General features: G+C 46.6%; 2 protein-coding genes and 2 long non-coding RNA genes across 4 annotated transcripts; all 4 read right to left on the bottom strand.

Annotated features, from left to right (window-relative positions):
• Positions 1–201994: 201994 nt before the first annotated feature.
• Positions 201995–210461, bottom strand: LOC138672056 (uncharacterized). The gene is made up of 2 exons (XR_011319553.1): positions 210365–210461; positions 201995–202155 (listed from the first exon to the last, which is right to left on the bottom strand). It is a non-coding gene; the product is annotated as an uncharacterized lncRNA (long non-coding RNA).
• A 42103-nt stretch (positions 210462–252564) lies between these two features.
• LOC138672055 (uncharacterized) lies at positions 252565–253357 on the bottom strand. Its single transcript, XR_011319552.1, has 3 exons — positions 253226–253357; positions 252843–253035; positions 252565–252682 (listed from the first exon to the last, which is right to left on the bottom strand). It is a non-coding gene; the product is annotated as an uncharacterized lncRNA (long non-coding RNA).
• Positions 253358–426534: 173177 nt separating this feature from the next.
• Positions 426535–429342, bottom strand: LOC138671616 (uncharacterized). The gene is made up of 4 exons (XM_069759792.1): positions 429339–429342; positions 427987–428228; positions 427494–427656; positions 426535–426821 (listed from the first exon to the last, which is right to left on the bottom strand). Exons 1-4 carry the CDS (start codon positions 429340–429342, stop codon positions 426535–426537), a joined length of 696 nt encoding a protein of 231 aa, XP_069615893.1.
• Positions 429343–471971: 42629 nt separating this feature from the next.
• On the bottom strand, positions 471972–1062542 carry PRELP (proline and arginine rich end leucine rich repeat protein). Its single transcript, XM_069756515.1, has 3 exons — positions 1062372–1062542; positions 750031–750985; positions 471972–475313 (listed from the first exon to the last, which is right to left on the bottom strand). The coding sequence occupies exons 2-3, from the start codon at positions 750977–750979 to the stop codon at positions 475138–475140; spliced, it is 1125 nt and encodes a 374-aa protein (XP_069612616.1). The 5' UTR covers positions 750980–750985; positions 1062372–1062542; the 3' UTR covers positions 471972–475137.
• Positions 1062543–1153433: the final 90891 nt, after the last annotated feature.

Genomic DNA, 1153433 nt, shown 5'->3' with positions numbered 1-1153433 from the left:
AGGTTTGCACTCAAAATCTCACGATACATGGCCCCATTCATTCTTTCATGTACCCGGATCAGTCGTCCTGGCCCCTTTGCAGAGAAACAGCCCCAAAGCATGATGTTTCCACCACCATGCTTTACAGTAGGTTTGGTGTTTGATGGAAGCAACTCAGTATTCTTTTTCCTCCAAACACGACAAGTTGTGTTTCTACCAAACAGTTCCAGATTGGTTTCATCAGACCATAGGACATTCTCCCAAACTCCTCTGGATCTTCCAAATGCTCTCTAGCAAACTTCAGACGGGCCCGGACATGTACTGGCTTAAGCAGTGGGACACGTCTGGCACTGCAGGATCTGAGTCCATGGTGGCATAGTGTGTTACTTATGGTAGGCCTTGTTACATTGGTCCCAGCTCTCTGCAGTTCATTCACTAGGTCCCCCCGCGTGGTTCTGGGATTTTTGCTCACCGTTCTTGTGATCATTCTGACCCCACGGGGTGGGATTTTGCGTGGAGCCCCAGATCGAGGGAGATTATCAGTGGTCTTGTATGTCTTCCATTTTCTAATTATTGCTCCCACTGTTGATTTCTTTACTCCAAGCTGGTTGGCTATTGCAGATTCAGTCTTCCCAGCCTGGTGCAGGGCTACAATTTTGTTTCTGGTGTCCTTTGACAGCTCTTTGGTCTTCACCATAGTGGAGTTTGGAGTCAGACTGTTTGAGGGTGTGCACAGGTGTCTTTTTATACTGATAACAAGTTTAAACAGGTGCCATTACTACAGGTAATGAGTGGAGGAAAGAGGAGACTCTTAAAGAAGAAGTTACAGGTCTGTGAGAGCCAGAAATCTTGATTGTTTGTTTCTGACCAAATACTTATTTTCCACCATAATATGCAAATAAATTGTTAAAAAAAAAAGACAATGTGATTTTCTGGATTTTTTTTTCTCAGTTTGTCTCCCATAGTTGAGGTCTACCTATGATGTAAATTACAGACGCCTCTCATCTTTTTAAGTGGTGGAACTTGCACTATTGCTGACTGACTAAATACTTTTTTGCCCCACTGTATATCTGTGATTTAATTGCATAAAAATTCAAAGTTGGAAAATTGCGAAATTTTCATAATTTTCACCAAATTTCCGTTTTTTTCACAAATAAACGCAAGTACTATCAAAGAATTTTTACCATTGTCATGAAGTACAATATGTCACGAGAAAACAATGTCAGAATCACTGGAATCCGTTGAAGCGTTCCAGAGTTATAACCTCATAAAGGGACAGTGGTCAGAATTGTAAAAATTGGCCCGGTCATTAACGTGCAAACCACGTAAAGGGGGTAAAGGGGTTAATAATATTTTTAAGTTTAAAAAAAAAAAAAAAATTACCTCCCCTAAAAAACCTTTTAAAGGATAACCTTTAGTAAAAAATGAGCCCTCAACCAACTCTGTATTGCATGTGTAACCATTGGTACATACACCGGTTTTAAATTTACCTTTATGAAATTATACTACGGACAATTTTTTTATAAACATTTTATTAATATTTTTTTTTTTTTTAAATCACAATGGAACAGAAATGCTCTTTATTTTAAATACAAGTACATCAACTGCGAATGGTTTCAACAGTAAATTAAAAAAATAAACACTTTTTTAAAAAAAAAGCACTAACACATTCTAACCAAAAGCTGCAGACCACTAGGCTTTGCAATAATACATCCGATTAAAAAAAAAAAAATATTCACACATGCTGCACAAACCACTATACTAAAGGTACCGTCACACTGAACGATATCGCTAGCGATCCGTGACATTCCAGCGTCCTGGCTAGCGATATCGTTCAGTTTGACACACAGCAGCGATCAGAATCCTGCTGTGATGTCGTTGGTCACTGCAGAAAGTCCAGCACTTTATTTTGTCACTGGACTTCCTGCAGACATTGCTGAATCGCCGTGTGTGACGCCAATTCAGCGATGTGTTCGCTGGTAACTAGTGTGAACATCGGGTTACTAAGCGCAGGGCCACGCTTAGTAACCCGATGTTTACCCGCATCGTTGGTCGCTGGAGAGCTGTCTGTGTGACAGCTCTCCAGCGACCAAACAGCGACGCTGCAGCGATCCGGATCGTTGTCGGTATCGATGCAGCGTCACTCAGTGTGACGGTACCTTTAGTAAATACATCAAAAATCAACATTAACCAATATGGCATTGACAAATGCACATGCAACCAACAAGACGCATACAAACATACCTGCAAGCAGAATCGTAACGCAAGCATAACACATGAACAGGCGTAATATTGACGAAGGCATAATAAGGTGCAGGCACATGAACACATACATACAAAAGCACACAGCAGTACAAAAATACACACACACACACACAGCCATCAGTCCTCCGGCTGGAGCTTGATGTCTTCACAGTGGCAGGCCTCACTGGCTGTTGCAGGACGACGGCAGGCCTCAGGTTGGATTCAGGTTTTAAAAGCTCTTGCTGTAGTCAGTACGGCATACACAAATGCACACACACGCACGCACGCACGCACACACACACACACACAAACACACACACACACAAAAATGGCAATATACTCACACTGTTGGAGTGTGTCTGGTCCTTGCTGCCAGGCTGGGGTCTTGGTGTCCAGCTGGGGTCTTGCTGCCAGGCTGGGCTCTTGGTGTCCGGCTGGGCTCTTGGTGTCAAGGCTGGGCTCTTGGTGTCCAGGCTGGGCTCTTGGTGTCCAGGCTGGGCTCTTGGTGTCCAGGCTGGGCTCTTGGTGTCCAGGCTGGGCTCTTGGTGTCCGGCTGGCTGGAGGCTTCTTCTTGTCTCTGGGTCTTGCTGGCATATGTGGGGGTTGAAGGCCCAGACCAGGTTTATATAGATTTGGGGATGTCTGGCCATTTAGATAAAAAATCCTGTTTCTGAGCATGCTCAATAGAAAAAAACGTATTGCAGCGCTGCATTGCGTCGTACGACGTGTCTCGACGCATCCGTCGCTCATAGACTTTCATTGTAGCAAAAGACGTATGCCGACGGATGCGCCGAGACACGTTTTATTGTCGGAGCCAAAAAACGTTACAATCTACGTTTTTCCAGATGACGTGTCGCCTCTTTTCGACGCATCCGCCGAAAGACGTATACCGACGAATGCCAATTCGTCGCAATGCGTCGCCAATACAAGTCTATGGGGAAAAAACGCATGCAGCAAAATATTTTGCTGCATGCGTTTTTTCGGCAAAACGACGCATTTTAACGTATTGCAGTTAACGCTAGTGTGAAAGTAGCCTTATTGTCCGAATTTACAGTATGTGAGGGCTGGCAGTGGCGGAGCAGGGTCACAGGAGGTATGGTGTCAGCAGAGGTACAGTGATGGTGACATGTGACTGACAGGTGTGGGCCTAGGGTTGTGAAATAGCTGGTTAAAAGAGGGGAAGAGTACATCTAACATGAGTGGGAAAAAGCAAGGTTGTGGTGGAAAGGGTAATAGGTGTGGTGTTCGAGGTGTACGTGGGGTATTAATGTTACTGAAAGCTTTACTGAACAAGCACGATCTTGTCCTTTTCAAAGACTACAACTTGTATCAAATGATGGGCTACTAAACTCAGCAGCCACACAGCAGTATGTCACAGATAATTTTTTAAATGTGAAGATTATATCATAATTAGTGTTGAGCATTCCGATACCGCAAGTATCGGGTATCGGCCGATATTTGCGGTATCGGAATTCCGATACTGAATTCCGATACTTCCCGCGTATCGGATACCGGAATCGGAAGTTCCCAGAATTCAAATTGAACGCAGCAGCCAATGAGGAATGAATGAAAGTGTGGGCACATCCTGTTTAGCATGGTGGGCATGTAAGTACTGGCAAGGCTTGGATTGGCTGCTGAAATGATGTCACTCTGCACTATAAAAAAGCGCTGCCGCCATTTTGCGCTCACTCTGCTGTGATTTCAGTTAGGGACAGGACGCTGTGTTCTAACTGAGGGCCAGTTGAGCTTGCTAATTGCTTTATTTTCCTTTCCAAAGGCTAATTTAGCAAAACGCTGTGTGTTCTTCACTGTTCACCTTGCTCTTGCCTTGCAGCGCTGTTTTAACAGCGTTCTGCAAGGTCTCTGTGTGTGTGTGTGTGTGCAGCTCACTCTGTAGTCTGTGTGCAGCCATATACCCGGTTGTATTCAGCTCAGGGGGGGTTCACACTGCCTCACACAGTTGTTCTTTTTTGCTCTTAGTGCAGCCTGCTGCACATTTTTTCTCAAATTTCCTATTAGTGTTTTTCCACCAGTCTCCAGCTCTATTGTGGAAAAACACTACATAGGATAACCTAGAGGGGGGTTTTTGGGCCTTGCAGCGCCGTTTACGGCTGTCTGCACGGTCTCCGTGTGAGCCCAGCTCGCCCTGTAGTCTGTGTGCAGCCATAGCCGGTTGGATTCAGCTCAGGGTTCGTTACTGGCTCATACCTTGAGAAAAATTTTCCTTTTTTTCAAATAGTGCAGCCTGTTTAAAATTTGAAAAAAAAAATTCCTATTAGTGTCTTTCCACTCGTATCCAGCTAAATAGTGGAAAAACACTATATAGGATAACCTAGAGGAGGGTTTTTTGGCCTTGCAGCGCCGTTTACGGCTGTCTGCACGGTCTCCGTGTGAGCCCAGCTCGCCCTGTAGTCTGTGTGCAGCCATAGCCGGTTGGATTCAGCTCAGGGTTCGTTACTGGCTCATACCTTGAGAAAAATTTTCCTTTTTTTGAAATAGTGCAGCCTGTTTAAAATTTGAAAAAAAAAAAATTCCTATTAGTGTCTTTCCACCAGTCTCCAGCTCAATTGTGGAAAAACACTACATAGGATAACCTAGAGGGTTTTTTTGGGGCCTTGCAGCGCCGTTTACGGCTGTCTGCACGGTCTCTGTGTGAGCGCAGCTCGCCCTGTAGTCTGTGTGCAGCCATAGCCGGTTGGATTCAGCTCAGGGTGCGTTACTGCCTCATACCTTGAAAAACAATTTCCTTTTTTTCAAATAGTGCAGCCAGTTTAAAATTTGAAAAAAAAAATTCCTATTAGTGTCTTTCCACTTGTATCCAGCTAAATAGTGGAAAAACACTATATAGGATAACCTAGAGGAGGGTTTTTTGGCCTTGCAGCGCCGTTTACGGCTGTCTGCACGGTCTCCGTGTGATTTAAACTAGCTCTGTAGCCCGATCTGCACCAAAAAAAAGGTTAAGTTCACCAAACACAACTTAACACTTGTGTAGGCCACATTTGAAAAATAATAAAGTTTAGTCCACAATTTACAACATTAGTGTTTCTTACACCTGTTAGGAGGAGCATTACAGGAATAAGCACACTAAGGCCTTAGTACTTTTCTGCTTATCTTTATCTGTCAACCAAGATGAAGAGGGCAGGGAGTAAGGCACGTGGGCGTGGGCGCGGAGCAGGGAGAGGAGCAGGGAGAGGACGTGGTGATTCTGTGCCTGCTGCGGGCGCCGGTGACTCGTCGTCACTCAGTTTCAGCAGGGAACAGTCCTTCATGCGCAGCTTTGTCGGAGAGCGCCGTGCACCGCTGCTGCGTGAAGACCAAATTGAAGCCGTTGTCGGGTGGATGGCAGCTAACGCCTCGGCATCGACTTCAGTTAGTGCCACATCCTCTCAGGCACAGAGCACTGGAGAGCAGCCATCTGTCTCTTCACCACCTGCCAAATTGGCCAGGCAGTCAGAGAGCCCAGGACAGGAGCCGTCTCTACTTCTGTTCTCTGAATCTCTTGGCTTGGAAACAGGGGGCCAGCCAAGCAGCATTGGAGAAATGGAAGAAGAGGCAGTGTGCAGTGATGCCCAACAGCTTTTTCTCTCTGACTCTGAAGAGGCAGGTGGGCCAGTGCCTCCGGTGACCACAGCGCAGTACGCATCTGATGATGAAACTCAGGTGCCGCTTTCTCGTGCGTACTGTGCTGCTGAGACTACCCAGGAGGTGCAGTTGGTGGCAGAGGGTAGTGGAGATGATGAGGTCCTTGACCCATCGTGGCGTGAGGAACAGGAAGGTGGTGGGAGCAGCTCAGAGGAAGAGCTTCCTCTTACGGGCCAAAGAGGGAGAGGGAGGGGGAAGACTGCGGAGCCTGTAGCCTCCACTTTGGCACCCGTTAGGAGCCTGTCTCTTTCCAAAGCCAAAAAGGGCGCTCCCAAGACTTGCAGTGCCTGGTCCTTTTTTGACACAGTTGCAGATGACATTTGTTTTGTCAAATGCAAGCTGTGTCATCATAAAGTAAAAAGAGGGAAAAATGTCAGCAACCTCAATACCACAAATATGTGGAAACATGTGCGGACCAGGCACGCGGTGGAGTTACAGAAACACACTGAAGATGTAGGCCAACCAACAGCGGCAGCTACCACCTCTTCAGCTCGTGTTGCCTCTTCCTCCAGCTCACGCACAGCTGGTTTGGCTTCCTCCCAGAGACCTTGTGTAATTCCACCCACAGCACCACCTTCCCAGTCATCCTCACACTCCCAGTCTACTCTACAGCCATCGGTAGTACAGGCATGGGAGAAAAGGCGGGCATTCTCGGCCAACCACCCCCGAGCACAGGCTCTGAATGCAGGCATTGCCAAACTGTTGTCCCTGGAAATGCTCTCGTTCAGGCTGGTGGAGACTGACAGCTTCCGTGACTTGATGGCATTGGCAGTCCCACAGTACAAGGTGCCCAGCCGCTTTTACTTCAGCAGGCAGGCTGTCCCTGCCCTGCACAGGCATGTTGAGGCAAACATAAAACATGCGCTACTGAACGCCGTCAGTAGCAAGGTCCACCTCACCACCGATGCGTGGACCAGTCAGCATGGACAGGGGCGATATGTTTCCCTCACTGCCCATTGGGTTAATGTTGTTGAGCCAGGTACAGATCGTGCGAGTGGCGCAGGACGTGTCCTGCCCACTCCAAGGATTGCAGGAATCCAGTCTGTACGCATCGACTCCTCCTCTTACACCAGTTCCTCTGATTCCTCTCTGCAGGATCCGTCACAGTCCACCCCCACATGGACCCGTGAACGTTTACCTATGACCGACATGAGCACAGCCGTGGCCAAACGTCAGCAGGCCGTCTTGAAACTAGTTTCATTGGGGCATCGAAGCCACACAGCGCAGGAGCTCTGGAATGCCATAAAGCAGGAGAGCGATGTGTGGTTACTGCCAGCGAATCTCCAGCCAGGCATGGTAGTGTGTGACAATGGCCGAAATCTGGTGGCAGCTTTGGCCCTTGGCAACCTCACTCACATCCCATGTCTGGCACATGTGCTCAATTTGGTTGTGCAGAGTTTTCTGAGGGACTATCCGGATCTTGATGCCCTGCTGCACAAGGTCCGCCTAGAGTGTGCTCACTTGCGGCGTTCCAGCTTGGCCAGATCCCGCATTGCTGCTCTGCAGCGCCGATTCCGCCTTCCGGAACACCGCATCATATGTGACCTACCTACCCGGTGGAATTCCACGTTACATATGTTGGAGCGGTTGTGTGAGCAGCAGCAAGCAGTTATGGAGTACCAGCTGCATCAGGCGCAAAGAAGTCGCAGTCAGCGCCGATCAGACTTCACAACCACAGAGTGGGCCACTATGAAGGACGTCTGCCAGGTTTTGCGTCCTTTTGATTATTCCACGCGGATGGCAAGTGCAGATGATGCACTAGTCAGCATGACTGTCCCCCTTATCTGCCTGCTTCAGCAAACTTTGCAAGGGTTAAGGGATGATGTGGTGGAAGAGGTGGAGGATGAGGAGTCACCTTTTCCATCAGCTTCTGGAGAGTCAGCGCCACGTGGTTCCTCACAAAGGGGTACGCAGGGGCCAATTTGTGAGGAGGATGAGGAGGAGTCAATGGAGGAGGAAGAGCTCCGTCCAGAGGAGGGAGCGACACAATTGTCCAGTGGTCAGTGTGTACAGCGAGGGTGGGGTGATGACGAGCGGGCAGAGATCATGTCTCAAGCAGGGGACAGCGTTTCTGGGCCGGTTGGCACTCTGCAGCACATGGTGGATTTCATGCTGCAGTGCCTGAGAAACGACCGCCGCATCGACCACATTCTCAACATGCCTGATTATTGGGTGTTCACCCTCCTCGATCCTCGCTACCGGGACAACGTCCAAAACCTCATCCCTGCGTTGACCCGGGAGCGTAAATTGCGGGAGTACCACGACACACTGGTGAATTCCATCATCTTCTCCTGTCCAACTGAGAGGAGTGCTGCTAGTGCTTTACAAAGCAGCTCAGTGCGTCGAGGCAGTGGGGGAGGCTCTGCCCAAAGAGGGAGCAGAAGCAGTGCCTCTGCCCAAGGCAAGCCCAGTATGGCACAACTCTGGCACACTTTTGTGTGCCCGCCCCAAATGTCTACACCATCACCGGCGGCTCCAGTCAGCAGGAGGCAACGGTTCCGTCAGATGGTGACAGACTACATGGCTTGCCCTCTTACTGTACTCCCAGACGGCTCTTCCCCGTTCAAGTTTTGGGTCTCTAAGCTGGATACATGGCCAGAGCTAAGCCAGTATGCATTGGAGGTGCTGGCTTGCCCTGCGGCTAGTGTCTTATCGGAACGTGTCTTTAGTGCCGCAGGTGGTGTACTAACAGACCGTCGCATGCGACTATCCTCCGATAACGTTGACCGACTTACTTTCCTGAAAATGAACCAGGCCTGGATCTCGCAGGAATTTGCCACTCCTCTGCCTGATTAAGTAATTGGGTGTCATCCAGGTCTCCTGCTGTGTTCATCTTTCTACCACCTGAACTGCTATTCCTGGGCTCCAACACCGCCAGTTGCGGCTCAGAAGTGCAGGCTGCACAGTAAAAACATACGACCCAGTGTTATTGGGTTTCAGTAACGTCAGCTGATCCCCAGCTGTGTAGCCGGCAATGTGTCCTGCGACCGCCACGCTGGCACAACAACCTAAATGTAAGGGAACCTGTCCCCCCCCCCCCCGTCGTTTGTTACTGAAAGAGCCATCTTGTGCAGCAGTAATGCTGCACAAGGAAAAGGTAGCTCTTTTTTTTTAGCTCTTTGCACACGCAGAACTTAACACTTATAAAATGTGTTCACTGATACCGTTATACCGTCCCAGAGCTGGGACTTTCCTTCGTAATGTGACGCAGCACAGCCGTCATTCCTACCCCCTTGGTGCCATGCGCTGCCTCCTCAGCGTTGTTTTAAGCTGTCACGGAGCCTGCGCTGTTCTGTTATCCCTTGGGCATGCCCTATTTGCGCTGCCTGTCTTCTGACATAATTTGGTGTCAGGCTGGCTGCGCCTGTGCGGCCGCGGTGCCCGAGATCCCGCCTCGCAGTGTCTTCTGATTGAGTCACACTGCGGGCCTGGGATCCATGGGCATGCGCAGTGCATATCTTCCCCTCGGGCTCTCGCTCATTTCCCTCCGCCTTCTTTAGACTGTGCGCCGTCAGCTGATCCCTAGCATGCCACGGCCGTGACACCGCACAGTCTGAAGAAGAGGGAAGGAGGGGAGTGAGAGTCGAGGTTATGCACTGTGCATGCCCATGGTTCCAAGGCCCGCAGTGGGATTACGTTAGATGAGACTGCGAGGTGGGATCTGGAGCAGCGTGGACGCACAGGCACTGACAGCCTGACACCAAATTATGTCAGAAGACAGGCAGCGCTAATTGGGCATGGCCAAGGGCTAACAGAACAGCGCAGGCTCCGTGACAGCTTAAAACAACGCTGAGGAGGCAGCGCACGGCATCAAGGGGATAGGAATGACAGCTGTGCTGTGTCCCATTACGAAGGAAATTCGCACCTCCGGAACGGTTTAACGGTATAAAGGGACACATTTTTAGTGTTTACTTCGGTGTTTGCAAGGAGCATAATTAAAAGAGCAACCTTTTCCTTTTGCATCCTTAGTGCTGCACAACATGGCTCTTTCAGCTACAAACGTCTTGGGGGGGGGGGGTTAAAGGTTTCCTTTCAACTTGCTCCAATCAGGCTTCGGCCTACACTCTGTTCCTCTGCTCCTCCTGCTGTCCCTGGGCTCTAACACCGCCAGTTGGTGCCTGGAAGTGCTGTGTGCACAGTCAACAGTCGCTCCTCTGTTATTGGGGTTCAGTAACGTCAGCTGATCCCCAGCTGTGTGTGCGGCAATACCTCCAATCTGCTCCTCCTGCTGTCCCTGGGCTCCAACACCGCCAGTTGGTGCCTGGAAGTGCTGTGTGCACAGTCAACAGTCGCTCCTCTGTTATTGGGGTTCAGTAACGTCAGCTGATCCCCAGCTGTGTGTGCGGCAATACCTCCAATCTGCTCCTCCTGCTGTCCCTGGGCTCTAACACCGCCAGTTGGTGCCTGGAAGTGCTGTGTGCACAGTCAACAGTCGCTCCTCTGTTATTGGGGTTCAGTAACGTCAGCTGATCCCCAGCTGTGTATCCGGCAACGTGTCATGCGACCGCCACGCTGGCACAACTAAAATGTAAGGGGACCTGTCCCCCCCCCCTAGGCGTTTGTTACTGAAAGAGCCACCATGTGCAGCACTAATACTGCACAAGGGAAAGGTCGCTCTTGAAATTATGCTCCTTGCAAACGCTGAACTACACACTCATGTAATGTGTCCCCTCACACCGTCCAACCGTCCCGGAGGTGGGACTTTCCTTTGTAATGTGACGCAGCACAGCCGTCATTGCTACCCCCTTGGCACCGTGCGCTGCCTCCTTAGCGTTGTTTGATTCCGTCATGGACCCTGCGCTGTTATGTTATCCCTTGGCCATGCACAGTTTGCGCTGCCCGTCCTCTGACATCATTTGTTGTCGTCCTGGCTGCGCCTGTGCGTCCACGCTGCCCGAAATCACACCTCGCAGTGTCGTCTAATGTGATCCCACAGTGGGCCTGGTATCCATGGCCATGCGCAGTGCATATACTAGCCTCTCACTCCCCTTCTTCACGCTTCTTCAGACTAGGCGGCGTCAGCTGATCCCTAATAGCATGCCACGGCCGTGACGCCGCACAGTCTGAAGAAGCAGGAAGGAGGTGAGTGAGAGGCGATGATATGCACTGCGCATGACCATGGATCCCTGGCCCGCAGTGGGACTACATTAGATGACACTGCAAGGTTGGATCTCGGGCAGCTTGGACGCACAGGCACTGCCAGCCTGACACCTACATGATGTCAGAAGACGGGCACCGCTAACTGTGCATGGCCAAGGGATAACATTACAGTGCGGGCTCCGTGACAGAACCAAACAACGTTGAGGAGGTGGTGCCCGGCACCAAGGGGGTTGGAATGACGGCTGTGCTGTGTCACATTACAAAGGAAAGTCCCACTTCCGGGATGGTTTGACGGTGTGAGGGGACACATTATATGAGTGTGTACTTCAGCGTTTGCAAGGAGCATAATTTTCGGAGCCACCATTTTCCATGTGCAGTATTACTGCTGTACAAGATGGCTCTTTCAGCAACAAATGCCTGGGGGGGGGGGTTAAAGGTTCCCTTTCAACTTGCTCCACTGCAGGCTTCGGCCTACACTCTGCTCCTCTTTGATTCCCTGGGTTTCAACACTGTCAGTTGCCACCTGGAAGTGTTGTCTACACAGAAAAAACACTAGGTGATGTGTCAGTGGGGTTCAGCACCGCCAGCTGTTCCCCTGCTGTGTAGTCGGCAACGTGTCCAGCACAAGCCACGCTGGCACAACAGAACAAAAGCTGCCACCAGTGCAGGCTTCGGCCTACACTCTGCTCCTCTCCTCCTCCTGCTGACCCTGGGCTCAAACACCGCTAGTTTTTGCCCGGAAGTGCTAGCTGCACAGAGAAAAACACCAGCCAATGTGTTAGTGGGGTTCAGCAACGCCAGCTGTTCCCCTGCTGTGTAGCCGGCAACGTGACCTGCAAACGCCATGCAGGCACAGGAACTGAAATTAAAAGGGAACCTGGCCCCACCCCCCCAGGTGTTTCTATGTATAACAGCCACCTAGTACAGCAGTACTGCTGCATTTGTACAAGGTGGCTGACTTTTTCTCCTTGCCCACGTGGAACTCAACACGTACAAAATGTGTCTCATTGAGACCATTCCACTGTCCCTGAGGTGTGACTTTCCTTTGTAATGATACGCAGCACCCCCCTTGGTAGCGTTTCCCGTCTTTTGTCATCATGGTTAGCTGGCTGCGCCTGTGCATCCGCCCTGCTAGAAACAACGCCCCTCGTTGTCATATTTATTTTGTCAGTGAGGGTGTGGTTTATGGGCACGAGCAGTGCATATGTTCGCCTGTCTTAACTCATCTCCTTCCGCCTTCTTCAGACTGTGCGGCCTCCTGGCCGTGGTAGGCGATAAGGGATCAGCTGAGGCCGCCCAGTCTGGAGCAGGTGTAAGGACATGTGTAAGCGGCAAACCTATTTACTGCACAAGGCCACGAATCCCAGCCACGCAGTGTGATTTTTTGAAAACACACTGTGGGTCTGGGATTCATGTCCATCGCTAACCGCAACGGCCGACATGAAATGAGGTCAGAAGACAGGAAGCGCTCACAGCGCATGGCCAAGGGATCACAATAGCGCAGACTCCTGTACAGCAAATAACAACGCTCAGGAATCTGCGCCCAGTACCTAGGTGCAAATTTTGACACCTGTGCTGCGTCTCGTTAAAAAGACAAGTCACGCCTCCACAACTGTTTGACAGTATAATGGGCTAAATAGTGTACGTGTTTTAGTCAGCGTGTGCAAGGAGCAAAACAAATAGAGCAACCTTTTACTTGTGCAGCATTAATGCTGCACAAGGTGTGGCTCTTGTACCTTGCAACACCTGAGGGGGGGGTTAAAGGTAACCTTTGAAATTGGTTCAACTAGGCTTCGGCCTACACTCTGCTCCTCTACTCCTCCTGCTGACCCTGGGCTCAAACACCGCTAGTTTTTGCCCGGAAATGCTAGCTGCACAGAGAAAAACACCAGCCAATGTGTTAGTGGGGTTCAGCACCGCCAGCTGTTCCCCCGCTGTGTAGCCGGCATCGTGTCCAGCACAAGCCACGCTGGCACAACCGACCAAAAGCTGCCACCAGTGCAGGCTTCGGCCTACACTTTGCTCCTCTCCTCCTCCTCCTGCTGACCCTGGGCTCTAACACCGCTAGTTTTTGCCCGGACATGCAATCTGCACAGAGAAAAACACCAGTCAATGTGTCAGTGGGGTTCAGCAACGCCAGCTGTTCCCCTGCTGTGTAGCTTGCAACGTGACCTGCAAACGCCACGCAGGCACATGAACTGAAATTGAAGGGAGCCTGCCCCCCACCCACAGGTGTTTCTATGTATATCAGCCACCTTGTACAGCAGTACTGCTGCATTTGTACAAGGTGGCTGACTTTTTCTCCTTGCCCACGTGGAACTCAACACGTACAAAATGTGTCTCATTACAGACCATTACAATGTCCCTGAGGTGTGACTTTCCTTTGTAATGACACGCAGCACCACCCTTGTTAGCGCTGCCCGTCTTTTGACATCATTGGTTAGCTGGCTGCGCCTGTGCATCTCCCCTGCTCGAAACAACGGCCCTCGGTGTCTTATTTTTTTGGACAGCGAGGGTGTGATTGATGGGCATGTGCAGTGCATATGTTTGCCTGTGTTCACTCATCTCCTTCCGCCTTCTTCAGACTGGGTGTCCTCATGGCCGCGGCAGGCGATAAGGGATCAGATGAGGCCGCCCAGTCTGAAGCAGGTGTAAGGACATGTGTGAGCGGCAAACATATTTAGTGCACCAGGGCACGAATCCCAGCACCGCAGTGTGATTTTTTAAAAACACACTGTGGGTCTGGGATTCATGTCCATCGCTAACCGCAACGGCCAACATGAAATGAGGTCATAAGACAGGAAGCGCTCACAGCGCATGGCCAAAGGATCACAAGAGCGCAGACTCCTGTACAGCAACTAACAACGCTCAGGAAGCTGCGCCCATGCAAAAAGGTGTTGTTTTCGACACCTGTGCTGCTTTTCTTTAAAAAGACAAGTCACGCCTCCACTACTGATTAACAGTATAATGGGCTAAATAGTCTACGTGTTGCATTCAGCTTGTGCAAGTAGAAAAATTAATAGAGCAACCTTTTACTTGTGCAGCATTAATGCTGCAGAAGGAGTGGCTCTTGTACTTTGTAACACCTGAGGGGGGGTTAAAGGTAACCTTTGAAATTGGTTCAACTAGGCTTTGGCCAACACTCTGCTCCTCTACTCCTCCTGCTGACCCTGGGCTCAAACACCGCTAGTTTTTGCCCGGAAATGCTAGCTGCACAGAGAAAAACACCAGCCAATGTGTTAGTGGTGTTCAGCACCGCCAGCTGTTCCCCCGCTGTGTAGCCGGCATCGTGTCCAGCACAAGCCACGCTGGCACAACCGACCAAAAGCTGCCACCAGTGCAGGCTTCGGCCTACACTTTGCTCCTCTCCTCCTCCTGCTGACCCTGGGCTAAAACAACGCCAGTTTCTGCCCGGACATGCTAGCTGCACAGAGAAAAACACCAGCCAATGTGTTAGTGGGGTTCAGCACCGCCAGCTGTTCCTCTGCTGTGTAGTCGGCATCGTGTCCAGCACAAGCCACGCTGGCACAACTGACCAAAAGCTGCCACCAGTGCAGGCTTCGGCCTACACTTTGCTCCTCTCCTCCTCCTGCTGACCCTGGGCTAAAACAACGCCAGTTTCTGCCCGGACATGCTAGCTGCACAGAGAAAAACACCAGCCAATGTGTTAGTGGGGTTCAGCACCGCCAGCTGTTCCCCTGCTGTGTAGCTTGCAACGTTTCCTGCAAACGCCACGCAGGAACATGAACTGAAATTGAAGGGAGCCTGCCCCCCACCCCCCCAGGTGTTTCTATGTATAACAGCCACCTTGTACAGCAGTACTGCTGCATTTGTACAAGGTGGCTGACTTTTTCTCCTTGCACACGTGGAACTCAACAAGTACAAAATGTGTCTCATTACAGACCATTACAATGTCCCTGAGGTGTGACTTTCCTTTTTAATGACACGCAGCACCCCCATTGTTAGCGCTGCCCGTCTCCTGACATCATTGGTTGGCTGGCTGTGCCTGTGCGTCCCCCCTGCCCGACACAACGCCCCCCGTTGTCTCATATATTTTGACTGCGAGGGTGTGATTGATGGGCACGAGCAGTGCATATGTTCCCCTGTCTTCACTCCCCTCCTTCCGCCTTCTTCTGACTGTGCGGCCTCATGGCCGCGGCATGCGATAACGGATCAGCTGAGGCCGCCCAGTCTGAAGCAGGTGTAAGGACATGTGTGAGCGGCGAACATATTTACTGCACAAGGCCACGAATTCCAGCACCGCAGTGTGACTTTAGGAAAAGCCACTGTGGGTCTGGGATTTATGGCCATCGTTAACCGCACCGGCCAACATGAAATGAGGTCATGAGACGGCCTGCACTAACAGGGTATTGCCAAGGGATAACACAAGAGCGCAGTTTCCTGTACTGCAAATAACAACGGTAAGGAATCAGCGCACAGCACCTAGGTGTAAATTTGTACACCTGTGCTGCGTCTCCTTAAAAAGACTAGTAGTCACGCCTCCACTACTGTTTGACAGTATAATGGGCTAAATAGTGTACGTGTTTAATTCAGCGTGTGCAAGGAGCAAAATTAAATAGAGCAACCTTTGACTTGTGCATCAATAATGCTGTTCAAGGTGTGGCTCTTGTACCTTGCAACACCTGAGGGGGGGGTTAAAGGTAACCTTTGAAATTGGTTCAACTAGGCTTTGGCCAACACTCTGCTCCTCTACTCCTCCTGCTGACCCTGGGCTCAAACACCGCTAGTTTTTGCCCGGAAATGCTAGCTGCACAGAGAAAAACACCAGCCAATGTGTTAGTGGTGTTCAGCACCGCCAGCTGTTCCCCCGCTGTGTAGCCGGCATCGTGTCCAGCACAAGCCACGCTGGCACAACCGACCAAAAGCTGCCACCAGTGCAGGCTTCGGCCTACACTTTGCTCCTCTCCTCCTCCTGCTGACCCTGGGCTAAAACAACGCCAGTTTCTGCCCGGACATGCTAGCTGCACAGAGAAAAACACCAGCCAATGTGTTAGTAGGGTTCAGCACCGCCAGCTGTTCCTCTGCTGTGTAGTCGGCATCGTGTCCAGCACAAGCCACGCTGGCACAACTGACCAAAAGCTGCCACCAGTGTAGGCTTCGGCCTACACTTTGCTCCTCTCCTCCTCCTGCTGACCCTGGGCTAAAACAACGCCAGTTTCTGCCCGGACATGCTAGCTGCACAGAGAAAAACACCAGCCAATGTGTTAGTGGGGTTCAGCACCGCCAGCTGTTCCCCTGCTGTGCAGCTTGCAACGTGACCTGCAAACGCCACGCAGGCACATGAACTGAAATTGAAGGGAGCCTGGCCCCCACCCCCAGGTGTTTATATGTATAACAGCCACCTTGTACAGCAGTACTGCTGCATTTGTACAAGGTGGCTGATGTTTTCTCCTTGCCCACGTGGAACTCAACACGTACAAAATGTGTCTCTTTGAGACCATTCCACTGTCCCTGAGGTGTGACTTTCCTTTCTAATGATACGCAGCACCCCCCTTGGTAGCGCTTCCCGTCTTCTGACATCATTGGTTGGCTACTTGCGCCTGTTCGTCCGCCCTGCCTGAATAAAATGCTCCTCGTTGTCTTAATTATTTTGACTGCGAGGGTGTGATTGATGGGCACGAGCAGTGCATATCTTCGCCTGTCTTAACTCATCTCCTTCCGCCTTCTTCAGACTGTGCAGCCTCATGGCCGCGGCATGCGAGAAGGGATCAGCAGAGGCCGCCCAGTCTGAAGCAGGTGTAAGGACGTGTGTGAGCGGCCAAAATATTTACTGCTCAAGGCCACGAATCCCAGCACCGCAGTGTGGCTTTATGAAAAGACACTGTGGGTCTGGGATTTATGGCCATCGTTAACCGCACCGGCCAACATGAAATGATGTCATAAGATAGGCAGCGCTAACAGGGCATTGCCAAGGGATAACACAAGAGCGCAGACTCCTGTACAGCAAATAACAACGCTCAGGAAGCTGCGCCAAGCACCAAGGCGTTATTTTGGACACCTGTGCTGCGTCTCATCAAAAAACCAAGTCACGCATCCACTACAGTTTGACTGTAGAATGGGGTAAATTGTGTATGTCTTTCATTCAGCGTGTGCAAGTAGACAAATTAATAGAGCAACCTTTCACTTGTGCAGCATTAATACTGCACAAGGTGTGTCTCTTGTACTTTGTAACACCTGAGGGGGGGGGGGTTAAAGGTTTCCTTTGAAATTGGTTCAACTAGGCTTCGGCCTACACTCTGCTCCTCTCCTCCTCCTCCTGCTTCAACACGGGCTCTAACACCACTAGTTTTTGCCCGCAAGTGCTAGCTGCACAGAGAAAAACACACGCCATTGTGTTAGTGGGGTTCAGCAACGCCAGCTGTTCCCCCAGTGTGTAGCCGGCAAAGTGTCCTGCAAACGCAACGCAGACACAAAGCTGCCTCCAGTGCAGGCTTCGGCCTACACTCATCTCCCCCTGCTTACCCTTTGCTCCAACACCGCTAGTTGGGGCTCTAGGAAGACAATCTTTAATAGGCAAGGCAACGCATCTGGGTTCCAGCACCGCCAGCTGGTTCTCGGCAGTGTTCTTGTCACAGGTACTCCCTCGTGCCAAGCCTGGTTTCAGCACCGTCAGCTGTTTCCGGGTTGTGTCAACTTCACTGAGACGCCTATGCTTGCCCCGTCGTGGTGCGGTCGAGTTAGCCAACTCCAGGGTGCCTCCAGTTTAGGAGCTTCCTATGTGGGCTGCGTGAACTGGTAGTCAAGGCTGGTTCTGTAGTGCCAGTAGGCCCAGCTCCCCCTGTAGGACTGTTGGGGTTCGGTAACTGCGGCTGCCTCGCGGCCTAGCTGTTCTCTCCTCTCCTGTGGGCCTTCGGGTCCACCACCTGGTTCCAGCACCGTCAGCTGGTTCCGGGCCGAGCCTTTGGCTTAGGTGCCTCCTCCTGGGTATCCGAGTTCCGCCAACGCCAGGCGGTCCTTGGTAGTGCTTTTAAGCGCGGGCACCTACAGCTTAGTAACCGGGTTCCAGCACCGTCAGCTGGTCCTCGGTCGTGCCATTGGCTCTTGCACACTGGGGCAACACATCTGGGTTCCAGCACTGCCAGCTGGTTCTCGGCAGTGTTTTTGTCACAGGTACTCCCTCGTGCCAAGCCTGGTTTCAGCACCGTCAGCTGTTTCCGGGTTGTGTCAACTTCACTGAGACGCCTATGCTTGCCCCGTCGTGGTGCGGTCGAGTTAGCCAACTCCAGGGTGCCTCCAGTTTAGGAGCTTCCTATGTGGGCTGCGTGAACTGGTAGTCAAGGCTGGTTCTGTAGTGCCAGTAGGCCCAGCTCCCCCTGTAGGACTGTTGGGGTTCAGTAACTGCGGCTGCCTCGCGGCCTAGCTGTTCTCTCCTCTCCTGTGGGCCTTCGGGTCCACCACCTGGTTCCAGCACCGTCAGCTGGTTCCGGGCCGAGCCTTTGGCTTAGGTGCCTCCTCCTGGGTATCCGAGTTCCGCCAACGCCAGGCGGTCCTTGGTAGTGCTTTTAAGCGCGGGCACCTACAGCTTAGTAACCGGGTTCCAGCACCGTCAGCTAGTCCTCGGTCGTGCCATTGGCTCTTGCACACTGGGGCAACGCATCCGGGTTCCAGCACCGCCAGCTGGTTCTCGGCAGTGTTCTTGTCACAGGTACTCCCTCGTGCCAAGCCTGGTTTCAGCACCGTCAGCTGTTTCCGGGTTGTGTCAACTTCACTGAGACGCCTATGCTTGCCCCGTCGTGGTGCGGTCGAGTTAGCCAACTCCAGGGTGCCTCCAGTTTAGGAGCTTCCTATGTGGGCTGCGTGAACTGGTAGTCAAGGCTGGTTCTGTAGTGCCAGTAGGCCCAGCTCCCCCTGTAGGACTGTTGGGGTTCGGTAACTGCGGCTGCCTCGCGGCCTAGCTGTTCTCTCCTCTCCTGTGGGCCTTCGGGTCCACCACCTGGTTCCAGCACCGTCAACTGGTTCCGGGCCGAGCCTTTGGCTTAGGTGCCTCCTCCTGGGTATCCGAGTTCCGCCAACGCCAGGCGGTCCTTGGTAGTGCTTTTAAGCGCGGGCACCTACAGCTTAGTAACCGGGTTCCAGCACCGTCAGCTGGTCCTCGGTCGTGCCATTGGCTCTTGCACACTGGGGCAACGCATCTGGGTTCCAGCACTGCCAGCTGGTTCTCGGCAGTGTTTTTGTCACAGGTACTCCCTCGTGCCAAGCCTGGTTTCAGCACCGTCAGCTGTTTCCGGGTTGTGTCAACTTCACTGAGACGCCTATGCTTGCCCCGTCGTGGTGCGGTCGAGTTAGCCAACTCCAGGGTGCCTCCAGTTTAGGAGCTTCCTATGTGGGCTGCGTGAACTGGTAGTCAAGGCTGGTTCTGTAGTGCCAGTAGGCCCAGCTCCCCCTGTAGGACTGTTGGGGTTCGGTAACTGCGGCTGCCTCGCGGCCTAGCTGTTCTCTCCTCTCCTGTGGGCCTTCGGGTCCACCACCTGGTTCCAGCACCGTCAGCTGGTTCCGGGCCGAGCCTTTGGCTTAGGTGCCTCCTCCTGGGTATCCGAGTTCCGCCAACGCCAGGCGGTCCTTGGTAGTGCTTTTAAGCGCGGGCACCTACAGCTTAGTAACCGGGTTCCAGCACCGTCAGCTAGTCCTCGGTCGTGCCATTGGCTCTTGCACACTGGGGCAACGCATCCGGGTTCCAGCACCGCCAGCTGGTTCTCGGCAGTGTTCTTGTCACAGGTACTCCCTCGTGCCAAGCCTGGTTTCAGCACCGTCAGCTGTTTCCGGGTTGTGTCAACTTCACTGAGACGCCTATGCTTGCCCCGTCGTGGTGCGGTCGAGTTAGCCAACTCCAGGGTGCCTCCAGTTTAGGAGCTTCCTATGTGGGCTGCGTGAACTGGTAGTCAAGGCTGGTTCTGTAGTGCCAGTAGGCCCAGCTCCCCCTGTAGGACTGTTGGGGTTCGGTAACTGCGGCTGCCTCGCGGCCTAGCTGTTCTCTCCTCTCCTGTGGGCCTTCGGGTCCACCACCTGGTTCCAGCACCGTCAGCTGGTTCCGGGCCGAGCCTTTGGCTTAGGTGCCTCCTCCTGGGTATCCGAGTTCCGCCAACGCCAGGCGGTCCTTGGTAGTGCTTTTAAGCGCGGGCACCTACAGCTTAGTAACCGGGTTCCAGCACCGTCAGCTGGTCCTCGGTCGTGCCATTGGCTCTTGCACACTGGGGCAACGCATCCGGGTTCCAGCACCGCCAGCTGGTTCTCGGCAGTGTTCTTGTCACAGGTACTCCCTCGTGCCAAGCCTGGTTTCAGCACCGTCAGCTGTTTCCGGGTTGTGTCAACTTCACTGAGACGCCTATGCTTGCCCCGTCGTGGTGCGGTCGAGTTAGCCAACTCCAGGGTGCCTCCAGTTTAGGAGCTTCCTATGTGGGCTGCGTGAACTGGTAGTCAAGGCTGGTTCTGTAGTGCCAGTAGGCCCAGCTCCCCCTGTAGGACTGTTGGGGTTCGGTAACTGCGGCTGCCTCGCGGCCTAGCTGTTCTCTCCTCTCCTGTGGGCCTTCGGGTCCACCACCTGGTTCCAGCACCGTCAGCTGGTTCCGGGCCGAGCCTTTGGCTTAGGTGCCTCCTCCTGGGTATCCGAGTTCCGCCAACGCCAGGCGGTCCTTGGTAGTGCTTTTAAGCGTGGGCACCTACAGCTTAGTAACCGGGTTCCAGCACCGTCAGCTGGTCCTCGGTCGTGCCATTGGCTCTTGCACACTGGGGCAACGCATCCGGGTTCCAGCACCGCCAGCTGGTTCTCGGCAGTGTTCTTGTCACAGGTACTCCCTCGTGCCAAGCCTGGTTTCAGCACCGTCAGCTGTTTCCGGGTTGTGTCAACTTCACTGAGACGCCTATGCTTGCCCCGTCGTGGTGCGGTCGAGTTAGCCAACTCCAGGGTGCCTCCAGTTTAGGAGCTTCCTATGTGGGCTGCGTGAACTGGTAGTCAAGGCTGGTTCTGTAGTGCCAGTAGGCCCAGCTCCCCCTGTAGGACTGTTGGGGTTCGGTAACTGCGGCTGCCTCGCGGCCTAGCTGTTCTCTCCTCTCCTGTGGGCCTTCGGGTCCACCACCTGGTTCCAGCACCGTCAGCTGGTTCCGGGCCGAGCCTTTGGCTTAGGTGCCTCCTCCTGGGTATCCGAGTTCCGCCAACGCCAGGCGGTCCTTGGTAGTGCTTTTAAGCGCGGGCACCTACAGCTTAGTAACCGGGTTCCAGCACCGTCAGCTGGTCCTCGGTCGTGCCATTGGCTCTTGCACACTGGGGCAACGCATCTGGGTTCCAGCACTGCCAGCTGGTTCTCGGCAGTGTTTTTGTCACAGGTACTCCCTCGTGCCAAGCCTGGTTTCAGCACCATCAGCTGTTTCCGGGTTGTGTCAACTTCACTGAGACGCCTATGCTTGCCCCGTCGTGGTGCGGTCGAGTTAGCCAACTCCAGGGTGCCTCCAGTTTAGGAGCTTCCTATGTGGGCTGCGTGAACTGGTAGTCAAGGCTGGTTCTGTAGTGCCAGTAGGCCCAGCTCCCCCTGTAGGACTGTTGGGGTTCGGTAACTGCGGCTGCCTCGCGGCCTAGCTGTTCTCTCCTCTCCTGTGGGCCTTCGGGTCCACCACCTGGTTCCAGCACCGTCAACTGGTTCCGGGCCGAGCCTTTGGCTTAGGTGCCTCCTCCTGGGTATCCGAGTTCCGCCAACGCCAGGCGGTCCTTGGTAGTGCTTTTAAGCGCGGGCACCTACAGCTTAGTAACCGGGTTCCAGCACCGTCAGCTGGTCCTCGGTCGTGCCATTGGCTCTTGCACACTGGGGCAACGCATCTGGGTTCCAGCACTGCCAGCTGGTTCTCGGCAGTGTTTTTGTCACAGGTACTCCCTCGTGCCAAGCCTGGTTTCAGCACCGTCAGCTGTTTCCGGGTTGTGTCAACTTCACTGAGACGCCTATGCTTGCCCCGTCGTGGTGCGGTCGAGTTAGCCAACTCCAGGGTGCCTCCAGTTTAGGAGCTTCCTATGTGGGCTGCGTGAACTGGTAGTCAAGGCTGGTTCTGTAGTGCCAGTAGGCCCAGCTCCCCCTGTAGGACTGTTGGGGTTCGGTAACTGCGGCTGCCTCGCGGCCTAGCTGTTCTCTCCTCTCCTGTGGGCCTTCGGGTCCACCACCTGGTTCCAGCACCGTCAGCTGGTTCCGGGCCGAGCCTTTGGCTTAGGTGCCTCCTCCTGGGTATCCGAGTTCCGCCAACGCCAGGCGGTCCTTGGTAGTGCTTTTAAGCGCGGGCACCTACAGCTTAGTAACCGGGTTCCAGCACCGTCAGCTAGTCCTCGGTCGTGCCATTGGCTCTTGCACACTGGGGCAACGCATCCGGGTTCCAGCACCGCCAGCTGGTTCTCGGCAGTGTTCTTGTCACAGGTACTCCCTCGTGCCAAGCCTGGTTTCAGCACCGTCAGCTGTTTCCGGGTTGTGTCAACTTCACTGAGACGCCTATGCTTGCCCCGTCGTGGTGCGGTCGAGTTAGCCAACTCCAGGGTGCCTCCAGTTTAGGAGCTTCCTATGTGGGCTGCGTGAACTGGTAGTCAAGGCTGGTTCTGTAGTGCCAGTAGGCCCAGCTCCCCCTGTAGGACTGTTGGGGTTCGGTAACTGCGGCTGCCTCGCGGCCTAGCTGTTCTCTCCTCTCCTGTGGGCCTTCGGGTCCACCACCTGGTTCCAGCACCGTCAGCTGGTTCCGGGCCGAGCCTTTGGCTTAGGTGCCTCCTCCTGGGTATCCGAGTTCCGCCAACGCCAGGCGGTCCTTGGTAGTGCTTTTAAGCGCGGGCACCTACAGCTTAGTAACCGGGTTCCAGCACCGTCAGCTGGTCCTCGGTCGTGCCATTGGCTCTTGCACACTGGGGCAACGCATCCGGGTTCCAGCACCGCCAGCTGGTTCTCGGCAGTGTTCTTGTCACAGGTACTCCCTCGTGCCAAGCCTGGTTTCAGCACCGTCAGCTGTTTCCGGGTTGTGTCAACTTCACTGAGACGCCTATGCTTGCCCCGTCGTGGTGCGGTCGAGTTAGCCAACTCCAGGGTGCCTCCAGTTTAGGAGCTTCCTATGTGGGCTGCGTGAACTGGTAGTCAAGGCTGGTTCTGTAGTGCCAGTAGGCCCAGCTCCCCCTGTAGGACTGTTGGGGTTCGGTAACTGCGGCTGCCTCGCGGCCTAGCTGTTCTCTCCTCTCCTGTGGGCCTTCGGGTCCACCACCTGGTTCCAGCACCGTCAGCTGGTTCCGGGCCGAGCCTTTGGCTTAGGTGCCTCCTCCTGGGTATCCGAGTTCCGCCAACGCCAGGCGGTCCTTGGTAGTGCTTTTAAGCGTGGGCACCTACAGCTTAGTAACCGGGTTCCAGCACCGTCAGCTGGTCCTCGGTCGTGCCATTGGCTCTTGCACACTGGGGCAACGCATCCGGGTTCCAGCACCGCCAGCTGGTTCTCGGCAGTGTTCTTGTCACAGGTACTCCCTCGTGCCAAGCCTGGTTTCAGCACCGTCAGCTGTTTCCGGGTTGTGTCAACTTCACTGAGACGCCTATGCTTGCCCCGTCGTGGTGCGGTCGAGTTAGCCAACTCCAGGGTGCCTCCAGTTTAGGAGCTTCCTATGTGGGCTGCGTGAACTGGTAGTCAAGGCTGGTTCTGTAGTGCCAGTAGGCCCAGCTCCCCCTGTAGGACTGTTGGGGTTCGGTAACTGCGGCTGCCTCGCGGCCTAGCTGTTCTCTCCTCTCCTGTGGGCCTTCGGGTCCACCACCTGGTTCCAGCACCGTCAGCTGGTTCCGGGCCGAGCCTTTGGCTTAGGTGCCTCCTCCTGGGTATCCGAGTTCCGCCAACGCCAGGCGGTCCTTGGTAGTGCTTTTAAGCGCGGGCACCTACAGCTTAGTAACCGGGTTCCAGCACCGTCAGCTGGTCCTCGGTCGTGCCATTGGCTCTTGCACACTGGGGCAACGCATCCGTGTTCCAGCACCGCCAGCTGGTTCTCGGCAGTGTTCTTGTCACAGGTACTCCCTCGTGCCAAGCCTGGTTTCAGCACCGTCAGCTGTTTCCGGGTTGTGTCAACTTCACTGAGACGCCTATGCTTGCCCCGTCGTGGTGCGGTCGAGTTAGCCAACTCCAGGGTGCCTCCAGTTTAGGAGCTTCCTATGTGGGCTGCGTGAACTGGTAGTCAAGGCTGGTTCTGTAGTGCCAGTAGGCCCAGCTCCCCCTGTAGGACTGTTGGGGTTCGGTAACTGCGGCTGCCTCGCGGCCTAGCTGTTCTCTCCTCTCCTGTGGGCCTTCGGGTCCACCACCTGGTTCCAGCACCGTCAGCTGGTTCTCGGCAGTGTCTTTTGCTCTTGTACCTTCTGCTCCCCATCCTGGTTCCAGTACCGTCAGCTGGTTCCGGGCAGAGCCTTTGGCTTAGGTGCCTCCTTCTGGGTATCCAAGTTCCACCAATGTCAGGTGGTCCTTGGTAGTGCTTTCAGGCACGGGTACCTCCTGCTTAGTAACCGGGTTCCAGTAACGTCAGCTGGTCCTTGGTAGTTCCATTGGCTCTTGGACATTCGGCTACTCATCCGGGTTCCAGTACCGTCAGCTGGTTCTCGGCAGTGTCTTTTGCTCTTGTACCTTCTGCTCCCCATCCTGGTTCCAGTAACGTCAGCTGGTTCCGGGCAGAGCCTTTGGCTTAGGTGCCTCCTTCTGGGTATCCGAGTTCCGCCAACGTCAGGCGGTCCTTGGTAGTGCTTTTTAGCACGGGTACCTCCTGCTTAGTAACCGGGTTCCAGTAACGTCAGCTGGTCCTCGGTAGTTCCATAGGCTCTTGAACCTTCGGGTAGCCATCCGAGTTCCAGTTCCATCAGCTGGTTCTTGGCATTTTCTCAGCCTTCTTGTACCTTCTGCTACATTTCCAAGTTGAAGACCCTAACGTCGACAACCCGGAAGACCACCCCGATGACGACGACCCGGAAGACCACCCCGATGACGACGACGACGACGGCGGAGACGACGACGGCGGAGACGACGACGGCTGAGACGACGACGGCGGAGATGACGACACTGGAGACGACGACCCTGGAGACGACAACATGGAAGACCGAGAAGCAGAAGAACAAGAGGCTGCAGAACAAAGAGCAGAAGAACATTAAGCATAAGACTTAATATCAGAGCAAAAGATATTATCTAAATTATATGCAGAAGAAGACTAAGCAGTGTATGGGGGTGAGTCCGTTCCTCCTCGTGGTGCCCCTGGATAAAGCCTGATGCTGCAGGCCAAACTGAACGCGGACAAATGTAACTTTTGTGACTGGCAGAACGGAAGGTGTAATCTTCCAACTTTTATAGATAACAACTACGGGAATGCCTGTCACAAATGAGAATATGATGAAGAAGTAGAATAGGAAGAATAATAACAGTGGAATAAAAAGAATATGTAGAATAGGAAGAATAATAATAGTTGAAGAAAATGAATATGAAGAATGTAATAAAAAAAAAAAAATAGGTAGAAGATGAAGAAGAAGATGAATAAGGTGAAGAAGTTGATGTCAAAGATGCTGATGATGATGAAGATGAAAGTGTGGGAAAAGAAAAAAAAAAAAAGAAAAAAAAGAAGGGGAAGGGCGTGGAATAGTGAAACATCAATATCTGACAAAATAAAAAAAATTTACATAGTCAATATCTTTTTCAATCCGAACGTCTTTAAAAAAAAAACAAAACATGCTATTCTATTTGATTGGACTAATCCTCATTGCCTTTAATGTCTCCGCCACCTCCCCCATACATCCTACATTATTCTTAGTTGTTTTCCTTCATGTAGAATGAACCTACAAGGAAAGAAAGGGTTTATTTTAATTCCGATATTTTGGTCCCATTGACTTGCATTGGGATCGGGTATCGGTATCGGCGATATCCGATATTTTTTGAATATCGGCCGATCCAAACCGATACCGATACTTTCCGATATCGGAAGGTATCGCTCAACACTAATCATAATACTATTTCCACTCTGGGGAAATTGATTCCACTTTAGTGGTGTGTGCCAATAATTCTTTGAAATGTTTACACTGCAAGTTGGGTCTCCATCTGATGGATTGCCTGTAGTGAAACGGGTCTCAGAGCTCCAGACCTACACCTGTCACTCATCCACCTCTTACTGATCAATTTGTAAGCTAGAAATGATGGGCCAGACCCTGCCCATCCATGCTGCCCCGTTATAAAATTTCTACTGTGGGTCATTTGATGTCACTTTTCCTGCTGTCTTACCCTAAATTTTGGAAATTATTTGACTCCAAATTGGGTCTCCATGTGTGTTGCCTGAATTTGGCAGGGCTTCCAGGAAAGCAGGCCTACACCAGTTCCTCCCCCCCCCCCTCTTAATTTCACCTTAATTTCAAAGCTGTAAATGCTAGGCCAAACCCTGTCTCATGCATGGCCCATGCCTGACTGCTGCGCCATTATAAAATTTCCACTGTGGGTCAATTGATGCCTCTTTTCCGGTTCTGTCCCTAATTTTTGGAAATGTTTTGAATACTCATCTTTTCATTGATTGGTGTCATAATAAGGCATAATTGTATGCATTTTGGTATCATATTGATATTTTTTCATTGTACAAATTCTATACACAGAAGATCTATTGGAACCCATCATACAATCAGCCTTGAATTGTTGTTTTCCTGAATAATTATTACTCGCATTTATGAATTATTATATTTTCCTATATTTGATATGAAGTCTTGAGGTTATATTATAATAATCCGTGGGGTACTCGGAACCGGGTCGGACAGTTCTTTGGAGAAGTCACGGTGCCGTGACCTGACTCTGTGGCCCTGGGCGTGCAATAAAAATATGCAAGGGGAAAAGTAATATGGGATTGATTCAATCGTGATACCACCCATGGTGTTCGGCAAGGGCTGGCCTACTCTGTGGTTTAGGTCCACTGAGGCCGATGGTGACGCAGCAAAGATGGCACAGCTCCCCACAGGTGGAGCAGGGCACCAGTGTTGTGAATTCTGTGGCAGAGCTCCCTCACCTCCACAAGTGGTACTTCGGCTGATTCTGTCTATGAGCTTCCGTTGGTGGATGTGAGTGGTACTGCGGCTTCTGAGTTTCCTTCCTCAGGTGATGTGGTGAAGTCGTTAGGTGCTGCTCTATTTAACTCCACCTAGTGCTTTGCTCCTGGCCTCCAGTCAATGTTCTAGTATTGGTCTTGCTTCCTCCTGGATCGTTCCTGTGGCCTGTCTTCCTGCATAAGCTAAGTTTTGCTTGTGTTTTTTTTGTTTGCTATTTTTTCTGTCCAGCTTGCTTAATTGGTTTTTCTTGCTTGCTGGAAGCTCTGGGACGCAGAGGGAGCACCTCCGTACCGTTAGTCGGTGCGGAGGGTCTTTTTGCCCCCTCTGCGTGGTTGTTTGTAGGGTTTTGTGTTGACCGCAAAGCAATCTTTTCTATCCTCGGTCTGTTCAGTAAGTTGGGCCTCACTTTGCTAAATCTATTTCATCTCTGCGTTTGTATTTTCATCTCATCTCACAGTCATTATATGTGGGGGGCTGCCTTTTCCTTTGGGGTATTTCTCTGAGGCAAGGTAGGCTTATTTTTTCTTCTTAGGCCTAGCTAGTTTCTCAGGCTGTGCCGAGTTGCATAGGGAGCGTTAGGCGCAATCCACGGCTGCCTCTAGTGTGGTTGGATAGGATTAGGGATTGCGGTCAGCAGAGTTCCCACGTCTCAGAGCTCGTCCAATGTCTTTTGGTTATTGTCAGGTCACTTTGTGTGCTCTGAACTTCAAGGTCCATTGTGGTTCTGAATTACCTATTCATAACACACCAGGGCAGTTATAGGGTAAATTTTGATGATGGTAATTGTTGTGATACAGGGCAGGTGAGGCAGTAAATAATTCTGAGTACACAGTGGGGTGCAGTCTTCACACTTTACTCACAGTCTGTCGGTTACAAACACCAGCCGGGTGCTGTGTCCTCCAGGTTGGTGGTCCAGCCAGCTCTCAGGTAGTCTGGGTGCACTTTTCCAGGACCCCCTTCTTGTGTACCTTTCCAGGTCGTCTGTAATGTATTGTACATAGTCTGTTAAGAGTCTTGTGCTTGGGTGCGAGGAAGACACAGGAGACAGAGGTTTAGTTATAACTTGCTTGTATTACTGCATACAAGTATGTCACAGGGAAAAAGGCTTCACACAATTGCAGGTAGACAGGCAGGAGACACGGCAGGTGACACGGCAGGTCGGAGTAAACATTAAGTTCAACATAAAGCACAAACTGGTTCCAAGTCTCTCTCTGTTACTTCCCTTGCAATGTAGATTAGCATGCTGCAGAGTTCCAGTGTCCACAAGTGTCCCAGAGATCCTCAGTAGTAGATGGAGAGTCCAAAGCTTCCAGGAGCAGGTAACAGGCTGACTGCAGACATGATTCAGAAGCACTGATTGAACAGCTGAGGCTGCTTAAAAAGGCAAGAGGCTGAGAACAGGGCGGAAACACAAAAGCTAGAAACTCCATACTGACTCAGGGCAAAGTAGCTGCAGCAGGACAAAGCAAAATGGCCGACGGAAAAAACAGGTCACAATAAAGGTACCGTCACACTAAGCGACGCTGCAGCGATACCGACAACGATCCGGATCGCTACAGCGTCGCTGGAGAGCTGTCACACAGACAGCTCTCCAGCGACCAACTATGCCGGTAACCAGGGTAAACAGCGGGTTACTAAGCGCAGGGCCACGCTTAGTAACCCGATGTTTACCCTGGTTACCAGCGAAGACATCGCTGAATCGGCGTCACACACGACGATTCAGCGATGTCAGCAGGAAGTCCAGCGGCAAAATAAAGTTCTGGACTTTCTGCAGCGACCAACGACATCACAGCAGGATTCTGATCGCTGCTGTGTGTCAAACTGAACGATATCGCTAGCCAGGACGCTGCAAAGTCACGGATCGCTAGCGATATCGTTTAGTGTGACGGTACCTTAACAGAAAATCACAGCGGATATAACAAAGACCGAGAACCTTACATTACTCCCCCCTTAGGGACAGCCTCTGGATGACCTCAGACCAGGCTTGTCTGGGTACCTCTGATGGAACTGGTGGAGTAAGCGAGGAGCATTAATGTTATCAACAGGTTCCCATGAGTTATCCTCAACTGGGTAGTCCTGCCATTTAGTCAGGTATTGTAGCCGATTTCTATATAACCTGGAATCCAGAATCTTCTCCACCACAAATTCCTCCTGAGAGTCCGGACCATCAATCAGCACTGGATCAGGTTGAGGAGAAGAACGTCCAGGAAACGTATTAGGTACTGCTGCCTTTAGTAGAGAAACGTGAAAGACAGGATGAATTCTCATAGTTCTGGGCAGTTGAAGACAACAAGCAGCGGCATTTACAATCTTATTGATCTTGTAGGGTTTAATGTACTTATGTCCCAATTTGGATGATGGGATTCTCAATTTAAAGGGACACTGTCAGCTGAATTTGGAGGGAACAATCTTCAGCCATGGAGGAGGGGTTTCTTGGGTGTTTGATTCACCCTTTCCTTACCCGCTGGCTGCATGCTGGCTGCAATATTGGATTGAAGTTCATTCTCTGACCTCCATAGTACACACCTGTGGAAGACAAGATTGCCTTGTGCAGGCATGTACTACGGAGGACAGAGAATGAACTTCAATCCAATATTGCAGCCAGCATGCAGCCAGCGGGTAGGGAAAGGGTGAATCAAACACCCAAAAACCCCGCCTCCATGGCTGAAGATTGTTCCCTCCAAATTCAGGTGACAGTGTCCCTTTAAGATTTTTAGTTGATAGCCAGACAGAGTCTCCTACCTTGAAGGTTGGTGCGGGTTTATGAAATTTATCTGCTGCTCTCTTATAGCTTTTCTGAGCCAATTCCAGATTTTCCTTTAGAAGAACAATATTCTGTTGTAAAGACGTGATTCTTTCAGCCACAGCTGGCAAGGGCGTATCTATGGGAAATTGAGGAAGAATGTTAGGATGATAACCAAGATTAGCGTAAAAAGGAGACTGTTAGAACTGGCGGAACGCACCAAGTACAAGATGAAATGGAACTAGGTGCGTTCGCAGTCCGAGGTCCACCGTGCAGGTAAAAACCCTGCTGCTAGTAAGACGGACTATATGGCGGTACTACAAGTATACACGCACGGGTTAACTGCACCCTGCGTGAAGGAAGCGATCCTGTTGCGTCACAGGACCGCGGTACCGCACATAGAGCGCGAGCAATAAGTCAGCAAACTCAACCCCAACTAGGATTGAAGTCCGATTAGACACTTGCTGGCACAACACCGCAACTGGGTGTGTAAGGAAACTAAATAATAATATAAAGGCACAAGAGTGCGTGCGGTGCCGCACAGACGGACGCCACTAACCACCCAGGCTTGGGTCAGGAAAGCGCAGAGCAAGCGCACGACGCCGTACAGGCGGACACAGCAACTAGTAGCTGTAATGTGTGTTACGTGCTGTTGGATAAGTCGGGCGCTAGATAGCTAACATACACCTTCCGCGAACAGACATTCAATAGGGAGGGTATTTAAAGAGCGACTTTCACTCACAACACACACACATATTTACAAGACAATACTAGCGCATGGCCGTGCGGTCATGCACAGTTTATATAGCTGCAGGACAGGAAACAGCTACAGAAGTTTTGCTCTTTCAGGACCTGCCAAAAGGACCAATGGGATGTGCTGCAGTACCTGAGCATGTGACCCTCGATCTCCAACAGGAGATCTTGCCCTGGGCATGCTCAGTGTGTGCAAATAAGGACTTAGATCCAGAAACGTCCACTCGATGCTGCCCAGCACTGGCTTCAATGGCAGAAGCAGGAAAAGCAGCAGTAAAGGTACCGTCACACTAAGCGACACTGCAGCGATACCGACAACGATCCAGATCGCTGCAGCATCGCTGTTTGGTCGCTGGAGAACTGTCACACAGACAGCTCTCCAGCGACCAACGATGCCGGTAACCAGGGTAAACATCGGGTTACTAAGCGCAGGGCCGCGCTTAGTAACCCGATGTTTACCCTGGTTACCATCGTTAAAGTAAAAAAACAAACACTACATACTTACCTACCGCTGTCTGTCCTCGGCGCTCTGCTTCTCTGGTCTGGCTGTGAGCACAGCGGCCGGAAAGCAGAGCGGTGATGTCACCGCTCTGCTTTCCGGCTGCCCGAGGACAGACAGCGGTAGGTAAGTATGTAGTGTTTGTTTTTTTACTTTAACGATGGTAACCAGGGTAAACATCGGGTTACTAAGCGCGGCCCTGCGCTTAGTTACCCGATGTTTACCCTGGTTACCAGCGAAGACATCGCTGAATCGGTGTCACACACACCGATTCAGCGATGTCTGCGGGGAGTCCAGCGACGAAACAAAGTTCTGGACTTTCTTCCCCGACCAGCGACAGCACAGCAGGGGCCTGATCGCTGCTGCGTGTCACACTGGACGATATCGCTAGCCAGGACGCTGCAACGTCACGGATCGCTAGCGATATCGTCTAGTGTGACGGTACCTTAACTCTTCGCACAGAGTCAGACTGAGCGAGACGCTGGGATCGACGTCCCTGCTGAGCAGACTCTACTGCGGCTGGAGGAGAATGGGAGACCGCAGCGGAGATGGATCGAGATTCCCCCTGTGCAGCAGAGGAAACTCGACTCCTAACATAGCCCCCCCTCCTAGGGCCCCCCTCCTTGGGCCTCGCTACGTTCGAAGGCAGCAATGAGCTGCGGGGCCCGAATGTGCTCAACAGGCTCCAAAAAACAAAAAACAAAAAAGAAAGGAATCCGCACCACCGGAGCTGAAACACAATGAACAGTCCAAATCCTGGACCTGACGCTGGTCTGCTGTAGATGTCGGGTGCTAAAGCCGCAAGAGCATAAGCATTTGCATATAAAATATGAAGAAAATACGGCAGCACTCACCAATCTTCTGTGCAGGTAACTTTATTAGTGCAACAATGTCATGGCACGGGGGTGTATTCCAAAGGAATGTGAGGGCTGAACGACGGCCGTTTCGCACCTGGCCGGTGCTTCTACGGGTTCAATCAGTGGACGGACGTGACGCCTTAAGAAGAGCACGGATACCCGCACCTCCCTCTGGCCTCCCTCCGCCCACTGATCATACAAACATAAAAACACAATAAAATTAGCTGTAAAGACAGCGGCATTAAAAAACATATACATATAGCAAAAGGCTTATACGAATACAAGATAATGAACAAAGAAAAAAACACATGTCACCTCCATCTGAATACACTGACTTAACATGAAGATTAACACAAAACCAGCGGACAGTCTATATCTAAAAGTCGTAATGTCCTTACCTATCTGCTGCTTCTGAAAACGTACTAGTACCACCGCGAAAACAGCAAAACATACATAATATTTACTGGCTCTGCGGTTTATTTGCCGATCCTATCAAAGAACTGGTGAGACATAAGCTTATCCAACAATATCGAAAGAGAAATTATCCATAATAGTATACATCACGATCCCTATCTTCTATCCCCCCATGGTCCGAATGGGACCTGACCGGCCCAATCTCTAACCAAATATCGGGGAGGCTACAATGCACAAGGACCCACACCTATGATGTATCAAACCCATACTTAAAAGCGACCGACATACTCACGGGCTCTGTGTGACTCATAAAAAGATCGCCATATCTATTTTTTCATTGAGTCCCGCAGGACCCATAGCACTTGTCCGCAAAATCCACTCGGATTCGCGTCTCAATAGGAGATTATGGTGGTCACCCCCTCTTGCAGGCATTTTAACCTGTTCTATACCGGCAAAAGTCATAACTGCTGCATTACCACCGTGCAGTTCGTGTATATGACTGATAAGCCTAGGTACTCCTTTACCTGTAGTGATGGACCTACAATGTTCTCTGAAACGTATGTGCAGACACCTAATAGTTTTGCCTATATAGAATCTACCGCATGGACACCAAATCACATATACAACGTTTTTAGTCTGGCATGTAATGAGCTGCATAACTTTATGCTCTACTGGTCCAACTTTGATAACTCTATTGGTCACATGTTGTCGACAATGTGAACAATGTCCACATCGATAGTTACCCAGGGGTGTAGCCTGCTCTAACCAATTCCTAGCCCTATTGTCCGTGATACGATTCCGAACTAAAATGTCCCTAATTCGGGTACTCCTTCTGTTGGAAATTAAGGGCCCCCTAGCTACCACTTCAGCCAAAGTACTCTCCCCTTCCAATAGGTGCCAGTTATTCCTAATGGCTGCCCTAATTTGTTGGTCCATCGGGCCATATTTAAAACAAAACGTGAACTTTTTGCCTGTTGGTTTACCTACATTTCTAAGCTGACTAGTCTAATTCCTCATTCTTCTCTGTGCATCTTGCCATATACGGTCAGGGTAACCCCTCTGAGTCAATCTCTTCTCTAATTCTAAGGACTGTGTATGATAAACCCCTTCAACATTATTGGCACGTTTGGTTCTAAGTAATTGTCCATAAGGTAGTGCACGTTTCGTATGGTTAGGGTGATAGCTATCAAAGTGCATAAGGGCATTAGTGGCCACTGACTTACGATATAAGGAAGTCTTGATCCTACCATCCTCTATATCAATTGCCACATCTAAGAAGTCTAAATGGGTTCCTCCAAAGACTGAAGTAAAACCCATACCCATGTCGTTATTATTGAGCCAGATAACGAAATCATCAAACTCCTCAACCGACCCATCCCAAATCAAAAACATGTCATCGACATATCGTAAAAACATCCGAATATGTTTGAGAAAAATGTTCCCAGTGGAGTACAAGTACCGCTCCTCAAAATGTCCCAAATAAAGATTTGCAAATGTACATGCTGCCGGAGTCCCCATAGCAGTGCCAACCACCTGTAGGTACCAGAGGTCCAGAAAAGTGAAGGCATTATGCGTGAGAATAAATTTAAGACTATGACAAATAAACTCAATCACGTTACTCTCTTTTTGTGTGGTCTGCAAGATCTGACGTATAGACTCTACACCTTGATCCTGTGGGATCCGCGTATACAAATTAATAACATCAATAGATGCCAGTTTGTAGGACGGTTGCCATGCAAAATGCTGGATCTCTGTTAAAAAAGCCCCAGTATCCTTAATATATGCAGGAATGTGCTTGAGTAGCGGACGCAACAACCAGTCTATATATTTCGAGAGTGGTTCAGTGAGAGAGCCCACCCCCGACACTATGGGTCGGCCTGGGGGATTGTCGATCGCCTTATGAATTTTAGGGACATGGTACCAGTGGGGCCTGATAGGGAACTCCGGCAGCAATTTGCCTGCTTTTGTGTAGGATAAGACCCCCGTTTCTACTGCCTGTCTCAACAGTGATCTTAACTCCCCTTTATATTTATTAGTGGGGTCACCATTTAGTCTTTGATAAGTGCCAGCATCTTGTAGCTGTCTGAGACCTTCCGCGATGTACATGTCTCTTGGGATAAGTACAGTTTTTCCCCCCTTATCCGCGGGTCGGACTATCGTATCATGCCACCCCCTAATGTCATTCAGGGCCCCCAATTCTTCATGCGTGAGGTTAGGTGGTGCTTTGGGGTAAATAAGAGCCTGTACGTCCCTGAGAACTTGAGCACCAAACAAATCAATAGAATTACCAGGAACTGTGGGAGGCATAAATCGAGACGCCACTCCCCCTGTAAAAGGTATAATAGGTTCTACATTTGAAGTAGAAGTCTGTGATGTTTCTCCCCCTATACTGAGTAATAACCCCGCCTCATCATAGGTGTCAGCTAAGGTATGCAAACCTGCCCCTGCCATAAAGCCTATAGGGCCGATGGTACATGGTTGCTCTCCTTGTAAGCTATTTGTTATTGGCGGACTATTCAAAAAATGTTTAAACAGATGTATTTTGCGTATAGATTTAAATAAATCAACTTGAAATTCAACAACGTCAAAATCATTAGGAATACAAAAGTTAAGCCCCTTAGCGAGTAATGATAAGTGTGCGTCATGTAGATCATGGTGAAAACAACAAAATGGCGGCAGACAGCACTCTGTGGTATATAATGGTTGCTCGTCCTAACTCCAAAGGATCCAAGTGGAGGAGTACATACCAAAGTTCAAAAGTGAAGGACAGCATCCAATCCGGGTGAAAAGAAATAAACACTTTATTGTGCCTTAAATGCGACGTTTCAACCCCATTGCTTGATAAAGACCCCAATGGGGTTGAAACGTCGCATTTAAGGCACAATAAATTGTTTATTTCTTTTCACCCGGATTGGATGCTGTCCTTCACTTTTGAACTTTGGTAGATCATGGTGAGTCAGATTAGAAAAGTTCACGTTTTGTTTTAAATATGGCCCGATGGACCAACAAATTAGGGCAGCCATTAGGAATAACTGGCACCTATTGGAAGGGGAGAGTACTTTGGCTGAAGTGGTAGCTAGGGGGCCCTTAATTTCCAACAGAAGGAGTACCCGAATTAGGGACATTTTAGTTCGGAATCGTATCATGGACAATAGGGCTAGGAATTGGTTAGAGCAGGCTACACCCCTGGGTAACTATCGATGTGGACATTGTTCACATTGTCGACAACATGTGACCAATAGAGTTATCAAAGTTGGACCAGTAGAGCATAAAGTTATGCAGCTCATTACATGCCAGACTAAAAACGTTGTATATGTGATTTGGTGTCCATGCGGTAGATTCTATATAGGCAAAACTATTAGGTGTCTGCACATACGTTTCAGAGAACATTGTAGGTCCATCACTACAGGTAAAGGAGTACCTAGGCTTATCAGTCATATACACGAACTGCACGGTGGTAATGCAGCAGTTATGACTTTTGCCGGTATAGAACAGATTAAAATGCCTGCAAGAGGGGGTGACCACCATAATCTCCTATTGAGACGCGAATCCGAGTGGATTTTGCGGACAAGTGCTACGGGTCCTGCGGGACTCAATGAAAAAATAGATATGGCGATCTTTTTATGAGTCACACAGAGCCCGTGAGTATGTCGGTCGCTTTTAAGTATGGGTTTGATACATCATAGGTGTGGGTCCTTGTGCATTGTAGCCTCCCCGATATTTGGTTAGAGATTGGGCCGGTCAGGTCCCATTCGGACCATGGGGGGATAGAAGATAGGGATCGTGATGTATACTATTATGGATAATTTCTCTTTCGATATTGTTGGATAAGCTTATGTCTCACCAGTTCTTTGATAGGATCGGCAAATAAACCGCAGAGCCAGTAAATATTATGTATGTTTTGCTGTTTTCGCGGTGGTACTAGTACGTTTTCAGAAGCAGCAGATAGGTAAGGACATTACGACTTTTAGATATAGACTGTCCGCTGGTTTTGTGTTAATCTTCATGTTAAGTCAGTGTATTCAGATGGAGGTGACATGTGTTTTTTTCTTTGTTCATTATCTTGTATTCGTATAAGCCTTTTGCTATATGTATATGTTTTTTAATGCCGCTGTCTTTACAGCTAATTTTATTGTGTTTTTATGTTTGTATGATCAGTGGGCGGAGGGAGGCCAGAGGGAGGTGCGGGTATCCGTGCTTTTCTTAAGGCGTCACGTCCGTCCACTGATTGAACCCGTGGAAGCACCGGCCAGTTGCGAAACGGCCGTCGTTCAGCCTTCACATTCCTTTGGAATACACCGCCGTGCCATGACATTGTTGCACTAATAAAGTTACCTGCACAGAAGATTGGTGAGTGCTGCCGTATTTTCTTCATATTTTATATGCTCAACAGGCTCCCATGACCTGTCCTCGGGGCCATAACCCTTCCAGTCTACCAAATAAAATTTTTTGCCACGTACCACCTTGCACCCCAAAATAGCGTTCACCTCATAATCGTCCGTAGACGAACCTGATGTCCCAGCAGATGACTCGGAGAACCGGGACATATACACGGATTTCAAGAGGGACACATGAAAGGTGTCGGTGATACCCAGGCGTGGCGGAAGGGCCAAACGATAGACCACAGGATTAACCTGCTCGAGGACCTTGAATGGGCCCAAGTAGCGAGGAGCAAATTTAGTGGACTCAACTCGCAGCCTGATGTTACTGGAGGAGAGCCACACCAAGTCGCCAGGAGCAAAGGTCGGAGCGGGGCGCTGATGAGCATCGGCGGAGGACCTCATTCTCTCCTTAGAGGCCCGAATGGCATCCTGAGTGTGGTCCCAAATATCCCGTGCCTCCACAGCCCAGTCTGCCACCCTGGAGTCTGCGGAAGACACGGGCATAGGCACAGGTACCCGTGGATGCTGACCATACTTGAGAAGGAATGGGTTTGTCCAGTGGAGTCGGCTACGGCGTTGTTCAGTGCAAACTCTGCCCATGATAGCAAGGATGCCCAGTCATCCTGACTGGCTGAAACAAAATGTCGCAGGTATGTGACCAAGGTCTGGTTGGCCCTCTCTACCAACCCATTCGTCTCGGGATGATATGCGGAAGAGAGATTTAACTCAATGCTGAGAAGACGACAAAGCTCTCTCCAGAACCGAGATGCAAACTGGGGACCCCGGTCACTGACAATTTTGTCTGGCATGCCGTGTAGGCGGAAGATGTGTCTTATGAACAACGCTGCCAAGGCCCGTGCAGAAGGTAACCGTGGGAGCGGCACCAAATGCACCATTTTCGAGAAATGATCGGTAATAACCCAAATGACGGTACAGCCGCGAGACTTGGGCAAACCCACTACAAAGTCCATCCCGACCATCTCCCAGGGCCTGTCTGCCACCGGCAAGGGATAGAGTAACCCAGATGGCCGTTGTCGAGGAGACTTATTTTTGGCGCATGAGACACACGCCAGAACGTAATCTCTGACATCTCGGACCATATGCGGCCACCAGTACGTCCTCGCCAGTAGCTCAGATGTCCTCTTTGTCCCAAAGTGTCCACCCACCCTGGATGAATGAGCCCAAGAGAGAACCTCCGGTCGCAAATTAATGGGCACAAAAGTCTTGCCCGGAGGCACAGACTCTAGCGAAACCGGCGCTACGGTTCTCAGGCTCTCGGAAGGGACAATAAGCCGAGGCTCCTCTTCCTCCTCCTCAGTTGACATAAGGGAGCGAGAGAGAGCGTCAGCACGGATATTCTTCTCCCTGGCGAGAAAATGAAGGGAAAAGTGGAACCGGGAGAAGAACAGGGACCATCTGGCCTGGCGAGAATTTAGCCGCTGGGCTGTCTGCAAATAGACCAAATTTTTGTGGTCCGTGTAAACTTGGAAGGGAAACCGCGTACCTTCCAGAAGGTGTCTCCACTCCGAAAAGGCCAACTTCATTGCTAGCAACTCCCTGTCCCCGATGGAGTAGTTTCTCTCTGCTGGCGTGAAGGTCGTAGAGAAGAAGAAGCATGGATGCTTCCGACCTTGAGCATCCTTTTGATAGAGGACTGCTCCAGCACCAACGGACGAGGCATCCACCTCCATTAGGAATGGCTTATCCACATCAGGACGATGTAAGATGGGAGCGCTAGCAAAGTGGGACTTAATAGAAGTGAAGGCCTTGGAGACCCCTTCCGACCACAATTTGGGATTCTCTCCCTTCTTGGTGAGGGCTACCAAGGGAGCTACCAGAGTTGAGAAGTGGGGAATGAACTGGCGGTAATAGTTTATGAACCCCATAAAGCGCTGCACCGCTTTAAAAGAATGGGGCTCTTGCCAGTCCATCACAGCCTGTAGTTTGGCAGGATCCATAGCCAATCCCTGGGCGGAGATGATATAGCCCAGGAAAGGTAAAGACTCCTGCTCAAACATACACTTCTCCAACTTTGCATAAAGAGAGTTTGCCCGTAGGAGGTCAAAGACTCTGCCAACATCTCTCCGGTGGGAGTCAATATCTGGAGAAAAGATGAGAATATCATCCAGATAGACTACAACTGAGGTGGAAAGCATATCCCGGAAGATGTCGTTGACAAAGTCTTGGAAAATGGCTGGGGCATTACAGAGCCCGAAGGGCATTACCAGATACTCATAGTGCCCATCTCTGGTGTTAAAACGCCGTTTTCCATTCGTCCCCCTCACGGATGCGAATCAGGTTGTAAGCACCCCGCAGATCTAGTTTAGTAAACACCCTTGCTCCCCGAAGCCTATCGAAAAGCTCAGATATCAAGGGCAAAGGATACTTGTTCTTAACGGTGATAGCGTTAAGACCCCTGTAGTCTATGCATGGACGTAGTTCCCCATTCTTCTTCTGCACGAAAAAGAACCCTGCCCCAGCAGGTGACACCGACTTCCTGATGAACCCTCTAGCCAGATTCTCTTGAATGTACTGAGACATTGCCTCCGTCTCCGGGAGAGATAATGGATAGACTCGACCCCGGGGAGGCTCAGCACCAGGCAAGAGATCAATAGGACAGTCATAGGGGCGATGGGGCGGAAGGGTCTCCGCCGCCTTTTTGGAGAACACGTCTGCATAAGACCAATATTGCTTGGGGAGAGAGGATAGATCTGCGGGTACCTCTGTAGTAGCAACCTGAACGCACTCTTGGTGACACCTACCCCCACAAGATTCACCCCATCCCAGAATTCTGCCTGAGGACCACTCGATGTGAGGAGAGTAGTGTTGAGCATTCCGATACCGCAAGTATCGGGTATCGGCCGATATTTGCGGTATCGGAATTCCGATACTGAATTCCGATACTTCCCGCGTATCGGATACCGGAATCGGAAGTTCCCAGAATTCAAATTGAACGCAGCAGCCAATGAGGAATGAATGAAAGTGTGGGCACATCCTGTTTAGCATGGTGGGCATGTAAGTACTGGCAAGGCTTGGATTGGCTGCTGAAATGATGTCACTCTGCACTATAAAAAAGCGCTGCCGCCATTTTGCGCTCACTCTGCTGTGATTTCAGTTAGGGACAGGACGCTGTGTTCTAACTGAGGGCCAGTTGAGCTAGCTAATTGCTTTATTTTCCTTTCCAAAGGCTAATTTAGCAAAACGCTGTGTGTTCTTCACTGTTCACCTTGCTCTTGCCTTGCAGCGCTGTTTTAACAGCGTTCTGCAAGGTCTCTGTGTGTGTGTGTGTGTGTGTGTGCAGCTCACTCTGTAGTCTGTGTGCAGCCATATACCCGGTTGTATTCAGCTCAGGGGGGGTTCACACTGCCTCACACAGTTGTTCTTTTTTGCTCTTAGTGCAGCCTGCTGCACATTTTTTCTCAAATTTCCTATTAGTGTTTTTCCACCAGTCTCCAGCTCTATTGTGGAAAAACACTACATAGGATAACCTAGAGGGGGGTTTTTGGGCCTTGCAGCGCCGTTTACGGCTGTCTGCACGGTCTCCGTGTGAGCCCAGCTCGCCCTGTAGTCTGTGTGCAGCCATAGCCGGTTGGATTCAGCTCAGGGTTCGTTACTGGCTCATACCTTGAGAAAAATTTTCCTTTTTTTCAAATAGTGCAGCCTGTTTAAAATTTGAAAAAAAAAATTCCTATTAGTGTCTTTCCACTCGTATCCAGCTAAATAGTGGAAAAACACTATATAGGATAACCTAGAGGAGGGTTTTTTGGCCTTGCAGCGCCGTTTACGGCTGTCTGCACGGTCTCCGTGTGAGCCCAGCTCGCCCTGTAGTCTGTGTGCAGCCATAGCCGGTTGGATTCAGCTCAGGGTTCGTTACTGGCTCATACCTTGAGAAAAATTTTCCTTTTTTTCAAATAGTGCAGCCTGTTTAAAATTTGAAAAAAAAAAAAATTCCTATTAGTGTCTTTCCACCAGTCTCCAGCTCAATTGTGGAAAAACACTACATAGGATAACCTAGAGGTTTTTTTGGGGGCCTTGCAGCGCCGTTTACGGCTGTCTGCACGGTCTCTGTGTGAGCGCAGCTCGCCCTGTAGTCTGTGTGCAGCCATAGCCGGTTGGATTCAGCTCAGGGTGCGTTACTGCCTCATACCTTGAAAAACAATTTCCTTTTTTTCAAATAGTGCAGCCAGTTTAAAATTTGAAAAAAAAAATTCCTATTAGTGTCTTTCCACTTGTATCCAGCTAAATAGTGGAAAAACACTATATAGGATAACCTAGAGGAGGGTTTCTTGGCCTTGCAGCGCCGTTTACGGCTGTCTGCACGGTCTCCGTGTGATTTAAACTAGCTCTGTAGCCCGATCTGCACCAAAAAAAAGGTTAAGTTCACCAAACACAACTTACACTTGTGTAGGCCACATTTGAAAAATAATAAAGTTTAGTCCACAATTTACAACATTAGTGTTTCTTACACCTGTTAGGAGGAGCATTACAGGAATAAGCACACTAAGGCCTTAGTACTTTTCTGCTTATCTTTATCTGTCAACCAAGATGAAGAGGGCAGGGAGTAAGGCACATGGGCGTGGGCGCGGAGCAGGGAGAGGAGCAGGGAGAGGACGTGGTGATTCTGTGCCTGCTGCGGGCGCCGGTGACTCGTCGTCACTCAGTTTCAGCAGGGAACAGTCCTTCATGCGCAGCTTTGTCGGAGAGCGCCGTGCACCGCTGCTGCGTGAAGACCAAATTGAAGCCGTTGTCGGGTGGATGGCAGCTAACGCCTCGGCATCGACTTCAGTTAGTGCCACATCCTCTCAGGCACAGAGCACTGGAGAGCAGCCATCTGTCTCTTCACCACCTGCCAAATTGGCCAGGCAGTCAGAGAGCCCAGGACAGGAGCCGTCTCTACTTCTGTTCTCTGAATCTCTTGGCTTGGAAACAGGGGGCCAGCCAAGCAGCATTGGAGAAATGGAAGAAGAGGCAGTGTGCAGTGATGCCCAACACCTTTTTCTCTCTGACTCTGAAGAGGCAGGTGGGCCAGTGCCTCCGGTGACCACAGCGCAGTACGCATCTGATGATGAAACTCAGGTGCCGCTTTCTCGTGCGTACTGTGCTGCTGAGACTACCCAGGAGGAGCAGTTGGTGGCAGAGGGTAGTGGAGATGATGAGGTCCTTGACCCATCGTGGCGTGAGGAACAGGAAGGTGGTGGGAGCAGCTCAGAGGAAGAGCTTCCTCTTACGGGCCAAAGAGGGAGAGGGAGGGGGAAGACTGCGGAGCCTGTAGCCTCCACTTTGGCACCCGTTAGGAGCCTGTCTCTTTCCAAAGCCAAAAAGGGCGCTCCCAAGACTTGCAGTGCCTGGTCCTTTTTTGACACAGTTGCAGATGACATTTGTTTTGTCAAATGCAAGCTGTGTCATCATAAAGTAAAAAGAGGGAAAAATGTCAGCAACCTCAATACCACAAATATGTGGAAACATGTGCGGACCAGGCACGCGGTGGAGTTACAGAAACACACTGAAGATGTAGGCCAACCAACAGCGGCAGCTACCACCTCTTCAGCTCGTGTTGCCTCTTCCTCCAGCTCACGCACAGCTGGTTTGGCTTCCTCCCAGAGACCTAGTGTAATTCCACCCACAGCACCACCTTCCCAGTCATCCTCACACTCCCAGTCTACTCTACAGCCATCGGTAGTCCAGGCATGGGAGAAAAGGCGGGCATTCTCGGCCAACCACCCCCGAGCACAGGCTCTGAATGCAGGCATTGCCAAACTGTTGTCCCTGGAAATGCTCTCGTTCAGGCTGGTGGAGACTGACAGCTTCCGTGACTTGATGGCATTGGCAGTCCCACAGTACAAGGTGCCCAGCCGCTTTTACTTCAGCAGGCAGGCTGTCCCTGCCCTGCACAGGCATGTTGAGGCAAACATAAAACATGCGCTACTGAACGCCGTCAGTAGCAAGGTCCACCTCACCACCGATGCGTGGACCAGTCAGCATGGACAGGGGTGATATGTTTCCCTCACTGCCCATTGGGTTAATGTTGTTGAGCCAGGTACAGATCGTGCGAGTGGCGCAGGACGTGTCCTGCCCACTCCAAGGATTGCAGGAATCCAGTCTGTACGCATCGACTCCTCCTCTTACACCAGTTCCTCTGATTCCTCTCTGCAGGATCCGTCACAGTCCACCCCCACATGGACCCGTGAACGTTTACCTATGACCGACATGAGCACAGTCGTGGCCAAACGTCAGCAGGCCGTCTTGAAACTAGTTTCATTGGGGCATCGAAGCCACACAGCGCAGGAGCTCTGGAATGCCATAAAGCAGGAGAGCGATGTGTGGTTACTGCCAGCGAATCTCCAGCCAGGCATGGTAGTGTGTGACAATGGCCGAAATCTGGTGGCAGCTTTGGCCCTTGGCAACCTCACTCACATCCCATGTCTGGCACATGTGCTCAATTTGGTTGTGCAGAGTTTTCTGAGGGACTATCCGGATCTTGATGCCCTGCTGCACAAGGTCCGCCTAGAGTGTGCTCACTTGCGGCGTTCCAGCTTGGCCAGATCCCGCATTGCTGCTCTGCAGCGCCGATTCCGCCTTCCGGAACACCGCATCATATGTGACCTACCTACCCGGTGGAATTCCACGTTACATATGTTGGAGCGGTTGTGTGAGCAGCAGCAAGCAGTTATGGAGTACCAGCTGCATCAGGCGCAAAGAAGTCGCAGTCAGCGCCGATCAGACTTCACAACCACAGAGTGGGCCACTATGAAGGACGTCTGCCAGGTTTTGCGTCCTTTTGATTATTCCACGCGGATGGCAAGTGCAGATGATGCACTAGTCAGCATGACTGTCCCCCTTATCTGCCTGCTTCAGCAAACTTTGCAAGGGTTAAGGGATGATGTGGTGGAAGAGGTGGAGGATGAGGAGTCACCTTTTCCATCAGCTTCTGGAGAGTCAGCGCCACGTGGTTCCTCACAAAGGGGTACGCAGGGGCCAATTTGTGAGGAGGATGAGGAGGAGTCAATGGAGGAGGAAGAGCTCCGTCCAGAGGAGGGAGCGACACAATTGTCCAGTGGTCAGTGTGTACAGCGAGGGTGGGGTGATGACGAGCGGGCAGAGATCATGTCTCAAGCAGGGGACAGCGTTTCTGGGCCGGTTGGCACTCTGCAGCACATGGTGGATTTCATGCTGCAGTGCCTGAGAAACGACCGCCGCATCGACCACATTCTCAACATGCCTGATTATTGGGTGTTCACCCTCCTCGATCCTCGCTACCGGGACAACGTCCAAAACCTCATCCCTGCGTTGACCCGGGAGCGTAAATTGCGGGAGTACCACGACACACTGGTGAATTCCATCATCTTCTCCTGTCCAACTGAGAGGAGTGCTGCTAGTGCTTTACAAAGCAGCTCAGTGCGTCGAGGCAGTGGGGGAGGCTCTGCCCAAAGAGGGAGCAGAAGCAGTGCCTCTGCCCAAGGCAAGCCCAGTATGGCACAACTCTGGCACACTTTTGTGTGCCCGCCCCAAATGTCTACACCATCACCGGCGGCTCCAGTCAGCAGGAGGCAACGGTTCCGTCAGATGGTGACAGACTACATGGCTTGCCCTCTTACTGTACTCCCAGACGGCTCTTCCCCGTTCAAGTTTTGGGTCTCTAAGCTGGATACATGGCCAGAGCTAAGCCAGTATGCATTGGAGGTGCTGGCTTGCCCTGCGGCTAGTGTCTTATCGGAACGTGTCTTTAGTGCCGCAGGTGGTGTACTAACAGACCGTCGCATGCGACTATCCTCCGATAACGTTGACCGGCTTACTTTCCTGAAAATGAACCAGGCCTGGATCTCGCAGGAATTTGCCACTCCTCTGCCTGATTAAGTAATTGGGTGTCATCCAGGTCTCCTGCTGTGTTCATCTTTCTACCACCTGAACTGCTATTCCTGGGCTCCAACACCGCCAGTTGCGGCTCAGAAGTGCAGGCTGCACAGTAAAAACATACGACCCAGTGTTATTGGGTTTCAGTAACGTCAGCTGATCCCCAGCTGTGTAGCCGGCAATGTGTCCTGCGACCGCCACGCTGGCACAACAACCTAAATGTAAGGGAACCTCTCCCCCCCCCCCCGTCGTTTGTTACTGAAAGAGCCATCTTGTGCAGCAGTAATGCTGCGCAAGGAAAAGGTAGCTCTTTTTTTTTAGCTCTTTGCACACGCAGAACTTAACACTTATAAAATGTGTTCACTGATACCGTTATACCGTCCCGGAGCTGGGACTTTCCTTCGTAATGTGACGCAGCACAGCCGTCATTCCTACCCCCTTGGTGCCATGCGCTGCCTCCTCAGCGTTGTTTTAAGCTGTCACGGAGCCTGCGCTGTTCTGTTATCCCTTGGGCATGCCCTATTTGCGCTGCCTGTCTTCTGACATAATTTGGTGTCAGGCTGGCTGCGCCTGTGCGGCCGCGGTGCCCGAGATCCCGCCTCGCAGTGTCTTCTGATTGAGTCACACTGCGGGCCTGGGATCCATGGGCATGCGCAGTGCATATCTTCCCCTCGGGCTCTCGCTCATTTCCCTCCGCCTTCTTTAGACTGTGCGCCGTCAGCTGATCCCTAGCATGCCACGGCCGTGACACCGCACAGTCTGAAGAAGAGGGAAGGAGGGGAGTGAGAGTCGAGGTTATGCACTGTGCATGCCCATGGTTCCAAGGCCCGCAGTGGGATTACGTTAGATGAGACTGCGAGGTGGGATCTGGAGCAGCGTGGACGCACAGGCACTGACAGCCTGACACCAAATTATGTCAGAAGACAGGCAGCGCTAATTGGGCATGGCCAAGGGCTAACAGAACAGCGCAGGCTCCGTGGCAGCTTAAAACAACGCTGAGGAGGCAGCGCACGGCATCAAGGGGATAGGAATGACAGCTGTGCTGTGTCCCATTACGAAGGAAATTCGCACCTCCGGAACGGTTTAACGGTATAAAGGGACACATTTTTAGTGTTTACTTCGGTGTTTGCAAGGAGCATAATTAAAAGAGCAACCTTTTCCTTTTGCATCCTTAGTGCTGCACAACATGGCTCTTTCAGCTACAAACGTCTTGGGGGGGGGGGTTAAAGGTTTCCTTTCAACTTGCTCCAATCAGGCTTCGGCCTACACTCTGTTCCTCTGCTCCTCCTGCTGTCCCTGGGCTCTAACACCGCCAGTTGGTGCCTGGAAGTGCTGTGTGCACAGTCAACAGTCGCTCCTCTGTTATTGGGGTTCAGTAACGTCAGCTGATCCCCAGCTGTGTGTGCGGCAATACCTCCAATCTGCTCCTCCTGCTGTCCCTGGGCTCTAACACCGCCAGTTGGTGCCTGGAAGTGCTGTGTGCACAGTCAACAGTCGCTCCTCTGTTATTGGGGTTCAGTAACGTCAGCTGATCCCCAGCTGTGTATCCGGCAACGTGTCATGCGACCGCCACGCTGGCACAACTAAAATGTAAGGGGACCTGTCCCCGCCCCCCCTAGGCGTTTGTTACTGAAAGAGCCACCATGTGCAGCACTAATACTGCACAAGGGAAAGGTCGCTCTTGAAATTATGCTCCTTGCAAACGCTGAACTACACACTCATGTAATGTGTCCCCTCACACCGTCCAACCGTCCCGGAGGTGGGACTTTCCTTTGTAATGTGACGCAGCACAGCCGTCATTGCTACCCCCTTGGCACCGTGCGCTGCCTCCTTAGCGTTGTTTGATTCCGTCATGGACCCTGCGCTGTTATGTTATCCCTTGGCCATGCAGTTTGCGCTGCCCGTCCTCTGACATCATTTGTTGTCGTCCTGGCTGCGCCTGTGCGTCCACGCTGCCCGAAATCACACCTCGCAGTGTCGTCTAATGTGATCCCACAGTGGGCCTGGTATCCATGGCCATGCGCAGTGCATATACTAGCCTCTCACTCCCCTTCTTCACGCTTCTTCAGACTAGGCGGCGTCAGCTGATCCCTAATAGCATGCCACGGCCGTGACGCCGCACAGTCTGAAGAAGCAGGAAGGAGGTGAGTGAGAGGCGATGATATGCACTGCGCATGCCCATGGATCCCTGGCCCGCAGTGGGACTACATTAGATGACACTGCAAGGTTGGATCTCGGGCAGCTTGGACGCACAGGCACTGCCAGCCTGACACCTACATGATGTCAGAAGACGGGCACCGCTAACTGTGCATGGCCAAGGGATAACATTACAGTGCGGGCTCCGTGACAGAACCAAACAACGTTGAGGAGGTGGTGCCCGGCACCAAGGGGGTTGGAATGACGGCTGTGCTGTGTCACATTACAAAGGAAAGTCCCACTTCCGGGATGGTTTGACGGTGTGAGGGGACACATTATATGAGTGTGTACTTCAGCGTTTGCAAGGAGCATAATTTTCGGAGCCACCATTTTCCATGTGCAGTATTACTGCTGTACAAGATGGCTCTTTCAGCAACAAATGCCTGGGGGGGGGGGGTTAAAGGTTCCCTTTCAACTTGCTCCACTGCAGGCTTCGGCCTACACTCTGCTCCTCTTTGATTCCCTGGGTTTCAACACTGTCAGTTGCCACCTGGAAGTGTTGTCTACACAGAAAAAAACACTAGGTGATGTGTCAGTGGGGTTCAGCACCGCCAGCTGTTCCCCTGCTGTGTAGTCGGCAACGTGTCCAGCACAAGCCACGCTGGCACAACAGAACAAAAGCTGCCACCAGTGCAGGCTTCGGCCTACACTCTGCTCCTCTCCTCCTCCTGCTGACCCTGGGCTCAAACACCGCTAGTTTTTGCCCGGAAGTGCTAGCTGCACAGAGAAAAACACCAGCCAATGTGTTAGTGGGGTTCAGCAACGCCAGCTGTTCCCCTGCTGTGTAGCCGGCAACGTGACCTGCAAACGCCATGCAGGCACAGGAACTGAAATTAAAAGGGAACCTGGCCCCACCCCCCCAGGTGTTTCTATGTATAACAGCCACCTAGTACAGCAGTACTGCTGCATTTGTACAAGGTGGCTGACTTTTTCTCCTTGCCCACGTGGAACTCAACACGTACAAAATGTGTCTCATTGAGACCATTCCACTGTCCCTGAGGTGTGACTTTCCTTTGTAATGATACGCAGCACCCCCCTTGGTAGCGTTTCCCGTCTTTTGTCATCATGGTTAGCTGGCTGCGCCTGTGCATCCGCCCTGCTAGAAACAGGGCAGATGAGGCCGCCCAGTCTGAAGCAGGTGTAAGGACATGTGTGAGCGGCAAACATATTTAGTGCACCAGGGCACGAATCCCAGCACCGCAGTGTGATTTTTTAAAAACACACTGTGGGTCTGGGATTCATGTCCATCGCTAACCGCAACGGCTGACATGAAATGAGGTCAGAAGACAGGAAGCGCTCACAGCGCATGGCCAAGGGATCACAATAGCGCAGACTCCTGTACAGCAAATAACAACGCTCAGGAATCTGCGCCCAGTACCTAGGTGCAAATTTTGACACCTGTGCTGCGTCTCGTTAAAAAGACAAGTCACGCCTCCACAACTGTTTGACAGTATAATGGGCTAAATAGTGTACGTGTTTTAGTCAGCGTGTGCAAGGAGCAAAACAAATAGAGCAACCTTTTACTTGTGCAGCATTAATGATGCACAAGGTGTGGCTCTTGTACCTTGCAACACCTGAGGGGGGGGTTAAAGGTAACCTTTGAAATTGGTTCAACTAGGCTTCGGCCTACACTCTGCTCCTCTACTCCTCCTGCTGACCCTGGGCTCAAACACCGCTAGTTTTTGCCCGGAAATGCTAGCTGCACAGAGAAAAACACCAGCCAATGTGTTAGTGGGGTTCAGCACCGCCAGCTGTTCCCCTGCTGTGTAGTCGGCAACGTGTCCAGCACAAGCCACGCTGGCACAACAGAACAAAAGCTGCCACCAGTGCAGGCTTCGGCCTACACTTTGCTCCTCTCCTCCTCCTGCTGACCCTGGGCTCAAACAACGCCAGTTTCTGCCCGGACATGCTAGCTGCACAGAGAAAAACACCAGCCAATGTGTTAGTGGGGTTCAGCACCGCCAGCTGTTCCCCCGCTGTGTAGCCGGCATCGTGTCCAGCACAAGCCACGCTGGCACAACCGACCAAAAGCTGCCACCAGTGCAGGCTTCGTCCTACACTTTGCTCCTCTCCTCCTCCTCCTGCTGACCCTGGGCTCTAACACCGCTAGTTTTTGCCCGGACATGCAATCTGCACAGAGAAAAACACCAGTCAATGTGTCAGTGGGGTTCAGCAACGCCAGCTGTTCCCCTGCTGTGTAGCTTGCAACGTGACCTGCAAACGCCACGCAGGCACATGAACTGAAATTGAAGGGAGCCTGCCCCCCACCCCCCCAGGTGTTTCTATGTATAACAGCCACCTTGTACAGCAGTACTGCTGCATTTGTACAAGGTGGCTGACTTTTTCTCCTTGCACACGTGGAACTCAACAAGTACAAAATGTGTCTCATTACAGACCATTACAATGTCCCTGAGGTGTGACTTTCCTTTTTAATGACACGCAGCACCCCCATTGTTAGCGCTGCCCGTCTCCTGACATCATTGGTTGGCTGGCTGTGCCTGTGCGTCCCCCCTGCCCGACACAACGCCCCCCGTTGTCTCATATATTTTGACTGCGAGGGTGTGATTGATGGGCACGAGCAGTGCATATGTTCCCCTGTTTTCACTCCCCTCCTTCCGCCTTCTTCTGACTGTGCGGCCTCATGGCCGCGGCATGCGATAAGGGATCAGCTGAGGCCGCCCAGTCTGAAGCAGGTGTAAGGACATGTGTGAGCGGCGAACATATTTACTGCACAAGGCCACGAATCCCAGCACCGCAGTGTGACTTTAGGAAAAGCCACTGTGGGTCTGGGATTTATGGCCATCGTTAACCGCACCGGCCAACATGAAATGAGGTCATGAGACGGCCTGCACTAACAGGGTATTGCCAAGGGATAACACAAGAGCGCAGTTTCCTGTACTGCAAATAACAACGGTAAGGAATCTGCGCACAGCACCTAGGTGTAAATTTGTACACCTGTGCTGCGTCTCCTTAAAAAGACTAGTAGTCACGCCTCCACTACTGTTTGACAGTATAATGGGCTAAATAGTGTACGTGTTTAATTCAGCGTGTGCAAGGAGCAAAATTAAATAGAGCAACCTTTGACTTGTGCATCATTAATGCTGTTCAAGGTGTGGCTCTTGTACCTTGCAACACCTGAGGGGGGGGTTAAAGGTAACCTTTGAAATTGGTTCAACTAGGCTTCGGCCTACACTCTGCTCCTCTACTCCTCCTGCTGACCCTGGGCTCAAACACCGCTAGTTTTTGCCCGGAAATGCTAGCTGCACAGAGAAAAACACCAGCCAATGTGTTAGTGGGGTTCAGCACCGCCAGCTGTTCCCCTGCTGTGTAGTCGGCAACGTGTCCAGCACAAGCCACGCTGGCACAACAGAACAAAAGCTGCCACCAGTGCAGGCTTCGGCCTACACTTTGCTCCTCTCCTCCTCCTGCTGACCCTGGGCTCAAACAACGCCAGTTTCTGCCCGGACATGCTAGCTGCACAGAGAAAAACACCAGCCAATGTGTTAGTGGGGTTCAGCACCGCCAGCTGTTCCCCCGCTGTGTAGCCGGCATCGTGTCCAGCACAAGCCACGCTGGCACAACCGACCAAAAGCTGCCACCAGTGCAGGCTTCGTCCTACACTTTGCTCCTCTCCTCCTCCTCCTGCTGACCCTGGGCTCTAACACCGCTAGTTTTTGCCCGGACATGCAATCTGCACAGAGAAAAACACCAGTCAATGTGTCAGTGGGGTTCAGCAACGCCAGCTGTTCCCCTGCTGTGTAGCTTGCAACGTGACCTGCAAACGCCACGCAGGCACATGAACTGAAATTGAAGGGAGCCTGCCCCCCACCCCCCCAGGTGTTTCTATGTATAACAGCCACCTTGTACAGCAGTACTGCTGCATTTGTACAAGGTGGCTGACTTTTTCTCCTTGCACACGTGGAACTCAACAAGTACAAAATGTGTCTCATTACAGACCATTACAATGTCCCTGAGGTGTGACTTTCCTTTTTAATGACACGCAGCACCCCCATTGTTAGCGCTGCCCGTCTCCTGACATCATTGGTTGGCTGGCTGTGCCTGTGCGTCCCCCCTGCCCGACACAACGCCCCCCGTTGTCTCATATATTTTGACTGCGAGGGTGTGATTGATGGGCACGAGCAGTGCATATGTTCCCCTGTTTTCACTCCCCTCCTTCCGCCTTCTTCTGACTGTGCGGCCTCATGGCCGCGGCATGCGATAAGGGATCAGCTGAGGCCGCCCAGTCTGAAGCAGGTGTAAGGACATGTGTGAGCGGCGAACATATTTACTGCACAAGGCCACGAATCCCAGCACCGCAGTGTGACTTTAGGAAAAGCCACTGTGGGTCTGGGATTTATGGCCATCGTTAACCGCACCGGCCAACATGAAATGAGGTCATGAGACGGCCTGCACTAACAGGGTATTGCCAAGGGATAACACAAGAGCGCAGTTTCCTGTACTGCAAATAACAACGGTAAGGAATCTGCGCACAGCACCTAGGTGTAAATTTGTACACCTGTGCTGCGTCTCCTTAAAAAGACTAGTAGTCACGCCTCCACTACTGTTTGACAGTATAATGGGCTAAATAGTGTACGTGTTTAATTCAGCGTGTGCAAGGAGCAAAATTAAATAGAGCAACCTTTGACTTGTGCATCAATAATGCTGTTCAAGGTGTGGCTCTTGTACCTTGCAACACCTGAGGGGGGGGTTAAAGGTAACCTTTGAAATTGGTTCAACTAGGCTTTGGCCAACACTCTGCTCCTCTACTCCTCCTGCTGACCCTGGGCTCAAACACCGCTAGTTTTTGCCCGGAAATGCTAGCTGCACAGAGAAAAACACCAGCCAATGTGTTAGTGGGGTTCAGCACCGCCAGCTGTTCCCCTGCTGTGTAGTCGGCAACGTGTCCAGCACAAGCCACGCTGGCACAACAGAACAAAAGCTGCCACCAGTGCAGGCTTCGGCCTACACTTTGCTCCTCTCCTCCTCCTGCTGACCCTGGGCTCAAACAACGCCAGTTTCTGCCCGGACATGCTAGCTGCACAGAGAAAAACACCAGCCAATGTGTTAGTGGGGTTCAGCACCGCCAGCTGTTCCCCTGCTGTGCAGCTTGCAACGTGACCTGCAAACGCCACGCAGGCACATGAACTGAAATTGAAGGGAGCCTGGCCCCCACCCCCAGGTGTTTCTATGTATAACAGCCACCTTGTACAGCAGTACTGCTGCATTTGTACAAGGTGGCTGATGTTTTCTCCTTGCCCACGTGGAACTCAACACGTACAAAATGTGTCTCTTTGAGACCATTCCACTGTCCCTGAGGTGTGACTTTCCTTTCTAATGATACGCAGCACCCCCCTTGGTAGCGCTTCCCGTCTTCTGACATCATTGGTTGGCTACTTGCGCCTGTTCGTCCGCCCTGCCTGAATAAAATGCTCCTCGTTGTCTTAATTATTTTGACTGCGAGGGTGTGATTGATGGGCACGAGCAGTGCATATCTTCGCCTGTCTTAACTCATCTCCTTCCGCCTTCTTCAGACTGTGCAGCCTCATGGCCGCGGCATGCGAGAAGGGATCAGCAGAGGCCGCCCAGTCTGAAGCAGGTGTAAGGACGTGTGTGAGCGGCCAAAATATTTACTGCTCAAGGCCACGAATCCCAGCACCGCAGTGTGGCTTTATGAAAAGACACTGTGGGTCTGGGATTTATGGCCATCGTTAACCGCACCGGCCAACATGAAATGAGGTCATAAGATGGGCAGCGCTAACAGGGCATTGCCAAGGGATAACACAAGAGCGCAGACTCCTGTACAGCAAATAACAACGCTCAGGAAGCTGCGCCAAGCACCAAGGCGTTATTTTGGACACCTGTGCTGCGTCTCATCAAAAAACCAAGTCACGCATCCACTACAGTTTGACTGTAGAATGGGGTAAATTGTGTATGTCTTTCATTCAGCGTGTGCAAGTAGACAAATTAATAGAGCAACCTTTCACTTGTGCAGCATTAATACTGCACAAGGTGTGTCTCTTGTACTTTGTAACACCTGAGGGGGGGGTTAAAGGTTTCCTTTGAAATTGGTTCAACTAGGCTTCGGCCTACACTCTGCTCCTCTCCTCCTCCTCCTGCTTCAACACGGGCTCTAACATCGCTAGTTTTTGCCCGCAAGTGCTAGCTGCACAGATAAAAACACACGCCATTGTGTTAGTGGGGTTCAGCAACGCCAGCTGTTCCCCCAGTGTGTAGCCGGCAAAGTGTCCTGCAAACGCAACGCAGACACAAAGCTGCCTCCAGTGCAGGCTTCGGCCTACACTCATCTCCCCCTGCTTACCCTTTGCTCCAACACCGCTAGTTGGGGCTCTAGGAAGACAATCTTTAATAGGCAAGGCAACGCATCCGGGTTCCAGCACCGCCAGCTGGTTCTCGGCAGTGTTCTTGTCACAGGTACTCCCTCGTGCCAAGCCTGGTTTCAGCACCGTCAGCTGTTTCCGGGTTGTGTCAACTTCACTGAGACGCCTATGCTTGCCCCGTCGTGGGGCGGTCGAGTTAGCCAACTCCAGGGTGCCTCCAGTTTAGGAGCTTCCTATGTGGGCTGCGTGAACTGGTAGTCAAGGCTGGTTCTGTAGTGCCAGTAGGCCCAGCTCCCCCTGTAGGACTGTTGGGGTTCGGTAACTGCGGCTGCCTCGCGGCCTAGCTGTTCTCTCCTCTCCTGTGGGCCTTGGGGTCCACCACCTGGTTCCAGCACCGTCAGCTGGTTCCGGGCCGAGCCTTTGGCTTAGGTGCCTCCTCCTGGGTATCCGAGTTCCGCCAACGCCAGGCGGTCCTTGGTAGTGCTTTTAAGCGCGGGCACCTACAGCTTAGCAACCGGGTTCCAGCACCGTCAGCTGGTCCTCGGTCGTGCCATTGGCTCTTGCACACTGGGGCAACGCATCCGGGTTCCAGCACCGCCAGCTGGTTCTCGGCAGTGTTCTTGTCACAGGCACTCCCTCGTACCAAGCCTGGTTTCAGCACCGTCAGCTGTTTCCGGGTTGTGTCAACTTCACTGAGACGCCTATGCTTGCCCCGTCGTGGGGCGGTCGAGTTAGCCAACTCCAGGGTGCCTCCAGTTTAGGAGCTTCCTATGTGGGCTGCGTGAACTGGTAGTCAAGGCTGGTTCTGTAGTGCCAGTAGGCCCAGCTCCCCCTGTAGGACTGTTGGGGTTCGGTAACTGCGGCTGCCTCGCGGCCTAGCTGTTCTCTCCTCTCCTGTGGGCCTTGGGGTCCACCACCTGGTTCCAGCACCGTCAGCTGGTTCCGGGCCGAGCCTTTGGCTTAGGTGCCTCCTCCTGGGTATCCGAGTTCCGCCAACGCCAGGCGGTCCTTGGTAGTGCTTTTAAGCGCGGGCACCTACAGCTTAGTAACCGGGTTCCAGCACCGTCAGCTGGTCCTCGGTCGTGCCATTGGCTCTTGCACACTGGGGCAACGCATCCGGGTTCCAGCACCGCCAGCTGGTTCTCGGCAGTGTTCTTGTCACAGGTACTCCCTCGTGCCAAGCCTGGTTTCAGCACCGTCAGCTGTTTCCGGGTTGTGTCAACTTCACTGAGACGCCTATGCTTGCCCCGTCGTGGGGCGGTCGAGTTAGCCAACTCCAGGGTGCCTCCAGTTTAGGAGCTTCCTATGTGGGCTGCGTGAACTGGTAGTCAAGGCTGGTTCTGTAGTGCCAGTAGGCCCAGCTCCCCCTGTAGGACTGTTGGGGTTCGGTAACTGCGGCTGCCTCGCGGCCTAGCTGTTCTCTCCTCTCCTGTGGGCCTTCGGGTCCACCACCTGGTTCCAGCACCGTCAGCTGGTTCCGGGCCGAGCCTTTGGCTTAGGTGCCTCCTCCTGGGTATCCGAGTTCCGCCAACGCCAGGCGGTCCTTGGTAGTGCTTTTAAGCGCGGGCACCTACAGCTTAGTAACCGGGTTCCAGCACCGTCAGCTGGTCCTCGGTCGTGCCATTGGCTCTTGCACACTGGGGCAACGCATCCGGGTTCCAGCACCGCCAGCTGGTTCTCGGCAGTGTTCTTGTCACAGGTACTCCCTCGTGCCAAGCCTGGTTTCAGCACCGTCAGCTGTTTCCGGGTTGTGTCAACTTCACTGAGACGCCTATGCTTGCCCCGTCGTGGGGCGGTCGAGTTAGCCAACTCCAGGGTGCCTCCAGTTTAGGAGCTTCCTATGTGGGCTGCGTGAACTGGTAGTCAAGGCTGGTTCTGTAGTGCCAGTAGGCCCAGCTCCCCCTGTAGGACTGTTGGGGTTCGGTAACTGCGGCTGCCTCGCGGCCTAGCTGTTCTCTCCTCTCCTGTGGGCCTTCGGGTCCACCACCTGGTTCCAGCACCGTCAGCTGGTTCCGGGCCGAGCCTTTGGCTTAGGTGCCTCCTCCTGGGTATCCGAGTTCCGCCAACGCCAGGCGGTCCTTGGTAGTGCTTTTAAGCGCGGGCACCTACAGCTTAGTAACCGGGTTCCAGCACCGTCAGCTGGTCCTCGGTCGTGCCATTGGCTCTTGCACACTGGGGCAACGCATCCGGGTTCCAGCACCGCCAGCTGGTTCTCGGCAGTGTTCTTGTCACAGGTACTCCCTCGTGCCAAGCCTGGTTTCAGCACCGTCAGCTGTTTCCGGGTTGTGTCAACTTCACTGAGACGCCTATGCTTGCCCCGTCGTGGGGCGGTCGAGTTAGCCAACTCCAGGGTGCCTCCAGTTTAGGAGCTTCCTATGTGGGCTGCGTGAACTGGTAGTCAAGGCTGGTTCTGTAGTGCCAGTAGGCCCAGCTCCCCCTGTAGGACTGTTGGGGTTCGGTAACTGCGGCTGCCTCGCGGCCTAGCTGTTCTCTCCTCTCCTGTGGGCCTTCGGGTCCACCACCTGGTTCCAGCACCGTCAGCTGGTTCCGGGCCGAGCCTTTGGCTTAGGTGCCTCCTCCTGGGTATCCGAGTTCCGCCAACGCCAGGCGGTCCTTGGTAGTGCTTTTAAGCGCGGGCACCTACAGCTTAGTAACCGGGTTCCAGCACCGTCAGCTGGTCCTCGGTCGTGCCATTGGCTCTTGCACACTGGGGCAACGCATCCGGGTTCCAGCACCGCCAGCTGGTTCTCGGCAGTGTTCTTGTCACAGGTACTCCCTCGTGCCAAGCCTGGTTTCAGCACCGTCAGCTGTTTCCGGGTTGTGTCAACTTCACTGAGACGCCTATGCTTGCCCCGTCGTGGGGCGGTCGAGTTAGCCAACTCCAGGGTGCCTCCAGTTTAGGAGCTTCCTATGTGGGCTGCGTGAACTGGTAGTCAAGGCTGGTTCTGTAGTGCCAGTAGGCCCAGCTCCCCCTGTAGGACTGTTGGGGTTCGGTAACTGCGGCTGCCTCGCGGCCTAGCTGTTCTCTCCTCTCCTGTGGGCCTTGGGGTCCACCACCTGGTTCCAGCACCGTCAGCTGGTTCCGGGCCGAGCCTTTGGCTTAGGTGCCTCCTCCTGGGTATCCGAGTTCCGCCAACGCCAGGCGGTCCTTGGTAGTGCTTTTAAGCGCGGGCACCTACAGCTTAGCAACCGTGTTCCAGCACCGTCAGCTGGTCCTCGGTCGTGCCATTGGCTCTTGCACACTGGGGCAACGCATCCGGGTTCCAGCACCGCCAGCTGGTTCTCGGCAGTGTTCTTGTCACAGGTACTCCCTCGTGCCAAGCCTGGTTTCAGCACCGTCAGCTGTTTCCGGGTTGTGTCAACTTCACTGAGACGCCTATGCTTGCCCCGTCGTGGGGCGGTCGAGTTAGCCAACTCCAGGGTGCCTCCAGTTTAGGAGCTTCCTATGTGGGCTGCGTGAACTGGTAGTCAAGGCTGGTTCTGTAGTGCCAGTAGGCCCAGCTCCCCCTGTAGGACTGTTGGGGTTCGGTAACTGCGGCTGCCTCGCGGCCTAGCTGTTCTCTCCTCTCCTGTGGGCCTTCGGGTCCACCACCTGGTTCCAGCACCGTCAGCTGGTTCCGGGCCGAGCCTTTGGCTTAGGTGCCTCCTCCTGGGTATCCGAGTTCCGCCAACGCCAGGCGGTCCTTGGTAGTGCTTTTAAGCGCGGGCACCTACAGCTTAGTAACCGGGTTCCAGCACCGTCTGCTGGTCCTCGGTCGTGCCATTGGCTCTTGCACACTGGGGCAACGCATCCGGGTTCCAGCACCGCCAGCTGGTTCTCAGCAGTGTTCTTGTCACAGGTACTCCCTCGTGCCAAGCCTGGTTTCAGCACCGTCAGCTGTTTCCGGGTTGTGTCAACTTCACTGAGACGCCTATGCTTGCCCCGTCGTGGGGCGGTCGAGTTAGCCAACTCCAGGGTGCCTCCAGTTTAGGAGCTTCCTATGTGGGCTGCGTGAACTGGTAGTCAAGGCTGGTTCTGTAGTGCCAGTAGGCCCAGCTCCCCCTGTAGGACTGTTGGGGTTCGGTAACTGCGGCTGCCTCGCGGCCTAGCTGTTCTCTCCTCTCCTGTGGGCCTTCGGGTCCACCACCTGGTTCCAGCACCGTCAGCTGGTTCTCGGCAGTGTCTTTTGCTCTTGTACCTTCTGCTCCCCATCCTGGTTCCAGTACCGTCAGCTGGTTCCAGGCAGAGCCTTTGGCTTAGGTGCCTCCTTCTGGGTATCCAAGTTCCACCAATGTCAGGTGGTCCTTGGTAGTGCTTTCAGGCACGGGTACCTCCTGCTTAGTAACCGGGTTCCAGTAACGTCAGCTGGTCCTTGGTAGTTCCATTGGCTCTTGGACATTCGGCTACCCATCCGGGTTCCAGTACCGTCAGCTGGTTCTCGGCAGTGTCTTTTGCTCTTGTACCTTCTGCTCCCCATCCTGGTTCCAGTAACGTCATCTGGTTCCGGGCAGAGCCTTTGGCTTAGGTGCCTCCTTCTGGGTATCCGAGTTCCGCCAACGTCAGGCGGTCCTTGGTAGTGCTTTTTAGCACGGGTACCTCCTGCTTAGTAACCGGGTTCCAGTAACGTCAGCTGGTCCTCGGTAGTTCCATAGGCTCTTGAACCTTCGGGTAGCCATCCGAGTTCCAGTTCCATCAGCTGGTTCTTGGCATTTTCTCAGCCTTCTTGTACCTTCTGCTACATTTCCAAGTTGAAGACCCTAACGTCGACAACCCGGAAGACCACCCCGATGACGACGACCCGGAAGACCACCCCGATGACGACGACGACGACGACGGCGGAGACGACGACGGCTGAGACGACGACGGCGGAGATGACGACACTGGAGACGAAGACCCTGGAGACGACAACATGGAAGACCGAGAAGCAGAAGAACAAGAGGCTGCAGAACAAAGAGCAGAAGAACATTAAGCATAAGACTTAATATCAGAGCAAAAGATATTATCTAAATTATATGCAGAAGAAGACTAAGCAGTGTATGGGGGTGAGTCCGTTCCTCCTCGTGGTGCCCCTGGATAAAGCCTGATGCTGCAGGCCAAACTGAACGCGGACAAATGTAACTTTTGTGACTGGCAGAACGGAAGGTGTAATCTTCCAACTTTTATAGATAACAACTACGGGAATGCCTGTCACAAATGAGAATATGATGAAGAAGTAGAATAGGAAGAATAATAACAGTGGAATAAAAAGAATATGTAGAATAGGAAGAATAATAATAGTTGAAGAAAATGAATATGAAGAATGTAATAAAAAAAAAAAATAGGTAGAAGATGAAGAAGAAGATGAATAAGGTGAAGAAGTTGATGTCAAGGATGCTGATGATGATGAAGATGAAAGTGTGGGAAAAGAAAAAAAAAAAAGAAAAAAAAGAAGGGGAAGGGCGTGGAATAGTGAAACATCAATATCTGACAAAATAAAAAAAATTTACATACTCAATATCTTTTTCAATCCGAACGTCTTTAAAAAAAAAAAAAAAAAACATGCTATTCTATTTGATTGGACTAATCCTCATTGCCTTTAATGTCTCCGCCACCTCCCCCATACATCCTACATTATTCTTAGTTGTTTTCCTTCAGGTAGAATGAACCTACAAGGAAAGAAAGGGTTTATTTTAATTCCGATATTTTGGTCCCATTGACTTGCATTGGGATCGGGTATCGGTATCGGCGATATCCGATATTTTTTGAATATCGGCCGATCCAAACCGATACCGATACTTTCCGATATCGGAAGGTATCGCTCAACACTAGAGGAGAGTGGTACCGTAGCCAAGGTATCCCCAACAGGACCTCATCAATTCCCTCAGGAATGATGAGCAGAGATATAATCTCCTGATGGGATGGCGACAAGGACAGAGTAAAAGGGATGGTCTGATGTGTTATCTGTGAGGGCAGTGTCGACCCATTCACCACTCGTACCGTTACTGGTTGAGGTAGCATAACCAGGGGTATTGCATGACGTTGGGCGAAGGCAGAAGACATAAAATTGCCCTCCGCCCCAGAATCCACGCAGAGCTCTACCGAGTGGGAGGATGAGCCTAATGTTATTGTCCCCTTAAAGGACAATTTGGAGGCAAACGTCGCCGTGTCTAGTGTACCTCCACCTACTACCACTAGACGCTGACGTTTCCTCGTCCGCTGGGAACATCTGGTGGCAAGATGTCCTGACTGCTGGCACACATGACAAACCTGGAGTGCACGAGCGGTCCGGGACTTAGATCCCGCTCGTGACACTACCATAGGCTCATGGGACTCAGGGGCCTGGACTGGAGATTCCAAAGGTTTGGCGAAGGTGGGAGCCAGCCGAAACCTCTGCCTACACTGGGCTCGCTCTAACCTTCGCTCGTGAAAATGGAGGTCAATACGAGTGGATACTGCTATTAATTCCTCCAGTGTGGCGGGAATCTCCCTAGTGGCCAGAGCGTCCTTAACGTGGTCAGCCAGCCCCCTCCAAAATATAGGAATAAGGGCTTTATCCGACCACTCCAGCTCAGATGCTAGGGTGCGGAAGTGTACGGCAAAATGGCTGACCAAGGACGAGCCCTGAGTCAATGCCAACAGTTGGAGCGCCGTATCATGGGTGACACGAGGTCCTAAAAAGACCTGTTTCAGAGTGCTCAGGAATAACGGAGCACTCTGCACCACATGATCGCCACGCTCCCACAGCGGCGTAGCCCACTGCAACGCCCTGTCCGACAGGAGAGACATGATAAACCCCACCTTTGCCCGCTCTGTAGGGAAATGAGAGGCCAGAAGCTCGAGATGTATAGAGCACTGACTCACGAAACCCCTATAAGACTTACTGTCACCAGAAAATTTCTCTGGTAGCGCGAGGCGAGATAGAGTCGGAACAGGGGTGGCAGTGGACAAGGTAGCTGCAGCCACGCTAGCAGCCTGAACAGCGACAGCAGTGACATCCACAGCTGAGGTTGAACGCTCTAGAGCCGCCAACCTTCCCTCCAGCTGCTGGATGTACCGCTGTAAACGCTGATCGTCCGCCATTTACTAGCCAGACCTTGGCGCTAGTATTATGTTAGGACTGGCGGAACGCACCAAGTACAAGATGAAATGGAACTAGGTGCGTTCGCAGTCCGAGGTCCACCGTGCAGGTAAAAACCCTTCTGCTAGTAAGACGGACTATATGGCTGTACTACAAGTATACACGCACGGGTTAACTGCACCCTGCGTGAAGGAAGCGATCCTGTTGCGTCACAGGACCGCGGTACCGCACATAGAGCGCGAGCAATAAGTCAGCGAACTCAACCCCAACTAGGATTGAAGTCCGATTAGACACTTGCTGGCACAACACCGCAACTGGGTGTGTAAGGAAACTAAATAATATAAAGGCACAAGAGTGCGTGCGGTGCCGCACAGACGGACGCCACTAACCACCCAGGCTTGGGTCAGGAAAGCGCAGAGCAAGCACACGGCGCCGTACAGGCGGACACAGCAACTGGTAGCTGTAATGTGTGTTACGTGCTGTTGGATAAGTCGGGCGCTAGATAGCAAACATACACCTTCCGCGAACAGACATTCAATAGGGAGGGTATTTAAAGAGTGACTTTCACTCACAACACACACACATATTTACAAGACAATACTAGCGCATGGCCGTGCGGTCATGCGCAGTTTATATAGCTGCAGCACAGGAAACAGCTACAGAAGTTTTGCCCTTTCAGGACCTGCCAAAAGGACCAATGGGATGTGCTGCAGTACCTGAGCATGTGACCCTCGATCTCCAACAGGAGATCTTGCCCTGGTCATGCTCAGTGTGTGCAAATAAGGACTTAGATCCAGAAACGTCCACTCGCCGCTGCCCAGCACTGGCTTCAATGGCAGAAGCAGGAAAAGCAGCAGTAACTCTTCGCACAGAGTCAGACTGAGCGAGACGCTGGGATCGACGTCCCTGCTGAGCAGACCCCACTGCGGCTGGAGGAGAATGGGAGACCGCAGCGGAGACGGATCGAGATTCCCCCTGTGCAGCAGAGGAAACTCGACTCCTAACAGACAGTTTAGTGGAAGCGCTCTGAGAGTTATTATAAGAAAACTCGGCCAGTGGAAGTAAATCCACCCAATCATCCTGTAGGTGGCAGATAAAGCAGCGAAGATACTGCTCCAGGGTCTGATTAGTCCGTTCTATTTGTCTGGGGATGAAAAGCAAAAGAAAGGTTTATTTTAATGTCCAATGCGGCACAGAAATTCTGCCAAAACCTTGAAGTGAATTGCACCCCTCGATCAGAAATGACCTCATCCGGTACTCCATGCAAGCGAAACACATTTTGAATCATTAAATCTGATGTCTGTTTAGCAGTGGGTAAGCCGACGCAGGGAATAAAATGAGCCGCCTTTGTTAACCGATCTACTACCATTAAAATGGTGTTCTTCCCTTGAGAGGTTGGTAACTCCACAATGAAATCCATGGAAATGGATCCCCATGGACGGGAAGGGGTGGGTAGGGGTTGCAATAGACCTGTTGGCGAGGAACATGGTGTCTTGCATCTCGCACAAGCTTCACATGAAGTGACATAGTTTAGAACGTCCTTTCTGCAAGTGGGCCACCAAAAGAAATGTGAAAGAAATTCCTGTGTCTTTAGAATTCCTCTATGCACAGCTATCTTGGAATCGTGGATGAGTTGCATTACTCTTAATCTGACCGTTTCAGGAATATACAGGCGTTGCCCATGAAACCAAACACCACTCTTATAAACAAGGCTTACGCCTCTAGGAGGTTGTGCCAGCAAAGAATCCGAATGGTATGCGTCTTTGATGTCCTTAAGTAGGTCTTGATTATGAATCACTCCCAGGAATTTAGAATCAGGAAGAATAGTCTTAGGAGGAGTAGATGGATGGGTCTCCATTGAATGGATCCTAGAGAGTGCATCAGCCTTTCCATTGCGCGATCCTGGCCTGTAAGAGATTACGAAATCAAATTGGTTTAAGAAAAGATTCCAACAGGCCTGGCTCCTCCTCGTCAGGCACTTAGCCAACCTTATAAATTCAATATTTATTCAGTTAGGACGACTATTTGCTGTGCAGCACCCTGAAGAAGGTGTCTCCATTCCTTGAATGCAGATAACCGCTGGGAAAAGAAAGCACAGGGATGCAAGACACTCTTCTCACCTGTTCTCTGGGAGAGTATAGCTCCGATGGCACAGTCTGAGGCATCCACCTCTATTATAAAAGCAAGTTCAGGGTTGGGATGCACTAGGATAGGTGCTGTGGTAAATTTAACCTTCAGACTGGAAAATGCTTCTTGGGCTTGAGGGGTCCAAGTGAATCTAACCTCTTTCCGGGTAAGTTGTGTGATAGGTTTCACTACCTCAGAAAAATTTCTAATAAAACGCCTGTAGAAATTGGCAAACCCGATGAAGCTCTGCACTTCCTTCACATTCCTGGGAACTGGCCAATTCTTGATGGCTTGGGTCTTGTTTCCATCCATACTAATTCCCTGCGTAGACATTAAATACCCCAGAAATTGAATTTCGGTCCGATGGAATTCACACTTCTCCAGTTTAATGTAAAGATGGTTCTGTCATAGACGTTCTAAGACCATTCTCACGTGTCCATGATGTTCCTCTGTGGAGTTAGAAAAAATTAAAATGTCATCCAGATAAATCACCACGAATGTATCTAAGAGATCCCTGAAAATATCATTCACTAAGTGTTGGAAAGTGGCTGGGGCGTTACACAGACCGAACGGCATAACTAGATATTCAAAGTGTCCGTAGCGTGACCTGAATGCAGTCTTCCATTCATCCCCAGGTCTAATACGGACCAAATTATAGGCCCCTCGGAGATCCAGTTTAGAAAAAATCTTGGCATACCATACTCTCTCCAATAGCTCAGGGATCAATGGCAGTGGGTAACGGTTTCTAATAGTGACCTTATTGAGTTCCCGATAATCTATGCAGGGTCTAAGAGATCCATCTTTTTTCTTCACAAAGAAGATGGGTGCACCTGCAGGAGATGAAGAGTGGCGTATGAAGCCCTTGGCTAGATTTTCGTCAATATAGTCCTTCAACGCCTTTAGTTCGGGCCCTGCCAGAGGGTAGATCTTACCAAAGGGTATTCCTGCTCGGGGCAATAATTCAATCGGACAATCGTATGGACGATAAGGGGGAAGCTGGTCAGCGTTCCTCTTGTCACATACATCCGCATACTCCTGGTATATAGCTGGTAGTTCAGAGACTGACGTTGGTATCTTAGGAACCGAACAAGCTGAAACTTTGGGACCCATCTGTTTCTCTGGAAAATGCAACACGTTGGTCTCCCAGTTAATTGTAGGGTTTTGAGCCTACAGCCATGGTAGCCCTAAAATAATGGGGAAGTGAGAAGAGATGAGCAAAAAAGACAGCCTCTCCTGATGATCCTTACCCATAAAGACCTTCAAAGGCTCTGTTTCCTGATCCACTGGCCCAGAGGTTAGCAGGGAACCATCCACAGTCTCCAGGAGTAGCCTTCTTCACTGAGCGTATCCCAGGTTTCTGGGCAAAGGAGATGTCCATAAAATTACCGCTCGCTCCTGAGTCAATCATAGCAGAGCTAGACACCCAGATGGAGTCAACCCAGAGCTTGATGGAAAGAAAACAATGAGACTTGTTCTTCTTACAGCTCAGCTGGGACACTGCCGAGGAAACTTGAAAAACTGCGGCATTTACACAGTCATCAGAATCTGAAATAACGGAGTTTAAGTCTGAGAAATCAACTTCTATAGCTGCAGACCTTTCTGGAGCCTGAGGTTCGGACATGACTGATCTCCTTTCGCAACACTCACAGTGAATGACTGCTGCAGTAGTCTTACGAGAACGGCTGGGCCAGTTTATAATGAAGTGCCCTGACTTACCGCAATAGAAACATAGATTTTCTTTTAGGCGATGTTCTTTGCGTGCATCACTAACCCGTCTCTGTAAAGAATCCACCTGCATGGGTTCAGGTTCTGGTTCCCGTGTGATCCTGCTCAGAGGTTCCCCTAGCTGGGGAGGAAGGTAGGAAATGGTTAATGCGATTACTTTCAGACCATCTCTCCTGTCTGCGTTCAGTAAGATGGGCATCAATGCGGATGCAGTAGTTAATAAAGTCACCTAACGCATTGGGAGGGTCAGCACGCGCAAGTTCATCCTTAATCATGGGAGACAACCCTTTCCAGAAGATAGATTTTTTGGTGGAACTGTCCCAAGTGGTATCGAGGGCCCATCTCTTGAAATCCAAGGCATATTCGGCTACTGAGCGCTTACCTTGGCGCAAAGTCAACATGGCTGCTTCAGCTGTCGCACCTCAGTTAGGGTCATCAAACACCTGCCCCATGGCTAAAACGAAAGCATCCAGATTATTCAAGCACTCATCTTCAGTCTCAATCAGGGGGTTTGCCCACATCAGAGCTTTGTTAGAGAGCAGCATGATTATAGTAAGCACTTTGGATCATTCTGAGGTAAATTGCGAAGCATGTGCATAAAAAAAAAAGTTTGCATTGGTTTATAAACCCCCTGAATTTTTCACGTTCACCACCAAAACGAAAAGGGGGTAACTTGGGAAACCCAGAACCTGGAGGTGGGGATGGTACCTGGACTCGCTCCTCCAGAGCCTCAATCCTGGCTCCTAAATCCTGGGTATTTTGTCTGAAAACTTGCAGATTATGATTAAGATCCTGTAGACTTGTAAAGCGGGTCTTTAAAGCTTGTATATCCACAAGGATTGTATCGGTAACTTCACACAATTCCTTTACGCTAGCCTCCATCTTTGCAGATCCTTTAAGGTAGAAGTGCTAGAAAAGAAAAAGGCGCACAATAGTGTTTAACCGTGGTAACACACCTGACTGGAAAGAAGGGAATGCGCTCACCTGAAATGGGTGTGAGAAGCAGGGGGTCATGTGACGGGGGTCATGTGACGGGGGTCATGATATACCCGAACCAGATTATTCCAGAATAATGGCCGGGCCCTACTCTACTGTAACCTATTAAATATTTGGTAGAATCTGCAATACAATTTAGGTATATTTTGACCAATAATATCACATACAAGGAACAAATACCACCGCAACATGACCAGACCACAAATTACAACCACAGTGATCGAATAATATCACATACAAGGAACAAATACCACCGCACCATGTCAAGACCACATATTACCACCACTTGGTGACCAAATATCACATTCAAGGGACAAATACCACAACACCATTTCCAGACCACATATTACCACCACATAGTGACTGAATACTACAATACTGATCAGTAAAAAACAACAACACAATACTATCAACATAAGTGCCAGTATTCACAGGAGATCTGTACTTAGTATGCAGTGTCTGTGTAGAGGTAATACAGAGATCACTGGTGACATTATACACAGGACCTCTATATAGTATACAGTGTATAGTGTCAGTGTATAGGTAACACTGACTCACCAGTGACGTCTCTAGGTGAAGTCCTTCATCTTTCATCCAGCACAGACCGCCATCATTCCTTCCAGCCAGGACTCGTTTCTGCAGGAAATAACACAGTTATCTCGAGCTCCGCTTGCAGAACACATTACTTAATTTTTCACAACTTCTACATTACACCACATGAAGATAAAAAGGCGATATAGTGTCACTCTGCACAGTAACAGGACCGCCCCCCCATTTAAAACAGTATACTCAAAAAATAAAATAAATACATCACTGCAGTAATAATATCCCTTAATTATCCCCTATGGTAACACTATTCCCCACCCTGGCCCCGTTTATCTCATTCCTGGCTCCAGCCATATGTTCTCGCATCCTGCCCTCATGAGTATCCATTCTACCCCATATGATCTCCTCATCCTGCCCCACCAGCCTCCATCGTATCCGTCCTGCCCCATGATCCAATCCTGCCCCGTATCTCCAATCATGCCCCCGTATCTACATTCTGCCCATGCCTCAAGTCCTGCCCCCAGTGTGTCCAACATATTACCCCCATGTTGTCCAGCAATCTGCCCCAGTGTGTCCAGCATATTACCCCCATGTTGTCCAGCAATCTGCCCCAGTGTGTCCAGCATATTACCCCCAGTGTGTCCAGCAATCTGCCCCAGTGTGTCCAGCACTGCCCCCAGTGTGTCCAGCAATCTGCCCCAGTGTCCAGCCTTTCCCCAGTGTGTCCAGCAGTCTGCCCCAGTGTGTCCAGCATATTACCCCCAGTGTCCAGCATTGCCCCAGTGTGTCCAGCAATCTGCCCCAGTGTCCAGCATTGCCCCAGTGTGTCCAGAAGTCTGCCCCAGGGTCTCCAGCATTGCCTCAATGTGTCCAGAAATCTGCCAAAGGGTCTCCAGTATTGCCCCGGTGTGTCCAGCAATCTGCCCCATGGTCTCCTGTATTGCCCCAGTGTGTTCAGCATTCTGCCCCATGGTCTCCAGTATTGCCCCGGTGTGTCCAGCAATCTGCCCCATAGTCTCCTGTATTGCCCCAGTGTGTCCAGCAATCTGCCCCATGGTCTCCTGTATTGCCCCAGTGTGTCCAGCATTCTGCCCCATGGTCTCCAGTATTGCCCCAGTGTGTCCAGCATTCTGCCCCATGGTCTCAAGTATTGCCCCAGTGTGTCCAGCAATCTGCCCCATAGTCTCCTGTATTGCCCCAGTGTGTCCAGCAATCTGCCCCATGGTCTCCTGTATTGCCCCAGTGTGTCCAGCATTCTGCCCCATGGTCTCCAGTATTGCCCCAGTGTGTCCAGCAATCTGCCCCATAGTCTCCTGTATTGCCCCAGTGTGTCCAGCAATCTGCCCCATGGTCTCCAGTATTGCCCCAGTGTGTCCAGCAATCTGCCCCATGGTCTCCTGTATTGCCCCAGTGTGTCCAGCATTCTGCCCCATGGTCTCCAGTATTGCCCTAGTGTGTCCAGCAATCTGCCCCATGGTCTCCAGTATTGCCCCAGTGTGTCCAGCATTCTGCCCCATGGTCTCCAGTATTGCCCCAGTGTGTCCAGCATTCTGCCCCATGGTCTCCAGTATTGCCCCAGTGTGTCCAGCATTCTGCCCCATGGTCTCCAGTATTGCCCCAGTGTGTCCAGCATTCTGCCCCATGGTCTCCAGTATTGCCCCAGTGTGTCCAGCAATCTGCCCCATGGTCTCCAGTATTGCCCCAGTGTGTCCAGCATTGCCCCCAGACAGTCAGACATAAAAAAAAAAAAAAAAAAGTAAAATCCTCACCTCTCCCGTTCCTAGCGTAGGTCCGGTGCAGTCAGCGTCTCTCCGGCTCTGCGACGCTCAGGACAGAGAGGCAGAGCGGCGCGCACAGTAGTGACGTCATCGCGCCCTCTGCTCTGAGACGTCGCAGAATCAGAGGACGCTGAAGCCGCAGGAACCAGGAGAGGTGAGTATTAGAGCGGGGGGCGGGGCCCGGGGGTGGGGGGAGCTGGCCCTGGTCGTGGCGGCGGACGGCGCCGCCCGAAGATTTAAAGGGGCGTCTTCTTTTTTTTTTTTTTCCTTCTTCTCCTGCAGCGCCGGCCGCGGCCGCCCCCCGCATTGTGCCGCCCGGGGCGGACCGCACCCCCCTTCCTACGCCACTGCAACTTCTACATTACACCACATGAAGAAAAAAAGGCGATATAGTGTCACTCTGCACAGTAACAGGACCGACCCCCATTTAAAACAGTATACTCAAAAAATAAAATAAATACATCACTGCAGTAATAATATCCCTTAATTAGCCCCTATGGTAATAATATATATCCCCCTGAGGAAGGTTTATTACCGAAACGTGCGTTGGGGAGGGCGCACGGACCCCGGATCTGGTCCACTCACTTGCCCTGCTTTCCTGGTAACGTATAACCATGATACTTATATTATTGGGCTTTGTTTAGTAGCTAGTATGCTGATGGCGGCATTATACTGTGTATTATAGTGGTAATGACTTTCTAATCCACCTGGCACTAGTCATGAGTGGACTTTGACCCCGGCTCCCTGCGCTCCGTTTATGCTCTTTTCAGTGGTGTCCCTGTACACCTTGTGGTACTTAGCCACATCTGCTCTATTGTTTATATTTATACATAGTTTTTGCCTATTCAATAAAGTTGATATTTTATAGATATATTGGGTTTTTGATCATTTTTGGGGTCTTAATTGATCCAATTTCGTTTGTTCTAGAGTTGGTAGCGATTTACCCTTTAATATATATATATATATATATATATATATATATATATATTATTAGTCCTTGTGGCATGGCACTTTTATGTATATTGCTCTGACTACAGTACCCTGCTATGCATATATTTGTTGTGTGTTTGTTTTCTCATAGTATACAGTGTATAGTGTCAGTGTATAGGTAACACTGACTCACCAGTGACGTCTCTAGGTGAAGTCCTTCATCTTTCATCCAGCACAGACCGCAATCATTTCTTCCAGCCAGGACTCGTTTCTGCAGGAAATAACACAGTTATCTCAAGCTCCGCTTGTAGAACACATTACTTAATTTTTCACAACTTCTACATTACACCACATGAAGAAAAAAAGGCGATATAGTGTCACTCTGCACAGTAACAGGACCGACCCCCATTTAAAACAGTATACTCAAAAAATAAAATAAATACATCACTGCAGTAATAATATCCCTTAATTAGCCCCTATGGTAATAATATTCCACATCCTGGCCCCGTGTGTCTCATTCCTGGCTCCAGCCATATGTTCTCGCATCCTGCCCTCATGAGTATCCATTCTACCCCATATGATCTCCACATCCTGCCCCATATGTCTCCATCGTATCCATCGTGCCCCATGATCCAATCCTGCCCCATGTCTTTCATTCTGCCCCGTGTCTCCAATCATGCCCCGTGTCTACATTCTGCCCATGCCTACATTCCTGCCCACAGTGTGTCCAGCAATGTGCCCCAGTATGTCCAGCATATTGCCCCAGTGTCCAGCAATCTGCCCCAGTGTCTCCAGCATATTGCCCCCAGTGTGTCCAGCATTGCCCCCAGACAGTGTGTCCAGCAATCTGCCCCAGTGTGTCCAGCAATCTGCCCCAGTGTGTCCAGCATATTACCCCCAGTGTGTCCAGCAATCTGCCCCAGTATGTCCAGCAATCTGCCCCAGTGCGTCCAGCATTGCCCCCAGACAGTGTGTCCAGAATATTACCAACCGTGTGTCCAGCAATCTGCCCCAGTATGTCCAGCATTTCCCCCAGTGTCTCCAGCAATCTGCCCCAGTGTCCTCCAGCCATCTGCCCCAGTGTCCTCCAGCCATCTGCCCCAGTGTCCTCCAGCCATCTGCCCCAGTGTCCTCCAGCCATCTGCCCCAGTGTCCTCCAGCCATCTGCCCCAGTGTCCTCCAGCCATCTGCCCCAGTGTCCTCCAGCCATCTGCCCCAGTGTCCTCCAGCCATCTGCCCCAGTGTCCTCCAGCCATCTGCCCCAGTGTCCTCCAGCAATCTGCCCCAGTGTCCTCCAGCAATCTGCCCCAGTGTCCTCCAGCAATCTGCCCCAGTGTCCTCCAGCATTGCCCCAGTGTCCTCCAGCATTGCCCCAGTGTCTCCACCATTATAAAAAAACAAAAACAAGCAGTCTCCTCACCTGTCCGCGCTCCAGGCGGCGAGCTCCCTGGAGCAGAGCACACTCGCCGGCGACTGACAATGACGTCAGACGCCGGTGACGTGTGCGCCTGCGGCCGACATCAGCCGCCAGCCTCCAATTGGCTGGCGGCTGTTGTTAACTATTGACGTGCGGGAGCGCGCCCGCATGTCAATAGGAAACCGCTGCAGCGCCGGAAGGGGCCCGGTGAGCAGATGAGAAGGGGCCCGATGCGGGCCCCCTCTCTCTGGCCACCGGGTACGGCGGGGGGGCACATAAATGCCGGCGGCGGCCGCCGGCATTCACAGATGATTATCAGAGGGTCAATCTGTGCGGTAGCCCAAGGCCCCCCCAGACCACGGGGCCCTGGGCTACCGCCCATATTGACCCTCTGATAATCCGCCCCTGGTGAGAAGTCACAACCACAATCATCACAGAAGGTATAAATGAAATATCTTCCAAGATCCTCTAAGGCAGAAATGCTGGAGGAGAAACAAGGGCGCACAATAGTGTTCACCTGTGGTAACACACATGGCTGAAAAGAAGGGAATGCGCTCACCTGAAATGGTTGTGAGAAGTCACAACCACTGTCATCACAGAAGGAATAAACAGATACACGGTCCACAGCAGACTCGGCGTCATCAGACCCAGCAGACTTTAAAGTTGGCTTCTGAATCTTGTAATGTATTGTACATAGTCTGTTAAGAGTCTTGTGCTTGGGTGCGAGGAAGACACAGGAGACAGAGGTTTAGTTATAACTTGCTTGTATTACTGCATACATGTCACAGGAAAAAGGCTTCACACAATTGCAGGTAGACAGGCAGGAGACACGGCAGGTGACACGGCAAGTCGGAGTAAACATTAAGTTCAACATAAAGCACAAACTGGTTCCAAGTCTCTCTCTGTTACTTCCCTTGCAAATGTAGATTAGGCTACGTTCACATTTGCGTTCTGCTGGGCTGCGTCGGGCGCAGCCGCGGCGACGCATGCGCCATGCGCCCCTATATTTAACATGGGAGCGCATGGACATGCGTTTGCATGCGTTTTGCGATGCAAGCGTTTTTTTTGCCGCAAGCGTTAGGGCGCAGAGGACGCAGCAAGATGCATTTTTTTTTGCGTCCAAAATTCAGCAAAAAAGGACGCATGCGTCGCAAAACTATGCGTTTTAGCATGCGGTTTTGTTTGCGTTGTGTGTTGCGTCGCCGACGCAACATCGCACAACGCAAATGTGAACGTAGCCTTAGCATGCTGCAGAGTTCCAGTGTCCACAAGTGTCCCAGATGTAATGTATAAGAATTAGATCTGTCTCTTTAAGAAAGCGAGGGCGGGAGTTGAGGGTAGTTTCAGTTTCAGTTCTGGCCTGAGGAGAAAATCTTATGCTGCTATTATGCTGTGTGCTGGAGGAAAAGAGAAGAATAAAATACAGTTAAAGCTTACTCTCTCTTAAATTCCTTACACCGTGTGGACAGTACAACTGGCGACGAGGATGGGATTGATTCACCTGCTACTGTGAGTACTGACCCCTGCTTTACTGCTTCACACGCCAGCGCCACTGAGAGACTCCAACATGGCTGAATACTTGCACATGTTCCCACAGTTTGATATGACTGATGTCACTAATCTCTCTCATAACTGGAGAAAATGGTTAAATCGATTTGAGAATTTCCTGGAAGCAATAGATATAAAAGAGGAGAACAGAAAAAAAGCCGTGTTCCTGCATTGTGCGGGCACAGGAGTCTATGACATATACAGCACATTACCAGCAGCGGAGACAGACACGTACAGCAAATGCTCCAAAGCTCTCACTGACTACTTGAACCCTAAACAAAACATCAGATATGAAAGATACAAGTTCAGGATTGCTAAGCAGCTTCCAGAAGAATCCATAGACACCTATGTCACCCGGCTAAAAGAACTAGCACATGGGTGTGCATTTACTGACGTAGATGATGAAATCCTACTCAAGTAATTGTCACCTGCTCGTCTAATACCATAAGGCGTAAAGCTCTGCAGCAGGATCTCTCTCTGCATGATTTACTCAAGAAGGCCCGTGCTGTAGAGATAGCAGATCATCAGGCAAGTGCAATGGAGCGTGGGGATAATTTACATGTGCATAATCTCAAACATAACAGTGCACAAGGCAAGCAGGCCCCGCAACAGAAGAAATGTTATAGATGTGGACAAGATTTCCCTCACCACATGAGCAAATGTCCAGCTATAGGACAAACTTGCAGTAAATGTGGAAAAGGGAACCATTTTGCAGTTGTCTGCAAATCAGCGCCCAACAAGTCTCCTCTGCCAATTACAAAGCCTGCAAATATAAAAATGATAAATCAGGATATAGAAGAAATGTCTGTGGCTGAGAACTATGTGTTCACAACTTCTGTCACTGGCTCAGTGCAGTCTCCATATATTACACTCACCATCTGCAACACGGATATCACCTTTACAATAGATACAGGAGCTTCGGTGGATATCATAGACAGCAATACTTATGAACAGTTGAAAACAAAGCCAGTCTTACAGCAAGTGCATACTAAAATCTTCCCATATGGATCTAAAACACCTCTAGTTACAATGGGACAATTTGATGCTGAACTTAGCTATAAAGAAAATAGGCATAAAACCACTTTTCACACATTACAAGGATCAGGAGGCTGTCTTCTCAGCTATCACACTGCCTTGAAGCTAGGACTCATCCAGATTGTTCATACCATAACCGACCCTGCGGACCTGGATGTACAAGCCATGGTGAATAGTTTGCCCTCCCTATTGAAGTGAACCTGGAAATTATAGGCCAGTAAGTCTAACCTCTATTGTTGGTAAAATATTTGAAGGGTTTCTGAGGGATGTTATTCTGGATTATCTCAATGAGAATAACTGTTTAACTCCATATCAGCATGGGTTTATGAGAAATCGCTCCTGTCAAACCAATCTAATCAGTTTTTATGAAGAGGTAAGCTATAGGCTGGACCACGGTGAGTCATTGGACGTGGTATATCTCGATTTTTCCAAAGTGTTTGATACCATGCCGCACAAGAGGTTGGTACACAAAATGAGAATGCTTGGTCTGGGGGAAAATGTGTGTAAATGGGTTAGTAACTGGCTTAGTGATAGAAAGCAGAGGGTGGTTATAAATGGTATAGTCTCTAACTGGGTCGCTGTGACCAGTGGGGTACCGCAGGGGTCAGTATTGGGACCTGTTCTCTTCAACATATTCATTAATGATCTGGTAGGTTTACACAGTAAAATATCGATATTTGCAGATGATACAAAACTATGTAAAGCAGTTAATACAAGAGAATATAGTATTCTGCTACAGATGGATCTGGATAAGTTGGAAACTTGGGCTGAAAGGTGGCAGATGAGGTTTAACAATGATAAATGTAAGGTTATACACATGGGAAGAAGGAATCAATATCACCATTACACACTGAATGGGAAACCACTGTGTAAATCTGACAGGGAGAAGGACTTGGGGATCCTAGTTAATGATAAACTTACCTGGAGCAGCCAGTGCCAGGCAGCAGCTGCCAAGGCAAACAGGATCATGGGGTGCATTAAAAGAGGTCTGGATACACATGATGATAGCATTATACTGCCTCTGTACAAATCCCTAGTTAGACCGCACATGGAGTACTGTGTCCAGTTTTGGGCACCGGTGCTCAGGAAGGATATAATCGAACTAGAGAGAGTACAAAGGAGGGCAACAAAATTAATAAAGGGGATGGGAGAACTACAATACCCAGATAGATTAGCGAAATTAGGATTATTTAATCTAGAAAAAAGACGACTGAGGGGCGATCTAATAACCATGTATAAGTATATAAGGGGACAATACAAATATCTCGCTGAGGATCTGTTTATACCAAGGAAGGTGACGGGCACAAGGGGGCATTCTTTGCGTCTGGAGGAGAGAAGGTTTTTCCACCAACATAGAAGAGGATTCTTTACTGTTAGGGCAGTGAGAATCTGGAATTGCTTGCCTGAGGAGGTGGTGATGGCGAACTCAGTCGAGGGGTTCAAGAGAGGCCTGGATGTCTTCCTGGAGCAGAACAATATTGTATCATACAATTATTAGGTTCTGTAGAAGGACGTAGATCTGGGGATTTATTATGATGGAATATAGGCTGAACTGGATGGACAAATGTCTTTTTTCGGCCTTACTATGTTACTATGTTACTATGTTACTATTTAGTGGATTAGGAAAATTAAAGGACTCTCAAGTGCATCTTCATGTGGATGACAGTGTCCGTCCAGTAGCCCAGGCTCACAAGCGTATTCCATTTCACCTGAGAAAGAAGGTAGAAAAGGAACTCCAATTACTCATGGATGATGATGTTATTGAAACAGTTTCTGGTCCCACTCCGTGGGTCTCTCCACTTGTGGTAGTTCCAAAACCAAAGACTCCAGAGCAGGTAAGACTGTGTGTTGACATGCGCCTGCCCAACACTGCTATTCAAAGGGAAAGACACATCTCACCCACAATTGATGACATTATTCATTTATTAAATGGAGCAACTGTTTTTTTAAAGCTTGACCTCAATAAGGGCTATCATCAATTAGAATTGAGTCCAGAATCCAGATACTTAACAACATGTTCCACCCATGTGGGTCTCAGAAGATACAAAAGATTGACGTTTGGGGTCTGCTCAGCAGCAGAAATTTTTCAAGATACGATAAGGAGCGTCATTCAACATATTCCAAATGCCTTTAATTACAGTGATGACATACTGGTTTTTGGGAAAACTCAAGCTGAACATAATCGTGCTCTATATGCTATCTTTGAATGTCTGCTCTCTGCTGGACCCACTTTAAACAAAGAAAAATGCGAATTTGATAAAAATTTATTGGAGTTCTATGGTCACATTTTCTCGGCGGGAGGAGTACGACCTGATCCCAAGAAAGTGGAATCCATCAGAGCAGCTTCAATTCCACAGGATGCCAGTGAAGTGCGCTCTTTTCTTGGAATGGCAAGTTACTGTGCTAGATATATTCCAAATTTTTCGACAATCAGCACTCCATTAAGGGAACTTACGAAACAAAATTGTGTTTTTCAATGGTCCCAAGACTGTCAGGCCTCTTGAAACAATCAAAAACGAACTCTGCTCAACAACCACCATGGCCTATTTTGATCCAGCTCTTCGAACTGAACTGATTGTGGATGCTAGTCCCGTGGAACTGGGTGCAATTTTAGCACAATACAAAGATGACAATCAAAGTCCCCACATTATTTCTTATGCAAGTAAAAGCTTAACAAGCACTGAAAGAAAGTATTCACAACCTGAAAAAGAAAGCTTGGCAGTCGTCTGGGGATGTGAACACTTTCACTTATTTCTCTATGGCGCTCCCTTCACTATTGTCACAGATCATCAAGCTCTCCTTACAATTTTTGGAAATCCCCGAGCTAAAATGCCAGCACGGATTGAACGATTGGGTCTACGTCTACAGGACTATAATTACAAAATTGTTCACAAACCTGGAAAATACAGCAATCCGGCTAATTATCTCTCAAGACATCCCATGAATGATGATTTACCTGTGCATTCCTCCATTGAAGAATACATCCACTTTGTTGCAGCTCACGCCGTGCCAAAAGCACTTTCTGTTGATCAGTTTGTGAAGACGACAACAAGTGACAAGACACTCTGTGCCTTAATACAAATTATCCAAAATAGAAGGTGGCATGAAATTCAAAAGAAAAAATTTCCTGAAGATGGGATTGATCTGAAAGAGTTAAAACTATTTTCAAATGTACGTGAGGAATTATCAGTCACTGAAGATCAACTCACCCTTCGTGGTACCAAACTGGTTGTACCTAAGGCCTTGCGCAACCTAGTCATACAGATAGCACACGAAGGTCATCTAGGAATTGTTGGCACAAAAAAGTTACTCAGAGAAAAAGTGTGGTTCCCAAATATGGATAAATTGGTGGAACAGAAGATTGAACATTGCTCCACTTGTCAATTAATTACTCCATCATCAACTCTAGAGCCATTACAAATGTCTCCGTTACCCACTGCTGTATGGGAGGAAGTGGCAGTCGACATATATGGACCATTACCAAATGGCCAATACATTCTAGTAACAATTGATGAATATTCTAGATACCCTGTCATTTCATTCATCTCTTCAACGTCTGCTAATAGTGTCATACCAGAACTGGACGACATATTCTCTGCATATGGCATTCCAAGAGTGGTCAAAACAGATAATGGACCTCCATTCAATGGACATGTGTTTGCACAGTTTTCTGAATACTTGGGGTTCAGCCACAGAAAAATCACACCTTGCTTGTCCGCAAGCTAATGGAATCGTAGAACGTTTCATGCGCACCATGGGGAAACAAATCAAGGCAGCTAGCCTGGAGCACACCCCACTGAAACAGTCACTATACAAATTCCTGCGCAATTACCGCAACACGCCACATTCCACCACTAATGCTGCGCCATCTCATCTAATGTTCAGCAGAACTCTTCGTACACGGATCCCTGATGTGACCAGTCATCCCTTAAGGTACTGTCACACTAGACGATATCGCTAGCGATCCGTGACGTTGCAGCGTCCTCGCTAGCGATATCGCCCAGTGTGACAGGCAGCAGCGATCAGGCCCCTGCTGTGCTGTCGCTGGTCGGGGAAGAAAGTCCAGAACTTTATTTCGTCGCTGGACTCCCCGTAGACATCGCTGAATCGGCGTGTGTGACACCGATTCAGCGATGTCTTTGCTGGTAACCAGGGTAAACATCGGGTAACTAAGCGCAGGGCCGCGCTTAGTAACCCGATGTTTACCCTGGTTACCATCCTAAAAGTAAAAAAAACAAACACTACATACTTACCTACAGCCGTCTGTCCTCCAGCGCTGTGCTCTGCACTCCTCCTGCTCTGGCTGTGAGCGTCGGTCAGCCGGAAAGCAGAGCGGTGACGTCACCGCTCTGCTTTCTGGCTGCCCGGCGCTCACAGCCAGACCAGAGAAGCAGAGCGCCGAGGACAGACAGCGGTAGGTAAGTATGTAGTTTTTTTTTTTTACTTTTTAGGATGGTAACCAGGGTAAACATCGGGTTACTAAGCGCGGCCCTGCGCTTAGTTACCCGATGTTTACCCTGGTTACCGGGGACCTCAGGATCGTTGGTCGCTGGAGAGCGGTCTGTGTGACAGCTCTCCAGCGACCAAACAGCGACGCTGCAGCGATCCCGATCGTTGTCGGTATCGCTGCAGCGTCGCTATGTGTGACGGTACCTTTACCAAATGACTCTTCAGTACGATCAACGGATTTCTTTAACAAGCAAGCCATGAAACATTATGCAGACAGAAGGCGACGGGCACAGCCATGTGCCATCAAAAGAGGTGATATGGTTGTTGTGCGTCAAAAATTAACCAACAAAACCTCAGCTGTATATAGTCCTGCAAAATATAATGTTACTGAGAGAAAAGGCAGTATGGTCACGGCTAAGCGAGACGGACACTCCATCACTCGAAATTCCTCACATTTTAAAATCATACCGCAGAACAATGGTAATGAACTCCCACCAGTGGAAGATTTGATACCCGATGGTGGAGAGGACCAACAAGAGGTGACTAATCCATCAGCACTGGACACCCCCAATGAACCCAGACATTACCCTACACGGGAAAGAAGGGCTCCATCGAGACTTATTGAAGAGATATAGTTTAAAAAAAAAGGGGAATAAGACAATACAGACATATGGTTTTTCTTGGACATTTTTGTGTTGTTACATTGTCAATATTTGTTTTAGGTTGTTAAATATATATATATATATATATATATATATATATATATAGGGGATGATGTAATGTATAAGAATTAGATCTGTCTCTTTAAGAAAGCGAGGACGGGAGTTGAGGGTAGTTTCAGTTTCAGTTCTGGCCTGAGGAGAAAATCTTATGCTGCTGTTATGCTGTGTGCTGGAGGAAAAGAGAATAATAAAATACAGTTAAAGCTTACTCTCTCTTAAATTCCTTACACCGTGTGGACAGTACACCAGAGATCCTCAGTAGTAGATGGAGAGTCCAAGGCTTCCAGGAGCAGGTAACAGGCTGACTGCAGACATGATTCAGAAGCACTGATTGAACAGCTGAGGCTGCTTAAAAAGGCAAGAGGCTGAGAACAGGGCGGAAACACAGAAGCTAGAAACTCCATACTGACTCAGGGCAAAGTAGCTGCAGCAGGACAAAGCAAAATGGCCGACGGAAAAACCAGGTTACAATAACAGAAAATCACAGCAGATATAACAAAGAGACAGAGATTCTTACATCGTCTCTCTCTGCACTGGTTCACACCCTCCTGCCCTGCACCGAACACACAGTGTCCCAAGCCAGAAGCCTCAGGTCCTGTCAGGCGACATCCTCCTGGTCCCCTTGACCCTATGTGGCTGCCTTTTTAGCGAATGTGTGTAGTTTTGGCTGTGGCACATATAGACACCACAGCCTCTGGGTCACTAGCTGGGTCCTACAGTCTCTCCACTAGTCTGGGGCTGGTCCCCACTGCAACTTGGTTCCTCCACCCGACTTCGGTTGGCGTGAATTCGGGCACCACAGGTGGATTCTTCACTTCCCTGGCCCCTAGGACCCTTTCTCTCTCTTTCAGGAGCTCCAGTCTTCTCCGCTCTTTTCCAACTCACTCCTCACAGACTTCCTAACTACCTGACTCCTAATCCCGTTTCCATGACAACACTTCACTACCCACAATCACTCTACCTCATCCACCCACACCGTCTAAATGGTTGCCCCTCCAGCCTGAGATGGGGCCCTCCCTAAATAGGGTCCGCCCAGATCCCCTGGCCTGGAGTGTTGTGGTGTTGGATGCTAGTGTGCGGGTACCGGGTAGTGCCCCCTTCTTACCCGAGAGTGGGGTACCACACCTCTGGATGAGGTGCAGTACCTCTGTGGCAACTGGACCCTCAGGGGAGCCACAAATATTTAATATGGGATTGAGGGTGGTATTATGTTATATTTTATTAAATATGTACTTTCCCTTTAAATTTAGGTATTACAGGATGTCTGCCCCAACTATTGGGAGACTATGCACTATTAGCTCCATATTGGGACCTGGAGGAAGACACATGTGGTGTCGAAACATGTCATCCATAAGGGATTGAATGTATGCAATACTGTTATTGAAGAAATCTGGAACTTTTTAATGGATAAATGACAGGTATATTTTACTCTACCATTGGACTGATCGCTGGACAAAAAAAGTTTTTTCTTTGAAAGTGTGAATTTATCCCAATCCGTTTTCCGTGCAAACTGTAACCAAACCACAGGTGGATGTATTCCTGTTTTTTCAAAGTGGTGAGCTGGCTTTGCCAAAAATTCTTTTTTATATATTAACTCAATATTATATACTTAAATAACTATTATTCAGGCATTGAACAACACTCCTACAATTATGGATATATTTATAACTTTAAACATGTAGTTTTGGATAAGGAAGCGTTCTACTACACTAAGATAACGTCTGCTACCATCGATATCTCAATTGCACAGGAACAAACATGCACATTCTGTATATCCACGACAATATGGCACATTAGGCTTCAACATATACGCGCACATGCACAGTCGGGAATTCGCGCTCTCTCTGTCTAGTCCAATATTGACATGAACAATGGTAAATCTTAGACGCTATTTGCAGTGCAAATATTTGTTAATCATAGATGTTGGTGGCATAAGTCATGATTAGAATTAAGGTACCTTCACACTGACCAACTTCACAACGATATCGCTAGCGATCCTTGACATTGCAGTGTCCTGGATAGCAATATCGTTGTGTTTGAAATGCAGCAGCGATCTGGATCCTGCTGTGACATCGTTGGTCGGAGCAGAAAGTCCAGAACTTTATTTCGTCTCTGGATCTCCCATAGACATCGCTGAATCGGCATGTATGACGCCGATTCAGCGATGTCTTCACTGGTAACCAGGGTAAACATCGGGTTACTAAACGTAGGGCCGCGCTTAGTAACCCGATGTTTACCCTGGTTACCAGTGTAAATGTAATTAAAAAAACAAACGCTACATACTTACAATCAGGTGTCTGTGGCGTCCCTCGGAGTTCTGCTTCCCTGCACTCCTCCTGCATCCTGTGTCAGCGACGGCCAGCCGTAAAGCAATTACAGTGGTGACGTCACCGCTCTGCTTTTACGGCCAGCACTTACACAGTGCAGGGAAGCAGAACGCCGAGGGACAGACACCGGGAATGTAAGTATGTAGTGTTTGGTTTTCTTTACGTTTACGCTGGTAACCAGGGTAAACTTCGGGTTACTAAGCACGGCCCTACACTTAGTAACCCGATGTTTACCCTGGTTACCCGGGGACTTCGGCATCGTTGGTCGCTGGATAGCTGTCTGTGTGACAGCTCTCCAGCGACCGCACAGCGACGCTGCAGCGATCGGCATCGTTGTCGGTATCGCTGCAGCGTCGCTAAATGTGACGGTACCTTTAGATATACATGTGTCAGTTTGTAAGCAATTAAACCCATTGTAGTTTGAAACTATGCTATTTTTGTCTGCTATTGCTAGTGCTGCACCTATTTTACTATCTATCTATCTATCTATCTATCTATCTATCTATCTATCTATCTATCTATCTATCTCTGCACATCTAACTCCTAAACATCTGTGATTTCTATTCTGTATTCTATTCCAGTATAAGTCACAATAATGGTGCACACGGACGCCACACGTATGGTACATACGGACACACAGATAGCACACGGATTGTACACACGGACACGTATAGCACACGGACACCACACACAGGGCCGTATTTACCACTAGGCACTTGAGGGCACGTGCCTAGGGCGGCAGGATGCGGGGGGGCGGCACCTGAACAAGGGTTTTGTTTTTTTGTTGCTTTTTTTTTTTTTTTTTTCAATAGTCCGGGGCATGCCCGCCCACCTCCGCCCTCCTCACTCCGCCCTCCGCCCTCCTCCTCCCTGCTCCCTCCACCCACCTACGTTTTCTGGCTGCAGCGGGTCTCAGATCCCACGCAGTCAAATGTACTGCACAGGGAGCCAGAAGCGGAAACACGTCACATCATAGGCCCCGCCCCCTCCTCGCTGAGGCGCCTAATTCAATTGCTCCCTGACAGTCCACCCGCCCACCTCAGTGTCCTGGCTGCTGAGGATCACATCCTAGATCACGTCTCTCTGCTGTACCCCGGCATTACTGCTGATGCCTTGGCCGGGGATCGGAAAGGCTGAAGCCCTCTGCCCATCACCATCAGGACCTCTGCGAGCGGCTGGCGGTGGGGGGCGCTGGTGGTGGGGCGTGCCATCCTGGGAGAAGAGCAGCTGAAACAGAGGGTGAAGCCTCCACCTGGATCCCGGCAATGTACTGTGAAGTGCTGAAGGCCAGGACATCCGTCAGCACAGCCTTGGCACCTGCATGCGTCTCTCCGGGAATCCAGGCTAAGTGATTCTGCCCAACACGCTGCCAGCATTCTCTTTACGGAGCCGTGGATAGTGTAAGTGCACGGCAGGGGCTTGGGGCTGCGATGGGGGCGGTATAGCCGGGGAGCACTGATCAAAGGAGTCTGTGTTGGAGAGAAAGGTAATGATGTGTGAAACGTCTTGGGGGAGGAATGGGGGCTGATACTGCTCTGTGCACCTCCAGAGGATGCCATGGTCCCAGCAATGCCTGCAAGTCCTGGCACCTTCATCATGTCACTGTGCTGTCAGCAGATGGTCTGCAGCCGCCTGTCATGTAAGGCTAGGTTCACATTGCGTTAGGGCAGTCCGTTTAGCACATAGCGCTGCGGACTGCGCTAACGCAATGTCTCAAAAGGGATCGCGTTTGCCGATCCCGCTAGCGCAGATGCCCGATCTGCGCTAGCGAGGAACGGACCTCGGATGCTGCAAGCAGCGTCCGAGGTCCGTCCGAAACTAATGGGACATCGCTAGCGCGTGCCGAAAATGGCATGCGCTAGCGATGCACTAGAGATCTGTTAGCACATTGCTGTCAATGGGTGCGCTTAATGGATCCGTTGCATGGCGTTAATTGCGACAATTTCACCATGTAATGGAGTCCGCTATCGTTAACCCATTAACGCAATGTGAACCTAGCCTAAGGGTATGTGCACACGCTGTGGATTTTGCTGTGTTTCCGCAGCTGCGGATCCGCAGCAGTTTCCCATGCATTTACAGTACCATGTAAAGCAATGGGAAATGAAATCTGCAGTGCACATGCTGCGGAAAAAACGCGCGTAAACGCAGCGGTTTATTTTCCGCAGCATGTCAATTCTTTCTGCGGATTCCGCTGCGGGTTTGCCCTTGCTCCAATAGAAATCTGCAGGGCAAAACCCGCAGAGGAAACCACAAAAGAAACTGCGGTAAATCCACAGTAAAAACCGCAGCGGTTTTTCACTGCGGATTTTGCAAATCCGCTGTGGAAAATTCCGCAATGGAATCTGCAGCGTGTGCACTTAGCCTAAGGGTCACTATGGGGGAAAATACTAGGTGGTCCCTAGAAGGTCATAGACAGGTCCAATATGAGCTCTGCTATCCATAATGACACTACCCTGGCATACGGTCTGCGCCTACATATGGGGTTGTCAGCATTTATGATTGATTGTTATTGTGACATTTGTGATATTTAGCAGCTTGTCCACTATTTTATTTTAGGCAGCGCTGTACATAGTGATGACGACATGTATGGAACTGTTAGTCTATGTTCACATGTTGCATTTTTGTTAATGCAAATTTAAAGCTGCATTTAAGCTGCTTAAGGTACCGTCACACATAACGCTATCGTTAACTATATCGTTGCTTTTTGTGACATAGCAACGATATCGTTAACGAAATCATTATGTGTGACAGCGACCAACGATCAGGCCCCTGCTGGGAGATCGTTGGTCGCTGGGGAAAGTTCAGAACTTTATTTCGGCGCTGATCTACCGCTGACATCGCTGAATCGGCGTGTGTGACGCCGATTCAGCGATGTCTTCACTGGTAACCAGGGTAAATATTGGGTTACTAAGCGCAGGGCCGCGCTTAGTAACCCGATGTTTACCCTGGTTACCGTTGTAAATGTAAAAAAAAAAACACTACATACTTACATTCCCGGTGTCTGGTCAGGTCCCTCGCCTTCAGCTTCCCGCAGTGCACTGACTGGTGAGCGCCGGCCGGCAGTTAATAAATTGTTTTTCTAAAGCTTTATAGTGTAGTTTTAGGTCAGAGTGGGATGTTGGGGATGAGCTAGCAAGGTGCAGGGACAGGTAGTGATGGCTACTTGCGGACATGTGCGGCACTTGCAGTTTTGCACTTGTGGTGAGACAAAAACACTGCTAACCGGATCGTGGCAAGTGCCACACATGTCTGCAAGCCCCATATTGAACGAATGAGGCCGAACACAGTGTTGCCGTAAGTGATCCGTTACGTGGCAGATGCAGAAAAACTGCTGGATCTGCCGCAAATGGCAAAAATTGCTGATGTCAAAGAAGCCTAAGTCACTGTCGGCAGTATCTGCATTAGTCATACCAATGGGGGAGGCAGCACGAAAAGTGCCTAGGGCAGCATAAACTCTAAATACGGCCCTGACCACACAGATTGCACACACTGACATGGATAGCATATTACAGATTTTCCCAGTATCGGAAATATCAGAACATGTGAAGGAGACCTAAATTGTATTCATAATAACTACATAAGTAGCAACATTCAGACATTTATTGCTTTAAAATTATGAGAATAATTTGCAAACAAACTATCTACTAAAGTCTATCTAATCAAGTGACCCGCAATTAGAAGCCAATTCCCAGATCAGTCATACTGTGGATGCCTAGACTCAGTCTGCAGGAGGAATAATTGAGCGAACACATAATGATTGCATTACTTTTATTGTATTGGGAGCATGTTCTATCACCCATGGATTCTGCAGTGCATTATGGCAAATGAACAGCTAAATCATAGTTGTGAAGCTCAGTGGTTACATTGGAAAGGTACTTCCATTTCTGTAGTTATGCAAGGAAATGTGTCCATGTAAACTGGGCCATGTGTATATTATGGTGTTAAACGAAGAACAAATCAGTTTTTATTTTCTCGTGGCAAATTACTTTGTGATGATTTTCTGGGCTGAGGTATATATAGCACAAAGTATTGCTAATAGCTATGAAATCTCTCAGGGTATTTGAGGACACAGGAAAGCCATTAGCCCAACAGCTAGACGCGAACAGCTGGATGTTCTGTACCAACAATATTTGGCCACTGTCTTCCTTCTATGCAAATCGTTTTAGGGATGTGAAATGTTAAAAATTCATCATACTAAGGCTTCTTTCACACTAGCGTCGGAATCTCCCCGTCGCAATGCGTCGGGGAGAGATTCCGACGCTAGCGTTTAACGCTTTGCACAATGGGTGCAGCGGATGCATTTTTCCGGCGCATCCGCTGCCCCATTGTGAGGTGCGGGGAGGTGGGGGCGGAGTTCCGGCCGCGCATGCGCGGTCGGAAAAAGCGGTCCGTCGGGAGAAAAAAACGTTACATGTAGGGGTTTTTTTTCCCAACGGTCCGCCAAAGCACGACGCATCCGTCGCAAGACGGATGCGAAGTGTGCAAATCCGTCGCAAATGCGTCGCCAATAGAAGTCTATGGGGAAAAAACGCATCCTGCAAGCACTTTTGCAGGATGCGTTTTTTCTGCAAAACGACGCATTGTGACGGATTTACAAAAAACGCTAGTGTGAAAGTACCCTAAGAAAAAGAATAAATTGGGAATGCCCTACTTCATGTAAACAGTTTCATAGATGAAGACTCACTATAAGGCCAGAGTCACACTACCATATAATACGGACGAGTGCTATGCAATAAAAAACACACACCGCTGCCACCAATTCGTCACGATTCACACCGTGACCGTCACCCCTACGTCACGGGTCAGGGTGACTTTGGGCCAACAGACGGCTATCACATGTGCAGGGGGGCTTATCTTAGTTATCCCTCCACTGCTAACAATGCGATGAGAAAAAATTGCATAGCACTCAGACCAATGTTAATCTATGGGGCAGCTCCTATCATCCATTGTTTGCTGCAATTTGGACCGTATGTCATCCGAGAATCGCCAATGAAAATCTATGGGTGCGAGAAAAACACACACCACACGGATTATCAGCGTGACTTGAGTGAAATACGCATCGGTGTCCTTAAAAAAAAAAAAAAAAAAAAAAAGCCGGCAATTCAGTGCAGTTTACAGTAAAATCACACTGACAGGTTAGAATAGAATAGATAAAATAAATGTCTACACACAGTATAGGTATATATATTTATATTTGTCATTGATACACATATATACAGTTACGTCCATATATATTTAGATAGAGACAACATTTTTCTAATTTTCGTTATAGACATTACAACAATGAATTTTAAACAAAACAATTCAAATACAGTTGAAGTTCAGACTTTGAGCTTTCATTTAAGGGTATCCGCATTAAAATTGGATGAAGGGTTTAGGAGTTTCAGCTCCTTAACCTGTGCCACCCTGTTTTTAAAGGGACCAAAAGTAATTGGACAGATTAAATAATAATAATAGTCAGGATTCCCCTGACCGCTGCCACCAATTCGTCACGATTCACACCGTGACCGTCACCCCTACGTCACGGGTCGGGGTGACTTTGGGCCAACAGACGGCTATCACATGTGCAGGGGGGCTTATCTTAGTTATCCCTCCACTGCTAACAATGCGATAAGAAAACACACACAAGGCTATTGACCTCTTAGTTTACAGCAGGGACTTATTGTAGGTATCCCACTGCTTTTCAATATACCACGAACTGCAGGGATTTATGTATTATTATTATTATTATTTATTTATATAGCACCATTGATTCCATGGTGCTGTACATGAGAAGGGGTTACATACAAGTTACAAATATCACATACAGTAAACAAACTAACAATGACGGACTGATACAGAGGGGCGAGGACCCTGCCCTTGCGGGCTTACATTCTACAGGATTATGGGAAAGGAGACAGTAGGTTGAGGGTTGCAGGAGCTCCGGTGTTGGTGAGGCGGTAGCTCCGGTGTTGGTGAGGCGGTAGCTCCGGTGTTGTATATCCTGCTTACAGTTCCACTTAAAACTTGCAGCTCTCTGGCGCCCCCCTTACTCTCAGGTCAGATTAGGTACTGCACCCTGGGTAATTAGTCGCCAGAAAGGCTGCCTGCTATGTACTGGCTATTGGGCACGCTGCAGCGACGCGATAAACTACTCCCACTTAGGCAGGATCAATAATTATCAACGCCGCAGTCGCTACAACGCCACTCAACTACCCAGTACAGAATGTATGCTGCCACCAGCTTCGATTAAACGGGTCCGATGCTAACACAACACAGTAGCGTAATTATCTAAAGGAGACTTAGGGTACGGTTTTTAGAGCATGGAGAATGAACTAACATAATATTATATCCCATAAAAAATTAGGCAGTGCTTTATCAAAAATATTTTATAAAGATGTTACAAATGAGACAATTGCAAATATGTACAAGGGTAATTATGAAATAAACAGGGATTAAATGAGAAAAGGTAACACTCACATGTTCAAAGCATGGCAGGCAACCAGGCTAGGGGAGTTTTTTCCATACGTCCCAGCTCATTGGACGTGCTGCTGGCTTCAGGAGAAGACAAGAAGTCAAGAAGAAGTCTGAGCTGGGGAAGCCTGCCACAAACTTAAAACCTTAAGGCTGTGACATCACAGAAAGGCTGGCTTATCCAGACCCTCCTCTCTCTACATTCTGAGTACTTCAATCTTAAATTTATCTACTTGCTATAACTTCGCTACAAAACATGACATAGTCATAACAAACCCATCATTCATCTCGGATTAACGTGAGCATTCTAATGAGATCAAATATGGCCTATCTGGGATACATATTTACAGAGCAATCCCTACTTCTTTACCAGATGGAGTTAGAAGCCCGTCTTTCGAGCGATGTATAGATCCTCCGATGGACTCTAACAATATATATTTTCGTGCTCGTAGCGTAAACGGTCGGCCTAATATCTTAGAAAAACTAAACAAAGAACTTTCATGGATTTCTGGAAGTTTCTAGTTCACTTATAGCTGGACAAGAGCTTACACAGCAGGAAATGCTGTCGTAAATACCTTGGCTCTCCTAAAACCCCCACACTCTCTGAGAAGGAAAGCCAGGAATTTGAAGCTACAAACTGTTGCAGTATCACTCCAAGAAGGGGGGCTTAGCCCACGCAGGATAGCAAGAGAACTACTTATGATATTTCATACCATATCGTGACAATAATAATAATCACTTTGGCTGCATTTGGCTGGATCTGAGCACACAGTATGTCTCTGAATACCTCAGAATTTATTCAGCTGCTTCTGTCCTGTGTCACATCATCAATAAACTCTAGTGACCCAGTGTCACTGGCAGCCATGCATGCCCAAGCCATCACACTGCCTCAGCTATGTTTTTCAGATGATATGGTATGCTTTGGATCATGAGCTGTACCACGCCTTCGCCATACTTTTATCTTTCCATCATTCTGCTAGATTGATCTTGGTTTCATCTGTCCAAAGAATGTTCTTCTAGAACTGTGCTGGCTTTTTTAGATGTTTTTTTTAGCAAAGTCCAGTCTAGCCTTTTTATTCTTGATGCTTATGAGTGGCTTGCACCATGCAGTGAACTCTCTGTATTTACTTTCATGCAGTCTTCTCTTTATGGTAGTTTTGGATATTGATACGCCTACCTTCTGGGGAGTGTTGTTCACTTGGTTGGCTGTTGTGAAGGGGTTTCTCTTCATGGAGATTATTCTTCGATCATCCACCACTGTTGTCTTCCGCGGGCACCCAGGTCTTTTTGCATTGATGAGTTCACCAGTGCTTTCTTTCATTCTCAGGATGTACCAAATTGTAGATTTTGCCACTCCTAATATTGTAGCTATTTCTCGGATGGGTTTTTTCTGTTTTCGCAGCTTAAGGATGGCTTGTTTCACCTGCATGGAGAGCTCCTTTGACCGCATGTTTACTTCACAGGAAAACCTTCCAAATGCAAACACCACACCTCAAATCAACTCCAGGCCTTTTATCTGCTTAATTGAGAATGACATATCGAAGGGATTGCTCACACCTGTCCATGAAATAGCCTTGGAGTCAATTGTCCAATTACTTTTGGTCCCTTTAAAAACAGGGTGGCACATGTTAAGGAGCTGAAACTCCTAAACCCTTCATCCAATTTTAATGTGGATACCCTCAAATGAAAGCTGAAAGTCTGAACTTCAACTGCATCTGAATTGCTTATATTTTTAATTCATTGTGGTAATGTCTATAACCAAAATGAGAAAAATGTTGTCTCTGTCAAAATATATATGGACTTAACTGTATATATATATCTTTAAATTTCATAGAGGGTTAGATGGCAGAATAGCCGATAATTCAGTTGTCGGGTTCTGTAAAATCATTGCAGAACCCGACAGGATATGAGTCATGGTTTACATACAGTAAACCATTGCAAAACAGTAAGATTTTTATATGTCCCTCACTCATAATGTTAGTAGTGTGTGTGTGTGTAAAATTTGGGAGCTGTAGGTATTAAATTAAAGGATTAATTAATATAAAAACTGGTGTGGGCTCCCGCACAATTTTCTCCACCAGAGAGGGAAAGCCAGTGATCGAGGGCAGATATTAGTAGCCCAGAGAGGGACCATGGTTATTGGCCCCTCCCTGGCTGAAAACATCTGCCCCCAGCCACCCCAGAAAAGGCCCATCTGTAAGATGTACCTATTCCAGCATTTTGCCTCTCTCTTCCCATTGCCCTGTAGCATTGGCATCTGGGGCAACAAGGGGTTAATGTCACCTTGCTATTGTAAGGTGACATTAAGTCTGGTTAATAATGGAGAGGTGTCAATAAGACACCTATCCATTATTAATCCAATAGTCTGAAAGGGTTAAAAATACACACACATATTAAGAATAAAGTCTTTTAATGAAAAACACAGCGGTTTTGACATCTTTATTGCACACTCAATCCAAGCGAAGCCCTCGTTCTCCTACAAAAAATGCTAAAATAGAAAAGCAACAATATCCCTTACCTGTCTGCCATACAGTCAAGTCCCACGCAATAATCCATATCTTGGGCATTTACATTTTACAACCGGGAGCGCTGCTAATGCGGCCTCTCCCGGCTGTAAGCGACTGGGAAATTAATGAAATCCAGGGAACAGAGCTTTGGTGACTAGCGGTGCCGCCACCGAAGCTGTGCCCCTTGGTGGCATGAACTCAATGGAACTCTTCAGCCTGTCAAAATGCCAGCTGAATTTCCCACTGAGGCCGGGGTCACACTTACCTTATGGAAAATCGGTCTGAGTCCCCCTGCTGAGAGTTGCATAAGTGTTCTCCGTATGGTCATCCGTGTGTAATGCGTTTGCAATGCGATTATGCGATTTTCCAGTACCTACCTGTATGTATCCGTATGACATCCGTATGACATGTGTATGGCTTTACATTTCTCACTGCTTTTCCCCATTCAATTTTATGGCTCAATGGGCTGAAATGAGGAAAATGGTTGCGTATTTCTCGCAAGCTACACTGATGGTCCATGTGGTATCTGATTTTTTTCTCGCAGCCATAGACATGCGAGACTTGGGCGATATACTCACAGTCGCAGCATGCTGCTATTTCTCTCGCACGCAGAATACGACCGCTTCAGTCTACCACTCGTGGTAAGTTTACCATGGTTAGGTTTCATTTTTATTTTATATTTTTATTTTTTATTATTATTTTTTTATTTATTATTTATTTTTTTATTTTTTATTTACATATTTATTTTTCTCTTTTTTTTCTCTCATTATCTTTCTCTCATTATTTTATTATATATTTTTCTATTTTTCTTTTTTTCATTTTTTCTTGACTTACACAGTATATATCTTTATTTTATGCACGTTATGCGACTGCCCTAACATTTTTCCCTACAGTGCCATAACTATGGTCCTCATATATGAAATAGTTTTTGTACATCCGTGAGTTTATTTTTATTTTACATCAATTTCTCTTCTATGATATCTCCCATAGAATTCCCCCTTCCTCCTGTGTTTTCCCGTTTTATTCCTTCTAAGGCCGGCGTCACACTTGCGAGTTTTACGGACGTAAGAGCGCAGAAAATACGTCCGTGAAACTCGCAAAACAAACGGCACAATTATTCTCTATGCCCCTGCTCCTATCTGCCGTATTTTACTGATCAGTATTATACGGCTTTCTACGGCCGTAGAAAATCGCAGCATGCTGCGTTTGTCACCGTATTGCGCAAAAAAAAAAAAATCGCCAATGAAAGTCTATGGAAGCCCCAAAAATACGGATTACACACGGACCAGCAGTGTGACTTGCGAGAAATACGCAGCGGTGTTAGAGAGAAAAGCCGGTAATTCATTGCGGTGTACAGTAAAATTACACTGACAGCTTACAGAAGAATAGGTAGAATAAATGTGTACACATAGAATAGGTATGTATATATATATATATGTCAGTGAAACACATATGTATATATATTATTACTTCATACAGCGCTAGATAGCTTTAAAGCCGGTAATTCAATTACCGGCTTTTTCTTTCTCCTTCCTAAACCTGACATGATATGAGACATGGTTTACATACAGTAAACGATCTCATATCACTTTTTTTGCATATTCCACACTACTAATGTTAGTAGTGTATATGCAAAATTTGGCCGTTCTATCTACTAAATTAAAGGGTTAAACGGCGGAAAAAATTGGCGTGGGCTCCCGCGCAATTTTCTCCGCCAGAGTAGTAAAGCCAGTGACTGAGGGCAGATATTAATAGCCTGGAGAGGGTCCATGGTTATTCCCCCCCCCCCCCAGCTAAAAACATCTGCCCCCAGCCACCCCAGAAAAGGCACATCTTTTAAGATGCGCCTATTCTGGCACTTGGCCACTCTCCTCCCATTCCCGTGTAGCGGTGGGATATGGGGTAATGAAGGGTTAATGTCACCTTGCTATTGTAAGGTGTCATTAAGCCAAATTAATAATGGAGAGGCGTCAATTATGACACCTATCCATTATTAATCCAATAGTAGTAAAGGGTTAAAAAATACACAAACACATTATTAAAAAGTATTTTAATGAAATAAAAACAAAGGTTGTTTTAATATTTTATTCAACGCCCAATCCAGTCACTGAAGACCCTCGTTCTGTAACAAAAAAACATAATAAACCAACAATATCCTTACCTTCCGCAGATCTGTAAAGTCCAACGATGTAAATCCATTCACCCGATCTGCAGGGACGCGATCTTTCCATGACGCCACATAGGCGTGATAGGTCAGATTGGCACCGACTTTCATGACGCCTATGTGGCGTCAAAGGTCGGGAAGGGGTTGATTTAACTGACCCCACAGTCACTCATTCAATATTGGTCCCCACATAGCCTTCCATTTAATGTAATGGGCCCCATAAAGTGTTCCATTTAATATATTGGGCGCCACTTAGCCCTCCATTTAATATAATGGTTCCCACATAGCCTTCCATTTCAATATCATGGGACCCACATAGCCTTCCAATTAATATAGGGGGGTCTACCAAACAGCACTCCATTAAGTATATGGGGGCGCCACTTAGCCCTCCATTTAATATGGGTGGCCCAAAAATAGCTCTTCATTTATATGGGGACCCCAGAAAGCCCTATTTCAATATAGTGGGCCACACAGCCTTCCCGTACTAGTGCCACCGCAGCACACCCTTTTCCCATTGGCGTGCCACCGAAACACACCCTTTTCCCGTTGGCGTGCCTCCGGAGCACATCCTTTTTGCGTTGGAGTACCACTGGAGCACACCCTTTTCCCAATTGTGTGCCACCGGAGCACACCCTTTCCCGTTGGCGTACCACCGATGCACACCCTTTTCCCGTTGGCGTGCCACCAGAGCACACCCTTTCTGCGTTGGCGCACCACCAAAGCACACCTTTTTCTCGTTGGAGTATCACCGGAGCACACCCTTTTCCCATTGGCGTGTCACCAGAGCACACCATTTTAACGCTGGCGTGCCATCGGAGCACACCCTTTTTCTGGTGGCGTGCCACCGGAGCACACCCATTTCCCATTGGTGTACCACCGGAGCACACCCTTTCCCATTGGCGTTCCACCAGAGCACACCCATTTCCCGTTGGCGTGCCACCGGAGCACACCCTTTCCCATTGGCGTGCCACAGGAGCACACCCTTTTCCCATTGGCGTGCCACTGGAGCACACCTTTTTATCGTTGGCGTGCCATCGGAGCACGCCATTTCCCGATAGTGTGCCAAAGTAGCCCTCCCTTTAATATGGAGACCCCAAAAAGCCCTATTTCAATATAATGGGCCACACAGCCTTCCCTTACTAGTGCCACCGCAGCACACCCTTTTCCCATTGGCGTGCCTCCGGAGCACACCCTTTTTGCGTTGGAGTACCACCGGAGCACACCCTTTTCCCTTTGGCGTGCCACCGGAGCACACCGTTTCCCTTTGGCGTGCCACCGGAGCACACCCATTTCCCGTTGGCGTGCCACCGAAGCACACCCATTTCCCGTTGGCGTGCCACCGGAGCACACCCATTTCCCGTTGGCGTGCCACCGGAGCACACCCATTTCCCATTGGCGTGCCACCGGAGCACACCCTTTTCCTGTTGGCGTGCCACCGGAGCACACCTTTTCCCATTAGCGTGCTACGTGAGCACATCCTTATCCCATTGGCATGCCACCGGAGCACACCTTTTTCCCGTTGTTGTGCCACCGGAGCGCATCCTTTTCCCGTTGGCGTGCCACCGGAGCACACCCTTTTATCGTTGGCGTGCCATCGGAGCACACCATTTCCCGATAGTGTGCCAAAATAGCCCTCCCTTTAATATGGAGACCCCAGAAAGCCCTATTTCAATATAATAGGCCCCACAGAAATCCCTTTTCTAATATAATGGGCCCCACAAAGCCCTCCATTAAATATATGGGGGCCCCACATAGCCCTCCATTTAATATATGGGGGCCTCACATAGCCCTAAATATATAGGGTCCCCACTTTGCCCTCCATTTCATATAATGGATCCCACAATGCCTTCCATTTAATATAGTGGGGCCTCACATAGTCCTCCATTTAATATAAGTGTGCCCAACACAAACCTCCATTTAATATGAAGGGCCAAAATAGCCCTCCATTTAATATGGAGACCCCAGAAAGACCTGTTTCAATATAATGGGCCCTACAGAAAGCCCTCCATTTAATAGATGGGGCCCCACATAGCCCTCCACTTAATATATGTGGGCCACATATAGCCCTCCAATACATGGGGGCCCAACACATAGCCCTCCATTAAGTATATGGGGGCCCTACGTAGCAATTCATTTAATTTAATGGGCCCCACATAGCCCTCTATTTAATAGAACTGACCCCACAAAGCCCTCCATTCAATATAATGGACCCCACATAGCCTTCCATTTCAATATCATGGGACCCACATAGCCTTCCAATTAATATATGGGGGTCCACCAAACAGCACTCCATTAAAGTATATGGGGGCCCCACATAGCCCTCCATTTAATATGGGTGGCCCAAAAATAGCTCTTCATTTATATGGGGACCTCAGAAAGCACTATTTCAATATAATGGGCCACACAGCCTTCCCTTACTAGTGCCACCGCAGTACACCCTTTTTCAGTTGGCGTGCCACTAGAACACACCCTTTTTCAGTTGGTGTGCTACTAGAACACACCCTTTTTCAGTTGGCGTGCCACCGGAGCACACCCTTTTCCCATTGGCGTGCCACCGGAACACACCCTGTTCCCGTTGGCATGCCACCGAAACACACCATTTTCCCTTTGGCGTGCCGCCGGAGCACATCATTTTTCCGTTGGCGTGCCACTGGACCACACCCTTTTTGCGTTGGCGCACCACCGAAGCACATCTTTTTCCCATTAGAGTGCCCCCAGAGCACACCCTTTTCCCAATTGTGTGCCACCGGAGCACACCCTTTCCCGTTGGCGTACCACCGAAGCACACCCTTTTCCCGTTGGCGTGCCACCGGAGCACACCCTTTTTGCGTTGGCGCACCACCAAAGCACACCTTCTTCTCGTTGGAGTATCACCGGAGCACACCCTTTTCCCATTGGCGTGTCACCAGAGCACACCATTTTAACGCTGGCGTGCCATCGGAGCACACCCTTTTTCCGTTGGCGTGCCACTGGAGCACACCCATTTCCCGTTGGTGTACCACCGGAGCACACCCTTTCCCATTGGCGTGCCACCGGAGCACACCCATTTCCCGTTGGTGTGCTACCGGAGCACATCCTTTTCCCATTGGCATGCCACCGGAGCACACATTTTTCCCGTTGGGTGTGCCACCGGAGCACATCCTTTTCCTGTTGGCGTGCCACCGGAGCACACCCTTTTATCGTTGGCGTGCCATCGCAGCACACCATTTTCCGATATTGTGCCAAAATAGCCCTCCCTTTAATATGGAGACCCCAGAAAGACCTATTTCAATATAATGGGCCCCACAGAAATCCCTATTTTAATATAATGGGCCCCACAAAGCCCTCCATTTAATATACGGGGGCCCCACATAGCCCTCCATTAAATATATGGGGGCCCCACATAGCCCTCCATTAAATATATGGGGGTCCCACATAGCCCTCCATTAAATATATGGGGGCACAACAGAGCCCTCCATTTAACCCCTTCATGACCCAGCCTATTTTGACCTTAATGACCTGGCCGTTTTTTGCAATTCTGACCAGTGTCCCTTTATGAGGTAATAACTCGGGAACGCTTCAACAGATCCTAGCGGTTCTGAGATTGTTCTTTTGTGACATACTGGGCTTCATGTTATTAGTAAATTAGGTCAATAATTTTTGCGTTTATTTGTGAAAAAAATGGAATTTGGCTAAAATTTTGAAAATTTCGCAATTTTCAAATTTTGAACTTTTATTCTGTTAAACCAGAGAGTTATGTGACACAAAATAGTTAATACATAACATTTCCCACATGTCTACTTTACATTAGCACAATTTTGGAAACAAAATTTTTTTTTTTGCTAGGAAGTTATAAGGGTTAAAATTTGACCAGTGATTTCTCATTTTTACAACAAAATTCACAAAACCATTTTTTTTAGGGACCAACTCACATTTGAAGTCAGTTTGAGGGGTCTGTATGGCTGAAAATACCCAAAAGTGACACCGTTCTAAAAACTGCACCCCTCAAGGTACTCAAAACCACATTCAAGAAGTTTATTAACCCTTCAGGTACTTCACAGCAGAAGTAGCATCATGGAAGGAAAAAATGAACATTTAACTTTTTAGTCACAAAAATGATGTTTTAGCAACAATTTTTTTATTTTCCCAAGGGTAAAATGAGAAACTTTATTGTACAATTTGTCCTGAGTACGCCGATACCTCATATGTGGGGGGGAACCACTGTCTGGGCGCACGACAGGGCTCTGAAGGGAAGGAGCTCCATTTGACTTTTTCAATGAAAAATTGGCTCCAATCTTTAGCGGACACCATGTCGCGTTTAGAGAGCCCCTGTGTGCCTAAACATTAGAGCTTCCCCAGAAGTGACCCCATTTTGGAAACTAGACCCCCCATAGAGCTTATCTAGATGCATAGTGAGCACTTTTAACCCCCAGGTGCTTCACAAATTGATCTGTAAAAATGAAAATAATTTTTTTCACAAAAAAATTTTAGCCTCAATTTTTTCATTTTCACATGGGCAACAGGATAAAATAGATCCTAAAATGTGTTGGAGAATTTCTCCTGAGTACACCGATACCTCATATGTGGTCACAAACCACTGTTTGTGCACACGGCAAGGCTCGGAAGGGAAGGAGCGCCATTTGACTTTTTCAATGAAAAATTGGCTCCAATCGTTAGCGGACACCATGTCGCATTTGGAGAGCCCCTGTGTGCCTAAACATTGGAGCTCCCCCACATGTGACCCCATTTTGGAAGCTAGACATCCCATGGAACTAATCTAGATGTGCGGTGACCACTTTAAACCCCCAAGTGCTTCATAGAAGTTTATAATGCAGAGCCATGAAAATAAAAAATCATTTTTCTTTCCTCAATAATTATTTTTTAGCCTGCAATTTTTTATTTTCACAAGAGTAACAGGAGAAATTGGACCCCAAAAGTTGTTCAGTTTGTCCTGAGTATGCTGATGCCCCATATATGGGGGGGGGAACCACTGTTTTGGCACACGTCGGGGCTCAGAAGGGAAGTAGTGACTTTTGAAATGCAGACTTTGATGGAATGGTCTGCGGGCATCACGTTGCATTTACAGAGCCCCTGATGTGCCTAAACAGTAGAAACCCCCCACAAGTGACCCCATTTTGGAAACTAGACCCCCCAAGGAACTTATCTAGATATGTGGTGAGCACTTTGAACCCCCAAGTGCTTCACAGAAGTTTACAACGCAGAGCCGTGAAAATAAAAAATAATTTTTCTTTCCTCAAAAATTATGTTTTAGCAAGCAATTTTTTATTTTTGCAAGGGTAACAGGAGAAATTGGACCCCAGTAGTTGTTGCCCAGGTTGTCCTGAGTACACTGGTACCCCATATGTGGGGGTAAACCACTGTTAGGGCGCACGTCGGGGCTCAGAAGGGAGGGAGCACCATTTGACTTTTTGAACGCAAGATTGGCTGGAATCAATGGTGGCGCCATGTTGCGTATGGAGACCCCTGATGTGCCTAAACAGTGGAAACCCCTCAATTATAACTCCAACACTAACCCCAACACACCCCTAACCCTTATCCCAACTGTAGCCATAACCCTAATCACAACCCTAACCCCAACGCACCCCTAACCACAACCCTAACCCCAACACACCCGTAACCCTAATCCCAAACCTAACCCTAATCCCAACCCTAACCACAACTTTAACCCCAACACACCCCTAACCCTATCCATAACCCTAACCACAAGCCTAATCTTAACCCCATTTCCAACCCTAGCCCTAATTCCAACCCTAACCCTAAGGCTATGTGCCCACGTTGCAGATTCGTGCGGATTTACAGCAGATTTCCAGTGTTTTTTGTGCGGATTTCACCTGAGGATTCCTATTGAGGAACAGGTGTAAAACGCTGCGGAATCCGCACAAAATTGACATGCTGCGGAAAATACAACGCAGCTTTTCCGCATGGTATTTTCTGCACCATGGGCACAGCGGATTTGGTTTTCCATAGGTTTACATGGTACTGTAAACCTGATGGAAAACTGCTACGAATTCGCAGCGGCCAATCCACTGCGGATCCCTGGCCAATCCGCTGCGGATCCGCAGCCAAATCTACACTGTGTGCAAATACCTAACTCTAACCCTAACCCTAGTGGAAAAAGAAAAAAATATATATTTTATTTATTTTATTATTGGCCCTACCTATGGGGGTGATAAAGGAGGGGGGTCATTTACTATTTTTTTTTATTTTGATCACTGATAGGTTATATCACAGTGATCAATCACAGTGATCAAAATATACCTGGAACAAATCTGCCGGCCGATTCGGCCATTTTGGAAGATGGTGGCGCCCAGGGAGAAGACGGACAGACACCGGGAGGCCCGGTAAGTATAAGGGGGGAGATCTGTGCATGGGGGGGTGGATCGGAGGATGGGGGGTGGCATAGGAGCACGGGGGGAGTGGGCAGGAGGACGAGGGGAGCGGACAGGATGGCGGAGGGGAGCTGAGTACCGGACGAAGGATCGGGGAGGCGATCGGTGGCGGTGGGAGGGTACACCAGTGTTTCCAGCCATGGCCGATGATTTTGCAGCATCGGTCATGGCTGGATTGTAATATTTCACCATTTCTTTAGGTGAAATATTACAAATCGCTCTGATTGGCAGTTTCACTTTCAACAGCCAATCAGAGCGATCGTAGCCACGGGGGAGGGAGGGGGGTGGTGAGGCTAAAGTACCACTCCCCCTGTCCCTGCAGATCGGGTGAAATTGGAGTTAACCCTTTCACCCGATCTGCAGGGACACGATCTTTCCATGACGCCACATAGGCGTCATAGGTCGGATTGGCACCGACTTCCATGACGCCTACGTGGCGTCAAAGGTCGGGAAGGGGTTAATTTAACTGACCCCACAGATCCTCAAATTAAATATTGGTCCCCACATAGCCTTCCATTTAATATAATGGGCCCCATTTAATATAATGGTTCCCACATAGCCTTACATTTAATAAATGGGGGCTTCACAGCCCTAAATATATGGGGTCCCCACTTAAGTGGCAGAACGTGGCTGGCAGATATACGACAAACAGAACTGACGTATATAAACTTGTTGATGTTAGGTGTCGAGTTCCCGCTTCTGCACAGGGGGAATCTCGAGCCATCTCCGCTGCGGTCTCCCATTCTTCTCCAGCCGCAGTGGAGTCTGCTCAGCGGAGACATCAGTCCCAGCGTCTTGCTCAATCCCACTCTGTACATAGAGTTACTGCTGCTTTTCCTGCTTCTGCCATTGAAGTCAGTGTTGGGCAGCGGCGAGCAGATGCTTTTGGGACTAAGTCTTACTTTTCTCTTTCTGAGCATGCCCAGGGCAAGATCTCCCGTTGGAGATCGAGGGTCACATGCTCAGGTACTGCAGCACATCCCATTGGTCCTCCAGGAAGGTCCTGAAAGTGCTAAACTTCGGTGGCAGCTTCCCATTGGTCCTTTATTGGAAGGTCCTGAACGTGCTGCAACTATATAAGATGCGCATGACCGCATGTCCATGCGCTAGTTTAGACTTGATAATGTGTGTGTGTTGATGGATGTATGTTGATGGATGAAAGCTCCTAAATCATTCCCATTCCTAGTGTTGTTGACTGCTCGCGAATGAAGGATTGCTATCTAGCGCCCCACTTAGCCATCAGCACGTAAACACTCAATACAGCGTCTTATTGCTGTGATCGCCAGTGCTGCGCCGTGCGCTTTCACAGCGCTTTCCTGACCCAAGCCTGGGTGGTTAGTGGCGTTCGCCAGTGCGGCACTGCATGCACTCTCGTGCTTCTATTTCTGTCACTGACACCCCAGTAGCGGTGTCGAGCGCATGAGGTCTATGTACTCAAATCCTGTATCTTGGGATTGAGTTCTGAGACTCTTTGCTTGCGCTCTTGGTGTGGTACCGCGGCCCTGTGACGCAACAGGGTTCGCTTCCTTCACACAGGGTGAGGTTAACCCGTGTGTATTCACATTGTACCGCCATATAGTCCGTCATTACTTGGCAGCAGGTTCCATCTCTGCACGGTGGACCCCGGGCTGCGAAGCAAAAAAAACAGTCCCTGTGTATTACACTACACAATGTAAGTGGCAGAACGTGGCTGGCAGATATACGATAAACAGAACTGACGTATATAAACTTGTTGGCAATTTAAATCAACCTTTTTTTTTGGGGGGGGGGGAGAGACTGCAGCAGAAAACAGGCCCTCTGTATTACACTACACGATGTAAGTGGGAGAACGTGGCACCCCTAACTGACCTATTAAAAGTTAAGAAGTCAGTTATGGTCCGGTGGAATCTTCAAGCAGAGGAAGCATTCCAGTCCTTGAAGATGGCGCTGTGTGGACAGTCAGTCCTCATCTGCCCCAACTTCAAGAAAACCTTCATCATACAAACTGATGCCTGAGAGGTAGATCTAGGAGTGGTGTTGCAAGAGGTGAACGGGGATGAACCTACTTTAATCACCTACTTGAGCAGGAAACTGACCCCGGCAGAGAAAATTTATACGTACTGGAGAAGGAGTTCTTGGCGATTAAGTGGGCCTTGGAGTCCTTACGCTACTATTTGATCAGGCATCAGTTTCGGTTGATAACCGAGTATTCTCCCCTCACCTGGATGATCAATGCAAGAGAGGAATGCTCAAGTCAGCAGATGGTTCTGTCCCTGCAAAACTTTAGGTTCTCAGTGGAACATCGGGCGGGGAAGTAACAGGGAAATGTGGATGCCCTGTCAAGGGCCCCCTGTATGGAGATAAATGTTCAACCCCACAAGTTTGAACAGGGTGGTGGGGTATGTGAGGCAGTGACTGGGGTCATGTGCGAGGGTCGATATATACCTCAGGGTGCGGACAGTGTCCTATTAGACCTACTGAAGTGCCTTGTATTCACAGAAGGATGCCTGTGTGTTACAAGGCAAAGTAAAAGTAATTGTGGACCTGGTCAAGCTATTTGGCCAAGGCATTGTTAACCGCTTAACCCCCAAGGGTGGTTTGCATGTTAATGACCAGGCCAATTTTTACAATTTTGACTACTGTCCCTTTATTAGGTAATAATTTTGGAATGCTTGCATGGATCCTGGTAATTCTGACATTGTTTTCTCATTACATATTGTACTTCATGTTAGTGGTAAAATTTGGCGAAAATCTTGAAAATTTTCCAATTTTGAATTGTCATGGCCTTAGACCACAGAGATGTCACACAAAATATTTCATAAGTAACATTTCCCACATGTCTACTTTACATCAGCACAATTTTGGAACCAATTTTTTTTTTTGTTAGGAAGTTATAAGGGTTAAATTTGACCAGCGATTTCTCATTTTTACTACACCATTTTTTTTTTTTAGTGACCACATCACATTTGAAGTCACTTTGAGGGGTCTATATGATAGAAAACACCCCAAAGTAACACCATTCTAAAAACTGCACCCCTCAAAGTAAAGTGCTCAAAACCATGTTCAAGAAGTTTACTAACCCTTCAGGTGCTTCGCAGGAATCTTTGGAATGTTTAAATAAAAATGAACATTTAACTTAAGGGTAGCAGGAAAAATTGAAGCCCAAAAGTTGTTGCACAATTTGTCCTGAGTATACAGATACCCCATATGTGGGGGGAGGGAGCACTGTTTGGGCACATGGCAGAGCTCGGAAGGGAAGAAGCGCTATTTGACTTTTCAATGTAAAAATTGGCAGGAATTGAGATAGGATACCATGTTGCGTTTGGAGAGCCCCTAATGTGCCTAAACAGTGGCAAACCCCCACAAATGACACCATTTTGGAAAGTAGACTCCCTAAGGAAGTGTGGTGAGCACTTTGGCCCCCAAGTGCTTCACAGAAGTTTATAATGTAGAGCCGTAAAAATAAAAAATCATATTTTTTCACAAAAATGATATTTTCACCCCCAATTTTTTATTTTCCCAAGGGTAACAGGAGAAATTGGACCCTAAAAGTTGTTGTGCAATTTCTATTGAGTACACTGATACCCCATATGTGGGGGTAATCCATTGTTTGGGTGCATGGCAGAGCTTGGAAGGGAAGGAGCGCCATTTGACTTTTCAATACAAAATTGACTGGAAATGATATAGGACACCATGTCGCGTTTGCAGAGCCCTTTGATTTACCTCAACAGTTGAACCCCCCACCCCAGAAGTGACCCCATATTGGAAACTAGACCCCTCAAGGAACTTATCTAGATGGGTTGTAAGAACTTTGAACTCCTAAGTGTTTCACTACAGTTTATAACGCAGAGCCGTGAAAATAAATAAAAATGTTTCTTCCACAAAAATGATTCTTTCGCTCCCAGTTTCATTTTCTCAAGGGTAACAGGAGAATTTGGACCACAAAAGTTGTTGTCCAATTTGACCTGACTATGCTAATGCCCCATACGTGGGGGTGAACCACTGTTTGGGCACATGGCAGAGCTCGGAAGCGAAGGAGTGCCGTTTAGAATGCAGGCTTTGATGGAATGGCCTGCGGCCTTCATGTTGCGTTTGCAGAACCCTTGATGTAGATGAACAGTAGAAACCCCCCATAAGTGACCCTATATTGGAAACTAGACCCCCAAGGAACTTATCTAGATGTGTTGTGAGTAGTGATGAGCTAATAGCATTGTTGCTCAGGTTTCCCCGAGCATGCTCGGGTGATCTGAGTATTTTGTAGTGCTCGGACATTTACCGTATATACGCGAGTAGAAGCCGACCCGAGTATAAGCCGACCCCCCCTAATTTTGCCACAAAAAACTGGGAAAACTTATTGACTCGAGTATAAGCCTAGGGTAGGAAATGCTGCAGCTACCGGTGAATTTCAAAAATAAAAATAGATGCTCCATACCGTTCATTATTGCCCCATAAGATGTGCCATATATAATGCTCCATACTGTTCATTAATGCCCCATAGATGTGCCATATAAAGCTGTGCTATATAGTGCTCTGCACCGTTCATTATTGCCCTATAGATGTGCCATATAAAACTGCCATGTAGTGCTCTGCACCGTTCATTATTGCCCCATAGATGTGCCATATAAAGCTGTGCCATATAGTGCTCTGCACCGTTCATTATTGCCCCATAGATGTGCCATAGAAAGCTCTGCCATATAGTGCTCTGCACCGTTCATTATTGCCCCATAGATGTGCCATAGAAAGCTGTGCCATATAGTGCTCTGCACCGTTCATTATGGTCCCATAGATGTGCCATAGAAAGCTCTGCCATATAGTGCTCTGCACCGTTCATTATTGCCCCATAGATGTGCAATAGAAAGCTGTGCTACCGGTATATATAATGCTGCTGCTGCAATAAAAAAAAAAAAAAAAGCCATTCTCACCTCTCTTGCTTGCAGCTCCTCAGCGTCCCGTCTCGGCGTCTCTCCGCACTGACTGATCAGGCAGAGTGCGGCGTGCACACTATATGCGTCATCGCGCCCTCTGACCTGCACAGTCAGTCTGGAGAGACACCGGGAAGATGGAGCAGCGCCCGGCGTGTGGAACGGGGACAGGTGAATATGTAATACTTACCTGCTCCCGGCGTCCTGCTCCTTCTCCCGGACAGCTGGTCTTCGGGTGCCGCAGCTTCTTCCTCTATCAGCGGTCACCGTTACCGCTCATTAGAGAAATGAATATGTGGCTCCATCCCTATGGGAGTGGAGTCCATATTCATTTCTCTAATGAGCAGTCCCACGTGACCGCTGAACAGGGGAAGAGCTGCGGCACCCGAAGACCGTGGGACTGCAGGGACAGTGCCAGGAGCCCCGGAAGCAGGTAAGTATGCCTCAGCCCTCTCTCCCCCTCACCCGCCGACCGTGACTCTAGTGTAAGCAGAGAGGGGCACTTTCAGCCCAAAAATTTGGGCTGAAAATCTCGGCTTATACTCGGGTATATACGGTAGTTTTCTCACCTCAGCTGCATGATTTTCAGCTGCTAGCCAGGCTGAATACATGTGAGGAATGCCTGTTGGTTAGGGAATTCCCACATGTATTCAGGCTGTCCAGCAGCCGTAAATCATGCAGCTGATGTTAGGGCTAGCAGAACGCACCAAATTAGAGAAGGAATAAGGTGCGTTCGCAGCCCGGGGTCCACTGTGCAGAGATGGTACCTGCTGCTAAGCAATGATGGACTATATGGCGGTACAATGAGGATACACACGGGTTAGCTTCACCCTGTGTGAAAGAAGCGAACCCTGTTGCGTCACAGGGCCGCAGTACCGCACGTAAAAACTAATAATTAAATAGCACGAGAGTGCGAGCTGTGCTGTACTGGCGGATGCCACTAAACACCCAGACTTGGGCTAAAGGGGCGCTTAAATGGCGCGTGGCGCTGTACTGGCGGTCACAGCAGTAGACGCTGTTTCTGTGAGTTCAGCCGGGTGCTAGATAGCCATACACCTTACATGAACAGTCATACACAAGGGATGGGTTTTTTAAAGGAACAACTTGCACTCATCAACACACACACACACAATTACAAATGAATACTAGCGCATGGCCGTGGGGCCATGCAAACCTTTTATAGCTGCAGCATGTACAGGACCTTCCTAGTAGGACCAATGGGAGGCTGCCACAGAAGTTGAGCACCGTCAGGGCCTTCCTGGAGGACTAATGGGATCTGCTGCAGTATCTGAGCATGTGACCCTTGATCTCCAACGGGAGATCTTGCCCTGGGCATGCTCAGAAGGGGAAAAGCAGGACTTAGTCCCAGAAGCGTCTGCTCGCCGCTGCCCAGCACTGGCCTCAATGGCGTAAGCAGGAAAAGCAGCAGCAACCCATTGCACAGAGTGAGACTGAGCAAGACGCTGGGACCGACGTCTCCACTGAGCAGGCTCCACTGTGGCTGATGCATAATGAGAGACCGCAGCAGACATTGTTCGAGATTCCCCCTGTGCATCGGCGGGAACTCGACTCCTAACATCACCCCCCCCCAGGCCCCCCCCTTGGGCCGCTATTCGCTCAAATCCTGCAATGAGCAGCGGAGTCTGAATGTGCTCTACAGGTTCCCAGGTTCTGTTCTCAGGGCAGTGGCCCTTCCAGTCCAGCAGATAGTATTTTTTGCCACGTACTTCCTTGCACCCCACAATAGCATTCACCTCGTACTCATCTGTGGACAAACCCAATGTCCCAGCAGATGACTCAGAAAACCGGGACATATAGACGGGCTTTAAGAGGGAAACGTGGAAGGTGTCGGTGATACCAAGGTGCGGAGGAAAGCAAAACGGTAGACCACAGGGTTAACCTGTTCCAGAACCTTGAAAGGACCAATGTAGCGAGGTGCAAACTTAGTGGACTGAACTCGCAGCCTGATGTTACGGGTGGTGAGCCACACTAAGTCGCCAGGAGCGAAGGTCGGAGCGGGGCGCCGGTGAGCATCGGCAGAAACCCTCATTCTCTCCTTGGAAGCCCGAATGGCATCCTGTGTGCGGTCCCAAATGTCACGTGCCTTCACTGCCCAGTCTGCCACCCTTGAATCAGTGGATGACACAGGCATGGGCACAGGGACACGCGGATGCTGGCCGTAATTAAGGAGAAAAGGAGTCTGCTCAGCGGAATCGGCTACGGCGTTGTTCAGAGCAAATTCTGCCTAATGTTGCAAAGATGCCCAGTCATCCTACCTAGCAGAGACACAATGTCGCAAATATGTCACCAGAGTCTGGTTGGCTCTCTCTACCAACCCATTCGTCTTGAGATGATATGAACAGGAGAGATTTAGTTCTATGCTGAGTAAACGACAGAACTCTCTCCAAAACTGAGAAGCGAACTGGGGACCCCGGTCACTGACAATTTTATCAGGCATGCCATGTAAACGGAAAATATGTTTAATGAACAACGCCGCCATGGTCGGTGCAGAAGGTAACCTTGGAAGTGGCACCAAGTGCACCATCTTAGAGAAATGATCGGTGACAACCCAGATAATGGTGCGGTTACGAGACTTGGGTAAGCCCACCACGAAGTCCATCCCAACCATCTGCAAGGGCCTGTCTGCTACCGGCAGGGGGTAAAGTTGCCCAGCAGGCCGTTGCCGAGGAGACCGATTCTTGGCGCAGGAGACACAAGCCTGAATATAGCCCCCCGATGTTACGGGCCATATGCGGCCACCAGTACGTCCTCGCCAAAAGCTCAGATGTCCTCTTGGTCCCAAAATGTCCACCCACCCTGGACGAGTGAGCCCAAGAGAGAACCTCCGGTCGCAAATTAGATGGAACAAAAGTCTTGCCTGGGGGCACAGACTCTAGCGATACCGGAGCTACAGTTCTCAGGCTCTCAGAAGGGACAATAAGCCGAGGATCCTCCTCCTCAGACACTACAGAGCGAGAGAGCATCGGCATGAATGTTCTTCTCCCCGGAGAGAAAATAGAGAGTAAAATGGAAACGGGAGAAGAACAGGGACCATCTAGCCTAGCGAGAATTCAGCCGCTGGGCCGTCTGTAAGTACACCAAGTTCTTGTGGTCTGTGAACACTTGGAAGGGAAAGCGAGCTCCCTCCAGGAGTTGTCTCCACTCTGAGAAAGCCAACTTCATGGCTAGCAACTCCCTGTCCCCAATGGAATAATTCCTCTCCTCTGGTGAAAAGGTCTTGAAGAAGAAGCAAGGATACTTCCGACCTTGAGCATCCTTTTGGAAGAGGACTGCTCCAGCACCAACGGATGAGGCATCCACCTCCATAATAAATGGCTTATCTACATTGGGGCGTTGTAGGATGGGAGCGCTAGCGAATTGTGACTTAATCAAGAGAAAGGCCTTGGAGACCTCCTCCGACCACAACTTGGGATTTGCTCCCTTCTTGGTGAGGGCATCCAAGGGAGCTACCAAAGTTGAGAAGTGTGGGATGAACTGGCGATAGTAATTAATGAACCCCATAAAGTGCTGCACTGCTTTAAGAGAATGGGGTTCTTGCCAGTCCATCACAGCCTGTAGCTTGGCAGGATCCATAGCCAATCCCTGGGCAGATATGATATAGCCTAGGAAAGGCAAGGACTCCTGCTCGAACATACACTTCTCCAACTTGGCATAGAGGGAGTTTTGCCCGTAAGAGGTCAAAAACTTTGCAAACATCTCTCCGATGGGAGTCAATATCTGGAGAGTAGATGAGAATATCATCCAGATAGACTACGACCGAGGTGGAGAGCATATCCCGGAAGATGTCGTTCACAAAGTCTTGGAAAACGGCTGGGGCATTACAGAGCCCGAAAGGTATCACCAGATATTCATAGTGCCCATCCCTGGTGTTAAAAGCCATCTTCCATTCATCACCCTCAGGGATGCGAATCAGGTTGTAAGCACCCCACAGATCTAACTTAGGCTACGGGGAGCAAGGGTATTTACTATCAAAAAGCTCAGATATCAGGGGTAGTGGGTATTTATTCTTAACGGTGATGGCGTTAAGACCCCTGTAGTCTATGCATGGACGTAGTTCTCCATTCTTCTGCAGGAAGAAGAATCCAGCCCCTGCAAGGTGACACTGACTTCCTAATGAATCCTCTTGCCAGATTATCTTGAATGTACTGGGACATTGCCTCCATCTCCTGGAGAGATAACGTATAGACTCGACCCCGGGGAGGCTGTGCACTAGGCAAGAGGTCAATAGGACAGTCATAGGGGCCCCCGGTGAGGAGAAAGGGTCTCCGCAGTCCTTTTGGAGAACACATCTGCATAGGACCAATAGTGGTTGGGGAGAGAGAAAAGATCTGCGGGGTACCTCTGTAGAAGTAACCTGAATGCACTCCCTCTGACATCTACCCTCACATGATTTACTCCATCCCAAAATTTTCCGTAAGGACCACTGTATATGAAGAGAATGCTAGCGAAGCCATGGTATCCCCAACAGAACCTCATCAATTCCCTCAGGAATGACTAATAGGGAGATAATCTCCTGATGTGATGGAGACAGAGTGAATGGAATGGTCTGATGTGTAATCTGTGAGGGTAGTGTCAACCCATTTACCACTCATACGATCACACGTTTGGCAAGCATCACCAAGGGTATTGCGTGACGCTGGACGAAAGCAGATGACATGAAATTGCCTTCCGCCCCGGAGTCCAGGCAAAGCTCTACCATAAGAGTGGATGGACCTATGGGTATTGTCCCCTTGAAGGACAATTTAGAGGAAAACATCTCCGTGTCTAGTGTACCTCCTCCAACCACCACTAGACGCCGACGTTTCCCAGACCGATGAGAACACTTGGAGGCAAGATGTCCTGACAACCGGCAAACATGACAGACCATAGGTGCACGAGCGGACCGGGACTTAGATCCCGCATGCAACGCCTTTATGGCCTCATGTGACTCGGACGCCTGGAGCGGAGATTCCTGAGGTTTGGCGAAGGGGGGAGTTAGCCGAAACCTCTGCCTACAGTCATGTTCAAAAGTTTTGAGAATGAGACAAATATTAGTTTTTCCAAAGTCTATTGCTTCATTTTTTCTAATGGCAATTTGCATATACTCCTGAATGTCAGAGTGATCAGCTTAACAGCAATTACTGTACTTGCAAAGTCAATATTTGCCCAGAAAATGAACTTTAACCCCCAAAACACATTTCAACATCATTGCAGTCCTGCCTTAAAAGGAGCAGCTAACATCGTTTTAGTGATTGATCCATTAACACAGGTGTGGGTGTTGATGAGGACAGGGCTGGCGATCAATCAGTCATGATTAAGTAAGAATGACATCACTGGACACTTTAAAAGGAGGCTGGTGCTTGGTATCATTGTTTCTCTTCAGTTAACCCTGATTATCTCTAAAGAAACACGTGCAGCCATCATTGCACTGCACAAAAATGGCCTAAGGGTACCGTCACACAGTGCAATTTTGATCGCTACGACGACACGATTCGTGACGTTCGAGCGATATAGTTACGATCTCGCTGTGTCTGACACGCTCCTGCGATCAGGGACCCCGCTGAGAATCGTACGTCGTAGCAGATCGTTTGAAACTTTCTTTCGTCGTCTAGTGTCCCGCTGTGGCGGCATGATTGCATGGTGTAACATATATCGTATACGATGTGCGCATAGTAACCAACGGCTTCTACATCGCACATACGTCATGAAATTATCGCTCCAGCGTCGTAGATTGCAAAGTGTGACAGCAGTCTACGACGCTGGAGCGATATTGTTACGACGCTGGAGCGTCACGGATCGTACCGTCGTAGCGATGAAAATTGCACTGTGTGACGGTACCCTAACAGGGAAGAGTATCACAGCTACAAAGATTGCACCTCAGTCAACAATCTATTGCATCAAGAACTTCAAGGAGAGAGCTTCCATTGTTGTCAAATAGGCTCCAGGGTGCCCAAGAAAGACCAGCAAGCGCCAGGACCATATCTTAAAACTGTTTCAGCTGCGGGATCGGACTACCAGCATTGCCGAGCTTGCTCAGGAATGGCAGCAGGCTGGTGTGAGTGCTTCTGCACGCACTGTGAGGCAGAGACTCTTTGAGCAAGGCCTGGTTTCAAGGAGGGCAGCAAAGAAGCCACTTCTCTACAGAAAAAACATAAGGGACCAACTGATATTCTGCAAAAGGTACAGGGAGTGGACTGCTGAGGACTGGGACAAAGTCATTTTCTCTGATGAATCCCCTTTTCGATTGTTTGGGACATCTGGAAAACAGCTTATTCGGAGAAGAAGAGGTGAGCGCTACCACCAGTCTTGTCTCATGCCAACTGTAAAGCATCCTGAAACCATTCATGTGTGGGGTTGCTTCTCAGCCAAGGGAATCGGCTCACTCACAGTCTTGCCTAAAAACACAGCCATGAATAAAGAATGGTACCAGAATGTCCTCCAAGAGAAACTTCTCCCAACCGTCCAAGAGCAGTTTGGCGCCCAACAATGCCTTTTCCAGCATGATGGAGCACCTTGCCATAAAGCAAAGGTGATAACTAAATGGCTCATGGAACAAAACATAGAGATTTTGGGTCCATGGCCTGGAAACTCCCCAGATCTTAATCCCATTGAGAACTTGTGGTCAATCATCAAGAGACGGGTGGACAAAAAAAAAACAACAAATTCTGGTAAAATGCAAGCATTGATTATGCAAAAATGGACTGCTATCAGTCAGGATTTGGTCCAGAAGTTGATTGAGAGCATGCCAGGGAGAATTGCAGAGGTCTTGAAGAAGGGTCACTGCAAATATTGACTTGCTGCATTAACTCATTTTAACTGTCAATATAACCTATTGGTACTCATAATGATTGCAATTATATTTCTGTATGTGATATAAACATCATACAAACACTAATAAAAACCAGAGGGCAGCAGATCATGTGAACATATAATTTTTGTCATTCTCAAAACTTTTGGCCATGACTGTACACTGGGCTCACTCCAACCTTTGCTCGTGAAAATGAAGGTTGATGCGTGTTGATATAGCTATGAGCTCCTCCAGTGTGGCGGGAATCTCCCTTGTGGCGAAAGCGTCCTTCACATGGTCAGCCAGCCCTCTCCAAAATACCGGGATAAGGGCCTTATGCGACCATTCCAGCTCAGACGCTAATGTCCAGAAGTGGACGGCAAAATGGCTGACCATGGACAAACCATGAGGCAATGCCAGCAGTTGCAGCGCCGTATCATGGGTGACTTGGGGTCCTAAAAAGACCTGTTTCTGAGTGCTTAAAAAACGAGGAGCACCCTGCACCACATGATCGTCGCGCTCCCACAGCGGCGTAGCCCACTCCAATGCCCTGTTCGACAGCAGAGAAATCCCACCTTTGCCCGCTCTGTGGGAAAACGTGCAGCCAGGAGCTTGAGGTGTATACCGCACTGGCTCACGAAACCCCTACAGGATTTACTGTCACCAGAGTATTTCTCTGGCAGCGGTAGGTGAGATAAGGTCGGAATAGAGATGACAGTGGGTAAAGCTGCCGCAGCCACGCTAGCAGCCTGAACAGCTATTGTGGAAAGATCCACCACTGAGGTTGCACGCTCGAGAGACGCCAACCTGCCCTCCAGCAGCTGGATGTACCCCTGCAATCTCTGTTCATCCATCATTACATAGCCAGACCCTGGCGCTAGTATAATGTTAGGGCTAGCAGAACGCACCAAATATTTAGAGAAAATGAATAAGTTGCGTTCGCAGCCTGGGGTCCACCGTACAGAGATGGTACCTGCTGCTAAGCAATGACGGACTATATGGCGGTACAATGAGGATACACACGGGTTAGCTTTACCCTGTGTGAAAGAAGTGAATCCTGTTGCGTCACAGGGCCGCAGTACCGCACGTAACAAAACTAATAATTAAATGACACGAGAGTGCGAGCTGTGCAGTACTGGCGGACGCCACTAACCACCCAGACTTGGGCTAAAGAAGCGCTCTAATGGCGCGTGGTGCCATACTGTCGGTCACACACAGTAGTAGACGCTGTTTCGTATGTTAATGCTGTGAGTTCAGCCGGGTGCTAGATAGCAGCCATACACCTTACGCGAACAGTCATACACAAGGGATGGTTTTTTTAAGGAACGACTTGCACTCATCAACACACACAAATACAAAATGTATACTAGCGCATGGCCGTGCGGCCATGCAAACCTTTTATAGCTGCAGCATGTACAGGACCTTCCCAGAAGGACCAATGAGAGGCTGCCACAGAAGTTGAACACCTTCAGGACCTTCTTGGAGGAACAATGGGATCTGCTGAAGTATCTGAGCATGTGACCCTCGATCTCCAATGAGAGATCTTTCCCTGGGCATGCTCAGAAGGGGAAAAGCAGGACTTAGTCCCAAAAGCGTCTGCTCGCCGCTGCCCAGCACTGGCCTCAATGGTAGAAGCAGGAAAAGCAGCAGTAACCCTTTGCACAGAGTGAGACTGAGCAAGACACTGGGACCGACGTCTCCACTGAGCAGGCTCTCCTGCGGCTGATGCAGAATGAGAGACCGCAGCAGACATGGTTCGAGATTCCCCATGTGCAGCGGCGGGAACTCAACTCCTAATAGCTGAGGTGACGAAAATTAAATGTCTGAGCACTACAGAATACTCTGAGATCACTCGAGCATGCTCGGGAAGCCCAGGCAAAAATGCTATTCGCTCATCACTAGTTGTGACAACTTTGAACCCCCAAGTGTTTCACTAAAGTTTATAACGCAGAGCCGTGAAAATACAAAAAATGATTTTTTTTCCCACAAAAATGATTTTTTAGCCCCCACATTTTTATTTTCCCAAGTTTAACGCGAGAAATTGGACCACAAAAGTTGTCTTGAGTACGCTGAAACCCCATATGTGGGGGTAAACCACTGTTTGGGCACATGGCAGAGCTCGGAAGAAAAGGAGCACCGTTTTACTTTTTCAATGCAGAATTGGCTGGAATTGAGATCGGAAGCCATGTCACGTTTGGAAAGCACCTGATGTGCCTAAACAGTGGAAACCCCCCAATTCTAACTCCAACCCTAACCCAAACACACCCCGAGCCATAATCCCAACCCTAACCATAACCCTAACCACACCCCTATCCAAAACAAGCCCCTAACCCTAATCCCAACCCTAACCACACCTAACCCCAACACATTTCTAACCCTAACCACACCCTTAACCCTGACACACACCTAACTTTAGTCCAATTCGTAAACATAATCCAAGCCTTAACCCCATTTCTAGCTCCAACCCTAACCCTAACTTTAGCCTCAACCCTAACTTTAACCCCAACCCTAACTCTAATGGGAAAATAAAAATTAATATTTTTTTAAATTTTATTATTTTTCCCCTAACAAAGGGGGTGATGAAGGAAGGGTTGATTTACTATTTATAGCATTTTTTATAGTGGGTTTTTGTTTGGCAGCTGTCACACACTGAAATACGCTTTTTATTGAAAAAAATAGTTTTTGCATCACCACATTTTGAGAGCTATAATTTTTCCATATTTTGGCCCACTGTTGTAAATTCTGTTGTCAAGCTCCCTCCTGTGGTCATGAATGGTACTTCGGCTGGTTCTGTCCATGGGCTTCCTCTGGTGGTTGTGAGTGGGGCTGCGGCTTCTGAGTTTCCTTCCACAGGTGACGAGGTTAATTCGTTAGCTGGCTGCTCTATTTAACTCCACTTTGATCATTGCTCCATGCCACCTGTCAATGTTCCAGTATTGGCCTTGTTCACTCCTGGATCGTTCTTGTGACCTGTCTTCCCAGCAGAAGCTAAGTTCCTGCTTGTTTTTGTCTTGTTTGCTATTTTTCTGTCCAGCTTGCTATTTTGATTTTTGTCTTGCTTGCTGGAAGCTCTGGGACGCAGAGGGAGCGCCTCCGCACCGTGAGTCGGTGCGGAGGGTCTTTTTGCGCCCTCTGCGTAGTCTTTTTGTAGTTTTTTGTGCTGACCGCAAAGTTGCCTTTCCTATTCTCAGTCTGTTCAGTAAGTCGGGCCTCACTTTGCTAAATCTATTTCATCTCTGTGTTTGTAATTTTCATCTTTACTCACAGTCATTATACAGGTCCTTCTCAAAAAATTAGCATATAGTGTTAAATTTCATTATTTACCATAATGTAATGATTACAATTAAACTTTCATATATTATAGATTCATTATCCACCAACTGAAATTTGTCAGGTCTTTTATTGTTTTAATACTGATGATTTTGGCATACAACTCCTGATAACCCAAAAAACCTGTCTCAATAAATTAGCATATCAAGAAAAGGTTCTCTAAACGACCTATTACCCTAATCTTCTGAATCAACTAATTAACTCTAAACACATGCAAAAGATACCTGAGGCTTTTATAAACTCCCTGCCTGGTTCATTACTCAAAACCCCCATCATGGGTAAGACTAGCGACCTGACAGATGTCAAGAAGGCCATCACTGACACCCTCAAGCAAGAGGGTAAGACCCAGAAAGAAATTTCTCAACAAATAGGCTGTTCCCAGAGTGCTGTATCAAGGCACCTCAATGGTAAGTCTGTTGGAAGGAAACAATGTGGCAGAAAACGCTGTACAACGAGAAGAGGAGACCGGACCCTGAGGAAGATTGTGGAGAAGGACCGATTCCAGACCTTGGGGAACCTGAGGAAGCAGTGGACTGAGTCTGGTGTGGAAACATCCAGAGCCACCGTGCACAGGCGTGTGCAGGAAATGGGCTACAGGTGCCGCATTTCCCAGGTAAAGCCACTTTTGAACCATAAACAGCGGCAGAGGCGCCTGACCTGGGCTACAGAGAAGCAGCACTGGACTGTTGCTAAGTGGTCCCAAGTACTTTTTTCTGATGAAAGCAAATTTTGCATGTCATTCGGAAATCAAGGTGCCAGAGTCTGGAGGAAGACTGGGGAGAAGGAAATGCCAAAATGCCTGAAGTCCAGTGTCAAGTACCCACAGTCAGTGATGGTGTGGGGTGCCATGTCAGCTGCTGGTGTTGGTCCACTGTGTTTCATCAAGGGCTGGGTCAATGCAGCTAGCTATCAGGAGATTTTGGAGCACTTCATGCTTCCATCGGCTGAAATGCTTTATGGAGATGAAGATTTCATTTTTCAGCACGACCTGGCACCTGCTCACAGTGCCAAAACCACTGGTAAATGGTTTACTGACCATGGTATTACTGTGCTCAATTGGCCTGCCAACTCTCCTGACCTGAACCCCATAGAGAATCTGTGGGATATTGTGAAGAGAAAGTTGAGAGACGCAAGACCCAACACTCTGGATGAGCTTAAGGCCGCTATTGAAGCATCCTGGGCCTCCATAACATCTCAGCAGTGTCACAGGCTGATTGCCTCCATGCCACGCCGCATTGAAGCAGTCATTTCTGCCAAAGGATTCCCGACCAAGTATTGAGTGCATAACTGAACATTATTATTTGATGGTTTTTTTGTTTGTTATTAAAAAACACTTTTATTTGATTGGATGGGTGAAATATGCTAATTTATTGAGACAGGTTTTTTGGGTTATCAGGAGTTGTATGCCAAAATCATCAGTATTAAAACAATAAAAGACCTGACAAATTTCAGTTGGTGGATAATGAATCTATAATATATGAAAGTTTAATTGTAATCATTACATTATGGTAAATAATGAAATTTAACACTATATGCTAATTTTTTGAGAAGGACCTGTATGTGGGGGGCTGCCTTTTCCTTTGGGGAATTTCTCTGAGGCAAGGTAGGCTTTATTTTTCTATCTTCAAGGCTAGCTAGTTCCTTAGGCTGTGACAAGTTGCATAGGGAGCATTAGAAGCAATCCACGGCTATTTCTAGTGTGGTTGATAGGATTAGGGATTGCGGTCAGCAGAGTTTCCACGTCTCAGAGCTCGTCCTATATTATTAATATCTATCAGGTCATTCCGTGTGCTCTTAACCACCAGGTCCATTATTGTCCTAACCACCAGGTCATAACAGCCCACAGAGTCATGTGAGGTCTTGTTTTTTGCGGGACGAGTTGACATTTTTATTGGTACCATTTTCGGGCACATTACATTTTTTGATCGCTTTTTATTACGATTTTTGGGAGGCAGAATGACCAAAAACCAGTAATTCATAAATTTCTTTTGGGTGAGGCGTTTATACCGTTCCGCGTGTGGTAAAATTGATGAAGCAGTTTTATTCTTCAGGTCAGAACGATTACATCGTTACCTCATTTATATATTTTTTTATGTTTTGGCGCTTTTATACAATAAAAATGATTTTATCTAAAAAATAATTATTTTTGCATCGCTTTATTCTGAGGGCTATAACTTTTATTTTTTGCTGATGACGCTGTATGGTGGATCGTTTTTGCGATACAAGATGACATTTTCAGCGGTACCATGTTTATTTATATCCGTCTTGATTGCGTGTTACACTTTTTGTTAGGCAGTATGATAAAGCATTGCTTTTTGCCTTGTTTTTTTAATTTTATTATTTACGATGTTCACTGAAGGGGTTAAGGGTTAACTAGTGGGACAGTTTTATAGGTTGGGTCATTACAGACGCAGCGATGCTAATTATGTGTACTTTTATTTATTTTTTTTTGTTTACATAAAGAAATGTATTTTTGAGGAAAAATATTTGTTTTTTTCTTTATTTAGGAATTTAACCCCTCTCTGACCTTAGACGTACTATCCCGTCGAGGTGCCCTGGGCCTATCTGACCCTCGACGGAATAGTACGTCATAGCGATCGGCCGCGCTCACTGGGGGAGTGCGGCCGGGTGTCAGCCGCCTATCGCAGCTGACATCCGGCACATTAATCCCTGGCACACCGCGATCAAACATGATCGCGGTGTGCCGGCGGCATAGGGAAGCGTCGCGCAGGGAGGGGGCTCCCTGCGGACTTCCCTGAGACCCCCGCAGCAACGCGATGTGATCGCGTTGCTGCGAGAGTCTCCTTACCTCCCTCCCTGTAGCAGGCCCGGATCCAAGATGGCCGCGGCATCCGGGTCCTGCAGGGAGGGAGGTGGCTTACCAAGTGCCTGCACAGAGCAAGCGCTTGGTAAGCCTGCAGCGCTGTAAGTCAGATCACTGATCTGACAGAGTGCTGTGATAACTGTCAGATCAGTGATCTGTGATGTCTCCCCCGGGCACAAAGTAAAAAAAAAAATTTCCACATGTGTAAAAAAAAATAAAAAAAAAATTCGTAAATAATGATAAAAAAATATATATATTTTTCCCATAAATACATTTCTTTATCTAAATAAAAACAAACAATAAAAGTACACATTTTTAGTATTGCCGCGTCTATAATGACCCGACCTATAAAACTGGCCCACTAGTTACCCCTTCAGTAAACACCGTAAGTAAAAAAAAAACCGAGGCAAAAAACGCTTTATTAGCATACCGCCAAACATAAAGTGGAATAACACACGATCAAAAAGACAGATATAAATAAACATAGTACCGCAGAAAATGTCATCTTGTCCCGCAAAAAACAAGCCGCCATACAGCATCATCAGCGAAAAAATTAAAAAGTTATAGTCCTCAGAATAAAGCGATGCAAAAATAATTTATTTTTTCTATAAAATAGTTTTTATCGTATAAAAGTGCCAAAACATGAAAAAAAATATAAATGAGGTATCGCTGTAAATCATACTGACCCGAAGAATAAAACTGCTTTATCAGTTTTACCAAACGCAGAACGGTATAAACGCCTCCCCGAAAAAAAGTTCATGAATAGCTGGTTTTCGGTCATTCTGCCTCACAAAAATAGGAATATAAAATGATCAAAAAATTTCACGTGCCCGAAAATGATTCCAATAAAAACGTCAACTCGTCCCGCAAAAAACAAGACCTCACATGACTTTGTGGACTCAAATATGGAAAAATTATAGCTCTCAAAATGTGGTAATGCAAAAAATATTTTTTGCAATAAAAAGCGTCTTTCAGTGTGTGACGGCTGCCAATCATAAAAATCCGCTAAAAAACCTGCTATAAAAGTAAATCAAACCCCCTTCATCACCCCCTTAGTTAGAGAAAAATAAAAAAAATTAAAAAAAAGTATTTATTTCCATTTTCCCATTAGGGTTAGGGCTAGGGTTAGGGCTAGGGTTTGGGCTAGGGTTAAGGCTACAGTTAGGGTTGGGGCTAAAGTTAGGGTTAGGGTTTGGATTACATTTACAGTTGGGAATAGGGTTGGGATTAGGTTTAGGGGTGTGTCTGGGTTAGAGGTGTGGTTAGGGTTACCGTTGGGATTAGGGTTAGGGATGTGTTTGCATTAGGGTTTCAGTTATAATTGGGGGTTTCCACTGTTTAGGCACATCAGGGGCTCTCCAAACGCGACATGGCGTCCGATCTCAATTCCAGCCAATTCTGCGTTGAAAAAGTAAAACAGTGCTCCTTCCCTTCTGAGCTCTCCCGTGTGCCCAAACAGGGGTTTACCCCAACATATGGGGTATCAGCGTACTAAGGACAAATTGGACAACAACTTTTTGGGGTCCAATTTCTCCTGTTACCCTTGGGAAAATACAAAACTGGGGGCTAAAAAAATTTTTGTGGGAAAAAAAAAAGATTTTTAATTTTCACGGCTCTGTGTTATAAACTGTAGTGAAACACTTGGGGGCTCAAAGTTCTCACAACACATCTAGATAAGTTCCTTAGGGGGTCTACTTTCCAAAATGGTGTCACTTGTGGGGGGTTTCTACTGTTTGGGTACATTAGGGGCTCTGCCATCGCAATGTGACGCCTGCAGACCAATCCATCTAAGTTTGCATTTAAAATGGCGCTCCTTCCCTTCCGAGCCCTCCCATGTGCCCAAACGGTGGTTCCTCCCACATATGGGGTATCAGCGTACTCGGGACAAATTGCACAACAACTTTTGGGGTCCAATTTCTCCTGTTACCCTCGGGAAAATACAAAACTGGGGGCTAAAAAATAATTTTTGTGGGAAAATTTTTTTCTTAAAAGTTCCTTAGGGGGTCTACTTTCCAAAATGGTGTCACTTGTGGGGGGTTTCAATGTTTAGGCACATCAGTGGCTCTCCAAACGCAACATGGCGTCCCATCTCAATTCCTGTCAATTTTGAATTGAAAAGTCAAATGGCGCTCCTTCCCTTCCAAGCTCTCCCATGCGCCCAAACAGTGGTTTACCCCCACATATGGGGTATTGGCATACTCAGGACAAATTGTACAACTTTTGGGGTCCAATTTCTCCTGTTACCCTTGGTAAAATAAAACAAATTGGAGCTGAAGTAAATTTTTTGTGAAAATAAAGTTAAATGTTCATTTTTATTTAAACATTCTAAAAATTCCTGTGAAACACCTGAAGGTGTAATAAACTTCTTGAATGTGGTTTGAGCACCTTGAGGGGTGAAGTTTAGAATGGTGTCAAACTTGCGTTTTTTCTATCATATAGACCCATCAAAATGACTTCAAATGAGATGTGGTCCCTAAAAAAATGGTGTTGTAAAAATGAGAAATTGCTGGTCAACTTTTAACCCTTATAACTCCCTAACAAAAAAAAAAAATTTGGTTCCAAATTTGTGCTGATGTAAAGTAGACATGTGGGAAATGTTACTTATTAAGTATTTTGTGTGACATACAGTACAGACCAAAAGAATGGACACACCTTCTCATTTAAAGATTTTTCTGTTTTTTCATGACTATGAAAATTGTACATTCACACTGAAGGCATCAAAACTATGAATTAACACATGTGGAATTATATACTTAACAAAAAAGTGGGAAACAACTGAAATTATGTCTTACATTCTAGGTTCTTCAAAGTATCCACCTTTTGCTTTGATGACTGCTTTGCACACTCTTGGCATTCTCTTAATGAGCTTCAAGAGGTAGTCCCCGGGAATGGTTTTCACTTCACAGGTGTGCCCTGTCAGGTTTAATAAGTGAGATTTCTTGCCTTATAAATTGGGTTGGGACCATCAGTTGTGCTGTGCAGAAGTCTGGTGGATACACAGCTGATTGTCCTACTGAATAGACTGTTAGAATTTGTATTATGGCAAGAAAAAGCAGCTAAGAAAAACGAGTGGCCATCTTTACTTTAAGAAATGAAGGTCAGTCAGTCCGAAAAATTGGTAAAACTTTGAATGTGTCCCCAAGTGCAGTGGCAAAAATCGTCAAGCGCTACAAAGAAACTGGCTCACATGAGGATCGCCCCAGGAAAGGAAGACCAAGAGTCACCTCTGCTTCTGAGGATAAGTTTATCTGAGTCACCAGCCTCAGAAATTGCAGGTTAACAGCAGCTCAGATTAGAGACCAGGTCAGTGCCACACAGTTCTAGCAGCAGACACATCTCTACAACAACTGTTAAAGGGAACCTGTCACCCCGTTTTTTCAGATTGAGATAAAAATACTGTTAAATAGGGCCTGCGCTGTGCGTTACAATAGTGTATGTAGTGTACCCTGATTCCCCACCTATGGTGCGAAATACATTACCAAAGTAGCCGTTTTCGCCTGTCAATCAGGCTGGTCAGGTCGGGTGGGTGTGGTCAAATCAGGCTAGTCAGGTCGGGTGGGCGTGGTCACAGCGCTGTTTCTTCCCCAGCTTTACGTTGGTGGCGTAGTGGTGTGCGCATGTCCCAGTGCCGAATCCACTTGCGCGCATGTGAAGAAACAGCGCCACGATCTGCGCTATTACTGTCTTCGGTGGGGGCGGCCATCTTCCTGGGGCCACGCGTGCGCAGATGGAGTGCTCTGCTGCACGGGGCTTCAGGAAAATGGCCGCGGGATGCCGCGCGTGCGCAGAAGAGATCGCGGCGGCCATTTTCCTGAAGCCGAGTTTGCATACTCGGCTTCAGGAAAATGGCCGCCGCGATCTCTTCTGCGCACGCGCGGCATACCGCGGCCATTTCGCCATATCGTATGGATATCGCTGGAACGTCACGAATCGTACCGTCGTAGCGATCAAAATGGCACTGTGTGACGGTACCCTTACATCACTACCTCCTTTTCCTCTGCACCATGTATCTCTTCCTGTTACACACTCTCCTCCTGCTTTGTTGCCTGCTGGGCAGATGCCAGATTAAAGCAGTGAGGTGTCTCTGTATCCAGTGCTCACAGCACAAGGAACATTATATGTTCCCAATACAGCCCAGCCTCTGACAGTCATGGTATCGGGGGAGGAGGGTGGAGATCCCCGAGTAGAAGGCACCCCCCAAGATACAGACACATCAGGCAGCAGACAGCTCAGCCCTGGGTGCAGAGGGGGGAGAACTCACCATCTGTTAATAATGTACAACTTCAGCACCAGTCAGAGCTGCCTACATTCACATCAATATAGAGCTATAAGCCTAGTCCACCACAGCTTCAGCAATGGGGGAGACATCCTCACACAAAAAGGCAGCTTCTAAGTCCAAAATCAGCCAGTGTATGACCCCAGCACACGCAGTCACAACTAATCCTCTGATGAAGATGAGGAGGGAACATCATACATGCTGCCCAGTACTAGGAAAAGAAACCCACAGGCACCAAGAATGCAGGGGCAGATAGAGGCACCACCATTACACTATGTGCACTTCAAGTCAGATGACAATCTTTCAGACCCAGGGATGCATCCCATGCCATTTTACTGAAGAATGTAGCAGAACCAGCGAACATATATAGCCACCTGGAATGATCTCTGGGCCATAAATGGAACAGAAAAGCAGGTGATGCACTCTGGCCAATCATGAAGGAACAATTCAAACTTCCAGAAGAATTAGATGTACATGCTTGGGAGTCAGGGCCACAGCTAATTGAACAGCTCAGAGAGTGGGCCAAAGGCAGATGGGCAGGACAAGTCCTCAGCTTACATGACATGAGCCAAGACAAGACAGTCTGTAAAGAAGTTTCATGGCAGAGTAATGCAAGTATTCCAAGACTTGGGCTTCACCATTCATGACCAGATGCACACGCAAATGTTGGCACAGGCCTTTGTGCATGGACTGAGACAGCCAATCAGGAAACCACTGATAGTGGCTAGGCCCGAGGACAGGTCAATAGCAGTGGATTGACCCAGCAAAACAGGTTATGTGCGCCTGGGAGACTGTTTATTGCCAAGTGTCGCCAAAACTGCTGCCATTATAGCGCCACAAAGAGCGCGAAGAAGGAAACGGGTGCCGTGCTGCTGAGAATGCCGGAAGGGGAGCCAGGGGTGAAGACGCTGCAAAGTGTCGAGCGACACGCCGGAAGAACCGCTGCAGATTCCGGAGAGGAGACTGTTATGAACCTGGTGGTTAGGAGCACCCGGAACAACCTGATGGTTAAACTCACACAGGACAAGCTCTGGGAAGTGGGAGCTCTGCTGACCGCAACCCCTAATCCTATCACACAACTAGAAATAGCCGTGGAGCGTACCTAACTCTGCCTAGACGCCTCTTCACAGCCTAAGAGCTAACTAGCCCTAGAGATAGAAAATAAAGCCTACCTTGCCTCAGAGAAATTCCCCAAAGGAAAAGACAGCCCCCCACATATATTGACTGTGAGTTAAGATGAAAGTCACAAACACAGAAATGAAACAGGTTTCAGCAAAGGGAGGCCAGACTTACTAAACAGACTGAGGATAGGAAAGGTATCTTTGTGGTCAGCACAAAAAACTACAAAACGACCACGCAGAGTGTGCAAAAAGACCCCCGCACCGACTCACGGTGCAGAGGTGCCACTCTGCATCCAAGAGCTTCCAGCTAGCAAGGCAAAATCATGATAGCAAGTTGGACAAGAAAACAATGAACAAATAATTAACTAGCAGGGTGTTATGTTTGCTAATGACAGGTGTTATGAAGGATATCCAGAAACACAGTGTGCTTAGCGATCAGAGCGCACACAGTGATCTGACAAATACCCAAAAATACAAGAACGAGCTCTGAGACGTGGAAACTCTGTAGACTGCACACCTGATCCTATCCTAAACACAACTAAAAGCGGCTGTGGATTGCGCCTAACAACTACCTAGGCAACTCGTCACAGCCTAAGAAACTAGCTAGCCTGAAGATAGAAAAATAGGCCTGACTTGCCCCAGAGAAATTCCCCAAAGGAAAAGGCAGCCCCCCACATATAATGACTGTGAGTAAGATGAAAAGACAAAACGTAGGGATGAAATAGATTCAGCAAAGTGGGGCCCGATATTCTAGGACAGAGCGAGGACAGTAAAGCGAACTTTGCAGTCTACAAAAAACCCTAAAGCAAAACCACGCAAAGGGGGCAAAAAAAAACCACCGTGCCGAACTAACGGCACGGCGGTACACCCTTTGCGTCTCAGAGCTTCCAGCAAAAAAAAAAGACAAGCTGGAAAGAAAAAAAGCAACAAAAAAGCAAAAAGCACTTAGCTATTCAGAGCAGCAGGTCACAGGAACAATCAGGAGAAGCTCAGATCCAACACTGAAACATTGACAAGGAGCAAGGATAGCAGCATCAGGCGGAGTTAAGTAATAAAGCAGTTAACGAGCTCACCAGAACACCTAAGGGAGGAAGCTCAGAAGCTGCAGTACCACTTGTGACCACAGGAGTGAATTCAGCCACAGAATTCACAACACAGGGACTCAGCTTCTGCTGGAGTAAACAGGTCACCAGAAAGATCCAAGAGCGAACTGAACCAGTACAAGAACATTGACAGCTGGCATGGAGTAACGATCTGAGTGGAGTTAAATAGAGCAGCCAGCCAAAGAATAAACTACGTCACCTGTGGAAGGAACCTCAGAAGCTGCAGCTCCACTCACAGCCACCAGAGGGAGTCAATGGACAGAACTCGCCGAAGTACCATTCATGACCACAGGAGGGAGTTCGATAACAGAATTCACAACAGGAGACACCGACCTCAATAAGGTTAGCAAAGGGGAGAAGTTATGTCAAACCAGGGGGAAGAAGTGGTGGCAGATTCAGCCGCAGCCCCTGTAATGCCCCAAGACCTCGGGTTGGATGCAGCCGCCGGTTTCATGGCACCCCCGGGCCTCCACATGGATGCACCTGCAGGCCCCATCTTACCACCAGGCCCCGCAGCTTCAATCAGCAGGCCGGACCCCGCTGCCGCTACAGTGCCCATCATGCCGTTGTCCACAGTAGCCAAAGGGATTGAGTCCCAACCAGGAGTGCAGAAGACAGCCCTGCTCATGGTGACCGCTGACCTAGAAGCGCAACCACCCTACAAAGACAGAAGAAGTGTCAAGTGATACATCTATGGCAAGATTGGACATTTCCAGAAACAGTGCAGAGCACCCATGCAACCCAAGACTTGGTCCAGAGAAACAGGTCAAGGAAGAACTACAGAAGGCAGTGAAGTACCCCGTCCATGGGACAGGGGTAAGCAAGCCAGGTCCGCAAGACACTACGCTCCTGACATGTAAAACCCCGTCTGCAGGACCAATACCTCAAATTGTCCTGAAAGTGGATGGCATTGTCAGATCTTTTCTTCTGCACACCTATGCAGCCAGAAGTGTGATAAGACCTGTGGAACTCTCTGATCCCACCTGCCTATCAGAATCCTCTGTTTCTCGCATGAGCATTGATGGTCAAGTCAGACATTCTCAGCTTACAAAGCCTCTGAGCGTGTACACTCAGCCAGGACACTCTATCCTGTCCCAGTTTGTGGTGTCAAGAACCTGCCACTCAGCCTCCTGGGAGCGGACCTACTGCAGAAGCTGAAGGCAACCACAGTGTTCCAGGAAGATGGGACCGTAACACTTTCTTCATCCCTGACCCAAGAAGAATCATGCTGGCGGCCCTACAAGAACCTCAAACAACCGGATGAGGCCTACCCAAGGAGGTACTGGACGTAGTACCAGAGAGTCCATGGTCTAAGGGACCCCAGGACGTGGGAAAACCTCAAGTTGCCCCAGTACGGGTGTCACTCAAGCCAGGTACCCCGTACCCTCGTAAGGCTCAGGCCAGGCCTAGAGTCAAGCAGCCTCTGACCAACTGAAGGTCTACCTGGAAATAGGAATCATTGTTCCTTGCACATCGCCTTGCAATACCCCTCTTTTCCCAGTCAAGAAAAAGACTGTAAAATGAGAGCCAGCCAAGCTCAAAATGGTACATGACCTGAGACGTGAATGACGCCACGGTGTTTGAAACTCCAATTGTGCCGAATCCGCACACTCTGCTCTCAAATGTGCCTTCCACAGCAAAAGTGTTCAGTGACCGACCTGGCTAATGCTTACTCCAGTGTTCACTTCATCCAGAAGACCAGTACCTGTTTGCCTTAACGCACCAGGGGGGACAGCACACATGGACAGTGATGCCACAGCGAGCCGAGAACAGCCCTTCACTGTTCAGCAAAGCAATGTCCACAGTCCTCACCAAATGGGTCACAGAACATGCAGAAGTAACCCTGCTACAATATGTGGACAATCTACTCCTTTGTGCACGTGTAAATCCCATTCCTTGTCTCTCCTACTCTACCTGGCGGAGCAGCACTGCAAGGTCTCAAAGAACAGTGTCAAATGGTGTCTGAAGCGACTTACATTCCAGGGACACTGTATTGCTTACCAGACGAAACACCTGACAGATAACCGGAAGACCACAGTGGAGAAGACGGTTCCTCCAACAACTCCAAGGACACTACAGGCCTTCCTTGGTCTAGTTTCGTATTGCAGAGACTGGATCCCTGATGCTTCAGTCCTAATGCAGCCTCTGTATGACTGTGTCAACATAACCCCGTTCCTCCTGACAGATGCAGCCTTCAGCTCGTTCAAGAAGTTAAAGACTCTGTAGTCTCCGCGCCAGCACTAGGCTTACCTGACTACGAGAAGCCATTCCGTCTCTACCTGATGGAAAAAGAAGGCCTTGCTACTGGAGTCCTGACGCAGCTTCAGGGAGGAAAGCCGAGACCTTTGGGCTAATTTTCAGCTTGCTTGGATCCACTTGCAAGGGAAGCCCCCTCCTGCATGACATCTCAGCAATCCTTAACTAAACCCAGCCAAAACATCTCTCCACCGCCAGACATCTTCGCTTCCAGTGCTCTCTACTCCTGCCCGACAATGTCACAATCTCCAGATGCACAGTCCTCAACCCGTCCAGTCTACTCCCACTCCCAAGGGGGGATACAGATATGGACCATCAGATCAAAATTCTGATCAAAATCCGCATGATACCTACCGCAGGGATCTGGATTTGCTCCGGATGGATGACCATGATTGCTTCAGCATCATGCAACAGGAAACAGCAGGACTACCCAAGGTGGCAGAAGAGCCACTGACCAACCCAGAGCTGATCTTCTATGTGGATGGCTCCAGATTTGCAGATGTGGAAGATTCCACACGGGATGTGCAGTGACCAGCAATCAAGAGATCATGTGGTCCAGAAGTCTGCCGCCTAGTCTGTCAGCTCAGGAAGCAGAACTGATAGCGCTGATGAAGGCCTGCCAGATTGCAGAAGGCAAGACTTCGAACATGTACACCGATTCAAGGTACTCGCATGGCATAGCACACGACTTTATACCCGTCTGGACTGCAGGAGACCATCACAGCAAGCGGAACAACCATGAAGCATCATGGAGCCATCAAGGACCTGCTGGATGCACTCCAACTTCCAAAAAAATGGTGGCAGTACTAAAAGTCAAAGCACATGGAAAATTGAACACAGTAGAGGCACGGGGTAACAACATGGTGGATATAGCAGCCAAAGGAAGTTAATATGGAGAAGTTGGAGACGTCGCAGAGCCGGACGGCTACTACATGACGACTGAAGACAAGAAAGCAGACAAAATGACGTCTTGGGATCTGTTTAAGAAGTTGCAAGAGCAAGCCCCAAAAAAAGACAAGAAGGAATGCTGGATGCGGAAGGGAGCAACACATGAAGGAAGGGTATACGCAATGGACTACAAAACCCTGTTTACCCGCCCTGTTTACCCCAAAGCATGTACCCTATGGTGGTCCAGTGGGCACATGGGCCCACACGCAGATCAAAGACACAGATGAATGATCTGATTGCTGCTTACTGGTTCGCTCCAGGGATCTCCACCCTAACAGCCAAGTTCACTAGCAGCTGTCTGATCTGCGGCAAATGCAACCCTGGAAGAAAGGAGAAAGTTCCCACACATCATCTTGCTAGACCGCTGTACCCCTTCCAGAGGATCCAGATAAACCACATCCAGATGCCACCAAGTGGAGGATTCGAATATGCTCTTGTGGTCATGGACGTGTTCTCAGGATGGCCAGAAGTTTTCCCAGTGAGGAACCAGTCAGCAAAGACTACTGCAAAGAGACTACCCTCAGAGATGAGATATGCAGATATGGGGTCCCAGAAGTGATAGGCAGTGACCAGGGACTCACATTCACAGCAAATCTCACATGGGAGATCTGGTCAGCAGTAGGGTCAGACTTAGGCCTATGCACTCCCTACAATCCCCAGAGTAGCGAGAAAGTGGATAGACGGAATGGGACTCTTAAGAACAGGATGTTGAAAATTGCCCAAGACACACGCAAACCATGGCAGGACACACTCCCAATCACACTACTTAGTGTAAGGCACACTTCCAGAGGCCCAAAAAAGCTGTCACCATATGAAATTTTGTTTGGGTCTAGTCCCAGGTTAGGGGTATTCTTTTCCTCAGCAGCTGACTAAGTAATATGATACTTTGTCTGCTTATGTAATTGAACTCACCAAGAAACTTGCTAATATCTATTCTCAAGTTTTTTTTCTTCATTGCCAGATCCAGATTCAGTGTCCGGTACGCACTCCTTGAAGCCAGGAGACTGGGTGTTGGTGAAAAAAGTTTGTAAGGAGAACACCACTCAATCCCAAATTTGATGGTCCTGTCCAAGTGCCGCTGATGACACCAATCTCTGAAGCTGGAGGGAAGACCCACTTGGATCCATGCATCGCATTGCAAGAACGCTCCCCTACCAGAAGATGACACCCAAGCCAGAATGATGTTGTGGATGCCCTGCCTGACCGAATAGATGACCTACCTGATAAAGAGTACACTACACATGCTATTGACTAAGAGACTCATTGCAACTAACCCCCGTTAGGGACAGATCTCCTGACCGCTCATTTACAAAAAGTCTGTGCGGTGTAGGGCTTAGGCACTAGGCTTGCTTCAGTTCGCCGGCAGCACAAAAGAGTTGCAGCGCTTTGGGACAGGAGGCTAGGTTTAGGGCAAGTGATATCTAAGTGGGGCTTGTGATAGAGATATTTCCTTTTTTTTTGGAAGTGCATTTGGACAGCAAGGTGGATTGCTGTTAAGGGAACTATAGAAAAAAAAATCTATAAATCTTCAGCAGAGCGAGTGTGAGCGAGCTGAGTGTGATCTGAGTGTAAGTGTGAACGGGGGTAAGTGTGACTTGTGATTCAGTGACTTTGGAGTCAGGGAGTTTCCAAGGGAGGAAGTACTGAATTGCTGTCTTTTTTTTTTTGTCTTTTTTTTTTTATTATTTTTTTTTATTTTTTATTAATACTTTGTATTTATTATTTTTTTTTATTATTTAACTTTTCTGTCTGGTGCAATCCCCATTAGGAAACGTGCTCCACTGTTAATGCCATCCAGTGCACATCTTGCCACATGTATGCAGTCCTTGAGCAGCCAATCGAGGGTGCATACTGCTGTGCAAGATGTGAGCACGTTGTGCATTTGGAAAACCAGATTCTGAATCTAAATGTGCAGCTGGCAACACAGATCCATAGACAATATGGAGAGGAGTCTTCTGCTCACTGAGCAGACGCTCAATGGGATAGATGAGGGGGGATGGTAGGATGGAGCCGCAGGACAGTGAAGTAGCAAGCTGGGTGACAGTTAAGAAGCGGGGTAGAGGGAAGAGTGCCAGAGAGGCTAGTCCTGATCTGGCACACCCCAATAAGTTTGCTAAGTTGGCAGATGAGGGGGGTGCCAGTACAGGGGTAGCACTGCTGCAGCCAGGCATGTCCTCTGAAAGCCGGAGGAGTGACTGCTCCAGTAAGGAGGGAAATAGGAGAGCAGGGCAGGCCAGACAGGTGCTGGTAGTGGGCGACTCTATTAGGGGAACAGATAGGGCAATCTGTCACAAAGACAAAGATCGTCGAACGGTGTGCTGCCTACCTGGCGCTCGAGTCCGAGACATCGCTGATCGGGTGGACAGATTACTTGGAGGGGCTGGTGAGGACCCAGCGGTCATGGTGCACATTGGCACTAATGACAAAGTTAGAGGTAGGTGGAAGGTCCTTAAAAACTATTTCAGGGAATTAGGCTGCAAGCTGAAAGCAAGGACCTCCAACGTGGTATTCTCTGAAATACTGCCTGTACCACGTGCCACGCCAGAGAGGCAACGGGAGATTAGGGAGGTTAATAAGTGGCTCAAGAATTGGTGTAGGAAGGAGGGGTTTGGGTTCCTGCAGAACTGGGCCGACTTCTCAGTTGGCTACAGGCTCTACGCTAGGGACGGGCTGCACCTCAATGGGGAGGGTGCAGCTGTGTTGGGGGAGAAAATGGCTAGAAGGTTGGAGGAGTGTTTAAACTAGGAATTGGGGGGGGGAGGGTATTCATTTTATAGGAGGGGAAGATAGTGCAGATAGAGACCTGGGCACAAATAAGGAAGTTGGGGGTGGCGGTGGCATGGGGGGGTGGGGTTAGAACAGTTAATAATTTAAGAAAGAATAGAGGTGCAGAGAGATACATAAAATGTATGTATACTAATGCCAGAAGCCTCGCCAACAAAATGGATGAATTAGAACTAATGTTGTTGGAGCATAATTATGACGTGGTGGGGATATCTGAGACATGGCTGGATGAGAGCCATGACTGGGCTGTTAACTTGCAGGGCTATAGCCTGTTCAGAAATGACCGTACAGATAAGTGAGGGGGTGGGGTGTGTCTATATGTAAAATCGTCCTTAAAACCCATCCTGCGTGATAATATAGGAGAATTTAATGAAAATTTAGAATCCCTGTGGGTGGAGATAAGGGGAGGGGGAACAAATAATAAATTACTGATAGGGGTTTGTTATAAATCTCCAAAAATAATGGAAGCAATGGTGAATATCCTCGTAAAGCAAATAGATGAAGCTGCGACTCAAGGAGAAGTCATTATTATGGGGGACTTCAACTACCCTGAAATAGATTGGGGAACAGAAACCTGCAGTTCCAGCAAAGGTAATCGGTTTTTGACAACTATGAGAGACAATTACCTTTCACAACTCGTTCAGGACCCAACAAGAAGGGGGGCACTGCTAGACCTAATATTAACCAAGAGGCCAGACCGCATATCAAATATAAGGGTTGGGGGTTACTTGGGTAGTAGCGATCACAAAATAATAAGTTTTCATGTATCCTTTAAAAAGATGTGTAATAGAGGGGTTACAAAGACACTAAACTAAAGGAGGGCAAATTTCCAAAGGATGAGAGAGGATCTTGGTGCAATTAACTGGGACGATATCCTGAGACACAAAAATACACAAAGAAAATGGGAGACGTTTATTAGCATCCTGGATAGGACCTGTGCACAGTATATACCGTATGGGAATAAACATACTAGAAATAGGAGGAAACCAATATGGCTAAATAGAGGGCGCAATAAGTGACAAAAAGAAAGCATTTAGAGAATTAAAGGAAGTAGGTAGTGATGAGGCATTAAATAAATACAGAAAATTAAATAAAGTCTGTACAAAGCAAATCAAGGCAGCAAAGATTGAGAGAGAGACTCATTGCCAGAGGGAGTAAAAATAATCCTAAAATAATCTTTAACTACATAAATAGTAAGAAACTAAAAAACAATAGTGTTGGCCCCCTTAAAAATAGTCTGGGTGAAATGGTGGATGAGGAAAAGGCCAATATGCTAAATGACTTTTTTTCATCAGTATTTACACAAGAAAATCTCATGGCAGACAAAATGGCTAGTGATAAAAATTCCCAATTAAATGTAACCTGCTTAACCCAGCAGGAAGTGCGGCGGCTAGGGTTGATCGAAACGGATCGTTCATTTTCAAAAGTCGCCGACTTTTGGCAAAGTCGGGTTTCATGAAACCCGACCCGATCCCTGTGTGGGGTCGGCCATGCGGTACACGACTTTCGCGCCAAAGTCGCGTTTCAATTACGCGAAAAGCGCCATTTCTCAGCCAATGAAGGTGGACGCAGAGTGTGGGCAGCGTGATGACATAGGTCCTGGTCCCCACCATCTTAGAGCAGGGCATTGCAGTGATTGGCTTGCTGTCTGCGGCGTCACAGGGGCTATAAAGGGGCGTTCCCGCCGACCGCCATCTTACTGCTGCTGATCTGAACCTAGGGAGAGGTTGCTGCCGCTTCATCAGAAGCAGGGATAGCGTTAGGCAGGGTCCATTAACCACCCAACCGCTTGTACTGTAGCGATTTCCACTGTCCAACACCACCTTTTGTTTGCAGGGACAGTGGAAGCTACATTTTTTTTCCTCAGCGCTGTAGCTCATTGGGCTGCCCTAGAAGGCTCCCTGATAGCTGCATTGCTGTGTGTATGCCGCTGTGCAAACCAACTGCTTTTTTCAAAGCACAAATCCTGTTGTTCCTTCCTTTCTGCACAGCTATCTTGTTTGTTTGTCCACACTTTTTATTTAATTTGTGCATCAGTCCACTACTTATTGCTGCCTGCCATACCTGGCTGAGATTACTGCAGGGAGATAGTAATTGTAGGACAGTCCCTGTTTTTTTTTTTTTTTTTTTAATTCTTCCTAAAAAAATAAGTTGTGGGAGATTAAGATTGGCATTTCTGCTAGAGTGCCATCCCTGTGTGTGCCATCTCTCTCACACAGTGGGCCATAGAAAGCCTTTTTATTTTTCTGTTTTTTTTTGTGGGGTTTATAAATTCTCCCTGATAAAAAAAAAAAAAACAGTGGGAGATTAATATTGGCCTTTGGGCTTGTGTGCCAGTCCTGAGTGTGCCATCTCTCTCTCATATAGTGGGCCATAAAAAGCCTATTTATTTATTTTTTTTATTTGGTTTCTAAATTCTCCCTGGAAAAAAAATAAATAAAAATCAGTGGGAGATTAAATGCAGTTTTCCATTCATCACCCTGTTTAATACGAACAAGATTATATGCCCCTCGGAGGTCAATCTTAGTAAACCAACTAGCCCCCTTAATCTGAACAAACAAATCAGTAAGCAAAGGCAAGGGGTATTGGAATTTGACCGTGATCTTATTAAGAAGACGATAATCAATACAGGGTCTCAAGGAGCCATCCTTCTTAGCAACAAGAAAGAAACCCGCTCCCAATGGTGACGAAGAGGGCCGAATATGCCCCTTCTCCAAAGACTCCTTAACATAACTCCGCATGGCGGCATGCTCTGGCACAGACAGATTGAAAAGTCGGCCCTTAGGGAACTTGCAACCAGGAATCAAGTTAATAGCACAATCACAGTCCCTGTGCGGTGGAAGGGAACTGGACTTGGGGTCATCAAATACATCCTGGAAATCCGACAAAAACTCAGGGACCTCAGAAGAGGGGGAAGAGGAAATTGACATCAAAGGAACGTCACTATGTACCCCTTGACAACCCCAACTAGTCACTGACATAGTTTTCCAATCCAGCACCGGATTATGTTCCTGTAACCATGGAAAACCCAGTACAACAACATCATGCAGGTTATGCAACACCAGAAAACGGCAATCTTCCTGATGTGCTGGAGCCATGTACATAGTCATCTGCGTCCAGTACTGAGATTTATCCTAGGGTGTAGCATCAATACCCCTCAAAGGAATAGGGCTCTGCAAAGGCTGCAAGGAAAAACCACAGCGCCTGGCGAATTCTAAGTCCATTAAGTTCAGGGCAGCGCCTGAATCCACAAATGCCATGACAGAAAAGGACGACAATGAGCAAATCAGGGTCACAGATAAGAGAAATTTAGGCTGTATAGTACTAATGGTAACAGACCTAGCGACTCTCTTAGTACACTTAGGGCAATCAGAGATAACATGAGCAGAATCACCACAGTAAAAACACAGCCTATTCTGACATCTGAATTCCTGCCGTTCTGTTCTAGTCAAAATCCTATCACATTGCATAGGTTCAGGACTCTGCTCAGAGGACACTGCCATATGGTGCACAGCTTTGCGCTCGCGCAGACGCCGATCAATCTGAATGGCTAGAGACATAGATTCGCTCAAACCGGCAGGCGTAGGAAAGCCCACCATAACATCTTTAAGGGCTTCAGAAAGACCTTTTCTGAAAATAGCAGCCAGAGCCTCCTCATTCCATTTAGTGAGCACAGACCATGTTTTAAATTTCTGGCAGTATAATTCTGCCGCTTCCTGACCTTGACACAAGGCCAACAGGGTTTTTTCTGCATGATCCACAGAATTAGGTTCGTCGTACAATAATCCGAGCGCTTGAAAAAATGCGTCTACATTCAATAATGCCGGATCCCCTGTTTCAAGAGAAAAAGCCCAGTCTTGAGGGTCACCACGCAGCAAGGATATGATGATTTTTACTTGCTGAATGGGATCACCAGAAGAACGGGGTTTCAAAGCAAAAAACAATTTGCAGCTATTTTTAAAGTTCAAAAACTTGGATCTGTCCCCTGTAAGACTCATGTCGGTGTGGTAGTTGGGGGCAGGTATATCTCGCCCAGGTGTTTGTCCTATGTGTATTAGGCCACTCAGTATCTTCAGGATGCTAATGGGTTAACAAGTGCAGGAATAAAGGATGACCAGCTGGGGGTTTCCAGCGTCAGCCTGGGGCACACAGATTGCCTGTCTGTGTGAGACAAACATGAGTGAGAGCTGTGCTCAAGAATTGTGTGATGTTAGCTGGGTGGGAGAAGCCCCCCCAGTTGTTGAGATAGCAACGTGTTGGTTTAGTTAGCGCCGGACAGGCTAGGATTTATTTTTATGTTTTGTTTTTCTATGTTGCTTTCACGTTAATAAATCTGACCCGAGGTCAGCCTGCTCAGAAAACCTGCTGTACGCCTCAGATTCAATGCACAAACCACGTGGCCTTTGTGATTGTGAATGCGGGTCAAAATGATACAGCGAAACACCTGTGTGAATTGTCTGTTGATGGGAAAAATGTTGTGGCATTACTAGACTCTGGAAGTGTGGTGACTCTGGTGAAAGATAGTCTGGTGGCACTTCCATCTGGTCCGTCTGACAAGTTTTCTGTAACGTGTGTGCGTGGTGACATCTGCTCGTACTTAACAGCGGTCATATGGATTTCCACTCCCTATGGGTCAGTGCAGCACAAAGTGGGACTCGTTCCCGCATTGTTACAGGATGTAATCCTGGGCAGGGATTTTCCCTATTTCTGGCAGTTGTGGGAGAATCAGTTGCTCGTTCACGGTAGCTGTACCCGTGAATCTTCTCCCATGCCATCTGGAGGTCCCGAGTCCCTAGAGGAGACCCCACAGGAAGATGTTGCTGGGGAGGTTAGTGAATCTAACCTTCAGTACCCCTTCTCCATCATGGCGGGGGAAACGGAGGAAACTGAGGAACCTCAGCGAGAGGCGGAGGCAGACAGCCATCGGGCACCCTGCCTGCCAGATTTGGGGGTCCAGTTGGATGACTTCCACAGCGAGCAAATGAAAGATCCTACCCTGACTCCGGCTAGGAAAAATGTAAAAATGATAGATGGGGTACCCGTAGAACCTGACATTAAGCTAGCGTACCCGTATATGGTTCTTGAAAATGAGTTGCTCTACCAGGTAGAAAAAAAGGGGAAGACACAGTGCAACGGTTAGTGGTACCCAAACCTTATCGGCGGAAGGTACTGGACTTGGCCCACGGACAAATAATGGGGGGACATCTGGGGGTACAGAAAACCACAGAAAGGATATCGCATTGTTTTGTGTGGCCTGGAATACATAATGATGTGCGTAACTATTGTGAGTCCTGTCCAGAGTGCCAAATCGCGGCACCTAAACCTCGGTTCCGTAGCCCCTTGGTACCCCTTCCTATCATTGGAGTCCCTTTTGAGAGAATTGGAATGGATTTGGTTGGGCCCCTTCCCCGATCCGCACGTGGGCACCAACATATCCTCGTCATCGTGGACTATGCCACTCGTTACCCGGAAGCCATCCCTTTGCGTAACACAGCTACCAAGACGATCGCCAAGGAATTGGTACAAGTGTTTAGTCGGGTGGGAATTCTACAACAGATACTCACCGACCAGGGGACTCCCTTTATGTCGAGAGTAATGAAGGAGCTCTGCAGACTCTTACAAATAGACCCGTTGCGTACGTCTGTCTATCACCCTCAAACAGATGGCCTGGTTGAGCGGTTCAACAAAACCTTAAAACAGATGCTCCGGAAGGCGATAGACAAAGATGGGAAGAACTGGGATTACTTGTTACCCTATTTGCTGTTTGCCATTAGGGAAGTTCCCCAGTCTTCCACAGGGTTTTCGCCTTTCGAACTGTTGTACGCCCGTCGTCCCCGGGGACTGTTGGACGTCGCAAAAGAAACCTGGGAAGGTCAAGTCACTCCCTTTAAAACGGTGATCGACCATGTAACACAAATGCAGGATCGTATTGCCGCTGTCATGCCCATTGTTAGGGATCATATGTTACAGGCCCAGGGAGCCCAGAGGCAAAGTTATGATACTGGCGCTAAGGTCCGTACATTTGCATCCGGGGATAGGGTGTTGGTCCTAATCCCTACGGTGGATAGTAAATTTCTGGCGAAATGGCAGGGCCCATTTGAGGTCCTGGAAAGAGTTGGTGAAGTGAACTATAAAGTGTACCAGCCTGGTAAGAGAAAACCAGAACAGATTTATCATGTGAATCTGATAAAACCCTGGAAAGACCGCTCTGCCCTAACGGCGGATCTGCCCCGTCCGGTTTGTTCACCTACCGTACCGGAGGTGCAGGTTGCCGAGACTGTCTCGGAACGACAAAAATCTGAGGTTAAGCAGTTTTTGTTACAGAACCGACAGTTTTTCTCGGAAAAACCTGGCCGGACTAAGCTAGTGAAACATGAGATTATCACAGAGCCTGGCGTCACCGTTCATGTGAAGCCCTACCGGATTCCGGAAGCACATCGAGAAGCCGTCTCCCGGGAAGTGATGGCAATGTTGGACTTAGGAGTCATTGAGGAGTCGCACAGCGCCTGGTCCAGTCCAATCGTGTTGATACCTAAACCGGATGGCTCCATACGGTTTTGTAATGACTTTAGGAAACTGAATGCGGTTTCTAAATTTGATGCGTACCCTATGCCCCGGGTCGATGAGTTGATCGACCAGCTTGGTAAAGCCCGATACATTACGACCCTGGATTTAACAAAGGGGTACTGGCAGATCCCTCTGGCCGAGATGGCCAGAGAAAAGACGGCATTTGCTACACCGGAAGGTCTGTTCCAGTATGTCTACATGCCGTTTGGACTTCACGGAGCTCCCGCAACGTTCCAGAGATTGATGGATCGAGTCTTGAGGCCCCACAGACAGTACGCTTCTGCCTACCTGGATGACATTGTAATTTACAGCATGGATTGGGAAACTCACCTCCGGAAAGTACAAGCGGTGATTGATGACCTGCGAGATGCAGGCTTAACGGCAAACCCCAAGAAATGCCACATCGGGCTTGAAGAAGCCCGATACTTGGGCTACGTGATTGGTAGAGGAGTGGTTAAACCCAGATCGACAAAATACAGGCAATTCAGGGCTGGCCACAACCAGTGAGCAAAAAAGAAGTACAAGCTTTCCTGGGGATGGCCGGCTATTATCGCCGGTTCATACCCAATTTTGCAGCCATGGCTACCCCCTTGACGGATCTTATCAAGGGGAAGGGTTCCATCATGGTAAAATGGACCTCAGCTGCTGAAGAGGCCTTCCACAGCCTGAAACGGGCTTTGTGCTCTCAGCCCGTACTAGTGACTCCTGATTTCAGCAGCGAGTTTGTGGTACAAACTGATGCCTCTGATACTGGTCTCGGAGCTGTACTTTCCCAGGTGAGGGACGGAGTCGAACACCCGGTCCTCTACCTCAGTCGGGATCTGAATGTACATGAGCAGAGGTATGCGGTGGTTGAAAAAGAGTGCCTAGCCATTAAATGGGCTCTCGACTCCCTCAAGTATTACCTGGCCGGTAGGAAGTTTAGGCTGGTCACGGACCATGCCCCTCTCAAGTGGATGCACCTCCACAAGGACCGTAATAGTTGGGTAACCCGGTGGTTCCTTGCCCTGCAGGCTTACTGTTTTATGGTGGAGCACCGACCTGGGGTGCAGATGGGGAACGCCGATGCCCTGTCCCGAGTGCACTGTTTCAAGAGTGTTCTTGCTCGACCGGAGTGGTCTGAGCAAGGGGGGGATATGTAAGACTCATGTCGGTGTGGTAGTTGGGGGCAGGTATATCTCGCCCAGGTGTTTGTCCTATGTGTATTAGGCCACTCAGTATCTTCAGGATGCTAATGGGTTAACAAGTGCAGGAATAAAGGATGACCAGCTGGGGGTTTCCAGCGTCAGCCTGGGGCACACAGATTGCCTGTCTTTGTGAGACAAATGTGAGTGAGAGCTGTGCTCAAGAACTGTGTGATGTGCTGGGTGGGTAGCTGGGTGGGAGAAGCCCCCCCAGTTGTTGAGATAGCAACGTGTTGGTTTAGTTAGCGCCGGACAGGCTAGGATTTATTTTTATGTTTTGTTTTTCTATGTTGCTTTCACGTTAATAAATCTGACCCGAGGTCAGCCTGCTCAGAAAACCTGCTGTACGCCTCAGATTCAATGCACAAACCACGTGGCCTTTGACCCCAGCAAAGGCGATCCCGGAGTGTTGTGTCACACCCCAAAAAACAAATCAGGAGTAGGAATTCTAAGCTCTAAAGCCGGAGTCTGGACAACATAGTCCTGGATACTCTGTACTCTTGCAGCAAGTTGATCCACACGAGAAAACAAACCCTGAACATCCATGCCAAAGCATATATCCTGAACCACCCAGATATCAAGAGGAAAAAATAGACAAACCAGAGCACAGAAAAAAAAATGGTTCAGAACTTTCTTTTCCTTCTTTTGAGATGCATTTAATTCATTTTTGGCCACTTCTACTGTTATGATATGGTGGTCTAGGAGCAACATGAAACGAGCTCTGAAGGAAGTGGTAACTGTACTGACCGCAGTCCCTAAGCTCAACACAACACTAGAAGTAGCCGTGGGATGCTCCTAACTCTCCCTAGGCACCTCGTCACAGCCTAAGAGCTAACTACCCCTAAAGATAGAAGCAGGAAAACTATCTTGCCTCAGAGAAAATCCCCAAAGGAAAGATTAGCCCCCCACAAATAATGACTGTGAGTGGAGAGGGAAAAGACATACACAGAATGAAACCAGGATGAGCACAGGAGGCCAGTCTAGCTAAATAGATAGGACAGGATGGAGTACTGTGCGGTCAGTATTAAACACTACAAAAACCATGCAGAGTTTGCAAAAAATCTCCACACCTGACTAAAGGTGTGGAGGGTAAATCTGCTTCCCAGAGCTTCCAGCAAGGCAGAATTAATTCATACTGATAAGCTGGACAAACATAGAAAGCACAGAGCGGATAAGTCCACAATCTATGGACAGAAAAGAGCAAGCAAAAACTTAGCTTTGCTGAACTGGTCAGGATAACAGGGAAATCCAAAGAGATGTGAATCCAACCAGGAACCATTTACAAGTGGCACTGGCTGAAGGAAAGAGCCAGGCATAAATAGCCGAGCAGAAAAGACGATCAGTGGAAGCAGCTGAAGACAGCTAAATCCAAGGAGCAGCCATACCACTAGAAACCACAAGAGGGAGCCCAAGAGCAGAACTCACAAAAGTGCCAGTTACAACCACCGGAGGGAGCCCAAGAGCGGAATTCACAACACTCTACCAACTAGCCTGGTTGCCTTTAACGCCTGTATTTTAATTATTACCTTGTACATATTTTCAATTGTCTCATATTGTAACATCTTTATATGACTTTTTATAAACACTGCCTGAAACCTTTGACGGAGTATAATATTTAATAATAGATTCGTTCTTCCTGTCCTAAAACGTACCCTAAGTCTTCTGAAGGGAATTACGCTACTGTTTTGGGTTAGCTTCGGACCCATTTAATCGAAGCTGGTGGCAGCAATACCGTGTGCAGGCCTTTGGGTGTCGTTGTAGTGACTGCGGCATTGATAATTATTGTTCCTGCCTGAGTGGGAGTAGTTATATTGCGTCGCTGCAGCGTGCCCAATAGCCAGTACATAGCAGGCAGCCTTTCTGGCGACTAAATACCCCAGGTGCAGTACGAAATCTGACCTGAGAGTAAGGGTGGTGCCAGAGAGCTGCAAGTTTCAAGTGGAACTGTAAGTGGGACATACATAAATCCCTGCAGTTCGTGGTATATTGCAGAGCAGTGGGATACCTAGAATAAGCCCCTGCTGTTAACTAAGACGTCAATAGCCTTGTGTGTGTTTTTTCATCACATTGTGGAGTGGAGGGATAACTAAGATAAGCCCCCCTGCACATGTGATAGCCGTCTGTTGGCCGAAAATTCACCCCGATCTGTGACGTGGGGGTGACGGTCATGGTGTGAATCGTGACAAATTGGTGGCAAGGCGGTGGGATATCTTAGAGCATTAGTGATTTGGTTTGAGCAATCATTCCTCTCACTAAAAACTTGCAAAGTTCTTGCGAGAACTCTGCGCAAATAAGTTTGGAGAACGAACTCAGTGTTTATTAGTCCGGAGACAATTGTGTGTACTGGTAATTATCCCTTCCCTTTCTCTTCGTTTTTCTATTCTATCCTTTATTTGGCAACCATGGCTGCGAAAGGAGAAGCCTGGTACACCCAGCAGAAGAAGGACACTCTTGCTGAGATATGCACGTACCATGGCCTGAAACCCCAGGGTAAGACCAAGGCTCAAATGGTCACTGACCTGGTGCAATTTGAAGCAGACCAAGCCAGGCCACAGAGCCCCATGGCCGCAGAAGCCAGCACACGCGAACATGGTGCTGCAGTGGACGTCCAACCACTAAATTCCGGCCCTACTAGCAATCAGAGCGAATTGGACCCCCACCTGCTGGCAGTCTTGGAACTACTCGCTGCCGATGACCGTGTTGGACGTCTGCAGCTGATCCAGCAATACCATGAGAGAGGCGAGCGGGAGGCTGAGAGAGCAGAGTGCCAAGCCCAGCGAGTCCATGAACTGGAGATGGTCCGGCAGGGGGGATACCCTCCACCGCCCAGAGCCATGAGCCCAGCAGCACTCAGATACCAAAGCCCTGGACACTTTTCTGCGGGCCTTTGAGAAAGCCTGCAGACAGTACCAGCTGCCTGCACAAGAATGGGCACGATACCTGACCCCAGGGCTGAGAGGCAAAGCTCTGGAGGAGTTTGCTGCCCTCCCTCAAGAACAAGATGGTGACTATGGGGCCATCAAGCAGGCCCTGATAGCCAAGTACCAGCTTACACCCGAGGTGTACCGTAGAAAGTTCCGGAACCTCCAACGTGGCCCACACGACAGCTACGGTGATGTGCATGGACTCAGGACCCACTTTAACCAGTGGATCCAATGACTGTCAGTGACCACCTTTGAGCAGCTTGGAGACCTGATGATCAAAGACCAGTTCTTACATCTTTGCCCAGCCGAGGTGCGACAGTTCGTGATGGACAGAGAACCCAAATACGTGATGAAAGCAGCGCAGATTACCTATGCCTACGAGGCCAACCGTAGATCGGAAGTGCGGAAGCCAGTCACCACCAGCTGGATAGGGGGTAAGCCTGCATCCAACACCAGTACCCCTGCCAGCCAACACACCAGAGGTCCTGTCCCCGTGGCCAACAGCACCAGACATACCACTGAACCTCGCCAGTGTTTCTCCTGCAAGCGGACTGGTCATATCAGTCCTCAATGTCCAGACAAGCAGAAGAACCCCCCGTCCAAGGCCCCAGGGCCTAATGCAGCAGTTCTTTTGGTGGGTGGTGTGGTTGGGAGGGTGTGTGACAATGTACAGCACGTCACTGTGGGAGGCCATGTTGCTACAGGCCTCAAGGACACCGGAGCTGAACGAACTCTCATCCGACCTGAACTGGCGGCCCCTGAAGAAATCATTCTGGGGAAAACCCTAACTGTCACTGGGATTGGGGGCATCAGCTGTCCCTTACCGATGGCCCGGGTTTATATTGATTGGGGTGCCGGGAGCGGGGTTAAGGAAGTGGGGCTGTCTGATAATTTGCCCACTGATGTTTTGTTTGGGACTGATTTGGGGAGGATGGTTGCATACTACTTCCCTGACACCCCTCCCCAACCTACTAATGAGGGTAACGTTAACCCTGATGATGATGATAATGGGAAATCGCATGTGTTACCTGACCATGCTTTATCTTGTAATGATGCATCTGATAACCATTTTTTTCCTAGGATTGATGGTGAAAATGTTGTACCTGTGCCAACTGAACCTGATAACCATTTTTCTGCAAAGGTTAATGTGTCCATAGGTACAGGCGTGCTCAGCCACGTCGCTCTGCGGAGTGAGATGGCTGAGGAACCCCTAGAAGGGGCAAGTGTCGGTGCTACAGGAAATAGGGAGATGCATGAGAACCATGAGAAAGGTGACGCCATAAAATTGACCAGTGCCACCGAGGAAGGTATCTGGCCCATAAGTAGCACTGCCCCTGTAGTGTTGGGGGTGGATGGGGAGGTAGAGCCCATAGCAGCGCCGGCTGATGGGTCTGTAGAAATCTCCGGGGAGTCACCCGCAGTCAGAGTGCCCGAAACGCAGATAACTGTCTGCCTTCCGGACCCTCCTCAGTTATCAGTGTGACTGAACCCGAGGTGGACCCAGAGCAGGTCCAAGTGGGTTCCCGTGGGGAAGGGACCCTGACATCGCTTCTAGCTTCTCCTAGCCAGGAGTTTCAGGCCGCTCTGCGTGCAGATGCAAACCTAGAGAGTTTGAGACAACTCGCCGAGACGCCCACCTCCGAGACTGATAAGGAGAGGGTGTTCTGGGAACGAGGAAGGTTGTAACGGGAGACAGTACCCAGAGAATTGCAAAAGGAGTGGTTGAGGGAAAGACAGCTGGTTGTCCTGCAGCAATTCTGAGGTGAGTTGTTATGGATTGCCCATGAGATACCGCTAGCTGGACACTTGGGGATCAGCAAAACTAAGGCCCGGCTGTCTCAACACTTCTATTGGCCTAAGATGGGGACAGATGTGTCAAACTACTGCCGCTCCTGTATCACCTGTCAACGAGTGGGGAAGGTGGGGCCTGCTCTTAAGGCTCCCCTGATCTCTTTGCCAGTGATAGAGGAGCCTTTCCAGAGAATCGCGGTGGACATTGTGGGCCCGCTGGCCGTCTCCAGCAGCTCTGGAAAGCAATACATCCTTACTGTGGTAGACTACGCTACCCGGTACACAGAGGCAGTAGCTCTGTCGCCAACTAGGGCAGATAAGGTGGCGGATGCCCTGTTGGCCATCTTTTCACATGTATTATTTCCCAGGGAAATGCTTACTGATCAAGGGACCCAATTTATGTCTCGCCTAATGGAGGCTCTCTGTAAGAGAATGCAGGTGAAGCACCTGGTATCGAGTGCGTATCACTCACAGACCAATGGCTTATGTGAACGCTTCAATGGTACCCTCAAACAGATGCTACGCATGCTGGTTGAGACCCAAGGGCGTGACTGGGAGCGGTACCTCCCACACCTGCTATTCGCTTACCGAGAGGTTCCGCAGGCCTCGACGGGGTTCTCCCCCTTCGAGCTCCTGTACGGCAGGCGAGTCTGGGGACCACTTGGGTTGGTAAGAGAATCCTGGGAAGAGGAGCCGAACCCTTCTGAAGTGTCCATAGTGGAGTATGTCAGGCGCTTCTGTGACAAGATGCAGACCTTGGCGCAGTTGGTGCATGACAACATGACGCAGGCTCAGGCTGACTAGAAGCACTGGTACGACCAGAACGCCCGGGAGCGGACCTACCACGTGGGTCAAAAGGTGTGGGTGCTGGTCCCCGTACCAAAGGATAAGCTTCAGGCAGCCTGGGAGGGCCCGTACGTCGTCCACCAACAGCTCAACCTGGTCACCTACATGGTCACGCTTGACCACGCCCGGGGTAGGCGAAAGGCCTTTCACGTCAACATGATGAAGGCTCATCACGAACGTGAACCTTTCGTCCTACCGGTCTGCAGCTTACCCGAAGACAGGGGGGAAGACACCCTCCTGGACATGCTGGCCCAAGCCAAGGCCGGTGGGTCCATCGATGACGTGGAGGTAAGCGCCTCGTTAACTGAACCCCAGTGGTTGCAGTTGCAAACCACACTGGAACCCTTCCGGGTCATGTTCTCCAACCGACCTGGGAGGACTGAGTCAGCAGTCCACGAGGTGGACACCGGGAATCACACCCCACTACGGCGAACACCATATCGAATCTCTGACCAGGTGCAGCAGATTATGCGCCAGGAGATCGATGAGATGTTACAGCTGGGGGTGATTCGACGGTCAAAGAGTGCGTGGGCCTCACCTGTAGTTCCTGTGCCAAAGAAAGACCGGTCCACCCGGTTCTGCGTGGACTACAGGGGGCTCAACGCCATCACAGCCTCTGACGCGCACCCAATGCTGCGCATCGAGGAGCTGCTTGAGAGGTTAGCTGGCGCAGAGTACATGACCATAAGGGTCCTGAGTCGAGGATACTGGCAGATTCCCCTGAGCCCCGAGGCGCAGGAGAAGTCCACCTTTATCACACCCTTCGGACTGTACGAGTCCACAGTCATGCCCTTTGGTATGAAGAATGCCCCTGCCACTTTCCAGTGGATGGTCAACCTCCTGCTTCAGGGACTGGAGGAGTACGCCGCGGTGTCCTTGGATGACATTGCCATCTTCAGTTCCTCCTGGGATGAACACCTGCAGCATCTCAAGGAGGTGCTCAGGCGAATTCACCGAGCTGGACTGACTATCAAGCCGGGAACGTGCCAAATGGGCATGAGTGAGGTCCACTACGTGGGGCACCGGGTAGGCGGGGGCACCCTAAAGCCAGAGCCTGAGAAAATGGGATTGATCGTGAACTGGCCCACCCCCAGGACCAAGAAACAGGTGATGTCCTTCCTGGGCACTGCAGGGTACTATAGGTGCTTCGTACAGCACTATAGTAGCCTGGCAAAACCCTTGGCTGATCTCACCAGGAAGAAGCTAAACCACATCGTCAACTGGACCGACGGCTGTGAGGGGGCCTTCCAGGCGTTGAAAACAGCACTGTGCAACGCCCCTGTGTTGAAAGCAGTCGACAGCAGTAGACCGTTCTTGGTACAGCCTGAAACCAGTGAGTTTGGCCTCGGTGCTGTGCTCAGCCAGGTTGACTCGGAGGACCAAGAGCACCCCGTGTTGTACCTGGGCCGGAAACTTTTGCCGAGGGAAGTGGCCTACTCCACCATCGAGAAGGAGTGCCTGGCCATAGTCTGGGCCCTGCAATGCTTGCAGCCCTGCTTGTACGGTCGCACCTTCACCGTGGTGACCGACCACCACCCTCTGCGCTGGCTAAGTGCCATGTGTGGAACCAACGGCAGGTTGCTACGCTGGAGCCTTGCCCTTCAGCAGTTTGACTTCAACATTGAATACAAAACGGGTAGAGAGCACGGAAATGCAGATGGACTGTCCCACCAGGGGGAACCTACTGACGTGCGCATGGAGGCATACCGAGGGGTTCTGCCTCCATAGCACAGACCAAAAGGGGGAGGTGTCACGAAATTGTATGAAATATAATATGATGTTGTAGCTTTGTCCTTCAGCCCATGCTGGGGGCTAAACCCCCCCTTCTCTCTCTGGCTCTCTTTGTTTCTCTGTGTGCTTCGGAATGTATGGTAGAAGGGGGTTTTATTGCCCTGGCCATAAATTCCAGGCTCTAACCAAGTTACTCATACCCCTCCCAACTACACTAGCAGAAACTGGTTTAGAAGTTCTTGTAAAACATGAAGTCCTTTGTTTTAATATGATAAGATATTGGGCCAACGACTTGGGCTAAGAGAATATTAAATACATATTGCTAAAGTCCATTGGTGCATCTATCCATCACGGTAAACACAGGCTTCTAGTTCCAACAGGGACAGAGTACGGATTACGCTGGAATGGAGTGTCCCTACTAGCCTGAGTTTAGTATCTATAGAGAGCAAATCCTAATACAAGATGAATGCTGGGTTTGTTATGACTATGACATGTTCTGTAGCGGAGTTACAGGCATTAAACAAATTTAGGTTAAATTTAGTTAAGATAAAGATAGAGGATGGTCTGAGAAAACCAACCCCTTTTAGTGATGTCACCAAGCTGAGCTACAAGTGTTATGCCAGGCACCCAGCAGGGAGAGTGAGTCTGAATTTTACCTGGGAAGCCCTGACTGCAAGCCTGATGCACTGGGACAGATGAAACTCCACCAACTAGCCTGGTTGCCTGCCATGCTCTGAACACATGTAAGTGTTGATTTCTCATTTAACCTCTGTTATTTTTAAAATTACCTTGTACATATTTTCAATTGTCTCATATTGTAACATCTTTATATGACTTTTTATACCCTAAGTCTTCTGAAGGGAATTACACTACTGTTTCGGGTTAGCTTCGGACCCGTTTAATCGCAGCTGGTGGCAGCAATACTGTGTGCAGGCCTTTGTGTGTCGTTGTAGTGACTGCGGTGTTGATAATTATTGTTCCTGCCTGAGTGGGAGTAGTTATATCGCGTCGCTGCAGCGTGCCCAATAGCCAGTACATAGCAGGCAGCCTTTCTGGCAACTAATTACCCCAGGTGCAGTACCTAATCTGACCTGAGAGTAAGGGGGCGCCAGAGAGCTGCAAGTTTCAAGTGGAACTGTAAGTGGGATATACATAAATCCCTGCAGTTCGTGGTATATTGCAGAGCAGTGGGATACCTAGAATAAGCCCCTCCTGTAAACTAAGAGGTCAATTGTTGTGAATTCTGCTCTTGGGTTCCCTCCAGTGGTTGTAGGTGGGAATGCAGTTGTCTCTGACTCGCAGTCCTGGCCAGGTGTATCGGATGATTACAATTCTGACTGGGATATTTAGGTGTGCAGGATCCTTTAGCCCTTGCCAGTTGTCAATGTTCCTTGTGAAGTGTTGGATCACTTTCGGGCTTCTCTTGCTTGCTGCCAAATTCAGCAGGAAAGAAGCAGGGCGCGTCCGAGGGTGAGTATATACCTAATAGGAATATACTCACCCTCGGACGCACCCTGCTTCTTTCCGGCAGCCTTCCTTCCTAAGAATCAGCGCTTGAAGGACCTTCGGTGACGTCGCGGCTTGTGATTGGTCGCGCGACCGCCCATGTGACAGCTCGCGCGACCAATCACAAGCCGCGATGTCATCTAAGGCCCTTCACGCGCTGATTCTAAGGAAGGACAGCTGCCGGTTAGCACCAGGGCGCGTCAGAGGGTGAGTATAGCAATATTTTTTATTTTAATTCTTTATTTTACACTTAAATATGGATTCTGATACCGATTTCTGATATTGCAAACATATCGGAACTCGTTATCGGAATCCCGATACCAGATTCAGAAGATCGCCGACCTCATGGCCGACCCCACACAGGGGTCGGGTCGGGTTTCATGAAACCCGACTTTGCCAAAAGTTGGCGACTTCTGAAAATGGCCGACCCGTTTCTCTCAACCCTATTAATGATGTTATGGTGGGGTTTCCCACGCCTTCCGGTCTGAGTGATTCTATGTCTCTGGCCATTCAGATTGACCAACGCCTGCGGGAGCGCAGAACTGAGCGCGCTGTGGCGTTATCCTCAGAGCAAATTTCTGAGCCTATGCAATGTGATAGAATTCTGTCTAGAACGGAACGACAAGGTTTCAGACATCAAAATAGGGTGTTATTATTGTGGCGACGCTTCTCATGTCAATTCTGTCTACCCTAAGCGGACAAAGAGGATCGCCAGTTCAATTACCATCAGTACTGTACAACCTAAATTTCTGTTATCTATGTCCTTGATCTGCTCATTGTCATCATTTTCTGTCATGGCATTTGTAGATTCAGGCGCCGCCTTGAATTTAATGGATTTTGAGTTTGCCAAGCGTTGTGGTTTTCCCTTGCAGCCTTTGCAGAACCCTATTCCTTTAAGGGGCATTGATGCTACACCCTTGGCTAAAAATAATCCCCAGTTTTGGACACAGGTGACCATGCGCATGGCGCCAGCCCATCAGGAAGTTTGTCGATTTCTGGTGTTGCATAACTTGCATGATGTTATCGTGCTGGGTTTTCCATGGTTGCAGGTACATAATCCTGTGTTGGACTGGAAGTCCATGTCTGTGACTAGTTGGGGTTGTCAGGGGGTTCATAATGATGTTCCTTTGATGTCAATCTCCTCTTCTTCACCTCCTGAAATTCCAGAGTTTTTGTCTGATTTTCAAGATGTGTTCGATGAGCCCAAGTCCAGTTTCCTTCCACCGCAAAGGGACTGCGATTGTGCTATTGACTTGATTCCAGGCTGTTGAATAAAATCACGGTCAAGTTTCAATACCCTTTACCTTTGCTTTCTGATTTGTTTGCTAGGATTAAGGGAGCTAGTTGGTTTACCAACATTGACCTTCGAGGGGCATATAATCTTGTTCGTATTAAGCAGGGTGATGAATGGAAAACTGCGTTTAACACGCCCAAAGGCCATTTTGAATACCTTGTGATGCCATTCGGACTCTCTAATGGTCCATCTGTTTTTCAGTCCTTCATGCATGATATCTTCCGGACTTATCTTGATAAATTCTTGATTGTATATTTGGACGATATTTTGATTTTTTCCGATGATTGGGAGTCTCATGTGCAACAGGTCAGGATGGTATTTCAGATCCTTCGTGACAATGCCTTGTTTGTGAAAGGGTCTAAGTGTCTTTTTGGGGTGCAGAAAGTCTCTTTTTTGGGCTTCATTTTTTCTCCTTCGTCTATAGAGATGGATCCGGTTAAGGTTCAGGCCATTCATGATTGGATTCAGCCCACATCCGTGAAGAGCCTTCAGAAATTTTTGGGTTTTGCAAATTTTTATCGCCGTTTCATTGCTAATTTTTCCAGCGTGGTTAAACCCTTGACCAATTTGATGAAGAAAGGCGCTGGTGTGGTGAATTGGTCCTCTGCGGCTGTCTCAGCCTTTCAGGAGCTTAAACGTCGATTTACTTCTGCTCCAGTGTTGCACCAACCGGATGTTTCTCTTCCGTTTCAGGTTGAGGTTGACGCCTCTGAGATAGGGGCAGGGGCCGTTTTGCCTCAGAAGGATCCTGTTGGTTCCTTAATGAAACCGTGTGCCTTCTTTTCCCGTAAGTTTTCGCCTGCTGAACGCAATTATATCAGCAATCGGCTATGAAGTGGGCGTTTGAGGAGTGGCGTCATTGGCTTGAGGGAGCTAAGCACCGTATTGTGGTCTTGACCGATCATAAGAATTTAATTTACCTCGAGTCTGCTAAATGGCTGAATCCTAGACAGGCTCGATGGTCCTTGTTTTTTTCCCGTTTTGATTTCGTGGTCTCGTACCTTCCGGGTTCTAAGAATATTAAGGCTGATGCCCTCTCTAGGAGTTTTTTTGCCTGATTCTCCTGAGGTCTTAGAGCTGGTCGGTATTCTGAAAGAGTATTTCTGCCATTTCCCCTGATTTACGACGGGTTCTTCAGGAATTTCAGGCTGACAAACCTGACCTCTGTCCTGTGGGAAAACTGTTTGTTACTAACAGATGGACTAGTAGAGTGATTTCTGAGGTTCACTGTTCCATGTTGGCCAGTCATCCTGGCATTTTTGGTACCAGAGATTTGGTTGGTAGGTCCTTTTGGTGGCCTTCTTTGTCACGTGATGTGCGTTCTTTTGTGCAGTACTGTGGGACTTGTGCGTGGGCCAAGCCTTGTTGTTCCCGTGCTAGTGGGTTGCTTTTGCCATTGCCAGTCCCTGAGAGGCCCTGGACGCATATTTCGATGGATTTTATTTCTGATCTTCCGGTCTCCCAGAAGATGTCTGTTATCTGGGTTGTTTGTGACCGGTTCTCTAAGATGGTTCATTTGGTGCCCTTACCTAAATTACCTTCCTCTTCTGATTTGGTTCCATTGTTCTTTCAGCATGTGGTTCGTTTGCATGGTATTCCAGAGAATATTGTGTCCGACAGAGGTTCCCAGTTTGTTTCTAGGTTTTGGCAGGCCTTTTGTGCTAGGCTGGGCATTGATTTGTCTTTTTCTTCTGCATTTCATCCTCAGACAAATGGCCAGACCGAGCGAACTAATCAGACCTTGGAGACTTATTTGGGATGCTTTGTGTCTGCTGATCAGGATGATTGGGTGGCCTTCTTGCCATTGGCCGAGTTTGCCCTTAATAATCGGGCTACTTCTGCTACCTTGGTTTCACCTTTCTTTTGTAATTTTGGTTTTCATCCTCGTTTTTCTCCTGGGCAGGTTGAGCCTTCTGACTGTCCTGGTGTGGATTCTGTGCTGGACAGTTTGCAGCAGATTTGGGCTCATGTGGTGGACAAGTTGGTGTTGTCTCAAGAGGAGGCTCAACGTTTTGCTAATCGTCGTCGGTGTGTTGGTTCCCGGCTTCGGGTTGGGGATCTGGTCTGGTTGTCTTCCCGTCATGTTCCTATGAAGGTTTCTTCTCCTAAGTTTAAGCCTCAGTTTATTGGTCCTTATAGGATTTCTGAGATTATTAATCCGGTGTCTTTTCGACTGGCGCTTCCGGCCTCTTTTGCTATACATAATGTCTTCCATAGATCTTTGTTGCGGAAATATGTGGAGCCCGTTGTTCCCTCTGTTGATCCTCTGGCCCCTGTGTTGGTTGATGAGGAGTTGGAATATGTTGTTGAGAAGATTTTGGATTTCCGTTTTTCGAGGCGGAAGCTTCAGTACCTGGTCAAATGGAAGGGTTATGGCCAGGAGGATAATTCTTGGGTTTTTGCCTCTGATGTCCATGCTGCTGATTTGGTCCGTGCCTTTCATCTGGCTCGTCCTGATCGTCCTGGGGGCCCTGGTGAGGGTTCGGTGATCCCTCCTCAAGGGGGGGGTACTGTTGTGGAATTCTGCTCTTGGGTTCCCTCCAGTGGTTGTAGGTGGGAATGCATTTGTCTCTGACTCGCAGTCCTGGCCAGGTGTATCGGATGATTACAATTCTGACTGGGATATTTAGGTGTGCAGGATCCTTTAGCCCTTTCCAGTTGTCAATGTTCCTTGTGAAGTGTTGGATCACTTTCTGGCTTCTCCTGCTTGCTGCCAAATTCAGCAAAGATAAGTGTTTGGTTTTTTTTATCTGTGGCACACTGCTGTGTGCTTGTTTTAGTTTTATTCCTGCTCTGATTGTAGGATTCACTGGAGTTGCAGATTTACGCTCCTACATCTTTTAGTTGGATGTAGGAAGTTTTTTCTATATTCTGCTGTGGATGTTTTGAAGGGTTTTAATACTGACCGCACAGAACTCTGTCCTATCCTGTCCTATCTAGCTAGAGTGGCCTCCTGTGCTAAATCATGTTTTTCTGCCTGTGTATGTTTTTTCCTCTCCGACTCACCGCCAATATTTGTGTGGGCTGTCTATCCTTTGGGGATTTTCTCTGAGGCAAGATAGTATTCCAATTTCCATCTTTAGGGGTATTTAGTAGAGTTGAGCGACCTTGACCTTTTTAGAGTCGAGCCGGGTTTTGCGAAACCCGACTATGTCCAAAGTCGGGTCGAGTGAAATCGGCCGATTATGACGTAAAGTCGGGATCGACCGAAACACGAAACCCAATGCAAGTCAATGGGGCAGCATAGTCGGCAGTGAGTGGGGGCCAGGAAAACACCTAGAGTGGCCATTTTAATGTCAAAACCATCCATTCTTCTTAATGAAGCTTGTCAAGCGTAATTTACCTTATAATAATTGGAAGGCATTTGAAATTGGGGGTCATTTGGCTAAAGTTGTGGGGGGTAGGGCTGGTTCAAGTAATTAGTGGGCCCAGGAAATCTGGACCACGTCACGGCAGTGGAGCAGGGAGAGGTAAGTATTTCAACTTTGCAAGTGCTGTGAACCTGAGCAAGCAGGGGGGGCCCACTCGTTGGCATTGGCACTGGCACAGGGCCCCTCAAAGTACAGCGGTGTGTTTGCACGGCGGGGGCGCCTCCCACCGGCAGCAACACTTTTGCGTACTATGAGAGGCCCTGTGCCAGTGACGTCGCCAACTAGTATTCCTCCCCCCACCTGATGAAGGAACCTGCACTTTCATCTGCACCTTCCTCTTTGTCCCCGTGTAAGGTGGTATGGTATGCGGGAAGAGCAACCTGACTTTCAGCAGGGTCACAATGTTGTTGTGTAGCGTGCACGGGGAATGTTGCGTTATGGGTCAATGTACCAGCAGACTCATCTATCACTGGCTGGGCAATGGGCACGATGAAGTGGAAACACAGATATAGGCCCAAAGAAGAAAGTGGGCTAAATGCAGTTCAAAATTGGTAACACAGGAATAACCAGGGGGCATTGCAGTGGAGGACAACTGGAATGAGAGGCTGACACAGAGAGTAGGGCCAAATCAGTAAGTAGTCGAAATGCAGTTCAAAATTGGCAACCGTAGTAAACAGGCGGCACAGCTTTGTTCAGTGGAGGAGAACAGCAAGGAGTGGCAGACACCGATAGTAGGCCCCAAACCAACTAGTACGCCAAATGCAGTTGTTCCATTTAACCACAATTTAATGAGAGCCTGAAGATAGAAGCTCAGGAAAGGCAACCTGGGGAACACCTTGGAGTGTAACACACCATCTCTCTCCACCCCATACCCATTTTGTATGGCCTAATGCAGTGTACTTTTCTACAACTACTAAACGAGAGTCGGAAGACCGAAGCAATGGCAAGGAAACCTGGGGAACACCTTAGAGTGTAACACACCCTCTCTCTACACCCCATACCCAATTTGAAGGCCTAATGCAGTGTAGTTTCCAAGAACTACTAAACGAGAGCCGGAAGATCGAAGCTCAGGAAAGGCAACCTGGGGAACACCTTGGAGTGTAACACACCCTCTCGCTACACCCCATACCCAATTTGAAGGCCTAATGCAGCGTAGTTTCCAACAACTACTAAACGAGAGCCGGAAGATCGAAGCTCAGGAAAGGCAACCTGGGGAACACCTTGGAGTGTAACACACCCTCTCTCTACACCCCATACCCAATTTGAAGGCCTAATGCAGTGTAGTTTCCAAGAACTACTAAACGAGAGCCGGAAGATCGAAGCTCAGGAAAGGCAACCTGGGGAACACCTTGGAGTGTAACACACCCTCTCGCTACACCCCATACCCAATTTGAAGGCCTAATGCAGCGTAGTTTCCAACAACTACTAAACGAGAGCCGGAAGATCGAAGCTCAGGAAAGGCAACCTGGGGAACACCTTGGAGTGGAACACACCATCTCTCTACACCCCATACCCAATTTGAAGGCCTAATGCAGAGTAGTTTCCAAGAACTACTAAACGAGAGCCGGAAGATCGAAGCTCAGGAAAGGCAACCTGGGGAACACCTTGGAGTGTAACACAACGTCTCTCTACACGACGGAAGGGCTGATTCTTAGGAAGGAAGGCTGTTGGAAATAAGCATTGCGCGTCCGAGGGTGATTATATTCTTATTAGGTATATACTCACCCTCGGACGCGCCCTGCTTCTTTATTTGGAATGAATGTTTATTTGCAATGTGGTGTTGACTTTCTCTATTATTTTGGTAATTAATGATTTTATTATTTTCATTATTTTGCATCTTCTCGGCAATAATATAAAGAAGACGCGACAGGACAACACTCGGTGGATGCCATATGTGTGTTTTCAATTTAAAAAAACTTTCAGTTAACTACTTGCAGGAGAAAGTAATTGTAGCTGGTGGCCATTTTTAGTACTGTACCAGATTAGAGTTGTGTGTTTGTTTTTAATGTTAAAATGTCTGCATTTGATATCTCACCAGTATTTTCTTTTTTATAAGCAAAATACTTATTTTTATATTTTCTGATGTTGGTTCCAGGGGTACACGGCCAGCAGTGCCCTGGTCAGTGTAGTAGTAGTTGAAAGAATGGACCGCAGACAGGCATCGAAGGCCTAAAATAATAACACATGGCTGTAGGCAATTTTAAATTGGTTCCAGGGGTACACGGACAGCAGTGGTGTGGTCAGTGGAGGCCTAGTGGAAGGAGTGACCGCAGACAGGCATCGAAGGCCTAAAATAATAACACATGGCTGTAGGCAATTTTAAATTGGTTCCAGGGGTACACGGACAGCAGTGGTGTGGTCAGTGGAGGCCTAGTGGAAGGAGTGACCGCAGACAGGCATCGAAGGCCTAAAATAATAACACATGGCTGTAGGCAATTTTAAATTGGTTCCAGGGGTACACGGACAGCAGTGGTGTGGTCAGTGGAGGCCTAGTGGAAGGAGTGACCGCAGACAGGCATCGAAGGCCTAAAATAATAACACATGGCTGTAGGCAATTTTAAATTGGTTCCAGGGGTACACGGGCAGCAGTGACCTGGTCAGTGTAGTAGTAGTTGAAAGAATGGACCGCAGACAGGCATCGAAGGCCTAAAATAAAAAAATTGGGCTGGCTGTAGGCAATTTTAAATTGGTTCCAGGGGTACACGGGCAGCAGTGACCTGGTCAGTGTAGTAGTAGTTGAAAGAATGGACCGCAGACAGGCATCGAAGGCCTAAAATAAAAAAATTGGGCTGGCTGTAGGCAATTTTAAATTGGTTCCAGGGGTACACGGGCAGCAGTGGTGTGGTCAGTGGAGGCCTAGTGGAAGGAGTGACCGCAGACAGGCATCGAAGGCCTAAAATAATAACACATGGCTGTAGGCAATTTTAAATTGGTTCCAGGGGTACACGGGCAGCAGTGACCTGGTCAGTGTAGTAGTAGTTGAAAGAATGGACCGCAGACAGGCATCGAAGGCCTAAAATAAAAAAATTGGGCTGGCTGTAGGCAATTTTAAATTGGTTCCAGGGGTACACGGGCAGCAGTGACCTGGTCAGTGTAGTAGTAGTTGAAAGAATGGACCGCAGACAGGCATCGAAGGCCTAACATAACAAACTTGGGCTGGCTGTAGGCACTTTTAAATTGGTTCCAGGGGTACACGGGCAGCAGTGGTCTGGTCAGTGGAAGTCTAGTGGAAGGAGTGACCGCAGACAGGCATCGAAGGCCTAAAATAATAACACATGGCTGTAGGCAATTTTAAATTGGTTCCAGGGGTACACGGACAGCAGTGGTGTGGTCAGTGGAGGCCTAGTGGAAGGAGTGACCGCAGACAGGCATCGAAGGCCTAAAATAATAACACATGGCTGTAGGCAATTTTAAATTGGTTCCAGGGGTACACGGGCAGCAGTGACCTGGTCAGTGTAGTAGTAGTTGAAAGAATGGACCGCAGACAGGCATCGAAGGCCTAAAATAAAAAAATTGGGCTGGCTGTAGGCAATTTTAAATTGGTTCCAGGGGTACACGGGCAGCAGTGACCTGGTCAGTGTAGTAGTAGTTGAAAGAATGGACCGCAGACAGGCATCGAAGGCCTAAAATAAAAAAATTGGGCTGGCTGTAGGCAATTTTAAATTGGTTCCAGGGGTACACGGGCAGCAGTGACCTGGTCAGTGTAGTAGTAGTTGAAAGAATGGACCGCAGACAGGCATCGAAGGCCTAAAATAAAAAAATTGGGCTGGCTGTAGGCACTTTTAAATTGGTTCCAGGGGTACACGGGCAGCAGTGGTCTGGTCAGTGGAAGTCTAGTGGAAGGAGTGACCGCAGACAGGCTTCGAAGGCCTAACATAACAAAATTGGGCTGGCTGTAGGCACTTTAAATTGGTTCCAGGGGTACATGGGCAGCAGTGTATGGTCAGTGGAAGTCTAGTGGAAGGAGTGACGGCAGACAGTCTTCGAAGGCCTAACATAACAAAATTGGGCTGACTGTAGGCACTTTTAAATTGGTTCCAGGGTAACACGGCCAGCAGTGGCCTGGTCAGTGTAGTAGTTGTAGAAAGAAGGGACCGCAGACAGGCTTCGAAGGCCTAACATAACAAAAATGTCAAAACAATGGTATTGTCAGTGCCAGGCATTGAAGGATGTCAGCGGCTAGACTACACATTGGTGAAGCTGTGAGAGATAATTTTGCTAGTGGTACAGCACTGTTTGAGCTGGGGGGGGGAACTGTCTTGTGGCCGGCGGTACAGGCACAGGGCCCCTCATATTACAACGGTGTGTCTGACGTTGGGTGCGCACCACCACCGCCAGAGACACTTTATTGTACTATGAGGGACCCAGTGGCAGTGCCGTCGACCAAAAGCGGCCACACCCACCTCTTCAGACAAACAGCACTCTCAAGGGTCCAAGCGCAAAGTGGCGATAGCACGGCCCCGTGTGGGGAGTTTGGCCATTTCGTGAGGTGGAAACATGTCGTATGCTGGACAATCAGGTGAAGAAAATTACGAGATTGGAAAAGTCATTCAGAATAGTCCACAGGCAAGACCTTTTCATAGGAAAGCTAGGTGTCAGCCGGGCAGGGTGGGGCAAAAGATTTTGAAATCCAGTTGTGGTTCATTTTAATGAAGGTTAGATCATCTACATTTTGGGTAGCCAGACGAGTCCTTTTTTCTGTTAGTATTGAACCTGCAGCACTGAATACTCTTTCTGATAGGACACTAGCTGCCGGGCAAGCAAGCTCCTGCAATGCATATTCTGCCAATTCTGGCCAGGTGTCTAATTTGGATGCCCAGTAATCAAATGGGAATGACGGTTGAGGGAGAACGTCGATAAGGGATGAAAAATAGTTTGTAACCATACTGGACAAATGTTGTCTCCTGTCACTTTGAATTGATGCTGCAGTACCTGTCCTGTCTGCGGTCATAGAAAAATCACTCCACAACCTGGTCAGAAAACCCCTCTGTCCAACGCCACTTCTGATTTCTGCCCCTCTAACACCTCTGGTCTGCTGGCCCCTGGAGCTCGTGTGAGAACGATCACGGGCGCTGTGTGCAGGGAATGCCAGAAGCAAACGGTCAACAAGAGTTGATTGTTTTGTTGCTAATATTAGTTCCAAGTTCTCATGTGGCATAATATTTTGCAATTTGCCTTTATAGCGAGGATCAAGGAGGCAGGCCAACCAGTAATCGTCATCGTTCATCATTTTTGTAATGCGTGTGTCCCTTTTGAGGATACGCAAGGCATAATCCGCCATGTGGGCCAAAGTTCCCGTTGTCAAATCTGCGGTTGTGCTTGGTTGAGGGGCAGTTGCAGGCAAATCTACGTCACTTGTGTCCCTCAAAAAACCAGAACCCGGCCTTGCCACGCCACCAATTTCCCGTGCCCCCGGGAAAGCTTCCTCATTAAAAATATACTCATCCCCATCATCCTCCTCATCCTCCACCTCCTCTTCGCCCGGTACCTCGTCATGTACACTGCCCTGACCAGACAATCGCTGACTGTCATCAAGGCTTTCCTCTTCCTCTGGTGCAGACGCCTGATCCTTTATGTGCGTCAAACTTTGCATCAGCAGACGCATTAGGGGGATGCTCATGCTTATTATGGCGTTGTCTGCACTAACCAGCCGTGTGCATTCCTCAAAACACTGAAGGACTTGACACATGTCTTGAATCTTCGACCACTGCACACCTGACAACTCCATGTCTGCCATCCTACTGCCTGCCCGTGTATGTGTATCCTCCCACAAAAACATAACAGCCCGCCTCTGTTCGCACAGTCTCTGAAGCATGTGCAGTGTTGAGTTCCACCTTGTTGCAACGTCTATGATTAGGCGATGCTGGGGAAGGTTCAAAGAACGCTGATAGGTCTGCATACGGCTGGAGTGTACAGGCGAACGGCGGATATGTGCGCAAAGTCCACGCACTTTGAGGAGCAGGTCGGATAACCCCGGATAACTTTTCAGGAAGCACTGCACCACCAGGTTTAAGGTGTGAGCCAGGCAAGGAATGTGTTTCAGTTGGGAAAGGGAGATGGCAGCCATGAAATTCCTTCCGTTATCACTCACTACCTTGCCTGCCTCAAGATCTACAGTGCCCAGCCACGACTGCGTTTCTTGCTGCAAGAACTCGGACAGAACTTCCGCGGTGTGTCTATTGTCGCCCAAACACTTCATAGCCAATACAGCCTGCTGACGTATGCCAGTAGCTGCCCCATAATGGGAGACCTGGTGTGCAACAGTGGCAGGTGCGGATGGAGTGTTTGTGCGACTGCGGTCTGTGGACGAGCTCTTGCTTCTGCAGGAGGACGAGGAGGAGGAGGAGGAGGGGGTGCGAACGGCTACAGACAACTGTTTACTAGACCGTGGGCTAGGCAGAACTGTCCCAAACTTGCTGTCCCCTGTGGACCCTGAATCCACCACATTTACCCAGTGTGCCGTGATGGACACGTAACGTCCCTGGCCATGCCTACTGGTCCATGCATCTGTTGTCAGGTGCACCTTTGTGCTCACAGATTGCCTGAGTGCATGGACGATGCGCTCTTTAACATGCTGGTGGAGGGCTGGGATGGCTTTTCTGGAAAAAAAGTGTCGACTGGGTAGCTCGTAGCGTGGTACAGCGTAGTCCATCAGGTCTTTGAAAGCTTCGCTTTCAACTAACCGGTAGGGCATCATCTCTAACGAGATTAGTCTAGCTATGTGGGCGTTCAAACCCTGTGTACGCGGATGCGAGGCTAAGTATTTCCTTTTTCTAACCATAGTCTCATGTAGGGTGAGCTGGACTGGAGAGCTGGAGATCGTGGAACTAGCGGGGGTGCCGGTGGACATGGCAGACTGAGAGACGGTGGGAGATGGTATTGTTGCCGCCGGTGCCCTAGATGCAGTGTTTCCTACTACGAAACTGGTGATTCCCTGACCCTGACTGCTTTGGCCTGGCAAAGATACCTGCACAGATACAGCAGGTGGTGCGCTAAATGGTGGTCCTACACTGCCGGAAGGGATGTTGCGTTGATGACTAGCTTCATTGGCCGAGGGTGCAACAACCTTAAGGGACGTTTGGTAGTTAGTCCAAGCTTTCAAATGCATGGTGGTTAAATGTCTATGCATGCAACTAGTATTGAGACTTTTCAGATTCTGACCTCTGCTTAAGGAAGTAGAACATTTTTGACAGATGACTTTGCGCTGATCAATTGGATGTTGTTTAAAAAAATGCCAGACTGCACTCTTTCTAGCATCGGATACCTTTTCAGGCATTGCAGACTGAGCTTTAACCGGATGGCCACGCTGTCCTCCACCAGGTTTTGGCTTTGCCACGCGTTTTGGGCAAGATACGGGCCCGGCAGATGGAACCTGTGGCGATGTTGATGCCTGCTGCGGCCCCTCCTCCTCCTCTGCTTCAGAACTGCTGCCGCCTGCACCCTGTTCCCCCAATGGCTGCCAATCGGGGTCAAGAACTGGGTCATCTAATAACTCTTCTTGTACCTCCTGCGCAACTTCGTCTGTGTCACCGTGTCGTTCGGTGGTATAGCGTTCGTGATGGGGCAACATAGTCTCATCAGGGTCTGATTCTTGATCAGCACCCTGCGAGGGCAATGTTGTGGTCTGAGTCAAAGGACCAGCATAGTAGTCTGGCTGTGGCTGTGCGTCAGTGCACTCCATGTCAGATTCAATTTGTAATGGGCATGGACTGTTAACTGCTTCACTTTCTAAGCCAGGGACGGTATGTGTAAAGAGCTCCATGGAGTAACCCGTTGTGTCGCCTGCTGCATTCTTCTCTGTTGTTGTTTTTGCTGAAGAGGACAAGGAAGTGACTTGTCCCTGACCGTGAACATCCACTAACGACGCGCTGCTTTTACTTTTACCAGTTTCACGAGATGAGGCAAAAGAGCTAGAGGCTGAGTCAGCAAGATAAGCCAAAACTTGCTCTTGCTGCTCCGGCTTTAAAAGCGGTTTTCCTAATCCCAGAAAAGGGAGCGTTCGAGGCCTTGTGTAGCCGGACGACGAACCTGGCTCCACAGCTCCAGACTTAGGTGCAATATTTTTTCCCCCACGACCACCTGATGCTCCACCACTACCACTACCCTCATTACCAGCTGACAATGAACGCCCCCGGCCACGACCTCTTCCACTAGACTTCCTCATTGTTTTAAAAACGTAACCAAACTAACGTTATTTGTTGCAGTCACACAACTTACACGGTGAGCTATAACTTCTGTATGATTTAGCTACCCCTTTACAGGTTGGTGAGACCACAGCGAAAATCAGGCCCAATGTTACACACTCTTTTTTTGGTGGCTGCAAATTAGAGAGATGCCCCACACGCAGGACTGTCACTGAAGCACAAATGTTAATATTAATGTCACACTATTATTTTTTTTTTATTTTTATTTTTTTCAGGAACACTTTAGAAACCCCCCAAAAAAAAAAAAATAGATTTTTGCAGGGAGAATTTAGAAAACAAATGTAACAAACTATATGCTTTCTATGGGCCACTGAGTGAGAGATGACGCACACAGGAATCAGGAGTGGCACACAAGCCCAGAGGCCAATATTTTTCTACCAATGATTGATGGAGTTATTTTCTCTGGTAGATTTTGGAACCCAAATCAAGGAAAAAAAATGTAGGCTTTCTATGGACCACAATTGGAGAGAGAGAGAGAGAGAGATGGCACACCCAGGAGTCAAGACTGGCACACAAGCAGAAAGGCCAATATTAATCTCCCACTGTTTTTTTTGGTTGTTTTTTTTTTTTTTTTTTTCAGGGAGACTTTAGAAAAAAAAATAATAAAAAAAATATGATTTTATCAGGAAGAATTTAGAAACCAAATAAAATAAAATGATTTTTTCAGGGAGAATTTAGAAAACAAATAAAACCAAAAATAGGCGTTCTATGGCCCACTGACTGAGAGATGACGCACCCAGGAGTCAAGACTGGCACACAAGCAGAAAGGCCAATATTAATCTCCCACTGTTTTTTTTGGTTGTTTTTTTTTTTTTTTTTTTCAGGGAGACTTTAGAAAAAAAAATAATAAAAAAAATATGATTTTATCAGGAAGAATTTAGAAACCAAATAAAATAAAATGATTTTTTCAGGGAGAATTTAGAAAACAAATAAAACCAAAAATAGGCGTTCTATGGCCCACTGACTGAGAGATGACGCACCCAGGAGTCAAGACTGGCACACAAGCAGAAAGGCCAATATTAATCTCCCACTGTTTTTTTTGGTTGTTTTTTTTTTTTTTTTTTCAGGGAGACTTTAGAAAAAAAAATAATAAAAAAAATATGATTTTATCAGGAAGAATTTAGAAACCAAATAAAATAAAATGATTTTTTCAGGGAGAATTTATAAAACAAATAAAACCAAAAATAGGCGTTCTATGGCCCACTGACTGAGAGATGACGCACCCAGGAGTCAAGACTGGCACACAAGCAGAAAGGCCAATATTAATCTCCCACTGTTTTTTTTGGTTGTTTTTTTTTTTTTTTTTTTCAGGGAGACTTTAGAAAAAAAAATAATAAAAAAAATATGATTTTATCAGGAAGAATTTAGAAACCAAATAAAATAAAATGATTTTTTCAGGGAGAATTTAGAAAACAAATAAAACCAAAAATAGGCGTTCTATGGCCCACTGACTGAGAGATGACGCACCCAGGAGTCAAGACTGGCACACAAGCAGAAAGGCCAATATTAATCTCCCACTGTTTTTTTTGGTTGTTTTTTTTTTTTTTTTTTCAGGGAGACTTTAGAAAAAAAAATAATAAAAAAAATATGATTTTATCAGGAAGAATTTAGAAACCAAATAAAATAAAATGATTTTTTCAGGGAGAATTTAGAAAACAAATAAAACCAAAAATAGGCGTTCTATGGCCCACTGACTGAGAGATGACGCACCCAGGAGTCAAGACTGGCACACAAGCAGAAAGGCCAATATTAATCTCCCACTGTTTTTTTTTTTTTTTTTCAGGGAGACTTTAGAAAAAAAAATAATAAAAAAAATATGATTTTATCAGGAAGAATTTAGAAACCAAATAAAATAAAATAATTTTTTCAGGGAGAATTTAGAAAACAAATAAAACCAAAAATAGGCGTTCTATGGCCCACTGACTGAGAGATGACGCACACAGGAGTCAGGAGTGGCACACAAACCCAGAGGCCAATATTTTTCTACCAATGATTGATGTAGTTATTTTCTCTGGTAGATTTTAGAACCCAAATCAAGGAAAAAAAATATAGGCTTTCTATGGACCACAATTGGAGAGAGAGAGAGAGAGAGAGAGAGAGAGAGAGAGAGAGATGGCACACCCAGGAGTCAAGACTGGCACACAAGCAGAAAGGCCAATATTAATCTCCCACTGTTTTTTTGGTTGTTTTTTTTTTTTTTTTTTTTCAGGGAGACTTTAGAAATAAAAATAATAAAAAAAATATGATTTTATCAGGAAGAATTTAGAAACCAAATAAAATAAAATGATTTTTTCAGGGAGAATTTAGAAAACAAATAAAACCAAAAATATGCGTTCTATGGCCCACTGACTGAGAGAGAGAGAGAGATGGAACGCTTAGTACTGGCACACAAGCCCAAAGGGCAATATTAATCTCCCTTTTTTTTTCCAGGGAGAATTTCTGAAACCCAAAAAAAAAATAAAATAGGCTTTCTATGGCCCACTATTTGTGAGAGAGATGGGACGCTCAGGACTGGCACAGATGGCACGCTCAGGACTGGCACAGAAGCCCAGAGGCCAATATTAATCTCCCTTTTTTTCTGGGAGAATTTATAAAACCAAAAAAATATTTAAATAGGCTTTCTATGGCCCACTATTTGTGAGAGAGATGGCACGCTCAGGACTGGCACAGATGGCACGCTCACAACTGGCACAGAAGCCCAGAGGCCAATATTAATCTCCCTTTTTTTCTGGGAGAATTTATAAAACCAAAAAAATATTTAAATAGGCTTTCTATGGCCCACTATTTGTGAGAGAGATGGCACGCTCAGGACTGGCACAGATGGCACGCTCACAACTGGCACACAAGCCCAGAGGCCAATATTAATCTCCCTTTTTTCAGGGAAAATTTATAAAACCAAAAAAAAAATTAAATAGGCTTTCTATGGCCCACTATTTGTGAGAGAGATGGCACGCTCAGGACTGGCACAGATGGCACGCTCACAACTGGCACACAAGCCCAGAGGCCAATATTAATCTCCCTTTTTTCAGGGAAAATTTATAAAACCAAAAAAAAAATTAAATAGGCTTTCTATGGCCCACTATTTGTGAGAGAGATGGGACGCTCAGGACTGGCACAGATGGCACGCTCAGGACTGGCACAGAAGCCCAGAGGCCAATATTAATCTCCCTTTTTTTCAGGGAGAATTTATAAAACCCAAAAAAAAATAAAATAGGCTTTCTATGGCCCACTATTTGTGAGAGAGATGGCACACTCAGGACTGGCACACAAGCCCAAAGGCCAATATTAATCTCCCACTGTATTTTTATCAGGGAGAATTTATACACCCCACAAAAAAAAATACAGAAAAATGAAAAGGCTTTCTATGGCCCACTATGTGAGAGAGATGGCACACACAGGGATGGCACTCTAGCAGAAATGCCAAATTGCCAATCTTAATCTCCCACCAAAAAAAAAAAAAAAAAAAAAACAGGGAATGTCCTACAATTACTATCTCCCTGCCTGCAGTAATCTCAGCCAGGTATGGCAGGCAGCTACTATCTCCCTGCCTGCAGTAATCTCAGCCAGGTATGGCAGGCAGCAATAAGGAGTGGACTGATGCACAAATGAAATAAAAAGTGTGGACAAACAAAAAAGATAGCTGTGCAGAAAGGAAGGAACAAGAGGATTTGTGCTTTGAAAAAAGCAGTTGGTTTGCACAGCGGCGTACACACAGCAATGCAGCTATCAGGGAGCCTTCTAGGGCAGCCCAATGAGCTACAGCGCTGAGGGGAAAAAAAAAAAAAAAAAAAATTCCACTGTCCCTGCACACCGAGGGTGGTGTTGGACAGTGCAAATCGCTGCAGCACAAGCGGTTTTGTGGTTAATGGACCCTGCCTAACGCTATCCCTGCTTCTGACAAAGCGGCAGCAACCTCTCCCTAAGCTCAGATCAGCAGCAGTAAGATGGCGGTCGGCGGGAACGCCTCTTTATAGCCCCTGTGACGTCGCAGACAGCAAGCCAATCACTGCAATGCCCTTCTCTAAGATGGTGGGGACCAGGACCTATGTCATCACGCTGCCCACACTCTGCGTTTACCTTCATTGGCTGAGAAATGGCGCTTTTCGCGTCATTGAAACGCGACTTTGGCGCGAAAGTCGCGTACCGCATGGCCGACCCCGCACAGGGGTCGGATCGGGTTTCATGAAACCCCGACTTAGCCAAAAGTCGGCGACTTTTGAAAATGTTCGACCCGTTTCGCTCAACCCTAGTATTTAGTCCTCCGGCTGTGACGAGGTGTCTAGGTGTGTTAGGTACACTCCACGACTACTTCTAGTTGCGGTGTTAAGTTCAGGATTGCGGTCAGTATAGTGGCCACCTTCTCCAGTGAAAGTTCTCATGCAGCTCCAAGGTCACCGGATCATAACAGTCAATAGCCTTGTGTGTGTTTTTTCATCACATTGTGGAGTGGAGGGATAACTAAGATAAGCCCCCCTGAACATGTGATAGCCGTCTGTTGGCCTAAAGTCACCCCGATCTGTGACGTGGGGGTGACGATCACGGTGTGAATCGCGACAGAGCAGTCAGATTTTTGAATAACACCGCTGAACCTCCAGCCAGGCATGGTCTTGTGTGACAATGGCCAGAACCTGGTGACGGCTCTTAGGCAAGGTGAGCTCACACACATACCTTGCCTGGCCCATGAGGACATGGATAAAAGAACTAGACCCCAGAAATGAAAATCAAGTATATCAAATAACGAAAAGCAAGTATGTTATAGAAATATCATATATCTTTATTGAATACAAAAATACTAAAAGGTGGCACTACAAAGATGTGCCTGTGCTTGGAGACATACAATAAATCAATGTGTGCTATCAAAGAAATAGTAGATAAAACGGAAATATTCCAGTACCTATAGCACTAAAAAAAGTGAACGGACATAATCAAAGGGTAAAATTACAATATTAATCACTTAATCACCTTAATCACTCCTGACGAAGGAGTATATCCGAAACGCGCGTCGGGGTGCGCTGTGCTTGGAGAGAACGGACCCTTACAGGTAGTGACCTATTACAATTATTTGGGTATATTCTTTACATCACTTGGAACCGGGCGGACTCTGGTGCAGGGTTCAGACTCATATCCTATAGACGGACTTAAACCTCTACATTGTTCACTATTGTTTAGACACACCAACACGCTGATTGCAGGTTACTTTGCACTGATGCACTTTTGTATTTTTTTCACACATTGTTGTGATGCAATGCACATATATACATTTTATATTGTGTTAGCACTTTGCACTTTTCTTGATTTTATCTTATGAGATTTGGCTCTTTACCTTGAGGCTCCCTCTGGTGTTACAGGCATATGGGTGTGTTTTTTCATTCACCTTGCGCGCCCTAGCTCCAGGTGATTAAGTGATTAATATTGTAATTTTACCCTTTGATTATGTCCGTTCACTTTTTTTAGTGCTATAGGTACTGGAATATTTCCGTTTTATCTACTATTTCTTTGATAGCACACATTGATTTATTGTATGTCTCCAAGCACAGGCACATCTTTGTAGTGCCACCTTTTAGTATTTTTGTATTCAATAAAGATATATGATATTTCTATAACATACTTGCTTTTCGTTATTTGATATACTTGATTTTCATTTCTGGGGTCTAGTTCTTTTATCATTAGTCCGAATGGTCTGCCATTCCCATGCTATAGCAGCCATATGACTACATTTTTCCATTTATGTCTTTGATATATAGTTCTTACATTTATATTTTTATTTGTGGTCTGTGGTTTGCTATTTTGTTCATGAGGACATGGAGCAAGAAACCATGCAGGGTGATTACACTCAGCCCAGCCTCATGTCGTCCCAATGTGGATTGATAGATAATGAGGAAGAGGAGGAGGTACAACAGGAGCTACTTTCATGCGCTATAGGCGGTACTACAAGCACAGCTGTCATACCGTCTGTTCAGATGGCCTCAGAACAGGTAGGAGGAGGACAGCATGTTCAGTCGCCCTGTTGGTGAGGACACGGAAATCTTGCCTGTTAGCAGTCTGGCACGCATGGCTGACTTTATGTTGCGATGTGTTTCCTGTGACGTCACATTATTAAAATTTTCGGTGACACTCATTACTGGTTGGTGACACTTCTAGACCCATGCTACAAGGAGAACTTTCAATCTCTTCTTCCAGAGGCAGACAGGTGTTCTAAAATGTTGTAGCACCAGAGGGCCCCTGTAGCATAATTACTAAAAAAATTCCCATCGGAGATCGCTGGTAGCAGATGTCAGAGTTAGTTGTACAACCAAGGAGTCCAAGCGAGAGATACAGAAGTACAATCGAGATCACGCAGGGGAACAATGGCAAAGTTCTGGGACCGTTTTCTCAGACCGTCTCATCATGGCAGCACAGAGGCAAGGGGTGCTGTCACAAGAAGTGCAATGTTTGGGAAGATGGTGAGGGAGCACCTTGCTGATAGTACAAATGTCCTCCGTGATTCCATTGTGCCTTTTTAATTATTGGATATCTAAGGCTACTTTCACACTTCTGTCTTTTTAGATATGTCACAATGTGTCGTTTTGGGAAAAAAATGCATCCTGCAAATGTGCCCACTGGATGCGTTTTTTCCCATAGACTTGTATTGCCGACGTCGCGTCCGTCGTGCACTGGATGCATTGGTATTTGGTGGACCGTCGCAGCGAAAAAACGTTCAAGGGAACGTTTTTTTATACGTTGTGTCCTGAATTTTAAACTGCGCATGCTCGGCCGTAACTCCACCCCCTCCTCCCTGGGAGTTTACTATGGGCAGCGGACATGTTGAAACACTGCGTCTGCTGCCCACGTTGTGCAGAAAATCACCACTGTCCGTCGGTACGTTGTGCCGACGCTTTGTGATGGCCCAGTACCAGCGGAAGTGTGAAAGAAGCCTAAGCTGGATACGTGACATGAAATGACTCTCTACGCCTTGAAGGTCCTGGCCTGCCCTGCTGCTAGCATTCTGTCAGAGCTGTAGTGGCACTGATGGAATTATAACAGAAAAGCACATAATTGCATAGTTACTTACCCTAATTGTTTTGAAGTTATAAAAATATCAGTATATCAATTCCTGGCTGTCTCCGCCTCGTGATCTCTGTACGTTGCATCCAGGCAACTGCTTTACATATGTGTTAAATGTACATTAGAAAGTTTGCCATTTATATTGTGGTGCTCAGCCATGCAACATTTTCTAGCTCTAGAGTAGGTCATGAATATTGGATTTGCACGTGACTGACTCTTCAGTGACTGACTGACTGAATCGTCATAAGCAGCTGGTCTGCTGTTTGCAGAGCTCCTGTAAGTGCTGTGTCATCTTCATTATTCACCAGGCACAGCTTTGAACCTTTTTGCAGTGACAGTCACATATATAACAGTTTTCTGTAGATTCATCTCATTATTGACCGGCATGCCAACTATTTAAACGTGAGGACAGGCCGGAGCGAGCCGTCCTTTCCCCCCATGGCCTAAGCGAAGGCCATCGTGACAATGGGTTGGAGAGGAGGGAGTGGGTGGAATAGGCTAATTACATAGGGAGGGCTAGTGGTGGGGGGTAGAAAGGGGTCAGGGGGTGGGGGCCAGTCAGTTCCCGCTCACCTCTCTGCGAAGCAGGATGACTAGCGTGGATGCCGTCCTGGAGAGCCTGCGGGCCACTGCAGCTGTGCGCCCTCCGGCTGGCTGGAAGCCCAGGTGGCCCATCTCAGGGATGGCGGCGGTGGGATCTCACCAGCGGTCCCCCCTCTGGAGTGACGAGCTCGGCGGTCGTGGCCCCCGAGCAGTTGTCGCCGGATTCCGGGCCTCGTGCCCCCCGCAGGCGCAGGAGCCCCTCCCGGGACTCTCCAGGCTGGGTGCCGGTAAGAGCAGCGGTGAGCAGGCCGGGGCACAGCAACGGTTGCAAGGCCCTCACCTTGTGGTGCGGTGGGGGCGGAGCCACGACGCGTCGGGCAGCATCTGGGGCCAGGAGCATCGGGAGGCCGCAGCAGTGATGTGCCCGCCGCACGACCTGCCTCGGTGTGGTCAGCGGGGTCCTGAGGATCGCCGGACGTTGGTGGGTTGGGCGGCCTGAGGCTGGACTACGCCGGCCCGGCCTCGTTGGCGGTGTCAGGGGGCTCCACTTCTGCGTTCTGGATGGCCGTCTGCTGCAGCTGGGAGTGCGCTGGCGGCGGTCAGCGTGCAGCCAGCTCACCTGCCCAGGACACGTCATCCCCTGGCACCTGGAGTCCGGATCCAGCAATCCCGATGTCAGCGACATTCCAGAACAGCAGGTCAGATGGGCAGCAGCGGGGACAAGCACAAGACGGCGGAGTGGACAGTTCGTGGACGTCTGGATGCCAGCATTCCAGCTGGGGGGGACCACAGATCCCTTGCAGCCTGGTGAGTATGCACCTGTGTCACGTTTTTGTCCTTCAGATGCTTGGTCACCTGCAGTTAGTGGTGTTCAGGGGGCGCTTAGCGGTGTAGCTGGGGTGGGGAGTGCAGGTGGTGGAGAAACGGCAGGGGTCCGGGAGATTTTAGTGAATGTGCAGAATTTGCTGGCGAGATTGGATCACGGTACGGGTGCGCAGGGACATTTGGGAACGTGATTGGGCTCGCAGCTGGGGCTTTTTAGTGCAGTGGCGGCGCCGGCTGTGGTGGCAGAACCGGTTTCCGTTTCGGTGCAGACAGAAAAGGAAAAAGAGTGCAGGATCCACTTGGATGATAGGGCGCACGGGGAGGTATACCTGTGTTTCGAGGGGCGCATCTTAAGAAAGAGGTTAGGGAAAAGATAGGTAAAGATGAATATGTAGAAATTTTTTCCCTGCTTCCGTTAGAAAAATTTTATGTTGACAAGGGGAAGAAGGAGGATAGCAAAAAAGAGGAGGAGGAAAAACGGCGGTGGCCTTTGATCCCCCAGACTTTTGCTAATTGGCTTCAGGCTTTAGCCATCCTGGCCAGTGTTATCGGCGAAAAGGCGCCCGAGAATTGTTCGGGGTTATTTTGTTACATGAATTCCATCAGTGAGGCTCACAGGGTGTATGGTGGTCAGGCTTGGCTCAGGTACGATGAGTAGTTTAGACAGAGAAAAGCTGTTCGGCCGGCCATTAGGTCGGACCAGAAAGATATTGGTCTCTCGCTACGGGTAATGGTGCAGTACAAGTTCGGCCATCCCTTTCACAGGGGGCCGGTGGTTCCGGCCATGGTGCACAGCCCGGTGCTTCAGGGTCCTCGGGTAACGCAGGACAGGCAGGAGGTCAGAAGTTGGGGGTGTGCTGGCAATTTAATGAAGGACCGTGCAAATTCGGAGTCAATTGTAAGTGTTTAAAAAGGGGAAAGCAAAGCCTGGTTCCGGTAATTCCCATGGTGGAGACACCAGTGAAGTTGGAAAGGATGGTCCCTTATCTAAATAGATATCTGGATAGGGAAAAGGCGTCTTTGTTGTTGTCAGATTTTAATGAAGACTTTGTCATTCCGGCTCCTTCCTTTGCGGTTCCCTGTGTTAGAAAAAATTTGCGTTCAGCTTTGTTGCACGCTGATGTGGTTTCAGAGAATTTGCGTAAGGAAGTGGCGCTGGGGCGCATGGCGGGCCCCTTTGAAAGGGCTCCATTTGAGGACATAGTTGTTTTCCCTTTGGGAGTATTCCTTAAGAAGGAGGCAGGCAAATTTCGCCTGATCCAGCACTTGTCCTATCCCAGGGGTCTGTCGGTAAATGACGGAATTGATCCTGATCTTTGTTCGGTGGTGTACGCATCTTTTGATGAGGCTGTGGTGTGGGTGCAGAAATGCGGGAAAGGCGCTCTTCTTGCCAAGATGGACATTGAATCCGCTTTCCGTTTGTTACCAGTTCATCCGTCTAGTGTTAGACTTCTTGGCTGCTTTAGGGAGGATCGCTTCTTTGTTGATAGATGTTTGCCCATGGGCTGTTCACTATCTTGTGCCCTGTTCGAGGCGTTTTGTTCATTTTTTGGAATGGGTGGTGCGGGACGTTTCTGGTTGCGATTCGGTTCTGCATTATTTAGACGATTTCTTGTGTGTCGGCCCTGCTGGGTCTGACTGTTGTGCTAGGATTTTGAGCGTAATCGAATGAGTGGCTTTTCGCTTCGGCGTTCTGCTGGCTCCTGGTAAGACAGAGAGCCCGAGCACGTGCTTATCTTTTTTAGGTATCATCATCGATACGGTTCGATGGGAGTTTCGATTGACCGAGAACAAATTGGCAGGCCTTCAGGATGATGTGCGGCGGGCGGGTCGCCTGCGAAAATTGCCAATGCAAGAGTTGCAATCGCTGCTAGGGAAACTTAATTTTGCATGTCGAGTCATGCCGAGGGGTAGAGTTGTTTCTAGGAGGTTGGCTAGTGCTATGGGGTTAAGGCTTCCCACCATTTCGTACGGCTAGCGGCGGAGCACAAGGAGGACTTGGCAGTTTGGAGTGAATTTTTGAAGAACTATAACGGCAGGTCCTTGTTTATGGAAGGTGTGATCGACAATGAGTCTTTGGACTTATTTACCAATGCAGCAGGTGGGTCGGGTTTTGGAGCGTACTTTCAGGGACAATGGTGTACGTCAAAATGGCCAGCGAGTTGGATTTCTTCTGGTTTGGTTCGGAACATCGCGCATTTGGAGATTTTTCCCATTTTGGTAGCGGTGCATTTGTGGCAAGGGATCTTTCAGGACAGGCGGGTTCGTTTTCACTGCGATAACGTGGGGGTGGTTTGCACGATTAACAGCTTGTCCGCATCATCGCCTCCGGTGGTGTGTGTGTTACGGTAGTTGATGTTGTTGTGTCTGACTTTGAATGCACACGTCACAGCGTCGCATGTGCCTGGAGTTCATAATTCCATCGCTGACTCTCTTTCTCATTTACAGTTCGATTGTTTTCGGTCGTTGGCAGAGATGGTCGGGTTGGAGTGCCCTGGAACTTTGGCTAGTGGTATCCGGTACGCTGATGTGTTGATTAAGGCGTCGTTGGCTCCCAGACAATTTGGCGTGAGTGGGAGGATATGTTGTCGGCGGCATCTTGTGGGTCGAGCCAACAGGATCAGGTGGGGATCTTGTTGTCATGGTTAAGTCGGGGGGGCATCAGTTGGATGGTCGTCTTCTAAGGTGTCAAGAGTCATGGCGGCTTTGGCATTTGGTTTCAAATTGTGGGGTCAGTATATCACCAAGTTCTTTTTGGTGCAGCAGGCAGTAAAAGGTTTCAGGCGGTGGCCTGAAAAAATGGATTCGAGGCGGCCGGTTTCCTTTAATGTTTTAGAAAAGTTGGGCGAGGTCTTGTCATCGTTGTGTTTCTCGATTTTTGAGCGTTGTTTGTTTCAGCTGGCCTTTTTGTTTGCCTTTTTTGGGGCGTTTCGAGTTAGCGAGTTGGTAGCACCTAGCAAACAGGTGACAGGGGGCCTGTTGGCCAGTGACGTGTTTTTGGCTGACGGTCGGGTGGAGCTGTGGTTGCGGCGATCGAAATTGGATCAGGAAGGCCGGGTAGTAGAATCGTTTTGGGTTCAGTCGCGGGTTCTACTATGTGTCCGGTCGCTTGTCTTCACAGTTTTTGGGGCTTTCAGCCTAGGTGAGATCTGTCATTGTTATGCCATCAAGACAGTTCCTGCTTGTCTCGCTATCAGTTCACGGCGGTTTTTAAAAAGGCTATTGCGTTGTTGGGTTTGGATGGGGTCTGTTTTGCCCCTTATTCTTTTCGGATAGGAGCCATGACCGAGGCGGCACTTGGGGGGATAGGGGCTTCTGCTATTCGCCGGATTGGCAGGTGGCATACTAACAGATTTCGTAGTTATGTGTGGCCACAAAGGGTGGTTGAGGGGGTTCTTTAGGACTTGCATAGGTGGCTTTTCTTCAGTTCGTGACATATGTTGAGTTTGTGTTTTGTTTTCCAGGTCACCAGTCATTATTGGTATGGATTCTCGGACACTCGTATGTGCATTGGGGAGCTCTGCACGCCGATGTTCAGACAGAGGGCAGACAGCTTGGTTTTAACTGAACTGTGGCAGTAATCTGGTGGCTCAGTTTTAGGGGGATGGCCTGGAATCGAGTGTTGCGGGAGATCCATAACAGTGTGAGCTTGGATCGAGCCCCGGACGTTTTGGTTTTACATGTTGGGGGAATGACTTGGGGGTCCGACCTTTTCGGGAATTGATTAAGGATATAAAGCAGGATTGCTTGTGGTTATGGGTTTTGTATCCGGGTTTAGAAAAAATTGATAAGGCCAGTCTAAAGGTTAACAGGGCAGTGTCTGCCTTTGTGTCTAGGAATGGGGGTGTGGCGGTTAGACACTTTGAATTGAAAACAGGAAAAGGGGAGTATTGGTTGGCGGACAGCGTTCATTTGAATGCCATGGGAATGGATTTTTGGGCTCTCGGCTTACAGGAGGGCATTGAAAGGGCCACGGCTTTTCGTTTGGGTGGGGTCTCGGGCCTTTAAGGTGTTCAAAGGCCTCTCGTTGTGGTGGCTGGGAGGAGTCCTTGGAGTTGGTGGAAATTGGTTTGGGGTCCATTGGCATATGGCTCCTCTGTTTTGGAGTTTAACATGTTTCGGATCTGGTGAATGGTGGTGGGTGGTCGGATCTCCAGATTATTACTGTGAACAGTGAACCCTCTTGTGGGGTTTTTGGTACTCCCGAGCCAGGGTTACAACGGCTTTGAGTAAAATATTGGTTAAGTTATGTTCATGTTATGGTTAAATCACCAGATTCTTGTGGGCTCCAAGGACTTCTCCTAGTTTTAAAATGTTTATGCTTTTACAGTCATTGTTAATTGTTGTATGTTTAATAAAAAGTCTGCTGTGGCCTATACAATTCCAAAGAAATAACGGTCTCTGTCTTTAATTGGGAAAATGTTGGGTAAATAGTTGGGTTGGGCTTAAAGGTGGAGTCAACTATTGGTGGGAGCAGGAGGTATTTCCCTCTTTTTCCCATAAAGAGACTTCGACAACAACAGTGTCATGAACAGGCCGGAGCGAGCCGTCCCCTCCCCGCACGTCCTAAGCAAAGGCCATTCTGACAATGGGTTGGAGAGGAGGGGGTGGGCGGAATAGGCTAATTACATGGGGGGCTAGTGGTGGGGGGGTAGAGAGGGGTCAGGGGGCGGGGGTCGGTCAGTTCCCACTCACCTCTCTGAGAAGCATCCCTCCCTCCCGCCCTTATTTTGTTGTCTTTTTTGGGTTTATATTGCTCGCGTTGAGCGGGTAGTTATAGTTCTTATACGTGTTGTGGGTTTTTTGGGTCATTGCAGCCGGGGCGGCTGGGGGAGTCCTTGGAGTTGGTGGAAACTGGTTTGGGGGGTCCATTGGCATATGGCTCCTCTGTTTTGGAGTTTAATATGTTTCGGATCTGGTGAATGGTGGTAGGGAGTTCCGGCAGGGGTGGTTGGATCTCCAGATTATTACTGTGAACAGTGAACCCTCTTTTGGGGTTTTTGGTACTCCCGAGCCAGGGTTACAACGGCTTTGAGTAAAATATTGGTTAAGTTATGTTCATGTTATGGTTAAATCACCAGATTCTTGTGGGCTCCAAGGACTTCTCCTAGTTTTAAAATGTTTATGCTTTTACATTCATTGTTAATTGTTGTATGTTTAATAAAAAGGCTGCTGTGGCCTATACAATTCCACAGAAATAACGGTCTCTGTCTTTAATTGGGAAAATTGTGGGTAAATAGTCGGGTTGGGATTAAAGGTGGAGTCAACGATTGGTGGGAGCAGGAGGTATTTCCCTCTTTTTCCCATAGAGCGCCTTAGACAATACCAGTGTCATGGAATTTCGCCTCATGAAAAAACAATAGAAGAGCTGACTTTTCTGGCTCAAAAGTAGTTGTCACTTTTCAAGATATAAGCCTTAAGCTGGCATGGTGCTTTAAAATTTTAGTGCCCTGCCCCCTGTCCCATGTTCACCTGCCGCTGCCTTCATTGTTTTCCAATATCCCGATGGTGGGATTGCTTTTATGCTATTTTTGATCAAAAACAGTATTGATTAGAACCATGTGTTATTTAAGTGCACTTTTGCTTTTTACTTATTTAGTTACAGCAGGATTTTTGGTCATTTTGTTTCTTGTAGGTTTTGTGTGCTTTATGGCCAATGTGAACATGCTTCCCCCCTCTTTGATCTACTAATTGTGTGCGGTTCCCTAATGTTCATTAATGTGAATGTAATTGATGTGTTTCATGTACTGTAATGCAAATGTACTTTGTGTTGTCTATAGGATGTAAGGTAGTATAGAACAATAGAGGGGGCATATTAGATATAGAGAATTTGGAGTGCTAGTTTAGTTACAGGCAGCATAGTTGTTTTGCAGTGTGGAGGAATTGGTGCAGTGCAGAGCAATAGGATATAGGAGAGAGACTTCCTGTTTAGGGCTCAGTGCAGTCAAGATGCAGCAGTGAACAGAGAGAAAGGACATTCTATCAGCCATGGGGATAAAGCTGCTATGGCAGGAAGGGGCCCCAGGCTGAGGGACATGCTGGTGGTCACCAGCTAGAACAGAGACCAACCCGAAAAGGATCCGGGATCTACGACCGGGGCAGGTGAAGTTGAGATGGCGAACCTGGCACCTTCTCCTATTGAGGATGGACCAGGGAATACTACGAAGCTGGTGGGCATGGAGCACAGACAGAACAGGGTTTGTTCAGAAGCAGGACTGGGATTGTCCAGGAGTGGGACAGAGATTGTCCCAAAACAAGGCAGGGATTGCCGGAAGGAGAAAAAGCCTGAAGGAGAAACAGGGAAAGTTGAGAAAATGTCACTCCGTGTAGATTATGCTGCCTGTATGATGGATACCCTACTGCCCAGTAAAGTTAAACTGTTGAAAAAGGACATTTTCTCTGAAGTGGTTTGTGGAGCTCGTGGAATGACGGAAGCCGATTGGGAGCACTACAGCCTGTTGTCATGACTACCACCCTGGCCCCCTTACACATGTTTACCAACTTATACCAAGCTCAATTTTATTTTATTTTTTTGTATTTTATTTTTTTCACTGTGTTTTTTCATTCTGTGCAAGTCGGGGTGTGGCCTCCCTCTCCTTAGCTGGAAATTACATTTAAAGGCTTCCCCAGACTTGTGTCCATAGATCGGTGCCTGGTCCTTTTGTCTGCCCTTATGCAGGCACTAAGGTCAACTTTGACACATGGTAAGGTTTTTAATATTAGGCAGCGTAGAACCGTCCCGATCACAGTCACCTTGTCGACGGTGGGTTGGATTTTATGCTATTTTTGATCAAAAACAGTATTACTAAGAACCTTGTGTTATTTAAATGCACTTTTGCTTTTTACTTATTTAGTTACAGCAGGGTTTTTGCTTATTTTGTTTCTTGATGGTTTTGTATGCATTATATGAAGAAGTGTTTATGTGCTGCATGTATACCAACTTAAATCAAGCTCAATTTTTTTGACACTGTAATAATGCTGCTTATGAACAAGAGTAAGGATCTGAAGTGAAAAGAAAATGTTTATGTTGTATCAGAACTGTTTTTTTTAATATAAACCAAAATAAAACCCAATAAAATATTTAGTTTTGTTGTGGTAGCCTCTTCCAAAGGCCGGAGTCACACACAACGTATAAAAATACGGTCCACTTTTTATGGCCGAGATACGCAGAAAATTTCCTGAACAGTGATCCGCATTCAAAGCGAGGATGCGATTATTTCTCCAAAAATTATCCGTGTGTCATGCGTGTGTCATCCGTATGGCATCTGTATGGCGAGATTTTCTCGCCGGCTTGCAAAATGGATATAGTCAGTGAGACACATATATATATACATATATTTATATTTCTTATACAGTGGGGCAAAAAAGTATTTAGTCAGTCAGCAATAGTGCAAGTTCCACCACTTAAAAAGATGAGAGGCGTCTGTAATTTACATCATAGGTAGACCTCAACTATGGGAGACAAACTGAGAAAAAAAAATCCAGAAAATCACATTGTCTGTTTTTTTAACATTTTATTTGCATATTATGGTGGAAAATAAGTATTTGGTCAGAAACAAAATTTCATCTCAATACTTTGTAATATATCCTTTGCTGGCAATGACAGAGGTCAAACGTTTTCTGTAAGTCTTCACAAGGTTGCCACACACTGTTGTTGGTATGTTGGCCCATTCCTACATGCAGATCTCCTCTAGAGCAGTGATGTTTTTGGCTTTTCGCTTGGCAACACGGACTTTCAACTCCCTCCAAAGGTTTTCTATAGGGTTGAGATCTGGAGACTGGCTAGGCCACTCCAGGACCTTGAAATGCTTCTTACGAAGCCACTCCTTCGTTGCCCATGCGGTGTGCTTTGGATCATTGTCATGTTGAAAGACCCAGCCACGTTTCATCTTCAATGCCCTTGCTGATGTAAGGAGGTTTGCACTCAAAATCTCACGATACATGGCCCCATTCATTCTTTCATGTACCCGGATCAGTCGTCCTGGCCCCTTTGCAGAGAAACAGCCCCAAAGCATGATGTTTCCACCACCATGCTTTACAGTAGGTATGGTGTTTGATGGATGCAACTCAGTATTCTTTTTCCTCCAAACACGACAAGTTGTGTTTCTACCAAACAGTTCCAGTTTGGTTTCATCAGACCATAGGACATTCTCCCAAAACTCCTCTGGATCATCCAAATGCTCTCTAGCAAACTTCAGACGGGCCCGGACATGTACTGGCTTAAGCAGTGGGACACGTCTGGCACTGTAGGATCTGAGTCCATGGTGACGTAGTGTGTTACTTATGGTAGGCCTTGTTACATTGGTCCCAGCTCTCTGCAGTTCATTCACTAGGTCCCCCCGCGTGGTTCTGGGATTTTTGCTCACCTTTCTTGTGATCATTCTGACCCCACAGGGTGGGATTTTGCGTGGAGCCCCAGATCGAGGGAGATTATCAATGGTCTTGTATGTCTTCCATTTTCTAATTATTGCTCCCACTGTTGATTTCTTCACTCCAAGCTGGTTGGATATTGCAGAATCAGACTTCCCAGCATGGTGCAGGGCTACAATTTTGTTTCTGGTGTCCTTTGACAGCTCTTTGGTCTTCACCATAGTGGAGTTTGGAGTCAGACTGTTTGAGGGTGTGCACAGGTGTCTTTTTATACTGATAACAAGTTTAAACAGGTGCCATTACTACAGGTAATGAGTGGAGGAAAGAGGAGACTCTTAAAGAAGAAGTTACAGGTCTGTGAGAGCCAGAAATCTTGATTGTTTGTTTCTGACCAAATACTTATTTTCCACCATAATATGCAAAAAAAATGATAAAAAAACAGACAATGTGATTTTCCGGATTTTTTTTTCTCAGTTTGTCTCCCATAGTTGAGGTCTACCTATGATGTAAATTACAGACGCCTCTCATCTTTTTAAGTGGTGGAACTTGCACTATTGCTGACTGACTAAATACTTTTTTTCCCCACTGTAGCGCGTGGGATTTTTTCTGAATATTTTCTCACGCTCAAGTTCATATGAGGTTATGTCAGCAGGGGGCGCAGCACTGCAAGTCTAGGTACCTATGTTCCCCTGCATTCCATTCATTCCCCAGTTTCTACAGGCAGGAGCACAGCTGCATTAGCAGGCTCCTGCTTGTAAAATTATTTAACCGCTTCTGATGGATTTACATCGTGGGACTTGACTGTAATGCCGGAGAGGTATGGGATATTGTTGATTTTTTATTTTAACTTTGTTTCAGGTGACAAGGGTCTTTTCAATTGGATTGAGCGTTTAATAAACATACTACAACACCCTGTGTCTTTATTTCATTAAAATACTTTTTTCATAATGTGTGTTTTTTTAATCCTTTATTAATATAGGATTAATAAGGGATAGGTGTCTAACTGACACCACTCCATTAACCTGGCTTAATGTCACCTTACAATAGCAAGTTGACATTAACCCTTTATTACCCCATATCCCACTGCTACTCGGGAGTGGGAAGAGAGAGGCTAGGTGCCAGAATAGGCACATCTTACAGATGTGGCTTTTCTGGGGTGGCTGGGGGCAGATGTTTTTAGTCAGGGGGGGCAATAACCATGGTCCCTCTCTAGGCTATTAATATCTACCCTCAGTCACTGGCTTTCCCACTCTGGCGGAGAAAATTGTGCGGGAGCCCACAACAGTTTTTTCTTGGATTTAACCTTTTTTTAACAGCTAGAGCTCAAACATTTTGCACACAGACACTTCTAACATTAGTAGTGAGGAATATGTAAAAATATAACGGATATGAAATGGTTTACTGCATGTAAACCATGTCTCATATCCTGTCGGGTTTGATAAGGAGATAGCAAAAGGCGGCAATTGAATTACCGGCTTTTCTGCTATCTAGCGCTGTATGAAATATAAATATATATATATGTGTGTGTCTCGCAAGTCACACTGATGGTCCGTGTGTAATCTGTTTTTTTCTCGCACCCATAGACTTGCATTGGCGATTCTCAGCCGAGATACGCTGACAATCGCAGCATGCTGCTATTTCACTCGGATCCTGAATATGGCCGAGAAAACAATGGATAATAGGAGCTTCCCTATAGATTAACATTGGGACGAGTGATATGCGATTTTTTATCGCATTGCACTCGTCCGTATTACGGTCTAGTGTGACTCCGGCCAAAGAGAGCTAATTTGGGTTGAGAGATGCAAACGATCTCCAATCTGCCATTATTGATACAAACTAAACTAAAATAAATTAGGTAAATACGATGCATCGGAGATAAAACACAAAAATACACACAGCCAGTTTCTGTCAGTGTACAATTCTTCTCTGGTCTCAGATCCCAAGCAGCAAGTATTTTATTACAGTGTCTGAAGAAAGGGGAAAGGCTAAGTACATTACCTAACAAAAAAGTATTTTAATTGGTAATAACAAGCTTGTAAATTATGGATTCTTCAGAAGTCCTTGAAACTAGCTCTGTTCAATTAACTATGCCTTCTGTAACAAAGAAAACTTAACACACAGACACCTCTATATCAGAGACAATGCCCTGTGTTATTGCTTTTATAAACAACACTTATAAAGCTAATTTAAAAATATTAAAATTATTAAAGATATATAAATTGTCTGAAAGATCATCAAGGCAAAGTAAAAGTATTTACCATAAACGTTTATTTTTAAAGATTTTATTGTGGAAAATTAAGATATGCTAAAGCAATATATTAAGAAGAATAAAGTCAGTACAGTTAAGTTTTGAGTAATGAATAAACATGCAACAAAATAACAATAAAAAGACATTGAAATTGATCCCTAGAAGTACAGTACATAATGCAAACTAGACAAGTGCAAGCAATACAGTTCCCCAATCTAACTGAGACTCTAGCACATTGTGAAATGTGATGATGTCAATCACCCAGAGACAAAAGTTTTAAGTTAATGGGGTTGTCCAGTCTAAGGATAAAAGTCTGCAGTTCTAATTCTTTTACTGATAATATACATTGGTTTGGCAGATATGAGGATGATCTGAACTTTTTATGGCAGGGTTCTAAAGCAGATCTGGAGAAATTTCATATGTATCTTTATACCAATAATTTAAATTTATCTTTTACTATCAGTGGTGTAGGCTCAAAAATTCCTTTTTGGATGTATTGTTATTTTACATAAGATACATACTTCGGCATATAGAAAAGGTAATTCAGGAAATTCTCTACTTCTTTCTTCCTCGTCTCATTCGAAACATACTATTAAAGGAAACCTGTCACCTGAATTTGGCGGGACCAATTTTGGGTCATATGGGCGGAGTTTTCGGGCGTTTGATTCACCCTTTCCTTACCCGCTGGCGGCAAGCTGGCCGAAATATTGGATTGAAGATCATTTTCTGTCCTCCGTAGTACATGCCTGCGCAAGGCAAGATTGCCCCCTCTCGGGGGTCTGTGTGGGCCTGTATGGGCCTCTTGGGGATCTGTGCGGGCCTGCCGGGGCCTGTATGGGCCTCTCGGGGGTCTGTGCGGGCCTGCCGGGTCTCTTGGGGGTCTGCGTGGGCCTGCCGGGGCCTGTGGCCTCTCGGGGGTCTGTGAGGGCCTGCCGGGGGTCTGTATGGGCCTCTCGGGGGTCTGTGCGGGCCTCTTGGGGGTCTTTGTATCTGTGCGCAGGCATCGTCCGATGGGACTACAAGTCCCATCGGGCTATGCCTGCTACAATGACAGTGATTGACACATTAGCGAATGATGGGACAGTAGTAGGTGAAATCCCAAGAAACACTGAAAACCCTATATTAAGGGTCACCAATCTAACCCAAGAAGAGGTGCGAAACCGGCTAAATAAGATTAAAATAGATAAATCTCCGGGTCCGGATGGCATACACCCACGAGTACTAAGAGAACTAAGTAATGTAATAGATAAACCATTATTTCTTATTTTTAGTGACTCTATAGCGACAGGGTCTGTTCCGCAGGACTGGCGCATAGCAAATGTGGTGCCAATATTCAAAAAGGGCTCTAAAAGTGAACCTGGAAATTATAGGCCAGTAAGTCTAACCTCTATTGTTGGTAAAATATTTGAAGGGTTTCTGAGGGATGTTATTCTGGATTATCTCAATGAGAATAACTGTTTAACTCCATATCAGCATGGGTTTATGAGAAATCGCTCCTGTCAAACCAATCTAATCAGTTTTTATGAAGAGGTAAGCTATAGACTGGACGACGGTGAGTCATTGGACGTGGTATATCTCGATTTTTCCAAAGCGTTTGATACAGTGCCGCACAAGAGGTTGGTACACAAAATGAGAATGCTTGGTCTGGGGGAAAATGTGTGTAAATGGGTTAGTAACTGGCTTAGTGATAGAAAGCAGAGGGTGGTTATAAATGGTATAGTCTCTAACTGGGTCGCTGTGACCAGTGGGGTACCGCAGGGGTCAGTATTGGGACCTGTTCTCTTCAACATATTCATTAATGATCTGGTAGAAGGTTTACACAGTAAAATATCGATATTTGCAGATGATACAAAACTATGTAAAGCAGTTAATACAAGAGAAGATAGTATTCTGCTACAGATGGATCTGGATAAGTTGGAAACTTGGGCTGAAAGGTGGCAGATGAGGTTTAACAATGATAAATGTAAGGTTATACACATGGGAAGAGGGAATCAATATCACCATTACACACTGAACGGGAAACCACTGGGTAAATCTGACAGGGAGAAGGACTTGGGGATCCTAGTTAATGATAAACTTACCTGGAGCAGCCAGTGCCAGGCAGCAGCTGCCAAGGCAAACAGGATCATGGGGTGCATTAAAAGAGGTCTGGATACACATGATGAGAGCATTATACTGCCTCTGTACAAATCCCTAGTTAGACCGCACATGGAGTACTGTGTCCAGTTTTGGGCACCGGTGCTCAGGAAGGATATAATGGAACTAGAGAGAGTACAAAGGAGGGCAACAAAATTAATAAAGGGGATGGGAGAACTACAATACCCAGATAGATTAGCGAAATTAGGATTATTTAGTCTAGAAAAAAGACGACTGAGGGGCGATCTAATAACCATGTATAAGTATATAAGGGGACAATACAAATATCTCGCTGAGGATCTGTTTATACCAAGGAAGGTGACGGGCACAAGGGGGCATTCTTTGCGTCTGGAGGAGAGAAGGTTTTTCCACCAACATAGAAGAGGATTCTTTACTGTTAGGGCAGTGAGAATCTGGAATTGCTTGCCTGAGGAGGTGGTGATGGCGAACTCAGTCGAGGGGTTCAAGAGAGGCCTGGATGTCTTCCTGGAGCAGAACAATATTGTATCATACAATTATTAGGTTCTGTAGAAGGACGTAGATCTGGGTATTTATTATGATGGAATATAGGCTGAACTGGATGGACAAATGTCTTTTTTCGGCCTTACTAACTATGTTACTATGTTACTATGTTACTATGTTAGTAGTCCCTTCATCCAGCTAATGTGTTGAATGTAAAAAAACAACCAAACACAAACATATATACTCCGTCAACAAAATTAATACAAGTCGGGCGGCACAGTCTCCAGTACGGAGGTTATAACCAGACTGCCCTCGTAATAGGTGCTCGGCAGCGGTAAAGACAGCCGTAATATTTCTGACTTAAGGGTGCTCCTCAAAACAGAAGAAAAAAAACAGCTGTGTAATCCAAAATATGAGAAAGAGACTGAGGGCACTCACCGGTCTTCTTGAAATACAAAAACTTTTATTAGCAACACATCCAGATAATATTCATGGCCGGGAACGATGGAGCCGAAGCTCTGGTGAGCAGGGGAGAACAGGGACGACGGCCGTTTCGCGCTGTGCTTGCGCTTCTACGGGTCAGTTAGTGCTAGGGCAAGACAGCGGAAATATAGTGCCGGCCATGACACCTCCCTCCACCACCAAACCCTCCCGCAAACTAAAATACACTCTTAATAAAAAGCACAATTTTTAAAAACAATGTGACACAATTAGCGTTTCTTACAATTTACAAATATAGGCTGATATAAGAGATCAAATAACAAATTCATACAAAAACTGCTGGTATAAATGTCTACAAGAGCAATATATATCTCTTTGAACTCACAAACGGCCATTCACTGCTTATATCAAAAACTGCTTAAATTAACCCCTTGGTTAAAGAAAAATCGAGAGATCAACCCGGTCATTAAAGCCCAAAGGCCCCATCGCATTACTGCGCATGATCCATCTTGCCTCGGCTCTGAGGAGTAAGTTATCTAAATCGCCTCCTCTAGCCGGCAAAGTGATCTTCTCAATTCCCGCAAAGGTAAGACAATCTGAACTCCCCCCATGTTTCTCTCTCACATGGGCGATCAAGCGCGGCACCCCCTTGCCTACCTCCACTGACCTGCAATGCTCCCGGAAACGAACAAACAGCGGCCGTATAGTCTTCCCTATGTAGTAAAACCTGCAGGGACAGAAAACCACGTAAACTACGTGGTCCGTCCAGCAGGTAATAAAATCATTCACTACATGGGTTAGAGCTCCTATCCTCAGCACTCGGTCCGCTATGTGTTGTTTACAAAAAGAGCAGTGTCCGCACCTAAAATTGCCATGCGGTACCGCAGTACTCAGCCAATTCTGATTGGATTTAGATAACCGGTTTCTAACTAATCTGTCCCTAAGTCTAGCGCTTCTTTTATTGGCTATCAAGGGACCTCTGGCTGCAACACTCGCCAGTTCCTTGTCCTGCCCCAAGATATGCCAATTTCTTTTTATGGCCAACCTGATCTGACGATCCATGTTGCTGTATGTGAAGCAAAACGTAAATCTCTTTCCTGTCTCGGTACTCCGTACTGGAGATCTAGACCCCTTCGCCATCTTCCTTTCCCTGGTTACTTTCTCTCTTGATGATACCAACAAGTTCTCCGGGTAACCCCTCTTTCTGAACCTTTGCAACATCTCATCAGATTGGCGTTCAAACCCCTCGTCAGTATTATTCACCCGACTTACCCTTAAAAATTGGCTACGAGGCAGCGACTGTTTTGTGTGCATAGGGTGAAAACTTTCAAACCGCATCATCGTGTTTGCTGCTACGGGTTTGCGGTATAAAGATGTACAAATTTTACCGTTCTCAATCTCCACTAACACGTCCAAGAATTCCAACCGACGTCCTCCGAAAACTGACGTGAAGGACAAATTCATATTATTACTTCTATTCAGGTACGATATAAAGTCTCCAAAGATTTTTTCTGTGCTGTCCCAGACCACTACTACATCATCAATATACCTTTGATAGAATTTGATGTGCTGCAGAAAAGTATTACTACTTGCATAAATGTATTATTTCTCAAAGAGGCCCAAAAATAAATTGGCGAAAGTACATGCTACCGGAGTCCCCATCGCAGTCCCCACCTCTTGCACATACCAATCATCTAAGAACATAAATGCATTGTGCGTCAAAATGAAATCTAATCCTTCACAAATTAAATTGATGAATTCTCGACTCCTATCCGTAGTGCACAAAATCTGCTCAATGGTCTCAACACGAAATTTTTGTGGAATCCTCGTGTACAGGCTCTCTACGTCTATAGAGGCTAACGAGTAGCCTTCATGCCATTCAAAATTTTGAACACTAGTAAGAAAAGAATTCGTGTCTTTCAAATAGGCTGGAATATCATTCAGCATGGGGAGCAATAACCAATCAATGTACTGGGACAGGGGCTCAGTGAGCGACCCTATCCCAGACACGATCGGTCGCCCAGGAGGACACTGAACAGACTTGTGCACCTTCGGAATATGATACCAGTGGGGTCTGGTGGGGATCTCCGGTAGCAATCTCTCTGCTTTTTTCTGTGTAATAACACCCAATTCCACATACTTCCTTAAATAGGTCCTCAAATCAGATTTGTATTTCTGCAACGGATTGTTAGCTAACAATCTATATACTGTTCTATCAGATAATTGCCTTTTTGCTTCAGCGATGTAGTAGGGTGTTGTGAATTCTGTGGTCGAGCTCCCTCCTGTGGTCACAAGTGGTACTTCGGCTGATTCTGTCTATGAGCTTCCGTTGGTGGATGTGAGTGGTACTGCGGCTTCTAAGTTTCCTTCCTCAGGTGCTGTGGTGAAGTCGTTAGGTGCTGCTCTATTTAACTCCACCTAGTGCTTTGATCCTGGCCTCCAGTCAATGTTCTAGTGTGGATCTTGCTCTCTCCTGGATCGTTCCTGTGGCCTGTCTTTCCTGCATGAGCTAAGTTTTGCTGGTGTTACTTTTGTTGCTATATTTTCTGTCCAGCTTGCGCTATTGGTTTTTCTTGCTTGCTGGAAGCTCTGGGACGCAGAGGGGGTACCTCCGTACCGTTAGTCGCTGCGGAGGGTCTTTTTGCCCCTCTGCCTGGTTGTTTGTAGGGTTTTGTGTTGACCGCAAAGTAATCTTTCCTATCTTCGGTCTATTCAGTCAGTCGGGCCTCACTTTGCTAAAATCTATTTCATCTCTGTGTTTGTATTTTCATCTTAACTCACAGTCATTATATGTGGGGGGCTGCCTTTTCCTTTGGGGAATTTCTCTGAGGCAAGGTAGGCTTATTTTTCTATCTTCAGGGCTAGTTAGATTCTCAGGCTGTGCCGAGTTGCATAGGGAGCGTTAGGCGCAATCCACGGCAACCTCTAGTGTGGTATGATAGGATTAGGGATTGCGGTCAGCAGAGTTCCCACGTCTCAGAGCTCGTCCTTGTTATTGGTAACTGTCAGGTCACCTTGTGTGCTCTTAACCACTAGACCCATTGTGGTTCTGAATTACCTGTTCATAACAGTACTGGAGGCCTAAAGTACTAATGCTTCTCAATAGAGGGGAAAAAGAAGTTCTGAGACCATTTTTTTTTCTTTGCACTGTGTTTTGCCTTTTTTTTCCCCTAGACATTTGGGTGGTTCAGGACACAGGTGTAGTGATGGACATTAAAGGTCTGTCTTCATGTGTGGATCATCTCACTGCAAGAGTACAAAATATTCAAGACTTTGTGGCTCAGAATTCTATGTTAGAACCAAGAATTCCTATTCCTGATTTGTTTTCTGGAGATAGAGCTAAATTTCTGAGTTTCAAAAATAATTGTAAACTGTTTCTGGCTTTGAAACCTCGCTCCTCTGGTGACCCAGTTCAACAAGTTAGGATCATCATTTCTTTATTACGTGGCGACCCTCAAGACTGGGCGTTTTCCCTTGCGCCAGGAGATCCTGCATTATGTAATATTGATGCGTTTTTTCTGGCGCTCGGATTGCTGTATGAAGAAACTAATTCAGTGGATCAGGCAGAGAAAAATTTGCTGGCTCTGTGTCAGGGTAAGGATGAGGTAGAGGTATATTGTCAGAGGTTTAGGAAGTGGTCCGTGCTCACTCAGTGGAATGAATGTGCGCTGGCAGCGATTTTCAGAAAGGGTCTCTCTGAAGCCCTTAAGGATGTCATGGTGGGATTTCCTATGCCTGCTGGTTTGAATGAGTCTATGTCTTTGGCCATTCAGATCGGTCGACGCTTGCGTGAGCGTAAATCTGTGCACCATTTGGCGGTATTATCCGAGCATAAACCTGAGCCTATGCAGTGCGATAGGACTTTGACCAGAGCTGAACGGCAAGAACACAGACGTCAGAATGGGCTGTGTTTCTACTGTGGTGATTCCACTCATGCTATCTCCGATTGTCCTAAGCGCACTAAGCGGTTCGCTAGGTCTGCCACCATTGGTATGGTACAGTCAAAATTTCTTTTGTCCGTTACTTTGATCTGCTCTTTGTCATCTTATTCTGTCATGGCATTTGTGGATTCAGGCGCTGCCCTGAATTTGATGGACTTGGAGTATGCTAGGCGTTGTGGGTTTTTCTTGGAGCCCTTGCAGTGTCCTATTCCATTGAGAGGAATTGATGCTACACCTTTGGCCAAGAATAAGCCTCAGTACTGGACCCAGCTGACCATGTGCATGGCTCCTGCACATCAGGAGGATATTCGCTTTCTGGTGTTGCATAATCTGCATGATGTGGTCGTGTTGGGGTTGCCATGGCTACAAGTCCATAACCCAGTATTAGATTGGAAATCAATGTCTGTGTCCAGCTGGGGTTGTCAGGGGGTACATGGCGATGTCCCATTTCTGTCTATTTTGTCATCCACCCCTTCTGAGGTCCCAGAGTTCTTGTCAGATTACCGGGATGTATTTGATGAGCCCAAGTCCAATGCCCTACCTCCGCATAGGGATTGTAACATAGTAACATAGTTAGTAAGGCCGAAAAAAGACATTTGTCCATCCAGTTCAGCCTATATTCCATCATAATAAATCCCCAGATCTACGTCCTTCTACAGAACCTAATAATTGTATGATACAATATTGTTCTGCTCCAGGAAGACATCCAGGCCTCTCTTGAACCCCTCGACTGAGTTCACCATCACCACCTCCTCAGGCAAGCAATTCCAGATTCTCACTGCCCTAACAGTAAAGAATCCTCTACTATGTTGGTGGAAAAACCTTCTCTCCTCCAGACGCAAAGAATGCCCCTTTGTGCCCGTGACCTTCCTTGGTATAAACAGATCCTCAGCGAGATATTTGTATTGTCCCCTTATATACTTATACATGGTTATTAGATCGCCCCTCAGTCGTCTTTTTTCTAGACTAAATAATCCTAATTTCGTAATCTATCTGGGTATTGTAGTTCTCCCATCCCCTTTATTAATTTTGTTGCCCTCCTTTGTACTCTCTCTAGTTCCATTATATCCTTCCTGAGCACCGGTGCCCAAAACTGGACACAGTACTCCATGTGCGGTCTAACTAGGGATTTGTACAGAGGCAGTATAATGCTCTCATCATGTGTATCCAGACCTCTTTTAATGCACCCCATGATCCTGTTTGCCTTGGCAGCTGCTGCCTGGCACTGGCTGCTCCAGGTAAGTTTATCATTAACTAGGATCCCCAAGTCCTTCTCCCTGTCAGATTTACCCAGTGGTTTCCCATTCAGTGTGTAATGGTGATATTGATTCCTTCTTCCCATGTGTATAACCTTACATTTATCATTGTTAAACCTCATCTGCCACCTTTCAGCCCAAGTTTCCAACTTATCCAGATCCATCTGTAGCAGAATACTATCTTCTCTTGTATTAACTGCTTTACATAGTTTTATATCATCTGCAAATATCGATATTTTACTGTGTAAACCTTCTACCAGATCATTAATGAATATGTTGAAGAGAACAGGTCCCAATACTGACCCCTGCGGTACCCCACTGGTCACAGCGACCCAGTTAGAGACTATACCATTTATAACCACCCTCTGCTTTCTATCACTAAGCCAGTTACTAACCCATTTACACACATTTTCCCCCAGACCAAGCATTCTCATTTTGTGTACCAACCTCTTGTGCGGCACGGTATCAAACGCTTTGGAAAAATCGAGATAAACCACGTCCAATGACTCACCATGGTCCAGCCTATAGCTTACCTCTTCATAAAAACTGATTAGATTGGTTTGACAGGAGCGATTTCTCATAAATCCATGCTGATATCGAGTTAAACAGTTATTCTCATTGAGATAATCCAGAATAACATCCCTCAGAAACCCTTCAAATATTTTACCAACAATAGAGGTTAGACTTACTGGCCTATAATTTCCAGGTTCACTTTTAGAGCCCTTTTTGAATATTGGCACCACATTTGCTATGCGCCAGTCCTGCGGAACAGACCCTGTCGCTATAGAGTCCCTAAAAATAAGAAATAATGGTTTATCTATTACATTACTTAGTTCTCTTAGTACTCGTGGGTGTATGCCTTCCGGACCCGGAGATTTATCTATTTTGATCTTATTTAGCCGGTTTCGCACCTCTTCTTGGGTTAGATTGGTGACGCTTAATATAGGGTTTTCATTGTTTCTTGGGATTTCACCTAGCATTTCATTTTCCACCGTGAATACCGTGGAGAAGAAGGTGTTTAATATATTAGCTTTTTCCTCGTCATCTACAACCATTCTTTCCTCACTATTTTTTAAGGGGCCTACATTTTCAGTTTTTATTCTTTTACTATTGATATAGTTGAATAACAGTTTGGGATTAGTTTTACTCTCCTTAGCAATGTGCTTCTCTGTTTCCTTTTTGGCAGCTTTAATTAGTTTTTTAGATAAAGTATTTTTCTCCCTATAGTTTTTTAGAGCTTCAATGGTGCCATCCTGCTTTAGTAGTGCAAATGCTTTCTTTTTACTGTTAATTGCCTGTCTTACTTCTTTGTTTAGCCACATTGGGTTTTTCCTATTTCTAGTCCTTTTATTCCCGCAAGGTATAAACCGCTTACAGTGCCTATTTAGGATGTTCTTAAACATTTTCCATTTATTATCTGTATTCTTATTTCTGAGGATATTGTCCCAGTCTACCAGATTAAGGGCATCTCTAAGCTGGTCAAACTTTGCCTTCCTAAAGTTCAGTGTTTTTGTGACTCCCTGACAAGTCCCCCTAGTGAAAGACAGGTGAAACTGCACAATATTGTGGTCGCTATTTCCTAGATGCCCAACCACCTGCAGATTTGTTATTCTGTCAGGTCTATTAGATAGTATTAGGTCTAAAAGTGCTGCTCCTCTGGTTGGATTCTGCACCAATTGTGAAAGATAATTTTTCTTGGTTATTAGCAGAAACCTGTTGCCTTTATGGGTTTCACAGGTTTCTGTTTCCCAGTTAATATCCGGGTAGTTAAAGTCCCCCATAACCAGGACCTCATTATGGGTTGCAGCTTCATCTATCTGCTTTAGAAGTAGACTTTCCATGATTTCTGTTATATTTGGGGGTTTGTAACAGACCCCAATGAGAATTTTGTTACCATTTTTCCCTCCATGAATTTCGACCCATATGGACTCGACATCCTCATTTCCTTCGCTAATATCCTCCCTTAAAGTGGACTTTAGACAAGACTTTACATAGAGACAAACCCCTCCTCCTCTCCGATTTTTACGATCCTTTCTAAACAGACTGTAACCCTGTAAGTTAACTGCCCAGTCATAGCTTTCATCTAACCATGTCTCGGTTATTCCCACTATGTCAAAGTTACCTGTAGATATTTCTGCTTCTAGTTCTTCCATCTTGTTTGTCAGGCTTCTGGCGTTTGCGAGCATGCAGTTTAGAGGATTTTGTTTTGTTCCAATCTCCTTGCTGTGGATTTTTTTTAGAAATGTTCTTACCTCCCTTCTGAGTATGTTTTCCTGGGTCTTCTTTGGTCGAGTCTAATGTTTTTCTTCCCGCTATCGATTTGATTCCTGGTAGTAAGTTTCCTAAAGGTCGACTGTTTAATTTATCTGTGCCTGAGCACGCTGCTATGCGGAGTTACGTAAAAGAATCCTTGGAGAAGGGTCATATTCGCCCGTCATCGTTGCCATTGGGAGCAGGGTTCTTTTTTGTGGCCAAGAAGGATGGTTCGCTGAGACCTTGTATTGATTACCGCCTTCTAAATAAAATCACAGTCAAATTTCAGTACCCCTTGCCGCTGCTATCTGATTTGTTTGCTCGGATCAAGGGGGCTAGTTGGTTCACCAAGATAGATCTTCGTGGTGCGTATAATCTTGTGCGTATTAAGCGGGGCGATGAATGGAAAACTGCATTTAATACGCCCGAGGGCCATTTTGAGTACCTGGTTATGCCATTCGGACTTGCCAATGCTCCATCAGTGTTTCAGTCCTTTATGCATGACATCTTCCGAGAGTACCTGGATAAATTCCTGATTGTATACTTGGATGATATTTTGGTCTTCTCGGATGATTGGGAGTCTCATGTGAAGCAGGTCAGAATGGTGTTCTAGGTCCTGCATGCTAATTCTTTGTTTGTGAAGGGATCAAAGTGTCTCTTTGGTGTTCAGAAGGTTTCATTTTTGGGGTTCATTTTTTCCCCTTCTACTATCGAGATGGACCCTGTTAAGGTCCAGGCCATCTATGATTGGACTCAGCCGACATCTCTGAAGAGTCTGCAAAAGTTCCTGGGCTTTGCTAATTTTTATCGTTGCTTCATCTGTAATTTTTCTAGTATTGCTAAACCATTGACCGATTTGACCAAGAAGGGTGCTGATGTGGTCAATTGGTCTTCTGCTGCTGTGGAAGCTTTTCAAGAGTTAAAGCGTAGTTTTTCTTCTGCCCCTGTGTTGTGTCAACCAGATGTTTTGCTTCCGTTCCAGGTCGAGGTTGATGCTTCTGAAATTGGAGCGGGGGCTGTTTTGTCGCAAAGAGGTTCTGATTGCTCGGTGATGAAGCCATGCGCCTTCTTTTCCAGGAAGTTTTCGCCCGCTGAGCGAAATTATGATGTTGGCAATCGAGAGTTGCTGGCCATGAAGTGGGCATTCGAGGAGTGGCGTCATTGGCTTGAAGGAGCTAAGCATCGCGTGGTGGTCTTGACTGATCACAAGAACTTGACTTATCTCGAGTCTGCCAAACGGTTGAATCCTAGACAGGCTCATTGGTCACTGTTTTTCTCCCGTTTTGACTTTGTGGTTTCGTACCTTCCGGGCTCGAAAAATATTAAAGCGGATGCCCTGTCTAGGAGTTTTGTGCCCGACTCTCCGGGTTTGTCTGAGCCGGCGGGTATTCTCAAAGAGGGAGTAATTTTGTCTGCCATCTCCCCTGATTTGCGGCGGGTGCTGCAAAAATTTCAGGCTAATAAACCTGATCGTTGCCCAGCGGAGAAACTGTTTGTCCCTGATAGGTGGACGAATAAAGTTATCTCTGAGGTTCATTGTTCGGTGTTGGCTGGTCATCCTGGAATCTTTGGTACCAGAGATTTAGTGGCTAGATCCTTTTGGTGGCCATCTCTGTCGCGGGATGTGCGTTCTTTTGTGCAGTCCTGTGGGATTTGTGCTCGGGCTAAGCCCTGCTGTTCTCGTGCCAGTGGGTTGCTTTTGCCCTTGCCGGTCCCGAAGAGGCCATGGACACCTATCTCTATAGATTTTATTTCGGATCTTCCCGTCTCTCAAAAAATGTCGGTCATTTGGGTGGTTTGTGATCGCTTCTCTAAGATGATCCATTTGGTACCCTTGTCTAAATTTCCTTCCTCCTCTGATTTGGTGCCATTGTTCTTCCAGCATGTGGTTCGTTTACATGGCATTCCAGAGAACATCGTTTCTGACAGAGGTTCCCAGTTTGTTTCGAGGTTTTGGCGAGCCTTTTGTGCTAGGATGGGCATTGATTTGTCTTTTTCCTCGGCTTTCCATCCTCAGACAAATGGCCAGACTGAACGAACCAATCAGACCTTGGAAACATATCTGAGATGCTTTGTTTCTGCTGATCAGGATGATTGGGTGTCCTTTTTGCCGTTGGCTGAGTTCGCCCTTAATAATCGGGCCAGCTCGGCTACCTTGGTTTCGCCGTTTTTCTGCAATTCTGGGTTCCATCCTCGTTTCTCTTCAGGACAGGTTGAGTCTTCTGACTGTCCTGGTGTGGATACTGTGGTGGACAGGTTGCAGCAGATTTGGACTCATGTAGTGGACAATTTGACATTGTCCCAGGAGAAGACTCAACGTTTCGCTAATCGCAGACGCTGTGTGTTTCCCCGACTTCGTGTTGGGGATTTGGTTTGGTTGTCATCTCATCATATTCCTATGAAGGTTTCCTCTCCTAAGTTTAAGCCTCATTTCATTGGTCCGTATAGGATTTCTGAGGTTCTTAATCCTGTGTCTTTTCGTTTGACCCTTCCAGATTCTTTTTCCATCCATAACGTATTCCATAGGTCATTGTTGCGGAGATACGTGGCACCTATGGTTCCATCTGTTGATCCTCCTGCCCCGGTTTTGGTGGAGGGGGAGTTGGAGTATATAGTGGAGAAGATTTTGGATTCTCGTGTTTCGAGACGGAAACTCCAGTATCTGCTTAAGTGGAAGGGTTATGGTCAGGAAGATAATTCCTGGGTCTTTGCCTCTGATGTCCATGCTGCCGATCTTGTTCGTGCCTTTCATATGGCTCATCCTGGTCGGCCTGGGGGCTCTGGTGAGGGTTCGGTGACCCCTCCTCAAGGGGGGGGTACTGTTGTAAATTCTGTGGTCGAGCTCCCTCCTGTGGTCACAAGTGGTACTTCGGCTGATTCTGTCTATGAGCTTCCGTTGGTGGATGTGAGTGGTACTGCGGCTTCTAAGTTTCCTTCCTCAGGTGCTGTGGTGAAGTCGTTAGGTGCTGCTCTATTTAACTCCACCTAGTGCTTTGATCCTGGCCTCCAGTCAATGTTCTAGTGTGGATCTTGCTCTCTCCTGGATCGTTCCTGTGGCCTGTCTTTCCTGCATAAGCTAAGTTTTGCTGGTGTTACTTTTGTTGCTATATTTTCTGTCCAGCTTGCGCTATTGGTTTTTCTTGCTTGCTGGAAGCTCTGGGACGCAGAGGGGGTACCTCCGTACCGTTAGTCGGTGCGGAGGGTCTTTTTGCCCCTCTGCGTGGTTGTTTGTAGGGTTTTGTGTTGACTGCAAAGTAATCTTTCCTATCTTCGGTCTATTCAGTCAGTCGGGCCTCACTTTGCTAAAATCTATTTCATCTCTGTGTTTGTATTTTCATCTTAACTCACAGTCATTATATGTGGGGGGCTGCCTTTTCCTTTGGGGAATTTCTCTGAGGCAAGGTAGGCTTATTTTTCTATCTTCAGGGCTAGTTAGTTTCTCAGGCTGTGCCGAGTTGCATAGGGAGCGTTAGGCGCAATCAACGGCTACCTCTAGTGTGGTATGATAGGATTAGGGATTGCGGTCAGCAGAGTTCCCACGTCTCAGAGCTCGTCCTTGTTATTGGTAACTGTCAGGTCACCTTGTGTGCTCTTAACCACTAGACCGATTGTGTTTCTGAATTACCTGTTCATAACAGTAGGGTCTGGGAAGCAGCATCGTTTTGCCCCCCTTATCGGCGGCCCGTACCACCGTATCCTCCCATGCCCGTATCTCTAGTAAGGCCATGGTCTCTTCCCTAGTCAAATTATTGGGGGGTTTTGGATATATAAGTGCCTCCACATCTTTAATAACTTGCGCTTCAAACAAATCTATGAGATTGCCAGGGGAGACCATGGGCATAAATCTAGAAGGGACTCCACCCGTAAAGGGGGCCACTCTTCTCTAATCTTGTAGATCCCGATAATCATAATTTTCATTCATGCCCAAAAGCAATCTAGCTTCTTCTCCCACATCCGCCAAAGCTCCCGTTCCTGCCATGAACCCTAACGGTCCAATAGATACTGGTATTTCACCTTCAGGGACATTACTGGTAACTAGTGTTGAGCGATACCGTCCCATACTTGAAAGTATCGGTATCGGATAGTATCGGCCGATACCCGAAAAATATCGGATATCGCCGATACCGATATCCGATACCAATACAAGTCAATGGGACATCAAGTATCGGAAGGTATCCTGATGGTTCCCAGGGTCTGAAGGAGAGGAAACTCTCCTTCAGGCCCTGGGATCCATAGTAAGGTGTAAAATAAAGAATTAAAATAAAAAATATTGATATGCTCACCTCTCCGGCGGCCCGTGGACATCACGCTGGTAACCGGCCGGCTTCTTTGTTTAAAATGAGCTCGTTTAGGACCTGCGAATGACGTCGCGGCTTCTGATTGGTCGCGTGCCGCTCATGTGACCGCCACGCGACCAATCAGAAGCCGTGACGTCATTTGCAGGTCCTTAATTCCTAGAATTAGGAGTTTAGTGAATTAGAATGACGTCGCGGCTTCTGATTGGTCGCGTGGCGGTCACATGAGCGGCACGCGACCAATCAGAAGCCGCGACGTCATTCGCAGGTCCTAAACGCGCTCATTTTAAACAAAGAAGCCGGCCGGTTACCAGCGTGATGTCCAGGGGCCGCCGGAGAGGTGAGCATATCAATATTTTTTATTTTAATTCTTTATTTTACACATCCCTATTGATCCGATATCGATACCCGATACCACAAAAGTATCGGATCTCGGTATCGGAATTCTGATACCGCAAGTATCGGCCGATACCCGATACTTGCGGTATCGGAATGCTCAACACTACTGGTAACTGCTTTATTATTAAACGCTTTAAAAAGATGAATCTTCCTAATAGACTTGAAAAGGTCAATTTTGAAATCGGTCAGATTGAATTCCTGCGAGATACAAAACCCCAAACCCTTAGCCAATAAGGACAAGTGAGTGCGAGTTAGCACGTGATCAGTCAGATTACTAACTGTTTCCTCAACCGGAATGTCTAATATCTGCATGTCCACGCGACATGCTTCCATTTGTACTGTTTGCCTATGCCTGCTCTTCCTTCTGCTCCTCCGGGTCTTTCTCCTAAAGGGGTCGACACCTCTGGGGTATCTGTCTCTGCTGATAGTTGAATCAACTAGCGGCAGATACCGCGTTGATGCACATCATCTACTCCTCTTACGACCTATACACCAAACCCTCCCACAAACGCAGTAATGCGCAGTAATGCGATGGGGCCTTTGGGCTTTAATGACCGGGTTGATCTCTCGATTTTTCTTTAACGAAGAGGTTAATTTAAGCAGTTTTTGATATAAGCAGTGAATGGCCGTTTGTGAGTTCAAAGAGATATATATTGCTCTTGTAGACATTTATACCAGCAGTTTTTGTATGAATTTGTTATTTGATCTCTTATATCAGCCTATATTTGTAAATTGTAAGAAACGCTAATTGTGTCACATTGTTTTTAAATTGTGCTTTTTATTAAGAGTGTATTTTAGTTTGTGGGAGGGTTTGGTGGTGGAGGGAGGTGTCATGGCCGGCACTATATTTCCGCTGTCTTGCCCTAGCACTAACTGACCCGTAGAAGCGCAAGCACAGCGCGAAACGGCCGTCGTCCCTGTTCTCCCCTGCTCACCAGAGCTTAGGCTCCGTCGTTCCCGGCCATGAATTTTATCTGGATGTGTTGCTAATTAAAGTTTTTGTATTTCAAGAAGACCGGTGAGTGCCCTCAGTCTCTTTCTCATATTTTGGATTGCACAGCTGTTTTTTTTCTTCTGTTTTGAGGAGCACCTAAGGTCGGAAATATTACGGCTGTCTTTACCGCTGCCGAGCACCTATTAGGAGGGCAGTCTGGTTATAACCTCCGTACTGGAGACTGTGCCGCCCGACTTGTATTAATTTTGTTGAAGGACTTGTTGTTACCAATTTTTCTGGGCTGTGCACATCTGAGTACAAACTGACAGATGTGGAGAGGTTTTGAAGTTTGACTACCAGATGGAGCAGATGGATTTGACAGCCGTTCAACCCAGATTGGGATTACAGGCTGGCCGGGATTACAGGCTGGCCGGGATGACGTTGATAATTATTTTCGAGAGTGTGAGCAGGTGGAGGGGATACGCTCGCTCAGCACTAAAGCGTTGGAGTATAGAATGACGAATTTGGCTGAAAAGGAAATTAAATTGTTTTGGACGAATAAATCCCTTCAGTCATACTCCGATAATGGGAGAGTCCTGCGCGGACTGAGAGTCTGGAATCAGATATCACAGCATAATGACGATGCAGCCTTCCGTAAGGAGTGGGAGACTATCATGATGAGATGTTCACAGGATTTATTATCGTTGGTGTTAAAAACGAACTTACAGAGCTATGATTTTCTAAATGAAGATTTAACTAAAACACAAGCAGAACTCAAAGCGAGATTATCTGAGAACCAGTGGACTGCTTTTAATAAAAAATTGGACAGTAAATTGACATCAATCCAGGCCAACGTTAAGCAAAGAAAAAGGGACAAATTTGTCCGTGATAAGATCGACTTTGATACGGGGCATATTTTTTCATGGAGTAATAACACAGAAGGAGGCACTGGAAATAAAAAATCGAGTAATTGGAAAAAGAAAAATGGAAATAAGAATAAATACCGCAGGAGGGAGTACCTGACTACTGAGTCTGAATCAAGCATGAGTGACGGAGCGGTTACCTCAGCTAGCTCGCTTGAGCTATTACCATCAGCAGAGACAGATACCCCAGAGGTGTCGACCCCTTTAGGAGAAAGACCCGGAGGAGCAGAAGGAAGAGCCGGCATAGGCAAACAGTACAAATGGAAGCATGTCGCGTGGACACGCAGATATGAGACATTCCGGTTGAGGAAACAGTGATTAACCTGACTGATCACGTGCTAACTTGCACTCACTTGTCCTTATTGGCTAAGGGTTTGGGGTTTTGTATCTTGCAGGAATTTAATCTGACCGATTTCAAAATTGACCTTTTCATGTCTATTAGGAAGATTCATCTTTTTAAAGCGTTTAATAATAAAGCAGTTACCAGTAATGTCCCTGAAGGTGAAATACCAGTATCTATTGGACCGTTAGGGTTCATGGAAGGAACGGGAGCTTTGGCGGATGTGGGAGAAGAAGCTAGATTGCTTTTGGGCATGAATGAAAATTGTGATTATCGGGATCTACAAGATGAGAGAAGAGTGGCCCCCTTTACGGGTGGAGTCCCTTCTAGATTTATGCCCATGGTCTCCCCGGGCAATCTCATAGATTTGTTTGAAGCGCAAGTTATTAAAGATGTGGAGGCACTTATATATCCAAAACCCCCCAATAATTTGACTAGGGAAGAGACCATGGCCTTACGAGAGATACGGGCATGGGAGGATACGGTGGTACGGGCCGCCGATAAGGGGGGCAAAACGGTGCTGCTTCCCAGACCCTACTACATCGCTGAAGCAAAAAGGCAATTATCTGATAGAACAGTATATAGATTGTTAGCTAACAATCCGTTGCAGAAGTACAAATCTGATTTGAGGACCTATTTAAGGAAGTATGTGGAATTGGGTGTTATTACACAGAAAAAAGCAGAGAGATTGCTACCGGAGTTCCCCACCAGACCCCACTGGTATCATATTCCGAAGGTGCACAAGTCTGTTCAGTGTCCTCCTGGGCGACCGATCGTGTCTGGGATAGGGTCGCTCACTGAGCCCCTGTCCCAGTACATTGATTGGTTATTGCTCCCCATGCTGAATGATATTCCAGCCTATTTGAAAAACAAGGATTCTTTTCTTACTAGTGTTCAAAATTTTGAATGGCATGAAGGCTACTCGTTAGCCTCTATAGACGTAGAGAGCCTGTACACGAGGATTCCGCAAAAATTTGGTGTTGAGGCCATTGAGCAGATTTTGTGCACTACGGATAGGAGTCGAGAATTCATCAATTTCATTTGTGAAGGATTAGACTTCATTTTGACGCACAATGCGTTTATGTTCTTAGATGATTGGTATATGCAAGTGGTGGGGACTGCGATGGGGACTCCCGTAGCATGTACTTTCGCCAATTTATTTTTGGGCCTCTTTGAGGAAAAATATATTTATGCAAGTAGTAATACTTTTCTGCAGCACATCAAATTCTATCAAAGGTATATTGATGATGTAGTAGTGGTCTGGGACAGCGCAGAAAAAATCTTTGGAGACTTTATATCGTACCTGAATAGAAGTAATAATATGAATATGTCCTTCACGTCAGTTTTCGGAGGACGTCGGTTGGAATTCTTGGACGTGTTAGTGGAGATTGAGAACGGTAAAATTTGTACATCTTTATACCGCAAACCCGTAGCAGCAAACACGATGATGCGGTTTGAAAGTTTTCACCCTATGCACACAAAACAGTCGCTGCCTCGTAGCCAATTTTTAAGGGTAAGTCGGGTGAATAATACTGACGAGGGGTTTGAACGCCAATCTGATGAGATGTTGCAAAGGTTCAGAAAGAGGGGTTACCCGGAGAACTTGTTGGTATCATCAAGAGAGAAAGTAGCCAGGGAAAGGAAGATGGCGAAGGGGTCTAGATCTCCAGTACGGAGTACCGAGACAGGAAAGAGATTTACGTTTTGCTTCACATACAGCAACATGGATCGTCAGATCAGGTTGGCCATAAAAAGAAATTGGCATATCTTGGGGCAGGACAAAGAACTGGCGAGTGTTGCAGCCAGAGGTCCCTTGATAGCCAATAAAAGAAGCGCTAGACTTAGGGACAGATTAGTTAGAAACCGGTTATCTAAATCTAATCAGAATTGGCTGAGTACTGCGGTACCGCATGGCAATTTTAGGTGCGGACACTGCTCTTTTTGTAAACAACACATAGCGGACCGAGTGCTGAGGATAGGAGCTCTAACCCATGTGGTGAATGATTTTATTACCTGCAGGACAGACCACGTAGTTTACGTGGTTTTCTGTCCCTGCAGGTTTTACTACATAGGGAAGACTATACGGCCGCTGTTTGTTTGTTTCCGGGAGCATTGCAGGTCAGTGGAGGTAGGCAAGGGGGTGCCGCGCTTGATCGCCCATGTGAGAGAGAAACATGGGGGGAGTTCAGATTGTCTTACCTTTGTGGGAATTGAGAAGATCACTTTGCCGGCTAGAGGAGGCGATTTAGATAACTTACTCCTCAGAGCCGAGGCAAGATGGATCATGCGCAGTAATGCGATGGGGCCTTTGGGTTTTAATGACCGGGTTGATCTCTCGATTTTTCTTTAACCAAGGGGTTAATTTAAGCAGTTTTTGATATAAGCAGTGAATGGCCGTTTGTGAGTTCAAAGAGATATATATTGCTCTTGTAGACATTTATACCAGCAGTTTTTGTATGAATTTGTTATTTGATCTCTTATATCAGCCTATATTTGTAAATTGTAAGAAACGCTAATTGTGTCACATTGTTTTTAAATTGTGCTTTTTATTAAGAGTGTATTTTAGTTTGTGGGAGGGTTTGGTGGTGGAGGGAGGTGTCATGGCCGGCACTATATTTCCGCTGTCTTGCCCTAGCACTAACTGACCCGTAGAAGCGCAAGCACAGCGCGAAACGGCCGTCATCCCTGTTTTCCCCTGCTCACCAGAGCTTCGGCTCCGTCGTTCCCGGCCATGAATTTTATCTGGATGTGTTGCTAATAAAAGTTTTTGTATTTCAAGAAGACCGGTGAGTGCCCTCAGTCTCTTTCTCATATTTTGGATTACACAAACATACATACTACATACAACATACATACAACATACTACATACATACAACATACTACATACATACATACAACATACTACACACATACAACATACATACATACAACATACATACAACATACTACATACATACTACATGCATACAACATACATGCATACTACATACTACATACATACATACAACATACTAGATGCATACAACATACATACAACATACCACATACATACAGCATACATACTGCATACATTCTACATGCATACAACATATATATTACATACATACTACATATATACATACATACCACATACTATATACATGCTATATTCATGCATACTACATACATACTACATGCTACATACATACAACATACATATGACATACATACTACATACATACTACATACAATACATTCATACATTACATGCAATACATACATATAGACATACAGTACATATACTGTAACATAGAGTACATACACACCATCACTTGTCACTTTGATCCCCGAAGCCAGTGTCATCTGTAAAAAATATTAAAATAACAAACAACCATTATACTCCCTGATCCGCAGAAATCCACGAGCGTCCCACGACGATCTCCCATGGAGAAGAGAAGCATCAGCTAATGCGACCACTCTCTAGGGGCTCCAGGAATACTATGACGGGAGGAAGGTATCGTTCTGCACTGTATTCCTCCGCAGCTGTAAAAAAATAGTCCCTAGTCTCACTTTTAGCATTGCTATGTGAGAAAGTTCCCATGCAGCTTTTGCCATAAAGTGAGACCAGTGAACTATAGTAACCTCTCAGTGATGCACTGCAGGAGCCATTGTCTCCTGTCAGTGTGTCACTGGAGGTCCTATAGAGCAGTGACATCACCCGATGTCACTGTTCTATAGGGGAGATCATCGTGGGACACTCGTTATTAATTGGACTATGGCAGACAGGTAGTATACGGTTTATTATTTTACGTTTTATGCAGGCGCAGAAGTATGGTAAGTATGGTGAAATTAAGAATACTAAAATACTTTTTTCTGGCTGTGTCTTTATTTTTTTAACTTTTTCACTACTGTAGGATTAATAATGGATAGGCATCTTATTCACGCCTCTCCATTATTTACAAGACTTAATGTCACCTTACAATAGCAAGGTGACATTAACCCCTTATTACCCCATATCCCACCACTACACGGGAGTGGGAAGAGAGGGTATGTATGTAGTATGTATGTTGTATGTACAGTTGTGGCTTAAAGTATTGACACCCCTGCAATTCTGTCAGATAATACTCAGTTTCTGAAAATGATTGCAAACACAAATTCTTTGTTATTATTATATTCATTTAATTTGTCTTAAATGAAAAAACACAAAAAGAATTGTCCTAAAGCCAAATTGGATATAATTCCACACCAAACATAAAAAAGGGGTGGACAAAAGTATTGGCACTGTGATGCTTCTCTAATTTGTGTAATTAACAGCACCTGTAACTTACATGTGGCACCTAACAGGTGTTGGCAATAACTAAATCACACTTGCAGCCAGTTGACATGGATTAAAGTTGACTCAACCTCTGTCCTGTATCCTTTTGTGTACCACATTGATCATGGAGAAAAGAAAGAAGACCAAAGAATTGTCTGAGGACTTGAAAAACCAAATTGTGAGGAAGCATGAGCAATCTCAAGGCTACAAGTCCATCTCCAAAGACCTGAATGTTCCTGTGTCTACCGTGCGCAGTGTCATCAAGAAGTTTAAAGCCCATGGCACTGTGGCTAACCTCCCTAGATGTGGACGGAAAAGAAAAATTGACAAGAGATTTCAACGCAAGATTGTGCAGATGTTGGATAAAGAACCTCGACTAACATCTAAACAAACGAGGGTACAACAGTGTCAACCCGTACTATCCGTCGGCGTCTGAATGAAAAGGAACTGTATGGTAGGAGACCCAGTAAGACCCCACTTCTTACCCCGAGACATAAAAAAGCCAGGCTGGAGTTTGCCAAAACTTACCTGAAAAAGCCTAAAACATTTTGGAAGAATGTTCTCTGGTCAGATGAGACAAAAGTTGAGCTTTTTGGGCAAAGGCATCAACATAGAGTTTACAGGAGAAAAAAAGTGGCATTCAAAGAAAAGAACACGGTCCCTACAGTCAAACATGGCGGAGGTTCTCTGATGTTTTGGGGTTGCTTTGCTGCCTCTGGCACTGGACTGCTTGACCATGTGCATGGCATTATGAAGTCTGAAGATTACCAACAAATTTTACAGCATAATGTAGGGCCCAGTGTGAGAAAGCTGGGTCTCCCTCAGAGGTCATGGGTCTTCCAGCAGGACAATGACCCAAAACACACTTCAAAAAGCACTAGAAAATGGTTTGAGAGAAAGCATTGGAGACTTCTAAGGTGGCCAGCAATGAGTCCAGACCTGAATCCCATAGAACACCTGTGGAGAGATCTAAAAATGGCAGTGTGGAGAAGGCACCCTTCAAATATCAGGGACCTGGAGCAGTTTGCCAAAGAAGAATGGTCTAAAATTCCAGCAGAGCATTGTAAGAAACTCATTGATGTTACCGGAAGCGGTTGGTTGCAGTTATTTTGGCTTAAGGTTGTGCAACCAAGTATTAGGCTGAGGGTGCCAATACTTTTGTCTGGCCCATTTTTGGAGTTTTGTGTGAAATGATCAATGTTTTACTGTTTGCTTCATTCTCTTTTGTGTTTTTTTCATTTAAAACAAATTAAATGAAGATAATAATAACAAAGAATTTGTGTTTGCAATCATTTTCAGTAAGAAACTGAGTATTATCTGACAGAATTGCAGGGGTGTCAATACTTTTGGCCACAACTGTATGTAGTATGTATGTGTGTATGTAGTATGTATGTAGCATGTTGTATGTATGTATGTTTTTAGTATGTATGTAGTATGTTTGTAGCATGTATGTTGTATGTATGTTGTATGTATGTAGTATGTATGTAGTATGTATGTATGTTATATGCATGTAGTATGTATGTAGTATGTATGTTAAATGTATGTATGCTGTATGTATGTAGTATGTATGTAGTATGTACCGTATATACTCGAGTATAAGCCGAGATTTTCAGCCCATTTTTGGGGGCTGAAAGTCCCCCTCTCAGCTTATAATCGAGTCATACCCAGGGTCAGCAGTGGAGGGGGAGCGGGGGCTGTCTAATTATACTCACCTGCTTCTGGCACGGTCCCTGCAGGTCCCTGGCTCCATGGCGCCCCAGCTTCTTCCTGTACTGAGTGGTACCCATGGTACCAGGGGTGGATTATAAGAGGGTCAATCTAGGCAGTAGCCCAGGGCCCAGTGGTGTGGGGCGGCCCTGGGCTGCCGCACAGATTGCCTGCCGCCATCAGGGCATTACTGCCCGTGCCCTGACCGGTGTATCATTTATGGGCCAGGTGGGCAGAGAGGGGGCCCGCATCGGGCCCCGTCTCATCTGCTCACCGGGCCCCTATCGGCGCTGCGGTGATTTCACCTATTGACGTGCAGGCGCGCGCCCGCACGTCAATAGTTAACAACAGCCACCAGCCAATTGGAGGCTTGCAGCTGAAGTCGGCCGCAGGCGCAGCGCACACGTTCCTGGCGTCAGACATCATTGTCAGTTGCTGGCAAGTGCGCGCTGCTGGAGGGAACTTGCCGTCTGGAGCGCTGGTCAGGTGAGGAGAACTCGTTTTTTTTTTTTTTTGCTAACGGCAATCCCTGCAGGCCAGAATGCTGGACTGTGACACTGTCTGACTGGGGGCAATATGCTGGAGGACACACAATATGCTGGAGGACAATGCTGGAGACACTGGGGCAGATTGCTGGACACACTGGGGCAGATTGCTGGACACACTGGAGGCAATGCTGGAGGACACACTGGGGCAGATGATTGCTGGACACACTGGGGCAATGCTGGAGACACTGGGGCAGATTGCTGGACACACTGGGACAGATTGCTTGGCACACTGGGGAAGATTGCTGGACGCACTGGGGCAATGCTGGACACACTGGGGGCAATGCTGGACAATTGGACATACTGGGGCAGATTCCTGGACACACTGGGAGCAATGCTGGACATACTGGGGCAGATTGCTGGACACACTGGTGGTAATATGCTGGACACACTGGGGAAGATTGTTGGACACACTGGTGGCAATGCTGGACACACTGGGGCAATATGCTGGACATACTGGGGCAGATTGCTGTACACACTGTCTGGGGGCAATGTTGGACACCCTGGGGCAGATTGCTGGACACAATATCTGGGGACAATGCTAGACACACTGGGGCAGATGATTGCTGGACACACTGGGGAAATGCTGGAGACACTGGGGCAGATTGTTGGACACACTGGGGCAGATTGCTGGACACACTGTCTGGGGGCAATGCTGGACACACTGGGGCGGGCAATATGCTGGACATACTGGGGCAGATTGCTGGACACTCTGTCTGGGGGCAATGCTGGACATACTGGGGCAGATTGCTGAACACAATGTCTGAGGGCAATGCTGGACACACTGGGGCAGATGGCTGGACACACTGGGGCAGATTGCTGGACACACTGTCTGGGGGCAATGCTGGACATACTGGGGCAGATTGCTTGGCACACTGGGGGTAATATGCTGGACACACTGGGGCAGATTGCTGGACACACTGGGGGCAGGACTCGAGTCATGGACAGAATGTTGATACGGGGCATGATTGGAGACACGGGGCAGAACGAAAGACATGGGGCAGGATTGGATCATGGTGCAGGATGGATACGATGGAGACAGATGGGGCAGGATGGGGAGATCATATGGGGTGGAATGGATACTCATGAGTGCAGGATGTGAGAACATATGGCTGGAGCCAGGAATGAGACACACAGGGCCAGGATGGGGGATATTATTATTACCATAGGGGCTAATTAAGGGATATTATTACTGCAGTGATGTATTTTTTTAATTTTTGAGTATACTGTTTTAAATGGGGGGGCGGTCCTTTTACTGTGCAGAGTGACACTATATCGCCTTTTTTTCTTCATGTGGTGTAATGTAGAAGTTGTGAAAAATTAAGTAATGTGTTCTGCAAGCGGAGCTTGAGATAACTGTGTTATTTCCTGCAGAAACGAGTCCTGGCTGGAAGAAATGATGGCGGTCTGTGCTGGATGAAAGATGAAGGACTTCACCTAGAGACGTCACTGGTAAGTCAGTGTTACCTATACACTGACACTATACACTGTATACTATATACAGAGGTCCTGTGTACAATGTCACCAGTGATCACTGTATTACCTATACATTATATAGAGAGCTCCTGTGTATAATACCACCAGTGATCTCTGTATTACCTCTACACAGACACTGCATACTAAGTACAGATCTCTTGTGAATACTGGCACTTATGGTGATAGTATTGTGTTTTGTTTTTTTATTACTGATCAGTATTTTAGTATTCAGTCACTATGTGGTGGTAATACGAGGGGCGATCCAAAAGTAATGATAATCAATACTAAACACAAGGAATATAGTAAAAAAATAAATATATTTTTCTACATAGTCTCCTAACAAGTCTATACATTTAGTCCAACTCTTTTCTAAACTTAGAATTCCCTTCGAAAAAAATTCTTGATCTTGACCCTCTCTTCGATCTGCCAATACAACTTCTTCAACTTTTTTCACGTTTTCTTCATTGAGGGATGTGGATGGGCGTCCTTCACGATGGTTATTTTCTGTCGATGTTCTTCCCAGCTTAAATTCCTTGGCCCAGTGTGCAACTGTGGAATATGGAGGAGAAGAGTCCCCCAATGTTTCCACCAAGTCGCTGTGTATGTCTTTGGTAGTCACTTTTTTCAAGCAGAGGTATTTAATGACAGCTCTGAGCTCGTTTTTTTCCATTTTGATGTTCACTCCTCGGCAGTTCATATTCAAATGAATGTAGCTCTCGGGAATCGTGGTCTATTTAAGTAATTTTTTTTTCCTGGACTAGTGGGTACCTAAGAGAGAAGAAAACATTTTATTTTAATTTCTGTGTGCAATAGAAATAACCGATTATCATTACTTTTGGATCGCCCCTCGTATGTGGTCTGGAAAGGGTGTTGCGGTATTTGTCCCTTGTATGTGCTATTTGGTCACCAAATGGTGGTAATATGTGGTCTTGACATGGTGTGGTGGTATTTGTTCCTTGTATGTGATATTATTCGATCACTGTGGTTGTAATTTGTGGTCTGGTCAAGGTGCGGTGGTATTTGTTCCTTGTATGTGATATTGGTCATTTTAAAAATTGAAAAATAAATCAAAATATACCTAAATTGGATTACATATTTTAACAAATATTTAATAAGTCATAGTAGAGTAGGGCCCGGACATTTTTCTGGAATAATCTGGTTCAGGTATATCATGACCCCCGTCACATGACCCTCGTCACATGACCGGGGGGGGGCCCACAGTGTCTGAACAGCCCAGGGCCCTGTTTACCCTTAATCCACCCCTGCATGGTACCGCTCATTACAGTAATGAATATGCGGCTCCCCCTCCCATAGAGGTGGAGCCACATATTCATTACTGTAATGAGCGGTAACAGTGACCGCTCAGTACAGGAAGAAGCAGCAGCGTCGGAGAAGCAGGGACTGCACCACGCCAGGGGCAGGTGAGTATAATGGGGAGCGCAGCGCTGCGTGATATTCACCTGCTCCCCGTTCCGGGCGCTGCTCCGTCTTCAGCATCTTCTGCAGTGACGCTCAGGTCAGAGGGCGCGGTGACGTGGTTAGTGCGCGCCCTCTGCCTTAATGTCAGTGCAGAAGATGCTGAAGATGGAGCGGTGCCGGAACGAAGTCAGGTGAATTTTGAAAGTGTCGGGGGCCTGAGCGACGGAGAGGTGAGTATGTGATTTTTTTTTTTATCACAGCAAATGGGGCAAGTGTCTGTATGGAGCATCTTATGGGGCCATAACGTTTTTGCAGCACTATATGGGGCAAGTGTCTGTATGGAGAATCTATGGGGCCACAACGTTTGTGCAGCACTATGTGAGGCAAGTGTCTGTATGGAGCCATAATCAACGTTTGTGCAGCACTTTATAAGGCAAGTGTCTGTATGAAGCATCTATGGTGCCCATAACATTTGTGCAGCATTATATGGGGCAAGTGTCTGTATGGGGCCATAATCAACGTTTGTGCAGCACTATATGGAGCAAGTGTCTGTATGGGGCCATAATCAACGTTTGTGCAGCACTATATGGGGCAAGTGTCTGTATGGAGCATCTATGGGGCCATAACGTTTGTGCAGCACTATATGGGGCAAGTGTCTGTATGGAGCATCTATGGGGCCATAACGTTTGTGCAGCAGTATATGGGGCAAATGTCTGTATGGAGCATCTATGGTGCCATAACATTTGTGCAGCATTATATGGGGCAAGTGTCTATATGGGGCCATAATCAACGTTTGTGCAGCACTATATGAAGCAAGTGTCTGTATGGGGCCATAATCAACGTTTGTGCAGCACTATATGGGGCAAGTGTCTGTATGGTGCCATGATCAACGTTTGTGCAGCACTATATGAGGCAAGTGTCTGTATGGAGCATCTATGGTACCCATAACATTTGTGCAGCATTATATGGGGCAAGTGTCTGTATGGGGCCATAATCAACGTTTGTGCAGCACTATATGGGGCAAGTGTCTGTATGGAGCATCTATGGTACCCATAACATTTGTGCAGCATTATATGGGGCAAGTGTCTGTATGGGGCCATAATCAACGTTTGTGCAGCACTATATGGGGCAAGTGTCTGTATGGAGCATCTATGGGGCCATAACGTTTGTGCAGCAGTATATGGAGCAAGTGTCTGTATGGAGCATCTATGGAGCCATAACATTTGTGCAGGATTATATGGGGCAAGTGTCTGTATGGGGCCATAATCAACGTTTGTGCAGCACTATATGAGGCAAGTGTCTGTATGGGGCCATAATCAACGTTTGTGCAGCACTATATGAGGCAAGTGTCTGTATGGAGCATCTATGGGGCCATAACGTTTGTGCAGCACTATATGGGGCAAGTGTCTGTATGGAGCATCTATGGGGCCATAACGTTTGTGCAGCACTATATGGGGCAAGTGTCTGTATGGAGCATCTATTGTGCCCATAACATTTGTGCAGCATTATATGGGGCAAGTGTCTGTATGGGGCCATAATCAATGTTTGTGCAGCACTATATGGGGCAAGTGTCTGTATGGAGCATCTATGGGGCCATAACGTTTGTGCAGCAGTATATGCAGCAATTGTCTGTATGGAGCATCTATGGAGCCATAACATTTGTGCAGCATTATATGGGGCAAGTGTCTGTATGGGGCCATAATCAACGTTTGTGCAGCATTATATGAGGCAAGTGTCTGTATGGGGCCATAATCAACGTTTGTGCAGCACTATATGGGGCATGTGTCTGTATGGGGCCATGATCAAAGTTTGTGCAGCACTATATGGGGCAAGTGTCTGTATGGAGCATCTATGGGGCCATAACGTTTGTGCAGCACTATATGGGGCAAGTGTCTGTATGGAGCATCTATGGGGCCATAACATTTGTGCAGCATTATATGGGGCAAGTGTCTGTATGGGGCCATAATCAACGTTTGTGCAGCACTATATGGGGCAAGTGTCTGTATGGGGCCATAATCGTTTGTACAGCAATATATGGGGTAAGTGTCTGTATGGAGCATCTTATGGGGCCATAATCAATGTTTGTGCAGCACTATATGGGGCAAATATCTTTATGGAGCATCTTTTGGGGCCATAATTAATGTTTTTGGAGCATTACGGTATATGGGGCAAGTGCCTGTATAGAGCATCTTGTGGGGCCATAATCAAGGTTTGCGCAGCACTATATGGGGCAAATATCTTTATGGAGCATCTTATGGGGCCATAATCAACATTTGTGCAGAATTATATTAGGCAAATGTGTCTATGGAGCACCTTATGGGGCCATTATTAACCTTTATGCAGGACTATATATGGCATATTTTAATATGGAGCATCTTATGGGGCCATCATAAACTTTATGGAGCATTATATGGGGCTCCTGATTCAATATGGATATTCAAAAACACTTAACCTACTGATGTCTCAATTAATTTAACTTTTATTGGTATCTATTTTTACTTTTGACATTTACCGGTAGCTGCTGCATTTTCCACCCTAGGCTTATACTCAAGCCATTAAGTTTTTCCAGATTTTGTGGCAAAATTAGTGGGGTCGGCCTATACTCGGGTCGGCTTATACTCGAGTATATACGGTAAGTAGCATGTATGTTGCATGTTTGTAGTATGTATGTAGTATGTATGTAGTATGTTGTATGTCTGTTGTATGTGTGTTGCGTGTATGTATGTATGTAGTATGTATGTTGTATGTATGCAGTAAGTATGTTGTATGTAGTATGTAAGTAGTATGTATGTTGTATGTATGTGGTATATATGTAGTATGTATGTAGTATGTTGTATGTATGTTGTATGTATGTAGCATGTATGTATGTAGTATGTAGTATGTATGTATGTTGTATGCATTGTAGCATGGCTAAAGGGTGTGTAGTCGACGGGAGGTATGTGCCACATAGGTGGCTTGTCGCTGTGATGTAGCCCGGAGTATTTCTTTATTGCACATAGCCATGTATATATGTGTGTTTCAGGACCTGTGGTGATGTCAGACCACATGTCTAATCATGTGATGGGATACTGGGTGTGTTTAGCTCTATATAAGACTGGCTAATGCTTCACACAGCAGATATGTGTGGAGGTGAAGCCCTCCTGAGTGTGTTAAGGCTCCAGGACTGAGCCGGAAGGACTGGACACTTGTTTTTCTTTCCTGAGCCAAAGGCTATTTGTTTTCTGTTATTTTCTGCCATGTGGTTTATGAAGCAATAAACCCTGTGAACTTTTAAAGGAATGTGCCTTCTGAGTATCAGCCGTCGCACCTGTGTGAGTGAAATCCCTACAATTGGTGGAGAATGCGGGCAGTGTTCCCAGCGGAGACGTAAAACTATTATTGAATGTCCTGGGTCAAGTCTGTTGCAAGCCAGCAAGCATTGCCGGGGAAAATGGAGGACCTGCTGAAACAGTTGGTCCAGATGCAGTCACAGCAGAAGCAAAGGCAGCAAGAGACCAACAGGCTGTTGATGCAGCAGATACAACAGAGCCAGCAGCAGATACAACAGAGCCAGCAGGAGCAACAGCAGAGCCAGCAGGAGCAACGGCAGCTGATACAACAGAGCCAGCAGGAGCAACGGCAGAGCCGGCAGGAGCATCAGCAGCAGATGCAGCTTCTGGCAACCGCCATCCAGGGCAAGACGAGCGCCCCAACCTCAGGTCTGGCTGATGACACCCACGTCTGGAAGACGGTAAGACGCGCATTGCAGAAAATGACCCCCGGGGATGATGTTGAGGCCTTCCTGTCGGTGTTTGAGAGGGTCGCTGAGAGGGAAAAACTTCCGCCAGATCAGTGGGCAGAGGTACCTTTCGCCATACCTGATGGGAGAACCCCAGAAGGCGTACTATGACTTGACCTTAATTCACATGTTCCTTTGTGGACAGAAATATCTCCCCAAAGAAAAAACGAAGTGAGGATGAGGAAAGTAATATTAAAATTATAATGTTTATTAACAATGGTTTAAAAAGCATAACAATGAAAAACACAAATGGTGAATAAAAATACAGGGGGTATATCAACACCAGACAAAATCTGGGGAAACGGACCCGCCTAATTTTGTCACAGAAAATAATGGAAGCCTAAAGTGTCACAAGACGATAATATTAATGATGACACTAATATATATAGAAGGCTAACTAGCATAAGACTGCACAGTTCTAATATATGGTTCTTAATATGTGATCGCTATGTAAGGTATACCCCTATGGAGCTGGCAGGACGGAACCTAAAGTATATCAGAAGGTGCACAGAAATATGCTAACCAACTTGAAAAAAGATTCACATACAAGACACTGCACAGTTATAATACATAGTTCTTAATATGTGGTCACTCTTTAAAGTATTCCCCTATGGAGCTGGCAGAACTGAACCTGAAGTATATCAGAAGGTGCACAAAAGTATGCTAACCAACTTGAAACAGATTCACATACAAGGGCCAGAGTAGAAGGGGTACTGGGGGATAACAAAAGTGCACATATAGGTATTCACTAGGTTAATTATCTCGGTATAGCTGGAGGTGCAGAGAGGTGCTAGCAATCTGTGGCAGGAGGCAGGTGCGGATCCCCGGCGCCCGACAAGCGCTGTTTCGCCGTAGCTTCTTCTAATGGGGGGCGAGGACAAGTAGACAAGGTGCTGGGAGGGTTTAAATGGGCAACGCTGGATGACGCCGGTTCCGGGGGTGTCACGAGGAGTCTCCTGGCTGCGCGCGCTAGTGTACCGTCCCACCTTACTAAAGGGACTTCCGGAATAGCGCACCGTGACATGCATTGGAACGCACTGCGGTCACGTGGGTCGGCGCCACCGGAAGTCAGAGGGGGTATGCGGACACCGCGCGTGCGCAGTTAGATTCCCTGACAGGCGGACCACAGCGGCTGGAAAGTAGGTGCACAGGCATGCTGGAAAGCCTAGAGGGGGAAGGACATCTAAGGCCTATTGATTGAACGAATCCAGGCTGCGCAGGCGTACTAAGATGTGCCAGAGACAGCTGATGGAAGTGGGTGCAGCGGTTAAGAAATAAATATACAGGAGTGCAGGGAAGCCCTCCGGACCCAAGGAGATCAGTTGAAGGTAATTAACTTATCCAAATATGAACTATCTATGGCAGAGGTGAGACTCCTGGAGAGAGGTCTGACATTTTCACCAACGTGTCGGTTGGATACCTTCACGGCTGTTAGGGATCTACACCTCTTCTCCAGGAAACTCATCCTCAAAAAGTTCCATTTCAAAAATGATGCCCACGATAACTTCTCCACAGTGGAAGAAGGGGAAACACTAAAGAATCTTGAAGAACTTCTAGAAGAGAATGCATCTGTCCAGGTAAGTCAATTCCCTCACAACCTATTCAATAAATCTAAAAAATTTCCTCCGATTAATACCTGTCCAGCAATCGACATATTCACGAGAGTCATTACAGCTGAGATTGAAGCCCTATCAGACAAACCAGTCTGGTCATCAAATCTGAATAAGGAAGAAAAACAGGTCCTTGTCCACTTACAGTCCTTAAAGGACGTTGTTTTTAAACCAGCTGACAAAGGGGGAAACCTAGTAATATGGCCAGTAAACATGTATGAGAAACAAGCCTACAAATTACTAAATGTACCTCATTGCTACAAAAAGCTAACGCATAACCCCCTCCAAAAGTACCAGGCTGATCTCATACTAATCATTGAAAAAGCCTATGAACAGGGGATTATCACTAAAAAGATGGTTGAAACAATTGAAAAATTACATCCCAAGCTCCCCACTCTATACCTAATTCCCAAATTACACAAGGATCCATGTGATCCTCCTGGAAGACCCATCATCTCTGGGAACGGAGGCTTATGTGAAGTGGTCTCGGACTTCGTGGACTTTTTCCTTAAACCATTGGTACCATCCTTACCATCATACATACAGGATACCACATCGGCTCTCCAGAGACTTAACAATCTGTCTCTGGATCAGGATATGGTGATGGTTACTGCCGATGTGGAAGCCTTGTACACCTCCATTAGACATAGGGATGGACTTGAAGCAGTGGAATGGTACCTTTGGAGCAGTGATCTAGATAGGAACATAATCCCTCTAATCTTAACTCTCCTGGAATTTATACTAACGCATAACATCTTTACGTTTAATAAACACACGTACTTGCAAACCCAAGGTACTGCTATGGGGGCCTCTTGTGCCCCCTCTTACGCCAACCTCTTTTTAGGGGCCTGGGAACGAGACATCTTCCAGGGTGATATAATCCCAGATATACATAAAGTCCAAGGGTGGATGCGATACATCGATGATGGATGGTTCATCTGGGAGGGAACATCTCAAGGGTTACAGAAACTGATGGCTAATTTAAACAACAACAATCGTTACATCTTTCTTACATATAAATCAGGACTTGAGTTGGAATTCCTTGATATAAAAATCAAGGTGACGGATGGCATGATATGTACGGACCTATATAGAAAACCAACGGCAACCAACTCTCTTCTTCACGCCACCTCTTCCCATCTACCCACAATTATTAAAGGAATACCGGTGGGACAATTTCTACGGGCTAGACGTATTTGCTCTGAGGACTCAGCCTTTGAGACACAGGCGGCTGACCTCACTAATAGATTCCTACATCGGGGGTACAGCAAGAGAAATATCCGTAAAGGATACAGAAGAGCCAAAAATACATCTCGAGATAGCCTTCTTTACTCCAACAAATGCAAAGTTAAAGCAAACAATGATCAGGTCAGATTTATCAGTACGTACAACAACCGATGGAATGAGATCAAATTTATTTTTAAAAAACACTGGAACATTTTGATGACCGATCCCATCCTGCAAAAAATTCTTCCCTCTGGCCCATCCATGGTAGCAAGACGAAGTAGGAATCTTCGAGACCTATTAGTGCATAGCCATTATGATCCTACCTTGGAATCAGGTAAAAAATCACTCCGACATGGTTTCTTCCCCTGTGGGATGTGCAAAGCATGCCTCAACACCAAAAAAGCTGAAAATTTTCCTAACTCAGACGGGACCAAATCGTTTGAGATTCGTAAACATTTGACATGTTCCTCACAAGGAGTAATATATCATGCCACATGTCCCTGTGGCCTGATTTATATCGGCATGACTACTCGTGAAATGAAAATTCGAATACGTGAGCATATCAGGGATATTGAAAAGGCTAAAACAATTCACGAACCTGCACTTTTAAAAACACTGCCACGTCACTTTAAAACTAAGCATGATTGTAACCCAAAAGGGCTCCTCTTCAAGGCCATTGATCAGGTTACCTTGGGGTCACGCGGCGGTGATTGGGCTAAGTCCTTAGCACAACTTGAAAGTAAATGGATTTATCGACTTGGTACAATCACCCCTCGAGGCCTCAATGAAAGCTTTGGCTTTAACTCTTTTTTGTAACTACCCCTCTAATATACTCTTGGGACCAGTTTTTAAGGTGTTTTTTTTTGTTTTTTAATTGTCTTTGGTTTTAACCTTGTCCTTGTATATATAATAATTACAATATTTTATCTTTAGATTCACATACCTGTATGATGCACTTTCCGGTTGATTATCTGGTGTCCTCTCCTTCTCTTCCTATGACTGTGCTGTACCACTACAGGCGTCTTCAAGATCTCGGTGGCATCGGAGGTCCTGCCAGGAATAGTTTGGAAAAACAGATCTTAAGCAAGGACTGTATTAAAGCATATTATGTGTCTACTTGCCATGTGTACACTTACATTTGATATAAATTAAATCTCCTCTTAATATTGGTTAGCTGTCCGTACTGTATAATATCAAATTGTACTATGTTTTTTGTACCCTAGGCGTATACTTGCATTTAATTTTGGAGGTTCTTAGATACATAGAGTAATCTTGCTTTTGGAAGCCCCTAGAGACAGTGTCAATTCCCCCTCACATATCCGCTGATATCGGTACGGTGGATATGGTATAGTACCCTCACTGTACCTTTCATCTCCAGTATTATAATGCTGGGTATGGGGCATGTATGGCGGTGAAATGGAATGGGGAGATAGTATTGTAATTCTGTGGGGTCACCATTTTATTGCATTTTAGTTTATATCATTTTTTCACTTTGTATATAGGTGCATGTCACTCTTTACTAGTGGTCTGGTTACACCATGACCTAATTAATTCATTTTTTCCACACATTCAGTGTATTTAGGGTCACGTCACATACCTTGATGTAATATGCCCCCATTAAGCATCATGGATTAATCAATATATCCACACACCTTTTAGTCCTTCCGGTGTAGTATATACCCCGCTACACCGTTTTGTGCCTCTTCTCACCATATAAAGTTGTATTGTATTACAGTTCCACCTTTCACTAAAATTATCGCAGCAGTGTGTATTACTGCATCCAGCAGCGCACCTTACTCCACACATTTTGCTACCGGTGACGACGGAATGTATGCTACCTGTTACCCCTTATATTCCCCGTCTCCCTCCCCCCCCTTTTTTTTGTGCTACACTCATTATTCCTTTTACACATAGTACCTTATTTTATGCGCTCCCCCCCCCCTTTCCCTTTTTGGATTCCCCACTCCTTCCACGCTATTCCCAGTTGTGATACTATATTCTCTCCACATATTTTTAGTACCCAATATCAGCCTTTATATCCATTGTTTTCGACCACGTAGTAATAGCGGTATTTTTCTCATTAATATATTTTCTAGTCATGGCCTTCAGATGTCTCTGACACATCCTAGCATGCCTATTCATCCCATCAGCAGGCTTTAGATATAATTTTCCTCCCCCTTTTTTCGGCTTCCCTGCACTCCTGTATATTTATTTCTTAACCGCTGCACCCACTTCCATCAGCTGTCTCTGGCACATCTTAGTACGCCTGCGCGGCCTGGATTCGTTCAATCAATAGGCCTTAGATGTCCTTCCCCCTCTCGGCTTTCCAGCATGCCTGTGCACCTACTTTCCAGCCGCCGTGGTCCGCCTGTCAGGGAATCTAACTGCGCACGCGCGGTGTCCGCATACCCCCTCTGACTTCCGGTGGCGCCGACCCACGTGACCGCAGTGCGTTCCAATGCATGTCACGGTGCGCTATTCCGGAAGTCCCTTTAGTAAGGTGGGACGGTACACTAGCGCGCGCAGCCAAGAGACTCCTCGTGACACCCCCGGAACCGGCGTCATCCAGCGTTGCCCATTTAAACCCTCCCAGCACCTTGTCTACTTGTCCTCGCCCCCCATTAGAAGAAGCTACGGCGAAACAGCGCTTGTCGGGCGCCGGGGATCTGCACCTGCCTCCTGCCACAGATTGCTAGCACCTCTCTGCACCTCCAGCTATACCGAGATAATTAACCTAGTGAATACCTATATGTGCACTTTTGTTATCCCCCAGTACCCCTTCTACTCTGGCCCTTGTATGTGAATCTGTTTCAAGTTGGTTAGCATACTTTTGTGCACCTTCTGATATACTTCAGGTTCAGTTCTGCCAGCTCCATAGGGGAATACTTTAGAGTGACCACATATTAAGAACTATGTATTATAACTGTGCAGTGTCTTGTATGTGAATCTTTTTTCAAGTTGGTTAGCATATTTCTGTGCACCTTCTGATATACTTTAGGTTCCGTCCTGCCAGCTCCATAGGGGAATACCTTACATAGCGATCACATATTAAGAACCATATATTAGAACTGTGCAGTGTTTTGATAGTTAGCCTTCTATATATATTAGTGTCATCATTAATATTATCGTCTTGTGACACTTTAGGCTTCCATTATTTTCTGTGACAACATTAGGCGGGTCCGTTTCCCCAGATTTTGTCTGGTGTTGATATACCCCCTGTATTTTTATTCACCATTTGTGTTTTTCATTGTTATGCTTTTTAAACCATTGTTAATAAACATTATATTTTTAATATTACTTTCCTCATCCTCACTTCGTTTTTCCTTTGGGGAGATATTTCTGTCCACAAAGGAACATGTGAATTATGAATATTTGAAGTGACCTTCGCCTGCTTTAAAAAGGACTATGGGAATTATATGTGTCTCTGTATTTCATAGACAGATTGTCCGCTTTCTCCTTTACAGAATGGACTTTAAAGCCAGGGAAAAAACCTGGCAAGCTAAGGCATCCGATTATTTAAACAGGGGGCCACCAAGACAAATGAGGATGTAGTTACAATTAATAAGGACCTGATTAAACAATATAGGAGTGCCCTTTACAAAAAGACTAAGACGTGGTGGAACCGGTCAGCCTTGGAGAACTATATGGATAAACAAATCATCCCGAGGGGACTGAGAGTCCAATTATACCCGTCCTTTGAGTTGGAAGATGATGTGCTTGTCAAACGTTGGCTCTCCACGGCTACCACATGCTCTTTTGAGTTTATCCAGATTATTATTGACAAGAACACCATGTCTTTAACATCTCTGGACTCTGAAATTGATGAGCGTGAACAACGCCTAATGAAGGATATCCCGGTGGAGAACTTCGATCAAATCATGACCGAAATTAACAAAGATGTTGATAGGTGGGAGAAAGAAGTTTGCCAAAATAAAATCCGAAAATTCCAGAGGGACATCAATGACTATGATATGGATAAGATTTATCGATGGCAAAATAAGAAAGCAACCCATCTCGGCAGAAGTAAACAAAATGATAAAAGACCAGGGAAATTGAGTCATCAAAGGAGTCCTTCAGCAAGTTCTGCCATATCCACGTCTGACGTAAACACCTCACAAAGTGACGGGGAAAATGCGACGAGTGAAGCCCCCAAAAAGGATAAAAGATTACCGGATATATTCACAAGATCCAAGGCCCTCCGGACCCAAGGAGATCAGTTGAAGGAAATTAACTTATCCAAATATGAACTATCTATGGCAGAGGTGAGACTCCTGGAGAGAGGTCTGACATTTTCACCAACGTGTCGGTTGGATACCTTCACGCAGGGCCGCCATCAGGGCACTACAGCCGTGACTGGTGTAAGGGGCCCGGTACACAGAGGGTGCAGAAGGCCGCTGGACACAGGGGGGGCAGAAGGCCGCTGGACACGGGGCAGTAAAGCTGGACACAGAGGGGGCAGAAGGCTGCTGGACACAGAGGGGGCAGAAGGCCGCTGGACACGGGGGGCAGAAGGCCGCTGGACACAGTGGGGGCAGAAGGCCGCTGGACACAGGGGGGCAGTAAAGCTGGACACAGAGGGGGCAGAAGGCCGCTGGACACAGGGGGGCAGTAAAGCTGGACACAGGGGGGGCAGAAGGCCGCTGGACACGGGGGCAGTAAAGCTGGACACAGAGGGGGCAGAAGGCTGCTGGATACAGGGGGGGCAGAAGGCCGCTGGACACAGGGGGGGCAGAAGGCCGCTGGACACAGAGGGGGCAGAAGGCCGCTGGATACAGGGGGGGCAGAAGGCCGCTGGACACAGGGGGGGCAGAAGGCTGCTGGACACATAGGGGGCAGAAGGCCGCTGGACACGGGGGCAGAAGGCCGCTGGACACGGGGGCAGTAAAGCTGGACACAGAGGGGGCAGAAGGCCGCTGGACACAGGGGGGGCAGAAGGCCGCTGGACACAGAGGGGGCAGAAGGCCGCTGGACACAGGGGGGGCAGAAGGCAGCTGGACACATAGGGGGCAGAAGGCCGCTGGACACAGGGGGGGCAGAAGGCCGCTGGACACAGGGGGGCAGTAAAGCTGGACACAGGGGGGCAGTAAAGCTGGACACGGGGCAGAAGGCCGCTGGACACAGGGGGGGCAGAAGGCCGCTGGACACAGGGGGGGCAGAAGGCCGCTGGACACAGGGGGGCAGTAAAGCTGGACACAGAGGGGGCAGAAGGCCGCCGGACACAGGGGGGGCAGAAGGCCGCTGGACACAGAGGGGGCAGAAGGCCGCTGGACACAGAGGGGGCAGAAGGCCGCTGGACACAGGGGGGCAGTAAAGCTGGACACAGAGGGGGCAGAAGGCCGCCGGACACAGAGGGGGCAGAAGGCCGCTGGACACAGAGGGGGCAGAAGGCCGCTGGACACAGAGGGGGCAGAAGGCCGCTGGACACAGGGGGGGGGGCAGAAGGCCGCTGGACACGGGGCAGTAAAGCTGGACACAGAGGGGGCAGAAGGCCGCCGGACACAGGGGGGGCAGAAGGCCGCTGGACACAGGGGGGGCAGAAGGCCGCTGGACACGGGGCAGTAAAGCTGGACACAGAGGGGGCAGAAGGCCGCTGGACTCAGAGGGGGCAGAAGGCCGCTGGACACAGGGGGGGCAGAAGGCCGCTGGACACAGGGGGGGCAGAAGGCCGCTGGACACAGGGGGGCAGTAAAGCTGGACACAGAGGGGGCAGAAGGCCGCTGGACACAGGGGGGCAGTAAAGCTCGACACAGGGGGGGCAGAAGGCCGCTGGACACGGGGGCAGTAAAGCTCGACACAGAGATGGGGCAGAAGGCCGCTGGACACAGGGGGGGCAGAAGGCCGCTGGACACGGGGGGCAGAAGGCCGCTGGACACAGAGGGGGCAGAAGGCCGCTGGACACAGGGGGGGCAGAAGGCAGCTGGACACATAGGGGGCAGTAAAGCTGGACACAGGGGGGGCAGAAGGCCGCTGGACACAGGGGGGCAGTAAAGCTGGACACAGGGGGGGCAGAAGGCCGCTGGACACGGGGGCAGTAAAGCTGGACACAGAGGGGGCAGAAGGCCGCTAAACACAGGGGGGGCAGAAGGCCGCTGGACACAGAGGGGGCAGAAGGCAGCTGGACACATAGGGGGCAGAAGGCCGCTGGACACAGGGGGGGCAGAAGGCCGCTGGACACAGGGGGGCAGTAAAGCTGGACACAGAGGGGGCAGAAGGCCGCTGGACACAGGGGGGCAGTAAAGCTGGACACAGAGGGGGCAGAAGGCCGCTGGATACAGGGGGGGCAGAAGGCCGCTGGATACAGGGGGGGCAGAAGGCCGCTGGACACAGGGGGGGCAGAAGGCCGCTGGACACAGGGGGGCAGTAAAGCTGGACACAGAGGGGGCAGAAGGCCGCTGGACACAGAGGGGGCAGAAGGCCGCTGGACACAGGGGGGGCAGAAGGCCGCTGGACACGGGGCAGTAAAGCTGGACACAGAGGGGGCAGAAGGCCGCTGGACACAGGGGGGGCAGAAGGCCGCTGGACACGGGGGGCAGAAGGCCGCTGGACACGGGGCAGTAAAGCTGGACACAGAGGGTGCAGAAGGCCGCTGGACACAGAGGGGGCAGAAGGCCGCTGGACACAGGGGGGGCAGAAGGCCGCTGGAAAAAAGGGGGGGCAGAAGGCCGCTGGACACAGGGGGGCAGTAAAGCTGGACACAGAGGGGGCAGAAGGCCGCTGGACACAGGGGGGCAGTAAAGCTGGACACAGGGGGGGCAGAAGGCCGCTGGACACGGGGGCAGTAAAGCTCGACACAGAGGGGGCAGAAGGCCGCTGGACACAGGGGGGGCAGAAGGCCGCTGGACACAGGGGGGGCAGAAGGCCGCTGGACACAGAGGGGGCAGAAGGCCGCTGGACACAGGGGGGGCAGAAGGCCGCTGGACACAGGGGGGGCAGAAGGCAGCTGGACACATAGGGGGCAGAAGGCCGCTGGACACAGGGGGGGCAGAAGGCCGCTGGACACAGGGGGGGCAGAAGGCCGCTGGACACGGGGGCAGTAAAGCTGGACACAGAGGGGGCAGAAGGCCGCTGGACACAGGGGGGGCAGAAGGCCGCTGGACACAGAGGGGGCAGAAGGCCGCTGGACACAGGGGGGGCAGAAGGCCGCTGGACACAGGGGGGGCAGAAGGCAGCTGGACACATAGGGGGCAGAAGGCCGCTGGACACGGGGGCAGTAAAGCTGGACACAGAGGGGGCAGAAGGCCGCTGGACACAGGGGGGGCAGAAGGCCGCTGGACACAGAGGGGGCAGAAGGCCGCTGGACACAGGGGGGGCAGAAGGCAGCTGGACACATAGGGGGCAGAAGGCCACTCGACACAGGGGGGGCAGAAGGCCGCTGGACACAGGGGGGCAGTAAAGCTGGACACAGAGGGGGCAGAAGGCCGCTGGACACAGGGGGGCAGTAAAGCTGGACACAGAGGGGGCAGAAGGCCGCTGGACACAGGGGGGGCAGAAGGCCGCTGGACACAGGGGGGGCAGAAGGCCGCTGGACACGGGGGGCAGAAGGCAGCTGGACACATAGGGGGCAGAAGGCCGCTGGACACAGGGGGGGCAGAAGGCCGCTGGACACGGGGGCAGTAAAGCTGGACACAGAGGGGGCAGAAGGCCGCTGGACACAGGGGGGGCAGAAGGTTGCTGGACACAGAGGGGGCAGAAGGCCGCTGGACACAGGGGGGGCAGAAGGCCGCTGGACACAGAGGGGGCAGAAGGCTGCTGGACACAGGGGGGGCAGAAGGCAGCTGGACACATAGGGGGCAGAAGGCCGCTCGACACAGGGGGGGGCAGAAGGCCGCTGGACACAGGGGGGCAGTAAAGCTGGACACAGAGGGGGCAGAAGGCCGCTGGACACAGGGGGGCAGTAAAGCTGGACACAGAGGGGGCAGAAGGCCGCTGGACACAGGGGGGCAGAAGGCCGCTGGACACAGGGGGGGCAGAAGGCCGCTGGACACAGGGGGGCAGTAAAGCTGGACACAGAGGGGGCAGAAGGCCGCTGGACACAGGGGGGGCAGAAAGCCGCTGGACACAAGGGGGCAGTAAAGCTGGACACAGGGGGGCAAAAGGCCGCTGGACACAGTGGGGCAGTAAAGCTGGACACAGGGGGGGCAGTAAAGCTGGACACAGGGGGGCAGTAAAGCTGGACACGGGGGCAGTAAAGCTGGACACGGGGGGCAGAAGGCTGGACACAGAGAGGGGCAGTAAAGCTGGACACGGGGGGGCAGAAAGCTGGACACAGAGGGGGCAGAAAGCTGGACACAGAGGGGGCAGAAAGCTGGACACGGGGGCAGAAAGCTGGACACGGGGCAGAGTGCTGGACAGAGATGGGGCAGAGTGCTGGACAGAGATGGGGCAGAGTGCTGGACAGAGATGGGGCAGAGTGCTGGACAGAGATGGGGCAGAGTGCTGGACAGAGATGGGGCAGAGTGCTGGGCAGAGTGCTGTACACAGATGGGGCAGAGTGCTGGACATAAATGGGGCAGGATTGGAAACAGATGGGGCAGAATGGAGACAGATGGGGCAGAATGGAGACAGATGGGGCAGGATGGATACGATGGAGACAGATGGGGCAGGATGGGAGAACATATGGCTGGAGCCTGGAATGAGACACATGGGGGCTAGGATGGCGAATATTACCATAGGGGCTAATTAAGGGATATTATTATTGCAGTGATGTATTTATTTTATTTTTTGAGTATACTGTTTTAAATGGGGGGGCGGTCCTGTTACTGTGTAGAGTGATACTATGTTGCCTTCTTCATGTGGTGTAATGTAGAAGTTGGGAAAATTAAGTAATGTGTTCTACAAGCGGAACTCGAGATAACTGTTTTATTTCCTGCAGAGACGAGTCCTGGCTGGATGAAGTGATGGCGGTCTGTGCTGGATGAAAGATGAAGGACTTCACCTAGAGACGTCACTGGTGAGTCAGTGTTACCTATACACTGACACTATACACTGTATACTATATACAGAGGTCCTGTGTACAATGTCACCAGTGATCACTGTATTACCTATATATTATATACAGAGCTGCTGTGTGTAATGTCACCAGTGATCACTGTATTACCTGTACACAGACACTGCTTACTAATTACAGATCTCCTGTGCATAATGGCACTGATGGTGATAGTATTGTGGGGTTTTTTTTTATTACTGATCAGTATTGTAGTATTCAGTCATTGTTGGTTATATGCGGTCTGGTCATGGTGTAGCGGTATTTGTTCCTTGTATGTGATATTATTCGGTCACTGTGGTGGTAATATGTCATCTGGTCATAGTGCTGTGGTATTTGTTCCTTGTATGTAGTATTATAGGTCATTTTAAAAATTGAAAAATAAATAAAAATATACCTAAATTGTATTGCATATTTTAACAAATATTTAGTAGGTTACAGTAGAGTAGGGCCCGGCCAAAAGTGTCTACCTTGTTGTGGTGGCGGCATAAAATATCTTTTGGCCAAAACAAAAGCTGCCGGCTATATGTGTGATCTGGTGATGGGAACTGTTAATGTGTGATAGGTGAGAAGTGGAGATTTTCCAAGAGAGAGCGGTGGGACTGTGGACAGTTCGTGGGGTGGAGCCTGGAGGCGGGGCTGGGGTGGAGCCTGGGCGGAGTTTCAAGGGGGCCCCGAAAATTTTGCCAGTATGGGGCCCCGAAATTTCTAGCGGCAGCCCTGCCTTCACGGCTGTTAGGGATCTACACCTCTTCTCCAGGAAACTCATCCTCAAAAAGTTCCATTTCAAAAATGATGCCCACGATAACTTCTCCACAGTGGAAGAAGGGGAAACACTAAAGAATCTTGAAGAACTTCTAGAAGAGAATGCATCTGTCCAGGTAAGTCAATTCCCTCACAACCTATTCAATAAATCTAAAAAATTTCCTCCGATTAATACCTGTCCAGCAATCGACGTATTCACGAGAGTCATTACAGCTGAGATTGAAGCCCTATCAGACAAACCAGTCTGGTCATCAAATCTGAATAAGGAAGAAAAACAGTCCCTTGTCCACTTACAGTCCTTAAAGGACGTTGTTTTTAAACCAGCTGACAAAGGGGGAAACCTAGTAATATGGCCAGTAAACATGTATGAGAAACAAGCCTACAAATTACTAAATGTACCTCATTGCTACAAAAAGCTAACGCATAACCCCCTCCAAAAGTACCAGGCTGATCTCATACTAATCATTGAAAAAGCCTATGAACAGGGGATTATCACTAAAAAGATGGTTGAAACAATTGAAAAATTACATCCCAAGCTCCCCACTCTATACCTAATTCCCAAATTACACAAGGATCCATGTGATCCTCCTGGAAGACCCATCATCTCTGGGAACGGAGGCTTATGTGAAGTGGTCTCGGACTTCGTGGACTTTTTCCTTAAACCATTGGTACCATCCTTACCATCATACATACAGGATACCACATCGGCTCTCCAGAGACTTAGCAATCTGTCTCTGGATCAGGATATGGTGATGGTTACTGCCGATGTGGAAGCCTTGTACACCTCCATTAGACATAGGGATGGACTTGAAGCAGTGGAATGGTACCTTTGGAGCAGTGATCTAGATAAGATTAGAGGGATTATGTTCCTAACTCTCCTGGAATTTATACTAACGCATAACATCTTTACGTTTAATAAACACACGTACTTGCAAACCCAAGGTACTGCTATGGGGGCCTCTTGTGCCCCCTCTTACGCCAACCTCTTTTTAGGGGCCTGGGAACGAGACATCTTTCAGGGTGATATAATCCCAGATATACATAAAGTCCAAGGGTGGATGTGATACATCGATGATGGATGGTTCATCTGGGAGGGAACATCTCAAGGGTTACAGAAACTGATGGCTAATTTAAACAACAACAATCGTTACATCTTTCTTACATATAAATCAGGACTTGAGTTGGAATTCCTTGATATAAAAATCAAGGTGACGGATGGCATGATATGTACGGACCTATATAGAAAACCAACGGCAACCAACTCTCTTCTTCACGCCACCTCTTCCCATCTACCCACAATTATTAAAGGAATACCGGTGGGACAATTTCTACGGGCTAGACGTATTTGCTCTGAGGACTCAGCCTTTGAGACACAGGCGGCTGACCTCACTAATAGATTCCTACATCGGGGGTACAGCAAGAGAAATATCCGTAAAGGATACAGAAGAGCCAAAAATACATCTCGAGATAGCCTTCTTTACTCCAACAAATGCAAAGTTAAAGCAAACAATGATCAGGTCAGATTTATCAGTACGTACAACAACCGATGGAATGAGATCAAATTTATTTTTAAAAAACACTGGAACATTTTGATGACCGATCCCATCCTGCAAAAAATTCTTCCCTCTGGCCCATCCATGGTAGCAAGACGAAGTAGGAATCTTGGAGACCTATTAGTGCATAGCCATTATGATCCTACCTTGGAATCAGGTAAAAAATCACTCCGACATGGTTTCTTCCCCTGTGGGATGTGCAAAGCATGCCTCAATACCAAAAAAGCTGAAAATTTTCCTAACTCAGACGGGACCAAATCGTTTGAGATTCGTAAACATTTGACATGTTCCTCACAAGGAGTAATATATCATGCCACATGTCCCTGTGGCCTGATTTATATCGGCATGACTACTCGTGAAATGAAAATTCGAATACGTGAGCATATCAGGGATATTGAAAAGGCTAAAACAATTCACGAACCTGCACTTTTAAAAACACTGCCACGTCACTTTAAAACTAAAGGTACCGTCACACTAGACGATATCGCTAGCGATCCGTGACGTTGCAGCGTCCTCGCTAGCGATATCGTCCGGTGTGACAGGCAGCAGCGATCAGGCCCCTGCTGTGCTGTCGCTGGTCGGGGAAGAAAGTCCAGAACTTTATTTGGTCGCTGTACTCCCCGTAGACATCGCTGAATCGGCGTGTGTGACACCGATTCAGCGATGTCTTCACTGGTAACCAGGGTAAACATCGGGTAACTAAGCGCAGGGCCGCGCTTAGTAACCCGATGTTTACCCTGGTTACCATCCTAAAAGTAAAAAAAAACAAACACTACATACTTACCTAACGCCGTCTGTCCTCCAGCGCTGTGCTCTGCTCTCCTCCTGTACTGGCTGTGAGCGTCGGTCAGCCAGAAAGCAGAGCGGTGACGTCACCGCTCTGCTTTCCGGCCGCTGTGCTCACACAGACAGTACAGGAGGAGTGCAGAGCACAGCGCTGGAGGACAGACGGCTGTAGGTAAGTATGTAGTGTTTGTTTTTTTTTACTTTTAGGATGGTAACCAGGGTAAACATCGGGTTACTAAGCGCGGCCCTGCGCTTAGTTACCCGATGTTTACCCTGGTTACCGGCATCGTTGGTCGCTGGAGAGCGGTCTGTGTGACAGCTCTCCAGCGACCAAACAGCGACGCTGCAGCGATCCGGATCGTTGTCGGTATCGCTGCAGCGTCGCTAAGTGTGACGGTACCTTAAGCATGATTGTAACCCAAAAGGTCTCCTCTTCAATGCCATTGATCAGGTTACATTGGGGTCACGCGGCGGTGATTGGGCCAAGTCCTTAGCACAACTTGAAAGTAAATGGATTTATCGACTTGGTACAATCACCCCTCGAGGCCTCAATGAAAGCTTCGGCTTTAACTCTTTTTTGTAACTACCCCTCTAATATACTCTTGGGACCAGTTTTTAAGGCGTCTTTTTTTGTTTTTTAATTGTCTTTGGTTTTAACCTTGTCCTTGTATATATTATAATTACAATATTTTATCTTTAGATTCACATACCTGTATGATGCACTTTCCGGTTGATTATCTGGTGTCCTCTCCTTCTCTTCCTATGGATGTGCTGTACCACTACAGGCGTCTTCAAGATCTCGGTGGCACCGGAGGTCCTGCCAGGAATAGTTTGCAAAAACAGATCTTAAGCAAGGACTGTATTAAAGCATATTATGTGTCTACTTGCCATGTGTACACTTACATTTGATATAAATTAAATCTCCTCTTAATATTGGTTAGCTGTCCGTACTGTATAATATCAAATTGTACTATGTTTTTTGTACCCTAGGCGTATACTTGCATTTAATTTTGGAGGTTCTTAGATACATAGAGTAATCTTGCTTTTGGAAGCCCCTAGAGACAGTGTCAATTCCCCCTCACATATCCGCTGATATCGGTACGGTGGATATGGTATAGTACCCTCACTGTACCTTTCATCTCCAGTATTATAATGCTGGGTATGGGGCATGTATGGCGGTGAAATGGAATGGGGAGATAGTATTGTAATTCTGTGGGGTCACCATTTTATTGCATTTTAGTTTATATCATTTTTTCACTTTGTATATAGGTGCATGTCACTCTTTACTAGTGGTCTGGTTACACCATGACCTAATTAATTCATTTTTTCCACACATTCAGTGTATTTAGGGTCACGTCACATACCTTGATGTAATATGCCCCCATTAAGCATCATGGATTAATCAATATATCTCCTTATGTACTCGTGTGCCTTGTTATCTGCTAATGTTTAATGTATTTGTCTATATTTGCCCCGTATTCACATGTAAAGCGCCATGGAATAAATGGCGCTATAAAAATGTATAATAAATGTATAATAATAAATATATCCACACACCTTTTAGTCCTTCCGGTGTAGTATATACCCCCCTACACCGTTTTGTGCCTCTTCTCACCATATAAAGTTGTATTGTATTACAGTTCCACCTTTCACTAAAATTATCGCAGCAGTGTGTATTACTGCATCCAGCAGCGCACCTTACTCCACACATTTTGCTACCGGTGACGACGGAATGTATGCTACCTGTTACCCCTTATATTCCCCGTCTCCCCCCCCCCCCCCTTTTTTTGTGCTACACTCATTATTCCTTTTACACATAGCACCTTATTTTATGCGCTCCCCTCCCCCCCCCCTTTCCCTTTTTGGATTCCCCACTCCTTCCACACTATTCCCAGTTGTGATACTATATTCTCTCCACATATTTTTAGTACCCAATATCAGCCTTTATATCCATTGTTTTCGACCACGTAGTAATAGAGGTATTTTTCTCATTAATATATTTTCTAGTCATGGCCTTCAGATGTCTCTGACACATCCTAGCATGCCTATTCATCCCATCAGCAGGCTTTAGATATAATTTTCCTCCCCCTTTTTTCGGCTTCCCTGCACTCCTGTATATTTATTTCTTAACCGCTGCACCCACTTCCATCAGCTGTCTCTGGCACATCTTAGTACGCCTGCGCGGCCTGGATTCGTTCAATCAATAGGCCTTAGATGTCCTTCCCCCTCTCGGCTTTCCAGCACACCTGTGCACCTACTTTCCAGCCGCCGTGGTCCGCCTGTCAGGGAATCTAACTGCGCACGCGCGGTGTCCGCATACCCCCTCTGACTTCCGGTGGCGCCGACCCACGTGACCGCAGTGCGTTCCACTGCGTGTCACGGTGCGCTATTCCGGAAGTCCCTTTAGTAAGGTGGGACGGTACACTAGCGCGCGCAGCCAGGAGACTCCTCGTAACACCCCCGGAACCGGCGTCATCCAGCGTTGCCCATTTAAACCCTCCCAGCACCTTGTCTACTTATCCTCGCCCCCCATTAGAAGAAGCTACGGCGAAACAGCGCTTGTCGGGCGCCGGGGATCCGCACCTGCCTCCTGCCACAGATTGCTAGCACCTCTCTGCACCTCCAGCTATACCGAGATAATTAACCTAGTGAATACCTATATGTGCACTTTTGTTATCCCCTTCTACTCTGGCCCTTGTATGTGAATCTGTTTCAAGTTGGTTAGCATACTTTTGTGCACCTTCTGATATACTTCAGGTTCAGTTCTGCCAGCTCCATAGGGGAATACTTTAAAGAGTGACCACATATTAAGAACTATGTATTATAACTGTGCAGTGTCTTGTATGTGAATCTTTTTTCAAGTTGGTTAGCATATTTCTGTGCACCTTCTGATATACTTTAGGTTCCGTCCTGCCAGCTCCATAGGGGAATACCTTACATAGCGATCACATATTAAGAACCATATATTAGAACTGTGCAGTGTTTTGCTAGTTAGCCTTCTATATATATTAGTGTCATCATTAATATTATCGTCTTGTGACACTTTAGGCTTCCATTATTTTCTGTGACAACATTAGGCGGGTCCGTTTCCCCAGATTTTGTCTGGTGTTGATATACCCCCTGTATTTTTATTCACCATTTGTGTTTTTCATTGTTATGCTTTTTAAACCATTGTTAATAAACATTATATTTTTAATATTACTTTCCTCATCCTCACTTCGTTTTTCCTTTGGGGAGATATTTCTGTCCACAAAGGAACATGTGAATTATGAATATTTGAAGTGACCTTCGCCTGCTTTAAAAAGGACTATGGGAATTTTATGACTTGACCTTGCAGGATGCCAAGGAGTATCACAAATTGAAAGCCGAGATTCTTGCACGTTTGGGGGTGACACTGACTGTTAGGGCACAGTGAGTTCACTGCTGGGCCTATCACCGGGACAAACCACCTCGCTCCCAAATGTTTGATCTGTTGCACCTGGTCCAGAAATGGCTGCAGCCAGAGTCATCTACACCTACACAGATGGTAGAACGGGTGATGATGGATCAGTTTGTCCATTCCCTCCCAAGGCCTATACAGTCTTGGGTTGCCCAGGGTGATCCCCAGAATGCCGACAAGCTCATCGGACTGGTTGAGAGATACCAAGGGTTGGAAGGCTCCTTCGGGAGGCAGCCCATGCCGTACTGGGGGGCCCAGAAGGGAGCTGAGTCCCAAAAAGGGTGGCACGTCCAAGGTCACAAAGGGCGGGGGAGGTGGTGCCCAAGGTCCCTACGGGTGATATTATTTGTTGGAGGTGCCACGGGCCAGGACATATAGCTGCCCGTTGTTCCCAGACCACTGAGCAGATGGACTGCAGCATGGGATGCCAACAGTTCATACTATGCGTATCCAGCCTGCAGTTTGAACTCTCCGCCCAACGAGGGACCTTAAGCGTGTCCCGTAAAGGTGAACGGTCGAGCAGTAACGGCAATGTTAGACTCGGGGAGCTTAGTGACCCTGGTGAGCGCCACTTTTCCTCTTCACCTGCTCCCGGGAAAGAAATTCAGAGGGCGATGCATACATGGTGATGCAAAGGACTATCCTATAGCCAGGGTGGACATTGAAATGGCATGTGGCACTGAGTCCCATATAGTCGGCGTCGTTCGGGGCTTGTTGCACCCTATATTTATTGGCCGGGATTTCTGTTTGTTTTGGGATTTGTGGGGAAAAGGTTCTGAGCTCCCTAGCAAGAGTAGGGAACCAGTGAACCCTGGAAGGGTGTCGCCACACCCAGAGGCAGACAGGTTTCCTTACATCTGACATTCTGGAGTTAGAGGTAACCGGTGAAAATTTTGGGACTGCGTAACATAGGGACCCAACTCTGAGGGAAGCCTTTAATAATGTCACAGTTATTAACGGGGTGGTACAGGAGCCGGGGGCAGACACAAGATTTCCCCATTTTCTAATGAGTGGGGAGTTGTTGTACCGGGTTACGAAAATAAGGGAGGAGTTGGTAGAGCAGTTGGTAGTGCCGGGTCCATATAGACGGAAGGTGTTGGACATGGCCCATTCACACATCTTAGGTGGACACCTAGGAGTGGAAAAAACACAGGAAAGGGTTGTGCAGAGATTCTATTGGCCTGGGTGTCACCAGAAAATAGTGAACTATTGCAGGTCCTGCCCTACATGTCAGCTACCTGCTCCCACTCCTCATTTCCGGAACCCCCTTATGCCATTGCCCATTATTGAGGTGCCGTTCGAGAGAATTGCCATGGACTTGGTCGGTCCATTAGTTAAGTCAGCCCGGGGCCATCAGTATATATTAGTCATCCTGGACTATGCCACACGCTATCCTGAGACAATTCCCTTGAGAAATTCTTCCTCGAAGAGTATAGCCCGCGAGTTGGTCCATGTGTTTTCCCGGACAGGTCTGCCGAAGGAGATCCTGATTGACCAGGGGACACCTTTCATGAGCAAGGTGATGAGGGAGTTATGCAAAGTCCTGAAAATTTCCCAGTTGAGGACCTCGGTGTACCATACCCAGTCAGATGGCCTTGTTGAGAGGTTTAACAAGACACTAAAGAGCATGCTGAGAAAAGCTATAGAGAAAGATGGTAGAGACTGGGAATGTCTCTTACCATATCTCATGTTTTCCATTCGGGAAGTTCCACAGGCCTCCACAGGGTTCTCACTGTTTGAGCTTCTATATGGCCGACATCCGCGAGGACTCCTGGATTTAGCCAAGGAAACCTGGGTAGCCGAAGTCACGCCCCACAGAAGCGTCATTGAGCATGTGGCCCTGATGCAGCAGAGGATTGCAAAGGTGATGCCTATCGTAAAAGAACACCTCCTCCAGGCACAAGAAGCTCAGGCAAGGGTCTACAACCGGTCTCCAAGAGTTAGGCAGTTCAATCCGGGAGACCGAGTTCTTGTGTTGGTTCCGACGGTGGAAAGCAAGTTCTTGGCCAAATGGCAAGGGCCATATGAGGTCGTCGAGAAACTTGGTGAGGTAAATTATAAAATTCACCAACCAGGAAGACGGAAACCATTCCAAGTTTACCATGTCAACCTCATCAAGCCATGGCAAGATAGAGAGCCGGCAGTAACTCCAGCTTTGTTAAGCAACGCAGAAAGTGAGGTTGGAGCAGTTACTATAGCGGAGACGCTATCAAAGACCCAGAAACAGCAGTGCCGGGCGTTACTCCAGAAAAACAGGGACCTGTTTTCAGAGTTGCCAGGATACACGAAGGTCATGGAGCACGAGGTTCTAACAGAGCCACATGTGCGGGTGAACGTGAAGCCCTATCGTATTCCTGAGGCTCGTCGAGAAGTAATCTCCAAGGAGGTGGAGCGTATGTTGAAGCTTGGAGTCATTGAGGAATCCAAGAGCGGTTGGTCGAGCCCAATTGTCCTGGTCCCAAAACCTGATGGAGAGTGGAGGTTTTGCAATGACTATCGGAAGCTGAATGAGGTCTCCAAGTTCAACGCTTATCCCGTGCCCCGCGTTGATGAGCTCATCGAAAGGCTTGGGCACGCCAGATATATAACCACCTTGGATTTGACGAAGGGGTATTGGCAGATCCCCATGGCACAGGAAGCCAAAAAGAAGACAGCATTTTCTACGCCAGATGGATGCTTCCAGTATGTCCGGATGCCGTTTGGCCTACAGGGAGCTCCGGTGACCTTCCAGAGGGCTATGGATAGAGTCCTTTCACCGCATAAGCCATACGCTGCTGCGTACCTGGATGATATCGTCATCTTTAGCCCGGACTGGGAGAGTCATCTGGAAAAAGTCCAAGCGGTGTTTGATGCTCTAAGAGAGGCGGGGTTTACCATGAACCTGAAGAAGTGTGCCTTGGGTAAGGAAGAAGCTAAATACCTAGGCTATATAGTGGGTCGTGAAGAAATAAAGCCCCAAATCAGGAAAGTGGAGGCAATCCAAACATGGCCAAAACCACTCTCCAAAAAGCAAGTTAAAGCCTTTCTGGGGATCGTAGGATATTAGAGAAGGATCATCCCGAACTTCGCCACAGTGGCTGCGCCTCTGACTGATCTGCTAAAGGGGACAAAATCAGTGATGGTTAAATGGTCCGAAGAGACAGAGTCAGCCTTCCAGGAATTGAAGGCGGCTCTATGTAAGCAACCCGTTCTGATGGCCCCAGATTTCAAGAAAGAATTTATTCTTCAGACAGATGCCTCAGATATTGGGGTAGGAGCAGTCCTTTTCCAGGAGCTACATGGGGAGGAGCATCCTATTCTCTACCTGAGTAGGAAGCTGTGCTCGTCTGAAAGGAATTACTTAGTCGTAGAGAAGGAGTGTTTGGCCATAAAGTGGGCGGTAGACACGTTACGGTACTATCTGCTGGGTCGTAAATTCTTACTAATATCTGACCATGCCCCAATTAGATGGATGAGGGAAACAAAGGGTAGAAATGCTAGGGTCACCCGTTGGTTCTTAGCCCTGCAGGACTTCAGTTTCCATGTGGAACATGGGGCCGGAAAGCTGCACGGTAATGCGGATGCCCTATCAAGAATCCTTGTTTAGTGGGAGAAAGTGCCAAGCCCCACGGCTTTAGGCAGAGGGGGGAAGTATGTAGCATAGCTAAAGGGTGTGTAGTTGACGGGAAGTATGTGCCACATAGGTGGCTTGTCGCTGTGATGTAGCCCGGAGTATTTATTGCACATAGCCATGTATATATGTGTGTTTCAGGACCTGTGGTGATGTCAGACCACATGTCTAATCATGTGATGGGATACTGGGTGTGGGATACTGAGACTGGCTAATGCTTCACACATCAGATATGTGTGGAGGTGAAGCCCTCCTGAGTGTGTTAAGGCTCCAGGACTGAGCCGGAAGGACTGGACACTTGTTTTTCTTTCCTGAGCCAAAGGCTATTTGTTTTCTGTTATTTTCTGCCATGTGGTTTATGAAGCAATAAACCCTGTGAACTTTTAAAGGAACGTGCCTTCTGAGTATCAGCCGTCGCACCTGAGTGAGTGAAATCCCTACAGCATGTAGTATGTATGTATTATGTAGTATGCATGTAGTATGTATGTTGCATGTATGTAGTATGTATGTATTATGTAGTATGTATATTGTATGTATGTTATTTGTATGTAGTATGTTGTATGTAGTATGTATGTGTTTTTTTTATTTTACATTCAACACATTAGCCGGATGATAGGATTACTCCTGTCCCATCATTGGCTAATGTGTCAATCACTGTCATTGTAGCAGGCATCGCCCGATGGGACTTTTAGTCCCACCGGACAATGCCTGCACACACACACAACCCCCGAGAGGCCCGCACAGACCCCTGGCAGCCCGCACAGACCCCCGGCAGGCCCGCACAGACCTCCGGCAGCCCACACAGACCCTTGGCAGGCCCGTACAGACCCCCGGCAGGCCCACACAGATCCCCATGGTCGAGCACAGACCCCGCCCGCACACACAGACACGCAGTCTCCGCCCACGCACCGCCCACACTCCATTATAGTGCATCATGACATCATTTCAGCAGCCAATCACAGCCATGCCATTAGTTAACATGGCTAACATGCCTAACAGGATATGCCCACACATCTTAGGATCCTCAACTGGCTCATTTTATTATGGGAACTTCCGATTCCGGTTTTCGATATTGTAAAAATATCAGGACTCAGTATCGGAACTCCGATACAGCGAATATCGGCCGATACCCGATGTTTGTAGTATCGGAACGCTCCACACTCTTCATTAGATATTGGTAGCTTTCAAGGGAAAGCCACCTGAAGAATAGTCGTGGCACTTCATAGCTTTTAAAGCCATGATGAAGTTGCAAAAGAAGGAACAAATGTGGGGCGTGGCCAGCAGCCGAAGAGGCAAGACGTGATCTCCCCGTGCTCCTTGGATAGCAGCTACAATCCAGATAATCTACTGCTTAACAGGGCCCATCCATGTCAATACAAGGCAGTATCCACCTGCCCTCAAGCCCCTGTGTCAATATTTGGCCATCCCGGGCACAAACTATAACTTTGGGCTCGGCGGTGATCTGAGGCCTACAGGAGGACCTGAAGCGTTACGGAGGCAGTTCCCGCCTTCTGCTTGTGGCGACCTTCCTCCCCCTTCCTCCTCCAGATTATTATTATTATTTATTGTTATAGCGCCATTTATTCCATGGTGCCTTACATGTAAGGAGGGTGTTATGACCTGGTGGTTAGGAGCACCGGATCTGATAGATAAACTCATACAGGACAAGCTCTGGGATGTGGGAGCTCTGCTGACCGCAAGCCCTAATCCTATCACACACTAAAAATAGCCGTGGAGCGCTCCTGACGCTCCCTAGGCGCCTCGTCACAGCCTAAGGACTAGCTAGCCCTAGAGATAGAAAATAAAGCCTACCTTGCCTCAGAGAAATTCCTCAAAGGAATAGGCAGCCCCCCACATATAATGACTGTGAGTAAAGATGAAAGTCACAAACGCAGAAATGAAACAGGTTTCAGCAAAGGGAGGCCAGACTTACTAAATAGACAGAGGATAGGAAAGGTAACTTTGCGATCAGCACAAAAACCTACAAAAGACCACGCAGAGTGTGCAAAAAAGACCTCCGCACCGACTCACGGTGTGGAGGGGCCACTCTGCATCCCAGAGCTTCCAGCTAGCAAGACAAAATCATGATAACCAGCTGGACAAGAAAACAGAGAACAAATAATGACTATCAGGAACTTAGCTTCTGCAGGAGAAGGCAGGTCACCAGAGAGATCCAGGAGCGAACTGAACCAATGCAAAAACATTGACAGCTGGCATGGAGTAACGATCTGAGAGGAGTTAAATAGAGCAGCCAACCAAAGGATAAACCACGTCACCTGTGTAAGGAACCTCAGAAGCAGCAGCTTCACTCATAGCCACCAGAGGGAGCCCAAAGACAGAACTCGCCGAAGTACCATTCACGACCACAAGAGGGAGTTCGACAACAGAATTCACAACAGTACCCCCCCCTTGAGGAGGGGTCACCGAACCCTCACCAGAGCCCCCAGGCCGATCAGGATGAGCCAAATGAAAGGCACGAACAAGATCGGCAGCATGAACATCAGAGGCAAAAACCCAGGAATTATCTTCCTGACCATAACCTGTTATGTTTGCTAATGACAGGTGTTATGAAGGCAATCCAGAAACACAGTGTGCTTAGCGATCAGAGCGCACACAGTGATCTGACAAATACCCAAAAATACAAGAACGAGCTCTGAGACGTGGAAACTCTGTAGACTGCACACCTGATCCTATCCTAAACACAACTAAAAGCGGCTGTGGATTGCGCCTAACAACTACCTAGGCAACTCGGCACAGCCTAAGAAACTAGCTAGCCTGAAGATAGAAAAATAGGCCTGACTTGCCCCAGAGAAATTCCCCAAAGGAAAAGGCAGCCCCCCACATATAATGACTGTGAGTAAGATGAAAAGACAAAACGTAGGGATGAAATAGATTCAGCAAAGTGGGGCCTGATATTCTAGGACAGAGCGAGGATAGTAAAGCGAACTTTGCAGTCTACAAAAAACCCTAAAGCAAAACCACGCAAAGGGGGCAAAAAAACCCCCACCGTGCCGAACTAACGGCACGGCTGTACACCCTTTGCGTCTCAGAGCTTCCAGCAAAACAAAAGACAAGCTGGACAGAAAAACAGCAACAAAAAAGCAAAAAGCACTTAGCTATACAGAGCAGCAGGTCACAGGAACAATCAGGAGAAGCTCAGATCCAACACTGAAACATTGACAAGGAGCAAGGATAGCAGCATCAGGCGGAGTTAAGTAATGAAGCAGTTAACGAGCTCACCAGAACACCTGAGGGAGGAAGCTCAGAAGCTGCAGTACCACTTGTGACCACAGGAGTGAATTCCGCCACAGAATTCACAACAGTACCCCCCCCTTGAGGAGGGGTCACCGAACCCTCACCAGAGCCCCCAGGCCGACCAGGATGAGCCGCATGAAAGGCACGAACAAGATCGGAAGCATGAACATCAGAGGCAAAAACCCAGGAATTATCTTCCTGAGCATAACCCTTCCATTTAACCAGATACTGGAGTTTCCGTCTAGAAACACGAGAATCCAAAATCTTCTCCACAATATACTCCAATTCCCCCTCCACTAAAACCGGGGCAGGAGGCTCAACAGATGGAACCATAGGTGCCACGTATCTCCGCAACAACGACCTATGGAATACATTATGTATGGAAAAGGAGTCTGGGAGGGTCAAACGAAAAGACACAGGATTGAGAACCTCAGAAATCCTATACGGACCAATAAAACGAGGTTTAAATTTAGGAGAGGAAACCTTCATAGGAATATGACGAGAAGATAACCAAACCAGATCCCCAACACGAAGTCGGGGACCCACACGGCGTCTGCGATTAGCGAAAAGTTGAGCTTTCTCCTGGGACAAGATCAAATTGTCCACTACCTGAGTCCAGATCTGCTGCAACCTATCCACCACAGAATCCACACGAGGACAGTCCGAAGACTCAACCTGTCCTGAAGAGAAACGAGGATGGAACCCAGAATTGCAAAAAAATGGAGAAACCAAGGTAGCCGAGCTGGCCCGATTATTAAGGGCGAACTCAGCCAACGGCAAAAAGGACACCCAATCATCCTGGTCTGCAGAAACAAAACATCTCAGATATGTTTCCAAGGTCTGATTGGTTCGTTCGGTCTGGCCATTAGTCTGAGGATGGAAAGCCGAGGAAAAGGATAGGTCAATGCCCATCCTACCACAAAAGGCTCGCCAGAACCTTGAAACAAACTGGGAACCTCTGTCAGAAACAATATTCTCAGGAATGCCATGCAACCGAACCACATGCTGAAAGAACAAAGGTACCAAATCAGAGGAGGAAGGCAATTTAGCCAAGGGCACCAGATGGACCATTTTAGAAAAGCAATCACAGACCACCCAAATGACTGACATCTTTTGAGAAACGGGAAGGTCAGATATGAAATCCATCGAAATATGTGTCCAAGGCCTCTTTGGGACCGGCAAGGGCAAAAGCAACCCACTGGCACGAGAACAGCAGGGCTTAGCCCTAGCACAAATCCCACAGGACTGCACAAAAGTACGTACATCCCGTGACAGAGATGGCCACCAGAAGGATCTAGCCACTAACTCTCTGGTACCAAAGATTCCAGGATGACCAGCCAACACCGAACAATGAAGTTCAGAGATAAGTTTATTAGTCCACCTATCAGGGACGAACAGTTTCTCTGCTGGACAACGATCAGGTTTATTCGCCTGAAATTTTTGCAGCACCCGCCGCAAATCAGGGGAGATGGCAGACACAATGACTCCTTCCTTGAGGATACCCGCTGGCTCAGATAAACCCGGAGAGTCGGGCACAAAACTCCTAGACAGAGCATCCGCCTTCACATTTTTAGAGCCCGGAAGGTACGAAATCACAAAGTCGAAGCGGGCAAAAAATAACGACCAACGGGCCTGTCTAGGATTCAAGCGCTTGGCAGACTCGAGATAAGTCAAGTTCTTATGATCAGTCAATACCACCACGCGATGCTTAGCTCCTTCAAGCCAATGACGCCACTCCTCGAATGCCCACTTCATGGCCAGCAACTCTTGATTGCCCACATCATAATTACGCTCAGCGGGCGAAAACTTCCTGGAAAAGAAAGCACATGGTTTCATCACTGAGCAATCAGAACCTCTCTGTGACAAAACCGCCCCTGCTCCAATCTCAGAAGCATCAACCTCGACCTGGAACGGAAGAGAAACATCTGGCTGACACAACACAGGGGCAGAACAAAAACGACGCTTCAACTCCTGAAAAGCTTCCACAGCAGCAGAAGACCAATTAACCAAATCAGCACCCTTCTTGGTCAAATCGGTCAATGGTTTGGCAATGCTAGAAAAATTACAGATGAAGCGACGATAAAAAATTAGCAAAGCCCAGGAACTTTTGCAGACTTTTCAGAGATGTTGGCTGAATCCAATCCTGGATGGCTTGGACCTTAACTGGATCCATCTCGATAGTAGAAGGGGTAAAGATGAACCCCAAAAATGAAACTTTCTGCACACCGAAGAGACACTTTGATCCCTTCACAAACAAAGAGTTAGCACGCAGGACCTGAAAAACCATTCTGACCTGCTTCACATGAGACTCCCAATCATCTGAGAAGATCAAAATGTCATCCAAGTAAACAATCAGGAATTTATCCAGATACTCACGGAAGATGTCATGCATAAAAGACTGAAACACAGATGGAGCATTGGCAAGTCCGAACGGCATCACTAGATACTCAAAATGACCCTCGGGCGTATTGAATGCAGTTTTCCATTCATCTCCTTGCCTGATTCTCACCAGATTATACGCACCACGAAGATCTATCTTAGTGAACCAACTAGCCCCCTTAATCCGAGCAAACAAGTCAGATAACAATGGCAAGGGATACTGAAATTTAACAGTGATCTTATTAAGAAGGCGGTAATCAATACACGGTCTCAGCGAACCATCCTTCTTGGCTACAAAGAAGAACCCTGCTCCCAGTGGTGATGACGATGGGCGAATATGTCCCTTCTCCAGGGATTCCTTCACATAACTGCGCATAGCGGCGTGTTCGGGCACGGATAAATTAAATAATCGACCTTTAGGGAATTTACTACCAGGAATCAAATTGATAGCACAATCACAATCCCTATGCGGAGGTAGAGCATCGGACTTGGGCTCTTCAAATACATCCTGATAATCAGACAAGAACTCTGGGACCTCAGAAGGGGTGGATGACGAAATCGACAAAAATGGAACATCACCATGTACCCCCTGACAACCCCAGCTGGATACCGACATGGAATTCCAATCCAATACTGGATTATGGGTTTGTAGCCATGGCAACCCCAACACGACCACATCATGCAGATTATGCAACACCAGAAAGCGAATAACTTCCTGATGTGCAGGAGCCATGCACATGGTCAGCTGGGCCCAGTATTGAGGTTTATTCTTGGCCAAAGGTGTAGCATCAATTCCTCTCAATGGAATAGGACACCGCAAAGGCTCCAAGAAAAACCCACAACGTTTAGCATAATCCAAATCCATCAGATTCAGGGCAGCGCCCGAATCCACAAACGCCATGACAGAAAACGACGACAAAGAGCATATCAAGGTAATGGACAGAAGGAATTTGGACTGTACAGTACCAATGACGGCAGACCTAGCGGACCGCTTAGTGCGCTTAGGACAATCAGAAATAGCATGAGTGGAATCACCACAGCAGAAACACAGACCATTCAGACGTCTGTATTCCTGCCGTTCAACTCTAGTCATAGTCCTATCGCACTGCATAGGCTCAGGTATAACCTCAGGCAGTACCGCCAAATGGTGCACAGATTTACGCTCGCACAAGCGTCGACCGATCTGAATGGCCAAAGACAAAGACTCATTCAAACCAGCAGGCATAGGAAATCCCACCATGACATCCTTAAGAGCCTCAGAGAGACCCTTTCTGAACAAAGCTGCCAGCGCAGATTCATTCCACTGAGTGAGTACTGACCATTTCCTAAATTTCTGACAATATACTTCTATATCATCCTGACCCTGGCACAAAGCCAGCAAATTTTTCTCAGCCTGATCCACTGAATTAGGCTCATCGTACAGCAATCCGAGCGCCAGGAAAAAAGCATCGACACTACTCAATGCAGGGTCTCCTGGCGCAAGAGAAAATGCCCAGTCTTGAGGGTCGCCGCGCAAAAAAGAAATAATAATCAAAACCTGTTGAATAGGATTACCAGAAGAATGAGGTTTCAAGGCCAGAAATAGCTTACAATTATTTTTGAAACTTAGAAACTTAGTTCTATCTCCAAAAAACAAATCAGGAATAGGAATTCTTGGTTCTAACATAGATTTCTGATCAATAGTATCTTGAATCTTTTGTACATTTATAACGAGATTATCCATTGAAGAGCACAGACCCTGAATATCCATGTCCACACCTGTGTCCAGAATCACCCAAATGTCTAGGGGGAAAAAAAAAAGTGAACACAGAGCAGAAAAAAAAAAAAAAATGTCAGAACTTTTTCTATCCCTCTATTGAGAATCATTAGTTTGGGCTCCTTGTACTGTTATGTTTGCTAATGACAGGTGTTATGAAGGCAATCCAGAAACACAGTGTGCTTAGCGATCAGAGCGCACACAGTGATCTGACAAATACCCAAAAATACAAGAACGAGCTCTGAGACGTGGAAACTCTGTAGACTGCACACCTGATCCTATCCTAAACACAACTAAAAGCGGCTGTGGATTCCGCCTAACAACTACCTAGGCAACTCGGCACAGCCTAAGAAACTAGCTAGCCTGAAGATAGAAAAATAGGCCTGACTTGCCCCAGAGAAATTCCCCAAAGGAAAAGGCAGCCCCCCACATATAATGACTGTGAGTAAGATGAAAAGACAAAACGTAGGGATGAAATAGATTCAGCAAAGTGGGGCCCGATATTCTAGGACAGAGCGAGGACAGTAAAGCAAACTTTGCAGTCTACAAAAAACCCTAAAGCAAAACCACGCAAAGGGGGCAAAAAAAAACCCACCGTGCCGAACTAACGGCACGGCTGTACACCCTTTGCGTCTCAGAGCTTCCAGCAAAACAAAAGACAAGCTGGACAGAAAAAAAGCAACAAAAAAGCAAAAAGCACTTAGCTATACAGAGCAGCAGGTCACAGGAACAATCAGGAGAAGCTCAGATCCAACACTGAAACATTGACAAGGAGCAAGGATAGCAGCATCAGGCGGAGTTAAGTAATGAAGCAGTTAACGAGCTCACCAGAACACCTGAGGGAGGAAGCTCAGAAGCTGCAGTACCACTTGTGACCACAGGAGTGAATTCAGCCACAGAATTCACAACAATAACCCTTCCACTTGACCAGGTACTGGAGTTTCCGTCTCGAAACACGAGAATCCAAAATCTTCTCCACCACATACTCCAACTCCCCCTCGACCAACACCGGGGCAGGAGGATCAACGGAGGGAACCATAGGCGCCACGTATCTCCGCAACAACGACCTATGGAACACATTATGGATGGCAAAAGAAGCTGGAAGGTCCAAACGAAATGACACAGGATTAAGAACTTCAGAAATCTTATATGGCCCAATGAAACGAGGCTTAAACTTAGGAGAGGAAACCTTCATAGGAACGTGACGAGATGACAACCAAACCAAATCCCCAACACGAAGCCGGGGACCAACACAACGCCAGCGGTTAGCGAAACGTTGAGCCTTCTCCTGGGACAATGTCAAATTGTCCACCACATGAGTCCAAATCTGCTGCAACCTGTCCACCACCGCATCCACACCAGGACAGTCCGAAGGCTCAACCTGCCCTGAAGAGAAACGAGGATGGAAACCAGAATTACAGAAAAAAGGAGAAACTAAAGTAGCCGAGCTGGCCCGATTATTAAGGGCGAACTCAGCCAAAGGCAAGAAGGACACCCAATCATCCTGATCAGCAGAAACAAAGCATCTCAGATATGTCTCCAAAGTCTGGTTAGTTTGTTCGGTTTGGCCATTAGTCTGAGGATGGAAAGCCGAAGAAAAAGACAAATCAATGCCCATCTTAGCGCAAAAGGACCGCCAAAACCTCGAAACAAACTGGGAACCTCTGTCCGAGACGATGTTCTCTGGAATGCCATGCAAACGAACCACATGCTGGAAAAACAATGGCACCAAATCAGAGGAGGAAGGCAATTTAGATAAGGGTACCAAATGGACCATCTTAGAGAAGCGATCACAAACCACCCAAATGACCGACATCTTTTGAGAAACAGGGAGATCAGAAATAAAATCCATGGAAATATGCGTCCAGGGCCTCTTCGGGATCGGCAAGGGCAAAAGCAACCCACTGGCACGAGAACAGCAGGGCTTAGCCCGAGCACAAGTCCCACAGGACTGCACCAAAGAACGCACATCCCATGACAAAGAAGGCCACCAAAAGGATCTAGCCACCAAATCTCTGGTACCAAAGATTCCAGGATGACCAGCCAACACTGAACAATGAATCTCAGAGATAACTCTACTAGTCCATCTATCAGGGACAAACAGTTTCTCCGTAGGACAACGGTCAGGTCTATCAGCCTGAAACTTTTGTAGCACACGCCGCAAATCAGGGGAAATGGCAGACAAAATTACCCCTTCTTTAAGAATACCCGCCGGCTCCGGAACACCCGGAGAGTCAGGCACAAAACTCCTTGACAGGGCATCAGCCTTCACATTCTTAGAGCCCGGAAGGTATGAAACCACAAAATCAAAACGGGAGAAAAAGAGCGACCATCGAGCCTGTCTAGGATTCAACCGTTTGGCAGACTCGAGATAAGTCAAATTCTTGTGATCTGTCAAGACCACCACGCAATGTTTAGCTCCTTCAAGCCAATGTCGCCACTCCTCAAATGCCCACTTCATGGCCAACAACTCCCGATTTCCCACATCATAATTGCGCTCAGCAGGTGAGAATTTTCTAGAAAAGAAGGCACAGGGTTTCATCACCGAGCCATCAGAACTTCTTTGCGACAAAACAGCCCCTGCTCCAATTTCAGAAGCATCAACCTCAACCTGAAAAGGGAGCGAAACATCTGGCTGGCACAACACAGGGGCAGAAGCAAAACGACGCTTCAACTCCCAAAAAGCCTCCACAGCCGCAGAGGACCAATTGACCACATCAGCACCTTTCTTGGTCAAATCAGTCAACAGTTTAGCAATACTGGAAAAATTAGCGATGAAGCGACGATAAAAATTAGCAAAGCCCAGGAACTTCTGCAAGCTCTTCACAGATGTCGGTTGAGTCCAATCGTAAATGGCCTGAACTTTAACAGGGTCCATCTCGATAGTAGAAGGGGAAAAAATGAAACCCAAAAATGAAACCTTCTGAACTCCAAAGAGACACTTTGACCCCTTCACAAACAAGGAATTCGCACAAAGGACCTGGAACACCATTCTGACCTGCTTCACATGAGACTCCCAATCATCCGAAAAGACCAAAATGTCATCCAAATATACAATCATGAATCTATCCAGGTACTCTCGGAAGATGTCATGCATAAAGGACTGAAAAACAGATGGAGCATTAGAAAGCCCGAATGGCATAACCAGGTACTCAAAATGGCCCTCGGGCGTATTAAATGCCGTTTTCCATTCATCACCCTGTTTAATTCGCACAAGATTATACGCACCACGATGATCTATCTTGGTGAACCAACTAGGCCCCTTAATCTGAGCAAATAAATCAGACAGCAGCGGCAAAGGATACTGAAATTTGACTGTGATCTTATTAAGAAGGTGGTAATCAATACAAGGTCTCAAAGAACCATCCTTCTTGGCCACAAAAAAGAACCCTGCTCCCAATGGTGACGACGACGGACGAATATGACCCTTCTCCAAGGATTCCTTTATATAACTTCGCATAGCGGCGTGCTCTGGCACAGATAAATTAAACAGACGACCCTTAGGAAACTTACTACCAGGAATCAAATTAATAGCACAGTCGCAATCCCTATGAGGAGGTAGGGCACCAGATTTGGGCTTTTCAAATACATCTCGGTAATCTGATAAAAACTCAGGGACTTCAGAAGGAGTGGAAGGCGAAATTGACAGCAATGGAACATCACCATGTACCCCCTGACAACCCCAGCTGGACACAGACATAGATTTCCAATCCAACACTGGATTATGGACCTGTAGCCATGGCAACCCCAAAACGACCACATCATGCAGATTATGCAACACCAAAAAGCGAATATCCTCCTGATGTGCAGGAGCCATGCACATGGTCAATTGAGTCCAGTACTGAGGCTTATTCTTGGCCAAAGGCGTAGCATCAATTCCTCTCAATGGAATAGGATACTGCAAGGGCTCCAAGAAAAAACCACAGCGCCTGGCAAACTCCAAGTCCATCAAATTCAGGGCAGCGCCTGAATCCACAAATGCCATTACAGAATAGAAACCCAAAAGAAAAATGGACACTAAGAGCTAAAATATAACAATTTTATTATGACAATTTATTAGAGAACCATATAACTAGAGTACAAAAAATAGATAAAAACCAAGTAATGGGATGCAATGAAACAGGATAAAAAGAGGCGACACTAGTACCACACACGGGACAAATGACACATATATGGAGCAAAAAGATCATCAAAGGAACTATTCCAAAATCATGGACAGTTACACTGATACAAAAAAGTGCACAAAATCATACATAGATCACTAAGATTGATGTGTATTGCGTAATGCACATAATGAGATCATATTAGTGTTTATAAGAGTAAGATATGGAACAAATAATAAGTGCTCACAAATAAAGTGCCAATGCAGGGAGATACCCAATATGCAAGATGATATACAGTAAAGTGCCTAGTGCAAGAGATTGTATGTTTAAATGCTATCCATAAAGTACATAATATGGGCCAAATATATATAATGTGGCATACACTATACTAAGGCTGGAGGTAAGAGTCAAGCATAAGGGGAAAAGTCCCATACAATAAGGTAGATAAAGCCTATAGTCTGCCTACATACTACTAATGAAAGGGTACACATACAGAGTACCAACCTGCTGCCGTGTGCGGTAAGGGGAGCCCCGACGCGCGTTTCGCATGTGCTGCTTCCTCGGGGGGCGCTAGTGTGATGTGTAGTGGAGGTCTCTTTATATCCCCAACAAAAAGCGCCTCCAGCGGTAATGGCGGCGCTTCCTCCAGCACTGCAATGGCCGGAGGCGGCGGAGCCGGCGTCCGACGTCACGCACCTGCGCCTCGCACTGACGCGTCAGTGGGAGGGGCCAGATGCGCGACGCAAGCAGGACGCGTCACCACGGCAACCAGACAAGCCGGCCGGGAGAAGCGCACATCGCTGGGGGCGTGATCAGGAGCAGGAGGCGGCCAAACACAGGCAGAAAGACTAATAGAGGCTGAGGGAAAGGGGGCGTATACTGATTAATACAGGGGTAAACAGGAGAAGGAATAGAAAAAGTGCACGAAGCTTCTGCCAGGACAAAGCCCTCAATAGGAGAAATACACAGATTCAAGGTGAGAGAAACTAATCAATGGAAACAAAGCACAATACGGTGCTAATACAATTAAAGAAATACCCGAACCAAATGTATGGCAAATAAATGCCAGGAGATAAGTGCACATAGGAATGCAAGTGCAAAGATGTTATACCGTGCAGATTATAATACACCGGCATGAAGAAAGGTGAAGGGAAAAGGGTCACCCTGCAAGATAGCAGAGGAAAATCATAAAGATGAATGTCAGTAAATAGGTGACAGTTATATATGTGAAGAAAAATTGACCCACCCGTGTACATACTGATGCACAAAGATGTATGACAGTAAAATGTGAAAACTGGGTGACAGTTATATATGAAGAATATATAGCCCTGTATGAAACAGTAATATAAAACAACCTAAATATTAAAAAAAAAAAAAGGTGCACAGACATCTGATTAGATACAGAAACGTTGTAACGGCTGGTGGGGTATATCCTCAGCTTCATAGCAGACATACAAGAAATCAAAGGAGCCTCCTGGGATCAAGGGGGATGAGAGAAATACATAGTGAAGACAATCTGTTAAAATAGAGAGAGAGACAGTAAGTATCAGAGCAATAAAAAAAACAGTTAAAACCACAAAACACTAAACTAAAAAAAGTTTACTATAGAAGATAAACCATAAGACTACAGAAAACTTTATAAAAATGGGACAAAACTAAGGACCTCATTGAGGCCCTTAGGTCGAATGCAATCAATGCGGACTATCCACTGTGCCTCTAACTGGGCAAGGCGTTTCTTCATGTCTCCTCCTCGACCATCTGCCAATACGCGATCAATGCCCCGTACCATCAGCAACTGACTATTGCAACCATGTTTGTCTTTAAAGTGCCTAGGTATTGGTTTCAAAAATTCATCAGCCGATGAATTTAATGCTGCTTTTATGTCCCGGGTGTGTTCCCTAATTCTGACCCGTAGCTGACGTGAAGTAAGACCCACGTAGATGAGTCCACATGGACATGTGGCATAATATACTACATGGTCAGTAGAGCAAGTGATGTGCTGAGTTATCCGAAATTCCTTGGATCCATCGCTAGAAAGGCAGGAGAAACACCGTTCCAAATTTTTGCATGCCGTACAGTCTCTACACGGGAAAAAACCCCATCTGGGGCCCTTAGAGCCAAAGGCACATTTAGGTTCTTGACCTCTATAATAACTGTGAGTAAGCAGATCACGGAGGTTTTTGTTCCTCCGATATGTGATGGAAGGTTGGTTAGTGAGACAATTCGATAATGTTGTATCATATTTGATGATGGGCCAATACTTGCTCAAAGTCTCTCTCACCATGTTGGATTTGCTTGAGTAGGTGACTATGAATCTCACCTGATTAGATGTTTGGGATTCCTTCTTAGTGTTCAGGAGACTCGCTCTATCGATCCGGGAGGCCCTCCCTTTGCATCGTTTAACTATCCTCGATGAGTAGCCTCGATCCAAGAACCGGTCCGAGATATCTTCCGCTTGTTTCTGGTAAGATGTCTCCTGAGAGCAGATACGTTTTGCTCTAAGGAATTGTCCATAGGGGATACTATTCTTGAGATGTCTCGGATGGGCTGATGTAGAATGTAATAAGCTGTTGACTGATGTCTCTTTCCGATGTAGGTCACTCTGTAACAGGTCATCTTCTCCCCTATGGATACGCACGTCGAGGAAATCGACACAATCTCGGCTGTAATGGCAGGTAAGTTTGATATTAGAGTCATTGTTGTTTAGTTCCTCAACAAACTTCAATAAATCCTTTTCCGTGCCCTGCCAAATTGCAAAAATATCATCTATATATCTTGCCCACATAAGTACATTAGATGATAATGGGGTGGCATCCGTGATGAAGACTTTTCTCTCCCACAGCCCCAGGAACAGACACGCATAGGACGGCGCAAAGGCCGCCCCCATGGCTGTTCCCTGGAGCTGTAGGTAGAGTGCTTCCTTAAAAATAAAAAAGTTATGAGTCAGTGCGAACTCAAGTAGAGATAGCAAGAGCCTATTCAATTGATCATCAGTATCAGAGTTGCTCAAAAAGAAATTGACCGCTTCCATGCCGTCCGCATGCCTAATGGAGGTGTAGAAGGATTCTACATCTAATGTCACCAGCCACATATCCGGTTCCATATTGATATTCGAGATCTTAGATAGAATATCCCCCGTGTCTCTAAGATAGGATGGTAAGGTTTCAACAATTGGTTTAAGGTGAAAATCCAACATCTTACCGATATTTTCGGTGAGTCCCCCATTCCCGGAGACAATAGGTCGACCACTAGGGCACGTCAAGTTTTTGTGAATTTTAGGCAGCAGATACAGGCAAGGTGTGCGTGGTGCTCCAGGAATCAGACCATCTCTTAGATCCTTCGTAATTAACCCATCAGTGAATGCTTCTTCTAGTATGTCAAACAGTTCGGCCTGAAAAACAGAGGTAGGGTTGAAACTCAATTTCCTATACGTGTCCTCGTCACGTAGTTGCCGATATGCCTCTTTTTCGTACATTTCAGTGGGCCATAACACCACATTACCGCCTTTATCGGCAGGTTTAATTAGTATCTGTTTTAAGGAGCGTAGTTCAGCTAGTGCCTGTCGCTGACCACGGGTCAAGTTGTCATGCTGCAATCCTACTGGAATCCTCTTAAAGTCTTCAGTAACTACTTTTACAAATGTCTCAATCTCAGGAAAGAGATTTAAAGGGGGAAAGCGTTTTGGCTTGGGTAGTGTAAACTTACTTTTAGATGCCACGGGATAGGATTCCTCACATAACTCATTGAGAATTGCGATAGTTTCTTGCTCCTCGGTTGTCCATTGTGTATTATCCAGATTTTTCTTTTGATGTAACTTATGGAGTACCAGTTTCCTTGCGAATAAGTGAAGGTCTTTCACGGCTGTGAAAAAATTGAATGATGAGGTAGGCGAAAATGACAAACCAAGGCTCAGAACTTCCAATTGTGCATCTGTAAGGACAATAGAAGAAAGGTTAACTACCTGCATTTTAGATGATCCTGCCATGTTGGTGTGAGGGCGTTTAGAGGAATTGTATTTCCGATTGTAATTCGTGCCCTTTCGTTTGTTCCTACTAGTGGATGTAAAACGTTGTGCATCTAGGACATCAATACCGCCCTCGGCCGAAGACTGAGATGAGATGGATGAATAGAATAGGACGACAGAGAGCAAATCAGAGTAATGGACAAAAGAAATTTAGACTGTACCGTACCAATGGTGGCAGACCTAGCGAACCGCTTAGTGCGCTTAGGACAATCGGAGATAGCATGAGTGGATTCACCACAGTAAAAACACAGCCCATTCCGATGTCTGTGTTCTTGCCGTTCAGCTCTGGTCAAAGTCCTATCACACTGCATAGGCTCAGGCCTATGCTCAGAGAATACCGCCAGATGGTGCACAGCTTTGCGCTCACGCATGCGCCGATCGATCTGAATGGCCAAGGACATAGACTCATTCAGACCAGCAGGCGTGGGAAATCCCACCATGACATCCTTAAGGGCTTCAGAAAGACCCTTTCTGAAAATTGCCGCCAGGGCACATTCATTCCACTGAGTAAGCACAGACCACTTTCTAAACTTCTGACAGTACACCTCCGCTTCATCCTGACCCTGACACAAAGCCAGCAAGATTTTCTCTGTCTGATCCTCTGAATTTGGTTCATCATAAAGCAATCCAAGCGCCAGAAAAAACGCATAAACATCACGCAATGCAGGATCTCCTGGCGCAAGGGAAAATGCCCAGTCTTGAAGGTCACCATGCAACAAAGAAATTATGATTTTCACTTGTTGAAGGGGGTCACCAGAGGAGCGGGGTTTCACAGCTAGAAACAGTTTACAATTATTTTTGAAATTCAAGAACCTAGATCTATTCCCAGAAAATAAATCAGGAATAGGAATTCTAGGCTCTAACATAGGATTCTGAACCACAAAATCTTGAATGTTTTGTACCCTTGCAGTGAGATGATCCACACAAGAGGACAGACCCTGAATGTCCATATCTACACCTGTGTCCTGAACCACCCAAAGATCTAGGGGAAAAGAAAGACAAAACAGTGCAAAGAAAAAAAAATGGTCTCAGAAGTTGTCTTATCCCTCTATTGAGATGCATTAATACTTTGGGCCAGCTGTACTGTTATGACCTGGTGGTTAGGAGCACCCGACCTGATAGATAAACTCATACAGGACAAGCTCTGGGATGTGGGAGCTCTGCTGACCGCAAGCCCTAATCCTATCACACACACTAAAAATAGCCGTGGAGCGCTCCTGACGCTCCCTAGGCGCCTCGTCACAGCCTAAGGACTAGCTAGCCCTAGAGATAGAAAATAAAGCCTACCTTGCCTCAGAGAAATTCCCCAAAGGAATAGGCAGCCCCCCACATATAATGACTGTGAGTAAAGATGAAAGTCACAAACGCAGAAATGAAACAGGTTTCAGCAAAGGGAGGCCAGACTTACTAAATAGACAGAGGATAGGAAAGGTAACTTTGCGATCAGCACAAAAACCTACAAAAGACCACGCAGAGTGTGCAAAAAAGACCTCCGCACTGACTCACGGTGTGGAGGGGCCACTCTGCATCCCAAAGCTTCCAGCTAGCAAGACAAAATCATGATAACCAGCTGGACAAGAAAACAGAGAACAAATAATGACTATCGGGAACTTAGCTTCTGCAGGAGAAGGCAGGTCACCAGAGAGATCCAGGAGCGAACTGAACCAATGCAAAAACATTGACAGCTGGCATGGAGTAACGATCTGAGAGGAGTTAAATAGAGCAGCCAACCAAAGGATAAACCACGTCACCTATGTAAGGAACCGCAGAAGCAGCAGCTTCACTCATAGCCACCAGAGGGAGCCCATAGACAGAACTCGCCGAAGTACCATTCACGACCACAGGAGGGAGTTCGACAACAGAATTCACAACAGGAGGGGTATACATAAGAAAAACAAGTACAATAATCTTAAACAATACAAGTCATAACTGGTACAGGAGGAGAGAGGACCCTGCCCGCGAAGGCTCGCAATCTACAAGGGATGGGTGAGAATACAGTAGGCGAGGGTAGAGCTGGTCATGCAGCTGTTTGGTCGATTAGTGGTTACTGCAGGTTATAGGCTTGTCGGAAGAGGTGGGTATTCAGGCTCTTTTTGAAGGTTTCGATGGTAGGCGAGAGTCTGATTTGTTGTGGTAGAGGGTTCCAGAGTAGGGGTGATACACGAGAGAAATCTTGTATACGATTGTGGGAAGAGGAGATAAGAGGGGAGTAGAGAAGGAGATCTTGTGAGGATCAGAGGTTGCGTGTAGGTATGTACCAGGAGACGAGGTAACAGATATATTGAGGAGACAGGTTGTGGATGGCTTTGTACGTCATGGTTAGGGGTTTGCACTGGAGTCTCTGGGCAATGGGAAGCCAGTGAAGGGATTGACATAGCATAGATAGATAGATAGATAGATAGATAGATAGATAGATAGATAGATAGATAGATAGATGGGACATAGCATCAGGCGAGCCGACTGAGATCCTTCGCCTGTCTGCCTCGGATCCCGAACGGTCCCTCCAGACGGGGCCCGGAGCCTGGGAGTGAAGATATCTGCGGCGTGTGAGCCGGCCACAGATCCACCAGCAACGCTTCCCACCCGCCGACTTCTGCAGCGGCTGCTGCGGCTCCTGTATCTCCGACGCGAGGTAAGCACTTAGCTTCAGGAAACTTTACAGCACTTACTGGTAGGTGAGCGACCCAGAGCTGTCTATCCCCTGCGTGGTCCACCTTCTTACTGCGCCACGTAGGCCTGGATCCCTGACCGCGTCCGCCACCTGGAAGCCGATTGCTAGGGAGTGACTCGCCCTTATAACGCAGAAGGCGGTTGAAAACAGGCCCCTGACACCGCTTACACAGTCTTAGCACAGAGAAACAGCAGCGGTGAGTCACCCTGAATGGAAGCGCCCTGAGTGCCTCCCCAATATATATTACCCCATAATAGGAGAGCCCACATAAAACTCACTGTAAGGGAACATTAAAACACAAAAGTTGGGGGCAGTGTAACATCCCCACCTCGGACTGCTTAAAGGGAAACCTAGAAAAGGAAGCTTCTGAGCGGTGTCTAAGGGGGGCAGAGACACAGACAGATTACCCATTGTTGCAGATGACACTCTAATGCAGTGCTCTTGTGCTGAAGAGCCACTAACTCCACGGTCAGGTGCTCTGAAACCAATGCCGATAAGACCACAAAAGAAGCATTTCCTCACTAAATATCTAAATATCTGACCTCTCATCATAATTCTACCTATGTGTTGACTAAGGAATCTGGCTAATTTTACAGGAGGATTGTAGGAGTTTTATACTGTTGCAGTGGTGGTGTGTAGCTGTGTGATCCAACACTGACACCTAATGGTCGCATAAAGAAACTATAACTCCTTTTTCTTGTTCAGAACAATACAGGAACCTGTGAGTCTTCATAACTGTGACCGCAATACTTGAACTAATAATTGGGCTGCATTGTTAGTACTCTAGTAATATGAAACAGTAGGAACCTGCTGACTAGAGGAGGAATTAATAGCTTTTTTGTGTTTTAACATATTATACAATGGTCAAACCGGGCACTAAGACGCCCAGATCAACTAAGGCAAATTCTTTAGCCACTCAATCGGACCTGGATAAATATTTAAAAAAGCGTCTTGCTAATCCCAGTGCTAATAAAACAAAACTACCCCGCTAATTCAGCTCTAGAAGGGGAAACAGATACAGACATGGAAAGTGACTCTGATATGGGCTCTGGCTGTAAAGACCTGCCGGTGATGTGCTCCTTCATCAAACAAATTTTATCCAATGGTCAATGTACCAGCAGACTCATCTAGCAGTGGCTGGCCAATGGGCAGGATGAGGAGGAAACACAGATATAGGTCCAAATAAGAAAGTAGGCTAAATCCAGTTCAAAATTGGTAACAGGACTAAACAGGCGGCATTGCCTTGTTCAGTGGAGGACAACTGCAATGAGGGGCAGACACAGTTAGTAGGCCCAAATAAGAAAGTAGGCTAAATGCAGTTCAAAATTGGTAACAGGAGTACACAGGCGGCATTGCTTTGTTCAGCGGAGGACACCTGTAATGAGAGGCTGACACAGTTACTAGGCCCAAATAAGTAAGTAGGCTAAATGCAGTTCAAAATTGGTAACAGGAGTACACAGGCGGCATTGCTTTGTTCAGCGGAGGACAACTGTAATGAGACAGTATGCTTCCAACTAAGGCTGGTTTCACACTTGCGTTTTTGAACGCATGCGTTTTAAAAAAAAAACGCATGGTACAAAAACGCATGTAAACGCGTGTAAACGCTGCGTTTTTTTGACGCACGCGTTTAACGCGTGCGTCAAAAAAACGCAGCGTTTACATGCGTTTTGCATGCGTTTGTGTTTTTTTGGGGATTTAAAAAAAAAAATAAAAAATAAAAAAAAGGTTACCAGACACAACCAATGGGAACAGAGAGGGCGTACATGATTGGCAATCAATATATAGACCCTAGGGGAACAGAAATTTTCAGAGCTTGCTACTGTTTACGGTGTCATGATGGATCTTTCATTGGCGAACTTTTATTTCAAACTGGAGTTCAGCTTCAAGATTTTCCTTGCCTGTGTTTTTGCTTGGGAGCAAGACCGAAACCGCCAAAGATGGAGAAGGAGACAGCGTCGGCGTTTTTGGAGGCACCCCATCATTGAAGTGCGTGAGACCCGTGGAGCATATCACACGCTCTATGCGGAGCTGAATGCCAACCCGGAGAAATTCCAGGATTACACCAGAATGTCTCAGGATTCTTTCCGGGATTTACTGTCTCGTGTAGAAGGTTCCATACGGTGACAGGACACACGGCTCCGTAGAGCAATTCCACCCGAGGAACGTCTGTTAGTGACATTACGGTACGTTCCAAAACTAAACCAATGACAGTCCAAATTTTTGGTTATGACATGTATTTTGGGTTTTTTTTTTTACCTTTTTCTTATTTAAAAACACCATTAAGAGCAGATTTTAATTTTTGTTTTTGTTTCCTTTTCTTCTAGATTTCTGGCCACAGGAGAGAGTTTGTCTTCCCTGCACTTCCAATACCGCCTTGGAATCTCAACCCTGTCCGGAATTGTTGTGGACACCTGTCGTGCGTTATGGAATGTACTCCGTGAGGAGTTTATACCCGTACCCACCGTGGACATGTGGCGGGAAATATCAAAAACATTTTTGAACGTGTGTGATTTTCCAAACTGTTTAGGGGCGGTGGACGGGAAGCACATCCGCATTGTTAAACCTGCCAGAACCGAATCTGAGTTTTTTAATTATAAAAAATATTTTTCGGTAGTGCTCATGGCAATAGCGGATGCGGAGTGTCGCTTCATCGCCGTGGACATTGGAGCTTTTCGCCGTGGCAATGATTCCCAGACATTCAAGAGCTCGGATATGGGCCGTCGGGTTTATGGCAACAATTTTAATTTTCCCCCTCCACAGCCTCTCCCCAACACTCAAGGCCCACCGCTGCCATTTGTTATGGTTGGGGATGAGGCCTTCCAGATGTGTGAAAATCTCCTGAAGCCCTATTCTAGTAGGGACTTGGACCACACACGCAGAATATATAACTACAGACTGACCAGGGCCACAAGAACCGTAGAATGCAGCTTTGGCATTCTGGTTGCTAAATGGCGCATTCTTGCAACAGCCATCAATCTAAAAGTGGAAACTGTGGGCGAGGTGGTCAAAGCCTGTGTGGTTCTACACAATTATATAATGGCTAAGGAGCGACCCCACATTGAACTTGATGAACCAGTTTCACACCCATTGCCAGATTTTCAGCATCACCCGATGCGGTCAACTGCAGCTGTTGGTCTTATGCGGGACCAATTTGCGGCCTATTTTGTGTCCGATATTGGACGGGTTTCATGGCAGGACAATGTTGTTTAAATATCCTGTTGTATGTTAATGTTTACCAATTATTAAATACTGATACAAATTTTTCTAATTAATAAACTTTGTTGTGTTCACCAGGTCTCCTGTCTTTTTCCTCTCTTAAAAAAAGGTTGAACAAAGATGGGCAGTAGATATGTATATCATAATTTGTAATCCAAAACCAGGAGTGGGTGATAGTTGATGAGGTAATAATTAGATTTTTTTTTAATCATAATTGACCTCTGTTGCACTCCCTATTTTGGTTTACAAAGAATGATATAAACACGCATACTTATAATAATGTAACCAGATTTAAATGTATTTATTGGTAATCTTCTTGACGTCATTGCGTCAAGACTGGCACGCTCTCTATACCCGTCAAGTCAAGTGTAAGAAATAATGAATTCATGATGAACATATACATGATCATGAATTCAAAATTTCTTACACCTGCCCAGGTGAGGATAGATAGTTAGCGTGTGCCAACCATTGTCCTATCAGTTTGACAAAAATTGTCACATAATGTGCTATATAGAATAGGGTGAATATACAAGTCAGTAATCAACTAAACAGGTCAGGTGTCTATTTTGACATCTGACCGGTTCAGTTGAGTTCTGAACTTGATTGCCACCATTTTCTCTTTGGACAGTGACACTACACTAGTTAAAAATTAAAAATAAGAGTATGGAAATAACTGCTATTTTTTTGGCCAACTCATATCTGTATACTAAAGAAACACATATAGATGTTGTCTGGTATTTTATACTACTGGAGATATGTGTAGGCCAAAAGAATAAGTGTGTGACAAACTTTATTGGTGTGTATTGAGAGCGGTGAAAGACACAATAAACCAAACATAATTGTTGCAAATAATCTTTTTTTTTTATTGAGGGAAAACAACAATTTATTTCTTGGTACCGCGCCGGGTTGAACCACGCCGGCTTGGGGTTGAGTGACGTAACTGGGGGGTATTCAGAACTGAAGCCTGGCTCACTGTGGAGGAGGCAGAGGTGGCAGGAGAATGGGCAAGAAAACTTGAAGGGTCTGGAAGTTCGGGGATGGGGCTTAAAACATGAGGGGCTTGAGACACACTGGAAGGTTGAGACACATCGGTAGGTGATGGGGGAGGAATAATCAAAGTTTTTTGTTTTTTATGAGTTTTGCCAGTTTTACGTTGGGTTTTCCGGGTTGGGGGAAGTCTTCTGGGGCTAGGTTGTAAAGTGTAGGCGGGAGACACGTCAGGACCCGGCTCCACAATTAAACAGTCAGTCTCCATTGTGGAGCGCTCGGCAATGTCTGAGTCCAATGGGGGAAAAGATAAAGTTCCGCCTGGGTCCTGGTGCCTCGTTGGGGGGGGAAACAAAAACCCTCCAAGGATCCTGGTGCCTCGTTGGGGGGGGAAACAAAAACCCTCCCAGGATCCTGGTGCATCGTTGGGGGGGGGGAACGTAAAGCCATGGATGGGTCCTGCTGCATCGGGGTGGGCTGCATCGGGGTGGGTCCTGTCCGGAAAGGTATGGCTTGGTCGTGCTGCATCATGGGGGGCCCGGTGCGATACGCCATGGATGGGTCCTGCTGCATCGGGGGGTGTCCTGCCCGGAAAGCAACGCCTCGGTCCTGCTGCATCGGGGTGGGTCCGGTCCCATATGCCAGGCCTCGGTCCTGCTGCATCGGGGGTGGGCCGGTCTGATATTGCATGGATGGGTCCTGCTGCATCGGGAGGGTGCCGGGCCGATAAGCCACGCCAGGGTCCTGCGTCATCGTGGTGTGAGCGGAGGAGGTCCAAGCCGGAGCAGCGGTCGTCACGGTGGTGGCGGTGGGATGTCCAACAGCACTCGTCATCGTGTTGGCGCTGTAGTGGAGTACACCTGTAGAGGGAATAGAGGTGGCCGTGCAGTGGTATGCAGCAGAGGTAGGAATAGTGTTTACTTGTGACAGTGACGGCACAGTTGGATATGCCGCCACATTACGACTCTGACTCATGCATAGCCTGCACAAAAGCAACATTGCAGGCCTGCATCACACTCAGCTGGAGATCAGGGCTAAGGTGTTCCGACATGCCCTGTTCGATTTGATTAAAAAAATGATGAGCTGGCTTCTGGAGGTCGGCTTTCACTTGTTCAACGCTTTTGGCGACATCCTGGATGCGGCACTCTAACAGGTTATGGGACACATCCATTCTGTCACCTAAAGCCTTGATAGTTTCGTGTAAAACCGAGCTCAAGTGCAAAAACTCGGGCATGAGGGACCTATCCGAAGCCCTCTGTCGCTGCCGGGATGAGCCCGCAAAAATGGGTGCAGCGAAAGAGGACTGCGAAAGGGGAAGACCTGATGGGCCAGCCCCCTGGTCTCCAGTGAGTGTGGAAGACCCACCTGGTGCTGCGCTGCTGGATGGCTGGGACGGGTCCGTGGCTGCCGGCTGAAGGACCGCTCCAGAACCTGTGGCGACAGTCGTGCAGTGTGTGCTGTGAAAAAAGAAAACAGAAAATTAATACCAAACTATAACAAGACGGTACATCCTGTGGAATTAAAAATGACAGATTATGTCTATGCAATACAACCGGAGGCATGTGAGAAATACTTACGTTCTCATGAGAAGGACCGGTCTCAGGAAGGCCAACGCACGGTGGTATTTGTAGAGCCGGTGCCTTGCTCCGGAACCACTAGCTGCACTCTTCTCTGCACGCAGGTCCTTGTTGAAGCGGTCCTTCATGGAACGCCAACGTGTCCTTACTTTGTCCACTGTGAAATAACAATAAAATATAATGGTCAGAATAAGGACTTTTGACCGTGCTCTCGTGACTGTGTGTGATGACAGAAACTACGAAAAGTTTCTTTCATCACACACAGTCAAGAGAGCATGGCCAAGGTCTGTTGCTTCACACTACCGTGCAATACTTACCAAATGCATTACGGACCCGTGGCGGGGAATTCTCCCAGCCATCCCACAACGCTTGGGCCACCTCACTCCACAAACGACGGAGAACACTATTGACGGAGTGCTGTTGATCCCGGCTGTCCCACAACGGGACTCGCTCCTGGACCAGACTGATCAGCAGGTCATTATCAATCCGGTCGTCGTCCCGTTGTGAAACCTAAAATTAAAAGAAAATCATTTAAGTTTGCTCAACCACATTTGGAAAAAATAAGACACGAAGATGAGAAAGGGCAGGAATATGAAAGACAACTTTCAGAAAAGGATGATACAAGAAAAATGTAAAGAAAAACAAGGGTACAGAAAAGTAAAGAATATTACAATAAGGACAGTCTGCCTGGTATACATACCCGCTGCCGTCTTCCACCTGGACCTTGACTCCGCTGCTCAGTCCCTCTCTGTCCTTCAGTTGAAGTGCTCTATAAAATTAAAAAAAAAAAAAATTGCCTCATGTGTCGATGTGACAGTCAATACTTACCAAGCTGACGGACAAAAAAATTACCTCGCTCACGTGATCCACTTCTGATTGCCGTGGCTGGAACTCCTCATCAGACGAAGAAACCGGAGAAGACATTCTGATGCGTGTTGAAAGAAAAAAATTGAAGAAATTAGGACATGTAGATCCAAAAAATTGAAAATGAATGCATTGGCTAGGATATACTCACATTGCTCTGTGTCTTGTCCAACAATGTGTCCGGGCAGGGTGCTGTCTTCTTTGGAGTCTGATGAGAAGTGACCAGAAACTTCCCCCAACCTTCCTTTTATAACCCTGCTGCTATGGGGGAGGCTTATCAGTGTCTAGACATCCTTATCTACAGTTAATTCAATGGTGCCAAAAAAAACGCATGCGTCAAAAAAACGCATGCAAACGCATGTCCAAAAAAACGCATGCGTCCCCATTGACTCCAATGCATTTTTTGTCCAAAAAAAACCGCATGTAAACGCATGCATTTTTTTGGGGAAAAAAAACGCCCCTCAAAATACTACAAGTTGCATTTCATAAAATGAACGCATGCAGTAAAAAAACGCATGCGTTCACAAACGCGTGCAAACGCGTACACCAAAAAACGCATGCGTTTTCAATGTTAAATATAGGGAAAAAAACGCATGCGTTTTTTGGGTAAAAAACGCTGCAGACAAAAACGCAAGTGTGAAACCACCCTAACATAACAGGATTTCCCAGCCATACACATTGAACAGCGCTACACTGTATGTATGCTCTTTTGTACGGTGATTCTGTCTCTATCCACTTATGGGCACTGCGCAAGCGCCAACAAAGTTTGCTACATAGCACAATAGTGACCCATAGTGCAGGCGCCAATACGTCCACCCTCAGCGCCTACCACGCATGCGCGGGTGCCTCCGATCTGCGCATTCCTATACATGACACTGCACAAGTGCCTGGCGCCTTCTCATTGCAGCCTACAATACGACCGGCCCCAGTTCCACTGCGCAGGCGCGGACACATCCACCTTCAGCCCTCACCGCGCATGCACAGGCGCCCTCTATCTGCACGTCATGCCTATGCTTATACATACTACGCAGGCGCCGGTGTCCTTACACTACATCCGGCAATGTGACCGGCCAGGGCCTTATATAGCGCTTCTATGGCACTTACTGCTAGCGCCTCCTTGTGCATCGACACGACCAGTGTCTGCCTACTCCACTTGTCCACCAACGCTGGTCCTGGCCACTATGATCACCAATAACAGAGGACAGATGTGAGCTACCACCAATCAGCAGATAAGTTACCAATATAGGCATCACTGGCTGCGTCCTATCTTCACGCTGTCTGTCTCTTTTACAGCTGAATTCATTTTCCCTTCACTTCTGGCTAATAAGCATCACAAGAGTATCATATGTTGGCCCTGACTGGCTCTACAAACAAACAGGTAGTGGATTTTTGATCTACTGCCATCATGTTCTCAAGAGACAAAAATACCTAGTATGTCTATATTTACCCCTACAGCTATATGTGCATATACCGGCCAACTCCACATTACGGCGGCTGCAGAAACATTAACCCCTTCATGACCCAGCCTATTTTGACCTTAAAGACCTTGCCGTTTTTTGCAATTCTGACCAGTGTCCCTTTATGAGGTAATAACTCAGGAACGCTTCAACGGATCCTAGCGGTTCTGAGATTGTTTTTTCGTGACATATTGGGCTTCATTTTAGTGGTAAATTCAGGTCAATAAATTTTGCGTTTATTTGTGATAAAAACGGAAATTTGGCGAAAATTTTGAAAATTTAGCAATTTTCACATTTTGAATTTTTATTATGTTAAACCAGAGAGTTATGTGACACAAAATAGTTAATAAATAACATTTCCCACATGTATACTTTACATCAGCACAATTTTGGAAACAAAATTTTTTTTTGCTAGGAAGTTATAAGGGTTAAAATTTGACCAGCGATTTCTCATTTTTACAACGAAATTTACAAAACCATTTTTTTAGGGACCACCTCACATTTGAAGTCAGTTTGAGGGGTCTATATGGCTGAAAATACCAAAAAGTGACACCATTCTAAAAACTGCACCCCTCAAGGTACTCAAAACCACATTCAAGAAGTTTATTAACCCTTCAGGTGCTTCACAGCAGCAGAAGCAACATGGAAGGAAAAATGAACATTTAACTTTTTAGTCACAAAAATTATCTTTTAGCAACAATTTTTTTATTTTCCCAATGGTAAAAGGAGAAACTGAACCACGAAAGTTGTTTTCCAATTTGTCCTGAGTACGCTGATACCTCATATGTGGGGGTAAACCACTGTTTGGGCGCACGGCAGGGCTTGGAAGGGAAGGAGCGCCATTTGACTTTTTGAATGAAAAATTGGCTCCACTCTTTAGCGGACACCATGTCACGTTTGGATAGCCCCCGTGTGCCTAAAAATTGGAGCTCCCCCACAAGTGATCACATTTTGGAAACTAGACACCCCAAGGAACTTATCTAGATGCCTAGTGAGCACTTTGAACCCCCAGGTGCTTCACAAATTGATCCGTAAAAATGAAAAAGTACTTTTTTTTCACAAAAAAATTATTTTAGCCTCATTTTTTTCATTTTCACATGGGCAACAGGATAAAATGGATCCTAAAATTTGTTGGGCAATTTCTCCTGAGTACACCGATACCTCACATGTGGGGGTAAACCACTGTTTGGGCACATGGTAAGGCTCGGAAGGGAAGGAGCGCCATTTGACTTTTTGAATGAAAAATTATCTCCATCGTTAGCGGACACCATGTCGCGTTTGGAGAGCCCCTGTGTGCCTAAACATTGGCGCTCCCCCACAAGTGACCCCATTTTGGAAACTAGACCCCAAAGGAACTTATCTAGATGCCTAGTGAGCACTTTAAACCCTCAGGTGCTTTACAAATTGATCTGTAAAAATGAAAAAGTACTTTTTTTTCACAAAAAAATTATTTTCGCCTCAATTTTTTCATTTTCACATGGGCAATAGGATAAAATGGATCCTAAAATTTGTTGGGCAATTTCTCTCGAGTACGCCGATACTTTATATGTGGGGGTAAACCACTGTTTGGGCACACGGCAGGGCTCGGAAGGGAAGTCGCGCCATTTGACTTTTTGAATGGAAAATTAGCTCCAATTGTTAGCGGACACCATGTCGCTTTTGGAGAGCCCCTGTGTGCCTAAACATTGGAGCTCCCCCACAAGTGACCCCATTTTGGACACTAGACCCCCCAAGGAACTTATCTAGATGCATATTGAGCACTTTAAACCCCCAGCTGCTTCACAGAAGTTTATAACGCAGAGCCAAGAAAATAAAAAATAACTTTTCTTTCCTCAAAATAATTTTTTTAGCCTGGAATTTCCTATTTTGCCAAGGGTATTAGGAGAAATTGGACCCCAAATGTTATTGTCCAGTTTGTCCTGAGTACGCTGATACCCCATATGTGGGGGTAAACCACTGTTTGGGTGCACGGCAGGGCTCGGAAGGGAAGGCACGCCATTTGGCTTTTTAAATGGAAAATTAGCTCCAATCATTAGCGGACACCATGTCACGTTTGGAGAGCCCTTGTGTGCCTAAACATTGGAGATCCCCCACAAATGACCCCATTTTGGAAACTAGACCCCCAAAGGAACTAATCTAGATGTGTGGTGAGGACTTTGAACCCCCAAGTGCTTCACAGAAGTTTATAACGCAGAGCCTTGAAAATAAAATAAAAAATTATTTTCTCAAAAATGATCTTTTAGCCTGCAATTTTTTATTTTCCCAAGGGTAACAGGAGAAATTTGACCCCAAAAGTTGTTGTCCAGTTTCTCCTGAGTACGGTGATACCCCATATGTGGGGGTAAACTACTGTTTGGGCACATGTCGGGGCTCGGAAGTGAAGTAGTGACGTTTTGAAATGCAGACTTTGATGGAATGCTCTGCGGGCGTCACATTGCGTTTGCAGAGCCCCTGATGTGGCTAAACAGTAGAAACCCCCCACAAGTGACCCCATTTTGGAAACTAGACCCCGAAAGGAACTTATCTAGATGTGTGGTGAGCACTTTGAACCCCCAAGTGCTTCACAGAAGTTTATAACGCAGAGCCGTGAAAATAATAAATACGTTTTCTTTCCTCAAAAATAATTATTTAGCCCAGAATTTTTTATTTTCCCAAGGGTTACAGGAGAAATTGGACCCCAATATTTGTTGTCCAGTTTCTCCTGAGTACGCTGATACCCCATGTGTGGGGGTAAACCACTGTTTGGGCACACGTCGTGGCTCAGAAGTGAAGTAGTGACTTTTGAAATGCAGACTTTGATGGAATGGTCTGCGGGTGTCACGTTGCGTTTGCAGAGCCCCTGGTGTGCCTAAACAGTAGAAACCCCCCACAAGTGACCCATTTTAGAAACTAGACCCCCCAAGGAACTTATCTAGATATGTGGTGAGCACTTTAAACCCCTAAGTGCTTCACAGACGTTTACAACGCAGAGCCGTGAAAATAAAAAATCATTTTTCTTTCCTCAAAAATGATGTTTTAGCAAGCATTTTTTAATTTTCTCAAGGGTAACAGGAGAAATTGGACCCCAGTAATTGTTGCGCAGTTTGTCCTAAGTATGCTGGTACCCCATATGTGGGGGTAAACCACTGTTTGGGCACACGTCGGGGCTCGGAAGTGAGGGAGCAGCATTTGACTTTTTGAATACAAGATTGGCTGGAATCAATGGTGGCACCATGTTGCGTTTGGAGACCCCTGATGTGCCTAAACAGTGGAAACCCCTCAATTCTACCTCCAACACTAACCCCAACACACCCCTAACCCTTATCCCAACTGTAGCCATAACCCTAATCACAACCCTAACCGCAACACACCCCTAACCACAACCCTAACCCCAACACACCCCTAACCCTAACCACAACCCTAATTCCAACCCTAACCCTAAGGCTATGTGCCCACATTGCGGATTCGTGTGAGATTTTTCAGCATCATTTTTGAAAAATCCGCGGGTAAAAGGCACTGCGTTTTAACTGCGGATTTACTGTGGATTTCCAGTGTTTTTTGTGCGGATTTCACCTGCGGATTCCTATTGAGGAACAGGTGTAAAACGCAGCGGAATCCGCACAAAGAATTGACATGCTGCGGAAAATACAACGCAGCGTTTCCGCGTGGTATTTTCCGCACCATGGGCACAGCGGATTTGGTTTTCCATAGGTATACTTGGTACTGTAAACCTGATGGAACACTGCTGCGGATCCGCAGCCAAATCCGCACCGTGTGCACATGGCCTAATTCTAAAGGTATGTGCACACGCTGCGGAAATCTCTGCGGATCCGCAGCAGTTTCCCATGAGTTTACAGTTCAATGTAAACCTATGGAAAACAAAAATCGCTGTACACATGCTGGAGTAAAACTGCACGGAAACGCAGCGGTTTACATTCCGCAGCATGTCGCTTCTTTCTGCGGATTCCGCAGCGGTTTTACAACTGCTACAAATAGAAAATCGCAGTTGTAAAACCGCAGTGAAATGCGCAGAAAAACCGCGGTAAATCTGCCATAAATCCGCAGCGGTTTAGCACTGCGGATTTATCAAATCCGCAGAGGAAAAATCCACAGAGGACCAGAATACGTGTGCACATACCGAAACCCTAACCATACACCTACCCCTAACCCTACCCCTAACCCTACCCCTAACCCTACCCCTACCCCTACCCCTAACCCTACCCCTAACCCTAATTCTTACCCCAACCTTAGTGGAAGAAAAAAAAAATCTTTATTTTATTATTGTCCCTACCTATGGGGGTGACAAAGGGGGAGGGTTCATTCAGTATTTTTTTTATTTTGATCACTGCGATAGGTTTTATCGCAGTGATCAAAATGCACTTGAAACGAATCTGCCGGCCGGCAGATTCGGCGGGCGCACTGCGCATGCGCCCGCCATTTTGGAAGATGGTGGCACCCAGGAAAGAAGACCACGGACCATGGGAGGCTCGGTAAGTATGATGGGGTGGGGGGAGCACGGGGGGTGGATCGGAGCATGGGGAGGTAAATCAGAGCACGGGGGGTGGATCGGAGCACGGGGGTGTGCATTGGAGCATCGGGGGGTGGATCGGACTGCAGGGGGGGTGGATCGGACTGCAGGGGGGGTGGATCGGAGTGCAGGGGGGGTGATTGGAGCACGGGGGTGAGAGGACAAGAGCACGGGGGGGAGCGGACAGGAGGACGGAGGGGAGCAGACCAGCGTAAAGGACAGATCGGAGGGCTGGGGGGGGCGATCGGTGGGGTGGGGTGGGGGCACATCAGTGTTTCCAGCCATGGCCGATGATATTGCAGCATCGGCCATGGCTGGATTGTAATATTTCACCAGTTATAATAGGTGAAATATAACAAATCGCTCTGATTGGCAGTTTCACTTTCAACAGCCAATCAGAGCGATCGTAGCCACGGGTGGGTGAAGCCACCCCCCTGGGCTGTACTACCACTCCCCCTGTCCCTGCAGATCGGGTGAAATGGGAGTTAACCCTTTCACCCGATCTGCAGGGATGCGATCATTCTGTGACACAGCATATGCGTCACAGGTCGGATTGGCACCGACTTTCATGACCCATACGCTGTGTCACAGGTCGGGAAGGGGTTAACAATAAGTTGGCAAGTATTCCATAGCCCTCTGAATCAGCCCACCGGTGTAACTCTGTAGCCTCTTGGGAAATATAGTTTTATTTGGACCCTTATCACTATGTTGGGACACTATATAGCAATAAATCCCCTATATATTATACCAAATGGCATTGTATCAAACCCACTGGTGTTATTGGGCCCTTAGACACACGCGTATATCTATGCCTGCCTTGTTCATAGCTCCCTGAAAGGGACGAAACTTGAGGTCAAAACTGCCCATAATTACAGCTGTACGACTTACTATGCCCTGCAGGTCTGTTTATCTTTTATCTTTGGCTGATACCCTAGCAGCACCACCTATACACTCGAAAGAAGGAACTTCACATAAGGGTATGCTGTACTGTTACTTTTACCGTCTCATTATGAATATTATAGTACCAACATATTGTGCATTTCTAAAACCCCGAACCCCTCTCTTTCCATTGGTTTTGCTCCTTGTCACATATATATTGTACCAACACATTTTGACAATCTCTACAACAGATTCTCATCACAGTAATGGTCTTGACATGTTTTCTGTACTGTATATATGTAAATATTTATAAATGTTTATGTTTATTTATATCATGTCTGTACATAGCTCTTTACTGTGTTTTGTCTCATTTGTTTCAGCGATATTGTGATCAAGGCCACGGGTTGGCCGAAACGTTTTTTTGCCTATCGCTTCACCTGAACATTTGTTTAATAAAATTATTCATTTGAATCAAGTATCTTCATAGTACGAGTGCAGTGATTATATGAATCTTTATGACTGAGAGGACCACTGGTTCCGTTCACTTGCACCGTCACACCTGTAACTGTCGAGTGCTAGCCTTCCATACTCTCTGTAATGAGAGGCTGACACAGTTACTAGGCCCAAATAAGAAAGTAGGCTAAATGCAGTTCAAACTTGGTAACAGGAGTAAACAGGCGGCATTGCTTTGTTCAGCGGAGGACAACTGTAATGAGAGGCTGACACAGTTACTAGGCCAAAATAAGTAAGTAGGCTACTCTACTCGACTCTGCCCTGTCCCCCAAACCGCCATTCCAAACTCTTGCCACCTCCTGTCACCTCCAACTCAAAAATATTGCCAGAATCCGTTCCTTCCTCAGCCCACAATCTACCAAAACTCTTGAGCATGCCCTCATCATCTCCTGCCTCGACTACTGCAACACCCTCCTCTGTGGCCTCCCCGCTAACTCTCTTGCACCACTCCAGTCTGTCCTCAACTCTGCTGCCCGGCTAATCCACCTCTATCCTCGCTACTCCCATGCTTCTCCCCTCTGCAAATCCCTTCACTGGCTCCCAATTCCCCAACAAATCCAGCTCAAACTACTAACAATGATCTACAAAGCCATCCACAACCTGTCCCATCCCTATATCTCTGAACTAATCTCCCAATATCTTCCCTCACGTAATCTCTGATCCTCCCAAGACCTCCTACTCTCCTCCACACTTATTCCTTCCTCACACAACCGGCTCCAAGATTTCTCCCGAATATCCCCCATCCTCTGGAATTCCATGCCTCAACACGTCCGACTATCGAACACCCTCGGCTCCTTCAGACGGAACCTGAAAACCCATCTCTTCAAGAAAGCCTACAGCCTGCAATAACCATTCTGCCGCCTCGCCATTGCCAGAGCCGCCGCCTCGCCATCGCCAGAGCCGCTGCCTCACTCCTATCTTCTGCCTCTTCCCCACTATCCCATAGAATGTAAGTCCGCAAGGACAGGGTCCTCTCCCCTCTGTACCAGTCTGCCACTGTAAATTTGTTTACTGTAAACGATATCTATAACTCTGTACGTAACCCCTTTCTCATGTACAGCACCATGGAATTAATGGTGCTATATAAATAAATAATAATAATAATAATAATAATAAATGCAGTTCAAAATTGGTAACAGGAGTAAACAGGCGGCATTGCTTTGTTCAGTGGAGGACAACTGTAGTAAGTGGCTCAGACAGACTTAGTAGGACTAAAATAAAAAAGTAGGCTAAATGCAGTTCAAAATTGGTAAGAGGAGTACACAGGCGGCATTGCTTTGTTCAGCGGAGGACAACTGTAAAGAGAGGCTGACACAGTTACTAGGCCCAAATAAGTAAGTAGGCTAAATGCAGTTCAAAATTGGTAACAGGAGTACACAGGCGGCATTGCTTTGTTCAGCGGAGGACAACTGTAATGCGAGGCTGACACAGTTACTAGGCCCAAATAAGTAAGTAGGCTAAATGCAGTTCAAAATTGGTAACAGGAGTACACAGGTGGCAATTCCTTTGTTCAGTGGAGGACAACTGTAATAAGTGGTTCAGACAGACTTAGTAGGCCTAAAATAAAAAAGTAGGCTAAATGCAGTTCAAAATTGGTAACAGGAGTACACAGGCGGGATAGCTTTGTTCAGTGGAGGACAACTGTAATAAGTGGCTCAGACAGACTTAGTAGGCCTAAAATAAAAAAGTAGGCTAAATGCAGTTCAAAATTGGTAACAGGACTAAACAGGCGGCATTGCTTTATTCAGTGGAGGACAACTGTAATGAGTGGCTGACACAGTTAGTAAGCCAAAATAATAAAGTGGGCTAAATGTCTGCCAAAAAATTGTTCATATATAAACAGGTGGCATAGCTAGGTACAGGGGTGGGTGTTATGACCTGGTGGTCAGGACAATAATGGACCTGGTGGTTAAGAGCACACGGAATGACCTGATAGTTACTGATAATATAGGACGAGCTCTGGGACGTGGGAACTCTGCTGACCGCAATCCCTAATCCTATCAACCACACTAGAAATAGCCGTGGATTGCTCCTAACGCTCCCTATGCAACTCGGCACAGCCTAAGGAACTAGCTGGCCCTAAAGATAGAAAAATAAAGCCTACCTTGCCTCAGAGAAATTCCCCAAAGGAAAAGGCAGCCCCCCACATATAATGACTGTGAGTAAAGATGAAAATACAAACACAGAGATGAAATAGATTTAGCAAAGTGAGGCCCGACTTACTGAACAGACTGAGGATAGGAAAGGTAGCTTTGCGGTCAGCACAAAAACCTACAAAAAGACCACGCAGAGGGTGCAAAAAGACCCTCCGCACCGACTCACGGTGCGGAGGCGCTCCCTCTGCGTCCCAGAGCTTCCAGCAAGCAAGACAACAATCAAAATAGCAAGCTGGACAGAAAAATAGCAAACCAGAGAAAAACAAGCAGTCACTTAGCTTCTGCTGGGAAGACAGGTCACAAGAACGATCCAGGAGTGAACTAGACCAATACTGGAACATTGACAGGTGTCATGGAGCAAAGATCTAAGTGGAGTTAAATAGAGCAGCCAGCTAACGAATTAATCTCGTCACCTGTGGAAGGAAACTCAGAAACACCCACAGCCACCAGAGAAAGTCCATGGACAGAACCAGCCGAAGTACCATTCATGACCACAGGAGGGAGCCCGACAACAGAATTCACAACAGTACCCCCCCCCCTTGAGGAGGGGTCACCGAACCCTCACCAGAGCCCCCAGGCCGACCAGGACGAGCCAAATGAAAGGCACGAACCAGATCGGCAGCATGAACATCAGAGGCAAAAACCCAGGAGTTATCTTCCTGACCATAACCCTTCCACTTGACCAGGTACTGGAGTTTCCGTCTCGAAATACGAGAATCCAAAATCTTCTCCACCACATACTCCAACTTCCCCTCAACCAACACCGGGGCAGGAGGATCAACGGATGGAACCACAGGCGCCACGTATCTCCGCAACAACGACCTATGGAACACATTATGGATGGCAAAAGAAGCAGGAAGGGCCAAACGAAATGACACAGGATTGATAACCTCAGAAATCTTATACGGACCAATGAAACGAGGCTTAAACTTAGGAGAGGAAACCTTCATAGGAACATAACGAGACGACAACCAAACCAAATCCCCAACACGAAGTCGGGGACCCACACAACGCCGGCGGTTAGCGAAACGTTGAGCCTTCTCCTGGGACAATGTCAAATTGTCCACCACATGAGTCCAAATCTGCTGCAACCTATCCACCACAGTATCTACACCAGGACAGTCCGAAGACTCAACCTGCCCTGAAGAGAAACGCGGATGGAAACCAGAATTGCAGAAAAACGGCGAAACCAAAGTAGCCGAGCTGGCCCGATTATTAAGGGCGAACTCAGCCAACGGCAAAAAGGACACCCAATCATGCTGATCAGCAGAAACAAAGCATCTCAGATATGTTTCCAAAGTCTGATTAGTTCGTTCGGTTTGGCTATTTGTCTGAGGATGGAAAGCCGAGGAAAAAGACAAATCAATGCCCATCCTAGCACAAAAAGATCGCCAAAACCTCGAAACAAACTGGGAACCTCTGTCAGAAACGATGTTCTCCGGGATACCATGTAAACGAACCACATGCTGGAAAAATAATGGCACCAAATCAGAGGAGGAAGGCAATTTAGACAAAGGTACCAAATGGACCATCTTAGAAAAGCGATCACATACCACCCAAATGACCGACATCTTTTGAGAGACGGGGAGATCCGAAATAAAATCCATAGAAATATGCGTCCAGGGCCTCTTCGGGACCGGCAAGGGCAAAAGCAACCCACTGGCACGAGAACAGCAGGGCTTAGCCCGAGCACAAGTCCCACAGGACTGCACAAAAGAACGCACATCTCGTGACAAAGACGGCCACCAAAAGGATCTAGCCACCAAATCTCTGGTACCAAAGATTCCAGGATGCCCAGCCAACACTGAACAATGAATCTCAGAGATAACTCTACTAGTCCATCTATCAGGGACAAACAGTTTCTCTGCTGGGCAACGGTCAGGTCTATCAGCCTGAAATTTTTGCAGCACCCGCCGCAAATCAGGGGAGATGGCAGACAAAATTACCCCCTCTTTGAGAATACCCGCTGGCTCAGGAACACCCGGAGAGTCAGGCACAAAACTCCTTGACAGGGCATCAGCCTTCATATTCTTAGAGCCCGGAAGGTACGAAACCACAAAATCAAAACGGGAGAAAAATATCGACCATCGAGCCTGTCTCGGATTCAACCGTTTGGCAGACTCAAGATAAGTCAAATTCTTGTGATCTGTCAAGACCACCACGCGATGCTTGGCTCCTTCAAGCCAATGACGCCACTCCTCGAATGCCCACTTCATGGCCAACAACTCTCGATTACCAACATCATAATTGCGCTCAGCAGGCGAAAACTTTCTAGAAAAGAAAGCACATAGCTTCATCACTGAGCCATCAGAACTTCTTTGCGACAAAACAGCCCCAGCTCCAATCTCAGAAGCATCAACCTCAACCTGAAACGGGAGCGAAACATCTGGCTGGCACAACACAGGGGCAGAAGAAAAACGACGCTTCAACTCCTGAAAAGCCTCTACAGCTGCAGAAGACCAATTGACCACATCAGCACCCTTCTTGGTCAAATCAGTCAACGGTTTAGCAACACTAGAAAAATTAGCGATGAAGCGCCGATAAAAATTAGCAAAGCCCAGGAACTTTTGCAGGCTCTTCACAGATGTCGGCTGAGTCCAATCGTAAATGGCTTGGACTTTAACAGGGTCCATCTCGATAGTAGAAGGGGAAAAAATGAACCCCAAAAATGAAACCTTCTGAACTCCAAAGAGACATTTTGACCCCTTCACAAACAAGGAATTCGCACGAAGGACCTGGAACACCATTCTGACCTGCTTCACAGGAGACTCCCAATCATCCGAAAAGACCAAAATATCATCCAAATACACAATCAGGAATTTATCCAGGTACTCTCGGAAGATGTCATGCATAAAGGACTGAAATACTGATGGAGCATTGGAAAGCCCGAATGGCATAACCAGGTACTCAAAATGGCCCTCGGGCGTATTAAATGCTGTTTTCCATTCATCGCCTTGCTTAATACGCACAAGATTATATGCCCCTCGAAGATCTATCTTGGTGAACCAACTAGCCCCTTTAATACGAGCAAACAAATCAGACAGCAACGGCAAAGGATACTGAAATTTGACTGTAATTTTATTGAGAAGGCGGTAATCAATACAAGGTCTCAAAGAACCATCCTTCTTGGCCACAAAAAAGAACTCTGCTCCTAACGGTGATGACGACGGGCGAATATGGCCTTTCTCCAAGGATTCATTTATATAACTCCGCATAGCGGCGTGTTCTGGCACAGATAAATTGAGCAATCGGCCCTTAGGAAACTTACTACCAGGAATCAAATTAATTGCACAATTGCAATCCCTATGAGGAGGTAGGGCACTGGCTTTGGGCTCATCAAATACATCCCGATAATCCGACAAAAACTCTGGAACTTCAGAAGGAGTGGAAGACGAAATAGACAAAAATGGAACATCACCATGTACCCCCTGGCAACCACAGCTGGACACAGACATAGATTTCCAGTCCAATACTGGATTATGAACCTGTAGCCATGGCAACCCCAAAACGACCACATCATGCAGATTATGCAACACCAGAAAACCGATATCCTCCTGATGTGCAGGAGCCATGCACATGGTCAATTGGGTCCAGTACTGAGGCTTATTCTTGGCAAAAGGCGTAGCATCAATTCCTCTCAATGGAATAGGATACTGCAAGGGTTCCAAGAAAAAACCACAGCGCCTAGCATACTCCAAGTCCATCAAATTCAGGGCAGCGCCTGAATCCACAAATGCCATAACAGAATAGGATAACAAAGAACAAATCAGAGTAACGGACAATAGAAATTTAGACTGTACCATACCAATGGTGTCAGACCTAGCGAACCGCTTAGTGCGCTTAGGACAATCGGAGATAGCATGAGTTAGCACAGTAAAAACATAGCCCATTCCGACGTCTGTGTTCTTGCCGTTCAGCTCTGGTCAAAGTCCTATCACATTGCATAGGCTCAGGCCCATGCTCAGATAGTACCGCCAAATGGTGCACAGCTTTACGCTCACGCAAGCGTCGATCGATCTGAATGGCCAAAGACATAGACTCATTCAGACCAGTAGGCATGGGAAATCCCACCATGACATCCTTAAGGGCTTCAGAGAGACCCTTTCTGAAGATTGCTGCCAGGGCACATTCATTCCACTAAGTGAGCACAGACCACTTTCTAAACTTCTGACAATATATCTCCGCTTCATCCTGACCCTGACACAGAGCCAGCAAGATTTTCTCTGCCTGATCCAGTGAATTAGGTTCGTCATAAAGCAGTCCAAGCGCCAGGAAAAACGCATCAACATCACGCAATGCCGCATCTCCTGGCGCAAGGGAAAATGCCCAGTCTTGAGGGTCACCACGTAACAAAGAAATAATGATTTTCACTTGTTGAACAGGGTCACCTGAGGAGCGAGGTTTCAAAGCAAGAAACAATTTACAATTATTTTTGAAATTCAAGAACTTAGATCTATCACCAAAAAACAAATCAGGAATTGGAATCCTATGCTCTGACATCGGATTCTGAACCACAAAATCTTGAATGTTTTGTACACTTATAGTGAGATTATCCATCAAAGAGGACAGACCTTGAATGTCCATGTCTACACCTGTGTTCTGAATCACCCAGATGTAAAGGGGAAAAGAGAGACAAAACACACTGCAAAGAAAAAAAAATGGTCTCAGAACTTCTCTTATCCCTCTATTGAGATGCATTAGTACTTTGTGCCACCTGTACTGTTATGACCTGGTGGTCAGGACAATAATGGACCTGGTGGTTAAGAGCACACGGAATGACCTGATAGTTACTGATAATATAGGACGAGCTCTGGGACGTGGGAACTCTGCTGACCGCAATCCCTAATCCTATCAACCACACTAGAAATAGCCGTGGATTGCTCCTAACGCTCCCTATGCAACTCGGCACAGCCTAAGGAACTAGCTAGCCCTAAAGATAGAAAAATAAAGCCTACCTTGCCTCAGAGAAATTCCCCAAAGGAAAAGGCAGCCCCCCACATATAATGACTGTGAGTAAAGATGAAAATACAAACACAGAGATGAAATAGATTTAGCAAAGTGAGGCCCGACTTACTGAACAGACTGAGGATAGGAAAGGTAGCTTTGCGGTCAGCACAAAAACCTAAAAAAAGACAACGCAGAGGGCGCAAAAAGACCCTCCGCACCGACTCACGGTGCGGAGGCGCTCCCTCTGCGTCCCAGAGCTTCCAGCAAGCAAGACAACAATCAAAATAGCAAGCTGGACAGAAAAATAGCAAACCAGAGAAAAACAAGCAGTCACTTAGCTTCTGCTGGGAAGACAGGTCACAAGAACGATCCAGGAGTGAACTAGACCAATACTGGAACATTGACAGGTGTCATGGAGCAAAGATCTAAGTGGAGTTAAATAGAGCAGCCAGCTAACGAATTAACCTCGTCACCTGTGGAAGGAAACTCAGAAACACCCACAGCCACCAGAGAAAGTCCATGGACAGAACCAGCCGAAGTACCATTCATGACCACAGGAGGGAGCCCGACAACAGAATTCACAACAGGTGGGCTCCTCTGCTGAGTAGCAGACAGTGGTAGTTTGCACAAAGTATTAACTGGTCTAAATGGAGGCCAGGGCCCCTGCATATTTATACTATCATTTCAACATAGTAACATAGTAACATAGTTAGTAAGGCCGAAAAAAGACATTTGTCCATCCAGTTCAGCCTATATTCCATCATAATAAATACCCAGATCTACGTCCTTCTACAGAACCTAATAATTGTATGATACAATATTGTTCTGCTCCAGGAAGACATCCAGGCCTCTCTTGAACCCCTCGACTGAGTTCGCCATCACCACCTCCTCCGGCAAGCAATTCCAGATTCTCACTGCCCTAACAGTAAAGAATCCTCTTCTATGTTGGTGGAAAAACCTTCTCTCCTCCAGACGCAAAGAATGCCCCCTTGTGCCCGTCACCTTCCTTGGTATAAACAGATCCTCAGCGAGATATTTGTATTGTCCCCTTATATACTTATACATGGTTATTAGATCGCCCCTCAGTCGTCTTTTTTCTAGACTAAATAATCCTAATTTCGCTAATCTATCTGGGTATTGTAGTTCTCCCATCCCCTTTATTAATTTTGTTGCCCTCCTTTGTACTCTCTCTAGTTCCATTATATCCTTCCTGAGCACCGGTGCCCAAAACTGGACACAGTACTCCATGTGCGGTCTAACTAGGGATTTGTACAGAGGCAGTATAATGCTCTCATCATGTGTATCCAGACCTCTTTTAATGCACCCCATGATCCTGTTTGCCTTGGCAGCTGCTGCGTGGCACTGGCTGCTCCAGGTAAGTTTATCATTAACTAGGATCCCCAAGTCCTTCTCCCTGTCAGATTTACCCAGTGGTTTCCCGTTTAGTGTGTAATGGTGATATTGATTCCCTCTTCCCATGTGTATAAACTTACATTTATCATTGTTAAACCTCATCTGCCACCTTTCAGCCCAAGTTTCCAACTTATCCAGATCCATCTGTAGCAGAATACTATCTTCTCTTGTATTAACTGCTTTACATAGTTTTGTATCATCTGCAAATATCGATATTTTACTGTGTAAACCTTCTACCAGATCATTAATGAATATGTTGAAGAGAACAGGTCCCAATACTGACCCCTGCGGTACCCCACTGGTCACAGCGACCCAGTTAGAGACTATACCATTTATAACCACCCTCTGCTTTCTATCACTAAGCCAGTTACTAACCCATTTACACACATTTTCCCCCAGACCAAGCATTCTCATTTTGTGTACCAACCTCTTGTGCGGCACGGTATCAAACGCTTTGGAAAAATCGAGATATACCACGTCCAATGACTCACCGTGGTCCAGCCTATAGCTTACCTCTTCATAAAAACTGATTAGATTGGTTTGACAGGAGCGATTTCTCATAAACCCATGCTGATATGGAGTTAAACAGTTATTCTCATTGAGATAATCCAGAATAACATCCCTCAGAAACCCTTCAAATATTTTACCAACAATAGAGGTTAGACTTACTGGCCTATAATTTCCAGGTTCACTTTTAGAGCCCTTTTTGAATATTGGCACCACATTTGCTATGCGCCAGTCCTGCGGAACAGACCCTGTCGCTATAGAGTCACTAAAAATAAGAAATAATGGTTTATCTATTACATTACTTAGTTCTCTTAGTACTCGTGGGTGTATGCCATCCGGACCCGGAGATTTATCTATTTTAATCTTATTTAGCCGGTTTCGCACCTCTTCTTGGGTTAGATTGGTGACCCTTAATATAGGGTTTTCATTGTTTCTTGGGATTTCACCTAGCATTTCATTTTCCACCAAATTCCAACAAATTTGTATTGGCAGTGCCATTGAAGGATTTAACAGCACAGACTACACAGTGGTGGAGCAGGGAGAGGTAAGTACTGCAAGTGGTAGAGCACTGTTCGAGCTGGGGAAACACTCTCGTGGGCTGCGGTACTGGCACAGGGCCCCTCATATTACGATGGTGTGTCTGACGTTGGTTGTGTACCACCACCATCAAAGACACTTCATTGTACTATGAGGGACCCTTTGCCAGTGCCGTCGCCCAAGAGTGGGCACACCCACCTGTCCAGGCAAACGGCACTCGCACGGGTGCTTGCGCCAAGTGGTGACCACGGCCCTGTGGGGGGAGTCAGCCCATTTAGGGAGGTATAAAAATGGCCTATGGTGGACATTCAGCAGCTGCAAATGGAAGAATTGGAGCAGTCAGGGAAAGGAGGCCAAAAGCAAGACATTTTTCAGGGAAGCTATGTGTCAGCAGGGGAAGGTGGGGCAAAATAATTTGAAATTCATGATTGGTTCATTATAATGAAGGTTAGGTCATCAACATTTCTGGTAGCCAGACGTGTCCTTTTTTCGGTCAGTATTGAACCAGCAGCACTGAAGACTCTTTCTGATAGCACACTAGCAGCTGGGCAAGCGAGCTCCTGTAGTGCATATTCTGCCAATTCAGGCTAGGTGTCTATTTTAGATGCCCAGTAATCAAAGGGGAATGATCTGTGAGGGAGAACATCGATAAGGGAGGAAAAATAGTTTGTAACCATACTGGACAAATGCTGTCTCCTGTCACTTTGAATCGATGCAGCAGTACCTGTCGTGTCTGCAGTCATTGCGAAATCACTCCACAACCTGGTCATAAAACCCCTCTGTCCAACGCCACTTTAGATTTGTGCACCTCTACCATCTCTGCCATGTTGCCCCCTACAGCTCTTGTGAGAACCATCAACGCCGCTGTGTGCTGGGAATGCCTGAACCAAATGGTCTACAAGAGTTGCTTGTTTGGTAGCCAATATTTGCTCAAGGTTCTCATGTGGCATGATATTTTGTAATTTTCCTTTATATCGTGGATCCAGGAGGCAGGCCAATCAGTAATCGTCATCGGTCATCATTTTGATAATGCGGGGGTCCCTTTTTAGGATACGCAAGGCATAATAAGCCATGTGGGCCAATGTTCCAGGTGTCAATTCACTGCTTGTGCTGGGTTGAGGAGCACTTTCTTGCAAATCAACATCACTTGTGGCCCGCAAAAACCCTGTACCTGACCTTGCAACGCCACCAGTTTCTATTGCCCCCTGAGAAGCATCCTCCTCCCATAAATATTCATCCCCATCATCCTCCTCCTCTTCGTCCACCACCTCGTCCAGGAGAGTTCCCTGAGCAGAGAATGGCTTTGCATCAGCAGATGCATTAGTGGGATGCTCATGCTTATGATGGCATCGTCTGCACTTACCAGCCACGTGCATTCCTCAAAACACTGAAGGACTTGACAGAGGTCTTGGAGCTTCGACCACTGCACACTAGACAACTCCATGTCTGCCGTTCAACTGCCTGCCCGTTTATGTGTATCCTCCCACAAATAAACGACAGCACGCCTCTGTTCGCACAACCTCTGAAGCATGTGCTGTGTGGAGTTCCACCTTGTTGCAACGTCGATAATTAGGGGGTGCTGGGGAAGATTCAGCGATCGCTGATGGTTCAGCATACGGCTGGAGTAAACTGGCGACCGGAGGATGTGCAAGTAAAGTCTTCGCACCTTCAGAAGCAGGGCTGGTAACTCCGGATAATTTTTCAAGAAGCACTGCACCACTAGCTTAACCCCTTAGAGACCGCCGATACGCCTTTTAACGGTGGCCGCTAAGGGTACTTAATCCACAGCACCGTTAATTAACGGCGCTGTGGAAAAAGTAAATAGCGCCCCCCAGAGTCGGATTTTCTCCGGGGTCTCGGCTGCCGGGGGTAGCCGAGACCCCAGAGAACATGATTCGGGGGGTTTTGTACCGACCCCAGTGCGCCCGCCGGCCGGCCCCGGGAGAATCTTTGAGGTCTCGGCTACCGGGGGTAGCCGAGACCCCAAAGAGCTTGATCGTGGTCGGTTTTACCGACCCCTGTTTTGCGATCGCCGGTAATTAACTGTTTACCGGCGACCGCAAAAAAAAAAAAAAAGCAAAGTGTAATTCTCTGTCCTCTGATGTGATCGCACATCAGAGGACAGAGAAATAGGGGGATTTGGGGACCCTATCATACTCACCGGTGTCCCTGGGTTCTCCTGCTGCTTCTCCTGGCCACCGAGGAAAAGAAAATGGCGGGTGCATGCGCAGTGCGCCCGCCATCTGTCTCCATCTGCCGGCCGGCAGGAGAAGAGCAGTTGGGGCTAAAATTAGGGTTAGGGTTAGGGTTAGGGCTAGGGTTAGGGTTAGGGTTAGGGCTAAATTTAGGGTTAGGGTTGGGGCTAAATTTAGGGTCGGCAATACAAGTCTATGGGCAAAAAACGCATCCTGCGGGTACATTTGCAGGATCCAAAACGACGGATTGCGACGGATGCCAAGCGACGCAATTGTGAAAGTAGCCTTAGGGCTAGGGTTAGGGTTGGGGCTAAAGTTAGGGCTAGGGTTGGGGCTAAAGTTAGGGTTAGAGTTGGGATTAGGGTTAGGGTTTGGATTAGGGTTAGGGTTGGCATTAGGGTTACGCTTGGGATTAGGGTTAGGTTTGGGATTTGGGTTAAGATTAGGGTTGTGATTAGGGGTGTATTGGGATTAGGGTTAGGTTTGAGGTTAGGGTTGAGATTAGGATTAGGGGTGTGTTGGATTTAGGGTTTTGATTAGGGTTATGGTTAGGGTTGACATTAGGGTTGTTTTGGGGTAAGGGTTGTGATTATCGTTAGGGTTAGTGATTAGGATTATGGATCGGGTTGGGATTAGGATTAGGGGTGTGTTGGGGTTAGGGTTGGAGCTAGAATTGGGGGGTTTCCACTGTTTAGGTACATCAGGGGGTCTCCAAACACGACAGCCAATTTTGCGCTCAAAAAGTCAAATGGTGCTCCCTCCCTTCTGAGCTCTGCCGTGCGCCCAAACAGTGGGTTACCCCCACATATGGGGCATCAGCGTACTCGGGATAAATTGGACAACAACTTCTGGGGTCCAATTTCTCCTGTTACCCTTGTGAAAATAAAAACTTGGGAGCTACAAAATCTTTTTTGTGGAAAAAATTTTTTTTTTTATTTTTATGACTGCATTATAAACTTCTGTGAAGCACTTAAGCATTCAAAGTTCTCACCACACATCTATATAAGTTCCTTGGGGGGTCTAGTTTCCAAAACGGGGTCACTTGTGGGGGGTTACTACTGTTTAGGTACATCAGGGGCTCTGCAAACGCAAAATAACGCCCAAAGGCCATTCTATCTAATCTACTTTCACACTAGCGTTTTTTTAAAATCCGTCACAATGCGTCGTTTTGCAGAAAAAACGCATCCTGCAAAAGTGCTTGCAGGATGCGTTTTTTCCCCATACACTTCTATTGACAACGCATTTGCGACGGATTTGCACACTTCGCATCCGTCTTGCGACGAATGCGTCGTGCTTTGGCGGACCGTCGGGAGAAAAAAACCCTACATGTAACGTTTTTTTCTACCGACGGACCGCTTTTTCCGACCGCGCATGCGCGGCCGGAACTCCGCCCCCACCTCCCCGCACCTTACAATGGGGCAGCGGATGCGCCGGAAAAATTCATCCGCTGCCTCCATTGTGCAATGCAGCAAACGCTAGCGTCGGAATCTCTCCCCGACGCATTGCGACGGGGAGATTCCGACGCTAGTATGAAAGAAGCCTTAGTCTGCATTCCAAAACGGCGCTCCTTCCCTTCCGAGCTCTGCCGTGCGCCCAAACAGTGGTTTACCCCCACATATGGGGCATCAGCGTTCTCAGGATAAATTGAACAACAACTTTAGTGGTCCAATTTCTCCTGTTACCCTTGTGAAAATAAAAACTTGGGGGCTACAATATCTTTTTTGTGGAAAATTTTTTTTTTTTATTTTCACGACTCTGCATTCTAAACTTCTGTGAAGCACTTGGGCATTCAAAGTTCTCACCACACATCTAGATAAGTTCCTTGGGGAGTCTAGTTTCCAAATTGGGGTCACTTGTGGAGGGTTTCTACTGGTTAGGTACATCAGGGGCTCTGCAACCGCAACATAACGCCCGCAGACCATTCTATCAAAGTCTGCATTCCAAAACGGCGCTCCTTCCTTCCGAGCTCTGCCGTGCGCCCAAACAGTGGTTTACCCCCACATATGTGGTACCAGCATACTCGGGACAAATTGGACAATTTGGGGTCCAATTTCTCTTGTTACCCTTGTGAAAATAAAAACTTGGGGGCAAAAAGATCATTTTTGTAGAAAAAATGCGATTTTTTTTTTCACGGCTCTACGTTATAAACGTCTATGAAGCACATGGGGGTTCAAAGTGCTCACCACACATCTAGATAAGTTCCTTAAGGGGTCTAGTTTCCAAAATGGTGTCACTTGTGGGGGGGTTTCCACTGTTTTGGCACATCAGGGGCTCTCCAAACGCGACATGGCGTCCAATCTCAATTCCAGCCAATTTTACATTGAAAAAGTAACACGGCACTCCTTCTCTTCCAAGCTCTGCGGTGCGCCCAAACAGTGGTTTACCCCCACATATTGGGTATCGACGTACACAGGAGAAATTGCACAACAACTTTTGTGGTCTAATTTCTCCTGTTACCCTTGTGAAAATAAAAATTTGGGGGCAAAAAGATAATTTTTGTAGAAAAAATGCGATTTTTTTATTTTCATGGCTCTACGTTATAAACTTCTGAGAAGCACATGGGGGTTCAAAGTGCTCACCACACATCTGGATAAGTTCATTAAGGGGTCTAGTTTCCAAAATGGTGTCACTTGTGGGGGGTTCCCACTGTTTAGGCACACCAGGGGCTCTGCAAACGCAAAATGGCGTCCGATCTCAATTCCAGACAATTCTACATTGAAAATGTAAAACGGCACTCCTTCCCTTCCAAGCTCTGCGGTGCGCCCAAACAGTAGTTTACCCTCACACATCGGGTATCGACGTATTCAGGAGAAATCGCACAACAACTTTAGTGGTCTAATTTCTCCTGTTACCCTTGTGAAAATAAGAATTTGTGGGCGAAAAATCATTTTTGTGTAAACAAAAGCGATTTTTTATTTTCACGGCTCTACGTTATAAACTTCCGTGAAGCACTTGGGGGTTCAAAGTGCTCACCACACATCTAGATAAGTTCCTTAATGGGTCTAGTTTCCAAAATGGTGTCACTTGTGGGGAGTTTCCACTGTTTAGGTACATCAGGGGCTCTCTAAACGTGACATGGCGTCCGATCTCAATTCCAGCCAATTCTGCATTGAAAAAGTCAAACGGCGTTCCTTCACTTCCAAGCTCTGCGGTGTGCCCAAACAGTGGTTTACCCCCACAAATGGGGTATTGGCGTATTCAGGAGAAATTGCATAACAAAATTTATGGTTACATTTCTGTTTTTACACATGTGAAAATAAAAAAAATGGTTCTGAATTAAGATGTTTGCAAAAAAAAGTTAAATGTTCATTTTTTCCTTCCACATTGTTTCAGTTCCTGTGAAGCACATAAAGGGTTAATAAACTTCTTGAATGTGGTTTTGAGAACCTTGAGGGGTGTAGTTTTTAGAATGGTGTCACACTTCATTATTTTCTATCATATAGACCCCTCAAAATGACTTCAAATGTGATGTGGTCCCTAAAAAAAAATGGTGTTGTAAAAATGAGAAATTGCTGGTCAACTTTTAACCCTTACAACTCCCTAACAAAAAAAAATTTTGTTTCCAAAATTGTGCTGATGTAAAGTAGACATGTGGTAAATGTTATTTATTAACTATTTTTTGTGACATATCTCTCTGATTTAAGGGCATAAAAATACAAATTTTGAAAATTGCAAAATTTTAAAAATTTTCGCCATATTTCCGTTTTTTTCATAAATAATCGCAAGTAATATCGAAGAAATGTTACCAATAACATGAAGTACAATATGTCACGAAAAAGCAATCTCAGAATCAGCGGGATCCGTTAAAGCGTTCCAGAGTTATAACCTCATAAAATGACAGTGGTCAGAATTGTAAAAATTGACTCGGTCATTAAGTACCAAATTGGCTCTGTCACTAAGGGGTTAAAGATGTGAGCCAGGCAAGGTATGTGTTTCAGTTCTGAAAGGGCTATGGCAGCCATAAAATTCCTTCTATTATCACTGACTACCTTGCCTACTTCAAGATGTACACTGCCCAGCCATGACTGAGTTTCTTGCTGCAAGTACTCGGCCAGTACTTCCGCGGTGTGTCTGTTGTCGCCCAAACACTTCATTTGTAGCGCAGCCTGCTGACGCTTACCACTAGCTGTTCAATAATGGGACACCTTGTGTGCAACACTGGCAGCTGCGGATGGAGTGGTCATGCGACTGCGCTCTGTGGACGAGCTTTCACTTCTGGAGGAGGAGTAGGAGGAGGGGTGGCGAACGCCTACAGCCAACTGTTTCCTAGACCGTGAGCTAGGCAGAACTGTCCCACTATGGCTGTCCCCTGTGGACCCTGCATCCACCACATTAACCCAGTGCGCCGTGATGGACACGTAACGTCCCTGGCCATGCCTACTGGTCCATGCATATGTTGTGAGGTGCACCTTTCTACTGACTGATTGCCTCAGTGCATGGACAATGTGGTCTTTGATATGCTCGTGGAGGGCTGGGATGGCTTTTCTCGCAAAGAATTGTCGACTGGGTAGGTCATAGCATGGTACTGCATAGGCCATCAGGGCTCTGAATGCTTTAATAATAATCTTTATTTTTATATAGCGCTAACATATTCCGCAGCGCTTTACAGTTTTGCACACATTATCATCGCTGTCCCCGATGGGGCTCACAATCTAAATTCCCTATCAGTATGTCTTTAGAATGTGGGAGGAAACCGGAGTGCCCGGAGGAAACCCACGCAAACACGGAGAGAACATACAAACTCTTTGCAGATGTTGTTCTGGGTGGGATTAGAACCCAGGACTCCAGCGCTGCAAGGCTGCTGTGCTAACCACTGCGCCACCGTGCTGCCCATATGCTTTGCTTTCAACCAACCGGTAGGGCATCATCTCTAACGAGATTAGTCTAGCAATGTGGGCGTAAAAACCCTGTGTACGTGGATGACAGGATGAGTACTTTCTTTTCCTAATGAGAGTCTCTTGTAGGGTGAGCTGGACTGGAGAGCTGTTGTGAATTCTGTGGCCAAGCTCCCTCCTGTGGTCGTGAGTGGTACTTCGGCTGGTTCTGTCTATGAGCTTCCTTTGGTGGATGAGAGTGGTACTTAGGCTTCTGAGTTTCCTTCCTCAGGTGATGAGGTTAAGTCGTTAGGTGCTGCTCTATTTAACTCCACCTAGTGCTTTGATCCTGGCCTCCAGTCAATGTTCTAGTATTGGTCTTGCTTTCTCCTGGATGGTTCCTGTGGCCTGTCTTTCCTGCATAAGCTAAGTTTTGCTTGTGTTATTTTTGTTTGCTATTTTTTCTGTCCAGCTTGCTATATTGGTTTTTCTTGCTTGCTGGAAGCTCTGGGACGCAGAGGGAGCACCTCCGTACCGTTAATCGGTGCGGAGGGTCTTTTTGCCCCCTCTGCGTGGTTGTTTGTAGGGTTTTGTGTTGACCGCAAAGCAATCTTTCCTATCTTCGGTCTGTTCAGTAAGTTGGGCCTCACTTTGCTAAATCTATTTCATCTCTGCGTTTGTATTTTCATCTCTACTCACAGTCATTACATGTGGGGGGCTGCCTTTTCCTTTGGGGTATTTCTCTGAGGCAAGCTAGGCTTATTTTTCTTTCTTAGGGCTAGCTAGTTTCTCAGGCTGTGCTCGAGGCGCATAGGACTGGTCAGGAGCGCTCCACGGCTACCTCTAGTGTGGTTGGATAGGATTAGGGATTGCGGTCAGCAGAGTTCCCACGTCTCAGAGCTCGTCCTATGTTTTTGTTAATTGTCAGGTCACTTTGTGTGCTCTGAACTTCAAGGTCCATTGTGGTTCTGAATTACCTGTTCATAACAGAGAGCTGCATATGGTGGAAATAGCGGGGGTGGTGGTGGACATGGCAGATTGAGAGAGGGTTGGTGATGGTATTCTTGATGTTGGCCTAGCTACAGTGTTTCCTACCAAGAACCTTGTGATTCCCTGACTGCTTCGGGCTTGCGACGATACCTCCACATTTGCTGCTGGTGTTGTCCTAACCGGTGGGTAAGTGACGTAAATCCACTTAGTGCCAATTAAAATCTCCCTGTTTTGCGGGGAGACTGCAACAAAACTCAGGCCCAGTGTATTACACTACACAATGTAAGTGGAAGAACGTGGCTGGAAGATATACAACAAACTAACAGAACTGACGCCGATCCACTTAGTGCCAATTTAAATCTCTCTTTTTTTGAGGGGAGACTGCACCAAATCTCAGGCCCAGTGTATTACACTACACAATGTAAGTGGCAGAACGTGGCTGGAAGATACACGACCAACTAACAGAACTGACATAGATCCACTTAGTGCCAATTAAAATCTCCCTTTTTTTGAGGGGAGACTGCACCAAAACTCAGGCCCAGTGTATTACACTACACAATGTTAGTGGCAGAAGGTGGCTGGAATATATACGACAAACTAACAGAAGTGACGCCGATCCACTTAGTGCCAATTTAAATCTCTCATTTTTGGGGGGGAGACTGCAACATAACCAGGCCCAGTGTATTACACTACAGAATGTAAGTGGCAGAACGTGGCTGGAATATATACGACAAACTAACAGAACTGACGCCGATCCACTTAGTGCCAATTAAAATCTCCCTTTTTTGAGGCGAGACTGCACCAAATCTCAGGCCCAGTGTATTACACTACACAATTTAAGTGGCAGAACGTGGCTGGAAGATATACAACAAACTAACAGAACTGACGTAGATCCACTTAGTGCCAATGTAAATCTCCCTTTTTTTGAGGGGGAGACTGCACCAAAACTCAGGCCCAGTGTATTACACTACACAATGTAAGTGGCAGAACGTGGCTGGAAGATATACGACCAACTAACAGAACTGACATAGATCCACTTAGTGCCAATTAAAATCTCCCTTTTTTTAAAGGGGAGACTACCAAAACTCAGGCCCAGTGTATTACACTACACAATGTTAGTGGCAGAACGTGGCTGGAATATATACGACAAACTAACAGGACTGACGTAGATCCACTTAGTGCCAATTTAAATCTCCGTTTTTTGGAGGGAGACTGCAACATAACCAGGCCCAGTGTATTACACGTCAGTTCTGTTAGTTTGTCGTATATCTTCCAGCCAAGTTCTGCCACTTACATTGTGTAGTGTAATACACTGGGCATGAGTTTTGTTGCAGTCTCCCCCCCAAAAAAGGGAGATTTAAATTGGCACTAAGTGGATCTATGTCTCTTCTGTTAGTTTGTCGTATATCTTGCAGCCACATTCTGCCATTTACATTGTGTAGTGTAATACACTGAGCCTGAGATTTGGTGCAGTCTCCCCCCCAAAAAAAGGGAGATTAAAATTAGCACTAGGTGGATCTACGTCAGTCCTGTTAGTTTGTCGTATATCTTCCAGCCACGTTCTGCCACTTACATTGTGTATTGTAATACACTGGGCCTGAGTTTTGTTGCAGTCTCCCCCCCAAAAAGGGAGATTTAAATTGGCACTAAGCGGATCTACGTCAGTTCTGTTAGTTTGTCGTATATCTTCCAGCCACGTTCTGCCACTTACATTGTGTATTGTAATACACTGGGCCTGAGTTTTGTTGCAGTCTCCCCCCCAAAAAGGGAGATTTAAATTAGCACTAGGTGGATCTACGTCAGTTCTGTTAGTTTGTCGTATATCTTCCAGCCACGTTCTGCCACTTACATTGTGTATTGTAATACACTGGGCCTGAGTTTTGTTGCAGTCTGCCCCCAAAAAACGGAAATTTAAATTGGCACTAAGCGGATCTACGTCAGTTCTGTTAGTGTGTCGTATATCTTCCAGCCATGTTCTGCCACTTACATTGTGTAGTGTAATACACTGGGCCTGAGATTTGGTGCAGTCTCCCCTCAAAAAAAGGGAGATTTTAATTGGCACTAAGTGGATCTACTCCAGTTCTGTTAGTTTGTCATATATCTTCCAGCCACGTTCTGCCACTTACATTGTGTAGTGTAATACACTGGACCTGAGTTTTGTTGCAGTCTCCCCCCCAAAAAAGGGAGATTTAAATTGGCACTAAGAGGATCTACGTCTGTTCTGTTAGTTTGTCGTATATCTTCCAGCCACGTTTTGCCACTTACATTGTGTAGTGTAATACACTGGCCCTGAGTTTTGTTGCAGTCTCCCCCACAAAAACGGGAGATTTTAATTGGAACTAATTGGATCTACTTCAGTTCTGTTAGTTTGTCGTATATCTGACAGCCACGTTCTGCCACTTACATTGTGTAGTGTAATACACTGGGCCTGAGGTTTGGTACAGTCTGCCCCCCAAAAAAAGTGAGATTTAAATTGGCACTAAGTGGATCTACGTCTGTTCTGTTAGTTTGTCGTATATCTTCCAGCCACGTTCTGCCACTTACATTGTGTAGTGTAATACACTGGGCCTGAATTTTGTAGCAGTCTCCCCCCAAAAAACAGAGATTTAAATTGGCACTAAGTGGATCTACATCAGTTCTGTTAGTTTGTTGCATTTCTTCCAGGAACGTTCTGCCACTTACATTGTGTGGTGTAATACACTGGGCCTGAGGTTTGGTGCAGTCTCCCCTCAAAAAAAAGGAGATTTTAATTGGCACTAAGTGGATCTACGTCAGTTCTGTTAGTTTGTCGTATACCTTCCAGCCACGTTCTGCCACTTACTGTACATTGTGTAGTGTAATACACTGGGCATGAGTTTTGTTTCAGTCTCCCCCCCAAAAGAGGGAGATTTTAAATTGGCACTAAGTGGATCTACGTCAGTTATGTTAGTTTGTTGTATATCTTCCAGCCACGTTCTGCCACTTACATTATGTAGTGTAATACACTGGCCCTGAGTTTTGTTGCAGTCTCCCCTCAAAAAAAGGGAGCTTTCAATTGGCACTAAGTAGATCTACGTCAGTTCTGTTAGTTTGTCATATATTTTCCAGCCACAATCTGCCACTTACATTGTGTAGTGTAATACACTGGGCATGAGTTTTGTTGCAGTCTCCCCCCAAAAAAAAGTAAAATTAAATTGGCACTAAGTGGATCTACGTCAGTTCTATTAGTTTGTCATATATCTTCCAGCCACAATCTGCCACTTACATTGTGTAGTGTAATACACTGGGCATGAGTTTTGTTGCAGTCTCCCCCCAAAAAAAGGAGATTTAAATTGGCACTAAGTGGATCTACGTCTGTTCTGTTAGTTTGTTGTATATCTTCCAGCCACGTTCTGCCACTTACATTGTGTAGTGTAATACACTGGGCCTGACTTTTGCTGCAGTCTCCTCCTAAAAAAAAAGGGAGATTTAAATTAACACTAAGTGGACCTACGTCTGTTCTGTTAGTTTGTTGTATATCTTCCAGCCACGTTCTGCCACTTACATTGTGTAGTGTAATACACTGGGCCTGATTTTTGGTGCAGTCTCCCCCCCAAAAAAAGTAAAATTAAATTGGCAGTAAGTGGATCTACGTCAGTTCTGTTAGTTTGTCGTATATCTTCCAGCCACAATCTGCCACTTACATTGTATAGTGTAAATACACTGGGCATGAGTTTTTTTGCAGTCTCCCCCCAAAAAACGGAGATTTAAATTGGCACTAAGTGGATCTACGTCAGTTCTGTTAGTTTGTCGTGTATCTTCCAGCCACTTTCTGCCACTTACATTGTGTAGTGCAATACACTGGGCCTGAATTTTGTAGCAGTCTCCCCCCCCAAAAAAAAGGGAGATTTTCATTGGCACTAAGTGGATCTATGTCAGTTCTGTTAGTTTGTCGTATATCTTCCAGCCACGTTCTGCCAATTATATTGTGTAGTGTAATACACTGGGCCTGAGTTTTGTTGCAGTCTGCCCCCAAAAAACGGAAATTTAAATTGGCACTAAGCGGATCTACGTCAGTTCTTTTAGTTTGTCGTATATCTTCCAGCCACGTTCTGCCACTTACATTGTGTAGTGTAATACCCTGGGCCTGAGTTTTGGTGCAGTCTCCCCACAAAAAAAGAGAGATTTTAATTGGCACTAAGTGGATCTACTTCAGTTCTGTTAGTTTGTCGTATATCTGACAGCCACGTTCTGCCACTTACATTGTGTAGTGTAATACACTGGGCATGAGGTTTGGTACAGTCTGCCCCCCAAAAAAAGTGAGATTTAAATTGGCACTAAGTGGATCTACGTCTGTTCTGTTAGTTTGTCGTATATCTTCCAGCCACGTTTTGCCACTTACATTGTATAGTGTAATACACTGGGCCTGAATTTTGTAGCAGTCTCCCCCCAAAAAACAGAGATTTAAATTGGCACTAAGTGGATCTACATCAGTTCTGTTAGTTTGTTGCATTTCTTCCAGGAACGTTCTGCCACTTACATTGTGTAGTGTAATACACTGGGCCTGAGGTTTGGTGCAGTCTCCCCTCAAAAAAAGGGAGATTTTAATTGGCACTAAGTGGATCTACGTCAGTTCTGTTAGTTTGTCGTATACCTTCCAGCCACGTTCTGCCACTTACTGTACATTGTGCAGTGTAATACACTGGGCATGAGTTTTGTTTCAGTCTCCCCCCCAAAAGAGGGAGATTTTAAATTAGCACTAAGTGGATCTACGTCAGTTCTGTTAGTTTGTCCTATATCTTCCAGCCACGTTCTGCCACTTACATTGTGTAGTGTAATACACTGGGCCTGACTTTTGTTGCAGTCTCCCCCCCCAAAAAAGGGAGATTTTTATTGGAACTAAGTGAATCTACGACTGTTCTGTTAGTTTGTCACATATATTCCAGCCACGTTCTGCCACTTACATTGTGTAGTGTAATACACTGGCCCTGAGTTTTGGTGCAGCCTCCCCTCAAAAAAAGGGAGATTTTAATTGGCACTAAGTGGATCTACTTCAGTTCTGTTAGTTTGTCGTATATCTTCCAGCCACGTTTTGCCACTTACATTGTGTAGTGTAATACACTGGGCCTGAATTTTGTAGCAGTCTCCCCCCCAAAAAAAAGGGAGATTTAAATTAGCAATAAGTGGATCTATGTCAGTTCTGTTAGTTTGTCGTATATCTTACAGCCACGTTCTGCAACTTATATTGTGTAGTGTAATACACTGGTCCTGAATTTTGTTGCAGTCTCCCCGCCAAAAAAGGGAGATTTAAATTGGCACTAAGTGGATCTACTTAAGTTCTGTTAGTTTGTTGTATATCTTCCAGCCACGTTCTGCCACTTACATTGTGTAATGTAACATACTGGGCCTGAGTTTTGTTGCGGTTTCCGCCGAAAAAACGGAGATTTAATTTGGCACTAAGTGGATCTACGTCAGTTCTGTTAGTTTGTCGTATATCTTCCAGCCACATTCTGCCACTTACATTGTGTAGTGTAATACACTGGGCCTGAGTTTTGTTGCAGTCTCCCCCCAAAAAAACTGAGATTTACATTGGCACTAAGTGGATCTACGTCAGTTCTGTTAGTTTGTCGTATATCTTCTAGCCACGTTCTGCCACTTACATTGTGTAGTGTAATACACTGAGCCTGAGTTTTGGTGCAGTCCCACCCCCCAAAAAAAGGGAGATTTAAATTAGCACTAAGTGGATCTACGTCAGTTCTGTTAGTTTGTAGTATATCTCCCAGCCACGTTCTGCCACTTACATTGTGTAGTGTAATACACTGGGCCTGAGTTTTGTTACAGTCTCCCCGCCAAAAAAGGTTGAGATTTAAATTGGCACTAAGAGGATCTGCGTCTTTTCTGTTAGTTTGTCGTATATCTTCCAGCCACGTTCTGCCACTTACATTGTGTAGTGTAATACACTGGGCCTGAGTTTTGTTGCAGTCTCCCCTCCAAAAAAAGGGAGATTTAAATTGCCACTAAGTGGATCTACGTCAGTTCTGTTAGTTTGTCGTATATCTTCCAGCCACGTTCTGCCACTTACATTGTGTAGTGTAATACACAGGGCCTGGTTATGTTGCAGTCTCCCCCAAAAAAGGGAGATTTAAATTGGCACTAAGTGGATCTACTTTAGTTCTGTTAGTTTGTTGTATATCTTCCAGCCACGTTCTGCCACTTAAATTGTGTAGTGTAACATACTGGGCCTGAGTTTTGTTGCGGTTTCCCCCCAAAAAACGGATTTTTAAATTGGTACTAAGTGGATCTACGTCAATTCTGTTAGTTTGTCGTATATCTTCCAGCCACATTCTGCCACTTATATTGTTTAGTGTCATACACTGGGCTTAAGTTTTGTTGCAGTCTCCTCCCCAAAAAAGGGAGATTTACATTGGCACTAAGTGGATCTACGTCAGTTCTGTTAGTTTGTCGTATATCTTCTAGCCTCGTTCTGCCACTTACATTGTGTAGTGTAATACACTGAGCCTGAGTTTTGGTGCAGTCCCCCCCCCCAAAAAAAGGAGATTTAAATTGGCACTAAGTGGATCTACGTCAGTTCTGTTAGTTTGTCGTATATCTTCCAGCCACGTTCTGCCACTTACATTGTGTAGCGTAACATACTGGGCCTGAGTTTTGTTGCGGTTTCCCCCCAAAAAACGAAGATTTAAATTGGCACTAAGTGGATCTACGTCAATTCTGTTAGTTTGTCGTATATCTTCCAGCCACATTCTGCCACTTACATTGTGTAGTGTAATACACTGGGCCTGAGTTTTGTTGCAGTCTCCCCCCCAAAAAAGGGAGATTTAAATTGGCACTAAGTGGATCTACGTCAGTTCTGTTAGTTTGTCATATATATTCCAGTAACGTTCTGCCACATACATTGTGTAGTGTAATACACTTTGCCTGAGTTTTGTTGCAGTCTCCCCCCCAAAAAAGGGAGATTTAAATTGGCACTAAGTGGATCTACGTCAGTTCTGTTAGTTTGTCATATATATTCCAGCCACGTTCTGCCACTTACATTGTGTAGTGTAATACACTGGGCCTGAGTTTTCGTGCAGTCTCTTCCCCCCCAAAAAAACGGAGATTTAAATTGGCACTAAGTGGATCTACGTCAGTTCTGTTAGTTTGTCGTATATCTTCCAGCCAGGGTCTGCCACTTACATTGTGTAGTGTAATACACTGGGCCTAAGTTTTGGTGCAGTCTCCCCCCCAAAAAAGGGAGATTTTAATTGGCACTTATTGGATCTATGTCAGTTCTTTTAGTTTGTCGTATATATTCCAGCCACGTTCTGCCACTTACAATGTGTAGTGTAACATACTGGGCCTGAGTTTTCGTGCAGTCTCCCCAAAAAAAACGGTGATTTAAATTGGCACTAAGTGGATCTATGACAGTTCTGTTAGTTTGTCGTATATCTTCCAGCCACTTTCTGCCACTTACATTGTGTAGTGTACTACACTGGGCATGAGTTTTGTTGCAGTCTCCCCCACAAAAAAGGGAGATTTAAATTGGCACTACGTGGATCTACTTCAGTTCTGTTAGTTTGTCGTATATCTTCCAGCCACGTTCTGCCACTTACATTGTGTAGTGTAATACACTGGCCCTGAGTTTTGTTGCAGTCTCCCCTCCAAAAAAGGGAGATTTAAATTGGCACTAATTTTATCTACGTCAGTTCTGTTACTTTGTCGTATATCTTCCAGCCACGTTCTGTCACTTACATTGTGTAGTGTAACATACTGGGCCTGAGTTTTCGTGCAGTCTCCCCCCAAAAAACGGTGATTTAAATTGGCACTAAGTGGATCTATGTCAGTTCTGTTAGTTTGTCGTATATCTTCCAGCCACTTTCTGCCACTTACATTGTGTAGTGTAATACAATGGGCCTGAGTTTTGTTGCAGTCTCCTCCCAAAATGGGAGATTTAAATTGGCACTAAGTGGATATACGTCAGTTCTGTTAGTTTGTCGTATGTCTTCCAGCCACGTTCTGCCACTTACATTGTGTAGTGTAATACACTGGGCATGAGTTTTGTTGCAGTCTCCCCTCCAAAAAAGGGAGATTTAAATTGGCACTAAGTGGATCTACGTCAGTTCTGTTAGTTTGTCGTATGTCTTCCAGCCACATTCTGCCACTTACATCGTGTAGTGTAATACACTGGGCCTGAATTTTGCAGCAGTCCCCCCCCCCCCCCCCCAAAAAAAAAGGGAGATTTAAATTAGCACTAAGTGGATCTATGTCAGTTCTGTTAGTTTGTCGTATGTCTTCCAGCCACGTTCTGCCACTTACATTGTGTAGTGTAATACACTGGGCATGAGTTTTGTTGCAGTCTCCCCTCCAAAAAAGGGAGATTTTAATTGGCACTAAGTGGATCTATGTCAGTTCTGTTAGTTTGTCGTATATCTTCCAGCCACGTTCTGCCACTTAAATTGTGTAGTGTAATACACTGGGCCTGAATTTTGCAGCAGTCCCCCCCCCCCCCAAAAAAAAAGGGAGATTTAAATTAGCACTAAGTGGATCTATGTCAGTTCTGTTAGTTTGTCGTATATCTTCCAACCACGTTCTGCCACTTACATTGTGTAGTGTAATACACTGGGCATGAGTTTTGTTGCAGTCTCCCCCCAAAAAAGGTGATTTAAATTGGCACTAAGTGGATCTATGTCAGTTCTGTTAGTTTGTCGTATATCTTCCAGCCACGTTCTGCCACTTACATTGTGTAGTGTAATACACTGTGTTAGGAGTAGAGTTTCCTCTGCTGCACAGGGGGAATCTCGATACGTGTCTGCTGCGGTCTCCCATTCTGCTTCGGCCGCAGTGGGCTCTGCTCAGCGGAGGCGTCGCTCCCAGCGTCTCGCTGGGACTGTTTCTGTGCAAAGGGTTACTGCTGCCTTTTCCGGCTCTCCTGTTGTACCCTGCACTGATCTGCGGCGAGCAGGCTTCCTGGGACTAAGTCCTTATTTGCACACACTGAGCATGCCCAGGACAGGATCTCCTGTTGGAGATCGAGGGTCACATGCTCAGGTGCCGCAGCACATCCCATTGGTCCTCTTGGCAGGCCTGAAAGGGCAGAACTTCTGTAGCAGCTTCCTGTGCTGCAACTATATAAACTGCGCATGACCGCACGGCCATGCGCTAGTATTGTCTTGATATAATGTGTGTGTGTAGATGGATGTATGTCGATGGATGAAAGCTCCTAAGTATCCCTCCCTAGTGTTGTTGACTGCTCGCGGATGATGGTAGCTATCTAGCGCCCGACTAGCCATCTGCACGTAACACACATCACAGCGTCTAGTTGCTGTGTCCGCCTGTACGGCGCCGTGCGCTTCCTCTGCGCTTTCCTTACCCAAGCCTGGGTGGTTAGTGGCGTCCGTCAGTGCGGCACTACACGAACTCTCGTGCCTTTATATACTATTTTTATAGTTTCCTTACACACCCAGTTGCGGTGTTGTGCCAGCAAGTGGTCTAATCGGACTTCTATCCTGAGTAGGGGTTGTGTTCGCTGACTTCTTGCTCGCGCTCTATGTGCGGTACCGCGGTCCTGTGACGCAACAGGATCGCTTCCTTCACGCTGGGTGAAGTTAACCCATGTGTGTATACTTATAGTACCGCCATATAGTCCGTCTTACTAGCAGCAGGGTTTTTACCTGCACGGTGGACCTCGGACTGCGAACGCACCTAGTTTCATATCTTCTATGCTTGGTGCGTTCCGCCAGTCCTTAACACACTGGGCCTGAGTTTTGTTGTAGACTCCCCTCCAAAAAAGGGAGATTTAAATTGGCACTAAGTGGATCTACGTCTCTTCTGTTAGTTTGTCGTATATCTTCCAGCCACGTTCTGCCACTTACATCGTGTAGTGTAATACATTGGGACTAAATTTTGTAGCAGTCTCCCCCCCAAAAAAAGGGAGATTTAAATTAGCACTAAGTGGATCTATGTCAGTTCTGTTAGTTTGTCATACAGCCACGTTCTGCCACTGACAGCCACGTTCTGCCACTTACATTGTGTAGTGTAACATACTGGGCCTGAGGTTTGGTGCAGTCTCCCCTCAAAAAAGGGAGATTTTAATTGGCACTAAGTGGATCTACGTCAGTTCTGTTAGTTTGTCGTATATCTTCCAGCCACGTTCTGCCACTTAAATTGTGTAGTGTAATACACTGGGCCTGAATTTTGCAGCAGTCCCCACCCCCCCAAAAAAAGGGAGATTTAAATTGGCACTGAGTGGATCTACGTCAGTTCTGGTAGTTTGTCGTATATCTTCCAGCCACGTTCTGCCACTTACATTGTGTAGTGTAATACACTGGGCATGAGTTTTGGTGCAGACTCCCCCCCCAAAAAAGGGAGATTTAAATTGGCACTAAGTGGATCTACATCTGTTCTGTTAGTTTGTCGTATATCTTTCAGCCACGTTCTGCCACTTACATTGTGTAGTGTAATACACTGGGCCTGAATTTTGGAGCAGTGTCCCCCCAAAAAAAAGGGAGATTTAAAATGGCAATAAGTGGATCTACATCAGTTCTGTTAGTTTGTCGTATATCTTACAGCCACGTTCTGCCACTTATATTGTGTAGTGTAATACACTGGGCCTGAATATTGGAGCAGTGTCCCCCCCAAAAAAAGGGAGATTTAAAATGGCAATAAGTGGATCTACATCAGTTCTGTTAGTTTGTTGTATATCTTACAGCCACGTTCTGCAACTTACATTGTGTAGTGTAATACACTGGGCCTGAGTTTTTTAGCAGTATCCCCCTCCCAAAAAAGGGAGATTTAAATTAGCACTAAGTGGATCTACGTCAGTTCTGTTAGTTTGTCGTATATCATCCAGCCACGTTCTGCCACTTACATTGTGTAATGTAATACACTGAGCCTGAGTTTTGGTGCAGTCTCCCCCCCCCAAAAAAAAAGGGAGAATTAAATTAGCGCTAAGTGGATCTATGTCAGTTCTGTTAGTTTGTCGTATATCTTCCAGCCTCGTTCTGCCACTTACATTGTGTAATGTAATACACTGGGCCTGAATTTTGCAGCAGTCCCCCCCACCCCCCAAAAAAAAGGGAGATTTAAATTAGCACTAAGTGGATCTATGTCAATTCTGTTAGTTTGTCGTATATCTTCCAGCCACGTTCTGCCACTTCCATTGTGTAGTGTAACATACTGGGCCTAAGGTTTGGTGCAGTCTCACCTCAAAAAAAGGGAGATTTAAATTGGCACTAAGTGGATCTACGTCAGTTCTGTTAGTTTGTCGTATATCTTCCAGCCACGTTCTGCCACTTACATTGTGGAGTGTAATACACTGGGCATGAGTTTTGTTGCAGTCTCCCCCACAAAAAAGGGAGATTTTAATTGGCACTAAGTGGATCTATGTCAGTTCTGTTAGTTTGTCGTATATCTTCCAGCCACGTTCTGCCACTTACATTGTGTAGTGTAATACACTGGGCCTGAGTTTTGTTGCAGTCTCCCCAACAAAAAAGGGAGATTTGAATTGGCACCAAATGGATCTACTTCAGTTCTGTTAGTTTGTCGTATATCTTACATCCACGTTCTGCCACTTACATTGTGTAGTGTAATACACTGGGCCTGAGTTTTGTTGCAGTCTCCCCAACAAAAAAGGGAGATTTAAATTGGCACTAAGTGGATCTACGTCTGTTCTGTTAGTTTGTCGTATTTCTTCCAGCCACGTTCTGCCACTTGCATTGTGTAGTGTAATACACTGGGCCTGAGTTTTGTTGCAGTCTCCCCCCAAAAAAGGGAGATTTAAATTGGCACTAAGTAGATCTACGTCAGTTCTGTTAGTTTGTTGTATATCTTCCAGCCACGTTCTGCCACTTACATTGTGTAGTGTAATACACTGGGCCTGAGTTTTGTTGCAGTCTCCCCCAAAAAAACGTAGATTTAAATTGGCACTAAGTGGATCTACGTCAGTTCTGTTAGTTTGTCGTATATCTTCCAGCCACATTCTGCCAATTACATTGTGTAGTGTAATACACTGGGCCTGAGTTTTTTAGCCGTATCCCCCTCCCAAAAAATGGAGATTTAAATTAGCACTAAGTGGATCTGCGTCAGTTCTGTTAGTTTGTCGTATGTCTTCCAGCCACGTTCTGCCACTTACATTGTGTAGTGTAATACACTGGGCCTGAGTTTTGGTGCAGTGCCCCCCCCAAAAAAAAGGGAGATTTAAATTGGCACTAAGTGGATCTACATCTGTTCTGTTAGTTTGTCGTATATCTTACAGCCACGTTCTGCCACTTACATTGTGTAGTGTAATACACTGGGCCTGAATTTTGGAGCAGTGTCCCCCCCCAAAAAAGGGAGATTTAAAATGGCAATAAGTGGATCTACATCAGTTCTGTTAGTTTGTCGTATATCTTACAGCCACATTCTGCAACTTACATTGTGTAGTGTAATACACTGGGCCTGAATTTTGGAGCAGTGTCCCCCCCAAAAAAAGGGAAATTTAAAATGGCAATAAGTGGATCTACATCAGTTCTGTTAGTTTGTTGTATATCTTACAGCCACGTTCTGCAACTTACATTGTGTAGTGTAATACACTGGGCCTGAGTTTTTTAGCAGTATCCCCCTCCCAAAAAAGGGAGATTTAAATTAGCACTAAGTGGATCTACGTCAGTTCTGTTAGTTTGTCGTATATCATCCAGCCACGTTCTGCCACTTACATTGTGTAGTGTAATACACTGAGCCTGAGTTTTGGTGCAGTCTCCCCGTTAGGGTTCGCGGAACGCACCAAATATATTGTTTATTAAAAGGAATTGGTGCGTTCGCAACCCGGGATCCACCGTGCAGGAAAGTACCTGCTGCTAAATAATGGCGGCTCTATATGGCGGTATATACTAACTCTGTTAGCTTCACAGAGTAACCACGAGAGGTGAGCTCTGTGCCCTGTTAGACTTTCACAGAGGCACAGGCCAACTACCCAGATGTGAGCAGTGAGTGGTCATGCATGCATACTCAATCTCCTCGCCGGAGGAGCCAGCATTCTAGGGGCTTATTTCAGCCGGGTCCCTGAACACATTTATACACAATCTCCTCGCCGGACGTGCCAGCATTCTAGGGGCTTATTTCAGCCGGGTCCCTGAACACATACAAACACATGACCACATTGGCGCAAAGCATATAGCAAAAGACGATACTAGCGCATGGCCGTGCGGTCATGCGCAGTTTATATAGTTGCAGCACAGGAAGCTGCTACTGAAGTTTTTGCCCTTTTAGGACCTTCCAGAAGGACCAATGGAATGTACTGCAGCACCTGAGCATGTGACTGAACATGTGGCCCTCGACCTCCAATGGGAGACCCTGCCCTGGGCATGCTCAGTGTGAGTAAACAAGGACTTAGTCCCAGAGAGGCTCGCTCGCCGCAGATCAGTGCAGGGTACCATAGGAAAACCAGAAAAGGCAGTAGTGACCCTATGCACCGAATCAGCCTCAGTGAGACGCTGGGAGCGACGTCTCCGCTGAGCAGAACCCACTGCGGCCGATACCGAATGGGAGACCGCAGCAGACACGGATCGAGATTCCCCCTGTGCAGCAGAGGAAACTCGACTCCTAACATTACCCCCCCTCCTAGGGCCCCCCCCCCCTCCTTGAGCCTCACTACGCTCAAAAGCTGCGATAAGCAGCGGAGCCCGAATGTGCTCCACAGGCTCCCAGGTTCTATCCTCTGGGCCGTGACCCTTCCAGTCCACCAGATAAAATTTCTTGCCACGTACCACCTTGCACCCCACAATAGCATTCACCTCAAACTCATCCGTGGATGAACCCGATGTCCCAGCAGATGACTCGGAAAACCGGGACAAATGAACGGGCTTTAAGAGGGAAACGTGGAAAGTATCGGTGATACCAAGGCGTGGAGGAATAGCCAAACGGTAGATCACAGGGTTGACCTGTTCCAGAACCTTAAACGGGCCAATGTAGCGAGGAGCAAACTTAGTGGACTTAACTTGCAGCCTGATGTTACGGGCGGAGAGCCACACTAAGTCGCCAGGAGCAAAGACCGGAGCGGGGTGCCGGTGTGTATCAGCCGAAACCCTCATTCTCTCCTTGGAGGCCCGGATGGCATCCTGTGTGCGGTCCCAGATGCCACGTGCCTCCACCGCCCAGTCTGCCACCCTAGAATCGGTGGATGACACGGGCATGGGCACAGGGACACGCGGATGCTGGCCGTAATTAAGGAGAAAAGGAGTTTGACCAGTGGAATCGGCTACGGCGTTGTTCAGGGCAAATTCCGCCCAAGGTAGCAAAGATGCCCAGTCATCCTGCCTAGCAGAGACGAAATGTCGCAAATATGTCACCAGAGTCTGGTTGGTTCTCTCCACCAACCCATTCGTCTCGGGATGGTATGCAGAGGAGAGGTTTAACTCTATGCTGAGTAAACGGCAGAGCTCTCTCCAAAACCGAGATGCGAACTGGGGACCCCGATCGCTGACAATCTTATCAGGCATCCCATGCAAACGGAAAACGTGTTTAATGAACAACACCGCCAAGGCCCGTGCTGAGGGTAACCGAGGAAGCGGCACCAAATGCACCATCTTGGAGAAATGGTCGGTGACAACCCAAATAATGGAGCAGCCACGCGACTTGGGTAGACCCACCACAAAGTCCATCCCGACCATCTCCCAGGGCCTGTCTGCCACCGGTAGAGGGTAAAGCAACCCAGCAGGCCGTTGCCGAGGAGACCGATTCTGGGCGCAAGAAACGCACGCCTGAATATAGTCCTTGACATCTCGGGCCATATGCGGCCACCAGTATGTTCTCGCCAGAAGCTCAGATGTTCTCTTGGTCCCAAAATGCCCACCCACTCTGGATGAGTGAGCCCAAGAGAGAACCTCCGGTTGCAAGTTAGCTGGTACGAAAGTCTTGCCCGGGGGCACAGACTCTAGCGAAACCGGAGCTACAGTTCTCAGGCTCTCAGAAGGGACAATAAGCCGAGGCTCCTCCTCCTCCTCCGATGACACCACGGAGCGGGAGAGAGCGTCAGCACGAACGTTCTTCTCCCCGGAGAGGAAATGGAGAGTAAAATGGAACCGGGAGAAGAACAGGGACCATCTAGCCTGGCGAGAATTCAGCCGCTGGGCCGTTTGCAGATACACCAAGTTCTTGTGGTCAGTGAAGACTTGGAAGGGAAAGCGAGCTCCCTCCAAGAGATGTCTCCACTCCGAAAAAGCCAACTTCATGGCCAGCAACTCCCTGTCCCCGATGGAATAATTCCTCTCCGCTCGTGTGAAGGTCTTGGAGAAGAAGAAGCAAGGATGCTTCCGACCTTGAGCATCCTTTTGGAAAAGGACTGCTCCAGCACCAACGGATGAGGCATCCACCTCCAAGATAAATGGCTTATCAACATCGGGGCGATGTAGGATGGGAGCGCTAGCGAAGTGTGACTTGATCGAGAGAAAGGCTTTGGAGACCTCCTCTGACCATAACTTGGGATTTGCTCCCTTCTTGGTGAGGGCAACCAAGGGAGCTACCAAAGTTGAGAAGTGTGGAATGAACTGGCGATAGTAATTAATGAACCCCATAAAGCGCTGCACCGCTTTAAGAGAATGGGGTTCTTGCCAGTCCATTACAGCCTGTAGCTTAGCAGGATCCATAGCCAAATCCTGGGCAGAGATGATATAACCAAGGAAAGGCAAGGACTCCTGCTCAAACACATACTTCTCCAACTTGGCGTAGAGGGAGTTTGCCCGTAAGAGGTCGGAGACTTTGCGAACATCTCTCCGATGGGAGTCAATATCTGGAGAGAAGATGAGAATATCATCCAGATAGACTACGACCGAGGTGGTGAGCATATCCCGGAAGATGTCGTTCACAAAGTCTTGGAAAACGGCTGGGGCATTACAGAGCCCGAAGGGCATCACCAGATATTCATAGTGCCCATCCCTGGTGTTAAAAGCCGTCTTCCATTCATCCCCCTCACGGATGCGAATCAGGTTGTAATCACCCCGCAGATCTAACTTTGTAAATACCCTCGCTCCCCGTAGCCTATCAAACAGCTCAGATATCAGGGGTAGTGGGTACTTGTTCTTAACGGTGATGGCGTTAAGACCCCTGTAGTCTATGCATGGACGTAAGTCTCCAGTCTTCTTCTGTACGAAGAAGAACCCTGCCCCTGCCGGTGACACTGACTTCCTAATGAATCCTCTTGCCAGATTCTCCTGGATGTACTGGGACATTGCCTCCGTCTCCGGGAGAGATAACGGATAGACTCGACCCCGGGGAGGCTCAGCACCAGGCAAGAGGTCAATAGGACAGTCATAGGGGCGGTGAGGCGGAAGGGTCTCTGCAGCTCTTTTGGAGAACACATCTGCATAGGGCCAATAGTGCTTGGGGAGAGAGGAAAGATCTGCGGGTACCTGTGTAGTAGCAACCTGAACGCACTCCCTCAGACTTCTACCCTCGCAAGATTTACTCCAACCCAAAATTCTCCCAGAGGACCACTCAATATGAGGAGAATGGTAGCGAAGCCATGGTATCCCCAACAGGACCTCATCAATTCCCTCAGGAATGACTAATAGGGAGATTATCTCCTGATGTGATGGAGACACAGATAGCGTGAAAGGAATGGTTTGGTGGGTAATCTGTGAAGGTAGTGTTGACCCATTTACCACTCGAACGTTTACCGGCTTGGCGAGCATCACCAAGGGTATTGCGTGACGCTGGGCAAAAGCGGAAGACATAAAGTTACCCTCTGCCCCAGAATCCACGCATAGCTCGACCATTAGAGTGGATGGGCCTATGGTAATTGTCCCCTTGAAGGACAACTTTGAGGCAAACGTCGCCGTGTCTAGTGTACCTCCTCCAACTGCCACTAGACGCTGACGTTTCCCCGACCGCTGAGGACCCTTGGAGGCAAGGTGTCCTGACTGCTGGCAAACATGACGGACCTTATGTGCACGGGCAGACTGAGACTTGGATCCCGCTCGTGTCACCTCTAAGGCCTCATGTGACTCGGATGCCTGGACTGGAGATTCCAAAGGTTTGGCGAAGGTGGGAGCCAGCCGAAACCTCTGCCTACACTGGGCTCGCTCCAACCTCCGCTCGTTAAAATGGAGGTCAATACGAGTAGATACGGCTATGAGCTCCTCCAGTGTGGTGGGAATCTCCCTAGTGGCCAAAGCGTCCTTCACATGGTCAGCCAGCCCCCTCCAAAATATGAGGGTTTTATCTGGCCATTCCAACTCAGACGCTAATGTCCGGAAGTGAACAGCAAAATGGCTGACCATGGTTGAACCCTGAGCCAAAGCCAGCAGTTGGAGCGCTGTATCATGGGTGACTTGAGGTCCTAAAAAGACCTGTTTCAGAATGTCCAGAAACCTAGGAACACTCCGCACCACATGATCGTTGCGCTCCCACAGCGGCGTAGCCCACTCCAACGCTCTGTCCGACAGGAGAGAGATTATGAATCCCACCTTTGCCCGCTCAGTAGGGAAACGTGCAGCCAGAAGCTCGAGGTGTATACCACATTGGCTCACGAAACCCCTACAGGACTTACTGTCCCCAGAGTATCTCTCAGGCAAAGGAAGGAGAGATAGGGTCGGAACAGAGGTGGCAGTGGGTAAAGCTGCTGCAGCCACGCTAGCAGCCTGAACAGCTATTGCGGTAACATCCACCGCCGAGGTTGCACGCTCAAGAGACGCCAACCGGCCCTCCAGCAGCTGGATGTCCCCATGCAATCGCTGTTCATCCGCCATTACTTAGCCAGATCCTGGTGCTAGTATACTGTTAGGGTTGGCGGAACGCACCAAATATATTGTTTATTAAAAGGAATTGGTGCGTTCGCAACCCGGGATCCACCGTGCAGGAAAGTACCTGCTGCTAAATAATGGCGGCTCTATATGGCGATATATACTAACTCTGTTAGCTTCACAGAGTAACCGCGAGAGGTGAGCTCTGTGCCCTGTTAGACTTTCACAGGGGCACAGGCCAACTACCCAGATGTGAGCAGTGAGTGGTCATGCATGCATACTCAATCTCCTCGCCGGAGGAGCCAGCATTCTAGGGGCTTATTTCAGCCGGGTCCCTGAACACATTTATACACAATCTCCTCGCCGGAGGTGCCAGCATTCTAGGGGCTTATTTCAGCCGGGTCCCTGAACACATACAAACACATGACCACATTGGCGCAAAGCATATAGCAAAAGACGATACTAGCGCATGGCCGTGCGGTCATGCGCAGTTTTATATAGTTGCAGCACAGGAAGCTGCTACTGAAGTTTTTGCCCTTTCAGGACCTTCCAGAAGGACCAATGGAAAGTGCTGCAGTACCTGAGCATGTTTTGCCCTTTCAGGACCTTCCAGAAGGACCAATGGAATGTACTGCAGCACCTGAGCATGTGACTGAACATGTGGCCCTCGACCTCCAATGGGAGACCCTGCCCTGGGCATGCTCAGTGTGAGTAAACAAGGACTTAGTCCCAGAGAGGCTCGCTCGCCGCAGATCAGTGCAGGGTACCATAGGAAAGCCAGAAAAGGCAGTAGTGACCCTATGCACTGAATCAGCCCCAGCGAGACGCTGGGAGCGACGTCTCCGCTGAGCAGAACCCACTGCGGCCGATACCGAATGGGAGACCGCAGCAGACACGGATCGAGATTCCCCCTGTGCAGCAGAGGAAACTCGACTCCTAACACCCCCCCCCAAAAAAAAAAAAGGGAGATTTAAATTAGCACTAAGTGGATCTATGTCAGTTCTGTTAGTTTGTCGTATATCTTCCAGCTACGTTCTGCCACTTACATTGTGTAGTGTAATACACTGGGCCTGAGATTTGTTGCAGTCTCCCCCCCAAAAATGGGAGATTTAAATTGGCACTAAGTGGATCTACGTCAGTTCTGTTAGTTTGTCGTATATCTTCCAGCAACGTTCTGCCACTTACATTGTGTAGTGTAACATACTGGGCCTGAGTTTTGTTGCAGTCTCCCCCCAAAAAACGGAGATTTAAATTGGCACTAAGTGGATCTACGTCAGTTCTGTTAGTTTGTCGTATATCTTCCAGCCACGTTCTGCCACTTACATTGTGTAGTGTAATACACTGGGCCTGAATTTTGGAGCAGTGTCCCCCCCAAAAAAAAGGGAGATTTAAAATGGCAATAAGTGGATCTACATCAGTTCTGTTAGTTTGTTGTATATCTTACAGCCACATTCTGCAACTTACACTGTGTAGTGTAATACACTGGGCCTGAATTTTGGAGCAGTGTCCCCCCCAAAAAAGGGAGATTTAAAATGGCAATAAGTGGATCTACATCAGTTCTGTTAGTTTGTTGTATATCTTACAGCCACGTTCTGCAACTTACACTGTGTAGTGTAATACACTGGGCCTGAATTTTGGAGCAGTGTCCCCCCAAAAAAGGGAGATTTAAATTAGCACTAATTGGATCTACGTCAGTTCTGTTAGTTTGTCGTATATCATCCAGCCACGTTCTGCCACTTACATTGTGTAGTGTAATACACTGAGCCTGAGTTTTGGTGCAGTCTCCCGCCCCCCCAAAAAAAAGTGAGATTTAAATTAGCACTAAGTGGATCTATGTCAGTTCTGTTAGTTTTCGTATATCTTCCAGCTACGTTCTGCCACTTACATTGTGTAGTGTAATACACTGGGCCTGAGATTTGTTGCAGTCTCCCCCCCAAAAAATGGGAGATTTAAATTGGCACTAAGTGGATCTACGTCAGTTCTGTTAGTTTGTCGTATATCTTCCAGCAACTTTCTGCCACTTACATTGTGTAGTGTAACATACTGGGCCTGAGTTTTGTTGCAGTCTCCCCCCAAAAAACGGAGATTTAAATTGGCACTAAGTGGATCTACGTCAGTTCTGTTAGTTTGTCGTATATCTTCCAGCCACGTTCTGCCACTTACATTGTGTAGTGTAATACACTGGGCCTAAGTTTTGGTGCAGTCTCCCCCCAAAAAAATGGAGATTTTAATTGGCACTTAGTGGATCTATGTCAGTTCTGTTAGTTTGTCGTATATATTCCAGCCACGTTCTGCCACTTGCAATGTGTAGTGTAATACACTGGGCCTGGCTATGTTGCAGTCTCCACCCCAAAAATGGGAGATTTAAATTGGCACTAATTTTATCTACGTCAGTTCTGTTACTTTGTCGTATATCTTCCAGCCACGTTCTGCCACTTACATTGTGTAGTGTAACATACTGGGCCTGAGTTTTCGTGCAGACTCCCCCACAAAAAAGGGAGATTTGAATTGGCACTAAGTGGATCTACTTCAGTTCTGTTAGTTTGTCGTATATCTTACATCCACGTTCTGCCACTTACATTGTGTAGTGTAATACACTGGGCCTGAGTATTGTTGCAGTCTCCCCTCCAAAAAAGGGAGATTTAAATTGGCACTAAGTGGATCTACGTCTCTTCTGTTAGTTTGTCGTATATCTTCCAGCCACGTTCTGCCACTTACATCGTGTAGTGTAATACATTGGGCGTAAATTTCGTAGCAGTCTCCCCCCCCAAAAAAGGGAGATTTAAATTAGCACTAAGTGGATCTATGTCAGTTCTGTTAGTTTGTTGTATATCTGACAGCCACGTTCTGTCACTTCCATTGTGTAGTGTAATACACTGGGCCTGAATTTTGCAGAAGTCCCCCCCCCAAAAAAAAAGTGAGATTTAAAATAGCAATAAGTGGATCTACGTCTCTTCTGTTAGTTTGTCGTATATCTTCCAGCCACGTTCTGCCACTTACATCGTGTAGTGTAATACATTGGGCCTGAATTTTGTAGCAGTCCCCCCCCCCCAAAAAAAAAGGGAGATTTAAATTAGCACTAAGTGGATCTATGTCAGTTCTGTTAGTTTGTCGTATATCTACCAGCCACGTTCTGCCACTTACATTGTGTAGTGTAACATACTGGGACTGAGGTTTGGTGCAGTCTCCCCTCAAAAAAAGGGAGATTTAAATTGGCACTAAGTGGATCTACGTCAGTTCTGTTAGTTTGTCGTATATCTTCCAGTCACGTTCTGCCACTTAAATTGTGTAGTGTAGTACACTGGGCCTGGGTTTTGTTGCTGTCTCCCCCCAAAAAATGGAGATTTAAATTGGCACAAAGTGGATCTACGTCAGTTCTGTTAGTTTGTCATATATCAGCCAGCCACGTTCTGCAACTTACATTGTGTAGTGTAATACACTGGACCTGAGTTTTGGTGCAGTCTCCCTGCAAAAAAAGGGAGATTTAAATTGGCACTAAGTGGATCTACGTCAGTTCTGTTAGTTTGTCGTATATCTTCCAGCCACGTTCTGCCACTTACATTGTGTAGTGTAACATACTGGGCCTGAGGTTTGGTGCAGTCTCCCCTCAAAAAAAGGGAGATTTAAATTGGCACTAAGTGGATCTACGTCAGTTCTGTTAGTTTGTCGTATATCTTCCAGCCACGTTCTGCCACTTAAATTGTGTAGTGTAGTACACTGGGCCTGGGTTTTGTTGCTGTCTCCCCCCAAAAAATGGAGATTTAAATTGGCACAAAGTGGATCTACGTCAGTTCTGTTAGTTTGTCATATATCAGCCAGCCACGTTCTGCAACTTACATTGTGTATTGTAATACACTGGGCCTGAGTTTTGTTGAAGTCTCGCCCCCCAAAAAAGGGAGATTTAAATTGGCACTAAGTGTATCTACTTCAGTTCTGTTAGTTTGTTGTATATCAGCCAGCCACGTTCTGCAACTTACATTGTGTATTGTAATACACTGGGCCTGAGTTTTGTTGCAGTCTCCCCCGCAAAAAAGGGATATTTAAATTGGCCCTAAGTGGATCTACGTCAGCTCTGCTAGTTTGTCGTATATCTTCCAGCCACGTTCTGCCACTTACATTGTGTAGTGTAATACACTGGGCCTGAGTTTTGTTGCAGTCTCCCCCCCCCCTCCAAAAAAAAGGGAGATTTAAATTGCCACTAAGTGGATCTACGTCAGTTCTGTTAGTTTGTCGTATATCTTCCAGCCACGTTCTGCCACTTACATTGTGTAGTGTAATACACAGGGCCTGGTTATGTTGCAGTCTCCTCAAAAAAATTGAGATTTAAATTGGCACTAAGTGGATCTACTTCAGTTCTGTTAGTTTGTCGTATATCTTCCAGCCACGTTGTGCCACTTATATTGTTCAGTGTATCATACTGGGCCTGAGGTTTGTTGCAGTCTCCCCCCAAAAAACGGAGTTTTAAATTGGCACTAAGTGGATCTACGTCAGTTCTGTTAGTTTGTCGTATATCTTCCAGCCACGTTCTCCAACTTACATTGTGTAGTGTAATACACTGGGCCTGAGTTTTGTTGCAGTCTCCCCCCAAAAAAGGGAGATTTTAATTGGCACTAAGTGGATCTACGTCAAATCTGTTACTGTGTCGTATATCTTCCAGCCACATTCTACCACTTACAATGTGTAGTGTAATACACTGGGCATGAGTTTTGTTACAGTCTTCCCCCCAAAAAAAAGGGAGATTTTAATTGGCACTAAGTGGATCTACTTCAGTTCTGTTAGTTTGTCGTATATCTTCCTGCCACGTACATTGTGTAGTGTAATACACTGGGCCTGAGTTTTGTTGCCGTCTCCCCCCCCAAAAAAGGGAGATTTTAATTGGCACTAAGTGGATCTACGTCTGTTCTGTTAGTTTGTCGTATATCTTCCAGCCACTTTCTGCCACTTACATTATGTAGTGTAATACACTGGGCCTGAATTTTGTAGCAGTCTCCCCCCCCACCCCCAAAAAAAGGGAGATTTAAATAAGCACTAAGTGGATCTATGTCAGTTCTGTTAGTTTGTCGTATATCTTACAGCCACTTTCTGCCAATTACATTGTGTAGTGTAATACACTGGGCCTGAGTTTTGTTGCAGTCTCCCCCCCAAAAAAAGGGAGATTTAAATTGGCACTAAGAGGCTCTGCGTCAGTTCTGTTAGTTTGTCGTATATCTTCCAGCCACGTTCTGCCACTTACATTGTGTATTGTAATACACTGGGCCTGAGTTTTGTTGCAGTCTCCCCCCCCCCCCCAAAAAAAAAGGGAGATTTAAATTGGCACTAAGAGGCTCTGCGTCAGTTCTGTTAGTTTGTCCTATATCTTCCAGCCACGTTCTGCAACTTACATTGTGTAGTGTAATACACTGGGCCTGAGTTTTGTTGCAGTCTCCCCCCCCCCCCCAAAAAAAAAGGGAGATTTAAATTGCCCCTAAGTGGATCTACGTCAGTTCTGTTAGTTCGATGTGTATCTTCCAGCCACGTTCTGCCACTTACATTGTGTAGTGTAATACACTGGGCCTGGTTATGTTGCAGTCTCCCCCAAAAAAGGGAGATTTAAATTGGCACTAAGTGTGTTAGGAGTCGAGTTTCCTCTGCTGCACAGGGGGAATCTCGATCCGTGTCTGCTGCGGTCTCCCATTCTGCTTCGGCCGCAGTGGGCTCTGCTCAGCGAAGGCGTCATGCCCAGCGTCTTGCTGGGACTGATTCTGTGCAAAGGGTTACTGCTGCCTTTTCTGGCTCTCCTGTTGTACCCTGCACTGATCTGCGGCGAGCGGGCTTCTCTGGGACTAAGTCCTTATTTGCACACACTGAGCATGCCCAAGGCAAGATCTCCCATTGGAGATCGAGGGTCACAGGTACTGCAGCACATCCAATTGGTCCTTTTGGCAGGTCCTGAAAGGGCCAAACTTCTGTAGCTGTTTCCTGTGCTGCAGCTATATAAACTGCCCATGACCGCACGGCCATGCGCTAGTATTGTCTTGATATTATGTGTGTGTGTAGATGGATGTATGTCGATGGATGAAAGCTCCTAAGTATCCCTCCCTAGAGTTGTTGACTGCTCGCGGATGATGGTAGCTATCTAGCGCCCGACTAGCCATCTGCATGTAACACACATCACAGCGTCCTGTTGCTGTGGCCGCCAGTTCGGCGCCGTGCGCTTCCTCTGCGCTTTCCTTGCCCAAGCCTGGGTGGTTAGTGGCGTCCGTCAGTGCGGCACCGCACGCACTCTCGTGCCTATAGATTCTATTTAATAAGTTTCCTTACATACCCAGTTGCGGTGTTGTGCCAGCAAGTGTCTAATCGGACTTCAATCCTGTGTAGGGGTTGAGTTCGCTGACTTCTTGCTCGCGCTCTATGTGCGGTACTGCGGTCCTGTGACGTAACAGGATCGCTTCCTTCACGCAGGGTGAAGTTAACCCATGTGTGTATACTTAGTACCGCCATATAGTCCGTCTTACTAGCAGCAGGGTCTTTTACCTGCACGGTGTACCTCGGACTGCGAACGCACCTAGTTTCATATTATCTATACTTGGTTCGTTCCGCCGGTCCTTAACATAATACTAGCGCCAAGGTCTGGCTAGTAATGACGGACGATCAGCGTTTACAGCGGTACATCCAGCAGCTGGAGTGAAGGTTGGCGGCTCTTGAGCGTTCAACCTCAGCTGTGGATGTTACTGCTGTCGCTGTTCAGGCTGCAAGTGTGGCTGCAGCTACCTTGTCCACTGCCGCCCCTGTACCAACGCTATCTCGCCTCTCGCTACCAGATAAATTTTCTGGTGACAGTAAGTCCTGTAGGGGTTTCGTGAGTCAGTGCTCAATACATCTCGAGCTTCTGGCCTCTCGTTTCCCTACAGAGCGGGCTAAGGTGGGCTTTATCGTATCTTTACTGTCGGACAGGGCGTTGCAGTGGGCTACGCCGCTGTGGGAGCGTGGCGATCATGTGGTGCAGAGTGCTCCGTTATTCCTGAGCACTCTGAAACAGGTCTTTTTAGGACCTCGTGTCACCCATGAAACGGCGCTCCAACTGTTGGCATTGACTCAGGGCTCGTCCTTGGTCAGCCATTTTGCCGTCCGCTTCCGCACTCTAGCATCTGAGCTGGAGTGGTCGGATAAACCTCTTATTCCTATATTTTGGAGGGGGCTGGCTGACCACGTTAAGAACGCCCTGGCCACTAGGGAGATTCCCGCCACACTGGAAGAATTAATAACAGTGTCTACTCGTATTGACCTCCGTTTTCACGAGCGGAGGTTAGAGCGAGCCCAGTGTAGGCAGAGGTTTCGGCTGGCTCCCACCTTCGCCAAACCTTTGGAATCTCCAGTCCAGGCTCCTGAGTCCCATGAACCTAAGGTAGTGTCTCGAGCGGGATCTAAGTCCCGGACCGCTCGTGCACTCCAGGTTTGCCATGTTTGCCAACAGTCAGGACATCTTGCCACCAGATGTCACCAGCGGTCGAGGAAACGTCAGCGTCTAGTGGTAGTAGGTGGAGGTGCACTAGACACGGCAACATTTGCCTCCAAATTGTCCTTTAAGGGGACAATAACTTTTGGCTCATCCTCCCACTCGGTAGAGCTCTGCGTGGATTCTAGGGCGGAAGGCAATTTCATGTCTTCTGCCTTTGCCCAGCGTCACGCAATACCCCTGGTTATGCTACCTCAACCAGTAACAGTACGAGTGGTGAATGGGTCGACACTCCCCACACAGATAACACATCAGACCATCCCTTTTACTCTGTCCATGTCACCATCCCATCAGGAGATTATATCTCTGCTCATCATTCCCGAGGGGATTGATGAGGTCCTGTTGGGGATACCTTGGTTACGGTTCCACTCTCCTCACATCGAGTGGTCCTCAGGCAGAATTCTGGGATGGGGTGAATCATGTGGGGGTAGGTGTTACCGAGAGTGTGTTCAGGTTGCTACTACTGAGGTACCCGCAGATCTTTCCTCTCTCCCCAAGCAATACTGGTCTTATGCAGACGTGTTCTCCAAAAAGGCGGCGGAGACCCTTCCGCCCCATCGCCCTTATGACTGTCCTATCGATCTCTTGCCTGGTGCAGAGCCTCCCCGGGGTCGAGTTTATCCATTATCTCTCCCGGAGACGGAGGCCATGTCTCAGTACATTCGAGAGAATCTGGCAAGAGGGTTCATCAGGAAGTCAGTGTCACCTGCTGGGGCAGGGTTCTTCTTCGTGCAGAAGAAGAATGGGGAACTACGTCCATGCATAGACTACAGGGGTCTTAACGCTATCACCGTTAAGAACAAGTATCCTTTGCCCTTGATATCCGAGCTCTTTGATAGGCTTCGGGGAGCTAGAGTGTTTACTAAATTAGATCTGCGGGGTGCTTACAACCTGATTCGCATCCGTGAGGGGGACGAATAGAAAACGGCGTTTAACACAAGAGATGGGCACTATGAGTATCTGGTGATGCCCTTCGGGCTCTGTAATGCCCCAGCCGTTTTCCAAGACTTTGTCAATGACATCTTCCGGGATATGCTTTCCACCTCAGTTGTAGTCTATCTGGATGATATTCTCATCTTTTCTCCAGATATTGACTCTCACAGGAGAGATGTTGGCAGAGTCTTCGACCTCTTACGGGCAAACTCTCTCTATTCAAAGTTGGAGAAGTGTATGTTTGAGCAGGAGTCATTACCGTTCCTGGGCTATATCATCTCCGCCCAGGGATTGGCTATGGATCCTGCCAAACTACAGGCTGTGATGGACTGGCAAGAGCCCCATTCTCTTAAGGCGGTGCAGCGCTTTATGGGGTTCATTAATTATTACCGCCAGTTCATTCCCCACTTCTCAACTCTGGTAGCTCCCTTGGTGGCCCTCACCAAGAAGGGAGCGAATCCCAAATTGTGGTCGGAAGAGGTCTCCAAGGCCTTCACTTCTGTTAAGTCTCATTTTGCTAGCGCTCCCATCTTACATCGTCCCAATGTGGATAAGCCATTCCTAATGGAGGTGGATGCCTCGTCCGTTGGTGCTGGAGCAGTCCTCTATCAAAAGGATGCTCAAGGTCGGAAGCATCCATGCTTCTTCTTCTCTAAGACCTTCACATCAGCGGAGAGAAATTACTCCATCGGGGATAGGGAGTTGCTAGCAATGAAGTTGGCCTTTTCAGAGTGGAGACATCTTCTGGAAGGTGCACGGTTTCCCTTCCAGGTTTTCACGGAACACAAAAATTTGGTGTATTTACACACAGCCCAGCGGCTGAATTCTCGTCAGGCCAGATGGTCCTTATTTTTCTCCTGGTTCCATCTTACTCTGCATTATCTCGCCGGGGAGAAGAATATTCGTGCCGACGCTCTCTCTCGCTCCCTTATGTCAACTGAGGAGGAGGAAGAGGAGCCTCGGCTTATTGTCCCTTCTGAGAGCCTGAGAGCCGTCGCTCCGGTTTCGCTAGAGTCTGTGCCTCCGGTCAAGACTTTTGTGCCCATTAATTTGCGACCGGAGGTTCTCTCTTGGGCTCATTCGTCCAGGGTGGGTGGACACTTTGGGACAAAAAAGACATCTGAGCTACTGGCGAGGACGTACTGGTGGCTGCATATGGTCCGGGATGTCAGGGATTATATTCTGGCGTGTGTCTCCTGCGCCAAAAATAAATCTCCGCGTCAAAGGCCAGCTGGGTTGCTCTATCCTTGCCGATGGCAGATAGACCCTGGGAAATGGTCGGGATGGACTTTGTCGTGGGTTTACCCAAGTCTCGCGGCTGTACCATCATTTGGGTCATCACCGATCATTTCTCAAAAATGGTGCATTTGGTGCCGCTACCACGGTTACCTTCTGCACGGGCCTTGGCAGCGTTGTTCATTAAACACATCTTCCGCCTACATGGTACGCCTGACAAAATTGTCAGTGACCGGGGTCCCCAGTTTGCGTCTCGGTTCTGGAGAGAGCTTTGTCGTCTTCTCAGTATTGAGTTGAATCTCTCTTCCGCTTATCATCCCGAGACGAATGGGTTGGTAGAGAGGGCCAACCAGACCTTGGTCACATACCTGCGACATTTTGCTTCAGCCAGGCAGGATGACTGGGCATCCTTGCTATCATGGGCAGAGTTTGCGCTAAACAACGCTGTAGCCGACTCCACTGGACAAACCCCATTCCTTCTCAACTATGGTCAGCATCCACGGGTACCTGTGCCTATGCCCGTGTCTTCCGCAGACTCCAGGGTGGCAGACTGGGCTGTGGAGGCATGGGATATTTGGGACCGCACTCAGGATGCCATTCGGGCCTCTAAGGAGAGAATGAGGTCCTCCGCCGATGCTCATCGGCGCCCCGCTCCGACCTTTGCTCCTGGCGACTTGGTGTGGCTCTCCGCCCGTAACATCAGGCTGCGAGTTGAGTCCACTAAGTTTGCTCCTCGCTACTTGGGTCCCTTCAAGGTCCTCGAACAGGTTAATCCTGTGGTCTACCGTCTGGCCCTTCCTCCACGCCTTGGTATCACCGACACCTTTCATGTGTTCCTTCTTAAGCCCGTATACATGTCCCGGTTTTCTGAGTCATCTGCCGAGACATCGGGTTCATGTACGGACGATTTCGAGGTGAACGCTATCTTGGGGTGCAAGGTGGTACGTGGCAAAAAATTTTTTTGGGTGGACTGGAAGGGTTACGGTCCTGAGGATAGGTCCTGGGAGCCTGCTGAGCACATTCGGGCTCCGTAGCTTATTGCTGCCTTCGAGCGTAGCGAGGCCCAAGGAGGGGGGCCCTAGGAGGGGGGGTAATGTTAGGAGTCGAGTTTCCTCTGCTGCACAGGGGGAATCTCGATCCGTGTCTGCTGCGGTCTCCCATTCTGCTTCAGCCGCAGTGGGCTCTGCTCAGTGGAGGCGTCGCTCCCAGCGTCTTGCTGAGACTGATTCTGTGCAAAGGGTTACTGCTGCCTTTTCTGGCTCTCCTGTTGTACCCTGCACTGATCTGCGGCGAGCGGGCTTCTCTGGGACTAAGTCCTTATTTGCACACACTGAGCATGCCCAGGGCAAGATCTCCCGTTGGAGATCAAGGGTCACATGCTCAGGTACTGCAGCACATCCAATTGGTCCTTTTGGCAGGTCCTGAAAGGGCCAAACTTCTGTAGCTGTTTCCTGTGCTGCAGCTATATAAACTGCACATGACCGCACGGCCATGCGCTAGTATTGTCTTGATATTATGTGTGTGTGTAGATGGATGTATGTCGATGGATGAAAGCTCCTAAGTATCCCTCCCTAGAGTTGTTGACTGCTCGCGGATGATGGTAGCTATCTAGCGCCCGACTAGCCATCTGCACGTAACACACATCACAGCGTCCTGTTGCTGTGCCCGCCAGTACGGCGCCGTGCGCTTCCTCTGCGCTTTCCTTACCCAAGCCTGGGTGGTTAGTGGCGTCCGTCAGTGCGGCACCGCACGCACTCTCGTGCCTATAGATTCTATTTAATAAGTTTCCTTACACACCCAGTTGCGGTGTTGTGCCAGCAAGTGTCTAATCGGACTTCAATCCTGTGTAGGGGTTGAGTTCGCTGACTTCTTGCTCGCGCTCTATGTGCGGTACTGCGGTCCTGTGACGCAATAGGATCGCTTCCTTCACGCAGGGTGAAGTTAACCCATGTGTGTATACTTAGTACCGCCATATAGTCCGTCTTACTAGCAGCAGGGTCTTTTACCTGCACGGTGGACCTCGGACTGCGAACGCACCTAGTTTCATATTATCTATACTTGGTGCGTTCCGCCGGTCCTTAACAAAGTGGATCTACATCAGTTCTGTTAGTTTGTCATATATCTTTCAGCCACGCTGTGCCACTTACATTGTGTTACATAGTTATTAAGGTCGAAGGAAGACTATAAGTCCATCTAGTTCAACCCATAGCCTAACCTAACATGCCCTAACATGTTGATCCAGAAGAAGGCAAAAAAAAAACCCATTGTGTTGTGTAATACAATGGGCCTGAATTTTGTAGCAGTCTCCCCCCCAAAAAAGGGAGATTTAAATTAGCACTAAGTGAATCTACGTCAGTTCTGTTAGTTTGTCGTATATCTTCCAGCCACGTTCTGCCACTTACATTGTGTAGTGTAATACCCTGGGCCTGAGTTTTTGTGCAGTCTCCCCCCAAAAAAAGGGAGATATAAATTGGCACTAAGTGGATCTACGTCAGTTCTGTTAGTTTGTCGTATATCTTCCAGCCACGTTCTGCCACTTACATTGTGTAGTGTAATACCCTGGACCTGAGTTTTGTTGCATTCTCCCCGCAAAAAAAGGGAGATTGTAATTGGCACTAAGTAGATCTACGTCAGTTTAGTTAGTTTGTCGTATATCTTCCAGCCACGTTCTGCCACTTACATTGTGTAGTGTAATACCCTGGACCTGAGTTTTGTTGCACTCTCCCCCCAAAAAACGGAGATTTTAATTGGCACTAAGTGGATCTATGTCAGTTTAGTTAGTTTGTCGTATATCTTCCTGCCACGTACATTGTGTAGTGTAATACACTGGGCCTGAGTTTTGTTGCACTCTCCCCCCAAAAAACGGAGATATAAATTGGCACTAAGTGGGTCTACGTCAGTTCTGTTAGTTTGTCGTATATCTTCCAGCCACGTTCTGCCACTTAAGTTGTGTAGTGTAACATACTGGGCCTGAGTTTTGTTGCAGTCTCCCCCCAAAAAACGGAGATTTAAATTGGCACTAAGTAGATCTACATCAGTTCTGTTAGTTTGTTGTATATCTTCCAGCCACGTTCTGCATCTTACATTGTGTAGTGTAATACACTGGGCCTGGTTATGTTGCAGTCTCCCCCCAAAAATCGGTGATTTAAATTGTCACTAAATGGATCTACGTCAGTTCTGTTAGTTTGTTGTATATCTTCCAGCCACTTTCTGCCACTTACATTGTGGAGTGTAATACACTGGGCCTGAGTTTTGTTGCAGTCTCCTCCCCAAAAAGTGAGAATTAAATTGGCACTAAGTGGATCTACCTCAGTTCTATTTGTTTGTCGTGTATCTTCCAGCCACGTTCTGCCACTTACACTGTGTAGTGTAATACACTGGGCCTGGGTTTTGTTGCTGTCTCCCCCCAAAAAACGGAGATTTAAATTGGCACTAAGTGGATCTACGTCAGTTCTGTTAGTTTGTCGTATATCTTCCAGCCACGTTCTGCCACTTACATTGTGTAGTGTAATACATTGGGCCTGGGTTTTGTTGCTGTCTCCCCCCAAAAAACGGAGATTTAAATTGGCACTAAGTGGATCTACGTCAGTTCTGTTAGTTTGTCGTACATCAGCCAGCCACGTTCTGCAACTTACATTGTGTAGTGTAATACACTGGGCCTGAGTTTTGTTGCAGTCTCGCCCCCCAAAAAAGGGAGATTTAAATTGGCACTAAGTGTATCTACTTCAGTTCTGTTAGTTTGTCGTATATCTGCCAGCCACGTTCTGCAACTTACATTGTGTAGAGTAATACACTGGGCCTGAGTTTTGTTGCAGTCTCCCCCGCAAAAAAGGGAGATTTAAATTGGCCCTAAGTGGATCTACGTCAGCTCTGCTAGTTTGTCTTATATCTTCCAGCCATGTTCGGCCACTTACATTGTGTAGTGTAATACACTGGGCCTGGTTATGTTGCAGCCTCCCTCCAAAAAATGGGAGATTTAAATTGGCACTAAGTGGATCTACTTCAGTTCTGTTAGTTTATGTATACTATATATATATATATATATATATATATATATATATATATATATATATATATATATATATATATATATATATATTGTTCGTATATTGTCCAGCCACGTTCTGCCACTTACATTGTGCAGTGAAATACACTGGGCCTGAGTCTTGGTGGTCTTCCCTCAAAAAAAGGGAGATTTAAATTGGCACTAAGTGGATCTATGTCTTTTCTGTTAGTTTGTCGCATATCTTCCAGCCACAATCTGCCACTTACATTGTGTAGTGTATCATACTGGGCCTGAGTTTTGTTGCAGTCTCCCCCCCTAAAAAGGGAGATTTCAATTGGCACTAAGTGTATCTACTTCAGTTCTGTTAGTTTGTTGTATATCTTCCAGCCACGTTCTGCCACGTGCATTGTGTAGTGTAATACACTGGGCCTGAGTTCTGGTGCAGTCTCCCCGCAAAAAAAGGGAGATTTAAATTGGCACTAAGTGGATCTACGTCAGTTCTGTTAGTTTGTCGTATATCTTCTAGCCACGTTCTGTCATTTACATTGTGTAGTGTAATACACTGGGCCTGAGTTTTGTTGCAGTCTACCCGCAAAAAAATGAAGATTTAAACTGGCACTAAGTGTATCTACTTCAGTTCTGTTAGTTTGTCGTATATCTTCCAGCCACGTTCTGCCACGTGCATTGTGTAGTGTAATACACTGGGCATGAGTTCTGGTGCAGTCTCCCCACAAAAAAAGAGAGATTTTAATTGGCACTATGTGTATCTATGTCAGTTCTGTTAGTTTGTTGTATATCTTCCAGCCACGTTCTGCCACGTGCATTGTGTAGTGTAATACACTGGGCCTGAGTTCTGGTGCAGTCTCCCCGCAAAAAAAGGGAGATTTAAATTGGCACTAAGTGGATCTATGTCTTTTCTGTTAGTTTGTCGCATATCTTCCAGCCACAATCTGCCACTTACATTGTGTAGTGTATCATACTGGGCCTGAGTTTTGTTGCAGTCTCCCCCCCTAAAAAGGGAGATTTCAATTGGCACTAAGTGTATCTACTTCAGTTCTGTTAGTTTGTTGTATATCTTCCAGCCACGTTCTGCCACGTGCATTGTGTAGTGTAATACACTGGGCCTGAGTTCTGGTGCAGTCTCCCCGCAAAAAAAGGGAGATTTAAATTGGCACTAAGTGGATCTACGTCAGTTCTGTTAGTTTGTCGTATATCTTCTAGCCACGTTCTGTCATTTACATTGTGTAGTGTAATACACTGGGCCTGAGTTTTGTTGCAGTCTACCCGCAAAAAAATGAAGATTTAAACTGGCACTAAGTGTATCTACTTCAGTTCTGTTAGTTTGTCGTATATCTTCCAGCCACGTTCTGCCACGTGCATTGTGTAGTGTAATACACTGGGCATGAGTTCTGGTGCAGTCTCCCCACAAAAAAAGAGAGATTTTAATTGGCACTATGTGTATCTATGTCAGTTCTGTTAGTTTGTTGTATATCTTCCAGCCACGTTCTGCCACGTGCATTGTGTAGTGTAATACACTGGGCCTGAGTTCTGGTGCAGTCTCCCCGCAAAAAAAGGGAGATTTAAATTGGCACTAAGTGTATCTACTTCAGTTCTGTTAGTTTGTCGTACATCTTCCAGCCATGTTTTGTCACTTACATTGTGTAATGTAATACACTGGGCCTGAGTTTTGTTGCAGTCTCCCCCCCCAAAAAAGGGAGATTTAATTTGGCACTAAGTGGATCTACGTCAGTTCTGTTAGTTTGACGTATATCTTACAGCCTCGTTCTGCCACTTACATTGTGTAATGTAATACACTGGGCCTGAGTTTTGTTGTAGTCTCCCCCCAAAAAAAGGGAGATTTAAATTAGCACTAAGTGGATCTACATCAGTTCTGTTAGTTTATATATACTATATATATAGTATGTATATTGTCCAGACACGTTCTGCCACTTACATTGTGTAGTGTAATACACTGGGCCTGAGTTTTGGTGCAGTCTCCCCCCCCAATAGAGGGAGATTTAAATTAGCACTAAGTGGATCTACGTCATTTCTGTTAGTTTGTCGTATATCTTCCAGCCACGTTCTGCCACTTACATTGTGTAGTGTAATACACTGGGCCTGAGTTTTGTTGCAGTCTCCTGTTATGGACCTGGTGGTTAGGAGCACCTGGAACGACCTGATGGTTAAACTCACACAGGACAAGCTCTGGGAAGTGGGAGCTCTGCTGACCGCAACCCCTAATCCTATCACACAACTAAAAATAGCCGTGGAGCGTACCTAACACGACCTAGACGCCTCTTCACAGCCTAAGAGCTAACTAGCCCTAAAGATAGAAAATAAAGCCTACCTTGCCTCAGAGAAATTCCCCAAAGGAAAAGGCAGCCCCCCACATATATTGACTTTGAGTTAAGATGAAAGTCACAAACACAGAAATGAAACAGGTATCAGCAAAGGGAGGCCAGACTTACTAAACAGACTAAGGATAGGAAAGGTATCTTTGCGGTCAGCACAAAAAACTACAAAAGACCACGCAGAGTGTGCAAAAAGACCTCCGCACCGACTCACGGTGCGGAGGTGCTACTCTGCATTCCAGAGCTTCCAGCTAGCAAGACAAAATCATGATAGCCAACTGGACAAGGAAACAATGAACAAATAATTAACTAGCATGGACTTAGCTTCTGCTGGAGTAGACAGGTCACCAGAAAGATCCAAGAGCGAACTGAACCAGTACAAGAACATTGACAGCTGGCATGGAGTAACGATCTGAGTGGAGTTAAATAGAACAGCCAGCCAAAGAATAAACTACGTCACCTGTGGAAGGAACCTCAGAAGCAGCAGCTCCACTCACAGCCTCCAGAGGGAGTCCATGGACAGAACTCGCCGAAGTACCATTCATGACCACAGGAGGGAGTTCGAAAACAGAATTCACAACAGTCTCCCCCCAAAAAACGGAGATTTAAATTGGCAATAAATGGATCTACGTCAGTTCTGTTAGTTTGTCGTATATCTTCCAGCCACGTTCTGCCACTTACATTGTGTAGTGTAATACACTGGGCCTGGTTATGTTGCAGTCTCCCCCCAAAAAATGGGAGATTTAAATTGGCACTAAGTGGATCTACGTCAGTTCTGTTAGTTTGTCGTATATCTTCCAGCCACGTTCTGCCACTTACATTGTGTAGTGTAATACACTGGGCCTGAGTTTTGTTGCAGTCTCTTCCCCCCAAAAAAGGGAGATTTTATTGGCACTAAGTGGATCTATGTCAGTTCTGTTAGTTTGTCGTATATCTTCCAGCCACATTCTGCCACTTACATTGTGTAGTGTAATACACTGGGCCTGAGTTTTGTTGCAGTCTCTTCCCCCCCAAAAAAGGGAGATTTTATTGGCACTAAATGGATCTATGTCAGTACTGTTAGTTTGTCGTATATCTTCCAGCCACGTTCTGCTACTTACAATGTGTAGTGTAATGCACTGGGCCTGAGGTTTGGTGCAGTCTCCCCTCAAAAAAAGGGAGATTTTAATTGGCACTAAGTGGATCTACGTCAGTTTTGTTAGTTTGTAGTATATCTTCCAGCCACGTTCTGCCACTTACATTGTGTAGTGTAATACACTGAGCCTGAGTTTTGGTGCAGTCTCCCCTCCAAAAAGGGAGATTTTAGTTGGCACTAAGTGGAACTACTTCAGTTCTGTTAGTTTGTCGTATATCTTCCAGCCACGTTCTGCCACTTACATTGTGTAGTGTAATACACTGGGCCTGAGTTTTGTTGCAGTCTCTTCCCCCCAAAAAAAGGGAGATTTTATTGGCACTAAGTGGATCTATGTCAGTTATGTTAGTTTGTCGTATATCTTCCAGCCACGTTCTGTCACTTACATTGTGTAGTGTAATACACTGGGCCTGGTTATGTTGCAGTTTCCCCCCCCAAAAATGGGAGATTTAAATTGGCACTAAGTGGATCTACGTCAGTTCTGTTAGTTTGTCGTATATCTTCCAGCCACTTTCTGCCACTTACACTGTGTAGTGTAATACACTGGGCCTGAGTTTTGTTGCAGTCTCCCCCCCAAAAGAGGGAGATTTAAATTAGCACTAAGTGGATCTACGTCAGTTCTGTTAGTTTGTCGTATATCTTCCAGCCACGTTCTGCCACTTACATTTTGTAGTGTAACATACTGGGCCTGGTTATGTTGCAGTCTCCCCCCCAAAAATGGGAGATTTAAATTGGCACTAAGTGGATCTACGTCAGTTCTGCTAATTTGTCGTATATCTTCTAGCCATGTTCTGCCATTTACATTGTGTAATGTAATACACTGGGCCTGAGTTTTGTTGCAGTCTCCCCGCAAAAAAAGGAGGATTTAAACTGGCACTAAGTGGATCTACGTCAGTTCTGTTAGTTTGTCGTATATCTTCCAGCCACGTTCTGCCACTTACATTGTGTAGTGTAACATACTGGGCCTGAGTTTTGTTGCAGTCTCCCCCCAAAAAACGGAGATTTAAATTGGCACTAAATGGATCTACGTCAGTTCTGTTAGTTTGTTGTATATCTTCTAGCCACGTTCTGCCACTTACATTGTGTAGTGTAACATACTGGGCCTGGTTATGTTGCAGTCTCCCCCCCAAAAATGGGAGATTTAAATTGGCACTAAGTGGATCTACGTCAGTTCTGCTAATTTGTCGTATATCTTCTAGCCATGTTCTGCCATTTACATTGTGTAATGTAATACACTGGGCCTAACTTTTGTTGCAGTGTCCCCGCAAAAAAGGGAGATTTAAATTGGCACTAAGTGGATCTACGTCAGTTCTGTTAGTTTGTCGTATATCTTCCAGCCACGTTCTGCCACTTACACTGTGTAGTGTAATACACTGGACCTGAGTTTTGGTGCAGTCTCCCTCCGAAAAACGGAGATTTAAATTGACACTAAGTGGATCTACATCAGTTCTGTTAGTTTATATATATATATATACTATATATATATATATATATATATATATATATATATACAGATCGTATATTGTCCAGCCACGTTCTGCCACTTACATTGTGTAGTGAAATACACTGGACCTGAGTTTTGTTGCAGTCTCCCCCGCAAAAAAAGGGAGATTTAAATTGGCACTAAGTGGATCTACGTCAGTTCTGTCAGTTTGTCGTATATCTTCCAGCCACGTTCTGCCACTTACATTGTGTAGTGTAATATACTGGGCCTGAGTTTTGTTGCAGTCTCCCCCCAAAAAATGGAGATTTAAATTTGCACTAAATGGATCTACGTCAGTTTTGTTAGTTTGTCGTATATCTACCAGCTACGTTCTGACATTTACATTGTGTGGTGTTTTACACTGGGCCTGAGTTTTGTTGCAGTCTCCCCCCCAAAAGAGGGAGATTTTATTAGCACTAAGTGGATCTATGTCAGTTCTGTTAGTTTGTCGTATATCTTCCAGCCATGTTCTGCCACTTACATTGTGTAGTGTAATACACTGGGCCTGAGTTTTGGTGCAGTCTCCCCTCCAAAAAAGGAAGATTTTAATTGGCACTAAGTGGAACTACTTCAGTTCTGTTAGTTTGTCGTATATCTTCCAGCCACGTTCTGCCACTTACATTGTGTAGTGTAACATACTGGGCCTGAGTTTTATTGCAGTCTTCCCCCAAAAAACGGAGATTTAAATTGGCACTAAGTGGATCTACGTCAGTTCTGTTAGTTTGTCGTATATCTTCCAGCCACGTTCTGCCACTTACATTGTGTAGTGTAATACACGGGGCCTGAGTTTTGTTGCAGTCTCCCCCCCCCAAAAAAAGGGAGATTTAAATTGGCACTAAGTAGATCTACGTCAGTTCTGTTAGTTTGTCGTATATTTTCCAGCCACGTTCTGCCATTTACATTGTGTGGTGTAATACACTGGGCCTGAGTTTTGTTGCAGTCTCCCCCCAAAAGAGGGAGATTTTATTGGCACTAAGTGGATCTATGTCAGTTCTGTTAGTTTGTCGTATATCTTCCAGCCACGTTCTGCCACTTACATTGTGTAGTGTAATGCACTGGGCCTGGTTATGTTGCAGTCTCTCCCCAAAAAAGGGGAGATTTTATTGGCACTAAGTGGATCTACATCAGTTCTGTTAGTTTGTCGTATATATTCCAGCCACGTTCTGCCACTTACATTGTGTAGTGTAATACACTGGGCCTGAGATTTGTTGAAGTCTCCCCACCAAAAAAGGGAGATTTAAATTGGCACTAAGTGGATCTACGTCAGTTCTGTTAGTTTGTCGTATATCTTCCAGCCTTGTTCTGCCACTTACATTGTGTAGTGTAATACCGTGGGCCTGAGTTTTGTTGCAGTTTCCCCCCCAAAAAAGGGAGATTTAAATTAGCACTAATTGGATCTACATCAGTTCTGTTAGTTTGTCAGATATCTTCCAGCCACGTTCTGCCACTTACATTGTGTAGTGTAATACATTGGGCCTGAGTTTTGGTGCAGTCTCCCCTGTTGTGAATTCCGTTCTTGGTTGTAAGTAGTATTTTTGGGAGTTCTGCTCTTGGGCTCCTCCTGTGGTCTTTAGTGGTATGACTGCTTCTTGGATTTAGCTTCTCAGCTGTTTCCTTTGATTGTCTTTTGGGCTCGGCTATATTAGGCTGGCCTTAGCCCTCATTCAATGCCAGTTGTCAGTTGTCCCCTGCCTGGAGTCATTGCTCTTTGGATTGTCCTGACTCTCTGACCAAGTTCTGCAAAGCTAAGTCCTTCCATGTCCTTTGCAGTTCACTTATTGTGGACTTGTTGTTTTGTACTGTCTTGTTTTTTGCTCATTTGTCCAGTTTATCAGTATGGATATATTTAGCTAAACTGGAAGCTCTGGGCAGCAGAGTTTGCCCTCCACACCTTTAGTTAGGTGTGGAGATTTTTGCATTTTTCTGCGGTGGACTTTTTCTTGTTTTTTCTACTGACCGCACAGAGCTCTTTTCTGTACTTTCCTTTTTAGCTAGAAGTGGCCTCCTGTGCTCAATCTTGTTTCATACTACGTATGTCATTTCCTTCTCCTCTCACAGTCATTACATGTGGGGGGCTGTCTTTCCTTTGGGGATTTTCTCTGAGGCAAGATAGTTTTCCTGCTTCTATCTTTAGGGCTAGTTAGCTCTTAGGCTGTGACGAGTTGCCTAGGGAGCATTAGGAGCAATCCACGGCTGCTTCTAGTTGTGTGTTGAGCTTAGGGTCTGTGGTCAGTATAGATACCACCTGCTCAGAGCTAGTCTCATGTCGCTCCATAATCACCAGACCATAACAGTACAACTGGCCAAAATTGAACTGAATGCCTCTCAAAAGAAGGAAAAGAAAAGGAGTTTTGAGTCATTTTTTTTTTCTTTGATTTGTTTTGTCCTTTTTTTTTTCTCTTGATTTCTGGGTGATTCTGGATTTGGATGCAGGCATGGATGTTCAAGGGTTATTTTCTCGTGTGGATCAGCTTGCTGCAAGAGTACAGAATATCCAAGATTTTGTTGTTCAGACTCTGGCCTTAGAGCCTAGAATTCCTACTCCGGATTTGTTTTACGGGGATAGATCTAAGTTTCTGAACTTTAAAAATAATTGCAAATTGTTTTTTGCTCTGAAACCCCGTTCCTCTGGTGATCCCATTCAGCAAGTAAAGATTGTTATTTCTCTGCTACGTGGCGATCCTCAGGACTGGGCATTCTCTCTTGAGTCAGGGAATCCGGCATTGCTTAATGTAGATGCATTTTTTCAATCGCTCGGATTATTGTATGACGAACCTAACTCTGTAGAGCATGCTGAGAAAACACTGTTGGCCCTGTGTCAGGGTCAGGAAGCAGCAGAGTTATACTGCCAGAAATTTAGAAAATGGTCTGTGCTCACTGGATGTAATGAGGACGCTCTGGCAGCCATTTTCAGGAAGGGTCTTTCTGAAGCCCTTAAAGATGTTATGGTGGGGTTTCCCACGCCTATTGGTTTGAGCGAATCTATGTCTCTCGCCATTCAGATTGATCGTCGCCTGCGTGAACGCAGGGTGGTGCACCATATGGCAGGGTCCTCTGAGCAGAGTCCTGAGTCCATGCAATGTGATAGGATTTTGACTAGAGCGGAACAGAGGGGATACAGACGTCAGAATGGGTTGTGTTTTTACTGTGGTGATTTAGCTCATGCTATTTCTGAATGCCCTAAGCGTATTAAGAGGGTCGCCAGATCTGTTACCATTAGTGCTGTGCACCCTAAATTTCTCCTGTCTGTGACCCTGATTTGCTCATTGTCATCTTTTTCTGTCATGGCATTTGTGGATTCAGGCGCTGCTCTGAACTTAATGGACTTAGAATTCGCTAGGCGCTGTGGTTTTTCTTTGCAGCCTTTGCAGAGTCCCATACCCTTGAGGGGTATTGATGCTACACCATTGGCCAAGAATAAACCTCAGTTTTGGACTCAGCTGACTATGTGCATGACTCCTGCACATCAGGAAGATTGCCGTTTTCTGGTGTTGCATAATTTACATGATGATGTTGTACTGGGTTTTCCATGGTTACAAGTACACAATCCAGTGCTGGATTGGAAATCAATGTCTGTGACTAGTTGGGGTTGTCAAGGGGTACATAGTGACGTTCCTCTGATGTCTATTTCCTCTTCCCCCTCTTCTGATGTTCCTGAATTTTTGTCGGATTTCCAGGATGTATTCGATGAGCCCAAGTCCAGTTCCCTTCCTCCACATAGGGACTGTGATTGTGCTATTGACTTGATTCCTGGTTGTAAATTCCCTAAGGGCCGACTTTTCAATCTGTCTGTACCAGAGCATGCCGCCATGCGGAGCTATGTTAAGGAGTCTTTAGAGAAGGGGCATATTCGGCCGTCTTCGTCACCATTGGGAGCGGGATTCTTTTTTGTTGCCAAGAAGGATGGCTCCTTAAGACCCTGTATTGATTATCGCCTTCTTAATAAGATCACGGTCAAATTCCAATATCCTTTACCTTTGCTCTCTAATTTATTTGCTAGGATTAAGGGGGCTAGTTGGTTTACCAAGATTGACCTTCGAGGGGCATATAATCTTGTTCGTATTAGAAAGGGTGACGAATGGAAAACTGCATTCAATACGCCCGAAGGCAATTTTGAATACCTGGTGATGCCTTTCGGGCTTTCTAATGCTCCTTCTGTGTTTCAGTCTTTTATGCATGATATTTTCCGCAATTATCTTGACAAATTCTTGATTGTGTATTTGGATGATATTTTGATTTTTTCTAATGATTGGGAGTCTCATGTGAAGCAGGTCAGGATGGTGTTCCAGATCCTTCGTGATAATGCTCTATTTGTGAAGGGGTCTAAGTGCCTATTTGAAGTTCAGAAGGTTTCTTTTTTGGGGTTTATTTTTTCCCCTTCGTCTATAGAAATGGATCCTGTTAAGGTCCAAGCCATTCATGACTGGATTCAACCCACATCTGTGAAGAGTCTTCAAAAATTTTTGGGCTTTGCTAATTTTTATCGCCGTTTCATTGCTAACTTCTCTAGCGTGGTTAAACCCCTTACCGATTTGACTAAGAAAGGCGCTGATGTGACTAACTGGTCCTCTGGGGCTGTTGAGGCTTTTCAGGAACTTAAACGCCGATTTACTTCTGCCCCTGTCTTGCGTCAGCCAGATGTTTCTCTTCCTTTTCAGGTTGAGGTTGACGCTTCTGAGATTGGGGCAGGGGCCGTTTTGTCACAGAGGAATTCTGATGGTTCCTTGATGAAGCCATGTGCCTTCTTTTCTCGGAAGTTTTCGCCTGCGGAACGCAATTATGATGTCAGCAATCAGGAGTTGTTGGCTATGAAGTGAGCATTTGAGGAGTGGCGCCATTGTCTTGAGGGAGCCAAGCACCGCATTGTGGTCTTGACCGATCATAAGAATCTGATTTACCTTGAGTCGGCCAAGCGGCTGAACCCTAGACAGGCTCGATGGTCCCTGTTTTTCTCCCGTTTTGATTTTGTGGTCTCGTATCTTCCGGGATCTAAGAATATTAAGGCGGATGCTCTCTCTAGGAGTTTTTTGCCTGATTCCCCTGGTGTCCTTGAGCCGGTTGGCATTCTTAGGGAAGGGGTGATTTTATCTGCCATCTCCCCTGATTTACGGCGGGCGCTTCAGGAGTTTCAGGCTGATAAGCCTGACCACTGTCCTGTGGGGAAGCTGTTTGTTCCTGATAGATGGACAAGTAAGGTAATTTCTGAGGTCCATTGTTCTGTGTTGGCCGGTCATCCTGGAATTTTTGGTACCAGAGATTTGGTTGCTAGGTCCTTTTGGTGGCCTTCCTTGTCGCGGGATGTGCGTGCTTTTGTGCAATCCTGTGGGACCTGTGCCCGGGCTAAGCCTTGCTGTTCCCGTGCTAGTGGGTTGCTTTAACCTTTGCCCATTCCGGAGAAGCCTTGGACGCATATTTCCATGGATTTTATTTCAGATCTTCCGGTGTCCCAGAGGATGTCTGTTATCTGGGTGGTTTGTGACCGGTTCTCTAAAATGGTTCATTTGGTACCTTTGCCTAAATTGCCTTCCTCCTCTGATTTGGTTCCATTGTTTTTTCAACATGTGGTTCGTTTGCATGGCATTCTGGAGAATATTGTGTCTGATAGAGGTTCCCAGTTTGTTTCCAGGTTTTGGCGGGCCTTTTGTGCTAGGATGGGTATTGATTTGTCTTTTTCTTCGGCGTTCCATCCTCAGACAAATGGCCAAACTGAGCGAGCTAATCAAACCTTGGAAACCTATTTGAGATGTTTTGTGTCTGCTGATCAGGATGATTGGGTGACTTTTTTGCCGTTGGCTGAGTTTGCCCTTAATAATCGGGCCAGTTCGGCTACTTTGGTTTCGCCTTTCTTTTGTAATTTTGGTTTCCATCCTCGTTTTTCTTCAGGGCAGGTTGAGCCTTCTGATTGTCCTGGTGTGGATTCTGTGGTGGACAGGTTGCAGCGGATTTGGACTCATGTGGTGGACAATTTGACGTTGTCCCAGGAGAAGGCTCAGCGTTTTGCTAACCGCCGTCGGTGTGTTGGTCCTCGGCTTCGTTTCTTCCCCTAAGTTCAAGCCTCGGTTTATTGGTCCTTATAAGATTTCTGAGATTATCAATCCTGTGTCTTTTCGTTTGGCCCTTCCAGCTTCTTTTTCCATCCACAATGTTTTCCATAGATCTTTGTTGCGGAGATATGTGAAGCCCGTTGTTCCATCTGTTGATCCTCCTGCCCCGGTGTTGGTTGGGGGGGAGTTATAATATGTGGTTGAGTAAATTTTGGATTCTCGTTTTTCAAGGTGGAAGCTTCAGTATCTTGTCAAGTGGAAGGGTTATGGCCAGGAGGATAATTCTTGGGTTGTTGCCTCCGATGTTCATGCCGCCGAGTTGGTTCGTGCTTTTCATTTGGCTCATCCTGATCGGCCTGGGGGCTCTGGTGAGGGTTCGGTGACCCCTCCTCAAGGATGGGGGGGTACTGTTGTGAATTCCGCTCTTGGGCTCCCTCCGGTGGTTGTAAGTAGTATTTTTGTGAGTTCTGCTCTTGGGCTCCCTCCTGTGGTTTTGAGTGGTATGGCTGCTTCTTGGATTTAGCTTCTGCAGCTGTTTTCACTGATCGTCTTATGGGCTCGGCTATATTAGTCTGGCCTTAGCCCTCATTCAATGCCAGTTGTCAATTGTTCCAGCCTGGAGTCATTGCTCTTTGGATTTTCCTGACACTCTGACCAGTTCTGCAAAGCTAAGTCCTTGCTTGTCCTTTGCAGTTCACTTATTGTGGACTTTGTTGTTCAGTACTGTCTTGGTTTTTGCTCATTTGTCCAGTTTATCAGTATGGATCTATTCAGCTATGCTGGAAGCTCTGGGCAGCAGAGTTTGCCCTCCACACCTTTAGTTAGGTGTGGAGTTTTTTGCATTTCTCTGCGGTGGACTTTTTCAGGTTTTATTACTGACCGCACAGTGCTCTTTCCTGTACTATTCCTATCTAGCTAGAAGTGGCCTCCTGTGCTAAATCTTGTTTCATACTACGTATGTCATTTCCTTCTCCTCTCACAGTCATTACATGTGTGGGGCTATCTATCCTTTGGGGATTTTCTCTGAGGCTAGTTTAGAAGATAGTTTTCCTGCTTCTATCTTTAGGGGTAGTTAGCTCTTAGGCTGTGACGAGATGCCTAGGCAGAGTTAGGAGCATCCCACGGCTACTTCTAGTGTTGTGTTGAGCTTAGGGACTGCGGTCAGTATAGTTCCCACCTGCTCAGAGCTAGTCACATGTCGTTCCTTAATCACCAGACTATAACAGTGTAGTGTAATACCCTGGGCCTGAGTTTTGGTGCAGTCTCCCCTCAAAAAAAGGGAGATTTTAATTGGCACTAAGTGGATCTATGTCAGTTCTGTTAGTTAACATAGTTAGAAACACGTGTGCACAACCATATGAGGTGCACGGGTAGGTTCCCAAACCGTAATCAGCAAATAATACAAAACCCGGCACTCAACTTTGTGGTGTGAAGAAATGAAAGATTTATTATCCCAAATTAGAAAACGTTTCGGTCCCACAGCTGGACCTTCATCAGTAACGTTTCGGTCCCACAGCTGGACCTTCATCAGTAACTGAAATAAGTATGTACATACAATACAGCATAGTTAAAAACCATAATTGGGAAAATATAAATAAAACTGTGAACAAAAATAACCAAAGTATATACAACATATGCAACATCCTATGCATATTACTGTGGCAAAAATGATGGTGGGTGGATACTAGTGGTATAAGAGAGTGACCTATGTCGTGGCACAGTGGTAGTACAGTGGTGGAGTTTTACATACCGTTTACTGGGACAATGTATAGATTCAAGTGGCTATATGGCCTGCCTGGGAGGTGGAACATAAATCATAGTGAGCGACTGGACTGAGGTACTATAAACGAGAAGACAAAATGAGAATGCTTGGTCTGGAGGAAAATGTGTGTAAATGGGTTAGTAACTGGCTTAGTGATAGAAAGCAGAGGGTGATTATAAATGGTATAGTCTCTAACTGGGTCGCTGTGACCAGTGGGGTGCCGCAGGGGTCAGTATTGGGACCAGTTATCTTCAACATATTCATTAATGATCTGGTAGAAGGTTTACACAGTAAAATATTGATATTTGCAGATGATACAAAACTATGTAAAGCAGTTAATACAAGAGAAGATAGTATTCTGCTACAGATGGATCTGGATAAGTTGGAAACTTGGGCTGAAAGGTGGCAGATGAGGTTTAACAATGATAAATGTAAGGTTATACACATGGGAAGAAGGAATCAATATCACCATTACACACTGAATGGGAAACCACTGGGTAAATCTGACAGGGAGAAGGACTTGGGGATCCTAGTTAATGATAAACTTACCTGGAGCAGCCAGTGCCAGGCAGCAGCTGCCAAGGCAAACAGGATCATGGGGTGCATTAAAAGAGGTCTGGATACACATGATGAGAGCATTATACTGCCTCTGTACAAATCCCTAGTTAGACCGCACATGGAGTACTGTGTCCAGTTTTGGGCACCGGTGCTCAGGAAGGATATAATGGAACTAGAGAGAGTACAAAGGAGGGCAACAAAATTAATAAAGGGGATGGGAGAACTACAATACCCAGATAGATTAGCGAAATTAGGATTATTTATTCTAGAAAAAAGACGACTGAGGGGCGATCTAATAACCATGTATAAATATATAAGGGGACAATACAAATATCTCGCTGAGGATCTGTTTATACCAAGGAAGGTGACAGGCACAAGGGGGCATTCTTTGCGTCTGGAGGAGAGAAGGTTTTTCCACCAACATAGAAGAGGATTCTTTACTGTTAGGGCAGTGAGAATCTGGAATTGCTTGCCTGAGGAGGTGGTGATGGCGAACTCAGTCGAGGGGTTCAAGAGAGGCCTGGATGTCTTCCTGGAGCAGAACAATATTGTATCATACAATTATTAGGTTCTGTAGAAGGACGTAGATCTGGGGATTTATTATGATTAGTGTTGAGCATTCCGATACCGCAAGTATCGGGTATCGGCCGATACTTGCGGTATCGGAATTCCGATACCGAGATCCGATATTTTTGTGATATCGGGTATCGGTATCGGAAGTGTAAAATAAAGAATTAAAATAAAAAATATTGTTATATTCACCTCTCCGGCGGCCCCTGGACATCTGCGCGAGGAACCGGCGTCCGGCACGGCTTCTTTCTTCAAAATGCGCGCCTTTAGGACCTGTGGTATGACGTCCCGGCTTCTGATTGGTCGCCTGCCGCCCATGTGACCGCCACGCGACCAATCAGAAGCCGCGACGTCATTCCTCAGCTAAAGTCCTAGAATGAGCGCCTTTTAGGACCTGAGGAATGACGTCGCGGCTTCTGATTGGTCGCGTGGCGGTCACATGGGCGGCACGCGACCAATCAGAAGCCGGGACGTCATTCCACAGGTCCTAAAGGCGCGCATTTTGAAGAAAGAAGCCGTGCCGGACGCCGGATCCTCCCGCTGATATCCAGGGGCCGCCGGAGAGGTGAATATAACAATATTTTTTATTTTAATTCTTTATTTTACACTTTAATATGGATCCCAGGGCCTGAAGGAGAGTTTCCTCTCCTTCAGACCCTGGGATCCATGAGGATACATTCCGATACTTGATGTCCCATTGACTTGTATTGGTATCGGATATCGGTATCGGCGATATCCGATATTTTTCGGGTATCGGCCGATACTATCCGATACCGATACTTTCAAGTATCGGACGGTATCGCTCAACACTAATTATGATGGAATATAGGCTGAACTGGATGGACAAATGTCTTTTTTCGGCCTTACTAACTATGTTACTATGTTACTATGTAAAAGAAGCATGAGTGTATGGACACCTACCCGGAGGTTGCTACCAATATAGTATTGGATATCCAGAGAGAAAAGTTACAGCCTAGAAGAAATATAACATCTATGACGGACCCTGATAGAGTTACATACTGGAGAGACGCTGAAGAGTGTAGCATGTAATTACCTATATAGGTGCTGTCATCGCGGCGTCCACCGCTGAATAGCAGGTGAGGAGAGAGGGCCATGGGGCTGTTTATATGGTGGCAGAGACCGGGAGGACGCCAGCTGTGAGCATGAGAGCAGTGCTAAACCGCCCAGGAAGTGGGCGGAGTTAGGCAGAAGTGACCTGCCAGGAAGGGCAGGTCACATGGACGGTGGTGTGCGGGCGCCATCTTGGAGGTGGCAGTGCTAATGAGTAGATAGACTGTGCCTGACCGCAGCCGCCAGTGTGCGATACATAGGGCTATAAGGGCGGCTGGAGTGCGCATGTCCAGACGCTTACATCGGGTATGAGAGGCTATGTGCGCGGTTATTTATACACTACCCGGAAAAAAGACTGTAATGCGCATGTCTGTAACTGCCTGCATTAAGCTGTGTGAAAAAAAAAAAAAATGTGCGGCAATAAAAATACTGCAAATAAATGAAAATGAGCCTGTTAAAAATGAAAGAAGGCTAATTAGCAAACGCCAGGCAGGAGTAAATTAACCGCATGTACATGTACCCAAATACAGGGACACTATAATGCCCATCAGGGGCGCCAGGGAAGGTTGCAGTGCAGTTGTAAGGTTAAAGATGGCAGAGGAGAGGTATGTGTAACCGTCATAGAAAGAGGGTATATATAAACTGAAGCAGTTTTGTATTATTTGCTGATTATGGTTTGGGAACCTACCCGTGCACCTCATACGGTTGTGCACACGTGTTTCTTTTTTCCCTTCCCCCATGACGGCACAACTGAGAGAGGGGATCCGCCCAGCCAGGACAGGAAACCCTACTGAAAATAAAAGGGCGGTACCTCTCCCTCGCTTCAGTTGGGTTTCCTGTCCTGACAGGGACCCTCTTACTGAACACGGCGGTTCACTTACCCAGGTCCCGTCCCAGCGTGGAAGAATCAGGCAGCGCCTGTGCGTCGGGTTCGGGAGTCTGGAAGCGCCGTCCGCAGGTCCCCCGGGTCTCTGCATTCGAGCGGGCGTTGAGCAGCATGGTCAGAGGGCTGAGTTCCCTTCCATGGCTGCCACGCCGCCCTCCCCTCTCTGCCGGCGTCCAGGTGCGGTGGCCGCTTCCGGGTCGCTCGTCTGACGTCACGCGCAAGGCACGCTGGGAATGGGCGTGCCCGCGTGACGTCGGGGGCGGGTGCCGGATCCAAGATGGCGGCGCCCATGATGAGAACGCCGGCCGGTGAAAGGGAACTCCGGCGGCACGGCAGAGAGTGGGAGGGGGTTAATTTGGGCACCGAAGGAGGCGGGGAGTGCAGTGGTCCCCCCATAAAAGGGGGTTAGACCACAGAAGACGCGCTCATGTCCATAAACTTCACCATGGAAGTAGGACAACAGGAGCAGCAGCAGCCGCCTTCACAGCAGCAGCAGCAGCAAATGGAGCTCTCACCAGATGCCTTGCCGAGCCACCAGCATACCAAGAGCAGCCGCTCAAGTGGTAGGAACAGCAGTCGTTCTGTCCGGCAGGATTCGTCGACGTCCAGGAGGGACGCTTCACGTGCATCTGTCCAGCCTCCAAAATCGGTACCCTTGATTGTCGGTAGTGGTGAGTGATCTACGTGAATGTCACCCTTATGGTAACAGGGTCCATTTTTGTCTGTTTTGATCACTAGCGGTCCAGGAAAGCGGTTGGTAAAACAAAGAACCGAGAGTGTGCCCTTTGTAGAAACCCGCTTGCAGTTCAGTGGCAGAAGGATCTCTGTGCTGACTGCATTAGTAAAACCATACAAGAAGAGACCCCTAATTTTGCCACTAGCCTAAAAGCCATAATACAGGCTGAAATAAAAGACTCCTTAAAATTGGCCCTTAGCGAACCAAGAAGGAGAAGCCGTAAGGCGTCCACAGACTCAGATGCCTCTCAGAGACAGGGGAGTCATAAAACATCCCGGTCTCCCTCTACCTCCTCGGCCTCTGTCCAGTCTTCAGATTCCTCCTCGGACAGTGATTCAGGAGGTCGTCCATGTTTCCCAACTGAGGACGAAGATAAACTGGTCAAAGCAGTTAGATCTGCAATGGGGCTTAAAGAGGAGAAGACACCTAGGTCACTAGAAGATGTCATGTTTGGTGGCCTAGAAGAAAAAAGGAAACGCACGTTTCCAGTTAATGCAAAAATAAAAGCATTAATTGACAAAGAGTGGAAAAAGCCCGAAAAAATGGGTTCCTTGCCCTCTTCATCCAAAAGGAGATATCCTTTTGAGGATAAAGACTCTGAGTCCTGGGAGAAAATCCCTAAGATTGACGGGGCAGTAGCCAAATGTTTAAAAAGATCATCCCTTCCGTTAGAGGACTCTGGTGTTCTCAAAGACCCGCTTGATAAAAAAGCAGATAGTTTCCTGAGACACATCTGGGAAGCCTCAGCGGGGGGCCTTAAGCCGGCGATTGCGGGAACATGTACGGCCCGTGCCCTAATGGTCTGGCTACATCAGGTAGAAGATCAGCTGAAAAACAAAGTACCCAGAACTCACATCCTTGCAAATATTTCTTTGCTACAAGGAGCAGCAGCTTTTTTGGCAGACTCTTCTGCGGATTCCGCAAGACTAAGGCCGGCGTCACACACAGCGTAAAACAATACGGTCCGTATATTACGGCCGTAATACGCTGAAAAGTCCCGAAAAAAGTGGTCCGTAGCTCCTCCGTAGGCAGGGTGTGTCAGCGTTTTTTGCGCATGGCATCCTCCGTATGTAATCCGTATGGCATCCGTACTGCGTGGTTTTCTCGCAGGCTAGCAAAACCAACATACCGCTATAGAAGTGATCCATGTGTCCCAAAAAGAAAAGAAAATATATATATACTGTCTATATATATATATATATATATATATATACAGTGGGGCAAAAAAGTATTTAGTCAGTCAGCAATAGTGCAAGTTCCACCACTTAAAAAGATGAGAGGCATCTGTAATTTACATCATAGGTAGACCTCAACTATGGGAGACAAACTGAGAAAAAAAATCCAGAAAATCTCATTGTCTGTTTTTTTTAGCAATTTATTTGCATATTATGGTGGAAAATAAGTATTTGGTCAGAAACAAACAATCAAGATTTCTGGCTCTCACAGACCTGTAACTTCTTCTTTAAGAGTCTCCTCTTTCCTTCACTCATTACCTGTAGTAATGGCACCTGTTTAAACTTGTTATCAGTATAAAAAGACACCTGTGCACACCCTCAAACAGTCTGACTCCAAACTCCACTATGGTGAAGACCAAAGAGCTGTCAAAGGACACCAGAAACAAAATTGTAGCCCTGCACCAGGCTGGGAAGACTAAATCTGCAATAGCCAACCAGCTTGGAGTGAAGAAATCAACAGTGGGAGCAATAATTAGAAAATGGAAGACATACAAGACCACTGATAATCTCCCTCGATCTGGGGCTCCACGCAAAATCCCACCCCGTGGGGTCAGAATGATCACAAGAACGGTGAGCAAAAATCCCAGAACCACGCGGGGGGACCTAGTGAATGAACTGCAGAGAGCTGGGACCAATGTAACAAGGCCTACCATAAGTAACACACTACGCCACCATGGACTCAGATCCTGCAGTGCCAGACGTGTCCCACTGTTTAAGCCAGTACATGTCCGGGCCCGTCTGAAGTTTGCTAGAGAGCATTTGGATGATCCAGAGGAGTTTTGGGAGAATGTCCTATGGTCTGATGAAACCAAACTGGAACTGTTTGGTAGAAACACAACTTGTCGTGTTTGGAGGAAAAAGAATACTGAGTTGCATCCATCAAACACCATACCTACTGTAAAGCATGGTGGTGGAAACATCATGCTTTGGGGCTGTTTCTCTGCAAAGGGGCCAGGACGACTGATCCGGGTACATGAAAGAATGAATGGGGCCATGTATCGTGAGATATTGAGTGCAAACCTCCTTCCATCAGCAAGGGCATTGAAGATAAAACGTGGCTGGGTCTTTCAACATGACAGTGATCCAAAGCACACCGCCAGGGCAACGAAGGAGTGGCTTCGTAAGAAGCATTTCAAGGTCCTGGAGTGGCCTAGCCAGTCTCCAGATCTCAACCCTATAGAAAACCTTTGGAGGGAGTTGAAAGTCCGTGTTGCCAAGCGAAAAGCCAAAAACATCACTGCTCTAGAGGAAATCTGCATGGAGGAATGGGCCAACATACCAACAACAGTGTGTGGCAACCTTGTGAAGACTTACAGAAAACGTTTGACCTCTGTCATTGCCAACAAAGGATATATTACAAAGTATTGAGATGAAATTTTGTTTCTGACCAAATACTTATTTTCCACCATAATATGCTAATAAATTGCTAAAAAAACAGACAATGTGATTTTCTGGATTTTTTTTTCTCAGTTTGTCTCCCATAGTTGAGGTCTACCTATGATGTAAATTACAGACGCCTCTCATCTTTTTAAGTGGTGGAACTTGCACTATTGCTGACTGACTAAATACTTTTTTGCCCCACTGTATATGTATATATATATATATATATATATATGTGTCAGTAGACACATATATTAGAGAGAAAAGCCGGTAATTCAGTGCGGTGTACAGTAAAATCACACTGACAGCTTACAGTAGAATAGGTAGAATAAATGTGTACACATAGAATAGGTATATATATATATATATGTCAGTGAGACACATATATGTATATATATTAATATTTATTCCAGCGCTAGACAGCTTGAAAGCCGGTAATTCAATTACCGGCTTTTTCCTTCTCCTTCCTAAAACCCGACATGATTTGAGACATGGTTTACATACAGTAAACCATGTCTTCTCTCCATTTTTTTTGCAGATTCCACACTACTAATGTCAGTAGTGTGTATCTGCAAAATTTGGCCGTTCTAGCTCTTAAAATAAAGGGTTAAATGGCGGAAAAAATTGGCGTGGGCTCCCGCGCAATTTTCTCCACCAGAGTAGTAAAGCCAGTGACTGAGGGCAGATATTAATAGCCTGGAGAGGGTCCACGGTTATTGGCCCCCCCCTGGCTAAAAATATCTGCCCCCAGCCACCCCAGAACAGGCACATCTGGAAGATGCGCCTATTCTGGCACTTGGCCACTCTCTTCCCATTCCCGTGTAGCGGTGGGATATGGGGTAATGAAGGGTTAATGCCACCTTGCTATTGTAAGGTGACATTAAGCCTAATTAATAATGGAGAGGCGTCAATTATGACACCTATCCATTATTAATCCAATACTAGTAAAGGGTTAAATAAAACACAAACACATTTTTTAAAATTATTTTAATGAAATAAAAACAATGGTTGTTGCAGTATTTTATTCAACGCCCAATCCAGTCACTGAAGACCCTCGTTCTGTGAGTAAAAAAACATAATAAACCAACAATATACTTACCCTCCGCAGATCTGTAACGTCCAACGATGTAAATCCTTCTGAAGGGGTTAAAACATTTTGCAGCAAGGAGCTGTGCTAATGCAGGCTGCTCCTCGCTGCAAAACCCCAGGGAATGAGGCTAAAAATAGATCAATGATCTATATTTAGCTTCATTTGCGGTGAGGCGCCCTCTGCTGGATGTTCATAGATCGTGGGAAATTACCTAGAAAGCCAGGGAGCTTTCTAGGTAATTTCCCACGATCTATGAACAGCCAGCAGAGGGCGCCTCACCGCAAATGAAGCTAAATATAGATCATTGATCTATTTTTAGCCTCATTCCCTGGGGTTTTGCAGCGAGGAGCAGCCTGCATTAGCACAGCTCCTTGCTGCAAAATGTTTTAACCCCTTCAGAAGGATTTACATCGTTGGACGTTACAGATCTGCGGAGGGTAAGTATATTGTTGGTTTATTATGTTTTTTTACTCACAGAACGAGGGTCTTCAGTGACTGGATTGGGCGTTGAATAAAATACTGCAACAACCATTGTTTTTATTTCATTAAAATAATTTTAAAAAATGTGTTTGTGTTTTATTTAACCCTTTACTAGTATTGGATTAATAATGGATAGGTGTCATAATTGACGCCTCTCCATTATTAATTAGGCTTAATGTCACCTTACAATAGCAAGGTGGCATTAACCCTTCATTACCCCATATCCCACCGCTACACGGGAATGGGAAGAGAGTGGCCAAGTGCCAGAATAGGCGCATCTTCCAGATGTGCCTTTTCTGGGGTGGCTGGGGGCAGATATTTTTAGCCAGGGGGGGGCCAATAACCGTGGACCCTCTCCAGGCTATTAATATCTGCCCTCAGTCACTGGCTTTACTACTCTGGCGGAGAAAATTGCGCGGGAGCCCACGCCAATTTTTTCCGCCATTTAACCCTTTATTTTAAGAGCTAGAACGGCCAAATTTTGCAGATACACACTACTGACATTAGTAGTGTGGAATCTGCAAAAAAAATGGAGAGAAGACATGGTTTACTGTATGTAAACCATGTCTCAATTCATGTCGGGTTTTAGGAAGGAGAAGGAAAAAGCCGGTAATTGAATTACCGGCTTTCAAGCTGTCTAGCGCTGGAATAAATATTAATATATATACATATATGTGTCTCACTGACATATATATATATATATATACCTATTCTATGTGTACACATTTATTCTACCTATTCTACTGTAAGCTGTCAGTGTGATTTTACTGTACACCGCACTGAATTACCGGCTTTTCTCTCTAACAGCGCTGCGTATTTCTCGCAAGTCACACTGCTTGTCCGTGTGTAATCCGTATTTTTCACGCTTCCATAGACTTTCATTGGCGTATTTCTTGCGCAGTACGGTGACAAACGCAGCATGCTGCGATTTTGTACGGCCGTAGAAAGCCGTATAATACTGATCAGTAAAATACGGCAGATAGGAGCAGGGGCATAGAGAATAATTGTGCCGTATTTTTTGCGAGTTTTACGGACGTAGATTCTGCGCTCTTACGTCCGTAAAACTCGCATGTGTGACGGCGGCCTAACAGCTAGAGCCGCGGGTTTGTCCAACGCGGCAAGAAGAGCCCTCTGGCTCAAAGGTTGCCCGGGGGATTTGCCATCTAAACACAAACTGTGTTCTATTCCATGTGACGGCCAACTTCTCTTCGGGAAAAAACTTGAAGACATCCTGGAACATGCAGGAGATAAGAAGAAAGGTTTTCCCAACATCCCTAAAGATCCTAAAAAACCTTTTTTTCGGAGGAGAAGATATAATAGAGGTCGCCCCCCAGGGGAGAGAAAAAATTGGGACTTTAGAGATAAAAGAGGATCGGGCTATATGTTTAAAGGCCCCTCCACATCGGCAAAAAAATCCCCCCAATGACATTACGCCAGAAGTGGGAGGAAGACTCTCCCTCTTCTTTCCGGCCTGGGTAAATATCTCCCCCAGTATCTGGGTCACGAACATCATCAGAGACGGCCTAAAAATAAAATTCGTCTGTCCTCCCAGACGAAACTTCATTATAACTCCCCGACGGAAGTCTCAGCAGGAACAATCTGCCCTAGAAACCGAGATCTTGGGACTTGTCCACAAAAAGGTTCTTCAGGAAGTCCCGGTTCAGGAGGAAGGAGAGGGGTTTTACTCCCCCCTCTTCTTGATCCAAAAACCGGATGGTTCTTGGAGAACTATTATAAATCTAAGGAAGCTCAACCAATCCATAGAGAACTACACTTTCAAGATGGAGTCTATAAACACGACCATAAAACTTCTCTTCCAACACTGCTTCATGGCAGTAATAGACTTAAAGGATGCTTACTACCATATACCAATACATCAGGAATATCGGAAATACTTGAGAGTAGCTCTCTATATTCAAAATCAGGTAAAGCATTTTCAATATACAGCTCTTCCATTCGGCCTGTCTACAGCCCCCAGAGTTTTCACCAAAGTGATGGTGGAAGTGATGTCATACCTCCGGTCCCGGGATGTAGTAATTGTCCCATATCTGGACGATTACCTGGTAATAGGGAGGTCAGAGTCCCACTGCACTCATCAAATATCAGTGGTAACATCAACTCTAATGGAGCTGGGTTGGATAATAAACATTCCCAAATCCAGACTAGTGCCAGTAAAAATACAGTCCTTCCTGGGGTTAATACTGGACTCCGAGCGTCAGCTCTGCCTCCTTCCACAAAGCAAAGTGGACAAGATAATAAACCTGACCAGTACAGCAATACGTCAACCCGCAATGACTCTCAGAAAAGCGATGTCCCTTCTAGGCTCGTTAACATCGTGTATACCGGCAGTAGAATGGGCACAATTCCACCTAAGACATCTACAGTGGGAAGTTCTCTCAGCTCAAAGACTGTTAAGAGGGCATTTAGAAGGAAATCTATGTCTCTCCCTGAGCGTAAGGGATTCCCTAGCTTGGTGGACTGTAGAACACCACCTGACAAAGGGGGTCCGGTGGAAAAATCCGGTCATAGACATCATCACGACCGACGCAAGCGGTACAGGTTGGGGAGCTCATCTGAGATCTCACTCTGTACAAGGTACCTGGTCCATACGAGAAAAAAACTATGGATCAAACGAAAAAGAGCTATGGGCAGTGGAGAAAGCCCTAAGACATTTTCTCCCTTTACTCCAGGGTCGCCATACTCGAATCCTAACAGACAATCGAGCAGTGGTGGCGTATGTCAATCATCAGGGGGGAACGAGGTCCAAAGGCCTCATGAATGCGTCAAAACTCCTCTTCCAACTGGCGGAACAACACCTGTCATCTCTGTCGGCACTACACATCAGGGGCATAGAAAACACTCAAGCAGACTTCCTGAGTCGCAGAGGCTTAAGACAGGGGGAGTGGTCCTTAAACCCCCAGATATTTCAACAAATAGTCCAAGCCTGGGGCTCACCAGAAATAGACTTGTTTGCCAATTCTCACAACAAAAAAGTCAGAAAATTCTGCTCCTTGAATCCAAGAGAACATCCCTTCGCAGTAGATGCCCTACTAATACCTTGGAAGTTTTCTCTGGCCTACGCATTCCCCCCGATAGTGATGATCCCAGCTGTGATCCGGAAGATCAGAGAGGATCAGGCGAGGCTTATCCTCATAGCTCCATTTTGGCCAAGGAGACCATGGTTCTCCCTTCTAAGACAGATGTCGGTAACAGATCCATGGATTTTGCCAGAAATTCCGGACCTACTAACCCAGGGCCCAGTAACCCACTCTCAGGTGAAGGGCTTCCATCTGGCAGCCTGGAATTTGAGAGGGCGTTACTAAGTCGCCATGGATTCTCACCAGGTTTAATCTCCACCCTGTTGAAAAGCAGAAAACCCATAACTTCTAGAATCTATGGTAGGACATGGAAAAAATTTCTTGACTTCCTGGGTGAACCATTGGGGGAGGTGGCTCCAGTGGGTCCTATCCTAGAATTTCTGCAAGCAGGATTACATCTTGGGTTAGCAACCAGCACCCTTAAAGTTCAGGTTTCAGCCTTGGGGGCCCTGTATAACTGTAATCTTGCCTCAAATAGATGGGTTTCACGATTCATAAAATCTTGCAGTAGATCTCGGCCGGTCGTTATCCCAAAAATCCCTCCTTGGGATCTAAATTTGGTCTTAGAAGCTCTAACTAAACACCCTTTCGAGCCCTTACAGGAGTTATCACCTAAGTTACTTACCCTTAAAACAGTTCTTCTAGTAGCCCTAACATCGGCACGTAGAGTAAGTGATTTGCAAGCCCTGTCAATATCCCCTCCTTATACTCAGGTTTTTGATGACAGGATCGTTCTAAGACCAGACCCGGCTTATCTCCCCAAGGTGGTTCAAAAGTTCCATAGGAGTCAAGAGATTACCTTACCATCTTTCTGTAGTAATCCCAAAAATCCAGGGGAACAAAAGTTCCACATGCTAGATGTGAGAAGATCTATGTTACAGTACATATCTATGACTAGTCAGTGGAGGAAAGACCAAACCCTATTCATAGCCTTTCAGGGTAGCAAAAGAGGGTGTGGGGTAGCTAAAAGTACTATTGCTAGATGGATTAGGGAGACCATTAGTTTATCCTACTCTGCGGGTGGCACTCCGGTTCCTGAAGGCATCAAGGCTCACTCTACCATAGCCATGGCTACCTCCTGGGCGGAAAAGGCTGAGGTATCAATTGATCAAATTTGCAAGGCTGCTACCTGGTCCTCACCCTCAACTTTTTTCAAGCACTACCGGCTAGACCTTTTCTCCTCTGCTGACCTAACCTTTGGTAGAAGGGCACTCCAAGCGGTGGTCCCTCCCTAAGGTTTCATTCTACAAAAGTCTCTCAGGTGTGCCGTCATGGGGGAAGGGAAAACACCAGGGTTACTTACTGGTAACAGGTTTTTCCGGAACCCATGACGGCACCTGTATATTCCCCCCCTTTATCACCTTTTCGGTGTGCACTATTGTTTTGGGTGCTTTTTTAGTTAATATGATGTGGTGTTGGATTGCCATGTGTACTAACCAGGGGGGCCTCTCATGCTCTGAAAACCAACTGAAGCGAGGGAGAGGTACCGCCCTTTTATTTTCAGTAGGGTTTCCTGTCCTGGCTGGGCGGATCCCCTCTCTCAGGTGTGCCGTCATGGGTTCCGGAGAAACCTGTTACCAGTAAGTAACCCTGGTGTTTTTTTTTTTGTTTTTTTTTAAATTTTTTATTTTCAAATTTTCAAAATGCATGAACAAAAAAGCATGATACATGAATCTGAGACATACTGTTACAGACTGCTGAATAGGATAAATTATACCATACAGATGTATCAAATTGAGTATATTGTTCACCGGAGGTGTCCATAGCTTTGGTATTTGCATAAATTCCGGTGGCGAAAAGGGAACGCACATAAACATAAGAACCGAGAACGACAAAACCGTAAAGGGGGAGGGAGGGGGGGGGGGGTAGGGGGATTGGGATGTACCGGAAGGGATGTAACATAGTAACATAGTAACATAGTTAGTAAGGCCGAAAAAAGACATTTGTCCATCCAGTTCAGCCTATATTCCATCATAATAAATCCCCAGATCTACGTCCTTCTACAGAACCTAATTGTATGATACAATATTGTTCTGCTCCAGGAAGACATCCAGGCCTCTTTTGAACCCCTCGACTGAGTTCGCCATCACCACCTCCTCAGGCAAGCAATTCCAGATTCTCACTGCCCTAACAGTAAAGAATCCTCTTCTATGTTGGTGGAAAAACCTTCTCTCCTCCAGACGCAAAGAATGCCCCCTTGTGCCCGTCACCTTCCTTGGTATAAACAGATCCTCAGCGAGATATTTGTATTGTCCCCTTATATACTTATACATGGTTATTAGATCGCCCCTCAGTCGTCTTTTTTCTAGACTAAATAATCCTAATTTCGCTAATCTATCTGGGTATTGTAGTTCTCCCATCCCCTTTATTAATTTTGTTGCCCTCCTTTGTACTCTCTCTAGTTCCATTATATCCTTCCTGAGCACCGGTGCCCAAAACTGGACACAGTACTCCATGTGCGGTCTAACTAGGGATTTGTACAGAGGCAGTATAATGCTCTCATCATGTGTATCCAGACCTCTTTTAATGCACCCCATGATCCTGTTTGCCTTGGCAGCTGCTGCCTGGCACTGGCTGCTCCAGGTAAGTTTATCATTAACTAGGATCCCCAAGTCCTTCTCCCTGTCAGATTTACCCAGTGGTTTCCCATTCAGTGTGTAATGGTGACATTGATTCCTTCTTCCCATGTGTATAACCTTACATTTATCATTGTTAAACCTCATCTGCCACCTTTCAGCCCAAGTTTCCAACTTATCCAGATCCATCTGTAGCAGAATACTATCTTCTCTTGTATTAACTGCTTTACATAGTTTTGTATCATCTGCAAATATCGATATTTTACTGTGTAAACCTTCTACCAGATCATTAATGAATATGTTGAAGAGAACAGGTCCCAATACTGACCCCTGCGGTACCCCACTGGTCACAGCGACCCAGTTAGAGACTATACCATTTATAACCACCCTCTGCTTTCTATCACTAAGATATGGAGTTAAACAGTTATTCTCATTGAGATAATCCAGAATAACATCCCTCAGAAACCCTTCAAATATTTTACCAACAATAGAGGTTAGACTTACTGGCCTATAATTTCCAGGTTCACTTTTAGAGCCCTTTTTGAATATTGGCACCACATTTGCTATGCGCCAATCCTGCGGAACAGACCCTGTCGCTATAGAGTCCCTAAAAATAAGAAATAATGGTTTATCTATTACATTACTTAGTTCTCTTAGTACTCGTGGGTGTATGCCATCCGGACCCGGAGATTTATCTATTTTAATCTTATTTAGCCGGTTTCGCACCTCTTCTTGGGTTAGATTGGTGACCCTTAATATAGGGTTTTCATTGTTTCTTGGGATTTCACCTAGCATTTCATTTTCCACCGTGAATACCGTGGAGAAGAAGGTGTTTAATATGTTAGCTTTTTCCTCGTCATCTACAACCATTCTTTCCTCACTATTTTTTATGGGGCCTACATTTTCAGTTTTTATTCTTTTACTATTGATATAGTTGAAGAACAGTTTGGGATTAGTTTTACTCTCCTTAGCAATGTGCTTCTCTGTTTCCTTTTTGGCAGCTTTAATTAGTTTTTTAGATAAAGTATTTTTCTCCCTATAGTTTTTAGAGCTTCAATGGTGCCATCCTGCTTTAGTAGTGCAAATGCTTTCTTTTTACTGTTAATTGCCTGTCTTACTTCTTTGTTTAGCCACATTGGGTTTTTCCTATTTCTAGTCCTTTTATTCCCACAAGGTATAAACCGCTTACACTGCCTATTTAGGATGTTCTTAAACATTTCCCATTTATTATCTGTATTCTTATTTCTGAGGATATTGTCCCAGTCTACCAGATTAAGGGCATCTCTAAGCTGGTCAAACTTTGCCTTCCTAAAGTTCAGTGTTTTTGTGACTCCCTGACAAGTCCCCCTAGTGAAAGACAGGTGAAACTGTACAATATTGTGGTCGCTATTTCCTAGATGCCCGACCACCTGCAGATTTGTTATTCTGTCAGGTCTATTAGATAGTATTAGGTCTAAAAGTGCTGCTCCTCTGGTTGGATTCTGCACCAATTGTGAAAGATAATTTTTCTTGGTTATTAGCAGAAACCTGTTGCCTTTATGGGTTTCACAGGTTTCTGTTTCCCAGTTAATATCCGGGTAGTTAAAGTCCCCCATAACCAGGACCTCATTATGGGTTGCAGCTTCATCTATCTGCTTTAGAATAATAATAATAATAATAATAATAATAATTTTATTTATATAGCGCCAACATATTCCGCAGCGCTTTACAAATTATAGAGGGGACTTGTACAGACAATAGACATTACAGCATAACAGAAATACAGTTCAAAACAGATACCAGGAGGAGTGAGGGCCCTGCTCGCAAGCTTGCAAACTATGGGGAAAAGGGGAGACACGAGAGGTGGATGGTAACAATTGCTTTAGTTATTCGGACCAGCTATAGTGTAAGGCTCAGGTGTTCATGTAAAGCTGCATGAACCAGTTAACTGCCTAAGTATGTAGCAGTACAGACACAGAGGGCTAATACTGCATAAAGTGTATGAGAACATGATGCGAGGAACCTTTTTTTTTTTTTTATTATAAATAGGCCACACAGGGATCGTTAGGTTAATGCATTGAGGCGGTAGGCCAGTCTGAACAAATGAGTTTTTAGGGCACGCTTAAAACTGTGGGGATTGGGGATTAATCGTATTAACCTAGGTAGTGCATTCCAAAGAATCGGCGCAGCACGTGTAAAGTCTTGGAGACGGGAGTGGGAGGTTCTGATTATTGAGGATGCTAACCTGAGGTCATAGAAGTAGACTTTCCATGGTTTCTGTTATATTTGGGGGTTTGTAACAGACCCCAATGAGAATTTTGTTACCATTTTTCCCTCCATGAATTTCGACCCATATGGACTCGACATCCTCATTTCCTTCGCTAATATCCTCCCTTAAAGTGGACTTTAGACAAGACTTTACATAGAGACAAACCCCTCCTCCTCTCCGATTTTTACGATCCTTTCTAAACAGACTGTAACCCTGTAAGTTAACTGCCCAGTCATAGCTTTCATCTAACCATGTCTCGGTTATTCCCACTATGTCAAAGTTACCTGTAGATGTTTCTGCTTCTAGTTCTTCCATCTTGTTTGTCAGGCTTCTGGCGTTTGCAAGCATGCAGTTTAGAGGATTTTGTTTTGTTCCAATCTCCTCGCTGTGGATTGTTTTAGAAATGTTCTTACCTCCCTTCTGAGTATGTTTTCCTGGATCTTCTTTGTTCAAGTCTAATGTTTTTCTTCCCGTCCCCTCTTCTTCTAGTTTAACGCCCTCCTGATGAGTGTAGCGAGTCTTCTGGCGAATGTGTGTTTCCCAGGTTTGTTGAGGTGTAGTCCGTCTCTGGCGAGGAGTCCATTGTACAAGTAATTCACACCGTGGTCCAGGAATCCGAATCCTTGTTGTCTGCACCATCGTCTTAGCCAGTTGTTTGCATCAAGGATCCTGTTCCATCTCCTGGTGCCATGCCCGTCTACTGGAAGGATAGAAGAAAAAACTACCTGTGCATCCAGTTCCTTTACTTTCTTCCCCAACTCTTCAAAGTCTTTGAAGATTGTCGGTAGGTCCTTCCTTGCCGTGTCATTGGTGCCAACATGTATCAGAAGAAATGGGTGGACGTCCTTGGAGTTGAAGAGCTTTGGTATCCTATCGGTCACATCCTTGATCATCGCACCTGGAAGGCAGCATACTTCTCTTGCAGTTATGTCCGGTCTGCAGATGGCTGCTTCTGTGCCTCTCAGTAGTGAGTCTCCCACCACCACCACTCTTCGTTGCTTCTTGGCTGTACTTTTTGCTGTCACTTGTTGCTGTGTGCCCTTTTCTTTTTTGCTTGCTGGTATTGCTTCATCCTTAGGTGTGCCATCTTCATCCTCTACAAAGATTTGATATCGGTTCTTCAGTTGTGTGGTTGGTGATTTATCCATGGTCTTCTTGCTTCTTTTGGTCACATGCTTCCACTCATCTGCTTTTGGAGGTTCTCTGACACTTTTTTCACCTTCTGTGACCAGTAGAGATGCTTCTGTTCTGTCTAGAAAGTCTTCATTCTCTTTGATGAGTTTCAAAGTTGCTATTCTTTCTTCCAGACCCCGCACCTTTTCTTCTAAAAGGGCCACTAGTCTACACTTCTGACAGGTGAAATTTAATTCTTCTTCTGGTTTATCTGTGAACATGTAGCACATGCTGCAGCTCACCATGTAGGTTGTCACATCTGCCATGTTGCTCCTAGATCCTGCTGACTTGCTGTGTGTTTTCCTTCTTGTGTAATCTACTCAGCCAAGCTCTCTTGCAATAATGTCCTAAAGGCAAAAATTACGGCGCGCGGTTTGGTGATTCTTTCCAAGCAGCTGGTCCCGGCTGTACCGAACGATCTTCTAGCTTAGGGAGACTCTTCGCTTTCCCAGAAGGCACCTGGAATATGCAAATTAGCCTCCTCAAGCTTGAATCCCTGGTTTTCAGCGGTCAAGTAGAAATTCCTGAATAACAAAACATTCGTCAGAGGAAGACGGGTATAAGAAGACCCTAAAACATCAAGAAATAGTCAGGTAAATTCTACCAACTGGAAAAGAGTGCTAGTGAGAATATCAAATAGTACTAATATTGCCATGTGAATGAGCGGTGCCCGGGTCCATCACAGTGCAGTGTTATGAAACATGATGAAATCTCGAGAGAACAAAATTGTATAGCTAAGTAGAATATCTAGTGGAAGGCAGTGAAGTAGAGCCAGTCGACATTTGCCATGGCAACCATGTCCGAAAGAATTTGTCGTGTGAATGAGAATCCCAGCTGGACAACTCCTCCATCCTACAGATGTCCTGGACTTTTTTGGTCCATTCATCAATATGAGGGGGGTTCGTTTGCCTCCAATGTAAGGAGATCAAGTGTTTGGCTGCGGCTATTAGAAGAGGGAGAAGGTCATGTTTTTTCGGCTTGTAAGACTTCGTGGGAAGCGAGAGTAGTACTTCTTGGGGTATTAGGTTGTGTGTTATTAAGCCAATTTGGCGGAGTCGGTCGAAGACATCTCTCCAGAATTTAGTGATAGCTGGGCATGACCAGAATATGTGTGATAACGAGCCCTTTGAACTCATACATCTCCAACAATGAGGAGAGTCTGATAGGCCCAGGTGATAGAGCGACTCGGGGGTTCTATACCATCTGGAGAGGACTTTAAAAGCATTCTCCTGTAACAGGACACATCTCGAGAACCCATGTGAGTGTCCTAGTACTTGTTCTGATTCCCTACTGGAGAGAGATATGTTCAACTCAGACTCCCAAGAGGATAAGTATAAGGGTTTAAAATTAGCAGGAGGGGAGATTAAATTATGGTATAGTTTAGATATTAATTTAGGGGGTGTGGGATTGAGTTTGAGTATAAGCTCCAACCAAAGCCAGTCTGGGTTGATTTGGGTATTTGACTTGAGTTTAGACATGATGTGCTGAACATGGTGTACTTGTATGAAATCTCGGGGTCGCTTCCTGGCTTCACAAGGCCAACCATTTGTACAGTTGATTTGATTAGAAAGTAATTGAGAAATTGGGAGGTTCGGTAAGGAATCCCAGAGGTCAAATGCATCTATGTATTTTGGTTCGATGAGCCAAGGCACGACCCCCAGAGGCATGTTATCTAAAAAGAGACAATGTGGCCAGTTGTTTGGGATCAGCTTCCTCCTAATGGATAGTGTGTTGCTAGTTATTCCTTCTAGGGAATTTTGCGGGGGGACGGCTGAGGTCCAGAGGTATTTTCCAGCCCCACTTCCTAGTAGTAAGCGTTCAAGGTTAGGGATTTTTTGAGAAAATCTAGGTTTGACCAGATGTATCCACCTGGCCAAATGGATTGCCCAATAGTAAGTCTCAAAATGAGGGAGTCCAAGCCCTCCTTTCTTTTTCGGGAGTGAGAGGATTTTGAATGGGAGTCTTGGTCTTTTGCCCCTCCAAACATACCCTTTGACTATTTTATTGATTGCTGCAAAGAAAGTCTTGGGAAGAGGTATAGGAATCATGTTCATATGATAAAATATCTTTGGTAGGATGTATGATTTGATTATGCTTATCCTCCCAATCCATGAAATGTATGGTAAGTCATAGGCTTTAATGAGTGTTTGGAGATTGTCTAAAAGGGGTTCAAAATTGTGCTTATAAAGGGTAGAGGGGTTTGCAGTGAGAAAGACACCTAGGTATTTCAATTTGTCTGTGAGCCATTTGAAGGGGGTAGACTTTTTGAGATGCAGGATTACCTCATCTGGCAATGAAACGTTCATGACTTCTGATTTGTGCATATTTACTTTGAAGTTGGAGATAACCCCAAACTCATCAAGAAGTTTCGAAATGGAGGGGAATGCAGACTTAGGATTTGAGATCAAGATCATAAGATCGTCTGCGAAAGCAGCTGTTTTAAATTCTGTGTGTTCCACAGTTAGTCCTCTTATTGACTCCTCCTGTCTTATTCTCTGTATTAACGTCTCCATAACCAACACAAAAAGAGTCGGGGAGAGAGGGCAGCCCTGCCTGGTCCCATTTCCTATCTCAAAAGGATCCGAAAGCAGCCCGTTGACTCTAACTCTAGCGGTTGGAGCTGAATACAGAGTCATGATGGCATCAATAAGAGGTTGTGGGAAGTCAAACTTCCGTAGAGTACATACCATGTAATGCCAACTGACTCTGTCAAAGGCCTTCTCGGCGTCAGTTGATAACAGAGCCAACGGGGTTCCGGAGCGTCTGGCATGTGAGATGGCTAAAAGGATTTTTAATGTGTTGTCCTTCCCTTCACGACCTCTGACAAACCCCACTTGGTCAGGGTGTATCAGGGACTCAAGAACACTGTTGATCCTGGATGCAAGAATATTAGCCCACAGTTTTAGATCAGAGTTCAGTAGAGATATTGGGCGATAGGTGCTGCACTGGCTACCGTCTCTCCCGTCTTTGGGGATAACAGATATGTGTGCTTCTAAAGTCTGTTTGGTTGGGGGAGTTCCTGTAAGAAAGGAGTTAAACAGAGAAGTCAGATGTGGGAGGAGTAGTTCCGAGAATTTTTTGTAGTATGACACTGGAAAGCCATCTGGGCCAGGAGTTTTATTAGTTGCCATGTTTTGTAAAGTATCGCTAATTTCTTAACTGGTGACTTGGGACAGAAGGGCCGCATGGTCTTTGGCATGAACCTTTGGAAGTGAAAGGGGGGCTAGGAATTCCCGAATCCTGTCCGTCGCCGCCACACAGTCTTTCATTGGTTCGGGGGGTTCTAAATTATATAGGGACTGATAGTAGCGTCTGAACGCCTCAGCAATATCTTCGGATCTGTCGACCCTCGCGTCTGGGTCTTTGTATACATGCTTTATAAATTTCCTGTCCTTCTGTTTTTTAAGAAGGTGAGAGGTTAGCTTGCTATTTTTGTTTCCGTGCATATAGAATCGATGTCTACAATGCATGAAAATCTTAGCAGATTTGATATTAAGCAAGTCCTTTAACTTGACGCGAAGGTCAACTAGCTCCCGTTGAAGATCCTGCGTTCCAGTTTTTTTATGGAGGCGTTCTGTGATTGCGATTTGATGTAAAAGAGACATCATCTCTTTATCTCTCTGTTTTTTTACGTGAGCTCCAAATGAAATGAGTTCTCCCCGGAGTACCGCTTTGTGAGCCTCCCATATGTTGGGTGTTAGTGACCCATCTGTAACGTTTTCTATAAAATATCGCGAAAGCACGTACTTTATTTTTTCTAGATTTTGTGGGTTATCTAATAGGGACTCGTTTAGTCTCCAAGATGTTGCTGGCCGGGGCAAGGTGTCAATAGCAATGTCTATGAAGATCGGTGCGTGGTCTGAGATTGTTATAGAGCCTATGCTGGCGGATTTAATTAGATTTAAGGATCGCGATTGTGTCAATAGGAAGTCAATACGATGGTAGGATGAGTGAGGGGGGGAGAAAAATGTGAAGTCCTTAGTGGTAGGATGGATGATACGCCATGGGTCAATGAGATGTAGGGTGGATAGTTTGTTCAGGAGGTTATGCCTTAATTTTTGTGAAACAAAGGACAGGCCACTTGATGAGTCAATCTCGGGATTTAAGGTGATGTTAAAATCTCCACCCACTACTAATAACCCCTCGGTGAAAAGTTGTAATACCTCTAGTGTTTTCGTTATCCACTGAACCTGGTGTATATTGGGTGCATAGAGGTTGGCGAATGTGACCAGGGTATTGGCTAGATGTCCCTTAACAAAAATATATCTTCCCTCATGGTCACTCAACATGTCTTTGGGCGAGAACGGTAAACCTTTTTTTAGTGCTATACTAACACCCTTGGACGCAGAGGAGTTGCAGCTGTTGAACCATGTTGGATATGGGGAGAAGGATGTGTTAGGTACCCTGCCGCTTTTAAAGTGTGTTTCCTGGAGAAAGGCTACTTGAGTTTTTGTTTTTTCAGGAGATTGAGAATTTGGTTTCTTTTTGCGGGCGTGTTAAGGCCCTTTACGTTAAAGGAGGCAACTGTGATGGACCCGGAGCTCACCTTACTATTCGCACTCATCATGTCTTGAAGAGAAGATTATCCCATCTCGGTACCTGGGAGAAGAGGGGAAAAAACGTGAACAACAACATATATACATTTAGATGCTCGCCCATCGCAGGGGGGGGGGGGGGGGGAGAATACCCAGACATAGGCGAGGGGTAGTCCAAGTTGTGATCTGGTCTATAGCAATGAAAAATACATTAAAGTGATTTAAAGATAAAAAACTTTAGAAAGGCAGATGTAGTTATCTGAAAAAACAAAACAGTCCAAACAACTACTCTATTTTACCAAATAAATGGCATAAGGAGGAATAGGGTTTTCATGGTGGGTGTTTCTTAGGATCTTGTTTCTTGACTTTAGGAGAAGTGTGTTTCTTCCTTTGCGACCACTCCAAGGGCTTCTTCATTGGAGGCAGGCTCCAGTCGGAGGACGATTGGCATCCAGGAGGGTATATTTATTGGTGAAATGTCTAGAGTTTCCCAGGCCTTATGAAGGTCCTCTGGGGTGCGGATCGTAATTTGACGATTAGCGATGTTCACTGCAAGGCCAAATGGGAAAAGCCATTTATATGTCAAGTTCTTGGCCTTCAGGGCAGCAAGGAGGGGTTTGAGGATTCGTCTTTTTGTTAAGGTGGAAGGGGCTAAGTCCTGGAAAAGCTGTATTTGTGAGTTTTCATGTAGAATTTTGTCTTGTTCTCTAGCGCTTGCTAGGATCGCGGCTGTATCCACATAGCTAAGAAGTCCACAGATAATATCTCTAGGTGGTTCCTCAGGCTTTGGTTTAGGTCTCAGAGCACGATGGACCCTTTCAATTATAACTTTGGAGGCTCTCTCTGGTCCCAAAAGGTTAGCGAAAATTTCTTTAGCCACCTTGTCTAGTGCCTCTCGGGCAAAGGATTCCGGGACCCCTCTAATCCGAATATTCTTCCTCCTGCTCCTGTTTTCTTGGTCTTCAACAGCTAGTAATGCTGCGTTCAGATGTTGTTGCTGCTTAAGAGCTTGTTCGTTTAGGCAGGTAACAGCTTCTGCCATGTCGACGTTTGCGGATTCAAGGGACTCGACTCTGTGACCTAGATGCTGAAGGTCAGAGCGCATACCTGAGACCTCCTCCATGAGTGGCTTCATGTTTTGGGCCATCAGTTTTCTCATGAAGGCTCTAGAGATCGGGGCAATGTCTCCTGTAGTGGAATCGCTGTCAGAGCCTGCCTCACTGGGGTCTGATTCATCAATGTTTTCGGATGAAATCGCTTTTTTGAGGGATCGTCTAGTAGGGGTTTGAGAAACCTCATTTTTTCTTTTCAGATATCAGTCAAGAGCACCATGAGCACCTTTTTTCTGGTCATCTGCCATGGTTTTATTTGCTGACTTTTCACGTTCTTTCTGTGATTTAACCATTTTGAGGCTGCTTGATAACGTGAAGTGCTACGATCACAACCTGGACATGAAGGAAAAAACCTATTTACATATTGTAATGGACTTAAAGCATATTTTCAGAGTGGGCACTAGATGTCGCTCCGAGATCAAAAAAGGAAGCAAAAAAAAATGCCTTATTGAGACTGTAGAATCTCCCTCTCAGGCGGGATTAGATATTGTTCAGAGAATCCAGTTATTGAAGCAGATGAATATTAGGCAGCAGCATATAACGTTATAGATTTAGGAGAGAAAAAAAACAAATAAAATTGTACAAAGAAAATATAAGAAACTTAATAAAATAAGAGAAAGATTTAGTTGGAGTAGCAGTTCCTATGAGTAAAAGGAAAAAAAAAATACACTCTGGTGGTGGAGAGCTATTTTCTCACAGTTGTCATCTCCTGTTGCAGTTCTGCAGCTTCCCAGTTTTTCTGAAGGGAGCCTCTCTCCTAGGGGTTAATAAAGGTTCATCAGCTTCAGGCCTTAGGTAGATAGCTGTGCTTATTTAGTGCAGGGGACCCCTCTCATAGGGGTTAATGCCCCAGGTGGATAATTAGAGTTTGTACCGGATTATCCGGCGTGGGAGCCGCTGCTGTCGCACTTTTAGCGGCCGTATTGTGGCTCAGGGGCTCTTTTATGATGGGGGCCCCTTCCTTTACAAAGGGGAGGGTGGCACCTTGCGAGAGTTTGTGTGGCAGTGATAATTTTTAATCCAGGATTAGGATGGAGGCCTCGGGGCCAGTGGTCTGTTCGCTCCCGCAGGGAGGGAGGGAGGGAGAGGGGAGGACTGCCGTCGGTGCGACGGCAGAGCTGGGGGCTTACAGGTGCCGGGTCTAGTGGCTGTAGCGCAGCGTGCTGCCGCGCGGCTATGAGGTGGCCGTTACTGCGTGCCGGCCCCGGGACTCCTTACCTCCTGACCTCCTGGATGCAGAGGCTCCGGTCGGGTCTCTCACTTCGGCCGGGTCCTCCGCCCCCTCCAGGCGGCGTCTCCCAGCGTGTGCACAGCGGCGGGGTCCCCGGTGCCGCGCCGCTCAGCTCCGACCGCTGACAGCCGCCGATAACCTCCGGGGTCTTCTTCCTGCAGCCGCTTCACCGCACCTGAGCACGGTGCGAACTGTAAGGTTCTTTTGTAGCCGCTGTCTTCTACGGCTGTTGTGAGGGAGGAGATTACGCTCACTGCAGCTTTCACTCCCCCCGGGATCCGGTGTCCTCAAGGGGGGATCCGATGCAGTGGAGGCGCCGCTGCGTTTCTCTTTGTCCGGCACCTGGTGTAACAGATCAGGCCGCCATTACTTGCAGTTGGAGCCCTAGTGCAGGGGAAATTCTGCAGTTATCAACCGCAGTATGGATGGTTAGTTCATTTGATGCCTGTTTGCCAGAGGCAGGAAGGCCACAAGATGAGGTCACAAGATGAGGCCTAGTGCAGGGCCCTCGCCATGCGGTCCACAGAATCCTGGGCTATGGCTTCGATTTATAGCTTAATTCAGGCAATCTTAGTCTCTATAGGTTGCGGTGATATGTAGAATTGTTATCCTTTGCCCAAAATCGGGGATAAATAACTTATCCTAGCAGATTACTGCGGATTAGAGAGTGATCTTCATGGAGCTCACATAAACCATGTCTGGCTCCCTTGCTGTCCAGGCCACGCCCCCGTGCACACGTGTTTCTAACTACGTTGTCTCCCCTTACGTGTGGCACACCTTTATGGCTACGACCTCCAATACTTTTTCATACAATAATGAAGAGTGTTCTTCTATTCTTGCACAGTCCACTCTCTCCTGTGACTTTCTGAAAATACCCCCTCGTGAGACACGGGACGTGACCTTGAACGAGCACTTAGGCACCAAGTCAACATAGAATTGCACTGCGCCACCCTCTCCGAGTACCTCCGCGTTAAGAGGATCCCCAGAGGGCTTCGAGTCCCCCTCCGTCCCACCCTGTTTAGTGACTGTTCTGATTATTGTCTGAGGTTTGAACAGATACTTAATAAATGTTCATTTGATCTGATAACACTCACCCTAGAACATCTTCACAAAGCAATTGATACCAACGCGTCCAAAATCAAAAGTATCGAAACTCAGCTATCTTCCACCGGTACAGCAGAGGAACTGAGCACCTTGAGGACCCAGATCCAGTAGCGAGTTGATCTACATAAAAGGGATACTGAGAACCGCAAACGCAGCAAATTCTCTCGTGACACGATTGACTACGAGACTAATCAAGTATACCGATGGCACGACAACTCGACATCAAGACGCCAACCTGCACGCAACCAGAGATCCTCTACAGACTATTCCACCTCGGGCTCAGACCAAGAGAGGAATGCCCTCCCCTCTACTTCAAGCCTTTTTTTAGGACAACGACGCCGATTTCCAAAAAGAAAACCCGACGGAGCGCCTCCAAGAAGGGACACCACGGATAAAATGCGGATCACGAGATTCAAGGTACAGAATCATTGGTGGTGAACATTTCTTCTAGATCCCTGGGGGTTGCAGAACTTGGGGTATTACAAAATGGCTTGTCTTTCTGTCCCTCGTATCAGTGTAAAACATTTGATCTAGAGATGGACTTACATTGCTTTTTTCGTTTACTAAGACTTAAGACCCATTTTGCCTCTTCCCCAATCAACCCCCCACCCCCCTGTACCAACCCTATTTCTATTGTGACATTAGGCCTACGGAACAAAAGTTCCTTCCGCCCACCTTAGGGCTCCCACGCTGTGGAGACATTTATTGGCTTCGTCCAAGAGTCGTTCCACAGTATACGCGACGATATTGAAAAAGGTAGACTACACTATCCATCTAATCTCTCTGCTACGGAATATCAGGCATTAGTCACACTACAGAAAGACCCCAACCTCATCATAAAACCAGCAGACAAGGGGAGCGCGCTTGTCATAATGGACAAGGCACAATACATAGCGGAGATCCATCGCCAGCTTAATGATACCTCTATTTATGACCGACTCTCAAGAGATCCCTCTACAGAGATTAGGGGTAAAATTGATAGCATCATCACCAAATACTCACACCTAGGGATCTTTGATCCTAAGACAAGTGATTTTCTGAGAAAGAAGAACCCCATCACACCGGTATTTTATACCTTACCAAAAATACACAAAAATCTGTCTAATCCCCCGGCAGGCCAATTGTGGCCTCCACGGATTCAATCATTTCCCCACTATCACGATACCTGGAAAAAATCCTCATACCGATTACTCAGAGATCAGCATCATTCATCTTGGACACTGGGGATTTTTTACAATGTATCAGGGATCTACATAGGGTACCTCCAAACACCCTCCTGGTAACTTTAGACGTTAAGGACTTGTACACGTCCATTCCGCATCTGAACGGCATTAATGCGGTACACCAGTCCCTCACCGCCGCAGGCCTTGATACGGACCAGATCAATCTTTGTATTGAATTACTGGCAACGGTACTCTATAATAACTTTTTTCTCTTCCAGGATTCCTTTTACTTGCAGACACAGGGGACCGCAATGGGCTCCAATGTAGCGCCCCCGTACGCTAACACGTACATGGCATCATTCGAGACGTCCGTCATCTACAAACATCCTTTGTTTATTCACAACGTTTCCGTGTGGAAACGATACATAGATGATGTCTTTTGCCTATGGGGGGCTCATTGGAGTCTTTGCAGGAGTTCTTCCTTTTCCTCAATGATGCCTGGCCAGGCATCAAATTCACTATCAGTCATGACCAGAATGCCATTAATTTTCTAGACACTATGGTGCTCAAAGATTCAGCAGGCCTACTTACTACTGATCTATACTCTAAGCCAACGGACAGGAATAGCTTGCTACACTACCAGAGCTTCCACCCACCATCCACGAAACGCTCCATTCCCATATCACAATACCAACGGGTCAAACGCATAGTCCCGGATCCAATACTCTGTGAGGAACGTCTCCAGGGTATGACCACGAAATTTCTTAAGAGGGGTTATCCCTCGGCAATACTGGCACGGTCTAGGGACCCTCCACCCCGAATATCCACGAGGAACACAGAAAAACGCATTCCCTTCGTGCATGCATATCACCCCTTCTACTTCATTCTTCACAGAGGCGTAGCTAGAGCTTTTGCCGCCCGGGGCTGTTCCCGAGTTTGGCGCCCCCCCCCCCCCCCCAGCTCAATACACACAAAGGTTACCAAAAATGGTTTTCCTGTTTTGTAGAACTTAAACTGGGCCTAATGGTGTCACCCCCACATGCCACACCTGTGACTTAATACCACCACACCATGACCAGGCCACATAGTGACCGAATAATACTACATACAAGGGACAAATACCACCGCACCATTTCCAGACCACATATTACCACCACATAGTGACTGAATACTACAATACTGATCAGTAATAAAAAAAAAAACCACAATACTATCACCATAAGTGCCAGTATTCACAGGAGATCTGTACTTAGTATGCAGTGTCTGTGTAGAGGTAATACAGAGATCACTGGTGACATTATACACAGGACCTCTATATAGTATACAGTGTATAGTGTCAGTGTATAGGTAACACTGACTCACCAGTGACGTCTCTAGGTGAAGTCCTTCATCTTTTATCCAGCACAGACCGCCATCATTCCTTCCAGCCAGGACTCGTTTCTGCAGGAAATAACACAGTTATCTCGAGCTCCGCTTGCAGAACACATTACTTAATTTTTCACAACTTCTACATTACACCACATGAAGAAAAAAAGGTGATCTAGTGTCACTCTGCACAGTAACAGGCCCGCCCCCCCATTTAAAACAGTATACTCAAAAAATAAAATAAATACATCACTGCAGTAATAATATCCCTTAATTATCCCCTATGGTAATAATATTCCCCACCCTGGCCCCGTTTATCTCATTCCTGGCTCCAGCCATATGTTGTCGTATCCTGCCCTCATGAGTATCCATTCTACCCCATATGATCTCCCCATCCTGCCCCACCAGCCTCCATCGTATCCGTCCTGCCCCATGATCCAATCCTGCCCCGTGTCTCCAATCATGCCCCGTATCTACATTCTGCCCATGCCTCAAGTCCTGCCCCCAGTGTGTCCAGCATATTACCCCCATGTTGTCCAGCAATCTGCCCCAGTGTGTCCAGCAATCTGCCCCAGTGTGTCCAGCATATTACCCCCAGTGTGTCCAGCAATCTGCCCCAGTATGTCCAGCATATTACCCCCAGTGTGTCCAGCAATCTGCCCCAGTATGTCCAGCATATTACCCCCAGTGTGTCCAGCAATCTGCCCTCAGTGTGTCCAGCAATCTGCCCCAGTGTCCAGCCTTTCCCCAGTGTGTCCAGCAGTCTGCCCCAGTGTGTCCAGCATATTACCCCCAGTGTCCAGCATTGCCCCAGTGTGTCCAGTATATTACCCCCAGTGTGTCCAGCAATCTGCCCCAGTGTCCAGCATTGCCCCAGTGTGTCCAGAAGTCTGCCCCAGGGTCTCCAGCATTGCCTCAATGTGTCCAGAAATCTGCCCCAGGGTCTCCAGTATTGCCCCAGTGTGTCCAGCAATCTGCCCCAGGGTCTCCAGTATTGCCCCAGTGTGTCCAGCATTCTGCCCCATAGTCTCCTGTACTGCCCCAGTGTGTCCAGCATTCTGCCCCATGGTCTCCAGTATTGCCCCAGTGTGTCCAGCAATCTGCCCCATGGTCTCCTGTATTGCCCCAGTGTGTCCAGCATTCTGCCCCATGGTCTCCAGTATTGCCCCGGTGTGTCCAGCAATCTGCCCCATGGTCTCCAGTATTGCCCCAGTATGTCCAGAAGTCTGCCCCAGGGTCTCCAGCATTGCCTCAATGTGTCCTGAGATCTGCCCCATGGTCTCCAGTATTCAGAGTGTCCAGCATTCTGCCCCATAGTCTTCTGTACTGCCCCAGTGTGTCCAGCATTCTGCCCCATGGTCTCCTGTATTGCCCCAGTGTGTCCAGCAATCTGCCCCATAGTCTCCTGTATTGCCCCAGTGTGTCCAGCAATCTGCCCCATGGTCTCCTGTATTGCCCCAGTGTGTCCAGCATTCTGCCCCATGGTCTCCAGTATTGCCCCAGTGTGTCCAGCATTCTGCCCCATGGTCTCCAGTATTGCCCCAGTGTGTCCAGCATTCTGCCCCTAGGTCTCCAGTATTGCCCCAGTGTGTCCAGCATTCTGCCCCATGGTCTCCAGTATTGCCCCAGTGTGTCCAGCAATCTGCCCCATAGTCTCCTGTATTGCCCCAGTGTGTCCAGCAATCTGCCCCCTGGTCTCCTGTATTGCCCCAGTGTGTCCAGCAATCTGCCCCATAGTCTCCTGTACTGCCCCAGTGTGTCCAGCATTCTGCCCCATGGTCTCCAGTATTGCCCCAGTGTGTCCAGCATTCTGCCCCTAGGTCTCCAGTATTGCCCCAGTGTGTCCAGCATTCTGCCCCATGGTCTCCAGTATTGCCCCAGTGTGTCCAGCAATCTGCCCCATAGTCTCCTGTATTGCCCCAGTGTGTCCAGCAATCTGCCCCCTGGTCTCCTGTATTGCCCCAGTGTGTCCAGCAATCTGCCCCATAGTCTCCTGTACTGCCCCAGTGTGTCCAGCATTCTGCCCCATGGTCTCCAGTATTGCCCCAGTGTGTCCAGCATTCTGCCCCATGGTCTCCTGTATTGCCCCAGTGTGTCCAGCATTCTGCCCCATGGTCTCCTGTATTGCCCTAGTGTGTCCAGCATTCTGCCCCATGGTCTCCAGCATTGCCCCAGCCCCAGACAGTCAGAAATATAGAAAAAAAAAAAAAAGTAAAATCCTCACCTCTCCCGTTCCCAGCGCAGGTCCGGTGCAGTCAGCGTCTCTCCGGCTCTGCGACGCTCAGGACAGAGAGGCAGAGCGGCGCGCACAGTAGTGACGTCATCGCGCCCTCTGCTCTGAGACGTCGCAGAGTCAGAGGAGGCTGCAGCTGCCGGCGCCGCAGGAACCAGGAGAGGTGAGTATAGAGCGGGGGGCGGGGGCGGGGGCGGGGGCGGGACCCGGGGGTGGGGGGAGCTGGCCCTGGTCGTGGCGGCGGACGGCGCCGCCCGAAGATTTAAAGGGGCGTCTTTTTTTTTTTTTTTTTTTAATCTTCTTCTGCAGCGCCGGCCGCCCCCAGCATTGTGCCGCCCGGGGCGGACCGCCCCCCCCGCACCCCCCTTCCTACGCCACTGATTCTTCACAAAACCATCAGGAGACACTGGCATCTCCTTTCTACAGCCCACCCTGACATACCAGAATTTAAGGAGCCCTTTTTACCATGCTTTAGGAGATCCCCCAACTTAAGGGACAATCTGGTCAAAGCTGACATTGGGCCTAAGGACCCACGTCGACCTTTCCGTGCCTTCATTGCGCACAATGCAATAACATACAAAAGGGGAACATGTTCCAACACCCCAGATCTGGCAAAACATTCCATATCAAGAACTTCTTCACCTGCGACTCCACCTATGTAGTGTACCTTATCAAATGCCCGTGTGGCCTACTTTACATAGGGGAAACTACACAACCGGTCAGGGATAGGATTTCAAAACATAAATCCACCATCCGTTGTAGCAACCTACTCCTTCCCATCCCATACCACTTTCACACTCAAGGACACTCTGTTTCCCAATTAAAATACAAGGTCATTGACCATGTACCACCCCCAAGGCGGGGTGGTGATAGGATCACTTTGCTCAAAAAGAAGGAGGCTTTCTTGATCCATACTCTGGAAACCCTCTCTCCGAAAGGCTTGAATCGGGACTATGAGCTGATGGCGTTTATATGATGTTTACCAATATTACCCTACTTTGTTACTAACTTGCTCTTCTCTGTTTTTTTAGAGTCGTCTATATTGAATTGTCGGCATAATGGATCACGAGCACAGTTCCACCCACTTGTCATCACTATGCTCAGGATACTCACGTCCCCTGTTATGGCTATTATTGTTATATGTGTTATCAACACCATCTCTTTACTGTTCTTGTCATCGGTCAAAACACTTCCACTACTGCTCTCTCCTCTGACGGCTGTCATTTTTCCATCCTTTCTACCATTGGCCTGCCGGTATGTTGGTACATCTTGGTCCTTATACTTTTTTTCCAATCTGCTTCAGTTTATATATACCCTCTTTCTATGACGGTTACACATACCTCTCCTCTGCCATCTTTAACCTTACAACTGCACTGCAACCTTCCCCGGGGCCCCTGATGGGCATTATAGTATCCCTGTATTCGGGTACATGTACATGCGGTTAATTTACTCCTGCCTGGCGTTTGCTAATTAGCCTTCTTTCATTTTTAACAGGCTCATTTTCATTTATTTGGAGTATTTTTATTGCCGCACATTTTTATTTTTTTTTTCACACAGCTTAACCCCTTAAGCCCCGAGGGTGGTTTGCACGTTAATGACCGGGCCAATTTTTACAATTCTGACCACTGTCCCTTTATGAGGTTATAACTCTGGAACGCTTCAACGGATCTTGGCGATTATGACATTGTTTTCTCGTGACATATTGTACTTCATTTTAGTGGTAACATTTATTCGATATAACTTGCGTTTATTTGTGAAAAAAACGTAAATTTGGCGAAAATTTAGAAAATTTTGCAATTTTCCAACTTTGAATTTTTATGCCCTTAAATCACAGAGATATGTCACGCAAAATACTTAATAAGTAACATTTCCCACATGTCTACTTTACATCAGCACAATTTTGGAACCAAAAATTTTTTTTGTTAGGGAGTTATAAGGGTTAAAAGTTGACCAGCAATTTCTCATTTTTACAACACCATTTTTTTTAGGGACCACATCTCATTTGATGTCATTTTGAGGGGTCTATATGATAGAAAATACCCAAGTGTGACACCATTCTAAAAACTGCACCCCTCACGGTGCTCAAAACCACATTCAAGAAGTTTATTAACCCTTCAGGGGTTTCACAGGAATTTTTGGAATGTTTAAATAAAAATGAATATTTAACTTTTTTTCACACAAAATTTATTTCAGCTCCAATTTGTTTTATTTTACCAAGGGTAACAGGATAAAATGGATGCCAAACGTTGTTGTACAATCTGTACTGAGTACGCTGATACCCCATATGTGGGGGTAAGCCACTGTTTGGGCGCATGGCAGAGCTCGGAAGGAAAGGAGCGCCATTTGACTTTTCAATGCAAAATTGACAGGAATTGAGATGGGACGCCATGTTGCGTTTGGAGAGCCCCTCATGTGCCTAAACATTGAAACCCCCCACAAGTGACACCATTTTGGAAAGTAGACACCCTAAGGAACTTATCTAGATGTGTGGTGACCACTTTGACCCACCAATTGCTTCACAGAAGTTTATAATGCAGAGCCGTAAAAATAAAAAATCATATTTTTTCACAAAAATGATCTTTTTGCCCCCAATTTTTTATTTTCCCAAGAGTAAGAGAAGAAATTGGACCTCAAAAATTGTTTTCCAATTTGTCCTGAGTACGCTGATACCCCATATATGGGTGTAAACCATTGTTTGGGCGTATGGCAGAGCTCGGAAGGGAAGGAGCGCCATTTTACTTTTCAATGCAAAATTGACTGGAATTGAGATGGGATGCCATGTTGCGTTTGGAGAGCCCCTAATGTGCCTAAACATTGAAATCCCCACAAGTGACACCATTTTGGAAAGTAGACCCCTTAAGGAACTTATCTAGAGGTGTGGTGAGCACTTTGACCCAACAAGTGCTTCACAGAAGTTTATAATGCAGAGCCGTAAAAATAAAAAATCATATTTTTTCACAAAAATGATCTTTTCGCTACCAATTTTTTATTTTCCCAAGGGTAAGAGAAGAAATTAGACCACAAAAGTTGTTGTGCAATTTGTCCTGAGTGCGACGATACCCCATATGTGGGGGTAAACCACTGTTTGGGCGCATGGCAGAGCTTGGAAGGAAAGGAGCGCCATTTGACTTTTCAATGCAAAATTGACTGGAATTGAGATGGGACGCCATGTTGCGTTTGGAGAGCCCCTGATGTGCCTAAACATTGGAACCCCTCACAAGTGACACCATTTTGAAAAGTAGACCCCTTAAAAAACTTATCTAGATGTGTGGTGAGCACCTTGACCCAACAAGTGCTTCACAGAAGTTTATAATGCAGAGCCGTAAAAATAAAAAATCTTATTTTTTCACAAAAATGATCTTTTCGCCACCAATTTTTTATTTTCCCAAGGGTAAGAGAAGAAATTAGACCACAAAAGTTGTTGTGCAATTTGTCCTGAGTGCGACGATACCCCATATGTGGGGGTAAACCACTTTTTGGGCGCATAGCAGAGCTCGGAAGGGAAGGAGCGCCATTTGACTTTTCAATGCAAAATTGACTGGAATTAAAATGGGACGCCATGTTGGTTTGGAGAGCCCCTGATGTGCCTAAACATTAAAACCCCCCACAAGTGACACCATTTTGGAAACTAGACCCCCTAAGGAACTTATCTAGATGTGTTTTGAGAGCTTTGAACCCCCAAGTGTTTCACTACAGTTTATAACGCAGAGCCGTTAAAATAATTTTTTTTTTTTCGCAAAAATTATTTTTTAGCCCCCAGTTTTGTATTTTCACAAGGGTAACAGAATAAATTGGACCCCAAAAATTGTTGTCCAATTTGTCCTGAGTACGCTGATACCCAATATGTGGGGGGGAACCACTGTTTGGGCGCATGGCAGAGCTCGGAAGGGAAGGAGCGCCATTTGGAATGCAGACTTAGATGGATTGGTCTGCAGAAGTCACGTTGCATTTGCAGAGCCCCTGATGTACCCAAACAGTACAAACCCCCCACAAGTGACCCCATATTAGAAACTAGACCTCCCAAGGAACTTATCTAGATGTGTTGTGAGAACTTTGAACCCCTAAGTGTTTCACTACAGTTTATAACGCAGAGCCGTGTAAATAAAAATTCTTTTTTTTTTCACAAAAATGATTTTTTAGCCCCCAGCTTTGTATTTTTACAAGGGTAACAGAATAAATTGGACCCCAAATGTTGTTGTCCAATTTGTCCTGAGTACTCTGATACCCAATATGTGGGGGGGAACCACTGTTTGGGCGCATGGCAGAGCTCGGAAGGGAAGGAGCGCCATTTGGAATGCAGACTTAGATGGATTGGTCTGCAGGAGTCACGTTGCATTTGCAGAGCCCCTGATGTACCCAAACAGTACAAACCCCCCACAAATGACCCCATATTAGAAACTAGACCTCCCAAGGAACTTATCTAGATGTGTTGTGAGAACTTTGAACCCCTAAGTGTTTCACTACAGTTTATAACGCAGAGCCGTGAAAATAAAAATTATTTTTTTTTTCACAAAAATGATTTTTTAGCCCCCAGCTTTGTATTTTTACAAGGGTAACAGAATAAATTGGACCCCAAAAGTTGTTGTCCAATTTGTCCTGAGTACGCTGATACCCCATATGTGGGGGGGAACCACTGTTTGGGCGCATGGCAGAGCTCGGAAGGGAAGGAGCGCCATTTGGAATGCAGACTTAGATGGATTGGTCTGCAGGAGTTACGTTGCATTTGCAGAGCCCCTGATGTACCCAAACAGTACAAACCCCCCACAAGTGACCCCATATTAGAAACTAGACCTCCCAAGGAACTTATATAGATGTGTTGTGAGAACTTTGAACCCCTAAGTGTTTCACTACAGTTTATAACGCAGAGCCGTGAAAATAAAAATTCTTTTTTTTTTCACAAAAATGATTTTTTAGCCCCCAGCTTTGTATTTTTACAAGGGTAACAGAATAAATTGGACCGCAAAAGTTGTTGTCCAATTTGTCCTGAGTACGCTGATACCCCATATGTGGGGGGGAACCACTGTTTGGGCGCATGGCAGAGCTCGGAAGGGAAGGAGCGCCATTTGGAATGCAGACTTAGATGGATTGGTCTGCAGGCGTCACGTTGCATTTGCAGAGCCCCTGATGTACCCAAACAATACAAACCCCCCACAAGTGACCTCATATTGGAAACTAGACCTCCCACGGAACTTCTCTAGATGTGTTGTGAAAACTTTGAACCCCCAAGTGTTTCACTATAGTTTACAACGCAGAGCCGTGAAAATAAAAAATCATTTTTTTTTCCCACAAAAATGATTTTTAGCCCCCCAAATTTTTATTTTCCCAAGGATAACAAGAGAACTTGGACCCAAAAAGTTGTTGTCCAATTTGTCTCGAGTACGATGATACCCCATATGTTGGGGTAAACCCCTGTTTGGGCGCACGGGAAAGCTCGGAAGTGAAGGAGCACTGTTTTACTTTTTCAATGCAGAATTGGCTTTGGCTGGAATTGAGATCGGACGCCATGTCGCGTTTGGAGAGCCCCTGATGTGCCTAAACAGTGGAAACCCCCCAATTATAAATGAAACCCTAATCCAAACGCACCCCTAACCCCAATCCCAACTGTAACCCTAACCACACACCTAACCCTGACACACCCCTAATTCTAATCCCAACCCTAATCCCAACCGTAAATGTAATCCAAACCCTAACCCTAGCCCTAACCCTAGCCCTAACCCTAATGGGAAAATGGAAATAAATACATTTTTTTTAATTTTATTATTTTTCCCTAAGGCTAGGTTCACATTGCGTTAGGGAAATCCGTTTAGCGCTAGCGGATTGCGCTAACGCAATGTCTTTTTAGGTGTCGTGTTTAGTGGTCGCGTTAACGTCCCCGCACTGGAAGATCGGGGATCGGACCTCGGGCGCGCCGCGGACGCTGCAAGCAGCGTCCGAGGCACGCCACAAATGAACGGCACCTTGCTAGCGCGAGCCAAAAATGGCACGTTCTAGTGATGCGCTACACCCGAAAATCACATTGCTGTCAATGGTTGTGCTAACGCAGGGGTCCCCAACTCCAGTCCTCAAGGCCCACCAACAGGTCATGTTTTCAGGATTTCCTTTGCATTGCACAGGTGATGCAATTATTACCTGGGCAAGACTAAGGAAATCCTGAAAACATGACATGTTGGTGGGCCTTGAGGACTGGAGTTGGGGACCCCTGTGCTAACGGACCCGTTGCACGGCGTTAATTGTGACATTTTCGCCGTGCAACGCTGTCCGTTAGCGTTAACCCATTAACGCAATGTGAACCTAGCCTAACTAAGGGGGTGATGAAGGGGGGTTTGATTTACTTTTATAGCGTTTTTTATATCGGATTTTTATGATTGGCAGCCGTCACACATCAAAAGACGCGTTTTATAGCAAAAAAGTTTTTGCGTCTCCACATTTTGAGACCTATAATTTTTCCATATTTTGGTCCACAGAGTCATGTGAGGTCTTGTTTTTTGCGGGATGAGTTCACGTTTTTATCGGTTACATTTTCGGACACGTGACAGTTTTTGATCGCTTTTTATTCTGATTTCTTGTGAGGCAGAATGACCAAAAACCAGCTATTCATGAATTTCTTTTGGGGGAGGCGTTTATACTGTTTCGTGTTTGGTAAAATTGATGAAGCAGTTTTATTCTTCGGGTCAGTACGATTACAGCGATACCTCATTTATATCATTTTTTTTATGTTTTGGCGCTTTTATACGATAAAACTATTTTATAGAAAAAATAATTATTTTGGCATCGCTTTATTCTGGGGACTATAACTTTTTTATTTTTTTGGTTACGATGCTATATGGCGGCTCGTTTTTTGCGGGACAAGATGACGTTTTCAGAGGTACCATGGTTATTTACATCCGTCTTTTTGATCGCATGTTATTCCACTTTTTGTTAAGCGTTATGATAATAAAGCGTTGTTTTTTGGCTCGTTTTTTTTTTTTTTTTTCTTACGGTGTTCACTGAAGGGGTTAACTAGTGGGCCAGTTTTATAGGTCGGGTCGTTACGGACGCGGCGATCCTAAATATGTGTACTTTTATTGTTTTTTTGGTTTTTTTTAGATAAAGAAATGTATTTATGGGAATAATATTTTTTTTTTCTTCTTTATTTAGGAATTTTTTTTTTTTTTTTTTTACACGTGTGGAAATTTTTTTTTTTACTTTTTCACTTTGTCCCAGGGGGGGACATCACAGATCACCGATCTGACAGTGTGCACAGCACTCTGTTAGATCGGTGCTCTGACATACAGCCGGGCAGGATTAGAGCTGCAGCTGCAGCCTGATCCTGACCCGGAAGTGCTCCCTGCAGGATCCGGATGCAGCCCGGCGGCCATTTTGGATCCGGGGACTGCAGGGAGAAGACGCTCGGTACACGGTGAGTACATCACTGTGTACCGATCGTCTCAGGGAAGCCCGCAGGGAGCCCCCTCCCTGCGCGATGCTTCCCTGCACCGCCGGCACACCGCGATAATCTTTGATCGCGGTGTGCCGGGGGTTAATGTGCCGGGAGCGGTCCGTGACCGCTCCTGGCACATAGTGCCGGATGTCAGCTGCGATAGGCAGCTGACACCCGGCCGCGATCGGCCGCGCTCCCCCCGTGAGCGCGGCCGATCGCATATGACGTACTATCCCGTCACTGGGAATTAAGTCCCAGGTCACCTGGACGGGATAGTACGTCATATGGGATAAAGGGGTTAATGCAGGCAGTTACAGACATGCTATAAAGGCCGAGAAAAAGATGTCATGCTATACATAAAGGGGAACCACCAAACAATAATAAAGATACAGTGGGGCAAAAAAGTATTTAGTCAGTCAGCAATAGTGCAAGTTCCACCACTTAAAAAGATGAGAGGCGTCTGTAATTTACATCATAGGTAGACCTCAACTATGGGAGATAAACTGAGAAAAAAAAATCCAGAAAATCACATTGTCTGTTTTTTTATCATTTTTTTTGCATATTATGGTGGAAAATAAGTATTTGGTCAGAAACAAACAATCAAGATTTCTGGCTCTCACAGACCTGTAACTTCTTCTTTAAGAGTCTCCTCTTTCCTCCACTCATTACCTGTAGTAATGGCACCTGTTTAAACTTGTTATCAGTATAAAAAGACACCTGTGCACACCCTCAAACAGTCTGACTCCAAACTCCACTATGGTGAAGACCAAAGAGCTGTCAAAGGACAACAGAAACAAAATTGTAGCCCTGCACCAGGCTGGGAAGACTGAATCTGCAATAGCCAACCAGCTTGAAGTGAAGAAGTCAACAGTGGGAGCAATAATTAGAAAATGGAAGACATACAAGACCACTGATAATCTCCCTCGATCTGGGGCTTCACGCAAAATCCCACCCCGTGGGGTCAGAATGATCACAAGAACGGTGAGCAAAAATCCCAGAACCACGCGGGGGGACCTAGTGAATGAACTGCAGAGAGCTGGGACCAATGTAACAAGGCCTAACATAAGTAACACACTACGCCACCATGGACTCAGATCCTGCAGTGCCAGACGTGTCCCACTGCTTAAGCCAGTACATGTCCGGGCCCGTCTGAAGTTTGCTAGAGAGCATTTGGATGATCCAGAGGAGTTTTGGGAGAATGTCCTATGGTCTGATGAAACCAAACTGGAACTGTTTGGTAGAAACACAACTTGTCGTGTTTGGAGGAAAAAGAATACTGAGTTGCATCCATCAAACACCATACCTACTGTAAAGCATGGTGGTGGAAACATCGTGCTTTGGGGCTGTTTCTCTGCAAAGGGGCCAGGACGACTGATCCGGGTACATGAAAGAATGAATGGGGCCATGTATCGTGAGATTTTGAGTGCAAACCTCCTTCCATCAGCAAGGGCATTGAAGATGAAACGTGGCTGGGTCTTTCAACATGACAATGATCCAAAGCACACCGTCAGGGCAACGAAGGAGTGGCTTCGTAAGAAGCATTTCAAGGTCCTGGAGTGGCCTAGCCAGTTTCCAGATCTCAACCCTATAGAAAACCTTTGGAGGGAGTTGAAAGTCCGTGTTGCCAAGCGAAAAGCCAAAAACATCACTGCTCTAGAGGAGATCTGCATGGAGGAATGGGCCAACATACCAACAACAGTGTGTGGCAACCTTGTGAAGACTTACAGAAAACGTTTGACCTCTGTCATTGCCAACAAAGGATATATTACAAAGTATTGAGATGAAATTTTGTTTCTGACCAAATACTTATTTTCCACCATAATATGCAAATAAATTGTTAAAAAAACAGACAATGTGATTTTCTGGATTTTTTTTTCTCAGTTTGTCTCCCATAGTTGAGGTCTACCTATGATGTAAATTACAGACGCCTCTCATCTTTTTAAGTGGTGGAACTTGCACTATTGCTGACTGACTAAATACTTTTTTGCCCCACTGTATATAAAGATAAACTTGAATATTTTATTGTATCGACCACCACACAAAACAAACCACTACAATTAAAAACACTTAAAACACAGAATAGGTCATCAAGGATTCCTATAAGGAACCCCCCCCAGGACATGTATAACAATATGCACTTACAGATGACAAGGTCAGTGGCAGACACAGCTGCTCTACATGCACATATATACAGATGGTAAAATGATTCAAAGCGTATGCATGAAAAATGGGAATAATAGCAGAAATTATACGTATATTTACTCCTGGTCCAGCTCGCAGCACACAATAGTGGGTATAAGTCACACAGTGTCAGGTATTATGATGTACATAAATATTCAATATGAAAATAGATGTAATATGTGAACCAAATGTTCTATTCTAAACAGGTACATATTCGGGTACAAATTCAAGACTGGCCGGTATGAAATGGCCTGACAATAAGTTACCAATATATAGATGTAAGAATATACCAATAATAATGGTGACAGCACATGTATCCCTTGCGAGCAGATAAGAACAAATAGGCAAAGGTAAAGAGCAAGTGCACAGTGTCTATAGTGATAGGAACACTATACATACAAATATCCCCACATGTAAATCTAGAGGTCAGAGATTATCTGAACCTCCTGAGGTGTACATAACCCCACCAAGCACAGACACACACTGCCAATACTGTCCCAATACCTAATAAGACCGGAGCTACCTGTATAGAGCCCACAAAAAGGGGGGCGCTATACTACCATCCCAGTGCAGAAAATACCGGTAGAGCATGACCAAATACCAAATGAAAACAGAGGTCCAGGGGGGTGAAGCCCCACGCGTATCGCCACTAGGAGTGGCTTCGTCAGGAGCAGGTGTGATGTGTGCGGCCGGCAGCTCCATATATATACAAACACTTACCCTAATGAAACTATCCCTATCAGCTGCGGGGCAACGGCATGGTGCTCGGCGTGGAGACATAGTGTTCGCAGCACCGGAAGCAGTGCCGCATATCGATATTTCCGGGAGTACAAAGATGGCCGCCAGCGCACAAATGCGCATGTCCGGAGTACAAAGATGGCCGCTAGCGCGCAAATGCACATGCCCGGACCAGTAGTGTCTCAATGCTTCGGGGAGTGTAGAAATAGCCACTAATGCGCGAATGCGCATGTCCGGACACATCTCAGGGATGACCTTTGCCATAGTCATTACCAGCGCCCATGTGTGAGACTTAACCGAGGAACCAGAACCTTTGGCTCCTACCCCTGCGGGGGATGTAACATTTGCCAATTTATGATCTCACAAGATGGTTTTTCTATCCCTACAGTCCCCTTCCGGATACAGCCGAGAGAATTTTTCAACTGCAAATCCAGGAATGTGGTGTATGCTATCTTCTGTGATTGTCCAAAGGTGTATGTGGGACAGACCACACAGGAGCTTAGGAGGAGAATGCAACAGCACCTTTCAAGCATCTCTACAGCAGCAAGAGACCGTGCAAAAAATAAGACTCTCTCTTCAGTGGCGGCGCATTTTCTTGACTATCACCAATGCAAAACGTCTAATTTCAAAGTTATGGGACTGGAAGGAGTGCACCAAAATATAAGGGGTGGGGACATTGTCAAGCGGCTTCTTTGCTGCGAAACGAAATGGATCTATAATCTACAGAGCATGACACCAAGGGGACTCAATGAAGAGTTTCTCTTCACTGGTTTCTATAAACAACTTTAGAGTATATATATTTTTTTCGTGTCTGAGTATGCCATCTGCATGAATCTCTGTCTCTTGTTTTTTTGGCCCCTAGCCCTCTGTCCCCGGAATTAATATGGTATCTTCCTAGATCTGTTACTTGTGAGGTCTAGGGCATCTATAGCTCCCTTTTTCAACATGATCTGGTTCCAGCTCGCATGCCTTTTTTGTTTCTTTGATATATTGTGTATTTATTCTATTCTTGCGTAGTAGGCTCTGGGATGGTGTCAATGTATATACTTCTGTGTTTGCTCATATGGCTTTCGGGGTATTTTGCCAATATGGCTTGATCTTGGTTGGATATAACCAACAGGGGATTTATCCACTTCTGTTGAAAGGGTTGTTCTCCCTCCATCCAACAGGGACTGTATGGTAACACGTCGGACAGACTCTTGTTTTGTCTGACTTTTCATTCAATAAAGGTTCCAACTTTGGACTATACTGTCCGACTGCATGGCCTCCTTCTATGTTCGATATATCATAGGGGTATAATCATATTTCTGTATTCAAGAACTGAGGCTCAAAAACATGTGGGGTCAGGATAATATTTTGTATATTAGGTCTTGGACTCGTTTTGGGCTCCAAGTGTTGGATCATGTTCCATCATCTCATTACATATCTCTAATCCTCTTTTTTAACCCCACCTATTTTTGTATTATGGAGTGGGAAGAGGAGGGGGAGAGTACAGGCGAGTTCCTGATATGTGCACCCAAGAGAGTCATTATGGTACTTGTAATATCTATTAACCATTTATACATATATGTATGTGTATCATCTTTTCTATTCATTTTACTCAACAGTATTTTGATATAACTCCGATATATACGATGGATATAAGTGCAACCGTATATCATATATAAGAACTACGAATAGTCTGAAAGGTTTTTCATCTCCATGCTAGCTATGGGACTCATCTCTGGTATTTAGATCTTTTATCCACCACTTCAGTATGTGTCTCTAGCGCCTCCTGCCATCCATAATAACAACTTTGGTTATAAGTTTTGTGATATTTCTATATTACAATGGGGACTTAAATGCATTATTTTTTGCGCATGCATCCACCATATGTATGTGTGTTTGGCCTGTTCTTTTACAGCTGTATATATATATATATATATATATGTGTACGTCTTTCGGTCATTACGATTTTGGTTATAGTTATTACTAAAGTACTGTGACACTTTGGTGCCTGTGCGTCATGTGGCCAAAACTGCTCCATGGGGTGATCTCCATACTCTTGTTTATGTTATTGTTGTTATTTTTACATTTACTACTTTTCCATAATGATTGGTGGTAAATGTATACTCTGGGTGGGGAGATACTTCCCACTTATTTGTGTGCCTCTCTCCGCCTCTGGTTGCTGCTGTGGTGCTTTTGTCATGCTCTGCACCAATTGGTTTGTTATGTGGTGCCTGGGCATGCGCATTATGTGCGTTCATGGCCATTCTGATGCTCCTAGAGCCTCCTATGGGCATGTACGCATTAGCGTGTTTTAGTGGTCCTTTTCGGACTACTACATCTCCCAGTGTCTATATTATGTATATTATGTGCGCATTTGCGCATTAGTGGCTATTTCTACACTCCCCGAAGCATTGGGACACTACTGGTCCGGGCATGCGCATTTGCGCGCTAGCGGCCATCTTTGTACTCCGGACATGCGCATTTGTGCGCTGGCGGCCATCTTTATACTCCCGGAAATATCGATATTCGGCACTGCTTCCGGTGCTGCGAACACTATGTCTCCACGCCGAGCACCATGCCGTTGCCCCGCAGCTGATAGGGATAGTTTCATTAGGGTAAGTGTTTGTATATATATGGAGCTGCCGGCCGCACACATCACACCTGCTCCTGACGAAGCCACTCCTAGTGGCGATACGCGTGGGGCTTCACCCCCCTGGACCTCTGTTTTCATTTGGTATTTGGTCATGCTCTACCGGTATTTTCTGCACTGGGATGGTAGTATAGCGCCCCCCTTTTTGTGGGCTCTATACAGGTAGCTCCGGTCTTATTAGGTATTGGGACAGTATTGGCAGTGTGTGTCTGTGCTTGGTGGGGTTATGTACACCTCAGGAGGTTCAGATAATCTCTGACCTCTAGATTTACATGTGGGGATATTTGTATGTATAGTGTTCCTATCACTATAGACACTGTGCGCTTGCTCTTTACCTTTGCCTATTTGTTCTTATCTGCTCGCAAGGGATACATGTGTTGTCACCATTATTATTGGTATATTCTTACATCTATATATTGGTAACTTATTGTCAGGCCATTTCATACCGGCCAGTCTTGAATTTGTACCCGAATATGTACCTGTTTAGAATAGAACATTTGGTTCACATATTACATCTATTTTCATATTGAATATTTATGTACATCATTATACCTGACACTGTGTGACTTATACCCACTATTGTGTGCTGCGAGCTGGACCAGGAGTAAATATACGTATAATTTCTGCTATTATTCCCATTTTTCATGCATACGCTTTGAATCATTTTACCATCTGTATATATGTGCATGTAGAGCAGCTGTGTCTGCCACTGACCTTGTCATCTGTAAGTGCATATTGTTATACATGTCCAGGGGGGGGGTTCCTTATAGGAATCCTTGATGACCTATTCTCTGTTTTAAGTGTTTTTAATTGTAGTGGTTTGTTTTGTGTGGTGGTCGATACAATAAAATATTCAAGTTTATCTTTATATATCTTTATTATTGTTTGGTGGTTCCCCTTTATGTATAGCATGACATCTTTTTTTCGGCCTTTATAATGTGTACTACAGGTCATGCTTTGGGTTGAACCTCTGTCCTCCGATATTAGGTTGGATGGTGCCCTCCATTTTTCTTGTTTATACAGTTACAGACATGCGCATTACAGTCTTTTTTCCGGGTAGTGTATAAATAACCGTGCACATAGCCTCTCATACCCGATGTAAGCGTCTGGACATGTGCACTCCAGCCGCCCTTATAGCCCTATGTATCGCACACTGGCGGCTGCGGTCAGGCACAGTCTATCTACTCTTTAGCACTGCCACCTCCAAGATGGCGCCCCCACACCACCGTCCATGTGACCTGCCCTTCTTGGCAGGTCACTTCTGCCTAACTCCGCCCACTTCCTGGGCGGTTTAGCACTGCTCTCATGCTCACAGCTGGCGTCCTCCCGGTCTCTGCCACCATATAAACAGCCCCATGGCCCTCTCTCCTCACCTGCTATTCAGCGGTGGACGCCGCGATGACAGCACCTATATAGTTAATTACATGCTACACTCTTCAGCGTCTCTCCAGTATGTAACTCTATCAGGGTCCGTGATAGATGTTCTATTTCTTCTAGGCTGTAACTTTTCTCTCTAGATATCCAATACTATATTGGTAGCAACCTCCGGGCAGGTGTCCATACACTCATGCTTCTTTTGTCTTCTCGTTTATAGTACCTCAGTCCAGTCGCTCACTATGATTTATGTTCCACCTCCCAGGCAGGCCATATAGCCACTTGAATCTATACATTGTCCCAGTAAACGGTATGTAAAACTCCACCACTGTACTACCACTGTGCCACGACATAGGTCACTCTCTTATACCACTAGTATCCACCCACCATCATTTTTGCCACAGTCATATGCATAGGATGTTGCATATGTTGTATATACTTTGGTTATTTTTGTTCACAGTTTTATTTATGTTTTCCCAATTATGGTTTTTAATTATGCTGTATTGTATGTACATACTTATTTCAGTTACTGATGAAGGTCCACCTGTGGGACCGAAACGTTACTGATGAAGGTCCAGCTGTGGGACCGAAACGTTTTCTGATTTGGGATAATAAATCTTTCATTTCTTCACACCACAAAGTTGAGTGCCGGGTTTTGTATTATTTGCTAAATTCTGTTAGTTTGTCGTATAACTTCCAGCCACAATCTGCCACTTACATTGTGTAGTGTAATACCCTGGGCCTGAGTTTTGGTGCAGTCTCCCCGCAAAAAAGGGAGATTTTAATTGGCACTAAGTGGATCTATGTCAGTTCTGTTAGTTTGTCGTATATCTTCCAGCCACGTTCTGCCACTTACATTGTGTAGTGTAATACACTGGGCCTGAGTTTTGGTGTAGTCTCCCCCCCAAAAAAGGGAGATTTAAATTGGCACTAAGTGGATCTACGTCAGTTCTGTTAGTTTTTCGTATATCTTCCGGCTACGTTCTGCCACTTACATTGTGTACTGAGATGGGACGCCATGTTGCGTTTGAAGAGCCACTGATGTGCCTAAACATTGAAACCCCCCACAAGTGACACCATTTTGGAAAGTAGACCCCCTAAGGAACTTATCTAGATGTGTGGTGAGCACATTGACCCAACAAGTGCTTCAAAGAAGTTTATAATGCAGAACCGTAAAAATAAAAAATAATTTTTGTGAAAAAAAATGATCTTTTTGCCCCCAATTTTTTATTTTCCCAATGGTAAGAGAAGAAATTGGAACCAAAAAGTTGTTGTACAATTTGTCCTGAGTACGCTGATACCCCATATGTGGGGGTAAACCACTGTTTGGGCGCATGGGAGAGCTCGGAAGGGAAGGAGTGCCGTTTGACTTTTCAATGCAAAATTCACAGGAATTGAGATGAGACGCCATGTTGCGTTTGGAGAGCCACTGATGTGCCTAAATATTGAAACCCCCCACAAGTGACACCATTTTGGAAAGTAGACCCCCTAAGGAACTTATCTAGATGTGTGGTGAGCACTTTGACCCACCAAGAGCTTCACAGACGTTTATAATGCAGAGCCGTAAAAATAAAACAAAAATTTTTTCCCACAAATATTATTTTTTAGCCGCCAGTTTTGTATTTTCCCAAGGGTAACAGGAGAAATTGGACCCCAAAATTTGTTGTGCAATTTGTCCTGAGTGCGCTGATACCCCATATGTGGGAAGAAACCACCGTTTGGGCGCATGGGAAGGCTCGGAAGGGAAGGAGCGCCATTTGAAATACAGACTTAGATGGAATGGTCTGCAGGCGTCACATTGCGTTTGCAGAGCCCCTAATGTACCTAAACAGTAGAAACCCCCCCACAAGTGACCCCATATTGGAAACTAGACCCCCAAAGGAACTTATCTAGATGTGTTGTGAGAACTTTGAGCCCCCAAGTGTTTCACTACAGTTTCTAACGCAGAGCCGTGAAAATAAAAAAAAAATTCCCCCAAAATTATTTTTTAGCCCCCAGTTTTGTATTTTCTCGAGGGTAACAGGAGAAATTGGACCCCAAAATTTGTTGTCCAATTTGTCCTGAGTGCGCTGATGCCCCATATGTGGGGGGAACCACCGTTTGGGCGCATGGGAGGGCTCAGAAGGGAAGGAGCGCCATTTGGAATGCAGACTTAGATGGAATGGTCTGCAGGCGTCACATTGCGTTTGCAGAGCCCCTAATGTACCTAAACAGTAGAAACCCCCCACAAGGGACCCCATATTGGAAACTAGACCCCCCACAAACTTATCTAGATGTGTTGTGAGAACTTTGAGCCCCCAAGTGTTTCACTACAGTTTATAATGCAGAGCCGTGAAAATTAAAAAATCTTTTTTTCCCCACAAAACTTATTTTTTAGCCCCCAGTTTTGTATTTTCCCAAGGGTAACAGGAGAAATTGGCTGTTGTCCAATTTGTCCTGAGTACGCTGATACCCTATATGTTGGGGTAAACTCCTGTTTGGGCACACGGGAGAGCTCGGAAGGAGCACTGTTTTACTTTTTCAACGCAGAATTGGCTGGAATTGAGATCGGACGCCATGTCGCGTTTGGAGAGCCCCTGATGTGTCTAAACAGTGGAAAACCCCCCAATTATAACTGAAACCCTAATCCAAACACACCCCTAACCTTAATTCCAACGGTAACCCTAACCACACCTCTAACCCAGACACAACCCTAACCCTAATCCCAACCCTATTCCCAACCGCAAATGTAATCCAAACCCTAACCCTAACTTTAGCCCCAACCCTAACTGTAGCCTTAACCCTAACTGTAGCCTTAACCCTAACTGTAGCCTTAACCCTAACTGTAGCCTTAACCCTAACTGTAGCCTTTACCATAACTATAGCCTTAACCCTAGCCCTAACCCTAGCCCTAACCATAACCCTAGCCCTAACCCTAGTCCTAACCCTAGCCCTAGTCCTAACCCTAGCCCTAACCCTAGCCCTAACCCTAGCCCTAGCCCTAACCCTAATGGGAAAATGGAAATAAATACATTTTTTAAATTTTTTTTATTTTTCCCTAACTAAGGGGGTAATGAAGGGCGGTTTGATTTACTTTTATAGCGGGTTTTTTAGCGGATTTTTATGATTGGCAGCCGTCACACACTGAAAGACGCTTTTTATTGCAAAAAATATTTTTTGCGTTACCACATTTTGAGAGCTATAATTTTTCCATATTTGAGTCCACAGAGTCATGTGCAGTCTTGTTTTTTGCGGGACGAGTTGCCGTTTTTATTGGTGACACTTTTGGGCACGTGACATTTTTTGATCGCTTTTTATTCCGATTTTTGTGAGGCAGAATTAGCAAAAACCAGCTATTCATGAATTTCTTTTGGGGGAGGCGTTTATACCGTTCCGCGTTTGGTAAAATTGATAAAGCAGTTTTATTCTTCGGGTCAGGACGATTACAGTGACACCTCATTTATATCATTTTTTTATGTTTTGGCGCTTTTATACGATAAAAACTATTTTATAGAAAAAATAATTATTTTTGCATCGCTTTATTCTGAGGACTATAACTTTTTTATTTTTTTGCTGATGTTGCTGTATGGCGGCTCGTTTTTGCGGGACAAGATGACGCTTTCACCGGTACCATGGTTATTTATATCTGTCTTTTTGATCGCGTGTTATTCCACTTTTTGTTCGGCAGTATGATAATAAAGCGTTGTTTTTTGCCTCGTTTTTTTTTTTTTTCTTACGGTGTTTACTGAAGGGGTTAACTAGTGGGACAGTTTTATAGGTTGGGTCGTTACGGACGCGGCGATACTAACTATGTGTACTTTTATTGTTTTTTTTTTTATTTAGCTAAAGAAATGTATTTATGGGAATAATATATATTTTTTTTCATTATTTAGGATTTTTTTTTTTTACACACTTGTAAAATTTTTTTTTAACTTTTTTACTTTGTCCCAGGGGGGGACAATACAGATCGGTGATCTGCCAGTTTGCACAGCACTCTGACAGATCACCGATCTGTCAAACAGCGCTGCAGCGTTACCAAGTGCCTGCTCTGAGCAGGCACTTGGTAAGCCACCTCCCTCCCTGCAGGACCCGGATCCGCGGCCATCTTGGATCCGGGATTTGCTGCAGGGAGGAAGGTAGGAGACCCCCGGAGCAACGCGATCACATCGCGTTGCTGCGGGGGTCTCAGGGAAGCCCGCAGGGAGCCCCCTCCCTGCGCGATGCTTCCCTGCACCGCCGACACATCGCAATCATGTTTGATCGCGGTGTGCCGGGGGTTAATGTGCCGGGGGCGGTCCGTGACCGCACCTGGCACATAGTGCCGGATGCCAGCTGCGATAAGCAGCTGACACCCGGCCGCGATCGGCCGCGCTCCCCCCGTGAGCGCGGCCGATCGCCTATGACGTACTATTCCGTCCTGGGGAAGTAAAGCCCACCCCACATGGACGGAATAGTACGTCTAATGGCAGAAAGGGGTTAAATTGGCACTAAGTGGATCTACGTCAGTTCTGTTAGTTTATATATACTATATATATATACTATATATATATAGTTAAAGAAAAAATAATCTCCAGCATGGATCTTCTAAAAAGTCAATTTATTGGAAACACTTTAAAATGCAAACATTTGCAAAAAAGAGATGGGGGTCCCAGGTGGTCAACGCCGACGCGTTTCGATCATCAGGTCTTAGTCATGGCATGACTAAGACCTGATGGTCGAAACGCGTCGGCGTTGACCACCTGGGACCCCCATCTCTTTTTTGCAAATGTTTGCATTTTAAAGTGTTTCCAATAAATTGACTTTTTAGAAGATCCATGCTGGAGATTATTTTTTCTTTTTCATTGCTGGCTCTGGACTACGCCCTTGACCAAGGCGGCTCCGTGCATGGACATCACTGCACTGTTGAGGGATTGGTGAGCTGACTTATTTTCTTCCCATTTTTTCCTTTTTCCCTATTTTTATATATATATAGTTTGTATATTTTCCAGCCACGTTCTGCCACTTACATTGTGTAGTGTAATACACTGGGCCTGACTTTTGTTGCAGTCTCCCCCCAAAAAAAGGGAGATTTAAATTGGCAGTAAGTGGATCTACGTCAGTTCTGTTAGTTTGTCGTATATCTTCCAGCCACGTTCTGCCAATTACATTGTGTAGTGTAATACACTGGGCCTGGTTATGTTGCAGTCTCCCTCCAAAAAATGGGAGATTTAAATTAGCACTAAGTGGATCTAGGTCAGTTCTGTTAGTTTGTCCTATATCTTCCAGGAACGTTCTGCCACTTACATTGTGTAGTGTCATACACTGGGCCTGAGTTTTGTTGCAGTCTTCCCGCCAAAAAAGGGAGATTTAAATTGGCACTAAGAGGATCTTCGTCAGTTCTGTTAGTTTGTCGTATATCTTCCAGCCACGTTCTGCAACTTACATTGTGTAGTGTAATACACTGGGCCTGAGTTTTGTTGCAGTCTCTCCCCCCCCCCCAAAAAAAGGGAGATTTAAATTGCCACTAAGTGGATCTACGTCAGTTCTGTTAGTTTGTCATATATATTCCAGCCACGTTCTGCCACTTACATTGTGTAGTGTAATACACTAGGCCTGAGTTTTGTTGCAATCTCCCCTCAAAAAAAGGGAGATTTAACTTGGCACTAAGTGGATCTACGTCAGTTCTGTTAGTTTGTCGTATATCTTCCAGCCACGTTCTGCCACTTACATTGTGTAGTGTAATACACTGGGCCTGAGTTTTGGTGCAGCCTCCCTCCCAAAAAAGGGAGATTTAAATTGGCACTAAGTGGTTCTATGTCAGTTCTGTTAGTTTGTCGTATATCTTCCAGCCACGTTCTGCCATTTACATTGTGTAGTGTAATTACACTGGGCCTGAGTTTTGGTGCAGTCTCCCCTCAAAAACAGGGAGATTTTAATTGGCACTAAGTGGTCTACGTCAGTTCTGTTAGTTTGTCGTATATCTTCCAGTCACGTTCTGCCACTTACATTGTGTAGTGTAACATACTGGGCCTGAGTTTTGTTGCAGTCTCCCCCCCCAAAAAACGGAGATTTAAATTGGCACTAAGTGGATCTATGTCAGTTCTGTTAGTTTGTCGTATATATCTTCCAGCCACGTTCTGCCACTTACATTGTGTAGTGTAATACACTGGGCCTGAGTTTTGGTGCAGTCTCCCCTCAAAAAAAGGGAGATTTTAATTGGCACTAAGTGGATCTATGTCAGTTCTGTTAGTTTGTCGTATATCTTCCAGCCACAATCTGCCACTTACATTGTGTAGTGTAGTACACTGGGCCTGAGTTTTGTTGCAGTCTCCCCACAAAAAAGGGAGATTTTAATTGGCACTAAGTGGATCTATGTCAGTTCTGTTAGTTTGTCGTATATCTTCCAGCCATGTTCTGCCACTTACATTGTGTAGTGTAATACACTGGGCCTGAGTTTTGGTGCAGTCTCCCCTCAAGAAAATGGCGATTTTAATTGCCACTAAGTGGATCTACGTCAGTTTTGTTAGTTTGTAGTATATCTTCCAGCCACGTTCTGCCACTTACATTGTGTAGTGTGTTATGATCCGGTGACCTTGGAGCAGCTTGAAAACTTTCACTGGAGTAGGTGGTAACTGTACTGACCGCAAATCCTGATCTTAACACCGCAAGTAGAAGTAGCCGTGGGGTGTACCTAGCAAACCCTAGACACCTTGTCACAGCCGGAGGACTAAATACCCCTAAAGATACATAGTAACATAGTAACATAGTAACATAGTTAGTAAGGCCGAAAAAAGACATTTGTCCATCCAGTTCAGCCTATATTCCATCATAATAAATCCCCAGATCTACGTCCTTCTACAGAACCTAATTGTATGATACAATATTGTTCTGCTCCAGGAAGACATCCAGGCCTCTCTTGAACCCCTTGACTGAGTTCGCTATCACCACCTCCTCAGGCAAGCAATTCCAGATTCTCACTGCCCTAACAGTAAAGAATCCTCTTCTATGTTGGTGGAAAAACCTTCTCTCCTCCAGACGCAAAGAATGCCCCCTTGTGCCCGTCACCTTCCTTGGTATAAACAGATCCTCAGCGAGATATTTGTATTGTCCCCTTATATACTTATACATGGTTATTAGATCGCCCCTCAGTCGTCTTTTTTCTAGACTAAATAATCCTAATTTCGCTAATCTATCTGGGTATTGTAGTTCTCCCATCCCCTTTATTAATTTTGTTGCCCTCCTTTGTACTCTCTCTAGTTCCTTTATATCCTTCCTGAGCACCGGTGCCCAAAACTGGACACAGTACTCCATGTGCGGTCTAACTAGGGATTTGTACAGAGGCAGTATAATGCTCTCATCATGTGTATCCAGACCTCTTTTAATGCACCCCATGATCCTGTTTGCCTTGGCAGCTGCTGCCTGGCACTGGCTGCTCCAGGTAAGTTTATCATTAACTAGGATCCCCTAGTCCTTCTCCCTGTCAGATTTACCCAGTGGTTTCCCATTCAGTGTGTAATGGTGACATTGATTCCTTCTTCCCATCTGTATAACCTTACATTTATCATTGTTAAACCTCATCTGCCACCTTTCAGCCCAAGTTTCCAACTTATCCAGATCCATCTGTAGCAGAATACTATCTTCTCTTGTATTAACTGCTTTACATAGTTTTGTATCATCTGCAAATATCGATATTTTACTGTGTAAACCTTCTACCAGATCATTAATGAATATGTTGAAGAGAACAGGTCCCAATACTGACCCCTGCGGTACCCCACTGGTCACAGCGACCCAGTTAGAGACTATACCATTTATAACCACCCTCTGCTTTCTATCACTAAGCCAGTTACTAACCCATTTACACACAATTTCCCCCAGACCAAGCATTCTCATTTTGTGTACCAACCTCTTGTGCGGCATGGTATCAAACGCTTTGGAAAAATCGAGATATACCACGTCCAATGACTCACCGTGGTCCAGCCTATAGCTTACCTCTTCATAAAAACTGATTAGATTGGTTTGACAGGAGCGATTTCTCATAAACCCATGCTGATATGGAGTTAAACAGTTATTCTCATTGAGATAATCCAGAATAACATCCCTCAGAAACCCTTCAAATATTTTACCAACAATAGAGGTTAGACTTACTGGCCTATAATTTCCAGGTTCACTTTTAGAGCCCTTTTTGAATATTGGCACCACATTTGCTATGCGCCAATCCTGCGGAACAGACCCTGTCGCTATAGAGTCCCTAAAAATAAGAAATAATGGTTTATCTATTACATTACTTAGTTCTCTTAGTACTCGTGGGTGTATGCCATCCGGACCCGGAGATTTATCTATTTTAATCTTATTTAGCCGGTTTCGCACCTCTTCTTGGGTTAGATTGGTGACCCTTAATATAGGGTTTTCATTGTTTCTTGGGATTTCACCTAGCATTTCATTTTCCACCGTGAATACCGTGGAGAAGAAGGTGTTTAATATGTTAGCTTTTTCCTCGTCATCTACAACCATTCTTTCCTCACTATTTTTTAAGGGGCCTACATTTTCAGTTTTTATTCTTTTACTATTGATATAGTTGAAGAACAGTTTGGGATTAGTTTTACTCTCCTTAGCAATGTGCTTCTCTGTTTCCTTTTTGGCAGCTTTAATTAGTTTTTTAGATAAAGTATTTTTCTCCCTATAGTTTTTTAGAGCTTCAATGGTGCCATCCTGCTTTAGTAGTGCAAATGCTTTCTTTTTACTGTTAATTGCCTGTCTTACTTCTTTGTTTAGCCACATTGGGTTTTTCCTATTTCTAGTCCTTTTATTCCCACAAGTTATAAACCGCTTACACTGCCTATTTAGGATGTTCTTAAACATTTCCCATTTATTATCTGTATTCTTATTTCTGAGGATATTGTCCTAGTCTACCAGATTAAGGGCATCTCTAAGCTGGTCAAACTTTGCCTTCCTAAAGTTCAGTGTTTTTGTGACTCCCTGACAAGTCCCCCTAGTGAAAGACAGGTGAAACTGTACAATATTGTGGTCGCTATTTCCTAGATGCCCGACCACCTGCAGATTTGTTATTCTGTCAGGTCTATTAGATAGTATTAGGTCTAAAAGTGCTGCTCCTCTGGTTGGATTCTGCACCAATTGTGAAAGATAATTTTTCTTGGTTATTAGCAGAAACCTGTTGCCTTTATGGGTTTCACAGGTTTCTGTTTCCCATTTAATATCCGGGTAGTTAAAGTCCCCCATAACCAGGACCTCATTATGGGTTGCAGCTTCATCTATCTGCTTTAGAAGTAGACTTTCCATGGTTTCTGTTATATTTGGGGGTTTGTAACAGACCCCAATGAGAATTTTGTTACCATTTTTCCCTCCATGAATTTCGACCCATATGGACTCGACATCCTCATTTCCTTCGCTAATATCCTCCCTTAAAGTGGACTTTAGACAAGACTTTACATAGAGACAAACCCCTCCTCCTCTCCGATTTTTACGATCCTTTCTAAACAGACTGTAACCCTGTAAGTTAACTGCCCAGTCATAGCTTTCATCTAACCATGTCTCGGTTATTCCCACTATGTCAAAGTTACCTGTAGATATTTCTGCTTCTAGTTCTTCCATCTTGTTTGTCAGGCTTCTTGCGTTTGCGAGCATGCAGTTTAGAGGATTTTGTTTTGTTCCAATCTCCTCGCTGTGGATTGTTTTAGAAATGTTCTTACCTCCCTTCTGAGTATGTTTTCCTGGGTCTTCTTTGTTCGAGTCTAATGTTTTTCTTCCCGTCCCCTCTTCTTCTAGTTTAACGCCCTCCTGATGAGTGTAGCAAGTCTTCTGGCGAATGTGTGTTTCCCAGGTCTGTTGAGGTGTAGTCCGTCTCTGGCGAGGAGTCCATCGTACAAGTAATTCACACCGTGGTCCAGGAATCCGAATCCTTGTTGTCTGCACCATCGTCTTAGCCAGTTGTTTGCATCAAGGATCCTGTTCCATCTCCTGGTGCCATGCCCGTCTACTGGAAGGATAGAAGAAAAAACTACCTGTGCATCCAGTTCCTTTACTTTCTTCCCCAACTCTTCAAAGTCCTTGCAGATTGTCGGTAGGTCCTTCCTTGCCGTGTCATTGGTGCCAACATGTATCAGAAGAAATGGGTGGACGTCCTTGGAGCTGAAGAGCTTTGGTATCCTATCGGTCACATCCTTGATCACCGCACCTGGAAGGCAGCATACTTCTCTTGCGGTTATGTCCGGTCTGCAGATGGCTGCTTCTGTGCCTCTCAGTAGTGAGTCTCCCACCACCACCACTCTTCGTTGCTTCTTGGCTGTACTTTTTGCTGTCACTTGTTGCTGTGTGCCCTTTACTTTTTTACATGCTGGTATTGCTTCATCCTTAGGTGTGCCATCTTCATCCTCTACAAAGATTTGATATCGGTTCTTCAGTTGTGTGGTTGGTGATTTCTCCATGGTCTTCTTGCTTCTTTTGGTCACATGCTTCCACTCATCTGCTTTTGGAGGTTCTCTGACACTTTTTTCACCTTCTGTGACCAGTAGAGATGCTTCTGTTCTGCCTAGGAAGTCTTCATTCTCTTTGATGAGTTTCAAAGTTGCTATTCTTTCTTCCAGACCCCGCACCTTTTCTTCTAAAAGGGCCACTAGTCTACACTTCTGAAAGGTGAAATTGGATTCTTCTTCTGGTCGATCTGTGAACATGTAGCACATGCTGCAGCTCACCATGTAGGTTGTCACATCTGCCATGTTGCTCCTAGATCCTGCTGACTTGCTGTGTGTTTTCCTTCTTGTGTAATCTACTCAGCCAAGCTTTCTTGCAATAATGTCCTGCAGGCAAAAATTATTTTTGGTTTGGTGATGCTTTCCAAGCAGCTGGTCCCGGCTGTACCCAACGATCTTCTTGCTTAGGGAGACTCTTCGCTTTTCCCAGAAGGCACCTTGAACATGCAAATTATCCTCCTCAAGCTTGATTCCCTGGTTTGGTGATGCTTTCCAAGCAGCTGGTCCCGGCTGTACCCAACGATCTTCTTGCTTAGGGAGACTCTTCGCTTTTCCCAGAAGGCACCTGGAATATGCAAATTATCCTCCTCAAGCTTGAATCCCTGGTTTGGTGATGCTTTCCAAGCAGCTGGTCCTGGCTGTACCCAACGATCTTCTTGCTTGGGGAGACTCTTCGCTTTTCCCAGAAGGCACCTTGAACATGCAAATTATCCTCCTCAAGCTTGATTCCCTGGTTTGGTGATGCTTTCCAAGCAGCTGGTCCCGGCTGTACCCAACGATCTTCTTGCTTAGGGAGACTCTTCGCTTTTCCCAGAAGGCACCTGGAATATGCAAATTATCCTCCTCAAGCTTGAATCCCTGGTTTGGTGATGCTTTCCAAGCAGCTGGTCCTGGCTGTACCCAACGATCTTCTTGCTTAGGGAGACTCTTCGCTTTTCCCAGAAGGCACCTGGAATATGCAAATTATCCTCCTCAAGCTTGAATCCCAGGTTTGGTGATGCTTTCCAAGCAGCTGGTCCCGGCTGTACCCAATGATCTTCTTGCTTAGGGAGACTCTTTGCTTTTCCCAGAAGGCACCTGGAATATGCAAATTATCCTCCTCAAGCTTGAATCCCTGGTTTGGTGATGCTTTCCAAGCAGCTGGTCCTGGCTGTACCCAACAATCTTCTTGCTTAGGGAGACTCTTCGCTTTTCCTAGAAGGCACCTGGAATATGCAAATTATCCTCCTCAAGCTTGAATCCCTGGTTTGGTGATGCTTTCCCAGCAGCTGGTCCCAGCTGTACCCAACGATCTTCTTGCTTAGGGAGACTCTTCGCTTTTCCCAGAAGGCACCTGGAATATGCAAATTATCCTCCTCAAGCTTGAATCCCTGGTTTGGTGATGCTTTCCAAGCAGCTGGTCCCAGCTGTACCCAACGATCTTCTTGCTTGGGGAGACTCTTCGCTTTTCCCAGAAGGCACCTGGAATATGAAAATTATCCTCCTCAAGCTTGAATCCCTGGTTTGGTGATGCTTTCCAAGCAGCTGGTCCCGGCTGTACCCAACGATCTTCTTGCTTAGGGAGACTCTTCGCTTTTCCCAGAAGGCACCTGGAATATGAAAATTATCCTCCTCAAGCTTGAATCCCTGGTTTGCTGATGCTTTCCAAGCAGCTGGTCCCGGCTGTACCCAACAATCTTCTTGCTTAGGGAGACTCTTCACTTTTCCCAGAAGGCACCTGGAATATGCAAATTATCCTCCTCAAGCTTGAATCCCTGGTTTATCCACTACACAATGTAAGTGGCAGAACGTGGCTGGAAGATATGCGGCAAACTAACAGAACTGATGTAGATCCACTTAGTGCTAATGTAAATCTCCCTTTTTTTTGGGGGGAGACTGCTACAAAATTCAGGCCCAGTGTATTACACTACACAATGTAAGTGGCAGAACGTGGCTGAAAGGTATACGACAAACTAACAGAACAGACGTAGATCCACTTAGTGGCAATTTAAATATCCCTTTTTTGGGGGGGAGACTGCAACAAAACTCAGGCCCAGTGTATTACACTACACAATGCACGTGGCAGAACGTGGCTGGAAGATATATGACAAACTAACAGAACTGAAGTAGATCCACTTAGTGCCAATTAAAATCTCTGTTTTTTTTGGGGGGGGGGACTGCAACAAAACTCAGGCCGGTGTATTACACTACACAATGTAAGTGGCAGAACGTGGCTGCAAGATATACGACAAACTAACAGAACTGACGTAGATCCACTTAGTGCCAATTTAAATCTCCCTTTTTTTGTGGGGAGACTGCAACAAAACTCAGGCCCAGTGTATTATTACACTACACAATGTAAGTGGCAGAACGTGGCTGGAAGATATACGACAAACTAACAAAACTGACATAGATCCACTTGGTGCCAAATAAAATCTCCCTTTTTTTGGGGGGGAGACTGCAACAAAACTCAGGCCCAGAGTACTACACTACACAATGTAAGTGGCAGAACGTGGATGGAAGATATACGACAAACTAACAGAACTGACGTAGATCCACTTAATGCCAATTTAAATCTCCCTTTTTTGGGGGGGAGACTGCAAGAAAACTCAGGCCCAGTGTATTACACTACACAATGTAAGTGGCAGAACATGGCTGGAAGATATACGACAAACTAATAGAACAGAAGTAGATGTGCAGCGCCCCAGAGACCTGGTCGTTGCAGTATGGCCCCAAGGCGAGTAGCGGTACGTCTGATGGCACTAAGGAGTTATCCTGACCAGGTATCACCAGAACACATTACACTTCACACTCTGGCCACTAGGCGGAGAAAAAGGCTTTATTTATTGGGCCACTCCTCACACTGGTAAAACTAGGGGCTGGGGAGGAAGTTAGTCGGAAGCTGACTGGGATGGAACCAGGCAACATCCCGTGGCAGGGGGTGTTGCGGGGAGAAGACACAGGGGGTCCCTGTCAGCTGTGGGAACCTGGCAGGCGCCTAGCGAAAGGACAGAAAGGAACGGAACCGCGCCTGCACACCTTGCGGCGGCATCCTAAGAAAGAGACAATAAGGGAAGAATATTGTGGAACAGTGTAAACGAGATCAGCACAAAGGAGAGCCAGTAAGAGTCGTGCCGAGAGAGGAAGGCAACATCTTACTAAGGCGCGTAGTCGGTGGCCGGATCACCATAGGAGTAACTGACTTCAGGCCTTACTTCAAATTCCGCTGGACAGTTGATCATAGGTTGGCTGTCTACCTTTTACACCTACGAAGACGTAGGGGGCAACATTGGGAGAGGGGTGTCTCTAGGGTCCCGGAAGACCTCCAAGCCTTCCCGTCAAACGGGTGGCGTCCTAGCCATACTATATCTGGGGGACGTTAGAAACTAGCAACATCTGGAACCAAAGAACGAGAGAGAGAGAGCGAAAGCTGTAGAGAACGAACGAAGGAGAACAGCAGTTGTGAGGACTATTCCGAATGCTCAGCATGGTAGGACTACAACACACAGGCGCTATTGGTAGGCAACGATTTCCATCTGCGAGGGAAACTCTGGATGTGCCCATCGGACCGGCCGGTCTCTGATAGTCCGGTTGAACGTGCTCTGGACTGAGTGTACTGAAGCCTTCAGTAAAAGGTAAAGAGACTGCAACCCTGTGTCCTTGTTATTGCCTGCACCTCACACCATCTCCATCCACACTACTGGGAAGCCCTGGGGATTTACTTCACCTGTGGGAAGGTATACCATCCGGCTGCTATTCCATCACCCCAGTGGACCCCACAGCAGCGTCGGTCACCCTGACCGAACACCACAGGTGGCGTCACGAACTACTGACAGACTGTACTACTCCCTTTTACTGGACGCCCCTTAGCAGGGTCACGGACCGGGTCTAGCCACCGTGACAGCCTCAGAACCGAACCAGAGAGGCCCGGTACCGAGAACTCGTGGCCCTGTGTCTGGGGGCGCTCCAACTTGGCGTCACGAACTGGATCATACTTAAGCCTGAAGAATTGGGTCATGTGTGCCTTGGAACTGTGATTGAAACGTGTGGACTGTGATTTATTGCAAGGACTGTGTATTGCTATTGACGCATGATCCCGCCAAAACCGCCGCCATTGCTGCGCCACGAGGAGCGCAGCAGAAGAAGGAGGGCGTGTCATGGGAGAAGATCGAGAAAATGGCGCGAACAGCAGGACCCGCCCCCTCCGACTATGGCTGCAGGAGGACGAGCTCAGGAATGGAGGAGCTCAAACCCCCGAAGGCGATGGAACCTCGTGCGTGTGCTGCAGACCCAGGAGCAGAGCTGATGACCAGCGGGTACCCGAACGACGACGAAGTGACCCCGGAGCACCGCAGCCCAGCAGAGCCGACCCAGAGCTTGCCGACGTGTGGGGACCCGGATCCCCTGGAGTTGCCGGAGGAGGCCTTGGGCCACCCGACTCCAGACGGGGGGTCGGCGACTGCGAGGAAATGGAAGTCGGAGCTGTGCTGGAAGGCCACCCAAGGGAAGCCATGGTCAGGGCTGCAGCAGACTCCAGCGTCCTTATCAGCGGAGCCGACCGACATCGGTGGAACCACATCAGACGCAGGTACCAACAGCGCCCCTGCCCCACCGACCGCTCCGGCTCCGGCGACCGCTCCCCAGCCCATTGATGACTGGTGTCCCGCTACTGAGATTGTGGTGGCGGCCCTGTACGCCATGAAGGGGATCCTGCCCCCACTACCGACACCGCTGGGTATACCGATCAACATCAGCCCCAGAGGAGTGGTCTTTGAGTGGAATGGCCCCCAGTTTCAGCCAGACGGGTCCCGACAGGAGGGCTCCTACATCATCAGGCTCACCTGGGATCAGTATAGGCGAAGCCTAATCTCACAATGGGAAGATCGAGAAAGAATGGAACAGACCGTCCGACCCGAGGAACGGGTGCCCCTTGTCAATTGTTGCCCTGAGAGTTTTATAAAACAGGGGATTGTGCTGGCCTTCCACCGGGGGAGGGGTTGCGGCTTCATATTAGAGCCAGGGCTGCTGACCGAGGTCTATATGACTAGCTGCAGCGTGGAACCCCAGTCCCGCAGTGTCCCTCCACTCCGCAACTTGTACAGAGTGGACCATGTGACCTACACCCGCCACTGGAGTGAGCGAGGGTGGTATGCCAAGAGAGTCAAACGCTGTGCACTAGTGGTTGCGCCATCGACGATCACGACTGAAACTGGTGGCGGGACTCCACTGACCACTGACCCCATAGGACCCAGCACTACCACCCCGACGTGTGGTGCTCTGCTTGCGGAGTCTGCCACCGGTATCAACGTTCGCACCCAGATCGCTGCTGATACGATGGTGCTGGAAGGTGACACGGAGCCAGGCTTTCCCCGGATGGGATGTGGTCGCCACCGGCCGACGTCGTGTCACTCATTACAGAACTAAACCTCGAAGACCTGAAAATTTGTAAATAGTTAACTGTTACCTGCTGCTACTTCCAACCCGTCCAGGGTTAACTCCTAGGGATCCCTTTGTTGACCCGGCTACTGGTATTATAAGTCGAGGAAGACTTTGCGAAGACTTGCTGCAGAAGGACTTGCTTGCCGTGAACTTGCTTGCTGGAAAGAGAATCTGCACCAGAGACTTGGGTCCCTCTTAAAGGGAATGTTTGATGATAACTTTGATAAATGTTGAAACGTTAATAATGTTGAGGAATTTAGATAGTTTAATAATGTTAATAAAGATTGAGGACAGGAAAGTTTGAAGTGAACCCGTAGGGGTTAAAGATAGAGTCCTCCTGAGAAGATGTAGAAAGATGGTCGGCGCAATGGCAGTAGGCTCAGCCAAGGAGCTAGGCCGTCCTGCATTGGTGAAGTGAGATGGCGCAATGGCAGTAGGCTCAGCCAAGGAGCTAGGCGGTCCTGCATTGGCGAAGTGAGAACGGAAAAGAAAGTTGAGTTGTTATAGTACTTGATAGTAGGCCTTTAGTGGGTTCAGCTTATACGCCCTTAAAGGAAGAGTTAGTTATTTGTTCTAAAAATTTGCACTTAGTAGGATACCCGGCTGGGTACTAAAGGTTGTTTATATTATAAATGTTATTTAAAACTATTTAATCTTGTTATTGTTTGCAACGTTCAAGTGTCCTTACCTCCCATAAAGGGAAGCACCTTTTCTATTTATTTGTTCTTAGCATACAAAAATTTTGTATGTCTTTCACTGCATTATATTGTTGTCCTTCTTACCAGTCCAGGAGTACTGGATTTAACCGGGGGGGGGAGTGCAGCGCCCCAGAGACCTGGTCGTTGCAGCATGGCCCCAAGGCGAGTAGCGGTACGTCCGATGGCACAAAGGCAAAAGCAAGCCACTAGCGCGGGAACAGCAAGGCTTGGCCCGGGCTAGTGGGTTGCTTTTGCCTTTGCCGGTCCCTGAGAGGCCCTGGACGCATATTTCCATGGATTTTATTTCGGATCTTCCTGTTTCCCAGAAGATGTCTGTTATCTGGGTTGTTTGTGACTGGTTCTCTAAAATGATCCATCTGGTACCTTTGCCTAAGTTGCCTTCCTCCTCAGATCTGGTTCCATTATTTTTTCAGCATGTGGTTCGTTTGCATGGCATTTCGGAGAATATTGTGTCTGACAGAGGTTCTCAGTTTGTTTCTAGGTTTTGGCGGGCCTTTTGTGCTAGGATGGGCATTGATTTGTCTTTTTCTTCGGCGTTTCATCCTCAGACTAATGGCCAAACTGAGCGAACTAATCAGACCTTGGAAACCTATTTGAGATGCTTTGTGTCTGCTGATCAGGATGATTGGGTGGCTTTCTTGCCGTTGGCCGAGTTTGCCCTTAATAATAGGGCTAGTTCGGCTACTTTGGACTCACCTTTCTTTTGTAATTTTGGTTTTCATGCTCGTTTTTCTTCGGGGCAGGTTGAGCCTTCTGATTGTCCTGGTGTGGATTCTGTGGTTGACAAGCTGCAGCAGATTTGGACTCATGTGGTGGACAATTTGACGTTGTCTCAGGAAAAGGCTCAACGTTTTGCTAACCGCCATCGGTGTGTTGGTCCCCGGCTTTGTGTGGGGGATTTGGTTTGGTTGTCTTCTCGTCATGTTCCTATGAAGGTTTCTTCCCCTAAGTTTAAGCCTCGGTTTATTGGTCCTTATAAGATTTCTGAAATTATCAATCCGGTGTCTTTTCGTTTGGCTCTTCCAGCCTCTTTTGCTATTCATAATGTTTTCCATAGATCTTTGTTACGGAGATATGTGGTGCCCGTTGTCCCCTCGGTTGATCCTCCTGCTCCGGTGTTGGTTGCGGGAGAGTTGGAATATGAGGTTGAGAAAATTTTGGATTCTCGTTTTTCGAGGCGGAGGCTTCAGTATCTTGTCAAGTGGAAGGGTTATGGCCAGGAGGATAATTCTTGGGTTGTTGCCTCCGATGTCCATGCCGCCAATTTGGTTCGTGCTTTTCACTTGACTCGTCCTGATCGGCCTGGGGGCTCTGGTGAGGGTTTGGTGACCCCTCCTCAAGGGGGGGGTACTGTTGTGAATTCCGCTCTTGGGCTCCCTCCGGTGGTTGTAAGTGGCACTTTTGTGAGTTCTGCTCTTGGGCTCCCTCCGGTGGTTTTAAGTGGTATGGTGCTCCTTGGATTTAGCAGTCAGCAGCTGCTTCCACTAATTGTCTATTCTGCTCGGCTATTTAGCCTGGCTCTCCCGTTCAGCTTGTGCCACTTGTCAATGGTTCCTGGTTGGATTCACATCTCTCTTGGTTTTCCCTGATATCCTGACCAGTTCAGCAAAGCTAAGTCCTTGCTTGCTCTTTTCTGTCCACATGTTGTGGACTTCATTGTTCGGTACATTCTATTTTTTTTGTCCAGCTTGTCAGTATGGATTAATTCAGTTAAGCTGGAAGCTCTGGAAAGCAGATTTACCCTCCACACCTTTAGTCAGGTGTGGAGATTTTTGTAAACTCTGTGGGGATTTTTTGTAGTTTTTATACTGACCGCACAGTATCCTGTCCTGTCCTATCTATCTAGCTAGTATGGCCTCCTATGTTAAAATCTGATTTCATTTCTGCGTATGTTATTTCCCTCTCCTCTCACCGTCAATATTTGTGGGGGGCTATCTTTTCTTTGGGGATTTTCCCTGAGGCAAGATAGGTTTCCTGTTTCTGTCTTTAGGGGAAGTTAGATCTTAGGCTGTACCGAGGGGTCTAGGGAGTGTCAGGTACCCCCCACGGCTATTTCTAGTTGCACTGCTAGGTTCAGGATTTGCGGTCAGTACAGATACCGCCTCCTTCAGAGATCGTCCCATATTGCTCCTAAACCACCAGATCATAACACACTACACAATGTAAGTGGTAGAACATGGCTGGAAGATATACGACAAACTAACAGAACTGAAGTAGATCCACTTGCTACCAATTTAAATCTCCCTTTTTTGGGGGAAGCTGCAACATAACCAGGCCCTGTGTATTACACTACACAATGTAAGTGGCAGAACGTCTTGGAGCTTCAACCACTGCACACCAGACAACTCCATGTGTGCCATCCAACTGCCTGCCCATGTATATGTATCCTCCCACAAATAAATGACAGCACGCCTCTGTTCACGCAACCTCTGAAGCATGTGCAGTGTGGAGTTCCACCTTGTTGCAACGTCGATAATTAGGCGGTGCTGGGGAAGATTCAGCGATCGCTGATGGTTCAGCATACGGCAGGAGTATACTGGCGACCGGCGGATGTACGAGCAAAGTCTTCGCACCTTCAGGAGCAGGGCTGGTAACTCCGGATAATTTTTCAAGAAGCACTGCACCACCAGGTTAAAGGTGTGAGCCAGACAAGGTATGTGATTCAGTTGTGAAAGGGCTATGGCAGCCATAAAATTCCTTCCGTTATCACTGACTACCTTGCCTGCTTCAAGATGTACACTGCCCTGCCATGACTGAGTTTCTTGATGCAATTGCTCGGCCAGTACTTCCGTGGTGTGTCTGTTATCGCCCAAAAACTTCATTTGTAGCGCAGCCTGCTGACGCTTACCACTAGCTGTTCGATAATGGAACACCTTGTGTGCAACACTGGCAGCTGCAGATGGAGTGGTTGTGCGAATGCGCTCTGTGGACGAGCTTTCACTTCTGGAGGAGGAGTAGGAGGAGGGGTGGCGAACGCCTACAGCCAACTGTTTCCTAGACCGTGAGCTAGGCAGAACTGTCCCACTATGGCTGTCCCCTGTGGACCTTGCATCCACCACATTAACCCAGTGCGCCGTGATGGACACGTAACATACCTGGCCATGCCTACACGTCCATGCATCTGTTGTGACGTGCAACTTTCTACTGACTGATTGTCTCAGTGCATGGACAATGCGGTCTTTGACATGCTGGTGGAGGGCTGGGATGGCTTTTCTCGCAAAGAAGTGTCGGCTGGATAGGTCATAGCGTGGTACTACATAGGCCATCAGGGCTTTGAAAGCTTCGCTTTCAACCAACCGGTAGGGCATCATCTCTAACGAGATTAGTCTAGCAATGTGGGCGTTCAGACCCTGTGTATGCGGATGACAGGATGAGTGCTTTCTTTTCCTAACGAGAGTCTCTTGTAGGGTGAGCTGGACTGGAGAGCTGCATTTGGTGGAACTAGCGGGGGTGGTGGTGGATATGGCAGATTGAGAGAGGGTTGGTGATGGTATTCTTGATGTCGGCCTAGTTACAGTGTTTCCTACCAAGAACCTTGTGATTCCCTGACTGCTTTGGGCTTGCGACGATACCTCCAGATTTGCTGCTGTTCCTAACCAGTGGGCTTACAGTGAGGGAAGCAATGTAGCGTTGCTGACTACCTTCATTCTGAGCATGTTCACCAACGGTACAGGACGTTTGGTAGTTAGTCCAGGCTTGCAAGTGCATGCTGGTTAAATGTCTAAGAATGTACGTTGTTTTTAAATTTTTGAGGTTCTTCCCTCTGCTAAAGGTCTTTGAGCATTTCTTACAGATAACTTTGCACTGATCATTCGGATCTTGGTTAAAAAATTCCCGACAAACTAACAGAACTGACGTAGATCCACTTAGTGCCAATTAAAATCTCTCTTTTTTTGAGGGGAGACTGCACCAAAACTCAGGCCCAGTGTATTACACAACACAATGTAAGTGGCAGAACGTGGATTGAAGATATACGACAAACTAACAGAACTGACGTAGATCCACTTAGTACCAATTTAAATCTCCTTTTTTGGGGGGGGACACTGCACCAAAACTCAGGCCCAGTGTATTAAACTACACACTGTAAGTGGCAGAACGTGGCTGGAAGATATACGACAAACTAACAGAACTGACGTAGATACACTTAGTGCCAATTTAAATCTCCCTTTTTTTTGGGGGGGAGACTGCAACAAAACTCAGGCCCAGTGTATTACACTATACAATGTAAGTGGCAGAATGTGGCTGGATGATATACGACAGACTAACAGAACTGACGTAGATCCACTTAGTGCCAATTTAAATCTCCCTTTTTGCGGGCATAATGCAACATAACTCAGGTCCAGTGTATTACATTTCACAATGTAAGTGGCAGAACGTGGCTGGAAGATATATACGACAAACTAACAGAAGTGACGTAGATCCAGTTAGTGCTAATTTAAATCCCCTTTTTTTGGGGGGAGACTGCAACAAAACTCAGGCCCAGTGTATTACACTACACAATGTAAGTGGCAGAATGTGGCTGGATGATATACGACAGACTAACAGAACTGACGTAGATCCACTTAGTGCCAATTTAAATCTCCCTTTTTGCGGGCATAATGCAACATAACTCAGGTCCAGTGTAATACACTACACAATGTAAGTGGCAGATTGTGGCTGGAAGATATACGACAAACTAACAGAACTGACATAGATCCACTTAGTGCCAATTAAAATCTCCCTTTTTTGTGGGGAGACTGCAACAAAACTCAGGCCCAGTGTATTACACTACACAATGCAAGTGGCAGATTGTGGCTGGAAGATATACGACAAACTAACAGAACTGACGTGCCAATTGAAATCTCCCTTTTTTTGGGAGGGGGGGGAGACTGCAACAAAACTCAGGCCAGTGCATTACACTACACAATGTAAGTGGCAGAAAGTGGCTGGAAGATATACGACAAACTAACAGAACTGACGTAGAGCCACTTAGTGCCAATTTAAATCTCCGTTTTTTGGAGGGAGACTGCAACAAAACTCAGGCCCAGTATGTTACACTACACAAGGTAAGTGGCAGAACGTGGCTGGAAGATATATTACAAACTAACGTAGATCCACTTAGTGCCAATTTAAATCTCCGTTTTTTGGAGGGAGACTGCAACAAAACTCAGGCCCAGTATGTTACACTACACAAGGTAAGTGGCAGAACGTGGCTGGAAAATATATTACAAACTAACGTAGATCCACTTAGTGCCAATTTAAATCTACCATTTTTGGTGGGGAGACTGCAACATAACCAGGCCCAGTGTGTTAGGTGTCGAGTTCCCACCTCTGCACAGGGGGAATCTCGAGCCATCTCTGCTGCGGTCCCCCATTCTTCTCCAGCCGCAGTGGAGTCTGCTCAGCAGAGACGTCGGTCCCAGCGTCTTGCTCAGTCTCACTCTGTGCATAGGGTTGCTGCTTCTGCTTTTCCAGCTTCTGCCATTGAAGCCAGTGCTGGGCAGCGGCGAGTAGGGTTGAGCGAAACGGGTCGAACATTTTCAAAAGTCGCCGACTTTTGGCTAAGTCGGGGTTTCATGAAACCCGATCCGACCCCTGTGCGGGGTCGGCCATGCGGTACGCGACTTTCGCGCCAAAGTCGCGTTTCAATGACGCGAAAAGCGCCATTTCTCAGCCAATGAAGGTAAACGCAGAGTGTGGGCAGCGTGATGACATAGGTCCTGGTCCCCACCATCTTAGAGAAGGGCATTGCAGTGATTGGCTTGCTGTCTGCGACGTCACAGGGGCTATAAAGAGGCGTTCCCGCCGACCGCCATCTTACTGCTGCTGATCTGAGCTTAGGGAGAGGTTGCTGCCGCTTTGTCAGAAGCAGGGATAGCGTTAGGCAGGGTCCATTAACCACAAAACCGCTTGTGCTGCAGCGATTTGCACTGTCCAACACCACCCTCGGTGTGCAGGGACAGTGGAAGTTTTTTTTTTTTTTTTTTTCCCCTCAGCGCTGTAGCTCATTGGGCTGCCCTAGAAGGCTCCCTGATAGCTGCATTGCTGTGTGTACGCCGCTGTGCAAACCAACTGCTTTTTTCAAAGCACAAATCCTCTTGTTCCTTCCTTTCTGCACAGCTATCTTTTTTGTTTGTCCACACTTTTTATTTCATTTGTGCATCAGTCCACTCCTTATTGCTGCCTGCCATACCTGGCTGAGATTACTGCAGGCAGGGAGATAGTAGCTGCCTGCCATACCTGGCTGAGATTACTGCAGGCAGGGAGATAGTAATTGTAGGACATTCCCTGTTTTTTTTTTTGTTTTTTTTTTGGTGGGAGATTAAGATTGGCAATTTGGCATTTCTGCTAGAGTGCCATCCCTGTGTGTGCCATCTCTCTCACATAGTGGGCCATAGAAAGCCTTTTCATTTTTCTGTATTTTTTTTTGTGGGGTGTATAAATTCTCCCTGATAAAAATACAGTGGGAGATTAATATTGGCCTTTGGGCTTGTGTGCCAGTCCTGAGTGTGCCATCTCTCTCACAAATAGTGGGCCATAGAAAGCCTATTTTATTTTTTTTGGGGTTTTATAAATTCTCCCTGAAAAAAAGGGAGATTAATATTGGCCTCTGGGCTTGTGTGCCAGTCCTGAGCGTGCCATCTGTGCCAGCCCTGAGCGTGCCATCTCTCTCACAAATAGTGGGCCATAGAAAGCCTATTTATTTTTTTTTTTGGTTTTATAAATTCTCCCTGAAAAAAAGGGAGATTAATATTGGCCTCTGGGCTTGTGTGCCAGTCCTGAGCGTGCCATCTGTGCCAGCCCTGAGCGTGCCATCTCTCTCACAAATAGTGGGCCATAGAAAGCCTATTTAATTTTTTTTTTTGTTTTATAAATTTTCCCTGAAAAAAGGGAGATTAATATTGGCCTCTGGGCTTGTGTGCCAGTCCTGAGCGTGCCATCTGTGCCAGCCCTGAGCGTGCCATCTCTCTCACAAATAGTGGGCCATAGAAAGCCTATTTAATTTTTTTTTTTGTTTTATAAATTTTCCCTGAAAAAAGGGAGATTAATATTGGCCTCTGGGCTTGTGTGCCAGTTGTGAGCGTGCCATCTGTGCCAGTCCTGAGCGTGCCATCTCTCTCACAAATAGTGGGCCATAGAAAGCCTATTTAAATTTTTTTTTGGTTTTATAAATTCTCCCAGAAAAAAAGGGAGATTAATATTGGCCTCTGGGCTTCTGTGCCAGTCCTGAGCGTGCCATCTGTGCCAGTCCTGAGCGTCCCATCTCTCTCACAAATAGTGGGCCATAGAAAGCCTATTTTATTTTTTTTGGGGGTTTTATAAATTCTCCCTGAAAAAAAGGGAGATTAATATTGGCCTCTGGGCTTGTGTGCCAGTCCTGAGCGTGCCATCTGTGCCAGCCCTGAGCGTGCCATCTCTCTCACAAATAGTGGGCCATAGAAAGCCTATTTATTTTTTTTTTTTGTTTTATAAATTTTCCCTGAAAAAAGGGAGATTAATATTGGCCTCTGGGCTTGTGTGCCAGTTGTGAGCGTGCCATCTGTGCCAGTCCTGAGCGTGCCATCTCTCTCACAAATAGTGGGCCATAGAAAGCCTATTTAAATTTTTTTTTGGTTTTATAAATTCTACCAGAAAAAAAGGGAGATTAATATTGGCCTCTGGGCTTCTGTGCCAGTCCTGAGCGTGCCATCTGTGCCAGTCCTGAGCGTCCCATCTCTCTCACAAATAGTGGGCCATAGAAAGCCTATTTTTTTTTTTTTTTGGGTTTTAGAAATTCTCCCTGGAAAAAAAAAGGGAGATTAATATTGCCCTTTGGGCTTGTGTGCCAGTACTAAGCGTTCCATCTCTCTCTCTCTCTCTCTCAGTCAGTGGGCCATAGAACGCCTATTTTTGGTTTTATTTGTTTTCTAAATTCTCCCTGAAAAAATCATTTTATTTTATTTGGTTTCTAAATTCTTCCTGATAAAATCACATTTTTTTTATTATTTTTTTTTCTAAAGTCTCCCTGAAAAAAAAAAAAAAAAACAGTGGGAGATTAATATTGGCCTTTCTGCTTGTGTGCCAGTCTTGACTCCTGGGTGCGTCATCTCTCAGTCAGTGGGCCATAGAACGCCTATTTTTGGTTTTATTTGTTTTATAAATTCTCCCAGAAAAAATCATTTTATTTTATTTGGTTTCTAAATTCTTCCTGATAAAATCACATTTTTTTTATTATTTTTTTTTCTAAAGTCTCCCTGAAAAAAAAAAAAAAAAACAGTGGGAGATTAATATTGGCCTTTCTGCTTGTGTGCCAGTCTTGACTCCTGGGTGCGTCATCTCTCAGTCAGTGGGCCATAGAACGCCTATTTTTGGTTTTATTTGTTTTATAAATTCTCCCAGAAAAAATCATTTTATTTTATTTGGTTTCTAAATTCTTCCTGATAAAATCACATTTTTTTTATTATTTTTTTTTCTAAAGTCTCCCTGAAAAAAAAAAAAAAAAACAGTGGGAGATTAATATTGGCCTTTCTGCTTGTGTGCCAGTCTTGACTCCTGGGTGCGTCATCTCTCAGTCAGTGGGCCATAGAACGCCTATTTTTGGTTTTATTTGTTTTCTAAATTCTCCCTGAAAAAATCATTTTATTTTATTTGGTTTCTAAATTCTTCCTGATAAAATCACATTTTTTTTATTATTTTTTTTTCTAAAGTCTCCCTGAAAAAAAAAAAAAAAAACAGTGGGAGATTAATATTGGCCTTTCTGCTTGTGTGCCAGTCTTGACTCCTGGGTGCGTCATCTCTCAGTCAGTGGGCCATAGAACGCCTATTTTTGGTTTTATTTGTTTTATAAATTCTCCCAGAAAAAATCATTTTATTTTATTTGGTTTCTAAATTCTTCCTGATAAAATCATATTTTTTTTATTATTTTTTTTTCTAAAGTCTCCCTGAAAAAAAAAAAAAAAAAACAACCAAAAAAAACAGTGGGAGATTAATATTGGCCTTTCTGCTTGTGTGCCAATCTTGACTCCTGGGTGTGCCATCTCTCTCTCTCTCTCTCTCTCTCTCTCTCTCTCTCTCCAATTGTGGTCCATAGAAAGCCTATATTTTTTTTCCTTGATTTGGGTTCTAAAATCTACCAGAGAAAATAACTACATCAATCATTGGTAGAAAAATATTGGCCTCTGGGTTTGTGTGCCACTCCTGACTCCTGTGTGCGTCATCTCTCAGTCAGTGGGCCATAGAACGCCTATTTTTGTTTTTATTTGTTTTATAAATTCTCCCTGAAAAAATCATTTTATTTTATTTGGTTTCTAAATTCTTCCTGATAAAATCATATTTTTTTTATTATTTTTTTTTCTAAAGTCTCCCTGAAAAAAAAAAAAAAAAAAAAAAAAAAAAAAAAACAGTGGGAGATTAATATTGGCCTTTCTGCTTGTGTGCCAGTCTTGACTCCTGGGTGTGCCATCTCTCTCTCTCTCTCTCTCTCTCTCCAATTGTGGTCCATAGAAAGCCTACATTTTTTTTCCTTGATTTGGGTTCCAAAATCTACCAGAGAAAATAACTCCATCAATCATTGGTAGAAAAATATTGGCCTCTGGGCTTGTGTGCCACTCCTGATTCCTGTGTGCGTCATCTCTCACTCAGTGGCCCATAGAAAGCATATAGTTTGTTACATTTGTTTTCTAAATTCTCCCTGCAAAAATCTTTTTTTTTTTTTGGGGGGGGTTTCTAAAGTGTTCCTGAAAAAAATAAAAATAAAAAAAAAATAATAGTGTGACATTAATATTAACATTTGTGCTTCAGTGACAGTCCTGCGTGTGGGGCATCTCTCTAATTTGCAGCCACCAAAAAAAGAGTGTGTAACATTGGGCCTGATTTTCGCTGTGGTCTCACCAACCTGTAAAGGGGTAGCTAAATCATACTGAAGTTATAGCTCACCGTGTAAGTTGTGTGACTGCAACAAATAACGTTAGTTTGGTTACGTTTTTAAAACAATGAGGAAGTCTAGTGGAAGAGGTCGTGGCCGGGGGCGTTCATTGTCAGCTGGTAATGAGGGTAGTGGTAGTGGTGGAGCATCAGGTGGTCGTGGGGGAAAAAATATTGCACCTAAGTCTGGAGCTGTGGAGCCAGGTTCGTCGTCCGGCTACACAAGGCCTCGAACGCTCCCTTTTCTGGGATTAGGAAAACCGCTTTTAAAGCCGGAGCAGCAAGAGCAAGTTTTGGCTTATCTTGCTGACTCAGCCTCTAGCTCTTTTGCCTCATCTCGTGAAACTGGTAAAAGTAAAAGCAGCGCGTCGTTAGTGGATGTTCACGGTCAGGGACAAGTCACTTCCTTGTCCTCTTCAGCAAAAACAACAACAGAGAAGAATGCAGCAGGCGACACAACGGGTTACTCCATGGAGCTCTTTACACATACCGTCCCTGGCTTAGAAAGTGAAGCAGTTAACAGTCCATGCCCATTACAAATTGAATCTGACATGGAGTGCACTGACGCACAGCCACAGCCAGACTACTATGCTGGTCCTTTGACTCAGACCACAACATTGCCCTCGCAGGGTGCTGATCAAGAATCAGACCCTGATGAGACTATGTTGCCCCATCACGAACGCTATACCACCGAACGACACGGTGACACAGACGAAGTTGCGCAGGAGGTACAAGAAGAGTTATTAGATGACCCAGTTCTTGACCCCGATTGGCAGCCATTGGGGGAACAGGGTGCAGGCGGCAGCAGTTCTGAAGCAGAGGAGGAGGAGGGGCCGCAGCAGGCATCAACATCGCCACAGGTTCCATCTGCCGGGCCCGTATCTTGCCCAAAACGCGTGGCAAAGCCAAAACCTGGTGGAGGACAGCGTGGCCATCCGGTTAAAGCTCAGTCTGCAATGCCTGAAAAGGTATCCGATGCTAGAAAGAGTGCAGTCTGGCATTTTTTTAAACAACATCCAATTGATCAGCGCAAAGTCATCTGTCAAAAATGTTCTACTTCCTTAAGCAGAGGTCAGAATCTGAAAAGTCTCAATACTAGTTGCATGCATAGACATTTAACCACCATGCATTTGAAAGCTTGGACTAACTACCAAACGTCCCTTAAGGTTGTTGCACCCTCGGCCAATGAAGCTAGTCATCAACGCAACATCCCTTCCGGCAGTGTAGGACCACCATTTAGCGCACCACCTGCTGTATCTGTGCAGGTATCTTTGCCAGGCCAAAGCAGTCAGGGTCAGGGAATCACCAGTTTCGTAGTAGGAAACACTGCATCTAGGGCACCGGCGGCAACAATACCATCTCCCACCGTCTCTCAGTCTGCCATGTCCACCGGCACCCCCGCTAGTTCCACGATCTCCAGCTCTCCAGTCCAGCTCACCCTACATGAGACTATGGTTAGAAAAAGGAAATACTTAGCCTCGCATCCGCGTACACAGGGTTTGAACGCCCACATAGCTAGACTAATCTCGTTAGAGATGATGCCCTACCGGTTAGTTGAAAGCGAAGCTTTCAAAGACCTGATGGACTACGCTGTACCACGCTACGAGCTACCCAGTCGACACTTTTTTTCCAGAAAAGCCATCCCAGCCCTCCACCAGCATGTTAAAGAGCGCATCGTCCATGCACTCAGGCAATCTGTGAGCACAAAGGTGCACCTGACAACAGATGCATGGACCAGTAGGCATGGCCAGGGACGTTACGTGTCCATCACGGCACACTGGGTAAATGTGGTGGATTCAGGGTCCACAGGGGACAGCAAGTTTGGGACAGTTCTGCCTAGCCCACGGTCTAGTAAACAGTTGTCTGTAGCCGTTCGCACCCCCTCCTCCTCCTCCTCCTCGTCCTCCTGCAGAAGCAAGAGCTCGTCCACAGACCGCAGTCGCACAAACACTCCATCCGCACCTGCCACTGTTGCACACCAGGTCTCCCATTATGGGGCAGCTACTGGCATACGTCAGCAGGCTGTATTGGCTATGAAGTGTTTGGGCGACAATAGACACACCGCGGAAGTTCTGTCCGAGTTCTTGCAGCAAGAAACGCAGTCGTGGCTGGGCACTGTAGATCTTGAGGCAGGCAAGGTAGTGAGTGATAACGGAAGGAATTTCATGGCTGCCATCTCCCTTTCCCAACTGAAACACATTCCTTGCCTGGCTCACACCTTAAACCTGGTGGTGCAGTGCTTCCTGAAAAGTTATCCGGGGTTATCCGACCTGCTCCTCAAAGTGCGTGGACTTTGCGCACATATCCGCCGTTCGCCTGTACACTCCAGCCGTATGCAGACCTATCAGCGTTCTTTGAACCTTCCCCAGCATCGCCTAATCATAGACGTTGCAACAAGGTGGAACTCAACACTGCACATGCTTCAGAGACTGTGCGAACAGAGGCGGGCTGTTATGTTTTTGTGGGAGGATACACATACACGGGCAGGCAGTAGGATGGCAGACATGGAGTTGTCAGGTGTGCAGTGGTCGAAGATTCAAGACATGTGTCAAGTCCTTCAGTGTTTTGAGGAATGCACACGGCTGGTTAGTGCAGACAACGCCATAATAAGCATGAGCATCCCCCTAATGCGTCTGCTGATGCAAAGTTTGACGCACATAAAGGATCAGGCGTCTGCACCAGAGGAAGAGGAAAGCCTTGATGACAGTCAGCGATTGTCTGGTCAGGGCAGTGTACATGACGAGGTACCGGGCGAAGAGGAGGTGGAGGATGAGGAGGATGATGGGGATGAGTATATTTTTAATGAGGAAGCTTTCCCGGGGGCACGGGAAATTGGTGGCGTGGCAAGGCCGGGTTCTGGTTTTTTGAGGGACACAAGTGACGTAGATTTGCCTGCAACTGCCCCTCAACCAAGCACAACCGCAGATTTGACAACGGGAACTTTGGCCCACATGGCGGATTATGCCTTGCGTATCCTCAAAAGGGACACACGCATTACAAAAATGATGAACGATGACGATTACTGGTTGGCCTGCCTCCTTGATCCTCGCTATAAAGGCAAATTGCAAAATATTATGCCACATGAGAACTTGGAACTAATATTAGCAACAAAACAATCAACTCTTGTTGACCGTTTGCTTCTGGCATTCCCTGCACACAGCGCCCGTGATCGTTCTCACACGAGCTCCAGGGGCCAGCAGACCAGAGGTGTTAGAGGGGCAGAAATCAGAAGTGGCGTTGGCCAGAGGGGTTTTCTGACCAGGTTGTGGAGTGATTTTTCTATGACCGCAGACAGGACAGGTACTGCAGCATCAATTCAAAGTGACAGGAGACAACATTTGTCCAGTATGGTTACAAACTATTTTTCATCCCTTATCGACGTTCTCCCTCAACCGTCATTCCCATTTGATTACTGGGCATCCAAATTAGACACCTGGCCAGAATTGGCAGAATATGCATTGCAGGAGCTTGCTTGCCCGGCAGCTAGTGTCCTATCAGAAAGAGTATTCAGTGCTGCAGGTTCAATACTAACAGAAAAAAGGACTCGTCTGGCTACCCAAAATGTAGATGATCTAACCTTCATTAAAATGAACCACAACTGGATTTCAAAATCTTTTGCCCCACCCTGCCCGGCTGACACCTAGCTTTCCTATGAAAAGGTCTTGCCTGTGGACTATTCTGAATGACTTTTCCAATCTCGTAATTTTCTTCACCTGATTGTCCAGCATACGACATGTTTCCACCTCACGAAATGGCCAAACTCCCCACACGGGGCCGTGCTATCGCCACTTTGCGCTTGGACCCTTGAGAGTGCTGTTTGTCTGAAGAGGTGGGTGTGGCCGCTTTTGGTCGACGGCACTGCCACTGGGTCCCTCATAGTACAATAAAGTGTCTCTGGCGGTGGTGGTGCGCACCCAACGTCAGACACACCGTTGTAATATGAGGGGCCCTGTGCCTGTAACGCCGGCCACAAGACAGTTCCCCCCCCCAGCTCAAACAGTGCTCTACCACTAGCAAAATTATCTCTCACAGCTTCACCAATGTGTAGTCTAGGCGCTGACATCCTTCAATGCCTGGCACTGACAATACCATTGTTTTGACATTTTTGTTATGTTAGGCCTTCGAAGCCTGTCTGCGGTCCCTTCTTTCTACAACTACTACACTGACCAGGCCACTGCTGGCCGTGTTACCCTGGAACCAATTTAAAAGTGCCTACAGTCAGCCCAATTTTGTTATGTTAGGCCTTCGAAGACTGTCTGCCGTCACTCCTTCCACTAGACTTCCACTGACCATACACTGCTGCCCATGTACCCCTGGAACCAATTTAAAGTGCCTACAGCCAGCCCAATTTTGTTATGTTAGGCCTTGGAAGCCTGTCTGCGGTCACTCCTTCCACTAGACTTCCACTGACCAGACCACTGCTGCCCGTGTACCCCTGGAACCAATTTAAAAGTGCCTACAGCCAGCCCAAGTTTGTTATGTTAGGCCTTGGAAGCCTGTCTGCGGTCACTCCTTCCACTAGGCCTCCACTGACCACACCACTGCTGCCCGTGTACCCCTGGAACCAATTTAAAAGTGCCTACAGCCAGCCCAAGTTTGTTATGTTAGGCCTTCGAAGCCTGTCTGCGGTCCATTCTTTCAACTACTACTACACTGACCAGGTCACTGCTGCCCGTGTACCCCTGGAACCAATTTAAAAGTGCCTACAGCCAGCCCAAGTTTGTTATGTTAGGCCTTGGAAGCCTGTCTGCGGTCACTCCTTCCACTAGACTTCCACTGACCAGACCACTGCTGCCCGTGTACCCCTGGAACCAATTTAAAAGTGCCTACAGCCAGCCCAAGTTTGTTATGTTAGGCCTTGGAAGCCTGTCTGCGGTCACTCCTTCCACTAGGCCTCCACTGACCACACCACTGCTGTCCGTGTACCCCTGGAACCAATTTAAAATTGCCTACAGCCATGTGTTATTATTTTAGGCCTTCGATGCCTGTCTGCGGTCACTCCTTCCACTAGGCCTCCACTGACCACACCACTGCTGTCCGTGTACCCCTGGAACCAATTTAAAATTGCCTACAGCCAGCCCAATTTTTTTATTTTAGGCCTTCGATGCCTGTCTGCGGTCCATTCTTTCAACTACTACTACACTGACCAGGTCACTGCTGCCCGTGTACCCCTGGAACCAATTTAAAATTGCCTACAGCCATGTGTTATTATTTTAGGCCTTCGATGCCTGTCTGCGGTCACTCCTTCCACTAGGCCTCCACTGACCACACCACTGCTGTCCGTGTACCCCTGGAACCAATTTAAAATTGCCTACAGCCATGTGTTATTATTTTAGGCCTTCGATGCCTGTCTGCGGTCACTCCTTCCACTAGGCCTCCACTGAGCACACCACTGCTGTCCGTGTACCCCTGGAACCAATTTAAAATTGCCTACAGCCAGCCCAATTTTTTTATTTTAGGCCTTCGATGCCTGTCTGCGGTCCATTCTTTCAACTACTACTACACTGACCAGGTCACTGCTGCCCGTGTACCCCTGGAACCAATTTAAAATTGCCTACAGCCATGTGTTATTATTTTAGGCCTTCGATGCCTGTCTGCGGTCACTCCTTCCACTAGGCCTCCACTGACCACACCACTGCTGCCCGTGTACCCCTGGAACCAATTTAAAATTGCCTACAGCCAGCCCAATTTTTTTATTTTAGGCCTTCGATGCCTGTCTGCGGTCCATTCTTTCAACTACTACTACACTGACCAGGTCACTGCTGCCCGTGTACCCCTGGAACCAATTTAAAATTGCCTACAGCCATGTGTTATTATTTTAGGCCTTCGATGCCTGTCTGCGGTCACTCCTTCCACTAGGCCTCCACTGACCACACCACTGCTGTCCGTGTACCCCTGGAACCAATTTAAAATTGCCTACAGCCATGTGTTATTATTTTAGGCCTTCGATGCCTGTCTGCGGTCACTCCTTCCACTAGGCCTCCACTGAGCACACCACTGCTGTCCGTGTACCCCTGGAACCAATTTAAAATTGCCTACAGCCAGCCCAATTTTTTTATTTTAGGCCTTCGATGCCTGTCTGCGGTCCATTCTTTCAACTACTACTACACTGACCAGGTCACTGCTGCCCGTGTACCCCTGGAACCAATTTAAAATTGCCTACAGCCATGTGTTATTATTTTAGGCCTTCGATGCCTGTCTGCGGTCACTCCTTCCACTAGGCCTCCACTGACCACACCACTGCTGTCCGTGTACCCCTGGAACCAATTTAAAATTGCCTACAGCCATGTGTTTTTATTTTAGGCCTTCGATGCCTGTCTGCGGTCCATTCTTTCAACTACTACTACACTGACCAGGGCACTGCTGGCCGTGTACCCCTGGAACCAACATCAGAAAATATAAAAATAAGTATTTTGCTTATAAAAAAGAAAATACTGGTGAGATATCAAATGCAGACATTTTAACATTAAAAACAAACACACAACTAAAATCTGGTACAGTACTAAAAATGGCCACCAGCTACAATTACTTTCTCCTGCAAGTAGTTAACTGAAAGTTTTTTTAAATTGAAAACACACATATGGCATCCACCGAGTGTTGTCCTGTCGCGTCTTCTTTATATTATTGCCGAGAAGATGCAAAATAATGAAAATAATAAAATCATTAATTACCAAAATAATAGAGAAAGTCAACACCACATTGCAAATAAACATTCATTCCAAATAAAGAAGCAGGGCGCGTCCGAGGGTGAGTATATACCTAATAAGAATCTAATCACCCTCGGACGCGCAATGCTTATTTCCAACAGCCTTCCTTCCTAAGAATCAGCCCTTCCGTCGTGTAGAGAGACGTTGTGTTACACTCCAAGGTGTTCCCCAGGTTGCCTTTCCTGAGCTTCGATCTTCCGGCTCTCGTTTAGTAGTTCTTGGAAACTACACTGCATTAGGCCTTCAAATTGGGTATGGGGTGTAGAGAGAGGGTGTGTTACACTCCAAGGTGTTCCCCAGGTTGCCTTTCCTGAGCTTCGATATTCCGGCTCTCGTTTAGTAGTTGTTGGAAACTACACTGCATTAGGCCTTCAAATTGGGTATGGGGTGTAGAGAGAGGGTGTGTTACACTCCAAGGTGTTCCCCAGGTTGCCTTTCCTGAGCTTCGAAATTCCGGCTCTCGTTTAGTAGTTGTTGGAAACTACACTGCATTAGGCCTACAAATTTGGTATGGGGGAAACATTGGCGCATCTGCGGTCCCTCCTTCCTCTAGGCCTCCACTGACCTGTCTACTGCTGCCCGTGTTCCCCTGGAACCAATTTTAAATTGCCTACAGGCAGCCCAATTTATTATGTTAGGGCTTCGAAGCCTGTCTGCGGTCCCTCCTTCCACTAGGCCTCCACTGACCTGTCTACTGCTGCCCGTGTACCCCTTGAACCAACATCATAAAATAAAAAAAAAAGGATTTTGCTTATAAAAAAGAAAATACTGGTGAGATATCAAATGCAGACATTTTGACATTAAAAACAAACAAACAGCTAAAATCTGGTACAGTACTAAAAATGGCCACCAGCTACAATTACTTTCTCCTGCAAGTAGTTAACTGAAAGGTTTTTTAAATTGAAAACACACATATGGCATCCACCGAGTGTTGTCCTGTCGCGTCTTCTTTATATTATTGCCGAGAAGATGCAAAATAATGAAAATAATAAAATCATTAATTACCAAAATAATAGAGAAAGTCAACACCACATTGCAAATAAACATTCATTCCAAATAAAGAAGCAGGGCGCGTCCGAGGGTGAGTATATACCTAATAAGAATCTAATCACCCTCGGACGCGCAATGCTTATTTCCAACAGCCTTCCTTCCTAAGAATCATCCCTTCCGTGGTGTAGAGAGACGTTGTGTTACACTCCAAGGTGTTCCCCAGGTTGCCTTTCCTGAGCTTCGATCTACCGGCTCTCGTTTAGTAGTTGTTGGATACTACGCTGCATTAGGCCTTCAAATTGGGTATGGGGTGTAGAGAGATGGTGTGTTCCACTCCAAGGTGTTCCCCAGGTTGCCTTTCCTGAGCTTCGATCTTCCGGCTCTCGTTTAGTAGTTCTTGGAAACTACACTGCATTAGGCCTTCAAATTGGGTATGGGGTGTAGAGAGAGGGTGTGTTACACTCCAAGGTGTTCCCCAGGTTGCCTTTCCTGAGCTTCGATATTCCGGCTCTCGTTTAGTAGTTGTCGGAAACTACGCTGCATTAGGCCTACAAATTGGGTATGGGGTGTAGAGAGAGGGTGTGTTACACTCCAAGGTGTTCCCCAGGTTGCCTTTCCTGAGCTTCGATATTCCGGCTCTCGTTTAGTAGTTGTCGGAAACTACGCTGCATTAGGCCTACAAATTGGGTATGGGGTGTAGAGAGAGGGTTTGTTACACTCCAAGGTGTTCCCCAGGTTGCCTTTCCTGAGCTTCGATCTTCCGGCTCTCGTTTAGTAGTTGTTGGAAACTACGCTGCATTAGGCCTTCAAATTGGGTATGGGGTGTAGCGAGAGGGTGTGTTACACTCCAAGGTGTTCCCCAGGTTGCCTTTCCTGAGCTTCGATCTTCCGGCTCTCGTTTAGTAGTTCTTGGAAACTACACTGCATTAGACCTTCAAATTGGGTATGGGGTGTAGAGAGAGGGTGTGTTACACTCTAAGGTGTTCCCCAGGTTTCCTTGCCATTGCTTCGGTCTTCCGACTCTCGTTTAGTAGTTGTAGAAAAGTACACTGCATTAGGCCATACAAAATGGGTATGGGGTGGAGAGAGATGGTGTGTTACACTCCAAGGTGTTCCCCAGGTTGCCTTTCCTGAGCTTCTATCTTCAGGCTCTCATTAAATTGTGGTTAAATGGAACAACTGCATTTGGCGTACTAGTTGGTTTGGGGCCTACTATCGGTGTCTGCCACTCCTTGCTGTTCTCCTCCACTGAACAAAGCTGTGCCGCCTGTTTACTACGGTTGCCAATTTTGAACTGCATTTCGACTACTTACTGATTTGGCCCTACTCTCTGTGTCAGCCTCTCATTCCAGTTGTCCTCCACTGCAATGCCCCCTGGTTATTCCTGTGTTACCAATTTTGAACTGCATTTAGCCCACTTTCTTCTTTGGGCCTATATCTGTGTTTCCACTTCATCGTGCCCATTGCCCAGCCAGTGATAGATGAGTCTGCTGGTACATTGACCCATAACGCAACATTCCCCGTGCACGCTACACAACAACATTGTGACCCTGCTGAAAGTCAGGTTGCTCTTCCCGCATACCATACCACCTTACACGGGGACAAAGAGGAAGGTGCAGATGAAAGTGCAGGTTCCTTCATCAGGTGGGGGGAGGAATACTAGTTGGCGACGTCACTGGCACAGGGCCTCTCATAGTACGCAAAAGTGTTGCTGCCGGTGGGAGGCGCCCCCGCCGTGCAAACACACCGCTGTACTTTGAGGGGCCCTGTGCCAGTGCCAATGCCAACGAGTGGGCCCCCCCTGCTTGCTCAGGTTCACAGCACTTGCAAAGTTGAAATACTTACCTCTCCCTGCTCCACTGCCGTGACGTGGTCCAGATTTCCTGGGCCCACTAATTACTTGAACCAGCCCTACCCCCCACAACTTTAGCCAAATGACCCCCAATTTCAAATGCCTTCCAATTATTATAAGGTAAATTACGCTTGACAAGCTTCATTAAGAAGAATGGATGGTTTTGACATTAAAATGGGCACTCTAGGTGTTTTCCTGGCCCCCACTCACTGCCGACTATGCTGCCCCATTGACTTGCATTGGGTTTCGTGTTTCGGTCGATCCCGACTTTACGTCATAATCGGCCGATTTCACTCGACCCGACTTTGGACATAGTCGGGTTTCGCAAAACCCGGCTCGACTCTAAAAAGGTCAAGGTCGCTCAACTCTAGCGGCGAGCAGACGTTTTTGAGACTAAGTCCTACTTTGCACACACTGAGCATGCCCAGGGCAAGATCTCTCAGTGGAGATCTAGGGTCACGTGCTCAGGTACTGCAGCGACTTTCATTGGTCCTTTTCACAGAAGGTCCTGTAGGTACTAGGACTAAGTTCTGCTTTGCACACTGAGCATGCCCAGGGCAAGATCTCTCAGTGGAGATCTAGGGTCACATGCTCAGGTACTGCAGCAATTCCATTGGTCCTTCTTTGGAAGGTCCTATACGTGCTGCAGCTATTTAAGGCTCGCATGGCCGCACGGCGATGCGCTAGTGTACATTTGTAATCGTGTGTGTGTTGTGAGTGAAAGTTGCTCTTTAAATAACCCTCCCTATTGGATGACTGTTCTCGGAAGGTGTATGATTGCTATCTAGCGCCCGACTTATCCAACAGCACGTTACACAGCGCTTTCCTGACCAAAGCCAGGGTGGTTAGTGGCGTCCGCCAGTGCGACACCGCACGCACTCTTGTGCATTCCTTTGTTATTATTTTGGTTACGCCGACACCCCAGTTGCGGTGTCGACCGCAAGTAGTCTACACAGACTCAGATCCCAAGTCTTAGGACTGAGCTCGGAGACTCCTTGCTTGTGCTCTTGTGTGCGGGACCGCGGCCCTGTGACTTAACAGGGTTCGCTTCCTTCACACTGGGTGAAGTTAACCCGTGTATATTCAAATTGTACCGCCATATAGTCCGTCATTACTTGGCAGCAGGTTCCATCTCTGCACGGTGGACCCCGGGCTGCGAACGCACCTTATTCTACCTATCTTATTATTTGGTGCGTTCCGCTAGCCCTAACATTACACTAGCGCCAGGGTCTGGCTAGTAATGACGGGCATACAGCAATCCTTGCGGTATATCCAGCAGCTGGAGGGTAGGTTGGCGGCTCTCGAGAGCTCAACCTCAGCTGTGGATGTTACCGCAGTTGCTGTACAGGCTGCTAGCGTGGCTGCAGCTACCTTGTCCACTGCCACCCCTGTTCTGACATTATCTCGCCTCCCGCTGCCAGAAAATTTTTCTGGAGATAGCAAATCTTGTAGGGGATTCGTGAGTCAGTGCTCTATTCACCTCAAGCTCCTGGCTGCACGTTTTCCCACAGAGTGGGCAAAGGTGGGATTTATTGTGTCTCTCTTGTCGGACAGAGCTTTGGAGTGGGCTATGCCGCTGTGGGAGCGTGGCGATCATGTGGTGCAGAGTGCTCCGCTGTTCCTGAGCACTCTGAAACAGGTCTTTTTAGGACCTCAAGTCACCCATGATACTGCGCTCCAACTGCTGGCATTAACTCAGGGTGAGTCCTTGGTCAGCCATTTTGCCATCCATTTCCGCACTTTAGCTTCTGAGCTGGAGTGGTCGGATAAAGCCCTTATCGCCATATTTTGGAGGGAGCTGGCTGATCACATGAAGGACGCTCTGGCCATTAGGGAGATTCCTGCCACACTGGAGGAGATAATAACTGTTTCTACTCGTATTGACCTCCGTTTTAATGAGCGGAGGTTAGAACGAGCCCAGTGTAGGCAGAGGTTTCGGCTGGCTCCTACCTTCGCCAAACCTCTGGAATCTCTGGTCCCAGTTCCGGAGTCCCATGAGGCCATGGAAGTGTCACGAGCGGGATCTAAGTCCCGGACCGCTTGTGCACTCAAGGTCTGTCATGTTTGCCAGCAGTCAGGACATCTTGCCACCAGATGTCCCCAGCGGTCGAGGAAACGTCAGCCTCTAGTGGTAGTCGGTGGAGGTACACTAGACATGGCGACGTTTGCCTCCAAATTGTCCTTTAAGGGGACAATAACAATAGGCTCATTCACTCACTTGGTAGAGCTCTGCGTGGATTCTGGGGCGGAGGGCAATTTTATGTCTTCTGCCTTCGCCCAACATCACGCAATACCCCTGGTTATGCTAGCTCAACCAGTAACGGTACGAGTGGTGAATGGGTCGACTCTGCCCTCACATATAACACACCAGACCATCCCTTTTACTCTGTCCATGTCGCCACTCGCCATCCCATCAGGAGATTATATCTTTGCTTGTCATTGCTGAGGGAATAGATGAGGTCCTGTTGGGAATACCTTGGCTACGGTACCACTCTCCTCATATCGATTGGTCCTCAGGCAGAATTCTAAGATGGGGTGAATCTTGTTTGGGTAGGTGTCAGAGGGAGTGCGTTCAGGTTGCTACTACAGAGGTACCCGCAGATCTTTCCTCTCTCCCCAAGCAATATTGGTCTCATGCAGACGTGTTCTCCAAAAGGGCGGTGGAGACCCTTCCACCCCATCGCCCCTATGACTGTCCTATCGATCTCTTGCCTGGTGCGGAGCCTCCCCGGGGTCGAGTTTATCCATTATTTCTCCCGGAGACGGAGGCCATGTCTCAGTACATTCAAGAGAATCTGGCAAAAGGGTTTATCAGGAAGTCAGTGTCACCTGCTGGGGCAGGGTTCTTCTTCGTGCAGAAGAAGAATGGGGAACTACGTCCATGCATAGACTACAGGGGTCTTAACGCTATCACCGTTAAGAACAAGTATCCTTTGCCCTTGATATCTGAGCTCTTCGATAGGCTTCGGGGAGCAAGGGTATTTACTAAATTAGATCTGCGGGGTGCTTACAACCTGATTCGCATCCGTGAGGGGGATGAATGGAAGACAGCTTTTAACACCAGGGATGGGCACTATGAATATCTGGTGATGCCCTTCGGGCTCTGTAATGCCCCAGCCGTTTTCCAAGACTTTGTGAACGACATCTTCCGGGATATGCTCTCCACCTCGGTCATAGTCTATCTGGATGATATTCTCAACTACTCTCCAGATATTGACACCCACCAGAGAGATGTTTGCAAAGTCTTCAACCACAATGTAAGTGGCAGAACGTGGCTGGAAGATATACGACAAACTAACAGAACTGACGTAGATCCACTTAGTGCCAATTAAATTTTCCTTTTTTGGGGGGGGAGACTGCACCAAAACTCAGGCCCAGTGTATTACACTACACAAAGAAAGTGGCAGAACGTGGCTGGAAGATATACGACAAACTAACAGAACTGACGTAGATCCACATAGTGCCAATTTAAATCTCCCTTTTTTTGCGGGGAGACTGCAACAAAACTCAGGCCCAGTGTATTACACTACACAAAGAAAGTGGCAGAACGTGGCTGGAAGATAGACGACAAACTAACAGAACTGACGTAGATCCACTTAGTGCCAATTAAATTTTCCTTTTTTGGGGGGGGAGACTGCACCAAAACTCAGGCCTAGTGTATTACACTACACAATGTAAGTGGCAGAATGTGGCTGGAAGAATTACGACAAACTAACAGAACTGACGTAGATCCACTTAGTGCCAATTTAAATCTCCCTTTTTGGGGGGGTGGACTGCAACAAAACTCAGGCCCAGTGTATTACACTAAACAATGTAAGTGGCAGAACGTGGCTGGAAGATATACGACAAACTAACAGAACTGAAGTAGATCCACTTAGTGCCAATTGAAATCTCCCTTTTTTTGAGGGGAGAATGCACCAAATCTCAGGCCCAGTGTATTACACTGTTAGGGTATGTTTCCACGTGCAGGAAACGCTGCGTGTCTGACGCTGCATAGAGCCGCAGCGTCAGTCACGCAGTGTCCAGATGTTACAGCATAGTGGAGGGGATTGAATGAAATCCCGTCTCCACTATGCGTGTTAACACGCACGCGGCGGCCCTGCGACTCCGGACATGCTGCTCGTCTTTTCAGATCGCAGCATGTCCGTATATCTTGCGGCGACGCTGCATTGCCGCAAGATATAGCACATGGCCCTATGCGATGGGTGCAATGATGCCGGATGTGTGCTATGGGGGCGGGGCAAAGCCGCTCCGACGATACCACCTGCCATCCTGAAAGTGGACACATACCCTGAAGGGGAGAATGTATGGCATATGAAGATATACTTAAATCAAACCTATATGGATGCTTTGCTTAACATTAGACTCGTGTAGCTTTAAGGTTCTCTGATTCACTGACATAAGACTAAATTCTGTTGATTACTCTGTACCAGGATGTACCAAGATCCGTGTAAATCCCCTAGTCTTATCGAGAGTAAATGTATCTGCATGAAGGTGAATTGATCCCCAATAAACCAAAGATAAGTAGAATGCGTGCATAGACAGATGTCAGCTTGACCCAAAGACGCCATTAGGGCGATAACGGTACAGACATAGACTAAAAGCAATAATCATTAGAATAATGGTCCAATAATAATAAAGATAATAACATAGAACATGTAAGATCAAAAGAGTTTTCTGATAAGTGTTAAGTTGGAAAAACCCATGATGTAATGTGCTGAGACTGCCCAATTTTTCCATAAAAAGAGCGGTCCGACGAATAAAGATCCAGAAGTCTTTGAGAGACAATTGCTTGCATTTGTGTCCTGATTTCTCCGGCCGTAATACCTCACATCCAATTTGGCAGCAGACAACTAAGATGAGAGCACACGCATCCAGTGTGCCCTAACATTTGGCGTCCGAACGTGGGGCTAGGACGAAAGTTCGAACCTGACCAGCCGCAAAGAAGACCTCCAATCTTGGACCGGACCATTCGAGGGTGGAGAAGTGCACCTCCTATTAGGTAAGAAAATCATTCATCTTACCTATAACCCTCCAGTGTTTCTGTGCTGAGATAATGGTCAGTCGGCTGTCAGACTCGGACATAGTGACCGTTCTGACAAGTCCTAGCACCAAAAACCCACCCTGGTCACGATTTCCTTAATTGTCTGCCTTATCTGTTTTGCCTCTCTGCTTTGCTATTTTGCTTGTTTGCATATGTGGTACTACCTCAGCCATCCTGAAAAAGATAGGGAGACGTACTGAGTAGTGTTGAGCATTCCGATACCGCAAGTATCGGTTATCGGCCGATACCGAGTTCCGATATTTTTGTGATATCGAGAATCGGTATCGGGATCCATATTCATGTGTAAAATAAAAAATAAAAATAAAAAATATTGATATACTCACCCTCAGACGCGCCCTGGCTGTCACCGCTGCAACCGTCAGCCTCCCTTCCTAAGAATGAGCGAGTAAAGGACCTGCGATGATGTCGCGGCTTGTTATTGGTCGCGTGAGCGGTCACGCGACCAATCACAAGCCGCGACGCCTTCAAAGGTCCTTCACCCTGCATTCTTAGGAACAGAGGCTGCCGGTTACACCGCTAAGGTCCAGGGTCCGCCGGAGGGGTGAGTATATCGATATTTTTTATTTTTATTCTTTATTTTTTACATGAATATGGATCCCAGGGCCTGAAGGAGAGTTTCCTCTCCTTCAGACCCTGGAAACCATCCAGGATACCTTCCGATATTTGTGTCCCATTGACTTGTATTGGTATCGGGTATCGGTATCGGAGATATCCGATATTTTTCGGATATCGGCCGATACAATCCGATACCGATACTTTCAAATATCGGAAGGTATCGCTCAACACTAGTACTGAGCAATTTCACTGTCACTCTGGTTCCGGTCCTGCTCTCAGCTTGACCGGATTACTCTGAGTGATTTTACAACCTCTTAGTGGTTGGTGACTTCTTGCGGATGCCCACCGGAGATCACCTGGCTACGGTGATGATGTTTTGGCTGCAGCGTAAGTTCATAGGTTTTATTCTATAAGGGTGGAAGGGTAATTACAATTACCATATTGATGTGACTGAGTGATTGCTCTCTCCCTGTCTACCTAAAGTGTGTTCTGCCCAGGTATAGACTTTTTATCTCTACAGATCAGGCTGGCATATAGATTGATAAATTGTGAAGTGTTTTGTTGTCAGGGATTCGCAGTATCTGACATCAGTGCTAGTTTAAGCTGTCTTTTGTCTGTTTGTATGGTGTATGGTTTGCCGGCAGGAGGCGTACTAACATATGGTTAAAGTTTTGAATTCATTCTATATATATATGTTGTGAGATTAGAGAATTAGTTAACCGATTTTGTCCTGCATACTTAAAAATTGTAAAGTTAGTTGTTAAATGTGTTCATGTAAGAAGAGAATTCCTTGAATGGTAATTGCTTTTACTTGTACAGATATCTCTGGTAGTGTGAGATCCAAAGTCCATTGTTACTCTTTAGTTAATGTTTGACTAACGTCACTGCATTTTTCTGTGAGATGGTTTTTGAAATGATTTTTGTTAAAGTGAAAGTGTTGTGGAAGCAGATATTCTAGCAATTTATCTGGCATTTTTAGACTATGCATTTTCTGGGTATAGAAGAATTGTTAAAGGGAACCTGTCACCCCCGTTTTTTGAGATTGAGATATAAATACTGTTAAATAGGGCCTGCGCTGTGCGTTACTATGGTGTATGTAGTGTACCCTGATTCCCCATGTATGCCGAGAAATACATTACCAAAGTCGGCGTTTTCGCCTGTCAATCAGGCTGGTCTGGTCAGGTGGGCGTGTTCACAGCGTTCTTTTCTTCCCCAGGTTTCCGTTGGTGGCGTAGTGGTGTGCGCATGTCCAAGGTCCGGATTCCCTGTGCCCACGTGACGACACAGCGCGCGATCTGCGCTGTCATTCCTTTCATCGGTGCGGGCGGCCATCTTCCTGGGGCCGCGCGTGCGCAGATGTAGTGCTCTGCTGCACGGGGCTTCAGGAAAATGGCCGCGGGATGCCGCGCGTGCGCAGAAGAGATCGCGGCGGCCATTTTCCCAAAGCCGAGTTTGCATCTCGGCTTTGGGAAAATGGCCGCCGCGATCTCTGATTGACAGGCGAAAACGCCGACTTTGGTAATGTATTTCTCGGCATACATGGGGAATCAGGGTACACTACATACACCATAGTAACGCACAGCGCAGGCCCTATTTAACAGTATTTATATCTCAATCTCAAAAAACGGGGTGACAGGTTCCCTTTAAATACCCTGGTGGTAATTGTTAGCTAACTTCCTATAACACTGTGTTCAAAATACTAGACATCACAATATCACTGAAGACCCCTTTCCTTTAACATAAGGAGTACATACAGCTTTCACAGTCACATAGCCAACTGTTCAAAACCCCGTGGGAACTTGTCTCAAGAGATAGACACACATGTCCCTCAGACGCACTCAGAATTCAGATGATAGAATGGGCGGTAGTAGTCAACACACATAAGACAGACACGACCCATAGGGGAGCAAGGAAAGAAAATGCATGTTAAGAAGAACCCTCTGACCCCAAAGGGGGGAGGATTAGATAAGAAGGTATGGAAGAATGTGGTAATGAGTAGAGAGCAGGGTCCCAGGCTTAGATATTATGAAATCTTACAGGCCCCTGAAACATTTTATAAGATGGTAAAGGAAGTCAGAAGACAGGCATGGAGAGAGAAATATGACAAGGATACTGAATTTTTTGCCAAACAGGCGCCTACAGAAAATGTGTCAGTTGCAACATCTGCATTACAGTCACTGGTACCAGCTGTCAAACACGGAATGCAGAATATCGTGAGACTTGTTCTGACTGTCAGATGACCAACCCAAATAGCCCTACTTTCTATCCAACTATATATGTAGACGGAATACCTTATGCTACATCTTATCCAGCATCCACTATAGCTCTGTTAATTAATGCAGTCCGTAAAAAGAATAATGAAGGAGAAGATGAACATGATATGGAGGTACATGATCAAGCAGAAGAGGGAAGACAGGAATCAACAGCTCAGACTGATAATCCACAGTATCCATCACTATATGGTGGGAGTTCAAATTTATGTTAAGGACCTATAACTTTGCCCTTCACTTCGCTAAACAGACCTACTTTACCACTCTGATCTCCTCACTATCCAACAACCCCAAGAAACTTTTTGACACCTTTCACTCCCTCCTCAGGCCAAAAGCACAAGCCCCTATCACAGATATTTGTGCTGGTGACCTGGCCTCCCACTTTATAGAGAAAACAGACAATATCCGTCAGGAAATCCGCTCCCAACAACTAAGTTCAGTGACTCCCATCCCTCACCTCATTGCCCCTGGCTCACTCTCCACATTCGATCCCATCACAGAAGAAGAAGTCTCCAAGCTCCTCTCCTCTTCTCGTCCGACTACATGCACTACCGACCCCATTCCCTCACATCTCCTCCAGTCTCTCTCTCCAGTTGTCACAAGTCACCTAACTACAATCTTTAATCTCTCCCTCTCCTCTGGCATTTTCCCCTCCTCCTTCAAACACTCTATCATTACTCCATTACTAAAGAAACCCACCCTCGACCCATCCTGCACAAACAACTACAGACCGGTCTCCAATCTCCCCTTCATCTCTAAACTCTTGGAGCGCCTGATATACTCCCGCCTTACCCGTTACCTCTCCACTCACTCCCTCCTAGACCCTTCACAGTCCGGTTTCCGCCCCCTACATTCGACAGAAACTGCACTCATCAAAGTGACCAATGACCTTCTGACAGCAAAACGTAATGGTGACCACTCTCTGCTCATTCTTCTCGACCTTTCTGCAGCTTTTGACACTGTTGACCACCCTCTCCTTCTCTCTAGGCTCCAGTCACTAGGCATTAAGGACACTGCTCTCTCCTGGTTCTCCTCCTACCTTTCTGACCGCTCCTTCAGTGTTCTGTTCTCTGGCTCCACTTCATCTCCTCTTCCTCTCACTGTTGGGGCACCTCAGGGCTCAGTCCTTGGCCCCCTTCTGTTCTCTCTCTACACGGCCCCAATTGGACAGACCATCAGCAGATTTGGCTTTCAGTACCATCTTTATGCAGACGACACACAACTATATACGTCATCCCCTGACCTTACCCCCGCTTTACTACCGAACGCCACTGACTGTCTGTCCGCAGTCTCCAACATCATGTCCGCTCTCTATCTGAAACTCAACCTCTCCAAAACTGAACTTCTTCTGCTCCCACCATCTACTAACCTCCCTAAATCTGACATTTCCCTCTCCGTGGGTGGCACCACAATAACACCCCGGCAGCAGGCGCGCTGTCTGGGTGTTATGTTTGACTCCGATCTCTCCTTCACCTCCCATATACAATCTCTTGCCCGCTCGTGCCGCTTACACCTAAAGAACATCTCTAGAATCCGCCCTTTTCTCACCATGGAGACAGCTAAAACCCTCACTGTCGCCCTGATCCACTCCCGCCTGGACTACTGTAACGCTCTATTAATTGGCCTCCCCCTCACTCGACTTTCCCCTCTCCAGTCCATCCTTAATGCAGCAGCCAGGGTTGTCCATGTGGCTAATCGTTACTCGGACGCGTCCGCTCTTCGCCAGTCGTTACACTGGCTACCCATTCATTACAGGATACAATTCAAAGTACTTGTTCTCACCCACAAAGCTCTCCACAGTGCGGCACCCCCTTACATCTCCTCCCTCATTTCTGTCTATCAGCCTAACAGACCACTGCGCTCCGCAAATGACTTTCGATTAACCTCTGCACTAATCCGTACCTCCCACTCCCGACTCCAAGACTTTTCCCGTGCTGCGCCAATCCTCTGGAATGCTCTACCCCCAAGATATTAGGACCATCCATAATTTGCATAGTTTTAGGCGCTCGCTCAAAACACATTTGTTCAGAGCGGCCTATCACGTTCACTAATCAAAGTTATGTTATGTTTGTGTGTGAGTGTAGCCCATTCACTATCCCCATCTATCCCCCAACCCCTGAAGATGGCTGGACCATGATTGTAAATACATCATTGTAAATACACACCTGTACTTTGCATCTCCCCCACCTCATTGTAGATTGTAAGCTCTCACGAGCAGGGTCGTCTTATTTTGCTTTAATTATTGTATTGTTAACATTGTTACTTATGACTTTTGTGTTTGAAACTGTTAAACTGTAAAGCGCTGCGGAATATGTTGGCGCTATATAAATAAAGATTATTATTATTATTATTACATCATCATTATCATCTTCTAAACCTCAAAGCTTACACTCTCGCACACAATCTTCTCCACACAAGGACCCCTGGAAATACCAGGAGACAGACACCCTAGTGAGCAGCTTGCCAGACCCAGTGCAACATCCCATGCCATTTTATAAAAGGATGCATCAAATACAAAAGGCACACTCTGCCTCATGGACAGATTTAGAAAGGCTCACTCAAATTGCAGCACAATGTTCCCTTTGGCCAAGGATGCGACTAGCCCTTGAGCCTGACAACCTCCATGTAGAATGGCTTGAGTCACGTGTATCCGGAGAATATTTCCTCCGTAAGCTTTATGTCTGGGCTAAGAACCGCCTGCCAGCCCAGACCCCCACTCTCCAGGATGTCATGCAGGGGAAAGGAGAACCTGTGGATAGTTTCTTCCATTGATGTAATCAAAAGTTTCAGGATCTCAGATTTGAAATGCAAGTTAATCAATTAGAAGGAACTGTGATACCCACCACTACCGAGCTCCAGACCCTAATAGGGTATTGGCATACTGAATCCGCAATTTATGATAGTGCGTATACCCTTACAGTCCACAAAAATACCCGAGAGAAGCGTAATCAGGAACATTGACTTACCAGACCCAGACTTTCTCACGGATGCAGTAGTGCCTTTTGTGGGCGTGGATGGTAACACACGGTACACTCCAAGGATCAGACCCCTACACAAAGGCCTACAACCTGCAGAGTATGCTGTCTCAATTGGTTGTCTCATCCACCTACCCTGTCAGTTTACTAGGATCAAATCTACTACCAAAACTCCAAGCCAGCATTTTGTTTCATAAGGACGAAACTGTCACTTTCACAGGAGCAGTCTGCAGAAGTGTACGGTCTCTTCTCTTTACAGGACACACCTGTAGATCATGTGGACATTGAACTGATGGCATTGATCCCAGACTCACTGCGGACACGAGGCCTGGAAGAAATTGGCAGGCTCAAAGTCCAGCCTATGAAGATGGAACTGGAGTCAGGAGCCCTGCTGCCATGGAAACTGCAATGCCCATCTTCCATTTCGTAATCTGCCTCCATTATACAACAACTGGAAATATGCCTGGAGCCCTGGAAGATGACACATCCCACTGAAGACAGAAAAGCAGCTGTTCAATGCATACCTCTGGCAGCCAGACTATAACAAACTGTTGTGCCTGTTTTGTCATGGAGAAGCAAGCCATGCAACTGGAGTCCTGACACAGCTTCACGGAAGAAGACAACTAAGATGAGAACACACGCATCCCATGTGCCCTAACATTTGGCGCCCATCGTCTCTTGAGACAACGCCCTCCTGGGTACTACTCTTAACCCAGTGGCCCGTGGAGTCCCAACCTGCATGAGAACCGCGTTGCAACCCACCTGTACTGGACAAGGCTTCTGACATCATTATGGGTCACCAGTTGAAGATCCTGGCCCATAGCACCTGTCTGCCATAGCACCTGCTACGTCTGCAATGCCCTATTCTGCTCAACGTCACTGTCTCCAGATGTGCTGTTCATAACCCAGCTACTCTCCTACCTCTGCCAAGGGGGGAGAGGGTGAAGATCACATCTCTGACACATCAGTGGAAGAGGTAGTCGACTCTGAAATGGCTCAACGCGATTGTCTTGCTGTCATGAGACGAGAAGACTAGGGTTGAGCGAAACGGGTCGTTCATTTTCAAAAGTCGCCGACTTTTGGCAAAGTCGGGTTTCATGAAACCCGATCCGACCCTTGTGCGGGGTCGGCCATGCGGTACGCAACTTTCGCGCCAAAGTCGCGTTTCAATGACGCGAAAAGCGCCATTTCTCAGCCAACGAACGTGAACGCAGAGTGTGGGCAGCGTGATGACATAGGTCCTGGTCCCCACCATCTTAGAGAAGGGCATTGCAGTGATTGGCTTGCTGTCTGCGGCGTCACAGGGGCTATAAAGGGGCGTTCCCGCCGACCGCCATCTTACTGCTGCTGATCTGAGCTTAGGGAGAGGTTGCTGCCGCTTCGTCAGAAGCAGGGATAGCGCTAGGCAGGGTCCATTAACCCCCAAACTGCTTGTGCTGTAGCGATTTCCACTGTCCAACACCACCTTCGGTGTGCAGGGATAGTGGAAGCTACATTTTTTTTTTTCCTCAGCGCTGTAGCTCATTGGGCTGCCCTAGAAGGCTCCCTGATAGCTGCATTGCTGTGTGTACGCCGCTGTGCAAACCAACTGCTTTTTTCAAAGCACAAATCCTCTTGTTCCTTCCTTTCTGCACAGCTATCTTTTTTGTTTGTCCACACTTGTTATTTAATTTGTGCATCAGTCCACTCCTTATTGCTGCCTGCCATACCTGGCTGAGATTACTGCAGGGAGATAGTAATTGTAGGACAGTCCCTGTTTTTTTTTTGTGGGAGATTAAGATTGGCATTTCTGCTAGAGTGCCATCCCTGTGTGTGCCATCTCTCACTCAGTGGGCCATAGAAAGCCTATTTATTTTTTTGGTTGATTTGGGTTCTAAATTCTACCTGAAAAAATCACTAAATCAATCAGTGGGAGAAAAATATTTGCCTCTGGGCTTGTGTGCCACTCCTGACTCCTGTGTGTGCCATCTCTCACTCAGTGGGCCATAGAAAGCCTATTTATTTTTTTGCTTGATTTGGGTTCTAAATTCTACCTGAAAAAATCAATAAATCAATCAGTGGGAGAAAAATATTGGCCTCTGGGATTGTGTGCCACTCCTGACTCCTGTGTGTGCCATCTCTCACTCAGTGGGCCATAGAAAGCCTATTTATTTTTTTGCTTGATTTGGGTTCTAAATTCTACCTGAAAAAATCAACAAATCAATCAGTGGGAGAAAAATATTGGCCTCTGGGCTTGTGTGCCACTCCTGACTCCTGTGTGTGCCATCTCTCACTCAGTGGGCCATAGAAAGCCTATTTATTTTTTTGCTTGATTTGGGTTCTAAATTCTACCTGAAAAAATCACTAAATCAATCAGTGGGAGATAAATATTGGCCTCTGGGCTTGTGTGCCACTCCTGACTCCTGTGTGTGCCATCTCTCACTCAGTGGGCCATAGAAAGCCTATTTTTTTTTTTGCTTGATTTGGGTTCTAAATTCTACCTGAAAAAATCACTAAATCAATCAGTGGGAGATAAATATTGGCCTCTGGGCTTGTGTGCCACTCATGACTCCTGTGTGTGCCATCTCTCACTCAGTGGGCCATAGAAAGCCTAATTATTTTTTTGCTTGATTTGGGTTCTAAATTCTACCTGAAAAAATCAATAAATCAATCAGTGGGAGAAAAATATTGGCCTCTGGGCTTGTGTGCCACTCCTGACTCCTGTGTGTGCCATCTCTCACTCAGTGGGCCATAGAAAGCCTATTTATTTTTTTGCTTAATTTGGGTTCTAAATTCTACCTGAAAAAATCACTAAATCAATCAGTGGGAGATAAATATTGGCTTCTGGGCTTGTGTGCCACTCCTGACTCCTGTGTGTGCCATCTCTCACTCAGTGGGCCATAGAAAGCCTATTTTTTTTTTATTTGGTTTCTAAATTCTTCCTGAAAAAATCATTTTATGTTATTTTGATTCTAAAGTCTCCCTGAAAAAAAAAAATCAGTGGGAGATTAATATTGCCCTTTCTGCTTGTGTGCCAGTCTTGACTCCTGGGTGTGCCATCTCTCTCTCTCTCTCAAATAGTGGGCCATAGAAAGCCTATTTATTTTTTTGCTTGATTTGGGTTCTAAATTCTACCTGAAAAAATCACTAAATCAATCAGTGGGAGATAAATATTGGCCTCTGGGCTTGTGTGCCACTCCTGACTCCTGTGTGTGCCATCTCTCACTCAGTGGGCCATAGAAAGCCTATTTTTTTTTTTTGCTTGATTTGGGTTCTAAATTCTACCTGAAAAAATCAATAAATCAATCAGTGGGAGAAAAATATTGGCCTCTGGGCTTGTGTGCCACTCCTGACTCCTGTGTGTGCCATCTCTCACTCAGTGGGCCATAGAAAGCCTATTTATTTTTTTGCTTGATTTGGGTTCTAAATTCTACCTGAAAAAATCACTAAATCAATCAGTGGGAGATAAATATTGGCCTCTGGGCTTGTGTGCCACTCCTGACTCCTGTGTGTGCCATCTCTCACTCAGTGGGCCATAGAAAGCCTATGTATTTTTTTTACTTGATTTGGGTTCTAAATTCTACCTGAAAAAAATCACTAAATCAATCAGTGGGAGATAAATATTGGCCTCTGGGCTTGTGTGCCACTCCTGACTCCTGTGTGTGCCATCTCTCACTCAGTGGGCCATAGAAAGCCTATTTTTTTTATTTGGTTTCTAAATTCTCCCTGAAAAAAATCTTTTTATTTTATTTGGTTTCTAAATTCTTCCTGAAAAAATCATTTTATTTTATTTTGTTTCTAAAGTCTCCCTGAAAAAAAAAAAATCAGTGGGAGATTAATATTGCCCTTTCTGCTTGTGTGCCAGTCTTGACTCCTGGGTGTGCCATCTCTCTCTCTCTCTCAAATAGTGGGCCATAGAAAGCCTATTTATTTTTTTGCTTGATTTGGGTTCTAAATTCTACCTGAAAAAATCACTAAATCAATCAGTGGGAGATAAATATTGGCCTCTGGGCTTGTGTGCCACTCCTGACTCCTGTGTGTGCCATCTCTCACTCAGTGGGCCATAGAAAGCCTATTTATTTTTTTGCTTGATTTGGGTTCTAAATTCTACCTGAAAAAATCACTAAATCAATCAGTGGGAGATAAATATTGGCCTCTGGGCTTGTGTGCCACTCCTGACTCCTGTGTGTGCCATCTCTCACTCAGTGGGCCATAGAAAGCCTATGTATTTTTTTTACTTGATTTGGGTTCTAAATTCTACCTGAAAAAAATCACTAAATCAATCAGTGGGAGATAAATATTGGCCTCTGGGCTTGTGTGCCACTCCTGACTCCTGTGTGTGCCATCTCTCACTCAGTGGGCCATAGAAAGCCTATTTTTTTTATTTGGTTTCTAAATTCTCCCTGAAAAAAATCTTTTTATTTTATTTGGTTTCTAAATTCTTCCTGAAAAAATCATTTTATTTTATTTTGTTTCTAAAGTCTCCCTGAAAAAAAAAAAATCAGTGGGAGATTAATATTGCCCTTTCTGCTTGTGTGCCAGTCTTGACTCCTGGGTGTGCCATCTCTCTCTCTCTCTCAAATAGTGGGCCATAGAAAGCCTATTTATTTTTTTGCTTGATTTGGGTTCTAAATTCTACCTGAAAAAATCACTAAATCAATCAGTGGGAGATAAATATTGGCCTCTGGGCTTGTGTGCCACTCCTGACTCCTGTGTGTGCCATCTCTCACTCAGTGGGCCATAGAAAGCCTATTTTTTTTTTATTTGGTTTCTAAATTCTCCCTGAAAAAAATCATTTTATTTTATTTGGTTTCTAAATTCTTCCTGAAAAAATCATTTTATTTTATTTTGTTTCTAAAGTCTCCCTGAAAAAAAAAAAAATCAGTGGGAGATTAATATTGCCCTTTCTGCTTGTGTGCCAGTCTTGACTCCTGGGTGTGCCATCTCTCTCTCTCTCTCTCTTTCTCTCAAATAGTGGGCCATAGAAAGCCTATTTATTTTTTTGCTTGATTTGGGTTCTAAATTCTACCTGAAAAAATCACTAAATCAATCAGTGGGAGATAAATATTGGCCTCTGGGCTTGTGTGCCACTCCTGACTCCTGTGTGTGCCATCTCTCACTCAGTGGGCCATAGAAAGCCTATTTATTTTTTTGCTTGATTTGGATTCTAAATTCTACCTGAAAAAATCAATAAATCAATCAGTGGGAGAAAAATATTGGCCTCTGGGCTTGTGTGCCACTCCTAACTCCTGTGTGTGCCATCTCTCACTCAGTGGGCCATAGAAAGCCTATTTATTTTTTTGCTTGATTTGGATTCTAAATTCTACCTGAAAAAATCAATAAATCAATCAGTGGGAGAAAAATATTGGCCTCTGGGCTTGTGTGCCACTCCTGACTCCTGTGTGTGCCATCTCTCACTCAGTGGGCCATAGAAAGCCTATTTATTTTTTTGCTTGATTTGGTTTCTAAATTCTACCTGAAAAAATCACTAAATCAATCAGTGGGAGATAAATATTGGCCTCTGGGCTTGTGTGCCACTCCTGACTCCTGTGTGTGCCATCTCTCACTCAGTGGGCCATAGAAAGCCTATTTTTTTTTAATTTGGTTTCTAAATTCTCCCTGAAAAAAATCTTTTTATTTTATTTGGTTTCTAAATTCTTCCTGAAAAAATCATTTTATTTTATTTTGTTTCTAAAGTCTCCCTGAAAAAAAAAATAAATAAATCAGTGGGAGATTAATATTGCCCTTTCTGCTTGTGTGCCAGTCTTGACTCCTGGGTGTGCCATCTCTCTCTCTCTCAAATAGTGGGCGATAGAAAGCCTATTTATTTTTTTGCTTGATTTGGGTTCTAAATTCTACCTGAAAAAATCACTAAATCAATCAGTGGGAGATAAATATTGGCCTCTGGGCTTGTGTGCCACTCCTGACTCCTGTGTGTGCCATCTCTCACTCAGTGGGCCATAGAAAGCCTATTTTTTTTTTTATTTGGTTTCTAAATTCTCCCTGAAAAAAATCATTTTATTTTATTTTGTTTCCAAAGTCTCCCTGAAAAAAAAAAAAAAAAAAAATGGGAGATTAATATTGACATTTGTGCTTGAGTGACAGTCCTGCGTGTGTGGCATCTCTGTGATTTGGTGCCACAGAAAACAGAGTGTGTAACATTGTGCCTGATTTTCCTTGTGGTCTCACCAACCTGTAAAGGGATATCGAAATCATACTGAAGTTATAGCTCACCGTGTAAGTTGTTTGACAGCAACAAATAAAGTTACTTTGGTTAAGTTTTTAAAACAATGACGAAGTCTGGTGCAAGAGGTCGTGGCCGTGGGCGTTCATTGTTAGCTGGTAATGATGGTAGTGGTAGTGGAGCATCAGGTGGTCGTGGGAAAAAAAATATTCCACCTAAGTCTGGAGCTGTGGAGCCAGGTTCGTCGTCTGGCTACACAATGCCTCGAACGCTCTCTTTTCTGGGAGTAGGAAAACCGCTTTTAAAGCCGGAGCAGCAACAGCAAGTTTTGGCTTACCTTGCAGACTCAGCCTCTAGCTCTTTTGCCTCTTCTTCTGAAACTGGTAAATGTAAAAGCAGCGCGTCGTTTGTGGATGTTCACGGTCAGGGACAAGTCACTTCCTTGTCCTCTTCAGCAAAAACAACAACAAGAGAGAAGGATGCAGCAGGCGACACAACGGGTTACTCCATGGAGCTCTTTACACATACCGTCCCTGGCTTAGAAAGTGAAACAGTTAACAGGCCATGCCCATTACAAGAAGATTCTGACATGGAGTGCACTGATGCACAGCCACAGCCAGACTACTATGCTGGTCCTTTAACTCAGACCACAACATTGCCCTCTCAGGGTACTGATCCACAATCAGACCCTGATGAGACTATGTTGCCCCGTCACGAACGCTTTACCACCGACCGACACGGTGACACAGACAAAGTTGCACACGAGTTAGAAGAGGAGGTAATAGATGACCCAGTTGTTGACCCCGATTGGCAGCCATTGGGGGAACAGGGTGCAGGCGGCAGTAGTTCTGAAGCGGAGGTGGAGGAGGGGCCGCAGCAGGCATCAACATCGCAACAGGTTCCATCTGCCGGGCCCGTATCTGGCCCAAAACGCGTGGCAAAGCCAAAACCTGTTGGAGGACAGCGTGGCCATCCGGTTAAAGCTCAGTCTGCAATCCCTGAAAAGGGATCCAATGCTAGGAAGAGTGCAGTCTGGCATTTTTTTTAACAACATCCAATTGAGCAGCGCAAAGTCATCTGTCAAAAATGTTCAACTAGCTTAAGCAGAGGTCAGAATCTGAAAAGTCTCAATACAAGTTGCATGCATAGACATTTAGCCACCATGCATTTTCAAGCCTGGACTAACTACCAAACGTCCCTTAAGGTTGTAGCACCCTCGGCCAATGAAGCTAGTCAGCAACGCAACATCCCTTCCGTCACTGTAAGGCCACCATTTTCCGCACCACCGGCAGTATCTGTGCAGGTTTCTTTGCCAGCCAAAAGCAGTCAGGGTCAGGGAATCACCAGTTTTGTAGGAGGAAATATTGCATCTAGGGCACCGGCGGAAACAATACCGTCTCCAACCGTCTCTCAGTCTGCCATGTCCACCGGCACACCCGCTAGTTCCACGATCTCCAGCTCTCCAGTCCAGCTCACCCTACATGAGACTCTGGTTAGAAAAAGGAAGTACTTATCCTCGCATCCGCGTACACAGGGTTTTAACGCCCACATAGCTAGACTAATCTCGTTAGAGATGATGCCCTACCGGTTAGTTGAAAGCGAAGCTTTCAAAACCCTGATGGAGTACGGTGAACCACGCTACGAGCTACCCAGTCGACACATTTTTTCCAGAAAAGCCATCCCAGCCCTGCACCAGCATGTTAAACAGCGCATCGTCCATGCACTCAGGCAATCTGTGAGTACAAAGGTGCACCTGACTACAGATGCATGGACCAGTAGGCATGGCCAGGGACGTTACGTGTCCATCACGGCACACTGGGTGAATGTGGTGGATGCAGGGTCCACAGGGGACATCAATTTCGGGACAGTTGTGCCTAGCCCACGGTCTAGGAAACAGTTGGCTGTAGGCGTTCGCACCCCCTCCTCCTCGTCCTCCTGCAGAAGCGAGAGCTCTTCCACAGACCGCAGTCGCCCAACCACTCCATCGGCAGCTGACACTGTTGCACACCAGTTGTCCCATTATGGGCCAGCTACTGGCAAGCGTCAGCAGGCTGTATTGGCTATGAAGTGTTTGGGTGACAACAGACACACCGCGGAAGTTCTGTCCGAGTTCTTGCAGCAAGAAACGCAATCGTGGCTGGGCACAGTAGATCTTGAGGCAGGCAAGGTAGTGAGTGATAACGGAAGGAATTTCATGGCTGCCATCTCCCTTTCCCAACTGAAACACATTCCTTGCCTGGCTCACACCTTAAACCTGGTGGTGCAGTGCTTATTGAAAACTTATCCTGGGTTCTCCGACCTGCTCCTCAAAGTGCGTGGACTTTGCTCACATATCCGCCGTTCGCCTGTACACTCCAGCCGTATGCAGACCTATCAGCGGTCTTTGAACCTTCCCCAGCATCGCCTAATCATAGATGTTGCAACAAGGTGGAACTCAACACTGCACATGCTTCAGAGACTTGCGAACAGAGGCGGGCTGTTATGTTTTTGTGGGAGGATACACATACACGGGCAGGCAGTAAGATGGCAGACATGGAGTTGTCAGGTGTGCAGTGGTCGAAGATACAAGACATGTGTCAAGTCCTTCAGTGTTTTGAGGAATGCACAAGGCTGGTTAGTGCAGACTACGCCATAATAAGCATGAGCATCCCCCTAATGTGTCTGCTGATGCAAAGTTTGACGCACATAAAGGATCAGGCGTCTGCACCAGAGGAAGAGGAAAGTCTTGATGACAGTCAGCCATTGTCTGGTCAGGGCAGTGTACAGGACGAGGTAGCGGGCGAAGAGGAGGTGGAGGATGAGGAGGATGATGGGGATGAGTATATTTTTAATGAGGAAGCTTTCCCGGGGGCACTGGAAATTGGTTGCGTGGCAAGGCCGGGTTCTGGTTTTTTGAGGGACACAAGTGACGTAGATTTGCCTGAAACTGCCCCTCAACCAATCACAACCGCAGATTTGACAACTGGAACTTTGGCCCACATGGCGGATTATGCCTTACGTATCCTCAAAAGGGACACACGCATTACGAAAATGATGAACAATGACGATTACTGGTTGGCCTGCCTCCTTGATCCTCGCTATAAAGGCAAATAGCAAAATATTATGCCACATGAGAACTTGGAACTAATATTAGCAACCAAACAATCAACTCTTGTTGATCGTTTGCTTCAGGCATTCCCAGCACACAGCGCCCGTGATCGTTCTCACACGAGCTCCAGGGGGCAGCAGACCAGGAGTGTTAGGGGTGCACACATCAGAAGTGGCGTTGGACAGAGGGGTTTTCTGACCAGGTTGTGGAGTGATTTTGCTATGACCGCAGACAGGACAGGTACTGCTGCATCAATTGAAAGTGACAGGAGACAACATTTGTCCAGTATGGTTACAAACGATTTTTCATCCCTTATCGATGTTCTCCCTCAACCGTCATTCCCATTTGATTACTGGGCATCCAAATTAGACACCTGGCCAGAATTGGCAGAATATGCATTGCAGGAGCTTGCTTGCCCGGCAGCTAGTGTCCTATAAGAAAGAGTATTCAGTGCTGCAGGTTCAATATTAACCGAAAAAAGGACTCGTCTGGCTACCCAAAATGTTGATGATCTAACATTCATTAAAATAAGAACCACAACTGGATTTCGAATTCTTTTGCCCCACCTTGCCCGGCCGACACCTAGCTTTCCTATGAAAAGCTCTTGCCTGTGGACTACTGTGAATTACTTTTCTAATGTCTAATTTGCTGCAGCTGATTGTCCAGCATACGACATGTTTACACCTCCCTAAATGGCCAAACTCCCCACACGGGGCCGTGGTAAGGCGACTTGGTGCAAGCACCCGTGAGAGTGCTGTTTGTCTGAAGAGGTGGGTGTGCCCGCTTTTGGTCGACAGCACTGCCACTGGGTCCCTCATAGTACAATAAAGTGTCTCTGGCGGTGGTGGTGCACACCCAACGTCAGACACACTGTTGTAAGATGAGGGGCCCTGGGCCTGTACCGCCGGCCACAAGAGAGTTCACCCACCCCCAGGTCAAACATTGCTCTACCACTTCCATAGTTATCTTTCACACTTCCACCAATGTTTAGTCTATGCGCTGACATCCTTCCATTCCTGCCACTGACAATACCATTGTGTTGACATGTATGATGGTACTTAACATAGTCAGGGGCAGTGTCCTCTATTTACCACAGTAAATACTTTGCGCTAAATTATGAAACCAAAAAGGTCCAACCACATAACCAATGGTACTTCCTCATGTATATGTAAACCACAAGATGGCAGTGAATCCCTGTCATCTATAAAGAAGCCAACCATACATAAACATAAAAGTAAAAGAATTTATTATTGCAGAAAAAAATACAAAATAAATAAACAAAACATATAAAAAACTACACGATATCTTCCTGGTTATACCCCATGGGAGAGCGGCGAGGAGCACTAGCCAAGAGTACCCAACCAGAAAAGTCTATAAAGACAGACTGCCTATATAATCTCCATAGGTATAGGTGCACACAGGCATCCTGATGCTGAGAAATCACAATGACCGCAGTCTAATCCACCCTTCTAGCTGTATACATAAATAACCCTGTTCCAAGAACTAGTATAAATATAAGATACAGAATAAAAGGGGTCACAAATAATTACCAATGCAGGTTTCTGAACAGTGCGTCCTCACACGTCACAATCCCAGCGCCCCGACGCGCGTTTTGCCCTGGCTTCTTCCGGGGGCGTGTCTATACCCAGGTAGAGTGATGTTAAATACTAACCCTAAACCAATCCCGTGTTGCCGTCTAGTCATATGCCACCGCTAATACCTGCTCCTCGTACTGCGAGAATGGCCCCTATGGCGCATGCGTCAGTCACCTCTGCTCCGGATGAAAAGGCACTTCCTGACAACCGCCGGGTGGACCGCGAGCTGGAACGCAAGCGGAAACCACCAGTGACGCTGTCCGAAGTGCTCGGAGGGGAAGACCAACGCATGCGCACAGCCAGACCCGGAGCAGAAAGAAACAAAGAGAAGTACCGCACCCAGCAAGCCCGCATAGAAGATACAAGAGATATAGCCTTATCTTCCCAAAGGTGTAAAGGTGATGGGCGCCCGTTAAAGTAATAATGCATAAAGAATGCCAATAATTAATGTCTCTATGGTAACTCTATATTGTGTTACTCCGTAATTCTTATAAAGCCCTCCCAATATAACCAATCAAAGTGCATAGAACCATAGAAATATACACATAAAGTGCATAATATATTGCACAGAGATCCCAATAAAGTGCATAGAACTTGAAGATGTGATGTGAACACATAAATATAACCTATCTAACCCCCATCCCTATATAGATACATATATAATAAAGTGCATAGTGACAATATACATGATCCTGGAGCAGTGTAGGCAGCCTGGATCCAAGTAGTGCATCCAATATATGTAATAATATTACAATAAGGTGCATAGTGACCAAATTAAATTAATCTTAGAACAGTGTGGATGCATATATAAATTCATGTGTAGTGAAGTGCTTAGTGACAATGTACATAGATCATGGAATAGTGTAGGCGACCAGGATCCCTGTAATGCATCCAATATATATAGTTATATTGCAATAAAGTGCATGGTGACCAAATAAATTAATCATAGAACAGTGTAGAGAACCAGGATAAAAAACCAGGATCAAGGTCCAACAGTATAAGATAATATCATATCAGCTTTGGATCAATATGATATATTAACCATTCTTGGTTGTGAAAAAAAGTGGTGCATAATATATTATAGAATAAAGTGAATAGTGCTTAGCGAATTTGATAGAAAGGTTTATTAAGAAAGCCCTAATACAATTGTCTTAAAAAATACACAATACTATAAAAGCTTAGAGACACATATCTATATGTATCAATATCATAGTAAAATAGCCCTACATATGGCTATATATAAAACCCTTATAGGAACCCATAGAACTCCAGATCCATATATATACACATAGTAGTCATAGACAGATAACAGTGGGTCTGAATTATATTCTTCTTTTAATCTTTTGTTCTCTTCTCTTTACCAAGTAGGATTACAAGACTGGAAACCGACACGAACATGCTGGACTCCTCCTCCCAACAACACGAAAAAGGAAATAAATCGTAAGTATGTACTAAAAATGAACGAAAAAAAGAAAAAATTAATAACATATCAATAAACATAGATTAAAATCACCCTAACCCCTAAAAATACCTCTCTAGACAAAATATTATAATGTATTGATATATAGACCTTATAGAAAAGCTGAGAATCCAAGGTTTTCGTTAAGGCCATTGGGACTAAGAGTCCCTAAGCGGAAGATCCATCTACTTTCTGTCTGTGCTAGAATTTTAGCTAGATCTCCCCCTCGAATACCCAAATTCACTTGATCTATGGCCTTAATCACTAGGCCACTAGCATTACTATCATGAAACAATTTAAAGTGCCTAGCGATGGGTTTCAGGGGCACGTCATTACCCACATCCTTGGCCTTTTGAATGTCCCTGACATGTTCCCTGGTCCTTACCTTTAGTTCCCTTGTTGTCAATCCAATATATACTTTTCTGCACGGACATTCTGCATGATATATAACCCCTTGGGAGCTACAACTTAAATGTTTACGGATTTCATATATTCTAGATCCATCAAAGTTCTGAAAGCTAGTGGCCTTAGTGTGGTTGCCACAGCCCTTACAAAGTCCGCAAGGGAAAAAGCCAGGCCTTCCCGCAATCTTCTCTCCTTTCTTTGGCTCATAATGGCTGTGTACGAGAGTGTCTTTAAGATTTGCAGATCTCTTGGCAACAAAGGACGGGCGGTCAGGCAAAATCTGTTTTAATGTAGGATCCACTTGTAGGACTTTCCAATGCTTCAAAATGATATCTTTCAATTCCTTCCACCTATTGTTGTAGGTAGATATAAGCGTATTTCTTCTGAACCTCTTTGTTTTTGAATCATGGCTGAATCCTTATATAGTAGTTGATTACGCGCTGTCCTGGAGGCCCTGATATATCCTCTCTTGATCATCCTTTTGCTGTAACCCCTCTGGGTGAATCTTCTTGCGAGGTCTATGGCCTGGCTTTCAAATTTATGGTCATCAGAACAAATTCTCCGAGCCCGGAGAAATTGTCCCACCGGAATACCACGAACTGTGGAGATCGGATGGGAGGAATCTGCGTACAAAAAAGAGTTTGTTGAAGTGGATTTCCTAAAGATGTCAGTATGGACCACACCATTAGAGCCAACCCCAATCTTGATGTCCAAAAAATCAATATCTCTGCCATATTTGAAGGTCAGTCTGATATTCTTAGTGTTATTATTTAAGTGCTGCATCATACGTTCAAGGCCCACCAAGGGACCTTCCCATATGAACAGAATATCATCGATGTATCTCATCCAGTTTTGAATATAACCAATATCCTGGATGAGATCATCTTGGAAGACCTCCCTCTCCCAGGCTCCTAGAAACAGATTTGCATACGAGGGGGCACAAGAGGCCCCCATCGCAGTACCCTGTAATTGTAGATAAATCCGTTTATTAAACGTAAATGCATTGTGTGTTAATAAAAATTCCAATAAAACTAAAATCAATTCTACCATGTCTGTTTCCAAAGAGCCTGTACCTAGAAAAAATCGTACTGCGTCCAGACCATCTTGATGTCGTATGGACGTATAAAGTGATTCTACGTCGGCAGTTACAAAAAACATATTATCGTCCAGACACAATTGGTCTAGACGTTGTAGTGCCGACGTAGTATCCTTTATGTATGATGGCAGATTGATTACTAATGGTTTTAAGAAATGGTCAATAATGTTACCGATCAACTCACATAGTCCTCCATTACCTGCCACAATGGGACGACCCGGAGGATCCAGTTCATTTTTGTGGATTTTCGGTATTAGGTAAAGAGTAGGGAACCTGGGATGGCTATCTCGAATTTGTTCCAACAGTTTTTTAGTAATCAGGCCCTTGGACAGAGCTTTTTCCAAAATTTCTGTTAGTTCCTCCTGAAAAGGGGACATAGGGTTAAAACATAATTTTTGGTAGCATTTTGAATCATTTAACATCTTATTGGCCTGTTTTTCATAAAGGCTAATAGGCCAAATCACCAGATTACCCCCTTTATCTGCGGGTTTGAAAACTATGTCATCCCACCTCTGCATTTCTTTTAGGGCCAGCCACTCGGATTTGGTGAGATTGGGTTTACCTCCACGTTTCTGAGCTAAATCTTCAATATCCTTTGTCACCAATTTCGTGAAAATTTCTACTGCTGGGCAAAGGTTCAGTGCAGGGAACATTTTACATTTAGTAAATAAATGTTTTGGAATCATACTCACCTCCCTTGTTCCCATATTTTCCTCCTCCAAGGATATCAGGGCCTCCAAGGCTTCTTCTTCAACCCCCATAGAAGCCAAATCTCTATCATTTTTAGAAGCATGTAATTTTTTCAGCACTACTTTCCTCGCGAACAGATGGGTATCCTTTATCGATGTGAACGAGTCTAAATTGTTGGAGGGGGAGAAGGTCAGTCCACGTTGTAACACTTCCATCTGTTCTTTATTTAAATCATAAGTATGTACTAAAAATGAACGAAAAAAAGAAAAAATTAATAACATATCAATAAACATAGATTAAAATCACCCTAACCCCTAAAAATACCTCTCTAGACAAAATATTATAATGTATTGATATATAGACCTTATAGAAAAGCTGAGAATCCAAGGTTTTCGTTAAGCCCATTGGGACTAAGAGTCCCTAAGCGGAAGATCCATCTACTTTCTGTCTGTGCTAGAATTTTAGCTAGATCTCCCCCTCGAATACCCAAATTCACTTGATCTATGGCCTTAATCACTAGGCCACTAGCATTACTATCATGAAACAATTTAGATATCTTTTCCAGAAATACCCCAGCAGTTTCGCAAAATACCTCTCAAGAACTCAAAGATCTGGTATACAAATATAGACACACCTTACAACGTAAGACTAAAATATGGTGGAATAAAACCACATTAGAAAATTATTTGGACAAAAAAATTGTCCCTAGAGGACTGAGAATCCAACTCTATCCCACATATGAACTAGGAGAGAAGGATTTGGTTACAAGATGGACATCAGCGGCATCCAAATGCTCTCTAGAGTTTATTCAAATTTTAATTGAAAATAATGCATCTTCTTTAACGGAACTAGATAAAGAACTGGAATCTATCGCAGCATTATTGGCTAAGGAGATGAGTACAGATCAATTCAACAAATGGTCCAAGGATCTGGAAACATATGCCTTAAAATGGGAAGAAAAAATCAGCCAAGAAAAATCCAAGAAATACCAACGTGATGTAGACGATTATGATTCCAACAAAATCTTTAGATGGCAGTTGAAAGGAACAAAGGGCGGTGCCAGAGGTAGAATCAGAACCCAATCAGATAGATCTTACACTTCGGAAGTGGATAGCGTGGCATCTACAAGTGATGTAGAAAGTACACGAGACCCGTTACCCAAAGGAACGGAAAAGAGGAAAAGGTTCCCGGATATGTTCCAAAAAGCACAGAAAGGAGGTAGACCGGGTGACCGCTATCAGGTAATTAATTTATCTAAACATGTCTTAAATAAAGAACAGATGGAAGTGTTACAACGTGGACTGACCTTCTCCCCCTCCAACAATTTAGACTCGTTCACATCGATAAAGGATACCCATCTGTTCGCGAGGAAAGTAGTGCTGAAAAAATTACATGCTTCTAAAAATGATAGAGATTTGGCTTCTATGGGGGTTGAAGAAGAAGCCTTGGAGGCCCTGATATCCTTGGAGGAGGAAAATATGGGAACAAGGGAGGTGAGTATGATTCCAAAACATTTATTTACTAAATGTAAAACGTTCCCTGCACTGAACCTTTGCCCAGCAGTAGAAATTTTCACGAAATTGGTGACAAAGGATATTGAAGATTTAGCTCAGAAACGTGGGGGTAAACCCAATCTCACCAAATCCGAGTGGCTGGCCCTAAAAGAAATGCAGAGGTGGGATGACATAGTTTTCAAACCCGCAGATAAAGGGGGTAATCTGGTGATTTGGCCTATTAGCCTTTATGAAAAACAGGCCAATAAGATGTTAAATGATTCAAAATGCTACCAAAAATTATGTTTTAACCCTATGTCCCCTTTTCAGGAGGAACTAACAGAAATTTTGGAAAAAGCTCTGTCCAAGGGCCTGATTACTAAAAAACTGTTGGAACAAATTCGAGATAGCCATCCCAGGCTCCCTACTCTTTACCTAATACCGAAAATCCACAAAAATGAACTGGATCCTCCGGGTCGTCCCATTGTGGCAGGTAATGGAGGACTATGTGAGTTGATCGGTAACATTATCGACCATTTCTTAAAACCATTAGTAATCAATCTGCCATCATACATAAAGGATACTACGTCGGCACTACAACGTCTAGACCAATTGTGTCTGGACGATAATATGTTTTTTGTAACTGCCGACGTAGAATCACTTTATACGTCCATACGACATCAAGATGGTCTGGACGCAGTACGATTTTTTCTAGGTACAGGCTCTTTGGAAACAGACATGGTAGAATTGATTTTAGTTTTATTGGAATTTTTATTAACACACAATGCATTTACATTTAATAAACGGATTTATCTACAATTACAGGGTACTGCGATGGGGGCCTCTTGTGCCCCCTCGTATGCAAATCTGTTTCTAGGAGCCTGGGAGAGGGAGGTCTTCCAAGATGATCTCATCCAGGATATTGGTTATATTCAAAACTGGATGAGATACATCGATGATATTCTGTTCATATGGGAAGGTCCCTTGGTGGCCTTGAACGTATGATGCAGCACTTAAATAATAACACTAAGAATATCAGACTGACCTTCAAATATGGCAGAGATATTGATTTTTTGGACATCAAGATTGGGGTTGGCTCTAATGGTGTGGTCCATACTGACATCTTTAGGAAATCCACTTCAACAAACTCTTTTTTGTACGCAGATTCCTCCCATCCGATCTCCACAGTTCGTGGTATTCCGGTGGGACAATTTCTCCGGGCTCGGAGAATTTGTTCTGATGACCATAAATTTGAAAGCCAGGCCATAGACCTCGCAAGAAGATTCACCCAGAGGGGTTACAGCAAAAGGATGATCAAGAGAGGATATATCAGGGCCTCCAGGACAGCGCGTAATCAACTACTATATAAGGATTCAGCCATGATTCAAAAACAAAGAGGTTCAGAAGAAATACGCTTCATATCTACCTACAACAATAGGTGGAAGGAATTGAAAGATATCATTTTGAAGCATTGGAAAGTCCTACAAGTGGATCCTACATTAAAACAGATTTTGCCTGACCGCCCGTCCTTTGTTGCCAAGAGATCTGCAAATCTTAAAGACACTCTCGTACACAGCCATTATGAGCCAAAGAAAGGAGAGAAGATTGCGGGAAGGCCTGGCTTTTTCCATTGCGGACCTTGTAAGGGCTGTGGCAACCACACTAAGGCCACTAGCTTTCAGAACTTTGATGGATCTAGAATATATGAAATCCGTAAACATTTAAGTTGTAGCTCCCAAGGGGTTATATATCATGCAGAATGTCCGTGCAGAAAAGTATATATTGGATTGACAACAAGGGAACTAAAGGTAAGGACCAGGGAACATGTCATGGACATTCAAAAGGCCAAGGATGTGGGTAATGACGTGCCCCTGAAACCCATCGCTAGGCACTTTAAATTGTTTCATGATAGTAATGCTAGTGGCCTAGTGATTAAGGCCATAGATCAAGTGAATTTGGGTATTCGAGGGGGAGATCTAGCTAAAATTCTAGCACAGACAGAAAGTAGATGGATCTTCCGCTTAGGGACTCTTAGTTCCAATGGGCTTAACGAAAACCTTGGATTCTCAGCTTTTCTATAAGGTCTATATATCAATACATTATAATATTTTGTCTAGAGAGGTATTTTTAGGGGTTAGGGTGATTTTAATCTATGTTTATTGATATGTTATTAATTTTTTCTTTTTTTCGTTCATTTTTAGTACATACTTACGATTTATTTCCTTTTTCGTGTTGTTGGGAGGAGGAGTCCAGCATGTTCGTGTCGGTTTCCAGTCTTGTAATCCTACTTGGTAAAGAGAAGAGAACAAAAGATTAAAAGAAGAATATAATTCAGAGCCACTGTTATCTGTCTATGACTACTATGTGTATATATATGGATCTGGAGTTCTATGGGTTCCTATAAGGATTTTATATATAGCCATATGTAGGGCTATTTTACTATGATATTGATACATATAGATATGTGTCTCTAAGCTTTTATAGTATTGTGTATTTTTTAAGACAATTGTATTAGGGCTTTCTTAATAAACCTTTCTATCAAATTCGCTAAGCACTATTCACTTTATTCTATAATATATTATGCACCACTTTTTTTCACAACCAAGAATGGTTAATATATCATATTGATCCAAAGCTGATATGATATTATGTTATACTGTTGGATCTTGATCCTGGTTTTTTATCCTGGTTCTCTACACTGTTCTATGATTAATTTATTTGGTCACCATGCACTTTATTGCAATATAACTATATATATTGGATGCATTACAGGGATCCTGGTCGCCTACACTATTCCATGATCTATGTACATTGTCACTAAGCACTTCACTACACATGAATTTATATATGCATCCACACTGTTCTAAGATTAATTTAATTTGGTCACTATGCACCTTATTGTAATATTATTACATATATTGGATGCACTACTTGGATCCAGGCTGCCTACACTGCTCCAGGATCATGTATATTGTCACTATGCACTTTATTATATATGTATCTATATAGGGATGGGGGTTAGATAGGTTATATTTATGTGTTCACATCACATCTTCAAGTTCTATGCACTTTATTGGGATCTCTGTGCAATATATTATGCACTTTATGTGTATATTTCTATGGTTCTATGCACTTTGATTGGTTATATTGGGAGGGCTTTATAAGAATTACGGAGTAACACAATATAGAGTTACCATAGAGACATTAATTATTGGCATTCTTTATGCATTATTACTTTAACGGGCGCCCATCACCTTTACACCTTTGGGAAGATAAGGCTATATCTCTTGTATCTTCTATGCGGGCTTGCTGGGTGCGGTACTTCTCTTTGTTTCTTTCTGCTCCGGGTCTGGCTGTGCGCATGCGTTGGTCTTCCCCTCCGAGCACTTCGGACAGCGTCACTGGTGGTTTCCGCTTGCGTTCCAGCTCGCGGTCCACCCGGCGGTTGTCAGGAAGTGCCTTTTCATCCGGAGCAGAGGTGACTGACGCATGCGCCATAGGGGCCATTCTCGCAGTACGAGGAGCAGGTATTAGCGGTGGCATATGACTAGACGGCAACACGGGATTGGTTTAGGGTTAGTATTTAACATCACTCTACCTGGGTATAGACACGCCCCCGGAAGAAGCCAGGGCAAAACGCGCGTCGGGGCGCTGGGATTGTGACGTGTGAGGACGCACTGTTCAGAAACCTGCATTGGTAATTATTTGTGACCCCTTTTATTCTGTATCTTATATTTATACTAGTTCTTGGAACAGGGTTATTTATGTATACAGCTAGAAGGGTGGATTAGACTGCGGTCATTGTGATTTCTCAGCATCAGGATGCCTGTGTGCACCTATACCTATGGAGATTATATAGGCAGTCTGTCTTTATAGACTTTTCTGGTTGGGTACTCTTGGCTAGTGCTCCTCGCCGCTCTCCCATGGGGTATAACCAGGAAGATATCGTGTAGTTTTTTATATGTTTTGTTTATTTATTTTGTATTTTTTTCTGCAATAATAAATTCTTTTACTTTTATGTTTATGTATGGTTGGCTTCTTTATAGATGACAGGGATTCACTGCCATCTTGTGGTTTACATTTGCGCTAAATTAGTAGGTCTGAAACTACGCAGAGGATCCCACCCCTGTACCTAATGATTGCACCCTTTAGTGTTTTCGTTTAGTTTTAATGCGAGACATTCACATTTATTTATTGTTTTGGACTACTAACTGGCAGACACTCATTACAATCGGCCTCTGCTGACCAGACCACTGCTGCCCGTGTACCCCTGGAACCAATTTTAAATTGCCGACAGCCAGCCCAATTTTATTATGTTAGGCTTTCGAAGCCTGTCTGCGGTCCCTCCTTCCACTAGGCCTCCACTGACCAGACCACTGCTGCCCGTGTACCCCTGGAACCAATTATAAAGTGCCTACAGCCTGTCCAATTTTTTTTATGTTAGGACTTTGAAGCCTGTCTGCGGTCCCTCCTTCCACTAGGCCTCCACTGACCTGTGTACTGCTGCCCGTGTACCCCTGGAACCAATTATAAAGTGCCTACAGCCTGTCCAATTTTATTATGTTAGGCCTTTGAAGCCTGTCTGCGGTCCCTCCTTCCACTAGGCCTCCACTGACCTGTGTACTGCTGCCCATGTACCCCTGGAACCAATTATAAAGTGGCTACAGCCTGTCCAATTTTATTATGTTAGGCCTTCGAAGCCTGTCTGAGGTCCCTCCTTCCACTAGGCCTCCACTGACCAGACCACTGCTGCCCGTGTACCCCTGGAACCAATTATAAAGTGCCTACAGCCTGTCCAATTTTATTATGTTAGGCCTTCGAAGCCTGTCTGCGGTCCCTCCTTCCACTAGGCCTCCACTGACCAGACCACTGCTGCCCGTGTACCCCTGGAACCAATTCTAAAGTGCCTACAGCCTGTCCAATTTTATTATGTTAGGCCTTCGAAGCCTGTCTGCGGTCCCTCCTTCCACTAGGCCTCCACTGACCAGACCACTGCTGCCCGTGTACCCCTGGAACCAATTTTAAATTGCCTACAGCCAGCCCAATTTATTATGTTAGGCCTTCGAAGCCTGTCTGCGGCCCGTTCTTTCTACTACTACTACACTGATCAGTCTACTGCTGCCCGTGTACCCCTGGAACCAATGTTAAAGTGCCTACAGCCCAATATTTTTTTATGTTAGGCCTTCGAAGCCTGTCTGCGGCCCGTTCTTTCTACTACTACACTGACCAGTCTACTGCTGCCCGTGTACCCCTGGAACCAATGTTAAAGTGCCTACAGCCCAATATTTTTTATGTTAGGCCTTCGAAGCCTGTCTGCGGCCCGTTCTTTCTACTACTACTGCACTGACCAGTCTACTGCTGCCCGTGTACCCCTGGAACCAATGTTAAAGTGCCTACAGCCCAATATTTTTTTATGTTAGGCCATTAGAAGCCTGTCTGCGGCCCGTTCTTTCTACTACTCCTCCACTGACCAGACCACTGCTGCCCGTGTACCCCTGGAACCAATTTTAAATTGCCTACAGCCAGCCCAATTTATTATGTTAGGCCTTCGAAGCCTGTCTGCGGTCCCTCCTTCCACTAGGCCTCCACTGACCAGACCACTGCTGCCCGTTTACCCCTGGAACCAATTTTAAATTGCCTACAGCCAGCCCAATTTATTATGTTAGGCCTTCGAAGCCTGTCTGCGGTCCCTCCTTCCACTAGGCCTCCACTGACCAGACCACTGCTGCCCGTGTACCCCTGGAACCAATTTTAAATTGCCTACAGCCAGCCCAATTTATTATGTTAGGCCTTCGAAGCCTGTCTGCGGTCCCTCCTTCCACTAGGCCTCCACTGACCTGTCTACTGTTGCCCGTGTACCCCTGGAACCAATTATAAAGTGCCTGCAGCCTGTCCAATTTTATTATGTTAGGCCTTCGAAGCCTGTCTGCGGCCCGTTCTTTCTACTACTACTACACTGACCAGACCACTGCTGCCTGTGTACCCCTGGAACCTATTTAAAAGTGCCTACAGCCCAATATTTTTTTATGTTAGGCCTTCGAAGCCTGTCTGCGGCCCGTTCTTTCTACTACTACTACACTGACCAGTCTACTGCTGCCCGTGTACCCCTGGAACCAATGTTAAAGTGCCTACAGCCCAATATTTTTTTATGTTAGGCCTTCGAAGCCTGTCTGCGGCCCGTTCTTTCTACTACTACTACACTGACCAGTCTACTGCTGCCCGTGTACCCCTGGAACCAATGTTAAAGTGCCTACAGCCCAATATTTTTTTATGTTAGGCCTTCGAAGCCTGTCTGCGGCCCGTTCTTTCTACTACTACTACACTGACCAGTCTACTGCTGCCCGTGTACCCTTGGAACCTATTTAAAAGTGCCTACAGCCCAATTTTTTTTATGTTAGGCCTTCGAAGCCTGTCTGCGGCCCGTTCTTTCTACTACTACTACACTGACCAGTCTACTGCTGCCCGTGTACCCCTGGAACCAATGTTAAAGTGCCTACAGCCCAATATTTTTTTATGTTAGGCCTTCGAAGCCTGTCTGCAGCCCGTTCTTTCTACTACTACTACACTGACCAGTCTACTGCTGCCCGTGTACCCCTGGAACCAATGTTAAAGTGCCTACAGCCCAATATTTTTTTATGTTAGGCCTTCGAAGCCTGTCTGCGGCCCGTTCTTTCTACTACTACTACACTGACCAGTCTACTGCTGCCCGTGTACCCCTGGAACCAATGTTAAAGTGCCTACAGCCCAATATTTTTTTATGTTAGGCCTTGGAAGCCTGTCTGCGGCCCGTTCTTTCTACTACTCCTACACTGACCAGACCACTGCTGCCCGTGTACCCCTGGAACCAATGTTAAAGTGCCTACAGCCCAATATCTTTTTATGTTAGGCCTTCGAAGCCTGTCTGCGGCCCGTTCTTTCTACTACTCCTCCACTGACCAGACCACTGCTGCCCGTGTACCCCTGGAACCTATTTTTAATTGCATAGAGCATCATTTTTTTAATAGTAGGCGTACAAAGTCTGTCAGCGGTCCACTATTGAAATTGCCCTCCACTGCCCAGAGCAATGCTGCCTGTGTACCCCTGTAACCTTTTTTAAGCTGCAGTGAGCCACATTTTTGGTTTAAGGCCTACTACCTGTGTCTGTCTGCGCCACTCAATACAGCTGTCCTCCTTTGAAAAAAGCTGAGCGTCAATAGTCTTGTTTTCAGCCTCTAGGAATTTTAAAACTGCATTGGGGCTACAACTTTGGTAGGGCCTACTAACGGTGTCTGCCGCCCCAAGGTGTGCCCCAGGTTTCGTCCACATTGCTTCGATCTTCCTACTCTCGTTTAGTAGTTGTTGCAAACTACACTGCATTAGGCCTACAAATTGGGTATGGGGTGTAGAAAGACGGTGTGTTCCACTCCAAGGTGTTCCCCAGGTTTCCTCTCCATTGCTTCAATCTTAATGCTCTCGTTTAGTAGTTGTTGGAAACTACACTGCATTAGGCCTACAAATTTGGTCTGGGGTGTAGAGACGGTGTGTTCCACTCCAAGGTGTTCCCCAGGTTTCCTCTCCATTGCTTCAATCTTAATGCTCTCGTTTAGTAGTTGTTGGAAACTACACTGCATTAGGCGTACAAATTGGGTATGGGGTGTAGAGAGACGGTGTGTTACACTCCAAGGTGTTCCTCAGGTTTCCTCTCCTTTGCTTCAATCTTAATGCTCTCGTTTAGAAGTTGTTGGAAACTACACTGCATTAGGCCTACAAATTTGGTATGGGGTGTAGAGACGGTGTGTTCCACTCCAAGGTGTTCCCCAGGTTTCCTCTCCATTGCTTCAATCTTAATGCTCTCGTTTATTAGTTGTTGGAAACTACACTGCATTAGGCCTACAAATTTGGTCTGGGGTGTAACATAGTAACATAGTAACATAGTTAGTAAGGCCGAAAAAAGACATTTGTCCATCCAGTTCAGCCTATATTCCATCATATGTTCCACTCCAAGGTGTTCCCCAGGTTTCCTCTCCATTGGTTCAATCTTAAAGGGAACCTGTCACCCCGTTTTTTGAGATTGAGCTATAAATACTGTTAAATAGGGCCTGCGCTGTGTGTTCCTATAGTGTATGTAGTGTACCCCGATTCCCCATGTATGCTGAGAAATAACTTACCAAAGTCGCCGTTTTCGCCTGTCAATCAGGCTGGTCAGGTCGGGAGGGCGTGGTGACATCGGTGGTTCTTCCTCAGCTTTACGTTGGTGGCGTAGTGGCGTAGTGGTGAACAAGCAGCGCGCGATCTGCGCTGTAATCCCTTGCATCGGTGGGGGCGGCCATCTTCCTGGGGCCGCGCGTGCGCAGATCGAGTGCTCTGCTGCACGGGGCTTCAGGAAAATGGCCGCGGGATGCCGCGCGTGCGCATTAGAGATCGCGGCGGCCATTTTCCCAAAGCCGAGATGCAAACTCGGCTTTGGGAAAATGGCCGCCGCGATCTCTAATGCGCACGCGCGGCATCCCGCGGCCATTTTCCTGAAGCCCCGTGCAGCAGAGCACTCAATCTGCGCACGCGCGGCCCCAGGAAGATGGCCGCCCCCACCGATGCAAGGGATTACAGCGCAGATCGCGCGCTGTGTCTTCACCACTACGCCACTACGCCACCAACGTAAAGCTGAGGAAGAACCAGCGATGTCACCACGCCCTCCCGACCTGACCAGCCTGATTGACAGGCGAAAACGGCGACTTTGGTAAGTTATTTCTCAGCATACATGGGGAATCGGGGTACACTACATACACTATAGGAACACACAGCGCAGGCCCTATTTAACAGTATTTATAGCTCAATCTCAAAAAACGGGGTGACAGGTTCCCTTTAATGCTCTCGTTTTGTAGTTGTTGGAAACTACACTGCATTAGGCCTACAAATTTGGTATGGGGTGTAGAGACGGTGTGTTCCACTCCAAGGTGTTCCCCAGGTTTCCTCTCCATTGCTTCAATCTTAATGCTCTCGTTTAGTAGTTGTTGGAAACTACACTGCATTAGGCCTACAAATTGGGTATGGGGTGTAGAGAGACGTGTGTTACACTCCAAGGTGTTCCCCAGGTTTCCTCTCCATTGCTTCAATCTTAATGCTCTCGTTTAGTACTTGTTGGAAACTACACTGCATTAGGCCTACAAATTTGGTATGGGGTGTAGAGACGGTGTGTTCCACTCCAAGGTGTTCCCCAGGTTTCCTCTCCATTGCTTCAATCTTAATGCTCTCGTTTAGTAGTTGTTGGAAACTACACTGCATTAGGCCTACAAATTGGGTATGGGGTGTAGAGAAACGGTGTGTTACACTCCAAGGTGTTCCCAGGTTTCCTCTCCATTGCTTCAATCTTAATGCTCTCGTTTAGTAGTTGTTGGAAACTACACTGCATTAGGCCTACAAATTTGGTATGGGGTGTAGAGACGGTGTGTTCCACTCCAAGGTGTTCCCCAGGTTTCCTCTCCATTGCTTCAATCTTAATGCTCTCGTTTAGTAGTTGTTGGAAACTACACTGCATTAGGCCTACAAATTGGGTATGGGGTGTAGAGAGACGGTGTGTTACACTCCAAGGTGTTCCCCAGGTTTCCTCTCCATTGCTTCAATCTTAATGCTCTCGTTTAGTAGTTGTTGGAAACTACACTGCATTAGGCCTACAAATTTGGTATGGGGTGTAGAGACGGTGTGTTCCACTCCAAGGTGTTCCCCAGGTTTCCTCTCCATTGCTTCAATCTTAATGCTCTCGTTTAGTAGTTGTTGGAAACTACACTGCATTAGGCCTACAAATTGGGTATGGGGTGTAGAGAGACGGTGTGTTACACTCCAAGGTGTTCCCCAGGTTTCCTCTCCATTGCTTCAATCTTAATGCTCTCGTTTAGTAGTTGTTGGAAACTACACTGCATTAGGCCTACAAATTTGGTATGGGGTGTAGAAACGGCGTGTTCCACTCCAAGGTGTTCCCCAGGTTTCCTCTCCATTGCTTCAATCTTAATGCTCTCGTTTAGTAGTTGTTGGAAACTACACTGCATTAGGCCTACAAATTGGGTATGGGGTGTGGAGACGGTGTCTTCCACTCCAAGGTGTTCTCCAGGTTGCCTTTCCTGAGCTTCTATCTTCAGGCTCTTGTTAAATAGTGGTTAAATGGAACAACTGCATTTGGCGTACTAGTTGGTATGGGGCCTACTAACAGTGTTTGCCGCTCCTTGCTGTTCTCCTGGCTTCCTGTCCTGAAATTCCATTTTCAGGCTCTCGTTAAGTAGTTGTTAATTTTAGACTGCATTTGGCCTACTAGTTGGGTTGGGGCCTACTATCGATGTCTGCCACTCCTTGCTGTTCTCCTCCACTGAACAAAGCTGTGCCGCCTGTTTACTACGGTTCCCAATTTTGAACTGCATTTCGACTACTTACTGATTTGGGCCTACTCTCTGTGTCAGCCTCTCATTCCAGTTGTCCTCCACTGCAATGCCCCCAGGTTAGTCCTGTGTTACCAATTTTGAACTGCATTTAGCCAACTTTATTCTTTGGGCCTATATCTGTGTTTCCTCCTCATCCTGCCCATTGCCCAGCCAGTGATAGATGAGTCTGCTGGTACATTGACCCATAACGCAACATTCCCCGTGCACGCTACACAACAAGATTGTGACCCTGCTGAAAGTCAGGTTCCTCTTCCCGCATACCATACCACCTTACACGGGGACAAAGAGGAAGGTGCAGATGAAAGTGCAGGTTCCTTCATCAGGTGGGGGGAGGAATACTAGTTGGCGACGTCACTGGCACAGGGCCTCTCATAGTACGCAAAAGTGTTGCTGCCGGTGGGAGGCGCCCCCGCCATGCAAACACACCGCTGTACTTTGAGGGGCCCTGTGCCAGTGCCAATGCCAACGAGTGGGCCCCCCCTGCTTGCTCAGGATCACAGCACTTGCAAAGTTGAAATATTTACCTCTCCCTGCTCCACTGCCGTGACGTGGTCCAGATTTCCTGGGCCCACTAATTACTTGAACCAGCCCTACCCCCCACAACTTTAGCCAAATGACCCCCAATTTCAAATGCCTTCCAATTATTATAAGGTAAATTACGATTGACAAGCTTCTGTACAAGAATGGATGTTTTTGCCATTAAAATGGGCAGTGTAGGTGTTTTCCTGGCCTCCACTCACTGCCGACTATGCTCCCCCATTGACTTGCATTGGGTTTCGTGTTTCGATACCCGACTTTTCGCGATAATCGGCCGATTCCACTCGACTCGACTTCTAAGATAGTCGGGTTTCGCGAAACACGGTTCGACTCTAAAAAGGTCAAGGTCGCTCAACCCTAGAGAAGACCTCTGGAAGACTGACGCTCTTTGTGGTTTGACCAAGGTATGCAGACCAAGAAGGCCGTTTGCACACTGGTATAGCAGTAGTTACAGAAGATACCTGCTGCCAGCAAAACCGCTGCCTCCACCCAAAGGCAGGACTGCGGGCCTTGATAGAAGCATGCAACAGGTCCATTCAACACACAGCCACGACCAATCTGGAGGGAAAGAGACTTCATCATGGCTAATGGAACGCCGGTCAGAGACAGCCAAAGCCATACAAGAACGAATGGAGTCCTCGTTGATGCCTGGAAGAGTTGCGGTGGTAAAGGTGAAGACGCACACACACTGGAGACACCTCAAGGGAAGCAGTGGGCAGCAGACTAACTGAAGCAACAGCAAAAGAAGCAGCAATGATACTACTTGATACAGAAACATCTCATCTGTACTCTAATATGGATCCAGAAATGGAAGAAAAAGGGCTATCCCTGGAAAAAGATGTCCTAACATTCCAGAAGCAAGCATCCAAAGAAGAGAAGAAGAAGAAGAAAAGGGACCAAGATGGAGCCACACGGATGAAACACGCCTAAGGATGGACAAGGGAAATTGAAGGCCTCGAACAAATGACCCTACATACTTAATGCTAGACAGGAAACAGTGGAGCTATAGCATAAGGAGTTTTAGTCTTTCCCTTAGGTCTCACATACGCATGTGCACACACACACACACACTAGCAGGTCCTATAAACTCAGCATTATAAAATCCTACTAATATTCCCAGTTTAGGGTTATACCTTTTCTAACTACAGTTGTCTATATGCAGACTAAGTTTATTGTTAAATAAGGCATGTGACTAAATTTGTTCTCAAGTTCCAACCATCCCAGATCTTGGGGACCTAGAAGGTGCCCACCAAATCCTGCCCGATGACTGACTCCTCATCAACAAGAGGTTCAAACCTAGAGATGACAGCCCATTCCAAGTCCTGTCTACTACCACAGCAGTCCATGGATCCACGCTTCCCACTGCAAGGAGATGCCAGATCCAGAATCCAGTGTCGGCTGCCACTCTTCATCCGTCTGACACTTATCCTTCACCTAGTCCAAGGGGTAGCCAGTCACCAAGGGGTAGTCACTCATGAGGAGGGTATAGTGACATTTTGGTATAATATCTCCACCCCAAGAGTAACATATTAATTTGACTATTGCCTCATAGTAGAATGCCCAGGCCCCGTAGCACAGTTTGACATCTGGCTAAACACACAATTCATCTGTGTCACCACTGCTGAAACAGGGGAAGGTTCAAACTGTGAGGATTGGTCACTTGTTGGGTGGCAGACTGGTGAAAGTGACTGGGGACATCAACCAGTTCAGGCCCTGCAACGCAGAGACAAATGGGGAATCAGCCTATTAACCCGCATGACCCTGTCCAAAGCCCCATTTAAGGGCCAGATGGGCCTTCCAGATTCAATACTCCACATCCCTGCCACTCACAGCCCCAAGGAGGGATGCATAGTCCTGTACCTTACCATTGACAACCCCTCAGAGAATGACCAAGGGTTATATGTACTAGGCTCAAGTACTAAACTTGGGAGGCAGAATGGTGGCAGAAAAGGTAAATTTTGGCTAAGAAGCATAGTTACCAGTAGGGGCACACAGGGGGTACCTGATAGATTCAAAGCCAGGAACAAGACAGCAGTTGGGCTAAAACCCATCATTCCCATAAATAAGAACATACAGTGGATAAACTACCTATACTATAATCAACAACGGTTTATAAAATACACTAGGGATACCATAAAGGCACTTTTTGACCCATTAAGTTTGCAATAGCTATTCTATTTGTTTTAACTGTATTAAGCCTTAATTCTCTACCCACATAGTTACATGTCTTAAGAAAATGATGATGAGGACCATGGAAACCAAAGGGATAACGACCATACATGCTGATTTCAAAGATCCCCTAGATGAAAGAAGCTGCTGTGAAAATCATGAGAGGATCCACATCCCCCGGAATACGTCTGCCTGAAGCATACCAATAGGGAAAGACCAGGATCTGACTTCCTCCTGTGCAAAGTCCATTAGGAGGGGGTCCATCTACTAGAAATGGACCGTCTCGTTTATACGGTGAAGGTTAGTTAGTTAGATAGGCTCCAGATTAGGCCCAGGAGGACAGATCGATAGGTTCGACGAGATCAGAGTTTTGATTTTGCATATCTCGAAAGGGGGGACTGTTAAGGGGAGAATGTATGGCATATGAAGATATACTTAAATCAAACCTATATGGATGCTTTGCTTAACATTAGACTCGTGTAGCTTTAAGGTTCTCTGATTCACTGCCATAAGACTAAATTCTGTTGATTACTCTGTACCAAGATGTACCAATATCCGTGTAAATCCCCTAGTAAATGTATCTGCACGAAGGTGAATTGATCCCCAATAAACCAAAGATAAGTAGAATGCGTGCATAGACAGATGTCAGCTTGACCCAAAGGCGCCATTAGGGCTATATCGGTACAGACATAGACTAAAAGCAATAATTATTAGAATAATGGTCCAATAATAATAAAGATAATAACATAGAAAATGTAAGATCAAAAGAGTTTTCTGATAAGTGTTAAGTTGGAAAAACCCATGATGTAATGTGCTGAGACTGCACCAATTTTTCCATAAAAAGAGCGGTCCGACGAATAAAAATCCAGAAGTCTTTGAGAGACAATTGCTTGCATTTGTGTCCTGATTTCTCCGTCCGTAATACCTTACATCCAATTTGGCAGCAGACAACTAAGATGAGAACACACGCATCCCGTGTGCCCTAACAACACTACACAATGTAAGTGGCAGAACGCGGCTGGAAGATATACAACAAACTAACAGAACTAACATAGATCCACTTAGTGCTAATTAAAATCTCCCTTTTTTTGAGGGGAGACTGCACCAAAACTTAGGCCCAGTGTATTACATTACACAATGTAAATGGCAGAACGTGGCTGGAAGATATACGACAAACTAACAGAACTAACATAGATCCACTTAGTGCCAATTAAAATCTCCCTTTTTTGAGGGGAGACTGCAACAAAACTTAGGCCCAGTGTATTACATTACACAATGTATATGGCAGAACGTGGCTGGAAGATATACGACAAACTAACAGAACTGACGTAGATCCACTTAGTGCCAATTTAAATCTCCCTTTTTTGGGGGGAGACTGCACCAAAACTCAGGCCCAGTGTATTACACTACAAATTGTAAGTGGCAGAACATGGCTGGAAGATATACGACAAACTAACAGAACTGACGTAGATCCACTTAGTGCTAATTGAAATCTCCGTTTTTTTTGGGGAGACTGCAACAAAACTCAGGCCCAGTGTATTACACTACACAATGTAAGTGGCAGATCGTAGCTGGAAGACATACGACAAACTAACAGAACTGAAGAAGATCCACTTAGTGCCAATTTAAATCTCCCTTTTTTTTGAGGGGGAGACTGCAACAAAACTCAGGCCAGAGTATTACACTACACAATGTAAGTGGCAGAACGTGGCTAGAAGATATACAACAAACTAACAGAACTGACGTAGATCTACTTAGTGCCAATTTAAATCTCCCTCTGTTTGAGGGGAGACTGCAACAAAACTCAGGCCCAGTGTATTACACTACACAATGTAAGTGGCAGAACGTGGCTGGAATATGTACGACAAACTAACAGAACTGACATAGATCCACTTAGGGCTAATTAAAATCTCCCTTTTTTTTGGGGGGAGACTGCACCAAATCTCACGCCCAGTGTATTACACTACACAATGTAAGTGGCAGAACGTGGCTGGAAGATATACGACAAACTAACAGAACTGACGTAGATCCACTTATTGCCAACTTAAATCTCCCTTTTATTGCGGGGAGACTACAACAAAACTCAGGCCCAGTGTATTACACTACACAATGTAAGTGGCAGAACGTGGCTGGAAGATATACGACAAACTAACAGAACTGACGTAGATTCACTTAGTGCGAATTTAAATCTCCCTTTCTTGGGGGGGAGACTGCACCAAAACTCAGGCCCAGTGTATTACACTACACAATGTAAGTGGCAGAACGTAGCCGGAAGATATACGACAAACTAACGGAACTGACGTAGATCCACTTAGTGTCAATTTAAATCTCCCTTTTTTGGGCGGGAGACTGCAACAAAACTCAGGCCCAGTGTATTACACTACACAATGTAAGTGGCAGTACGTGGCTGGAAGATATACAACAAACTAACAGAACTGACGTAGATCCACTTAGTGCCAATTAAAATCTCCCTTTTTTTGAGGGGAGACTGCACCAAAGCTCAGGCCCAATGTATTACACTACACAATGTAAGTGGCAGAACGTAGCCGGAAGATATACGACAAACTAACAGAACTGACGTAGATCCACTTAGTGCCAATTTAAATCACCCTTTTTTGGGGGGAGACTGCACCAAAACTCAGACCCAATGTATTACACTATACAATGTAAGAGGCAGAACATGGCTGGAAGACATACGACAAACTAACAGAACTGAGGTAGATCCACTTAGTGCCAATTTAAATCTCCCTTTTTGGTGGGGAGACTGCAACAAAACTCAGGCCCAGTGTATTACACTACACAATGTAAGTGGCAGAACGTTGCTGGAAGATATACGACAAACTAACAGAACTGACATAGATCCACTTAGTGCCAATTTAAATCTCCCTTTTTTTGAGGGGGAGACTGCAACAAAACTCAGGCCCAGTGTATTACACTGCACAATGTAAGTGGCAGAACGTGGCTGGAAGATATACGACAAACTAACAGAATTGACGTAGATCCACTTAGTTTCAATTTAAATCTCCCTTTTTTGGGCGGGAGACTGCAACAAAACTCAGGCCCAGTGTATTACACTACACAATGTAAACGGCAGAACGAGGCTGGAAGAGATATGACAAACTAACAGAACTGACGTAGATCCACTTAGTGCCAATTTAAATCTCCCTTTTTTGGGGGGAGACTGCACCAAAACTCATGCCCAGTGTATTACACTACCCAATGTAAGTGGCAGAACGTGGCTGGAATATATACGAAAAACTAACAGAACTGACGTAGATCCACTTAGTGCCAATTAAATATCCCTTTTTTGGGGGGGAGACTGCAACAAAACTCAGGCCCAGTGTATTACACTACACAATGTAAGTGGCAGAAGGTGGCTGGAAGACATACGACAAACTAACAGAACTGACGTAGATCCAGTTAGTGCCAATTTAAATCTCCCTTTTTTTGAGGGGGAGACTGCAACAAAACTCAGCCCCAATGTATTACACTACACCATGTAATTGGCAGAACGTGGCTGGAAGATATACGACAAACTAACAGAACTGACGTAGATCTACTTAGTGCCAATTTAAATCTCCCCTTTTTGGGGGGGAGACTGCAACAAAACTCAGGCCCAGTGTATTACACTACACAATGTAAGTGGCAGAACGTGGCTGGAAGATATATCAAAAAATACAAGGACAGTAGTACAATTTCAATCTTCCTACAATGATCTCAGGACAAGTATGGCAGCAATAAAAAGAACTGCTGCACACAAAAGTGTGGACAAATAAACAAGATAACTGTGCAGAAAGGAGCTATAGGATGTTTGCTTTTAAAAAAGCAGTTGGTTTGCACAGCGGCGTATAAACAGCAATGCAGCTATCAAGGAGCCTTAAGGTACCGTCACACTGAACGATATCGTTGACGATATCGTTGCTTTTTGTGACGTAGCAACGATATCGTTAACGAAATCGTTGTGTGTGACAGCGACCAACGATCAGGCCCCTGCTGGGAAAGCGTTGGTCGCTGGGGAAAGTCCAGAACTTTATTTCGTCGCTGGATCTCCCGCTGACATCGCTGGATCGGCGTGTGTGACGCCGATCCAGCGATGTCTTCACTGGTAACCAGGGTAAATATCGGGTTACTAAGCGCAGGGCCGCGCTTAGTAACCCGATGTTTACCCTGGATACCAGCGTAAAAGTAAAAAAAAACAAACACTACATACTTACCTTCCGCTGTCTGTCCCCAGCGCTGTGCTTCTCTGCAGTCTACACTGTGAGCGCCAGCCAGTCGGAAAGCAGAGCACAGCGGTGACGTCACCGCTGTGCTTTCCGGCCGCTGTGCTTACACAGTGCAGAGGACAGACAGCGGAAGGTAAGTATGTAATGTTTTTTTTTTTTTACATTTACGCTGGTAACCAGGGTAAACATCGTGTTACTAAGCGCAGCCCTGCGCTTAGTAACCCAATGTTTACCCTGGTTACCCGGGGACCTCGGGATCGTTGGTCGCTGGAGAGCTGTCTGTGTGACAGCTCTCCAGCGACCAAACAGCGACGCTGCAGTGATCGGCATCATTGTCGGTATCGCTGCAGCGTCGCTTAGTGTGACGGTACCTTTATAAGGCAGCCTAATAATCTACAGAGCTGATGCATAAAAATATAAACTCCACTGTCCCTGCAAAGAAAAGGTGGTGTTGGACAGTGGAAGTCGCTACAGCACAAGCAGTTTCGGGGCTTAATCTTCCCTCCCTAACTATATCCCTTCTTTTGATGCAGCTGCAGCAACCTCTCCCTATGCTAAGATCGGCAGAAGTAACATAGTAACATAGTAACATAGTTAGTAAGGCCGAAAAAAGACATTTGTCCATCCAGTTCAGCCTATATTCCATCATAATAAATACCCAGATCTACGTCCTTCTACAGAACCTAATAATTGTATGATACAATATTGTTCTGCTCCAGGAAGACATCCAGGCCTCTCTTGAACCCCTCGACTGAGTTCGCCATCACCACCTCCTCAGGCAAGCAATTCCAGATTCTCACTGCCCTAACAGTAAAGAATCCTCTTCTATGTTGGTGGAAAAACCTTCTCTCCTCCAGACGCAAAGAATGCCCCCTTGTGCCCGTCACCTTCCTTGGTATAAACAGATCCTCAGCGAGATATTTGTATTGTCCCCTTATATACTTATACATGGTTATTAGATCGCCCCTCAGTCGTCTTTTTTCTAGACTAAATAATCCTAATTTCGCTAATCTATCTGGGTATTGTAGTTCTCCCATCCCCTTTATTAATTTTGTTGCCCTCCTTTGTACTCTCTCTAGTTCCATTATATCCTTCCTGAGCACCGGTGCCCAAAACTGGACACAGTACTCCATGTGCGGTCTAACTAGGGATTTGTACAGAGGCAGTATAATGCTCTCATCATGTGTATCCAGACCTCTTTTAATGCACCCCATGATCCTGTTTGCCTTGGCAGCTGCTGCCTGGCACTGGCTGCTCCAGGTAAGTTTATCATTAACTAGGATCCCCAAGTCCTTCTCCCTGTCAGATTTACCCAGTGGTTTCCCGTTCAGTGTGTAATGGTGATATTGATTCCCTCTTCCCATGTATATAACCTTACATTTATCATTGTTAAACCTCATCTGCCACCTTTCAGCCCAAGTTTCCAACTTATCCAGATCCATCTGTAGCAGAATACTATCTTCTCTTGTATTAACTGCTTTACATAGTTTTGTATCATCTGCAAATATCGATATTTTACTGTGTAAACCTTCTACCAGATCATTAATGAATATGTTGAAGAGAACAGGTCCCAATACTGACCCCTGCGGTACCCCACTGGTCACAGCGACCCAGTTAGAGACTATACCATTTATAACCACCCTCTGCTTTCTATCACTAAGCCAGTTACTAACCCATTTACACACATTTTCCCCCAGACCAAGCATTCTCATTTTGTGTACCAACCTCTTGTGCGGCACGGTATCAAACGCTTTGGAAAAATCGAGATATACCACGTCCAATGACTCACCGTGGTCCAGTCTATAGCTTACCTCTTCATAAAAACTGATTAGATTGGTTTGACAGGAGCGATTTCTCATAAACCCATGCTGATATGGAGTTAAACAGTTATTCTCATTGAGATAATCCAGAATAACATCCCTCAGAAACCCTTCAAATATTTTACCAACAATAGAGGTAAGACTTACTGGCCTATAATTTCCAGGTTCACTTTTAGAGCCCTTTTTGAATATTGGCACCACATTTGCTATGCGCCAGTCCTGCGGAACAGACCCTGTCGCTATAGAGTCACTAAAAATAAGAAATAATGGTTTATCTATTACATTACTTAGTTCTCTTAGTACTCGTGGGTGTATGCCATCCGGACCCGGAGATTTATCTATTTTAATCTTATTTAGCCGGTTTCGCACCTCTTCTTGGGTTAGATTGGTGACCCTTAATATAGGGTTTTCATTGTTTCTTGGGATTTCACCTAGCATTTCATTTTCCACCGTGAATACCGTGGAGAAGAAGGTGTTTAATATGTTAGCTTTTTCCTCGTCATCTACAACCATTCTTTCCTCACTATTTTTTAAGGGGCCTACATTTTCAGTTTTTATTCTTTTACTATTGATATAGTTGAAGAACAGTTTGGGATTAGTTTTACTCTCCTTAGCAATGTGCTTCTCTGTTTCCTTTTTGGCAGCTTTAATTAGTTTTTTAGATAAAGTATTTTTCTCCCTATAGTTTTTTAGAGCTTCAATGGTGCCATCCTGCTTTAGTAGTGCAAATGCTTTCTTTTTACTGTTAATTGCCTGTCTTACTTCTTTGTTTAGCCACATTGGGTTTTTCCTATTTCTAGTCCTTTTATTCCCACAAGGTATAAACCGCTTACACTGCCTATTTAGGATATTCTTAAACATTTCCCATTTATTATCTGTATTCTCATTTCTGAGGATATTGTCCCAGTCTACCAGATTAAGGGCATCTCTAAGCTGGTCAAACTTTGCCTTCCTAAAGTTCAGTGTTTTTGTGACTCCCTGACAAGTCCCCCTAGTGAAAGACAGGTGAAACTGCACAATATTGTGGTCGCTATTTCCTAGATGCCCGACCACCTGCAGATTTGTTATTCTGTCAGGTCTATTAGATAGTATTAGGTCTAAAAGTGCTGCTCCTCTGGTTGGATTCTGCACCAATTGTGAAAGATAATTTTTCTTGGTTATTAGCAGAAACCTGTTGCCTTTATGGGTTTCACAGGTTTCTGTTTCCCAGTTAATATCCGGGTAGTTAAAGTCCCCCATAACCAGGACCTCATTATGGGTTGCAGCTTCATCTATCTGCTTTAGAAGTAGACTTTCCATGGTTTCTGTTATATTTGGGGGTTTGTAACAGACCCCAATGAGAATTTTGTTACCATTTTTCCCTCCATGAATTTCGACCCATATGGACTCGACATCCTTATTCCCTTCGCTAATATCCTCCCTTAAAGTGGACTTTAGACAAGACTTTACATAGAGACAAACCCCTCCTCCTCTCCGATTTTTACGATCCTTTCTAAACAGACTGTAACCCTGTAAGTTAACTGCCCAGTCATAGCTTTCATCTAACCATGTCTCGGTTATTCCCACTATGTCAAAGTTACCTGTAGATATTTCTGCTTCTAGTTCTTCCATCTTGTTTGTCAGGCTTCTGGCGTTTGCGAGCATGCAGTTTAGAGGATTTTGTTTTGTTCCAATCTCCTCACTGTGGATTGTTTTAGAAATGTTCTTACCTCCCTTCTGAGTATGTTTTCCTGGGTCGTCTTTGTTCGAGTCTAATGTTTTTCTTCCCGTCCCCTCTTCTTCTAGTTTAACGCCCTCCTGATGAGTGTAGCGAGTGTAGCGAGTCTTCGTAAGTAAGATGGCGGTCGCGTGCACACCCCTTTATAGCCCCTGTGATGCCACAGAAAGCAAGCCAATCACTGTCATGCCCTTCTCTAGGATGGTGGGGACCGAGACCTATGTCATCACGCTGCCCACACTCTGCGTCCTCCTTCATTGGATGAAAAATGGTGCTGAAAACGTCATACGAAACACGACTTTGGCGCCCTGATCGCCGACCTCATGGCCGATCCCACACTAGGATCGGGTCGGGCTTCATGAAACCAGACTTTGCCAAAAGTCGGCAATTTTTCAATTTGTCCGATCCGTTTCGCTCAACGCTAATTTAAATTACTCACTTCCAACACTAACGGGTTCAATTCACCGACACCTAGAGGTCAAACCCTTTTACACTTTAAGAATAAGGGTATTGACCTACTGCTCTTACAAGAACCTCACTTCACTAGCAACAAAGTTCCTACATTTGAGAAAGCATATTATGACAGGTGGTTTCATGCCACTTAGCCCAAACGAAATCAAAAGGAATATCAATAGCCATAGCAAAAGGAATTCCATTCCTACTCCATGACCAAGTGGTGGATACAAATGGCACTTATTTAATGATAAAAGGGGTCTTGGCGGGTGTGGCCATTACTATCTGTAATGTTTATGCTCCAAACAAGAAACAATTAAAATGGCTTCCAACCATGTTTAAGAAAATAAGAGACTTTAGAGAAGGTATCCTCATACTAGGAGGAGACTTCAACCTAGCCCTAGAACCCTCCATTGATACTACAAAGAAAAAGAGTGCAATCTATTTGAGAGACTTGGCAAGGTTGAAACAGGCTCTTCTTTCTTTAAGCCTTATAGATATTTGGCGCTACATGCATCCGGCTAAACGTGATTACACTTTTTTCTCACATCCACATGCCTCCTATCACCGAATAGATTACACTGGGGAACAATTTGAAAAAAAATTTCTGTTGAGTTAGGTTTTTGAGCTGATTTATACTAAAATTGGCATGCTGATTCCAAAAATGTAGTCAGTTTTTTTCTAGCACATCAAGTTTTTCCTCCACAACTTACCTGCCAGAGAAGCACAATTGCACTGCTATCTGTAATAAGACTTGTTATCTGATTACAATTCGACTCATATAGAGCTACGTGGCAACTTGTAAGAGTAGTCACAACTGAGACAGTGTGGTGAGAGGTGTGTGCAGCTCCCAATACGTCATAATTATCAATATCTTTACAAAAAAAAATTATCATAGTAGGAATAAATAGGATTTGTGATAGCTTTTCTCTTTACATTGGGCGCTTAGTTGTAATTTATATATCTTTTATGATTTTTTTCTTTGTTAGATTTCAAAGCTTGTAACTTTCCATCTCAGTGTTTTATTTACATATGTACATATTTCCTTTGTTTCAGATAATGTCTGCTCCTTCTTCGTCTCGTCGTAAATGCCTATTTGTACTATTTAAAAAAAAACACTTTTTAGGTACAGTAGTTTACATATTTTTGAGAAGACAAAAATCCTATAGTTCAAAAACTTGACGTGATAGAGAAAAACTGAGATCATTTCTGGGTTCAGCATCCAAAAATTAGTTAAGAACAGTTGTCTGACCTAACTCCTAAAAAATTGTGTTACCCAGTGTTATTTATTTGCTCCTAGATAATTATTGCCCAATATCCAATAAGCAGATATTGTACCCTCTCTGTTCTCTGACCACTCATATGTAACAATCTCGGTGATCCTATCTAAACAATTCTCCCCAAACAAATGCTGACAGTTAAATGACTGCCTCTTAGACAACCCCTCCACTAAATCTCGTATTAATAAGGCCATTAAAACGTATTTTGACTTAAACAATACAGCTGAGACATCACCCTTAATACTTTGGGAGGCACATAAGTGAGTGATATGAGAAGAACTTATATCTATAATAATAATAATTTTATGTATATAGCGCCAACATATTCCGCAGCGCTTTACAAATTATAGAGGGGACTTGTACAGACAATAGACATTACAGCATAACAGAAATTACAGTTCAAAATAGATACCAAGAGGAATGAGGGCCCTGCTCGCAAGCTTACAAACTATGAGGAAAAGGGGTGACACGAGAGGTGGATGGTAACAATTGCTTTAGTTAGTCGGACCAGCCATAGTGTAAGGCTCAGGTGTTCATGTAATGCTGCATGAACCAGTTAACTGCCTAAGTATGTAGCAGTACAGACACAGAGGGCTATTAACTGCATAAAGTGTATGAGAACATGATGCGATGAACCCAAGTATGTTTTTTTTTTTTTTTTTAATGGCCCACATAGGGATAGTTAGGTTAATGCGTTGAGGCGGTAGGCCAATCTGAACAAATGAGTTTTCTAAAAAAGAATTTCTAAATTATTACAAATCCGTATACCAACTACGCCTTGACGAAGGTGAAAAAGAAAAAAGCCAAAGGAAACGTGATAACCAAACTTTCTTAAAAGACCTAAATCTCCCAATCCTATCTGCTACTCAAAAAGAACAATTAATTTAGCCATTTACACTTATGGAACTCCAGTCAGCCCTGTCGAAGTGTCCCAAAGGGAAAGCCTCGGGGCCGGATGGCTTCACAGCTCATTATTACAAATCCAATGCTGAAATCTTACTCCCCTACCTTCTTAACATGTGCAACTCTCTTCAGGGAGGTGGAAAGACACCATGCCAGCTTCTGGAAGCCATAATCTCACTGATTTATAAAGAAGGGAAATGTTATGATCAGGTAATTCAGTACCACAATGGACATAGAAGTCAGAGCACATACAGTGACCTGACAATAACCCAAAAACATAGAACGAGCTCTGAGACGTGGGAACTCTGCTGACCGCAATCCCTAATCCTCTCCAACCACACTAGAGGCAGCCGTGGATTGCGCCTAACGCTCCCTATGCAACTCGGCACAGCCTGAGAAACTAGCTAGCCTGAAGATAGAAAATAAGCCTACCTTGCCTCAGAGAAATACCCCAAAGGAAAAGGCAGCCCCCACATATAATGACTGTGAGTTAAGATGAAAAGACAAATGTAGAGATGAAATAGATTTAGCAAAGTGAGGCCCGACTTTCTGAACAGAGCGAGGATAGGAAAGGTAACTTTGCGGTCAACACAAAACCCTACAAACAACCACGCAAAGGGGGCAAAAAGACCCTCCGTATCGACTAACGGCACGGAGGTACACCCTCTGCGTCCCAGAGCTACCAGCAAGCAAGAAAAAACAAATAAGCAAGCTGGACAGAAAAAAACAGCAAACAAAATAACAAAAGCGGAACTTAGTATGCAGAGCAGCAGGCCACAGGAACGATCCAGGAGGAAACAAGTCCAATACTAGAACATTGACTGGAGGCCAGGATCAAAGCACTAGGTGGAGTTAAATAGAGCAGCACATAACGACTTCACCACATCACCTGAGGAAGGAAACTCAGAAGCCGCAGTACCACTCTCCTCCACCAACGGAAGCTCATAGAAAGAATCAGCCGAAGTACCCTTTGTGACCACAGGAGGGAGCTCTGCCACAGAATTCACACCAGTACCCCCCCCTTGAGGAGGGGTCACCGAACCCTCACCAGAGCCCCCAGGACGACCAGGATGAGCCATATGAAAGGCATGAACAAGATCGGGAGCATGGACATCAGAGGCAAAGACCCAGGAATTATCTTCCTGAGCATAACCCTTCCACTTAACCAGATACTGGAGTTTCCGTCTTGAAACACGAGAATCCAAAATCTTCTCCACAATATACTCCAACTCCCCCTCCACCAAAACTGGGGCAGGAGGATCAACAGATGGAACCATAGGTGCCACGTATCTCCGCAACAATGACCTATGGAATACGTTATGGATGGAAAAAGAATCTGGCAGGGTCAAACGAAAAGACACAGGATTAAGAACCTCAGAAATCCTATACGGACCAATAAAACGAGGTTTAAACTTAGGAGAGGAAACCTTCATAGGAATATGACGAGAAGACAACCAAACCAAATCCCCAACACGAAGTCGGGGACCCACACAGCGTCTGCGATTAGCGAAACGTTGAGCCTTCTCCTGGGACAAGGTCAAATTGTCCACTACATGATTCCAAATCTGCTGCAACCTGTCCACCACCGTATCCACACCAGGACAGTCCGAAGACTCAACCTGCCCTGAAGAGAAACGAGGATGGAACCCAGAGTTGCAGAAAAACTGCGAAACCAAGGTAGCCGAGCTGGCCCGATTATTAAGGGCGAACTCAGCCAAAGGCAAAAAGGACATCCAGTCATCCTGATCAGCAGAAACAAAGCATCTCAGATATGTTTCCAAGGTCTGATTGGTTCGTTCGGTCTGGCCATTAGTCTGAGGATGGAAAGCCGAGGAAAAAGACAAGTCAATGCCCATCCTTGCACAAAAGGCTCGCCAAAACCTAGAAACAAACTGGGAACCTCTGTCAGAAACGATATTCTCTGGAATGCCATGTAAACGAACCACATCCTGGAAAAACAATGGCACCAAATCAGAGGAGGAAGGCAATTTAGACAAGGGCACCAAATGGACCATCTTAGAGAAGCGATCACAAACCACCCAAATGACCGACATTCTTTGAGAGACGGGGAGATCCGAAATAAAATCCATAGAGATATGTGTCCAAGGCCTCTTCGGGACCGGCAAGGGCAAAAGCAACCCACCGGCACGAGAACAGCAGGGCTTAGCCCGAGCACAAATCCCACAGGACTGCACAAAAGAACGCACATCCCGCGACAGAGATGGCCACCAAAAGGATCTAGCCACTAACTCTCTGGTACCAAAGATTCCAGGATGACCAGCCAACACCGAACAATGAACCTCAGAGATAACTTTATTCGTCCACCTATCAGGGACAAACAGTTTCTCCGCTGGGCAACGATCAGGTTTATTAGCCTGAAATTTTTGCAGCACCCGCCGCAAATCAGGGGAGATGGCAGACACAATTACTCCCTCTTTGAGAATACCCGCCGGCTCAGACAAACCCGGAGAGTCGGGCACAAAACTCCTAGACAGGGCATCCGCCTTCACATTTTTAGAGCCCGGAAGGTACGAAACCACAAAGTCAAAACGGGCAAAAAACAGCGACCAACGAGCCTGTCTAGGATTCAACCGCTTGGCAGACTCGAGATAAGTCAAGTTCTTATGATCAGTCAAGACCACCACGCGATGCTTAGCTCCTTCAAGCCAATGACGCCACTCCTCGAATGCCCACTTCATGGCCAGCAACTCTCGATTGCCAACATCATAATTTCGCTCAGCAGGCGAAAACTTCCTGGAAAAGAAGGCGCATAGTTTCATCACCGAGCAATCAGAACTTCTCTGCGACAAAACAGCCCCTGCTCCAATCTCAGAAGCATCAACCTCGACCTGGAATGGAAGCGAAACATCTGGTTGACACAACACAGGGGCAGAAGAAAAACGACGCTTCAACTCTTGAAAAGCTTCCACAGCAGCAGAAGACCAATTGACCACATCAGCACCCTTCTTGGTCAAATCGGTCAATGGTTTAGCAATACTAGAAAAATTGCAGATGAAGCGACGATAAAAATTAGCAAAGCCCAGGAACTTTTGCAGACTTTTCAGAGATGTCGGCTGAGTCCAATCATGGATGGCTTGGACCTTAACAGGGTCCATCTCGATAGTAGAAGGGGAAAAAATGAACCCCAAAAATGAAACCTTCTGAACACCAAAGAGACACTTTGATCCCTTCACAAACAAAGAATTAGCACGCAGGACCTGAAACACAGTTCTGACCTGCTTCACATGACACTCCCAATCATCCGAGAGGATCAAAATATCATCCAAGTATACAATCAGGAATTTATCCAGGTACTCTCGGAAGATGTCATGCATAAAGGACTGAAACACTGATGGAGCATTGGCAAGTCCGAATGGCATTACTAGATACTCAAAATGGCCCTCGGGCGTATTAAATGCAGTTTTCCATTCATCGCCTCGCTTAATACGCACAAGATTATACGCACCACGAAGATCTATCTTGGTGAACCAACTAGCCCCCTTAATCCGAGCAAACAAATCAGATAACAGCGGCAAGGGGTACTGAAATTTAACTGTGATCTTATTTAGAACGCGGTAATCTATACAAGGTCTCAGCCAACCATCCTTCTTGGCCACAAAAAAGAGCCCTGCTCCTAATGGCGACGATGACGGGCGAATATGCCCCTTCTCCAAGGACTCCTTCACGTAACTCCGCATAGCGGCGTGCTCAGGCACAGATAAATTAAACAGTCGACCTTTTGGGAATTTACTACCAGGAATCAAATCGATAGCACAATCACAATCCCTATGCAGAGGTAGGGTATCGGACTTGGGCTCATCAAATACATCCCGGTAATCAGACAAGAACTCTGGAACCTCAGAAGGGGTGGATGACAAAATAGACAGAAATGGGACATCACCATGTACCCCCTGACAACCCCAGCTGGACACAGACATGGATTTCCAATCTAATACTGGATTATGGACTTGTAGCCATGGCAACCCCAACACGACCACATCATGCAGATTATGCAACACCAGAAAGCGAATAACCTCCTGATGTGCAGGAGCCATGCACATGGTCAGCTGGGTCCAGTACTGAGGCTTATTCTTGGCCAAAGGCGTAGCATCAATTCCTCTCAATGGAATAGGACACTGCAAGGGCTCCAAGGAAAACCCACAACGCCTAGCATACTCCAAGTCCATCAAATTCAGGGCAGCGCCTGAATCCACAAATGCCATGACAGAATAAGATGACAAAGAGCAGATCAAGGTAACGGACAAAAGAAATTTTGACTGTACCGTACCAATGGTGGCAGACCTTGCGAACCGCTTAGTGCGCTTAGGACAATCAGAGATAGCATGAGTGGAATCACCACAGTAGAAACACAGCCCATTCTGACGTCTGTGTTCTTGCCGTTCAACTCTGGTCAAAGTCCTAACGCACTGCATAGGCTCAGGTTTATGCTCAGATAATACCGCCAAATGGTGCACAGATTTACGCTCACGCAAGCGTCGACCGATCTGAATGGCCAAAGACATAGACTCATTCAGACCAGCAGGCATAGGAAATCCCACCATGACATCCTTAAGGTCTTCAGAGAGACCCTTTCTGAAAATAGCTGCGAGCGCACCTTCATTCCATTGAGTGAGTACGGACCACTTTCTAAATTTCTGACAATATACCTCTATCTCATCCTGACCCTGACACAGAGCCAGCAAATTTCTCTCTGCCAGATCTACTGAATTAGGTTCATCGTACAGCAATCCGAGCGCCAGGAAAAACGCATCAATATTACTTAATGCAGGATCTCCTGGCACAAGAGAAAATGCCCAGTCCTGAGGGTCGCCACGTAAAAAAGAAATAATGATCCTAACTTGTTGAACTGGGTCACCAGAGGAGCGAGGTTTGAAAGCCAGAAATAGTTTACAATTATTTTTGAAACTCAGAAATTTAGTTCTATCTCCAAAAAACAAATCAGGAATAGGAATTTTTGGTTCTAACATAGAATTCTGAACCACAAAGTCTTGAATATTTTGTACTCTTGCCGTGAGCTGATCCACACATGAAGACAGACCTTTGATGTCCATTGCTACACCTGTGTCCTGAACCACCCAAATGTCTAGGGGAAAAAAAAGGCAAAACACAGTGCAGAGAAAAAAAAATGGTCTCAGAACTTCTTTTTCCCTCTATTGAGAATCATTAGTACTTTGGGCCTCCAGTACTGTTATGATCAGGTAATTCTGTACCACAATGGACATAGAAGTCAGAGCACATACAGTGACCTGACAATAACCCAAAAACATAGAACGAGCTCTGAGACGTGGGAACTCTGCTGACCGCAATCCCTAATCCTCTCCAACCACACTAGAGGCAGCCGTGGATTGCGCCTAACGCTCCCTATGCAACTCGGCACAGCCTGAGAAACTAGCTAGCCTGAAGATAGAAAATAAGCCTACCTTGCCTCAGAGAAATACCCCAAAGGAAAAGGCAGCCCCCACATATAATGACTGTGAGTTAAGATGAAAAGACAAACGTAGAGATGAATTAGATTTAGCAAAGTGAGGCCCGACTTTCTGAACAGAGCGAGGATAGGAAAGGTAACTTTGCGGTCAACACAAAACCCTACAAACAACCACGCAAAGGGGGCAAAAAGACCCTCCGTACCGACTAACGGCACGGAGGTACACCCTCTGCGTCCCAGAGCTACCAGCAAGCAAGAAAAAACAAATAAGCAAGCTGGACAGAAAAAAACAGCAAACAAAATAACAAAAGCGGAACTTAGTATGCAGAGCAGCAGGCCACAGGAACGATCCAGGAGGAAACAAGTCCAATACTAGAACATTGACTGGAGGCCAGGATCAAAGCACTAGGTGGAGTTAAATAGAGCAGCACCTAACGACTTCACCACATCACCTGAGGACGGAAACTCAGAAGCCGCAGTACCACTCTCCTCCACCAACGGAAGCTCACTTGTGACCACAGGAGGGAGCTCTGCCACAGAATTCACAACAGGGAAAGATCCGGAACAATGCGGCAGTTATAGGGTTATATCATTGTTGAATATGGATCTAAAACTTTATGTGAGAATGATGGCGAACATAACTGTCGTTGTGTTGCCTCAGTTAATCTCCTTAAATCAGTCCGGATTTGTGAAAGGTAGAGAGGGGAAAGATAATACATATAAAATTCTTCACCTTATGCAATATGCAAAGCTGAAGAAAATACCAATTGCGCTAATTAGTATAGATGCTGAAAAAGCTTTTGACAGGGTTGAATGGACATTCCTACAGGAAACGTTATTAATATTTGGTTTCCCCCTTCCAACAATAACTGCAATTATGGGTATGTACTTAATGCCCACAGCTAAAATAATATTAACCCCTTCCCGACCCATGACGCCACGTAGGCATCATGAAAGTCGGTGCCAATCTGACCCATGACGCCTATGTGGTGTCATGGAAAGATTGCGTCCCTGCAGATCGGGTGAAAGGGTTAACTCCCATTTCACCCTATCTGCAGGGACAGGGGGAGTGGTAGTTTAGCCCAGGGGGGGTGGCTTCACCCCCCCCGTGGCTACGATCGGTCTGATTGGCTGTTGAAAGTGAAACTGCCAATCAGAGCGATTTGTAATATTTCACCTATGAAAACTGGTGAAATATTACAATCCAGCCATGGCCGATGCTGCAATATCATCGGCCATGGCTGGAAACACTAATGTGCCCCCACCCCACCCCACCGATCGCCCCCCCAAGCCACCGATCTGTCCGGTACACTGCTCCGGCTCCCCTCCATCCTGTGCTCCGCTCCCCCCGTGCTCTTGTCCGCTCCCCCCATGCTCCAATCACCCCCCCGTGCTCCGATCCAACCCCCCTGCACTCCGATCCACCCCCCCGTGCATCATCCACCCCCCGTGCTCCGATCCACCCCCCGTGCTCCGATCAACCCCCCCGTGCTCCGTTACACCCCCCGTGCTCCGTTCCACCCCCCCTGCTCTCCAATCCACCCCCTCAGGCTCCGATCCCCCCCCGTTGCTCCCCCCCACCCCATCATACTTACCGATCCTGCCGGGGTCCGTCCGTCTTCTCCCTGGGCGCCGCCATCTTCCAAAATGGCGGGCGCATGCGCAGTGCGCCTGCCGAATCTGCCGGCCGGCAGATTCGTTCCAAAGTGCTTTTTGATCACTGAGATATAATCTATCACAGTGATCAAAATAAAAAAAATAATAAATGACCCCCCCCCCTTTGTCACCCCCATAGGTAGGAACAATAAAAAAATAAAGAATTTTTTGTTTTTCCATTAAGGTTAGAACAGGGTTAGGGTTAGGGCTAGGGCTAGGGTTAGGGCTAGGGTTAGGGTTAGGGCTAGGGCTAGGGTTAGGGCTAAGGTTAGGGTTTCGGTATGTGCACATGTATTCTGTTCCTCTGCGGATTTTTCCACTGCGGATTTGATAAATCCGCAGTGCTAAACCGCTGCGGATTTATGGTGGATTTACCGCGGTTTTTCTGCGCATGGTGCGGAAAATACCGCGCGGAAACGCTGCGTTGTATTTTCCACAGCATGTCAATTCTTTGTGCAGATTCCGCAGCGTTTTACACCTGTTCCTCAATAGGAATCCACAGGTGAAATCCGCACAAAAAACGCTGGAAATCCACGGTAAATCCGCAGGTAAAACGCAGTGCCTTTTACCCGCGGATTTTTCAAAAATGATGCTGAAAAATCTCACACGAATCCGCAACGTGGGCACATAGCCTTAGGGTTAGGGTTGGAATTAGGGTTGTGGTTAGGGTTGTGATTAGGGTTATGGCTACAGTTGGGATTAGGGTTAGGGGTGTATTGGGGTTAGTGTTGAAGGTAGAATTGAGGGGTTTCCACTGTTTAGGCACATCAGGGGTCTCCAAACGCAACATGGCGCCACCATTGATTCTAGCCAATCTTGTATTCAAAAAGTCAAAAGGTGCTCCCTCACTTCCGAGCCCCGATGTGTGCCCAAACAGTGGTTTACCCCCACATATGGGGTACCAGCATACTCAGGACAAACTGCGCAACAATTACTGGGGTCCAATTTCTCCTAATACCCTTGGCAAAATAGGAAATTCCAGGCTAAAAAAATCATTTTTGAGGAAAGAAAAGTTATTTTTTATTTTCTTGGCTCTGCGTTATAAACTTCTGTGAAGCAGCTGGGGGTTTAAAGTGCTCAATATGCATCTAGATAAGTTCCTTGGGGGGTCTAGTGTCCAAAATGGGGTCACTTGTGGGGGAGCTCCAATGTTTAGGCACACAGGGGCTCTCCAAACGCGACATGGTGTCCGCTAACAATTGGAGCTAATTTTCCATTCAAAAAGTCAAATGGCGCGCCTTCCCTTCCGAGCCCTGCCGTGTGCCCAAACAGTGGTTTACCCCCACATATGAGGTATCAGCGTACTCGGGAGAAATTGCCCAACAAATTTTAGGATCCATTTTATCCTATTGCCCATGTGAAAATGAAAAAATTGAGGCGAAAATAATTTTTTTGTGAAAAAAAAGTACTTTTTCATTTTTACAGATCAATTTGTGAAGCACCTGAGGGTTTAAAGTGCTCACTAGGCATCTAGATAAGTTCCTTGGGGGGTCTAGTTTCCAAAATGGGGTGACTTGTGGGGAAGCTCCAATGTTTAGGCACACAGGGGCTCTCCAAACGCGACATGGTGTTCGCTAACGATGGAGATAATTTTTCATTCAAAAAGTCAAATGGCGCTCCTTCCCTTCCGAGCCTTACCATGTGCCCAAACAGTGGTTTACCCCCACATATGAGGTATCGGCGTACTCGGGAGAAATTGCCCAACAAATTTTAGGATCCATTTTATCCTATTGCCCATGTGAAAATGAAAAAATTGAGGCTAAAAGAATTTTTTATGAAAAAAAAGTACTTTTTCATTTTTACGGATCAATTTGTGAAGCACCAGGGGGTTCAAAGTGCTCACTATGCATCTAGATAAGTTCCTTGGGGCGTCTAGTTTCCAAAATGGGGTCACTTGTGGGGGAGCTCCAATTTTTAGGGACACCGGGGCTCTCCAAACGTGACATGGTGTCCGCTAAAGAGTGGAGCCAATTTTTCATTCAAAAAGTCAAATGGCGCTCCTTCTCTTCCAAGCCCTGCCCTGCGCCCAAACAGTGGTATACCCCCACATATGAGGTATCAGCGTACTCAGGACAAATTGTACAAAACTTTCTTGGTTCAGTTTCTCCTTTTACCATTGGGAAAATAAAAAAATTGTTGCTAAAAGATACTTTTTGTGACTAGAAAGTTAAATGTTCATTTTTTCCTTCCGTGTTGCTTCTGCTGCTGTGAAGTAACTGAAGGGTTAATAAACTTCTTGAATGTGGTTTTGGATACCTTGAGGGGTGCATTTTTTAGAATGGTTTCACTTTTTGGTATTTTCAGCCATATAGACCCCTCAAACTGACTTCAAATGTGAGGTGGTCCCTAAAAAAAATGGTTTTGTAAATTTCGTTGTAAAAATGAGAAATCGCTGGTCAAATTTTAACCCTTATACCTTCCTAGCAAAAAACAATTTTGTTTCCAAAAGTGTGCTGATGTAAAGTATACATGTGGGAAATGTTATTTATTAACTATTTTGTGTCACATAACTCTCTGGTTTAACAGAATAAAAATTCAAAATGTGAAAATTGCGAAATTTTCAAAATTTTCGCAAAATTTCCTTTTTTATCACAAATAAACGCAGAATTGACCTAAATTTACCACTAACATGAAGCCCAATATGTCACGAAAAAACAATCTCAGAACCGCTAGGATCCGTTGAAGCGTTCCTGAGTTATTACCTCATAAAGGGACACTGGTCAGAATTGCAAAAAACGGCAAGGTCTTTAAGGTCAAAATAGGCTGGGTCATGAAGGGGTTAAACGGATTTCTCACGGACTCATTCCAGATCCTCAATGGTACAAGACACGGTTGCCCACTGTCTCCGATACTTTTTGTCCTATCACTTGAACCACTTTTACAGGCCATTCAACAGTGTGAAGATGTAGAAGGTTTGCAAATCGTGACACCCATTACAAAACAGCGGCATTTGCAGACGACCTTTTATTAGTTATCTCAAAACCCTTAAAGAGCATTTCAGCCATAATGGACATTCTATAGTGTTGCAGCAAATTCTCTAATCGTAAAATAAACAAAACAAAATCTGAACTATTAAACCTAGGCTTACCAAACAAGGTGGTAGATCACCTTAAAGGGACACTGTCACCTGAATTTGGAGGGAACAATCTTCAGCCATGGAGGCGGGGTTTTTGGGTGTTTGATTCACCCTTTCCTTACCCGCTGGCTGCATGCTGGCTGCAATATTGGATTGAAGTTCATTCTCTGTCCTCCGTAGTACACACCTGCACAAGGTGCAATCTTGCCTTGCGCAGGCGTGTACTGTGGAGGACAGAGAATGAACTTCAATCCAATATTGCAGCCAGCATGCAGCCAGCGGGTAAGGAAAGGGTGAATCAAATACCCGAAAACCCCGCCTCCATGGCTGAAGATTGTTCCCTCCAAATTCAGGTGACAGTGTCCCTTTAAAACTGCTTTTCGTTTTCCCTGGCAACAGAAAAGCTTAAAATATTTAGGCATTCAGTTATGTGCATCTGACAAAGATCTTGTTACCCTCAGTTATAATCATCTATTAGGAAACACGACTCCGGTCCTGGAAATACACCTTTCTGTCTTGGATAGGAAGAAAAAACATTCTAAAAAGCTGAAAGGCTGCCTCACACTAGCAGTATTTGGTCAGTATTTTACATCAGTATTTGTAACCCAAAACCAGGAGTGCGTGATAAATACAGAAGTGGTGCATATGTTTCTATTATACTTTTCCTCTATTTGTTCCACTCCTGGTTTTGGCTTACAAATACTGATGTAAAATACTGACCAAATACTGCTAGTGTGACGGCAGCCATACATCTACCAAAATTTATCTACCTGTTTAATATGCTCCCAATCCAAATCCCCTACTCCTTTTTAGCTAAAGTACACTCCCTATTCTTTAATTACATCTGGCAAAAAAGTAAACCGCAAATTAATTCTAAATCCCTTACGCTTCCAAAAGACATGGGAGACATGGGTGCTCCAGATATTGCAAAGTATTATCAAGCAGCACATATTTCAAGAACGATCCACTGGATCAGAAACTCAGAGGATAAACAATGGCTAAACATAGAAGAAGCAATGTCCCCTCTCCCTCTGCGTTCCATCTTGCTGGGACAAAACAATGATCCATCAAACATTCACACATTAGCCACAACTAAGTTATGGAAAAAACTATACCACAATCTGACTCCCCCTCTTTCCCCATTAACTAAAGTCACAGACCTCTTAGACACCCTCCCTATCCGAGCTGCTCATATCCCATTAGAGCAGTTATTTGAGGACGGAGCACTTTGACCCTTGCAAGAACTACACAAAATACCCGGACTTTCGGGACTAACATTTTTACAGCATGGTAAACTCTCACATCTCTCCGGCCAGAGATATCTTTCGATTGATTTCAATAGACCCCCTATGAAACACTATGTGCCAGAAAGCAATCTCCTACCCGAATCCTCTCAATAATATACCAATCTATACTTAAAACAGAAGTATTACTGAAACGAGCTTATATAGCCCGATGGGAAAAGGACTTGGGTACTTCCTTTTCTGAATCACAGATCAAACATATATACAGGCACTCACATGGTCCCTCTTACTGCGTACGTATTCAAGAAAATTCATTTAAAATTATTACCAGATTGTATATAACGTTCAGAGATGGAACCACACCTCAACCACTAATTGTTGGAGATGTGAAGCGGATGAAGGTAGTTATAATCATATACGGTGTTCCTGCCCGTTGCTCTCCCCATTTTGGAACGAGTTAACTTCTATCATACGTAAAATATTAGGTAAATGTATTGTCTTGAAACCAGAAAATGTTTTTCTCAATCTCCCAATCTGGCCAAATGATAGGAACGCCACTAAATTGGCCCAATTCATTCTGGCGGTGGGAAAATTTTTAATTCCAGCATTTTGGAACTCTAAATCAGTACCCACCGCCCATCAGTTATACTCCAAAATTGAACAACTATACCACATTGAGGAACTGGCTGCGAGAATTAATCATACCTCGGCTACTTTTCATAACACTTGGAAGTCTTGGACCCAACTCAGGACACAGCCCACATTCTACGCTACATTATCACCATAAATAATTATATGTTTCAAGGTGTCACCGAACTTGTACCTCCCCTCCCCATCCTCTCCCCCTTTCCACTCCTGTTCTCCTTCTCTTTATCCTCTTCTCTTTACTTTTCTTGTTATATGTTAAAGTTAATCTGTTAAATCAAAATAAGAGAGTCAAAACGCATGTAATAACAATAATATTACGTTAGCTCTTTATTAGTAGACATTCGGAGCTTACTATGCTAACTAGATATTTGAATATTTGCATTTGTTATATTCATATTCTTCTAAAGCTGTTTGTTATCCCTAAAAATTTCAATAAAAAGAAAATTGAAAGAAAGAAGGAACAAATGTTAATAAAGTCCTTTTTTACATTGCTGTGCATACGTTCATTCTTTTTATTGCTCATTGAGTGCTTTTCCTGGCAGGTTCCAGGTAGAATATACTTGAGAAAGACTCAGTGTGCACAAGTTCCAGATCATTAGCTAAGGAATCTTTTAGATACAATATGAGAATGTTCAGGGAATACTGGTCTGCCTACTGGTTTGTCTACATGCAGTATATACAGATGTGTTATTCCTTAACCTTCCTCTTTAGTATTTTTAGAATTCCTTTAATACTCTTGCTCATCTTCTCTTCAGATATCTCAAGCAAACAGGAAAGGTAAGGAAGGACATATATGCACACTCCCTCTACCAGCATTGTGAGAAGAAGAAATAATAGAAAGAAGTAGAAAATGCAATAAATGTGATATCAATGTATCAATGTATGGTGTGTGTGTGTATAAGTATGTCCATGTGTATGGTGAGTGATTGTATAAGTATGTCCATGTGCATGGTGAGCGAGTGTATGATTGGGTTCATGTGTATGATGAACGAGTGTACGAGTATTTCCATGTGTATGGTGAGTACTTGGGTTCATGTGTATGGTGAGGGAGCTTATAAGTGTGTCTATGTGCATGGTGAGCGAGTTTATAAGTATGTGCATGTGCATGGTGAGCGAGTGTATGATTGGGTTCATGTGCATGGTGAGCGAGTGTATGATTGGGTTCATGTGTATGGTGAGCAAGTGTATGATTGGGTTCATGTGTATGGTGAGGGAGTGTATGAGTATTTCCATGTGTATGGTTAGCGAGTGTATAAGTATGTCCATGTGTATGGTAAGCGAGTGTATCCCCCGACTAAAGAGCCTGATATGTCATGGACTCCTATACCCCACCCTGGAAACATTCCCTATCCTCTAAAAGGAATTTGATATACCCTGGACCTCTATATGCCTCCCTCCCCCACCCCCGTATTTTTACCATATGCTTTGGCAATGCTAACATGTACTTAGTCCTGCCAATAAAGTTCATTTGAATTGAATTGAATTGATTGGGTTCATGTGTATGGTAAGCGAGTGTATGAGAATGTCCATGTTTATGGTGAGCGAGTGTATGAGTATTTCCATGTGTATGGTTAGCGAGTGTATAAGTATGTCCATGTGTATGGTAAGCGAGTGTATGATTGGGTTCATGTGTATGGTGAGCGAGTGTATAAGTATGTCCATGTGCTTGGTGAGCGAGTGTATGATTGGGTTCATGTGCATGGTGAGCGAGTGTATAAGTATGTCCATGTCCATGGTGAGCGAGTGTATGATTGGGTTCATGTGCATGGTAAGCGAGTGTATAAGTATGTCCATGTGTATGGTTATCGAGTGTATAAGTATGTCCATGTGCTTGGTGAGCGAGTGTATAAGTATGTCCATGTGTATGGTGAGCGAGTGTATGATTGGGTTCATGTGTATGGTGAGTGAGTGCATGAGTATTTCCATGTGTATGGTGAGTGAGTGTATAAGTATGTCCATGTGTATGGTTAGCGAGTGTATAAGTATGTCCATGTGCATGGTGAGCGAGTGTATGATTGGGTTCATGTTCATGGTGAGTGAGTGTATGATTGGGTTCATGTGCATGGTGAGCGACTGTATAAGTATGTCCATGTGCATGGTGAGTGAGTGTATGATTGGGTTCATGTGTATGGTGAGCGAGTGTATGAGTATTTCCATGTGTATGGTGAGTACTTGGGTTCATGTGTATGGTGAGGGAGCTTATAAGTGTGTCCATGTGTATGGTGAGTGAGTTTATAAGTATGTCCATGTGTATGGTGAGCGAGCGTATGAGGGTATGTCTATGGTTAACCAGTTTATTTATGTTTGTTTATGAGTTTGGTGAATGTTTGTGTAACAGGGTTGCCAACCTGATGTTTAATTTTTTTCTGGATAAGGGAAGAGACCACTCTTTTATATGCATTTGCTTGTAAATATAGATATGCTAATATAGTGTATATATAACTATGTGTGAAAATGTTTATAGGTGCGTTAATGTGCATGGCGACTGCAAGTGGAACAGGGTTGCCAGCCTGATTTTTTTTTTTTTTCTGATCATTATTTTTTTTTCAGATGATCAATAAATCACACCTACAAAATATTTTTATGGACACATTGGAAAACAATAGTAAATCATTAAGCTTTTAAGCAATATATGTCCATACTCCATAAGTCTGGTATGACATTAGTTGCGTTGCATGTGCATCGTTGTATGTACTGTAGTGACTGCAATGTATAGGGCGTCAGTGTCGGGTTCTTTGAAGGGAACATTGGGACTAAGAGTTTTCAAGTTACGAGGTATATTCAGTAAGTGGCATATCCAGGGGGGGCAGCCGAGGCATGTGCCCCGGGCGCAGCCGACAGGGGGGTGCCAGCGGGCCATCTGATGATGCGGCGGTCCAAGGAGGCTCCTCGTCGGCAGCATTCTGCTGCCCCCACACTGAGATAGTCCCATTCTCTGAGCCGGCTGTCAAGTTGACAGCCGGCTCAGAGAAAGTGCTGTGCGTCGAATCCCAAGTGGCTCAGCGGCATAACTACCCCACAGCAGAGCCCCTCCACCGCAGAGGGCCGCACACCACAGCTGTTGCTGCCGCTACTCTGTGCGTGCAGGACCTGTGATGAGGTCACAGGAGGGGAGGAGTCAGAAGTCACATGATCAAGGGCCTCCATGTAGTGCAGGACTTTGCTGGTTCTCATGGTGCTGGACGAGGGTAAGCTTTTGTGTGGGGTCAGGAGTGGTTTGTGTGGATGTAGCAGGGCCATGTGTGTACGAGATGTACAGAGCGGAAGCCATGTGTGCAAGGTGTATGGAGCGGAGCTGGGTGTGTACGAGGTATACAGAGCGGAACTGGGTGTGTGTGCAAGGTGTATGGAGCAGAGATGTGTGTGTACGAGGTTTCAGAGCGGGAATGAGTGTGTGCAATGTGTATGGAGCGGAGCCATGTGTGTACGAGGTGTATGGAGCGGAACTGGGTGTGCAAGGTGTATGGAGCAGAGCCATGTGTGTATGAGGTGTATGGAGCAGAGCCATGTGTGCAAGGTGTATGGAGCGGAGCCGTGTGTGCAAGGTGTATGGAGCGGAGCCGTGTGTGTATGAGGTGTACGGAGCAGAACTGGGTGTGTGCAAGATGTATGGAGCGGAGTCGTGTGTCTATGAGGTGTATGGAGCGGAGCTGGGTGTGTGCAAGGTGCAAGGAGTGGAGCCGTGTGTGTATGAGGTGTACGGAACGGAACTGGGTGTGTGCAAGGTGTATTGGGTGGAGCCGTGTGTGTACGGAGCGAAGCCGTGTGTGTATAAGGTGTACAGAGCGGAACCATGTGCGTACGAGGTGTACAAAGCAGAGTCGCGTGCGTACGAGGTGTACGGAGCAGAGCCGAGTGCATACGAGGTGTACGGAGCGGAGCCGCGTGTGTACAATGTATATGGAGTGGAGCCACGTGTGTGCAAGGTGTACGGAGCTCAGCTGCGTGTGTAGGAGTAACTAGTTGTGGCCATTATACTGTTCGCAATATGTGTGTGTCTGTTTGTGCATGCATGCGTAGCGCTGCGCGTGAATGTGCAGAGACGTAAATGGTTTTGTGTGTGTGTGTACAGGGAGGAGAGGCGAGGGCAATGATGGGGCTGACAGGGAGAGTGCAATAATTAGGATGGAGGAGGAGGAGGAGGAAATAATGGATGTGGTGGAATAGGCAATGATGGAGGTGGAATGGGCAATGATGGAGGTGGGGGGAGGAAATGATGGAGATGGTCGAATGGGGGGAGGCAATGATGGGGGAGGCAATGATGGAGGTGGAAATTGGAATGGGCAATGATGGTGGTGAGGGGAGAATGCAATGATGGTGGGGAGGAGAAAATCATGGAGGTGGTGGAAAGGGCAATAATGAAGGGGGGAAGAAATGATGGAGGTGGTAGAATGGACAAGGATGGTGGTGGTGGAAAGCACACTGATGATATTGGAGGGAGAGAAAATGATGGAGGTGGTGGAATGGGCAAGTATGGTGATGTGTCGGAAAGGACAATGATGATGGTGGTGGAAAGGGCAATGATGGGGATGGTGGCGGAAGAGAAAATGATGGATATGGTGGAAAAGGCAAAGGAGGAAATGATGGAGGTGGTGGAATGGGAAATTATGGGGTGATGGGGGAAAAAGCAATGATAGTGGTGGTGGAGAAGGCAAAGATGGAGGTGGGGAAGAGAGCAATGATGGGGTGGGGTAGAGGAAAATAATAGCCATGAGGAAACAGTACATGAGAATGGGGGGCATATCTGAGGAAACAGTATGGGGGATGGGTGCAGACAGTAAGAAGAGCGAACGGGGGAATGTATGTGAACACAGTATGAGTAGCGATGTGAAAAATGTATGTGGACAGAGTATGGGGGTGAGGGTGATGGGATGTGTGCAGACACAGTATGAGGAGTCAGGTGAGCAGGCAGTATAGAAAGTGATGGGGTAAATATTTGGGGAGACAGTAAGGTGAACAGGAGGGATATGAGTGGAGACAGTATGAGGAGGGAGGGGAATAGTGTGAGGAGACAGTATGGGGGAGAAAAGTGAGTGGGCACAGAATAGAAACTGAGTAGTGGGGGCGTAGCATGGTGGGACAGTGTAAGGGCACAGCCAGGAGGGGATAGTATACCAAGGAGGGGGAGTGTGATGAGAGAGTACAGTATATACAGTGGGCCCTATAGAGGGGGACACAGTATGAGAGGACAGTGTGAAGAGGGGGGCCGGTATGGAAAGGAGAGGTCAATGTGAAGAGCATGTACCATAAGAGGGACAGTGTGGGGGTCATATTTTGTGCAGACAATATAGTGAGGGGCAATTTTTTATTCAGGAGCATTATAATGACACTTGTCATTAAAATGAACGGGAAACCACTGGGTAAATCTGACAGGGAGAAGGACTTGGGGATCCTAGTTAATGATAAACTTACCTGGAGCAGCCAGTGCCAGGCAGCAGCTGCCAAGGCAAACAGGGTCATGGGGTGCATTAAAAGAGGTCTGGATACACATGATGAGAGCATTATACTGCCTCTGTACAAATCCCTAGTTAGACCGCACATGGAGTACTGTGTCCAGTTTTGGGCACCGGTGCTCAGGAAGGATATAATGGAACTAGAGAGAGTACAAAGGAGGGCAACAAAATTAATAAAGGGGATGGGAGAACTACAATACCCAGATAGATTAGCAAAATTAGGATTATTTAGTCTAGAAAAAAGACGACTGAGAGGCGATCTAATAACCATGTATAAGTATATAAGAGGACAATACAAATATCTCGCTGAGGATCTGTTTATACCACGGAAGGTGACGGACACAAGGGGGCATTCTTTGCGTCTGGAGGAGAGAAGGTTTTTCCACCAACATAGAAGAGGATTCTTTACTGTTAGGGCAGTGAGAATCTGGAATTGCTTGCCTGAGGAGGCGGTGATGGCGAACTCAGCTGTGGGGTTCAAGAGAGGCCTGGATGTCTTCCTGGAGCAGAACAATATTATATCATACAATTATTAGGTTCTGTAGAAGGACGTAGACCTGGGGATTTGTTATGATGGAATATAGGCTGAACTGGATGGACAAATGTCTTTTTTCGGCCTTACTAACTATGTTATTATGTTATGTTACTATCTTTAAGGGCATCATGTGGAGATTTTCTGCAAAAGATGGAGGTCTGCAGAGATGGCTGTGGATGAGAAAACTCATCATGGGGTCTAGACAAGATGAAGAAAAGGACAATGACTCCAGAGACGACGTCATCTATAAGGTACCTGGATGTAAATTATTTATTTAGTTACATAAATTAATTATGTAGTTATTTGTGATACTGACAAATTTTCATGTTTTTATTTATGTTCGGAGCATTAAAGGGAATGTCCAGGTCTGTAATGAGTCTGCAGTCATTCTTTGTGAATGCAGACTTCTGACTTCTCACAGTGTGCCCTGCACACTGTCAGGATTCTCTCGTGCTGGCGATTTACATTAATGCGGTCACGTGCTGACTAGATATGTGTGACCTCTGTCAATGAAAATGAACTGAGTGAAGCCGGGCACGTCTTTTTGGAATGTGGTCAGAAGTAGACAAATCACATGCTAGTGCTGACATGACTGTCCACGGGCAAGGGAGAATCCTAAAAGTGTGCAGTGCATTAGTTGTGAGAATTCAGAAGCCTGCGTCAGGATTCAGCTCTGTAGGTTCCAGTAGTCGTCACATGGACACTTCACTCGTATGAAATTTTCATACTTATGGTCCTGTGACAACGAGCTTCTCTTCTGCTTCTCTCAGTTTTTCAATGAATATCGAGAGCATTAGGGAGAGCGGCTCGTGGGTACATGACAAAGTGTGCAAATCACATATCTCCTGGGGGGGGGGGGGGGGGTGTGGTTTGGGGCGCCAAAATGTATTCTTGCCCCGGGTGCCAGAAACCCTAGACACGCCTCTGATCAAGCTCCATTCAAATTAAATCCATTCAGATCAGTTTACTTGAGCTAGCAGCTGAATGGGGGATGGGGAGGAAGGGTAGCAGTTATCAGACCACAACAGATCTGATAGTGATAACCTCTCCTAAAAATAAGCATAGTTAATAATAGTATAATGGGGAACAACACGTCTTTAAGTGGCTCATTCCATATTTATTTTTTATCTTAGACCTTCAACATTTCATCAGTGGTCCACATATATGACATACACTTGGAAGACTATCACTGTCTACTGTGCAGTGTTTTTAATGAACAGCTAAATTAAGAAAATTTTCCACAAATCCTATCAATTTCTTTATGCATATCCTTGACTTTAATTTTCTCCTCCTTCACATAAAAAAGACTATAGACAGTCACCTCCCAAATGCATAATGTTGTGCAGATAAAGCATATTTTGATGCTGCAATTGTCTTGCATATAGTATATAGCAGGAGCGGACATACCGCATGTGCAGCCGAAGCAGCTCCACCGGGGGGGGTGGGGGGGGTGGTAGCTGCTAACACTGAGGGCAATCTAACCTGTTTCTCCTGAGGGGTCACTGGCCAGATTGCCCTCATGTGCAGCGGGCAGATAGCGATCAATATACATAATAAAGGAGACTATATTATATGTTTTATATATATATATATATATATATATATACATGGATGTGTGTGTGTGGCTGTATATACATATATATATGTAATTGTCTAAGGGGTACTTCCATCTGTCTGTCGCGGAAATCCCGGGTCGCTGATTGGTCGTGGCCGAGACTAATCAGCAACAGGCACAGTCCAGCCGCAAATTGGCCCCTCCCTGGACCTGGAGGAAGACACATGTGGTGTTGAAACATGTCGTGCATAAGGGATTGAATGTATGCAATATTGTAACTGAAGAAATCTGGAACTTTTTAATGGATAAATAAAAGGTATATTTTACTCTACCATTGGACTGATCGCTGGAGAAACAAAAAGTTTTTTCTTTACACATGTGCATTTGTCCCAATCCATTTTCCGTGCGAACTGTAACCACAGGTTGGATGTATTCCTGTTTCTTCAAAGCAGTAAGCTGGCTTTGCCAAAAACTCTTTATATATATATATAAATACCGTGGCATAACGCAGTCCGTTAATGCTGCCATTAACCCTGTGTGACCAACTTTTTACTGTTGATGTTGCCTAAGCAGCATCAATAGTAAAAACTTTTTAATGTTCAAAATAATAAATAAATAAAAAATCATTATATTCTCACCTTCCGGCACCTTTCTCGCTCCTCGCGACGCTCCGGTTCCAAGAATGCATTTCAGCAATGACCGGAGATGACGTAGCGGTCTCGCGAGACCACTACATCATCGCGTGTTATTGCCACAATGCATTCTTGAGACCGGAGCGTCGCGAGGAGCATCGCTAAACACCTGGCCTGGATCCGGTGGCCGCCGGAAGGTGAGTATATAACAATTTTTTTATTTTAAGTCTTTTTTTTAACAGGGATATGGTGCCCACATTGCTATATACTACGTGCGCTGTGTTATATACTGCATGGCCTGTGCTATATACTATGTCTCTGTGCTATATACTACGTGGGCTGTGCTACATAGTGCGTGGCTATGCAATAAACTGTGTGGCTGGGCAATATACTACGTGGCTGTGCTATATACTATGTGGCTGTATTATGTTCTATGTGAGCTGTGTTATATACTATGTGGGCTGTGTTATATACTACGTTGGCTTTGTTATATACTAGAATACCCGATGCGTAAGAATCGGGCCACCATCAAGTATATGTATATATATATATATATATATGTGTAGCTTTGTTGCCATAAAAGGAGGGGGCCCAGACACTTTTCTTGCACAAGGGCCTCAAGCTGTCAGTGTCCGCCCCTTGCATATAGCATATAACATTTTGCATATAAATGGAACACTATCCTTTGACTGTAGAATATTATAACATCATTGTTGAGATGTCACAATTTTAGATGCATTGTGGCAGTGTTGAGAGCTGAAGGCCAGCAGGGGGGTGAAACTAAAAAAATAAAAATTAGTAAATTACAATGTTTATTTTTTTTTTTTATATGGGGAATGTCCCTTTTATGTAATAACATTTGCAATATAAGACTCTTATAATTCAGAGATCAGATGCTGCTGTAGCTGATGGCAAAATCATTTATATATATTTTCTAAAGGCTAGGTTCAAGTGAGTGTTGGAAATTACATCTTTCAGTTCTGTATTATAAACATAAAAAGAGAATTCATGCCAGAACCAGACATACCATTGGTGCAGCTTGTGCAGCCACACAGGGGCCCAAGAGGTAAGAGGTGCTACTACCACCTCCAAATCAGGTGGAATTGTAAATAATGATGGGTTATTGGACAGCAAAAAGCCCATATATTGTTATTGCATTGGGGCCCTCTTCTGTCTGTGTTAGTCTTGTCCACTACTTTTCTATACCGTCGAGCTACTGGCCTTCTTTTAAGTGATGTTACCCTTTGAACAACACATCTATGATCCCTACATATTGTGCCATTTTAAGTGACTTAAAATATTATTAAATGCAATGCAACCACGAGAAGTGTTCAAATTTGGATCAGAAATGTTTTGAAAAGTGAATAAAATCTACATTCTTGAGTGATGGTCAATCTCCTTCTTATCCGTTGAAATCTGGAAGAGGTTAGCCCGTTCTAAAACCCCACTGGGTTCTTAAGTGACAATGGACAGACAGCTAGGTGGATCCTACAATGGGGTCAGTCTGGTTTCCACCATAGTCTACGGAGTCTTCCTGGAAAACTAGCTGCTCTTTTTATTCTGGTAAACATAAGGGAATTTGTGATTGAGCCTTGAGGGTCCAACACAGATGTGAACCCAGCCTTGCCCTGCAATAATACTGCCTATCATGTCCATCCATCTTCCCACCATTAATGAACACTGCTCAGGCCACATGTTTGGCAGATTGTATTTTGATGTTGATTATATTATAAAGTATTAAATAATATGACACTTGTTAGACTGTGCATCATGGTAGTGATATCAGAGCATGAGAAAATAATGCGAATGTACTAGATGGACATTGCAGATCAAACCAATACAATGATGCTATGATCCATAGGTGTGTTAGTACATGAGATTCATGTTCTGGGCTGTGCCACTTAGATGACCACAGACTGTAAGAGCCGAAAGCACATAATAACATCAAGCGGTATGGGGGGCTTCAGCTGGTTTCCATCCAGTCTCAGGTATCGCAGATGTGGGATGAAGGAATAATCCGATGACGGGAATTCAACTGGAGCGAAAGGTAGTGGGCAAAGCTCAGTGCCATTAATTTCTGGAAAGAGACAGAGAAAAGTCTATGTTTATACATCAGTCACTATTATAATAAGCTCATGCAATACAGAAGCTCTGAATATAGACGCCTCTAGGAATCTCCTGTCTCTACACCGTTTATTGGAAACAGATCTATCTTTCACAATACCATTATTATCTTTATAAATGATTATATTAGTCTAAGCAAAGGTACTGGACAGTTGTGAAGAACAGCACATGTCCATTACTCAACAAAAATTGGATTTCCGTTTTTATAAACACATAAATTCTGAATCTTTTGGCAAACAAAGAACAAAAATCTGTAAAATATCAGCTGTGCAGGCTGAAAGAAAAAGAAATATCACTGCAGCAATATTAGTTTCTATATCCCATATTATGAGATAGAGAAACAAATGGACATTTTCAATAGCAATGTGAACACAATGTATGGAGAGCAGCCATTATTCTGAGGAACAGTCTACCTTAGGTATATAAAATTAGCTTACATGCTGCTGGTAAAAAATGACTTATCAATGTATTTTGTCCATGGACACATGGTCAGTGGAAACACACTGACATGAGCACAGACCCATTCACTGTTACTACTCGTACCGGACGTGAAAACTGTCACTAAACATACCAGACACACTGACGTCTGAAAGAGGCCTTATACCAGTAGTGTTACCAGCTGTGTATTTTTTATCATGTATTTTCCTGTAGTTTCCTACGATATTATTGCTATTAAACATGTATTTTTCAGAAATAAAAATCACAGGACTAAAACAATCACAGTAGGAGTCAGGTGAAGTGCTAGTACATTGGGATACACAAGTACTGTGATGCCCCCAGCTGTCTGACATCCAGCCCCAGGACAGACAGCCAAAGGGGTCGGCAGGCACTGGCTTGCCATTCAAGTAGAGCCAGTAAACTTTCAGGGCACCAATGAACCTATTATTCTCACTCTTGTGCTTAACAACTGTGCCTGCCCCGATTGACATTACTGAGTCGCCCGCCAGGGCCTGGGGTACTCGGTACCGGGTCCGGTCACAATTAAAGGGGTGGTCACGGTGGCAGCGATACGTGGGTGCCCAGGGCCACGGACCGGAAAGGGGAAAGGTCATAAAAGAGTTTTAATAAAGTTTGTGTTCATGATGCCACCTGTGGTTCTCGGTCAGAGGGGACCGATGCTGCTTAAAGGTATCCTCTGGGGCAATGTTACTGCAGCAAAGATGGTGACGCTTCCCACAGGTGAAGCAGGGTCCCCAGGGCTCCCGGTGTGTTTGGCAGGGATCGTGATTGAATGCCGGCAAATAAATGGAGGACACAGGGTTGCAGTCTTTACCTGGTTTACTGATCTTGTAGTCAGCCTCAGTCCAGGGTACCGGCAACAGTTGTCGATGGTTCCAGGCAGCATGAAAGCAAGTGGTAATCCCTTTGCCAGGTCAGTTTAAGAGCCTTCCCCTATGCGCTGGTTTCTAGTCCCTTGCTGCCTGTGTTTGTCTAACAAGGTTCTTTTGCTCTCCTGTCCTAGGATTGTACCTGCATGGTAGGCAACTTGAGCTGTTTCTCTGGGGTCTCTTTACACGGTTACACCGGGTTCTGGAATGCTGCTGTACCTCAGGTATTATGTGGGCAAGTCCCTTTCAGTTTCCTGCACTCTGGTTCTGCTGTGGGACTTGCAGTTCCAAACAGCCTCAGGTTCCCAGTGCCCGGTTTCTGCGCTCTGCTTAGAGGAGCCCAGTCGCAGCCCTCCTCTAGCTCTTGACTTCTGTGCTCTTTCACTGTCTGCTACCAACTGTCTAACTCCTCCTCCAGACCAGGATGTATATAGAAAAGTTCCCCTTAAAACCGGGTTTAGAGCACCCCCTTCTGGCCTCGAGTCAGAATGTGTTGAATGTAAGAATACCTGCTAAAGGGATCCCTGCTGTCTCCAGGCATGGCATTACCCTCCCCGAGAGGAAGGCAGCACCACTGTAGTACCCGAACTCCTGCGGTGCCACATTACCATTACAACGGTCTTGAGGCTGGCCACCAAAGCCGAGCCTGTTCACCACCATGAGGTTTTATATCCTCTATCAGTTAAAATGAGTCCACTTTAACTTGTCCGCTACTTCCACCTGACTCCTAAACCGCAAAGCTGTGACGGGTTGCAAATTCCAAGTCATATTTGACACCTTCTTTTTTTTAAGAAATCATTTTTGTAAACTAGAAGTCCCTCCAAAAGCATTAAGGGGACTAAGCTTATCAAACCTCTGACTCACAAAGATTCATCCTACGGGAGAGGAAAAAACCCCTGTGGAGGAAACCTCTAGGGAACCATGGCTGAAAGATCGCCCTTCCCTTGGGCTTAGAAGGTTAATGCTAATGTTAACTCTTTATAGCCATGATAAAATTGGACCTGGTACAAGATATACAATGGCAAATTCAAAAAATACAATAAAGCATTCATCTTTATACAAGCAATAATAATATATTTTCGAACAGTGATTATAACAGGGTGGGAGGGTGGGTGATGTTTCCTCCAGTTCATCCAGTGAGAGAAAGTGGGAGAGAGAAAGACAGTTACCTTATCTATATACAGGTCCTTCTCAAAAAATTAGCATATAGTGTTAAATTTCATTATTTACCATAATGTAATGATTACAATTAAACTTTCATATATTATAGATTCATTATCCACCAACTGAAATTTGTCAGGTCTTTTATTGTTTTAATACTGATGATTTTGGCATACAACTCCTGATAACCCAAAAAAACCTGTCTCAAAAAATTAGCATATCAAGAAAAGGTTCTCTAAACGACCTATTACCCTAATCTTCTGAATCAACTAATTAACTCTAAACACATGCAAAAGATACCTGAGGCTTTTATAAACTCCCTGCCTGGTTCATTACTCAAAACCCCCATCATGGGTAAGACTAGCGACCTGACAGATGTCAAGAAGGCCATCATTGACACCCTCAAGCAAGAGGGTAAGACCCAGAAAGAAATTTCTCAACAAATAGGCTGTTCCCAGAGTGCTGTATCAAGGCACCTCAATGGTAAGTCTGTTGGAAGGAAACAATGTGGCAGAAAACGCTGTACAACGAGAAGAGGAGACCGGACCCTGAGGAAGATTGTGGAGAAGGACCGATTCCAGACCTTGGGGAACCTGAGGAAGCAGTGGACTGAGTCTGGTGTGGAAACATCCAGAGCCACCGTGCACAGGCGTGTGCAGGAAATGGGCTACAGGTGCCGCATTCCCCAGGTAAAGCCACTTTTGAGCTACAGAGAAGCAGCACTGGACTGTTGCTAAGTGGTCCCAAGTACTTTTTTCTGATGAAAGCAAATTTTGCATGTCATTCGGAAATCAAGGTGCCAGAGTCTGGAGGAAGACTGGGGAGAAGGAAATGCCAAAATGCCTGAAGTCCAGTGTCAAGTACCCACAGTCAGTGATGGTGTGGGGTGCCATGTCAGCTGCTGGTGTTGGTCCACTGTGTTTCATCAAGGGCAGGGTCAATGCAGCTAGCTATCAGGAGATTTTGGAGCACTTCATGCTTCCATCGGCTGAAATGCTTTATGGAGATGAAGATTTCATTTTTCAGCACGACCTGGCACCTGCTCACAGTGCCAAAACCACTGGTAAATGGCTTACTGACCATGGTATTACTGTGCTCAATTGGCCTGCCAACTCTCCTGACCTGAACCCCATAGAGAATCTGTGGGATATTGTGAAGAGAAAGTTGAGAGACGCAAGACCCAACACTCTGGATGAGCTTAAGGCCGCTATTGAAGCATCCTGGGCCTCCATAACATCTCAGCAGTGTCACAGGCTGATTGCCTCCATGCCACGCCGCATTGAAGCAGTCATTTCTGCCAAAGGATTCCCGACCAAGTATTGAGTGCATAACTGAACATTATTATTTGTTGTTTTTTTTGTTTGTTATTAAAAAACACTTTTATTTGATTGGATGGGTGAAATATGCTAATTTATTGAGACAGGTTTTTTGGGTTATCAGGAGTTGTATGCCAAAATCATCAGTATTAAAACAATAAAAGACCTGACAAATTTCAGTTGGTGGATAATGAATCTATAATATATGAAAGTTTAATTGTAATCATTACATTATGGTAAATAATGAAATTTAACACTATATGCTAATTTTTTGAGAAGGACCTGTATAAGCCCCACCCTCCTCACAGTAACACACCAGGCACAGACATACGGTGCTCCTTCCTTTTAAAGCAACATCACTCTTGCTTAAAATCTACACCGCTGTACAAACAAAGCTGCAAGAGTTAAAGGTCCACCCCTCTCAAAGTCATGTCCTCCTCTGCTTAGTGCTCAGGTGGTTTCTGGATTCAGGTAACTGGTATATCTGCAGCAGATAATCAGCGATTTTATAAAAAATGCAACATACAGCCCAGAAAGTGATGCATCACTGGAATCAGGGTCTCTGCCACTATATTATGCAGCTACAATAACCTGGTGATAGATTCCCTTTAAGGCCCTGTTCACTAGTTCAGTATTTGGTTAGCATTTACATCAGTATTTGTAAACCAGGAAAGGGTGATAAATCCAGAAGTGGTGACACGTTTTTATTATACTTTTCCTCTGATTGTTCCACTGCTGGTTTTGGCTGACAACTAGGGTTGAGCGAAACGGATCGGTCATTTTCAAAAGTCGCCGACTTTTGGCACAGTCTGGTTTCATGAAACCCGACCCGATCCCTGTGTGGGGTCGGCCATGCGGTACGCAACTTTCGCGCCAAAGTCGCGTTTCAATGATGCGAAAAGCGCCATTTCTCAGCCAATGAAGGTGGACGCAGAGTGTGGGCAGCGTGATGACATAGGTCCTGGTCCCCACCATCTTACAGAAGGGCATTGCAGTATTTAGCTTGCTGTCTGCGGCGTCACAGGGGCTATAAAGAGGCGTTCCCACCGACCGCCATCTTACTGCTGCTGATCTGAGCATAGGGAGAGGTTGCTGCCGCTTCGTCAGAAGCAGGGATAGCGTTAGGCAGGGTACATTAACCCCCAAACCGCCTGTGCTGTAGCGATTTCCACTGTCCAACACCACCTTTTGTTTGCAGGGACAGTGGAAGCTACATTTTTTTTTTCCTCAGCGCTGTAGCTCATTGGGCTGCCGTAGAAGGCTCCCTGATAGCTGCATTGCTGTGTGTACGCCGCTGTGCAAACCAACTGCTTTTTTCAAAGCACAAATCCTGTTGTTCCTTCCTTTCTGCAGAGCTATCTTTTTTGTTTGTCCACACTGTTGATTTAATTTGTGCATCAGTCCACTCCTTGTTATTGCTGCCTGCCACACCTGGCTGAGATTACTGCAGGGAGATAGTAATTTTTTTTTTTAAATTCTCCCTGAAAAAAAATCAATAGTGGGAGATTATTCTTGGCATTTGTGCTTGAGTGCCAGTCGTGTGTGCCATCTCTCTCCAATTGTGGGGCACAGAAAGCCTAGTGTCTATAATCCCTTTTTTTTTTTTTTAATTCTCAGTAAAAAAAAAAAGTAGTGGGAGATTAAGATTGGCATTTCTGCTAGAGTGCCAGTCCTGCGTGCCATCTCTCTCAAATAGTGGGCCACAGAAAGCCTAGTCTCTGTTTTTGGTTTTTAAATTCTCCCTGAAAAAAAAAAAAAAAAAAGTGGGAGATTAATATTGGCCTTTGGGCTTGTGTGCCAGTCCTGTGTGCCATCTCTCTCAAATAGTGGGCCACAGAAAGCCTAGTGTCTGTTTTTTTTTTTTTTTTTTTGTTTTGTTTTTTAAATTCTCTTAAATATTGGCCTTTGTGCTTGTGTGCCAGTCCTGTGTGCCATCTCTCTCAAATAGTGGGCCACAGAAAGCCTAGTGTCTGTTTTTTTTTCTTTGTTTTTGTTTTTAAATTCTCCCTGAAAAAAAAAAAAAACAGTGGGAGATTAATATTGGCCTTTGTGCTTGTGTGCCAGTCCTGGCACACTGTGCCAGTCTCTCTCAAATAGTGGGCCACAGAAAGCCTAGTGTCTGTTTTTTTGTTTTTTTGTTTTGGTTTTTAAATTCTCCCTGAAAAAAAAATAAACAGTGGGAGATTAATATTGGCCTTTGTGCTTGAGTGCCAGTCCTGTGTGCCATCTCTCTCAAATAGTGGGCCACAGAAAGCCTATTTTTTTTTTTTAAATTCTCCCTGAAAAAAAAAATAAACAGTGGGAGATTAATATTGGCCTTTGTGCTTGTGTGCCAGTCTTGTGTGCCATCTCTCTCAAATAGTGGGTCACAGAATGCCTAGTGTCTGTTTTTTTTTTTGTTTGTTTTTTTAAATTCTCCCTGAAAAAAAAATAAACAGTGTGTTAGGGGTCGAATTCCCGCTTCTGCACTGGGGGAATCTCGAGCCACTTCCGCTGCGGTCTCCCATTCTTGTCCAGCCGCAGTGGAGCCTGCTCAGCAAGGACGTCGGTCCCAGCGTCTTGCTCATTCTCACTCTGTTCAGAGAGTTAGTGCTGCTTCTCCAGTCTCTGCCATTAAAGTCAGTACTGGTCAGCAGCGAGCGGACTTCTCTGGGACTAAGTCCTTGTCTGCATGTACTGAGCATGCCCAGCGTAAGGTCTCCCGTTGGAGATCGAGGGTCATGTGCTCAGGCTCTGCAGCACATTCCATTGGTCCTCTTGGCAGGTCCTAGAAGGGCAAAAGTGCTGTGGCCACTTCCTGTGCTGCTCCTATATAAACTGCGCATGACCGCACGGCCATGCGCTAGTATTGTCTTGTTATTATGTGTGTGTGTAGATGGATGTATGTCGAAGGATGAAAGCTCCTAAATATCCCTCCCTAGTGTTGTTGACTGTTCGCGGATGATGGTAGCTATCTAGCGCCCGACTTGCCATCTACACGATACACACATCTCAGCGTCCTATAGCTGTGCCTGCCAGTACGGCGCCGTGCGCTTGCCTTGCGCTTTCCATACCCAAGTCTGGGTGGTTAGTGGCGTCCGTTAGTGCGGCATCGCTCGCACTCTTGTGCACATATTTGTCCTAAGGTTCTCTACACACCCAGTTGCGGTGTTACGCCAGCAAGGGTCTAATCGGGCTTCAATCCCTTCTGGGGTTAAGTCCGCTGACCACTTGCTCGCGCTCTAGTGCGGTACTGCGGTCCTGTGAGTTAACAGGATCGCTTTCTTCACGCTGGGTGAGGTTTAACCCACGCGTGTATACTTTAGTGTACCGCCATATTGTCTGCCAATTACTAGCAGCAGGTCTCCACCTGCACGGTGGACCCCGGACTGCGAACGCACCTTTATCATCTGTCTTGGTGCGTTCCGCCAGTCCTAACAGAATACTAGCGCCAGGGTCTGGCTAGTAAAATGGCGGACGACCAGCGTTTACAGCGGTACATCCAGCAGCTGGAGGGAAGGTTGGCGGCTCTTGAGCGTACAACCTCAGCTGTGGATGTCACTGCTGTAGCTGTGCAGGCTGCAAGTGTAGCCGCAGCCAGTTTGTCCACTGCCACCCCTGCTCCGACTTTATCCCGTCTCCCACTACCTGACAAGTTTGCTGGAGAGAGCAAACAATGTCGTGGATTCGTGAGCCAGTGCTCTATCCATCTCGAGCTCCTGGCTGCACGTTTTCCTACAGAGCGGGCTAAGGTGGGATTTATTGTCTCGCTGTTGTCGGGCAGGGCGTTGGAGTGGGCTACGCCGCTGTGGGAGCGTGATGATCATGTGGTGCAGAGTGCTCCATTGTTTCTGGGCACGCTGAAAAAGGTCTTTCTAGGACCTCAACTCACCCATGATACAGCGCTCCAACTACTGGCATTAACTCAGGGTGAGTCCTTGGTCAGCCATTTTTCCGTCCGATTCCGTACTTTAGCTTCCGAGCTGGAGTGGTCGGATAAAGCCCTTATCCCCATATTCTGGAGGGGCCTGGCTGACCATGTTAAGGACGCTCTGGCCACTAGGGAGATTCCTGCCACACTGGAGGAGTTAATATCTATTTCTACTCGTATAGACCTCCGTTTTAACGAGCGGAGGTTGGAACGAGCCCAGTGTAGGCAGAGGTTTCGGCTGGCTCCTACCTTCGCCAAACCTTTGAAATCTCCAGTCCAGGCATCTGAGTCACATGAGACCTTGGAGGTGACACGAGCGGGATCCAAGTCTCAGTCCGCTCGTGCACATAAGGTTCGTCATGTTTGCCAGCAGTCAGGACGTCTTGCCTCCAAGAGTCCTCAGCGGTCGGGGAAACGTCAGCGTCTAGTGGCAGTTGGAGGAGGTACACTAGACACGGCGACGTTTGCCTCAAAGTTGTCCTTCAAGGGGACAATTACCATAGGCCCATCCACTCTCACGGTCGAGCTATGCTTGGACTCTGGGGCAGAGGGTAACTTTATGTCCTCCGCCTTTGCCCAGCGTCACGCAATACCCTTGGTGATGCTCGCCCAGCCAGTGACCGTTCGAGTGGTAAATGGGTCAACACTACCTTCACAGATTACCCACCAAACCATTCCTTTCACCCTATCTGTGTCTCCATCACATCAGGAGATAATCTCCCTATTAGTCATTCCTGAGGGAATTGATGAGGTCCTGTTGGGGATGCCATGGCTTCGCTACCATTCTCCTCATATTGAGTGGTCCTCTGGGAGAATTTTGGGATGGAGTAAATCCTGTGAGGGTAGATGTCAGAGGGAGTGCGTTCAGGTTGCTACTACACAGGTACCCGCAGATCTTTCCTCTCTCCCCAAGCACTATTGGTCCCATGCAGACGTGTTCTCCAAAAGAGCTGCGGAGACCCTTCCGCCTCACCGCCCCTATGACTGTCCTATTGACCTCTTGCCTGGTGCTGAGCCTCCCCGGGGTCGAGTCTACCCGTTATCTCTCCCGGAGACGGAGGCAATGTCCCAGTATATTCAGGAGAATCTGGCAAGAGGATTCATTAGGAAGTCAGTGTCACCGGCAGGGGCTGGGTTCTTCTTCGTACAGAAGAAGACTGGAGACTTACGTCCATGCATAGACTACAGGGGTCTTAACGCAATTACCGTTAAGAACAAGTACCCATTACCCCTGATATCTGAGCTCTTTGATAGGCTACGGGGAGCAAAGGTATTTACAAAGTTAGATCTGCGGGGTGCTTACAACCTGATTCGCATCCGTGAGGGGGATGAATGGAAGACGGCTTTTAACACCAGGGATGGGCACTATGAATATCTAGTGATGCCCTTTGGGCTCTGTAATGCCCCAGCCGTTTTCCAAGACTTTGTGAACGACATCTTTCGGGATATGCTCACCACCTCGGTCATAGTCTATCTGGATGACATTCTCATCTACTCTCCAGATATAGACTCCCATCGGAGAGATGTTCGCAAAGTCTTCGACCTCTTACGGGCAAACTCCCTCTACGCTAAGTTGGAGAAGTGTGTGTTTGAGCAGGAGTCCTTGCCTTTCCTTGGATATATCATTTCTGCCCAGGGTTTGGCTATGGATCCTGCCAAGCTACAGGCTGTAATGGACTGGCAGGAACCCCATTCTCTTAAAGCGGTGCAGCGCTTTATGGGGTTCATTAATTATTATCGCCAGTTCATTCCACACTTCTCAACTTTGGTAGCTCCCTTGGTCGCCCTCACCAAGAAGGGAGCAAATCCCAAGTTGTGGTCAGAGGAGGTCTCCAAGGCCTTTCTCTCGATTAAGTCACACTTCGCTAGCGCTCCCATCCTACATCGCCCCGATGTAGATAAACCATTCATCTTGGAGGTGGATGCCTCATCCGTTGGTGCTGGAGCAGTCCTTTTCCAAAAGGATGCTCAAGGTCGGAAGCATCCTTGCTTCTTCTTCTCCAAGACCTTCACACCAGCGGAGAGGAATTATTCCATCGGGGACAGGGAGTTGCTAGCCATGAAGTTGGCTTTTTCAGAGTGGAGACACCTCTTGGAGGGAGCTCGCTTTCCCTTCCAAGTCTTCACTGACCACAAGAACTTGGTGTATATACAGACGGCCCAGCGGCTGAATTCTCACCAGGCTAGATGGTCCCTGTTCTTCTCCCGGTTCCATTTTACTCTCCATTTTCTCTCCGGGGAGAAGAACGTTCGTGCCGACGCTCTCTCCCGCTCCGTAGTGTCATCTGAGGAGGAGGAGGAGGAGCCTCGGCTTATTGTCCCTTCTGAGAGCCTGAGAACTGTAGCTCCGGTTTCGCTAGAGTCTGTGCCCCCGGGCAAGACTTTCGTGCCAGCTAACTTGCGACCGGAGGTTCTCTCTTGGGCTCACTCCTCCAGAGTGGGGGGGCATTTTGGGACCAAGAGGACATCAGAGCTTTTGGCGAGAACATACTGGTGGCCGCATATGGCCCGAGATGTCAGGGACTACATTCAGGCGTGCGTTTCTTGCGCCCAGAATCGGTCTCCTCGGCAACGGCCTGCTGGGTTGCTTTACCCTCTACCGGTGGCAGACAGGCCCTGGGAGATGGTCGGAATGGACTTTGTGGTGGGTCTACCCAAGTCGCGTGGCTGCTCCATTATTTGGGTTGTCACTGACCATTTCTCTAAGATGGTGCATTTGGTGCCGCTTCCTCGGTTACCCTCAGCACGGGCCTTGGCGGTGTTGTTCGTTAAACACGTTTTCCGTTTGCATGGTATGCCTGATAAAATTGTCAGCGATCGGGGTCCCCAGTTCGCATCTCGGTTTTGGAGAGAGCTCTGCCGTTTACTCAGCATAGAGTTAAACCTCTCCTCTGCTTACCATCCCGAGACGAATGGGTTGGTGGAGAGAACCAACCAGACTCTGGTGACATATTTGCGACATTTCGTCTCTGCTAGGCAGGATGACTGGGCATCTTTGCTACCTTGGGCGGAATTTGCCCTGAACAACGCCGTAGCCGATTCCACTGGTCAAACTCCTTTTCTCCTTAATTACGGCCAGCATCCGCGTGTCCCTGTGCCCATGCCCGTGTCCTCCACCGATTCTAGGGTGGCAGACTGGGCGGTGGAGGCACGTGACATCTGGGACCGCACACAGGATGCTATCCGGGCCTCCATGGAGAGAATGAGGGTTTCGGCTGATACACACCGGCGCCCCGCTCCGGTCTTTGCTCCCGGCGACTTAGTGTGGCTCTCCGCCCATAACATCAGGCTGCGAGTTGAGTCCACTAAGTTTGCTCCTCGCTACATTGGCCCGTTTAAAGTTCTGGAACAGGTCAACCCTGTGGTTTACCGTTTGGCCATTCCTCCACGCCTTGGTATCACCGATACCTTTCACGTTTCCCTCTTAAAGCCCGTTCGTTTGTCTCGGTTTTCTGAGTCATCTGCTGGGACATCGGGTTCATCCACGGATGAATTTGAGGTGAATGCTATTGTGGGAAGCAAGGTGGTACGTGGCAAAAAATTTTATTTGGTGGATTGGAAGGGTCATGGTCCAGAGGATAGAACCTGGGAGCCTGTGGAGCACATTCGGGCTCCGCAGCTCATTGCTGCCTTTGAACGTAGCGAGGCCCAAGGAGGGGGGGGCCCTAGGAGGGGGGGTAATGTTAGGGGTCGAATTCCCGCTTCTGCACTGGGGGAATCTCGAGCCACTTCCGCTGCGGTCTCCCATTCTTGTCCAGCCGCAGTGGAGCCTGCTCAGCAAGGACGTCGGTCCCAGCGTCTTGCTCATTCTCACTCTGTTCAGAGAGTTAGTGCTGCTTCTCCAGTCTCTGCCATTAAAGTCAGTACTGGTCAGCAGCGAGCGGACTTCTCTGGGACTAAGTCCTTGTCTGCATGTACTGAGCATGCCCAGCGTAAGGTCTCCCGTTGGAGATCGAGGGTCATGTGCTCAGGCTCTGCAGCACATTCCATTGGTCCTCTTGGCAGGTCCTAGAAGGGCAAAAGTGCTGTGGCCACTTCCTGTGCTGCTCCTATATAAACTGCGCATGACCGCACGGCCATGCGCTAGTATTGTCTTGTTATTATGTGTGTGTGTAGATGGATGTATGTCGAAGGATGAAAGCTCCTAAATATCCCTCCCTAGTGTTGTTGACTGTTCGCGGATGATGGTAGCTATCTAGCGCCCGACTTGCCATCTACACGATACACACATCTCAGCGTCCTATAGCTGTGCCTGCCAGTACGGCGCCGTGCGCTTGCCTTGCGCTTTCCATACCCAAGTCTGGGTGGTTAGTGGCGTCCGTTAGTGCGGCATCGCTCGCACTCTTGTGCACATATTTGTCCTAAGGTTCTCTACACACCCAGTTGCGGTGTTACGCCAGCAAGGGTCTAATCGGGCTTCAATCCCTTCTGGGGTTAAGTCCGCTGACCACTTGCTCGCGCTCTAGTGCGGTACTGCGGTCCTGTGAGTTAACAGGATCGCTTTCTTCACGCTGGGTGAGGTTTAACCCACGCGTGTATACTTTAGTGTACCGCCATATTGTCTGCCAATTACTAGCAGCAGGTCTCCACCTGCACGGTGGACCCCGGACTGCGAACGCACCTTTATCATCTGTCTTGGTGCGTTCCGCCAGTCCTAACACAGTGGGAGATTAATATTGGCCTTTGTGCTTGTGTGCCAGTCCTGTGTGCCATCTCTCTCAAATAGTGGGCCACAGAAAGCCTAGTGTCTGCTTTTTGTTTTGTTTTTTGTTTTGGTTTTTAAATTCTCCCTGAAAAAATATCAATAGTGGGAGATTAATCTTGGCATTTGTGCTTGAGTGCCAGTCGTGTGTGCCATCTCTCTCCAATTGTGGGGCACAGAAAGCCTAGTGTCTATGATCCTTTTTTTTTTCTCAGTAAAAAAAAAAGTAGTGGGAGATTAAGATTGGCATTTCTGCTAGAGTGCCAGTCCTGTGTGCCATCTCTCTCAAATAGAGGGCCACAGAAAGCCTAGTGTCTGTTTTTGGTTTTTAAATTCTCCAGTGGGAGATTAATTTTGGCCTTTGTGAATGTGTGCCAGTCCTGTGTGCAATCTCTCTCAAATAGTGGGTCACAGAAAGCCTAGTGTCTGTTTTTTTTTTTTTTTTAATTCTTACTGAAAAAAAAAATAAACAGTGGGAGATTAATATTGGCCTTTGTGCTTGTGTGCCAGTCCTGTGTGCCATCTCTCTCCAATTGTGGAGCACAGAAAGCCTAGTGTCTATAATCCTTTTTTTTTTTTTTTTTTTTAATTCTCAGTAAAAAAAAAAGTAGTGGGAGATTAAAATTGGCATTTCTGCTAGAGTGCCAGTCCTGTGTGCCATCTCTCTCAAATAGTGGGCCACAGAAAGCCTAGTGTCTGTTTTTGGTTTTTAAATTCTCCCTGAAAAAAAATAAATAAAAAGTGGGAGATTAATATTGGCCTTTGTGCTTGTGTGCCAGTCCTGTGTGCCATCTCTCTCAAATAGTGGGCCACAGAAAGCCTAGTGTCTGTTTTTTTGTTTTTTTTTGTTTTGGTTTTTAAATTCTCTTAAATATTGGCCTTTGTGCTTGTGTGCCAGTCCTGTGTGCCATCTGTTAGGAGTCGAGTTTCCTCTGCTGCACAGGGGGAATCTCGATCCGTCTCCGCTGCGGTCTCCCATTCTCCTCCAGCCGCAGTGGAGTCTGCTCAGCAGGGACGTCGATCCCAGCGTCTCGCTCAGTCTGACTCTGTGCGAAGAGTTGCTGCTGCTTTTCCTGCTTCTGCCATTAAGGCCAGTGCTGGGCAGCGGCGAGTGGACGTTTCTGGATCTAAGTCCTTGTTTGCACGCACTGAGCATGCCCAGGGCAAGTTCTCCTGTTGGAGATCCAGGGTCACATGCTCAGGTGCTGCAGCACATCCCATTGGTCCTCTTGGCAGGTCTTGGAAGGGCAAAAGTTCTGTAGCCACTTCCTGTGCTGCAACTATATAAACTGCGCATGACCGCACGGCCATGCGCTAGTATTGTCTTGTAAATATGTGTGTATGTTGTGAGTGAAAGTCGCTCTTTAAATAACCCTCCCTATTGAATGTCTGTTCGCGGAAGGTGTATGTTTGCTAATCTAGCGCCCGACTTGTCCAACAGCACGAAACACACATTGCAGCGTCCTCTTGCTGTGTCCGCCTCTACGGCGCCGTGCGCTTGCCTTGCGCTTTCCATACCCAAGCCAGTGTGGTTGGTGGCGTCCGTCAGTGCGGCATTGCTCGCACTCCTGTGCATTTATATATTTATACTTAGTTTCCTTACACACCCAGTTGTGGTGTAGTGCCAGCGAGGGTCTAATCGGACTTCAATCCCAGTTGGGGTTAAGTACGCTGACTACTCGCTCGCGCTTTAGGTGCGGTACCGCGATCCTGTGACGCAACAGGATTGCTCCCTTCACGCTGGGTGAGGTTGAACCCACGTGTATATACTTTAGTGTACCACCATATAGCCTGTATTTACTAGCAGCAGGTTTTCACCTGCACGGTGGACCCCGGACTGCGAACGCATCTGTATCACCTTTCTTGGTGCGTTCCGCCAGTCCTAACACCATCTCTCTCAAATAGTGGGCCACAGAAAGCCTAGTGTCTGTTTTTTTTGTTTGTTTGTTTTTTTTGTTTTTAAATTCTCCCTGAAAAAAAAAATAAACAGTGGGAGATTAATATTGGCCTTTGTGCTTGTGTGCCAGTCCTGGCACACTGTGCCAGTCTCTCTCAAATAGTGGGCCACAGAAACCCTAGTGTCTGTTTTTTTGTTTTTTTTTGTTTTGGTTTTTAAATTCTCCCTGAAAAAAAAAATAAACAGTGGGAGATTAATATTGGCCTTTGTGCTTGTGTGCCAGTCCTGGCACACTGTGCCAGTCTCTCTCAAATAGTGGGCCACAGAAAGCCTAGTGTCTGTTTTTGTTTTTTTTTTTGTTTTGGTTTTTAATTTCTCCCTGAAAAAAAAATAAACAGTGGGAGATTAATATTGGCCTTTGTGCTTGAGTGCCAGTCCTGTGTGCCATCTCTCTCAAATAGTGGGCCACAGAAAACCTAGTGTCTGTTGTTTTGTTTTTTTTAAATTCTCCCTGAAAAAAAAAAACAGTGGGAGATTAATATTGGCCTTTGTGCTTGTGTGCCAGTCCTGTGTGCCATCTCTCTCAAATAGTGGGTCACAGAAAGCCTAGTGTCTGTTTTTTTTGTTTGTTTGTTTGTTTTTTTAAATTCTCCCTGAAAAAAAAATAAACAGTGGGAGATTAATATTGGCCTTTGTGCTCGTGTGCCAGTCCTGTGTGCCATCTCTCTCAAATAGTGGGCCACAGAAAGCCTAGTGTCTGTTTTTTGTTTTGTTTTTTGTTTTGTTTTTTAAATTCTCCCTGAAAAAAAATCAATAGTGGGAGATTAATCTTGGCATTTGTGCTTGAGTGCCAGTCGTGTGTGCCATCTCTTTCCAATTGTGGGGCACAGAAAGCCTAGTGTCTATAATCCTTTTTTTTTTTAATTCTCAGTAAAAAAAAAAGTAGTGGGAGATTAAGATTGGCATTTCTGCTAGAGTGCCAGTCCTGTGTGCCATCTCTCTCAAATAGTGGGCCACAGAAAGCCTAGTGTCTGTTTTTGGTTTTTAAATTCTCCCTGAAAAAAAAAAATAAAAAGTGGGAGATTAATATTGGCCTTTGTGCTTGTGTGCCAGTCCTGTGTGCCATCTCTCTCAAATAGTGGGCCACAGAAAGCCTAGTGTCTGTTTTTTTTTGTTTTGGTTTTTAAATTCTCTTAAATATTGGCCTTTGTGCTTGTGTGCCAGTCCTGTGTGCCATCTCTCTCAAATAGTGGGCCACAGAAAGCCTAGTGTCTGGTTTTGGTTTTTAAATTCTCCCTGAAAAAAAAAAAATAAAAAGTGGGAGATTAATATTGGCCTTTGTGCTTGTGTGCCAGTCCTGTGTGCCATTTCTCTCAAATAGTGGGCCACAGAAAGCCTAGTGTCTGTTTTTGGTTTTTTTTTTGTTTTGGTTTTTAATTTCTCCCTGAAAAAAAAATAAACAGTGGGAGATTAATATTGGCCTTTGTGCTTGAGTGCCAGTCCTGTGTGCCATCTCTCTCAAATAGTGGGCCACAGAAAACCTAGTGTCTGTTGTTTTGTTTTTTTTAAATTCTCCCTGAAAAAAAAAAACAGTGGGAGATTAATATTGGCCTTTGTGCTTGTGTGCCAGTCCTGTGTGCCATCTCTCTCAAATAGTGGGTCACAGAAAGCCTAGTGTCTGTTTTTTTTTTTGTTTGTTTGTTTTTTTAAATTCTCCCTGAAAAAAAAATAAACAGTGGGAGATTAATATTGGCCTTTGTGCTTGTGTGCCAGTCCTGTGTGCCATCTCTCTCAAATAGTGGGCCACAGAAAGCCTAGTGTCTGTTTTTTGTTTTGTTTTTTGTTTTGTTTTTTAAATTCTCCCTGAAAAAAAATCAATAGTGGGAGATTAATCTTGGCATTTGTGCTTGAGTGCCAGTCGTGTGTGCCATCTCTTTCCAATTGTGGGGCACAGAAAGCCTAGTGTCTATAATCCTTTTTTTTTTTTAATTCTCAGTAAAAAAAAAAGTAGTGGGAGATTAAGATTGGCATTTCTGCTAGAGTGCCAGTCCTGTGTGCCATCTCTCTCAAATAGTGGGCCACAGAAAGCCTAGTGTCTGTTTTTGGTTTTTAAATTCTCCCTGAAAAAAAAAAATAAAAAGTGGGAGATTAATATTGGCCTTTGTGCTTGTGTGCCAGTCCTGTGTGCCATCTCTCTCAAATAGTGGGCCACAGAAAGCCTAGTGTCTGTTTTTTTTTGTTTTTGTTTTTAAATTCTCTTAAATATTGGCCTTTGTGCTTGTGTGCCAGTCCTGTGTGCCATCTCTCTCAAATAGTGGGCCACAGAAAGCCTAGTGTCTGGTTTTGGTTTTTAAATTCTCCCTGAAAAAAAAAAATAAAAAGTGGGAGATTAATATTGGCCTTTGTGCTTGTGTGCCAGTCCTGTGTGCCATCTCTCTCAAATAGTGGGCCACAGAAAGCCTAGTGTCTGTTTTTGTTTTTTTTTTTTGTTTTGGTTTTTAATTTCTCCCTGAAAAAAAAATAAACAGTGGGAGATTAATATTGGCCTTTGTGCTTGAGTGCCAGTCCTGTGTGCCATCTCTCTCAAATAGTGGGCCACAGAAAACCTAGTGTCTGTTGTTTTGTTTTTTTTAAATTCTCCCTGAAAAAAAAAAACAGTGGGAGATTAATATTGGCCTTTGTGCTTGTGTGCCAGTCCTGTGTGCCATCTCTCTCAAATAGTGGGCCACAGAAAGCCTAGTGTCTGTTTTTTGTTTTGTTTTTTGTTTTGTTTTTTAAATTCTCCCTGAAAAAAAATCAATAGTGGGAGATTAATCTTGGCATTTGTGCTTGAGTGCCAGTCGTGTGTGCCATCTCTTTCCAATTGTGGGGCACAGAAAGCCTAGTGTCTATAATCCTTTTTTTTTTTAATTCTCAGTAAAAAAAAAAGTAGTGGGAGATTAAGATTGGCATTTCTGCTAGAGTGCCAGTCCTGTGTGCCATCTCTCTCAAATAGTGGGCCACAGAAAGCCTAGTGTCTGGTTTTGGTTTTTAAATTCTCCCTGAAAAAAAAAAATAAAAGTGGGAGATTAATATTGGCCTTTGTGCTTGTGTGCCAGTCCTGTGTGCCATCTCTCTCAAATAGTGGGCCACAGAAAGCCTAGTGTCTGATTTTTGTTTTCTTTTGGTTTTTAAATTCTCCCTGAAAAAAAATCAATAGTGGGAGATTAATCTTGGCATTTATGCTTGAGTGCCAGTTGTGTGTGCCATCTCTCTCCAATTGTGGGGCACAGAAAGCCTAATGTCTATAATCCTTTTTTTTTTTTTAATTCTCAGTAAAAAAAAAAGTAGTGGGAGATTAAGATTGGCATTTCTGCTAGAGTGCCAGTCCTGTGTGCCATCTCTCTCAAATAGTGGGCCACAGAAAGCCTAGTGTCTGTTTTTGGTTTTTAAATTCTCCCTGAAAAAAAAAAAAAGTGGGAGATTAATATTGGCCTTTGTGCTTGTGTGCCAGTCCTGTGTGCCATCTCTCTCAAATAGTGGGCCACAGAAAGCCTAGTGTCTGTTTTTTTTGTTTTTTTTTGTTTTTGTTTTTAAATTCTCTTAAATATTGGCCTTTGTGCTTGTGTGCCAGTCCTGTGTGCCATCTCTCTCAAATAGTGGGCCACAGAAAGCCTAGTGTCTGTTTTTTTGTTTTTTTTGTTTTGGTTTTCAAATTCTCCCTGAAAAAAAAATAAACAGTGGGAGATTAATATTGGCCTTTGTGCTTGTGTGCCAGTCCTGGCACACTGTGCCAGTCTCTCTCAAATAGTGGGCCACAGAAAGCCTAGTGTCTGTTTTTTGTTTTTTTTTGTTTTGGTTATTAAATTCTCCCTGAAAAAAAAAAAAAACGGTGGGAGATTAATATTGGCCTTTGTGCTTGAGTGCCAGTCCTGTGTGCCATCTCTCTCAAATAGTGGGCCACAGAAAGCCTATTGTCTGTTTTTTTTTTTGTGGTTTTTGTTTTTAAATTCTCACTGAAAAAAAAAATTAACAGTGGGAGATTGATATTGGCCTTTGTGCTTGTGTGCCAGTCCTGTGTGCCATCTCTCTCAAATAGTGGGCCACAGAAAGCCTAGTGTCTGTTTTTTGTTTTGTTTTTTGTTTTGGGTTTTTAAATTCTCCCTGAAAAAAAAATAAACAGTGGGAGATTAATATTGGCCTTTGTGCTTGTGTGCCAGTCCTGTGTGCCATCTCTCTCAAATAGTGGGCCACAGAAAGCCTAGTGTCTGTTTTGGGTTATTAAATTCTCCCTGAAAAAAAAAAACAGTGGGAGATTAATATTGGCCTTTGTGCTTGTGTGCCAGTCCTGTGTGCCATCTCTCTCAAATAGTGGGCCACAGAAAGCCTAGTGTCTGTTTTTTTTTGTTTTTAAATTCTCCCTAAAAAAAATAAATAGTGGGAGCTAATATTGGCCTTTGTGCTTGTGTGCCAGTCCTGTGTGCCTTCTCTCTCAATTAGTGGGCCACAGAAAGCCTAGTGTCTGGTTTGGGTTTTTAAATTCTCCCTGAAAAAAAAAATAAACAGTGGGAGATTAATATTGGCCTTTGTGCTTGTGTGCCAGTCCTGTGTGCCATCTCTCTCAAATAGTGGGCCACAGAAAGCCTAGTGTCTGATTTGGGTTTTTAAATTCTCCCTGAAAAAAAAAAATAACCGTGGGAAACGAATATTGGCCTTTGTGCTTGTGTGTCAGTCCTGTTTGCCATCTCTCTCAAATAGTGGGCCACAGAAAGCTTAGTGTCTGTTTTTGGTTTTTAAATTCTCCCTGAAAAAAAATAAACAGTGGGAGATTAATTTTGGCCTTTGTGCTTGTGTGCCAGTCCTGTGTGCCATCTCTCTCAAATAGTGGGTCACAGAAAGCCTAGTGTCTGTTTTTTTTTTTTTTAAATTCTTACTGAAAAAAAAAAAAACAGTGGGAGATTAATATTGGCCTTTGTGCTTGTGTGCCATCTCTCTCAAATAGTGGGCCACAGAAAGCCTAGTGTCTGTTTTTTGTTTTGTTTTTTGTTTTGGTTTTTAAATTCTCCCTGAAAAAAAATCAATAGTGGGAGATTAATCTTGGCATTTGTGCTTGAGTGCCAGTTGTGTGTGCCATCTCTCTCCAATTGTGGGGCACAGAAAGCCTAATGTCTATAATCCTTTTTTTTTTTTTTAATTCTCAGTAAAAAAAAAAGTAGTGGGAGATTAAGATTGGCATTTCTGCTAGAGTGCCAGTCCTGTGTGCCATCTCTCTCAAATAGTGGGCCACAGAAAGCCTAGTGTCTGTTTTTGGTTTTTAAATTCTCCCTGAAAAAAAAAAAAAGTGGGAGATTAATATTGGCCTTTGTGCTTGTGTGCCAGTCCTGTGTGCCATCTCTCTCAAATAGTGGGCCACAGAAAGCCTAGTGTCTGTTTTTTTTGTTTTTTTTTGTTTTTGTTTTTAAATTCTCTTAAATATTGGCCTTTGTGCTTGTGTGCCAGTCCTGTGTGCCATCTCTCTCAAATAGTGGGCCACAGAAAGCCTAGTGTCTGTTTTTTTGTTTTTTTTTGTTTTTGTTTTTAAATTCTCCCTGAAAAAAAAATAAACAGTGGGAGATTAATATTGGCCTTTGTGCTTGTGTGCCAGTCCTGGCACACTGTGCCAGTCTCTCTCAAATAGTGGGCCACAGAAAGCCTAGTGTCTGTTTTTTGTTTTTTTTTGTTTTGGTTATTAAATTCTCCCTGAAAAAAAAAAAAACTGTGGGAGATTAATATTGGCCTTTGTGCTTGAGTGCCAGTCCTGTGTGCCATCTCTCTCAAATAGTGGGCCACAGAAAACCTAGTGTCTGTTGTTTTGTTTTTTTTAAATTCTCCCTGAAAAAAAAAAACAGTGGGAGATTAATATTGGCCTTTGTGCTTGTGTGCCAGTCCTGTGTGCCATCTCTCTCAAATAGTGGGTCACAGAAAGCCTAGTGTCTGTTTTTTTTTTGTTTGTTTGTTTTTTTAAATTCTCCCTGAAAAAAAAATAAACAGTGGGAGATTAATATTGGCCTTTGTGCTTGTGTGCCAGTCCTGTGTGCCATCTCTCTCAAATAGTGGGCCACAGAAAGCCTAGTGTCTGTTTTTTGTTTTGTTTTTTGTTTTGTTTTTTAAATTCTCCCTGAAAAAAAATCAATAGTGGGAGATTAATCTTGGCATTTGTGCTTGAGTGCCAGTCGTGTGTGCCATCTCTTTCCAATTGTGGGGCACAGAAAGCCTAGTGTCTATAATCCTTTTTTTTTTTAATTCTCAGTAAAAAAAAAAGTAGTGGGAGATTAAGATTGGCATTTCTGCTAGAGTGCCAGTCCTGTGTGCCATCTCTCTCAAATAGTGGGCCACAGAAAGCCTAGTGTCTGTTTTTGGTTTTTAAATTGTCCCTGAAAAAAAAAAATAAAAAGTGGGAGATTAATATTGGCCTTTGTGCTTGTGTGCCAGTCCTGTGTGCCATCTCTCTCAAATAGTGGGCCACAGAAAGCCTAGTGTCTGTTTTTTTTTGTTTTGGTTTTTAAATTCTCTTAAATATTGGCCTTTGTGCTTGTGTGCCAGTCCTGTGTGCCATCTCTCTCAAATAGTGGGCCACAGAAAGCCTAGTGTCTGGTTTTGGTTTTTAAATTCTCCCTGAAAAAAAAAAATAAAAGTGGGAGATTAATATTGGCCTTTGTGCTTGTGTGCCAGTCCTGTGTGCCATCTCTCTCAAATAGTGGGCCACAGAAAGCCTAGTGTCTGTTTTTTGTTTTCTTTTGGTTTTTAAATTCTCCCTGAAAAAAAATCAATAGTGGGAGATTAATCTTGGCATTTGTGCTTGAGTGCCAGTTGTGTGTGCCATCTCTCTCCAATTGTGGGGCACAGAAAGCCTAATGTCTATAATCCTTTTTTTTTTTTTAATTCTCAGTAAAAAAAAAGTAGTGGGAGATTAAGATTGGCATTTCTGCTAGAGTGCCAGTCCTGTGTGCCATCTCTCTCAAATAGTGGGCCACAGAAAGCCTAGTGTCTGTTTTTGGTTTTTAAATTCTCCCTGAAAAAAAAAAAAAGTGGGAGATTAATATTGGCCTTTGTGCTTGTGTGCCAGTCCTGTGTGCCATCTCTCTCAAATAGTGGGCCACAGAAAGCCTAGTGTCTGTTTTTTTTGTTTTTTTTTGTTTTTGTTTTTAAATTCTCTTAAATATTGGCCTTTGTGCTTGTGTGCCAGTCCTGTGTGCCATCTCTCTCAAATAGTGGGCCACAGAAAGCCTAGTGTCTGTTTTTTTGTTTTTTTTGTTTTGGTTTTCAAATTCTCCCTGAAAAAAAAATAAACAGTGGGAGATTAATATTGGCCTTTGTGCTTGTGTGCCAGTCCTGGCACACTGTGCCAGTCTCTCTCAAATAGTGGGCCACAGAAAGCCTAGTGTCTGTTTTTTGTTTTTTTTTGTTTTGGTTATTAAATTCTCCCTGAAAAAAAAAAAAACGGTGGGAGATTAATATTGGCCTTTGTGCTTGAGTGCCAGTCCTGTGTGCCATCTCTCTCAAATAGTGGGCCACAGAAAGCCTATTGTCTAATTTTTTTTTTTTGGTTTTTGTTTTTAAATTCTCACTGAAAAAAAAAATTAACAGTGGGAGATTGATATTGGCCTTTGTGCTTGTGTGCCAGTCCTGTGTGCCATCTCTCTCAAATAGTGGGCCACAGAAAGCCTAGTGTCTGTTTTTTGTTTTGTTTTTTGTTTTGGGTTTTTAAATTCTCCCTGAAAAAAAAATAAACAGTGGGAGATTAATATTGGCCTTTGTGCTTGTGTGCCAGTCCTGTGTGCCATCTCTCTCAAATAGTGGGCCACAGAAAGCCTAGTGTCTGTTTTGGGTTATTAAATTCTCCCTGAAAAAAAAAAACAGTAGGAGATTAATATTGGCCTTTGTGCTTGTGTGCCAGTCCTGTGTGCCATCTCTCTCAAATAGTGGGCCACAGAAAGCCTAGTGTCTGTTTTTTTTTGTTTTTAAATTCTCCCTAAAAAAAATAAATAGTGGGAGCTAATATTGGCCTTTGTGCTTGTGTGCCAGTCCTGTGTGCCTTCTCTCTCAATTAGTGGGCCACAGAAAGCCTAGTGTCTGGTTTGGGTTTTTAAATTCTCCCTGAAAAAAAAAATAAACAGTGGGAGATTAATATTGGCCTTTGTGCTTGTGTGCCAGTCCTGTGTGCCATCTCTCTCAAATAGTGGGCCACAGAAAGCCTAGTGTCTGATTTGGGTTTTTAAATTCTCCCTGAAAAAAAAAAATAACCGTGGGAAACGAATATTGGCCTTTGTGCTTGTGTGTCAGTCCTGTTTGCCATCTCTCTCAAATAGTGGGCCACAGAAAGCTTAGTGTCTGTTTTTGGTTTTTAAATTCTCCCTGAAAAAAAATAAACAGTGGGAGATTAATTTTGGCCTTTGTGCTTGTGTGCCAGTCCTGTGTGCCATCTCTCTCAAATAGTGGGTCACAGAAAGCCTAGTGTCTGTTTTTTTTTTTTTTAAATTCTTACTGAAAAAAAAAAAAACAGTGGGAGATTAATATTGGCCTTTGTGCTTGTGTGCCATCTCTCTCAAATAGTGGGCCACAGAAAGCCTAGTGTCTGTTTTTTGTTTTGTTTTTTGTTTTGGTTTTTAAATTCTCCCTGAAAAAAAATCAATAGTGGGAGATTAATCTTGGCATTTGTGCTTGAGTGCCAGTTGTGTGTGCCATCTCTCTCCAATTGTGGGGCACAGAAAGCCTAATGTCTATAATCCTTTTTTTTTTTTTTAATTCTCAGTAAAAAAAAAAGTAGTGGGAGATTAAGATTGGCATTTCTGCTAGAGTGCCAGTCCTGTGTGCCATCTCTCTCAAATAGTGGGCCACAGAAAGCCTAGTGTCTGTTTTTGGTTTTTAAATTCTCCCTGAAAAAAAAAAAAAGTGGGAGATTAATATTGGCCTTTGTGCTTGTGTGCCAGTCCTGTGTGCCATCTCTCTCAAATAGTGGGCCACAGAAAGCCTAGTGTCTGTTTTTTTTGTTTTTTTTTGTTTTTGTTTTTAAATTCTCTTAAATATTGGCCTTTGTGCTTGTGTGCCAGTCCTGTGTGCCATCTCTCTCAAATAGTGGGCCACAGAAAGCCTAGTGTCTGTTTTTTTGTTTTTTTTTGTTTTTGTTTTTAAATTCTCCCTGAAAAAAAAATAAACAGTGGGAGATTAATATTGGCCTTTGTGCTTGTGTGCCAGTCCTGGCACACTGTGCCAGTCTCTCTCAAATAGTGGGCCACAGAAAGCCTAGTGTCTGTTTTTTGTTTTTTTTTGTTTTGGTTATTAAATTCTCCCTGAAAAAAAAAAAACTGTGGGAGATTAATATTGGCCTTTGTGCTTGAGTGCCAGTCCTGTGTGCCATCTCTCTCAAATAGTGGGCCACAGAAAGCCTATTGTCTGGTTTTTTTTTGTTTGTTTGTTTTTAAATTCTCCCTGAAAAAAAAATAAACAGTGGGAGAATAATATTGGCCTTTGTGCTTGTGTGCCAGTCCTGTGTGCCATCTCTCTCAAATAGTGGGCCACAGAAAGCCTAGTGCCTGTTTTTTGTTTTGTTTTTTGTTTTGGGTTTTTAAATTCTCCCTGAAAAAAAAAATAAACAGTGGGAGATTAATATTGGCCTTTGTGCTTGTGTGCCAGTCCTGTGTGCCATCTCTCTCAAATAGTGGGCCACAGAAAGCCTAGTGTCTGTTTTGGGTTTTTAAATTCTCCCTGAAAAAAAAAAATAAACAGTGGGAGATTAATATTGGCATTTGTGCTTGAGTGACAGTCCTGATTGTGTGGCATCTCTCTCATTTGATGCCACAGAAAACCGAGTGTGTAACATTGTGCCCACCTATAAAGGGATATCTAAATCCTACAGAAGTTTGAGTTCACCTTGTAAGTTGTTTTACAGTAACAAATACCGTTGCATTGGTTACGTTTTTAAAACAATGAGGAATTCTGGTGGAAGAGGTCGTGGCCGTGAGCGTTCATTGCCAGCTGGTAATGATGGTAGTGGTGGTGGAGCATCAGGTGGTCGGGGGAAAAACAATATAGCACCTAAGTCTCGAGCTGTGGAGGCAGGTTCGTCGTCTGGCTACACAAGGCCTCGAACTCTCCCTTTTCTGGGAGTAGGAAAACCGCTTTTAAAGCCGGAGCAGCAAGAGCAAGTTTTGGCTTACCTTGCTGACTCAGCCTCTAGCTCTTTTGCCTCCTCTATTGAAACTGGTAAATGTAAAAGCAGTGCGTCGTTAGTGGATGTTCACAGTCAGGGACAGGGACAAGTCACTTCCTTGTCCTCTTCAGCAAAAACAACAACAGAGAAGAATGCGTCAGGCGACACAACGGGTTACTCCATGGAGCTCTTTACATATACCCCTGGGTTAGAAAGTGAAACAGTTAACAGGCCATGCCCATTACAAGTTGAATCGGACATGGAGTGCACTAATGCACAGCCACAGCCAGATTACTATGCTGTTCCTTTGACTCAGACCACAACATTGCCCTCGCAGTGTACTGATCCAGAATCAGACCCTGATGAGACTATGGTGCCCCGTCACGAACGCTATACCACCGACTTACACGGTTACACAGACGAAGTTGCACACGAGATAGAAGAGGAGGTCATAGATGACCCAGTTGTTGACCCCGATTGGCAGCCATTGGGGGAACAGGGTGCAGGCGGCAGTAGTTCTGAAGCGGAGGAGGAGGGGCCGCAGCAGGCATCAACATCGCAACAGGTTCCATCTGCCGGGCCCGTATCTGGCCCAAAACGCCTGGCAAAGCCAAAACCTGTTGGAGGACAGCGTGGCCATCCGGTTAAAGCTCAGTCTGCAATGCCTGAAAAGGTATCCGATGCTAGAAAGAGTGCAGTCTGGCATTTTTTTAAACAACATCCAATTGATCAGCGCAAAGTCATCTGTCAAAAATGTTCAACTACCTTAAGCAGAGGTCAGAATCTGAAAAGTCTAAATACAAGTTGCATGCATAGACATTTAACCACCATGCATTTGCAAGCCTGGACTAACTACCAAACGTCCCTTAAGGTTGTAGCACCCTCGGCCAATGAAGCTAGTCAGCAACGCAACATCCCTTCCGTCACTGTAAGGCCACCATTTTCCACACCACCTGCAGTATCTGTGCAGGTTTCGTTGCCAGGCCAAAGCAGTCAGGGTCAGGGAATCACCAGTTTCGTAGTAGGAAACACTGCATCTAGGGCACCGGCGGCATCAATACCGTCTCCAACCGTCTCTCAGTCTGCCATGTTCACCGGCACCCCCGCTAGTTCCACGATCTCCAGCTCTCCAGTCCAGCTCACCCTACATGAGACTCTCATTAGAAAAAGGAAGTACTTAGCCTCGCATCCGCGTACACAGGGTTTGAACGCCCACATAGCTAGACTAATCTCGTTAGAGATGATGCCCTACCGGTTAGTTGAAAGAGAAGCTTTCAAAGCCCTGATGGACTACGCTGTACCATGCTACGAGCTACCCAGTCGACACTTCTTTTCGAGAAAAGCCATCCCAGCCCTCCACCAGCATGTTAAAGAGCGCATCGTCCATGCACTCAGGCAGTCTGTGAGTACAAAGGTGCACCTGACAACAGATGCATGGACCAGTAGGCATGGCCAGGGACGTTACGTGTCCATCACGGCACACTGGGTGAATGTGGTGGATGCAGGGTCCACAGGGGACAGCAATTTTGGGACAGTTCTGCCTAGCCCACGGTCTAGGAAACAGTTGGCTGTAGCCGTTCGCACCCCCTCCTCCTCCTCGTCCTCCTGCAGAAGCGAGAGCTCGTCCACAGACCGCAGTCGCACAACCACTCTTGTTTAGTAGTTGTTGAAAACAACACTGCATTAGGCCTACAAGTTGGGTCTGGGTTGTAGAGACGGTGTCTTCCGCTCCAAGGTGTTCCCCAGGTTTCCTCTCCATAGCTTCAATCTTAAAGCTCTTGTTTAGCTGTTATTGAAAACAACACTGCATTAGGCCTACAAGTTGGGTCTGGGTTATAGAGACGGTGTCTTCCACTCCAAGGTGTTCCCCAGGTTTCCTCTCCATTGCTTCAATCTTAAAGCTCTCGTTTAGTAGTTGTTGAAAACAACACTGCATTAGGCCTACAAGTTGGGTCTGGGTTGTAGAGACGGTGTCTTCCGCTCCAAGGTGTTCTCCAGGTTTCCTCTCCAATGCTTCAATCTTAAAGCTATCGTTTAGTAGTTGTTGAAAACAACACTGCATTAGGCCTACAAGTTGGGTCTGGGTTGTAGAGACGGTGTCTTCCACTCCAAGGTGTTCCCCAGGTATCCTCTCCATAGCTTCGAGCTTCTAGCTCTCGTTTAGTAGTTGTTGAAAACAACACTGCATTAGGCCTACAAGTTGGGTCTAGGTTGTAGAGACGTGTCTTCCGCTCCAAGGTGTTCTCCAGGTTTCCTCTCCATTGCTTCAATCTTAAATCTCTCATTTAGTAGTTGTTGAAAACAACACTGCATTAGGCCTTCAAGTTGGGTCTGGGTTGTAGAGACGGTGTCTTCCGCTCCTAGGTGTTCTCCAGGTTTCCTCTCCATTGCTTCAATCTTAAAGCTCTCGTTTAGTAGTTGTTGAAAACAGCACTGCATTAGGCCTACAAGTTGGGTCTGGGTTGTAGAGACGGTGTCTTCCACTCCAAGGTGTTCCCCAGGTTTCCTCTCCATAGCTTTGAGCTTCTAGCTCTCGTTTAGTAGTTGTTGAAAACAACACTGCATTAGGCCTACAAGTTGGGTCTGGGTTGTAGAGACGGTGTCTTCCGCTCCAAGGTGTTCTCCAGGTTTCCTCTCCATTGCTTCAATCTTAAAGCTCTCGTTTAGTAGTTGTTGAAAACAACACTGCATTAGGCCTACAAGTTGGGTCTGGGTTGTAGAGACGGTGTCTTCCGCTCCAAGGTGTTCCCCAGGTTTCCTCTCCATAGCTTCAATCTTAAAGCTCTTGTTTAGTAGTTGTTGAAAACAACACTGCATTAGGCCTACAAGTTGGGTCTGGTGTTATGAACAGGTAATTCAGAACCACAATGGACCTTGAAGTTCAGAGCACACAAAGTGACCTGACAATTACCAAAAACATAGGACGAGCTCTGAGACGTGGGAACTCTGCTGACCGCAATCCCTAATTCTATCCAACCACACTAGAGGTAGCCGTGGAGCGCTCCTGACCAGTCCTATGCGCCTCGAGCACAGCCTGAGAAACTAGCTAGCCCTAAGAAAGAAAAATAAGCCTAGCTTGCCTCAGAGAAATACCCCAAAGGAAAAGGCAGCCCCCACATATAATGACTGTGAGTTGAGATGAAAATACAAACGCAGAGATGAAATAGATTTAGCAAAGTGAGGCCCAACTTACTGAACAGACCGAAGATAGGAAAGATTGCTTTGCGGTCAACACAAAACCCTACAAACAACCACGCAGAGGGGGCAAAAAGACCCTCCGCACCGACTAATGGTACGGAGGTGCTCCCTCTGCGTCCCAGAGCTTCCAGCAAGCAAGAAAAAACCAATATAGCAAGCTGGACAGAAAAAATAGCAAACAAAAATAACACAAGCAAAACTTAGCTTATGCAGGAAGACAGGCCACAGGAACGATCCAGGAGAAAGCAAGACCAATACTAGAACATTGACTGGAGGCCAGGATCAAAGCACTAGGTGGAGTTAAATAGAGCAGCACCTAACGACTTAACCTCATCACCTGAGGAAGGAAACTCAGAAGCCGCAGTACCACTCTCATCCACCAAAGGAAGCTCATAGACAGAACCAGCCGAAGTACCACTCACGACCACAGGAGGGAGCTTGGCCACAGAATTCATAACAGTCTGGGTTGTAGAGACGGTGTCTTCCGCTCCAAGGTGTTCCCCAGGTTTCCTCTCCATAGCTTCGAGCTTCTAGCTCTCGTTTAGTAGTTGTTAAAAACAACACTGCATTAGGCCTACAAGTTGCGTCTGGGTTGTAGAGACGGTGTCTTCCACTCCAAGGTGTTCCCCAGGTTTCCTCTCCATAGCTTCGAGCTTCTAGCTCTCGTTTAGTAGTTGTTGAAAACAACACTGCATTAGGCCTACAAGTTGGGTCTGGGTTGTAGAGACGGTGTCTTCCGCTCCAAGGTGTTCCCCAGGTTTCCTCTCCATAGCTTCAATCTTAAAGCTCTTGTTTAGTAGTTGTTGAAAACAACACTGCATTAGGCCTACAAGTTGGGTCTGTGTTGTAGAGACGGTGTCTTCCGCTCCAAGGTGTTCTCCAGGTTTCCTCTCCATTGCTTCAATCTTAAAGCTCTCGTTTAGTAGTTGTTGAAAACAACACTGCATTAGGCCTACAAGTTGGGTCTGGGTTGTAGAGACGGTGTCTTCCGTTCCAAGGTGTTCCCCAGGTTTCCTCTCCATAGCTTCAATCTTAAAGCTCTTGTTTAGTAGTTGTTGAAAACAACACTGCATTAGGCCTACAAGTTGGGTCTGGGTTGTAGAGACGGTGTCTTCCACTTCAAGGTGTTCCCCAGGTTTCCTCTCCATAGCTTCAATCTTAAAGCTCTTGTTTAGTAGTTGTTGAAAACAACACTGCATTAGGCCTACAAGTTGGGTCTGGGTTGTAGAGACGGTGTCTTCCACTCCAAGGTGTTCCCCAGGTTTCCTCTCCATAGCTTCAATCTTAAAGCTCTTGTTTAGTAGTTGTTGAAAACAATACTGCATTAGGCCTACAAGTTGGGTCTGGGTTGTAAAGACGGTGTCTTCCGCTCCAAGGTGTTCCCCAGGTTTCCTCTCCATAGCTTCGAGCTTCTAGCTCTCGTTTAGTAGTTGTTGAAACAACACTACATTAGGCCTACAAGTTGGGTCTGGGTCGTAGAGACGGTGTCTGCCGCTCCAAGGTGTTCTCCAGGTTGCCACATAATCGAAGCTGCATAGAGCCTATTTTGTAATTTTACGCCTACAAAGTCTTTCTGCGGTCCCTCCTTCCAATTGTCCTCCACTGAGCACACCAATGCAGACCGTGTACCCATGTAACCTTTTTTAAACCTGCGTCGAGCCAACTTTGTGGTTTAAGGCCTACTTGTAGTGTCTGGCTGCGCCACTCAATACAGCTGTCCTCTTTACAAAAAATGACCTACAATTATCTGGTTTTCAGCCTATCGGAATTTTAAAAATGGAGTGGGCCTACTAGTTTGGTTGGGGCCTTCTATCGGTGTCTGCCGCTCCTTGCTGTTCTCCTCCAGTGAACAAAGCTGTGCCGCCTGTTTACTACTGTTGCCAATTTTGAACTGCATTTAGACTACTTACTGATTTGGGCCTACTCTCTGTGTCAGCCTCTCATTCCAGTTGTCCTCCACTGAACAAAGCAATGCCCCCTGGTTAGTCCTGTTACCAATTTTGAACGGCATTTAGCCCACTTTATTCTTTGGGCCCATATCTGTTTCCCCCTCATCCTGTCCATTGCCGAGCCAGTGATAGATGAGTCTGCTGGTACATTGACCCATAACGCAACATTCCTCGTGCACGCTACACTGCAAGATTGTGACCCTGCTGAAAGTCAGGTTCCCCTTCCCGCATACCATACCACCTTACACGGGGACAAAGAAGAAGGTGCAGATGAAGGTGCAGGTTCCTTCATCTGGTGGGGGTTGGAATACTCGTTGGCGACGTCACTGGCACAGGGCCTCTCATAGTACGCAAAAGTGTTGCTGCCGGTGGGAGGCGCCCCTGCCGTGCAAACACACCGCTGTACTTTGAGGGGCCCTGTGCCAGTGCCAATGCCAACGAGTGGGCCCCCCCTGCTTGCTCAGGATCACAGCACTTGCAAAGTTGAAATACTTACCTCTCTCTGCTCCACTGCCGTGACTTGGTCCAGATTTCCTGGGCCCACTAAATACTTGAACCAGCCCTACCACAACTTTAGCCAAATGACCCCCAATTTCCAATGCCTTACTATTATTATAAGGTATATTTAGATTGACAAGCTTCAGTAACAAGAATGTATGTTTTTTACCATTAAAATGAGCACTGTAGGTGTTTTCCTGGCCTCCACTCACTGCCGACTATGCTCCGCCATTGACTTGCATTGGGTTTCGTGTTTCGGTCAATCCCCGACTTTTCACAATAATCGGCCGATTCCACTCGACTCGACTTTTGAGATAGTCGGGTTTCACGAAACCCGACTCGACTCTAAAAAAGTCAAGGTCGCTCAACCCTACTGACAACTACTGAGGTAAAATACTGACCCAATATTGAACATGAGAACATGGCCTAAAGCTCATATTGCAAGTAGTTGCCTCAAGTTGAAAGCAGTGCGTTCATAGTTGAGGGGGGTGCTGGCAATCGTTAGATCTTAGACTTAGATTTATGAACTATTAATATTGTTCTTGTTTTGTCAATTAGGCTAGGTTCACATTGCGTTAGGGCAATCAGTTAAGCGCATAGCGCTAGCAGATTGTGCTAACGCAATGTTTATTTTGGGTCCGCATTCGCCGTCCCCGCTAGCACAGATCCCCGATCTAGTGAGGTCCGTCACAAAAGAACGGCACATCGCTAGCGCGTGCCAAAAATGGCATGCGATAGTGATCTGCTACAGGCACAAATCACATTGCTGTCAATGGGTGCGCTAACTGACCCGTTGCACGGCGTTAATTGCGATATTTTCGCCGTGCAACGCAGTCCGTTAGCGTTAACCCATTAACGCAATGTGAACCTAGCCTTAAAGAACTTTGCATAAGAATCTGACATACTGTACATAGACAGACTTGGACTGAACTGTGCAATGCTGCTCAATGACTACACACACAAATAAAAGTGAGTTGGCGCCGACAAAACGTTTTGATATTTTGTAACCACTCCAATCAGTTTTGCATAAACTGTGATAAATTCTTTTAGAGTCTCATAAATTGTTTATTTTAGATATAATACATAACAATAATATTTCCAATAATTCCCTTGCTTGTGATTTATCTCCTGCCAGTGAATCCTCCATCTGCAGCACCTTAGCTCCTGTTAGTCATGCTACATTGGCAGTTGTAATCACTTGGCAGTATAGCCGTGTCCTTGATTGCTCATCGCTGTAAACAAGTCGCGATCCATGCAATTAATCATATCTATTGATTATAGTGGGCAGACAATAAATTCCTTAAGTTAAGTAATTTTTTAAAACAGCAGAGATACTTTGGTGTTTTTCTTAGTTATTGATCTGTTGAAGAAAAAAACGTCCTCATACATTTGTCTCGAAACTATCATTACAATCTCAATTCTTTGTACTTGCATATATAAAGATAGACCATCATTATAATGTAATATGACCCAAATAGAGATGTTCTTCCCTGAACATGGGTAGGGAGTCAGCATTTTCTCTTGAAACCAATAAATTAATAGCAAGACAATGACATTTATATGCATGTAACAAGATATACAAGGCATCGACTTGTGCTTCTGACAATCTGGAAAACAGTTTTCACTTAAAAAATGTTTACTGATATAATCATTGTGTTAATACTTGCATGTAACATAAAGTTGAAATCATGGTAGACTTAAAGTCTGTTTACACTCACAAATTATCATGAATTGCTCATCATCGATGAAATGCCTCAAATGCCATGACCATGAGGGCTAAGAAAACTAATAGGAATGACTCCTGTCATCATTTGACTTCTTGGGCAGTGGCTTATCTAGGGGGTCATGTGCCCTGGGCACATTTGGAAGGGGGGAGCTAAGGAGTCCAGCACTATCTACGGCGAGATAGACAGCCCTACATAGATGCAGCCCACCAGAGGTCTGGTGTGTTCTGATGCCAGGCAGTGTGTTATGTCACTTCATCACGTTGCCTGCAATGGGAGTAGAAAGACAGAAGTCGTAAAGTCTATGCTCGGAGCTGATGGCAATATTTAGTTACCACGCTGCCTGTGCTGTTAACAGGGAGCAGGAAAAGGGAGACATCACTGCTTCCTGGGAGTGGAGTTAGGTGAGTGTAAGGGTATGTGTCCATGTTCAGGATTGCATCAGGATTTGGTCAGGATTTTTCATCAGTATTTGTAAGCCAAAACCAGGAGTGGCTTACAAATTTGGCTTACAAATACTGATGAAAAATCCTGACCAAATCCTGATGCAATCCTGAATGTGGACACATACCCTAATGGTTAGGTTTTTTTCTATTGCCACAAATATAAGGTTTGTTGTTTGGGAGATATTTCTAAGTGGGGGCACAGATTGAAAATGTACAGTAAATTCGTAGGGGCTGAGAGGGGGAATATTACTAATTAAGGATGGAATTGAGAGAATTTTACTAAATGGGCATGGAAATGGGAGAATATTACTAAGTGGAGATGCAAATATGGAAATATTACAAAGTAGGGGCATTCATGTGGGAATATTATTAAGTGAGGTACAAATGGGGACTATTGCTAATTGCAAGTACAAATGAGACAATACATGTAAGTGAGGGTAAAAGTAATAAATATTGCTAAGTGAGGCATTCATGTGGGAATATTATTGAATGAGGTACAAATGGGGACATTGCTAATTGCAAGTACAAATGAAAGACTAAGTGAGGGGAATATTGCTAAGTGGGGCATTCATTTAGAAATATTATTATATGTGCAAATGGGGACTAGGTGCATATAGGAGAATATTTGTGAGGGTATAAATGAAGGATTTTTGCTAAATATGCATTCTAATGGGGGAATATTGCTAGGTGGGGGCACAAATGAGGCACATTATTCCATACGAGAGAACAAAGTATGAATAATATTGTGTGGAGCCTAGAGACAATAGTTACTGTGTGATGGCACAAAGGGGTCATTATTACCATGTACAGGCACAGAAATGGAATTGTCACCATTTGGAGGGACCAATATAGTGGGATGGCACAGAGGTGGAACTATTACAATGTGGAGGGGAAACTACTACAGGATGAGTGCACAAAAGATGCAATGTTACCATTTAGCGAGCACAGAAATGGCACTATTTCCATGTGAGTTCAAAGAAATGGCACTACAATAGCCAGGAACGTACATAGAAATCATGGATCCCTATAGAAGAAGTTCTAATTGCCCCCCTACCCCCTTAAATAAGTACTAACCAGGGTCACATAAGAGGATATCTTACAACTTTGTAACCCTCTCGCGAGACTGCAATGCACTCTTGGGACCGGAACGTCGCGAGGAGCATTGGTGCGTCTCGAGGAGCATCAGTAAACGCCTCGCCTGGATCCGGGGGCCGACAGAGGGCGAGTATAGAACTATTTTTTATTTTATTTCTTTTTCTTTAAACAGGGATATGGTGTCCACATTGCTATATATTACGTGGGCTGTGTTAGATACTGCGTGGGCTGTGCTATATACTACATCTCTGTGCTATATACTATGTGGGCTGAGCTATATACTATGTGGCTGTGGTATATATTACGTGGCTGGGCAATATACTACATCGCTGTGCTCTATACTACGTGGCCTGTGTTATATACTGCATGGGCAGTGTTATATACTATGTCTCTGTGCTATATACTACGTGGCTCAGCAATATACTACATGGCTGTGCAATAAACTACATGTCTGTGCTATATACTACGTATCTGGGCAATATACTACGTGGCTGCTATATCTACTGTGTTGGCTGTGCTATATAATACGTGGGCTGTGTTATATACTACATCGCTGTGCTATATACTACGTGGCTGTGCTATATACTACGTGGCTGCTATATACTACGTGGCTGTGGTATCTACTGCATGGGCTGTGTTATATACTACGTGGGCTGTGTTATATACTACATCGCTGTGCTATATACTACGTGTCTGGGCAATATACTATGTGGCTGCTATATACTACGTGGCTGTGCTATCCACTGCGTGGGCTGTGCTATATACTACGTGGGCTGTGTTATATACTACCTCGCTGTGCTATATACTACATGGCTGTGCTATATACTACGTGGCTGTGCTATATACTACGCGGCCGGCCACGACCAATCAGCGATATTGACGTGGAATTTAACCCCCACTCACAGCGCAATGTACATACATACAACCATATTCTAGAATACCCTATGCGTTAGAATCGAGCCACCATCTAGTATATATATATAATTGTCTAAAGGTCTGTTTCTCTGTAACGGAAATCCCGCATCGCTGATTGGTCGCGAGCGGATGGCGCAACCAATCAGTGACAGGTGCAGTCTGGCCGTGAATTGGTGTGGGATTTAAACCACGCTTCGCTGATGGCTCGCGCCCGGCCAGCCGCGACGAGTCCGCGATATTGCAATATTGCAGCGGGATTTAAACACCACTTCGTAAATAAAGTACATACGTATTCTAGAATACCTGATGCGTTAGAATCGGGCCACGATCTAGTAGATATATAATAGCAAGGCCAATGTTTATGAATTAACTTTAATTTTAAAAAAATGGCAAAAAAATGGCGCAATTTTCTGCGCCAGAGGGGGAAAACCGACGGCTGGGGGCCAATATCTGTAGCCTGCTATGAATATCAGCCCGCAGCTGTCTGCGTAGCTTTTACTGGCTATTAAAATAGTGGGACTCCAAAAAAAATTACGTGGGGTACCCCTATATTTTATAGCCAGAAAGGCTACGCAGACCGCTGCGGGCTGATATTCATAGCCTAGAGAGGGGCCATGGATATTGCCCCCCCCGCCCCCACACCTGGCTACAAATACCAGTCCGCAGCCACCCCAGAAATGGCGTATCTGTAAGATGCGCCAATTCCGGCACTTAGCCCTTCTCTTCCCACTCCCGTGTAGCGGTGGGATATGGGGTAATAAGGGGTTAATGTCACCTTGCTTTTGTAAGGTGACATTAAGCCGGTTTAATAGCGAAAAGGTGTCAATAAGATGCCTATCCATTATTAATCCAATAGTAATAAAGAGTTAATAAAACACACACACATTAGGAAAAAAGTATTTTAATATTCTTCATTTAACCATACTTACCATACTTCATCGCCTGCAAAAAACGTAAAATAATAATCCGCATACTACCCCTCCGCCGTAGTCCAATTAATAACGAGTGTCCCACGACGATCTCCCCTATAGAACAGTGACATCGGGTGATGTCATTGCTCTATAGGACCCTCAGTGACACACTGACAGGAGACAATGGCTCCTGCAGTGCATCACTGAGAGGTTACCTTAGGACAAAGTCTCACTTTATGGCAATTGCTGCGTGGGAAAATTTCTCACACAGCAATGCCAAAAGTGAGACTAGGGACTATTTTTTTTTTACAGCGGCGGGAGAATACAGTGCAGAAGGATACCTTCCTCCCGTCATTGTGTTCCTGGAGCTCCTAGAGAGCGGTCACTGCCGTACTTCACGGGAGATCGTCGTGGGACACTTGTGGATTTCTGCGGACAGGGAGTATATTGGTTGTTTGCTATTTTCATATTTTTTACAGGTGACCCTGGCTTCAGGGAACAAAGTGACAAGTAATGGTGAGTATGAACTCTATGTTTAATGTACTCTATGTCTCTATGTATGTATTGTATGTAATGTATGAATGTACTGTATGTAGTATGTATGTAGTATGTATGTAGTATGTATGTAGTATGCATGGTGGTTTTTTTTTTCATTCAACACATTAGCCGGATGATGAGACCACTACTGTCCCATCATTGACTAATGTGTCAATCACTGTCACTGTAGTAGGCATCGTCCGATGGGACTTGTAGTCTCATCGGACGATGCCTGCACACACGCACAGAGCCGCGGCAGCCCGCACAGAGCCCCAGCAGCCCGCACTGAGCCCTGGCACACGCCGCACAGAGCCCCAGCAGCCCGCACTGAGCCCTGGCACACACGCACAGAGCCCTGGCACGCCACACAGAGCCCTGGCACGCCACATACCCTCCCATCAGGCCCACACAGACCCCTGGCAGGCCCGCACAGACCCTCGAGAGACCCGTTCAGATCCCCAGCAGGCCCACATAGACCCCGCCCACACACACAGACAAGAGTCCTGGCACGCCACACAGAGCCCCGGCACGCTGCACAGAGCCCCAGCACGCCTCACAGAGCCCTGGCGCTCCGCACAGAGCCCCAGCAGCCCGCACAGAGCCCCGGCACACACGCACAGAGCCCTGGCACGCCACACAGAGCCCCGGCATGCCGCATACCTTCCCATCAGGCCCGCACGGACCCCGGCAGGCCCATACAGATCCTCGAGAGGCCCGTACAGATCCCCAGCATGCCCAAACAGACCCCGCCTGCACACACGGACACGCACAGTGTCCGCCCACGCACCCCCCACACTCTTCCCCCCCTCTGGAACAGGATGTAGAAAGACAGAAAGGGCTTATTTACATTCCGATATTTGTGTCCCATTGACTTGCATTGGTATTGGGTATCGGTATCAGCGATATCCGATATTTTTTGGATATCGGCCGATCCAATCCGATAACGATACTTCTGGATATCGGAAGGTATCGCTCAACACTACTCAGGATTTGACGCAGGTGAAATCTGCATTTGAGGTCACTGGCAGGTCAACTGCATTTTTGATGCGCTTTTACATGCGTTTTTTATGCGGTTTTTCCACATGCATTATTTAATTGCATGCGGTTTTTTGTCACTTGAAATAAAGCTTATTGAAAGTTGGCTTATGGGAAAAAAAGTGACTCCTGTTTGCAGATAGGGTATGTGCACACAGTCAGTAAACGCTGCAGGTTGAGTGCTGCATACATCTGTAGAGTCCAACCCGCAGTGGACAGATGCCACAGCATAGTTGATGGGATTTCATCTCCACTATGTGTTCAAAGACACAGGCGGCAGACGTGTGTAACCAGACATGTGATGCATCTTTTTAGACTGCAGCATGTCTATTTATGATGTGGAGATGCTCAATCCCTGCAGCATAAATTTCCCATAGACTATCATTAGATGCTTAGAACATACTGACCGTGGAATTATTAAACTCCATAGAGTCAAGAAGTGTGAATATACAAAATAGCTTTATTAACATATAAAAACCACAAACAATTAAAAAATGCCTCACAGTCACAAGTAGTGAACAATACAGAGATCAGCTGAATAAACATGTATAAACACATCCAGGTAACATTGATGATTATATTATAAAGTGCAAAGCATGTGCTTTCTCTTCAAAATAGTAAGGCCCGGAGATTTTATTATATGCAGGTGACGGTACAGGTTGGGTACAGAGGGAACCATCTAACGGCGCCACAGCACGTTGTAAATAACAGTCCCCTGCTAATGAAACCAGAATCAGTCATAGAAGAAAAGCTACTTATTCTATGCAAACAGGGAAGGTAACCCAGCAGCAGACGTAATACGTCTATCATAAATGACTAAGCCTATAAACCTATGAACTAGATAAAAACCTGGCCAGGAACCAAAAGAATAACCCACAGCTAGCGCCTATAGTGAAGAGGGTAAAACCCTCACCCTAGTATGTAAACCAATCCAGCCCAGCAGGAAATCCCGTCTACCTCTGATTACCGCTCCCATCCGGCCAAAAACACATGGAAATCCATAACAACGAAGAGCACATAAAAATGGGAAAAGATCCCATACATATTACCTGAATATGCTTCCTGCGGTAACAGCCTCGTGGCACGCTGAAACTCTGTTAACCCCGACGCGCGTTTCGCATCTGCTTCCTCATGGGGGCGTGTCACAGGTAAGGGCTCTCCCATGCAATTTTCCAAACCAGCAGAGGGAAAGCCAGCAACTGAGGGCTGATGAGCCTGGGAAGGGGGTAATAACCATGGAGCTTCCCAGGCTATTAATATCAGCTCACAGCTGTATACTTGACCTTTACTGGCCATTAAAAAAGGGGGATCCCCCAAAAAAATGACGTGGGGTTCCTCTATAATTAATAACCAGCAAAGGCTAGGCAGACAGACTGCGAGCTGATATTAATAGCCTAGGAAGGGACCATGGATATTGCACTGCCCGGCTACAAACACCAGCTCACAGCCACCCCAGAAATGGCAAAACTCTAAAATGCGCCAATTCTGGCACTTATCCTCGCTCTTCCCACCTGCCCTGTAGCAGTAGCAAGTGGGGTAATAGTTTTTTCTTGCAAAAGGAGGATCTACTAAATATTAATGTCACTTTTCTGGTGGGGTGCCCATACTTATGCACCTGTCAAATTTTGTTTAAATGCAGATTGCACATTTTCTGTTAGTACAATAAACCTCATTTCAAGGCAGAAACATTACTGTGTCCAACAGTTATTAGATATATGAAACTGAAATAGCTGTTGCAGAAAAAAACAATTTTTATAAAACATTAGGCTTAAGATTAATAGGGGTGCCCCAACTTTTTCATATAATTGTAATTGGTTAATTAGACACTGTTGTAATCTTTGTATGCACTGTTTGTGTATTAACAATAACACACACAAGGTATTTGGTCTTTCATTGATTTTTATTATGGTCCCGTGGTTCTTCCTTTGTTATTCTCACCATCTCGGTTCCTGTCTTCTTTGTCACATTTCCATTTTTCCGTTCCATCAGGCTAGTGCGCATGCGCTGTGGTCTGGCCCTTGATTGCTCTCTGCGACGCTCACACACTGACACGCATAACTTCGGCTTGCGTGTCATTGAGCGTCGGCAGGAAGCGCGCCATTCTAAGGGAGGAGTCACACGCAATGCGCCGCTGTTGCCGATGGATTCTATTAGCACTCCTCCTTTAAAAGCACTAGTGCCCCTCACCCTGGCACGCTCCTGGAAGAAGCAGGAGGCGAAACGCGCGTCGGGGTGAGGGAACGCCATTCTTGCAAAGTATAAATACTTTTTCCGCCTGACATGTTATAGGTATTGACACTGGGTTCACTGTTATGGAAAATTTCTGGCCACTTTTATCTTTATTAATGTTGTTGCCTAGGGTTAAGCCACTGTGCTGAGTATTTCAATTGTTATATAGGCAGCGATTATATTATAACTTCATGCTTCGGCTTTTTTGCTGTGATATTGCTAATTGTTGGTGTATGTGGCAATATTCCTCCATTGTATCAGCCTAGATATTTACTCATGTTGTTTGGCAACTATTCAGTAGTTATCATTATAGTTACTACCTTGTAATATGGTGTCCCCTACGGTATATTTTGCTTTTTATTTTGTTATTTTAAAATAATTATTTAATAAATATTGGTTTTAATTTTATGGGATCGCTTCTTCTTCCTATGTGTAACGATGTGGGATTAGTGATAGATCAGTTTGTACCAATTCAAGTCGTCTTGTGCCTTTTGTCTCACTCTCTTTAGATATAGATACACTTGTAGCTTTAGATTTTATGCAAGATTCACATTTTACGGCAATTGAGCAATCAGATATCAATAACTCTTTTGTCAAATTCTTCTTTTGCAACACCATTATACCCTCAGGATGTCTGTGTCCTAGACATCTATGCCACATGTGAATGCAATTCTTGTGATCGTGTGTACATAACTTCATCTGTTCCTTTAATGTGTCTAGATGATATACTGTAATTGTTCACCTGCTTTGACATTAATTATTACCTTATCTCCAGCTAGGATTGTACAATTATCACCTTTGAATTTTACATTAAGTACTTTGGCTGTCAGATGCTTTACGGATAACAATCCTCCTTCTTGTCCTGGAACATATAACATATCCTTTACTAGTAATTTTGAATTATGCCCAAATCTATCAGAACAGATTAGCATTCTTTGCCCAATACCTTCTGCGGTTATTTTACTCTCATCTGCAAGAAAAATTGCTTCCTTCTCATTTTCATCAAGTTCAGTAAAGAAACTTGTATCACTAGTCATGTGACTTGTTGCTTCTAAGTCAATAAACCAGCCTGACAATGACTCTTTATTAGTTACTTTAAATGTACCATTCCAGTGATCTGCATGTGGGGTAGAAATTGTGATTTTTACTTTCTGTTTATTCTCCTTTGGGGTAATTTCTGTTGTTCTGCTTTCCATATAGTACAGTCTTTCTTTAAATGTCCCTTTTTCTTACATCTGAAATACTCTCGTCTCTATATTATGGGCTTCTTGTCTGTCGCTTTAAGAGCATTTTCACTATCCCTTTCAGTGTAATCATTTGTTTTCTCTTTCCTTCTATGATATTCATCTATAAGTCCGGTCTTTACAAACTCTAGTGTAATGTCTGCTTGAGGTCTTGTCTCTAGCGCATTTATCAGAGAAGTGTATAAATCTAGTAAACTACGCAATAATATTATTGCTATATTGCTTTCCTTAATGTTTCATCGACTGATCTCAGCTGTGTTACCACCTCCATCATGGAGTTTATATGCTCCTACATGTCATTCCTTGCACTTAATCTCATCTTGTAAAGTTTTCTTAGCAGGAACAGTTTGTAATTTAAGCTTTCATGTAGCTTTCTCAATGCTTCCCACATTCCATTTGCTGTATTCTCATTCCTTATGTGGATTAACTGACCATCCTCCACTAATAAACTGATAGTAGCTTTTGCTTGTCTGTCTTTCTTATTCCATGTCTGATTATTATCATTGGGTCTGTCTGTAGTGAGTACCTACCATAAATCATCTTTAGACAATAAAATCTACACTTTGAACTTCCATAACTGATATTTCTCATTGTTCAGCTTAGCTACTGTGAGTCTCAGCTCTGAACTGCTGCTCATCTTTAGCTTATTTGTCTTACTTGTTTGGAGAGAATTGATCTGAAGTATTCTTTTGCATTCCAAGTCCTTTTAGTCTTCTATGCTGGGCCCATACCCTGTTGCACAGTTTTGTCACAGAAGTCACTTGTGAAAGTAGATTATATGGGGTAATTAAACTTTTATTTTCACAGAACATGAGGTACATGCATCAGCATCTTAATACAGCATAACATTGAAAGTGAAACCAAAGTACAACAAGTATATACATTACATTCAACTAAGTATATAACAGTAACAACATAGGCTATGATCCAGTTGCTGTGCATACTCTGTGTGAACACTGCTGCAGATTATTTATTTGCACTGGTGTGCCAAGCAACCATTCCCTGATTGTACAGTAGGCTGGCTTTCTTATTTGGTATTATCACACCTGTGTAGTCGCCATCTTTATTTGGGCCCTCTGCACCATGAGAGTGCATTTGATTTGAGGCCTAGACAGGTAAGCACCTTTGCCTGTGTTTCTGTGGTGGTTTTTCTAGAATAGTGGAGGTTTTTTCCTCCTTTTTTTCCTCCTGTTGTAGTTTTTGCTGTTAGACTAGGACTGGCAAGCGTGAGGACCCGTGACGTGGGTTGCCAGCTTATGAATTGTGGCCATAATATTAACTAATACCTTACATATTTTGATATGTTCTTGTGCACTTTTTTTACTTTTACTTTTTGAGGTGCAGTTGGGCTTTGATGGCTTTGTAAGTTGTGGCCTCTGTTCACATGGGACGCATTACTGTTAGGGCTGGTCAGCCCGCCACATGGCGTTATTAATAGGCTATGATCCAATTGCTGTGCATACTCTGTGTGAACACTGCTGCAGATTATTTATTTGCACTGGTGTGCCAAGCAGCCATTCCCTGATTGTAGGCTGGCTGTCTTATTTGGTATTATCACACCTGTGTAGTCGCCATCTTTACTTGGGCCCACTTCACCATGAGAGTGCATTTGATTTGAGGCCTAGACAGGTAAGCACCTTTGCCTGTTTTTCTGTGGTGGTTTTTCTAGAATAGTGGAGGTTTTTTCCTCCTTTTTTTCCTCCTGTTGTACAATAGCTTATCCTTCACATCAGACACCCAATAGGCGTGACTCATGGGATTTCTATGTATATAGACACACTGCACTGATGAAATCCTCATCTTTGACTGCTGTAAAAAGCTGCAAGATGGATCTTGATATGGACAGCTTCTATAAGGATCTAGATTTACAATTGAAACTGGCTGCTGCCTTTGCTGTGGCTTGTCAAGAACAAAGAAGAAGAGAAAGACGGAGCAGACGTCGTCGTCGCTATTGGCAACATCCCATCCTTGAACTCTGAGAGAGCCGTGGAGCCTACCACTCTTTGTACAAAGAGCTGCGTGCAAACCCTCGGAAGTTTTTTGACTACACAAGAATGTCAGAACAGAGCTTCGATGACCTGCTGCTATGTGTCCAAGGATCAATCACCAGGCAGGACACACAGTTCCGTCGAGCAATTCCTGCTGAGGAACGACTCTTGGTCACCCTAAGGTATGCAATTTGGAAAAGTAAACACCTGTCATTAATATGATTTTTCTAAAAGCCATATACTAATTTTTTTTTCATTTTCTGTTCCGCAGATTCCTGGCTACCAGAGAGACATTGTCATTGGTGTTGAACGATACCTTCCGATATTTGAAAGTATCGGTATCAGATGGTATCGGCCAATACCAGCAAAATATCGGATCTCGCCGATAGTGAGTTCCGATACCAATACAAGTCAATGTGACACAAATATCGGAAGGTATTCCTCGATAGTTCCCAGGGTCTGAAGGAGAGGAAACTCTCCTTCAGGCCCTGGGATTCATATTAATGTAAAAAATAAAGAATAAAAATAAAAAATATGGCTATACTCACCCCTCCGGCGAACCCTGGCTGTCACCGCTGCAAGCGTCCGGCTCCGTCACTGAGAATGCAGAGAGTGAAGGACCTTCGATGACGTCGTGGTCAGGTGACCGGTCACCTGACCGCTCACGTGACCGCTCACCTGACCGCGACATCATCGAAGGTTCTTAACTCACTACATTCTCAGGAACGGAGGCAGACGCTTGCAGCGGTGACAGCCAGGGTTCTTCGGAGGGGTGAGTATAGCCATATTTTTTTTTTATTCTTTATTTTTTACATTAATATGGATCCTGGGGCCTGAAGGAGAGTTTCCTCTCCTCCAGACCCTGGGAACCATACGCACCGCACACTCCGATACCGATTTCCGATATCACAAAAATATCGGATCTCGGTATCGGTATTCCGATACAGCAAGTATCGGCCGATACCCGATACTTGTGGTATCGGAATGCTCAACACTACTTGTCATCCTTCCATTTTCAATTCAGGATTGGAGTGTCAACACTTTCTGGGATTATTCGAGACACCTGCCATGCTTTAGGTGAGGTTCTGCGGCAAGAATTCCTTCCCCCAACCCACAACTAAAATATGAAAAATGCTGAAAAATTCAAGGAAATTTGTAATTTTCCTAACTGTGTGGGGGCTGTGGACAGCAAAGACATCCGGATTCTGAAACCTGCCGGAAGAATATTTTAATTATAAAAAATACTTTTCCATTGTTCTAATGGCAATTGCAGGTGCTGATTGTAGATTTGTTGATACGGACATTGGCCCATATGGATGAGGAAATGACTCACAGACTTTCAAAAACTCTGATATGGGCCAAATGTTTATATGGGAATGATTTTAATTTTCCACAACCTCTTCCCAACACTGAAGGACCGCCAATGCCATTTGTTGTGGTTGGAGATGAAGCGTTCCAAATTTGTGCCAATCTCATCAAACTGTACTCAAGTCGGGACTTAAATGACACGAAAAAGATTTACAACTACCAACTGACAAGAGCAAGAAGAATTGTTGAGTATGTCTTTGGATTGATGGTCTCTAAATGGCGCATTTTGGGAACATCCATTAATCTAAAAATTGAGACTATTGATGAGGTTTGTCAAATCTTGTGTTCTTCTGAGCGACCCAACTTAGAACCTGAAGAACCTGTTTCATTGCATGATTACCAGGATCACCCTCTGAGGACTTCAGTGGAAGTTGCTCAAATGAGGGATAAGTTTGCTGCTTATTTTGTTTCTGATAATGGAAGTGTTGCATGGCAAGACGGAATGGTTTAAGCTATGTGGATAACTGCACAAAATTGACACCCCAAATAATGCAATATGTTACTTTAGCCATGCCCCACGGCACATCGAGAAACGACGCATGCGAATGCATGCAAACGCATGTCCCTGCATACATAATGTTAAAGATAGGTACGCAAGACGCATGCAGATATATGCGGATCACACGCTGCTCACATAAACGCAAATGTGAAACCAGCCTTATGCGCAGTTATCCGCATGCAGATGATTGCGGATGGAGTGCGTCAAAACAACGCATTACTGTCTATGAGAATGCATTGGTACGCAAGGACATGCATACGCATGCGTTCGATACGCATGCGTACTTCACACTAATCATGTCCAAGAAACTATATTACATCTCCCAAATCTCTGATGTATAAAAGGGGTTCTGGAGACAGATAGCCCATTTCTCTCAAGACACTGGAGCTGACCGCAACACTGGCTATGTAAGTCTGTCTCTCTCACTGCAGTCTGTACTTTGTACAAATTTTTTTTTTCTTTTCCTTGTAGACTGGTGCAATCTCCTGTTGCTGTGGTGTGTCTCCTAGTGCTCCTGGGTCTCCTGGTGCTGCCATCTTTCCTGATGAAGACAACACTGTCTATGTAAGTATAGACGTTTTGAAAATGTCTGTCTGTTTCTCTAATGCTTTTTCTGTTCCTTATAGACTGGTGGAATCTCCTGGTGCTGCAGTGTGTCTCCTTGTGCTCCTGCCGTCTCTCTATGGCCTGTGCTGACTGCTGTGCTGTTGTATTGCCACCTGCAATGTAAGTATTGTCCATAGATTTTTTTTTGGCTACATAGTGTTTTGCTCAAAACAGGTTTAATTTTTCTTCTCTGTTCTTTTCTGTAGTGTTTCACTTGACTGCTGCCTGCTCTTCCAACATGTCATCCTCCAGTGAAGCCTCCCAGAGTGGACTTGAGTCTGATTATGTAATCACATTTGATATACTGATTGGTATCTATTGACTGGCAATATTATACATGTGGTAAATCCTGTATTTTCTTTACAGGTACCTTCCAGAGCGGAAGGGAAGGAGCAGTAAAGTGGAAATGAAGCTTCCCAGGCTAGTCGGACTCAAGTTTCTGAGGAGGAAAGACAGGGTGTAAGCATTCTTTCCATCAGAGTTGTAATAGAATTTGTTTGCAGTTTTACTTAAAAATCTTTTTTTTTATTTGATCTATAGGTCCCACAATGGGAAGAAGCATTCTTTGAAATTGACAATGAACAACTGATCAACCTTGTGCATAAGCGAGTACCGTTGTGGGACATTGGTGACAATCAGCACTCCGACAATGTTGTGATTCGACGACTCTGGAAAGAAGTGGCAACATCACTGCTGGATGATTGGGACTGTGCAACGCCACGTGCCAGAAATTCTTTTGGTAAGTATTGCAATGTGGTCTGATGTGGCAGTGAACCTGTTAATGTACAGTACAGACCAAAAGTTTGGACACACTTTTCATTTAAAGATTTTTCTGTATTTTCATGACTATGAAAATTGTACATTCACACTGAAGGCATCGAAACTATGAATTAACACATGTGGAATTATATACTTAACAAAAAAGTGTGAAAACTGAAAATATATCTTATATTCTAGGTTCTTCAAAGTAGACACCTTTTGATTTGATGACTGCTTTGCACACTCTTGGCATTCTCTTGATGAGCTTCAAGAGGTAGTCACCGGGAATGGTCTTCCAACAATCTTGAAGGAGATCCCAGAGATGCTTAGCACTTGTTGGCCCTTTTACCTTCACTCTGCGGTCCAGCTCACACCAAACCATCTCGATTGGGTTCAGGTCTAGTGACTGTGGAGGCCAGGTCATCTGGCGTAGCACCCCATCACCCTCCTTCTTAGTCAAATAGCCCTTACACAGCCTGGAGGCGTGTTTGGGGCCATTGTCCTGTTGAAATATAAATGATGGTCCAACTAAATGCAAACTGGATGGAATAGCATGCCGCTGCAAGATGCTGTGGTAGCCATGCTGGTTCAGTATGCATTAAATTTTGAATAAACAGTGTCACCAGCAAAGCACCCCCACACCTCCTCCTCCATGCTTCACATTGGGAACCAGGCATGTAGAGAGTCCATCCGTTCACCTTTTCTGCGTCGCACAAAGACACAGTGGTTGGAACCAAAGATCTCAAATTTGGACTCATCAGACCAAAGCACAGATTTTCCACTGGTCTAATGTCCATTCCTTGTGTTCTTTAGCCAAAACATGTCTCTTCTGCTCGTTGCCTGTCCTTATCAGTGTTTTTCTAGCAGCTATATTACAATGAAAGCCTGCTGCACAAAGTCTCCTCTTAACAGTTGTTGTAGAGATGTGTCTGCTGCTAGAACTCTGTGTGGCATTGACCTTGTCTCTAATCTGAGCTGCTGTTAACCTGCGATTTCTGAGGCTGGTGACTCGGATAAACTTATCCTCAGAAGCAGAGGTGACTCTTGGCCTTCCTTTCCTGGGGTGGTCCTCATGTGAGCCAGTTTCATTGTATCGCTTGATGGTTTTTGCCACCGCACTTTGGGACACTTTCAAAGTTTGCCCAATTTTTCAGACTGACTGACCTTCATTTCTTAAAGTAATGATGGCCACTTGTTTTTCTTTACTTAGCTGCTTTTTTCTTGCCATAATACAAATTCTAACAGTCTATTCAGTAGGACTATCAGCTGTGTATCCACCAGACTTCTGCACAACATAACTGATGGTCCCAACACCATTTATAAGGCAATAAATCCCACTTATTAAACTTGACAGAGCACACCTGTGAATTGGAAACCATTCCCAGTGACTACCTCTTGAAGCTCATCAGGAGAATGCCATAAGTGTGCAAAGCAGCCATCAAAGCAAAAGGTGGCTACTTTGAAGAACCTAGAATATAAGACATAATTTCAGTTGTTTCACACACTTTTTGGTTAAGTATATAATTCCACATGTGTTAATTCATAGTTTTGATGCCTTCAGTGTGAATGTACAGTTTTCATAGTCATGAAAATACAGATAAATCTTTAAATGAGAAAGTCTGTCCAAACTTTTGGTCTGTACTGTATGTGCATTGTTTTCTAATTATTTTTTTCCCTTTTTTTACCCCTTCACAGTGAAGAGAATCAAAATCCGTTGGAGTTCCATGAAGGACCGCTTCAACAAGGACATCAGAGAGGAGATTCAGGTTCAAAGTGGTGCTGCTCAAAGGTTAAGAAAATATAAATACCACTGCATCCTTGGTTTTCTGAGGCTTGCACTTGCTCAGCAAACGTAAGTATCTTTTGTGTTTTTTTTTTTTCTATTTTACTAATGTTTTGCTTTTATTTTTCCCACAGAACCTAGTGCAGCACAGCGCAACCCAGATCATCCTCTGTTAAAGCGGCCCCTCATCGACCAGCCAACGAACAGACGCAGTCCCAATCATTCACCAGGGATGGAGCCACCTGGCAGGCTTCATAGGCTGGGGAACAGGCAGCCGGTCCATCTGGTTTTCCCCTCTCCCAGCCCTCTTCCTCTGCTTTAGTTGGGTCTTCTCGTCAGCAGCAGAGGGCCTGAGAGAGGCCAGGCATGCCCGAGTTTATGCACTTAAGCTCGGTCTTCCAGGATGGGATTAGGGTGCTTGAAGATAGACTAAAGAGTGGGGTCACCCATGTGAACACACTTTTAAAGGATGTCAACAATTGCCTTGACTGCCTGGAAGCTGACCTTGAGAGACCGGCGAGACATTTCTTTTCAGCAATAGAGCAGAGTGTGTTGGAAAACCTTTCTACTCAACTCCAGCTCAACGTCATACAGGCCTGCCAGGCTACTTACAGCCACGCATTGCAGCAGCAGCAGTCCCAAAGCAACAATACACAGGCCGGAGGACATTACAGGCCAAACATCTACTTGCAAACTCCCACAGCACCGATCTATCCTCCACCATCACCGTCTCCAGTTCAGACATCCACCACGCTGCCCATTCCAGCACCCCTGCAGCCATCATTATCCACGACGCTGCCCATTCCAGCACCCCTGCAGCCAGCAGTATCCACGATGCTGCCATTTCCAGCACCTCTGCAACCAGCAGTATCCACGACGGTGCCCATTCCAGCACCCGTGCAGCCAGCAGTATCCAAGCCGCTGCCCATTCCATCAACCCTGCAGCCAGCAGTATCCAAGAAGCTGCCCATCCCAGCATCATGCCAGAACAATAATACAGAGGCCACCACTCCTGGTCAGCCAAGTAAACAAAGAACAAAGAGTACACCTCTTCTCACCATGACGAAGACCCAGAGCCACAAAAATCTGCCTAGATTGGACCCATCACCTCCACCCTCTCCTACAAATGTGTCACTACCTTCCCTTGTGTCTGTGTCTGTCCCTTCCAGATCATCTATCCATTTCCATGATTCCACTGTGTCATCTATCCCCGATGTGTTCACTCCCATCCATGATCCAATCCTTCAATTTGTTGCCTCTTCCCCTGTAACCCCTGCCTCATCAACTACCACATAATCCTCACATCTCCACACCCCAAGGTCCACCCCATCTCACCCTCAGATAGATCCCGAACCTAAACCAAATCACCCCTATCCTAAAACCAATCACCCCTATCCTAAACCCATTTTTTTTGTTAAATTTTGTTCAATAAAATTTGTATTATTTTGCCACAACATCTGTGCTTTCTTTGTAGCTTTATGCGCCACCGCAAACACACACAGGTGTGTATTGTATTGTTGAGGGAACTTGTAAGTGTAACGGGAGGTATTTATTATTTGAGTAAGCAAAAATTACGGGTACATTGTAAAATTAAAGGTAGATTTAAATATTAAAGGTACATTGTAAAATTACAGGTAAATTTTAGAATTATATAAATAAAAATAAATCCGCGCAAAATGAATATTCAGAGAACCAGCAGATATATTTTAATAGGGGTGATTTATGGAGGTAGCAGGTAAAATGACAGATTTGTAGAATTATTGCACCAAGCCCGTAGACCTAAAATGGTAATCTCCTAGATGGTTTCTCTTAATAAGAAAAAATGGCAGTCTTGTAAATAGCATCCACCTATAAATGGTTAAAGTCCATATAGCTATCTAAGAACCAGTTTATAAAATTGTCCCATGTATTGTTGGTGGATGAATAGCATCAAGCAAATGTCTGCAGAGTCACAATAATGATGGCCACTATTATACTTCTTTATATCATTTTTACATTACATGTACATTTTAACATTACATGGAAATTTTAAAATTACAGGGACATTTTAACATTAAAGGAAAATTTACTTGGCGGCTTAAACCTTTCCGTCTTGCCATGCAATACGTCCATTATCAGAAACAAAATAAGGAGAAAACTTATCCCTCTTCTGAGCAACTTCCACTGAAATCCTCAGAGGGTGATCTTAGTAATCATGCAATGAAACATGTTCCTTGGGTTCTTAGTTGAGTTGCCCTTTTACCAGGATGTAGTTGTGCAGAAGAAAACAAGCTTTCACAACTAGTGATGAACGAATGTGCTCGCCACTACTAGTTACTCGCCCGAGTATCACTATGCTCAGTGTACTCGGCAAGCACCAAGCATTTCTGCGATTATTCGGTGGTAACTGACGTCTCCACCCAGCATTTTTGGCAGACTTTAGAGCCCCAATCACGCTGCAGGGATTGTCTGCCAGGCCATGAAATGCCGCAGCCATCTTTGTTGTGGTCGTGCAGTGATTGGCTTGGCCGAACAGTAGAGTTGAGCGACTTTTATTTTTTTAGGATCGAGTCGGGTTTCGCGAAACCCGACTTTGTCAAAAGTCAGGTCGGGAGAAATTGGAGGATTATTGCGAAAAGTCAGGGGCTGACCGAAACACTAAAACCAAATGCAAGTCAATGGGAAATCAAAGTCGGCAGTGAGTGGAGGACAGGAAAACACGTACAGTGCCCATTTTAATGCCAAAAACATCAATTCTAATTTCTTAAGCTTGTCAATCTTAATTTACTTTATAATAATAGTTAGGCATTGAAAATAGGGGGTCAAAGGGCTAAAGTTGTGGGGGGGTAGGGCTGGCTCAAGATTTTCGTGGGCCCAGGAAACGCGGAATACGTCACGGCGGTGGAGCAGGGAGAGGTAAGTATTTCAACTTTACAAGTGCTGTGATCCTGAGCAAGCAGGGGGCCCCTCATAGTACAGCGGTGTGTTTGATGGCAGGTGGCGCCTCCCACTGCCAGAGACACTTTTGCTTACAATGAGGGGCCATGTGCCAGTGCCAACGAGTTTGCCCCCCCACCTGATGAAGGAACCTGCTCTTTCATCTGCACCTTCCTCTTTGTCCCCGTGTAAGGTGGTATAGTGTGCGGGAAGAGGAACCTGACTTTCAGCAGGGTCAGATTCTGGCTGTGTAGAGTGCAAGGGGAATGTAGTGTTCTGGGTCAATGTACCAGCATACTCATCTAGCAGTGGCTGGGCAATGGGCAGGATGAGGAGGAAACACAGATATAGGCCCAAAATAAAAAGTAGGCTAAAAGCAGTTCAAAATTGGTAATAGGACTAAACAGGCGGCATTGCTTTGTTCAGTAGAGGACAATTGTAATGAGTGTCGCAGACACAGTTAGTAGGCCCAAAATAAAAAAGTAGGCTAAATGCAGTTCAAAAATGGTAACAGGACTAAACAGGTGGCATAGCTTTGTTAAGTGGAGGACAATTGTAATGAGAGGCGCAGACACAGTTAGTAGGCCCAAAATAAAAAGTAGGCTAAATGCCACTGAGTGCATCTGCGTCAGTCCTGTTTGTGGCATATCTGTCATCTACTTTCTGCCACTCAAACTGTGTAGTGTAATACAGTGGGCCTGATTTTTTCCTGCATTCTCCCACACATAAAAAAGGGAGATGTATATTGCCACTAATTGCATCTGTGTGAGTCCTGTTTGTGGCATATCTGTCAGCCACTTTCTGACACTGTGTACAGTGGGCCTGATTTTCCCAGCAGTCTCACACACCTATAAAGGGAGATTTAAACTCACAACAAATTTACGTACACCTTCTAACTGGTTTTACAGTACCATATAACGTTTGTTAGTTTGGTTACATTTTTCCAAGAATGAGGAAGTCTGGTGGAAGAGGTCGTGGCCGTGGGCGGTCATTGCCAGCTGGTAATGATGGTAGTGGTGGTGGAGCATCAGGTGGTCCTGGGAAAAGCAATATAGCACCTAAGCCTCGAGTTGTTGAGCCAGCGTCATAGTCTGGCTACACAAGGCCTCGAATGCTCCCTTTTCTGGGAGTAGGAAAACTGCTTTTAAAGCCGGAGCAGCAGGAACAAGTTTTGGCTTTCCTTGCTGACTCTGCCTCTAGCTCTTTCGCCTCCTCTTCAGAAAGTGCAAAATTTAAAAGCAGCGAGTCGTCAGTGGATGCTCCTGGTCAGGAACAAGTCGCTTCCTTGTGTCCTTCACCCAGAACAAAAGAGAAGGATGCGTCAGGCGACACAACAGGCTACTCCATGGAGCTCTTTACACATACCGTACCTGGGTTAAAAAGGAAAATTGTTAACAGGCCATGCCCATTACAAGATGAATCGGACATGGAGTGCACAGATGCACAGCCACAGCTAGATTATTATGCTGTTCCATTAACGCAGATCACAACATTGCCCTCGCAGTATACTGAGCCAGAATCTGACCCTGATGAGACTATGGTGCCCCGTCCCGAATGCTATAGCACCGGCTTACACGGTGACACAGAGGAAGGTGCACAGGGCATAGAAAAGGAGGTGATAGATGACCCAGTTGTTGACCCCGATTGGCAGCCATTGGGGGAACAGGGTGCCGCTGCCAGTATCTCTGAAGCGGAGGAGGAGGAGCCGCAGCAGGCATCAACATCGCAACAGCTTTCATCTGGCAGGCCCGTATCTGGCCAAAAACGTGCGTCAAAACCAAAAACAGCTGTAGGACAGCGTGGCCATCAGGATACAGTAGCTCAGTGTGCAATGCCTGAAAAGGTATTTGATAGTAGGAAGAGTGAAGTCTGGCAATTTTTTAACCAAGATCCGAAAGATCGGTGCAAAGTGATCTGTAAGAAATGCTCAAGCACCTTTAGCAGAGGTCAGAATGTCTAAAATTTAAATACAAGTTGCATGCGTAGACATTTAACCACCATGCACTTGCAAGCCTGGACTAACTACCAAACGTCCCGAAAAGTTGTTGCACCTGCTCACAATGAAGCTAGTCAGCAACGCTACATTCTTTCAATCAATGTAAGCCCACCGTTTACAACACCACCTGCAGCAAATGTGGAGGTATCGTCGCAAGGCCAAAGCAGTCAGGGAATCACCAGGTTCTTGGTAGGAAACACTGTATGTAGGCCAACAGCAAGAATACCATCACCAACCCTCTCTCTGTCTGCCATGTCCACCACCACCCCCGCTAGTTCCACCATATGCAGCTCTCCAGTCCAGCTCACCCTACAAGAAACTCTCGTTAGGAAAAGGATGTACTCATCCTCTCATCCGTGTACACAGGGTTTGAACGCCCACATTGCTAGACTAATCTCGTTAGAGATGATGCCCTACCGGTTGGTTGAAAGCGAAGCTTTCAAAGCCCTGATGGCCTACGCAGTACCACGCTATGACCTACCCAGTCGACACTTCTTTGTGAGAAAAGCCATCCCAGCCCTCCACCAGCATGTCAAAGACCGCATTGCCCATGCACTGAGGCAATCAGTCAGTAAAAAGGTGCACCTCACAACAGATGCATGGACCAGTAGGCATGGCCAGGGACATTAAGTGTCTATCACGGCACACTGGGCTAATGTGGTGGATGCAGGGTACAAAGGGGACAGCCATAGTGGCACAGTTCTGCCTAGCCCATGGTCTAGGAAACAGTAGGCATTTGCTCCTCCTCCAGAAGCGAAAGCTCGTCCACAGAACGCAGTCGCACGACCACTCCATCCGCAGCTGCCAGTGTTGCAACCGTGGTGTCCCATTATGGAACAGCTTGTGGGAAGCGTCAGCGGGCTGTGTTGGAAATGAAGTGTTTGGGCGACAACAGACACACCGCGGAAGTCCTGTCCGACTTCTTGCAGCAAGAAACTCAGTCATGGCTGGGCAGTGTACATCTTGAGGCAGTCAAGGTAGTCAGTGATAATGGAAGGAATTTCATGGCTGCCATAGCCCTTTCACATCTGAAACACATTCCTTGCCTGGCTCACACCTTGAACCTGGTGGTGCAGTGCTTCCTGAAAAGTTATCCGGGGTTACCCGCCCTGCTCCTGAAGGTGCGAAGACTTTGCTCACACATCCGCCGCTCGCCCGTACACTCCAGCCGTACGTAGAATCTTCCCCAGCGACGTTGCAACAAGGTGGAACTCCACACTGCACATGCTTCAGAGGCTGTGCGAACAGAGGCGTGCTGTTATGTATTTGTAGGAGGATACACATACACGGGCAGGCAGTTGGATGGCAGACATAGAGTTGTCAGGTGTGCAGTGGTCGAACCTACAAGATCTGTGTCAAGTCCTTCAGTGTTTTGAGGAATGCACACACCTGGTTAGTGCAGACGACGCCATCATAAGCATGAGCATCCCCCCAAAATGCGTCTGCTGATGCAAAGTTTGACGCACATAAAGGAGCAGGCATCTGTAGCCGAGGACGAGGGTAGCCTTGATGACAGTCAGCCACTGTCTGCTCAGGGAAGTCTCCTGGACGAGGTGGCGGACGAAGAGGAGGAGGACGAGGAGCATGATGGGGGTGAATATTTATGGGAGGAGGAAGCTTCTCAGGAGCCAATAGAAACTGATTGTGTTGCAAGGTCAGGTACTGGGTTTTTGAGGGAGACAAGTGATGTTGATTTGCCAGAAAGTGCTCCTCAACCCAGCACAAGCAATGAATTGACACCTGGAACATTGGCCCACATGGCGGATTATGCCTTGCGTATCCTAAAAAGGGACCCCCGCATTATCAAAATGATGACCGATGACGATTACTGGTTGGCCTGCCTCCTGGATCCATGCTATAAAGGGAAATTGCAAAATATCATGCCACATGAGAACCTTGAGCAAATATTGGCTACCAAAAAGCAACTTTTGTAGACCGTTTGGTTAAGGCATTCCCAGCACACAGCGGCGGTGATGGTTCTCACACGAGCTGCAGTGGTCAACATGGCAGTTTGTGCCTGGAAGTGCTGTCCGCACAGTCAACAGTCGCTCCTCTGTTCTTGGGGTTCAGTAACGTCAGCTGTTCCCCAGCTGTGTGTGTGGCAATACCTCATATCTGCTCCTCCTGCTGTCCCTGGGCTCTAACACCACTAGTTGGTGCCTGGAAGTGCTGGCTGCACAGTCAACACTTGCCGCCGTGTTATTGGGCTTCAGTAATGTCAGCTGATTCCCAGCTGTGTATCTGGCAAAACCTCAAATCTGCTCCTCCTGCTGTCCGTGGGCTCTAACACCGCCAGTTCGTGCCTGAAAGTGCTGGCTGCACAGAGAAAAACACTCGCTCATGTGTCAGTGGGGTTCAGCAACGCCAGCTGTTCCCCTGCTGTGTAGTCGCCAATGTGTCCAGCAAAAGCCACGCTGGCACAATAACAGACATTCAAATGCCTCCAGTGCAGGCTTCGGCCTACACACTGCTCCTCCTGCTGTCCCTGGGCTTCAACACTGTCAGTTGACGCCTGGAAGTGCAGGCTGTATGGAAAAAAACACTCGCTCATGTGTCAGTGGGGTTCAGTAATGCCAGCTGTTCCCCTGCTGTGTAGTCGGCAATGTGTCCAGCAAAAGCCACGCTGGCACAATAACAAACATTCAAATGCCTACAGTGCAGGCTTTGGCCTACACACTGCTCCTCCTGCTGTCCCTGGGCTTTAACACTGTCAGTTGTTGCCCGGAAGTGCTGGCTGCACGGAAAAAAACACTCGCTCATGTGTCAGTGGGGTTCATTAACGCCAGCTGTTCCCCTGCTGTGTAGTCGGCAATGTGTCCAGCAAATGCCACGCTGGCACAATAACAGACATTCAAATGCCTCCATTCTGCTCCTCCACGATTCCCCGGGCTCCAATAACACCAGTTGGTGCTCGGAAGTGGTAGCTTTACAGAGAACAACACTCGCTCATGTGTCAGTGGGGTTCAGTAACGCCAGCTGTTCCCCTGCTGTGTAGTCGGCAATGTGTCCAGCAAAAGCCACGCTGGCACAATAACAGACATTCAAATGCCTCCAGTGCAGGCTTTGGCCTACACACTGCTCCTCCTGCTGTCCCTGGGCTTCAACACTGTCAGTTGTTGCCTGGAAGTGCTGGCTGCATGGAAAAAAACACTCGCTCATGTGTCAGTGGGGTTCAGTAATGCCAGCTGTTCCCCTGCTGTGTAGTCGGCAATGTGTCCAGCAAAAGCCACGCTGGCACAATAACAGACATTCAAATGCCTACAGTGCAGGCTTTGACCTACACACTGCTCCTCCTGCTGTCTCTGGGCTTCAACACTGTCAGTTGTTGCCCGGAAGTGCTGGCTGCACGGAAAAAAACACTCGCTCATGTGTCAGTGGGGTTCATTAACGCCAGCTGTTCCCCTGCTGTGTAGTCGGCAATGTGTCCAGCAAATGCCACGCTGGCACAATAACAGATATTCAAATGCCTCCATTCTGCTCCTCCATGATTCCCCGGGCTCCAATAACACCAGTTGGTGCTCGGAAGTGGTAGCTGCACAGAGAACAACACTCGCTCATGTGTCAGTGGGGTTCAGTAACGCCAGCTGTTCCCCTGCTGTGTAGTCGGCAATGTGTCCAGCAAAAGCCACGCTGGCACAATACCAGACATTCAAATGCCTCCAGTGCAGGCTTTGGCCTACACACTGCTCCTCCTGCTGTCCCTGGGCTTCAACACTGTCAGTTGTTGCCTGGAAGTGCTGGCTGCATGGAAAAAAACACTCGCAAATGTGTCAGTGGGGTTCAGTAATGCCAGCTGTTCCCCTGCTGTGTAGTCGGCAATGTGTCCAGCAAAAGCCACGCTGGCACAATAACAGACATTCAAATGCCTACAGTTTAGGCTTTGGCCTACACACTGCTCCTCCTGCTGTCCCTGGGCTTCAACACTGTCAGTTGTTGCCCGGAAGTGCTGGCTGCACGGAAAAAAACACTCGCTCATGTGTCAGTGGGGTTCATTAACGCCAGCTGTTCCCCTGCTGTGTAGTCGGCAATGTGTCCAGCAAATGCCACGCTGGCACAATAACAGACATTCAAATGCCTCCATTCTGCTCCTCCATGATTCCCCGGGCTCCAATAACACCAGTTGGTGCTCAGAAGTGGTAGCTGCACAGAGAACAACACTCGCTCATGTGTCAGTGGGGTTCAGTAATGCCAGCTGTTCCCCTGCTGTGTAGTCGGCAATGTGTCCAGCAAAAGCCACGCCGGCACAATAACAGACATTCAAATGCCTCTAGTGCAGGCTTCGGCCTACACACTGCTCCTCCTGCTGTCCCTGGGATTCAACACTGTCAGTTGTTGCCTGGAAGTGCTGGCTGCACGGAAAAAAACACTCGCTCATGTGTCAGTGGGGTTCAGTAACGCCAGCTGTTCCCCTGCTGTGTAGCCGGCATTGTGTCCAGCAAAAGCCACGCTGGCACAAATACAGACATTAAACTTCCTCCATTCTGCTCCTCCATGATTCCCCGGCCTCCAATAATGCCAGTTGGTGCTCGGAAGTGGTAGCTGCACAGAGAACAACAATCGCTCATGTGTCAGTGGGGTTCAGTAATGCCAGCTGTTCCCCTGCTGTGTAGCCAGCAACGTGTCCAGCCAAAGCCACGCTGGCACAATACCAGACATTCAAATGCAAACAGTGCAGGCTTCGGCCTACACTCTGCTCCTCCTGCTGTCCCTGGGCTCCAATAACGCCAGTTGGTGCCCGGAAGTGCTGGCTGCACAGAGAAAAACACTCGCTCATGTGTCAGTGGGGTTCAGTAACGTCAGCTGTTCCCCTGCTGTGTGACCGGCAATGTGTCCAGCGACCGCCACGCTGGCACTACAACAGCAATTAAAGGGAACCGGTCCCCCCCCAGGCATTTGTAAGAATCTGTCCCGGAGCCTGCGCTGTTATGTTTAACCTGGGTCATGCGCTTTTAGCACTGCCCTTCTTCTGACATCATTTGATGTCAGGCTGACTGCGCATGTGTGTACGAGCTGCACGAGATCCCTCCCCGCAGTGTGTTCAGATTTTGTCACACTGCGGGCCTGGGATTCTTGGGCCTGCCCAGTGCATATCTTCACCTCCTACTCATCTGCTTCCGCCTTCCTCAGACTGTGCGGCTTCACAGCTGTGGCATGTGATTATGGATCAGCTGATGCCGCACACTCAGAAGAGGGCAGATGGAGAGGAGTGAGAGGTGAAAATTTGCACTGCGCATGGCCGTGAATCCCAGGCCCACAGTGTGACAAAATCAGAAGACACTGCGGGCCGTGATCTCTGGCAGCGTGCCCGCACAGGCACAGTCAGCCTAACACCAAATGATGTCAGAAGACGGGCAGCGCTAACAGCGCATGGCCAAGGTTTAACATAACAGCGCCGCCTCCGTGACAGATTCAAACAACGCTGTTGAGGCTGTGCCCGGCGCCAAGGGGGCCTGAATGCCGTCTGTGCTGCATCTCATTACGAAGGAAAGTCCCACCTCCAGGATGGTTTCTTGGTATCAGGGGGCACATTTTATAAGTATTTATTTCAGTGTGCGCAAGGAGCATAACTAAAACAGCCACCTTTTCCTTGTGCAGTGTTAGGGCTGTACAAGGTGGGTTTTAAAGGTGGTAATGTCTGGGGGGGTTAAAGGTTCCCTTTCAACTTGCTCCAATTAGGCCTCAGCCTACACTCTGTCATGTAATGCCTGGGCTCCAACACCGCCAGTTGTTGCTCAGAAGTGTCTTTGGCACGGGTACTCCCTCCTGCCCAGCCTGGTTCCAGCACAGTCAGCTGGTTCCAGGTAGTGTCAAGGTCACTTAGACTGCAAAACATTGTCCTGTCGTGTTGCGGTCGGGTTAGCTGACTCCATGGTGCCTGCAGTTTAGGGGCTTCCTATGTGGGCTGCGGGAAGTGGCAATCAAGGCTCGTTCTGTAGTGCCAATAGGACAAGCTCCCCCTGTAGGACTGTTGGTTTTCGGTAACTGCAGCTGGATCGCGGCCTACCTATTTTTTCTTTTACTGTGGCCCTTCTGCTGCCTGAGTTCCAGCACCGTTAGCTGGTTCTTGGCAACACAATCTTGACTAGGTCCCCCTGGTTCTAGCACCATCAGCTGGTTCCGGGCAGAGCCTTTGGCTTAGGTGCCTCCTTCTGGGTAACCGAGTTCCACCAACGTCAGGCGGTCCTTGATAGTGCTTTGTGGCACGGGTACCTCCTGCTTAGTAACTGGGTTCCAGCACCGTCAGCTGGTCCTCGGTCGTGCCATTGGCTCTTGCATCTTGGGCAACGCATCTGGGTTCCAGTACCATCAGCTGGTTCTCGGCAGTGTCTTTGGCACGGGTACTCCCTCCTGCCCAGCCTGGTTCCAGCACCGTCAGCTGATTCCGGGTAGTGTCAAGGTCACTTAGACTCCAAAACGATGTCCTGTCGTGTTGCGGTTGGGTTAGCCGACTCCATGTTGCCTGCAGTTTAGGGGCTTCCTATGTGGGCTGCGGGAAGTGGCAATCAAGGTTGGTTCTGTAGTGCCAAAAGGACAAGCTTCCCCTGTAGGACTGTTGGTTTTTGGTAACTGCGGCTGGATCGCGGCCTACCTATTTTTTCTTTTACTGTGGACATTCTGCTGCCTGAGTTCCAGCACCGTTAGCTCGTTCTTGGCAACACAATCTTGACTAGGTCCCCCTGGTTTCAGCACCGTCAGCTGGTTCCGGGCAGAGCATTTGGCTTAGGTGCCTCCTTCTGGGTATCCGAGTTCCGCCTACGTCAGTCCGTCCTTGGTAGTGCTTTGTGGCATGGGTACCTCCTGCTTAGTAACCGTGTACCAGCACCGTCAGCTGGTCCTCGGTCGTGCCATTGGCTCTTCTACTTTCAGGTAGCCATCCTGGTTCCAGCACCGTCAGCTGATTCCAGGCAGAGCCGTGGGCTTAGGTTCCTCCTTCTGGGTATCCGAGTTCCACCAACGTCAGGCGGTCATTGGTAGTGCTTTGTGGCACGGGTACCTCCTGCTTAGTAACCGTGTTCCAGCACTGTCAGCTGGTCCTCGGTCGTGTCATTGGTTCTTCTACCTTCGGGTAGCCATCCGGGTTCCAGCACCATCAGCTGGCTCCGGGCAGAACCTTTGGCTTAGGTGCCTCCTTCTGGGTATCCGAGTTCCACCAACGTCAGGCGGTCCTTGGTAGTGCTTTGTGGCACGGGTACCTCCTGCTTAGTAACTGGGTTCGAGCACCGTCAGCTGGTCCTCGGTCATGCCATTGGCTCTTCTACCTTTGGGTAGCCATTCGGGTTCCAGTACCGTCAGCTTGTTCTCGGCAGTGTCTTTTGCTCTTTTACCTTCTGCTCCCCATCCCCATCAGCTGGTTCCGGGCAGAGCCTTTGGCTTAGGTGCCTCCTTCTGGGTAACCGAGTTCCACCAACGTCAGGCGGTCCTTGATAGTTCTTTGTGGCACGGGTACCTCCTGCTTAGTAACCGGGTTCAAGCACCGTCAGCTGGTCCTCGGTCGTGCCATTGGCTCTTGCATCTTGGGCAACGCATCTGGGTTCCAGTACCGTCAGCTGGTTCTCGGCAGTGTCTTTGGCGCGGGTACTCCCTCCTGCCCAGCCTGGTTCCAGCACCGTCAGCTGATTCCGGGTAGTGTCAAGGTCACTTAGACTCCAAAACGATGTCCTGTCGTGTTGCGGTTGGGTTAGCCGACTCCATGGTGTCTGCAGTTTAGGGGCTTCCTATGTAGGCTGCGGGAAGTGGCAATCAAGGCTGGTTCTGTAGTGCCAATAGGACAAGCTCCCCCTGTAGGACTGTTGATTTTTGGTAACTGCGGCTGGATCGCGGCCTACCTATTTTTTCTTTTACCGTGGACCTTCAGCTGCCTGAGTGCCAGCACCGTTAGCTGGTTCTTGGCAACACAATCTTGACTAGGTCCCCCTGGTTCCAGCACCTTCAGCTGGTTCCGGGCAGAGCCTTTGGCTTAGGTGCCTCCTTCTGGGTATCCGAGTTCCACCAACGTCAGGCGGTCCTTGGTAGTGCTTTGTGGCACGGGTACCTCCTGCTTAGTAACTGGGTTCCAGCACCGTCAGCTTGTCCTCGGTCGTGCCATTGACTCTTCTACCTTTGGGTAGCCATCCAGGTTCCAGTACCGTCAGCTGGTTCTCGGCAGTGTCTTTTGCTCTTTTACCTTCTGCTCTCCATCCTGGTTCCAGCACTGTCAGCTGGTTCTGGGCAGAGCCTTTGGCTTAGGTGCCTCCTTCTGGGTATCCGAGTTCCACCAACGTCAGGCGGTCCTTGGTAGTGCTTTGTGGCACGGGTACCTCCTGCTTAGTAACTGGGTTCCAGCACCGTCAGCTTGTCCTCGGTCGTGCCATTGACTCTTCTACCTTCGGGTAGCCATCCGGGTTCCAGTACCGTCAGCTGGTTCTCGGCAGTGTCTTTTGCTCTTTTACCTTCTGCTCCCCATCCTGGTTCCAGCACCGTCAGCTGGTTCCGGGCAGAGCCTTTGGCTTAAGTGCCTCCTTCTGGGTATCCGAGTTCCACCAACGTCAGGCGGTCCTTGGTAGTGCTTTGTGGCACGGGTACCTCCTGCTTAGTAACCGGGTTCCAGCACCGTCAGCTGGTCCTCGGTCGTGCCATTGGCTCTTCTACCTTTGGGTAGCCATCTGGGTTCCAATACCGTCAGCTGGTTCTCGGCAGTTCCTCGGCCTTTTTGTACCTCCTGCTACAGTTCCAAGTTCAAGAGCCTAAGCATGACGACCCTGAAGACCGAGAAGCAAAAGAACAAGAAGCTGCAGAACAAAAAGCAGAAGAACATTAAGCATTAGACTAAAAATCAGAGCAAATGATATTATCTAAATTATAAGCAGAAGAAGACTAAGCAGTGTATGGGGGTGAGTCCGTTCCTCCTCGTGGTGCCCCTGGAAAAAACCTGCTGCTGCAGGTCAAACTGAACGCAGACAAATCCTGTTTTAAATCTTTTGTGACAGGCAGAACGGAAGGTGTAATCTTCAAACTTTGACAGATAACAACTACAGGAATTCTTGATTGTCACACATAAGATTTTGATGAAGAAGAGGAATATGAAGGAGATGATGAAGTTGAATATGAAGAAGAAGAGTTGAATGAGAAGAATATGAGGAATTTTTTAAAAAAGGATAATAGGAAGAAGGTGAAGAAGAAGATGAATGAGGTGAAGAAGAAGTTGATGAAAAAGATGCTGCTGGTGAGGATGATGAAGAAGAAAGTGTGGTAGAAGTAAAAAAAAAAGAGCATGGAAGTAGAGAAACATAAATATCTGACAAAATCTAAAAAACCTAAACATAGTCAAAATCTTTGGGACTCCGAACGTCTTAAAAAATTTATAATTCCTGCTATTCCATTTGAACGGGCTAAACCTCTATGCCTTTAATGTCCCCTCCACCTCCTCCGATACATTCTACGTTATTCTTAGTTGTTTTCCTTCATGTGGAATTAGGCTACAAGGAAAGAAAGGGTTTATTTTAATTCTGATATTTTGGTCCCATTGACTTGCATTGGTATCGGGTATTGGTATCAGCAAGATCCGATATTTTGCCGATATCGGCCGATCCAATTCGATACCGATACTTTCGAATAGCTGAAGGTATTGCTCAACACTATTAAAGACTCTAGAGATAGAAAACAACTATGCCATACAAACTGTGCTCCAGTTGGAACTGCTGACCTTAGATGGCCCAGGTACTGACCACAATTGTAGAAGGTATGTAAGAGCTGTGGGTTATTATGGGGAAGTCTAGATGTCACAAACAGGCATTAGCCCACTCACTAATGCTTGAGGAAACGGGGCTGGGCACGTTTTTCTTTGCAAACGGCAAACTGAATTTTAATTTATTTGAATTTGTGAAACCATAAATTTCAGGAAACTCGTATTAAACTTAATCCTCTGTATATTGATCAGTTCAACTCTACTGGAGACCACTATTGGAACTTTCAATGGAGATTTGCAGTGATAATGTGAACAGAGCGCCAGGTATATACAGAGGGTACAGAAAGTATTCAGACCCCTTTAAATTTTTCACTCTTTATTTCATTGCAGCCATTTGGTAAATTCTACCAATGACTGGTTGTCATTTAAAGGGACTCTGTCACCTGAATTTGGAGGGAACAATCTTCAGCCATAGGGGCGGGGTTTTCAGGTGTTTGATTCACCCCTTTCTTACCCGCTGGCTGCATGCTGGCTGCAATATTGGATTGAAGTTTATTCTCTGTCCTCCATAGTACACGCCTGCGCAAGGCAAGATTGCCTTGTGCAGGCATGTACTACGGAGGACAGAGAATGAACTTCAATCCAATATTGCAGCCAGCATGCAGCCACGGGTAAGGAAAGGGTGAATCAAATACCCGAAAACCCCGCCCCTATGGGTGAAGATTGTTCCCTCCAAATTCAGGTGACAGAGTCCCTTTAAGGAAACAAGAATGCGGCAAAGTACAGAGATATCATGGATGAAAACCTCTTCTAGAGTGCTCTGGACCTCAGACTTGGCCAAAGTTTCACCTTCCAACAAGACAATGACTCTAAGCACACAGCTAAAATAACAAAGGAGTGGCTTCAGAACAACTCTGTGACCATTCTTGACTGGCCCAGCCAGAGCCCTGACCTAAACACAATTGAGCATCTCTGGAGAGACCTGAAAGTGGCTGTCCACCAACGTTCACCATCCAACCTGACGGAACTGGAGAGGATCTGCAAGGAAGAATGGCAGAGGATCTCGAAATCTAGGTGTGAAAAACTTGTTGCATCACTCCCAAGAAGTTTAAAAGTGTGCTTCTACTCAATACTGAGCAAAGGGTCTGAATACTTATGAAGTGATATTTCAGTTTTTCTTTTTTAATAAATTTGCAAAAATTACTACATTTCTTTTTTATTCTTAGTCAAGATGGGGTGCAGAGAAATAAAATGAACTTTTTTGAATTTACCAAATGGCTGCAATGAAACAAGGAATGGGAAATGTAACCCCTTAGTGACAGAGCCAATTTGGTACTTAATGACCGAGCCAATTTTTGCAATTCTGACCATTGTCACTTTATGAGGTTATAACTCTGGAACGCTTCAACGGATCCCACTGATTCTGAGATTGTTTTTTCATGACATATATTACTTCATGTTAGTGGTAACATTTCTTCGATATTACTTGCGATTATTTATGAAAAAAACGGAAATATGGTGAAAATTTTTTAAATTTTGCAATTTTCAAACTTTGTATTTTTATGCCCTTAAATCAGAGAGATATGTCACAAAAAATAGTTAATAAATAACATTTCCCACATGTCTACTTTACATCAGCACAATTTTGGAAATAAAATTTGTTTTGTTAGGGAGTTATAAGGGTTAAAAGTTGACCAGCAATTTCTCATTTTTACAACACCTTTTTTTTTTAGGGACCACATCACATTTGAAGTCATTTTGAGGGGTTTATATGATAGAAAATAACGAAGTGTGACACCATTCTAAAAACTACACCCCTCCAGGTTCTCAAAACCACATTCAAGAAGTTTATTAACCCTTTACGTGCTTCACAGGAACTGAAACAATGTGGAAGGAAAAAATGAACATTTAACTTTTTTTTGCAAACATTTTAATTCAGAACCATTTTTTTTATTTTCACAAGTGTAAAAACAGAAATGTAACCATAAATTTTGTTAAGCAATTTCTCCTGAATACGCCAATACCCCATATGTGGGGGTAAACCACTGTTTGGGCGCACCGCAGAACTTGGAATTGAAGGAGCGCCGTTTGACTTTTTCAATGCAGAATTGGCTGGAATTGAGATCGGACGCCATGTCACGTTTAGAGAGCCCCTGATGTGCCTAAAAAGTGGAAACCCCCCAAAAGTGACACCATTTTGTAAACTAGACCCCTTAAGGAACTTATCTAGATGTGTGGTGAGCACTTTGAACCCCCAAGAGCTTCACAGAAGTTTATAACGTAGAGCTGTGAAAATAAAAAATCGCATTTGTTTACACAAAAATGATCTTTTCGCCCACAAATTCTTATTTTCACAAGGGTAACAGGAGAAATTAGACCACAAAAGTTGTTGTGCGATTTCTCCTGAATATGTCGATATCCTGTATGTGAGGGTAAACCACTGTTTGGGCGCACCGCAGAGCTTGGAAGAGAAGGAGTGCCGTTTTACTTTTTCAATGTAGAATTGTCTGGAATTGAGATCGGACGCCATGTCGCGTTTGGAGAGCCCCTGATGTGCCTAAACAGTGGAAACCCCCCACAAGTGACACCATTTTGGAAACTAGACCCCCCATGGAACTTATATAGATGTGTGGTGAGAACTTTAAATGCCCAAGTGCTTCACAGAAGTTTAGAATGCAGAGTCGTGAAAATAAAAAAAAATTTTTTTTCCACAAAAAAGATTTTTTAGCCCCCAAGTTTTTATTTTCACAAGGGTAACAAGAGAAATCGGACCCCAAAAGTTGTTGTCCAATTTGTCCTGAGTAGGCTGGTGCCCCATATGTGGGGGTAAACCACTGTTTGGGTGCACAGCAGAGCTCGGAAGGAAGGAGCGCCATTTTGGAATGCAGACTTTGATAAAATGGTCTGCGGGCGTTATGTTGCGTTTGCAGAGCCCCTGATGTACCTAAACAGTAGAAACCCTCCACAAGTGACCCCATTTTGGAAACTAGACTCCCCAAGGAACTTATCTAGATGTGTGGTGAGAACTTTGAATGTCCAAGTGCTTCACAGAAGTTTAGAATGCAGAGTCGTGAAAATAAAAAAAATATTTTTTTTCCACAAAAGATTTTGCAGCCCCCAAGTTTTTATTTTCACAAGGGTAACAGGAGAAATTGGACCCCAAAAGTTGTTGTCCAATTTATCCCGAGTATGCTGATGCCCCATATGTGGGGGTAAACCACTGTTTGGGCGCACGGCAGAGCTTGGAAGGGAAGGAGCGCCGTTTTGGAATGCAGACTTAGTTAGAATGGTCTGTGGGCGTTATGTTGCATTTGCAGAGCCCCTGATGTACCTAAACAGTAGTAACCCCCCACAAGTGACCCCATTTTGGAAACTAGACCCCCCAAGGAACTTATCTAGACCCCCTGATGTAACTAAACAGTGGAAACCCCCCAATTCTAGCTCCATACCAAACCCCAACACACCCCTAACCCTAATCCCAACCCGACCCATAATCCTAATCACTAACCCTAACGATAATCACAACCCTTACCCCAAAACAACCCTAATGTCAACCCTAACCATAACCCTAATCAAAACCCTAAATCCAACACACCCCTAATCCTAATCTCAACCCTAACCTCAAACCTAACCCTAATCCCAATACACCCCTAATCACAACCCTAACCTTAACCCTAATCCCAAACCTAACCCTAATCCCAAGCGTAACCCTAATGCCAACCCTAACCCTAATACCAACTCTAATCCAAACCCTAACCCTAATCCCAAATCTAACCCTAACTTTAGCCCCAACCCTAGCCCTAACTTTAGCCCCAACCCTAACCCTAGCCCTAAGGCTACCTTCACACTTGCGTCGTTTGGCATCCGTCGCAATCCGTCGTTTTGGACAAAAAACGGATCCTCCAAATGTGCCCGCAGGATGCGTTTTTTTGCCCATAGACTTGTATTGCCGACGGATCGTGACAGATGGCCACACGTCGCGTCCATCGTGCACTGGATCAGTTGTGTTTTGGCGGACCGTCGGCACAAAAAACGTTCAATTAGGGTTGAGCGACTTTTACTTTTATAGGATCGGGTTTCACGAAACCCGACTTTTTCAAAAGTCGGATCGAGTGAAATCGTCTGATCCTATAAAAAAGTCGGGGTCGGGGTCGGCCGAAACACGAAACCCAATGCAGTGCATTGGGCTTCCAATGGTTCCCAGGGTCTGAAGGAGCGGAAACTCTCCTTCAGGCCCTGGGATCCATATTTAAGTGTAAAATAAAGAATTAAAATAAAAAATATTGCTATACTCACCCTCTGACGCGCCCTGGTACTAACCGGCAGCCTTCCTTCCTAAGAATCAGCGCTTGAAGGACCTTCGGTGACGTAGCGGCTTGTGATTGGTTGTGTGAGCGGTCACATGGGCGGTCGCGCGACCAATCACAAGCCGAGACGTCATCTAAGGTCATTCACACGCTGATTCTAAGCAAGGAAGGCTGCCGGTTAGTGCCAGGGCGCGTCAGAGGGTAAGTATAGCAATATTTTTTATTTTAATTCTTTATTTTACACTTAAATATGGATTCCGATACCGATTTCTGATATTGCAAACATATCGGAACTCGGTATCGGAATTCCGATACCAGATTCAGAAGATCGCCGACCTCATGGCTGACCCCACACAGGGGTCGGGTCGGGTTTCATGAAACCCGACTGTTGTGAATTCTGTGGCAGAGCTCCCTCCTGTGGTCACAAGTGGTACTGCTGCTTCTGAGTTTCCTTCCTCAGGTGATGTGGTGAAGTCGTTAGGTGCTGCTCTATTTAACTCCACCTAGTGCTTTGCTCCTGGCCTCCAGTCAATGTTCTAGTATTGGTCTTGCTTCCTCCTGGATCGTTCCTGTGGCCTGTCTGCTCTGCATAAGCTAAGTTTTGCTTGTGTTATTTTTGTTTGCTATTTTTTCTGTCCAGCTTGCTTAATTGGTTTTTCTGGCTTGCTGGAAGCTCTGGGACGCAGAGGGAGCACCTCCGTACCGTTAGTCGGTGCGGAGGGTCTTTTTGCCCCCTCTGCGTGGTTGTTTGTAGGGTTTTGTGTTGACCGCAAAGTTATCTTTCTATCTTCGGTCTGTTCAGTAAGTTGGACCTCACTTTGCTAAATCTATTTCATCTCTGCGTTTGTATTTTCATCTCTACTCACAGTCATTATATGTGGGGGGCTGCCTTTTCCTTTGGGGTATTTCTCTGAGGCAAGGTAGGCTTATTTTTCTATCTTAGGCCTAGCTAGTTTCTCAGGCTGTGCCGAATTGCATAGGGAGCGTTAGGCGCAATCCACGGCTGCCTCTAGTGTGGTTGGATAGGATTAGGGATTGCGGTCAGCAGAGTTCCCACGTCTCAGAGCTCGTCCTATGTCATTTGGTTATTGTCAGGTCACTTTGTGTGCTCTGAACTTCAAGGTCCATTGTGGTTCTGAATTACCTAAACATAACAGTACTGGAGGCCCACAGTACTAATGCTTCTCAATAGAGGGAAAAAAGAAGTTCTGAGACCATTTTTTTTTCTTTGCACTGTGTTTTGCCTTTTTTTTTCCCCTAGACATTTGGGTGGTTCAGGACACAGGTGTAGTGATGGACATTAAAGGTCTGTCTTCATGTGTGGATCATCTCACTGCAAGAGTACAAAATATTCAAGACTTTGTGGTTCAGAATTCTATGTTAGAACCAAGAATTCCTATTCCTGATTTGTTTTCTGGAGATAGAGCTAAATTTCTGAGTTTCAAAAATAATTGTAAACTGTTTCTGGCTTTGAAACCTCGCTTCTCTGGTGACCCAGTTCAACAAGTTAGGATCATTATTTCTTTATTACGTGGCGACCCTCAAGACTGGGCATTTTCCCTTGCGCCAGGAGATCCTGCATTATGTAATATTGATGCGTTTTTCCTGGCGCTCGGATTGCTGTACGATGAACCTAATTCGGTGGATCAGGCAGAGAAAAATTTGCTGGCTCTGTGTCAGGGTCAGGATGAGATAGAGATTTATTGTCAGAAGTTTAGAAAGTGGTCCGTGCTCACTCAATGGAATGAAGGTGCGCTGGCAGCTATTTTCAGAAAGGGTCTCTCTGAAGCCCTTAAGGATGTCATGGTGGGATTTCCCATGCCTGCTGGTCTGAATGAGTCTATGTCTTTGGCCATTCAGATCGGTCGACGCTTGCGTGAGCGTAAATCTGTGCACCATTTGGCGGTATTATCCGAGCATAAACCTGAGCCTATGCAGTGCGATAGGACTTTGACCAGAGTTGAACGGCAAGAACACAGACGTCAGAATGGGCTGTGTTTCTACTGTGGTGATTCCACTCATGCTATCTCCGATTGTCCTAAGCGCACTAAGCGGTTCGCTAGGTCTGCCACCATTGGTACGGTACAGTCAAAATTTCTTTTGTCCGTTACTTTGATCTGCTCTTTGTCATCTTATTCTGTCATGGCATTTGTGGATTCAGGCGCTGCCCTGAATTTGATGGACTTGGAGTATGCTAGGCGTTGTGGGTTTTTCTTGGAGCCCTTGCAGTGTCCTATTCCATTGAGAGGAATTGATGCTACTCCTTTGGCCAAGAATAAGCCTCAGTACTGGACCCAGCTGACCATGTGCATGGCTCCTGCACATCAGGAGGATATTCGCTTTCTGGTGTTGCATAATCTGCATGATGTGGTCGTGTTGGGGTTGCCATGGCTACAAGTCCATAACCCAGTATTAGATTGGAAATCAATGTCTGTGTCCAGCTGGGGTTGTCAAGGGGTACATGGTGATGTTCCATTTCTGTCTATTTCGTCATCCACCCCTTCTGAGGTCCCAGAGTTCTTGTCTGATTACCGGGATGTATTTGATTAGCCCAAGTCCAATGCCCTACCTCCACATAGGGATTGTGATTGTGCTATCGATTTGATTCCTGGTAGTAAGTTTCCTAAAGGTCGACTGTTTAATTTATCTGTACCTGAGCACGCCGCTATACGGAGTTACGTGAAGGAGTCCTTGGAGAAAGGTCATATTCGCCCGTCATCGTCGCCATTGGGAGCGGGGTTCTTTTTTGTGGCCAAGAAGGATGGTTCGCTGAGACCTTGTATAGATTACCGCCTTCTAAATAAAATCACGGTCAAATTTCAGTACCCCTTGCCGCTGCTATCTGATTTGTTTGCTCGGATCAAGGGGGCTAGTTGGTTCACCAAGATAGATCTTCGTGGTGCGTATAATCTTGTGCGTATTAAGCAGGGCGATGAATGGAAAACTGCATTTAATACGCCCGAGGGCCATTTTGAGTACCTAGTTATGCCTTTCGGACTTGCCAATGCTCCATCGGTGTGTCAGTCCTTTATGCATGACATCTTCCGAGAGTACCTGGATAAATTCCTGATTGTATACTTGGATGATATTTTGGTCTTCTCGGATGATTGGGAGTCTCATGTGAAGCAGGTCAGAATGGTGTTCCAGGTCCTGCGTGCTAATTCTTTGTTTGTGAAGGGATCAAAGTGTCTCTTTGGTGTTCAGAAGGTTTCATTTTTGGGGTTCATTTTTTCCTCTTCTACTATCGAGATGGACCCTGTTAAGGTCCAGGCCATCTATGATTGGACTCAGCCGACATCTCTGAAGAGTCTGCAAAAGTTCCTGGGCTTTGCTAATTTTTATCGTCGCTTCATCTGTCGTTTTTCTAGTATTGCTAAACCATTGACCGATTTGACCAAGAAGGGTGCTGATGTGGTCAATTGGTCTTCTGCTGCTGTGGAAGCTTTTCAAGAGTTAAAGCATCGTTTTTCTTCTGCCCCTGTGTTGTGTCAACCAGATGTTTCGCTTCCGTTCCAGGTCGAGGTTGATGCTTCTGAAATTGGAGCGGGGGCTGTTTTGTCGCAGAGAAGTTCTGATTGCTTGGTGATGAAACCATGCGCCTTCTTTTCCAGGAAGTTTTCGCCTGCTGAGCGAAATTATGATGTTGGCAATCGAGAGTTGCTGGCCATGAAGTGGGCATTCGAGGAGTGGCGTCATTGGCTTGAAGGAGCTAAGCATCGCGTGGTGGTCTTGACTGATCACAAGAACTTGACTTATCTCGAGTCTGCCAAACGGTTGAATCCTAGACAGGCTCGTTGGTCGCTGTTTTTCTCCCGTTTTGACTTTGTGGTTTCGTACCTTCCGGGCTCTAAAAATGTGAAGGCGGATGCCCTGTCTAGGAGTTTTGTGCCCGACTCTCCGGGTTTGTCTGAGCCGGCGGGTATTCTCAAAGAGGGAGTAATTTTGTCTGCCATCTCCCCTGATTTGCGGCGGGTGCTGCAAAAATTTCAGGCTAATAAACCTGATCGTTGCCCAGTGGAGAAACTGTTTGTCCCTGATAGGTGGACGAATAAAGTGATCTCTGAGGTTCATTGTTCGGTGTTGGCTGGTCATCCTGGAATCTTTGGTACCAGAGATTTAGTGGCTAGATCCTTTTGGTGGTCGTCTCTGTCGCGGGATGTGCGTTCTTTTGTGCAGTCCTGTGGGATTTGTGCTCGGGCTAAGCCCTGCTGTTCTCATGCCAGTGGGTTGCTTTTGCCCTTGCCGGTCCCGAAGAGGCCTTGGACACATATCTCTATGGATTTTTTTTCGGATCTCCCCGTCTCTCAAAAGATGTCGGTCATTTGGGTGGTTTGTGATCGCTTCTCTAAGATGATCCATTTGGTACCCTTGTCTAAATTACCTTCCTCCTCTGATTTGGTGCCATTGTTCTTCCAGCATGTGGTTCGTTTACATGGCATTCCAGAGAACATCGTTTCTGACAGAGGTTCCCAGTTTGTTTCGAGGTTTTGGCGAGCTTTTTGTGCTAGGATGGGCATTGATTTGTCTTTTTCCTCAGCTTTCCATCCTCAGACTAATGGCCAGACCGAACGAACCAATCAGACCTTGGAAACATGTCTGAGATGCTTTGTTTCTGCTGATCAGGATGATTGGGTGTCCTTCTTGCCTTTGGCTGAGTTCGCCCTTAATAATCGGGCCAGCCTTGGTTTCGCCGTTTTTCTGCAACTCTGGGTTCCATCCTCGTTTCTCTTCAGGGCAGGTTGTGTCTTCGGACTGTCCTGGTGTGGATACGGTGGTGGACAGGTTACAGCAGATTTGGACTGATGTAGTGGACAATTTGACCTTGTCCCAGGAGAAGGCTCAACGTTTCGCTAATCGCAGACGCTGTGTGGGTCCCCGACTTCGTGTTGGGGATTTGGTTTGGTTGTCATCTCGTCATATTAATATGAAGGTTTCCTCTCCTAAGTTTAAGCCTCGTTTCATTGGTCCGTATAGGATTTCTGAGGTTCTTAATCCTGTGTCTTTTTGTTTGACCCTTCCAGATTCTTTTTCCATCCATAACGTATTCCATAGGTCATTGTTGCGGAGATACATGGCACCTATGGTTCCATCTGTTGATTCTCCTGCCCCGGTTTTGGTGGAGGGGGAGTTGGAGTATATTGTGGAGAAGATTTTGGATTCTCGTGTTTCGAGAAGGAAACTCCAGTATCTGGTTAAGTGGAAGGGTTATGGTCAGGAAGATAATTCCTGGGTCTTTGCCTCTGATGTCCATGCTGCCGATCTTGTTCGTGCCTTTCATATGGCTCATCCTGGTCGGCCTGGGGGCTCTGGTGAGGGTTCGGTGACCCCTCCTCAAGGGGGGGGGTACTGTTGTGAATTATGTGGCAGAGCTCCCTCCTGTGGTCACAAGTGGTACTGCGGCTTCTGAGTTTCCTTCCTCAGGTGATGTGGTGAAGTCGTTAGGTCCTGCTCTATTTAACTCCACCTAGTGCTTTGCTCCTGGCCTCCAGTCAATGTTCTAGTATTGGTCTTGCTTGCTCCTGGATCGTTCCTGTGGCCTGTCTGCTCTGCATAAGCTAAGTTTTGCTTGTGTTATTTTTGTTTGCTATTTTTTCTGTCCAGCTTGCTTAATTGGTTTTTCTGGCTTGCTGGAAGCTCTGGGACGCAGAGGGAGCACCTCCGTACCGTTAGTCGGTGCGGAGGGTCTTTTTGCCCCCTCTGCGTGGTTGTTTGTAGGGTTTTGTGTTGACCGCAAAGTTATCTTTCTATCTTCGGTCTGTTCAGTAAGTTGGGCCTCACTTTGCTAAATCTATTTAATCTCTGCGTTTGTATTTTCATCTCTATTCACAGTCATTATATGTGGGGGGCTGCCTTTTCCTTTGGGGTATTTCTCTGAGGCAAGGTAGGCTTATTTTTCTATCTTAGGCCTAGCTAGTTTCTCAGGCTGTGCCGAGTTGCATAGGGAGCGTTAGGCGCAATCCACGGCTGCCTCTAGTGTGGTTGGATAGGATTAGGGATTGCGGTCAGCAGAGTTCCCACGTCTCAGAGCTCGTCCTATGTCTTTTGGTTATTGTCAGGTCACTTTGTGTGCTCTGAACTTCAAAGTCCATTGTGGTTCTGAATTACCTAATCATAACACCCGACTTTGCCAAAAGTCGGCGACTTCTGAAAATGGCCGGCCCATTTCGCTCAACCCTACGTTCAATGTAACTTTTTTTGTACGTCGCGTCCGCCATTTCTGACCGCACATGCGTGGCCGTAACTCCGCACCCTCCTCCCCAGGACATAGATTGGGCAGCGGATGCGTTGAAAAACTACATCAGCTGCCCACGTTGTGCACAATTTTCACAACGTGCGTCGGTATGTCGGGCCGACGCATTGCGACGGCCCCGTACTGACGTAAGTGTGAAAGAACCCTAACCCTGAATTTAGCCCCAACCCTAACCTTAGCCCTAACCCTAGCCCTAACCATAGCCCTAACCCTAACCCTAGCCCTAACCCTAGCCCTAACCCTAGCCCTAACCCTAGCCCTAGCCCTAACCCTAGCCCCAACCCTAGCCCTAACCCTAGCCCTAACCCTAGCCCTAACCCTAGCCCTAACCCTAGCCCTAACACTAGCCCTAGCCCTAACCCTAACCCTAACCCTAGCCCTAACCCTAGCCCTAACCCTAACCCTAATTTTAGCCCCAACTGCTCTTCTGCCGGCCGGCAGATGGCGACAGATGGCGGGCGCACTGCACATGCGCCCGCCATTTTCTTTTGCCGGCAGCCAGGAGGAGCAGCAGGAGGACTCAGGGACACAGGTGAGTATGATAGGGTCCCCGAATCCCCCTATTTCTCTGTCCTCTGAAGTGCGATCACATCAGAGGACAGAGAATTACACTTTGATTTTTTTTTGCGGTCGCCGGTAAACAGTTAATTACCGGCGATCGCAAAACAGGGGTCGGTAAAACCGACCCTGATCATGTTCTTTGGGGTCTCGGTTACACCCGGGGCCGGCCGGTGGGCGCATGCGCCCACCATTTTGAAGATGGCGGCACCCACCGGGAGCCACGAGGAGCACCGGGGGAGATAGGTGAGTATCGGGGGGCTATCTGGGACCCATTTTCTCTGTCCTCTGATGTGCGATCACATCGGAGGACAGAGAAATTAAAAAGAAATCGCTTTTTTTGTTGCGATCGCCGATAAATGATTAATTACCGGCGATCGCAAATGCGGGGTCGGTAAAAAACCCCCTGAATCATGTTCTCTGGGGTCTCGGCTACCCCCGGCAGCCAAGACCCCGGAGAAAATCCGACTCTGGGGGGCGCTATTCACTTTTTCCACAGCGCCGTTAATTAATGGTTTAATTACCTTTAGCGGCAGCCGTTAAAAGGCGTATCGGCGGTCGCTAAGGGGTTAAAGGGGTATGAATACTTTCCGTACCCACTGTACACCAGGAAATCTTCTTGATACACACCCACATACTGTATATATGCAGCGCCCCAGAGACCTGGTTGTTGCAGTAATGTCGCTCTGCCACTAAGGGGAGTGATGGTACGTCTGATGGCACTAAAGGAGTTCACCTGACCAGGTATCACCAGCACACATTACACTTCACACTCCGGCCACTAGGGGGAGCAAAAGGTTTTATTTACTAGGCCACTCCTCACACTGGTAAAACTAGGGGTTGGATAGGAAGTTAGTCAGAAGCTGACTGGGTTTTGTCCAGGCAACATCCCGTGGCAGGGGGTGTTGCGGGGAAGATTCAGGGGGGTCCCTGTCAGGCGTGGGAACCTGGCAGGTACCTAGCGTCAAGAACAGAATGTTACGGAACCGCGCTTGCACTACCTTGCAGCGGTATCCTAAGAAAGGACATGAAGCGAAGGATATTGTGGACAGTGAGAAACGAGATCAAGCACACAGGAGAACCAGTAGGAGTCATGCCCCGAGAACGGCAATATCCTACTGAGGCTCGTAGCCGGTGGCCAGAACACAGAGGAAGTAACTGACTCTAGGCCTTACTTCAAACTCCGCAGGACAGCTAATTATAGGTTGGCTGTCTACCTTACATCACCTAAGCAGACATAGGGGGCAACCGTGGAGAGGGGTGTCCCTAGGGTCCCAGAAGAACTCCGAGCCTACCCGTCAAACGGGTGCGTCCTATCCAGACCAACTTGGGGGATGGAGAACTAGAAAGAACTGGAACGAACGAGAACAGAAGTTGTGAGGACTATCCCGAATGCTCAACAGGGAAGCACTACAACACACAGGCGCTAGTGGTAGGCACTGATTTCCACCTGCAAAGGGAACTATGGATGTGCCTTCGGACAGGCCGGTCTCAGACACCCTGTTAACTGTGCTCTGGATTTAGGATCCTGAAGTCACCAGTAAAGAGGTAAAGAGACTGCAACCTTGTGTCCCCGTTATTGACTGCACCTCACACCATCGACACCTACATCACTGGGAAGCCCTGGGGACATACTTCACCTGTGGGAAGGTATACCATCTAGATGCCATCACATCACCCCAGTGGACCCCAAGCAGCGTCGGTCACCCTGACCGAGTACCAGAGGTGGCGTCACGAAACCTTGACAGACTTGTACCACCTTTTATTGGACGCCCCTTAGCAGGGTCACAGACCGGGTCCAGCCACCGTGGCAAATAGAGGACCGGTACCGAGTAACCCGCGGCCCTGCATCTGGGGGCGCTCTATATACACTCATAGCCAAAAGTGTTCCAGAAAATGAAGTATTTCTCACAGAAAACTATTTCAATTAGATGTTTTATATTACACATGTTTACTTAAAAAAACAACTTTGTTTCAAGCATGTGATGCTCATTCAAACTCAACTGTGGTAAGTATCAACAATCTCAAGGTTACAAGTCCATCTCCAGAGATCTTGGTATTCCTTTGTCCAGAAAATCAAGAAGTTTACAACCCATGGCACTGTAGCTAATCTCCCTGGATGTGGACGGCAGAGAACAATTGATGATAGAATAGTCTAGATGGGACCTCAGTCAAGTTCCCAAGAAATTGAAGCTGTCCTGCAGGCTTAAGGTGTATCAATGTCACCGTAACATAGTAACATAGTAACATAGTTAGTAAGGCCGAAAAAAGACATTTGTCCATCCAGTTCAGCCTATATTCCATCATAATAAATACCCAGATCTACGTCCTTCTACAGAACCTAATAATTGTATGATACAATATTGTTCTGCTCCAGGAAGACATCCAGGCCTCTCTTGAACCCCTCGACTGAGATAGTAACATAGTTAGTAAGGGTAACATAGTTAGTAACCGTGAACTATCTGTTGACATTTGAATGGAATGCTATGGCAGGAGAACGAGGATGAGACCACTGCTGACACAGATAAAAAATGGCTTGACTGGGAAAGCGTCTTATGGACAGATGACATCAAGATAGAGCATTTTGGTAAAGCACATCATTCTACTGTTTACCGAAATCGGAATGAGGCCTACAAAGAAAATGTGTGCAAAACTGTAAAGCGCTGCGCAATATGTTAGCGCTATATAAAAATAAAAGATGATTATTATTATTATTATTATATTAGCACAGTACCTAAAGTTAAATATGGCGGAGGTGTGGAGGTACAAATATTTTTTTTTTTGCTACCTCTGGAAATGGGTGCCTTTACTAAGTGCAAGGCATCATGAAATCTGAAGATTATCAAAGTATTTTGAGTCACAATGTAGTGCCCAATGTAAGAAAGCTAGGTTTGCGTCCTAGGTCATGAGTCTTCCAGCAGGACAATGACCCCAAACATACTTCAAGAAGCACCCAGAAGTGGATGGAAACAAAACCCTGGAAAGTTCTGAAGAGGCCAGTAATAATTCCGGATCTAAATCCCACTGAATATCTGTAGAGAGATCTTAAAATTGCTGTTGGGAGAAAGCACCATTCAAGTATGAGAAATCTGGAGCAGTTTGTGAAAGAAGAGTGGTCTAAAATTACAGTTGAGATTTAATAAGCTTGTTGACTGTTATAGGAAGTGATTGATTATTCATTCCAAAGGGTGTGCAACCCAATATTAAATTGAGGGCACCGACAGTGTTGTCCCAACTATTTTTGAGGTTTTGTGGGAAATCATGTCAAATTTGCCTTTTTTCTCTTTTTTGTGTTTTTCCAATACACACAAAGGAAATAAACATGTGTAGAACAAATAGAGCAACACCTGTAATTGCAATAATTTTCTGAGAGAAATGCTTCATTTTCCAGAACAATTTCAAGGAGGGCAACAATTTCGGCCATGACTGTATATATATATATATATATATATATATATATATATATATATATATATATATGTATATATATATATATACATATATATATATATATATATATACTGTATATATATATATTGTAGCGTGGCTAAAGGTTGTATAGTCGACTGGAGGTATGTATCACAGAGAAGGCTTGCTGCTGTGATGTAACCCGGAGTGTTTTCTTTAATACACATAAAGCAATAAGGAATTGTTTGGTATATTTGGGTCCGGGTTAAGGGTAGCTATGAGAGATGGGAGGGTCTGGCTACCCATATACCTCACCCCTGGGTAAGGGGGATAACCATGCCTATCTATGTTTGGTTCATGACCTGTGGTGATGTCACAACCACATGTCTAATCATGTGATGGGTTCCTGGGTGTGGTTACACCTATGTAAAGAGGTGTGTGTGGCATGTGGTGCGAGTGTGTTTGGGAGTCTGTCAGGGTGGACAGACTTCCATGTGTCCTGGCTGGACACTGCAGAGTGGCCTGTGTGTTGGACGGTTCCACGTGGGGACAGACGTCCTGAACAGCACACAGAGACCATATTTAGGCTGGAGAGCCTACGTGCTGGACATAGCACAGTCTGTGCTCCCACAGACCTGAGAGAGCGGAGCTCTACTGTGGACATTGAGGATTCAACTGTCTGATGTAAGACTGTTTACCTGTTGTTCCTTTGGCTATGTGGTTTATGGAGCAATAAACCTGTGCACTTTTAATGGGACGTGTCTCCTGAGTGTCATCCGCCGCACCTGAGCGAGTACAACCCCTACAATATATAATGCTCAAAAAAACAAAGGGAGCACTAAAATCCCACATCCTAGATATCAAATTCAAATTCAAATTCAAATGAGCTTTATTGGCAGGACTAAAGGTACCTTCACACATAACGATATTGTTAACGATATCGTTGCTTTTTGTGACGTAGCAACGATATCGTTAATAAAATCGTTATGTGTGACAGCGACCAACGATCAGGCCCCTGCTGGGAGATCTTTGGTCGCTGAAGAAAGTCCAGAACTTTATTTCGTCGCTGGAACTCCCGTGGACATCGCTGGATCGGTGTGTGTGACACCGATCCAGCGATGTCTTCACTGGTAACCAGGGTAAACATTGGGTAACTAAGCGCAGGGCCGTGCTTAGTAACCCGATGTTTACCCTGGTTACCATCCTAAAAGTAAAAAAAACAAACAGTACATACTTACCTAACGCTGTCTGTCCTCCAGCGCTATGCTCTGCTCTCCTCCTGTACTGGCTGTGAGCGTCGGTCAGCCGGAAAGCAGAGCGGTGACGTCACCGCTCTGCTTTCCGGCCGCTGGGCTTACACAGACAGTACAGGAGGAGTGCAGAGCACAGCGCCGTTGACAGACAGCGTTAGGTAAGTATGTACTGTTTGTTTTTTTTACTTTTAGGAAGGTAACCAGGGTAAACATCGGGTTACTAAGCGCGGCCCTGCGCTTAGTTACCCGATGTTTACCCTGGTTACCGGCATCGTTGGTCGCTGGAGAACGGTCTGTGTGACAGCTCTCCAGCGACCAAACAGCGACGCTGCAGCGATCCGGATCGTTGTCGGTATCGCTGCAGCATCGCTTAATGTGAAGGGGCCTTAAGTACATGTTATTATTGCCAAAGTATATGGTAAAAATACGGGGGTGTGGGAGGGGGGGGCATATAGAGGTCCAGGGAATATCAAATTCCTTTTAGAGGATAGGGGATGTTTCGAGGGTGGGGTATAGGAGTCCATGACATATCAGGCTCTTTAGTCGGGCGATAGGATTTAGTCCAGTGTTGGGATACAGGAGTCCATGACATATCAGGCTCCTCTTAGTCTGTGACAGGCACTGACATATTCCGCTGCTACGGCTACTGCACTTTCCTCTTCCCCCAGTATTATCGGCAGTTTCGCTTCCTCCTCCTTGGAGGTGAAGTCTGGGAGGAGATCAGACAGTCTCTTGAAGTGAGTGTCCCTCACTGCGGAGTATTTGGGGCACCTCAGCAGGAAGTGGGCCTCATCCTCCACGGCCTCCTGGGGGCACTGCTGGCAGAGTCTGCTCTCTCGAGGCTTGTAGTTCTGTCGGTGCCGCCCGGATTCGATGAGTAGGCTGTGGGCGCTGAGTCTGTACCGGCTCAGGATCTGTCGATCTTTGGGGTTTTCTAGTTTCTCTAGATATGGGGCCAGTTTGTACTCCCTCTGTAGATTCCGGTATATTGTCAGTTTCTGGGATTTGTTTATGTCGTTCCTCCAGATGCTGAGATATTCCTCTTTGACTTTGTGGACCATTTTCTGGATTTCACCTTTTGTCAGGCCATGGAGGTTGATGGCTTGGTTAGACTGGCTTTGGGTACTTTTTCTTGGGAGGCTTCCTGGTGTAGGAAGGCTTTGTGATGGTAGGAGCTGGGACTGCTACTTTGTAGATGAGCCTTGAATGACAGCGCCTTCTTCTTTATTGCGATGTGTAGTGGGAATCTGCCCAGCTCTGCTCGGCAGGCGCTATTTGATGTGCTCCAATGGACTTGGAGAAGATGCTTGCAGAACTCTAGGTGGAATATTTCTGTCGGCCCAGCATCCCACTTTGACCAGTTTAGGTATGAGACTGGGCCCCAGACCTCACTACCGTATAGAAGAATTGGGGCAATGATGGAGTCAAAAATTTTTAGCCATACGGTTACTGGTGCCTTGAGGTGGTACAGACGCCTTCTGATGGCATAGAAGGCTTTGGATGCCTTGTCTTTTAGTGACTCTATGGCTTGCTTGAAGCTCCCTGACTGGCTGAGTTCTAGGCCCAGGTAGGTGTACCTGTTGGTTTCAGTAAGTGGACGGTTGTCTATCATAAAGGTAGGATTGCCAGTGGGTTTCTGCTTTCTTTTCTGGAACACCATGATATTAGTTTTTTTCTCGTTGATTGGCAGTGCCCATGTGCTGCTGAAGGTCTCTAGGATTTTCAGATGATCTTGGAGGCCTTTCTCAGTTGGTGATAACAGCACGAGGTCATCTGCATAAAGCAGAAATTTCACCTGGGTGTCATGAAGGGTGAGTCCTGGTGCTGAGGAGGACTCTAGGGCCACTGCCAGCTCATTGATGTAGATGTTAAAGAGCGTTGGACTGAGGCTGCAGCCCTGTCTCACTCCTCGACTTTGTTGGAAATAGGCCGTCCTCCTTCCGTTGACCTTCACACTGCAACTGTTCTCTGTGTAGGAGCTTCGGATGACATCATATGTTTTGCCTCCTATTCCGCTCCCCAGCAATTTTAGGAATAGTCCTGGGTGCCACACTGAGTCGAAGGCCTTCTTGAAGTCCACAAAACAAGAGCATATCTTCCCGTTCTTTGTATTGTGGGCGTGGCTCTTGAAATATCACTGAACGAAATATTTCAGTGTAAATCTTTATTCACTACATAGTGGAATGTGTTGAGAACAATAAAACCAAAAAATGGTGAACGTAAATCAAAACTAATATCCCACAGAGGCCTGGAATTGGAATGATGCTCAAAATCAAAGTGGAAAATTAAGTTACAGGCTGATCCAACTTCAATGGAAAAGCCTCAAGACAAGGAAATTATGCTCAGTGGTGGCCTCCACGTGCCTGTATGACCTCCCTACAATGCCTGGGCATGCTCCTGATGAGGCGGTGGATGGTCACCTGAGGGATGTCCTCCCAGACCTGGACCAAAGCATCCGACAACTCCTGGACAGTCTTTGGTGCAACGTGACGTTGGTGGATGGTGAGAGACATGATGTCCCAGATGTGTTCAATCAGATTCAGGTCTGGGGAAGGGGGGGGGGGCAGTCCATAGCTTTAATGCCTTCATCTTGCAGGAACTGCTGACACACTCCAGCCACATGAGGTCTGGCACTGTCCTGCATTAGGAGGAACCCAGGGCCAACCACACCAGCGTACAGTCTCACAGGGGTCTAATGATCTCATCTCAGTACCTAATGGCAGTCAGGCTACCTCTGGTGAGCACATGGAGGGCTGTGCGGCCTCCAAAGAAATGCCACCCCACACCATTACTGACCCACTGTCAAACCGGCCATGCTGAAGGATGTTGCAGGCAAAAGATCGCTCTCCACGGCATCTCCAGACTCTGTCACGTCTGTCACATGTGATCAGTGAGAACCTGATTTCATCTGTGAAGAGCACAGGGCGCCAGTGGTGAATTTGCCAATCCTGGTGTTCTGTGGCAGATGCCAAGCATCCTGCATGGTGTTGGACTGTGAGAACAACCCCCTTCTGTGGACGTCGGGCACTCAGACCATCCTCATGGAGTCAGTTTCTAACCGTTTGTGCAGACACATGCACATTTGCAGCCTGCTAGAGGTCATTTTGCAGGGCTCTGGCAGTGCTTCTCCTTGCACAAAGGGTGAGTTAGCGGTCATGCTGCTGGGCTGTTGCCCTCTTACAGCCCCCTCTATGTCTCCTGGTGTGCTGGCCGGTCTCCTGTTAGCACCTCCAGCCTCTGGACACTACGCTGACAGACAAAGCAAACCTTCTTGCTACAGCTCACAGTGTTGTGCCATCCTGGATGAGCTGCACTACCTGAGCCCCTTGTGTGGGTTGTAGAGTCTGTCTCATGCTGCCACCAGTGTGAAAGCACAACCATCATTTTAAATACATTTTGAGACCTGCTGACAGGCAGCACAAAAAGGGTTAATCTCCTCACAGGCTTGATCATGTGACCCAGCTCTGTTTTAATATGCAGAAGATTCTGGAAAAACTCCTCAGGGCAGTCAGCCAATGACTGCAGCTCTACAGTCACATAGAAGGGGGAGGAGCCAAGTCCTGTGGGGTAGTTTTTATTGGAATGGGCAGTTGGTGGTCAGACATCTTGAGAAGAGGAAGCCATTTTGTAGGTGAAGGAATTGCCTACCTTCTCCCTGCCTGCTTTGCTTAAACAAACATGATAAGGGGAGTGAATAGTCTTCATATAAGAAGACTTCCATTGCACCTCTAGGAGGAAGAATTACCTTAGGGCAGAAACAGAGCACAGTGCTGAAGAAGAGATATTCAGATCTGCCTGTCTGCAGGTACCCAGCAATCATTAACTGTGAGTATAATCCTGTACCTCAGTTTCCTGCTGTTTGTAAATAATAATTTGCCTCATTAACTTCAGTAAAAAGACTTCTGTTTTAAACTTTTACAGCTGCTTCATGACTAGGGCTCAAATGCACCAACTACTGCCACCATCATCATCTTCTGTCTAGAGGCAGTTACTGTGCAAACATTGTATTGTGGAGTTTTCTGTGTGTGTAATTTGAGAAAAGAGGACTAGAACTCTAGTGCCACCTACTGGAAGTAGCAATCCTAACAGTCAATGTTGACCCTTCAACGAGCCTTGTCACATGACTTAGGATAAAAGCCACACCAGAATCTAAATTTGCAGACACTGTGTTTCGGGGTACTGCCCCTCGTCAGTGCAAGGTGGAGATCTGGTTTGGCTGATTGAGAGGCGTCTGACCGGGATCCAAGAAGTATCGTTTCTCCTTGCAGAGATTGACATGTTTAGCATGTCGAGGTGAGGAGACTTAAAGCCTCAATGCTCCTCTAGGAAATATGCAAATTGTCTCTTCAGAAAAAAAATCCAAAATTTATTGGAAATTCGGAGAAATGTTGTCAGAATTTTATAGAATAAAAGGACAATTTGCATTTTACTCAAAAATATACCCATGAAGAGAAAAATAAGACAAACTAAACATTTTGCAGTGGTCTCTTAATTTTTTCCAGAGCTGTCACCCAAAGGCACAGCAGCATACGAGAGCTCAGAGTCACCACGAGGGAGTGACACCTGGAACAGGCTCAAGCTGCCTGCCATGCGGGTAGTGTTTCACTTAGTGAACAGACTGAGAGAGGGACTTCAGGAGAACTAAAAGCACCAAACACCCGAAGAACAGCGCAGTAGTAAGGCCTCCAAACCCACCTGGCTAGGTGGACTCTGAATTGCTCCCAGGCTGTCAGGATCTCCATCACCAGCTGTGACTTTTGCCACGTACCGCACCTACAACATGGGATTAAAAGTAACTGCAACCCTTGTGTCCTCTAGTTATTCCTGCACCCTCAGTCTTGCACCCCAACGTCCACAAGTCCCTTACAGAACTGCACCGGTAGCCCTGGGGCCCCGTTCCACCTGTGGGGAGCAGAACCATCCTGGCTGCATCACCATCGGCCCCAGCAGTCTCCTTAAGTGTCCGCCATTTATAGCTGAACTCCACTGGAGGCGTCACAAACAATCCCCCTTTCCCTATGCAAACTTTATTCCCATTTCAACCATCATTCATTTTCTATTCTCCATCACTTTAATTGTGCACCCAGGGCCACAGACCGGATCACCACTGCCGTGACCAACCCTTTTAGAGCCATGCGACCCAGTTCCGAGTACCCCACAGCCATAGCAGGTGTTGCATTTTTGGCGTCACGAACAGGATGGACCGAACCAGAAAACTGGGTCCTGTACACTATAGACTTTGTTGAACTGTGTAATAACCATCATTTTTCACGCTGCGTGTCATGCGAGGAGCAGAGGGGGCGTGTCTTCATTGACTAAGCAAAAGAAAGAGAGCATAGGAAAGCTGCTGTCACGCCTTTAACGGCGATAAAGGGGCAAGATGACGTACTGGGACACGCACCTGTCCCTGCCACTATAATGGGGCCCTGACTTTCCCTTATCTCAGGGGTACCTATGATGGTTAGGAGGCCTGAGCCGCCAGCGTATCCCTGTCTCCTGTGCAAGCCCTATCAGTGGCCCCCTCTCCCCCCCCAGGGAGGAGGACTGCACAAGTGTATAAACACAACAATAAACAGGGTATACAGACAAGGTAACTAAAAGTCTCAAACTCACCAAATGCTCACACAACCACAGAGTTAACACATAGAAGGGAAGAGAAGGAGAAAACTAGGTAGGAAAATAGGTTTAACATGCAACCAAAACAGCAGACACCAATCTCTGTAATAAACCTCCAAGCTCCAAATACTACGCTCCTTCAACCTCCAAGCCAGGCAGCAGAACTGATCACTGACAATAGCTGTAGTCAAGGCTGGGTCTATATAGAGGAGGAGATTACAAAATCCACTTCAGCTGAGAGACCCAGCTCACAGCAACTCAGCAACAAGGTTAACTCCTGCACTGCTGACACAAAGCAGCCAGGTCAGAATACAGGAGAAGAGCTTCTGTTCACTATGTGTGAACGAGGCCCAGAGCGCTGCGGTTCTGTGGAACCTCTCTGTCGTGGCAGCCCCGTGACAGCTGCGCTCTGTGCTCTGCCGTGAGCAGACGAAAAGCAGGACGCCTTGACTTAAAAACTGGAAGGAGCACTATCCAGACCGCAGGTGGAGCAGCCGCTGATTCAGGTAACGAAACGTGGGTCCTGGCTAAGGTTCACTAGAGGGGGAGGAGAAAATGTCCAATCTGGGTGGAGGAGATTCAGCGGCAGCCCCCATAAACCAGCCGCAGTTACAGCTTCCATAATGCCGTTATCAATGTCGTACATACCGGGAGCAGCCTGGTTACCGCAGTACTCAGGGGAGTCATACACTCTTAGCGATTTTAAGGAGAGACTCTGCAGTTTGTTTGAAGTGAACCCCCTGTCTGAGAATCAACAGGTCAGCATCCTCACTGTTCAGTTAACTGGTGCAGCTCAGAGGGAGGTAAAGTCCTGGCTGGACACTGATAAATGGACTATTAAGCAAATCTTGGCCAGGGTGAAGGACACCTTTGACACCAGTACTGCAGATAAAAATGAGATTCTTTGGGTGCAAACAAAGGGTGCAGGACAGTATACGGGGCTATGCCGTTAATCTTCATGAGGTGCTGCGGGCCATTAAGGAGGTTGACCCTGACAGCGTGCAAGTGGGGGACAGATTGTTAAAGGAGCAATTTATTGAGGGACTCCTGTCCAACACCCACTGGACACAGTTGCGTATCTTTGCCCTACAAAACCCTGATCTGGACTTTGCACACTTTAAAGATAGGGCCATCCGGGTGCTGCATAAACCAAATTCCAGCCGCACAGCACCCCCTAGGTGCCCAGTAATTACATACCACCAGGAGGCGGCATCCTTTCCCCAGACCCACGTTAAGGCCGACGCGTAGACCCTAGATAATGACCCTGCTGCAGGACTGCTTCTACAGGTCCAGGAGCTGACCAAAAGTGTGGCTGCACTAACCAAAACCATGCAGTCCCTGCAAGTGTCCCCAAAGGAGAAGATCCAGCTGGCCTCCAGTTCAGACGACGTCCCGTGGAGACAGCAGAAGAAGATCCCACCAACCAAAGAGAGAGAAAACAATCGCTATGACCAGGACGGATGACCAATTTGCTGCCACTGCAGCAAGACAGGGCACATTGCAAGATTCTGAAATCAAAAGGAGCAACCCCTGGGGCAGAGGGTGTGAGTCATCCAGGAGTAAGACAACTGGATCGCCCCCAGACACAGGGCCACGGGTTCTCAGTATCGGGCCTCTCTGGTTCGGTTCTGAGGCTGTCACGGTGGCTAGGCCCGGTCTGCGACCCTGCTAAGGGGTATCCAATAAAAGTGGTGCAGTAGTCTGTCAGAGGTTCGTGACGCCACCTGTGGTGTTCGGTCAGGGTGACCGACGCTGCTGTGGGGTCCACTGGGGTGATGGAATTGCAGCTGGATGGTATACCTTCCCACAGGTGAAGTATGTCCCCAGGGCTTCCCAGTAAGGTGGATGGTAATGGTGTGAGGTGCAGGCAATAACGAGGACACAAGGTTGCAGTCTCTTTACCTCTTTACTGAAGACTTCAGGATCCTCAATCCAGAGCACGTTTAACAGGGCTATCAGAGACAGGCCGGTCTGATGGGCACTTCCAGAGTTTCCCTCGCAGATGGAAATCGTTGCCCACCACTAGCGCCTGTGTGTTGTAGTTCTACCCTGCTGAGCATTCGGTATAGTCCTCACAACTGCTGTTCTCGTTTCATTCGTTCTCTACAGCTCTCTTTCTCTCGTTAGTTCCAGATGTTGCTAGTTTCTCGTCCCCCAGTATGTTTTGGCTAGGACGCACCCGTATGACGGGAAGGCTTGGAGGTCTTCCAGGACCCTAGAGACGCCCCTCTCCCAATGTTTCCCCCTATGTCGTCTTAGGAAATTTAAGGTAGACAGCCAACCTATAATTAACTGTTCACACAGGTTATATACAGATGATCAGGTTTTTAAATACATCAGATAGGGATTGCATACATTAGTTAGGACTGCTCTGATAAGGGTATACCGTGAAGATTGGTAGAGCAGCTTAGTATACATTTTTTGCAAAAAACGTATCAACCAAATACCCTGTTTTTTACATCTTTTACTAGCACTTGCGGATTACTGCAACATTTTTTCAAACTGAGTGTTTTTGGTTTTACTATTCTCTTTTGTGTCTATAATTAACTGTCCTGCGGAGTTTGAAGTAAGGCCTGAAGTCAGTTACTCCCGCGGTGTTCCGGCCACCGGCTACGCGCCTCAGTAGGATGTTGCCTCGGTCTCACGGCACGACTCCTACTGGTACTCCTTTTTGCTAGATCTCGTTTACACTGTTCCACAATATCCTTCCTTTCTTGTCTCTTTCTTAGGATACCGCCGCAGCGTGTGCAGGTGCAGTTCCGTAACGTTCTGTTCTGTTCGCTAGGCACCTGCCAGGTTCCCACGCCTGACAGGGCTGGTGAGCTAAGTACGTCAGAGGACGAATGGCCTCCCAGTTGTGATTGATGGCATCCCAATGAACGCTTTACTGGACACCAGCTCTCAGGTGATGACTATGCCATATATTCTTTACAACGGTACTGGACTGACTCTGTTATTACCCGCGGACCAGATAATGATCTGACAATAGTCGCCAGCAATGGTCAGCCTTTGCCACAAGTAGGGTATAAAGAGGTGACCATTAAGATTGGCCAAGTAGAATTGCAGTCACAAGGTTTGATTGTAATTGATATTGACAATCGAGAATACCATCCTATGATCACTTTAGGTACCAATGTAATAGAATATTGTCTTGCATATATTATTCCTTTGTTGCAACAGCTAGCCGAGACCACCCGGTCCAGTCAGCAACGAGTCCTACAAAAGGAGATCAAAGCGCTGATGCAGAGACAACAGGTAAAGTTGTCTGGTGGAGAAGTCGGCAGAGTCAGAGTGAGTGATCTGTTCCCTATTGTAGTAACCACGAGGAGTGATATATTAATTTAGTGTCGGGCAGCCAAAGGCCTCATGGGTCAAATTTACCAGGCTCTGGAAGAACCAGTGTACTCTGATAATAGGCCCACTGTCCTGACAGCCAGGGGGTAGTCGATGTTCGCAAGGGGAGGGTACCGATACGCATCCTGAATTGTGGGGAGAAAGAGGTCCATTTACCCCGATATGCCACCCTTGCTAAGCTGTTCACTGTAAATAAAAATGCAATACAGGCAGTAAAACCCTTGCTTCCATCTGACCAGGTGGAAGACAATGGCTCTGAGGGGCAGTTGGAGGATAAGTGTCAGAAGTTACACGTAGGCACTGATTCCACCTCTTTGCACCAAAAGCATGGGGCTTACTGGGTGGTCCAGGAATATGAATGAGTCTTTAGCAAACACCCAATAGATTTTGGGCAGGTAAAAGGAGTGCAACATCACATCCCCACTGGAGATTATTCTCCCATGAAACTCTCTTTCATGGGCGAATAATCTCCAGTGGAGATGCCTATACCCCCAGCTCACTATCAATGTGCCAAGGGTATGTTACTGGAGATGAAGGAGACTGGGGTGATCAGAGACAGTTGTAGCCCCTGGGCAGCTCCATTAGTCCTTGTTAGAAAGAAAGCTGGTACAATGAGGACGTGTGTTGACTACAGTCAGACTAACCTCATTACACATCAGGATGCCTACCCATTACCCAGAATAGAGCAATCATTAGCTGCACTGAACTCCGCTAACTATTTCTCCACCTTAGATCTCACCAGTGGATATTGGCAGGTTCCCGTGGCAGAGGTGGGTAAAGAGAAGATTGCCTTCACGGCACCCATAGGCTTAAACGAGTTCAATTACATGCCATTCGGGCTTTGTAATGCATCGGGGATGTTCTGGAGGATGATGGAGTGTTGCCTCGGGCAGAAGACCACTTGAAGACCACTTGAAGCACCTGGCCGAGGTGTTTGAAGCCCTATCTAACTTTGGCCTGAAAGTGAAGCCGTCCAAATGCCACCTGTTGAAGCCTAAGGTACAGTACATAGGCCACGTAGTAAAAATTGACCCAATAGTTGTGGAAAGAGAAGGGCAAGCTGTTCATCTATGAGGGTAAGCTGTTTCGGAGGAACATCAACTCATGCACTCATGAACTGGTCTGGCAAGTGGTAGTGCCGAAGCTGGATGCACAAATGGTGTTAGAAGTGTACCATGAAAGAAGTTGGAAGTCCTACTTCCTGAAAGATTCTACTGGATTGGCATGAGGAAAGCCATTGAGAAGTGGTGCACGAATGTGGTCCATGCAGCCAGCGAGCCCCATTACAGCCGATCATCACGAAGCAGCCACTTGAACCTATTAGCCTTGGACCACGTGAAGCTAGCCCCAAGCTGGTCAGGGTATGTCTATGCCCTCTCCATAGTGGACCATTACTCAAAGTTCCTGGTAGTCATGCTTGTTAAAGACCAAACAGCAAAGACGGCAATCAAGGCATTTCAATAACATTTTTGTCAACCACGCGGTTACCCTGAAAAAGTGTTCACCGACCAAGGCCCAGTCTTTGAGGCAGAAGTGTTCCATGAATTCTGTAACCTGTATGGATGCAAAAAAATCAGAACGATGCCATACCATCTGCACACAGATGGCATGTGCAAGAAAATGAACTAGGCGGTAATTGACCTGTTGAAGACCTTGCCCCTGGAAGAGAGAAACCTGTGTCCAGAGAAGTTGCCGGACTTGGTAGATCTATACAACCATATCCTGATAAATTCATCCAACTGCACTCAGCTTACTTGATGAGAACGAGACCTGGCAAGTTACCTATTGACTTTGACATGGGAGTTTTCATACCTCAGACAACATCACCAGATTCAGACTGGGATACGGACCGGCAGCAGCAATACCGCAAATACAAGAATGTGTAGAGAAAATTTTGTCCCAAGCAAGACAGAGGCATGAGAGAAACTATAAGCAGCACACCCCTGCAGTTCCCTTGTCACCTGGGGAACAAGTTCTCAAAATAAAGAGGAGGATGCACAAACTAGATGATCAGCGGGAGGTGGAGAATTACACCGTTTTACCTTCAGACTTTGATAACACCAAGGTGTGTGTCATCAGTAAAGATGGAGAAGAAACCTCAGCGGCAGTGTCGAGGGATCATCTAAAACCATGATCTAACCAATTGAAGGAGAGGATTGAAGATCAAGACATCCCTCAGCCAATAGAAGAAGTGAAGGAAAAGATCAATACAGTACTCTGCGAGTTACCTCTAAATTGGACAAGAGTGAACTAGGCCAATATCGTGCCCATTTTTACTTTTCCCCAGCTAGTAGTGCCAGAAAGAGATGCGACCCAAGTCCAACCTGAATACCAGCAAGCTCAAGCAGCAGATTCCACACCAGCAGCGGTGAATCTGTCATGCCTACAGTGAGCAGGAGTAGTCATAGAAAATCGGGTATACCTGTGCTACGTAGAGTCACCCATAGCGTAGCCAATAGTGAGTGCACTACACCAGTGGTAGCAAGCACAGTGAATCCAGTTACGTCAATGTCAGTACCAGTGCTACGAAGATCCACCCGTAGTACCAGAGGTCAGATCCCAGCCCGGTATAGCGACTTAAAATGTCAATGTATTAATAATGTAAATAAGTTAAAAATGTAAAAATTGCCACCACCAAGTGTATGAGCCTACAGAGACTCTGTAAGAACTTTTAAAAATATTAATTATAACATGTTGAAGGACTATTTGGCCACAGGACTATGTGTGGTCAGGACTTTTATTTTATATAGTTCCCCGATCTGACATAAATATAAACCGTCATCGTGGCCGAAGAGCCAGAAAAAGTCAGGTCCAGAGTCCAGTAGGGACACCCGGGAACGAAGCAAAGGTGGCTTGGGGTGGTTTCCATCGAGGAAACTCAAAAATCCGTAGAGTAACGCAAATGGACCAGTGTTGCCCTCAGGAACTTAATTGGCAAATTCTTATCGTTTTCAAGGTTTTTGTACTTTTTATCTTTTTGAAATCTTGTAATAGTTCTAATTGTTCACCTGTTAACATGTTGTTATGTTTCCTCAGTCAGGGAGCACAGAATTGCACTACAGGGAAATGTGGCACCCCATGACTCTGGTTGCCACAGAGGCATTGCCTTCCTCAGGGCGAGTGATGCCATGCTTGGAAGCAAAGAGGGGTCCCCTTACCAGCTGTTGTCTGTATGCAATACCTTTCCTGACTCCAGACCAGAAGGGGGAGCTTTAACCCGGTTTTCTAGGGAACTTCCCTATAAGTTCTGGTCTGGAGGTGGAGTTAGTCAGTTTCAGTGGGAGAGCAGACAGTGAAGGAAGAAGAGGCAAGAAATGAGGAGAATCTGGGGCATATGAGCTGCAACTGAGCTCACCCCAGGACTAAGCACCAAAGTTCGGACACTGAAGTCCGTGGTTGCATGAGAACTGCAGGCCCAGGAACTAAAACCGGAGGGCAGGAGATTGCAAGTCTCCTGGACCCAGCCGACACCCGGAGGCACAGCAGCATACTAGAGCCCGGAGTCACCACGAGGGAATGACACCTGGAACAGGCTCAAGCTGCCTGCCATGCGGGTAGTGTTTCACTTAGTGGACAGACTGAGAGAGGGACTTGAGGAGAACTAAAAGCACCAAGCACACAGAAAACAGCGCAGTACGAAGGCCTCCAACCCCACCTGGCTAGGTGGACTCTGAATTGCTTCCAGGCTGCCCGGATCTCCATCACCAGCTGTAACTTATGCCCTGGACTTTACCTTCAACCTTAAAAGTAAAGAAACTGCAACCCTTGTGTCCTCTAGTTATTCCCGTACTCTCAGCCCCGGACCCTCAGACTTGCACCCCAACGTCCACAAGTCCCTTACAAAGCAGCACTGGTAGCCCTGGGGCCGCACTCCACCTGTGGGGAGCAGAACCATCCTAGCTTCATCACCATCAGCTCCAGTGGTCTGCTTAAGCAGCATCAGCCATTTATAGCCGAACACAGGTGATGTCAAGTACAATCCTGTTGTGAATTCTGCTTTTGAGCTCCCTCTGGTGGTAGCAGATGGTAATGTAGTTGTTCCTGGGCTGCAGTCTTGGACAGGTGTATCTGCTAATTGCAGTTCTGACTGGGGTATTTAGGCTTGCAGGACTCTTTAGTCCTTTCCAGTTGTCAATGTTTTTTGGGATTGATGGATCTCTGCCTGGCTTCTCCTGCTTGGCTGCCATTTCAGCAAAGATAAGTGTCTGTTTCTCTTTCTGTGGCACACAGGCTGTGTGCTTGTTTTTTATTGTATTCCTGCTCTGAATGTAGGATTCGCTGGAGTTGCAGATTTACGCTCCTACGTCTTTAGTTAGATGGAGGAAGTTTTTGTATATTCTGCTGTGGATATTTTTGAAGGGTTTAAATACTGACCGCACAGAACTCTGTCCTATCCTGTCCTATTTTAGCTAGAGTGGCCTCTTGTGCTAAATCCTGTTTTTCTGCCTGTGTATGTTTTTTCCTCTCCGACTCACCGCCAATATTTGTGGGGAGCTGTCTATCCTTTGGGGTTCTGCTCTGAGGCAAGATAGTATTCCTATTTCCATCTTTAGGTGTATTTAGTCCTCCGGCTGTGACGTGGTGTCTAGGATTGTTAGAAACACTCCATGACTACTTCTAATTGCGGTGTTAAGATCAGGATTGCGGTCAGTATAGTGACCACCTACTCCAGTGAAAGTTTTCATGCTGCTCCAAGGTCACCGAATCATAACACAATCCCTTATGAACTTTCCGTTTCTAATTTTTATTGCATGCCCAGGGCCACCGACCGGGTCACTGCTGCCGTGACCACCCCTTTAAGAGCTGTGCGACCCGGTTCCAAGTACCCCACGGCCCTAGCAGGTGTTGCACAATACAATACATTGCAGAGGTGCAGAGGAACGGTATGCATGGATGTCGTACACTAAGGAAGGTTTTCCTAATGTTCATACACAAAAAAGCCCATTTAAAATTTGCCAATGCCCATGCTGAAGAAATAAGAAGATTACTGGGACTCTATACTCTGGAATGATGAGATAATTATTTTGGAACAGATGATTGCAAAACTGTATGGTTTTACAAAAGTGAAGAGTACATGGTGCCTACAGTGAAACATGGTTGTGTGTTGTGAATTCCGCTCTTGGGCTCCCTCCGGTGGTTGTAAGTGGCAATTTTGTGAGTTCTGCTCTTGGGCTCCCTCTTGTGGTTTCAAGTGGTATGGCTGCTCCTTGGAGTTAGCTGTCAGCAGCTGTTTCCACTGATCGTCTTTTCTGCTCGGCTATTTATGCCTGGCTCTTTCCTTCAGCCAGTGCGACTTGTAAATGGTTCCTGGTTGGATTCAGATCTCTTTGGATTTCCCTGTTATCCTGACCAGTTCAGCAAAGCTAAGTTCTTGCTTGCTCTTTTCTGTCCACAGATTGTGGACTTATCCGTTCTGTGCTTTCTATGTTTGTCCAACTTATCAGTATGAATTAATTCTGTCTTGCTGGAAGCTCTGGGAAGCAGATTTACCCTCCACACCTTAAGTCAGGTGTGGAGATTTTTTGTAAACTCTGCATGGATTTTTGTAGTGTTTTATACTGACTGCACAGTATTCCATCCTGTCCTATCTATCTAGCTAGACTGGCCTCCTGTGCTCATCCTGGTTTCAATCTGTGTATGTATTTTCCCTCTCCACTCACAGTCATTATTTGTGGGGGGCTAATCTATTCTTTGGGGATTTTCTCTGAGGCAAGATAGTTTTCCTGCTTCTATCTTTAGGGGTAGTTAGCTCTTAGGCTGTGACGAGGTGCCTTGGGAGAGTTAGGAGCATCCCACGGCTACTTCTAGTGTTGTGTTGAGCTTAAGGACTGCGGTCAGTACAGTTACCACTTCCTTCAGAGCTCGTTCCATGTTGCTCCTAAACCACCGCATCATAACAGTACAAGTGGCCACAAATGAATTAAATGCATCTCAAAAGAAGGAAAAGAAAGTTCTGAACCATTTTTTTTTCTGTGCTCTGGTTTGTCTCTTTTTTCCTCTTGATATCTGGGTGGTTCAGGATATATGCTCTGGCATGGATGTTCAGGGTTTGTTTTCTAGTGTGGATCAACTTGCTGCAAGAGTACAGAGTATCCAAGATTATGTTGTCCAAACTCCGGCTTTAGAGCCTAGAATTCCTACTCCTGATTTGTTTCTTTGGGGACAGATCCAAGTTTTTGAACTTTAAAAATAACTGCAAATTGTTTTTTGCTTTGAAACCCCGTTCTTCTGGTGATCCCGTTCAGCAAGTAAATCCTTGCTGCGTGGTGACCCTCAAGACTGGGCTTTTTCTCTTGAAACAGGGGATCCGGCATTATTGAATGTAGACGCATTTTTTCAAGCGCTCGGATTATTGTATGACGAACCTAATTCTGTGGATCATGCAGAAAAAACCCTGTTGGCCTTGTGTCAAGGTCAAGAAGCGGCAGAATTATACTGCTAGAAATTTAGAAAATGGTCTGTGCTCACTAAATGGAATGAGGAGGCTCTGGCTGTTATTTTCAGAAAAGGTCTTTCTGAAGCCCTTAAAGATGTTATGGTGGGCTTTCCTACACCTGCCGGTTTGAGCGAATCTATGTCTCTAGCCATTCAGATTGATCGGCGTCTGCGCGAGAAAAAGCTGTGCACCATATGACAGTGTCCTCTGAGGAGAGTCCCGAACCTATGCAATGTGATAGGATTTTGACTAGAACAGAACGGCAGGAATTCAGACGTCAGAATAGGCTGTGTTTTTACTGTGGTGATTCTGCTCATGTTATCTCTGATTGCCCTAAGCGTACTAAGAGAGTCGCTAGGTCTGTTACCATTAGTACTATACAGCCTAAATTTCTCTTATCTGTGACCCTGATTTGTTCATTGTCGTCCTTTTCTGTCATGGCATTTGTGGATTCAGGCGCAGCCCTGAACTTAATGGACTTAGAATTCGCCAGGCGCTGTGGTATTTCCTTGCAGCCTTTGCAGAGCCTTATTCCTTTGAGGGGTATTGATACTACACCCTTGGCCAAGGATAAACCTCAGTACTGGACGCAGATGACTATGTACATGGCTCCAGCACATCAGGAAGATTGCCGTTTTCTGGTGTTGCATAACCTGCATGATGTTGTTGTACTGGGTTTTCCATGGTTACAGGAACATAATCCGATGCTGGATTGGAATACTATGTCTGTGACTAGTTGGGGTTGTCAAGGGGTACATAGTGACGTTCCTTTGATGTCAATTTCCTCTTCCCCCTCTTCTGAGGTCCCTGAGTTTTTGTCGGATTTCCAGGATGTATTTGATGAGCCCAAGTCCAGTTCCCTTCCACCGCACAGGGACTGTGATTGTGCTATTAACTTGATTCCTGGTTGCAAGTTCCCTAAGGGCCGACTTTTCAATCTGTCTGTGCCAGAGCATGCCGCCATGCGGAGTTATGTCAAGGAGTCTTTGGAGAAGGGGCATATTCGGCCCTCTTCGTCACCATTGGGAGCGGGTTTCTTTTTTGTTGCTAAGAAGGATGGCTCCTTGAGACCCTGTATTGATTATCGTCTTCTTAATAAGATCACGGTCAAATTCCAATACCCCTTGCCTTTGCTTACTGATTTGTTTGCTCAGATTAAGGGGGCTAGTTGGTTTACTAAGAGTGACCTCCGAGGGGCATATAATCTTGTTCATATTAAACAGGGTGACGAATGGAAAACTGCATTTAATACGCCCGAAGGCCATTTTGAATACCTTGTGATGCCATTTGGGCTCTTTAATGCTCCATCTGTGTTCCAGTCTTTCATGCATGATATTTTCCGCAATTATCTTGATAAATTCATGGTCGTATATTTGAATGATATTTTGATTTTTTCAGATGATTGGGAGTCTCATGTGAAGCAGGTCAGGATGGTGTTCCAGATCCTTCGTGATAATGCTTTGTTTGTGAAGGGGTCTAAGTGCCTATTCGGAGTTCAGAAGGTCTCTTTTTTGGGTTTTATTTTTTCTCCCTCGTCTATAGAAATGGATCCTGTTAAGGTCCAAGCTATTCATGACTGGATTCAACCCACATCTGTGAAGGGCCTTCAAAAATTTTTGGGCTTTGCTAATTTCTATCGCCGTTTCATTGCCAACTTTTCCAGTGTGGTTAAGCCCCTTACTGATTTGACGAAGAAAGGCGCTGATGTGACGAATTGGTCCTCTGCGGCTGTTGAGGCCTTTCAGGAGCTTAAACGCCGATTTACTTCTGCCCCTGTGTTGCATCAGCCGGATGTTTCTCTTCCTTTTCAGGTTGAGGTCGACGCTTCTGAGATTGGGGCAGGGGCCGTTTTGTCTCAGAGGGAGCCTGATGGTTCTTTGATGAAACCGTGTGCTTTTTTTTCCAGAAAGTTTTCGCCTGCGGAATGCAATTATGATGTCGGCAATCGGGAGTTGTTGGCTATGAAGTGGGCGTTTGAGGAGTGGCGACATTTGGCTTGAGGGAGCTAAGCACCGCCTTGTGGTCCTGACCGATCATAAGAATCTGATTTACCTCGAGTCGGCCAAGCGGCTGAATCCTAGACAGGCTCGATGGTCCCTGTTTTTCTCCTGTTTTGCTTTTGTGGTCTCGCATCTTCCGGGATCTAAGAATGTTAAGGCTGATGCCCTCTCTAGGAGTTTTTCACCTGATTCTCCTGGAGTCCTTGAGCCGGTTGGCATTCTTAAGGAAGGGGTGATTCTTTCTGCCATCTCCCCTGATTTGCGGCGGGTGCTTCAGGAATTTCAGGCTGATAGGCCTGACCGCTGTCCTGTGGGGAAGCTGTTTGTTCCTGATGGATGGACAAGTAAGGTGATTTCTGAGGTTCATTGTTCAGTGTTGGCTGGTCATCCTGGGATTTTTGGTACCAGAGATTTGGTTGCTAGGTCCTTTTGGTGGCCTTCCTTGTCACGCGATGTCCGTGCTTTTGTGCAGTCCTGTGGGACTTGCGCCCGAGCCAAGCCTTGCTGTTCCCATGCTAGTGGGTTGCTTTTGCCTTTGCCGATCCCTGAGAGGCCCTGGACGCATATTTCCATGGATTTTATTTCGGATCTTCCTGTTTCCCAGAAGATGTCTGTTATCTGGGTTGTTTGTGACCGGTTCTCTAAAATGGTCCATCTGGTACCTTTGCCTAAGTTGCCTTCCTCCTCAGATCTGGTTCCATTGTTTTTTCAGCATGTGGTTCGCTTGCATGGCATTCCTGAGAATATTGTGTCTGACAGAGGTTCTCAGTTTGTCTCTAGATTTTGGCGGGCCTTTTGTGCTAGGATGGGCATTGATTTGTCTTTTTCTTCGGCGTTTCATTCTCAGACTAATGGCCAAACTGAGCGAACTAATCAGACCTTGGAGACCTATTTGAGATGCTTTGTGTCTGCTGATCAGGATGATTGGGTGTCTTTCTTGCCGTTGGCCGAGTTTGCCCTTAATAATCGGGCTAGTTCGGCTACTTTGGTTTCACCTTTCTTTTGTAATTTTGGTTTTCATCCTCGTTTTTCTTCTGGGCAGGTTGAGCCTTCTGATTGTCCTGGTGTTGATTCTGTGGTGGACAGGCTGCAGCAGATTTGGACTCATGTGGTGGACAATTTGACGTTGTCTCAGGAAAGGGCTCAACGTTTTGCTAACCGCCGTCGGTGTGTTGGTCCCCGGCTTCGTGTGGGGGATTTGGTTTGGTTGTCTTCTCGTCATGTTCCTATGAAGGTTTCTTCCCCTAAGTTTAAGCCTCGGTTTATTGGTCCTTATAAAATTTCTGAAATTATTAATCCGGTGTCTTTTCGTTTGGCTCTTCCAGCCTCTTTTACCATTCATAATGTTTTCCATAGATCTTTGTTGCGGAGATATGTGGTGCCCGTTGTTCCCTCGGTTGACCCTCCTGCCCCGGTGTTGGTTGAGGGAGAGTTGGAATATGAGGTTGAGAAGATTTTGGATTCTCGTTTTTCGAGGCGGAGGCTTCAGTATCTTGTCAAGTGGAAGGGTTATGGCCAGGAGGATAATTCTTGGGTTGTTGCCTCCAATGTCCATGCCACCGATTTGGTTTGTGCTTTTCACTTGGCTCGTCCTGATCGGCCTGGGGGCTCTGGTGAGGGTTCGGTGACCCCTCCTCAAGGGGGGGTACTGTTGTGAATTCCGCTCTTGGGCTCCCTCCGGTGGTTGTAAGTGGCAATTTTGTGAGTTCTGCTCTTGGGCTCCCTCTTGTGGTTTCAAGTGGTATGGCTGCTCCTTGGAATTAGCTGTCAGCAGCTGTTTCCACTGATCGTCTTTTCTGCTTGGCTATTTATGCCTGGCTCTTTCCTTCAGCCAGTGCCACTTGTAAATGGTTCCTGGTTGGATTCACATCTCTTTGGATTTCCCTGTTATCCTGACCAGTTCAGCAAAGCTAAGTTCTTGCTTGCTCTTTTCTGTCCACAGATTGTGGACTTATCCGTTCTGTGCTTTCTATGTTTGTCCATCTTATCAGTATGAATTAATTCTGTCTTGCTGGAAGCTCTGGGAAGCAGATTTACCCTCCACACCTTAAGTCAGGTGTGGAGATTTTTTGTAAACTCTGCGTGGATTTCTGTTGTGTTTTATACTGACCGCACAGTATTCCATCCTGTCCTATCTATCTAGCTAGACTGGCCTTCTGTGCTCATCCTGGTTTCATTCTGTGTATGTCTTTTCCCTCTCCACTCACAGTCATTATTTGTGGGGGGCTAATCTATTCTTTGGGGATTTTCTCTGAGGCAAGATAGTTTTCCTGCTTCTATCTTTAGGGGTAGTTAGCTCTTAGGCTGTGACGAGGTGCCTTGGGAGAGTTAGGAGCATCCCACGGCTACTTCTAGTGTTGTGTTGAGCTTAGGGACTGCGGTCAGTACAGTTACCACTTCCTTCAGAGCTCGTTCCATGTTGCTCCTAAACCACCGCATCATAACAGTTGTGGCAGTGTCCTCATATGGGGCTGCATGAGTGCTGGTGGTATTGATGAGCAACATTTAACTAATGGTCTCATGAATTTACAGATGCACTGCTGTATAATAAGAATGAAGTTTCTATCGTTACTCTGTGCCTTTGGTAGATATATATTTTTCCAACATGACAATGATCGAAAAGACAGATCTAAGGCCACTGTTGTATTTCTGAAGAAGAATGGGTCAAAGTGATTCAATAGCCAAGTATGTCTACTGATCCGAATCTAATCGAACACCTATGGAGAATTCTGAAGAGACAAATTAAGCATCACTCTCCATCCCACATCCAAGCTCTAAAAGAGGTCGTTCTGGAAGAATCTAAAAAGATAGATATTGAAATATGTTCCCAACTTGTTAATTCTATGCCTAGAAGACTTGATGCTGTCATTGATCTTGGAGGCTATACAAAATACTAGATGTAATTGTTCTTGATGTGGGGTGTATTCATTTTTGAATCAAGTAATTTGAATAAAACTGAAGAATTTTTAATGAAAGTTTTATAATTAACCTTTTCTTCATATTATCGATTACATAAATGTTCTATTAAACTCAACCCTGTCAAAATTTTAGAAATTGTTCTTGTTTAAATGAGATATTGATTCAAATCTTAAACTGGGTGTATTCATATATGCGTTTAGGCTGAGCACTCTACTCATACAAGTATCACTCAGAGAAAAAAAATATATAAATATTGCTGACACGAACTCCAGTCACACACGTGCATTGGTTACTACTATAAAGGGAAACACTGCTTTCCATACTCACTCATTCACTCACCTATCGCATTAGGCTGACAATGATCTTAGCGCACCCCACAGCCAGTTTCCACATCCCCACCATACTTTTCACTGCCACAACTCGCCATTTTACCAGTAAAACAAGAAGCCTACACTGGGCAATACACTAGTACACATGTACACCATGCCCATGAATGTTTCATTATTTGCACCCTGTCTACAAGGTAACACAAAAAAAAACAAAAAACATTTTTATCTGTCATCGAGTTTGTGGATATGTTAGAGCAAAAAAGATAAACTTATTCCATATTTTATATAATATACAAAAACAGTACAGTGCTTAAAAAGGTGAAATAACAAGGACATATGTAAATACAGGCAAAACGTATAAAATAAAATAGATGAAATACAGATATGTCTTACAAATTGGATCTTTGAAAGCTTCTGGTGGAGGGGAATGTCGTGAGAAATTTGGACAGATCTACAATACATCTTGCTGCTCCTGGGATCTGAAATGTATGTTCTTTTGATCATATGTTATAAAGGATCTCACGAGACTCCTCGCTCCTCCCTCAGCTTATCAAAGAGAGGAACAGTTGCTTAGATTTGATTCTAATCCAGTTTTAGCCCTCATTTCTGCTGTGGGTCATATTTTCCCAAAGAAACCCACTAGAGAAACAATATGGCTGTCATTTTACTGACTATCCTTCAAGCATTCTATATGGAGCGCCCCCAGACACAGGGCCGCAGGGTACTCGGTCCGAGGTTGTCACGGTGGCTAGACCCGGTCCGCGACCCTGCTAAGGGGCGGCCAATAAAAGGTGATGGTGCGTAGTGCAGGGTGCGAGGAATAACGAGGACACAGAGTTGCAGTTTCTTTACCTTTTACTGAAGGTTTCAGGATCCTCAATCCAGAGCACTGTCCACAGGGCTGTCTGAGACCGGCCGGTCCGAAGGCACATCCAGAGTTCTCTTTACAGGTGGAAATCCTTGCCTACCACTAGCGCCTGTGTGTTGTAGTGCTTCCCTGCTGAGCATTCGGGATAGTCCTCACAACTTCTGTTCTCGTTCTTTCTAGATCTTTCTCTTCTCCGTCCCCCTGGTTTGTTATAGCTAGGACGCACCTTTATGACAGGTAGGCCTGGAGGTATTCTGGAACCCTAGTGTCGCCCCTCTCCCACAATTGCCTCCTATGTCCTTCTTAGGTGATGTATGGTAGACAGCCAACCTGTAATTAACTGTCCTGCCGCTGTTTGAAGTAATGTGTGGAGACTGTTACTTCCTCGGTGCTCCGGCCACCGGCTATGCGCCTCAGTAGGATGTTGCCGTTCTCAGGGCACGACTCCTACTGGCTCTCCTATGTACTTGATTTCATTTTCTCACTGTCCACAATATCCTTCGCTTCGTGTCCTTTCTTTAGATACCGCCGCAAGGTAGTGCAGGCGCAGGTCCCGTAACAATCTGTCCTTTCGGCTAGGCACCTGCCAGATTTCCCAGTTCTGACAGGTCCTCCCTGGAGCTCTCCCAGGCTGCGTTCTCCCTAACTTCCTGTCCAACCCCAAGTTTTACCAATGTGAGGAGTGGCCCAATAAATAAAGCCTTTTGCTCCCCCTAGTGGCCGGAGTGTGAAGTGTAATGTGTGCTGGTGATACCTGGTCAGAAGAACTCCTTTAGTGCCATCAGACGTACCATCACTCCCCTTAGTGGCAGAGCAATGTTACTGCAACGACCAGATCTCTGGGGCGCTGCACTCCCCCCCGGTTAAATCCAGTACTCCCGGATTGGGAAAAGAAGAATAACAATACATGTTAATAGAAAACACACAAAAAATTCTTATATATACTATGAACAAATAAATATAACAGTGCTTTCCGTTATGGAAGGTAAGGACGCTTGAACGTTGCAAAAGATTGGTCATGCACAGTCCATGACTCCCAGTTCAGTAGGTGCAACCATAGAACAGCAGGGACCCCGGGTAAACAAAGGGGCCCCTGTGAAAGTTTTGGAGTGATTCACTGTCCATTACACCATTGTCCATTTTTAACCTATAACACAGATATTTACACAAGCATTTTCAACCAAATAGCAACTATCGTTAATATCGCCAAGGTCTATAGCAAAGTGGAGTCTGATTCTTGGTGCTACGCGTGGACCTCCGCAGCACAGGGGTGGCTACCGGCCTGTCAGGACCCGCTACGCTTGCTATCGCTAGTCTTCTAGCTACACTTCTAGTGAGTCTGGGCAGCACTGGCATACTGGAGTCTTCAGTGCTGCCACTATTAGTGGTGGGCATGGCAGATTCACCGATGACAGAGGGAGGACCCGCTGGTTCGACTGTTGGCATTGCATCTTCTGGTGGGGTCGGCTGCGCTTGCGGGTCCAGATGCCCTGGCACCACATTTAGTTCTGGCGGTCTCGGTTGACGAAACGTTAAGACAGGTACCACAATGGCCTGATTTATTTGAGTCCAGGACTGGGGAAAATCGCCAAGAACAGTGTGTATCATCTTCTCTTCTTCCACAGGCGGAGAAGTCCTGGGATCTATTTCCCCATCTTTCAGCTCATCAGGGCATATTTTCAGGTGGTCTCTGGATATGGCCATTGAGGTCTCCCCTCCGTCTTTACTGATGAGACAGACCTTTGTATTGTCGGAATCGGAGGAGAGAATGGTATACGGTTCCGCTTCCCATTGGTCATCAAGCTTGTGTAGTCTCCTCTTTCGTTTGAGTACCTGCTCACCACGTGCCAATGGGGCCGCAGAAGCATGCTGCTTGTAGTCCCTCTCTTGCTTCTAAAAATAAAAAAAAATGCGTTAAACCGCACCTTACACCCATACGGCCTTAATAGGCTTAGTGGCGCACGTCACTGCCAGGGGGTCAGCCCAGCTACAAAGTCCAATCCATAACAAAGAAGAAGACAGCGCCACACCGGTCAGTGAAAAATGACTTACAGATTTAATCTGCCATCTGCGGCGACGTTTCGGTACAATGACCTTGATAAAGGTCAAGGGAGCCTGTTGGCTGTCACGATCTTTCCAGCGTAGGCTACAGGGGCCACACTCTCGACACCACTTCTTGATGGCTTTCTTCATGCCAATCCAGTAGAACCTCCCACGGAGTAGCCTCTCCAGCTTTTTCCATCCGAAGTGTCCTGCCCCATCATGGTACGCTCCCAGGACCATAGGCATAGCCTGTCCGGGGACCACAATTTGCCACACCAATTCGTGAGTGCGGGGGTCGATGCTCCTTCGGCACAGCTTGCCATCGTGAATAAACAGTTTGCCCCTCTCCTTCCACAACTGTAATGCCTCCGGTGGATCATCCGGGCCGGGATACAAACCTGCCTGCGTCAGGAGCTCTTTCACCCGACAGACCGCAGGGTCACCATCCTGGTTCTCTGTCCATCCGTGGTGGGGCAGGGGATTCAACGGGGCGCCCTGTTTGTTTCTGCGCCTGTTCTCCACCTGAGTCGCCTTGGGATGATGGAAAGCGGGCAGCTCCACTTCTTCAAATGCTTCTGGATCTTCCTCCGTTTCGGGTAGGTGAGGCATTCGGGACAATGCATCGGCATTCGCATTCTTGTGCCCCGCCTGGTACTTGATGGCGAAGTCGTAATTGGACAACCGGGCCATCCACCGCTGCTCCAAGGTGCCGAGTTTCGCCGTGTCCAAGTGCGTACATGGATTATTATCCATAAAGACGGTGAATTTGGCTGAGGCTAGATAGTGCTTGAACCTCTCCGTGACGGCCCAAACGACGGCGAGGAACTCCAGCTAAAAGGAACTGTAGTTGTCCGGGTTCCTTTCAGTGGGGCGAAGCTTCCTGCTGGCGTAAGCGATTACTCGTTCCTTGCCCTTCTGGACCTGGGACAGCACAGCTCCCAGCCCCACGTTGCTGGCGTCTGTATACAATACAAACGGTTGGTCATATTCAGGGTAGGCTAGTACTTCTCCCATCAGTGCCAATTTTAAGCAAGTGAACGATCCTTCCAGTCCGTCGTTCCAATCCAATGGGGTATTCTTACCCTTGCGCTTCTTGGGCTGGCCCACCAACAGGTCTTGCAACGGCGAGGCCTTCTTGGTGAAGTCCTTGATAAACCTCCGGTAGTAGCCCACCAACCCGAGGAACTGCCGGACCTCATGAAGGTTACTGGGCTGCGGCCAGTCCTTGATCACCGTGACCTTGTCGGGGTCTGGGGCCGCTCCTTCGGCACTCACCACATGGCCCAGGTACTTTACTTTGGGTTTGAGCAGATGGCATTTGGACGGTTTCACCTTTAAGCCAAAGTTGGACAGCGCTTCAAATATCTCGGCCAGGTGCTTCAAATGGTCTTCATAGTTCTTAGAGAAGACAATGACATCGTCCAGATACAGCATCACTGTCTCAAAGTTCTTGTGTCCCAAACAGCACTCCATCATCCTCTGGAACGTCCCCAGGGGGCGTTACACAATCCGTTACACAATCCTGTGCACAGTATATACCGTATGGGAATAAACATACTAGAAATAGGAGGAAACCAATATGGCTAAATAGAGCTGTAAGGGGCGCAATAAGTGACAAAAAGAAAGCATTTAGAGAATTAAAGGAAGTAGGTAGTGAGGAGGCATTAAATAAATACAAAAAAATTAAATAAATTCTGTAAAAGGCAAATCAAGGCAGCAAAGATTGAGACAGAGAGACTCATTGCCAGAGAGAGTAAAAATAATCCTAAAATATTATTTAACTACATAACTGGTAAGAAACTAAAAAATGATAGTGTTGGCCCCCTTAAAAATAGTCTGGGTGAAATGGTGGATGAGGATGAGGAAAAAGCCAATATGCTAAATGACTTTTTTTCATCAGTATTTACACAAGAAAATCCCATGGCAAACAAAATGACTAGTGATAAAAATTCCCAATTAAATGTCACCTGCTTAACCCAGCAGGAAGTGCGGCGGCATCTAAAAATCACTAAAATTGACAAATCTCCGGGCCCGGATGGGATACACCCTCGAGTACTGCAGGAATTAAGTACAGTCATTGATAGACCATTATTTTTAATCTTTAAAGACTCCATAATAACAGGGTCTGTACCACAGGACTGGCGTATAGCAAATGTGGTGCCAATATTCAAAAAGGGGACAAAAACTGAACTCGGAAATTATAGGCCAGTAAGCTTAACCTCTTCTGTGGGTAAAATCCAGGAGGGCATTCTAAGGGATGCTATACTGGAGTATCTGAAGAGGAATAACCTCATGACCCAGTATCAGCACGGGTTTACTAAGGACCGTTCATGTCAGACTAATTTGATCAGTTTCTATGAAGAGGTAAGTTCCGGATTGGACCAAGGGAACCCAGTGGATGTAGTGTATATGGACTTTTCAAAAGCTTTTGATACGGTGCCACACAAAAGGTTGATACATAAAATGAGAATAATGGGGATAGGGTAAAATATGTGCAAGTGGGTTGAGAGCTGGCTCAGGGATAGAAAACAAAGGGTGGTTATTAATGGAGCACACTCGGACTGGGTAGCGGTTAGCAGTGGGGTACCACAGGGGTCAGTATTGGGCCCTCTTCTTTTTAACATATTTATTAATGACCTTGTAGAGGGCATTCAGAGTAGAATTTCAATATTTGCAGATGACACTAAACTCTGCAGGGTAATCAATACAGAGGAGGACAATTTTATATTACAGGATGATTTATGTAAACTAGAAGCTTGGGCTGATAAATGGCAAATGAGCTTTAATGGGGATATATGTAAGGTCATGCACTTGGGTAGAAGTAATAAGATGTATAATTATGTGCTTAATTCTAAAACTCTGGGCAAAACCGACAATGAAAAAGACCTGGGTGTATGGGTGGATGACAAACTCATATTCAGTGGCCAGTGTCAGGCAGCTGCTACAAAGGCAAATAAAATAATGGGATGAATTAAAAGAGGCATAGATGCTCATGAGGAGAATATAATTTTACCTCTATACAAGTCACCAGTTCGACCACACTTAGAATACTGTGCACAGTTCTGGTCTCCGGTGTATAAGAAAGACATAGCTGAACTAGAGCGGGTGCAGAGAAGAGCAACCAAGGTTATTAGAGGACTGGGTGGTCTGCAATACCAAGATAGGTTATTACACTTGGGTCTATTTAGTTTGGAAAAACGAAGACTAAGGGGTGATCTTATTTTAATGTATAAATATATGAGGGGACAGTACAAAGACCTTTCTGATGATCTTTTTAATCATAGACCTGAAACAGGGACAAGTGGGCATCCTTTGCATTTGGAGGAAAAAAGGTTTTTAAGCATAATAACAGACGCGGATTCTTTACTGTAAGAGCAGTGAGACTATGGAACTCTCTGCCGTATGATGTTGTAATGAGTGATTCATTACTTAAATTTAAGAGGGGACTGGATACCTTTCTGGAAAAGTATAATGTTACAGGGTATATACACTAGATTCCTTGATAGGGCGTTGATCCAGGGAACTCGTCTGATTGCCGTATGTGGAGTCGGGAAGGAATTTTTTTCCCCAATTTGGAGCTTACTCTTTGCCACATGGGTTTTTTTTTGCCTTCCTCTGGATCAACATGTTAGGGCATGTTAGGTTAGGCTATGGGTTGAACTAGATGGACTTATGGTCTTCCTTCAACCTTAATAACTATGTAACTATGTAACTATGTAGTTGAACTCGCAGAGACCCATCGGCGTCGTGAAAGCTGTCTTTTCCTTGTCCGCCTCTGCCACGGGAACCTGCCAGTACCCACTGGTGAGATCTAAGGTAGAGAAGTAATTAGCAGACTTTAACACAGCCAAGGACTCCTCTATCCTAGGCAAGGGGTATGAGTTCTTATGCGTAATGCGATTTAATTGCCTATAATCCACACACATCCTCATGGTCCCATCTTTCTTCCTAACGAGGACTAACGTAGCTGCCCAGGGGCTACAGCTGTCTCTCACTCCCCAGCCTCCTTCATCTCTCGCAACATGTCCTTGGCACACTGATAATGAGCTGGGGGTACAGGATGGTATCTCTCTTTATGGGTGGGTGATCCCCTGTGGGGATGTGATGTTGAATCCCTTTTACCCGCCCGAAATCAAGGGGGTGTTTGCTGACTACCCGCTCATACTCGTGAACCACCCTGTAGGCCCTCTATATCTGATGAGATAGAGTAGCATCAGTGCCCACATGTAATTCCTGACACCAATCTTTTGATTGCTCTGCAGAGCCGTTGTCCTCCGCCGACTTGGACAGAGCCAAGGGCCCGGGTGCCTGTATAACACTATTATTAACAGTAAACAGCTTGGCGAGTGTGACATATTTGGTTAGGTGGACTTCCTCCTCCCCGTAGTTAAGAACACGTACCGGCACCCTCCCCTTGCGGACGTCAACCACCCCCCTGGCCGTCAGGAGGGTAGGCCTATTCTCCGAATACACAGGCTCTACCAGGGCTTGATAGTCTTTACCCCCGAGGCCTATGGCTGCCCGACACCATATTAACATTTCACTCCTGGGGGGTATTGCAATGGGGTTCGAATCACTCACTGTGACCCGGCCAATTTCACCACCAGTCAGCTCCACTTGCTGTCTCCGCATTAGGGCTCTGATTTCTTTCTGCAAGGCACGTTGTTCACTGTGACCAGCTGTCTCTGCTACTTGCTGCAACAAGACAATAACTTCTGCAAGACAATTTTCTATGACATTAGTACCGATGGTCATCGTGGGGTTACGTTCACGTCGATCAATATCAACAATGACAATTCCTTGGGCCTCCAATTCTACCCGCCCCACCTTAATGGTGACCTCTTTATACCTCACTTGCGGCAGTGGCTGACCATTGCTAGCTATTATAGTAAAATCATCATCGGGGGCACGGGTAATCTCGGTGTCCTCCCAATAACATCTGTAAAGAATGTAGGGCATAGTTGTCACCTGGGAACCGGTGTCCAGCAAAGCGTTCATGGGGATATCGTCGATCACAATGGGGAGAACTGGACGCCCCCCGATGTATTTGGCTCTCCAATTTTGCGGGCCTGGGCGTTCTACTCCTGGGGGTTGGCCCTTGGCCCCAGGGGTTGCTCGTTTAACTGACAGTACCTTGCAAGATGGCCCACCTGGTGACAGCGGCGGCAGATAGGTCTTCCATCCCGATGAAAACGATCATCATCTCTGCCTCTGGTCAATGGAACTCTCCTTGGTCGCTGCCAGGAGACATCTTCTGGTCTGGTAGCCAGCTGGATCTTCTCCTTGGGGGCCTCCTGTAGGGACTGGACGGTACGGGCTAGGTCGGCAACGCTCCTGGTCAGTTCCTGTACCTGGAGGCGCAGTCCTGCAGGGGAGTCGTCTTTCAAGATCTGGGCATCAGCCTCGGCGGAGACGGGTGCGTCCGGCGCCACCTCCTGGTGGTATGTGAGGGATTGATGCCTGGGAAGTGTGGCACGACTGGGCTGTCGCTCCGGTAGTGCCTGGATGGCTTTATCTTTAAATTGTGCAAAAGTCAGGTCTGGATTCTACATGGCCAGGAAGTGTAGCGGGGCCCTTTGGTTACTGCACAGGAGCCCTTCGACGAACCACTCCTTCAGGAGTTTATCTTCATCTTGCATGCTGTTTGGGTCACTTTGCTTGATGGCCCACAGCGCCTCCTGCAGGTTAAGGGCATAGTCCCGTAAGCTATCCTGCGGCCGCTGCTTGCACCCATAGAACGTCAATTTAATTTCCGTAGCGGTGCGGGTGTCAAAAGTGGTTTTAAGCTTGGCAAATACTTGTTGCGCAGTTTTCTTGTCTGCAGCGAGCCAGGACTTCACTTCCCTCAATGCCGCTCCAAAGAATTGGCCGATTATCATATGAACCTTCTGAGGCTCCATCAAGGGATAAAACTCGAGCAGGCTACAAATCCCGTCTTTGAAAGTCAATCAACGTATGAGCTTCTCCGAAGTATCGTGGGAGCCAGGCGGCCCCTGGTAGGTACGGCATCGAGAAGGGCATTATGGCTGTTGTAGCGGCGGCAGTGTCCAGCTGGTTGATGGGAGCGGCAAGCCCCGCGGCATCTAGCGGTGGTACCGGGTTTGTGGCTGTGCCTGCCGCGGAATCCGGAAGTGCTCCCGAGTCTGCAGCTGTGGCTGCCGCCTCCGCTCCACCCACGAAGCTATGGCTCCTCCCTTCGCGCTCCGCACGGCGCGGCAATGGCGGATTTTTGGCGGCAAATAGCAATACACAGTCTTTGTAAAAAGTCACAGTTCAATCACAGTTCCAAGGCACACATTCCTCAGGGCCGCGGGGTAATCGGTCCGTGGTTGTCATGGTGGCTAGACCCGGTCCGTGACCCTGCTAAGGGGCGTCGAATAAAAGGTGATGGTGCGTAGTGCAGGGTGCGAGAAATAATGAGGACACAGGGTTGCAGTTTCTTTACCTTTTACTGAAGGTTTTAGGATCCTCAATCCAGAGCACTGTCCACAGGGCTGTCTGAGACCGGCCGGTCCGAAGGCACATCCAGAGTTCTCTTTACAGGTGCAAAATCATTGCCTACCACTAGCGCCTGTGTGTTGTAGTGCTTCCCTGCTGAGCATTCGGGATAGTCCTCACAACTTCTGTTCTCGTTCTTTCTAGATCTTTCTCTTCTCCGTCCCCCTGGTTTGTTATGGCTAGGACGCACCTTTATGACAGGTAGGCCTGGAGGTATTCTGGAACCCTAGTGTCGCCCCTCTCCCACGATTGCCTCCTATGTCCTTCTTAGGTGATGTATGGTAGACAGCCAACCTGTAATTAACGGTCCTGCCGCTGTTTGAAGTAATGCGTAGAGACTGTTACTTCCTCGGTGCTCCGGCCACCTGCTATGCGCCTCAGTAGGATGTTGCCGTTCTCGGGGCACGACTCCTACTGGCTCTCCTATGTACTTGATTTCATGTCCACAATATCCTTCGCTTCGTGTCCTTTTTTTAGATACCACCACAAGGTAGTGCAGGCGCGGTCATACATAGTAACATAGTAACATAGTTAGTAAGGCCGAAAAAAGACATTTGTCCATCCAGTTCAGCCTATATTCCATCATAATAAATACCCAGATCTACGTCCTTCTACAGAACCTAATAATTGTATGATACAATATTGTTCTGCTCCAGGAAGACATCCAGGCCTCTCTTGAACCCCTCGACTGAGTTCGCCATCACCACCTCCTCAGGCAAGCAATTCCAGATTCTCACTGCCCTAACAGTAAAGAATCCTCTTCTATGTTGGTGGAAAAACCTTCTCTCCTCCAGACGCAAAGAATGCCCCCTTGTGCCCGTCACCTTCCTTGGTATAAACAGATCCTCAGCGAGATATTTGTATTGTCCCCTTATATACTTATACATGGTTATTAGATCGCCCCTCAGTCGTCTTTTTTCTAGACTAAATAATCCTAATTTCGCTAATCTATCTGGGTATTGTAGTTCTCCCATCCCCTTTATTAATTTTGTTGCCCTCCTTTGTACTCTCTCTAGTTCCATTATATCCTTCCTGAGCACCGGTGCCCAAAACTGGACACAGTACTCCATGTGCGGTCTAACTAGGGATTTGTACAGAGGCAGTATAATGCTCTCATCATGTGTATCCAGACCTCTTTTAATGCACCCCATGATCCTGTTTGCCTTGGCAGCTGCTGCCTGGCACTGGCTGCTCCAGGTAAGTTTATCATTAACTAGGATCCCCAAGTCCTTCTCCCTGTCAGATTTACCCAGTGGTTTCCCGTTCAGTGTGTAATGGTGATATTGATTCCCTCTTCCCATGTGTATAACCTTACATTTATCATTGTTAAACCTCATCTGCCACCTTTCAGCCCAAGTTTCCAACTTATCCAGATAGATCTGTAGCAGAATACTATCTTCTCTTGTATTAACTGCTTTACATAGTTTTGTATCATCTGCAAATATCGATATTTTACTGTGTAAACCTTCTACCAGATCATTAATGAATATGTTGAAGAGAACAGGTCCTAATACTGACCCCTGCGGTACCCCACTGGTCACAGCGACCCAGTTAGAGACTATACCATTTATAACCACCCTCTGCTTTCTATCACTAAGCCAGTTACTAACCCATTTACACACATTTTCCCCCAGACCAAGCATTCTCATTTTGTGTACCAACCTCTTGTGCGGCACGGTATCAAACGCTTTGGAAAAATCGAGATATACCACGTCCAATGACTCACCGTGGTCCAGTCTATAGCTTACCTCTTCATAAAAATTGATTAGATTGGTTTGACAGGAGCGATTTCTCATAAACCCATGCTGATATGGAGTTAAACAGTTATTCTCATTGAGATAATCCAGAATAACATTCCTCAGAAACCCTTCAAATATTTTACCAACAATAGAGGTTAGACTTACTGGCCTATAATTTCCAGGTTCACTTTTAGAGCCCTTTTTGAATATTGGCACCACATTTGCTATGCGCCAGTCCTGCGGAACAGACCCTGTCGCTATAGAGTCACTAAAAATAAGAAATAATGGTTTATCTATTACATTACTTAGTTCTCTTAGTACTCGTGGGTGTATGCCATCCGGACCCGGAGATTTATCTATTTTAATCTTATTTAGCCGGTTTCGCACCTCTTCTTGGGTTAGATTGGTGACCCTTAATATAGGGTTTTCATTAATTCTTGGGATTTCACCTAGCATTTCATTTTCCACCGTGAATACCGTGGAGAAGAAGGTGTTTAATATGTTAGCTTTTTCCTCGTCATCTACAACCATTCTTTCCTCACTATTTTTTAAGGGGCCTACATTTTCAGTTTTTATTCTTTTACTATTGATATAGTTGAAGAACAGTTTGGGATTAGTTTTACTCTCCTTAGCAATGTGCTTCTCTGTTTCCTTTTTGGCAGCTTTAATTAGTTTTTTAGATAAAGTATTTTTCTCCCTATAGTTTTTTAGAGCTTCAATGGTGCCATCCTGCTTTAGTAGTGCAAATGCTTTCTTTTTACTGTTAATTGCCTGTCTTACTTCTTTGTTTAGCCACATTGGGTTTTTCCTATTTCTAGTCCTTTTATTCCCACAAGGTATAAACCGCTTACACTGCCTATTTAGGATGTTCTTAAACATTTCCCATTTATTATCTGTATTCTCATTTCTGAGGATATTGTCCTAGTCTACCAGATTAAGGGCATCTCTAAGCTGTTCAAACTTTGCCTTCCTAAAGTTCAATGTTTTTGTGACTCCCTGACAAGTCCCCCTAGTGAAAGACAGGTGAAACTGCACAATATTGTGGTCGCTATTTCCTAAATGCCCAACCACCTGCAGATTTGTTATTCTGTCAGGTCTATTAGATAGTATTAGGTCTAAAAGTGCTGCTCCTCTGGTTGGATTCTGCACCAATTGTGAAAGATAATTTTTCTTGGTTATTAGCAGAAACCTGTTGCCTTTATGGGTTTCACAGGTTTCTGTTTCCCAGTTAATATCCGGGTAGTTAAAGTCCCCCATAACCAGGACCTCATTATGGGTTGCAGCTTCATCTATCTGCTTTAGAAGTAGACTTTCCATGCTTTCTGTTATATTTGGGGGTTTGTAACAGACCCCAATGAGAATTTTGTTACCATTTTTCCCTCCATGAATTTCAACCCATATGGACTCGACATCCTCATTCCCTTCGCTAATATCCTCCCTTAAAGTGGACTTTAGACAAGACTTTACATAGAGACAAACCCCTTCTCCTCTCCGATTTTTACGATCCTTTCTAAACAGACTGTAACCCTGTAAGTTAACTGCCCAGTCATAGCTTTCATCTAACCATGTCTCGGTTATTCCCACTATGTCAAAGTTACCTGTAGATATTTCTGCTTCTAGTTCTTCCATCTTGTTTGTCAGGCTTCTGGCGTTTGCGAGCATGCAGTTTAGAGGATTTTGTTTTGTTCCAATCTCCTCACTGTGGATTGTTTTAGAAATGTTCTTACCTCCCTTCTGAGTATGTTTTCCTGGGTCGTCTTTGTTCGAGTCTAATGTTTTTCTTCCCGTCCCCTCTTCTTCTAGTTTAACGCCCTCCTGATGAGTGTAGCGAGTCTTCTGGCGAATGTGTGTTTCCCAGGTTTGTTGAGGTGTAGTCCGTCTCTGGCGAGGAGTCCATCATACTAGTAATTCACACCGTGGTCCAGGAATCCAAATCCTTGTTGTCTGCACCATCGTCTTAGCCAGTTGTTTGCATCAAGGATCCTGTTCCATCTCCTGGTGCCATGCCCATCTACTGGAAGGATAGAAGAAAAAACTACCTGTGCATCCAGTTCCTTTACTTTCTTCCCCAACTCTTCAAAGTCCTTGCAGATTGTCGGTAGGTCCTTCCTTGCCGTGTCATTGGTGCCAACATGTATCAGAAGAAATGGGTGGACGTCCTTGGAGCTGAAGAGCTTTGGTATCCTATCGGTCACATCCTTGATCATCGCACCTGGAAGGCAGCATACTTCTCTTGCAGTTATGTCCGGTCTGCAGATGGCTGCTTCGGTGCCTCTCAGTAGTGAGTCTCCCACCACCACCACTCTTCGTTGCTTCTTGGCTGTACTTTTTGCTGTCACATGTTGCTGTGTGCCCTTTTCTTTTTTGCTTGCTGGTATTGCTTCATTCTTAGGTGTGCCATCTTCATCCTCTACAAAGATTTGATATCGGTTCTTCAGTTGTGTGGTTGGTGATTTCTCCATGGTCTTCTTGCTTCTTTTGGTCACATGCTTCCACTCATCTGCTTTTGGAGGTTCTCTGACACTTTTTGCACCTTCTGTGACCAGTAGAGATGCTTCTGTTCTGTCTAGAAAGTCTTCATTCTCTTTGATGAGTTTCAAAGTTGCTATTCTTTCTTCCAGACCCCGCACCTTTTCTTCTAAAAGGGCCACTAGTCTACACTTCTGACAGGTGAAATTGGATTCTTCTTCTGGTCGATCTGTGAACATGTAGCACATGCTGCAGCTCACCATGTAGGTTGTCACATCTGCCATGTTGCTCCTAGATCCTGCTGACTTGCTGTGTGTTTTCCTTCTTGTGTAATCTACTCAGCCAAGCTCTCTTGCAATAATGTCCTACAGGCAAAAATTCAGCAGCTGGTCCCGGCTGTACCCAACGATCTTCTAGCTTAGGGAGACTTCGCTTCTCCCAGAAGGCACCTGGAATATGCAAATTAGCCTCCTGAAGCTTGAATCCCTGGTTTGGTGATGCTTTCGAAGCAGCTGGTCCCGGCTGTACCCAACGATCTTCTAGCTTAGGGAGACTTCGCTTCTCCCAGAAGGCACCTGGAATATGCAAATTAGCCTCCTGAAGCTTGAATCCCTGGTTTGGTGATGCTTTCGAAGCAGCTGGTCCCGGCTGTACCCAACGATCTTCTAGCTTAGGGAGACTTCGCTTCTCCCAGAAGGCACCTGGAATATGCAAATTAGCCTCCTGAAGCTTGAATCCCTGGTTTGGTGATGCTTTCGAAGCAGCTGGTCCCGGCTGTACCCAACGATCTTCTAGCTTAGGGAGACTTCGCTTCTCCCAGAAGGCACCTGGAATATGCAAATTAGCCTCCTGAAGCTTGAATCCCTGGTTTGGTGATGCTTTCGAAGCAGCTGGTCCCGGCTGTACCCAACGATCTTCTAGCTTAGGGAGACTTCGCTTCTCCCAGAAGGCACCTGGAATATGCAAATTAGCCTCCTGAAGCTTGAATCCCTGGTTTGGTGATGCTTTCGAAGCAGCTGGTCCCGGCTGTACCCAACGATCTTCTAGCTTAGGGAGACTTCGCTTCTCCCAGAAGGCACCTGGAATATGCAAATTAGCCTCCTGAAGCTTGAATCCCTGGTTTGGTGATGCTTTCGAAGCAGCTGGTCCCGGCTGTACCCAACGATCTTCTAGCTTAGGGAGACTTCGCTTCTCCCAGAAGGCACCTGGAATATGCAAATTAGCCTCCTGAAGCTTGAATCCCTGGTTTGGTGATGCTTTCGAAGCAGCTGGTCCCGGCTGTACCCAACGATCTTCTAGCTTAGGGAGACTTCGCTTCTCCCAGAAGGCACCTGGAATATGCAAATTAGCCTCCTGAAGCTTGAATCCCTGGTTTGGTGATGCTTTCGAAGCAGCTGGTCCCGGCTGTACCCAACGATCTTCTAGCTTAGGGAGACTTCGCTTCTCCCAGAAGGCACCTGGAATATGCAAATTAGCCTCCTGAAGCTTGAATCCCTGGTTTGGTGATGCTTTCGAAGCAGCTGGTCCCGGCTGTACCCAACGATCTTCTAGCTTAGGGAGACTTCGCTTCTCCCAGAAGGCACCTGGAATATGCAAATTAGCCTCCTGAAGCTTGAATCCCTGGTTTGGTGATGCTTTCGAAGCAGCTGGTCCCGGCTGTACCCAACGATCTTCTAGCTTAGGGAGACTTCGCTTCTCCCAGAAGGCACCTGGAATATGCAAATTAGCCTCCTGAAGCTTGAATCCCTGGTTTGGTGATGCTTTCGAAGCAGCTGGTCCCGGCTGTACCCAACGATCTTCTAGCTTAGGGAGACTTCGCTTCTCCCAGAAGGCACCTGGAATATGCAAATTAGCCTCCTGAAGCTTGAATCCCTGGTTTGGTGATGCTTTCGAAGCAGCTGGTCCCGGCTGTACCCAACGATCTTCTAGCTTAGGGAGACTTCGCTTCTCCCAGAAGGCACCTGGAATATGCAAATTAGCCTCCTGAAGCTTGAATCCCTGGTTTGGTGATGCTTTCGAAGCAGCTGGTCCCGGCTGTACCCAACGATCTTCTAGCTTAGGGAGACTTCGCTTCTCCCAGAAGGCACCTGGAATATGCAAATTAGCCTCCTGAAGCTTGAATCCCTGGTTTGGTGATGCTTTCGAAGCAGCTGGTCCCGGCTGTACCCAACGATCTTCTAGCTTAGGGAGACTTCGCTTCTCCCAGAAGGCACCTGGAATATGCAAATTAGCCTCCTGAAGCTTGAATCCCTGGTTTGGTGATGCTTTCGAAGCAGCTGGTCCCGGCTGTACCCAACGATCTTCTAGCTTAGGGAGACTTCGCTTCTCCCAGAAGGCACCTGGAATATGCAAATTAGCCTCCTGAAGCTTGAATCCCTGGTTTGGTGATGCTTTCGAAGCAGCTGGTCCCGGCTGTACCCAACGATCTTCTAGCTTAGGGAGACTTCGCTTCTCCCAGAAGGCACCTGGAATATGCAAATTAGCCTCCTGAAGCTTGAATCCCTGGTTTGGTGATGCTTTCGAAGCAGCTGGTCCCGGCTGTACCCAACGATCTTCTAGCTTAGGGAGACTTCGCTTCTCCCAGAAGGCACCTGGAATATGCAAATTAGCCTCCTGAAGCTTGAATCCCTGGTTTGGTGATGCTTTCGAAGCAGCTGGTCCCGGCTGTACCCAACGATCTTCTAGCTTAGGGAGACTTCGCTTCTCCCAGAAGGCACCTGGAATATGCAAATTAGCCTCCTGAAGCTTGAATCCCTGGTTTGGTGATGCTTTCGAAGCAGCTGGTCCCGGCTGTACCCAACGATCTTCTAGCTTAGGGAGACTTCGCTTCTCCCAGAAGGCACCTGGAATATGCAAATTAGCCTCCTGAAGCTTGAATCCCTGGTTTGGTGATGCTTTCGAAGCAGCTGGTCCCGGCTGTACCCAACGATCTTCTAGCTTAGGGAGACTTCGCTTCTCCCAGAAGGCACCTGGAATATGCAAATTAGCCTCCTGAAGCTTGAATCCCTGGTTTGGTGATGCTTTCGAAGCAGCTGGTCCCGGCTGTACCCAACGATCTTCTAGCTTAGGGAGACTTCGCTTCTCCCAGAAGGCACCTGGAATATGCAAATTAGCCTCCTGAAGCTTGAATCCCTGGTTTGGTGATGCTTTCGAAGCAGCTGGACCCGGCTGTACCCAACGATCTTCTAGCTTAGGGAGACTTCGCTTCTCCCAGAAGGCACCTGGAATATGCAAATTAGCCTCCTGAAGCTTGAATCCCTGGTTTGGTGATGCTTTCGAAGCAGCTGGACCCGGCTGTACCCAACGATCTTCTAGCTTAGGGAGACTTCGCTTCTCCCAGAAGGCACCTGGAATATGCAAATTAGCCTCCTGAAGCTTGAATCCCTGGTTTGGTGATGCTTTCGAAGCAGCTGGACCCGGCTGTACCCAACGATCTTCTAGCTTAGGGAGACTTCGCTTCTCCCAGAAGGCACCTGGAATATGCAAATTAGCCTCCTGAAGCTTGAATCCCTGGTTTGGTGATGCTTTCGAAGCAGCTGGTCCCGGCTGTACCCAACGATCTTCTAGCTTAGGGAGACTTCGCTTCTCCCAGAAGGCACCTGGAATATGCAAATTAGCCTCCTGAAGCTTGAATCCCTGGTTTGGTGATGCTTTCGAAGCAGCTGGTCCCGGCTGTACCCAACGATCTTCTAGCTTAGGGAGACTTCGCTTCTCCCAGAAGGCACCTGGAATATGCAAATTAGCCTCCTGAAGCTTGAATCCCTGGTTTGGTGATGCTTTCGAAGCAGCTGGACCCGGCTGTACCCAACGATCTTCTAGCTTAGGGAGACTTCGCTTCTCCCAGAAGGCACCTGGAATATGCAAATTAGCCTCCTGAAGCTTGAATCCCTGGTTTGGTGATGCTTTCGAAGCAGCTGGTCCCGGCTGTACCCAACGATCTTCTAGCTTAGGGAGACTTCGCTTCTCCCAGAAGGCACCTGGAATATGCAAATTAGCCTCCTGAAGCTTGAATCCCTGGTTTTTGAATCCCTGGTTACGGTCCCGTAACAATCTATCCTTTCGGCTAGGTACCTGCCAGATTTCCCAGTTCTGACAAGTCCTCCCTGGAGCTCTCCCAGGCTGCGTTCTCTGTTATGACCTGGTGGTTAAGAGGCCACACTGATATGACCTGGTGGCTAAAACGCAACATAGAGCGAGCTCTGAGAAGGTGGTATCTCTACTGACCGCAGTCCCCAATCCTAACAACAACACTAGAAATAGCCGTGGGATGTTCCTGACTCTCCCTAGACACCTCTTCACAGCCTAAGAAATAACTACCCCTAAAGAAGGAAATAGAAAGCTATCTTGCCTCAGAGAAAACCTCCAAAAGGAAAGATAGCCCCCCACAAATATTGACTGTGAATGGAGAGGGAAATGACGTACAAAGAAATGAAATCAGAATTCAGCAAAGGAGGCCAATACTAAACTAGATAGACAGAGAGAAAAGGATACTGTGCGGTCAGTATAAAAACTACAAAATCCACGCAGAGTTTACAAAAATGAACTCCACACCGACTCACGGTGTGGAGGGGCAAATCTGCTTTCCCAGAGCTTCCAGCTAGCCTGAATACCACATAGTGACAAGCTGGACAAAAAGAGACATATTAGCAAAGCAATAGAGTCCAAACAAATGGACAAACAAAAACTTATATTTTGCAGACAAGGACTGGCCATATGAGAAATCCAAGGAAAGAACAAAATCCAACCAAGAACATTGACAGCAGGCATGGACTAAAGCCCAGAGCAGGTTTAAATAACAAACCCAGGCAAGGCGATTAGTGAAGGCAGCTGCTACAGCTACCTAAAGGAGCAGCAGTACCACTCGAAACCACCAGAGGGAGCCCAAGGGCAGAACTCACAAAAATACCATTAGCAACCACAGGAGGGAGCTCCAGAACGGAATTCACAACAGTTCACCCTAACTTCCTGTCCAACCCCTAGTTTTACCAATGTGAGGAGTGGCCCAATAAATAAAGCCTTTTGCTCCCCCTAGTGGCCGGAGTGTGAAGTGTAATGTGTGCTGGTGATACCTGGTCAGAAGAACTCCTTTAGTGCCATCAGACGTACCATCACTCCCCTTAGTGGCAGAGCGATGTTACTGCAATGACCAGATCTCTGGGGCGCTGCATATACATACCATACATGTATGTGATATAGCTATAATTCAGGGAGATATTGTGCTCTTGTGGGTTGCCACCTACCAAAACTTTTGCAATTTTACCCAGAGATGTGAATAGGCTCCTTAATCATGGATACATCCATGAATTCTGTAAAACTAGAAGTATAATTTAAAAACATTCAAATATTGTTTTACCTACTCCTATATTAAGTACAGACAGGGTGGTTGCACTAGGTGAAAGCTGAACATATCTGCAGGTCCAAATGGTTATCCAACATTGAAACCTACCTGCTAATTACTCTGTATATACATTCCATGTCTGCTCTTCATCAGATAACCAGCTTCAAATATCTCTTGGGGGTGCAGGCAGAGATACAATGCCTCCAGCTTTTGAGCTATAACACATAGCTCAACTTATTATGACAGTTATTGTCATTGTCACTGAATGGGAAACCACTGGGTAAATCTGACAGGGAGAAGGACTTGGGGATCCTAGTTAATGATAAACTTACCTGGAGCAGCCAGTGCCAGGCAGCAGCTGCCAAGGCAAACAGGATCATGGGGTGCATTAAAAGAGGTCTGGATACACATGATGAGAGCATTATACTGCCTCTGTACAAATCCCTAGTTAGACCGCACATGGAGTACTGTGTCCAGTTTTGGGCACCGGTGCTCAGGAAGGATATAATGGAACTAGAGAGAGTACAAAGGAGGGCAACAAAATTAATAAAGGGGATGGGAGAACAACAATACCCAGATAGATTAGTGAAATTATGATTATTTAGTCTAGAAAAAAGACGACTGAGGGGCGATCTAATAACCATGTATAAGTATATAAGGGGACAATACAAATATCTCGCTGAGGATCTGTTTATACCAAGGAAGGTGACGGGCACAAGGGGGCATTCTTTGCGTCTGGAGGAGAGAAGGTTTTTCCACCAACATAGAAGAGGATTCTTTACTGTTAGGGCAGTGAGAATCTGGAATTGCTTGCCTGAGGAGGTGGTGATGGCGAACTCAGTCGAGGGGTGCAAGAGAGGCCTGGATGTCTTCCTGGAGCAGAACAATATTGTATCATACAATTAGGTTCTGTAGAAGGACGTAGATCTGGGTATTTATTATGATGGAATATAGGCTGAACTGGATGGACAAATGTCTTTTTTCGGCCTTACTAACTATGTTACTATGTTACTATTGTCAATTGAAATGTGTGCTTTAATGTTAAGCTAAAGTGATATTCTACAAGAGATGGTATGTCAGATATGCCAGATTATGGATTGTGGCCCTGTACTCTCACAGTTGGAGGTAACCACCAACTGTTGTACCTTTTCTAGGAACTGTAACCATTATGTGCATGTGTACCAATTACAACAGCTACAAAGATCCAATGTTATTTTGTGTGAAAATTTTTTTTATGGTTTCACTGCAAATGTCTGCAACATTACAGTGAGTTCACCTTGTCAGGTATCCTTCAAGTAGATTGTAGTTTGTACTGATTTCCTCTTAATTGTCACAGTTTATCATGAAATATGTTGACCAGTGAAAATAAATTATCATCTATGTACAGGATAGGTGGGTGGTCCAACCAGTGAGAGCAGTACCAAATGGCATAATGGGGCATTCTTAACTCTTATTTATTCAATGAATAAAGGCAATCATGTAAAAAAAAGTGTTTTAGCTATCAAAAACATTTCAAACATTTCTTACTCTTCTGACATGATATATATATCAGAGAGAAATGATGTCTCAAAGCCCCCCGGGTACTTCTAACATCCACCCACCCACCCCCCCCCCATCCCTCCAACTCCATCCACCAGCCTGTCTGCCTCCTTTTCATTAAAAATATCGTGGGCGCAAGCGCATTGCATCTGCAAAGATCTGCCAGCCAGCATCTGACAACAGCAGGGATTAATCGGTTCATTTTGATCACTGTGATAGACCCTATCACAGTGAACAAAAGCCAATAATTAGTATATCATCCCCCTGTGTCATCCCCTAAGATTATTTTTGTTTATTTTATAATTTTTGTTTCTTTCATTCTTTGCCATAAGGGTTAGGGTTGGGCTAGAGTTAGGGTTTGGCTATGGTTAGAGTTAGGCTATGTGCCCATGTTGCGTTTTTAAGCGTTGTTTCTGCATTTTTCCACTGCGGAAAAGCTTAAACGCTTACAAAACGCATCCCATAAATTTTTAGTGGAATTCTGCATTGTTGTGCCCATGCTGCGCTTTTTTCCGCAGCGGAAATGCATCGCGGGAAAGAACGTAGCATGCTCATTAATTTTGCAGAATCACGGTGATTTTACCGCTATATAATTGTATTGGGACACATGGGAAAAAAAGCGAGAAAAACGCAACGCGATAAAAATGCGAAAAAAAAACAAAAAAAAATGCTAGAGAAACACAAGCACATTTCCTGGCAAGGGAGTCCGGTTTTGATGAGGAAAATTCTGCTTACATTCTGCAATGTGGGCACATAGCCTTAAGGTTGAGCTAGGATTAGCATTGGGATTAGATTTTTTTCAAAAGTTAAAAAAAAATAATGATGATATGATAATTAGTGTTGAGTGCAAGTGCTCGCTACTTGAATTTGCATCGGGGTCACTCGAGTACCCGCGATATAGGTGCATACCCAAACACCCTATGCAAACTCAAGTAGTGAGCACTTGCGCTCAATCCTAATGACGACAAGTTCCAAGTGCAGTGAAATTGCAAAAAAGTGCAATCCCACACTGGCTTTTTAACTCGGTTATCTTTCTTTCAATGTTCTTTCTATTGAAAATTTTATGAATAACAACAAACTTCTAAGAAAGTGATCATAACATAGTACAAATACTTAGATGTTTAACTGGTACAGTAAGCTCTAATTGTCTATCATTTAAATCATAAGTACCATTATATTTAGAGTATACAGATACTTTCCATTTGTTGAAGAAGAATTAACTTAAATACATAGTAAAAAAAAGCGAATAGAAGGGGAAAAAGTATAGAAAAGCAAGAGTAATAGAGAAGAGAGAGGAAGAGCAGGTTAGGGAATGGTGGGGGGGAGGGGACAGTGGCACCTTAGGGCGGGTAATTATTTATAGCGAATAGAATGTATAATGTGTCCTAAATTGGGCCCAAGACTTCCAGATCTTATTGAAGTTATCAGCAGAATGATTGACCCTCGCAGCTAGTTCCTCTATATGATACAATTGTTCAATTTTGGAATGTAGTTGATAAGCAGTGGGTATAGTCTTAAGGTACCGTCACATTAAGCGACGCTGCAGCGATATAGACAAAGTTCCCGATCGCTGCAGCGTTGCTGTGTGGTCGCTGGAGAGCTGTCACACAGACAGCTCTCCAGCGACCAACTATGAGAAGTCCCCTGGTAACCAGGGTAAACATCGGGTTACTAAGCGCAGGGCCACGCTTAGTAACCCGATGTTTACCCTGGTTACCAGCGTAAACGTAAAAAAAAACAAACACTACATACTTACATTCCGGTGTCTGTCCCCCGGCGCTGTGCTTTCCTGCACTGGCTGTGAGCGCCGGCCAGCCGTAAAGCACAGCGGTGACGTCACCGCTCTGAAAAAGCAGGGTGATAGGTTCCCTTTAAATGCCGCTGTCAGCATTTGACATCAGCATTTAACGAGTTAATAGCCGTGGGTGGATCGCGATTCTACCCACGGCTATTCCGGGCACATGTCAGCTGTTCAAAATATAATAAACCAAAATGAGGAAGAGGAAGGTATTAAGCTTGGCAAATACTTGTTGCGCAGTTTTCTTGTCTGTAGCGAGCCAGGACTTCACTTCCCTCAATGCCGCTCCAAAGAGTTGGCCGATTATCATATGAACCTTCTGAGGCTCCATCAAGGGATAAAACTCGAGCAGGCTACAAATCCCCTCTTTAAAAGTCAATCAACGTATGAGCTTCTCTGAAGTATCGTGGGAGCCAGGCGGCCCCTGGTAGGTACGGCATCGAGAAGGGCATTATGGCTGTTGTAGCGGCGGCAGTGTCCAGCTGGTTGATGGGAGCAGCAAGCCCCGCGGCATCTAGCGGTGGTACCGGGTTTGTGGCTGTGCCTGCCGCGGAATCCGGAAGTGCTCCCGAGTCTGCAGCTGTGGCTGCCGCCTCCGCTCCACCCACGAAGCTATGGCTCCTCCCTTTGCGCTCCGCACGGCGCGGCAATGGCGGATTTTTGGCGGCAAATAGCAATACACAGTCTTTGTAAAAAGTCACAGTTCAATCACAGTTCCAAGGCACACATTCCTCAGGGCCGCGGGGTACTCGGTCCGGGGTTGTCATGGTGGCTAGACCCGGTCCGCGACCCTGCTAAGGGGCGTCGAATAAAAGGTGATGGTGCGTAGTGCAGGGTGCGAGAAATAATGAGGACACAGGGTTGCAGTTTCTTTACCTTTTACTGAAGGTTTCAGGATCCTCAATCCAGAGCACTGTCCACAGGGCTGTCTGAGACCGGCCGGTCCGAAGGCACATCCAGAGTTCTCTTTACAGGTGGAAAATCATTGCCTACTGCTAGCGCCTGTGTGTTGTAGTGCTTCCCTGCTGAGCATTCGGGATAGTCCTCACAACTTCTGTTCTCGTTCTTTCTAGATCTTTCTCTTCTCCGTCCCCCTGGTTTGTTATGGCTAGGACGCACCTTTATGACAGGTAGGCCTGGAGGTATTCTGGAACCCTAGTGTCGCCCCTCTCCCACGATTGCCTCCTATGTCCTTCTTAGGTGATGTATGGTAGACAGCCAACCTGTAATTAACTGTCCTGCCGCTGTTTGAAGTAATGCGTAGAGACTGTTACTTCCTCGGTGCTCCGGCCACCGGCTATGCGCCTCAGTAGGATGTTGCCGTTCTCGGGGCACGACTCCTACTGGCTCTCCTATGTACTTGATTTCATGTCCACATGTTCGCTTCGTGTCCTTTCTTTAGATACCACCACAAGGTAGTGCAGGCGCGGTCCCGTAACAATCTATCCTTTCGGCTAGGTACCTGCCAGATTTCCCAGTTCTGACAAGTCCTCCCTGGAGCTCTCCCAGGCTGCGTTCTCTGTTATGACCTGGTGGTTAAGAGGCCACACTGATATGACCTGGTGGCTAAAACGCAACATGGAGCGAGCTCTGAGAAGGTGGTATCTCTACTGACCGCAGTCCCCAATCCTAACAACAACACTAGAAATAGCCGTGGGATGTTCCTGACTCTCCCTAGACACCTCTTCACAGCCTAAGAAATAACTACCCCTAGAGAAGGAAATAGAAAGCTATCTTGCCTCAGAGAAAACCCCCAAAAGGAAAGATAGCCCCCCACAAATATTGACTGTGAATGGAGAGGGAAATGACGTACAAAGAAATGAAATCAGAATTCAGCAAAGGAGGCCAATACTAAACTAGATAGACAGAGAGAAAAGGATACTGTGCGGTCAGTATAAAAACTACAAAATCCACACAGAGTTTACAAAAATGAACTCCACACCGACTCACGGTGTGGAGGGGCAAATCTGCTTTCGCAGAGCTTCCAGCTAGCCTGAATACCACATAGTGACAAGCTGGACAAAAAGAGACATATTGGCAAAGCAATAGAGTCCAAACAAATGGACAAACAAAAACTAGCAAAAACTCATCTTTTGCAGACAAGGACTGGCCATATGAGAATTCCAAGGAAAGAACCAAATCCAACCAAGAACATTGACAGCAGGCATGGACTAAAGCCCAGAGCAGGTTTAAATAACAAACCCAGGCAAGGCGATTAGTGAAGGCAGCTGCTACAGCTACCTAAAGGAGCAGCAGTACCACTCGAAACCACCAGAGGGAGCCCAAGGGCAGAACTCACAAAAATACCATTAGCAACCACAGGAGGGAGCTCCAGAATGGAATTCACAACAGTACCCCCCCTTGAGGAGGGGTCACCGAACCCTCACCAGAGCTCCCAGGCCGATCAGGATGAGCCAAATGGAAAGCACAAACCAAATGGGCAGCATGAACATCGGAGGCAACAACCCAAGAATTATCCTCCTGGCCATAACCCTTCCACTTGACCAGATACTGAAGCTTCCGCCTCGAAAAACGAGAATCCAAAATCTTCTCCACCACATATTCCAATTCCCCCTTAACCAACACCGGAGCAGGAGGATCAACGGAGGGAACCATAGGTACCACATATCTCCGCAACAAGGATCTATGGAACACATTATGAATGGAAAAGGAAGCTGGAAGGGCCAAACGAAAAGACACTGGATTGATAATTTCAGAAATCTTATAGGGCCCAATAAAGCGAGGCTTGAACTTAGGGGAAGAAACCTTCATAGGAACATGACGAGAAGACAACCAGACCAAATCACCAACACGAAGCCGGGGACCAACACACCGTCGACGGTTAGCAAAACGTTGAGCCTTTTCCTGAGACAACGTCAAATTGTCCACCACATGAGTCCAAATTTGCTGCAACCTGTCCACCACGGAATCCACACCAGGACAGTCAGAAGGCTCAAGCTGCCCTGAAGAAAAGCGAGGATGAAAACCAAAGTTACAAAAGAAAGGCGAAACCAAGGTAGCAGAACTAGCCCGATTATTAAGGGCAAACTCGGCCAACGGCAAAAAGGTCACCCAATCATCCTGATCAGCAGACACGAAGCATCTCAAATAGGTTTCCAAGGTCTGATTGGTTCGCTCCGTTTGGCCATTTGTCTGAGGATGGAACGCCGAAGAAAAAGACAAATCAATGCCCATTCTAGCACAAAAGGACCGCCAAAACCTAGAAACGAACTGGGAACCTCTGTCAGACACAATATTCTCCGGAATACTATGCAAACGAACCACATGCTGAAAAAATAATGGAACCAAATCAGAGGAGGAAGGCAACTTAGGCAACGGCACCAAATGGACCATCTTAGAAAACCGGTCCCAAACCACCCAGATGTCAGACATCTTCTGAGAGACAGGAAGATCAGAAATAAAATCCATGGAAATATGCGTCCAGGGCCTCTCAGGAATAGGCAAAGGCAAAAGCAACCCGCTGGCACGGGAACAGCAAGGCTTAGCCCGAGCACAGGTCCCATAGGACTGCACAAACGAACGCACATCCCGTGACAAGGAAGGCCACCAAAAGGACCTAGCCACCAAATCTCTGGTACAGAAAATCCCAGGGTGACCAGCCAACACCGAACAATGAACCTCAGAAATTACCCTACTAATCCATCTATCAGGAACAAACAATCTCTCCACAGGACAGCGGTCAGGTTTATCAGCCTGAAACTCCTGAAGTACCCACCGCAAATCAGGGGAGATGGCAGAAAGAATCACCCCCTCCTTGAGGATCCCAAGCGGCTCAAGAACTCCCGGAGAATCAGGCAAAAAACTCCTAGAAAGGGCATCAGCCTTCACATTCTTAGAACCCGGAATATACGAGACCACAAAATCAAAACGTGAGAAAAACAGAGACCACCGAGCCTGTCTAGGATTCAACTGCTTAGCAGACTAGAGGTAAATCAGATTCTTGTGTTCAGTCAAGACCACCACGCGATGCTTGGCTCCCTCAAGCCAATGTCGCCACTCCTCAATTGCCCACTTCATAGCCAACAACTCCCGATTGCCGACATCATAATTACGCTCAGCAGGCGAAAACTTTCTGGAGAAGAAAGCACACGGTTTCATCAAAGAGCCATCAGAATTTCTCTGATACAAAATGGCCCCTGCCCCAATCTCAGAAGCATCAACCTCAACCTGAAAAGGGAGGGAAACATCTGGCTGACGCAACACAGGGGCAGAAGTAAAACGACGTTTAAGCTCCTGAAAGGCCTCAACAGCCGCAGAGGACCAATTTACCACATCAGCGCCCTTCCTCGTCAAATCGGTCAGAGGCTTCACCACACTAGAAAAATTAGCAATAAAGCGGCGATAAAAATTGGCAAAGCCCAAAAATTTCTGAAGGCTCTTTACAGATGTAGGTTGAGTCCAATCATGAATGGCCTGGACATTAACAGGGTCCATTTCAATAGCCGAGGGGGAAAAAATGAAACCCAAAAAAGAAACCTTCTGAACTCCAAAGAGGCACTTAGACCCCTTCACAAACAACACATTAGCACGAAGGACCTGAAATACCATCCTAACCTGCTTTACATGAGACTCCCAATCATCGGAGAAAACCAAAATATCATCCAAATACACAATCATGAATTTATCCAGATAATTCCAGAAGATATCATGCATAAAGGACTGAAATACCGATGGAGCATTAGAGAGCCCGAATGGCATTACAAGATATTCAAAATGGCCTTCAGGCGTATTAAATGCTGTTTTCCATTCATCACCTTGTTTAATACGCACGAGATTATACGCCCCTCGAAGGTCGATTTTAGTAAACCAACTGGCACCCTTAATCCGAGCAAACAAATCAGAAAGTAAAGGTAAAGGGTAGGGTTGAGCGAAACGGGTCGAACATTTTCAAAAGTCGCCGACTTTTGGCTAAGTCGGGGTTTCATGAAACCCGATCCGACCCCTGTGCGGGGTCGGCCATGCGGTACGCGACTTTCGCGCCAAAGTCGCGTTTCAATGACGCGAAAAGCGCCATTTCTCAGCCAATGAAGGTAAACGCAGAGTGTGGGCAGCGTGATGACATAGGTCCTGGTCCCCACCATCTTAGAGAAGGGCATTGCAGTGATTGGCTTGCTGTCTGCGACGTCACAGGGGCTATAAAGAGGCGTTCCCGCCGACCGCCATCTTACTGCTGCTGATCTGAGCTTAGGGAGAGGTTGCTGCCGCTTTGTCAGAAGCAGGGATAGCGTTAGGCAGGGTCCATTAACCACAAAACCGCTTGTGCTGCAGCGATTTGCACTGTCCAACACCACCCTCGGTGTGCAGGGACAGTGGAAGTTTTTTTTTTTTTTTTTTTCCCCTCAGCGCTGTAGCTCATTGGGCTGCCCTAGAAGGCTCCCTGATAGCTGCATTGCTGTGTGTACGCCGCTGTGCAAACCAACTGCTTTTTTCAAAGCACAAATCCTCTTGTTCCTTCCTTTCTGCACAGCTATCTTTTTTGTTTGTCCACACTTTTTATTTCATTTGTGCATCAGTCCACTCCTTATTGCTGCCTGCCATACCTGGCTGAGATTACTGCAGGCAGGGAGATAGTAGCTGCCTGCCATACCTGGCTGAGATTACTGCAGGCAGGGAGATAGTAATTGTAGGACATTCCCTGTTTTTTTTTTTTTTTTTTTTTTGGTGGGAGATTAAGATTGGCAATTTGGCATTTCTGCTAGAGTGCCATCCCTGTGTGTGCCATCTCTCTCACATAGTGGGCCATAGAAAGCCTTTTCATTTTTCTGTATTTTTTTTTGTGGGGTGTATAAATTCTCCCTGATAAAAATACAGTGGGAGATTAATATTGGCCTTTGGGCTTGTGTGCCAGTCCTGAGTGTGCCATCTCTCTCACAAATAGTGGGCCATAGAAAGCCTATTTTATTTTTTTTTGGGTTTTATAAATTCTCCCTGAAAAAAAGGGAGATTAATATTGGCCTCTGGGCTTGTGTGCCAGTTGTGAGCGTGCCATCTGTGCCAGTCCTGAGCGTGCCATCTCTCTCACAAATAGTGGGCCATAGAAAGCCTATTTAATTTTTTTTTTGGTTTTATAAATTCTCCCTGAAAAAAAGGGAGATTAATATTGGCCTCTGGGCTTGTGTGCCAGTTGTGAGCGTGCCATCTGTGCCAGTCCTGAGCGTGCCATCTCTCTCACAAATAGTGGGCCATAGAAAGCCTATTTAATTTTTTTTTTGGTTTTATAAATTTTCCCTGAAAAAAGGGAGATTAATATTGGCCTCTGGGCTTGTGTGCCAGTTGTGAGCGTGCCATCTGTGCCAGTCCTGAGCGTGCCATCTCTCTCACAAATAGTGGGCCATAGAAAGCCTATTTAATTTTTTTTTTGGTTTTATAAATTTTCCCTGAAAAAAGGGAGATTAATATTGGCCTCTGGGCTTGTGTGCCAGTTGTGAGCGTGCCATCTGTGCCAGTCCTGAGCGTGCCATCTCTCTCACAAATAGTGGGCCATAGAAAGCCTATTTAAATATTTTTTTGGTTTTATAAATTCTCCCAGAAAAAAAGGGAGATTAATATTGGCCTCTGGGCTTCTGTGCCAGTCCTGAGCGTGCCATCTGTGCCAGTCCTGAGCGTCCCATCTCTCTCACAAATAGTGGGCCATAGAAAGCCTATTTTTTTTTTTGGGGGGTTTTAGAAATTCTCCCTGGAAAAAAAAAGGGAGATTAATATTGCCCTTTGGGCTTGTGTGCCAGTACTAAGCGTTCCATCTCTCTCTCTCTCTCAGTCAGTGGGCCATAGAATGCCTATTTTTGGTTTTATTTGTTTTCTAAATTCTCCCTGAAAAAATCATTTTATTTTATTTGGTTTCTAAATTCTTCCTGATAAAATCATATTTTTTTTATTATTTTTTTTTCTAAAGTCTCCCTGAAAAAAAAAAAAAAAAAAAAAAAAAAAAACAGTGGGAGATTAATATTGGCCTTTCTGCTTGTGTGCCAGTCTTGACTCCTGGGTGTGCCATCTCTCTCTCTCTCTCTCTCTCTCTCTCCAATTGTGGTCCATAGAAAGCCTATATTTTTTTTCCTTGATTTGGGTTCCAAAATCTACCAGAGAAAATAACTACATCAATCATTGGTAGAAAAATATTGGCCTCTGGGCTTGTGTGCCACTCCTGACTCCTGTGTGCGTCATCTCTCAGTCAGTGGGCCATAGAACGCCTATTTTTGTTTTTATTTGTTTTATAAATTCTCCCTGAAAAAATCATTTTATTTTATTTGGTTTCTAAATTCTTCCTGATAAAATCATATTTTTTTTATTATTTTTTTTTCTAAAGTCTCCCTGAAAAAAAAAAAAAAAAAAAACAGTGGGAGATTAATATTGGCCTTTCTGCTTGTGTGCCAGTCTTGACTCCTGGGTGCGTCATCTCTCAGTCAGTGGGCCATAGAACGCCTATTTTTGGTTTTATTTGTTTTATAAATTCTCCCTGAAGAAATCATTTTATTTTATTTGGTTTCTAAATTCTTCCTGATAAAATCATATTTTTTTTATTATTTTTTTTTCTAAAGTCTCCCTGAAAAAAAAAAAAAAAAAACAACCAAAAAAAACAGTGGGAGATTAATATTGGCCTTTCTGCTTGTGTGCCAGTCTTGACTCCTGGGTGTGCCATCTCTCTCTCTCTCTCTCTCTCTCTCTCCAATTGTGGTCCATAGAAAGCCTATATTTTTTTTCCTTGATTTGGGTTCCAAAATCTACCAGAGAAAATAACTACATCAATCATTGGTAGAAAAATATTGGCCTCTGGGCTTGTGTGCCACTCCTGACTCCTGTGTGCGTCATCTCTCAGTCAGTGGGCCATAGAACGCCTATTTTTGTTTTTATTTGTTTTATAAATTCTCCCTGAAAAAATCATTTTATTTTATTTGGTTTCTAAATTCTTCCTGATAAAATCATATTTTTTTTATTATTTTTTTTTCTAAAGTCTCCCTGAAAAAAAAAAAAAAAAAACAACCAAAAAAAACAGTGGGAGATTTATATTGGCCTTTCTGCTTGTGTGCCAGTCTTGACTCCTGGGTGTGCCATCTCTCTCTCTCTCTCTCTCTCTCTCTCTCCAATTGTGGTCCATAGAAAGCCTATATTTTTTTTCCTTGATTTGGGTTCCAAAATCTACCAGAGAAAATAACTCCATCAATCATTGGTAGAAAAATATTGGCCTCTGGGCTTGTGTGCCACTCCTGATTCCTGTGTGCGTCATCTCTCACTCAGTGGCCCATAGAAAGCATATAGTTTGTTACATTTGTTTTCTAAATTCTCCCTGCAAAAATCTATTTTTTTTTTTTGGGGGGGTTTCTAAAGTGTTCCTGAAAAAAATAAAAATAAAAAAAAAATAATAGTGTGACATTAATATTAACATTTGTGCTTCAGTGACAGTCCTGCGTGTGGGGCATCTCTCTAATTTGCAGCCACCAAAAAAAGAGTGTGTAACATTGGGCCTGATTTTCGCTGTGGTCTCACCAACCTGTAAAGGGGTAGCTAAATCATACTGAAGTTATAGCTCACCGTGTAAGTTGTGTGACTGCAACAAATAACGTTAGTTTGGTTACGTTTTTAAAACAATGAGGAAGTCTAGTGGAAGAGGTCGTGGCCGGGGGCGTTCATTGTCAGCTGGTAATGAGGGTAGTGGTAGTGGTGGAGCATCAGGTGGTCGTGGGGAAAAAAATATTGCACCTAAGTCTGGAGCTGTGGAGCCAGGTTCGTCGTCCGGCTACACAAGGCCTCGAACGCTCCCTTTTCTGGGATTAGGAAAACCGCTTTTAAAGCCGGAGCAGCAAGAGCAAGTTTTGGCTTATCTTGCTGACTCAGCCTCTAGCTCTTTTGCCTCCTCTCGTGAAACTGGTAAAAGTAAAAGCAGCGCGTCGTTAGTGGATGTTCACGGTCAGGGACAAGTCACTTCCTTGTCCTCTTCAGCAAAAACAACAACAGAGAAGAATGCAGCAGGCGACACAACGGGTTACTCCATGGAGCTCTTTACACATACCGTCCCTGGCTTAGAAAGTGAAGCAGTTAACAGTCCATGCCCATTACAAATTGAATCTGACATGGAGTGCACTGACGCACAGCCACAGCCAGACTACTATGCTGGTCCTTTGACTCAGACCACAACATTGCCCTCGCAGGGTGCTGATCAAGAATCAGACCCTGATGAGACTATGGCGACACGGTGACACAGACGAAGTTGCGCAGGAGGTACAAGAAGAGTTATTAGATGACCCAGTTCTTGACCCCGATTGGCAGCCATTGGGGGAACAGGGTGCAGGCGGCAGCAGTTCTGAAGCAGAGGAGGAGGAGGGGCCGCAGCAGGCATCAACATCGCCACAGGTTCCATCTGCCGGGCCCGTATCTTGCCCAAAACGCGTGGCAAAGCCAAAACCTGTTGGAGGACAGCGTGGCCATCCGGTTAAAGCTCAGTCTGCAATGCCTGAAAAGGTATCCGATGCTAGAAAGAGTGCAGTCTGGCATTTTTTTAAACAACATCCAATTGATCAGCGCAAAGTCATCTGTCAAAAATGTTCTACTTCCTTAAGCAGAGGTCAGAATCTGAAAAGTCTCAATACTAGTTGCATGCATAGACATTTAACCACCATGCATTTGAAAGCTTGGACTAACTACCAAACGTCCCTTAAGGTTGTTGCACCCTCGGCCAATGAAGCTAGTCATCAACGCAACATCCCTTCCGGCAGTGTAGGACCACCATTTAGCGCACCACCTGCTGTATCTGTGCAGGTATCTTTGCCAGGCCAAAGCAGTCAGGGTCAGGGAATCACCAGTTTCGTAGTAGGAAACACTGCATCTAGGGCACCGGCGGCAACAATACCATCTCCCACCGTCTCTCAGTCTGCCATGTCCACCGGCACCCCCGCTAGTTCCACGATCTCCATCTCTCCAGTCCAGCTCACCCTACATGAGACTATGGTTAGAAAAAGGAAATACTTAGCCTCGCATCCGCGTACACAGGGTTTGAACGCCCACATAGCTAGACTAATCTCGTTAGAGATGATGCCCTACCGGTTAGTTGAAAGCGAAGCTTTCAAAGACCTGATGGACTACGCTGTACCACGCTACGAGCTACCCAGTCGACACTTTTTTTCCAGAAAAGCCATCCCAGCCCTCCACCAGCATGTTAAAGAGCGCATCGTCCATGCACTCAGGCAATCTGTGAGCACAAAGGTGCACCTGACAACAGATGCATGGACCAGTAGGCATGGCCAGGGACGTTACGTGTCCATCACGGCACACTGGGTAAATGTGGTGGATTCAGGGTCCACAGGGGACAGCAAGTTTGGGACAGTTCTGCCTAGCCCACGGTCTAGTAAACAGTTGTCTGTAGCCGTTCGCACCCCCTCCTCCTCCTCCTCCTCCTCATCCTCCTGCAGAAGCAAGAGCTCGTCCACAGACCGCAGTCGCACAAACACTCCATCCGCACCTGCCACTGTTGCACACCAGGTCTCCCATTATGGGGCAGCTACTGGCATACGTCAGCAGGCTGTATTGGCTATGAAGTGTTTGGGCGACAATAGACACACCGCGGAAGTTCTGTCCGAGTTCTTGCAGCAAGAAACGCAGTCGTGGCTGGGCACTGTAGATCTTGAGGCAGGCAAGGTAGTGAGTGATAACGGAAGGAATTTCATGGCTGCCATCTCCCTTTCCCAACTGAAACACATTCCTTGCCTGGCTCACACCTTAAACCTGGTGGTGCAGTGCTTCCTGAAAAGTTATCCGGGGTTATCCGACCTGCTCCTCAAAGTGCGTGGACTTTGCGCACATATCCGCCGTTCGCCTGTACACTCCAGCCGTATGCAGACCTATCAGCGTTCTTTGAACCTTCCCCAGCATCGCCTAATCATAGACGTTGCAACAAGGTGGAACTCAACACTGCACATGCTTCAGAGACTGTGCGAACAGAGGCGGGCTGTTATGTTTTTGTGGGAGGATACACATACACGGGCAGGCAGTAGGATGGCAGACATGGAGTTGTCAGGTGTGCAGTGGTCGAAGATTCAAGACATGTGTCAAGTCCTTCAGTGTTTTGAGGAATGCACACGGCTGGTTAGTGCAGACAACGCCATAATAAGCATGAGCATCCCCCTAATGCGTCTGCTGATGCAAAGTTTGACGCACATAAAGGATCAGGCGTCTGCACCAGAGGAAGAGGAAAGCCTTGATGACAGTCAGCGATTGTCTGGTCAGGGCAGTGTACATGACGAGGTACCGGGCGAAGAGGAGGTGGAGGATGAGGAGGATGATGGGGATGAGTATATTTTTAATGAGGAAGCTTTCCCGGGGGCACGGGAAATTGGTGGCGTGGCAAGGCCGGGTTCTGGTTTTTTGAGGGACACAAGTGACGTAGATTTGCCTGCAACTGCCCCTCAACCAAGCACAACCGCAGATTTGACAACGGGAACTTTGGCCCACATGGCGGATTATGCCTTGCGTATCCTCAAAAGGGACACACGCATTACAAAAATGATGAACGATGACGATTACTGGTTGGCCTGCCTCCTTGATCCTCGCTATAAAGGCAAATTGCAAAATATTATGCCACATGAGAACTTGGAACTAATATTAGCAACAAAACAATCAACTCTTGTTGACCGTTTGCTTCTGGCATTCCCTGCACACAGCGCCCGTGATCGTTCTCACACGAGCTCCAGGGGCCAGCAGACCAGAGGTGTTAGAGGGGCAGAAATCAGAAGTGGCGTTGGCCAGAGGGGTTTTCTGACCAGGTTGTGGAGTGATTTTTCTATGACCGCAGACAGGACAGGTACTGCAGCATCAATTCAAAGTGACAGGAGACAACATTTGTCCAGTATGGTTACAAACTATTTTTCATCCCTTATCGACGTTCTCCCTCAACCGTCATTCCCATTTGATTACTGGGCATCCAAATTAGACACCTGGCCAGAATTGGCAGAATATGCATTGCAGGAGCTTGCTTGCCCGGCAGCTAGTGTCCTATCAGAAAGAGTATTCAGTGCTGCAGGTTCAATACTAACAGAAAAAAGGACTCGTCTGGCTACCCAAAATGTAGATGATCTAACCTTCATTAAAATGAACCACAACTGGATTTCAAAATCTTTTGCCCCACCCTGCCCGGCTGACACCTAGCTTTCCTATGAAAAGGTCTTGCCTGTGGACTATTCTGAATGACTTTTCCAATCTCGTAATTTTCTTCACCTGATTGTCCAGCATACGACATGTTTCCACCTCACGAAATGGCCAAACTCCCCACACGGGGCCGTGCTATCGCCACTTTGCGCTTGGACCCTTGAGAGTGCTGTTTGTCTGAAGAGGTGGGTGTGGCCGCTTTTGGTCGACGGCACTGCCACTGGGTCCCTCATAGTACAATAAAGTGTCTCTGGCGGTGGTGGTGCGCACCCAACGTCAGACACACCGTTGTAATATGAGGGGCCCTGTGCCTGTACCGCCGGCCACAAGACAGTTCCCCCCCCCAGCTCAAACAGTGCTCTACCACTACCAAAATTATCTCTCACAGCTTCACCAATGTGTAGTCTAGGCGCTGACATCCTTCAATGCCTGGCACTGACAATACCATTGTTTTGACATTTTTGTTATGTTAGGCCTTCGAAGCCTGTCTGCGGTCCCTTCTTTCTACAACTACTACACTGACCAGGCCACTGCTGGCCGTGTTACCCTGGAACCAATTTAAAAGTGCCTACAGTCAGCCCAATTTTGTTATGTTAGGCCTTCGAAGACTGTCTGCCGTCACTCCTTCCACTAGACTTCCACTGACCATACACTGCTGCCCATGTACCCCTGGAACCAATTTAAAGTGCCTACAGCCAGCCCAATTTTGTTATGTTAGGCCTTGGAAGCCTGTCTGCGGTCACTCCTTCCACTAGACTTCCACTGACCAGACCACTGCTGCCCGTGTACCCCTGGAACCAATTTAAAAGTGCCTACAGCCAGCCCAAGTTTGTTATGTTAGGCCTTGGAAGCCTGTCTGCGGTCACTCCTTCCACTAGACTTCCACTGACCAGACCACTGCTGCCCGTGTACCCCTGGAACCAATTTAAAAGTGCCTACAGCCAGCCCAAGTTTGTTATGTTAGGCCTTGGAAGCCTGTCTGCGGTCACTCCTTCCACTAGACTTCCACTGACCAGACCACTGCTGCCCGTGTACCCCTGGAACCAATTTAAAAGTGCCTACAGCCAGCCCAAGTTTGTTATGTTAGGCCTTGTAAGCCTGTCTGCGGTCACTCCTTCCACTAGACTTCCACTGACCATACACTGCTGCCCATGTACCCCTGGAACAAATTTAAAAGTGCCTACAGCCAGCCCAAGTTTGTTATGTTAGGCCTTCGAAGCCTGTCTGTGTCCCGTTCTTTCAACTACAACTACACTGACCAGGCCACTGATGGCCGTGTTCCCTTGGAACCAATTTTAACTTGCCTACAGCCAGCCCTATGTTATTATGTTAGGCCTTCGAAGCCTGTCTGCGTCCCGTTCTTTCAACTACAACTACACTGACCAGGCCACTGATGGCCGTGTTCCCCTGGAACCAATTTTAACTTGCCTACAGCCAGCCCAATGTTAGGCCTTTGATGCCTGTCTGCCGTCAATCCTTCCACTAGGCCTCCACTGACCTGTCTATTGCTGCCCGTCTACCCCTTGAACCAACATCATTAAATATAAAAAAAATTAATTTGATTAAAAAAAATAAGATCGTGTTGAGATCTCAAATGCAGACATTTTAACAATCAAAACAAACACACAACAAATATCTGGAACTGTACTACAAAGGTCCAACAGCTACAATTTCTTTCTCCTGCAAGAAGTTAACTGAAAGTTTTTTGGAGTTGTTAACACAGATATGGCATCCACCGAGTGTTGTCCTGTCGCGTCTCCTTTAAATTATTTCCAATAAGATGTTAAACTATTAATTTAATAAAATCAATAATTAAAAAAATAATTGAGTAAGTCAAAAGCACATTGCAAATAAACATTAATTACAAATCAAGAAGCATGGCGCGTCCGAGGGTGAGTAGATACCGAATAAGAATATAATCACCCTCGGACGCGCAATGCTTATTTACAACAGCCTTCCTTCCTAAGAATCAGCCCTTCCGTGGTGTAGAGAGAGGTTGTGTTACACTCCAAGGTGTTCCCCAGGTTGCCTTTCCTGAGCTTCGATCTTCCGGCTCTCGTTTAGTAGCTGTTGGAAACTACGCTGCATTAGGCCTACTAATTGTGTATGGGGTGTAGAGACAGGTTGTGTTACACTCCAAGGTTTTCACCAGGTTGCCTTTCCTGAGCTTCGATCTTCATGCTCTCGTTTAGTAGGTGTCGGAAAGTAGGCTGCATTAGGCCTACAAATTGGGTATGGGGTGGAGAGAGATGGTGTGTTACACTCCAAGGTGTTCCCCAGGTTTCCTTGCCATTGCTTCGGTCTTCCGACTCTCGTTTAGTAGTTGTAGAAAAGTACACAGCATTAGGCCTACAAAATGGGTATGGGGTGGAGAGAGATGGTGTGTTACACTCCAAGGTGTTCCCCAGGTTGCCTTTCCTGAGCTTCGATCTTCATGCTCTCGTTTAGTAGGTGTCGGAAAGTAGGCTGCATTAGGCCTACAAATTGGGTATGGGGTGGAGAGAGATGGTGTGTTACACTCCAAGGTGTTCCCCAGGTTTCCTTGCCATTGCTTCGGTCTTCCGACTCTCGTTTAGTAGTTGTAGAAAAGTACACAGCATTAGGCCTACAAAATGGGTATGGGGTGGAGAGAGATGGTGTGTTACACTCCAAGGTGTTCCCCAGGTTGCCTTTCCTGAGCTTCGATCTTCATGCTCTCGTTTAGTAGGTGTCGGAAAGTAGGCTGCATTAGGCCTAAAAAATGGGGAATGGGGTGGAGAGAGATGGTGTGTTACACTCCAAGGTGTTCCCCAGGTTTCCTTGCCATTGCTTCGGTCTTCCGACTCTCGTTTAGTAGTTGTAGAAAAGTACACTGCATTAGGCCTAAAAAATGGGTATGGGGTGGAGAGAGATGGTGTGTTACACTCCAAGGTGTTCCCCAGGTTGCCTTTCCTGAGCTTCGATCTTCATGCTCTCGTTTAGTAGGTTTCGGAAAGTAGGCTGCATTAGGCCTACAAATTGGGTATGGGGTGGAGAGAGATGGTGTGTTACACTCCAAGGTGTTCCCCAGGTTTCCTTGCCATTGCTTCGGTCTTCCGACTCTCGTTTAGTAGTTGTAGAAAAGTACACAGCATTAGGCCTACAAAATGGGTATGGGGTGGAGAGAGATGGTGTGTTACACTCCAAGGTGTTCCCCAGGTTGCCTTTCCTGAGCTTCTATCTTCAGGCTCTCATTAAATTGTGGTTAAATGGAACAACTGCATTTGGCGTACTAGTTGGTTTGGGGCCTACTATCGGTGTCTGCCACTCCTTGCTGTTCTCCTGGTTTCCTGTCCTGAAATACCATTTTCAGCCTCTCGTTAAGTAGTTGTTAATGTTAGACTGCATTTGGCCTACTAGTTGGGTTGGGGCCTACTATCGGTGTCTGCCACTCCTTGCTGTTCTCCTCCACTGAACAAAGCTGTGCCGCCTGTTTACTACGGTTGCCAATTTTGAACTGCATTTCGACTACTTACTGATTTGGCCCTACTCTCTGTGTCAGCCTCTCATTCCAGTTGTCCTCCACTGCAATGCCCCCTGGTTATTCCTGTGTTACCAATTTTGAACTGCATTTAGCCCACTTTCTTCTTTGGGCCTATATCTGTGTTTCCACTTCATCGTGCCCATTGCCCAGCCAGTGATAGATGAGTCTGCTGGTACATTGACCCATAACGCAACATTCCCCGTGCACGCTACACAACAACATTGTGACCCTGCTGAAAGTCAGGTTGCTCTTCCCGCATACCATACCACCTTACACGGGGACAAAGAGGAAGGTGCAGATGAAAGTGCAGGTTCCTTCATCAGGTGGGGGGAGGAATACTAGTTGGCGACGTCACTGGCACAGGGCCTCTCATAGTACGCAAAAGTGTTGCTGCCGGTGGGAGGCGCCCCCGCCGTGCAAACACACCGCTGTACTTTGAGGGGCCCTGTGCCAGTGCCAATGCCAACGAGTGGGCCCCCCCTGCTTGCTCAGGTTCACAGCACTTGCAAAGTTGAAATACTTACCTCTCCCTGCTCCACTGCCGTGACGTGGTCCAGATTTCCTGGGCCCACTAATTACTTGAACCAGCCCTACCCCCCACAACTTTAGCCAAATGACCCCCAATTTCAAATGCCTTCCAATTATTATAAGGTAAATTACGCTTGACAAGCTTCATTAAGAAGAATGGATGGTTTTGACATTAAAATGGGCACTCTAGGTGTTTTCCTGGCCCCCACTCACTGCCGACTATGCTGCCCCATTGACTTGCATTGGGTTTCGTGTTTCGGTCGATCCCGACTTTACGTCATAATCGGCCGATTTCACTCGACCCGACTTTGGACATAGTCGGGTTTCGCAAAACCCGGCTCGACTCTAAAAAGGTCAAGGTCGCTCAACTCTAGTAAAGGGTACTGGAATTTGACAGTGATCTTATTGAGAAGGCGATAATCTATACAGGGTCTCAAGGAGCCATCCTTCTTGGCAACAAAAAAAAATCCCGCTCCCAACGGTGACGAAGACGGGCGAATATGCCCCTTCTCCAAGGACTCCTTTACATAACTCCGCATAGCGGCATGCTCTGGCACAGACAGATTGAAAAGTCGGCCCTTAGGGAACTTACAGCCAGGAATCAAATTAATGGCACAATCGCAGTTCCTATGAGGAGGCAGGGAACTGGACTTGGGCTCATCAAATACATCCTGGAAATCCGACAAAAACTCAGGAACTTCAGAAGAAGGGGACGAGGAAATGGACATCAAAGGAATATCACTATGTATCCCCTGACAACCCCAACCAGTTACAGACATAGATCTCCAATCCAGCACTGGGTTATGTACCTGTAACCATGGAAAACCCAGCACAACAACATCATGCAAATTATGCAACACCAAAAAGCGAATATTTTCCTGATGTGCTGGAGCCATGTACATGGTTAACTGAGTCCAATACTGAGGTTTATTCTTGGCCAGTGACGTAGCATCAATCCCCCTTAAGGGAATAGGACTCTGCAAAGGCTCCAAGGAAAAACCACAGCGCTTGGCAAATTCTAAGTCCATTAAGTTCAGGGCAGCGCCAGAATCCACAAATGCCATAACTAGTGTTGAGCGATACCTTCCGATATCGGAAAGTATCGGTATCGGTTTGGATCGGCCGATATTCAAAAAATATCGGATATCGCCGATACCGATACCCGATCCCAATGCAAGTCAATGGGACCAAAATATCGGAATTAAAATAAACCCTTTCTTTCCTTGTAGGTTCATTCTACATGAAGGAAAACAACTAAGAATAATGCCGGATGTATTTGGGGAGGTGGCGGAGACATTAAAGTCATAGAGGTTTATCCCAATCAAATAGAATAGCATGTTTTTTGTTTTTTTTTAAGACGTTCGGAGTGACAAAGATATTGACTATGTAAATTTTTTTTTTATTTTGTCAGATATTGATGTTTCACTATTCCACGCCCTTCCCCTTCTTTTTTTTCTTTTTTTTTTTCTTTTCCCACACTTTCATCTTCATCATCATCAGCATCAGCATCTTTGACATCAACTTCTTCTTCACCTTATTCATCTTCTTCTTCATCCTTTACCTTTTTTTTTTTTTTTTTATTACATTCTTCATATTCATTTTATTCAACTATTATTATTCTTCTTATTCTACATATTCTTTTTATTCCACTGTTATTATTCTTCCTATTCTACTTCTTCATCATATTCTCATTTGTGACAGGCATTCCCGTAGTTGTTATCTATAAAAGTTTGAAGATTACACCTTCCGTTCTGCCAGTCACAAAAGTTACATTTGTCCGCGTTCAGTTTGGCCTGCAGCATCAGGCTTTATCCAGGGGCACCACGAGGAGGAACGGACTCACCCCCATACACTGCTTAGTCTTCTTCTGCATATAATTTAGATAATATCTTTTGCTCTGATATTAAGTCTTATGCTTAATGTTCTTCTGCTCTTTGTTCTGCAGCCTCTTGTTCTTCTGCTTCTCGGTCTTCCATGTTGTCGTCTCCAGGGTCGTCGTCTCCAGTGTCGTCATCTCCGCCGTCGTCGTCTCCGCCGTCGTCGTCGTCGTCATCGGGGTGGTCTTCCGTGTCGTCGTCATCGTGGTGGTCTTCCGGGTCGTCGACGTTAGGGTCTTCAACTTGGAAATGTAGCAGAAGGTACAAGAAGGCTGAGAAAATGCCAAGAACCAGCTGATGGAACTGGAACTCGGATGGCTACCCGAAGGTTCAAGAGCCTATGGAACTACCGAGGACCAGCTGACGTTACTGGAACCCGGTTACTAAGCAGGAGGTACCCGTGCTAAAAAGCACTACCAAGGACCGCCTGACGTTGACGGAACTCGGATACCCAGAAGGAGGCACCTAAGCCAAAGGCTCTGCCCGGAACCAGCTGACGTTACTGGAACCAGGATGGGGAGCAGAAGGTACAAGAGCAAAAGACACTGCCGAGAACCAGCTGACGGTACTGGAACCCGGATGGGTAGCCGAAGGTCCAAGAGCCAATGGAACTACCGAGGACCAGCTGACGTTACTGGAACCCGGTTACTAAGCAGGAGGTACCCGTGCCTGAAAGCACTACCAAGGACCACCTGACGTTGGTGGAACTTGGATACCCAGAAGGAGGCACCTAAGCCAAAGGCTCTGCCCGGAACCAGCTGACGGTACTGGAACCAGGATGGGGAGCAGAAGGTACAAGAGCAAAAGACACTGCCGAGAACCAGCTGACGGTGCTGGAACCAGGTGGTGGACCCCAAGGCCCACAGGAGAGGAGAGAACAGCTAGGCCGCGAGGCAGCCGCAGTTACCGAACCCCAACAGTCCTACAGGGGGAGCTGGGCCTACTGGCACTACAGAACCAGCCTTGACTACCAGTTCACGCAGCCCACATAGGAAGCTCCTAAACTGGAGGCACCCTGGAGTTGGCTAACTCGACCGCACCACGACGGGGCAAGCATAGGCGTCTCAGTGAAGTTGACACAACCCGGAAACAGCTGACGGTGCTGAAACCAGGCTTGGCACGAGGGAGTACCTGTGACAAGAACACTGCCGAGAACCAGCTGGCGGTGCTGGAACACGGATGCGTTGCCCCAGTGTGCAAGAGCCAATGGCACGACCGAGGACCAGCTGACGGTGCTGGAACCCGGTTACTAAGCTGTAGGTGCCCGCGCTTAAAAGCACTACCAAGGACCGCCTGGCGTTGGCGGAACTCGGATACCCAGGAGGAGGCACCTAAGCCAAAGGCTCGGCCCGGAACCAGCTGACGGTGCTGGAACCAGGTGGTGGACCCGAAGGTCCACAGGAGAGGAGAGAACAGCTAGGCCGCGAGGCAGCCGCAGTTACCGAACCCCAACAGTCCTACAGGGGGAGCTGGGCCTACTGGCACTACAGAACCAGCCTTGACTACCAGTTCACGCAGCCCACATAGGAAGCTCCTAAACTGGAGGCACCCTGGAGTTGGCTAACCCGACCGCACCACGACGAGGCAAGCATAGGTGTCTCAGTGAGCTTGACACAACCCGGAAACAGCTGACGGTGCTGAAACCAGGCTTGGCACGAGGGAGTACCTGTGACAAAAACACTGCCGAGAACCAGCTGGCGGTGCTGGAACCCGGATGCGTTGCCCCAGTGTGCAAGAGCCAATGGCACGACCGAGGACCAGCTGACGGTGCTGGAACCCGGTTACTAAGCTGTAGGTGCCCGCGCTTAAAAGCACTACCAAGGACCGCCTGGCGTTGGCGGAACTCGGATACCCAGGAGGAGGCACCTAAGCCAAAGGCTCGGCCCGGAACCAGCTGACGGTGCTGGAACCAGGTGGTGGACCCCAAGGCCCACAGGAGAGGAGAGAACAGCTAGGCCGCGAGGCAGCCGCAGTTACCGAACCCCAACAGTCCTACAGGGGGAGCTGGGCCTACTGGCACTACAGAACCAGCCTTGACTACCAGTTCACGCAGCCCACATAGGAAGCTCCTAAACTGGAGGCACCCTGGAGTTGGCTAACTCGACCGCACCACGACGGGGCAAGCATAGGCGTCTCAGTGAAGTTGACACAACCCGGAAACAGCTGACGGTGCTGAAACCAGGCTTGGCACGAGGGAGTACCTGTGACAAGAACACTGCCGAGAACCAGCTGGCGGTGCTGGAACCCGGATGCGTTGCCCCAGTGTGCAAGAGCCAATGGCACGACCGAGGACCAGCTGACGGTGCTGGAACCCGGTTACTAAGCTGTAGGTGCCCGCGCTTAAAAGCACTACCAAGGACCGCCTGGCGTTGGCGGAACTCGGATACCCAGGAGGAGGCACCTAAGCCAAAGGCTCGGCCCGGAACCAGCTGACGGTGCTGGAACCAGGTGGTGGACCCCAAGGCCCACAGGAGAGGAGAGAACAGCTAGGCCGCGAGGCAGCCGCAGTTACCGAACCCCAACAGTCCTACAGGGGGAGCTGGGCCTACTGGCACTACAGAACCAGCCTTGACTACCAGTTCACGCAGCCCACATAGGAAGCTCCTAAACTGGAGGCACCCTGGAGTTGGCTAACCCGACCGCACCACGACGAGGCAAGCATAGGTGTCTCAGTGAGCTTGACACAACCCGGAAACAGCTGACGGTGCTGAAACCAGGCTTGGCACGAGGGAGTACCTGTGACAAGAACACTGCCGAGAACCAGCTGGCGGTGCTGGAACCCGGATGCGTTGCCCCAGTGTGCAAGAGCCAATGGCACGACCGAGGACCAGCTGACGGTGCTGGAACCCGGTTACTAAGCTGTAGGTGCCCGCGCTTAAAAGCACTACCAAGGACCGCCTGGCGTTGGCGGAACTCGGATACCCAGGAGGAGGCACCTAAGCCAAAGGCTCGGCCCGGAACCAGCTGACGGTGCTGGAACCAGGTGGTGGACCCGAAGGTCCACAGGAGAGGAGAGAACAGCTAGGCCGCGAGGCAGCCGCAGTTACCGAACCCCAACAGTCCTACAGGGGGAGCTGGGCCTACTGGCACTACAGAACCAGCCTTGACTACCAGTTCACGCAGCCCACATAGGAAGCTCCTAAACTGGAGGCACCCTGGAGTTGGCTAACCCGACCGCACCACGACGAGGCAAGCATAGGTGTCTCAGTGAGCTTGACACAACCCGGAAACAGCTGACGGTGCTGAAACCAGGCTTGGCACGAGGGAGTACCTGTGACAAAAACACTGCCGAGAACCAGCTGGCGGTGCTGGAACCCGGATGCGTTGCCCCAGTGTGCAAGAGCCAATGGCACGACCGAGGACCAGCTGACGGTGCTGGAACCCGGTTACTAAGCTGTAGGTGCCCGCGCTTAAAAGCACTACCAAGGACCGCCTGGCGTTGGCGGAACTCGGATACCCAGGAGGAGGCACCTAAGCCAAAGGCTCGGCCCGGAACCAGCTGACGGTGCTGGAACCAGGTGGTGGACCCCAAGGCCCACAGGAGAGGAGAGAACAGCTAGGCCGCGAGGCAGCCGCAGTTACCGAACCCCAACAGTCCTACAGGGGGAGCTGGGCCTACTGGCACTACAGAACCAGCCTTGACTACCAGTTCACGCAGCCCACATAGGAAGCTCCTAAACTGGAGGCACCCTGGAGTTGGCTAACTCGACCGCACCACGACGGGGCAAGCATAGGCGTCTCAGTGAAGTTGACACAACCCGGAAACAGCTGACGGTGCTGAAACCAGGCTTGGCACGAGGGAGTACCTGTGACAAGAACACTGCCGAGAACCAGCTGGCGGTGCTGGAACACGGATGCGTTGCCCCAGTGTGCAAGAGCCAATGGCACGACCGAGGACCAGCTGACGGTGCTGGAACCCGGTTACTAAGCTGTAGGTGCCCGCGCTTAAAAGCACTACCAAGGACCGCCTGGCGTTGGCGGAACTCGGATACCCAGGAGGAGGCACCTAAGCCAAAGGCTCGGCCCGGAACCAGCTGACGGTGCTGGAACCAGGTGGTGGACCCGAAGGTCCACAGGAGAGGAGAGAACAGCTAGGCCGCGAGGCAGCCGCAGTTACCGAACCCCAACAGTCCTACAGGGGGAGCTGGGCCTACTGGCACTACAGAACCAGCCTTGACTACCAGTTCACGCAGCCCACATAGGAAGCTCCTAAACTGGAGGCACCCTGGAGTTGGCTAACCCGACCGCACCACGACGAGGCAAGCATAGGTGTCTCAGTGAGCTTGACACAACCCGGAAACAGCTGACGGTGCTGAAACCAGGCTTGGCACGAGGGAGTACCTGTGACAAAAACACTGCCGAGAACCAGCTGGCGGTGCTGGAACCCGGATGCGTTGCCCCAGTGTGCAAGAGCCAATGGCACGACCGAGGACCAGCTGACGGTGCTGGAACCCGGTTACTAAGCTGTAGGTGCCCGCGCTTAAAAGCACTACCAAGGACCGCCTGGCGTTGGCGGAACTCGGATACCCAGGAGGAGGCACCTAAGCCAAAGGCTCGGCCCGGAACCAGCTGACGGTGCTGGAACCAGGTGGTGGACCCCAAGGCCCACAGGAGAGGAGAGAACAGCTAGGCCGCGAGGCAGCCGCAGTTACCGAACCCCAACAGTCCTACAGGGGGAGCTGGGCCTACTGGCACTACAGAACCAGCCTTGACTACCAGTTCACGCAGCCCACATAGGAAGCTCCTAAACTGGAGGCACCCTGGAGTTGGCTAACTCGACCGCACCACGACGGGGCAAGCATAGGCGTCTCAGTGAAGTTGACACAACCCGGAAACAGCTGACGGTGCTGAAACCAGGCTTGGCACGAGGGAGTACCTGTGACAAGAACACTGCCGAGAACCAGCTGGCGGTGCTGGAACCCGGATGCGTTGCCCCAGTGTGCAAGAGCCAATGGCACGACCGAGGACCAGCTGACGGTGCTGGAACCCGGTTACTAAGCTGTAGGTGCCCGCGCTTAAAAGCACTACCAAGGACCGCCTGGCGTTGGCGGAACTCGGATACCCAGGAGGAGGCACCTAAGCCAAAGGCTCGGCCCGGAACCAGCTGACGGTGCTGGAACCAGGTGGTGGACCCGAAGGTCCACAGGAGAGGAGAGAACAGCTAGGCCGCGAGGCAGCCGCAGTTACCGAACCCCAACAGTCCTACAGGGGGAGCTGGGCCTACTGGCACTACAGAACCAGCCTTGACTACCAGTTCACGCAGCCCACATAGGAAGCTCCTAAACTGGAGGCACCCTGGAGTTGGCTAACCCGACCGCACCACGACGAGGCAAGCATAGGTGTCTCAGTGAGCTTGACACAACCCGGAAACAGCTGACGGTGCTGAAACCAGGCTTGGCACGAGGGAGTACCTGTGACAAAAACACTGCCGAGAACCAGCTGGCGGTGCTGGAACCCGGATGCGTTGCCCCAGTGTGCAAGAGCCAATGGCACGACCGAGGACCAGCTGACGGTGCTGGAACCCGGTTACTAAGCTGTAGGTGCCCGCGCTTAAAAGCACTACCAAGGACCGCCTGGCGTTGGCGGAACTCGGATACCCAGGAGGAGGCACCTAAGCCAAAGGCTCGGCCCGGAACCAGCTGACGGTGCTGGAACCAGGTGGTGGACCCGAAGGTCCACAGGAGAGGAGAGAACAGCTAGGCCGCGAGGCAGCCGCAGTTACCGAACCCCAACAGTCCTACAGGGGGAGCTGGGCCTACTGGCACTACAGAACCAGCCTTGACTACCAGTTCACGCAGCCCACATAGGAAGCTCCTAAACTGGAGGCACCCTGGAGTTGGCTAACCCGACCGCACCACGACGAGGCAAGCATAGGTGTCTCAGTGAGCTTGACACAACCCGGAAACAGCTGACGGTGCTGAAACCAGGCTTGGCACGAGGGAGTACCTGTGACAAAAACACTGCCGAGAACCAGCTGGCGGTGCTGGAACCCGGATGCGTTGCCCCAGTGTGCAAGAGCCAATGGCACGACCGAGGACCAGCTGACGGTGCTGGAACCCGGTTACTAAGCTGTAGGTGCCCGCGCTTAAAAGCACTACCAAGGACCGCCTGGCGTTGGCGGAACTCGGATACCCAGGAGGAGGCACCTAAGCCAAAGGCTCGGCCCGGAACCAGCTGACGGTGCTGGAACCAGGTGGTGGACCCGAAGGCCCACAGGAGAGGAGAGAACAGCTAGGCCGCGAGGCAGCCGCAGTTACCGAACCCCAACAGTCCTACAGGGGGAGCTGGGCCTACTGGCACTACAGAACCAGCCTTGACTACCAGTTCACGCAGCCCACATAGGAAGCTCCTAAACTGGAGGCACCCTGGAGTTGGCTAACTCGACCGCACCACGACGGGGCAAGCATAGGCGTCTCAGTGAAGTTGACACAACCCGGAAACAGCTGACGGTGCTGAAACCAGGCTTGGCACGAGGGAGTACCTGTGACAAGAACACTGCCGAGAACCAGCTGGCGGTGCTGGAACACGGATGCGTTGCCTTGCCTATTAAAGATTGTCTTCCTAGAGCCCCAACTAGCGGTGTTGGAGCAAAGGGTAAGCAGGGGGAGATGAGTGTAGGCCGAAGCCTGCACTGGAGGCAGCTTTGTGTCTGCGTTGCGTTTGCAGGACACTTTGCCGGCTACACACTGGGGGAACAGCTGGCGTTGCTGAACCCCACTAACACAATGGCGTGTGTTTTTCTCTGTGCAGCTAGCACTTGCGGGCAAAAACTAGCGATGTTAGAGCCCGTGTTGAAGCAGGAGGAGGAGGAGAGGAGCAGAGTGTAGGCCGAAGCTTAGTTGAACCAATTTCAAAGGAAACCTTTAACCCCCCCCTCAGGTGTTACAAAGTACAAGAGACACACCTTGTGCAGTATTAATGCTGCACAAGTGAAAGGTTGCTCTATTAATTTGTCTACTTGCACACGCTGAATGAAAGACATACACAATTTACCCCATTCTACAGTCAAACTGTAGTGGATGCGTGACTTGGTTTTTTGATGAGACGCAGCACAGGTGTCCAAAATAACGCCTTGGTGCTTGGAGCAGCTTCCTGAGCGTTGTTATTTGCTGTACAGGAGTCTGCGCTCTTGTGTTATCCCTTGGCAATGCCCTGTTAGCGCTGCCCATCTTATGACATCATTTCATGTTGGCCGGTGCGGTTAACGATGGCCATAAATCCCAGACCCACAGTGTCTTTTCATAAAGCCACACTGCGGTGCTGGGATTCGTGGCCTTGAGCAGTAAATATTTTGGCCGCTCACACACGTCCTTACACCTGCTTCAGACTGGGCGGCCTCTGCTGATCCCTTCTCGCATGCCGCGGCCATGAGGCTGCACAGTCTGAAGAAGGCTGAAGGAGATGAGTTAAGACAGGCGAAGATATGCACTGCTCGTGCCCATCAATCACACCCTCGCAGTCAAAATAATTAAGACAACGAGGAGCATTTTATTCAGGCAGGGCGGACGAACAGGCGCAAGTAGCCAACCAATGATGTCAGAAGACGGGAAGCGCTACCAAGGGGGGTGCTGCGTATCATTAGAAAGGAAAGTCACACCTCAGGGACAGTGGAATGGTCTCAAAGAGACACATTTTGTACGTGTTGAGTTCCACGTGGGCAAGGAGAAAACATCAGCCACCTTGTACAAATGCAGCAGTACTGCTGTACAAGGTGGCTGTTATACATAGAAACACCTGGGGGTGGGGGCCAGGCTCCCTTCAATTTCAGTTCATGTGCCTGCGTGGCGTTTGCAGGTCACGTTGCAAGCTGCACAGCAGGGGAACAGCTGGCGGTGCTGAACCCCACTAACACATTGGCTGGTGTTTTTCTCTGTGCAGCTAGCATTTCCGGGCAAAAACTAGCGGTGTTTGAGCCCAGGGTCAGCAGGAGGAGGAGGAGAGGAGCAAAGTGTAGGCCGAAGCCTGCACTGGTGGCAGCTTTTGGTCGGTTGTGCCAGCGTGGCTTGTGCTGGACACGATGCCGGCTACACAGCGGGGGAACAGCTGGCGTTGCTGAACCCCACTAACACATTGGCTGGTGTTTTTCTCTGTGCAGCTAGCATTTCCGGGCAAAAACTAGCGGTGTTTGAGCCCAGGGTCAGCAGGAGGAGGAGGAGAGGAGCAAAGTGTAGGCCGAAGCCTGCACTGGTGGCAGCTTTTGGTCGGTTGTGCCAGCGTGGCTTGTGCTGGACACGATGCCGGCTACACAGCGGGGGAACAGCTGGCGTTGCTGAACCCCACTAACACATTGGCTGGTGTTTTTCTCTGTGCAGCTAGCATTTCCGGGCAAAAACTAGCGTTGTTAGAGCCCAGGGTCAGCAGGAGGAGGAGAGGAGCAGAGTGTAGGCCGAAGCCTAGTTGAACCAATTTCAAAGGTTACCTTTAACCCCCCCTCAGGTGTTACAAAGAACAAGAGCCACTCCTTCTGCAGCATTAATGCTGCACAAGTAAAAGGTTGCTCTATTAATTTGTCTACTTGCACAAGCTGAATGCAACACGTAGACTATTTAGCCCATTATACTGTTTAACAGTAGTGGAGGCGTGACTTGTCTTTTTAAAGAAAAGCAGCACAGGTGTCGAAAACAACACCTTTTTGCATGGGCGCAGCTTCCTGAGCGTTGTTAGTTGCTGTACAGGAGTCTGCGCTCTTGTGATCCTTTGGCCATGCGCTGTGAGCGCTTCCTGTCTTATGACCTCATTTCATGTTGGCCGTTGCGGTTAGCGATGGACATGAATCCCAGACCCACAGTGTGTTTTTAAAAAATCACACTGCGGTGCTGGGATTCGTGCCCTGGTGCAGTAAATATGTTTGCCGCTCACACATGTCCTTACACCTGCTTCAGACTGGACGGCCTCATCTGATCCCTTATCGCCTGCCGAGGCCATGAGGACACCCAGTCTGAAGAAGGCGGAAGGAGATGAGTGAACACAGGCAAACATATGCACTGCACATGCCCATCAATCACACCCTCGCTGTCCAAAAAAATAAGACACCGAGGGGCGTTGTTTCGAGCAGGGGAGATGCACAGGCGCAGCCAGCTAACCAATGATGTCAAAAGACGGGCAGCGCTAACAAGGGTGGTGCTGCGTGTCATTACAAAGGAAAGTCACACCTCAGGGACATTGTAATGGTCTCTAATGAGAAACATTTTCTACGTGTTGAGTTCCACGTGGGCAAGGAGAAAAAGTCAGCCACCTTGTACAAATGCAGCAGTACTGCTGTACAAGGTGGCTGTTATACATAGAAACACCTGTGGGTGGGGGGCAGGCTCCCTTCAATTTCAGTTCATGTGCCTGCGTGGCGTTTGCAGGTCACGTTGCAAGCTACACAGCAGGGGAACAGCTGGCGTTGCTGAACCCCACTGACACATTGACTGGTGTTTTTCTCTGTGCAGATTGCATGTCCGGGCAAAAACTAGCGGTGTTAGAGCCCAGGGTCAGCAGGAGGAGGAGGAGAGGAGCAAAGTGTAGGCCGAAGCCTGCACTGGTGGCAGCTTTTGGTCGGTTGTGCCAGCGTGGCTTGTGCTGGACACGATGCCGGCTACACAGCGGGGGAACAGCTGGCGGTGCTGAACCCCACTAACACATTGGCTGGTGTTTTTCTCTGTGCAGCTAGCATTTCCGGGCAAAAACTAGCGGTGTTTGAGCCCAGGGTCAGCAGGAGGAGTAGAGGAGCAGAGTGTAGGCCGAAGCCTAGTTGAACCAATTTCAAAGGTTACCTTTAACCCCCCCCCTCAGGTGTTGCAAGGTACAAGAGCCACACCTTGAACAGCATTAATGATGCACAAGTCAAAGGTTGCTCTATTTAATTTTGCTCCTTGCACACGCTGAATTAAACACGTACACTATTTAGCCCATTATACTGTCAAACAGTAGTGGAGGCGTGACTACTAGTCTTTTTAAGGTGACGCAGCACAGGTGTACAAATTTACACCTAGGTGCTGTGCGCAGATTCCTTACCGTTGTTATTTGCAGTACAGGAAACTGCGCTCTTGTGTTATCCCTTGGCAATACCCTGTTAGTGCAGGCCGTCTCATGACCTCATTTCATGTTGGCCGGTGCGGTTAACGATGGCCATAAATCCCAGACCCACAGTGGCTTTTCCTAAAGTCACACTGCGGTGCTGGGATTCGTGGCCTTGTGCAGTAAATATGTTCGCCGCTCACACATGTCCTTACACCTGCTTCAGACTGGGCGGCCTCAGCTGATCCCTTATCGCATGCCGCGGCCATGAGGCCGCACAGTCAGAAGAAGGCGGAAGGAGGGGAGTGAAAACAGGGGAACATATGCACTGCTCGTGCCCATCAATCACACCCTCGCAGTCAAAATATATGAGACAACGGGGGGCGTTGTGTCGGGCAGGGGGGACGCACAGGCACAGCCAGCCAACCAATGATGTCAGGAGACGGGCAGCGCTAACAATGGGGGTGCTGCGTGTCATTAAAAAGGAAAGTCACACCTCAGGGACATTGTAATGGTCTGTAATGAGACACATTTTGTACTTGTTGAGTTCCACGTGTGCAAGGAGAAAAAGTCAGCCACCTTGTACAAATGCAGCAGTACTGCTGTACAAGGTGGCTGTTATACATAGAAACACCTGGGGGGGTGGGGGGCAGGCTCCCTTCAATTTCAGTTCATGTGCCTGCGTGGCATTTGCAGGTCACGTTGCAAGCTACACAGCAGGGGAACAGCTGGCGTTGCTGAACCCCACTGACACATTGACTGGTGTTTTTCTCTGTGCAGATTGCATGTCCGGGCAAAAACTAGCGGTGTTAGAGCCCAGGGTCAGCAGGAGGAGGAGGAGAGGAGCAAAGTGTAGGCCGAAGCCTGCACTGGTGGCAGCTTTTGGTCGGTTGTGCCAGCGTGGCTTGTGCTGGACACGATGCCGGCTACACAGCGGGGGAACAGCAGGCGGTGCTGAACCCCACTAACACATTGGCTGGTGTTTTTCTCTGTGCAGCTAGCATTTCCGGGCAAAAACTAGCGGTGTTTGAGCCCAGGGTCAACAGGAGGAGTAGAGGAGCAGAGTGTAGGCCGAAGCCTAGTTGAACCAATTTCAAAGGTTACCTTTAACCCCCCCCTCAGGTGTTGCAAGGTACAAGAGCCACACCTTGTGCAGCATTAATGCTGCACAAGTAAAAGGTTGCTCTATTTGTTTTGCTCCTTGCACACGCTGACTAAAACACGTACACTATTTAGCCCATTATACTGTCAAACAGTTGTGGAGGCGTGACTTGTCTTTTTAACGAGACGCAGCACAGGTGTCAAAATTTGCACCTAGGTACTGGGCGCAGATTCCTGAGCGTTGTTATTTGCTGTACAGGAGTCTGCGCTATTGTGATCCCTTGGCCATGCGCTGTGAGCGCTTCCTGTCTTCTGACCTCATTTCATGTCGGCCGTTGCGGTTAGCGATGGACATGAATCCCAGACCCACAGTGTGTTTTCAAAAAATCACACTGCGTGGCTGGGATTCGTGGCCTTGTGCAGTAAATAGGTTTGCCGCTTACACATGTCCTTACACCTGCTCCAGACTGGGCGGCCTCAGCTGATCCCTTATCGCATGCCGCGGCCATGAGGCCGCACAGTCAGAAGAAGGCGGAAGGAGGGGAGTGAAGACAGGGGAACATATGCACTGCTCGTGCCCATCAATCACACCCTCGCAGTCAAAATATATGAGACAACGGGGGGCGTTGTGTCGGGCAGGGGGACGCACAGGCACAGCCAGCCAACCAATGATGTCAGGAGACGGGCAGCGCTAACAATGGGGGTGCTGCGTGTCATTAAAAAGGAAAGTCACACCTCAGGGACATTGTAATGGTCTGTAATGAGACACATTTTGTACGTGTTGAGTTCCACGTGGGCAAGGAGAAAAAGTCAGCCACCTTGTACAAATGCAGCAGTACTGCTGTACAAGGTGGCTGATATACATAGAAACACCTGTGGGTGGGGGGCAGGCTCCCTTCAATTTCAGTTCATGTGCCTGCGTGGCGTTTGCAGGTCACGTTGCAAGCTACACAGCAGGGGAACAGCTGGCGTTGCTGAACCCCACTGACACATTGACTGGTGTTTTTCTCTGTGCAGATTGCATGTCCGGGCAAAAACTAGCGGTGTTAGAGCCCAGGGTCAGCAGGAGGAGGAGGAGAGGAGCAAAGTGTAGGCCGAAGCCTGCACTGGTGGCAGCTTTTGGTCGGTTGTGCCAGCGTGGCTTGTGCTGGACACGATGCCGGCTACACAGCGGGGGAACAGCAGGCGGTGCTGAACCCCACTAACACATTGGCTGGTGTTTTTCTCTGTGCAGCTAGCATGTCCGGGCAGAAACTGGCGTTGTTAGAGCCCAGGGTCAGCAGGAGGAGGAGAGGAGCAAAGTGTAGGCCGAAGCCTGCACTGGTGGCAGCTTTTGTTCTGTTGTGCCAGCGTGGCTTGTGCTGGACACGTTGCCGACTACACAGCAGGGGAACAGCTGGCGGTGCTGAACCCCACTAACACATTGGCTGGTGTTTTTCTCTGTGCAGCTAGCATTTCCTGGCAAAAACTAGCGGTGTTTGAGCCCAGGGTCAGCAGGAGGAGTAGAGGAGCAGAGTGTAGGCCGAAGCCTAGTTGAACCAATTTCAAAGGTTACCTTTAACCCCCCCCTCAGGTGTTGCAAGGTACAAGAGCCACACCTTGTGCAGCATTAATGCTGCACAAGTGAAAGGTTGCTCTATTTGTTTTGCTCCTTGCACACGCTGACTAAAACACGTACACTATTTAGCCCATTATACTGTCAAACAGTTGTGGAGGCGTGACTTGTCTTTTTAACGAGACGCAGCACAGGTGTCAAAATTTGCACCTAGGTACTGGGCGCAGATTCCTGAGCGTTGTTATTTGCTGTACAGGAGTCTGCGCTATTGTGATCCCTTGGCCATGCGCTGTGAGCGCTTCCTGTCTTCTGACCTCATTTCATGTCGGCCGTTGCGGTTAGCGATGGACATGAATCCCAGACCCACAGTGTGTTTTCAAAAAATCACACTGCGTGGCTGGGATTCGTGGCCTTGTGCAGTAAATAGGTTTGCCGCTTACACATGTCCTTACACCTGCTCCAGACTGGGCGGCCTCAGCTGATCCCTTATCGCCTACCACGGCCAGGAGGCCGCACAGTCTGAAGAAGGCGGAAGGAGATGAGTGAACACAGGCAAACATATGCACTGCACATGCCCATCAATCACACCCTCGCTGTCCAAAAAAATAAGACACCGAGGGCCGTTGTTTCGAGCAGGGGAGATGCACAGGCGCAGCCAGCTAACCAATGATGTCAAAAGACGGGCAGCGCTAACAAGGGTGGTGCTGCGTGTCATTACAAAGGAAAGTCACACCTCAGGGACATTGTAATGGTCTCTAATGAGACACATTTTGTACGTGTTGAGTTCCACGTGGGCAAGGAGAAAAAGTCAGCCACCTTGTACAAATGCAGCAGTACTGCTGTACAAGGTGGCTGATATACATAGAAACACCTGTGGGTGGGGGGCAGGCTCCCTTCAATTTCAGTTCATGTGCCTGCGTGGCGTTTGCAGGTCACGTTGCAAGCTACACAGCAGGGGAACAGCTGGCGTTGCTGAACCCCACTGACACATTGACTGGTGTTTTTCTCTGTGCAGATTGCATGTCCGGGCAAAAACTAGCGGTGTTAGAGCCCAGGGTCAGCAGGAGGAGGAGGAGAGGAGCAAAGTGTAGGCCGAAGCCTGCACTGGTGGCAGCTTTTGGTCGGTTGTGCCAGCGTGGCTTGTGCTGGACACGATGCCGGCTACACAGCGGGGGAACAGCAGGCGGTGCTGAACCCCACTAACACATTGGCTGGTGTTTTTCTCTGTGCAGCTAGCATGTCCGGGCAGATACTGGCGTTGTTTGAGCCCAGGGTCAGCAGGAGGAGGAGAGGAGCAAAGTGTAGGCCGAAGCCTGCACTGGTGGCAGCTTTTGTTCTGTTGTGCCAGCGTGGCTTGTGCTGGACACGTTGCCGACTACACAGCAGGGGAACAGCTGGCGGTGCTGAACCCCACTAACACATTGGCTGGTGTTTTTCTCTGTGCAGCTAGCATTTCCGGGCAAAAACTAGCGGTGTTTGAGCCCAGGGTCAGCAGGAGGAGTAGAGGAGCAGAGTGTAGGCCGAAGCCTAGTTGAACCAATTTCAAAGGTTACCTTTAACCCCCCCCTCAGGTGTTGCAAGGTACAAGAGCCACACCTTGTGCAGCATTAATGCTGCACAAGTAAAAGGTTGCTCTATTTGTTTTGCTCCTTGCACACGCTGACTAAAACACGTACACTATTTAGCCCATTATACTGTCAAACAGTTGTGGAGGCGTGACTTGTCTTTTTAACGAGACGCAGCACAGGTGTCAAAATTTGCACCTAGGTACTGGGCGCAGATTCCTGAGCGTTGTTATTTGCTGTACAGGAGTCTGCGCTATTGTGATCCCTTGGCCATGCGCTGTGAGCGCTTCCTGTCTTCTGACCTCATTTCATGTCGGCCGTTGCGGTTAGCGATGGACATGAATCCCAGACCCACAGTGTGTTTTCAAAAAATCACACTGCGTGGCTGGGATTCGTGGCCTTGTGCAGTAAATAGGTTTGCCGCTTACACATGTCCTTACACCTGCTCCAGACTGGGCGGCCTCAGCTGATCCCTTATCGCCTACCACGGCCAGGAGGCCGCACAGTCTGAAGAAGGCGGAAGGAGATGAGTTAAGACAGGCGAACATATGCACTGCTCGTGCCCATAAACCACACCCTCGCTGACAAAATAAATATGACAACGAGGGGCGTTGTTTCTAGCAGGGCGGATGCACAGGCGCAGCCAGCTAACCATGATGACAAAAGACGGGAAACGCTACCAAGGGGGGTGCTGCGTATCATTACAAAGGAAAGTCACACCTCAGGGACAGTGGAATGGTCTCAATGAGACACATTTTGTACGTGTTGAGTTCCACGTGGGCAAGGAGAAAAAGTCAGCCACCTTGTACAAATGCAGCAGTACTGCTGTACTAGGTGGCTGTTATACATAGAAACACCTGGGGGGGTGGGGCCAGGTTCCCTTTTAATTTCAGTTCCTGTGCCTGCATGGCGTTTGCAGGTCACGTTGCCGGCTACACAGCAGGGGAACAGCTGGCGTTGCTGAACCCCACTAACACATTGGCTGGTGTTTTTCTCTGTGCAGCTAGCACTTCCGGGCAAAAACTAGCGGTGTTTGAGCCCAGGGTCAGCAGGAGGAGGAGAGGAGCAGAGTGTAGGCCGAAGCCTGCACTGGTGGCAGCTTTTGTTCTGTTGTGCCAGCGTGGCTTGTGCTGGACACGTTGCCGACTACACAGCAGGGGAACAGCTGGCGGTGCTGAACCCCACTGACACATCACCTAGTGTTTTTTTCTGTGTAGACAACACTTCCAGGTGGCAACTGACAGTGTTGAAACCCAGGGAATCAAAGAGGAGCAGAGTGTAGGCCGAAGCCTGCAGTGGAGCAAGTTGAAAGGGAACCTTTAACCCCCCCCCCCAGGCATTTGTTGCTGAAAGAGCCATCTTGTACAGCAGTAATACTGCACATGGAAAATGGTGGCTCCGAAAATTATGCTCCTTGCAAACGCTGAAGTACACACTCATATAATGTGTCCCCTCACACCGTCAAACCATCCCGGAAGTGGGACTTTCCTTTGTAATGTGACACAGCACAGCCGTCATTCCAACCCCCTTGGTGCCGGGCACCACCTCCTCAACGTTGTTTGGTTCTGTCACGGAGCCCGCACTGTAATGTTATCCCTTGGCCATGCACAGTTAGCGGTGCCCGTCTTCTGACATCATGTAGGTGTCAGGCTGGCAGTGCCTGTGCGTCCAAGCTGCCCGAGATCCAACCTTGCAGTGTCATCTAATGTAGTCCCACTGCGGGCCAGGGATCCATGGGCATGCGCAGTGCATATCATCGCCTCTCACTCACCTCCTTCCTGCTTCTTCAGACTGTGCGGCGTCACGGCCGTGGCATGCTATTAGGGATCAGCTGACGCCGCCTAGTCTGAAGAAGCGTGAAGAAGGGGAGTGAGAGGCTAGTATATGCACTGCGCATGGCCATGGATACCAGGCCCACTGTGGGATCACATTAGACGACACTGCGAGGTGTGATTTCGGGCAGCGTGGACGCACAGGCGCAGCCAGGACGACAACAAATGATGTCAGAGGACGGGCAGCGCAAACTGTGCATGGCCAAGGGATAACATAACAGCGCAGGGTCCATGACGGAATCAAACAACGCTAAGGAGGCAGCGCACGGTGCCAAGGGGGTAGCAATGACGGCTGTGCTGTGTCACATTACAAAGGAAAGTCCCACCTCCGGGACGGTTGGACGGTGTGAGGGGACACATTACATGAGTGTGTAGTTCAGCGTTTGCAAGGAGCATAATTTCAAGAGCGACCTTTCCCTTGTGCAGTATTAGTGCTGCACATGGTGGCTCTTTCAGTAACAAACGCCTAGGGGGGGGGGGGGGACAGGTCCCCTTACATTTTAGTTGTGCCAGCGTGGCGGTCGCATGACACGTTGCCGGATACACAGCTGGGGATCAGCTGACGTTACTGAACCCCAATAACAGAGGAGCGACTGTTGACTGTGCACACAGCACTTCCAGGCACCAACTGGCGGTGTTAGAGCCCAGGGACAGCAGGAGGAGCAGATTGGAGGTATTGCCGCACACACAGCTGGGGATCAGCTGACGTTACTGAACCCCAATAACAGAGGAGCGACTGTTGACTGTGCACACAGCACTTCCAGGCACCAACTGGCGGTGTTAGAGCCCAGGGACAGCAGGAGGAGCAGAGGAACAGAGTGTAGGCCGAAGCCTGATTGGAGCAAGTTGAAAGGAAACCTTTAACCCCCCCCCCCAAGACGTTTGTAGCTGAAAGAGCCATGTTGTGCAGCACTAAGGATGCAAAAGGAAAAGGTTGCTCTTTTAATTATGCTCCTTGCAAACACCGAAGTAAACACTAAAAATGTGTCCCTTTATACCGTTAAACCGTTCCGGAGGTGCGAATTTCCTTCGTAATGGGACACAGCACAGCTGTCATTCCTATCCCCTTGATGCCGTGCGCTGCCTCCTCAGCGTTGTTTTAAGCTGCCACGGAGCCTGCGCTGTTCTGTTAGCCCTTGGCCATGCCCAATTAGCGCTGCCTGTCTTCTGACATAATTTGGTGTCAGGCTGTCAGTGCCTGTGCGTCCACGCTGCTCCAGATCCCACCTCGCAGTCTCATCTAACGTAATCCCACTGCGGGCCTTGGAACCATGGGCATGCACAGTGCATAACCTCGACTCTCACTCCCCTCCTTCCCTCTTCTTCAGACTGTGCGGTGTCACGGCCGTGGCATGCTAGGGATCAGCTGACGGCGCACAGTCTAAAGAAGGCGGAGGGAAATGAGCGAGAGCCCGAGGGGAAGATATGCACTGCGCATGCCCATGGATCCCAGGCCCGCAGTGTGACTCAATCAGAAGACACTGCGAGGCGGGATCTCGGGCACCGCGGCCGCACAGGCGCAGCCAGCCTGACACCAAATTATGTCAGAAGACAGGCAGCGCAAATAGGGCATGCCCAAGGGATAACAGAACAGCGCAGGCTCCGTGACAGCTTAAAACAACGCTGAGGAGGCAGCGCATGGCACCAAGGGGGTAGGAATGACGGCTGTGCTGCGTCACATTACGAAGGAAAGTCCCAGCTCCGGGACGGTATAACGGTATCAGTGAACACATTTTATAAGTGTTAAGTTCTGCGTGTGCAAAGAGCTAAAAAAAAAGAGCTACCTTTTCCTTGTGCAGCATTACTGCTGCACAAGATGGCTCTTTCAGTAACAAACGACGGGGGGGGGGGGGGGGGACAGGTTCCCTTACATTTAGGTTGTTGTGCCAGCGTGGCGGTCGCAGGACACATTGCCGGCTACACAGCTGGGGATCAGCTGACGTTACTGAAACCCAATAACACTGGGTCGTATGTTTTTACTGTGCAGCCTGCACTTCTGAGCCGCAACTGGCGGTGTTGGAGCCCAGGAATAGCAGTTCAGGTGGTAGAAAGATGAACACAGCAGGAGACCTGGATGACACCCAATTACTTAATCAGGCAGAGGAGTGGCAAATTCCTGCGAGATCCAGGCCTGGTTCATTTTCAGGAAAGTAAGCCGGTCAACGTTATCGGAGGATAGTCGCATGCGACGGTCTGTTAGTACACCACCTGCGGCACTAAAGACACGTTCCGATAAGACACTAGCCGCAGGGCAAGCCAGCACCTCCAATGCATACTGGCTTAGCTCTGGCCATGTATCCAGCTTAGAGACCCAAAACTTGAACGGGGAAGAGCCGTCTGGGAGTACAGTAAGAGGGCAAGCCATGTAGTCTGTCACCATCTGACGGAACCGTTGCCTCCTGCTGACTGGAGCCGCCGGTGATGGTGTAGACATTTGGGGCGGGCACACAAAAGTGTGCCAGAGTTGTGCCATACTGGGCTTGCCTTGGGCAGAGGCACTGCTTCTGCTCCCTCTTTGGGCAGAGCCTCCCCCACTGCCTCGACGCACTGAGCTGCTTTGTAAAGCACTAGCAGCACTCCTCTCAGTTGGACAGGAGAAGATGATGGAATTCACCAGTGTGTCGTGGTACTCCCGCAATTTACGCTCCCGGGTCAACGCAGGGATGAGGTTTTGGACGTTGTCCCGGTAGCGAGGATCGAGGAGGGTGAACACCCAATAATCAGGCATGTTGAGAATGTGGTCGATGCGGCGGTCGTTTCTCAGGCACTGCAGCATGAAATCCACCATGTGCTGCAGAGTGCCAACCGGCCCAGAAACGCTGTCCCCTGCTTGAGACATGATCTCTGCCCGCTCGTCATCACCCCACCCTCGCTGTACACACTGACCACTGGACAATTGTGTCGCTCCCTCCTCTGGACGGAGCTCTTCCTCCTCCATTGACTCCTCCTCATCCTCCTCACAAATTGGCCCCTGCGTACCCCTTTGTGAGGAACCACGTGGCGCTGACTCTCCAGAAGCTGATGGAAAAGGTGACTCCTCATCCTCCACCTCTTCCACCACATCATCCCTTAACCCTTGCAAAGTTTGCTGAAGCAGGCAGATAAGGGGGACAGTCATGCTGACTAGTGCATCATCTGCACTTGCCATCCGCGTGGAATAATCAAAAGGACGCAAAACCTGGCAGACGTCCTTCATAGTGGCCCACTCTGTGGTTGTGAAGTCTGATCGGCGCTGACTGCGACTTCTTTGCGCCTGATGCAGCTGGTACTCCTTAACTGCTTGCTGCTGCTCACACAACCGCTCCAACATATGTAACGTGGAATTCCACCGGGTAGGTAGGTCACATATGATGCGGTGTTCCGGAAGGCGGAATCGGCGCTGCAGAGCAGCAATGCGGGATCTGGCCAAGCTGGAACGCCGCAAGTGAGCACACTCTAGGCGGACCTTGTGCAGCAGGGCATCAAGATCCGGATAGTCCCTCAGAAAACTCTGCACAACCAAATTGAGCACATGTGCCAGACATGGGATGTGAGTGAGGTTGCCAAGGGCCAAAGCTGCCACCAGATTTCGGCCATTGTCACACACTACCATGCCTGGCTGGAGATTCGCTGGCAGTAACCACACATCGCTCTCCTGCTTTATGGCATTCCAGAGCTCCTGCGCTGTGTGGCTTCGATGCCCCAATGAAACTAGTTTCAAGACGGCCTGCTGACGTTTGGCCACGGCTGTGCTCATGTCGGTCATAGGTAAACGTTCACGGGTCCATGTGGGGGTGGACTGTGACGGATCCTGCAGAGAGGAATCAGAGGAACTGGTGTAAGAGGAGGAGTCGATGCGTACAGACTGGATTCCTGCAATCCTTGGAGTGGGCAGGACACGTCCTGCGCCACTCGCACGATCTGTACCTGGCTCAACAACATTAACCCAATGGGCAGTGAGGGAAACATATCGCCCCTGTCCATGCTGACTGGTCCACGCATCGGTGGTGAGGTGGACCTTGCTACTGACGGCGTTCAGTAGCGCATGTTTTATGTTTGCCTCAACATGCCTGTGCAGGGCAGGGACAGCCTGCCTGCTGAAGTAAAAGCGGCTGGGCACCTTGTACTGTGGGACTGCCAATGCCATCAAGTCACGGAAGCTGTCAGTCTCCACCAGCCTGAACGAGAGCATTTCCAGGGACAACAGTTTGGCAATGCCTGCATTCAGAGCCTGTGCTCGGGGGTGGTTGGCCGAGAATGCCCGCCTTTTCTCCCATGCCTGTACTACCGATGGCTGTAGAGTAGACTGGGAGTGTGAGGATGACTGGGAAGGTGGTGCTGTGGGTGGAATTACACAAGGTCTCTGGGAGGAAGCCAAACCAGCTGTGCGTGAGCTGGAGGAAGAGGCAACACGAGCTGAAGAGGTGGTAGCTGCCGCTGTTGGTTGGCCTACATCTTCAGTGTGTTTCTGTAACTCCACCGCGTGCCTGGTCCGCACATGTTTCCACATATTTGTGGTATTGAGGTTGCTGACATTTTTCCCTCTTTTTACTTTATGATGACACAGCTTGCATTTGACAAAACAAATGTCATCTGCAACTGTGTCAAAAAAGGACCAGGCACTGCAAGTCTTGGGAGCGCCCTTTTTGGCTTTGGAAAGAGACAGGCTCCTAACGGGTGCCAAAGTGGAGGCTACAGGCTCCGCAGTCTTCCCCCTCCCTCTCCCTCTTTGGCCCGTAAGAGGAAGCTCTTCCTCTGAGCTGCTCCCACCACCTTCCTGTTCCTCACGCCACGATGGGTCAAGGACCTCATCATCTCCACTACCCTCTGCCACCAACTGCTCCTCCTGGGTAGTCTCAGCAGCACAGTACGCACGAGAAAGCGGCACCTGAGTTTCATCATCAGATGCGTACTGCGCTGTGGTCACCGGAGGCACTGGCCCACCTGCCTCTTCAGAGTCAGAGAGAAAAAGGTGTTGGGCATCACTGCACACTGCCTCTTCTTCCATTTCTCCAATGCTGCTTGGCTGGCCCCCTGTTTCCAAGCCAAGAGATTCAGAGAACAGAAGTAGAGACGGCTCCTGTCCTGGGCTCTCTGACTGCCTGGCCAATTTGGCAGGTGGTGAAGAGACAGATGGCTGCTCTCCAGTGCTCTGTGCCTGAGAGGATGTGGCACTAACTGAAGTCGATGCCGAGGCGTTAGCTGCCATCCACCCGACAACGGCTTCAATTTGGTCTTCACGCAGCAGCGGTGCACGGCGCTCTCCGACAAAGCTGCGCATGAAGGACTGTTCCCTGCTGAAACTGAGTGACGACGAGTCACCGGCGCCCGCAGCAGGCACAGAATCACCACGTCCTCTCCCTGCTCCTCTCCCTGCTCCGCGCCCACGCCCACGTGCCTTACTCCCTGCCCTCTTCATCTTGGTTGACAGATAAAGATAAGCAGAAAAGTACTAAGGCCTTAGTGTGCTTATTCCTGTAATGCTCCTCCTAACAGGTGTAAGAAACACTAATGTTGTAAATTGTGGACTAAACTTTATTATTTTTCAAATGTGGCCTACACAAGTGTAAGTTGTGTTTGGTGAACTTAACCTTTTTTTTGGTGCAGATCGGGCTACAGAGCTAGTTTAAATCACACGGAGACCGTGCAGACAGCCGTAAACGGCGCTGCAAGGCCAAGAAACCCTCCTCTAGGTTATCCTATATAGTGTTTTTCCACTATTTAGCTGGATACAAGTGGAAAGACACTAATAGGAATTTTTTTTTTCAAATTTTAAACTGGCTGCACTATTTGAAAAAAAGGAAATTGTTTTTCAAGGTATGAGGCAGTAACGCACCCTGAGCTGAATCCAACCGGCTATGGCTGCACACAGACTACAGGGCGAGCTGGGCTCACACGGAGACCGTGCAGACAGCCGTAAACGGCGCTGCAAGGCCAAAAAACCCTCCTCTAGGTTATCCTATATAGTGTTTTTCCACTATTTAGCTGGATACGAGTGGAAAGACACTAATAGGAATTTTTTTTTTCAAATTTTAAACAGGCTGCACTATTTGAAAAAAAGGAAAATTTTTCTCAAGGTATGAGCCAGTAACGAACCCTGAGCTGAATCCAACCGGCTATGGCTGCACACAGACTACAGGGCGAGCTGGGCTCACACGGAGACCGTGCAGACAGCCGTAAACGGCGCTGCAAGGCCAAAAAACCCTCCTCTAGGTTATCCTATATAGTGTTTTTCCACTATTTAGCTGGATACGAGTGGAAAGACACTAATAGGAATTTTTTTTTTCAAATTTTAAACAGGCTGCACTATTTGAAAAAAAGGAAAATTTTTCTCAAGGTATGAGCCAGTAACGAACCCTGAGCTGAATCCAACCGGCTATGGCTGCACACAGACTACAGGGCGAGCTGGGCTCACACGGAGACCGTGCAGACAGCCGTAAACGGCGCTGCAAGGCCAAAAAACCCTCCTCTAGGTTATCCTATATAGTGTTTTTCCACTATTTAGCTGGATACGAGTGGAAAGACACTAATAGGAATTTTTTTTTTCAAATTTTAAACAGGCTGCACTATTTGAAAAAAAGGAAAATTTTTCTCAAGGTATGAGCCAGTAACGAACCCTGAGCTGAATCCAACCGGCTATGGCTGCACACAGACTACAGGGCGAGCTGGGCTCACACGGAGACCGTGCAGACAGCCGTAAACGGCGCTGCAAGGCCCAAAAAACCCCCTCTAGGTTATCCTATGTAGTGTTTTTCCACAATAGAGCTGGAGACTGGTGGAAAAACACTAATAGGAAATTTGAGAAAAAATGTGCAGCAGGCTGCACTAAGAGCAAAAAAGAACAACTGTGTGAGGCAGTGTGAACCCCCCCTGAGCTGAATACAACCGGGTATATGGCTGCACACAGACTACAGAGTGAGCTGCACACACACACACACAGAGACCTTGCAGAACGCTGTTAAAACAGCGCTGCAAGGCAAGAGCAAGGTGAACAGTGAAGAACACACAGCGTTTTGCTAAATTAGCCTTTGGAAAGGAAAATAAAGCAATTAGCTAGCTCAACTGGCCCTCAGTTAGAACACAGCGTCCTGTCCCTAACTGAAATCACAGCAGAGTGAGCGCAAAATGGCGGCAGCGCTTTTTTATAGTGCAGAGTGACATCATTTCAGCAGCCAATCCAAGCCTTGCCAGTACTTACATGCCCACCATGCTAAACAGGATGTGCCCACACTTTCATTCATTCCTCATTGGCTGCTGCGTTCAATTTGAATTCTGGGAACTTCCGATTCCGGTATCCGATACGCGGGAAGTATCGGAATTCAGTATCGGAATTCCGATACCGCAAATATCGGCCGATACCCGATACTTGCGGTATCGGAATGCTCAACACTAGCCATAACAGAAAAGGACGTCAATGAGCAAATCAGGGTAACAGACAAGAGAAATTTAGGCTGTACAGTACTAATGGTAACAGACCCAGGAACCCTCCTAGTACGCCTAGGGCAATCAGAAATAGCATGAGCAGAATCACCACAGTAAAAACACAGGCCATTCTGACGTCTGAATTTCTGTCTTTCTGCTCTAGTCAAAATCCTATCACATTGCATAGAGTCAGGACTTTGCTCAGAGGACACTACCATATGGTGCACCACCTTGCGCTCACGCAAGCGCCGATCAATCTGTATGGCTAGAGACATAGATTTGCTCAAACCGGTAGGCGTAGGAAAGCCCACCATAACATCTTTAAGGGTTTCAGAAAGACCTTTTCTGAAAATAGCAGCCAGAGCCTCTTCATTCCACATAGTGAGCACAGACCATTTTCTAAATTTCTGGCAGTATAACTCTGCCGCTTCTTGACCCTGACATAGGGCCAACAGTGTTTTCTCAGCATGCTCTACTGAGTTAGGTTCGTCATACAACAATCCGAGCGCTTGAAAAAATGCATCCACACTCAACAATGCCGGATCCCCTGTTTCAAGAGCAAAAGCCCAGTCTTGAGGATCACCACGCAGTAAGGATATGATGATTTTTACTTGCTGAATGGGATCACCAGAAGAACGGGGTTTCAAAGCAAAGAACAATTTGCAGCTATTTTTAAAGTTCAAAAACTTGGATCTGTCCCCAAAAAACAAATCAGGAGTAGGAATTCTAGGTTCTAGAGCCGGAGTCTGGACAATATAATCTTGGATACTCTGGACTCTTGCAGCAAGTTGATCCACACGAGAAAACAAACTCTGAACCTCCATACCAGAGCATATATCCAGCACCACCCAGATATCAAGAGGAAAAAAAAGACAGAACAGAGCACAGAAAAAAAATGGTTCAGAACTTTCTTTTCCTTCTTTTGAGATGCATTTAATTCATTTCTGGCCTGCTGTACTGTTATGACCTGGTGGTTAAGAAGCCACACTGATATGACCTGGTGGCTAAAACGCAACATAGAGCGAGCTCTGAGAAGGTGGTATCTCTACTGACCGCAGTCCCCAATCCTAACAACAACACTAGAAATAGCCGTGGGATGTTCCTGACTCTCCCTAGACACCTCTTCACAGCCTAATAAATAACTACCCCTAAAGAAGGAAATAGAAAGCTATCTTGCCTCAGAGAATACCCCCAAAAGGAAAGATAGCCCCCCACAAATATTGACTGTGAATGGAGAGGGAAATGACGTACAAAGAAATGAAATCAGAATTCAGCAAAGGAGGCCAATACTAAACTAGATAGACAGAGAGAAAAGGATACTGTGCGGTCAGTATAAAAACTACAAAATCCACGCAGAGTTTACAAAAATGAACTCCACACCGACTCACGGTGTGGAGGGGCAAATCTGCTTTCCCAGAGCTTCCAGCTAGCCTGAATACCACATAGTGACCGCATACAGGAGAAGATGCGGCCAGAACAGGAAGCAGGGACGGCCAACGATGGAGCTGGGTGAGTATTTTCAGAACAGCGGGGGGGGGGGGGGGGGCACAGGGGGTGGGGACATTGAGCTTTATTTTAAACACGAAAAACCACTAAAAAAATGGATTATTCATATCTTCTTTACAGCAAACGCTGCTGCACAGAGGATATGAATGGGGCTTCAGCACGATGCAGGGGACAGCACTAAACTTTAGCGCTGTCTCTGGCACGGTGCGTGTGGTGCCCAGTGGGCACACGGGCGGCACACGTGTGCCGCACGTGTGCCACACTGATGTACCACATAAACGCACCGGCACACGGACACAGATAATTCCGGTACCGATTTTTCCGGTACCGGAATTATCTGGACGTGTGAGACTGGCCGAAGAAGTAGATCAATATTTGATGAGTGAAGAACCAAACCTTGAGTTGCCTCCTTCAGGAATTGATTGGTAGAATGCTAGATGCTTTAACAGCTCCCGTCTTGCCGATTTCATGCATATTTGGTTCCCTGAATAGATCTTGGATAATTCATTCTCCTCCTCACTAGTTAGAAGAATGAGCTCCAGAATTCCTTGTGAGACACATCATTACTGAGGGAATGATTAGAGTTTCTTCTGTGAACTTGTGATGATGAGTGAAGGACGAGCAGACGCCTCTAATCATTTATTTCTTCATAACATTCAAAACATTCTATAAAATTTTGATCATGGTTTCCTGCAGCAGTTTTATGTGTGTGCTTTTTTCAACGAAAAGATTTCCATTCATGAGAGACGAACATAAAAAAGTGACATATTTTCCGTACTTGTGTTTTGTTGTTACTTATGTTTAGACCTGTATTTCTTCTCCTGAGTATTGAGAAACAGCAATCAAAGGTTACCTCTGCGATTCTTTCTTGGAGCATTTTAGCCTAAGGCCGATATATGTTAATGAAGACATGTGGAACTGAGTAATTTTCACAAAGTATGATAATTTGAAAATCTATGCACTACACAAAGTACCTGCGCTGCTTTCATGAATATTTTTTGGTGGATTTCCAATTCAGCTTGTAGTTTAACTTTTGAAACTTTTTAGTCTGGAGAAAAGTTTTATTCCTATTCCTGCTGATTTAGGTAAATTATTTTTGGAACTTTATGCTCAAATCTTACATCTTAGGCCGGGTTCACCCTAGCATAGAATACCGACGAGTGCTATGCGATGAAACATTGCATAGCACTCAGACCACTGTTAATCTATGGGACAGTTCCCAACACCATTTTTATTCTCGGGCGTAATCTGCATGCAAGTGAAATTGCAGCATGCTGCGATTGTACGCGTATATCATCCGAATCTCGCCAATGCAAGTTTATGGGTGCGATAAAAACTTGGACACTACACGGGCCATCCGTGTGACGTGCGAGAAATATGCAACCATTTTCCTCATTTCAGCCAATTGAGCCATTAAATTAAATGAGGAAAAGCATTAATAAAGCCATCTGCTTATCATACGGATTTCATACGGATACTTACCGTATATTCCGGCGTGTAAGACGACTGGGCGTATAAGATGACCCCCCAACTTTTCCAGATAAAATATAAAATCTTCTTAAAAGTCGGGGGTCTTCTTATATGCCATGTGTCGTCCTATAGGGCCGGTGACTAATGTGCCTTTTGGGGGGGAGTGGTCCCGATGACAAAGAGGGGGCGTCTCACAGGAAAATGTGAGTGGAGTATCCCCTTACCTCATTGTAGCTGCAGCGTGGGGTCTCTGTGCTGGGGAGCGGCGGCGGCTGCTCCTCTTTGTGCCACGTGGGTGCTATGCTGTGGGGCGGAGGCTCCTCTTTGTGCAGCATCAGGGCTCTGTGCTGTGGGGTGGCGTATCTTCGTGCAACATCGGGGCTCCTCCGGCATTTCCTCAAAGCCCGGAGGCACTGGCAGCCTCATTGCTGCGATGCGGTGGTCCCTGGGAAAATGGCCGCTGGGGTGGCGCATGCTCAGATTCAGATCTCGTCTCCCAAGATCTCGAGACGAGATCTGAATCTGAGCATGCGCCGCCCCAGCGGCCATTTTCCTGGAGGCCACCGCATCGCAGAAATGGAGCTGCCGGTGCCTCCGGGCTTTGAGGAATTTGGAAATGCCGGAGGAGCCCCGACTCTGCATGAAGATACGCCGCCCCACAGCCCTTACGCTGCACGAAGAGGAGCCACTGCCTCACAGCACCCACGCGGCACAAAGAGGAGCAGCCGCTGCCGCCGCTTCCCAACACAGAGACCCCACACTGCAGCTACAATGAGGTAATAGGGGGATACTCCACTCACACTTTCCTGTGAGACGCCCCCTCTTCATCATCAGGACCACTCCCCCCCACCCACCATATACACATTGGTCTGCACCCGGCGTACAAGACGACACCCGGCGTATAAGATGACCTCTGACTTTTAAGGAGATTTTCAGGGGTTAAAAAGTCATCTTATATGCCGGAAAATACAGTAGATGCGAGGAAATTGCATAATCGCATTGCAAATGGATTACACACGGATGGCCATATGGAGAACACATGTGCAACTCTTGGCTGAGAGAATCGGACCGATTTTTCATACGTTAAGTGTGACTCTGGCCTTAGTTAGGATATAGAGCGCCCGCAAGGACCGTGGGGTACTTGGACCAGGTCCGGTGGTCATTAAAGAGGTAGTCACAGTGGCAGTGACCCGGTCTGTGGCCCTGGGCATCCAAGTTACAGGAAGGGTCTTAAAAGGGGTTGTTTTGAATAAAGAATGTTCGTGATGCAACCTGTGGTATTTGGTCAGTGATAACTGACGCTGCTTAATGGGGTCCACTGGGGATGATGTTATTGCAGCAGGGATGGTATGGCTTTCCTCATGTGAAGCTTTATCCTCAGGGTAAAGTGGGTAAAAATGACAGATGGTGTAGTGCTGGAAAGAATTGGAGGACACAAGGTTGCAGTCTCTTTAGCTGTTACTGGTAGCATGCAGCCACAGTCCAGGGTACCGGTAACAGGGGATGGTGAATCCAGGATTCCAGCCTGGAAGCGATTCGGAATCCCGCTAGCCAGGTGGGGTGGGAAGCCTTCTTTACTGCGCTGTGTTGTAGTCCCTTGCTGCCTATGGCTTCACACAAGGTCCGTTCTTTCTCTCTCTCTGTCCTTTTAGTCAGACATTACCCACATGGCAGGCAACTCAAGCCTTTTTACAGATGTCCTTTCTATTGGTGACTCTGGCAGCTCTAAATGCGGCTGTGCCTTCGGGTGTAGTGGTAGACAGGCGATTTAAAACCTCCTGCCTGCCGGTTTCTGCTGGGGGGCATACAGTTTCCCCCACAACCTCAGAATTCTGGCTTCCAGTTTCTAGCACCGATTCTGGAGTGAGCCGTCTTGCAGCTCCACTCCCAGTATCTTTCCTCTCCTTTGCCTCTGCTCCCCTTACAGTCTCTCACAGACTGCCCTGTCAGGAGCTGCAGAACCTTGTGTCTGCACGGCTCCAGCTCTCCTTTCAGACTGACTACCTAACTCTTCCTCCAGTCAGAATATATTGGGAAGTTACCCTGAAACTGGGTCTCGTGCTCCCCCTTCTGGCTTGGAGTCAGAACAGTGTGGTGTGTACATGTTACCTGTTAAAGGGATCCTTCGTCACTTCCAGGCATGGCATTACCCTCCCCATGAGGAAGGCAATGCCACTAACAACCAGCTTTCTGGGGTGTTACAGATACATGCACACATTGAGTATTTGGTGAGTTTTTTACCTCAGTGTTTGTAAGCCAAAACTCACCAAATAATCAATGTATGCACGTGGTCTTATAGATATTGGATTTTTTGTGAAATGGAATCTGTCACAAGATTTTTGCTAACCATCTGAAAGTATTAGGATGTAAGGGCAGAGACCTTAATTCAAGCAATGTATCACTTACCAGGCTGATTGCTGTAGTTTAGATTTACCAGTTCTGGTATATCTCTGAATGCTGAACTCTGTATAGCTCCGCTCACAGAGCTGATTGACAGCATTCTGTGTACACTATGAATAGGCAGAAATGATCAATGGTGGGCATGGGATGACACAGAGGTCTTTATTCTTGAGGACTAAATGCCAGTAGGTTTACTAGCCCTCTAGTGATAATCTCCTTCTGATAAAACAGTGATTTTATCAAAACTAGCAGCCCAGAATGTGACTCATCTCTGGAATAAGGTTCTCAGTCTCTACATAAAGCTTCTGTCAAATTAGTTGGCCAAAATCTGGTGAAAGAATCCCTTTAACGTTGGTCTTTTGAAATGAGAGTTGCTCAGTAGAAACGAGGATCCACCAAGAATTTTTTTCCCATGCAAAATGTGTTGTTTTCATCAGAGAAGCAACATTGTAAGTTCAAGAACACAGTGCGTAAAGAATGAAAAGTAACTACTGTACAATACTCCTATTGAATCTGTTTAATGAAAGAAGTTGATTCACATGGGACATTTACTACCTGTGCACAGGATAGGTAATAAATGTTTGATTGCTTCGGTTCCCAACTAATCATAAGAATAGGGGTCTAGAGCTGCCTAGTTAGCATGGTACCACTCCATAGTTTATAGGACTGATGGACAAAGAGGATTGAAGTAGTTAATGGAGGAGGAACATGGATGGTGTCCTTAATTCTAGCAATAATGTAAGTGGTGTATGGATGATAAATGATTATTGTGGGACAACCTCTTCATCAACTATGGCTAAGCACCTTAGGAAAAAGAAGATCACGGAGTAATCTCGGGAGTCTTAGAAACATCCTTATATATGCAAAAGTACCAGTTTCCTTTACAAGTATATCTACTGAACTTACAGTTCCAATCAAAATAATGTAACCACCATTGTAAATTAGGTTTATTAGCAAAATGGACAAACTTTCTGCTCTTTGTATTAGAGTTAATGGTAATGTTGGAGATACCACTTGTTATATTACCTGTAATGAGCTATTTAATTGATCTTGTTTCATTGGTCTATTGCAGACTGCAGAACATTAAATTCTGCTAATAAATATAATATGCAATGGGGCTGAATAAGTTTAATTGAAACTGTATACACACACTTTAGAGCAATCGGGATGTTGTTTATGTCATAAGAGGTAGTACACACTAGTTAAACAGTTTTACAGTTCAAGGACGATGAATCGTGATAAAGAGCAGTAATGGTCAACACAAGGAAAACACACAGCTGACAGCATTGCCACAATACAGGGATAGTTAAAAGTGAATAATGCAAACAGCCAAGTCAAAGAACATGGGTAATGCGCACAGCGCTGTAAGAGTACCGTATGGTAAGCAAATACATTTTTGCCATTCTGGTCTATCTTTACTTTTGTGGCCATCATTCTTGGCCTCGCATCCTGAGCACCTCATTGTAGGGCCTAGCTAGCACAAGAGGCTTCCAGGATGCTGTCCACAGAAGTGAAGACTGCCCTGGTCCGACTACCACTGAGGACTGGACAACATGCCGGGCCATGGCAGTTAGAATCTCTTTGATTTACTATATAGTACAGAGAAAGAATAATAATATAATTACAGAAGATATAAAAGATGGAAAAAGTAAAATACGTAATGCATTGATGTCATAGTACAGGGATACAGCAACATAACAATTCTAAGATATTACAGAATAGGGGTAGCAATGTAATATCATAGTAAAAGGATAGTCACAACACAGGAAAATAGCAAATAGCATTCTATCTACTATTAGAAGAACACAGCACTCCAATTAAAGCAAGAAATAAGGCCTACATTTACCAATCTATTTGTACTTTTTTTGACAAATTGTATTCTTATTTGCTGTGATATATTTATTAACTGTTTGGGCAAGAATGGAGAACCATTTTCCCCATGCATGTGAGAGAAAAACTTCTGTTTGACCAGGATGTAGACAGATCTCAAATGAAGAAAAGAATGTCTGGGATATAACAACTATCATTATCCCTTATCTGGGAGTAGGAAAACCGCTTTTAAAGCCGGAGCTGCAGGAAAAAGTTTTGGCTTTCCTTGCTGACTCAGCCTCTAGCTCTTTCGTCTCCTCTTCAGAAAGTTCCAAATGTAAAAGCAGCGAGTCGTCAGTGCATGCTCCCGTTCAGGAACAAGTCACTTCCTTGTGTACTCCACCCAAACCAAAAGTGAAGGATGCGGCAGGCGACACTACAGTTTACTCCATGGAGCTCTTTACACATACCGTGCCTGGGTTAGAAAGGAAAATTGTTAACAGCCCAATACAAGATGAATCGGACACGGAGTGCACTGATGCACAGCCACAGCTAGATTATTATGCTGTTCCATTGACTCAGATCACTACATTGCCCTCGCAGTGTACTGAGCCAGAATCTGACCCTGATGAGACTATGGTGCCCCATCCCGAACGCTATAGCACCTTACACGATGACACAGAGGAAGGTGCACATGAAATTGAAGAGGAGGTGATAGATGACCCAGTTGTTGACCTAGATTGGCAGCCATTGGGGGAAGAGGGTGTCGCTGTCAGTAGCTCAGAAGCGGAGGAGGATGATCCGCAGCAGCCATCTACATTGCAACAGCTTTCATCTGGCAGACCCGTATCTGGCCAAAAACGTTTGTCAAAAACAAAAACAGTTTTAGTACAGCGTGGCCATCCGGTGAAAGTAGCAACAGCGTGCAATGCCTGAAAAGATGTTCCATAGTAAGAAGAGTGTAGTGTGGCAATTTTTTAACCAAGATCCGAATGATCAGTAAAAAGTTATCTGTAAGAGAGGCTCAAAGACCTTTAGCAGAGGGAAGAATCTCGAAAATTTAAATACAACGTGCATGCTTAGACGTTTAACCAGCATGCACTTGCAAGCCTGGACTAACTACCAAACGTCCCGTACTGTTGGTGCACCTGCTCAGAATGAAGGTAGTCAGCAACGCTACATTGCTTCCTTCACTGTAAGCCCACCGGTTAGGACACCACCAGCAACAAATGTGGAGGTATCGTCGCAAGGCCAAAGCAGTCAGGGAATCACAAGGTTATTGGTAGGAAACACTGTATGTAGGCCAACATCGAGAATACCATCACCAACCCTCTCTCAATCCGACATGTCCACCACCACCACCACCGCTAGTTCCACCATATGCACCTCTCCAGTCCAGCTCACCCTACAAGAGACTCTCGTTAGGAAAAGAAAGTACTCATCCTCTCATCCACGTACACAGGGTTTGAATGCCCACATTGCTAGACTAATCTCGTTAGAGATGATGCCCTACCGGTTGGTTGAAAGCGAAGTTTTCAAAGACCTGATGGCCTATGCAGTACCACGCTATGACCTACCCAGTCGGCACTTCTTTGCGAGAAAAGCCATCCCAGCCCTCCACCAGCATGTCAAAGACCGCATTGTCCATGCACTGAGGCAATCAGTCGGTGGAAAGGTGCACCTCACAACAGATGCATGGACCAGTAGGCATGGCCAGGGACGTTACGTGTCCATCACGGCGCACTGGGTTAATGTGGTGGATGCAGGGTCCACAGGGGACAGCCACAGTGAGACAGTTCTGCCTAGCCCACGGTCTAGGAAACAGTTGGCTGTAGGAGTTCGCCAACCCTCCTTCCTCCTCCTCCTCCAGAAGCAAAAGCTCGTCCACAGAGCCCAGTCACACGACCACTCCATATGCAGCTGCCAGTGTTGCACACGTGGTGTCCCATTATGGAACAGCTAGTGGTAAGCATCTGCAGGCTGTGTTAGAAATGAAGTGTTTGGGCGACAACAGACACTCCGCGTAAGTACTGGCCGAGTACTTGCAGCAGGAAACTCAGTCATGGCTGGGCAGTGTACATCTTGAGGCAGGCAAGGTAGTCAGTGATAAACGCAAGGAATTTTATGATTGCCATAGCCCTTTCAGAACTGAAACACATACCTTGCCTGGCTCACTGTTGTGAATTCTGTGGCTGAATTCACTCCTGTGGTCACAAGTGGTACTGCAGCTTCTGAGCTTCCTCCCTCAGGTGTTCTGGTGAGCTCGTTAACTGCTTCATTACTTAACTCCGCCTGATGCTGCTATCCTTGCTCCTTGTCAATGTTTCAATGTTGGATCTGAGCTTCTCCTGATTGTTCCTGTGACCTGCTGCTCTGTATAGCTAAGTGCTTTTTGCTTTTTTGTTGCTTTTTTCTGTCCAGCTTGTCTTTTGTTTTGCTGGAAGCTCTGAGACGCAAAGGGTGTACCGCCGTGCCGTTAGTTCGGCACGGTGGTTTTTTTTTGCCCCCTTTGCGTGGTTTTGCTTTAGGGTTTTTTGTAGACTGCAAAGTTCGCTTTACTGTCCTCACTCTGTCCTAGAATATCGGGCCCCACTTTGCTGAATCTATTTCATTCCTACGTTTTGTCTTTTCATCTTACTCACAGTCATTATATGTGGGGGGCTGCCTTTTCCTTTGGGGAATTTCTCTGGGGCAAGTCAGGCCTATTTTTCTATCTTCAGGCTAGCTAGTTTCTTAGGCTGTGCCGAGTTGCCTAGGTAGTTGTTAGGCGCAATCCACAGCCGCTTTTAGTTGTGTTTAGGATAGGATCAGGTGTGCAGTCTACAGAGTTTCCACGTCTCAGAGCTCGTTCTTGTATTTTTGGGTATTTGTCAGATCACTGTGTGCGCTCTGATCGCTAAGCACACTGTGTTTCTGGATATCCTTCATAACACCTGTCATTAGCAAACATAACAGTACAAGGAGCCAACTATTGATTCTCAATAGAGGGAAAGAAAAAGTTCTGACATCATTTTTTTTTTTTTTTTTTTCTGCTCTGTGTTCACTTTTTTTTTTTTTTCCCCTAGACATTAGGGTGATTCTGGACACAGGTGTGGACATGGATATTCAGGGTCTGTGCTTTTCAATGGATAATCTCGTTATAAATGTACAAAAAATTCAAGATACTATTGATCAGAAATCTATGTTAGAACCAAGAATTCCTATTCCTGATTGGTTTTTTGGAGATAGAACTAAGTTTCTAAGTTTCAAAAATAATTGTAAGCTATTTCTGGCCTTGAAACCTCATTCTTCTGGTAATCCTATTCAACAGGTTTTGATTATTATTTCTTTTTTGCGCGGCGACCCTCAAGACTGGGCATTTTCTCTTGCGCCAGGAGACCCTGCATTGAGTAGTGTCGATGCGTTTTTCCTGGCGCTCGGATTGCTGTACGATGAGCCTAATTCAGTGGATCAGGCTGAGAAAAATTTGCTGGCTTTGTGCCAGGGTCAGGATGATATAGAAGTATATTGTCAGAAATTTAGGAAATGGTCAGTACTCACTCAGTGGAATGAATCTGCGCTGGCAGCTTTGTTCAGAAAGGGTCTCTCTGAGGCTCTTAAGGATGTCATGGTGGGATTTCCTATGCCTGCTGGTTTGAATGAGTCTTTGTCTTTGGCCATTCAGATCGGTCGACGCTTGCGCGAGCGTAAATCTGTGCACCATTTGGCGGTACTGCCTGAGGTTAAACCTGAGCCTATGCAGTGCGATAGGACTATGACTAGAGTTGAACGGCAGGAATACAGACGTCTGAATGGTCTGTGTTTCTACTGTGGTGATTCCACTCATGCTATTTCTGATTGTCCTAAGCGCACTAAGCGGTCCGCTAGGTCTGCCGTCATTGGTACTGTACAGTCCAAATTCCTTCTGTCCATTACCTTGATATGCTCTTTGTCGTCGTTTTCTGTCATGGCGTTTGTGGATTCGGGCGCTGCCCTGAATCTGATGGATTTGGATTATGCTAAACGTTGTGGGTTTTTCTTGGAGCCTTTGCGGTGTCCTATTCCATTGAGAGGAATTGATGCTACACCTTTGGCCAAGAATAAACCTCAATACTGGGCCCAGCTGACCATGTGCATGGCTCCTGCACATCAGGAAGTTATTCGCTTTCTGGTGTTGCATAATCTGCATGATGTGGTCGTGTTGGGGTTGCCATGGCTACAAACCCATAATCCAGTATTGGATTGGAATTCCATGTCGGTATCCAGCTGGGGTTGTCAGGGGGTACATGGTGATGTTCCATTTTTGTCGATTTCGTCATCCACCCCTTCTGAGGTCCCAGAGTTCTTGTCTGATTATCAGGATGTATTTGAAGAGCCCAAGTCCGATGCTCTACCTCCGCATAGGGATTGTGATTGTGCTATCAATTTGATTCCTGGTAGTAAATTCCCTAAAGGTCGATTATTTAATTTATCCGTGCCCGAACACGCCGCTATGCGCAGTTATGTGAAGGAATCCCTGGAGAAGGGACATATTCGCCCATCGTCATCACCACTGGGAGCAGGGTTCTTCTTTGTAGCCAAGAAGGATGGTTCGCTGAGACCGTGTATTGATTACCGCCTTCTTAATAAGATCACTGTTAAATTTCAGTATCCCTTGCCATTGTTATCTGACTTGTTTGCTCGGATTAAGGGGGCTAGTTGGTTCACTAAGATAGATCTTCGTGGTGCGTATAATCTGGTGAGAATCAGGCAAGGAGATGAATGGAAAACTGCATTCAATACGCCCGAGGGTCATTTTGAGTATCTAGTGATGCCGTTCGGACTTGCCAATGCTCCATCTGTGTTTCAGTCTTTTATGCATGACATCTTCCGTGAGTATCTGGATAAATTCCTGATTGTTTACTTGGATGACATTTTGATCTTCTCAGATGATTGGGAGTCTCATGTGAAGCAGGTCAGAATGGTTTTTCAGGTCCTGCGTGCTAACTCTTTGTTTGTGAAGGGATCAAAGTGTCTCTTCGGTGTGCAGAAAGTTTCATTTTTGGGGTTCATCTTTACCCCTTCTACTATCGAGATGGATCCAGTTAAGGTCCAAGCCATCCAGGATTGGATTCAGCCGACATCTCTGAAAAGTCTGCAAAAGTTCCTGGGCTTTGCTAATTTTTATCGTCGCTTCATCTGTAATTTTTCTAGCAATGCCAAACCATTGACCGATTTGACCAAGAAGGGTGCTGATTTGGTTAATTGGTCTTCTGCTGCTGTGGAAGCTTTTCAGGAGTTGAAGCGTCGTTTTTGTTCTGCCCCTGTGTTGTGTCAGCCAGATGTTTCTCTTCCGTTCCAGGTCGAGGTTGATGCTTCTGAGATTGGAGCAGGGGCGGTTTTGTCACAGAGAGGTTCTGATTGCTCAGTGATGAAACCATGTGCTTTCTTTTCCAGGAAGTTTTCGCCCGCTGAGCGTAATTATGATGTGGGCAATCGAGAGTTGCTGGCCATGAAGTGGGCATTCGAGGAGTGGCGTCATTGGCTTGAAGGAGCTAAGCATCGCGTGGTGGTATTGACTGATCATAAGAACTTGACTTATCTCGAGTCTGCCAAGCGCTTGAATCCTAGACAGGCCCGTTGGTCGTTATTTTTTGCCCGCTTCGACTTTGTGATTTCGTACCTTCCGGGCTCTAAAAATGTGAAGGCGGATGCTCTGTCTAGGAGTTTTGTGCCCGACTCTCCGGGTTTATCTGAGCCAGCGGGTATCCTCAAGGAAGGAGTCATTGTGTCTGCCATCTCCCCTGATTTGCGGCGGGTGCTGCAAAAATTTCAGGCGAATAAACCTGATCGTTGTCCAGCAGAGAAACTGTTCGTCCCTGATAGGTGGACTAATAAACTTATCTCTGAACTTCATTGTTCGGTGTTGGCTGGTCATCCTGGAATCTTTGGTACCAGAGAGTTAGTGGCTAGATCCTTCTGGTGGCCATCTCTGTCACGGGATGTACGTACTTTTGTGCAGTCCTGTGGGATTTGTGCTAGGGCTAAGCCCTGCTGTTCTCGTGCCAGTGGGTTGCTTTTGCCCTTGCCGGTCCCAAAGAGGCCTTGGACACATATTTCGATGGATTTCATTTCTGACCTTCCCGTTTCTCAAAAGATGTCAGTCATTTGGGTGGTCTGTGATCGCTTTTCTAAAATGGTCCATCTGGTGCCCTTGGTTAAATTGCCTTCCTCCTCTGATTTGGTACCTTTGTTCTTTCAGCATGTGGTTCGGTTGCATGGCATTCCTGAGAATATTGTTTCTGACAGAGGTTCCCAGTTTGTTTCAAGGTTTTGGCGAGCCTTTTGTGGTAGGATGGGCATTGACCTATCCTTTTCCTCGGCTTTCCATCCTCAGACTAATGGCCAGACCGAACGAACCAATCAGACCTTGGAAACATATCTGAGATGTTTTGTTTCTGCATACCAGGATGATTGGGTGTCCTTTTTGCCGTTGGCTGAGTTCGCCCTTAATAATCGGGCCAGCTCGGCTACCTTGGTTTCTCCATTTTTTTGCAATTCTGGGTTCCATCCTCGTTTCTCTTCAGTACAGGTTGAGTCTTCGGACTGTCCTGGTGTGGATTCTGTGGTGGATAGGTTGCAGCAGATCTGGACTCAGGTAGTGGACAATTTGATCTTGTCCCAGGAGAAAGCTCAACTTTTCGCTAATCGCAGACGCCGTGTGGGTCCCCGACTTCGTGTTGGGGATCTGGTTTGGTTATCTTCTCGTCATATTCCTATGAAGGTTTCCTCTCCTAAATATAAACCTCGTTTTATTGGTCCGTATAGGATTTCTGAGGTTCTCAATCCTGTGTCTTTTCGTTTGACCCTCCCAGACTCCTTTTCCATACATAATGTATTCCATAGGTCGTTGTTGCGGAGATACGTGGCACCTATGGTTCCATCTGTTGAGCCTCCTGCCCCGGTTTTGGTGGAGGGGGAATTGGAGTATATTGTGGAGAAGATTTTGGATTCTCGTGTTTCTAGACGGAAACTCCAGTATCTGGTTAAATGGAAGGGTTATGCTCAGGAAGATAATTCCTGGGTTTTTGCCTCTGATGTTCATGCTTCCGATCTTGTTCGTGCCTTTCATGCGGCTCATTCTGGTCGGTCTGGGGGCTCTGGTGAGGGTTCGGTGACCCCTCCTCAAGGGGGGGGTACTGTTGTGAATTCTGTGGCTGAATTCACTCCTGTGGTCACAAGTGGTACTGCAGCTTCTGAGCTTCCTCCCTCAGGTGTTCTGGTGAGCTCGTTAACTGCTTCATTACTTAACTCCGCCTGATGCTGCTATCCTTGCTCCTTGTCAATGTTTCAGTGTTGGATCTGAGCTTCTCCTGATTGTTCCTGTGACCTGCTGCTCTGTATAGCTAAGTGCTTTTTGCTTTTTTGTTGCTTTTTTCTGTCCAGCTTGTCTTTTGTTTTGCTGGAAGCTCTGAGACGCAAAGGGTGTACCGCTGTGCCGTTAGTTCGGCACGGTGGTTTTTTTTTGCCCCCTTTGCGTGGTTTTGCTTTAGGGTTTTTTGTAGACTGCAAAGTTCGCTTTACTGTCCTCGCTCTGTCCTAGAATATCGGGCCCCACTTTGCTGAATCTATTTCATTCCTACGTTTTGTCTTTTCATCTTACTCACAGTCATTATATGTGGGGGGCTGCCTTTTCCTTTGGGGAATTTCTCTGGGGCAAGTCAGGCCTATTTTTCTATCTTCAGGCTAGCTAGTTTCTTAGGCTGTGCCGAGTTGCCTAGGTAGTTGTTAGGCGCAATCCACAGCCGCTTTTAGTTGTGTTTAGGATAGGATCAGGTGTGCAGTCTACAGAGTTTCCACGTCTCAGAGCTCGTTCTTGTATTTTTGGGTATTTGTCAGATCACTGTGTGCGCTCTGATCGCTAAGCACACTGTGTTTCTGGATATCCTTCATAACACCTGTCATTAGCAAACATAACAGCTCACACCTTGAGCCTGTTGGTGCAGTGCTTCCTGAAAAGTTATCCAGGGTTACCAGCCCTGCTCCTGCTCGCTGAATCTTCCCCAGCACCGCCTAATAATCGACGTTGCAACAAAGTGGAACTCCACACTGCACATGCTTCAGAGGCTGTGTGAACAGAGGCGTGCTGTCATGTATTTGTGGGAGGATACACATACACGGGCAGGCAGTTGGATGGCAGCCATGGAGTTGTCTGGTGTGCAGTGGTCAAAGCTCCAAGACCTTCTGTCAAGTCCTTCAGTATTTTGAGGAATGCACACGGCTGGTAAGTGCAGATGACGGCATCATAAGCATGAGCATCCCACTAATGCGTCTGCTGATGCAAAGTTTGACGCACATCAAGGAGCAGGCGTCTGCAGTCGAGGAGGAGGGAAGCCTTGATGACAGTCAGCCATTGTCTGCTCAGGGAACTCTCCTGGATGAGGTTGCAGATGAAGAGGAGGAGGATGATGGGGAAGAATATTTATGGGAGGAGGATGCTTCTCCGGGGGCAATAGAAACTGGTGACGTTGCAAGGTCAGGTACAGGGCTTTTGCGGGCCACAAGCGATGTTGATTTGCAAGAGAGTGCTCCTCAACCAAGCACAAGCAGTGAATTGACACGTGGAACATTGGCCCACATGGCAGAGTATGCCGTGCGTATCCTTAAAAGGGACCCCCGCATTCTCAAAATGATGACCGATGACGATTACTGGTTGGCCTGCCTCCTGGATCCACGATACAAAGGAAAATTACAAAATATCATGCCACATGAGAACCTTGAGCAAATATTGGCTACCAAACAAGGAACTCTTGTAGACTGTTTGGTTCAGGCATTCCTAGCACGGCGGCGGTGATGGTTCTCACACGAGCTGGTGGGGGGCAACATGGCAGAGTTGTTAGAGGTGCACAAATCCAAAGTGGCGTTGGACAGTGGGGTTTTATGACCAGGTTGTGGAGTGATTTCGCAATGACCGCAGACACGACAGGTACTGCTGCGTCGATTCAAAGTGACAGGAGACACCATTTGTCCAGTATGGTTACCAACTATTTTTCCTCCCTTATCGATGTTCTCCCTCACAGGTCATTCCCCTTTGATTACTGGGCATCTAAATTAGGCACCTGGCCTCAATTGGCAGAATATGCATTACAGGAGCTCGCTTGCCCAGCTGCTAGTGTGCTATCAGAAAGTGCTTTCAGTGCTGCTGGTTCAATACCGACCGAAAAAAGGACGCGTCTGGCTACCCGAAATGTTGATGATCTAACCTTCATTAAAATGAACCAATCATGGATTTCAAATTATTTTGCCCCACCTTACCCTGCTGACACGTTGCTTGCCTGAAAAATGTCTTGCTTTTGGCCTCCTCTTACTGACTGCTCCAATTCCTCCATTTGCAGCTGCTGCATGTCTACCATAGGTCATTTTTATACCACCCTTATACCACCCTAAATGTGCTGACTCCCCCCACAGGGCCGTGGTCACCACTTGGCGCAAGCAACCATGCGAGTGCTGTTTGCCTGGACAGGTGGGTGTGTCCACTCTTGGGCGACGGCACTGGCACAGTGGCTCATAGTAGAATGAAGTGTCTCTGATGGTGGTGGTGCACAACCAAGGTCAGACACACTGTCGTAATATGATGGGCCCTGGGATAGTACCGCCACCCACGAGAGAGTGTTCCCCCCCAGCTCGAACAGTGCTCTACCACTTGCAAAACTTACCTCTCCCTGCTCCACCACTGTGTAGTATGTGCTTTTAAATCCTTCAATGGCACTGCCAATACAAATTTGTTGAAATGATAGATGATAGTAAAAATATACAGGGGCCCTGGCATCCATTTAGACCAGTTAAAAGTTTGCGCAAACTAACACTGTCTGCTACTCAGCAGAGGAGTCCACCCCTGTACCTAGCTATGCCACCAGTTTATTTCTGAACAATTATTTGGCAGACATTTAGTCCACTTTATTATTTTGGCCTACTAACTCTGTCAGCTACTTATTACAGTTGTCCTCCACTGAACAAAGCAATGCCACCCGTGTACTCCTGTTACCAATTTTGAACTGCATTTAGCCTACTTACTTATTTGGGCCTAGTAACTGTGTGAGCCTCTCATTACAGTTGTTTTCCGCTGAACAAAGTTATGCCGCCTGTGCACTCCTGTTACCAATTTTGAACTGCATTTAGCCTACTTTTTTATTTTAGGCCTACTAAGTCGGTGTGAGCCTCTCATTACAGTTGTCCTCCGCTGAACAAAGCAATGCCGCCTGTGTACTCCTGTTACCAATTTTGAACTGCATTTAGCCTACTTACTTATTTGGGCCTAGTTACTGTGTGAGCCTCTCATTACAGTTGTCCTGCGCTGAACAAAGCTATGCCGCCTGTCTACTCCTGTTACCAATTTTGAACTGCATTTAGCCTACTTTTTTATTTTAGGCCTTCCCAGTCTGTCTGAGCCACTTATTACAGTTGTCCTCCACTGAACAAAACAATGCCACCTGTGTACTCCTTTTACCAATTTTGAACTGCATTTAGCCTACTTACTTATTTGGGCCTAGTAACTGTGTGAGCCTCTCATTACAGTTGTCATCCGCTGAACAAAGCAATGCTGCCTGTGTACTCCTGTTACTAATTTTGAACTGCATTTAGCCTACTTACTTATTTGGGCCTAGTAACTGTGTCAGCCTCTCATAACAGTTGTCCTCTTCCGCTGAAAAAAGCTATGCCACCTGTGTACTCCTCTTACCAATTTTGAACTGCATTTGGCCTACCTACTTACTTGGGCCTAGTAAATGTGTGAGCCTCTCATTACAGTTTTCCTCCTCCGCTGCATTTAGCCCACATTTTATATTTTAGGCCTACTAAGTTTGTGTGAGCCTCTCATTACAGTTGTCTTCCGCTGAACAAAGCAATGCCGCCTGTTTAGTCCTGTTACAAATTTTGAACTGCATTTAGCCTACTTTATTATTTGGGCCTATATCTGTGTTTCCTCCTCATCCTGCCCATTGCCCAGCCACTGCTAGATGAGTCTGCTGGTACATTGACCCAGACCACTACATTCCCCTTGCACTCTACACAGCCAAAATCTGACCCTGCTGAATGTCAGGTTCCCCTTCACCCTTCCACCTTACTCAGGGACAGAGGAAGGTGCAGATGAAAGTGCAGGTTTTTTCATCAGGTGGGGGGGCATACTCGTTGGCACTGGCACAGGGCCCCTCATAGTACGCAAAAGTGTCTCTGGCAGTGTGAGGCGCCGCCCGCCATCAAACACACCGCCGTACTACGAGGGGCCCTGTGCCAGTGCCAACTAGTGGGCCCCCACTGCTTGCTCAGGATCACAGCACTTGCAAAGTTGAAATACTTACCTCTACCTGCTCCACCGCCATGACGTATTCCGTGTTGTCTGGGATCGCCAAAATCTTGAGCCAGCCTTACCCCCCCACAACTTTAGCCAAATGAGCCCCTGTTTTCAATGCCTAACTATTATTATAAAGTAAATTAAGATTGACAAGCTTCAGTAATACGAATTGATGTTTTTGGCATTAAAATGGGCACTGTAGGTGTTTTCCTGTCCTCCACTCACTGCCAACTTTGATTCCCCATTGACTTGCATTGGGTTTCGTGTTTCAGTCGGCCCCCGACTTTTCGCAATAATCGGCCGATTTCACCCGACCCGAATTTTGAGAAAGTCCGGTTTCACGAAACCCGACTCGATCCTAAAAAAGTAAAAGTCGCTCAACTCTAGTGTCAACCCGTACTATCCGTCGACATCTGAATGAAAAGGGACTGTATGGTAGGAGACCCAGGAAGACCCCACTTCTTACCTCGAGACATAGAAAAGCCAGGCTGGAGTTTGCCAAAAACTTACCTGAAAAAGCCTAAAACGTTTTGGAAGAATGTTCTCTGGTCAGATGAGACAAAAGTAAAGCTTTTTGGGCAAAGGCATCAACATAGAGTTTACAGAAGAAAAAAAGAGGCATTCAAAGAAAAGAACACGGTCCCAACAGTCAAACATGGATGAGGTTCCCTGATGTTTTGGGGTTGCTTTGCTGCCTCTGGCACTGGACTGCATGACCGTGTGCATGGCATTATGAAGTCTGAAGACTACCAACAAATTTTGCAGCATAATGTAGGGCCCAGGGTCATGATCCAATTCTGAGGCTGTGTTCAGCTGTTTTGTCTCTGGACTGGTCATGTGGGAGTTAATCCTTTCTGCCTCACTTTGAAACCTGCTGAGCTATTTAAGTCCTCTGCAGCCTGTGGGCCAGTGTCAGCTATAGTTCCTGCTGCACTGTTTAAGCTCCTGACCTGATCCCTGTAATAGTGTTCCTGTTTGCCTCTGACTGCCTGCACCCGTTTATGACTTGTTCTGACCTCTGGCCTGTACCCCGACTCCGTCTTACGTCTCACGTTTTGGTTACCATGTTCCCGGTAGGTTCTGATGTCTTGCTTGTCCCCGACTAATCTCTGCTCACCCCTTCTGTACTGCGCTGCTATCTCTGTGTATGACCTTGCTTTGTCTCACGTCTCTTTCATTACCTGTGACACCTGTGTTATTGTTCAGTGTTGCTGCGCTGTGTGTACAACCTCTTTCTCTTAACCAGCACCCCCTGGCGAAGGTTGCTCTATACTGCACTGCAGCAGCACATTACACCCAGTGTGAGAAAGCTGGGTCTCCCTCAGAAGTCATGGGTCTTCCAGCAGGACAATGACCCAAAACACACTTCAAAAAGCACTAGAAAATGGTTTGAGAGAAAGCACTGGAGACTTCTAAGGTGGCCAGCAATGAGTCCAGACCTGAATCCCATAGAACACCTGTGGAGAGATCTAAAAATGGCAGTTTGGAGAAGGCACCCTTCAAATATCAGGGACCTGGAGCAGTTTGCCAAAGAAGAATGGTCTAAAATTCCAGCAGAGCATTGTAAGAAACTCATTGATGGTTACCGGAAGCGGTTGGTCGCAGTTATTTTGGCTAAAGGTTGTGCAACCAAGTATTAGGCTGAGGGTGCCAATACCCATTTTTGGAGTTTTGTGAAAAATGATCAATGTTTTGCTTTTTACTTCATTCTCTTTTGTGTTTTTCTTCATTTACGACAAATTAAATGAAGATAATAATACCAAAGAATTTGTGATTGCAATCATTTTCAGGAAGAAACTGAGTATTATCTGGCAGAATTGCAGGGGTGTCAATACTTTTTTCTACAACTGTATAACACTACACAATGTAAGTGGCAGAACGTGGCTGGCTGATATACAACAAACTAACAGAACTGACGTAGATCCACTTTGTGACAATTTGAATCTCCCTTTTTTGGGAGGGAGAATGCACCAAAACTCAGGCCCAGTGTATAACACTACACAATGTAAGTGGCAGAACGTGGCTGGCTGATATCCTGTTATCTCAGGACAAGTATGGCAGCAATAAAAAGGACTGCTGCACACAAAAGTGTGGACAAATAAACAAGAGAACGGTACAAAAAGGAGCAACAGGATTTCTGCTTTTAAAAAAGCAGTTGGTTTGCACAGCAGCGTACAAACAGCAATGCAGCTATCAGGGAGCCTTATAAAGCAGCCTAATAAGCTACAGAGCTGATGCCCAAAAATATAGCCTCCACTGTCCCTGCAAAGAAAAGGTGGTGTTGGACAGTGGAAATCGCTACAGCACAAGCAGTTTGGGGGTTAATCTTCCCTCCCTAACTATATCCCTCCTTCTGATGAAGCTGCAGCAACCTCTCCCTATGCTAAGATCGGCAGAAGTAAGATGGCGGTTGGCGTGCACGCCCCTTTATAGCCCCTGTGACACCGTAGAAAGCTAGCCAATCACTGTCATGCCCTTCTCTAAGAGTGGTTTCACACTTGCGTTTTTGTCTGCAGCGTTTTTTGCACAAAAAACGTATGCGTTTTTTTTTTCCTATATTTAACATTGAAAACGCATGCGTTTTTTTGTTGTACGCATTTGGTCGCGTTTTGAAACGCATGCGTTTTTTGCTGCATGCGTTCTTTTTTAGAAATGCAACTTGTAGTATTTTTGAGAGGCGTTTTTTTGACACATAAAAAAGCATGCGTTTTCATGCGTTTTTTTTTCTGTCAAAAAATACATTGGAGTCAATGGAAACGCATGCGTTTTTAAGCACATGCGTTTGTTTGCTTTTAAAACGCATGCATTTTTATAAAAAAAAACTGAAAACACACTGATATGCCACCCCCCACCATAAAGGTGATAAAGGGATCCTAACCCTAACCCTAAAGGGATCCTAACCCTAACCCTAAAGGGATCCTAACCCTAACCCTAAAGGGATCCTAACCCTAACCCTAAAGGGATCCTAACCCTATCCCTAACCCTAACCCTAAAGGGATCCTAACCCTAACCCTACCCCTAAAGGGATCCTAACCCTAACCCTAACCCTACCCCTAACCCTAACCCTACCCCTAACCCTAAAGGGATCCTAACCCTACCCCTAACCCTAATCCCTTTAGGGTTAGGATCCCTTTAGGCTTAGGGTTAGGGGTAGGGTTAGGATCCCTTTAGGGTTAGGGTTATGATCCCTACCCCTAACCCTAACTATTTCTGTTTATAGTGGGTTTTTTACTTTATTTTGATGATTGGCAGCTGTCACACATTTCTCAGCATGCATTTAAAAAACGCAAACGCATGAAAAAATGCATGTAAATGGGTGAAAACGCTGCATTTTTTTCACCGCATGCAAAAACGCATGCGTCAAAAAAAACGCAGCGTTTGCACGTGTTTACATGCGTTTTTTCACCATGCGTTTTTTTAAAAAAACGCATGCGTTTTGAAACGCAAGTGTGAAACCAGCCTAAGATGGTGGGGACCGAGACCTATGTCATCACGGTGGCCACACTCTGCGTCTTCCTTCATTGGCTGAAAAATGGCACTGAACGCGTCATACAAAACGCGACTTTGCCGCGAAGATAGACGACCTCGTGGCCGATCCCACACTAGGATCGGGTCGGATTTCATGAAACCCGACTTTGCAGAAAGTCGGCGATTTTTTAATTTGTCCGATCCGTTTTGCTTCAACCCTAATGGCGACGGCTTCGTACCGACGGAAGTGTGAAAGTAGCCTTGCAGATTGCAGGTAACTTTAGGTCACTATGCAGTCCAAGCTGTATGGAAACTACAGATTTTGTAGGTCTTCCTCTAAAGGTACCGTCACACTTAGTGACGCTGCAGCGATACCAACAACGATCCGGATCGCTGCAGCGTCGCTGTTTGGTCGCTGGAGAGCTGTCACACAGACAGCTCTCCAGCGACCAACGATCCCGAGGTCCCCGGGTAACCAGGGTAAACATTGGGTTACTAAGCGCAGGGCCGCGCTTAGTAACCCGATGTTTACCCTGGTTACCATCGTTAAAGTAAAAAAAACAAACGCTACATACTTACCTTCCGCTGTCTGTCCCCGGCGCTGGGCTTCTCTGCTCTGGCTGTGAGCACAGCGGCCGGAAAGCAGAGCGGTGACTTCACCGCTCTGCTTTCCGGCTGCCCGCTGCTCACAGCCAGAGCAGAGAAGCCCAGCGCCGGGGACAGACAGCGGAAGGTAAGTATGTAGCGTTTGTTTTTTTTACTTTAACGATGGTAACCAGGGTAAACATCGGGTTACTAAGCGCGGCCCTGCACTTAGTAACCCGATGTTTACCCTGGTTACCAGCGAAGACATCACTGAATCGGCGTCACGCACGCCGATTCAGCGATGTCAGCGGGACCTCAACGATCAAAAAATGGCCCAGGCCATTCCGACACGACCAGCGATCTCACAGCAGGGGCCTGATCGCTGCTACGTGTCACACATAGCGAGATCGCTACTGAGATCGCTGTTGCGTCACAAAACTTGTGACTCAGCAGCGATCTCGCTAGCGATCTCACTATGTGTGACGGGGCCTTTACCAGCACTTATGCCTTCAGTGTTATCTAATGTTAATTGATAAGACAGCCTTTGATTCATTACAAGTTGTTCTATTTATTGATGGCTGAGAATTCCAACCCCCAGAACTTCTCTTCCACTTAAGGCCCCTTCACATTAAGCGACGCTGCAGCGATACCGACAACGATCCGGATCGCTGCAGCGTCGCTGTTTGGTCGCTGGAGAGCTGTCACACAGACAGCTCTCCAGCGACCAACGATGCCGGTAACCAGGGTAAACATCGGGTAACTAAGCGCAGGGCCGCGCTTAGTTACCCGATGTTTACCCTGGTTACCATCCTAAAAGTAAAAAAAAACAAACACTACATACTTACCTACCGCTGTCTGTCCCCGGCGCTCTGGTTCTCTGCACTCCTCCTGTACTGGCTGTGAGCACAGCGGCCGGAAAGCAGAGCGGTGACGTCACCGCTCTGCTTTCCGGCTGACCGACGCTCACAGCCAGTACAGGAGGAGTGCAGAGAACCAGAGCGCCGGGGACAGACAGCGGTAGGTAAGTATGTAGTGTTTGTTTTTTTACTTTTACGCTGGTAACCAGGGTAAACATCGGGTTACTAAGCGCGGCCCTGCGCTTAGTCACCCGATGTTTACCCTGGTTACCAGTGAAGACATCGCTGGATAGGTGTCATACACGCCGATCCAGCGATGTCAGCAGGGAGTCCAGCGACGAAATAAAGTTCTGGACTTTCTTCAGCGACCAACGATCTCCCAGCAGGGGCCTGATCGTTGGTCGCTGTCACACATAGCGATTTCCTTAACGATATCGTTGCAACGTCACCAAAAGCAACGATATCGTTAATGATATCGTTATGTGTGAAGGTACCTTTAGGGGTTGTCATTCTGCATTATGTTATCATCAATTCATTAAAATGCTTTCAGGAGTAAAAAGACAGGACCTATGTGATAAGACGGGGCCTCCAGTAGTGGACATTAATAACTAGAAGATATACAATTTTCAGAGTGATCTTGAAGCACATTATGAAATTGTGTGACAATTTAATTCATACATTTGCACTATGACTGCTAATAATATTCAGTTTGTGGCCTTAGCAGGTCATCTTTTTTTTCAAATTGTATCGCATTGTGTGTTTAAAACAGTTCAACATGTACCAAATATTGTTAAAAAATCTAAAGGGTAATGTTTCTCCCTGTGGAGAGCGACAAGTCAGCATAAAGAGACTTAAAGATAATACAATGTTTCTATTGTTATCTTAATATTCAAGTAGCCTTTTCAAAGAGGAAGAGGACTAGAACTGAACAAGCCTTGCCACATGACTCCATTAATAGAGTTTCCTGCTTGGCATTTCATCTTGAGTTACAGTATGTGGCAAAACTTGTAAATGAGTCTATATTATCTTTAATGATTATGTTATCCACTAGAGTTCTAGTCTCTTTTCTCTCTGAAGAGGATTTTTGCATATTTCTATTCCCAGAGGAACATTGCATGACCTATAGGTCTTCTTACATGAATTTGAATCTCTCCACCAGAAGAAACATTACCCCTTATTCACCACTGTCAGAGGCTCCTCACCCACTCAAACCAGATCTCTACATTGCACTGATGAGGGGCAAACACCTGAAACACATGGCTACAAATGGAGTTTCTAGTCTGGCTTATCCTTATGTGGCAAGTCTCTTAAAAAGGTTAATATTGACTTTTAGTATTGTTCCACACAATTTGAGGCACTGGAGTTCTTGTCTTCTCCCTCGAAGAGGCTATTTACCTATTTAATTTAATTACTTTTATGAGGCTTGCCTCTTAAGATATTTGGCACATTTTACTTTAACAAATTTCATATCAAATTTTTGTCTGTGTAAAATATTTTGCTTCTTTACTGTAATATATCCATCTTTGGCAACTCTAATCTAGCTTCCCAAATGCCTGTGTACCTCTTGTTAAAGGGAACCTGTCACCCCGTTTTTTCAGTAGGAGATAAAAATAGGGCCTGAGCTGTGCTTTACAATAGGGTATTTTTTGTCCCCTGATTCCCTACCTATGCTGCCGAAATACCTTACAAAAGTGGCGTAGTGCTTCTCGCATGCGCAAGTTCGAATCTCGGCTTCAGGAAAATGGCCGCCACGATGTCCATCTGCGCACGCGCGGCATCCCGCGGCCATTTTCCTGAAGCCCCAGGAAGCAGGAGACTCCATCTGCGCACGCGCGGCCTCAGGAAGATGGCCGCGCCGACCGAGAAACCGCTGAATAGCGGCGAGCGCGCTCTTTTTCTACAGCTGCGCAGTGCATTCGGCACTTGCGCATGCGAGAAGCACTACGCCACCAACGGGAACATAAGCAAGATGTGGGGGAGAACCAGCGCTGTGACCGTGCCCATCCGACCTGACCAGCCTGATTGACAGGCGAAAAAGGCCACTTTTGTAAGGTATTTCGGCAGCATAGGTAGAGAATCAGGGGACAAAAAATACCCTATTGTAAAGCACAGCTCAGGCCCTATTTAACGGTATTTTTATCTCCTACTGAAAAAACGGGGTGACAGGTTCCCTTTAACTGTAAATAATTGGCCTGATGATTGAATTTGCTTAATTAGGTTGCTCAATCTAAGGTGAAAAATCTGCAAACACTCCATATGACTGCTGACTGCCAAATCGTGACAGTGTGCAATGCACACACTTCACTATTCCCCTTTATTCTCCGTGCATGTGGGCAGTCACATGAACACATGTATGTGATTTGCACGTTGAAAAGCAGAAGAGAGTCTAGTTGCAAATTCCAGATATTGCATATCCCACCTGGATAGGGAATATCAGAGAATCATGACAGTGTTAGAATCGTGCACTGTCGCAATTTGCCAGTTTGCAGTCAATTTTAGTTTCTTTTAAGACTTGGATAAACCCTTTAAAAGGAATCTGTCACCAAGTTTTTGCCACCTAATCTGAAAGCAGCATAATATAGATACAGAGAGCCTGAACACAGCGATGTGTTACTTACGAGGCTGATTGCTGTAGTTTTGATAAAATTACTATTTCGTCCACAGAATATCACTAGAGGTCTGTCATAAATGTGGACAGATAATTGAAGTGGATTATCTGATGGGGAGCAGACAAAAAGTCTATACAACAGGCTAGGAGGTGAGACTTTTCTCCCCTGTGTGGATAACTCTTCCTATCTTCAAAAGCAACACAGGGTAATGATATCAGATGCTTTGGCACTGGAAAACTAGTTGCGAATATTGTTTTTTTTTGTGACAGGCATTGGCTATAAAGTTATGGGAGATATTTAAGGCATTGTGGGTTTGGGCCAAATGCAATGTATAAACTTGCATTGCAGTGCGGCCTGCAAATCAGACCCGATTAATATTAGCCATATTGATAACGTTGTGTAAGTCATGTTTTTTTTTGCTTATCCTTTTTATTTTCTGTGATTATATATACTGCATTGTTTTGTCCCCTTTTGTATTTTTTTATAAACACTGCCTACTTTTTGGATTATATATTTTAAATTTAATAACTCTGTTCCTCTTGCTCTATAAACCACACCGCTGAAGCCTTGAGTCTATAAGTTACCAGGAACAGGCATTCAATCGGCCAATTGATGATCGCAGCTAATTTTTTCTTTTGTTATTACGGAGCTTGGCAGTGACTGTACCACAGTGAATATACAGCTCTGGCAAAAATTAAGAGACCACTGCAAAATGTTCAGTTTGTCTGATTTTTCTCTTTATAGGTATATTTTTGAGTTAACTGTAAATTGATCTTTTATTCTATAAACTTCTGACAATATGTCTCCGAATTTCAAAACAATAAATTTAGTATTTTTTTTCTGAAAAGGAGAAATGGTGAAAGTTAAAAAATGCCAGTGCTTTCAGACCTCAAATAATACAAAGAAAACAAGTTCATAATCATTTAGAAACAACAATACTAATGTTTTAACTCAGGAAGAGTTCAGAAATCAATATTTTGTGGAATAACCATGATTTTAAATCACAGCTTTCATGCGTCTTGGCATGCTTTCCACCAGTCTTTCACACTGCATCTGGCGCAAAAATTTAAGCAGTTCTTTGTTTGATGGCTTGTGACTAGGGTTGAGCGAAACGGATCGGACAAATTCAAAAGTCGCCAACTTTCGGCAAAGTCGGGTTTCGTGAAGCCCGAGACGATCCTAGTGTGGGATCAGCCATGAGGTCGGCGATCTTTGCGCCAAAGTCGCGTTTCGTATGAGGTTTTCAGTGCCATTTCTCATCCAATGAAGGAGGACGCAGAGTGTGGGCAGCGTGATGACATAGGTCTCGGTCACCACCATCTTTGAGAAGGGCATGACAGTGATTGGCTTGCTTTCTGCGGCGTCACAGGGTCTATAAAGGGGCGTGCACGCTGACCGCCATCTTACTTCTGCTGATCTTAGCATAGGGAAAGGTTGCTGCAGCTTCATCAGAAGAAGGGATATAGTTAGGGAGGGAAGATTAACCCCCAAACTGCTTGTGCTGTAGCGATTTCCACTGTCCAACACCACCTTTTCTTTGCAGGGACAGTGGAGTTTATATTTTTGTGCATCAGCTCTGTAGCTTATTAGGCTGCCCTATAAGACTCCCTGATAGCTGTATTGCTGTTTGTACGCCGCTGTGCAAACCAACTGCTTTTTTAAAAGCAAAAATCCTGTTGCTCCTTTCTGCACAGTTCTCTTGTTTATTTGTCCACACTTTTGTGTGCAGCAGTCCGTTTTATTGCTGCCATACTTGTCCTGAGATCATTGTAGGGAGATTGAAATTGTACTACAGCCCTTGTATTTTTTTATATATCTTCCAGCCACGTTCTGCCACTTACATTGTGTAGTGTAATACACTGGGCCTGAGTTTTGTTGCAGTTTCCCCACAAAAAAGGGAGATTTAAATTGGCACTAAGTGGATCTACGTCACAGTTCTGTTAGTTTGTCGTACATCTTCCAGCCACGTTCTGTCACTTACATTGCGTAGTGTAATACACTGGGTCTGAGTTTTGGTGCAGTCTCCCCACAAAAAAAGGGAGATTTAAATTAGCACTAAGTGGATCTACATCACAGTTGTGTTAGTTTGTCGTACATCTTCCAGCCACGTTCTGCCACTTACATTGTACACTTTATGCAGTATTAGCCCTCTGTGTCTGTACTGCTACATACTTAGGCAGTGAACTGGTTCATGCAGCTTTACATGAACACCTGAGCCTTACACTATGGCTGGTCCAAATAACTAAAGCAATTGTCACCATCCACCTCTCGTGTCTCCCCTTTTCCCCATAGTTTGTAAGCTTGCGAGCAGGGCCCTCATTCCTCCTGTTTTGAACTGTATTTCTGTTATGCTGTAATATCTATTGTCTGTACAAGTCCCCTCTATAATTTGTAAAGCGCTGCGGAATATGTTGGCGCTATATAAATAAAAATTATTATTATATATTATTATTGTGTAGTGTAATACACTGGGCCTGAGTTTTGTTGCAGTCTCCCCCCCAAAAAAGGGAGATTTAAATTGGCACTAAGTGGATCTACGTCACAGTTCTGTTAGTTTGTCGTACATCTTCCAGCCACGTTCTGCCACTTACATTGTGTAGTGTAATACACTACGCCTGAGTTTTGTTGCAGTCTCCCCCCCCCAAAAAAAAGGGAGATTTAAATTATCCGCAAGTTTATATACACCTTCTACCTTGTTTCACATAACGGTTGTTATTTTGGTTAGATTTTCCAAAAATGAGGAAGTCTGGTGGAAGAGTCCCTGGGCGGTTGTTGCCAGCTGGTACTGATGGTGGTGGTGGTGGAGCATCTGGTGGTAGTGGGAAAAGCAAAAAAGCACTAAGGCTACGTTCACACTAGCGTTCGGCTAGTGTGCGTCGCGCTAGCGTCGGGCGACGCAGCGGCGACGCACGCGTCATGCGCCCCTATGTTTAACATGGGGGACGCATGCGTTTTTGCTTGTTGCGTTTTCCGACACGTGCGTCTTTTTTGACGCTAGCGTCGGACCAAGAAAATGCAACAAGTTGCATTTTTCTTGCGTCCGATTTTCGTCAAAAAACGACGCACGCGTCGAAAAACGCAGCGTTTTTGCGTGCGTTTGCACGCGTTTTTCGGTGCGTTGTGCGTCGCGTCGCCGACGCAGCGGCGCACAACGCTAGTGTGAACGTAGCCTAAGGGTTCGAGATGTTGAGCCAGCGTCATCGTCTGGCTACACAAGGCCTCGAAGGCTCCCTTATCTGAGAGTAGGAAACAGGTTTTAAAGCCAGAGCAGCAGGAAAAAGTTTTGGCTTTCCTTGCTGACTCAGCCTCTAGCTCTTTCGCCTCCTCTTCAGAAGGTTCGAAATCTAAAAGCAGCAAGTCGTCAGTAGATGCTCCCGGTCAGGAACAAGTCGCTTCCTTGTGTCCTCCACCCAAACCAAAAGTGAAGGATGCAGCAGGCGAAACTACAGTTTACTCCATGGAGCTATTTATAAATAACGTGCCTGGGTTAGAGAGGGAAATTGTTAAAAGCCCATTACAAGATGAATCGGAGATGGAGTGCACAGATGCACAGCCACAGCTAGATTATTATGCTGTTCCATTGACTCAGATCACTACATTTCCCTCACATTGTACTGAGCCAGAATCTGACCCTGATGAGACTATGGTACCCTGTCACGAATGTTATACGGTGACACAGAGGAAGGTGCACATGACATTGAAGAGGAGGTGACAGATGACCCAGTTGTTGACCCAGATTGGCAGCCATTGTGGGAAGAGGGTGCCGCTGCCAGTAGCTCAGAAGTGGAGGAGGGTGATCCGCAACAGCCATCTACATCGCAACAGCTTTCATCTGGCAGGCCCGTATCTGGCCAAAAATGTTTGGCAAAACCAAAAACAGTTTTAGGACAGCGTGGCCATCCAGTGAAAGTAGCACAGCGTGCAATGCCTGAAAAGGTAATCTATAGTAGGAAAAATGCAGTGTGGGAATTTTTTAACCAAGATCCGAATGATCAGTGCAAAGTTATCTGTAAGAAGTGCTCAAAGACCTTTAGCAGAGGGAAGAATCCCCTAAGTTTAAATGCAACGTGCAGGCGTAGATATTTAACCAGCATGCACTTGCAAGCCTGGACCAACGTCCAGTACCGTTGGTGCACCTGCTCAGAATGAAGGTCGTCAGCAACACTAGATTGCTTCGCTCACAGTAAGCCCACCGGTTAGGACACCACCAGCAGCAAATGTGGAGGCATCATCGCAAGGCCAAAGCAGTCAGGGAATCACAAAGTTATTGGTAGGAAACACTGTATGTAGGCCAACATCAAGAATACCATCACCAACCCTCTCTCAATCTGCCATGTCCACCACCACCCCTGCTAGTTCCACCATATGCAGCTCTCCAGTCCAGCTCACCCTACAAGAGACTCTCGTTAGGAAAAGAAAGTACTCATCCTGTCATCCATGTACACAGGGTTTGAACGCCCACATTGCTAGACTAATCTCGTTAGAGATGATGCCCCACCGGTTGGTTGAAAGTGAAGCTTTCAAAGCCCTGATGGCCTACGCAGTACCACGCTATGACCTACCCAGTCGACACTTCTTTGCGAGAAAATTCATCCCATCCCTCCATCAGCATGTCAAAGACCGCATTGTCTATGCACTGAGGCAATCAATCAGTAGAAAGGTGCACCTCACAACAGATGCATGGACCAGTAGGCATGGCCAGGGATGTTACGTGTTGTGAATTCTGTGGCTGAATTCACTCCTGTGGTCACAAGTGGTACTGCAGCTTCTGGGCTTCCTCCCTCAGGTGTTCTGGTGAGCTCGTTGGCTGCCTTGTTATTTAACTCCACCTGATTCTTTCTTCCTTGCTCCTTGTCAATGTTCCAGTGTTGGATCTGAGCTTCTGGATCTTTCCTGTGGCCTGCTGCTCTGCTTAGATAAGTGCTTCTTTGCTTTTGTTGCTGTTTTTTCTGTCCAGCTTATCTATTCGTTTTTGCTGGAAGCTCTGAGACGCAAAGGGTGTACCGCGGTGCCATTAGTTCGGCACGGTGGGTCTTTTTGCCCCCTTTGCGTGGTTTTTTGTTTTAGGGTTTTCTGTAGACTGCAAAGTTCTCTTTGCTATCCTCGCTCTATCTAGAATATCGGGCCTCACTTTGCTGAATCTATTTCATCCCTACGTTTTGTCTTTTCATCTTGCTAACAGTCATTATATGTGGGGGGCTGCCTTTTCCTTTGGGGTATTTCTCTGAGGCAAGTCAGGCTTGTATTTCTATCTTCAGGCTAGTCAGTTCCTCAGGCTGTGCCGAGTTGCATAGGTAGTGTCAGGCGCAATCCACAGCTGCCTTTAGTTGTGGGAACCTGTCACCCCCGTTTTTTCAGTAGGAGATAAAAATAGGGCCTGAGCTGTGCTTTACAATAGGGTATTTTTTGTCCCCTGATTCCCTACCTATGCTGCCGAAATACCTTACAAAAGTGGCGTAGTGCTTCTCGCATGCGCAAGTTCGAATCTCGGCTTCAGGAAAATGGCCGCCGCGATGTCCATCTGCGCACGCGCGGCATCCCGCGGCCATTTTCCTGAAGCCCCAGGAAGCAGGAGAATCCATCTGCGCACGCGCGGCCTCAGGAAGATGGCCGCGCCCACCGAGAAACCGCTGAATAGCGGCGAGCGCGCTCTTTTTCTACAGCTGCGCAGTGCATTCGGCACTTGCGCATGCGAGAAGCACTACGCCACCAACGGGAACATAAGCAAGATGTGGGGGAGAACCAGCGCTGTGACCGTGCCCATCCGACCTGACCAGCCTGATTGACAGGCGAAAAAGGCCACTTTTGTAAGGTATTTCGGCAGCATAGGTAGAGAATCAGGGGACAAAAAATACCCTATTGTAAAGCACAGCTCAGGCCCTATTTAACGGTATTTTTATCTCCTACTGAAAAAACGGGGTGACAGGTTCCCTTTAACTGTAAATAATTGGCCTGATGATTGAATTTGCTTAATTAGGTTGCTCAATCTAAGGTGACAAATCTGCAAACACTCCATATGACTGCTGACTGCCAAATCGTGACAGTGTGCAATGCACACACTTCACTATTCCCCTTTATTCTCCGTGCATGTGGGCAGTCACATGAACACATGTATGTGATTTGCACGTTGAAAAGCAGAAGAGAGTCTAGTTGCAAATTCCAGATATTGCATATCCCACCTGGATAGGGAATATCAGAGAATCATGACAGTGTTAGAATCGTGCACTGTCGCAATTTGCCAGTTTGCAGTCAATTTTAGTTTCTTTTAAGACTTGGATAAACCCTTTAAAAGGAATCTGTCACCAAGTTTTTGCCACCTAATCTGAAAGCAGCATAATATAGATACAGAGAGCCTGAACCAGAGACCCTGCATTGAGTGGTGTCGATGCGTTTTTCCTGGCGCTCGGATTGCTGTACGATGAGCCTAATTCAGTGGATCAGGCTGAGAAAAAATTGCTGGCTTTGTGCCAGGGTCAGGATGATATAGAAGTATATTGTCAGAAATTTAGGAAGTGGTCAGTACTCACTCTGTGGAATGAATCTGCGCTGGCAGCTTTGTTCAGAAAGGGTCTCTCTGAGGCTCTTAAGGATGTCATGGTGGGTTTTCCTATGACTGCTGGTTTGAATGAGTCTATGTCTTTGGCCATTCAGATCGGTCGTCGCTTGCGCGAGCGTAAATCTGTGCACCATCTGGCGGTATTGTCTGAGATTAAACCTGAGCCTATGCAGTGCGATAGGACTATGACCAGAGTTGAACGGCAAGAACACAGACGTCTGAATGGGCTGTGTTTCTACTGTGGTGATTCCACTCATGCTATTTCTGATTGTCCTAAGCGCACTAAGTGGTTCGATAGGTCTGCCGTCATTGGTACTGTACAGTCCAAATTCCTTCTGTCCATTACCTTGATATGCTCTTTGTCATCGTATTCTGTCATGGCGTTTGTGGATTCAGGCGCTGCCCTGAATCTGATGGATTTGGATTATGCTAAACGTTGTGGGTTTTTCTTGGAGCCTTTGCGGTGTCCTATTCCGTTGAGAGGAATTGATGCTACACCTTTGGCCAAGAATAAACCTCAGTACTGGGCCCAGCTGACCATGTGCATGGCTCCTGCACATCAGGAAGTTATTCGCTTTCTGGTGCTACATAATCTGCATGATGTGGTCGTGTTGGGGTTGCCATGGCTACAAACCCATAATCCAGTATTGGATTGGAACTCTATGTCGGTATTCAGCTGGGGTTGTCAGGGGGTACATGGTGATGTTCCATTTTTGTCTATTTCGTCATCCACTCCTTCTGAGGTCCCAGAGTTCTTGTCTGATTATCAGGATGTATTTGAAGAGCCCAAGTCCGATGCCCTACCTCCGCATAGGGATTGTGATTGTGCTATCAATTTGATTCCTGGTAGTAAATTCCCTAAAGGTCGTTTATTTAATTTATCCGTGCCTGAACACACCGCTATGCGCAGTTATGTGAAGGAATCCCTGGAGAAGGGACATATTCGCCCATCGTCATCACCTCTGGGAGCAGGGTTCTTTTTTGTAGCCAAGAAGGTTGGTTCGCTGAGACCGTGTATTGATTACCGCCTTCTTAATAAGATCACTGTTAAGTTTCAGTATCCCTTGCCATTGTTATCTGACTTGTTTGCTCGGATTAAGGGGGCTAGTTGGTTCACTAAGATAGATCTTCGTGGTGCGTATAATCTGGTGAGAATCAGGCAAGGAGATGAATGGAAAACGGCATTTAATACGCCCGAGGGTCATTTTGAGTATCTAGTGATGCCGTTCGGACTTGCCAATGCTCCATCTGTTTTTCAGTCTTTTATGCATGACATCTTCCGTGAGTATCTGGATAAATTCCTGATTGTTTACTTGGATGAAATTTTGATCTTCTCAGATGATTGGGAGTCTCATGTGAAGCAGGTCAGAATGGTTTTCCAGGTCCTGCGTGCTAATTCTTTGTTTGTGAAGGGATCAAAGTGTCTCTTCGGTGTGCAGAAAGTTTCATTTTTGGGGTTCATCTTTTCCCCTTCTACTATCGAGATGGATTCGGTTAAGGTCCAAGCCATCCAGGATTTGACTCAGCCGACATCTCTGAAAAGTCTGCAAAAGTTCCTGGGCTTTGCTAATTTTTATCGTCGCTTCATCTGTAATTTTTCTAGCATTGCCAAACCATTGACCGATTTGACCAAGAAGGGTGCTGATTTGGTTAATTGGTCTTCTGCTGCCGTGGAAGCTTTTCAGGAGTTGAAGCGTCGTTTTTGTTCTGCCCCTGTGTTGTGTCAACCAGATGTTTCTCTTCCGTTCCAGGTCGAGGTTGATGCTTCTGAGATTGGAGCAGGGGCGGTTTTGTCACAGAGAGGTTCTGGTTGCTCAGTGTTGAAACCATGTGCTTTCTTTTCCAGGAAGTATTCTGCTGCTGAGCGTAATTATGATGTGGGCAACCGAGAGTTGCTGGCCATGAAGTGGGCATTCGAGGAGTGGCGTCATTGGCTTGAAGGAGCTAAGCATCGCGTGGTGGTATTGACTGATCATAAGAACCTTACTTATCTCGAGTCTGCCAAGCGCTTGAATCCTAGACAGGCCCGTTGGTCGTTATTTTTTGCTCGCTTCGATTTTGTGATTTCGTACCTTCCGGGCTCTAAAAATGTGAAGGCGGATGCTCTGTCTAGGAGTTTTGTGCCCGACTCTCCGGGTTTATCTGAGCCGGCGAGTATCCTCAAGGAAGGAGTCATTGTGTCTGCCATCTCCCCTGATTTGCGGCGAGTGTTGCAAAAATTTCAGGCTAATAAACCTGATCGTTGTCCGGCCGAGAAACTGTTCATCCCTGATAGGTGGACTAATAAACTTATCTCTGAACTTCATTGTTCGGTGTTGGCTGGTCATCCAGGAATCTTTGGTACCAGAGAGTTAGTGGCTAGATCCTTCTGGTGGCCATCTCTGTCACGGGATGTATGTACTTTTGTGCAGTCCTGTGGGATTTGTGCTAGGGCTAAGCCCTGCTGTTCACGTGCCAGTGGGTTGCTTTTGCCCTTGCCGGTCCCGAAGAGGCCTTGGACACATATTTCGATGGATTTCATTTCTGACCTTCCCGTTTCTCAAAAGATGTCAGTCATTTGGGTGGTCTGTGATCGCTTTTCTAAAATGGTCCATCTGGTGCCCTTGGTTAAATTGCCTTCCTCCTCTGATTTGGTGCCTTTGTTCTTCCAGCACGTGGTTCGTTTGCATGGCATTCCTGAGAATATTGTTTCTGACAGAGGTTCACAGTTTGTTTCAAGGTTCTGGCGAGCCTTTTGTGGTAGGATGGGCATTGACCCATCTTTTTCCTCGGCTTTCCATCCTCAGACTAATGGCCAGACCGAACGAACCAATCAGACCTTGGAAACATATCTGAGATGTTTTGTTTCTGCAGACCAGGATGATTGGGTGTCCTTTTTGCCGTTGGCTGAGTTTGCCCTTAATAATCGGGCCAGCTCGGCTACCTTGGTCTCTCCATTTTTCTGCAATTCTGGGTTCCATCCTCGTTTCTCTTCAGGACAGGTTGAGTCTTCGGACTGTCCTGGTGTGGATTCTGTGGTGGACAGGTTGCAGCAGATCTGGACTCAGGTAGTGGACAATTTGACCTTGTCCCAGGAGAAGGCTCAACTTTTCGCTAATCGCAGACGCCGTGTGGGTCCCCGACTTCGTGTTGGGGATCTGGTTTGGTTATCTTCTCGTCATATTCCTATGAAGGTTTCCTCTCCTAAATTTAAACCTCGTTTTATTGGTCCGTATAGGATTTCTGAGATTCTCAATCCTGTGTCCTTTCGTCTGACCCTCCCGGACTCCTTTTCCATACATAATGTATTCCATAGGTCGTTGTTGCGGAGATACGTGGCACCTATGGTTCCATCTGTTGAGCTTCCTGCCCCTGTTTTGGTGGAGGGGGAATTGGAGTATATTGTGGAGAAAATGTTGGATTCTCGTGTCTCTAGACGGAAACTCCAGTATCTGGTTAAATGGAAGGGTTATGCTCAGGAGGATAATTCCTGGGTTTTTGCCTCTGATGTCCATGCTCCAGATCTTGTTCGTGCCTTTCATGTGGCTCATCCTGGTCGGCCTGGGGGCTCTGGTGAGGGTTCGGTGACCCCTCCTCAAGGGGGGGGTACTGTTGTGAATTCTGTGGCTGAATTCACTCCTGTGGTTACAAGTGGTACTGCAGCTTCTGGGCTTCCTCCCTCAGGTGTTCTGGTGAGCTCGTTGGCTGCCTTGTTATTTAACTCCACCTGATTCTTTCTTCCTTGCTCCTTGTCAATGTTCCAGTGTTGGATCTGAGCTTCTGGATCTTTCCTGTGGCCTGCTGCTCTGCTTAGATAAGTGCTTCTTTGCTTTTTTTGCTGTTTTTTCTGTCCAGCTTATCTATTCGTTTTTGCTGGAAGCTCTGAGACGCAAAGGGTGTACCGCCGTGCCGTTAGTTCGGCACGGTGGGTCTTTTTGCCCCCTTTGCGTGGTTTTTTGTTTTAGGGTTTTTTGTAGACTGCAAAGTTCTCTTTGCTATCCTCGCTCTATCTAGAATATCGGGCCTCACTTTGCTGAATCTATTTCATCCCTACGTTTTGTCTTTTCATCTTGCTAACAGTCATTATATGTGGGGGGCTGCCTTTTCCTTTGGGGTATTTCTCTGAGGCAAGTCAGGCTTGTATTTCTATCTTCAGGCTAGTCAGTTCCTCAGGCTGTGCCGAGTTGCATAGGTAGTGTCAGGCGCAATCCACAGCTGCCTTTAGTTGTGTTTAGGATAGGTTCAGGTATTGCGGTCTACAGAGATTCCACGTCTCAGAGCTCGTTCTATTGTTTTTGGGTTATTGTCAGATCACTGTATGTGCTCTGATTACTGGCACACTGTGTTACTGGATTGCCTTCATAACAGTTACGTGTCCATCACGGTGCACTGGGTTAATATGGTGGATGCAGGGTCCACAGGGGACAGCCATAGTGGGACAGTTCTGCCTAGCCCACGATCTAGGAAACAGTTTGCTGCAGGCGTTCACCACCCCTCCTCCTCCTCTACCAGAAGTAAAAGCTCATCCACGGAGTGCAGTCACAGAACCACTCCATCCGCAGCTGCCAGTGTTGCACATGAGGTGTCCCGTTATGGAGCAGCTAGTGGTAAGCGTCAGCAGGCTGTGCTACAAATGAAGTGTTTGGGTGACAACAGACACACCGCGGAAGTACTGGCCGAGTACTTGCAGCAAGAAACTCAGTCATGGCTGGGTAGTGTACATCTTGAGGCAGGCAAGGTAGTCAGTGATAACGGAAGGAATTTTATGGCTGCCATAGCCCTTTCAGAACAAACACATTCCTTGCCTGCCTCAGACCTTGAACCTGGTGGTGCAGTGCTTCCTGAAAAATTATCCGGAGTTACCAGCCCTGCTCCTGAAGGTGTCAAGACTTTGTTCGCACATCCGCCGGTCGCTTGTACACTCCAGCCGTATGCTTGAACCATCAGCGATCGCTGAATCTTCCCCAGCACCGCCTAATAATCGACGTTGCAACAAGGTGGAACTCCACACTGCACATGCTTCAGAGGCTGTGCGAACAGAGGCGTGCTATCATTTATTTGTGGGAGGATACACATACACGGGCAGGCAGTTGGATGGCAGATATGGAGTTTTCTGGTGTGCAGTGGTCGAAGCTCTAAGACCTCTGTCAAGTCCTTCAGTGTTTTGAGGAATGCACACGGCTGGTATGTGCAGATGACATCATCATAAGCATGAGCATCCCACTAATGTGTCTGCTGATGCAAAGTTTGACGCACATCAAGGAGCAGGCTTCTGCAGCCGAGGAGGAGGGAAGCCTTGATGACAGTCAGCCATTGTCTGCTCAGGGAACTCTCCTGGACCAGGTGGTGGACGAAGAGGAGGAGGATGATGGGGATGAATATTTATGGGAGGAGGATGCTTCTCAGGGGGGAATTAGAAACTGGTGGCGTTGCAAGGTCAGGTACAGGGTTTTTGTGGGCCACAAGTGATGCTGATTTGCAAGAAAGTGCTCCTCAACCTAGCACAAGCAGTGAATTGACACCTGGAACATTGGCCCACATGGCAAAGTATGCCTTGCGTATCCTAAAAAGGGACCCCCATATTATCAAAATGATGACCGATGACGATTACTGGTGGGCCTGCCTCCTGGATCCACGATACAAAGGAAAATTACAAAATATCATGCCACATGAGAACCTTGAGCAAATATTGGCTACCAAACAAGCAACTCTTGTAGACCGTTTGGTTCAGGCATTCCCAGCACACAGCGGCGGTGATGGTTCTCACACGAGCTGTAGGGGGCAACATGGCAGAGGTGTTAGAGGTGCACAAATCCAAAGTGGCGTTGGACAGAGGGGTTTTATGACCAGGTTGTGGAGTGATTTCGCAATGACCGCAGACACGACTGGTGCTGCTGCCTCAATTCTTAGTGACAGGAGACCGCATTTGTCCAGTATGTTTACCAACTATTTTTCCTCCCTTATCGATGTTCTCCCTCACAGGTCATTCCCGTTTGATTACTGGGCATCTAAAATAGACACCTGGCCTGAATTGGCAGAATATGCATTACAGGAGCTCGCTTGCCCAGCTGCTAGTGTGCTTTCAGAAAGAGTCTTCAGTGCTGCTGGTTCAATACTGACCGAAAAAGGACACGTCTGGCTACCCCAAACGTTGATGATCTAACCTTCATTAAAATGAACCAATCATGGATTTCAAATTATTTTGCCCCACCTTCCCCTGCTGACACGTAGCTTGCCTTAAAAATGTCTTGCTTTTGGCCACCTCTTACTGACTGCTCTGTTGTGAATTCTGTGGCAGAGCTCCCTCCTGTGGTCACAAGTGGTACTGCGGCTTCTGAGTTTCCTTCCTCAGGTGATGTGGTGAAGTCGTTAGGTACTGCTCTATTTAACTCCACCTAGTGCTTTGCTCCTGGCCTCCAGTCAATGTTCTAGTATTGGTCTTGCTTCCTCCTGGATCGTTCCTGTGGCCTGTCTGCTCTGCATAAGCTAAGTTTTGCTTGTGTTATTTTTGTTTGCTATTTTTTCTATCCAGCTTGCTTTATTGGTTTTTCTGGCTTGCTGGAAGCTCTGGGACGCAGAGGGAGCACCTCCGTACCGTTAGTCGGTGCGGAGGGTCTTTTTGCCCCCTTTGCGTGGTTGTTTGTAGGGTTTTGTGTTGACCGCAAAGCAATCTTTCCTATCTTCGGTCTGTTCAGTAAGTTGGGCCTCACTTTGCTAAATCTATTTCATCTCTGCATTTGTATTTTCATCTCAACTCACAGTCATTATATGTGGGGGGCTGCCTTTTCCTTTGGGGTATTTTTCTGAGGCAAGGTAGGCTTATTTTTCTATCTTAGGCCTAGCTAGTTTCTCAGGCTGTGCCGAGTTGCATAGGGAGCGTTAGGCGCAATCCACGGCTGCCTCTAGTGTGGTTGGATAGGATTAGGGATTGCGGTCAGCAGAGTTCCCACGTCTCAGAGCTCGTCCTATGTCTTTTGGTTATTGTCAGGTCACTTTGTGTGCTCTGAACTTCAAGGTCCATTGTGGTTCTGAATTACCTAATCATAACAGTACTGGAGGCCAAAAGTACTAATGCTTCTCAATAGAGGGAAAAAAGAAGTTCTGAGACCATTTTTTTTCTTTGCACTGTGTTTTGCCTTTTTTTTCCCCTAGACATTTGGGTGGTTCAGGACACAGGTGTAGTGATGGACATTAAAGGTCTGTCTTCATGTGTGGATCATCTCACTGCAAGAGTACAAAATATTCAAGACTTTGTGGTTCAGAATTCTATGTTAGAGCCAAGAATTCCTATTCCTGATTTGTTTTCTGGAGATAGAGCTAAATTTCTGAGTTTCAAAAATAATTGTAAACTGTTTCTGGCTTTGAAACCTTGCTCCTCTGGTGACCCAGTTCAACAAGTTAGGATCATTATTTCTTTATTATGTGGCGACCCTCAAGACTGGGCATTTTCCCTTGCGCCAGGAGATCCTGCATTATGTAATATTGATGCCTTTTTCCTGGCGCTCGGATTGCTGTACGATGAACCTAATTCGGTGGATCAGGCAGAGAAAAATTTGCTGGCTCTGTGTCAGGGTCAGGATGAGATAGAGATTTATTGTCAGAAGTTTAGAAAGTGGTCCGTGCTCACTCAATGGAATGAAGGTGCGCTGGCAGCTATTTTCAGAAAGGGTCTCTCTGAAGCCCTTAAGGATGTCATGGTGGGATTTCCCATGCCTGCTGGTCTGAATGAGTCTATGTCTTTGGCCATTCAGATCGGTCGACGCTTGCGTGAGCGTAAATCTGTGCACCATTTGGCGGTATTATCCGAGCATAAACCTGAGCCTATGCAGTGCGATAGGACTTTGACCAGAGTTGAACGGCAAGAACACAGACGTCAGAATGGGCTGTGTTTCTACTGTGGTGATTCCACTCATGCTATCTCCGATTGTCCTAAGCGCACTAAGCGGTTCGCTAGGTCTGACACCATTAGTACGGTACAGTCAAAATTTCTTTTGTCCGTTACTTTGATCTGCTCTTTGTCATCTTATTCTGTCATGGCATTTGTGGATTCAGGCGCTTCCCTGAATTTGATGGACTTGGAGTATGCTAGGCGTTGTGGGTTTTTCTTGGAGTCCTTGCAGTGTCCTATTCCATTGAGAGGAATTGATGTTACGCCTTTGGACCCAGCTGACCATGTGCATGGCTCCTGCACATCAGGAGGATATTCACTTTCTGGTGTTGCATAATCTGCATGATTTGGTCGTGTTGGGGTTGCCATGGCTACAAGTCCATAACCCAGTATTAGATTGGAAATCAATGTCTGTGTCCAGCTGGGGTTGTCAGGGGGTACATGGTGATGTTCCATTTCTGTCTATTTCGTCATCCACCACTTCTGAGGTCCCAGAGTTCTTGTCTGATTACCGGGATGTATTTGATGAGCCCAAGTCCAATGCCCTACCTCCGCATAGGGATTGTGATTGTGCTATCGATTTGATTCCTGGTAGTAAGTTTCCTAAAGGTCGACTGTTTAATTTATCTGTACCTGAGCACGCCGCTATGCGGAGATACGTGAAGGAGCCCTTGGAGAAAGGTCATATTCGCCCGTCATCGTCGCCATTGGGAGCGGGGTTCTATTTTGTGGCCAAGAAGGATGGTTCGCTGAGACCTTGTATAGATTACCGCCTTCTAAATAAAATCACACTCAAATTTCAGTACCCCTTGCCGCTGCTATCTGATTAGTTTGCTCGGATCAAGGGGGCTAGTTGGTTCACCAAGATAGATCTTCGTGGTGCGTATAATCTTGTGCGTATTAAGCGGGGCGATGAATGGAAAACTGCATTTAATACGCCCGAGGGCCATTTTGAGTACCTAGTTATGCCTTTCGGACTTGCCAATGCTCCATCGGTGTTTCAGTCCTTTATGCATGACATCTTCCGAGAGTACCTGGATAAATTCCTGATTGTATACTTGGATGATATTTTGGTCTTCTCGGATGATTGGGAGTCTCATGTGAAGCAGGTCAGAATGGTGTTCCAGGTCCTGCGTGCTAATTCTTTGTTTGTGAAGGGATCAAAGTGTCTCTTTGGTGTTCAGAAGGTTTAATTTTGGGGTTCATTTTTTCCCCTTCTACTATCGAGATGGACCCTGTTAAGGTCCAGGCCATCTATGATTGGACTCAGCCGACATCTCTGAAGAGTCTGCAAAAGTTCCTGGGCTTTGCTAATTTTTATCATCGCTTCATCTGTAATTTTTCTAGTATTGCTAAACCATTGAACGATTTGACCAAGAAGGGTGCTGATGTGGTCAATTGGTCTTCTGCTGCTGTGGAAGCTTTTCAAGAGTTAAAGCGTCGTTTTTCTTCTGCCCCTGTGTTGTGTCAACCAGATGTTTCGCTTCCGTTTCAGGTCGAGGTTGATGCTTCTGAAATTGGAGCGGGGGCTGTTTTGTCGCAGAGAAGTTCTGATTGCTCGGTGATGAAACCATGCACCTTCTTTTCCAGGAAGTCTTCACCTGCTGAGCGAAATTATGATGTTGGCAATCGAGAGTTGCTGGCCATGAAGTGGGCATTCGAGGAGTGGCGTCATTGGCTTGAAGGAGCTAAGCATCGCGTGGTTGTCTTGACTGATCACAAGAACTTGACTTATCTCGAGTCTGCCAAACGGTTGAATCCTAGACAGGCTCGTTGGTCGCTGTTTTTCTCCCGTTTTGACTTTGTGGTTTCGTACCTTCCGGGCTCTAAAAATGTGAAGACGGATGCCCTGTCTAGGAGTTTTGTGCCCGACTCTCCGGGTTTGTCTGAGCCGGCGGGTATTCTCAAAGAGGGAGTAATTTTGTCTGCCATCTCCCCTGATTTGCGGCGGGTGCTGCAAAAATTTCAGGCTAATAAACCTGATCGTTGCCCAGCGGAGAAACTGTTTGTCCCTGATAGGTGGACGAATAAAGTTATCTCTGAGGTTCATTGTTCGGTGTTGGCTGGTCATCCTGGAATCTTTGGTACCAGAGATTTAGTGGCTAGATCGTTTTGGTGGCCGTCTCTGTCGCGGGATTTGCGTTCTTTTGTGCAGTCCTGTGGGATTTGTGCTCGGGCTAAGCCCTGCTGTTCTCGTGCCAGTGGGTTGCTTTTGCCCTTGCCGGTCCCGAAGAGGCCTTGGACACATATCTCTATGGATTTTATTTCGGATCTCCCCGTCTCTCAAAAAATGTCGGTCATTTGGGTGGTCTGTGATCGCTTTTCTAAGATGATCCATTTGGTACCCTTGTCTAAATTACCTTCCTCCTCTGATTTGGTGCCATTGTTCTTCCAGCATGTGGTTCGTTTACATGGCATTCCAGAGAACATCGTTTCTGACAGAGGTTCCCAGTTTGTTTCGAGGTTTTGGCGAGCTTTTTGTGCTAGGATGGGCATTGATTTGTCTTTTTCTTCGGCTTTCCATCCTCAGACTAATGGCCAGACCGAACGAACCAATCAGACCTTGGAAACATGTCTGAGATGCTTTGTTTCTGCTGATCAGGATGATTGGGTGTCCTTCTTGCCTTTGGCTGAGTTCGCCCTTAATAATCGGGCCAGCTCGGCTACCTTGGTTTCGCCGTTTTTCTGCAACTCTGGGTTCCATCCTCGTTTCTCTTCAGGGCAGGTTGAGTCTTCGGACTGTCCTGGTGTGGATACGGTGGTGGACAGGTTACAGCAGATTTGGACTCATGTAGTGGACAATTTGACCTTGTCCCAGGAGAAGGCTCAACGTTTCGCTAATCGCAGACGCTGTGTGGGTCCCCGACTTCGTGTTGGGGATTTGGTTTGGTTGTCATCTCGTCATATTCCTATGAAGGTTTCCTCTCCTAAGTTTAAGCCTCATTTCATTGGTCCGTATAGGATTTCTGAGGTTCTTAATCCTGTGTCTTTTCGTTTGACCCTTCCAGATTCTTTTTCCATCCATGACGTATTCCATAGGTCATTGTTGCGGAGATACGTGGCACCTATGGTTCCATCTGTTGATCCTCCTGCCCCGGTTTTGGTGGAGGGGGAGTTGGAGTATATTGTGGAGAAGATTTTGGATTCTCGTGTTTCGAGACGGAAACTCCAGTATCTGGTTAAGTGGAAGGGTTATGGTCAGGAAGATAATTCCTGGGTCTTTGCCTCAGATGTCCATGCTGCCGATCTTGTTCGTGCCTTTCATATGGCTCATCCTGGTCGGCCTGGGGGCTCTGGTGAGGGTTCGGTGACCCCTCCTCAAGGGGGGGGGTACTGTTGTGAATTCTGTGGCAGAGCTCCTCCTGTGGTCACAAGTGGTACTGCAGCTTCTGAGTTTTTCTTCCTCAGGTGATGTGGTGAAGTCGTTAGGTGCTGCTCTATTTAACTCCACCTAGTGCTTTACTCCTGGCCTCCAGTCAATGTTCTAGTATTGGTCTTGCTTCCTCCTGGATCGTTCCTGTGGCCTGTCTGCTCTGCATAAGCTAAGTTTTGCTTGTGTTATTTTTGTTTGCTATTTTTTCTGTCCAGCTTGCTTTACTGGTTTTTCTGGCTTGCTGGAAGCTCTGGAACGCAGAGGGAGCACCTCCGTACCGTTAGTCGGTGCGGAGGGTCTTTTTGCCCCCTCTGCGTGGTTGTTTGTAGGGTTTTGTGTTGACCGCAAAGTTATCTTTCCTATTTTCGGTCTGTTCAGTAAGTTGGGCCTCACTTTGCTAAATCTATTTCATCTCTGCGTTTGTATTTTCATCTCTACTCACAGTCATTATATGTGGGGGGCTGCCTTTTCCTTTGGGGTATTTCTCTGAGGCAAGGTAGGCTTATTTTTCTATCTTAGGCCTAGCTAGTTTCTCAGGCTGTGCCGAGTTGCATAGGGAGCGTTAGGCGCAATCCACGGCTGCCTCTAGTGTGGTTGGATAGGATTAGGGATTGCGGTCAGCAGAGTTCCCACATCTCAGAGCTCGTCCTATGTCTTTTGGTTATTGTCAGGTCACTTTGTGTGCTCTGAACTTCAAGGTCCATTGTGGTTCTGAATTACCTAATCATAACACTGCTCCAATTCCTCCATTTGCAGCTGCTGAATGTCCACCAAAGGCCATTTTTATACCTCCCTAAATGGGCTGACTCCCCCCACAGGGCCGTGGTCACCACTTGGCGCAAGCACCCGTGCGAGTGCCATTTGCCTGGACTGGTGGGTGTGCCCACTCTTGGGCGACGGCACTGGCACCGGGTCCCTCATAGACTAGTTAATACTTTGCGACAACTACCACTGTCTGCTACTCAGCAGAGGAGCCCACCCCTGTACCTAGCTATGCCACCAGTTTATTTATGAACATTTTTTTGGCTGACATTTAGCCCACTTTATTATTTTGGCCTACTAACTGTGTCAGCTACTTATTACAGTTGTCCGCCACTGAACAAAGCTATGCCGCCTGTGTACTCCTGTTACCAATTTTGAACTGCATTTAGCGTATTTACTTATTTGGGCCTAGTAACTGTGTCAGCCTCTCATTACAGTTGTCCTCCTCCGCTGAACAAAGCTATGCCGCCTGTGTACTCCTGTTACCAATTCTGAACTGCATTTAGCCTACTTTCTTTTTTGGGCCTACTAACTGTGTCTGCCCCTCATTACAGTTGTCCTCCACTGAACAAAGCAATGCCGCAAGTTTAGTCCTGTTACCAATTTTGAACTACATTTAGCCTACTTTCTTATTTGTGCCTACTAACTGTGTCTGCCCCTAATTACAGTTGTCCTCCGCTGAACAAAGCAATGCCGCCAGGTTATTCCTGTTACCAATTTTGAACTGCATTTAGCCTACTTACTTTTTGGGGCCTACTAACTGTGTCAGCCTCTCATTTCAGTTGTCCTCTGCTGAACAAAGCAATGCCGCCTGTTTAGTCCTGTTACCAATTTTGAACTGCATTTAGTCTACTTTCTTATTTCTGTGTTTCCTCCTCATCCTGCCCATTGGCCAGCCACTGCTAGATGAGTCTGCTGGTACATTCACGCAGACCACTACATTCCCCTTGCACTCTACACAGCCAGAATCTGACCCTGCTGAAAGCCAGGTTCCCCTTCCCGCATACTATACCACCTTACACGGGGACAAAGAGGAAGGTGCAGATGAAAGTGCAGGTTCCTTCATCAGGTGGGGGGCATACTCGTTGGAACTGGCACAGGGCTCCTCATAGTACTCAAAAGTGTCTCTGGCAGTGGGAGGCGCCGCCCGCCATCAAACACACCGCCGTACTATGAGGGGCCCTGTGCCAGTGCCAACTAGTGGGCCCCCCGCTTGCTCAGATCAAAGCCCTTGCAAAGTTGAAATACTTACCTCTACCTGCTCCACCGCCGTGACGTATTCCGCGTTTCCTGGGCCAACGAAAATCTTGAGTCAGCCCTACCCCCCACAACTTTAGCCATATGAGCCCCTGTTTTCAATGCCTAACTATTATTATAAAGTAAATTAAGATTGACAAGCTTCAGTAATACGAATACATGTTTTTTGGCATTAAAATGGGCACTGTAGGTGTTTTCCTGTCCTCCACTCTCTGACGACTTTGATTCCCCATTGACTTGCATTGGGTTTCGTGTTTCGGTCGGCCCCCGACTTTTCGCAATAATCGGCCGATTTTACCGACCCGACTTTTGAGAGAGTCGGGTTTCGCAAAACCCGACTCGATCCTAAAAAAGTAAAAGTCGCTCAACTCTACTTGTGACTATCCATCTTCCTCTTGATTACTGTCACGGGGCTACCGCGACAGAGAGGTTCCAGAAAACCGCAGCGCTCTGCGCCTTGTTCACACACAGGGAACAGAAGCTCTTCACCTGTGTTCTGACCTAGCTGCTTTGTGCTAGCAGTGCAGGAGTTAACCCTGCTGTACTGTTCGGGTCAATATGACCCGAAATGATTTTTGAGACCCTGTAAATTTTTTTATATGAGGATTTGAAACTAGTGGTATCTTGACTTCTCATTTGTGGAGCTCTATATATTTTTTTGTTCTTTTTTTTTTTTACTTTTTGCTACACGCTGATTGTTACACTTGTACTGTTCGGGTCAATATGAGTAGTGTATAATCGGGTCCTTTCGGCAAACTCAATCTGACAGGTGCCTCGCCCTTATCAAAGTGTATCAAAGTGTGTAACCCCGCCCCTCCCCTGTCTGACAGCTGGTAGCCAGCTGTCCCTCCTTGGCTGATTTCCCCTTTTGATATAGTTTGATATTGTTAATTTGATTCTGGGATAACACCAAGCTGTTTATTTTTATATCCTATTAGATTTTCATTTTATACGTAGCAGCCTACAGGCAGCGTTTTCACATGTTATTCATCATCATTAACACACCCAGCTGTTTATTTGTGTCTCTACTAACCATTAACTAAATGTAGATGCAATGTGTAAACACAGCAGTTTTTAAAATATTTATTCCTAACCTACAGGAAAGCCACAGAAAAAACACATTTTAAGATAGCTAAATATTTAAAATATTTATTGTCACATGCCACCCAGAAAGGTCAATAAACAAGCATGACGGAAGCAACAAAAAACAGTTGTGGAAGCACGCAGAGAGGCTTAAAATATTTATTGTCACATAACACAACTACAGGAAAAGCCGCGTTATAAGACAGTTTAACTAATTGTTAGCACATGTTAGCTAACAATGGGGGTTATGTCCTGGTCAGACATTTAGATCAACGAAGGTGGCCAAGACACATACATTTTTGTTGAATCTGATAACGGCTGTCTGAACAAAGGGTTAAGCCTGAAAATCTTGATGCCACAAAATCTGATACGTTTCTATCATTATTCTGCAAGTCAGGCGTGAAATGTTGTAAAACCTTCTTAAATGGTAAGCCTCGCGCTAAATGGTGTAATACATATATGCAATAATGGCCGCATACACGACTATACAAATCCTCGATTTGCGCGTCCTGATAACAATAAGAGTCACAATTCTTGTTCAGGAATGTCACAAAACCGCGTGGAAAGATAATATTGTCCGCACGAAAGCCGTAACTATCAAAAAATATGCCCGTCTTATCATCGCAGAGTACGATTAATACCCAGTGGCGTCCGGCTTGATTCGCCGGGTCTGTATTCACGATATATGCCGCGGGTCTCTGAGTCACTCTTTCTTCCGGAAGCAAATCACACGGAAACACACTGGCGAATATGCGCTCTGTATAATATCGGCCCGCAATACCGCTGTAAGCTGCAGACTGTCCATTGCTACTTAATTAAAATCGTACAAGATCTCTCGCCTATTATTAATTTCCACAATGGTGTGGTTGACTGCAAAAACAATCATATTTATCGTGTGGGGTGTCGCTAGCGCAAAGCGGACTTCATCACGCAGGTTACCTGTTTTAATGAGCGAGAAATGGCCTCCAGGCTCTTGATCAGGCGATAAATCAAAAGCAAATAGCGTGAATCCAGACATAAATTCTTCACGATCTATCGCCATGGCACAATCAGCCTTTTGCTTGCCAGATATATGGGCAAGCGCCATATACTCTCTGATGGCTAAATCATCATTAAAATTAGGATTATAAGGTCTTGCGGGTATCTGCTGGCCGTCCAGATATAATGCCGCGTGGTTGACGTGGTAGTGGTGAAAGTCCAGTGGGTTTTTTGTATAAGAATCGCTGAAGGCCTCATTATCTACAAACCCCAATATAACAGTTTTTGGTATCTGTCCTAGGAAGAGGTTCTCATGGTTCGTGATCCGTGTCCCTGCGGCGATGCTGTACACTTTCAGGCATGTTCGGTCAATAGCGTACTTGGCTGTTGCGGATAGGAGAGCCTGGCTGTGACCGATTCGGACAGCCGTAGTACTCTTTTCACATAGAGAGCCGCCTGCGAGATTTGCACCTTCAGCGGCTCGGCTTCTGCGGACATGAGGCAGAAAGTATCCTTATTTCTTGATAGCTTAACCTTAAGGTCAAGGCCATTCAATATTAACTTTGGTTGGTTAAATATATCCCCAAAAATGGGCCCCAAGAGGTCGATGGGTTTTGAGCGAGAAGCGACACTGGCTCTTTTGATAAACCCAGCATTTACGCCATCCAAGCGCCTGTCATTATGATGCCCCGCAGTGTCTTTATAGAACAAACCGGCTGTAAATTGTGATGCCAGCGTCTGTGAGCTATAATTTAAAAGGGTCTCTATGTACGCTCTATAGCTGTAGAGATTGTCCAATTGTGAGATAAGCCGGTCTCCCAGAGTAATATCGACCTGGTTAAAAAGAGTGGCTAGAGGGTAGTTTATGAGCGCCACACGCGCACCATCGGCGATAGCCGTATTATCCTGCTTCACGATGCAACAGCTTATGTACAGCAGCGTGTTGTTCAGATCATAATAATAATCGCTGCTACCAGATATGTAAAATTCCAACGGTCCATTGTCTGACAGAGCCGCAACCGGCTGTACTTCTACAAATAGAGATTTCTCTATACTTGTTTGGGTCGGGGGTACGTCAAAAATATCCAGTTCAGATTTTGCGAACTCTACAGAAGCGTCATGCAGGAAAGCCATAACTGATTAGAAGATGTCGTCCGCAGAGCGTCTTACTCGTTTCTGACGGGTGCGTCTCTTGGTGGTAGTTTTATTTATGAGCATCGACGGTTAAGGTGGGCAAGCGCACCTCTTTCTTTTTTGAGCTTTTTTAGCGACATAAATTATTCAAGATCCGTCTTGCTGAGGTGGTGTATTTATCCTATTCATAAGGGCCGTTGAGGCTGTCGTGACGGCGTCCGCCACGATGTTCCGGACCGCCGTCTTAACGTGCGGTTTTACTAATTCTAAGCCTTTTCTTAAAAGCGGCACGGCGCGACGAAATAAGCCTTTAAATATCCCGGCCAGGCCAGAGCCATACATGTACTCGCTCCCGCGGAATCCCTCTAGCACGTGCCCCGACTGGGCAGTATAGTAGCGGGCATAAACAGCGGGATCTCCATCCACCCTTTGAGACACCATTTTATCGTGTCAATACTGTCGCGGTCTAAAATGTAATCGCACTATACACTTGCCGTATCTGAATTTAACCGGCGTACCCTGGTCCGACATGACTGTAATGTTTATGGAGTCAAAGTGTTGTTTACACAGCGGTATGTAATCGGGACGCGAGTAGCGCACCGTGACAATATCATTATCATCGCCGCTAACTTCTACGGTTCGTAACAGTTGAACGTAACTGTCCCCTACAAGCTGATGTTGAATTATATCAGTGTATACAAAAAGCGAATAAAAACCGGCCTTTGACTCGGGGTAAAAGCGGCGATTCCACGGCATTAAAGCAACGGGGGAGTCAACGACGGTCTGTAGGCCGAAAATAAATTTTAGCTTAGTGCCCAGAGCAAACTGTATAGGGGCTGGGTCGGGCAGGATCACCTCTCGGCGTAGCTCATCATACCGTATTCTGTAGGCAGGCGTGGATAAATTCAGCGCTTCTATTCGGGCATTGACCGCGCCAACCAGCTTAGGAATGTTCAAGTAAAATCCTGATTTTATGTGATACTGTTCTAACGGCTCGTCGTGTTTAGCCGCGTAGAAGTTCCCTTCAAAAGCATCAAAAGTGTTCCACATATGGGGGTACTGTATTTCCGTTAACGCCACCTCATTAGCAGCTGAAAGATGAACGGCCCTCGCTAACTTGGTATTGTAGTTCGATATGGTGTTTTCGGGGTAGATTTTAATTGAGGAATTGCTGGGTAATGTGACGAAAAACGAACCCGCTTCCATGGCTATATATCTGTCAACTCCGAAGCCGGGATCCAACTATTGAATTTTTCGGGGTACCCCAGCCATTTGAAGAAGCAGTGACTCACACCCCCGACACATTTTTTTTTCTCAAAATCTTTTCTACTCTGTAGACACTATTCTCATCCATAGGTATTTTTTGCAGCTCTTCCTTATAAAATGACCCCTCTACAGTCTCGCCGGCTAAATCACTAATTTTATAAAGAGGCTTATGAAATTTATTGGAGACTGCGGTAATTAAAAAAATCTCTTCGCTGTACGATTTTTTGTAGCCCATACAGAAGGTCCCCTTATAGCGTGATATTCTGACATGATCTCCAACCTTTAAAGACGGTTTAAACGGTTTATTAGTAATAGTAGAACTGTAAATATTGCGCCAGATTTTCAGAGCGTTTTTCTCTGTCACAGTCGCGGGGCTACAGCGCATCGTTGAGTGGTACGTATGGTTGTAGCTATGCACCAAATCCGGTAAAATATAAATATACCTAAAGGTATTATGCTGCGTAAGATAGCACCACATACGGGTTTTTAATGTGCGATTAAAGCGCTCTATCATGGCGGCCTTTACATCATTGTTGGTAAAAAAGTGATGAATATTATGCATATTACATAGTTGCTTGAGTGGTGAATTTATAAATTCTTTGCCGCGATCCGTCTGCAATTTCTTCGGTATGCGCTTATCATTTTGAAATATTAATTTGAACGATCTGGCGACGGCCGCGCCAGTCTTGTTTGATAAGGCCACGCACCATGCGTATCTTGATAGAGTATCAATCACCGTCAGGATATATTTGACATTATCATTTTCCCTTGAATAGTCAATTAAACTTACGAGATCCGCCTGCCACTGCGCATCAATGTCCGAGACGTAAATTTTATTTATCAAAAAGCGTTTTCTAGCAGGCTTGTGTAGCGTGTAGGCGTCTTGTTTATTCAGCCATGCAATCACAGCAGATTTCTTTATTCCACACTCTTGTGTCGCTCTAAATAATTTGTCAATTCCGCAGAATGACCCGGGTGCTTTAGGGCTAAAATATTGTCTCTCTAATATGTGGTCATACGAATTAGACGCCATGATTGATTAAAATGATTGTGTCTCGATGATCAGTAACCGCCTGCTTCTTTCAGAAATCCAATTGTATAAAATTTCCGGTTTTAATCCGACTATATCATGCGTGAGTTAATACATGCAATAATTGTCTGTATGGGTGTGTTCTGGGTGTTAACAGAAGGCGTGTGGCGGGGCGTAACTGGGTGTGTTTCTGGGTGTTAACAGCTGGCTTGTTTTCTGACACTCGGGATAAATACAGCTGTCTGTACCACTGCACTACACCAGACATCCACCAGAAGTCATGAGTAAAAATACCCAGAAAAACAATAAAATACGCACTGTCAAAACCAGGTACGCAACATACTCCAACAAGGATATAAACAAAGGAGAAACAGGAGTCCCAAACCACCCATAAATAAAATCAATTATTTATTAGTAGTAAACATAAAAACATGTGACAAAAAGTACAATATAATATACAAGAATATACCAAGGACAAACAAGTTAAAAATGTGAAGGACACAGACAGAAATCAAGCAAGTTTACATAGTGTAAAAAGGGTCCATGGGTGTATAGCAAAATGTATATATCACCATCTAACACTGGCTATAAGGAGAGATCCAGGGTAAAAAGCCGCATAAATCACCACAAGTGTGGCCCAAGGTTCAGTATCCAAAACCCAGTGTGATGTGAATCAGTATAGCTAAGATTATATCTCACCCAAATAGGTCCGTTTACGAGGAAGCCCACGCGAAACGTGCGTTGGGGCTGCGTTCAACCTCGTAAACGGACCTATTTGGGTGAGATATAATCTTAGCATCCCCTTGAGAAAGCAATATAACGGCAGCGAAACGTGCGTCGGGGGTAGCGCCCAATCCAGGGGGTATCTTCATGTGGTAAGATCCTTGGTTTATGTGGGGTCCCAGGAGAGATTTCTACAGTGATTTTTGGTGTTAGACACATATGGTTGCCTGGGACACACTTTATCTCCACCCTTGTTTGCGGTAGGATGTGTCTCCCTTTATTGCATTCATTACCTTCCCACATGCACACAGCCACAGTGGCTATACTTGCAGGACGTGGGGTGTGTAGGTTGTTTTGCCATTAGGAGGTATTTTTCTCCGCTCCTGGGGGTCGCTTAGGAGATTTAGGATCTTATTTGTGTCATATTTTGAGTATGGTTACATTTGGTCCACACTTTATATATATCTACATGTATGTCCCTCTGGTATGTCTCATTGGTGTTTTTTAATTGTGTGTTATTTTTTTTTTTTTATTTTTTTTTACTAGTTTTCTAATAAATATGTATCTTTTTCTAAAAACTCCCGTTGTCCTCCTATATGTATATCGTTATATGGGGAGTAGCTTGTGAAGTGAGCCGAGATATGTTCTCTGGCCACTGTTCTATTATGAGTCTGGGTTTATTTGGTACACTTCTGGATATAGTAGCGCCGGGTCATTCACACTGCTGGTCGATGGCTGTCCGGCACTTGAATTGAGTATTTCACGCTGGTCCATCGGCACAGGGTTTCCTGCGCCCTGCACCACACAGATCGGTGATACCGGGGTTGTTCTAACAGGTCCATTAGCAGACTGTATTGCCGTCCACACTGGTGCTGCGCCATTCTCGGTGATCTGTAGCGGCAGTAGTGGTGCTGGTGGCGTTTTTCTCATGACTTTGTGTTTAGCTGCAGGAAAGATTATACATGTGTCAGATATGTGCGAGACCACCGCATGTCGCTGCGCCTAGCTGTGGGAAAGATTATACATGTGTCAGATATGTGTGGGGGTCAGGTTCTCATTGGTGAAGCCCGTGTATCATTGATTGTACAGAGACTGTGCAGGTATACCAAAATATACACTTACGGGCTAGCGATGTGTGGTGAATGATTGCCGTGGCGGATTCTGGAGCTTCTGTGAGGTTCTCCATTAGCTGCGGTATATTCTCTTTTGTGTATACAATTCTCCTAGGCTTCACTTTACAAGCTATAAATAAAGATATAGCCCTTAGTAGCGGTGATTGGGGATTTTCTCAGAGCGGCTGTGCAAAAACGAGTTTTCACACGATTGCTACCTTTTCCTTTCTTGCCCTCCGGTCCTCGTGGTTTTTTAGGGGCTCTAGAAACAGGGCTGTTTCTCGGTGTGGGGGGTCTGGTACAACAGGTCCTCAACAGGCATCTGATTGTGTTCCGAGGTAATTGGTTCTGGAAACATGTCGACATCTGTAAAGAATTAATATATATTTACACGTCTAAATACGTAAAAGCTATATACACACACACACACACAGACACACAACGCACCTATGATGTCTTGTGTCAAATCCCATACAGCTGCGGCAGCTTCATTAGTGTTACTATACGCAGCCCCAGCTGTATCACACTCCAGAGCAGGCACGCTGAAGCTGTTTAAAAAATCATCGGGGATGTTCCTGATAAATTCATCTACATCATCGGGGATGTTCCTGATAAATTCATCTTAAACAAGAAAGAATAAAGCGATATAAAAATAATATACAAAACAGCCATTACTTAGAATGGCACACTAACAGATGCATTTATACAAAGCGTGAAACATACCTAATACCGAATCCTCAAATTGGTCAGAAAAAGCCGAAAAACTTTGGGATTCCATCTAAAATAAATTATCTGTGTAAATTTTTTGCGCTATCTATATTAATCCAACACCAACAGAGAAAAACTCATTTATATACCGCAACAAATAAATTTGCGCCTAGTGTATAAATATGTTTATACTAAGCAAATCACCGGTAACACGGTTAAGTCTTTGTATATTAATTTTGTACAACAAATATGGTTTATACAGTAAAACTATATTATACAGCGCAACTAAATTTGTACCTACTGTATAAATATGACTATGTTAAACAAAACATATGTAATAAGTAAGCGGTGAATACGCTAGATAGGCTGTATTAACAGCTATTAACTACTGTATTAAACAAATTATGTCATAATAAATATACGGTTAAATTAATTATTAAAACAGATAACAACCTTAATTATGCTTCTAGCTATATATAGTTAAATATAATTAAGCATTTGCGAATAATAAGACAAAGTAGAATAATACTGAGCTCTACATATACTTACATTTAGAATAGCTCAGAGATTAGCCTGGGCTGACTTCTGGTGGATTTCTGGTGTAGTGCAGTGGTACAGACAGCTGTATTTATCCCGAGTGTCAGAAAACAAGCCAGCTGTTAACACCCAGAAACACACCCAGTTACGCCCAGCCACACGCCTTCTGTTAACACCCAGAACACACCCATACAGACAATTATTGCATGTATTAACTCACGCATGATATAGTCGGATTAAAACCGGAAATTTTATACAATTGGATTTCTGAAAGAAGCAGGCGGTTATTGATCATCGAGACACAATCATTTTAATCAATCATGGCGTCTAATTCGTATGACCACATATTAGAGAGACAATATTTTAGCCCTAAAGCACCCGGGTCGTTTTGCGGAATTGACAAATTATTTAGAGCGACACGAGAGCGCGGAATAAAGAAATCTGCTGTGATTGCATGGCTGAATAAACAAGACGCCTACACGCTACACAAGCCTGCTAGAAAACGCTTTTTGACAAATAAAATTTACGTCTCGGACATTGATGCGCAGTGGCAGGTGGATCTCGTAAGTTTATTTGACTATTCAAGGGAAAATGATAATGTCAAATATATCCTGACGGTGATTGATACTCTATCGAGATACGCATGGTGCGTGGCCTTATCAAACAAGACTGGCGCGGCCGTCGCCAGATCGTTCAAATTAATATTTCACAATGATAAGCACATACCGAAGAAATTGCAGAATGATCGCGGCAAAGAATTTAAATATTCACCACTCAAGCAATTATGTAATATGCATAATATTCATCACTTTTTAACCAACAATGATGTAAAGGCCGCTATGATAGAGCGCTTTAATCGCACATTAAAAACCCGTATGTGACGCTATCTTACGCAGCATAATACCTTTAGGTATATTGATATTTTACCGGATTTGGTGCATAGCTACAACCATATGTACCACTCAACGATCCGCTGAAGCCCCGCGACTGTGACAGAGAAAAACGCTCTGAAAATCTGGCGCAATATTTACAGTTCTACTATTACTAATAAACCGATTAAACCGTCTTTAAAGGTTGGAGATCATGTCAGAATATCGCGCTATAAGGGGACCTTCTGTAAGGGCTATAAAAAATCGTACAGCGAAGAGATTTTTTTAATTACCGCAGTCTCCAATAAATTTCATAAGCCTCTTTATAAAATTAGTGATTTAGCCGGCGAGACTGTAGAGGGGTCATTTTATAAGGAAGAGCTGCAAAAAATATCTATGGATGAGAATCGTGTCTACAGAGTAGAAAAGATTTTGAGAAAAAAAAAATGTGTCGGGGGTGTGAGTCACTGCTTTGTCAAATGGCTGGGGTACCCCGAAAAATTCAATAGCTGGATCCCGGCTTCGGAGTTGACAGATATATAGCGTTTGATGCTTTTGAAGGGAACTTCTACGCGGCTAAACACGACGAGCCGTTAGAACAGTATCACATAAAATCAGGATTTTACTCGAACATTCCTAAGCTGGTTGACGCGGTCAATGCCCGAATAGAAGCGCTGAATTAATCCACACCTGCCTACAGAATACGGTATGATGTGCTATGCCGAGAGGTGATCCTGCCCGACCCAGCCCCTATACAGTTTGCTCTGGGCACTAAGCTAAAATTTATTTTCGGCCTACAGACCGTCGTTGACTCCCCCGTTGCTTTAATGCCGTGGAATCGCCGCTTTTACCCCGAGTCAAAGGCCGGTTTTTATTCACTTTTTGAATACACTGATATAATTCAACATCAGCTTGTAGGGGACAGTTACATTCAACTGTTACGAACTGTAGAAGTTAGCGGCGATGATAATGATATTGTCACGGTGCGCTACTCGCGTCCTGATTACATACCGCTGTGTAAACAACACTTTGACTCCATAAACATTACAGTCATGTCGGACCAGCGTACACCGGTTAAATTCAGATACGGCAAGTGTATAGTGCGGTTACATTTTAGACCGCGACAGTATTGACACGATAAAATGGTGTCTCAAAGGGTGTATGGAGATCCCGCTGTTTATGCCCGCTAGGGTTGAGCGAGACGGATCGTTCATTTTCAAAAGTCGCCGACTTTTGGCAAAGTCGGGTTTCATGAAACCCGACCCGACCCCTGTGTGGAGTCGGCCATGCGGTACGCGACTTTTGCTCCAAAGTCGCGTTTCAATGACGCTAAAAGCGCCATTTCTCAGCCAATGAAGGTGGACGCAGAGTGTGGGCAGCGTGATGACATAGGTCCTGGTCCCCACCATCTTAGAGAAGGGCATTGCAGTGATTGGCTTGCTGTCTGCGGCGTCACAGTGGCTATAAAGAGGCGTTCCCGCCGACCGCCATCTTACTGCTGCTGATCTGAGCTTAGGGAGAGGTTGCTGCCGCTTCATCAGAAGCAGGGATAGCGTTAGGCAGGGTCCATTAACCACCAAACCGCTTGTGCTGTAGCGATTTCCACTGTCCAACACCACCTTTTGTTTGCAGGGACAGTGGAAGCTAAATTTTTTTTTCCTCAGCGCTGTAGCTCATTGGGCTGCCCTAGAAGGCTCACTGATAGCTGCATTGCTGTGTGTACGCCGCTGTGCAAACCAACTGCTTTTTTCAAAGCACAAATCCTGTTGTTCCTTCCTTTCTGCACAGCTATCTTTTTTGTTTGTCCACACTTTTTATTTAATTTGTGCATCAGTCCACTCCTTATTGCTTACTGCTGCCTGCCATACCTGGCTGAGATTAAAGCAGGGAGATAGTAATTGTAGGACAGTCCCTTTTTTTTTTTTTTTAATTCTCCCTAAAAAAATAAGTTGTGGGAGATTAAGATTGGCATTTCTGCAAGAGTGCCATCCCTGTGTGTGCCATCTCTCTCACATAGTGGGCCATAGAAAGCATTTTTATTTTTCTGTTTTTTTTTTTTTGGGGGGGGGGTTATAAATTCTCCCTGAAAAAAAAAAAAAACAGTGGGAGATTAATATAGGCCTTTGGGCTTGTGTGCCAGTCCTGAGTGTGCCATCTCTCTGTTAGGGGTCGAGTTCCCGCTTCTGCACAGGGGGAATCTCGGGCCGCTTCTGCTGCGGTCTCCCATTCTTCTCCTACCGCAGGTAAACCTGCTCAATGGAGACGTCGGTCCTTGCATCTGGCTCAGTCTCACTCTGTGCTTAGGCTTGCTGTTGCTTCTCCAGCTTTTGCCATTAAAGCCAGTGCTGGGCAGCAGCGAGCGGACGCTTTTGGGACTAAGTCCTCCTTTTTCCCTTCTGAGCATGCCCAGGGTGAGATCTCCCGTTGGAGATCAAGGGTCACATGCTCAGATGCTGCAGTGGTTCCCATTGGTCGTCCTGGCAGGTCCTGAAAGGGCTAACTTCTGTGGCAGCTGCCCATTGGTCCATTATTTGAAGGTCCTGAAAGTACTACAGCTATATAAGCTTCGCATGACAGCACGGCCATGCGCTAGTGTACAATTGTATACGTGTGTTTGTTGTGAGTGCAAGTCGTTCATTAAATACCCCTACCATATTGTATGACTGTTCGCGTATGGAGTATGGCTGCTATCTAGCGCCCATCTAACCACTCAACGTGTCACACACGTATCAGCGTCTATTGCTGTGTCCGCCAGTGCGGCGCCACGCGCCAGTAGTGTGCTTCCTGACCCACGTCTGGGTGCTTAGTGGTGTCTGCCAGCACGGCACAGTTCGCACTTCGGTGCTCTAATTATAATAGTTACCTAACACACCCAGTTGCGGTGTTGTGTCAGCAAGTGGTCTAATCGGACTTCAATCCTGAGTCTTGGGGTTGTGTTCGCTGACTCCTTGCTTGCACTCTTTAGTGCGGTATTGCGGACCTGTGGCTTTACCGGGTTCGCTTCCACCGCCATATTACGCTGCCATTTACTAGCAGCAGGTTTTCACCTGCACGGTGGACCCCGGACTGCGAACGCATCTATTACATCTTTCTTGGTGCGTTCCGCCAGTCCTAACAGAACACTAGCGCCAGGGTCTGGCTAGTAAATGGCAGACGATCAGCGTTTACAGCAGTACATCCAGCAGCTGGAGGGAAGGTTGGCGGCTCTAGAGCGTTCAACCTCAGCTGTGGATGTCACTGCTGTCGCTGTTCAGGCTGCAAGTGTAGCCGCAGCCAGTTTGTTCGCTGCCACCTCTGCCCCGACTTTATCCCGTCTCCTGCTTCCTGACAAGTTTGCTGGTGACAGTAAACAATGTCGCGGATTCGTAAGCCAGTGCTCCATACATCTCGAGCTCCTGGCGGCGCGTTTCCCTACGGAACGGGCGAAAGTGGGATTTATTTTATCTCTCTTGTCGGGCAGGGCGTTGGAGTGGGCAACGCCACTTTGGGAGCGTGATGACTGTGTGCTACAGAGTGCTCCGCTCTTTCTGGACGCTCTGAAGCAGGTCTTTTTGGGACCCCGTATTACACATGATACCGCGCTCCAGTTATTGACAATTACTCAGGGCTCGTCCGTGGTCAGCCAGTTTGCCATCCAGTTCCGGACTCTAGCCTCGGAGTTAGAGTGGTCGGATAAAGTTCTAATTCCGGTGTTCTGGAGGGGACTGGCAGACCACGTGAAGGACGCCTTAGCCACCAGGGAGATACCCGCCACACTGGAGCCAGTTTGCCATCCAGTTCCGGACTCTAGCCTCGGAGTTAGAGTGGCCGGATAAAGTTCTAATTCCGGTGTTCTGGAGGGGACTGGCAGACCACGTGAAGGACGCCTTAGCCACCAGGGAGATACCCGCCACACTGGAGGAGCTTATTTCTCTATCTACCCCCATCGACCTCCGTTTTCACGAACGAAGGTTAGAGGAGACCCAGAGGTTTAGACTGGCTCCCACCTTCGCCAGACCTCTTGAATCTTCCGTTTTGGCGTCCGACTCCCATGAGGCCATGGAGCTTTCTCAAGCGGGACCTAAGTCTCAGGTCGCTCGAGTACCCATGGTTTGTAAAAATTGTCACCAACGAGGACATTACACTAATAAATGTTCACGGCGGTCGGGAAAACGATCGCGTCTAGTAACCTTAGGGGGAGGTTCACTAGACACAGCGGCTTTTTCCTCCAAACTGTCCTTTAAAGGGACAATCCTGTTTGACTTATCCACTCTAACAGTCGAGCTTTGTGTGGACTCAGGAGCAGAGGGAAATTTCATGTCCTCTGCTTTTGCTCTGCGCAACGCTGTACCACTTGTTATGCTCGCCAAACCTGTAACTGTTAGAGTTGTGAATGGGTCGACACTTCCACAACAAATCAAACACCAGACTGTTCCATTCTCGTTGTCCATGTCCCCTTCCCACCAGGAGATTATTTCCCTTCTAGTCCTTCCCGAGGGAATGGATGAGATTTTACTGGGAATACCCTGGCTCCGTTACCACTCCCCACATATTGAGTGGTCCTCAGGGAGAATATTGGGTTGGAGTAAGTCTTGTATGGGCAGGTGTGTGAGTGAGTGTGTACAGGTCTCTACTACCGAGGTACCCGCAGACCTTTCATCTCTTCCAAGGTGCTATTGGTGCTATGCAGATGTATTCTCTAAAAAGGCAGCAGAGACTCTACCGCCTCATCGCCCCTATGACTGTCCTATTGACCTCTTGCCTGGAGCTGAACCTCCTCGGGGAGGGGTATATCCCCTCTCTCTCCCTGAGACGGAGGCTATGTCTCAATACATCCAGGAGAATTTGGCAAGAGGGTTCATTAGGAAGTCAGTGTCTCCTGCAGGGGCGGGATTCTTCTTCGTACAGAAGAAGAACGGGGAATTACGTCCTTGTATCGATTACAGGGGTCTCAATGCTATCACCATTAAAAATAAGTACCCGTTGCCCCTGATATCGGAGCTCTTTGACAGGCTAAGGGGAGCTAAGATATTCACCAAACTAGATCTGCTGGGTGCCTACAACCTGATTCGCATCCGTGAGGGGGACGAATGGAAAACGGCTTTCAATACCAGGGATGGGCACTATGAGTACCTGGTTATGCCCTTCAGGCTCTGTAATGCCCCAGCCGTTTTTCAGGACTTTGTCAACGATATCTTCCGGGATATGCTTTCCACCTTGGTTGTAGTCTATCTGGATGATATTCTCATCTTCTCTCCAGATATTGACTCCCACCGGAGAGATGTTGGCAGAGTCTTCGAACTCTTACGGGCGAATTCTCTTTATGCAAAGTTGGAGAAGTGTGTGTTTGAGCAGGAGTCTTTACCTTTCCTGGGCTATATCATCTCGGCCCAGGGATTGGCTATGGATCCTGCCAAACTACAGGCTGTGATGGACTGGCAAGAACCCAATTCTCTTAATGCGGTGCAGCGCTTTATGGGGTTCATAAATTACTATCGCCAGTTCATCCCCCACTTCTCCACTTTGGTAGCTCCCTTGGTATCTCTCACCAAGAAGGGAGCGAATCCCAAATTGTGGTCGGAAGAGGTCTCCAAGGCCTTCACTTCTATAAAGTCCCATTTTGCTAGCGCTCCCATCTTACATCGTCCCGATGTGGATAAGCCATTCCTTATGGGGGTGGATGCCTCATCCGTTGGTGCTGGAGCAGTTCTCTATCACAAGGATGCTCAAGGTCGGAAGCATCCATGCTTCTTCTTCTCAAAGACCTTCACACCAGCGGAGAGAATTTACTCCATCGGGGATAGGGAGTTGCTAGCAATGAAGTTGGCCTTTTCGGAGTGGAGACATCTTTTGGAGGGTGCTCGGTTTCCATTCCAAGTCTTCACGGACCACAAAAATTTGGTCTATTTGCGTACAACCCAGCGGCTGAATTCTCGTCAGGCCAGATGGTCCTTGTTTTTCTCCCGGTTCCACTTCACTCTACATTATCTTGCCGGGGAGAAGAACATTCGTGCTGACGCTCTCTCTCGCTCTCTTGTGTCAACTGAGGAGGAGGAGCCTCGGCTTATTGTCCCTTCGGAGAGTCTGAGAACCGTAGCTCCGGTTTCGCTTGAGTCTGTGCCTCCAGGCAAGACTTTTGTTCCCATCAATTTGCGACCGGAGGTTCTCTCTTGGGCTCATTCGTCCAGAGTGGGTGGACACTTTGGGGCAAAGAGGACATCTGAGTTGCTGGCGAGAATGTACTGGTGGCCACATATGGTTCGTGACGTCGGAGACTACTTTCGGGCATGTGTCTCTTGTGCCAAAAATAAGTCTCTCCGTCAATGGCCAGCTGGTTTGTTATACCCTCTGCCGGTGGCAGACAGGCACTGGGAGATGGTCGGGATGGACTTTGTGGTGGGTTTGCCCAAGTCTCGTGGCTGTACCATCATTTGGGTAATCACCGACCATTTTTCTAAAATGGTGCATTTGGTGCCGCTTCCTCGGCTACCTTCTGCACGGGCCTTGGCAGCGTTGTTTATTAAACACATCTTCCGCCTTCACGGTATGCCAGACAAAATTGTCAGTGACCGGGGTCCCCAGTTTGCGTCTCGGTTCTGGAGAGAGCTTTGTCATCTTCTCAGGATTGAGTTAAATCTCTCTTCGGCATATCATCCCGAGACGAATGGGTTGGTGGAGAGAGCCAACCAGACCTTGGTCACATATCTGCGACATTTTGTCTCTGCTAGGCAAGATGACTGGGCATCTTTGCTACCGTGGGCAGAGTTTGCTCTTAACAATGCTGTAGCTGACTCCACTGGACAGACGCCATTCCTCCTTAACTATGGTCAGCATCCGCGGGTACCTGTGCCCATGCCCGTGTCTTCTGCCGATTTCAGGGTGGCAGACTGGGCTGTGGAGGCACGGGACATTTGGGATCGCACTCAGGATGCCATTCGGGCTTCCAAGGAGAGAATGAGGTCCTCCGCCGACGCACATCGGCGCCCCGCTCCAACCTTTGCTCCTGGCGAATTAGTGTGGCTCTCCGCCCGTAACATCAGGCTGCGAGTTGAGTCTACCAAGTTTGCACCTCGCTACTCAGGTCCTTTTAAGGTCCTCGAACAGGTTAATCCTGTGGTTTACCGTCTAGCCCTTCTTCCACGCCTAGGTATCACCGACACCTTTCATGTGTCCCTCCTTTAGCCCGTGTACATGTCCCAGTTTTCTGAGTCATCTACTGGGACGTAGGGTTCGTCTACGGACGATTACAAGGTGAACGCTATCTTGGGGTACAAGGTGGTTCGTGGCAAAAAAATTTATTTGGTGGACTGGAGGGGTTACGGCCCTGAGGATAGATCCTGGGAGCCCGCTGAGCACATTCGGGCTTCGCAGCTCATTGCTGCCTTCAAGCGTAGCGAGGCCCAGGGAGGGGGGGCCCTAGGAGGGGGGGGTAATGTTAGGGGTCGAGTTCCCGCTTCTGCACAGGGGGAATCTCGGGCCGCTTCTGCTGCGGTCTCCCATTCTTCTCCTGCCGCAGGTAAACCTGCTCAGTGGAGATGTCGGTCCTTGCGTCTGGCTCAGTCTCACTCTGTGCTTAGGCTTGCTGTTGCTTCTCCAGCTTTTGCCATTAAAGCCAGTGCTGGGCAGCAGCGAGCGGACGCTTTTGGGACTAAGTCCTCCTTTTTCCCTTCTGAGCATGCCCAGGGTGAGATCTCCCGTTGGAGATCAAGGGTCACATGCTCAGATGCTGCAGTGGTTCCCATTGGTCCTCCTGGCAGGTCCTGAAAGGGCTAACCTCTGTGGCAGCTGCCCATTGGTCCTTTATTTGAAGGTCCTGAAAGTACTACAGCTATATAAGCTTCGCATGACAGCACGGCCATGCGCTAGTGTACAATTGTATACGTGTGTTTGTTGTGAGTGCAAGTCATTCATTAAATACCCCTACCCTATTGTATGACTGTTCGCGTATGGAGTATGGCTGCTATCTAGCGCCCGACTAACCACTCGTGTCACACACGTATCAGCGTCTATTGCTGTGTCCGCCAGTGCGGCGCCACGCGCCAGTAGTGCGCTTCCTGACCCACGTCTGGGTGCTTAGTGGTGTCTGCCAGCACGGCACAGTTCGCACTTCGGTGCTCTAATAGTTACCTAACACACCCAGTTGCGGTGTTGTGTCAGCAAGTGGTCTAATCGGACTTCAATCCTGAGTCTTGGGGTTGTGTTCGCTGACTCCTTGCTTGCACTCTTTAGTGCGGTATTGCGGACCTGTGGCTTTACCGGGTTCGCTTCCACCGCCATATTACGCTGCCATTTACTAGCAGCAGGTTTTCACCTGCACGGTGGACCCCGGACTGCGAACGCATCTATTACATCTTTCTTGGTGCGTTCCACCAGTCCTAACACTCTCTCTCAAATAGTGGGCCATAGAAAGCCTATTTATTTATTTTTTTAAAAATTTGGTTTCTAAATTCTCCCTGAAAAAATAACAAAAAACCGTGGGAGATTAATATTGGCCTTTCTGCTTGTGTGCCAGTCCTGACTCCTGGGCGTGCCATTTCTCTCTCTCAAATAGTGGGCCATAGAAAGCCTATTTTTTTTTTGTTTGTTTGTTTCTAAATTCTCCCTGATAAAATAAAAAAAAATCAGTGGGAGATTAATATTGGCCTTTCTGCTTGTGTGCCAGTCATGACTCCTGGGTGTGCCATCTCTCTCTCTCTCTCTCTCAAATAGTGGGCCATAGAAAGCCTATTATTTTTTTTAATTTGGTTTCTAAATTCTCCCTGGAAAAATAAAAAAAAATCAGTGGGAGATTAATATTGGCCTTTCAGCTTGTGTGCCAGTCCTGACTCGTGGGTGTGCCATCTCTCTCTCTCAAATAGTGGGCCATAGAAAGCCTATTTTTTTTATTTGGTTTCTAAATTCTCCCTGAAAAAATAAAAAAAATCAGTGGGAGATTAATATTGGCCTCTCTGCTTGTGTGCCAGTCTTGACTCCTGGGTGTGCCATCTCTGTCTCTCAAATAGTGGGCCATAGAAAGCCTATTTTTTTTTATTTGGTTTCTAAATTCTCCCTGAAAAAAATCAATTTTTTTTATTTGGTTTCTAAATTCTCCCTGAAAAAAAAAAAAAAAATCAGTGGGAGATTAATATTGGCCTTTCTGCTTGTGTGCCAGTCCTGACTCCTGGGTGTGCCATCTCTGTCTCTCAAATAGTGGGCCATAGAAAGCCTTTTTTGTTTTTTTTTTATTTGGTTTCTAAATTCTCCCTGAAAAAATCAATTTTTTTAATTTGGTTTCTAAATTCTCCCTGAAAAAAAAAAAAAAAAAATCAGTGGGAAATTAATATTGGCCTTTCTGCTTGTGTGCCAGTCCTGACTCCTGGGTGTGCCATCTCTCTCTCTCAAATAGTGGGCCATAGAAGGCCTATTTTTTTTATTTGATTTCTAAATTATCCCTGAAAAAATTTAAAAAAATCAGTGGGAGATTAATATTGGCCTTTCTGCTTGTGTGCCAGTCCTGACTCCTGGGTGTGCCATCTCTCTCTCTCAAACAGAGGGCCATAGAAAGCCTATTTTTTTTAATTTGGTTTCTAAATTCTCCCTGAAAAAATAAAAAAAAATCAGTGGGAGATTAATATTGGCCTTTCTGCTTGTGTGCCAGTCCTGACTCCTGGGTGTGCCATCTCTCTCTCTCAAATAGTGGGCCATAGAAAGCCTATTTTTTTTTTATTATTTGGTTTCTAAATTCTCCCTGAAAAAATCAATTTTTTTTATTTGGTTTCTAAATTCTCCCTGAAAAAATAAAAAAAAAAGTGGGAGATTATTATTGACATTTGTGCTTGAGTGACAGTCCTGCGTGTGTGGCATCTCTCTCATTTGGTGCCACCGAAAACAGAGTGTGTAACATTGTGCCTGATTTTCCTTGCGGTCTCACCCACCTGTAAAGGGATATCTAAATCATACTGAAGTTATAGCTCACCGTGTAAGTTGTTTGACAGCAACAAATACCGTTACTTTGGTTACGTTTTTAAAACAATGAGGAAGTCTGGTGGAAGAGGTCGTGGCCGTGGGCGTTCATTGTCAGCTGGTAATGATGGTAGTGGTAGTGGAGCATCAGGTGGTCGTGGGAAAAAAAATATTGCACCTAAGTCTGGAGCTGTGGAGCCAGGTTCGTCGTCTGGCTACAGAAGGCCTCGAACGCTCCCTTTTCTGGGAGTAGGAAAACCGCTTTTAAAGCCGGAGCAGCAAGAGCAAGTTTTGGCTTACCTTGCTGACTCAGCCTCTAGCTCTTTTGCCTCCTCTTTTGAAACTGGTAAATGTAAAAGCAGCGAGTCGTTAGTGGATGTTCACGGTCAGGGACAAGTCGCTTCCTTGTCCTCTTCAGCAAATACAACAACAGAGAAGGATGCAGCAGGCGACACAACGGGTTACTCCATGGAGCTCTTTACACATACCGTCCCTGGCTTAGAAACTGAAACAGTTAACAGGCCATGCCCATTACAACTTGAATCTGACATGGAGTGCACTGATGCACAGCCACAGCCAGACCACTATGCTGGTCCTTTGACTCAGACCACAACATTGCCCTCGCAGGGTACTGATCCAGAATCAGACCCTGATGAGACTATGTTGCCCCGTCACGAACGCTATACCACCGACTTACACGGTGACACTGACGAAGTTGCACACAAGCTAGAAGAGGAGGTTATAGATGAACCAGTTGTTGACCCCGATTGGCAGCCATTGGGGGAACAGGGTGCAGGCGGCAGTAGTTCTGAAGCGGAGGAGGAGGGGCCGCAGCAGGCATCAACATCGCAACAGGTTCCATCTGCCGGGCCCGTAGATGGGACAAAACGTGTGGCAAAGCCAAAACCTGTTGGAGGACAGCGTGGCCATCCGGTTAAAGCTCAGTCTGCAATGCCTGAAAAGGGATCCGATGCTCGAAAGAGTGCAGTCTGGCATTTTTTTAAACAACATCCAATTGATTAGCGCAAAGTCATATGTCAAAAATGTTCAACTACCTTAAGCAGAGGTCAGAATCTGAAAAGTCTCAATACAAGTTGCATGCATAGACATTTAACCACCATGCATTTGCAAGCCTGGACTAACTACCAAACGTCCCTTAAGGTTGTAGCACCCTCGGCCAATGAAGCTAGTCAGCAACGCTACATCCCTTCCGTCACTGTAAGGCCACCATTTTCCGCACCACCTGCAGTATCTGTGCAGGTTTCTTTGCCAGGCCAAAGCAGTCAGGGTCAGGGAATCACCAGTTTCGTAGTAGGAAACACTGTATCTAGGCCACCGGCGAAAACATTACCGTCTCCAACCGTCTCTCAGTCTGCCATGTCCACCGGCACTCCCGCTAGTTCCACGATCTCCAGCTCTCCAGTCCAGCTCACCCTACATGAGACTCTGGTTAGAAAAAGGAAGTACTTATCCTCGCATCCGCGTACACAGGGTTTGAACGCCCACATAGCTAGACTAATCTCGTTAGAGATGATGCCCTACCGGTTAGTTGAAAGCGAAGCTTTCAAAGCCCTGATTGACTACGCTGAACCACGCTACGAGCTACCCAGTCGACACTTCTTTTCGAGAAAAGCCATCCCAGCCCTCCACCAGTATGTTAAAGAGCGCATCGTCCATGCACTCAGGCAATCTGTGAGTACAAAGGTGCACCTGACAACAGATGCATGGACCAGTAGGCATGGCCAGGGACGTTACGTGTCCATCACGGCACACTGTATACACAAAAAGGGTGGAGGGCACCATCCATATAGAGAATCATGCTAAAGAATAAGAGAGGGGGGTTAACCCAAGCTTGAAAAACTAGGTACAGTAAAACAAGAAAAGAGAAACAGCATCAAGCTATATAGTAGGGACCACCACTCATATAATAAAAATACAATTTTATTTGTCAACCAAAAAATTACACACAAACACCAACAATAAAAACATTTAAAACCTCAACTCGAATGAGTCCTGGGTACCAAAAAAGGAACCACCACCCCAGGACATGGTGAGTAAGATAAGTATACAGATAATAAGCACACCATGCAAGATACAATAATACAACTTATGTGGTAATGGATACAATTAATACACGGATATGTTTATCCTGTGAAAAAAGTCCCAAATATGTATAGAAGCATGGCACAGCTCGCTTATAACCAATATGTAAATGTGGTAAAAATACCAATACATAGATGTAAACATATAATGTATAAAAAACAGGCTACGCACATAATATCGCCCATATGATGGATAAATGAGAGGACCAGTGCTAGATAAGTTTTAACATATTCCCATATCCATAGCCATATGCGCACTATGGGCTGGTCAGATTAGTGACACAGTCAAAGATACCATGGATCACAAGATGCAAAAGGAAAACCCCAGCATGTATACCAAACCCTATAAAAATCTGTAGCAGAAGGGTGCGCACATGTATAGCATGAAGATAACAAGACTGTGTCACGCTAAACACATATTGCTGTAAACACACATGCTGTAGGAACAAGACCATTACCACCTAACACCAAGAGGACCAGGGGACAGGAGGTCCAAAGCGTATCGCCACCTAGCGTGGCTTCGTCAGGAGCAAGTGCCTGTATGGGCGGTTGACTACCTATATATACAAAAAAAGTGTGTACCTTATCAAAGGAAAACTCCAGTCAGCTGGAGAGAAACGCGGCATGGAGACACCATACATCTTATCAGCATCCCGGAAACCGGATATGACGACGCTTAGCAAGCTAGAATGCGAGTACCAATATGGCCGCGCGTGTGATAACTGCGCATGCGCAAAAGCATCTTTGGCAGGCTGAGATGCGAGTACAAATATGGCCGCGCGTACGACTACTGCGCATGCGCCAGACCATGATAGGAATGCCAGCCGTTTTGATACAAGGGGAGCCAGTGTAGCCAGGAGAATGGATCTCTCACATATGAAACGCCCCATAATGGTGGACGCACAAAAGGGGTGCTAGAAGCCAATATCTTTGTGACCATACATGCGGTTATTTAAATAAGTGTTTAACACAAAAATAGGTAAAGACGCCAGAACAAGCCCACACAATCAAATTATAAAATACTATACATTGGAAAAGATTCCATGATAAATGAAGTGAGACCTAATGAATGTTGGTCTGTAGAACCAAAGAGGACATATGCAAATAATGACACATGTACCTCTTCTTTACAAACATGAAAACGGCGAAAAGAAATAAAGAATGGCGCAGAAACGATCCTATGATAACCAAAAAAAAGGGGAGAAGAACGACTAATACGATGGAATACTAGGAGATATAACTCCAATAATTTGAGACCCCCTAATACAAACTACCAAAAAAAGGGGAAGTTTTATAAATATGAGCTGTTCCTGAAAAGGATATATATGAATAGATGCTATGAGATATTTATGCGTTATTTATATTGTTTAATCCCCCTGTCAAGTGGGTCAACATGACATTGATCCACTATTCATTTTACATGGTGTCAAAAACAACATTGATCCACTATCAAATTTACAAGATGTTGAAAGTAATATTAGAGATATGGCCGCTGAAAAAACAGAAAAAAAGCTTTGAAATTATAAGATGGTTTTGTGTCACAATCCCAAGATAACCAGGCCAATCACCCAAAGTCCATAAAGAACATACAGATTACAGGTTGTAAGATGTTCGAAACAAGCGAGCTGTTGCCAATGCTATTGTGTAAATGCCAGTATAGTACATCATGGCATACATGTTACATCCATATAACATGAATGTATATATAAAGACCACAAAAGGGGTTATATCACAAACGAGCACAATGTGTCCATATTGTTCCACAAAATACAGTACAAAGGGCTATGACCTAACAGATGTAAGTCCAAATAGAAAGAGGTTTATCATCCTCAAAGTTGTTTGTAAAAGCCGGTAAATAGGATTTCCTCATTGAGGCCCAAAGGGGCAGTACTCCTCAAGTTAAAGATCCATTTGGTTTCACAACGTAAGAGGCGATGGATGATATCTCCACCCCTAATATTGAGATGTATGCTTTCCAATCCCATAACCCTGAAACTTGAAGTTTTGCAGCGGTGATGGTCCAAAAAGTGTGCTGCTACAGACGATAATGTCTTGTTTTTCCCTCGATCCCTGGCGGCCGTGGAGATATTTGACAGATGTTGCTGCATTCTTCTTTTCAGTTGCTGTGTGGTTTGACCCACATAGATCTTGGGACAATTACAAAAAATTGCATATACCAGGTTCCGCGATTTGCAGTTAAAGTATTCCCTAGGGCGAATCTGGAAAGGAAGAGTAGAAATAGAATAACCATCTTTGGAAATCATGAATTGACAAATGTTGCAGCTACCGCAAGGGTAAGAACCAAAAATTCTAGTACCCTGATTGAGTCTCGTGGTGGGTCTTTGGTAATGGCTGTGACAAAGATCATCTCTCAGATTCTTAGCTCTTCTGGCTACCAAACGTAGTGAATTGGATACTAGAGGAAGAATCCTCTTGTCACTCAATAGGATATCCCAGTTCCTACTCAGAAGGTTGCGTACATCTGCCCACTGATTATTGTACGTGGTGATAAGGGCCAGAGGTCGAGTAGAGTCATGTACCTTTTTATCAAAGAGTTGTTTACGATTTTGTTGTGAAGCATGACGAAATGAATCCGAGATTAACCTATGAGGATATCCCCTTTGTTTGAACTGGTTGGACAAATCTCTTGCTTGGTATGTGAATTCAGTATCCGTACTGCAGTTTCTTCGAAGACGTAAAAAATTGGCCCTTTGGGATCCCTTTCCGCAAATGATATGGATGGAAACTGGTGAAATGAAGAAGACTATTAGTGGCAGTAGTTTTACGATATAATCCACATGAAATCCTCGAATCCAGCACAGACATTCTCAGGTCAAGGAAGTCCATAGAAGTAGTCGAAATCACCGATCTGAGCCTGATGTTAAGATTATTTGTGTTGAGATCATTAATAAATTGGTTACAGTCCTCAAGAGGGCCAGTCCATATCATCAGGATATCGTCTATATAGCGCTGCCAGGTACGTGCCATGGTGCCAAAAAGATGATGGGAAAATACCGTTGTCTCCTCCCACCAACCAAGGAAAAGGTTGGCATAGGAAGGAGCACAACGGGCACCCATGGCAGTACCGGACAGCTGCCTAAAGAATTTCCTGTCAAAGACAAAGTAATTTTTGTCTAGAATGAAATACAACAGTCTGAGAATGAATTTGTCATGTTCCGTAATGCCACCTGTAGATTTTGCCAGGAAATACGTAACTGCGTGTATACCTGCCGAATGTGCGATGCTGGTGTATAGAGCCAGGGCCGCCATCAGGGCATGACGGCCGTGACTGGCGTATGGGGACCGGTGAGCAGAGGGGGCCCGCATCGGGCCCCGTCTTATCTGCTCACCGGGCCCCTACCGGCAGCCGCAGGCTGAACCGGGCCCTTAGCGCCGACGCTGCAGCTGTTTAAAGCTATTGACGTGCGGGCGCGGGCCCGCACGTCAATAGTTAACAGCCGCGGCGCCGCCAGCCAATCTGAGGCTGGCAGGCGCTGACGTCAGCCGCAGCGTGCGTGCATGTCGCCGGCGTCTGACATCATTGTCAGTCGCCGGCGAGTGCATGCACGCTGCAGCTGCGTGGAGACTTTGCCCGCCACAGGACTCGGAGCGCGGCCAGGTAAGAAGAACTTCTTTATTTTTTTTTTTCTTGAGAGCGTCGATCCGGGGGCCCAGGGAAGAACGCTGGACACAGGGGCAAAACGCTGGACAGAGATGGGGCAGAGTGCTGGACAGAGATGGGGCAGACTCGCAGAGTGCTGGGAAGAGATGGGGCAGAGTGCTGGGAAGAGATGGGGCAGAGTGCTGGACAGAGATGGGGCAGAGTGCTGGACAGAGATGGGGCAGAGTGCTGGACAGAGATGGGGCAGAGTGCTGGGCAGAGTGCTGGACAGAGATGGGGCAGAGTGCTGGACAGAGATGGGGCAGAGTGCTGGACAGAGATGGGGCAGAGTGCTGGGAAGAGATGGGGCAGAGTGCTGGACAGAGATGGGGCAGAGTGCTGGACAGAGATGGGGCAGAGTGCTGGACAGAGATGGGGCAGAGTGCTGGACAGAGATGGGGCAGAGTGCTGGACAGAGATGGGGCAGAGTGCTGGGAAGAGATGGGGCAGAGTGCTGGACAGAGATGGGGCAGAGTGCTGGACAGAGATGGGGCAGAGTGCTGGACAGAGATGGGGCAGAGTGCTGGACAGAGATGGGGCAGAGTGCTGGACAGAGATGGGGCAGAGTGCCGGGCAGAGTGCTGGACAGAGATGGGGCAGAGTGCTGGACAGAGATGGGGCAGAATGCTGGACAGAGATGGGGCAGAGTGCTGGACAGAGATGGGGCAGAGTGCTGGACAGAGATGGGGCAGAGTGCTGGACAGAGATGGGGCAGAGTGCTGGACAGAGATGGGGCAGAGTGCTGGACAGAGATGGGGCAGAGTGCTGGACAGAGATGGGGCAGAGTGCTGGGCAGAGATGGGGCAGAGTGCTGGACAGAGATGGGGCAGAGTGCTGGACAGAGATGGGGCAGAGTGCTGGACAGAGATGGGGCAGAGTGCTGGGCAGAGTGCTGGACAGAGATGGGGCAGAGTGCTGGACAGAGATGGGGCAGAGTGCTGTTAAGAGATGAGTCAGAGTGCTGTTAAGAGATGGGGCAGAGTGCTGGACAGAGATGGGGCAGAGTGCTGGACAGAGATGGGGCAGAGTGCTGGGAAGAGATGGGGCAGAGTGCTGGGAAGAGATGGGGCAGAGTGCTGGACAGAGATGGGGCAGAGTGCTGGACAGAGATGGGGCAGAGTGCTGGGCAGAGTGCTGGACAGAGATGGGGCAGAGTGCTGGACAGAGATGGGGCAGAGTGCTGGACAGAGATGGGGCAGAGTGCTGGGAAGAGATGGGGCAGAGTGCTGGGAAGAGATGGGGCAGAGTGTTGGGCAGAGATGGGGCAGAGTGCTGGGCAGAGATGGGGCAGAGTGCTGGGCAGAGATGGGGCAGAGTGCTGGACAGAGATGGGTCAGGATTGGAAGCAGATGGGGCAGAGTGCTGGACACAGATGGGGCAGAGTGCTGGACACAGATGGGGCAGAGTGCTGGACACAGATCGGGCAGATATGCTGGACACAGATGGGGCAGATATGCTGAACACAGATGGGGCAGAGTGCTGGACACAAATGGGGCGGAGTGCTGGACCCAGATGGGGCAGTGTGCTGGACACAGATGGGGCAGAATTGGACACAGATGGGGTAGAGTGCTGGACACAGATGGGGCAGAGTGCTGGACACAGATGGGGCAGGATTGGAGACAGATGGGGCAGAGTGCTGGAAACAGATGGGGCAGAGTGCTGGACACAGATGGGGCAGAGTGCTGGACACAGATGGGGCAGGATTTGACACAGATGGGGCAGAGTGCTGGACACAGATGGGGCAGGATTGGAAACAGATGAGGCAGAGTGCTGGACACAGATGGGGCAGAGTGCTGGACACAGATGGGGCAGAGTGCTGGACACAGATGGGGCAGATATGCTGGACACAGATGGGGCAGAGTGCTGGACACAGATGGGGCAGAGTGCTGGACACAGATGGGGCAGAGTGCTGGACACAGATGGGGCAGGATTGGACACAGATGGGGCAGAGTGCTGGACACAGATGGGGCAGAGTGCTGGACACAGATGGGGCAGGATTGGACACAGATGGGGCAGAGTGCTGGACACAGATGGGGCAGGATTGGACACAGATGGGGCAGAGTGCTGGACACAGATGGGGCAGGATTGGAAAAAGATGGGGCAGAGTGCTGGACACAGATGGGGCAGAGTGCTGGACACAGATGGGGCAGGATTGGAAACAGATGGGGCAGAGTGCTGGACACAGATAGGGCAGAATGCTGGACACAGATGGGGCAGGATTGGAAACAGATGGGGCAGAATGGAGACAGATGGGGCAGGATTGGAGACAGATGGGGCAGGATGGATACGATGGAGACAGGTGGGGCAGGATGGGGAGATCATATGGGGCAGAATGGATACTCATGAGGGCAGGATGGGAGAACATATGGCTGGAGCCTGCAATGAGACACACGGGGGCTAGGATGACGAATATTACCATAGGGGCTAATTAAGGGATATTATTATTGCAGTGATGTATTTATTTTATTTTTTGAGTATACTGTTTTAAATGGGGGGAGGTCCTGTTACTGTGCAGAGTGATACTATGTCACCTTCTTTATGTGGTGTAATGTAGAGGCTGTGAAAATTAAGTAATGCGTTCTGCAAGTGGAACTTGAGATGACTGTGTTATTTCCTGCAGAGACGAGTCCTGTCTGGAAGAAATGATGGCGGTCTGTGCTGGATGAAAGATGAAGGACTTCACCTAGAGACGTCACTGGTGAGTCAGTGTTAACTATACACTGACACTATACACTGTATACTATATACAGAGCTCCTGTGTATAATGTCACCGGTGATCACTGTATTACCTGTACACAGACACTGCTTACTAATTACAGATCTCCTGTGTATAATGGCACTGATGGTGATAGTATTGTGTTTTTTTTTTTATTACTGATCAGTATTGTAGTATTCAGTCATTGGTGGTAATATGTGGTCTGGTCATGATGTGGTGGTATTTGTTCTTTGTATTTTATATTATTCGATCACTGTGGTGGTAATATGTGGTCTGGTCATGGTGTTGTGGTATTTGTTCCTTGTATTTGATATTATTCGGTCACTGTGGTGGTAATATGTCATCTGGTCATAGTGCTGTGGTATTTGTTCCTTGTATGTAGTATTATAGGTCATTTTAAAAATTTAAAAATAAATAAAAATATACCTAAATTGTATTGCATATTTTAACAAATATTTAGTAGGTTACAGTACAATAGGGCCCGGCCAAAAGTGTCAACCGTGTTCTGGTGGTGGCTTAAAAAATCTTTTGGCCAAAACAAAAGCTGCCGGCTATATGTGTGATCTGGTGATGGGAACTGTCAATGTGTGATAGGTGAGAAGTGGAGATTTTCCAAGAGATGGCGGTGGGACTGTGGACAGTTCGAGGGGTGGAACCTGGAGGCGGGGCTGGGGTGGAGCCTGGGCGGAGTCTCAAGGGGGCCCCAAAAATTTTGCCAGTATAGGGCCCCGAAATTTCTAGTGGCAGCCCTGTATAGAGTTTCTACATCCATGCTGATAAGGAATGTATTTTCAGGCACCACGCAGTCTTCAATCAGTTGCAAAAGGTGGGTGGAATCCCACCCACCACGAGACTCAATCAGGGTACTAGAATTTTTGGTTCTTACCCTTGCGGTAGCTGCAACAGTTGTCAATTCATGATTTCCAAAGATGATTATTCTATTTCTACTCTTCCTTTCCAGATTCGCCCTAGGGAATACTTTAACTGCAAATCGCGGAACCTGGTATATGCAATTTTTTGTAATTGTCCCAAGATCTATGTGGGTCAAACCACACAGCAACTGAAAAGAAGAATGCAGCAACATCTGTCAAATATCTCCACGGCCGCCAGGGATCGAGGGAAAAACAAGACATTATCGTCTGTAGCAGCACACTTTTTGGACCATCACCGCTGCAAAACTTCAAGTTTCAGGGTTATGGGATTGGAAAGCATACATCTCAATATTAGGGGTGGAGATATCATCCATCGCCTCTTACGTTGTGAAACCAAATGGATCTTTAACTTGAGGAGTACAGCCCCTTTGGGCCTCAATGAGGAAATCCTATTTACCGGCTTTTACAAACAACTTTGAGGATGATAAACCTCTTTCTATTTGGACTTACATCTGTTAGGTCATAGCCCTTTATACTGTATTTTGTGGAACAATATGGACACATTGTGCTCTTTTGTGATATAACCCCTTTTGTGGTCTTTATATATACATTCATGTTATATGGATGTAACATGTATGCCATGATGTACTATACTGGCATTTACACAATAGCATTGGCAACAGCTCGCTTGTTTCGAACATCTTACAACCTGTAATCTGTATGTTCTTTATGGACTTTGGGTGATTGGCCTGGTTATCTTGGTATTGTGACACAAAACCATCTTATAATTTCAAAGCTTTTTTTCTGTTTTTTCAGCGGCCATATCTCTAATATTACTTTCAACATCTTGTAAATTTGATAGTGGATCAATGTTGTTTTTGACACCATGTAAAATGAATAGTGGATCAATGTCATGTTGACCCACTTGACAGGGGGATTAAACAATATAAATAACGCATAAATATCTCATAGCATATATTCATATATATCCTTTTCAGGAACAGCTCATATTTATAAAACTTCCCCTTTTTTGGTAGTTTGTATTAGGGGGTCTCAAATTATTGGAGTTATATCTCCTAGTATTCCATCGTATTAGTCGTTCTTCTCCCCTTTTTTTTTGGTTATCATAGGATCGTTTCTGCGCCATTCTTTATTTATTTATTTCTTTGCGCTGTTTTCATGTTTGTAAAGAAGAGGTACATGTGTCATTATTTGCATATGTCCTCTTTGGTTCTACAGACCAACATTCATTAGGTCTCACTTCATTTATCATGGAATCTTTTCCAATGTATAGTATTTTATAATTTGATTGTGTGGGCTTGTTCTGGCGTCTTTACCTATTTTTGTGTTAAACACTTATTTAAATAACCGCATGTATGGTCACAAAGATATTGGCTTCTAGCACCCCTTTTGTGCGTCCACCATTATGGGGCGTTTCATATGTGAGAGATCCATTCTCCTGGCTACACTGGCTCCCCTTGTATCAAAACGGCTGGCATTCCTATCATGGTCTGGCGCATGTGCAGTAGTCGTACGCGCGGCCATATTTGTACTCGCATCTCAGCCTGCCAAAGATGCTTTTGCGCATGCGCAGTTATCACACGCGCGGCCATATTGGTACTCGCATTCTAGCTTGCTAAGCGTCGTCATATCCGGTTTCCGGGACGCTGATAAGATGTATGGTGTCTCCATGCCGCGTTTCTCTCCAGCTGACTGGAGTTTTCCTTTGATAAGGTACACACTTTTTTTGTATATATAGGTAGTCAACCGCCCATACAGGCACTTGCTCCTGACGAAGCCACGCTAGGTGGCGATACACGTTGGGCCTCCTGTCCCCTGGTCCTCTGGTGTTAGGTGGTAATGGTCTTGTTCCAACAGCATGGCTATATGTGTTTAGCTTGACACAGTCTTGTTATCTTCATCCTATACATGTGCGCACCCTTCTGCTACAGATTTTTATAGGGTTTGGTATACATGCTGGGGTTTTCCTATTGCATCTTGTGATCCATGGTATCTTTGACTGTGTCACTAATCTGACCAGCCCATAGTGCGCATATGGCTATGGATATGGGAATATGTTAAAACTTATCTAGCACTGGTTCTCTCATTTATCCATCATATGGGCGATATTATGTGCGTAGCCTGTTTTTTATACATTATATGTTTACCTCTATGTATTGGTATTTTTACCACATTTACATATTGGTTATAAGCGAGCTGTGCCATGCTTCTATACATATTTGGGACTTTTTTCACAGGATAAACATATCCGTGTATTAATTGTATCCATTACCACATAAGTTGTATTATTGTATCTTGCATGGTGTGCTTATTATCTGTATACTTATCTTACTCACCATGTCCAGGGGTGGTGGTTCCTTTTTTGGTACCCAGGACCCATTCGAGTTGAGGTTTTAAATGTTTTTATTGTTGGTGTTTGTGTGTAATTTTTTGGTTGACAAATAAAATTGTATTTTTATTATATGAGTGGTGGTCCCTACTATATAGCTTGATGCTGTTTCTTTTTTCTTGTTTTAGATCACGGCACACTGGGTGAATGTGGTGGATGCAGGGTCCACAGGGGACATCAATTTCGGGACAGTTCTGCCTAGCCCACGTTTCTAGGAAACAGTTGGCTGTAGGCGTTCGCACCCCCTCCTCCTCCTCCTCGTCCTTTTGCAGAAGCGAGAGCTCGTCCACAGACCGCAGTCGCCCAACCACTCCATCCGCAGCTGCCACTGTTGCACACCAGTTGTCCCATTATGGGCCAGCTACTGGCAAACGTCAGCAGGCTGTATTGGCTATGAAGTGTTTGGGCGACAACAGACACACCGTGGAAGTTCTGTCCGAGTTCTTGCAGAGAGAAACGCAGTCGTGGATGGGCACAGTAGATCTTGAGGCAGGCAAGGTAGTGAGTGATAACGGAAGGAATTTCATGGCTGCCATCTCCCTTTCCCAACTGAAACACATTCCTTGCCTGGCTCACACCTTAAACCTGGTGTTGCAGTGCTTCCTGAAAAGTTATCCGGGGTTATCCGACCTGCTCCTCAAATTGCGCGGACTTTGCTCACATATCCGCCGTTCGCCCGTACACTCCAGCCGTATGCAGACCTATCAGCGGTCTTTGAACCTTCCCCAGCATCGCCTAATCATAGACGTTGCAACAAGGTGGAACTCAACACTGCACATGCTTCAGAGACTGTGCGAACAGAGGCGGGCTGTTATGTTTTTGTGGGAGGATACACATATACGGGCAGGCAGTAGGATGGCAGACATGGAGTTGTCAGGTGTGCAGTGGTCGAAGATACAAGACATGTGTCAAGTCCTTCAGTGTTTTGAGGAATGCACACGGCTGGTTAGTGCAGACAACGCCATAATAAGCATGAGCATCCCCCTAATGCGTCTGCTGATGCAAAGTTTGACGCACATAAAGGATCAGGCGTCTGCAGCAGAGGAAGAGGAAAGCTTTGATGACAGTCAGCCATTGTCTGGTCAGGGCAGTGTACAGGACGAGGTAGCGGGCGAAGAGGAGGTGAAGGACGAGGAGGATGATGGGGATGAGTATATTTTTAGTGAGGAAGCTTTCCCGGGGCCACCGGAAATTGGTGGCGTGGCAAGGACGGGTTCTAGTTTTTTGAGGGACACAAGTGACGTAGATTTGCCTGAGACTACCCCTCAACCAAGCACAACCGCAGATTTGACAACTGGAACTTTGGCACACATGGCGGATTATGCTTTACGTATCCTCAACAGGGACACACGCATTACTAAAATGATGAACGATGAAGATTACTGGTTGGCCTGCCTCCTTGATCCTCGCTATAAAGGCAAATTGCAAAATATTATGCCACATGAGAACTTGGAACTAATATTAGCAACCAAACAATCAACTCTTGTTGACCGTTTGCTTCAGGCATTCCCAGCACACAGCGCCCGTGATCGTTCCCACACGAGCTGCAGGGGGCAGCAGACCAGAAGTGTTAGAGGTGCAGAAATCAGAAGTGGCGTTGGACAGAGGGGTTTCCTGACCAGTTTGTGGAGTGATTTTGCTATGACCGCAGACAGGACAGGTACTGCTGCATCAATTCAAAGTGACAGGAGACAACATTTGTCCAGTATGTTTACTAACTATTTTTCATCCCTTATCGATGTTCTACCTCAACCGTCATTCCCATTTGATTACTGGGCATTCAAATTAGACACCTGGCCAGAATTGGCAGAATATGCATTGCAGGAGCTTGCTTGCCCGGCAGCTAGTGTCCTATCAGAAAGAGTATTCAGTGCTGCAGGTTCAATATTAACCGAAAAAAGGACTCGCCTGGCTACCCAAAATGTTGATAATCTAACCTTCATTAAAATGAACCACAACTGGATTTCGAATTCTTTTGCCCCACCTTGCCCGGCCGACACCTAGCTTTCCTATGAAAAGGTCTTGCCTGTGGACTACTCTGAATGACTTTACCAATCTCGTAATTTGCAGCAGCTGATTTGCAGCAGCAGCATACAACATGTTTACACCTCCCTAAATGGCCAAACTCCCCACACGGGGCCGTGGTATCGCCACTTGGCGCAAGCACCCGTGAGAGTGCTGTTTGTCTGAAGAGGTGGGTGTGCCCGCTTTTGGTCGACGGCACTGCCACTGGGTCCCTCATAGTACAATAAAGTGTCTCTGGCGGTGGTGGTGCGCACCCAACGTCAGACACACTGTTGTAACATGAGGGGCCCTGGGCCTGTACCGCCGGCCACAAGAGAGTTCCCCCACCCCCAGCTCAAACATTGCTCTACCACTTGCACAATTATCTTTCACAGTTCCACCAATGTTTAGTCTATGCGCTGACATCCTTAAATTCCTGCCACTGACAATACCATTGTGTTGACATGTATGATGGTACTTAACATAGTCGGGGCAGTGTCCTATATTTACCCAAGTAAATACTTTGTGCCAAATTACTAGGTCTGAAACTACGCAGAGGAGCCCACCCCTGTACCTAATGATTGCACCCTTTTGTGTTTTCATTTTGTTGTAATGCGAGACATTAACATGTATTTATTGTTTGGGACTACTAACTGGCAGACACTCATTACAATCGGCCTCCGCTGACAACACCAATGCTGCCTGTGTACCCCTGCAAGAGAATTCCAAGTGTCTACAGCCCAGTTTTATTATGTTAAGCCTACTACGCCTGTCTGCGGTCCCTCCTTCCACTAGGCCTCCAGTGACCTGTCTACTGCTGCCCGTGTACCCCTGGAACCAATTATAAAGTGCCTACAACCCAATTTTATTATGTTAGGCCTTCGAAGCCAGTCTGCGGTCCCTCCTTCCACTAGGCCTCCACTGACCAGACCACTGCTGCCCGTGTACCCCTGGAACCTATTTTAAAGTGACAGCAGCCCAATATTATTATGTTAGGCCTACAAAGCCTGTCTGCGGTCCCTCCTTACACTAGGCCTCCAGTGACCTGTCTACTGCTGCCCGTGTACCCCTGGAACCAATTATAAAGTGCCTACAGCCCAATTTTATTATGTTAGGCCTTCGAAGCCTGTCTGCGGTCCCTCCTTCCACTAGACCTCCAGTGACCTGTCTACTGCTGCCCGTGTACCCCTGGAACCAATTTTAAAGTGCCTACAGCCATATTTTATTATGTTAGGCCTTCGAAGCCTGTCTGCGGTCCCTCCTTCCACTAGGCCTCCACTGACCAGACCACTGCTGCCCGTGTACCCCTGGAACCAATGTTAAAGTGCCTACAGCCCAATTTTATTATGTTAGGCCTTCGAAGCCTGTCTGCGGTCCCTCCTTCCACTAGTCCTCCAGTGACCTGTCTACTGCTGCCCGTGTACCCCTGGAACCAATTTTAAAGTGCCTACAGCCATATTTTATTATGTTAGGCCTTCGAAGCCTATCTGCGGTCCCTCCTTCCACTAGGCCTCCACTGACCAGACCACTGCTGCCCGTGTACCCCTGGAACCAATTTTAAAGTGCCTACAGCCCAATTTTATTATGTTAGGCCTTCGAAGCCTGTCTGCGGTCCCTCCTTCCACTAGTCCTCCAGTGACCTGTCTACTGCTGCCCGTGTACCCCTGGAACCAATTTTAAAGTGCCTACAGCCATATTTTATTATGTTAGGCCTTTGAAGCCTGTCTGCGGTCCCTCCTTCCACTAGGCCTCCACTGACCAGACCACTGCTGCCCGTGTACCCCTGGAACCAATTTTAAAGTGCCTACAGAACAATTTTATTATGTTAGGCCTTCGAAGCCTGTCTGCGGTCCCTCCTTCCACTAGGCCTCCAGTGACCTGTCTACTGCTGCCCGTGTACCCCTGGAACCAATTATAAAGTGCCTACAGCCCAATTTTATTATGTTAGGCCTTCGAAGCCTGTCTGTGGTCCCTCCTTCCACTAGTCCTCCAGTGACCTGTCTACTGCTGCCCGTGTACCCCTGGAACCAATTTTAAAGTGCCTACAGCCCAATTGTATTATGTTAGGCCTTCGAAGCCTGTCTCCGGTCCCTCCTTCCACTAGGCCTCCACTGACCAGACCACTGCTGCCCTTGTACCCCTGGAACCAATTATTAAGTGCCTACAGCCCAATTTTATCATGTTAGGCCTTCGAAGCCTGTCTGCGGTCCCTCCTTCCACTAGGCCTCCACTGACCAGACCACTGCTGCCCGTGTACCCCTGGAACCAATTTTAAAGTGCATACAGCCCAATTTTATTATGTTAGGCCTTCGAAGCCTGTCTGCGGTCCCTCCTTCCAATAGTTCTCCACTGACCAGACCAATGCTGGCCGTGCACCCCTGGAACCCAGCTGAAAGTGCATGGAGCCTACTTTTTTTCTTTGTTTTATATTTATAAAGCCCAGATGAACTACCCTGTACCACGGTTCAAGCTACCCAGTCGACACTTCTTTTGCGAGAAAAGCCATCCCAGCCCTACACCGGCATGAAAAAGTCTGCATTGTCATAGCACTCAGGCAATCAAACAGTAGAAAGGTGCACCTGACAAGAGACGCATGGACCAGTAGGCATGTCCACAAAAATTTACGTGTCCATTACGGCGCACTGGGTTAATGTGTTGGATGCATGGTCCACAGGGGACAGCCTACAAAGTCTGTCTGCAGTCCCTAATTCAAATTGTCCTACGCTGACCACACCACTGCTGCCCGTGTACCCCTGGAACCAATTTTAAAGTGCCTACAGCCTAATTTTGTTATGTTAGGCCTACTACGCCTGTCTGCGGTCCCTCCTTCCAATACTCCTCCACTGACAACACCACTGCTGCCCGTGGACCCCTGGCATAGAGCATCCTTTTAATTGCATAGAGCATCCTTTTTTTAATAGTAGGCGTACAAAGTCTGTCTGCAGTCCATAATTGAAATTGTCCTCCGCTGACCAGACCAATGCTGCCTGTGTACCCCTGTAACCTTTTTTAAACTGCATTGAGCCACATTTTTGGTTTAAGGCCTACTACCTGTGTCTGTCTGCGCCACTCAATACAGCTGTCCTCCTTTGAAAAAAGCTGAGCGTCAATAGTCTGGTTTTCAGCCTCTAGGAATTTGAAAACTGCATTGGGGCTACTACTTCGGTAGGGCCTACTAACGGTGTCTGTTATGACCTGGTGGTTAGGAGCACCCGGAATGACCTGATAGTTAAGGCTCATACAGGACGAGCTCTGGGATGTGGGAGCTCTGCTGACCGCAAGCCCTAATCCTATCACACACTAAAAATAGCCGTGGAGCGCTCCTGACGCTCCTATGGCGCCTCGTCACAGCCTAAGATCTAGCTAGCCCTAGAGATAGAAAATAAAGCCTACCTTGCGTCAGAGAAATTCCCCAAAGGTAAAGGAAGCCCCCCACATATATTGACTGTGAGTAAAGATGGAAGTCACAAACGCAGAGATGAAACAGGTTTCAGCATAGGGAGGCCAGACTTACTAAATAGACAGAGGATAGGAAAGGTAACTTTGCGATCAGCACAAAAACCTACAAAAGACCACGCAGCGTGTGCAAAAAAGACCTCCGCACCGACTCACGGTGCGGAGGGGCCACTCTGCATCCCAGAGCTTCCAGCTAGAAAGGCAAAATCATGATAACCAGCTGGACAAGAAAACAATGAACAAATAATGACTATCAGGAACTTAGCTTCTGCAGAAGAAGGCAGGTCACCAGAGAGATCCAGGAGCGAACTGAACCAATGCAAAAACATTGACAGCTGGCATGGAGTAACGATCTGAGAGGAGTTAAATAGAGCAGCCAACCAAAGGATAACCCACGTCACCTGTGTAAGGAACCTCAGAAGCAGCAGCTTCACTCATAGCCACCAGAGGGAGCCCATAGACAGAACTCGCCGAAGTACCATTCACGACCACAGGAGGGAGTTTGACAACAGAATTCACAACAGTACCCCCCCCCTTGAGGAGGGGTCACCGAACCCTCACCAGAGCCCCCAGGCCGATCAGGATGAGCCAAATGAAAGGCACGAACAAGATCGGCAGCATGAACATCAGAGGCAAAAACCCAGGAATTATCTTTCTGACCATAACCCTTCCACTTGACCAGGTACTGGAGTTTCCGTCTCGAAACACGAGAATCCAAAATCTTCTCCACCACATACTCCAACTCCCCCTCGACCAACACCGGGGCAGGAGGATCAACGGAGGGAACCATAGGCGCCACGTATCTCCGCAACAACGACCTATGGAACACATTATGGATGGCAAAAGAAGCTGGAAGGTCCAAACGAAATGACACAGGATTAAGAACTTCAGAAATCTTATATGGCCCAATGAAACGAGGCTTAAACTTAGGAGAGGAAACCTTCATAGGAACGTGACGAGATGACAACCAAACCAAATCCCCAACACGAAGTTGGGGACCAACACAACGCCGGCGGTTAGCAAAACGTTGAGCCTTCTCCTGGGACAATGTCAAATTGTCCACCACATGAGTCCAAATCTGCTGCAACCTGTCCACCACCGCATCCACACCAGGACAGTCCGAAGGCTCAACCTGCCCTGAAGAGAAACAAGGATGGAAACCAGAATTACAGAAAAAAGGAGAAACTAAAGTAGCCGAGCTGGCCCGATTATTAAGGGCGAACTCAGCCAAAGGCAAGAAGGACACGCAATCATCCTGATCAGCAGAAACAAAGCATCTCAGATATGTCTCCAAAGTCTGATTAGTTCGTTCGGTTTGGCCATTAGTCTGAGGATGGAAAGCCGAAGAAAAAGACAAATCAATGCCCATCTTAGAGCAAAAGGACCGCCAAAACCTCGAACCAAACTGGGAACCTCTGTCCGAGACGATGTTCTCTGGAATGCCATGCAAACGAACCACATGCTGGAAAAAGAATGGCACCAAATCAGAGGAGGAAGGCAATTTAGATAAGGGTACCAAATGGACCATCTTAGAGAAGCGATCACAAACCACCCAAATGACCGACATCTTTTGAGAAACAGGGAGATCAGAAATAAAATCCATGGAAATATGCGTCCAGGGCCTCTTCGGGATCGGCAAGGGCAAAAGCAACCCACTGGCACGAGAACAGCAGGGCTTAGCCCGAGCACAAGTCCCACAGGACTGCACAAAAGAACGCACATCCCGTGACAAAGAAGGCCACCAAAAGGATCTAGCCACCAAATCTCTGGTACCAAAGATTCCAGGATGACCAGCCAACACCGAACAATGAACCTCAGAGATAACTCTACTAGTCCATCTATCAGGGACATACAGTTTCTCCGTAGGACAACGGTCAGGTCTATCAGCCTGAAACTTCTGCAGCACCCGCCGCAAATCAGGGGAGATGGCAGACAAAATTACCCCCTCTTTAAGAATACCCGCCGGCTCCGGAACACCCAGAGAGTCAGGCACAAAACTCCTTGACAGTGCGTCAGCCTTCACATTCTTAGATCCCGGAAGGTATGAAACCACAAAATCAAAACGGGAGAAAAAGAGCGACCATCGAGCATGTCTAGGATTCAACCGTTTGGCAGACTCGAGATAAGTCAAATTCTTGTGATCCGTCAAGACCACCACGCGATGTTTAGCTCCTTCAAGCCAATGTCGCCACTCCTCGAATGCCCACTTCATGGCCAACAACTCCCGATTGCCCACATCATAATTGCGCTCAGCAGGCGAGAATTTTCTAGAAAAGAAGGCACAGGGTTTCATCACCGAGCCATCAGAACTTCTTTGCGACAAAACAGCCCCTGCTCCAATTTCAGAAGCATCAACCTCAACCTGAAAAGAGAGCGAAACATCTGGCTGGCACAACACAGGGGCAGAAGCAAAACGACGCTTCAGTTCCTGAAAAGCCTCTACAGCCGCAGAGGACCAATTGACCACATCAGCACCTTTCTTGGTCAAATCAGTCAACGGTTTAGCAACACTGGAAAAATTAGCGATGAAGCGACGATAAAAATTAGCAAAGCCCAGGAATTTCTGCAAGCTCTTCACAGATGTCGGCTGAGTCCAATTGTGAATTGCCTGAACTTCAACAGGGTCCATCTCGATAGTAGAAGGGGAAAAAATGAAACCCAAAAATGAAACCTTCTGAACTCCAAAGAGACACTTTGACCCCTTCACAAACAAGGAATTCGCACGAAGGACCTGGAACACCATTCTGACCTGCTTCACATGAGACTCTCAATCATCTGAAAAGACCAAAATGTCATCCAAGTATACAATCATGAATCTATCCAGGTACTCTCGGAAGATGTCATGCATAAAGGACTGAAACACAGATGGAGCATTAGAAAGCCCGAATGGCATAACCAGGTACTCAAAATGGCCCTCGGGCGTATTAAATGCTGTTTTCCATTCATCACCCTGTTTAATTCGCACAAGATTATACGCACCACGAAGATCTCTCTTGGTGAACCAACTAGCCCCCTTAATCCGAGCAAATAAATCAGACAGCAGCGGCAAAGGATACTGAAATTTGACCGTGATCTTATTAAGAAGGCGGTAATCAATACAAGGTCTCAAAGAACCATCCTTCTTGGCCACATAAAAGAACCCTGCTCCCAATGGTGACGACGATGGACGAATATGACCCTTCTCCAAGGATTCCTTTATATAACTCCGCATAGCGGCGTGCTCTGGTACAGATAAATTAAACAGACGACCCTTAGGAAACTTACTACCAGGAATGAAATTAATAGCACAGTCGCAATCCCTATGAGGAGGTAGGGCACCAGATTTGGGCTCTTCAAATACATCCCGGTAATCTGATAAAAACTCAGGGACTTCAGAACGAGTGGAGGGCGAAATTGACAGCAATGGAACATCACCATGTACCCCCTGACAACCCCAGCTGGACACAGACATAGATTTCCAATCTAACACTGGATTATGGACCTGTAGCCATGGCAACCCAAAAACGACCACATCATGCAGATTATGCAACACCAAAAAGCGAATATCCTCCTGATGTGCAGGAGCCATGCACATGGTCAATTGAGTCCAGTACTGAGGTTTATTCTTGGCCAAAGGCGTAGCATCAATTCCTCTCAATGGAATAGGACACTGCAAGGGCTCCAAGAATAAACCACAGCGCCTGGCAAACTCCAAGTCCATCAAATTCAGGGCAACGCCTGAATCCACAAATGCCATTACAGAATAGGATGACAGAGAGCAAATCAGATTAACGGACAAAAGAAATTTAGACTGTACCGTACCAATGGTGGCAGACCTAGCGAACCGCTTAGTGCGCTTAGGGCAGTCGGAGATAGCATGAGTGGATTCACCACAGTAAAAACACAGCCCATTCCGACATCTGTGTTCTTGCCGTTCAGCTCTGGTCAAAGTCCTATCACACTGCATAGGCTCAGGCCTATGCTCAGAGGATACCGCCAGATGGTGCACAGCTTTGCGCTCACGCATGCGCCGATCGATCTGAATGGCCAAAGACATAGACTCATTCAGACCAGCAGGCGTGGGAAATCCCACCATGACATCCTTAAGGGCTTCAGAAAGACCCTTTCTGAAAATTGCCGCCAGGGCACATTCATTCCACTGAGTAAGCACAGACCACTTCCTAAACTTCTGACAGTACACCTCCGCTTCATCCTGACCCTGACACAAAGCCAGAAAGATTTTCTCTGCCTGATCCACTGAATTTGGTTCATCATAAAGCAATCCAAGCGCCAGAAAAAACGCATCAACATCACGCAATGCAGGATCTCCTGGCGCAAGGGAAAATGCCCAGTCTTGAGGGTCACCACGCAACAAAGAAATAATGATTTTTACCTGTTGAACGGGGTCCCCAGAGGAGCGGGGTTTCAAAGCTAGAAACAGTTTACAATTATTTTTGAAATTCAAGAACCTAGATCTATCCCCAGAAAATAAGTCAGGAATAGGAATTCTAGGCTCTAACATAGGATTCTGAACCACAAAATCTTGAATGTTTTGCACCCTTTCAGTGAGATGATCCACACAAGAGGACAGACCTTGAATGTCCATATCTACACCTGTGTCCTGAACCACCCAAATGTCTAGGGGAAAAAAAAGGCAAAACACAGTGCAAAGAAAAAAAAATGGTCTCAGAACTTCTTTTTTCCCTCTATTGAGAAGCATTAGTACTTTTGGCCAGCTGTACTGTTATGACCTGGGGGTTAGGAGCACCCGGAATGACCTGATAGTTAAACCTCATACAGGACGAGCTCTGGGATGTGGGAGCTCTGCTGACCGCAATCCCTAATCCTATCACACACACTAAAAATAGCCGTGGAGCGCTCCTGACGCTCCTTAGGCGCCTCGTCACAGCCTAAGATCTAGCTAGCCCTAGAGATAGAAAATAAAGCCTACCTTGCCTCAGAGAAATTCCCCAAAGGTAAAGGAAGACCCCCACATATATTGACTGTGAGTAAAGATGGAAGTCACAAACGCAGAGATGAAACAGGTTTCAGCATAGGGAGGCCAGACTTACTAAATAGATAGAGGATAGGAAAGGTAACTTTGCGATCAGCACAAAAACCTACAAAAGACCATGCAGAGTGTGCAAAAAAGACCTCCGCACCGACTCACGGTGCGGAGGGGCCACTCTGCATCCCAGAGCTTCCAGCTAGAAAGGCAAAATCATGATAACCAGCTGGACAAGAAAACAATGAACAAATAATGACTATCAGGAACTTAGCTTCTGCAGGAGAAGGCAGGTCACCAGAGAGATCCAGGAGCGAACTGAACCAATGCAAAAACATTGACAGCTAGCGTGGAGTAACGATCTGAGAGGAGTTAAATAGAGCAGCCAACCAAAGGATAACCCACATCACCTGTGTAAGGAACCTCAGAAGCAGCAGCTTCACTCATAGCCACCAGAAGGAGCCCATAGACAGAACTCGCCGAAGTACCATTCACGACCACAGGAGGTAGTTTGACAACAGAATTCACAACAGGTGTCTGCCGCTCCAAGGTGTTCCCCAGGTTTCCTCGCCATTGCTTCAATCTTCTGACTCTCGTTTAGTAGTTGTTGAAAACTACACTGCATTAGGCCTACAAATTGGGTATGGGGTGTAGAGACGGTGTGTTCCACTCCAAGGTGTTCCCCAGGTTTCCTCTCCATTGCTTCAATCTTAAAGCTCTTGTTTAGTGGTTGTTGAAAACAACACTGCATTCGGCCTACAAGTTGGTTCTGGGGTGTAGAGACGGTGTCTTCCGCTCCAAGGTGTTCCCCAGGTTGCCTCTCCATTGCTTCAATCTTAAAGCTCTTCTTAAGCAGTTGTTGAAAACTACACTGCATTAGGCCTACAAATTGGGTATGGGGTGTAGAGACGGTGTGTTCCACTCCAAAGTGTTCCCCAGGTTTCCTCTCCATTGCTTCAATCTTAAAGCTCTTGTTTAGTAGTTGTTGAAAACAACACTGCATTCGGCCTACAAGTTGGCTCTGGGGTGTAGAGACGGTATCTTCCGCTCCAAGGTGTTCCCCAGGTTGCCTCTCCATTGCTTTAATCTTAAAGCTCTTCTTAAGTAGTTGTTGAAAACAACACTGCATTCGGCCTACAAGTTGGCTCTGGGGTGTAGAGACGGTGTCTTCCGCTCCAAGGTGTTCCCCAGGTTGCCTCTCCATTGCTTCAATCTTAAAGCTCTTCTTAAGTAGTTGTTGAAAACTACACTGCATTAGGCCTACAAATTGGGTATGGGGTGTAGAGATGGTGTGTTCCACTCCAAGGTGTTCCCCAGGTTTCCTCTCCATTGCTTCAATCTTAAAGCTCTTGTTTAGTAGTTGTTGAAAACAACACTGCATTCGGCCTACAAGTTGGCTCTGGGGTGTAGAGACAGTGTCTTCCGCTCCAAGGTGTTCCCCAGGTTGCCTCTCCATTGCTTCAATCTTAAAGCTCTTCTTAAGTAGTTGTTGAAAACAACACTGCATTCGGCCTACAAATTGGGTATGGGGTGTAGAGACGGTGTGTTCCACTCCAAGGTGTTCCCCAGGTTTCCTCGCCATTGCTTCAATCTTCTGACTCTCGTTTAGTAGTTGTTGAAAACTACACTGCATTAGGCCTACAAATTGGGTATGGGGTGTAGAGACGGTGTGTTCCACTCCAAGGTGTTCCCCAGGTTTCCTCGCCATTGCTTCAATCTTCTGACTCTCGTTTAGTAGTTGTTGAAAACTACACTGCATTAGGCCTACAAATTGGGTATGGGGTGTAGAGACGGTGTGTTCCACTCCAAGGTGTTCCCCAGGTTTCCTCTCCATTGCTTCAATCTTAAAGCTCTTGTTTAGTGGTTGTTGAAAACAACACTGCATTCGGCCTACAAGTTGGTTCTGGGGTGTAGAGACGGTGTCTTCCGCTCCAAGGTGTTCCCCAGGTTGCCTCTCCATTGCTTCAATCTTAAAGCTCTTCTTAAGCAGTTGTTGAAAACTACACTGCATTAGGCCTACAAATTGGGTATGGGGTGTAGAGACGGTGTGTTCCACTCCAAAGTGTTCCCCAGGTTTCCTCTCCATTGCTTCAATCTTAAAGCTCTTGTTTAGTAGTTGTTGAAAACAACACTGCATTCGGCCTACAAGTTGGCTCTGGGGTGTAGAGACGGTATCTTCCGCTCCAAGGTGTTCCCCAGGTTGCCTCTCCATTGCTTTAATCTTAAAGCTCTTCTTAAGTAGTTGTTGAAAACAACACTGCATTCGGCCTACAAGTTGGCTCTGGGGTGTAGAGACGGTGTCTTCCGCTCCAAGGTGTTCCCCAGGTTGCCTCTCCATTGCTTCAATCTTAAAGCTCTTCTTAAGTAGTTGTTGAAAACTACACTGCATTAGGCCTACAAATTGGGTATGGGGTGTAGAGATGGTGTGTTCCACTCCAAGGTGTTCCCCAGGTTTCCTCTCCATTGCTTCAATCTTAAAGCTCTTGTTTAGTAGTTGTTGAAAACAACACTGCATTCGGCCTACAAGTTGGCTCTGGGGTGTAGAGACAGTGTCTTCCGCTCCAAGGTGTTCCCCAGGTTGCCTCTCCATTGCTTCAATCTTAAAGCTCTTCTTAAGTAGTTGTTGAAAACAACACTGCATTCGGCCTACAAGTTGTGTCTGGGTTGTAGAGACGGTGTATTCCGCTCCAAGGTGTTCCCCAGGTTGCCTCTCCATTGCTTCAATCTTAAAGCTCTTCTTAAGTAGTTGTTGAAAACAACACTGCATTCGGCCTACAAGTTGGGTCTGGGGTGTAGAGACGGTGTCTTCCGCTCCAAGGTGTTCCCCAGGTTGCCTCTCCATTGCTTCAATCTTAAAGCTCTTCTTAAGTAGTTGTTGAAAACAACACTGCATTCGGCCTACAAGTTGGGTCTGGGGTGTAGAGACAGTGTCTTCCGCTCCAAGGTGTTCTCCAGGTTGCCTCTCCATTGCTTCAATCTTAAAGCTCTTCTTAAGTAGTTGTTGAAAACAACACTGCATTCGGCCTACAAGTTGGGTCTGGGGTGTAGAGACGGTGTCTTCCGCTCCAAGGTGTTCCCCAGGTTTCCTCTCCATTGCTTCGATCTTCTGGCTCTCGTTTAGTAGTTGTTGAAAACAACACTGCATTAGGCCTACTAGTTGGGTTGGGGCCTTCTATCTGTGTCTGCCGCTCCTTGCTGTTCTCCTACAGTGAACAAAGCTGTGCCGCCGGTTTACTACTGTTGCCAATTTTGAACTGCATTTAGTGTTGCTGCCGGTGGGAGGCGCCCCCGCCGTGCAAACACACCGCTGTACTTTGAGGGGCCCAGTGCCAGTGCCAATGCCAACGAGTGGGCCCCCCCTGCTTGCTCAGGATCACAGCACTTGCAAAGTTGAAATACTTACCTCTCCCTGCTCCACTGCCGTGACGTGGTCCAGATGTCCTTGGCCCACTAATTGCTTGAACCAGCCCTACCCCCCACAACTTTAGCCAAATGACCCCCAATTTCAAATGCCTTACAATTATTATAAGCTAAATTACAATTGACAAGCTTCAGTAGCAAGAATGGATGTTTTTGCCAATACAATGGGCTCTGTACATGTTTTCCTGGCCTCTACTCACTGCCGACTATGCTCCCCCATTGACTTGAATTGGTTTTCGTGCTTCGGTCGATCCCCGACTTTTCGAGATTCCACTCGACTCGACTTTTGAGATAGTCGGGTTTTGCGAAACCCGGCTCGACTCTAAAAAGTCAAGGTCGCTCAACTCTAATGCCCGCTACTATACTGCCCAGTCGGGGCACGGGCTAGAGGGATTCCGCGGGAGCGAGTACATGTATGGCTCTGGCCTGGCCGGGATATTTAAAGGCTTATTTCGTCGCGCCATGCCGCTTTTCAGAAAAGGCTTAGAATTAGTAAAACCGCACGTTAAGACGGCCTCAACGGCCCTTATGAAAAGAATAAATACACCACCTCAGCAAGACGGATCTGGAATAATTTATGTCACTAAAAAAGCGCAAAAAAGAGAGAGGCACGCTTGCCCGCCTTTACCGCCGATGCTCATGAATAAAACTACCACCAAGAGACGCTCCCATCAGAAATGAGTAAGACGCTCTGCGGAAGACATCTTCTAATCAGTTATCATGGCTTTCCTGCATGACGCTTCTGTAGAGTACGCAAAATCTGAACTGGATATTTTTGACGTACCCCCGACCCAAACAAGTATAGAGAAATCTCTATTTGTAGAAGTACAGCCGGTTGCGGCTCTGTCAGACAATGGACCGTTGGAATTTTACATATCTGGTAGCAGCGATTATTATTATGATCTGAACAACACACTGCTGTACATAAGCTGTCGCATCGTGAAGCAGGATAATACGGCTATCGCCGATGGTGCACGTGTGGCGCTCATAAACTACCCTCTAGCCACTTTTTTTAACCAGGTTGATATTACTCTGGGAGACCGGCTTATCTCACAATCGGACAATATCTACAGCTATAGAGCGTACATAGAGACCCTTTTAAATTACAGTTCACAGACGCTGGCATCACAATTTACCGCCGGTTTGTTCTATAAAGACACTGCGGGGCATCATAATGACAGGCGCTTGGATGGCACAAATGCTGGGTTTATCAAAAGAGCCAGTGTCGCTTCTCACACAAAACCCATCGACCTCTTGGGGCCCATTTTTGGGGATATATTTAACCAACCAAAGTTAATATTGAATGGCCTTGACCTTAAGGTTAAGCTATCAAGAAATAAGGATACTTTCTGCCTCATGTCCGCAGAAGCCGAGCCGCCGAAGGTGCAAATCTCGCAGGCGGCTCTCTAAGTGAAAAGAGTACAGGTATCTCCGGCTGTCCGAATCGGTCACAACCAGGCTCTCCTATCCGCAACAGCCAAGTACGCTATTGACCGAACATGCCTGAAAGTGTACAGCATCGCCGCAGGGACACGGATCACGAACCACGAGAACCTCTTCCTAGGACAGATACCAAAAACTGTTATATTGGGGTTTGTAGATAATGAGGCCTTCAGCGGTTCTTATACAAAAAACCCACTGGACTTTCACCACTACCACGTCAACCACGCGGCATTATATCTGGACGGCCAGCAGATACCCGCGAGACTTTATAATCCTAATTTTAATGATTTAGCCATCAGAGAGTATATGGCGCTTGCCCATATATCTGGCAAGCAAAAGGCTGATTGTGCCATGGCGATAGATCGTGAAGAATTTATGTCTGGATTCACGCTATTTGCTTTTGATTTATCGCCTGATCAAGAGCCTGGAGGCCATTTCTCGCTCATTAAAACAGGTAACCTGCGTGCTGAAGTCCGCTTTGCGCTAGCGACACCCCACACGATAAATATGATTGTTTTTGCAGTCAACCACACCATTGTGGAAATTAATAATAGGCGAGAGATCTTGTACGATTTTAATTAAATAGCGATGGACAGTCTGCAGCTTACAGCGGTATTGCGGGCCGATAATTATACAGAGCGCATATTCACCGGTGTGTTTCCGTGTGATTTGCTTCCGGAAGAAAGAGTGACTCAGAGACCCGCGGCATATATCGTGAATACAGACCCGGCGAATCAAGCCGGACGCCACTGGGTATTAATCGTACTCTGCGATGATAAGACGGGCATATTTTGCGATAGTTACGGCTTTCGTGCGGACAATATTACTGTATCTTTCCACGTGGTTTTGTGACATTCCTGAACAAGAATTGTGACTCTTATTGTTATCAGAACGCGCAAATCCAGGATTTGTATAGTCGTGTATGTGGCCATTATTGCATATATGTATTACACCATTTAGCACGAGGCTTACCATTTAAGAAGGTTTTACAACATTTCACACCTGACTTGCAGAATAATGATAGAATCGTATCAGATTTTGTGGCATCAAGATTTTCAGGCTTAACCCTTTGTTCAGACAGCCGTTATCAGATTCAACAAAAATGTATGTGTCTTTGCCACCTTTGTTGATCTAAATGTCTGACCAGGACATAGCACATGTTAGCTAACAATGGGGGTTAACAATTAGTTAAACTGTCTTATAACGCGGCTTTTCCTGTAGTTGTGTTATGTGACAATAAATATTTTAAGCCTCTCTGCGTGCTTCCACATCTGTTTTTTGTTGATTCCGTCATGCTTGTTTATTGACCTTTCTGGGTGGCACGTGACAATAAATATTTTAAATTAGTTACAGCTATCTTAAAATGTGTTTTTTCTGTGGCTTTCCTGTAGGTTAGGAATGTGGGAATAAATATTTTAAGCACTGCTGTGTTTACACATTGCATCTACATTTAGTTAATGGTTAGTAGAGACACAAATAAACAGCTGGGTGTGTTAATGATGATGAATAACATGTGAAAACGATGCCTGTAGGCTGCTACATATAAAATGAAAATCTAATAGGATATAAAAATAAACAGCTTGGTGTTATCCCAGAATCAAATTAACAATATCAAACTATATCAAAAGGGGAAATCAGCCAAGGAGGGACAGCTGGCTACCAGCTGTCAGACAGGGGAGGGGCGGGGTTACACACTTTGATAGGGGCGGGGCACCTGTCAGATTGAGTTTGACGAAAGGACCCAAATATACACTACTAATATGACCCGATAGCATTTTATACTGTTCTACAGGTCTCTGATTATTTCTGACTGCAAAAGTTATGTTTTTTTATGTGTACTTCATCTCAAAATGGTGGTGGTTTCTCTGTTCTTATCAGTAAACAAGTAATTATCTAGTATTATCCATTTGCTATTTGTGAGAGATATATGACTATCCTAAATATTATAATACAAATGACAAACATTGTGGGACAAGTAGTTCATGGTGATAAATGGAAAAAATTAGATATGACAGCTCTAAATGCTTATATTGGTTTACTTCTTTTAGCGGGAGTATACAAATCTTATGGTGAATCAACTAAAAGTTTGTGGAATTGCGAAACCGGTCGCCACATATTTAGAGCTACAATGTGTCATGAAAGGTTTCATGAAATTTCTAGAATACTGCGGTTTGATTCTAAAACAGAAAGAATGGAAAGAAGAGCTAAAGATAAACTAGCACCAATTAGAAATGTTTGGAATCAATGGGTAGAGATTCTACCAAAATTGTATAATAGTGGTGAAAATGTAACTGTTGATGAGCAACTGGTGGCATTCCGAGGTAGGTGCCCATTCATACAATATAAACCAAGTAAGCCAGCAAAATACGGCATCAAGATCAGGACACTTTGCGACAGCAAAAGGTCATATGCTCTAAATGTTCAAGTGTATACAGGAAAACCCCTGTTGAAAGACCTGAAAAAAATCAGGGTATGCATGTTGTTCTCGATTTGACTCATGGACTAAAAGGACAAAATGTCACATGTGACAACTTTTTTACATCCTATCAACTAGGCCAGATGTTGAAAAAAAAAAACAACTTATCATGCTGGGTACTATAAGAAAAAACAAACCTGAACTACCGCAAGGTATCCTTAGCAAGAGAGAGGTGTACAGTTCTACTTTTTTTTCTGTAAATACAACTGTTGTTTCTTATGTTCCAAATAATAAACAAGCAGGTAATTCTAATGAGCACAATGCACCATGACAATGCCGTAAGTGATAGAGAAGACAGAAAGCCTGACATTTTTTTGGATTATAATGCCACAAAGGGAGCAGTTGATACTTTAGACCAAGCAATATCAACATACAGGGCCGCCATCAGGGCATGACGGCCGTGACTGGCGTATGGGGCCCGGTGAGCAGAGGGGGCCCGCATCGGGCCCCGTCTCATCTGGTCACCGGGCCCCCCCTGCAGGCGCTGCGGCAGCAGCACACTATTGACGTGCGGCCCGCGCCCGCACGTCAATAGTTAACAGCCGCCAGCCAGTCTGAGGCTGGCGGCTGAATAGGGCCGCAGTGCGCACTCGCCGGCGTCGCCGGCGTCTGACATCATTGTCAGCCGCCGGGCCCGGCGGCGAGTGCGTCTGTGTGGAGCCTGGAGAGGGAGCTTCACCCGGCGCTGGAGCTTGGCCAGGTAAGAAGTTGTGTTTTTTTTTTTCTTTGAGAGCTGCTGCGATCCAGGGGGGCCCGGGGGGCAGGATGATGGACACACAGGGGCAGAAATGCTGGACACACAGGGGCAGAATGGTGGACACAGTGGGGCAGAATGCTGGACACACAGGGGCAGAAATGCCGGACACAGTGGGGCAGAAATGCTGGACACAGTGGGGCAGAAATGCTGGACACAGTGGGGCAGAATGGTGGACACACAGGGGCAGAAATGCCGGACACAGTGGGGCAGAATGGTGGACACACAGGGGCAGAAATGCTGGACACAGTGGGGCAGAAATGCTGGACACAGTGGGGCAGAATGGTGGACACACAGGGGCAGAAATGCTGGGCACAGTGGGGCAGAAATGCTGGACACAGTGGGGCAGATTGGTGGACACACAGGGGCAGAATGGTGGACACACAGGGGCAGAATGGTGGACACAGTGGGGCAGTATGCTGGACACACAGGGGCAGAAATGCCGGACACAGTGGGGCAGAATGGTGGACACAGTGGGGCAGAATGCTGGACACAGTGGGGCAGAATGGTGGACACACAGGGGCAGAATGGTGGACACAGTGGGGCAGAATGCTGGACACACAGGGGCAGAAATGCTGGACACAGTGGGGCAGAAATGCTGGACACACAGTGGGGCAGAATGCTGGACACAGTGGGGCAGAAATGCTGGACACAGTGGGGCAGAATGGTGGACACACAGGGGCAGAAATGCCAGACACAGTGGGGCAGAAATGCTGGACACAGTGGGGCAGAATGGTGGACACACAGGGGCAGAAATGCCGGACACAGTGGGGCAGAATGGTGGACACACAGGGGCAGAAATGCTGGACACAGTGGGGCAGAAATGCTGGACACAGTGGGGCAGAATGGTGGACACACAGGGGCAGAATGGTGGACACACAGGGCAGAATGGTGGACACACAGGGGCAGAATGGTGGACACAGTGGGGCAGAATGCTGGACACACAGGGGCAGAAATGCCGGACACAGTGGGGCAGAATGGTGGACACAGTGGGGCAGAATGGTGGACACACAGGGGCAGAAATGCCAGACACAGTGGGGCAGAAATGCTGGACACAGTGGGGCAGAATGGTGGACACAGTGGGGCAGAATGCTGGACACACAGGGGCAGAAATGCCAGACACAGTGGGGCAGAAATGCTGGACACAGTGGGGCAGAATGGTGGACACACAGGGGCAGAAATGCCGGACACAGTGGGGCAGAATGGTGGACACACAGGGGCAGAAATGCTGGACACAGTGGGGCAGAAATGCTGGACACAGTGGGGCAGAATGGTGGACACACAGGGGCAGAATGGTGGACACACAGGGCAGAATGGTGGACACACAGGGGCAGAATGGTGGACACAGTGGGGCAGAATGCTGGACACACAGGGGCAGAAATGCCGGACACAGTGGGGCAGAATGGTGGACACAGTGGGGCAGAATGGTGGACACACAGGGGCAGAAATGCCAGACACAGTGGGGCAGAAATGCTGGACACAGTGGGGCAGAATGGTGGACACAGTGGGGCAGAATGCTGGACACACAGGGGCAGAAATGCCAGACACAGTGGGGCAGAAATGCTGGACACAGTGGGGCAGAATGGTGGACACACAGGGGCAGAAATGCCGGACACAGTGGGGCAGAATGGTGGACACACAGGGGCAGAAATGCTGGACACAGTGGGGCAGAAATGCTGGACACAGTGGGGCAGAATGGTGGACACACAGGGGCAGAATGGTGGACACACAGGGCAGAATGGTGGACACACAGGGGCAGAATGGTGGACACAGTGGGGCAGAATGCTGGACACACAGGGGCAGAAATGCCGGACACAGTGGGGCAGAATGGTGGACACAGTGGGGCAGAATGGTGTACACACAGGGGCAGAATGCTGGACACACAGGGGCAGAATGGTGGACACACAGGGGCAGAATGGTGGACACACAGGGGCAGAATGGTGGACACAGTGGGGCAGAATGCTGGACACACAGGGGCAGAAATGCTGGACACAGTGGGGCAGAAATGCTGGACACAGTGACAGGGGCAGAATGCTGGACACAGTGACAGGTGCAGAATGCTGGACACAGGGGCAGACTGTGAGACCCAGGGGCAGAATGCGAGATACGGGGCATGATTGGAGACACGGGGCAGGATGAAAGACATGGGGGCATGACTGGAGACAGATGGGGCAGGATTGGAGACAGATGGGGCAGAATGGAGACACAGGGGGCATGATTGGAGACAAGTGTCAGGATTGCAGACATGGGGGCATGGTTGGAGACATAGGGGGCAGAATGGAGACATGGGGCATGATTGGAGACACTGGGGGCAGAATTGGAGACAGATCGTGCAGGATCATGGGGCAGGATGGATATGATGGAGACAGATGGGGCAGGATGGAGAGATCACATGCGGCGATCATATGGGGCAGGATAAGGAGATCATATGGGGCAGAATGGATACTCATGAGGGCAGGATGGGAGAATATCTGGCTGACGCCAGGAATGAGACACACAGGGCCAGGCTGGGTGATATTATTAATACCATAGGGGCTAATTTAGGGATATTATTACTGCAGTGATGTATTTATTTTATTTTTTGAGTATACTGTTTTAAATGGGGGGCGGTCCTGTTACTGTATAGAGTGATACTATGTCGCCTTCTTCATGTGGTGTAATGTAGAAGTTGTGAAAAATTAAGTAATGTGTTCTGCAAGCGGAGCTCGAGATAACTGTGTTATTTCCTGCAGAGAGAAGTCCTGGCTGGATGAAATGATGGCGGTCTGTGCTGGATGAAAGATGAAGGACTTCACCTAGAGACGTCACTGGTGAGTCAGTGTGTTACCTATACACTGACACTATACACTGTATACAGAGCTCCTGTGTATAATTTCACTAGTGATCACTATATTATCTGTACATAGACACTGCATACTAAGTACAGATCTCCTGTGTATAATGGCACTTATGGTGATAGTATGGTGCTTTTTTAAAAATTACTGATCAGAATTGTAGTATTCAGTCACTATGTGGTGGTAATATGTGGTCTGGACATGGTGTTGTGGTATTTGTTCCTTGTATGTGATATTATTCGATCACTGTGGTGGTAATATGTGGTCTGGTCATGGTGTTGTGGTATTTGTTCCTTGTATGTGATATTATTCGATCACTGTGGTGGTAATATGTCATCTGGTCATGGTGTTGTGGTATTTGTTCCTTCTATGTGATATTATTGGGCATTTTAAAAATTGAAAAATAAATAAAAATATACCTAAATTGTATTGCATATTTTAACAAATATTTAATAGGTTACAGCAGAGTAGGGCCCGGCCAAAAGTGTCTACCGTGTTATGGTGGCGGCTTAAAAAATCTTTTGGCCAAAACAAAAGCTGCCTGCTATATGTGTGATCTGGTGATGGGAACTGTTAATGTGTGATTGGTAAGAAGTGGAGTTTTTCCAAGAGAGAGCGGTGGGACTGTGGACAGTTCGAGGGGTGGAGCCTGGAGGCGGGGCTGGGGTGGAGCCTGGGCGGAGTCTCAAGGGGGCCCCGAAAATTTTGCCAGTATGGGGCCCCGAAATTTCTAGTGGCAGCCCTGTCAACATATACATGCAAACGCAAAACCAATCGGTGGCCAATGATTTTATAACATACTGGACGTTCCTGCATACAATGCATTTGTCTTATGGAGAGAAATCGACCCCGATTGGAACCGGAATAGGCTGCATAAAAGAAGATTATTTCTTGAGGAATTGGGCAAATCCCTGGTTAGGCCATATATTGAGAGCAGAAAAGTGACCCCCAGAAGTGAAGGAGCAACAGCCATTGTAAAAAGTATCCAGCATGCTCAAGAAAGAGACTCCACATCCACGGCCTCCACCAGCACAGCTTCCAGCAGCACAGCTACCAGCAAAAAAAGGAAGAGATGTAGCTTCTGTCCATCTTCCTGTGACAATACGACTAATCTGACATGTGCTGGATGTTCAAAATATCTGTGTAAAGGACATGTGTCTTATTATTGTGTTCAGTGTAAAAACGCATGAACATGTTCAGTTTTTCTTTTTTCTTTCTAAAAAGGTTGAAGTTTTTATGATTTTTCAATTGTTGATTTATAAATATTGTTTTAAAAAAGTTAAATTTCATGTTTTAGTAATAATAATGTAAAGCTTCTTTGTTATTTGTGTGCAGAATGCCAACAATCAAAGATGATTGTAAAAAGCCTGTGTAACCTTTTTATGAAAAAAAAAATTAATTATTAAGTTTAAATTTAAATTTTTCATTTGTTTATGATCAACCATGTTCACATACAGTATAATAATGAAAAAAGTATTCAAATACAAAACATAGAGTAGCTAAAATTCAAGAATTAATAGGTCGGGTCATATTGACCTGGGAACAGTACAAGTGTATAGCAAATGCGAACAGAACAGCAGGGTTAACCTTATTGCTAAGTTGCTGAGAGCTGGGTCTCTCAGCTGAAGTGGATTTTGTAATCTGATCCTCTATATAGACCCAGTCCTGACTTTAGCTATTGTCAGTGATCAGTTCTACTGCCTGGCTTGGAGGTTGAAGGAGCATAGTGTTGGAGTTGGAGGTTTATTTACAGAGATTGGTGTCTGCTGTTTTGGTTGCAAGTTTAACCTATTTTCCTTCCTAGTTTATTCCTTCTCTTCCCTTCTCTGTGTTTCCTCTGTGGTTGTGTGAGCATTTGGTGAGTTTGAGACTTTTAGCTACCTTGTATGTATACCCTGGTATTTGTTGTATTGTTTCACTGCTGCAGTCCACCTCCTTTGGGGGGAGAGGGGGCCACTGATAGGGCCTGCACAAGAGACAGGGATACGCTGGCAGCTCAGGCGTCCTAACCATCATAGGTACCCCTGAGATAAGGGAAAGCCAGGGCCCCATTATAGTGGCAGGGACAGGTGCGGGTCCCAGTACGCTGTCCTGCCCCTTTATCGCCGCTTACGGCGTGACAATTACATTCCAGAGGTTTCCAATGGGTTTAGGTCTGAAGATTGGGCTGCCCATGACAGGGTTTTGATGTGGTGGTCTCTTAATTTTTGCTAGAGTTATATATCTATATATCTGTGTGTTTTTATCGGATGTGTATGTACTATGCATTCACTGTCACTGAAAACTTGTACGGTTCCTGTGAGCATTCTGTACAGTGTTTTGAGAATTGGACTTGTAACTGTAAACCCCCTCTTGCATTTCTGTCATACCATTTGTTTGGCAATCGTGGCTGCTATTGTCTAAGGCCTAATACAACCTGCAGAAGTAGGAGGTTCTTTCTGTCATCTGTATGATTAAACAACATCACCCTACAGCGTGACTGAATTCTTCTATACAACAAAAAACATTACCATCATGTACAACAATGACATCCACATTATCAACATTTAGATTACATGAAGCAACAGTTCTGGGAGGATTGTCAGGAACATATTGAGCAACCAACCATCACAGATCAGTCCGAAATAAAACATTTGAGGGGAAACTCCCACTTTCCTCGACCCTCTCCCAGCATCCAGTGAAGGAAATCCTGGGCCATCGGCAAACAACCTCAATGAAAAGAGAACGGTAGGCGAGCACTCCCTATAGTTGTGGTGCTTGTGAAAGGAGGATACAATGAAGAAAGAAATCCCAGAACTCATGTGTTGAATGAATAGTATTTAATCCAGCGCATACATGAAAATCCAATTAGATTGGATTTTCATGTATGCATTGCATTAAATACTGTTTATTCAACACGTGAGTGTCAGGGTTTTTTTTTCATGGTGAACACTCTTAATCCTGGTGACAGTCCATGTCTTTCCAGGGATAAGGTCTTCAGGGCACCCAAATTCAGGGCTGATGAGGATTGTTAAGCACCCGTGTCCTTGAGCCTCACAGTGATGGTGTTGCCCACAGTAGCCACCTGCAAGTTCTCACAGGCCCTCCCAACAACCCCATGCACAAAAAGAACAGCTGCATTAGACACCTGGGCCTTGGATGTGAGGTTGTGCCTCTCAGGGCATGTGCTAATGTGTCCTTTCTGGTTGCAGATAAAGCACCTGCAGGAACCAGAAATGGGCCTGCTCTTAATTCGCCACATAGGAGTCTGGTGTGCTCGCTACTTGAGCTTTGCCCTTAGGTTCCCGTCCAGAACTAAACTGTTGCATGTCAGGTGGGCAGATATTTAGGATCTGCTTCCTAAGGAACAAGTCTTTCATGGCCTCTACAGTGGTAGCAGACATGACATTTATCCACTTGTTCCATGGTAATTGAGAGGGCAGAGTAGGTCTCCCAAGGGCCACACTGGATTGTGAGACCTTTTTGATGGCATAATAGTCCACACAGTGCTCTCAAGGTAGAGCTACTAATACTTTCAGGGCTGGACTTCTCCATCTTGAACATAATTACCTGACCCATTGTGCAGGAAGGATCTGATACTATCTGCAAAGCATCTAAAAGGGGAAGTTCTCAAGGTCCACATCGTTCTCCAAGACAGGGAAGTCTTCTGTATGGCACTTGGCTGTAGCCGGCTCACAGGATTCATGGTGCTGAGTGGACAATGACCGTTGGAGCTGGGAAAGCTCTAGCTGATACAGTCTCTCAGCTTGTCGATCCTCTCGCTCTTGGTATTATTAAATGAGCTTCAGTTGTCTCTTAAGATCATCTGCACTGAGTTGCAGTAGGGCCACCTGTAGTTGGGGATCCATGCTTCCCTGGTTGCTGATATAGCTTGTATCCATACGTGGGCACCATGCAGCTGCATCCCCCAGTCCTCGGCATTCAAGTGCAACAGTTCAGTAATCATTTGCTGCTTGCTTTTGCCAGTAGAGTCAACCTGTTAAATATGACACATTTCCTTTGTATTTTAGACAAAAAATATATAAATACTCTCATCTGTTACATTTTAAAACTACAGAAAGGAAAATGGGCTGATGTAAAAGTTTGGGCACCCTGCGTGTTTAGTAGCTAGTAGACCTTTTTAAAGTACCAGAGCTTGTAAACACTTTTCGTAACCAGGCAAGAGTCTTTCACTTCTTGTTTGAGGGATTTGTTATGTTTGCTAATGACAGGTGTTATGAAGGCAATCCAGAAACACAGTGTGCTTAGCGATCAGAGCGCACACAGTGATCTGACAAATACCCAAAAATACAAGAACGAGCTCTGAGACGTGGAAACTCTGTAGACTGCACACCTGATCCTATCCTAAACACAACTAAAAGCGGCTGTGGATTGCGCCTAACAACTACCTAGGCAACTCGGCACATCCTAAGAAACTAGCTAGCCTGAAGATAGAAAAATAGGCCTGACTTGCCCCAGAGAAATTCCCCATAGGAAAAGGCAGCCCCCCACATATAATGACTGTGAGTAAGATGAAAAGACAAAACGTAGGGATGAAATAGATTCAGCAAAGTGGGGCCCGATATTCTAGGACAGAGCGAGGACAGTAAAGCAAACTTTGCAGTCTACAAAAAACCCTAAAGCAAAACCACGCAAAGGGGGCAAAAAAAACCCACCGTGCCGAACTAACGGCACGGCGGTACACCCTTTGCGTCTCAGAGCTTCCAGCAAAACAAAAGACCAGCTGGACAGAAAAAAAGCAACAAAAAAGCAAAAAGCACTTAGCTATACAGAGCAGCAGGTCACAGGAACAATCAGGAGAAGCTCAGATCCAACACTGAAACATTGACAAGGAGCAAGGATAGCAGCATCAGGCGGAGTTAAGTAATGAAGCAGTTAACGAGCTCACCAGAACACCTGAGGGAGGAAGCTCAGAAGCTGCAGTACCACTTGTGACCACAGGAGTGAATTCAGCCACAGAATTCACAACAGGGATTTTCATTGATTCTTCCTTGGAAAAATTCTTCCAGTTTTGTAAGATTTCTGTGTCCTCTTGCATACACTGCTATTTTGAGGTCTAGCCCTAGATTTTCAATGATGTTCAGCTCAGAGGGCCATTCAGATCAGGGAACCATGAGGGCCATTGTGTAACCTTCAGCTGTTAGGGCTAGCGGAGCGCACCGAGTAAATATAGATGTGTATTATTGGTGCGTTCGCAGCCCGGGGTCCACCATGCAGGAGGAACCTGCTGCTAGTGAATGGTGGCACCATAGGAAGGGGACATGGATAATGTGAAAGGGATAGTCTAATGTGTGATTTGTAAGGGCAGTGTCGACCCATTCACTACTCGAACAGTCACTGGTTTGGCGAGCATCACCAGAGGTATTGCGTGGCGGTGAGCAAAGGCAGAAGACATGAAATTCCCCTCTGCTCCTGAGTCCACACAAAGCTCGACTGTTAGAGTGGTTGAGCCTAAAGTGATTGTCCCTTTAAAGGACAGCTTAGAGGAAAATGCCGCTGTGTCTAGTTTACCACCTCCAATGGTTACTAGACGCGATCGTTTTCCCGACCGCTGTGGACATATATTAGCATAATGTCTTAACTGTTGGCAAATATTACAAACCACAGGTACTTGAGCAGCCCGGGACTTAGGTCCCGCTCGAGAAACCTCCATGGCCTCATGGGAGTCGGATGCCTGAACGGAAGATTCTAGAGGTCTGGCGAAGGTGGGAGCCAGCCAGAACCTCTGCCTACACTGGGTCCGCTCTAACCTCCGCTCGTTAAAACGGAGGTCGATGAGGTAGATATTGTAATTAGCTCCTCCAGTGTGGCAGGAATCTCCCTGGTGGCCAAGGCGTCCTTCACATGGTCTGCCAGTACTTTCCAGAACACCGGAATAAGGACTTTATCCGGCCACTCCAGCTCTGAGACCAGAGTCCGGAATTGGAGGTCGAAATGGCTGACCATGTACAAACCCTGTGCTATTGCCAACAGTTGGAGTGCTGTATCGTGGGTGACACGAGGTCCTAAAAAGACCTCTTTCAGAGAGTCCAGGAAGAAAGAAGCAATCTGCACCACACGATCACGCTCCGATAGCGGCGTTGCCCACTCCAACGCCCTGCCCGACAAAACGGATAAGATATAACCCACTTTCGCCCATTCCGTAGGAAAACGTGCAGCCAGAAGCTCTAGATGTATGGAGCACTGACTCACGAATCCCTGGCATTGCTTACTGTCACCAGCAAACTTGTCTGGAAGCGGGAGACGGGATAAAGTCAGAGCAGGAGTGGCAGAGGACAAACTGGCTGTTGCTACACTAGCAGCCTGAACAGCGACTGCGGCAACATCCACAGCTGAGGTTTTGCGTTCAAGAGCTGTCAACCTACCCTCCAGCTCCTGGATGTACTGCTGTAGACGCTGATCGTCTGCCATATACTAGCCAGACCCTGGCGGTAGTATTATGTTAGAGCTAGCAGAACGCACCAAGAAAATATAGATGTTTATTATTGGTGCGTTCGCAGCCCGGGGTCCAGCGTGCAGGAGGAACCTACTGCTAATGAATGGTGGCACTATTTGGCAGTATATGCTAGCTTTGTTACTTCACAGAGTCGCCGTGAAAAGAGAGCACTGTGCCCTGTTAGACTCATAGGAGCACAAGCTAACTGCCGAGCTGATAGCAGTCAGTGGTCATGCAAACACACAATCTCCTCACCGGAGGTGCTGGTATTCTAGGGGCTTACTTCAGCCGGGTCCCTGAATACATACAGTACAGACCAAAAGTTTGGACACACCTTCTCATTTAAAGATTTTTCTGTATTTTCATGAATATGAAAATTGTACATTCACACTGAAGGCATCAAAACTATGAATTAACACATGTGGAATTATATACTTAGCAAAAAAAGTGTGAAACAACTGAAATTATGTCTTATATTCTAGGTTCTTCAAAGTAGCCACCTTTTGCTTTGATGACTGCTTTGCACACTCTTGGCATTCTCTTGATGAGCTTCAAGAGGTAGTCACCAGGAAGGGTTTTCACTTCACTGGTGTACCCTCTCAGGTTTAATAAGTGGGATTTCTTGCCTTATAAATGGGGTTGGGGCCATAAGTTGTGTTGTGCAGAAGTCTGGTGGATACACAGCTGATAGTCCTACTGAATAGACTGTTAGAATTTGTGTTATGGGAAGAAAAAAGCAGCTAAGTAAAGAAAAATGAATGGCCATCATTACTTTAAGAAATGAAGGTCAGTCAGTCCGAAAAATTGGGAAAACTTTGAAAGTGTTCCCAAGTGCAGTGGCAAAAACCATCAAATACTACAAAGAAACTGGCTCAAATGAGGACCACCCCGGGAAGGAAGACCAAGAGTCACCTCTGCTTCTGAGGATAAGTTTATCCAAGTCACTAGCCTCAGAACTCGCAGGTTAACAGCAGCTCAGATTAGAGACCAGGTCAATGCCACACAGAGTTGTAGCAGCAGACACATCTCTACAACAACTGTTAAGAGGAGACTTTGTGCAGCAGGCCTTCATGGTAAAATAGCTGCTAGGAAACCACTGCTAAGGACAGGCAACAAGCAGAAGAGACTTGTTTGGGCTAAAGAACACAAAGAATGGACCTTAGACAAGTGGAAATCTGTGTTTTGATCTAATGAGTCCAAATTTGAGATCTTTGGTTTCAACCACCGTGTCTTTGTGCGATGCAGAAAAAGTGAGCGAATGGACTCTACATGCCTGGTTCCCACTGTGAAGCATGGAGGAGGAGGTGTGATGGTGTGGGGGTGCTTTGCTGGTGACACTGTTGTGGATTTATTCAAAATTGAAGGCATACTGAACCAGCATGGCTACCACAGCATCTTGCAGCGGCATGCTATTCCATCCGGTTTGCATTTAGTTGGACCATCATTTATTTTTCAACAGGACAATGACCCCAAACACACCTCCAGGCTGTGTAAGGGCTATTTGACAAAGAAGGAGAGTGATTGGGTGCTACGCCAGATGACCTGGCCTTTACAGTCACCAGAGAAAGGTACAAGAGATTCATGTGAAGGTGGCAAACCAGTTTATTGGGACGAAAACGGATTGTGTAGAGGGTGGAAGGGAATGAAAGTTAAAACTCTTGCTACTTTGGTCAATCTTGCTTTTGAAATAATGCTTAAATGGGATGAGAAATGTAGGAGAGTGCACAGGGTCATGAAGCATGGAGCTAAAAATATAAAATAATGGTTTGGGAGTATAGGACAGAGGAGATATGGAAATAGTGAAGTAGCCTTGTTTATCAAAGGTCAGGGAAGTCTAAAATTTGATAACTGGTTGTTTGCATGGGATGTCTTCTTTTGAGTGGGTTTTTACCATGTGCCCCTCTAAAACATAGATGCTTGCCTCAGTTATATGATCAGCTTTGTGTGTTTGGTTGCGTATTGATTTGTCGCATCCTGCTGTGCATAAAAGGAGCAACTCAGTCAAGAGATGACGCGATTGTGGGTTTGTAAAAAATAATGACTTTATCTGTGTCATGGAATGAGTATATATTAAACTAGGTGGTGGCCCGATTCTAACGCATCGGGTATTCTAGAATATGTATGTAGCTTATTTATGAAGTTTTCAGACTAATGCAATTTATACACAGGATTCGGCCGGCTGGGCGCGACCAATTAGCGAAGCATGGTTCAAATCCCGCGCCAAATCGCGGCCGGACTGCACCTGCCACTGATTGTATGCGGCTGGGCGTGACCAATCAGTGAAGCCAGGGCCGGCTCCAGGTTTTGAGGGCCCCAGGCAAAAGAGTCTCAGTGGGCCCCCCTCTTTAACACATACCACGATTCGTGATGCACAGATACAGCAGAGAAATATAACACAGCCAAGTAGCATATAACACAGCCCACGTAGCATGTAACACAGCCCACGTAGCATATAGCACAGCCACGTAGCATATAGCACAGGCCACGTAGTATATACCACAGCCAAGTAGCATATAACACAGCCCACGTAGCATATAACGCAGCCCACGTAGCATATAACGCAGCCCACGTAGCATATAGCACAGCCCACATAGTATATATCACAGCCACGTAGCATATAGCACAACCATGTAGTATATAGCACAGCCCATGTAGTATATAGCACAGCTCACGCAGTATATAAGACAGCCACGTAGTATATAACACAGCCACGTAGTATATAACACAGCCCATGTAGTATATAGCACAGCTCACGCAGTATATAACACAGCCACGTAGTATATTGCCCAGCCACGTAATATATTGCACAGCTACGTAGTATATAGCACAGCCCACGTAGTATATAGCAATGTGGGCACCATATCCCTGTTAAAAAAGAATTAAAATAAAAAATAGCTATATACTCACCTTCCGGCGGCCCCTGGATCCAGGTGAGGCGTTTAGCGATGCTCCGGTCCCAAGAATGCATTGCGGTCTCGCGAGACCGCTACGTCATCATCTCGCAAGACCACAATGCATGGCCCAGAGCGTCGCGAGGAGCGGGAAAGGCGCCGGAAGGTGAGTATATAATGATTTTTTATTTTTTTATTATTTTTATCATTAGATCTTTTAACTATTGATGCTGCATAGGCAGCATCAATAGTAATAAGTTGGTCACACAGGGTTAATAGCAGCGTTAATGGACTGCGTTACACCGTGACATAATGCGGTGTAACACAGCCATTAACCCTGTGTGAGCAGTGACTGGAGGGGGCACTGACAGAGAGTAGGAAGGTGCGAATTTGCGGCCGGACTGTGCCCTTCGCTGATTGGTCGCGGCCTGCCGGCCGCGACCAGTCAGCGATGCGGGATTTCCGTGACAAACAGACAGACAAACAGACAGACAAACAGACAGACAAACAGACGGAAGTGCCCCTTAGACAATTATATTAATGATAAAGTTGGAAGAGAATCAGAAAGTGTGACAATGCCTAGGCATGAAAGATTCCTGCAATACATCGCTAATTGTTGTATTGGAAGGAATACCTTTAACCCCTTAGTGACAGAGCCAATTTGGTACTTAATGACCAGGCCAATTTTTGCAATTCTGACCACTGTCACTTTATGAGGTTATAACTCTGGAACGCTTCAACGGATCCCGCTGATTCTGAGATTGTTTTTTCGTGACATATTGTACTTCATGTTAGTGGTAACATTTCTTCGATATTACTTGCGATTATTTATGAAAAAAACGGAAATATGGCGAAAATTTTTAAAATTTTGCAATTTTCAAACTTTGTATTTTTATGCCCTTAAATCAGAGAGATATGTCACGAAATTTAGTTAATAAATAACATTTCCCACATGTCTACTTTACAACAGCACAATTTTGGAAACAAAATTTTTTTTTGTTAGGGAGTTATAAGGGTTAAAAGTTGACCAGCAATTTCTCATTTTTACAACACCATTTTTTTTTAGGGACCACATCACATTTGAAGTCATTTTGAGGGGTCTATATGATAGAAAATAATGAAGTGTGACACCATTCTAAAAACTACACCCCTCAAGGTTCTCAAAACCACATTCAAGAAGTTTATTAACCCTTTACGTGCTTCACAGGAACTGAAACAATGTGGAAGGAAAAAATGAACATTTAACTTTTTTTTGCAAACATCTTAATTCGGAACCATTTTTTTTATTTTCACAAGTGTAAAAACAGAAATGTACCCATAAATTTTGTTATGCAATTTCTCCTGAATACGCCAATACCCCATATGTGGGGGTAAACCACTTTTTGGGCGCACCGCAGAACTTAGAAGTGAAGGAGCGCCGTTTGACTTTTTCAATGCAGAATTGGCTGGAATTGAGATCGGACGCCATGTCACGTTTAGAGAGCCCCTGATGTGCCTAAACAGTGGAAACTCCCCACAAGTGACACTATTTTGGAAACTAGACCCCTTAAGGAACTTATCTAGATGTGTGGTGAGCACTTTGAACCCCCAAGTGCTTCACAGAAGTTTATAACGTAGAGCCGTGAAAATAAAAAATCGCTTTTGTTTACACAAAAATGATATTTTCGCCCACAAATTCTTATTTTCACAATGGTAACAGGAGAAATTAGACCACAAAAGTTGTTGTGCAATTTCTCCTGAGTACGCTGATACCCAATATGTGGGGGTAAACCACTGTTAGGGTGCACCGCAGAGCTTGGAAGAGAAGGAGTGCCGTTTTACTTTTTCAATGTAGAATTGGCTGGAATTGAGATTGGACGCCATGTCGCGTTTGGAGAGCCCCTGATGTGCCTAAACAGTGGAAACCCCCCACAAGTGACACCATTTTGGAAACTAGACCCCTTAAGGAACTTATCTAGATGTGTGGCGAGCACTTTGAACCCCCATGTGCTTCACAGAAGTTTATAACGTAGAGCCGTGAAAAAAAAATCGCATTTTTTCCACAAAAATGATATTTTTGCCCACAAATTTTTATTTTCACAAGGGTAACAGGAGAAATTAGACCACTAAAGTTGTTGTGCAATTTATCCTGAGTACGTCGATACCCAATATGTGGGGGTAAACCACTGTTTGGGCGCACCGCAGAGCTTGGAAGAGAAAGAGTGCCGTTTTACTTTTTCAATGTAGAATTGGCTGGAATTGAGATCGGACGCCATGTCGCGTTTGGAGAGCCCCTGATGTGCCTAAACAGTAGAAATCCCCCACAAGTGACCCCATTTTGGAAACTAGACCCTCCATGGAACTTATCTAGATGTGTGGTGAGAACCTTGAATGCCCAAGTGCTTCACAGAAGTTTATAATGCAGAGCCGTGAAAATATTTTTTAGCCCCCAAGTTTTTATTTTCACAAGGGTAACAAGAGAAATTGGACCCCAAAAGTTGTTGTCCAATTTGTCCTGAGTATGCTGGTACCCCATATGTGGGGGTAAACCACTGTTTGGGCGCACGGCAGAGCTCGGAAGGAAGGAGCGCCGTTTTGGAATGCAGACTTTGATAGAATGGTCTGCGGGTATTATGTTGCGTTTGCAGAGCCCCTGATGTACCTAACCAGTAGAAACCCTCAAGGAACTTATCTAGATGTGTGGTGAGAACTTTGAATGCCCAAGTGCTTCACAGAAGTTTAGAATGCAGAGTCGTGAAAATAAAAAATATTTTTTTTTCCACAAAAAAGATATTGTAGCCCCCAAGTTTTTATTTTCACAAGGGTAACAGGAGAAATTGGACTGCAATAGTTGTTGTCCAATTTATCCCGAGTACGCTGATGCGCCATATGTGGGGGTAAACCACTGTTTGGGCGCATGACAGAGCTCGGAAGGGAAGGAGCGCCTTTTTGGAATGCAGACTTTGATAGAATGGTCTGTGGGCATTATGTTGCGATTGCAGAGCCCCTGATGTACCTAAACTGTAGTAACCCCCCACAAGTGACCCCATTTTGGAAACTAGACCCCCCAAGGAACTTATCTAGATGTGTGGTAAGAACTTTGAATGCCCAAGTGCTTCACAGAAGTTTAGAATGCAGAGTCGTGAAAATAAAAAATATTTTTTTTTTCCACAAAAAAGATATTGTAGCCCCCAAGTTTTTATTTTCACAAGGGTAACAGGAGAAATTGGACTGCAATAGTTGTTGTCCAATTTATCCCGAGTACGCTGATGCGCCATATGTGGGGGTAACCCACTGTTTGGGCGCACGGCAGTGCTCAGAAGGGAGGGAGCACCATTTGACTTTTTGAGCGCAAAATTGGCTGTCGTGTTTGGAGACCCCCTGATGTACCTAAACAGTGGAAACCCCCCAATTCTAGCTCTAACCCTAACCCCAACACACCCCTAACCGTAATCCCAACCTGATCCATAATCCTAATCACTAACCCTAACCATAATCACAACCCTTACCCCAAAACAACCCTAATGTCAACCCTAACCATAACCCTAATCAAAACCCTAAATCCAACACACCCCTAATCCTAATCTCAACCCTAACCTCAAACCTAACCCTAATCCCAATACACCCCTAATCACAACCCTAACCTTAACCCTAATCCCAAACCTAACCCTAATCCCAAGCGTAACCCTAATGCCAACCATAACCCTAATACCAACCCGTAACTCCGCCCCCTCCTCCCCAGGACATAGATTGGGCAGCGGATGCGTTGAAAAACTACATCCGCTGCCCACGTTGTGCACAATTTTCACAACGTGCGTCGGTATGTCGGGCCGACGCATTGCGACGGCCCCGTACCAATGTAAGTGTGAAAGAAGCCTAACCCTAAATTTAGCCCCAACCCTAAATTTAGCCCCAACCCTAACCCTAAATTTAGCCCCAACCCTAGCCCTAACCCTAGCCCTAACCCTAGCCCTAAACCCTACCCCTACCCCTAACCCTAACCTAACCCTACCCCTAACCCTACCCCTACCTCTACCCCTAACCCTACCCCTAACCCTACTCCTAACCCTACCCCTAACCCTAACCCTACCCCTAACCCTTACCCTACCCCTAACCCTAACCCTAATTTTAGCCCCAACTGCTGTTCTCCTGCCGGCCGGCAGATGGAGACAGATGGCGGGCGCACTGGGCATGCGCCCGCCATTTTCTTCTGCCGGCGGCCAGGAGGAGCAGCAAGAGGATCCAGGGACACAGGTGAGTATTGTAGGGTCCCCGAATCCCCCTATTTCTCTGTCCTCTGATGTGCGATCACATCAGAGGACAGAGAATTACACTTTACTTTTTTTTTTTTTTTTTTTGCGGTCGCCGGTAAACAGTTAATTACCGGCGATCGCAAAACAGGGGTCGGTAAAACCGACCCCGATCATGCTCTTTGGGGTCTCGGCTACCCCCGGCAGCCGAGACCCCGGAGAAAATTGGCCTCTGAGGGGCGCTATTTACTTTTTCCACAGCGCCGTTAATTAACGGCGCTGTGGTTTAAGTACCCTTAGCGGCCGCCGTTAAAAGGCGTATCGGCGGTCGCTAAGGGGTTAACAGGGTTAAAGCGTATAATAACATATTAAAAATTATACATGCAAAACATAGATTTATTATTTTTGTTGTGTTTGGAGGTTAGTTACGTGTTTTTACCCCAAATATGCATATGGCATTTTTTTCATATGACCCATTCTGTAATTTTTACTTTCAATATCCTGTTTGAAAAACAACAGAGAACAATGACAAAATATTTCAAAGTTAAAAACACAAAGCAAAACATTTGGAGGTAACAATTCTTAAAAGGGTATTAAAATAATAACTAACAAAGAGTGCTTGAAATTCAAAGCACAAGCATTAAATGTATCACACAATAGCTGTCCACATTTATGATTATATCCAATATAGAAACATACAAAGATTATACTTACTTTCTATTATGTTGTTATTCATGTACAGATGCTCTAGCTGAGAACTAATGAATGGTACTGTTGTAAATCGGTTATGGGCTAGTTGTAGAACCAAAAGGCTGGATATATTAAAGATATTTTTAGACAGTCCTTTTTCTGAAAGCTGGTTATAATTGAGTCTTAGGAAAACTAAATTAGGGAGATCTCTAAAGTAGTTCTGGGGAATTTCATCAATATTATTCCTGTCAAGAAATAGTTGATTTACGGTATCTGGTACTGTAGGAGGCATTTTTCTTAGTATGTTGTGTGCCAAATTTAGTTGAATAAGATTCTTTAAACCCTTGAATGTATTCTTATTAAACACATTATCACTTAACTTATTGTGATGTAAGTCCAACAACATAAGGTGGTCCATTTTGTTGAAGACACCAGCAGGGATTTTGGAAATCTGATTGCGGCTGAGGCGAAGTTGCTCCAGCTTTGGAGGCAAATAAGGTGGCACTTCCTTTAACTGGTTCTTCTCCATATATAAATATGTAAGGTTTTCCATTTTCTCGAGAATTTTTTTTTCTACCTTTTTAATGCGGTTGTTGTCAAGGTTAATCCATTGCACCTGAGTGGCATTATTGAAAGCTTCTTCTTGAAGATCCTCAATGAAGTTATTTTGCAGGTAAACATATCTGGCACGAAAAGGTATAATTGGTACTTTGCGTAAATTTCGACTGTCACAATAAATTGTGGATGGAAAATCAGGAGGGCAGAAACATTCACGAGGACAATCAGGAAAAATAGATGGAGGTCCAGGTGGAAGTGGCGGGGGAATCTCAGTGGGTTCCACAGGTTCTGATGGGGGTGAGGTTGGCTTCTTAGGTGGATGAACTACTGTTGGTCGAGGTCTACGTCTTTGACAATCTACTTTTATAACCAAAATCAGGACCAGAGTTAAAAGTGGAATGACCCAAGTTCTCATAGTCACCTATAAACAAAAAAAATAAAATAAAATAGGAATATACATATTTTTGTACTAAAACAAAATATTATAGAGGTACAGTATCTATTTGCAGAAAACCTCAAATACTTGCCAATTAATCATTGATTTTTAAGAGTTTTTTTGTTTAATCCATGGACAGGCCTAGTGTTTGATATTCATATATCACATTTCCAGTAAAATATCTGTAGATGATCTCTTTGACTATAATAATAATAAAATGTATTGCACTTTAGGTAACTTTGTTCAATAATACTTAAATACTATGCTTGAAAAGTATTCATTATTTTAATTAAATGTTGTATCTAAGCTAGGTTTTATTCAAAGTGATATAGAAGGGTTAATAGTTTGCCTTTAAGTGCCTCATGCCTTTAATTGTTAGAATTACTAGAATCTGTTGATGCAGTAGTCTTAGTGTCTCCGCTTCAAGGAGACCATACTTCTTATCATGTATGTTCTCCATATTCAGTCACAATATGTTATTTGGTACGTGAGAGATTAAAGGTCAGTATAACCCTGGGTGATGGTGGGGGCTACATGAATTGAGTTACATTTATTGTAAATGGTATAAAATATTGCTTCTTGCTCTTTTACTTCAGATAAAAGTGACTTGCTCACAGGATATGTGTGAGGTGTCTTTTTGTCTCCAAGCGCGCTTGTAAAATGACGGGCGTAACTCCACGATTTGGTCTCACTGGTGATCTGTAAGCTGACATTTGGGTCAGAATGAAAATCAGCTATAACAGTTTTGGCGCCCGACCGGGGCCGTGTATCCAGCCTATTCGGAATCTGTATGGGGGAGCTTCTGGGAGATTGGACATGCAAAACACCAGCTGCAGCAAGGTGAGAAATGTTATTCTTACAAACCTGTTTTGCACCTGCAATCTCTCATCTGGATCTTTCCATACCTCTGGGTAAAAGGCTGCGAGCATGGTTCAAAGAATCCACATCACCAGTGAGTTTTGTGTTTTGTCTATTTATGTCCGTGTGAGAGTTGAATAATAGAGTTATAAGATGATAATTGTTATCTGTATTACTTGTCAGTATCCTAATTGGTTGTGTATTTGCGTAGAGTGTAATACAGAGCTGGGATAGACTCTGTGCAGTGTTGTTATTTTGGTCATTTTGGATTGGCAGTACATTATATGAAGCTGTATTTTGTATTAGGGCCGTGGTTTTTGTTGTTTGGCCTTAAAGTGCTTTCAGAGTGTCAGTGGACACTGCTGCAGTTTTTGTTATATAGAGCTGTGTTAATTCCAAAGTGCAAAATGGGCAGGCTGTGTGAACCTTGTATGTAACCTTGTATGTACAGTATGTATGTCTATGAGAACTCTGAATGAGATGACAGGTGAGTAAATGAGTATAAGGGATAAATAAGTAAATCCCTGATTGATGAGGGGTTCCGTTAGGTGTGGTCCTCTGTATGTGACAGAAGACATTATTCAGCGCAGTTTGAGCTGAATTAGGTGGAGTGATTGAGATAAGGGATTTTCTTCTTGTAAAAATCAACTGAAAGTGAAAGGAAAATAAACAACAATCCCTGAATGAGCATGTATGTATGAGTGATCACATAAGTATCATTACTTATCTAACTGTTGTTAATTGTCCAGGATGAATGAGTTGTGGATATTTTTAATGTACATTTAATTTACAACTGAGATTTAGTGAAACCCGTGTTATGTGTGGTTTGACATTGGATAGGTTTCTATATGTGTTTTGGCTGGACGCGGTCAGAATCAGCTTTTTCAAGTTGTGCAGTGATCTGCCTGTATAGAGAAACTGTTTTTAATTCCGAGAGAATGAATGTTTTGTAGAGATTAAGTCTGAAAACTGCTGCATTCTGTTTCTGTGTGTGTAAGACTCACCAAGTTCTTATCAGCGCGAAATAGCTGATGGGAGGGGTAAGCTGAGCCCCTGTGCGACTTGCTTGACATTTCTCCCTTTTGTGCTGTGGGCCAGAGGAATGGGGGCCACATAGCTGCATTCTAAAGCTTCTCTGTATTTGGTTTAGTACACGCTGAGAGATTTGTGGTTAAAGCAATAAGTACTGTAGGTATTGAAGAAAAAGGGAATGTTGTACAGTTCAAGTTGGAATTTGAAAGTGAAAGAATTGTGCCTATTTTAGAGGACACTTGTAAGTGATTGAAAAGATTGGTAAAAGATTCTCCTGCTTCAAGTTGAGTGATTGATATAGCGAATTGAGGATCAACAGAGGAGGTAGCCAACTGCACGGCTGATGTAATAGGTGGTGTAACCTGCTACAGTCAGCCTACGGCAAATTGGTGGTGTAACCTTGCCGTTCCATGGAGCTGTGCTAGCCAGCTGATCTACCGAGTGGTAGGTGGTTAACCTGCTCGCTAGAATCCTTTAGGTCTACCGGGAAATAGGAGGTGTAACCTTTCCCGCTAAATCTTGACACTCACTCTGACTTGTCACGTGTTGCAACCCTGGTTTAAGGCAAGGCACACTAATAAAGGGCATTTTTAGAGGTGAGTGTCTGAGCGGATAAGTTGAAGCCATGGGCAACTTATTCTGTGTGCAGTCAGGGCCCCCAATGGGATCCAAAAACCGCTGTACAGATTGGAAAAAGGAAGCAGTGAAAGATGTGAGACCAATATTGAAAAAGGCAAAAATGCCAGTGAGTGGATGGATGTTTGGATGTTCAAAAAGGCACAGACAAATGAGGAAAATAGCATGTGAATAAATGGCGTCTGAGAGAGTGCAGCAGGACGGAAGTAAGGTGTATTATGAATGTTTTGATGCTCAAAAGTCCGACTATGACCGACACACTACTGCTACGGTCATACCTTTGTATAACCAGAGAACCAACCACATCAGGTAGTGGAAGACAGATACAGGAGTATTATCCCTGGAAGCCCTCTGACTAGCAAGCTACGCTAAAACAATTGGCTGACCCTGAGAACAAACCTTTCCCATTTTACAGACAAAGACAATATGATGGACGTATAAGTGCACCTGAGCAGACCTAGAGAGTTGGTGAGCACCAGAGCAGGTGACGTACTAGGATGCAAATTAAGACTTTTACAGATGTGACTAAAGGAGAGAGAGTAGAGATGTACTCTGGACGGTTACAGCTGAAATGGGCAGACATGGGGTACAGTCCAGTAAACCCACTCAATGTTAAAATATTGGTAAATACATTCATTGATGGTATGACAAAAGGCTTATGAGACGCAGTACAGACAGCCAGACCTAAATGGAGAAATGTAGATCCAAAGACCTCCTGAAGGATGCTAAAGGAGTTGAAGAAACTAGGACAATAAGACGACGTGTCGTGTATGCTGGAAAACGAGGAAAACAGTAGAGACGTAGTAAGGGACCTAAGGACTTAGAAACAGTGAAGTGCTGGAATTGTGGAGAAAATGGACACTCAGACCAATCTTCCACCTCCTTCACCTTCAGACTAGGAAACTGACAACCCAGTGACAAATGTGTGCCCTGTTCTTGTCCCCTCCGGACCTGGTCCTGCCTTGTGGACCACCATACCAATGCTGGGAGGGAAATAGACAGAATTCTTGACCGACACTGGGGCAGCTGGGACTAGTACACAAAGACTTGATACTGCCAGACATGATTACTGACGAGACTGTGGAATACGTGAGGGTAGGGGGACAAGCGACTGAAGCCCCTATGACTAAACAAGAAAAGACTAGAGTCACGAGACAGCCAAGAGGTGCTTACAAACTTATTGTTAGTGACAATACTCCTATGAATTTGCTGGGAGCAGAGTTGAGTGCTGTCTAGGCACTATACAGTGCTCTCCTGAGGGTATTACAGTCACAAGTCCCCTTTTCATATAAACACTTGGGGCAGAGGGACGCCAGGGTCTTCCATGTGCACATTATACCACAGGTAAATCATGCCCTATTATAGTTACACTTAATTCCATTCATTTGCCAGTTTTAGTAGTTTCCTTACACAAAGATAGTATAGTTACTGTGTATTTCTAGGTTGTCTTCATATGATATATAGTTTTTTAGCCATTCATTATATTGGCTCAAACCATAGTCACTGTTTATTTGTCTTTTCCAGTTCTTATATCTTATCGCAAGCAACTGGTATTGATATTTGGCATTTTTCAAATCCCTTCTTTTTGAGAAGGGCTGCTACTTTCTTAGAACAAGCTTGTGCTTTGCTGTGGCCTATGGCATTGTGCTCCCCCGTTTTATGACTCAGTATCTTTCGTAATTATATATATATAATTTTCTTTTGGTAACATTTTGTGAATCAAATTTAGTTTTTTTAAGGGGTACTCTACCCAATCAAATACGGGTATAAATATTTGGACATTAATGTGTATAAACACTTGTGTAATATTGCAGAAATGGTGTATATGGCAAGAGTAGTGAAAGTAACACCTGACACCGTTTGGGCAAGGGGAAAATCTGATATGGGTCAGCTGCCCATTCCCCCTGTCATGATAAATCACGAGAAGTAATCACTCCTCTTTGGTTAAGGCAATACCCCTTAAGTCTAGTCAGATCAATGGCCCTGAGCAGGGATATTAAAGAGTATGTTAAGGCAGGGGTTCTAGTGCAGAGATATTCCCCCTGCAACACCCCTTTGTATCCCATTAAGAAAAAAAAAAGGACCCAAGGGTTCCCCTGACACTTACAGAATAGTTCATGACTACATGACTAACGAGCTATTAATGATGTTACAGTGAGTGTGACATCAACAGTCCCTAATACACACACCGTACGGTCACAAATCCCAGCGACATCAAAATGTTTCACAGTTATTGATTTGGCAAATGCATTCTTCTCTGTACCACTGCACTCTGACTGTCAGTATCTTTTTTTCTTTCACTCACGAAGGTAAACAATACTGTTGGACGGTCCTCCCACAAAGGGGGAAAGAACACCCCAACCATCTATTCAACAGCGATGGCAGGGATTCTTGAGCAGTGGCAACCACCTCATCCACAGATTGTACTATTACAGTACGTGGATGACCTCTTGCTCTGCTGCCCGGACCAGATGTCCGGAAGCTACAGTTTCCTTGCTGTGTTTTTTTTTTTTTGGCAGAAAAGGGTTGCAGAGTCTCACGTGATCGCAAACAAAAGGTGACATTTTTAGGACATTGTATTGCTGAAGGTACAAGACACCTGACTGAAGACAGAAAACAGGCAATACAAATCTCCCTTTACCCAGGTCACACCAGCATCTACGCACTTTTCTACTTTTGGTGACCTACTGTAGGCCTTGGATAAGGTCTGCTTCACAAATGATGCACCCACTCTATGACTGTTTGCCATCAGACCCCTACAATCTCACTCAAGAAGCAATTGACTCCTTCCACTCTCTCAAGCTGCTCATTGTGTCAGACATTCCAAACTATGATCAGCCATTTTTCTTATTTTTCACAGAGCAGGGTGGACATGCTACCGCAGTACTGACACTACAACATGGAAAGAAACAGAGACCGGTAGCTTACTACTTAGCACAATTAGACCCCGTGATTAGAGGGTCTTGTACATGTGTACATGCTGTAAGAGCTGCTGTATTACTGAAAGGCATGTGAGATCACACTGACTTTTTCTTTTTGACAATTTGTTCCCCACGTGACATTAATGCCATACTCGTACAAGTTCAACCAAAATACCTGTACCCGGGCCTCCCATGGATAGACAGATCAGACAGATCAGACTTGAATGTGCTCTAATACTAATTCCTGAATATGTCACCCTCAAAATACATAATGTTCTGAATCCAGCCACTCATCTGCCTGTGGATTCAGAAAAGGGGGAATTGGTGACAGCATTGGCAGGTGGGAAAGAGAACATGACATGACGTTGACATGACGCACGAACATGACTGCATAGGAACTGATGAGTCAGGAGACAGTGGGTTTTACATATGTTCGTGGGAAGAAAAAAACCTGTTCCTAATGCATATTTTGAGGTTTTTTTAATTTTTGTAGATGGCTCCAGATACCACCAGAATGGGCGACTCTACATTGGATATGCAGTAGTATCCTCACATGAGGTAATCCGAGCTGAACCACTCGCTCCTCACATGTCGGTGCAGGAGGCAGAGTTAAAGGCACTCACTGAGGCGTGTAGAGTTGCTGCAGGTAAAGTCGCTAACAGTTACACAGATTCGAATTGTGCATGGGGAATATCCCATGATTATTGCCCTATCTGGAGAAGCAGAACGTTTCTTACATCAGCCGGTAAGCCCATTAAAATTGCAGAGCTGGTGAAACAATTAGTGGAGGCATTGACGTTATCAGTCCAGGTTGGAATCATCAAGGTAAAAAGCACACATGGACGGTGACTCTGTGGAGGAAAAGGGCAACAGAAGGACGGACGAGGCTGCTAAAGTAGCAGCAAGGCGGCCTAGGGAGCAGTGGACGGTGGCAGGGAGTCAGCTTATTCCAGCCACACTGAGCCTAGATGTCCTGAAATCCCTCCAGCTGCCCAAACAGAGAAGGAACACTGGGAGAATGGGAGCTGAGCTGAACTCAGAAAGAGTATGGGAGAATCAGGATAAATCGTATATACCAAGATCTCTGCTCCCAATCATGGCGCAAGCAACACAAGATGCCTTCTGGATCGCTCCTGGTTTCAGTTACGCAGCCGCAAAGCTCGTACAGTCATGCCTCATCTGTGCACAGCACAACCCAGGTAAAACAGTAAAAATCCCTAAGAAAGCGACACCCAGGCCTCTCTACCCGTTTCAGAGACTGCAGACTGGCTACATACAGCTACCCAAGGTAGGAGTGTGTGAAAAATGTCCTAATATGTGTAGATCTCTTCTCTGGTTGGCTGGAAGCCTATCTGGTAAAATGTGCAAATACTAAAGTGACTGCAGACAAACTCATGAAAAAAACTGATCTGCAGGTATGGTGTCCTAGAAACCATAGACAGCGATAGGGACACACACTTCACGGGAGAAATAATGAGGGAAGTCATGCAGGTCCTGGGAGTACAGCAAGCATATCATGCACCATATAGACCACAAAGTAGTGGGAAAGTGGAGAGACTAAACGGGACACATATAACTGGAAAATCAAAGGCCATGGCAGACAAAGGAAAGAGCGGGGTAGAGTGTTTGTCTCTTGCACTCTTTTCAGTCACACACACTCCAAATAGAAAGACAGGCTTGTGTCCTTTTGAAGTCCTGTTTAGTAGTTTGCCAGAGGCTGGTCTGTACTTCCCACAGGTGCTACAAAAGCAACACGGTGCTATGACAGCCCATGTCCAGGCCTTGCAGAAAAGACTTAATGTGGTGCATAAACATGTGTTTTCATCCATTCCAGATCCTAATGCCAGTGCAGACGTATATCAGCTGAATCCAGGTGATTGGTGGTCATACACAGATGTACATCAGCTGAATCCAGGTGATTGGTGGTCATACACAGACGTACATCAGCTGAATCCAGGTGATTGGTGGTCATACACAGACGTACATCAGCTGAATCCAGGTGATTGGTGGTTATACACAGACACGTGAGAAGGAGCCTAGATCCACGGTTTGACGGCCCATTCTAAAGTCCAGCTGACCACATTCACCTCAGGGAAACTTGAGGGAAAGCCACCTGGATCCTTACCAGTCACTGCAAAAAGATCTTTTCACCAGCAGAATGACTGTTGTCCTAATCACCGTGCTGGCTGTGGTAGGATGTTTGCACCTTACAGAGACACTGGATAAACAAACTTATTCAACATCTTGCTTTTCTTATAAAAGACGCGGAAGGACAAAAACTGCTGGACTGTTGGATCTGTGCACACAGCCCAGTATCTGCAAGGACTATGCTGTACTTAGCCTTACCCCAGGACCCAAGGAAGGTATTAACCCTCCGTCACATACAACTGATCTGACAGGCGCTTCTCTTTTACTTTCATTTCTCCTTCCTCACCAGATTGTGAGGAAACCCCCTCCCTCCAGGTAGTCTCCTGTCTCTTGAAGGTCTGTGAAACCTGATATCACAGTTGGATTTCAGAGCTTCAGGGGAGAGGATATAGCTGCACAGATCTCTCAGGCTCATTGTATGTGAATACGTCACACTCAGTAACGTTGGTATTTTATGTTTTTATTCATCACAATAGTTTATTTAGCTTGTTTTATGAATGTATAGCACAAAATGTGAGGATATTTCATAGAAATAAGGGAGATTTTATAAAAGAAAGTGTGCTGCTCAGGCATATACAGTAGTTCCCTAACATATTCCTTCTCTTGCTTCAGATTATCTGCTGAAATGGAGAGGAAAATGTACAATTTATCCAAACAACTTGATGTTGAGGAAGTAACAAACATGCTGTTAGATGATAGAGACCTCACACTGAATGAGGATTTAGGAGAGGAAAGTGAGATTGATTCTCATGATGAGGTGGAAGAATGTGTCCTGGATTCTGAAACAGAGCAAGATGGTGACAGTGGTGAGGATGAAGAAGTTGGATCATATTATATTGGAAAAGATAAAAATACTAAATGGAACAAGAAGCCATTCCAGAAAAAACGTAGGAAACCTTTAAACATTATTACTCACCTTCCTGCAGTAATAGGAACTGCACGTAATGCAAAAACTGCAGTTGAATGCTGGAACAGTATATTTACAGATGACATTCTGGACTCTATTGTCACATATACCAACCAATATATAGACATTATAAAGGACAAGTACATCTGCAACAGAACCATCAAGCCCACAGATGAAATAGAACTGCGTGCTTTTTTTGGATTACTGTACCTTGCAGGAGCTTATAGGGCAAATAGACAAAGTTTGGAGGAACTTTGGGGTAAAGATGGGGATGGAGTTGAAAAATTTAGCCTTGTTATGTCCATAAACAGATTCAAGATTCTAATTCGTTGCCTTCGGTTTGACGACAGAACTACCCGAACCGAACGCAAAACACATGACCGACTTGCTCCAATTCGTGATATATTTCAAAGATTTGTTGTAAACTGTAAACAAAGTTATTACCCTGGAGAGAATCTCACTATTGACGAAATGCTCCCTAGTTTTCGTGGTAGATGTGCCTTTCGTCAATATATTCCATCAAAGCCAAACAAATATGGAATAAAAATTTATGCCCTTGTTGATGCCAGTAAGGCCTACACTTACAACCTGGAAGTTTATGCAGGAAAACAACCAGAAGGTCCTTACTGTGTGAGCAACAAACCCATTGATGTTGTAAAAAGACTGGCTGAACCCTTATTTGGATCGGGTCGCAATATTACAGCTGACAATTGGTTTACAAGTTGTGATCTGATTGATTATCTGAAAATTCAGAAGCTGTCATATGTGGGAACTGTAAGAAAAAACAAAAGGGAATTGCCGCCACAGTTTGTAAGTGTGAAAGAGAGACAACAGTACAGCAGTATGTTTGCATTCCATAATGGAAAGGCTTTAGTTTCCTATGTACCACATGCCAAAAAAATCGTACTTCTTCTATCAACACTTCATGATGATGCTGCCATCGATCCTGGGACTGGGGCAGAAAAAAAACCGGAGATAATTACATTTTACAATGCCACCAAAGGGGGTGTGGATACAGCAGATCAGATGTGCTCCACTTTCAACGTCAGCAGAAACATCAAACACTGGCCAATGGTCATATTTTTTGCTATGTTGAATTTGGGTGGTATAAATTCACAAGTAATTTATCTTGAAAACAAGCTTGAACCACTCCGTAGACGATTTATCTGAAAAAATTGGCCCATGAACTAGTACTTGGAGAGCTACGCAGGAGAAGCGTGAAAACAATCGGTATCCCCTCTCGCCTTCAAGTTCAGCTCAAAAGGTTCCGCCCAGAAGATGATGGTGAAAAGTCACCATCTGCACCACCTCACAAAAGAAGGAGATGCACCACCTGCCAAACGGAAAGCGGAACCAGAAGGCTTTCAAATTATGAATGTCTCAAATGTCATAAAGCAATTTGCCTGACACATGCAAAAATGGTGTGTAATTCTTGCTATTTGCTCTGCAAGTGTGACTTTTCTGGGGAAACCTCAGCATCTACTTCTGATTGAATATGTTTTTAATAGTACTTAAGGTACCTTAAAATTAAGTTTGTGTTCAAAAATTTTCTTTGTACATTTTTTTGAGAGAGTCGAACTGGGGACTATTTGGCGGGAGTTTTGAAAAGTTTGTATTTCATAGTTATTAGTTTTATGTTAAGTAAATTATTTTTTTTGCAACTGATTATGTGTAGTCTCTTTTATTACATCCCTATGAAGGTCACTGATCACTTTTAGAGCACTGAAATTGCAAACATTAGATATTATAGGTATTTTTCCAGCAGGCGCCTGACAGGCACATTGTATGTGAACTCGTTAGTCCGAATATTGTATGTGACGGAGGGTTAACACCACACTGCATGCACAAGTGAGACTTGGACTCAGATTTTCGTGGTTCCTTAAGGCTCTTAATGAGACTAATACAATATAGAGGCTCCTTTTTAAATCCAGCCAATTGGCTTAGCGGCCTAGCGGGATGGATTATTTTTGGTATTTTACAGACTTGCATGCAAATTTTGTTGCTTTGCTTATTGTTTTATGTAGCCATAAAAGCGCTAATATATGTATTACCTAAGCTATGGAATAATGTATGTGTAGAAAAAAACCCTAAGGCTGAACCTTCTGTAGTATATCATAGGCCACGTATGGCCACTGTTGACTGGGGAGGTGAGTGTCCACACTGAGGGTGGATGGGTGAAGCAGGTAGGAAGTCCCCTTGTGGGTACTAGACCCATGAGACAGGAGCTCCTTTGTGGACATCATCTGACCCCGTAGCAGAGGTTATACCATTTACAAAAGGGGGAAATTGATATAGAAGGGTTAATAGTTTGTCTTTAAGTGCCTCTTGCCTTTAATTGTTAGAATTACTAGAATCTGTTGATGCAGTAGTCTTAGTGTCTCTGCTTCAAGGAGACCATACTTCTAATCATGTATGTTCTCCATATTCAGTCACAACATGTTATTTGGTACGTGAGAGATTAAAGGTCAGTAAGACCCTGATTGATGGTGGGGGCTGTTATGATTAGGTAATTCAGAACCACAATGGACCTTGAAGTTCAGAGCACACAAAGTGACCTGACAACAACCAAAAGACATATGACGAGCTCTGAGACGTGGGAACTCTGCTGACCGCAATCCCTAATCCTATCCAACCACACTAGATGCAGCCGTGGATTGCGCCTAACGCTCCCTATGCAACTCGGCACAGCCTCAGAAACTAGCTAGGCCTAAGATAGAAAAATAAGCCTACCTTGCCTCAGAGAAATACCCCAAAGGAAAAGGCAGCCCCCCACATATAATGACTGTGAGTAGAGATGAAAATACAAACGCAGAGATGAAATAGATTTAGCAAAGTGAGGCCCAACTTACTGAACAGACCGAAGATAGGAAAGATAACTTTGCGGTCAACACAAAACCCTACAAACAACCACGCAGAGGGGGCAAAAAGACCCTCCGCACCGACTAACGGTACGGAGGTGCTCCCTCTGCGTCCCAGAGCTTCCAGCAAGCCAGAAAAACCAATTAAGCAAGCTGGACAGAAAAAATAGCAAACAAAAATAACACAAGCAAAACTTAGCTTATGCAGAGCAGACAGGCCACAGGAACGATCCAGGAGGAAGCAAGACCAATACTAGAACATTGACTGGAGGCCAGGAGCAAAGCACTAGGTGGAGTTAAATAGAGCAGCACCTAACGACTTCATCACATCACCTGAGGAAGGAAACTCAGAAGCCGCAGTACCACTCACCTCCACCAACGGAAGCTCATAGACAGAATCAGCCGAAGTACCACTTGTGACCACAGGAGGGAGCTCTGCCACAGAATTCACAACAGTACCCCCCCCCTTGAGGAGGGGTCACCGAACCCTCACCAGAGCCCCTAGGCCGACCAGGATGAGCCATATGAAAGGCACGAACAAGATCGGCAGCATGGACATCAGAGGCAAAGACCCAGGAATTATCTTCCTGACCATAACCCTTCCACTTAACCAGATACTGGAGTTTCCGTCTCGAAACACGAGAATCCAAAATCTTCTCCACAATATACTCCAACTCCCCCTCCACCAAAACCGGGGCAGGAGGATCAACAGATGGAACCATAGGTGCCACGTATCTCCGCAACAATGACCTATGGAATATGTTATGGATGGAAAAAGAATCTGGAAGGGTCAAACGTCAGAAATCCTATACGGACCAATGAAACGAGGCTTAAACTTAGGAGAGGAAACCTTCATAGGAATATGACGAGATGACAACCAAACCAAATCCCCAACACGAAGTCGGGGACCCACACAGCGTCTGCGATTAGCGAAACGTTGAGCCTTCTCCTGGGACAAGGTCAAATTGTCTACTACATGAGTCCAAATCTGCTGTAACCTGTCCACCACCGTATCCACACCAGGACAGTCCGAAGACTCAACCTGCCCTGAAGAGAAACGAGGATGGAAACCAGAGTTGCAGAAAAACGGCGAAACCAAGGTAGCCGAGCTGGCCCGATTATTAAGGGCGAACTCAGCCAAAGGCAAGAAGGACACCCAATCATCCTGATCAGCAGAAACAAAGCATCTCAGATATGTTTCCAAGGTCTGATTGGTTCGTTCGGTCTGGCCATTAGTCTGAGGATGGAAAGCCGAGGAAAAAGACAAATCAATGCCCATCCTAGCACAAAAAGCTCGCCAAAACCTCGAAACAAACTGGGAACCTCTGTCAGAAACGATGTTCTCTGGAATGCCATGTAAACGAACCACATGCTGGAAGAACAATGGCACCAAATCAGAGGAGGAAGGTAATTTAGACAAGGGTACCAAATGGATCATCTTAGAGAAGCGATCACAAACCACCCAAATGACCGACATTTTTTGAGAGACGGGGAGATCCGAAATAAAATCCATAGAGATATGTGTCCAAGGCCTCTTCGGGACCGGCAAGGGCAAAAGCAACCCACTGGCACGAGAACAGCAGGGCTTAGCCCGAGCACAAATCCCACAGGACTGCACAAAAGAACGCACATCCCGCGACAGAGACAGCCACCAAAAGGATCTAGCCACTAAATCTCTGGTACCAAAGATTCCAGGATGACCAGCCAACACCGAACAATGAACCTCAGAGATAACCCTATTCGTCCACCTATCAGGGACAAACAGTTTCTCCTCTGGGCAACGATCAGGTTTATTAGCCTGAAATTTTTGCAGCACCCGCCGCAAATCAGGGGAGATGGCAGACAAAATTACTCCCTCTTTGAGAATACTCGCCGGCTCAGACAAACCCGGAGAGTCGGGCACAAAACTCCTAGACAGGGCATCCGCCTTCACATTTTTAGAGCCCGGAAGGTACGAAACCACAAAGTCAAAACGGGAGAAAAACAGCGACCAACGAGCCTGTCTAGGATTCATCCGTTTGGCAGACTCGAGATAAGTCAAGTTCTTGTGATCAGTCAAGACCACCACGCGATGCTTAGCTCCTTCAAGCCAATGACGCCACTCCTCGAATGCCCACTTCATGGCCAGCAACTCTCGATTGCCAACATCATAATTTCGCTCAGCAGGCGAAAACTTCCTGGAAAAGAAAATGCATGGTTTCATCACCGAGCAATCAGAACTTCTCTGCGACAAAACAGCCCCCGCTCCAATTTCAGAAGCATCAACCTCGACCTGGAACGGAAGCGAAACATCTGGTTGACACAACACGGGGGCCGAAGAAAAACGACGCTTTACCTCTTGAAAAGCTTCCACAGCAGCAGAAGACCAATTGACCACATCAGCACCCTTCTTGGTCAAATCGGTCAATGGTTTAGCAATACTAGAAAAATTACAGATGAAGCGACGATAAAAATTAGCAAAGCCCAGGAACTTTTGCAGACTCTTCAGAGATGTCGGCTGAGTCCAATCATAGATGGCCTGGACCTTAACAGGGTCCATCTCGATAGTAGAAGGGGAAAAAATGAACCCCAAAAATGAAACCTTCTGAACACCAAAGAGACACTTTGATCCCTTCACAAACAAAGAATTAGCACGCAGGACCTGGAACACCATTCTGACCTGCTTCACATGAGACTCCCAATCATCCGAGAAGACCAAAATATCATCCAAGTATACAATCAGGAATTTATCCAGGTACTCTCGGAAGATGTCATGCATAAAGGACTGAAACACCGATGGAGCATTGGCAAGTCCGAAAGGCATAACTAGGTACTCAAAATGGCCCTCGGGCGTATTAAATGCAGTTTTCCATTCATCGCCCCGCTTAATACGCACAAGATTATACGCACCACGAAGATCTATCTTGGTGAACCAACTAGCCCCCTTGATCCGAGCAAACAAATCAGATAGCAGTGGCAAGGGGTACTGAAATTTGACCGTGATTTTATTTAGAAGGCGGTAATCTATACAAGGTCTCAGCGAACCATCCTTCTTGGCCGCAAAAAAGAACCCCGCTCCCAATGGCGACGATGACGGGCGAGTATGACCTTTCTCCAAGGACTCCTTCACGTAACTCCGCATAGCGGAGTGCTCAGGTACAGATAAATTAAAGAGTCGACCTTTAGGAAACTTACTACCAGGAATCAAATCGATAGCACAATCACAATCCCTATGCGGAGGCAGGGCACTGGACTTGGGCTCATCAAATACATCCCGGTAATCAGACAAGAACTCTGGGACCTCAGAAGGGGTGGATGACGAAATAGACAGAAATGGGACATCACCATGTACCCCCTGACAACCCCAGCTGGACACAGACATTGATTTCCAATCTAATACTGGGTTATGGACTTGTAGCCATGGCAACCCCCACACGACCACATCATGCAGATTATGCAACACCAGAAAGCGAATATCCTCCTGATGTGCAGGAGCCATGCACATGGTCAGCTGGGTCCAGTACTGAGGCTTATTCTTGGCCAAAGGCGTAGCATCAATTCCTCTCAATGGAATAGGACACTGCAAGGGCTCCAAGAAAAACCCACAACGCCTAGCATACTCCAAGTCCATCAAATTCAGGGCAGCGCCTGAATCCAAAAATGCCATGACAGAATAAGATGACAAAGAGCAGACCAAAGTAACGGACAAAAGAAATTTTGACTGTACCGTACCAATGGTGGCAGACCTAGCGAACCGCTTAGTGCGCTTAGGACAATCGGAGATAGCATGAGTGGAATTACCACAGTAGAAACACAGCCCATTCTGACGTCTGTGTTCTTGCCGTTCAACTCTGGTCAAAGTCCTATCGCACTGCATAGGCTCAGGTTTATGCTCGGATAATACCGCCAAATGGTGCACAGATTTACGCTCACGCAAGCGTCGACCGATCTGAATGGGCAAAGACATAGACTCATTCAGACCAGCAGGCATGGGAAATCCCACCATGACATCCTTAAGGGCTTCAGAGAGACCCTTTCTGAAAATAGCTGCCAGCGCACCTTCATTCCATTGAGTGAGTACAGACCACTTTCTAAACTTCTGACAATAAATCTCTATCTCATCCTGACCCTGACACAGAGCCAGCAAATTTTTCTCTGCCTGATCCACCGAATTAGGTTCATCGTACAGCAATCCGAGCGCCAGGAAAAACGCATCAATATTACATAATGCAGGATCTCCTGGCGCAAGGGAAAATGCCCAGTCTTGAGGCTCGCCACGTAATAAAGAAATAATGATCCTAACTTGTTGAACTGGGTCACCAGAGGAGCGAGGTTTCAAAGCCAGAAACAGTTTACAATTATTTTTGAAACTGAGAAATTTAGCTCTATCTCCAGAAAACAAATCAGGAATAGGAATTCTTGGTTCTAACATAGAATTTTGAACCACAAAGTCTTGAATATTTTGTACTCTTGCAGTGAGATGATCCACACATGAAGACAGACCTTTAATGTCCATCACTACACCTGTGTCCTGAACCACCCAAATGTCTAGGGGAAAAAAAAAGGCAAAACACAGTGCAAAGAAAAAAAAATGGTCTCAGAACTTCTTTTTTCCCTCTATTGAGAAGCATTAGTACTTTGGGCCTCCAGTACTGTTATGATTAGGTAATTCAGAACCACAATGGACCTTGAAGTTCAGAGCACACAAAGTGACCTGACAACAACCAAAAGACATAGGACGAGCTCTGAGACGTGGGAACTCTGCTGACCGCAATCCCTAACCTATCCAACCACACTAGAGGCAGCCGTGGATTGCGCCTAACGCTCCCTATGCAACTCGGCACAGCCTCAGAAACTAGCTAGGCCTAAGATAGAAAAATAAGCCTACCTTGCCTCAGAGAAATACCCCAAAGGAAAAGGCAGCCCCCCACATATAATGACTGTGAGTAGAGATGAAAATACAAACGCAGAGATGAAATAGATTTAGCAAAGTGAGGCCCAACTTACTGAACAGACCGAAGATAGGAAAGATAACTTTGCGGTCAACACAAAACCCTACAAACAACCACGCAGAGGGGGCAAAAAGACCCTCCGCACCGACTAACGGTACGGAGGTGCTCCCTCTGCGTCCCAGAGCTTCCAGCAAGCCAGAAAAACCAATTAAGCAAGCTGGACAGAAAAAATAGCAAACAAAAATAACACAAGCAAAACTTAGCTTATGCAGAGCAGACAGGCCACAGGAACGATCCAGGAGCAAGCAAGACCAATACTAGAACATTGACTGGAGGCCAGGAGCAAAGCACTAGGTGGAGTTAAATAGAGCAGCACCTAACGACTTCACCACATCACCTGAGGAAGGAAACTCAGAAGCCGCAGTACCACTCACCTCCACCAACGGAAGCTCATAGACAGAATCAGCCGAAGTACCACTTGTGACCACAGGAGGGAGCTCTGCCACAGAATTCACAACAGGGGGCTACATGAATTGAGTTACATTTATTGTAAATGGTATAAAATATTGCTTCTTGCTCTTTTACTTCAGATAAAAGTGACTTGCTCACAGGATATGTGTGAGGTGTCTTTTTGTCTCCAAGCGCGCTTGTAAAATGACGGGCGTAACTCCACGATTTGGTCTCACTGGTGATCTGTAAGCTGACATTTGGGTCAGAATGAAAAACAGCTATAACAAAAGTTTGTGAAATGCTTTTTATCTCACATCCAGCATTACCTATCTATCGACCATCTTTTCTATTAGTTTCCTGTTTTATACCCATTAGAATATGTATCAAATAAAGATGGGTGGATCAATTTGCTTGACTGGTGCAAAGTCATCATTGCGGCTTGATGCAAGTATGACATTGTGCAAACCCAACTAATAAAAAGTCACACTGGGGACCCTAGAAGGTAAGAGATTTAAAAACCTCCTGTCCAGTGGCTAGAGATTTCTGAACTTGTCAAAGGACTAGAGCCCTGAGGATTGATCTGCTCATGTTTAGTAGCAAAGTCAATATTTATTTCTTTATTGATTTAACATACTGACAAAATGACATTTGGACATGAAATTTTTACATGCCATTTCAAAATGGAAAACTAACATGGCTGCACATCCTTTTGGAAAGTCAGCTGCTATTTTATTACAGACTTTGAAGAGATTTTGAAATTCATACAGCACAATTTGCTTTCTGGGTGTTAAAGTGCTATGTCAACATGTAATAGGGCTTACTTAGCAGGTAGCCCTTTTAAAACAATACAGGAATATGATCAGTGTCGGAGTGAAGCACCTTGGGCCCACCAGTGAAAATCATTCTTGGGGCCCACTATGTAGCTATATAGAAATAAATACAAGACCACCAATGGTGTGGTAAAACAAGCTAATATCAGGGTATAATTTAAGGTAGTACACGTCTTAATGATGTAGCAGGGGTTGGGGTAGCCCCCCCCTCATAGAATATAATGTTGCCCCCTCATAGAATATAATGTAGCCCCACATATAATATAATGCAGCCCCCCATGGAATATAATGTAACCATCCCCATAGAATATAATGCAGCTCCCCTAATAAAGTATAAAGCAGAACCCCATAGAAAATAATGCAGCCCTCCCATAGAGTATAACGCAGCCCCCTCATAGGGTATAATGCAGCCCCCATAGAAAATAATGTAGCCCCCTCATATAGTGCCATGCACCCCACCATAGAATACAATGTAGACCTCAGAGTATACTGCAGCCCCCTCTCCATAGAATATAATACAGCCCCCTCATAGGGTATAATGCAGCCTCCCTGTAGAATATAATGTAGCCCCTCATATAGTATAATGCAGCCCCCTCATAGAATATAATGTAGCCCCCTCAAAGTGTCTAATGCAGCCCCCTATAGTATACAATGTAGCCCCCTTATAGGACATCATGCAGCCCCCCTCATATAGCATCATGCAGCCCCCTTAGAGTATAATTTAGACCCAAATTTAAATTCAAATTTACTGTTTAAAAGTTCTATCTGCATCATCAACTCTGCATAATCAAGGGCCCATTTTGCCAATCGATTTCTGCTATTCCAAGTTGGTGTCTGAACACTCACTCATCTGCTGTATCAAGATACTTGACTATCTACATGACTCTACTATTTCAAGGTTCTGTCCAAATACACTCAGTACTGATATATCAATGTAGATGTCTGTCTACATGACACTGCTTTTCCAGGGTGCTGTCTTCATGTTTGGCAGTGCTTTACTAAGGTGACTAATTTAATACATTGTTCTGTGGATCTTAGGTGCTGATGGCACATGTGACTTTGCTATTCCAAGGTACCTACCAACATATCCTGCTCAACATGACCTATGGCTTAGGGTGCTTTCACATTGCGTTTAGGCACCCATTCAGTGGCTCCCGTCGAGGCTTATGTCCGAATCACACGCAAAACAGGATTCGGACATATGAGACAATCGGGCCACAGACTTTAAGGGTTCCAGCAGTATGAATTTGCTCTCTGCCATGCAGCATTTTTAGGCGTGTATGCCTACTGGAGGTGGACACTCAGAGGTAGTAGACTGTGTCTGGGTGTCTGCCTCCAGCAGGTATATACCCCCAAAAATGATGCACAACAGAACGCACGTTTGCTCTGTCAGAACCATTGTAGTCTTTAGCCTCATTGGCGTAGACGTCCAAATTCTGTTTTGCCAGGGGCATACCTCCCAACTTTTGAAGATGGGAAAGAGGGACAAAGTTTGCGGCGCGCAACGCGCGTCGCGGCAAATTTTAGGCCACGCCTCTGACCACACCCATTCACTAGTCACACCCATATCCACGTCTCAACCACACCCATTTAGCACTGGTGATCAAACTGTTCATAAAGAATAATTATAAACAAAAAAATATGGCCACACAGTGCTCCATACTGTATAATGACCGCACATGATGCTCCATACTGTATGATGGCCACACATGATGCTCCATACTGTATAATGGCCGCACATGATGCTCCATACTGTACAATGGCCACACATGACGCTCCATACTGTATAATGGCCACACAGTGCTCCATACTGTATAATGACCGCACATGATGCTCCATACTGTATAATGACCGCACATGATGCTCCATACTGTATAATGGCCACACATGATGCTCCATACTGTATAATGGCCACACATGATGCTCCATACTGTATAATGGCCACACATGATGCTCCATACTGTATAATGGCCACACAGTGCTCCATACTGTATAATGACCGCACATGATGCTCCATACTGTATAATGACCGCACATGATGCTCCATACTGTATAATGACCGCACATGATGCTCCATACTGTATAATTGCCGCACATGATACTCCATACTGTATAATGACTGCACATGATGCTCCATACTGTATAATAGCCACACATGATGCTCCATACTGTATAATGACCGCACATGATGCTCCATACTGTATAATGGCCACACAGTGCTCCATACTGTATAATGACCGCACATGATGCGCCATACTGTATAATGACCGCACATGATGCTCCATACTGTATAATGACCGCACATGATGCTCCATACTGTATAATTGCCGCACATAATGCTCCATACTGTATAATGACTGCACATGATGCTCCATACTGTATAATGACTGCACATGATGCTCCATACTGTATAATAGCCGCACACGATGCTCCATACTGTATAATGACCGCACATGATGCCCCATACTGTATAATGACCGCACACGATGCTCCATACTGTATATTGGTTGGACATGATGCTCCATACTGTATAATTGCGGCACATAATGCTCCATACTGTATAATGACCGCACATGATGCTCCATACTGTATAATAGCCGCACACGATGCTCCATACTGTATAATGACTGCACATGATGCTCCATACTGTACAATGACCGCACATGATGCTCCATACTGTATAATGACTTCACATGATGCTCCATACTGTATAATAGCCCCACATGATGCTCCATACTGTATAATGGCCGCACATGATGCTCCATACTGTATAATAGCCGCACACGATGCTCCATACTGTATAATGGCTGCACATGATGCTCCATACTGTATAATGACCACACATGATGCTCCATACTGTATAATGGCCGCACACGATGCTCCATACTGTATAATAGCCGCACACAATGCTCCATACTGTATATTGGCTGCACATGGTGCTCCATACTGTACAATGACCGCACATGATGCTCCATACTGTATAATGACTGCACATGATGCTCCATACTGTTTAATGGCCGCACATGATGCTCCATACTGTATAATGGCCGCACATGATGCTCAATACTGTATAATGACCGCACATGATGCTCCATACTGTATAATGACCGCACATGATGCTCCATACTGTATATTGGCCGCACATGATACTTTGTACCGTATAATGGCCACACATAGCTACTCCTACACACACGGCTGCGCTTCGTACACCTCATACACACACGGCTCCGCTCCATATATCTCGTACACACACGGCACTACTCCGTACACCTCGTACACACACGGCTCCGCTCTATACACATTGCACACGCTCCGTATACTTTGAGCATGCATGGCTCTGCTCTGTACACCTCATACACACGTGGCTCTGCACTGTACACCTCGTACACACGTGGCTCCGCTCCATACACCTTTCACACTCTGCTCTGATCCGCACACCTCTTACACACACGACTCCGCTCCGTACACCTTTCACACGCTGCTCCGCTCCGTACACACGCGGCTGTGCTCCGTACAGCTCGTACACACGGCTCCGTACACCTCTTACACACACACGACTCCGCTCCGTACACCTTTCACATGCTGGTCCACTCCGTACATCTCGTACACACCCGGCTCAGCTCCATACACCTCGTAAACACGCGGCTGTGCTCCGTACACCTCGTATACACACGCGGCTGTGCTCCGTACACCCGTACTTCCCAACCGTCCTTCATTGTGCGGGACTGCCCCGGATTTGATGCTTGCCCCATCTGTCCTGCCCGGGACGCAGAGCTTCCCGCAGACAGAACAGTTGAAGCTGATGGCACACGCCCCCTTTTGTTAGGCCACGCCCCTTCCCCGTCGGCGTGTTCCTCCTGAGTCTTCCAGAGTGCCTCACAGTTCAGAGAGAGAGGGGACACCTGAGGTGACATAACACAGCCGAACACAGCCTGGGTGCCAGCAGCAATGTACATATACGCTAGCCACCTTAGGGAGAGACCCAAGTTGGGCTAAATGTAGCGGGACGAAAGAGACCGAAAAGCCCTCTACTTAAAGGAAATACATAGTGGATGCTTTCCTGAAACGGAAAGTACTTGCAAGCAGCATAATACAAAGAATAGCAGGTTTACCCAGAATCCTTTGCAGTAGGCGGAGCTATGCAAATCATCTCTTTCCACCCCGGTCTAATACACAGCGCTTGGAACCGACAAGCGTGCAATGCTGCGGATTAGTTTCTAAATTTACACAGCCAACCAATTCCTACCTGTGGAAACGTGTCTCTCCCTAAGGTGGCTAGCATATATGTATCGCTTGCTCACCGAGCCCCACTCCATACAGCCAACCAATTCCAGCCCTGTGCTGATGAGGGCCTAAAGCCCGAAACACGTGTCCACAGGTAGGAATTGGTTGGCTGTGTAAATTTAGAAACTAATCCGCAGCATTGCACGCTTGTCGGTTCCAAGCGCTGTGTATTAGACCGGGGTGGAAAGAGATGATTTGCATAGCTCTGCCTACTGCAAAGGATTCTGGGTAAACCTGCTATTCTTTGTATTATGCTGCTTGCAAGTACTTTCCGTTTCAGGAAAGCATCCACTATGTATTTCCTTTAAGTAGAGGGCTTTTCGGTCTCTTTCGTCTCGCTACATTTAGCCCAACTTGGGTCTCTCCCTAAGGTGGCTAGCATATATGTATCGCTTGCTCACCGAGCCCCACTCCATACAGCCAACCAATTCCAGCCCTGTGCTGATGAGGGCCTAAAGCCCGAAACACGTGTCCACAGGTAGGAATTGGTTGGCTGTGTAAATTTAGAAACTAATCCGCAGCATTGCACGCTTGTCGGTTCCAAGCGCTGTGTATTAGACCGGGGTGGAAAGAGATGATTTGCATAGCTCTGCCTACTGCAAAGGATTCTGGGTAAACCTGCTATTCTTTGTATTATGCTGCTTGCAAGTACTTTCCGTTTCAGGAAAGCATCCACTATGTATTTCCTTTAAGTAGAGGGCTTTTCGGTCTCTTTCGTCCCGCTACATTTAGCCCAACTTGGGTCTCTCCCTAAGGTGGCTAGCATATATGTATCGCTTGCTCACCGAGCCCCACTCCATACAGCCAACCAATTCCAGCCCTGTGCTGATGAGGGCCTAAAGCCCGAAACACGTGTCCACAGGTAGGAATTGGTTGGCTGTGTAAATTTAGAAACTAATCCGCAGCATTGCACGCTTGTCGGTTCCAAGCGCTGTGTATTAGACCGGGGTGGAAAGAGATGATTTGCATAGCTCTGCCTACTGCAAAGGATTCTGGGTAAACCTGCTATTCTTTGTATTATGCTGCTTGCAAGTACTTTCCGTTTCAGGAAAGCATCCACTATGTATTTCCTTTAAGTAGAGGGCTTTTCGGTCTCTTTCGTCCCGCTACATTTAGCCCAACTTGGGTCTCTCCCTAAGGTGGCTAGCATATATGTATCGCTTGCTCACCGAGCCCCACTCCATACAGCCAACCAATTCCAGCCCTGTGCTGATGAGGGCCTAAAGCCCGAAACACGTGTCCACAGGTAGGAATTGGTTGGCTGTGTAAATTTAGAAACTAATCCGCAGCATTGCACGCTTGTCGGTTCCAAGCGCTGTGTATTAGACCGGGGTGGAAAGAGATGATTTGCATAGCTCTGCCTACTGCAAAGGATTCTGGGTAAACCTGCTATTCTTTGTATTATGCTGCTTGCAAGTACTTTCCGTTTCAGGAAAGCATCCACTAAGCAGCAATGTAAGCAGCAGACCATGAGTGGACTGGAGGCTGCTAATGGGACAGATGCAGATCAGTGAGTAGTGGATGTCACAGAGATGACTCACTCCGTCCATTGCGGAGGAGGAGCAGCTGCAGCCTCCTGGGAGAGAGTGACAACACTAATCAATGTGGCTGCTTTATTTCCCCAGACATAAAAGTGCTAAGCCTAAGCCCCTATGACAGTCAGTCATTGTATCATCATGTGCTAATTACAAGCTGCAGCTCCGCTCGGTGCACACACGCGGCTGAGGCTCCGCTCAGTACACTTCGTACACAGACACACACACGCAGCTCCGCTCGGTGCACCTCATACACACACGCGGCTCCGCTCGGTGCACCTCATACACACACGCGGCTCCGCTCGTACACACACGCGGCTCCGCTCGGTGCACCTCGTACACACACGCGGCTCCGCTCGGTGCACCTCGTACACACACGCGGCTCCGCTCGGTGCACCTCGTACACACACGTGGCTCCGCTCGGTGCACCTCGTACTCTGAAAGGTGTACGGAGCGGAGTCGTGTGTAAGAGGTGTACGGAGCCATGTGTACGAGGTGTACGGAGCACAGCCGCGTGTGTACGAGGTGTACAGAGCGGAGTCGTGTGTACGAGGTGTACAGAGCGGAGTCGTGTGTACGAGGTGTACGGAGCACAGCTGCGTGTGTACGAGGTGTGCGGAGCAGCATGTGAAAGGTGTACGGAGCGGAGTGTGTGTAAGAGGTATACGGAGCCATGTGTACGAGGTGTACAGAGCACAGCCGCGTGTGTACGGAGGGGAGCAACATGTTAAAGGTGTACGGAGCGGAGTCGTGTGTAAGAGGTATACGGAGCCATATGTACGAGGTGTACGGAGCACAGCCACGTGTGTACGAGGTGTTCGGAGTGCAGCCGCGTGTGTACGGAGTGGAGCAGCATGTGAAAGGTGTACGGAGCGGAATCGTGTGTAAGAGGTGTACGCATACCTCCCAACTTTTGAGGAAGGGAAAGAGGGACAAAGTCAGCTCGCCGCGGCAAATTTTAGGCCACACTTCTGACCACACCCATTTCACAACTAGCCACGCCCCAACCATACCCATTTAGCACTTCTGATCACAATGTTTCGTAAACAATAATTATAAACAACAAAATATGGCCATACACGACGCTCAATACTGGACAATGGCCACACACGACGCTCCATACTATACAATGGCCCCACACGACGCTCCATACTATACAATGGCCCCACATGACTCTCCATACTGTACAATGGCCACACACGACGCTCCATACTCTACAATGGCCACACACGACGCTCCATACTATACAATGGCCCCACACGACGCTCCATACTGGACAATGGCCACACACGACGCTCCATACTATACAATGGCCCCACACGACGCTCCATACTGTACAATGGCCACACACACGACGCTCCATACTGTACAATGGCCACACACGACGCTCCATACTCTACAATGGCCACACACACGACGCTCCATACTGTACAATGGCCACACACGACGCTCCATACTGTACAATGGCCACACACACGACGCTCCATACTGTACAATGGCCACACACGACGCTCCATACTGTACAATGGCCACACACGACGCTCCATACTGGACAATGGCCACACACGACGCCTTATAGTGTACAATGGCCACACACGACGCTCCATAGTGTACAATGGCCACACACGACGCTCCATACTGTACAATGGCCCCACACGATGCTCCATACTGTACAATGGCCACACACGAAGCTCCATACTGTACAATGGCCACACACGATGCTCCATACTGTACAATGGCCACACACGACGCTCCATACTGGACAATGGCCACACACGACGCTCCATACTGTACAATGGCCACACACGACGCTCCATACTGTACAATGGCCACACACGACGCTCCATACTGGACAATGGCCACACACGACGCTCCATACTGGACAATGGCCACACACGACGCTCCAGTGTACAATGGCCACACACGATGCTCCATAGTGTACAATGGCCACACACGACGCTCCATCGTGTACAATGGCCACACACAACGCTCCATAGTGTACAATGGCCACACACGATGCTCCATACTGTACAATGGCCACACACGATGCTCCATACTGTACAATGGCCACACACGACGCTCCATAGTGTACAATGGCCACACACGACGCTCCATACTGTATAATAGCCACACATGACGCTCCATACTGTATAATGGTCACACATGACGCTCCATACTGTACAATGGCCATTGGCCACATTATGCTCCATACTGTATAACGGCCCCACATGATGCTGCATACAGCATACTTGCCCCACATGATGGTCCATACAGTATTATGGCGCCACATTATGCTTTGTACAGTATAATGGCCCCACATGATGCTGGGTATAGAATAATGGCCACACATAATGCTGGGTACAGTATACTGGCCACACATGGTTACCCCACCCCCATCATTGCCTTCTCCATCACTACACACAGACACCTTTCACCGCACTCCCTCGCAGCAGCCGGCAGCTTCCACACCCACGGCGCTGAATGGTGTCATCCAGCTGCGCCGCTGACTGCTCACGTCGCTGCAGCTGTGATATGCCACTGATAAAGACCTCCGTGTTTCTTGTGCCAGTCCGTGTCAGAGCGAGGAGCAATATCTGCTCCGATCTGACACAGCCAGCGTCCGCTCCGTACACATGCGACTCCGCTCCATACACCTCGTACACACACGACTCCGCTCCATACACCTTGCACATGCGGCTCCACTCCGTACACACACGGCCCCGCTCCATACACCTCATACATAAGGCTCCTCCCCATATACCTTGTACACACACGGCTCCACTCCATACACTTCGTACACACACGACTCCGCTCCATACACCTTATACACACACAGCTCCGCTCCGTACACCTCATACACACGGCTCCTCTCCATACATCTGGTACACACATGGCTCCGCTCAATACACCTTGCACATGCGGCTCTGCTCCGTACACCTCGTACACACATGACTGCGCTCCATTCACCTTGCACATGCGGCTCCGCTCCATACACCTCGTACACACATGGCTCCGCTCCATACACCTCATACACACACGGATCCACTCCGTACACCTCGTACACACACGGCTCCGCTCCGTCCACATTGCACACGCTGCTCCGCTCAGTATACCTTGCACACACATGGCTCCACTCCGTACACCTCATACACATACGACTCCTCTCCATACATCTCGTACACACACGGCACCACTCCGTACACCTCGTACACATGCGGCTCTGCTCCGTACACCTCGTACACACACGACCCTGTGCTTAGTAACCCGATGTTTACCCTGGTTACCAGGGGACTTCGCATAGTTTGTCGCTCGAGAGCTGTCTGTGTGACAGCTCTCCAGCGACCACACAGCGACGCTGCAGCGATCGGCATCGTTGTCTAGATCACTGCAGCGTCGCTTAATGGGACGGTACCCTTAAGAGCAGGAAGTGTGGTCCATAAGCCCAGAGGCTTTGCACCATCCCTCTTTTAACTCCTCCCAACTGTTTAACCCTTAGCTCTCTATCATCCCTAAGCTAAACATGTACAAATGCGTTCACATTACAGTGTAAAACATTAAGAGAACATATACAACACATTACACATTTAGGATACAACATACGACAATTACATTACCATATAAAACACTAGTGAACCATCAGGGTGCCGCATATGACACACGTGCTCGTTGTATAGGAGAGAGAATGCAATTGAGGGTCCCCGCCACCTCTTTACACAGGCACACATAATTATCATTTATTATCAGTGGCCATCATACTAGCTTGCTGAACAACTAGAGACTTACAAATACTACATGATTAAAAGGGATCTAATGAAGTATACAGAGGTGATTTGAGGAGCTGCTCTTTCACAGTGTTTCTGGTATGTGTGGTGACAGTTTCCACACAAACTAGAGACACCTGCACATGTAGACCCATTCAAGTGTGTCAACGGATCATGTGTCTGTAGGCAAAACATGCCGTTTTTTAGCATTAGCACAGGCCGCAAAAGTCCCACACACGTCGCACACTGATGACACACAGATGACATCCATGTGTCATCAGAGACACATACCGCAGCCTGGGAATCAGCGGTACTGTTTGTGCTGTTCCCTGGTGGTGAGTTCTAAAAACAGATCACACCTGTCACCTGCTCTGCCTTCTGTGATCAGCGTGAGCAGGGGACAATGTTGAGAGCTGTATTCAAGTGTAAAATGAAGAATAAAGTAAAAAGTCACATTTTACTCACATTAACAACTAATCCCTTGAAGCATTTGTCCCCTGTAAGCAAAAATAAAACACAACAATATCCCTCACCTGTTTGAAGTTGAAAGTTTCCATCCAGTCAATAGCATCAGCTGATGGAACTACTACTCCCATCAGCATACGCCTGCTGTCGCTGAGAACAGTGAAAGTAGGTGGCAACTGATGGGAGTATTCATCAGCCGGCTCCTGTGTTATAAATAAATATTTTTTTTTTAAATGACATGGATTCCCCTGTATTTTTGATAACCAGCCAGTCAATACTGACAGCTGTGGGCTGCAACCCTCATCTCTCAGCTTTATCATGGCTGTATATAAAAAATAAAGAGGTCCCAATGCCATTTTTTTTTAAATTATTTAAATAAATAATTAAAAAACAGGTTGCGGTCTCTCCATTTTTGACAACCAGCCAAGCTAAAGCAGACAGCTGGGGGCTAGTTGTCACACTCGAGATGGGTACGTTTGGCGGGTGGCACAACATACACCAATAGCGGGATGAAATAGGAAGAGGAAGGCCCTAACAGTAGGGAGCAAGGGATGGGAAACCTCCTAATCCAAGCTGTGCCTATCCCTAACCTCCCCTAATGCCATATCCGGGTCCTTTCCCCAACCATATTCACGTGCCCTGCTTTCCTGTAGAAAAACAAAAATAAAACAAACATATCCTTCACCTGTCCAACGTTCTGTAGCATCCTGTAATCCATGTCTGCGATGAATCGTTTTCAACCTGGACGGTGCCAATATGTGACCGTCCAGGCTGTAAACCACTGGAGAATGAGCTACTGCTCACTGAGGTTACTGCAGGTCACTGAAGCTGCATTCCCAGCTAGGCTCCTGAACTGCGGTGACCTCAATGAGATCATCACTAGCACCGTGAAACTTTTTCTCATGGTACTAGCGGTGATCTCATTGAGGTCACTGCAGTTCACTGTGAGGCCAGCTCTTGCTGCAGCGAGTCATTCTCATCAGCTTTTCAATATGAGACAGTTGAGGGATATTGTTGTTTTTTATTTTAGTCTTAATTTTATACTTGAATACAACTCTCAACATTGTCCCCTGCTTGCGCTTATCGCATTCAGAGCAGGGGACAATCATGTGAGCGGTCTTCAGCACTCTGTGTCTAAGAACACCGCAAACTGTGCCAGCTTTTCTCAGGTGCCGGTACATGTGGTACTGATGCAGCACATGGGTGGCACACGGTTGCCACTCGTATGCCAAAAGTATGAAACACACATACATATGGATACTAATACCTCCGGTACTGTTTTTTCCAATACCAAAATTATCAGGATGTGTGAAAGAGCCATTAGGCAGTATGAGTTATGTCTTTGTCAGGGAAAGGTTTAAGGCCTGATTATTCAGGTAGTAAGATCATGGTAGCCTAGCCATAAGACTAACCAAGCTTTGCTGTCCATAAATTTGCAATCCTCATAGTGTTTCTCCTAACCAGGGCTGCCACCAGGTATGTCAGGCCCCATACTGGCAAAATTTTTGAGCCCCCTTGAAAATCCGACCAGGCTCCACCCCAGCTTTGCCTCCAACCCTCGAACCTTCCACAGCTCCACAGCCCACTCTTGGAAAAAATCAACTTTTTGCACCAAGTCCTCACCAATCACACATTAATAGTTCCCATCACCATATCACATTCATAGCCAGCAGCTTTTATTTTGGCCAAAAGATTTTTCAATCCGCCACCATAGTAACATAGTTAGCAAGGCCGAAAAAGGACCTTTGTCCATCCAGTTCAGCCTATATTCCATCAGAATAAATCTCCAGTTATACGTCCTTCTAAAGAACCTAATAACTGTAAGATACAATATGGTTATGCTCCAGGAAGACATCTAGGCCTCTCTTCAACCCTTCAACTGAGTTTGCCATCACCACCTCCTCAGGCAAGGAATGTAAAGAATCCTCTTCTATGTTGGTGGAAAAACCTTTTCTCTTCTAGATGCAGAGAATGCCCCCTTGTGACCGTCACTTTCCTTGGTATAAACAGATCCTCGGAGAGATATTTGTATTTCCCCCTTATATACTTATACATGGCTATTAGATCGCCCCTCAGTCGTCTTTTTTCCAGGCTAAATAATTCTAAATTTGCTAATCTCTCTGGGTATTGTAGTTCCCCCATCCCCTTTATTAATTTTGTTGCCCTCGTTTGTACTCTCTCTAGTTCCATTATATCCTTCCTGAGCTCCGGTGCCCAAAACTGTACACAGTACTCCATGTGCAGTCTAACCAGGGATATTTACAGAGGCAGTATAATGCTCTCCTCATGTGTATCCAGACCTCTTTTAATGCACCCCATGATCCTGTTTGCCTTGGCGGACGCTGCCTGGCACTGGCTGCTCCAGGTAAGTTTATCATTAACTAGGATCCCCAAGTCCTTCTCCATGTCAGATTTACCCAGTGGTTTCCCATTCAGTGTGTAATGGTGATATTGATTCCTTCTTCCCATGTGTATAACCTTACATTGCCACCTCTCGGCCCAAGTTTCCAACTTATCCAGATCCATCTGTAGCAGAATACTATCTTCTCTTGGATTGACTGCTTTACATAGTTTTGTATCATTTGATAATATAAATATTTTACTGTGTAAACCTTCTACCAGATCGTTAATAAATATGTTGAAGAGCATAGGTCCCAACACCATGAAAAGGCAGACTCTTTTGGCCATGCCCTGATCTACTGTAACGTATTAAACATTTGTTAAAATATCCAATACTCTTTAGGAATATTTTTAATTTATTTTTTAAATTTGTTAAACTACCAATAATATCACATACAAGGGACACATACCAAAATGACCAGTCCACATATTACCACCACAGTGAACGAACACTGCAATACAGATCATTAATTAAAAAAAACACAATACCAATCTACTATATAATTGTCTAAGGGTCACTTCCGTCTTTCTGTCTGTCTGTCTTTCTGCCTGTCTGTCTGTCTGTCACAGATATTCACTGGTCGCGGCCTCTGTCTGTTATGGAATCCAACTCGCTGATTGGTCGTGGCAAAACGCCCACGACCAATCAGCGACGGGCATAGTCCGGCGGCAAAATGTCCGCTCTTTCCTCCCCGCAGTCAGTGCCCGCTCCATACTCCCCTCCAGTCAGCCCTCACACAGGGTTAATGTCAGCATTACCGGAGCGTGGTGTAACGCACTCCGGTTATGCAGCTATTAACCCTGTGTGACCAACTTTTTACTATTGATGCTGCATATGCAGCATCAATAGTAAAAACATCTAATGTTACAAATAAGAATAATAAAAAAAAGGTTATTCTCACCCTCCAATATTGCGTGCTGTCCTCGGCAGTGCAAGTGGCAAGTTGCCAAGGATGCTATGCGAGAAGGACCTGCCATGACGTCACGGTCATGTGACCGCGACGTCATCACAGGTCCTGCGCTTATACCAACCCTGGGACCGGAAGCTGCTGCATGCACCGCACACACGTGCCAGGACTTCATGGGGCCTTCGGGAGGTGAGTATTTGTTTATTTTTTATTTTACGTCTTTTTTAACCACGCATATAGTGCCCACATTGCTATGTACTACATGGGCCTACGTAGCTGTGCAATACACTACGTGACTGTGTTATATACTATGTGGCTGTGCAATATACTATGTGGCTCTGTGCTATATACTCTGTGGCCTGTGCTATATACTCCATGGGCTGTGCAATATACTCCGTTGGCTGTGCAATATACTCTGTGGCTGTGCAATATACTGCGTGGCTGGGCAATATACTACGTGGCTGGGCAATATACTCCGTGGCTGTGCAATATATTACGTGGCTCGGCTATATACTGCATGGGCTGTGCAATATACAACGTGGCTGTGATATATACTACGTGGCTGGTCAATATACTCCGTGGCTGTGCTATATACTACGTGGCTTGGCAATATACTACGTGGGCATGCATATTCTAGAATACCCAATGCGTTAGAATCGGGCCACCATCTAGTATTACCATAAGTGCCATTATACACAGGAACTTTGTACTTAGCATACAGTGTTAGTGTACAGGTAATACAGTGATCACCAGTGATATTATACACAGGAGCTCTGTATATAGTGTTAGTGTCCAGGTAATACATTCAGCACCAGAGACATTTTACACAAGAACTCTGTATGTAGTGTCAGTGTACAGGTAATTCAGTGATCACCAGTTACATTATACACAGGAGTACTGTATATACTATACAGGGTATAGTGTATGTTTACAGGTAATACACTGACTCACTAGTGACATCTGTAGTTGAAGTCCTTCATCTTCGCTTTTCTTCATCCAGGACAGATCGCCATCACTTTGTCCAGCGAGGACTCGTCTCTGCAGGAAATAACACAGTTATCTAGAACACTGCTTGCAGAGCACATTACTTATTTTTTTCCCAACTTCTACCCTTCACCAGATGAAGAAAAAAAGGAGTTATAGTGTCACCCTGCACTGTACCAGCACCCCCCCAATGAAAACAGTATCCTCAAAAATAAAATACATCACTACAGTAATAATATTCCTTAATTAGCCTCTATAGTAATAATATCCCCCATTCTGGTCCCCCTTGTGTCTCATTTCTGGGTTCAGCCATATGTTCTCTGAATCAGCCCTTATATGATCTCCCATCCTGCCCCATATGATCTCCCATCCAGCCCCAAATGATTTTCCATCCTGTCCCATATGTCCCATGATTCTGCCCCATCTGTCCTATAATTTTGCCCCATCCTGCATCATATTCCTGCCCCATCTGTCTCCATCCTTCCCCTGTTCCTGTTGTTTTTTCTGGCTAGAAACTTTATGTATAAGGAGCAAGGGACACAGATCACCAAGTCAGTTGAGAACCCTAGTTCTAGCTAGATATTTATACTGACATATTCATGTCCTTCCAAGTTATCCATATTCACACATTGTATATATGAGAATATCTTTCCCTGTCCTGTTAGGGTATTATAGACATAGCAGGGAGAGCCAGCGAGGAGCGGGGGCGCCACGGCGTAGGAAAAGAGGGTGCCAACCTCCGCAGGCAGGTAGGGTGCACCTAGAAAGCGTAGGGCTTGGCACTGTCCCGGCCTTTCCTGTAGTACGCTTGCATCTATTGGTGATGGTTTTGTCAAGTGCACACATATGGTTTTAATATTTAAAATAAAGGTTATTTCTTATGATATTTTTGGAAGTTGCTTTTTGGGGATTTTTTCTGTGAGTTTAGTTTCATTTACCCCAAATATTTATATTTTTGACTGTGGACTTCGAGCAGATAATGAGAACATTTTTTCTGCTTTTTTTCATTGACAGCGGCAAGTCGAACTATGTTTCAGTGGCAGGACAGAGACACATGGTCCAAGATCATGGGGCAGGATGGAGACACATGGGGCAGTATGGAGACACATGGTGCAGAATCATGGGGCAGGATGAAGACAGATGAGGCAGGATGGAGACACATGGTGCAGGATCATGGGGCAGAGTGGAGACACATGGTGCAAGATCACGGTCCATGATGGAGACAGATGGGGCAGTTACATAGGAACATGAGACAGGTTATTTTTTATGATATTTTTGGAAGTTACTTTTTGGGGATTTTTTCTGTGAGTTCTGCTCGAAGTCCAGCGGCGATGTCCCCTCCAGCCATTGCAAGCTTTGACTCGCCAGCTAATGACGTCATACACTGGCGTTGTACTTATTGGCGTCAGCTGCCAGCCTGTGATTGGCTGGCGGCTTTTAACTATTGCCGTGCGGGCCTGCACAGAAACAGATTTTATCTGAACCTTGGATGCACTTTCAGATATTGCACCGACAGGATCCTCCTACCCCTGGGACATGGTGAGCAGAAGATGAGGGGGCCTCATTATGGGACCCCTCTGCTCACCGGACGTCATATGCCAGTAAGGGCAGTAATGCAAACACACTGCTGCTATTCTAAGGTGCTGTAGCAAGTCTAACTACATGACTCTACTATTTCAATGTGCTATATGCAAAATCTGGTTAGGCGTAAATAATCAATGAACAATTTTCACTAGATGGAATGGATTAAAAAAAAACAACCTGATAAACTGAGCATATAAATTGATGCATTGGAAAATATTGCACCTTTACCATGCCTACATATACACCTAATTATTCAACCTGTCTAAACTTCAAATGTTTGAAAATAGCTTAGATAATAGCCTACATACAACCTTTGGAGTAACAGCAGTTATATATATATCACCTGCATAAGAATTAGCCTAAAAGCAATGTATAATATAAAGTGAAAACAGTGCAATGTAAACAACAGACTTAAATCAGACTTGAGATTGCAAACAGAAACTCTTAGTACACAGTGGTAGTGGAAAGCATGAGGTACAGTATGTATGATAGTCCAATTTATTGCAGATAGTTATAAGCTAATAGTTGAATTGCTTAGTCAATGTGTGAGTGAATATTTAACAGTCTCGCTCAATCAGTGCTCCGACCTCTAAGGCCGGCTTCACACTTGCGAGTTTTACGGACGTAAGAGCGCAGAAACTACGTCCGTAAAACTCGCAAAAAATACGGCACAATTATTCTCTATGCCTCTGCTCCTATCTGCCGTATTTTACTGATCAGTATTATACGGCTTTCTACGGCCGTACAAAATCGCAGCATGATGCGCTTGTCACCGTACTGCGCAAGAAATACGCCAATGAAAGTCTATGGAAGCGTGAAAAATACGGATTACACACGGACAAGCAGTGTGACTTGCGAGAAATACGCAGCGCTGTTAGAGAGAAAAGCCGGCAATTCAGTGCGGTGTACAGTAAAATCACACTGACAGCTTACAGTAGAATAGGTAGAATAAATGTGTACACATAGAATAGGTATATATATATATATATGTCAGTGAGACACATATATGTATATATATTAATATTTTTTCCAGCGCTATACAGCTTGAAAGCCGGTAATTCAATTACCGGCTTTTTCCTTCTCCTTCCTAAAACCCGACATGATTTGAGACATGGTTTACATACAGTAAACCATGTCTTCTCTCCATTTTTTTTGCAGATTCCACACTACTAATGTCAGTAGAGTGTATCTGCAAAATTTGGCCGTTCTAGCTCTTAAAATAAAGGGTTAAATGGCGGAAAAAATTGGCGTGGGCTCCCGCGCAATTTTCTCCGCCAGAGTAGTAAAGCCAGTGACTGAGGGCAGATATTAATAGCCTGGAGAGGGTCCACGGTTATTGGCCCCCCCCTGGCTAAAAATATCTGCCCCCAGCCACCCCAGAAAAGGCACATCTGGAAGATGCGCCTATTCTGGCACTTGGCCACTCTCTTCCCATTCCCGTGTAGCGGTGGGATATGGAGTAATGAAGGGTTAATGCCACCTTGCTATTGTAAGGTGACATTAAGCCTAATTAATAATGGAGAGGCGTCAATTATGACACCTATCCATTATTAATCCAATTGTAGTAAAGGGTTAAATAAAACACAAACACATTATTTAAAATTATTTTAATGAAATAAAAACAATGGTTGTTTGAGTATTTTATTCTACGCCCAATCCAGTCACTGAAGACCCTCGTTCTGTGAAAGAAATAACATAATAAACCAACAATATACTTACCCTCCGCAGATCTGTAACGTCCAACGATGTAAATCCTTCTGAAGGGGTTAAAACATTTTGCAGCAAGGAGCTTTGCTAATGCAATGCTACTCCTCGCTGCAAAACCCCGGGGAATGAGTCTAAATATAGATCAATGAGCTATATTTAGCTTCATTTGCGGTGAGGCGCCCTCTGCTGGATGTTCATAGATCGTGGGAAATTACCTAGAAAGCCTGGGAGCCTGGGAGCTTTCTAGGTAATTTCCCACGATCTATGAACATCCAGCAGAGGGCGCCTCACCGCAAATGAAGCTAAATATAGCTCATTGATCTATATTTAGACTCATTCCCCGGGGTTTTGCAGCGAGGAGTAGCATTGCATTAGCAAAGCTCCTTGCTGCAAAATGTTTTAACCCCTTCAGAAGGATTTACATCGTTGGACGTTACAGATATGCGGAGGGTAAGTATATTGTTGGTTTATTATGTTATTTCTTTCACAGAACGAGGGTCTTCAGTGACTGGATTGGGCGTAGAATAAAATACTCAAACAACCATTGTTTTTATTTCATTAAAATAATTTTAAATAATGTGTTTGTGTTTTATTTAACCCTTTACTACAATTGGATTAATAATGGATAGGTGTCATAATTGACGCCTCTCCATTATTAATTAGGCTTAATGTCACCTTACAATAGCAAGGTGGCATTAACCCTTCATTACCCCATATCCCACCGCTACACGGGAATGGGAAGAGAGTGGCCAAGTGCCAGAATAGGCGCATCTTCCAGATGTGCCTTTTCTGGGGTGGCTGGGGGCAGATATTTTTAGCCAGGGGGGGGCCAATAACCGTGGACCCTCTCCAGGCTATTAATATCTGCCCTCAGTCACTGGCTTTACTACTCTGGCGGAGAAAATTGCGCGGGAGCCCACGCCAATTTTTTCCGCCATTTAACCCTTTATTTTAAGAGCTAGAACGGCCAAATTTTGCAGATACACTCTACTGACATTAGTAGTGTGGAATCTGCAAAAAAAATGGAGAGAAGACATGGTTTACTGTATGTAAACCATGTCTCAAATCATGTCGGGTTTTAGGAAGGAGAAGGAAAAAGCCGGTAATTGAATTACCGGCTTTCCAGCTGTATAGCGCTGGAAAAAATATTAATATATATACATATATGTGTCTACTGACATATATATATATATATATATATATATATATATATATATATATATATATAGACAGTATATATATATATTTTTTTCTTTTTGGGACACATGGATCACTTCTATAGCGGTATGTTGGTTTTGCAAGCCTGCGAGAAAACCACGCAGTACGGATGCCATACGGATTACATACGGAGGATGCCATGCGCAAAAAACGCTGTCACACCCTGCCTACGGAGGAGCTACGGACCACTATTTTCGGGACATTTCAGCGTATTACGGCCGTAATATACGGACCGTATTTTCATACGCTGAGTGTGAAGCCGGCCTAACACTCACTTGCAGGTGAAAAAGCTTGGGGAGTTTGTAGGAATCCTCAGTGAACCAGCAATCCGTGATGTCACGGCATCAGTAAGGGAGGCTGAGTGGACGAATTTCTACGTGTTTTAGAAACAATTTATTTATTTTATTGATTTCATTAGGTGTAAATGTATATTGATTTTATGCCTAAACAATATTGCAAATGGTGGATTTTTACTCATTTGCTATTTTTAAGCTTGTAAAAAGTACAGATAATAGCTCCATTGTGAATATATTTTGGTTTTAGTTATCCACAAACTCTGCTACGCTGTACCAACGTGCACGACTACATATATGGCACCTCAGGAGTCAGGTTGCCACAGTGGCATTGCCTCCCTCACAGGGGGTGATGTCATGCCTGGAAGCAAGGAAGGGTCGCCTTACCAGGTAATACCAGCATCCAACACCTTCCTGCCTCCAGACCAGAAGGGGAAGCTCTAACACCAGGTTTCATGGGAGCTTCCTTATAAGTCCTGACCTGGAGGTGGAGTTAGTCAGTCTAGTGATGAGTCTGAGAGGGAGAGGAGAGCAGGCAAGTGGAGGAGAACCTGGGGAGTGGAGCTGTAGCCAGCTTCACCCCAGAAGAGAGGACTCCAGAATCCGTGATAAGCCCGTGATAAGCTCACACTGTCTGCCATACAGGTTAGAAGCAACATGCAGGAGAGGAACTTGAGCAGAGCTAAAAGCAGCAAGGACCTAAGAGAATAGCACAGAAGGAAGGCCTACAAACCCACCTGGCTGGGTGGATCCTAAGTTGCCTCCAGGCTGCTCAGACCTCATCATCACCTGCTTCCCATGCTCCGGACTGCACCTGCAACTATCAAGTAAAGGTAAAGGAAACTGCAATCCTTGTGTCCTCCAGTCATTTCCGGCACCCTCAGTCCTGCACCCCATCATGTACGATCCCTTATCAACTATACAGGTAGCCCTGGGGCTCCAGTCCACCTGTGGGGAGCAGAACCATCCCAGCTGCGTCGCCATCGGCCCCAGTGGTCCCCTTTAGCAACCTCGGCCATCCATTGCCAAACACCACAGGTGGCGTCATGAATAGTGTTGAGCATTCCGATACTGCAAATATCGGGTATCAGCCGATATTTGCGGTATCGGAATTCCGATACTGAGTTCCAATACTTTCTCAATATTGGATACCGGAATCGGAAGTTCCCATAATTCAATGAGCCAGTTTGATTTAATCCAGCCAATAAGGAATCCTAAGAAGTGTGGGCACATCCTGTTATGCATGTTAGTCATGTAACTACTGGCATGGCTGTGATTGGCTGCTGAAATGATGTTATGATGCACTATAAAAGTCGCCGCCGCCGCCATTTTGGGTTCACTCTGCTGTGAATTCAGTTAGGGACAGGATGCTGTGTTCTGACTGAGGGCCAGTTTGAGATAGCGATTTGCTTCATTGTGCTTTACCCAGGCTAGTTTAGCAACCGCTGTGTGAGAACCTTGTTTTTGACTTGCAGCACTGTTTACAGCTGTCTGCAAGGTCTCTGTGTGAGTGCAGATCAATCTGCAGTCTGTTCTCCAGCCACAGCCAGTTGTAGATAGCTCAGCGTGCGTCACTGCCTCACACTGTTCCATTGTCCTATTTTCAATTAGTGCTGCCTGCTGCACTTTGTTCCTGATTTATCCTATTAGTGGGTTTCCATCCGTATACTGCTAGATTGTGGAAAACCACTATATAGGAGTACACAGAGGAGCTATTTTGGCCTTGCAGCGCCGTTCACGGCTGTCTGCAAGGTCTCTGTGTGAGTTCAGCTCACGCTGTAGTCTGTTCTGCGAAAAAAACAAAAAGTTAATAAAGTTCACCAAATTCTCCACTTTACAATTGTGTAGGCCACATTAGCTCATATTAAAGTCTAGTCCACACTTTATAAAATTAGTGTTTCTTATACCTGTTAGCAGCTGTTCAGGAATAAGCACACTAAGCCCTTAGTACTTTTCTGCCTATCTTTATCAGTCTACCAAGATGAAGGGCAGGGAGTAAGGCACATGGTCATGGGCGTGAAGTTTCTGCAGGGAGAGGACATGGGGATATTGTGCCTGCTGGGGGCACAGGGGACTCATCCACCAGTTTTAGCAGGGAACAGTCCTTCATGCGCAGCTTTGTAGGAGCTTGCCGTTCCCAACTGCTGCGGGATGAACAAATTTAAGCTGTTGTCGGATGGATGGCAGCTAACGTATCAACTTCAATTAGTGCCACATCCTCTCAGGCACAGAGCACTGAAGAGCACCCATCTGTCTCTTCACCACCTGCCAAATTGCCCAGGCAGTCAGAGAGCCCAGGACAGGAGCCATCTCTACTTCTGTTCTCTGAATCTCTTGGCTTGGAAAGAGGGGGCCAGCCAAGCAGCATTCGAGAAAATGAAGAAGAGGCATTATGCAGTGATGCCCAACTGCTTTGTCTCTCTGAATCTGAAGAGGCAGGTGGGCCAGTGTCTCCGGTCAGCACACCTCAGTACGCATCTGATGATGAGACTCAGGTGCCACTTTAGGTCCGTACTGTGCTGCCGAGACTACCCAGGAGAAGCAGTTGTTGGAAGAGGGTAATGTAGATGATGAGGTCCTTGACCCATCATGGTGTGAGGTACAGGAAGGTGGTGGGAGCAGCTCTGAGGAAGAGATTCCCCGAACGGCCCAAAAAGGAGGGAGAGGGAGGGGGAAGACTGCGTTGCTTGTAGCCTCCACTTCAGCACCTATTAGGAGCATGCCTCTTCCAAAAGCCAAAATGGGCGCTCCCAAGACTTGCAGTGCCTGGTCCTTTTTTGACACAGTTGCAGATGACATTTGCTTAGTCAAATGCAAGGTGTGTCATCAGAAAGTCAAAAGAGGGAAAAGTGTCAGCAACCTCAATACCACAAATATGTGGAAACATGTGCGGACCAAGCACGTGGTGGAGTTACAATAACACACTGAAGACCTAGGCCAACCTACAGCAGCACCTACCACCTCTTCAGCTCGTGTTGTAGCCTCTTCCTCCAGCTCACACACAGCTGGTTCGGCTTTCTCACAGGATAGCCATGGAAGAATCTCTGGCACTGTTGGACAGAGACACAGAGTAATTCCACCCACAGCACCATGTTCCCTGTCATCCTCACATTCCCAGCCCAGTCTACAGCCATTGGTAGCACAGGCATGGGACAAAAGGCGGCCATTCCCGGTAAACCACCCTCGAGCACAGGCTCTGAATGCTGGCATTGCAAATCTACTGTCCCTTGAAATGCTCTCATTAAGGCTGGTGGAGACTGACACCTTCCGTAACTTGATGGCATTGGCAGTCCAACAATACAATGTGCCCAGCCGCTTTTATTTCAGCAGGCAAGCCATCCCTGCCCTGCAAAAACATGTGGAGGGAAACATGAAACATGCGCTACTAAATGCCGTCAGTAGCAAGGTCCACCTCACCACCGATGCGTGGACCAGTCACCATGTACAGGGACGATATCTTTCCCTCACTGCCCATTGGGTTAATGTTGTGGAGCCAGGTACAGATCTTGAGCGTGGTGCTGTACTTGTTCTTCTAACTCCAAGGATTGCAGGAATCCAGTTTGTACACATTGACTCCTTCTCATACTCCAGTTCTTCTGAATCAGCACTGCAGGAGCCGTCACAGTCTACCTCCACATGGACTTGTGAACCCTTACCTGTTACAGCCGATATGATCACAGCCATTGTCTAACGTCAATAGGCCGTATTGAAATTAATTTCTTTGGGGAATCGAAGCCACACAGCGCAGGAGCTCTGGAATGCCATCAAGCAGGAGAGCGACTTGTGGTTTGTGCGAATCTCCAGCCAGGCATGGTAGTGTGTGACAATTGCCAAAATCTGGTGGCAGCTCTGGGCCTAGGCATGCAGAGTTTTTGAGGGACTATCCGGATCTTGATCTTGATGCACTGTTGCACAAGGTCCGCCTAGAGTGTGCTCACTTGCGTTGTTCAAGCATGGCAAGATCGCGAATTGCAGCTTTGCAGCACCGATTCCGCATTCCGAAACATCGTATCATATGTGACCTACCCACGAGGTGGAATTCAATGCTACATATGTTGGAGTGGTTGTGTGAGAAGGAGGCAGCAGTAATGGAGTACCGGCTGCATCAGGCGCAAAGAAGTCGCACTGCACGTCGTTCAGACTTCACAACCACTGAGTGGGCCACTATGAAGGACATCTGCCAGGTTTTGCGTGCCTTCAATGATTCCACGTGGATGTCGAATGCAGATGATTCACTAGTCAGCATAACTATCCTCCTTATCTGCCTGCTTGAAAAAACACTGCAAGCGCTAAGGGATGAGGTTGTGGAAGAGGTGGAGGATGAGGAGTCACAAATGCCATCTGCTTCTGAACAGTCTGTGCAACGTCGTTCCTCACAAAGGCCTAGGCAGGGGACACTTTGTGAGGAGGATGAGGAGGAGTCAATGGAGGAGGAAAATTTCTGTCCAGAGGAGGGAGTTACACAATGCTGCAGTAGACAGTATGTAGAGCGAGGGTGAGGTGATGCAGAGCAGGCAGAGATCACGCCTCAAGCAGGGGACAGCGTTTCTTGGCCAGTTGGCAGTCTGCAGCACATGGTTGATTTCATGCTACAGTGCCTGAGAAACGACCGCCGCATCGCCCACATTCTCAACACGGCAGATTATTGGGTGTACACCCTCCTAGATCCTCGCTACTGGGAAAACTTACAAAGCCTCATAACACCATTGAAATGGGAGCGTAAAATGCGGGAGTACCAAGACACACTGGTGCATTCCATCATCTTCTCCAGTCCATCCGAGAGCAGTGCTGCTAGTGTGCTTTACAAAGCAGCTCAGTGCGTCGAGGCAGTGGAGGAAGCTCTGCACAAACAGGGAGCAGAAGCAGTGCCCCAGCACAAGGCAATACCAGTATGGCCCAGCTGTGGCAAAGTTTTGTATGCCCGCCACAAATGTCTACACCATCACAGATGGCTCCAGTCAGCAGGAGGCAATGTTTCCGTCAGATGGTGACAGACTACTTGCCCTCTCAGTGTACTCCCAGACATCTCTTCCCCCTTCAAGTTTTGGGTCTCTAAACTGGATACATGGTCAGAGCTTAGCCAGTATGCATTGGAGATGCTGGCTTGCCCTGCTGCTAGTGTATTATCGGAATGTGTCTTTAGTGCCGCAGGTGGTCTACTAACAGACCGTCGCATGCGACTATCCTCCGTTAACATTGACCAGCTTACTTTTTTGAAAATGAACAAGGCCTGGATCTCGCAGGAATTTTCCACTCCTCTGCCAGATTAAATAATTGGTTGGCAATAGTTTCCAGGTCTCCTGTTGTGTTCATGTTTCTACCACCTGAACTGTAAGCCCTGGGTTCCAACACTGCCAGTTGCTGCTCAGAAGTGCCGTCTGCACAGTCAACACATGACCCAGTGTTATAGGGTTTCAGTAATGTCAGCTGATCCGCAGCTGTGTATCCGGCAATTTCTCCTGCTCCATCCACACTCACACTACAACTGATATTTAGCTAGCTTAAATTAGGCCTCTGCCTACATTCTGCTTCTCCTGGATTCCCTGGGCTCCAACACCGCCAGATGCTGCTCAGAAGTGCCGTCTGCACAGTCAACACTTGCTGCCGTATTATTGGGTTTCAGTAACGTCAGCTGATCCCCAGCTGTGTATCCGGCAATTTCTCCTGCTACCTCCACATTCACACTACTTCAGATATTAACCCCTTCCCGACATTTGACGCCACGTAGGCATCATGAAAGACGGTGCCAATCCGACCTGTGACGCCTATGTGGCATCATGGAAGGATCGCGTCCCTGCAGATCGGGTGAAAGGGTTAACTCCAATTTCACCAGATCTGCATGGACAGGGGGACTGGCACTTCAGCCCCTCCCCCCCCCCGTGGCTACAATTGCTCTAATTGGCTGTTGAAAGTGAAACTGCCAATCAGAGCAATTTGTAATATTTCACCTATAAAAACTGGTGAAATATTACAATCCAGCCATGGCCGATGCTGCAATATCATCGGCCATGGCTGGAAACCCTGATGTGCCCCCCCACCGCCACCGATCTCCTCCCAAGTCCTCCGTCCTGTGCTCCGCTCCCCTCCGTCGTCCTGTCTGCTCCCCCATCCTCCTGCCCGCTCCCCCATGCTCCGATGCCACCCCCGTCCTCCGATCCCATCAATGCTCCGATCTCCCCCCCTCATACTTACCGAGCCTCCATGCGTGCCGCCATCTTCCAAAATGGCGGTCGCATGCGCAGTGCGCCCGCCAAATCTGCTGGCCGGCAGATCCGTTCCAGGTATATTTTGATCACTGTGATATAACCTATCACAGTGATCAAAATAAAAAAAATAGTAAATGACCCCCCCTTTATCACCCCCATAGGTAGGGACAATAATAAAATAAAGAAAATGTTTTTTCCCACTATGGTTAGGGTTAGAACTATTGTTACGGTTAGGGTAAGGGCTAGGGTTAGGGTTAGGGTTACGGTTAGGGCTAGGGTTAGGGCTAGGGTTAGGGTATGGGCACACGGTGCGGATTTGGCTGCAGGTCCGCAACGGATTGGCCACGGATCCGGAGCGGATTGACCCACGGATCCGCAGCGGATTGGCCGCTGCGAATTCGTAGCAGTTTTCCATCAGGTTTACAGTACCATGTAAACCTATGGAAAACCAAATCCGCTGTGCCCATGGTGTGGAAAATACTGTGCGGAAACGCTGCGTTGTATTTTCCGCAGCATGTCAATTTTGTGTGGATTCCGCAGCGTTTTACACCTGTTCCTCAATAGGAATCCGCAGGTGAAATCTGCACAAAAAAACACTAAATCCGCTATAAATCTGCAGGTAAAACGCAGTGCCTTTTACCTGCGGATTTTTCAAAAATCCAAACACAACATGGCGCCACCATTGATTCCAGCCAATCTTGCGTTCAAAAAGTCAAATGGTGCTCCCTCCCTTCCGAGCCTCAACGTGCGCCCAAACAGAGGTTTACCCCCACATATGGGGTACCAGCGTACTCAGGAAAAACTGGGCAACAACTATTGAGGTCCAATTTATCCTGTTACCCTTGCAAAAATAAAAAATTGCTTGCCAAAACATAATTTTTGAGGAAAGAAAAATGATTTTTTATTTTCACGGCTCTGCGTTATAAACTTCTGTGAAACACTTGGGGGTTTAAAGTGCTCACCACACATCTAGATAAGTTCCTTGGGGGGTCATTGTGGGGGGGTTTCCAAAATGAGGTCATTGTGGGGGGTTTCTACTGTTTAGGCACATCAGGGGCTCTGCAAATGCAACGTGACGCCCGCAGACCATTCTATCAAAGTCTGCATTTCAAAAGTCACTACTTCCCTTCCGAGCCGCGACGTGTGCCCAAACAGTGGTTTACCCCCACAAATGGGGTATCAGTGTACTCAGGACAAACTGGGCAACAAATATTTGGGTCTAATTTCTTTTGTTACCCTAGTGAAAATAAAAAATTGCTTTCTAAAACATAATTTTTGAGGAAAGAAAAATGATTTTTATTTTCATGGCTCTGCCTTGTAAACTTCTGTGAAGCACTTGGGGGTTCAAAGTGCTCACCACATCTCTAGATAAGTTCCTTGAGGGGTCTAGTTTTCCTGGGCTCCAACACCGCCAGTTGCTGCTCAGAAGTGCCATCTGCACAGACAAAAGCACTAGCTCCTGTGTTAGTGGGGTTCAGTAACATCAGCTGCTCCCCTGCTGTGTATCCGGCAATTGCTCCTGCTACCTCCACACTCACACTACTTCACTACACCCTGATTGACCCTGGGCTCCAACACCGCCAGTTGCTGCTCGGAAGTGTCGTCTGCACAGTCAACAGTTGCTCCTCTGTTATTGGGGTTCTTTAACGCCAGCTGCTTCCCTGCTGTGTGTGCGGCAATTTTCCACTCAGTTTCTAGCATTGACCCCTGGCTCCAACACCGCCAGTTGCGGCCCGGAAGTGCTTTCTGCACAGTCAACAGTTGCTCCTCTGTTATTGGGATTTAGTAACGCCAGGTGGTCCACTGCTGTGTGTGCGACAATTTCTCCACTCAGTTTCTAGCATTGACCCTGGGCTCCAACACTGCCCAGAAGTGCTGTCTGCACAGTCAACACCTGCTCCAGTGTTAATGGGGTTCAGTAACGTCAGCTGATCCCCCACTATGTATCCGGCAATTGCTCCTGCTACCTCCAAACTCACACTACTACAGATCTGAAACTTGCTCCAATTAGGCCTTGGCCTACACTGTTTCTCCTGTAACCCTGGCCTCCAACACCACCAGTTGCTGCTCGGAAGTGCTGTCTGCACAGTCAACACTTGCTGCCGTGTTATTGGGGTTCAGTAATGTCAGCTGATCCCCTGCTTTGTATCCGGCAATTTCTCCTGCTCCCCCCACACTCACACTACTACAGAAATTAAAGGGAACCTGTCCCACCCAGACGTTTGTAACTAAAAGAACCACCTAGTGCAGCACTAATGCTGCACAAGGAAATGGTGGCTTTTTTAGTTATGCTCCTTGTACACGCTGAACTAAACACTTATAAAATGTGTCCCCTCATACCGTGAAACCATTCCAGAGGTGGGACTTTCCTTCCTAATCAGACGGCACAGCTATCATTCATACCTACTTGGCGCCGTGCGCCACCTCCTGAGCGTTGTTTGAATCTGTCCCCAAAGCCTGCGCTGTTATGTTATCCCTTGGCCATGCGCATTTAGCGCTGCCCGTCTTCTGACATCATTTGATGTCAAGTAAAAAGGGCAGCACACTGCAGCGCCAAAACATTCAAACTTGAAAACACGAAATTTGAACTGCATTACTACACTAGAAACATGAAAAATGAGAGCTTTTAGCGCATAAAAATGGCCATATTTATGTGTACCTCGTAGCCACTTTACGGCATCTCTCTTATACGAGGTCCTACGCTTGACCTACCTCACCGAGAATAAACGTCTCCATCTGAATGGGTACATGTGAAACCTCTTCTTGGACTCAAATTCTCTCTTTCTGTGGAGGGGTATTGGACCTACTATAATTAAAACACCTGTGGCTAGGAGGCGGGGAGTGCACGATCAGAAGGCTAAAGAATACATTTCAAAAACCTGACCTGCACATCCAAACATAGACTGAGTGTGAACAGGTGCTGAACCCAGAGTCGCCAACTTGTATATAGTTAAGTAAAAAAGGCAGCACACTGCAGCGCCAAAACATGCAAACTTGAAAACACGAAATTTGAACTGCATTACTGCACTAGAAACATGAAAAATGAGAGCTTTTAGCGCATAAAAATGGCCATATTTATGTGTACCTCGTAGCCACTTTACGGCATCTCTCTTATACGAGGTCCTACGCTTGACCTACCTCACCGAGAATAAACGTCTCCATCTGAATGGGTACATGTGAAACCTCTTTTTGGACTCAAATTCTCTCTTTCTGTGGAGGGGTATTGGACCTACTATAATTAAAACACCTGTGGCTAGGAGGCGGGGAGTGCACGATCAGAAGGCTAAAGAATACATTTCAAAAACCTGACCTGCACATCCAAACATAGACTGAGTGTGAACAGGTGCTGAACCCAGAGTCGCCAACTCGTATATAGTTAAATAAAAAGGGCAGCACACTGCAGCGCCAAAACATGCAAACTTGAAAACACGAAATTTGAACTGCATTACTGCACCAGAAACATGAAAAATGAGAGCTTTTAGCGCATAAAAATGGCCATATTTATGTGTACCTCGTAGCCACTTTACAGCATCTCTCTTATACGAGGTCCTACGCTTGACCTACCTCACCGAGAATAAACGTCTCCATCTGAATGGGTACATGTGAAACCTCTTCTTGGACTCAAATTCTCTCTTTCTGTGGAGGGGTATTGGACCTACTATAATTAAAACACCTGTGGCTAGGAGGCGGGGAGTGCACGATCAGAAGGCTAAAGAATACATTTCAAAAACCTGACCTGCACATCCAAACATAGACTGAGTGTGAACAGGTGCTGAACCCAGAGTCGCCAACTCGTATATAGTTAAGTAAAAAGGGCAGCACACTGCAGCACCAAAACATGCAAACTTGAAAACACGAAATTTGAACTGCATTACTGCACTAGAAACATGAAAAATGAGAGCTTTTAGCGCATAAAAATGGCCATATTTATGTGTACCTCGTAGCCACTTTTCGGCATCTCTCTTATACGAGGTCCTACGCTTGACCTACCTCACCGAGAATAAACGTCTCCATCTGAATGGGTACATGTAAAACCTCTTCTTGGACTCAAATTCTCTCTTTCTGTGGAGGGGTATTGGACCTACTATAATTAAAACACCTGTGGCTAGGAGGCGGGGAGTGCACGATCAGAAGGCTAAAGAATACATTTCAAAAACCTGACTTGCACATCCAAACATAGACTGAGTGTGAACAGGTGCTGAACCCAGAGTCGCCAACTCGTATATAGTTAAGTAAAAAGGGCAGCACACTGCAGCGCCAAAACATGCAAACTTGAAAACACGAAATTTGAACTGCATTACTGCACTAGAAACATGAAAAATGAGAGCTTTTAGCGCATAAAAATGGCCATATTTATGTGTACCTCGCGTAGGACCTCGTATAAGAGAGATGCCGTAAAGTGGCTACGAGGTACACATAAATATGGCCATTTTTATGCGCTAAAAGCTCTCATTTTTCATGTTTCTAGTGCAGTAATGCAGTTCAAATTTTGTGTTTTCAAGTTTGCATGTTTTGGCGCTGCAGTGTGCTGCCCTTTTTACTTAACTATATACGAGTTGGCGACTCTGGGTTCAGCACCTGTTCACACTCAGTCTATGTTTGGATGTGCAGGTCAGGTTTTTGAAATGTATTCTTTAGCCTTCTGATCGTGCACTCCCCGCCTCCTAGCCACAGGTGTTTTAATTATAGTAGGTCCAATACCCCTCCACAGAAAGAGAGAATTTGAGTCCAAGAAGAGGTTTCACATGTACCCATTCAGATGGAGACGTTTATTCTCGGTGAGGTAGGTCAAGCGTAGGACCTCGTATAAGAGAGATGCCGTAAAGTGGCTACGAGGTACACATAAATATGGCCATTTTTATGCGCTAAAAGCTCTCATTTTTCATGTTTCTAGTGCAGTAATGCAGTTCAAATTTCGTGTTTTCAAGTTTGCATGTTTTGGCGCTGCAGTGTGCTGCCCTTTTTACTTAACTATATACGAGTTGGCGACTCTGGGTTCAGCACCTGTTCACACTCAGTCTATGTTTGGATGTGCAGGTCAGGTTTTTGAAATGTATCATTTGATGTCAGGCTGACTGCACCTGTGCGGCCGCGCTGCCTGAGATCCCGCCCCGCAGTGTCTTTTGATTTATTCACAATGCAAGGCTGGGATTCATGGGCATGCGCAGTGCATATCTTCACCTCTCACTCATCTCCCCCGCCTTCTTCAGACTACGCAGAGTCAGCTGATCCCTAATCGCTGTGGCATGCGCTTAGGGATCAGCTGACACCGCACAGTCTGAAGAAGGCGGAAGGAGATGAGTGAGAGGCGAAGATCTGCACTGAGCATGCCCACGAATCCCAGCCCCGCAGTGTGAATAAACCAGAAGACACTGCGGGGCGGAATCTCGGGCAGCTGGCCGCACAGGCACAGTCAGCCTGATAACAAATGATGTCAGAAGTCGGGCAGCACTAACTTTGCATGCCCAAGGGAAAACATAACAGCGCTGGCTCCGGAACAGATTCAAACAACTCTGAGGAGGCGGCGCCAGGCACCAAGGGGGTATGAATGACGGCTGTGTGGCGTCTCACTAAGAAGGAAAGTCCCACCTTTGCGACGGTTTCATGGTATGAGGGTTCACATTTTATAAGTGTTAACTGCAGCATGTGCAAGGAGCATAAGTAAAAGAGCCACCTTTTCCTTGTGCAGCATTAGTGCTGCACAAGGTGGCTCTTTTAGTTACAAACACCTGGGGGGGTTACAGGTTCCCTAGCAACTTGCTCCAATTAGCCCTTAGCCTACACTCTGTTTCTCATGTAATCCCTGGGCTCCAACATCGCCAGTTCCTGCTCAGAAGTGTCTTTGGCACTGGTACTCCCTCCTGCCCAGCCGGGTTCCAGCACGCCAGCTGTTTCCGGGTTGTGCCAATGTCACTTTGCTTCAAACACGTTGTCCTGTCCAGTTGCGGTCGTTTTAGCCAACTCTATGGTGCCTGCAGTTTAGGTGCTTCCTATGTGGGCTGCGGGAACTGGCAATCAAGGCTGGTTCCGTAGTGCTAATAGGACAAGCTCCCCCTGTAGGACTGGGTTTTCGGTAACTATGGCTGGCTCGCGAGATTAGCAAGTTTTATTTCCTGTGGACCTTCTGCTGCCTATCTGAGTTCCAGCACCATTAGCTGGTTCATTGGAAGACAATCTTGAATAGGTCCCCCTGGTTCCATTACCGTCAGCTGGTTTCCAGGCAGAGCCTTTGGCTTAGGTGCCTCCTTCTGGGTATTCGAGTTCCACCAACGTCTGGAGATCCTTGGTAGTGCTTTCTGGCACGGGTACCTCGTGCTTAGTAACCGGGCTCCAGTACTGTCAGCTGGTCCTCGGTAGTTTCATTGGCTCTTGTACCTTCTGCTACCCATCCGGGTTCCAATATCGTCATCTGGATCTCGGCAGTGTCTTTTGCTCTTGTACCTTCTGCTCCCCATCCTGGTTCCAGTACCGTCAGCTGGTTTCCAGGCAGAGCCTTTGGCTTAGGTGTCTCATTCTGGGTATCTGAGTTTCACCAACGTCTGGTGGTACTTGGTAGTGCTTTCTGGCACAGGTACCTCCTGTTTAGTAACCAGGTTCCAGTACCGTCAGCTGGTCCTCGGGATATCCATTGGCTCTTGTACCTTCTGCTACCCATCTGGGTTCCAGTACCGTCAGCTGGTTCTCAGCAGTGTCTTTTGCTTTTGTACCTTCTGCTCCCCATCCTGGTTCCAGTACCGTCAGCTGATTCCAGGCAGAGCCTTTGGCTTAGGTGCCTCCTTCTGGGTATCCGAGTTCCACCAATGTCTGGTAGTCCTTCGTAGTGCTTTCTGGCAAGGGCACCTGCTGCTTAGTAACTGGGTTCCAGTACCGTCAGCTGGTCCTCGGTAGTTCCATTTGTTATGGAGAGACTATATGGCATATGAAGATATACTGAAATCAAACTTATATGGACGCTTTGCTGAATATATATATATCTATTAGATTCATGTAGCTTTAAGGTTTTCTGATTCACTGTCACAAGACTAAATTCTGTTGATCACTCTGTGCCAGGATGTACCAGGATACACCTAGTATCCAGATGGACTTTAAGAAAGGCTGTGTAAATCTCCTACCCTTATCTAGAGTAAATGTATCTGCACGAAGGTGAATTGATCGCCAATAAACCAAAGATAAGTAGAATACGTGCATAGACAGATGTCAGCTTGACCCAAAGGCGCCATTAGGGCGATAACGGTACAGACATAGATTAAAAGTAATAATCATTAGAATAATGGTAATATAGTAATAAAGATAATAACGCATAACATGTAAGATCAAAGAGGTTTGTGATAATTAAGTTGGAAAGACAACCCAATGATGTAATGTGCTTTACTCATATAAAAGGAGGCAATCTGCGGACGATTAAACCAGGCGAGAAGCATTTGAGACATGATCCACTGTCTTCTGTGATTCTTTCCTCCGTGCACGTACTTTCTCTCCTAGAGAACCAATTTGACCACAGACAATTAAGATGGGTCGCACCCTAGTGTGACAGAATTAACAGCTGGCGCCCAACGTGGGGCTCAGGACGATACCCAGATGACCACAGCCGCACCACATCTCACCCAAGGACGGACGTCATCGGTGGGAAGAGTCTGCAGCTATGAACAAGGTAAGAAAATATATCATCTTACCTGACCCCTGTATACGTCCTCCCCTGGGCTGAGATAGTTGGCTGTCGTCCCTGGACAATAGACCACATTTGAAAGTCCTGAGTCTACGAACCTGGTCTGATATATACTTCCTTAATTGTCTGTATCTGTGTGTATTGTCCAGTCCGACTGAGGGTGTGTCTAGTGTCTACTCATAAGCCATCCCACACTACACATGGGCTGTTAGATCAGCAAAGTGCGGAGGGGGGACTGTTATAGGACCATCACGCAATCGCCCTGGTTCCGACCTTAGACGGTCGAAGAGCTATACTCATACAAGTGCTCACGTCCGGCCATTCGCCCCATAGTGCAAAACAGGGGTCTGGTGACGTGACTGACACGGCATACACATATATGTGACAATTGATTCAAAGGATTGTGGCATTGCTATTCCCCTCTGCAGTAAGATCAACTGTAATAACCAAAGTTGATCATTAACCATATTACTGCCCATTGCAGCTGAAGTACCAAAGTTCAGTCCTAGTTGTCTTGGTTACAAAACCAGTGACGGGAAGGGAAACGCATTTAACTATTGCATTACCACTCACAGTAGTTTCATGTCTTGCCCTCACTGTGTACAAACACTCATACTCAGTATCTCACAAGAGGGTTGGCGCATTATCAAAGTACTAGACACACCCGTCTGCAGATTCAACACTGGTGATACCGCCTTTTCTGCTGAATTTCCTGAATTTAAAGTGTTTAGACTGAACATTCACGCTAAGATATCTGTTCCTAGTCCTGAAGGTACATTACTACACCACATTGAGTCTAATAGGTTGTACTACCCTACACATATAACACCCTTCAGGTGTGCTCACAATTACGGTAGTCCAGAGGTGTATGAAGTTTTGGCAAAACAGGAAGTACGGTGGTTAGAAATTAAATTGTAATATGGGTACCAACGAGTCTAAACTCAGTCAATTCTCTGCACAAGAGATAGTGGCAGAACGAGAAGGCAAACAGTATGTTAAAAATGTAAAGCTCCTCCTGAAACTTACGGGGTCTACAACCCGAGGGGGAAGGCTTGATGAGACAGAATGGAAAAGTATGTTGTCTAGCAAGAAAGGACTCTTAAGAGATAATAATGTTTTAAGAGATGCTGAAGCATGGTATAGAACGGCAAAAGAGATTAAAAGACAAATGTGGGTTGAGGAATGTAATTCTGCCACTGGTGAATATCTTTACTGACCACCTCCCGATAAAATGGCTCTGGCAGCCGCATCCACGGCACATAGACCACCCCCTTACTCTCCAGAGGGATGGACATGTGCAGTTTGCCAAAATCAGAATCCAGATTGGAGGGACACTTGTGCTGTGTGCGGAGCACCACGCCCACACAAGTCTACTTCCCTATATCCAGTCCTTAATGCTGATGGCACGCCCCATGTCCCGGCGGCCATTTTACCTCAGGCCACACCTACACCTGCACCTACACCTACCGCCATTTTAAGAAAGGGCACACGTCACCGAGCAGCCATCTTAGCTCCGGTAGCATCTGGCATATTCACACATGGGGATGAGGATGGAGAGGAAGATACAGAAGAAGGGGTTAAGGAGGAAAAAGTAGAAACAGTTCGCCCTCCAACCACATCCTCACAGCAAGAAACAGACACAAGCAGTGAAGCAAACCCAAGAGACAGTGCAACCACAGCAGCTCTTTACACACCAAAAATATCTATGCCTTACTACGAAGATGACAGCCCAGACAGGACAGAGTCTATAAGGGTGTTAGACCGTCACCGTACTAGACGTGCAGCTCCCTTCCATGACAGCTTAATCGGTACAAGACGTAGCACCCGCTACGTGAGCTGGAAACCCCAGGAAGCGGCTACCCTAGTAAACAGTCTACCAGACCCGGAAGGGCACCCTATGCCTTTCTTTAGGAAGATGAGTCAGATACACAAGACACATGCTGCCTCATGGATAGACTTGATTGGGCTAGCAGAAATTAAAGCAGGTGACTCCTTTTGGCCCGTTATGGAACCGGCCTTGAGGCCCGTAAGTGGCCTACCTGAATATTATCAGTCATTAGAATCGGAGCAGGACTTCCTCGATCAACTCCGGATCTGGGCTAAGGACCGCCTGGCAGACCAAGTCACCTCCCTACAGGACACCATGCAGGAAAAGGGGGAGTCTGTGGAAAAATTTTACCACAGACTAAATCAAATGTTTACTGATCTAGGATTTGATCTACATGACAAAGCCCATCATCAGATATGGGTGCAGGCCTTTGTGCAGGGCCTCCGAGAGCCAATACGCAAGCAAGTGCAGGCTACAAGGCCAGAGTACAGAAGACTAGACTCAGAAGTGCTCCACACGGTAGCAAAAGGAGTAGAGCTAAACCAACCATTCAGACCCCGTACCACTCTTCTGTTCTTTCAAGACCCTTCAGACCCAACAAAACCACACAGGCCTAGGGCTATCTGCTACAACTGTGGCAAAGCAGGACACCTTAAAAGGAACTGCAGATCAGCTCCGCTCAAGAGGGGGCCATGGCAGCAACAACAGCCCACCCAGGGGCCACCTGGACCCAATCCACAATAGGACATTGGCAAGCCGGATCCACTGCACACACCACTCATACTCTTTCACTCCACAAAACAGCCGAGTGGACCAACGCCTACCATCCAGCTAGAGGTTGAGGGTAAACCCCTTAATTTCCTGGTGGATACCGGTGCAGCCAGAAGTGTAATCAGGAACATTGACTTACCCGATCTGGACTGTCTCACGGATGAAGTAGTGCCTTGTGTAGGGGTAGATGGTAACACAAGGTACACCCCAATGACCAGACCCCTCCACATTGGCCTACAGCCAACACAAAGCATGCTGTCCCAACTAGTAGTCTCGTCCACCTGCCCTGTCAATCTACTAGGATCAGACCTGCTATCAAAACTCCAAGCCAGTATCCTGTTTCACGAGGATGGAACCGTCACTCTTACAACCCCACTCTCACCGGAGCAGTCTGCAGAAGTGTACGGCCTCTTCTCCTTACAGGACACACCTGTGAATCTCGTGGACATTGAACTGCTGGCACTGATCCCAGACTCATTGTGGGCACGCGGACCGGAAGACATTGGCAGGCTCAGAGTTCAGCCTGTAAAAGTGGAACTGAAACCAGGAGCTCTGTTGCCACGGAAACTGCAATACCCACTCTCCATATCACAATCTGCCGCCATTGCACAACAACTTCAAATCTACCTGGAAAATGGAGCAATCATCCCTACCAAGTCACCGTGCAACACCCCTTTGTTTCCAGTAAAAAAGAAAACACCTAAAGGACAGCCCACAAAGTTTCGCATGGTACATGACCTGCGTGCTGTCAATGAGGCCACAGTGTTGGACACACCCATCGTGCCCAACCCACACACACTGTTGTCATCAATCCCACCTACCGCTCCATGGTTCACAGTGATTGACTTGGCCAATGCCTTCTTCAGCGCACCTCCACATCCTGACAGTCAGTACCTGTTTGCTTTCACCCACGACGGTCGGCAATATACTTGGACTTTGATGCCACAAGGGGCACAAAATAGCCCTTCCATGTTCACCCAAGCCATGACAACAGTCCTGGAACCCTGGAAGATGACACACTCGACTACAACCCTACTGCAGTATGTGGATGACCTCCTCCTCTGTGCTGACACCCTATCAGATGCACAGACGGAGTCCATCTCCTTGCTACAGTTCCTGGCCACCAACGGATGCAAGGCATCTAAAGACAAGATACAGTTCTGCAAGGAAAAAGTTGTGTTCCTGGGACACTGCATCTCCCACCAGACCAAGCACCTGACTGAAGACAGGAAAACAGCTGTCCAGAGCATACCTCTGCCAACCAAGCCCCCACAGCTGCAGTCCTTCCTTGGACTTGTATCCTACTGCCGCCCCTGGATCCTGGATGCCTCTCTCCACATGCAACCCCTGTATGACTGCCTCAAGGACACTCCTTTCACTCTGACCAAGGAAGCCATCGATGGGTTCTACATGCTAAAAACTGCTATCACATCCTCTCCTGCCCTGGGACTCCCTGACTATGCCAAATTGTTCTGCCTATTCGTCATGGAGAAGCAAGGACATGCAACTGGAGTCCTCACTCAGCTCCACGGAGGAAGGCAACGGCCTCTTGGGTACTATTTAGCTAGACTCGACCCAGTGGCCCGTGGAGCCCCAACCTGCATGAGAGCCGTGTTTGCAACACATTTGCTACTGGACAAGACATCTGACATCATTCTCGGCCATGAACTGAGGATAATGGCACCTCATGACATTACAGCCATCATGGCCCAGACACAGCCAAAGCACCTGTCTGCTGCCCGCCATTTACGCCTACAATGCTCTCTTCTTCTTCCCGACAATGTCTCCATCTCCAGATGTGCTGTCCTGAACCCAGCTACTCTCCTACCTCTGCCAAGGGGGGAAGAGAGTGAAGCCCACATCTCTGACACAACGATGGAAGAGGTAGTCGACTCTGAAATGGCTCAGCATGACTGTCTCGCTCTCATGAGACAGGAAACCTCCGGGTTTGACTCAGTCACTGATGTACCCTTGGAAGATTCTGACCTGACGCTCTTCGTGGATGGATCAAGGTATGCAGACCAAGAAGGCCGCTTTCACACTGGTATAGCGGTGGTCACTGAAGACACGGTGCTACTAGCACAACCATTGCCTCCATCCGTCTCTGCACAGGAGGAAGAGCTGAGGGCCTTGGCAGAAGCCTGCAAAATGTCTGCCCAACGCAAAGCTACAATCTACTCTGACTCACGCTATGCTTATGGCGTATGTCACGACTATGGACCAATCTGGAAGGCCAGAGACTTCATCACGGCGAATGGAACACCTGTCATACACCACAAAGCCATACAGGAACTGATGGAATCCCTAATGATGCCAGAAAGAGTTGTGGTGGTAAAAGTGAAGGCGCACACTGGAGGCACTTCAAAGGAAGCAGTGAGCAACAGACTGCCTGATGTCACAGCAAAAGAAGCAGCATTACTACCACTGGATGCAGAAACATCTCACCTGTACTCTCTACTGGACTCAGAAGCAGAAGAAAAGAAGCAATCCTGGGAGAAGATGCTCTCTACACTCCAAAGACAAGCACCCAAGAAAGAAACGGACAAATGGACCCAAGATGGAGCCACACAGGATGAAAGACACCTGATGATGACCAAAGGAAAACCTTATCTACCAAGAGTCCACTACCCTATGGTGGCAAAATGGGCCCATGGCACCACTCACCAGTCCAAGATCAAGATGCACAATCTTGTCCGCCAGTACTACCATGCCCCAGGCTTCTCTACAGTAGCTGCCAACATCACCAAGGGATGTCTTGTCTGTGCCCGATGCAATCCAGGGAAAACAGAAAAGATACCCCAGAAATGCACACCCAAACCCCTCTATCCCTTCCAGCGCATACAAATAGATCACATCCAAATGCCGCACTCAGGGGGGTTCGAGTATGCCTTAGTGGTAATAGACATCTTCTCAGGGTGGAAACAGGAACAGGAAACAGGAACTTCTCAGGGTGGCCAGAAGCCTTTCCAGTCAAAAACCAGTCAGCAAAGACCACTGCCAAAAAACTCCTCTCTGAGATAGTTTGCAGGTATGGGCTCCCAGAAACCATAGAAAGTGACCAAGGGCCTGCATTCACTGCTAACCTCACAAAAGAGATATGGGACGCACTCGGGACCGAGTTAGCTCTACACACTCCATACCACCCGCAGAGCAGTGGCAAAGTTGAGAGGTTAAATGGGACATTGAAGTGCAAAATGCTGAAAGCAGCACAAGAAACAGGGAAACCATGGCACGAGAGTCTCCCCCTTGCACTGTTTAGTGTCAGGCACACACCATCTGGTCCTACCAAACTTAGCCCATATGAGATCCTGTTTGGAAGTGCCCCCAGGTTAGGATTGTACTTCCCACAGCAGTTGTCTATGCAGTATGACACTTTGACTAAGTTTGTGATTGAATTAGCTAAACACCTGACTAAAATACATTCTCGAGTATTTTCATCCATCCCAGATCCTGAGGACCTAGAAGGAACCCACCAGATCCAGCCCGGTGATTGGGTCCTGACAAAGAGGTTCAACAGACGCACCCTCGAGCCCAGATACGATGGCCCGTACCAAGTCCTGTTGACCACTGCCACAGCAGTCAAGCTTGAAGGAAAGCCCACATGGATCCACGCTTCCCACTGCAAGAAGGTGCCAGATCCAGAGGCCAGTGGCGGCTGCCACCCTTCATCCATCTGATACTTATCCTTTACCTGACCCCAGCAGTAGCCAGTACTCAAGGGGCCATCTCCCTTGAAGAGGGGATAGTTACTTTTTGGTATAATGTCTCCACCCCCAGGGTTACTTATCAATTTGACTATTGCCTCATAGTTGAATGCCCAGGTCCAATGGGACAGTTTGATATCTGGCTAGGCACTCAATTCATCTGTGTCACCGCAGCTGAAAGGGGGGAGGGGTCAAACTGTGAAGATTGGACACTTGTTGGGTGGCACACCGGAGAAGGAAATTGGGGATATCAACCAGCCCTAGCCCTGCAACGCACAGACAAATGGGCCAGCTTAATCACCCGTATGTCTCTGACCAAAGCCCCGTTCAAAGGCAAGAGAGGGTATCTGGGTTCAATTCTCCCTATCCCTGCCACCCACTGTCCCAAGGAGGGATGCATAATTCTCTACCTCACTATTGACAATTAGGGTTGAGCGAAACGAGTCGGCAATTTTCAGAAGTCGCCGACTTTTGGCAAAGTCTGGTTTCATGAAACCCGACCCGACCCCTGTGTGGGGTCGGCCATGAAGTTGGCGATCTTCTGAATCTGGAATCGGAATTCTGATACCGATTCCCGATATGTTTAAGATATCGGGAATTGGTATCAGAATTCAGATTTAAGTGTAAAATAAAGAATTAAAATAAAAAATATCGCTATACTTACCCTCTGACGCGCCCCGGTACTAACCGGGAACCTTCCTTCCTTCGAATCAGCGCCTCCAGGACCTGCGGTGACGTTGCGGTGACGTCGCGGCTTGTGATTGGCCGCGCGACCGCCCATGTGACCGCTCGCGCGACCAATCGGAAGCCGTGACGTCACCGCGACGTCACCGCAGGTCCTGGAAGTGCTGATTCGAAGGAAGGAAGGCTGCCGGAAAGAAGCAGGGCGCGTCCGAGGGTGAGTATATTCCTATTAGGAAACCACAGTGATGACCATGCATGCTGACTTTGAAGATCCCATAGACGAAAGATGCTGCTGTGAGACCATGAGAGGACTGCCATATCCACCTCCCCCGGAATACGTCTGCCTGAAGCACACCGATGAGGGAGAGACTAGGATCTGACTCCTCCTGTGCAAAGTCCGTTAGGAGGGGGTCCATCTACTAGAGATGGGCCGTCTCGTCTATACGGTGAAGGTTAGCTAGTTAGATAGGCTTCAGATTAGGCGCAAAGGAGCAGATCGATAGGCTCGACGAGATTAGGGTTTTTGATTCTGCATATCTCCAAAGGGGGGACTGTTATGGAGAGACTATATGGCATATGAAGATATACTGAAATCAAACTTATATGGACACTTTGCTGAATGTATATATATCTATTAGATTCATGTAGCTTTAAGGTTTTCTGATTCACTGTCACAAGACTAAATTCTGTTGATCACTCTGTACCAGGATGTACCAGGATACACCTAGTATCCAGATGGACTTTAAGAAAGGTGTGTAAATCTCCTACCCTTATCTAGAGTAAATGTATCTGCACGAAGGTGAATCGATCGCCAATAAACCAAAGATAAGTAGAATACGTGCATAGACAGATGTCAGCTTGACCCAAAGGCGCCATTAGGGCGACAACGGTACAGACATAGATTAAAAGTAATAATCATTAGAATAATGGTAATATAGTAATAAAGATAATAACGCATAACATGTAAGATCAAAGAGGTTTGTGATAATTAAGTTGGAAAGACAACCCAATGATGTAATGTGCTTTACTCCTATAAAAGGAGGCAATCTGCGGACGATTAAACCAGGCGAGAAGCATTTGAGACATGATCCACTGACTTCTGTGATTCTTTCCTCCGTGCACGTACTTTCTCTCCTAGAGAACCAATTTGACCACAGACAATTAAGACGGGTCGCACCCTAGTGTGACAGAATTAACACATTGGCTCTTGTACCTTCGGCTATCCATCCGGGTTCCAGTACCATCAGCTGGTTCTCGGCAGTGTCTTTGGCTCTTCTACCTTCTGCTCCCCATCCTGGTTCCAGTACTGTCAGCTGGTTCTCAGCAGTGTATTTTGCTCTTGTACCTTCTGCTCCCCATCCTGGTTCCAGTACTGTCAGCTGGTTCCAGGCAGAGCCTTTGGCTTAGTTGCCTCCTTCTGGGTATCCGAGTTCCACCAACGTCTGGTGGTCCTTGGTAGTGCTTTCTGACATGGGTACCTCGTGCTCAGTAACCGGGTTACTGGTCCTTGGTAGTTCCATTGGCTCTTGTACCTTCGGGTAGCCATGCGGTTTCCAATATCGTCAGCTGGTTCTCGGCAGTTCCTCAGCCTTCTGCTAAATTTCCAAGTTCAAGGTTTTGAAAATGGTTTTTGCTAATCACTCTGGATCTCCCTGACGATGACTCTAAAGACGACAACCCTAAGACCACCCCGAAGAAGAAGATGACCCTGAAGACGACGACCCCGAAGACGACAACCCTGAGGACCACCCCGAAGAAGACGATGACCCCGGAGACGACAACCCTGGAGACAACGACCCTGGAGATGACAACCCTGAAGACCACGGAGCAGAAGAACAAGAAGCAGAAGAACAAAAAGCAGAAGAATATTAAGCATAAGACTAAAAATCAGAGCAAAAGATATTATCTAAATTATAAGCAGAAGAAGACTAAGCAGTGTATGGGGGTGTATGGGGGTGAGTCCGTTCTACCGTGTGGTGCCCCTGTAAAAAACCTGCTGCTGCAGGCCAAACTGAACGTGGACAAATCCTGTTGTAAATATTTTGTGACAGGCCGAACGGAAGGTGTAATCTTCAAACTTTTATACATAACTACAGGATTGCCTGTCACAAATAAGAATATGATGAAGAAGAAGAATATGAAGAAGATGAAGAAGTATAATATGAAGAATAATAGTTGAATAAAAATATGAAAAATGTAAAAAAAAAATAATAGGAAGAAGGTGAAGAAGAAGATAAATAAGGTGAAGGAGAAGTTGATGAAAAAGATGCTGCTGCTGAGGATGATGAAGAAGAACGTGTGGGAGAAGTAAAAAAGAAGGTGAAGAGCATGGAAGTAGTGAAACATAAATATCTGACAAAATATAAAAAATCTTTACATAGTCAACATCTTTGTAACTCCGAACGTCCTAAAAAAAAATTTATTCCTGCTATTCCATTTGATTGGGTTAAACCTTTATGCCTTTAATGTCTCCTCCACCTCCCCCAATACATTCTACATTATTATTAGTTGTTTTCCTTCATGTAGAATTAACCTACAAGGAAAGAAAGGGATTATTTTAATTCCGATATTTTTGTCCCATTGACTTGCATTGGTATCGGGCATCGGTATCGGCGATATCCAATATTTTTGGGATATCGGCCGATCCAATCTGATACCGATATTTCCGAATATCGGAAGGTATCGCTCAACACTACTCATGAACTAATTCCCTATAGACTATTTCTGCTTCATTTCAAAAATTTTATTGGACGCCCAGGGCCACGGACTGGGTCACTGTTGCTGTGACCACCCCTTTACGAACCGTCGGACCTGGCCTGTGTACTCCACGGCCCTAGTGGGCGCTCCACAGTCACTGCCCTGCCACTCCAAAGTGATGTCAGCACATCTGCCCTTGCAGCTCCAGTATGTCTGTAAGGTCTGATCTACTGCTCTTTCCTGTATATCCAGTTCTATTGTTCCACATGCCATGCAACATTTCCACCTATAATGATCCATGCTTTTTCCCATGCTATCCGCCCAATCCAACTCCGCAGCCTGAATGCCTCCATCTGTGCTGCTCTCTCTGATCTACAGCCTTCCAAATCCTCCTCATCAGATTAGCCATAACTAGTCTAGGTTCTCCAGTTCTAATGAACACCACTTGATGATTTGATAGTGTAATGCTGTTTTGAAATTAAAATAGTTATTTTTAATATTATTTAGATATTAAAAACATTATACTCTCCATTTACATTATATTAGTAATACAAATTCAATAATGGTATGTCTTTGAAGTATGTACTAAATAATAAAACACTAGGAGAATATGTTACTGGTTAAGACTTGGGTTTATTTGGGAAAAGAAACTCAACCTTAGTGACCAGTAGAAGGCAGATGCTGCCACAGCAAATAATATCAACTGATGCGTTAAAGAGAATCTGTCAGCTGGTACATGCGGCCCAATCTGAGGGTAGCATACATCAGGCACTGTAGGATCTCAGCCAGGTATGTTTGACCCTGAAACATTTCAGACAAATTTTAATAGCCGCCGAGGCCCGCTGTATAATAGTTGGACAGGTAGGCCATCTGTGGTTGCTCCCTGCCTACTGCCCTCGAATGACAGGTTTCTGTCTACGTGCATGCATACTTAACTAAGAAAAATGAATTAGCGTATAAGTTGTAACAAATCAAATTTACTCAGTTCACTGTACTGGTATAACCAAGCACCCACAGGATATACTTCAATTGCATAAAAACTCTTTGTTGATTAAACAATTTAAAAAAAAATCACATAAATAAACAATATAAAGTTAAAAAGGTGCCTAAACTGTGAAGGACATAAAAATCGACCATCTACTTTCTGCATAAAACCCCCTTGTAATTTGTCTCAATTTGAATTAATAACCCCATCTGGATCTCTAAATATATAAACTGTATAGCTGGTCACAGCTAGAAAGCTAGGCAGCGAAACGCACGTCAAGGGGCAGCTGGGAGCCGCGGGAAGCCATCTGTTTACACTATGGGTAAGCTTTTGGGAATGAGTGTGTGACTTATATGTTGGTAGCACTGATGGTGTGCTAAAGTACTATACACTGGCATTTGCACCTTATATTCATTTATGATTCCCATGTGCTTCCCTGTGGATGCACTAGTTCCCCTGTAGGCTCTCCAGCTTACCGGTATGTTCCCTTCTTGATTTCCTTCTATATTTGCTATGACAGCAGTTTACTGCATTTATGTGTTTTATGTGTTTTTGTGGATATGATTTTCTGTAATAATAAAGCATTATTGATTTTTATTATGTTTTGTGGGACTGGTTCACTCCTTTCTTTGGTTCTATATGTTTATTGGAGTTGTCCTTATAACCCGAGACATCTGGGTAATATTAATAGGGGGGTTACACGAGTGTTTTCTCGACCCCACTCTTTTGATGCACTTATTGATTATTGTTTAGATAGCTGGTCACACTGCCTAGCAACATGCATATAATAATACATAAGAGAATTCAATGATGATCTACATAAGTCACCATTGAATATCATTATTGTGCAGCAATAGTGATAAAGTGACGTGATGGAAAATAGAACTATCTCCAATAAAAAAGTGCATGGTGCTTTAGCATGTGCCAAAAAGTGAGCTGTAAGCAAGATGCATAGACTAGGGCAAGGCGCTAAAAAGTTCCAATGTCCCTCCACACTCACGCCCGTTTTGCTGCGCTTACTCTGGGGATGTGTCAGAGAGTTGGACATCAGCAATTTAAATGTTCATTGGTTACCAATGGAGATTTGCGTAACAGATCATTTGACAATTGCATTATTGTCTTTCAAACATGAAACTTCTGCTTTCCAGCTTGTGGTATGCAAGAGAGCCACATCATCTGGGTAACCTTATATGATGCTGCACATGTGCAACCACGGTGGCTGAAATCCCTAAATTCTGGAGGGCGGGTGGAAGGCGCATGCGCACCACCAACGCAATAAGCATGGAACTAAATACAGGGATAATGTATTGGGATTTATAATACATATAAATCTACCATATTAAGGGTTATCTATTTTGTTAATACAGTTATGTGAAAAAGTGATTTCTATTCTTTTGCATGTTTGTCACACTTAATTGTTTCAGATCAACAAACGAATTGAAATATTAGACAAAGATAACACAAACACAAAACGCAGCTTTTAAAAGAAGGTCTTTATTACTAAGGGAAACATAAGTTCAAACCTACAGTACCCTATGTGAAAAAGTAATTGCACTCTAAATCTAATAGCTGGTTGAGCCCCTCTTAGCAGCAACAACTGCAATCAAGCATTTGCGTTAACTGGCAATGAGTCTTTTACAATGCTCTGGAGAAATTTTGACCCATTCATCTTTGCAGAATTGTTGTAATTCAGCCATATTGGAGGGTTTCTGAGCATGATTTGCCTTTTTAAGGTCATGGCACAGCATCTCAATTGGATTAAGGTCAGAACTTTGGCAAGGCCACTCCAAAGTTTTAATTTTGCTTTTCTTAAGACATTCAGAGGTGGACTTTCTGATGTGTTTTGGCTTTGTGTTTCAGCTTGAGGTGTTTCAGCTTGAGGTCATGAACAGATTGTCGCACATTCTCCTTCAGGATCGTTTTGGTACAAAACAGAATTCATGGTTCCATTTTTCACAGCATGTCTTCCAGATCCTAAAGCAGCAACACAACTTCAGACCATCACGCTACCACCACCATATTTTACCGGTGGTATGTCATTTTCTGAAATACTATGTTACTCTACTCTAGATTTAATGGGACATACACCTTCCAAAAAAATTAAACTTCTGTCTCATCGGTCCAAACAGTATTTTCCCAAAAGTCATGGGAATCACCAAGATGTTTTCTGACAAAACTGAGATGAGTTTTTATTGCTCAGCAGTGGTTTTTGTATTGGAACTCTTCCATGCAGAAGAGTTGCCCAGTCTCTTTCTTATGGTGGAGTACTTGAACACTGACCGGTAAGGTGAGGCCTGTCTTTCTTTAGATGTTATTGTGGAGTCTTTTGTGACATCTTTGATGAGTCGCTGCTGTGCTCTTGTGGTAATTTTGGTTGGCTGGCCACTTCAGGGAAGGTTCACCACTGTTCCTTGTTTTCGTCATTTGTGTATATTGGCTCTCACTGTGTCACTGTGGTTCACTGGAGTTCCAAAGCTTGAGAAATGCCTTTATAACCTTTTCAAGACTGATAAGATTTCAATTACTGTTTTTCATTTGTTCCATAACTTTTTTCCATTGCAGCATGATGTCTAGCTTTTGAGGAGCTGCTGGTCTACTTCACTTTGTTAGGCAGGTCCTATTTAAGTGATTTATTTATTGAGAACAGATGTGGTAGTAATCAGGTCTGCGTGTGGCTAGGGAAATTGAACTCAGCTTCCCAAAAAAGTGATAAACTACAGTTTATTCATGTTTTAAGTTGGGGGGAATAATCACTTTTTCACACAGGGCCCTGTAGGTTTGAATTTCTTGATCCCTTAAAAATAAAGACCTTTAAAAACAGCATTTTGTTTTTACTTGTGTTATCTTTGTCTAATATTTAATTTTTTTTGCTAAGTTTCAGGTTTCTGCACTTGATTGTGGCCACCCTTTCTCTGAGCTGAACATTACGTTTATATTTTTTATAGCTTCTTATTTTCTGGGTATCTATATTCGAGACCTGATCCTGCTTCACCCTTGTTCACATTGACTTCACTTTAACACATGTTAAGGTTGAGTGATGGGCGAACCCAAAGGATAAAGTTGAGGGTCCGTACCAGACAGCTAGTGTCCGTGCACAGACTCTGGACACGATCTTTTCACAGAAGTCTGTGTTACTTTTGGGGTTCTGCAGCTTGAACAAAGCTTTTTGAAAGGCTGCAGAGCTGCAGTCAACAAGTTTTTCCACTGTGGTCAGTTCTGGCTCTATTATAGCCTTGACAAATTTTGGCATGGTTGTGATTGGCCGGCGCAACCATGTGAAATTTCTGGTTGTCGCACCATTTTTTTAGGGTCACCCCATGTTAGGAGTCGAGTTCCCGCCACTGCACAGGGTGGAATTTCGAGCCATATCTGCTGCGGTCTCCCATTATGCTTCAGCAGCAATGGAGCCTGCTTGGGGGAGACGTCGGTCCCAGCATCTCACTCAGCCTGATACTGTGCAAAGGGTTACTGCTGCCTTTCCAGGCTTAGCCATTGTAGCCAGTACTGGTCAGCACGAGCAGATGTCTCTGGGACTAAGTCCTGCTTTTCCCCTTCTGAGCATGCCCAAGGTAAGACCTCTCATTGGAGGTCAGGGGTCACATGCTCAGGTATTCCAGCAGCTATTATTGATCCTCTAGGAAGGTCCTGAAGTTGCTCAGGTACTGTAGCAACTCCCATTGGTCTTCTAGGAAGGTCGTGAAGTTGCCGCAGCTATAAAAGGTTTGCATGGCCATTGCCTTTCCTTAGCTATATCATCTCTGCCCAGGGATTGTCTATGGATCCTGCCAAGCTACAGGTTGTGATGGACTGGCAGGAACCCCATTCTCTCAAAGCGGTGCAGCGCTTTATGGGGTTCATTAATTACTATCGCCAGTTCATTCCCCACTTCTCAACTTTGGTAGCTCCCCTGGTTGCCCTCACCAAGAAGGGATCAAATCCCAAGTTGTGGTCGGAGAAGGTCTCCAAGGCCTTTCTCTCAATTAAGTCACACTTCGCTAGCGCTCCCATCCTACATCGCCCCGATGTAGATAAGTCATTTATTATGGAGGTGGATGCCTCATCCGTTGGTGCTGGAGCAGTCCTCTTCCAAAAGGATGCTCAAGGTCGGAAGCATCCTTGCTTCTTCTTTTCTAAGACCTTTTCACCAGCGGAGAGGAATTATTTAATCAGGGACAGGGAGTTGCTAGCTATGAAGTTGGCTTTCTCAGAGTGGAGACATCTCCTGGAGGGAGCTCGCTTTCCCTTTCAGGTGTTCACAGACCACAAGAACTTGGTGTATCTACAGACAGCCCAGCGGCTAAATTTTCGTCAGGCCAGATGGTCCCTGTTCTTCTCCCGGTTCCACTTCACCCTCCATTTTCTTTCCGGGGAGAAGAAAGTTCATGCCGACGATCTCTCTGTCATCAGAGGAGGAGGAGCCTCGACTTATTGTCCCTTCAGAGAGCCTGAGAACTGTGGCTCCGGTTTCGCTAGAGTCTGTGCCCCCAGGCAAGACTTTCGTTCTTTCTAATTTGTGACCGGAGGTTCTCTCTTGGGCACACTCGTCCAGGGTGGGTGGACATTTTGGGACCAAGAGGACATCTGAGCTCTTGACGATGATGTACTGGTGGCCGCATATGGCCCGTGACGTTGGGGACTATATTCAGGCATGTGTCTCCTGCGCCAAGAATTGGTCTCCTCGGCAACTGCCTGCTGGGCAACTTTACCCCTGCCGGTGGCAGACAGGCCCTGGGAGTTTGTCAGGATGGACTTCGTGGTAGGCCTACCCAAGTCTCGTAGCTGTACAGTTATCTGGGTAGTCACCGACCATTTTTCTAAGATGGTGCACTTGGTTCCGCTTCCACGATTACCTTCTGCACGGGCTTTAGCGGCGTTGTTCGTCAAACATTTTTTCCATTTACATGGCATACCTGACAAAATTGTCAGTGACCGGGGTCCTCAGTTTGCGTCTCAGTTCTGGAGAGAACTCTGTCGTTTACTCAGCATTGAACTGTATCTCTCTTCTGCATACCATCTCAAGATGAATGGGTTGGTAGAGAGGGCCAACCAGACTCTGCTCACATACTTATGACATTTTGTCTCCCCCAGGCAGGATGACTGGGCATCTTTGCTACCTTGGGCGGAATTTGCTTTGAATAATGCAGTAGCTGACTCTACCGGCCAGACTCCTTTTCTCCTTAATTACGGCCAGCATCCGCATGTTCCTGTGCCCATGCCCGTGTCATCCACCGATTCTAGGGTGGCAGTCTGGGTGGTGGAGGCACGTGACATTTGAGACCGCACACAGGATGCGGGTTTCTGCTGATGCACACCGGCGCCCCGCTCCGACCTTTGCTCCTGGCGATTTAGTGTGGCTGTCCACCCGTAACATCAGGCTGCGAGTTGATTCCACTAAGTTTGCGCTTCGTTACACAGGCCCTTTCAAGGTTCTGGAACACGTCATCCCTGTGGTCTACCGTTTGGCTATTTTTCCGCGCCTTGGTATCACCGACACCTTTCACGTTTCGCTCTTAAAGCCCGTCTATTTGTCCCAGTTTTCCGAGTCATCAGCCGGGACATCGGGTTCATCCACGGATGAGTTGGAGGTGAACTCTATCGTGGGGTGCAAGGTGGTACGTAGCAAGAAATATTATCTGGTGGACTGGAAGGGTCACGGTCCAGAGGACAGAATCTGGCAACCTGTGGAGCACATTTGGGCTCCGCTGCTCATTGCAGCCTTTGAGCATAGCAAGGCCCAAGCAGGGGGGCCCTAGGAGTGGGGTAATGTTAGGAGTCGAGTTCCTGCCACTGCACAGGGGGAATCTCGAGCCATGTCTGCTGCGGTCTCCCATTCTGCTTCAGCTGCAGTGGAGCCTGCTCAGCGGAGACATCGGTCCCAGCGTCTTACTCAGCCTGATACTGTGCAAAGGGTTACTGCTGCCTTTCCAGGTTAAGCCATTGTAACCAGTACTGGTCAGCGGCGAGCAGACGTCTCTGGGACTAAGTCCTGCTTTTCCCCTTCTGAGCATGCCCAAGGTAAGACCTCTTATTGGAGGTCAGGGGTCACATGCTCAGGTACTCCAGCAGCTACCATTGGTCCTCTAGTAAGGTCCTGAAGTTGCTCAGGTACTCTAGCAACTCCCATTCATCCTCTAGGAAGGTCGTGAAGTTGCTGCAGCTATAAAAGGTTTGCATGGCCGCACGGCCATGCGCTAGTATCAAACAAAAGTCTTTGAGCTCTGCGCCAGTGTGGTCATGTCTGGATGTAGTTAGGGTTTGGCTGAAATAAACCCCTAGAATACCGACACCTCCAGTGAGGAGTTTGTATGTGTTTATTCAGGGCCTTGGCTGAAATAAGCTGCTAGAATACCAGCACCTCCGGTGATGAGTTGTTTGCCTGTTTCTCTGGCTGCATGACCACAGTTTTGCTCTGTTTGGTAGCTGTGTACCTCTGTGAGGTTAACAGGGCACAGCAACTTGTTTCTAGCGAATCTGTGGAGTTAACAGAGTTAGCTTACACCGCCATTTAGCGCCGCCTTTTGCCAGCAGCAGGTTCCTCTCCTGCATGGTGGACCCCGGGTTGCTAACGCACCTATTAATACATATATATACTTGGTGCATTCCGCCAACCCTACCACCCCATTTTTAATAACCAACAAAGGGAAAGCAAACATCTGGGAGCTAATATTAATAGGCTAGGAAGGTCCATGGATATTGGACACTTACCGGCATTATAAGACCAGCTCACAGCTGTCTGCTTTCCCTTTGCTAGATATAAAAAATAACGAGGAACCCAGATGATTTTTTTCACTTACTTATTTCTCAGTATTTTCACTTTGTTTTAGTAATAATAAATAGATGAAAAAAAACAGCATTAGGTCACCCTTATTTTTAATAACCAACTAGACAAAGAAAAGCAGACAGCTGCGGAGCGAATTTAATAGGATGCGGAGGTCCCTGATTATTGAGCGCTTGCTAACCTTAAAATACCAGCCCACAGCCGCCACAGATGTGGCACATCACATTATATGCGCCCGGTCTGGCGATTAGCCGCAGCTATGCCCAATTGCCCTGGTGTGATGGCAATCGGAATAATTGTTTTTTGGATAAATAATAGAGAGTTGTCAGTCAGACACCCCCATTACTAATGGAGCGCCCCAGATGCAGGGCCGTGGGTTACTCGGTACCAGTCCTCTGCTGGCTCAGTTCTGGGGATGTCACGGTGGCTGGACTCGGTCCGTGACCCTGATAAGGGGCTTTAATTATTGTATTGTTAACGTTGTTACTTATGACTTTTGTGTTTGAAACTGTTAAACTGTAAAGCGCTGCAGAATAAGTTGGCGCTATATAAATAAAGATTATTATTATTATTATTATTAAGGGGCGCCCGATAAAGGGTGATACAAGTCTGTCAAGGTTTTGTGATGCCACCTGTGGTATTCGGTCAGGGTGACCGACGCTGCTTGGGGTCCACTGGGGTGATGTGATGGCAGCTAGATGGTAAACCTTCCCACAGGTGAAGTAAGTCCCCAGGGCTTCCCATTAGTGTAGGGAGTGATGATGTGAGGTGCAGACAATAACGAGGACACAAGGTTGCAGTCTCTTTACCTCTTTACTGGTGACTTCAGGATCCTCAATCCAGAGCACAGTTAACAGGGCTGTCTGAGACCGGCCGGTCCGAAGGCACATCCAGAGTTCCCTTTGCAGGTAGAAATCAGTGCCTACCACTAGCGCCTGTGTGTTGTAGTGCTTCCCTGCTGAGCATTCGGGATAGTCCTCACAACTTCTATTCTCGTTCTTTCTAGTTCATTCCAGTTCTTTCTAGTTCTCCTTCCCCCAGGTTTGTTATGGATAGGACGCACCCGTTTGACGGGTAGGCTCGGAGTTCTTCCGGGACCCTAGAGACGCCCCTCTCCACGCGTTGCCCCCTATGTCTGCTTAGGTGATGTAAGGTAGACAGCCAACCTATAATTAACTGTCCTGCGGAGTTTGAAGTAAGGCATAGAGTCAGTTACTTCCTCGGTGTTCCGGCCAACGGCTACTCGCCTCAGTAGGATGTTGCCATTCTCCGGGCACGACTCCTCCTGGCTCTCCTTTGTGCTTGATCTCGTTTCTCACTGTCCACAATATCCTTCGCTTCGTTTCTCTTTCTTAGAATACCGCCCCGGGTAGTGCAGGCGCGGTTCCGAAACGTTCTGTTTTTGTCGCTAGGCACCTGCCAGGTTCCCACGCCTGACAGGGACCCCCCTGAATCTTCTCCCGCAACACCCCCTGCCACGGGATGTTGCCTGGACAAAACCCAGTCAGCTTCTGTCTAACTTCCTATCCAACCCCTAGTTTTACCAGTGTGAGGAGTGGCCTAATAAATAAAACCTTTTGCTCCCCCTAGTGGCCGGAGTGTGAAGTGTAATGTGTGCTGGTGATACCTGGTCAGAAGAACTCCTTTAGTGCCATCAGACGTACCTTAGTGGCAGAGTGACCTTACTGCAACGGCCAGATCTCTGGGGCGCTGCACTAACCCAGCAGTAAAATAAGTAACACAGAAAAAAAACTTTATTTGAATAAAGACTCCCCCACACTAGCCCTCATTCATCAATTTATTAATCAAATGATCCCACAAAGTAATCCACGTTAAGCGTTTTGGTTTCCGGCGCCAGAATATAGCTACCACTATACAAAGGTGCCGTCTGATGACTACTGTCATCAGCGTCGCCTGCTCTTGCTGCCATCAGTGAGACCAGGCTCACGATGATGAGAGTAGTAATCATCGTAGTAATCATCAGATGTCGCCTGACCAGCAGTAACCTTGTCACCCCTGGTCACAGCCACTAGTTCACACACTGTCTTCTGTGTGACAGTGTGAGAATCTGCAGCAGTCTGTAATACCCAGTTGCTGTCACTGGCAGTGACTTCAATAAGGTTACTGTCAGTCAGAACTGCTTTTTACCATGCTGTCACACAGAGGACCGTGTGGGATTCGACAGCTGTTTGGGCCCCATATTCACTTAAATGGGGCTCAGGATCAAGTTTGGCTTCCATTCTGGTATCCAAACCGAACATTTTTATAAAGTTCGACGAACCCAAACATCCACAGGTCAAGCCTGAGCTATCCTACAGTTTGAATTAAACACGCTACAATCACCAAGCGGCATATAAAGTATTTGTGCATCACTGCATAGCGACAAAGGCAGTGTTGGTAGCAGCATATTCAGACACAGATGTGTCACAGAATAATTCTGAGAGAATATCCTGGAAAAGGATCTACAGAAATGATTCCTTGATTCAGAGGAGTTTGTGACAAAACAGCTTCTACACAAGCGGAGTAGCAAAGGCTTGAAGCAAGGATCGCCTGTCAACATCAGAATGATGTAAGAGTGGAGCAGTGGAAAAACAAGATTTGAATTTCATGAGAATTTGACCAGTTATGAGAATTAGTGCCCTTACAAGTGATGGCTGTAAGAGGATCTACAACTTGACAGCAGTTTTCAATTAGCTGGCAGTAATACTGTGCAGAACTGAGAAATCTTTAGAGGACTTTAAGACCGATGGGGTGGGTGACCAATTGAAAATTGCAGAAACTTTCTCCAGATCCATATGCAGAATTCTAGATGATAATATATCTGAGAAATGGAAAGTTTAAAAGGGTTTTCCCACAAACAAAAGTTCATTTCAAGCAATAGAAATACGAGTAATAAGTTCCACAATTGCATGTTTACGGTTTCTTGTGCTGAGATAATCTTATAAATGTGCCCATGCTGTGTACTGTGTAATGTTGTGCCATACCATGCAAAAACATGTTCTGATCATACTACAACTTCTAGGCATGGGAGTAAGCAAAAGAGGAGATACAGAATTGACAGCACAGGAATGCAAATTATTCTCTCTTTGAGGTAAAATCAGGGGCGGATTATCAGAGGGTCAATATGGGCGGTAGCCCAGGGCCCAGTGGTCTGGGGGGGCCCTGGGCTACCGCACAGATTGACCCTCTGATAATCATCTGTGAATGCCGGCGGCCGCCGGCGGCATTTATGTGCCCCCCCGCCGTACCCGGTGGGCAGAGAGAGGGGGCCCGCATCGGGCCCCTTCTCATCTGCTCACCGGGCCCCTTCCGGCGCTGCGGCGGTTTCCTATTGACGTGCGGGCGTGCTCCCGCACGTCAATTCTTAACAACAGCCGCCAGCCAATTGGAGGCTGGCAGCTGATGTCGGCCGCAGGCGCACACGTTGCCGGCGTCTGACGTCATTGTCAGTCGCCGGCGAGTGTGCTCTGCTGCAGGGAGCTCGCCGCCTGGAGCGCGGACAGGTGAGGAGACTGCTTGTTTTTTGTTTTTTTTGTATTTTTTTTTATAACGGTGGACACACTGAGGGCAATGCTGGAGGACACTGGGGCAGATTGCTGGAGGACACTGGGGCAGATTGCTGGAGGACACTGGGGCAGATTGCTGGAGGACACTGGGGCAGATGGCTGGAGGACACTGGGGCAGATGGCTGGAGGACACTGGGGCAGATGGCTGGAGGACACTGGGGCAATACTGGAGGACACTGGGGCAGATGGCTGGAGGACACTGGAGCAGATGGCTGGAGGACACTGGGGCAGATGGCTGGAGGACACTGGGGCAGATTGCTGGAGACACTGGGGCAATGCTGGAGACACTGGGGGAAATTCTGGACATACTGGGGCAGATTGCTGGACACACGGTTGGTAATATTCTGGACACACTGTCTGGGGGCAATGCTGGACGCACTGGGGCAGATTGCTGGACACACTGTCTGGGGGCAATATGCTGGACACACTGGGGCACTATGCTGGACATACTGGGGCAGATTGCTGGACACACTGGGGGTAATATGCTGGACACACTGGGGCAGATTGCTGGACACACTGGGGCAGATTGCTGGACAAACTGTCTGGGGGCAATGCTGGACACACTGGGGGCAATATGCTGGAGACACTGGGGCAGATTGCTGGACACTGGGGCAATATGCTGGACATACTGGGGCAGATTGCTGGACACACTGGGGGCAGGACTGGAGGCATGGGCAGAATGTAGACACGGGGCATGATTGGAGACACGGGGAAGAATGAAAGACATGGGGCAGGATTGGATCATGGGGCACAATGGATACGATGGAGACATATGGGGCAGGATGTGGAGATCATATGGGGTAGAATGGATACTCATGAGGGCAGGATGCGAGAACATATGGCTGGAGCCAGGAATGAGACACATGGGGCCAAGATGTGGAATATTATTACCATAGGGGCTAATTAAGGGATATTATTACTGCAGTGATGTATTTATTTTATTTTTTGAGTATACTGTTTTAAATGGGGGTCGGTCCTGTTACTGTGCAGAGTGACACTATATCGCCTTTTTTTCTTCATGTGGTGTAATGTAGAAGTTGTGAAAAATTAAGTAATGTGTTCTACAAGCGGAGCTCGAGATAACTGTGTTATTTCCTGCAGAAACGAGTCCTGGCTGGAAGAAATGATTGCGGTCTGTGCTGGATGAAAGATGAAGGACTTCACCTAGAGACGTCACTGGTGAGTCAGTGTTACCTATACACTGACACTATACACTGTATACTATATAGAGGTCCTGTGTATAATGTCACCAGTGATCTCTGTATTACCTCTACACAGACACTGCATACTAAGTACAGATCTCCTGTGAATACTGGCACTTATGGTGATAGTATTGTGTTGTTGTTTTTTACTGATCAGTATTGTAGTATTCAGTCACTATGTGGTGGTAATATGTGGTCTGGAAATGGTGTTGTGGTATTTGTCCCTTGTATGTGATATTTGGTCACCAAGTGGTGGTAATATGTGGTCTTGACATGGTGCGGTGGTATTTGTTCCTTGTATGTGATATTATTCGATCACTGTGGTTGTAATTTGTGGTCTGGTCATGTTGCGGTGGTATTTGTTCCTTGTACGTGATATTATTGGTCAAAAATATACCTAAATTTTATTGCAGATTCTACCAAATATTTAATAGGTTACAGTAGAGTAGGGCCCGGCCATTTTTCTGGAAGAATCTGGTTCGGGTATATCATGACCCCCGTCACATGACCCCCGTCACATGACCCCCGTCTCATGCCCGGGGGGGGGGGGGGGCCACAGTGTCTGAACAGCCCGGGGCCCTGGCTACCCTTAATCCACCCCTGGGTAAAATATTGTTTAAAAATAGGTTGTGAAATGTTTTACCTCACAAAAAATACTCTTTTACATAGTTACATAGTTACATAGTTATTAAGGTTGAAGGAAGACTATATGTCCATCTAGTTCAACCCATAGCCTAACCTAACATGCCCTAACATGTTGATCCAGAGGAAGGCAAAAAAACCCCATGTGGCAAAGAGTAAGCTCCACATTGGGGAAAAAAATTCCTTCCCGACTCCACATACGGCAATCAGACTAGTTCCCTGGATCAACGCCCTATCAAGGAATCTAGTGTATATACCCTGTAACATTATACTTTTCCAGAAAGGTATCCAGTCCCCTCTTAAATTTAAGTAATGAATCACTCATTACAACATCATACGGCAGAGAGTTCCATAGTCTCACTGCTCTTACAGTAAAGAATCCGCGTCTGTTATTATGCTTAAACCTTTTTTCCTCCAGCCGCAGAGGATGCCCCCTTGTCCCTGTTTCAGGTCTATGATTAAAAAGATCATCAGAAAGGTCTTTGTACTGTCCCCTCATATATTTATACATTAAAATAAGATCACCCCTTAGTCTTCGTTTTTCCAAACTAAATAGCCCCAAGTGTAATAACCTATCTTGGTATTGCAGACCTCCCAGTCCTCTAATAACCTTGGTCGCTCTTCTCTGCACCCGCTCCAGTTCAGCTATGTCTTTCTTAAACACCGGAGACCAGAACTGTGCACAGTATTCTAAGTGTGGTCGAACTAGTGACTTGTATAGAGGTAAAATTATATTCTCCTCATGAGCATCTATGCCTCTTTTAATGCATCCCATTATTTTATTTGCCTTTGTAGCCGCTGCCTGACACTGGCCACTGAATTTAAGTTTGTCATCCACCCATACACCCAGGTCTTTTTCATTGACGGTTTTGCCCAGAGTTTTAGAATTAAGCACATAATTATACATCTTATTACTTCTACCCAAGTGCATGACCTTACATTTATCCCCATTAAAGCTCATTTGCCATTTATCAGCCCAAGCTTCTAGTTTACATAAATCATCCTGTAATATAAAATTGTCCTCCTCTGTATTGATTACCCTGCAGAGTTTAGTGTCATCTGCAAATATTGAAATTCTACTCTGAATGCCCCCTACAAGGTCATTAATAAATATGTTAAAAAGTAGAGGGCCCAATACTGACCCCTGTGGTACCCCACTGCTAACCGCTACCCAGTCCGAGTGTGCTCCATTAATAACCACCCTTTGTTTCCAAATCCCTGAGCCAGCTCTCAACCCACTTGCACATATTTTCCCCTATCCCCATTATTCTCATTTTATGTATCAACCTTTTGTGTGGCACCGTATCAAAAGCTTTTGAAAAGTCCATATACACTACATCCACTGGGTTCCCTTGGTCCAATCCGGAACTTACCTCTTCATAGAAACTGATCAAATTAGTCTGACATGAACGGTCCCTAGTAAACCCGTGCTGATACTGGGTCATGAGGTTATTCCTCTTCAGATACTCCAGTATAGCGTCCCTTAGAATGCCCTCCAGGATTTTACCCACAGTAGAGGTTAAGCTTACTGGCCTATAATTTCCGAGTTCAGTTTTTGTTCCCTTTTTGAATATTGGCACCACATTTGCTATACGCCAGTCCTGCGGCACAGACCCTGTTATTATGGAGTCTTTAAAGATTAAAAATAATGGTCTATCAATAACTGTACTTAATTCCTGCAGTACTCGAGGGTGTATCCCATCCGGGCCCGGAGATTTGTCAATTTTAGTGATTTTTAGACGCCGCCGCACTTCCTGCTGGGTTAAGCAGGTGACATTTAATTGGGAATTTTTATCACTAGACATTTTGTTTGCCATGGGATTTTCTTGTGTAAATACTGATGAAAAAAAGTCATTTAGCATATTGGCTTTTTCCTCATCCTCATCCACCATCTCACCCAGACTATTTTTAAGGGGGCCAACACTATCATTTTTTAGTTTCTTACTATTTATGTAGTTAAAGAATATTTTAGGATTATTTTTACTCTCTCTGGCAATGAGTCTCTCTGTCTCAATCTTTGCTGCCTTGATTTGCTTTTTACAGAATTTATTTAATTTTCTGTATTTATTTAATGCCTCCTCACTACCTACTTCCTTTAATTCTCTAAATTCTTTCTTTTTGTCACTTATTGCGCCCCTTACAACTCTATTTAGCTTCTCCCCTGCCCGGGAAATATACGATCAGACCTAGTTTCGGCATGGTCAGACACATCCATTACACAGTACACAGCAGGGACATATTTATAACATTATGTCAGCACAGGAACATTTTATTTAAACACATCCAATTGTGGAAATTATTATTATTTCAAGATTTTTTATTAAAATGTATTAAAGTGAACTTTTATTTGTGGAAAAAAAAACCTTTAAAGACATTTCCAGTTTGACATACAGTACAGAGCAAAAGTTTGGACACACCTTCTCATTTAAAGATTTTTCTGTATTATCATGACTATGAAAATTGTAAATTCACACTGAAGGCATCAAAACTATGAATTAACACATGTGGAATTATATGCCTAACAAAAACAACAACTGAAACAACTGAAAATATCTTATATTCTAGGTTCTTCAAAGTAGCTACCTTTTACTTTGATGACTGCTTTGCACACTCTTGGCATTCTCTTAATGAGCTTCAAGAGGTAGTCACCGGGAATGGTCTTCCAACAATATTGAAGGAGTTCCCAGAGATGCTTAGCACTTGTTGGCCCTTTTGCCTTCACTCTGCGGTCCAGCTCACCCCAAACCATCTCGATTGGGTTCAGGTCTGGTGACTGTGGAGGCCAGGTCATCTGGCGTAGCACCCCATCACTCTCCTTCTTGGTCAAATTGCCCTTACACAGCCTGACGGTGGTTTGGGGTCACTGTCCTGTTGAAAAATAAATGATGGTCCAAATAAACGCAAACCGGATGGAATAGCATGCCGCTGCAAGATGCTGTGGTAGCCATGCTGGTTCAGTATGCCTTCAATTTTGAATAAATCCCCAACAGTGTCACCAGCAAAGCACCCCTGTTATGAACAGGTAATTCAGAACCACAATGGACCTTGAAGTTCAGAGCACACAAAGTGACCTGACAATTACCAAAAACATAGGACGAGCTCTGAGACGTGGGAACTCTGCTGACCGCAATCCCTAATCCTATCCAACCACACTAAAGGTAGCCGTGGAGCGCTCCTGACCAGTCCTATGCGCCTCGAGCACAGCCTGAGAAACTAGCTAGCCCTGAAGATAGAAAAATAAGCCTACCTTGCCTCAGAGAAATACCCCAAAGGAAAAGGCAGCCCCCCACATATAATGACTGTGAGTTGAGATGAAAATACAAACGCAGAGATGAAATAGATTTAGCAAAGTGAGGCCCAACTTACTGAACAGACCGAAGATAGGAAAGATTGCTTTGCAGTCAACACAAAACCCTACAAACAACCACGCAGAGGGGGCAAAAAGACCCTCCGCACCGACTAACGGTATGGAGGTGCTCCCTCTGCGTCCCAGAGCTTCCAGCAAGCAAGAAAAACCAATATAGCAAGCTGGACAGAAAAAATAGCAAACAAAAATAACACAAGCAAAACTTAGCTTATGCAGGACAGACAGGCCACAGGAACGATCCAGGAGAAAGCAAGACCAATACTAGAACATTGACTGGAGGCCAGGATCAAAGCACTAGGTGGAGTTAAATAGAGCAGCACCTAACGACTTAACCTCATCACCTGAGGAAGGAAACTCTGAAGCCGCAGTACCACTCTCATCCACCAAAGGAAGCTCATAGACAGAACCAGCCGAAGTACCACTCACGACCACAGGAGGGAGCTTGGCCACAGAATTCACAACACACCCCCACACCATCACACCTCCTCCTCCATACTTCACGGGCTTCACTGTGGGAGCCAGGCATGTAGAGTCCATCCGTTCACCTTTTCTGCATCGCACAAAGACACGGTGGTTGGAACCAAATATCTCAAATTTGGACTCATCAGACCATAGCACAGATTTCCACTGGTCTAATGTCCATTCTGTGACGGCCACATCTGAGTTTCTCCCATGTGAGTATGAGCCCTAAGAATAGGATTCTCTGGTCAGATGAGATGAAGATAGACCTTTTTGGTGATAATTTGAAGCGGTATGTGTGGAAAAAAACAGGCACTGCTCATCACCTGCCCAATACAATCCCAACAGTGAAACATAGTGGTGGCATTGTGCTATGGGGGTGTTTTTCAGCTGCAGAGACAGTACGACTGGTTGTCATTGAAGGAAACATGAATGGAGCCAAGTCCTGGATGAAAACCTCTTCCAGAGTTCTCTGGACTTCACACTTGGCCAAAGGTTCACCTTCCAACAAGACAATGACCCTAAACACACAGCTAAAATAACAAAGGAGTGGCTTCAGAAAGACTCGATGACCATTCTTGACTGGCCCTGCCAGAGCCCTGACCTAAACCCAATTGAACATCTCTGGAGAGACCTGAAAATGGCTCTCCATCAATGTTCACCATCCAACCTGTTGGAACTGGAGAGGATCTGCAAAGAAAAATGGCAGAGGATCACCAAATCCAGGTGTGAAAAACTTGTTTCATCATTCCCAAGAAGACTCATGGCTGTACTAGCTCAAAAGGGTGCTTCTACTCAATACTGAGTAAAGGGTCTGAATATTTATGACCATGTGATATTTCAGTTTTTCTTTTTTAATAAACTTGCAAAAATTATTACATTTCTGTTTTTTCAGGCAAAATATTGTGCAGAGTGTACATTAATGAGAAAAAAATTAATTTTTTTGAATTTTCCAAATGACTGCAATGAAACTAAGAGTGAAAAAGGGGTATGAATACTTTCCGTACCCACTGTAAGTGAATATGGCTCTGTGTTAGAAAGGCATAGAGGATAAACTCTACTTTTTAGTGGTTCAGTACCTGAAAGAAGAGCTATGGCCAAGTCAAAGGACCAATGTGGAGGTAATATCTCAACCATCTGCTTATAAAAACATCTATAAAGTTCTGAGGCAACTTTGAAAGCAAGATGATCCCCACTGTGTGATTTGATCTGATGAGCAATCAATAACTGGAACATATAATCATATCCATCAAAGTGCCAAAGCAACAGTGTGTCAAAAATGGCAAAAACAAATAAAGTAATGTTCTTAACATGTTTTGCTCCAATCAGAAAGTCCAAAATTGGATATTAGTAATTGAAGAGGTATTTTTGAACATATGTTCAGAGATGTCAACAAGGAAACAAAAGGATTTTTAAATATTTTGTTTGAGAGAGGTCAATGAAATTATCTGTAGCTCTGGAATCAATAAAAACTTGTTCAGTGAACAAATATTAAATGAAGGAAAAAAAAACATACAGTAAGTACAACAAGTTTGTCTTTAGTGTTTGATAGTTAACCCCAAGTCAATTTTTCTTCCTTTGTAAGACTTGTTTATGTAAGACTGATACTGTTCACCGTAATATAGTCAAAGTTCTTGAGTAAGGAAATGAGATCCTGTGGCCGACAGCCAACTTGCATGCGTTTCTGTAGTTCTCTATAGGAGGAGATTTGCAAAAGCTGTAGAATGTTTAACATGGGAACCTGAGCTTTGTCCCTAACCTCTCCTTAAAGAATATCTCAGCTTGAGTGGTGAGAAAAATTCATTCACAAATCTGTACCAGCTAACTTTAATCCAATTCGATCGGAGCGAGTCATTGCTCCTGGTCAATTCTGCAGACAGGGTGCAGAAGTGGATGGTATAACATCCCATAGAGCTGAGTGAACACGACCACCTTTTTCAGACACTCTACGGAAAGTAGACAGAAAGGATGTTAGGGGTTGTATTGTAGGACAGTCCTATTCCCACAATGGTGTAGCCCAAGTCAAAATGTTTCTAGATAACAAATAAAAAATATATGCCACTTTTGACCTGTCAGAAACAAAGTTGTTGGGGACAAAGTTCAAAGTGTATGGTATAATGGTTTAAAAAGCACGTGAAGGCCTTACAATCTCCATCAAAATGGGTCAGAAAAAGGAAATGTAATGATGCCCCCAAGAAAAATATCCCTGGTAATAATTACACTGTGGCATGTTTTGAGGAACAAGAGTTGTAACCGCAGGAGTTTGATGCAATGCATCCTTGCAGGCTAATACATAGATAAGTCGTTTAAATCTGTTGAAAAAAGAGTTGATGTTGCTACAGTTTTAGAAGCCATATTCTGAGTATTCTGTTTTGGGCTCAGGGTAAGGACCACAGATGGAAGGTGATGGCAGAGAGGGAAGAACTTGCAGAGTGATATATGTATCTGCAAGGGCCAGGACAGCAGGGTATGCTGGGCAACAGACAGAAAAGAGAAACAGGAACAACAGAAGACACTGAGCTACAATTGGGAGCATACACAGGAGTTAAAAAGATTACACACTTTTGCAGCAGTATAATCGTGTGAGAAAAACCAATATAAGCAAAGTTTGTAATTCTTACAGATGAAAAAAGCGGTTAACTGCTGACCTGAGCCCGGATGTAAATACAGATAGATACTAGTGTTGAGCATTCCGATACCGCAAGAATCGGGTATCGGACGATATTTGCGGTATCGGAATTCTGATACCGAGTTCCGATACTTTCAGTATATCGGATACCGGAATCGGACGTTCCCATAATTCAAACTGCCAGAATTCAGCCAATGAGGAATGATTAGAAGTGTGGGCACATCCTGTTCTGCATGGTAGGCATGTAACTACTGGCATGGCTGTGATTGGCTGCTGAAATGATGTCATGATGCACTATAAAAATCGCCGCCGCCATTTTGGGCTCACTCTGCCGTGAATTCAGTTAGGGACAGGACGCTGTGTTCTGACTGAGGGCCAGTTTAGAGATAGCGATTTGCTTCATTGTGCTTTACCCAGGCTAATTTAGCAACCGCTGTGTGAGAAACTTGCTTTTGCATTGCAGTGCTGTTCACAGCTCTCTGCAAGGTGTCTGTGTGAGAGCAGCTCACTCTGTAGTCTGTCCGCAGCCACCGCTGGTTGTAGTCAGCTCAGGGTGCGTCACTGCCTCATACTGTTCAATCCATTGTTCTTTTTTGCAATTAGTTGTGCCTGCTGCACATTTTTTTAAATTTATCCTATTAGTGTCTTTCCATCCGTATCCTGCTAGATTGTGGATAAACACTATATAGGATTACATAGAGGAGCTTGTGTTGGCCTTGCAGCGCCGTTCACGGCTGTCTGCACGGTCTGTGTGTGAGTGCAGCTCGCTCTGTAGTCTATTCTACTGCCACAGCCGGTTGTAGTCAGCTCAGGGTGCGTCACTGCCTCATACCGTTCCATTGTCCATTTCTCAATTAGTGCAGCCTGCTGCACATTTTTTCAAATGTATCCTATTAGTGGCTTTCCCTCTGTATCCTGCTAGATTGTGGAAAAACACTATATAGGATTACATAGAGGAGCTTGTTTTGGCCTTGCAGCGCCGTTCACGGCTGTCTGCACGGTCTGTGTGTAAGTGCAGCTCGCTCTGTAGTCTGTTCTACCGCCACAGCCGGTTGTTGTCAGCTCAGGGTGCGTCACTGCCTCATACCGTTCCATTGTCCGTTTCTCAATTAGTGCAGCCTGCTGTATATTTTTTCAAATGTATCCTATTAGTGGCTTTCCCTCTGTATCCTGCTAGATTGTGGAAAAACACTATATAGGATTACATAGAGGAGCTTGTTGTGGCCATGCAGCGCCGTTCACGGCTGTCTGCACGGTCTGTGTGTGAGTGCAGCTCACTCTGTAGTCTGTTCTGCAAAAAAAAAAAAAATAATAAAAACCACCAAACACACCACTTTACAGTTGTGTAGGCCACATTAGCTCATATTAAAGTCTAGTCCACAATTTAGAAAATTAGTGTTTCTTATACCTGTTAGGAGCTGTTCATGAATAAGCACACTAAGCCCTTAGTACTTTTCTGTTTATCTTTATTAGTCTACCAAGATGAAGAAGGCAGGAAGTAAGGCACGTGGGCATGGGCGTGGGCGTGGAGCTGGGAGAGGACATGGTCATTCTGTGCCTGCTGCGGGCACCGGTGACTCATCATCACCCAGTTTCAGCAGGGAACAGTCCTTCATGCGCAGCTTTGTAGGAGATCGCCGTACCCCGCTGCTGCGTGAAGAACAAATTGAAGCCGTTGTCGGATGGATGGCAGCTAACGCATCGACTTCAATTAGTGCCACATTCTCTCTGGCACAGAGCACTGGAGAGCACCCATCTGTCTCTTCACCACCTGCCAAATTGCCCAGGCAGTCAGAGAGCCCAGGACAGGAGCCATCTCTACTTCTGTTCTCTGAATCTCTTGGCTTGGAAACAGGGGGCTAGCCAAGCAGCATTGGAGAAATGGAAGAAGAGGCAGTATGCAGTGTTGCCCAACAGCTTTGTCTCTGATTCTGAAGAGGTGGGTGGGCCAGTGCCTCCGGTCAGCACACCTCAGTACGCATCTGATGATGAGACTCAGGTGCCACTTTCTGGTGCATACTGTGCTGCCGAGACTACCCAGGAGAAGCAGTTGGTGGAAGAGGGTAGTGTAGAAGATGAAGTCCTTGGCCCATCGTGGCATGAGGTACAGGAAAGTGGTGGGAGCAGCTCTGAGGAAGAGATTCTCCGAACGGCCCAAAGAGGGAGAGGGAGGGGGAAGACTGAGGTGCCTGTAGCCTCCACTTCGGCACCCATTTGGAGCATGGCTCTTCCAAAAGTCAAAACGGGCGCTCCCAAGACTTGCAGGTGCCCGTTCCTCTTTTGACACAGTTGCAGATGACATTTGCTTAGTCAAATGCAAGCTGTGTCATCAGAAAGTCAAAAGAGGGAAAAGTGTCAGCAACCTCAATACCACAAATATGTGGAAACATGTGCGGACCAAGCACGCGGTGGAGTTACAAAAACACACTGAAGACCTAGGCCAACCCACAGCGGCACCTACCACCTCTTCAGATCGTGTTGTTGCCTCTTCCTCCAGCTCAGACACAGCTGGTTCGGCTTCCTCACAGGATAGCCATGGAAGGAAGAACCTCTGGCACTGTTTTCCAGAGACCCAGTGGAATTCCACCCACATCACCACGTCCCCAGTCATCCTCACACTCCCAGCCCAGTCTACAGCCATCGGTAGCACAGGCATGGGAGAAAAGGCGGCCATTCTCGGCAAACCACCCATGAGAACAGGCTCTGAATGCAGGCACTGCAAAACTACTGTCCCATTAAATGCTCTCATTCAGGCTGGTGGAGTGTTGTGAATTCTGTTGTCGAGCTCCCTCCTGTGGTCGTGAATGGTACTTCGGCGAGTTCTGTCCATGGACTCCCTCTGGTGGCTGTGAGTGAAGCTGCTGCTTCTGAGGTTCCTTACACAGGTGACGTGGTTTATCCTTTGGTTGGCTGCTCTATTTAACTCCACTCAGATCGTTACTCCATGCCAGCTGTCAATGTTCCTGCATTGGTTCAGTTCGCTCTGGGATCTTTCTGGTGACCTGTCTTCTCCAGCAGAAGCTAAGTTCCTGATAGTTATTATTTGTTCATTGTTTCTTTTTCCAGCTGATTATCGTGATTTTGTCTTGCTAGCTGGAAGCTCTGGGATGCAGAGTGGCATCTCCGCACCGTTAGTCGGTGTGGAGGTCTTTTTGCACACTCTGCGTGGTCTTTTGTAGTTTTTTGTGCTGACCGCAAAGATAGCTTTCCTATCCTCAGTCTGTTTAGTAAGTCTGGCCTCCCTTTCCTGAAACCTGTTTCATTTCTGCGTTTGTGACTTTCATCTTTACTCACAGTCAATATATGTGGGGGGCTGCCTTTTCCTTTGGGGAATTTCTCTGAGGCAAGGTAGGCTTTATTTTCTATCTCTAGGGCTAGCTAGCTCTTAGGCTGTGAAGAGGCGTCTAGGGAGAGTCAGGAACACTCCACGGCTATTTCTAGTTGTTGTGATAGGATTAGGGCCTGCGGTCAGCAGAGCTCCCACATCCCAGAGCTTGTCCTGTGTGAGTTTAACTATCAGGTCGTGCCGGGTGCTCCTAACCACCAGGTCCATAACAGTGGAGACTGACAGCTTCCGTAACTTGATGGCATTGGCAGTCCCACAACACAATGTGCCCATCCGCTTTTATTTCAGCAGGCAAGCCGTCCCTGCCCTGCAAAAGCATGTGGAGGGACACATAAAACACGCGCTACTGAATGCCTCACCACCGATGCGTGGACCAGTCACCATTTACAGGGGCGATACCTTCCCCTCACTGCCCATTGGGTTAATGCTGTGGAGATGGGTACAGATCGTGCGAGTGGCGCAGGATGTGTTCTGCCAACTCCAAGGTTTGCAGGAATCCAGTCTGTACACATTGCCTCCTCCTCATACTCCAGTTCCTCAGAATCATCGCTGCAGGAGCTGTCACGGTCTATCTCCACCTTGACCCGTGAATGCTTACCTGTTATGACCGATATAAGCACAGCTGCGGCCAAAATTCAACAGGCCGTACTGAAATTAATTTCTTTGGGGAATCAAAGCTACACAGCGCAGGAGCTCTGGAATGCCATCAAGCAGTAGAGCAACGTGTGGTTTGTGCCAGCGAATCTCCAGCCAGGCATGGTAGTGTGCGACGATGGCCAAAATCTGGTGGCAACTCTGGCCCTAGGTAACCTCACTCACATCCCATGTCTGGCACATGTGCGCAACTTGGTCGTGCAGAGTTTTTTGAGGGACTATCTGGATCTTGATGCACTGCTGCACAAGGTCCGCCTAGAGTGTGCTCACTTGCGGTGTTCCAGCATGGCAAGATCGCGCATGGCAGCTCTGCAGCGCCAATTCCGCCTTCTGGAACATCGCATCATATGTGACCTATCCACCAGGTGGAATTCATCATTACATATGTTGGAGTGGTTGTGTGAGCAGCAGCAAGCAGTAATGGAGTACCAGCTGCATCAGGCGCAAAGAAGTCGCACTGTGCCCTGTCCAGACATCACAACCACTGAGTGGGCCACTATGAAGGACGTCTGCCAGGTTTTGCGTGCCTTTGATGATTCCAAGCGGATGGCGAGTGCAGATGATGCACTAGTCAGCATGACTGTCCCTCTTATCTGCCTGCTTGAAAGAACACTGCAAGTGCTAAGGGATGATGTTGTGGAAGAGATCCTGCCTCGCAGCGTCTTCTGATTTAATCACACTGCGGGCCTGGGATTCATGGGCATGCGCAGTGCATATCTTCACCTCAGGCTCTCATTCATCTCCCTCCGCCTTCTTCAGACAGTGCGCCGTCAGCTGATCCCTAATAGCATGCCATGGCCGTAATGCCGCACACTCTGAAGAAGCCGGAAAGAGGTGAATGAGAGGCGAAGATATGCACTGTGCATGCCCATGAATCCCAGGCCCGCAGTGTGATTAAATCAGAAGACACTGCGAGGCGGAATCTCGTGCAGCGCGGCCGCACAGGCGCAGTCAGCCTGACACCAAATGTTGTCAGAAGACGGGCAGCGCTAACTGCGCATGGCCAAGGTTGAACATAATAGCGCAGGCTATGGGACAGATTCAAACAACGCTGAAGAAGCGGCGCACGGCACCAAGGGGGTAGGAATGACGGCTGTGCTGCGTCCCATTATGAAGGAAAGTCCCACCTTCGGGATGGTTTCACGGTATCAGGGGACACATTTTAGAAGTGTTAAGTTCTGTGTTTGCAAGGAGCATAATTAAAAGAGCCAACTTTTCCTTGTACAGCATTATTGCTGCACTAGTTGGCTCTTTCAGTTTCAAACGCCTGGGGTGGTTAAAGGGGCTAACTGCGCAGGGCCAAGGGACAACATAACAGCGCAGGCTCCAGGACAGATTCGAACAATGCTGAGGAGGCGGCGCACGGCACCAAGGGGGTGTGAATGACAGCTGTGCTGCATCTCATTAAGAAGGAAAGTCATGCCTCCAGGACGGTTTCAGGGTATGAGGGGACACATTTTATAAGCATTTTAAAAGTGTTAACTTCAGCATGTACAAGGAGCATAATGAAAAGAGGCACCTTTTCCTTGTGCAGCATTAGTGCCACACAAGGGGGCTCTTTTAGTTGCAAACACCTTTGGGGGTTAAAGGTTCCCTTCCAACTGGCTCCATTTAGGCCTTAGCCTATACTCTGCTTCTCCTGGATTCCCCTGGGCTCCAACAATGCCAGTTGCTGCTCAGAAGTGTCTTTGTCATGGGTAGTCCCTCCTGCCCATCCGGGTTCCAGTACCGTCAGCTGGTTCCGGGCAGAGCCTTTGGCTTAGGTGCCTCCTTCTGGGTATCTGAATTCCACCAACGTCAGTTGGTCCTTGGTAGTGCTTTCTGGCACGGGTACCTCCTGCTTAGTAACCGGGTTCCAGTAACGTCAGCTGGTCCTTGGTAGTTCCATTGGCTCTTGTACCTTCTGCTAGCAATCCGGGTTAAAGTACCGTCAGCTGGTTCTCGGCAGTGTCTTTTGCTCTTGTACCTTCTGCTCCCCATCCTTGTTCCAGTACCGTCAGCTGGTTCTGGGCAGAGCCTTTGGCTTAGGTGCCTCCTTCTGGGTATCTGAGTTCCACCAACGTCAGGTGGTCCTTGGTAGTTCCATTTGCTCTTGTACCTTCGGCTAGCCATCCGGGTTCCAGTACCGTCAGCTGGTTCTCGGCAGTGTCTTTTGCTCTTGTACCTTCTGCTCCCCATCCTGGTTCCAGTACTGTCAGCTGGTTCCGGGCAGAGCCTTTGGCTTAGGTGCCTCCTTCTTTGTATCCGAGATCCACCAACGTCAGGTGGTCCTTGGTAGTGCTTTCTGACACGGGTACCTCCTGCTTAGTAACCAGGTTCCAGTAACGTCAGCTGGTCCTTGGTAGTTCCATTGGCTCTTGTACCTTTGGATAGCCATCCGGGTTCCAGTACCGTCAGCTGGTTCTCGGCAGTGTCTTTTGCTCTTGTACCTTCTGCTACATTTCCAAGTTCAAGACCCTAAAGATGATGACCCTGAAGACCGAGAAGCAGAAGAACAAGAAGCTGCAGAACAAAAAGCAGAAGAACATTAAGCATAAGACTAAAAATTAGAGCAAAAGATATTATCTACATTATAAGCAGAAGAAGACTAAGCAGTGTATGGGGGTGAGTCCGTTCCTCCTCGTGGTGCCCCTCGAAAAACCTGCTGCTGCAGGCCAACTGAACGCGGACAAATCCTGTTGTAAATCTTTTGTGACAGGCAGAACAGAAGGTGTAATCTTCAAACTTTTATAGATAATTACAGGAAGGCCTGGCTGTTACAAATAAGAATATGATGAAGAAGAATATGAAGAAGATGACGAAGTTGATTATGAAGAAGAATAATAGTTGAATAAAAAGAATATGAATTATGTAAAAAAAAATAATACGTAGAAGGTGAAGAAGAAGAAGATGAATAAGGTGAAGGAGAAGTTGAAAGAAAAGATGATGCTGCTGAGGATGATGAAGAAAGTGTGGGAGAAGTTAAAATGAAGGTGAACAGCATGGAAGTAGTGAAACATAAATGCAGCACCCCAGAGATCTGGTCGTTGCAGTAACGTCGCTCTGCCACTAAGGGGAGTGATGGTACGTCTGATGGCACAAAAGGAGTTCTCCTGACCAGGTATCACCAGCACACATTACACTTCACACTCCGGCCACTAGGGGGAGTAAAAGGCTTTATTTATTGGGCCACTTCTCACACTGGTAAAACTAGGGGTTGGATAGGAAGTTAGTCAGAAGCTGACTGGATTGGATTCAGGCAGCATCCCATGGCAGGAGGTGCTGCAGGGAGAAGATTCAGGGGGGGGGCCCTGTCAGGCGTTGGAACCTGGCAGGTACCTAGCGACCAGAACGTTACAGAACCGCGCCTGCACACCCCGCGGCGGTATCCTAAGAAAGAGACACGAAGCGAAGGATATTGTGGAACAGTGAGAAACGAGATCAAGCACAAAGGAGAGCCAGTAGGAGTCGTGCCCGGAGAATGGCAACATCCTACTGAGGCGCAAAGTCGGTGGCCGGAACACCAAGGAAGTAACTGACTCTATGCCTTACTTCAAACTCCGCAGGACAGTTAATTATAGGTTGGCTGTCTACCTTACATCACCTACGCAGACATAGGGGGCAACACATGGAGAGGGGCATCTCTAGGGTCCCGGAAGAGCTCCGAGCCTACCCGTCAAACGGGTGCGTCCTAGCCATAACAAACCTGGGGGACGGAGAACTAGAAAGATCTGGAACGAATTAGAAAGAACGAGAATAGAAGTTGTGAGGACTATTCCGAATGCTCAGCAGGGTAGCACTACAACACACAGGCGCTATTGGTAGGCAACGACTTCCACCTGTGAAGGGAACTCTGGATATGCCTTCAGACCGGCTGGTCTCAGACAGCCCTGTTAACCGTGCTCTGGATTGAAGATCCTGAAGTCTTCAGTAAAGAGGTAAAGAGACTGCAACCTTGTGTCCTCTTTATTGTCTGCACCTCACACCATCACCATCCACCTTTCTGGGAAGCCCTGGGGACATACTTCACCTGTGGGAAGTTACACCACCTAGCTGCCATCACATCACCCCAGTGGACCCCAAGCAGCGTCGGTCACCCTGACCGAATACCACAGGTGGCGTCACAAAACCTTGACAGATTTGTATCACCCTCTATTGGGCGCCCCTTTGCAAGGTCACGGACTGGGTCCAGCCACCGTGACATCCCCAGAACTGAGCCAGCAGAGGACCGGTACCGAGTAACCCGCGGCCCTGCGTCTGGGGGCGCTCCATAAATATCTGCCTAAATATAAAAAATCGTAACATAGTCAATAGATTTGTAACTCCGAACATCTTCAAAAAAAATAATTCCTGCTATTCCATTTGATTGGGCTAAACCTCTATGCCTTTAATGTCTCCTCCACCTCCCCCAATACATCATACATTATTCTTAGTTATTTTCCTTCATGTAGAATTAACCTACAAGGAAAGAAAGGGTTTATTTTAATTCCGATATTTTGGTCCCAGTGACTTGCATTGGTATCAGGTATTGGTATCGGCGATATCTGATATTTTTTGAATATCAGCCGATCCAATCCGATACCGATAGTTTTGGATATCTGAAGGTATCGCTCAACTTTAATAGATGGTAAACAAGTATGAGATCACTTAAGAGATTATTAGCCAGCTGAGAGATATAGATGAGGAAGGAATTCACTGGATTACTTGAAAATCTAGATATGTACTACAGCAAAGAAAGGTGGAGGTAAGGATGGTAAGTAAGAAATGCACGGCTCTGGTATAGAGGCAGGTGAGTTACAAAACCTCTCATTTTCATTATTAAATTACTATTCTTACTCAAGCTCAACTATGCACTGGTGCCCAAAATTATACACAATATTCTATGTGTGGTCTCACTATTGACTGTGCCCATTTTAATGCACACAATCTTTTATGCTTTGAAAACAGGGACCTGACATTGGTAGCTACTGTTATACTAACTTTCAACTAAAATTTTATTTCTTGTTTTTTCCCAGTGTTTCCATTTAGTATGTAATATTGGCAAATATATATTTTTTCCCGTCAAACAAAGCTGTTTAAAACTGTCAAATAAAGGACCAGTGATAAAATCTGAACATCAAAGCATTTTTAAAAATGTATATTAGTAAATTAATAAATTGAATCTATTTCCATTTGAAACACATCTTCATAATACTTTATTATACTCTGCCATGTTTCACCCAAGAAGAGTTGCCCATCAGTAAACCAATCAAAGATAATCCCACTGACTAGACTCCCAGTGATCAGCTGTAATCTATAGGGGAGGCCATCAACAAGTGACCAATTGTCAGACAATGGGGTGCAGTCTTGGATCTGTGCTGCAGGTCACATAATTAAACATTGTCTATAATAGCTGTGAAGTTATCCTGCTTACACTGGACACATTTATCCCTCATGCTGTTCCTAGTATTTTTAAGATCAAATTGATCTTTGTGATGTGTGAAAATACAGTGGGGCAAAAAAGTATTTAGTCAGTCAGCAATAGTGCAAGTTCCACCACTTAAAAAGATGAGAGGCGTCTGTAATTTACATCATAGGTAGACCTCAACTATGGGAGACAAACTGAGAAAAAAAAATCCAGAAAATCACATTGTCTGTTTTTTTTAACATTTTATTTGCATATTATGGTGGAAAATAAGTGTTTGGTCAGAAACAAACAATCAAGATTTCTGGCTCTCACAGACCTGTAACTTCTTCTTTAAGAGTCTCCTCTTTCCTCCACTCATTACCTGTAGTAATGGCACCTGTTTAAACTTGTTATCAGTATAAAAAGACACCTGTGCACACCCTCAAACAGTCTGACTCCAAACTCCACTATGGTGAAGACCAAAGAGCTGTCAAAGGACACCAGAAACAAAATTGTAGCCCTGCACCAGGCTGGGAAGACTGAATCTGCAATAGCCAACCAGCTTGGAGTGAAGAAATCTACAGTGGGAGCAATAATTAGAAAATGGAAGACATACAAGACCACTGATAATCTCCCTCGATCTGGGGCTCCACGCAAAATCCCACCCCATGGGGTCAGAATGATCACAAGAACGGTGAGCAAAAATCCCAGAACCACGCGGGGGGACCTAGTGAATGAACTGCAGAGAGCTGGGACCAATGTAACAAGGCCTACCATAAGTAACACACTACGCCACCATGGACTCAGATCCTGCAGTGCCAGACGTGTCCCACTGCTTAAGCCAGTACATGTCTGGGCCCGTCTGAAGTTTGCTAGAGAGCATTTGGATGATCCAGAGGAGTTTTGGGAGAATGTCCTATGTTCTGATGAAACCAAACTGGAACTGTTTGGTAGAAACACAACTTGTCGTGTTTGGAGGAAAAAGAATACTGAGTTGCATCCATCAAACACCATACCTACTGTAAAGCATGGTGGTGGAAACATGATGCTTTGGGGCTGTTTCTCTGCAAAGGGGCCAGGACGACTGATCCGGGTACATGAAAGAATGAATGGGGCCATGTATCGTGAGATTTTGAGTGCAAACCTCCTTCCATCAGCAAGGGCATTGAAGATGAAACGTGGCTGGGTCTTTCAACATGACAATGATCCAAAGCACACCGCCAGGGCAACGAAGGAGTGGCTTCGTAAGAAGCATTTCAAGGTCCTGGAGTGGCCTAGCCAGTCTCCAGATCTCAACCCTATAGAAAACCTTTGGAGGGAGTTGAAAGTCCGTGTTGCCAAGCGAAAAGCCAAAAACATCACTACTCTAGAGGAGATCTGCATGGAGGAATGGGCCAACATACCAACAACAGTGTGTGGCAACCTTGTGAAGACTTACAGAAAACGTTTGACCTCTGTCATTGCCAACAAAGGATATATTACAAAGTATTGAGATGAAATTTTGTTTCTGACCAAATACTTATTTTCCACCATAATATGCAAATAAAATGTTAAAAAAACAGACAATGTGATTTTCTGGATTTTTTTTTCTCAGTTTGTCTCCCATAGTTGAGGTCTACCTATGATGTAAATTACAGACGCCTCTCATCTTTTTAAGTGGTGGAACTTGCACTATTGCTGACTGACTAAATACTTTTTTGCCCCACTGTACATGGCATGTGAACAAATATTGTGCATGGCAAGTGAGTAAATTGGGATGTGATCAAATACATTAATCTTTCCCAAATTTTCTCCAAGAATTTGATTTGCGGCAAATAATTTTATGGGAAGAAAAATACTTGACAGCTTGGAACTACATGTGTAGGAGAGGAAAGCGACGGAGAAAGGGAGAGAAGACCCTGTTGACATAGACCTCAATGACCATAAGATCTTACACAGAAGAAAGAGAACCCTGCTGATCATAAAAGCTTACTACAGTTTCTAGAAGAGGACCCTGCTGATTATAAGAGCTTAGATACTACAGAAGAGAAAGATTTACCCAGTGACCTTGGAGATAAAAATGACCGTGACTTACAAACTGTGCTCCGTTGTGACCCACTGATCTGTGATGGACCATGCACTAATCGCTACTGTACAAGGTATGGTAATCCTCTAGATGTCATTGTTACAAGGCAATATTGAGAAGCCTGGGTGACATAAAGACATTAGCTGGTTCTCTGATACTTCAACAGTGAAGGAAATGGTGCCAGGCAACTTTTTTTTCCAAACCTATTATTGAATTTCAGAACATTTGAATTAGTGGGAAACCGCAAGTTTCCGGAAATTTGACTCAGACTCGATGCTCTGCAGGGCAATCCACTCATCTCTACATGGCAAAAAACAAACACCGCACTAAAGTCAGATGCACAGAAACATTACCCAGGCACCTCATAGCAGTTGCTATTAGAAATTTTAACCTAATTATTTATCAACTAGATTGTGGCCCGATTCTAACGCATCGGGTATTATAGAATATGCATGTCCCCGTAGTATATGGACAATGATGATTCCAGAATTCGCGGCAGACTGTGCCCGTCGCTGATTGGTCGAGGCAACCTTTATGACATTGTCACCATGGCAACCATTATGACATCTGAATCAGAAACATGGGATTTCTACGTCCTTTAAGACATCATTATGACATCATCGTCGCTGTGCCCGTTGCTGATTGGTCGAGGCCGCCAGACGCGGGATTTCCAGGACAGACAGACAGAAAGACAGACAGACAGACAGTCAGACAGACAGACGGAAACACCCTTAGACAATTATATATATAGATTACTATATAAGATATTTAGTTCTATGATTCGGTTTTGGTTTGGTTCTAAACTGAACAAAATTACAGTTGTGTGACAGCTTAATACTTTAAAGCATTGAGCTAAATTATATATGCATGAAAAAAAGATTTTTAAGTTGGGCTTTAAAATGACTCATTAATGAAGTAATATAGCAATCACAGCAGTTTTACTACTTTAGTCAGACACACCCAGTTACATTAAGATTTGGAATAAGCATTTTATACACAGCTGTTTTATTGGCTTCATAACAGTAAAAGATTCCAGCTTCTCAACAGTAAAATACTGACTAAAGAAGGCTTAGAAATCGCTGGGCTTAGCTAACGCTCCCTCGTTTATCCATTTATATTGCACTAGATGGTGGCCCGATTCTAACGCATCGGGTATTCTAGAATATGCATGTCCACGTAGTATATTGCCCAGCCACGTAGTATATTGTCCAGCCACGTAGTATATTGACCAGCCACGTAGTATATAGCACAGCCACATAGTATATTGCACAGCCCATGCAGTATATAGACGAGCCACTTAGTATATTGCACAGCCCACGTAGTATATTGCACAGCCACAGAGTATATTGCCCAGCCACGTAGTATATTGCCCAGCCACTTAGTATATAGCACAGCCACGCAGTATATTGCACAGCCAATGCAGAATATAGCCCAGCCACGTAGTATATCGCACAGCCCACATAGTATATTGCACAGCCACGGAGTATATTGCACAGCCCATGGAGTATATTGCACAGCCCACGGAGAATATAGCACAGGCCACGGAGTATATAGCACAGAGCCACGTAGTATATTGCACAGCCACGTAGTATATAACACAGTCATGTAGTGTATTGCACAGCTACGTAGGCATACGTAGTATATAGCAATGTGGGCACTATATGCGTGGTTAAAAAAGATGTAAAATAAAAAATAAACTTATACTCACCTTCCGAAGGCCCCTTGAAGTCCTGGCGCTTGTGTGCGGTGCATGTGGCAGCTTCCGGTCCAAGGGTTGGTATGAGCGCAGGACCTGTGATGATGTCGCGGTCACATGACCATGACGTCATAGCAGGTCCTTCTCACACATAGCATCCTTGGCACCGGAACCTGCCGCTTGCACTGCCGAGGACAGCGTGCGATGTCGGAGGGTGAGAATAACCTTTTTTTTTTTTTTTCCTTAGTTGTAACATTAGATCTTTTTATTATTGATGCTGCATACACAGGTAAAAAGTTGGTCACACAGGGTAAATAGCTGCATAACCGGAGTGCGTTACACCGTGCTCCGGTAACGCTGGCATTGTGTGAGGGCTGACTGGAGGGGAGTATGGAGCGGGCACTGACTGTGGAGAGGAAAGAGCGGCCATTTTGCCACCGGACTGTGCTCGTCGCTGATTGGTCGTGGCAATGGTCGTGGGCGTTTTGCCACGACCAATCAGCGACTTGGATTCCATGACAGACAGAGGCCGCAACCAATGAATATCCGTGACAGACAGACAGACAGAAAGACAGACAGACAGAAAGACGGAAGTGACCCTTAGACAATTATATAGTAGATTGCTGTGCATCAGTCATAATTAGATTATTACCTAATCTGTTAAGATGCATACAAATTATATTAACTGTCTTTATTGACAGTTCATAAACACATTGCAATGTTTGACAAATGCTGTAAATATTTGGCAATTTATTAAGTTCTTAATTTGCCCTCATTATTTACTTTTCTCATAATCTTATGACAAAATTATATGATCATGCAAATCTCTTGCCCGCTGGCACTTACACGTAAAGAACATTTCTAGAATCCGCCTTTTCTCACCATGGAAACAACAAAAACCCTCACTGTCACCTTGATCCACTCCCGCCTGGATTGCTGTAATGCTTTATTAATTGGCCACCCCTTACTCGACTTTCCCCTCTCCAGTCTATCCTTAATTCAGCAGCCAGAGTTGTCCATCTAGCTATTTGGTATTCAGACGTGTCCGTTGTTCGCCAGTCATTACACTGGCTGCCCATTCATTATAGGATCCAATTCAAAGTTCTGGTTCTCACCCACAAAGCTCTTAACAGTGTGACACCCCCTCACATCTCCTCCCTCATTTTTGTCTATCGGCCTAACCGACCACTGCGCACTGCAAACGACTTTCTGCACTTATCCGTACCTCCCACTCCCAAATCCAAGACTTCTCCTGTGCTGCGCCAATCCTCTGGAATTCTCTACCCCAAGATATTAGGACCATCCACAAATTGCATAGTTTTAGGCGCTCCCTCAAAACACATTTGTTCAGAGCGGCCTATCACGTTCACTAATCAAAGTCATGTTATGTTTGTGTGTGTGTGTAGCCCATACTTCCATCTATCCCCCACCCCATGAAAATGGCGGGACCATCATTGTAAATAGAGTGCCTTGCAAAAGTATTCGGCCCCCTGGAACTTTTCAACCTTTTCCCACATATCATGCTTCAAACATAAAGATACATTTTTGGTGAAGAATCAACAACAAGTGGAACACAATTGTGAAGTTGAATGAAATATATTGGTTATTTTAAATTTTTGTGGAAATTCAAAAACTGAAAAGTGGGGTTGGGCAATATTATTCGGTCCCTTTAACGTAATACTTTGTTGTGCCAGCTTTTGCTGTGATTACAGCTGCAAGTCGCTTGGGGTATGTCTCTATCAGTTTTGTACATCGAGAGACTGAAATTCTTGCCCATTCTTCATTGGCAAACAGCTCGAGCTCAGTGAGGTTTGGTGGAGATTGTTTGTGAACAGCAGTTTAAAGCTCTTAGGGTATGTGAACACGTTGCGGACTCTCTGCGGATCCGCAGCATTTTTTGCAGTTCAGAAACGCTGCAGATCCGCAATTGATTTACAGTACAATGTAAATCAATGAGAAAAAAAAATGCAGTACACACTTTGCGGAAAATCCGCTGCAAAACGCTGCGCTTTAAAAGAAGTAGCATGTCATTTCTTTTTTGTGAATCTGCAGCGTTTTTGTAGCCATTCCATTATAGAAAACCGCAGGGGTAAAAAACGCCACAAATCCGCAAGAAAACCACAGCAAAAACGCACAAAAAATGCTGCGGAAATGCACAAAAAACTCGACAAATCCGCAGGTGCGTTTTCTGCCAGGAGAAGCAGAATCCGCACCAGAAATTCCTAAGCCTAATCCGCAACGTGTGCACAAAGCCTTAACACAGATTTTCGATTGGATTGAGGTCTGGACTTTGACTTTGCCATTCTAACACCTGGATACGTTTATTTGTGAACCATTCCATTGTAGATTTTGCTTTATGTTTGGGATCATTGTCTTGTTGGGAAAAAATATCCATCCCAGTCTCTGGTCTTTTGCAGACTCCAACAGGTTTTCTTCAAGAATGGTCCTGTATTTGGCTCCATCCATCTTACCATCAATTTTAACCATCTTCCCTGTCCCTGCTGAAGAAAAGCAGGCCCAAACCATGATGCTCCCATCACCATGTTTGACAGTGGGGATGGTGTGATCAGGGTGATGAGCTGTGTTGCCTTTTTGCCAAACATATCATTTGGCATTCTTGCCAAAAAGATCGATTTTGGTTTAATCTGACGAGAGAACCTTCTTCCACATGTTTGGTGTGTCTCCCAGATGGCTTGTTGCAAAGTTTAAATGACACATTTTATGGATATCTTTGAGAAATGGCTTTCTTCTTGCCACTCTTCCATAAAGGCCAGGTTTGTGCAGTGTTCGACTGATTGTTGTCCTATGAACAGACTGTCCCATCTCAGCTGTAGATCTCTGCAGTTCATTCAGAGTGGTCATGGGCCTCTTGGCTGCATCTCTGATCAGTCTTCTCTTTGTTTGAGATGAAAATTTAGAGGGATGGCAGGGTCTTGGTAGATTTGCAGTGGTATGATACTCCTTCCATTTCAATATGATCGCTTGCACAGTGCTCCTTGGGATGTTTAAAGTTTTGGAAATCATTTTGTATCTAAATACGGCTTTAAATACAAAATGTATCACGGACTTGCCTGTTGTGTTCCTTGGTCTTCATGATGCTCTCTGTGCTTCAAACAGAACCCTGAGACTATCACAGAGCAGGCACATTTATACAGAGACTTGATTACACACAGGTGGATTATATTTATCATCATTAGGCATTTAGGAAAACATTGGATCATTCAGAGATCCACAATGAACTTCTGGAGAGAGTTAGCTGCACTGAATGTAAGGGGGCTGAATAATATTGCACGCCCCACTTTTCAGTTTTTGAATTTCCACAAAAATTTTAAATAACCAATACGTTTCTTTCAACTTCACAATTGTGTTCCACTTGTTGTTGATTCTTCACCTAAAATTTACATTTGGTATCTTTATGTTTGAATCATGATATGTGGGAAAAGGTTAAAAAGTTGGATATACTCACCCCTCCGACGGACCCTGGCTCTCAGCGCTGCTATCGTCTGCCTCCGTTCCTAAGAATGCATTGAGTGAAGGACCTTCGATGACGTCGCGGTCAGGTGACTGGTTACCTGACCGCTCACGTGACTGCAACGTCATTGAAGGTCCTTCACTCACTGCATTCTTAGGAACGGAGGCAGCGCTGAGAGCCATGGTCCATCGGAGGGGTGAGTATGTCCATATTTGTTATTTTTATTCTTTATTTTTTACATGAATATGGATCCCAGGGCCTGAAGGAGAGTCTCCTCTCCTCCAGACCCTGCGAACCACACGCCGTATAAGATGACTGGGCGTATAAGATGACCCCCGTCTTATATGGCGGGTATATCCCAAATTCCATATTTTATATGGATAAGTTGGGGGTCGTCTTATACGCCCAGTCGTCTTATACACCAGAAAATACGGTAGGCTAAAAGCAGTTCAAAATTGGTAACAAGACTAAACAGGCGCCATAGCTTTGTTCAGTGGAGGACAACTGTAATGAGTGGCGCAGACAGACTTAATAGGCCTACAATAAAAAGTAGGCTAAAAGCAGTTCAAAATTGGTAACAGGAGTACACAGGCGGCATAGCTTTGTTCAGTGGAGGACAACTGTAAGGAGTGGCTCACACAGTTACTATGCCCAAATAAGTAAGTAGGCTAAATGCAGTTCAAAATTGGTAAAAGGAGTACACAAGCGGCATAGCTTTGTTCAGTGGAGGACAACTGTAAGGAGTGGCTGACACAGTTACTATGCCCAAATAAGTAAGTAGGCTAAATGCAGTTCAAAATTGGTAACAGGAGTACACAGGCGGCATAGCTTTGTTCAGTGGAGGACAACTGTAAGGAGTGGCTGACAGTTACTATGCCCAAATAAGTAAGTAGGCTAAATGCAGTTCAAAATTGGTAACAGGAGTACACAGGCAGCATAGCTTTGCTCAGTGGAGGACAACTGTAAGGAGTGGCTGACACAGTTACTAGGCCCAAATAAGTAAGTAGGCTAATTGCAGTTCAAAATTGGTAACAGGAGTACACAGGCGGCATAGCTTTGTTCAGTGGAGGACAACTGTAAGGAGTGGCTGACACAGTTACTAGGCCCAAATAAGTAAGTAGGCTAAATGCAGTTCAAAATTGGTAACAGGAGTACACAGGCAGCATAGCTTTGTTCAATGGAAGACAACTGTAAGGAGTGGCTGACACAGTTACTAGGCCCAAATAAGTAAGTAGGCTAATTGAAGTTCAAAATTGGTAACAGGAGTACACAGGCGGCATTGCTTTGTTCAGTGGAGGACAACTGTAATGAGTGGCGCAGACAGACTTAGTAGGCCTAAAATAAAAAAGTAGACTAAATGCAGTACAAAATTGGTAACAGGAGTACACAGGCAACATTGCTTTGTTCAGTGGAGGAAGACAACTGTAATGAGTGGTGCAGACTAGGGTTGAGCGAAACGGATCGGTCATTTTCATAAGTCGCTGACTTTTGGCAAAGTCGGGTTTCATAAAACCCGATCCGATCCCAGCATGGGATCGGCCATGTGGTACGCGACCTTCGCGCCAAAGTCGCGTTTCATACGACGCGTTCAGAGCCATTTCTCAGCCAATGAAGGTGGACGCAGAGTGTGGGCAGCGTGATGACATAGTTCTCTATCCCCACCATCTTAAAGAAGGGCATGGCAGTGATTGGCTTGCTTTCTGCGGCGTCAGAGGGGCTATAAAGGGGCATGCACACCGACCGCCATCTTACTGCTGCTGATCTGAGCATAGGGAAAGGTTGCTGCCGCTTCGTCAGAAGCAGGGATAGCATTGGGCAGGGAACATAAACCCCCAAACCGCTTGTGCTGTAGCGATTTCCACTGTCCAACACCACCGTTTCCTTGCAGGGACAGTGGAGGCTAGATTTCTGTGCATCAGCTCTGTAGCTTATAAGGCTGCCTTATAAGGCTCCCTGATAGCTGCATTGCTGTTTGTACACCGCTGTGCAAACCAACTGCTTTTTTCAAAGCACAAATCCTGTTGTTCCTTCCTTTCTGCACAGCTATCTTGTTTGTTTGTTCACACTTTTGTGTGCAGCAGTCCTTTTTATTGCTGCCTGCCATACTTTTCTGAGATTACTGTAGGGTGATAGTAATTGTAGTACAGTCCTTTTTTTTTTTTTTTAATATATCGTCAAGCCACTTTGTGCCCCTGAAACTGTGTAGTTTGAAACAGTGGGCCTGTATTTTTTCTGCACTGTCCCACACCTAAAAAGGGAGATTTATATTGCCAATCAGTGCATCTGTGCCAGTCCAATCTGTGGTATTGGTCTGTCATTTTGTGCCACTGAAACACTACTGTAAAACTGTGGGCCAGATTTATTCACTAGTCTCCCATCAAAAAAAAAAATGAAGGGGAGATTAATATTGGCAAATCTGTGCATCTGTGCCTGTCCAGTCTGTGGTATCGTTCTGTAATTTTGTGCCACTGAAACACTACTGTAAAACTGTGGGCCAGATTTATTCACTAGTCTCCCATCCCCCCCAAAAAAAGAAGGGGAGATTAATATTGGCAAATCTGTGCATCTGTGCCAGTCCAGTCTGTGGTATCGGTCTGTCATTTTGTGCCACTGAAACACATCTGTAAAACTGTGGGCTAGATTTTTTCACTAGTCTCTCATACCCCCAAAAAAGAAGGGGAGATTAATATTGGCAAATCTGTGCATCTGTGCCAGTCCAGTCTGTGGTATCTGCCTGTCATTTTCTGCCACGGAAAATATACTGTAATACAGTGGCCCAGATTAATTCACAAGTCTTCCATATAAAAAAAAGAAGTGGAGATTTTTATTTCCAGTGTGTGCATCTGCGTCAGTCCTGTTAGTGGCATATCTGTCAGCCACTGTCTGCCACTGAAACTGTGTACTGTAATACAATGGGCCTGATTTTCCCTGCACTCTCACATACCTATAAAGGGAGATTTAAATTCACAACAATTTTGTGTAAACCTTGTAACTGGTTTTACAGTACCAAATACCGTTTGTTAGTTTGGCTACATATTTCCAAGAATGAGGAAGTCTGGTGGAAGAGGTCGTGGCTGTGGGTGGTCATTGCCAGCTGGTAATGATGGTAATGGTGGTGGAGCATCAGGTGGTCATGGGAAAAGCAATATAGCACCTAAGTCTTGAGTTGTTCAGCCACCGTCATCGTCTGGCTACACAAGGCCTCGAACGCTCCCTTTTCTGGGAGTAGGAAAACAGCTTTTAAAGCCGGAGCAGCAGGAACAAGTTTTGGCTTTCCTTGCTGACTCTGCCTCTAGCTCTTTTGCCTCCTCTTCAGAAAGTGCAAAACGTAAAAGCAGTGGATGTTCCTGGTCAGGGACTAGTCGCTTCCTTGCGTTCTTCACCCAGAACAACAGAGAAGGATGCGTCAGGCGACACAACGGGTTACTCCATGGAGCTCTTTACACATACCGTTCCTGGGTTAGAAAGGGAAATTATTAACAGGCCATGCCCATTACAAGATGAATCGGACATGGAGTGCACAGATGCACAGCCACAGCCAGATTATTATGCTGTTCCTTTGACTCAGATCACAATATTGCCCTCGCAGTGTACTGATCCAGAATCTGACCCAGATGAGCCTATGGAGCCCCGTCACGAACGTTATAGCAGCGGCTTACACGGTGACACAGAGGAAGGTGCACAGGACATAGAAGAGGAGGTCATAGATGACCCAGTTGTTGACTCCGATTGGCAGCCATTGGGGGAACAGGGTGCAGCCGGCAGTAGCTCTGAAGCGGAGGAGGAGGAGCCGCAGCAGGCATCAACATCGCAACAGGTTCCATCTGGCAGGCCCGTATCTGGCCAAAAATGTGTGTCAAAACCAAAACCAGTTGTAGGACAGCGTGGCCATCCAGTTAAAAAAGCTCAGTGTGCAATGCCTGAAAAGGTATCCGATAGTAGGGAGAGTGCTGTCTGGCATTTTTTTAACCAACATCCAAATGATGAGTGCAAAGTCATCTGTAAGAAATGCTCAAGGACCTTCAGCAGAGGTCAGAATGTTAAAAATCTAAATACAAGTTGCATGCGTAGACATTTAAACACCATGCACTTGCAAGACTGGACTAACTACCAAACGTCCCTTATCGTTGTTGCACCCTCTCACAATGAAGCTAGTCAGCAAGGCTACATCCCTTCCTTCACTGTAAGCCCACCGTTTACCACACCACCTGCAGCAGATGTGGAGGTTTCATCTCAAGGCCAAAGCAGTCAGGGAATCACCAGGTTCTTGGTAGGAAACACTGTATGTAGGCCAACAGCAAGAATACCATCACCAACCTTCTCTCAGTCTGCCATGTCCACCGGCACCCCCGCTAGTTCCACCATATGCAGCTCTCCAGTCCAGCTCACCCTACAAGAGACTCTTGTTAGGAAAAGGAAGTACTCATCCTCTCACCCAGGGTTTGAACGCCCAATTTGCTAGACTAATCTCGTTAGAGATGATGCCCTACCGGTTAGTTGAAAGCGAAGCTTTCAAAGCCCTGATGGACTACGCTGTACCACGCTACGAGCTACCCAGTCGACACTTCTTTTCGGGAAAAGTCATCCCAGCCCTCCACCAGCATGTAAAAGACCGCATTGTCCATGCACTCAGGCAATCTGTGAGTAGAAAGGTGCACCTAACAACAGATGCATGGACCAGTAGGCATGGCCAGGGGCGTTACGTTTCCATCACGGCACACTGGGTTAATGTGGTGGATGCAGGGTCCACAGGGGACAGCAATATTGGGACAGTTCTGCCTAGCCCACGCTCTAGGAAACAGTTGGCTGTAGGCGCTCGCCACCCCTCCTCCTCGTCCTCCAGCAGAAGCGAGAGCTCGTCCACAGACCGCAGTCGCACAACCACTCCATCTGCAGCTGCCACTGTTGCACACGAGGTGTCCCATTATGGAACAGCTAGTGGCAAGCGTCAGCAGGCTGTATTGGCAATGAAGTGTTTGGGTGACAACAGGCACACCGCGGAAGTTCTGTCCGAGTTCTTGCAGCAAAAAACTCAGTCATGGCTGGGCAGTGTACATCTTGAGGCAGGCAAGGTAGTCAGTGATAACGGAAGGAATTTTATGGCTGCCATAGCCCTTTCACAACTGAAACACATTCCTTGCCTGGCTCACACCTTAAACCTGGTGGTGCAGTGCTTCCTGAAAAGTTATCCGGGGTTACCCGACCTGCTCCTGAAGGTGCGCAGACTTTGCTCGCACATCCGCCGTTCGCCCGTACACTCGAGCCGTATGCAGAACCATCAGCGATCTTTGAACCTTCCCAGCATCGCCTCATCATTGACGTTGCAACAAGGTGGAACTCCACACTGCACATGCTTCAGAGACTGTGCGAACAGAGGCGTGCTGTTATGTATTTGTGGGAGGATACACATACACGGGCAGGCAGTTGGATGGCAGACATGGAGTTGTCAGGTGTGCAGTGGTCGAAGCTACAAAACCTCTGTCAAGTCCTTCAGTGTTTTGAGGAATGCACACGGTTGGTTAGTGCAGACAACGCCATAATAAGCATGAGCATCCCCCTAATGCATCTGCTGATGCAAAGATTGACGCACATAAAGGAGCAGGCATCTGCAGCCGAGGACGAGGGAAGCCATGATGACAGTCAGCCATTGTCTGGTCAGGGAAGTCTACTGTACAAGGTGGCGGGCGAAGAGGAGGAGGACCAGGAGGATGATGGGGATGAGCATTTTTTGCTGCATCAATTCAAAATGACAGGAGACAACATTTGTCCAGTATGGTTACTAACTACTTTTCCTCCCTTATCGATGTTCTCCCTCACCCGTCATTCCCATTTGATTACTGGGCATCCAAAATAGACACCTGGAAAAAGCAGGTTCCTAAATATAGCTAAAATATAACTTTTATTTCTTGCTAATTTAAAAAAGTGCAGACATATAGTGCTAACAAAAGTGCAAGGTGCATACGTACAACATGAAGACACATATAAAAACTCATAAGCGTGTCACCGCAAAAACAAGATATTGTCTAGTATAGGAGTAAGTAAACTAGTATCTCAAACAGAACAAGCCAGTAACTGTGAATCCGTAAACCTCTAGATCTGAGGCCCTTTGTGACCTCTTTGAGTTCTTATGTACGTCTTATAACTGACCTGAGATATAAGAGAATAGTATCCCCATACAGGTGACAATCCAGCAGCTGTCAGTTGTACACTATAGCTGACAACTTGCTGTACCAGCCACGATCAGTATTTGCACCATCTAAATCTGTTTAACCCCTTAGATGCTGCTGTCAATATTGACTACGTCATTATAAATGGTTAACAGAGCGTGGGGGCTTCTTCTTTGACCCAATTGGTACCCTCATATCATGATTTTGTTGTCCTGATGTTTGCCATGGCAATTCATGGCCAAATAGCGGCCTTAGAGTCTGACGGCTGTAGTAATATGTTTAGAAGTTAGAGACATTTAGGTGGTAAAAATACACATTTTCATTTCTGTCATACCACTTTGCATTAATTCCTGTAAAGCACCTGAAGAGTTAATAAACTACCTGACTGCAGTTTTTGATATGTCAGGGGGTGCTGTTTTTAAAATGGTATCACGTTTGTGGGTTTCCCAATATATGGGACCCCTAAAGTCACTTCAAACATGGATAAGTCCCTAAAAAAATAAATTTTGTAAATTTCTTTGAAAAAATGAAAAATTGCTGCTACATTTTTAAACCTCCTCAACTGCTAACAAAATAAAATAATATTTTACAAATGGTCCTGATGTAAAGCAGACATGTGGGAAATGTTATTTATTAATGGTTTGCTGTGGTATGACTATCTGGATTAAAGGGATAATCATTCAAATTTAGAAAATTGCTAATTTTTTAACATTTTTCTCAAATTTTTGATATTTTTTATAAATAAACACAAAAAGTGTTGTACAAAATTTACCATTATCATAAAGTATAATGTGTCACGAAAAAAACAATCTCAAAATCACTGGGATTTGTTGAAGCGTTGCAGAGTTATTACCACATAAAGTGACACTGGTCAGATTTCAAAAATTTGGCTCGGTCACTAAGGGGTTAAACTTGATAACATTGAACTAGATGCGGACATGCTAATATGTTCTATAGATGTTGAAGCACTCTACTCTTCAATCCCACACAGTAGGGGCATTGCGGCAGTGGACTACTATCTGGGCATGAGAGGGTGGCAGTATACGAAACATAATGTCTTTGTCAAACAGGCCCTGGAATTTTGTCTCACCAAAAACTAGTTCCTATATGACGGAAAATACTTCCACCAGCTCAGGGGTACTGCGATGGGGAGCCCTTGTGCCCCCTCGTATGCTAACCTGCTCCTGGGCTGGTGGGAGGAAAATATCGTCTTCAAGGATACCACACTAACTGACAGCAACGTCATACAATGGCTAAGGTATATTGATGACGTTTTCGTTATCTGGAGGGGGAATGAAGCCAGTTTCACTACTTTTGTGGCAGATTTGAACCATAACGAGCTGGGTCTTCATTTCACCTTTGAGGTTAACTGGTCAAAATTGCCTTTTTTGGATGTCCTGATAGAGAGGGGGGAAGACGGCCAATTGGTTACTAGTACCTTCAGAAAACCCACGCCAACATATTCTCTCTTGAGATGGAAAACCAATCACCCGATACCACTCAAGAGAGGAATCCCCAAAGGCCAATACTTACTCGTACGGAGGAACTGCTTCGACAATACCATGTATTTAAAACAAGCTAAGGACCTAAGGGAGCGTTTTTTGGAGAGGAGGTATCCCAACAAAATTCTGAGTGAAGCGTTCAAGTCATCTTTCACGAAACCAAGAAGGGATCTCTTGACCCTCCCCCCCAAAAAAATGAAAATGAAAACAGCTTAAGATTGATCACAAAATACACGAACGGGGCAGGAGATTTACGTGAGATTTTTAAAAAACATTGGCCCATTTTGCAAATGGACAATGACCTCAGGGACATCCTTACCCCAGCCCCACAGATCACATTCAGGAAAGGTCGCTCAAAAAAAGACAGGGTGGTCCACAGCCACTTTGCCCCTACTCAAACACATACTACCTGGCTAGGTGGACAAATTAGGGGATGCTATAGGTGTGGGGATTGTAAATACTGCCAGTCTATACAGCAAGGTAGAGTTTTCACGAGCAATGTAACGGGAAAGGTCTTCCATGTTAACCATTTCATAAATCGCAAGACGAAGAGGGTGATCTACAAAATGACCTTATGACTCTTATGAAGAGGTAAGCTATAGGCTGGACCACGGTGAGTCATTGGACGTGGTATATCTCGATTTTTCCAAAGCGTTTGATACCGTGCCGCACAAGAGGTTGGTACACAAAATGAGAATGCTTGGTCTGGGGGAAAATGTGTGTAAATGGGTTAGTAACTGGCTTAGTGATAGAAAGCAGAGGGTGGTTATAAATGGTATAGTCTCTAACTGGGTCGCTGTGACCAGTGGGGTACCGCAGGGGTCAGTATTGGGACCTGTTCTCTTCAACATATTCATTAATGATCTGGTAGAAGGTTTACACAGTAAAATATCGATATTTGCAGATGATACAAAACTATGTAAAGCAGTTAATACAAGAGAAGATAGTATTCTGCTACAGATGGATCTGGATAAGTTGGAAACTTGGGCTGAAAGGTGGCAGATGAGGTTTAACAATGATAAATGTAAGGTTATACACATGGGAAGAAGGAATCAATATCACCATTACACACTGAACGGGAAACCACTGGGTAAATCTGACAGGGAGAAGGACTTGGGGATCCTAGTTAATGATAAACTTACCTGGAGCAGCCAGTGCCAGGCAGCAGCTGCCAAGGCAAACAGGATCATGGGGTGCATTAAAAGAGGTCTGGATACACATGATGAGAGCATTATACTGCCTCTGTACAAATCCCTAGTTAGACCGCACATGGAGTACTGTGTCCAGTTTTGGGCACCGGTGCTCAGGAAGGATATAATGGAACTAGAGAGAGTACAAAGGAGGGCAACAAAATTAATAAAGGGGATGGGAGAACTACAATACCCAGATAGATTAGCGAAATTAGGATTATTTAGTCTACAAAAAAGACGACTGAGGGGCGATCTAATAACCATGTATAAGTATATAAGGGGACAATACAAATATCTCGCTGAGGATCTGTTTATACTAAGGAAGGTGACGGGCACAAGGGGGCATTCTTTGCGTCTGGAGGAGAGAAGGTTTTTCCACCAACATAGAAGAGGATTCTTTACTGTTAGGGCAGTGAGAATCTGGAATTGCTTGCCTGAGGAGGTGGTGATGGCGAACTCAGTCGAGGGGTTCAAGAGAGGCCTGGATGTCTTCCTGGAGCAGAACAATATTGTATCATACAATTAGGTTCTGTAGAAGGACGTAGATCTGGGGATTTATTATGATGGAATATAGGCTGAACTGGATGGACAAATGTCTTTTTTCGGCCTTACTAACTATGTTACTATGTTACTATGTTACTATGTGACCTGTGACTGCGGGCTTGAATATATTGGCAAAACAAGCAGGGAGCTTAGGAGAAGAGTTGGAGAACACCATTGTGACACCATCAATAAAAGAGACACCCCAGTCGCTAACCACATCAATAAGATCCACCAAGGCGACTTAAAAATGGTTAAATTCATGGGCATCGACAGAGTTTACCAGTCCCAGAGAGGTGGGGACTGGGATAGGAATATTTTACAGAGGGAAAGTAGGTGGATCTTTCGCCCCCAAACTGCAACACCATTTGGTCTGAATGACCACCTGGGCTTTTCTTCCTTCCTATAGAGACAGGGAGCAATAGGGTATCCCAGTAATAGGGATAGCCGCCGTCGAGTGGGGGCGCCACTGCGCAGATATAGAGTGCCAACCTCTGCGGTAGGTAGGGATGAAGATAGAGAGGGTTTGCTTAGGGATGCTAATAGCTGCACCCTTTCCTTTCATTCATTTTTGGAGGTCCGCTGTGTCACCTGCATATATTCTCTTCTCATTTTTTCTAATTATTATCATTACCTTTTGTATTTGTTTGTAATTATATTGCTTTATTCTCTTTTGCTGCAGAGCCATTATCTAGATGGGTGTGTAATCCATTTTTTATGGGTGATTTATACTGTGTCTCTGAAGGTTCTTTTGAACCTCAAACCATGGGGATATCGTAAGTTTATAGTGGTAGTCAAAATCTGCATATGCTTTTTCGGAGGACTCTGGGGTTGCTAGATACGCCCCCCATTGATATACTAGTGCAGGAGGTGTCAGAGCGATAGGTGTCCCCTTTCCCTGTACTAAAGAAAGCGCAAAGCGCTGGGACGCACGGGCAAGTGGGCGGCATACGAGCAATATCCGCCCACCGGATATGACGTTACAGCATGTTGTGCCGACGTCTAGGTATCCGGAACATAAGTTGCGATCCTTTTATCCAGGGTGCACAGTTCATTGTTACACCGGAAGTGGGGCTCTCGGCATCCGGAAACACGAGACGGCAGACGCCGATGAGCTACATATAAAAAGAGGCGGAAGAAGGACCGCCACAGCGTCATGCTCATGCAATATACGTAAAGGTGACACAATCCCCTGATGATTATGGTATATATGAAAAGCGTTGGGAAGCACTTTACAGTACTGTGGACCCAGAGGGAATGATGCGGTTGGAAGCAGAAAACCGCTGTGATGGGCCATTATAACTCAGCACTGCACCAGGTCTCTAGATGGTGACCAGCAGAAGGCAGATGAGTATAACTTGTGAACATACGCATGTGACTAATGTGAAATTTTGCCTGAAATGCTTCTAGATTAAGGGTATTTGGATGGCTACAGGGTCACTGCAGGTATATGAGCATTAAAACAGGAGTACACCACCTGGTAGGGATACGTTTATACTGCAATAGCAGTCATCTAGAGACTTTAAGACAACAAGGTACATAGTCCTTTGGGGCGATATCCTACCACATCATAACAGTTTAGGTTTAGAACCGTTAGATCTAGAGGTTTACGGATTCACAGTTTCTGGCTTGTTCGGTTTGAGATACTAGTTTACATACTCCTATACTAGACAATATCTTGTTTTTGCGGTGACACGCTTATGCGTTTTTATATGTCTTCATTTTGTACTTATGCACCTTGCACTTTTGTTAGCACTATATGTCTGCACTTTTTTAAATTAACAAGAAATAAAAGTTATATTTTAGCCATATTTAGGAACCTGCTTTTCCCATTTTAGTCTTTTTGGTTCTCTTGGATATTTTGAGTCTAGCTTTTTTCTGCCAAAATAGACACCTGGCCAGAATTGTCCGAATATGCATTGTAGGAGCTCGTTTGCCCAGCAGCTAGTGTGCAATCAAAAAGAGTATTCAGTGCTGCTGGTTCAATACTGACCGAAAAAAGGACTCGTCTGGCTACCCAAAATGTTGATGATCTAACCTTCATTAAAATGAACCACTCATGGATTTCTAATAATTTTGCCCCACCTTTCCCGGCTGACACCTAGCTTTCCTTTAAAAAGGTCTTGCTTTTGGACTGGTCTTACTGAGTGTTCCAATTTCTCCATTTGCAGCTGCTGTATGTCCAGCATACGACATGTTTACACCTCCCTAAATGGACTGACTCCCCCCACGTGGCCGTGGTCTCGCCACTTGGCGGAAGCACCCGTGAGTAGAGTTGAGCGACCTTGACCTTTTTAGAGTCGAGCCGGGTTTTGCGAAACCCGACTATCTCAAAAGTCGAGTCGAGTGGAATCGGCCGATTATCGCGAAAAGTCGGGGATCGACCGAAACACGAAACCTAATGCAAGTCAATGGGGGAGCATAGTCGGCAGTGAGTAGAGGCCAGGAAAACATGTACAGACAGACTTTGTACGCCTACTATTAAAAAAAGGATGCTCTATGCAATTTAAAATAGGTTCCAGGGGTCCACGGGCAGCAGTGGTGTGGTCAGTGGAAGAGTATTGGAAGGAGGGACCGCAGACAGGCATAGTAGGCCTAACATAACAAAATTAGGCTGTAGGCACTTTAAAATTGGTTCCAGGGGTACACGGGCAGCAGTGGTCTGGTCAGTGGAGGCCTAGTGGAAGGAGGGACCGCAGACAGGCATAGTAGGCCTAACATAATAAAATATGGCTGTAGGCACTTTAAAATTGGTTCCAGGGGTACACGGGCAGCAGTGGTCTGGTCAGTGGAGGCCTAGTGGAAGGAGGGCCCGCCGACAGGCTTCGAAGGCCTAACATAATAAAACTGGACTGTAGGCACTTTAAAATTGGTTCCAGGGGTACACGGGCAGCAGTGGTCTGGTCAGTGGAGGACAAGTGTAAGGAGGGACCGCAGACAGGCGTAGTAAGCCTAACATAATAAAATATGGCTGTAGGCACTTTAAAATTGGTTCCAGGGGTACACGGGCAGCAGTGGTCTGGTCAGTGGAGGCCTAATGGAAAGAGGGACCGCAGACAGGCGTAGTAGGCCTAACATAATAAAATATGGCTGTAGGCACTTTAAAATTGGTTCCAGGGGTACACGGGCAGCAGTGGTCTGGTCAGTGGAGGACTAGTGGAAGGAGGGACCGCAGACAGGCGTAGTAGGCCTAACATAATAAAATTGGGCTGTAGGCACTTTAAAATTGGTTCCAGGGGTACACGGGCAGCAGTAGTCTGGTCAGTGGAGGACAAGTGTAAGGAGGGACCGCAGACAGGCGTAGTAGGCCTAACATAATAAAATATGGCTGTAGGCACTTTAAAATTGGTTCCAGGGGTACACGGGCAGCAGTGGTCTGGTCAGTGGAGGCCTAGTGGAAGGAGGGACCGCAGACAGGCGTAGTAGGCCTAACATAATAAAATATGGCTGTATGCACTTTAAAATTGGTTCCAGGGGTACACGGGCAGCAGTGGTCTGGTCAGTGGAGGACAAGTGTAAGGAGGGACCGCAGACAGGCGTAGTAGGCCTAACATAATAAAATATGGCTGTAGGCACTTTAAAATTGGTTCCAGGGGTACACGGGCAGCAGTGGTCTGGTCAGTGGAGGCCTAGTGGAAGGAGGGACCGCAGACAGGCATAGTAGGCCTAACATAATAAAATATGGCTGTAGGCACTTTAAAATTGGTTCCAGGGGTACACGGGCAGCAGTGGTCTGGTCAGTGGAGGACAAGTGTAAGGAGGGACCGCAGACAGGCGTAGTAGGCCTAACATAATAAAATATGGCTGTAGGGACTTTAAAATTGGTTCCAGGGGTACACGGGCAGCAGTGGTCTGGTCAGTGGAGGCCTAGTGGAAGGAGGGACCGCAGACAGGCGTAGTAGGCCTAACATAATAAAATATGGCTGTAGGCACTTTAAAATTGGTTCCAGGGGTACACGGGCAGCAGTGGTCTGGTCAGTGGAGGACTAGTGGAAGGAGGGACCGCAGACAGGCATAGTAGGCCTAACATAATAAAATATGGCTGTAGGCACTTTAAAATTGGTTCCAGGGGTACACGGGCAGCAGTGGTCTGGTCAGTGGAGGACTAGTGGAAGGAGGGACCGCAGACAGGCGTAGTAAGCCTAACATAATAAAATTTGGCTGTAGACACTTGGAATTCTCTTGCAGGAGTACACAGGTAACAGGTGTTGTCAGCGGAGGCCGATTGTAATGAGCGTCTGCCAGTTAGTAGTCCCAAACAATAAATACATGTTAATGTCTCGCATTACAACAAAACGAAAACACAAAAGGGTGCAATCATTAAGTACAGGGGTGCGCTCCTCTGCGTAGTTTCAGACCTAGTAATTTGGCGCAAAGTATTTACTTGGGTAAATATAGGACACTGCCCCTGACTATGTTAAGTACCATCATACATGTCAACACAATGGTATTGTCAGTGGCAGGAATTTAAGGATGTCAGGGCATAGACTAAACATTGGTGGAACTGTGAGAGATAATTGTGCAAGTGGTAGAGCAATGTTTGAGCTGGGGGTGGGGGAACTCTCTTGTGGCCGGCGGTACAGGCCCAGGGCCCCTCATGTTACACCAGTGTGTCTGACGTTGGGTGCGCACCACCACCGCCAGAGACACTTTATTGTACTATGAGGGACCCAGTGGCAGTGCCGTCAACCAAAAGCGGGCACACCCACCTCTTCAGACAAACAGCACTCTCACGGATGCTTGCGCCAAGTGACGATACCACGGCCCCGTGTGGGGAGTTTGGCCATTTAGGGAGGTGTAAACATGTCGTATGCTGGACAATCAGCTGCTGCAAATTACAAGATTGAAAAAGTCATTCAGAGTAGTCCACAGGCAAGACCTTTTCATAGGAAAGCTAGGTGTCAGCCGGGCAAGGTGGGGCAAAAGAATTCGAAATCCAGTTGTGGTTCATTTTAATGAAGGTTAGATCATCAACATTTTGGGTAGCCAGACGAGTCCTTTTTTCAGTTAATATTGAACCTGCAGCACTGAATACTCTTTCTGATAGGACACTAGCTGCCGGGCAAGCAAGCTCCTGCAATGGATATTCTGCCAATTCTGGCCAGGTGTCTATTTTAGATGCCCAGTAATCAAATGGGAATGACGGTTGAGGGAGATCATCGATAAGGGATGAAAAATAGTTAGTAACCATACTGGACAAATGTTTTCTCCTGTCACTTTGAATTGATGCAGCAGTACCTGTCCTGTCTGCGGTCATAGCAAAATCACTCCACAACCTGGTCAGAAAACCCCTCTGTCCAATGCCACTTCTGATTTCTGCACCTCTAACACCTCTGGTCTGCTGCCCCCTGCAGCTCGTGTGAGAACGATCACGGGCGCTGTGTGCTGGGAATGCCTGAAGCAAACGGTCAACAGTTGATTGTTTGGTTGCTAATATTAGTTCCAAGTTCTCATGTGGCATAATATTTTGCAATTTGCCTTTATAGCGAGGATCAAGGAGGCAGGACAACCAGTAATCGTCATCGTTCATCATTTTAGTAATGCGTGTGTCCCTTTTGAGGATACGTAATCCGCAATGTGGGCCAAAGTTCCAGTTGTCAAATCTGCGGTTGTGCTTGGTTTAGGGGCAGTTTCAGGCAAATCTACATCACTTGTGTCCCTCAAAAAACCAGAACCCGGCCTTGCCACGCCACCAATTTCCAGTGGCCCCGGAAAAGCTTCCTCATTAAAAATATACTCATCCCCATCATCCTCCTTGTCCTCCTCCTCCTCTTCGCCCGCTACCTCGTCCTGTACACTGCCCTGACCAGACAAAGGCTGACTGTCATCAAGGCTTTCCTCTTCCTCTGCTGCAGACGCCTGATCCTTTATGTGCATCAAACTTTGCATCAGCAGACGCATTAGGGGGATGCTCATGCTTATTATGGCATTGTCTGCACTAACCAGCCGTGTGCATTCCTCAAAACACTGAAGGACTTGACACATGTCTTGTATCTTCGACCACTGCACACCTGACAACTCCATGTCTGCCATCCTACTGCCTGCCCGTGTATGTGTATCCTCCCACAAAAACATAACAGCCCGCCTCTGTTCGCACAGTCTCTGAAGCATGTGCAGTGCTGAGTTCCACCTTGTTGCAACGTCTATGATTAGGCGATGCTGGGGAAGGTTCAAAGACCGCTGATAGGTCTGCATACGGCTGGAGTGTACGGGCGAACGGCGGATATGTGAGCAAAGTCCGCGCACTTTGAGGAGCAGGTCGGATAACCCCGGATAACTTTTCAGGAAGCACTGCACCACCAGGTTTAAGGTGTGAGCCAGGCAAGGAATGTGTTTCAGTTGGGAAAGGGATATGGCAGCCATGAAATTCCTTCCGTTATCACTCACTACCTTGCCTGCCTCAAGATCTACTGTGCCCAGCCATGACTGCGTTTGTTTCTGCAAGAACTCGGACAGAACTTCCGCGGTGTGTCTGTTGTCGCCCAAACACTTCATAGCCAATACAGCCTGCTGACGCTTTCCAGTAGCTGCCCCATAATGGGACAACTGGTGTGCAACAGTGGCAGCTGCGGATGGAGTGGTTGGGCGACTGCGGTCTGTGGACGAGCTCTCGCTTCTGCAGGAGGACGAGGAGGAGGAGGAGGGGGTGCGAACGCCTACAGCCAACTGTTTCCTAGACCGTGGGCTAGGCAGAACTGTCCCGAAATTGATGTCCCCTGTGGACCCTGCATCCACCACATTCACCCAGTGTGCCGTGATGGACACTTAACATCCCTGGCCATGCCTACTGGTCCATGCATCTGTTGTCAGGTGCACCTTTGTACTCACAGATTGCCTGAGTGCATGGACGATGCGCTCTTTAACATGCTGGTGGAGGGCTGGGATGGCTTTTCTCAAAAAGAAGTGTCGACTGGGTAGCTCGTAGAGTGGTTCAGCGTAGTCCATCAGGGCTTTGAAAGCTTTGCTTTCAACTAACCGGTAGGGCATCATCTCTAACGAGATTAGTCTAGCTATGTGGGCGTTCAAACCCTGTGCACGCGGATGCGAGGATAAGTACTTCCTTTTTCTAACGAGAGTCTCATGTAGGGTGAGCTGGACTGGAGAGCTGGAGATCGTGGAACTAGCGGGTGTGCCGGTGGACATGGCAGACTGAGAGACGGTTGGAGACGGTGTTGTTTCCGCCGGTGCCCTAGATGCAGTGTTTCCTACTACGAAACTGGTGATTCCCTGACCCTGACTGCTTTGGCCTGGCAAAGAAACCTGCACAGATACTGCAGGTGGTGCGGAAAATGGTGGCCTTACAGTGACGGAAGGGATGTTGCGTTGCTGACTAGCTTCATTGGCCGAGGGTGCTACAACCTTAAGGGACGTTTGGTAGTTAGTCCAGGCTTGAAAATGCATGGTGGTTAAATGTCTATGCATGCAACTTGTATTGAGACTTTTCAGATTCTGACCTCTGCTTAAGGTAGTTGAACATTTTTGACAGATGACTTTGCGCTGATCAATTGGATGTTGTTTAAAAAAATGCCAGACTGCACTCTTTCGAGCATTGGATCCCTTTTCAGGCATTGCAGACTGAGCTTTAACCGGATGGCCACGCTGTCCTCCAACAGGTTTTGGCTTTGCCACGCGTTTTGTGCCAGATACGGGCCCGGCAGATGGAACCTGTTGCGATGTTGATGCCTGCTGCGGCCCCTCATCCTCCGTTTCAGAACTATTGCCGCCTGCACCCTGTTCCCCCAATGGCTGCCAATCGGGGTCAACAATTGGGTCATCTATAGCCTCCTCTTCTATCTCGTGTGCAACTTCGTATGTGTCACCGTGTAAGTCGGTGGTATAGCGTTCGTGACGGGGCACCATAGTCTCATCAGGGTCTGATTCTGGATCAGTACCCTGCAAGGGCAATGTTGTGGTCTCAATCAAAGGAACAGCATAGTAGTCTGGCTGTGGCTGTGCATCAGTGCACTCCATGTCCGATTCAACTAGTAATGGGCATGGCCTGTTAACTGTTTCACTTTCTAAGCCAGGGACGGTATGTGTAAAGAGCTCCATGGAGTAACCCGTTGTGTCGCCTGCTGCATCCTTCTCTGTTGTTGTTTTTGCTGAAGAGGACAAGGAAGCGACTTGTCCCTGACCGTGAACATCCACTAACGACGCGCTGCTTTTACATTTACCAGTTTCAAAAGAGGAGGCAAAAGAGCTAGAGGCTGATTCAGCAAGGTAAGCCAAAACTTGCTCTTGCTGCTCCGGCTTTAAAAGCGGTTTTCCTACTCCCAGAAAAGGGAGCGTTCGAGGCCTTGTGTAGCCAGACGACGAACCTGGCTCCACAGCTCCAGACTTAGGTGCTATATTTTTTTTTCCCACGACCACCTGATGCTCCACTACCACTACCATCATTACCAGCTGGCAATGAACGCCCACGGCCACGACCTCTGCCACCAGACTTCCTCATTGTTTTAAAAATGTAACCAAAGTAAAGGTATTTGTTGCTGTCAAGCAACTTACACGGTAAGCTATAACTTCAGTATGATTTAGATATCCCTTTACAGGTGGGTGAGCCCACAAGGAAAATCAGGCACAATGTTACACACTCTGTTTTCGGTGGCACCAAATGAGAGAGATGCCACACACGCAGGACTGTCACTCAAGCACAAATGTCAATATTAATCTCCCACTGTTTTTTTTTTATTTTTCAGGGAGAATTTAGAAACCAAATTAAAAAAAAAAAAATAGGCTTTCTATGGCCCACTATTTGTGAGAGAGATGGCACACTCAGGAGTCAGGACTGGCAGAAAATTAGAAAGGCCAATATTAATCTCCCACTGTTTTTTTTTATTTTTTCAGGGAGAATTTAGAAACCAAATACAAAATAAATAAATAGGCTTTCTATGGCCCACTATTTGAGAGAGAGATGGCACACTCAGGAGTCAGGAGTGGCACACAAGCAGAAAGGCCAATATTAATCTCCCACTGTTTTTTTTTTTTTTTTTTCAGGGAGAATTTAGAAACCAAATAAAAAAATAAATAAATAGGCTTTCCATGGCCCACTATTTGAGAGAGAGATGGCACACTCAGGAGTCAGGAGTGGCACACAAGCAGAAAGGCCAATATTAATCTCTCACTGTTTTTTTTTTATTTTTTCAGGGAGAATTTAGAAACCAAATATAAAAAAAAATAGGCTTTCTATGGCCCACTATTTGAGAGAGAGAGATGGCACACTCAGGAGTCAGGACTGGCACACAAGCAGAAAGGCCAATATTAATCTCCCACTGTTTTTTTTTATTTTTTCAGGGAGAATTTAGAAACCAAATAAAAAATAAATAAATAGGCTTTCTATGGCCCACTATTTGAGAGAGATGGCACACTCAGGAGTCAGGACTGACACACAAACAGAAATGCCAATATTAATCTCCCACTGTTTTTTTTTTTATTATTTCAGGGAGAATTTAGAAACCAAATATAAAAAAAAGGCTTTCTATGGCCCACTATTTGAGAGAGAGAGATGGCACACTCAGGAGTCAGGACTGGCACACAAGCAGAAAGGCCAATATTAATCTCTCACTGTTTTTTTTTATTTTTTCAGGGAGAATTTAGAAACCAAATTAAAAAAAATAGGCTTTCTATGGCCCACTATTTGAGAGAGAGATGGCACACTCAGGAGTCAGGACTGGCACACAAGCAGTAAGGCCAATATTAATCTCCCACTGTTTTTTTTTTATTTTTTCAGGGAGAATTTAGAAACCAAATAAAAAAAAATAGGCTTTCTATGGCCCACTATTTGAGAGAGAGATGGCACACTCAAGAGTCAGGACTGGCACACAAGCAGAAAGGCCAATATTAATCTCCCACTGTTTTTTTTTTTTTGTTTTTTTTTGTCAGGGAGAATTTAGAAACCAAATAAAAAAAAAATAGGCTTTCTATGGCCCACTATTTGAAAGAGAGAGATGGCACACTCAGGAGTCAGGACTGGCACACAAGCAGAAAGGCCAATATTAATCTCCCATGGTTTTTTGTTATTTTTCAGGGAGAATTTAGAAACCAAATTTAAAAAAAAATAAATAAATAGGCTTTCTATGGCCCACTATTTGAGAGAGAGATGGCACACTCAGGACTGGCACACAAGCCCAAAGGAATATTAATCTCCCACTGTTTTTTTTTTCAGGGAGAATTTATAAACCCAATAAAAAAAAAGAAAAAAAAAAGGCTTTCTATGGCCCACTATGTGAGAGAGATGGCACACACAGGGATGGCACTCTAGCAGAAATGCCAATCTTAATCTCCCACAACTTATTTTTAAGGGAGAATTAAAAAAAAAAAAAAACCAGGGACTGTCCTACAATTACTATCTCCCTGCAGTAATCTCAGCCAGGCAAGGCAGGCAGCAATAAGGCGTGGACTGATGCACAAATTAAATAAAAAGTGTGGACAAACAAAAAAGATAGCTGTGCAGAAAGGAAGGAACAACAGGATTTGTGCTTTGAAAAAAGCAGTTGGTTTGCACAGCGGCGTACACACAGCAATGCAGCTATCAGGGAGCCTTCTAGGGCAGCCCAATGAGCTACAGCGCTGAGGAAAAAAAAATGTAGCTTCCACTGTCCCTGCAAACAAAAGGTGGTGTTGGACAGTGGAAATCGCTACAGCACAAGCGGTTTGGTTGTTAATGGACCCTGCCTAACGCTATCCCTGCTTCTGACGAAGCGGCAGCAACCTCTCCCTAGGCTCAGATCAGCAGCAGTAAGATGGCGGTCGGCGGGAACACCTCTTTATAGCCCCTGTGATGCCGCAGACAGCAAGCCAATCACTGCAATGCCCTTCTCTAAGATGGTGGGGACCAGGACCTATGTCATCACGCTGCCCACACTCTGCGTCCACCTTCATTGGCTGAGAAATGGAGCTTTTTGCGTCATTGAAATGCGACTTTGGCGCGAAATTCGCGTACCGCATGGCCGACCCCTCAGAGGGGTCGGGTCGGGTTTCATGAAACCCGACTTTGACAAAAGTCGGCGACTTTTGAAAATGAACGATTCGTTTCGCTCAACCCTACCCGTGAGAGTGCCGTTTGTCTGAAGAGGTGGGTGTGCCCACTTTTGAGTGGCGGCACTGGCACCGGGTCCCTCATAGTACAATGAAGTGTCTCTGGCGGTGGTGGCACGCACCCAACGTCAGACACACCATTGTAACATGAGGGGCCTTGGGCCAGTACCGCCGGGCACGAGAGAGTGCCCCCCACCCCCCAGCTCAAACTGTGCTCTACCACTTACAAAATTATCTGTCACTGCTCCACCGCTGTGCCTGGCACTGACAATACCAATTTGTTGACATGTATGATGCTACTTAAAATATTCAGTGGCCCTGTCCTACATTTACACCAGTAAATACTTTGCGCCAAATAACAATGTCTGAAAGTCCGAGGAGCCCACCCCTGTACCTCAGTATGCCACCCTTTTTTTTTTGTTTGTTTTGTTTTTTTGCGAGACATTAACATCTATGTATTACTAGCTGAAGAGCCCGGCGTTGCCTGGGCATAGTAAATATCTGTGGTTAGTTATAGCACCTCACTTCTCTTATTTTCCCATCACGCCTCTTATTTTCTCAATCACATCTTTCATTTTCCCCCTCACATCTCTCATTTTCTCCCTCACACCTCTCATTTTCTCCCTCACTCCTCTCATTCCCCCCTAACACTTGTCATTTCAACCTCACATCTGTCATTTTCTGATCACTCCACTATTTTTTCTCACTCCTCTCATTTTGCACTCACACCTTTTCATTTTCACCTCACACCTCTCAGTTTCACCTCATCACCTCAGTATATACATGTTTGTCATCTCCCTTATATATAGTATACATCTGTATGTCATCTCCTGTACATAGTATATACCTGTATGTCATCTCCCCTGTATATAGTATATACCTGCTGTGTGTCATCTCCCCTATATATAGTATATACCTGAATGTCATCTCCTTCTATATATAGTATATACCTGTATGTCATCTCCTCCTGTATATAGTATATACCTGTGTGTCATCTCCCCTGTGTATAATATATATCTGTGTGTCATCTCCTCCTGTATATAGTATATACATGCATGTCATCTTCTATATATAGCATATACCTGTATGTCATCTCCTCCTGCATATAGTATATACCTGTAGGTCATCTGCTCCTGTATATAGTATATACCTGTGTGTCATCTCCTCCTGTATATAGTATATACCTATATGTCATCTCCTCCTGTATATATATGTACCTGTATGTCATCTCCTCCATTATATAGTATATACCTGTGTGTCATCTCCCCTGTATATAGTATATACCTGTGTGTCATCTCCTCCTGTATTAGACCTTGCTCACACGTTATTTGCTCAGTATTTTTACCTCAGTATTTGTAAGCTAAATTGGCAGCCTGATAAATCCCCAGCCAACAGGAAGCCCTCCCCTGGCAGTATATATTAGCTCACACATACACATAATAGACAGGTCATGTGACTGACAGCTGCCGTATTTCCTATATGGTACATTTGTTGTAGTTTGTCTGCTTATTAATCAGATTTTTATTTTTGAAGGATAATACCAGACTTGTGTGTGTTTTAGGGCGAGTTTCGTTTGTCAAGTTGTGTGTGTTGAGTTGCGTGTGGCGACATGCCTGTAGCGACTTTTGTGAGATGAGTTTTGTGTGGCAACATGCGTGTAGCAACTTTTTGTGTGTCGAGTTGCATGTGACAGGTTAGTGTAGCAAGTTGTGTGCAGCAAGCTTTGCGCATGGCGAGTTTTGCGCGTGGCGAGTTTTATGTGTGGTGCCTTTTGAGTATGTGCAAGTTTTGTGTGAGGCAACTTTTGCATGTGTTGCAACTTTTGTGCATGTGGCAATTTTTCCGCGTGTGCAAGTTTTACGTGTGGTGAGTTTTCCATGAGGTGAGTTTTGCACTTGTGGCGAGTTTTGCAAGAACCTAGTTTTTGCATGTGGCGAGTTCTGCGCGTGGCGAGTTTTGAGTGGCGACTTTTGTGTTTCGACTTTTATGTGGCGAGGTTGGTGTATTTGTGGTGAAATGTGTGCTGAGGGTAATATGTGTTCAAGCACGTGGTAGTGTGTGGCGCATTTTGTGTGTGTGTTCATATCCCCGTGTGTGGTGAGTATCCCATGTCGGGGCCCCACCTTAGCCACTGTACGGTACTGTACCACTCTTTGGCGCCATCGCTCTCATTCTTTAAGTCCTCCTTGTTCACATCTGGCAGCTGTCAATTTGCCTCCTACACTTTTCCTTTCATTTTTTCCCATTATGTAGATAGGGGCAAAATTGTTTGGTGAATTGGAAAGCGCGGGGTTAAAATTTCACCTCACAACATAGCCTATGACGCTCTCAGGGTCCAGGCGTGTGACTGTGCAAAATTTTGTGGCTGTAGCTGCGACGCCTCCAACACTTTTCCTTTCACTTTTTTCCCTATTATGTAGATAGTGGCAAAATTGTTTGGTGAATTGGAACGCGCGGGGTTAAAATTTCGCCTCACAACATAGCCTATGACGCTCTCGGGGTCCAGACGTGTGACTGTGCAAAATTTTGTGGCTGTAGCTGCGACGGTGCAGATGCCAATCCCGGACATACATAAATACATACACACACACACACACACACACATTCAGCTTTATATATTAGATTTTGGAGTACTAACTGTGTCAAACACTCCTTCCAATTGTCCTCCGCTGACCACACCAATGCTGCCTGTGTACCCCTGGAACCTATTTAAAAGTGCATAGAGCCACCTTTTTTTATGATAGGCCTACTAAGTCTGTCTGCAGTCCCTCCTTCCAATAGTCCTCCACTGACCACACCAATGCTGCCTGTGTACCCCTGCAAGATAATTGAAACTGCATTGAGCCTCCTTTTGTTATGTTAGACCTAATAAGCCTGTCTGCGGTCCCTCTTTCCAATAGTCCTCCACTGACCACACCAATGCTGCCTTTTGTACCCCTGCAAGATAATTGAAACTGCATTGAGCCTCCTTTTGTTATGTTAGGCCTACTAAGTCTGTCTGCGGTTCCTCCTTCCAATAGTCCTCCGCTGACCACACCAATGCTGCCTGTGTAACCCTGCAAGATAATTGAAACTGCATTGAGCCTCCTTTTGTTATGTTAGGCCTACTAAGTCTGTCTGCGGTCCCTCCTTCCAATAGTCCTCCACTGACCACACCAATGCTGCCTGTGTACCCCTGCAAGATAATTGAAACTGCATTGAGCCTCCTTTTTTATGTTAGGCCTACTAAATCTGTCTGCGGTCCCTCCTTCCAATAGTCCTCCACTGACCACACCAATTCTGCCTTTTGTACCCCTGCAAGATAATTAAAACTGCATTGAGCCTCCTTTTGTTATTTTAAGCCAACTAAGTCTGTCTGCGGTCCCTCCTTCCAATAGTCCTCCGCTGACTACACCAATGCTGCCTGTGTACCCCTGCAAGATAATTGAAACTGCATTGGGCCTCCTTTTTTATGCTAGGCCTACTAAGTCTGTCTGCGGTCCCTCCTTCCAATAGTCCTCCACTGACCACACCAATGCTGCCTGTGTACCCCTGCAAGATAATTGAAACTGCATTGAGCCTCCTTTTTTTATGCTAGGCCTACTAAGTCTGTCTGCGGTCCCTCCTTCCAATAGTCCTCCACTGACCACACCAATGCTGCCTTTTGTACCCCTGCAAGATAATTGAAACTGCATTGAGCCTCCTTTTTTATGTTAGGCCTAATAAGTCTGTCTGCGGTCCCTCCTTCCAATAGTCCTCCACTGACCACACCAATGCTGCTTGTGTAACCCTGCAAGATAATTGAAACTGCATTGAGCCTCCTTTTGTTATTTTAAGCCTACTAAGTCTGTCTGCGGTCCCTCCTTCCAATAGTCCTCCGCTGACTACACCAATGCTGCCTGTGTACCCCTGCAAGATAATTGAAACTGCATTGAGCCTCCTTTTTTATGCTAGGCCTACTAAGTCTGTCTGCGGTACCTCCTTCCAATAGTCCTCCACTGACCACACCAATGCTGCCTTTTGTACCCCTGCAAGATAATTGAAACTGCATTGAGCCTCCTTTTGTTATGTTAGGCCTACTAAGTCTGTCTGCGGTCCCTCCTTCCAATAGTCCTCCGCTGACCACACCAATGCTGCCTGTGTAACCCTGCAAGATAATTGAAACTGCATTGAGCCTACTTTTTTTTATGTTAGGCCTACTAAGTCTGTCTGCGGTCCCTCCTTCCGATTGTCTTCCACTGACCAACACCAATGGTGACCGTGTACCCATGTAACCTTTTTTAAACCAGCATCGAGCCAACTTTGTGGTGTGAGGCCTACTAGCAGTGTCTGGCTGCGCCACTCAATACAGCTGTCCTTGTAAAAAAAATGACCTGCAATTATCAGGTTTTCAGCCTATCAGAATTTTAAAACTGCAGTGGGGCTACTAGTTTGGTTGGGGTCTACTAACAGTGTCTGCCGCTCCAAGGTGTTCTCCTGGTTGCCTTTCCTGAGCTTCTATCTTCAGGCTCTTGTTAAATAGTTGTTAAATGGAACAACTGCAGGGGGACTACTACTTTGTTTGGGGCCTACTAACGGTGTCTGCCGCTCCTTGCTGTTCTCCTGGTTTCCTGTCCTGAACTTCGATCTTCAGGCTCTCATTAAGTACTTGTTAATATTACACTGCATTTGGCCTACTAGTTGAGTTGGGGCCTACTAACGGTGTCTGCTGATCCTTGCTGTTCTCCTCCACTGAACAAAGCAGTGCCGCCTGTTTAGTCCTGTTACCAATTTTGAACTGCTTTTAGCCTACTTTTGTATTTGGGACTATATCTAGTTTCCTCCTCATCATGCCCGTTGCCCAGCCAGTGCTAGATGACTCTGCTGGTACATTGACCCAGATCGCTACATTCCCCTTGCACGCTACACAGCCAGATTCTGACCCTGCTGAAAGTGAAGTTCCCCTTCCCGCATACTAAACCACCTAACACAGGGACAAAGAGGAAGGTGCAGATGAAAGTGCAGGTTCCTTCATCAGGTAGGGGGGATACTCGTTGGCGACGTCACTGGCACAGGGCCCCTCATAGTACGCAAAAGTGTCGCTGCCGGTGGGAGGCGCCCCCGCCGTGCAAACACCGCCGTACTTTGAGGGGCCCTGTGCCAGTGCCAATGCGAACGAGTGGGCTCCCCCTGCTTGCTCAGGATCACAGCACTTGCAAAGTTGAAATACTTACCTCTCCCTGCTCCACTGCTATGACGTGGTTCACGTTTCCTGGGCCCACTAAATACTTGACCCAGCCATACCCCCCACAACTTTAGCCAAATGACCCCAAATGTCCAATGCCTAACTATTATTATAAGGTAAATTAAGATTGACAAGCTTCAGTACCAAGAATGGATATTTTTGCTATTAAAATGTGCACTGTAGGTGTTTTCCTGGCCTCCACTCATTGCCGACTATGCTTCTCCATTGACTTGCATTGGGTTTCGTGTTTCGGTCGATCCCCGACTTTTCACGATAATCGGCCGATTTTATTCGACTTGACTTTTGAGATAGTCGGGTTTCGCAAAACCCGACTCTACCCTAAAAAAGTAAAAGTCGCTCGACCCTAGCGCAGACAGACTTAGTAGGCCTAAAATAAAAAATAGGCTAAATGCAGTTCAAAATTGGTAACAGGAGTACACAGGCGGCATAGCTTTGTTCAGTGGAGGACAACTGTGAGGAGTGGCTGACACAGTTAGTAGGCCCAAATAATAAAGTGGGTTAAATGTCTGCCAAAAAATTGTTCATAAATAAACAGGTGGCATAGCTAAGTACAGGGGTGGGCTCCTCTGCTTAGTAGCAGACAGTGGTAGTTGGCGCAAAGTATTAACTGGTCTAAATGGAGGCCAGGGCCCCTGTATATTTTTATTATCATCTATCATTTCAACAAATTTGTATTGGCAGTGCCATTGAAGGATTTAACAGCACAGACTACACAGTGGTGGAGTAGGGAGAGGTAAGTTTTGCAAGTGATAGAGCACTGTTCGAGCTGGGGGGAACTCTCTCTCATGGGCTGCAGTACTGACACAGGGCCCCTCATATTATGACTGTGTGTCTGACATTGGTTGTGCACCACAACCTTCAGGGACACGTCATTGTATTATGAGGGACGCTGTGCCAGTGCTGTCGCCCAAGAGTGGGCACACCCTCCTGTCCAGGCAAACAGCACTCGCACGGGTGCTTGCGCCAAGTGGTGACCACGGCCCTGTGGGGGGAGTCAGCCCATTTAGGGAGGTATAAAAATGGCCTATGGTGGACATTCAGCAGCTGCAAATGGAGGAATTGGAGCAGTCAGTAAGAAGAGGCCAAAAGCAAGACATTTTTCAGGCAAGCTACGTGTCAGCAGGGGAAGGTGGGGCAAAATAATTTGAAATCCATGATTGGTTCATTTTAATGAAGGTTAGATCATCAACATTTTGGGTAGCCAGACGTGTCCTTTTTTCGGTCAGTATTGAACCAGCAGCACTGAAGACTCTTTCTGATAGCACACTAGCAGCTTGGCACGCAAGCTCCTGTAATGCATATTCTGCCAATTCAGGCCAGGTGTCTATTTTAGATGCCCAGTAATCAAAGGGGAATGACCTGTGAGGGAGAACATCAATTAGGGAGGAAAAATAGTTCGTAACCATACTGGACAAATGCTGTCTCCTGTCACTTTGAATTGATGCAGCAGTACCTGTCGTGTCTGCGGTCATTGCGAAATCACTCCACAACCTGGTCATAAAACCCCTCTGTCCAACGCCACTTCGGATTTGTGCACCTCTAACACCTCTGCCATGTTGCCCCCTACAGTTCGTGTGAGAACCATCACCGCCGCTGTGTGCTGAGAATGCCTGAACCAAACGGTCTGCAAGAGTTGCTTGTTTGGTAGCCAATATTTGCTCAAGGATCTCATGTGGCATGATATTTTGTAATTTTCCTTTATATCGTGGATCCAGGAGGCAGGCCAACCAGTAATCGTCATCGGTCATCATTTTGATAATGCGGGGTCCCTTTTTAGGATACGCAAGGCATACTCAGCCATGTGGGCCAATGTTCCAGGTGTCAATTCACTGCTTGTGCTGGGTTGAGGAGCACTTTCTTGCAAATCAACATCACTTGTGTCCCGCAAAAACCCTGTACCTGACCTTGCAACGCCACATGTTTCTTTTGCCCCCTGAGAAGCATTCTTCTCCCATAAATATTCATCCCCATCATCCTCCTCCTCTTTGTCCACCACCTCATCCAGGAGAGTTCCTTGAGCAGACAATGGCTGACTGTCATCAAGGCTTCCCTCCTCCTCGGCTGCAGACGCCTGCTCCTTAATGTGCGTCAAACTATGCATCAGCAGACGCATTAGTGGGATGCTCATGCTTATGATGGCGTCGTCTGCACTTACCAGTCGTGTGCATTCCTCAAAACAATGAAGGACTTGACAGAGGTCTTGTAGCTTCGACCACTGCAAACCGGACAACTCCATGTCAGCCACCCAACTGCCTGCCCGTGTATGTGTATCCTCCCACAAATAAATTACAGCATGCCTGTTTTCACAGCCTCTGAAGCATGTGCAGTGTGGAGTTCCACCTTGTTGCAACATCGATTATTAGGCGGTGCTGGGGAAGATTCAGCGATTGCTGATGGTTCAGCATACGGCTAGAGTGTACGGGCGACCGACGTATCTGCGAGCAAAGTCTTCACACCTTCAGGAGCAGGGCTGGTAACCCCAGATAATTTTTCAGGAAGCACTGCACCACCAGGGTCAAGGTGGGAGCCAGGCAAGGTATGCGTTTCAGTTCTGAAAGGGCTATGGCAGCCATAAAATTCCTTCCGTTATCACTGACTAGCTTGCCTGCCTCAAGATGTACACTGCCCAGCCATGACTGAGTTTCTTGCTGCAAGTACTCGGCCAGTACTTCCACGGTGTGTCTGTTGTCGCCCAAACACTTCTTTCTAACACAGCCTGCTGACTAGTGTTGAGCATTCCGATACCCCAAGTATCAGGTATCGGCCGATATTTGCGGTATCGGAATTCCGATACCGAGTTCCGATATTTTTGCAATGTCGGGAATCGGTATCGGGAAGAAGAATCATGTGTAAAATAAAGAATAAAAATAAAAAATATTGATATACTTACCCTCGGACGCGCCATCGTTGTAACCGCTGCAACCGCCATGCTTCTGTTCCTAAGAATGAGCGCTTGAAGGACCTTCGATGACGTCGCGGCTTGTGATTGGTCGCGTGAGCGGTCACATGAGCGGTGACGCGACCAATCACAAGTCCGGACGTCATCGAAGGTCCTTTACGCGCTCATTCTTAGGAAGGGAATCATGGCGGTTGCAGCGGTTACAACCAGGGCGCGTCCAAGGGTAAGTATATCAATATTTTTTATTTTTATTCTTTATTTTACACATGAATATGGATCCCAGGGCCTGAAGGAGAGTTTCCTCTCCTTCAGACCCTGGGAACCATAGAGGATACCTTCCAATATTTGTGTCCCATTGACTTGTATAGGTATCGGATATTGGTATCGGCAATATCGAATATTTTTCGGATATCGGCCGATACCATCTGATACTGATACTTTCAAATATTGGACGGTATCGCTCAACACTACTGCTGACGCTTACCACTAGCTGTTCCATAATGGGCCACCTCGTGTGCAACACTGGCAGCTGCAGATGGAGTGGTCGTGTGACTGCACTCTGTGGATGAGCTTTCGCTTATGGAGGAGGAGGAGGAGGGGTTACGAAAGCCTACAGCTAACTGTTTCCTAGACCGTGGGCTAGGCAGAACTGTCCCACTATGGCTGTCCCCTGTGGACCCTGCATCCACCACTTTAACCCAGTGTGCCGTGATGGACACGTAACGTCCCTGGCCAGGCCTACTGGTCCATGCATCTGTTGTGAGGTGCACCGATACACTGACTGATTGCCTCAGTGCATGGACAATGCGGTCTTTGACATGCTGGTGGAGGGCTGGGATGTCTGTTCTCGCAAAGAAGTGCCAACTGGGTAGGTCATAGCGTGGTACTGCATATGCCATCAGGTCTGTGAAAGCTTCGCTTTCAACCAACCGGTAGGACATCATCTCTAGCGAGATTAGTCTCGCAATGTGGGCGTTCAAACCCTGTGTACGCGGATGAGAGGATGAGTACTTTCTTTTCCTAATGAGAGTCTCTTGTAGGTTGACCTGGACTGGAGAGCTGCATATGGTGGAACTAGCGGGGGTGGTGGTGGACATGGCAGATTGAGAGAGGTTTGGTGATGGTATTCTTGATGTTGGCCCACCTACAGTGTTTACGACCAAGAACCTTGTGATTCCCTGACTACTTTGGCATTGCGACGATACCTCCACATTTGCTGTTGGTGGTGTCCTAACCGGTGGGCTTACAGTGAGGGAAGCAATGTAGCGTTGCTGACTACCTTCATTCTGAGCAGGTGCACCAACGGTACGGGACGTTTGGTAGTTAGTCGAGGCTTGCAAGTGCATGCTGGTTAAATTTCTAAGCATGCACGTTGTATTTAAATTTTGGAGATTCTTCCCTCTGCTAAAGGTCTTTGAGCATTTCTTATAGATAACTTTGCACTGATCATTCGGATCTTGGTTAAAAAATTCCCACACTGCACTCTTCCTACTATGGAATACCTTTTCAGGCATTGCACGCTGTGCTACTTTCACCAGATGGCCATACTGTCCTAAAACTGATTTTGGTTTTGACAAACGTTTTTGACCAGATACGGGCCTGCCAGATGAAAGCTGTTGCGATGTAGATGGCTGCTGCGGATCATCCTCCTCCGCTTCTGAGCTACTGGCAGGGGCACCCTCTTCCCCCAATGGCTGCCAATCTGGGTCAACAACTGGGTCATCTATCAACTCCTCTTCAATGTCATGTGCACCTTCCTCTGTGTCACAGAGTAAGGTGCTATAACGTTCGTGACGGGGCACCATAGTCTCATCAGAGTCAGATTCTGGCTCAGTACACTGTGAGGGCAATGTAGTGATCTGAGTCAATGGAACAGCAAAATAATCTAGCTGTGGCTGTGCATCTGTGCACTCCATGTCCGATTAATCTTGTAATAGGCTGTTAACAATTTCCCTTTCTAACCCAGGCACGGTATGTGTAAGGAGCTCTATGGAGTAAACTGTAGTGTCGCCTGCCGCATCCTTCACGTTTGGTTTGGGTGAAGGACACAAGGAAGCGACTTGTTCCTGACCGGGAGCATCCACTGATGACTCGCTGCTTTTTATATTTCTGAAGAGGAGGTGAAAGAGCTAGAGGCTGAGTCAGCAAGGAAAGCCAAAACTTTTTCCTGCTGCTCCGGCTTTAAAAGCTGTTTTCCTACTCCCAGATAAGGGAGCCTTCGAGGCCTTGTGTAGCCAGACGATGACGCTGGCTCAACACCTCAAGCCTTTGGTGCCATTTTGCTTTTCCCACTACCACCAGATGCTCCAACACCACCACCACCATCAGTACCAGCTGACCACGACCGCCCACAGCCTCTTCCACCAGACTTCCTCATTTTTTGAAAAATCTAACCAAAATGACAACCATTATATGGTACTATAAAACAAGGAAGAAGGTGTATATAAACTTGTTGAGAATTTAAATCTCCCTTTTTGGGGGGGGAGGCTGAACCCAAACTCAGGCCCAGTGTATAACACTACACAATGTAAGTGGCAGAACGTGGCTGGCTGATATACGACCAACTAACAGAACTGACGTAGATCCACTTAGTGCCAATTTAAATCTCCCTTTTTTGGGAGGGAGACTGCACCAAAACTCAGGCCCAGTGTGTTACACTACACAATGTAAGTGGCAGAACGTGGCTGAAAGATATACGACAAACAGAACTGACGTACATCCACTTAGTGCCAAATTAAATCTCCCTTTTTTGGGGGGGAAACTGCACCAAAACTCAGGCCCAGTGTATTACACTACACAATGTAAGTGGCAGAACGTGGCTGGAAGATATACAACAAACTAACAGAACTGACATAGATCCACAAAGTGCCAATTTAAATCTCCTTTTTTTGGGGGGAGACTGCACCAAAACTCAGGCCCAGTGTATTACACTACACAATGTAAGTGGCAGAACGTGGCTGGCTGATATACAGCAAACTAACAGAACTGACGTAGATCCACTTAGTAACAATTTAAATCTTCCTTTTTTGGGGGGGACACTGCACCAAAACTCAGGCCCAGTGTATTACACTACACAATGTAAGTGGCAGAACGTGGCTGGAAGATATACGACAAATTAACAGAACTGACGTAGATCCAATTAGTGCCAATTTAAATCTCCCTTTTTTGGGGGGAGACTGCACCAAAACTCACCCGCTGTTAGGGCTAGCACTGAGTAAATATAAATGTTTTATTGTAATAGATGCGTTCGCAGCCCGGGGTCCACCATGCAGGAGAACCTGCTGCTAGCAAACGGCGGAACTATATGGCGGTATGAACTAACTCTGTTAATTCACAGAGTAGCCATGAAATCAAAGCACTGTGCCCTGTTAGACTTCACAGAGGCACAGGCTAACTACCCAACTGAGAGCAGTCAGTGGTCATGCATGCACACAAAACTCCTCGCCGGAGGTACCAGCATTCTAGGGGCGTATTTCAGCCAGGTCCCTGAATACATACACACACAATCTTCTCGCCGGAGGTGCCAGCATTCTAGGGGCTTATTTCAGCCGGGTCCCTGAACACAAACTTACATGACCACACTTGCGGCCATGCAAGTCTTAAATAGTTGCAGCACATACAGGACCTTCCTAGAAGGACCAATGAGAGGCTGCCACAGAGCCTGAGCACCTACAGGACCTTCCTGAAGGACCAATGGCTTTAGCTGCAGTATCTGAACATGTGACCATCGATCTCCACTGAGAGATCTTACTCTGGGCATGCTCAGAATGAGAAAAGCAGGACTTAGTCCCAGAAGCGTCTGATCGCCGCTGCCCAGCACTGACTTCAATGGCAGAAGCAGGAAAAGCATCAGTAACTCTTTGTACAGAGTCAGACTGAGCGAGACGCTGGGATTGACGTCTCCGCTGAGCAGGCTTCACTGCAGCAGGAGAAGAATGGGAGACCGCAGCAGAGATGACCCAAGATTCCCCCTGTGCAGAGGGGGGAACTCAACCCCTAACACCCACACTCATGAAACCCGACTTTGCCGAAAGTCGGCGATTTTTGAATTTGTCCTATCCATTTTGCTCAACCCCACTGGTTACAATGGCTTGACCTGGAAGGGCAGCAGTAACCAAGCGCACAGTATCTGCCTGAGCCAGACGCTGGGACCGACATCTCTGCTGAGCAGGCTCCACTGCGGCTGGAGAAGAATGGGAGTGCAGCGGAGGTGATTCGAAATCCCCCCTGTGCAGTGGCGGGAACTCGACATCTAACAATGTGTCAATGATATATATATATACCTATACTATGTGTGGACATTTACTTGCATTTTCCATTGACAAACATTGGACTCGCTACTCGTACCGAATACCCGAGTATTGCGGTATACTGGGTACGATTATAGCGAGTCTGAATATTTCACTATGCACTCATTCCTAGTGGAGTGCAAACAATTGAGCACCCATGGCCAGAAGAATGCCACGTTCGGGAAGGTCAATTCATGTCAGAAGAGGTTAAGGATAATCATGATGCACAGTTGCCATCAGGTCAGCCTAAAATCACAACTCAGAAGGAGGATAAGATTGGTGAATTGGAAGACTACGTGGTCGATGATGAGGCCACTGACCCAAGCTGGCATGGTGGCACGCCTATGGATCCATAGCACGAATACAGGCAAGTAGAGGTAGTCTGCTATTCGACAGAGCCCACCCACTCGGCTAGATAACAGGCCAAGGGTGCATTATTCCCCTGTATGGAAGTCTTTTTCTGAAAGTCCTTCAGACAAAACAACTAATTTGCAGCATCTGCAATACCAGGCTGAGAAGAGGCAAGAAAACCGCCAACTCGAGCACCATCAGCATGCAGAAGCACATGGCAGCCAAGCACCCCAGGAGGTGGACGGAACACCTGGGTACTAAATCTGTGTCTGAGGGTGAATGCACTGACCCTTCCCCTATGTTACATCCTTCCCAATCTGTTGAGGAAGGTGGTGCTAATGCCTCTTGCCCACAACCTGCATATGCACAGACACAACAGTCGGCAACAATGTCCAGTTCCTTATCACAGCACAGAGTTCAGTTGTCCTTTGTCAGCATATATGTCTCTTCCTAAATTGTTAGCTAGATAGGGCATACAAATTCATTAGGCTACGTTCACACTAGCGTTATGCTAGTTTGCGTCGGGTTTGCGTCGGGCGACGCAGCGGCGACGCATGCGTCATGCGCCCCTATAGTTAACATGGGGGACGCATGCGTTTTTGTTTGTTGCGTTGTGCGGCGCATGCGTCTTGTTTGCCGCAAGGGTCGGATCAAGAAAACGCAACAAGTTGCATTTTTCTTGCGTCCAAATTTTGGCAAAAAACGACGCATGCGTCGCAAAATGCAGCGTTTTTGCGTGCGTTGTGCGTTGCGTCGCCGACGCAGCGGCGCACAACGCTAATGTGAACGTAGCCTTAGCACTTTGTCAGGTGCTTGAAAAAGACGTTTCCTTGCTTTCCCAGGTTCCTAAATGAGACTGGTATCTCTTTATTAAACTGTTGTTTCCCATAAATTTTCTAAATTTTGGTTAAAATAAAAATGGTGGTTGGGCATTGGCCAGTTTCTGTACATTATAAGCAGTTCGAAGAGACTGGGTTAATACTCTCCACGCCCTATTCAGGCCTCAGCCTTACACATACTGGAACATGGTCATTGCAACTCTAAGACCTTTACCTGAGCTCTGTAGCACTGTCTGTAACCTGAGTTACACTGCACAGGCCTCCTCATTCTCTGGGACATATCCTGTAATTACTTCATTGTTGCTCAAAACCATGCAAAAAATAAATTCTGCCTGGTTGGGCAGTTTCCAGAAGGAGTGCATAGGCTTGTGAAGATTGGTCAATGACAATACTGTCTCTTTCCCTTGAGGAGGCTGCTTCCTAGTAAAATGAGGCTTGTACACTTGTACATATTCCCGACATGCATTTCAGGCCTGAGAAATACACTCGCTTGCATACACTGTTTTCAGAATTTAATTCTAATGCTTTTGGTGTCTGGTAGAATCCAGTTTACTGACATTGAGCATACAGTGGCTCCATTGGTATCCGGGGTCCAAAATTATCTGTGGAGCTCACAAAACTCAGGTTTCACTGCACATGGTGGTGAACATGGTGGTGGGTGAAGCCCAAAATTCAAATGGGCTTGTTTTAACTGGCATTGTAAAGTGATGTGGGATAAGTATTCCACTATCTAACTTCCAATTTTGAATGAGGGAGGGACCTCCCAAATGCAGGAGTGAGAGCTCTCCCAAATGTATGATACAGGGCTTCCTGAGGGTCCTTCCCAAACTCAGGTTTCATTGCACCTGTTGAACCTCTGAAAATGTCAAAAGGGGGATGCATACTGACATGGCGGTGGAAATGGTGGTGGGGGGTGAAACACAAAATTCAAATGGACATGTTTTAGCTGGTATTGTAAAGAGCTGGGGAATACTGTATGTATTCCACTATTTAGCTAACAATTTTGAATGAGGGAGGGACCTTCCAAATATAGGAGTGAGAGCCCTCAGAAATGTAAAAGGAAAAACTAAGGCCAAAACGCTCTGTGTGTATAATTTTTTTTTTTATTTTTATCTTGCATTATATACATTTAATTATGAAGGAAAAAAGCATTTTTCTCTTTAAAAATAATGTAGGTTTGGTTTGGTAGGTCTTCTTATAAATTCATAGAACCTACGCAATATTCTGACATCTTCTCCATGCTGTTCCCATTTAGTTTCAGCACTTTCCCATCTATTTCAGCTGTTTTCTCATGCCCCCAAATCTGTTTATTGGGTCCAGCAGAAAAATATTTTGCTTTCCCATTGACTTGCATTTGATTCGTTATTTGGTACGAATAGACAGATAATAGCAATTATTTGTGCCGATTTTCCCGAATCCGAAAATTTCACTATTCGCTCGTCATCACTAAAACGTATCTCTCTGAATGTAATTGATCACACATTAATCATACTTGCTAACTCTAGCTGGTTAGCATATGGAAGAAGTTTGTGGAACTTTTGGTCATGCCCTTATTGCATCCAACAGTACAAGTGCTTCTCACTAAATTAGAATATCATCAAAAAGTTTTTTATTTCAGTTCTTCAACACAAAAAGTAAAACTCACATATTATATAGAGTCAATACAAACAGAGTGATCTATTTCAAGTGTTTATTTATGTTAATGATGATGATTGTGGCTTGCAGCCAATGAAAACCCAAAAGCAATTATCTCAGTAAATTAGAATACTATTATAACACCAGCTTTGAAAATGATTTTAAAATCCAAAATGTTGGCATACTGAAAAATATGTTCAGTAAATGCACTTGTAGCACCCATGAGGTACTGCACCTCATCCAGAGGTGTGGTATCCCACTCTCAGGTAAGGCTACTTTCACACTAGCGTCGGATTCGGCCCGTCGCAGTGCATCAGGCCGAGGTTCCGACGCTAGTGTTGGATGCGCCGCACAATGGAGGCAGCGGATTCATTTCTCCGGCGCATCCGCTGCCCCATTGTGAGGTGCGGGGAGGTGGGGGCGGTCCGTCGGCAGCAAAAAAAGTTACATTTAACACTTTTTGCTCCCGGCGGTCTGCCATAACACGGCGCAACCGTCGCACGACGGTTGCGACGTGTGTCAGTATGTCGCAATGCATCGGTAATGTTACTCTATGGGGCAAAAACGCATCCTGCAAACAACTTTGCAGGATGCGTTTTTTCCCCTAAACGACGCATTGCGATGTATTAAAAAAATGTCAGTGTGAAAGTACCCTTAGGAGCGAGCACTACCCAGGACTCTAACACTGACATCCAACACAGACCAGTTCAGTTGGGGCACCCGGACGTACCCTTAGGGAGGAAGGCCTCATCCTAGGCTGGACAGGAATGGGTGTTGGGAGTAGGTGAGGTAAGTAAAGTAGGGGAGGAGCAATTTAGGAGGGAAAGTGGAGAGAAGGAGGGAGGAAGTGGAGCTGAGCAGACATGCGGGTCTGCAGCTCCTTACGGACAGAATAGAAGTGTGAAATAGAAACAGAAAGAAGCTCCCAGAAGGACAGAAGGGGTCCTAGGGACACGGGAAGTGCAGAAGCCACCGGTCGGACCCAAAACCAGATGTGGAAGGACCAAGTCGCAGTCAGGGGACCGGCCCCAACTAATTGAGAAACTGCAAGTCTAGCTAAGAAACCGGGGGTTGTGGCTTCTGCAAGAGTCACAGCCACATCCACCCATACTTCACCAAAAAGGCAGCCGTAGAGAATCCCGGGGACGTCGCCCAAGCAGGTTCATGGCTGCTGGCTTTGGACACTGTGAGTAAGGCGCTGGGCAGGAGAAGTGGAAGCCAGCATAGAGGGATGGCTAGAGAAAGTCATATGAAAGGAGTCCTGGAAAAGTGCATCCCAATCTACCTTGGAGTTTGCTGGACCACAGACACAGAGGACACAGCACACCCAGCTGGGTGCCATAAAGAACTGTAAGTAAAAGTCTGTAAACTGCACCTTGCTGTGTCCTTTGCATTATTCCAATTGCCACTGCCCTGCATAGCCAACATCTCCATCTTATATCTCTACACTACATCTGTCCTGGGGTTAGTCCTACATGTGGAGAGCTGCACCAACTCTGCTGCATCACCCCCATGCCCCATAGGATCTGAACTGCAGTGTCAGCCACCATCTCCTTGCCGAACACCACGGGTCACGTCACGAACAATTCACCTTTTCCCTGTAAACTTTATTCCCATTTCTCATTTTCCATTTACCACCAAAACCTCGCTTTATTATTGGATGCCCAGGGCCACGGACCGGGTCACTGCTGCCATGACCTTCCCCTTTAAGAACTGCCATGTCGGACCTGATACCAAGTGCCCCATGGCCCCATGGGGCCCTCAACACTCAATACTTGGTCTGGGCTCCTTTTGCATCAATTACTGCATCAATGCGGTGTGGCATGTAGGCGATCAGCCTGTGGCACTGCTGAGATGTTATGGAAGCACAGCTTGCTTTGATAGCAGTCTTCAGCTCGTCTGCATTGTTGGGTCTGGTGTCTCTCATTTTCCTTTTGACAATTAAGGTCAGGCGAGTTTTCTGGCCAATCAAGCACAGTGATACTGTTGTTTGTAAACCAGTTATTGGTATTTTTGGCAGTGTGGACAGATGCCAAGTGCTGCTGGAGAATGGAATTTCCATCTCAAAAACCTTGTCGGCAGAAGGAAGCATGAAGTGTTCTAAAATTTCCAGGTAGATGGCTGCGCTAACTTTGGTCTTGATAAAACACAGTGGACCTACACCAGCAGATGACAAGGCTCCCCAAACCATCACTGATTGTGGAAACTTCACACTAGACCTCAAGCAGCTTGGATCGTGTGCCTCTCCACTCTTCCTCCAGAATTTGGTACCTTGATTTCGTAATGAAATTCAAAATTTACTTTAATCTGAAAACAACACCTTGGACCACTGAGCAATAGTCCAGTTATTTTTTCTTTGTCCCAGTTAAGATGCTTCTGGCATTGTCTATTGGTGATGAGTGACTTGACACAAGGAATGCAACACATGCAGCCCATGTCCTGGATATGTTTTTGTATGGTGACTCTTGCAGCAATGACTGAGCAGCAGTCCACTCCTTATGAATCTCCTCAAAATTTTTCAATGGTCTATTCTTAACAATCATTTCAAGGCTGCAGTTATCCCATTTGCTTGTGCACCTTTTTCTACTACACTTTTTCCTTTCACTCAACTTTCCATTAACATGCTTGAATACAGCACTTTGCTAACATCCAGCTTCTTTAACAATGACCTTTTGTGGCTTACCCTCCTTGTGGAGTGTGTCAAGGACTGCCTTCTGGACATCTGTCAAGTCAGCAGTAGTGTTGAGCATTCCGATACCGCAAGTATCATGTATCGGCCGATATTCGCGGTATCGGAATTCCGATACTGAGTTCCGATACTTTTAATATATCGGATACCAGAATCGGAAGTTCCCATAAGGCAAAGTCCCGGTTTTATTTAATTCAGCCAATGAGGAATGATTACAAGTGTGGGCACATCCTGTTCTGCATGGTGGGCATGTAACTACTGGCATGGCTGTGATTGGCTGCTGAAATGATGTCAAGATGCCCTATAAAAGTTGCTGCCGCCATTTGGGTTCATTCTGCTGTGAATTCAGTTAGGTACTGTGTTCTGACTGAGGGCCAGTTTTGAGATAGCGATTTGCTTCATTGTGCTTTACCCAGGCTAATTTAGCAACCGCTGTGTGAGAACCTTGCTTTTGCCTTGTAGCGCTGTTCACAACTCTCTGCAAGGTCTCTGTGTGTGTGAGTGCAGCTCACTCTGTAGTCTGTCCACAGCCACAGCCGGTCGTGGTTAGCTCAGGGTGCATCACTGCCTCATACTGCTCAATCCATTGTCCTTTTTTTGCAATTAGTGCAGCCTGCTGCACATTTTTTTAAATTTATCCTATTAGTGGCTTTCCCTCCGTATCCAGCTAGATTGTGGAAAAACACTATATAGGATTACATAAAGGAGCTTGTTTTGGCCTTGCAGCACCGTTCACGGCTGTCTGCATGGTCTGTGTGTGAGTGCAGCTCGCTCTGCAGTCTGTTCTACCACCACAGCCGTTTGTAGTCAGCTCAGGGTGCGTCACTGCCTCATACCGTTCCATTGTCCATTTGTCAATTTGTGCAGCCTGCTGCAGATTTTTTCAAATTTATGCTATTAGTGGCTTTCCCTCCATATCCTGCTAGATTGTGGAAAAACACTATATAGGATTACATAGAGGAGCTTGTGTTGGCCTTGCAGCGCCGTTCACGACTGTCTGCACGGTCTGTGTGTGAGTGCAGCTCATTCTGTTGTGTCTGTTCTGCAAAAAAAAATAATAATAATAAAGTTCACCAAACACACCACTTTACAGTTGTGTAGGCCACATTAGCTCATATTAAAGTGTAGTCCACACTTTATAAAATTAGTGTTTCTTATACATGTTAGCAGCTGTTCAGGAATAAGCACACTAAGCCCTTAGTACTTTTCTTCCTATCTTTATCAGTCTACCAAGATGAAGAAGGCAGGGAGTAAGGCACCTGGTCGTGGGCGTGGAGCAGGGAGAGGACGTGGGTATTCTGTGCCTGCTGTGGGCACTGGTGACTCATCATCCTCCAGTTTTAGGAGGGAACAGATCTTTATGCGCAGCTTTGTAGAAGCTCGCCGTACCCTGCTGCTGCGGGACAAACAAATTGAAGCCATTGTCGGATGGATGGCAGCTAACGCATCGACTTCAATAATGCTACATCCTCTAAGGCACAGAGCACTGAAGAGCAACCATCTGTCTCTTCACCACCTGCCAAATTGCCCAGGCAGTCAGAGAGCCGAGGACAGGAGCCATCTCTACTTCTTTTCTCTGAATCTCTTGGCTTGGAAATAGGGGGCCAGCCAAGCAGCATTCTAGAATGTGAAGAAGAGGCAGTATGCAGTGATGCCCAACAGCTTTGACTCTCTGAATCTGAAGAGGCGGGTGGGACAGTGCCTCCGGTCAGCACACCACAGTACGCATCTGATGATGAGACTCAGGTGCCACTTTCTGGTGCATACTCTGCTGCCGAGACTACCCAGGAGAAGCAGTTGGTGGAAGAGGTTAGCGTAGATGATGAGGTCCTTGACCCATCATGGTGTGAGGTACAGGAAGGTGGTGGGAGCAGCTCTGAGGAAGAGATTCCCCGAACGGCCCAAAGAGGGAGAGGGAGGGGGAAGACTACGGTGCCTGTAGCCTCCACTTCGGCACCCATTAGGAGCATGCCTCTTCCGAAAGCCAAAGTGGGCGTTCCCAAGACTTGCAGTGCCTGGTCCTTTTTTGACACAGTTGCAGATGACATTTGCTTTGTCAAATGCAAGCTGTGTCATCAGAAAATCAAATGAGGGAAAAGTGTCAGCAACCTCAATACCACAAATATGTGGAAACATGTGCGGACCAAGCACACACTGAAGACCTAGGCCAACCTACAGCGGCAACTACCACCTCTTCAGCTCGTGTTGTAGCTTCTTCCTCCAGCTCACACACAGCTGGTTCGACTTCCTCACAGGATCGCAATGGAAAATCCTCTGGCACCGTTGTCCAGAGACCCAGTGTAATTCCACCCACAGCACCACGTTCCCAGTCATCTTCACACTCCCAGCCCACTCTACAGCCATCAGTAGCACAGGCATGGGAGAAAAGGTGGCCATTCTCGGAAAACCACCCACGAGCACAGGCTCTGAATGCAGGCATTGCAAAACTACTGTCCCATGAAATGCTCTCATTCAGGCTGGTGGAGACTGACAGCTTCCGTAACTTGATGGCATTGGCAGTCCCACAATACAATGTGCCCAGCCGCTTTTATTTCAGCAGGCAAGCCATGCCTTCCCTGCAAAAGCATGGGGAGGGAAACATTCAACATGTGCTACTAAACGCCGTCAGTAGCAAGGTCCACCTCACCACCGATGCGTGGGCCAGTCACCATGGACAGGGACGATACCTTTCCCTCACCGCCCATTAAGTTAATGTTGTGGAGCTGGGTACAGATCGTGAGAGTGGCGCTCTACGTGTTCTTCCAACTCCTAGGATTGCAGGAGTCCAGTCTGTGCACATTGACTTCTCATACTCCAATTCCTCAGAATCATCGCTGCAGGAGCCGTCACGGTCCACCTCCACATGGACCCGTGAAAGCTTACCTGATCCGACTGATATGAGCACAGCCGTGGCCAAACTTCAACAGGCCGTATTGAAATTAATTTCTTTGGGGAATCGAAGCCACACAGCGCAGGAGCTCTGGAATGCCATCAAGCAAGAGAACTAGTATTGAAAGATAGGAGACAAAAAAAGCGCAAATAAGGTCTTATCCCCAGGATTGTTTCTGATCAATTGTGAGAGAACTGCTCACCTGGTAGTACACAGTATAAGTATAAGATATCTTTGTGTGGAAACTTCCTGAAGAAGAAGCCATGAGCTTCGAAACGCGTTGAATAAACCACCCGAACATCTTACAAGTATATCTGGATCTATTATTTGTCGCAGCGGCGCGGATGTAATCCACATTTCATCTATTATAACGATCAAGCAGGAGAGTGACGTGTGGTTTATGCCAGCGAATCTCCAGCCAGGCAAGTTAGTGTGTGACAGTGGCCGAAATCTGATAGCAACTCTGGGCCTAGGCAACCTCACTCACATCCCATGTCTTGCACATGTGCTCAACTTGGTCGTTCAGAGTTTTTTGAGGGACCACCCGGATCTTGATGCACTGTTGCACAAGGTCCGCCTAGAGTGTGCTCACTTGCGGCGTTTCAGCATGGCAAGATCGCGCATTGCAACTCTGCAGCGCCGATTCTGCCTTCCGGAACATCGCATCATATGTGACCTACCCACCAGGTGGAATTCAACTTTGCATATGTTGGAGCGGTTGTGTGAGCAGCAGCTAGCAGTAATGGAGAACCAGCTGCATCAGGCGCAAAAAAGTCGCAGTGCGCGCCGTTCAGAATCACAACCACTGAGTGGGCCACTATGAAGGACATCTGCCAGGTTTTGCGTGCCTTCGATGATTCTACGCGGATGGCGAGTGCAGATTATGCACTAGTTAACATGACTGTCCCCCCTTATCTGCCTGCTTGAAAGAACACTGCAAGCGCTAAGGGATGAGGTGGTGGGAGAGGTGGAGGATGAGGATTTAGAAATGCCATCTGCTTCTGGACAGTCTGCGCCACATGGTTCCTCACAAAGGCCTAGGCAGGGGACACTTTGTGAGGAGGATGAGGAGGAGTCAATGGAGGAGGAAGAGATCTATCCAGAGGAGGGAGTTACACAAATCTCCAGTAGTCAGCATGTAGAGCGAGGGTGGGGTGATGCAGAGCAGGCAGAGATCACGTCTCAAGCAGGGGACAGCATTTCTTGGCCAGCTGGCAGTCTGCAGCACATGGTTTATTTCATGCTGCAGTGCCTGAGAAACGACCGCCGCATCGCCCACATTCTTACCACGGCTGATTATTGGGTGTACACCCTCCTAGATCCGCGCTACCGGGACAACTTACAAACCCTCCTAACACCGTTGCAGCAGGAGCGTAAACTGTGGGAGTACCAAGACAAACTGGTGCAGTCCATTATCTTCGCCAGTCCAATCAAGAGAAGTGCTGCTAGTGCTTTACAAAGCAGCTCAGTGCGTTGAGGCAGTGGAGGAACCTCTGCACAAAGAGGGAGCAGAAGCAGTGCCTCAGCACAAGGCAAGACCAGTCTGGCCCAACAGTGGCAAAGTTTTGTATGCCCACCACAAATGTCTACACCATCACAGACGGGTCCACTCAGCAGGAAGCCACGTTTCCGTCAGATGGTGACAGATTACATGTCTTGCCCTCTCAGCGTACTCCCAGACGGCTCTTCCCTCTTCAAGTTTTGGGTCTCTAAGCTGGATACATGGCCAGAGCTTAGCCAGTATGCATTGGAGGTGCTGGCTTGCCCTTCTGCTACTGTATTATCGGAACGTGTCTTTAGTGCCGCAGGTGGTGTACTAACAGACCGTCGCATGTGACTATCCTCCGAGAACGTCGACCGGCTTACTTTTCTGAAAATGAAGAAGGCCTGGATCTCGCAGGAATTTGCCACTGCTCCTCCAGGTTAACTACTTGGTTGGCAACAGTATCCAGGTCTCATGTTGCATTCATGTTTCTACCACCTTAACTTTAATCCTTGGGCTCCAACACCGCCAGTTGCTGATCAGAAGTGCCGGCTGCACGGTCAACACATGACCCAGTTTTATTGGGGTTCAGTAACGCCAGCTGCTCCCCTGCTGTGTTTCCGGCAACGTATCCAGCGATCGCCACGCTGGCACAACATCAGACATTAACCTGCCTCCATTCTGCTTCTCCTGGATTCCCCGGGCTCCAATACCGCCAGTTGGTGCCCGGAAGTGCTGGCTGCACAGAAAAAACACTCACTCATGTGTCAGTGGGGTTCAGTAATGCCAGCTGCTCCCCTGCTATGTATCCGGCAACGTGTCCAGCGACCGTCACGCTGGCACAACAACAGACATTAACCTGCCTCCATTCTGCTCTTCCATGATTACCTGGGCTCCAATACCGCCAGTTGGTGCCCGGAAGTGCTGGCTGCACAGAGAAAAACACTCGCTCATGTGTCAGTGGGGTTAAGTAATGCCAGCTGCTCCCCTGCTGTGTATCCGGCAACGTGTCCAGCGACTGCCATGCTGGCACAACAACAGACATTAACCTGCCTCCATTCTGCTCTTCCATGATTCCCCAGGCTCCAATGCCGCCAGTTGGTGCCCGGAAGTGCTGGCTGCACAGAGAAAAACACTTGCTCATGTGTCAGTGGGGTTCAGTAACGCCAGCTGTTCCCCTGCTGTGTATCCGGCAACGTGTCCTGCGACCGCCATGCAGGCACAACAGACATTAAACTGCCTCCAGTGCAGGCCTCGGCCTACACTCTATTCCTCCTAGATTCCCTGGGCTCCAATACCACCAGTTGGTGCTCAGAAGTGCTGGCTGCACAGAGAAAAACACTTGCCACTGTGTCAGTGGGGTTCAGTAACACCAGCTGTTCTCCTGCTGTGTATCCGGCAACGTGTCCAGCAACCGCCACGCTGGCAGAACAACAGACATTAACCTGCCTCTAGTGCAGGCTTCGGCCTACACTCTGCTCCTCCCTCTGTCCCTGGGCATCAACACTGTCAGTTGTTGTCCGGAAGTGCTGGCTGCACAGAGAAAAACACTTGCTCATGTGTCAGTGAGGTTCAGTAACGCCAGCTGTTCCCCTGCTGTGTAGCCAGCAATGTGTCCTGTGACCACCACGCTGGCACAACATCAGATATTAAAATCCCTCCAGTGCAGGCTTCAGCCTACACTCTGCTCCTCCTGCTGTCCCTGGGCACTTACATCACTAGTTCGTGCTCGGAAGTGCTGTCTGCACACTCAACACATGCTGCCGTGTTATTGGGGTTCAGTAATGTCAACTGATCCCCAGCTGTGTGTGCAGCAATGTGTCATGTGACCGCCACGCTAGCACAACATCAGATATTAAACTCCCTCCAGTGCAGGCTTCAGCCTACACTCGTTCCTCCTGCTGTCCCTGGGCACTTACACCGCCAGTTCATGCTTGGAAGTGCTGTCTGCACAGTTAACAGCTGCTCCTGTGTTATTGGGGTTCAGTAACGTCAGTTGATCCCCAGCTGTGTGTGTGGCAATGTGTCATGCGACCGCCACGCTGGCACAACATCAGATATTAAACTGCCTCCAGTGCAGGCTTCAGCCTACACTCTGTTCCTTCTGCTGTCCCTGGGCACTTACACCACCAGTTCGTGCTCGGAAGTGCTGTCTGCACAGTTAACAGCTGCTCCTCTGTTATTGGGGTTCAATAACGTCAGTTGATCCCCAGCTGTGTGTGCGGCAATTATTACAGTCAGTTTCTAGCTATGACCCTGGGCTTGATCACCGCCAATTGCTGCTCAGAAGTGTCTTTGGCATGGGTACTCCCTCTTGCCCAGCCTGGTTCCACCACGCCTGCTGTTTCCGGGTAGTGTCAAGGTCACTTAGACTCCAAAATGTTGTCCTGTCATGTTGCAGTCAAGTTAGCCGACTCCATGGTGCCTGCAGTTTAGGTGCTTCCTATGTGGGCTGCGGGAAGTGGCAATCAAGGCTGGTTCAATAGTGCCAATAGGACCAGCTCCCGCTGTAGGACTGTGGTTTTTCGGTAACTGCGGCCGGCTCACAGCCTAGCTATTGATTCTTTTCCTGTGGACCTTCTGCTGCCTATCTGAGTTCCAGCAACGTTAGCTGGTTCTTGGGAAGACAATCTTGACTAGGTCCCCCTGGTTCCAGCAACGTCATCTGGTTCCGGGCAGAGCCTTTGGCTTAGGTGCCTCCTTCTGGGTATCCGAGTTCCACCAACGTCAGGTGGTCCTTGGTAGTGCTTTCAGGCACGGGTACCTCCTGCTTAGTAACCAGGTTCCAGCTAGTCCTTGGTCATGTCATTGGCTCTTCTACCTTCGGGTCGCCATCCGGGTTCCAGCACCGTCAGCTGGTTTTCGGTCATGCCATTGGCTCTTGCACCTTGGGCAACGCATCCGGGTTCCAGTACCGTCAGCTGGTTCTCGGCAGTGTCTTTGGCACGGGTACTCCCTCCTGCCCAGCCTGGTTCCAGCACGCAGGCTGTTGCCGGGTTGTGTCAAGGTCACTCCAACTCCAAAACGTTGTACTGTCGTGTGGCGGTCGGGTTAGCTGACTCCATGGTGCCTGCAGTTTAGGTGCTTCCTATGTGGGCTGCCGGCTCGTGGCCTAGCTATTGTTTCTTTGCCTGTGGACCTTCTGCTGCCTATTTAAGTTCCAGCACCGTTAGCTGGTTCTTGGGAAGACAATCTTGACTAGGTCCCCCTGGTTTTCCAGTACCGTCAGCTGGTTATCGGCAGTGTCTTTTGCTCTTCTGCCTTTTGCTCCCCATCTTGGTTCCAGCACTGTCAGCTGGTTCTGGGCAGAGCCTTTGGCTTAGGTGCCTCCTTCTGGGTATCCGAGTTCCACCAACGTCAGGTGGTCCTTGGTAGTGCTTTCAGGCACGGTACCTCCTGCTTAGTAACCGGGTTCCAGTACCGTCAGTTGGTCCTCGGTCGTGCCATTGGCTCTTCTACCTTCGGGCAGCCATCCGGGTTCCAGTACCGTCAGCTGGTTCTCGGCAGTTGCTCAGCCTTCTTTTACTTCCTGCTACAGTTCCAATTTCAACACCCTAAAGATGATGACTCTGAAGACCAAGAAGCAAAAGAACATGAAGCTGCAGAACAAAAAGCAGAAGAGCATTAAGCATGAGAATTAAAATCAGAGCAAAAGATATTATCTAAATTATAAGCAGAAAAAGACTAAGCAGTGTATGGGGGTGAGTCCGTTCCTCCTCGTGGTGCCCCTGGAAAAAACCTGCTGCTGTAGGTCAAACTGAACGCAGACAAATCCTGTTTTAAATCTTTTGTGACAGGCAGAACGGAAGGTGTAATCTTCAAACTTTTATAGATAACAACTACAGGAATGCCTGTCACAAATAAGAGTATTATGAAGAAAAAGAATATGAAGAAGATGAAGAAGTAGAATATGAAGAAGAATAACAGTTGAATAAGAAGAATATGGAGAATTTTTACAAAAAGAATAGTAAAAAGGTGAAGAAGATGAATAAGGTGAAGAAGATGTTGATGAAAAAGATGCTGCTGCTGAGGATGATGAAGAGGAAAGTGTGGGAGAAGTAAAAAAAAAAGGTGCAGAGCATGGAAGTAGTGAAACATAAATATCTGACAAAATATAAAAAATCTAAACATAGTCAATATCTTTGTAACTCCGAACGTCTTAAATAAAATTAATTCCTGCTCTTCCATTTCATTTGGGCTAAACCTCTATGCCTTTAATGTCTCCTCCACCTCCCCCGATACATTCTACGTTATTCTTTGTTGTTTTCCTTCATGTGAAATTAACCACAAGGAAATAAAGGGTTTATTTTAATTCCAATATTTTTGTCCCATTGACTTGCATTGGTATCGGGTATCAGTATTGGCGATATTCAATATTTTGTCAATATTGACCGATCCAATCCGATACCGATACTTCCGAATATCGGAAGGTATCGCTCAACACTAGTCAGCAGTCTTTCCCATGATTGTGGAGCCTACTGAAACAGACTAAGGGACTTTTTTTAAACGCTTAAGAAGCATTTCATGTGTTTTTTTTGTTAATTATTCTAATTTACTGAGATAATGCCTTTTGGTTTTCACTGGCTGTAAGCTATAATCATCAACAGTAACATAAATAAACACTTGAAATGGATCACTCTGTTTGCAATGACTCTATATACTATATGAAATTCACTTTTTGCATTGAAGAATTGAAATATTTAACTTTTTGATAATTTTCTTATTTTGTTAGAAGCACTTGTATATTCCTCATGCTGCCATCTTCCTGGACATGCTTTTTCAAAGTTTTAGTCATTTCTGAAGATTTGCCAACTTTTCCAGAATACGGAAAGGTCTTCATTTTTCTATTGAGCCTTCAGGAGAGTTGACAAATATTCATATAATGATTTAATTTTGATGTAATGATGTCATCTTTATTGTAAGGGTATGTGCACACATTCAGTATTGGCAGCGCTTTTGATGCAGCACATGTCTATTGCGTCCGAAGCGCTGCCGTCTTTTGAAAGCTGGTGATTCCGTATGTGTTCATTTAACCGTGCAGAATCACTGCGTCCTATACATTCTACGGGTGATATTTATCTTGCTGACACTGAGCGTCTCCGCAAGATAAATAGACATGCTGCAGTCTGGAAAGATGCGCCAAATGTTTGTCTCCACAGGTAAGCTACGGGTGCCGGTGCACGGATAGTGGACATGGGATTTCTTGAAATCCCATCCAATATGCTCTAACATCTGTCCGCTGCGGGTTGGTCGCTGCAGATGTACACAGTGTCTAACCCACAGCGTTTTCTGACCGTGGGAACATTCCCTGAAGCTCCTAGCTAATTTTTATTATAGTCAGTCTACATGTTGTTTGAATTATATATACAATTAATTCACAAAAAGAGACATTTTTCTGTTTAGTCAGTTCAATGCATGCCTAAATTAATTCTTCACTTTTCCATATGCCATTTGGCCTATACAACCACACTGCATCAGCGCCTCTAAACTGTGTTGCTCACCATAACCTACGACTTAGCAATTCCACATCACTAGGTGAGCCATAACAGGAGGTCAATTTAATCATATGTATATTAACCCCTTTACCTCCAAGGGTGGTTTGCACGTTGTGGATCGGGCCAATTTTTACAATTCTGACCACTGTCCCTTTATGAGGTTATAACTCTGGAACGCTTCAACAGATCCCGGTGATTCTGACAAAGTTTTCTCGTGACATATTGTACTTCATGATAGTGGTAAAATTTATTTGATATTACCTGCGTTTGTGATAAAAACGGAAATTGGGCGAAAATTTTGAAAATTTCGCAATTTTCCAACTTTGAATTTTTATGCAATTAAATCACAGAGATATGTCACACAAAATACTTAATAAGTAACATTTCCCACATGTCTACTTTATATCAGCACAATTTTGGAACCAAAATTTTTTTTTGTTAGGGAGTTATAAGGGTTAAAATTTGACCAGCAATTTCTCATTTTTACAACACCATTTTTTTTTAGGGACCACATCTCATTTGAAGTCATTTTTAGGGGTCTATATGATAGAAAATACCCAAGTGTGACACCATTCTAAAAACTGCACCCCTCAAGGTGCTCAAAACCACATTCAAGAAGTTTATTAACCCTTCAGGTGTTTCACAGGAATTTTTGGAATGTTTAAATAAAAATAAGCATTTAACTTTTTTTCACAAAAAAATTACTTCAGCTCCAATTTGTTTTATTTTACCAAGGGTAACAGGAAAAAATGGACCCTTTGGGCGCATGACAGAGCTCAGAAGCGAAGGAGCGCCATTTGACTTTTCAATGCAAAATTGACTGGAATTGAGATGGGACGCCATGTTGCGTTTGGAGAGCCACTGATGTGTCTAAACATTGAAACCCCCCACAAGTGACACCATTTTGGAAAGTAGACCCCATACGGAACTTATCTAGAGGTGTGGTGAGCACTTTGACCCACCAAGTGCTTTACAGAAGTTTATAATACAGAACCGTAAAAATAAAAAATCATTTTTTTTTCACAAAAATTATCTTTTCGCCTCCAATTTTTTATTTTCCCAAGGGTAAGAGAAGAAATTGGACCCCAAAAGTTGTTGTGCAATTTGTCCTGAGTATGCTGATACCCCATATGTGGGGGTAAACCGCTGTTTGGGCGCATGGGAGAGCTCGGAAAGGAAGGAGCGCCGTTTGACTTTTCAATGCAAAATTGACAGGATGTGCCTAAACATTGAAACCCCCCACAAGTGACACCATTTTGGAAAGTAGACCCACTAAGGAACTTATCTAGATGTGTGGTGAGCGCTTTGACCCACCAAGGGCTTCACAGAAGTTTATAATGCAGAGCCGTAAAAATAAAACAAAAATTTTTTCCCACAAAATTATTTTTTAGCCCCCAGTTTTGTATTTTCCCGAGGGTAACAGGAGAAACTGGACCCCAAAAGTTGTTGTCCAATTTGTCCTGAGTGCGCTGATACCCCATATGTGGGGGGAACCACCGTTTGGGCGCATGGGAGGGCTCGGAAGAGAAGGAGCGCCATTTGGAATGCAGACTTAGATGGAATGGTCTGCAGGCGTCACATTGCGTTTGCAGAGCCCCTAATGTACCTAAACAGTAGAAACCCCCAACAAGTGACCCCATATTGGAAACTGTACCCCCCAAGGAACTTATCTAGATGTGTTGTGAGAACTTTAAGCCCAAGTGTTTCACTATAGTTTATAACGCAGAGCCGTGAAAATAAAACATCTTTTTTTTTCCCACAAAAATTATATTTTAGCCCCCAGTTTTGTATTTTCCCAACGGTAACAGGAGAAATTGGACACCAAAAGTTGTTGACCTATTTGTCCTGAGTACACTGATGCCCCATATGTTGGGGTAAACCCCTGTTTGGGCACACGGGAGAGCTTGGAAGGGAAGGAGCACTGTTTTACTTTTTCAACGCCGAATTGGCTGGAATTGAGATCGGACGCCATGTCGCGTTTGGAGAGCCCCTGATGTGCCTAAACAGTGGAAACCCCTCAATTATAACTGAAACCCTAATCCAAACACACCCCTAACCCTAATCCCAACAGTAACCCTAACCACACCTCTAACCATGACACAACCCTAACCCTAATCCCAACCGTAAATGTAATCTAAACCCTAACTGTAACTTTAGCCCCAACCCTAACCCTAACTTTAGCCCCAACCCTAACTGTAGCCTTAACCCTAGCCCCAACCCTAGCCCTAGCCCTAGCCCTAACCCTAGCCCTAACCCTAGCCCTAACCCTAGCCCTAAACCTAATGGGAAAATGGAAATAAATACATTCTTTTTATTTTTCCCTAACTAAGGAGGTGATGAAGTGGAATTTGATTTACTTTTGCAGCGGGTTTTTTAGCGGATTTTTATGATTGGCAGCCGTCACACACTGAAAGACGCTTTTTATTGCAAAAAATATTTTTTGCGTTACCACATTTTGAGAGCTATAATTTTTCCATATTTTGGTCCACAGAGTCATGTGAGGTCTTGTTTTTTGCGGGACGAGTTGACATTTTTATTGGTAACATGTTCGAGCATGTGACATTTTTTGATCGCTGATTTTTGTGAGGCAGAATGACCAAAAACCAGCTATTCGTGAAATTCTTTTGGGGGAGGCGTTTATACTGTTCCGCGTTTGGTAAAATTGATAAAGCAGTTTTATTCTTCAGGTCAGTACGATTACAGCGATACCTCATTTATATCATTTTTTATGTTTTGGCGCTTTTATACGATAAAAACTGTGTCGTGGCTCTTTTTTTGCAGGACAAGATGACATATTTTATCGGTACCATGGTTATTTATATCTGTCTTTTTGATCACGTGTTATTCCACTTTTTGTTCGGCGGTATGATAATAAAGCGTTGTCTTTTGCCTCCTTTTTTTTTTTTTTTTTACGGTGTTTACTGAAGGAGTTAACTAGTGGGCCAATTTTATAGTTCGGGTCGTTACGGATGCGGCGATACTAAATATGTGTACTTTTATTGTTTTTTTATTATTTAGATGAAGAAATGTATTTATGGGAATAATATTTTTTTTTAATTATTATTTAGGAATTTTTTTTATTTTTATTTTTTACACATTTGGAATTTTTTTTTTTTTACTTTTTTACTTTGTCCCAGGGGAAGGGGGGGGGGGGACATCACAGATCGTTGATCTGACAGATTGCACAGCACTCTGTCAGATCAGCGATCTGACTTACAACACTGCAGGCTTACCAAGCGCCTGCTCTGAGCAGACACTGGGTAAGCCACCTCCCTCCCTGCAGGACCAGGATGCCGTGGCCATCTTGGATCCGGGGCCTGCAGCGAGGAAGGAGGTAGGAGACCCTCGGAGCAACGCGATAACATGGCGTTGCTGCGGGGGTCTCAGGGAAGCCCGCAGGGAGCCCCCTCCCTGCGTGATGCTTCCCTGTACCGCCGGCACACCACGATCATATTTGATCACGGTGTGCCAGGGGTTAATGTGCCGGGGGCGGTCCGTGACCGCTCCTGGCACATAGTCCCGGATGTCAGCTGCGATAGGCAGCTGACACCCGGCCGTGATCGGCCGCGCTCCCCCTGTGAGCGCGGCCGATCGCCTATGACGTACTATCCCGTCGGTGGGCATACGGGCCCACCCCACCTCGACAGGATAGTACGTCAGATGTCAGAAAGAGGTTAAACATAGCTGGACTCCAATGAAGGAGTAGAACCATCTCAAGGAGGATCACAAGAAAATGGACAGCATGTGACTTAAATATGAGTGTCTGAGCAAACGGTCTGAATACTTATGACCATGTGATATTTCAGTTGTTTTTTCTTATAAATTTGGAAAAAAATCTACATTTTTTTTTCTGTCCAAATGAGGTGCAGAGTGTACCTTAATGAGAAAAAAAGAACTTTTTTGAACTTACCAAGTGGCTGTAATGAAACAAAGAGTGAAAAATGTAAAGGGGTCTGAATACCTTACTGTTGTAAGGTGTACTGTTGTATAATTCCACTCTGGTGGAATGGTGAAGGCTACAAAGAACAGTAGTCGGTGATTGGTTGCAGGGTCACCTAATACGGTTTTTGTCACTTGGGCCTTTGGGAGATATAGTGCTGTGATCAGAAGAATAGTGCCAGTCCGGGAGGTAAGTATACCACTTTTTTATTTTACGATTCACAGGTTGAGTTGTTTATAGATAGTTATGACTAGGGTTGAGCGACCTTGACCTTTTTAGAGTCGAGTCGTGTTTCGCGAAACCCGACTATCTTAGAAGTCGAGTCGAGTGGAATCGGCCGATTATGGCGAAAAGTTGGGTATCGCCCGAAACACGAAACCCAATGCAAGTCAATGGGGGAGCATAGTCGGCAGTGAGTGGAGGCCAGGAAAACAGCTACACTGCCCATTTTAATGGCAAAAACATCCATTCTTGTTACAGAAGCTTGTCAATCGTAATTTAGCTTATAATAATTGGAAGGCATTTTAAATTGGGGGTCATTTGGCTAAAGTTGTGGGGGGTAGGGCTGGTTCAAGTAATTAGTGGGCCCAGTAAATCTGGACCACGTCACGGCAGTGGAGCAGGGAGAGGTAAGTATTTCAACTTTGCAAGTGCTGTGATCCTGAGCAAGCAGGGGGGGCCCACTCGTTGGCATTGGCACTGGCACAGGGCCCCTCAAAGTACAGCGGTGTGTTTGCACGGCGGGGGCGCCTCTCACCGGCAGCAACACTTTTGCGTACTATGAGAGGCCCTATGCCAGTGACGTCGCCAACTAGTATTTCTCCCCCCACCTGATGAAGGAACCTGCACTTTCATCTGCACCTTCCTCTTTGTCCCCGTGTAAGGTGGTATGGTATGCGGGAAGAGGAACCTGACTTTCAGCAGGGTCACAATCTTGCTGTGTAGCGTGCACGGGGAATGTTGCGTTATGGGTCAATGTACCAGCAGACTCATCTATCACTGGCTGGGCAATGGGCAGGATGAGGAGGAAACACAGATATAGGCCCAAAGAATAAAGTTGGCTAAATGCAGTTCAAAATTGGTAACACAGGACTAACCAGGGGGCATTGCAGTGGAGGACAACTGGAATGAGAGGCTGACACAGAGAGTAGGCCCAAATCCGTAAGTAGTCGAAATGCAGTTCAAAATTGGCAACCGTAGTAAACAGGCGGCACAGCTTTGTTCAGTGGAGGAGAACAGCAAGGAGTGGCAGACACCGATACTAGGCCCCAACCCAACTAGTAGGCCAAATGCAGTCTAACATTAACAACTACTTAACGAGAGCCTGAAAATGGAATTTCAGGACAGGAAACCAAGAGAACAGCAAGGAGTGGCAGACACCGATAGTAGGCCCCAAACCAACTAGTACGCCAAATACAGTTGTTCCATTTAACCACAATTTAATGAGAGCCTGAAGATAGAAGTTGGAGTGTAACACACCATCTCTCTACACTAAACGAGAGCCGGAAGATCGAAGCTCAGGAAAGGCAACCTGGAGAACACCTTGGAGTGGAACACACCATCTCTCTGCACCCCATAGCCAATTTGTAGGCCTAATGCAGTGTAGTTTCCAACAACTACTAAACGAGAGCATGAAGATCGAAGCATTGGCGAGGAAACCTGGGGAACACCTTGGAGTGGAACACACCATCTCTCTACACCCCATACCCAATTTGTAGGCCTAATGCAGCGTAGTTTCCAACAACTACTAAACGAGAGCCGGAAGATCGAAGCTCAGGAAAGGCAACCTGGAGAACACCTTGGAGTGGAACACACCATCTCTCTACACCCCATACCCAATTTCTAGGCCTAATGCAGTGTAGTTTCCAAGAACTACTAAACGAGAGCCGGAAGATCGAAGCTCAGGAAAGGCAACCTGGAGAACACCTTGGAGTGGAACACACCATCTCTTTACACCCCATACCCAATTTGAAGGCCTAATGCAGCGTAGTTTCCAACAACTACTAAACGAGAGCATGAAGATCGAAGCAATGGAGAGGAAACCTGGGGAACACCTTGGAGTGGAACACACCATCTCTCTGCACCCCATACCCAATTTGTAGGCCTAATGCAGCGTAGTTTCCAACAACTACTAAACGAGAGCATGAAGATCGAAGCAATGGAGAGGAAACCTGGGGAACACCTTGGAGTGGAACACACCATCTCTCTACACCCCATACCCAATTTGTAGGCCTAATGCAGTGTAGTTTCCAAGAACTACTAAACGAGAGCCGGAAGATCGAAGCTCAGGAAAGGCAACCTGGAGAACACCTTGGAGTGGAACACACCATCTCTCTACACCCCATACCCAATTTGTAGGCCTAATGCAGTGTAGTTTCCAAGAACTACTAAACGAGAGCCGGAAGATCGAAGCTCAGGAAAGGCAACCTGGAGAACACCTTGGAGTGGAACACATCATCTCTCTACACCCCATGCCCAATTTGTAGGCCTAATGCAGCGTAGTTTCCAACAACTACTAAACGAGAGCAGGAAGATCGAAGCTCAGGAAAGGCAACCTGGAGAACACCTTGGAGTGGAACACACCATCTCTCTACACCCCATACCCAATTTGTAGGCCTAATGTAGTGTAGTTTCCAACAACTACTAAATGAGAGCCGGAAGATCGAAGCTCAGGAAAGGCAACCTGGAGAACACCTTGGAGTGGAACACACCATCTCTCTACACCCCATACCCAATTTGTAGGCCTAATGCAGTGTAGTTTCCAACAACTACTAAACGAGAGCATGAAGATCGAAGCAATGGAGAGGAAACCTGGGGAACACCTTGGAGTGGAACACACCATCTCTCTACACCCCATACCCAATTTGTAGGCCAAATGCAGTGTAGTTTCCAAGAAATACTAAACGAGAGCCGGAAGATCGAAGCTCAGGAAAGGCAACCTGGAGAACACCTTGGAGTGGAACACACCATCTCTCTACACCCCATACCCAATTTGTAGGCCTAATGCAGTGTAGTTTCCAACAACTACTAAACGAGAGCATGAAGATCGAAGCATTGGCGAGGAAACCTGGGGAACACCTTGGAGTGGAACACACCATCTCTCTACACCCCATACCCAATTTGTAGGCCTAATGCAGCGTAGTTTCCAACAACTACTAAACGAGAGCCGGAAGATCGAAGCTCAGGAAAGGCAACCTGGAGAACACCTTGGAGTGGAACACACCATCTCTCTACACCCCATACCCAATTTCTAGGCCTAATGCAGTGTAGTTTCCAAGAACTACTAAACGAGAGCCGGAAGATCGAAGCTCAGGAAAGGCAACCTGGAGAACACCTTGGAGTGGAACACACCATCTCTTTACACCCCATACCCAATTTGAAGGCCTAATGCAGCGTAGTTTCCAACAACTACTAAACGTGAGCATGAAGATCGAAGCAATGGAGAGGAAACCTGGGGAACACCTTGGAGTGGAACACACCATCTCTCTGCACCCCATACCCAATTTGTAGGCCTAATGCAGCGTAGTTTCCAACAACTACTAAACGAGAGCATGAAGATCGAAGCAATGGAGAGGAAACCTGGGGAACACCTTGGAGTGGAACACACCATCTCTCTACACCCCATACCCAATTTGTAGGCCTAATGCAGTGTAGTTTCCAAGAACTACTAAACGAGAGCCGGAAGATCGAAGCTCAGGAAAGGCAACCTGGAGAACACCTTGGAGTGGAACACACCATCTCTCTACACCCCATACCCAATTTGTAGGCCTAATGCAGTGTAGTTTCCAGGAACTACTAAACGAGAGCCGGAAGATCGAAGCTCAGGAAAGGCAACCTGGAGAACACCTTGGAGTGGAACACATCATCTCTCTACACCCCATGCCCAATTTGTAGGCCTAATGCAGCGTAGTTTCCAACAACTACTAAACGAGAGCAGGAAGATCGAAGCTCAGGAAAGGCAACCTGGAGAACACCTTGGAGTGGAACACACCATCTCTCTACACCCCATACCCAATTTGTAGGCCTAATGTAGTGTAGTTTCCAACAACTACTAAATGAGAGCCGGAAGATCGAAGCTCAGGAAAGGCAACCTGGAGAACACCTTGGAGTGGAACACACCATCTCTCTACACCCCATACCCAATTTGTAGGCCTAATGCAGTGTAGTTTCCAACAACTACTAAACGAGAGCATGAAGATCGAAGCAATGTAGAGGAAACCTGGGGAACACCTTGGAGTGGAACACACCATCTCTCTACACCCCATACCCAATTTGTAGGCCTAATGCAGTGTAGTTTCCAACAACTACTAAATGAGAGCAGGAAGATCGAAGCTCAGGAAAGGCAACCTGGAGAACACCTTGGAGTGGAACACACCATCTCTCTACACCCCATAGCCAATTTGTAGGCCTAATGCAGTGTAGTTTCCAACAACTACTAAACGAGAGCATGAAGATCGAAGCTCAGGAAAGGCAACCTGGAGAACACCTTGGAGTGGAACACACCATCTCTCTATATTCCATACCCAATTTGTAGGCCTAATGCAGCGTAGTTTCCAACAACTACTAAACGAGAGCATGAAGATCGAAGCAATGGAGAGGAAACCTGGGGAACACCTTGGAGTGGAACACACCATCTCTCTACACCCCATACCCAATTTGTAGGCCTAATGCAGCGTAGTTTCCAACAACTACTAAACGAGAGCCGGAAGATCGAAGCTCAGGAAAGGCAACCTGGAGAACACCTTGGAGTGGAACACACCATCTGTCTACAACCCATACCCAATTTGTAGGCCTAATGCAGTGTAGTTTCCAAGAACTACTAAACGAGAGCCGGAAGATCGAAGCTCAGGAAAGGCAACCTGGAGAACACCTTGGAGTGGAACACACCATCTCTCTACACCCCATACCCAATTTGTAGGCCTAATGCAGCGTAATTTCCAACAACTACTAAACGAGAGCCGGAAGATCAAAGCTCAGGAAAGGCAACCTGGAGAACACCTTGGAGTGGAACACACCATCTCTCTACACCCCATACCCAATTTGTAGGCCTAATGCAGTGTAGTTTCCAACAACTACTAAACGAGAGCCGGAAGATCGAAGCTCAGGAAAGGCAACCTGGAGAACACCTTGGAGTGGAACACACCATCTCTCTACACCCCATACCCAATTTGTAGGCCTAATGCAGTGTAGTTTCCAACAACTACTAAACGAGAGCATGAAGATCGAAGCCATGGAGAGGAAACCTGGGGAACACCTTGGAGTGGAACACACCATCTCTCTACACCCCATACCCAATTTGTAGGCCTAATGCAGTGTAGTTTCCAAGAAATACTAAACGAGAGCCGGAAGATTGAAGCTCAGGAAAGGCAACCTGGAGAACACCTTGGAGTGGAACACACCATCTCTCTACACCCCATACCCAATTTGTAGGCCTAATGCAGTGTAGTTTCCAAGAACTACTAAACGAGAGCCGGAAAATCGAAGCTCAGGAAAGGCAACCTGGAGAACACCTTGGAGTGGAACACAACATCTCTCTACACCCCATACCCAATTTGTAGGCCTAATGCAGCGTAGTTTCCAAGAACTACTAAACGAGAGCCGGAAGATCGAAGCTCAGGAAAGGCAACCTGGAGAACACCTTGGAGTGGAACACACCATCTCTCTACACCCCATACCCAATTTGTAGGCCTAATGCTGTGTAGTTTCCAACAACTACTAAACGAGAGCATGAAGATCGAAGCAATGGAGAGGAAACCTGGGGAACACCTTGGAGTGGAACACACCATCTCTCTACACCCCATACCCAATTTGTAGGCCTAATGCAGTGTAGTTTCCAAGAAATATTAAACGAGAGCCGGAAGATCGAAGCTCAGGAAAGGCAACCTGGAGAACACCTTGGAGTGGAACACACCATCTCTCTACACCCCATACCCAATTTGAAGGCCTAATGCAGTGTAGTTTCCAACAACTACTAAACGAGAGCATGAAGATCGAAGCAATGGAGAGGAAACCTGGGGAACACCTTGGAGTGGAACACACCATCTCTCTACACCCCATACCCAATTTGTAGGCCTAATGCAGCGTAGTTTCCAACAACTACTAAACGAGAGCCGGAAGATCGAAGCTCAGGAAAGGCAACCTGGAGAACACCTTGGAGTGGAACACACCATCTGTCTACAACCCATACCCAATTTGTAGGCCTAATGCAGTGTAGTTTCCAAGAACTACTAAACGAGAGCCGGAAGATCGAAGCTCAGGAAAGGCAACCTGGAGAACACCTTGGAGTGGAACACACCATCTCTCTACACCCCATACCCAATTTGTAGGCCTAATGCAGCGTAATTTCCAACAACTACTAAACGAGAGCCGGAAGATCAAAGCTCAGGAAAGGCAACCTGGAGAACACCTTGGAGTGGAACACACCATCTCTCTACACCCCATACCCAATTTGTAGGCCTAATGCAGTGTAGTTTCCAACAACTACTAAACGAGAGCCGGAAGATCGAAGCTCAGGAAAGGCAACCTGGAGAACACCTTGGAGTGGAACACACCATCTCTCTACACCCCATACCCAATTTGTAGGCCTAATGCAGTGTAGTTTCCAACAACTACTAAACGAGAGCATGAAGATCGAAGCCATGGAGAGGAAACCTGGGGAACACCTTGGAGTGGAACACACCATCTCTCTACACCCCATACCCAATTTGTAGGCCTAATGCAGTGTAGTTTCCAAGAAATACTAAACGAGAGCCGGAAGATTGAAGCTCAGGAAAGGCAACCTGGAGAACACCTTGGAGTGGAACACACCATCTCTCTACACCCCATACCCAATTTGTAGGCCTAATGCAGTGTAGTTTCCAAGAACTACTAAACGAGAGCCGGAAAATCGAAGCTCAGGAAAGGCAACCTGGAGAACACCTTGGAGTGGAACACAACATCTCTCTACACCCCATACCCAATTTGTAGGCCTAATGCAGCGTAGTTTCCAAGAACTACTAAACGAGAGCCGGAAGATCGAAGCTCAGGAAAGGCAACCTGGAGAACACCTTGGAGTGGAACACACCATCTCTCTACACCCCATACCCAATTTGTAGGCCTAATGCTGTGTAGTTTCCAACAACTACTAAACGAGAGCATGAAGATCGAAGCAATGGAGAGGAAACCTGGGGAACACCTTGGAGTGGAACACACCATCTCTCTACACCCCATACCCAATTTGTAGGCCTAATGCAGTGTAGTTTCCAAGAAATATTAAACGAGAGCCGGAAGATCGAAGCTCAGGAAAGGCAACCTGGAGAACACCTTGGAGTGGAACACACCATCTCTCTACACCCCATACCCAATTTGAAGGCCTAATGCAGTGTAGTTTCCAACAACTACTAAACGAGAGCAGGAAGATCGAAGCTCAGGAAAGGCAACCTGGAGAACACCTTGGAGTGGAACACACCATCTCTCTACACCCCATACCCAATTTGTAGGCCTAATGCAGTGTAGTTTCCAACAACTACTAAACGAGAGCAGGAAGATCGAAGCTCAGGAAAGGCAACCTGGAGAACACCTTGGAGTGGAACACACCATCTTTCTACACCCCATACCCAATTTGTAGGCCTAATGCAGTGTAGTTTCCAACAACTACTAAACGAGAGCATGAAGATCGAAGCTCAGGAAAGGCAACCTGGAGAACACCTTGGAGTGGAACACACCATCTCTCTACACCCCATACCCAATTTGTAGGCCTAATGCAGTGTAGTTTCCAAGAACTACTAAACGAGAGCCGGAAGATCGAAGCTCAGGAAAGGCAACCTTTAGAACACCTTGGAGTGGAACACACCATCTCTCTACACCCCATACCCAATTTGTAGGCCTAATGCAGTGTAGTTTCCAAGAACTACTAAACGAGAGCCGGAAGATCGAAGCTCAGGAAAGGCAACCTGGAGAACACCTTGGAGTGGAACACACCATCTGTCTACAACCCATACCCAATTTGTAGGCCTAATGCAGTGTAGTTTCCAAGAACTACTAAACGAGAGCCGGAAGATCGAAGCTCAGGAAAGGCAACCTGGAGAACACCTTGGAGTGGAACACACCATCTCTCTACACCCCATACCCAATTTGTAGGCCTAATGCAGCGTAGTTTCCAACAACTACTAAACGAGAGCCGGAAGATCGAAGCTCAGGAAAGGCAACCTGGAGAACACCTTGGAGTGGAACACACCATCTCTCTACACCCCATACCCAATTTGTAGGCCTAATGCAGTGTAGTTTCCAACAACTACTAAACGAGAGCCGGAAGATCGAAGCTCAGGAAAGGCAACCTGGAGAACACCTTGGAGTGGAACACATCATCTCTCTACACCCCATACCCAATTTGTAGGCCTAATGCAGTGTAGTTTCCAAGAACTACTAAACGAGAGCCGGAAGATCGAAGCTCAGGAAAGGCAACCTGGAGAACACCTTGGAGTGGAACACACCATCTCTCTACACCCCATACCCAATTTGTAGGCCTAATGCAGTGTAGTTTCCAACAACTACTAAACGAGAGCAGGAAGATCGAAGCTCAGGAAAGGCAACCTGGAGAACACCTTGGAGTGGAACACACCATCTCTCTACACCCTATACCCAATTTGTAGGCCTAATGCAGTGTAGTTTCCAACAACTACTAAACGAGAGCATGAAGATCGAAGCCATGGAGAGGAAACCTGGGGAACACCTTGGAGTGGAACACACCATCTCTCTACACCCCATACCCAATTTGTAGGCCTAATGCAGTGTAGTTTCCAAGAACTACTAAACGAGAGCCGGAAGATTGAAGCTCAGGAAAGGCAACCTGGAGAACACCTTGGAGTGGAACACACCATCTCTCTACACCCCATACCCAATTTGTAGGCCTAATGCAGTGTAGTTTCCAAGAACTACTAAACGAGAGCCGGAAGATCGAAGCTCAGGAAAGGCAACCTGGAGAACACCTTGGAGTGGAACACACCATCTCTCTACACCCCATACCCAATTTGTAGGCCTAATGCAGTGTAGTTTCCAAGAACTACTAAACGAGAGCCGGAAGATCGAAGCTCAGGAAAGGCAACCTGGAGAACACCTTGGAGTGGAACACAACATCTCTCTACACCCCATACCCAATTTGTAGGCCTAATGCAGCGTAGTTTCCAAGAACTACTAAACGAGAGCCGGAAGATCGAAGCTCAGGAAAGGCAACCTGGAGAACACCTTGGAGTGGAACACACCATCTCTCTACACCCCATACCCAATTTGTAGGCCTAATGCAGTGTAGTTTCCAACAACTACTAAACGAGAGCATGAAGATCGAAGCAATGGAGAGGAAACCTGGGGAACACCTTGGAGTGGAACACACCATCTCTCTACACCCCATACCCAATTTGTAGGCCTAATGCAGTGTAGTTTCCAACAACTACTAAACGAGAGCAGGAAGATCGAAGCTCAGGAAAGGCAACCTGGAGAACACCTTGGAGTGGAACTCACCATCTTTCTACACCCCATACCCAATTTGTAGGCCTAATGCAGTGTAGTTTCCAACAACTACTAAACGAGAGCATGAAGATCGAAGCTCAGGAAAGGCAACCTGGAGAACACCTTGGAGTGGAACACACCATCTCTCTACACCCCATACCCAATTTGTAGGCCTAATGCAGTGTAGTTTCCAACAACTACTAAACGAGAGCCGAAAGTTCGAAGCTCAGGAATGGCAACCTGGAGAACACCTTGGAGTGGAACACACCATCTCTCTACACCCCATACCCAATTTGTAGGCCTAATGCTGTGTAGTTTCCAAGAACTACTAAACGAGAGCAGGAAGATCGAAGCTCAGGAAAGGCAACCTGGAGAACACCTTGGAGTGGAACACACCATCTCTCTACACCCCATACCCAATTTGTAGGCCTAATGCAGTGTAGTTTCCAAGAACTACTAAACGAGAGCCGGAAGATCGAAGCTCAGGAAAGGCAACCTGGAGAACACCTTGGAGTGGAACACACTATCTCTCTACACCCCATACCCAATTTGTAGGCCTAATGCAGCGTCGTGTCCAACAACTACTAAACGAGAGCCGGAAGATCGAAGCTCAGGAAAGGCAACCTGGAGAACACCGTGGAGTAGAACACACCATCTCTCTACACCCCATACCCAATTTGTAGGCCTAATGCAGTGTAGTTTCCAACAACTACTAAACGAGAGCCGGAAGATCGAAGCTCAGGAAAGGCAACCTGGAGAACACCTTGGAGTGGAACACACCATCTCTCTACACCCCATACCCAATTTGTAGGCCTAATGCAGCGTAGTTTCCAACAACTACTAAACGAGAGCCGGAAGATCGAAGCTCAGGAAAGGCAACCTGGAGAACACCTTGGAGTGGAACACACCATCACTCTACACCCCATACCCAATTTGTAGGCCTAATGCAGTGTAGTTTCCAACAACTACTAAACGAGAGCCGGAAGATCGAAGCTCAGGAAAGGCAACCTGGAGAACACCTTGGAGTGGAACACACCATCTCTCTACACCCCATACCCAATTTGTAGGCCTAATGCAGTGTAGTTTCCAACAACTACTAAACGAGAGCATGAAGATTGAAGCAATGGAGAGGAAACCTGGGGAACACCTTGGAGTGGAACACACCATCTCCCTACACCCCATACCCAATTTGTAGGCCTAATGCAGTGTAGTTTCCAAGAACTACTAAACGAGAGTCGGAAGATCGAAGCTCAGGAAAGGCAACCTGGAGAACACCTTGGAGTGGAACACACCATCTCTCTACACCCCATACCCAATTTGAAGGCCTAATGCAGTGTAGTTTCCAACAACTACTAAACGAGAGCAGGAAGATCGAAGCTCAGGAAAGGCAACCTGGAGAACACCTTGGAGTGGAATACACCATCTCTCTACACCCCATACCCAATTTGTAGGCCTAATGCAGTGTAGTTTCCAACAACTACTAAACGAGAGCATGAAGATCGAAGCTCAGGAAAGGCAACCTGGAGAACACCTTGGAGTGGAACACACCATCTCTCTACACCCCATACCCAATTTGTAGGCCTAATGCAGTGTAGTTTCCAAGAACTACTAAACGAGAGCCAGAAGATCGAAGCTCAGGAAAGGCAACCTTTAGAACACCTTGGAGTGGAACACACCATCTCTCTACACCCCATACCCAATTTGTAGGCCTAATGCAGTGTAGTTTCCAAGAACTACTAAACGAGAGCCGGAAGATCGAAGCTCAGGAAAGGCAACCTGGAGAACACCTTGGAGTGGAACACACCATCTCTCTACACCCCATACCCAATTTGTAGGCCTAATGCAGTGTAGTTTCCAAGAACTACTAAACGAGAGCCGGAAGATCGAAGCTCAGGAAAGGCAACCTGGAGAACACCTTGGAGTGGAACACACCATCTCTCTACACCCCATACCCAATTTGTAGGCCTAATGCAGCGTAGTTTCCAACAACTACTAAACGAGAGCCGGAAGATCGAAGCTCAGGAAAGGCAACCTGGAGAACACCTTGGAGTGGAACACACCATCTCTCTACACCCCATACCCAATTTGTAGGCCTAATGCAGTGTAGTTTCCAACAACTACTAAACGAGAGCCGGAAGATAGAAGCTCAGGAAAGGCAACCTGGAGAACACCTTGGAGTGGAACACATCATCTCTCTACACCCCATACCCAATTTGTAGGCCTAATGCAGTGTAGTTTCCAAGAACTATTAAACGAGAGCCGGAAGATCGAAGCTCAGGAAAGGCAACCTGGAGAACACCTTGGAGTGGAACACACCATCTCTCTACACCCCATACCCAATTTGTAGGCCTAATGCAGTGTAGTTTCCAAAAACTACTAAACGAGAGCCGGAAGATCGAAGCTCAGGAAAGGCAACCTGGAGAACACCTTGGAGTGGAACACACCATCTCTCTACACCCCATACCCAATTTGTAGGCCTAATGCAGCGTAGTTTCCAACAACTACTAAACGAGAGCCGGAAGATCAAAGCTCAGGAAAGGCAACCTGGAGAACACCTTGGAGTGGAACACACCATCTCTCTACACCCCATACCCAATTTGTAGGCCTAATGCATTGTAGTTTCCAACAACTACTAAACGAGAGCTGGAAGATCGAAGCTCAGGAAAGGCAACCTGGAGAACACCTTGGAGTGGAACACACCATCTCTCTACACCCCATACCCAATTTGAAGGCCTAATGCAGTGTAGTTTCCAACAACTACTAAACGAGAGCATGAAGATCGAAGCAATGGAGAGGAAACCTGGGGAACACCTTGGAGTGGAACACACCATCTCTCTACACCCCATACCCAATTTGTAGGCCTAATGCAGTGTAGTTTCCAAGAACTACTAAACGAGAGCCGGAAGATCGAAGCTCAGGAAAGGCAACCTGGAGAACACCTTGGAGTGGAACACACCATCTCTCTACACCCCATACCCAATTTGTAGGCCTAATGCAGTGTAGTTTCCAACTACTAAACGAGAGCAGGAAGATCGAAGCTCAGGAAAGGCAACCTGGAGAACACCTTGGAGTGGAACACACCATCTCTCTACACCCCATACCCAATTTGTAGGCCTAATGCAGTGTAGTTTCCAACAACTACTAAACGAGAGCATGAAGATCGAAGCCATGGAGAGGAAACCTGGGGAACACCTTGGAGTGGAACACACCATCTCTCTACACCCCATACCCAATTTGTAGGCCTAATGCAGTGTAGTTTCCAAGAACTACTAAACGAGAGTCGGAAGTTTGAAGCTCAGGAAAGGCAACCTGGAGAACACCTTGGAGTGGAACACACCATCTCTCTACACCCCATACCCAATTTGTAGGCCTAATGCAGTGTAGTTTCCAAGAACTACTAAACGAGAGCCGGAAGATCGAAGCTCAGGAAAGGCAACCTGGAGAACACCTTGGAGTGGAACACACCATCTCTCTACACCCCATGCCCAATTTGTAGGCCTAATGCAGCGTAGTTTCCAACAACTACTAAACGAGAGCAGGAAGATCGAAGCTCAGGAAAGGCAACCTGGAGAACACCTTGGAGTGGAACACACCATCTCTCTACACCCCATACCCAATTTGTAGGCCTAATGCAGCGTAGTTTCCAACAACTACTAAACGAGAGCCGGAAGATCGAAGCTCAGGAAAGGCAACCTGGAGAACACCTTGGAGTGGAACACACCATCTCTCTACACCCCATACCCAATTTGTAGGCCTAATGCAGCGTAGTTTCCAACAACTACTAAACGAGAGCCGGAAGATCGAAGCTCAGGAAAGGCAACCTGGAGAACACCTTGGAGTGGAACACACCATCTCTCTACACCCCATACCCAATTTGTAGGCCTAATGCAGTGTAGTTTCCAACAACTACTAAAGGAGAGCCGGAAGATCGAAGCTCAGGAAAGGCAACCTGGAGAACACCTTGGAGTGGAACACATCATCTCTCTACACCCCATACCCAATTTGTAGGCCTAATGCAGTGTAGTTTCCAAGAACTATTAAACGAGAGCCGGAAGATTGAAGCTCAGGAAAGGCAACCTGGAGAACACCTTGGAGTGGAATACACCATCTCTCTACACCCCATACCCAATTTGTAGGCCTAATGCAGTGTAGTTTCCAAAAACTACTAAACGAGACCCGGAAGATCGAAGCTCAGGAAAGGCAACCTGGAGAACACCTTGGAGTGGAACACACCATCTCTCTACACCCCATACCCAATTTGTAGGCCTAATGCAGTGTAGTTTCCAACAACTACTAAACGAGAGCTGGAAGATCGAAGCTCAGGAAAGGCAACCTGGAGAACACCTTGGAGTGGAACACACCATCTCTCTACACCCCATACCCAATTTGTAGGCCTAATGCAGTGTAGTTTCCAACAACTACTAAACGAGAGCATGAAGATCGAAGCAATGGAGAGGAAACCTGGGGAACACCTTGGAGTGGAACACACCATCTCTCTACACCCCATACCCAATTTGTAGGCCTAATGCAGTGTAGTTTCCAAGAACTACTAAACGAGAGCCGGAAGATCGAAGCTCAGGAAAGGCAACCTGGAGAACACCTTGGAGTGGAACACACCATCTCTCTACACCCCATACCCAATTTGTAGGCCTAATGCAGTGTAGTTTCCAACAACTACTAAACGAGAGCAGGAAGATCGAAGCTCAGGAAAGGCAACCTGGAGAACACCTTGGAGTGGAACACACCATCTCTCTACACCCCATACCCAATTTGTAGGCCTAATGCAGTGTAGTTTCCAACAACTACTAAACGAGAGCATGAAGATCGAAGCCATGGAGAGGAAACCTGGGGAACACCTTGGAGTGGAACACACCATCTCTCTACACCCCATACCCAATTTGTAGGCCTAATGCAGTGTAGTTTCCAAGAACTACTAAACGAGAGCCGGAAGATTGAAGCTCAGGAAAGGCAACCTGGAGAACACCTTGGAGTGGAACACACCATCTCTCTACACCCCATACCCAATTTGTAGGCCTAATGCAGTGTAGTTTCCAAGAACTACTAAACGAGAGCCGGAAGATCGAAGCTCAGGAAAGGCAACCTGGAGAACACCTTGGAGTGGAACACACCATCTCTCTACACCCCATACCCAATTTGTAGGCCTAATGCAGTGTAGTTTCCAACAACTACTAAACGAGAGCAGGAAGATCGAAGCTCAGGAAAGGCAACCTGGAGAACACCTTGGAGTGGAACACACCATCTCTCTACACCCCATACCCAATTTGTAGGCCTAATGCAGTGTAGTTTCCAACAACTACTAAACGAGAGCATGAAGATCGAAGCCATGGAGAGGAAACCTGGGGAACACCTTGGAGTGGAACACACCATCTCTCTACACCCCATACCCAATTTGTAGGCCTAATGCAGTGTAGTTTCCAAGAACTACTAAACGAGAGCCGGAAGATTGAAGCTCAGGAAAGGCAACCTGGAGAACACCTTGGAGTGGAACACACCATCTCTCTACACCCCATACCCAATTTGTAGGCCTAATGCAGTGTAGTTTCCAAGAACTACTAAACGAGAGCCGGAAGATCGAAGCTCAGGAAAGGCAACCTGGAGAACACCTTGGAGTGGAACACACCATCTCTCTACACCCCATGCCCAATTTGTAGGCCTAATGCAGCGTAGTTTCCAACAACTACTAAACGAGAGCAGGAAGATCGAAGCTCAGGAAAGGCAACATGGAGAACACCTTGGAGTGGAACACACCATCTCTCTACACCCCATACCCAATTTGTAGGCCTAATGCAGCGTAGTTTCCAACAACTACTAAACGAGAGCCGGAAGATCGAAGCTCAGGAAAGGCAACCTGGAGAACACCTTGGAGTGGAACACACCATCTCTCTACACCCCATACCCAATTTGTAGGCCTAATGCAGCGTAGTTTCCAACAACTACTAAACGAGAGCCGGAAGATCGAAGCTCAGGAAAGGCAACCTGGAGAACACCTTGGAGTGGAACACACCATCTCTCTACACCCCATACCCAATTTGTAGGCCTAATGCAGTGTAGTTTCCAACAACTACTAAACGAGAGCTGGAAGATCGAAGCTCAGGAAAGGCAACCTGGAGAACACCTTGGAGTGGAACACACCATCTCTCTACACCCCATACCCAATTTGTAGGCCTAATGCAGTGTAGTTTCCAAGAACTACTAAACGAGAGCCGGAAGATCGAAGCTCAGGAAAGGCAACCTGGAGAACACCTTGGAGTGGAACACACCATCTCTCTACACCCCATACCCAATTTGTAGGCCTAATGCAGCGTAGTTTCCAACAACTACTAAACGAGAGCCGGAAGATCGAAGCTCAGGAAAGGCAACCTGGAGAACACCTTGGAGTGGAACACACCATCTCTCTACACCCCATACCCAATTTGTAGGCCTAATGCAGTGTAGTTTCCAAGAACTACTAAACGAGAGCCGGAAGATCGAAGCTCAGGAAAGGCAACCTGGAGAACACCTTGGAGTGGAACACACCATCTCTCTACACCCCATACCCAATTTGTAGGCCTAATGCAGTGTAGTTTCCAAGAACTACTAAACGAGAGCCGGAAGATCAAAGCTCAGGAAAGGCAACCTGGAGAACACCTTGGAGTGGAACACACCATCTCTCTACACCCCATACCCAATTTGTAGGCCTAATGCAGCGTAGTTTCCAACAACTACTAAACGAGAGCCGGAAGATCGAAGCTCAGGAAAGGCAACCTGGAGAACACCTTGGAGAGGAACACACCATCTCTCTACACCCCATACCCAATTTGTAGGCCTAATGCAGTGTAGTTTCCAACAACTACTAAACGAGAGCATGAAGATCGAAGCAATGGAGAGGAAACCTGGGGAACACCTTGGAGTGGAACACACCATCTCTCTACACCCCATACCCAATTTGTAGGCCTAATGCAGTGTAGTTTCCAAGAAATATTAAACGAGAGCCGGAAGATCGAAGCTCAGGAAAGGCAACCTGGAGAACACCTTGGAGTGGAACACACCATCTCTCTACACCCCATACCCAATTTGAAGGCCTAATGCAGTGTAGTTTCCAACAACTACTAAACGAGAGCAGGAAGATCGAAGCTCAGGAAAGCCAACCTGGAGAACACCTTGGAGTGGAACACACCATCTCTCTACACCCCATACCCAATTTGTAGGCCTAATGCAGTGTAGTTTCCAACAACTACTAAACGAGAGCAGGAAGATCGAAGCTCAGGAAAGGCAACCTGGAGAACACCTTGGAGTGGAACACACCATCTTTCTACACCCCATACCCAATTTGTAGGCCTAATGCAGTGTAGTTTCCAACAACTACTAAACGAGAGCATGAAGATCGAAGCTCAGGAAAGGCAACCTGGAGAACACCTTGGAGTGGAACATACTATCTCTCTACACCCCATACCCAATTTGTAGGCCTAATGCAGTGTAGTTTCCAACAACTACTAAACGAGAGCCGAAAGTTCGAAGCTCAGGAATGGCAACCTGGAGAACACCTTGGAGTGGAACACACCATCTCTCTACACCCCATACCCAATTTGTAGGCCTAATGCAGTGTAGTTTCCAAGAACTACTAAACGAGAGCCGGAAGATCGAAGCTCAGGAAAGGCAACCTGGAGAACACCTTGGAGTGGAACACACCATCTCTCTACACCCCATACCCAATTTGTAGGCCTAATGCAGTGTAGTTTCCAAGAACTACTAAACGAGAGCCGGAAGATCGAAGCTCAGGAAAGGCAACCTGGAGAACACCTTGGAGTGGAACACACTATCTCTCTACACCCCATACCCAATTTGTAGGCCTAATGCAGCGTAGTGTCCAACAACTACTAAACGAGAGCCGGAAGATCGAAGCTCAGGAAAGGCAACCTGGAGAACACCTTGGAGTAGAACACACCATCTCTCTACACCCCATACCCAATTTGTAGGCCTAATGCAGTGTAATTTCCAACAACTACTAAACGAGAGCCGGAAGATCGAAGCTCAGGAAAGGCAACCTGGAGAACACCTTGGAGTGGAACACACCATCTCTCTACACCCCATACCCAATTTGTAGGCCTAATGCAGCGTAGTTTCCAACAACTACTAAACGAGAGCCGGAAGATCGAAGCTCAGGAAAGGCAACCTGGAGAACACCTTGGAGTGGAACACACCATCTCTCTACACCCCATACCCAATTTGTAGGCCTAATGCAGTGTAGTTTCCAACAACTACTAAACGAGAGCCGGAAGATCGAAGCTCAGGAAAGGCAACCTGGAGAACACCTTGGAGTGGAACACACCATCTCTCTACACCCCATACCCAATTTGTAGGCCTAATGCAGTGTAGTTTCCAACAACTACTAAACGAGAGCATGAAGATCGAAGCAATGGAGAGGAAACCTGGGGAACACCTTGGAGTGGAACACACCATCTCTCTACACCCCATACCCAATTTGTAGGCCTAATGCAGTGTAGTTTCCAACAACTACTAAACGAGAGCTGGAAGATCGAAGCTCAGGAAATGCAACCTGGAGAACAACTTGGAGTGGAACACACCATCTCTCTACACCCCATACCCAATTTGTAGGCCTAATGCAGTGTAGTTTCCAACAACTACTAAACGAGAGCTGGAAGATCGAAGCTCAGGAAAGGCAACCTGGAGAACACCTTGGAGTGGAACACACCATCTCTCTACACCCCATACCCAATTTGTAGGCCTAATGCAGTGTAGTTTCCAACAACTACTAAACGAGAGCATGAAGATCGAAGCAATGGAGAGGAAACCTGGGGAACACCTTGGAGTGGAACACACCATCTCTCTACACCCCATACCCAATTTGTAGGCCTAATGCAGTGTAGTTTCCAAGAACTACTAAACGAGAGCCGGAAGATCGAAGCTCAGGAAAGGCAACCTGGAGAACACCTTGGAGTGGAACACACCATCTCTCTACACCCCATACCCAATTTGTAGGCCTAATGCAGTGTAGTTTCCAACAACTACTAAACGAGAGCAGGAAGATCGAAGCTCAGGAAAGGCAACCTGGAGAACACCTTGGAGTGGAACACACCATCACTCTACACCCCATACCCAATTTGTAGGCCTAATGCAGTGTAGTTTCCAACAACTACTAAACGAGAGCATGAAGATCGAAGCCATGGAGAGGAAACCTGGGGAACACCTTGGAGTGGAACACACCATCTCTCTACACCCCATACCCAATTTGTAGGCCTAATGCAGTGTAGTTTCCAAGAACTACTAAACGAGAGCCGGAAGATTGAAGCTCAGGAAAGGCAACCTGGAGAACACCTTGGAGTGGAACACACCATCTCTCTACACCCCATACCCAATTTGTAGGCCTAATGCACTGTAGTTTCCAAGAACTACTAAACGAGAGCCGGAAGATCGAAGCTCAGGAAAGGCAACCTGGAGAACACCTTGGAGTGGAACACACCATCTCTCTACACCCCATGCCCAATTTGTAGGCCTAATGCAGCGTAGTTTCCAACAACTACTAAACGAGAGCAGGAAGATCGAAGCTCAGGAAAGGCAACCTGGAGAACACCTTGGAGTGGAACACACCATCTCTCTACACCCCATACCCAATTTGTAGGCCTAATGCAGCGTAGTTTCCAACAACTACTAAACGAGAGCCAGAAGATCGAAGCTCAGGAAAGGCAACCTGGAGAACACCTTGGAGTGGAACACACCATCTCTCTACACCCCATACCCAATTTGTAGGCCTAATGCAGCGTAGTTTCCAACAACTACTAAACGAGAGCCGGAAGATCGAAGCTCAGGAAAGGCAACCTGGAGAACACCTTGGAGTGGAACACACCATCTCTCTACACCCCATACCCAATTTGTAGGCCTAATGCAGTGTAGTTTCCAAGAACTACTAAACGAGAGCCGGAAGATCAAAGCTCAGGAAAGGCAACCTGGAGAACACCTTGGAGTGGAACACACCATCTCTCTACACCCCATACCCAATTTGTAGGCCTAATGCAGCGTAGTTTCCAACAACTACTAAACGAGAGCCGGAAGATCGAAGCTCAGGAAAGGCAACCTGGAGAACACCTTGGAGAGGAACACACCATCTCTCTACACCCCATACCCAATTTGTAGGCCTAATGCAGTGTAGTTTCCAACAACTACTAAACGAGAGCATGAAGATCGAAGCAATGGAGAGGAAACCTGGGGAACACCTTGGAGTGGAACACACCATCTCTCTACACCCCATACCCAATTTGTAGGCCTAATGCAGTGTAGTTTCCAAGAAATATTAAACGAGAGCCGGAAGATCGAAGCTCAGGAAAGGCAACCTGGAGAACACCTTGGAGTGGAACACACCATCTCTCTACACCCCATACCCAATTTGAAGGCCTAATGCAGTGTAGTTTCCAACAACTACTAAACGAGAGCAGGAAGATCGAAGCTCAGGAAAGCCAACCTGGAGAACACCTTGGAGTGGAACACACCATCTCTCTACACCCCATACCCAATTTGTAGGCCTAATGCAGTGTAGTTTCCAACAACTACTAAACGAGAGCAGGAAGATCGAAGCTCAGGAAAGGCAACCTGGAGAACACCTTGGAGTGGAACACACCATCTTTCTACACCCCATACCCAATTTGTAGGCCTAATGCAGTGTAGTTTCCAACAACTACTAAACGAGAGCATGAAGATCGAAGCTCAGGAAAGGCAACCTGGAGAACACCTTGGAGTGGAACATACTATCTCTCTACACCCCATACCCAATTTGTAGGCCTAATGCAGTGTAGTTTCCAACAACTACTAAACGAGAGCCGAAAGTTCGAAGCTCAGGAATGGCAACCTGGAGAACACCTTGGAGTGGAACACACCATCTCTCTACACCCCATACCCAATTTGTAGGCCTAATGCAGTGTAGTTTCCAAGAACTACTAAACGAGAGCCGGAAGATCGAAGCTCAGGAAAGGCAACCTGGAGAACACCTTGGAGTGGAACACACCATCTCTCTACACCCCATACCCAATTTGTAGGCCTAATGCAGTGTAGTTTCCAAGAACTACTAAACGAGAGCCGGAAGATCGAAGCTCAGGAAAGGCAACCTGGAGAACACCTTGGAGTGGAACACACTATCTCTCTACACCCCATACCCAATTTGTAGGCCTAATGCAGCGTAGTGTCCAACAACTACTAAACGAGAGCCGGAAGATCGAAGCTCAGGAAAGGCAACCTGGAGAACACCTTGGAGTAGAACACACCATCTCTCTACACCCCATACCCAATTTGTAGGCCTAATGCAGTGTAATTTCCAACAACTACTAAACGAGAGCCGGAAGATCGAAGCTCAGGAAAGGCAACCTGGAGAACACCTTGGAGTGGAACACACCATCTCTCTACACCCCATACCCAATTTGTAGGCCTAATGCAGCGTAGTTTCCAACAACTACTAAACGAGAGCCGGAAGATCGAAGCTCAGGAAAGGCAACCTGGAGAACACCTTGGAGTGGAACACACCATCTCTCTACACCCCATACCCAATTTGTAGGCCTAATGCAGTGTAGTTTCCAACAACTACTAAACGAGAGCCGGAAGATCGAAGCTCAGGAAAGGCAACCTGGAGAACACCTTGGAGTGGAACACACCATCTCTCTACACCCCATACCCAATTTGTAGGCCTAATGCAGTGTAGTTTCCAACAACTACTAAACGAGAGCATGAAGATCGAAGCAATGGAGAGGAAACCTGGGGAACACCTTGGAGTGGAACACACCATCTCTCTACACCCCATACCCAATTTGTAGGCCTAATGCAGTGTAGTTTCCAACAACTACTAAACGAGAGCTGGAAGATCGAAGCTCAGGAAATGCAACCTGGAGAACAACTTGGAGTGGAACACACCATCTCTCTACACCCCATACCCAATTTGTAGGCCTAATGCAGTGTAGTTTCCAACAACTACTAAACGAGAGCTGGAAGATCGAAGCTCAGGAAAGGCAACCTGGAGAACACCTTGGAGTGGAACACACCATCTCTCTACACCCCATACCCAATTTGTAGGCCTAATGCAGTGTAGTTTCCAACAACTACTAAACGAGAGCATGAAGATCGAAGCAATGGAGAGGAAACCTGGGGAACACCTTGGAGTGGAACACACCATCTCTCTACACCCCATACCCAATTTGTAGGCCTAATGCAGTGTAGTTTCCAAGAACTACTAAACGAGAGCCGGAAGATCGAAGCTCAGGAAAGGCAACCTGGAGAACACCTTGGAGTGGAACACACCATCTCTCTACACCCCATACCCAATTTGTAGGCCTAATGCAGTGTAGTTTCCAACAACTACTAAACGAGAGCAGGAAGATCGAAGCTCAGGAAAGGCAACCTGGAGAACACCTTGGAGTGGAACACACCATCACTCTACACCCCATACCCAATTTGTAGGCCTAATGCAGTGTAGTTTCCAACAACTACTAAACGAGAGCATGAAGATCGAAGCCATGGAGAGGAAACCTGGGGAACACCTTGGAGTGGAACACACCATCTCTCTACACCCCATACCCAATTTGTAGGCCTAATGCAGTGTAGTTTCCAAGAACTACTAAACGAGAGCCGGAAGATTGAAGCTCAGGAAAGGCAACCTGGAGAACACCTTGGAGTGGAACACACCATCTCTCTACACCCCATACCCAATTTGTAGGCCTAATGCACTGTAGTTTCCAAGAACTACTAAACGAGAGCCGGAAGATCGAAGCTCAGGAAAGGCAACCTGGAGAACACCTTGGAGTGGAACACACCATCTCTCTACACCCCATGCCCAATTTGTAGGCCTAATGCAGCGTAGTTTCCAACAACTACTAAACGAGAGCAGGAAGATCGAAGCTCAGGAAAGGCAACCTGGAGAACACCTTGGAGTGGAACACACCATCTCTCTACACCCCATACCCAATTTGTAGGCCTAATGCAGCGTAGTTTCCAACAACTACTAAACGAGAGCCAGAAGATCGAAGCTCAGGAAAGGCAACCTGGAGAACACCTTGGAGTGGAACACACCATCTCTCTACACCCCATACCCAATTTGTAGGCCTAATGCAGCGTAGTTTCCAACAACTACTAAACGAGAGCCGGAAGATCGAAGCTCAGGAAAGGCAACCTGGAGAACACCTTGGAGTGGAACACACCATCTCTCTACACCCCATACCCAACTTGTAGGCCTATTGCAGTGTAGTTTCCAACAACTACTAAAGGAGAGCTGGAAGATCGAAGCTCAGGAAAGGCAACCTGGAGAACACCTTGGAGTGGAACACACCATCTCTCTACACCCCATACCCAATTTGTAGGCCTAATGCAGTGTAGTTTCCAACAACTACTAAACGAGAGCATGAAGATCGAAGCAATGGAGAGGAAACCTGGGGAACACCTTGGAGTGGAACACACCATCTCTCTACACCCCATACCCAATTTGTAGGCCTAATGCAGTGTAGTTTCCAAGAACTACTAAACGAGAGCCGGAAGATCGAAGCTCAGGAAAGGCAACCTTGAGAACACCTTGGAGTGGAACACACCATCTCTCTACACCCCATACCCAATTTGTAGGCCTAATGCAGTGTAGTTTCCAACAACTACTAAACGAGAGCATGAAGATCGAAGCCATGGAGAAGAAACCTGGGGAACACCTTGGAGTGGAACACACCATCTCTCTACACCCCATACCCAATTTGTAGGCCTAATGCAGTGTAGTTTCCAAGAACTACTAAACGAGAGCCGGAAGATTGAAGCTCAGGAAAGGCAACCTGGAGAACACCTTGGAGTGGAACACACCATCTCTCTACACCCCATACCCAATTTGTAGGCCTAATGCAGTGTAGTTTCCAAGAACTACTAAACGAGAGCCGGAAGATCGAAGCTCAGGAAAGGCAACCTGGAGAACACCTTGGAGTGGAACACACCATCTCTCTACACCCCATACCCAATTTGTAGGCCTAATGCAGCGTAGTTTCCAACAACTACTAAACGAAAGCCGGAAGATCGAAGCTCAGGAAAGGCAACCTGGAGAACACCTTGGAGTGGAACACACCATCTCTCTACACCCCATACCCAATTTGTAGGCTTAATGCAGTATAGTTTCCAAGAACTACTAAACGAGAGCCGGAAGATCGAAGCTCAGGAAAGGCAACCTGGAGAACACCTTGGAGTGGAACACACCATCTCTCTACACCCCATGCCCAATTTGTAGGCCTAATGCAGCGTAGTTTCCAACAACTACTAAACGAGAGCATGAAGATCGAAGCCATGGAGAGGAAACCTGGAGAACACCTTGGAGTGGAACACACCATCTCTCTACACCCCATACCCAATTTGTAGGCCTAATGCAGTGTAGTTTCCAACAACTACTAAACGAGAGCATGAAGATCGAAGCCATGGAGAGGAAACCTGGAGAACACCTTGGAGTGGAACACACCATCTCTCTACACCCCATACCCAATTTGTAGGCCTAATGCAGTGTAGTTTCCAAGAACTACTAAACGAGAGCTGGAAGATCGAAGCTCAGGAAAGGCAACCTGGAGAACACCTTGGAGTGGAACACACCATCTCTCTACACCCCATACCCAATTTGTAGGCCTAATGCAGTGTAGTTTCCAACAACTACTAAACGAGAGCATGAAGATCGAAGCAATGGAGATGAAACCTGGGGAACACCTTGGAGTGGAACACACCATCTCTCTACACCCCATACCCAATTTGTAGGCCTAATGCAGTGTAGTTTCCAAGAACTACTAAACGAGAGCCGGAAGATCGAAGCTCAGGAAAGGCAACCTGGAGAACACCTTGGAGTGGAACACACCATCTCTCTACACCCCATACCCAATTTGTAGGCCTAATGCAGCGTAGTTTCCAACAACTACTAAACGAGAGCCGGAAGATCGAAGCTCAGGAAAGGCAACCTGGAGAACACCTTGGAGTGGAACACACCATCTCTCTACACCCCATACCCAATTTGTAGGCCTAATGCAGTGTAGTTTCCAACAACTACTAAACGAGAGCATGAAGATCGAAGCAATGGAGAGGAAACCTGGGGAACACCTTGGAGTGGAACACACCATCTCTCTACACCCCATACCCAATTTGTAGGCCTAATGCAGTGTAGTTTCCAAGAAATATTAAACGAGAGCCGGAAGATCGAAGCTCAGGAAAGGCAACCTGGAGAACACCTTGGAGTGGAACACACCATCTCTCTACAACCCATACCCAATTTGAAGGCCTAATGCAGTGTAGTTTCCAACAACTACTAAACGAGAGCAGGAAGATCGAAGCTCAGGAAAGCCAACCTGGAGAACACCTTGGAGTGGAACACACCATCTCTCTACACCCCATACCCAATTTGTAGGCCTAATGCAGTGTAGTTTCCAACAACTACTAAACGAGAGCAGGAAGATCGAAGCTCAGGAAAGGCAACCTGGAGAACACCTTGGAGTGGAACACACCATCTTTCTACACCCCATACCCAATTTGTAGGCCTAATGCAGTGTAGTTTCCAACAACTACTAAACGAGAGCATGAAGATCGAAGCTCAGGAAAGGCAACCTGGAGAACACCTTGGAGTGGAACACACCATCTCTCTACACCCCATACCCAATTTGTAGGCCTAATGCAGTGTAGTTTCCAACAACTACTAAACGAGAGCCGAAAGTTCGAAGCTCAGGAATGGCAACCTGGAGAACACCTTGGAGTGGAACACACCATCTCTCTACACCCCATACCCAATTTGTAGGCCTAATGCAGTGTAGTTTCCAAGAACTACTAAACGAGAGTCGGAAGATCGAAGCTCAGGAAAGGCAACCTGGAGAACACCTTGGAGTGGAACACACCATCTCTCTACACCCCATACCCAATTTGTAGGCCTAATGCAGTGTAGTTTCCAAGAACTACTAAACGAGAGCCGGAAGATTGAAGCTCAGGAAAGACAACCTGGAGAACACCTTGGAGTGGAACACACTATCTCTCTACACCCCATACCCAATTTGTAGGCCTAATGCAGCGTAGTGTCCAACAACTACTAAACGAGAGCCGGAAGATCGAAGCTCAGGAAAGGCAACCTGGAGAACACCTTGGAGTAGAACACACCATCTCTCTACACCCCATACCCAATTTGTAGGCCTAATGCAGTGTAGTTTCCAACAACTACTAAACGAGAGCCGGAAGATCGAAGCTCAGGAAAGGCAACCTGGAGAACACCTTGGAGTGGAACACACCATCTCTCTACACCCCATACCCAATTTGTAGGCCTAATGCAGCGTAGTTTCCAACAACTACTAAACGAGAGCCGGAAGATCGAAGCTCAGGAAAGGCAACCTGGAGAACACCTTGGAGTGGAACACACCATCTCTCTACACCCCATACCCAATTTGTAGGCCTAATGCAGTGTAGTTTCCAACAACTACTAAACGAGAGCCGGAAGATCGAAGCTCAGGAAAGGCAACCTGGAGAACACCTTGGAGTGGAACACACCATCTCTCTACACCCCATACCCAATTTGTAGGCCTAATGCAGTGTAGTTTCCAACAACTACTAAACGAGAGCATGAAGATCGAAGCAATGGAGAGGAAACCTGGGGAACACCTTGGAGTGGAACACACCATCTCTCTACACCCCATACCCAATTTGTAGGCCTAATGCAGTGTAGTTTCCAAGAACTACTAAACGAGAGCCGGAAGATCGAAGCTCAGGAAAGGCAACCTGGAGAACACCTTGGAGTGGAACACACCATCTCTCTACACCCCATACCCAATTTGAAGGCCTAATGCAGTGTAGTTTCCAACAACTACTAAACGAGAGCAGGAAGATCGAAGCTCAGGAAAGGCAACCTGGAGAACACCTTGGAGTGGAATACACCATCTCTCTACACCCCATTTGTAGGCCTAATGCAGTGTAGTTTCCAACAACTACTAAACGAGAGCATGAAGATCGAAGCTCAGGAAAGGCAACCTGGAGAACACCTTGGAGTGGAACACACCATCTCTCTACACCCCATACCCAATTTGTAGGCCTAATGCAGTGTAGTTTCCAAGAACTACTAAACGAGAGCCGGAAGATCGAAGCTCAGGAAAGACAACCTGGAGAACACCTTGGAATGGAACACACCATCTCTCTACACCCCATACCCAATTTGTAGGCCTAATGCAGTGTAGTTTCCAAGAACTACTAAACGAGAGCCGGAAGATCGAAGCTCAGGAAAGTCAACCTGGAGAACACCTTGGAGTGGAACACACCATCTCTCTACACCCCATACCCAATTTGTAGGCCTAATGCAGCGTAGTTTCCAACAACTACTAAACGAGAGCCGGAAGTTCGAAGCTCAGGAAAGGCAACCTGAAGAACACCTTGGAGTGGAACACACCATCTCTCTACACCCCATACCCAATTTGTAGGCCTAATGCAGTGTAGTTTCCAACAACTACTAAACGAGAGCCGGAAGATCGAAGCTCAGGAAAGGCAACCTGGAGAACACCTTGGAGTGGAACACATCATCTCTCTACACCCCATACCCAATTTGTAGGCCTAATGCAGTGTAGTTTCCAAGAACTATTAAACGAGAGCCGGAAGATCGAAGCTCAGGAAAGGCAACCTGGAGAACACCTTGGAGTGGAACACACCATCTCTCTACACCCCATACCCAATTTGTAGGCCTAATGCAGTGTAGTTTCCAAAAACTACTAAACGAGAGCCGGAAGATCGAAGCTCAGGAAAGGCAACCTGGAGAACACCTTGGAGTGGAACACACCATCTCTCTACACTCTATACCCAATTTGTAGGCCTAATGCAGTGTAGTTTCCAACAACTACTAAACGAGAGCCGGAAGATCGAAGCTCAGGAAAGGCAACCTGGAGAACACCTTGGAGTGGAACACACCATCTCTCTACACCCCATACCCAATTTGTAGGCCTAATGCAGTGTAGTTTTCAACAACTACTAAACGAGAGCAGGAAGATCGAAGCTCAGGAAAGGCAACCTGGAGAACACCTTGGAGTGGAACACACCATCACTCTACACCCCATACCCAATTTGTAGGCCTAATGCAGTGTAGTTTCCAACAACTACTAAACGAGAGCATGAAGATCTAAGCCATGGAGAGGAAACCTGGGGAACACCTTGGAGTGGAACACACCATCTCTCTACACCCCATACCCAATTTGTAGGCCTAATGCAGTGTAGTTTCCAAGAACTACTAAACGAGAGCCGGAAGATTGAAGCTCAGGAAAGGCAACCTGGAGAACACCTTGGAGTGGAACACACCATCTCTCTACACCCCATACCCAATTTGAAGGCCTAATGCACTGTAGTTTCCAAGAACTACTAAACGAGAGCCGGAAGATCGAAGCTCAGGAAAGGCAACCTGGAGAACACCTTGGAGTGGAACACACCATCTCTCTACACCCCATGCCCAATTTGTAGGCCTAATGCAGCGTAGTTTCCAACAACTACTAAACGAGAGCAGGAAGATCGAAGCTCAGGAAAGGCAACCTGGAGAACACCTTGGAGTGGAACACACCATCTCTCTACACCCCATACCCAATTTGTAGGCCTAATGCAGTGTAATTTCCAACAACTACTAAACGAGAGCCGGAAGATCGAAGCTCAGGAAAGGCAACCTGGAGAACACCTTGGAGTGGAACACACCATCTCTCTACACCCCATACCCAATTTGTAGGCCTAATGCAGCGTAGTTTCCAACAACTACTAAACGAGAGCCGGAAGATCGAAGCTCAGGAAAGGCAACCTGGAGAACACCTTGGAGTGGAACACACCATCTCTCTACACCCCATACCCAATTTGTAGGCTTAATGCAGCGTAGTTTCCAACAACTACTAAACGAGAGCCGGAAGATCGAAGCTCAGGAAAGGCAACCTGGAGAACACCTTGGAGTGGAACACACCATCACTCTACACCCCATACCCAATTTGTAGGCCTAATGCAGTGTAGTTTCCAACAACTACTAAACGAGAGCCGGAAGATCGAAGCTCAGGAAAGGCAACCTGGAGAACACCTTGGAGTGGAACACACCATCTCTCTACACCCCATACCCAATTTGTAGGCCTAATGCAGTGTAGTTTCCAACAACTACTAAACGAGAGCATGAAGATTGAAGCAATGGAGAGGAAACCTGGGGAACACCTTGGAGTGGAACACACCATCTCCCTACACCCCATACCCAATTTGTAGGCCTAATGCAGTGTAGTTTCCAAGAACTACTAAACGAGAGTCGGAAGATCGAAGCTCAGGAAAGGCAACCTGGAGAACACCTTGGAGTGGAACACACCATCTCTCTACACCCCATACCCAATTTGAAGGCCTAATGCAGTGTAGTTTCCAACAACTACTAAACGAGAGCAGGAAGATCGAAGCTCAGGAAAGGCAACCTGGAGAACACCTTGGAGTGGAATACACCATCTCTCTACACCCCATACCCAATTTGTAGGCCTAATGCAGTGTAGTTTCCAACAACTACTAAACGAGAGCATGAAGATCGAAGCTCAGGAAAGGCAACCTGGAGAACACCTTGGAGTGGAACACACCATCTCTCTACACCCCATACCCAATTTGTAGGCCTAATGCAGTGTAGTTTCCAAGAACTACTAAACGAGAGCCAGAAGATCGAAGCTCAGGAAAGGCAACCTTTAGAACACCTTGGAGTGGAACACACCATCTCTCTACACCCCATACCCAATTTGTAGGCCTAATGCAGTGTAGTTTCCAAGAACTACTAAACGAGAGCCGGAAGATCGAAGCTCAGGAAAGGCAACCTGGAAAACACCTTGGAGTGGAACACACCATCTCTCTACACCCCATACCCAATTTGTAGGCCTAATGCAGTGTAGTTTCCAAGAACTACTAAACGAGAGCCGGAAGATCGAAGCTCAGGAAAGGCAACCTGGAGAACACCTTGGAGTGGAACACACCATCTCTCTACACCCCATACCCAATTTGTAGGCCTAATGCAGCGTAGTTTCCAACAACTACTAAACGAGAGCCGGAAGATCGAAGCTCAGGAAAGGCAACCTGGAGAACACCTTGGAGTGGAACACACCATCTCTCTACACCCCATACCCAATTTGTAGGCCTAATGCAGTGTAGTTTCCAACAACTACTAAACGAGAGCCGGAAGATCGAAGCTCAGGAAAGGCAACCTGGAGAACACCTTGGAGTGGAACACATCATCTCTCTACACCCCATACCCAATTTGTAGGCCTAATGCAGTGTAGTTTCCAAGAACTATTAAACGAGAGCCGGAAGATCGAAGCTCAGGAAAGGCAACCTGGAGAACACCTTGGAGTGGAACACACCATCTCTCTACACCCCATACCCAATTTGTAGGCCTAATGCAGTGTAGTTTCCAAAAACTACTAAACGAGAGCCGGAAGATCGAAGCTCAGGAAAGGCAACCTGGAGAACACCTTGGAGTGGAACACACCATCTCTCTACACCCCATACCCAATTTGTAGGCCTAATGCAGCGTAGTTTCCAACAACTACTAAACGAGAGCCGGAAGATCAAAGCTCAGGAAAGGCAACCTGGAGAACACCTTGGAGTGGAACACACCATCTCTCTACACCCCATACCCAATTTGTAGGCCTAATGCATTGTAGTTTCCAACAACTACTAAACGAGAGCTGGAAGATCGAAGCTCAGGAAAGGCAACCTGGAGAACACCTTGGAGTGGAACACACCATCTCTCTACACCCCATACCCAATTTGTAGGCCTAATGCAGTGTAGTTTCCAACAACTACTAAACGAGAGCATGAAGATCGAAGCAATGGAGAGGAAACCTGGGGAACACCTTGGAGTGGAACACACCATCTCTCTACACCCCATACCCAATTTGTAGGCCTAATGCAGTGTAGTTTCCAAGAACTACTAAACGAGAGCCGGAAGATCGAAGCTCAGGAAAGGCAACCTGGAGAACACCTTGGAGTGGAACACACCATCTCTCTACACCCCATACCCAATTTGTAGGCCTAATGCAGTGTAGTTTCCAACAACTACTAAACGAGAGCAGGAAGATCGAAGCTCAGGAAAGGCAACCTGGAGAACACCTTGGAGTGGAACACACCATCTCTCTACACCCCATACCCAATTTGTAGGCCTAATGCAGTGTAGTTTCCAACAACTACTAAACGAGAGCATGAAGATCGAAGCCATGGAAAGGAAACCTGGGGAACACCTTGGAGTGGAACACACCATCTCTCTACACCCCATACCCAATTTGTAGGCCTAATGCAGTGTAGTTTCCAAGAACTACTAAACGAGAGTCGGAAGATTGAAGCTCAGGAAAGGCAACCTGGAGAACACCTTGGAGTGGAACACACCATCTCTCTACACCCCATACCCAATTTGTAGGCCTAATGCAGTGTAGTTTCCAAGAACTACTAAACGAGAGCCGGAAGATCGAAGCTCAGGAAAGGCAACCTGGAGAACACCTTGGAGTGGAACACACCATCTCTCTACACCCCATGCCCAATTTGTAGGCCTAATGCAGCGTAGTTTCCAACAACTACTAAACGAGAGCAGGAAGATCGAAGCTCAGGAAAGGCAACCTGGAGAACACCTTGGAGTGGAACACACCATCTCTCTACACCCCATACCCAATTTGTAGGCCTAATGCAGCGTAGTTTCCAACAACTACTAAACGAGAGCCGGAAGATCGAAGCTCAGGAAAGGCAACCTGGAGAACACCTTGGAGTGGAACACACCATCTCTCTACACCCCATACCCAATTTGTAGGCCTAATGCAGCGTAGTTTCCAACAACTACTAAACGAGAGCCGGAAGATCGAAGCTCAGGAAAGGCAACCTGGAGAACACCTTGGAGTGGAACACACCATCTCTCTACACCCCATACCCAATTTGTAGGCCTAATGCAGTGTAGTTTCCAACAACTACTAAATGAGAGCCGGAAGATCGAAGCTCAGGAAAGGCAACCTGGAGAACACCTTGGAGTGGAACACATCATCTCTCTACACCCCATACCCAATTTGTAGGCCTAATGCGGTGTAGTTTCCAAGAACTATTAAACGAGAGCCGGAAGATTGAAGCTCAGGAAAGGCAACCTGGAGAACACCTTGGAGTGGAATACACCATCTCTCTACACCCCATACCCAATTTGTAGGCCTAATGCAGTGTAGTTTCCAAAAACTACTAAACGAGACCCGGAAGATCGAAGCTCAGGAAAGGCAACCTGGAGAACACCTTGGAGTGGAACACACCATCTCTCTACACCCCATACCCAATTTGTAGGCCTAATGCAGTGTAGTTTCCAACAACTACTAAACGAGAGCTGGAAGATCGAAGCTCAGGAAAGGCAACCTGGAGAACACCTTGGAGTGGAACACACCATCTCTCTACACCCCATACCCAATTTGTAGGCCTAATGCAGTGTAGTTTCCAACAACTACTAAACGAGAGCATGAAGATCGAAGCAATGGAGAGGAAACCTGGGGAACACCTTGGAGTGGAACACACCATCTCTCTACACCCCATACCCAATTTGTAGGCCTAATGCAGTGTAGTTTCCAAGAACTACTAAACGAGAGCCGGAAGATCGAAGCTCAGGAAAGGCAACCTGGAGAACACCTTGGAGTGGAACACACCATCTCTCTACACCCCATACCCAATTTGTAGGCCTAATGCAGTGTAGTTTCCAACAACTACTAAACGAGAGCAGGAAGATCGAAGCTCAGGAAAGGCAACCTGGAGAACACCTTGGAGTGGAACACACCATCTCTCTACACCCCATACCCAATTTGTAGGCCTAATGCAGTGTAGTTTCCAACAACTACTAAATGAGAGCATGAAGATCGAAGCCATGGAGAGGAAACCTGGGGAACACCTTGGAGTGGAACACACCATCTCTCTACACCCCATACCCAATTTGTAGGCCTAATGCAGTGTAGTTTCCAAGAACTACTAAACGAGAGCCGGAAGATTGAAGCTCAGGAAAGGCAACCTGGAGAACACCTTGGAGTGGAACACACCATCTCTCTACACCCCATACCCAATTTGTAGGCCTAATGCAGTGTAGTTTCCAAGAACTACTAAACGAGAGCCGGAAGATCGAAGCTCAGGAAAGGCAACCTGGAGAACACCTTGGAGTGGAACACACCATCTCTCTACACCCCATGCCCAATTTGTAGGCCTAATGCAGCGTAGTTTCCAACAACTACTAAACGAGAGCAGGAAGATCGAAGCTCAGGAAAGGCAACCTGGAGAACACCTTGGAGTGGAACACACCATCTCTCTACACCCCATACCCAATTTGTAGGCCTAATGCAGCGTAGTTTCCAACAACTACTAAACGAGAGCCGGAAGATCGAAGCTCAGGAAAGGCAACCTGGAGAACACCTTGGAGTGGAACACACCATCTCTCTACACCCCATACCCAATTTGTAGGCCTAATGCAGCGTAGTTTCCAACAACTACTAAACGAGAGCCGGAAGATCGAAGCTCAGGAAAGGCAACCTGGAGAACACCTTGGAGTGGAACACACCATCTCTCTACACCCCATACCCAATTTGTAGGCCTAATGCAGTGTAGTTTCCAACAACTACTAAACGAGAGCTGGAAGATCGAAGCTCAGGAAAGGCAACCTGGAGAACACCTTGGAGTGGAACACACCATCTCTCTACACCCCATACCCAATTTGTAGGCCTAATGCAGTGTAGTTTCCAAGAACTACTAAACGAGAGCCGGAAGATCGAAGCTCAGGAAAGGCAACCTGGAGAACACCTTGGAGTGGAACACACCATCTCTCTACACCCCATACCCAATTTGTAGGCCTAATGCAGCGTAGTTTCCAACAACTACTAAACGAGAGCCGGAAGATCGAAGCTCAGGAAAGGCAACCTGGAGAACACCTTGGAGTGGAACACACCATCTCTCTACACCCCATACCCAATTTGTAGGCCTAATGCAGTGTAGTTTCCAAGAACTACTAAACGAGAGCCGGAAGATCGAAGCTCAGGAAAGGCAACCTGGAGAACACCTTGGAGTGGAACACACCATCTCTCTACACCCCATACCCAATTTGTAGGCCTAATGCAGTGTAGTTTCCAAGAACTACTAAACGAGAGCCGGAAGATCAAAGCTCAGGAAAGGCAACCTGGAGAACACCTTGGAGTGGAACACACCATCTCTCTACACCCCATACCCAATTTGTAGGCCTAATGCAGCGTAGTTTCCAACAACTACTAAACGAGAGCCGGAAGATCGAAGCTCAGGAAAGGCAACCTGGAGAACACCTTGGAGAGGAACACACCATCTCTCTACACCCCATACCCAATTTGTAGGCCTAATGCAGTGTAGTTTCCAACAACTACTAAACGAGAGCATGAAGATCGAAGCAATGGAGAGGAAACCTGGGGAACACCTTGGAGTGGAACACACCATCTCTCTACACCCCATACCCAATTTGTAGGCCTAATGCAGTGTAGTTTCCAAGAAATATTAAACGAGAGCCGGAAGATCGAAGCTCAGGAAAGGCAACCTGGAGAACACCTTGGAGTGGAACACACCATCTCTCTACACCCCATACCCAATTTGAAGGCCTAATGCAGTGTAGTTTCCAACAACTACTAAACGAGAGCAGGAAGATCGAAGCTCAGGAAAGCCAACCTGGAGAACACCTTGGAGTGGAACACACCATCTCTCTACACCCCATACCCAATTTGTAGGCCTAATGCAGTGTAGTTTCCAACAACTACTAAACGAGAGCAGGAAGATCGAAGCTCAGGAAAGGCAACCTGGAGAACACCTTGGAGTGGAACACACCATCTTTCTACACCCCATACCCAATTTGTAGGCCTAATGCAGTGTAGTTTCCAACAACTACTAAACGAGAGCATGAAGATCGAAGCTCAGGAAAGGCAACCTGGAGAACACCTTGGAGTGGAACATACTATCTCTCTACACCCCATACCCAATTTGTAGGCCTAATGCAGTGTAGTTTCCAACAACTACTAAACGAGAGCCGAAAGTTCGAAGCTCAGGAATGGCAACCTGGAGAACACCTTGGAGTGGAACACACCATCTCTCTACACCCCATACCCAATTTGTAGGCCTAATGCAGTGTAGTTTCCAAGAACTACTAAACGAGAGCCGGAAGATCGAAGCTCAGGAAAGGCAACCTGGAGAACACCTTGGAGTGGAACACACCATCTCTCTACACCCCATACCCAATTTGTAGGCCTAATGCAGTGTAGTTTCCAAGAACTACTAAACGAGAGCCGGAAGATCGAAGCTCAGGAAAGGCAACCTGGAGGACACCTTGGAGTGGAACACACTATCTCTCTACACCCCATACCCAATTTGTAGGCCTAATGCAGCGTAGTGTCCAACAACTACTAAACGAGAGCCGGAAGATCGAAGCTCAGGAAAGGCAACCTGGAGAACACCTTGGAGTAGAACACACCATCTCTCTACACCCCATACCCAATTTGTAGGCCTAATGCAGTGTAATTTCCAACAACTACTAAACGAGAGCCGGAAGATCGAAGCTCAGGAAAGGCAACCTGGAGAACACCTTGGAGTGGAACACACCATCTCTCTACACCCCATACCCAATTTGTAGGCCTAATGCAGCGTAGTTTCCAACAACTACTAAACGAGAGCCGGAAGATCGAAGCTCAGGAAAGGCAACCTGGAGAACACCTTGGAGTGGAACACACCATCTCTCTACACCCCATACCCAATTTGTAGGCCTAATGCAGTGTAGTTTCCAACAACTACTAAACGAGAGCCGGAAGATCGAAGCTCAGGAAAGGCAACCTGGAGAACACCTTGGAGTGGAACACACCATCTCTCTACACCCCATACCCAATTTGTAGGCCTAATGCAGTGTAGTTTCCAACAACTACTAAACGAGAGCATGAAGATCGAAGCAATGGAGAGGAAACCTGGGGAACACCTTGGAGTGGAACACACCATCTCTCTACACCCCATACCCAATTTGTAGGCCTAATGCAGTGTAGTTTCCAACAACTACTAAACGAGAGCTGGAAGATCGAAGCTCAGGAAAGGCAACCTGGAGAACAACTTGGAGTGGAACACACCATCTCTCTACACCCCATACCCAATTTGTAGGCCTAATGCAGTGTAGTTTCCAACAACTACTAAACGAGAGCTGGAAGATCGAAGCTCAGGAAAGGCAACCTGGAGAACACCTTGGAGTGGAACACACCATCTCTCTACACCCCATACCCAATTTGTAGGCCTAATGCAGTGTAGTTTCCAACAACTACTAAACGAGAGCATGAAGATCGAAGCAATGGAGAGGAAACCTGGGGAACACCTTGGAGTGGAACACACCATCTCTCTACACCCCATACCCAATTTGTAGGCCTAATGCAGTGTAGTTTCCAAGAACTACTAAACGAGAGCCGGAAGATCGAAGCTCAGGAAAGGCAACCTGGAGAACACCTTGGAGTGGAACACACCATCTCTCTACACCCCATACCCAATTTGTAGGCCTAATGCAGTGTAGTTTCCAACAACTACTAAACGAGAGCAGGAAGATCGAAGCTCAGGAAAGGCAACCTGGAGAACACCTTGGAGTGGAACACACCATCACTCTACACCCCATACCCAATTTGTAGGCCTAATGCAGTGTAGTTTCCAACAACTACTAAACGAGAGCGTGAAGATCGAAGCCATGGAGAGGAAACCTGGGGAACACCTTGGAGTGGAACACACCATCTCTCTACACCCCATACCCAATTTGTAGGCCTAATGCAGTGTAGTTTCCAAGAACTACTAAACGAGAGCCGGAAGATTGAAGCTCAGGAAAGGCAACCTGGAGAACACCTTGGAGTGGAACACACCATCTCTCTACACCCCATACCCAATTTGTAGGCCTAATGCAGTGTAGTTTCCAAAAACTACTAAACGAGAGCCGGAAGATCGAAGCTCAGGAAAGGCAACCTGGAGAACACCTTGGAGTGGAACACACCATCTCTCTACACCCCATACCCAATTTGTAGGCCTAATGCAGCGTAGTTTCCAACAACTACTAAACGAGAGCCGGAAGATCGAAGCTCAGGAAAGGCAACCTGGAGAACACCTTGGAGTGGAACACACCATCTCTCTACACCCCATACCCAATTTGTAGGCCTAATGCAGTGTAGTTTCCAACAACTACTAAACGAGAGCTGGAAGATCGAAGCTCAGGAAAGGCAACCTGGAGAACACCTTGGAGTGGAACACACCATCTCTCTACACCCCATACCCAATTTGTAGGCCTAATGCAGTATAGTTTCCAACAACTACTAAACGAGAGCATGAAGATCGAAGCAATGGAGAGGAAACCTGGGGAACACCTTGGAGTGGAACACACCATCTCTCTACACCCCATACCCAATTTGTAGGCCTAATGCAGTGTAGTTTCCAAGAACTACTAAACGAGAGCCGGAAGATCGAAGCTCAGGAAAGGCAACCTGGAGAACACCTTGGAGTGGAAAACACCATCTCTCTACACCCCATACCCAATTTGTAGGCCTAATGCAGTGTAGTTTCCAACAACTACTAAACGAGAGCAGGAAGATCGAAGCTCAGGAAAGGCAACCTGGAGAACACCTTGGAGTGGAACACACCATCTCTCTACACCCCATACCCAATTTGTAGGCCTAATGCAGTGTAGTTTCCAACAACTACTAAACGAGAGCATGAAGATCGAAGCCATGGAGAGGAAACCTGGAGAACACCTTGGAGTGGAACACACCATCTCTCTACACCCCATACCCAATTTGTAGGCCTAATGCAGTGTAGTTTCCAACAACTACTAAACGAGAGCTGGAAGATCGAAGCTCAGGAAAGGCAACCTGGAGAACACCTTGGAGTGGAACACACCATCTCTCTACACCCCATACCCAATTTGTAGGCCTAATGCAGTGTAGTTTCCAACAACTACTAAACGAGAGCATGAAGATCGAAGCAATGGAGATGAAACCTGGGGAACACCTTGGAGTGGAACACACCATCTCTCTACACCCCATACCCAATTTGTAGGCCTAATGCAGTGTAGTTTCCAAGAACTACTAAACGAGAGCCGGAAGATCGAAGCTCAGGAAAGGCAACCTGGAGAACACCTTGGAGTGGAACACACCATCTCTCTACACCCCATACCCAATTTGTAGGCCTAATGCAGCGTAGTTTCCAACAACTACTAAACGAGAGCCGGAAGATCGAAGCTCAGGAAAGGCAACCTGGAGAACACCTTGGAGTGGAACACACCATCTCTCTACACCCCATACCCAATTTGTAGGCCTAATGCAGTGTAGTTTCCAACAACTACTAAACGAGAGCATGAAGATCGAAGCAATGGAGAGGAAACCTGGGGAACACCTTGGAGTGGAACACACCATCTCTCTACACCCCATACCCAATTTGTAGGCCTAATGCAGTGTAGTTTCCAAGAAATATTAAACGAGAGCCGGAAGATCGAAGCTCAGGAAAGGCAACCTGGAGAACACCTTGGAGTGGAACACACCATCTCTCTACACCCCATACCCAATTTGAAGGCCTAATGCAGTGTAGTTTCCAACAACTACTAAACGAGAGCAGGAAGATCGAAGCTCAGGAAAGCCAACCTGGAGAACACCTTGGAGTGGAACACACCATCTCTCTACACCCCATACCCAATTTGTAGGCCTAATGCAGTGTAGTTTCCAACAACTACTAAACGAGAGCAGGAAGATCGAAGCTCAGGAAAGGCAACCTGGAGAACACCTTGGAGTGGAACACACCATCTTTCTACACCCCATACCCAATTTGTAGGCCTAATGCAGTGTAGTTTCCAACAACTACTAAACGAGAGCATGAAGATCGAAGCTCAGGAAAGGCAACCTGGAGAACACCTTGGAGTGGAACACACCATCTCTCTACACCCCATACCCAATTTGTAGGCCTAATGCAGTGTAGTTTCCAACAACTACTAAACGAGAGCCGAAAGTTCGAAGCTCAGGAATGGCAACCTGGAGAACACCTTGGAGTGGAACACACCATCTCTCTACACCCCATACCCAATTTGTAGGCCTAATGCAGTGTAGTTTCCAAGAACTACTAAACGAGAGTCGGAAGATCGAAGCTCAGGAAAGGCAACCTGGAGAACACCTTGGAGTGGAACACACCATCTCTCTACACCCCATACCCAATTTGTAGGCCTAATGCAGTGTAGTTTCCAAGAACTACTAAACGAGAGCCGGAAGATTGAAGCTCAGGAAAGACAACCTGGAGAACACCTTGGAGTGGAACACACTATCTCTCTACACCCCATACCCAATTTGTAGGCCTAATGCAGCGTAGTGTCCAACAACTACTAAACGAGAGCCGGAAGATCGAAGCTCAGGAAAGGCAACCTGGAGAACACCTTGGAGTAGAACACACCATCTCTCTACACCCCATACCCAATTTGTAGGCCTAATGCAGTGTAGTTTCCAACAACTACTAAACGAGAGCCGGAAGATCGAAGCTCAGGAAAGGCAACCTGGAGAACACCTTGGAGTGGAACACACCATCTCTCTACACCCCATACCCAATTTGTAGGCCTAATGCAGCGTAGTTTCCAACAACTACTAAACGAGAGCCGGAAGATCGAAGCTCAGGAAAGGCAACCTGGAGAACACCTTGGAGTGGAACACACCATCTCTCTACACCCCATACCCAATTTGTAGGCCTAATGCAGTGTAGTTTCCAACAACTACTAAACGAGAGCCGAAAGATCGAAGCTCAGGAAAGGCAACCTGGAGAACACCTTGGAGTGGAACACACCATCTCTCTACACCCCATACCCAATTTGTAGGCCTAATGCAGTGTAGTTTCCAACAACTACTAAACGAGAGCATGAAGATCGAAGCAATGGAGAGGAAACCTGGGGAACACCTTGGAGTGGAACACACCATCTCTCTACACCCCATACCCAATTTGTAGGCCTAATGCAGTGTAGTTTCCAAGAACTACTAAACGAGAGCCGGAAGATCGAAGCTCAGGAAAGGCAACCTGGAGAACACCTTGGAGTGGAACACACCATCTCTCTACACCCCATACCCAATTTGAAGGCCTAATGCAGTGTAGTTTCCAACAACTACTAAACGAGAGCAGGAAGATCGAAGCTCAGGAAAGGCAACCTGGAGAACACCTTGGAGTGGAATACACCATCTCTCTACACCCCATTTGTAGGCCTAATGCAGTGTAGTTTCCAACAACTACTAAACGAGAGCATGAAGATCGAAGCTCAGGAAAGGCAACCTGGAGAACACCTTGGAGTGGAACACACCATCTCTCTACACCCCATACCCAATTTGTAGGCCTAATGCAGTGTAGTTTCCAAGAACTACTAAACGAGAGCCGGAAGATCGAAGCTCAGGAAAGACAACCTGGAGAACACCTTGGAATGGAACACACCATCTCTCTACACCCCATACCCAATTTGTAGGCCTAATGCAGTGTAGTTTCCAAGAACTACTAAACGAGAGCCGGAAGATCGAAGCTCAGGAAAGTCAACCTGGAGAACACCTTGGAGTGGAACACACCATCTCTCTACACCCCATACCCAATTTGTAGGCCTAATGCAGCGTAGTTTCCAACAACTACTAAACGAGAGCCGGAAGTTCGAAGCTCAGGAAAGGCAACCTGAAGAACACCTTGGAGTGGAACACACCATCTCTCTACACCCCATACCCAATTTGTAGGCCTAATGCAGTGTAGTTTCCAACAACTACTAAACGAGAGCCGGAAGATCGAAGCTCAGGAAAGGCAACCTGGAGAACACCTTGGAGTGGAACACATCATCTCTCTACACCCCATACCCAATTTGTAGGCCTAATGCAGTGTAGTTTCCAAGAACTATTAAACGAGAGCCGGAAGATCGAAGCTCAGGAAAGGCAACCTGGAGAACACCTTGGAGTGGAACACACCATCTCTCTACACTCTATACCCAATTTGTAGGCCTAATGCAGTGTAGTTTCCAACAACTACTAAACGAGAGCCGGAAGATCGAAGCTCAGGAAAGGCAACCTGGAGAACACCTTGGAGTGGAACACACCATCTCTCTACACCCCATACCCAATTTGTAGGCCTAATGCAGTGTAGTTTTCAACAACTACTAAACGAGAGCAGGAAGATCGAAGCTCAGGAAAGGCAACCTGGAGAACACCTTGGAGTGGAACACACCATCACTCTACACCCCATACCCAATTTGTAGGCCTAATGCAGTGTAGTTTCCAACAACTACTAAACGAGAGCATGAAGATCTAAGCCATGGAGAGGAAACCTGGGGAACACCTTGGAGTGGAACACACCATCTCTCTACACCCCATACCCAATTTGTAGGCCTAATGCAGTGTAGTTTCCAAGAACTACTAAACGAGAGCCGGAAGATTGAAGCTCAGGAAAGGCAACCTGGAGAACACCTTGGAGTGGAACACACCATCTCTCTACACCCCATACCCAATTTGAAGGCCTAATGCACTGTAGTTTCCAAGAACTACTAAACGAGAGCCGGAAGATCGAAGCTCAGGAAAGGCAACCTGGAGAACACCTTGGAGTGGAACACACCATCTCTCTACACCCCATGCCCAATTTGTAGGCCTAATGCAGCGTAGTTTCCAACAACTACTAAACGAGAGCAGGAAGATCGAAGCTCAGGAAAGGCAACCTGGAGAACACCTTGGAGTGGAACACACCATCTCTCTACACCCCATACCCAATTTGTAGGCCTAATGCAGCGTAGTTTCCAACAACTACTAAACGAGAGCCGGAAGATCGAAGCTCAGGAAAGGCAACCTGGAGAACACCTTGGAGTGGAACACACCATCTCTCTACACCCCATACCCAATTTGTAGGCCTAATGCAGCGTAGTTTCCAACAACTACTAAACGAGAGCCGGAAGATCGAAGCTCAGGAAAGGCAACCTGGAGAACACCTTGGAGTGGAACACACCATCTCTCTACACCCCATACCCAATTTGTAGGCCTAATGCAGTGTAGTTTCCAACAACTACTAAACGAGAGCTGGAAGATCGAAGCTCAGGAAAGGCAACCTGGAGAACACCTTGGAGTGGAACACACCATCTCTCTACACCCCATACCCAATTTGTAGGCCTAATGCAGTGTAGTTTCCAACAACTACTAAACGAGAGCATGAAGATCGAAGCAATGGAGAGGAAACCTGGGGAACACCTTGGAGTGGAACACACCATCTCTCTACACCCCATACCCAATTTGTAGGCCTAATGCAGTGTAGTTTCCAAGAACTACTAAACGAGAGCCGGAAGATCGAAGCTCAGGAAAGGCAACCTTGAGAACACCTTGGAGTGGAACACACCATCTCTCTACACCCCATACCCAATTTGTAGGCCTAATGCAGTGTAGTTTCCAACAACTACTAAACGAGAGCATGAAGATCGAAGCCATGGAGAAGAAACCTGGGGAACACCTTGGAGTGGAACACACCATCTCTCTACACCCCATACCCAATTTGTAGGCCTAATGCAGTGTAGTTTCCAACAACTACTAAACGAGAGCATGAAGATCGAAGCTCAGGAAAGGCAACCTGGAGAACACCTTGGAGTGGAACACACCATCTCTCTACACCCCATACCCAATTTGTAGGCCTAATGCAGTGTAGTTTCCAACAACTACTAAACGAGAGCCGAAAGTTCGAAGCTCAGGAATGGCAACCTGGAGAACACCTTGGAGTGGAACACACCATCTCTCTACACCCCATACCCAATTTGTAGGCCTAATGCAGTGTAGTTTCCAAGAACTACTAAACGAGAGCCGGAAGATCGAAGCTCAGGAAAGGCAACCTGGAGAACACCTTGGAGTGGAACACACCATCTCTCTACACCCCATACCCAATTTGTAGGCCTAATGCAGTGTAGTTTCCAAGAACTACTAAACGAGAGCCGGAAGATCGAAGCTCAGGAAAGACAACCTGGAGAACACCTTGGAGTGGAACACACTATCTCTCTACACCCCATACCCAATTTGTAGGCCTAATGCAGCGTAGTGTCCAACAACTACTAAACGAGAGCCGGAAGATCGAAGCTCAGGAAAGGCAACCTGGAGAACACCTTGGAGTAGAACACACCATCTCTCTACACCCCAAACCCAATTTGTAGGCCTAATGCAGTGTAGTTTCCAACAACTACTAAACGAGAGCCGGAAGATCGAAGCTCAGGAAAGGCAACCTGGAGAACACCTTGGAGTGGAACACACCATCTCTCTACACCCCATACCCAATTTGTAGGCCTAATGCAGCGTAGTTTCCAACAACTACTAAACGAGAGCCGGAAGATCGAAGCTCAGGAAAGGCAACCTGGAGAACACCTTGGAGTGGAACACACCATCTCTCTACACCCCATACCCAATTTGTAGGCCTAATGCAGTGTAGTTTCCAACAACTACTAAATGAGAGCCGGAAGATCGAAGCTCAGGAAAGGCAACCTGGAGAACACCTTGGAGTGGAACACACCATCTCTCTACACCCCATACCCAATTTGTAGGCCTAATGCAGTGTAGTTTCCAACAACTACTAAACGAGAGCATGAAGATCGAAGCAATGGAGAGGAAACCTGGGGAACACCTTGGAGTGGAACACACCATCTCTCTACACCCCATACCCAATTTGTAGGCCTAATGCAGTGTAGTTTCCAAGAACTACTAAACGAGAGCCGGAAGATCGAAGCTCAGGAAAGGCAACCTGGAGAACACCTTGGAGTGGAACACACCATCTCTCTACACCCCACACCCAATTTGAAGGCCTAATGCAGTGTAGTTTCCAACAACTACTAAACGAGAGCAGGAAGATCGAAGCTCAGGAAAGGCAACCTGGAGAACACCTTGGAGTGGAATACACCATCTCTCTACACCCCATTTGTAGGCCTAATGCAGTGTAGTTTCCAACAACTACTAAACGAGAGCATGAAGATCGAAGCTCAGGAAAGGCAACCTGGAGAACACCTTGGAGTGGAACACACCATCTCTCTACACCCCATACCCAATTTGTAGGCCTAATGCAGTGTAGTTTCCAAGAACTACTAAACGAGAGCCGGAAGATCGAAGCTCAGGAAAGACAACCTGGAGAACACCTTGGAGTGGAACACACCATCTCTCTACACCCCATACCCAATTTGTAGGCCTAATGCAGTGTAGTTTCCAAGAACTACTAAACGAGAGCCGGAAGATCGAAGCTCAGGAAAGGCAACCTGGAGAACACCTTGGAGTGGAACACACCATCTCTCTACACCCCATACCCAATTTGTAGGCCTAATGCAGCGTAGTTTCCAACAACTACTAAACGAGAGCCGGAAGTTTGAAGCTCAGGAAAGGCAACCTGGAGAACACCTTGGAGTGGAACACACCATCTCTCTACACCCCATACCCAATTTGTAGGCCTAATGCAGTGTAGTTTCCAACAACTACTAAACGAGAGCCGGAAGATCGAAGCTCAGGAAAGGCAACCTGGAGAACACCTTGGAGTGGAACACATCATCTCTCTACACCCCATACCCAATTTGTAGGCCTAATGCAGTGTAGTTTCCAAGAACTATTAAACGAGAGCCGGAAGATCGAAGCTCAGGAAAGGCAACCTGGAGAACACCTTGGAGTGGAACACACCATCTCTCTACACCCCATACCCAATTTGTAGGCCTAATGCAGTGTAGTTTCCAAAAACTACTAAACGAGAGCCGGAAGATCGAAGCTCAGGAAAGGCAACCTGGAGAACACCTTGGAGTGGAACACACCATCTCTCTACACCCCATACCCAATTTGTAGGCCTAATGCAGCGTAGTTTCCAACAACTACTAAACGAGAGCCGGAAGATCAAAGCTCAGGAAAGGCAACCTGGAGAACACCTTGGAGTGGAACACACCATCTCTCTACACCCCATACCCAATTTGTAGGCCTAATGCAGTGTAGTTTCCAACAACTACTAAACGAGAGCATGAAGATCGAAGCCATGGAGAGGAAACCTGGGGAACACCTTGGAGTGGAGCACACCATCTCTCTACACCCCATACCCAATTTGTAGGCCTAATGCAGTGTAGTTTCCAAGAACTACTAAACGAGAGCCGGAAGATTGAAGCTCAGGAAAGGCAACCTGGAGAACACCTTGGAGTGGAACACACCATCTCTTTACACTCCATACCCAATTTGTAGGCCTAATGCACTGTAGTTTCCAAGAACTACTAAACGAGAGCCGGAAGATCGAAGCTCAGGAAAGGCAACCTGGAGAACACCTTGGAGTGGAACACACCATCTCTCTACACCCCATGCCCAATTTGTAGGCCTAATGCAGCGTAGTTTCCAACAACTACTAAACGAGAGCAGGAAGATCGAAGCTCAGGAAAGGCAACCTGGAGAACACCTTGGAGTGGAACACACCATCTCTCTACACCCCATACCCAATTTGTAGGCCTAATGCAGCGTAGTTTCCAACAACTACTAAACGAGAGCCGGAAGATCGAAGCTCAGGAAAGGCAACCTGGAGAACACCTTGGAGTGGAACACACCATCTCTCTACACCCCATACCCAATTTGTAGGCCTAATGCAGCGTAGTTTCCAACAACTACTAAACGAGAGCCGGAAGATCGAAGCTCAGGAAAGGCAACCTGGAGAACACCTTGGAGTGGAACACACCATCTCTCTACACCCCATACCCAATTTGTAGGCCTAATGCAGTGTAGTTTCCAACAACTACTAAACGAGAGCTGGAAGATCGAAGCTCAGGAATGGCAACCTGGAGAACACCTTGGAGTGGAACACACCATCTCTCTACACCCCATACCCAATTTGTAGGCCTAATGCAGTGTAGTTTCCAACAACTACTAAACGAGAGCATGAAGATCGAAGCAATGGAGAGGAAACCTGGGGAACACCTTGGAGTGGAACACACCATCTCTCTACACCCCATACCCAATTTGTAGGCCTAATGCAGTGTAGTTTCCAAGAACTACTAAACGAGAGCCGGAAGATCGAAGCTCAGGAAAGGCAACCTTGAGAACACCTTGGAGTGGAACACACCATCTCTCTACACCCCATACCCAATTTGTAGGCCTAATGCAGTGTAGTTTCCAACAACTACTAAACGAGAGCATGAAGATCGAAGCCATGGAGAAGAAACCTGGGGAACACCTTGGAGTGGAACACACCATCTCTCTACACCCCATACCCAATTTGTAGGCCTAATGCAGTGTAGTTTCCAAGAACTACTAAACGAGAGCCGGAAGATTGAAGCTCAGGAAAGGCAACCTGGAGAACACCTTGGAGTGGAATACACCATCTCTCTACACCCCATACCCAATTTGTAGGCCTAATGCAGTGTAGTTTCCAAGAACTACTAAACGAGAGCCGGAAGATCGAAGCTCAGGAAAGGCAACCTGGAGAACACCTTGGAGTGGAACACACCATCTCTCTACACCCCATACCCAATTTGTAGGCCTAATGCAGCGTAGTTTCCAACAACTACTAAACGAGAGCCGGAAGATCGAAGCTCAGGAAAGGCAACCTGGAGAACACCTTGGAGTGGAACACACCATCTCTCTACACCCCATACCCAATTTGTAGGCTTAATGCAGTATAGTTTCCAAGAACTACTAAACGAGAGCCGGAAGATCGAAGCTCAGGAAAGGCAACCTGGAGAACACCTTGGAGTGGAACACACCATCTCTCTACACCCCATGCCCAATTTGTAGGCCTAATGCAGCGTAGTTTCCAACAACTACTAAACGAAAGCCGGAAGATCGAAGCTCAGGAAAGGCAACCTGGAGAACACCTTGGAGTGGAACACACCATCTCTCTACACCCCATACCCAATTTGTAGGCCTAATGCAGCGTAGTTTCCAACAACTACTAAACGAGAGCCGGAAGATCGAAGCTCAGGAAAGGCAACCTGGAGAACACCTTGGAGTGGAACACACCATCTCTCTACACCCCATACCCAATTTGTAGGCCTAATGCAGTGTAGTTTCCAAGAACTACTAAACGAGAGCCGGAAGATCGAAGCTCAGGAAAGGCAACCTGGAGAACACCTTGGAGTGGAACACACCATCTCTCTACACCCCATACCCAATTTGTAGGCCTAATGCAGCATAGTTTCCAACAACTACTAAACGAGAACCGGAAGATCGAAGCTCAGGAAAGGCAACCTGGAGAACACCTTGGAGTGGAACACACCATCTCTCTACACCCCATACCCAATTTGTAGGCCTAATGCAGTGTAGTTTCCAACAACTACTAAACGAGAGCCGGAAGATCGAAGCTCAGGAAAGGCAACCTGGAGAACACCTTGGAGTGGAACACATCATCTCTCTACACCCCATACCCAATTTGTAGGCCTAATGCAGTGTAGTTTCCAAGAACTATTAAACGAGAGCCGGAAGATCGAAGCTCAGGAAAGGCAACCTGGAGAACACCTTGGAGTGGAACACACCATCTCTCTACACCCCATACCCAATTTGTAGGCCTAATGCAGTGTAGTTTCCAAAAACTACTAAACGAGAGCCGGAAGATCGAAGCTCAGGAAAGGCAACCTGGAGAACACCTTGGAGTGGAACACACCATCTCTCTACACCCCATACCCAATTTGTAGGCCTAATGCAGCGTAGTTTCCAACAACTACTAAACGAGAGCCGGAAGATCGAAGCTCAGGAAAGGCAACCTGGAGAACACCTTGGAGTGGAACACACCATCTCTCTACACCCCATACCCAATTTGTAGGCCTAATGCAGTGTAGTTTCCAACAACTACTAAACGAGAGCTGGAAGATCGAAGCTCAGGAAAGGCAACCTGGAGAACACCTTGGAGTGGAACACACCATCTCTCTACACCCCATACCCAATTTGTAGGCCTAATGCAGTATAGTTTCCAACAACTACTAAACGAGAGCATGAAGATCGAAGCAATGGAGAGGAAACCTGGGGAACACCTTGGAGTGGAACACACCATCTCTCTACACCACATACCCAATTTGTAGGCCTAATGCAGTGTAGTTTCCAAGAACTACTAAACGAGAGCCGGAAGATCGAAGCTCAGGAAAGGCAACCTGGAGAACACCTTGGAGTGGAACACACCATCTCTCTACACCCCATACCCAATTTGTAGGCCTAATGCAGTGTAGTTTCCAACAACTACTAAACGAGAGCAGGAAGATCGAAGCTCAGGAAAGGCAACCTGGAGAACACCTTGGAGTGGAACACACCATCTCTCTACACCCCATACCCAATTTGTAGGCCTAATGCAGTGTAGTTTCCAACAACTACTAAACGAGAGCATGAAGATCGAAGCCATGGAGAGGAAACCTGGAGAACACCTTGGAGTGGAACACACCATCTCTCTACACCCCATACCCAATTTGTAGGCCTAATGCAGTGTAGTTTCCAACAACTACTAAACGAGAGCTGGAAGATCGAAGCTCAGGAAAGGCAACCTGGAGAACACCTTGGAGTGGAACACACCATCTCTCTACACCCCATACCCAATTTGTAGGCCTAATGCAGTGTAGTTTCCAACAACTACTAAACGAGAGCATGAAGATCGAAGCAATGGAGAGGAAACCTGGGGAACACCTTGGAGTGGAACACACCATCTCTCCACACCCCATACCCAATTTGTAGGCCTAATGCAGTGTAGTTTCCAAGAACTACTAAACGAGAGCCGGAAGATCGAAGCTCAGGAAAGGCAACCTGGAGAACACCTTGGAGTGGAACACACCATCTCTCTACACCCCATACCCAATTTGTAGGCCTAATGCAGTGTAGTTTCCAACAACTACTAAACGAGAGCAGGAAGATCGAAGCTCAGGAAAGGCAACCTGGAGAACACCTTGGAGTGGAACACACCATCTCTCTACACCCCATACCCAATTTGTAGGCCTAATGCAGTGTAGTTTCCAAAAACTACTAAACGAGAGCCGGAAGATCGAAGCTCAGGAAAGGCAACCTTGAGAACACCTTGGAGTGGAACACACCATCTCTCTACACCCCATACCCAATTTGTAGGCCTAATGCAGTGTAGTTTCCAACAACTACTAAACGAGAGCATGAAGATCGAAGCCATGGAGAAGAAACCTGGGGAACACATTGGAGTGGAACACACCATCTCTCTACACCCCATACCCAATTTGTAGGCCTAATGCAGTGTAGTTTCCAAGAACTACTAAACGAGAGCCGGAAGATTGAAGCTCAGGAAAAGCAACCTGGAGAACACCTTGGAGTGGAACACACCATCTCTCTACACCCCATACCCAATTTGTAGGCCTAATGCAGTGTAGTTTCCAAGAACTACTAAACGAGAGCCGGAAGATCGAAGCTCAGGAAAGGCAACCTGGAGAACACCTTGGAGTGGAACACACCATCTCTCTACACCCCATGCCCAATTTGTAGGCCTAATGCAGCGTAGTTTCCAACAACTACTAAACGAGAGCCGGAAGATCGAAGCTCAGGAAAGGCAACCTGGAGAACACCTTGGAGTGGAACACACCATCTCTCTACACCCCATACCCAATTTGTAGGCCTAATGCAGCGTAGTTTCCAACAACTACTAAACGAGAGCCGGAAGATCGAAGCTCAGGAAAGGCAACCTGGAGAACACCTTGGAGTGGAACACACCATCTCTCTACACCCCATACCCAATTTGTTGGCTTAATGCAGTGTAGTTTCCAAGAACTACTAAACGAGAGCCGGAAGATCGAAGCTCAGGAAAGGCAACCTGGAGAACACCTTGGAGTGGAACACACCATCTCTCTACACCCCATACCCAATTTGTTGGCTTAATGCAGTGTAGTTTCCAAGAACTACTAAACGAGAGCCGGAAGATCGAAGCTCAGGAAAGGCAACCTGGAGAACACCTTGGAGTGGAACACACCATCTCTCTACACCCTATACCCAATTTGTAGGCCTAATGCAGTGTAGTTTCCAACAACTACTAAACGAGAGCATGAAGATCGAAGCTCAGGAAAGGCAACCTGGAGAACACCTTGGAGTGGAACACAACATCTCTCTACACCCCATACCCAATTTGTAGGCCTAATGCAGTGTAGTTTCCAACAACTACTAAACGAGAGCCGGAGGATCGAAGCTCAGGAAAGGCAACCTGGAGAACACCTTGGAGTGGAACACATCATCTCTCTACACCCCATACCCAATTTGTAGGCCTAATGCAGTGTAGTTTCCAAGAACTATTAAACGAGAGCCGGAAGATCGAAGCTCAGGAAAGGCAACCTGGAGAACACCTTGGAGTGGAACACACCATCTCTCTACACCCCATACCCAATTTGTAGGCCTAATGCAGTGTAGTTTCCAAAAACTACTAAACGAGAGCCGGAAGACCGAAGCTCAGGAAAGGCAACCTGGAGAACACCTTGGAGTGGAACACACCATCTCTCTACACCCCATACCCAATTTGTAGGCCTAGTGCAGTGTAGTTTCCAACAACTACTACTAAACGAGAGCATGAAGATCGAAGCCATGGAGAGGAAACCTGAGGAACACCTTGGAGTGGAACACACCATCTCTCTACACCCCATACCCAATTTGTAGGCCTAATGCAGTGTAGTTTCCAAGAACTACTAAACGAGAGCCGGAAGATTGAAGCTCAGGAAAGGCAACCTGGAGAACACCTTGGAGTGGAACACACCATCTCTCTACACCCCATACCCAATTTGTAGGCCTAATGCAGTGTAGTTTCCAACAACTACTAAACGAGAGCATGAAGATCGAAGCCATGGAGAGGAAACCTGGGGAACACCTTGGAGTGGAACACACCATCTCTCTACACCCCATACCCAATTTGTAGGCCTAATGCAGTGTAGTTTCCAAGAACTACTAAACGAGAGCCGGAAGATTGAAGCTCAGGAAAGGCAACCTGGAGAACACCTTGGAGTGGAACACACCATCTCTCTACACCCCATACCCAATTTGTAGGCCTAATGCAGTGTAGTTTCCAAGAACTACTAAACGAGAGCCGGAAGATCGAAGCTCAGGAAAGGCAACCTGGAGAACACCTTGGAGTGGAACACACCATCTCTCTACACCCCATGCCCAATTTGTAGGCCTAATGCAGCGTAGTTTCCAACAACTACTAAACGAGAGCCGGAAGATCGAAGCTCAGGAAAGGCAACCTGGAGAACACCTTGGAGTGGAACACACCATCTCTCTACACCCCATACCCAATTTGTAGGCCTAATGCAGCGTAGTTTCCAACAACTACTAAAACGAGAGCCGGAAGATCGAAGCTCAGGAAAGGCAACCTGGAGAACACTTTGGAGTGGAACACACCATCTCTCTACACCCCATACCCAATTTGTAGGCCTAATGCATTGTAGTTTCCAAGAACTACTAAACGAGAGCTGGAAGATCGAAGCTCAGGAAAGGCAACCTGGAGAACACCTTGGAGTGGAAAACACCATCTCTCTACACCCCATACCCAATTTGTAGGCCTAATGCAGCGTAGTTTCCAACAACTACTAAACGAGAGCATGAAGATCGAAGCTCAGGAAAGGCAACCTGGAGAACACCTTGGAGTGGAACACAACATCTCTCTACACCCCATACCCAATTTGTAGGCCTAATGCAGTGTAGTTTCCAACAACTACTAAACGAGAGCCGGAAGATCGAAGCTCAGGAAAGGCAACCTGGAGAACACCTTGGAGTGGAACACATCATCTCTCTACACCCCATACCCAATTTGTAGGCCTAATGCAGTGTAGTTTCCAAGAACTATTAAACGAGAGCCGGAAGATCGAAGCTCAGGAAAGGCAACCTGGAGAACACCTTGGAGTGGAACACACCATCTCTCTACACCCCATACCCAATTTGTAGGCCTAATGCAGTGTAGTTTCCAAAAACTACTAAACGAGAGCCGGAAGATCGAAGCTCAGGAAAGGCAACCTGGAGAACACCTTGGAGTGGAACACACCATCTCTCTACACCCCATACCCAATTTGTAGGCCTAATGCAGTGTAGTTTCCAACAACTACTACTAAACGAGAGCATGAAGATCGAAGCCATGGAGAGGAAACCTGGGGAACACCTTGGAGTGGAACACACCATCTCTCTACACCCCATACCCAATTTGTAGGCCTAATGCAGTGTAGTTTCCAAGAACTACTAAACGAGAGCCGGAAGATCGAAGCTCAGGAAAGGCAACCTGGAGAACACCTTGGAGTGGAACACACCATCTCTCTACACCCCATACCCAATTTGTAGGCCTAATGCAGTGTAGTTTCCAACAACTACTAAACGAGAGCATGAAGATCGAAGCCATGGAGAGGAAACCTGGGGAACACCTTGGAGTGGAACACACCATCTCTCTACACCCCATACCCAATTTGTAGGCCTAATGCAGTGTAGTTTCCAAGAACTACTAAACGAGAGCCGGAAGATTGAAGCTCAGGAAAGGCAACCTGGAGAACACCTTGGAGTGGAACACACCATCTCTCTACACCCCATACCCAATTTGAAGGCCTAATGCAGTGTAGTTTCCAACAACTACTAAACGAGAGCAGGAAGATCGAAGCTCAGGAAAGGCAACCTGGAGAACACCTTGGAGTGGAACACACCATCTCTCTACACCCCATACCCAATTTGTAGGCCTAATGCAGTGTAGTTTCCAAGAACTACTAAACGAGAGCCGGAAGATCGAAGCTCAGGAAAGGCAACCTGGAGAACACCTTGGAGTGGAATACACCATCTCTCTACACCCCATACCCAATTTGTAGGCCTAATGCAGTGTAGTTTCCAACAACTACTAAACGAGAGCATGAAGATCGAAGCTCAGGAAAGGCAACCTGGAGAACACCTTGGAGTGGAACACACCATCTCTCTACACCCCATACCCAATTTGTAGGCCTAATGCAGTGTAGTTTCCAAGAACTACTAAACGAGAGCCGGAAGATCGAAGCTCAGGAAAGGCAACCTTTAGAACACCTTGGAGTGGAACACACCATCTCTCTACACCCCATACCTAATTTGTAGGCCTAATGCAGTGTAGTTTCCAAGAACTACTAAACGAGAGCCGGAAGATCGAAGCTCAGGAAAGGCAACCTGGAGAACACCTTGGAGTGGAACACACCATCTCTCTACACCCCATACCCAATTTGTAGGCCTAATGCAGTGTAGTTTCCAAGAACTACTAAACGAGAGCCGGAAGATCGAAGCTCAGGAAAGGCAACCTGGAGAACACCTTGGAGTGGAACACACCATCTCTCTACACCCCATACCCAATTTGTAGGCCTAATGCAGCGTAGTTTCCAACAACTACTAAACGAGAGCCGGAAGATCGAAGCTCAGGAAAGGCAACCTGGAGAACACCTTGGAGTGGAACACACCATCTCTCTACACCCCATACCCAATTTGTAGGCCTAATGCAGTGTAGTTTCCAACAACTACTAAACGAGAGCCGGAAGATCGAAGCTCAGGAAAGTCAACCTGGAGAACACGTTGGAGTGGAACACATCATCTCTCTACACCCCATACCCAATTTGTAGGCCTAATGCAGTGTAGTTTCCAAGAACTATTAAACGAGAGCCGGAAGATCGAAGCTCAGGAAAGGCAACCTGGAGAACACCTTGGAGTGGAACACACCATCTCTCTACACCCCATACCCAATTTGTAGGCCTAATGCAGTGTAGTTTCCAAAAACTAATAAACGAGAGCCGGAAGATCGAAGCTCAGGAAAGGCAACCTGGAGAACACCTTGGAGTGGAACACACCATCTCTCTACACCCCATACCCAATTTGTAGGCCTAATGCAGCGTAGTTTCCAACAACTACTAAACGAGAGCCGGAAGATCGAAGCTCAGGAAAGGCAACCTGGAGAACACCTTGGAGTGGAACACACCATCTCTCTACACCCCATACCCAATTTGTAGGCCTAATGCAGCGTAGTTTCCAAGAACTACTAAACGAGAGCCGGAAGATCGAAGCTCAGGAAAGGCAACCTGGAGAACACCTTGGAGTGGAACACACCATCTCTCTACACCCCATACCCAATTTGTAGGCCTAATGCAGCGTAGTTTCCAAGAACTACTAAACGAGAGCCGGAAGATCGAAGCTCAGGAAAGGCAACCTGGAGAACACCTTGGAGTGGAACACACCATCTCTCTACACCCCATACCCAATTTGTAGGCCTAATGCAGTGTAGTTTCCAAGAACTACTAAACGAGAGCCGGAAGATCGAAGCTCAGGAAAGGCAACCTGGAGAACGCCTTGGAGTGGAACACACCATCTCTCTACACCCCATACCCAATTTGTAGGCCTAATGCAGTGTAGTTTCCAACAACTACTAAACGAGAGCATGAAGATCGAAGCCATGGAGAGGAAACCTGGGGAACACCTTGGAGTGGAACACACCATCTCTCTACACCCCATACCCAATTTGTAGGCCTAATGCAGTGTAGTTTCCAAAAACTACTAAATGAGAGCCGGAAGATCGAAGCTCAGGAAAGGCAACCTGGAGAACACCTTGGAGTGGAACACACCATCTCTCTACACCCCATACCCAATTTGTAGGCCTAATGCAGCGTAGTTTCCAACAACTACTAAACGAGAGCCGGAAGATCGAAGCTCAGGAAAGGCAACCTGGAGAACACCTTGAAGTGGAACACACCATCTCTCTACACCCCATACCCAATTTGTAGGCCTAATGCAGTGTAGTTTCCAACAACTACTAAACGAGAGCTGGAAGATCGAAGCTCAGGAAAGGCAACCTGGAGAACACCTTGGAGTGGAACACACCATCTCTCTACACCCCATACCCAATTTGTAGGCCTAATGCAGTGTAGTTTCCAACAACTACTAAACGAGAGCATGAAGATCGAAGCAATGGAGAGGAAACCTGGGGAACACCTTGGAGTGGAAAACACCATCTCTCTACACCCCATACCCAATTTGTAGGCCTAATGCAGTGTAGTTTCCAAGAACTACTAAATGAGAGCCGGAAGATCGAAGCTCAGGAAAGGCAACCTGGCGATCACCTTGGAGTGGAACACACCATCTCTCTACACCCCATACCCAATTTGTAGGCCTAATGCAGTGTAGTTTCCAACAACTACTAAACGAGAGCAGGAAGATCAAAGCTCAGGAAAGGCAACCTGGAGAACACCTTGGAGTGGAACACACCATCTCTCTACACCCCATACCCAATTTGTAGGCCTAATGCAGTGTAGTTTCCAACAACTACTAAACGAGAGCATGAAGATCGAAGCCATGGAGAGGAAACCTGGGGAACACCTTGGAGTGGAAAACACCATCTCTCTACACCCCATACCCAATTTGTAGGCCTAATGCAGTGTAGTTTCCAAGAACTACTAAACGAGAGCCGGAAAATTGAAGCTCAGGAAAGGCAACCTGGAGAACACCTTGGAGTGGAACACACCATCTCTCTACACCCCATACCCAATTTGTAGGCCTAATGCAGTGTAGTTTCCAAGAAATACTAGACGAGAGCCGGAAGATCGAAGCTCAGGAAAGGCAACCTGGAGAACACCTTGGAGTGGAACACACCATCTCTCTACACCCCATGCCCAATTTGTAGGCCTAATGCAGCGTAGTTTCCAACAACTACTAAACGAGAGCAGGAAGATCGAAGCTCAGGAAAGGCAACCTGGAGAACACCTTGGAGTGGAACACACCATCTCTCTACACCCCATACCCAATTTGTAGGCCTAATGCAGCGTAGTTTCCAACAACTACTAAACGAGAGCCGGAAGATAGAAGCTCAGGAAAGGCAACCTGGAGAACACCTTGGAGTGGAACACACCATCTCTCTACACCCCATACCCAATTTGTAAGCCTAATGCAGCGTAGTTTCCAAGAACTACTAAACGAGAGCCGGAAGATCGAAGCTCAGGAAAGGCAACCTGGAGAACACCTTGGAGTGGAAAACACCATCTCTCTACACCCCATACCCAATTTGTAGGCCTAATGCAGCGTAGTTTCCAACAACTACTAAACGAGAGCATGAAGATCGAAGCTCAGGAAAGGCAACCTGGAGAACACCTTGGAGTGGAACACAACATCTCTCTACACCCCATACCCAATTTGTAGGCCTAATGCAGTGTAGTTTCCAACAACTACTAAACGAGAGCCGGAAGATCGAAGCTCAGGAAAGGCAACCTGGAGAACACCTTGGAGTGGAACACATCATCTCTCTACACCCCATACCCAATTTGTAGGCCTAATGCAGTGTAGTTTCCAAGAACTATTAAACGAGAGCCGGAAGATCGAAGCTCAGGAAAGGCAACCTGGAGAACACCTTGGAGTGGAACACACCATCTCTCTACACCCCATACCCAATTTGTAGGCCTAATGCAGTGTAGTTTCCAAAAACTACTAAACGAGAGCCGGAAGATCGAAGCTCAGGAAAGGCAACCTGGAGAACACCTTGGAGTGGAACACACCATCTCTCTACACCCCATACCCAATTTGTAGGCCTAATGCAGTGTAGTTTCCAACAACTACTACTAAACGAGAGCATGAAGATCGAAGCCATGGAGAGGAAACCTGGGGAACACCTTGGAGTGGAACACACCATCTCTCTACACCCCATACCCAATTTGTAGGCCTAATGCAGTGTAGTTTCCAAGAACTACTAAACGAGAGCCGGAAGATTGAAGCTCAGGAAAGGCAACCTGGAGAACACCTTGGAGTGGAACACACCATCTCTCTACACCCCATACCCAATTTGTAGGCCTAATGCAGTGTAGTTTCCAACAACTACTAAACGAGAGCATGAAGATCGAAGCCATGGAGAGGAAACCTGGGGAACACCTTGGAGTGGAACACACCATCTCTCTACACCCCATACCCAATTTGTAGGCCTAATGCAGTGTAGTTTCCAAGAACTACTAAACGAGAGCCGGAAGATTGAAGCTCAGGAAAGGCAACCTGGAGAACACCTTGGAGTGGAACACACCATCTCTCTACACCCCATACCCAATTTGAAGGCCTAATGCAGTGTAGTTTCCAACAACTACTAAACGAGAGCATGAAGATCGAAGCTCAGGAAAGGCAACCTGGAGAACACCTTGGAGTGGAACACACCATCTCTCTACACCCCATACCCAATTTGTAGGCCTAATGCAGTGTAGTTTCCAAGAACTACTAAACGAGAGCCGGAAGATCGAAGCTCAGGAAAGGCAACCTTTAGAACACCTTGGAGTGGAACACACCATCTCTCTACACCCCATACCTAATTTGTAGGCCTAATGCAGTGTAGTTTCCAAGAACTACTAAACGAGAGCCGGAAGATCGAAGCTCAGGAAAGGCAACCTGGAGAACACCTTGGAGTGGAACACACCATCTCTCTACACCCCATACCCAATTTGTAGGCCTAATGCAGTGTAGTTTCCAAGAACTACTAAACAAGAGCCGGAAGATCGAAGCTCAGGAAAGGCAACCTGGAGAACACCTTGGAGTGGAACACACCATCTCTCTACACCCCATACCCAATTTGTAGGCCTAATGCAGCGTAGTTTCCAACAACTACTAAACGAGAGCCGGAAGATCGAAGCTCAGGAAAGGCAACCTGGAGAACACCTTGGAGTGGAACACACCATCTCTCTACACCCCATACCCAATTTGTAGGCCTAATGCAGTGTAGTTTCCAACAACTACTAAACGAGAGCCGGAAGATCGAAGCTCAGGAAAGTCAACCTGGAGAACACGTTGGAGTGGAACACATCATCTCTCTACACCCCATACCCAATTTGTAGGCCTAATGCAGTGTAGTTTCCAAGAACTATTAAACGAGAGCCGGAAGATCGAAGCTCAGGAAAGGCAACCTGGAGAACACCTTGGAGTGGAACACACCATCTCTCTACACCCCATACCCAATTTGTAGGCCTAATGCAGTGTAGTTTCCAAAAACTAATAAACGAGAGCCGGAAGATCGAAGCTCAGGAAAGGCAACCTGGAGAACACCTTGGAGTGGAACACACCATCTCTCTACACCCCATACCCAATTTGTAGGCCTAATGCAGCGTAGTTTCCAACAACTACTAAACGAGAGCCGGAAGATCGAAGCTCAGGAAAGGCAACCTGGAGAACACCTTGGAGTGGAACACACCATCTCTCTACACCCCATACCCAATTTGTAGGCCTAATGCAGCGTAGTTTCCAAGAACTACTAAACGAGAGCCGGAAGATCGAAGCTCAGGAAAGGCAACCTGGAGAACACCTTGGAGTGGAACACACCATCTCTCTACACCCCATACCCAATTTGTAGGCCTAATGCAGCGTAGTTTCCAAGAACTACTAAACGAGAGCCGGAAGATCGAAGCTCAGGAAAGGCAACCTGGAGAACACCTTGGAGTGGAACACACCATCTCTCTACACCCCATACCCAATTTGTAGGCCTAATGCAGTGTAGTTTCCAAGAACTACTAAACGAGAGCCGGAAGATCGAAGCTCAGGAAAGGCAACCTGGAGAACGCCTTGGAGTGGAACACACCATCTCTCTACACCCCATACCCAATTTGTAGGCCTAATGCAGTGTAGTTTCCAACAACTACTAAACGAGAGCATGAAGATCGAAGCCATGGAGAGGAAACCTGGGGAACACCTTGGAGTGGAACACACCATCTCTCTACACCCCATACCCAATTTGTAGGCCTAATGCAGTGTAGTTTCCAAAAACTACTAAACGAGAGCCGGAAGATCGAAGCTCAGGAAAGGCAACCTGGAGAACACCTTGGAGTGGAACACACCATCTCTCTACACCCCATACCCAATTTGTAGGCCTAATGCAGCGTAGTTTCCAACAACTACTAAACGAGAGCCGGAAGATCGAAGCTCAGGAAAGGCAACCTGGAGAACACCTTGAAGTGGAACACACCATCTCTCTACACCCCATACCCAATTTGTAGGCCTAATGCAGTGTAGTTTCCAACAACTACTAAACGAGAGCTGGAAGATCGAAGCTCAGGAAAGGCAACCTGGAGAACACCTTGGAGTGGAACACACCATCTCTCTACACCCCATACCCAATTTGTAGGCCTAATGCAGTGTAGTTTCCAACAACTACTAAACGAGAGCATGAAGATCGAAGCAATGGAGAGGAAACCTGGGGAACACCTTGGAGTGGAACACACCATCTCTCTACACCCCATACCCAATTTGTAGGCCTAATGCAGTGTAGTTTCCAAGAACTACTAAATGAGAGCCGGAAGATCGAAGCTCAGGAAAGGCAACCTGGCGATCACCTTGGAGTGGAACACACCATCTCTCTACACCCCATACCCAATTTGTAGGCCTAATGCAGTGTAGTTTCCAACAACTACTAAACGAGAGCAGGAAGATCGAAGCTCAGGAAAGGCAACCTGGAGAACACCTTGGAGTGGAACACACCATCTCTCTACACCCCATACCCAATTTGTAGGCCTAATGCAGTGTAGTTTCCAACAACTACTAAACGAGAGCATGAAGATCGAAGCCATGGAGAGGAAACCTGGGGAACACCTTGGAGTGGAAAACACCATCTCTCTACACCCCATACCCAATTTGTAGGCCTAATGCAGTGTAGTTTCCAAGAACTACTAAACGAGAGCCGGAAGATTGAAGCTCAGGAAAGGCAACCTGGAGAACACCTTGGAGTGGAACACACCATCTCTCTACACCCCATACCCAATTTGTAGGCCTAATGCAGTGTAGTTTCCAAGAAATACTAGACGAGAGCCGGAAGATCGAAGCTCAGGAAAGGCAACCTGGAGAACACCTTGGAGTGGAACACACCATCTCTCTACACCCCATGCCCAATTTGTAGGCCTAATGCAGCGTAGTTTCCAACAACTACTAAACGAGAGCAGGAAGATCGAAGCTCAGGAAAGGCAACCTGGAGAACACCTTGGAGTGGAACACACCATCTCTCTACACCCCATACCCAATTTGTAGGCCTAATGCAGCGTAGTTTCCAACAACTACTAAACGAGAGCCGGAAGATCGAAGCTCAGGAAAGGCAACCTGGAGAACACCTTGGAGTGGAACACACCATCTCTCTACACCCCATACCCAATTTGTAGGCCTAATGCAGCGTAGTTTCCAACAACTACTAAACGAGAGCCGGAAGATCGAAGCTCAGGAAAGGCAACCTTGAGAACACCTTGGAGTGGAACACACCATCTCTCTACACCCCATACCCAATTTGTAGGCCTAATGCAGTGTAGTTTCCAACAACTACTAAACGAGAGCTGGAAGATCGAAGCTCAGGAAAGGCAACCTGGAGAACACCTTGGAGTGGAACACACCATCTCTCTACACCCCATACCCAATTTGTAGGCCTAATGCAGTGTAGTTTCCAACAACTACTAAACGAGAGCATGAAGATCGAAGCAATGGAGAGGAAACCTGGGGAACACCTTGGAGTGGAACACACCATCTCTCTACACCCCATACCCAATTTGTAGGCCTAATGCAGTGTAGTTTCCAAGAACTACTAAACGAGAGCCGGAAGATCGAAGCTCAGGAAAGGCAACCTTGAGAACACCTTGGAGTGGAACACACCATCTCTCTACACCCCATACCCAATTTGTAGGCCTAATGCAGTGTAGTTTCCAACAACTACTAAACGAGAGCATGAAGATCGAAGCCATGGAGAGGAAACCTGGGGAACACCTTGGAGTGGAACACACCATCTCTCTACACCCCATACCCCATTTGTAGGCCTAATGCAGTGTAGTTTCCAAGAACTACTTAACGAGAGCCGGAAGATTGAAGCTCAGGAAAGGCAACCTGGAGAACACCTTGGAGTGGAACACACCATCTCTCTACACCCCATACCCAATTTGTAGGCCTAATGCAGTGTAGTTTCCAAGAACTACTAAACGAGAGCCGGAAGATCGAAGCTCAGGAAAGGCAACCTGGAGAACACCTTGGAGTGGAACACACCATCTCTCTACACCCCATACCCAATTTGTAGGCCTAATGCAGCGTAGTTTCCAACAACTACTAAACGAGAGCATGAAGATCGAAGCAATGGAGAGGAAACCTGGGGAACACCTTGGAGTGGAACACACCATCTCTCTACACCCCATACCCAATTTGTAGGCCTAATGCAGTGTAGTTTCCAACAACTACTAAACGAGAGCTGGAAGATCGAAGCTCAGGAAAGGCAACCTGGAGAACACCTTGGAGTGGAACACACCATCTCTCTACACCCCATACCCAATTTGTAGGCCTAATGCAGTGTAGTTTCCAACAACTACTAAACGAGAGCATGAAGATCGAAGCAATGGAGAGGAAACCTGGGGAACACCTTGGAGTGGAACACACCATCTCTCTACACCCCATACCCAATTTGTAGGCCTAATGCAGTGTAGTTTCCAAGAACTACTAAATGAGAGCCGGAAGATCGAAGCTCAGGAAAGGCAACCTGGAGATCACCTTGGAGTGGAACACACCATCTCTCTACACCCCATACCCAATTTGTAGGCCTAATGCAGTGTAGTTTCCAACAACTACTAAACGAGAGCAGGAAGATCGAAGCTCAGGAAAGGCAACCTGGAGAACACCTTGGAGTGGAACACACCATCTCTCTACACCCCATACCCAATTTGTAGGCCTAATGCAGTGTAGTTTCCAACAACTAATAAACGAGAGCATGAAGATCGAAGCCATGGAGAGGAAACCTGGGGAACACCTTGGAGTGGAACACACCATCTCTCTACACCCCATACCCAATTTGTAGGCCTAATGCAGTGTAGTTTCCAAGAACTACTAAACGAGAGCCGGAAGATTGAAGCTCAGGAAAGGCAACCTGGAGAACACCTTGGAGTGGAACACACCATCTCTCTACACCCCATACCCAATTTGTAGGCCTAATGCAGTGTAGTTTCCAACAACTACTAAACGAGAGCCGGAAGATCGAAGCTCAGGAAAGGCAACCTGGAGAACACCTTGGAGTGGAACACACCATCTCTCTACACCCCATGCCCAATTTGTAGGCCTAATGCAGCGTAGTTTCCAACAACTACTAAACGAGAGCAGGAAGATCGAAGCTCAGGAAAGGCAACCTGGAGAACACCTTGGAGTGGAACACACCATCTCTCTACACCCCATACCCAATTTGTAGGCCTAATGCAGCGTAGTTTCCAACAACTACTAAACGAGAGCCGGAAGATCGAAGCTCAGGAAAGGCAACCTGGAGAACACCTTGGAGTGGAACACACCATCTCTCTACACCCCATACCCAATTTGTAGGCCTAATGCAGCGTAGTTTCCAACAACTACTAAACGAGAGCCGGAAGATCGAAGCTCAGGAAAGGCAACCTGGAGAACACCTTGGAGTGGAACACACCATCTCTCTACACCCCATACCCAATTTGTAGGCCTAATGCAGTGTAGTTTCCAACAACTACTAAACGAGAGCTGGAAGATCGAAGCTCAGGAAAGGCAACCTGGAGAACACCTTGGAGTGGAACACACCATCTCTCTACACCCCATACCCAATTTGTAGGCCTAATGCAGTGTAGTTTCCAACAACTACTAAACGAGAGCATGAAGATCGAAGCAATGGAGAGGAAACCTGGGGAACACCTTGGAGTGGAACACACCATCTCTCTACACCCCATACCCAATTTGTAGGCCTAATGCAGTGTAGTTTCCAAGAACTACTAAACGAGAGCCGGAAGATCGAAGCTCAGGAAAGGCAACCTTGAGAACACCTTGGAGTGGAACACACCATCTCTCTACACCCCATACCCAATTTGTAGGCCTAATGCAGTGTAGTTTCCAACAACTACTAAACGAGAGCATGAAGATCGAAGCCATGGAGAGGAAACCTGGGGAACACCTTGGAGTGGAACACACCATCTCTCTACACCCCATACCCAATTTGTAGGCCTAATGCAGTGTAGTTTCCAAGAACTACTTAACGAGAGCCGGAAGATTGAAGCTCAGGAAAGGCAACCTGGAGAACACCTTGGAGTGGAACACACCATCTCTCTACACCCCATACCCAATTTGTAGGCCTAATGCAGTGTAGTTTCCAAGAACTACTAAACGAGAGCCGGAAGATCGAAGCTCAGGAAAGGCAACCTGGAGAACACCTTGGAGTGGAACACACCATCTCTCTACACCCCATACCCAATTTGTAGGCCTAATGCAGCGTAGTTTCCAACAACTACTAAACGAGAGCCGGAAGATCGAAGCTCAGGAAAGGCAACCTGGAGAACACCTTGGAGTGGAACACACCATCTCTCTACACCCCATACCCAATTTGTAGGCCTAATGCAGTGTAGTTTCCAAGAACTACTAAACGAGAGCCGGAAGATCGAAGCTCAGGAAAGGCAACCTGGAGAACACCTTGGAGTGGAACACACCATCTCTCTACACCCCATACCCAATTTGTAGGCCTAATGCAGTGTAGTTTCCAAAAACTACTAAACGAGAGCCGGAAGATCGAAGCTCAGGAAAGGCAACCTGGAGAACACCTTGGAGTGGAACACACCATCTCTCTACACCCCATACCCAATTTGTAGGCCTAATGCAGTGTAGTTTCCAACAACTACTACTAAACGAGAGCATGAAGATCGAAGCCATGGAGAGGAAACCTGGGGAACACCTTGGAGTGGAACACACCATCTCTCTACACCCCATACCCAATTTGTAGGCCTAATGCAGTGTAGTTTCCAAGAACTACTAAACGAGAGCCGGAAGATTGAAGCTCAGGAAAGGCAACCTGGAGAACACCTTGGAGTGGAACACACCATCTCTCTACACCCCATACCCAATTTGTAGGCCTAATGCAGTGTAGTTTCCAACAACTACTAAACGAGAGCATGAAGATCGAAGCCATGGAGAGGAAACCTGGGGAACACCTTGGAGTGGAACACACCATCTCTCTACACCCCATACCCAATTTGTAGGCCTAATGCAGTGTAGTTTCCAAGAACTACTAAATGAGAGCCGGAAGATTGAAGCTCAGGAAAGGCAACCTGGAGAACACCTTGGAGTGGAACACACCATCTCTCTACACCCCATACCCAATTTGAAGGCCTAATGCAGTGTAGTTTCCAACAACTACTAAACGAGAGCAGGAAGATCGAAGCTCAAGAAAGGCAACCTGGAGAACACCTTGGAGTGGAATACACCATCTCTCTACACCCCATACCCAATTTGTAGGCCTAATGCAGTGTAGTTTCCAACAACTACTAAACGAGAGCATGAAGATCGAAGCTCAGGAAAGGCAACCTGGAGAACACCTTGGAGTGGAACACACCATCTCTCTACACCCCATACCCAATTTGTAGGCCTAATGCAGTGTAGTTTCCAACAACTACTAAACGAGAGCCGGAAGATCGAAGCTCAGGAAAGGCAACCTTTAGAACACCTTGGAGTGGAACACACCATCTCTCTACACCCCATACCTAATTTGTAGCCCTAATGCAGTGTAGTTTCCAAGAACTACTAAACGAGAGCCGGAAGATCGAAGCTCAGGAAAGGCAACCTGGAGAACACCTTGGAGTGGAACACACCATCTCTCTACACCCCATACCCAATTTGTAGGCCTAATGCAGCGTAGTTTCCAACAACTACTAAATGAGAGCCGGAAGATCGAAGCTCAGGAAAGGCAACCTGGAGAACACCTTGGAGTGGAACACACCATCTCTCTACACCCCATACCCAATTTGTAGGCCTAATGCAGTGTAGTTTCCAACAACTACTAAACGAGAGCCGGAAGATCGAAGCTCAGGAAAGTCAACCTGGAGAACACGTTGGAGTGGAACACATCATCTCTCTACACCCCATACCCAATTTGTAGGCCTAATGCAGTGTAGTTTCCAAGCACTATTAAACGAGAGCCGGAAGATCGAAGCTCAGGAAAGGCAACCTGGAGAACACCTTGGAGTGGAACACACCATCTCTCTACACCCCATACCCAATTTGTAGGCCTAATGCAGTGTACTTTCCAATAACTACTAAACGAGAGCCGGAAGATCGAAGCTCAGGAAAGGCAACCTGGAGAACACCTTGGAGTGGAACACACCATCTCTCTACACCCCATACCCAATTTGTAGGCCTAATGCAGCGTAGTTTCCAAGAACTACTAAACGAGAGCCGGAAGATCGAAGCTCAGGAAAGGCAACCTGGAGAACACCTTGGAGTGGAACACACCATCTCTCTACACCCCATACCCAATTTGTAGGCCTAATGCAGTGTAGTTTCCACGAACTACTAAACGAGAGCCGGAAGATCGAAGCTCAGGAAAGGCAACCTGGAGAACGCCTTGGAGTGGAACACACCATCTCTCTACACCCCATACCCAATTTGTAGGCCTAATGCAGTGTAGTTTCCAACAACTACTAAACGAGAGCATGAAGATCGAAGCCATGGAGAGGAAACCTGGGGAACACCTTGGAGTGGAACACACCATCTCTCTACACCCCATACCCAATTTGTAGGCCTAATGCAGTGTAGTTTCCAAAAACTACTCAACGAGAACCGGAAGATCGAAGCTCAGGAAAGGCAACCTGGAGAACACCTTGGAGTGGAACACACCATCTCTCTACACCCCATACCCAATTTGTAGGCCTAATGCAGCGTAGTTTCCAACAACTACTAAACGAGAGCCGGAAGATCGAAGCTCAGGAAAGGCAACCTGGAGAACACCTTGGAGTGGAACACACCATCTCTCTACACCCCATACCCAATTTGTAGGCCTAATGCAGTGTAGTTTCCAACAACTACTAAACGAGAGCTGGAAGATCGAAGCTCAGGAAAGGCAACCTGGAGAACACCTTGGAGTGGAACACACCATCTCTCTACACCCCATACCCAATTTGTAGGCCTAATGCAGTGTAGTTTCCAACAACTACTAAACGAGAGCATGAAGATCGAAGCAATGGAGAGGAAACCTGGGGAACACCTTGGAGTGGAACACACCATCTCTCTACACCCCATACCCAATTTGTAGGCCTAATGCAGTGTAGTTTCCAACAACTACTAAATGAGAGCCGGAAGATCGAAGCTCAGGAAAGGCAACCTGGAGATCACCTTGGAGTGGAACACACCATCTCTCTACACCCCATACCCAATTTGTAGGCCTAATGCAGTGTAGTTTCCAACAACTACTAAACGAGAGCAGGAAGATCGAAGCTCAGGAAAGGCAACCTGGAGAACACCTTGGAGTGGAACACACCATCTCTCTACACCCCATACCCAATTTGTAGGCCTAATGCAGTGTAGTTTCCAACAACTACTAAACGAGAGCATGAAGATCGAAGCAATGGAGAGGAAACCTGGGGAACACCTTGGAGTGGAAAACACCATCTCTCTACACCCCATACCCAATTTGTAGGCCTAATGCAGTGTAGTTTCCAAGAACTACTAAACGAGAGCCGGAAGATTGAAGCTCAGGAAAGGCAACCTGGAGAACACCTTGGAGTGGAACACACCATCTCTCTACACCCCATACCCAATTTGTAGGCCTAATGCAGTGTAGTTTCCAAGAAATACTAGACGAGAGCCGGAAGATCGAAGCTCAGGAAAGGCAACCTGGAGAACACCTTGGAGTGGAACACACCATCTCTCTACACCCCATGCCCAATTTGTAGGCCTAATGCAGCGTAGTTTCCAACAACTACTAAACGAGAGCAGGAAGATCGAAGCTCAGGAAAGGCAACCTGGAGAACACCTTGGAGTGGAACACACCATCTCTCTACACCCCATACCCAATTTGTAGGCCTAATGCAGCGTAGTTTCCAACAACTACTAAACGAGAGCCGGAAGATCGAAGCTCAGGAAAGGCAACCTGGAGAACACCTTGGAGTGGAACACACCATCTCTCTACACCCCATACCCAATTTGTAGGCCTAATGCAGCGTAGTTTCCAACAACTACTAAACGAGAGCCGGAAGATCGAAGCTCAGGAAAGGCAACCTTGAGAACACCTTGGACTGGAACACACCATCTCTCTACACCCCATACCCAATTTGTAGGCCTAATGCAGTGTAGTTTCCAAGAACTACTAAACGAGAGCTGGAAGATCGAAGCTCAGGAAAGGCAACCTGGAGAACACCTTGGAGTGGAACACACCATCTCTCTACACCCCATACCCAATTTGTAGGCCTAATGCAGTGTAGTTTCCAACAACTACTAAACGAGAGCATGAAGATCAAAGCAATGGAGAGGAAACCTGGGGAACACCTTGGAGTGGAACACACCATCTCTCTACACCCCATACCCAATTTGTAGGCCTAATGCAGTGTAGTTTCCAAGAACTACTAAACGAGAGCCGGAAGATCGGAGCTCAGGAAAGGCAACCTTGAGAACACCTTGGAGTGGAACACACCATCTCTCTACACCCCATACCCAATTTGTAGGCCTAATGCAGTGTAGTTTCCAACAACTACTAAACGAGAGCATGAAGATCGAAGCCATGGAGAGGAAACCTGGGGAACACCTTGGAGTGGAACACACCATCTCTCTACACCCCATACCCCATTTGTAGGCCTAATGCAGTGTAGTTTCCAAGAACTACTTAACGAGAGCCGGAAGATTGAAGCTCAGGAAAGGCAACCTGGAGAACACCTTGGAGTGGAACACACCATCTCTCTACACCCCATACCCAATTTGTAGGCCTAATGCAGCGTAGTTTCCAACAACTACTAAACGAGAGCATGAAGATCGAAGCAATGGAGAGGAAACCTGGGGAACACCTTGGAGTGGAACACACCATCTCTCTACACCCCATACCCAATTTGTAGGCCTAATGCAGTGTAGTTTCCAACAACTACTAAACGAGAGCATGAAGATCGAAGCCATGGAGAGGAAACCTGGGGAACACCTTGGAGTGGAACACACCATCTCTCTACACCCCATACCCAATTTGCAGGCCTAATGCAGTGTAGTTTCCAAAAACTACTAAACGAGAGCCGGAAGATCGAAGCTCAGGAAAGGCAACCTGGAGAACACCTTGGAGTGGAACACACCATCTCTCTACACCCCATCCCCAATTTGTAGGCCTAATGCAGCGTAGTTTCCAACAACTACTAAACGAGAGCCGGAAGATCGAAGCTCAGGAAAGGCAACCTGGAGAACACCTTGGAGTGGAACACACCATCTCTCTACACCCCATACCCAATTTGTAGGCCTAATGCAGTGTAGTTTCCAACAACTACTAAACGAGAGCTGGAAGATCGAAGCTCAGGAAAGGCAACCTGGAGAACACCTTGGAGTGGAACACACCATCTCTCTACACCCCATACCCAATTTGTAGGCCTAATGCAGTGTAGTTTCCAACAACTACTAAACGAGAGCATGAAGATCGAAGCAATGGAGAGGAAACCTGGGGAACACCTTGGAGTGGAACACACCATCTCTCTACACCCCATACCCAATTTGTAGGCCTAATGCAGTGTAGTTTCCAAGAACTACTAAATGAGAGCCGGAAGATCGAAGCTCAGGAAAGGCAACCTGGAGATCACCTTGGAGTGGAACACACCATCTCTCTACACCCCATACCCAATTTGTAGGCCTAATGCAGTGTAGTTTCCAACAACTACTAAACGAGAGCAGGAAGATCGAAGCTCAGGAAAGGCAACCTGGAGAACACCTTGGAGTGGAACACACCATCTCTCTACACCCCATACCCAATTTGTAGGCCTAATGCAGTGTAGTTTCCAACAACTACTAAACGAGAGCATGAAGATCGAAGCCATGGAGAGGAAACCTGGGGAACACCTTGGAGTGGAACACACCATCTCTCTACACCCCATACCCAATTTGTAGGCCTAATGCAGTGTAGTTTCCAAGAACTACTAAACGAGAGCCGGAAGATTGAAGCTCAGGAAAGGCAACCTGGAGAACACCTTGGAGTGGAACACACCATCTCTCTACACCCCATACCCAATTTGTAGGGCTAATGCAGTGTAGTTTCCAAGAACTACTAAACGAGAGCCGGAAGATCGAAGCTCAGGAAAGGCAACCTGGAGAACACCTTGGAGTGGAACACACCATCTCTCTACACCCCATGCCCAATTTGTAGGCCTAATGCAGCGTAGTTTCCAACAACTACTAAACGAGAGCAGGAAGATCGAAGCTCAGGAAAGGCAACCTGGAGAACACCTTGGAGTGGAACACACCATCTCTCTACACCCCATACCCAATTTGTAGGCCTAATGCAGCGTAGTTTCCAACAACTACTAAACGAGAGCCGGAAGATCGAAGCTCAGGAAAGGCAACCTGGAGAACACCTTGGAGTGGAACACACCATCTCTCTACACCCCATACCCAATTTGTAGGCCTAATGCAGCGTAGTTTCCAACAACTACTAAACGAGAGCCGGAAGATCGAAGCTCAGGAAAGGCAACCTGGAGAACACCTTGGAGTGGAACACACCATCTCTCTACACCCCATACCCAATTTGTAGGCCTAATGCAGTGTAGTTTCCAACAACTACTAAACGAGAGCTGGAAGATCGAAGCTCAGGAAAGGCAACCTGGAGAACACCTTGGAGTGGAACACACCATCTCTCTACACCCCATACCCAATTTGTAGGCCTAATGCAGTGTAGTTTCCAACAACTACTAAACGAGAGCATGAAGATCGAAGCAATGGAGAGGAAACCTGGGGAACACCTTGGAGTGGAACACACCATCTCTCTACACCCCATACCCAATTTGTAGGCCTAATGCAGTGTAGTTTCCAAGAACTACTAAACGAGAGCCGGAAGATCGAAGCTCAGGAAAGGCAACCTTGAGAACACCTTGGAGTGGAACACACCATCTCTCTACACCCCATACCCAATTTGTAGGCCTAATGCAGTGTAGTTTCCAACAACTACTAAACGAGAGCATGAAGATCGAAGCCATGGAGAGGAAACCTGGGGAACACCTTGGAGTGGAACACACCATCTCTCTACACCCCATACCCAATTTGTAGGCCTAATGCAGTGTAGTTTCCAAGAACTACTTAACGAGAGCCGGAAGATTGAAGCTCAGGAAAGGCAACCTGGAGAACACCTTGGAGTGGAACACACCATCTCTCTACACCCCATACCCAATTTGTAGGCCTAATGCAGTGTAGTTTCCAAGAACTACTAAACGAGAGCCGGAAGATCGAAGCTCAGGAAAGGCAACCTGGAGAACACCTTGGAGTGGAACACACCATCTCTCTACACCCCATACCCAATTTGTAGGCCTAATGCAGCGTAGTTTCCAACAACTACTAAACGAGAGCCGGACGATCGAAGCTCAGGAAAGGCAACCTGGAGAACACCTTGGAGTGGAACACACCATCTCTCTACACCCCATACCCAATTTGTAGGCCTAATGCAGTGTAGTTTCCAAGAACTACTAAACGAGAGCCGGAAGATCGAAGCTCAGGAAAGGCAACCTGGAGAACACCTTGGAGTGGAACACACCATCTCTCTACACCCCATACCCAATTTGTAGGCCTAATGCAGCGTAGTTTCCAACAACTACTAAACGAGAGCCGGAAGATCGAAGCTCAGGAAAGGCAACCTGGAGAACACCTTGGAGTGGAACACACCATCTCTCTACACCCCATACCCAATTTGTAGGCCTAATGCAGTGTAGTTTCCAACAACTACTAAACGAGAGCCGGAAGATCGAAGCTCAGGAAAGGCAACCTGGAGAACACCTTGGAGTGGAACACACCATCTCTCTACACCCCATACCCAATTTGTAGGCCTAATGCAGTGTAGTTTCCAAAAACTACTAAACGAGAGCCGGAAGATCGAAGCTCAGGAAAGGCAACCTGGAGAACACCTTGGAGTGGAACACACCATCTCTCTACACCCCATACCCAATTTGTAGGCCTAATGCAGTGTAGTTTCCAACAACTACTAAACGAGAGCATGAAGATCGAAGCCATGGAGAGGAAACCTGGGGAACACCTTGGAGTGGAACACACCATCTCTCTACACCCCATACCCAATTTGTAGGCCTAATGCAGTGTTGTTTCCAAGAACTACTAAACGAGAGCCGGAAGATTGAAGCTCAGGAAAGGCAACCTGGAGAACACCTTGGAGTGGAACACACCATCTCTCTACACCCCATACCCAATTTGTAGGCCTAATGCAGTGTAGTTTCCAACAACTACTAAACGAGAGCCGGAAGATCGAAGCTCAGGAAAGGCAACCTGGAGAGCACCTTGGAGTGGAACACACCATCTCTCTACACCCCATGCCCAATTTGTAGGCCTAATGCAGCGTAGTTTCCAACAACTACTAAACGAGAGCCGGAAGATCGAAGCTCAGGAAAGGCAACCTGGAGAACACCTTGGAGTGGAACACACCATCTCTCTACATCCCATACCCAATTTGTAGGCCTAATGCAGCGTAGTTTCCAACAACTACTAAACGAGAGCCGGAAGATCGAAGCTCAGGAAAGGCAACCTGGAGAACACCTTGGAGTGGAACACACCATCTCTCTACACCCCATAACCAATTTGTAGGCCTAATGCAGTGTAGTTTCCAAGAACTACTAAACGAGAGCCGGAAGATCGAAGCTCAGGAAAGGCAACCTGGAGAACACCTTGGAGTGGAACACACCATCTCTCTACACCCCATACCCAATTTGTAGGCCTAATGCAGCATAGTTTCCAACAACTACTAAACGAGAACCGGAAGATCGAAGCTCAGGAAAGGCAACCTGGAGAACACCTTGGAGTGGAACACATCATCTCTCTACACCCCATACCCAATTTGTAGGCCTAATGCAGTGTAGTTTCCAAGAACTATTAAACGAGAGCCGGAAGATCGAAGCTCAGGAAAGGCAACCTGGAGAACACCTTGGAGTGGAACACACCATCTCTCTACACCCCATACCCAATTTGTAGGCCTAATGCTGTGTAGTTTCCAAAAACTACTAAACGAGAACCGGAAGATCGAAGCTCAGGAAAGGCAACCTGGAGAACACCTTGGAGTGGAACACACCATCTCTCTACACCCCATACCCAATTTGTAGGCCTAATGCAGCATAGTTTCCAACAACTACTAAACGAGAGCCGGAAGATCGAAGCTCAGGAAAGGCAACCTGGAGAAGACCTTGGAGTGGAACACACCATCTCTCTACACCCCATACCCAATTTGTAGGCCTAATGCAGTGTAGTTTCCAACAACTACTAAACGAGAGCTGGAAGATCGAAGCTCAGGAAAGGCAACCTGGAGAACACCTTGGAGTGGAACACACCATCTCTCTACACCCCATACCCAATTTGTAGGCCTAATGCAGTGTAGTTTCCAACAACTACTAAACGAGAGCATGAAGATCGAAGCAATGGAGAGGAAACCTGGGGAACACCTTGGAGTGGAACACACCATCTCTCTACACCCCATACCCAATTTGTAGGCCTAATGCAGTGTAGTTTCCAAGAACTACTAAACGAGAGCCGGAAGATCGAAGCTCAGGAAAGGCAACCTGGAGAACACCTTGGAGTGGAACACACCATCTCTCTACACCCCATACCCAATTTGTAGGCCTAATGCAGTGTAGTTTCCAAGAACTACTAAACGAGAGCCGGAAGATCGAAGCTCAGGAAAGGCAACCTGGAGAACACCTTGGAGTGGAACACACCATCTCTCTACACCCCATACCCAATTTGTAGGCCTAATGCAGTGTAGTTTCCAAGAACTACTAAACGAGAGCCGGAAGATCGAAGCTCAGGAAAGGCAACCTGGAGAACACCTTGGAGTGGAACACACCATCTCTCTACACCCCATACCCAATTTGTAGGCCTAATGCAGCATAGTTTCCAACAACTACTAAACGAGAACCGGAAGATCGAAGCTCAGGAAAGGCAACCTGGAGAACACCTTGGAGTGGAACACACCATCTCTCTACACCCCATACCCAATTTGTAGGCCTAATGCAGCATAGTTTCCAACAACTACTAAACGAGAGCCGGAAGATCGAAGCTCAGGAAAGGCAACCTGGAGAACACCTTGGAGTGGAACACACCATCTCTCTACACCCCATACCCAATTTGTAGGCCTAATGCAGTGTAGTTTCCAACAACTACTAAACGAGAGCTGGAAGATCGAAGCTCAGGAAAGGCAACCTGGAGAACACCTTGGAGTGGAACACACCATCTCTCTACACCCCATACCCAATTTGTAGGCCTAATGCAGTGTAGTTTCCAACAACTACTAAACGAGAGCATGAAGATCGAAGCAATGGAGAGGAAACCTGGGGAACACCTTGGAGTGGAACACACCATCTCTCTACACCCCATACCCAATTTGTAGGCCTAATGCAGTGTAGTTTCCAAGAACTACTAAACGAGAGCCGGAAGATCGAAGCTCAGGAAAGGCAACCTGGAGAACACCTTGGAGTGGAACACACCATCTCTCTACACCCCATACCCAATTTGTAGGCCTAATGCAGTGTAGTTTCCAACAACTACTAAACGAGAGCAGGAAGATCGAAGCTCAGGAAAGGCAACCTGGAGAACACCTTGGAGTGGAACACACCATCTCTCTACACCCCATACCCAATTTGTAGGCCTAATGCAGTGTAGTTTCCAACAACTACTAAACGAGAGCATGAAGATCGAAGCCATGGAGAGGAAACCTGGAGAACACCTTGGAGTGGAACACACCATCTCTCTACACCCCATACCCAATTTGTAGGCCTAATGCAGTGTAGTTTCCAACAACTACTAAACGAGAGCTGGAAGATCGAAGCTCAGGAAAGGCAACCTGGAGAACACCTTGGAGTGGAACACACCATCTCTCTACACCCCATACCCAATTTGTAGGCCTAATGCAGTGTAGTTTCCAACAACTACTAAACGAGAGCATGAAGATCGAAGCAATGGAGAGGAAACCTGGGGAACACCTTGGAGTGGAACACACCATCTCTCTACACCCCATACCCAATTTGTAGGCCTAATGCAGTGTAGTTTCCAAGAACTACTAAACGAGAGCCGGAAGATCGAAGCTCAGGAAAGGCAACCTGGAGAACACCTTGGAGTGGAACACACCATCTCTCTACACCCCATACCCAATTTGTAGGCCTAATGCAGTGTAGTTTCCAACAACTACTAAACGAGAGCAGGAAGATCGAAGCTCAGGAAAGGCAACCTGGAGAACACCTTGGAGTGGAACACACCATCTCTCTACACCCCATACCCAATTTGTAGGCCTAATGCAGTGTAGTTTCCAAGAACTACTAAACGAGAGCCGGAAGATCGAAGCTCAGGAAAGGCAACCTGGAGAACACCTTGGAGTGGAACACACCATCTCTCTACACCCCATACCCAATTTGTAGGCCTAATGCAGTGTAGTTTCCAACAACTACTAAACGAGAGCAGGAAGATCAAAGCTCAGGAAAGGCAACCTGGAGAACACCTTGGAGTGGAACACACCATCTCTCTACACCCCATACCCAATTTGTAGGCCTAATGCAGTGTAGTTTCCAAGAACTACTAAACGAGAGCCGGAAGATCGAAGCTCAGGAAAGGCAACCTTGAGAACACCTTGGAGTGGAACACACCATCTCTCTACACCCCATACCCAATTTGTAGGCCTAATGCAGTGTAGTTTCCAACAACTACTAAACGAGAGCATGAAGATCGAAGCCATGGAGAAGAAACCTGGGGAACACATTGGAGTGGAACACACCATCTCTCTACACCCCATACCCAATTTGTAGGCCTAATGCAGTGTAGTTTCCAAGAACTACTAAACGAGAGCCGGAAGATTGAAGCTCAGGAAAGGCAACCTGGAGAACACCTTGGAGTGGAACACACCATCTCTCTACACCCCATACCCAATTTGTAGGCCTAATGCAGCGTAGTTTCCAACAACTACTAAACGAGAGCCGGAAGATCGAAGCTCAGGAAAGGCAACCTGGAGAACACCTTGGAGTGGAACACACCATCTCTCTACACCCCATACCCAATTTGTAGGCCTAATGCAGTGTAGTTTCCAACAACTACTAAACGAGAGCCGGAAGATCGAAGCTCAGGAAAGGCAACCTGGAGAACACCTTGGAGTGGAACACATCATCTCTCTACACCCCATACCCAATTTGTAGGCCTAATGCAGTGTAGTTTCCAAGAACTATTAAACGAGAGCCGGAAGATCGAAGCTCAGGAAAGGCAACCTGGAGAACACCTTGGAGTGGAACACACCATCTCTCTACACCCCATACCCAATTTGTAGGCCTAATGCAGTGTAGTTTCCAAAAACTACTAAACGAGAGCCGGAAGATCGAAGCTCAGGAAAGGCAACCTGGAGAACACCTTGGAGTGGAACACACCATCTCTCTACACCCCATACCCAATTTGTAGGCCTAATGCAGTGTAGTTTCCAACAACTACTAAACGAGAGCATGAAGATCGAAGCCATGGAGAGGAAACCTGGGGAACACCTTGGAGTGGAACACACCATCTCTCTACACCCCATACCCAATTTGTAGGCCTAATGCAGTGTTGTTTCCAAGAATTACTAAACGAGAGCCGGAAGATTGAAGCTCAGGAAAGGCAACCTGGAGAACACCTTGGAGTGGAACACACCATCTCTCTACACCCCATACCCAATTTGTAGGCCTAATGCAGTGTAGTTTCCAAGAACTACTAAACGAGAGCCGGAAGATCGAAGCTCAGGAAAGGCAACCTGGAGAGCACCTTGGAGTGGAACACACCATCTCTCTACACCCCATGCCCAATTTGTAGGCCTAATGCAGCGTAGTTTCCAACAACTACTAAACGAGAGCCGGAAGATCGAAGCTCAGGAAAGGCAACCTGGAGAACACCTTGGAGTGGAACACACCATCTCTCTACACCCCATACCCAATTTGTAGGCCTAATGCAGCGTAGTTTCCAACAACTACTAAACGAGAGCCGGAAGATCGAAGCTCAGGAAAGGCAACCTGGAGAACACCTTGGAGTGGAACACACCATCTCTCTACACCCCATACCCAATTTGTAGGCCTAATGCAGTGTAGTTTCCAAGAACTACTAAACGAGAGCCGGAAGATCGAAGCTCAGGAAAGGCAACCTGGAGAACACCTTGGAGTGGAACACACCATCTCTCTACACCCCATACCCAATTTGTAGGCCTAATGCAGCATAGTTTCCAACAACTACTAAACGAGAACCGGAAGATCGAAGCTCAGGAAAGGCAACCTGGAGAACACCTTGGAGTGGAACACATCATCTAGACACCCCATACCCAATTTGTAGGCCTAATGCAGTGTAGTTTCCAAGAACTATTAAACGAGAGCCGGAAGATCGAAGCTCAGGAAAGGCAACCTGGAGAACACCTTGGAGTGGAACACACCATCTCTCTACACCCCATACCCAATTTGTAGGCCTAATGCTGTGTAGTTTCCAAAAACTACTAAACGAGAACCGGAAGATCGAAGCTCAGGAAAGGCAACCTGGAGAACACCTTGGAGTGGAACACACCATCTCTCTACACCCCATACCCAATTTGTAGGCCTAATGCAGCATAGTTTCCAACAACTACTAAACGAGAGTCGGAAGATCGAAGCTCAGGAAAGGCAACCTGGAGAACACCTTGGAGTGGAACACACCATCTCTCTACACCCCATACCCAATTTGTAGGCCTAATGCAGTGTAGTTTCCAACAACTACTAAACGAGAGCTGGAAGATCGAAGCTCAGGAAAGGCAACCTGGAGAACACCATGGAGTGGAACACACCATCTCTCTACACCCCATACCCAATTTGTAGGCCTAATGCAGTGTAGTTTCCAACAACTACTAAACGAGAGCATGAAGATCGAAGCAATGGAGAGGAAACCTGGGGAACACCTTGGAGTGGAACACACCATCTCTCTACACCCCATACCCAATTTGTAGGCCTAATGCAGTGTAGTTTCCAAGAACTACTAAACGAGAGCCGGAAGATCGAAGCTCAGGAAAGGCAACCTGGAGAACACCTTGGAGTGGAACACACCATCTCTCTACACCCCATACCCAATTTGTAGGCCTAATGCAGTGTAGTTTCCAACAACTACTAAACGAGAGCAGGAAGATCGAAGCTCAGGAAAGGCAACCTGGAGAACACCTTGGAGTGGAACACACCATCTCTCTACACCCCATACCCAATTTGTAGGCCTAATGCAGTGTAGTTTCCAACAACTACTAAACGAGAGCATGAAGATCGAAGCCATGGAGAGGAAACCTGGAGAACACCTTGGAGTGGAACACACCATCTCTCTACACCCCATACCCAATTTGTAGGCCTAATGCAGTGTAGTTTCCAACAACTACTAAACGAGAGCTGGAAGATCGAAGCTCAGGAAAGGCAACCTGGAGAACACCTTGGAGTGGAACACACCATCTCTCTACACCCCATACCCAATTTGTAGGCCTAATGCAGTGTAGTTTCCAACAACTACTAAACGAGAGCATGAAGATCGAAGCAATGGAGAGGAAACCTGGGGAACACCTTGGAGTGGAACACACCATCTCTCTACACCCCATACCCAATTTGTAGGCCTAATGCAGTGTAGTTTCCAAGAACTACTAAACGAGAGCCGGAAGATCGAAGCTCAGGAAAGGCAACCTGGAGAACACCTTGGAGTGGAACACACCATCTCTCTACACCCCATACCCAATTTGTAGGCCTAATGCAGTGTAGTTTCCAACAACTACTAAACGAGAGCAGGAAGATCGAAGCTCAGGAAAGGCAACCTGGAGAACACCTTGGAGTGGAACACACCATCTCTCTACACCCCATACCCAATTTGTAGGCCTAATGCAGTGTAGTTTCCAAGAACTACTAAACGAGAGCCGGAAGATCGAAGCTCAGGAAAGGCAACCTGGAGAACACCTTGGAGTGGAACACACCATCTCTCTACACCCCATACCCAATTTGTAGGCCTAATGCAGTGTAGTTTCCAACAACTACTAAACGAGAGCAGGAAGATCGAAGCTCAGGAAAGGCAACCTGGAGAACACCTTGGAGTGGAACACACCATCTCTCTACACCCCATACCCAATTTGTAGGCCTAATGCAGTGTAGTTTCCAAGAACTACTAAACGAGAGCCGGAAGATCGAACCTCAGGAAAGGCAACCTTGAGAACACCTTGGAGTGGAACACACCATCTCTCTACACCCCATACCCAATTTGTAGGCCTAATGCAGTGTAGTTTCCAACAACTACTAAACGAGAGCATGAAGATCGAAGCCATGGAGAAGAAACCTGGGGAACACATTGGAGTGGAACACACCATCTCTCTACACCCCATACCCAATTTGTAGGCCTAATGCAGTGTAGTTTCCAAGAACTACTAAACGAGAGCCGGAAGATTGAAGCTCAGGAAAGGCAACCTGGAGAACACCTTGGAGTGGAACACACCATCTCTCTACACCCCATACCCAATTTGTAGGCCTAATGCAGCGTAGTTTCCAACAACTACTAAACGAGAGCCGGAAGATCGAAGCTCAGGAAAGGCAACCTGGAGAACACCTTGGAGTGGAACACACCATCTCTCTACACCCCATACCCAATTTGTAGGCCTAATGCAGTGTAGTTTCCAAGAACTACTAAACGAGAGCCGGAAGATCGAAGCTCAGGAAAGGCAACCTGGAGAACACCTTGGAGTGGAACACACCATCTCTCTACACCCCATACCCAATTTGTAGGCCTAATGCAGCATAGTTTCCAACAACTACTAAACGAGAACCGGAAGATCGAAGCTCAGGAAAGGCAACCTGGAGAACACCTTGGAGTGGAACACATCATCTAGACACCCCATACCCAATTTGTAGGCCTAATGCAGTGTAGTTTCCAAGAACTATTAAACGAGAGCCGGAAGATCGAAGCTCAGGAAAGGCAACCTGGAGAACACCTTGGAGTGGAACACACCATCTCTCTACACCCCATACCCAATTTGTAGGCCTAATGCTGTGTAGTTTCCAAAAACTACTAAACGAGAACCGGAAGATCGAAGCTCAGGAAAGGCAACCTGGAGAACACCTTGGAGTGGAACACACCATCTCTCTACACCCCATACCCAATTTGTAGGCCTAATGCAGCATAGTTTCCAACAACTACTAAACGAGAGTCGGAAGATCGAAGCTCAGGAAAGGCAACCTGGAGAACACCTTGGAGTGGAACACACCATCTCTCTACACCCCATACCCAATTTGTAGGCCTAATGCAGTGTAGTTTCCAACAACTACTAAACGAGAGCTGGAAGATCGAAGCTCAGGAAAGGCAACCTGGAGAACACCATGGAGTGGAACACACCATCTCTCTACACCCCATACCCAATTTGTAGGCCTAATGCAGTGTAGTTTCCAACAACTACTAAACGAGAGCATGAAGATCGAAGCAATGGAGAGGAAACCTGGGGAACACCTTGGAGTGGAACACACCATCTCTCTACACCCCATACCCAATTTGTAGGCCTAATGCAGTGTAGTTTCCAAGAACTACTAAACGAGAGCCGGAAGATGGAATCTCAGGAAAGGCAACCTGGAGAACACCTTGGAGTGGAACACACCATCTCTCTACACCCCATACCCAATTTGTAGGCCTAATGCAGTGTAGTTTCCAACAACTACTAAACGAGAGCAGGAAGATCGAAGCTCAGGAAAGGCAACCTGGAGAACACCTTGGAGTGGAACACACCATCTCTCTACACCCCATACCCAATTTGTAGGCCTAATGCAGTGTAGTTTCCAACAACTACTAAACGAGAGCATGAAGATCGAAGCCATGGAGAGGAAACCTGGAGAACACCTTGGAGTGGAACACACCATCTCTCTACACCCCATACCCAATTTGTAGGCCTAATGCAGTGTAGTTTCCAACAACTACTAAACGAGAGCTGGAAGATCGAAGCTCAGGAAAGGCAACCTGGAGAACACCTTGGAGTGGAACACACCATCTCTCTACACCCCATACCCAATTTGTAGGCCTAATGCAGTGTAGTTTCCAACAACTACTAAACGAGAGCATGAAGATCGAAGCAATGGAGAGGAAACCTGGGGAACACCTTGGAGTGGAACACACCATCTCTCTACACCCCATACCCAATTTGTAGGCCTAATGCAGTGTAGTTTCCAAGAACTACTAAACGAGAGCCGGAAGATCGAAGCTCAGGAAAGGCAACCTGGAGAACACCTTGGAGTGGAACACACCATCTCTCTACACCCCATACCCAATTTGTAGGCCTAATGCAGTGTAGTTTCCAACAACTACTAAACGAGAGCAGGAAGATCGAAGCTCAGGAAAGGCAACCTGGAGAACACCTTGGAGTGGAACACACCATCTCTCTACACCCCATACCCAATTTGTAGGCCTAATGCAGTGTAGTTTCCAACAACTACTAAACGAGAGCCGGAAGATCGAAGCTCAGGAAAGGCAACCTGGAGAACACCTTGGAGTGGAACACACCATCTCTCTACACCCCATACCCAATTTGTAGGCCTAATGCAGTGTAGTTTCCAACAACTACTAAACGAGAGCAGGAAGATCGAAGCTCAGGAAAGGCAACCTGGAGAACACCTTGGAGTGGAACACACCATCTCTCTACACCCCATACCCAATTTGTAGGCCTAATGCAGTGTAGTTTCCAAGAACTACTAAACGAGAGCCGGAAGATCGAACCTCAGGAAAGGCAACCTTGAGAACACCTTGGAGTGGAACACACCATCTCTCTACACCCCATACCCAATTTGTAGGCCTAATGCAGTGTAGTTTCCAACAACTACTAAACGAGAGCATGAAGATCGAAGCCATGGAGAAGAAACCTGGGGAACACATTGGAGTGGAACACACCATCTCTCTACACCCCATACCCAATTTGTAGGCCTAATGCAGTGTAGTTTCCAAGAACTACTAAACGAGAGCCGGAAGATTGAAGCTCAGGAAAGGCAACCTGGAGAACACCTTGGAGTGGAACACACCATCTCTCTACACCCCATACCCAATTTGTAGGCCTAATGCAGTGTAGTTTCCAAGAACTACTAAACGAGAGCCGGAAGATCGAAGCTCAGGAAAGGCAACCTGGAGAACACCTTGGAGTGGAACACACCATCTCTCTACACCCCATGCCCAATTTGTAGGCCTAATGCAGCGTAGTTTCCAACAACTACTAAACGAGAGCCGGAAGATCGAAGCTCAGGAAAGGCAACCTGGAGAACACCTTGGAGTGGAACACACCATCTCTCTACACCCCATACCCAATTTGTAGGCCTAATGCAGCGTAGTTTCCAACAACTACTAAACGAGAGCCGGAAGATCGAAGCTCAGGAAAGGCAACCTGGAGAACACCTTGGAGTGGAACACACCATCTCTCTACACCCCATACCCAATTTGTTGGCTTAATGCAGTGTAGTTTCCAAGAACTACTAAACGAGAGCCGGAAGATCGAAGCTCAGGAAAGGCAACCTGGAGAACACCTTGGAGTGGAACACACCATCTCTCTACACCCCATACCCAATTTGTAGGCCTAATGCAGTGTAGTTTCCAACAACTACTAAACGAGAGCATGAAGATCGAAGCTCAGGAAAGGCAACCTGGAGAACACCTTGGAGTGGAACACAACATCTCTCTACACCCCATACCCAATTTGTAGGCCTAATGCAGTGTAGTTTCCAACAACTACTAAACGAGAGCCGGAGGATCGAAGCTCAGGAAAGGCAACCTGGAGAACACCTTGGAGTGGAACACATCATCTCTCTACACCCCATACCCAATTTGTAGGCCTAATGCAGTGTAGTTTCCAAGAACTATTAAACGAAAGCCGGAAGATCGAAGCTCAGGAAAGGCAACCTGGAGAACACCTTGGAGTGGAACACACCATCTCTCTACACCCCATACCCAATTTGTAGGCCTAATGCAGTGTAGTTTCCAAAAACTACTAAACGAGAGCCGGAAGATCGAAGCTCAGGAAAGGCAACCTGGAGAACACCTTGGAGTGGAACACACCATCTCTCTACACCCCATACCCAATTTGTAGGCCTAATGCAGTGTAGTTTCCAACAACTACTACTAAACGAGAGCATGAAGATCGAAGCCATGGAGAGGAAACCTGAGGAACACCTTGGAGTGGAACACACCATCTCTCTACACCCCATACCCAATTTGTAGGCCTAATGCAGTGTAGTTTCCAAGAACTACTAAACGAGAGCCGGAAGATTGAAGCTCAGGAAAGGCAACCTGGAGAACACCTTGGAGTGGAACACACCATCTCTCTACACCCCATACCCAATTTGTAGGCCTAATGCAGCGTAGTTTCCAACAACTACTAAACGAGAGCATGAAGATCGAAGCCATGGAGAGGAAACCTGGGGAACACCTTGGAGTGGAACACACCATCTCTCTACACCCCATACCCAATTTGTAGGCCTAATGCAGTGTAGTTTCCAAGAACTACTAAACGAGAGCCGGAAGATTGAAGCTCAGGAAAGGCAACCTGGAGAACACCTTGGAGTGGAACACACCATCTCTCTACACCCCATACCCAATTTGTAGGCCTAATGCAGTGTAGTTTCCAAGAACTACTAAACGAGAGCCGGAAGATCGAAGCTCAGGAAAGGCAACCTGGAGAACACCTTGGAGTGGAACACACCATCTCTCTACACCCCATGCCCAATTTGTAGGCCTAATGCAGCGTAGTTTCCAACAACTACTAAACGAGAGCCGGAAGATCGAAGCTCAGGAAAGGCAACCTGGAGAACACCTTGGAGTGGAACACACCATCTCTCTACACCCCATACCCAATTTGTAGGCCTAATGCAGCGTAGTTTCCAACATCTACTAAAACGAGAGCCGGAAGATCCAAGCTCAGGAAAGGCAACCTGGAGAACACTTTGGAGTGGAACACACCATCTCTCTACACCCCATACCCAATTTGTAGGCCTAATGCAGTGTAGTTTCCAAGAACTACTAAACGAAAGCCGGAAGATCAAAGCTCAGGAAAGGCAACCTGGAGAACACCTTGGAGTGGAAAACACCATCTCTCTACACCCCATACCCAATTTGTAGGCCTAATGCAGCGTAGTTTCCAACAACTACTAAACGAGAGCATGAAGATCGAAGCTCAGGAAAGGCAACCTGGAGAACACCTTGGAGTGGAACACAACATCTCTCTACACCCCATACCCAATTTGTAGGCCTAATGCAGTGTAGTTTCCAACAACTACTAAACGAGAGCCGGAAGATCGAAGCTCAGGAAAGGCAACCTGGAGAACACCTTGGAGTGGAACACATCATCTCTCTACACCCCATACCCAATTTGTAGGCCTAATGCAGTGTAGTTTCCAAGAACTATTAAAGGAGAGCCGGAAGATCGAAGCTCAGGAAAGGCAACCTGGAGAACACCTTGGAGTGGAACACACCATCTCTCTACACCCCATACCCAATTTGTAGGCCTAATGCAGTGTAGTTTCCAAAAACTACTAAACGAGAGCCGGAAGATCGAAGCTCAGGAAAGGCAACCTGGAGAACTCCTTGGAGTGGAACACACCATCTCTCTACACCCCATACCCAATTTGTAGGCCTAATGCAGTGTAGTTTCCAACAACTACTACTAAACGAGAGCATGAAGATCGAAGCCATGGAGAGGAAACCTGGGGAACACCTTGGAGTGGAACACACCATCTCTCTACACCCCATACCCAATTTGTAGGCCTAATGCAGTGTAGTTTCCAAGAACTACTAAACGAGAGCCGGAAGATTGAAGCTCAGGAAAGGCAACCTGGAGAACACCTTGGAGTGGAACACACCATCTCTCTACACCCCATACCCAATTTGTAGGCCTAATGCAGTGTAGTTTCCAACAACTACTAAACGAGAGCATGAAGATCGAAGCCATGGAGAGGAAACCTGGGGAACACCTTGGAGTGGAACACACCATCTCTCTACACCCCATACCCAATTTGTAGGCCTAATGCAGTGTAGTTTCCAAGAACTACTAAACGAGAGCCGGAAGATTGAAGCTCAGGAAAGGCAACCTGGAGAACACCTTGGAGTGGAACACACCATCTCTCTACACCCCATACCCAATTTGAAGGCCTAATGCAGTGTAGTTTCCAACAACTACTAAACGAGAGCAGGAAGATCGAAGCTCAGGAAAGGCAACCTGGAGAACACCTTGGAGTGGAATACACCATCTCTCTACACCCCATACCCAATTTGTAGGCCTAATGCAGTGTAGTTTCCAACAACTACTAAAAGAGAGCATGAAGATCGAAGCTCAGGAAAGGCAACCTGGAGAACACCTTGGAGTGGAACACACCATCTCTCTACACCCCATACCCAATTTGTAGGCCTAATGCAGTGTAGTTTCCAAGAACTACTAAACGAGAGCCGGAAGATCGAAGCTCAGGAAAGGCAACCTTTAGAACACCTTGGAGTGGAGCACACCATCTCTCTACACCCCATACCTAATTTGTAGGCCTAATGCAGTGTAGTTTCCAAGAACTACTAAACGAGAGCCGGAAGATCGAAGCTCAGGAAAGGCAACCTGGAGAACACCTTGGAGTGGAACACACCATCTCTCTACACCCCATACCCAATTTGTAGGCCTAATGCAGTGTAGTTTCCAAGAACTACTAAACGAGAGCCGGAAGATCGAAGCTCAGGAAAGGCAACCTGGAGAACACCTTGGAGTGGAACACACCATCTCTCTACACCCCATACCCAATTTGTAGGCCTAATGCAGCGTAGTTTCCAACAACTACTAAACGAGAGCCGGAAGATCGAAGCTCAGGAAAGGCAACCTGGAGAACACCTTGGAGTGGAACACACCATCTCTCTACACCCCATACCCAATTTGTAGGCCTAATGCAGTGTAGTTTCCAACAACTACTAAACGAGAGCCGGAAGATCGAAGCTCAGGAAAGTCAACCTGGAGAACACCTTGGAGTGGAACACATCATCTCTCTACACCCCATACCCAATTTGTAGGCCTAATGCAGTGTAGTTTCCAAGAACTATTAAACGAGAGCCGGAAGATCGAAGCTCAGGAAAGGCAACCTGGAGAACACCTTGGAGTGGAACACACCATCTCTCTACACCCCATACCCAATTTGTAGGCCTAATGCAGTGTAGTTTCCAAAAACTACTAAACGAGAGCCGGAAGATCGAAGCTCAGGAAAGGCAACCTGGAGAACACCTTGGAGTGGAACACACCATCTCTCTACACCCCATACCCAATTTGTAGGCCTAATGCAGCGTAGTTTCCAACAACTACTAAACGAGAGCCGGAAGATCGAAGCTCAGGAAAGGCAACCTGGAGAACACCTTGGAGTGGAACACACCATCTCTCTACACCCCATACCCAATTTGTAGGCCTAATGCAGCGTAGTTTCCAAGAACTACTAAACGAGAGCCGGAAGATCGAAGCTCAGGAAAGGCAACCTGGAGAACACCTTGGAGTGGAACACACCATCTCTCTACACACTATACCCAATTTGTAGGCCTAATGCAGTGTAGTTTCCAAGAACTACTAAACGAGAGCCGGAAGATCGAAGCTCAGGAAAGGCAACCTGGAGAACGCCTTGGAGTAGAACACACCATCTCTCTACACCCCATACCCAATTTGTAGGCCTAATGCAGTGTAGTTTCCAACAACTACTAAACGAGAGCATGAAGATCAAAGCTCAGGAAAGGCAACCTGGAGAACACCTTGGAGTGGAATACACCATCTCTCTACACCCCATACCCAATTTGTAGGCCTAATGCAGTGTAGTTTCCAACAACTACTAAACGAGAGCAGGAAGATCGAAGCTCAGGAAAGGCAACCTGGAGAACACCTTGGAGTGGAACACACCATCTCTCTACACCCCATACCCAATTTGTAGGCCTAATGCAGTGTAGTTTCCAACAACTACTAAACGAGAGCATGAAGATCGAAGCCATGGAGAGGAAACCTGGAGAACACCTTGGAGTGGAACACACCATCTCTCTACACCCCATACCCAATTTGTAGGCCTAATGCAGTGTAGTTTCCAAAAACTACTAAACGAGAGCCGGAAGATCGAAGCTCAGGAAAGGCAACCTGGAGAACACCTTGGAGTGGAACACACCATCTCTCTACACCCCATACCCAATTTGTAGGCCTAATGCAGTGTAGTTTCCAACAACTACTACTAAACGAGAGCATGAAGATCGAAGCCATGGAGAGGAAACCTGAGGAACACCTTGGAGTGGAACACACCATCTCTCTACACCCCATACCCAATTTGTAGGCCTAATGCAGTGTAGTTTCCAAGAACTACTAAACGAGAGCCGGAAGATTGAAGCTCAGGAAAGGCAACCTGGAGAACACCTTGGAGTGGAACACACCATCTCTCTACACCCCATACCCAATTTGTAGGCCTAATGCAGCGTAGTTTCCAACAACTACTAAACGAGAGCATGAAGATCGAAGCCATGGAGAGGAAACCTGGGGAACACCTTGGAGTGGAACACACCATCTCTCTACACCCCATACCCAATTTGTAGGCCTAATGCAGTGTAGTTTCCAAGAACTACTAAACGAGAGCCGGAAGATTGAAGCTCAGGAAAGGCAACCTGGAGAACACCTTGGAGTGGAACACACCATCTCTCTACACCCCATACCCAATTTGTAGGCCTAATGCAGTGTAGTTTCCAAGAACTACTAAACGAGAGCCGGAAGATCGAAGCTCAGGAAAGGCAACCTGGAGAACACCTTGGAGTGGAACACACCATCTCTCTACACCCCATGCCCAATTTGTAGGCCTAATGCAGCGTAGTTTCCAACAACTACTAAACGAGAGCCGGAAGATCGAAGCTCAGGAAAGGCAACCTGGAGAACACCTTGGAGTGGAACACACCATCTCTCTACACCCCATACCCAATTTGTAGGCCTAATGCAGCGTAGTTTCCAACATCTACTAAAACGAGAGCCGGAAGATCCAAGCTCAGGAAAGGCAACCTGGAGAACACTTTGGAGTGGAACACACCATCTCTCTACACCCCATACCCAATTTGTAGGCCTAATGCAGTGTAGTTTCCAAGAACTACTAAACGAAAGCCGGAAGATCGAAGCTCAGGAAAGGCAACCTGGAGAACACCTTGGAGTGGAAAACACCATCTCTCTACACCCCATACCCAATTTGTAGGCCTAATGCAGCGTAGTTTCCAACAACTACTAAACGAGAGCATGAAGATCGAAGCTCAGGAAAGGCAACCTGGAGAACACCTTGGAGTGGAACACAACATCTCTCTACACCCCATACCCAATTTGTAGGCCTAATGCAGTGTAGTTTCCAACAACTACTAAACGAGAGCCGGAAGATCGAAGCTCAGGAAAGGCAACCTGGAGAACACCTTGGAGTGGAACACATCATCTCTCTACACCCCATACCCAATTTGTAGGCCTAATGCAGTGTAGTTTCCAAGAACTATTAAAGGAGAGCCGGAAGATCGAAGCTCAGGAAAGGCAACCTGGAGAACACCTTGGAGTGGAACACACCATCTCTCTACACCCCATACCCAATTTGTAGGCCTAATGCAGTGTAGTTTCCAAAAACTACTAAACGAGAGCCGGAAGATCGAAGCTCAGGAAAGGCAACCTGGAGAACTCCTTGGAGTGGAACACACCATCTCTCTACACCCCATACCCAATTTGTAGGCCTAATGCAGTGTAGTTTCCAACAACTACTACTAAACGAGAGCATGAAGATCGAAGCCATGGAGAGGAAACCTGGGGAACACCTTGGAGTGGAACACACCATCTCTCTACACCCCATACCCAATTTGTAGGCCTAATGCAGTGTAGTTTCCAAGAACTACTAAACGAGAGCCGGAAGATTGAAGCTCAGGAAAGGCAACCTGGAGAACACCTTGGAGTGGAACACACCATCTCTCTACACCCCATACCCAATTTGTAGGCCTAATGCAGTGTAGTTTCCAACAACTACTAAACGAGAGCATGAAGATCGAAGCCATGGAGAGGAAACCTGGGGAACACCTTGGAGTGGAACACACCATCTCTCTACACCCCATACCCAATTTGTAGGCCTAATGCAGTGTAGTTTCCAAGAACTACTAAACGAGAGCCGGAAGATTGAAGCTCAGGAAAGGCAACCTGGAGAACACCTTGGAGTGGAACACACCATCTCTCTACACCCCATACCCAATTTGAAGGCCTAATGCAGTGTAGTTTCCAACAACTACTAAACGAGAGCAGGAAGATCGAAGCTCAGGAAAGGCAACCTGGAGAACACCTTGGAGTGGAATACACCATCTCTCTACACCCCATACCCAATTTGTAGGCCTAATGCAGTGTAGTTTCCAACAACTACTAAAAGAGAGCATGAAGATCGAAGCTCAGGAAAGGCAACCTGGAGAACACCTTGGAGTGGAACACACCATCTCTCTACACCCCATACCCAATTTGTAGGCCTAATGCAGTGTAGTTTCCAAGAACTACTAAACGAGAGCCGGAAGATCGAAGCTCAGGAAAGGCAACCTGGAGAACACCTTGGAGTGGAACACACCATCTCTCTACACCCCATACCCAATTTGTAGGCCTAATGCAGTGTAGTTTCCAAGAACTACTAAACGAGAGCCGGAAGATCGAAGCTCAGGAAAGGCAACCTGGAGAACACCTTGGAGTGGAACACACCATCTCTCTACACCCCATACCCAATTTGTAGGCCTAATGCAGCGTAGTTTCCAACAACTACTAAACGAGAGCCGGAAGATCGAAGCTCAGGAAAGGCAACCTGGAGAACACCTTGGAGTGGAACACACCATCTCTCTACACCCCATACCCAATTTGTAGGCCTAATGCAGTGTAGTTTCCAACAACTACTAAACGAGAGCCGGAAGATCGAAGCTCAGGAAAGTCAACCTGGAGAACACCTTGGAGTGGAACACATCATCTCTCTACACCCCATACCCAATTTGTAGGCCTAATGCAGTGTAGTTTCCAAGAACTATTAAACGAGAGCCGGAAGATCGAAGCTCAGGAAAGTCAACCTGGAGAACACCTTGGAGTGGAACACATCATCTCTCTACACCCCATACCCAATTTGTAGGCCTAATGCAGTGTAGTTTCCAAGAACTATTAAACGAGAGCCGGAAGATCGAAGCTCAGGAAAGGCAACCTGGAGAACACCTTGGAGTGGAACACACCATCTCTCTACACCCCATACCCAATTTGTAGGCCTAATGCAGTGTAGTTTCCAAAAACTACTAAACGAGAGCCGGAAGATCGAAGCTCAGGAAAGGCAACCTGGAGAACACCTTGGAGTGGAACACACCATCTCTCTACACCCCATACCCAATTTGTAGGCCTAATGCAGCGTAGTTTCCAACAACTACTAAACGAGAGCCGGAAGATCGAAGCTCAGGAAAGGCAACCTGGAGAACACCTTGGAGTGGAACACACCATCTCTCTACACCCCATACCCAATTTGTAGGCCTAATGCAGCGTAGTTTCCAAGAACTACTAAACGAGAGCCGGAAGATCGAAGCTCAGGAAAGGCAACCTGGAGAACACCTTGGAGTGGAACACACCATCTCTCTACACACTATACCCAATTTGTAGGCCTAATGCAGTGTAGTTTCCAAGAACTACTAAACGAGAGCCGGAAGATCGAAGCTCAGGAAAGGCAACCTGGAGAACGCCTTGGAGTAGAACACACCATCTCTCTACACCCCATACCCAATTTGTAGGCCTAATGCAGTGTAGTTTCCAACAACTACTAAACGAGAGCATGAAGATCAAAGCTCAGGAAAGGCAACCTGGAGAACACCTTGGAGTGGAATACACCATCTCTCTACACCCCATACCCAATTTGTAGGCCTAATGCAGCGTAGTTTCCAAGAACTACTAAACGAGAGCCGGAAGATCGAAGCTCAGGAAAGGCAACCTGGAGAACACCTTGGAGTGGAACACACCATCTCTCTACACACCATACCCAATTTGTAGGCCTAATGCAGTGTAGTTTCCAAGAACTACTAAACGAGAGCCGGAAGATCGAAGCTCAGGAAAGGCAACCTGGAGAACACCTTGGAGTGGAACACACCATCTCTCTACACCCCATACCCAATTTGTAGGCCTAATGCAGTGTAGTTTCCAAAAACTACTAAACGAGAGCCGGAAGATCGAAGCTCAGGAAAGGCAACCTGGAGAACACCTTGGAGTGGAACACACCATCTCTCTACACCCCATACCCAATTTGTAGGCCTAATGCAGCGTAGTTTCCAACAACTACTAAACGAGAGCCGGAAGATCGAAGCTCAGGAAAGGCAACCTGGAGAACACCTTGGAGTGGAACACACCATCTCTCTACACCCCATACCCAATTTGTAGGCCTAATGCAGTGTAGTTTCCAACAACTACTAAACGAGAGCATGAAGATCGAAGCAATGGAGAGGAAACCTGGGGAACACCTTGGAGTGGAACACACCATCTCTCTACACCCCATACCCAATTTGTAGGCCTAATGCAGTGTAGTTTCCAAGAACTACTAAATGAGAGCCGGAAGATCGAAGCTCAGGAAAGGCAACCTGGAGATCACCTTGGAGTGGAACACACCATCTCTCTACACCCCATACCCAATTTGTAGGCCTAATGCAGTGTAGTTTCCAACAACTACTAAACGAGAGCAGGAAGATTGAAGCTCAGGAAAGGCAACCTGGAGAACACCTTGGAGTGGAACACACCATCTCTCTACACCCCATACCCAATTTGTAGGCCTAATGCAGTGTAGTTTCCAACAACTACTAAACGAGAGCATGAAGATCGAAGCCATGGAGAGGAAACCTGGGGAACACCTTGGAGTGGAAAACACCATCTCTCTACACCCCATACCCAATTTGTAGGCCTAATGCAGTGTAGTTTCCAAGAACTACTAAACGAGAGCCGGAAGATTGAAGCTCAGGAAAGGCAACCTGGAGAACACCTTGGAGTGGAACACACCATCTCTCTACACCCCATACCCAATTTGTAGGCCTAATGCAGTGTAGTTTCCAAGAAATACTAGACGAGAGCCGGAAGATCGAAGCTCAGGAAAGGCAACCTGGAGAACACCTTGGAGTGGAACACACCATCTCTCTACACCCCATGCCCAATTTGTAGGCCTAATGCAGCGTAGTTTCCAACAACTACTAAACGAGAGCCGGAAGATCGAAGCTCAGGAAAGGCAACCTGGAGAACACCTTGGAGTGGAACACACCATCTCTCTACACCCCATACCCAATTTGTAGGCCTAATGCAGCGTAGTTTCCAACAACTACTAAACGAGAGCCGGAAGATCGAAGCTCAGGAAAGGCAACCTTGAGAACACCTTGGAGTGGAACACACCATCTCTCTACACCCCATACCCAATTTGTAGGCCTAATGCAGTGTAGTTTCCAACAACTACTAAACGAGAGCTGGAAGATCGAAGCTCAGGAAAGGCAACCTGGAGAACACCTTGGAGTGGAACACACCATCTCTCTACACCCCATACCCAATTTGTAGGCCTAATGCAGTGTAGTTTCCAACAACTACTAAACGAGAGCATGAAGATCGAAGCAATGGAGAGGAAACCTGGGGAACACCTTGGAGTGGAACACACCATCTATCTACACCCCATACCCAATTTGTAGGCCTAATGCAGTGTAGTTTCCAAGAACTACTAAACGAGAGCCGGAAGATCGAAGCTCAGGAAAGGCAACCTTGAGAACACCTTGGAGTGGAACACACCATCTCTCTACACCCCATACCCAATTTGTAGGCCTAATGCAGTGTAGTTTCCAACAACTACTAAACGAGAGCCGGAAGATCGAAGCTCAGGAAAGGCAACCTGGAGAACACCTTGGAGTGGAACACACCATCTCTCTACACCCCATACCCAATTTGTAGGCCTAATGCAGCGTAGTTTCCAACAACTACTAAACGAGAGCATGAAGATCGAAGCAATGGAGAGGAAACCTGGGGAACACCTTGGAGTGGAACACACCATCTCTCTACACCCCATACCCAATTTGTAGGCCTAATGCAGTGTAGTTTCCAACAACTACTAAACGAGAGCATGAAGATCGAAGCCATGGAGAGTAAACCTGGGGAACACCTTGGAGTGGAACACACCATCTCTCTACACCCCATACCCAATTTGCAGGCCTAATGCAGTGTAGTTTCCAAAACCTACTAAACGAGAGCCGGAAGATCGAAGCTCAGGAAAGGCAACCTGGAGAACACCTTGGAGTGGAACACACCATCTCTCTACACCCCATCCCCAATTTGTAGGCCTAATGCAGTGTAGTTTCCAACAACTACTAAACGAGAGCCGGAAGATCGAAGCTCAGGAAAGGCAACCTGGAGAACGCCTTGGAGTAGAACACACCATCTCTCTACACCCCATACCCAATTTGTAGGCCTAATGCAGTGTAGTTTCCAACAACTACTAAACGAGAGCATGAAGATCAAAGCTCAGGAAAGGCAACCTGGAGAACACCTTGGAGTGGAATACACCATCTCTCTACACCCCATACCCAATTTGTAGGCCTAATGCAGCGTAGTTTCCAAGAACTACTAAACGAGAGCCGGAAGATCGAAGCTCAGGAAAGGCAACCTGGAGAACACCTTGGAGTGGAACACACCATCTCTCTACACACCATACCCAATTTGTAGGCCTAATGCAGTGTAGTTTCCAAGAACTACTAAACGAGAGCCGGAAGATCGAAGCTCAGGAAAGGCAACCTGGAGAACACCTTGGAGTGGAACACACCATCTCTCTACACCCCATACCCAATTTGTAGGCCTAATGCAGTGTAGTTTCCAAAAACTACTAAACGAGAGCCGGAAGATCGAAGCTCAGGAAAGGCAACCTGGAGAACACCTTGGAGTGGAACACACCATCTCTCTACACCCCATACCCAATTTGTAGGCCTAATGCAGCGTAGTTTCCAACAACTACTAAACGAGAGCCGGAAGATCGAAGCTCAGGAAAGGCAACCTGGAGAACACCTTGGAGTGGAACACACCATCTCTCTACACCCCATACCCAATTTGTAGGCCTAATGCAGTGTAGTTTCCAACAACTACTAAACGAGAGCATGAAGATCGAAGCAATGGAGAGGAAACCTGGGGAACACCTTGGAGTGGAACACACCATCTCTCTACACCCCATACCCAATTTGTAGGCCTAATGCAGTGTAGTTTCCAAGAACTACTAAATGAGAGCCGGAAGATCGAAGCTCAGGAAAGGCAACCTGGAGATCACCTTGGAGTGGAACACACCATCTCTCTACACCCCATACCCAATTTGTAGGCCTAATGCAGTGTAGTTTCCAACAACTACTAAACGAGAGCAGGAAGATTGAAGCTCAGGAAAGGCAACCTGGAGAACACCTTGGAGTGGAACACACCATCTCTCTACACCCCATACCCAATTTGTAGGCCTAATGCAGTGTAGTTTCCAACAACTACTAAACGAGAGCATGAAGATCGAAGCCATGGAGAGGAAACCTGGGGAACACCTTGGAGTGGAAAACACCATCTCTCTACACCCCATACCCAATTTGTAGGCCTAATGCAGTGTAGTTTCCAAGAACTACTAAACGAGAGCCGGAAGATTGAAGCTCAGGAAAGGCAACCTGGAGAACACCTTGGAGTGGAACACACCATCTCTCTACACCCCATACCCAATTTGTAGGCCTAATGCAGTGTAGTTTCCAAGAAATACTAGACGAGAGCCGGAAGATCGAAGCTCAGGAAAGGCAACCTGGAGAACACCTTGGAGTGGAACACACCATCTCTCTACACCCCATGCCCAATTTGTAGGCCTAATGCAGCGTAGTTTCCAACAACTACTAAACGAGAGCCGGAAGATCGAAGCTCAGGAAAGGCAACCTGGAGAACACCTTGGAGTGGAACACACCATCTCTCTACACCCCATACCCAATTTGTAGGCCTAATGCAGCGTAGTTTCCAACAACTACTAAACGAGAGCCGGAAGATCGAAGCTCAGGAAAGGCAACCTTGAGAACACCTTGGAGTGGAACACACCATCTCTCTACACCCCATACCTAATTTGTAGGCCTAATGCAGTGTAGTTTCCAACAACTACTAAACGAGAGCTGGAAGATCGAAGCTCAGGAAAGGCAACCTGGAGAACACCTTGGAGTGGAACACACCATCTCTCTACACCCCATACCCAATTTGTAGGCCTAATGCAGTGTAGTTTCCAACAACTACTAAACGAGAGCATGAAGATCGAAGCAATGGAGAGGAAACCTGGGGACTACCTTGGAGTGGAACACACCATCTATCTACACCCCATACCCAATTTGTAGGCCTAATGCAGTGTAGTTTCCAAGAACTACTAAACGAGAGCCGGAAGATCGAAGCTCAGGAAAGGCAACCTTGAGAACACCTTGGAGTGGAACACACCATCTCTCTACACCCCATACCCAATTTGTAGGCCTAATGCAGTGTAGTTTCCAACAACTACTAAACGAGAGCCGGAAGATCGAAGCTCAGGAAAGGCAACCTGGAGAACACCTTGGAGTGGAACACACCATCTCTCTACACCCCATACCCAATTTGTAGGCCTAATGCAGCGTAGTTTCCAACAACTACTAAACGAGAGCATGAAGATCGAAGCAATGGAGAGGAAACCTGGGGAACACCTTGGAGTGGAACACACCATCTCTCTACACCCCATACCCAATTTGTAGGCCTAATGCAGTGTAGTTTCCAACAACTACTAAACGAGAGCATGAAGATCGAAGCCATGGAGAGGAAACCTGGGGAACACCTTGGAGTGGAACACACCATCTCTCTACACCCCATACCCAATTTGCAGGCCTAATGCAGTGTAGTTTCCAAAACCTACTAAACGAGAGCCGGAAGATCGAAGCTCAGGAAAGGCAACCTGGAGAACACCTTGGAGTGGAACACACCATCTCTCTACACCCCATCCCCAATTTGTAGGCCTAATGCAGCGTACTTTCCAACAACTACTAAACGAGAGCCGGAAGATCGAAGCTCAGGAAAGGCAACCTGGAGAACACCTTGGAGTGGAACACACCATCTCTCTACACCCCATACCCAATTTGTAGGCCTAATGCAGTGTAGTTTCCAACAACTACTAAACGAGAGCTGGAAGATCGAAGCTCAGGAAAGGCAACCTGGAGAACACCTTGGAGTGGAACACACCATCTCTCTACACCCCATACCCAATTTGTAGGCCTAATGCAGTGTAGTTTCCAAGAACTACTAAATGAGAGCCGGAAGATCGAAGCTCAGGAAAGGCAACCTGGAGATCACCTTGGAGTGGAACACACCATCTCTCTACACCCCATACCCAATTTGTAGGCCTAATGCAGTGTAGTTTCCAACAACTACTAAACGAGAGCAGGAAGATCGAAGCTCAGGAAAGGCAACCTGGAGAACACCTTGGAGTGGAACACACCATCTCTCTACACCCCATACCCAATTTGTAGACCTAATGCAGTGTAGTTTCCAACAACTACTAAACGAGAGCTGGAAGATTGAAGCTCAGGAAAGGCAACCTGGAGAACACCTTGGAGTGGAACACTCCATCTCTCTACACCCCATACCCAATTTGTAGGCCTAATGCAGTGTAGTTTCCAAGAACTACTAAACGAGAGCCGGAAGATCGAAGCTCAGGAAAGGCAACCTGGAGAACACCTTGGAGTGGAACACACCATCTCTCTACACCCCATGCCCAATTTGTAGGCCTAATGCAGCGTAGTTTCCAACAACTACTAAACGAGAGCAGGAAGATCGAAGCTCAGGAAAGGCAACCTGGAGAACACCTTGGAGTGGAACACACCATCTCTCTACACCCCATACCCAATTTGTAGGCCTAATGCAGCGTAGTTTCCAACAACTACTAAACGAGAGCCGGAAGATCGAAGCTCAGGAAAGGCAACCTGGAGAACACCTTGGAGTGGAACACACCATCTCTCTACACCCCATACCCAATTTGTAGGCCTAATGCAGCGTAGTTTCCAACAACTACTAAACGAGAGCCGGAAGATCGAAGCTCAGGAAAGGCAACCTGGAGAACACCTTGGAGTGGAACACACCATCTCTCTACACCCCATACCCAATTTGTAGGCCTAATGCAGTGTAGTTTCCAACAACTACTAAACGAGAGCTGGAAGATCGAAGCTCAGGAAAGGCAACCTGGAGAACACCTTGGAGTGGAACACACCATCTCTCTACACCCCATACCCAATTTGTAGGCCTAATGCAGTGTAGTTTCCAACAACTACTAAACGAGAGCATGAAGATCGAAGCAATGGAGAGGAAACCTGGGGAACACCTTGGAGTGGAACACACCATCTCTCTACACCCCATACCCAATTTGTAGGCCTAATGCAGTGTAGTTTCCAAGAACTACTAAACGAGAGCCGGAAGATCGAAGCTCAGGAAAGGCAACCTTGAGAACACCTTGGAGTGGAACACACCATCTCTCTACACCCCATACCCAATTTGTAGGCCTAATGCAGTGTAGTTTCCAACAACTACTAAACGAGAGCATGAAGATCGAAGCCATGGAGAGGAAACCTGGGGAACACCTTGGAGTGGAACACACCATCTCTCTACACCCCATACCCAATTTGTAGGCCTAATGCAGTGTAGTTTCCAAGAACTACTTAACGAGAGCCGGAAGATTGAAGCTCAGGAAAGGCAACCTGGAGAACACCTTGGAGTGGAACACACCATCTCTCTACACCCCATACCCAATTTGTAGGCCTAATGCAGTGTAGTTTCCAAGAACTACTAAACGAGAGCCGGAAGATCGAAGCTCAGGAAAGGCAACCTGGAGAACACCTTGGAGTGGAACACACCATCTCTCTACACCCCATACCCAATTTGTAGGCCTAATGCAGCGTAGTTTCCAACAACTACTAAACGAGAGCCGGAAGATCGAAGCTCAGGAAAGGCAACCTGGAGAACACCTTGGAGTGGAACACACCATCTCTCTACACCCCATACCCAATTTGTAGGCCTAATGCAGTGTAGTTTCCAAGAACTACTAAACGAGAGCCGGAAGATCGAAGCTCAGGAAAGGCAACCTGGAGAACACCTTGGAGTGGAACACACCATCTCTCTACACCCCATACCCAATTTGTAGGCCTAATGCAGTGTAGTTTCCAACAACTACTAAACGAGAGCCGGAAGATCGAAGCTCAGGAAAGGCAACCTGGAGAACACCTTGGAGTGGAACACACCATCTCTCTACACCCCATACCCAATTTGTAGGCCTAATGCAGTGTAGTTTCCAACAACTACTAAACGAGAGCCGGAAGATCGAAGCTCAGGAAAGGCAACCTGGAGAACACCTTGGAGTGGAACACATCATCTCTCTACACCCCATACCCAATTTGTAGGCCTAATGCAGTGTAGTTTCCAAGAACTATTAAACGAGAGCCGGAAGATCGAAGCTCAGGAAAGGCAACCTGGAGAACACCTTGGAGTGGAACACTCCATCTCTCTACACCCCATACCCAATTTGTAGGCCTAATGCAGTGTAGTTTCCAAAAACTACTAAACGAGAGCCGGAAGATCGAAGCTCAGGAAAGGCAACCTGGAGAACACCTTGGAGTGGAACACACCATCTCTCTACACCCCATACCCAATTTGTAGGCCTAATGCAGTGTAGTTTCCAACAACTACTAAACGAGAGCATGAAGATCGAAGCCATGGAGAGGAAACCTGGGGAACACCTTGGAGTGGAACACACCATCTCTCTACACCCCATACCCAATTTGTAGGCCTAATGCAGTGTTGTTTCCAAGAACTACTAAACGAGAGCCGGAAGATTGAAGCTCAGGAAAGGCAAACTGGAGAACACCTTGGAGTGGAACACACCATCTCTCTACACCCCATACCCAATTTGTAGGCCTAATGCAGTGTAGTTTCCAAGAACTACTAAACGAGAGCCGGAAGATCGAAGCTCAGGAAAGGCAACCTGGAGAACACCTTGGAGTGGAACACACCATCTCTCTACACCCCATACCCAATTTGTAGGCCTAATGCAGTGTAGTTTCCAAAAACTACTAAACGAGAGCCGGAAGATCGAAGCTCAGGAAAGGCAACCTGGAGAACACCTTGGAGTGGAACACACCATCTCTCTACACCCCATACCCAATTTGTAGGCCTAATGCAGCGTAGTTTCCAACAACTACTAAACGAGAGCCGGAAGATCGAAGCTCAGGAAAGGCAACCTGGAGAACACCTTGGAGTGGAACACACCATCTCTCTACACCCCATACCCAATTTGTAGGCCTAATGCAGCGTAGTTTCCAAGAACTACTAAACGAGAGCCGGAAGATCGAAGCTCAGGAAAGGCAACCTGGAGAACACCTTGGAGTGGAACACACCATCTCTCTACACACCATACCCAATTTGTAGGCCTAATGCAGTGTAGTTTCCAAGAACTACTAAACGAGAGCCGGAAGATCGAAGCTCAGGAAAGGCAACCTGGAGAACGCCTTGGAGTGGAACACACCATCTCTCTACACCCCATACCCAATTTGTAGGCCTAATGCAGTGTAGTTTCCAACAACTACTAAACGAGAGCATGAAGATCGAAGCTCAGGAAAGGCAACCTGGAGAGCACCTTGGAGTGGAACACACCATCTCTCTACACCCCATACCCAATTTGTAGGCCTAATGCAGCGTAGTTTCCAAGAACTACTAAACGAGAGCCGGAAGATCGAAGCTCAGGAAAGGCAACCTGGAGAACACCTTGGAGTGGAACACACCATCTCTCTACACACCATACCCAATTTGTAGGCCTAATGCAGTGTAGTTTCCAAGAACTACTAAACGAGAGCCGGAAGATCGAAGCTCAGGAAAGGCAACCTGGAGAACACCTTGGAGTGGAACACACCATCTCTCTACACCCCATACCCAATTTGTAGGCCTAATGCAGTGTAGTTTCCAAAAACTACTAAACGAGAGCCGGAAGATCGAAGCTCAGGAAAGGCAACCTGGAGAACACCTTGGAGTGGAACACACCATCTCTCTACACCCCATACCCAATTTGTAGGCCTAATGCAGCGTAGTTTCCAACAACTACTAAACGAGAGCCGGAAGATCGAAGCTCAGGAAAGGCAACCTGGAGAACACCTTGGAGTGGAACACACCATCTCTCTACACCCCATACCCAATTTGTAGGCCTAATGCAGTGTAGTTTCCAACAACTACTAAACGAGAGCTGGAAGATCGAAGCTCAGGAAAGGCAACCTGGAGAACACCTTGGAGTGGAACACACCATCTCTCTACACCCCATACCCAATTTGTAGGCCTAATGCAGTGTAGTTTCCAACAACTACTAAACGAGAGCATGAAGATCGAAGCAATGGAGAGGAAACCTGGGGAACACCTTGGAGTGGAACACACCATCTCTCTACACCCCATACCCAATTTGTAGGCCTAATGCAGTGTAGTTTCCAAGAACTACTAAATGAGAGCCGGAAGATCGAAGCTCAGGAAAGGCAACCTGGAGATCACCTTGGAGTGGAACACATCATCTCTCTACACCCCATACCCAATTTGTAGGCCTAATGCAGTGTAGTTTCCAACAACTACTAAACGAGAGCAGGAAGATCGAAGCTCAGGAAAGGCAACCTGGAGAACACCTTGGAGTGGAACACACCATCTCTCTACACCCCATACCCAATTTGTAGGCCTAATGCAGTGTAGTTTCCAACAACTACTAAACGAGAGCATGAAGATCGAAGCCATGGAGAGGAAACCTGGGGAACACCTTGGAGTGGAAAACACCATCTCTCTACACCCCATACCCAATTTGTAGGCCTAATGCAGTGTAGTTTCCAAGAACTACTAAACGAGAGCCGGAAGATTGAAGCTCAGGAAAGGCAACCTGGAGAACACCTTGGAGTGGAACACACCATCTCTCTACACCCCATACCCAATTTGTAGGCCTAATGCAGTGTAGTTTCCAAGAAATATTAGACGAGAGCCGGAAGATCGAAGCTCAGGAAAGGCAACCTGGAGAACACCTTGGAGTGGAACACACCATCTCTCTACACCCCATACCCAATTTGTAGGCCTAATGCAGCGTAGTTTCCAACAACTACTAAACGAGAGCCGGAAGATCGAAGCTCAGGAAAGGCAACCTGGAGAACACCTTGGAGTGGAACACACCATCTCTCTACACCCCATACCCAATTTGTAGGCCTAATGCAGCGTAGTTTCCAACAACTACTAAACGAGAGCCGGAAGATCGAAGCTCAGGAAAGGCAACCTTGAGAACACCTTGGAGTGGAACACACCATCTCTCTACACCCCATACCCAATTTGTAGGCCTAATGCAGTGTAGTTTCCAACAACTACTAAACGAGAGCTGGAAGATCGAAGCTCAGGAAAGGCAACCTGGAGAACACCTTGGAGTGGAACACACCATCTCTCTACACCCCATACCCAATTTGTAGGCCTAATGCAGTGTAGTTTCCAACAACTACTAAACGAGAGCATGAAGATCGAAGCAATGGAGAGGAAACCTGGGGAACACCTTGGAGTGGAACACACCATCTCTCTACACCCCATACCCAATTTGTAGGCCTAATGCAGTGTAGTTTCCAAGAACTACTAAACGAGAGCCGGAAGATCGAAGCTCAGGAAAGGCAACCTTGAGAACACCTTGGAGTGGAACACACCATCTCTCTACACCCCATACCCAATTTGTAGGCCTAATGCAGTGTAGTTTCCAACAACTACTAAACGAGAGCATGAAGATCGAAGCCATGGAGAGGAAACCTGGGGAACACCTTGGAGTGGAACACACCATCTCTCTACACCCCATACCCCATTTTAGGCCTAATGCAGTGTAGTTTCCAAGAACTACTTAACGAGAGCCGGAAGATTGAAGCTCAGGAAAGGCAACCTGGAGAACACCTTGGAGTGGAACACACCATCTCTCTACACCCCATACCCAATTTGTAGGCCTAATGCAGTGTAGTTTCCAACAACTACTAAACGAGAGCCGGAAGATCGAAGCTCAGGAAAGGCAACCTGAAGAACACCTTGGAGTGGAACACACCATCTCTCTACACCCCATACCCAATTTGTAGGCCTAATGCAGCGTAGTTTCCAACAACTACTAAACGAGAGCATGAAGATCGAAGCAATGGAGAGGAAACCTGGGGAACACCTTGGAGTGGAACACACCATCTCTCTACACCCCATACCCAATTTGTAGGCCTAATGCAGTGTAGTTTCCAACAACTACTAAACGAGAGCATGAAGATCGAAGCCATGGAGAGGAAACCTGGGGAACACCTTGGAGTGGAACACACCATCTCTCTACACCCCATACCCAATTTGCAGGCCTAATGCAGTGTAGTTTCCAAAAACTACTAAACGAGAGCCGGAAGATCGAAGCTCAGGAAAGGCAACCTGGAGAACACCTTGGAGTGGAACACACCATCTCTCTACACCCCATCCCCAATTTGTAGGCCTAATGCAGCGTACTTTCCAACAACTACTAAACGAGAGCCGGAAGATCGAAGCTCAGGAAAGGCAACCTGGAGAACACCTTGGAGTGGAACACACCATCTCTCTACACCCCATACCCAATTTGTAGGCCTAATGCAGTGTAGTTTCCAACAACTACTAAACGAGAGCTGGAAGATCGAAGCTCAGGAAAGGCAACCTGGAGAACACCTTGGAGTGGAACACACCATCTCTCTACACCCCATACCCAATTTGTAGGCCTAATGCAGTGTAGTTTCCAACAACTACTAAACGAGAGCATGAAGATCGAAGCAATGGAGAGGAAACCTGGGGAACACCTTGGAGTGGAACACACCATCTCTCTACACCCCATACCCAATTTGTAGGCCTAATGCAGTGTAGTTTCCAAGAACTACTAAATGAGAGCCGGAAGATCGAAGCTCAGGAAAGGCAACCTGGAGATCACCTTGGAGTGGAACACACCATCTCTCTACACCCTATACCCAATTTGTAGGCCTAATGCAGTGTAGTTTCCAACAACTACTAAACGAGAGCAGGAAGATCGAAGCTCAGGAAAGGCAACCTGGAGAACACCTTGGAGTGGAACACACCATCTCTCTACACCCCATACCCAATTTGTAGGCCTAATGCAGTGTAGTTTCCAACAACTACTAAACGAGAGCCGGAAGATTGAAGCTCAGGAAAGGCAACCTGGAGAACACCTTGGAGTGGAACACTCCATCTCTCTACACCCCATACCTAATTTGTAGGCCTAATGCAGTGTAGTTTCCAAGAACTACTAAACGAGAGCCGGAAGATCGAAGCTCAGGAAAGGCAACCTGGAGAACACCTTGGAGTGGATCACACCATCTCTCTACACCCCATGCCCAATTTGTAGGCCTAATGCAGCGTAGTTTCCAACAACTACTAAACGAGAGCAGGAAGATCGAAGCTCAGGAAAGGCAACCTGGAGAACACCTTGGAGTGGAACACACCATCTCTCTACACCCCATACCCAATTTGTAGGCCTAATGCAGCGTAGTTTCCAACAACTACTAAACGAGAGCCGGAAGATCGAAGCTCAGGAAAGGCAACCTGGAGAACACCTTGGAGTGGAACACACCATCTCTCTACACCCCATACCCAATTTGTAGGCCTAATGCAGCGTAGTTTCCAACAACTACTAAACGAGAGCCGGAAGATCGAAGCTCAGGAAAGGCAACCTGGAGAACACCTTGGAGTGGAACACACCATCTCTCTACACCCCATACCCAATTTGTAGGCCTAATGCAGTGTAGTTTCCAACAACTACTAAACGAGAGCTGGAAGATCGAAGCTCAGGAAAGGCAACCTGGAGAACACCTTGGAGTGGAACACACCATCTCTCTACACCCCATACCCAATTTGTAGGCCTAATGCAGTGTAGTTTCCAACAACTACTAAACGAGAGCATGAAGATCGAAGCAATGGAGAGGAAACCTGGGGAACACCTTGGAGTGGAACACACCATCTCTCTACACCCCATACCCAATTTGTAGGCCTAATGCAGTGTAGTTTCCAAGAACTACTAAACGAGAGCCGGAAGATCGAAGCTCAGGAAAGGCAACCTTGAGAACACCTTGGAGTGGAACACACCATCTCTCTACACCCCATACCCAATTTGTAGGCCTAATGCAGTGTAGTTTCCAACAACTACTAAACGAGAGCATGAAGATCGAAGCCATGGAGAGGAAACCTGGGGAACACCTTGGAGTGGAACACACCATCTCTCTACACCCCATACCCAATTTGTAGGCCTAATGCAGTGTAGTTTCCAAGAACTACTTAACGAGAGCCGGAAGATTGAAGCTCAGGAAAGGCAACCTGGAGAACACCTTGGAGTGGAACACACCATCTCTCTACACCCCATACCCAATTTGTAGGCCTAATGCAGTGTAGTTTCCAAGAACTACTAAACGAGAGCCGGAAGATCGAAGCTCAGGAAAGGCAACCTGGAGAACACCTTGGAGTGGAACACACCATCTCTCTACACCCCATACCCAATTTGTAGGCCTAATGCAGCGTAGTTTCCAACAACTACTAAACGAGAGCCGGAAGATCGAAGCTCAGGAAAGGCAACCTGGAGAACACCTTGGAGTGGAACACACCATCTCTCTACACCCCATACCCAATTTGTAGGCCTAATGCAGTGTAGTTTCCAAGAACTACTAAACGAGAGCCGGAAGATCGAAGCTCAGGAAAGGCAACCTGGAGAACACCTTGGAGTGGAACACACCATCTCTCTACACCCCATACCCAATTTGTAGGCCTAATGCAGCGTAGTTTCCAACAACTACTAAACGAGAGCCGGAAGATCGAAGCTCAGGAAAGGCAACCTGGAGAACACCTTGGAGTGGAACACACCATCTCTCTACACCCCATACCCAATTTGTAGGCCTAATGCAGTGTAGTTTCCAACAACTACTAAACGAGAGCCGGAAGATCGAAGCTCAGGAAAGGCAACCTGGAGAACACCTTGGAGTGGAACACATCATCTCTCTACACCCCATAACCAATTTGTAGGCCTAATGCAGTGTAGTTTCCAAGAACTATTAAACGAGAGCCGGAAGATCGAAGCTCAGGAAAGGCAACCTGGAGAACACCTTGGAGTGGAACACACCATCTCTCTACACCCCATACCCAATTTGTAGGCCTAATGCAGTGTAGTTTCCAAAAACTACTAAACGAGAGCCGGAAGATCGAAGCTCAGGAAAGGCAACCTGGAGAACACCTTGGAGTGGAACACACCATCTCTCTACACCCCATACCCAATTTGTAGGCCTAATGCAGTGTAGTTTCCAACAACTACTAAACGAGAGCATGAAGATCGAAGCCATGGAGAGGAAACCTGGGGAACACCTTGGAGTGGAACACACCATCTCTCTACACCCCATACCCAATTTGTAGGCCTAATGCAGTGTTGTTTCCAAGAACTACTAAACGAGAACCGGAAGATCGAAGCTCAGGAAAGGCAACCTGGAGAACACCTTGGAGTGGAACACACCATCTCTCTACACCCCATACCCAATTTGTAGGCCTAATGCAGTGTAGTTTCCAAGAACTACTAAACGAGAGCCGGAAGATCGAAGCTCAGGAAAGGCAACCTGGAGAGCACCTTGGAGTGGAACACACCATCTCTCTACACCCCATGCCCAATTTGTAGGCCTAATGCAGCGTAGTTTCCAACAACTACTAAACGAGAGCCGGAAGATCGAAGCTCAGGAAAGGCAACCTGGAGAACACCTTGGAGTGGAACACACCATCTCTCTACACCCCATACCCAATTTGTAGGCCTAATGCAGCGTAGTTTCCAACAACTACTAAACGAGAGCCGGAAGATCGAAGCTCAGGAAAGGCAACCTGGAGAACACCTTGGAGTGGAACACATCATCTCTCTACACCCCATACCCAATTTGTAGGCCTAATGCAGTGTAGTTTCCAAGAACTATTAAACGAGAGCCGGAAGATCGAAGCTCAGGAAAGGCAACCTGTAGAAAACCTTGGAGTGGAACACACCATCTCTCTACACCCCATACCCAATTTGTAGGCCTAATGCAGTGTAGTTTCCAACAACTACTAAACGAGAACCGGAAGATCGAAGCTCAGGAAAGGCAACCTGGAGAACACCTTGGAGTGGAACACACCATCTCTCTACACCCCATACCCAATTTGTAGGCCTAATGCAGCGTAGTTTCCAACAACTACTAAACGAGAGCCGGAAGATCGAAGCTCAGGAAAGGCAACCTGGAGAACACCTTGGAGTGGAACACACCATCTCTCTACACCCCATACCCAATTTGTAGGCCTAATGCAGTGTAGTTTCCAACAACTACTAAACGAGAGCTGGAAGATCGAAGCTCAGGAAAGGCAACCTGGAGAACACCTTGGAGTGGAACACACCATCGCTCTACACCCCATACCCAATTTGTAGGCCTAATGCAGTGTAGTTTCCAACAACTACTAAACGAGAGCATGAAGATCGAAGCAATGGAGAGGAAACCTGGGGAACACCTTGGAGTGGAACACACCATCTCTCTACACCCCATACCCAATTTGTAGGCCTAATGCAGTGTAGTTTCCAAGAACTACTAAACGAGAGCCGGAAGATCGAAGCTCAGGAAAGGCAACCTGGAGAACACCTTGGAGTGGAACACACCATCTCTCTACACCCCATACCCAATTTGTAGGCCTAATGCAGTGTAGTTTCCAACAACTACTAAACGAGAGCATGAAGATCGAAGCTCAGGAAAGGCAACCTGGAGAACACCTTGGAGTGGAACACACCATCTCTCTACACCCCATACCCAATTTGTAGGCCTAATGCAGTGTAGTTTCCAACAACTACTAAACGAGAGCATGAAGATCGAAGCAATGGAGAGGAAACCTGGGGAACACCTTGGAGTGGAACACACCATCTCTCTACACCCCATACCCAATTTGTAGGCCTAATGCAGCGTAGTTTCCAAGAACTACTAAACGAGAGCCGTAAGATCAAAGCTCAGGAAAGGCAACCTGGAGAACACCTTGGAGTGGAACACACCATCTCTCTACACCCCATACCCAATTTGTAGGCCTAATGCAGCGTAGTTTCCAAGAACTACTAAACGAGAGCCGGAAGATCAAAGCTCAGGAAAGGCAACCTGGAGAACACCTTGGAGTGGAACACACCATCTCTCTACACCCCATACCCAATTTGTAGGCCTAATGCAGTGTAGTTTCCAAGAACTACTAAACGAGAGCCGGAAGATCGAAGCTCAGGAAAGGCAACCTGGAGAACACCTTGGAGTGGAACACACCATCTCTCTACACCCCATACCCAATTTGTAGGCCTAATGCAGTGTAGTTTCCAACAACTACTAAACGAGAGCAGGAAGATCGAAGCTCAGGAAAGGCAACCTGGAGAACACCTTGGAGTGGAACACACCATCTCTCTACACCCCATACCCAATTTGTAGGCCTAATGCAGTGTAGTTTCCAACAACTACTAAACGAGAGCCGGAAGATCGAAGCTCAGGAAAGGCAACCTGGAGAACACCTTGGAGTGGAACACACCATCTCTCTACACCCCATACCCAATTTGTAGGCCTAATGCAGTGTAGTTTCCAACAACTACTAAACGAGAGCAGGAAGATCGAAGCTCAGGAAAGGCAACCTGGAGAACACCTTGGAGTGGAACACACCATCTCTCTACACCCCATACCCAATTTGTAGGCCTAATGCAGTGTAGTTTCCAACAACTACTAAACGAGAGCATGAAGATCAAAGCCATGGAGAGGAAACCTGGGGAACACCTTGGAGTGGAACACACCATCTCTCTACACCCCATACCCAATTTGTAGGCCTAATGCAGTGTAGTTTCCAAGTACTACTAAACGAGAGCCGGAAGATTGAAGCTCAGGAAAGGCAACCTGGAGAACACCTTGGAGTGGAACACACCATCTCTCTACACCCCATACCCAATTTGTAGGCCTAATGCAGTGTAGTTTCCAAGAACTACTAAACGAGAGCCGGAAGATCGAAGCTCAGGAAAGGCAACCTGGAGAACACCTTGGAGTGGAACACACCATCTCTCTACACCCCATGCCCAATTTGTAGGCCTAATGCAGCGTAGTTTCCAACAACTACTAAACGAGAGCAGGAAGATCGAAGCTCAGGAAAGGCAACCTGGAGAACACCTTGGAGTGGAACACACCATCTCTCTACACCCCATACCCAATTTGTAGGCCTAATGCAGTGTAGTTTCCAAGAACTACTAAACGAGAGCCGGTAGATCGAAGCTCAGGAAAGGCAACCTGGAGAACACCTTGGAGTGGAACACACCATCTCTCTACACCCCATGCCCAATTTGTAGGCCTAATGCAGCGTAGTTTCCAACAACTACTAAACGAGAGCAGGAAGATCGAAGCTCAGGAAAGGCAACCTGGAGAACACCTTGGAGTGGAACACACCATCTCTCTACACCCCATACCCAATTTGTAGGCCTAATGCAGCGTAGTTTCCAACAACTACTAAACGAGAGCCGGAAGATCGAAGCTCAGGAAAGGCAACCTGGAGAACACCTTGGAGTAGAACACACCATCTCTCTACACCCCATACCCAATTTGTAGGCCTAATGCAGCGTAGTTTCCAACAACTACTAAACGAGAGCCGGAAGATCGAAGCTCAGGAAAGGCAACCTGGAGAACACCTTGGAGTGGAACACACCATCTCTCTACACCCCATACCCAATTTGTAGGCCTAATGCAGTGTAGTTTCCAACAACTACTAAACGAGAGCTGGAAGATCGAAGCTCAGGAAAGGCAACCTGGAGAACACCTTGGAGTGGAACACACCATCTCTCTACACCCCATACCCAATTTGTAGGCCTAATGCAGTGTAGTTTCCAACAACTACTAAACGAGAGCATGAAGATCGAAGCAATGGAGAGGAAACCTGCGGAACACCTTGGAGTGGAACACACCATCTCTCTACACCCCATACCCAATTTGTAGGCCTAATGCAGTGTAGTTTCCAAGAACTACTAAACGAGAGCATGAAGATCGAAGCTCAGGAAAGGCAACCTGGAGAACACCTTGGAGTGGAACACACCATCTCTCTACACCCCATACCCAATTTGTAGGCCTAATGCAGTGTAGTTTCCAACAACTACTAAACGAGAGCATGAAGATCGAAGCAATGGAGAGGAAACCTGGGGAACACCTTGGAGTGGAACACACCATCTCTCTACACCCCATACCCAATTTGTAGGCCTAATGCAGTGTAGTTTCCAAGAACTACTTAACGAGAGCCGGAAGATTGAAGCTCAGGAAAGGCAACCTGGAGAACACCTTGGAGTGGAACACACCATCTCTCTACACCCCATACCCAATTTGTAGGCCTAATGCAGTGTAGTTTCCAAGAACTACTAAACGAGAGCCGGAAGATCGAAGCTCAGGAAAGGCAACCTGGAGAACACCTTGGAGTGGAACACACCATCTCTCTACACCCCATACCCAATTTGTAGGCCTAATGCAGCGTAGTTTCCAACAACTACTAAACGAGAGCATGAAGATCGAAGCAATGGAGAGGAAACCTGGGGAACACCTTGGAGTGGAACACACCATCTCTCTACACCCCATACCCAATTTGTAGGCCTAATGCAGTGTAGTTTCCAACAACTACTAAACGAGAGCATGAAGATCGAAGCCATGGAGAGGAAACCTGGGGAACACCTTGGAGTGGAACACACCATCTCTCTACACCCCATACCCAATTTGTAGGCCTAATGCAGTGTAGTTTCCAAAAACTACTAAACGAGAGCCGGAAGATCGAAGCTCAGGAAAGGCAACCTGGAGAACACCTTGGAGTGGAACACACCATCTCTCTACACCCCATACCCAATTTGTAGGCCTAATGCAGCGTAGTTTCCAACAACTACTAAACGAGAGCCGGAAGATCGAAGCTCAGGAAAGGCAACCTGGAGAACACCTTGGAGTGGAACACACCATCTCTCTACACCCCATACCCAATTTGTAGGCCTAATGCAGTGTAGTTTCCAACAACTACTAAACGAGAGCTGGAAGATCGAAGCTCAGGAAAGGCAACCTGGAGAACACCTTGGAGTGGAACACACCATCTCTCTACACCCCATACCAAATTTGTAGGCCTAATGCAGTGTAGTTTCCAACAACTACTAAACGAGAGCATGAAGATCGAAGCAATGGAGAGGAAACCTGGGGAACACCTTGGAGTGGAACACACCATCTCTCTACACCCCATACACAATTTGTAGGCCTAATGCAGTGTAGTTTCCAAGAACTACTAAATGAGAGCCGGAAGATCGAAGCTCAGGAAAGGCAACCTGGAGATCACCTTGGACTGGAACACACCATCTCTCTACACCCCATACCCAATTTGTAGGCCTAATGCAGTGTAGTTTCCAATAACTACTAAACGAGAGCAGGAAGATCGAAGCTCAGGAAAGGCAACCTGGAGAACACCTTGGAGTGGAACACACCATCTCTCTACACCCCATACCCAATTTGTAGGCCTAATGCAGTGTAGTTTCCAACAACTACTAAACGAGAGCATGAAGATCGAAGCCATGGAGAGGAAACCTGGGGAACACCTTGGAGTGGAACACACCATCTCTCTACACCCCATACCCAATTTGTAGGCCTAATGCAGTGTAGTTTCCAAGAACTACTAAACGAGAGCCGGAAGATTGAAGCTCAGGAAAGGCAACCTGGAGAACACCTTGGAGTGGAACACACCATCTCTCTACACCCCATACCCAATTTGTAGGCATAATGCAGTGTAGTTTCCAAGAACTACTAAACGAGAGCCGGAAGATCGAAGCTCAGGAAAGGCAACCTGGAGAACACCTTGGAGTGGAACACACCATGTCTCTACACCCCATGCCCAATTTGTAGGCCTAATGCAGCGTAGTTTCCAACAACTACTAAACGAGAGCAGGAAGATCGAAGCTCAGGAAAGGCAACCTGGAGAACACCTTGGAGTGGAACACACCATCTCTCTACACCCCATACCCAATTTGTAGGCCTAATGCAGCGTAGTTTCCAACAACTTCTAAACGAGAGCCGGAAGATCGAAGCTCAGGAAAGGCAACCTGGAGAACACCTTGGAGTGGAACACACCATCTCTCTACACCCCATACCCAATTTGTAGGCCTAATGCAGCGTAGTTTCCAACAACTACTAAACGAGAGCCGGAAGATCGAAGCTCAGGAAAGGCAACCTGGAGAACACCTTGGAGTGGAACACACCATCTCTCTACACCCCATACCCAATTTGTAGGCCTAATGCAGTGTAGTTTCCAACAACTACTAAACGAGAGCTGGAAGATCGAAGCTCAGGAAATGCAACCTGGAGAACACCTTGGAGTGGAACACACCATCTCTCTACACCCCATACCCAATTTGTAGGCCTAATGCAGTGTAGTTTCCAACAACTACTAAACGAGAGCATGAAGATCGAAGCAATGGAGAGGAAACCTGGGGAACACCTTGGAGTGGAACACACCATCTCTCTACACCCCATACCCAATTTGTAGGCCTAATGCAGTGTAGTTTCCAAGAACTACTAAACGAGAGCCGGAAGATCTAAGCTCAGGAAAGGCAACCTTGAGAACACCTTGGAGTGGAACACACCATCTCTCTACACCCCATACCCAATTTGTAGGCCTAATGCAGTGTAGTTTCCAACAACTACTAAACGAGAGCATGAAGATCGAAGCCATGGAGAGGAAACCTGGGGAACACCTTGGAGTGGAACACACCATCTCTCTACACCCCATACCCAATTTGTAGGCCTAATGCAGTGTAGTTTCCAAGAACTACTTAACGAGAGCCGGAAGATTGAAGCTCAGGAAAGGCAACCTGGAGAACACCTTGGAGTGGAACACACCATCTCTCTACACCCCATACCCAATTTGTAGGCCTAATGCAGTGTAGTTTCCAAGAACTACTAAACGAGAGCCGGAAGATCGAAGCTCAGGAAAGGCAACCTGGAGAACACCTTGGAGTGGAACACAACATCTCTCTACACCCCATACCCAATTTGTAGGCCTAATGCAGCGTAGTTTCCAACAACTACTAAACGAGAGCCGGAAGATCGAAGCTCAGGAAAGGCAACCTGGAGAACACCTTGGAGTGGAACACACCATCTCTCTACACCCCATACCCAATTTGTAGGCCTAATGCAGTGTAGTTTCCAAGAACTACTAAACGAGAGCCGGAAGATCGAAGCTCAGGAAAGGCAACCTGGAGAACACCTTGGAGTGGAACACACCATCTCTCTACACCCTATACCCACTTTGTAGGCCTAATGCAGCGTAGTTTCCAACAACTACTAAACGAGAGCCGGAAGATCGAAGCTCAGGAAAGGCAACCTGGAGAACACCTTGGAGTGGAACACACCATCTCTCTACACCCCATACCCAATTTGTAGGCCTAATGCAGTGTAGTTTCCAACAACTACTAAACGAGAGCCGGAAGATCGAAGCTCAGGAAAGGAAACCTGGAGAACACCTTGGAGTGGAACACATCATCTCTCTACACCCCATATCCAATTTGTAGGCCTAATGCAGTGTAGTTTCCAAGAACTATTAAACGAGAGCCGGAAGATCGAAGCTCAGGAAAGGCAACCTGGAGAACACCTTGGAGTGGAACACACCATCTCTCTACACCCCATACCCAATTTGTAGGCCTAATGCAGTGTAGTTTCCAAAAACTACTAAACGAGAGCCGGAAGATCGAAGCTCAGGAAAGGCAACCTGGAGAACACCTTGGAGTGGAACACACCATCTCTCTACACCCCATACCCAATTTGTAGGCCTAATGCAGTGTAGTTTCCAACAACTACTAAACGAGAGCATGAAGATCGAAGCCATGGAGAGGAAACCTGGGGAACACCTTGGAGTGGAACACACCATCTCTCTACACCCCATACCCAATTTGTAGGCCTAATGCAGTGTAGTTTCCAAGAACTACTAAACGAGAGCCGGAAGATTGAAGCTTAGGAAAGGCAACCTGGAGAACACCTTGGAGTGGAACACACCATCTCTCTACACCCCATACCCAATTTGTAGGCCTAATGCAGTGTAGTTTCCAAGAACTACTAAACGAGAGCCGGAAGATCGAAGCTCAGGAAAGGCACCCTGGAGAACACCTTGGAGTGGAACACACCATCTCTCTACACCCCATGCCCAATTTGTAGGCCTAATGCAGCGTAGTTTCCAACAACTACTAAACGAGAGCCGGAAGATCGAAGCTCAGGAAAGGCAACCTGGAGAACACCTTGGAGTGGAACACACCATCTCTCTACACCCCATACCCAATTTGTAGGCCTAATGCAGCGTAGTTTCCAACAACTACTAAACGAGAGCCGGAAGATCGAAGATCAGGAAAGGCAACCTGGAGAACACCTTGGAGTGGAACACACCATCTCTCTACACCCCATACCCAATTTGTAGGCCTAATGCAGTGTAGTTTCCAAGAACTACTAAACGAGAGCAGGAAGATCGAAGCTCAGGAAAGGCAACCTGGAGAACACCTTGGAGTGGAACACACCATCTCTCTACACCCCATACCCAATTTGTAGGCCTAATGCAGCATAGTTTCCAACAACTACTAAACGAGAACCGGAAGATCGAAGCTCAGGAAAGGCAACCTGGAGAACACCTTGGAGTGGAACACACCATCTCTCTACACCCCATACCCAATTTGTAGGCCTAATGCAGTGTAGTTTCCAACAACTACTAAACGAGAGCCGGAAGATCGAAGCTCAGGAAAGGCAACCTGGAGAACACCTTGGAGTGGAACACATCATCTCTCTACACCCCATACCCAATTTGTAGGCCTAATGCAGTGTAGTTTCCAAGAACTATTAAACGAGAGCCGGAAGATCGAAGCTCAGGAAAGGCAACCTGGAGAACACCTTGGAGTGGAACACACCATCTCTCTACACCCCATACCCAATTTGTAGGCCTAATGCAGTGTAGTTTCCAAAAACTACTAAACGAGAGCCGGAAGATCGAAGCTCAGGAAAGGCAACCTGGAGAACACCTTGGAGTGGAACACACCATCTCTCTACACCCCATACCCAATTTGTAGGCCTAATGCAGTGTAGTTTCCAACAACTACTAAACGAGAGCATGAAGATCGAAGCAATGGAGAGGAAACCTGGGGAACACCTTGGAGTGGAACACACCATCTCTCTACACCCCATACCCAATTTGTAGGCCTAATGCAGTGTAGTTTCCAAGAACTACTAAATGAGAGCCGGAAGATCGAAGCTCAGGAAAGGCAACCTGGAGATCACCTTGGACTGGAACACACCATCTCTCTACACCCCATACCCAATTTGTAGGCCTAATGCAGTGTAGTTTCCAATAACTACTAAACGAGAGCAGGAAGATCGAAGCTCAGGAAAGGCAACCTGGAGAACACCTTGGAGTGGAACACACCATCTCTCTACACCCCATACCCAATTTGTAGGCCTAATGCAGTGTAGTTTCCAACAACTACTAAACGAGAGCATGAAGATCGAAGCCATGGAGAGGAAACCTGGGGAACACCTTGGAGTGGAACACACCATGTCTCTACACCCCATACCCAATTTGTAGGCCTAATGCAGTGTAGTTTCCAAGAACTACTAAACGAGAGCCGGAAGATTGAAGCTCAGGAAAGGCAACCTGGAGAACACCTTGGAGTGGAACACACCATCTCTCTACACCCCATACCCAATTTGTAGGCCTAATGCAGTGTAGTTTCCAAGAACTACTAAACGAGAGCCGGAAGATCGAAGCTCAGGAAAGGCAACCTGGAGAACACCTTGGAGTGGAACACACCATCTCTCTACACCCCATGCCCAATTTGTAGGCCTAATGCAGCGTAGTTTCCAACAACTACTAAACGAGAGCAGGAAGATCGAAGCTCAGGAAAGGCAACCTGGAGAACACCTTGGAGTGGAATACACCATCTCTCTACACCCCATACCCAATTTGTAGGCCTAATGCAGCGTAGTTTCCAACAACTTCTAATCGAGAGCCGGAAGATCGAAGCTCAGGAAAGGCAACCTGGAGAACACCTTGGAGTGGAACACACCATCTCTCTACACCCCATACCCAATTTGTAGGCCTAATGCAGTGTAGTTTCCAACAACTACTAAACGAGAGCTGGAAGATCGAAGCTCAGGAAATGCAACCTGGAGAACACCTTGGAGTGGAACACACCATCTCTCTACACCCCATACCCAATTTGTAGGCCTAATGCAGTGTAGGTTCCAACAACTACTAAACGAGAGCATGAAGATCGAAGCAATGGAGAGGAAACCTGGGGAACACCTTGGAGTGGAACACACCATCTCTCTACACCCCATACCCAATTTGTAGGCCTAATGCAGTGTAGTTTCCAAGAACTACTAAACGAGAGCCGGAAGATCTAAGCTCAGGAAAGGCAACCTTGAGAACACCTTGGAGTGGAACACACCATCTCTCTACACCCCATACCCAATTTGTAGGCCTAATGCAGTGTAGTTTCCAACAACTACTAAACGAGAGCATGAAGATCGAAGCCATGGAGAGGAAACCTGGGGAACACCTTGGAGTGGAACACACCATCTCTCTACACCCCATACCCAATTTGTAGGCCTAATGCAGTGTAGTTTCCAAGAACTACTTAACGAGAGCCGGAAGATTGAAGCTCAGGAAAGGCAACCTGGAGAACACCTTGGAGTGGAACACACCATCTCTCTACACCCCATACCCAATTTGTAGGCCTAATGCAGTGTAGTTTCCAAGAACTACTAAACGAGAGCCGGAAGATCGAAGCTCAGGAAAGGCAACCTGGAGAACACCTTGGAGTGGAACACAACATCTCTCTACACCCCATAACCAATTTGTAGGCCTAATGCAGCGTAGTTTCCAACAACTACTAAACGAGAGCCGGAAGATCGAAGCTCAGGAAAGGCAACCTGGAGAACACCTTGGAGTGGAACACACCATCTCTCTACACCCCATACCCAATTTGTAGGCCTAATGCAGTGTAGTTTCCAAGAACTACTAAACGAGAGCCGGAAGATCGAAGCTCAGGAAAGGCAACCTGGAGAACACCTTGGAGTGGAACACACCATCTCTCTACACCCCATACCCACTTTGTAGGCCTAATGCAGCGTAGTTTCCAACAACTACTAAACGAGAGCCGGAAGATCGAAGCTCAGGAAAGGCAACCTGGAGAACACCTTGGAGTGGAACACACCATCTCTCTACACCCCATAACCAATTTGTAGGCCTAATGCAGTGTAGTTTCCAACAACTACTAAACGAGAGCCGGAAGATCGAAGCTCAGGAAAGGCAACCTGGAGAACACCTTGGAGTGGAACACATCATCTCTCTACACCCCATACCCAATTTGTAGGCCTAATGCAGTGTAGTTTCCAAGAACTATTAAACGAGAGCCGGAAGATCGAAGCTCAGGAAAGGCAACCTGGAGAACACCTTGGAGTGGAACACACCATCTCTCTACACCCCATACCCAATTTGTAGGCCTAATGCAGTGTAGTTTCCAAAAACTACTAAACGAGAGCCGGAAGATCGAAGCTCAGGAAAGGCAACCTGGAGAACACCTTGGAGTGGAACACACCATCTCTCTACACCCCATACCCAATTTGTAGGCCTAATGCAGTGTAGTTTCCAACAACTACTAAACGAGAGCATGAAGATCGAAGCCATGGAGAGGAAACCTGGGGAACACCTTGGAGTGGAACACACCATCTCTCTACACCCCATACCCAATTTGTAGGCCTAATGCAGTGTAGTTTCCAAGAACTACTAAACGAGAGCCGGAAGATTGAAGCTTAGGAAAGGCAACCTGGAGAACACCTTGGAGTGGAACACACCATCTCTCTACACCCCATACCCAATTTGTAGGCCTAATGCAGTGTAGTTTCCAAGAACTACTAAACGAGAGCCGGAAGATCGAAGCTCAGGAAAGGCACCCTGGAGAACACCTTGGAGTGGAACACACCATCTCTCTACACCCCATGCCCAATTTGTAGGCCTAATGCAGCGTAGTTTCCAACAACTACTAAACGAGAGCCGGAAGATCGAAGCTCAGGAAAGGCAACCTGGAGAACACCTTGGAGTGGAACACACCATCTCTCTACACCCCATACCCAATTTGTAGGCCTAATGCAGCGTAGTTTCCAACAACTACTAAACGAGAGCCGGAAGATCGAAGATCAGGAAAGGCAACCTGGAGAACACCTTGGAGTGGAACACACCATCTCTCTACACCCCATACCCAATTTGTAGGCCTAATGCAGTGTAGTTTCCAAGAACTACTAAACGAGAGCCGGAAGATCGAAGCTCAGGAAAGGCAACCTGGAGAACACCTTGGAGTGGAACACACCATCTCTCTACACCCCATACCCAATTTGTAGGCCTAATGCAGTGTAGTTTCCAACAACTACTAAACGAGAGCAGGAAGATCGAAGCAATGGAGAGGAAACCTGGGGAACACCTTGGAGTGGAACACACCATCTCTCTACACCCCATACCCAATTTGTAGGCCTAATGCAGTGTAGTTTCCAAGAAATACTAAACGAGAGCCGGAAGATCGAAGCTCTGGAAAGGCAACCTGGAGAACACCTTGAAGTGGAACACACCATCTCTCAACACCCCATACCCAATTTGTAGGCCTAATGAAGTGTAGTTTCCAACAACTACTAAACGAGAGCAGGAAGATCGAAGTTCAGGAAAGGCAACCTGGAGAACACCTTGGAGTGGAACACACCATCTCTCAACACCCCATACCCAATTTGTAGGCCTAATGCAGTGTAGTTTCCAGCAACTACTAAACGAAAGCAGGAAGATCGAAGTTCAGGAAAGGCAACCTGAGGAACACCTTGGAGTGGAACACACCATCTCTCTACACCCCATACCCAATTTGTATGCCTAATGCAGTGTAGTTTCCAAGAACTACTAAACGAGAGCCGGAAGATCGAAGCTCAAGAAAGGCAGCCTGGAGAACACCTTGGAGTGGAACACACCATCTCTCTACACCCCATGCCCAATTTGTAGGCCTAATGCAGCGTAGTTTCCAACAACTACTAAACGAGAGCAGGAAGATCGAAGCTCAGGAAAGGCAACCTGGAAAACACCTTGGAGTGGAACACACCATCTCTCTACACCCCATACCCAATTTGTAGGCCTAATGCAGCGTAGTTTCCAACAACTACTAAACGAGAGCCGGAAGATCGAAGCTCAGGAAAGGCAACCTGGAGAACACCTTGGAGTGGAACACACCATGTCTCTACACCCCATACCCAATTTGTAGGCCTAATGCAGCGTAGTTTCCAACAACTACTAAACGAGAGCCGGAAGATCGAAGCTCAGGAAAGGCAACCTGGAGAACACCTTGGAGTGGAACACACCATCTCTCTACACCCCATACCCAATTTGTAGGCCTAATGCAGTGTAGTTTCCAACAACTACTAAACGAGAGCCGGAAGATCGAAGCTCAGGAAAGGCAACCTGGAGAACACCTTGGAGTGGAACACACCATCTCTCTACACCCCATACCCAATTTGTAGGCCTAATGCAGTGTAGTTTCCAACAACTACTAAACGAGAGCATGAAGATCGAAGCAATTGAGAGGAAACCTGGGGAACACCTTGGAGTGGAACACACCATCTCTCTACACCCCATACCCAATTTGTAGGCCTAATGCAGTGTAGTTTCCAAGAACTACTAAACGAGAGCCGGAAGATCGAAGCTCAGGAAAGGCAACCTTGAGAACACCTTGGAGTGGAACACACCATCTCTCTACACCCCATACCCAATTTGTAGGCCTAATGCAGTGTAGTTTCCAACAACTACTAAACGAGAGCAGGAAGATCGAAGCTCAGGAAAGGCAACCTGGAGAACACCTTGGAGTGGAACACACCATCTCTCTACACCCCATACCCAATTTGTAGGCCTAATGCAGTGTAGTTTCCAACAACTACTAAACGAGAGCATGAAGATCGAAGCCATGGAGAGGAAACCTGGGGAACACCTTGAAGTGGAACACACCATCTCTCAACACCCCATACCCAATTTGTAGGCCTAATGCAGTGTAGTTTCCAACAACTACTAAACGAGAGCAGGAAGATCGAAGTTCAGAAAAGGCAACCTGGAGAACACCTTGGAGTGGAACACACCATCTCTCTACACCCCATACCCAATTTGTAGGCCTAATGCAGTGTAGTTTCCAACAACTACTAAACGAGAGCATGAAGATCGAAGCTCAGGAAAGGCAACCTGGAGAACACCTTGGAGTGGAACACACCATCTCTCTACACCCCATACCCAATTTGTAGGCCTAATGCAGCGTAGTTTCCAACAACTACTAAACGAGAGCATGAAGATCGAAGCAATGGAGAGGAAACCTGGGGAACACCTTGGAGTGGAACACACCATCTCTCTACACCCCATACCCAATTTGTAGGCCTAATGCAGCGTAGTTTCCAACAACTACTAAACGAGAGCATGAAGATCGAAGCAATGGAGAGGAAACCTGGGGAACATCTTGGAGTGGAACACACCATCTCTCTACACCCCATACCCAATTTGTAGGCCTAATGCAGCGTAGTTTCCAACAACTACTAAACGAGAGCATGAAGATCGAAGCAATGGAGAGGAAACCTGGGGAACACCTTGGAGTGGAACACACCATCTCTCTACACCCCATACCCAATTTGTAGGCCTAATGCAGTGTAGTTTTCAAGAACTACTAAACGAGAGCCGGAAGATCGAAGCTCAGGAAAGGCAACCTGGAGAACACCTTGGAGTGGAACACACCATCTCTCTACACCCCATACCCAATTTGTAGGCCTAATGCAGTGTAGTTTCCAAGAACTACTAAACGAGAGCCGGAAGATCGAAGCTCAGGAAAGGCAACCTGGAGAACACCTTGGAGTGGAACACACCATCTCTCTACACCCCATACCCAATTTGTAGGCCTAATGCAGCGTAGTCTCCAACAACTACTAAACGAGAGCCGGAAGATGGAAGCTCAGGAAAGGCAACCTGGAGAACACCTTGGAGTGGAACACACCATCTCTCTACACCCCATACCCAATTTGTAGGCCTATTGCAGTGTAGTTTCCAACAACTACTAAACGAGAGCCGGAAGATCGAAGCTCAGAAAAGGCAACCTGGAGAACACCTTGGAGTGGAACACACCATCTCTCTACACCCCATACCCAATTTGTAGGCCTAATGCAGTGTAGTTTCCAACAACTACTAAACGAGAGCCGGAAGATCGAAGTTCAGGAAAGGCAACCTGGAGAACACCTTGGAGTGGAACACACCATCTCTCTACACCCCATACCCAATTTGTAGGCCTAATGCAGTGTAGTTTCCAACAACTACTAAACGAGAGCATGAAGATCGAAGCAATGGAGAGGAAACCTGGGGAACACCTTGGAGTGGAACACACCATCTCTCTACACCCCATACCCAATTTGTAGGCCTAATGCAGTGTAGTTTCCAACAACTACTAAACGAGAGCATGAAGATCGAAGCTCAGGAAAGGCAACCTGGAGAACACCTTGGAGTGGAACACACCATCTCTCTACACCCCATACCCAATTTGTAGGCCTAATGCAGCGTAGTTTCCAACAACTACTAAACGAGAGCATGAAGATCGAAGCAATGGAGAAGAAACCTGGGGAACACCTTGGAGTGGAACACACCATCTCTCTACACCCCATACCCAATTTGTAGGCCTAATGCAGCGTAGTTTCCAACAACTACTAAACGAGAGCATGAAGATCGAAGCAATGGAGAGGAAACCTGGGGAACAACTTGGAGTGGAACACACCATCTCTCTACACCCCATACCCAATTTGTAGGCCTAATGCAGCGTAGTTTCCAACAACTACTAAACGAGAGCATGAAGATCAAAGCAATGGAGAGGAAACCTGGGGAACACCTTGGAGTGGAACACACCATCTCTCTACACCCCATACCCAATTTGTAGGCCTAATGCAGTGTAGTTTCCAAGAACTACTAAACGAGAGCCGGAAGATCGAAGCTCAGGAAAGGCAACCTGGAGAACACCTTGGAGTGGAACACACCATCTCTCTACACCCCATACCCAATTTGTAGGCCTAATGCAGTGTAGTTTCCAAGAACTACTAAACGAGAGCCGGAAGATCGAAGCTCAGGAAAGGCAACCTGGAGAACACCTTGGAGTGGAACACACCATCTCTCTACACCCCATACCCAATTTGTAGGCCTAATGCAGCGTAGTTTCCAAGAACTACTAAACGAGAGCCGGAAGATCGAAGCTCAGGAAAGGCAACCTGGAGAACACCTTGGAGTGGAACACACCATCTCTCTACACCCCATACCCAATTTGTAGGCCTAATGCAGCGTAGTCTCCAACAACTACTAAACGAGAGCCGGAAAATGGAAGCTCAGGAAAGGCAACCTGGAGAACACCTTGGAGTGGAACACACCATCTCTCTACACCCCATACCCAATTTGTAGGCCTAATGCAGCGTAGTTTCCAACAACTACTAAACGAGAGCCGGAAGATCGAAGCTCAGGAAAGGCAACCTGGAGAACACCTTGGATTGGAACACACCATCTCTCTACACCCCATACCCAATTTGTAGGCCTAATGCAGTGTAGTTTCCAACAACTACTAAACGAGAGCCGGAAGATCGAAGCTCAGGAAAGGCAACCTGGAGAACACCTTGGAGTGGAACACACCATCTCTCTACACCCCATACCCAATTTGTAGGCCTAATGCAGTGTAGTTTCCAACAACTACTAAACGAGAGCATGAAGATCGAAGCAATGGAGAGGAAACCTGGGGAACACCTTGGAGTGGAACACACCATCTCTCTACACCCCATACCCAATTTGTAGGCCTAATGCAGTGTAGTTTCCAAGAACTACTAAACGAGAGCCGGAAGATCGAAGCTCAGGAAAGGCAACCTGGAGAACACCTTGGAGTGGAACACACCATCTCTCTACACCCCATACCCAATTTGTAGGCCTAATGCAGTGTAGTTTCCAACAACTACTAAATGAGAGCAGGAAGATCGAAGCTCAGGAAAGGCAACCTGGAGAACACCTTGGAGTGGAACACACCATCTCTTTACACCCCATACCCAATTTGTAGGCCTATTGCAGTGTAGTTTCCAACAACTACTAAACGAGAGCATGAAGATCGAAGCCATGGTGAGGAAACCTGGGGAACACCTTGGAGTGGAACACACCATCTCTCTACACCCCATACCCAATTTGTAGGCCTAATGCAGTGTAGTTTCCAAGAACTACTAAACGAGAGCCGGAAGATTGAAGCTCAGGAAAGGCAACCTGGAGAACACCTTGGAGTGGAACACACCATCTCTCTACACCCCATACCCAATTTGTAGGCCTAATGCAGTGTAGTTTCCAAGAACTACTAAACGAGAGCCGGAAGATCGAAGCTCAGGAAAGGCAACCTGGAGAACACCTTGGAGTGGAACACACCATCTCTCTACACCCCATGCCCAATTTGTAGGCCTAATGCAGCGTAGTTTCCAACAACTACTAAACGAGAGCAGGAAGATCGAAGCTCAGGAAAGGCAACCTGGAGAACACCTTGGAGTGGAACACACCATCTCTCTACACCCCATACCCAATTTGTAGGCCTAATGCAGCATAGTTTCCAACAACTACTAAACGAGAGCCGGAAGATCGAAGCTCAGGAAAGGCAACCTGGAGAACACCTTGGAGTGGAACACACCATCTCTCTACACCCCATACCCAATTTGTAGGCCTAATGCAGTGTAGTTTCCAAGAACTACTAAACGAGAGCCGGAAGATCGAAGCTCAGGAAAGGCAACCTGGAGAACACCTTGGAGTGGAACACACCATCTCTCTACACCCCATACCCACTTTGTAGGCCTAATGCAGCGTAGTTTCCAACAACTACTAAACGAGAGCCGGAAGATCGAAGCTCAGGAAAGGCAACCTGGAGAACACCTTGGAGTGGAACACACCATCTCTCTACACCCCATAACCAATTTGTAGGCCTAATGCAGTGTAGTTTCCAACAACTACTAAACGAGAGCCGGAAGATCGAAGCTCAGGAAAGGCAACCTGGAGAACACCTTGGAGTGGAACACATCATCTCTCTACACCCCATACCCAATTTGTAGGCCTAATGCAGTGTAGTTTCCAAAAACTACTAAACGAGAGCCGGAAGATCGAAGCTCAGGAAAGGCAACCTGGAGAACACCTTGGAGTGGAACACACCATCTCTCTACACCCCATACCCAATTTGTAGGCCTAATGCAGTGTAGTTTCCAACAACTACTAAACGAGAGCATGAAGATCGAAGCCATGGAGAGGAAACCTGGGGAACACCTTGGAGTGGAACACACCATCTCTCTACACCCCATACCCAATTTGTAGGCCTAATGCAGTGTAGTTTCCAAAAACTACTAAACGAGAGCCGGAAGATCGAAGCTCAGGAAAGGCAACCTGGAGAACACCTTGGAGTGGAACACACCATCTCTCTACACCCCATACCCAATTTGTAGGCCTAATGCAGTGTAGTTTCCAACAACTACTAAACGAGAGCATGAAGATCGAAGCCATGGAGAGGAAACCTGGGGAACACCTTGGAGTGGAACACACCATCTCTCTACACCCCATACCCAATTTGTAGGCCTAATGCAGTAACATAGTAACATGGTAACATAGTTAGTAAGGCCGAAAAAAGACATTTGTCCATCCAGTTCAGCCTATATTCCATCATAATAAATACCCAGATCTACGTCCTTCTACAGAACCTAATAATTGTATGATACAATATTGTTCTGCTCCAGGAAGACATCCAGGCCTCTCTTGAACCCCTCGACTGAGTTCGCCATCACCACCTCCTCAGGCAAGCAATCCCAGATTCTCACTGCCCTAACAGTAAAGAATCCTCTTCTATGTTGGTGGAAAAACCTTCTCTCCTCCAGACACAAAGAATGCCCCCTTGTGCCCGTCACCTTCCTTGGTATAAACAGATCCTCAGCGAGATATTTGTATTGTCCCCTTATATACTTATACATGGTTATTAGATCGCCCCTCATTCGTCTTTTTTCTAGACTAAATAATCCTAATTTCGCTAATCTATCTGGGTATTGTAGTTCTCCCATCCCCTTTATTAATTTTGTTGCCCTCCTTTGTACTCTCTCTAGTTCCATTATATCCTTCCTGAGCACCGGTGCCCAAAACTGGACACAGTACTCCATGTGCGGTCTATAGTAACCGCACAGTGTAGTTTCCAACAACTACTAAACGAGAGCATGAAGATCGAAGCAATGGAGAGGAAACCTGGGGAACACCTTGGAGTGGAACACACCATCTCTCTACACCCCATACCCAATTTGTAGGCCTAATGCAGTGTAGTTTCCAAGAAATTCTAAACGAGAGCCGGAAGATCGAAGCTCAGGAAAGGCAACCTGGAGAACACCTTGGAGTGGAAAACACCATCTCTCTACACCCCATACCCAATTTGTAGGCCTAATGCAGTGTAGTTTCCAACAACTACTAAACGAGAGCAGGAAGATCGAAGTTCAGGAAAGGCAACCTGGAGAACACCTTGGAGTGGAACACACCATCTCTCTACACCCCATACCCAATTTGTAGGCCTAATGCAGTGTAGTTTCCAACAACTACTAAACGAGAGCATGAAGATCGAAGCTCAGGAAAGGCAACCTGGAGAACACCTTGGAGTGGAACACACCATCTCTCTACACCCCATACCCAATTTGTAGGCCTAATGCAGTGTAGTTTCCAACAACTACTAAACGAGAGCATGAAGATCGAAGCAATGGAGAGGAAACCTGGGGAACACCTTTGAGTGGAACACACCATCTCTCTACACCCCATACCCAATTTGTAGGCCTAATGCAGCGTAGTTTCCAACAACTACTAAACGAGAGCATGAAGATCGAAGCAATGGAGAGGAAACCTGGGGAACACCTTGGAGTGGAACACACCATCTCTCTACACCCCATACCCAACTTGTAGGCCTAATGCAGCGTAGTTTCCAACAACTACTAAACGAGAGCATGAAGATCGAAGCAATGAGGAGGAAACCTGGGGAACACCTTGGAGTGGAACACACCATCTCTCTACACCCCATACCCAATTTGTAGGCCTAATGCAGTGTAGTTTCCAAGAACTACTAAACGAGAGCCGGAAGATCGAAGCTCAGGAAAGGCAACCTGGAGAACACCTTGGAGTGGAACACACCATCTCTCTACACCCCATACCCAATTTGTAGGCCTAATGCAGTGTAGTTTCCAAGAACTACTAAACGAGAGCCGGAAGATCGAAGCTCAGGAAAGGCAACCTGGAGAACACCTTGTAGTGGAACACACCATCTCTCTACACCCCATACCCAATTTGTAGGCCTAATGCAGCGTAGTTTCCAAGAACTACTAAACGAGAGCCGGAAGATCGAAGCTCAGGAAAGGCAACCTGGAGAACACCTTGGAGTGGAACACACCATCTCTCTACACCCCATACCCAATTTGTAGGCCTAATGCAGCGTAGTCTCCAACAACTACTAAACGAGAGCCGGAAGATGGAAGCTCAGGAAAGGCAACCTGGAGAACACCTTGGAGTGGAACACACCATCTCTCTACACCCCATACCCAATTTGTAGGCCTAATGCAGTGTAGTTTCCAACAACTACTAAACGAGAGCCGGAAGATCGAAGCTCAGGAAAGGCAACCTGGAGAACACCTTGGAGTGGAACACACCATCTCTCTACACCCCATACCCAATTTGTAGGCCTAATGCAGTGTAGTTTCCAACAACTACTAAACGAGAGCATGAAGATCGAAGCAATGGAGAGGAAACCTGGGGAACACCTTGGAGTGGAACACACCATCTCTCTACACCCCATACCCAATTTGTAGGCCTAATGCAGTGTAGTTTCCAAGAACTACTAAACGAGAGCCGGAAGATCGAAGCTCAGGAAAGGCAACCTGGAGAACACCTTGGAGTGGAACACACCATCTCTCTACACCCCATACCCAATTTGTAGGCCTAATGCAGTGTAGTTTCCAACAACTACTAAACGAGAGCAGGAAGATCGAAGCTCAGGAAAGGCAACCTGGAGAACACCTTGGAGTGGAACACACCATCTCTCTACACCCCATACCCAATTTGTAGGCCTAATGCAGTGTAGTTTCCAACAACTACTAAACGAGAGCATGAAGATCGAAGCCATGGAGAGGAAACCTGGGGAACACCTTGGAATGGAACACACCATCTCTCTACACCCCATACCCAATTTGTAGGCCTAATGCAGTGTAGTTTCCAAGAATTACTAAACGAGAGCCGGAAGATTGAAGCTCAGGAAAGGCAACCTGGAGAACACCTTGGAGTGGAACACACCATCTCTCTACACCCCATACCCAATTTGTAGGCCTAATGCAGTGTAGTTTCCAACAACTACTAAACGAGAGCCGGAAGATCGAAGCTCAGGAAAGGCAACCTGGAGAACACCTTGGAGTGGAACACACCATCTCTCTACACCCCATACCCAATTTGTAGGCCTAATGCAGTGTAGTTTCCAACAACTACTAAACGAGAGCCGGAAGATCGAAGCTCAGGAAAGGCAACCTGGAGAACACCTTGGAGTGGAACACACCATCTCTCTACACCCCATACCCAATTTGTAGGCCTAATGCAGTGTAGTTTCCAACAACTACTAAACGAGAGCATGAAGATCGAAGCAATGGAGAGGAAACCTGGGGAACACCTTGGAGTGGAACACACCATCTCTCTACACCCCATACCCAATTTGTAGGCCTAATGCAGTGTAGTTTCCAACAACTACTAAACGAGAGCCGGAAGATCGAAGCTCAGGAAAGGCAACCTGGAGAACACCTTGGAGTGGAACACACCATCTCTCTACACCCCATACCCAATTTGTAGGCCTTATGCAGTGTAGTTTCCAACAACTACTAAACGAGAGCAGGAAGATCGAAGCTCAGGAAAGGCAACCTGGAGAACACCTTGGAGTGGAACACACCATCTCTCTACACCCCAAACCCAATTTGTAGGCCTAATGCAGTGTAGTTTCCAACAACTACTAAACAAGAGCATGAAGATCGAAGCCATGGAGAGGAAACCTGGGGAACACCTTGGAATGGAACACACCATCTCTCTACACCCCATACCCAATTTGTAGGCCTAATGCAGTGTAGTTTCCAAGAACTACTAAACGAGAGCCGGAAGATTGAAGCTCAGGAAAGGCAACCTGGAGAACACCTTGGAGTGGAACACACCATCTCTCTACACCCCATACCCAATTTGTAGGCCTAATGCAGTGTAGTTTCCAACAACTACTAAACGAGAGCCGGAAGATCGAAGCTCAGGAAAGGCAACCTGGAGAACACCTTGGAGTGGAACACACCATCTCTCTACACCCCATACCCAATTTGTAGGCCTAATGCAGTGTAGTTTCCAAGAACTACTAAACGAGAGCCGGAAGATCGAAGCTCAGGAAAGGCAACCTGGAGAACACCTTGGAGTGGAACACACCATCTCTCTACACCCCATACCCAATTTGTAGGCCTAATGCAGCGTAGTTTCCAACAACTACTAAACGAGAGCCGGAAGATCAAAGCTCAGGAAAGGCAACCTGGAGAACACCTTGGAGTGGAACACACCATCTCTCTACACCCCATACCCAATTTGTAGGCCTAATGCAGTGTAGTTTCCAACAACTACTAAACGAGAGCATGAAGATCGAAGCAATGGAGAGGAAACCTGGGAAACACCTTGGAGTGGAACACACCATCTCTCTACACCCCATACCCAATTTGTAGGCCTAATGCAGTGTAGTTTCCAACAACTACTAAACGAGAGCCGGAAGATCGAAGCTCAGGAAAGGCAACCTGGAGAACACCTTGGAGTGGAACACACCATCTCTCTACACCCCATACCCAATTTGTAGGCCTAATGCAGTGTAGTTTCCAACAACTACTAAACGAGAGCATGAAGATTGAAGCAATGGAGAGGAAACCTGGGGAACACCTTGGAGTGGAACACACCATCTCTCTACACCCCATACCCAATTTGTAGGCCTAATGCAGTGTAGTTTCCAAGAACTACTAAACGAGAGCCGGAAGATCGAAGCTCAGGAAAGGCAACCTGGAGAACACCTTGGAGTGGAACACACCATCTCTCTACACCCCATACCCAATTTGTAGGCCTAATGCAGTGTAGTTTCCAAGAACTACTAAACGAGAGCCGGAAGATCGAAGCTCAGGAAAGGCAACCTGGAGAACACCTTGGAGTGGAAGACACCATCTCTCTACACCCCATACCCAATTTGTAGGCCTAATGCAGTGTAGTTTCCAAGAACTACTAAACGAGAGCCGGAAGTTTGATGCTCAGGAAAGGCAACCTGGAGAACACCTTGGAGTGGAACACACCATCTCTCTACACCCCATACACAATTTGTAGGCCTAATGCAGCGTAGTTTCCAACAACTACTAAACGAGAGCCGGAAGGTCGAAGCTCAGGAAAGGCAACCTGGAGAACACCTTGGAGTGGAACACACCATCTCTCTACACCCCATACCCAATTTGTAGGCCTAATGCAGTGTAGTTTCCAACAACTACTAAACGAGAGCAGGAAGATCGAAGCTCAGGAAAGGCAACCTGGAGAATACCTTGGAGTGGAACACACCATCTCTCTACACCCCATACCCAATTTGTAGGCCTAATGCAGTGTAGTTTCCAACAACTACTTAACGAGAGCATGAAGATCGAAGCAATGGAGAGGAAACCTGGGGAACACCTTGGAGTGGAACACACCATCTCTCTACACCCCATACCCAATTTGTAGGCCTAATGCAGTGTAGTTTCCAAGAACTACTAAACGAGAGCCGGAAGATTGAAGCTCAGGAAAGGCAACCTGGAGAACACCTTGGAGTGGAACACACCATCTCTCTACACCCCATACCCAATTTGTAGGCCTAATGCAGTGTAGTTTCCAAGAACTACTAAACAAGAGCCGGAAGATCGAAGCTCAGGAAAGGCAACCTGGAGAACACCTTGGAGTGGAACACACCATCTCTCTACACCCCATACCCAATTTGTAGGCCTAATGCAGTGTAGTTTCCAAGAACTACTAAACGAGAGCCGGAAGATCGAAGCTCAGGAAAGGCAACCTGGAGAACACCTTGGAGTGGAACACACCATCTCTCTACACCCCATACCCAATTTGTAGGCCTAATGCAGCGTAGTTTCCAACAACTACTAAACGAGAGCCGGAAGATCGAAGCTCAGGAAAGGCAACCTGGAGAACACCTTGGAGTGGAACACACCATCTCTCTACACCCCATACCCAATTTGTAGGCCTAATGCAGTGTAGTTTCCAACAACTACTAAATGAGAGCATGAAGAACGAAGCAATGGAGAGGAAACCTGGGGAACACCTTGGAGTGGAACACACCATCTCTCTACACCCCATACCCAATTTGTAGGCCTAATGCAGTGTAGTTTCCAACAACTACTAAACGAGAGCATGAAGATCGAAGCAATGGAGAGGAAACCTGGGGAACACCTTGGAGTGGAACACACCATCTCTCTACACCCCATACCCAATTTGTAGGCCTAATGCAGTGTAGTTTCCAACAACTACTAAATGAGAGCATGAAGAACGAAGCAATGGAGAGGAAACCTGGGGAACACCTTGGAGTGGAACACACCATCTCTCTACACCCCATACCCAATTTGTAGGCCTAATGCAGTGTAGTTTCCAACAACTACTAAACGAGAGCATGAAGATCGAAGCAATGGAGAGGAAACCTGGGGAACACCTTGGAGTGGAACACACCATCTCTCTACACCCCATACCCAATTTGTAGGCCTAATGCAGTGTAGTTTCCAAGAACTACTAAACGAGAGTCGGAAGATTGAAGCTCAAAAAAGGCAACCTGGAGAACACCTTGGAGTGGAACACACCATCTCTATACACCCCATACCCAATTTGTAGGCCTAATGCATTGTAGTTTCCAAGAACTACTAAAAAAGAGCCGGAAGATAGAAGCTCAGGAAAGGCAACCTGGAGAACACCTTGGAGTGGAACACACCATCTCTCTACACCCCATACCCAATTTGTAGGCCTAATGCAGTGTAGTTTCCAAGAACTACTAAACGAGAGCCGGAAGATCGAAGCTCAGGAAAGGCAACCTGGAGAACACCTTGGAGTGGAACACACCATCTCTCTACACCCCATACCCAATTTGTAGGCCTAATGCAGTGTAGTTTCCAACAACTACTAAACGAGAGCAGGAAGATCGAAGCTCAGGAAAGCCAACCTGGAGAACACCTTGGAGTGGAACACACCATCTCTCTACACCCCATACCCAATTTGTAGGCCTAATGCAGTGTAGTTTCCAACAACTACTAAACGAGAGCATGAAGATCGAAGCAATGGAGAGGAAACCTGGGGAACACCTTGGAGTGGAACACACCATCTCTCTACACCCCATACCCAATTTGTAGGCCTAATGCAGTGTAGTTTCCAAGAACTACTAAACGAGAGCCGGAAGATCGAAGCTCAGGAAAGGCAACCTGGAGAACACCTTGGAGTGGAACACACCATCTCTCTACACCCCATACCCAATTTGTAGGCCTAATGCAGTGTAGTTTCCAACAACTACTAAACGAGAGCAGGAAGATCGAAGCTCAGGAAAGCCAACCTGGAGAACACCTTGGAGTGGAACACACCATCTCTCTACACCCCATACCCAATTTGTAGGCCTAATGCAGTGTAGTTTCCAACAACTACTAAACGAGAGCATGAAGATCGAAGCAATGGAGAGGAAACCTGGGGAACACCTTGGAGTGGAACACACCATCTCTCTACACCCCATACCCAATTTGTAGGCCTAATGCAGTGTAGTTTCCAAGAACTACTAAACGAGAGCCGGAAGATCGAAGCTCAGGAAAGGCAACCTGGAGAACACCTTGGAGTGGAACACACCATCTCTCTACACCCCATACCCAATTTGTAGGCCTAATGCAGTGTAGTTTCCAACAACGACTAAACGAGAGCAGGAAGATCGAAGCTCAGGAAAGCCAACCTGGAGAACACCTTGGAGTGGAACACACCATCTCTCTACACCCCATACCCAATTTGTAGGCCTAATGCAGTGTAGTTTCCAACAACTACTAAACGAGAGCATGAAGATCGAAGCAATGGAGAGGAAACCTGGGGAACACCTTGGAGTGGAACACACCATCTCTCTACACCCCATACCCAATTTGTAGGCCTAATGCAGTGTAGTTTCCAAGAACTACTAAACGAGAGCCGGAAGATCGAAGCTCAGGAAAGGCAACCTGGAGAACACCTTGGAGTGGAACACACCATCTCTCTACACCCCATACCCAATTTGTAGGCCTAATGCAGTGTAGTTTCCAACAACTACTAAACGAGAGCAGGAAGATCGAAGCTCAGGAAAGCCAACCTGGAGAACACCTTGGAGTGGAACACACCATCTCTCTACACCCCATACCCAATTTGTAGGCCTAATGCAGTGTAGTTTCCAACAACTACTAAACGAGAGCATGAAGATCGAAGCAATGGAGAGGAAACGTGGGGAACACCTTGGAGTGGAACACACCATCTCTCTACACCCCATACCCAATTTGTAGGCCTAATGCAGTGTAGTTTCCAAGAACTACTAAACGAGAGCCGGAAGATCGAAGCTCAGGAAAGGCAACCTGGAGAACACCTTGGAGTGGAACACACCATCTCTCTACACCCCATACCCAATTTGTAGGCCTAATGCAGTGTAGTTTCCAACAACTACTAAACGAGAGCCGGAAGATCGAAGCTCAGGAAAGGCAACCTGGAGAACACCTTGGAGTGGAACACACCATCTCTCTACACCCCATAACCAATTTGTAGGCCTAATGCAGCGTAGTTTCCAACAACTACTAAACGAGAGCCGGAAGATCGAAGCTCAGGAAAGGCAACCTGGAGAACACCTTGGAGTGGAACACACCATCTCTCTACACCCCATACCCAATTTGTAGGCCTAATGCAGTGTAGTTTCCAACAACTACTAAACGAGAGCCGGAAGATCGAAGCTCAGGAAAGGCAACCTGGAGAACACCTTGGAGTGGAACACACCATCTCTCTACACCCCATACCCAATTTGTAGGCCTAATGCAGTGTAGTTTCCAACAACTACTAAACGAGAGCATGAAGATCGAAGCAATGGAGAGGAAACCTGGGGAACACCTTGGAGTGGAACACACCATCTCTCTACACCCCAATTTTCAATTTGTAGGCCTAATGCAGTGTAGTTTCCAACAACAACTAAACAAGAGCATTAAGATTGAAGCAATGGCGATTAAACCTGGGGCACACCTTGGGGAGGCAGACACCGTTAGTAGGCCCTACCAAAGTTGTACCCCCAATGCAGTTTTAAAATTCCTAGAGGCTTAAAACAAGACTATTGACGCTCAGCTTTTTTCAAAGGAACACAGCTGAATTGAGTGGCGCAGACAGACACAGGTAGTAGGACTTAACCCAAAAATGTGGCTCACTGCAGCTTAAAAAAGTTACAGGGGTACACAAGCAGCAGTGCTCTGGGCAGTGGAGGACAATTTCAATAGTGGACCGCAGACAGACTTTGTACGCCTACTATTAAAAAAAGGATGCTCTATGCAATTAAAAATAGGTTCCAGGGGTCCACGGGCAGCAGTGGTGTGGTCAGTGGACGAGTATTGGAAGGAGGGACCGCAGACAGGCGTAGTAGGCCTAACATAACAAAATTAGGCTGTAGACACTGTAAGATTGGTTCCAGGGGTACACGGGCAGCAGTGGTGTGGTCAGCGGAGGAAAATTGGAATTAGGGACTGCAGACAGACTTTGTAGGCTGTCCCCTGTGGACCATGCATCCAACACATTAACCCAGTGCGCCGTAATGGACACGTAACTTTTTGTGGACATGCCTACTGGTCCATGCGTCACTTGTCAGGTGCACCTTTCTACTGTTTGATTGCCTGAGTGCTATGACAATGCAGACTTTTTCATGCCGGTGGAGGGCTGGGATGGCTTTTCTCGCAAAAGAAATGTCGACTGGGTAGCTTGAACCGTTGCACAGCGTAGTTCATCTGGGCTTTCTAAATATAAAACAAAGAAAAAAAGGAGGCTACATGCACTTTCAGCTGGGTTCCAGGGGTACACGGCCAGCATTGGTCTGGTCAGTGGAGAACTATTGGAAGGAAGGACCGCAGACACGCTTCGAAGGCCTAACATAATAACAGATGGCTGTAGGCAATTTTAAATTGGTTCCGTGGGTACACGGGCAGCAGTGGTGTGGTCAGTGGAGGCCTAGTGGAAGGAGTGACCGCAGACAGGCATCGAAGGCCTAACATAATAACACATGGCTGTAGGCAATTTAAAATTGGTTCCGTGGGTACACGGGCAGCAGTGGTGTGGTGAGTGGAGGCCTAGTGGAAGGAGTGACCGCAAACAGGCATCGAAGGCCTAACATAATAACTCATTGCTGTTGGCAATTTTAAATTGGTTCCAGGGGAACACGGGCAGCAGTGGCCTGGTCAGTGTAGTAGTAGTAGAAAGAACCGACCGCAGACAGACATCGAAGGCCTAAAATAAAAAAATTGGGCTGGCTGTAGGCAATTTTAAATTGGTTCCAGGGGTACACGGGCAGCAGTGGTGTGGTCAGTGGAGGCCTAGTGGAAGGAGTGACCGCAGACAGGCATCGAAGGCCTAACATAATAGCACATTGCTGTTGGCAATTTTAAATTGGTTCCAGGGGAACACGGGCAGCAGTGGCCTGGTCAGTGTAGTAGTAGTAGAAAGAACGGACCGCAGACAGGCATCGAAGGCCTAAAATAAAAAAATTGGGCTGGCTGTAGGCAATTTCAAATTGGTTCCAGGGGTACACGGGCAGCAGTGGTGTGGTCAGTGGAGGCCTAGTGGAAGGAGTGACCGCAGACAGGCATCGAAGGCCTAACATAATAACACATGGCTGTAGGCAATTTTAAATTGGTTCCGTGGGTACACGGGCAGCAGTGGTGTGGTCAGTGGAGGCCTAGTGGAAGGAGGGACCGCAGACAGGCTTCGAAGGCCTAACATAAAAAAATAGGGCTGTTGGCAATTTAAAATTGGTTCCAGTGGTACAAGGGCAGCAGTACAATGGTCAGTGGAGGCCTAGTGGAAGGAGTGACCGCGGACAGGCATCGAAGGCCTAACATAATAACACATGGCTGTAGGCAATTTAAAATTTGTTCCGTGGGTACACGGGCAGCAGTGGTGTGGTCAGTGGAGGCCTAGTGGAAAGAGTGACCGCAAACAGGCATCGAAGGCCTAACATAATAACACATTGCTGTTGGCAATTTTAAATTGGTTCCAGGGGAACACGGGCAGCAGTGGCCTGGTCAGTGTAGTAGTAGTAGAAAGAACGGACCGCAGACAGGCATCGAAGGCCTAAAATAAAAAAATTGGGCTGGCTGTAGGCAATATTAAATTGGTTCCAGGGGTACACGGGCAGCAGTGGTGTGGTCAGTGGAGGCCTAGTGGAAGGAGTGACCGCAGACAGGCATCGAAGGCCTAACATAATAACACATTGCTGTTGGCAATTTTAAATTGGTTCCAGGGGAACACGGGCAGCAGTGGCCTGGTCAGTGTAGTAGTAGTAGTAGAAAGAACGGACCGCAGACAGGCATCGAAGGCCTAAAATAAAAAAATTGGGCTGGCTGTAGGCAATTTCAAATTGTTTCCAGGGGTACACGGGCAGCAGTGGTGTGGTCAGTGGAGGCCTAGTGGAAGGAGTGACCGCAGACAGGCATCGAAGGCCTAACATAATAACACATGGCTGTAGGCAATTTTAAATTGGTTCCGTGGGTACACGGGCAGCAGTGGTGTGGTCAGTGGAGGCCTAGTGGAAGGAGGGACCGCAGACAGGCTTCGAAGGCCTAACATAAAAAAATAGGGCTGTTGGCAATTTAAAATTGGTTCCAGTGGTACAAGGGCAGCAGTACAATGGTCAGTGGAGGCCTAGTGGAAGGAGGGACCGCAGACAGGCATCGAAGGCCTAACATAATAACACATGGCTGTAGGCAATTTTAAATTGGTTCCGTGGGTACACGGGCAGCAGTGGTGTGGTCAGTGGAGGCCTAGTGGAAGGAGGGAGCGCAGACAGGCTTCGAAGGCCTAACATAAAAAAATAGGGCTGTTGGCAATTTAAAATTGGTTCCAGGGGTACACGGGCAGCAGTGGTCTGGTCAGTGTAGTAGTAGTAGAAAGAAGGGACTGCAGACAGGCTTCGAAGGCCTAACATAACAAAATTGGGCTGTTGGCAATTTAAAATTGGTTCCAGGGGAACACGGGCAGCAGTACAATGGTCAGTGGAGGCCTAGTGGAAGGAGGAACCGCAGACAGGCTTCGAAGGCCTAACATAACAAAAATGTCAATACAATGGTATTGTCAGTGCCAGGCATTGAAGGATGTCAGCGCATAGACTAAACATTGGTGGAGCTGTGAGAGATAATTTTGCAAGTGTTAGAGCACTGTTTGAGCTGGGGGGGTGGAACTGTCTTGTGGCCGGCGGTACATTCCCAGGGCCCCTCATATTACAACGGTGTGTCTGACGTTGGGTGCGCACCACCACCGCCAGAGACACTTTATTGTACTATGAGGGACCCAGTGGCAGTGCCGTCGACCAAAAGCGGGCACACCCACCTCTTCAGAAAAAAAACAGCACTCTCACGGGTGCTGGCGCCAAGTGGCGATACCACGGCCCCGTGTGGGGAGTTTGGCCATTTAGGGAGGTGTAAACATGTCGTATGCTGGACAATCAGGTGCAGCAAATTACGATATTGGAAAAGTCATTCATAATAGTCCACAGGCAAGACCTTTTCATAGGAAAGCTAGGTGTCAGCCGGGCAAGGTGGGGCAAAAGATTTCGAAATCCAGTTGTGGTTCATTTTAATGAAGGTTAGATCATCTACATTTTGGGTAGCCAGACGAGTCCTTTTTTCTGTTAGTATTGAACCTGCAGCACTGAATACTCTTTCTGATAGGACACTAGCTGCCGGGCAAGCAAGCTCCTGCAATGCATATTCTGCCAATTCTGGCCAGGTGTCTAATTTGGATGCCCAGTAATCAAATGGGAATGACAGTTGAGGGAGAACGTCGATAAGGGATGAAAAATAGTTTGTAACCATACTGGACAAATGTTGTCTCCTGTCACTTTGAGTTGATGCTGCAGTAGCTGTCCTGTCTGCGGTCATAGCAAAATCACTCCACAACCTGGTCAGAAAACCCCTCTGGCCAACGCCACTTCTGATTTCTGCCACTCTAACACCTCTGGTCTGCTGGCCCCTGCAGCTCGTGTGAGAACGATCATGGGCGCTGTGTGCAGGGAATGCCAGAAGCAAACGGTCAACAAGAGTTGATTGTTTGGTTGCTAATATTATTTCCAAGTTCTCATGTGGCATTATATTTTGCAATTTGCCTTTATAGCGAGGATCAAGGAGGCAGGCCAACCAGTAATCGTCATCGTTCATCATTTTAGTAATGCGTGTGTCCCTTTTGAGGATACGTAAGGCATAATCCGCCATGTGGGCCAAAGTTCCAGTTCTCAAATCTGCGGTTGTGCTTGGTTGAGGGGCAATTTCAGGCAAATCCACGTCACTTGTGTCCCTCCAAAAACCAGAACCCGGCCTTGCCGCGCCAACAATTTCCAGTGGCCCCGGAAAAGCTTCCTCATTAAAAATATAATCATCCCCATCATCCTCCTCGTCCTCCTCCTCCTCTTCGCCCGCTACCTCGTCCTGTACACTGCCCTGGCCAGACAATGGCTGACTGTCATCAAGGCTTTCCTCTTCCTCAGCTGCAGACGCCTGATCCTTTATGTGCGTCAAACTTTGCATCAGCAGACGCATTAGGGGGATGCTCATGCTTATTATGGCGTTGTCTGCACTAACCAGCCATGTGCATTCCTCAAAACACTGAAGGACTTGACACGTCTTGAATCTTCGACCACTGCACACCTGACAACTCCATGTCTGCCATCCTACTGCCTGCCCGTGTATGTGTATCCTCCCACAAAAACATAACAGCCCGCCTCTGTTCGCACAGTCTCTGAAGCATGTGCAGTGTTGAGTTCCACCTTGTTGCAACGTCTATGATTAGGCGATGCTGGGGAAGGTTCAAAGAACGCTGATAGGTCTGCATACGGCTGGAGTGTACGGACGAATGGCGGATATGTGAGCAAAGTCCACGCACTTTGAGGAGCAGGTCGGATAACCCCGGATAACTTTTCAGGAAGCACTGCACCACCAGGTTTAAGGTGTGAGCCAGGCAAGGAATGTGTTTCAGTTGGGAAAGGGAGATGGCAGCCATGAAATTCCTTCCGTTATCACTCACTACCTTGCCTGCCTCAAGATCTACAGTGCCCAGCCACGACTGCGTTTCTTTCTGCAAGAACTCGGACAGAACTTCCGCGATGTGTCTGTTGTCGCCCAAACACTTCATAGCCAATACAGCCTGCTGACGTTTGCCAGTAGCTGCCCCATAATGGGAGACCTGGTGTGCAACAGTGGCAGCTGCGGATGGAGTGGTTGTGCGACTGCGGTCTGTGGACGAGCTCTCGCTTCTGCAGGAGGACGAGGAGGAGGAGGGGGTGCGAACGGCTACAGCCAACTGTTTCCTAGACCGTGGGCTAGGCAGAACTGTCCCAAAATTGCTGTCCCCTGTGGACCCTGCATCCACAACATTCACCCAATGTGCCGTGATGGACACGTAACGTCCCTGGCCATGCCTACTGGTCCATGCATCTGTTGTCAGGTGCACCTTTGTGCTCACAGATTGCCTGAGTGCATGGACGATGCGCTCTTTAACATGCTGGTGGAGGGCTGGGATGGCTTTTCTGGAAAAAAAGTGTCGACTGGGTAGCTCGTAGCGTGGTACAGCGTAGTCCATCAGGGCTTTGAAAGCTTCGCTTTCAACTAACCGGTAGGGCATCATCTCTAATGAGATTAGTCTAGCTATGTGGGCGTTCAAACCCTGTGTACGCGGATGCGAGGCTAAGTACTTCCTTTTTCTAACCATAGTCTCATGTAGGGTGAGCTGGACTGGAGAGCTGGAGATCGTGGAACTAGCGGGGGTGCCGGTGGACATGGCAGACTGAGAGACGGTGGGAGATGGTATTGTTGCCACCGGTGCCCTAGATGCAGTGTTTCCTACTACGAAACTGGTGATTCCCTGACCCTGACTGCTTTGGCCTGGCAAAGAAACCTGCACAGATACTGCAGGTGGTGCGGAAAATGGTGGCCCTACACTGCCAGAAGGGATGTTGCGTTGATGACTAGCTTCATTGGCCGAGGGTGCTACAACCTTAAGGGACGTTTGGTAGTTAGTCCAAGCTTGCAAATGCATGGTGGTTAAATGTCTATGCATGCAACTTGTATTGAGACTTTTCAGATTCTGCCCTCTGCTTAAGGTAGTTGAACATTTTTGACAGATGACTTTGCGCTGATCAATTGGATGTTGTTTAAAAAAATGCCAGACTGCACTCTTTCTAGCATCGGATACCTTTTCAGGCATTGCAGACTGAGCTTTAACCGGATGGCCACGCTGTCCTCCAACAGGTTTTGGCTTTGCCACGCGTTTTGGGCAAGATACGGGCCCGGCAGATGGAACCTGTTGCGATGTTGATGCTTGCTGCGGCCCCTCCTCCTCCGCTTCAGAACTGCTGCCGCCTGCACCCTGTTCCCCAAATGGCTGCCAATCGGGGTCAAGAACTGGGTCATCTATTACCTCTTCTTGTAGCTCGTGTGCAACTTCGTCTGTGTCACCGTGTCGGTCGGTGGTATAGCGTTCGTGATGGGGCAACATAGTCTCATCAGGGTCTGATTCTTGATCATTAACCTGCGAGGGCAATGTTGTGGTCTGAGTCAAAGGACCAGCATAGTAGTCTGGCTGTGGCTGTGCATCAGTGCACTCCATGTCAGATTCAACTTGTAATGGGCATGGACTGTTAACTGCTTCACTTTCTAAGCCAGGGACGGTATGTGTAAAGAGCTCCATGGAGTAACCCATTGTGTCGCCTGCTGCATTCTTCTCTGTTGTTGTTTTTGCTGAAGAGGACAAGGAAGCGACTTGTCCCTGACCGTGAACATCCACTAACGACGCGCTGCTTTTACATTTACCAGTTTCACGAGAGGAGGCAAAAGAGCTAGAGGCTGAGTCAGCAAGATAAGCCAAAACTTGCTCTTGCTGCTCCGGCTTTAAAAGCGGTTTTCCTACTCCCAGAAAAGGGAGCGTTCGAGGCCTTGTGTAGCCAGACGACGAACCTGGCTCCACAGCTCCAGACTTAGGTGCAATATTTTTTTTCCCACGACCACCTGATGCTCCACCACTACCACTACCCTCATTACCAGCTGACAATGTACGCCCCCGGCCACGACCTCTTCCACCAGACTTCCTCATTGTTTTAAAAATGTAACCAAACTAACGGTATTTGTTGCTGTCACACAACTTACACGGTGAGCTATAACTTCAGTATGATTTAGCTACCCCTTTACAGGTGGGTGAGACCGCAAGGAAAATCAGGCACAATGTTACACACTCTGTTTTTGGTGGCAACAAATGAGAGAGATGCCACACACGCAGGACTGTCACTGAAGCACAAATGTAAATATTAATCTCCCACTGATTTGTTTTTTGTTTTTTTTTCAGGGAGACTTTAGAAAAAAAAATAATAGAATAAAATGATTTTTTAAGGAAGAATTTAGAAACCAAATAAAATAAAACGATTTTTTCAGGGAGAATTTAGAAAACAAATAAAACAAAAAATAGGCTTTCTATGGCCCACTGAGTGAGAGATGACGCACACAGGAGTCAGGAGTGGCACACAAGCCCAGAGGCCAATATTGTTCTCCCAATGATGTAGTGATTTTTTCAGGTAGATTTTGGAACCCAAATCAAGCTAAAAAAATAATAGGCTTTCTATGGCCCACAATTGGAGAGAGAGAGAGAGATGGCACACCCAGGAATCAAGACTGGCACACAAGCAGAAAGGGCAATATTAATCTCCCACTGATTTGATTTTTTTTTTTTTTCAGGGAGACTTTAGAAAAAAAAAAATAATAAAAAAAAATGATTTTTTCAGGAAGAATTTAGAAACCAAATAAAATAAAACGATTTTTTCAGGGAGAATTTAGAAAACAAATAAAACAAAAAATAGGCTTTCTATGGCCCACTGAGTGAGAGATGACGCACACAGGAGTCAGGAGTGGCACACAAGCCCAGAGGCCAATATTTATCTCCCACTGATTGATTTATTGATTTTTTCAGGTAGAATTTAGAACCCAAATCAACCAAAAAAATAAATAGGCTTTCTATGGCCCACTATTTGTGAGAGAGATGGCACGCTCAGGACTGGCACACAAGCCCAGAGGCCAATATTAATCTCCCACTTTTTTTTTTTTTTTTTCAGGGAAAATTTATAAACCCAATAAAATAAATAATAAATAGGCTTTCTATGGCCCACTATCTGAGAGAGAGAGATGGCACGCTTAGGACTGGCACACAAGCCCAAAGGCCAATATTAATCTCCCTTTTTTTTTTCAGGGAGAATTTATAAAACCAAAAAAAAAAAAATAAATAGGCTTTCTATGGCCCACTATTTGTGAGAGAGATGGCACGCTCAGGACTGGCACACAAGCCCAGAGGCCAATATTAATCTCCCACTTTTTTTTTTTTTTTTTTCAGGGAAAATTCATAAACCCAATAAAAAAATAATAAATAGGCTTTCTATGGCCCACTATCTGAGAGAGAGAGATGGCACGCTTAGGACTGGCACACAAGCCCAAAGGCCAATATTAATCTCCCTTTTTTTTTTCTTCAGGGAGAATTTATAAAACCAAAAAAAAATAAATAAATAGGCTTTCTATGGCCCACTATTTGTGAGAGAGATGGCACGCTCAGGACTGGCACACAAGCCCAGAGGCCAATATTAATCTCCCACTTTTTTTTTTTTTTTTCAGGGAAAATTTATAAACCCAATAAAAAAAATAATAAATAGGCTTTCTATGGCCCACTATCTGAGAGAGAGAGATGGCACGCTTAGGACTGGCACACAAGCCCAAAGGCCAATATTAATCTCCCTTTTTTTTTTTTCAGGGAGAATTTATAAAACCAAAAAAAAATAAATAAATAGGCTTTCTATGGCCCACTATTTGTGAGAGAGATGGCACGCTCAGGACTGGCACACAAGCCCAGAGGCCAATATTAATCTCCCACTTTTTTTTTTTTTTCAGGGAAAATTTATAAACCCAATAAAATAAATAATAAATAGGCTTTCTATGGCCCACTATCTGAGAGAGAGAGATGGCACGCTTAGGACTGGCACACAAGCCCAAAGGCCAATATTAATCTCCCACTGATTGATTTATTGATTTTTTCAGGTAGAATTTAGAACCCAAATAAAGCAAAAAGAAAAATAGGCTTTCTATGGCCCACTGAGTGAGTGATGATGCACACAGGAGTCAGGAGTGGCACACAAGCCCTGAGGCCAATATTTTTCTCCCACTGATTGATGTAGTGATTTTTTTCAGGTAGATTTTGGAACCCAAATCAAGCAAAAAAATAAGTAGGCTTTCTATGGCCCACTGAGTGAGAGATGGCACACACAGGAGTCAGAAGTGGCACACAAGCCCTGAGGCCAATATTTTTCTCCCACTGATTGATGTAGTGATTTTTTTCAGGTAGATTTTAGAACCCAAATCAAGCAAAAAAATAAATAGGCTTTCTATGGCCCACTAAGTTAGAGATGGCACAGACAGGGATGGCACTCTAGCAGAAATGCCAATCTTAATCTCCCACAAAAAAAAAAAAAGGAACTGTCCTTCAATTACTATCTCCCTGCAGTAATCTCAGCCAGGTATGGCAGGCAGCAATAAGGAGTGGACTGATGCACAAATTAAATAAAAAGTGTGGACAAACAAACAAGATAGCTGTGCAGAAAGGAAGGAACAAGAGGATTTGTGCTTTGAAAAAAGCAGTTGGTTTGCACAGCGACGTACACACAGCAATGCAGCTATCAGGGAGCCTTCTAGGGCAGCCCAATGAGCTACAGCGCTGAGGAAAAAAAAAATGTAGCTTCCACTGTCCCTGCACACCGAAGGTGGTGTTGGACAGTGGAAATCGCTACAGCACAAGCGGTTTGGTGGTTAATGGACCCTGCCTAACGCTATCCCTGCTTCTGACGAAGCGGCAGCAACCTCTCCCTAAGCTCAGATCAGCAGCAGTAAGATGGCGGTCGGCGGGAACGCCCCTTTATAGCCCCTGTGACGCCGCAGACAGCAAGCCAATCACTGCAATGCCCTTCTCTAAGATGGTGGGGACCAGGACCTATGTCATCACGCTGCCCACACTCTGCGTTTACCTTCATTGGCTGAGAAATGGCGCTTTTCGCGTCATTGAAACGCGACTTTGGCGCGAAAGTCGCGTACCGCATTGCCGACCCCGCACAGGGGTCGGATCGGGTTTCATGAAACCCGACTTTGCCAAAAGTCGGCGACTTTTGAAAATGAACGACCAGTTTCGCTCAACCCTAGTTATGACGTAGTGGATTAACCCCCTAAATAAGAATCATAGAAAAGAGAGTTACATTACTAGTACCTACAGTATTAGGCTTATCTAATAGTAACCAATTACATAATGGTACACTATGCATCATGGCATGAATATTTTTTTTAAAGGAACCATTTGAAGAAGTATGGTTTTGCGGGGTAGTCTACAAAACAATTCTTATTATTAGCTCTAGAAATCAACATAAAATAGAAAAAACTTTATACTTTCTGTAGCATGGCTAAAGGGTGTGTAGTCGATGGGAGGTATGTGCCACATAAGTGCCTTGTTGCTGCAATGTAGCCCGGAATATTGCGTTGTTTTATATAACCATACAGTTAGGGCCAGAAATATTTGGACAGTGACACAAGTTTTGTTATTTTAGCTGTTTACAAAAACATGTTCAGAAATACAATTATATATATAATATGGGCTGAAAGTGCACACTCCCAGCTGCAATATGATAGTTTCCACATCCAAATCGGAGAAAGGGTTTAGGAATCATAGCTCTGTAATGCATAGCATCCTCTTTTTCAAGGGACCAAAAGTAATTGGACAATGGACTCTAAGGGCTGCAATTAACTCTGATGGCGTCTCCCTCGTTAACCTGTAATCAATGAAGTAGTTAAAAGGTCAGGGGTGGATTCCAGGTGTGTGGTTTTGCATTTGGAAGCTGTTGCTGTGAGCAGACAACATGCGGTCAAAGGAACTCTCAATTGAGGTGAAGCAGAACATCCTGAGGCTGAAAAAAAAGAAAAAATCCATCAGAGAGATAGCAGATATGCTTGGAGTAGCAAAATCAACAGTTGGGTACATTCTGAGAAAAAAGGAATTGACTGGTGAGCTTGGGAACTCAAAAAGGCCTGGGCGTCCACGGATGACAACAGTGGTGGATGATCGCCGCATACTTAATTTGGTGAAGAAGAACCCGTTCACAACATCAACTGAAGTCCAGAACACTCTCAGTGAAGTAGGTGTATCTGTCTCTAAGTCAACAGTAAAGAGAAGACTCCATGACAGTAAATACAAAGGGTTCACATCTAGATGCAAACCATTCATCAATACCAAAAATAGACAGGCCAGAGTTAAATTTGCAGAAAAACACCTCAAGAAGCCAGCTCAGTTCTGGAAAAGTATTCTATGGACAGATCAGACAAAGATCAACCTGTACCAGAATGATGGGAAGAAAAAAGTTTGGAGAAGAAAGGGAACGGCACATGATCCAAGGCACACCACATCCTCTGTAAAACATGGTGGAGGCAACGTGATGGCATGGGCATGCATGGCTTTCAATGGCACTGGGTCACTTGTGTTTATTGATGACATAAGAGCAGACAAGAGTAGCCGGAAGAATTCTGAAGTGTACCGGGATATACTTTCAGCCCAGATTCAGCCAAATGCTGCAAAGTTGATTGGACGGCGCTTCATAGTACAGATGGACAATGACCCCAAGCATACAGCCAAAGCTACCCAGGAGTTCATGAGTGCCAAAAAGTGGAACATTCTGCAATGGCCAAGTCAATCTCCAGATCTAAACCCAATTGAGCATGCATTTCACTTGCTCAAATCCAGACTTAAGACGGAAAGACCCACAAACAAGCAAGACCTGAAGGCTGCGGCTGTAAAGGCCTGGCAAAGCATTAAGAAGGAGGAAACCCAGCGTTTGGTGATGTCCATGGGTTCCAGACTTAAGGCAGTGATTGCCTCCAAAGGATTTGCAACAAAATATTGAAAATAAAAATATTTTGTTTGGGTTATGTTTATTTGTCCAATTACTTTTGACCTCCTAAAATGTGGAGTGTTTGTAAAGAAATGTGTACAATTCCTACATTTTCTATCAGATATTTTTGTTCAACCCTTCAAATTAAACGTTACAATCTGCACTTGAATTCTGTTGTAGAGGTTTCATTTCAAATCCAATGTGGTGGCATGCAGAGCCCAACTCGCGAAAATTGTGTCACTGTCCAAATATTTCTGGCCCTAACTGTATGTTTGTGTTTCAGGACCTGTGGTGATGTCAGACCACATGGCTAATCATGTGATAGATTACTGGGTGTGGTTAGTCCTATATAAGACTGGCTAATCCTTTACACAGGAGATATGTGTGGAGGTGAAACCCTCCTGAGTGTGTTCGGCTTCAGGACTGAGCCGGATGAACTGGACACTTGTTTTCCTTTGCCTGAACCAAAGGCTATTTTGCTTTCTGTTGTTTTGCCACATGGTTTATGAAGCAATAAACCCAGTGAACTTTAAAGGAACACGTCTCCTGAGTGTCAGCCGTCGCAGCTGAGTGAGTGAAATCGCTACAATTGGTGGAGACCTGCGAGCAGCGTTCCCAGCGGAGACGAGACGTGAGTATATTTTTGAATGTCCTGGGTCAAGGCTGTTGCAAGCCAGCAAGCATTGCCGGAGAAAATGGAGGACCTGCTGAAACACTTGGTCCAGCAGGAGCAAAGGCAGCAAGAGACCAACAGGCTGTTGATGCAGCAGATACAACAGAGCCAGCAGCAGATACAACAGAGCCAGCAGGAGCAACGGCAGCAGATGCAGCAAAGCCAGCAGGAGCAACGGCAGCAGTTACAACAGAGCCAGCAGGAGCATCAGCAGCAGATGCAGCTTCTGGCAACCGCCATCCAGGGCAAGGCGAGCGCCCCAACCCCAGGTTTGGCTGATGACACCCACGTCCGGAAGACGGTAAGACGTGCATTGCAGAAAATGACTCCCGGGGATGATGTTGAGGCCTTCCTGACGGTGTTTGAGAGGGTCGCTGAGAGGGAAAAACTTCCGCCAGAGCAGTGGGCAGAGGTACTTGCGCCATATCTGACGGGAGAACCCCAGAAGGCGTACTATGATTTGACCTTGCAGGATGCCAAAGAGTATCACAAATTGAAAGCCGAGATTCTCGCACGTCTGGGGGTGACACTGACTGTCAGGGCACAGCGAGTTCACTCCTGGGGCTATCACCGGGACAAACCACCTCGTTCCCAAATGTTTGATCTGTTGCACCTGGTCCAGAAATGGCTGCAGCCAGAGACCTCTGCGCCTGCACAGATGGTAGAACGGGTGATGATGGATCGGTTTGTCCATTCCCTCCCGAGGCCTATACAGTCTTGGGTTGCCCAGGGTGATCCCCAGGATGCCGACGAGCTGATCGGACTGGTTGAGAGATACCAAGGGTTGGAAGGCTCCTTCGGGAGGCAGCCCATGCCATACTGGGGGTCCCAGAGGGCAGCTGAGTCCCAAAAAGGGGTGGTGCTTCCAAGGTCACAAAGGGCGGGGGAGGTGGTGCCCAAGGTCCCCACGGGTGATGTTATTTGTTGGAGGTGCCACAAGCCAGGACATATAGCTGCCCGTTGTTCCCAAGCCACTGAGCAGATGGACTGCAGCATGGGACGCCATTGTTCATACTATGCGTATCCAGTCTGTAGTGTGAACTCTCCATCCAACGAGGGACCTCAAGCGTGTCCCGTAAAGGTGAACGGTCGAGCAGTAACGGCACTGTTAGACTCGGGGAGCCTAGTGACCCTGGTAAGGGCCACTTTTCCTCTTCATCTGCTCCCAGGAAAGAAGGTCGGAGTGCGGTGCATACATGGTGATGCAAAGGACTACCCTATGGCCAGGGTGGACATTGAAACGGCATGTGGCACTGAATCCCACATAGTCGGCGTAGTTCAGGACTTGTTGCACCCTATAATTATTGGCCGGGATTTCTGTTTGTTTTGGGATTTGTGGGGAAAGGGTTCTGAGCTCCCTGGCAGGGAACCAGTGAACCCTGGAACGGTATCGCCACACCCAGAGGCAGACAGCTTTCCTTTTTGTGTTCTGGTTGGGGATGAGGAGGAAGTATTCCCTACATCTGACATTCTGGAATTAGAGGTTACCGGTGAAAATTTTGGGACTGCCCAACATAGGGACCCCACTCTGAGGGAAGCCTTTAATAATGTCACAGTTATTGACGGGGTGGTACAGGAGCCGGGGGCAGACAAAAGATTTCCCCATTTTCTGTTGAGGGGGGAATTGTTGTACCGGGTCACGAAAATAAGGGAGGAGTTGGTAGAGCAGTTGATAGTGCCGGGTCCGTATAGACGGAAAGTGTTGGACATGGCCCATTCACACATCTTGGGTGGACATCTAGGGGTGGAAAAAACGCAGGAACGGGTTGTGCAGAGGTTCTATTGGCCTGGGTGCCACCGGGAAATAGTGAACTATTGCAGGTCCTGCCCTACATGTCAGCTAACTGCTCCTACTCCTCATTTCCGAAACCCCCTTGTGCCACTGCCCATTATTGAGGTGCCATTCGAGAGAATTGCCATGGACTTGGTCGGTCCCTTAGTTAAATCAGCCCGGGGCCATCAGTATATATTAGTCATCCTGGACTATGCCACACGCTATCCTGAGGCAATTCCCTTGAGAAATTCTTCCTCAAAGAGCATAGCCCGCGAGTTGGTCCATGTCTTTTCCCGGACAGGTCTGCCAAAGGAGATCCTGACTGACCAGGGTACACCTTTCATGAGCAAGGTGATGAGGGAGTTATGCAAAGCCCTGAAGATCTCCCAGTTGAGGACCTCGGTGTACCATCCCCAGTCAGATGGTCTTGTTGAGAGGTTTAACAAGACTCTAAAGAGCATGCTGAGAAAAGCTATAGAGAAAGACGGTAGAGACTGGGATTGTCTCTTACCCTATCTGATGTTTTCCATTCGTGAAGTTCCACAGGCCTCCACAGGGTTCTCACCGTTTGAGCTTCTATATGGCCGACATCCACGAGGACTCCTGGATATAGCCAAGGAAACCTGGGAAGCCGAAGTCACGCCCCACAGAAGCGTCATTGAGCATGTGGCCCTGATGCAGCAGAGGATTGCAAAGGTGATGCCTATCGTGAAAGAACACCTTCTCCAAGCACAAGAAGCTCAAGCCAGGGTCTACAACCGGTCTGCAAGAGTGAGGCAGTTCAATTCGGGAGACCGAGTTCTGGTGTTAGTTCCAACGGTGGAAAGCAAGTTCTTGGCCAAATGGCAAGGGCCATATGAGGTTGTCGAGAAACTTGGTGAGGTAAATTATAAAATTCACCAACCAGGAAGACGGAAACCATTCCAAGTTTACCATGTCAACCTCATCAAGCCATGGCAAGATAGAGAGCCGACAGTTACTCCGTCATTGTTAAGCAACCCAGAAGGTGAGGTTGGAGCGGTTACTATAGCAGAGACGCTATCGAAAACCCAGAAACAGCAGTGCCGGGAGTTACTCCAGAAAAACAGGGACCTGTTTTCAGAATTGCCAGGATACACGAAGGTCATAGAGCACGAGGTCCTAACAGAGCCCCATGTGCGGGTGAATGTGAAACCTTATCGTATTCCTGAGGCTCGTCGAGAAGTTATCTCCAAGGAAGTGGAGCGTATGTTGAGGCTTGGAGTCATTGAGGAATCCAAGAGCGGTTGGTCAAGCCCAATTGTCCTGGTCCCAAAACCTGATGGAGAGTGGAGGTTTTGCAACGACTATCGGAAGTTGAATGAGGTCTCCAAGTTCGACGCTTATCCCATGCCCCGTATTGATGAGCTCATCGAAAGGCTTGGGCACGCCAGATATACAGTGGGGCAAAAAAGTATTTAGTCAGTCAGCAATAGTGCAAGTTCCACCACTTAAAAAGATGAGAGGCGTCTGTAATTTACATCATAGGTAGACCTCAACTATGGGAGACAAACTGAGAAAAAAAAATCCAGAAAATCACATTGTCTGTTTTTTTAACATTTTATTTGCATATTATGGTGGAAAATAAGTATTTGGTCAGAAACAAAATTTCATCTCAATACTTTGTAATATATCCTTTGTTGGCAATGACAGAGGTCAAACGTTTTCTGTAAGTCTTCACAAGGTTGCCACACGCTGTAGTTGGTATGTTGGCCCATTCCTCCATGCAGATCTCCTCTAGAGCAGTGATGTTTTTGGCTTTTTGCTTGGCAACACGGACTTTCAACTCCCTCCAAAGGTTTTCTATAGGGTTGAGATCTGGAGACTGGCTAGGCCACTCCAGGACCTTGAAATGCTTCTTACGAAGCCACTCCTTCGTTGCCCTGGCGGTGTGCTTTGGATCATTGTCATGTTGAAAGACCCAGCCACGTTTCATCTTCAATGCCCTTGCTGATGGAAGGAGGTTTGCACTCAAAATCTCACCATACATGGCCCCATTCATTCTTTCATGTACCCGGATCAGTCATCCTGGCCCCTTTGCAGAGAAACAGTCCGAAAGCATGATGTTTCCACCACCATGCTTTACAGTAGGTATGGTGTTTGATGGATGCAACTCAGTATTCTTTTTCCTCCAAACACGACAAGTTGTGTTTCTACCAAACAGTTCCAGTTTGGTTTCATCAGACCATAGGACATTCTCCCAAAACTCCTCTGGATCATCCAAATGCTCTCTAGCAAACTTCAGACGGGCCCGGACATGTACTGGCTTAAGCAGTGGGACACGTCTGGCACTGCAGGATCTGAGTCCATGGTGGCGTAGTGTGTTACTTATGGTAGGCCTTGTTACATTGGTCCCAGCTCTCTGCAGTTCATTCACTAGGTCCCCCCGCGTGGTTCTGGGATTTTTGCTCACCGTTCTTGTGATCATTCTGACCCCACGGGGTGGGATTTTGCGTGGAGCCCCAGATCGAGGGAGATTATCAGTGGTCTTGTATGTCTTCCATTTTCTAATTATTGCTCCCACTGTTGATTTCTTCACTCCAAGCTGGTTGGCTATTGCAGATTCAGTCTTCCCAGCCTGGTGCATGGCTACAATTTTGTTTCTGGTGTTCTTTGACAGCTCTTTGGTCTTCACCATAGTGGAGTTTGGAGTCAGACTGTTTGAGGGTGTGCACAGGTGTCTTTTTATACTGATAACACGTTTAAACAGGTGCCATTACTACAGGTAATGAGTGGAGGAAAGAGGAGACTCTTGAAGAAGAAGTTACAGGTCTGTGAGAGCCAGAAATCTTGATTGTTTGTTTCTGACCAAATACTTATTTTCCACCATAATATGCAAATAAAATGTTAAAAAAACAGACAATGTGATTTTCTGGATTTTTTTTTCTCAGTTTGTCTCCCATAGTTGAGGTCTACCTATGATGTAAATTACAGACGCCTCTCATCTTTTTAAGTGGTGGAACTTGCACTATTGCTGACTGACTAAATACTTTTTTGCCCCACTGTATATCCACCTTGGATCTGACAAAGGGGTATTGGCAGATCCCCATGGCGCAGGAAGCCAAGGAGAAGACAGCCTTTTCGACACCTGATGGATGTTTCCAGTATGCCCGGATGCCGTTTGGCCTACAGGGAGCTCCGGCGACCTTCCAGAGGGCTATGGATAGAGTTCTTGCACCCCATAAGGCCTACGCTGCTGCGTACCTAGATGATATTGTCATCTTTACCCCGGACTGGGAGAGTCATCTGGAGAAAGTCCAAGCGGTGTTGGATGCTATAAGAGAGGCCGGATTTACTATAAACCCAAAGAAGTGTGCCTTGGGTAAAGAAGAAGCTAAGTACCTTGGATACATAGTGGGTCACGGAGAAATAAAACCCCAAATCAGTAAAGTGGAGGCAATTCAAACGTGGCCAAAACCAGTTTCCAAGAAGCAAGTTAAAGCCTTCCTGGGAATCGTGGGATATTACAGGAGGTTCATCCCAAACTTCGCCACGATGGCTGCGCCTCTGACTGACCTGCTAAAAGGGACAAAACCAGTAATGGTTAAGTGGTCCGAAGAAACAGAGTCCGCCTTCCAAGAAATGAAAAACGCTTTGTGTAAGCAACCCGTTCTGATGGCCCCAAACTTCAAGAAAGAGTTTATTCTTCAGACAGATGCCTCAGATGTTGGGGTGGGAGCAGTCCTTTCCCAAGAACTACATGGGGAGGAGCATCCTGTTCTCTATCTGAGTAGGAAGCTGTCCTCATCTGAAAAGAACTACTCAGTCGTTGAGAAGGAGTGCTTGGCCATAAAATGGGCAGTCGACACATTACGGTACTATCTGCTGGGACGTAAATTTAGACTGGTATCTGACCATGCCCCACTTAGGTGGATGAGGGAAACGAAAGGGAGAAATGCCAGAGTCACCCGTTGGTTCTTAGCCCTGCAGGACTTCAGTTTCCATGTGGAACATAGGGCCGGAAAGCTGCACGGTAATGCGGATGCCCTATCAAGAATCCCTTGTTTAGTGGGAGAAAGTGCCAAGCCCCACGGCTTTAGGCAGAGGGGGGAGGTATGTAGCATGGCTAAAGGGTGTGTAGTCGATGGGAGGTATGTGCCACATAAGTGCCTTGTTGCTGTAATGTAGCCCGGAATATTGCGTTGTTTTATATAACCATATGTTTGTGTTTCAGGACCTGTGGTGATGTCAGACCACATGGCTAATCATGTGATAGATTACTGGGTGTGGTTAGTCCTATATAAGACTGGCTAATCCTTTACACAGGAGATATGTGTGGAGGTGAAACCCTCCTGAGTGTGTTCGGCTTCAGGACTGAGCCGGATGAACTGGACACTTGTTTTCCTTTGCCTGAACCAAAGGCTATTTTGCTTTCTGTTGTTTTGCCACATGGTTTATGAAGCAATAAACCCAGTGAACTTTAAAGGAACACGTCTCCTGAGTGTCAGCCGTCGCAGCTGAGTGAGTGAAATCGCTACATTTCCTTCCGAACTGGAGCAGTTTCTCAGCACTGTGTCCTTACTAGACCCGTCCTAAAAGATATCACATGACCTCTGCAGTCAGGATTTCTTCCTCTCAGACAAAACTGTAGAGGTTGCAGCTGATCAGAAACTGCTGATTGGCTGCAGTGGTCTTATGATATTTTTCTTGTCAGGTGATTGGTGAGCAATTAATAAGTGGTTGTCCAGTAGTGTAGAACCCAAATAAAGTGGTGTATTTCATCATTATGGGTAAACATGAACTCTGAGTTACTTTATAAAGTTATAATCCTCTTTATGACCTACTAGATGGTGGCCCGATTCTAACGCATCGGGTATTCTAGAATATGCATGTCCACGTAGTATATTGCACAGCCCATGTAGTATATTGCCCAGCCACGTAGTATATTGCCCAGCCACCAACCACGTAGTATATTGCCAAGCCACGTAGTATATTGCCCAGTCACATAGTATATTGCCCAGCCACGAAGAATATTGCCCAGCCACGTAGTATATTGCCCAGCCACGTAGTACATTGCCCAGCCATGTAGTACATTGCCCAATTACGTAGTATATTGCCCAGTGACGTAGTATACAGCACAGAGCCACGTAGTATATTGGCCAGTCACGTATGTCAAAGGTTAAATAATAAAAAATAAACATATACTCACCTTCCGAGGGAGCCCTTGTAGTCATGTCGCCTGTGTCTGGTGCACTCGGCAGCTTCTGGTCCCAGGGTTGGTAGCGCAGGACCCGTGATGACGTCGCGGTCACATGACCGTGACGTCATGGCAGGTCCTTCTCGCGCAGTCGCAGAGGACCTGTGGTGAGGTCGCGGTCACATGACCGTGATGTCATGGCAGTTCCTTGTCGCATACCATCCTTGCCTCCGGAACCTGCTGCTTGCATGGAGCGGTTACCGTAGTGTCGCGAGGAGCGGGAAAGGCGGCGGAAGGTGAGTATATAATGATTTTTTATTTTTTTAATTATTTTTAACATTAGATCCTTTTACTATTGATGCTGTATAGGCAGCATCAATAGTAAAAACTTGGTCACACAGGGCTAATAGCGGCGGTAACGGAGTGAGTTACCCGCGGCATAACGCGGTCCGTTACCGCTGGCATTAACCCTGTGTGAGCGGTGACTGCGGGGAGAATGGAGTGGGCGTCGGGCACTGACTGCAGGGGAGTAGGGAGAGACTAATCGGACTGTGGCCGTCGCTGATTGGTCGCGGCAGCCATGAAAGGCAGCTGGTGAGACCAATCAGCGTCTTGGATTCCATGACAAACAGAGGCCGCGACCAATGAATATCTGGGACAGACAGAAGGACAGAAAGACGGAAGTGACCCTTAGACAATTATATAGTAGATTTGTGGCCCCTCCTGCTGTCTACAGGGATCTTGACCTAAGATTTAGCTTTCTTTCCATGGAATGTCTTTATCTGACTCTCATGAGTAGTGTTATTCTCAGCCAAATCACACAAACATTTCCAGACTCAGTAAAAACTAATGGAAAGTAACTGAGCAAGTATTACAGTCATAAGACTTAAAAAGAGATTTAAAAGAAAAAGCGGAAGGGAAACCTATTACATTACATTTTTTTTTATTTGAAATGGGGAATGCAATATTTAAAGAGGGGTTGTCCAAGAAGTGGGAAACCCCCTTACTTGACTTTGCAACAACATTTCGTTATTCTTTTTGCTTATTACTTATATTGTTGCCAGGTTGCAGCTTCTATTGTTACACAGCTCTGCATTTACAGGTCAACTGTCATCACTGGAAATATTTCACAAGGTTGTTATCAGACAAATCCATAGTTTTGTGGAAGTTCTGTTACAAAGAGTGAACATGCTGAAATTCGCGTTGCAATTTCTATATGCTGCATGTACAATTTAAGCAGTGTAATTACATGAATTGCATGGTTAGTCTTCAAAGATGGAGAAACACTCTAGACAAACACATCAAAACCATAATTAAAGATAACCTGTAAGCAGGGTTGTGCACAGTAACCTACAGACAATCTCAGGTTGGTGCCATTATACTGATTAAAATGATACCTTGGTTGATTAAATCCATTTTGTGGTTGTTGTTTAATCTTTTTTTGTAGTTTTCAATTAATGAGATTCTCATGCTTCGGGGCGGCCTGTGGACCTGGCTCCTCTGTTACATACAGAATATAATATGTTTTGAAAACAAAAATCACATTCATCAGGCAAGCGTCGGCGCCTGCGCTGTAGCATGATCACATGTATAGTGTCCATTTAATGATTTTATTTGGTAATATAAATTTGTTAAAAAAAAATTCTGCGCCTGTGCAGTAGCATGTATCGCAATCTAACGCGTTCCAAATTATTATTTTTTTAAAAGGAATTTATATGACTAAATTAAATCAAAATAAATATATAATAGATCAGATCATGCTACAGGCACCGGCGCCTGCATGATGAATGTCATTTCAATTTTTTTGCAAAACAATAAGATATACAGTATGTAAAATAGGGGCAGGTCACTGAGGGATCAGTGTTATGAAAGGCAATTCAGTACTACAATGGACATAGCGGTCAGAGCACATACAGTGATCTGACAATAACCCAAAATCATAGAACGAGCTCTGAGACGTGGGAACTCTGCAGACCGCAATCCCTAATCCTCTCCAAACAACACTAGAGGCAGCCGTGGATTGCGCCTAACTCTGCCTAGGCAACTCGGCACAGCCTGAGAAACTAACTAGCCTGAAGATAGAAAATAAGCCTACCTTGCCTCAGAGAAATACCCCAAAGGAAAAGGCAGCCCCCCACATATAATGACTGTGAGTTAAGATGAAAAGACAAACGTAGAGATGAAATAGATTCAGCAAAGTGAGGCCCGACTTTCTTAACAGATCGAGGATAGAAAAGGTAACTTTGCGGTCTACACAAAACCCTAAAGAAAACCACGCAAAGGGGGCAAAAAAGACCCTCCGTACCGAACTAACGGCACGGAGGTACACCCTTTGCGTCCCAGAGCTTCCAGCAAAAAATTAGACAAGCTGGACAGAAAAAATAGCAAACAAATAGCAAAGAAGAACTTAGCTATGCAGAGCAGCAGGCCACAGGAATGATCCAGGGAAAAGCAAGTCCAACACTGGAACATTGACAGGAAGCCAGGATCAAAGCATTAGGTGGAGTTAAGTAGAGAAGCACCTAACGACCTCACCAGATCACCTGAGGGAGGAAACTCAGAAGCCGCAGTACCACTTCCCTCCACCAACAGAAGCTCACAGAGAGAATCAGCCGAAGTACCACTTGTGACCACAGGAGGGAGCTCTGCCACAGAATTCACAACAGATCAGTGATCTGTCATAAGCCATAAGGATGAATATTTAAGCAGATCATCATATGAAGCCCCCCCTTCACAAGCTTCCCCGAACAAGATAATGTAATTAACGGATTTCATCACTCAGGTATCATGTTAATCAGTATAACGGCGCCAACCTGACAGTGTCTGTAGGTTACTGAGCACAATCCTGCTGATAAGTTTGCTTTAAAGTAGATCTGTTTGGTCTGCTTTTGTTCTCCACCTTAGGGCAGAATCGAGAATTTCTATGATTCGATTTAGTTCATGGAGAAAGCCTGTGAGTACCGCTGGTTTCACACAGTAATTGGTGGCTTCTCCAACTTGCAAGCTCATACAGGAAAAATCACAGCATATGGGTGGTGGAAGAAAAGACATAGAAGCTTTAAATGTTAATATTATTTTAATTTACACAATAGCACAATGATCATAAATGACACAAAATTTTGTATCTGAGTAAAAAATTCCCAGCATAACCTTGGATCCTGGAACCGTACTGTGCTGGGTGTGCATCATGAGACAGTCCTTTCATGTAAAACTTTCCTTGATGCAAACATTTCCTGAGAATTTATTATACTGTCTTAAGTTTTAGGAGGAATTGCAGTTTTACATTTATGATGCCAATGTAAGCATGGAAAGATGATCTTAAAGAAGCACGTATGCTCAACTTTGCATTAACTAAACCCATATAAATGTATTTGTTGGGTACTGTAGTGTAGTAGTAATATATTAAATGAACTCCGGTTCACACGGGAGTTTCCGGTACCGGAGATGTCCGTGTGTGTAATACTTGTGGCACACGTGTGGCAACCGTGTGCTGCCTACATCAGTACCACTTACACCAGTGCCAGGGAAGCAGTGGTACAGTTAGCGCTGTTCTCTGATGCCGGATGCTGCAGACGGATCTCATCATTTTATCCTGCTCTGCCGATGATCAGCGTGAGTAGGGGAGAATGATGAGCATTATATTCAAGTGATAACAGTGAGAGTAAGTGGCAGCTGATGGGACTATTACTCCCAACAGCCTACACCTGCTGCTGATAACAGTGAGAGCAGGAAGCAGCTGATGGGAGTATTCATCAGCTGGCTCCTGCACTATAGATAAAGAATAAATGAAAAATGATATGATAATAATAAATGAAAAAAACAACATGGGTTCCCCTGTATTTTTGATAGCCAGCCAGGTAAAACTGACAGCTGGGGTTGCAACCCTCAGTTGTCAGTGTTAGCAAGGCTAGTTAAGAATAGAGGGGTCTCCATATTGTTTTTTTTTATATTTTAAAAAATAGTGTAAATATTTAAATGAATAATATATAAAAACGGTGTGAGGTCCCCCCATTTTTGACATCAAGCTAGAATTTCTCACGATGGTCTGCGGTGAACTTGGAGTGCCCGGTAGGACCGTGGGGTACTCGGTACCGGGCTGGTTCTGTTCTTAATGGGGTGGTCATGGTGGTAGTGACCTGGTTTGTGGCCCTAGGCATCCAGGAAAAGGGGAATTAACGGAAATGGGAATAAAGTCTAATGTAGTTTGTTTGTGATGCCACCTGTGGTATTCGGCAAGGGGTGGCCGATGCTGCTTAATTGGGTCCTCTGGGGCCGATGGTTTGGCAGCTTAGATGGTATAGCTCCCCACAGGTAGAGCTTGGCCCCCCAGGGCTCCTGGTGTAGTTGGTAAGAGGGATGATTGGCGGTGGTGGTGCAGGACTGAGGGTGCAAGAATTAATTGCAGGACACAGGGATAGCAGTTTCCTTTACCATTACTGGTAGAATTCAGGTACAGTCCAGGATACAGGTAACAGGTGATGGTGGGGTCCGGGCAGCCTGAAAACAGCTTGGGATCCACTTAGCCAGGTGGGTTCGGAAGCCTTCGCTCTGCTCTGTATATCCGACCCTTGCAGCCTAAAGCCCTGCATGAGTCTTCTCAGTGTCTGTATTCTCAATCTGTATGGCTGAAAGCTTGAACCTTTCATGGTCACTGTCCTTTCTCCGGCAGTCCCAAGCTCCTCACTTTCTGTGGTACCTGCAGGTGCTGGATGTGACAGGAGACTTGCAATCTCCTGCCCTCTGGGTTCAATGGCTGGGTCTGCAATTCTCACACCACCACGGACCCCGGTGTCCGGTCTCTTGGCTCTTTCCTCTCAGGTGAGCCCACTTGCAGCTCCAGATCCCAGACTCCTCTCCTTTGCCTCTTCTCCCCTCTTTGCCAACGGACACACGGTCTGTGGAAACACTTACGTGCACTGACCCATTCACTTGAATGGGTCTATGTACTGTACTGTATGTAAGTGTATCTGGTACGTATGAAAATTTTCACCACACATACCGGATACGCTGATGTCTGAAAGAGGTCTCATAATGTAAGACTATGTATGGTGCATCGTTCTGGCACTCTATAGGCTTACATTGTAAAAGTGACTTCTGGTTCACACACAATCCCTGGGGTGATCCGGCAAGTCGTAAAAAAAACCTCATGTGAACCAGAAGAGGCCCAGAATGGCACTAGAAACCAGGGAAGAAGGTGATCAGTGAGTATATTAATGCACTTACACCACATTTACACAGGCTTAGGCAATATAATGCATTGAGTGAGTGCCTCTAACTGGTTTTGCAAAGATTGCAGTATTGTTAAAGGGAACCTGTCACCTGGATTTGGCGGGACAGGTTTGTGGTCATATTGGCGGGGTCTTCGGGTGTTTGATTCACCCTTTCCTTACCTGCTGGCTGCATGCTGGCCGCAATATTGGGTTGAAGTTCATGCTGTGTTCTCCATAGTACACGCCTGCGCAAGGCAAGATTGCCCGTCCTCTGTCCTCATACGCAGTCTAGCTGACTGCGTCTGTGCGGCCGCCCTGCCTGTGAATCCCAGCCTCGCAGTGTCTTCTGATTTATTCACACTGCGGGGCTGGGATTAACAGGCAGGGCGGCCGCACAGGCGCAGTCAGCTAGACTGCATATGAGGACAGAGGAAGGGCAGCGCTCACTGCGCCTGCCCAAGGCATGACAAAAGAGCTCAGGCGCCGGCTGATTTCAAAATAGCGCTGAGGCGGTGCCCGGCGCCAAGAAGACTTGAGTGACGGCTGTGTGGCGTCTACAGCAGGGGGGAAAGGCCTGCCTCCAGGACTGAAGACAGGTAATTCGGACAAATTACAAAACGGATTATTTCTGCATTTACAGCATCAATAACTAAAAGAGCCACCTTGTCAGAATGCAGCATTACTGCTGCACAAGGTGGCTCTTTTAGTTTCAAACGCTGGGGGGGTGACATGTTCCCTTTAACCCCTTTCTGACATCAGACGTACTATCCTGTCGAGGTGGGGTGGGCCCCTATGACCACCGACGGGATAGTACGTCATATGCGATCGGCAGTGCTCACGGGGGGAGCGCCGCCGATCGCGGCCGGGTGTCAGCTGCTTATCGCAGCTGACATCCGGCACTATGTGCCAGGAGTGGTCACGGACCGCCCCCGGCACATTAACCCCCGGCACACCACGATCAAACATGATCGCGATGTGTCGGCGGTGCAGGGAAGCATCGCGCAGGGAGGGGGCTCCCTGCGGGCTTCCCTGAGCCCCCCGCAGCAACGCGATGTGATCGCATTGCTGCGAGGGTCTTACCTCCCTCCCTGCCTGCTCCAGACCCGGATCCAAGATCCGGGTTCTGCAGGGAGGGAGGTGGCTTCACAGAGCCTGCTCAGAGCAGGCACTGTGAAGCCTGCAGCGCTGCAAGTCATATCAGTGATCTGACAGAGTGCTATGCAAACTGTCAGATCATTGATCTGTGATGTCCCCCCCAAATGTGTAAAAAAAAAAAATATTCCTAAATAATGAAAAAAAAAAAATATTATTCCCATAAATACATTTCTTCATCTAAATAATAAAAAAAAAACAATAAAAGTACACATATTTAGTATCGCCGCGTCCGTAACGACCCGACCTATAAAACTGAACCACTAGTTAACCCCTTCAGTAAACACCGTAAGGAAAAAAAAAAAAAAAACAGGCAAAAAACAACGCTTTATTATCATACTGCCGAACTAAAAGTGGAATAACACGCGATCAAAAAGACAGATATAAATAACCATAGCACGGCTGAAAGCGTCATCTTGTCCCGCAAAAAATGAGCTGCCACACAGCATCATCAGCAAAAAAATAAAAAAGTTATAGTCCTCAGAATAAAGCGATACAAAAATAATTATTTTTTCTGTAAAAGTTTTTATCGTATAAAAGCGCCAAAACATAAAAAAATTACATAAATGAGGTGTCGATGTAATCTTACTGACCTGAAGAATAAAACTGCTTTATCAATTTTACCAAACGCGGAACGGTATAAACGCCTCCTCCAAAAGAAATTCATGAATAGCTGGTTTTTGGTCATTCTTCCTCACAAAAATCGGAATAAAAAGCGATCAAAAAATGGCACGTGCCCGAAAATGTTACCAGTAAAAACGTCAACTCGTCCCGCAAAAAACAAGACCTCACATGACTCTGTGGACCAAAATATGGAAAAATTATAGCTCTCAAAATGTGGTAATGCAAAAAATATTTTTTGCAATAAAAAGCGTCTTTCAGTGTGTGACGGCTGCCAATCATAAAAATCCGCTAAAAAACTCGCTATAAAAGTAAATCAAACCCCCCTTCATCACCCCCTTAGTTAGGGAAAAATTAAAAAAATGTATTTATTTCCATTTTCCCATTAGGGCTAGGGTTAGGGCTAGGGTTAGGGCTAGGGCTAGGGTTAGGGTTAGGGCTAGGGTTAGGGCTAGGGCTAGGGTTAGGGTTAGGGCTAGGGCTAGGGTTGGGCTAGGGTTAGGGCTAGGGTTAGGGCTAGGGCTAGGGTTAGGATTAGGGCTAGGGTTAGGGCTAGGGTTAGGGTTAGGTTGGGGCTACAGTTAGGGTTGGGGCTAAAGTTAGGGTTAGGGTTTAGATTACATTTACAGTTGGGAATAGGGTTGGGATTAGGGTTAGGGGTGTGTCAGGTTTAGAGGTGTGGTTAGGGTTACCGTTGGAATTAGGGTTAGGGGTGTGTTTGGATTAGGGTTTCAGTTATAATTGGGGGGTTTCCACTGTTTAGGCACATCAGGGGCTCTCCAAACACGACATGGCGTCCGATCTCAATTCCAGCCAATTCTGCGTTGAAAAAGTAAAACAGTGCTCCTTCCCTTCCGAGCTCTCCCGTGTGCCCAAACAGGGGTTTACCCCAACATATGGGGTATCAGTGTACTCAGGACAAATAGGACAACAAATTTGGGGTCCAACTTTTCCTGTTACCCTTGGGAAAATACAAAACTGGGGGTTAAAAAATAATTTTTGTGGGAAAAAATTTTTGTTTTATTTTTATGGCTCTGCATTATAAACTTCTGTGAAGCCCTTGGTGGGTCAAAGCGCTCACCACACATCTAGATAAGTTCCTTAGGGGGTCTACTTTCCAAAATGGTGTCACTTGTGGGGGGTTTCTACTGTTTAGGTACATTAGGGGCTCTGCAAACGCAATGTGACACCTGCAGACCATTCCATCTAAGTCTGCATTCCAAATGGCGCTCCTTCCCTTCCGAGCCCTCCCATGCGCCCAAACAGTGGTTCCCCCCCACTTATGGGGTATCAGCGCACTCAGGACAAATTGGGCAACAAATTCTGGGGTCCAATTTCTCCTTTTACCCTTGGGAAAATACAAAACTGGGGGCTAAAAAAATAATTTTTGTGGGAAAAAATTTTTGTTTTATTTTTACGGCTCTGCATTATAAATTTCTGTGAAGCCCTTGGTGGGTCAAAGTGCTCAAAACACATCTAGATAAGTTCCTTAGGGGGTCTACTTTCCAAAATGGTGTCACTTGTGGGGGGTTTCAATGTTTAGGCACATCAGTGGCTCTCCAAACGCAACATGGCGTCCCATCTCAATTCCTGTCAATTTTGCATTGAAAAGTCAAACGGCGCTCCTTCCCTTCCGAGCTCTCCCATGCGCCCAAACAGTGGTTTACCCCCACATATGGGGTATCAGAGTACTCAGGACAAATTGTACAACAACTTTTGGGGTCCATTTTTTCCTGTTACCCTTGGTAAAATAAAACAAATTGGAGCTGAAGTACATTTTTTGTGAAAAAAAGTTAAATGTTCATTTTTATTTAAACATTCCAAAAATTCCTGTGAAGCACCAGAAGGGTTAATAAACTTCTTGAATATGGTTTTGAGCACCATGAGGGGTGCAGTTTTTAGAATGGTGTCACACTTGGGTATTTTCTAGCATATAGACCCCCTGAAAATGACTTCAAATGAGATGTGGTCCCTAAAAAAAAATGGTGTTGTAAAAATGAGAAATTGCTGGTCAACTTTTAACCCTTATAACTCCCTAACAAAAAAAATTTTGGTTCCAAAATTGTGCTGATGTAAAGTAGACATGTGGGAAATGTTACTTATTAAGTATTTTGTGTGACATAGCTCTGTGATTTAATTGCATAGAAATTCAAAGTTGGAAAATTGCGAAATTTTCATAATTCGCGCCAAATTTCCGTTTTTTTCACAAATAAACGCAGGGAATATCAAAGAAATGTTACCACTGTCATGAAGTACAATATGTCACAAGAAAACAATGTCAGAATCACTGGATTCTTGAAGCATTCCAGAGTTATAACCTCATAAAGGGACAGTGGTCAGAACTGTAAAAATTGGCCTGGTCATTAACGTGCAAACCACCCTTGGGGGTAAAGGGGTTAATGAGATTTTAAGAAGTGTGTGCAATTTTGAAGTCCATAGCAAGTCAATTCATGCTGCAGATGTCTCCATGGACTTGACCCTTTGCAATGCAAAGAGTAAAAAGTGCACCATTTTCGCAAAATTCACAGCAGCATTTACGACTTTTCATTTACCAGCATTTCTATAGTGGGAAGCATGCAGCAGAAACATCCCATGTACACATACCCCAAAATGGGCAGTACATTACAAATAAAAATTATTTATTATGCTACATAGGATTTGCCCTCTGGGTCAGACTTGTTCAGGTGGTGCGGCTAGTGCAGTTCACGTGTGTTTTTGATAAGGGTATGTTCACACAGTGCTCTTTTGTAATATTTTATTTTTCCTCATGAAAAACGTTGGCAAAGAAACTGCTGCATACAGTATATACACTATTGCTTTTTTAAGCATTCAATTGAATGGGTACAAAACTATAGCAAAAATGCTACAAGACTGTACATACTACTGCTTAAAAAAAACACACTGCAGCTCAAAAACGCAAGAAAAAACCCGAAACATATGAATGAGATTTTAGAAATCTCATTTACTTTACTGATATTGAAAAATGCAACATTTTTTCCAAACAGAAAGAAAATGCAGTGAAAATGCTACATGTGAAGAAGCCCTGTCAGTACTAAGGGTTTCGAAGTTGAATTGCAAAGTACCATCTGCTTTACTATTATGTTTCTGGAACCAGTAACCTGTCATTATACAGTACTTCTCTGTAGGGGAGGGATTAATGTAAACCGTAAATTGACCTGCGGTGCGTGTTTCACATCCGCAGCATGTCAATATCTCTTGAGGGTACTCTACATTTTCTGTACACATTTTTCCCATAGACTTGCATCAGATGGGGAAAATCGCGCATGTGTTTTTAGTGCTTTTCTGCGATGTAAGTTCGTCACAAATGCATGTAATCCGCACATAGCTGCATCAATAAAGTGTTGTCAGAGCCAAACATCAGGAAGTGTCAAAAGCAAATCAGCTTTATTTAAATCATGACATACTAACAAGAGACAGACAAAAAGGCAATAAAACCGCATGTAAAAAAAAAAGTACCCAAAAACGCAAGGAAAATTACCTAATTTACAGAAAATCCTGCCACATTAAAAACTCACCAAAAACTCATGGTGGAAATGTAGCCCAAGCATTAATAATCCACTAACCGTGCATACAGTCTGCTTATAGGTTCATTATTCCTATCATTTCCCATTAATATTCTGCTGTATCCGGCTGGAGTTATTAGAGGGAACGTATGCTAATTATTAGTGGTAGGGATGATGGCTTCTATATGTAGAGCAGGTGGTAGTAGATAAATGGGTATTGTACAGCAGACTCCCACATCTTTCCTATTAGTAATTGACCTAATAGAGCTAATAAGAAGAGCATTCTGAAATACTACGTCTACTATTAACTATTAACAGATCTCCTTACTAACACCTTTAGATTTTCCTTCCTCAAGCTTAGGATGTCTGGAAGGATAGTCAGGAAACTGTCTGGGGCAGCCTAGGTGTTATGTCCAGAAACACACAGCTAACATGACTGGCTCCTCTCAGCACACTGCAGTGTCTCTCTAACATGACTGGCTCCTCTCAGCACACTGCAGTGTCTCTCTAACATGACTGGCTCCTCTCAGCACACTGCAGTGTCTCTTTAACATGACTGGCTCCTCTCAGCACACTGCAGTGTCTCTCTAACATGACTGGCTCCTCTCAGCACACTGCAGTGTCTCTCTAACATGACTGGCTCCTCTCAGCACACTGCAGTGTCTCTCTAACATGACAGTGCTGCCTGGCTCCTCTCAGCACACTGCAGTGTCTCTTTAACATGACTGGCTCCTCTCAGCACACTGCAGTGTCTCTCTAACATGACAGTGCTGCCTGGCTCCTCTCAGCACACTGCAGTGTCTCTCTAACATGACTGGCTCCTCTCAGCACACTGCAGTGTCTCTCTAACATGACTGGCTCCTCTCAGCACACTGCAGTGTCTCTTTAACATGACTGGCTCCTCTCAGCACACTGCAGTGTCTCTCTAACATGACAGCGCTGCCTGGCTCCTCTCAGCACACTGCAGTGTCTCTCTAACATGACTGGCTCCTCTCAGCACACTGCAGTGTCTCTCTAACATGACTGGCTCCTCTCAGCACACTGCAGTGTCTCTCTAACATGACTGGCTCCTCTCAGCACACTGCAGTGTCTCTCTAACATGACTGGCTCCTCTCAGCACACTGCAGTGTCTCTTTAACATGACTGGCTCCTCTCAGCACACTGCAGTGTCTCTCTAACATGACTGGCTCCTCTCAGCACACTGCAGTGTCTCTCTAACATGACTGGCTCCTCTCAGCACACTGCAGTGTCTCTCTAACATGACTGGCTCCTCTCAGCACACTGCAGTGTCTCTCTAACATGACTGGCTCCTCTCAGCACACTGCAGTGTCTCTCTAACATGACTGGCTCCTCTCAGCACACTGCAGTGTCTCTCTAACATGACTGGCTCCTCTCAGCACACTGCAGTGTCTCTTTAACATGACTGGCTCCTCTCAGCACACTGCAGTGTCTCTCTAACATGACTGGCTCCTCTCAGCACACTGCAGTGTCTCTCTAACATGACTGGCTCCTCTCAGCACACTGCAGTGTCTCTCTAACATGACTGGCTCCTCTCAGCACACTGCAGTGTCTCTCTAACATGACTGGCTCCTCTCAGCACACTGCAGTGTCTCTCTAACATGACTGGCTCCTCTCAGCACACTGCAGTGTCTCTCTAACATGCAGCATTTTCATTGCACGGCTGATCATAATATCTGATGTTCCACATTTTTCCTGATGTGAAATCACACAATACACCTTCTTCTTACCTGTGAGGGAGCCTGTCACAGCTGCTGCCGGCTTGATGCAGGTGGGTTTTATTCCCCAAAAATATTTGGATCTCCTTTTCTCTCTTGTTCAGTTGCTCTCTCTCTCTCTTACTTTCTTTACTTCTCTATCTCAGTTTTGAGCCCAGATCCCAGTGAGCAGATCTCACTAAATGAGGGTAAATGAGGGATAATGATAGAATCAAGCACAGTGGGGGGGGGGGAGGGAGGGGGTTAAAGGGAGTACACTGAAGTCTTTATTTGGCAGCTAAAGCTGGCTGGACGTATTCCTGCTCCCTAGCATCTGCTTCTATGCACACCTTCCATGTCGTAATGTTCTGTTCTCATTACAGACAGCAAGAGAAACAAATAAAAGAGATGAAACATTAGCAAATATCTGGTTTAGCTCATAAACAATAGGAAAATAGCTTTTAATGTTTCAGGAAATGTTTTCAGACAGGGATAACGTAAAAAGCTTTTGGGCACGAATGCAAAATCTAAAACAAGTCCTTCAACTATCATGTGCCATGTGTAAAACCCCATGTTGTGTTCTTATGTGGCAGATGGTCCTTTGGACTCATTCAGTCATTAAGGCACTGGTGTGAATGCTAATCTGCACCCCTATAGCTATATACATTACTGCTTATGCTATGTCTCCATCTGCATACATGAACATAACATATGATTACGCTTATTTGCATGTTACATTATAAAAGGGACCGACATAAACCACTAACACACAAAAACAACAATGTAGCACAATTTTCAAGTTATAGCTGATTACAACACAAAATATGAAACTATATAAGATCTAATTCTTGTCAGATTGTTGACTATTAATTGTCTGCACCAAGGAATGTAATTGGTTAATGGATGAACCAGGGAAAAATACCAGTCATGAAGAATTTTATGCAAATGATAGTTGAAGGACTAATATTGACTTCACTGGCACAATGACATCATGCTTGAATACTTCCATCACTTGTATGCCATGACGTAACTGAATGTCGTGATGAGAAGTAACTTTAAGCAACATAATCAGAACAGAAGTCTGTCTGTAACTATCAGCTGAGCTCCAGCTGTCATAAGTGACCAGGGCATCTCAGGAAATTGACAGATGTAATGGGATCTCTCTTTCAAACCAGAGCAACTTCACCCATAGAGTGCTGCTGGGTTACAATGACCAGATGTTTATCAATGTCTACTGGGTCTGCATGCACAGAAGACACAGAAGTCATTGTAACATAATTTCTATGTTTAGGCCTGAAACGTCAATATACATCATGGGCAAATAAAATTAAATTACTTCATGAATATGAATTGGAGTGCTCCATTTTGTAATATATACAACCCCTGGCAAAAATTATGGAATCACCGGCCTTGGAGGATGTTCATTCAGTTGTTTAATTTTGTAGAAAAAAAGCAGATCACAGACACGGCACAAAATTAAAGTAATTTCAAATGGCAACTTTCTGGCTTTAAGAAACACTAAAAGAAATCAAGAACAAAAAATGTGGTAGTCAGTAATGGTTACTTTGTTTAACCAAGCATAGGGGACAAATGATTGGAATCACTCAATTCTGAGGAAAAAATTATGGAATCATGAATAACAAACAAACAAAAAAACACTCCAAAACATCACTAGTATTTTGTTGCACCACCTCTGGCTTTTATAACAGCTTGCAGTCTCTGAGGCATAGACTTAATGAGTGTCAAACAGTACTCTTCATCAATCTGGCTCCAACTTTCTCTGATTGCTGTTGCCAGATCAGCTTTGCAGGTCGGAGCCTTGTCATGGACCATTTTCTTCAACTTCCAACAAAGATTTTCAATTGGATTGAGATCCGGACTATTTGCAGGCCATGACATTGACCTTATGTGTCTTTTTTTAAGGAATGTTTTCACAGTTTTTGCTCTATGGCAGGGTGCATTATCATCTTGAAAAATGATTTCATCATCCCCAAACATCCATTCAATTGATTGGGTAAGAAAAGTGTCCAAAATATTAACATAAACTTGTGCATTTATTGAGGATGTAATGACAGCCATCTCCTCAGTGCCTTTACCTGACATGCAGCCCCATATCATCAATGACTGTGGAAATTTGCTTGTTCTCTTCAGGCAGTTATCTTTATAAATCTCATTGGAACGGCACCAAACAAAAGTTCCAGCATCATCACCTAGCCCAATGCAGCTTTGTGATTCATCACTGAATATGACTTTCATCCAGTCATCCACAGTCCACGATTGCTTTTCCTAAGCCCATTGTAACCTTGTTTTTTTCTGTTTAGGTGTTAATGATGGATTTCATTTAGCTTTTCTGTATGCAAATCCCTTTTAGTTTAGGCGGTTTCTTACAGTTTGGTCACAGATGTTGAATCCAGTATCCACCCATTCGTTCCTCATTTGTTTTGTTGTGCATTTCCTGTTTTGGAGACATATTGCTTTAAGTTTTCGGTCTTGGCGCTTTGAGGTCTTCCTTGGTCTACCAGTATGTTTGCCTTTAACAACCTTCACTTGTTGTTTGCATTTGGTCCAGATTATAGACACAGTTGACAGTGAACAACCAACATCTTTTGCAACATTGCGTGATGATTTACCCTCTTTTATGAGTTTGATAATCCTCTCCTTTGTTTCAATTGACATCTCTTGTGTTGGAACCATGATTCATGTCAGTCCACTTGGTGCAACAGCTCTTCAAGACGTGATAATCACTCCTTTTTAGATGCAGACTAATGAGCAGATCTAATTTGATCCAGGTGTTATTTTTGGGTTTGAAAATTTACCGAGTGATTCCATAATTTTTTCCTCAGAATTGAGTGATTCCATAATTTTTCCCCTATGCTTGGTTAAAAAAAGTAACCATTACTGACTACCACATTTTTTGTTCTTAATTTCTTTTAGTGTTTCTTAAAGCAAGAAAGTTGCCATTTGAAATTACTTTAGCTTTGTGCCATATCTGTGATCTGCTTTTTTTCTACAAAATTAAACAGCTTAATGAACATCCTCCAATGCCGGAGATTCCATAATTTTTGCCAGGGGTTGTAGTAGAAAAAAAAATTCCACTCTCCTCACCCACGTTAAAATGCCAGATGTTTGTCATGTAATAAAATCATGCCAAGAAGAATTAATTTAAAACATTTTCCACCTTTAACCCCTTTCTGACATCTGACATACTATCCCATCGAGGTAGGGTGGGCCCGTATGACCACCGACGGGATAGTACGTCATACACGATTGGCCGTGCTCACGGGGGGAGCGCGGCCGAGTGTCAGCTGCCTATCGCAGCTGACATCCGGCACATTAACCCCCTGCACACCGCAATCAAACATGATTGCGGTGTGCTGGCGGTACAGGGAAGCATCGCGCCGGGAGGGGGCTCCCTGCGTGCTTCCCTGAGACCCCGCAGCAACGCGATGTGATCACGTTGCTCCGAGGGTCACCTACCTCCTTCCTCAATGCAGGCCCCGGATCCAAGATGGCCATGGCATCCGGGTCCTGCAGGGAGGGAGGTGGCTTACCAAGTGCCTGCTCAGAGCAGGCGCTTGGTAAGCCTGCAGTGTTGTAGGTCAGATCGCTGATCTGACAGAGTGCTATGCAATCTGTCAGATCAATGATCTGTGATGTCCCCCCTGGGACAAAGTAAAAAAGTAAAAATAGTTTTTATCGTATAAAAGCGCCAAAACATAAAAAAATTACATAAATGAGGTATCGCTGTAATCATACTGACCTGAAGAATAAAACTGCTTTATCAATTTTACCAAACGCGGAACGGTATAAACGCCTCCCCCAAAAGAAATTCATGAATAGCTGGTTTTTGGTCATTCTGCCTCACAAAAATCGGAATAAAAAGCGATCAAAAAATGTCACGTGCCCGAAAATGTTACCAATAAAAATGTCAACTAGTCCCGCAAAAAACAGGACCTCACATGACTCTGTGGAACAAATTATGGAAAAAATTATACCTCTCAAAATGTGGTAATGCAAAAAATATTTTTTGCAATGAAAAGCGTCTTTCAGTGTGTGACGGGTGCCAATCATAAAAATCCGCTAAAAAACACGCTATAAAAGTAAATCAAACCCCCCTTCATCACCTCCTTAGTTAGGGAAAAATAAAAAAAATAAAAAAATGTATTTGTTTCCATTTTCCCATTAGGGTTAGGGCTAGGGTTAGGGTTAGGGCTAGGTTTAGGGTTAGGGCTAGGGTTAGGGCTGGGGTTAGGTCTAGGGTTAGGGTTAGGGCTAGGGTTAGGGCTAGGGTTAAGGCTAGGGTTAGTGCTAGGGTTAAGGCTACAGTTAGGGTTGGGGCTAAAGTTAGAGTTAGGGTTGGAGCTAAAGTTACGGTTAGGATTTAGATTACATTTACGGTTGGGAATAGGGTTGGGATTAGGGTTTGGGGTGTGTCAGGGTTAGAGGTGTGGTTAGGGTTACTGTTGGGATTAGGGTTAGGGGTGTGTTTGGATTAGGGTTTCAGTTATAATTGGGGGGGTTCCACTGTTTAGGCACATCAGGGGCTCTCCAAATGCGACATGGCATCCGATCTCAATTCCAGCCAATTCTGCGTTGAAAAAGTAAAACAGTGCTCCTTCCCTTCCGAGCTCTCCCGTGTGCCCAAACAGGGGTTTACCCAACATATGGGGTATCAGCGTACTAAGGACAAATAGGACAACAAGTTTTGCAGTCGAATTTCTCCTGCTACCCTTGGGAAAATACAAAACTGAGGGCTAAAAAATAATTTTTGTGGGAAAAAAAAAGATTTTTTTTTTTCACGGCTCTGCGTTATAAACTGTAGTGAAACACTTGGGGGTTCAAAGTTCTCACAACACATCTAGATAAGTTCCTTGTGGGGTCTTGTTTCCAAAATGGGGTCACTTGTTGGGGGTTTCTACTGTTTAGGTACATTAGGGGCTCTGCAAACGCAATGTGATGCCTGCAGACCATTCCATCTAAGTCTGCATTCCAAATGATGCTCCTTCCCTTCCGAACTCTGCCATGCGCTCAAACGGTAGTTCCCCCCCACATATCAGGTATCAGCGTACTCAGGACAAATTTGACAACAATATTTAGAGTCAAATTTCTCCTGTTACCCTTGGAAAAATACAAAACTGGGGGCTAAAATATAATTTTTGTGGAAAAAAATATTTTTTTATTTTCACGGCTCTGCGTTAAAAACTGTAGTGAAACACTTGGGGGTTCAAAGCTCTCACATCATATCTAGATGAGTTCCTTAAGGGGTCTACTTTCCTAAATGGTGTCACTTGTGGGGGGTTTCTACTGTTTAGGTACATTAGGGGCTCTGCAAACGCAATGTGACACCTGCAGACCATTCCATCTAAGTCTGCATTCCAAATGGCGCTCCTTCCCTTCCGAGCCCTCCCATGCGCCCAAATGGTGGTTCCCCTCCACATATAGGATATCAGCGCACTCAGGACAAATTGGACAACAACTTTTGGGGTCCAATTTCTCCCGTTACCCTCGGGAAAATACAAAACTGGGGGCTAAAAAATAATTTTTGTGGGAAAAAAATTTTGTTTTATTTTTACGGCTCTGCATTATAAACTTCTGTGAAGCCCTTGGTGGGTCAAAGCGCTCACCACACATCTAGATAAGTTCCTTAGGGGGTCTACTTTCCAAAATGGTGTCACTTGTGGGGGGTTTCAATGTTTAGGCACATCAGTGGCTCTCCAAATGCAAAATGGTGTCCCATCTCAATTCCTGTCAATTTTGCATGGAAAGTCAAATGGCGCTCTTTCCCTTCCGAGCTCTCCCATGACCCAAACAGTGGTTTACCCCCACATATGGGGTATCAGCGTACTCAGGACAAATTGTACAACAACTTTTGCGGTCCAATTTATTATCTTACCCGTGGGAAAATAAAAAATTGGGGGCAAAAAGATAATTTTTGTGAAAAAATATGATTTTTTATTTTTACGGTTCTGCATTATAAACTTCTGTGAAGCACTTGGTGGGTCAAAGTGCTCACCACACCTCTAGATAAGTTCCTTAGGGGGTCTACTTTCCAAAATGGTGTCACTTGTGGGGGTTTTCAATGTTTAGGCACATCAGGGGCTCTGCAAACGCAACATGGCATCCCATCTCGATTCCAGTCAATTTTGCATTGAAAAGTCAAATGGCGCTCCTTCGCTTCCGAGCTCTGTCATGCGCCCAAACAGTGGTTTACCCCCACATATGGGGTATCAGCGTACTCAGGACAAATTTTACAATAACTTTTGTGGTCCATTTTCTCCTGTTACCCTTGGTAAAATAAAACAAATTAGAGCTGAAATGCATTTTTTGTGAAAAAAAGTTAAATGTTCATTTTTATTTAAATATTTCAAAAATTCCTGTGAAACACCTGAAGGGTTAATAAACTTCTTGAATGTGGTTTTGAGCACCTTGAGGAGTGCAGTTTTTAGAATGTTGTTACACTTGGGTATTTTCTATCATATAGACCCCTCAAAATTACTTCAAATGAGATGTGGTCCCTAAAAAAAATGGTGTTGTAAAAATGAGAAATTGCTGGTCAACTTTTAACCCTTATAACTCCCTAACAAAAATAAATTTTGGTTCCAAAATTGTGCTGATGTAAAGTAGTCAAGTGGGAAATGTTACTTATTAAGTATTTTGTGTGACATATCTCTGTTATTTAATTGCATAAAAATTCAAAGTTGGAAAATTGCAAAATTTTCAAACTTTTTGCCCAATTTCCGTTTTTTTCACATATAAACGCAGATAATATCAAAGAAATTTTACCACTATCATGAAGTACAATATGTCATGAGAAAACATTGTCAGAATCACTGTGATCTGTTGAAGCGTTCCAGAGTTATAATCTCATAAAGGGACAGTGGTCAGAATTGTAAAAATTGGCCCGGTCATTAACGTGCAAACCACCCTTGGGGGGTAAAGGGGTTAATGTTTCTTATAATCTGTATTAGAAATATAGAACTAAACTAGTGTGGATGCATAAAATATGCACACCCTTAAACTAATATTTTGTTGAGGTACTCTTTAAATTTATGACAACATTCATTCTTTCTGGGTAGGAGTGCATCATTATGGCACATCCGGAATTGACAACTCTTTTTTACAGTACCAGTCAAAATATGTCAGATTGAAAGGGCATCACCGGTGTACCACCCTCTTAAGGGCTTCCACAGATTTTCAATTATATTCAGATCTCTGGCTGAACCATTCCAAAACATAATTTTTTTTCTGCTAAAGATATACTTTTGTTCATTTGGAGGTCCGAGGCGCGCCCGAGGTCCGTTCCCCGCTCTCGCAGATCGGGGATCTGCGCTAGCGGGGATGTTAAACGCGACCACGAAAAAGACATTGCGTTAGCGCAATCCGCTAGCGCTTAGCGCTAAACGGATTGCCCTAATGCAATCTGAACCTAGCCTAAGGGCAAATTACAGAGTATATAGATTGCAGTGCTAGGTATGCAGGGGAGTGTATGTGGCTCTATGCATATTAGGGCAAGGCATGCAGGCACTGTATGTGGGTATATTGATATCTGTTACCGCCTCCACCGCTGCCCTGCATCACTGCTCTTCTTCTGCACGGTGCGGGCGCATTCACTCTACTTCCGCAGTTGCGGCGCCTGATGCAGTCGCTGCGCGCTCCAGCCGCTCTGTCTCTGGGTCCTGGCACGCCGGCCCTTCTCCCCCTGCTGCTGCACGTTCCCGGCGCTTTACTTCTGGGTCCGGACGTGTCAAGCCATCTCCATCACTTCCGGTGCCTGGCTCTCTTGGAAGTGTGCAGGGACTGCGCAGGCGCACTGGATTCTCTAGAGGACGCAGGCGCGTCTCTCCTGTTTCTCCTTCCTGGGGTCAGCCAGGTCAGTAACTTCTGCAACCAATCCCGCTCCTGCCCCAGCTATAAGAGGCTGTCTCTCTGGGCCTGATTGTCATAGCCTTGCTGTCACGTCTGGCCCTTCCTGCTTTGAGTATTGTACTCTCTCCGATAGGTTCTTTGCCTTCATTCTCTGCTCGTTTGTGTCCTCCCAGTTTCCCTTGTTGTCCCTGGTCGCTCCCTTTTCTTGTGTCTTATTTTTACCTTTTGTCTTTTCCTCAGTCTCCCTCCGTTCCAGCTTCCTAGTCCACCTGATCGTCGTCAGTCTTCCTGGGACTCCCGCCAGTTCTTCCTCTCCAGCTTCTCCAGACTCTCCTTTCTTCCTTCTTGGAGCCGTTCCTCTAGGTACTCCACCGTGGGTAAGTGACCTCTGGGCCTGCTCCTGACGGTCCCTGTATAGGGGTCGGTTCTACTCTAGGTCCGCTCGCCCAGGGATAGGTGTCCCCACGGTCCAGAGGGTCCACTCTAGTTTTCTGTTCAGCCCGTTATAATATCATTGCATACATCAAGAGGTCCATTTCATTACTGTCTGCTGCTGCCTATTACATATATAGAAACTTGATTCTAGCTCAACCAGTTGCTCTATGCTTATCCACGTTACTTATGAGACTGCCTAGTGCAGTTGAAGCGCATCGACTGGGTCATGTCGATCATGTACATTTTTCTTTTGTATGCACTATAATTTCTTTTGAATAAGAAAAGGAAAATCTAGTCCTGTTGAGCCGGACTCCAATTTTTTCTATTACATATATACCTAGCCCCAGGTTTCAGTGGCTAGTAAGAATTTTTTTTGCATTTTAATCCTGATTATTTTATTCCAAAGCAATCCAGAGCCCCCCTTTTTTCCTCCATTTGCTTGTTGACACTGCAGACTACAGCCAGATCCTTTTCATAGTACAGCATAAAAATCCAGCTATTTTAAATGGGTTTGCTCGTCCCAGCCACCACATCTGGGTGCGCAGAAAATTCTGGCATTTTTTGTGGTACTGTAGTATTTTTTATAGTGTTTTATACAATTTTTTGACTCCATTTCCTGCCCAAAAAATATTTAGCTGTCAAAAAAATATTTAGCTACAGTTCAGATATTTAACTCTGTGTTTTGTACACCACACGGATCGCATATCATTGCGTTACAAATTGTACCATTTCAGGCCTCCATAGAATTTTTTTTGTTGTGTCATAGCCTACTTATTGACACAATTTTGTGGGCAAAATATAATACAGGCCACATATTGAACATTGTGGTATCTCCGTCAAATGCCTCTTCTATCTGTGGGCTACAAATTGTGGCATTTGAGGGCTCCATTAAACTGTTTTTGCTGTGTGTTACCCTAATTCAATATAGTATTGTTCTGTAAAAAAACAAAAATACAGGCCACATATTGAACAGGGTGGTACCTCTGTTAGATGCCTGATCTATCTGTGGGCTACAAATTTGGGCATTTTAGGCCTACATTCACCTTTTTTGGTGGTGTGTGTTAGGGGTTGAGTTCCTGCTTCTGCACAGGGGGAATCTCGAGCCATCTCCGCTGCGGTCTCCCATTCTGCTCCAGCCGCAGTGGAGTCTGCTCAGCAAAGACGTCGGTCCCAGCGTCTTGCTCATTCTCACTCTGTTCTGAGAGTTACTGCTGCTTCTCCAGTCTCTGCCATTAAAGTCAGTGCTGGTCAGCAGCGAGCGGACTTCTCTGGGACTAAGTCCTTGTCTGCACGTATTGAGCATGCCCAGGGTAAGATCTCCCGTTGGAGATCGAGGGTCATGTGCTCAGGCTCTGCAGCACATTCCATTGGTCCTCTTGGCAGGTCTTGGAAGGGCAAAGGTACTGTGGCCACTTCCTGTGCTGCTGCTATATAAACTGCGCATGACCGCACGGCCATGCGCTAGTATTGTCTTTCTATTGCTAATGTGTGTATGTTGTGAGTGCAAGTTGTCCTTGGATACCCCTACCCTATTGAATGTTTGTTCACGGAAGGAGTATGGCTGCTATCTAGCGCCCGACTTATCCTACAGCACTAATCACACATTACAGCGTCCAGTTGCTGTGACCGCCAGTACGGCGCCGTGCACTTCCTCTGTGCTATCCTTACCCAAGCCTGGGTGGTTAGTGGCGTTCGTCAGTGCGGCACTGCATGCACTCTTGTTCCTTAATATTGTTATTCAGTTTCCTTACACACCCAGTTGCGGTGTTGTGCCAGCAGGGGTCTAATCGGACTTCAATCCTAGTTGGGGTTGAGTTCGCTGACTACCTGCTCGCGCTTAAGGTGCGGTACCGCGGTCCTGTGACTTAACAGGATTGCTTCTTTCACGCTGGGTGAGGTTAACCCACGCGTGTATACTTTAGTGTACCGCCATATAGTCTGCAAATTGCTAGCAGCAGGTTTTCACCTGCACGGTGGACCCCGGACTGCGAACGCATCTATATCATCTGTCTTGGTGCGTTCCGCCAGTCCTAATAGTGTGTTAGCCTAGTTCTATATAGTATTTTTCTGTAAAAAAATTAAAATACAGGCCACATATTGAATAGTGTGGTATCTCTGTCAGACGCCTGATCTTTCTGTGGGCTGCAAATTTGGGCATTTCAGGCCTACATTCTCCTTTTTGATGGTGTGTTACCCTAGTTCTATACAGTATTTTTCTGTAAAGAAATATACTGGCCACATATTGAACAGTGTTGGTATCTCTGTCAGATGCCTGATCTATCTGTGGGCTACAAATTTGGGCATTTCAGGCCTACATTCACCTTTTTTGGTGGTGTTTTAGCCTAGTTATATACAGTATTTTGGGGTAAAAAATAAAAAAATACAGACCACCTATTGAACAGTGTGGTACTCCGTCAGACGCATGATCTATCTGTGGGCTACAAATTGTTGCATTTCAGGCCTCCATTCCACTGCATTTGCTGTCTGTTATCCTAGTTCTATACACTATTTTGGGGTAAAAAAAAAGGCCACATATTGAACAGTGTGGTATCTCAGTCAGGCGCCTGATCTATCTGTGGGCTACAAATTTGGGAATTTCAGGCCTACATTCACCATTTTTGGAGGTATATTACCCTAGTTCTATACACTATTTTGGGGCAAAAATGAAAAAACACAGGTCACATATTGACAGTGTGGTATTTCTGTCACACGCCTCATATATCTGTGGGCTAACAACTGTGGCATTTCAGGCCTATATTGAACTGTAGGGATGAGCGAGCACTAAATTGCTCGGGTGCTCATTGCTTGGGTCAAGAAAATTGGAATACTCGGGTGCTCGACCTGAGCAACGAGCCAAATGTAAGTCTATGGGAAATCCGAGTATTTTTACCGCGATCCCCCCCGAGGGTCCTATTATGGTCTAAAAATGTCTGAAGATGATGGAAACAATGCAGAAATTACACAGGAACATCATGGGGATCGCCCTTGGAAGCATTTCTGACTCCTAGGTCACAGCTGTGAGCAATGTTGTCAGAGTTTCACGCCATTTTTACAGGTGCACCAAAAAACATACAAAAACGAAACCAAAATGGATTTTGCTGGGAAATATGTTAAGGTACATCCTTCCCAGGGTAATGACTTGTATATAAGGCAAAATAATGAACCTCAGACTGAAATGTTCCTCCACCACTTTTGCTATGTTCACACGCAGCGTTTTTGATCCGTTTTTCAACTTTAACATTGCTTTCAACCAATACAAATGCATTCACTAGGAAATGTCATTGTAACATATAACAACCCTAGCTGGCCTTGTGGTGTGTGACACATAGGGAAACACATCCTGTTTCATTTCTGAAGGAGGGACTCTTAAAGTCACAAATCCTATTTTTAGAAGGGCATCAGGCGGCATTAATATTCTTAAAGGGCCATTATTAAACATTGGGTCTCCTATGCTGTTATTGCCTCTGCAGTGAGTGGCTGGGCTTCCAATAATTACAACGCACCCCAATACCCCTTCCACGAGAGGTACAGGACGGCCTCCTGAATAAAAGTTGCATTGAATGCAAGGCCTGCCCTGCTAGCAAGTCATATGCACCCCAATAAGCCTTTGAACCCAGGTACTGGCTGGCCACAGGAAAACCCACTTCACATTCTTCAGTTGGTCCTGCCATACTGTTTCCTTATGCATTGAATCCAAGGGCCGCCTTGACCCAAATTTGCACACAACACAATCCCCCCTTGGAAGAATCATGGAGGAGGGCCTCATAACAAAAAATTCCCATTACAAAGAAGCGGGTCTCCTAGACTCGTAATGCCCATACACTAAGTGCATGGGCTGACAAACATTTCCCCATGGGGGTTACATTTAAAAAATATATATATATGGGGACCCTAGACAACCTTGGCCAAAACTTGAATGGCTGTAGCAGCACAGAACACGTTCACCATGGTGTTCTAGTAGCGGAAAATGATAATATGTGGAGGAAGTCATTATTAAAAACTAGGCCCAATATTAAGGAGCGTGTCTCCTAGACTTGTAATGCCCATACACTAAGTGCACAGGCTGATAAAAATTTCCTCATGGGGGTTACATTTTAAAAAAATTATTTATGGGGATCATAGACGCCCTTGCCCAAAAATTGAATGGCTGTAGCAGCACAGAGCACGTTCACCATGGTGTTCTAGTGGCGGAAAATGATGATATGTGGAGGAAGGCATTATTAAAAACTATGCCTAATGTTAAGAAGCTTGTCTCCTAGACTTGTAATGCCCATACACTAAGTGCAAGGGCTGACAAATATTTCCCCATGGGGGGTACATTTTTAAAAAAAAAATATTTTATGGGCATCGTAGACGCCCTTGCCAAAAATTGGACTGGCTGTAACAGCATGGAACACGTTAACCCTGGTGATCTAGTGGCGGAGAATGATGAGATGTTGATGAAGGCCTCATTAAAATGTAGGCTCAATGTAAAGGAGTGGGTCTCCTAAAGTTGTAATGCCCATACACTAAGTGCATGGGCTGACAAACATTTCCCCTTGGGGAGGTCAATTTTAAAAAAAAATTTTACGAGCATCATAAACACCTTGCAAAACTGTAAAGTGGTTTCCTATACAGTTGCTGCTGGAAAGGTGCAGGTTTTTAGTAAAAATATGGCGGACAAATCATTGGATGAATTGATCAGGAAAAGGGGCATGGTGATGACAGGAATGGGAACGTACATGATTAAAAACAGCGGTGGCTATGGGAGGTATGAGATCCAGGATACAAAAAAGGAAGAAACAAAATATACCCGCACTGGATCACCTATCGGCGTGCTACAATATGCTGTACCAGCCCCTATACCTCCTACTCAATGCATGGGCATAAGGGGTGCTCAACCAAAAAGATATGTAATACAAAAGCAAAAGAAAAAAAAAAGAAAAAGAAAAAAAAGTGGTTAGCACTCACCAAACCCGATGCTGTAAAAAATCTTTATTGTGACATGGACATGGACAGGGAGAACATGATGTCTGGAGGATGACAGCTGTTTCGCGCTACATGCGCTTCCACAGATCCCGATCTGTGGAAGCGCATGTAGCGCGAAACAGCTGTCATCCTCCAAACATCATGTTCTCCCTGTCCATGTCCATGTCACAATAAAGATTTTTTACAGCATCGGGTTTGGTGAGATCCAGGATACAGCCTACAATGATTAGTCGTTTAGCCACCACCAATTACCAGAATGTGTTTCATGCCCGTCAGAAGATCGGTGTAACAGATGCGTGTGTTAGACTTGGCCTACAAAATGCCTTTCAAAAATATGTTGCAAAAGACGCACGTGTCTGTCTAAAGGGCAAAGTGCAACATGTTCGTGAGATGCTGCATTAGAGAAAGCAGATCAGTGTTGGAGGAAAACCAAACAATCTGATGGATGCTTGAGAAAAACTAAGTTTAAACAGGCGTGCACCGCCCATAACTTTAAACACACCTGTGGCACAAGTTTCTTCATCTTCATCCATACATATTACCAATAATATCCAAATGTCACAGTCGAAAATTATTTGTTCTAGTGTAACGAACACTGTTAAAGGAATGCCACTAATCGTAGATAACCAGGACCCTGGGAAACACCAGATTTCTTCACAAGGTATGGATGATGATGGTATTGATGATGACTTTGAAGTTTACCACATCCACACCAAGAAGATGAAGATCACAGCTGCAAAAAATGTGCAAAAAAGGCAGTGAAATTATTTTCTCTTGAGTAAACTTTCCCTCTTACTAAAGTGGTGCCGAATGATGCATACACTTTTCTCATGTCCATTTAGTGTGAGATGGTTGAAAGATGATGTATTCTGTTTTGCCCATGTCTACTTTTTGAAAGTGAGCAGAAAAGAAGGATGAAATAGCAGGAAAATGTGTGATTTTGGTCAGTAAGGAGGTGATGTCAGGTACAGATAGGTAGATCTGTGTGTCATCGGCGTACTGATATTGCAAACCATGCCATTACATCAGCTGTCCCAGGCCGAACGTGTAGGTTGAGAAGAGTAGGGGTCCTAGAACTGGGCCCTTCGGGAACACCGAAAGACTGGGGTCAAGGTGAGGAGGTGGTGTGGGAGAGGGAGACACTGAATGTCCCCGTAACAGCCTGTTTTTTTTTTTTTAAAGACTCTGCCACTAACCCCAAAAAGGACATTTGTACCACCGGTTATGGCCACATCAGCAGGAGTAGCAAAACTCCCATCCTAACCACCACAAGCATGATCAGGCACATGGCAGCAAAGCACCCGACTTTTTTGGTTGAACACAAGGCTCCATGAACAATGTCTGCGGGTGATGCCACTGCTTCTTCCGATGTTGTGCGTGCAAGCCAATCCCCTGTCCATGGTGCATGCAAAGATGCCTCATGCCCTGCATCTGCAGTTGCACACAAACTCAACTAGCACCATCAACAAGCACGTCCACGTCCTTGTCCCAGTGCAGCGTTCTGTTGTCCTTACTCCAGTCCTTGGAATGCAAGCGGAAATACGCAGCCAACACCACAGTACTAAATTCATACATTTCTCATCTGCTTGTGCTCGAAATGTTGCATTTTAGGTCCGTGGGGGATGTAAGCTTTCCGCAACCTGATGGCAGTGACCATCACAAGGTAATTGTTACCCAGCCGCCAAAATTTTTTCCGGTCTGCCATCACATCATTACACAAGCAAACACGTGTCCCACAACATTACTCAAGCCCTCAACAAGGCTGTTACAGGGAAAGCACACCTAACGACGGACACGTGGACAAGTGCTTGTTGGCAGGGACGGTACGCTGGGTTAGCATAGAGGAAGCCATAACCCAGTCAGACATTGGGAGACCATGTTACAGATGTATGGAAATAGGTTGTGGAAGACTTTGTATGCCATAGTTAGGGTTTTGAACTGTAGCCTCTGGGTAATTTGAAGGCAGTGAAGGGCCTGGCAGAGAGGAGAGGCTGGGGAATTGCAGAGGGTCAGTTGGCATCATACTTTAGGATAGATTGGAGTGGTACAAGAGTGTTAGAGGGGAGGCCAGAGAGTAGAAGGTTGCAATAGTGGAGGCGGGAGATGATGAGGGCGTGCACAAACATTTTTGCAGTTTCTTGAAATGTATGGATCCTGGAAATGTTTTTGAGTTGTACTGGGCAGGAGGAGGCAAGGGCTTGGATATTTATCTTGCAAGAGAGGGCAGAGTCAAGGATCACACCGAGGCCCCGAACATGTAGGACTATTTGTACCGGTGTGCCATCCTGGAATTACACAGGCACATGTCCCACAACATTTCCTGTGCCCTCCACAATGCTGTTATTGGGGAAAATACACCTAACCACAGACATGTGGACAATTGCTTGTGTCCGGAGCGGTACATCTCACCAACACACACTGGGTTAACATAGTGGAAGCCGGGATCCAGTTAGACCTTGGGATGGCGTACGTCCTCCCAACCCTGAGTATTGTGGGCCCTACGTCAATCTGGGTTGCCCCCAAAGTCTACAGCTCCTGCACCTCCTCCTCCTTCGTGTCCTCTTCAGTCTCCATCTCCGAAAGTAACACATCAGTCACAAACTGGAAGCACTGCAGCACTGTCTCAGCCAAGCGACAACAGGCTGTGCTGAAGCTAGTATGCTTAGGTGACAAACCCGCACAATGATGAAGAATTGTGGACAGCTCTGAAAGAGCAGGCACACCTGTGGCTGACACCGCTGAACCTACAGCCAGGCATGGTCGTGTGTGACAATGGCTGGAACCTGGTGGCTGCTCTGTGTCAAGGTGAGCTCACACATGCCATGCCTGGCCCATGTGCTTAACCTCATTGTTTAGCATTTTCAGAAAAGCGACACAGAGGTGCTAGATCTGCTAGGAAAAGTACGAGGCTCTGCATACCCATTTTAGAACGTCATCTAGAGCTTCATTCTCCCTTGCCGTGCTTCTGCAGCACTTGCAACTTCTGGCTCACCGACTGGTGTGTGATGTTCTCCCATTGCATTGGAACTCTACACTGCATCTTTTGGAAAGGATTTGTGAGCAGAAGACGGCAGTTGTTGACTACCAGTATCAACAAGTCCATCGGTATTCAGTTCTGACTTCACACATAAGATCTCAGGAGTGGACATGGATGTCAGACATACGTAGCATCCTCCAAAACTTTGAGGAATTCACAAAGATGGTGAGAGGCAATGATGCCATAATTAACATCTCCATCCTGCCTCTCTGTGTTCTAATATTAATATTTATAGTTATTTATATAGCGTCAACATATTTACAGTTTCAAACACAACAGTCCTAAGTAACAATGATAACAATAATACAATAATTAAACAGAAATAAAACTACCCTGCTCATGACAGCTTACAATCTACACTAAGTAACAACGATAACAATAATTAACCCCCCCCCCAAAAATGATCCTGCTCGTAACAACTTACAATCTACAATGAGGTGGGGGAGATAAAAACTACACGGGAATGAATTTACAATTATGTATTTACAATGATATTACTGAGGTTTGTCGAAAGTTATGGAGGCCTGAGAAGAAGGAGGAGGAGAAGAGCATGGTCAGTTGTCCTCTTGGTGAGGACACGGAAGTATTGACTGTTAGCAGTCTTGCACGCATGGCTGAGTTTATGTTACGCTGCATTTCCCATCACCCTCGCGTTCTCAAAATTTTGGGTTACAGGCAATACTGACTGGGTGTCACTTCTAGGCCCATGCTACAAGGAGAACTTTATATCTCTTATTCCAGAGGCAGACAGGTGTACTACAATGTTAGAGGACAATAGAGCTCTTTTTGCTGAATTATTAAAAAAATAAAAAAGAGGTCACAGTTTGTTGGCCAAGCAAGGAGTACAGGTGTGAGAGATACAACTCCAATCCAGCAGAGGCAGTGGAACACTTGCAAAGTTCTGGGAGAGTTTTCTCAGATCCTCCCATCAACCTGGCCCTGAGGCATGAGGGACTCTCACAAGGAGTGCAAAGTTTGGGAAAATGCTGTGGGAGTACCTTGCTGACTGTAACAACATCCTCTGTCATTCCTCTGTGCCCTTTAATTATTGTTTAGCAAAGTTGAACACGGAGCAAGATCTGGCTCTCTCTACTGCACACGTGCATTGTACTCACAGTCATGGAGTGCATGGTGCCTCGCTTTCTGGCGGTCACTGGGCACATGGCTCATTTCTCCACTTGTTTTGTTGATGCTGTGGATGCGTTGCTGATAGCCCTTTGTGTTTTTTGACCGGGGACCCGTTTGGCAGGATTCAGGCCTGAATCTTGAAAATATTTCAAGTGCCAATTATGGTATATTATACTAATATCTTATTTCCCGAATGCTATCATTATTTATTTTGTGTTTTGAGATACCTAGTGCTGCTAAATTGGGATATCAGTTAGACATGGCAAGGTACATAAGTATGTACTTATAAGTACGGTATTGGCTGCAGTGTTGGCAGCCATATGGTCATCATTCTACTATAACAGAAATGGGGGGGTACCAGCGCGCTGCAGTTTAGCCTCACTAATACCCATAAGGATGTCAGATGCTGCCGATAAAGTGGGTTACCCACGGCACAGACGCAGAGTTCATGTACGCTGTACTATCATTTGATTGCAACATAAGTGGGGCGGCGCATGTGCGCGGCAGCTTTAAGCCTCACCACATCCATAGTGACAAGAGACGCCGTCTGTGAAGCAGGACTCTATCTATGACACAGGCGCACTACATCCTTAGCAGCGCAGGCGCACTGAGTTATTCGTCAGAGCAGCAGTGTTTGGATTAAGTGCTGTGAAGCAGGACTCTATCTATGATGCAGGTGCGCTACATCCTTAGCAGCGCAGGCACACTGAGTTATTCGTCAGAGCAGCAGTGTTTGGATTAAGTGCTGCAAGGCTGGACACACCTCCTCACATGACGTACTCCTCACATGACCTCCCTACATGACATTACATCTATGGAGGGCAGTAAGTTCTCTTGCGTTCCAGGGTTGGAACGCACAGCGCGAATATAGGTATTAACTTCTTTAGTCTCCCAATAAACTATATAAATAGCACTCCCAATAGGCCGCGGTGTTTGGGAATAAACTACGGCAATGGGGCTCTTAAGGTAATCATCAGGTATAGGAGACCTACACCGATTATACACCCGGTGCATTATGGGAAATAGAGGTGTGCACACAAGGGGGACGGGGATTGGATCCCATTATTTCCTGTTGGGATATTTAAACGGGCCCAGAGTGGGTCTACACAGGTCTGTCCTCACATCACGGCACCTCATATCCACTGACTGGCTCCACATCTGTTGCCTCCTGATGAACCGTATCGACGGGGAAACGCATCGAGGCGGGAAGCTAAGTTTGGGTTAAACCCCAACTGTGTTTTATTTTTCTGTTTATATGTTATTTATATATAGCCACAAATCGTGCATTTGTTTGATTACTTGCACTTAAAGTGGCAAGATTTACCATGTATAAATTGTATTGAATAGGCTAGTCATATGGCACCATGGCTGTTACGTTTTGGTGCACAGGCTGTTATTGATTCATAAAAATCCATGAGGTTCATTTGTGCTACATGGATCACATATACTGAAAAAATTGCCTGGCACGTGATATCTGGGGACAAGGATGCCATTTAAATACATAACTTACTCTGTTACCGAATAAGTACTATCCCTTCATCTCTTTGAATTGCTTGATGTTTTCCCACCTATAGCATATCAGGGAAACTGTCAGGGGTAGTTAGCGAGAGCCACCGTTGAGTGGGGGTGCCAAACAATCGACTCTCCTTAGGGTGCCAACCTCCACTGATAGGAAGGGCTAACAGGTCAGTGACAGGGTGGTTGGTAGGTTATGTTAGACCATATATGTAATTTGTTATTTGCACTGGGTAGGTGGGTTTTTAAATACTTTCCTCATTAAAATTTAAAGTTTTATAAGGGATTACATGATTTACACAATCCACAAGATGACACTAGTCTCATATTTTAAAATTTCGGTGGTAAATCATTTCCGCACAGATAGGTTGTGTATGGTCTGACTTATGTTACATCATTTAGGTGATAATTATTCATACCTATTTGCTTCACAATATATTCATCTTTTCTTCAAGGCTTTGGAATATAATGTCGTAAAAGTGAAAACAAATTGGTAAAGTGTGTGTTAACTCAAATGTGAAAGTAATTGTCATCTTTACTATTTCTCCATTCCGTGTGCGGCTAACCACCTCATTGATTTTATTGTGATTCTTTGTCAAGAAAACACCAGCTCCATCAATACCACGTGCTTTTACTATTAATTCATCATGCTGGTAAAGTAGAGGTGAAATTAGGGATCTAGATAACATCTGTTGACTGTAGTCAACATGACACTGTGACAAGACCCACTGGGGTGTAGCTACCAATGTGAAATAGTTTGTTCACAGCTGAACAGAGTTGTCAGAAAAATAAGATTTTGATTCAATAGCATGTTGGATGGATTGTCTAGTGGAAACGCTCATATAGTATTATTATTATTATGATTTATTTATGTAGCACCATTTATTCCATGGTGCTGTACATGGGAAGGGGTTACATAGAAAAGTAATAGATATAGTTTACAGTAAAAAAAATTTACAATGACAGATTGGTACAGAGGGGAGAGGACCCTATTCTTGAGGACTTACATTCTATAGGATAATGGGGAAGAGACAGAAGGTCGGGGGTGCGGCAGCTCGGGTGGTGGAGAGGCGGCAGGTCCGATAGTGGTGTAGAAGTCATATCTACGACCACCAATTGACAGCTCTTGAAATACAGCCGAAATGTCAAAATATCTAGCTTCTGTAATAGAAAATGCAGGGGCTCCTTTTTGACATCTTCATTCAACCAGATCAGTATTAGGCCGGCCTCACACTCAGTGTATAAAAATATGGTCCGTAAATTACAGCCGTAATACGCAGAAAAGTCCCCAGAATAGTGGTCCGTATCTCCTCCGTAGGCAGGGTGTGTCAACGTATTTTGCGCATGGCATCCTCCGTATGTAATCCGTATGGCATTCGTACTACGTGTTTTTCTCACAGGCTTGCAAAACCGACATACGGATATACAATGGATCCATGGGCTCAAAAAATCATAAAAACATATATACTGTATATATATATATATATATATATATCTACTATATAAAGCTGAAAGTGTGTGTGTGTGTGTGTGTGTATGTGTGTGTGTATGTCCGGGATTGGCATCTGCACCGTCGCAGCTACAGCCACAAACTTTTGCACAGTCACACGTCTGGACCCCGAGAGCGTCATAGGCTATAATGTGAGGCGAAATTTTAACCCCGCGCGTTCCAATTCACCAAACAATTTTGCCCCTATCTACATAATGGGGAAAAAGTGAAAGGAAAAGTGTTGGAAGCGTCGCAGCTACAGCAACAAAATTTTGCACAGTCACACGTCTGGACCCTGAGAGCGTCATAGGCTACGTTGTGAGGTGAAATTTTAACCCCGCGCTTTCCAATTCACCAAACAATTTTGCCCCTATCTACATAATGGGGAAAAAAGTGAAAGGAAAAGTGTTGGAGGCATCGCAGCTACAGAAACAAAATTTTGCACAGTCACACGTCTGGACCCTGAGAGCGTCATAGGCTACGTTGTGAGGTGAAATTTTAACCCCGCTCTTTCCAATTCACCAAACAATTTTGCCCCTATCTACATAATGGGGAAAAAGTGAAATGAAAAGTGTTGGAGGCGTCGCAGCTACAGCCACAAAATTTTGCACAGTCACACGTCTGGACCCTGAGAGCGTCATAGGCTATGTTGTGAGGTGAAATTTTAACTCCACGCTTTCCAATTCACCAAACTATTTTTCCCCTATCTACATAATGGGGAAAAGTGAAAGGAAAAGAGTTGGAGGCAAATTGACAGCTGCCAGATATGAACAAGGCGGACTTAAAGAATGAGAGCGATGGCGCAAAAGAGTATATACCGATCAGTTGCTAAGGTGGGGCCCCGACATGAGATACTCACCACACATGGGGATATGAACACACACACAAAATGCGCCACACACTACCACGTGCTTGAACACATATACCACCATCAGCACACATTTCACCACACATACACCAACCTAGCCACATAAAAGTCGAAACACAAAAGTCGCCTCTCAAAACTCGCCACGCGCAAAACTCGCCACATGCAAAAACTAGGCTCACGCAAAACTTGCCACAAGTGCAAAACTCACCTCATGGAAAACTCGCCACATGCAAAACTTGCACATGCGGAAAAATTGCCACATGCACAAAATTTGCAACACATGCAAAAGTTGCCTCACACAAAACTTGCACATACTCAAAAGGCACCAGACATAAAACTCACCACGCACAAAACTCGCCATGCGCAAAACTTGCTGCACACAACTTGCTACACTAACCTGTTACATGCAACTCGACACACAAAAAGTTGCTACACGCATGTTGCCACACAAAACTCATCTCACAAAAGTCGCTACATGCATGTCGCCACACACAACTCAACACACACAACTTGACAAACGAAACTCGCCCTAAAACACACACAAGTCTGGTATTAGCCTTCAAAAATAAAAATCTGATTAATAAGCAGACAAACTACAAGAGCAACAAATGTACCATATAGGAAATACAGCAGCTGTCAGTCACATGACCTGTCTATTATGTGTATGTGTGAGCTAATATATACTGCCAGGGGGAGGGCTTCCTGTTGGCTGGGGATTTATCAGGCTGCCAATTTATCTTACAAATACTGAGGTAAAAATACTGAGCAAATAACGTGTTAACGAGGTCTAATACAGGAGATCACACAGGTATATACTATATACAGGGGAGATGACACACAGATATATACTATATACAGGAGAGATAACACACAGGTATATACTATATAGAGGAGGAGATGACATACAGGTACATACTATATACAGGAGGAGATGACATACAGGTATATACTAAATACAGGAGGAGATGACACACAGGTATATACTATATACAGGAGCAGATTACCTACAGGTATATACTATATACAGGAGGAGATGACATACAGGTATATGCTATATATAGAAGATGACATACAGGTATATACTATATACAGGAGGAGATGACACACAGATATATACTATATACAGGGGAGATGACACACAGGTATATACTATATACAGGAGGAGATGACATACAGGTATATACTATATATAGAAGGAGATGACATACAGGTATATACTATATATAGGAGGAGATGACATACAGGTATATACTATATATAGGAGGAGATGACATACAGGTATATACTATATATAGGAGGAGATGACATAGAGGTATATACTATATACAGGGGAGATGACACACAGCAGGTATATACTATATACAGGGGAGATTACATACAGGTATATACTATATACAGGAGATGACATACAGGTGTATACTATATATAATGGAGATGACAAACATGTACAGTGGGGCAAAAAAGTATTTAGTCAGTCAGCAATAGTGCAAGTTCCACCACTTAAAAAGATGAGAGGCGTCTGTAATTTACATCATAGGTAGACCTCAACTATGGGAGACAAACTGAGAAAAAAAAATCCAGAAAATCACATTGTCTGTTTTTTTAACATTTTATTTGCATATTATGGTGGAAAATAAGTATTTGGTCAGAAACAAAATTTCATCTCAATACTTTGTAATATAACCTTTGTTGGCAATGACAGAGGTCAAACGTTTTCTGTAAGTCTTCACAAGGTTGCCACACACTGTTGTTGGTATGTTGGCCCATTCCTCCATGCAGATCTCCTCTAGAGCAGTGATGTTTTTGGCTTTTCGCTTGGCAACACGGACTTTCAACTCCCTCCAAAGGTTTTCTATAGGGTTGAGATCTGGAGACTGGCTAGGCCACTCCAGAACCTTGAAATGCTTCTTACGAAGCCACTCCTTCGTTGCCCTGGCGGTGTGCTTTGGATCATTGTCATGTTGAAAGACCCAGCCACGTTTCATCTTCAATGCCCTTGCTGATGGAAGGAGGTTTGCACTCAAAATCTCACGATACATGGCCCCATTCATTCTTTCATGTACCCGGATCAGTCGTCCTGGCCCCTTTGCAGAGAAACAGCCCCAAAGCATGATGTTTCCATCACCATGCTTTACAGTAGGTATGGTGTTTGATGGATGCAACTCAGTATTCTTTTTCCTCCAAACACGACAAGTTGTGTTTCTACCAAACAGTTCCAGTTTGGTTTCATCAGACTGTAGGACATTCTCCCAAAACTCCTCTGGATCATCCAAATGCTCTCTAGCAAACTTCAGACGGGCCCGGACATGTACTGGCTTAAGCAGTGGGACACGTCTGGCACTGCAGGATCTGAGTCCATGGTGGCGTAGTGTGTTACTTATGGTAGGCCTTGTTACATTGGTCCCAGCTCTCTGCAGTTCATTCACTAGGTCCCCCCGCGTGGTTCTGGGATTTTTGCTCACCGTTCTTGTGATCATTCTGACCCCACGGGGTGGGATTTTGCGTGGAGCACCAGATCGAGGGAGATTATCAGTGGTCTTGTATGTCTTCCATTTTCTAATTATTGCTCCCACTGTTGATTTCTTCACTCCAAGCTGGTTGGCTATTGCAGATTCAGTCTTCCCAGCCTGGTGCAGGGCTACAATTTTGTTTCTGGTGTCCTTTGACAGCTCTTTGGTCTTCACCATAGTGGAGTTTGGAGTCAGACTGTTTGAGGGTGTGCACAGGTGTCTTTTTATACGGATAACAAGTTTAAACAGGTGCCATTACTACAGGTAATGAGTGGAGGAAAGAAGAGACTCTTAAAGAAGAAGTTACAGGTCTGTGAGAGCCAGAAATCTTGATTGTTTGTTTCTGACCAAATACTTATTTTCCACCATAATATGCAAATAAATTGTTAAAAAAACAGACAATGTGATTTTCTGGATTTTTTTTTCTCAGTTTGTCTCCCATAGTTGAGGTCTACCTATGATGTAAATTACAGACACCTCTCATCTTTTTAAGTGGTGGAACTTGCACTATTGCTGACTGACTAAATACTTTTTTGCCCCACTGTATATACTGAGGTGAAAATGAGAGGTGTGAGGTGAAAATGAAAAGGTGTGTGTGCAAAATGAGAGGAGTGAGGGAAAATAGTGTAGTGATCGGAAAATGACAGATTTGAGGTCGAAATGACAAGTGTTAGGGGGGAATGAGAGGAGTGAGGGAGAAAATGAGAGGTGTGAGGGAGAAAATGAGAGATGTGAGGGGGAAAATGAGAGGCGTGATGGGAAAATAAGAGAAGTGACGTGCTATAACTAACCACAGATATTTACTATGCCCAGGCAACGCCGGGCTCTTCAGCTAGTATATATATATATATATATATATATATATATATATATATATATACAGTATATATATACAGTGGGGCAAAAAAGTATTTAGTCAGTCAGCAATAGTGCAAGTTCCATCACTTAAAAAGATGAGAGGCGTCTGTAATTTACATCATAGGTAGACCTCAACTATGGGAGACAAACTGAGAAAAAAAATCCAGAAAATCACATTGTCTGTTTTTTTAACATTTTATTTGCATATTATGGTGGAAAATAAGTATTTGGTCAGAAACAAAATTTCATCTCAATACTTTGTAATATATCTTTTGTTGGCAATGACAGAGGTCAAACGTTTTCTGTAAGTCTTCACAAGGTTGCCACACACTGTTGTTGGTATGTTGGCCCATTCCTCCATGCAGATCTCCTCTAGAGCAGTGATGTTTTTGGCTTTTCGCTTGGCAACACGGACTTTCAACTCCCTCCAAAGGTTTTCTATAGGGTTGAGATCTGGAGACTGGCTAGGCCACTCCAGGACCTTGAAATGCTTCTTACGAAGCCACTCCTTCGTTGCCCTGGCGGTGTGCTTTGGATCATTGTCATGTTGAAAGACCCAGCCACGTTTCATCTTCAATGCCCTTGCTGATGGAAGGAGGTTTGCACTCAAAATCTCACGATACATGGCCCCATTCATTCTTTCATGTACCCGGATCAGTCGTCCTGGCCCCTTTGCAGAGAAACAACCCCAAGGCATGATGTTTCCACCACCATGCTTTACAGTAGGTATGGTGTTTGATGGATGCACCTCAGTATTCTTTTTCCTCCAAACACGACAAGTTGTGTTTCTACCAAACAGTTCCAGTTTGGTTTCATCAGACCATAGGACATTCTCCCAAAACTCCTCTGGATCATCCAAATGCTCTCTAGCAAACTTCAGATGGGCCCGGACATGTACTGGCTTAAGCAGTGGGACACGTCTGGCACTGCAGGATCTGAGTCCATGGTGGCGTAGTGTGTTACTTATGGTAGGCCTTGTTACATTGGTCCCAGCTCTCTGCAGTTCATTCACTAGGTCCCCCCGCGTGGTTCTGGGATTTTTGCTCACCGTTCTTGTGATCATTCTGACCCCACGGGGTGGGATTTTGCGTGGAGCCCCAGATCGAGGGAGATTATCAGTGGTCTTGTATGTCTTCCATTTTCTAATTATTGCTCCCACTGTTGATTTCTTCACTCCAAGCTGGTTGGCTATTGTAGATTCAGTCTTCCCAGCCTGGTGCACGGCTACAATTTTGTTTCTGGTGTCCTTTGACAGCTCTTTGGTCTTCACCATAGTGGAGTTTGGAGTCAGACTGTTTGAGGGTGTGCACAGGTGTCTTTTTATACTGACAACAAGTTTAAACAGGTGCCATTACTACAGGTAATGAGTGGAGGAAAGAGGAGACTCTTAAAGAAGAAGTTACAGGTCTGTGAGAGCCAGAAATCTTGATTGTTTGTTTCTGACCAAATACTTATTTTCCACCATAATATGCAAATAAAATGTTAAAAAAACAGACAATGTGATTTTCTGGATTTTTTTTCTCAGTTTGTCTCCCATAGTTGAGGTCTACCTATGATGTAAATTACAGACGCCTCTCATCTTTTTAAGTGGTGGAACTTGCACTATTGCTGACTGACTAAATACTTTTTTGCCCCACTGTATATATATATATATATATATGTCAGTAGACACATATATGTATATATTAATATTTCATCCAGCGCGAGATAGCTTTAACCCCTCTGTGACCTTAGACGTACTATCCCGTCGAGGTGCCCTGGGCTTATCTGACCCTGGACGGGATAGTACGTCATAGCCGATCGGCCGCGCTCACGGGGGGAGCGCGGCCGATCGCGGCCGGGTGTCAGCTGCTTATCGCAGCTGACATCCGGCACTATGTGCCAGGAGCGGTCACGGACCGCCCCCGGCACATTAACCCCTGGCACACCGCGATCAAAGATGATCGCGATGTGCCGGCGGTGCAGGGAAGCACCGCGCAGGGAGGGGGCTCCCTGCGGGCTTCCCTGAGCCCCCCGCAGCAACGCGATGTGATCGCGTTGCTGCGAGGGTCTCCTCACCTCCCTCCCTGCTCGAGCCCCGGATCCAAGATGGCCGCGGATCCGGGTCCTGCAGGGAGGGAGGTGGCTTCATAGAGCCTGCTCAGAGCAGGCACTGTGAAGCAGCCTGCACTCCTATCAGATCAGTGATCTGACAGAGTGCTGTGCAAACTGTCAGATCACTGATCTGTGATGTCCCCCCCTGGGACAAAGTAAAAAAGTAAAAAAAAAATTTTCCAAATGTGTAAAAAAAATAAAAAAAAATATTCCAAAATAATGAAAAAAAAAAAAAAATATTATTCCCATAAATACATTTCTTCATCTAAATAAAAAAAAAAACCCAATAAAAGTACACATATTTAGTATCGCCGCGTCCGTAACGGCCCGACCTATAAAACTGGCCCACTAGTTAACCCCTTCAGTAAACACCGTAAGAAAAAAAAAAAAAAAACGAGGCAAAAAACAACGCTTTATTATCATACCGCCGAACAAAAAGTGGAATAACACGCGATCAAAAGGACAGATATAAATAACCATGGTACCGCTGAAAGCGTCATATTGTCCCGCAAAAAAAGAGCCGCCATACAGCATCATCAGCAAAAAAATAAAAAAGTTATAGTCCTGAGAATAAAGCGATGCAAAAATAATTATTTTTTCTGTAAAATAGTTTTTATCGTATAAAAGCACCAAACCATAAAAAAATGATATAAATGAGGTATCGCTGTAATCGTACTGACCCGAAGAATAAAACTGATTTATCAATTTTACCAAACGCGGAACGGTATAAACGCCTCCCCCAATAGAAATTCATGAATAGCTGGCTTTTGGTCATTCTTCCTCACAAAAATCGGAATAAAAAGCGGTAAAAAAATGTCACGTGCCCAAAAATGTTTTCAATAAAAACGTCAACTCGTCCCGCAAAAAACAAGACCTCACATGACTCTGTGGACCAAAATATGGAAAAATTATAGCTCTCAAAATGTGGTATTGCAAAAAATATTTTTTGCAATAAAAAGGGTCTTTCAGTGTGTGACGGCTGCCAATCATAAAAATCCGCTAAAAAACTCGCTATAAAAGTAAATCAAACCCCCCTTCATCACCCCCTTAGTTAGGGAAAAATAAAAAAAAATGTATTTATTTCCATTTTCCCATTAGGGCTAGGGTTAGGGCTAGGGTTAGGGCTAGGGCTAGGGTTAGGGCTAGGGTTAGGGCTAGGGTTAGGGCTAGGGTTAGGGTTAGGGCTAGGGTTAGGGCTAGGGCTAGGGTTAGGGTTAGGGCTAGGGTTAGGGCTAGGGTTAGGGCTAGGGTTAGGGCTAGGGTTAGGGCTAGGGCTAGGGTTAGGGCTAGGGTTAGGGCTAGGGTTAGGGCTAGGGTTAGGGCTAGGGTTAGGGCTAGGGTTAGGGCTAGGATTAGGGTTAGGGTTAGGGTTGGGGCTACAGTTAGGGTTGGGGCTAAAGTTAGGGTTAGGGTTTAGATTACATTTACAGTTGGGAATAGGGTTGGGATTAGGGTTAGGGGTGTGTCAGGGTTAGAGGTGTGGTTAGGGTTACCGTTGGAATTAGGGTTAGGGGTGTGTTTAGATTAGGGTTTCAGTTATAATTGGGGGGTTTCCACTGTTTCGGCACATCAGGGGCTCTCCAAACACGACATGGCGTCCGATCTCAATTCCAGCCAATTCTGCGTTGAAAAAGTAAAACAGTGCTCCTTCCCTTCCGAGCTCTCCTGTGTGCCCAAACAGGGGTTTACCCCAACATATGGGGTATCAGCGTACTCAGGACAAATTGGACAACAACTTTTGTGGACCAATTTCTCCTGTTACCCTTGGGAAAATACAAAACTGGGGGCTAAAAAATAATTTTTGTGGGAAAACAAAAAGATTTTTTATTTTCACGGCTCTGCGTTATAAACTGTAGTGAAACACTTGGGGGTTCAAAGTTCTCACAACACATCTAGATAAGTTCATTGAGGGGTCTAGTTTCCAATATGGGGTCACTTGTGGGGGGTTTCTACTGTTTAGGTACATTAGGGGCTCTGCAAACGCAATGTGACGCCTGCAGACCAATCCATCTAAGTCTGCATTCCAAATGATGCTCCTTCCCTTCCGAGCCCTCCCATGCGCCCAAACGGTGGTTCCCCCCCACATATCGGGTATCAGCGTACTCAGGACAAATTGGACAACAACATTTAGGGTCCAATTTCTCCTGCTAACCTTGGAAAAATACAAAACTGGGGGCTAAAATATAATTTTTGTGGAAAAAAAAATATTTTTTATTTGCATGGCTCTGCGTTATAAACTGTAGTGAAATACTTGGGGGTTCAAAGCTCTCACAACACATCAAGATGAGTTCCTTAGGGGGTCTACTTTCCAAAATGGTGTCACTTGTGGGGGGTTTCTACTGTTTAGGTACATTAGGGGCTCTGCAAACGCAACATGGCGTCCCATCTCAATTCCTGTCAATTTTGCATTGAAAAGTCAAATAGCGCTCCTTCCCTTCCGAGCTCTCCCATGCGCCCAAACAGTGGTTTACTGCCACATATGGGGTATCAGCGTACTCAGGACAAATTGGACAACAACTTTTTGGGTCCAATTTCTCCTGTTACCCTTGGTAAAATAAAACAAATTGGAGCTGAAGTAAATTTTTTGTGTAAAAAAGTTAAATGTTCATTTTTATTTAAACATTCCAAAAATTCCTATTAAACACCTGAAGGGTTAATAAACTTCTTGAATGTGGTTTTGAGCACCTTGAGGGGTGCAGTTTTTAGAATGGTGTCACACTTGGGCATTTTCTATCATATAGACCCCTCAAAATGACTTCAAATGAGACGTGGTCCCTAAAAAAAAATGGTGTTGTAAAAATGAGAAATTGCTGGTCAACTTTTAACCCTTATAACTCCCTAACAAAAAAAAAAATTGGTTCCAAAATTATGCTGATGTAAAGGAGACATGTGGGAAATGTTACTTATTAAGTATTTTGTGTGACATATCTCTGTGATTTAATTGCATAAAAATTCAAAGTTTGAAAATTGCGAAATTTTCAAAATTTTCGCCAAATTTCCGTTTTTTTCACAAATAAACGCAGGTACTATCAAAGAAATTTTACCACTATCATGAAGTACAATATGTCACGAGAAAACAATGTCAGAATCACCAGGATCCGTTGAAGCGTTTCGGAGTTATAACCTCATAAAGGGACAGTGGTCAGAATTGTAAAAATTGGCCTGGTCATTAACGTGCAAACCACCCTTGGGGGTAAAGGGGTTAAAGCCGGTAATTCAATTCCCGGCTTTTGCTATCTCCTTCCTAAACCCGACATGATATGAGACATGGTTTACATACAGTAAACCATCTCATATCCCCATTTTTTTTGCATATTCCACACTACTAATGTTAGTAGTGTGTATGTTCAAAATTAAGGCTCTCTAGCTATTAAACTAAAGGGTTAAATGGCGGATAGAATTGGTGTGGGCTTCGGGCAATTTTCTCTGCCAGAGTAGTAAAGCCAGTGACTGAGGGCAGATATTAATAGCCTGGAGAGGGTCCATGGTTATTGGTCCCCCCTGGCTAACAACATCTGCCTCCAGCCACCCCAGAAAAGGCACATCTGCCTGTAAAACCCCGAGGAATGAAGGTAATGTAAGTCAATGACCTATAGTTACCTTCAGTCGCGGTGATGCACCCTCTGCTGGATGTCCCTCGAGCGTGGGAACTTTCCTGGAAAGCTCCCAGGCTCGAGTTCATATGAGGACATCCAGCAGAGGGCGCATCACTGCGAATGAAGGTAACTACAGGTCATTGACCTACATTACCTTCATTCGCTAGGGTTTTGCAGGCAGGAGCACAGCTGCATTATAGCAGAGCTCCTGCCTGTAAAATATTTTAACCCCTTCAGATGGATTTACATCGTGGGACGTTACAGATCAACGGAAGGTATGTATATTGTTGGTTTATTATTTTTTATATGTTACAGAGTGAGGGTCTTCAGGTGGATTGAGAGAACAATAAAATATTAAAACAACCTGTGTGTTTATTTCATTAAAATAATTTTTAATAATGTGTGTGTGTTTTTTTAACCATTTCATACAATTGGATTAATAATGGATAGGTGTCTGAATTGACGCCTATCCATTATTAATCTGGCTTAATGTCACCTTACAATAGCAAGGTGACATTAACCCTTCATTACCCCATATCCCACAGCTACACGGGAATGGGAAGAGAGTGGCCAAGTGCCAGAATAGGCGCATCTTCCAGATGTGCCTTTTCTGGGGTGGCTGGGGGCAGATGTTTTTAGCCAGGGGGGGCAATAACCATGGACCCTCTCCAGGCTATTAATATCTGCCCTCAGTCACTGGCTTTACTACTCTGGCGGAGAAAATTGCGCGGGAGCCCACGCCAATTTTTTCCGCCATTTAATTTAATAGCTAGAGAGCCCAAATTTTGCACATACACACTACTAACATTAGTAGTGTGGAAAATGCAAAAAAATGGGGATATGAGATGGTTTACTGTATGTAAACCATGTCTCATATCATGTCGGGTTTGCGAAGGAGATAGCAAAAGCCGGCAATTGAATTACCGGCTTTAAAGCTATCTAGCGCTGGATGAAATATTAATATATATACATATATGTGTCTCAATGACATATATATACCCCTATACGATGTGTACACATTTATTCTACCTACTCTATTGTAAGCTGGCAGTGTGATTTTACTGTACACCGCACTGAATTGCTGGCTTTTCTCTCTAACACCGCTGCGTATTTCTCGCAAGTCGCACACTGCTGGTCCGTGTGTATTCCGTATTTTTCTCGCCCCTATAGACTTTCATTGGCGTATTTTTTGCGCAATACGGTGACAAACGCAGCATGCTGCGATTTTCTACGGCCGTATAAGACCGTATAATACGGATCAGTAACATACGGCTGATAGGAGCAGGGGCATAGAGAAGCATTGTACCGTATGCAATCCGTATTTTCTGCACCTCTCTTACGTCCGTAAAACACGGTAGTGTGACGCCGACCTTAGTAGGAGATGGATTGTCAGAATATGGACCAGGAACAGCAGGCTTCAGTAGTTGTGAGTCCTGGCCACATGCTGTTCCACGTGCTCTTGCACTGGCTCTTCAAGTCATAATTTAATCTAGAAGATTTTGCCTTCGTAATCCAGAGACAGAGTACCAGGGCATGTGCACATGTTGCGGATTTGCTGCGGATCCGCAGCGTTTTTTGCAGTGCCGAAACGCTGTTGATCTGCAATTGATTTACAGTACAATGTAAATCAATGAGAAAAAAAATGCTGTGCAGACGGTGCGGAAAAATCAGTGCGGAAACGCTGCAGATTAAAAGAAGTTTTTTTTTTGCTGATCTGTTTTTGTACCTATTCCATTATAGAAATCCGCAGGGGTAAAAAACGCTGAAAATCCGCAAAAAATCTGCAGCAAAACTGCACAAAAAACGCTGCGGATCCGCACAAATAACGCGACAAATCCGCTGCTGCGTGTTCAGCCAAGAGATGCAGAATCCGCACCAGAAATTCCTAAGGCTAATCCTCAACATGTGCACATAACCCAACACCGCCCAAGCAATCACACTCTGCTCCTAAGGCTGCCGTCACACTGTCAGTATTTGGTCAGTATTTTACATCAGTATTTGTAAGCCAAAACCAGTAGTGGAACAATTAGAGGAAAAGTATAATAGAAACATATGCACAACTTCTGCATTTATCACCCACTCCTGGTTTTGGCTTACAAATACTGATGTAAAATACTGACCAAATACTGATAGTGTGACGGCAGCCTTAGGCTATATTCACACTTTGCGGATTTTGCTGCGGATCCGCAGCGGATTTGACCGCTGCGGATCCGCAGCAGTTTCCCATGAGTTTACATTTCAATGTAAACCTATGGGAAACAAAAAACGCTGTGCACATGCTGCAGAAAAATCCGCGTGGAAACGCTGCGGATTACATTCCGCAGCATGTCACTTCTTTTCTGCGGATTTTCAGCTGCTCCAATAGAAAACTGCAGTTGAAAATCCGCAGAAGAAAACGCAGTAAAAACCGCGATTTTGGAATTCTGCTGCGGAAAAATCCGCAGTGGAATCTGCAAAGTGTGAACATAGCCGTAGACTTTCTATGTGCGCAGTTACTGCCTCTAGGCAGAAGATGAAGATGTGGTAGTAGTAGTTAGAGCAATTAAGACAGTCATAAAGCAGCCATAACAACTTGAAACAGAAGTATTTTTACCGAGATACCACACTGTTCGATATGTGGCCTGCATTTTTTTGTTTTTTAAACTAAAATAGTGTACCGAACTAGGGTAACAGACAGCAAATACAGCAGAATGTAGGCCTGAATTTCCACAATTTGTAGGAAACAAATACATCAGATGTCTGACAGCGATACCACACTGCAAAATATGTGGCCTGTATTTTTTTTATTTTTTTCAATGCAAAATAGTGCTGTATATAAGTAAAGTAACAGATAGGAAAAAAACTGGAGTACCGGCCTAAAATGCCCAAACTTGGAGCACACAGATATATGAGGCCTGTCATGGAAATACCACACTGCCAAATATGTGGCCTGCATTTTTGGGGGGGTCTGCAAAAAAGTGCTGTATATAACTAGAGTAACAAACAGCTAAAACAGCGGAAAACTGGCCTACAATGCCCAAACTTGGAGCATGCAGAATTATATGAGGCCTGTCACGGAAATAACACACTGCCAAATATGTGGCCTTTATTTTTCATATTTTTCAATGCAAAATAGTGCTGTATATAGGTAGAAGAACCACACTGATTCTTCCTGCCTGTTGGGCTGATATGCCTCCTACCCCCATGTGTGCTGCTGTCCTCGCTCTGCATGTCCTCCTGCCAGGTTGAGTCAGTCACTATGTCATCCACCACCTCTTCTTCCTCATCCGCACCCTGCTCCGCCTCCTAGCTTTCTGGCAATTGTGTCTCATCATCATCCACCTCTTGCGACACTTTCCCACCATCGCCTTCATGTGACCGTGGCTGTTCAAATGTTTGGGCATTGCTACTTGCAATCTCATCTGACCCCTCTTCATGTTGACTAGCCAAAAGTTCAGAATCTTTAAAGGTAAATCTGAACAGCTCTTCGGAGTGTCCATGTGTGTGATCAGTTGTCTCAGGGCACTCGGCATGGTGGGAGGAAGGAGGATCAGGATGAGTAATATCCGGTCCACAATTACGGCTACTCAGACTTGAAAATGTGGAAGACATGGTGGTGGTGATAGTGGCTAAGTGACTGGAAGCATTATCCGCTATCCAACCAACAACTGTTTCACACTGCTCTGGCTTCAATAGTTGTGTGCTGTGATCCCCTAGAAACTGGGACAGGAAGGTTGAGGGCGAACATGTAGGTCTTTGCTGTGGACCACTTTCAGCTTGGCCATGGCCTCGTTGTCTGCATGCACCATCAGCTTCACGTCAACTTCCCCATCCCTTGCCCCTTGGCTTTCCCATTGTAAATGGACTACTGACCTATTTCGAAAGCTGTATTTATATGGAACAAAATTATATCTGATCAGTATGCCTTCAAAGCTACAATTTTTTCACCACAGATACAACAAGCCTCAGCCTGACATAACAGACTGTATAATTTTTTTTTGTTTTCTAGAGAATTTTTTTTAAAAAAAAGAGTGGAACAAGGCTAGCACACAGAACTATAATTCGTATGCCTGCAAAACTACGATATTTCCATAACCGATACACCAGGCCGCAGCCACAGATAACAGACTATATTTTTTTTTCTCTTGTTTGTAAATTTGGCAAAAAATTAAAAATGAGTACAACAAGGCTAGCAGACAGAACTATGAAACTTATGTCTGCGAAGCAACAATTTTTCCACCACAGATACAACAGGCCTCAGACTCAACCTGACATAAAGGAATGCAAAAAAAAAAAATAGTTGTTGGAGAATTAAAAAAAAAAAAAAAGAGTGGAACAAGGCTAGCAGACTGTATAATTTTTTTTGGGGGGGGGTTTAGAGAATTTTTAAAATAAAAAAAGAGTGGAAAAAGGCTAGCAGACAGAACTATGAAACCTATGCCTGCGAAACAACAATTTTTCCACCACCGATACACCAGGCCCGGGCCACAGATAACAGACAGTGTAATTTTTATTCTCTTGTATAATACAGACCAAAAGTTTGGACACTCCTTCTCATTTAAAGATTTTTCTGTATTTACATGACTATGAAAATTGTACATTCACACTGAAGGCATCAAAACTATGAATTAATACATGTGGAATTATATACTTAACAAAATAGTGTGAAACAACTGAAATTATGTCTTATATTATAGGTTCTTCAAAGTAGCCACCTTTTGCTTTGATGACTGCTTTTTACACTTTTGGCATTCTCTTGATGAGCTTCAAGAGGTAGTCACCAGGAATGGTCTTCCAACAATCTTGAAGGAGTTCCCAGAGATGCTTAGCACTTGTTGGCCCTTTTGCCTTCACTCTGCGGTCCAGCTCACCCCAAAGCATCTCAATTGGGTTCAGGTCTGGTGACTGTGGATAGGTCATCTGGTATAGCACCCCATCACTCTTCTTCTTGGTCAAATAGCCCTTACTCAGCCTGAAGGTGTGTTTGGGGTCATTGTCCTGTTGAAAAATAAATGATGGTCCAACTAAACGCAAACCGGATGAAATAGCATGCCGCTGCAGGATGCTGTGGTAGCCATGCTGGTTCAGTATGCCATCAATTTTGAATAAATCTCCAACAGTGTCACCAGCAAAGCACCCGCACACCATCACACCTCCTCCTCCATGCTTCACGATGGGAACCAGGCATATAGAGTCCATCCGTTGACCTTTTCTGCGTCGCACAAAGGCACGGTAGTTAGAACCAAAGATCTCAAATTTGGACTCATCAGACCAAAGCACAGATTTCCACTGGTCTAATGTCCATTCCTTGTGTTCTTTAGCCCAAAAAATTCTCTTCTGCTTGTTGCCTGTCCTTAGCAGTGGTTTCCTAGCAGCTATTTTACCATGAAGGTCTGCTGCACAAAGTCTCCTCTTAACAGTTGTTGTAGAGATGTATCTGCTGCTAGAGCGCTGTGTGGAATTGACCTGGTCTCTTTTCTGAGCTGCTTTTAACCTGCGATTTCTGAGGCTGGTGACTCGGATAAATGTATCCTCAGAAGCAGAGGTGACTCTTGGTCTTCCTTTCCTGGGGCAGTCTGTTGTGAATTCTGCTCTTGGGCTCCCTCCGGTGGTTATGAGTGGTAGTGCTGCGGTAGTTGGATCGCAGCATTTATCAGGTGTATCTATTTTTTGCAATTTGGGCTGGGCTATATAGCCTTGCTTGTTCCTTTAGTCAGTGCCAGTTGTCCATTGTTTTTGGAGGATTCACATTCCTTCTGGTCTCTCCTGTTCGCTATGCTTTTCTTCAAAGATAAGTCCTGGCTTTGTTTTTGCTGTCCACCTGCTGTGGACCTTATAGTTCTGTGCATTTTTCATGTTTTGTCTTGTCCAGCTTTGTTGTGAAGGATTTTTTGCAGCATAGCTGTGTCTCTGGAGATGCAGATATACCCTCCATGTCTTTAGTCAGATGTGGTGTTTTGTATTTTCTGTGGTGGATATTTTCTAGTGTTTTTATACTGACCGCATAGTACTCTGTTCTATCCATTCTTTTTAGCTAGTATGGCCTCCTATGCTAAATCCTGATTTCATGTCTGCGTATGTTATTTCCCTCTCCTCTCACAGTCAATATTTGTGGGGGGCTGCCTATCCTTTGGGGATTTTCTCTGAGGCAAGATAGGTTTCCTGTTTCTGTCTTTAGGGGTAGTTATTTCTTAGGCTGTGTCGAGGGGTCTAGGGAGCGTTAGGTACCCCCCACGGCTGCTTCTTGTTGCGCTGCTAAGTTCAGGGTTTGCGGTCAGTACAGGTGCCACCTTCTCCAGAGTACGTCTCATGCTGCTCCAAGGCCACCAGATCATAACAGCAGTCCTCATGTGAGCCAGTTTCTTTGTGGCACTTGATGGTTTTTGCCACTGCACTTGGGGACACTTTCAAAGTTTGCCCAATTTTTCAGACTGATTGACCTTCATTTCTTAAAGTAATGATGGCAACTCGTTTTTCTTTACTTAGCTGCTTTTTTCTTGCCATAATACAAATTCTAACAGTCTATTCAGTAGGACTATCAGCTCTGTATCCACCAGACTTCTGCACAACAGAACTGATGGTCCCAACACCATTTATAAGGCAAGAAATCCCACTTATTAAACCAGACAGAGCACACCTGTGAAGTGAAAACCATTCCCGGTGACTACCTCTTGAAGCTCATGAAGAGAATGCCAAGAGTGTACAAAGCAGTCATCAAAGCAAAAGGTGGCTACTTTGGAGAACCTAGAATATAATACATAATTTCAGTTGTTTCACACTTTTTTGTTAAGTATATAATTTCACATGTTTTAATTCGTAGTTTTGATGCCTTCAGTGTGAATGTACAATTTTCATAGCCATGAAAATACAGAAAAATCTTTAAATGAGAAGGTGTTCAAACTTTTGGTCTGTACTGTATGTGAAATTTGGCAAAAAATTAAAAATGAGTACAAGGCTAGCAGACAGAACTATGAAACTTATGCCTGTGAAGCTATGATTTTTCCACCACAGATACACAAGGACTCAGCCTGACATAACAGACTGTATAAATTTTGGGGGGTTTTGGAGAATTTTTTTTTTTTTTAAAGAGAGGAACAAGGCTAGCAGACAGAACTATGAAACCTATGCCTGCGAAGCTATGATTTTTCCTCCAAGATACAACAGGCCTCAGCTTGACATAACAGACTGTTACATTTTTTGGGGGGATTATAGGAGAATTTATTGTATAATTTTTTGTTTTTGTTTTTGGAGAATTTTTTTTTAAGTGGAACTAGGCTAGCAGACAGAACTATGCAACTTATGCCTGCAAAGCTACGATTTTTCAAACACAGATACACCAGGTCTCAGCCTGACATAACAGACTGTATAAAATATATATTTTTGGGTGAATTTAAATTAAAAAAAAAACAACAAGGCTAGCACACAGCACTATGATACGTATGCCTGCAAAGCTATGATTTTTCCACCACAGATACACTAGCCGTCAGCCACAGATAACAGACTGATCTAAATGTGGCCTTGATTTTTTGGGGCACAACTAAATTGAGTCAACAAGTTGGCTCTGACACAAAAAAAGGCCTTGCACTGATGTGGATATGTGCACATAAACTCCCCTGCCTATCTAGCGCTGCAATCTCGGGAATTAGCCCTAAAAAGGACTGTTGGTTTCTCAGGAGTTGTGAATTGAACATTTGCAGACCTACACTATTAAAAGCACGATTGTGACCCTATCTCAGCAGCAGCTCTCCTTACACTATAGTCCAGTCAAAATACGGTTTGACCCGGAACAAATTCCAAGAAAGCGTTTTATGATTTTTTTTTTATTACCATTATATGTGGGGAACAACATATTAAACGTTTTCCAAAAATTGATCACCACAAAGGTCCTAACTATGACGTCATAAGACGATGACAGCCATCGCACTAAAAATACCGAATATTTTCCTATTTCTAAGCTGTAGCTTTAGGTTACAGAAGAGTTTGCATTTTGTATACTATATATTTTCGTATAACAATTTTTATACAAAGTTTTATACTAACTACATGGACAGGCGAGGTCATGATATAGTAACATAGTAACATAGTAACATAGTTAGTAAGGCCGAAAAAAGACATTTGTCCATCCAGTTCAACCTATATTCCATCATAATAAATCCCCAGATCTACGTCCTTCTACAGAACCTAATTATATGATACTATATTGTTCTGCTCCAGGAAGACATCCAGGCCTCTCTTGAACCCCTTGACTGAGTTCGCCATCACCACCTCCTCAGGCAAGCAATTCCAGATTCTCACTGCCCTAACAGTAAAGAATCCTCTTCTATGTTGGTGGAAAAACCTTCTCTCCTCCAGACGCAAAGAATGCCCCCTTGTGCCCGACACCTTCCTTGGTATAAACAGATCCTCAGCGAGATATTTGTATTGTCCCCTTATATACTTATACATGGTTATTAGATCGCCCCTCAGTCGTCTTTTTTCTAGACTAAATAATCCTAATTTCGCTAATCTATCTGGGTATTGTAGTTCTCCCATCCCCTTTATTAATTTTGTTGCCCTCCTTTGTACTCTCTCTAGTTCCATTATATCCTTCCTGAGCACCGGTGCCCAAAACTGGACACAGTACTCCATGTGCGGTCTAACTAGGGATTTGTACAGAGGCAGTATAATGCTCTCATCATGTGTATCCAGACCTCTTTTAATGCACCCCATGATCCTGTTTGCCTTGGCAGCTGCTGCCTGGCACTGGCTGCTCCAGGTAAGTTTATCATTAACTAGGATCCCCAAGTCCTTCTCCCTGTCAGATTTACCCAGTGGTTTCCCATTCAGTGTGTAATGGTGACATTGATTCCTTCTTCCCATGTGTATAACCTTACATTTATCATTGTTAAACCTCATCAATGACGTCATGTCATATATGTACATTTCTAGAAATTATAGAATTAATACACTGTGCATTTTAAGACCTACTTCATCACTGAATAAGCGTGTCAGGTCAATATTCACTATTTTCATCACCAGACACTGCTTTCTCACTCATATTGTCACAATGCCCTTCTTGAGCTGGTCCGCATACCATGAACAGGTAAGGCTACGTTCACATTTGCGTTGTTGGGCGCAGCGTCGTCGACACAACCTACAACGCAAAACACAACGCTGCATTTTTTTACGCATACGTTGCCATAAACTAGTAATGTTCTTGAATTTTGGCGCAGGGAAAACGCTACAAGTAGCGTCTTCCGCGCCCTGACTGGTGCGTCAAATTGACGCATGCGTCGTAAAATGCAATACAATGCATACCGGCACATGTCCATGCACCCCCATGTTAAAGATAGGGGCGCATGACGCATGTGTCGGTATGCGTCGACGACGTTGCGCCCAACAACGCAAATGTGAACGTAGCCTTAGTCCGTGTCTTTTGCAAGTGCACCGAAGTGTACTACAACCACGAGAACAATTGCAGTAAATTATTTTCAGAAGTGTTTCTGGCGCGGGTGAAGTATCCATCATCACTGGAACTAGAATGTTGGTCTGCAATTCCCATCCCCATTCAGTAGTGTCCATGGCCTCACCATTGTCCATCCAAAGCATCACTTGGAGGTAAATCCGAAGGGCATGATACTTCGTTGCAGAGAAGGTCGATGGCAGTCGTTCAGGTGTAACAAAGATTTTGGCTGAACCAACTTTTTTGCAGAGAGTAGAATACTTCATTGCAGACAGATTGTCTCCAGGTTTGCCCCCGAACAATGCCACCATCGCTTTACACCCAGCATCTTCAATCTCAGCTCTGTTTTTGTTAGGTGTGGAAAAGATTTTAGCACAGCTATTTAAGACCGAGTCTCCCTTCAAAACCTTGTGTAGACCGAGTTTTTTTCCAATTCCAAAAATCGTGGAAGTGGTATCGCAACCCGTGAATGCATGAAGGAACAGAAGACTGCTGCAGACATGGTTTCCCAGGAACTTCTTCATAACCTTAATGTCGTATACTGTTGCAGGACTCCCTTTATCCGAGTAGAAATAAAGCTTGTTGCCATCGCTGGTTGACGTGTGATGAAGTAACAACACCAAAAGATCTGTATCTTCACCATTGAGACTAGTACTTTTGTTGGATGACATTGACACTGCTGCCTTACCACATCTCCACATCTGCATCCCCCTCTGATTGTATTACGTGGCAACCTCTGTCATTCATGTGCTGTGAAACGAGATTGATAAGAGACTCACAGGGTAAAAGAAAGTTCTACTTCCGCACTGCCCCGATAATCTAACTCCAGCGTGCACAGCAGCACAAACCACATGCAAAGGGCGTATATGGCTGATAATTTCCTTTTCATTACCAACGGGGTACTGCATCCAACAAAAGCATACAGAGTTCATGAAAGAAAAACAAGAAAAAAGATTGGAGCGCACTTACCCAGGTAAAATAGTCACCACTTTATTAGGACTTAGTACAAAAAGCAGGGAAGGGAGTGGACAAAGATCGGACGACGGCCGTTTCGTGCAGAGTGGCACTTCAACGGGTCCTACAGCTGAATGAATGCAGGGAGGATTTTGTAGACCAAACAAGCCCCAAAACTCCTCCCTGCATACAGCACATGGGTGGGAGTAACCACCACTGATAGAAACATGAACAAAGGTGCAATAAAAACAACAATTACAATTAAAATCAAACTCTGAGGACTACACTTGAAACAACACTAAACAGAACCTATAGTACAATTAACTACCTACAAGAACACAGACATGTCTAGCTTTTCATTCATACCAAGCGGTCCAGCTGCGTCTGCACGAAGAATCCATCTGGCCTCCCAGAGTAGCAGGAGGCGGTGCAGATCTCCTCCCCCCCTCTGGCAGAGTAACCTGTTCTAATCCAGCGAACCGCAGCACCTGCACATTGCCTGCTTGGTAAGTCTTGACATGGTCTATTAGTTGAGGAGCCCCTTTGCCGGTCCTCACAGAGTTAAAATGCTCTCTAACCCGTATGAACATTGGCCGAATAGTCTTGCCAATGTAAAAGAAGCCGCAAGGGCAGAAAATGACATAGACTACATACGTAGTTTTACAGGATATGAAATCGCGCACTGCGTGCTGTATGTGCCCCACTGTAATCGTACTACCGACATGGTGATAAATACAGAAATTGCAACGCCCGCACTTAAAGTTACCTTTTGGTCTATTATGAGACAGCCAATTACTGCGATCTGATACAAAACGATTGCGGACCAAACAGTCCTTAATATTTTTGCTGCGGCGACTAGCAAAAAGTGGTCCCCTATCCACTATTTCTGTTAAATCGTTATCTTGTCTCAAGATCTGCCAATTTTTCCAAATTGCTGCTCTAATTTGGTTATCTAGTCGTCCAAATTTGAAGCTAAACACAAATTTTTTCTCATGTGTCCTCTGTCTAGGAGATTTTAAATCTGCTGCGATTGCTCTATCATGGGCCTTATTCAGGATTGAACTAGGCTACCCCCGCTTCCTAAACCTATCAAACAGCTCGACCGATTGTCGTGCAAAACCCTCTGGGTCACTGTTGATTCTTTTAACTCTCAAGAATTGACTGTATGGTAAAGAGCTTTTAGTGTAAGAAGGGTGGGCACTGGCAAAATGTAATAAAGAATTTGATGCCGAAGGCTTACGGTACACCTCAGTATGAATACTATTGTCCCTCACTTGTAGTTTGACATCCAAGAACACCAAACTGGCTCCTCCAAATTGCGAGGTAAACACCATATTCATGGTGTTTGACGTCCCCAGGTACCCTACAAAATCTGCAAAGGTATCCTGGTGCCCGTCCCACGCCATGAATATGTCATCAACATATCTAGCATAAAGCTTTATATGCTTGAGAAATGGGTTATTTGAGGAATAAATATATTCCTCCTCAAACCTGGTGAGAAAGAGGTTAGCCAGGGTACATGCGACGGGGGTACCCATAGCGGTACCCACCGTCTGCAGGTACCACTGGTCATCAAACTGGAAGGCATTGTGCTCAAGAACGAACGCCAAGCCTTCACAAATGAACCTGATGGTATCGGTTCCAGTGGGTGTATTACCCAAAATCATTTTGATGGTATCCACCCCCAATTTTTGAGGGATTCTCGTGTACAAACTTTCTATGTCTATAGACGTGAGGGCAAAGGTGTCCTGCCAATCAAAGTGCTTTATTATCCTTAAGAAATCTCCTGTATCCTTTAAATATGAGGGAATATCCTTTAATAAGGGACGTAACAGCCAGTCGATGTAGGATGATAGAGGTTCTGTTAGCGACCCCACCCCTGACACTATTGGACGACCGGGGGGGGGGCTACCGCAGATTTATGAAGTTTAGGTATGTGATAACAATGCGGTTTTTTAGGATACTCCGGTAGCAGTTTTTCTGCCTGCTTATGAGAAAAAACCCTTTTCTCAACATACTGTCTCAAAAGGGAGCGCAATAGGTTCTTAAATTTAGTGGTGGGGTCCCCTTTTAATTTTTTATAGGTGCTTTCATCTGATAGAAAAGTTTGGTATGAATGAAAAGCTAGACATGTCTGTGTTCTTGTAGGTAGTTAATTGTACTATAGGTTCTGTTTAGTGTTGTTTCAAGTGTAGTCCTAAGAGTTTGATTTTAATTATAATTGTTGTTTTTATTGCACCTTTGTTCATGTTTCTATCAGTGGTGGTTACTCCCACCCATGTGCTGTATGCAGGGAGGAGTTTTGGGGCTTGTTTGGTCTACAAAATCCTCCCTGCATTCATTCAGCTGTAGGACCCGTTGAAGTGCCACTCTGCACGACACGGCCGTCGTCCGATCTTTGTCCCTGCTTTTTGTACTAAGTCCTAATAAAGTGGTGACTATTTTACCTGGGTAAGTGCGTTCCAATCTTTTTTCTTGTTTTTCATTGATAAGAGACTGTTTGATCTCCACATTCGAAAGGAAGTCCTCCTTTTTCCCGACAAATTTCGTTCCTTCAGCAATGTTCACTTTACTTGTTCGTTTTTTGCGCTGTCGCTGATGGGTAATGTCTTTAGTGATTGGTCCTCCAATGTAACCATCAAATACTATCATAGCCTTACCATAGTGCTTTAGTGTGAAAGATGCATAGTCTTCAGCGATTGAACAATATGTCTTTCCTTCTGACCACTTCAGTCGATGGAGAAGAGAACCTCCATCAAGAGCATAATGTTCCACTTCTGGTACATCCTTGAGTACTGCGTCATCTGAACTCTGTTCTTTATAGCAGCCATCAGTTGTGCTTTGTTTGGTTTGCTTAAGAGATGTTTTGCCTCAAAGAGGGATGGTGGGTATGGTGAAAGTTCATAGGCCATCACCTCATCAAGGGAAAGATCAGCAGTTTGAGACACCACAAGAAACCTTTGGAACAAAAGAGCGGGTCTATTGTTTTGTCCTTAGCAACGTCAATAGCCTCACTGGATGCCAGGGTCTTGGCTTTCATTGACCGCTTGTACTTAACTGAAAACATTGATTGACCCCTCATTGCTGCCACTATTTCTCTGCCAATGGTGAACAGGTTATGGACATTAACATCTTTATTTGCTTTGACACCGGTGATAATGTTGGGAAGAGACACTTCATCCGAGAAAGGTGAAAAGGTTTTGAGTTTATCTGCAATTTTCTCCAGGTCTTCATGATCTCTTCTCGTCCTTGACATTCTTGCCTCCTTGTGTTGTTCACTAGTGACAAAGCTCTGACGAGTGAAACCCTGCATTGCATCACTGTAAGAAGAGGACACTGGCACAGACAGAGTCCACAAGGCCCTCTGATGTTCGGACATTCCACTTCCTCTGGTGAGTCCTCCTGCAGTTTTTAGGGAGCGCATCAGAGCTTGCTTGATGACTAGGTCACAACCTAGTACTGATCAATCCGCCTTACAACATGCAAGCCATTCATAAACCTATGGAAGACTGATGGCATATCATCTTCCAAAGTGGTCATAGACTGGAGGTAAAGGTAGGCGGCCTTCACATAGTTCCCATGCCCAGCAGCTGCAAGAATAGGCAAACATTCGGCTACAGCATGAAGGTGCATCAGCCAGGATCCTATACGATCGGCCTCGATAAGCTCCCTTGCAATTCCAACCATCTGTTGGTAATTCAGCCATAGTTTACTGGTGAGAGAGTGAGTGGATAATGTTTCTTTTGGTGGACAAGAGGTGGACAATTTCACTAAGGCAGGTCGAAGTGATGACTGAATTCAAGTCACTCTCCCCTGTCAGTGTCCGAGCATACTACTGCTCAAGTTCTTGCAACAGGTCTGCAAAACCGGTATGGTCGCAAAGTACTTTGTCTGCAATTTGCTGAGTAAGACACTGATCAAGGAGGAGATGGCCACGAACTTCACGCTGAACTACCTTTCCAGTCATGATGTGTTGCACAGCATTGTCACCGTAAATTGTTCCCAAAATCTCTTTGACTCCACTCCCATCCATTAATGTTCCTATGGCACCCATAAGTTTCATCAATGTGTGGAAGCTCCCGAGTATCAGGACAACATCTCGAACCGGGCTGTCTTCAGGCACCTTGTGTTTGATTTCTGACGCTTTCCAGTAGAGTAGTTGATAGAATTAAACAACTGCTGATCGGTGTTTATCAGCAAGGTTGCACAGGTACTCAAGAGTAGAGAAGATGCATGACTTGTCTCCGGAATACATGTCAATGATGGGCAGGAAGATTACTGAAAACGACCCCGGATGATCACAGTCTTTATGTAGCATGTGCATCATTCCATTCCAGCTCGGTGCAGGCAGTTTAAAGCATAAAGACATCTCCCACAATACATCAACACGATGGTCAATGGCATCGAGAAATGGCAAGAGCTTGAATTTTATGTTTCGGCAAGTGTGTTTTGCGAAACAGTATTCCTTTACATCAACTCTGCTTTGTTCAACTATCTCCAAGTCCGCAGTCTTCCGTCTGAGAACAGTGCGACTGACCTTCCTTCCTGGAGTCACAATAGCTACCATCCCCATGCCGTGGAAAGTCCCCTTCCAATCTAACGTGATGATATTATGATCGACGTTGTCCGCAGCGAACAGCAGTGCCGTATCCAGTCTGTCTATGGTACCACCGAGTACATCCTGGCCAACAGAAGCGCCAGCGTTTTCCTCGAATCGTTGAACTTCCGAATACGATGAGCAATATCCCATGGCTGAGAGACTGTCTACAAGAAATCGAGACCAGAAATGATTATGGAGCTGGACTGCTAACCCAAGCTGCAATGGAGCTACTACAGCCCTGGAACGTACAGCCTGAACAACTGATTGTCCAATGCTTGCAACCTTCCTGTGAATGTCCTTTCCAATGAAGAGGGTTTCAAGCAAGCAAAGCAAACTCAGGGGGAGATAATCTAAGGCAGACTGACATTCAAGCGAAGAAGTCTTCGGATATTCATCGGTTGAAGATAGGATCTTAGACTTGATATCGCTCTTGATTAGTTTGGCCGCAGTCTCTATGATGGCTCTCTTCTGGGCTTCTTCATCCGTTTCCTGACTATGGAAATAGTCCACCAGGATTATTCTGGTCTTTTCACGGAACGTTACAATGTTAGGCAAGTCTTCACACTCTGCTATGAATAGCGAATCGCCATACCTCTCCTCCAGCCTATACCTCAGCCATTTATTACTATAGGCAGCACTGTCTCCTTCTACAAGATACTCCGTCATTTTCTTTGCAAGATTTGTGACAGTCAGGTGCTCTTCATCGTTATCCTCGAGAAATGCACACATTCTCAAGAACGCTTGCTCTTGGTCCATGTTCATCGGCCTCCCTACCTTCCGTGGTTTCTTTGCTCTAGATCCACCACCATGACTCATAGGAATTCCTTAATTTGTCTGAAAGTTAATGTCACATGAACGATGATACAGACAGTCTGCAGCATGTAAGTCCTTCCCAAAGTACGTGATTTTCCCTTGAATGGTGATTGCCCAGTTATCATTACGCTGTTTGCAATGTGACATGATGGACATTACAAATCCATAGTTTAACAAAGCTATAGTCATCGAAATCACTACTAGATCTTGTCTTCACTAGGGTTGAGCGAAATGGGTCGTTCATTTTCATAAGTCGCCGACTTTTGGCAAAGTCGGGTTTCATGAAACCCGACCTGATCCCTGTGTGGGGTCAGCCATGCGGTACGCGACTTTCGCGCCAAAGTCGCGTTTCAATGACGCGAAAAGCGCAATTTCTCAGCCAATGAAGGTGGACGCAGAGTGTGGGCAGCGTGATGACATAGGTCCTGGTCCCCACCATCTTAGAGAAGGGCATTGCAGTGATTGGCTTGCTGTTTGCGGGGTCACAGGGGCTATAAAGGGGCATTCCCGCCGACCGCCATCTTACTGCTGCTGATCTGAGGTTGCTGCCGCTTTGTCAGAAGCAGGGATAGCGTTAGGCAGGGTCCATTAACCCCGAAACCGCTTGTGCTGTAGCGATTTCCACTGTCCAACACCACCTTTTGTTTGCAGGGACAGTGGAGGCTACATTTTTTTTCCTCAGCGCTGTAGCTTATTGAGCTGCCCTAGAAGGCTCCCTGATAGCTGCATTGCTGTTTGTACACCGCTGTGCAAACCAACTGCTTTTTTCAAAGCACAAATCCTGTTGTTCCTTCCTTTCTGCACAGCTATCTTGTTTGTTTGTCCACACTTTTGATTTAATTTGTGCAGCAGTCCACTCCTTGTTATTGCTGCCTGCCATACCTTGCTGAGATTACTGCAGGGAGATAGTAATCGTAGGACAGTTCCTTTTTTTTTTTTAATTCTCCCTGAAAAAAAATAAATAGTGGGAGATTAATATTGGCATTTGTGCTTGAGTGCCAGTCGTGTGTGCCATCTCTCTCAAATTGTGGGGCACAGAAAGCCTAGTGTGTAATACTGGGCCTGATTCCTTGATAATTCTCCCAGAAACCAAAAAATAGTGGGAGATTAATATTGGCATTTCTGCTTGAGTGCCAGTCCTGTATGTGCCATCTCTCTCAAATTTTGGGGCACAGAAAGCCTAGTGTCTATAATACTGTTTTTTTTTTGGAAGGGGGGTTTAATTCTCCCTTAAAAAAAAAAAAAAGTGGGAGATTAATATTGGCATTTCTGCTTGAGTGCCAGTCCTGTGGGTGCCATCTCTCTCAAATTTTGGGGCACAGAAAGCCTAGTGTCTATAATACTGTTTTATTTTTTTATTTTTTTAATTCTCCCTTTAAAAAAAAAATTAGTGGGAGATTAATATTGCCATTTGTGCTTGAGTGACAGTCCTGCGTGTGTGGCATCTCTCTCATTTTGTGCCACAGAAAACATAGTGTGTAACATTGTGCCTGATTTTCCTTGCAGTCTCACCCACCTATAAAGGGATATATAAATCCAACAGAAGTTTTAGTTCACCTTGTAAGTTGTTTTACACTAACAAATACCGTTACTTTGATTACGTTTTGCAAACAATGAGGAAGTCTGGTGGAAGAGGTCGTGGCCGTGGGCGGTCATTGCCAGCTGGTAATGATGGTAGTGTTGGTGGAGCATCAGGTGGTCGTGGGAAAAGCAATATAGCACCTAAGTCTCGAGTTGTGGAGCCAGGTTCGTCGGCTGGCTACACAAGGCCTCGAACGCTCCCTTTTCTGGGAGTAGGAAAACCGCTTTTAAAGCCGGAGCAGCAAGAGCAAGTTTTGGCTTTCCTTGCTGACTCAGCCTCTAGCTCTTTTACCTCCTCTTCTGAAACTGCTAAATGTAAAAGCAGCGCGTCGTTAGTGGATGTTCACGGTCAGGGACAAGTCGCTTCCTTGTCCTCTTCAGCAAAAACAACAACAGAGAAGGATGCATCAGGCGACACAACGGGTTACTCCATGGAGCTCTTTACACATACCGTTTCTGGGTTAGAAAGTGAAACAGTTAACAGGCCATGCCCATTACAAGTTGAATCGGACATGGAGTGCACAGATGCACAGCCACAGCCAGATTACTATGCTGTTCCTTTGACTCAGACCAGAACATTGCCCTCGCAGTGTACTGATCCAGAATCAGACCCTGATGAGACTATGGTGCCCCATCACGAACGCTATACCACCGGCTTACACGGTGACACAGACGAAGTTGCACACGAGATAGAAGAGGAGGTCATAGATGACCCAGTTGTTGACCCCGATTGGCAGCCATTGGGGGAACAGGGTGCAGGCGGCAGTAGTTCTGAAGCAGAGGAGGAGGGGCCGTGTAATGAACTGGTGGCCTAGGAGCAGCATGAGACGGACTCTGGAGAAGGTGGTCCCTGTACTGACCGCAAACCCTGAACCTAGCAGCGCAACTAGAAGTAGCCGTGGGGGGTACCTAACACTCTCTAGACCCTTCGGCACAGCCTAAGATCTAACTATCCCTAAAGACAGAAACAGGAAACCTATCTTGCCTCAGAGAAAATCCCCAAAGGATAGATAGCCCCCCCACAAATATTGACTGTGAGAGGAGAGGGAAATAACATACGCAGATATGAAATCAGATTTTAGCATAGGAGGCCATACTAGCTAAAAAGAAAGAATAGAACAGAGTACTATGCAGTCAGTATAAAAACACTAGAAAATATTCACCGCAGAAAATACGGAACACCACATCTGACTAAAGACATGAGAGGTATATCTGCATCTCCAGAGAAATAGCTAGGCTGCAAAAAATCCTTCACAGACTAAGCTGGACAAGACAAACACATGAAAATGCACAGAAATATAAGGTCCACCTGTTCTGCCTCCGCCATCTAATATTGTTACCCTGATTATCTCTTTGCATAATTGCAGGTTGCTCAGTATGGATATTCATACCTTTATTTGTTTGTGATACTTTGGCTCCCTCTAGCGGTCAGAGTTATGTTGGCAATTCAATCTTGTTTTTGTATTATCCATGTCTGATTTTCCTCATCCTTTGCAATGCATTATGGTAGCTCAGCCTCCATTTCCCTCCATTTTTCCTTTCACTTTCTTCAGTTTGCCTTCAAGGAAAGACGCTTCACTTCATCCCCCTTGCGATTGCATTGCCGGTATGTCTTTATGCTTTCCGTAGATATTTCTGCTCCATATTAGCCTAGCCTAGCCAGTTGTACTCCCAGTTTAGTCACTAGCTTTCTAAATGTTATGCATAATGTATATCATGTGTATTATGTATCTGTTCTATACCATGCACTGATTCTATGTATATCATTGTTCACAGTTTCACCGCATCAATATACCACTACGTTTAATAAAGCACAGACTCAACCACAGTCTCCTTATTGGACCCCGGTATAGCGGTTTAGCTGACGGTATAGCTACGTATGAGCCTGCCTCAGCTAGTGAGGACAGAACAGTGAAATGGCAGCCATCCAACTAGTGGGATTCAAGTCACCGGCTACTCAGAGACTAAATACAGCTACAGCAATCTCTGCACAACCAGCACTTTCCCAAGACACCATGTCTCACAAATCACATAGGACAAGATCTGTTACTTCCGTCTCCTCAAAGACAACATCCATCAGCAGCGCGGTCGCCATTGCCCGCGCAAATGCTGAAGCCGCCAAAATACGAGCGAGCTTTGCTGACCAAGAGATGCAACTTAAATTAGAAAAAGCACGCCTAGATGACGTCTCTCTCTAAGAGTTTAGAGAGAGACGAGCAAGAGAGAAGGACGCAGTTAGAGAAGGCACGTGTGGATGCCGCCTTAGAAAGCCTAGCAGCAAAAAGGGAAGCTGCCGCAGCCCTCGCCGAAGCAGAATCGCTAGAAGCCGCACAAAATCCCAAGCTGCATAGCCAAAGCAGTACGTCGAGTCTGGAGTTCCCACTGCAAGACTCACCACAACGCACATCTCAGTATGTTAATGAACTTCCTGATCCAAACTATAACCCTGAACCAGTACCAAAACCAGAATACGACACCTCCAGCGAAGTGAGCGAGAGTCGTCACGAGGCTCAGGACAGAAACAAACTCGAAAATGTGAGGCAAAACAACTCTGCTAATGACTACCTTGCCCCTCACCAGGTAACCAACGTGGATCACCCTGCTGACACACCGTACATCAGGCCGAAGCAATACGACACCGGCTGGCGCCAGCCTGAGGACACTCAGGTACGAACGCACCTCACATCACTATCAGGGCGACCCATCACCAGTATACTCTGCTGACAACTGGTTCACGACAGAATTTGCCAAGTTCTTCACACGACGTGAACTGGTTGCCAAGGGACTCATGAAATTCACTGACTGAGCTGAAGGTTACAGAGCTTGGAGAGCTTCCTTCCAAAATGTCATTAGAGACTTGGGGCTACAACACAGGGAAGACATAGACCTGTTAGTCAAATACCTGGGAGAAGAGTCAGTCAAACACGCAGTAAGGATCAGAGACATTAATATAAACCGCCCTGAGACTGGCCTCAAAGAGATCTGGAAAAGGCTGGATGAGTGTTACGGCTCAGCAGAAATAATAGAAAGAGCCTTGTTCAAAAGAATCAATGACTTTCCTAAAATATCTAACAAAGGTCTCCAGAAACTTAGAGAGCTAAGCGACCTGCTAAACGAAGTCCAAGTTGCCAAATACGAGGACGACCTACAGGGACTTGCATTTCTCGACACAGCCAGAGGTGTTAACCCTATAGTCCAGAAGTTGCCCTACAATCTACAGGAGAGGTGGCTCACACATGGTTCCACATACAAATACAAACACAGCGTTCCATTCCCTCCCTTCTCCGTTTTTGTAGACTTTATACACCAACAAGCGAGAATTAGAAACGATCCCAGCTTTGACTTTGCAATACCATATGCCACACCATCACCACCTGCAAATCCACGAAGAACATCTGTGGCAGTACACAAGACTTATGTTTCTTCTTCAGGCTCTAATTACAGGTCTGCTGGCTGCTCCCAATCAGAAACAAAGGTGCAGGACCCTGACAAGCAGTGCCCACTTCATCAGAAGCCTCATCCTCTCCTGAAATGCAAAGCCTTCAGAGGAAAATCTATGCCAGATCGCAGAAGCTTCCTGAAAGAAAACGGTATCTGCTACAAGTGCTGCTCGTCCACAGCTCATCTCGCCAAGGACTGCAAGGTCAGTGTAAAAAGCACAGAATGTGGCACCACAGACCATAACACCGCTCTACACCCTGGCCCAGCTCCATGGAGTACACAAAACACGCCAGCTGACAGTGAGCATGGCGGGGAGGAAAGGAGCACTGACACAGCTACGCCAGAGATCACTTTACAATGTACCGAGGTCTGCAAAGGGACAATAGACAGTAGGTCCTGTTCAAAAATATGCCTCGTCAAAGTATACCCGAAGGGCCATAGAGACCAAGCTGTAAGACTGTATGCTATCTTGGATGATCAAAGTAATCGATCCTTGGCTAGATCAACGTTCTTTGACCTATTCAACATCAAAGGACCAAGCACTCCCTACTCCTTAAAGACGTGTGCAGGTACTGTGACAACAGCAGGCAGGAAAGCTACTGACTACCAGATCGAGTCTTTAGATGGACAATTCTGCCTACCACTACCTACGATCATTGAATGTAACCAGATCCCAGACAACAGATCTGAAATCCCTACACCAGATGTAGCAATCCATCACGCTCACTTAAATCGAATAGCACACCTTATACCGGAACTCGACCATCAGACCCAGATAATTCTGCTGTTGGGGAGAGATATCCTACAGGTTCATAAAGTGAGACGTCATATCAATGGACTTCACAATGCTCCCTATGCCCAAAGGCTAGACCTAGGATGGGTCATAATTGGCAACGTATGCTTGGGACGAATGCACGCCCCATCTTCTGTGACAAGCATACTGACAAATACATTGGAGAAAGGACGTCCATCTCTGTTTCAACCTTGTAACTATGAGTTCCATGTCAGGGAACTGCCACACAGCATCCAACTGCCCAACCATCTAATAGACTTTACTAACGACAGCAGTATAGTGTCGGGAAGCTATGAGGATCAGTTAGGGTGCACAGTCTTCCAGAGAACTAAGCAGGACAACCAAGTGGCAATGTCGGTAGAGGACAAGTTGTTCTTAGAGGTAATGGACAAGGGACTCGTTAAAGATGAGACCAACAGCTGGGTCGAACCTCTTCCCTTCAAAACGCACAGACCACGTCTACCGAACAACAGGCATTACAACGTTTCTCCTCTCTCAAACGTAATCTGCAAAAGAAACCAGAGATGAAAGATCACTTTTTCTCCTTCATGTCAAAGATTTTTGAAAACTGTCACACAGAACTAGCTCCCACTCTCAAAGACTCTGAAGAATGCTGGTTCCTACCCATGTTCGGAGTATACCACCCTAAGAAACCAGGCCAGATTAGAGTCGTGTTTGATTCCAGTGCTAAATTTAATGATGTCTCCCTGAATGACGTTCTACTGACAGGACCAGACCTCAATAACAAACTATTGGGTGTACTTATGCGCTTCCGTAAGGATTCCATTGCCTTCATCGCTGACATCCAGCAAATGTTCCATTGTTTCCTTGTGAGAGAGAGAGACAGGAACTTCCTAAGATTCTTCTGGTACAGAGACAATGATCCTACTAAAGAAGTCACAGAGTATCGCATGAGAGTGCACATCTTTGGCAACAGTCCTTCACCTGCAGTCGCCATTTACGGACTCAAAAGGTCAGCTCAGGAAGGAGAACCAGAATACGGAGCAGATGTCAGACAGTTCATAGAAAAGGACTTTTATGTCGACGACTGTCTAAAAGCCATGCCTTCAAATGAGACTGCCATCAGTCTTCTCAGGAGAGCCCAGGACATGCTTGCCTGCTCAAACCTTAGGCTTCATAAAATAGCCTCAAACAGCCAAGAACTCATGCAAGCGTTCCCATCTCAGGACCTATGTAATGGTCTCAGAGACCTGGACCTGGGGTCAGACCCCACACCAATGCAACGCAGCCTCGGGCTTCTCTGGAATCTACAATCAGACACTTTCACCTTTCAGGTCAGCCAGGAAGAAAAGCCTTTCACACGTAGAGGCGTCCTGTCTACCATCAACAGTCTGTACGATCCCTTGGGTTTCGCAGCTCCTGTTACTATACAAGGCAAGGCCCTACTAAGAAACTTTAACTAGGGAAACATCTGACTGAGATGCACCTCTGCCACCTGACAAGAGGATCCAGTGGGAAGAGTGGAAGAACTCGTTAGCGGCACTTTCCAACCTGCATGTGCCAAGACCATACACCCCTGTGCCATCTACTGAGATACAGAGCCAAAGACTGTACGTATTTGCAGATGCTTCTGTCAAAGCAATTGCCGCTGTTGCCTACCTCAAAACTGTAGACTCCAAATGTCAGTGCCACATTAGTTTCGTCATGGGAAAGGCCAAACTCGCACCACAACCAGAGCACACTATACCCAGGTTAGAGCTTTGTGCCGCAGTCTTAGCCGTTGAGTTAGCGGAGTTCATCGCATCCGAAATGGATATCGACCTGACACAGGCCAAGTTCTACTCAGACAGCAAAGTAGTCCTGGGATATATCCACAACGAAACCAGGCGATTCTACGTTTATGTCAATAACAGAGTGCTACGAATCAGGAGATCAGTTCATCCAAAGCAGTGGCATTACATACCCACAGACCAGAATCCCGCAGATCATGCAACTAGAGCAGTTGACGCAAGTCGACTAGGAAGCACAACGTGGCTCTCGGGACCAAAACTATGGTACATTGAGGAATGTTTTCCAGACACCTTTGAACTAGTAGGAGAGGACTCAGATGCTGAAATCCGCCCTCAGGTGTCTACCCTTCATACAGGGACCTCTGTTATCCAGCTTGAATCTTGCAGGTTCGACAGATTCTCAAGTTGGAAGTCACTTACTCGAGCCATTACCTGCCTGACTCATATAGCTCGCTCATTCAGGACCACCAGAACTTGTGGCACAGAAAAATGTAAAGGTTGGCATCTTTGTAAAAATACCTACGTTACCTCCGACTTAGAGTTCTCTAGAAATCACATCATCCTCACTGTTCAAAGAGAAACCTATGTTGCAGAAATCCAATGTCTTATTAACAAAGCTCCAATACCAGTGAGCAGGGTATTGAGAAAACTCGACCCATTCATCGACAACAGCGGCCTACTGAGTGTAGGAGGCCGACTCAAAGAAGCTGAGATGGAGTTTGTGGAGAAATTCCCTCTTATACTTCCTGGAAAATGTCATGTTGCCTACCTAATCGTACAACATTACCACAATCTGGTCAAGCACCAAGGATGACTATTTACAGAAGGAGCAGCGAGGCTCACCCACGAAAACCTAATCACCTTCATGGCTGAAGCTGTAGCTATAATCAATGCAAGACCCCTGGTTCCAGTTCCTAATGACCCTGAGGAGCCCTTGTTATTGACTCCATCTACTTTACTTACCCAGAAAACGGGACTGTCCAGTACCCCTCCAGGAGGATTCGACGCTAAGGACCTCTACAAGCGCCAATGGAGACAGGTACAAAGTCTTGCAAGTACTTTCTGGGACAGGTGGCGCAAGCAATATTTGTCTACCCTGCAGCCACGTACGAAGTGGCAATCTGCTAAACCTAATCTGAACATAGGTGACCTTGTTCTTGTGAAAGACTGTCAAATTCATCGGAACCAGTGGCCACTTGGTCTAGTTACCGCAACGTTCCCGAGCAAGGACGGCAACGTCCGCAAAGTTGAGCTAAGGATGACCAAAGGGAATGAACCTAAGACATTTTCCAGACCGGTATCTGAACTGGTCCTATTGTTGCCTTCGGAAGAAAGGAGTAGTGACATCCGTTGATGCCAGACGGGGAGTGTTTTGCCTCCGCCATCTAATATTGTTACCCTGATTATCTCTTTGCATAATTGCAGGTTTCTCAGTATGGATATTCATACCTTTATTTGTTTGTGATGCTTTGGCTCCCTCTAGCGGTCAGAGTTATGTTGGCAGTTCAATCTTGTTTTTGTATTATCCATGTCTGATTCTCCTCCTCCTTTGCAATGCATTATGGTAGCTCAGCCTCCATTTCCCTCCATTTTTCCTTTCACTTTCTTCAGTTTGCCTTCAAGGAAAGACGCTTCACTTCATCCCCCTTGCGATTGCATTGCCGGTATGTCTTTATGCTTTCCGTAGATATTTCTGCTCCATATTAGCCTAGCCTAGCCAGTTATACTCCCAGTTTAGTCACTAGCTTTCTAAATGTTATGCATAATGTATATCATGTGTATTATGTATCTGTTCTATACCATGCACTGATTCTATGTATATCATTGTTCACAGTTTCACCGCATCAATATACCACTATGTTTAATAAAGCACAGACTCAACCACAGTCTCCTTATTGGACCCCGGTTGCTGTGAATTCTGTGGTCAAGCTCCCTCCTGTGGTCATGAGTGGTACTTCGGCTGGTTCTGTCCATGGGCTTCCTCTGGTGGATGTGAGTGGGGCTGCGGCTTCTGAGTTTCCTTCCTCAGGTGACGAGGTTAAGTCGTTAGCTGCTGCTCTATTTAACTCCACCTAGTTCTTTGCTCCTTGCCTCCAGTCAATGTTCCAGTTTTGGTCTTGCTCTCTCCTGGATCGTTCTTGTGGCCTGTCTTCCCTGCATAAGCTAAGTTCTGCTTGTGTTTCTTGTTTGCTATTTTTTCTGTCCAGCTTGCTATTTTGGTTTGTCTTGCTTGCTGGAAGCTCTGGGACGCAGAGGGAGCACCTCCGTACCGTAAGTCGGTGCGGAGGGTCTTTTTGCGCCCTCTGCGGGGTTGTTTGTAGTTTTTTGTGCTGACCGCAAAGCTATCTTTCCTATCCCCGGTCTATTCAGTAAGTCGGGCCTCACTTTGCTAAAATCTATTTCATCTCTGTGTTTGTATTTTCATCTTTACTCACAGTCATTATATGTGGGGGGCTGCCTTTTCCTTTGGGGAATTTCTCTGAGGCAAGGTAGGCTTATTTTTCTATCTTCAGGGCTAGCTAGTTTCTTAGGCTGTGCCGAGGCGCCTAGGTCTGGTCAGGAGCGCTCCACGGCTACTTCTAGTGTGGTGTGATAGGATTAGGGATTGCGGTCAGCAGAGTTCCCACGTCTCAGAGCTCGTCCTATGATATTAGTAACTATCAGGTCATTTTGTGTGCTCTTAACCACCAGGTCCATTGTGTTTCTAAACCACCAGTTCATAACACCCGGTATAGCGGTTTAGCTGACTGTATAGCTACGTATGAGCCTGCCTCAGCTAGTGAGGACAGAACACCACCGCAGGTGGACAACAAAAACAAAGCCAGGACTTATCTTTGTAGAAAAGCACAGCAAACTGGAGAGACCAGCAGGGAAGTGAATCCTTCCAGAACAATGGACAACTGGCACTGACTAAAGGATCCAGCAAAGCCATATACCCCAGTCAGTTTTGCAATTAGTAGATACACCTGTCCACTCCTGCAGTCCAGGCACAACTGCATTACCCTCTACAACCACCGGAGGGAGCCCAAAAGCTGAATTCACAACAGGGCCGCAGCAGGCATCAACATCGCAACAGGTTCCATCTGCCGGGCCAGTATCTGGCCCAAAACGCGTGGCAAAGCCAAAACCAGTTGGAGGACAGCGTGGCCATCCGGTTAAAGAAGCTCAGTCTGCAATGCCTGAAAAGGTATCCGATGGTAGAAAGAGTGCAGTCTGGCATTTTTTTAAACAACATCCAAATGATCAGTGCAAAGTCATCTGTCAAAAATGTTCAACTACCTTAAGCAGAGGTCAGAATCTGAAAAGTCTAAATAGATGTTGCATGCATAGACATTTAACCACCATGCATTTGCAAGCCTGGACTAACTACCAAACGTCCCTTAAGGTTGTAGCACCCTCGGCCAATGAAGCTAGTCAGCAACGCTACATCCCTTCCGTTACTGTAAGGCCACCATTTCTTGCACCACCTTCAGTTTCTGTGCAGGTTTCGTTGCCAGGCCAAAGCAGTCAGGGAATCACCAGTTTCGTAGTAGGAAACACTGCATGTAGGGCACCGGCAAGAATACCGTCTCCAACCATCTCTCAGTCTGCCATGTCCACCGGCACCCCCGCTAGTTCCACGATCTCCAGCTCTCCAGTCCAGCTCACCCTACATGAGACTCTGGTTAGAATAAGGAAGTACTCATCCTCGCATCTGCGTACACAGGGTTTGAATGCCCACATTGCTAGACTAATCTCTCGTTAGAGATGATGCCCTACCGGTTAGTTGAAAGCAAAGCTTTCAAAGCCCTGATGGACTACGCTGTACCACGCTACGACCTACCCAGTCGACACTTCTTTTCGAGAAAAGCCATCCCAGCCCTCCACCAGCATGTTAAAGAGCGCATCGTCCATGCACTCAGGCAATCTGTGAGTACAAAGGTGCACCTGACAACAGATGCATGGACCAGTAGGCATGGCCAGGGATGTTACGTGTCCATCACGGCACACTGGGTGAATGTGGTGGATGCAGGGTCCACAGGGGACAGCAATATTGGGACAGTTCTGCCTAGCCCACGGTCCAGGAAACAGTTGGCTGTAGCCGTTTGCCCCCCCTCCTCCTCCTCCTCATCCTCCTGCAGAAGCAGTCGCACAACCACTCCATCCGCAGCTGCCATTGTTGCACACCAGGTGTCCCATTATGGGGCAGCTACTGGCAAGCGTCAGCAGGCTGTATTGGCAATGAAGTGTTTGGGCGACAACAGACACACCGCGGAAGTTCTGTCCGAGTTCTTGCAGAACGAAACTCAGTCATGGCTGGGCACTGTACATCTTGAGGCAGGCAAGGTAGTGAGTGATAACGGAAGGAATTTCATGGCTGCCATCGCCCTTTCCCAACTGAAACACATTCCTTGCCTGGCTCACACCTTAAACCTGTTGGTGCAGTGCTTCCTGAAAAGTTATCCGGGGTTATCCGACCTGCTCCTCAAAGTGCGCAGACTTTGCTCGCATATCCGCCGTTCGCCCGTAGACTCCAGCCGTATGCAGAACTATCAGCGGTCTTTGAACCTTCCCCAGCATCGCCTAATCATCGACGTTGCAACAAGGTGGAACTCAACACTGCACATGCTTCAGAGACTGTACGAACAGAGGCGTGCTGTTATGTATTTGTGGGAGGATACACATACACGGGCAGGCAGTTGGATGGCAGACATGGAGTTGTCAGGTGTGCATTGATCGAAGGTACAAGACATGTGTCAAGTCCTTCAGTGTTTTGAGGAATGCACATGGCTGGTTAGTGCAGACGACGCCATCATAAGCATGAGCATCCCCCTAGTGCGTCTGCTGATGCAAAGTTTGACGCACATAAAGGAGCAGGCATCTGCAGCAGAGGAAGAGGAAAGCCTTGATGACAGTCAGCCATTGTCTGGTCAGGGCAGTGTACAGGATGAGGTAGCGGGCAAACAGGAGGAGGAGGATGAGGAGGATGATGGGGATGAGTATTTTTTTAATGAGGAAGCTTCTCCGGGGCCAATGGAAATTGGTGGCATGACAAGGCCGGGTTCTGGTTTTTTGAGGGACACAAGTGACGTAGATTTGCCTGTAACTGCCCGTCAACCCAGCACAACCGCAGATTTGACAACTGGAACTTTGGCCCACATGGCGGATTATGCCTTACGTATCCTCAAAAGGGACCCACGCTTAATTAAAATGATGACCAATGACAATTACTGGTTGGCCTGCCTCCTTGATCCTCACTATAAAGGCACATTGCAAAATATTATGCCACATGAGAACCTGGAACAAATATTAGCAACCAATTAACACTTGTTGACCGTTTGATTCAGACATTCCCAGCACACAGCGCCGGTGATGGTTCTCACATGAGCTGCAGGGGGCAGCAGGCCAGAGGTGTTAGAGGTGCACAAATCAGAAGTGGCGTTGGACAGAGGGGTTTTCTGACCAGGTTGTGGAGTGATTTTGCAATGACCGCAGACAGGACAGGTACTGCAGCATCAATTCAAAGTGACAGGAGACAACATTTGTCCAGTATGGTTACTAACTATTTTTCATCCCTTATCGATGTTCTCCCTCAACCGTCATTCCCATTTGATTACTGGGCATCCAAATTAGACACCTGGCCAGAATTGGCAGAATATGCATTGCAGGAGCTTGCTTGCCCAGCAGCTAGTGTGCTATCAGAAAGAGTATTCAGTGCTGCTGGTTCAATATTAACCGAAAAAAGGACTCGTCTGGCTACCCAAAATGTTGATGATCTAACCTTCATTAAAATGAACCACTCCTGGATTTCAAATTATTTTGCCCGGCTGACACCTAGCTTTCCTATTAAAAGGTCTTGCTTGTGGACTGGTCTGACTGAGTTTTCTAATCTGGAATTTGCAGCAGCTGTTTGTCCAGCATACGACATGTTTACACCTCCCTAAATGGACAAACTCGCCCCACGGGGCCGTGGTCTCGCCACTTGGCGCAAGCACCCGTGAGAGTGCCGTTTGTCTGAAGAGGTGGGTGTGCACACTTTTGGTCGACGGCACTGCCACTGGGTCCCTCATAGTACAATAAAGTGTCTCTGGCGGTGGTGGTGCACAACCAATGTCAGACACACCGTTGTAACATGAGGGGCCCTGGGCCTGTACCTCCGGCCACAAGACAGTTCCCCCCCCAGCTCAAACAGTGCTCTACGATTTGAAAAATTATCTCACAGCTCCACCAATGTTTAGTCTATGCGCTGACATCCTTCAATGCCTGGCACTGACAATACCAATGTGTTGACATGTATGATGCAACTTAAAATAGTCAGGGGCAGTGTCCTATATTTACACAAGTAAATACTTAGCGCCAAATTACTAGGTCTGAAACTCAGCAGAGGAGCCCACCCCTGTACCTAAGTATGCTACCCTTTTGTTTTTGGGTTTTGTTGTATTGCGAGACATTAACATCTATTTATTTTTTGGGAGTACTAACTGTCACACTCCTTACAATCGGCCTCCGCTGACAACACCAATGCTGCCTGTGTACCCCTGCAAGATAATTCCAAGTGCATAGAGCCTACTTTTGTTATGTTAGGCCTACTAAGTCTGTCTGCGGTCCATAATTGAAATTGTCCTCCACTGAACACACCACTGCTGCCCGTGTACTCCTGGAACCTATTTTAAAGTGCCTACAGCCTACTTTTATGTTAGGCCTACTAAGTCTGTCTGCGGTCCCACCTTCCAATAGTCCTCCACTGTCCAGACCAATGCTGGCTGTGTACCCCTGGAACATATTTTAAATTGCATAGAGCATCCTTTTTTTAATTGTAGGCGTACTAACTCTGTCTGCGGTCCATAATTGAAATTGTCCTCCACTGACCACACCACTGCTGCCCGTGTACCCCGGGAACCTATTTTAAAGTGCCTACAGCCTACTTTTCTTATGTTAGGCCTACTAAGTCTGTCTGCAGTCCCTCCTTCCAATAATCCTCCACTGACCAGACCAATGCTGGCTGTGTACCCCTGGAACCTATTTTAAATTGCATAGAGCATCCTTTTTTTTAATTGTAGGCGTACTAACTCTGTCTGCGGTCCATAATTGAAATTCTCCTCCACTGACCACACCACTGCTGCCCGTGTACCCCTGGAACCTATTTTAAAGTGCCTACAGCCTACTTTTCTTATGTTAGGCCTACTAAGTCTGTCTGCGGTCCCTCCTTCCAATAGTCCTCCACTGACCAGACCAATGCTGGCTGTGTACCCCTGGAACCTATTTTAAATTGCATAGAGCATCCTTTTTTTAATTGTAGGCATACTAACTCTGTCTGCGGCCCATAATTGAAATCGTCCTCCACTGACCAGACCAATGCTGGCCGTGTACCCCTGGAACCTAGTTGAAAGTGCATAGAGCCTACTTTTTTCCTTTATTTTATATTTATAAAGCCCAGATGGACTACGCTGTACCACGATACGAGCTACCCAGTCATCACTTCTTTTGCGAGAAAAGCCATCCCAGCCCTCCACCAGCATGTAAAAGTCCGCATTGTCCATGCACTCAGGCAATCTAAGAGTAGAAAGGTGCATCTGACAGCAGACGCATGGACCAGTAGGCATGTCCACTGAAGGTTACGTGTCCATTACGGTGCACTGGGTTAATGTGGTGGATGCATGGTCCACAGGGGACAGCCTACTAAGTCTGTCTGCAGTCCCTAATTCAAATTGTCCTCCGCTGACAACACCAATGCTGCCTGTGTACCCCTGTAACCTTTTTTAAACTGCATTTAGCCCAATTTTTTGTTTAAGGCCTACTACCTGTGTCTGTCTGCGCCACTCAATACAGCTGTCCTCCTCTGAAAAAAGCTGAGCATCAATTGTCTGGTTTTCAGCCTATAGGAATTTGAAAACTGCATTGGGGCTACTATTTCGGTAGGGCCTACTAACGGTGTCTGCCGCTCCAAGGTGTTCTCCTGGTAGCCTTTCATGAGCTTCGATCTTCAGGCTCTTGTTAAATAGATTTTTAATCAAACTGCAGTGGGGCTAGTATTAGGGTTGGGGCCTACTACCAGTGTCTGCCGCTCCAAGGTGTTCTCCTGGTTGCCTTTCCTGAGCTTCGATCTTCAGGCTCTTGTTAAATAGTTTTTTAATCAAACTGCAGTGGGGCTAGTACTAGGGTTGGGGCCTATTACCAGTGTCTGCCACTCCAAGGTGTTCTCCAGGTTGCCGCTCCCTAAATTCTATCTTCAGGCTCTTGTTAAATTGTTTTTAATATAACACTGCATTTGGCCTACTTGTTTTGTTGGCCCTACTAATGGTGTCTGCCGCTCCTTGATGTTCTCCTCCACTGAACAGACCAGTGCCGCCTGTTTACTTCTGTTACCAATTTTGAACTGCATTTAGCCTACTTACTGATTTGGGCCTACTCACTGTGTCAGCCTCTCATTACAGTTGTACTCCACTGAACAAAGCAATGCCCCCTGGTTAGTCCTGTTACCAATTTTGAACTGCATTTAGCCCACTTTATTATTTGGGCCTATATCTGTGTTTCCTCCTCATCCTGCCCATTGCCCAGCCAGTGATAGATGAGTCTGCTGGTACATTGACCCAGAACGCTACATTCCCCGTGCACGCTACACAGCCAGAATGTGACCCTGCTGAAAGTCAGGTTCCCCTTCCCGCATACCATACCACCTTACACTTGGACAAAGAGGAAGGTGCAGATGAAAGTGCAGGTTCCTTCATCAGGTGTGGGGGGGGGGGAAATACTCTTTGGCGACGTCACTGGCACATGGCCCCTCATAGTACGCAAAAGTGTCGCTGCCGGTGGGAGGCGCCCCCGCCGTGCAAACACACCGCCGTACTTTGAGGGGCCCTGTGCCAGTGCCAATGCCAAACAGTGGGCCCCCCCTGCTTGCTCAGGATCACAGTACTTGCAAAGTTGAAATACTTACCTCGCCCTGCTCCACTGCCGTGACGTGGTCCAGATTTCCTGGGCCCACAAAATACTTGAACCAGCCCTACCCCCAACAACTTTAGCCAAATGACCCCCAATTTCCAATGCCTAACTATTATTTTAAGGGAAATTAAGATTGACAAGCTTCATTAAGAAGAATGGATGTTTTTGCCATTAAAATGGGCACTCTAGGTGTTCTCCTGGCCCCCACTCACTGCCGACTATGCTGCCCCATTGACTTGCATTGGGTTTCGTGTTTCGGACGATCCCGATTTTACGACATAATCGGCCGATTTCACTCGACCCGACTTTTGAGATAGTCGGGTTTTGCGAAACCCAACTCGACTCTAAAAAAGTCAAGGTCGCTCAACCCTAGTCTTCACCACTTCAGGTCCACAGAACAAACACTGCGCCGTGCTATCATAGGATCCAGTAGACACCCATTTCCTCTCTTGGCAGGTGAACGATGAATGGAAGTAGCTTTCTTATTCAAGTCTATTTGCTTCTTGTCTATGTAGTTCATACGACATCTCTTATGCACCACTGCTCCAGCAGCTAACACAGTGCTAACGCCCCTCTCGATACTGGCTTTATTGATCCCTTCAGCTCCTTTCGCACCAATCACCACTCTTTCTCTGTCATCTTCTCCTTCATGGCAGCATAAGGGGCAAGTTTCTTGACTTTCCATGATTCTCAGCTCTGTAAAAGAAGATAAATAAATCATTAAATAGTAAATATAAAAATAGTAGTAATTGTAAAAGAAATATGATAGACACTGAAAGGCGAGTCGCATTTAACATTTTACAGCTTTGGCGGCCATATTCTTTGACGTCACATTTGTACCCTTTGTGGTAACCCTATCTTGGTAAACTTTTAGTATGTTTTTCCCTACATGTAATACTACCAAAAAAAAAACAATAAAACGCTTTCTTGGAATTTGTTTAGGGTAAAGTATTTTTTTTTCGTATTTTGACTGGACTACTAGCTGAGTCTGGAGCAGAATGCGGCGAGCAGGGCGGCGCCAGGTCTCTTATAGACCTGATGACCCTGTGCGGCGAGCCAATCACTGTAATAACACAACAAAGATGGCTGTGGCATTACAGTGCGTGGCTGACAATCTCTGAAGTGTCATTGGTGCTCTAAGGAGTGCCAGAATTGCAGGGTAAGCTCTCGTCGAATAATCCCGGAAATACTCAGTGCTCGCCGAGTACCGTGATACTCGTAGGAGCACCGAGTAGTGGCGAGCATGCTCGCTCATCACTATAGGTGATGAATGTGCAGTATCTGGCCACTATACAGTAGGTGCAGCTGTGCCTTTACTGAGCAGTTCCCACCTGCACCAATTACAGCTTGTCTGGGGTGGTGCCAAGCGTTGCACCCACACAGATCAGACATTGATCACCTATCCTAAGGATAGGTCATCAATGTTAAAGTAGAGGACGACCTCTTTAATTTTTTTTAAATTTGTCCCTGGGTTGAGATAAACTCACCCAGTGACCCAGATTGCTGCAGAGTGTGACAGGAACGACAACACACCGCAGCTGACTGCTGGTCTGGAGCTAATTAGGTGGAGGCCAGGAGTGTACATGGGGCTCCATAGCAAATGGCCCCACTTACAGTCCTGCACATAATATAATGGCCCCACATACAGTACTGCACATAATATAATGGCCCCACATACAGTACTGCACATAATATAATGGCCCCACATACAGTACTGCACATAATATAATGGCCCCACATTCAGTACTGCACATAATATGAAGGCCCCACATATAGTCCTGCACATAATATAATCGCCACACATACAGTTCTGCACATAATATAATGGCCCTACATATAGTCTGCACATAATATGATGGCTCCACATTCAGTACAGCACACAATATAATGGCCCCACATATAATCCCCCATATAGTATGATGACCCCATATATTAACCTCCACATATATGGCCTCACATATAAACCCCCTCATAGTTTGATGGCCCCACATATATACCCCTCCATATAGTATGATGACCCCCACATATAACCCCAATATAGCATGATGGCCCTACATATAAACCTCTCTCATATAGTATGATGGCCGCCACATATAATCCCCCCTCATGTAGTATGATGGCCCCACATATAAACCCCCCATATAGTATTGGATCGCTCCCCAAGGGCCGTGGGGTACTCGGTACCAGGGTACTCGGTAGCGGGTCCAGTGTTCACTGGGGGATGTCACGGTGGCTGACCAGGTACGTGGCCCTTGGACGTCCGTGTAAAAGGGAAAGGTCTTTAAAGGGATAGAGTTTATGTTCGTGACGCCACCTGTAGTAATCGGTCAGGGTGACCGACGCTGCTTTAAGGGGTCCACTGGGGTGATTGTTGTGACCTGGTGGTCAGGACAATAATGGACATGGTGGTTAAGAGCACACGGAATGACCTGATAGTTACTGATAATAAGGACGAGCTCTGGAACGCGGGAACTCTGCTGACCGCAATCCCTAAACCTATCAAACACACTAGAAATAGCCGTGGATTGCGCCTAACGCTCCCTATGCAACTCGGCACAGCCTAAGAAACTAGCTAGCCCTGAAGATAGAAAAATAAAGCCTACCTTGCCTCAGAGAAATTCCCCAAAGGAAAAGGCAGCCCCCCACATATAATGACTGTGAGTAAAGATGAAAATACAAACACAGAGATGACATAGATTTAGCAAAGTGAGGCCCGACTTACTGAACAGACCGAGGATAGGAAAGGTTACTTTGCGGTCAGCACAAAAACCTACAAAAAGACCACGCAGAGGGCGCAAAAAGACCCTCCGCACCGACTCACGGTGCAGAGGCGCTCCCTCTGCGTCCCAGAGCTTCCAGCAAGCAAGACAACAAATTAAATAGCAAGCTGGACAGAAAAATAGCAAACCAAAGAAATACAAGCTGGAACTTAGCTTCTGATGGGAAGACAGGTCTGTTGTGAATTCTGTGGTCACGAGTGGTACTGCGGCTTCGTTAGGTGCTGCTCTATTTAACTCCACCTAGTGCTTTGCTCCTGGCCTCCAGTCAATGTTCTAGTATTGGTCTTGCTTCCTCCTGGATCGTTCCTGTGGCCGTCTGCTCTGCATAAGCTAAGTTTTGCTTGTGTTATTTTTGTTTTGCTATTTTTTCTGTCCAGCTTGCTTAATTGTTTTTTCTTGCTTGCTGGAAGCTCTGGGACGCAGAGGGAGCACCTCCGTACCGTTAGTCGGTGCGGAGGGTCTTTTTGCCCCTCTGCGTGGTTGTTTGTAGGGTTTTGTGTTGACCGCAAAGTTATCTTTCCTATCTTCGGTCTGTTCAGTAAGTTGGGCCTCACTTTGCTAAATCTATTTCATCTCTGCGTTTGTATTTTCATCTCTACCCACAGTCATTATATGCTGGGGGCTGCCTTTTCCTTTGGGGTATTTCTCTGAGGCAAGGTAGGCTTGTTTTTCTATCTTAGGCCTAGCTAGTTTCTCAGGCTGTGCCAAGTTGCATAGGGAGCGTTAGGCGCAATCCACGGCTGCCTGTAGTGTGGTTGGATAGGATTAGGGATTGCGGTCAGCAGAGTTCCCACGTCTCAGAGATCGTCCTATGTCTTTTGGTTATTGTCAGGTCACTTTGTGTGCTCTGAACTTCAAGGTCCATTGTGGTTCTGAATTACCTAATCATAACAGTACTGGAGGCCCAAAGTACTAATGCTTCTCAATAGAGGGAAAAAAGAAGTTCTGAGACCATTTTTTTTCTTTGCACTGTGTTTTGACTTTTTTTTCCCCTAGACATTTGGGTGGTTCAGGACACAGGTGTAGTGATGGACATTAAAGGTCTGTCTTCATGTGTGGATCATCTCACTGCAAGTACAAAATATTCAAGACTTTGTGGTTCAGAATTCTATGTTAGAACCAAGAATTCCTATTCCTGATTTGTTTTCTGGAGATAGAGCAAAATTTCTGAGTTTCAAAAATAATTGTAAACTGTTTCTGGCTTTGAAACCTCGCTCCTCTGGTGACCCAGTTCAACAAGTTAGGATCATTATTTCTTTATTACGTGGCGACCCTCAAGACTGGGCATTTTCCCTTGCGCCAGGAGATCCTGCATTATGTAATATTGATGCGTTTTTCCTGGCGCTCGGATTGCTGTACGATGAACCTAATTCGGTGGATCAGGCAGAGAAAAATTTGCTGGCTCTGTGTCAGGGTCAGGATGAGATAGAGATTTATTGTCAGAAGTTTAGAAAGTGGTCCGTGCTCACTCAATGGAATGAAGGTGCGCTGGCAGCTATTTTCAGAAAGGGTCTCTCTGAAGCCCTTAAGGATGTCATGGTGGGATTTCCCATGCCTGCTGGTCTGAATGAGTCTATGTCTTTGGCCATTCAGATCGGTCGACGCTTGCGTGAGCGTAAATCTGTGCACCATTTGGCGGTATTAGCCGAGCATAAACTTGAGCCTATGCAGTGCGATAGGACTTTGACCAGAGTTGAACGGCAAGAACACAGACGTCAGAATGGGCTGTGTTTCTACTGTGGTGATTCCACTCATGCTATCTCCGATTGTCCTAAGCGCACTAAGCGGTTCACTAGGTCTGCCACTGTCATGCCCTACAGACGTGTCTATCAGGTGGACCCACTGGACCGCAAATACAGCAGTTACTGATACCAGGAAGGGAGAACCAGACCAGGAAAGCAGGTTCAAATGCTTTATTGTACAGTAATACAAACACTAGGGGAGACACCCCAAAGGAAGGCCACAGGGCCACAACACCAGAAAGCCTCTAAGGAGACCAAGGCTGGAGTGACCCCTATACAGGGATTTCCCCTAGACCACCAATAGAGGGTCCGATGAGGCAGACACCTGTGTTAAACCGACCTAGGAGGTAGGAAGAAATTAATAAACAAAACAGGGCTGAATGTGGAACTTGGAAGCAGGAAGAAGACTGCAGGGAACCACACAGGATACTGGACTCCGGATGCTGTGGAGACCAGACTCGATCCTAGGGAAAAATGAACACAGAGTAAGACAGGCAAATTGGACTGATAAGCCTAGCAGGATCAGACCTGGAGCAGCAACTTCAGGATAATAGAAGTTGCCCAGGCAGTGTCCAGGAGTGACTGAGATCCTTATATACCTCCAGCCTCCAGGTCATAGGCCGGGAGGAGGGGCAGTGAGTAGGGAGGGGCTGACCCTTTAAGAAGCCAGAGAGCTCACCTGCCCACCCCCTATGCACTCCCTAGGAGAGGGAGAGAATGGAGGAAGTGCAGCAGACATGGGAGCAAGGACCCGGGCAGCATGTCTGCAGGGACGGACCCCGGAGCGCCAGCGGACGACCGGAGCGTGACCCTGCTGGCTAAGGACAGGACCAGAAGAGGTAAGAGCAGGCGGGGAAGAGAAAGAAGGCGCCCCGGACTGCGAGGTGGTGACAGTACCCCCCCCTCCAGGCCCCCCCGGGCGGCGACTGGCAAAGAACCGCCGTAGGAGACGAGGAGCATGGACGTTGCCCTCCGGCTCCCAGGACCTCTCCTCAGGACCAAACCCCTTCCAGTCGACCAGGTACCATGTGGCACGCCCTCTCTTCTTTACGTCCAGGATGGCACTGACCTCATACTCGTCATTGGCCGAAATCGGAGGAGGACGCTCTCCCGGATCCTGGGAGAAGCGGTTGAGGATCACAGGTTTGAGGAGGGAACGGTGGAAAGAATTATGTATTCGCAAAGAAGGAGGCAGTAGTAGCCGATAGCACACATCGTTGAGTCTCCGGGACACCTCGAACGGTCCGATGTACCGAGGTCCGAGCTTGAAGGAGGGCACCTTAAGGCGGACGTACTTGGCTGATAACCATACCTTGTCTCCCGGTTGAAACATCTGGGCATCAAGTCTTCTCTTGTCGGCATGGTCCTTCATGCGCTGGGATGCTTTCACAAAAGCCTCACGAGTCTTGTTCCAGATGTTGGCGAAGTCGCGAGCCACGGCCTCTGCTGCAGGATTCGGAGTCGCGATGTCCAAGGGAGTCGGGATCCTCGGGTGTTGCCCATATACAATAAAAAATGGAGTGTTACGAGAGGACTCACCAACATGATTATTGTACGAGAACTCCGCCCAAGGCAGTAGAGACGTCTAGTTGTCGTGGTGTGCGTTTACAAAGTGTCGTAGAAAACCTGCCAACACCTGGTTTACCCGTTCCACCTGTCCGTTAGATTGTGGATGATAAGCCGAAGAAAAGTCCAAGGCAATATCGAGTTTCCTGCAGAGAGACCGCCAGAATCGAGACACGAATTGTACTCCCCTATCGGAAACAATGTTGGAGGGTAACCCATGCAACCGGAGGATATGTTGAACAAACAACTCGGCCAGCTTGGGTGCCGAAGGAAGACCAGGCAGAGAAACGAAGTGACTCATCTTGGAAAATCTGTCCACCACGACCCAGATGACAGTATTCCCGGAGGATGCAGGGAGATCCGTGATGAAGTCCATCGCAATGTGTTGCCATGGTTTTGATGGTATAGGCAAGGGCAAGAGTTGACCGGTGGGAAGCTGTCATGATCCCAATGGCAGGGGATCACCAAAGGACAAGCACAGATACAAACAAGCTCTAGGGCGATGGAACCTGAGTTGACCGCGACCCTGAACCTAACACACAAATAAAAGTAGCCGGGGAACGTGCCTACGATGATCCTAGACGTCTCGCTCCAGCCGAAGATCTAACTTCCCCTATTAGTAGAAACACAGACCTCTCTTGCCTCCAGAGAAATCCCCCACAGAAATAGCAGCCCCCCACATATAATGACGGTGAAATGAGAGGAAAGCACATACGCAGTATGAAAACAGTTACAGCAAAATGAGGCCCGCTAAAGCTAGATAGCAGAGGATACAAAAGTGAACTGCGCGGTCAGCGAAAAACCCTTCAAAAAACCATCCTGAAATTACTTGAACTCATGTGCCAACTCATGGTACATGAGGAGCAATTTCAGCCCACTAGAGCAACCAGCAGCAAGAATCACATATCTGCAGGCTGGACTAAAAACCAAATAAAGCAAAACACCAAAACAGGAAAATCCAAACTTAGCTTGACCAGAAGGTTCTAGGAGCAGGGAGCAGAGGTAACAAGACACACTGGATACATTGTTAAGCGGCGAGGAAATGCCAGCAAGGCCAGGTTAAATAGGAAACTCCCATATGCTGATGGAACAGGTGGAACCCAGAAACCCAGGAAAGACAAGTCACCCAGTACCATCAGTAACCACCAGAGGGAGCCCAAAAACAGAACTCACAACAGTACCCCCCCCTTGAGGAGGGGTCACCGAACCCTCACGAGAACCACCAGGGCGACCAGGATGAGCCCTATGAAAAGCGCGAACCAAATCATCAGCATGAACATCCGAGGCAACCACCCAAGAATTATCCTCCTGACCATAACCCTTCCACTTGACCAAATACTGGAGTTTCCGTCTGGAAACACGAGAATCCAAGATCTTCTCCACAACATACTCCAATTCTCCCTCCACCAGCACTGGAGCAGGAGGCTCAAGCGAAGGAACAACAGGTACCTCATACTTCCGCAACAACGACCGATGGAACACATTATGAATAGCAAACGATGCCGGGAGATCCAAACGAAACGACACAGGGTTAAGAATTTCCAAGATCCTATAGGGACCGATGAACCGAGGCTTGAACTTAGGAGAAGAGACCTTCATAGGAACAAAACGAGAAGACAACCACACCAAGTCACCAACAAGAAGTCGAGGACCCACGCGGCGATGGCGATTAGCAAACTGCTGAGCCTTCTCCTGGGACAACTTCAAATTGTCCACCACATGACTCCAAATCCGGTGCAACCTATTCACCACCATGTCCACTCCAGGACAATCAGAAGGTTCCACCTGACCAGAGGAAAAACGAGGATGAAACCCCGAATTACAAAAGAAAGGAGAAACCAAGGTAGCAGAACTAGCCCGATTATTAAGGGCAAACTCGGCCAGCGGCAAAAAGGTAACCCAGTCATCCTGATCAGCAGAAACAAAACACCTTAAATAAGTTTCCAAGGTCTGATTAGTTCGTTCAGTCTGGCCATTCGTCTGAGATTGGAATGCAGACGAAAAGGACAAATCAATGCCCATCTTAGCACAGAACGTCCGCCAAAATCTAGACACAAACTGGGATCCCCTGTCAGAAACGATGTTCTCAGGAATCCCATGCAAACGAACCACATTCTGAAAAAACAGAGGGACCAACTCAGAGGAGGAAGGCAACTTAGGCAAGGGTACCAGATGAACCATTTTAGAAAAGCGATCACACACAACCCAGATGACGGACATTTTTTGAGAGACAGGGAGATCCGAAATAAAGTCCATGGAAATGTGCGTCCAAGGCCTCTTCGGGATAGGCAAAGGTGACAACAATCCACTGGCCCGAGAACAGCAAGGCTTAGCCCGAGCACAAACCTCACAAGACTGCACAAAAGAACGCACATCCCTCGACAAGGAAGGCCACCAAAAAGACCTGGCCACCAAGTCTCTAGTACCAAATATTCCAGGATGACCTGCCAACGCAGAAGAATGGACCTCGGAGATGACTCTACTGGTCCAATTATCCGGAACAAACAGTCTCTCAGGCGGACAACGATCAGGTTTACCCGCCTGAAACTCCTGCAAAGCACGTCGCAAGTCTGGGGAGACAGCAGACAAAATCACCCCATCCCTAAGGATACCAGAGGGCTCAGAATTTCCAAGGGAGTCAGGCACAAAACTCCTAGAAAGAGCATCCGCCTTCACATTCTTTGAACCTGGCAGGTATGAAACCACAAAATTGAAACGAGAGAAAAACAGTGACCAACGAGCCTGTCTAGGATTCAGACGCCTGGCAGACTCAAGGTTAATCAAATTTTTGTGATCAGTCAAGACCACCACACGATGTCTAGCACCCTCTAGCCAATGACGCCACTCCTCAAATGCCCACTTCATGGCCAAAAGTTCCCGATTACCAACATCATAATTCCGCTCAGCCGGCGAAAACTTTCTAGAAAAAAACGCGCATGGCTTCATCACTGAGCCATCGGAGCTTCTCTGTGACAAAACCGCCCCCGCTCCAATCTCGGAAGCATCAACCTCAACCTGAAAAGGGAGCGAAACATCTGGCTGACGCAACACAGGAGCAGAAGAAAACCGGCGCTTAAGTTCCTGAAAGGCCTCCACAGCCGCAGGAGACCAATTAGCAACATCAACACCCTTCTTAGTCAAATCCGTCAAAGGCTTAACAACACTAGAAAAATTAGTTATAAAACGACGATAGAAATTAGCAAAGCCCAAGAACTTCTGTAGACTCTTAAGAGATGTAGGCTGCGTCCAGTCACAAATAGCCTGAACCTTGACGGGATCCATCTCAATAGTAGAAGGGGAAAAAATATACCCCAAGAAAGAAATCTTCTGGACTCCAAAGAGACACTTTGAGCCTTTTACAAACAAGGAATTGGCCCGCAGGACCTGAAACACCTTCCTGACCTGCTGAACATGAGACTCCCAGTCATCAGAAAAAACCAAAATATCATCCAAATACACAATCATAAATTTATCCAGATATTCACGGAAAATATCGTGCATAAAGGACTGGAAGACTGAAGGAGCATTAGAAAGTCCAAAAGGCATTACCAAATACTCAAAATGGCCCTCAGGCGTATTAAATGCGGTTTTCCACTCATCACCTTGCTTTATTCGTATAAGATTATACGCACCCGGAAGATCAATCTTAGTGAACCATTTAGCCCCCTTAATGCGAGCAAACAAATCAGTCAACAATGGCAAAGGATACTGATATTTTACGGTAATCTTATTCAAAAGACGATAATCTATACAAGGCCTCAAGGAACCATCTTTTTTGGCCACGAAAAAAAAACCTGCTCCCAAAGGGGACAAAGATGGACGAATATGTCCCTTTTCCAAGGACTCCTTAACATAATCCCGCATAGCAGTATGCTCTGGCACTGACAGATTGAACAAACGACCTTTAGGAAATTTACTGCCTGGAATTAAATTTATAGCACAATCGCAATCCCTGTGAGGAGGAAGCGAACTGAGCTTAGGCTCCTCAAAAACATCCCGATAGTCAGACAAAAACACAGGAATCTCAGAAGGAGTAGATGAAGCGATAGAGATCGGAGGTGCATCATCATGAACCCCCTGACAACCCCAGCTTAACACAGACATTTTTTTCCAGTCAAGGACTGGATTATGAGTTTGTAACCATGGCAGACCAAGTACTAGAACATCATGCAAATTATACAGTACCAGGAAGCGAATCACCTCCTGATGAACGGGAGTCATACGCATGGTCACTTGTGTCCAGTACTGAGGTTTATTCATAGCCAAAGGTGTAGAGTCAATTCCCTTCAAAGGAATAGGGACTTCCAGAGGCTCCAGACTAAACCCACAGCGATTGGCAAATGACCAATCCATAAGACTCAGGGCAGCGCCTGAATCCACATAGGCATCGACGGAAATGGATGATAATGAACAAATCAGAGTCACAGACAGAATGAACTTAGACTGTAAAGTACTAATGGCAACAGACTTATCAACCTTTTTTGTGCGTTTAGAGCATGCTGATATAACATGAGCTGAATCACCACAATAAAAGCACAACCCTTTTTTCCGCCTATACTTTTGCCGTTCACTTCTGGACTGAATTCTATCACATTGCATTATCTCAGGTGACGGTTCAGACGACACCGCCAAATGATGCACAGGTTTGCGCTCCCGTAAACGCCGATCAATCTGAACAGCCATAGTCATAGACTCATTCAGACCAGCAGGCGCAGGGAACCCCACCATAACATCTTTAATGGCCTCAGAAAGGCCATCTCTGAACTTTGCAGCCAGAGCGCACTCATTCCACTGAGTAAGCACCGACCACTTCCGAAATTTTTGACAATAAATTTCTGCTTCATCTTGCCCCTGAGAGAGGGCCAACAAAGCTTTTTCAGCCTGAATCTCTTGGTTAGGTTCCTCATAGAGCAAACCCAATGCCAGAAAAAACGCATCCGCATTAAGCAACGCAGGGTCCCCTGGTGCCAATGCAAATGCCCAATCCTGAGGGTCACCCCGCAGGAAAGATATTATTATCTTGACTTGCTGAGCAGGGTCTCCAGAGGAGCGAGATTTCAGAGAAAGAAACAACTTGCAATTGTTCCTAAAATTCAGAAAACGAGATCTATCTCCAGAAAAAAACTCTGGGACAGGAATTCTAGGTTCAGACATAGGAGCAAGTACAACAAAATCCTGTATATTTTGAACCTTAGTGGCAAGATTATTCAGGCTGGAAGCCAAACTCTGGACGTCCATGATAAACAGCTGGGATCAGAGCCATTCAAAGATTAAGAGGAGGAGGAAGTAGCCAGGCTGCAATAAGGCTAGGCAGCAAACTCTGAGGGAAAGAGAAGGGAAAAAAAAAAAAAACTTCCTCAGACTACTTATCCTCCTACTTCAGCCAATACAATTAACACTTTGTGGGCCGGTTATACTGTCATGATCCCAATGGCAGGGGATCACCAAAGGACAAGCACAGATACAAACAAGCTCTAGGGCGATGGAACCTGAGTTGACCGCGACCCTGAACCTAACACACAAATAAAAGTAGCCGGGGAACGTGCCTACGATGATCCTAGACGTCTCGCTCCAGCCGAAGATCTAACTTCCCCTATTAGTAGAAACACAGACCTCTCTTGCCTCCAGAGAAATCCCCCACAGAAATAGCAGCCCCCCACATATAATGACGGTGAAATGAGAGGAAAGCACATACGCAGTATGAAAACAGTTACAGCAAAATGAGGCCCGCTAAAGCTAGATAGCAGAGGATACAAAAGTGAACTGCGCGGTCAGCGAAAAACCCTTCAAAAAACCATCCTGAAATTACTTGAACTCATGTGCCAACTCATGGTACATGAGGAGCAATTTCAGCCCACTAGAGCAACCAGCAGCAAGAATCACATATCTGCAGGCTGGACTAAAAACCAAATAAAGCAAAACACCAAAACAGGAAAATCCAAACTTAGCTTGACCAGAAGGTTCTAGGAGCAGGGAGCAGAGGTAACAAGACACACTGGATACATTGTTAACCGGCGAGGAAATGCCAGCAAGGCCAGGTTAAATAGGAAACTCCCATTTGCTGATGGAACAGGTGGAACCCAGAAACCCAGGAAAGACAAGTCACCCAGTACCATCAGTAACCACCAGAGGGAGCCCAAAAACAGAACTCACAACAGGAAGCCGTTTGGGGGTCTTGTTGCGGGCACAGGAAGAACAGGCTGAGACGTAGTCTGACACCTCTTGACGCATCCCAGGCCACCAGTCGTGCCGACCGATCAACTGTAGAGTCTTTGTCAGACCCGCGTGGCCGGCTAGTAAGGAGGAATGTCCCCAGCGAAGGATGCGTTCTCGACTCAGTTCGGGCACCAGCGTCTTACCAGGAGGTACCTGCGACAGTCGAAGCGGTGCAACCATGATCACCTTGGATGGATCGATGATGGGACGAGGTTCCTCCTCCTGATCGTTGGTAAGAAAAGACCGGGAGAGGGCATCAGCCTTGATATTCTTATCTGCGGGACGAAAATGAAGACAGTAGTCAAACCGAGCAAAGAATAAAGACCAACGGGCCTGACGAGGATTGAGCCTCTGGGCAGACTGGAGATAGGCCAAGTTCTTGTGGTCGGTGTAGATCACCACCGGGTGCACCGCTCCCTCTAGGAGGTAACGCCACTCCTCCAAGGCCATCTTGATGGCAAGCAACTCACGGTCACCAATGGAGTAGTTCCGCTCACAAGGGGTAAAGGCCTTCGAAAAGAAGCCGCAAGAGACCATGCGTCCGGAGGCGGCTTTCTGCGTGAGGACGGCCCCGGCACCTGTGGAGGATGCGTCCACCTCCAGAAAGAACTGCTTCTCAGCGACGGGCCTGTGCAGGGCTGGTGCGGAGGAGAAGGCCCGTTTGAGTGCCTGGAAGGAACACTCGGCCTCTGGAGTCCATCCATTAGCAGGTATTCCCTTGCGTGTGAGTGCTGTGAGAGGCTTGACCAGATCCGAGAAGTGCTGGATAAACTGCCGGTAGTAGTTGGCGAATCCTACGAACCGCTGGATGGCTTTGATCCCGACCGGCCGAGGCCAGTTCATGATGGCCGACACCTTGTTAGGATCCATCTCCAGCCCAGAGTCAGAGACAATGTATCCAAGGAACGGCAGAGAAGACCGCTCGAAGAGGCATTTCTCATACTTGGCATACAAGCGATTCTCCCGTAATCGAAGGAGAACTCGTCGGACGTCTCTTCTGTGTGTGGGTAGGTCTGGGGAGAAAACCAAGATGTCATCCAGGTATACCACTACACATACGTACAGCATGTCACGGAAGACGTCGTTCACGAACTCCTGGAAAACAGCTGGTGCGTTGCACAGTCCGAAGGGCATCACCCGGTACTCGAAGTGACCATCACGGGTGTTGAAGGCGGTTTTCCATTCGTCACCGGCCCGGATGCGGACAAGGTTGTAAGCCCCTCGCAGGTCCAGCTTGGTGAAGATCCGGGCTCCCCGGAGCCGATCGAAGAGTTCTGGAATAAGAGGCAGTGGGTACTTATTCTTTACCGTGATAGCGTTTAATCCGCGGTAGTCAATGCAAGGACGCAAGGACCCGTCCTTCTTTTTCACGAAGAAGAACCCGGCTCCCACAGGGCATGTGGACCTCTGGATGAATCCCCGGGCCAAGCTGTCTGTGACGTATTCTGACATCGCCTGAGTCTCAGCAGGGGACAGAGGGTAGATTCGTCCTGTAGGAAAAGAAGCACCTGGAACCAAATCGATGGGACAATCATAAGGCCTGTGCGGGGGCAAGACCTCTGCTTCTCGTTTATCGAAGACATCCGCAAATGCCCAGTAGGCCTCCGGAAGTCCGGGCAAGGACGTAGGTGAGGGAGGTAAACGGATAGGCCGGACGGACAGCAGGCAACGGCTATGGCAGGCCGAACCCCAACGCTGGACCTCCCCACTTCGCCAGTCTATGACTGGCTCATGCGTACGCAGCCATGGCAGACCGAGCATGAAAGGCGGAGAGAGAGTGGGTAGCACGTAAAAGGCAATCCTCTCAGCATGGAGAGCTCCGATCTGAAGCTCCACCTCACTGGTAATGCCCTCAACGGAATCTAGTAGGGGTCTCCCGTCTATGGTGGTGATGATGCGGGGATGCTGCAGGGGGTGTATAGGAATGCCGAGGCGGAGAGCCATGTCTCGCTGAATAAAGTTACCTGCAGATCCCGAGTCCAAATACGCCAACTCTGAGAATCGCCTGTCACCAACTTTCACCTGTATGGAAACAGTTAACGGTAGAGAGGTATCACTCTCACCTAGGATGGCCTCTCTTACCTGTCCTAGGTGGAGGAGTTTTCCGGTCTTCTGGGACATTGCCGGCGGAAATGGTTGGAGCCACCGCAATAGAGACACAACCTCCGGGCGACTCTCTCCTCACGCTCCCGGGGACTCAGCCGGAGACGATCCACCTCTATGGGTTCGGGTGCTTCAGCAGAAGAAGCGTTACCTGGTAACAGGGGCCTCTGAAAAGAGGGTGCCAATCGAGGTGGTCTTTTCTCCTGGGTTCTCTCCTTGGTGCGTTCTTGTAGGCGGCGATCTATCCGGACGGCAAGGGAGATGTATTCATCCAGGGTACCGGGAAGATCTCTTACGGCGAGCTCGTCCTTCAGGCGACTGGATAACCCTCTCCGGAAGACACCGATCAGAGGCTCGTCAGACCAGCGAAGCTCAGAAGCCAAAGTGCGAAACTGTATGGCGTATTGGCCAACCGACAGAGTACCTTGCTGTAAGTTGAACAACTCCTCCGTGGCAGAAGCCACCCGACCTGGCTCATCAAAGATCTTCCGGAAGGTGTCCATGAAGGCCCGCAAATCGGATACAATGGGGTCCTCTCTCTCCAGTAGTGGGTTGAACCAGGCCAAGGCCTCGCCCTCCAGGTGTGATGCCAGAAAGGCCACTTTCGCCACATCCGTAGGGTATTGATGAGGGAGAAACCTGAAATGCAGCTGGCATTGGTTGATGAAACCCCTGCACATCTTTGGATCCCCAGAGTACCTGGTGGGTTTGCAGAGGCGAGGGGAAGAGTAGACGCCTCCTACGGCACTGGGATCCAACACGGGTGCGGCAACCGGAGCAGAAGGAGATCGCTGCAGATTCGAAAGCCGCTCATCCACAGATGTCATGTAACTCAGCATCTGGGTCTGCATCCGTCCTTGTTGATCCAACTCCTGATGGAGATCTGCAAGATGAGAGGAGAAAGATGCATCCACCCCTGAGGGGAAGCTAGACGGGCCTCAAGGGTACGCATGAACGCAACTACCTGTTCCTGGCTCTGGCAGAGACTAGCGAGCTCCCTCTGAGCATCGAACCTGGCATCAGCGGGGTCCATGGCCTGGGCAAAATCTGTCACGCCCTACAGACGTGTCTATCAGGTGGACCCACTGGACCGCAAATACAGCAGTTACTGATACCAGGAAGAGAGAACCAGACCAGGAAAGCAGGTTCAAACGCTTTATTGTACAGTAATACAAACACTAGGGGAGACACCCCAAAGGAAGGCCACAGGGCCACAACACCAGAAAGCCTCTAAGGAGACCAAGGCTGGAGTGACCCCTATACAGGGATTTCCCCTAGACCACCAAAAGAGGGTCCGATGAGGCAGACACCTGTGTTAAACCGACCTAGGAGGTAGGAAGAAATTAATAAACAAAACAGGGCTGAATGTGGAACTTGGAAGCAGGAAGAAGACTGCAGGGAACCACACAGGATACTGGACTCCGGATGCTGTGGAGACCAGACTCGATCCTAGGGAAAAATGAACACAGAGTAAGACAGGCAAATTGGACTGATAAGCCTAGCAGGATCAGACCTGGAGCAGCAACTTCAGGATAATAGAAGTTGCCCAGGCAGTGTCCAGGAGTGACTGAGATCCTTATATACCTCCAGCCTCCAGGTCATAGGCCGGGAGGAGGGGCAGTGAGTAGGGAGGGGCTGACCCTTTAAGAAGCCAGAGAGCTCACCTGCCCACCCCATATGCACTCCCTAGGAGAGGGAGAGAAAGGAGGAAGTGCAGCAGACATGGGAGCAAGGACCCGGGCAGCATGTCTGCAGGGACGGACCCTGGAGCGCCAGCGGACGACCGGAGCGTGACCCTGCTGGCTAAGGACAGGACCAGAAGAGGTAAGAGCAGGCGGGGAAGAGAAAGAAGGCGCCCCAGACTGCGAGGTGGTGACAGCCACCATTGGTACGGTACAGTCAAAATTTATTTTGTCCGTTACTTTGATCTGCTCTTTGTCATCTTATTCTGTCATGGCATTTGTCGATTCAGGCGCTGCCCTGAATTTGATGGACTTGGAGTATGCTAGGCGTTGTGGGTTTTTCTTGGAGCCCTTGCAGTGTCCTATTCCATTGAGAGGAATTGATGCTACGCCTTTGGCCAAGAATAAGCCTCAGTACTGGACCCAGCTGACCATGTGCATGGCTCCTGCACATCAGGAGGATATTCGCTTTGTGGTGTTGCATAATCTGCATGATGTGGTCGTGTTGGGGTTGCCATGGCTACAAGTCCATAACCCAGTATTAGATTGGAAATCAATGACTGTGTCCAGCTGGGGTTGTCAGGGGGTACATGGTGATGTCCCATTTCTGTCTGTTTCGTCATCCATCCCTTCTGAGGTCCAAGAGTTCTTGTCTGATTACCGGGATGTATTTGATGAGCCCAAGTCCAATGCCCTACCTCCGCATAGGGATTGAGATTGTGCTATCGATTTGATTCCTGGTAGTAAGTTTCCTAAAGGTCGACTGTTTAATTTATCTGTACCTGAGCACGCCGCTATGTGGAGTTACGTGAAGGAGTCCTTGGAGAAGGGTCATATGCGCCCGTCATCGTCGCCATTGGGAGCGGGGTTCTTTTTTGTGGCCAAGAAGGATGGTTCGCTGAGACCTTGTATAGATTACCACCTTCTAAATAAAATCACGGTCAAATTTCAGTACCCCTTGCCGCTGCTATCTGATTTGTTTGCTCGGATCAAGGGGGCTAGTTGGTTCACCAAGATAGATCTTCGTTGTGCGTATAATCTTGTGCGTATTAAGCGGGGCGATGAATGGAAAACTGCATTTAATACGCCCGAGGGCCATTTTGAGTACCTAGTTATGCCTTTCGGACTTGCCAATGCTCCATCGGTGTTTCAGTCCTTTATGCATGACATCTTCCGAGAGTACCTGGATAAATTCCTGATTGTATACTTGGATGATATTTTGGTCTTCTCGGATGATTGGGAGTCTCATGTGAAGCAGGTCAGAATGGTGTTCCAGGTCCTGCGTGCTAATTCTTTGTTTGTGAAGGGATCAAAGTGTCTCTTTGGTGTTCAGAAGGTTTCATTTTTGGGGTTCATTTTTTCCCCTTCTACTATCGAGATGGACCCTGTTAAAGTTCAGGCCATTTATGATTGGACTCAGCCGACATCTCTGAAGAGTCTGCAAAAGTTCCTGGGCTTTGCTAATTTTTTATCGTCGCTTCATCTGTAATTTTTCTAGTATTGCTAAACCATTGACCGATTTGACCAAGAAGGGTGCTGATGTGGTCAATTGGTCTTCTGCTGCTGTGGAAGCTTTTCAAGAGTTAAAGCGTCGTTTTTCTTCTGCCCCTGTGTTGTGTTAACCAGATGTTTTGCTTCCGTTCCAGGTCGAGGTTGATGCTTCTGAAATTGGAGCAGGGGCTGTTTTGTCGCAGAGAAGTTCTGATTGCTCGGTGATGAAACCATGCGCCTTCTTTTCCAGGAAGTTTTCGCCTGCTGAGCGAAATTATGATGTTGGCAATCGAGAATTGCTGGCCATGAAGTGGGCATTCGAGGAGTGGCATCATTGGCTTGAAGGAGCTAAGCATCGCGTGGTGGTCTTGACTGATCACAAGAACTTGACTTATCTCGAGTCTGCCAAACGGTTGAATCCTAGACAGGCTCGTTGGTCGCTGTTTTTCTCCCATTTTGACTTTGTGGTTTCGTACCTTCCGGGCTCTAAAAATGTGAAGGCGGATGCCCTGTCTAGGAGTTTTGTGCCCGACTCTCCGGGTTTGTCTGAGCCGGCGGGTATTCTCAAAGAGGGAGTAATTTTGTCTGCCATCTCCCCTGATTTGCGGCGGGTGCTGCAAAAATTTCAGGCTAATAAACCTGATCGTTGCCCAGCGGAGAAACTGTTTGTCCCTGATAGGTGGACGAATAAAGTTATCTCTGAGGTTCATTGTTCGGTGTTGGCTGGTCATCCTGGAATCTTTGGTACCAGAGATTTAGTGGCTAGATCCTTTTGGTGGCCGTCTCTGTCGCGGGATGTGCGTTCTTTTGTGCAGTCCTGTGGGATTTGTGCTAGGGGCTAAGCCCTGCTGTTCTCGTGCCAGTGGGTTGCTTTTGCCCTTGCCGGTCCTGAAGAGGCCTTGGACACATATCTCTATGGATTTTATTTCGGATCTCCCCGTCTCTCAAAAAATGTCGGTCATTTGGGTGGTTTGTGATCTATTCTCTAAGATGATCCATTTGGTACCCTTGTCTAAATTACCTTCCTCCTCTGATTTGGTGCCATTGTTCTTCCAGCATGTGGTTCGTTTACATGGCATTCCAGAGAACATCGTTTCTGACAGAGGTTCCCAGTTTGTTTCGAGGTTTTGGCGAGCTTTTTGTGCTAGGATGGGCATTGATTTGTCTTTTTCCTCGGCTTTCCATCCTCAGACTAATGGCCAGACCGAACGAACCAATCAAACCTTGGAAACATATCTGAGATGCTTTGTTTCTGCTGATCAGGATGATTGGGTGTCCTTCTTGCCTTTGGCTGAGTTCACCCTTAATATTCGGGCCAGCTCGGCTACCTTGGTTTCGCCATTTTTCTGCAACTCTGGGTTCCATCCTCGTTTCCCTTCAGGGCAGGTTGAGTCTTCGGACTGTCCTGGTGTGGATGCGGTGGTGGACAGGTTACAGCAGATTTGGATTCATGTAGTGGACAATTTGACCTTGTCCCAGGAGAAGGCTCAACGTTTCGCTAATCGCAGACGCTGTGTGGGTCCCCGACTTCGTGTTGGGGATTTGGTTTGGTTGTCATCTCGTCATATTCCTATGAAGGTTTCCTCTCCTAAGTTTAAGCCTCGTTTCATTGGTCCGTATAGGATTTCTGAGGTTCTTAATCCTGTGTCTTTTTGTTTGACCCTTCCAGATTCTTTTTCCATCCATAACGTATTCCATAGGTCATTGTTGCGGAGATACGTGGCACCTATGGTTCCATCTGTTGATCCTCCTGCCCCGGTTTTGGTGGAGGGAGAGTTGGAGTATATTGTGGAGAAGATTTTGGATTCACGTGTTTCGAGACGGAAACTCCAGTATCTGGTTAAGTGGAAGGGTTATGGTCAGGAAGATAATTCCTGGGTCTTTGCCTCTGATGTCCATGCTGCCGATCTTGTTCATGCCTTTCATGTGGCTCATCCTGGTCGGCCTGGGGGCTCTGGTGAGGGTTCGGTGACCCCTCCTCAAGGGGGGGGGGTACTGTTGTGAATTCTGTGGCAGAGCTCCCTCCTGTGGTCACGAGTGGTACTGCGGCTTCTGAGTTTCCTTCCTCAGGTGATGTGGTGAAGTCGTTAGGTGCTGCTCTATTTAACTCCACCTAGTGCTTTGCTCCTGGCCTCCAGTCAATGTTCTAGTATTGGTCTTGCTTCCTCCTGGATCGTTCCTGTGGCCGTCTGCTCTGCATAAGCTAAATTTTGCTTGTGTTATTTTTGTTTTGCTATTTTTTCTGTCCAGCTTGCTTAATTGTTTTTTCTTGCTTGCTGGAAGCTCTGGGACGCAGAGGGAGCACCTCCGTACCGTTAGTCGGTGCGGAGGGTCTTTTTGCCCCTCTGCGTGGTTGTTTGTAGGGTTTTGTGTTGACCGCAAAGTTATCTTTCCTATCTTCGGTCTGTTCAGTAAGTTGGGCCTCACTTTGCTAAATCTATTTCATCTCTGCGTTTTTATTTTCATCTCTACCCACAGTCATTATATGTGGGGGGCTGCCTTTTCCTTTGGGGTATTTCTCTGAGGCAAGGTAGGCTTGTTTTTCTATCTTAGGCCTAGCTAGTTTCTCAGGCTGTGCCGAGTTGCATAGGGAGCGTTAGGCGCAATCCACGGCTGCCTGTAGTGTGGTTGGATAGGATTAGGGATTGCGGTCAGCAGAGTTCCCACATCTCAGAGCTCGTCCTATGTCTTTTGGTTATTGTCAGGTCACTTTATGTGCTCTGAACTTCAAGGTCCATTGTGGTTCTGAATTACCTAATCATAACACAGGTCACAAGAACTATCCAGGAGTGAACAGACCAATACTGGAACATTGACAGGTGGCATGGAGCAAAGATCCAAGTGGAGTCAAATAGAGCAGCAGCTAACGAATTAACCTCGTCACCTGTGAAACTCAGAAACACCCACCAGAGGAAGTCCATGGACAGAAGCAGCCGAAGTACCATTCATGACCACAGGAGGGAGCCCGACAACAGAATTCACAACAGGTGATGTTATGGCAGCTAGATGGTACACCTTCCCACAGGTGAAGTATGTCCCCAGGGTGTCCCAGTGTGTAGAAGGTGGATGGTGAGAGGTGCAGCGAAGAATGAAGACACAAGGTTGCAGTCTCTGAAGACTTAAGCATCCACAGTCCAGGGCACCAGATCACAGGGCAGGCAGAGTCCGGCTGGTTTGGAGGCAAGTCCAGAGTTCCCTTGTCCAGGTAGAAATCAGTAGCCTTCCCTTGCGCTGCGGTGGTGTAGTCCCTTACTGCCTATGGCTTCACATAAGAGTCTCACAGTTGTGGTGTTTCGCTCTCTCTGTCCCCCATATAGGATAGGACAAAACCCGTACGACTGGTGAGCCTGTTTATAGGTTCTCTTAGATAACCCGGCTCTGTAGGTGTCACCGTGCCTCCTGGGTGCGGACAGGTAACCTGCAATTAGCTGTCCTGCCGGTCTCTAAAATAAAGCGTAGAGTTCTTACTCCCTCGGTGTTACGGCTACCGGGATTTTGCGCCTCAGAAGGAGGCAGCCTGAGAGGGGCTGGGCCCTTCTGGTATCCTCTCCTTTGCTTCGACTTCCTTGATGCTCGCTGCAATACAATTCTGCCTTTCAATGTCTCTTTCTCTGTTGACCGTCTGTCCTCCTCAGACTACTGTCTGGAACTTTCGCCCAACTTTCCCTACAGACTACCAGTTATGTATATGTGGGGAGTTACCTAATAAATAGGAGCAAAAGCTCCCCCTAGTGGCCTGGAGTATGAAATGTGTTGCATGTTTGTGATACCTGGATGCAGTTATCCTTTCATGCCTCCAAACGTAGCATCACTCTCCCTGAGAGGAAAGCAATACCACTGTGACGACCAGGACCCTGGGGCACCATACTATGATGGCCCCACATATAAAATCCCCCATATAGTATGAAAGCAGCATAAATGTCACCCGCTTAACTCAGCATGAAGTATGACATAGTAACATAGTAACATAATTTATAAGGTTGAAGGAAGACTTTAAGTCCATCTACTTCAACCCATATCCTAACTTAACTTGTCTTAACATGGTGATCCAGAGGAAGGCAAAAAAAAACCCATGTGGCAAACTATAAGCTCCACATTGGGGGAAAAAATTCCTTCCGAACGCCACATACGGCAATCAGACTAGTTCCCTGGATCAACACCCTATCAAGGAATCTAGTAAATATAGCCTGTAACATTATACTTTTCAAGAAAGGCATCCAGTCCCTTCTTAAATTTTAGTAGTGAATCACTCATTACAACATCATACGGCAGAGAGTTCCATAGTCTGACTGCTCTTACAATAAAGAATCCGCATCTGTTATTATCCTTATGCAGCGCCCCAGGGTCCTGGTCATTGCAGTAATGTCATTCTCCTCTAGGGGAGGGTGATATTATGCTTGGAGGCAAAGAAGGACAACTGCATCCAGGTATCACAAACATGCATAGTTACATAGTTATTAAGGTCGAAGGAAGACTATAAGTCCATCTTGTTCAACCCATATTCTAACCTAACATGCCCTAACATGTTGATCCAGAGGAAGGCAAAAAAAACCCATGTGGCAAAGAGTAAGCTCCACATTGGGGAAAAAAATTCCTTCCCAACTCCACATACGGCAATCAGACTAGTTCCCTGGATCAACGCCCTATCAAGAAATCTAATGTATATACGCTGTAACATTATACTTTTCCAGAAAGGTATCCAGTCCCCTCTTAAATTTAAGTAATGAATCACTCATTACAACATCATACGGCAGAGAGTTCCATAGTCTCACTGCTCTTACAGTAAAGAATCCGTGTCTGTTATTATGCTTAAACCTTTTTTCCTCCAAACGCAGAGGATGCCCCCTTGTCCCTGTTTCAGGTCTATGATTAAAAAGATCATCAGAAAGGTCTTTGTACTGTCCCCTCATATATTTATATATTAAAATAAGATCACCCCTTTGTCTTCGTTTTTCCAAACTAAATAGCCCCAAGTGTAATAACCTATCTTGGTATTGCAGACCCCCAGTCCTCTAATAACCTTGGTCGCTCTTCTCTGCACCCGCTCTAGTTCAGCTATGTCTTTCTTATACACCGGAGACCAGAACTGTGCACAGTATTCTAAGTTTTGTCGAACTAGTGACTTGTATAGAGGAAAAATTATGTTCTCCTCTTGAGCATCTATGCCTCTTTTAATGCATCCCAATTGTTTTATTTGCCTTTGTAGCAGCTGCCTGACACTGGCCACTGAATATGAGCTTGTCATCCACCCATACACCCAGGTCTTTTTCATTGACGGTTTTGCCCAGAGTTTTAGAATTAAGCACATAATTATACATCTTATTACTTCTACCCAAGTGCATGACCTTACATTTATCCCCATTAAAGATCATTTGCCATTTGTCAGCCCAAGCTTCTAGTTTACATAAATCATCCTGTAATATAAAATTGTCCTCCACTGTATTAATTACCCTGCAGAGTTTAGTGTCATCTGCAAATATTGAAATTCTACTCTGAATGTCCCCTGCAAGGTCATTAATAAATATGTTAAAAAGAAGAGGGCCCAATACTGACCCCTGTGGTACCCCACTGCTAACCGCTACCCAGTTCGAGTGTGCTCCATTAATAACCACCCTTTGTTTCCTATCCCTGAGCCAGCTCTCAACCCACTTACACATATTTTCCCCTATCCCCATTATTCTCATTTTATGTATCAACCTTTTGTGTGGCACCGTATCAAAAGCTTTTGAAAAGTCCATATACACTACATCCACTGGGTTCCCTTGGTCCAATCCGAAACTTACCTCTTCATAGAAACTGATCAAATTAGTCTGACATGAACGGTCCCTAGTAAACCCGTGCTGCTACTGGGTCATGAGGTTATTCCTCTTCAGATACTCCAGTATAGCATCCCTTAGAATTCCCTCCAGGATTTTTCCCACATTAGAGGTTAAGCTTACTGGCCGATAATTTCTGAGTTCAGTTTTTGTCCCCTTTTTGAATATTGGCACCACATTTGCTATACGCCAGTCCTGTGGCACAGACCCTGTTATTATGGAGTCTTTAAAGATTAAAAATAATGGTCTATCAATGACTGTACTTAGTTCCTGCAGTACTCGGGGGTGGATCCCATCTGGGCCCGGAGATTTGTCAATTTTAGTGATTTTTAGACGCCGCCGCACTTCTTGCTGGGTTAAGCCGGTGACATTTAATTGGGAATTTTTATCACTAGTCATTTTGTCTGCCATGGGATTTTCTTGTGTAAATACTGATGCAACACATTTCACACTCCAGGACACCAGGGGGAAATCTGCTCCTATTTATTAGGTCCCTCCCGATACTTAGGTAAAACTGGTAGTCTGTATGGAAGGTTAGTTAGTTGCTGGCTGAGCTTTGCTCAGGTAGTTGGTCCCTGGCAGGGGTGGGATACTGTCAGAGATCTAGGAAGGACACGGAGCTGTGCATGCCCTGAGAGCTGCAGCTCGCAGAAAGAGACACTGAAGGAGAACTGTATTGCAGAGAGGGTGAAAGAAGTCGTTGCAAGGGAGTGGATATCAGAAGGGGACCAGACCTACACAGGCTGCCTCCTTCTGAGGCGCAGGATCCCGGTAGTTGGAACACCGAGGGAGCAATGATCCTTTATGCCTTGCTCCAGAGACCGGCAGGACAGCTAATTTCACGTTACCTGTCCGCCCTATACCCAGGAGGAAAGGTGGCACCCCTTAGAGGCTGAGGCATGATAGAGTCCCTATAAACCGCCTCAAGCCACCGGTCATACGGGTTTGTCCTATCCTATCCGGGGGACAGAGAGAGAGACATAACATCTACAACATCTGCGAGGACCTTATGAGAAGCTTAGCTGTAAGGGACTACAACACTGCAGCGCTAGAGGAAGGCTACTGATTTCCACCTGGACAAGGGAACTCTGGACTTGCCTCCAAACCAGCCAGACTGCCTGCCCTATGATCTGGTGCCCTGGACAGTGGATGCTGAAGTCTTCAGTAAAGGTAAAGAGACTGCAACCTTGTGTCCTAGTTCTTCACTGCGCCTCTCACCATCCACCATCTACACACTGGGAAGCCCTGGGGAGACACTTCACCTGTGGGAAGGTATACCATCTAGCTGACACAACATCACCCCAGCTTACCCCTTAAAGCAGCGTTGGTAATCCTGACCGAATACCACAGGTGGTGTCACGAACACAAACTTTATCCCTTTAAAGACCTTTCCCTTTTGCACGGATGTCCCAGGGCCAAGGGCTGGGTCAGCCACCGTGACATCCCGCTGAGAACCGAAGGACCCGCTACCGAGAACCCCACGGCCCCATGGGGTTATCCACTTAAACCTTCATTCCTCTAGAAGTAGAGGATGTCCCCTTGTCCCGTGTCAGGTTTATGAGTAAAAAGATCATTAGAAAGGTCTCTGCACTGTCCCCTCATGTATATATACATTGTAATAACATCACTAGTGTTGAGCGATACCTTCCAATATCCGAAAGTATCGGTATCGGATTGGATCGGCCGATATTAAAAAAATATCGGATATCGCCGATACCGATAGCCGATACCAATGCAAGTCAATGGGACGAAAATATCTGAATTAAAATAAACCCTTTCTTTCCTTGTAGGTTCATTCTACATGAAGGAAAACAACTAAGAATAATGTAGGATCTATTGGGGGAGGTGGCGGAGACATTAAAGGCATAGAGGTTTAGCCCAATCAAATAGAATAGCAGGAATTTTTTTTTTTTAAGACGTTCGGAGTTACAAAGATATTGACTATGTTAAGATTTTTTTTATTTTGTCAGATATTGATGTTTCACTACTTCCACGCCCTTCACCTTTTTTTTTTTACTTTTCCCACACTTTCTTCTTCATCATCATCAGCATCTTTGACATCAACTTCTTCACCTTATTCATCTTCTTCTTCATCTTCTACCTATTTTTTTTTGTTACATTCTTCATATTCTTTTTATTCCACTAGTATTCTTCTTCATATTCTACTTGTTCATCATATTCTTAATTGTGACAGGCATTCCAGTAGTTGATATCTATAAAAGTTTGAAGATTACACCTTCCGTTCTGCCTGTCACAAAAGAGTTACATTTGTCCGCGTTCAGTTTGGCCTGCAGCATCAGGCTTTATCCAGGGGCACCACGAGGAGGAACGGACTCACCCCCATACACTGCTTAGTCTTCTTCTGCTTATAATTTAGATAATATCTTTTGCTCTGATATTAAGTGTTATGCTTAATATTATTCTGCTCTTTGTTCTGCAGCCTCTTGTTCTTCTGCTTCTCGGTCTTCCATGTCGTCGTCTCCAGGGTCGTCGTCTCCAGGGTCGTCATCTCCAGGGTCGTCATCTCCGGAGTCGTCGTCGTCATTGGGGTGGTCTTCAGGGTCATCGTCTCCAGGGTCGTCGTCATCTCAGTGGTTGTCGTCTCTGGTGTTGTCGTCATCTTAGGGGTGGTCTTCCGGGTCGTCGTCTTTAGGGTCTTGAACTTGGAAATGTAGCAGAAGGTACAAGAAGGCTGAGAAAATGCCGAGAACCAGCTGATAGAACTGAAATTCGGTCCAAGAGCCAATGGAACTACCGAGGACCAGCTGACGTTACTGGAACCCGGTTACTAAGCAGGAGGTACCCGTGCCAGAAAGCACTACCAAGGACCACCTGACGTTGGTGGAACTCGGATACCCAGAAGGAGGCACCTAAGCCAAAGACTCTGCCCAGAACCAGCTGACGGTACTGGAACCAGGATGGGGAGCAGAAGGTACAAGAGCAAAAGACACTGCCGAGAACCAGCTGACGGTACTGGAACCCGGATGCGTTGCACAAGTGTGCAAGAGCCAATGGCACGACCGAGGACCAGCTGACGGTGCTGGAACCCGGTTACTAAGTAGGAGGTACCCATGCTAAAAAGCACTACTAAGGACCGCCTGACGTTGGCGGATCTCGGATACACAGAAGGAGGCACCTAAGCCAAAGGCTCTGCCCGGCACCAGCTGACGGTCCTGGAACCAGGATGGAGCAGAAGGTGCACAGGAGAAGAGAGAACAGCTAGGCCGCGAGGCTGCCGCAGTTACCGAACACCAACAGTCCTACAGGGGGAGCTTGGCCTACTGGCACTACGGTTGAGCGAAACGGATCGTTCATTTTCATAAGTCGCCGACTTTTGGCAAAGTCGGGTTTCATGAAACCAGACCCGATCCCTATGTGAGGTCGGCCATGCGGTACGCGACTTTCACGCCAAAGTCGCGTTTCAATGACGCGAAAAGCGCCATTTCTCAGGCAATGAAGGTGGACACAGAGTGTGGGCAGCGTGATGACATAGGTCTCAGTCCCCACCATCTTAGAGAAGGGCATTGCAGTGATTGGCTTGCTTTCTGCGGCGTCACAGGGGCTATAAAGGGGCTTTCCCGCCGACCGTCATCTTACTGCTGCTGATCTGAGCATAGGGAGAGGTTGCTGCCGCTTCGTCAGAAGCAGGGATAGCGTTAGGCAGGGTACATTAACCCCCAAACCGCTTGTGCTGTAGCGATTTCCACTGTCCAACACCACCTTTTCTTAGCAGGGACAGTGGAGGCTACTTTTTTTTTTCCTCAGCGCTGTAGCTCTATGGGCTGCCCTAGAAGGCTCCCAGATAGCTGCATTGCTGTTTGTACACCGCTGTGCAAACCAACTGCTTTTTTCAAAGCACAAATCCTGTTGCTCCTTCCTTTCTGCACAGCTTTCTTGTTTGTTTGTCCACACTTTTGACTTTTTTTGTGCAGCAGTCCACTCCTTGTTATCGCTGCCTGCCATACTTTGCTGAGATTACTGCAGGGAGATAGTAATTGTAGGACAGTCCCTTTTTTTTTTGTTTCGTTATATCTCTTCAAGCCACTTTCTGCCACAGAAAATATAGTCTAATACTGTGGCCCAGATTTATTCACTAGTCTCCCTGAAGAAGAAGAAAAAAAAAAAAGGTGCAGATTAAAATTGGCAAATCTGTATCAGTGGCAGTCCTGTGTGTTGCATCTGTGTCTCATTTTCTGGCACAGAAAACATACAGTCTAACAGTGTGCCTGATTTCTTGCCAATTCTCCCATAAATAAAATAAAAATAGTGGGAGATTAAGATTGGCAAGTTTGCCTCAGTGCCGTGTGTGGCATCTGTCTCAAATTTTGTGCCACATTAAAACTAGTGTGTAATACTGGGCCAGATTTCATTTCAATTCTCCCTGAAAAAATAAAAATAGTGGGAGATTAAGATTGGCATTTCTGCTTCAATGCCACTACAGGAGTGGCACTGAAGCAGAAATGCCACTCTTAATCTCCCACTATTTTAATTTTTTCAGGGTGTGCCACCTGTCTCAAATTGTGTGCCACATTAAACCTAGTGTGTAATACTGGGCCAGATTTCTTTTAAATTCTCCCTGAAAAAAAAAATAGTGGGAGATTAAGATTGGCATTTCTGCTTCAGTGCCACTCCTGTGTGTGCCACCTGTCTCAAATTTTGTGCCACATTAAACCTAGTGTGTAATACTGGTCCAGATTTCTTTTCAATTCTCCCTGAAAAAAAAAACAAAATAGTGAGAGATTAAGATTGGCAATTCTGCCTCATTGCCAGTGCTGTGTGTGGCATCTGTCTCTAATTTTGTGCCACAGAACATATACTGTATAAGAGTGGGCCACATTTCTTCAATATTCTCCCAGAAAAAATAAAAAGGGGGAGATTTTAATTGTTAGTGTCTGCATCAGCGTCAGTCCTGTTAGTGGCATATCTGTCTGCCACTGAAGCTTTGTACTGTTATACATTGGGCCTGATTTTCCCTGCAGTCTCACCCACCTATAAAGGGATATATAAATCCAACAGAAGTTTGAGTTCACCTTGTAACTGGTTTTACAGTAATAAATAC

Source organism: Ranitomeya imitator, chromosome 3 (assembly GCF_032444005.1).
Source record: "Ranitomeya imitator isolate aRanImi1 chromosome 3, aRanImi1.pri, whole genome shotgun sequence".
NCBI classification, from domain to species: domain Eukaryota; kingdom Metazoa; phylum Chordata; class Amphibia; order Anura; family Dendrobatidae; genus Ranitomeya; species Ranitomeya imitator.
The sequence above is the reverse complement of the archived record's forward strand: the minus strand, read 5'-3'. Positions and strand labels throughout refer to the sequence as shown.

Coding starts and splice junctions, on each gene's coding strand:
- LOC138671616 (XM_069759792.1), bottom strand. Junction 427,657..427,986: donor AAAATATGGGAACAAGGGAG/GTGAGTATGATT, acceptor TCCCCTTTTCAG/GAGGAACTAACAGAAATTTT. Junction 426,822..427,493: donor GGGTCGTCCCATTGTGGCAG/GTAATGGAGGAC, acceptor TTTTGTACGCAG/ATTCCTCCCATCCGATCTCC.
- PRELP (XM_069756515.1), bottom strand. CDS start 750,979: ATGAGAACTTGGGTCATTCCACTTTTAACTCTGGTCCTGATTTTGGTT. Junction 475,314..750,030: donor GAATAACAACATAATAGAAA/GTAAGTATAATC, acceptor GTCTCTTTCCAG/AAATTAATGGCACTGAGCTT.